Genomic DNA, 1,153,433 nt, shown 5'->3' with positions numbered 1-1,153,433 from the left:
AAATGTAATACCATATAAAAATCAAAAGACATTATGTGCTGTAAAATGAGAGTGTTTACAGTGTCTTTTAGTGTTTAAGATTTCTGTACAGGTATTCCTTTAACTTTCAGTATAATAAGGGGTTTATGCCAGGGCTTGCTTCCATGAAGGACTGATGCAAGAGGGCATGAGAGCAATTCAGTATCTCTCAGCTTTTGTCTCCATTTTTACTCTCTGTTCTTCAGCCAAACCTTGATCCTACAAGTTTTTGAGTCCTTGGCCCCATTCCAGCACAGCACTTGATACATATTTAACTTTAGGCACATTAGCAACCCCATTGATGTCCATGGGACCACTCATATGCTTAACGTTAAGCATGTTCTCAAGTGTCTATACTGGATCAGAGAATATGGGATTGAGGTCTCTGGCAAGTCTCCAGGAAGGCTTCTCCTAAAGAAGCCAGACAAGCTTCTCTTCTTATGCAGACCTGTCCCGGTGCAGCCCTTTTATCCCCACAGCCAGTTGCTAGAAAGGGTCTCTAGCTGATCATTCTTCACAGACTGAGCAGGCAATGCTGCTTTCCCAACCGAAAGGTGTCAGCCGTGGCCGTTGCAATGTAGAACTGCTCACCTGAGCACCTTGTAGAGCCGCAGCCTGGGATCCCTGCACTAACCCCTTTGGTAATGCTCACCCATTACCCAAAGTCTGAGCTTGTTCACTGCGGTTGATCCATGGAGCTGTCATCCCTTCATCTGCAACCTGTTGTCACATGGAGCACTTTTCTTTCAGTCTGAAAAAGATAAGTGACAACACACTTCCGTATTCCTAATATAGAAAGCTGCTTTCACATATATTGTCCTCCATAGTATATGTGAATATTTAGTATATTCAGAAAACTTGAATCAGAAGTTAAAAACCCAAAACTTTTATGGATCGCTATGCTGTCCTGTTGTTACAATTCACATCTGAGAAGCAGGACGAAGTTAGTGTTACTTAATTGAAAACAATTTCACTCTGAGTAGAGTGGCAGAGATGGAGACAGGGGACGTGTTAAAAAATGGCAGTATCTTGAAATGTTGACAGGTATGCCAGGTGTTGCTTTTCTTTAATGCCATAGCAATTAAAAACTGTTAAATATCACAGTCTGGCTTCCGCTGAGTAACAGTTCACTTTTAGTGGTGGAATATATTTTTAGCCTGGCCAAACATAACCTTTTGCTATTTTGTTGTTAGATTTATAGCCTACATAGTTGATGCAGAAACATCTTTAGCTTCAGATTAGCTTCTAGCTACAGTATTTTCTTCTTGTTGCTTTTTTAAAGCCAAGGATTAATAGGAGACAGACAGAAACATAGGACTGAGTCATCAAGTGCTGTCCTCCACTCCTGGAGGCAGCCACACTAATAATATCCTGCTTATATATGCATTAAAGTTACTTAGGAATTTTGCCCATTCTTCTCTCTCATGCCTTTGAAACTCACTCCTTTGAGAGAAACTCTGATTTAACTAGCCTAAACTTACACTTGGCAACTTCTGATCAAGTGTTCTTTTGCCAGCACTGCCCTAAATGATTCTTCTCTCTCTCTCCCCTAAGTATTTCTGTAGGGAAATCATATCTTTCCTCTGGACTGAACAAAGAAGGGATTTTGAAAGAATTCTCATTGCAAGAAAACTTCTTCATTGACTACATCTAGCTGCTCTTTTCTGCATCTATTCGAGCAGGAGTTCAGCATTGCTGAACAGAAATGTACCACTGTATTACAGATACGGTTCTCTGAAGGCCTGTACAACTACTCTGTTTCTCTGGAAATGCACTGTCTGATACCTCCTAGTGTCACATTTGCTTCTCTTACAGCTTTTTTTTTTTTTTTTTTCCCCCGTATTAGTTACTAATGGTCAGTCATAGTACAATCCATCAAATGGCTGACCATGATTACACCCATATCATTATCTTCCAGGGTCTTTTCCAATTGACAGACCTCAAACTTGGAGCAGAAATGTCTGCCAGTAGTGTCTGTGAAAAGAATTTTTTATAGTGCCTTTTCCATCTTTGGCAATCTTTATAAGATGTGCATGAGCTGGCCTCTGCGGAGAGGAAAGCTGGAGCAACTCGCATTTTTCCCTGTAGGAGTATTCATTTGGGCTATACCTAGCCTAAAGCGGTTAGTCTTCCTAAAGCCACTACTTTAGGCAATGAAAATGAACAGACATCACTGCAAACATATAGGTTGAGTCTACTCTAAATCACCATCTGGAGAAGCCAGATGGGATCCGGATGGAAGGCACCAGGTAAAGACACCTGAGGAGATTGCCTGCCACTATCTGAGGCTAGTCTCTTTAGGCATCTTTCAAGTCACATCTTTGGAAGATCTCATTATATCTGCATTCTTCCATAGCATGCACATCAAAACAGATGATGTTAGATCTCAAAAAACATCTTAACAGATTTCAAGCCCAAAGATCTAGATATTTGAAACACTAAAATCTGTGTTACTGATACTGGAGATAACCTTAATGAGTCTATTATGTGCCCTAGCCATTACCATACACCTGCTTAACTGATATTCTGCTGACAATCATTTCTGAGGCTTGCATAATAGTTTCCAGCTGTGGCACATTCCTGTAAATGTGGGTTTGTTGGGTTTTTTTTCAGAATAAAGGATGATCTTTTGTTTGAATTAGTGAGGTGTCTCAGAAGACAGGTATAACCTGGCAGTGCTTTGTTAGCAGTGATGGTGATGTTGCACAAAAGACTTTGTAAGAGATTCCAGTGACTTTATCTTTTCCCGTTTCTTGAATAAGCAGCATGTTACTGTTACATATACATGTAAAGCGTTGCAACTGATATTTGGCTGAAAGATTTTGGTGCAGTGTTTCAGGAAGCGTGGTTTATGGTGAGGTGCAACTACCCTGGGGGGGTCTGTTCAGCTTCTGCCACGTTGCATTTCCATGATGAAGCAGAAATTAATGAACTTTCAGCTTACATTACTGCAAATTGGAGACAGTCCACAGAGAGACCAACATATTCAGATTAAAGGCTGTGAAGTGGTATTCACATTTCTTAACTTTATGTGGCTAGTGAGGAAGATACTTTGTCTAGGCTAAGCTAGATTAAGCTAGACTCCTGCTGTCAGTCACCCTCTCGAGAAAGCCCTTCTTTCCCAGTTGACTCTCAGCAGATGCTGAGGATATTGGCCACTTCTGTGGAGCGAGGTGCCTTGGTCAGTCTAACTGTAGATGCCTCCATACTCTGCGAAGACTGTTGTCTAAACAGAAACAAATATGTTCAGGAAAACCACATCATCCTGAAATATATGGGGGAACATACATCACTGGAAAGCACGTAGGTCTTGTATTTATCATAGATATCAACTTGTCGTGGTTTCACCCCAGCCAGCAACTAAGCCCCACGCAGCTACTCACTCCCCCCCTGGTGGGATGGGAAAGAGAATTGGAAGGGTAAAAGAGAGAAAACTCATGAGTTGAGATAAAAACATTTTAAAAATTAAAAAGAAATAACAACAATAACTGTAATAGTAATAGTAATAATTTGTAAGGAAAAGAAGAAAAAATAATAAAAAGAGAGAAAAATAAAACCCAGGAAAGACAAGTGATGCAAATGAAAACAATTTCTCACCACCAACCGATGCCCAGCCAGTTCCCGAGCAGCAGCCCCCTCCATCAACCTTCCCCCTAGTTTTATTGCTGAGCATGATGTCATATGGTGTGGAATATCCCTTTGGTCAGTTGTGGTCAGCTGTGTCCCCTCCCAACTTTCTGTGCATCTCCAACGTACTTGCTGGCAGGACAGCGTGAGGAGCAGAAAAGGCCTTGACACTGTGTAAGCACTGCTGAGCAGTAACTAAAACATCAGTGTGTTACCAACAGTATTTTCAGCATATATTCAAAACAGCCTTATACATGCAACTGTGAAGAAATTTAACTCTATCCCAGCCAAAGCCAGGACACAACTTTACCCAAGAATTGGGGACTATTTTCCATACTTTTCTTTCATTTCAACAGAAAAGAGCAAAATCTGGATCCCACTGTAATAAAAGGCAACTTTCTCCTTTATGTTAACGGAGCCACGCTGTCACCTTCAGCAGTCTTTTTCTTCTAGAAATGTGATGGTATGTCTTCTGAAACATGAGCTCCTCTTTTGGCAGCATATCATTTTATCTAGAAAGTTTTCTAATAGTTTTGATAGTAAGAAAAAAAAGATTTAAATTTCCTTTTCTGTCATGGTTTTCCTAAGGGATGAAAACCCCTTATTTTAACCATGGTTATTCAGGATAATATCTAAGAACAATTCTGATGCTGGCCAAAATGTATTATTGCCAATCCGACTGACTGAAAAAATCTGAACTGATGTTTGTTTGGTGGTGGGGGTTTTTTTGGGGTTTTTTTTGTTTGTTTGTTTTGTTTTTTTCCCCCCAAGAGAAGAATGTAAGTGAAGGAGAAGAGAGAATAATTTTCAGAAAAAGTTGAATTTCCAAGGTGGACCACTGGAGGAATTTGAGGGGACATTTTTACTTATAAACTGAGAAAATTGTTCATAGTTTGTCTTTGAGAACTGCATTCAAATTACAGAGTGCTCTGTGACATTCCTTGAGGGGTAAAGACAGAAGGAAAATTAGCTAGTTTTCACCAGTAAGATTTCAGTGGTGAGACTGGAATGAAAAAGAACATCTGCCAATGGCTGAGTTAGTTTGCCCACATTACAGGAAAGACAAATTCAAATAAATCAATAAAAAAAGAAATAAAATATTTAATTACAATATTTAATTATGGCAGGAAAATCCAACACAAATGACATAACAAAGATCAGTGGAAACTTGCTGAAAAGAATGGTAGTTTTTTGTTGACTGAACTAGTCTGAATGCTGAACTAGGTCCTCAGTGTAGCGCTACTGCAGAGGTAGCTGGCACAGCATCTCACCGGTGGGAACTGGACTGCTTGGGAGAATGCTAGTGGCTTACAAATACTTTCCCCTTCTCTTGCACGTTGATTTAATTCTAGCTTAGCTTGCCAGTAACCATAAGTTGCATGAGAATGCTATATGGATGCCATAGCACAATTTACCATGCTTTTGTATTCTAGCTGAGATGAAAGACCCAGTTCCAATATGAGAGTAATGCAAATGCCATGGGGATTTTCCCTCTGGCAAATGTAGACACCTGCACTATGATTAGTCTCATTCTCACACAGAAGTCTAAAAGGGGTTGGTGGATATCTCTGAATTTTGTGGTTCCACTGATCATAAGGTATTTCCATGGAAGATCCATTGAATAGCTCAGATATGGAAGTCTGCGCTGTAGGCATCTGTAGTAAAGTTATGTGTGGAAAAATCTATCCCATATGTTTCCGTTGGGGATGACAGAGGGAGGACACAGTGGAGGAGTCTCTGGAAGAACCAACTGCCAAAACTAACCTGTCCTCATGGATAGAAAGCTGACCTGGGGTTCTTACTGAAGGGATGTCTCTTATATTGACAGTGTCCACCAAACTAAAAAGCAAGCATAGGCAAAAGACGGGTCATGACAGGAACAGGAAAAATCAGCTGTTGCTTGTACTACCCTGAGCATGTTTCAGAGGAACTCTTCAGAGGGGCATCATGAGGCCAAATTAGCTAAGGTGCTGAGATGGCATTTGAGTAACAGGATGATGCTTTAAAACCTAGTAATTTCTTGCCTGTTTATTTATCTTCCTCTCATCTTCATAAAACTCACTTTCTTGGCCAGCAGGTCATGCTATTTTGACTTCTTCCAAAGCATACTTTTAAAAATGGAGAAATCAATGTTTTCTTCAATTATTTTAAGAGAAATCTATTTCCTGTTTCCTAAATGACTCCAAATTCATTGGTGGTGTTTAAATACAGAAACATTCAAGATGGAAAGGACCTTGGGAGGTATATAGTCCAATCTCCTGCTCAGGGCAGGTTTGACACTGAATTCAGACCACATTATTCAAGGCTTTGTCCAGTCAGATATTGAAAACCTGCCAGGAAAGGGATTCCATGCCCTCCCTGGGTAACCTAATGAAATGCTTAATTATCTTGAGATTTTTTTTATTTTTGTCCTTGAGTCCAGCTGGAACCTTTCCTGTTCCAATTGACAATCATTATCCTTCCAGTGAAAAGCTTGGCTTGTTCTTCTAATCTCCCAGTAAGCACTGACAAGCTTCTGTTAGGTTCCCCTTAGAAGATCTCTTCGCCAGGCTGAACAAGGCCAAATCCTCCAGTGTTTCCTTACAGGCAGTTACTCCAGCTCCTGACCATCTTGGTGGCATATTGCTAAATACACTTGCTAAGGTCTATCTTCATCTTTCATGTATTTCATGTATGGGTACAAAACTGGATTCAGGTTTACATACACAGTCTAATAAGTGCCAAGTAAAAGAGAATAATCACTAGCAGGACTCTTATTAATTTAGTCCACGATGCTGCTGGCCCTTTTTGCTGTCAGGGCACACTGCTGGCTCATGTTTAGCATATTGTCAACCAAGATCCCAGTTCTTTTCAGCAGAACTGCTATTAAAGCTGGTCAGTCTCCAGCAGTGGAGACCACTCATCCCAGGTTCAGGACTTTGCATTTTTTCTTTTTGAATTTCATGACACTCCAGAAATATAATCACATTAAATTAGGCTTAGAACAAAACACATCTAGTTCCTCACCCTACTCAAACAACCAGAAGAAATAGTTAGAATGGAAAAGCAGAAATATTTAGAATAGGACAACCACAGATTAAGACTATGTGATTAAAACCAGGCAGGGACCTAAGGGCAAGCTCTCGGTTTCATTTAGCAGTTCACAATTAAAGATTTAAAGCTCAAGCCTGCAACTTTATATCCTTCAACATTCTGTTTTCCCAACCATGCCCTAAAGGAAGGAAAAGTTCTTGGGTATGAGAAGAACCAAACTGGTTTTCTGTTTTGTCCATGGCACAATCTGTAAGCAACTCTTAAAACTACCTTTGATATGCTCATATGTCTCTGATATTCATAGAAGCATCTGGAAAATGAGATTTGGAAATATATATCAGAATTTATCCCAGAGATGAATCTCAAAAGCATTTTTAACCTGCCAAAGAACAGAAAACCTGGAAAAAATCATCCCAGCAGGCATAATTGAAACTAGTAAATTAACTGTGCTGAGAGAAATGCCATTGCAAATGTATAAATGGAGGTATTAGATGGGAAAAAAAAATGGAATTTTATTTAGAATAAGTAATCTTAGACTATCCTAAGTACCCAGTCTACATGTTTATGCATCTGTATTAATCTTTCTTGGCATCTTTTCATCCATTCAACTATTCTTTGGTTCTGACTTTTGCTTTTTATCAAAATACTGTACCCGTCTTTGGTGAATGGTGTGTCCAAATTTTATTCACTTGTGCAATAGTGACAATGATGTAACTATCTCTGATTTCTTAATCATTACACACAGCAAGTAACGAAGATTTGCAAAACCACTGAGAAATAATATCAATGAAAAATAAATGGGAACATTTGGACAAAGCTTTGTGTGATGAAAAACAGTAGAAGAAATAGGAGGAGGTCTTGAAAGTAGAGAAGGAGAACAAAAATGTCAAATACCCCCAGCCAAATTTCAGATTGCATGGTGCTTCACTGCCAGGGTACCAGCGCTCTGCTAGTAAGCTGTGATTGTCACAGACACTCCTAAATAATGCAGAAAACAAAGTCGCAGTATTTAGATGTAGAGTCAAAATAACAGAAATTCTATTTTTTCCCAAAGTGCAGTAATTCATTCTAAAAATGATGGTCTAGGTTAACCTGACTCAGGTTATCCATGCCAGGTGTCTGGATCTATCAAAAATGCACGAAAAAGAAGTCTGGAATGCAAAAAGGTTCAAAGCTTTCTTTGTGCTCTCCTAGCTGCCACATTGTTTTATGCGCAATACTCCTAACTCACAGGTGTCTGTAGTACCCCAAGACCAAAACAAAGCACAAGGTTAGTGTTCCCCAATCTCTAGCCATGTCCTGTTTCTTTCAGTATGAGTTTCATTCTACACCAGTGAAGTCAACTGTGATGTGGAGGATGCCTTAAGTTGGTCGTTGATGAAATACATACAGTACTTGCATGTCTATTCTACATCACATGACCACTGTAGGTAGAACCCACTGCAGAACAAGCCGGTGGGTTGAGGAAAGCACAGGCGCTGCAGTCAATTGCACAAGAGGCAAAGATCAGGTTCTGTGTTTCCTTTGTCTCTGGGCAGGTCTAGGAGGGAGAGTATTTTATTTTATTCTCAGTCCTAAAGGATTGCTACATAACCTTGTACAAGATGAAAAAATTAAAAAATATCTTCTGTAGCTGTGAACATAGACACATGGATTTCTTCCGTGATGATTGCCACTGAAGAAAAGTATCTACCTCCTTTAATTATTGTTATTACTTAAAGATAACTTATATCAGTGAAGAAATGGTTGAGAAAGTTGCTTTCAAAATTAATTTATTCCTGCATCTTTTCTATGAACTTCTTAATAATGCTTGAACATCTTGATAATGCTTCATCTTTTCAACCCTAAAAGTGAAGATCTAAGGTAGGTTACTTATGACCAACTTCTATGAATAAAAAAGAAAAGAAAAAAAAGGTTATGTATATTTCTTGTAAAACCTTATTTTATTCACTTGCATAATTTATGTAGTGATATTTTATCAGATTTATCATTTGCTTCACATGTTTCTGGTGCCTAACATCTGGAAAATACTGCTTGATCTCTTTGTGACTTTGATATTTTGCTTTCCAAATTATTAATTAAATCTGTCAATTTTTATGTCACATTTATTTTAAATCAGTATTTTATAGTAATTCCTATTGATTTCCTTGGATATATTTTCTGTTGTGTTATATTGTCTTGAATAATCTCCTCCATGTTTGCCTGAGCTATGCTTTTTGTGACTCAGTGGCAATGCTTTTTGGTCATACTAATGATGAGTCTCAGGAGCTGCATTTCCCACTGCTTTTGAACTATCATTTAATAAATTATTTTGGAATTACCCATTTCTATGTTATGGTGTCACAGTATTTTTGGTATGTTTGTGCCTCTGGGAAATGCATTATAATACATTCATAATGTGTGTTATGATGATACTGTCTACCAGTCTAGTTATAAGTATTTTGTACTCATAGTGTTATGTCCATCAGAGCTTTCACTGAACAGTTCTAACACAGAAATGTAAAGTCCATGTGATTTTTTATAGCACATTTTATTATAGTTTAGTTTCAAGTTGGGCAAAGAGATGACTCCTGGAAAGTTGAAAAAAGTCAACAGTAATGTTTTCATTATTACTGTTTTTACTCTTATCATTATAACAGATGAATGGTAATAATAGTTTTTCATGTAAAATGTTTAATTACTTTAATTTTTTCCTCATCATGTGAAAATTTCATCCTGAATTATTGCTTTGTATTTTCATGGCAAATGGTTGTGATAAAAAACAATTACTTAAATATGACCCTAAAAAGATGAGCTTCTAGAAGACAATGCAGGTGAAGAACAGTATTAGAAGACAAAGAGAAATGCAATCTCTTGCATTAGTGAGGTGGAGATTAACTAGCAAAGTATTTTTAAGAAAATTCTGAAAAACAGTGTTACCTGGAATTTCCATGTGCAGTCAGTTGTGCCTCTCCCCAGCTAGAAGTACACTTCCTACCACAAAAAAATTAACCTGTTTGAAGCTTTTTATAACTAGCTTTGCTTCATTCTTCTTCGGTTCAGAGAACAGGATGTGCAAGAGAAGTTTTACAAACCACCACCTGTAACAACCAAACTACATTTACCACAACGGGACCTAAATCTTTTTTCAGAGATGAATAAATTATAGATATGTCTAAAACTGTCTAGACAGGACTTCCTTTTCAGAACTTTGGCAGTATTGTGATGTGAAAGTAACATTTTTATAGTTTTTTAAAAATTTCATATTACCAAAAAGGAAGGACCATTTTAATTATTAATAAAAGAGTTTTAAGTTTGAGTTGATTTGTTAAAGCCATCAGTTACTGGCAGTTCTCCCACATCCTTTCACAGGTGGAAAAGATCCGTGGTACTGTTGTTGGTTTAGGTCATTGCATGGAAGAATGAGCAAGTTTAAGGTACCTACATAAGGAGGTCTGTACCTGCTCCTGTGGGACAGATTTCAGCTTCTTGGAAACACCTTACATTAAGACAGGGTGGGAAAGAGATTTTGAAAATAGACAACGAGGAGTTCTGCTTATGTGAAGTCCATGATGGGGCTACAGAGATTATTCTTTTGAGTAACCAGGAGAGTCTTTATTCGTGGACTACCTCAGCTGTTTTAGAGGCTATAGATATGGAAAAGGAGTCTTCCTTCCTTTGTAACCACCTCATCAGCAAGCTTTGCAGCTGAACTGAATTATCTGTTTTTCAGGAGGTATTTAAATTAATGAACTAACACAGGTTAGGTAATACAAATCCATGCCTGCCTTGCAGATTTGGTTTATAGGGAGTACCACAGCAAGATTTCCTAGGCCTAAACCACTGCTGTTTCAGGTTTCTAATGAGATGCACGACTTTCAGACCCTTCTGACTCCACGAATGTGTTTTATAGATTGAAACCTAGGGAAGAAACTGATAAAGTAACCAAAAAAAAGTTAGCATTTTGTACATGGCCATCTGCAAGGCCTCCCGCTTACATTTTCTTTAAGTTCTTGGCTAAATCTCAGAAAACAACCTCCTCATCCAAATTCTTCATTGTCCTTGAGAGCCTTTCCACTGAATTTAGAAGGTACTACCTTTGGCCATGATGAAACCACACATCTATTAATACTCACTTGGGAGTGTCCCACCTTTGCTGGGAACGTTGGCATGATATGACCGTAGATCTTGTGCAGCTCTGGCCACAGTGACGCACATCAAATTAAACTAAACTATCCATTACAGGCATATTGCTCTCAAGATTTCCATCCTTTCAGTGGTAGCCTATGTGCCTGAAGTAATTCTCTCTATGAAATGCTCTTCTATGTAGGCAGTCTGCTATTTCTTGCCTTCTGAGACTTATACATACAGAAAATTTCAATCATCATGAAGTCTGGCTCTTGACGTGTAATGTGACCCAAGCAGCTGCCCTTTAAGTTAGAAGTTGTGATTGAAAAGGCATCTTCTTGAAACAAGTAATCGAAACTATCTGGCCTCATTCTTGGCATTTATGGTAGCATACTGGATTTCTATAGGAAACATGAAGGGATGACAGAAAACATTTTCAGATGTGGTTGTGGACCTCTGAATGTATTTAGAGAAAAACAGAGTTCATAGCGTTACTTCATATGGAAAACAAACATATTATTTTCTCATACTTCTGTATGCACAGAAAGTATAGTGCATTTTGCATCTTTTTCAAGCCACGTGGCAGTATTCAGGAAACATGCTACAGCATTCGATAAATGTGGAAAATTCTAGTTTACACTGGCTTGCTACCTGTAAGACTCATTCAGGCTCAAGATCTCTGTGTCCCAAGCTCAGAGACTCACCTTGAGAAGTGACAGAGACTCTGTGCCAGCCAGTAAGTCCATGTTAGTTTGGATGGAGTGTTATTTCACCCCACATGAAAGAAAGGATTGTTAGAGAAGTAGTGCAAAAGAGAAGAAAGACTGAAGGAGTGAGAGATGGAAAGGATAAAGAATGCAATAGACAGGACTTAGCTGGGTAATTGTTCTGACAATTCGTTATTAAAAGGATGAGTGCAAGTATTTAACTTGTGTATGCTGTATAACAATACTGGGCAGAAAGACACAAATCAAAGAAAGACTTGTTTTCTAATAGTTATTTGAGCTTCTGTGTACACCTTGTGTCTGGATAATCCTGTGGGCTAGTGCAGCTGGAATAGGATAGTTTGTGTGGGTCATAGCTCATAAGGGGTTGAAACAAGTGACATTAAGTACAGTCACTTCTGACCTTCCAACCTGAATAACCAGGTAGCCATTTCTACCTTTGTTGACTCTGGTCAAAGACTTTAACTCATGCTCTTAGTTCTTGCGGCAAGGATTTATAAACACTGCAAATCAGAAGAACAACATCTTGAGAGTGATAAGAAAGCAAAGAATCTGCCTCTCCCACCTTTCCTGGTTTACATGGGTATAATGTCTTCAGATGCTGCAGACCAGCAGAGCTTCCCAACTCAGCTCTGCTCAGGAGCTCTGTTATTGAGCAGAGATCTCAGGAAATGTGTTTGGCCAATATGCATCAGTAGTCAGCAAAACAAATAGGATGCTAGAATGCGGTAAATTATGGCTATGAAAAAACAGAGAAAGTGTTACGGACTCAAGTAACATCAATTCATGTGCTGACATGTAATAAATCTCTTCTCATGGCTTGAAGATTTTGCTAATTAAAACACATTTGGAAGGGAAAAAAAGGAGAGAAACTGTTACTTCAGATTTTAGTAATGCTAAACACAAGTCTGGAGACTGTTCTTGAGGGGATGGCAGGATAGTGCAAAATATGTGCAACACTTGATAAAAGTTGAAAAGAAAGAAGGGAAAACTGATGCCATTAATACATTTATTTAGATAGCTACTTAGTGGTTTAACTTACACATTTAGTAACTTTTGGTGTTTGGCAAAGACCGAGAGAACTGTATGTTTGAAACATCTTGTGCAAAGGAAGTTGTGTTTTAGCTGGAACTTTGAGAAGGTAGTGCAATGCAACTGATAGTCAGTAGCAAAAGAAAGATGTACAACTATGGTGGAATGACCATGGCCAACAGCCAGACACCCTCACAGCTCCTCAGTCCCCTTTCCCTCTCAACAGTACAGGGGGAGAAAACAGGATGAAAAAGCTCATTGGTTGAGATTAAGACAGGGAAATCACTTCCAATTACCGTCACAGGCAAAACAGTCTTGACTTGGGGAAAATTAATTTAATTTATTGCCAATTAAAATTGATTTAGATTGTGAAAAGCAAAACCAAAAATTAAAGCAACACCTTCCTCCCATTCTCCCATTTTTTCCCAGGCTCAACTTCACATCTCTGTTCCCAATGCTTATACCTCCACCTCACTCCAAGTGGTGCAGGGAAGATGGAGAATAGGAGGTTGCAGTCAGTTCATAACAGTTTCTCTCTGCTGCTCCTTCCTTCTCAGTTTTCCCTTCTCCATGGGCTGTGGTATCTTCAGGAAATATCCACCAACTCTGGAGTGGGCTGCAGCGTGGATATCTGCTCCAACATGGTCTTCTCCACAGGCCATAGGAAAATACCTTCTCTAGCACGTGGAGCTCCTCATCCATCTCCTCCTTTGACGTTGGTGTTCATTTGGCCATTTCTCACTGGTTTTGCTCACTCCTGTGTCTAGTGTCTTTGCCTTTTCTTAAACCTGTTTTCCCAGAAGAACCAGTAGCTTGACTGATGGGGTCAGCTGCCTCCTGCTGTGGATCCATTGGAGCTGTCTGGAACCAGCTGTGTCCCTGGCCTCTTCTCACAGGGGCCACACCTGCAGCCCCACGCTACCAAAACCTTGACACCAACATCAAATACAACCCAACAGATAAGCCTCTTTCTCTAAATAAGAGCATGTCTAAATGCACACAGATAATTGTAGCCACTGGACCTGTCTGGACACCATCAGAAAACAGATGTTTGATGTTACATTTAGAGCAGGTGTGTTTCACTTTTTGAGAGCAGATTTGGGTTATATAGGCTTGGGGAAGAGTGACTGGAAAGCTGCCTGACAGAAAAGGACTTGGGGGTGTTGGTCAACAGCCAGCTGAGTATGAGCCACAAGTGTGCCCAGGTGGCCAAGAAGGCCAAGAGCATCCTGGCTTGTATCAGGAATAGTGTGGCCAGCAGGACTAGGGAAGTGATCATCCCCCTGTACTCTGCACTGGTGAGCCTGCACCTTGAGTACTGTGTTCAATTTTGGGCCCCTCACTACAAGAAAGACATTGAGGTGCTGGAGCGTGTCCAGAGAAGGGCAAGGAAGCTGGTGAAGGGTCTAGAGCACAAGTCTTATGAGGAGCGGCTGAGGGAACTGGGATTGTTTAGTCTGGAGAAAAGGAGGCTGAGGGGAGACCTTATCGCTCTCTGCAACTGCCTGAAAGCAGGTTGTAGCCAGGTGGGTGTTGGTCTCTTCTCCCATGTAACAAGTGATAGGACAAGAGGAAATGGCCTCATGTTGCATCAGGGGAGGTTTAGATGGGATATTAGGAAAAATTTCTTCACCTAAAGGGTTGTCAAGCATTGGAACAGGCTGCCCCAGGAAGTGGTGGAGTCACTATCTCTGGAGGTAATTAAAAGACATGTAGATGTGGTGCTCAGGGACATGGTTAGTTGGTAGTGTTCGGTTAGTGGTTGGACTTGATCTTAAAGTTCTTTTCCAACCTAAATGATTCCATGACTGTATGTGCATGGTGCCTTCCATTGAAGGGTAAAATTACAGAGAAGCTCAACAAGGTCAACTTTCAGGTATTGCTGTGGAAGATGGAGACTTGCTATGAGTATTTTAATGTTTTTCAGAAAACTGAATAGACAGACAAGGGAAGAATCATGAAGGAGAACTCTGCAGGCTGTCATGGGACACCATGTGTGGTCCCTGTATACCCGCAGCTGACCAAGAAAGAGCTGATGTTTTCAGTTTCTGCTCCACTGTAATACTTATTTGAAATCTATCAGTTCTTCAAACATATTTTAAGACTTTCTGAATGTTTTTCTTAGACTCCATCTAGTATCATTTCTGCATTTCTTTAATCAATTTGTGTGCAACATCAAAAAAGACAAAGGAGAAAGAAGTTACTTGCTGGGACAACCAAGATGCCCAAGCTGCCCACCTCTGGGGTCATTTGATCCCTGCTTCTAGCAGGCGTCCAGCTCTCTAATCTGACCACTGTGTTGCCTTCTTGAACCCTTCCCTGCTTCATGCTGTTTCTCATATTTGTTTTCCAGTGAAAAAGAAAGAAATTAAATTTTAAAGTTCGAGGGATGAGTGAAATGAAAAACACTTTATTTATTTATTTTCAGCCTGCTCCACGAAAGAGAGAAAAATACATAAATGAAAACAAATGGTCCCAAGAGAATTTCACTGTTGTTAAAAAGCTATTTTTCATTAAAATGTAATTTCACTGAAAAAAATTTTAAGCATCTGTAATTGTGCTTTTGTTGATTCAGAGCCTGCTGAAGCCAACTGGGAGCATTCCCACTGATTTCACTGATTTTGGATGGGGTCTCTTATGAGCTAACGATGTGTTGTTGATTTGATGTTTGTTAAAAGAGGAGCCAGGACTTTCCAAAACTTTTCCTCAGACTTGTTATCCTCCACTCAATTTGTTTCTGCATTTCTTTGATGAATATATGTATGACATCAAAAGGGACAAAGGATAGATGAGTATGAATTTACATTTCCCTTTCCCAGAACTTGCATGGTAACTTCATTTGTTGTCTGTTTTAATGTATAGCAGGCTCGTGTTGCTTTCAAGATGGAAGCAGAGATTTTCATTATTCTATAGGAAGCATTTTCACGGCAAGATCCTTTGAACATTTTCCATTCCAGACTAATGGAGAATGCAAGAAAGCCATGGGATACCATTGCAAGGTCTGATTTCATAACATTTTAAAAAGAAGCCTGTCTTCTTTTTAATCAGTTTCCTAGGATCCTGCTGAGGACCCCTTCTGACATTTTGTCGTCTTGTCAAAAATAAATTTTCTTTTCCTTTTGCTCTGATGGAGGTGGGGCCGTTTTTACAGATGGCTTGGTAAAGTGAGTAGGAGCCCAGAAAAGGGGATAATTATTCATAAATGACATTTCCCAATTCTGTGGGTTTTCTTGAACAGGATAGATACTCTAATGCTTGGTTCAAATGACAGGGAAGGATTTATGGTGTCTCTGTCTTATCTCCTGGGAGTATAAATACTTTCCTTTAACTTTTCAAGATGTTTTTATTTTTTTTTTTTAATCCCAAATGCTTTTTACTTTATTTTGGCATTTATCTCCAATCAGTATACACAATCCTGACTATGTAAAGACAAAATATCAAATAACTGGATAGCTGCTTAGCTGTCTAACATATGCCTTTCATAACAACCTCCAGGAGTACATAATTTTAATGATATTATTTCTTAAGGTTAATTTGTACTGAGTGTGAAGCATTAGGTCACGCTGTATGTTTGTTTTCAAGCCCAGGAGCTGTGTGACGGGAAGTGTTCCCTTCTGGGGCTATGTAAAGCAGATACATGATCATTGCAAGACAGCCAGATGAGTCACAGGTGGGAAACCATCATGATACTGTAGAATTATAGCCACTTTCAGTGTCACCTCAGTTTGAGAAGACTTCCTCTGCCCACACTACTGTTCACTTCTGACTCACCTTCACTCAGACACATAAGTCTGGGAGTCACCATACGGAATCTGTTGAGCTGGAGCAAAGAATACATCACATTTCTAGGTACATGCAGCTCACAGGACTTAGTGCAGCTGTTTTCTCCTTCAAGATGTTTGGATTTAACAGCCAAATTAGACCAGAGGGAAGTGGACGAATTAAGTAAGGTTTAAACTTTTGTGCCTTGATTGTGTAGCACATTGATCTGAGGCATGTTGCAGTTGGGGAAGCCTGGAAGGTCCTTGCAGGCTGAGCATCTTCTCTGTAGGCTGTCAGTCAGGTCTCATCTTTTGCTCCAATGAAAAACCCAGCTTTCTTCTTATGGCATATTATCCACTAATGAGTTGAGAATTGTCTAAGACTCAATGGTGATGAATAAGGGATAGGAACTAGGGAACTGTATGAACTTGTTATTCAAAGTTGAATTTAATAGAATAGCAATATCTCCCCCTTTCTCTTTCCTTTAAAGGAAATGGTGTATTCAGCGTTAAATGACTCTATGACAGCTACACAGAGGGGACTTCCCTTACTTTCTTGTGCACAAGGAACTCAGAGATCTCGTGTGAAAATCCTGTCTTACCTAGCAGATCTAGCAGAGTCTTAAGAGTTTCCAGAAACTAGCTTGAAATTTGTAGACAGCATCGGTGAAGTCCACTGATGAACCGTGGGAAAATGGATGCAGTCCTGTGTGTCTTAAAACCCTTTCAAAGAAAACCACAAGGCATTATCACTGCTGATTTCAAAGGGGAACTCAGGCAGAAGAAGAGAAATACCCACTTCTCCATTCCAAGTCCATGACTCATTTGGCCAAACTTTCTTTTCTGTCTCCTCTTTATATCAGTTTTTTATATTTTTTTTTTTTAAGGTAATTCTTTCTTCCTCAAAGACAGCTCCATTCCACAGTTTGCTATGTCCACTACACTGTGATTTTATTTTGATCTAATTGCTGAACTCAGGGTGCCCAGAGTGGTCTGTTCTCATTTTAAATCTTTTTCCTACATAAAGTACCTATAGGGCTCAACTTCTGTAATATAATCCTCCTACTTGGTGAAAAAATGCCTACACGGTGCTCTGTCAAATATCCCATCTTATATTTAGCAAAAGAAAATCTTCTCAGAACTATTTTCAAGAAAAAGGATATGGCTGAAAAAAAAAAAAAAAGGCGCCAAAGAGACATGAGCTACATTATCTCTGTGAGAAAGGGGATTTTCATCACTCTTTCAAAGCCAGCTTCCTACAGCATGTGTGATCAGCACCTGCCAAGCACATGGAGAATGTATGAAGGGAGAGTTTTTTCAGTCTTTAGTGAATTAACTGCTCATGAAAGGAGATACAACAACATTGTACTTACTCAAGAAACAGGTGTAGTAAAGGCAACCACAGTGCAAATGCCCCTGCTCCTCCAGTGCACTTAACCTGTGATATATGCTCTTCACTGCTAAGGCAGAGGGACGAGCTCTGCTTCAATGCTCACTTCAGCTCTGGCCCCTCAGCTGCCCCTGCCAACCAAATAACTATCAAATTCCCTGGCTTAGGGAAATGCATCTGTGAGAGGCTGGATTGTGCCCGTAATCACATTTCACATAAATCACCATATTACCAACAAATACCATCCACTGTTGACACGAAACAACATACGTATCAGTAACCTAGGGTTGGCTGTCATTCTGCAGTGTTTCCTGAGCAGTTCATCTGAAACACCAATAGACATGTTATATTGCAGAAATGTACTATTTTTACAATGACCCTGAAATAAAATTGTTTTACATGCAGGCATTTAAAAATGCTTTCAAGATATATCAGCAAAGTACAATGACTGCCTTTTTGCTAGATTATCAGAGCAGGCTCTGACGTACAGGTTTGAATTAATATGAGTTTTTTAAAAAATGTATTTTTGTTGTAGGTGTATTCGCTCTGATTGTTCCTAAGATGATGCCTTTGCCCTAAGCGGCAGTGTGCTTGCTGTAATGTACCTATCCGTAACTACGTTAAGCTCATTAAGATGGACGCAGTAGACAGCAAAGCTAGACCATGGCTTTTGCTGCCAGCAATCCCTGAGACAGCTCCTACCTCTAGCAGCCGCCTTAGGGTGCCCCATCACTTGTCCAGCTAACATCCCAGTTTGTGCAGTTATGCTGTGCACAGTAAATGATGTAGCCAGCAGAGGGCAATGAAGGTCAGTTTTTGGAGAGGTTACGTAAAACAATCTCAAAGTGGTGGAAAAGGTCAAACAAGAGCATGTTGTGAACTGCTGCTATACATCCATTTCTGTTAATTACTATGAGACCTAAGTGAACCCTTGTAATCATGTGATCTATAAACCTCCTTTTTAATGGCCATATAAAACAATGTAGTTCCTTATTTATGACATTGTAATTAATAGTCTTTTCAACCAGGAGGGGAAACCTGATAAAAATGATATTCTCCTAAAATAGGACAAACAGCTTAAACCAATAGCCAATAAACCCATAGTTCCTCATATAAATCCTGTTTTATTGGTCTGTTCTGGAGAGCAGTTGTTTTGTTTAACTTGATAAACAGGTCATTTTTCCCAAGACAATTAGGTGCCTTGACGAAGAAGAGAGAGGGCCAGAAAAGTCAGCTGTTGCTTAGTTCAGAGGAAAAAAGCTGCTGCTTTCAGTCAGATGCAAAGCTCTTTATCACAGATACCAATCCAACATGCTGGAAATAATGTGAACTTATGACAGAGAACAACATTTTTTAACTTGGGTGACATCTGCTAGGGATGTAACTCATATATTGGCACTTGGGTGAGCAGTTGGTGCTAAGAGAGTGCAAGCTGCAAGTGTTATTATTTGCCTTTGACAATTTGGGCAACGTCTTTGTTCAGCCTAATTGTGGCTCTAGGTGCCAAATATTTTAAAATCGATCATTTGACTTTGCTATGTTAACCAACGAAGAGCTTAATAGCAGGAAATGCCTGGAGTGTTAGTGGGAAATTGTATTTATTTGTTCTGCGGAAGATCCTAAAGGAGCCCTTCAGGACTGGGACCCTGTTGCAGCTCTGCTACGCTGCACAGGAAAGCTCCTGCGGGCAGTAGACCTGGGTTTCACTACCATATGTGTCATGCCTGCTCAGCGATCTGTGGTATGTCACTTGTCTTTTCTGTAATAAGCTTCCCATCTCAAAACAGTATTAGTAATTCCTCCTATTTAAAGTGCTATGACTAAAATGACTACGTAAAAGCTAGGTTGTATTTTGATAAGGGGTAGGAGAGAGAAAGTAGTACCTGTTTTATGAATGTGGTAAGCCCAAGAGAAGGGTCCTGGGCTATTTGACTGAAATGAATAGATCTTTGCCTCCCAAAATTTCAGCAGAAAGCTGGAAGCTGTAACTGTCCTGGTGCAATTCCTGTCTGACCATTCAGAGTAACAGGTCCTGCAAGGATGCTACAAGACCCCATGCAAGAAAGAAAATACTCATTTTAAAAAGAACAAAAAAAAAAAAAAAAAAAAAAAAAAAGAAGAAAAGGCAAAACCTTGTGATGATGGTGTGGACTTCAAATACTGAGGAGAAGGAAGAGCAAAGTCCCAGAGGAAGAGGAGGGCTGAGTCACCTGCCTTGCGCTCCCAGCAAGGGAGCAATCAGCTGGTGGTAAGTGCCCTAACGATCCTGGCTATTAGCAGTAACATAATTATACCTAAAGCTCTCAGTGCCTGTGTGTACTTATTTCAGAAAGAATACAGGACATATTACATTGTGTCAGACCCAATAAGAAGATGTTAATAAGTACCTGTTTGCGTATGAAGTAACTGTTGCTTCTGCTTTTTTATGATGTGTCATCAGCTAACAGCCAGGAGTCTGGCTGGCGCCAGCTTGGACGTCAAGTGGGATCTACCTGGAGAGATGGCAAATATTTGACTTGGTGCTGATGAGCTAGCTTTCAGTCATGGCTCCCTGCTCCCCATCAAGTGAATTGTGGCAGAGGTAGTGGGTGTGTTTGAACCCTGATGACTCTTTCTCTTAATGGCTGCTGATTTTTGCCTTTTCACTGGTCAGACCATTATAATGCAACCAAAAAGTTAGATTCATATGAGCACAACTGAGGTGCAATCACAGGCTCTGCTCCCTCCAGAGCAAAGAGAAGCTGTTCCCAGTGCGACAACATCCCTGGGAGGGTAAGAATCGGTCCCCTGCTGCGGGGGGGGACGACTCGCTGGGGCTTCTTTTTGGCAAATGCAGGCTTCTGGGTGTGCAGTGGAGGGCAGCCTGCCTACATTTCCCTCTGCTGGGGCTGACTGCTCTCCTGAGTCATCAGGGCCAGCTGAGGATTTGATAAACGTAGGGTTGTCCCAGTTTAGCTGCTGCGCGGTGTTTTAATGGAGTCAGGGCACTGTAATGTAGCAGCACTTCTGCCAGGCTGACGTACTCCGCCAGCGTAGATTAAGTAAAATCAGTGAGCACAACAGTTGTAGGCAAGTCACAAATAAATTATATTCATAGGCTTTAAATATTTTATTGTTGTTTTTTTCTGAGGCTAAGGGGGGGCGGTAATTCAGTCTCCTATGTCTCTCGCACAACACAGACTTTCCTCCAGCTACTCCTACCCTTTTGAGGACAAATTTTAGACCTTAAAGAAAAATGTCAATGTTCATTGTTATCTACTTAGGTGTGTAAAATAAAAATCCCTATCTCCTCACCCATTAAATGAATCATCAGGGGATTTTCTTTCATGTTCCTGTCTTGAACTGTAGGAGGAAGAAGAAAATGCTGCAGTATCTTCTCTCTCTTTTTTTTTTCCCTTTTTTTTTTTTTTGAGGGTTTTTTTCACACATTAGAGCAAAATGAAAGCACTAATCAAGGAATGGCCAACCTTCCTCAGTGTTCCTCCCTTCACATCCGTTTCTTCCGCAGTCAGGCCACTATCAGCTGTTTGGGGAATGGCCGGGGCAGCAGCTCTGAGAGAGGCAGTTCATGGCCAGGGGAGCGTGGCGGTGGCCTCCCAGGGCCCCTCCAGCAGGACGTGGATGAGGTGGAGGAGACCTGAGCCCTGCGTGGACTCAGCGCATGGGCATTCAAGCACGGCAGTGCCCTAGCAGGGCTTTGCAGCTGGTTGCCTGGCATCACCTTTGCGTTGCATACAGACCGGATATCGTGGCTGGGCAGTCCCTGTGCCTAACATTTCGTAAGAGAATCTGTTACGGTAAAGTAATGAAGAAAATTTTGAAGTCCTACGGGTTTATGATAAAAGTGCAAGTATTGATAGCATTGGGAAGCATATTTGGAAGAAAGTGAAAGTCTGACACTTTCAAAAAAAGGAAGATTCAATGTTTTAAAGCTTGTGAGAAAATCACAAATTCTTGAGGTCTACTTCTTTCTCTACCGTTCTTACTTTGGCCTTGGTGAATCACAGCCGGTCCTGTTTCTAAACGCAGGGAGTAATTTCTAGCACCCTTTTATATCCAATCAAAAAAGTCTTATGCATACCACTTGCATTATCTCCGAAGTATCTAACGTTACGATTCTTTGCTGATAAGATCAAAGTTATGCATTTTAAAGAGAGGAACAGAAAATAACAGAATAAATAATAGAATATCGCAAATGAAATTAATTGTTGATTCTCTTCGTATTCAAAGACCCAAGAGTGAAAGCTTAATTTATTTTGTAAGCCATTTTCTGCCACTGCAGCCCCAGCAAATGACATTTAATTGAATAAAGTAGAATAATGAAAAACAAAACAAAAGAACAGTTGATCAGAGAGGTGAATGAAGTTTTTTCTGTTTTCTACATTAGGGAAACAGGAAGTTGACAGTGATGAAAAAAAAGTCTTAAGGGAACAGATTTGTTAACATTATAAGTATAGCTTCTAGAACATTTTACATCTTTAAAGAGCAAATGTTTGCTGCTGTACAAGAATCAGTTACAACATTTTTACAGCTTTCAACAAGGAAGTTGTACAGTTTATGAGTGGAGAAAGTAAGAGGCATAGGAGTAAACATGTTTTGTAACCACACCAAAATAGGGAGCTAAGAAGTGAATTAGCATTTTTTAACCTGGAAACATTCATAATCAAACATAACCAGTTTGTTTCTAGGTAATTGGAATTTTTTTGTATAAAGAAATCCCCATAATCTGATACAGAAACTAGCAGTGCATGCATTCTTTAAAATGAAACTGCATGCTCTTGGTTTAGGCTTATTATGTTTTACGATGTACCTTCACCTTGAGAATGTTTGATGTTTCTTAATAGTGAATTATAATATATCTTCTCAGCTGAGAGTGATTTCCCACTCTCTGGTCAAAAGGTCAAAAATAGACTGGAAATTTCCACGTTGATGAGAAAGTCTTAAAACAACAAATGGCATAGGTGTGGTAATGCAAAATGTATGTTGTTGTCACAGGCTCTTAGCCAGACCTGTTCTGAGCTGATCCTACCTTTTTTTCTTCCCTGCTCTCTCCTTTCCCATCTTTTTCTTCTTTCCCATTCTTCATTGCTCCAAACCTAAAGATGGCCAGATATGAAATGCTGCCAGTCAGGATTCCCAAGCTTCAAAGGGATCTCTCATCAGCAGAGACAGAGGCTCTTTTGTGTAGCTGTTGGAGAGTGGGTCTGGCTGCTTCCGCGCAGGCAGGGAACTCCGGAGCTTCTCTTCACTCCAGCCTCTCGCTGCACCGTCTGGATGTTGCAGGGATTTTGTTGTACGTTTTCCCCAAGGCTGCAGACGAAGTAAGGCTGTAGTCAGTGCCATGGTCTGCAGGGAGACGTCATTCTACATGAATGAATGCAAAGAAATGGGTCTCTGCGTTTCGGTGCAAGGAAGCCTCTCCCCAAAAGGTGCTCTCGGCCTTCTGTTTTGCCAGATCAGAGCAGCCTTAAAACTACAGGAAACAAACGCTAAACTCGTGCCAAGAATTCATCACCAAACGGCGTCCATGGGTACAATAATAGAAAAACCGTGAAAAAGAAATGAAATAGAAGTAATACTAAAATCTTTAGGTTTTTACCATTGTCCTGAGGTTCTGAGGGTCAGGAAATACTGCCGTGCTTTCTGAGAGGTGTCTGGGATTTTACAGGAACTGTCAGCTTGATTTCACAGGGCTTTGCTCTAATTTGCCATATCCTGCTCTGTGAAAATGTGAGTGCAAAGTTCTGCTTTACTGACAGATCAGGTTAATACCCACTTACCAAGGTGCAAACAATGTGCCAAGTGCAAGAGCCAAGGAGAGGTGACCCTTCTCTTTTGAGCAAGTGATATGAAATGGGTGAGAAGGCACCATAAGAACAGCCACAGCGAGTCAAACCTCTGATCTGTTTAACTCAGTATTTTATCACTTAAGGTGGCTAGCAGGGAATACTTAGCAAGAATGCAAAAAATAGTGTGAATACAGAAAGCGTCTTTCTGTAATACAATCCATGAGCTGGGAGAGAGGGAAGAGTCACTGAACGAGGCTGTGGAAGTCCTCTAGCATCTCTTGCAGTGCAGAATTTTAAAATGCCTGTGATTTACTCTGATACAGAAAGATAGTGTTTATCAATGGCTTTGCAAAAGGCAAAACTTGCATTTACTTTCTCTTTGCTTTCTGGGAGCTGAAGTTTAACATGATTGCTCTCTGGGGCCAGAGGCTCCTTGAGGCAGGCACTGCCTCTTTCTGCGTGTCAGCAGCAGAGTGCCAGTTCTCCCTGGGGCTTTCACACACTCACATTTGCCGCCGTTTCCTCCACTTCACAGATCCAGAAGATCTTACCTCTGGTCAGCGGTTCATGGTATCCATGCCTCTCCAGATCATGTGGCTGGGGTTTTTGTTTTTGCTGTGAGCTTGTGGGACTGGGACTGTAGGAGTGAAGTTGACGGGTGAGACAGAAACAGCCTTCTGTGCTGGCTTAGAAGATTTCTGATCGCTAATAAAGCTGGGCATTCATTTTTTCAGAAAGAAGCAACTATCTGGAGAAAGAAAACCCTCCTGGGGATCTCTTGTCCCCTTCCTTATGGATCTGAGGGACCTGTGAAACTGTAAACCTGGTGACCGCTTCACCTCCCCCGCTCAATGAGAAGGTATGCAGGCATGCAAAGTTTCTTGCAACAGTTTCTTGGCTATTAGTACATTTTTTTACAGGTGTTTCATGAAAGGATGCAATATGCAATGCACTTTCTAGGATTCTAACTGAAGGGGAACCTAAAAAGATGTACCATGAGTCACCTTCTAAAAATTCTTTTAGATGCTCTGAGAAAGTGCTCCTGGAACATTTGACCATTGAAAAAATATCATACTGAGCTTAAATCAGCACAGCCATTTTACAATTTGTGGCTAAAAGGTTTAAAGGGCACACAAAGGCACAACCAAAGGCAGAGCTGGGCAGTACAACAAGGAGAGGGTTTTGCTGACAGTGCTTTGTACAGTGGGTGGAGTTCTTTGCCCTTCATGGGGCAGCACTCTAGCATATCACCATCTTTTATTCAGCATTTAACAAGATCATCGCTCTGTCATGTCTGCATTTCTGGGTGATGCCAGTCTGACACTACCTCAGGGTAGAAATGCCTTAAGTATGACACAAATGTACCTTACAATAATGGAAAATCCTTTTGCAAGCTGGAGAGTAATGCACTCTGAACAGAAGAGCTGCTCTGGTGGCCCCAAGGTGACGACTCCCAGAGCAGCCAGAAAGGTGAATGCACAACAGCAGCAGTATTTTACAATAATTTATGTGAAAAGAAACAGAATGACAGAACTGGAGGCTACAGTGAAAACAGATGGGATTTTTTTTCCCTACCTCTAGTGATAGTGAAATATTCTCTGTAAGAATTTAATTGAAACTACATGCTTTGGGGAGAAAAATAATATTCTGGTTTGGTCCTTTCCTTCTCTTTTTTTTGTCCATTGTTATTTGAAGAACAGCTTCTCATCTTCTTTAAAAGGCTTTACACAAATGGTAACGTTGATTCATAAATAGAGGATACAGAAGGCATATTAATTTTCCTTTTAATATATCTCACTGTCCAAAGTAACCGAGAGCTTTTCCCCATTGCTTTCACTGTGACAGACTTGTAGTTGGATGGATGGCAAAACCAAATGCAGCATGCCACCTTTATAGTGTAAAAGGACTGAGGACCATTTTGAAAGGTGGTTAAGGTCACAACATGTAATGTGTTGTTCAGCAGCACCTTGGAGGCAAGGAGTCTCTTACCCTATGACTCAGCTCCTCCCAGGTACATACCTTGGCTGTCTCCCAGCTCTGCAGCAAGACCTGGGCATGCACCAGCCCCAGCAAGCAGTGCCTGCTTATCCATGGGGTGCAACTGTGGGGGCTGAGGCTGTGAGGGTGCCATGACATGTCACAAGCTGTCTGGACAACTGGGGAGCCCATGCAGAGGGTGAGGATGGGGTAAGAGAGATACTGCAGAATGCAAGTTAGATATAACCTCACATTGTCTACAGTCTAAGCATTAATGTTGAGATGTATCATACAAGTGACTCCAAGCAACTGGTGTCAGAGCTTCCTAAAGGTACTCCTCCCTCCACCTTCCTTTCTCTCAGAAAATATAAAATTATTATTAACTAACAGTGGACATTGCCAGGCAAGGGAATTTCAAATGCTCACAAGACCTCTGTTACCCAGACCAGTGTGGCCCAGCAGAGCTGGCCGGGGGCACCCCTTTATGGGTGCCATTGCAAGGAGGTGTGGAAGAGCTGTTGGGAGCCAGTAGTCAGTACCTTCCTCTGCATTTGCAAATAGCCTGGGGTAAAGCAACCAAAAACATTTACTGCTTTTGCCTCCACATTAAGGGGATGGATTGGGAGGCTGAAGACATGTAATATCTGATCTATGATGTGGTGCATGACGCAGAAGAGCGGCGTCACACGTCCCAGTGGCCTAGGGCAGCAGAGGGATATTCTGGGAACCAGCTACAATGGCTACTGTGGATGAGCTATTTGAATTTTAGAGTAATGAGGTTTCTGTGATGCCCAGTGTTTTAATCCAGACTTGCAGGTATTTCCTACAGTGACCTACCTCTCTATCCAAACTAATGCAATCCCTTCTGCTTTCAGTGCTAAAGAGTAGTTAAAAAATATCCTGCTGCAACGTTGCTCTTTATTACAGGAGTAATTGCCCTGACCTAGGAATTCTGATGCTTTTTGTATTTACCCAGGTTTTGCGCACTTGAATGGTAATGCCAACTCAAGCAAAGAGATCTAAACCACTGAGCCTCTTGTATTTTTTCCAAACATCACATGTCATCTTGCTGTCTGCTTTTGCTCTAATTTGTGAGACTCCTTGTGCTGTGAACATGGCCTTGGAGATTTTTGCCTCTGGTCTCTTGTGGTATTTTTGATTCTTCATTGTGTTCACAATGACACAGCCCCTTTCAAGACTTAGTCTGAAATGATGACTTTTTTTGCTTGTAATATTCCAGTTGCTTTGTAAAGGCTGACTTCAGGGGCTCGCCATGGTCTAGCTAGGAGAGTGCTTGTCCTCAGTTCCTGGGCATGATTAATGGGGTCCCTCCCATCTCAGCCACAAAAATGCATGATCAGATCCAAGCCTGACAGAAATATTTTGTTAGCTTATGTGATAAAAGCTCATCTTCACAGATGTAAAGGAGTTCAGGGGTATGATGGCAGGCGGGAGATCCCCATAACCCAGTCAGAGAAAGGGACACGGTCCCTCCCGGGGCTGTCCGAGCAATGCCATCAGCCCCCAGAAAGGGGGGTGACACCCAGCACCACCAGCAGCTGCTCTCTGGAGCATCTTTTGTACTGAGGGGGACACTGCCTGGGGGTACGGGACACATGGGATGCAGGCGATAGTGAAGAACATTTTGAGATTGCACAGGATTTAGAATGGGACGGTTAGAGAAGCAACCAAAGGCAGGGAAAAGGAGGTATCAAGGCAATTTGGGGAGGAAGAAATGTGGCAAAATAGAGGCAGGGCTGTTCAGATGTAAACAGGCTGCTAGTCAGTACACTTATCTGCCTGTGCCCTGTGCCTGACCAGCGCAGTCTGTCCTACCTTCTTATTAAACTCTAACTATTATTTCTAACTATTTTCCTGGGTGAGGGGACTGCTTTCTGTGCACACATGTGTTTGGAGGTCTGTGTGCCAGCAGCTACACGGAGTGAGAGTGCATATGCTAGTGTGTGATAGATACCAAATATCAAACTGGACTAGCCAGCAAGTAGGATAACTGATTTGGGAGCCACATTTCAAAGCAGCCATAAGATATGTGTGTAACTGTGTGTAAGACCACCAAAGGAGTTGGCTACTGTGGGGACCAGGAGGCCCAGGGAAACTGCCGGAGAGACTGTGGTGTCTGGGGCTGGCTGAGAGGCGTGTGTTGGTGTGTGCAAGCAGGCTCTGCACTGGGTCTGTGGCCTTGGGGAGTGGTGTCCCCCTGTGCCAGCAACTGGGGACACTGGGATCCACAGACAGCTACTGGGCAGACTGAGTGTCTGGGCTAGACAGCTGCTGCAGGGATCCACCTTGTACATATGTACACATGTATTCCTATTAATGGACCTTCATCCTGGTCAGCCAGAGAGGCGAACAGGATGAGGCTGCTGCTTACATTCGTGTGCGTGCTGAGCGTGTCTGTCTGTGTCGATCTGTGTGGCTGGCTATGTATATATACGTGTAGATGCGGTGTTTGTGTGCGTGCCTAGTGGCCTCACTGGACTTGAGGATGTGCCAGGGGCAGCCTTGTCTTTCTTTAGCTGCCAAATTCATCAGCTCCCTAACAGCCTCTTTTTTTTTCCCCGCCTTCTCTTAAAAGTTATTCTCAAGTGGAGTACAGTACTCAACTTGCTGCAATATGATTTCATAACTAACCTTCTCTTCTTAACCGAAATCTGTTAAAAACTTGGTTTGACAGACAGTGCTGTAATCAAAAAGCTACGTTCTAAGTTTTTCTGACTCTTCCACATTTTGCAGGCATCTACCGCTAGCAGATAAAATGTGAAGCCTTCCTTTGAGATTTAGTCCAATGTCCACATCATTTCAGTGTTTCACCTGGCTTCCCAGCATTTTCATAGCCCATTTGGTCCTAAAAAGAGGTGTTGATTGTAAGAGTGAGAGGAAGACCTGATGCACGCGCACCTATAAGCATTGTTTAACTTCTGCATGAGACAGAAAGCATTTCTAATTGGCTTACACTAAAACTTTTAAACAATGTAGCTCCTCAAAAACTATCTTTTTTTTGCCTACTAGCTTTTCTTGGTGGAGCAGGTGCAGGATAAAACACATAATTAAAACTTGTCATGCGTCAATCACTTCAGGGCAAATAATCCAGATAAGTATTTTGGTTTTACTAGAGGGTAAGTGGGTAAGTTTGGTATTTCCTGTGCCATAATTCAAATTTATGGCAGCAGACTAATTTGTATGCTAGATCTTCTACAGGGAGCAGTCAATTTGGTGCCACAGCTTTACTTGAAGATGATTCATATCAGATTTATAAACATAACACATTATCACATCAGATGATGTCGAATATCTGTTCCTGGAAATGAATAAGACTGATCAGATAAGGACTGTAACAGAACATCACAGATTTCAGGAAATTAGCTCTTTTTCACTAGAAGCCAAAAAGTAAGTCTAAAAGCTGAGTTTATTTATGTCTTCCGCCCCCCCCAACAATCTCTTAGGAAATTATTCTTATACTCTTTCACATTTAGTGTGATTTTTGGAAGAAATATCCCATGGTATTGACCTGTCATACCTGAATGGAAAAACTAAAAAGACTTAACTGCAGAAATCTTTTATCTAAGAAAGGTACGTGGTAGGTAGATGATACTATAAAACCAGTCAGGTGCAGTGTGGGAGTTAAAATACAGCCAGACCTGAAAACAGAGCTGTAGCATTGCTGAGTTAAAAACAAAACCAAACATAACCTTGATTTAACAGAATTGAGTCATCTCCAGGCAGACATGGGTTATGCAAACAATCCTGGTCGACATAATTTCTGAAACTGAACAGATTCTATACAAGTCATGATAAGGGAGCACTGAAGGAGGGAAGTTATTTTGATTTATTTTGACCCTGTGCTGAAGCACTGCTATTCACGCAGTTCATCCTAACCAGAGTGTGTTCTCACCTTGGTGCATGCACAGAACTTCTTTTAGAAGATCACTGTTAGCATTGCACTTTGCAGTTCAGTGCGTGACACTGCCTTTGTCACTCTACACTATGCAAACTTTTTATGGAAGACCAAATTAGTTATTGTGTCATAGGGTCTCTATGTAATTGTTTACAGGTGTTGGGGCTTTTTTCCGTAGGAAGGGGCCGATTCAGATTCAGTCGTCTTTCCATATTTCCAAGTGCTTGCCTTTGCTGTATTTATCATCTTTTGATGTGATTCTGCCTGTGTGAAAGTGCCAGGGAGCAGGAAGAACGGTGCTGCCCCAGGAGGGAGCTGGAGCTGGGAGCTGAGGGCAAGCACGGCCCCAACCCGTGTCTTATGGCATTGCTGGGGCAGAGACTGAAGGCCCTGGGCTGAAGTGAAAAGGGGCTCCTGGTCCATAGGCAGGGGTGGGTACAGGGCACTCAGGGCCCTGACAGCCATTTCCTTGTTTTTTGATTTAGCAAGAATTCTGCCACATAGTCTTCCATAGGATTGGAACATTTAAATCTGTGCAGGGATCTCTGAGAGAGGAGCTGCTGGAAGGAGTGGGTGATTGTCTCAGGGTGGAGGACGAGCTGCATGTTGCATGAAGCCTTTCCATGCTACAGCTCTGGCATCAGCCCTGGCCTCTGTCCTAGGGAACGCAGATTTTTCTCACTTTTCCTCCAACTTCCTAACTTTGTAACTTTCTCACTCTGATTCTCCCTTCTACTTCACTCTCCTTAGCTAGCTAGGCCCACGCCTCTTCCCAGGAACAGAAGCCCACACGAAAGCACCTGGCTCTTAACCCAGTATGTCTGAGGGTAACTTGCCCAACTGTTCTGTCCCAGCCTACCTTCGGCCACCTGCCTTCTCTCCCATCTAGCCCCTTGCTCTGAGTGCCCTTGCCCTGGCAGTTCCTTCTCCTCCACTCCTGGTTTCCTTTGGCCCTGGGCTCCTCTGTCTTTGCTCCTCATCCTCAGTGGGTTCCAGCAGGTATCCTTTCTCAGGCTGCATCCAAGACAATTCTAACTATGTTCAAATTAACTTTTATTATACAATACACAGCTGTGTCCAACTCAACCATAATACCAAAGTATCAGACTAAGGAATTGATTCTTATAATTCAGAGAAAACAATTATCAAGGTTGCTGCAACAGTAATCTATTGTGCTAATTATTTGTTAGATGTGCCACAGAAATAAACCCTTTCCACATCAAGAAGAGTCAAAAGTGGTTAAAAACTTCGTAGTGTTGACCTGCTGATTCATTTTCACAGAAAGGATGGTATCCTAGAGAATATCACATTGTTCATGGTATTTCATTCTGGCCTTCTGCAAATTAGAACCTGTCTTGTTAGAATAACATTTTTATTATTTACTGTTAGATAGGCCTCAGCCAAATCTTAATTTTTTTCTGTGCAACTGTGAGCCACACAACTAAAGTGGCAATCAAAGCAGAAGTCCAAACTACTCTCTAGTCTTTCTATGTTAGCTTGTTACTCTCAGAATTTATAGTACAAAATTAATCCTGCCCCTGGATATTGTCATCTTTTTTCAGATATTTTAAAAACATCATTGAATTTTCTGTTTAGAAAGTGGACATCATCCATGAACTACCAGGACAAACTCCAGTGCAGGATGCTAGCTCAGGCTCTAGTCCTCCTTCAGTGCTCTCACAAAGTATGCTGGCTTGGGTTTAAAGGGATAAATTGGAGTTTTGTCTGAATAAAGACTTCATCTGAGTAAAGACTTCAATTGAGGACTTTAGTCCTACAATTAGAAGCATCTGTTCCAATGTAAAGCTAACATGATTACTGAAGCAACCTTTGATGACCAAAATTCTGAAGCCTGAAATAAAATTAGTCTTAAACAAATTTGGTTTACTGCCCAGGGTATAGCTGAGCAATCAGATTTCAAATGATTGGTCTAAACCTTTATTCAGCTTGAAAAATTGGGGGGGATTTAAAGGCTAACAGCTTTAAAGTAAAACATTGTAAGTTTACACTATTGATCATTACAGATGAATTGGGTAGTTACAAAAGATTTTTGGTATCTGCGGTTGTGCTAAATGTTATCCAAGTCTTCTGAAACTCAGGGATATGGCTGTTTGAAGTTGCTATATTATATAGCTTATTACTGTAAAAATTAGGGGCAGTTGTTTCCAGAATGAGCAGGCATAATCAGGTTAGTTTGCTCGATACTACCCCTTGAACAATATGCACTGTATTTCTGTAACAAAATTATTTTCAGACTATGCTTTTAAACATTTTCATAACAATACCAATATTTGAGAGAAAGAAAAAAAATATTTTAATACTAAGATTTTTTATTATGGTGGTGTTAAAAAAATTCTTTATTAGATTGATCCTTACTACATCAGCTCTGGGATCATCTAGTAAGCAAGGTAGGAAAACAGTCCAAAATATGCAAAGGGACAAACGTATTAAGAACAAACACCCTCCCAAGGAGTGCATGTGTTAGTTTGTATTGCTCTGGTGAGATTTAAGATCTATGCCCTTTCTCCTCGCTCACCGTGAGGACTGGAAAGTGCAGCTTTTTTCACAGTGATCACAGTGTGCAGCATTGCATTGCCAGTAGTTATTGTGAAAGGAAGAAGAAAATGGATATAATATGCTCATTGTGAGATAACGCCATTAAAGTTGGGCAGTGTGTATGATAAAGTGCACTGACAGTGAGATTTTGGGTGAAACAGAATCCAGTCTATACTATGAGAGATGTCTGTGGTTCATATGATGAAAATAATTCTCTCTTTGGGAAAAAAATATTAGTATTAATGTCAGTGAAGACAGGGCAGGAATTTAGGATTGTACTTGAGTACTCGAGAGTACTGCCCATAGTGACTTCCTGGTGGAAGATTTCAAATGTGTGGATACAGCCAGTGATGCTTGTGGTTGGACTTGCACTGAAGCTATTTTCATCTTCCTAAAGTCCTTCTGTAGTCAGTGGTGAGAGAGGTGTCTCCAGGTACTTGTCAGAAGATCTTGAGCGGCTTTCTTGCTGGCTTATGTTCAAAAATTATGATTTAGGGTCTGGTTTTACTTGGGGTTTTTTAAACATACAGATCCTGAATGAAGTTCATTCTATGGTTTCTGAAGTAGTCACGCACTAAGTAGCCAGCCAGGGTACACGTGGTGGTGCCCACTATCATGTGTTTTACATCTTTGCAACATTTAAATATTGTTCCCTGAGTCTCTGCCCTGAAGATATTTCCCACTAAAATCACGACTGTCTCACTCAAACTGGGATGGGTGGTTACCCTAGGTTAATGACTATGTGAAATTTGATTCATTTCTTATTATACAGTATGCCAGATTAGATGAGTAAGTATATTATCCCCACAATTCTGTGAATTGTTTTAATAACAAAGAATAATATTGTTGGTAAAACTGTGAGAAAGGACCTGGGAAATAGAATTGTTTCTGTATAGTTCAGTGCACATTACCAGTCCCAGCCAACAGAGGATGTAAATCTGTTGCATACTCACTGCACAGCCCCGACATTTATCCTTGAAGAAGTCCAGTTCTATTTCATGTTGCATATACATACATATATAGTCCATTCTGAATCCAGACTGTAGTCCAGGTGAGTCTCTGGGCTCATCACCAGTGTTTCCACACTTGGCTGTAGCTGGGCAGATGTCTGAGCTGGTGGGCTTAGCTGGAACCAGTGCTAGTCGTTGCTGGTTTGCTCCTTCAACTGGAGCCTGACTGTATGAGCACTCTTCCCCTATTGCAGTACAGGGCCAAGCCGTGGCTTATGCTGCACCGCGGGAACAGACCTAGGGTACTCGTAGACCTCAGCTCTTAGCAAGAGGTGTTCACCATCAAGGTGCTTTCCAGACTGCAACAGGTGGACACGCTGGGTGGGTCCCTGTCCCGTCTGCACTTAGGAGAAGATCAGCCTCTGCATTGCACAGGAGTTTGCGCGCACAGAGGTGGGAGTAGGAGCCGTCGGTGTGGGAGATAAACGGTCTGAATGGTCCAGAGCTTAGGGCTCAGCTGACTAGCCTAGGCACAAACCTATCTTAACTGGTAAACAGAGTTACCTCCACTGTCATATTTATTTATATTCGGGCAAATTCTGCCAAGCATTCTAAACCAGCATTTTATACTTGCCTCTGGGAAGATGTTGAAAGCTTTCAGCTCCCATTAAACTCAGGCTTTGCATTGGTATGGGTGAACCTTTAGTGCACTTTTCACTTCCCCAGGCTCAGGACAACAGGGAATAAATTTTCTCTGGTCTGAAAAAGTATGGTGGTTTCTTGTGCTGTATCTAGGGTTTGGGACCTGGACATGCTCCGCAGCATGAAAGTTTGGGTAAGTGCACACAGCTTTCCTGCTCTGTGCCTTGGTTTCCTTGAGGAAGGAACCCAGACCCAGGCATCACACCTGAAGCAACAGGGATCGCAAAGAACATGACAGTGCATGCCTGCCCTACAGTCCTAGGCACCATTTGGCAGGGTACAACTGACTGGCACATTCATTGTGCTCTCCAGCTCCACCTTTGTCCCTGCCTGTGACCAACACGCCGTTCCTGAGTCCTGGAGCTACAGATGAGTTTGCTGTTTGCCTTCCTTTAATGCAGCTTTCTGCGACAGGCATTGGAAATCAAATCCACTCTTCACATCTAGTATCCCCAGTGATTCCCATGGTGATCACTGGGTTGGAGGGACAAGCCCAAGTTTGCAGAATTTGTGTAGCTGTGTTCTGCTATAGTCTAGCATAATTTTCTGTTTTCCCATCAATGGACAAGTTTGGACATGGAAGTATTAAATCTGTGAGAGAAAAACTTTGAGAAGGCTGTTTGTGTCTTTTGCATTAATCATCATTACCACCCCACTATTAAAAATATTCCAGAAAACTCTGTGTTAGATAACACTGCACATGATTAAGATAAAAATTTCTTAACTATTGATTAGAAGTGAAGAACAAGGTATGTATGAAAGTATTATACTTCTAGTAATGATTTAATAATCTATTTTATCACTGTTAAATATTAGTGAGACATTGAACAAAACAAAATAGCTTTTCTTTAACTGCAGTCTCTTGTTATTCTGGAAAGTAATTAAGCTTAGAATAGAGAACTTCATAATATTAAATGCTCTTGAAAGAGACTTTTTGTACATGTGAAAAGCAGGGCAGAGTATAACACCAGAGTGGCTTATTTTGATGAAAAGACTCACAAGCTGCCAACTCAGTGATAAATGTTGTGTGATATTGAACTGGTTACTTGTCTTTTTCCTTTTTTTCTTTTTTGTTTCTCTTCTTTTCACCTGGACTGTTATCCTGCTTAACTGGCATTTGGAATTAAACCAGGAAAGGAGAAAATCCAGAAAGGAGAGAAAAAAGTACTGTTCAATTTAAAATTTTCATCTACTTCTAAAATTCTAAAAAAAACCCCACCCACCAACTTAGGTATAAATCGTGTTAGAAACTATGTCAATCAGATCTGAAAATAGGCTGGTAGATATGAAGTTTCTATTGAATCAAAAATACGTCTCCATACAAAACAGAGGCAAAGCTTTTAATTAATTTGCCTAACCTGATAAATCCCAAGGAACTATGTGCTGCGCCTCTCTGAGGAACAACTCCCATTGGAAACCCTTGTTCCACATGCTGGGGACACTGTTGCAATTTCCTCTGGGAAGGAAGTATCCCCCACCAGGGAAGAAGAAAAGCTACCCCTTCAAATGGGAGTCGATAATTACAAATCCTACTACCTAGAGCTGAGAAGAGAGGTGTTTCCTCATTAAAGAGAAATTTTACGTGCTGAATTTCTATTTCCTCGGCTCAACAGCAGTGCTGTTTGATGGTACTCCTTGCTTCCTAAGTTTATTCTTTATTGTACGAGTATAAAATGGGAACCTAGCCAAAACTGATAGTCGTATTTGACTAGAAAGACTTTGGCACCCAATGGTTGCGGATTCTAAGCTTTTTCCTCTCTTATGAGGGACAAACTAATTGTGTGCTACAGATTTATACTCTGTTACCTTTCATGTCTATGGATGACATCAAGATAATATGTTTGAGTCATGTGAGACACAAGGAACCTAATCTCAGCTCAAAATCTTTTTCAGAGGTAAAGCTAGGGGATAATTATTTTTTTTTATTCTGATTTTTGTAAGACAGTTCCTCCTTTCTCCTGACATAGTACCCGCTTTTCTGCTTGTCCAGTTGATCTGAATGATGATCTGTTATAGATTTCTGTTGAAGTCACTATTAAAATAGGGAGTGTTCTTGCTTAGGCTTTATTTTATAGCTTCCTATTTGTGCCTTTTAATTTTTGACCTATTAAAATTTCCTGGAGTACGCTGCTTCCTGCAAGTAGATACACTATCTAGTCCAACCACACAGTGCTTTCATAAGAAATGCTTTAGAGCTGTTTATGCAACATCCTTGCATATTATCATTCAGTTATCTTGTCTTTTGATGTGCATAATAAGTTAGAAGATGCTGAGTAAATAATTTCAGCTCTTTGAGGTGCTCGACTTTTAGTTCCTTTCTGCAGCTGGAAATCACCAGAGCATAACAAACAAGCACTTCAATTACAACATAGCAATACTTTAAACATAAATTTGTGTGAGCAAGAACTGTGTTATCCTGCATGGTCTTGGTGCAGTTGAGGTCGTGGGGCACTCTCACAGTGCTAGCAGTGGTGCGCTGGTTAGACACACAGTGTGATGTGCAGAGAATACACCCACCCCCGCACTCCCACCTCCCCGTTCCTTTATTCTTTAGAATAATGGCATCTTGAGCAAGGAAAGCATAATTCAGCAGCACATTTCTAAGGTAAGTAAAGGCCTTTAGCTCAATAATAGCAACATTATTAATCCAGGAAGTAGGTTTTACATGTATATTCTAGTTGTAAGTTGTAATAGGTGAATTTTCCTTGCATCTACAGTGCTGTAAGACCATTGATTTAGAGGTCTCCGCATACTTATTATGGCTTAAGAAGAAGTTACCTGGAAGTAACCATGTGACATTAGCCTGATCTGGCTCCTTTTGTTGTCTGCGAAAAGAATTTCATTGCCTTCAGTGGGAGCTGGATCATACTCCTAATGCCACAGTCATTTGCTCTGAGACGCTCACTTAAGAGCTCTTCAGTTACCTTTCTGGAAGCTTTCAAACTGTTGAGGTTAAGAGTTTGCCAGATGTTTGAAACGGAACAAAATTCCTGCCATCATAAGCCTAGTAGCATTGTTAATCACTGGTGCAAAAAAAAAAAAAAAAAAAAAAAAAGAGACCAGGGACACAGTGCCAAATCCTTGTTTGACTCCATTAGATATTTATGTAATGGGTGTGCATAGTGCCTTAATCAAAGCACAGAACTCACCTTTCCTTCATCATACAGACATACAATGCTTCAAGCATTAAGAAAAAAATAACAGAATGAGTCCTCCTATGTGCCAAATAATTTGTGCTTTTTTTTTTTTTCCAAAGAAATTCTGAATCACACTACAGGCTGTTGCTGTTATATTCTGAACAGGTCTGCTTGGTCCACAAAAGCACTTCTGCATCTAGGATCTCTCCTTTGTGATAACTGCCGTGATATTACAGTTTGCTTCTGCAGAGGCAGGAAATGGTATTCAAATTTCGCCTTTCTGCTTAGCCTACGTAGATGTTTAGCCAGAGATAATAAGAAAATACTTTGCAATTATGCTAGCTGAGAGTCTATTATCGTTCAAGTCCATGGTCTGCACAGAAGGGAAAGCTGAAAGGACTATTTCAGTTATTTAGGGTATATGTTTCTCTGGCACACTCATAATCTGACCAAAACCATTATTTGGAAGTCAGTAGCACTCAATCATTTTGCCTGTTAATGAGGAGTTACTGAATCCTCCAAGCATTAATCCCATTTAGGAAAACACAAAGGCAATCTGTACCTTGTATCAAGCAATTATGATTGCATTGAGCTTGAGGAATTCAGTCATTTGCTGGAGGTTGTTTTTCCCACAACAGACCCTCTAAATAGAATTACCAAGCCTTTCAAATGTTAATTTGTTAAGAAAAATATAATGGCTAATAAAGACAATTAGGTTTGTATTGTAAATACTGGACTGCAGGACGAAAGCTGCCATTGCTTGTGAAGAAATTGTGGCAGAACTCTATGGAACTGCTAAGGCTGGAAACTATCTCCCGGTCAGAATGAAGAACATGCGGATGTTAACATCAGTCCCAAAAATATATTTCACCCAAGGTAAATGTAACACAGGGCCAAAGCAAGTGAGGCCTCATTTGAATATTTTTTTCAGAAAATGAGGGTTAAGCAAGGAATACTGAAGATCTGAGACTGCAAATGCAAAAGGCATCAGCGATATGGCTCTTTTGGATGAAAAGCGTTAAGTCATTCAGAGATAAGAGCACCATATATATAAAAAATTGGAGCTTGTAATTCTTTACATTGTGGTGTTTGTGCCTTGGCAAAACCAGTTTGTTCATTACTGGGTCCCAGACTTCATGAAATAAATAGACAGCTTAGATGTAGCCCAGAGAAGAGCAGTACAAATACATTTAGAAAACATTGTTTGAGGAATTGTCTAGAAAAGACTAAGACACAGGGGTGGGTAGTGTAGGACATAGTGTTTGATATGTAAAAGATGCTGTGAGAAAGAACAGTTATTCTTTTCCGCTACGATAGAACAAGAAAAAACAATCACATTTTTAGCTAAAAGTGTATTTGTGATTGATAGATTTTTTTTTTTTTTAATTCCTTGTTATAAAAGTAATGATGATTGAAACAGGTAACCAAAGAATATTGGGAAACCTTCTTCACTGGGTGTTTTTGTAAAGCAGTTGGACAGACATTTGTAAGGATGACCTTGGTATTTCTTACTTGTCTATGATCAGAAAGAAATTATATGGTCTCTTCAAGGATATTCTAAGTCCATTTGCAGGTAGTTTGGGCAAATTTCTTTTAAATTATTTTTCTCATCTCTGATTGCTGCAAGAAAACCCTAGGCTGAATTGTCATTCTTTTATTGAAGTGATTCCTTGTAGCTACTCTCTTTGTAACAATCAATTTATTCCCCAAGACAAATGCTCATAAAGAACCTGAACAAAACAGAGAAAGCCTTGACACGATTTAGGAACAAATTCAGCTATGTCTAGATGTATGTATGTCTAGATCTAATTTTAGGAACTCAGTGTCTCAGGTGGTATGGAAAACCACAAGTGATATTTTTTTTCCGTCAGCACCTGGATAGATGTTTATAACACATGAAAATGTCAGGGCAATTATTCATTCTTCAGTTGCTAACGAAATTATTGCAATGCGTTTTGTGTAGGGCTGTCCATACAGGTCATTCAGAAACTTCAGCTGGTGGAGCACAGTCTGCTGTGTTTAGTCACAGATATCAAATAGTGTTCTCTATCCTTCCTCCACCTTCCCCTCTCTGCCCACTCTATTCTGTTATTAATTACCATGCAACCTGATATCCTGGCTTTACTCTGTAAAGTATACGTGTTTAGGGCCTCAACTAGTTCAAATATTTTGTTTTTCCATGCACTTCTGGTGCAACTGTGGTGCTGAAATTCTCAGCCACCAGATTTAAGCAGGCAGATATGGTAGATGTTATGCTTATTTGCACCAAATTTTTTTATTTTTTTTATTTTTTTAAAAAAGAACACAGTTTTTAGGTCTGAGTTCAGAGATATCCAATTATGTTTTGGGAGGGAAATACTGACAGATTTTTCTTCCTCCCTTGAAAAAAAAAAAGTGATTGAAGTGATTGTAGATTTTGATTTATTCCCTTTTAGTATTCTTCATTCAGAAGGCAAACATGGTTTATATAATTGTGGGGTAGAGTTAAATGCAATACAGTGTTTATAAATCATGGAGTCCTTGATGTCTGCAAGTCTACACTCATATTTGTAACTTTTCTAGTCACAGCTATGTTGCTAGAGAAGCTGTTTACTTGTCCTTAGAGTGTGCAAAACCAGACAGAAGATTTCCAGTGCTCAGTGCTTCTGTTTCATCCAGAAATACTGTGAGAAAAGCTCTCTGCTGTTTCAACACTTCCTCTTTCAATTTCACTTAGAACTGAGGAGTATAGGGAAGTGAGCAAATGGAAAGTGAGCAAGAGAAGGGCTCTGTTACAGCTGGAGAGAGCAGGAGAAGGGGACAAGTACTTGAGAAGAAAATAGTGCAGCCTATGGCAAGGATCAGATAGGTACGAGGTGCCTTGGTCTCTTCCATGGTTGTAGAGAAACTTTGGCTCAATGCCTGTCCATCCGACAGATAAATGGAGTTAAGGTGAACCCCATCCCTTCTGGCCATCCTTACTCCCTGCAGCACCTCTGAGTGAGGCCCTTTCAGGATGCAGAGAACAGGAAAGAGTCATTGAAAACTGTAAAAGCATGAAGCCTGCCCTGTAATCTCATGTATCTTCACAATTGGTTTGTGTTAGCAGAAGAAACAAGCAGCACACCAGGCTCACTAGGCTCCTCAAGCAAAAACCGCAAGCATATGTTGTGAAAATTCAAGCCAACTGTGAAAGGTGCTCTAAAAATTAACCAGATCTAAATTACCCCTCCTTGTTTTTTTTATTTTTGGTTTGGTTTTTTTTTTGGTGCCCACAGAGATCTCAGATATTTTTGAGGCTCTTTAGCCTTTTCCATGGCCAGATTTGTATCTACGCAAAACAGAAATACTGCCAATGTAACATGTACGTATTTCAAACATGAGTGACAAATGATTAGCTCTCCCAGGCTGTGTCAGACTTCAAGTTGCCCTTCCTGAGCATGAGCACAGGAAGAGATGAAAAGGGCTATATGTGTGTCATGAGGCCATTTTAATGACAAATAAACAAATTGAGAAAAACAATTCTTGGATGCAGGTGTCCTCATCGTTAGTGGGAAGCTAAGCAGGGGGTGCTGAGTTGTGCCTGAGGCGTGAATCCTCGCTTACGTAGTGAGCTCTGACCCCCCATTGAGTTGGTTATTTCCAGTTACTGCCCCGCGTAGCTCACGTGCAACACTCGCTCAATTTTTTTCTAATTCGCTGCTCTAACAGATGTGATCTCTGCTTACACAGCTCACTGACTTCCAAGGACATGAGCAAGGTCCACCTTCTCCATCCTCCGTATTTTGGACGGTTACAGATGGGTACCAGCTCTAAGCATTACTGAGATCCCATCCCATTGCTGTGGCTCACACCGATCATCCTAGCAGGGGAAGGACCCTTCTTAGGGTAGTTTATGTCACCTCAGCTGTGCTTACGTGTATGGCTTCATGCTCATCTCTGTGGAAAGAACACCTGAGCTAAAAATGAAGGTAAGTCCAGCATGAGGAAGGAAATTACTTGGGTCTTTCTACTTTTCCAAAAGTAGATCTGACCTCACAGGCATTAATGAGGTTGCGTATGGGTAGCATATTTGAATTCTACAAAACTGGAACTCACCGCAATGAACCATCTACCAATAATAATTTTTACTCTACTTCCCTGCCTATATTCTAAGGCAAATCCCTGTGTTGCTTGCGTCCAGGTTTTACTCATTAAATAATATCTAGTGGCATTGCTGTCACTTGTTCGCAGTGGTAAAATATTTTGATTATAGATCATATGCAAATGTTGTGGAATGGGGATGTGAAATGCATGTATGTAAGTCTGCATATTTACAAGGGTGCTTTTACAGATGAAAGATTATCTGCTATCCCTGAAGCAGTATTTTTCCCAGTTCCTAACCCCGTTGTCTAAGGCAAATAGAATTAGCTTTGTAACAGTACTGTTCATTATCAATTAGCATAATACATAGTCTGGAAGAAGATATAACGGCCTACTTCTGTCCCACCAGAGCCAATGCATTCAGCAACCTGACTTGATTCAACCATGATTTTTGGCATTATTAAAAAAAAAAAATTCCAACTTTGGGAGTAGGCATTTGGCTTGGGATGATGCTATGCCTCTGCTACTATTCACTGAATATCACACAAGTAGGTACTAAGTAATGTTAGCTGGGTTCTAACCAGCTAAAAAAGTAATTCAAGAACTACTGCCTTCGGCAGAGAAGTTAAAGTAGAAATTTGTACTTCAGTGTTCAAGAAGATGTTCTCTTCTATTTGTCTTGTTTGTGCTTCTACTTCATTGCAAAAGACATTTTCAGCTGATAGGCTTTGTTAGCACTTTTATGATAAAATAATAGAATGCGATGAGTTACAGAGCTCTAATTTGGCTGTTGCTCATTGCAGGGCAATGGCCAATGCCACCCATTAGGCTCACTGACACAGGGGCTCTCCCAGATTCACTGAAGTCGATCAGGAGACTACTAAGGAGCTGTGTCTGTCACTGAAGAGACCTCTGGCTGTTCTCAGGCTCTGAAGCTGAGCAAAGCGGCCCAGCTTGTGCCTGTGTCTCAGTGCCTTCCCTGAGAACCAGGCAGGGCAACCACATCCAGACCACCAGCAGGAAACGTCCCAAAGCTGATGGGCTACATGGGCTGGGAGCTGTGCCCACACCTCGCTGCTGAGAGAGACCGTGGCCCAAAGTTGTGGCCAGGACTGTGCAAAGGTTTGTATGGTTTGGGAGATCCAAGACTAGACCTTGACTTTGTGCCCTGGACCTTTTTTATTTACTAGTAAAGACATAGCTGCTGAGAACTGTGTCAGACCCAAACTTTGGAGTATTTTCCCAGGAAAATGCAAAGTGTGTGATAAACATTTCTGTTCAAGTAAGTTCAACAGAGTTACATCTATCCAACGATACTAAAATGTCACTCCTATTTCTACTGGCCTCCAGAGACAAAATAGCATTGGGCTGGGAATTAACAACTGTTCTTTCACTAAAATAATGCAAGGACAAAATCTGAAAATACTGAGCTTGCACAACTGTTAAAAGAACATACTTTTGTTTGCAAGATCTTTAAAAACATGAATAAAAAACCTTTTATATAGATAACCAAAGTAACTAAAGATATACATTTTAAATTCAAGTTTACTCACTTGCAGGGCTGGTAGTTCAACTTCAATTTCAAAATCAGGTAAATCTGTATGGAACTAGTTCAGAAAGAATTAAAAAAACAAATATCAGACAAGGTGCATGCTATAAGAACAAGCTGGACAGCACAGTTCAGAGGAAAATGGTCATTTCAGAACAAACCAGCTGAGGCAGTGATTGGAAGGTCTGAATTTTAAGAAATTAGAGTAAATATAAAGTGAGATAAGGCCTTTCAAATTCTACATGACCCCAGATGTTAGTGCAGAAGCATTTTTGTCATGTCACTGGAGTTACAGGAGCTGCGGCCTCAGATGATGGAATTGATAATTATATTTGTGCCAGGAAGCTATACTTTTTAATGACTTTACAGTTCCTCTCATACTATTTTTTTTTTAACTATTCATTCTTATTATGGAAGTGATTGAGGACAACCAGGAGCAGGGCCAGGCTGTGAAAGTCACCCTGCCAACAGAGAGTTTGTAGACTGAAGGAAGTTACCTAAGAAAAATAATAACACCAAGAGCCATCCTCGTCCCTGCATGACAGTGAGAAACAGCAGGTGCCCATGCTCCCTAAAGATGTCACCTCATTATCATTGTGCTTAACAAGGCCCACACAACCAGCGCTGTGCCTCGGAGAGTCCATGAGCATGGCACGCAGAGGCCAACGAGAAACCCTGCGGACAGCACTGAAGTGAACCCTTTCTTCTTGCCTGCCTCCTCCTCACTCCTGGCTGGAGGGAGAAGGACTTTTCCAGTCGTTATCCATAATCTGAGCTTCTCTCTCAAACAGTACAGTGTGAGCCGACTATGCAGTACCATAATGGCTAAAGTACCTGATGAAACGTGGAAATCTTGGGATTCAGTAATTTTTTCAGTTGAGGAGTTTTATCCTGCACAGCCTATACATTCCAGAAAGTGGACTAAAACCTTACTGTAGGTGAGGGATACTGTCTGTCTCCACTGCTGTAACTGGGCTTTACGCTAAAAAGGGGCACTCATAGCAGTCCTTCTATAGCTGGAGGTGTTTATAAGAAAGTGGTGGCTCTTGTTGCTTTTTGTGAGGATCTCCACCAGCTGCATGGACAGTGCATGTTCTAAACCCAAGGCAATCCCATCCCACCGCTCTTTGTCTGCTTGGGTGAACATCTGGTTCCTGGGGCATGGTGCAAGAGGAGAGTCAAGTGACTGGTTCTCGTAAAACAAGGTGCTTCAGAGCATGACCGAAAGGAAATCTTTTTGGCAGATGGGAAAATTTAAAATAAAATTAAAAAAATCCAGCAAATGCTTAACTAAAATATATCAAATTGATGGGAACTGTTTAAACACAAGTGTTTTCCTGGATCAGGGCCTCCAAGAGTTTACAGGCAAGATCTCAATACTTCAGACAAACTTTCCCTTACAAGTCAGTAATCAGCAAGCACTATACACAATCTATTATTCTAATAAAGTCTTTATTTGCATTAATGTAATGTGAAAGAAACAAAATGTTGGTGTGCTGGGTTGACCCTGGCTGAGGGCCAGGTGCCCACCAGAGCCGCTCTATCACTCCCCTCTTTCATTAGACAGGGGAGAAAAGGTACAATGAAAAAAAAACTTACGGGTCGAGATAAGGACAGGGAGAGAGCATTCTCTAATTATTATCACGAGCAAAACAGACCGAACTTAGAGAGGGAATTCATCTTATTTATTACTAAGCAAAACAGAGTAGAGGAATGAGAAATAAAACCAAATCTTAAAAACACCTCCCCCCACCCCTCCCATCTTCCCGGGCTCAACTTCAATCCCGGCTTCAACCTTCGTCCCCCTCAGTGGCACAGGGGGACGGGGAGTGGGGGTTACGGTCAGTTCATCACACGATGTTTCTGCCGCTTCTTCATCCTCAGGGCGAGGACTCATCGTTCCCCCGCTCCAGCGTGGGGTCCCTCTCATGGGAGACAGTCCTTCACGACCTTCTCCAACGTGAGTCTTCTCCACGGGGTGCAGACCTTCAGGAGCAAACTGCTCCAGTGTGGGTCCCCCCACGGGGTCACAAGTCCTGTCAGCAAACCTGCTCTGGTGTGGGCTCCTCTCTCCATGGATCCACAGGTCCTGCCAGGAGCTTGCTCCAGCGTGGCCTTCCCATGGGGTCACAGCCTCCTTCAGGTGTCTCCATGGGCTGCAGGTGGAATCTCTACACCCCCTCATCCTCCCTCCATGGGCTGCAGGGGGACAGCCTGCTTCACCATGGTCTTCACCACGGGCTGCAGGGGAATCTCTGCTCCGGCGCCTGGAGCACCTCCTCCCCCTCCTTCTGCACTGACCTTGGTGTCTGCGGATGTTCTTACATCTTCTCACTCCTCTCTTTGGCTGCAAAAGCGCTCTCTAACTGTTTTTCTCTTTCTTAAATATGTTATCACAGAGGCGCTGCTTGGCTTGGCCTTGGCTAGCAGTGGGTCCGTCTTGGAGCCGGCTGGCATTGGCTCTATCAGACACAGGGGAAGCTTCTAGCAGCTTCTCACAGAAGCCACCCCGTAGCCCTCCCCACTACCAAAACCTTGCCACGCAAAACCAACACAGTTGGGCTGTGCACAACGTTATTTTTAAGAGGATGAAATGGGGAAATGATGGTGTATGGTACAAAACAAAATACAAATTCTGAGACAATTCCTGGAGTTTCTGGCTCATGAAGCATTTTCAAATACTGAAGTATGAACAACTATTGGAATGGATACTGTAAATCACTATTGGTGATTCTAACAAATAGAACAGCTGCTATAGAGGTCTTATTTCTGGTCTAAGATTAGGAAAATGTACCCTCAGTAAATCAGAATATGATGACAGTCCTTAAAGGGGAAGTGGTCACTTCTTGTAAATCGCCAGATTTTTAGCTTCCTTTTTACAATCAGCTCCTTCTAGCAATCTTACTAATGCAGAATAAAAGTGTGATTTCCTGTGATCTACTTTTTCTTTTTTTCTCTCCAGAATGAATTGACCACAAATGCTTAAAGTTCTAGTTTTACTTTCATTGTTGATGTTGGAGAGAAAAATAAAACTCACATACATTCGGCTTCTTCTATGGCACATATAATGGCACTGGGAATGTTTGTGGAGTAGAGTCATCACTTGGCTCCAAACACCAAAAGAATATTTATTCAGCCTTTGGGCAGAATATAATCTAAAGAGGGGCAAGTGAGATTTCAAAAGGTAAGACTTCTCCCTCTCCCAGATTTCTGCTTCTAATTAACCGAAACTCAATGTGAAAGTTCCTTTCATTTCCTTTCCTCTCCTTTTCCTGTCAGTCTGGGAGCATTAAATGCTGCACCAGCACTGAAGAAGAAGCTGTTTGTCATCAGCCTCTGCAAAATGCTGCCATTATGCCTAATAACATTGGCATATTTATCACACTTGGCAAATTGCGCCTGTCACCACTGGATGCTGTTCACCTTCATTTTAATGTGTTCTTTCCACTCAGCTCTAAATAAACAAACCAGCAATTTTGTGATGTCTGCTTTTCTTGTTAAGACACAAATTCCCCAATTACACATCAATATAAATGCCCGGGACACCTTTTCCAAACATACCTCTGTTTATCACAGGGATTACCACATTTCCAAGAAGGATTTTTTCCCAAATTTGTGGTAGAAAGTTTGGTCTAATTGGCTTTACTGATCTAAAACATTTACTGAAATAGTAAGTCTGAAGGTTCTTTATTGCGTGTCATTTAGGTCTGGGTTTGCTTGTGGTTTTCCAGTGTAATCATTAACTGAGAGAAGGTAAGATTTACAGAGAATCCCCGAAAGTAAAGGAAACAACAATTATTATGGGTGGGCTACATAGTTAGCACTCTCTGATGAGTTGCCTGAGTTCCCTCTACCTTCTTCCTATTGATATTTTGTTAGGTGGTGCTTCCAGCTGAGGCACACCAGTTCATTTCAGACCACGTAGGTTATATCCCGTGTGACACTGTTTAGTGAAGATACAGCTGATAAACACTTGAATGTGATTTTGTTCTTTTGGGAGAGAGAAGGAAAATGATCTCCCACAATTCAGGGAGGAAAAAACCAATGGGACGCAGGTATTCAGGGATTTCTGTGCAGCAGAGGTTTACATACTGGCTCCATTGGATGCTGCCTGAAGGGGCATAGGCTGTGGATCTCTGAGTCCTACCAACATGGCTAAGCTGGTGCACCTTGGATTTGGTCTTGCTTTTGGCTTCTTATTCTTGCTGTCCAGCTTCTAAACCCTGAATGCTCCCTTCAAGGTCTGATTCCTTGTAAGAACCATCCTATGGTGGTAGTAGATAGTCACATAACTTACACACAGAAATGACATAGGAAACAAGTATATTATGAAGAGCTGGGGGAAAAAAAAATCAAATATAACAATTATTTTAAGACTTCTGCTTAAAATGTAAACTAGATCTTCTCTGAAGCTCAAGAAAATTTGATTGAACTCTTCTCTTCCATACCTATCCTGTCACTCACTGGATATCCTTGTGTGCCCTTAACTTTCTGGTGTTGAGGAGAAGCAGAAGTACAATACTGATGTGTTAAAATAAATGTTACTCTGAAACTTTTTTTCCCTATCTTAATACGAATAAGGAAGTAGCAGAAATTTTATTTGAAAGACAACTGTTGCAAAATTTCTAACACAATTTTGCAGACCAAGGAGATTATAATACAGAAGTTACAGATGAAGAGCTGTTGTTTGGGTGCTTACTCCAGCACAGAGCTTGTGAAAATATCCAATTCTAGACAGTGTATTTTAAGACTTAATGTTCTGAAAGTTCAGTTTAACCTCCCAAAGATTTCCCAGAATGAGAATTGCTTGTTTCTGAAAGACAGTATCTCTCTCTCAAATAACTTTGAGTGGCTATCTGTCATCTTCATAATATATGAATATTTGGAATAATTGCTAGTCATGCTAGAGTGATAGCTGTGAAAACTGATTCAAATTGTGAATTTTATGTTGCACTCTCCATCACTATGCTGATACCTATGAAATAAAAGAAAATAAGTTTGCAATTGTAAATGATTTTAACATATTGCTGTTACGATTTCAGTTAACCATAGAAAAAGACATTTATACTCAAGTGTTAATGAGCAATAGATATACGTGCTCTCTCTATGGATCTTTGCAAAAAAAGCTGCTAACACAAATTGCTTTTATCATAACAAGTGTAAAATAACATAACATCCTGAGCATACTGTGTAGCAAAACTAGCAAAACTTTATTACTGCCCACATGGCAGATATTGCTGCCTTCAGTATATGAGAAATTTATGTAACGTGAAGTAAAATGTGATACCCAACACTGTGAAGATACTGTAACTAATTACTGCAGTGTTTGCAGTGGCATCTTGTTGATTGTTTCTTTACTCAGGTGAGTCATGTTGTCGCATATTTTATTCCCAAATACATACTTTTTTTGTGTGTGTATTTATATTTATAATATAAATTATAAATACATATATATATATATTATTTATAGCCTGTCTCTAGAACACCAGCGGCTAATCCCGCGTCAGACCTCGCAGGGCCCTAGAGCTGTAGCCTGAACACACCAAAGGACACCAGTGTGATTTCAGTGCTGGGGTAGGGCTGTGATGGATGGTAACATCCTCTAGGCATCAAGAGCTCTAGAGAGGTTAGTCTTCATATAGGCTGGTGCAAATGATTCTTGAATTAGGTCTTTCATGGCAAAGACCCAATTAGCTAAGAAAGGAAGGAATAATGACACAACCTAGAGCTCGATGTAACAAGTGTTTCCTGACAGATTCTGTCTTCATATGTCAAAAATGTTGTTGTCCCCGGTATCCTTTCCATGGCTACTGTATCTTATTAGCTTCTGGTCATAGCAAGAGTGTGCCAAACACTATACTGACATGAGGAAAACCACAGAGGCTTGTGAACAAGTCACACTGTATAAGAGGTAAAACAGAGAACAAACCCAAGACTCTTTCTAAAAAGGAGGGAATGCAGCAAGTCATTCCTAAGGCAAGGGGAAAGGAGGAAAAAAGGATGGAAAGGAAATCTTGACCTCGTTACAAGAGAAAGGAAGGGCAATCAAGGATAACATAAAATAAAAGACAGGGAGGCATCACAGTATATCCTGATAACTTTTTGATTGGGAAGATTGACTCTGGAAAGAAAAAAGATGTTCATTGTTCATGTATATCTGTGGGATTGGCTAGTATGAGTGGTGCTAGGTGACCCCCACATGCAGCCAGTGGAGTTACTGTCTAGTTGCATGACAGATTGCTTGCTGGCCTTCAGCTTCACCGGAAAATTTACTTTCTTCCAGTGCACACCATGTCTTTTTTTCATGAGTTGCTGTGGGTATTTGTGGTGGGTTGACCCTGGCTGGAGACCAGGTGCTCGCCAAAGCTGCTCTATCATCACTGCCCTCCACTGCCGGACAGGGGAGAGAAAATATATTCAGAGGCTCTTGGGTCGAGATAAGGACAGGGAGAGATCACTCACCAGTTAGTGTCATGGGCAAAGCAGACTTGACTTGGGGAAAAATTAATTTAATTTATTACCAATCAAATCAGAGTAGGATAATGAGAAATAAAACCAAATCTTAAAAACACCTTCCCCCCCACCCCTCCCTTCTTCCCAGGCTCAACTTCACTCCTGATTTCTCTCCCTGCTCCCCCACAGTGGCACAGGGGAACAAGGAACGGGGGTTGTGGTCAGTTCATCACACATTGTCTCTGTCGCTCCTTCATCCTCAGGGCGAGGACTCCTCACGCTCTCCCCCTGCTCGAGTGTGGGGTCCCTCCCATGGGAGACAGTCCTCCACGACCTTCTCCAACATGAGTCCTTCCCATGGGCTGCAGTCCTTCACGAACTGCTCTGGCATGGGTCCTTTCCACGGGGGTACAGACCTTCAGGAGCAAACTGCTCCAGCGTGGGTCCCCCATGGGGTCACAAGTCCTGCCAGCAAACCTGCTCTGGCTTGGGGTCCTCTTTCCATGGGGCCACAGGTCCTGCCAGGAGCCTGCTCCAGCATGGGCTTCCCACGGGGTCACAGCCTCCTTTGAGCGCATCCACCTGCTCTGGTGTGGGGTCTTCCACAGGCTGCAGGTGGATATCTGCTCCACCATTAACCTCCATGGGCTACAGGGGAATCTCTGCTCCGGTGCCTGGGACCACCTCCTCCCCCTCCTTCTTCACTGACCTTGGTGTCTGCAGGGTTGCTTCTCTCACATCTCACTCCACTCTTTGTTGCTGTTTTCCACAGCAGGGTTTTTTTCCCCTCTTCTTAACTCTGTTACCCCAGAGGCATTACCACCGTTGCTGATGGGCTCAGCCTTGGCCAGCGGTGGGTCCGTCATAGAGCCGGCTGGCATTGCCTCTTGTCAGACATAGGGGAAGCTTCTAGCAGCTTCTCACAGAAGCCACCACTGTAGCCCCCCACTACCAAAACCTTGCCATACAAACCCAATACAGTATTGTATACACAGACCCTGGCAGGACAGTGTTAGCCAGCCCTTTATCTCCCTGGGGGGTGGAAACATCTTCCGTACGAGGGCTGCTAGGCATCTGGCTTTGAGGAAAGTCAGAATGGTCTCAGGATGTTGAGTTACATCCTTCCTGGTGTAAAATGAAGGATGAGCTCTGAATCTCATGGAATTAACTAGTATTTTGTTTCTTCTGGAGAGAATTTAAAGGCAAAGTCATGTGTAACGCAGCACCTGGATGCTGGGTAAATAAACAATTTCAGTGATCACTGCAAGAAGAGCTGAACTAGTGGAGGACGTGAGCTGCTAAAAGTTTGTTTGGGTTGTTAGTACTATCCAATGACTGAAAAAAGCTTGTTTGGCTTTATGTAGGCTCCTTTGCCACCAATAACAAACCCCGGGAGCCTGGCTTGAAGGGTGTATGGTTGGTGGCACCCATACAGAGATGAGTACGCTCAGCATTTGTGGTCTGTTTCTGTTTCCTCACTAAGTCTTCTCATCAAACACCTGTGTAGGCAAGAAGAAGGAGAGAGATCCCATTTCATTAGCACTGGCCTTGGAGCTGGAGCTAGAGCTAAAATGATACATGTCACTGGTCAGAGAGAGCTGGGAGTGAGGTACAGTGTTTCTGTCTTTCACCTCATCTGGGATGTGAAATTATGAGGAACAGATTTGGACACAATCACCTCCTTATCCCATTCTTACCGAGTATAGTCGTGGATCTTTGCCTTTCAGCTACTCCATTAAAGGTGTGCTTTTGATGATAGCCAGCACTGCTCGGCAAATAAGAAGCAGCATGTTGATATTGGCACTAAACATAGATCATTATAGTTTCCATAGACAAGGGGCAAAGCAGATGTTTTCAGCTTGGTCACTGTACTTCCCTTAACGCTAAGGGAGAAATAAAACATTTGACTGTTAGAAAGTGTTTACTGAAAAGGTTTGAGCACCTTACAGATTTATTTAGGTAACTAATTTATTTCATAAAAATATATAATACACAGAGCCAGAATCTAGCTATGTAGTCACTGTCCATGAAATATAGGACATTTTGTATTCTAGATTTTAAAAATTAGAATATAAGAAAGTATTTTTATAAGCAAAAAAGTTGTTTGGTGTTTTTTTTTTTTGGGGGGGGGGGGAGTTCTTTAGCTTCATGAATTAAACAAAAAGTTATTGCACATTGTATTTTCAAGTCACTAAGTCATTTAGCTTTTCTGCATGTTTCAGATGCAAAATACGATTTTTATTTCTATCATTTCATTGATGTGGTAGTCAAGAAATGGGTGATGTCCTTCATTTTACTGATAATAAAATCTTATACGAGAGGTATTAATACTTGCTGAATTATCCAAGAAAGTTTACAGGACACTTTCTTGCTCCCATCCCAGTTTAGTAAACAAACCTGCTTTCATCTTGAGGTAGAGTGTGCGTGGGTGTGTGTGTAAACAGAGAAAAAGAAAAACTTCTGGAGTGTCATGTCTAAGTCCCTGTAGTGCACTTTGTAGCAGCAGAAAGCAATTGTTGCAAGCAACTCTTGCAAAAGCTTTTAATGGACCCTTGGCTGGGTAAGGAAGAAAACGAGGTTTAGAATGTCATCTATGGTGGTGATCAATAATCTGCACTTTTAGACTTTTTCTCATGTTTTGGATGAAGCATCAGGCACAATTTTTTTATGATGCTCTGGTACTTTGACAAGGTTACAGGAGTTAGCTCTGGAGTCCTGGGCAAATTCCAGTTGGCACAGCGCATACCGACACAGTCCTGTTCAACAGGCGTATTATTCCTTCTCCACACTCTGTTCTGCACTTCTTTTCTCTGCAATGCTGTTCCAGAGGTTTCATTGCTAAGTGATATTATCCTTCTGATATGCAGTTTATAAATCAATTTGTAAAATATGGTGAGTGCCTTGATCTTCTGTGGATTGGAGGTGATCTATAACCACCCTTGTTATTAATAATTTTTTATTTTCACAGCCAGCACTGTCACATTGGTAAATGAATTACTGTTATAGCCTGTTATTTCACAGTGCCAAGTCTGAGCATGTAAATCACCCAAATCTGCTGGATGAGCTTTTTCCACGGACAGCAAACGTGCATGGGGCACAGCAGTAACAGCAGCGTTAACACCGGCGAAACGCTGGGAGGGAGCTGCAGAGCCCTTCAGCAGGGGACTGGCCTGCATTTATTGAGGTGGATAACAACAGTTTTTCCACTGAATTTGCAGCTTTGATCTGAGCCTGTGGCTGCGGGAAAAAGTCCCCAGGGTTGATTTTTATTAGCCTTAGCTCACAGGGTACTGGTCTTTATTTATTTTCACAGAAGTAGCTGTGCTTGATCGTACCTCCCAATGTCATATTATATTTGATCTATGATTTTAACAGGAATACTATCGTGATGACTGAAAAATAATTATTTGAGGAAACTGGATACTTTTGGATATCTAACGAAACATCTTACAGGGGCAGGTCAAGTTTAGTTGTCCACAAACTGGAGATAACTTGTTCAGAAACTAATGAGGCAAAAAAGTTAGTTTCTAATGAGTCTGTGGCAACAACAACAAAATTATTCCTGTGTGTATATCCTTAACATGCGGCCATGTAAAACTGCAAGCTTTTTCATTCACCTCTTTCATTAGCTGTAGGTGAATGATCCCCTGCCATAAAATACACTGGTAAATCTAGGACTCAAAATGTTAGCAAAAAAAAAAAAAAAAAAAAAAAAAAAGAAAAAAGTTTTCATTTTGTCTTTGAATCCAAGTATATGATATAATAAAGTGCTGTAGTTAGCCATGCTATGAGATTATATTCTTTCTTTTTAGTAATTTTTCTTCTTTGATGGTTTTCCTTTTCAGCCATTACGACTAGAATATGCTTTCCAATATTCTGCAGAGAATTTATTCTTGTCTGTCAAGAGAGGTATTTTTTCTTTTTTATTTCTAATGTGCTGAAAGACAGCTCCTATGATTATACTGACCTAATTTTCAGTGTCTAACAACTTATTTCCTCATTTTAAGCATCTGTGTTGATGTGGAGCTGGCTGGACCACCTGTTCTGAAAACTAGACATTCACTTGGACTCACAAAATCACAAATTGTTTTTTTCAAATGTAGACCCTAACTGTATTTTATAGAGCATTCATACTGACTGTGATGCTTTTTGAACCTTAAGGGCCACCCCATTAGATGACACATTTTCAGTGAGATAAATAGTACTAGTCAAACACATAAATTGTCAGGAATGATCAGATGACATTCTAATCTCTCAGGTTGTGCAGACTTATTATATTACATGATCTCTGTCTCCAACAGATTAGCATTCACTTTCCTAGGAAATGTGTGTTAAGAAAGAATTGAGGGAAGAATGTTAATCTTAAGGAGAAAAGGACCAACAGAAAAGAAAACGTGATATGAGAAAAGCTTAGAGACAAAAGTGAAAGGAAGATTTGGAAAGATAGTGAGAGCAGTATACTTAAGCAACCTGCCTACAGGAATTAGAAAAATGTAAAAACATGAGCCATGGGTACAATTTCATTGTTCAGAATAGGGAATAGAAAATTAAACAAACAGTGATATCATCAGCGGGAACAAATCTCTGTCACTCAAGATCTGGGTCAGAATTACTGTGTGTAATTACAGATATAGACTGTTAAATATGACAAAAAAAATTCAATAGACAACGTGGCAGCATTTCCTTCTTGTGAAATTATATACACACACACGCACACGCACGCACATATATGCATATATGGAAGTCTGACTGGCCTGAAAAAATGTTACTATCTGGCCTTGAGTATCTGTTTTCTTTTTGAGTTTTCCTGAGACACAGCACTTTTTACTACAATATGAACTGGCTGCAAGCTATTACCCATAAAACATCATTTTAGTTACCAACTCTGTCTAATTTCTAGCTTCTTTTCTCAGTACTTTCTATACTACAATTTGTTGATAACAACTAATAAAGTTAGAAGACCACCTACATTGCTACCATGCCTTTCGGCAACAACAGCTTTCCAAGAAATGCATTCACTAATTTATGAATGCTAAATAACAGCCTATTGTATCTGCATGAACACTCCCATTTTTCCTCTAACAAAGCACCTATTTTCACCATATGGTTCTCAGTATGGTCATTTTCAACTTCAGCATTTTTGGAAGAGAAATCGTCCACAGAGAAGATAGATGGTCACAGAAAATTAAGCCCTTTCTCATGTAAGAAAAAAAAAAGCGCCAATTCTCTCAGAGTAATCTGTATAGCTGTATTAACTGTAAGGGAATTAGCTCACATTATAAAAGATGTGGCCAATTTTTAATTTATAAAAATATAATGCAATGATCTCTGGTTTATGCTTTTCTTCTCCAATAGATGATTGCTACTTGCCACTAGCCATAGTCCTAGAGATTTTATCAATGTTAGGCTTTGGAGCAGAGTACACAGGTCCCTAAGAGAAACAGACCAATCTAAATGGGCTATCTTCCATTAAATGGGGGAACGTTTCATCCTCTTTTTAGTGAGCCATTGTTTTTCTCTTAGCGTACTTCAAGACTGCAGTCTGTCAAGTCATTCAAGTCAAATCTGCAAATTCGGTCTCGATAAAACTCCTACTCTAATGTATCGTGAGGCGAGCTATTACAGCGGGTCTCACAGTTCTCGCCTCTGGCTTTGGACCTGAGGCTGCCAGTTCAGTAGAGCATGGTTATATTCCTGAAGCACGAGGCTGGGAGCAGCCAGCAATGGTGTGAAGTTGTTGCTAATTATTTTAGTCGTCAGTAAAAAGCATCATAAAGATGAATTTTGAAGCGGGACATTCATAATATCTGGGTTTATGTTGCTGAAATGTTTTCAACGACTCAATTAAAGAGGGCTTTTTTAGTGCTCTGAATGAAGTGAATTATTCCCCCAAACATTCAGAAGTTATGGAATCTGTGTTTATGTTAAATTATGTAACAAAACACGGACAATGCTGGGAAAGGGAGCTTCTGCGATCTTTCAGGCCTTCCATGCCACGTGATACAGCCCTGAGGCAACTCCGGGCAGCAGTAAATAAATGACAGTCCTTGTCAGAAAGAGTTTATAATCTGTGGGCCTTCTCCAGAGCTGAGCAAACGCAATCAGAACATCACCGGCAGCTCAAAAGGGTTGGTGAGAGAGCATCAGTCTCAATTTTTTCTGAATTAGAACTGAATGAATTATTCATTTTTTCCCCCCTTTTTGGTTCACTGGCAGTTAAAAGAAGAAAGAAAAGTAGTTTCATGCAGGTTTCTGCTACTCTCTGGCTGCATGGGCAGGAGAAATTGTGAACTATTTTTACAGTTGGTAAAATCCATCCTGTCAAGTGTTATCCAAAATAGAAGTCCTCAATTTTCTTAAGGGAACTAGGTTAAAAATAGCTCCCGGTCAAATAAGCATAACTGAGGGACATTTTAAAAAGGTATTTTGAATTAAAAAGAAGCATTTATCTCATACAAGTGTTGAAATGGAATATTTTTACTTTTGGGGAAACTTTTGTGGTCTATTTCCCCCACCTCCACCATGTGCAAGTCACGTAATTTATCAAAACCGGCACGATCTCAAAGCTTTCTAGCTTCCCTGCATCTGATCTTTGTAATGAAGGAATTTGACTTGTAACTGTCAATCAACTGTTTTCTTAAGAAATGGAATGTCCTCAAAGTTACTGATCTAAAGTGCATCTCCTTTTATTTCTTCCTTCTTTGTTTGGAATTGTTTTCTCACCATTTGGGTGTCTATCTCTTTCCTCCTATCTACATTTTGGTGTCAGAGAACCAGTCTGTGACTCACGCCCTGTTCCTTTTTCTGCGGCCAGCTTTTGCCTCATCTGATATAGCTGCTGCCTCTACTGTTTCCTGTGTTCTTGTTGTTTTGGTCTCAGCCTTCACACATTTGTCATCTTAGCCATCCTTGACCAACAATCATCATGTCTCACTTGCTCTCTTGATGAAGGTTTGCAGCTCTCAGTTTTCCTGCTTTTCTCGTGCCCTTCCTCCCCAGCATCTCTGTTGCTCCAGTCCTCAACATTTCAGCTGGGGGACCTGCAAGCAAGGTGACGCTTCCCTCCCAGGATCTGTCCTGCCTCTGGGCTTTTGAGCTTTGTTAAGAGAATTTACACATCACTGTTCGTGCTGCCAGTGTGAGAACAGAGGTGTGTCTCCAAAATTTATCAGGACTTTATTTTTAAGGGGTTTAGAGGAGAGATGAAAAGCAGCTGTCAATTTAAAGATGGTACTGATCTGACATCCTGATTCATCTTGCAGGAATTTAATTCCCAAATGCTCGGCATAATGTCTGACATCACTCCAGGGTCATTTCTGACACTGATTTGCTTGCTGAATTCTGCTGAATTTTGGTGGACAAGTCCATGTTTCCCATGTGTTCCATGAATACATGAATATATCATCATTTCAGCATTTCGCATGGAAAATCCCATTGAATTCCCTGTATAATCAGTATTAACTGTACTCTCTGGTTTATTTACTTACATTCAAATTATATCAAGCCTCGTAAGAGCAGATGACCTTAAACTTAAGTGCTGCAGTTGCTGTACTGCAAGAGGATTAAAGCACTTTAATGTCAGGCTATTGTCTATCTTCTGTGCTCTAACAAGTGTATTTTGTTACAGCTCTTAATATGGTTGGACTGGTGGGTTTATGAGATCATTCTAGGTACTTAATGACAGTGCATCATTAATCACATGCCCTCTTTTTGACTTCATAAATATCAATGTCTAATGGCAGCCTGGCAAGTATAAGCTTTTTAGCCTTGTCAAGTTTTGAGAGGCTAGGGGGAAAAATAAGCTGTCATGAATGTAAACAAATAGCATTTCAGTGCAATTGCTCATTCTTTAGCAAAGAATCCAATTGCACGTTAGATCTTGTTTCTGATTAAAAGGAAATTATTGGAATGATGCTTGGACATCATAGGATTTCTAGTAATTTAGGTCTCTTGGTTCACACAAGTAACAAAGTTGATGTGTATTGTCAAGAAAAATAAAAATGAAATAATCTATTTATTCACTTATCTATCTGCAAAGGGGTGTTTGATCTTCACCAGGCCAGCTTGTCTGTGCCTGGAAGAAGTAAAAAATCAATGTCTGCCCTCTCAGCTGTTTTTCTGAGGTTTCAATTCTGATGTTGCCAGCAACTGGGTACCAAACCTATGAGTGAAGAGTGAGATGGTGCAGATGATGGGCTGTTTGTGGCTGCATGGCTACCAACATGATTACCCAGAAAAACAACAGGAAAAGCAAGGAAGGCTTTCTAAGTTCAAGTACCATCTTCCTTCTCTGGTCACCCCTTGTCCAGCTAAACATCACTTATCACTTGACCAATCGTGCTTCTGTTATTATCATGAGGAACCTGATATTGCACCCTGAAGGCAAACAGGACTTTCCTGCATCAATTTCAAAGGGAATATGTTTGGACATTTTGATTCTTCTACATAGACGCAGGCACAAATGCTTACAGATGTGCTTACAGATATCTTTGGATTATGTGCCAGTGCTGATGCTGGCCCTGAGTCTGTATTATCACCTCATATAATTGATAACCTTCTCTTCTCATCAAAAAAGCCAGCTGTGGTTATCTTTAAAAGCATGGACTTTCCTACCTAACTATTGACCAAAGTGATCTGTTGCAATGCGTGACTGCTAGAGAAGACATTTAACAGAGCTAAACTTTTTGGTCCTACTCTCCATACAACCCTCACAATATTTTCTTTCCAACGTACATATAAAACCGCTAGAGTATTTTAACATTTTACCTCTAGCTTTAGCCAGTATTAGATGAAATATATCTTGGCCAGCACAGAGCCAACAGGAAAAAGGTCAGTTTACACTCAAAAAAAGAGTTGGAAAGTAACATTTTGGAAACTGGTCTTTGTAACATGAACACATCAAACACATTTCACAACATTAAAACTGCTATCACTGGAAAATGTTAGCTTAACAGATGTGTTTATTTAGGTGATTTTCAACTTTGTCTGTGAATATCGATTGCAAGTCCAAGACGAATGATACAGATAGTATTTTACTTTTGTTTAGCTTATCTTGATATTTCACATATCTAATTACTGGTGAATCAAATGAGATCAGACTAAAGTATACATGAAAAAAATAGAATCAAAGTAAAATCCTTGGCTATGCTTTTTTTCCTGTTTGTTTTGAATGCTTAAACAGCTCAAGGTAATGCTTAAGCACCTTAAGCCACAGCCCACATCTATGGAATACAGAAACCCCCTGAACGGTCCTAAACTACTCTAACATCAGATTACAGGCACTAATTTAGGTGACTCAGACCTGGGAGCCAGGTTACTTTGCTTCACCTTCCAGTGGGTAATATTAATATTAGAGGTCCTGTTTTTTTAGTACTGTACAGCTGCCAAAATTGCAGCTATCTGTAGCATATTTCCACTATCTTGGGGGAAAAAAACAAAAAAACCCACCCAAAACCCCAAACAAACAAAACCAAAGCAAAACTAAAAACAAAACAACAACCCATGCTTCTTAGAAATCAGGATACCTCCAGACCAAACAGGTTAAACAGTGCAGAATCCTTAGCAGCATCTCAGACTGACTTATACCACGCTGCTGAGAGTGCTAGTTGTACTGCATTTTAATGACTGCTAGAGTCTGTTGCTTAATCTATGAGTAAAATCATATGACAACAACTGGTGTGGATACACATATGCATGGAAAGTGCAGATTTGAAGAGGGTTCTCAGTTATTTGCATTGTAAGGTCAGAGTAAGATACAGGAAAACTATTGATTTTGTTTCCTTTTAGTATTTGTTAACAGGCAATATTGGACAATATATTTATATTTTATTTGAAATAAATGTGGGTGGATAAATTGGTGCTAAAAGGCTGGTGTGCTAAAAACTCTAAAATTTGGTTAAGGAAGACACTTTTGCATTAGCCCTATTACCTTGAAATCAGCAGAACATTTGCTTGTGACTTCAGCAGGCTTTGGGTCTGTCCCCATTTCTTGTTCTACTTATGACACAGGCTGGCTTAATGCTGGCATACAGCCTAGCACTCTCAAGGGACCTGCAATGTGTTTTTCTAGCATCCAGGATTTCTATATTTGTTCTTCAGTGTTCTTGCCTTTCTAGTGGTTAAAATTTGCCCAAACTTCTTTTTTTTTTTTTTTTTTTTTTAAATCTTAAGGAAATAATAAATTCTTGCCTGAGGTCCCTTTTTGCATAGTGGGTATCAGGACTCATGACAATACACTCTTTTGTCCAGGCCACTGGCTTAACTGCTAAGGGCATTTGTAAGCCTCTGTCCACTCGTCCCATCCACTCATAATCAAGAGTTGTGCCATGGCAAAAAGCTGTGAGAAGCAATGAGCATTACCCAGTTTGTACATCTGTAATATGGGAAGCCTCCATCCTAGTACAAACCACTATAGTAATTATTTCAGTTGTTTATATTCTCTGAATAAGGCATTTTTGCTAATTGGCATTTCTTGGCTACTGTGACTAGGAGCTGTAAACCATGGACTTTTAGTTAACAAGATGTGTGAGGGGGTTCTGAGGAGCCTTCATTAAGATTTTCCCAATAATGTTAGGAACTGTAGCCAGGGAAGCAGCTAATTTAATTTTCCTTGTTGAAATATGCTAAGACAGGGGATTATTCTTAAATGTAATTGTTCCCTGGGGAAATGAGAAGAAGAGAAAAAGACAGGGATGGGGTTACATGAACACCCTCCCCGGAAACTGTTTTTATGGTGTGTGTTACTGTTGTCTATTTTTTACATGGTATGTCTGCTGCTGAATTGTATGTAGTCTACCTTTATCATCGATTGTCATCACAGGCCCAGAGCAAGGCAACCACAGAGGAAGTGGAATAAGACCCAAACAAGGCAAAAAAAAAAAAAAAAAAAAAGAAGAATATAAACATATATGAGTTCCTCCAAGGTGCCTGGAAGCAAAGTAGTACATGTCCATCACACTCTGCCCTCATTATATCACCATCTTTTGAAGCCAAGCATTTTTTATATTAGAGGGTATAGTTAACGAGGATAATTACAACAGGTTTTAATTATTTGGAAGTCAAAGCTAAGTTAGTAACCCCAAAGTTTAAACAAAGAAACTATTTAAGCAGTGAAAGTCTTTGTGCAGCTCGGTTTGTCATACAGCTTTAGTTTAGTGTTTTTTTATAGCTGTACACATTGTCTCCATCCTGCTAAATGCTAGCCTGCTGTGGGTCTCACAAACTATGCTTTATAGGAGTTGTAATTTGATAATGAATATGCTGCATGCTAAAACTTAAAACTGAGTTGTATAGGCTCCAACCCAGTGTGTGTTGCTTCTTCCTATTCCCTTCCCCAAAAGCTATGGAAAAATTTCCAGGTATCAGTTTTCCAAGTCATCAAAAAATAAAAATTAAAAAATAAAAAACAAAGACACAAAGAATAAGCTCAACAAGCCCAAAATCTCCTTCTCAAGCAGAAAATCTCTCCCAGATAAAAATGCTTAGAAATTTTTAGTGTAAACCAACACTGGGCAGTGTGTATCATCTGAAGTAATCTGAAAAGTCATCTGAAAACTAGCTTTGATTTCAAATATGAGCTAATGTGCAAGTTGTAAGGCAAAGCCTTTCAGTACTGGCTTATTTCAAAGCAAGTGTTAAATCCTTTGCTGAAGCAGAGGCTCAAGAATGTATCGTAGCAGAATATCTTTCTGTATACTAGAGAAAAAGGTTAGGCAGAATTCCTGTGAGCTATAAAAAGTCCCCAAATAACTACAGAGACATCAAAATGTCATCAGGTTGTTATATTTGAAATTATAAACAGGTGATCCAATGATGTGATGCAAAAAAGAGTCCAAGTCCCTGAATTTCAGACCAGGAGTCTCTCCGTTATTTACTATTAATTATGTTGAACTGTGAACTACATTTAAATTAAGCTTTTCCTGAACTCTCTCTGCTCTGAAACTCCTAAGGTCATTCATTAGATACTCCAAAAGCACAATGTCATCAAAAAAGTAAAAGTTGCCTTTGGTCTTCCTTTTGATTTTTGATTTTTTTCCTGCCCATCTGCAGGAGTGTGGCTCTCTTCCAGCTCAGCTGCTGCTCTGACTAGAGCTAAAGGTGGAAGTACTTTCTCTGTTGACTACCACGCAGAGGAGCTGCCCAAACCCTGCAGTCCAGCCATTCTTCTCTTAGAAGATTCTGCAAAAGTCGAGCTGCTGTGGGGAGCAGTTTGGGTCATCTGGGGAACTGGATGTGTGAGCTCATGATGAAGAAAATAGCAGCCTTCATCACTTGCATTCAGCCACTCCATTTGTACCATCAGAATTCCCTTTTTGTGCACTGCCCACAAGAGCAGATGTAGCTAAACTATAGATCTTGAAACTTGAGTTGCACTTGAGCTGTTCCTGAGCAGTTCCTTGTGGAGGGTGCCTTGTGTTCCTGGAAGCAGGTCTGAGGGAAGAAGCAAGCCTAAGAGGCATCTGAACACAGTTCCCAAACTGTGCTGAGATGCAGATGCTTGCTCAGTGAGCTGTGGAGGACACTTGGAGAATGACTTTCACTTCTTGCCAATTAATTTCGCCCAGAGTTCCCCCATTTTGAGCTTTCTAAGGTATGTAGTATGCATCCAGGCACTTTCAGCCTTTCAGCCTTGTGAATATTTTTGGTATGAGTTGCAGCCCTGGGACAGCTGACCATACCGGTGTGAGTGAGCTGTGAATACAGAAACTTCCCAACATTGGCCAAAAGGGAGAAGATTTGCTGTGGTGTTTTACAGACTTTAGTTCTAGTCTCACTGCCCCTGAAATTATTTTGTGGAAGGACTGAAGAATTGGCTTGTTTTACCAAAGCTGTCAGATGTGCCACTGTTTGGTGGTGATTCTGAAGTGTTCAAAATTACAGGAGTCTCTAGAAAGTGTGGCCATGGATTTATGAACTCTAGATTTGTAGCTTAGATTGTTTCCCCAAGTCACAGAAAATTTTCAAGGAGAGATGAAATAAATTCTTTCACCTTCCTTCCTCCCCCCTGTATCTCGGTAACCTGACAGGTGAAATTTTCACATCATTAGAAGCTTGTCCTCTGCAGGAGGCAAAGTCAGATTGGTAAGACTTCTCTGGAGACTGCTGTTTTCATTTCCTACTTCCACATGTGCAGAGGCAGCACCTTGAGGCCAAAGATAAGGGGGTTTCATTCATGTGTTTCTTGGTGTATGGATCTGAAAAGTTTTCAGTGAGCCACCAGATAATGAAGTTGCAGTACAGCTATTCTAAGAATCAAGAAGACAATTTATAAAGAAGGTGGGGGGGGGGGGGGGGGGGGGGGGGGGGGGGGGGGGGGGGGGGGGGGGGGGGGGGGGGGGGGGGGGGGGGGATGCAGATACATGGGAAACAATAATATTTTGCAATAAAGCACCATGTAATATTTGGAGGGAGTATTGCAAAGAAGCTGTGACCAATACAGAAGTTTCTGTGCCCCAGAATATAGCGTAGGATAGTCTAAATGATGTTTTCACAGTTAGGTTGTGGAGTTGGGATGCCTGACTTCTCAGCTGGGCTGTGTCAGAGTCCTTCCCTCATGTTGCAAAACACACTTAGGTCCATATTTTCCTTCAGAATTTTAATTCCATCATCTTTTTGTGTGCCTGTTCTTGTAGTCACAAAGGCTGTTTCTTTCCTTGCTTGTTTGGAAGGGGACAACATATACAGCTCTGACACACTGCAATTTCTGGAGTGTCTTAAGAATCCATATCAGGAAGTTTATTACTGAAGGCTCAAACTGAGAAGTCCTTGTACGAAATAACAATTCTTGTCTTTCAAAATGAGATACTGCCTGTCTTATATAATCACCAAAAGGATTAATTCAGCCATCTCTTACCTGCTTTGGGAATCTCAGAAGGATTAATAATAATTCATCATTTTTGAAACTCTGGTATATATTTTAACATGATGTTTGACAGGTTTGTGTAATGTATGATTAATCAATTAGAAATTTTGTACATACGCACGACACTACATGAATATTCCTCTGATCTTTCTCCAACACACTTGTAGACACAGGGTTCTGTATGGTAGTTGGAAAAAAAGGAAATCTCCTTTTCATTCAGCTCCCACTTATGAGCAGTTTCAAAAAGAAATAGCTTTGCATTCACTAATAAAAGAAAAAAAACCAGGAAATCTATCCGTCTATCAGGAAATCTGATATGTGCTACACTTGCTAAATCCTCTTTTCAATGAAATGGATTAAGAGATGTTATAGAAAAACATAAGTGAAAAACTGGGATAATAAACTGCATGCTTTAAATAGAAGATAGGATTATACTTTCTGGAAAAAAGAGATGTTCTTTGTACTGTGGAAGAAAAAGCAGTTCCATACATGTTTCAGACCTTTATTCTGGACCTGAGCTTTCTCCTAGTTTGATGTTGATACTTAAACTTGTCATGAGATGTCAATGGACAGAGCTACTTACACTTCATTCTTTGGAATGTAGATGAAACTTTAGCTGACATCAGTGACATTCACAACTGTGTACCACTGGGCAGAAATTGGATATGAAAATCTCTTATTGTATGAATTATTAGTCATAATCTACAAGTAAGATCCTAGATGAGAAAAGATGCATGAACCGTTCAAAATGGTTCTGGATCTAAGATACAATCAAAGGGGTCTTGATCCAGTGAACTAAAATCTGTACACTAGACCTTAAAAACACAACAAAAACCAACCTCTTTCTATTGTGAGTCTTTACCCATTTCTATTTGGCATGGACGGATATGTAAAAGCAAACCACTCATCTGATACTAATTCTTGTATAATAGCTCAAGATGGCTGACCAAAGACCAGCTAATGGAGAAAGGAATTGAATTTGTTGACAAACACTTCAGTTAACATGTGCAAAGTGTATGCTTATGCATGCCAGTTTAGCGGCCTCAGTGGTCAATTTGAGGGAGAAAAGGAAATAGCGGTGAAATTAATCATACTGACGCCTGCTTGTCTGATATTTTTGGCATCTTGCAGAACATGAAGTACAGTGAAATTTGGCAAGGGAATCTGATTTTCAATGAAATCATCTATTTTGTAACATACTCTCCCCTATCTTATTATTCTTTGGCATGTAACACACTTGGAGATTAGAAGGTCATATTAAAATATTCATTAGTCACCTAAAAATGGTTACGGCATCTGACAAGGAAGAAATTCAGTCACAAAAATCCCTTCCAGGGCAGGCTGTGAAAGGCTGCACTTGGTGCCAAATGTGGGACTGGTCAGACCTATGTTTAGAAACCCATGATAAGTTCTAAACACAGTTTGATGAAAACCTGATGCAAGTCTCTCCTTTCCCTGTCATCCACTGACATTAAACTGTGAAGTTGCCTGTGATGTCAGTTCTGAATTATTCCCTCTTGATTGCTGACTCAAAGGCTGGATGTTAATGGAGAACCAAGATTTTTAAGGTTCATCAGAGAAGGCATTAAAAATCTGAAAAATATGCATAACTCTCTGGCCAGAGTATACTCACATGGCTTTTCTGTGCTCTGTTAACTATTCTTTAACAATAATTTTGCAAGAGGGTTTTTTTTTCCAAGGGCAGATTTCTCTTTGTTCTTGTCTTCTTGCTCTGTCCATGGAGAGGGACTATTGGCATGAACACATAAATTCTTTGCCTGAGTTTGAGTGTTTAAGGGAAATTTCATGTGTGAAAGACACATCTACGCTAATAAGAAAGCTTAAAAGGAATGTCAAAAACACTTTAGGGAACTTTGGAATATTTGAAATATAAGGAATAAGAGGAATAAGTCAACTGAAGCTTGAGATTTTGCTCTTGAATCGGCTCAGACAAAAATCACAAAAAACACTGCAAAATAACCCCCTGGACCTGCAGACACACATATGCTTAGCTTTAATTCAATGGGCTACTTGCTTGCTTAAAGTTTTTTAATCACCAGATCCAGGCTGGCGGTCCGGGTTTCACTTCTTCAGACAACCGAAGGGTGCCTTTGTCTCAGACTGGTTCCCAGGGCAATTCTCTTACTTGAGAACATGCTGCTTTTAAAACCACTACTCTCCCTTTCTACCCAGGGTTTCTCTTGTCCTGTTATTGTCTCTGAATGATCTTCCTCTCTCCAGAGAAAAGTGACTTATCTGTCCCTATTTTTTCCTGCCCTAGCTGATTTTTAGCACTAGTAAACAAACCCAATCTATCTGCACAGTAACTATTCCAATAAGCAGGTCAGCATTCAGCATGTGTAATTATTACAGGGCAGCTCCAAATCTGTTCATGTTCAACTCACACTTTTCAATTTTGGCATGCTTGCTTAATGCTGGAAGTATTTCACAGATATTAGCCGGTTATACTTTCCAAGAAATCTGGTGCAGTTCAAATAGCATAGTTTCCATTCAAAATAAACTTTTTTTCCTTCCCCCACCCCTCTGTTATTAGAAGAGGTGGCACTCTGTGGAAGTTCTAATATGATGTGGTGTAATTTTGAAGGAAAGGTATCTCTTTACAACTTCTGAGAGTCACTTGGAAACTATTGCACACACTGTGATAGGGCAGTGATAAAGGAGAAAAGATACTGGAATAAAACTCAAAATGAGGAATTGGCCTTTGGACGAATGTGCAGTGTTGAATGAGTGGGGGGAAGAGAAAAAACAGAGACACACAAAGAAAACTACCAACTAGGAAATCAAATGCTAAATGAACTATGAGAATGAAACCAAATCTAGGGAATTATAACACGATGAGAAAAGAGAACAGGAAAAATATTCAAATGCTTGAAAAAACCAATAATCCAATTATGTACAAAAAGTGTAGAGGAGAAACATGGAGATAGAACAGAAGTTGTCAAACAGACTTTAGAGAGCAACAGGAGCAGATGAATGGAGTGAAGCAGGAGGGAGTAAATTAAAACCAATGCACACAATCAGTTTAGAATTCAACTGTCTATCTGGTATTTACGGGAAAGCATCCACAAAGCTCATGGAATATATAGAATCCCATAGGGTTATTATCATATTTCTTGGTGCTTGCACTAGTATTGTACATCTGCCCAGCAGAGCACAATAGTTTCAAAGAGAAGGAAACTGTCTGAGTGAACCATTACTGATTTTCAGCATGATGAGAAAGAGAGGCCAAACGTGGAACCTTTCCATCCTCCCTTCTCCCCAGACTCTGCGTGCAAGCAAGATCCAAACCTCCCTGGCTAATGTTGGTAGAAGAAAACAAAACTTGACAAGCTTTTTTGTAAATGTTAAATTATCCTTGTTTTCCCATTATGTGGCTAACCCAAACTGAAACCTCATTTAACATCTCGAACGTTTCATAACCTAAATTTCCATTCCATCTCATGATGGAAGTAAAAATTAAACTACAATCTTTTGCGGTCATCTCTGATCAAGGACAAGGTACTTCTTCACATTAGTCTGGTGGAGAAAAGCCTACATTGTTGGTATCACCCACCCAGCACAAATTTCAGTCCTTTGCATGGCGCAATATTGCTTTTGGCAACAGTGCCCAAGCACGGGGCCGAGCTCCCTTGGCCAGGCTGCACAGGCCCCTTTATAGTGTCTGTGGAAGCAGGAGTCAAGTCAAGGGTCCCAAGTTTTCCCATGTCTGAGCTCTTCATCTCATGAGTCAGCCGCCCAACTCCAGGTCCATGCCAGTGTGTGAGTCAACACACTACATGAGTAGTGCTCATGACTGGAGAGCTTGAGCCTGAGCCCTGCTCTGATACACCAGAAGGTATCCAAAGATGTCCTCCATCCCTGGTGGTTTACATTCATTGAATGAAGCCATATGCACTTTTGACCCTGAGGTCAAATGAGGTAATACTGCGTGGAAGCTATTGTAGAAAGAGATGGTGAGACGAAGTTATTTGCTGGTGGAAATCCATTCAAACCAAACATTACATCAACTGGAAATTGAGCTCAGGCTTTCAGTGTATTTCAGTCAGCTGCTGCAGAGCTGAACCATGGGGAGAGACAGAGAGGGAAAAAAACCAAAACACAACACAACCAAGGTTTTCAACTTCTGGAAAAACAAGCTCTTTCTTAAACACTAAATGTAAAGCTTAATGAAGTCAAAAGAAATCTTTTTAGTTATCAATCACCTCTGGATCAGAAAATCACCCAAATGTTCACTTACAGACTAAAGAAAAATCCAAATTAATGATGTGCTGATGGGTAAACCTTGCCTCTTCCCCTTCCACTGCTGTCAGAGCAGGCTGCCTTTAGTAGCTACGTCATTTGCTGCTTCAAATTGCACCTATTGGGCCAGAATTTAATGGTTATATTTCCATCATAACTGCCATACACCACTTGTAAAGGCTCCAGTTTTAATAGCTACTCTCTTTTTTGTATTACAGTGTGGTGCTTTTCTATACACAAATAGAGGTTTTTTATTAAAAGACTGATACATCATACCAGCATTCTGTTTGAACCAGAAATATGCCTTCTCTCAGATTTTCAAGACTCTGTTGTTGGATCTTTGAAACTTGTTATATCCAAACTCTGTGTAAACACATTCATTCTACTAGAATTCACTCTGCATTTTAAGTGTTTTGAGAGAGGGAAATGGGATAATATGATAACACAATGATTTTCAGGTATATTTTTAGTTTACTTTTCTGACAGCAGTGTAATTTAGTGTAGTGGTGTGTGTGTGTCTGGATCTTTGTTATTCACATCTATAAATGAAGGATACTGTTTAAATAAGACATAATTTACACCCAATATCTGAAACCCATGCTAACTTCAACATCACTGAAGAGATAAGTCTGCCTTTTAAAATAGTAATTGTAATTCAGGAGAGTCTAAGTTGTATGCTTACATTCAGAATATTAGCAACTTTAGTCATCATTAGCAGCAGAGGAATGTTTTTGGTTTTGCTTTTGTGTTTCAATTTTATTGAATAGACATAAGTATGAAGAAGTTGCACTGAATGATAGAACCAAGGGTTAGATATTTTAATAATTGCAAATATTTTACAGTGTATTCACCCTGAATCATCCAGAATTCCAAAACTACAAGATATGATAATTTGTTCATAAACTGGGAGAGCAAATCCAAAGATGTACACTTCCACAGCAAGCCACAAGCGCTGCTGTTGTTCCAAAACAGCTTCAGAAAAATGATGCTGCTGGTGCACTTTACACCCACTGAGGGCTCAAATACAACGTTCTCATGCATCCAGGTCTAAAATGGTTCTTCTTAAAATGGAGCAGACTGAAGACCTGGAAAAATGTTTCCATACTCAAGTTTAGTTGCAGATTTTAATATCATAGGCTAAGATTTCTAACTTTCTTGCCAAGAATGTATTTAAAAGCTGCAAAACATGCACTGAAAATCAACGCCAGATTATGGGCAGCTGGACTATTCTCAACGAAGCACAATGTTTAAGCCATCATTTACATCATAAACAAACCATGGCGGAAAATGTGTGCAGTCTTTCAATTTAGTCAAAAGGGGAATCTAAAAATTTCCTTTGCACTCAGCTTGTTAGCTTACAGCCAGCTCATCTTGGGGGCTTCCGCACAGAAAAGGACCTTTGGCACACAGATCAACCACCATCCAAGCAAGAAGAGAGAAAGAAAGGAAGAAAGAAAGAAAGGAAGAAAGGAAGGAAGGAAGGAAGAAAGAAAGAGAAAGAGAGAGAGAAAGAGAGAAAGAAAGAAAAAAGAAAGAAGAAAGAAAGAAAGAAAGAAAGAAAGAAAGAAAGAAAGGAAAGAAAGAAAGAGAAAGAAAGAAAGAAAGACAATCTTTCACACAACTGTATCCCATTTCTAAGCCATTTCTCTGCCTGGTTTGTTCATTAAAGATCTAATTTAAGACATGTTGGATTCAGTGGATTTGTTGCTCACCTCCAAGGTTGCTGAATCACACCCCGGTCATCTTTTGTGCAGAGCACTGCTAATGACAGAAGAAGAAGGAAAAGCAAAGGTGCTAGCAATGCTGTGGCTGCTCATGTTACAGGAGAACAAAAAGAGGAATATGTGGTCTGTGCAGCTTTACTGAAAACTACCAAAGTCACTGTTTCAATTACAACCTGGGCCAGATTAATGATATTTTGAATCACGCTTTCTTACTGCTTGTTTCTTGCTGGCAGTTTAAAGTCCCACATTAGCTTACCTTAATGTTCTTGTGTTGATAAACTAAACTGTGTAGTTGGAAATGCTTTCTGTATGGCACATCTGGCAAAGGGTGACCACCTTGCTTCATCATAGCTACACTGAAGTCTTAAAAATCAGGGGAAGGGTAGGCAGCGGGCTTTCATTTCCTGTTGTTGTTGTGGCACTTTTTGGCAAGGCTGGCTTGTAATGCCTTGGCACAAATGGTACAGCAGAAATGTTTCCATTTTCAATGCACTTTAGCTAGTGTGTGTCGATACAAAGTACTGGTGGAGATTTTACTCATTAGAAGCAAGTACTTCCTTAACTTTGCTGATTAAAGTCAAAAGTACCAAGTACCTGGCTGGATCAGGGCCTGGAAGAGGAGTGCCTGAGAGTCCTCTACTGAATTAAACCTGTATCCCCTCCTGATCGCGGGTGACATAAGGGAGAAATCACAATTTCCCTGGGGAGACTCCAGCTGGCACAGGTATCTGGCATAAACAAGCTCATAAATAAAATGTGGTCTTTTCTTGCAGCCATGGTTAAGGCAGAGACAGCTGAGGGACGGTACGGTACAGTACAGCACCATGATGGTCATCTCTTAAGAGCTCAGTAATGTCTGACACGTGTTGGAACAGTCTCTTGAGATTTATTACACAGGAGATGGAGGCTAGAAGTCAGAATTTTCTTTAGCGTATTCGACCTTCTGCCTGTTTGGTGGGTTTTTGGTCAGATTTCTAAGCTTTTTGTCTTCTGTGAGGGAGGCAGTAATGAAGTTTGAGAGCATGGAGGTTGAACATCCAAGATTTTCTTCCAAGGTCAAGGCAAATAGTTATGGCTCATCAGGAATGACTGTATTGCTATATGGACAATATGGCTATTATTTAATTAACAGTAAGCAAAATGGCTGGAATATAGCAATGAAGGAAAACGATCTGTGTTGAGATCCCAGGAGGCCATGTTCAGAGACTAAGGCTCCTGAACTAGCTTATTATAAGCTTCACCCCAGCTTGCATTACTGAGCCTTTGATGTGACAGCAAACTAGGTCCCTCTGAAAACTTCAGTCACTTTCTCTGTATCTCACCATCATGTGCTAGGCGTAGGCAAAAATGACAGTGAAAGAGCAGACTGCACTAGTGCAGAGCCCCGTGGACTGTGGTATTGACAGGCGTTTATCAGCAACCCAATCTGGTAAAGAGTTCCTGAAAGTCCCTGCATTATGTGAAGGAATTAAGTTTTGCAGCAAAGAGATGCGTGCTCTGTCTAAGTCTAAAAAAAAGGAGGAGGAAAAAACAAATCTAAGCTGCTTCTCTGCATAGCATGTTTCCTCTCATGCCTTCAAATCAACAGCTAGCATAAAGAAAATACAAGCATACTGATAATATATTGTCACGTCAGCTCCAGAATGAAAGAACATTTATTTAGAGTTCTTTAAGGTATATTTAGCCCACAATCTTTTGCAGAATGAAAAACAAAAATTGGAAAAGTGTTATCTTTGTTAAACATTTTAACTGAAAAGAATCATGTCTTCACATATGAGTTCCTGCTAGAGCCAAGTTTACTGTAGCTGTATCATGACGGCCTCCCAGGGCTACTGAGGTGAGAAGGAAGGAGCTTCAGGAGCCTTTGACAGGAATTGTGAACAGTCTCTCCCTGGCCAAACGAAGGGAGAGAAAACTCTTGAGCAGAAGCACAGCGCCTGCCGTGCTGGCAGCAACCAGAATAGTGTATGTGAAAATCTCAGCAAGGGCTGCTTTTTCATTTATTTGCTCACCTATTACCACCACATCTCCCTGAACTCCCTGAAACACTGGGTCACTGTATTCTCTAGACCTCTCATCATCATTGTATTTGATACAGCTACACAATGGTGGGGACTCAGAGGAAAGGTTTTTGTGTGCAGACACAGTTTATTGAGCAATTCACAGGTAAATATGTTCCTTGAAATTTTACAGAACCTATGACATAAAGTAAGTAAACTGATAGAAGAGGTGATGTTTTGGGAGTGATTTTTGTTGCTCAGGGATAGCTGCTTGGGATCCAAAATTGGAAAAAGAGTTGATTCCAAACAGAGGAGGAGTATGTGTGGTGATAAAACAAACTGGAAAAAATCCCTCATTAAATATATATGTATATATATTGTTTGAGAGAGTGCGAGTCTTTTGACTTATTAGGCTATTTCCACTTTCCTGAACAATTTCCTTAATATGCCAGAATGATTCACAAACATTTCCAAAGTGTCTGCCATTCTGCTTGTGATTGGCATTTTAATGTAGCCTTTTGCTCACGCGCATATAAATTCACACATAAATGCATATAAATTCTTTTAGATGTCAATGTTAGAAATATGTATAATAGTATGATGTCTAGCTGGCAGTTTGTGTCACACAAAAAATGTAAAAAACATTTTTCTTAATGGAAAATATCAGTAAATGTACAGATATTGAATGTGACACTTAAAATAGATGGCAGAGGTTTTTTTGTTCTTCAAAATCAGTTTAAAAAACAAAACAAAACACAAAATGCTTTGTGAAAGTGCAGCAGCTCTTTGGAATTTGTAGCACTGTATTAAAACATTTGAATTTGAGTCTGGGTGGTATCACAAACATATGTTTCGCATTGATTTCAAGTTTTAAATGCAAAATCCTTTGAAAGAGCTTGCCATACCCAGTGCCTAAAAGAATGGTTTGAAAGATCCTGATGCCAAGCTAGAATAAAACCAAATCTGAGGAAGTAAATCAGTGAGAGTAGAAATAAAAAGCATTACCATTGCAAGGCAATTTAGGTATAGTTGTATTTATCTGTGCATTTACAATGCCAGAGTTTATCCTGTTTATGCTAATCCTACACCGGACTTGATCTCCCAGTGTCTGGACTATCAATAGAGTGGACAACAACCTATTGTTGTTACTAGAGTGTTCCCCACTGCCCACCACAGTGGAGCAATCAGCATTTCCCTTGATCCCGTCCACTCAATACACCAGATATTACTGCCCCGCTGATTATCACCTGGCAAATTTGTCATTCTCCAGCGCTCCGAGGAAGGTGTAGCACGGACCGTGCACATAACACCTGAAGCAAAGCACCGCATCACTTCCATTCTCCAATGCATCTGCCTCCCTGAGGATTTTCTTTTCTTCAAAGACAATTAGCTGCCAATTATTTCATAATTTGGACATATCTTGGGCCATGCCAAGGTAAAGGAAAGCTTGCCAGCAAAGTTAGTGATTCATCTCTCTCTGCATCAGCAGCACATGAACCTGCTTTTTGTTTGACTGGAAGCTGTCTGGATTAAGCAAATGTGGTTTAACAGTGCCTTGTACTAACAGCTCAGTGCCAGTAACTGACTCCATCTTCTAGCTTTGTCTCATCGTAAGAAAGAGATGATTATTATCATGCCACTGGTCTCTTGGGAACTGCGCTTCTTGTGTTCAGTTACCAAGGGTGTGTGAAAGCAGCTGAGGGGAAGAGAGAACAGCTAATAAAAGGATAAAAAGTACCTGGCACCTATAGCTGAAGGTGCTGCTATTCTAAACAGAAAAGCACAAAAGTCCTGCTGGCAGCAATACCCAATGGTGCTTACGAAATGTCTTTTCCTGCTGTTGTTGAATCAGCTGGTCATGTGAACAAACTTACTACAGGTTACCAGTTTGTATCTTACTATAGTAAAATGGTAAAGAGTAACTTTACATAACTGAGGAGTCCCTGTCCCCTAACCTCCTTTTGTACATTTGTATGTCAAACTCATGATATCACATTTCTACATCAAATTGCTTAAAATCTCATCTGGGCAGCAGCCTAGCACATGTTGAAAATGTTACCCGGTAACTAGCAACGGCTATATCAAGCGCTGAAACCTGTGATTGATTCAGAAAATTATTCAGCATTGGGTAATAACTCATGCAAATCCTCTTTTTGGCTTGGTAAAACGCAGCTATGGTTAATAACATGATAGGTAAAAATCCCGTGAGTGCAGAGCCAGCGCTGACTGCTCCCAGCCCCGCTAACACAGCGACGGCTCTGGGCAGGAGGAACCTACTTACCCAGTTCCTGCAGTTGGAGCCATTTTCCTGCTGGCAGGCTGCTGAATACCAAAATGCAGCTATCATATAGGCAGCTGCCCCTTTGTGCCAGTTGCATTTGACTCGTTAGACTACAGAATTGACAAGTAATTAGCTATTTGCTGCACCCCTGCCCTGCTGGACCTGCCGGGGACAGCCATCAGAGAAAAGAAGCCCTCGGAAGAGCAGGGCTGTGTAGGCTGGCACTTGCTTTGGCATGCCCCTGAAAATGAGGAGCAGACTTGATTCTTGCTGTGCAAACATGTCAGTGACAGCATAAAATCTGACTAAAATATTTATCTGCTAGGTTCAGTGTATGCTTGTCAGCATGAATTAAAAAAAAAAAAAAGAACTTGTAGAAACATATCTGAAAGGAGGAGACATTTTGCTTACTCCTCATTCACCTGGAATATGTTGTCCTTTCATATCTGTCACTAGTTTAAAAAATATTTCCTCTCATATTTGTCAGCAAACTTTGGGACAAATCACATTCCTGCTCTTTTGTCATTGCGAGGAGGTCATAAGTAATGATGCTTACCAGAATGAATGTATTGGAACATTTTATTTCTTTGAACAGTGCAGCAGACACAGCAAGTGCCCACGCTGGGCTGTTTGGCATTCCAGGTTTTAGCGGCTAACAAAACTTTCACTTTGAGAAGCCAGTCATGGTAGGTCCTAAGAAATACTTAGTTGCAAAGAAAGTACTCAGCACCTCATTTGAAGGACTTCATTAGGCAGAAGAGGACAACCCACACTCTGCTTAGTTTTCAGCTCGACTGAAGAGTGTGTTTGAAAGGTTTAACATCATCCAAATACGAATATAGATTCACAAAGCTTACAGGACAGGAGAAGACTGGGAGATTCCGAACCATCCGCAAGAGCACCGAGGCATCCATCTTCAGGACACAGCTGTCTCACAAGGCTTCGGAGTGCTGCAAGCCAATATATAGAGGGAGCAGGAAGGGAGATTTAGATGAGCAGGTGTAGTTTCTTATATTGGAAGAGTTTGTTTGGCCTAGTTTTGCTAGTATTGTCTTGAATCTGTTTTTATCTATTTATTCTACACTGCAGATAAAAAAGTTTTGTCTGTAATTTTTCTTAGGACGGAAGATCACTAAAAATATAGTTTTAGCATATGATTTTTCCTTCCAAGCAATTTAATGCATTGGAATGTTTTTGAGCCTTTAATAAAATGAAAAAAATAGCAAAACTCTAGTAATTATATTAGTTATTATCATTATCATCAGTGTAATAGGCCAACCAAAAAATGCTAAAGCACAATCCTTTTATTCAATGTGTATCTAAACTCTGTCTCAACTGATGTAGCATTTCACAGACGTAATTGCCTCTTGGTACTAACTTAAACTATTCTCCCCTGTCACTCTCCAGGCATCTGGCTGCGGTCCTCATGTTACCTGTTCACCTTTATTGGGGTGGCTCCCGCAGCGGAGCAGTCTGCAGTGCTGGAGGTGCTGTCGGCTGGCACCGAGCGCCGTGATAATGTGACGAGCGCAGTGCAAAGCGCTTAACCAGGCACCTTGTGAGGACGCCGCACACTGTCATTTCACACCCGTTTCTTCTAGTGCAAGCCCGCGGTGTGTGCAGCTCCCAGTGCAGGCACCCGCCTCGCACCAACCTGGACACTGAGCAACGCTCTGAGCAAATGCGGGCTCTGGGGAGGGTTGGTTTTTACCCTGGATCAGTTCACGTAGTACTTCTCTGGCAGGGAGGGTGATGCAGTAGCAGGCTGACAAGACTGAGGGCTGCCCAACCTGCTGCTGCTGCAGCTACTGAATTTTGCCTTTGATATTCACCCGCCACCATTTCAATTCACAGCGCTATGCAGGTGGCAATATGGGGAAAGATATGTTGTGTTAGAGAGATTTCAAAGATTACCACTGAGCTGATCCCCTACAAGCACCTAAAACTTCCATGTCATTCTTCAGGCTAAAAGACCAGGCTGAGCTAATTTGAGCACAGCAGGCTTTGGATAAAAATCTAAAAGTAAAAAAAAAATCAAAGCTTGGAAACTCTTGAAATGTCTTTCTGTTAGCACAATAGTCACTCTCCATTGTCTGAGAGCAGTTTTACAGGTGCTTCTGCACAGCCTTCTTTCCTACCTTAAAAAAGGAAGCGAGAAGCAAGGAAAAAAAGCTGAAGCAGCCGTAGTTAAGCAACTGTAGCTTCTTCAGGACTGTCTCTTTTCTCAGCAGCCGTCACATATGATTACATTTGGAAGTAAAATTAGGTCAGTATTTGCTATGGTGTTTTGGAGTAAGGTGTCTGGTATATGTCTATTAGAAATATGCAGTTAAAAAAACCCAGTGAAGGTACTACAGTTATAGCACGAGTCCGACAGCCAGGCCAAAGTACTTACAGACTGTAGCTTTTAAAAATGTATATCAATTTTGAGTGCTCCCTTAAAACAACGTAGAATAAATTAGCAGTGGTGCTCAGTAACCCAAACTCACTTTGTCAGTAACTTTGAAGATCAGGTTGTCTGTCAGTTTGGCTCCAAAATTCATGTCATATCTTTAGAATTCAGTTTCCTATTGTGCAACTTACAGAAATACTTATTCTCTTATAGAGGGTTGGGAAAATTAAGTCATGAACATTGTGATGTCTTGAAAGCCTCGTATCTATAGAAAAGGGAGAGGATGAAAATGTCAGCTCTGCTCAGTGGCTTTTTTGGTGGCTTGTAAGATCCAGGTAAACACAAACCAAAACCAATAATAAGCAGTAACAAATGTTATTTTTTCTCTCAAAGTAAAAAATCATAAGTTGGAAATTTCAATAGAATTGAGAAGAGAGTTTTTTCTGAAAACCAGGCAGTTCCGCAGTCATCAGCATAATATGTGGCAGAGAAATGAAACCCTTTCTCTTAGAACTCACTCAGGGTCCCAAGCTCTAATTTTGTTTTTTTCTAAAGAGAAGTCAGAGACAGGAAAGTATACAATGGAATAAAATTAAGTTATGGAAATTCAGAGCAAATGTCTTTCTTGAAATAACATCTCTGCAGTAAATGGGGTTTTGTTTGTATTGGAAACTTGGTAAACTTAAAAAAAAAAAAGACTCTACAGCTTCCTTATCTGTAAATTTCCCCTTTCCAACCAATAAACATGAAAAAAGGAAAAAAAAGAAAAAAAAAGAAAAAAGAAAATGAAGACATAGAATCAGGAAAAAATGTCTTAAGCTCATTTCTCCTGTTTGTCACTCTGCTCTGAGTCAGGGTAGCTCAATTTACCTGCCTGGAATTATGTTTACTTTAGAGGAAGTAAAAATGCATGGCCTCCTTGCTTTGGATAGGTTGTGCCATGACCATTTCACAGTTTAAGCTCCTTCTCTTAATGTATTCAATCTGGTATTTCTTTTCTGTCCGCTATGATGTCGTATATTAGGGAGTAATGAGAAAGACACAGACCTCACAGTCTGGCTTTCCCTTTTGGTTTGAGTTCATTCAACAAGATCTTATTTTCTCTCCATGGCTTTCCTGACTCCTTGGCTAGCTCTGCACCGCGTTCAAAGCACAGACCGCGCTTCATTTAGCGCAGACCTTGACCTGCAGCTGGCAGAGTGGGCACACCGTGCCTGCTGTCTCATGCTTCCCTATTTTGTTTTTACTGTTGTCATAATATTATGGCAGCAGAAATCTTCCTGCAAGTGTAGATGTCTACAGCCAAGCTTTAACTTTTCAGCAGGTAGCAAGTAATATGGAATACGATTCTGCCTTAGCCTAGCTTCATGGCCAAATGTCATGAGACCATTGGCTGATGATCAGAGAAGCTGCTCAGCTCCAGATAGCTGGTTAGTAGCCAGGGGGGAGCTGGTTATACTCAGTACTGCCAGTTCTTTTAGGCTAGTCTATAGTCACTGAAGCATAGCTGTAACCTGGGACTGGTACCTGGAAAATATAACATGACAGTGGCTATCAGGAGCATAAAGAACAGATGGAAGGAAGGAGGAAGATGGTGGGATCAATACACGTCTTTCAGGATCAAATGGATAGTTTTACTGTCTGATTTCTCAATAAAAAGGGCTGGATAGCCATTTCTTAACAAAAATGGATATTAGTCTCCTACCCAGACCAGGGCTGTAGCATAGCAGGGAGGGGACAGGCTTTCCCCTGCAGTTATATGCATACAAGTGCTATTGAAACTGATGCTCAGGCATATCAGCAGACAATGATGAGCTGAAACTGATGAGTTGAAATCTCCTCAGTTTTCCACACAAAGGGTCTGCAGCAACATTTCCCAAAGATTGGTGTTTCACAGGCTCACCCCTTGTGCCTTTTGTTATTCACAATAGCCACCAACTTGATAAGATGTTAGCAGGCCTGGTCTTAAGGTCACAACTTGCAGCCACACAGAGAGCTTGCCTTTCCCTTTATCAGTAAATGACATACAGGCTGCTGTGCTCAAAACCTGGCAATTCCTACTTGTCCCAATGAAAGCTCTACCACTGATGGAGGACATGATATCCTTTACAGGTTAACCTGTCTCCACTCTGCTGGCTTGTCTTCCAGGCTGAAGATGCTGACTTCAACCTCCATTGGGTTGATGTCTCCCATTTATCTCATTTTCAATTTCAGCTCTATTTCTTCTTCCAGAACTGATAAATGAAATGCCAGTCCTTGCGTCTAATCCAAACATTTCCTGGAAGCTGTCTATTCCAGCTAAGTCTCATGGTAGCTTTACAACTTCCAATCCCTGTCTGGTCTGCACAGGGATTGTTATAAAAAATTGAGGCCTTACTCTGCTCTGAAAGCTAACCACTCTACCTCTGAACGTCTTCTATGGTTGGAACAAATGTTGGGGAGGAGGAGAAGAGAAGGAAATAATGGTTTTCTTTTGTGCAGCAGACTTCTGAATTGCCTACCAAAAACTGACTGCAAAACCAACACTTCTTTTTACTTATATTTGCTATAGGCTGGGACTTCTGATTTATAAGCAGCACTTCCTTGAAGCTGTTATGGTGTACAACCTAATAGCTATCATGTATTTTTAGAAAAGGAAGAAATCCGGTCTAACAAGACAGGTGATGGTGAGGTTATTCACCAAGATCTGGACAAGATAGATTGGAAGAAAAGAACCTCAGTTACCATCTGAGGAGCAAAGCCTTGTCTCCGCAGTTTGAAGGGCTTCTAATGTCTCTTTGAAAGGCCTCAAAGGCTGGCTGGCAAGTGGCTGAAATTCACAGAATCATTTGCATGTTATGCTATCTGCTCCACAATTACTGGCATTTCTGAAGAACTGGCCTTTCTACTGGGGTTTTGTACAGTTTGTTGCGGTCTGTACCACATCATTTCTCTTATGAATGGAAAAAATTAATAAAAAGAGAAAAAGGAAAACATCTGTGCATTTACATTACATTTAGCAACCAGCAAGCAACATAAAGACCTATTTACATATACATAACAGAATCAAAGAGTCAAAACCCACGTTGGCTTACTTTCAAATTACCTGATTTTATTTTTTTTAAGATTATGCAAAATTGCATATGCTTCAAGGCAATTAAAAAATGGCTTCTGTCGTGTAGCCCACCATCACCGCTAGGAAATATTTTTTCCCCCAAATAGTTTCCTTCAGAGTCTATAAGATTAAGAGGACATAAAAGCATGGATGGAGAGGAAATACTAGAGTAAACCAAGAGCTCTTTGGGGGCAAAGTATTTTAAACCATCATTCCTGAACTCTTTATCATTTCTTACTCTTACGTTTGTTCAAAAAGTGTGAAAAAAGTCTGTTTATACAGTAAAATAAATGGGCTGCTCTGGTTCCAAACTGTAAACCACTGTCTAATTTTTGCAGTATTACAATAGATAGAGTCAATGGGTGAAACCTTCTGTGTAAAATCTCCTAAAAGCATAGCTATGACCCAGACAAATGACCTGGTGCTATCAAAAGAGGCTAGGTCTCCTCAAATACCCTATCTGTATCTTTCACTTGGAAGAAAAGACAGACCAAAACTGAGTAGAAATTGAATTGGCATGAGCTAGCTTTTTTTTATGAGACATGTAAGCTGCATTCAGAGGAAGCTGAGAACCTTGTTTTGCAGCGAGATGAATAGAGTACAGAGAGCTGTCTAACAGTTCTTGTTAAAACCCATAATTATTTTTCCTAGTTTATACTTCATACTGGAAGCCATTCAACACGTGCAGAATCTTGGGCAAATATAAGAAAACAATCAATAAGGAAGTGCTATCAGAATTTCAGTTCAAACGTGTTAACTTTTGTAACCTTAATGTGGTGTGTTATTATTATTAAGATTATTATTAATAATATTATTAATAATTAAGATTAAGAAGGTTTATAGAGAACCTTTTTTAATTTCTATGCCATAGCTCCTTATTTATGCTTAAATTCTTCTGGGTATGATTGCAAAGTCAAATTGCTTGGCTAGCCTAATACCAGAATATTGCATTAACATTCTAGCGACTGAAGGACAGAAAATACACATTTAATCACTGATTGAGATTGTTAGGGATGGTTTATGTACTGTCATGGTATTATATGTAAAATAACTGATCTCAAAATGCATGTAAGGAGCAGGACTTGGACGTGAAACCTCAGTCAGAGATTTTCAAAAGCCTAAAAATGTGGCAGCCTGAGTTCCACAATTATCTATTGGAAGCAATGGGAACTTGGAGGTCTAGAAGGAAATCTTGTGGAGGAATGTGCCGTAGACAGCAGTCTGCCAGCAAGGCAGAGCACAGGTGGCATGGAAAGCATCTTTCCATTTCGGTTTTCTTTTCATCTGAGAGAGAGTGTCACTAGAATAGAAGGAGGCATACAAACTTTGGGATACCATCCAGTCTTTTCAAAGATGTTGAAAAAATTAGTGGGAGGATGTTTATTCTGGAACAGAGGTGGAGAGAGTCCTTCCCGGTATTGCTGGCGAGTCAGGGCATTCAGCTCAGCGATGACAGCAGCAGATCAGGGAGGTGAACATGAGCCAATTGCTCCAGTCACTGTTCTCTCCCCAGTCTGTATGAATTACTATTAATAAAATATGAAATGCCTTCAAGAATAGTATAGCCAAGAGCCTAGTGTCAAGTTGAAGCTTGTTCATTCTCATAAAAAGCTGATTTAGAAGAAATGGCATTTTCCGGCAAGAACACGTTATAGAAGACCTCTCAGCCAGCTTTGTTTTAAACACAACACAATCTGTGAAAATGGAACAAGAAATGATCTTAACAGAAGAACCAAAATCAAAATGTCTCTTTCCAAGGCCAACCTCAGTGGGTCTAATTCCATCGATAACAGTGAATTTCAAATTAGATCTACAGAACCGAACAGTTGCATCCTGTAAAAGCACAGACAGAAGAAAAACCTTTGGGTTCCCTCAGCTCTTATATTGTTGTTTTCCTTTGAGCACATCACTTCAACTTTGTCCTTTGTTTTCTTTGTTTCTTGTTTTCCTCTCTACTTTCTGCCTATAATTTCTATCTACAGAATAATCTTCTTTTTTATGAGAACTTTGTTACTCCATTTATGCAGTGTTTAGTTCAGTATCCCAGATTTCATCACTAGCAACAAATAATAAATATATTTATATAGGTATGTCTTGGTAATGCTCTGTCTGGGCAGACACTGTAAGGATGGGACTTTTGTATACAAAAGATGTATACATTTGCTGCTTCTGGGCCTTAACTAGTAGTTGAACGTTAGTTGTAGTCTCTGCCAATGCTGTACCTTTATTTCCTTCTCTAAGTCTTCTTACCTACCATCATAGTAAACGCTGCTGACTTGTGATTAAAATCTGAGAGAGACATGCAAATAAATGTTGATTTTATCTCTGTCAGGAAAAGCAACAAGGAGCACCAAGTCACAATGAGAAATGAGGACCCATCGAGGATTGAACCCACACAGCTGGTCTGAGCTCAGTCATGCTCAGAGATCAAAAAGAGATGAAAAAGCTGCCTGTTGGCATAAGCACAGGCACAGATGCTTGGCTCATGGGAGAAGGGGCAGCGATGGGCTGAAGCAGTCTATGTGCAGACAGGTTATAGTAGGTGTTCAGAAACAGGCTAAGATTGCAGCCTCTGCTTGGTATGAATCAGGCAAAAATGCTTTCAGAACAGATCCAGAATCCTGTAACTTGCTTTGATTCTTGCTTTTTTGTCATGTGGATACTTCTCAGTTGTCAAGTATAATTTGATTTTCCCCTAGGAGGCAGATTCTATTTTATCAAAACCAGCCAACCTCTTCTGTGATTTTTACACAATGCAAAATATCATACAATTATGTCAGGTGAACTACTTTTGCAGAGTTGGGGAACCTATACAGAAGTAAAATCACCTGATTTCTTTATTATGAGATCTTCTTCTATTAGTTTTACTTCTGAAATTCAGCCCCAGGAGTGCCAAATCCTAACCTCAGCTATAACCATACAATTCACATGAAGTCATTATTAATAGCCTAACTTTAAAGCCCTGTTCATTTTGTCAGAAAAGTAGTTTCCAGGTTTATGATTTACACCATTTTCTCATTTCAATGCTTTCCTTATGGAGGCATTAGATCTGTGGCTTCCATTACACTTCAAAGAAGAGTGATATAAGAATGACTCTGTATCTTCCACTGTCTCCAAATATGTAAAAAGAGCGTGAAGACAGTATAAGACACTTCTTCACAGGCAATTATAAAACATGTGTTTAGCAAGTTTGGACTTGCATGCTCTGTGTTGTAAAACTTGGTAATGTGCTAAAAATGTGGGGGAGTGTGCCTTTTTTGTTAGCCTCTGTATATGTTTTGGGGGGTGCTAATGGTGGGACAGAGTCAGAAGTGGATCCAGGAATATGCAGCTGCTGAGACACCAAAACTATATGGAACAAGTGAGTTACTCATTACACATCTGGCAGGGAATACATTGGAAATTTTGGGCTTTTCTGTGGCCATACAGTTGGATGGGACACCCAGATACTAACTTGAGCAGTGCATGTCATTTATTCTTAGATGAGAAATTATGTATGTCGGAAGTATTCAAGACATGAATAAAAATGCTTTTTTTTCTACATGCTGTCAAATTGTGTCTGACCCTAATGGCACAAAAATACACAAGTAGTATCTCCATTCCCCTACATCCATATGGAGACATTAGTCACTCTACTGGTCTTAATGCTTACCTAGCACTGAAGGCTGGGAGGCTCGTGACACCAGCACTGCAAGTGCCTCAAGCTGATAGCCATCTCCTTCTGCTCTTCTCACAGGCCATCATGGCAACCTCTGAGCTCTAAATACACTCCCCAGGGGACTAAATAGAGCTTGTGCTTCCCCTTTCTGCTTTGCCAGTTGAAGAGACAAAACAGAACTAAGCTATCATTCCCAGCTCTTTGCAGAGCACTCAATCTATTGAGGATGGAAAAATCTGGTTTGTGAAAGACCATTGGATTTCAACATTTCTTTTTGGTTCCAGTTTGGAACAAATGCTCCAAAATTTGAAATTCCTCATGTGGTGGGGACAGGGGAAGCCAAACAAATACAAGATAGTTTTCATTACAACGTGCAATATGGATAATTACCTCTACCTCCTACTTAGGCAAAAAGCCGTTTAATGTCAAACATTTCATTCTGTAACTATAACTCATTCATTTTGATGTTTGTCAGGGCCCATTTCTGTTTTAGTGAAAGAAATTATGGTTGGAGTGATCATGATTACAGGAAGCAGTTGTCTTCAGATGCCAAATGGCTCCATCAAAGCTTTCTCAATGAGTGCTGGTTATATCACTTGGTAGGCTTGGTTTTGCCCTGGGCAGGAGGAAATAGACTGTGGCTCAGCCTAACACAACAACGAAAGGGTGCAAAAACCCGGTAAAGCTCCTTCAGAGTCCTTACAGCAGTAACAGAAAAGAGAGTATGCCCTCTGCTCTTCACCCAAACCAGCAAAAGTGCCTCCCTGTTCGGAGAAGAAAGAGACAGAGACCTGGTTCTGTTCTGCTGTCTTTGAAGTGCCAGAATTAGACCTGATCTGCTGCAAGAAGAGAAGTGTTCTGAATCTAGTTAAAAATCACATTAGCTTCCTTTTCTGCCAGGAAGGCATTTTATGACATAATGTTAAAAATCCTTCTTGGGTCTTCTCTGGGAGTAACACCAATCATTACTCAAAGGCTCTCTCCAGTCCAAATCAAGTCTTTTTACTATTTTTATCATTAATTTCTAGAGCTACAATAAAAACATGAAAAATGCTTATTTTCTAGGATGAACTGGAATGGCTCCTAGGGGATTTAATTGGTGATAACTTATGCTGCAAACGCATGCTTGAAACAGTGTTTATAAATATCCCACTTAATGGAAAAAAAAGTTATGAGTGGTGATAGAAATCTGTCTGGCAGAAAATAACATGCTCTCTGCCAGCAAGTACAGATTCCCAGTACAACTGCAATGTGGGTCCAGCTGTGTTAAAAAGCCATATATTAAGGATAATTAAAATATTATAAATCACCACTGAAAATGGTTTATTCCAGAGTTAGTCTTCTGAGTCAACTGCTACTGAAGCTTGGAAGGAAACTAGAAGGCCAAAATATAAGGTTGAAATCAGAGAAAAGAATCCAAATAATTATTTTTGAGAAGAATCAATTTCTTTAAACTTATTTCTTAAGAGCACTGACTCTCTCCACTAATAAAAGGACAATGCCAATGCCTAGGGGTGAAAAATGTCATCAAAAGAACACTTTCAGCTGATCCATAAGCAGTCTAACAAGACTTTAGTGGGAAAATCTTAGCTTTCCCAGACATTCATAACTTCTTCAGAAAGTCTGCCTACTATAATAAGGATACACAGTGCAGTGCTATTGATTTCCTCTGAGGATTATGCTTCCACAGTAATTTAATTTTATTCCAGTTTATTCACTTCCATTTTTCTCATATATATACATAAATATATGTATGTATATATACATATTTCCCAATGAAAGTGAAGCTAGCACTAACTGAAACATATCCTCAACGTCTGTCAGCAGCTGTAACAAGACTTAACTAAAACTGAATACCAAAAAGGGAGGAAAAACTCTCTCATGGCAAGCAGCACTTTTGCAGGACATTTGATACGCAATATTATGCACTATAAAGTGCAGTCAGAGACAATCAGCTTAATGACATATACCGCATCTGGGTCATAGGCAGCTTGGCAGTGTTTTTGCCTTGAGCCATAGCCATGACAGCTCTAATGTGACATTTAGCATATTTAACCATGAACATATGACACATCTTTAAAAATCCTTATTGTCTAAATACCCTATTTTTACATGCATAATTGCCAACAACAGTAAATAAAATTCAGCGTGAAGTGACATTTTGTAAGACCTTATCAGTTTTGTCCTGTGGCATTAGTCTAGCATATGCTGCAGAACATGAGATATATCCTGGATTGTTTTTATTTAAATCCTGCACATTGATACTGTCTTTAATATTCAATGCTAATTGCAACAAGAAATGTGAACTTTTCCTGGAATTGATCCGTCCTTTCTTTTCCTTTGTATTTTCAAGTCCTTTGAACAGCAAGTTGCTGTGTAAAATCTCTGTGAGTGTCTGCCATAATTTATGACAAAAAGTAGGGGGACTTGTCTTGGAAAGAATCAGTAACTGCGTACTACATCGTTGCAATGTGTGGTAGTAGCTGGATGACACATCTGGTGATGCTTAAATCTCTAACACTCTGGAGTCAACAGTTTGACATAAGGCACCTTTTAAGTTGATTAATTCATTGCATTTTGGGACTCAACTGCATTCTCTGAAGAGAATAAAACATGATTTTTTTTCAGTTCATAGTGATATTGGTTCTAAATTTAGAGCAAAATATGAATCTTCCAAGGTATCAAGCTTCAAACTGTGTTGATAAAAGATGTAATTGCTATGCATTTTATTTTAGCATTATGGTATTTCCATTTATTATCAGTCTTCCTTGTTTGTTTAAGATACACACCTACATAGAAAACCACATTTCCAATATAATTATCTTGCTAAATAATAGTACGAGAACATCAAATTCAGACTCTGGAATTTCTTGGGAAGTTTTAGATCTTGATTCTGATCAAAGTTAAAAGAAACCTGCTTTTAACTTGAGTGTTTATCTTGGTGATATTCTGATATCAATCTTTGGCCTTGAAACATTTAATGGATAAGAGTGATTCCTCCTCAGCACAGTTCTGTGGCTAAAACACCTATGACATTTTATAAAAATCAAATTTTGCCAATTCTATTTGTATAACAGCCCTCATAAGAAAACATTTCCCATTGTTGCATCTGTAATGTCATACAAAATAGAAATGAGGAATTGTTGTCCAGTTCACACGCACACACACAATTATATATAGAGAGAGATATATACACACACACATACGTAAAAGCAGAAACCATTAATTCTTTCCAACTGTATCACCCAAAACTCAGCTAAGTTAACATTCAAAATTAAGAAAGATCATGCAATTGAATGGGAGATACACTTTGGGTTTGGTTTGCAACTGAAATTTTGAGCACTTATTTGCGGCTCTCAGAACCTTCTAGATTGGGCCGCTTGACATAAGTCAGCTCTGTGACTGATATTATCTAGCTTAATTTTGCTTTTCAGGAAGACTGATCATTTTGGCAACAGTCACAAGGGCTGAAAGTGAAAACATATTTCAACAGAGTGTACTGGAAGTCAGGACCTGGTGAAGGAAGAATAATTTGCCCTCCTCAATTTCTTACTAAGCTGAGCCATTTCTTTATTGGAATGCCAAACAGTCATGCCAGCAAAGGATGTAGTGATAGAGATTCAGGGATCTACTTCTTAATTGAAAATATACTTGGTCATATAGGATAAACTTAGTTTAAATTAAGAAGATGTATGAGGGGGGAAATATATCCGTATACCTCTACACAGGGAAGATATTTAGTGGATATCTTTGACAGAGCTATTATTGCAATGTGCACCAGTCTCTTGCTCTAATGCATAGACAAATGGATACCAAGAAAAAATATGTCTTGACATCCTTATGCTTATGGTGTTGTCTGCACTAAAAATGGAGTGCCTCTACACTGTCTTTATTGTTATGAAGACTAAAACTCTTTCCTGTTCCTGTGTGATAGAATAGCAGGATAGTGCACTTTGCAATAACAGCAGCGGTTGATAAAAGTGTTAACACATTCACATTGTCAAGATTGTCTCTGTGTCACGCTTTGTGCAGCTTGGAGCTTCTTCATCTTGCTATAAATCCACTGCTTGGAATACCTTAAACACACGTGATTTCATACAGAATTATTCATTGGATTTCCTGTCAAAACTGTATTTGTTGTTACAGAATTTTTTTCATTTAGCCACAGGAAGCTTCATAACATTTTTTCCCCTCGTGTAAATTAAGAGACTTTAGCATCAATGACCAGCTGATGATCACTTTGTTCACAAACTTTAGTTTGCTCTTTGCTGTTCCTCCTCTCCAGTTTGGCTGTTCCGCCCAAGTCCAGCTTCACAAAGATGACAGTAGAAGTTATAATTACTGTTTATTCACATTTCTAGGCTAATCTCTGCATTCTGCTTTCTCCTCAATCTTGTTTATATAGATCTTTGGAAGAAAATCTATAACCTGCATCTTTCTGAAAAAAAAATTCTTGCCTGACCAGCAGTTCTGGACTTTTTGAAGGAGCAAAGCTAAACCGCCACAGCAGGGCTATGGAAAAGGCCAGGCTGGATGATCAGAATTGTACATTCTGATCTGGTGAAAAGATGTTTTTGGGGGTAGAATAAAAAGAAGAAAAGAATTCTATTAAGTAGCTATATTTCCTTTGCTACTCTTGAACTAGATGACCAGATAAGTGTTGTACACTTCAACATTACAATGAGGTCAGTACTGTATAAACACTATTGCTCAGAAAGTACCTGGTAGATTTTAGAGTACTGAAGTGATTGTGCTCTGAAGCTTGATTTACTTTTTTGGCTCATTAATGAAGTACACAGTTAAGTTTTGAATAATAGAAAACCAGAAGTTTCTCAGCCACAAGTTTGTGTTAAAATTGGTCTTAACTAAAAAGAACTGAGATTTCTTATACTGTTTGATGTCTGTAACATGTTTTTGTTAAGAGGAACAAGTATGGAAAATGAAATTTACCTGATATAATGGAACTAAAACAAAGCAGACTTTAATCTTTTTCAGAACAATTTACAAGTTTCCAAACTTTCATCTAAACCTGAAGTTTTACAAATTAATTTTTCAGTTCCATGATATATATTACCTAGAAATATGATATCTGGTACATGACTTAATAATTTTTATGTGCTGGGAACAATTATTTTCCATAATAACTAATAGCAGTAGTCTCATATATTAAATAGCAGTGTATATGCTGTAAATTATTTCTGTTTTCTTCATTGGGATTTCATGGATGTTGCTTTGTGAAAGATTTCTATTGACAGCTGGTAAGTTCTGGCTGACATGATACAATTATGAACTGTTTCAATGTGCTGAGAGGCAGCTGTAAGTTGATTATGACTTTACGAAGTATCTGCTAAAGAAAAAGAGAGCTCCAGTCGTGTTGGGACTTTAAATGTGAATGGTGAACAATATTGGCTGAAGCTGAGGCAAATGAATCCTTCAAAAAAAAAAAATAATTATTTTTATATATATATAAAAAAATATATAAAAGGAGAGTTGAAAAATCCATGACCAGATCAAAAGGTCATAACTGACAAAAAGTGAGACATTTTCAAAAAGGATAAAAAGTATTTAGGTCTTTCGCAAGAATAAAAAGTGATGGACTAAAAAGAGAATCAGAGAGATGTGCTTATATAGCGGAAGAGACATATTTAGTTGCTGGACCATCTGAGGTCAAAGGAAGTTTATGTGGAATGGAGAAAAAACAGGGAGATGTAAGCAGACAAACTAATGCACTCTCTGATTTGAAAGGGACATCCTAGGAGGACAGCGGATGCTTGGGAGCACAGTGAACCACAGGAGTGACTAACAACACGGAGCTGGGGAAGGGATGTTCCCAGATTAGTGTGCACCCCCTCCGTCAGCACTGGGGCTGCCTTTGGGCTGACGTGGAGTCACAGCCTAACGCAGCAGGAAAAGAGTTTCAAAGCTGCTATCTGAAGAAAGGAAAATTTGGCTCACTGGTCTTCCCAACCCCACTGTGCTGTGCTTCAGTTCCCCAGGTTTACAATGAGGATAATGATGTTTGCATAAGAGCATAAATAAAAGGACAGAAATGGTACTTGTTGAGTGTTGCTGTTACAGTATATAGCAGAATGCCCACAAGCTAGCATTTTGGTTTGTATTGTAGGTAAGATTTCAGTCTTAGCTTACAAGAACATTTGAGGATTTTATTATACACCCTTTCTCTCCTAATTCTTGACTAATAACAGAACTTAAGCTTATAAGTCATCTACACTTCAATTATTAATGTGTCAGGTATATTCCCTAATTTCCTTTGTCCTTCTAGGACATTTTTTAATTTACCACAAAACATTTGTTTTTTGCATCTGTAACTATATGTTCAAGAAAGAAGCAAAAAAGTAATTTGCTTTTTAGAGTTAACTTACTTTATTACATTGTCTCTACATGTTGTATGTCTCTTTCCATGATTATATTAATCCATTCTAAACTGTTGATCTTATCAAGCTAAAACAAATTAACATAAACAGTCGAACAACAGATTTCAAATGTGGGATTAATTTAATGTAAATTTCAGTTTTATTTGCAAGGTTTGGTATTTTGTCACCCTTGCTTGGCCTTAGGTTGTTGTATTTCAATTTAGACATCATTCTATACAAATGGCTTCTTAACATCTCTATCCTTTAGAAGAGGACTGCTGTATTGCTTGATTATTTGTTCCAGTTAGGTCAATAATTTTTTTCATCTCCATTGAATACTAAGAGCTACTGAAAAATAACTTTTTTTTTTTTTTTTTTTTTTTTTACCAGAAGCACTTTCTGACAAAAATATTGTTTCACATAAGACCTGATGGAAATATATTTTATGGGATAAAATTATTTTAATTGAAATATTCTCAAGGGAAAGCAGTACCCTGACCAGTTTTAAAAATAGAAGAGTTTTGTCAAAATAGAGACTTGGACCTGGAGGAAAGTAAGGTTTATAGTTTTTACTTTATTTAAGTTGTTGGAGAAATAAGTATGTGTAAAGTGTCTAACAGCATATTTTGTTACTTTCTTGCCATAGTAATTTTTTCCAGTCACAATCATGTTTTGTTGCAACATGCCCATAACTTCTCATTTTTATGGTTAAGCATTATGGGGAATGCTTCCATGAGGTCAATTTCTGGTTAAAAAGACAAATGAAATATCTTTCAATGTACTTATGACGTATTAGTCGTTGAACTACACAAAACTTTGTGTAAGCCCACACTCTGCCGGTAATAAAGAATGAGGAAATTAAAGGGATTTAAAAAAAAAATCCCAAACCTTAGTATAAGAAAACATCTATGTCTTAGTTTGATGCCTGTAATCTCCCCACATCTTCCTTCTTTGCTGAAAATCACACTGCAAGTTTTCTTATTATCCAACTGTGCTCTCACTGTATCACACTGCTTCTGAGGACCATCTCACTGACTTGCTGGCTCTTACCACATGAAGCTCCTTTCCCCACTTGTCTGGCTTTAGGAAGGATCTAATTGCCCTGCTTTCCTACTTTCCCATCTTTTTCTGTCATCTTCTACAGCAAACAAAATATTTTAACCCATCAAGGGTAAGACAGAGCAAACAAATTAATTAACAAGTTAGCTTTAGTAAATTGCCCCAGGCTGGTTGCAGACGGACACCGCAGCGTGCCCTAACGCCGCAGCGGGTGTGAGGGGCAGTGATGCCCACTCAGAGCCGGCTCCAAAGATGCCTCCGGCTCCATCCCCTGACACACGGCTCGGTGCTGCTGCCCAAACGTCCCAGACTGAGCCACCGGAGAGATGCTGCTGGTCCCTACAGTCAGGAGGCTCACAGGCACTGGAGTGCAGTAGCTATACTTCACTGCTGATACGTGGAAATATCCCACAAGAGGAAGCTATTTGAAAGAAAGGTTTTTAAAGTGATTTTAAATCAATATAAATTCAATACAAATGGAAATTCTTATTCGGACTGACGCAAACTCCCTGATTACATGAGAGTTTCCTCTGCCCATCTTGGGGTGTTATTTGGTCTGTGCAGTCCTCATAGCAAGCTGGTGTCTGTGGAAATAACAAAGAAATCAGACAATATTCAATGTTCAAAAAAATACATACATGTGTACAAATAGATACATGCATTTTTAATACCTAGAACTACACATTTGTGGGATATTTTATACATTTACTTTGTAGTCAGACTGGAGATATTTTCTCTGCTCACAGGTGTTTCTTACCTTTGCATGAGTTAAAAGTAAAATAATTGCAGTTCTCTGTATTTTAAATTCTTCCATCACCTATGTTTGCATCCATATGATGTAGCCATCCATAATTCTGGCTGATAATTCAGCCTATTTAACCTTTTGTTTCATTTAGTTTGATAACTTTACGTGACGGGGACAACATCAAGGAAATTAAGTAATTTTGTTATTTCATTTGTATAATTGAATTTGTCTGAACTATAGCTGAACCGGAATACAAACTTGAGTATGGAGGACTAATCTTGCAGATTTAGCGTGAGAAGGAATATTTTTTGGATCATAGGTTAATTTTATACCCAGACTACTGGGTAAAGATGATGATCATAAAAGAAAAGATCATGGAAACTTGGGGCTGCAGCTGCCCGGAGGATGACGGGTGCAGTAGCACAGGAGAGGAGTAGTGCAAGTCAGCGCTGAGAGGAAGCACCGGACACTCCGTGCTCAGAGGGATAAGGAACAGACCATCCTGAAAGGATAAACCCGCCTGCACATCCCCAGACTGTCTGCCTCAGGTAGGATCCAATGAGCAAGTGTAGGGCAGGACTGCAGCTTCTCTAGTGATGATCCTACAAAGGGATCATCAGGGCGTGTGAGCAGGGAGTGTGCATGGGGCATGGGGAAGGCTGACAAATTAGCTTTGATGCCAACACCAGCTGGAGCTCTGTGCTCAGGGCAAGCAGTCCGGTGTGGCCACTACTATTTGTTATCTTGATGGCAGACTTTGGCCAGTTCAAGAGCCTGGTTGACAGAGTCCCTTGTCCTGAAGGGCAAAGGAGTCCGGGAAGGCTGGACATTCTTCAAGAAGGAAATCTTAAAGGTGCAGGAGGAGGCTGTCCCCATGTGCTGAAAGACCAGCCTGCAGGGAAGACGGGCCTGGCTGAACAGAGAGCTTTGGCTGGAGCTCAGGATAAAAAAGACTGTTTATGACCTTTGGAAGAAGGAGCAGACAATTCAGGACTACAAGGATGTTGTGAGGTTATGCAGGGAGAAAATTAGAAGGACCAAAGGTCAGCTAGAACTTAATCTGGCTACTGCCATAAAAGACAATAAAAATGTTTCTATAAATACATTAACAACAAAAGGAGGGCTGAGGAGAATCTCCATCCTTCATTGGATGCAGGAGGAAACATAGTGACAAAGGACGAAGAAAAGGCTGAGGTGCTTAATGCCTTCTTCACCTCAGTCTTTAGTAGTAAGACCAGTTGTTCTCTGGGTACCCAGCCCCCTGAGCTGGAAGACAGGGAAGGGGAGCAGAATGAAGCCCCATAATCCAAGGGGAAATCGTTAGCGACCTGCTGCACCATTTAGACACGCACAAGTCTATGGGGCCAGATGAGATCCACCCCCGGGTACTGAGGGAGCTGGTAGAAGTGCTCACCAAGCCCCTTTTCATCATTTATCACCAGTCCTGGCTAACCAGGAAGGTCCCAGTTGACGGGAGGCTAGCAAATGTGATGCCCATCTACAAGAAGGGCTGGAAGGAGGATCTTGGGAACTACAGGCCTGTCAGTCTGACCTTAGTGCAGGGGAAGGTTATGGAGCAGATCATCTAGAGTGCCATCACGTGGCAGGTACAGGAAAACCAGGCAAACAGACCCAGTCAGCATGAGTTTATGAAAGGCAGGTCCTGCTTGACTAACCTGTATGAGGTTCAACAAGGCTCAGTGCCGGGTCCTGCACTTGGGTCACAACGACCTCATGCAATGCTACAGGCTTGGAGAAGAATGTCTGGAAAACTGCGCGGTGGAAAAGGACCTGAGGGTGTTGGTCAACAGTGTGCCCAGGTGGTCAAGAAGGCCAAAAGCATCCTGGCTTGTATCAGAAATAGTGTGGCCAGCAGGACTAGGGAAGTGATCATCCCCCTGTACTCTGCACCTCAAGTACTGTGTTCAGTTTTGGGCCCCTCACTACAAGAAAGACATTGAGGTGCTGGAGTGTGTCCAGAGAAGGGCAATGAAGCTGGTGAAGGGTCTAGAGCACAAGTCTTTTGAGGAGCGGCTGAGGGAACTGGGATTGTTTAGTCTGGAGAAGAGGAGGCTGAGAGGAGACCTTATCGTTCTCTACAACTGCCTGAAAGGAGGTTGTAGCCAGGTGGGTGTTTGTCTCCTCTCCCAAGTAACAAGTGATAGGATGAGAGGAAATGGCCTAAAGTTGTGCCAGGGGAAGCTTAGATTGGATATTAGGAAAAATTTCTTCACCGAAAGGGTTGTCAAGCATTGGAACAGGCCGCCCTGGGAAGTGGTTGTGTCACCATCCCTGGAGGTATTTAAAAGACGCGTAGATGTGGTGCTTAGGGACATGGTTTAGTGGTTGGACTTGGCAGTGCTAGGTTAACGGTTGGACTTGATGATCTTAAAGGTCCTTTCCAACCTTAATGATTCTATGATTCTATGATCTTTAAATTTTCACATGTTTTTTGAGAGTAAAGAATAATTGTTTCATGTTAGACATGTTATCACACATTCCTGGACTAATGGCCATTTGATTAAACATGGAGTAGCTTAGTTCAGTGATGGCAAACCTTTTCAGCATCTGGTGCCAAATTTGCTTTAGAAAGCACTGTAGCTCGCTGCCACTAACGTCCACACAAATCTGTCAGTGCAAAACTTGGCATTGGTACAAACACTTTATGATTGTTGGCTTAAACAATGGAAAAGCTCTTTGTAATTTGAGCTGCCTGTTGAATGTGTGCGCTATACAATACTGGTAGCCAGGCTGCCATTGTCCTCCTAACGGAATATTTTTCTTCCTACAATGTTACACTCACAGAAAGAATTTAGCTCAAAAGAAATATTTGATGTCTACTGCATTTTTTCTCCCATTTGTAGAGGATAAGAAAGTTCTTTAAACTGTCAAAACCAGATCACTATTCTCTACATGCAACTTTCATCCCAAGAGTGACACATTTCACTTGCCTCAGAAGAATGTGGATAAAGCTGTACAGGAGCTTCTATGGAATAATTTCCTATTCATGGAAGTTTCTTACTGACCCTTATTAGTCTGAGCTAATTTTATGCCTTTAAGCATGATAGTTGTCATTCATTCTAAAATTACTTTCTAGTTGACAGTCACCCTTAATGAGAATGAGGGCTGGCTTAGAAGATTTAATTCACAGACAGTATTGCAAAAGACACTTCAACGGGAAGGATGTTACATTGCGTTGCAATAGATCTTTGTATCTGAGTTCCAGTTATTTGTTTATGCATTCTGAGGTCTTGTTTGTTCATTTTGTTTTGTTTTGTTTTGTTTTGTTTTGTTTTGTTTTGTTTTGTCTTGTCTTGAATGTAGACATACACTAAGCTTGATTCTGCCATTGAGTGGTTTTTTTAGTGTTTTATGACTTATCTATTTATGCATCCTTGCTATTTTGGTTCCTTGTCCTCCAAATGTATGCAGTATATTTATATTAGTGTACTAGTTGCATTTTTGACTGCTGAACCATTCACCTAAAAGCAGGATGTGAATGTAGAGGATGAAGATGAAATGCTGTCCTTTTCCCTACAGTGAAAGAAGGGCAAGGTAAACGGATTGGACAATTCTGCTCACTGAATGTGTGCCATTCCAAGGTAGTGCAAGTCCAAGGAGACACATAGTGAGCTGTGCCTGCGTCATATTTAGAAACTAGTCTTTGAAATGTTTGGACCAATATTGAATAGCACATCAACAGGGGCAATAGAATGAGTCAAAACCAGAGCACAGCCCCTTCATTTCAAGAAAAGTGGGAAGTGTTGTCCCAGGTGTGAATCTCTCATCATGGTCATTCCACATGATCCGGATGAGACACTGCACCTTCTTTCCATCCTTGTGCTCACCTTCTTTCCTTTTAGCTTTCATATTAACTTTTGATATGCCATAGATCAGTTTCCCAGCAGCTTTCTTACTCATGTGTGTGGCACTGCCCCGTGCATTTACTCCACTTACAAATTTACTGTGAAAGACATGGTCAGACATGAGACATGGCAAAGCCTAACCACAGATAGCAATCAAGGAGCTCTTCAACGGCCATCACTGCTCTGAATTTTGGCTTAAGAGCAACATTACAAATGAGCTTGTGAAACCTTGTCAGAAATTGAGAACCCTGCTACCCACTGGTTTAGTGCCATCATAGCAAGAAATGCCCAAGAAAACTATCAAAGTATGAGAAATGGGGCTTCAAGGGTACTGATATGCTGATTAGCTTCCTGTGTATTCTTTTCTGAACTACAGTACAGATTTTTGATATTAGCTCAGTTGAGTGGTGGGATTGGATGTATATTCATTTCTCTATTGCAAATTCAAACAGCCAAATGAACAGAGCTTATTATTGTTTTTTCTGAAGCACAAAGACTAAACACTTGCCTTTTAAAAAAGAAGTTTGTGAACATCTACTGCCTTTCCCACACTTACCCTGCAAAGAACTAGGAAATCAAGTAGATTTGATTTGCTGGTCTTTGTTGTCATACTCAAAGCAAAATTTCTATTTATTTATTTATTTATTTAAAGGCAACAATTGCCCAAAGTGGTAGGAGAGCCAATATTTTAGAGATAGTTAATGTAATACAAACATTCCACACACAGTTGATTAAATGAAAAGCAACACTAAATAACACTCTATCTATAGTACATATTTCATTCATTGCACAGACCTGGCCTGAGGCTTGTTTAAAAAAGCACCAGATGTTTCTCTAAGAAATGTATTTGTCTTTGTGTGATGACAGATGCTCTTTGAAATCACAAAGTATGTAATAGCAGAGTTTGCCATTTGAAATCAGGAAATTCAATTTGTTTTCTTAGAGGCACGACTGAAGGGCAAAGCCCAGTAAGAATTGCTGTATAAACTAATGCTTTTTAACATTATGTACTCATCTTGCTACTTTGAACCTCATTTCCAACACTGTTCCCAGAGAGATACTAGAAAATCGGCTTCCAAATACAAGAGACCTCTGCCAGTGGGAATTTTTCCTCTGTACTTTCCTGGTATGTTGTTTGTTTTAAACACGTTTACCTTTCATATTAGTCACCTCACATGGTCTTCTAGACTGGGTTTTAAAGAAGCTGATCAAATGGCTCGTGGAGGGAAACTGTACTCAGTATGAACTAATTAAAATAAATTTATATATACTATGTAACATATCCTCTCAGTAATTCTCACATTGTGGCAAATTAAAATGATGCAATGCAGTAAAAGATGAGTGTGTGCCTAAATTTGTTAGCAGAATGGTTTTGTTTCAAAGATTTCAAAACAAACCGGCATTTAAAAAAATCACCATTACGACGATCCCAGTATGTGAGTTCATGGTTATGTATTAATAATCCCGAGAAAGTAATGAGCAAACAGAAACAGGAGTCTGACTGAAAATAAGTTTTCAACCAAACTTGCATCAAAAATTGTGGAGAGAAAGCAGGACCAAATTTGCCCTGCTTGAGCCTCTGTTACGAATTCAGAACTGACTCGTTCATGGCAAAGTTTGCGAAGGTTCAAAACCTGGAAGATTTTCATGCCACCTTAGTTCATTAGTAGTATGGGATACAAACAATGTAAGAAACCAGTGGCTGGGGCAAAAGTTAAAGCATGAATTTCAGGTCATGCATTCTTAAGAAGACAAAGCAGTGGTTTGAAAACTGTCTGATAATGTAGATGTCCTGTAACATGTCTGAATATGCAGGACATAATTCCTCTCACATTGAGAGCAGCGGAGTTGTTTCAGGCTATAGCAATTTTTTACTAGATTACTTTGAAGTGTGTAAGTTTAAGACAGTTTTTTTAGCTTTTCTTTTCTTTCTTTTTTTTTTAATCCTTCAGTGGTCTTAGTGTTAAACATATGTTTTGGAATAAGCTCTCAAAAAAATGTAATGCTTCTATGAAACCTTTTCAAACTCCTTTTGCTAAGAAATAATTTTCTTGTAAGATATTTGGCAACCTCTGGGTTGAGGTAGAAATAGTGAAAAACCCCCATTTCTTGACATATCCTAACTTTTATACTTCAAGTGTGACATAAGCTAATGTTTTTGCATGAAAAATATGATTTTTGTATCACGGTCCAGTTCCATTAATCTATAATGACATAAAATATTCATAATTCTCTAATAATAAAACTTATTATGGATTTTCCACAGCTTTGAGTGGACATAGACGTGGTGCACCTAATCCTTTCTTGTATGACTGGGTGGGTCAATGACAATAGCCAGGAGGAGAGGAAATTCAGGGCCAGGAGTCGTTCACACAGGAAAATCAGCACAAATAAGACTAGGACGTACAATACAATGCTCCTGCAAAAGGCAATCCTGCCCTCTTGCTCCTCTCCATTTCTCCCCGCCTTGTGCCAACATCAACATGTGTATGGCCACGAGCTAAAGTAGATCCAGGAACCAAGCTGAGCAGAAACTTAACTGGAAGGAGGAGGGAGGCTCATTTCTTTTTGGCTGGCGCAGTGAGTGTTAGTCTATGATGAGTGAGGAGGGAAAGGAGGGGCTCTGCCCTTAGACCCTACCCTTTGATAATATAGGGAGTCTTGGGAAAACAGCTTCTTTACTTTGGCATTTAGCTTCTTGTCTTCCCTTTCTTTTCTTCCAAGCTCCTGCCAACCTGTGCTGAAGGTGCAACACACCACTTAGCTTTCAGACTGTCACTGTGAGGATGAGGTCAGAAGAAACTACCGGGCTGTATATCAGCATTCTGGTTTACAGTACCTTAACTTCCCTACCTTGAAAACACCCTAGAGAGAAAAAAGCCTCATTGCAATCCTGCACTGTAAAAATCAGGTCTTTCAGTTAAGTTGACTGGGTTTATGTAAGTGCTAAATGAATACAAAAGAAGTCAGAATCTGATTCAGAGGTTCAGTTTGCAGAGCCAGTGTTGGGGAATTCCTGCGTATAGCACTTCTCCAGATTTTATAATGCAAATAATGGTGCATTTATGCCTACTTCCAGTAACAGCCTGCCCATTACTGAAAAAAAACCACATGCATTTGGTTAAATTATTTTAGGAAGTAATTATTATGTTCTTAACCCTGCAGTAACTGGTACACAGGAGACCTGAGATTTCTGAGCACTGTACACTTCATGCCTACATGACTTCCATTTGTTTATGAGCTTTTCCTTTGTTTTTAATTATTGGCAACACTTAAAAGGTCTTTTACTGTAAGATTTAAATCCTCAAAATTAGATAATGTGCTATTTTTAACCACTCTTTGATCATCACTTAGAAATACATCCTGGAAACTCACATGTTCTTATGTGTCATATCTGGCTTTGAAGGCAGTATTTCTCTTACCAGGCAATATACTCCTGGGAATGTCTCTTAGAATACAGAGACATATAAGCTTGTGAATAAGTCTTTGTGGCACTGCGGTCTTACAATTCACATTTTTTTACACTATGTTATGTTTTCTGCATTTGTTTTTTTTTTTCTTTTTCTTTTTTTCAATAGTATGCTCAAAAGCTAAGATCAAGTTTCTGTGTTTCAGACTTGAATTCAATGCTGCATTCATTGTTTTAACATGTAAGTCATTAACTTAGGATTTGAATTCCATGTCCAAGCTGACCCAGCCGATGTTCGCTGTGGTACCACCTTACCTCTCATCCTTGATCAGGTAATTTCTGCTTGTCCCTAGCAGCCTCTGCACTGCGGTTAGGCTCATCTCCTTAAACCATCAGAAAACTTCACTGTCAAAAAAGTGGTTTGTTTGCTCCTATTTTAGCTTGCTGAAATGGTGTGGCACAAGGTCTGGTGTGACCGCTCCTGTGGGGGCTGGCATAGGGTGGGTGTGCAGTGTCCAGCAGGCTGGTTGTCTCAGGCCATGGTGGAGCAATCAAAGGCACTGGATGAACTTGTGATCCCTGTAAAGCCAATGGAGAGATGTAGACTGTCCCACGGATGTTAATATTGATCAAGTAACTAAGAAATCTGTCCCTCTCTGTTGATTTTGGCATGAAAATTATATGCCTCATAGAGTGTGTGTGAAAACTACTTCCTTGTTTCTAACATCTAGCTCACCCAAGGAGCAGGGAGGCAGGCATGCAAATCCCACCACCTTGCAAGACTCCTCTGTGAAAATTGTCCTTGAAAAATCTTGCTGGCAAAGTCTGCTGGCTTAGGCATGGGTGCAGCTTATGAAAGTTTCTGAAGGTAATGGCTCAGAGCAGAAGTTTGAACCCTGGGGAATCTCTGAGAAATGTGATAAGTAACCTCAGTGAAGGTAGGATTTCTCTCTATAGCACTAACTTTGTGCTAAAAGATAGGCACAAACTTGCACCACTTACTGCACTGCAGCTTCAATAAAAGCATTTTTTTTTTCACTATTTTTTGCTTCAGGTTTCCCATAACCACTTTTAGACTTCAGTTCATCCTGTCCCATCAATGAGACTCTGAGAATGTGGTCCTGAAAGAGACATCATGGTTCATAAACTCCCTTCTACTACCACACCATAAAGTCCCTTTCATTAGTCTATCCTCATTTCATTAGCTTACCATTCAAGACATTTTCTATAAATTTAGTTTTATCCTTGAAGCTTCCAAAATATGTTGTGTTTATATTGTTTTATTCTTTTGATACTATATTTAAGCAAGATAATTCCATGCGCTCATAACAACCAGCACGTAGGGGCCATCAGCACAGAACAAATACATACAAAATTGTTACCAAATGTTCTTAGTATATACTTTTCAATAAAAGAGAAACAAAAAACATGCATAGTCTGACTTCTCAACATGGCCACTTAATTACTTACTTGACAAACATTGAATAATAAAATGCAAATGAATTCCTTCAAGATTTTGAATTCTTTTAGCTGCAAGGTACAGAAGATTTTCGGTGAGTGGGTGGTCTAAGAATTTGCCTTTTGTTCAACAATTTTTCTTGAGATATGAATAGGACTGTGTTTTCCTAAGTGAATTAGTGCAACAGTGATATATCAAGTCAAATTGGTAGGGAAGGGAAGAAAACATGAATGAACATCTTTTGCAAAAGATTGACTACTGAAAGTAGGAGCTACTGGTAATGAGCTCCAGACATATTGCTGTAAGAGCGATAAGAACAGGAAATGCTTTGGGCAACATTGTTCTACAAAAATAGCCCTTTTAAAATGCAACATGGCTGGCCTGTCTTTAGCAGCATAGCTGTTGAAAGGATTGCATTAAATGAATTGTACGATAGATGACTCTTGACATGCTGGGCTCCTCCTTGTTTCAGATTCTACTTCATGGATCTTGTTAAGCTCTGGGACTGGAACAGCGGACTCTTTCAACAGATAACATGAAGAAGTTCAGCTAATCTTCTCTGTAGCTCCCTGTTATCTAGCATTAATGGAAAGATTAAGAATATCAGCTTATTTTCATTTGATGGGAAAGGCTCTGGGTATTCTTTTTACAGCCATGAAAGGAGTGTCTGACACAATCTGGGAAAGCACTGGCATTCAAACAAGTATTCTTCTGAACCCAGACAGTTATATAAGTTTCACTGGGTGCCATTGCCAATTTACTGAAAGCAATTTTTTTGATATTACATATCATTTCAATGATGTTGTAAAGACACTGAAAACTGGAATATTTGCTACCTCCTGTTCTAAAGACTTTATTAGTTTGGGAACATCAGATTCCAAACAATGTAATTATTCATCATTAACTTTTTTTTCCACTCTTCCCTCTGGAGTAAACTACATTTCAGGCCAGGCTTGTTGGGAAACTTTAAATGAGGGAAAGAGCAACCAGACAGTAAACAAAGGCACAAGTTCGGTTGTCATGGATGTATTTTTTAAGTTATGTCCCAAAAGCTTTGCTCATTTGAAGGTGTGCAGGTGTCTAAGCATGACTGTAGATTATACAATACAGTAATTATCTAGGTCTAAGGACTTTGCTGTTGGCAGAAGAAAAAAATCAGCAGTTTCAGTTAGCAGTCCACAGTTTAGGCACAGAAAATTCATAGCAGATGTTCCTTGCAAAACCTTGGCTCTTTGGAGGGAGATAAGACTTATGGTTACATATTTCTACAAAATACCCACTAGGACCTTTTCAAGGCATTTGTTTGCTGCTTGAGTAAAAAAAAAAAAAAAAAGTGTTTTTTTCCTACATCAGATACTTTAGTTGAAAGAGAGAGATAATTAGATAATTACTTAATTTAATTATTGACTCCCTGCAAAAGAATATACTTAAGTAACTTCTTGTGCTTTTTAAAACAATCTTCGTTTCAGAGCCTAGCTCCCAACACTTGAAGTTTTTCTGAAGGGAATTCTCAAGCAGTGAGAAATGAGGCACATGTTTTCCACACTTCTTTGACCACAATTGTAGGCAGTTATTATTATTATGAACTGTCCTATATCAGTAGGCTCCAGATATACAGAGTAATTAAGGTGGTTAGCTTATTGAAAACATTTTATTTTTGTCTTAAAAATGGAAGTGAAATAGCTTGCTGATAAATTAAGTTAATCATGTAATAAGTACCCTTACAGAAACATGGAAAAAACATCTTTGGAAGCATCAAAGATTGAAAAGGCATGAAGAGTATATTCTTACCAGATGAAATAGCATGGCTGAGGGACAAGAAGGTGACATGGCTGAGGTATGACTATTCTCCATTTCTCACATGCCATTGGAAGCCTATGAGACGCAGAATATAATCTGAAGTGGTACAGATTTTACTGCAATTGAAATCAGAAAACCATTGGCTTGAAGGTGTCTGAACCCTTATAAACAATTTTAAATCAAACATAATAACAACTATATAATAGGAAATTGAGAGATTTATTGTTGAATACTTTGATTACTCCCAGGAAATTTGCACAAACATCTTGAACTTCTTGGGAAGACAGAATTTTCAGACACCTGCAGAAAATATACAGAAGTGACTAAACCGTAAGTAGCACAGTCCAGCAAACTATTTTTATTTTCTGACTTGGGGTTTCAGCTTCTGGTCCTAAGGAAAGTCTACATTCTCACTTTTGCTAAAATGCGAAACTATTTTCTCTTGCTGGTTTTCAGACAAGATTACTGTGCTTAATCATAAGTGTCTCATGCCATCATAGACTACCCAGCATATCCCATCTTTTCCTGAAGGCTGGAGGTCTCGCACGTTGTCCTTTGTCATATTGTTGATGTGTCAGACACTCAGGGATGTCTTAAATGATGCCATATGCCTATATTCGAGCACTTGAAACCTTCTTGATGTACCTAGTGATCTAGGAGTAGCAGGAGGTTGTGAATCAGCTTTGATGCCTGATCCTACCGGGTCTGTAGAAATTGAGGACAGTCTTTGCATCAGCGTTCAACATTTTAAAACTCCATTTTTAAAGTTACCCTATGGAAGGAATTTAAAGACACCAGGGAGAGTCTAACAATGCGGCTCTTCAACTGAAGTTTTGAGTAGAGCAGAACACAAACTACAATTGCAGTTAGAAATCCATCTGACTCTTTGTTAATGAAAAAGAAAAAAGGAAGTAATTTTCTCCCCTAAAATCAATAATCTATTACTCTGGTGAAAATCGTGCTTCAGCTACCAGCCAGTTCCATAAATTGCAGAATCTGCTATGTAGTTTGCTACTAATTAGTGAGTAATACTCCATAAAAGCAATTGCGTGTGAACTCTTTCCTTTAAAAACACAACCCTCAATGGGAGTTGACTTCCTTACTCTCCTTTGAAAATTCCATCCCTGGTATTTATTATTATATTAGTAAGAAGTTATTATTCAGAAATTGTTACTGGCTAATTACATTAATTGGAGAAGGCAGATAAGGAGGAAACCTCTTGACTGACTAATTACAGTAAATAGTATGTATGTCTTCTTAATGGTGGGGACACAGTGAGTTCTGCAAGAAACTCCGTTCAGGAGTTTTGCACTCTGCAAAGGGTACAGAAATAAGTAATTTCTTCTTCTAAAGACACGTACTCTGTTGAAGAGCTTTTCATTTTTCATACGGTTGCACTTGCATTTTGTCTGCAGCTGTTCACTCCCCAAATCTTACACTATTGAGAGAGCGTGGCTTCTGAGCCTATCATTGCTCTGAGGTTGTCAAGATGACCAAAAGTATCAAATTTATACTCGCAACCTTGGTAAGTACAGGAAGAAACAGTACTGCTTATATCACACAGACATTTATTGAAGTAAACGCTTTTCTTTCCCAAGACAAATATAACTGGTCAGAACTACAAGTTACTAAAGCATGGCAAATAGGCTCAGCTGAGTCAGGAGAACTTGAAATGACTTAAAAAAAGTTGCCGAGTCCCAGACGACACAACAAATGGGTGCGAGTGCGCATTACACACACTCTGAATATGCTTTAATGTTGTTGCTCCAAATGCCTGCTTGGATATTTTTCTGATTGTTTTTGGCAATTTCTCTTGGCGTGAGACTATGATCTATGTTGAAATGATAAAGGAGACATTGTTACAATGGAGTCAGTGGCTCTGAATCATAACTCCCTGCGTAATTGTTTCTCTCTTTTACTGGCAACCCACTAATACTGAGGATGCTTTCTGGTGTCTATTCCCTGTTGCTGAGGTATTTCCTGTGCCCTGCGGTAAGCATTCTCATGGAACAAAGAGTCTGAGAACATGGTTGCTTTAAAGGACTGATCTGTGGTGTCTGGGGATAATAGAGAAATAAATTAATTTGTATCTGCAAGTTGAAGTATGCCTATAAGCCAGATAAGTGCTGTTATTCTGTCTTTAAGAATAGTTCATGGCAGTACTGATGAATGTTGTTAGAACATAAGAACAACTGCAGTAGGTCAGATCCAAGGCTTCTGCATCTCAGCATGCTCTTTCCTGTTGTGATCAATAGAAAATGACATTACTCAGGAGTGTACAAAAGGGAAAAGCATCAGATTCAAAGATCTAGCGGGCACTGTACTGTATTGTAATAGGCAAACCTGAATAACATATTCTATATAAAAAGCTCTCTAATAGAGATCATATTGGAGCATGTGGTATCTTCAGCAAAGGCTGAAAAGGAAAGAAACTCAACATGGCATCCGAGATTTGCACACCAAAAATGTAGGTCTGACCTGGATGTGGGTCATAAGGTTAGGTCACATTTAAGGATTTTTTTCTCTTTAATTGTTTCTGAACCTGCCACAGGAATGTTAATGCCACAGAAGACTAAATTCAGGGCTCTAAACTTTCAGCCTGCTTTTCAAATACATGGATAATTTTGCTTCTCACTGCAGCATTATTAGTCTGGCCATTACATTAAAATAAGAAAAGGCAATGAAACACCAGGCTTGATATAAATTTATTGAAGGCACCCTTCCATGTCTTATCTTTTTGATATGTTTCTTTTAAAACATCTGGGTCATGCCACAGTCATTTAAAACTAAAACCAGAGAACACTGTCTTCCACAACTACCTTGTGCTCTTTGAAGGTATTCCCCAGTTGTTAAGAATAAAAAAACACAGTGTGAATTTGGATATGGATGGAAGCATAAACTGCATAAAGTTTATATTTGGTTTACACTGAGAAATAATAACCTAAGCTGTAAAAGATGTCAGCTTTGCTGAGTAAACAACTTAAAACTTGATTCCTCCAAGGAAAAACTAAATTTCTCCTACACATAAGGAAAGAATTCCTTGCAAAATGAACATTCATAAACACTATGGCCACAGAATACTGTAGAGGGATGTGAACACCAGAGGCTTGCTACTCTAGTGATCAAACCTTTTGCTCTAATACATAAAGTTCTTTAAGTGGATTGCTTCTCATTTAAGGATTGATGCATATAAATAAGTCTTTATACCACCCACAGGAGTGTCTCCCACACAGAAAGTATAATTTATCCTATTTTGGAGGTATAACCTACACAATGTAGCACCTACAAAATTGTTGCGCTCCCAGTGTTATCAAAGGTGAGAATACTGTTTACCTCAGAGTAAACTATATAAGAGATAATGAAAAGCACTTACCCTAAGCAGTTAGTACCAAGCTTGGTGAAGCTATATCAGGGTAAAATTCTCACTTCCTTTTCTGTAAATAGGTATTGACATTCTAGTGGTGTCATTTGAGATTGAAAGTGTCACCTGGAATCTGATAACAAAGGGCCAACATGTTGCTTGCTTAACTCCTACTGTCTAACAATATATCATACACTGTGCACATCTGGCGAAATTATTTGACTTCTGCTAACACTGATTAGAGCAGAAATTGACCCACTGTGTTTTAGAGACACTGTAATCCCTCTCCATTTGATTGAGAATTACTCAGCATTGATGAAAATATTTAATACAGCTAAAGTTAATTAATAGTGTTCGTGAGTGAGTGTTTGATTCATAGTACCTTCAATGTGCAGGTTGATCTCATTCAATGAAACAAACACAAAAACAAATTTTAGAAATCCAGCTCCCAAGGTTCCTCTTGGGCTGAGGCAGACCGATCAAATTCAGACCAAATCTTTTTTTCTCCCCGCATCTGCTCTCAGTTTACATGCAAGTACATGAATTCGAAATCAGTGGAATTACGTATGTGTAACTGAGAACAGAATTTGGCCCTTCAGCTGTCTCTGCACCTCTCCTTTCTCATAAAATTTTATTTTTCTTAGCAAATGATTGAAATGTGTTCAGTTATGTTGTGGTCCAACAGAGATATCTGCTCATTAGGCATCTGTGTTGTGGAGTAAGCTGTGGATCAGCAGTTAAACATGAGAGTTTAAGCAGATCCCTATAAACCCTGGCTTGTTTCAAGTCCAGCACAGATGTAGAGCTGTTCATCTTCATTTAATAGCTAGCATATCCCTGAGGTTTTGGTATTTAAATGGCATAATTTTCCCTTCTATGTCTCATAATCTTCATATTGCACCTCTTCATTAAATATTACTTCCAGGCCATGATACTCAGCTTACTGTTATTTAATTTTCCTTAAATTTTTTCCCACTACAGCTCTTTCTTCAGAGACAAAATTGGAGTGTTCTTACAGGCTGAAATCTTGGTGAAACTCCCACTGAAGCTGATGCAGCCAATATTTGGTGCTCTGTTTTCATTCAGACAAACCTCTTTTTGTGGCAGCTGGCACACATTTAGGAAAGCTCAAGGCACCCTTGGCCCCTATATTAGTCCCACCGGTTAAGACAAGGACAGGAACTCAGGGTTTGGCCCTCTATGAGTATTTTGCTACTACTCTTTTTGCTAAACCAATTGCTCTGTTGAAAATCTTTCTGCAAATGCTCTATCTGTTAGGACTCTATCCCCTCCCTATTGGTTCAAATCTGATGACCGGGTTACTTTTCAGAGCACCTTTAGAGCAATATAAACAGTGTTTACATTACATATTTGTAAAACAAGGATAATTTCCATGACATTTATGCAAACTTCTGGTCTAGCTTGTGTAATTTGTACATTCCCTATGCACAAAGAATGGACCTTATTACATTAGTGAAGATAGGCTGAGCAGTTCAAAGTATTACTTATTCCAACCCAATGTAAACATATAAAAAAATCAAAATTAAAGACGATAATGTTTGGATCTTGGGGATTAGGTGGAGGGAAAAAAAATAACATGAATGGGAAAAAAAAAAGAACAAGTTAACCTTAAATTCCCTGCTGGCATCGTTAACTTGCACATGTGTTTGGCAACCATGAAATACTTGAAATATGAGACCTGGCAGTGTCATGGTGCCAGACATAGTTAGCATTAAAAATATTCTTTCAAATTATTAAAAGGTGCTCTGAAACTGCTGCAAAAACAGAGTTCCTAATCTTAAAATATACTCCTTACATTGAGCATATATATGTATTACCATCCTTTAACATTAAAAGAAATGGAGGTACATTTACACACTCAGGACTGATTATCCTCTATCAAATGCAAATACAAAATGGCTCCAGGTTGCAAAATCATTGGCAATTTGATTTTACAAAGCTTTCATTTTCCCCCACGATGCCATCGTGTAAACTGCTACAGCCTGTAGTGGCCAACAAAAGCTCTTTGTCACTTGACAAGTCCTCTGTGCTTTCTCTTACCAGAATTCCTTTTTTTAAACATTGATCATAAGAAAGTGAGTGGGGTCAGTGTTCATTCAATTTCAGTAATCTTATCAGGTTCTAAATGGCACTGATAAATAAGGAATATGTCTCTTAAGCGATTACAGTACTGTAATTATATTAACTTTATTTCAAATTTAGTGGATGTCAGTTCCTCTAGAACAAGTGTGTCCATGCAGAATGTGGTGATTACATGGAAGGCTGAAGGTCACTTAGAGGTAAATTTTCCTAGCTTTGCACAGGATTAATGCACATATACATTCCCATTTGCCTTCTACAAGTATAGTATGGTTTAAGAGAAACTGCTGCTTAAATCAAGAAAAATCAAAAGGCTGGAAAATTGTACGGATTTGGACGAAAATTCAGTTTGCTTTACAAAAAACATAATTTGGGTAATCTGAAAGTGATAAAAATAGCCTTTTTTAGTAATATCAAAAAACCTTTCTATGACACCGTAATGGAATGATCCCTATTTCCCATTAAAATGGCTCTTGTAACTAAGAAAACTCAACATTTTTTAATATTGAAAGTGGAAACATTTAAAATGTTCAAAACTGGAACATGGTGCTTTATTTTTTGAAAGATTAATTACCTTATTGTTAAGTTTTGGGGTTTCTTCATGGGTCATTCCAGCGCTTTCAGTTTATGTTCTCCTTGAGAAAGCAACAAAAGAGAAGAGTTTGCCAATGAAATGGGCAAGCTGGTTCCCAGCTGGCTTTATTAAAGTGTAACTAGAGATAGGCAACCAACATTACCTTTTACCGGTAACGTTCTACATGCACTGAAGGAATTCCACAGCCAAAATAGGCTGTAGAGACATGTCCATCACAAACCTGTGCCACAAGACTCCCAGCATATTCTACAAGAAGTTAACAAGAATAGCATTGAACTAAAAAAAGCCTACACTAAGCTAGGCTGACAGTTTCCACAGTTATAAGATCTTCTGTATGAAGAAATATCATGAGTTCCTGATATAAAGACTGTTCTATGAGAAATGGAACTATGTTCCTTTGGTGCTTTCTGTAATTTTCAACCTGCCCTTCCTTTGGCTCACTTACTGGGCTTTGCCTGTGTTAGCAATCCCCTGGTGATTCTAATTCACAGCCCTGCTCAGCTTGGTCATCTGACAAATGACTGCAGCTGTTCATCTGTTGCTCCCTGCAAAGGAAGGTGAGGACTGTGCTAACTAAAGGCACTGCTATCTGTATGGCTACGCTATTATCATTATAGGGTAACGCTGTATTTTCATAAATCAAACTATGTCCCTTGGGGATATAACTCCTCCGGCTTCAGGGAATGCATAAGTAAATGTTCACCTACTGAGGCTGAAACACTAGAATTTCCAGGTTTTCTTTTGTAGTTAGGCTGCTACGCTGTTGGCAACAAAATTCTCAGGTCAGTGGACCACTGGCTGGATGATTCTTCTGGTTCCCAGAAGTATTTTTTATATCCTGAAGTTGTGATATTTTGCCGGTCTGTACAAGTTCCTTTAGCATTCCTATAGCGGCATGATCACCAGTACCCAATGCTTCATGCTGTGGCGACACGTCATGTTTTCAGTTTTGTTAAGTAAGATTCTGAATAGAATGGTGGTCATTTCCACTTGTTAGTAAGTAAGACTGCTCCTCACACTTGGTTTCTAGATGGAGTCAAATTTTGAGGCACCTCCCTTCTGCCTACTCCATCAGGTAGTCTGAACATGAAAAATGCTGGTGGTAAATGACTACCACTAACACTTATAGCATATAAATCTGGGCACTGAAGAACTAACCCGTGCTTTACCCATACTTTCCTATCTAGCAAGGGCTAAGTGAACACTACTGTGTGGTGTAATTCCTTTACCAAAAGCAAATTTCTGAAAATAACTGGTTTTGCTTGCAATGCCTGTAGGCCTTCAGCTGTCTTGAAATCTGCAAAGGTACTCCTAAGAGGCAGCCAGTGTCTGCATGTTTAAAAAAATTTTTTTACAATATTTTCAAAAGAAGATGGGGGCAATGAGCTATGGAAATGCACCATTTATCCTCTGTCCCTAAGAGAAGCTAAACATGCTCCAGTGAACAATAAAATTCTCTGTTACAGTAACAGCTCTGGCTGTAATTCAGCAAATTCTTCCCTGTTTATCTCTTTCCTCTTTCCCCTATGCCAGTAACAAATATGGTAGAAAGCACTTACCAGCTCAGAGTGTATTCTGTGCCCTGACTTTTCTTCAGAAAACTACTCAAGGTTCTGGCTGTCACATATCACTCAGTCTAGTGGTCCTGGTTAGCTGTCGGTTAGTAAGGGCCAACTACATCCTGGTTTTGATCACTCTTTTTCCCTACCTGCTTCATTTTTAGAAGATCAATTTGAGCAAGACAGGAGTTAACTCTGCACAAGCTGTCTAGGATGGTGCGCATGGAAAATAAAGATTAAATATTGAGTTTAGTGATATAAAGCTTTTGAAGCATAGACGAGTGAGAGAGGGAATAGCAGAGTCAGAAGTTTTAAGTACAGAGAAGTACTGGAAGAAGGGAAGGAGACGAAAGTCCTGTTAACGCTAATGCTACACCAACACTGCGGAGTTGTCAGCCCACAGGAATGCCTACACTTCTCAAATAAACTTATATCTGCTCTACCCACTTTTGTATACTTGTATAGCTGTGAGAACTGGTGACAGACAGATGTGGTCACTGAATGCCAGAATCAACAAAACTTTAAGTACAGCCCAATTCTCATGTATCCTCTCTGTTGAGAGACCAGCCTTCAAGTCTCCGTCTCTGGGATATGCTAGTGTCAGATTGGATGCAGGTTAAAGGAAGAGAGATGATATTCATGACCACTATATTTGTGCATCTGGGCTCAATAATCAGCAATTATTCTATACATAATTGATTATAAAGAAAGAGCAATTAACTCTATAAAAATATATACAAAACAGTATCTGAAATTCCCTGTACTGCATGTTTTGCATTTGTAAATCTCTCTAAGACTGTAAAGCAACTGTTATGTGGGTGTCTAAAATGTTGCTAATTTAACTGGCAAGAAGCCAGAACATAATCTGTGTAAAAGTAGCTGGTGGTCTCTTTAATTTAAAATTTCTTACACCCTCCTGCTGGTAGTTTTTTCTGTACACCTTTCTCTTCTAGTTCCTCTGAGTGTGATTTTCAGCAGACAGCATTTTAACTAACTCAGTCAGATTTAAAGTGGCTTGGGATAATGGGCATGCTGAGAGTTGGAGGGAGGTTTAAGACTCTCTTAGGCTTACCTAGAAGCTTGGCACTGAGTTTTCAGGGCAGGTCCTCAACAAACAAATCATGAAATACATCTACTGCTTCCTCTTAATTCAATGACAGACTCTCAGACTCTGTGGAAATTGTTAGCTTTTAAAGACCAGTCTGCCTTTAATTATGCCAATAAACTCTGTATGTCTATCAGTCTATTAGGGAAAACATTGCTGGCATTGTTTTTAATACAATGTTTTTAATTTACTTAAAGGATAGGAAAATAGAGTTAAAACCATTGTCCTTCAAGCAGGACTTAGACGAGAATGAAAAATAAGTGCTGGGTTTGCCAGTGGCTAAGAATGGATTTTCAGCAGCCTGACACAAAATTTTCCTTCTTTTCCTGCCAAAATAATGCAAGAAAAGTAGAAACATAAATGAAACACATGCTAAAAGTAACAGGTCATGGGCCACATCCTAGAATTCCTATTAGTACCCAATAACTTCATAAACCTGGGAGCTGTGTTCATGGAGCACTTGGATAGGAGCTCACTGCAACCTACAGGAAGTCACAGACAGGATTTGGGGCTCCAGGTTGGGGAAAAATGAGTGCAAGGGGCCCACCATCAATGAAACCATGATATGGGTCTCCACAGAAGCCAAAGAAAGAAGTTTGTGCCATGTCTGTCCTCACTGTGCACTAGCGAAGGAGCCCCTGTTGGCTGGACACACGGTCTGAGTTTTTGGGAGCCTTGTTCCCCTACCCGTTCTCTGAGAGAGAGATGGGGACCGTTTCCCCAGCTGCCCACCTCGCTTTCCTGCTGAGGGACTTTCAGGGCTGGGTGAGGGCAGATCCAGGCTGTACTTGGGCATGTGTGGTATGGGAGGGAGATCGAGAGAAGAGGAGGGGAGGGAGCATGCACTTCCCAGGAGTCCACTACGCTACTCATGGATAGACCTCACCTCTCACAGCATGGACCAAGCCTTCTGCTGCCCAACCTGCCCATACCCTGGGCTTCATCCTAGAGAAATGAGCATGTGTCTCACAGGTCACTGAAGTTCATAAGCAACTGTGACCAGATGACTTACACCTACTTACAGGGCAAGGGGCTGGGTGTCCTGAGCCACTCAGGACCCAGGCAGCTGAGGCACAGGCTAGGCTTACTGCTTTTTCTTGCTCTTCCCCAGCTATTTTCTTTGTCATTATAACTATTCCTTTTCTGTCTCATGTTTCTGATCTTTTTATTACATTGAAAATCTTTTACTTCATAGCAATTTCAGGATTTTTTTTTGTTGTTGTTGTTCAAAACTTGGTTTATCATTCAGTAATTAATTCTCAAGAGTTTATAGTTTTGTCTTAGCAGGGGCAGAGTATGCAAATGATGTGTAGTACTAACATTTCAGAAAAGATACAGTTACTAAAGGGAACGTCTTGAAAGCCGAGTTTCTTGGAAGCTTATTCTGTTTGACACTAGTGAAAGGCAAAAGTCCCAGTTAAAATAAAATAACTGTTATTTATATAAGGAGATCCTAGTTACTTTAATTATTGCTTTTGGCAGGATCCTCAAAGTTTAATCTTTCTTAAATCCCACAGTAATGTCTGCTGGCTAAAAGATTTAGTTACCATGAAAAAATATTCAGCCACTACCTAACCTAAATGCAGCTATACACTAGGGCAATGTTACCCAAGATAGCTTCACTTGAATGAAATGGGAAGATTGTTCTCATTTACTAATTCAATTAGAAGCCTGAGGAACATGAGATACATATAAATCTAATTTCTTCAGCACAGCAATTCGAAAAAACTGTAGGTCTTTGAAGTTAAAAGATCTTATTTATATTTCCTGATATAGGTCAGACATTGCAGCACAATTTGCTCAGTCACTTTTTTTTTTGGGAAGCCAGTTTTATAAGAACAAAAAGAATACATTCATAACATGGATACAACAGTGGAAATGGTCTGTCAGTTGGGAAAGAACTATCCCAGTATGCATCAAAGAAGATTTCCCTACAACTGCAGTTTCATCCCTTCAACTTGCTGTTGAACAGACTGCACAAAGTACCAGGAAGCTGCAACAGGCTGTGCTTGTCCGGGGCTGCTGAGCTGCCCGGTGGGTGCAGCTTCATGATGGAGAGGGTAAAATCATTCTTTGAGTAAAGTGCTATTCAAGCTGACTCCAGCAAAATTCCTGCTCCCTTCAGTGAGATTTGTTTAAAGGTCTGACCTATTACTTTGAAAATCTGTTGACTACAGAGTTACCTGAAATAGCTAATTTTAAGTTTTCTTGTACAAGGATGACTTAAAGCTATAATTTGACAGTACCTTTTCTTGCACCCCTTCAGCACCATCAGGCCTTAAAAACCTTTCCTATTTTCCTGGCCTTGGGATTCTATACAGCCCCGTTAATTTAAGAAAAACAGTGCCATGACTCTTTTGGGTTGGCTGGTGATAAAATTCCCTTTTGTTTTTATTGCAACGCACGTGGACTAAATCTCTACTTTGAGTTCTCATAACCCAGTTAAAATACTTCATTGAGACTTTTAAGAAATAAAGATTATTTGTACCTTTCACTCCTATGTTTTATTTCTTTTAGAATAATGTTTGGGTTTTGCAAAGATAATTGAAATGTAAAACGCAACTCAAGGCATAGTTTCACCTATTGTTAAAAGTTAAATGAAAGTTTACATTGTACTTAAAAATATTACATAAAAATAAAGTATGAGATAAAAAATCTAAATATTTCTGGAAAGATAAAAATCTTTCTGGTGAAAAATTTCACTAGTGGCAAGCCCTCATTTTTTTCAACGAAAGGTTTCAGTCAAAAAGAATCAATCAGATCTAGTGGCCACGCTATCAGAGTATCCAACCATGCAATCAGCGACTGCACGAGGCCAAGCCACATTCACGTGACAATTCTGTTAGCAATCAACGCAGCTGGTCTGCATCCAGCTACGTTATGCTGAGATCATGTATCACCACCAAATAAGCATTTTATTAGTTTAATATAAAGAAAGGTGACATCAGGAAAAAATAAATGACTGCAAAATGTTTGACAGTGACCCTCTGTGACCCTCCCCTCCCTCAGTGTTACAGTGCTTTACATTCTTGGAGGAGCCCTTTTTCAGATAAGGTATAAAACTAATGTACTCATCGCTTGTGATAACTGAAGATTCCTTGATAACATATCTTTATAAAAAAGGCAGAAAACTAGAGGAAAAAAATAACAGATTTCTTCTTAAAATAGGTTTCCATGTTAAAAAAAAGTTTCCTTGGAAAAGATTATTTTAAAATAAAACAGTGGCTACATATAGCTGTCTTCTAGAATGAGTAGGTGCAGTATAGAGAAAAAATATGTATTGTTATATATACAACATGCAGCACATTTTGCAAAAGCAGTGATTTCACCCACATCCAAGAAAAATTAATGCTTGGATCAAAACATTAAGTGACGTAAAGCTACTGATTTTTTTTTTTATTTTGTTAATATTTGTCTATCATCTAGCATTGAGTAAAGCAGTCCATAAAAATCTCTTTGTTCCAGTATGTACTACTTTAGAGGATGTTTTTGAATCATTTTAGTGACCTCTGGCATAAGACACTAAATATATATTAAAAAAAATGTTTTCCACACACAGTCCTATAAAAAGAGTCCATATGCTGTATCAGAAATTATGTTGGACACAGTGTTGACAGTCTTTTTAGTAATATGAGAGAAAAGAAGAATGTGTATGGAAGTTAAATGCAATTAATAAAATGGACTAAGCTATTTCATTCACATTAAAAATTAAATCTAACTCATCTCAAAATGCCTTTTGGGCTATTGGTTATAGATCTCCTGACAGCTGCAGATGTAGTCACAGCAGTATTAGAAAAATAGAGATTTTTTCTTCCAAAGTTCAAGACCTGAGCACTGCCTAAAAAAGGGAGACATGCCTTCGAGCATTGAACTTTTGATATTTTTCTGACTTTAATGCATACCAACACTTGGAGTTCAAAGCATGGATTTAGTAACCCAAGGAAAAAAGAAAACATTAATTTAAACCGTGATTACATAACAATGTACAATACAGCATAACTTTTACTTGGGAAACCTTGAAAATGCCTGGTTGTTGTTTTGTTTTTCTTTTCCTTCTAGGGTGAAAATGGAGCAGGGAAAGAAAAGAGTGTTATTTACAGTCGTCTGTAACATTTCAAACTTAGCAAACATTTCTGATATGTGTAAAAGTGAAGATCTGTAGCAGGTAGCAACATGAATGCCTTCAACAACAACGTTACGTGCTTCCACACTGAGGTAGATGGCTGTCCACCCAGCAATCCAGACAAACAGCCATCCATTTCTTTTGGGCCCCTGTAGTGGTGCTCTGTGCAAGGCTGAAGCCGGAGTTGTTTTCTGGCTGGGTGGCAGGTTGGACCTCAGACTATTTTAGGAAAGTTTCCAGGCTGGCCTGTGTTTCAGTCAACACTAACTCAGCTACAATTGCAGCTGTATGGCTACTCTCACCCAGCCCCAGTGCAGCTTGCTGGATTTGTTTTGTCTTTTCTATCACCAGATCACTTTTTGGGCAGACTGAATCCCTGATCTAGTTCCCAGAGCAGCCACCTGAAGACTAGAGCTGGCATGGAGGATATCATCTGTCCTCTTTTCAGTGGTGGTGCAGATTGTTGTTGAATTGACAAGGCTGTGCAACTGGAATCTAAAAGTAACTGTTCCTGCAAGCGAGGATTTGAGAAGATGCCAAGGGACCAGGGATAGACCCCTTCATTCAAGAAAAAAGTCAGATGAAGGGCTGATAGGTCTGATGGCAGCCAGCAGGTATTTCTATACAAAAGAAAAGAATGTGTACCAAAATTTTAATATTCTCTACCCAGTCTGACCACCAAAAAAAGTTAAGCATAGAGAATGATATTACAAGATAATGATGGCACCTTAATGACAAACACATGCTTAAAATCTCTTAAACTTATAAGCAGCATACAGCATTGAGACGACTGTCACATCATTAACGTTGTATCTATAAATCATCCTTAACTCAAAAAATTGTCCTTAGCTCAGACTACAAGAGATACATTCTTTTGTATTTTTAAGTGGAGCTTACAATAATTGATGCTTGGAAAGTGGAAAAAAACCCAAGGCATTCTTTCTAGCGGTAACTGAAGGAAAGTTTCACAACAGGGGTGTGCTATTCAACCTCGCTTCTGGGCATGAAAATATTGTTGAGAAGACTCAGAAGAGCGCAGTGGTTTCTCCCAGAAGTACTAGACCCAATATTATCCTTTTTTCTATGGGTGCAAATCCCTTCCTTGAAGAAATCAATGAGAAAAGTTTACAAGCAACCTGAGATCAAATGGAGTCTTTATCAAATGTAAGAAATGTTCTCAGGTCCTGGATTACAGTCAAATCTTGGTCTCACTGAAGTCAATGGAAGTTTTATTGTTGATTTCAAGTGAGCTAGTTAAAACTTAAAATTGCGTTAAGAAACAGTTACCATCTAAAATATGCTTAGCATGTGACACAGGGGAGCTTCAAGGGAATTTGAACATGAAGCAAACAGAGCTTGGCTTCCAGCTGGACCACTGACCCTGCTGGCCACGTTCACAGTTATAATTAGGTTCTTTTTTGCTTGTTTGGCAGTGTAATGGGTCTTTGAAGTCTATATTTCCTCCCTGTGTTTCTCTCCAAGTCGCTAAAGATGCAGGGCTCCGCTCCAACCTTGCCGCCAGGTCTCTCACATAAGGCCATTGCTGATGTGCCACACGCTCTCCTCTGGTTGTCAGCACCCACCTAGCAGAGCCCCTGAGGTCCCAGACGTGGCAGCCAAAAGCTGGCTGAGAGCCACTGGCTCTCCATTCTTAGCATAGGTTCTTTTATCTGCTCTGGGGCTGGACAAATAACCTCTCTTTGCCTCGTTTTCTTCCCAAGTTAAAGGAGTATGCAAGTGTGTGCAGTAGACCATGGAAAGACGAGTTGTGGGGAGAAAGATGTTCTGCATCAGCACCTTGGAAGAGGACTCTGGTTTCAGTCGTTGGCCCTTACCTAGCCAACTATGCATTGCAGTGAAAAAGCCAGTAAAAAAATATTTTCTGGGCCCAGAAAGAGGCTATATTGTGCCCTGAAGAATATAACCCAATCTTCTAACTCTTTCTCACACTGAAGAGTCTAACAACAAATGTTAAGCTTAGAAGAATTTTTTCTTGTTTATTATCTATCTATTCTTGCTTATTATCTTAATATCTGTATACCTATCATTATTTATTATTCTTGTTGATTACACTTTTTTTCTCAAATGGATTTAAACTCCAAAAAAGATAGGAGATTCATATTTTCTCAGATGAAAAACACTGAATGCAAAAATAGGCATTCAAACTTTTTGTTGAATACTCTTCCTAGCTATTTATGTGTATACATACATATAAACATAGGTATGATTACAAGCAAATTTTATTCACACAGTTATGGGAAGACAGAAATAAATATCCCTGATCTTCACATGGCCCTCATATTTGTATTTTCATATATTTAGCAGTCACAAATGTGTACAGCTTCTTATTAAAAAGCAATTAGCTTTTCTAAGTACCCGTAAGTTTACTTTTCATATTGCAAAAAGATATTGTACAATATGCTATTAAAAAGAAAGCATACACAGAATGGCATTATACTCCAACTTCTTGTACTACAGAATTATTCTTTCCATAGGTACAAAGCTTTGATAATAATTTAGGTAACTTTTAGTTTTTAATTCTTGAGGCATGAGACAAACTATAATCAGAAAGTTCAAAAAATATTTTCCAAATTAATTTCTAATTGTTTTTGGCAAATTAAACCAAAACACTATAACCTTAATGAATTCCTAGAACATTACTTTGGAAAGAGGTTATTTTGAACCATAGCAGGGTGTTTGCCTCAGAATGTGTTCTCATTAAGTTCCTATCTTATTACAGCCCTGATGTTAAAGGAACACTACATAATTTCCAGTAGCTGAAACAATGAGAGCTAAGTCTTTGCTTAGAGTTAAGAATGTAAGTGCTTTGCTGGACCAAAGCCACCATGTTTAACACTGAAGCTGGTTTGCCAAGACTTCTTTCTGCCAACACACAACTTCGTAAAAATCAAAAAGTTTTGCTTTCACAAAAAGAAATTTAAAAATGGTTGAGAGGAAGAAGAATTTCTAGTGAAAGTATGCCACAGAGCATAGATTAGCCTGGGGAGTAGATTTTACTCTGTGAGTAGAAGACACAAGTTTAAATTACTTTTCTGATTGACTTGAAGCAAAGATTTTGTCTCAGATCACTCTGAATTGAAAAAAGAACGGACTTTCAGAGTAGAATTTCTAAACTCCAAGTTTGGAATAAGTGCCCTTCCCAGCAGCGTGCAGAGACTTCTCCCCCTCCAGTGCTTTTCTTGAATTAATTCTGTGCTGATGCAAAAGAGTTTGCAAGACTACTTTTTTTGTGTGTGACAAGGAAATGCTCCAACTGCAGATCTATGCAGCAATTTGCAAAGCCTAGCCCTCAGTGAGAGCAGGATCTCCAGTAGGCAAACCACACAAGAAACCTTGCAATACTATGACAAAGTAAATACTACATGAAATGAACTTATTTTATTGTTTATTAAAAAACTGTTTTTCTTCAACCTTTCTTTTTCATCTACAGTGATAGACAGTGACCCATCTGAAGAAGACAAAGGAGATCACTGAGTGATTCCACAGGTCAGTCTGAAGTCTATGTGGGACTTTCTAAAGAATTTTGAAATCATTTCAGCTGAACTGATTTTAAAGTCAGAAAGTATAGGACCAGTCTGAAATATCTTTATCATACCAAGCCATAAAATCTTCAGCAAGGTGTTTTCTTTGGAGATCGGGGTTTTTTAACTTAAAAAAATTCAGTTAAAGTATGGTGGATGCCACTTCTGTTCCCTATCCTCAGAGCAGACCCATCTAGTGACAAGAGTGCCTGTCTCACTGGTAGTGAATAAGATAAGAGAAGTTTGCAGTTTATTGAAAATGTTGAAAAAGATTGATTCAATTTATTTTGGATGTAAACCACATTAAAAATACAAAACCAGAATACCCAGAACATTTTTTCACAAACCAGAAAACCACTTTCAAGTACCTCCAATCTTAGCATATTTTTTGTTGAAATGATTTCAGAAGTCAAGAAAGTATTTCAGTAAAAGCCCATCAATCCCCTTACACGCTTCAAGATTCAGGGTGTACTATTGTTCGAATCACTTAGCAAAAACAATTTAACAGTTTTGCAGAAGACAGATTGGAAGCTGGAGATCATATCATTAATTTCCGGTGTGATTTCTAGCTGGCCACTGATAGCTCTAAGCCATGGTACTTGATGATATTAAGAAAACCTATTTTACGCAGTTATTTTTTACAAGAGGTTGGCATTTAGCAGTCATAAACAGCAGCAAAGCAATATTGTGGCTTGACACTGTTTTGGTTGTAGCGATGATGTGGTAGGAAGTGGGTGTCAAGTTCCCTTGGTAACAAATAGAGGATAAATGACACAGTCTGAATCACCAATGAATCATTAACAGAGTTCTGCTTCTGATTTTTGGCTTTTATTTCCAGATTCTGAAATTACGATATTTCAAGATAATGGATGAAGGTGAACACTTCACAGCATTCACAAGTGTGTGGTAAGGGTTAGATTGTTATTAGACCTCCTAACACCATGAAAACAGGAAGCTTTAACAACCAGCATTTACTGTTTCTTTCAGCTAATACCATTTAGAGTTAAAGAGTGTCCGGGTTCTTTGTAGAAAAACAGAGAGGATGAGGATAGAAGTATGAACTCTCAGTGGCGAGCAGCAGAACCACCAAGTTCAGCACAGTTCAGACAGGTCTGGATTTCACTCACAGAGCTTACAAGAACTCATACCCTGTAAGCACATGCTGTACTACACGCGGTGCTGGAAAATGAACTAGAGTATCTTTTACTGTGAATAAAAATATTTTGATAACCAATCAAAATAAAATGATACCATATGCTAATTCAAGCAACTGGGAGCTCCCTCAAACTTAAGACTTGACGCCACAAGTGAAAGTAAGAAATAGCAAGCTGTTACAGGCAACAAGATTATCTACTTAGAGTATGTCTGTGTGTGTGTATACGTGTACATACATAGGTTCATTACGTGCGTGTATAGTCAGTATCATCAGTATTAGTGTTGAAATTGTTTTAAACAGAAGTTGTAAAAGCAATACCAGAGTTCAGACTGTCACTTTTGAGTGGGCTTAATTACATACAATATTTAATATAAAGATACACACAAAGTTTATCCTGCATTGACTCTTAATTCCTGTGGGAGTTCATTGAATAGGACCTAGACCAGCTGAAGGTCACCTTGACACACCAGTTGGAATTGGATAGCAACCAGATTCACCCTGTCAGAAGCTTTACCCTCCACTGGTTTTGCCCGTTCAGTACTGTATGACAAACTGCACTCACTGAGTAGGCAGGACCAGAAAGAGCCTGGAAAAGGTTTAATACAGCAAGTGAAGAAATTTATCTTGCAGGTTTTCCATCTGAACACTTCTAGATGTTAATATTTACATCAACATTAGGCACCTTAACAGGCTTGAGAGGTGGGCCCGTGTGAACCGCATGAAGTTCAACAAGGCCAAGTGCAAGGTCCTGCATGTGGGTCGGCGCAATCCCAAGCACAACTATAGGTTGGGCGAGGAATGGACTGAGAGCAGCCCTGAGGAGAAGGACTTGGGGATATTGATTGATGAGAAGCTCAACATGAGCCAGCAGTGTGCGTTTGCAGCCCAGAAAGCCAACCGTGTCCTGGGCTGCATCAAAAGAGGTGTGACCAGCAGGTCGAGGGAGGTGATCCTGCCCCTCAGCTCTTGTGAGACCCCACCTGGAGTACTGCATCCAGCTCTGGGGGCCCCAGTACAGGAGAGACATTGAGCTGTTGGAATGAGTCCAGAGGAGGGCCACGAAGCTGATTGGAGGGATGGAGCACCTCTCCTATGAGAGAGTTGGGATTGTTCAGCCTGGAGAAAAGAAGGCTCTGGGGAGATCTAATTGCAGCTTATCAGTACCTGAAGGGGGCCTACAGGAAAGATGGTGAGGGACTGTGTATCAGGGAGTGTAGTGACAGGACAAGGGGTAATGGGTTTAAGCAGAAGGAGGGTCGATTTAGATTAGATGTTAGATAGAAATTCTTCACTGTGAGGGTGGTGAGGCACTGGAACAGGTTGCCCAGAGAAGCTGTGGATGCCCCCTCCCTGGAAGCGTTGAAGGCCAGGTTGGATGGGGTTTTGGGCAACCTGGTCTAGTGGAGGGTGTCCCTGCCCATGGCAGGGGGGTTGGAACTAGATCATCTCTGAGGTCCCTTCCAACCCAAACCATTCTATGATTCTATGATCTATTGCCAAAAAACTGTATTGGCTGTAGTTTTGTTTTCTGTTATGAAGTGATTGCATTGAATTAGCAATAGTCTAGTCATATAATCTATCCAGGCCTCTGTGATAGTTATCATGTACATTAAAACACTCCTGAGCTTATAGAATAGTTGAGTTACAATAAGCAAATGATGCTGATAGAAAAATGCTCTAGGATCATCTAGGACTATGAGATAGCAACAGTGAAATGGCTATGAAGAAAACAAAGTGTGCTTTATAGACTCACAACATTATTTGACATTTTAATTAACTAATTAATTATTTTAATTAACTAATTAATAATTAACTGTATTAACGCTCGCATTTCTACCAAGAGAAATTTCCACAGAAGAGAAACACCATGCTGCATGTCAGAGTGATTTCTCTTTTTTATCATCTAAGCTCTAGTAACTCCTTTGTGAAATGTTTAACTCTGGTTAAAAGAAAATTAACAAATTCAAAACTGGTTCTGGTTGTCATCCCAGGGCACAATAAAGAGTAGGTTTAAATTAGTGCGTAGGCTATTATCTTGGGAACACCACCACCATCACTATTTTTCTTGACTTTTGACTTTTCTGGTGCATGTTTTAAATTATAGAAGCACATTCAACTGTGAAACATCTTGTTGGGTCATTCCATACTTTTTTCTTTCTAAGTTGAATTCAATCATAAAAGTTTGCTTCCAGCAAAAGCTTTCAAAGCAAGGACACAATGTTCTTAACTATTACTCTCTTTCTGTCTTATGAAATCGTACATACATTCTGCCAACTTGGAAACAAATGTTTTTTTAGAAAATGAGAGGTTATTGATGTCTTTACTGGAGCTAAGTAGCTGATTCGTCCATACCTATTACATTGAATGGTGGTGAATGAATCTCTCTGCAGATCCAGAGGTGAAATTGAAGCCCAAATCTTCCAAAAATTTCTCCCACCTGTAAACATGTACTTGAATGTTGAGGTTGTGCAGTCAAAAGCACAATGTAATCCACATCATGCCAGTTTGTGCTGTTGTCAGTAATGATTAGTGAATCTTAACGTGAGAACATGATAAACTAATGGCCCAATTAGACAAAGATTGACTCTGACCTGACTTGATACAACATTCTTGTCCACTCTGACTTTTGTAGTATCAGACTTCAGAATAAAGCCTCCATAACCATAAGGAAAACTGAAGCCCATAATTTTCAATTGGAAAAGCCCAAGACATCTCTGTTCTTGAAATTACTGGACATAACCGCAGTTGTGCTGATTCAAAGGTTGAGCAAGGAAGGCTGACTATGATCAATTGACTATATTTTCACTGATGCCTGATACATACTGCCAGCTACTCAGCACAGCTTTCTGTACATCGTGGACTTCAGCCACCCTGTAGATTATACCAATGCAGCTTCATCAGGTGCTTTTCATGGACTGCTGAGCTTACTTCTCCCAAATTCAGGTTAATTCCTCCATGTGCTACAGTTACCTACTAAATCTTGGCAGCCGGTCACAAGTGGTGTTCCCCAGGGCTCAGTACTGGGGCCAGTTCTGTTCAATGTCTTTATCAATGACCTGGATGAGGGCATTGAATGTACCCTCAGTAAGTCTTATGAGGAGCTGCTGAGGAAGCTGGGATTGTTTAGTCTGGAGAAGAGGAGGCTGAGGGGAGACCTTGTCGCTCTCTACAACTGCCTGAAAGGAGGTTGTAGCCAGGTGGGTGTTTGTCTCCTCTCCCAAGTAACAAGTGATAGGATGAGAGGAAATGGCCTAAAGTTGTGCCGGGGGAAGCTTAGATTGGATATTAGGAAAAATTTCTTCACCGAAAGGGTTGTCAAGCATTGGAACAGGCTGCCCAGGGAAGTGGTTGAGTCACCATCCCTGGAGGTATTTGAAACAAGAGTAGATGTGGTGCTTAGGGACATGGCTTAGTGGTTAGACCTGGCAGTGGTAAGTCAACAGTTGGACCTGGTGATACAGATCTTTTCCAACCAAAATGATTCTAGGATCTTCACAGCACAGAACCCTGATAAAAAAGTGAATGTCTGTTTATGCTGCAGTCTCCATCTATTTCTATCAGTAGCAGTAGCCCAGGTGATAATTTTGCCAAAGTATTTAAGGTTTAAGAACTGTTTCACATTGGCTGAGTCATATTAGAAGACAGATTTAGCCTTGTCAAAAGAAAACTAGGCCAGTTGGCCCATTGCCCTGGTTTCAGCTGAGATAGATAGAGTTAATTTTTCTTTGTAGTAGCTAGTATAGTGCTGTGTTTTGGATTTAGTATGAGAATAATATTGATAACACACTGATGTTTTTAGTCGTTGCTAGTTAGTTGTAGTGTCTACACTAAGTCAAGGACTTTTCAGCTTCTTACACCCTGCCAGGTGCACAAGAAGCTGAGAGAGCACAGCCAGGGCAGCTGACCCAGACTGGCCAAAGGGATATTCCCTGCCATAGAGCGTCATGCTCTGTATATAACTGGAGATGCTAGCTGGGAGGCAGATTCACTGCTCAGAAACAGATGGGGTGTTGGATTGTTTATTTTCTTTTCACCTGTGGTGATAAATTGTATTTGTGCATCACTTGTGTTATTATTGTTGCTGTTGTTATTACTATTATTATTATCCTCTTCCTTTGTTATCTTATTAAACTGTCTTTATCTCAACCCACGAGTTTGTTTTTTCCATTCTCCTCCCCATCCCCTTGTGGGGGGAGGAGTGAGCGAGCGGCTGTGTGGTGCTGAGCTGTTGGCTAGGGCAAAACCACGACACCCGTTAAGAGATTGATGTGTTTAACTTTTTTAGTTCCTTATGCCCTCAACAGAAGAACTATATATCTATCTAAAATTAACTGGAGAAGATTTCATTAATTGCCCGTGCACCCAAAGAGGTGGAAAGCATCTCTGGTAGATGGACTGGCTTTTCCTCTCCTGGTCTCCAAAGATGTCTCCCTGTGTCTATTGGTTGTATAGGGAACGTAGGGACCTGTAAGGGTGTACTCCCCTTTCCTGGGGTAAGGTAAATAAAATTATGGCAAAGCAGTGTTAAAATGACACCCTAAGTTAGGAGACTGATTCACCCTAAAGATTTTTGCTGAGGCTGCGCACAGTTAATGGGAGTGATTGGCACCGTCTATCTCACCATGCTGGTAGCCCATCTGAACAAAGTTAGGGAGCACATGGTTGCCCCAATCTGTACCAAAGTAAAGTTTCACTGACTCTAGATCAATGGTGAGAAAAATTCTGTAAGTTTTAATGAACAACCCCAAACATACTCATTCAGTATTTGCATGTTTTTAAATACATTAAGTGCTTATACTGACATTTAAATTTCACAAGTACAAAGTTTCTGCTTTTACAGACAATCTGATCCATCTCTAAAACAGACATAGCCTTTCCTTTGTGATATTGTGTAATATTTTTTCTCATTTTTTTGACTTCTACTTCCTTAGTTAAGGAGCAAAATAAAAAGTATACCTTGGGAGTTTAGGAAGTTATTAAGAAGAGAAACTTACTCAGAAAAGGAACTTCTCGTTTCTCATAGATGCCAGACTCAGAAGTCGTCTTCCCCCCCCCCCCCCCCCCCCCCCCAGCTACAATATACACTCTGGTTATTTGACTCATTATATTCCACCACAAAAATCAAAACTCAACATTGTCCTTTTGTTTACCTTCTTCAAAGTCCTATGTCTGAATATACAGCCTTTTCCAGACAGGTGTTTTTATTTTACAGTTGCAACGTCTACAGTTTCACCTGGCCAGCTTCACCTCAGTATTTTATCTGTGTCACAGGTGGAGATAATTTGCTATGACTTCAAGGTTATTATTCTTTCTCTTTGCAGATGAGAGATAACAGATAAGCTATCATTGTCCCTGAGGGGAAAGTATATTCTCTTGCACTAGCAATGAGTCAGCAACGTGTTATGATGTGTGTGATCATCTCACTGCATGAATTTTCAGGCAACTGTACACAGGGTGTTAGCTTGTTTGCTGTGCATTACCTATTTCTTAATGAATTACTGCATTCAGACAATCCCCCTGGGTTGAAATAACAACAAAAATAAAATAGTATGAGAAAACAAAAAGAACAGCTTTTATGCACAGCAGAAAATAGTGTAATTCATTTTATCCAGGCTCTGTCATATCTTTACCTTCTAAATTTGTTTGTAGATACAGGGCACATGTCTGCTGTGTGTTTGACTTCCATCACTTTTTTATATATTCTTGATACCTGGAACCACCTGTACTCAGAAGGGTGCCACAGAGGCAAGAACAGCACAACCCCTATGCCCAGCATCACCAGCAAGGAATACAGGGCAGAAGAGACTCCAGCTCTGGAGCCATTGAGATCTACAGGATGCCCTTCCTCTCTGTACTTGAAATTTTAAGGAAAATCACAGAGGAGTGTGTAGCAGTGTGCCTAACTTTCAGGTGTATCCATGAAAAACAAATCAGATGCTTTGCCATTCAGACAATGTTCCTGAATTTGACTACACTTTGTCCTGTGATGACAGGTTCTTTACCATCCCATTTTTTCCTCACCTTCATTTTACACTTTGCTTCTTCTCCTCTTTCCTTCAACATCCTTCCATACTCTTTCTTTTTTTTTCTATTTACTTCAGTCCTTTCTAGTCAGTAAGGAAACTAACATGAAAGTGCTGCCTTCACACAGCTCAAATACATAATTATTTTACCACTTCCTCTACCTTGGGTCTTCCCTTTCTATTTGCTTGAGAAGCTTTACAGGAAACCTATGTGTCTATTTGTGTAGATGCTAGACAGAACGATGCAGGGCTTTGTTCTTTATTGGCCTTCAGCATCACCAAATAGTATCATAATACATGTTCTTAAATTAAGACCTATGCTTTGATGACAGAGAAACTCACCCGCAGGAAGAGTTTTTCTTTCTGCTTTCTACTTTCCTCCCAGATCAACATGCAAACTTTTAAACTAAGTTTCTTCATCTGAAACCATGGGGTTACATGTTTCACAAGCTGATCCTTAAACCCTCCCTCGGAAGCTGTTTTACTTTGTCCAGTTAATGACCAGATGAGAGTCAGGCAGGCTCTCAGCATGTCAAAGCACTGGACAGCAGCAGAGGCAAAGCAAGTCTTTGCAGGAGAGCCTTTAGCCTGTGGCATGCATGAGGGAAAGCAACCTGGTGTAATTCTGTCAATGTTATACTGAACTTTCGAGTATTTGCTCTCATTTTTTAAATGCTTGATGATAGTAGATTCTGAGTTTTCTTGGGCGGGTGGGAAACCTGTTTTAGACCACTCATAATAAAACAGAGCAGCCGTCATTTGCGTTATCTTAATTTTTAACATTGTTCACTGAATAAAGAAGGCATATATGTTTAGCCAATGCTTTTTGAAGTGTGCTTATGTTTTGAAAAGTTGTGAATGTAATAAATCAACCCAGATGTCTGGGACTGCTGTATTTCTCATACCTGCCACAGGATTTATCAGGGAAATAGCTTATAAGGGTTAGTTTTGTATAGTAAATGTAGCCCTTGAACTACACTTATTGCAACACTCCACTGAGCCTTTAAAAAATTGTAGGGCACACTGACAACAGTGGGAGGTTAAGGTGTAAGAAGAGATACTGGGGAAGGAGATGGCTGGAAGAGCTGGGGAAAGGGATGGAGGTGATCTCTGAGAAGTCACCTGTTGATTATACTGTGCAGATGTTATTTTGCCTGGCACTCTAAAATTAAAAGAAATGACAGAGGAGGAAAAAAAAAAAGGCGGAGGAATGACATTTCCTTCAATCCTACAAACATAATAAGCACAGTTATTAAGGCCATCCTTTAATCTGAGTTATTCCAATGTAAATGGAATTACCTGCATTGACTGGGTGTCTCTGGAGTGAAAGAGTACAAAGGCAATAAAAAGTTGGGCAGCAGCTGGCCCCGACCGGTGCCTGCACTGAGCTGTCAGTGGGAGCATCCTGGGCTTCACCAGGAGCTCTACTGAAAGTCTCAGACTGGTTTGCATAGTCAAACAGTAACTTTTAGTTTCTTTTTTTTTTTTTTTCCTTTTTACCTACCTGTTGTGTAATATCTCAGGTTCTCTTCTGAGATGTGAAAGAAAACAGCAGAACTGGAAACATTTTTCTTAAGTCAGAGGAGTTTGGGGGTTTGTTGCAGGGGAGATTAAGTTAAAACAATGAAACCTCTTACTGAGAGGCTGTCATTTATGACAATTTAGAAATATGTGGAAATAATTTATTCTTTTTTTCCATTCTTCCCCCCCCCCCCCCCCCCCCCAGCACTGTGCACTTGTGTCCCTTGGATACATTTGTAAAGTTTGTTGTCTTTTGTTAGCAGTTCCCATTCTTTATATTTCCCCTTCAGGGGCAAAAAACCTTCTCTTCAAGTGAAGAGTCAGTCTTAAAACAACAGAAACAAAAAGAAGGTGGAGTACTTATTTTAGATAAAAGGATTCTTGAAAGTAATTTGGTTTGTCTGTTTCTGTTGCTCATGTCAGACCTATTTACTTCACCTGCAGGAGTAATCTGACTTTAGTTATTTCCACACTTTGGGCTGAAATTCTATCAAAAGACAAAAGCACAGATGTGTCTACTATAACTTGCACCTCAAACTTTGTAACAGGCTCAGTAAAGCAGTGTGTGGATGTGTTCAGCTTTCGAAAAGTAAATGTTTATCTCTTTGAGGACAAGTGTTTGAAATTTTCTTCCTAAATTAAGAAGAATATATTTACAAAATAGCTAATTAAAACAAAATATACTCATAAAGCTTCCTCTTAAGGTTGAGGATTGATTACTTCTATTCTGGAAGATTGTAAAGACATGATCATTATTTCTGGGTTCTTATTCCAAATAAGAAATAAAACATTTTGCTAGTGTTTTACCTTCAGTGTAAACATTCTCCTTTAATGTAAAATACAGGCTGTTACTTTCTCATTGCAATACCTTAAATATATGACCTGATCAATGCCTTGTTCCAAATAGTATTTGTGTCACTTAGAAATACATTTCTGTGATATTTTCTTTAGTCGTGTGCCCACAGAACTTCCTCTGTGCACAGAGTCCTCTGCTTCTCATCATTCTGGAGACTCTGCAGACAAATTACCTGCCTTTCATCTTTCTGCTGGGGTGAGGGGGAGATTAGTAGAGAAAAAAAAAGGTTTAGTAAGAGTGTTTGTGTAATAGAGTTGGAATGTGAGACAAAGATAACAATTTCAGGAAGAAAAACTTTTAAAAGAGCAGAATGGAAAAGGAATATGAGAAGATAAGTTATGCCTTCTTTTACATTTACCTTTAAACTTTCTCCTCTACTTTGTAAAATTATTTAGTTTTTATTTAATAAAATGTACCATTTTACTAGAGAAGAATGAAGGGAACATACTAATCTGTTTTACCTTTCTTTTGAAGCAATGTTAGGAAGTAATGTCCAAGTAAATTAGAGAAGTGTGAAAATATGGCATAGGATCTAGTTTCTCTTCCTTGACACAAACAGGACTAGCCTTCTTATCAGACATGATTATATAAGGAATTTCATAATTAAGTAGAGCAGAATCTGCCTGAGCGATGCCCTAAAGATCTGGGAACTTTAATTTTACTTCATTTCAGGGACTGTGAGACCTTGAATATGACATTCTTAAACTAAAAATTTCAGAACATTTGAGAATTTTCAGATCTTCCACACCCCCAATATATTCAACATTTGAGAACATTTGCTGTCAGTGGCTGTGCTGGAGAGACACCAGTCTCCTCTGTGGTGTTCTTGAGGGTGCAAAGCCGCTTCATCAAAGTCTTGCAGGCATATCTGAGAAGTTTGATACACACAAGTGCGCAGTTAAGTCTGATGGATGTTGACACTGCTGTAGGAAGTGGGTAGTACTGGATGCTTCAAACTGGACAGAATTGAACCTGGGTTCCAGTGTCCTAACCACAAGGCTGAGCGGTGGCCCTGAGTGAGATGCTGCTCTGGTGGTTGAAGCTGATTCATCTGTGCTGCCAAGAGCGGAGGTGTCATGGGTAAAAAGGAAAGGTGGTAAAAAAGAGCCTAGTCTAGCGGTTGGAGCATCCTGCTAAGGGTCACAAGTAAAATGCCATGGCCAGGATTATGTATGTGTTTATATTAGATCATCACTGAATAAAATAATAACCAGTCCTGTAAGTAGGGGCTACAACCCAAACCTTTTGCTGAACCTAGATCTGAAATAAGCATGTGAATTAGACAGAATTATTTCCATCACTGTTGTTTTCTTAACAACTGTGTTATTAGAAATCTTAAACAAATGCTATAAACATATGTAAATATACACATAAACGTGGATGTGTATGAAAGTAGTAATTTTCTAACCAGTATCACCTGCTAAACCATTAAGTCTTCATTGGATAAAACAGGAGACAATCGAATCACTCTGTGCTTTATATGGTTGTGACTACTCCATGTTTTCTTGATAAAACACTTGCCAGAAACCTGTGGTTTGCTTATATGTCAGAACTATATTGCCAGTTACTTGTATTATGTGGTGTTGTTTCATTCCGCATGTCAGATTCCACCATCCCTTACTTCTGTGATTCATTTTTACTAAAAGAAATCATCACACACGCCCCCAAATGTTGCTTAAAATCACTTGCCTGAATTATTAAGAAATGCAGTTCCACAATATCACACTTCCCAAATTCCCTTTCTTCAAATACCATGTCCTGAAGTTCCTTTAATGCTGTTCCCAGAAAGTGACTCATGATTCTTTATTAATTATGAAAGATGTTAACTTAATGACTGCACTAAAAATGTGTTTTTCTCTTCTCACCATAGCTTGAAGGAAATATCATTGCCAAGGCGCTATCTCTAACACTGATCTCGACTAGTAGTGTACATGTAACTTTTTCATGATTGATTCTTTAAAGTCTGGCCAAATGTTGAGTTTTTTTAACATGTTAATTCAGACCTGATTTCATTTTCAATAGACTATACCTTTAATTGTATGAATAATTGTAGGTATTTAAGGTTAAATATTAATTTCATTAAAAATGAGGACAAAACCTCTCTGACTATAGGATGGCCAGCATTTTATTGCTGATATGGCACGTTGGGCTTTTTATTATTATTCTTTTTTGCACTGTAATAATCTGAATAATATTACACTGGAAGTAACCTGCTTGTGTGAATTTGATAGATAGGTTATCCCAGTGTCAGGAAGTAAATGGGAATATTCCAGTGTTAGCTTCAGATACATTCTCCTGGTGTCACCAAGGGCATGTCTGGAGAAATATCTTGTGTTTGTATAGAGATGGTAAGTGGACCAGTTCATATTCTTAGTTATGTTGTGCCCTCTGGCAAGCCTACAGGAGATTGCTGTGCTTGTTTTGTGAAGAGAAACGTCCTCCACATTCCAGCTTGAGCGTATCTATTGTTTTCAGACATAAACAGATGTGTTCCTTACCTAAGGGAAGCTCTCAAAAATATGGAAGTAAAACAGAAGAAACTGATGTGAAACCACAACAGTATTTGACCTGTCTGCATGCATTAATAATCCCAGCTTTAGCTGAAGGCACAGGTCTGTTGCATTCAGTTTTATTTATTTGCTTAGCTTCTGCCCTGCAGTATGTAAGAACAATAAAGGATATAAGTATTAACTTCAAGTTTTTAATTTTAATTAGGATTTTGTTAAATACATACATGCTTATTATGTCATTCCTAAACATTAAATGTAGGATAATTCAGATTTACTTAACAAGAGCTGGGGAAAGGAAGGTAAATATATTCTTTGTTCTGCCAAACCATGCTGTACTCCATAGGCCAAAATCTCAAAACTTGTGATGAGACCAAATTATAGAGCCAGAACAGAGCTTTTCCTAACAATTCTGAGAGCGTGGATGAATTTTATTTGCATGCATCTCTGCTGATTGCTAACAAAAAATGTGCATTTGTCAACACTCAGATTTTTTTATTTAAATACATTTACTTTTTGCAGCATGGTGATCTGTCTTTCCTAACCTTAAACCAATGTCTGTAGGATGTTCAGGAACATGTTAGACTTTAGATGTCTGTGGGAGGTAAAATGATAACCCACAAGTGGGTCAGGGTTACAACTCCTTCATGAAGACAAGGCATGGCAGACTCGGTGTGCACATTCTCCCTTGAGTGTTACATCTTTCTCCTCTCCCTCATCACCCATCTACACCACAGTTACAACACATACTGTATGATGAAATAAAAAATGGCTAATATTGAGTAACTACTACTAGTACTGGGAAGAAGTACTGTGTGTTGGGGAAGGACAACAGCATGAGCGTATCAGCGAGGGGGAAGAAAGGGAAGTGGTGAACACAATGTAACTACAAAGAAAGGGGAGAAACGTTGGAGCAAGGTGCAGTACCCCCAGCATAGCACTGTCCTTGAGCCAGCTCTAGGCACGCTGGGAAAGCAACATGTCACAGCACAGCAGGGGCCGACGTCAGCTGCGCTGGTGCTGGTGCTGCCTTCACCATCTGGGTTGTATTGCAGAGCAGAGGCAGCTGGCCCGGGTTAGACACCTCCCTGCGAGGTTACATCCATTTGTAGAATTAGCAGCTTGGATGTAGCAAATCTTATTTAAAAACAAAGATGCCCAGAAACTCAGATTTTTTATTTTTTATTTTTATGTATAATATAGTGCTACAAGAAGAAAAGAATCTAGGAAACAGTACAGCAAAAAGTGATGGAAGGATTCAAGAAGTGGAAATTAACTTTATTTTTAAATCTTGTAAATTCCAAAGTATTCAATTTTAAAGTTTAAATACAAGTAGCATTTCAGTTCCATAAAAGTCAGTGAGACATAATTTAAAATATAAGACTAAACATAAACTGGAACTACCTGCAAAAAAGGATAATTAACGGTTGAAACCCCTTTTACTCAGAGGCAGAAGAATTTAATCAGTCTCATTCATAAGTAAACTGTAAAGTTTAATTTATTCATAGAGCAAAAAAAGATTTCCTGTAGAAATTCTGAAGAATTATAGTTATCATGATAGACTGCTATCTTTGTTCTTTATTTGTTATTTCTGAATATGCATCATATTAAAACCTCAGTTTCCATGCTACTGCAGTGTGATTCATATCTTGTGGTTAAAAAGACTGGGTTTTGTTTCCAAAATTTCTGTTGTGAGAAAACATCTGCTGAAATGTAGATAGTTTGTGGTGTGTGGATGAAATATGTATTCTTTATAACCTCCTCCAGTGAGAATAGACTCATCACAAGACATGTGACAACCCTATTCACACAGTTGCAGTCGAGTTGGAACCTCACCCACTAATTGCATTTTTTCTGTTTAGAAAGACAGGTTTCATGTGATATTCACATGTGTATGATTTGCATAATTTCCAGGTTGTAGATGTATACATTACTCTTGTTGCAGGACAGACTGTTTCTATCACTTAAAATTATATAGTCAAAATTATTATTCCATAAAGCATAAGTATTTCTATTACACAGAAAAAAGGCTCCTTACAATACCAATAAACACTTGTTCAACTGGAAATCCAGCTTCAGGTCCTAGGAGCAGAGCCTTTTTTCTTATTCAGTTGCAGTTTATTGGGCTGTAATGGGAACTGTCTAACATGTTACAACATGAGTATCCATTGACAGGAGCTACCTATTGCTGGTGTCATCTCCTAAGCTTCCAAATGGAGTTCATATGTCTAGACCAGAAATCCATGTTTTTGCATCCCTATGCTTCTCTACCCACTTTCTCAACTGACGACAACGCCCAGAAAAAGTAGAAGATGCCCAACCTTTCTGGTACATGCTCCATGATGTCTACCAAGGCCCCCCCTCAATACTTGATGGCTTGGGCAATTCTCTTATATAAGAAATGCAACTTCGTTCTCACCAAATCGGAGCCCCACCTTGTATTTCCAATCTCAAAGCAACCCAGGCCTGCACCAGCATCCTGAGTGAGAAGTGCACGACTACCCGCAGTTTGCCTAGAAGTGCACCCATGCCACCTGGAGAGAGACAGAAACAGCTGTTCCTCACTCTGTACATACATAGAAATGAATCGTTTCCTTTGCAACCGGTAGAATTAGTACCACAGTTCAGCATTATCTTCTTGGAGAAGCTGTGTTTGCACTACAGAGCAGTGGAGACTGATGGGCTTCCTGGAAACCCTCTGTGGCCGAGACAACGCTGTCATTGTGTATCGTAACACTGGAATCCCACAAAGTTTTGGTGTGAGAATTTTCACATTAAAAAAGCCCTAATGTTTTGTGATGGACAGGCAAACTTTTGAGGATTTTGAAATTCAGGCTACTTTAGTTGGATCCCCGTATATTTGTATATTTACAGGAACTTCAAAATGTTTGTATTTAATGCAAATATGGGTAATGAAATTATTAATACACTGTTGTCTACCATTTTTTATGAGGAAGAATTCTAAAAAGATGAAACTTGGGGCAATTTTTTTTTTTTTTTGTCACAGTATTTGATATCATCAGCTGCTCCAACAGCTGGGCTCATATATCCTGGCTGGTTCTTTAAAACATGTGAAAGTGTATTCCCACAGCTAAGTAGTTAATGTAACAGATGTCTTTTCTCCTTCTAGACTCATTTTTTTTTTCCTTTGGCTGCTTCCTACTACTGAAAAGCAGAAATATGTATTATGTTTGGTAAGCAGCGTGGTATTCAAAGACTGATGCATTCAGCTATGATCCCAAGAAAGATTATTTCGTCATTGGTTACAACTTTCCCCAGAGGTGTTGTGCCATGATTTTTTCTAACTATTTCTCTTTGGATTTCTTTCTTTTTTCCAGTTCGTAATGGAGATCACTTTTGCACAGTTTGCAGGATTATCATATATGTTTTCTTGATAACAGCCAGCACTAAAAGAACGCTTTTGGCTTGAGACACTTGAAGAAAGCAGTCATGGAGTGAAGTGGGTGTTCCCCTGTTTTCTGACATTTTAATAAGCAGAGCTACACTTTACAATCATATATGTCTGTTACCTCAATGGGACTGCTCTTGCATGGAAGTGATCAGATGCTCTTAAGAGGGAGCCTCCCTTGGACAGGGAACTGACATTCTGATCAGCAGAACATATGCTATCTCTATATGCAACTGTGACCTCATTCAAAGCCCTTTATGGAACTTATGGCATTGGTGACATTTTAAGAAGTCATGTTTCCTTGATTGTCTCTCATTTTTATACACATGACTGCTAACAGTCTGGTTATTCAATTTTAAAAGTAGTTTTTTTATTTGGTTTTTGGTTTTTTTTTTTTTTTTTTTTAGACATGGGGGAAGTGGTAGAGGAAAATGATTCATCTAGTTGCTTTGTGTGGGTGTGTGAGCCTATGGATTTAAAAAGCCACAGGAGTACAGAAAGATATAGTGGGAGGAGAAATTGCACTGAAGATTTTGTCAGGTCCAGAAGCAATGGGTGTAGTTTCAGTCCTATATTTCTCTATTTGGCTGTATCAGTGAGAACTTGGTATTAGAATGAAAACATAATTTTTCAGAGTAAGCTTTAAAGCATTACTAGGCTGCTTTGGTCTGAAATATATCCAGGCAAAAGCACACTGTGCAATGGCAGGGGTTGTATAAAAGGGAAAGGTGTGCGAGGGTGTCAGCCACCCTTTTGGAGACATTTTAGAGCCTACCAAGAATGCCCAACTGAAATGCCAACACCAAACCAAAAATGCTTTGCTGCAGTATAGCAGACCTCAGCGTCAACACAGCAGCACTGAATGCAAATCTGCCTTAAAAGACTAACGTGTTCTGCTCACTACACATCCACTGGAGTATAAAGTTTTAACTAACAATTAATAACCACCATGACCCACCCCCACCCTCCACCCCGAACACTGGCAGCACATGGTTTTTTAAACATAGCTTTAAAGAAGGAAATTTCAGAGACAAATGCTGCTCTTTCTTGCCAAGTCTGGCCGAATTGGGAGTAATGGGAGCTCTTCCCGATGCCTGGCTCTGTCAAGAGATGAGGGAAAAGTTCCCTCAATACTGAGGTAGGCTTCTGGCTTACAAAGTGACTGGAACTGAACTTCTCCCTCTCGAAGCCAATGAAGTCCCCAGCAGAGGGAGCTTGCCTGGCTGTTAGGGGAGATAAACCAGGTTTCTGGACTAAGAAACATCTCACAAACATCAACTAAGGGTAGTTTCTTCTATCTGTGAGGTTTAAACAGCCTCTTAACTTTCACCAGGGACCAGAGCGGCTTTTGTCACAAGCTAAATCAGATAACTTGGAAGTATTAAAAAGCTCTGCTCTCCGAATCCTTTGACCTGTCTCTTACACTGCAATGCCCCAAGACAAAATTCATTAATTCTCTGCCACTAGTAAATGTTTACATTTCAAAGGTAGCTTGGAGGCCATTCAAGCTGTACAGAAGCTGTGGATTTGGACAATGGCTGAAGAAGACTGTCTCCCTGCACTTGCCTTTTTTTTTTTATTTTTATGTTTCTTGTAAACATGAAGCCACCGACTTGTAGTCTGACAAAATAGAAATATCACCTTCTCTTTTTGTCGGATAGGTGGACTTCTGAGATGAACGTTAATGCCTACTCAGTACAAACATGCAGGAGAATGTTAATGTGCTAATATTCAGTGCCTGCTGATAAATGTAGTAGACCTTTCCATGAGAAGCTGACCAAACAAAGAAAACAAGAGTAATCATTTTGTTAAAAGGTTAAAGCCAAAATCAGAGGCTAAGCTGAAGAAAGAACTGGAAGGCAAGAGGGTAGAGAACTTGCTCTTGCTAAAGGCCAAAGGAGCCTTGCAGACTCATTTGGTAGGCCATAGTTACACATGCATCACCCTGTACAGTGTGGTGGGGGAAGAAAACCAAAACCAATGTGGCCACAGGATTTAAAAAAGGGAATGGTGGACCTAGCCTGGTGCCCCGGGTCGAAGGTTCTCTAACAGAAATTTAGAAGCTCACAATTAGTAGCAGGTCAGGCTCTGTAAATATTCAGGGTCTGCAATTAGGGAAAATATAAGGTCATGTTTTCAATTTACAAGTTGTTCCTTGCAGTTTGGCATTGCTGATGATACTTAAGTAATGGTTCTTAGGATAATTTACTCATCATGCTCAGATTTGGCTCAAAACTTCTTTTATATTTGTATACATTTAGAGTCGCCCATGTCTAGAGTTTGTTAATTACAGCTTTTGAATTTGTTCTCCTCAACATTGCAGAGATCCTTTTATTTAAAATAACAGTAGGAACATAAACAAAGAGAGGAAAATAATCAAACACAACTGTCTTTAAGCTGATCCACATCATGTTATATTGGATACCCCATCAAAATAAAAAACACTTAGAAAAGAGTGATTCTTTTACGGCAGTAAAACCCAAAAACGTTCAACTTCTTATTGGAAAGATTAATCAAATTGCATCGTGTTGCTGCCTTAATCCCATTAGGGCTTAAAGAACATTAGTTTATTCGCAGACTTCTTTCATCTTACACTAGACAAAGCCCTATGTTAAATCATTATTCAGAGTCCCTTTAATATTGTAGATCCCAATTCCATGTTTCTCACTTGCACTACACATGGATAATTTTAAGATCTGACAGGTTAATATTCATATTTCTAGTAAATTAAAAACAACTTTTTTTTTCTACTTGTCATATAATTAATAATGTATTAATAATCTCAGTTGTCTTTCCTAAGAGACTTGTGGTTTTAGCTTACCCGCACACTAAGGCTTTGGAAAATGATACTTAGTTCTGTTCAGTCATATTCCTAGCAATGCCTCTCTTGTGGTTGACCCTTTTCCCAGGAGACTTATATTTTAGCTTTTCCATATTGTTATCAACACAGAATTTTTTCTCAGTCCCCAGAAGGCTTGGTTTTAAGCCATTTGTTTCCAGTTTGTTTCAAATCTTTGCCCACAATATCATTCTGTGCCATAAAGAGCAGCTATTCACCAGATGTATAAAGTGCTTTTCAGTTGGCTCCTTTCCTCAAAATTACTGATTTCTATGCCAAACTAATTTCTAATTTTTGTACTTCATAGCTGCTGATTGTGCTGTTTCCTCAGGGCAGTTGTTACTGGAAACAGTCCCAGATGTCAGTGACTACTGTCACATAACTTTAGAAAAAGTCTCGATGTATTCTCTTTCTCATGTGTTTTTCCTGGAACTGCTCAGGATGAGCAACCAAGCCTCAGTAGCAGTAAGTAACTGTGGAACCCAGAACTTGCTGCAGAGCTGAAGTGTCACTTTCATAATCTGTGAGCGCTACATTTCAACAGCTGCTTTTACACCCTAAATAACATTCTTTTAGCATTTTTTCCCCAGATATTAATTAAACGTATATGACGATATAGGTATATTCCATGTGAATTAATTTTGCTTGCCTAGCCTATTAGGCCTCTTGGCATTTTTTCTTGGAAGATGAAAACATGCAGAAAAGTACAGCATAGTTGCAAAGTCACTCCTTAGCTAAGGTGTCTTACAGCTGGCAGTTTGAGGGCTATCCCAAGTTTTACGAGTTATAGATCTGAAATGTATGAAGGTAGGACTGCTTAGTGTAGACTGCTACACACAATTGAGCCTAGAAGACAAACTCCATGGTGCAGGAAAAGATATCAGGAGTGTTATGCTGCGTTTGCATATACCTATTACAATACTGTCTTCAATTACATGATCACGTGCTATTTTATTCCATAGCACTCTATGTTTATTCTGACCTCTCAAGAATTACATAAGAAGGAAGATTTAAGGTTCCTTATACTACTGTAAATCTTAGAACATTTACTTTCTTGCTCTAAAGTAAACTAAATTCTACTATATTTTTTGTATGCAATAAAGGCAGATATGACAGAGGTATCTTTGGTAGTTTACAAAACTACATTCGAGCAGCATGTTAATACTGCTTATCTATTTTCTAGGATTCATCTTCTCCCTCATTCTTCTTTAGGCCTATCAAAAGCCTCTTTTTCTAACTACCTCATACCCTACAGCAGATGTTTTGCTCATCCCTTTCTCAGAGAAAGAAGAGAACATAAAAGCAACTGCTCCCCAGGAGCACAATCTGATCCCTTTAAGGGCTTACTTTAAGCCTCCCATCCAAAGGATTTTGCGGGAAAGCACCTGAGTGGAATAAACACTACTGATTTGCAGGGAGCTGCTTTCTCTGGAGAAGTGATGATTACAGCAAGATGCTGGGGAGCCTGCCATCCCTCCCACTGTTCCAGTCACAGGAATAACACAGAAGCACATAATAAAGGCCAGAATATTGTATTTGACAATATTTACACAGTGAAAAGCACACACAGAAGCCCCATAGGTGATTCACATACACACCTGTGTTGGGTAAATCATTGAATAATCCCTAAAATAAGGATCAAGGTACAGGTTATCAAAACAACCATTGTTCATTTTCCTTTCTGCATTTCAATTCATTTTACAAGAGATACTCTTCCTGTATCAAATATATTTTAGAGTATCTCAGATATCATATTTTTTTATCTGTTATTACCTCTGTCTGGTGACTATACCATACATTAGCATAGGGTTGGATTCTTTAATCTATAATCAGCCTTTCCTGTTTCTGACTGCTATGATGAAATAAAGTTCCTTTAGTTTATATGTTGGCTATTCTGCTGTAGACCCTAGCTTACTAAATGCTAGTGGGATGGTTACAGCTGTCCAGTCTTCTCACTGCCAGCCCTGAGAGATTAACTACATCCAATTGTTTTGGACATAGACAAGGAGAAAGAGAATTCAGCTTCCTCTTTGTATTGTTTCTTAGCAAAAGACAGAGTGCTTTTGGGTGGTGGATGAAGAAATAATGTTGCCTGTTTTGAACATTCCCTGGCATGACAGACAAGTTAAAATGACACACTAATCAAGACATTGCATCTGCTGGAGAAACTCCTGAGAGTCTTCTGAAATCCATCCCTGTTCAGGAACGTATAGGCCCAAATGTGGGTGTTGGGGGTTTTCAATTATTTTTATATTTTCCCAAAAGTAAATGAACATATGATCAGGATTCCTGAGCAGAGGCGCTGTCCTCATTCAGAGCCTCAGAAGGGTCTTCTGCGAAGCAAAAAGGTTAATGTTTTAGATTCTCAAAACTATAATAAAGATCATTAAATACAGATAGGCCTTACCCATCAGTTTTTGTTTTGCATACCAGCTTCTTTGGAGCGAGTGTTTAGCTTAGGGTCAGTAGACATACAGGGATTTTCACATCTGGATTTGAATGTGCACAGGTCCTGAGAGTCTTTGAATAGCAGGTTTGGATCTCAGTTTTACATCTTTTCCCATCTTTCTAAAGAGTTTTTCATATTCCTGCACCAAACAAAAAAAGTCCTTCTTGAATCACTTAAGCTATAATTGAAATCTTTTCAAAGTCAGGAAAAGAATATGACTACAATTTAAAAGTGTATTGTTCACTTTTTATTTTGTACGTACCAGCTACAGATACTTGTTGAATTTCTTGTGAAACTAGTGGAATGCAACATCTTTGTTATTGTTGTTACCATTTTTACAATGTTAAAGGAAAAAAGGAAGTAAACCTGAACTGAGTGGACTTGTCAGCACTGCCAGTGTGTTTCTGTGTGGATTCTGAGTGAACAAAGACAAAGAAATTCTGAGAATAAAGAAGTCTGACAAAGTCTGTGAAACACTTTACCCCACTATTCTTCCTTTTTTTTTTTTTTTTTTTTTTTTAATCTTTGCTTGGTTTCCCTTGTTTTGGTAAAAATAAAGTGAGCAAATGTACCAAGTTAAATGAAGGAATGACTTTATAGTCACACTCTTTTCTTTTTTTTTTTATTTTATTTTTCCACTCTCCCTTGCTAAGTAGTTAAGAGAACCGAAGTCTTACAACAGTTAGCAGCATTTGACATCAATTTGACATTACAGTCTCTTTAGATGAAATACAGAAATATTATGATGAATACTGAAGTCGGACAGGCAAAATTTTCGCTTTGAAGAAGAGGTAATTCCCCAGCATGGTGGAAGCTTTTGCTTCTTTTGCTTTAATCCTCAAGACAGCTGACACCCTTATGCATGACATTACCCTTAGACCCTCACGTTGGCCTTAGGACTATATTCTGTTTCATGCCCTTATTCAGTACCTTCCCAACTGTCTAATGCAAAGAGGGATCCATCACTCTGTCTGGAACAACATTTGAGCTCAATATTTCCCCTGTGTGTTAGATCTAGTGTCCAGTTGATATAAAGGCAGTAAAAGGAGAGACAACCGTTGTCTAGTTTAGAGATGGGAAGTGGTTGAACTTGGTCACACCACATAGTCAACTCAAAATTCTGCATAGGTTTCTTCTCTTGTGAACTGTGAGACTCCAGAAGTTTTCTCCAAGACAGGAGGCAGTATGAGTCAAATGTGTTTTTCAAATGTCAGTTCAGCAGGTTGCATAACCATGAAAACCATACAAGTGAGTTTCACTTTTCTGCAGAATAATTCACACACACACAAAACTGTACAATAATATCATGACACAATATCCTGAAATGTTCAGTTCTGTTCACAACTCTGGTATTTTCTATTGTAAAAAACAAAGAAAGCAGTTATGGCTTTTTTTTTTTTTTTAAAAAAAAAAAGTAAATACTGCAGAAGGTGCACTGGAATACAAAATATACCTTTATGTCTAATAATCCAAAGTACTATGGCTACCTAGTATAGGCAGCAAATTTTGTTATTAATATTTGAAATAGTCCTACTGGAACCACCTTTTATAGCCGGAGAGGAGATGGGACTCTCAATTTAAGGAAATGTAAGAAAAACTTTGAAGAAATCCAGATTCAAAAGATATTGTGAATGTATCTTAATAATAGTAGCTATACTCCAAAATAATTTTTAAAAAGGCTAATTTAACCATACAGTATCAATGCAAATATTGATCCTTATGGTTAAACAATGTTTTAAAAATATGTTTATACATATAAGATATTTCTATCTTTAAATAAAAAGCTGGCTGATTTTTCACAGGAGATTTGTCAATATACTCAGTGGTCACCTTGGGTATATTTAAAAAAAAAAAAAAAAAAAAAAAGACTTACTGGTACTTTTTATATACTGCATACCAGCTACAGACATAGCCTTCAGCATTATGATCAAAAGTATCCTGGAGCTGTCTTCCCTCCCCGTCTGCCCCCTGGAAAGCATTATTACTGAGAAATTTTCACAGGTGGGAAGAGAGTAAGGAACTGTTTTAAGGGTTTTATTTTCAAGTCATTGATAACTTATTTTAATTAAAATCTTTCTGAAACTGCATCTGAGCATTTAGTGTGTGTAGAGTGCAGGACACACTATGCTGTGGAGTCTTGCAAAAGGGAAAAAAAAATCACCCATGCTGTGTAAATATATTTTTAGTGCTCGGAAAGTTCTCTTGCACAGATAGTTTTGTGTCATGCCCTGTGCTGACACCTTTGAAATTTTGCTTGAAGTAGTTTATAGCTTTGTCTAAACTGGAGTATTTGCACATGATTGTTTATACGATGACGAATTACTCTTCATATGTACAGGACTCTGTACAGTTGTTAGGTTTAGCACTGCTATATAAAGCATTAAGCTTATTACGCCCAAAAGAATTAAATTATGCTGAGGCAGTTTGATTACTTGTGTCCAAAGGAAGACACAATTGTAATGAGCTAAAAGCTTGAAGTGAATATTGCTAACATCATAATTAAAAAAAAAATATTTGCTTAACTATTTTCATTAGCTATATTTTCCCTTTTGTTTAGTCCATTTGCTGTTCTTGTAAAAATGTCATTTGACTTCCAGATGATTCAAGGCGTGAAAGCTTTTCAACCTTCTTTCAGTGTTTACACACACTACACACAATATTGTGTTCACAATCTGTATCAGCAGTTCTGGATTTGTTGGATTTCTTTCAAAAAGTTAAATTATAGGCATCTTAATATAAATTTTCTTGAAATATCCAGGTCTGTGTATGAATTGTGATATGCAAATTAAACAGCATCTACTCATTTCAGTTTGGCAAACTTAGACCAGTCATGAATGGAAGCTGGTTGATATTTCATTAACATTATTTTTTGTTGAGGCAAATGGAAAACCTAAGTGCCTCCTGGTGGTCTGCTGAACGCTGAAGAAGAGAGAAAACTGCTGAAGCAGTGAGGCAACACACTGGGCAAATCAAGAGATTCCTGCAGAAGCAGGTTACTCAAAATCAGCACCTTGCCTTCTGAAACACGTAGCGATGCAGTGATGGCAAGTGATGTCTCATGGGCAGCCTTCACAGCACAGTTATTTTATGTGAAATATAATTTGATAAGCATTTTCATCTCAGCACAATTTAGCATATTTATTCCTCCGTAAGTTTTAATTCCTCTTAAGAGGAATGATCCTATCAACATAAAGGGGTCATAAGGATTGCTGCATGATCAGATTAACCTCTCTTCTACTTCATTGCCTCCAAGCTTCAGATAAGTTCTGCTTGATTTTGGAAACAGTTTGTGTGCTGTTTCTAGGCTACTCTTTCCATTTTATTGTTGTGATATTATATTTATTTATTAGTATCTATTACTTTAATCATATTAATTATATTAATTATATTCCTACCATACAGCCTGATTCTATGAGGATTACATATCAGCACTATATTTTAGGATTTTTCTGTCTCTTCATTTTTGTAACTTTTTTTGTAACTAGCTAGTTCTACCATACCTATAACACAGATTTATGCTGATATTAATAACAATCTCTTTCTGTCTTCACAAACTGAGGTGAACAAGCACCTGCTAATAATAGGGCTGTTTGCAGTATTTATGCTGAAATCTCAGAGCCATCAGAACTTCACCTTAAGACTAAGGCTGTATGGATTTATGAGTTTTAGCTCACTCCTATAGAGGTTTTTAAATGCTTGCTACCATGGTTGATAGGATAGATGTGGATTTCATATTGTGATTACCCTGTGAAGTTCCTTACAACCACCCCTAATATCCCACGCTTTCTCACTGTCTCTGTTGAGCTTGAAACACCTGATTCCTGGAGTTCCTGTTGGGAGAACTGAGAGAGGAGGCTGACTTTTTTTCCCTCCAAATATGGAATGAAAGCGAACAGGCATGACTTAGTGTTTTGCCTAGTCAGGGTTTGTGCAGTATGTTTATGGTTCATAACTATTTATTAGTTATTCAAATTAATGTTGTTATTATTATCCATGCATTTGCTTGTGGCATAACCACTTAAGTGCAATGATTCCTTAAAAGCAACATTTCCCTGGGGACTCTTCTCCTGCTTGGCATTGTTTTCCACCCAGTAACAACAGCTTTTTTTTGGAGCAATTTGGCACCTGGGCATCAATATGTTGCTACTGAGTTTTGTTGTTGCGTTTGGTATTAACTGCATTGTGTGTTATGTTATTTGTATTTGTAATATGGCATGTTAAGGAATGTAAGGTATTCTGTATTTGTTAGATTTCAAGAAGGATGTTCAGTTTAATTCTGACTTTTTAAGACTCAGCTTCTCAGGATGATTCAAATCTATTTATTAATTACCATGCAGAATATAAACTGATACCTATTTATTTCAGCATGATACCTTCAAATGGAATAGGTAACACATGGAATTGCATCTGACATTACTTTAGACAGCTTAAACATTCATTCTTGAAGAATACAGTTTACTTTCAATAAGAAAGCAATAAAAGAGAATATTTCTGCTCCTGGATTTTTTGCTTGTTTTGCTCTTGCTGCTTGTTTTCCCCATGCCTTCAAAATAACCAAAGCTGTGTGTGGTGGTGCAGTACACAGCTGCAGAAGAAACAAAACACATTCTGATGAAGGGTGATGGGAGTACTTTCAATGACTAATGTGTTTAGCTTTGTCTTGTTGCCTGCTTGTTCAACAGCTAAGAGTTAGATAGAAGGCAGCAATAAAGGAAGAGTTAAAAAATTGAGAAGGAAAGGTAAAATATGAACCTCCCCATATCTCTTCAAATCTATAGAGAAAAATGGTTGTACATTGACTATATTGGGGTAAGAACACTTGGGAGGAATACAACAGAGATAAGTCAGTAATCCTCAGATCAGGGGAAACCAAAAAGCTCAAGAATCCTTCAAATAGGAGGAAGTTTGAGAAGAAAGGAGAAGCTATCAAAAATGTGTCACTGATATCTAGTCAAAACAATAAGCTGATTTTTTTGTTTGTTTTCTTTTCAATGGTGGGATTTGCTCACAAAGAGGATTTATTTATGTATTACTTTTCCTAAAGGCTTTTTACCTTGCAAAAAGTAATATAAATTACTCTGTTTCTAAAGCCCTCTGTCAGCGCAAACATGCGCAAACAAGTTCCCCCAAGGAAAGTCCTGTAGGGTCCAAATCCCAGTTGAAATTCCTGAGTGAGCCATGCTGAAATGTTTGAGACTGTTACCTGATTGCTGGTCTGAGTGACTGGATTGCAGAATCTTGACTTGAAAGGCACAAAAGCCTGAGGATCTGTACATCTGGCGGTACAGGTGGCTGCTCATCAAACCAAAGAGCACCACTGGGTTGTTTTTTTTTTCTGAATCCTCTCACTCCTTAGAAAAAGTATGATGAAATTGCAAAAGTACTCATCATTGTTAGCTTCTGCTAACTTTATATTCAGTAATATCTCTTCCTGGATTGCATTTACACTATGGAGCTGGGGTAGTCTGTAGCTGATCCTGCAGTTCAGCTACCCTGATGCATAGAGCACCCTGACTTCCCTTCCTATTGGTGTTTCTTCTTCCAGTGGAAGCTGGAGTATACGACATAAGGGAAGAGGAACAGACAAAAACGTATTCAATTGTGGCTCACCTCATCTCACTGTAGCATGCAGCCAGCACCTGTACCCAGGCTCAGGGACTAACAGCACCTGCAGTTTGGATGAACCATTAATTTCAACAGAAATTAAACAGTGTAGATGGAGAGTGACGCTTCTTCTCTTAAATTGGAGCGATTTCTGGGAATAAGATAGGTTGGATATTAGATAACTCACATGGAAGCCATAGTTTTCCAGAAATTAATGTTTTTTCTTCCTGTACAACCATTACAATAGTTTCAGTTACAAGAGAAGACAGGAATAGTGTCACCAACTTGCTGTCCTGATTATTTTCTTAAAAAACAAGTTTGAAAAGGAATGTTTTGTTTCCATCTGTGTGCCTCTATACATCTGTTAAACTGAAGAGATTGAAGGGATTGGGAAATACTACCAGATGAAACACTGTGACTTCTGTGATTTTATAGATGGAAATGACCTACCTGCTCAAAAATAATCTTTTATTTCATAAAGAAGACACAGGTGAGTTAGAATACGGAATACTGTTCAGAGCTTATTGTGTAAGTTATGTCAAGAATTTCTGAAAATAAGGAGTATCTGCTGTTTGGATACATGCAAATATATTACCAGTGTGAAAGAGGGTCAATTAAATGAGCACAGTATATCAAATATTACCAATATTGGCTGTTCTTACACCATGTGAACACAAAGAAACTCTGTTATATGCCTAGCGCTAATAATAGTAACTCAACAGCAAAAAGGATATCATACTCTTTCCTTTCCCTCCCCCGCGACACATTGTGACTTAAACCAGAATCATTTGTTCATCTGTAGAAAATTCTGCTGTAAGTCTGCATATAGCTTGGTGTTACAAGTTATTGTTTCTCTGCCTGTATGTTAGGCATATATAAATGTTTGTAGCATAATTAGATGCACATATATGTGTATCATCTCATGCAGTTTGCACTCCTTATGGATTGCAGTTTTAATAAACTTGGAGAGGATCACAGTAGGTTATTCTAGCTGCCACAAACCTAGGCTATCTACAACATCATCATCAAGTTTAATGTCACTAATCATGTCTGTGTGAAGTTACATTACTGTAGCAACTATTCAGCTGCTAACAGGTAGACTGTACGTAGATGCAGAAGGAACAAACTCAGCAAAGTCAAAGTATCAATAACCATAGCAGGAACAGAATGGCACAAACATAGCTGGAATTCTTGTACTTAATGTTATTTTCATCTAATAAAAGTAGTTCAGGTGATCTGCAGCCATGATTTTAAGGTAACCATATTTTCAGCCTTCAGGAACTGTGACATTTTAGGCCAAAAATTCTAAACAGGCAGTTTTCTTTATTCTGCTCTGTCTACAATAGAAAAAATTGAGATGAAGGGCAAAAGAACCCACAGACCTGTGTTTCTTCCATCTGTGTAGCTACAAAGGGAAGGAAAACAAGGGGAAAACACACACAAGGTAACTACCAGGTTCTGCCCTGATCAAGATAACTGCCTTATTGTGTCCATTATAAATGTTGTCATGACTTTAGTTCAAACTTTGGCCTTAAACAATGGAGACCATGAAATACGTATTTGCTACATATTGAGAATGTTATGGGAATGACATAAATATGTTATACAAGGGTAGCAATATATCTTGAACAAACATTACCTAGTCATAACATTCTGAAGCATGGGCTGCTGAAACAATTGTGGCTGGGGAGAGGTTTCTACAGGAAGACTAATATCCCAAAGTAAATTTGTTTTCAGGTCTCCATTTTTAGAAAGGCTTTCTTTTTTCAGTTTACTGTAGAAGGACTGTGTGGCAGGGGAAGTGGAGGTTTCCCTGTGTATGCCCTTCCTTGAGGGCTTCACTGAGGAAGAATTACTATAAATTCATAAGATGCTCTGTGAAGCCAAAAAGCCACCAGAAGACTTTATGGGAACAAACTGAAGATTATTCCCATATCTTTCCCTTTCTTTGTCCATTTTTTAGAATGGTTGATTCTCGAACACTGGTGTAAAAGGCAACATCTAGCTAGGAAATTAAGTAGACCCCAGATGTTGGCAAGGACCCAGACACTGCAGCTCAGACATATATATGCTGTTAAATTTTGAGAATTCTTACACGGCTCTTTGCCACTGTAACCGCAGCCATTAAGGTCCTAATGTAACAACATATAGATCACTAGATCCTACAGTGACTTCCCTAAATGAATTATTAGAAAATAATAGCTTCCATGGTTCTAAGAGCTAATAATGAAACTCTGATTTTTATTTCTTATTTTCAGATTTTTTTTTAATGTCTTCTTTTTGGTCATCTCAGGAAAAAGTTTCTCCTTAGCCATTGTCAGCTTTCTCTTCAATAACCACCTCTTTTAAATATTGTCTTATTTTTCTTTCTAGATTTCCTTGTCTGCTGTGCTTATTCTCTTTTCTTTTCTCCAGTTTTATCTTTCTGTTCAATTCTGTGCATTTCTAAGAATGTACTGTATGAATCCCACTTTCACAGAGTAAGACTTTAAAAGGTCTGTGACTCCAAATACTAATTGCAAGATATTTTTTGTTATTAAACATCTCAAGGTTGTATAGAGATGCTTAATTACTTTTAGCAGATAATGAGTGCATATATTGCACCAACAGCAACATTCTGTTCTCTTATTACCTAGCATGCGCAAGATTATTTGCCAGATTTTCTGATCTGATGAGATTAGGTAACTGGATGAATCATAGCCTCGATGCACTGCATATTGTTATTACTATTTATACTTTTAGTAGGGAGAGTAAGAATATTTATCAGAAAACAGAAAAAAGGAAATGTAACAGAGTTGTTGCATTTCATTCAATAAGATAACTTCAATAACTGAAGTAACCTTCAGGTGTAACTCCTGATTCTTTGAAGGTCAAGGTAGCAACAAGATCAGAAATTATTTCTTCCATCTTAAAATAAATCACACCAGTCTTGGGCCATTATGCAGACCACAGGCCACCTTAAGCCAAGCCTGAAGGTCAGCTGAAATGTTTAGATAGACCAACCTGCAGCTGTTTGTTTCTTTCTTAACATGGATGAGACCACCTCACTCAATTTCTGTGCTCATTGTTTGGTTTCTTTTCCAATCCCATTCTACTTCAAAATAGTGTTCCTTGAAAGGATTAACAAGTACTTTTGAAAGACTATCTATCATGCTGCCCATTACCCTTAATTTTGTACCTGGAAAGAGCCCAGATCCAGACTTAACAAGTGTAGAGTCAGGGAATCCTTATAAGAGAATCCTGGATGAAAAATTTGTGGTTGCTGGAGTCTTGCTGCCTCTCGGATATCTCTTTTAGTAAGCCTTCCTTACGAAAGAAGCTGCAAACTGGCTCCAGATATACGCCCCCAGAAATAAAACAGCAATATTTTATACCTCTGAAATGAGCAACTTTTAATCTCTAGCAGATAGACTAGATAGCAGCTCCATTGACTATTTAGGCAAAATGATAAACTTCTAAGGCTTTGTGGTATCTTGGTGATGCAATCTATTGTAGCTATAGGGACACAGTAAGAATATTTGTGTGAAATACTGAATAAACAGTTCAGAACACTATTGTGCTGAGGTCACTGGAATTGCTAATAGCACTGACAGCCATAAAAGCGGTCACTGTGCAGGTTTTGAAGCTGTTTTTCCTAATGTTTTCTAGAAGGTTAAATACTAATACACTAAAAATAATCACTTCTTTTTAAAAGATTATTATGAGGTTTTTATTACAAAGAACGCCTATGATAGCTTTGTTCCCACTTTAATGTTGTTTTTATTAGAGACATTACAAAGTTACATATACAATACAGAACACAAATTATAAATAAGACAACTTATTTTAGAAGACACAGAACGGAAAAACAGCTTTTCTTACCAAACACATAGTTTTCTAATTCAGCATCTTCAATGATATTAGTGTAAACAGAAAAATATTTAAAGAACATTGTGAACTGCAAAAGAACACTCTAGACATTGGTCTGGTTTTGTATGTCCAACTACACAAACATTTAAGAGACAGCTTCTGCATAGCTGGGAATGTTAAAAATCTCACTTTTCAGACAGCACCTGAGGGTCTATGTTGAAGCTGATGCTACGTAGCTAGTAACAAAAATTAACAGGTAAGTCACTATAATTTAGGAGCTAAGGATTTCTCTTGCATACAAGACGCACTGATTAGAAGGTATTCAGAAGACTCATTACTAGCAAGTGTTAACTACTACAAGTTACTCTATGTGCCAGACTGAATTCAGAGAACTGAAGACAATGGGACTATAAAGATGATATGTAGCAAGCAATAGTTGTGGCTTGCTTAGGGATACATGTAAAAACAGCCTAGTTAGGACATTTATCAGGATAAATGGGGGGGGGAAGAAAGGATAGAGCAAACAATGCATCAACCAGGCTGTGGGCAGTTTTCAGTACATGCATGTTCTTCTGTAATGCTGAGAAGAAAAAACATGCCATGACTACTAGTTGTAGAATAAAAGTGCTCAAATGTTTCCCATAGCAAAGATACCTGCTCCTCTTACCCTTTCTCCAATGTTATTGTTTGCTCTATGTAATGTGGTAGCTCTCTGAATTCGTACTGGTTTTAATTCCCCAGAGACAGTTGTTTCCCTACATTCCTGCCCTAACAGACTCACTGTCCTCTCTCCTCTCCTCATTTCCTCAGGTGTCTCAGTCACAGCTGAAATCAAAGAAAATATACCATTGGAACAATGGAAAGTTGTAGTCACTCTGGACGGAAAAAGATGTTACAGCTCTAAATTACAAAACCTACAAAAAATACAATTGCTCATTGAGAAACAGTGTCCAGGAGTAAGCCCTGGACAGGTTACCCGGGGACGCTGCAGTCTCCTTGTGGCAGAAGGCTGTAAATGATGGGTAGGGCAATTAGCTGTCAGGCGTGACACAGGTACAGCTCACTATGCTTTTGAGAACTATGGACTCAATGAATGACTGTATTTTGTATTCCATCAATGAAAATAGTTTGAATGGAACTAACTCATACCACATTTTTGTTCTCAGGAAGACTATTTCCTGAGAAGGTATTAAAATCACTGCTTTTAGGCTTTCTTGTTTGTTTGCTTGTTCTTGTTCTTGTTAATTATTAGTTATGCAGTACATTCATGGAAATCTCTCTGCATGATTATATGGATTTCCTATTGGTTTTAGCCTTGGCCTTTGGCATTCGGACATCTGTGTATCTATTTGCTATTTTTTCATATTCTTCTCTATGTATACCTACAAGATTTGATAGGAAGTCCCATTAAGAAGAGAGAGAATACAATTGCCATTAATACAATACCTGTAGCTTGTCTTTGTCACGGGAAGGTTTTATAAAGCTAGATTAAAATTCATGACAACCAGCTATATTTATTAAAATTAGCTCAGGTTAGTTTGTACAGAAATTAAGCTCTGGCATGGCAACTGCATTGTCACTTCTAATTTAGATAATTTTTTTTACTCATTAGTCTTACTTTGTGTATACCCTTTCCTCTTAATGAGAGCAGAAAGAGAATTTGCAGCCTACTGAGTTAGCCATCATAATTGTAAGCTTGTTTCAGGCCCTCTCAAACCACAGGTTTTGCTAATATTATAAGCCAATTTAGTGACAAACCCCTGTTAATAAGTATAGTTCAGTAGTGTTTTTAAAGCAGAAGTAAAATGATCAGCTCTTTATGTATCTATTCTGTGTATAACAGCACAGAAGGTCTTGGTGCAGCAGGTTCGTATGTTGGTGCAGCTGGATCATACGTTGCCCACATTTGCTGATTGACATAGTGATTCAGTGTTGTGACCAAAACTTTCCTGCTTCTGCATACCAGAAGGCTATTTGTTTCATTTACGGCCAAAAGCATTGGAAATATACTCCAAGGTTATATCTGTACTAGTAAATTTAATGAGTGCCATGGAACTTCCTGGACATTAAAACTGGTAATTTTAAATGGTTAGAATGGTTCTTCACACAGTTTTGGCATGTTCCCACACCATTCCCAGGGGCAGTTCAGGGGTTAGCACAGGCCAGTGGCGGTTTGCAGTTTGCATGTAGCCACCTTAGTTTGTAAACTAAGAAAATATGATATATGGATCTGATTTGTTGTGTGTCAGTGAGCCTCAGTGGCAGGGAAGGATTCTGGGAACTATAGATTTCATTGGATGAGTGCAATTCAATGAATTTAAAATAATTAAAATACCTTTATTAACAAAGACCTTTCAGCACTAACCACTATGTGTGGATCATAGTCTAGTTGCCCAAATATTATTTCATCCTTTATATGGATCTTCAACTTCTGGAAATGCTCCCCAAGTTAAATACTCAACAGAAAACTGGGTGTAATTTTAAACACTGGCAAATAAGAAGCTCCTGCAAGGGTAGTGGGAGTGGGGACAGAAGAAGAGAAAAAGAATGTGCTGTTCTGTCCTATATTGACAAAAATACAAATAGCAGGGGAAAAAAAAAGTTTCTTGTAAATCTAATTCTCATTAAAACTGTATACAGTTCAACCAGTACCTGCAAATGACGCGTCTGTAAGAAAAGTCATCATGAAGCAGTGTACTTTTAGTCCCATTACTGAGTTTCTTTTTTCTAGATATAATTATTTCTGTTTAAGTGTTAAAAAGTGGGGCAGAATTTCCCTACATATTCCTGGTTCCTCACAGTAAAATATTTGTGTGACCTTCCAGTCACTAAAGAATCATTATATAGGCTATTCACTGACTAATTTGACTTCCCTACATGATTAGTTCCCTGAAATGAGTACGAAGAGAGTCATCTGAGTGACAATAGATATTCTTTCTTAGCAGAACAAAGGCACATGGAAAATAATGCCTAAATCAGCAGTAGTTCTGTATATCTGCAAAATTTGAGCTGCGTAAATCACAATTTAAAATCACAATCCTCTTTCCTCATCTCCAGGGAGGCAGAAGAGAAATCACAGATAACCAAACCAGATTTTGTCTGTGTTATTTGCACTGGAAACAGCTAGAACAAGTCAGCACGCAGAATTAAGCTGAGGGAAGTAAAATTTTGGCCATAGACAGAAAGAGTAGGATAAAGGCTAGAAATGAGTCAGAGATTACTCTAAGATAACAAGCAGTGTTTATAATTCTTATAAATTCCTCCCAAATGACAAGATTTTTGTTGGTCTAGTGGTGATCCTGTGAAACTCCAGCCCACTCAGGAATTTCTGTCTGTTTAGTAAAAGGCCCCTCTTCCAAACAGCTCTCATCTTGGTAAATGAGTGAGGGGCCAGGAGAAAGAGCTGAGGAGGGAACTGTGCAGGGCAGGAGAAGCAGAAATCGGGCAGAATGGATCTGTGGAGCGAAAGAATATTTCTCATTTTGGACTCAGGGTAGCAGATGTGACTGCTGACGAGCGAGAGTTCTGGAAGCTTCAGAGGATGATAACCACAAATACTGGATACAGAAGAATGTGGTCATTAATATGGCACCTCACACATGCTGGTGATAGGGAAAGGCATGGTTCACTAGATGTACAAACACATTTTTCTTAAAAATGTCAGATGGCATCATGATTCATGTCTATAAAGGCAAAAATGCTGGATTTGAGCAATGAAGAGAAAAGTGATTGCTAATGGTTTGAGAGAATTTAGTAAGGGAAGATGTGATCTTTAGTTTATACCTAGTAAGTCACCTGGGTAGTAGCCTAGAGATAAAATGAGAAGAGACTAGCTAGAGCTGCACAATACACTTGCAAGTGATCTGCATAGGAATGAAAACCTTTTAATTGTCCGCATGACATCAGCCACAGTCATCTTTTGCAAGACTAAACATGTTGTTAAACCTAACAAAATGTTAGTTTAAAAAAGAACAATAATAAAAAGAAAAACCCAACAAAAAAATTGTGCTGTAAAGAAGGCTCTAAGATTGCTGGATCATGGCTGTATAGTTTTTGCTTGTTTTACAGTTGATATGAGGAAAGATGTCTACTGTACACAAATTATCAAATAGAAAATACTGAGACAATGGGTTAGGCAAAGAGACAGTAAGAACATCATGTGAGAACAGATTTGCAAAAGCTGCAGGTAATGTGATATAGAAATTTTTACGGAATTGTCTAAAAGGCCGCAGTGACACATAAAGAAGTTTCTCCATGCATTCTGTGATTCTCTGTTCGCTGAACATCTGTAATCTCATATTTATTGTTAAATAGGTGTCTGACCCACAGGAGTGGATTTCCAACAGTGGGCAGTGGCTTGCAGAAGACGTGGTTTCTGTCTAGCAGCGTGAGTTTTCCTTACCCTCTATTTCCAACTTACAGAGTTGAAGAGTAGCCACAGTACCTCACTGGCGCCATGCAAGTTCCCATCGCCCCAGAAGGGAACTGGGAGATGAAGTCCATCATGGGAGGCTGAAGCCTACCTCCTTCTTCATGTAGTCCCCAGATTTGGAGCTGGCAGATGAGAGACCATAAGTATGGGTGGCTCTGACAGTATCTAAGTAGCACAAAAGGTCATGAAATAGTTGAGATCTTGAGGTCCAGTGAAGAATAAGAAGTTGCTAGGGACTTTGTTCAATCTCAGTGAGGAAGTAAAAGACAGATTGGAAGCAATTAAATTAAAAATTAGAAGAAAAAGAGCCTTAAACAATGTCTGTAAGCTTTCAACACAAAGATGAAGAGAAGAATGAAAGCAGAGTAACGATTTACGTTGTGTACGGAGTGATCACAACACACCAGTGAACAGGGAGAGGCTAGGGGTGGAAAGAGTATCGAAAACGACTAGGAAGGTGAGGCTGGAAGACACTGAGTGCTTGGGTAGATGGATGGGTTTGGAGTGAAGAAAATGCATTCATTTCCAGTGTCAGCCCTAAGATCGAAAGAAGAAAGGGGCTGGACAAGAGAAGGAAGTAAGATGTGGTGTACAGTATTGCCCACCTTTTTTTCCAGGATGCGGGTAAGATTTTGTGAAGAGAGAAGAGAGTGAAGAGGAAAAGGACTGAAGAGAGACAGAAGCCAGCGAATAGTTGAAGTCTTCTGCAAAGGTGTTTGGGCAGGAATGTGGCAGGAATGTGACTGCAAGGCACTGACCTTGATCTTTTACTATATTTTTTCCAAAATTTTGTTTGTTGAAGACATATTTTTCAAAACATCATTTGATCAACTCACAAGCACACTAGCATCGTTAAGGTTTAGTCAAATTAATTTTATCTGCATATTGTGGCTTCAGCATACTTTGCATCTGGGATAGCTTCCCAGGCAATTAAACCCGAGCAATTAAGCTGGTAAACAAGCGCGCGTTATGCTGCCTAATCCCAGCTGCGAGCGCCCGAGGAGGAGGAGGCCCGGGCGGCGGGACGCCCCGTCCCGCGGGACGCCGCGGCTGCCGGCGCCGGAGCGCTGCCGCGGCCCCGGGGCAAGCCCCTCTGCTGCGGGGCGGGCACCGCTCCCAGCCCGCCGGTTGGCTGGGGCCGGGCTTTGCACAGTTCCGAGTTTTTACCGTACGGTAACACCTGGGCCACCTCTAAGCACCTCCGTCAGCAGAGCGGAGCAGAAACGCTTGCATAACCGGGGCTTCGAGTAACCAGCGAGGAAAGGTGCGAGATCCCAAGCCGCTGGCGCAATGCTGACAGCCCGGCCGGCCCCCGCGGACGGGCAGACAGACACCAGCACCACGGACACTGCCTCAGCCTCCCGGCAGCCGGGCACGGGCGGCTGCGGTGGGACCGGACCGCGGAGGCCGGGGCTGAGCCCGCAACTGCCGTCGCTGTCCGGCGGCTGGGCTCGGCTGTCCCCCAGGGACGCCGGTGCGTTTGAAGGGGAGAGAGGGGGGGCTCTTCCCGGCTCTCGTCTCAGCCGGGACCGTGTACAACTTGTGCTTACGCAGGGCGACTCCCAGGCTCCCAAGTTTAGCGTTGAGACAAAATTTATTGCGGTTATTCCGGGGAAGAGCTCTGCTGCTGCTGCTGCTAAAGGAAACGGGAAGAAAATGGGCGGGAGAAGCGGCGGCGGGTCAGAAAGGCACCGGGGCTCTTCGTGGATGGTTTTATTTGCCAGCACCTCTTTTGCGATGCTGCTCCTTTCCTTTAAAACAAGGCTTTAGCTTAAAATGTCAGTGTAATAACGCAGGGATTTATCCCCTAATGAGATACGAACCACGTCCTGGTCGATTAAGCCCCGTCGGTGCTTAGCGAGTGGCAACCGTGCCTTCCTTCTCGTCCCCAGGTGTCCTGCTGTCCTGGTCCTCGGTGGGGGTCTGGTGCCCTTCCACCTCTCCCCCGCGGGCACTGCTACCCAGGGCTCCCCCCACCCCTGGGCGGGCGGTCGCGTATTATTTCTGGTGTCGCTGCTAGGCGGTCTGCGGCCGTGACGCTTTCAGCCCAGGGGAGGCGGGAAGCGGGGGAGGTGGCAGGCCTGGGGGTGACAGACACAGGCACCACTGCGGCAGTGTCATTTTTCTTTCAAAACTGAACGCTGCGATTATTTTTTTTCCCCAGTTATTTTTTGTTATTAGGGCTACGCGGGCGCTTGGAGCTCACCTTCCTTCTCACTTGCCGCGGGAGCACCCCCCGCACCCCTCCCCGGCCACCACAGGCTTGGGGGTTTTCTCTCTCTCCGAACCTATCCCCCAGCCCCTCCGTCGCTGTCCCCCTGGGCCGCCGAGCGGGCACCCCCCGCGGCGCCCCCTCCGCTGCCGCGCCGGTCCTGCCTCTCCTCGCGTGACCTTCCCAACATGGCGGCGCGGCCGCTCCCTCCGCCCCACCGCCCCGAGGGGCCTCCTCGGCGAGGGGGCGGTGGCGGCTGTCAGCCGGGCGGGGCGGCACCCGGCCGGGGGAGCGCGGCGGCGGCGGGAGGAGCGGACGCGGGGCGGGGCTGGGCTGGGTCGGGCGGGGCGGGGCGGCGGGGCCCGGCCCGGCGCCGCACACACTGACAGGCGCTCGGCCAGCAGACGGCGGCCGCGCCGGGGTGCAGAGGCCGCCGCGCACCCTCCCGCCGCTGCAGAGCGAGCCGGCGTCGCCTCGGCGGAGAGACGCGGGGCGAGCGGCGCTGGAAAGGCGCGGCTGCCCCCACACCTGTGCCCTCCGGGGGCGGCGAGTGGGTGTAGCCGCCGCCGATCACCTGGGATCTCCGCCCCGTAGCGCCTCCGCCTCCCGTCCTCGCCCGGCCGGGGAAGGCGCCGCCGCTGCGAGCGAGTGAGCGCGCTCCGAGCGGCCGCGGGCAGCAGGGCCGGGGCCCGCGGGCGAAGCGAGGCGAGGGCTGCGGCGCCGGTGGGGCTCGCCCCTTCCCAGCAGCGGGGGCGAGGCGGGCAGGAGGGAGGCGGCCCCCGGCCGGCGGAGCCTGCGGCGCGGGGCGCTGGAGCCGCGGCAGGATGAATCCCAATGTCACCTACGCCAGTCGCAAGCGGCGGAAACCTGTGCAGAAAATGTAAGCGGCCCCCGCGGGGCGGGAGGGGAGAGAGGCGGGCGGGGAGAGACCGGCTTCCCGGCGGCTCGCCGTCCTGCCGCGCACCGCGCCGTGGAGGCCCGGCGGGGGTGGCCGGTGGTGCAGGGGTGTCCAGGAGAGGTGGTGCCTAGAGGTGCCGGCTGGATTTTTGTTAGGTTTAGCTTTTTTTTTTTTTAAAAAAAAAAAAAGGGAATGTCGGGGCGCAGAGGGTCGTGGCGGTGGAATGAGGGAGCGGTGCCGGCAGCGCGGCGCAGCCGGCTGACCTAGATTGGGAGGCGTCTGAGGTGACGGCTCCCGAGCGGTGGCTGCGCTCGCCCCACCGGAGCGGGTCCCCCCGGTGGGTGCCGTGCCGGTCCGGACGGGTCCCCCGCCCCGCGCTGCCGCGCTCCCCCCGCTCCGCGGCGCGCCCGGCCCCCTCCGCACCGCTGTGCTGCTGGGCGCTCAGGTGTCTCTGCGGGCAGCTTTTCCCGGCTCCAACAATTCCCACTGTTTAGGGCTATTTTTAGCCTATTTGGAAGGGCTGAACTAGCTTTAACCCTCCGATTATTACATTAGATGTTTCTGTTTGTCCAGGTTCAAACAAACCCAAGAGTTGCAGACCGGTCGAAAGCGGCAAAAAAAAAAAAAAAAAAAAAGTACGGCCGTATGGTGGCTTTTTGTTTATTGATTTGTCTTTTTGAAACTCTGGGAACAGCTTAGTACCTGCGTAATTTCATATCATGCACCTGCTGTAGATTTGAGTCCTAGGCTTTGCGTGCTCTGCTTCAAGACTGGTCTCTGAGAGTGATTTTTCAGGCTAGAGGAGATGCTTAACTTCAACTTTCAACTGAAAGTCAAGACTCATAAAAAGTAGCAAAGCTAAACTACTGAGCTGCAAGAAAAATAAGCTAACCGTGATGTAAAGCTCAAAAAATCCCCATCTATTTCTGTGGGGTACTTCTGTAGATGTAAAAAAAAAAACTTGCCAAGACTACAAAAGCATTAAAGGAGAGAATGACAAATAGTTAATTAAATTCTATTGTGAATGATACGTTTTTAGATTTATAGCAGACAATTGTCTTGGGAGGAGGGGCATTAGCTTGAGTGCTTGTTTCTTTACAGTTGGAGTTGTTAGAATGAATGCATGTACATAACTAGGGTTTCACCCTACAAATTACCACAGGAAGTCTAAACATGGCTTTTTTTTTTTAAATTCCCTTGCTAGAAGATGCATTTATTATGAATATAGCAGTGTTTGCTGCTTTGACTGTTAATTCTCAAACAAAAATGTACAGGTAGTGAATTAAATTCACGCTCTAGATCTGGATTTTAAGAATGAAATGAGTGGAGTTTCATTGGTGGTATTTTTAGACTATTAGTTGCTAAAGGCAAATAATTCTTAAGTTCTGATTGTGAAAGGACTGGGTGCTCTGCCTTGCTGGTAAGATTCGCTTCATCTCTGGCTTACTATTAAATTCTGGTTAGTCTGGATGTGAGAGGATGTGAAACTTTCTCTTTTACGTTATCATGTTAGCTACGTAAGTAAACCTTTTCCATGTATCTCTCCTTTATGTTAAGTTGGCCAAGCTTCTCTGATTAGTTGAACTTGAAGCCTTTTTCTTTACTAATGGAAATAATTTATCTATTGAGGGACTTTACCCTTTAGGACCAAAGGGAGAAGTGTTTCTTCTTACAATAAAAGTATTCCTATTAAAATAGTTTGCTCACCCATAAATTGAAGTGGAGGCTGCTTATTAACCCACCTTTCCTGGATTACCAGAAGTTATTTTTATGCAAGACAAATTTATCTCGCATGTAATGCTTACGTGTTTCTTTTCTCCTCAAAATGACTATGCTTTTTGGTTGCTGCTTCTGTCAGACCAGCCTTACAGAACATTGCTAGTGGGTCAGAGGGCTCCGATTTCTCACATAACTAATTACAGACCATACCTTTAGGCCAAAAAAAGTGAGGGGGCAATAATAGTTCGTAACTGATTGGGGGAGGGAGGGAAGATGTACTTGCTGCTGGTTAATAAAGATTTTAACTTTATGAACAGTTCCTATATTGTATATTCTTGTCCTATGGTTTGACACTACTGTGATTTTAATCTGGTTTGAGCTGATATTCCCCCCCCCCCCCCCCAGTAGAAGTCACAGCTCAAAAAAAACCCAAAAAACAAAACAACACATTATTGGGATTAGTATCTCTTATGGAAGAGACTGGAGACTGTTTCTGTAGATAGTTCTTCTAATGTTTTATTTGCCATATATGTAACTCTGAATAGAGGATGATAATTGGTAACCTGTGGCAATAGGCAGCTAGTTTGTGGTAATGGAAGAAAGTATTCATATAATGCCATAGTTGCCATGGGAAAAAAATGAAGTAGAAGAAACACTTCTTGCTTCAGGTGCAAATAACTCATTAAAGCTGTGATGGTAACTCAAGACCACATTAAGAGACTTCCCCCCTGCAACTCCCCGTTTTTATTATGTGCCATGAAGGCACTGAATTTGAGAGGGAATCTCGGGCTATTGCCTGACAGTGCCGAGTGTTGAAATGTGCTTGTTTGATACATGGGGAGTTAGCTGAAAAAGAAAAGTAATCATGGGGAACTTAATAGGCAGCTGTTCCTGCAGTTCATCTTGTTATCTTGTCATCTGGAGGGAAGAAAAAAAAAAAAAAAGCCTGCTAAGCCATGTGCGCTCTAATTGCATGTGATATGCTACAGAAAGGACTTTTTTACCACCTTGGAGCCTTTCGCGTTCCTCCCCCTGTAACGCGGGAGCACCGCGAGGCCCCCTGGCGGCAGCGCGTCTGGGGGGTGTCTCCCTGCCCGGTGGGACCCGGGGGGCGGGGGGGGGGGGGGGTTGGCCCCTGCCGCTGCTTTTCTTTTTTGTTTTTCTTTTAAAGTCTTGAATTCCTCTTCTCCAGTGATGAACTGCACTGCTGAATTTATATACCAATATTGTAGCAGGAAGGGTAACGTGCAAATTTTATGGAAGTGGGATTCGCTATAGCTAGATTCTAACATTAGGTGAAGAATATTATATAAATATAGCTCCACCTTGCAGTGTTTATATTTTTCTGCCTACTAGCTCTGATTTGCCTTTTTTTCCTTTTTTTTGGTGTTTGGATAGGAATTGTTTTGTGTAACTACATAAATGTTATAGGCAAGTAGCGGTGTGAGGAGGTCTAAATATTTCATACTATGTAGGTGCAAAAAGCCTAATGGCACATTTCTTTAGCAGGCTAAATAAGAAATTATGATATGATTTTGTTCTGTGTTAGCTTAAATGTATTTATGATATTAAATACTCCAGAGAAAAATGTTTGGTTGATCCTTAATTATGAGTAGACAGAGTAATTTCAGAAAGCAGTGCAGAGATATTTTAATTTAAAAAATGCAACTATTTATGTATTCTTTCAAGGCAAATAAGAAGTGCCAGAACAAGCTTTCAAAACACTTCATCAGAAAAGAAAAATAATCGTAAAAGATTCCTTTGTGTAAAGCAGTATCTGTTACAAACAGCACTTTGCACCTCTTATTTGAAATGGAGGCAATAAAGCTGTTACCATATGTAGAATAAATTTATTGTATATAAACGATAACCTTGCCAGTCTTGGGGCACCTGTATGTCACATGTAGGCCGCTACTTAAAATTTACTGTTTTTTTAAGGTCTGTGGGGGGTTTCTTGTTGGTTGGCTTTTGGTCAATGCTTCTTGCAAAAATATGCTTTTTAGAAGGAGAATCTGCAACAAATGGGGATAGGCAAATGTAGATAACATGATCGGTAGGTAGGAACATACCTCCCCGCCACTTCTTTCCAAATAGTCCTGGCTTGTCATCTTAAACAGTGATGAGATGTTCAGACCGAGTGTGAAACTTTGATTCCTGGTTGGTGTTTTGGCTGTCTCTATCACTCTGGTGGAGTCCTTCGTACACCAAAACAATCTGAGCAAGCTAAAACCTTGTTTACTACTGGAGGACAGGTGCTCAGCATCAGATGAGTAGCATGCTGCTGATTGAAGATTTTTTTAGTAAAAACGACTTGATCTCTTCAGTGGCCTAAATCTTTGCTGCTTTCATTGCCTCCTGAAGGAGCCACTGGAAAGGGTCTCTTGCCCCTTCAACATAGGTTGACAACAACTTTTGATCCAAGAGGTCGATAGTCTGTGTCATACCTTTTGCTTCCCAAGGAATCATCAGCTGAATTTTCAGTAATCATAAATTTGGTGTGGGAAATAAAAGTGTAAATGCTTACAAGTATTTTTCAGATGCTAAAGTAAATAGAGAATTTTGGAGGATGTCACCTATTGTAATAGTTGCTTAGTGGTAACTGATGCATTTAATATACCTGACCTACATTGAATTAAATAATATATGTAAGAATAACACATTATTATATGTGCTATTAAATAAGAGATGAAAAATATACATAGCTGAAAAGATTAAATCCATTAGTTGTGACGTGTTTTCTTCCTTATGTCCTTTTTCCTAAGCGATAAAACAGTTCTGATGAACTTCTAATTAGTTTTATTAACTGAATTAATTTTTTAACATGTTGCTATATCTTCAGTGCTGCTCTTGTATATTCTTTTATTTCCTGACTTCATTTCACACTTCAGTCTAGTTAATAAGGTATCATGCTTTTCAGTGCTTGGTTGTTGGGTTTTTTCCTTCTTTTCAAAATTTTTGTTGTCATATGATTAACAAAATAAATTTGTGCTTTCTTTTTGTTTTCTCAAAGAACTGCTTTCATTTCTCTTTAAAAAATACAAATTAGCATGTAAATATTAAAACTTATTTTGGCCTTTTGATAGTAATAAGACTCAGGTACTTGTGTACTTTCTTTTAATAATTTAGTGTTGTTAATGTCTGTGAAGGCACATATGGTAAGCATGTGTAATGAAAACTTCTGATTAAGTAGCCTGTAGCAGCCCTGGGAAAATAGTAGTCAGCTAATGTTATGATGGGAAATCCTTTAGAATTGTTAAAACAAGAATTAAGACTGCTTGCTTGTCTTGCAGCTGTTGGATGATAAGGATTGTAGCTCAGTTTGGAGGCACTGAGTGTACAGAGACCTCTGGCCTTTGATTAAGGAATTCAAATTTCCTGTGAAAGGTAAAAGATCAAGAACTGAAAGATCAGCTTAAAATCCATTGCCTCCTTTAGTCTTTTTTTTTTTTCTTCTTTTAAATAAAACACATACATGGATTTAATCTTGGCATAGCACATAATTTTCCTTGAAGATAACTTTCTGTAACACAGCTAGGGCTGTCTTTAGCATCAAGGGTTTACTTAAGTGGATGGAAAATGGTTTAGCTTGCTACTTATGCCCCTGGCATTTCCGCCCTTATTCCCTTCGTCACTGAAGGATCCATTTTTACGTAACGGATTTTAGCTGGAGGAGAATGAGTAAAATCAGGGAAAATCAAACATTGGATTTGGAGGAAGAGAACATGGTAAGATTTATGCTGCAAATAGTATTAACTTAATAATCAGAATTGTATACTGCACTTAGAACTAGTTCAAAGTGTAAAGATTTTTTAAGTAAGAAGGAAGTCATTAGAAAGTAAAGCAAAACCAATTAGATATAACTAACAACTTGCTGAGGTAACTGCACAGTTGCATACAATCTCAACTAACTCATCAGATTGCTTATATATGTTTTAAGCAAAATGGAGGACAGTTGTGAAAATAGAAAAGTCTGGTATTCAGTGCTGATTTATTTGGAAAAGATTGCGTGTTTTGAATGATTTCCATGGGGACCTCTGCTTTTTGGAAGCAGACCTGTTTGATTTGATAGTAGCGAGCTGTTAACTGTTGCACAACTGTTATTTGTTTAAAGTTTGGAATTTACTATTCTGTCTATACATTTATGGCAGTTTAATACATAAAAAAATATTTATGAAGTAACTTTTAATGTTACTAGTAATGTTCGGTGATTTTGAACTTTATTTTATTAGGGTTATATTTAAATTGTATTAATCATATGGCTTGTACAAGTGAATATTCTGCCAGAATAAGAGAATGTGAAGAAAGCTTTACTAAATTATTTTAAGTTTACTGTTCACTTGGGGATATGGTGAGCTGCAGGTCTCAAAGACAGGGCTTGTGATCGAAGCACACATCTAACCGAATAGTTGGTTTGTCATGCATTGCAGTTGATGATGGACCTATGGGGGTTTTTTTGCAAGAGAGAATTTTTGTATTGATTCATCTGTCTTTCCTGCTTTTCCAGTGCTTTTAAGATAAAGCTCTACTAGAACTGTGTCCTAGACAATCTTTATCCTGCAGCAAACTTAACTTTATCCATCTGGGGAGTAAGTAGTTCCTGCTGATGTATTATACTTCTGTGTGTTAACAACATTTTGTGTTACGGAATCTTCAAGTTTCCAGGCTCTGCATCAGGAGCATGCCTCCTTTAACGCACTACAGGTCAGCCGTAGTGCTAGAGAACAGGCAGCCCGATGTAAATGCAAGTTTTTGACAAGTGACCCTTGAGTAAACAATGCCTGTAAAAAGAAGGGCTTGGATTTAAACTAACAAGAAGTGTAATTGAAACATAAAGTAACAACAAGCTAAAAATAGGAATGTCCACTCTATCACTACTTAGAAATACAAGATTAAATTATTTTTCAGTATAATTTACTTTCAGCAGTGGCAAAAATAACTCTTGGAGCTTTTGCAATTTCTCATCATAAAATTGATATAAGGATGAAGCTTGGAAGCAGACTAAATGAAATACTGGAGAAATTAACTGCTGAAAAGCTTCATGCTCAGTATTTTTGAGTGATACATCTTGCAGAATCAACATTCCTATAAGAGCAGCACAAATTGATAACTGCTGCAGATCTCAAGTAGAACTGCAATACTGGAAAAGTGAGACTGAATCACTTTTTAATTAAAAAACTGTTTAATAAATATCATAAAACCTACTATGGCTTGTGCAGATAAATTATTTAGTTTCAGTATTGGCTTGTAATGACTAACTATAATTCAAATGAGTAGGGCTTAAACCTGTTCCTAGACTTCTGCGTACGTGGGAAGATATTACTCTCCAAGTATCTGGAACTGGAGCTCAGGATGAATGTGAATGGACAATAGCAAGTTTACAGAAAAAACTTTAAGTAATTCATAACAGAAAGCTTTTTAAATTGTACCTTGTAAGGTACAAAGGCATGCCTCCCTTACGCCATACTCAAATGAAATGCCTTCAGCTGAGAAGTGACTTAAAGGCTGAGCTCAATAGTGTTTGCTACAAAGATTTTACCTGCTGACTGAGCTGTATCTCTTGTTTTCTCATGCGGTTTTGGATGTCTCATTTTCTAGCAAGTTACTAAAACTTTTGTTGTATTCAGCCAACAATAGGCTGTTCCAAACATTGACAAAAATTAAGGACACCTGTGAAAAATTGTAATTGAAGTAAAAAAGTGTACTGTCAAATGCATTTGTATACAAATACTACTAAAAGTTATTGAATTACTTGTAATACGAACATTTGGAAGAATTCAAGTGACGTACGAGTGAAAGTGTATGAAACTTTTTAATAAAAACCACCGAATCTCCAAGGTTTCAAATGTTCATTATGTGTTCAAATACCCATTGTAGCTCTAACTGCATCATTTAACAATATATGTATTGAAGGGGGGAGGGGGGTTAAACCATCTTAGATTATTATTTTTTTTCCAATGGGAAGCAGAAGTCACTTGGGAAAAACATTTTGCTTGTTAAAGTTTAAAAGACAATTTGTAAAATTAGGCTTGGCAAATATTTACTTCCATTTTGGGGAAGGAACTTACATTTATATTATGTTTGGGTTTTTGGTTTTTTTTGCCACAGAGTAAAGCCATCCCCAGCTGAAGGAGTCAAGTCCAATCCATCCAAGAGACACAGGGACCGCTTGAATGCAGAGTTGGACCGCTTGGCTAGCCTTCTGCCTTTCCCTCAAGATGTTATCGCCAAATTGGATAAGCTGTCTGTGCTTAGGCTTAGCGTCAGTTACCTAAGAGCCAAAAGTTTTTTTGACGGTAAGGGTTGGAAATATATTTGGCTTTGGACTGCTTGTAAAATTCTGTTCATACTGTATGTTGATTTCATCTGCTTAAGTATTTAAAACTATTAATTTATCTGTATTTTAATGGAATATCCAATTGCGTGGGTGTATGCAATGTAACTGTATAAAGTAAGCTTTCCAGTTTCTTGAAAACCAAATGTAACTACTTGTATTTCACTGAAGTCACCAGTCTTTCAAAGCCTTGCATTTGGAAGTAATATTGTCCTTAACGAGTCTTCCAGTCCTTTTCCTTAGACTTTCAAAGATACTGAAGAGATTTTTTTCCCCCTCTGAGAATCGCCTTCATAAAACCATTACTGTTCAAAACATGTCATGTGAGTTCCCATCAGCTATATGTTTTGCTTAACAATGCATCAAAAATTACTTTATTTTGATATAAAATAATTGCTAGTGCCTCTTCCTATAGTTTATTGCAAAGGTGACTTTTAAAAAAATAGAGGCAAAGTCTTTCCTGTGTTCAAGCCATGATTAATGCGGGGCATGAGACATTAAGATGACAACTAAGGTTCTCCAGTTGTGTGGGCAGGTTTTCCCTGGCAAGGGTAATACAGCAGGGCTCGGAATAGTAATCAGGCCAGAAGCATGTGTTCTCTTACACCATCTCAGAGCTGGCTGAGGAGTCCTACTCCTTTCCTTCACTCCCTGAGTTGTTCTGTAGGGTGAGATGTGATGGCTGGCTTCATGCCAGTTTCTTCGAAGGCAGAAACAGTCTGGTCCCTTTCATTGCTGGAATAAAGCCAGGGAGCTTGTATTTAAATAATTGTCCTTTTTTTATCAGTCAGTGAAGTTTTATAGTAGTATACTGAAGATGGAATTATATCGATCAGCAGTAGCTAAGGATTCTTGCTTGCAATGAAATTGATATTAAATTGCAAGTTCGGGGTTTTTTTTCCTAAGTTTTCTGGACATAAAATAACCTCTATTATACTTAAGCCTCTTGATAGTGACTTCATACCATGGATGAAAGGACTGAAGAAACCTAATGGCCTAAGATAGTTCCACTTTTCCCTGCATGAATATAGAACATTTCATTTATTGTGTCTAGCAGCTTCAATTTAGTAATGCTCATAAATTTATATCCTGTGGTTTATTGCTTGAAGAATATATGCAAATGTCTTGATTTCTCTGCTTGTTCAGGACGATTCTTAGTATGGAAAGGCTAGAGTTGGTCAAATACTTCTTGCAGTGTTTTTTCAAATGATAATATTTCCTCCTGGGAAATGAAAGAGTTGTCTTGGCACATCAGTTTCATCAAAGTCTTTGTGAGACATTATCTCAGGTTGACTGCTGTAAAACAAATGATTTGTCTTGTCTGTGCTCTCTTGGTGAATTGAAGAGGAAGTTCTAGTCTCAATGAAACTTTGTTTTTGAAAAATTATGTATTCTGAAACAAATACAAGATTGCAAGTTTTTTGCCTTACTCGGAGTGATATTAGTAAATCTCAATTTCTCATGCAATGGAAGTGCTTGATTTTTTTTTCTCCTGTCCCCTGACAATTTGCACTTGAAGGCCCTGGAATAAAGGGGTTTAAGGCCATGATTTCCGTATAGGAAAAGAACTCATGGCTTTAGCTGTAGAGATACAGCCAGAGTCACTTCACACCAAAATTTACATCTGTTGCTTGTTTCTAATTTGAACACGGAGGTACCTTTCAGCTGTTTGGAGTGGCAATGAATTAGATGCGCATTAGTGGCAGAGAAGTTATATTTGCATTTCAGGTTGCAATTAAATTACTCTGGATCCAGAATTGAAGCAAACATAACCTGTCTTTTCAACTCAGTAGCATACTACTAGGATGGTATCCACATCAGACAAACATATGCAGCTAACACTACCAGCTGTAGAATATAAGGTATTTAATTGTGTTATAATAAATTAAATATCACAATTTTGATTTGCCTCATAAGAAGGGACTTTTCAAGCAACAAGTAAGTGCATATGCCAGGTGCATTACAGCAGAATATTTTTCCTGTAGTCTCCATAATATAAAAAGGCCTGGTAAATGTGAAAAGCTAAATAATTTGATCTTGCTTATTTTGTGCAAGACACTGAATAGTGTAAGATGAAGCAAGTTTAATTTATACCTTTGGATAGAATAGCTTCAGTAGAAGCTGTCCTAACACTTTTTTAGCAGAAAAAGACTTTTTGCTACTTCCTTTCAGGCCTTTGAACTGTAGGACTACAGATCAGGTTAGTAATCAGTATCTATCTGAAGGTGTTTAAAGGCTAACATCAATGACTAAAGTGAAGATAAACAAGAGTAACCAATCTATGACTATGACAGATCCAGTATTGAAAATGATACCTTTTATGCTATTTTAATGTACTTAAATAGTGTGGAATCTATTTCAGTTGAAACTTACCCTCCAAAGGAGAAATTAGTGCTTTGAAGTATAGAATTAACAAAAATGCCTTGAAAACCCCTAGGTTGGAGTTTCATGATCTGTCTATGCAGTGCTTCTCACAGAATTGCTTTTTTGAAGGAATGTTTTCTGTAGTTAAATGTATGCAGAAAGCCCTGTAGAATACATCTGCCAAATGCAAGAATGAGCATTCATTGTCACCTCGAGTGCCTAGACTAAGCCAACAGGTCCACTTTATTAACGCAGCATGCTGAAGTAAAGGGAAACGCTAAATGAATAACAGGATGCAAATGGGGGGTGTGTAAATTCCTGCGGAAAGTAAAATATAAACGCGTAATCATATGATCTTGCTTGAAAGGAAACCCAAGGTTTTGCTGTAACAATAGATATTTTTTTCAAAGAAAACACTTGCATTTTTCCAAGTTTAAATAATCCGAAGTGAATGTCTGTTTTCTGAAGGCGGAAGTGGGGGTGGGGGGGAAAGAACTGATTTGTGAAAGACATCTCAAGAAGTTACATAAATTTGAATAAATGTCCCTCACTTAGATGTCTACAAGGTTTTTTTGTTGGTATTTTAAAAGCTAAGTGTGTGTGTGTATATATATATAAAACAAAAAACCCCAAATCAACCCAAAGCCAACAAAAAAAGCATCTTCCCCTGCTCTCAGTCATTAAGATGGTACAGAATTGTCTCCGGAGCTAAAGGTAGATGAGTTTTTCCATAGTGTCAACTGAAATGTGGTAGACTTCTGCATGCTTACTGCATTTCAGATTGTAGGAATAGGTGTGCTTCTCTTTTTCCTCTTCCACAACCTCAAAACATCTTACTTTCTCCTGTTGGTGATTGTATTCTGTTAAGCAGTTGCTTTTGATTGTTGTAGTTTGTTAGTGAAGTTATTGCGCTGCTAAGTGATCCTTCTGTATCACTGCCCTGCAGATCCACTAATTCTGTGTGCTCAGGTTAGCGTCAAGTCCACATGGTATCAGAAGGCTTATTGTATGCCCATGTCAAGCACTCTGGCATGCTTTTATACGTACAAATTTGGCCTTGTAGTCAAGAAGGAAGTTTCAATAGTGGCTTAAAATAATGTCTTGAGTCTGTTTCTTTATAAAGTCAAAGTTCTTGCATGGTGAGTCAAAGCTAAGAAGTGATTTAAGGCGGGGTCGCTTCTCAGCTGTGTGGTGCTACCTACCTGTACTGAAGTGGATTAGCAGTCCTCAAAGTCAAGCAGGTTAGTGTAAATCACTGCTGGAGTATTTATTTTGTGCGTGTAAGATACTTTCTGAAAGTGGCTTAAGGCAAGCTTTTTATTTTTAAGAGACTAGGATAAATCAGGCAGGTGTCTGCTGACAGTCAGTAAAGAAAGACTTTATATGTTGTCCTGGTATTATTTCACTTCGTTTTCGTGCTAAGTGCCCATGCATGTGTGCATTCAGCAGTGAAAAATGTAAAGTGGAATATGGGACAACAGCTCTTTGTGTGGGTGCAGGTTAGTGTGAGTTCAGCATCTGGAGCACAACTGGACAATCATTTAGGCATAGCCTGTGTTCTACATGCATGCTAGAGGAAAAAGCCCTTCTCCCTCTAGCTTTGGTTCTTATATGATGAATTGATAATAATTTAAATACTTCACAGCAGTGAGGAAGAACATTTATAGTGAGTCTTCTCAGGGTTTTGGTGGAGCAGTTAGATTAAAGGGATAAAAGTAGAGATCATACGATTGAGCACTTTTTTAATGTTAGGGGAATGATTTTTCTTTTTAAAGGTATACTGAGAATCAAGAGGCTTGCAGAATCAAAAATGAGGTAGCTGTGCTATGTGTGTGTATCGATACATTAGAAACAAAATTTAACATGTTGCTTATTAATCATCCTTTCATCCATTTCACTAAGAATTCCTGTGGTTGAAAGTATGTGGTTTTTTCCCCTTTTGCTTATTGGACAGTATTCTGCAATTACAGAAGAAAGTTTCTGCTTAAAATTAGTTTAGAATTGGTTTCTTATGTTGTATGCAAGTGATTCTGGCAAGCACAGCAATAACAAAATAATTAAGAATTTTTTTCCAGTAAGTTTGCATTGCCTAATTTTACTTTGTAATATAATTAACACACATTCCTTGGCACAACATAGCTTACATTTGTAATGCACCCATTGTCATCACATAAAATATATTCGTTGATATAATGTATTTTTCCTGTGATGCCCACTGTTCTATCATGCTGTGTATTGGAGAGAACAGACTGCATGTGGCTCCTGCTCTGGAGAGTATAGCTTAAGATAAGATGTACAGATGGGAAAGACAGGCGGAGTGGGAGACAATATATTTATTCTGTCATGTTGTGAAGGGCTGCAACCTATCTATAGTCTAGCGAATACAGATAGCCTTTCTGCCCAGTGTTAGGTGGTGGTCTGAAGCGCAAACCTGAAGGTGCAAAAGAACTGATTAAAACTTAATACGTTAAGGCCACGATAACACGGCAGATCTGACCTGACCTGGTTTTATTTCAGACTGTTACTATATTTACGTGCCTTGTTTGTCTAATACAGTTTTTCTTGTGTTTTTTGAATGTGTGACTTCCTTTCATGTTACCCTCTTTCCCTGCTCCTCCTGCTGTCTACGTAGACTCTCCTGGCTCCCACGTCAGGAAAAGCTAAAGCCCTCCAGGGCAGAGCAGTGGAGTCAGCTGCACTTACTGCTTTCAAATGTTTGTTGATGCCATATAGGAATTTACTGTTGCCAGCAGCCTCTGATGGGCTCGACCAGTCTTATTTGATTCATGACTCTGTTTTGAGCCATTTTTCTACTCTCAAGGTAGAAAACACCCCACAGATTGAGAGAGGTTGGTTGTAGTTTTTGTAGAACACCATCCGATTTTGCTGTGAAGAAGTTTGAATGGAGAATCCACCACATCTCTTGGTGATTCTTTTGTCAGATGTATCATCCTGTTAAAATATTATTCAGACTTAAACTTGCTTGGTTTCCAGCTTTGAAAGTTATGTCATTTTCTGTCTAATTAGCTTTTCTGTATTTGGTATTTCTACCATGCGTATGAATTAATTTTCACATTTTAGAATGAGTTGCTTTGAAGCTTATCTGAGAGTTGGAGGAAGAAAAACATAATTGAAAAAATCCCCCAAACAAACCGTGTTTCCTTTTGTACTGTCTTCCTCCCTGGCTTCAATCCAAAATTATTACAAAATGTGAACCTTAGAATCGTATGGTTATTTCAGTATCAGACTGTCATACCATTGAAGTTATTTCCTAATCCATGCTTGTTCTTCCATGCTGCTGTACTTTTTTCTTTTCCCCTAAACATTTCCCTCCTGCCCCCAATCCCCTGAGATTCACACTGGGCATTTGTGGCTGTCTGCTACAGGAGGCTATTTTAGCCTGTATTTTACATAACAGAACATAAGTAGGGATTTAGGCTTTGAAGTCCTAAATTCTGATCCTCAAAAATGATGATTAGAGCCATGTAGCTGTGACATCATCTTAAATCTCAGAATGCGTATGTTTTTGTTGTTACATGCTCATTCTTAGCTTGCTCAGAAACATTTTATTTTTAGGAGTGCTGTGTCACTAGGAATGTCATGCAGTTAGGCTGCCCTATACCCCTATGGACTGATAAAACTGACATTTAATATACCCCAAACTGAACACCTAGAATTGAAAATTCTGTTTATATCACCAAGAGCTTAATATGTCAATATATTTGTAGGATAAAGAGGAGAAACTGGGTACAAATACTGATAGCTAATGTATTTTTTGGATTTTCTTTTCCTGTTGCAACATACTATTTCAGTAATTAATGTTAATCATTGTTAGAACTCCCTTTGCAAGGAAGAGAAATAAATATTTCTTCTTCTCTGCCCTGTATGTATTATTTAATCAAAGGCATATGGAAAGTCAGTGTAGGAGCCTCTTGTGTTCCACAAAGCTGTTGTAAAATTTCTTGAAAGCCCTGTCCCAGTATGCAGAGCATTTGTCTTTTCTCTATAGCCCTTGTTAATAGGGAGATTAGTTTTAAGCATACTGTTCTGGGCTTTGCTCTGGATACCTATTGCTGTGAATATTCTCTCGTTTGTAAGATCAGAGCCTAAAATGGAATTTATCCTATGCTAACCATATAAGTGTTCTGGAGATTGATGTTGTTAGGGTTAGTATGACATTCAAACCCAGGACGAGTAGCAAGATAAAAAGCTTGGCCTCAGGAAGTACTGCTGCTTCTCTGACACTGTGTATTCCAAATCTTGTAATCTTTGTTAACATTTTTATTACTATGCTGTAGCACCTAAAGATAATGAGATTTGGAGCTTTTTGGTTTTGTTACACAAACTACAGTATTTGCTGGTCCGTCCTCTAAAGGCGGTTTGAGTGGAGGTAGGACCAGGCTTTCAACATCTGTCTTCGATGGGCTTTGTGATTCATCCATTTGAATTTGTACAAGTATAGTTTGCTCGTCTACGACCTTAAAAATATGTCCTGGTAATTTAAGACTTCAGTATAAATGCACTTTAAAAATATGTTCAAATAATCTATTCATATTGGAATAGTTTTTAATGCTGTGTGTGCCCTTGACTCGGCAGTTTTCTCCTGTGTGTGCTTGTTGGTAGGAGAAATGCCCTAGCTTTTCCTGTTTGACTTTATCTGTATTCTGATAAGGAAATAAGACTTGCTTGTATGATTGAGCTCTGTAGATGTTTACAGTTCTAGCCAGTTATAACACTGTTTATTTTTCCTGAGTAAACAAAAACTTTAGCTCTGTTAAAACAGTTTGTGTTCCATACGTGCTTTGATAGAGCACTAACTAGTTAAAGAATGATTGCTTTGTGAATTGTTTTGGAAACCTAGCTAGATAGCTAGAAGTTAATTCTATTTACCAGAGCTCAGTTGTTGTAATGGGTTAATTTATAATTTCTTTTTAGAGAATCTGAAAAAAATAAATAATTTTAAAAGTGTTCTTCAGAGTTTCAGATGATGTATTGATAAATGTTTCCTGGGAAAAGCCTCCCAGGTGTTCCTGCACCTCAGTGCAGTGGTGAACTTCAACAAAGCATTATGTTAATAATGATACTTAATGTAGTTATTCTAGAAACTTAAATGAAAGAAACTGTAAGAACCGGAATAGAGTTATATGAAACTGCCTTAAGAGAATGCAGATTTGCTGTTTGCCAGCTGTGGACATTAAAGGGGACACACAAATAGGAATTAGTTGCCTTCAGTGATGCATGCTAAACTCTGTTTTTAATTGAACAAAGAGAAGCTCATTTTTTTCCACTGAATAATTACCTCTTGAAATTCAACCCATGTGCCTCTTGAATCACTCTGTACTGCACACTTTATGCGTGGCATCATATAACATCTAGTAAGCTGAAAGACGTACATGCTTGGCCTCTCAAGACACATTCTAACTGATTCCATAAAGTAGGAAGCTACTGGAGCAAGTCCACGGCCTGGCTGGTCAAATATTCTGACTCTTCCATCAGACTCCATTGTCACATCTTCAGTGATACAATTCCTGTGGGCCAGCACAAGACACTAGCTTTTCATGCTGAAGTATTCAGTTTTAGTAAATTCCTTTTTGCCTCTTGGTGTCTACATCATAGTTACAGATTGAAGGATGATGTCTTTACCACTTTTCAATGTGACACATAAACATTTCATAGGTTTGGAGGAATAAATAAGGGTAGCCCCCCAGTCTCCTTGCTTATACAGTTTGCTGTACTTCTATCGGACAGTGATAAGAGATGCATCTAGAACAATCCCAGTCTTTCTTTCTTGTCCTTCTCACAACTGCTCTTAATTTTGCTTTGATACTATCATGTTCTGTGTGGTGCTTTATGTAGTATCTTACCAGAGACCAGGCTGTTGATTTGATAACATTAAAAAAATGTTGAAATGCATCTGGTGTCATACAGCACACTGATACTGAAAGCTTTTGTTAATACTCTTTCTTGACCTGTTTAATGGGAAAGTTTGTAGACAGGTGGAGCCTAATAGATATAACTTTGTGTTTTGTAGCTGATACTTCAGAAGGATAACAATGCAAATATGAATTCCTGGTCAGTATGCTAATCAGGTGGCATAAATGCTAACGACTTCTACCTAGTGATGTGGAAGGAAAAGACAGTTGGCCCTCTCCATGGACCCTATCAGCATTTGAAGTTAGAACACAAGGCTTATGCTCTCCAGCAGGAAGGGTTTGAGCCCTGTGGCTGTAAGAACTTTTAGGAATGCGTCAGCCTATGTATTTCTGGGTGTCTCGCACTGTGTTAGCTGACTGTGGGCCCTCTGCTGGAACACTCGCAATTACTGGCCTCCAGTGTTAGGAGCACCAGCTACTCTGAATCCCTCAGTGTTTCTCGTAACATGGATGTAATACTCTGAAATGGCTACTGCCTTAGTTAAGTGAAGTAGTTCTTCCTCAGCTTTTACCCTGTGAGAATATTAGTCTTATTCATCTGTAGACTATGGGCAAATCATGGCTGACAAACCTGACTGCCTTTTATGAAGGATGCCTGGTTTTGTGGATGGTGGGGGAGCAGTGGGTATTGTTTCCCTTGACTTTAACAAGGTCTTCAGTGTTGACTCTCATTGCTTTCGTATCACCAAGCTAATGAGTTAAGGTCTCTCCAGAGCATCCCTCCAGTTCTGTCCCAAGTGATCCATTCCTCTTCCCCTCTGTGTAGTAGAATTGACATCTGTGTCTATCTCAACAACAACCTGTGAAGTGCAGGCAGTGACTAGTGGTTTTGGCAAGGGACGAGGAAGGACTCATCTTTCAGATTGAAGACATGCATGTGGCTTTAATGGGATACATCCATGGGCCTTGACAGTGAAATATGCTGGGAATAAGTCCCGTATCCCAAGTAGAGAAAAAGACAGTCTTGGGCTGGAGAGGAAGCAACTCTCCAAAAGCCCACTTGACTCCCTTGCCATGCTTCAGTCATTGCTTAAAGTCTTCTGTTAAATTGCTGAAAAGTTTTGAGTTTGCATAAAATGACAGCTTCATCTTTTTTGGTAGAATGTATGCTTTTCCTTAATTTAAATAAGAAATATTTCTGTTAGAAAGTACTTATTCATTAATACCCTTATATAGCAAGAGTTGGACTTGAATGGTCTTGTAAAGAAACCTTCCAAACCCACCACCATACCCTTTTAATGCAATAGTGGCAAAACTCAACATCACATTTTACTAGTAGAATAATTAAACTGTCCTGTTTCATACATGGAATGTAATTTACTGTTTCCTTTTTTTCAGTTAAAGTCATAAAGTCCCCAGGCAAAAATTCTGTGAAGTTGCTGTTGAGCCATCAGTTGGGTGAAGCCAAAGTTAAGGCATTTTTTCAGTAGGAAAAAAACCAAAACAACTGATTTGAGTTATTCATTGAGTACCAGGTCGAAGTTTGAGTGAGGTGAGTTCCTCACTGAAACTGATAGGTAAGAAAATAACTGTGAACTGTAAAGGGAATTTAAAAATAACTTTAGATTCCTAGGCTTTATAATAAAATTACTCTGGATGTATAAAACTGAGAGAACAGTTACTTTGATAAGACTTTTTTTTGGCAAAGAGTTTAACCGTTTGTTTCAGAATTAGTGATTTAATTAACTAAGTTTGTGGTATTAACTGTCACTTTTCTACTTGGTATCAACCTATCTTTTCTACAAATCAAAAGCATAACAATTGGATGATGATTTAAAAAAAAAATGTAATGTCTGATTAGCTTTATGCATATAAACTTTCTGCATTGTTCTAACATATGGAAAAATTAAGTTACAGGAAAAGAAAACTCTGTTTTAGCAACCAAAGGTTCAAAAAACCAAAAATATGATAGGCAGGTACCTCTGTGAACCTAGGCTCAATTTCCCAGAGTTCTCATTCTACAAGGAAGTAAATCACTTTCTTTTTTGACTTTTCATCACTTGCCTCAAGAAGTTTAGCAAGCTTTTTTTTTTTCTTCACTTTTTGTGGCTAAAGCAGTGTCATATTAATAGGTCTGATGGTAAGTTACAATTTACAAGCATGCACCTCTCACTGACTTTTTTCTGTAGAAGAAAGGAAGATGTACCCAGACAAGAAACTGAATGGGAAGTACCTCAGAAGAAATGTGGGTGTGCCAGGATATGGTTTTGGTGATTCAGCAGGTGACTGTCATCTCTGTGGTAGTTATGGAACAAGAGTTCATTGCCTCTGAGTCTTGAAACCACAAGCAGTATACGGTTTGGTATGTGGTTGTTAAGCTTCAAAGCCCAAGTGAGAGTTGACAAATGTGAACAACTGCATGTTTCCTGAGATTTACTTTTATGTTTTAAAGTAAATGATAAGAGCAAAAGTAAATTTATATTCCCTCTGTGTGTTTAAAAAAACAAAATAAAATCCTGAACTAAAATTCTGGCATCAGGTGACTAGCTGTAAAAGCACTGCACACTAATTTCTGTTCTGCTGCATTATAGCTGTGTCACATACAGTCATTCTTCAGAGTGTTTTTCTCAACTCCAGTCTCTGCTTTAAGTTGAGGAGAACTAGCACTGATGTATTAGAAGCTCAGAAATTCCCAGACAGCATATAGTTACCATTGACCCTCTGGGACAAAGACATAAGAGTTTATTCTGACCCACCTCACACCACTTCATGGTCCTGTAACCTGCCTACTTCTTGCTCTAGAAGAGGGGCTGCTTGCCTTTCAACTCCCATCTAAATCTTGTTCTGTCTCCCTTTTGTATTCTCCCAGTCTGGGAGCCTGACAGGGGTATTCTGAGCAAGAGGCACACACATGATTGTAGGCTTTAAGGTTCTGACAGCTTCTGACTTTTTTTTTTTCTTCTTTCTCCCCCTATCACCTTCCCCAGTTGAGGTGTAGTGGTTCCTAATGCCTACTACATACATAAAATAACTTTGAAGTGTCTTGCATAGCACAGTTTGGGAACATCTGGTTTAGGTAGTGCAAGTGCTTGTGTGAACAAAGACTTGAGTCTTCCAAATGCAGTGACTGAAGTCTCATTTTTGGAGGTAGGCACATGTTGACTTAGTGCGGAGTTTCTGGAGTGATTAATTAGCACACTGTGAACTAAGTTCAGCATCACTCAGTCACTTAGGGGAAAAAAATACACAACTTGGTTGTTGGTTTTTCCGTCTACTTAAGAAAACATAGCACTGTGTTAAGTACCACTTTGTGGCAACTGAAGATATGTTCTGCCATTTAAGGGAGACTACTGCGTAAACACTTAACATTCTACCCTTAATAATGCTGTTACTCTTTTTTTTTTTTTTTAAAAAAAAAAGAGCAACATTAAAAAGGATAAGAACATACAAAACCCCTAAGTTCAGCTATCCTGTGTAGCAGAGCTTGAGTTAGTTTTAATCTGTGTTGTGAGCAATCAGTGGTGTATAATGTTTTTTCAGATCTTTAGCAAAAGACTTATTTTAATGGTCTTCAAAGAAATATCAATCTGCTTCAACAAACAGTTCAGGGCTTGCTGAGCTGCATTTTGGGAATGGGTCAAAAGAAAGTATCCTATCAAAGTTGAGGAAAATGTCATACACAATCTGGTTAAACTTCAAGTGCTTGGGTTTTGTGAATGTTTTAAGACAGGTTTTTATACCTTTATGGTATATATGTTAGGCAAATCTATTAAAATCTAATGTCTTTCTGTAAAGTTTTTAAAACCAGTAAGTGTTTTTCTTCAATGTCACAACTTCAGCCATGTTTAAGAATGCTATAGCTCCTGTTAATGCTTTTAAAAGAAACACTGACTCTGTGGGTGTGATACTGCAGGGAAAAGAATTCAATTACTCTGCAACTTAGATTTTGTGAAGCATTTTGCTTTAAGCGCACAGCAGGGTTTTTTGTATAAGCTAGTAAGGTTGATTAACATCATCTGCCATGTAACTACCTTGATAAACTATCCCTCTTCTAATGTCTCACATGTAGGACTAGAATATAATGCAAGGTACTAAAAATGGAATTAATTCAACAGATGTGGGGGAAAAAACCCCACAACCCAACAACTAATTTTTCTGTAGTTGCTAATACAACTTTACTGTTTGGTAGCAATATGTTTTATAGATGGTAGGAGCTGTGATTTCAAGAGTGGGATTTAGCCAACAGTTTGTAGATTTCCCAGGGTGAGGTGAGAAAACAGACAGTAAGAGCTCAGGCATTAAACTGCTGATGCTCATGCTAGTTTTCCATTTTAGTGAGTCTAGCACTGGATTTTTTTTTTTCAGACTTGTGACATTTCTGGTACCTCAAAAGTCAAGACATCTCTGTCAAGGAATTTTTGAGGATAAACTACTGATGTTATGGGGTTTGTATATTTGGGTTGAATTAGGAAAAGTTTAGTAGAACATTCTCAACAGGCTTTCCAATTGCATTTAAGCTGATTTGTATATTTTGAAAATGTTTTAAAACCAGTACTTAAATATTTAACTCGCTTCAGAATTCAAGAGCAAAGTAGACATTTACTTTTCTCAAACCATATCAGAAGGTCACTAGGCAGTTTCAGTTCATGATAAGTTATGGTGTTTCTGTTGCTGTTTTAACATTTTTGCATTAGTGATACAGAAAGAAACACTGATTGAGAAAATATTTTAAAAACAAGTGGCTAATTGCCTGGACTTTTGAGCAGGATGTTGTGCAAGGTGGTTTCCTTCTCAGGCACAACTTCTGCTTGCTTAATTGAAAGTGCTTGCAGTAGTAGAAACAGGCTTTAAAAAAATCCCTGGTCTTGTTTTGCTGTACAGGCCAAGTAAAGGTTAACTTTTGTAAACAATCAAAGGCCTTGGCTGTAAAGAAAAAAAATATTTGTGAGAATGCGCCTGTGTGTGTGAGTAGATCACCCTTCACCAAATGGATCTGAGCTGCCCGCTCATAAAATGTGATTTAGGATTTGTTCAGAATAAAAAGTTGGGGCAGAATTTCAAGAAGTGATGAATGCATGAAATGGATCAGTTGTTGTATTTTTGACCTCTTCAGCAAATGCTTTTCCAGTAAAATATAGACTGGGGGGGGGGGGAGGAGTTGGAGCCAACACTGTGTAAAAGCGGAGGAAAGTTCTACAAAATCATTAGGATGCTCGGTCAGAGAATTACATAAGGCAGACACCTGGTAAAAGAGAGAAAAAGCTATAAAATCCATGTATACAATTGAGAAGTATAAAAGCATAGTTAGACTAACAAAGAACAACATTTTACATAAGCAATAAGGAAGCCTGGAAAAAGATGGAATAGTGGAATATTGTAATAACTATTATAATCTATATGGGAAAAACTAATTCAAGCAGAGTTGGATGGCTAATAAAGTAAAACATGATCCTTACACTGCCTCTTCAAATTTAAGAAGGTATTAGAGATGCTACTGACAGAAGAGCAAGTGCCTGAGCAGGCAGACTCTTAAGAATAAGATGACATCAGGCTCTATGTTTCATGTGTGCAAGAGCACTGGAAGAATATTACAAGCTTTTTTCTTGCAGGATTTGAATCCATCTGAATTAGCAAAACAGAAGACTGCGGTAAAAAACTTGTACAAAGTGGGGAAACATGGCTGTGTTTGAGAGGAGAGCATTAGCAAGAGTTTATTTCACACCTCCCAACTTCAAATTACTTTGCTGTAAATGAATGTCACCTACAGTATCCATTCCAGTCTATGTTTGCCTAATGCAAAGGAGATGTGGTTTTGGTGCTACCATTTACTTACGTTTCGTTCTTTGTCTCCGCAACAGTATGGATCAAATGAGTCGCTACATTTATATGCAAAGAAGTGTGTTTGAGAGGGCTATTACATTTTATAGACAGTTTTCATTCTGTCTTTTAATGGAGAGAGACAGTATGTGAAGTGCAAGAGTGGACACAGATCATCTGATGTCTTTTTGTGTCTTCCTGTAACTGAGGTCTCACCTGACTGTTAGTGACTAACCTGGTGATAAACAGCTAAGACTCTCCCTCTTTTTTTTTAAGACCTTCACCTTATTTTCCCAGTTTAAGATCCTAGGTGTCCTAGGAAAGAACATAGCTATGTTCATTTTTGCATCTTCTCTTCCAGGAAACCCATATGTAAATTACTTTATAATCTCTTGGAGGGGACTGGTCTGGTTAAAGAACATAAATGGAAAGGAACAGGGAGTTAAGGCGGTATCAGGTGGAAGGGGACAGAATCAAATGATACAGTTATAACCATCTAACAGTGTTCAGAAAACATTTCTGCTTTAAACCTCTCTTGGAGAAAATGGCCTTTGCAGAATCTTTGTGCTGTTCAAAGTCATGTGCTACTTGAAACTTTATGGGATCTTATCTGTGAAATCTTACGGGAAAAGATTTGTCTCCCTTCTGGTTTGGTAACGGCCCTGAAGCGTACAGTTGCTCTCTTTCGTAAAATGGGTCACATTCCTTTAAGGATGAAAATAAAACATGGGAATTTACACTGTATATAAATATTTTCATACTTGAGGTATCTTTCAAGTATCCTGAAGACTCCTTGACTGTGTTAGCCAACCCCATACCCACAGCCATATTAAAGTGAATGTCAAATTAGAGCCATATTAAATTAATGGAAGGTGCAAGAGACTTTTGGAGGAATTGCCTTAATTTATCTGTCTTTTTTTCTTTCCTTTAGCAAGGTACAGCTGTGAGAACACAGCTATATTTCAGACATTTTTGATTTGCTATCTCCGGGTTTCACAATGGCACTGTCTGCACAGCTATGTGATTCTTACAGGCATCCTTCTAGGACTCCATGATTTTTCCCTGGCAGAAATTCCTGTTTTTATGTAGGTGTTTACTAACTTTAGATGCCATGACCGGATTCTCTCCTTTCTGTTCACCTTCTCTGACGGAAGAACCCAGTAGGTGCTATTAGGTCCCTTCTTAGCATCAAGAATTTGAACCTCATGTTTGAGGGATTTAAAAAATGCAAATTGTAATATTAAATGCCTATAGGCATACTTAGAACCTATAGATATGTTGAAGGTTCTCTGGGAAGATACACAGTCAAGATTATCACTTTCAGTGTTACCACCACAATATGATACAGGAGGATTTCCTCTCCCTTAATTAGAAACTTAATGCTTAACAGAGGGTCTGGCTCATTGGGCAGCATCTGTGAGATGTCTAGGGAATCTTCTGTATTTTAACAGCTTTATATTTTTGTTTGTGATTTTACAATCAGTAGGAACCAAAGCACTAAAACATTTCACTAAATGCTACTTTTTGTCAAAAATCAACCTAGGAAATAAAAAATCCATGTTGCAGGACACTTGCTGTATTTAGATATATATATATAAGGGCCACAAACAGAACTCTTTTCCTCTCAAGCCATTGATAATAGCCTCAACCGATTTACATTTAAATTACACTTTAGTAATTTCTGGTAACTCAAAAGTTAATCTTAACCTGGTAAACTGTTAGCTGATGAAGTAAGTTAGAGTATAACATTGCTACAGTGTCATCTTTTCCATGTACTTCTCTGAGAAGAAATGTGTCTCCTTTCTGAATGTGATAATGGACTGCGTGTTTCTCAAATTGAATTTAAAGATGAATTGTCACCCCACTTAAAGGCTCTGTATAAGGAAGCTACTTGCATAAGATAAATGGAGCTAAGAGATGCAAATAATAAATAATTTTATAAAAGCTAATTACTTTTATATTATTATGCTATGCAACAATGGAAGTTGTAATCGACTGTGATACCCAAATTTTATTTTTAGTTTTATGAGCAGGATGAATTGTTTATAGTGGAAGCTTTTGCTGTTTTGCTTGTAGAACAAGTTACTTCCAGGGAGCAGGTTTGATGTCAAGTATTTTGTCACTTGAATTTATTCTGCACAGCTGGCAGCTATATATTTATGTATGTATAGTCAGTGTAATACTGCTAAATGTTTGGAATGAAATAGTAGGGGTTTTGGCACTAGGGTCTAAGGATGGAAATGCCATTTGGTACATCAAAGCAGAAAGTTGTAAATTATTACAGTACTAACTAGACTAAACAACCCTAGTTCCTTTCTTAAATATATTACTGAACTCCATCTAGGTTTTTTGTAATTCACCTTTAAATTATGCCAGTTATGAGGAGAGAGGCAAGTATTGGTAGTTTTCACAGCCTTCTATGAAGAGCAGGAAAACAAATCTGATACTGTAGACACTGCTTTTTTAATAACTACTTTAGTTGCTAAAGCTAGAAGTGGGCTAGGAAAGTTCATAGCAGTAAGATAACTTTTTGTCTGCCCTACAAAGCCAGGCTGTCCTGAAAGAGGAATGCCTGGCAATTCCATGTCTCTTTTTTGCGAAACTGAACAAGATCGGTTCCATCTCGGAGGTTCTTGATATGCTATATGCAAAACAGACCATGTCTATCTCACCTGCTATTTTAGCATTGTACAGATTGTTACCTTCCTCTGCTAACATATTAGTATAGTAAACACCAGTAATGTGCCTTTTTAATTCCTTTTTGCACTTGAACTTTTGTGTTTAAACATACCTAAGAGACCAGTCAGAAATCATGCTTTTAGCAGGGTGAATTATTTTTTTTTCTGAGTAGTTGATATACATATGTACCACAACACTGGAGACAGTACAAACTCATTTCACTTTTCCTAAATTGGTAAAATAACATAAATCACTAACTTTTCCAGCCACCTTGCACAGCCTAGTTGTTTTAATTGAATATGTTTGGGTCAGAGAGAGTTGAGAGCTGTTTATGGAATACTAACATTTGTAGGGAAAAGATAGTAGTGGTCATCATCTGCTCTCTTTGATGATAAATGTAATGTTGGATTTAGTGACATTTAATATTTGGCCGTCGCATTTGCAAATATCAATTAACGTATGCAAAAGGGGCTTACAAAATTGGGAGGTTGAAGCTGATGTTACTAAATATGTTCTGTTAAATTTTGTTCGGGCTTCTGGCTTGCATTAGCAGTTGAGGTCTGCAGCAATGGCTGAAGCTTGGTGGCTGTGAATGTTTAGTTGCAGTGGTCTACTACTCACCCTATTAAGGAAGCTCTATTGATTTTGTTCTACAGGAGCATCGTACACGGTGAACTATCATAGCTTAAAGGCAAATATATCCCCTGCTAAAGCTACCCAAGTTGTTGAGCTGGTAATGTTGCTTTCAGGTGGGAAAGCAAGCTGGGGGGTGGGTAGTGTTTGATGACTGTCCTACCTTCTCAAATCAAACCCTTCCATTCTTTGAACCATTGCATTTGTTTCCATCTTGTTACTTGTGTTTGGCTATAAGAACAAGGATCATTCAAGTTTGTGCTTATTTGGAATGCACATATCTGAAACTGAATTGCAGAATTAATAAACTGTATCCCAAATTTGTATGTAAATGCTATAAAACTCTTCTAAGAAGTTTTTTATAGAGCTGTGCCTGGAATCAATTGGTACTCATTTCTACAAAACACTTCACAGCAGCAGTAGTATATTTGGGGGGGGTGGGGGGGAGGAATTATCAGAATATGATATAGTATACAACCACTAATTGAAACAGTCTTGATGAGTTTGGAATCCTCCTGCAGAAAGGCCTGTGGTGCAGGAAGGAAGTGGGGTTCCTATCAGTAACAGTCACAGTCTGAATCTTGAGGAGAGCTCCATGTCATCTTGTAATCTGTCCTCTATGTGTTTCCCTCACTACCGTATTAAAGCTAATAATAGTTTCTCATTATGTTTTATGAAAACTAATCTTTAATTAGATGGATTAATTTTAGAACTAAAGCAAATGTCTTAAATTATAAATATGGGTGTAAAACATAGTTTCTATTAAAAGATTAAACAGAGATGGCGAATAGATGCAACTGCACTGGATTGTGTTATGTAAAAATATATCTTGTCATTAATGACGATTGTCGAAGAAAAATATTTATACATGTTAATTCAAAAAGCCTAGTAAAGCAGGTAGAGTCAATTTAGTGAAACTGTCAATATAGTATTTCGAAGTATTTTTGCACAATTTTCTCTCATTTTAAACTGTTAAACTAAATGTATATATTTCTGAAATTATGTGGGGTTTTTTTTCTGGTGAACATATTGAACAGAAATAGTTAATATAAATCTTTTAACCTAAGAATCAATTGTGTAATGATAACTTGACGCACATTTGGGGGGGGGAACCGCTCAACTACCAGAAGTGCTTTTGCTTTTCTTCCTGGCTGAATCCCAAATATTCTGAGCATATGGAACAATTTAGCAGAAAATACATAATTATCAAACAGATCTGTCTTTGCCACCTTGAACATTATTTTTTGTGGCAGAGTAAGTGAAACCTCATGTTTAGATTTTATTTCATTTAATCTTCAGCTGTATTGGCAGAAGATTACAAAAAAATATGACAGATGGCACCATTAAAATATGAGTTGATTTGTGCTTACTCTAATATGAATCTGAATATACTTGATAAAGGCATGGCACAAACTTCTAACTGAAATTTTGAAGCAAAGAAACCAAAGTACATTTATCTTGGTAAGAACCTGAACAATCTATGTAACTGTAAAAACAAGTTTAATACCATGCAGGTGTTCACAGGCAAATGTATGCATTTTATTACATTCATTATAAATAAAGCTGACATCAAATTTTGGCTCTAAGCTTGTTTCTGTTTTTCTTTTCTATGTGGAGGCCAAAATTGGTGAATGCTAGTTCTCCATGGCAGTGTGCTCTGTGGGCAGATACCCTTACTGATGTTGTAGCCTTATCTATAAAAAACACTTTTTATATCCTAAGAAATGTGCTGTCAAGATTAATTCAGTATGCTCCCCGTTATAAATGACTTCTGATTTATCTTAACTTACTTGATCTAAAGTCCTTTCAGAACTGAGTTTTCTGGACTAGGTTATGCATTTCCCGTGAAGCATTCATCCCAAAAAAGAGTGGAATGGTCCTTTCGGTGGGGACTGGACCAGAGACGAATCTTGTCTTTTGTGGTCAGTGCCCTAGCTGGGAACCTGCTTTCTGGTTTTAACTTTTGGGCTTGGGAAACTTGTTTATTCTTTTCTGTATGACAGAAATTTTTCAGCTGGAAGAGTAGGTATTACTTGTATCCCAGCTTTAAGACTTAATTCTACTGCAGTGGAAGAAAGGAGTGGGAACCATCTGTAGCAGAGGGGGGGGAGTGAAACCTGGGTTTAGCGTATACTGATACTGTAAAAAAGTGATTTTCTCCAGGCATATGAAAGAATCAGTGGCTACCAGCTGTCAGAACCACCTGGATTTATGCCATATGGGGGAAAGTCAGGAGAACACCTAGTTTCTGGACCATGCTTGGGCTCAGGCTGCAGTGCGTACCCAGCCGTTCTTTCCCATCCAGAGGGAGGTATGGCAGCTTCAGGAAACTTGAGTACATATGGTATTTAGATTGTGAGGTTTCTAAATAGCGTATAGAACCCCAGATTTCAAGTATCAGGTCCTTTATATGGATCTGGCCTTCTGGAGTTGAGTTGTACAGTGCTTTGGCCTATAGCCATATCAATCTATTACAATTGTCCATGTTAAAAAAGTATTTCCTATTATGTAGCTGTTTTCAGAAGTCTGGGAGCCAGACAATAACTGTTCAAACCACCTACTAAAATGTTAAGAATGTTTTTCACTTCAGTAGCTATAGTTAATAAAAGCCAATAAAAAGTATTTTTATAAACTTGTAGTTCTTGTTTCAGCTTTTCTGGTGGGACTTAAATACAGTAATGGGGAGAACTATTCATTAAGTTGGAGTAGTTGTCTTTTGTTTCTTCCTTCTGAAGATTTTGTTGGAGTCTCCTGAAGCAGTCTTGGGGATAGTATTGGACGGCCTATTCCCATAACGCGTGATTACTCAATTTATAAAAATTCACTTTAAAGCAACTGAGATTCTGTAGAAGATCTGAGAGAGATGTCATTCAGTTTGTAAAATCAAGTTTGAGTCTTACGAATATAGTTGGAACAGGTGCAGAGAAGGCCTAGAGAGTGTGGATTACAGGAGAGGACTCCAAGTTTGTCATGATTGGTGTGGCAAAATGAAGGCTAGGGGTTATGATTGCTGTCTATGAATATATGAGGTAAGGTAGCACTGAGAAGGGAGAAGAGCTGTTGAAGTTAACGGGCAGTGTTGTCACAGGAGGACATGGGAATAAACTAGACATAATAAAACGTGCCCTGGAGATTTGAAGGTTTTGATTAGCAAAATAAGCCTTACTAGAATTTCAGAAAAAAAGAAGAGGGACTAAGTATTCTTAAGATTTAGCTTGATATTTGCTGTGGTGATGTGGTCCCTCTCAAGTCTTAAATTCTTACAGCAGTTACTCACTGATAATGTTGCTTTGTCTCCTTTAAGACATTGTACCTTTCAGCTTAGCTTTCTAATGGCATTTCAGCTGCAGTGAAGGTTGGATATGTTTCAAAAAGCATTTCAAGAGGAAATGGTAATTACTTACGTACAGCCTTTCAAATGTCAGAGTTTCTTTAGAAATAAGAATATATGGAATTCCCAAACAAGAAAGGAATGTGCGTGAAACAAAGAGGCAGTGAAATGGCTCGTTCTTTCTGTGCATCTAGCAAAGCCTTATTTTCTGTATAACTGTGGAACAAAGTTATATGGAAATGGATGGATATACCTTTTAAATTGTGGTGTAGAATTGTCAGCTCCAGAGACAGATGATGCTGCAACAAGGTATCATGGGTACCTCATCAGCTCTGTGGCCAGGTAGTGTCACAACTCCAGAAAGGTCCCTTGTGCTGTCAGATTCTCGCAATCATTTGTATGTCTAAAGAGTTTGAAAACAAACAAACCTCACAATACAAACAGAAAGCAAAAAACCTCAAACCCTCAAAACCCCTCAACCTCCCCTCTCCTCAACCAAAAAAAATCTTTGCAAGTCCACACAGGTCACGTAGTACTTCTAAAGAGTGAAACTGCAACAAGAAACTGAAATCTTGTATTAGAAGTCTGAGATACTATCACTCATCTTTTGTTTTTGTGTGGTTGCCCTCCAGGCCAGTCTTTTCAAGGCAGGAGCTTTCTTATGCGTTTATATGTATCAGTGAGTCAATTAAGTCGTGATGCTTAATGAATACTCTTTGAGTATCTATCTTGATTTCTGAGACAGTTTATTAATGGTAGAATGGAAGTATTAAAAATATTGAGACAATTCTATGTAGTTTTTTGTTTACTGAAAAGCTTGTGCAATGAAAGGGATGTATCAGTTCTGTGTTTAGTATTTTGGGGAATAGACCCTTAACTGGACTGATTATTTAAATCATAAGTAAAACTCTAGATTAAATTTTGAATCTTAAAAATATAAAATATGTTAAAATATTTTTAAGGCAAGAAAAAAGGTTCTGTCTACGAGAACTGGTAGATGTGCCTGGTAACACACTAATCAATATAGCCTTTTGCTTTATCTTTACCGTGACTGTCTTCATACAGTTCCCAGTTACTTTTCTAAAAGACTAGTAAATGAATTGTCTGTTAATGCTCAGTGTAATATGTCTAAGGTATATTTTAAAGTCCTCTAGTGTTAGAATTAATGAAATAAGCTTTGCAAAACGTAGACTCATGGTTTGTCTGCGGTTTTATCAGACCACTTCTGTGTGAAAATGGAGGTATTCGCAGGTTCACTCATGGACGGACTGAAACAGGCCCTCTGTGAAATGCATCCCTGGGGGGGAGAGCAGATGACAAGAGGCAGAGGTTCCTGTTTCCCTCAAATCCTCTTCTCCCAGACTTTATCCTGTTTTCTCCAGTTCATCTCCTTCACAGCCTTCCTTGCCTTTCTCCTTCCCTCCTCCTTAGGGTTATAATGAATAAAATAGAGTTTTCCTTTGCATCACAATCTCGCCCTTAACGACACAAGTTATATAATGCTTGCTACTGATAATTCTGCTTTCTGATGCTTGATCAAAAATACAAGCCTCTGTTCTATGTGACCTTCTAAGCACAGTCTTCAGTGAAAGTGCCTGGGATGAAATCCAGTCTAACCTTTTTTTCCTTTTTTTCTGCTCTCTATGTAGAAAGACATTGAAACTTTTGCCTTGTTTGTTATATTTAGACTGTAACCATTCATAGGTCTTTATTCATAAACTTTACAGGTCAGTGTAAGGAACTAAAGTTGTCAGGAAAGATGATATTGGAACATTGTGTGCAACCATAAGCTTTAAACTATGTATTATCTAATGGTGTCAGAACCACAAAAGTATCCATCTTCTCAATTTTTTTGGCGTATTTTTTATAACTTCCTCCTTGTCTTCAGCCTCTTTCTTGCCCACCTGCCACACACCCTGCCCCATGTATGCACTGTAGGGTAGCTTATAATCCTATATTTACTTGAAAAGTATAACAGTGTCTGTTACCATGTGAAAAATATACCAAAGCCACAGATGCTGTACAGTTTATTACCTTTCTTGTTTTTAGAGTGCTGCTGTCTTAAAATGCTGCCATGACTGAAGCCGTGGGCAAAGACAGCTGTTGGTTTGTGGAGACTCTTGTGGTGTAATCCGTCATTCTTTTAGGATATTTAACTATGAAGGTTGTGATGTTTCTCCAAAATAACAGTGGAAATCCAATGTGTTGCCCGAATTCTGGCTTAGGAAGTTGCGATACGTTTAGCCCATCACAAATAAACTCATTAGGTAAGATCTAATTCCTGTCCTGCTTACCTGCTGTTACCTGTTCAGCTTTCTGTAGGAGAGAGAGGTTAAGGTTCATTTCTTTTAAGAGGCTTTTTGCTGGTATAAAAAGAATACCAGGGAGAGCTGGAGGTTTTAGTCGAGGCTTTCCCGTATTTCAGGTGCTAGAAAGAAAGGGGTTATGGTTTTCTTCCTCCTCCCACTTAGTATTTACCCATGTAGTTATGCACTTAGCTGAACAATGGATTGTTAGTACAACAAACTATTAAAATATATCTCCTAGTTTTATGATTGAAATTGCGGTTCAGTAAGCACATAACTTTACATGCAGTAAGATGGCAAATAAATTACTGACTTGTTGGTTCACCTTTGTGTAACTTTAAGACGCTTTTAAAAGTTGCCAATGTGCATTTATATGAAATTTTTTACAGATCTACCGTTTAATAAAATTATTTAAATGACAAAAATAATAAATTTAAATAAAAATCTTCTATAGAAGATACATATTCAAATACATAACTTGTTAAAGTATAACATATCAAAGCCAGACTGAAGAAAGGGACATTAAAATGTTATGTTACAATATTCCAGCATAAAGTGGTTTATCAACAAAAGGTGTACTGAAGGGTTTTGAAACCTTTTGAAAATATTTTTCTCTTTTTGTTGTTGGTATTGGTAAATTTTACCAAGCAGCAATAATAGATTTTATAAAAAATATATATTTTTTGCAGTAGAACCATAAACTCATTTCCTGTCTCATAAATAATCTTGCTATCCAGAAATGTAATTTCTGGGAAATTCGCGGCTCCCTTTGAGTCTTGGCCAGTGAAACTTGATTGAAGTTTAGATAGAAAAAAAAGGTGATACTCCTGCCAAGTTTTTGTCTGTCTTATGATTTATAACTCTGAACATTTGAAACGTATCCTTGCCATAGACCTGGAAACCAAGTAGCAATGGCCTGAGCTCACAGACATGTCAATTTTGAAAGGGCAAGCAACAGACTTCCTTATGCCAAAAATAGCTTTTGTGCTAAATTATTTAAGCATAGTATTTGATCACAGATAAATGGATAATTTTTTACACTTTGAACTTTTTTTGTATAGTGGGGGAAACCCAACGTCATTTTAAAATGAAATGGGTTTTGTTAGGTGAATCTGAAATATCACATATTCAAAACCCATGGCGCTTGGCATTGAGAAAAAGGATTTGTACTGTTTTTATTCCTCATGTATGTTGGTTATATATTGATTGCAATGAAGAGAGTATTTTAGACTCCTGCAGCAGTTCAAGTAATGTGTACCACTTCCGCGCTTTTCTGTTGTCGAGTGTAAAATATGCATGAAGACATGTCTGAAGTGTAAGTACAGCAGGCCCTTGGGAAGTTCTGGAGCTGTACCTTGAGTAATTTCAGGCCAATGCTGACAAAATATTTACTGGTTTATTTTTGGTTTGTAAGTCTGTTTTCATCCATGGTCTGTGAAAAGTTCTAGGACGGTTTTTAATAGAACCTTAACATTGGAAGTTCTCTATCTTGGTTATACCAAAAGTATAAATTGTTCTCTGTAGTCTAGCAAATAAATGCGGCTTTATTTTAGTAGTTGCTTTGGTGGCAGCCCCTAAAGGTTCCACATAGTTTCTATTAAAACCTTTTGTATTCAGGCACTTTTAACCCTCAGAATCATCCACTTTGAAAGATGAAAATTTCCTTTTTCTCTTTATTCTCTCTCTAGCCTAAGCATTTTGGGACAAATTCCTTCCTTCCTAAAAGAAAATTTCTTGTTGCCTCAGACATCCTTGTAGCTGGGTAGTCTTTGCGCTCTCTGCAGCGTCTGATTGTATTGCTGATGAGTTTGCATTTTACTTGGTTTGAATTTGGGTTACACTAGAAAGTAATGGATGGCTGGAAATTGAAGAGTGCACACGCGCAGAACTTGCATCGTGTTCAGTGCAGGTCTATGGAACCGAGGGGCTGTGGTTTGTGTCACTGGCGCAAAAGCTGCATCGCAAACAAGACGCGTACCTGGAAATTCTTCATTTCTAGATATTTGTACACATCAGGAGGTGATCTATATCTGTACAGCAGTTATTGACTCTCAAAAGCCTGGGAAATTCCCAGAACCTGACCACTTACTTTTCACCCTTGTTCTCTTCTCCTTTTTTAATTAGTGGAAATAATTTTTTTCAGGTTTTTTTCCATCTCTCTTGTTAAAAATTGTTCTGGTAAAAGTTATATTCCCCTTCAATCTCTTTTCTCATCCTTCACCAGTCATAGCCTACTGATGTTTCTTTGAAAGTATTTATGGTGGTATGGTTTGTCCTCTTGTGATAGCTGCTTCATGGCATTTCCTCTCTCTTGAACCATGAATAATTTCTTTGAGGCCAAATCAAGAAATACCTGTCTTCCGTGGCTCATAGGTTCTTTCAGTTGCTTTTCCTAAATATGTAACATGTTTATATGTTTCAACATTAGCTGAAAATATATTCATGAATCAAAGCACCATGTCTTCTGAGGTTGCAGGTTGTTTGTTACTAATTTTTTAATCTTTGGCTTTTTTATGGAAATAATCAAAATGTAGGCAGCTCCTGCGTATGTTTCATTGGTATTTTTCTGTTTTAAAAGTAAAATATATTTTTTAAAAGCAATTCCAGTATTGTCATAATTTGGCACATTCATTCATTCACATGCTTAAGAGGAAAAACATATCCTTTGTTACTAGTCACTCCCAAATGTGCAATTTCACCCTCGTTTTGCTTAAGTTTACAAAATCCAGTTAGTCAGCTTCCATGACTAGTTTTGTAAATTGTTTTCTACGTGTATTTCTCTGGACTGTATCAGAATAGTGATGTATATTTTACGTTTTTATGCGTGTGTTTGTGTTTTGGTGTTTTGATACTAATGGAAAGTACATGTTTTCATGCATCCATCCACAGTTTACTGTAATTTACAGGCTATATTGTAAATTGTAATACAGTTTACAAGGAAAACTGCCCTAAAATTGTTTCCTCTTCAGACATGTTAAAATGCTGATACATATCACAACTTTCAGATTTAATGGTTAATAGATGGCAGAATAATTGGATGCCAAGATATTGGAATTAGAAAATGAAAATACGGAACTCTTCAATATTAAAAACTTGTCAATATCAAAACCAAGGATGTGTCAAAAATCTGATCACATGGAAAGTGAGTGCATGAGAGCAAGAGCCTGCTGACCAAATAAATGACAAAATTTTGCTTAATTAATGGAATAATTATAAATTTAATTGACTGTTATCAGAATTTCTGTAAACAAAGATAAATTGTCTACCATACATTGCCTTTTCTTTTTTTAGTTGTTAGGATATAAACAAACGATAATGCTATCTTGGTAATTATTTAGAATACATAAATAAAGAGATGGGAAATGCAAAACTTAAGTATGCAAAATACAGTGAAAACTCTTTTTTTTTTCCCCATATGTAACATTTTACTTGTACATATAGCCTATGCAGAAGTCTGTCTTATCTCTTTGTGTAACATAATTAAAACTTTAGAGATAGTTATGATAATTCTGTTGTATTTATTTTTTCTTGCATCTCTAAGTACAGAGCAATCCTTAGCAAGTTTTATTAATGAAATGTGCAGTTTATGCTATCTAGTAGAAGTGTAGCTATTTACAAAATATCCAATCAATTAATGATTTATCTTTCTAAAAAAAAAAAAAATTGATTGCATTTTATTTCTTTGTGTTACTTAATAACTTTCATGAACATTTTTCCTTTTATAGTTTCAGAGATAGCAAGTGCAAAATGTTTCATACAATCTTAAGTAATTGAGATAGCTAAGGTTGCATATAGATACATGGTTATATATTATATTTTCTCCCACTTAAAATGGATCTTTTGCCAGCGTAAACAGCTTCATGTATGTGAATGATTTAGGCAAGAGTTTAATATTAAACTCTGTTGTCTCAATCGTGCTCTCCTTGTCCTGTTTCGGCTGATGAACTTTGTGTTGGGTTTTAGCATTTGCTGCTGAAGCGAGTAAGACCACCCCCTCATGAGAATGGCTGTTTTTTAAAGTAATCTAGAACAGACTAGTTGAATGTATAATTCTACTGGAAAGGTTATGAAACAACCTAAATTGGCTCTGACTGCAAACTTTGACCTGTTTGGCTGAATTGTGGGAACTGTGCCAAAATTTGATATGAAGCAGTTCTGGGAATCTCTTTAAGATTAAATACCAGGACTGCAGGACTGATGTGCTAACGATATACTTGTGATACTGGGCAAGTGTTACTTCAATACAGTTTTAGGCTTGAACAGAGTGTTCACCTAAAAGAAAAACATTATCTCCAGCCTGATTGAAGAAATTTGTTGCATCTCAATATGATTTTATAAAGCCCAGTTAAATTTTGGCATCTTGTTATTCCTTTCTCTGCACCTCTCTGCCGTGAGCTGCTCTGGCTCCTCAAAAACTTTTTGCTGTGCTTTTTCTTTGGGCAGGAAAAGGTGAGAAAGAGAAAAGGTTCTAACCGCGGAGTATCTTGGTATGGTTTCCATGAAGCTTTTCAGCTAGCAGTCGCTGAATCGGTTTGTATTCAGCACTCTTATAACACGTGGCTTGTTTAGGGAAATTTTGAGATGGAAAGTCTTTTTAATCATACATTTCTTCACTTAATAATATTGAGACGTTTGGTGTGGGAATGCTCAGGTTTCATTTGAGCATAATCTCTCCAGACTTCACAGATAACCACCAGCAAATGTGGTATATTTTCTTCCTTTATGTCAGAAAAAGTTGTTTATTCACTCAACACAGAAAGAATTACCCTTATTTATTTTTTTCTTGTTTATTTTGTTCTTTCTGAAAAAAAATGCACTTTTTTCAAATTAAGTAGTTTCTGGATTTGAAGAAAACATTGTAATAGAGCTTGGTTTGGCTGAGTTGAATATTGCCAATGTCCTGATGCACACTGCTGGGGATGCTCACCTCTTGTTCTGTGGCCAGACAACTGCATATGACAGTAGTCACGTGCAAGTTAAAGGCATTTTGATTAGATTTCATTTTTACTGATATTCCTTTTGCATATTTGTACGGATATTTTAGATGTGTCACTCCTTTCATGGAAAGGGAAACTAGAAGGGTTTTTGAATGCCTCTCTGTATTGCTTTGAAAAGTTTAACTGCCAATATTATTTTCTTAAAGTAATGGTAGACAAGTGTTTATGTGTTAAATTAGGCTCCTATATGGATGCCCATCAGAAAGTTGGCTAGATAGTTGCTGATGTAAACCTTATGCTGAATTCTCTGCATTTCCAGTTACTTTATTAACTTTGCAACAATTAGTATAGGTAGTGCCCTCTCAACTATGTTAGTAGAGTGTGTTTGCACTTGCTCTGTGACAATTTTGTGATGTTGTAACTTCTGGTAAGCAGAGCAAGGAATCACTGTTTACAGGATTCCAGCTGAAGGTACTCTAGTAGCTGCAGGTGGCTGCATGGTCATTGATTTTGCAAGCTGAACTGGATGAAATAGTGGAGATGGGATTTCAAAGCAGCTGGCTCTCAAGTGAGGAAATGATGGCAAAGCTTCTTGCTGAGAACAGGGGTGACAGCCCGGGTGGAAGAGGAGACCTGTTGTGAGTTGCAGCTGGGGATAGCATATCTACCAAACAGAAACCCCAGGGATCAAGTGTTTGAAGGTGAGAGGCCTTTTACACCCTGGTCTAGGGCCTCTCTTGGAGGACAGCATGGAGATTAAATGAGGTGGTGGATAGACTTTTTATTTTTTAAAAATAATTTTCCTCATATTCTTTGCTATGCTTCTGTTGTTAGGAGTTAAGATTTTTGCATTACCTAAAATCTGTTTATTTGTTGATCACTGCTCACAGCTAGTGAGGGAAGGACTTGGAGGTTTTGGTTCCAACTGAATCCACTGAGTCATCACAGTTGATGTTAAGTGTGTCTTAGTTCAGGGACCTGGTTTGGAGAGAGGAAGAATCTGAGAATTTTCTCCCATAAATGGTGAAAGCGATAGGTCTAATATTGAGGGAAATGCATTTTAAAAGACCGGTTAGGACCCAGATGTGTTGTTATTCCTACAAATCCAGCAGCTGCAAAGCATACTGATTTTCTGCATCATAACAATGAGTAATTTCTGAGTATCTCAACAAATAGTTCACGAACTTCATCCATCATGTACTATCAGTTGATTCAGCACGCTGCTTATAGCTCATGCAGTTTAGGATATATCCCAAAGCACTTTCTCATCCTGAATGTTATTCCCTGCAAAGAAGGAAGGCTGATTAATACCTGCTCTCCTTAGGTATTGAAAATAATTTTTCATTTAATATTTACATGGGTTTAAAATGAAAGATGGCTCTTGGCCGTGCTTGAATTCTGTTCCAGACCTGAAGAAGTAGTGGTATGTCTGAATTTTTTTTTTTCCCCAGATGTATTGACGGTCTAATAAAGTACACTTCATCACTGTACAAATATCGCGTCACCTGAATGTAACAGTTAACACCAGAGATGAGGAGCTGGTAAACACTGATGTTACCATTGTTAGGTAATTTGTCCTTGTAGATACAATGTAAAACTGATGATCTTTTACATTTGCTGGTTTGGGTCCCAAAGCATTTCACAACTGTAAAACAAACGTACCCGAAACTATAATGTTGTTCATGTGTAGAAAACCTACTAAGGTCACTGTCTAGTTTGGTTGTTTTTGAGAGTTAGCTTTTACTTCAGTTCGGGAAAGTCCAGGCAAAGGAAATGATGCTTGTTGCTAGACATAGGATTAAGTGACAATCATTAACCTACTTGGAAAGCGTGTGTTTACAATCTAGCCCTCTTGCTAAAATTGCGTAGCAGAAAAATCTTGGGTTTTTTCTTTTTTTAAAGGTGTAAACAACTATGCTTTTTTTTTTTTTTGGCTTTAACATTATTCATGGGAAATTCTGAGAAATAATGTGTCTTTCATGTCTTTGAGAGTATGTACAGAGATTTTTTTATATATTTACTCCATGGGAGTATTCATGTTTTAATTTCCTGTAGCTGAAAATTAAAAGTGGATAGACTGACATGTTGTACTTAATTCACAGATTCAAAGACTGTAAAGCAATGAACTATTTGGATTATTTCACCTGACTGCAAGTAATGTAGACTATGAGAAGTAGCAAAATACATGGCTGATTTTAAACTAGGTTATATAGACTGTAATAGTACCTTGGGATGCGTTACACTTTTTAGCTTTAGTTCTCCTTGTCATCATCTGTTACTATATCTCTAGCTGGTATTTCTGAGGCCACAGCATTGTGCGCTGTGACTAAATCTGTTCAGAATTACTGCTTCGCAAGATGGCCCTCCCACGCTGTAAGGCCGGCGTTTGTTGGGACCTGGTAGCCTTCAGTTTGACTGCATTGAACCATACGTTGCAAGTTTGCATCCAGGTAGCCGGGGTTGCTCAGTGTCAGGGAACTGTATTGTCCCTGTTACTCTCATTGTATTTGTGTCAACCTAAAATCTTACTAGCAATTTTTTTAAATGTTTGCTTGAAGAGTATTGATAAAGAAGTTTAATCACACGTGGCTGGTAACTACCATACTTTAATTATATTAGCATTGTAAACTGTATAAATTACATTTATGATTTCTTTAATAAAATTTTATACTTAGTTTGAATACTGATTTATACTACCTTCTTTTAAATATTTATTATTCAAAGTTCTGTATCATCCATTCTATTGTCTTGTTTCCCCAGTAGGAAATTCAACAAGCTGGTTTTAAAATCTTGACTAAAATTTGTCAGGTCTTGTTGATCTAAAATATCCATATTCAGTCACTTCCGTTTAGCTCTGTTGAACTAAAAGGACTTTCATCATGAAATGTGACTATCTCACTTGTTATTCTAAGCAGTATTAAACAGAAGTATTTGGTCATCTTTCCTGTTTTTTCTACATTATTATTTATGCTTTTATCACTTCCACCTCACAAGAAAACAGTTTTGGTGTTGCAATTATGTGCTTCTAGCTGATTTGACTTTTGATTTTTGTGAAATTGACTTTTTCTAGTACCAACTAAAAAAATAATTAGTTTTTATTTAATAAATGGAATTTAGTTTTTATGAAATCAGCTGTAGATCACCCCTACCTAAGCAACATCTGCACTTCAGTTTTGATGCCCCTTTATTAATTGCGAAGAGACATGATAAAAATTTTCCTTTCCATAGATGGAACAGTTAACCTTTTTCCAACTTAGTCTTGAAAAGTGTGTGGGTGTTTTAGAGCTGTCACTGCATCTCCGAAGTCTCAGAACGTAAAGTCCCCTGTAGTGCGATCTCTTCACCCTGTCTATGGATGTTGAGGGAGAAACTCCAGTGACAGAGCGGCTTGTAGCAGGTGCTAGCAGGCCTGTGATTTATCTGTCAGAATAAGTTAAATTTCGGGATGTTTTTTGATTTGGTTTGGGTTTTTTTTCAGGAGTTGTACACACCTAATGACGTATATAGCTATAATTTCCACTGTATCTTCCTTTTTTTTTTTTTTACCCCAGATTGTCAGCAGTTTTCCATCTGTCTTAGTTTACAACAACATGATTTCATCCACATTCTGATTTCTGCAAAAGATGTAGTTCCAATTCAGCAAGATATGTAATTTCACATTTTGAAAGTTAGGAGGAATATAGCTATACCAGTGCGTAGGCTGTTTGAGTTCTGTAGTTCTGTTAATTGATAGATGTAGAGCAGAACATCATTCACTAGTCAACCACCTGTGATTCCTACCCCTCATTTGCACATTATAAAAGAAAAATCCCACCTGTGTGTAATTGTATATGGTATTTTTCAGAATGGCAAGCATGATTAGATATCTTTACTTGCAACTTCCAAAGCTGAATGTGAGCTTTCTCAATAATCATACAATATAAATAAAAAGGATAATAAATTTTCTTCAACTGCCAGTGGACTTCAGGAAGGGTTGGTGAATGTTCCAGATATCCTTTTAAAAAATGCTTAGGAAAAAAATACTGCTACATCTTCCACTCACTTGAATTTAAAATGAATTTGTAATTGTAACTCTGCGTGGCCTATTACAGGACTTCTTGACTCTCTGGTAGGAAGAAGAGCATTAAGGTTTTAATTTCAAAGCAAACCCTCAGATAAATTCCTGACTGATTAATCAGTTAATGTCTTTTTAGAACGTGTTTCTCCTCTGCGGTGCCTTTGAGGGATATTTTAATGAAAACTGTCTGGCTTGAAAGTTGTTAGCTGCAGTGATAGCTTAAAAAAACCTGAAAGGCATAATTTATCTTTCAGTTAATATACTTTGTGTAAAATATCATTTAAGCTAGTCGAAAAGTGAGTGAACAGGAGTTCTTTAGGATTCTTGACTAAAGTTCTGAGCAGGTTTTCAGCAGGTTGAAAAATCATTTGGGTTTTAGGGTGAATATCTCATTGTTACGAGATAAAGTGTTTGTGTTGTACAGAAGTGCCATTGGTTGTATAAATTTCCCTTGCTTTAAGTTTAGAAATTTTGGGGGTTGGGAGGGGAAGGGGATGTTTAGCTTTATGGTAAAGGTTTAAGGTACAATTACTCCAGTAATTTTAAGCTGTTTAGACACTACAGACCCACTCAGAGTAATCTCAGATTTGGAGACTTTTTCTTTTTAGAACTATGTGGCAAGTAGATAAATTCTGAGTCATGTATCGGTCTGGCTGAGCTGTGTATTATCAACACCTTTCTAGTTACAATAGAAAGCACAGCACTAGGAGGGCTGCTGTGGGGAAAATTAACTCCATCTCAGCCAGACCCAATACAGGACAATCTTCGAGTATCTACTTTTACTTGACAGCATCCTGTTCATTAGAAGGCAGGGTGCAGAGATGGGAGGTGGTATGTCTTTCAGGTACTGTGTAGCAATTTGGTCTGATTCTTCATTCCTTATTCATGGAGGGTTTTTTTTTTTTTTTTTCTTCCAATGGGATATATTTGTGCCCTGAATAATGGTGATTCATGGTTGTAGTATTTTCACTGAAATTGGAAAGATTGCTTAATTGTTTAAATGATAAAATTTAACTATGACAGAAAAAAACCCCGTCTTTTTGTTTGAAATAGCTTTCTTTACTTTGTTTTCTTTAATGTGTAATATGCATTTAAGATTCCTGTAATATCCATTTAGGATTTCTCTCAAGGGAGCTTTGGGTCTAGAGCACGCTTATATGTAAGGTATCCTAGTTTGATGTTTGAAATTAGATAGGTAAGAATAACTGTAAGTGTTGTCCATACCTTAAAGCAGATTTCTTATTAGGTAATAGGAGGTTGTTGCATGAAAACAAAAATGTCCTTTATTAACAAGAGTGACAAACTAAAAGGGAGCCTAGAAGTGAGCATTACAGTAAAGAGAATGAGACAGGGAAAAAAAAGAATAAAATAATGAGAATTGGATTGATTTCAAAAATACTGATTCTGTTGTAAAGTAGTATAGTTTAGAAAGGAGGTGGATGACAAATTTGGGGATTATCTCTAAAGGTAAGGAAAAAGCCTGACTTTGAAAGAGAAATCTTTCATTAGATTGACTTTATAAGCATTTTTAAAATTTATTTTGTGAAAGAAAAAAATGTATTTCTAGTGAGCCTTTCAAAGATGACTGAACCTTTTTTCTTTCTTATTTCTAGTTGCATTAAAATCTTCTAACTCTACAAGACCAGAAAGAAATGGCATTCAGGAAAACTGTAGAACAGCAAAACTTGGAGAAGGGATGCAGATCTTGGAAGGAGAACTCTTACTGCAGGTATGTTTTGCAGTGGATGATACAAAGATTTAAATGATAAATAAATGATAAATAAATAAATAATTATATTGTATTTAACGTACCAGTTATTCACTTATTGTCACATTCTTTCCTCGTTTTCTTTAGGTTAGTATTATACAGCTTTTGCACTTTTCTCTGGTGATAGCAGTGACTTTGAAGAGTGGGTGTTAGACTACAGGATTGTCTTAACTCTTTCTGAGTCATTTCTTAGAGTTGTTTTTTCCCACCTCTTTGCATCTGTTGTTAATAAAGATATTAATATAAAGAAACAATCTTCATAAAGGTCAGCTATGTTAGTTATCTACTGTAAATTTGATGACGAATTGTCTAAAAAACCCAATTTCTCCTTAAAAGACCTTGGCCTTGCTGGAATGGCTTGCTTTCTCAGTGATTTGAAGGAACCCAGAGTTCATAGTATAGGTTCAGAACAAATTTTAAAATGCTTTCAATAACTTTTAGCAATGTGAACCACTTGAAAGCGTTAATGAAATATAGGGTTTTTTTAAAATTCTATAGTCTGTTTTATAGTCTGTTTTAATGTCCTAGAGTGTCAAAGCATATGAAATATAACACTAGGTCTGGATTAAACTCAAGAAATTACTAATATAAGTATTCCAATATTCTAATTAGTTTCACAAAATAGATTTTACTGAGACCTGCAGCTCCATTTGAAATATGCTGATAATCTATCAAGCACAGATTTCAGACGAATGTATCGGAAGTGGCAAATCACTGGGTCAGTCAGAGCCAGTGGTTTGCTTAGAATTAATTTAACTGTTCAAAGGGTAGACATGAAAACGGGTTCTAAAAATCCCACAAAACAATTACTGTAAGCTAATGCTAGTAGAAAATTTTTTCCTAACCAACTAAAAAACTAGGACAGACATGATTTTTCTAACCTTAATAAAGTATGACAAAGAACTGTTACGGAGTTACTGCAGGTGAACAGCTTTCTTTCAAAGGGAAATTATCTAAAAAGATAGAGTATATGGTTTATATAGGAGGCATGTGAAATTTAGTTATTTTTTTATGACTTCTGAATGGAAGTTATACGAGGGAACTGGTATAGCAAACTGCTTTCCAATGGATGATATATTTGTTACTGTAAATTCTGCCCCCCCTTGGGAAGTAAGTAAATAAACTGAATATCTTAAATGAATTTTTGTAAATATTTTTTGTATAAAAAAATTATGAGAAAAAATATGCAGATAGAGTTTCCTTAGGGAATGTAAGAAATTGAGTAATGAAAGTGGGAATTTTCTAGAAGACACTGAGTATCAGTAGATGTAAATATTGGTAAAATCCTTCCTTTCTGCCTAAGCTTGGAAGTCTTTTATGTCACACAATTTTCCATCAATTATAATTGATGATGAACATTTCCTTTTTATTCTCTATTTTTTGCAAAGGTGGTATGAATATATACAATGTTGTTTATATTTGTTTTTACTTGCTCATCAGATGTTTTTTCTTGTTTCCTAACAAACAGAAAATTGTGTCTTTAATTTCTGACATAGAAACTGTCTTACCAATTCAATATATTATTGTGGAAGTAGAGATCAAATACATAGATGTGCCCTCCTTAAAATTAGAAAAGCTATATTACCTTTAAAATTATTAAATTATTTCAAAGTCTTATTTTAGATATATGATCTAGTCTAAGCAAGTTTATGATATGAAGTGCAAGTCAAATGATGACATCTAAGAAATTTTTAAAACCTCTTAATTTTCACTAGCAATGAACAGTTCTGTAATTACCTTTGTATCACGAATATTGAGAGTATTTTTGTAGAAGCACAAATATTATCTCCAATGCTCCAGAATAATAAACTTACTGAGAAATTTCATTATGCCTTTAAAGATAATTATTTTAGGATTGCATTTTGCCAAAACCTCCATCGAACCAATCTCCCATTTACTTGTGTATCCTGGATACCTGCATGTTTTAAGGAACTTCCCATAATTTGTTGCATTAGATTTTAGGGCAAACAACTTGCATTTTACAGAATTTTTGGCTTAGAGAAGGCATCTGATTTCTGCAGTAACAATCATGTTTCGAGATGAACTGCATACCAAAGCCACTGTAAAATGTGATGGAATTCCAGGTACAGGAGCTGAACGTAGCTTTGTATGAAACAGAGCAGAAGAACCAATTTTAACATGTGGGCCAGAATTAGATATTGTGCAGCTTCCAGACTTTTTCTGTCAACCACTTGAGGTGAAATGCTCTGCAGAGTAGGTCAGCAGAGGACACAAGCACCTGCCATTGCAGCATTCTGCTCCCTTGGAATTACTCTGAGTTTAATCAAAATGAAGTATTCTATGTAACTACTCGAGTTTTCTTGGATTGGCTACACTATTTAATTTCAGATTTATTTTTTTTTTCTTAGCTCATACTGTATTCAGGTAAATTTCACTACTTATATAAAGAGTTTTTATAGAGCTCACAACTGTTTATGAGAATAGATTGAGAAACATATACACATTAAATAGGAGTTGTTCACAACATTTAAAGACCAGTCATTTAATCAGATATTTAACTTGACTTAATTAGACCATATTAGTAAAAGAACAAGAAATAGTAAAGCCACACCTCTGCAAAATATGGAAAAGCAACCATGGTGGTTAACATAGCGTAGGGCTGGGGGAGTTAATGTTTAAGGAAGAATGATGCTGGCTGATAATAAAAGTATGTTGTTACGGTAAGATATAGGATATCCTTCACTTACTTTACATTTTCTATGTTATAATAATTTTGCATAATAAAGATTTTTTTAAAAAATTTGTTTTGAGTATGCTGGCCAAATTTGACTTTGAATGCAGCTGAGGAAATTAAGTGGCAAAATATACTTAATCCAGTCCCTCGAGACAGCCTTTTGTTAAATCTTGACTGAAATCCATAGAAGTAAATCAGCACCTTTCAGATGAGCTGCCAAGTCACAAATGTACTGTTTGCTATCACAACAATTGCCATGAACCGTATTGATTGAGAGCTCAGATAAATACCCTTTGCGTGACTTTGAGTAAGGAGCCACTTAGTCTGCTGCTTCATGAAGGGGGAAATCTCTTCAAAAACATTGTTTACTTGCAACAGTCCGCTTGTGCAGAGGTTTTCTATTTTAAGTAAGCTATAAAATGTTTTTCTGGACTTTATAGGGGATCTTGATCGCTTGATTTCCTGTCCATTTAGGCCCGTCTGCGCTATGAATAGAACAAATTTTGGGAATGGGTTTGTGACGTGGTTCCCATTGGTGCTGTGGACAGCTGGGTGTAGGCAAGGCTTGAGCCACGCAAGCATTGTGAATTAGATAAACCTATAGTTGTTCATACTGCTGTCCCTCGTCTCCTCCAACCAAGAGTAAATAAAAGTCATCAACAGGCTTTGGCTTGTCCTCTGAATTTTCCAAAAGAACTTTTTTTTTTTGTTCATTAGATGCCGTTTTCTTCATTGTGCCACATATACTGTAGAGGGATGCAATGAAGAATCCTTCTGTTTATGCTATTAGATAATGATATGTTTTTGCATGCTTCACATTTAATGGGAGACTAGGGTATAGGTAGACTTACAGCCACAATAATTATCTGGAATTTTGTCTCTGAAGCTGACAGATTGGTGTGTTTCCTCCCCAGGCATTAAATGGTTTTGTATTAGTTGTTACAGCCGATGCTCTGGTTTTTTACGTCTCTTCCACTATCCAAGACTACTTGGGGTTCCAACAAGTAAGTATATTTTTTCATCTTATTTTTTTTTTGCAGAGGTTTTGCTTAATTTCAGAGGGCATCAGTGTTCATGTTTAGGGTCCAATAGTTATGAAATAAAAATCTCGGGTACTTTGTGTTGGATTACTCTGAAACCATATTACTTTTCTATCAGCTTACATAGCTGAACTGGGACCTGAGGCCAAACACAACAGGAATATAATTTCCAAAGTTGAGTTAGGCAAGATAGGAAATTTTCACACTTAATTAGTCTTTACTGGAACAACTGTCTGAAATTTATACTGTGGTGTTACCCAGTTTATGATGCTGAGTAAGACATAATTCAATGTGAAGGTAATTATTTTAATAGAAACCTTTCATATAAAATTAACTCCATATGCCTCAAGGTTTTAAGTATCAAATGAGTGATTTTAGTATTTTTAGAATTTTAGTGTTCTCTTGCTCATATTTACTTTCTTTCCTTATTTATTTCAAAACAAGCATTTGTTATCTACAGTATGGTGCAGATCACGTATGGCTAACTTCCTTGGGCTTGCAAGTCAGGTACCAAAGTAGTAAAGACCAAGACCCAGTGGGCAAATGTTGCCTTCCTTAGAGAGCTCCTGGGATTAGTTTATGTTAAGATGATAGAAGCTTATAGTTATCAGTTTATATCTTTGGGTACTGGATGATGATAGATTCAGTTGCTGTCTAAAAATAGGGAGAAACTCTGCTTGGTCTGCAATTTTAGCTAACTGATAAGAGATTGGGGAATGTTTGTGTAAAAGAAAATGTTCCAAACAAAACATTATTATTCCAGGGGTTTCAGATTCTTTCAGTGTGAGGAATGAAGAAAAAAGCTTGGAAGACAAATTGGGCGTAAAATTTGTGCATGATATAGAAGTGAAGTCTTAAAGTTACAAAAATTTGCATTTCTGGCAATTTATTCTGGAAAATACTGATTTTTTTATGAAATTCATCAAAGCAAAATTTGAGCTAGGCTTCTGCTTTTGCCAGCTTGTCTTAATTTTTTTAGATCTGTTCTATTTGAAATATTTTCTGTTTATATAGTGGTTGGGTTTTTGATCCATGCAGAAAACAGGCAATGTAACTCCTCTCAGTTGACTGAGGCTTTTCTTGAATATTTTGGGTGGTTTTTTCCCCTTAATTTCTTTCAACCACTGATCCTGGCTGTTGTAGCTTTGTCTTTTGGATCATATTCCTAACCATGCAATTGGAGATAAGAGCTTAATAATTACAGATTTTAATGCATCCTTAAGGAGTGATGAAGCTTTCGGGCTGTGTTCATAATCTACTTGGTTTAGTTTTGGAAGTTGTTAGGTTCAGGCTCTTTGGCTTCTTTTGTATTCCTGTAGCACCTAGAATGGGTCAAGTCCCAGTACCAACTGGCAAGTACTTTATTTACCAGTATATAAAATTAAATGATTTAAACAAAACCTAAGCATAACAGTTCCAGGCTTGCTTAGATAAAAGCAAGTAAAGAAATACTTGACATAATGTTATTTTTTTCTAAGGTAATATTTTTTTAATTATTATTATTTCTCATGTTTGCAGTCATGAAAGTGACTGAACTCTTCTCTGTGCTGCCAAAAATTGTTTCGTGACGCTTTCCCACATGTGTGCAAAAGTATATTTTTATCCCCAAGCAAAATGGATTTTGCTACGTCCATAGCAGTGCTGTCAACCAGAGAACTTATATCATATTGTCATATAAGTTTCTTATTCTCTTTTTCCCACCTTTTTGTACGTAGTCTGATATTATACACCAGAGTGTGTTTGAATTGATTCACACGGAAGACAGACCTGAGTTTCAACGACAGCTACATTGGGCATTAAATCCTGCCCAGTCTGCAGATTCTGGACCAAGCGTGCAAGGTGAGAATGCAGCCAATTTATGTGTTTGCCTGCCTGATTAGTTGGTGTTTTTCAATTTGTGTATGTAAAAAGGGTTAGATTCTTTTACATGAACAAAGAAAGAAATAAAATCTTTTCAACTTATTTGAATTTTATGGACATGTTTAGCCAACTTTTTTTTTGCGCTTTAAATAAGCACTGCTATTCATAGCACAGCACCATTAAAATACTAATTTTGCTTTAAATTTGGAGCATAGATGACTGAATGTGTCCTGTGTCTGATCAGTAGTCCTGCGGCAAATAGCAAAGCAGATAATCCTGCATGTTTGCATTGCAGACAGGGCAGTAAGAATTGGACAGTTTCTTTTGGTGACATAAGGAAGTTTGATTTTTTTTTTTTTTTTCCTGTGTTAGCCCTCAATTACATGGCTCGTCTTTAGTGACTGTTTGAATGAGAAAGTGATTTCTCTGAAGTAATGATCTCTCAATGCAATAGGATACAATTTGGTATAGCAAACAGCTGCTGGCACTCAGAAACCAGATTTTTATGTGGTGGTTTACTGTTTGCTTCAGAGTGAAATGGTGTTCTGTAGTGCTTAAGCAAGTGCACATGAATTTACAAAAGGTTGTGATTGAAAAGTACGATGCCAGGCTGACTTGGCATCAGGTTCGACTGAATGACAGAAGTGCTGAGCAGGATTATAAACAATCATTTATTTTGTACGTTGCATTCCTAGCTTACTAGAGGCTGCTAATTATTTTTGGGCCTCTAGTAGCGTAAAATGTTTGGATGTTGAGGCTTTTTAAACTGAATTTGGATTTAGAAGAATAACGCTATGATCATAAGGATCCCCTCCCCATTTTCGCTAATTTAATCTATTTCCTTTTTGATACAATCAGCTTGCATTATGTAGGTATTTATAGACATTATAATTCTGCTCAGGCTTAAGATTCTAGTCTGAGTTTGGAACTAATTCTGCTTCAGTCAGCCTGGGCTGGTTACTTCTCACTCAATACTCTGGTATGCCCTAGACCACTGGTGTCCTTAGTTGTTTACTGTGCATCCCAGACGCTCCTCCCAGCCCCGTCATGTTCCCAGAGAAGTTTGCAATATCTTGATTTTTCAATCCCAAATACCTGTTTTGCAGCACCACGTTTGGGTTATCTTTTAACATTTGCTTGCTACACAACCATGTATGGTCTTGAGCTTAAAGAGAAAGAAAAGGATTTAATGCATCACGAGTTCTGCACGTTGCTCCTTGGTGTCAGTAAGCTCCAATGTCAACTTCGCGAGGGCTATGGGTTCTACTCCCTGTAGTATTAGCCAGTAGTTTTGCTCCAGGGATTGCAGATGCGCTGTAAGACTCTGCCTTCTTACAGTGAGTCACATCTCCAAGATTCTGGTGCTAAAACCTCTCTGCCTCCTGTCTGCCTGGGAAAGTGCAGCAGTATTCCTGTCACAAATGTAGGAGGCTTGGGCTCGAAGCCCGTTCCGTCCTGTTTTGAGTTCTGTTCCCCTCTTCTTGTAAGCTACAGACTGTGTTCCTTCTTCCACCAAAGCTTTGTTCACTCTTGGGAGCTGCCCATTTTACTCAGGAAGTTGACAGAGGCTTGAGAGAACCCAGATGAGATACCTGCATTCAAATTTCAGCTCTTATACTGAGTTGCTCCTGTGGCAGAAATGCTGAAGGGCATCCCTACCGCTGCCAAGGCTGCCAGCAGAAAGCCCTGCACTGCTTATTGGATACTAGAGCTACACTTGGTAGGCACTCCTCAGCCAGAAGTTTTATCTAAGTTGGAGGACTTAATCAGAGCCCTTCGAGGAGCGTGCTACTGATGAGTCAAGTCTTTCCCTACATCCTCTCCAAGAAGTTGCCCATAGTCTCATTAATCTCCATGAAAGTATCAGCTGAACAAACATGCGTAGGGCCTTTAAAGTACCCTAAACTACTCAGTGCTCTCAGTTTGCTCCTGCCTGGCCAGCAACTCTTGCAGTCAGCTCTTCTTCTGACAGTAGCCATCTGTTGATACCAATTTTTTCAGCCTCACTAGCTGGCACTTTTCTCAGTAGTAGTTGGTCTTGCAGGAATAAAGTTATTGCAACAGAAAAGGAACACAAATATTGGGATTTCTTGGGGGAAAAAATGTTTTAGTGACTTCCTTGGTGCTGACACATGTGAAACACGAATGTTGATATATGCAGTGTATTAACTGTTTTGAGAGATGTTGAGTAATGTATATGCAGGGATTCTCAAGGATGTCAGAGTTGCCATTTCTGAAAGATGAGTTGGGATTTGCAAGCTGTTTCTTTGCCCTTTCTTCATAATCATTGCTTCTTCAGAGAGCATCTAACCCGTTTCAGCACCTCTTGGGAGAAGCGTTGCCTCAGAAGTGTTGAAAATTCTCACCAAGAATTAGGCAATTAAAAAAAATCTGCAGCAGTAGGAAGGAAGGAAGTTTGCTTTTTTTGAGAACCATCCATATGACAAGTGTGGGAATTTGTTATTTTCTAATATCAAAGTTAGGTGGTAACTATCTTGGACTACAAGTATTTGAGTTTTTGTACCTGTGGGATCAGCTCATAGCGGTAGTTTTAGCCAACACACAGTTCTGCAGATGGCTGCAGTTTCAGATTATCTCTTTCCATACACACTATCAGTTAGGGCATTTCTTTTCCTCCATACCTTGAAGTTTGTTCAGCAAAAAAAATGACCCTGCATAGTAGTTCTTTTAAGAAAAAAAAAAAGTATATCCTGATTTTATCTGAAAAGCTAGATAACCAGCATTCTTGGATTTATATGGCTTTAGGTTGCAAGGCCTCTTGGTGAGCCATCAGCAATCTCATGTGACTCCAGTTCCTTGAATTAATAGGACATTAAATTGAACTGGCTTTTGGTCATGATTTGTTTTCCTTTGGGGTTGATTCCCCATTGTACAAACCACCTAGCCTATCTGTAAGTTTTTCCAGCTGTTCAAGAGACAGAGTTGTGTTCCAGAGAACATAATGTGGTGTGTGATTGCGTGACATGCTCTCCCTGACTTCATCTCCAAGTCTAAAAGGTCAATATGAATTCTTTCTCAAAATCTGTATTCTTCTTTTGTCTATACATGGCAATCAGTTTTCTTGGAGTATCAGGACTATGTTTTAAATTGCAGAGTATTTAGCACTCTAAAATAGCATTTTACACTTTTTTCTGAATTTTCTGTGTCTATGAATTCCTAGGGAATTTTGTGAGGTTTTTTTAATATGTATTACAAACAAGATCACTTAGCTAAATTTGCTGTGTGTAGACATGCTCTGGTAACTCCATATATGTAGCCTCATGCAGAACATATGTGTTCTGTCAGAAGTTTATTGATTTACCTTCTGGTTTTACTTTATATTCCAAATGTTTTAAGTCTATTTTCTAAATGCTGCTTAGCAGCAAACGCTTGTCCTGAAATGGCAGAAGAGTATCACATTGTTATCCTAGTTGTCAATCATGTTTTTGAGCCTTGGTTGGTTTGGTTTGGGTTTGGGTTTTTTTCTGATAAGTGCTCCATCTTTCTCTGGAGAGGTAACTATGGTGTTTTCTTGATCAGCACAGTCCAGAGATATTTTCACTATTGAGTAGTTCTTTTTTGCATCCATTAGAGAAAGTGCTCGCACTGATTTATTGTGATGGTTCTCTAAAGATGCTTCTTTTTATTTATTGTTACTGACAGCTTTCACCAGGCTGTCTGGAAAGTAGCAGTTTCACAGTTTGATACCATCTACTGAGCTTTTGAATACTCAGTTCCTATATTTACTATGACCGGGTGCCTACTTTTGCAGATCCCGCCATTGCCAATATGTGGGGTGCTCTCTGCAACTGATTCAGAATTTAGGTTGTTGACAAACGTAATGAATGGATTGGGGGGAAAAAAAAAATTAAAAAATTAAAAAAAAAATAAAGAAAATTTGCATGCAGTTTTCAAATAGCATAGCCTGTAAGACAAAATCCTGTCCGAAGAACTGATACTTAACCTCATGTGGTAATCAGTATATGTTCTGAGGATGTTTCCAGTTTACATTGTTCTTGCTCAGGTCACGACCTAATGCTTTGTTTATGAGACGGAAGGTGATTTGTTATAGATAGCCTTCACTAGGTGTTCTTCTAAAAATAATCCTTATAAATAATATTTTCCTGTAGGAGATAATGGCTTTTCACAGCCAGCAACCTATTATAACCCAGACCAACTTCCTCCAGAGAATTCTTCCTTTATGGAAAGGAATTTCATCTGCAGGTTACGATGCCTCTTGGATAATTCATCTGGGTTCCTGGTGAGTATGGAGTTATGTAAAAACTTCCACACAAGCTTGCAAGTTGGAAATCTGCATTATCCCTACAAAATGTACAGCAACATACTTTATTTGTTAAGTCTCTGTAGATATCTGGGCTGCTTAAACCAGTATGTTTCAGTCAGTGACACTAAATGACAAGTAAAGATTGTATTGTTGGGTTACTCTTCAACATGTTGTTACAATCAGGTGCAAATTCCCTCATTTCTCATGGCACAGTTTCTTCTGTGAAATACAAATAAGCATCTGCTTTTGTAAAGTACTGTGTGATTTGTGGATAAAAAAGCATTACAAAGATTACTTTCTGTTGGGTACCTTGAAATGCAATAAGTTATAATAACTAGCAGAACTATGGTTTTCCCTTACTTGGGAAAGTCTGTGCTTACTCTTTTTTAATATACTTTTTGTTTGTCAATAGTGTAGATTTTAAAAGAAATAATATGGGTTTATCACCCTCGAAGTGACTTCTTACAAAAAGAATTGTTTATAAAAGATTTTGCAATTGTACACATTTACATACTTTATACTAATGACTGACAGAAATGCAAGAGAAATAATGTAATGTTACTTGTATGTATATATAATGCTGTGTTCATTGGAATACTGGGAGATCCAGTTGGCATTTGCTATTATACATTTGGGTTTTTTTGACAAAACAACCTTCCCATTATTACTAATAAACTCTAGTGAGTTTATTAGTAGATCTCTGAGTGACATGCTCAGGAGTACAACAACGGTATTCTGTACTTGTTAGCTAACTTTCATGTATGCCATGCTACAGAGCTTGAATCTGATGGGTCTGAAAAAAATTTTAAAAATTTTTTACATCATAACAGAAATGTCTGACTCTTAAATATCTCCAACATAAACCAGTTACTTTTTTCTTGATCCTAAGGCTATGAATTTTCAAGGACGATTAAAGTTTCTTCACGGACAAAACAAGAAAGGGAAGGATGGTGCCACTTTATCTCCTCAGCTTGCTCTGTTTGCAGTTGCAACTCCCCTGCAGCCACCATCTATCCTTGAGATACGAACCAAAAACTTCATCTTCAGAACTAAACACAAACTGGATTTCACACCTACTGGCTGTGATGCAAAGTAGGTGTCAATTCTTCTGCATAACACTCTACTCTCATGCTGATGAGATAGGTTTCAAGTATGTTTTTGAAATCCAAAGCTGGTTACTGTTTCAATCGATACTGATGATTGTTTCGGAACTGTTAGGATTTTTCTCTTCAGCCCTGCTAGTGAGTAAAGAGAAACAGGATTGTCATAGTGTACTTCCTTGAAAAGGCATATTGCTTTCTGACTCTCGATCATTAAAAAAAAAAAAGCCAAACCTAAAAAAAACCCAAACCCAAGACAAAACAAAAAGCCCAAAAGACAGAATACTAGTGAATTAGGGAAGAAGAAAAGTTTAGTGTTTAAATCTGTTTGAAGTTTGGTTTTAGAACTCATAGAACAAGTGTTTCATTTTGTTCTACATGCTTATTTTCTCCTTCAGTTCAAATAGATTTAAAACATAATGGAAACATTATTTGCTTCAAAATAAACAAATGAAGTCCTTTTTTTATAGTATGACTTTTACCCATTTCCAAGTCATCCTTTTTCCTATATAAAAACTGGAAACACTATTGTATTACTAGATCAACATAATGTGACTATGCATCAACATGGCAAGAAGCCCGTTAAGATGCTTCTTTATCAAAAGAAAATCCTCTGGCCTCCTTCCTTCCTTCTCCCTTCCCTCCTATTTTTGACTGATAATGCTTTCAGCTTTCAGCCTCATTTTCAGTAGAATCTCTCACATGGATTTCCATGCCTACTTAGAGAATAATGTAGAGTCGAATTAGTATTCTGTCTACTTATAAACCAAAATGTTTTTCTTGGGATCTATAAACTGATAGAAGTAAAAGTTAACAAAATTTTAACACAGGCTTTTTTTTTCTCTTTGATTTTATTCATTGTGCTTCACTTGAAACCTTCAATTTTTGTCACGTTTTATATCTTTGCATATATTGTTCCACATCCCTACTTTTTCTCTTTTTTTTTTTTTTTCCTTTTCTCTTTTTTTTCATTTTTCTTTTTCTGTCTTTGGATCTCCATTTCTTTGTTCCAAATCCTGTCTCGGGCTTTTTTTGATTATTTCATTCTATCATGTTTCTCCTAGTGCTCACACAAATGCTGTTAAGTTCTTCATCTACTTGACCTCTAGTAAAGTACTCTAGTTTTAGCTACCAGGGTCAAACGTGACTCTATTGCCAGTACTCCTCTGAGGAGCTTCTTAGAAAGCTTAAATGCAAACGCAGGGGTCACAGGCCACGCAATAGCAAAAGGGGTGTAGTTCTGAGATACACCCTGTTTCGAATTTTAAGCTACTAAAAATACTAATTTAGGCAAGAAGTTTTAGGTAACTCAGGTTAAGCCCCTAATTCATTCTACATGCAAGCACCTGTAGGTAAATGCTATGAAATAGGGCTAAGCAAATGGTGTCTTTCATTGTAACAAATGGGAGCTGCCTGCTAGAAGTGAATATGTTCAAAAGTGTGGAATTAAGAGTGCAGCTGAGCTGTAGACATACTCTTTATTTTTTTTTTTAATGATCTAATATTTTTGTGAACCCATTCCTAGTCACTGAAGGCAACCTGGGGGACTAGTAAAAGTTTTATGATTTGTTAACTGTATTTTTTATTAGAACTGTCATGCTTCTGCATACAATTGATACTGCAACAAAATGTAGTTTGCATTTACATCTGAAATGTTATAGCCAAAATTAACTTGCTTGGCATTCATTCTGTGAGTTGGTTCATCAGCAGTGTTGCAATTTTTTGTTTTTACCTTCCAGAGGAAAGATTGTCCTGGGATACACTGAAGCAGAGCTGTGTATGAGAGGAACAGGATACCAGTTCGTTCATGCAGCTGATATGCTTTATTGTGCGGAAAATCATGTCCGAAGTAAGCTTCATTCCCTAAAAAAGGCTGAAAAATCAAAGCATGGATTATATTCATACTGAAAAAATACTATGAAGTACTCTTTAAAAAAAAAAAGAAGTGGTCATTAATAAAAAGAGCACTATTCATTTAATGTGATCTTTCTATCCTTATAAAAACTTAAACTGTAGGAAGAAATATTTAATAGACCCTTTAGGTTATATATTCCAGTTTCTGTCACATCTTGCTCTTCTCACTTCCTTCTCTGCTCAACCCAACTTCTGCTATTTCAACAACTTCCTTTGGGCACAGGGACTATTTCAAAGACAGCTTTCCTGTTAGAAAGTTAAACAAAGCATTTTCTTTCGATATCAGTGTAAGGTTTTTTTTTACAGAAAATCATCTCTGATTTAGCATGCTAGTGTCCTATATGTTTCTGGTTTTGATTCTTGGCAGCTTAATGTGGTTTAAGTAACAATGAGAGAAGTATAATGTTTTAAGCTAAGGAAATAAGTATCAGCTATCTGAATTGTAACTATTTAGCAGACTTCTTTGTTTTATTATTAGCTGTAACGTATTTGTCTTTGGCAGTTACAGAAACGTCTTCAGGATATTTTGGTGCTGCTTCTGCAACTTCTCTTGAAAAACTGTTTTTTCTTTTGTCCCCTTACGTACAATTAAATAACCTCCCTCTGTAGATTAATTCTTAAACTATATTAAGAAGGTTTTCTGTTTCAGGTATAGCTCAGTCACTGTTGCCTATCAGTGATTTTATTTGTTACTCTTAAGGAATAAGAAAGAAAATATTTCCAGAATAGAATGGGATGAAATTTTGGGTTGAAACTTTATCTTAAAACTGGTTTTGCTCCATTTCTGATACTAAGATAAAAAAAAATTCTTTTCACAAAGATTATTTTTTGTTAGGATTCTTAAACTTTCCTAATATTTTTATTTAATTTTTTTCTGTCTAGAAATGCAGTGTTTTCAGCAACGTACAACAAAAATGTAGTATGTTTATCAAGCATTGCTAGTGAAGTGGTAGTAGGAATGAAAAATAATGGATTTTGAATTTCCTCTGCATTAACCAGTCAACATGTGGAAGAACTGGATTCAGAGCTAATGTGTTTTCTAATTTCTTAAGTAATAGTCACTTTTCTGACTTAGACTTTTGTCATTTACATGATCTAGTATTTATTAATTTCTGTTATTGCAGAAATAATGAATGAAGAAGCTCCGTATAGGATGGTGCCAGTCTGCAGTGGCTACCTTACAATTGCTTGCATTTTGGCTTTTATTTTACCAGTAAATTAAAGTAGACATCTTAAAGTGATCGATCATGCTGTTTCACTAGGAGTACATTAGTGCCACACAGCAATGAGTGATTGAGGACATGAGATTTGTAAAAGTGCTGTACAAATGGGTAACTTTCATGACATGCCAGGTTTTCCTATTTTTGTTCATTGGACAGTAAACAGTATGTTTACTCTTTAACTCTAGTGATGAAGACAGGTGAGAGTGGAATGACTGTGTTTAGACTTCTAACCAAAGAAAATCGATGGGCCTGGGTACAGGCAAATGCACGTCTTGTCTACAAAAATGGAAGACCAGATTACATCATTGCCACGCAAAGACCTCTTACGTAAGTCATCATTGTATAAAGCAGTATACTTCCAGAACTGAAAACTTTTGAACTTGTTTATATTCAGAAAGGAATTCTTTATTTTTAAATAAACCCCCTTTAAATCCGGAACTCCAAAAAGAAAACATATTTTAATTTGCTAACAAACATTGAAAAGAATTCTGATATTTCAGTACTTATGTGGCATAGTTCTTTATGTGTAAAACTTCAGACATTTTGTTTTCATATAAAGAGTAAGAGCAGTGGTACAAGCACCAGGGTATTCCATCCAGCCTATTTTTAATTCAGTATCCCATTAGCAAAAATTAAGAAATCCAACTGGAGTTGTGTAGAAGAAACAACAGATAACAAAGAAATTAAGTCCTTTATGGTGCTGAACTAAATTCTACATAATATAGAATTCAGCATTATTCTACAGCTTAAATAATTTTTGCTAAGGAGTCTATAAAATGGAGAAGGAGAGATAATTCAGTATCGAAGTATTCATTTACTGCTATGCCAAGAAAAACATAATGCATGGAATGAAGCCCACTTATTTTCATTTCAGTTCATAATGCACAGAAAATACTGTATGTTATCTAGATTTAATTACAAATGTAATATATAAAGGTGGTATTACAATCATAAGCTCCTTATTTCATAATCTGCGTCTTGGTTTAACTCAGCCAAGTTGAGCTGGAATAGCTAGGAATTTGAAAAATGCCTACAAATAGAATAGGTCTCTCTTTCTTTTTTATATTAATTCCAGGGGACAGAAAGATCACAGTAACTGTTTAGTACTGCAATATTATGCTATACATATATATATATGATTTATTTTCAGAGATGAAGAAGGGGCAGAACATCTACGGAAGCGTAACATGAAGTTGCCCTTCATGTTTGCCACTGGTGAGGCTGTGTTATATGAGGTATCTTTCCCTGTGTCGAGCCTTATGGATCCCTCTCAGGTGAAGAATAAAAGCACGACGGGAAAAGGAGCCAAAGCAACGCTACACAATGATTCTGTGGATCCAAACTCCCTCCTAGGTGCCATGTTAAGGCAAGATGAGTCTGTGTATCTCTGCCCTCCGGCATCACATAAACTTTCCTTTGAGCGGAACTTCTTTGCAGACAGCAGGGATGAACTGAGCGGTGTTGTTAGCAGTGACTGGACAGATAATCTCCTACCTGCTGGAAATCACAACGTTCTCAAACGGGAGCTAATGGAGTGTTCCCAGGACAGTACTGTTCCGCTTCCTGAAGATAGTGCAGCACTCTTTCAAGATAACAAAACCAGTGATTTGTACAGCATCATGAAAAGTCTGGGTATTGACTTTGAAGATCTAAAGTGTATTCAGCAGGATAAGGAGTTTTTTAAAACTGAATTATCTGGTATGGATGATATCGGGGACATCGACATAACTGATGAAATCCTGACGTATGTTCAGGATTCCTTAAATAAGTCTGACTTCTTATATTCAGGCTGTAACCAGCAGCAGCCCCTGGTCCAGAATGAAGGTTGCTTGGTACAGCAAGAGTTAGATCCACATCAACTTCATCAGCACCAGAAACAGCTTGTGGAGCAGCAGCAGCAGCAGCAACAGCAGCTCTGTCAGAAGATGAAACATATGCAAGTCAATGGGATGTTTGCAAATTGGAGCTCTGGCACCAGCATGCCTCTTGGCTGCTCGCAGCAGCCACCCCAGCAATATGTATTCCCTGGCATGCATGCCACTACGTCTGAGTTGTCTTACAAATCAGAAGTAAACACTTCCCCTTATGCGTGTACACAAGAGTTTATTCCTTACAAGCAACCCACAGCGATGATGCCACAGCTTTCTAATTTTGCTCAAATGGATTTCCCTGTAACAAGTTTTGACAGACCGACCTATTCTGCTTCTTCCAGCTTGGAGGATTTTCTCAGCTGTTTGCAGCAAGTCCCTGAAAATCATGAGTGTGGGATAAACTCTGAGTCGGTTATGCTAACTCCTCAAACATGCTATGCAGGCGCTGTTTCTATGTACCAGTGCACACAAGAAGCGCAGCCCAGCTGCATGGATCAAATGCAATATGATCCGATGATAGCAAGTCAACAAACGTTGTTGAACAAGGTAAGGTAAACAGCATTGTCATATTGCTTGCATTTTGAATCGTGTTTTTATTGTTTTAGACAGCTACCAGGATGCAGAGTTTGTCGTAATTGAATCACTGAGTTTGAAACTGATGAGTTAGCAGCATGTGAATGTCCTTGTTTTATTTATTCGTTAGATTGAAGAGAGTTGCATTTGGTCAATTTTTTTAATGCAAATGTATCCACATCCTGGTAGCTCTCTTTGACAGTATTAAAGCAAGAGTGAGTGAACTAGTCTGTTGTACCTACCAGCAAAGGAAAAGCAGATTGGTCAAAAGCTTGGAATTTGCTTATATACCTTTTTAGTGGAGTGGAATGATGTCAGTAATATTGTCTGGCACATTCATTTTCATGAAATGTGTTGTAAGGATCCAGAAAAGTATCTTTTTTTTTAAATGTTAAGTGTTCTCTAGCTACTCAGATTCTCCAATGATTTTAGGATTGCTTATTGTATCAGATTATAATATCACATATTATATATGAATGCTGTGAACTATTGCATTTCTACACATGATGATACTGCAAAATTATTTTTATATATTGCCATAAGTGAAAGTCAGCTTGTTCCTCAAGCTGCTAAATTGTCTGCTGAAAACAAAAGAGCAGGAAAAAATTATATTCACAGTAGGTGAGTTGGACCTTTTTCACATTGTGCTTAGGAGAAGACACAATAAATGCCGTACAAGAGGAGCCTGGCTGTAGCACAGACTACAGTTTTAAGCACAGTTCTTCATAGGAAAAATTAACTTAGAAATAAAAAAATTCAATTAATGAGGCAGTTCCTGAGTCTGAATAACCTTTGTTGAAGTACTTTAAATTGTACCGTTTATTTCTGTTAATGCTTCTCAAGAGCCACAATTCTTTTTTTTTTCTTTAACCTCGAGTTAATGTTCTAAAGTACTGATCCTACAAATGCTTATGCACATGCATAAGCATTTACAGAATTAAAGTATTAATTGGCATTTAACCTACACAAAACAGAGGTGAGGAATGCAAGTAGAACATACGCAGTTTTTCGGTATGCTTAATACAAGTACAAAACATATCCTTTTTAAAACTGCTTCACTACTGGAAAAAAATAGAATTGCAGAAAATTAGCTAAAATATAGGACAGTTCAGCAAGATAAATAGTTTCTGCCCGAGGGCTGAGATAGCATGAAGTGACTTTGGCAAACTGCAGTGCGCAAGCTTGGACAGTGCTTGGCTGTATGTTGCCTGGCTGTGGTCAGTGTTGTTAGTCCTTCATAGTGCTTGATAATAGACCTGCAGAGCAGTTCCAGGGTCATCCCAGTTCGTCCTTTATAATAGTATAGAATTGTTCTTTTTACAAAAGCTATACTGGTGTGGTGCATCAGTTTTGAACAGCCAGCACATAAGCAATTCAATTTCTTTCTTTGTAATGGTTGGTTTCAAATACGTTTGTTTTGTAAATTATTTTGTTGTTGTGCTGCCTGAATTGCTATTTGCTATTCCCCCTTTTTGTTATTTTCCTGCTTGCTTTTTCTTCTCATCTGTCTGTAAAAAGTTTAATGATTAAGACAACAGCATCTCTGATTGCAATAAATGAATACGTCTATTACTTCATATTTACTAGAATGCTGTACTACAATAATAATATTGTTGTCAAAAGTGAACAAAGGCCGCTTTGTAAAATGTTATCCTTAGGTTGTTCAGAAGTGAACTGAGCCCCTCTTGCTGTGGTATGCCTATGCTGTGTGGATCTGGGTAGCATTGCATCAGCAGAAACCTAGTGCAGAACTGGTGTTAACTTTGTGCACATTAGCTCCTGTTTACCTCGGAAGAGAACTGCTGAACGGTTGTCCAAATGAGCTTAAAAGAGAAGCACGCCTCTTGATGAGATAAAGAAGGTTTATTCCCCCAACCCCTTTTGTAAAAAAAGTGATCGCAGACAACTGATAGCTATCTCCAAGTCCTTCCAGGTCCAAAACTTATGCATGCCAACCGGGTGCAGTGGAGGGTGGGAAGAGACTGCTTGTTCCTAAACCAAATAGCATTGACTTTTGCAGCCCATGCTGCTGTATACTGTGCACGTGGAAAAAGCCAACATCTCTTGTCTCGGACTGTACTCAGTTTTGACCTCTAGTCACATTTGCCAATTAACATTTTTATAGATTGAGGGAAAAGTAAGGTTCTATGTAAACCAAAGTTGTTACGTTGAGAAATGTTTTAATGTAGAAACATGTTTTTTACCTAGAAATGTCATTGCTCCGGAGAAAGTTAACCCTATATACATATATTATATATTACAGAGATTGTGTTTAGTCTTTTATCAGAGGAGTTAAGAATTAAAATATGTGAACCCATTGGAACTAGTAAGTCAGAAGTATAGCTGCTGCATGCGAAGTAATCTTGTAAAATATCACCTGTGCCAAAGCCACGATGGCAGAGAATATACATTTCTTTATTGTAAATAGGGAGAATGTATCACTGCTTATGATAATAAACTTAAGGTTTGATTTTATTGCTAATTGGTAACTTTAGTAAGGATACGACTAAGCAGATAGGATACTACTGTCTGAGCCTACATTGACACAGCCAAACCAAAATAGGGCAGTCTTTGTGGCTGGATTTAGCACACTGACATCCCTGTCAGTGGTTGGAGTCTGGGGGGAGGACAGATGTTGCTATGCAAGCCATGATTGCTATCCTTTCCTCAGCCTTCTAACTCCCATCGATTTCTATGTCAAAAGACTAGGGGATTAGAAAGCCAGAAGGATCTATTGTGGTCATCTGCCTTGACCTTCTGCCTAGCTTGTAATTGCAGTAGGATCATAGCCGATGTAGTCTAAAAACACTTTCAGTGATGGAGAAGGGCAGAAAGGCCTTAGATAATTTGATTGCTTGTTTAAGGTTGGTATTCCTTTATTAAACAGGAGAAACCTTGCTAATTACTAGATTCTGTCTTGAGAATTTTCTTAGAAATTTTAATGAGCGTGCTTATCTTGTTAATGAAGAATATGGAAATAATCTGCTTCTGTCAGAAGTAATCCTAGCTTATGTTATTCTAGCTGTCTTTACAAGTATGGCGACTTTGATTAAAACATAATTCACATGGCTATAATCTTGTTGTTAAAAACTTAGTAGAACTGTGCACGGTTAGTGAAATTTCAGTCTTTGCGTAGAATGAAAAAGGTTTCCAAAAACCAGTGTATTTTGATGAATGTGGAATATATGTTTTTAAGGACAAACCTTGGGTGAATAAGTACTTACGATATAAGCTACTCCTGAAGAGATGATGGAAATGTTTAAAATGCTTTGTTGTATTTTCTTTGCATGACTGAATGGAGTATTTCGTAGATAAAGTGACTTTTCCATAGCATGACAGGAAGCATTACATCAGATGATTAAAATAATCCTATGAACGCTTATGTCAAGACTGATGAAAGCCATTCATTGCTCTTACTTGGCATTGCCAATATGAAGACTGTTTGTCAAAAAAGCCCACCCTATGACAGGATTGAGCGCAATCCGCTTCAGCTTACAAATAGGACTGCGTCTGCATTCCTGGAAGAGCTGTAAAGTCTGGATCCCATTGCCGACATGAAAAAATGTAAATAGGTTGCTTTTAAAAATGTAACAGCTGTATGTAGAAATTAGGAGTGCTCAGTCAGACTATACTTTCTATAAATGGAAACTGTATTACGCTTTAGATAATAGCGATGTTTCTTTACTTAGCTAGAAGTAGGACTCCCACCGACTTAAGCATGGGTAAGTTTGACTGATGATTCAGACCCTACTTTAATGCAAATTGACTTCTCATTATTCATAATTTAAAAAGAAAAAAAATTAAAGCTCTTCATTGTATTTTAAGATGATTTCATCCAATCTGTGTATTTAGGAGGATTTTTGAAAACTTACAAATGAATCAGTCTCCCACACTAACCATTTATATTGTCTTTTTTCCTGCCAGTTCCAAAACGGCTTCAGTGGAGGAAATGTAAATGAAGCATATCCCTCCCAGTTAGATGTGATCAGTAATGCACAGACTGCCACACATCTTCAGCCTCTTCATCATCCGACAGAACCCAGATCCTTCTCAGATTTGGCATCTAGTGGATTTATGTGATTCAGATCTAGAGCTCCATCTGTGATCTTGTCTGGGCGTCAGGTTGCTCTGAGGAAAAGCTTGATAAGTCTATCTTTGAGCGTCGGACTTTAACAGCTAAATTACGTTTTGAGAATATGAGGTTGGTTGCACTATATACTGGTGGATGTGTAATCCAAGACCTGGCTTTTTAGAGTGACAGGTGGAATTAAAACTTCTGACTAAAAGTATGCATGTGCTGTTTTCCATCAGGTTGACTGTGTCTTTGCAGTATGGATTACATATGTACTACAAACTATGTCACGCTATACAACATAAGATAAGGCAAATGGTTTTGTTGTTTAGAAAATAATTGGGCACTTTACAAATAGCATCAATGGCACAAGGAAGATGATTTAACACGTGGATTATTTCCAGACTTTATTTTTAAAAAACTATTAAAAAGCTCTGAATTCATGAGAATCAAAAGCACTTAATTTTAACGCGTACTAAGCTCTTTAATCACTTATTTTGTATTTAAATCCTTTTGTTTTAAGTCTCCATTTCTAGCACTTTAATAGAAGGCTTAATACAAGGATATGATATGCAATTTCAGGTTTTCTATGAGACAGACCCCTTGCATTCCTCCTTTTCTTGTCAACCTTAAGTGCCTCACAATTTAGCTACCTTGTTTCTGATGGGAGCTTATTTTAGCAAAACTCACTATAAATGTCATCCATATTATGTGAACATTTATCTAACATCTACAGTGCTACTGGCTGTATCTTTTTTTCCCCCCCTAAAGATAATTTGTTTAGAGTATGACTTAATTCTTTATCTGTGGATTTGTTACACTATTATCAGGAGTTATTAATGTTCTGAATTTAGTTCAGCTGAAGAGTATTGGTTTATACTGCTTTTCTGCTTTCTTCAGGTAATACAGGGTATATTAAAAAAGCAGATTTTGCTGAGGGGAAGGAGCAGATCCTCAGGATTAGTTTTAGATTATTAATGCTGAAAAACATGTGCCTTATCTTGTGTTAAAATGCTCATAATGTTCTTCAGAAATAATACAAGGCTGCTCTATGCAAATACTTTCATTAAAATGGATATTGAAAAGGATTGCATTTTAAATAAAGGGGAAAGGAGTCTCAATAGCGATTGGTATTGACGTTTACTTTGACTGCAGTTTTCAATGTTTGTAGTGGGGAAAGGGTCAGTTTTGGTTTAAACTTTATCCCTAGCAAATTGCACTGGAAAGTACAGAGAGGTTGTTCTTTTTATGTATGTTGATCCATTTGAAAAGCTTTGTGCAAAATATGAAATTGGGAAAAGAAAATGGTCATTAGAGAAATTCTCCTTGTAGTAGGTTTTATTTTCAGGAAAAAAACCCAACACATCCACAGAAACATTCTGGGTTTTTGTTTTGGTTTTATCTGAGAAGATTGTTAGAATTGCAGACACCAATGTTTGGTGCAAAATAATAATCTACGTGAAAAATACAGAAATGTGTATATGTTCAAAATATTTCATACTCTTGTGTGTTGTATAGTTCATATATAATAAAATGTCTTTGTAAAATATTTTAAACCAGTTAATTTTAAAGTGTTACATCATTATATGTTAAGAACAATTTTATTACATTTGTTATATATAATATAAAATGGCAATTTAGCCAGTTTGTTTAAAACAGGCAAAAGTAAATTGGCTCCCTCCAGACAGTTGTTGATATTGTTTAATACGAGGACAATCACTTAAAATTGGAATCCTTTCATAGCTGAAACATGCTTTCTTTGAAGAAGAGCATAGTTTCTTCAATTCTGTGTGATATGATATGCTAGGCCAAACTTCTAATTCAGTTACAACTGTTCAGATGAATAACTTCAGCAGTTCTTTTAAGTGAAATTACCATATATGAAAGGGACATTAAGGAAGCAATTACTATTCAGGAAAAGCCCATAAAGACATTGTGGGTTGTATTACAAGGTTGATTTTTTTTTTTTAACGTTTCAGATTTTGTTTTCCACACAAGACATCAGTAACAGATTTAATTAATATCATTTGAATTAATTTGTGATTCTGTCTTTTTTATTATTATTATTTTTATTGAAGGTCTTGTTTTAAGCCAATATCTGAAACGTCTTCCATATCTAGCTAGTGTATCATGTTTGCATTTGAACTTGAAAATTAGAAAAATGCTGTAAAACCGGACGGTTTAAAGGGATAATATATGTTTTACATCTTGCAGACCAGTATATATCCTGTTTATGAATTTAGTTAAACCAAATACATGTTGTCCTATCACTAAGTGCCAAGGATGCAGTACTACAACTGTGCTGCCCTACTTACTGTAAACAATTAGTTGTTTATATGCATATCAGCGTATTTTTGTGCATTATCTTATGCATACAACATTGACTGTATTAGTGCACTCTTGATCTGCACCAAACTGTACCTACAGTGCACAGGTGTTTCTAAATTGCATCTCTGTTAGCCTTTCAGGTCTGTTATAAGTAAGATTATAACCCAGCGTTAGTCAGTATTACTATCCATTTTTGTACAAGTTTTCTTAGCTTGTTTTTCTTTCCAGTTCTTATCTCTCCTTTGCTATGCCTGCACATACCATGCAATACACCTCTTGCGTTAAGGTATGGTTTTGTAGCGCTCTTGCTCATCTTCAGTAAAGTTTGTAAGACATAATATATGGTAATAAAATAATCACTTGAATGTAGCTGAAATGTATGTTCTTTTACTGCAAAAATGTTTGATTTCAGCAGTATACAAAAAGATAGATTATCTTACAGTTAGTAGTACCTTTTCAGAGCTTGTCATCTAATAGTTTACAGAACTATTGTTATTTACATCACTGTGGACTTTGCACTTCTCTGAATATTAGATGCAAATACAATGTATATAATTTAGAGTGGTGAACAAATGTGTATTTGTCCATGGAATTAGTATTTTATACTTGCATGAAAATGAGTTTATAAATAAACTTTGTAAATAGTAAGCCACAATTAGCACTTGGAAGGCTTCTATATTCATTGCTTAGTGAGAGTAAATTCACAGCTGAACCGTACTGAGGCAGGAATAAATTTCGGCATAGATGCTGCTAAAAATAAGAAGCATTTTCTGTTTTGAGATTTGTAGCTGGCCATTGGTAACCTATTTACTGTTTATTGCTATTTCATAGATAATGATTTTAAGTTAAGAAAACAATTCTTTTAATTTATTTCTAATTACTGATATTAGTTTCCTGTGTGCTATATTCATTTTGCATTATAATCTTTTAAAATCAGTTGTAATGCTAAGTCAAATGTTTCACTGTAATCCCCTATGCAGTTTACCAAATTTACAATAGGTTTTCGGTTTAGTGACATGACGAACAGGAATTTAATTGGTTTCAACTATGCTATTATATTGTAATGTATTAAGACACATGTCTTATCCAGAATTAGTACTAGGCTATGAACTCTGTATGTAGGTCCTCTTGTTTACTCTGCTTGCATAGCACAAAAATACAAGCTAAGATACAGGAGTAATTCAACAAGGCTGCAAATTTATTAAGTAACATCTGGAAGTAATCAGGCAATAGAATAAGCAACACAGACCATCCTTTTTGTAGTCTGTTGCATTTGTTCAAAAGATACCTTCAAGCTACATATTAACCTGTTCCCAGAAGTGCAAGACCTCACTGCCCAGTTTTGTTTGGAGGAGGGAGATAGTTCCTTCTGGACTAAGCAATTTTCTTGATGATTTATGGAATGCCACTTCTATTTCTAATTCAACATGAAAGTTAACCACCATGGTGGTACCTAACCTGCAGTAGTCTACTGTGTCATAAGCTCAGGCAGTTTGGTGATGGAAGTCATCATCTTACTCAAGGCTTTGTCAGAGGGAGGTTCTCCCAAGTAGCTCTTTTGGAGGTGCATTTTCCTACTGAGGAACCACATTTCCCACTCACACACTTAAACTGAGAGCTGTTTTAGTCTCAGGTGATTTTGTTCACCTGAGAACTGGCTTATTAAGTTATGTTAAAATTACTATCTAGAATAAGAGCCTGATTCCACTTTTAATATTTTTATTCTGTCCATTGATTAAGTTGACAAATTATCTTCCTGCCTTCTTCCTCTCTGCCTAGGCATCCTTCCCTGCAAGCTGACAGTTCTGGTGCTAAATAAGTAACACTAGACCAAAATAGCTTTACACATCCAAAAATCAAGTTGACATCTAAAATTAATAATGAAATTCCACCCATTGTATACTCTGCATAATCTGAACGTTTAATGATTTCCATCATGGACCACTGTTCACTTTCCCCCCTTTCATTTCTCTTACCTCCAGTGAGCAATGTGCCCTTTGATTGCTTACGAGGGATTCTGAGCCAGCTCTCCAGAAAAATACCTGTTCTTCCTCTCAAGTAAGTTCTGGTGCACTGATTTTTGTTGTGAACCTATATTTTATAAATCCTCTTAGCTCTTGAAGCTGGTCTTCCTGACAAATAAAGGAGGACAATAATAGTAAGGTATCAGCATCTAAGTGCAAAATTTTCAAAGGTTCAACCAAAGATGTGAAATTGAAGATGTGATCAGTCTATGGGGATAATAAGTTTTCTTTATAACCTAACCTTTCTAGTCAAGGTCTAGCAGACAATGTTATTAGCATTAAACAAAGCCATATACATACAATTTAGTTTCCATAGTAGCCAGTCTTTGAGAAAGGGAGAGGTTCCTCAACATTAAAATTACGGTGGTTTTTAGAATTTATGCTGAAGGCAACAAGCTCTTATCTTCTCTTGAATCCAGCCTGGTTGCAAATAAAAGTATAAGCAATATTCAGAAATTAATAATGTCAACACACTATTTTTTTTTTACACTGTTTTGAAAGTTGTGTGTGATCATAACTGTCTGGATGTCTAAAATCCATACAAATAAGTTTGAGAAGTTTCATTGTAAAGAAAAATTAAAAACAGGAGGAAGCCTGAGGGTTGTTAGGACTAATTGGAATCCTTCATATTGCATTATAATAATATTCAGTGTAACAATTCCTCCTGTACTTACAGAGTGACAAGGTAAAAGAGAAAAGTTTTTGATCAAATTTTCATTTTTACTGACTACAGACATGAAGACTTCCCTCAACATGGAATAGTGGGCATCTGTTTGTAGGTGGTATGAGCCAGAGGAACTTGGCTCCTTGCTAATAACAGTAAGAACTAAATTAGAAGAAACTATTGAATTTACTTTGTGACACTAGTCAGTGAAGTTTTGAGAGGGAAGTGCGAGAAGGGAAAGAATAGTCTCACCCTTAACGTACTTGAAAGATGTCTGAGAGTATTTGTATTCTTTTCTAGTTTCTGAATCATCATACTTTTTTAAAGAGCAAAATTTAAATCTTCAGAGTCTCTACTCAGCTGCCAACTACGTTGATTCTTCCATAACCACTCAGATCCTGGCAACACTAAGCTACTTGGCTACCAAACCCTTGAGAAGTTGCATACCAGGTGTTTCCTGCACCTCTGTTGGTCCCAAACCAGTAAGTGGTTTCAGAACATACTGAACAAATTTGTCCAACAGAAAGCAGCCAGAAAGTCCTCTGTCAAAATGAGTAATGGGCAAGCAAAACACACAAGTTAGCTCCATCCTCTACCTTGTTTGGAGTTAGGATGTGAATGAAATCAAGGTCTCTAAAGCGGTTCATAGGATATCCTGAAATGAAACAAACTTTCTTAAATTGTTCCCCTTGAAACAAATAGTTAATGAATAACTAAGAGAGAGCGAGGGATCTATCCTTCAGCCTAGGAGCTAAGGGCACTTGAGACAAGTGGATTCTTCAGTAGAAGGTGCTGGGTGCCCAGGGCAGTTTGTGGCCCAGGAATTAGAGTACTCATTCTACTTTTCACCAGCATCATTTTCATTCTTTAGAGAGAACTGTCATCAAGTCTGGATGGAGATTTAAATGTAAAAGCCCCAAAACAAAAAAAAATATGGCCTGAGCTTCATACTTGGTTTTATATCTGCAGTAGGTGATGGATCTCTGTAGTGAAATATGCTATAGATGGTCTCATCAAAGAGGTTATTCTCTTTGATTTTATCTGTCCATGCTGCCATATATGGTTTTTAAAACATGTTTTCCAAGTTCTCATGAACATTAAAATCATCATTGTCTCTGAAACCTGTTTCTACAGAAGCTGCAAATTGCTCTTCCAAGTTATAAATGGAATGAGCTGTAGAGAAGAGGAGAATGACTTTCTACCACTAAAGCTTCAAATACAATGCTAAAAGCTGGTCAGGGCTTCACAGTAGTGCCAATCATTATAAAAAATAGAACAATCCTTTGCTTGCAGAAGTCCCTAAAATTACTGGACAAAATGGTATAGCATTTGTGAGACCATGGTCGGTGGTGGTAGCATTGCTGTGTAACATGCACGTGCACACACACAGAGCAGCCTGTGATCATAAAGGCACATGATCATGTGCCAAAGAGTGTTTTAATTACTCTGGCATCTAATCAAACCTTGAAAGGCTAATAAGAGCCTGTGACACCTCATTCAATATAAAGAAGGATCTACATTAAACTTCAGACCTAGACTTATAATCAGCACATAAACTTTTATGGACTTAGCTCAAGTCTACTTTCAGTCCCTCAATAGTTCTTAACAAAATAAAGGAAATTCTCAGGCAAAGAAAAGTTTTGCTAACTTAATGCTTCAATTTTAATATTACTAGGTAAAACAACAATGGCAGGAACTTCAGACCAAGAATATTATTGTTAAGCAGCAGGAATGTGGAGAATAGGAGTTGAAAGAATGTAGATAAACCTCATTAATGTGCTTCTAAAATCTTTCTTTTCCCCTCAAATATAGCTCTGTGAAGTCACATTCATCAAGTTTCTTCCATTCCCTCCTTGTTTTGCAGACATCCAAAACCAGCATTTAAAATGTTCCTTCCTACAGATGAGAAAGATACAGATTTTCTGATTCAGCTGTCACTTCAAATCTTGTGGAAGTTCAACGTTCTTTGAAGTCAGCATGCCAGTTACTGTCTAATGATAAAATTTGGACAAAAGTGAAATGTGGCACCACTGGAAGATTTTTCATTGCTTTTATTTTTAGCAGGAGGGTATTTGTGTATTAATGGACATGCTTGCCTACCTACTCTCAGGAGTCATATAAACCTTGCATGGAACCTACTCCAATAGATGCTAGCAGCATGAGACCAATTTAAGCTTATCATTTAGATGCTATCAATGTTGGATTTAGCCTCTGCTGCTTCCTAGTGAAAACAACTGTGTACCTTCTGCAGAAAGGGCCATAGTAGGGAAGTCTGTTCAAATCACAAATGCAGGTAGCTCCCAGCTGGCAAAGGCAGACAAGGAGTTTAGACAGCTTATGGGAGTCTGTGTAGCAAGAATGTTTGCCTCATGGCTGGAGCAGTTGCCCATTTCCTCAGGGAACAAGGTAGCCAGACTCCTGCCACAATGCTGCACAGTAGCTGGAGTCACCAACAGGACATGCAAAGGGCAAACATGGCTCAGAACTGCTGCCAAGGCTCTTAACTCCTTTACAGGCGCTGCAGGGAGATCTGTATTGCTAAGTACTGCTCACACCATGGGGCCCAGAGCCGACCGTAAGCTCCTAGACCAGACTTGTCTGAGACAATTGTGGAGAAACCAGTGACTCCCTTTTATGCAACAGTGTCATGGTTCTAGTAGAACCTTTCTGCCAGGGCTTGGCTGGCAGCAGGAGGGACTGCATTCAAGTGTAGACCATCACAACAAACACACCTGTTGACCTCCCACCCAGGAACTTGCAATAACTGATCTGAATTATTTGATGCTCAAAATGACCTGACTTCCCTGCTTGCAAACACAGATCACTTAACTGTTCTTGTTTAGCGGGGGGAGGGGAGAAAGAAAATTCCAACAAGTTGGGTAAACAGGATGATTTATAACACCTAATGCCTAAAGCAAATACCAAACTATTTTAGAGTCTGTTTTCCACTGATGTGGCAACTGTTGGGTCAACTCTTGTTCACTTTGCAATATCACTTAAGTAGCAGCCCTCAATTGATAAAACCTGTTGGGTAACACGACCCAATCTGGACAGCTGCTAAGTTGCTTGTGTTACCTGCTTTTCTGTAGCTTTGCCACACTTTGCTACTGTTCCTTGCAACTTCTCACCACTCTCCCTTCCTTGCTCGGCCAGCCGCTCTCTTTGCCATGGCATGTTGGTGAGTGGTTCCTGCTATGGCAACTCAGAGCAGGTAACACTGAAAATAACACAGACATCTAACATGCATGTTGATGTTTGCTAGCTTAAACAGCTTTTCCTACTTTGCAGCATACAGGGAAATTTTGCATAATAGTCCTTTAATCACCTTTAGTGGAGAGATTGGGGTTTTTTTTAGGCCTTGGCCATCAGTCTCACAGCAGAGTTGGCAAGTAGAATACCTGTCTTGGGTCTGTCTCACGGTGTCATCGCCGTTCCTCCTCTGCCCCCTGCGTGCTGGGAACAGGGACCTCGCCCCAGCGCCAGACTCAAGGTGATACTTCAGCGCTCTCATTGCCAGTCGCTTCTGAGTCATGTCTTCCCTCAAAGCAGTCTTTCTCAACATTTTGGCCTGTCAGTCTTCATGCAGCCCTGAGTCAATTCTTCTGCCCGGGTGGAACCAAGCCGCTGCCAGCAGTGAGAGGTAGGTAGCAATTCCCTGGCTAAGATAAACATAGCCAGCCAGGTATTACAGCCCACTCATGTTCCCTCGTCACTCCCCGCGTTAGACGAATAGAACTTCTACATACTTCTTCCACCCATTACCTCTTTGAAGCCTTCCTAGTTGTAACCCAAAATTTGAGAAACACTACTTTAAAAATAGCATGCAACAAATGATGAAGGACCTCCTTCCATCCCTCAAGAGCCAGTACCTGACCTTTCATTTACCATACTATATTTTTAGTAGTATAATTTCAGATACAATTACCTACATTCAGCTTCTTAAATCATGAATGAAATGCTTTTTCAGAGCCACATTAACAACTAGCTGCTCAGCTTGCTGGAATTAGAAACCAGATATGTTGTTTTATTTACAATATAAAATCAGACTGTGGTTTTGGTGTAGATTGCTATAATAAAGAGGAAAGGTCCCTTTGGTGTTGTTTAATTTATGACACACTGTAAAGTGTCCAGGCATACTTTCCCTAGTAGCAGAATGAGGAAAAATAGTAACTCTTGGCTGGAGATGTCTCACCCACCATGGATGTATTTTGAGATCCTGCACATTTGGGAGCAAATCAGCTACTTATCTGCTTCTGGGATCATGCTCATTTGTAACCACAGTGCAGGCTCTGTGGCTTTTAAGATTTTTTTTTTGTTAGTCTGCCTAAATAAAATCACTCATATCAGATGAATGTCAGTACGTTGCCATTAAGATCACATTAAAGAGATTTTTAGGCTAACATTTTTCTGCCTTGCAGGATAAATTACATCCTGTTCAGATTTTTCTGATTCTTAATGTCTCAAAGCCTGCTTTTTAGGCACACTAGAAACTAAAAATAGTCAAGTGCTGTGAATTGCAGCTATATTGTGCTCATTATGCTGTTCATGTAAAGTCTTGTCATCATTCTGCTGGAGTGTTTCCTGGGGAGCTGCATAAACAAGCTATGACCTATGCCTTTCTACAGCTTGTGATCAGACTGTTTAATCTCTGCTTATCAGTCAGGAACATTCAAAATTGCTATTTCACAGCAAAGCCTTCAGTAGAAGTACAGCACCTGATTAACTTTAATCAACTGCATCAGTAAACAGAAATATTACTAGTGAATCACAGTGATGCAAAGACTTCTTACATCATCTCTCTCCTCTCACTGACAGAACAGGATTCCTTGTTGTTGTATAAAAGCTTCATCTGTCTGACTAGGGTAACTGTGGTAAATCCTATTCACTCAAGATCACAGTCAGCCTATACGAGCTCTCCCTGAGAGAAAGATTTCCCTTCATTCTTCCTATCTTTTCCTGCTCTTCATTTCTTCCTATTAATTTCTTTATGCAGGTATCTCAAGATACTGCCTCCCAGACAGCCACACAGCAAAATATTTCTTGACTATTACCCTTAGTCATTTTTAGCTGAACAGTATATATTCAGGAACTGGTATTTCCATACAACATGCAGTAAAATAGCTGGTAAGAAGAGACAAGTGAAAAGAAAGAGACCAATCCATCAGAAGTGCCAGGTGACCAGCTACTATTTTTTTCTTGAAAGGAAAGGAAGTTCTTCAGTGAAAACCTTGTAACACAAGCCTATTTTTATTATTATGTTTCCAAAAACCTTTCATTTTTGCAAGCCGGGTTTTTGGTGGGTTTTTGATTATTTTTTTTTTTTTTTCCTGAAACTGAATACAGTCCATTATGTCAGTGCTGGACAAAGAGACATTAGTTGAATCAATTGTTCATCATATTAGAGACATACATGTACAGGAAAATCGCTTGCCTCCTTCTTTATACGAGGAATTTCCTTAAGCATGCCAGATTTGTATTGGCTTGGTTTTGCTGAACATTATGTTGCAAACTCATCCAGTGTCTGTTTCTCCACCACTAAGAATTATTTGGTTTTTTTGTACTTTGAAAGAGGTGACAGTCTGCATTTCCCAAACAATAAAGATAAAAAGGAAAGGGAGAACCGTTCTGACAGAAAGGGATGCAGCAGGGAGCTGTTAGATAAAATTGTGAAAGAAAGATAGACCAAAATATTAAGGAAGGTTGGGGTAGTGCTAGGAGATCCAGTGATGGTCCCTTGGGGGTTCGTTAGAGGTGTGGGGCACTCAGACCTAGCCTGAGCTAGCGTGTACTCTGGGAACAATCTATATGACTTAATGGATTTCTCCCATCTTTAATTCATGACTGTTTAGTCCATGACTGGGGCCATTTTCATTCTATGGGAAAAACATGTGTGCACAGCCTAAGAGTAGATGCTTTCCTGTGTGTTTTTAAAGGGCTCCTAGTTGCCTGCCAAATTGCTTTATCTTTTTGGTTTCATGTATTTTTGCAAATCATACAAAACATTTGGAAGTGACTCACTCAAACATTTCAAAACCCATCCAGAAAAATTGGAAAGGGAAGGTGTTTACTCCCTAGCTGACAGCCTTTGTGTGTCACATCCCAGCCTGCAGTGGGTGTTCTCAGCTATCATCAAGATGCTCTCATAGCAGCTGAACATACATCTTCCTTTGCTTTATCTCATGGAACTTGACAAACTGCAGCATAAGTTATCTGAGTTTTTTTACAAAACTCGCATGTAAGTCCTGCATTTGCTGCTTCTAAATATTTCTGCAATGTTTTGAGGAATCCTGTTGGCCTATGGGAAAAACAAACAAACACAGAGTTAGATTTACCCACTGACTTTCCATCTTCCCCTCCATTCCTGCCTGTGTCTGTACCCTGACTTCTTCCTCACCTGGAGGCCCAGTCACAGTGGATTTAGTTCAGTCTGCAAAGTAAGAAAATTAGCTTGTTTAAACTTGACAGGTGAGTTTAGAAGTGGCCTACTATACTTAGAAAACACATGCCTCAGGAAAGAGATCACTTCTGCCTATCCATGTAGAAAAATACAGACTGTATTTGTAAAAATAACCATTCTCTCCACATGCACCTAAAATAGTTCTGGTAGTCTCTGGCTCTGAATTTCACTTCTCGATCTCCCAATGTTGTTCCCATCCCAGCAGTAATAGTTACTGCCTCTGAAGCTGGAGACGATTGTCATTCATATAAAACACAGAAAGCTATTATGCCCATTTTAAAGATGAATATGGATCAAGCTTGGAAAACACTGACTGCTGTGGGGTTTTTTAATCTTAGTTTTCTGATCTACGCTACAACCTTTTTGGCACCAAAGCAAAGAGGATAGAAAATATCACATTAGAACAAAAACAGGGCTCTTCCCATATTTCAGTCCTGCCACTATTTGGGCCATTAGACAGATATTTTTCATAAATGATGATATACTCTTTGGAGTGGTTGAGGCAACGGAAAGAATTTTGTAATTTATTTTCTAAACACCTTTTGGAAAATTATCTTTTCTACAGGTGGAGAAATCAGCTTTTGTGTTCTTCTTTCTTTCTATTTTTTTTCCTCAGCCACTCAGCGTCTCCTCAGCGTCTGTGTAGTTTCAAAGAATGTAATCCCTGCCCTTCACTGAGAAATTGAAACCTTTGCTGTATTAGCAATCTACTGACACAGTCCTAATGGTATGCATCTTTTCCTTCTTGCTCAGCGATAATGTCATCATCCATTTTACTCTTAACGCTGAGGAATGAAGAGTGGCTATCTGAAATACCTCACTGTTGCAAAGGGAAAGGATCTGTTACCAGATGTAATGCTAGATGTAGCTTTTTTCTGTATTTTATGGAATATCAAGAGCATGACAAAGGTGTAAGATCAAGATCAGCCATTTAATTACTCAGGATATACATAGCTAGTGGTTACACAAATAAATTTTGAAATTCTGAACTCGTAAATTCAATCTCCCTACCCACATCAATGAATGATACATTGGAAGATATTCAGTGACCTAAACACAGACATCTAGTGCCATTTTAGCTATCGGCTATCCAAGGCATGTACATAAGCAATCTCAGAAACTTTTAGAGCAGCAGCTGGTAGGCCAGAACAGATGGATACCTACACCAGGCATATGAATCACTGCCACGCTGGGGCATCCTCACATTGTTGAGGAACACTTAGGACGAAAAAAATTAATGAAGAATTACATCCCTTTTCCATTCTGACATAATCAACATACGCATTTGTTTAGCATGTTAATAGGCAAACACTTTGATTACCTACCATCTCACAGACCTGGAAATTAGGAGGGCAAAACTGAATTTAGTAACATCCTATCTTTCTAATTCATCACCAGGACATAGGGGTTTTGTGCTCATCAGTTGTACTAATAAAGCTTTTTAAAATTTAAAAAGTTAGCTGTAGCACCAAAGCATCTGGAATGCAGAAGCAACTTACATTTTTACATGCAAAAACCCGCCAATCTTATCTCACTAAAGAAAATGCAGTGCTTTTGTCCACATCAGTTTTGACCTCTGGTGCTCAGCCTTCAATAACCATTCTGATCAATTATCCCAAACATTCAGCTAGGTTGCATCCTGCTTGTAAGTGTTCTGTGAGCAAAAGACCTTGGGAATCATCCATTTGCTGCTGCTGGTGGCATCTTGCCTGTTCCCCCCTCTGTGACAAGGGATAAGAAAATCAACCAGAAAGCTTTTACAGTGAGGTGCAGGCTGTTTGCCAGCACCACTGGGTGTTACAGCGATGGGTCCGGGCTGCCTTAGGCAGACACGAAAGCCAGTTACAGTGAGCACAACACTGCAGCTCTGCTGGAACTGCTGGCACTCAGCTCTGTTTTCTATGCTAAGTCTTCCTCCAAATCCCTGGCCTGGTGAGGGAGGAAGAACATTTCTGAAGAGATATTTTTGAAGCAAAGACTTTTAAACCTGGTTGTGATCCCTCAAGCATATGCTTTGCATGTATCTGGGTAGCATCAGCTAGCTGGAACAGTGCTGGATGTTTTTCACAGATGATGCATCCACTTCTCCCATAGAAGCTCTGCCATAACTGCTCCCCTCTTATCTCCTATTTCTCATTCTGAAGAGTCTTTCTGTTTACAGATGAGGTAATGGGTCAAAGACAAGCTTGCTGACCAGGCCAAAAATTCTGTGGACAGTTCTGCACAGTTTTACAAACTGGATGATCTGTGACTCAAAAGCTGAGAGAACTGAGTGGAAAGGCTCATCTGGGATATATGCACAATATAAACCCTCATATTAGCTGTTGGAAGTGATTAAATCATTCAAACTATCTATCCAAGGGAAGATATTACTCTAAATAAAATTAAAATATGGGCAGGTTCCAGGCAGTGTATTGAGAATCTGCATCTCTCCCATGAAGTGAATGAAGCTGAGAACTCCTACCACTCACCAAGGTCTGGGCTTATAGGGGAATCAGGCAGTTTTCTTTCTCCAAATATATATAAACACACACACACACACACACACATATGTACACACTGGAACCAAGTTCCCACTGAAATCAGCTTGCTGGAATAGATGCAGTAAGAGTTTTTTTAAAAAAAAGTTTTGTATTTTATAGAATCCCGATCTTTAGAAAACCTTCTTCTCACTTCTTCCAATAAACCTGCTCCTTTTATACATTTCCTCCTGGCCAAATGTCTGTATTGTCAATAAAAGAGGTATTTTATTTTAAAAACACATGCAATTTACCTGATAGTTTAAATTGCCTTTGAAAAAACTTTTGCTTCAAAGAAGTGCATAATAATTATCCCACACCCATCAATAATAACTTCACTTTCTCTGAAAAAGCAGTGGTACAGCATTTTTCTTTGGCTTTATGCCAAAAGCAGAGGCATTCATCAAGGTTTTACTGCTTTTTTTTTTTAACACAGTCTGATTTACCTGAAATACCAACATGATCTTTGCCAGAAAGGTCATTTACTTAAGGGGGTTTTTTTGTACAGTACATTTTCCTTGAGGTCTTACACGCAGAATGACCGTTCTTTGAAGTCATGCAGCCACTGCCCATGTGTGCCAGACTCTCCAGATCACAGGTATATTCTGACATCTGGGTCCCAACAGATGCTAGGTAAGGTCAGGTCTTCAGAGTCTTTCTTTGTGTTTAGTGTAATGCTGGCATAATATTTCGCTTTCATCCCCTTGACTCACTTAGAAGACTTTCCCCATTGCTTTGATTAGTTTCGCAAAAGCCCCCTCTTCTATTTGAATCTATGTTTATCATGATTTATTCCATTTATTTGGATTCTGCTGTCTGCTGAAAGCCACTGACTTTTACATTGAGGAAGAAAAGAATACATACAATGTCACATCAGGCAAAATGCTAGCATAATTTCATTTAGTTTCATAGTCTTCTTTTAGGTACCGAAAAGGGAACTAGAAACATATGGTCACTTCCTCTGCCTACTGCAGTGGAAGTGTGTAATGTCCACAAAATGGAAAAATTAAGGTATATCTAGGGTATAACATGATCCTTATGGGTCCCTTCCAACTTGAGATATTCTATAATTCTATTGCCTCCTGCATCAACCTCATTTTCAGTCCCAGGCTAAAAATAAAATGTAAAGTAGTAAATGTAGACTAATTTTGGGTCCTATTACCTATATTTCATTTTTTACTAGACATTTCCTGCTTTTTCTGTCTTCCCAAATATGTCAAAATAGATTCAAAGAAATGTAGCGCACTTGATGTACTCACAGAAGTACTCTGGTCCTTTCTTACCTAGTAGAGCCAGACTCAGCCAGACAAGCTGCTGGGCAGCACCAACAGACAGTCATGGGCCAGCACACCTAATGCCAGGGCACATGGGAGAGCAGCAGGACTTCCAAAACCAGATAAGAAATTGAGTTGCCAAGTACCTGAGATGGTAGTTATGAAGACATCCACAGCAGGACCGGAGCAGGGGTACTGTGGTGCTTGAGCAAGAGGAGGTTTTCAGCAGAGGTGAGTGGTGAGAGAGGACTGGAAAAAGTAGAAAAAACCAACCCTATCTGTGCTCAGGTGTGCTGGTGCCATCCCCTTATTGCTGCCTATCCCCACCCTCGTTTTTCTCTTGCAAAGAAGTCAGCATAGACCAGCTCTGGCATATCATTGCTGAAGTTAGAGATGCTTAAGTTTATTTCTAAACTTTCTGTTTTTCAAGTCTGTATCATAGATATTGTCCATGCTGCCTCATCAAATCAAGCAGGAGAAGGAGCAGGTATTACCAACCTGAAATGGCACAGGCACTGAGCAACCCCACACAACTGCTAGAGATGGATGTTTCTGGTCCAAGCAGGGAGAATAAGTGGAATCCCATGGAAAAGGTTTTTTGTTTTTCTTTTACTGCCTTTGCAGGAGCAGATTTCATTCCAAAGTGAGCCGCTCACCTCCCCCACATAATTATGACTAAATCTTGATGGAAATGAGGAACCCGCAGTCCTGGTTGCTCTCTTGTGAAGCACTGAGTCACGTAATGGGGTTGACCCAACGTACTAGAGATTATCCCACCGATAAAATGTAGCTAACTACTCTCTAGTTCCCCACTTAAATATGAGGCCCTTCATTTTAATTAAGGTTGAGTCAAAAAAATTAGTTTCATATCCCTGTATGCAGACTTCAGTATCTGAGACCATTTTACTGAGTGTTTGAAACTTCTTTTGATTTACAGGTTCATGGATGAATCAGAATGATCCATGCCAGCTAGTCTGCATGGTCATAACTTAGTGCTGTCTTGACTCATACAACTGAAAAAGTGCAACAGAAACAACAGCAGAGTGAAAGGGTGGGGAGTCAGCAGCAGGTGAAGACGCCTAATTTTAGAAATCTACATGTAAGCTTGGTGTCAGTACTGCAATTGTTATTGTCATCAAAGATCTCGACCCACAGTCAGTGAAGTCTGGAGAGTGATTCAGAAATTGGAGTCTGGCCTAGTGTAAACAGCACCAGTTGAGGAGGACTTCTAGGCGACCAGAGATAGCCAGTGGTGAAGGAATCTGGTCATATCATCCACACACAAAGTTATCAAGCACCATTGAATTTTTCTGATGACTAGGACAAATTTTCTAACTACCAGCCTAATCATGGTTGGTCAATGATTAGTTATCCTCCAAAGTAGGAAAATCCAGATCATGCAGTGATAGAATGACAGGACTTACGAGCTTGCCCCTCACATTATGCAGTCACTTAGGTCTAGCTCAGTACTGTTTTGACAACTACAGAAGTTTCAGGCTCTGATCTGTCAGTTTTTTCTGCATGAGTTCCTGCTGTAATACTATTGCCTTGCACTGCATGGAGTGACCACACATTCCTCATCAGAGCAGTGGAAAACCGTGCTGTTGCTGTATTTACCTTCACCACTTTACCTCATCCTTTGAGCTTTCTTTGCACTGACCAGTGACCGTAATAACCATGTGTGTCACTCTATGCTGTAGATAATGTTTGCACAGTGACATAGCTTGTGTAATATTATGTCCATTATCACATCTATTCTGCCTTTTCTGAATGTTCCAGTTATAGTTAGATTTACTTCTGTGTTAAAACATGTTACCGATTTCTTTTGCAAAACACTTGAAAGCCTGTACTTTTGGGGTTTTATTTTGGTTTGGAAGTTCCAGAAAGCAACGTGACATCCACTTTTTCTAAACCTATCTATTTATTTGTAAAGCCTAGCAAATGTTTTCTGCCTTAATCTATTCTTGAAAATCTGAAGTTCTGCTAAATTTTTCCTTAATGTTGTAAGTAATAACTTTCTTGTTAAAAAAAAAAAAAAAGCACAGGGCATGTCCTGCAGCTTTCATGTTGCAGAAGATCAATATCTCTCAATATCTCTTCCCAGTATAATACAGTATCTCTAAAATAGGAACAAAGTGGAAGTTTTGAATCAATTTCTTCAGTGATAGTTGAAGATAGCCAACTGTCAAAATGGAGAATAAAATAAATGGAAGATGACCAAGACAGTTCTGAAACATGCTCTCAAAGTGCATTTTTACAGTTATTTTATTATTTCATTCTCTTTATGTTTTCATACCTTGAAATATTATACCAGTTGTTATATTCTTAAAGAAGTTATTTCAAGAATGGTTCACAGTCCGTTTATTGTTATTCTATACAGAGATGTGATGAAATCAATGTACTCTGCACTGCAGGCATAATATAAAGCAGATGGTTTTTCCTCAAGCAATGAGTACATTAAAATCCAAACTATAATACAATGTATATAGTGCTTCTAGATTAAAGCTCTTGCATGCCAGATTTGTAGCTTTGATTCTCTCTGATTTTAGTGCTTAGTAGGATTTATTCCAGTGATTCTGCCCTTGGGCCAAAATGAATCAGCTTTTATCTTGGATGATCATATATTGGCTAAGCCCTGTAGCTTTTCTTTTAATAAACATGTAACTTTAACCTACCATTACTCGTACATAAAACATTACAAATCAAGCTTGCACACAACACTATAGCCAAAACAGAATCCATTAGAGTTCAAAATGGGGTTCATTTGCAGAATGAACACTTCTAATGTGTGTCCTTTTAATTTCTCTGGTTGCCTTCTAGTCAGCTTTCTTATAATCAAATTCATTCTTGCCCAAACTTAAGCTTATTTGTGGGCACCATAGAAAAGCATGTTCAGGCTCCTGCCTGCAGAGTGAAAAGTCTTCATAGAGTTGTGATTTCTGACTAGAAAATGACATTGTCATGTCTGCAAAGTGACTGTGATTTTCTCACCTTCCTTGGTAGCATGAGCAGCAACTTTCAAAAAATGTTTATGTACCTGTTTGGCTTATTTTCTTAAAGCTCTTTGTTTTTCAAGACTTCCAGGGCTTTGCTCATACTCCAAAAGATTAAATTTCCTGAATCTGGAATTATTCTTTTCCCAACTCTCCAAAAATATATTTTGTACTTTGAAAATAGTCAAGCAGATGCTCTTGTCCAACATATTCTTTTAGCACTGTTCAAAAGCAAAAGCAATCATCTGTCTCTAAGGGTCCTGCTATCATGCTTGCAAGAGACGTATCAGTTACAGAGTTAGCTTGATAAGCTCTCCTCTTTTTGGTCCTCAGTGCGCATGATGCGACAGGAACATAAAAGCAAGAGGGCAAGTTGCCAGTCTGCTCTAGAACATGTTGGTTTTCTCAGCACATGGGAAATTCCCGCAGGGTCATATTCAGGCTGTAACTGGAGGGCGGAGGGTCATAAGCAATCCTTGCCACCAGTGATGTGTTCAGTGATTCTTTGAAAGCATCCTGAGATCTCTGGGAATATGGGCTGGTTTTGATTGGGAAGATGTTTACAGAATCTCAAGCTAGAAGAGAATAATTGAGTATCAAGCATGCAGTCCAATCTGCTGTCCAAAATTTAGGTGATTAGTTCCAGGACAATTAGAAAATAATTCCCTCTCACCCCAAATTGTTTTTACATATCTGCCGAGACTACTCAAAGAAGCAGGAGGAGTCTGTCCTGAGATATCTCTGTGGCATCAATTATGTGCTCCAGTTTCACAAACTTAGCTCATTAACTCAGCTATTGCCTGAGCAGTCCCACAGAGAAGCTCTCAGTAGGAGGAATAATATCTAGATAGGGCTGAGCGATTCAAGACAAGGTGGAAAAAATGTTTCAGGCAGCCAATCTATTGTGTTGAAGGCTATATTTCACTCAGGCAAGAGTCCTGCACCTATTTGCACAGGGATGTGCACTGTTCCTGCCCTCCCACCAGACATTCCTCTCTGTCACCAGTTTTGTAGATCTACTTAGATTCACTACACAGTGTCATTCCCACAACTAGAACATCAGCTCCTCAACAAGACTACCTCAAGCACCATGCAACATGGTGAAAGAGAAATACTATCATTCATACAAAAAAATTAGAGGGGGTTTCCCTCCCGCCTTTTTCTCCTACATGCAAAGCAGAGACCTACTTATCATTTCCCGTAAGTCTTACAGTTCTGAGGTTTGTATTGACTCAGAGCAAAGTCATTTACACTAATAAAGAAAGAAGGCAAAGTTTTATCTCTAAATTTAATGCAGAATTTTTTCTGACTGGTTCAAATTCAGAAACAAGCAGTATAAGGTTCTCACAGAGTGTTAATATAACTCGCTTATAAAAGGGCAGGAATAGCGCAGAAGGTGAAAATAAAGCAGTCTTCCTACACTCTCCGGTTTCATGGTAAGATCATCCAGCATGTGACTTACTGTACATTTCCTGCAGTCTCTAAAGACGTTCAGCAGGTCTGTAGCAGGTCTCAACAGGTCAAATAAAAAAGAATAATTATTTCAAATGATTTGTATATTTTACATGTTAATTTAGCATGGGTGACTTTCATGCTGTCTGTCCTTCAGATGTTCCCACAGCAAGCTTTCTAAAACCTGTCCTCCCAGGGAATGTTTCTAGAGGTGAGAAGTAAGTGCACAGTTCCGAACGCTAAACTCCTACTCGATATGCTGGGACAGCCTGCAAAGCCCCTGACGACAGTGAGAGATTTACTGGTCTGTGGAACTGAAACTGCTGTTTCATTTCACTTAGAAAACAGACTTTAGAAGATCTTTATCGAGGACAATAAAAACTTTTGGTTACTACTGACCTGGGCTGGTTCAAGCCAGCTATAGAGAGATGAAAGACATTGTCCTGCAGTACTTATCTACTGAAACCTTCCAGTCTTTCTTAGCTCTGTATTGAAATATGATCGTTTTTAATCACCATATTGTTAGAACTTGTTCACCCTGCCACAATTAATGCAACGAGAATGCATCTGCACAGCAAATTGTTTGATCATTATTTCATTTTAAATGGGGGATATAAAATTACTGCAGTGCAGAAACTCCCATTTTTTTCATGGAAGAACTCATTGTTCTCTGTGAGATTAACTATGACTCTCCCATATTCTTGCCAACATTTTCTTCTCCAGTCAGAACAGTGTTTTTTTGTGACCAGTAGGAATTCTATTAACCTACATTGAGCATTTGGCTTCAAAAGGGTAATAACGAATAGGATGAATAACTGACATCTGCCTGCACTAATAAAACCCACATCTAATGCTATTTTAGCTAGAACAGTATTATCTTCCTAATAGATGGAATTCACTCCTTCACAAAAAAAAGATTGCCTTTTTTTGTTTTTTAGAATGTCAGGTGGAATAAAATGTAGGATTATGTATTCCGATCTTGTTTGGGCTTTTTGTGCCATGTACAGTTTGTTTCCAAACAATTCAGAAATATGACTTTTGGACAAAGTTGTCAGTTTAGTATAAACCTATATTAGAAAATGATAGAAAATAAATGTTTTTTCTACTTTTGAAAATTTCAACAGCTGTTTAAATCAGTTCAATCCTCCTTCTCACAAAGGAATCATTTTTTAAGAAGAAGAAACAATCACAACAGAGAGAAATATGAAGTACAGCGTGGAAGACATGCTTGTCACAGAGGTTACATTTGAGAACACGATGGTATGATTGCCTGTTAGTGGTAGGGCATGGTCCTTCTCTCATTTGTACTGACATAAATCAAAGGTAACAACTGTGTAATCAAGGATATTATAGAGAAAAATAAAATTCCAGTGATATTAGCCAATGTTATATTATCCATAGGTATGTATATATACATATATAAATATATTTGTATAGTTTCCATTGTCATTTTGCTGAAAAATGGTCACAGAGGTAATTTTAATTTTATCTCACCACGCAGGCAATGTAATGATTCTGTGGGGCAGTAATGGTCCCATTTGGAAATATATTGTGGTTTAGTGCTGAGTTCATTAATTTTTTTTTTATTTGCTTTTCATTGTTTTACTATGTAGTTAAACATGTATTCGAATTACAGTACAGCTTAGTTATCGTGGCTTCTATATTCAGAGAAAACAAGGATAAATAAAACTCAAAATAAAATAAAACCATATGCCAAGTATAAATGCTTTGAACCTTTGCAACAACAGAGGAAGTGAAATGTGAATTCTTTCCTGTCAAAACATTTGGAGAAAGTATGAAATCTGGGAACTGGCTGGGCTCTGCACCCTGTTTGTTTACCAGAAAAAACACATAATTGCACCAGGTTGCGCAATACAGTGTCACACGCTACCTGCGGTCGCTTCAGAGAGAAGACTTTCAGGCAGGAAACACAATAAATAAATAAATAAATAAATCCAGAAAATCTGCAGTTCCCACTTAAAAATCATCCCTTTCCTCAGGAACGAGTGCTTGCTCCACAGCTCTGGGGAAGAGCGGCAGCTGTTGCCAGGAGTGGAAGATCATGGAGGGATCCTGACTGCAGCCTCGGAGAGAACCGGGAGGTGTTTGGGAATGACTGGGGGCAGGTAGGGCGCAGGTGCGGTGTGTGGCCAGCACCGGGGAAGGCCCTGGGCAGGGAGACGGGGAGGGAAGGCCAGGTTCGGCCAAGGTCCGCCCAGGGAGGACTGGGACCTGCCGCAGTGCACCAGGCCTGCGAGTCAGAAGAGGAGGGAAGGTTCAGGGGCCTGATAAAGGGATGGAGTCAACAAGAGGTGAAATAAAGGAATATAAGCAGACAGAGAGGCGAAGATCCATTTTAGAAAGAGAAGAGATGTTTCTGTGTGCCAGTTAATGCGCTCTAAGTGGGTCGGATGCAACCAGACCCTGGATTCAAGCGAGGGATCTCAAGCAGAATTTGGGTGGTGAACGCAAAATTAAGACACCGAATACCACCGCACAGCTGCCACGTAAGCCTGCAGGCACCTAAACCCCAGGGACATTTTTTTCTTTGGCTGCAGTGTTTCCTGGGTGCTGGGGTTCCCATCTCAACATACTCCCAGAACGGGCCAATTCTGACGGGGCTGAGCAGCTGGGGAACCAGGCATTCCTCTGCCTAAATCCCCGAAGGGCCGTGATCAGAGAGGCATTTGCAAAGCACGCTGAATGCACTCATGGCTGCCACTTTCCTTCAAACTCTGCCACGAGCAGAGGGGCCCCTTTGCAACACTCACCGGGTTAAAGCACTTGCCTGGGCTGCAGAGGAGCACCTTTGTTTCTACAGTGGCTATCTCCGGGATCTGGGAACCGAGCCTAGGCCTAAACTGATCTTTCCTAGTCGGGCCAGCAGACAGGCTGTAGTCCCTGGAAGAGGTGTTGGAAATAAGTTTGCATCCAGTTCGTAGGAGTATGTGGGCCCCACCTGGTATCTGGTACAGATCTGGGGGAACTGCATGGCTGCGGGCGGAGACAGGGAGGAGGACATTCTTGAGAAAGAGGGGGTGAACCAGCTCGGCAGCATGGCCTGCAAGCACTGCCAGTGTCTCTCTGGGCTGCTGGCCGTGCTGGCTCCCATCGCCAGGTGTCTGCTGGCCCCCATGCACTGCCAGGTAGCTACAGTGCAGATGCTGGGGTGCTAGTAGCTAGATTAACATAAAAAAGAGACCCTTAGTGTCAGAGCATAGCTGTATTGGCAGGGGCAGACCTTGGCAGCGAAGGCAAAGGTGCGGTTATGAGCCCTACCTGCTATTATGTCCCACACAAGCCAATTCCTATTGCTATTTATTTTTGCAGTAAAAACACCAAATAAACCTGACTGGTATTTTACACAGTGTTGATTTATAGCTTCACCCTCTAAGACTCATTTCCTTTTTTATCTCTTCTTTATTGATTTTACTCCCCTCAGTGGCATACCATAGATGAGAACACCCTAATATTTATTACATCCACATATCTTTATTAAACGTCAATGCATGGCTACAGTAACAGAAGGCAATAACAAAGGAATAGTGTTATAACAACCACTGTGTGTACAGTCACTGCAATAGCTGCTTGATTATGTTTATTAAGTGCATGCTTTACTTAACCACATATGTAATGCAGTCTGCATTCCCCATGTGTCGTAGTCATTAAAACCTCTATCCTCACTCAAAACGTTGATACCTCAAGCTCTGAATTTCTCCACCGCACTTGGACCAGGCTTTCTTTGTGGCCGCACTCCTCTCCATGTACTGTGTGCCTGCAGACATGACCCCAGGCATACCTGGAGTCCATAATCCAGGGTGCCTGCCCAGGCATGCTTGGAGGGTGAGCGCGCTGCCAGGCACAGCCAGACAAGCTGCCTGCGAGACACGGCTGCGGCGGGAGGAGGCTGGCACCTGGGCACCGCTCAGCCTTAGCTCACTCTCATGACTATCATGGAGATAGTATTTTTCCACTAAAAAAATATTTCTCTACTTCCTCTCGACTCGTGAGTTGGACTATGCAGAATGGGAGCCCATTCTCTTTGACAAGGTCTTTAATAAGTTAGTCATTTATTTTCTTGTACTTTCACCAGTCTTTCTGTCCTGAGATAAAAGTGAACAAAGAACTTTTTTATCCCTTTTAAAAGCTGTCAGTTTTTTCTTGCTCAAGCTACAGTTCCACTGATAGTGATAATCAAGTGGGAGGAAAAGAGGATGAAAAAGGCACTGAGATGGGTTTAAATGGCAGCTCACCATTTTATTTGTAAAGGCGAGGAAACACAGAAATCTGTGAAACATTCCTCAGACTAAATTTATGTATCACAAGTTAGGGATTTCCACTGGGACCATGCTTGGCAATGAAGAGGTCTGGCCCATGGAGACCTGACAGAGTTCACACCTCTGCTATAACCTTTGAACTGAAACATCTTATTTTTCCCCTAGTAATCCTTGGAATCTCACCACATTTGGATTCATTTTGAGCAAAATAGACAAGGAGTCTCCCCATCACCAGCCAGCACACTGAGTGCAAGATAAATGCTGATTTAAAGACATGAGAGGTAATAAGAACACAACCGTAAGAGCTGAAAGTACTGGTGAGAACAACATATATGATCCATCATCACCTCAGTGGTAACCCCAGGCCACCTTCCAGGTCTTCAGGCAAAGCAGGACTGTGGTACAACTCTGATGGCCCCAGTGTCCATATGTGTAAAGCTACTCAACCGCGTTCTCAACCCCAAGTGTTAAGCTCCAGCTCCATCCTGACACTATCCCTCATCATGCCTCTCTGTATATTCTGTGTCCTGAAAAAATAACCTAAGCCACGTGCTATGGACATCGCGGACCTTCCTCAGTATAAAACCTGTTTCTGTTGTTGCTGCTGCAATCCCATCAGAATCAGGCCCCACCACACACCCCTCATGTCATTTCCCCTTGAATTCCTTTGCTCTGTTTACTCCCTCCATTTACCCCTTCTGTATGTGTCTTGGCATCAGACACTACACAAAATAAAAAAAGATTAAGGAATTTCATTCTCTTTTATTTATTCAATAAATCTCAGAAAGGGATGGGAAACCTTCTTTAAGGAGAGGTAAAAGGACTATAGATTGAATTATTAAGGAATCAAAAACTGAAATAATAATGCATAAAGGACAACAGCTCCTGGGGCAGTATAGTATATTATTATTAATTTTATTATGGTATAATACATAACCCTCCTGATATCGTAGGAGTGACTCAAATTAAACCAGCTGCGAGTCCACCTACACTGTTTAAGGGGCTTTAAAAAGGTACATAAAAGTCTAACTATATGAGATGTCTGTAATCCATTGACAAAACAAAAGTACAGTGAAAGTGTATGCCTGTGAGAAACACTGTACACGCTCTGCAGACAGCTTCCAAACCACAATATCTTAGCAGCTTTCATTTTCCAAAACAAAAAGCAATAAACTATATAATGCACTGTTACACTGCCAAAATAGTTTTAACTATTATGGTTAGATAAGCACAAACACATCCAAATGAATATGGTTTGGGGCTTTTTTTTTTCGTATGTGTATATGCTTTAGAGCAACCATATTCATTTTTGTCTTATCCACAGGGTGGAAGAATTACTAACACTATAGTACACCACAAGTAGGGTTTGCAGCCAAGAACTTAGTCTGTTGTATTGCAACTCAACTAGTTCTGTTTTGGCTATTAGGTTTTGTTTTGTGGGGTTTTTTCATCTCAAGAAAAAATAATAGGGCTAGCCAGCTGCTCATTTGAGGCATGTCAATGATTTAGTACTTGTTTTTAAAGTAAATGGAAAGAGAGAGGTGTCAGTTCAATTTGAAACATAATCTGAAGTGAGAGTGTGTATGTTAACCATTTTGGGTTTTGCCAAGCGTGATCTAAAAATGTGTCTGAAACATTGGTGGTGCCTATTCGTTCTTTCAATCAGTAACACAGAACAGACCAGTTCATAACATGCTACTGCTAGCAATCTGAGTCAAGGGAAAATACACTGTGATGGTTGGCGCAGCAGCCTGGCCTGAGCTGACACATATAAAGTAACCAGAGTCAACTTGACTGTGGCATTTATTCCCAGTTCTACGTTTGCACCTTGGACATAACGACACTGATGTGTTTGAGGATTTCTGACCATCGCCTATGACTGAGTGGAGATGGGTGCTCAGCTTGCCCTCATCTGGTGAATGTTATATTAATAATTCCTCTGTGATCTGGACCAGAACTCCAAGTTAATGCTCTGTAATTATTAGTTACAGCTAAAAAAGTTCCCTTTTTATGTGAGACTGTGAGCTGAATAGTCCCATAAGTTTACATATGACATCCTATTAAACCTCACCAATAAAATTAATGCATTACACAGCTTGTCCACCTCAAAAATTGTTGTACTGTACAGCAGTGGGAAGACTCACCTCACAGTCCTGTCTCCCATCACCAAACTTATTCTCTCATCAAAGGCATTTTCCCCCTTTACTTTAAATCACCACATTTGACTGAAAAGCTGCCTGACCTTGAACTTGTGACTCTTCTCAGCTACACAGGGTTCAGGGGAGCAACTGAAAGAGCAACTTAGTACTTTTAATCTTGTTCATCCATGGGCACTGCTAGCAATCACCAAGTTCAACTACTGACACTTAATTGACCTTACAGCTCCATCTGACTCCTTCCCCGTGCCCTGGCCAGCACAGTTGGTGGTTTAGAGCTGTGAATGGTATCACAAACCAGCGTGCAGAACTCTGTTTGCAGACAGTAACATGCAAGGTAGAAACACTACAGCTTGATTTTCAAAAATTGTCTAAAATTAGCATTAAGAAACACCTTTTTTTTTTTATATATATCCAAAATACAGGATTGCACAGTGCCATGTTTTCAGCTGAAAGCAACACTTTCAGGGGAAGCTTGAGGATTCAGCAAGGGCATGTCAAATGAAAAAGGAAAATTGAAGGCCTTTCTATAATACTCTCCTTCATGTTTAAACTACTATTTTCCTTATTCCCATCTCTTCCCGAGGTTTTGTTGAGGCAGTTCTTGGTGGGTGGGAAGAACATCAGTAACATTTTCTAATAGCTGAGAACATTACACCATTACTGGGGTGGCAGAAGCTGACATGTGCACCTACTAACCATTACCCTGATTTTGCATCTTCTCAGCTGCCCCTGTTCTGCTCATATCCATGATCTATTAAGACAGCATATGCGAAACAAGGAGCTTTTCCCTGACGCAGGTTAATGCTTCATGCTGTCATGCCTGGCATTTTTGTTAATGGGTTGTGGCTGGAGATCCCAGAAAGACAGTGCTACATAGGGGTCATGCACTTCTCACTTTCCTGCCTACCATAGAGGTCTCTGCACAAAACTTAACTAATAGTTAGCATGACATTTCTGGAAGGAAATAACTCTGTAACAAAACATCTTTTAGTCATAATATAAATAAGCTTTAGGATCTTTAGGTGTCTACATTCCACTGCAAGCTGGATCTTTAATTCCCCTAAGTTCTTCAAAAATCCTAGGCTTTTTTCATGCGATAATCAACATCATCTCTGTCCTTCAAAATTTTGCAACTAAGCCCCTTAATTCGGCATTAGCTCTTACTAATGCAAATGAAGACACTAGGGAACCTGACCAAATTTGAATCTGGTCCATGTGATAAATTCGTGAATGATCTTAAACTGTTTATCAGAAGATTGCTGCCGGTGTAATTTCTTAGAAATTGAATCCAGCTATTAGCAGTAGGCATTAATTTCCCATGAAAATAATCTGAGTTTATAGGCCAAAATGTTGGGGTTTAATAACAAACTAAACATGGTTCCAATACATTTTATGTTCTTTTAAGTAAGTTGCTTGATCTCAGACTTGGTATTGTGAGTTCTAGAAACAACTACACATTTAAAGGTCTTTCTTCAATTATTGAAGCATGGGAAAATTCAAAGTACACTTAATAATTTTTATTTATTTAACTCGTCTTCTGATTTCTTAAAAACAAGAAATTGTATTTATGGGCCCAAAGAAATCAGTACACAATGGGTACCTATGTTAATGCGCTCTAAAGTAATATGTTATGAATTTCTAATATAGACAAGAAAGTGTAAATATTGACCTTTTCCAGCTGGGCAAGCTGAGACCTGGCTTTCCATTATCTTACAGCGGAACCCGCGAGCACACGTTCACAATGTGGAGCCCAACACAGGATTTCAGAAAGCACTTACTGACTTATTCTGGCAATCCAGTTCACTTCTTCCAGGAAAATCCATAAGTTCCCTGGGAAAATACCTGGCAAAATGTCCAAAACTAGTTACCTATTGCATTTAGAATGGAGTTCTGAATGCTGTGGAACAGAAATATTCATAGCCCTGTGCTCGGTCACACAGTTTTGATGTGCTGCAACCTCTTATCACACTGTCTACCTACTATGTGTCCAGTGCTTTATTGATGTGAAAAAGCTGGCTTTATATGGATGTGGCAGAGTTTCACATATCTTTGGCAGACTGGGCAGATTTTCTTATTCTGCAACTGCTGATGTGAGACAAATGATATGAACAGAAAGGATGGAGAATTACTGACATAAAAAGATGGGGAAATTAAGAAAAAATATATTGTTTCTACACACTTTATATGATGACATTTCAAAGATAAAGGAAAAACCTGTATAATATTGCCTTTTCTGTTCAGAAAGATAGTGAAGCTGATCTGCTGAAGGAGTTTGACTCCCTGAATGTGGAAGAGAATTCCAAATTTCTGAAGCACAGACAAAATGAATGATTTACCACAGATAGCTATGACTGCACAGAGACTCCACCTTCTTTTTTTGGTAGTGGACAATATACTATATACAAATAAAACCAAACAGACATAAAGATCTTGAAAACAATGCAAACAGATATAGACAGCATATTCTTTTTCCTAAGTTTATCCTAAGGCTGCAGGTGACAAAACCAGGGAAACATTTGTTTCAAGAGGATTAAAAATGAATTCTGCTCGAGCATCAACCTGCACCATGTTTCTATTGAAAGTAGAACAAAGTCAGAGAGAGGTCACAGTCACTGCTTATTTATTTATTTGTATATTTTTGGAGGTAAGGAGGAGGACGGGAAAGGGACTGTGAAAAAAAGTAGCAAAGAATGACACACACAAAAGAAGCAAAGGGGTGGCTAACTTGACGTTAAAAGGACTAGAGTTTGGGTTTAGAGAAAGACTGTAGACATCATGCACTAGAATACTTTTTTCTGTTCCTGAAGTTTGTGGGATTTCCTGTTTGAGCTCTGCATCTTCCTGTGGATTGCTTGAAGTCAGTTTTCTGCAATTAGCTGTGATTTGTTCCTCTTCACATCTGGTACAGTATCTCATTCCCAAGTCAAGAGTGTCAATGTTTTTAGCCTTTCTGATAGGTCAGGACTGCATTTCTGCTGCATCCCACCTAAATTAGTAGGACTTGAGAGAGCCAACAGGCTCTCATGGAGTGCAGCAGAGGTGAGGAGATAAACAGTTGTGCAGCAGACAACAAGGAGGAGTTTGCTAGACAGATCGAAGTATTCAGAAGTGGCATCGCTAAATCCAAATTATTATGGCCCTTTGGTACAAAAGAGGTAGGCTTTAACAAGTATTTAAGGCACCATTTTGCAACAAATTGAAGTGTGTATTTAACTTTTAATGCTGAAGTCTCACTTCAATCAATAGGATTTAAGTGTATGTCTTGGCATATGCACTGTGTGATGTGTTGCGAATATTTTGCAAATGTCGATGGTTCTGTGCCTATAGAAGGGCTAGCATAGGAAAAAAGTATACTCCAACTATAGAGAAAGTAGGTATCCTTGAACATTTCTCATTTGAGATTTGCTTTCATGGACAGAGACATCAAACATAATATAATCAAGCATAGATATAACAACACATGATAAAACTCTGTGCAAACGGAAATGAAACATGATTTGTAATAAATAGTGTGCTTTTGGAAAAGGTCTTTATACTGTGTGAGAAGTGCCACATGCCAGTTTTATATATTCCTACAAACCATCATTTCCTCAAAGCAGTCATTGCCTGAAGGTCTATAGAGAAGATTTTTTTCCATGCTTTCAGAGAGATGAAATATTTTCCTTGTGGAAACTTCTGGGCACCATAATGTCTTCAGAAAGGTCTCTTTAAAATTATTTTCCACTTGGTTGTAAATATATCATGAAAGCTCCGTGATCAGCTAAGAGTGATCCTGCTGTTGCTGAAGAAGAACAACTGGATGACACACAGATAATCTGACCCCAGTTTAAGGAAGCACATTGCAGACAGGCATTCCTGTGCAAAAGGAGCACAGGCCATCCATACCAGATGGGCTTGAGGTGATGGGGGCATGCCTTAAGCAAAATTCAAGAAGTCCCTACTTCACATTTAGAAAGTTTTTTTCTATGTTTTCTCATGACTGATGCATCTCCAAACTCCCCAACTTTTGCCCATTCCCCATCCCCACAAGGCCCTCTTCCTCAAACCCTTTCAGCCATACATCAGCTCTAACCTTACCGCTGTTTACACTCCATACTTATCTGTGTCCTACCACAATCTTCAAGCACCTCTTACGATGCCATAGTGCAAGAACAGGCTCAGAAGCTGTTTCCATGGGCAGGTTATGGCAGAGGAACTTGCTAGGAGGAGTACTGAATGGGACAGACTAAATAATCCTGGAGCACTCAAACACATGGGGCCTATGCAGCCATTTAAACTGCTTGAGCTTTAGGCCAGCTTTGTGTCAGCATTTCATTTTTCTCATAGAACAGATGCTTGTTTTATGTTGTATCTTCCATATTCTCTCAGTATCAAGCATTTCACAATTAACTCCATCCATGACAAATAGAACCTGACAGAATTCAGTGCATGGGAGACAGATGTAAATGAGCAGCATTGCTTTGACCAGCTGTATCTGGCTGAACCTCAGCAGCAAACTGTCTGTCAACCTCTGCCATTAAAAAAAACCCAAACAACAACCCTCACATCTTGTGACCTGGTGTGTATGTGTGTGTGTGTGTGTGCTGCAGAGGCCTGTGCTAGAATAACGGTCATGCTAAACGGAGAAGGAGGGAGCCTGTGATGGAGCAGCTGCTGCAACTCAGCGCAGCTTCATTTAGCTTTTCCCCCTCCCACAGCAAATGCTAAATCTACCCCACTAAAGAGGAGTTCAAACCATGAGGATATTCCCCCCAGAAGAGGATTATAAAGCCCTGTGATGAGCCTGGAATGAAATTAAAAATAGCCTGTGAAATGAATGTGCTTTTCTTAGTCTGCTTTGGGAGGTTTCATGAAGGAGGCTTTGCTTCTCGAAGCAGTACGGGTAATCTCTCATGGATAGATCCCAAGTTGTCCGCTGTGTAACAAATGTAGACGGCTGTTCAAAAGGAATGTGGTCGCCTTGTCTGGGTTTCTTTTTTTGTGGTGCCGGGGCAAGGGGAGCGTGTGTGTGCATGTGAGTATGTATGTAGAGAAGGAGGGCTCAGCCAGTCGATCAGATTTCATTAGGTTTCTAACTGCCAGCTTTAGGCTAGTGGTTTTGGAATATTACTTGGGATCATTTCAAGTATTTTCAGCTTTGAAAAGCAAGTTATTGTAGTTTCTAATTAAAAGAGAGGAAAAAAAGGCCCCTTTGTCAGTTAATAAATAATGATCATTGACACTTCAGTTCAAAAAAACAGGAAACTCTGGAGCTTTCCTTTCTCCCATTTCGGCTAAGGGCTCCTGGCAAGAGGCGGTGTCCCCAGCAGAGGACCACCTGCGGCTCTGGAGCAGCCAAGTTCTCAAGCTGAGATAGAGGAATTTTATACGACCATGATGTCCACTTCCACTCCAGGCCATCTTGAGACCAGATGCATCTCGACTTTCAAGATACAGAAGTGGAGGGTGCCAGATTTACAGTATAAAACACCTTCTTTTAGCATTACTCAGTCTGAGAGATCCCTGGCTGCTTATTTTATCCCTCATAATATTAGAAAGGAATATGGATCCTGCCAAGTTTAGTAGTTTCATGTAAAGCACTGACAAATAACCTTAGATGGTAAATTCCCTGGGAGCTCTCTTATGCCTGCAAAGTACCATGCACACTCCTGCTGCAGTATATATAACATAGTCTGAAGGATAGGGAGAAGATATGCTTAAAATTTCTTTCAGTTCTTGCCTCATTCATGTCACTTCTTCCATCATGTTGTGAATCATGCTATCCATCCATTGATACCAATAAGAAGGATGGATTTTCAAGTATACCTAAGCACAGACTCCCTTGCTTTGTGGCAACATAGTTGGTATGGGTACCATAAAGGTGACTATCACAATTTTATTCCCAAAAGTGTGGCAGCTATGTAGATACAAAGGCCGCTGAGGGCTGTTAAGTCAAGTGAGACAAACTGCCCCATAGATGTTCTTATCTCTTTCTAGTGCCTGCAGAAGCAGCCTAGGCAAACAGCTTATACACAGTGACTATTACTTACATGCCTGAAGTCATATGAGATGAATCCAGCCCCTCTCCCTAAGTTACTATGGAAAATTCTTACCCTTGCCTAATAGCATCAAAATTATTTCATGTAGCTATTTTAGTATCTTCAGAAAACCATAACACCTTCATATCTTCTCCAGATACATGGAGTTTGAGATCCTACATACTTGACACTGCTAAACTGAAACTACAGATACAATTCATCTTCGGTTTAATCAAGGGAATAGGAAGTTGATAGGACTTGTATCTGTTATGCTAGTGCTGTACACAGTCCTAGACTCACTATACGTAGATGTCTAGGCGTTTTATGTGTAGAGATCTTGCAGACACTATGGGTGAAATTAAAACCTAGCACTAAAATTAACCATGGCTAGAGAGAGCATCACACTCACCGTTTCTTTCTGTGGCTCATGCACATGTAAGCATGGCCAGGAACAGCTAAGCTGAGCCTGGTACCTCAATATGAGAAAGGTGGGTTAGTAAAAATTTCTCTGGTCTTTCAGACGTATTTATTCTCTATTCTATTTCTGTGATAATGATCCAAAAATTTTTGGAAGGGTCCCTTCATAGAAGTCTTACATGACATCAGCTTTTCCTGTGACCAGCTCAAAAAAACAACTGTAAGAGGTATATATGGAAACAATAAAGACCTACTGTTCTTTATGGAAGTATAATGCCATCCAAATAAAATCCACCATCTATGGAAACTTTCATTAAAAACATAACTCTGAAAGACTCAGTACTAGTAAATTCAACAAAAAGAACCCTTGTTTTCTAATGTGAGAGTCCTGTAATGTCAGGGTTATCACAGAAAAAGAGAGCTATTCACAAACACATCAGAAAAAAGCCTGAATGTGAAGATAATGAAGGACAGATGTTATCTCAGGGAAGACGCTGAGCTTAAGATTTTTTGCAATGGAGACTCAAGAATAAGTGTTTTATGCATCATATGCCATTGCAAAGACACATTTTTTTCCCCCCATTATATTCAGTAAAATGCCTGTACTTTACAGGGAACACAGAACTTCTTGGGCAAGAACAAGCTCTCCATCAGCTGCTGACAATGTGATAAACTGTTCCCACTCTTTTCCCTCTGTCTGAACATCTTTCAGCTCCCTCTACCCAATCCTCCGCCAGTCCCAGGGCACATTTGTAGGAGTTAGGAGAGAGGAGGGCAAGTTTTCTTGCCTGGTTGACAAGGGAAGGAAAGGAGGTTTCAGGGCGCTCTGTGGGCAAACCCTGAGGGGAACTCACTGCACACCACTGCCAGGGGTATCACAGACTCACCTACGCGGAGAAATTGAGTACTACTGACAGAATTTAGTCCTGGCTTTAAAGAGTTACAAATGTGAGTGGAAGAGGCTCTGACAACTCCTAGGAGAGCTGAAAAGTAATTTTACAAGAGCTCGAATGCTCATGCACAACTGGTGTCTGTCCACTGTGGTTAAACTACTCTTTTGTACCTTCCACACATGGAAAATTAAGCTCAATGTATCAGAATTATCTCAGTGTATGTACAAAAATATGATTGCTGAGTAAGTGGCTGATAGAAATCTTGGGATAGCCTATAAAGAATGAAATGCTCTTTGAGAAATATACTTATTATGGTAATGAGGTAATATCAATTCAACAAAGGGGCAACTTCATAAATGCTAAAGTTCTATTATGGATAAAGATTTGACTATAAAGCAAGAAGAAATAATCAGCTTTCAAAATGGGAAGTGATTATTAATGTCTATTTTTAACGATCTGAAAAAATCACTACAGTGTAAAAAATTACATGTCCCAATGTAATTTGGATTAGAATGAAACGTACTCCTGGAACTGTCAAACTGAGGATCAAAGATAGCTTGCATTCATTTTAGATGACTAACTTGTTTATTTTTTCTGATGTTTTCAATTATGTTATTGAAGCAAAAGTTTTCATTTTAGTTGCATTGAGTAATAGACTGCCCACTGAGCTTTTAAGTGAAGAATTAGTTTGGGTCTCATAAACTATTATCTCTGGTGCTTTTCAGTGCCGAGACCTGCTAAAACCACAGCTGCTACGTATTATCTGCTGACTTTTTTTTTTTTTTTTTTTTTTTTTTATACTGGTGCGGAACCCTGTGAAAGGGTCTTTAAAATATTTAGGAGGGTTTTAGATAACTAAGTTACAGAGTATGGCTATCATGTAAGCACTCACTGCTTACACGATAAGCACACTGGGCTTGATAGGTAATACCTTGTACCTACTGTAATTTCTTGTTCTTGCAGATTGCAGAGTAATCCAGAAAGAATTCTATAGTCACTCTACATTAACAGAAAACAGGAGAGGTTGCAATGTGTACATTCCTTCTTTGATAACGCAGGCATAACAAAAAAATTAAGTAGGTGTGCCACAGGCCTGTTTATTTCCCACAGTACAGGCTGGTTGATTCAAAGCAAAGACATCAGACATACTAGTGTGGAGAGCAGCTCTGGATTAGTACAGCAAGTTCAGACAGGTACAGATAACAGCATAACATACTTACTGCGTCTCAGGTGCACTAGCTGAAAGCTTAATGTTGACACTACCCAGTCCTTTTTAAGGTTATTATAGAATAGGCCTGAGATATATTTTGGACTGAAAAAGGTATTTCAATTTTGATATTTTCTAGGGGTTTATCCATTGGGGGTGTGCATGTGTGTGTGTGTTTAACATATGTTCTTGTATCAGTTCATTTGTTTAATTTGTGTGTGGTGCTTTATCAAACACTAATCTTTTTTGCATAAATAATTTCTCAGTTTTTCTGGTTATATAAGCAAAATTCTTAAATTTGGCTATGGAAGAGAAACATGATTTATTTAAGGAGAATGAATCATTGTTAGCTTTATTCACTGATGATGTACAGTTATCAACTTTAAAAGTTCCAGGTTGGATTCTCAGAAAGATTAGGTGTAGCCCACTATTGGTTCTTAATTTATTAATTACAAAATGTTAATTTCATGTGTCCCTTGACAATAGCCTTTCTGTGATATATTTACACATTGTAATACAAACATAGAATAGGAAGCAAAATAAAAAAGCCTGTACAATGTAACCACAGATTAAATGCAATAAGCAGCTCAGCTGAAAAAATAGTTCAGTTAATTGCATGCTTACAATTTACTCCATCCCAAAACATTTTTATGCTTTGAAGGATGAGTGACAATTGTATTCAAAGAAAGAGACTTCTTGACTCATATTTACGGTATGCATGCAAAACAAAACATTCACAGACACTTGCAATGGTTGTGCTTGCGGCTGTGCCATGAACATCATGCACACTACCTTTGCCAGCTCTTGTTTTGCCTGTGATCACCATAAAAGATGCCAGACGTGCTGCCGAGACTGATGGGTCAGCAAAGTATTTTGAGAATAGCTTAGCTGCACTGGTTCAACAAGGGTAGTGCTGGCTTTCTGCTGTACTGTGGTGAGCAGATTCACTGAGACAAACACATTTCTCTCTCTCTTCAAATAAAGGGAATGAGCAATATCAAATGGAGCAGGGAGGTAATATCCTGACAGAAGATGAAGTGTCTCCTTGGTACACAGTCTAGGAGACCACACTCTCTTATGGGAATGTGAACGGATGGGAACAGGAGAGAAAAATATGAATAATGATTTTGGCAAAACCAAACCATTTTCATTAGTATTTGTCAAGTGCAAGAAGTTCTGGAAGTCTAACTTCACTCCATTTCTTAAAATCAGACCTTCTAAAATGAAAATATTGCAAGTGTACCAATCTGATATTGGTTAGCCATAGTATTGCTAACAATCACCTCATACCTTAAATTTTGGCCAAGGGTTTCTATTTGCATAGAAAAAGGCTGGCAGTACCCGTAGCTTTTTGCTTCAGGCTAAGCCTCACAGGTTGTTCTCCATGTTTTTCATCTTTCTAAATGCAGTCTTTTTACAAGGTTCCCTGGTTTCATTTTTTCCATATGTTTTCTACTTGGCTTTTGCACAATCGCCTGATGTTGCAGGGCTGGGTTCTGCCCCAGGTGCTGTTAGAGCGAGGGGTGGGCTGTGCCCCAGCTGGTGCCACCCCCTCACCCTGGGGCTCCCTGCACTTTCCCCCTCCGGGCACTCTACCCCATGGAGGAGGCAGCATCACCTTTGCTGTCCCTGCAACCTCCAAAGAGCCACTAGAGCCATCACCCTGCCTCCTATCTGGCCTGAGCACGTTTGGGGAATTGAGTCCCAGTTGCACAAATGGGCAACCCTCAACAGCCAAATTAGTGCCAGGCAACTGATAGAGTGCATTTAAATATCTGAAGCCCAGGAGGCTCAGAAAAGACAGCCAGAGGCGTGTGAGACAACTTAAGCTGGCCTGTAGGGAATTCCCAGGCAAGAGCAGGATTTAGCTATTTTCTAAAGGGTGGTTTATCTGCAAATTTTTGAGTAGAGGGACAGACGATTCCTATAACATATACTTCACAGCCATGAATCGTTTTCAGAAGTAGGGTAGATGCAAAAGTGTTGTTAAAAAGACAAGGGAGGAGGGCTGTCATCATAGCTGAAATATTGAATCCTTACATTCAAGTCCTTCTTACATTTGATTTAGAGCAAGGCTTTAAAGTAAAATCGTTTTGCTCCCAAGAGAGCTCCCTTACACTTAGACCGTAGCATAAGCTGAACAAAGCTGTTTGTTGAAGGTGATCCACCTTACACTCATTAGTAGCTGTATGAGCAGAGATTGGGATCTTAATATAGTAATTTTCACACTCTGTCCAAGCTCGATGAATATTTAAGTATTTTTACACAGTAGGACAAGAGAGACTGAGAGGATATCAGAACTGAACATCACTAGCTTTGCAGTGTTAGAGAATCTGGGTTTCAATTCCACACACAGATCAGGCAGAGGAAAGACCTGCCTTTGGATATCCCCATCCTGCCTAAGCCCTCTCAACATTGACTTCTCAGCGATGAAGGACAGGGGAAGACATGGGCTTTAATCAGTGTGTTTTGCTGGAAAAGCATCACATAGGCTCCTAAAAGGAGTTGGGAGGGAAGGCATACTAACATATTTCTGCAATGTGCTAGGCCCTGAAGATTTTAAGCATCAAAGGTAAGTCAGGAAGGAGTGTGAGCTGAATGGACAAAAAAGTAAGTTTAATCAATCTCTCCAAAATTTCCTAGCTTGAATTTGTAAGAGAAGAAAGATGTCTTGATTTGCAGTTGCTTGCTCTAATGAGAAATCTACACTGAAACAAAAATCCGTTTATCTTCTGGCAAGAACTCTTGTGGTTTTCAAGGAAGAGAAAAATTCTCAGCAGGTTTATAGAAAGGTTGGATCTCTTTGCTTGAATTCTTTGGCTGCCATATGTTAAAACTATACACATGCAGCCTATCTTGAAAAAACACCATATAAAAGCCACATAATTCAGAAGCTAGGAAATAGTAGACTTAAGAGCTGTCTTTGTGACAATAACCCATCTGTTTTGTGCATATGCATTAAGGTAGGATCTCAGATCACCCTTGCCTTGTCCAATGCTCGGCATGGATGGAGTGTCCGTAATAAAAAGGTATTTAAAAATTTGTTTTCTCTGTGTGTTTAGTGTGTGGTCCCCAGCCATATTTACTGAAAGCTGTTTAAAAGCTAGTCAAGACAGAACTGATTTTTTTTTCCTTGTTTTTTTCCTGTGATTCTGCAGAATCGTAGTGCCAATGTGGGATAGTGTCTGTATATGTCCCAGCTCAGTGGAAGCTGGGAGAAGACAGTGGGCTCTGGCATTCTACCTCCAAGTCTCAACTGGCAGGATATTGGTGGACCTGGACTTCTTCAGCAGAGCTGTTTCATCACCATCCTCTACACTTAACAAGTCAGCAGGTCTTGGAAGCAATTAAATTAGTTGGTTAAAATCTCTGTTGCCATATATACAAGGGGGTGGTGGTGGTTTTTAAGATTACTCTTCTGCACGCTTCAGTTGGCAGCCTGAATAGCCTCATCACAGCTCAAAAATTTTCTAGCTTGCTTGTTTTTCAGGACAAAACTTTGAGATGTAGCTGGTCCAGGATGATGCCTTCTTTTAGTTATCTGAGGATCCCTTTGGGACAATTTTTGACTCCAAAGTCCTTCAAAGGGAGTGGTCTCCACATCTTCACATGGATAATAATGCTTTCACAGTTGGCTCTTCTGCGGTGCTGCCAACAGCAATGGGGACAGACTCTCTGTACATGATCATCTCATAGCTGCCGCTCGTAGCACCTTCCCTCAGCTTCAGCAAAGAAATTGTCATCATCATACAAAATGCTCATCAAGCACCAGTTTAAGATCACAGCACAGATGAATTTTCTTGTCTTTTCATGCTGCTTCGAATCAGCCACACCCATTCCAGCTATTTGATTCTTGTGAAATATTTTTTGTGATCCTTGAGCGCATGATAAAAGTAAACTCTATGGTTTCTTTTGTTTCTGGTAAATCTTTTCATGTTTGCCCAAAGTACCAGATACATCCCATAAATTTTCCTCAGTACTTTGTTTGACAAATGATGAGTGGACTTCAAAAGGCAAAAAGATTTCACATCTTTAAGCACCAAACCAAAGCAGAGATGCTCTAAAGAGCCCACAGTTTCTTTCTGAAAAATCTTTCTGCAGGCATTTGGGTTTACAAAGTTTAAAAAAATAGTTATATGGTGCATCTCATTTAAAAACAGAAGCTTCTTTAGTGTTCTCTCAATAAGGCATGAAGAGTTGTTTCCTCAGTGCAGCTGAGCTCAGAGTACAGCTGGGGTTCCCTCCTCTGCCTGTGGTTTCTGATATCTCCTCTGTTCCTGTTTTAAATACGTGGGCAAACAAGACAAAGGCATGGTGAATAATGCCTCATAATTTACCTCAGCCTGTGGAGTTATGGTCTGAAGAAGGGATGGCAGTGTGGCCTAACCAGACCTGGTTTCTCATGGTGTCTCTGGCTGTCTTCTGGCCTGAACTCAGGAACCACAGAGTCTTTTAGAATTATTAGCATGGGGTTGGAGAGTTTCAGCATTATTTTCTTCAGGTCAAGGGTTTCACCTATTAACTTCAACTTTTCCTGTGGAAAATCTTGTGCTGGTGATTCACAGAACAGAGAGTAAGCGAAGGGACAGATTGAAAGAAATATCATGTGAACTGTTTGTTATGTACCCGGGCTCTCCTCTGTCACTGCAGAATTAATGCTCATGTAATGAAAATGATGGTCAGACTCACATAGGAGAACATCAGTCCCCTGCTTTTATGCAAGGAGAAAGTCAGGTACACTTAGAGGTTATAAAAATTGTCTAATGCTTGACCCATATCTCAGCTCTGCAGCAGTAGATTTGTTAGTGCCCATGTTGGTTTCCATTTCTTATTAATTCCCTCCTCTGTGTCCTACAGCATATCAGATAGATCAGCCTAAAGGACTGACAATGGCAGCCAGTTGGTTCCCGCATCTGACTGAAGTGGCTCTGTGGGCCGAGTCCTTCCCTCCATCCCCTCGCCGAAGCCCTGAGCACTTGGAGGAGGTTTACCACCCTTACAGGGACTCTTTCCTGAGATCTGCCATGAAGGGAATGAACATCTACCAAGGGTCTGAGCCTTATTGGTTAAGAGGGGTGATTCTGTGTTCACCACAAATCACTCATAAGTGCTGCAAATTACTGGCAATTGCAGCTGGAGCCCTGTGTATTCTTACTTCTTGCTATTAAGATCTAATGAAAAATGAAGCCATGTTTCCTTGCAAATGGACAGGGAATACAAAACTGAGCCAGAGTTCAGGTCTTGAACAATCGTGTGTCTTACAACAATTTTGGGAAGCTGGGCTTAATCTGGAATTTTCCCCATAGTAATTCAAATTATTTCGCTAAGTGACTTGAGTGACTTTTTTTGTGGCAACACTCATGTTGCTATGGCAAGGTTTGTATTAATATTAAAAGGTGCTGTCAGACCACATGCCTCCACTGAGACATACAAACACTTGAAGGTGGGAAATCTGCCAAGACATTCTACACAGTTAGGAAAAGGAATGTATGGTTAATCATTGTTTTGCTCAGAAGGAAGCCACAAGAGATATATTTGTACTTTATGTATGCACCACTCTTCAAGCATCAGAGCAGAGCAAGGCCCAAAACTGCACAGTGTTTGCAAATTTTACAAAAACAAATGGTTTGACAGGAATTTTGCATAAGTACAGGTGTCTACGTTTACTCTCAAAAGAGGAACCGAGACAAAGCTCAGAAAGATGTATTTCCACTCTCATTTATACCCAAGAAACTTCACTGACTTCACTGGGTTTACAGAACATTTGGAAATGTGTCAAAGCCTATGAAAGCAGAAAACAGAAAAAAACCCCCTTTTTTATATTATTATATTTTTATATTATTATATTTTTATATAGAAGGTTCTTTGCAATGTTTGAGGGTCAAATATTGCTTTCTGAACCCTCTATGATCCCACACTTAGGAAGAAATATTTTTCAGCATTACCGCTCTTTAATCTGAAGGCACACTCTCTGTACCCTACTTTCTTCAGGTTTACATGAATGCCAGCCAGTACATGTGGTTGATCTATGCGTACATTTCATGTAAGTTCCATAAGCAATAAAGGGTTAAACAAATATCAGATTCAGTTAATTGTTTTTGAGAGCCACAAAACCCGATTTTGAGGTTGGCCTGGAGGCATAACTCTGGGTATTGCCCAGACCAGTGATGTGATGAATGGCAAACACTTCTGTATTTACAGTGGCACAGTGCCCAGCCTTTATACTGTCTGCTTCCTCCTCTTCACAGCCCATGAGGTCTTCAGTTATTTTTCAAAATTACCATCCTCAAATGATTCCAGAATACCAGACTATAGCTGAGACATACATGTCTCCAACATACCCTCGCATTTTATGAGAAATGTCAGTCTCTAGATAATGAGCCCCAATAAGCTCTAATTAGCAGAAAGTCTCGTTATATCCCTAATAACAGAATGGTCAATTGTAAATCAGTAGATGAGGTCATTATTTTCAATCAGACTCTTCCGTCAAACACCAAAACTTCATAGCTAAGAAAGCAGAGACTTCTTACAAACCACTAATTCTCATTCACTTCATAAGTAGCTTAGCAGAGTTCACATTGAACATATGAATCACTCTATTTATCTTCCTTCATCAATTTATTTTATAACTGTTCCAAAAAAAACCTCTTTTATAACAGTGATTTATAATGTAATAAACTTTCCAGTATGTATTCATGCTATTATTGTTGCAAAATGAAGATTTTTTTTTTCTTACTGTTTTTGAGGAAGTGAATATTTGGATTGTGAATAACTATTTCAGTCCCATTAGCAATAAAGTTCAGAATTGCTTTGGTTAATTCAATGAACACGTCAACAACTTTATGAACCTGTAGCTTCTACAGACATACTTTTGGGTGGTAACAGAGATGCAGGTAAAGAGAAAGAACCTGTTTCATGTTTAGGTAACAGAATTTAGTCACTTTTAACACTTCCTGAACAGTGGGGCTTTTTTCTTTATTTTTACACTATTGGGTGAGAATGGATTTCCTGAAGAATTCACATGCACTTAAAATGTGTACCAACTAGAGTACACTGAGGATTGAAACTCTTTTTAAATGCACAGAACAGATGCAACAGACCTACTGACTAGTGTGATTCAGCTGTGATTTGCGGAGAGCCAAATAAGTCTGTGATAATACTGCTGTTCCCATGCTTACCCTATCCTTGAGATTTCAAATATAAAGGCCTACTGACATCATGCACTCTATTGATTTCTGTTATGCCTTGCTAGGAATTGAGGAGAAATCATGAAAATAGAGATTTTAAAGTTAGTGGGAGACCACATCAATAAACAAGAATGGAAAGTGAAGTTTACTGGCAGTTTTATGCCTAGAGAGTGCATGTCTGCATGCAAAATAATCCTTGCTGTAACAGCAGTAGTATCAGAGTTCAAGCCACTAATGAAATATGTTGATAAACAATAACTTTGGGCCACCTTCAACCTGTGAGGAATCTTTTTTATTACTTACAAGGAGATTCAGTATGAGATAATCGCCTCTAGTATAGGGTCAGGGGCGGGGGTGGGGGGGGGGGGGGGGGCAGTACTGCATCAGGATTTTGCATCAATGGTTAATAACAATGCTATTCAATGAAACTTCATTAAAGTGACTTCTGCTGGGCAGAAGCCTCTGTTATACTGAACTGGAGTTCATTGTGCATTTCTACTGCTGTTATGGTGGAGGAAACAAACTTACAAATTATTTGTTTCCAATGAGAACAACAATAAAAGTAATATGCTGCAACTCTTTAAACTTTCACTTAAAAACTATTTTAAAATTATATACAAAACATCTGTTACAGATATTCAAATATGTGGGACTGTCTTCCAGATGTGAAATAATGTTTATCAAAGGATGGAACAAAAAGCAGTTATCACTGAAGTAGGTCAAGAGTGAGGTCTCTGAATTACACAGCTCTACCAGCGCTTCACAATAGGCAAGGAGTTATGGAACAAACGTGATCATGGTCAATATAACTTTATTTGCCTTATGAATAAGGTACTTAACAGGACACATCACTAACTGAGACAAGCTGGGATTCGGTGGAGTACACTGTAAATAACAAGCAGCCTTATCCATACCATTTGTGTTGCAAGTACATTTAACTTGAAGATTATCTGTCATGTTAACACAGAGATTAATTGTGGTGTTTAGGCACAGCTCCATCTTGAGTCACACCTTCCCTGAAGGAGTTGGGAGAGATTAAAATACTTCCCAGGACTTCTGAGCTTGTGATGTGAACTTGGCATATGCACCAGCCATAAGCCTGTGCTTTGTCCCTCTCGGTGGGCTGATCCCTTCTCAGTGGGACCATCAACACTTTCTGTGAGCAGAAACCAGTAGACCCCAAGACTGAACACAGTCCCCAGTTTATAGCCATGCTAACTATTGTCACCGTTTCTACAAAGGCTTTCTCTTAAAATTTGGGCTTCCAGCCACGTCTTTAAACTGCTTATGTATCCTCTCCTCTGGAATTAACCATTGCCTTTTGTTTTCTGATTAACTGACGCATCTGTTTCTTCTGTGCTGCTTTTATGGACTTTCAAGTCATCCAGAATATGCAGTTTTCTCATACTGTGTGTGCAGCATTCATTCTACTGCTATTATTACAGAGTTTATTTCTCTCAATAAATGGATGTCAGAATTTTAAGATGGCCACAGCATTAGAGGCATTTTAGGATTCTGAGACCATCCTGATTCAGTCTTTTCCTGTTCAGAAGATAGTGCCAACCAGGGCTGTCAACTGACCCACTGAAGCTCACAAACATTTCACAATGTATTGGTGATCCCAAAAGTCAAATGAAGCTGTAAACATTGCATGGTTTCAAAGTAACCTTTTCTGATCTTGAAATCAAATGTGAAAGCTAAATGAAAATATCAGTAGCGATGAGGTTAAGGGTCCCTTTGCCAAAGCTAGAGAAAGTGCTTGGTGGGATCATGAAAGGAAAACTTGTCACCATGCACTGTTTAGCAGTGCACTGCAATAACGAACAATGGTAGAACGTTGCATTTCGATCAAAACCACTTTGATCTTTGCTTACAAGCAGAGATATTCTGCGTCCAGATACATAAGAATGAGGTTGTACTAGAATTCCTATCACGCTTCTCCAGAACTTCTCAGTCTGCATTACAAGCATCTAAACGAAAGGGTCAGCCATCTGGAACTGCTCACCATTTGACAGCTTCACGTCAATTCAATATTTAAATGCCTCTTCTTTTCAGTAAGGTAAAATAATTTACGATGGAGAACCTAATTGACATCAATCAAATAGACGAGAGAAAATAGTTAGACAATGTCCTTCTGACAGATTAATAGATAATGTGTGCATTTTTCCAGTTTGAAGTTTCAAGCTTTGCTGTTTCCGCTTGTGTTGCCATCTGGTTCTTGATTTCATGGCTTCAGTTGTTTTTTTATATTCAGCCCACTTCCAAATCAACAAGGTATCTTTAGTCCTGTTTCCCAAGGTACTTCAGTAAATCCACTCCACGATTTGGCAGAACAAGATGATAAGGTATTGTTGGTATATTGAAGCAGCAAGTAGAGCTGGTTTTAATGTCTGAACAAATCTGCTTTGGCAGAAGGCCAGAAAAATGGGAAGGAAACAAGCGCATGACCTGCGGGCTATTGCTGGCAGCTCTTTGGGGAGGCTGCTCAGTCATGATACTGAAAAAGTCATCACTATAGGTTGCAATATTTTGTCTCTGAGCATAAACTGTATTTTCAATTTATTAAACTGTTTTACATGCAACAAGAATTCTGTTACACTTCCAAATAGAATTATAAACCAAATTTCAGTCTTGCTATATAAAGCAGATACCATCTGTATTCCAATGCTTGCCATGCAGTGATTCTGATATGTGAACACAGGGAGTACAGGGTATTGCTTCATGTAAAAATGTATGCCACTTTTCCTTATAGAACTGTTGAACTTGCAAAGATGACTGCGGAACTGTGAAAATACATTCTTGCAAAACAGAATCAGTATACCTTTGCATGTAATTAGATAAGCCAAACTCTTATTTACCCAAGGAGAAAGAAAAACAACTCCTCAAAATGCCCTCCCTCCCCAGTTCAAATGAGTCATATGATTTCTAGCAACATCCTGGTTTTATTCAATGTTCCATCTGTGTTGACTAAGGCACCAAGAGGTCAAGTGACTTCAAGGGTGGCTTTCCCATAAAGGCAGAGCCAGCAGCTGTCTAATGGAGAAAAACATAAAAGCAGAATAATATTGGTTGACAATGGAGCATTTAAATAACTTTGGGCTGGGAGGAGATGACTTTTTCCCATTTCCCCAGAATAGCTAAGTCTTTAGAGGAGTTGCTAGTGAGATGGCTACAAGCAGTGAGCTTTTCACTGAGGTGGCAGCAGTAGTTTTGCATTTTCTAGCACGGATTTCTGATCTCCAGGAAACGTAGTTTTGTCCATAAGCATTTACCTGGTCTGCACCTGTCCTGATGCCAAAAGAACTTTAAAATCAGTTGAAAGAGGAGGATAGACTTATCACTCCTCATAAAACGTTAAAACCACACATAAAATGTACAAAGTCCCAAGATGGAGCTAAAGCTTTTTATTTGGATTTATTTTCTCTTTGATTTTTAAGAGCAGTGTCAGACACAAAAAAGTTACTATTTGCCAACATCTACTCTGTGGCAGAGGCTGAGGTAAACAGTAATCCTTTCAGCCTGAACACAGACGTAATCTCTGTGGGCGGTAACACGCAGAAGGTGTTGGATCAGTCCGGTCCTTAACGTCTGGTCAGAGGGCGAGGGCTCCTGGCGAGTACAAAGGCAGACATGGGCAGCACTGTTCACAGAGACGCTGCTCTGCTCCCCTTCTCTATGGCCTCCTACTGAAACAACATCCAATGCTATGCAGTGCTGTTATCAACACAGATGAGCTAGCCGCAGCCTGAGTGAGAGCTAGGAGCAACACTCTTCCTTATGTATCTTGATCTGGCTATGCTTTTTTCTTATGTCCATCAGCTGTGGATTGCATCTTGTGCGGCAAAGATGTAGCCAGGAAGCCCAGCAGATCCTGATTGGGGACATGCTCTTGGTGCAAAGGTAGTCCAAGTAGCCCTTGCAATAAACCTGGCCTTGTCAGCCAAAAAAGGCTGATGCCATCCTGAGTTATACAACCATTTTCAACCAAGTAGGGAAGGAGGTTATCAACTGTTAATAAGTCTTGCAAAGTGGACTGAAACTGTCACGTGAGCTGTCCCCTTCCTCGTGTGGCAGATGGGCATCACATAGGAGTTCAGCACAGCTCGCTCTGTCCCCTGGCCAAACCAGCTGCACTTCTGTCAACTCTGCAAAAACAGAACTTCATGCACACAATTTCACTTTCAATAGATTTTTTAGAGGGATTTTTTTTTTTTATTTTGGCCTTCAGTGCACTCCATGCCCAGGCCTCTGTCCAGCAACAATATCCGAGGCTGCAGCATGAGGCGAGCAAGAATTCAGATACCAGTGAAAGAAATTTCCCCTTGTAAAACAGAGATAGTGATGGCAATTTATTCAATGGCAATAATACTCAGAAAGTTCCCATTAATTGGGGCAATTACTGACAATATTCACAGGCATCAGTCCAAGAATAAGACTTTTGATCTGTACAATTTCACTTTAAAGGGCCAGGATGGAAAAAAATATTAGGCAGGACGAAGTGTATCTTTGAAGCAGTGCGTGAGAAAGGAACTGCGTGATGTTCCCCGGCATTTCTAATGCTTGGTCCCTGGCTGCTCTGTTCTGAGACCATTTATAGAATTAAGACAAAGAGCAACTTTCTGACAAAACAAATCAATGCAGCTGGCTGGTCTACTGGAAGTGTGTCTTTATACAGTTTCCTTAAGACCAAAGATTTCTTGGGTCAGTGGACTCCCCTACCAATATGGGGTGAAAAAAGAGAGGGAAGATGGAGCCCAAAATCATCTTAGGAAGCTTGTACAGTTACAGAGGGATGTGTCTAAGAAGAAAAGGACTTAAATTTCTCAAGGAGGCATGGATAGAGTTTCAGGACCTATACCCAAGACAGCAATCTAGAACCTTCCTGGTAAACTTGCCTCTAAATCCACAAATCCTTTAGTCTCTAATTTTATCACTCTTTGGGCACTCAGAATCCAGCCTTTCTCTGTTTAAATAGTGTTTTGCCTATTTTATCTCAAAATTAATTATATAGAGAGATTTTTCCTGAGAAGAATAGTTTCCCAGACCTCCTTCTCTAGGAGGACCAGACTTCACAAAAAATAGTGGTGATGATGCCTACTATTAGTTTAGAGAGTTTCCTTAAAAAGTGGGAAGAAAGGTTAAAATTTTTCCTTAACTTGAGGAATGCCCAGTCTGTATCTTCTACACAACTTCAGAAGTTTTTAGGCCAGAACATTAAGGTAAAGTGAAGTCATGGCTGGTTTACACTCACGCTAGACTGAAAAGTGACATTCTTAGTGAATATATGATTAAATATTTGAGTGAAGGGTATTGGGAGGCAATATTCAGTTTTGAGTCCAGTGTTTAGGGTATTTACTTCAAATATTCCCATTCCTGAAACATAATCCTGGAAACAAAGACTGTTTATGCACATTGAACTTCTCACCTTATAAAATGTATATGCAGCTATATATAAGCGATCCAAAAGTAAGATTCAGCACTTCAATGTTTTTGCTGTTCTTCTCTCCCCATGAAATAGCAATCCTTTCCTGACATTATCAGAGCATAAAACGAGAGGACCGTAAAGTTCCCTCACCCAGAATATCCCATACTCTGTTTGCAAAGCTGCTCTCCTGATATGGGGGTTTGAAATCTTTCACCCAAATAGAAGATCTGATTTATTTCAGCTCTTGGTTACTCTTTGTAAGGTTAGCTACAGGGTCATTTAACAGGTAGATGTCAAAGGTACCCACTCATGGTTTCAAAGAATACTTTCACTGTCATACTTTTTGGTGTCTGCATCCTTTATTAGACAGAGCATAGAATTTTTAACATTAAAGTCTAAGGAACAGTTGTGAACTACTGCTGATGCAGCTTTCCTTCTGCCGTTCCCCTTACCCTCTCTAACGAAGCTTTCCTGCTCTGTCTATTAATTAGGAATTCTGCTTAAAATAGATCCACTCCATCAGACTGATGTTTACAACATGAGGTATTCTGAGCAAGAACTATGTGAAAGCTGTGATTTTCATTAAATTGTTCCTGTTTCATTCACTTAGTATTTGCTAAATTAATAAAAAGTCTGGTAAGCAGTATTGGAATCTTTAAATTAGCATATAAAACAGTCTAAGTTAGACACTGGAGTTAAACACTTAAAATGTTTATGAACACATTTTATGCTATCACACATATACAAACAGAGAGTTTCGGCACTGAGAATAAGAAGCTTTATTAATTCCCTCCCAAATTCTATTGCTTTTTATATCTGCTCTTGGACACTGCAAAGGAAGTTTCCCTTCATTTACAGTTTAATATATATGAGATTGACCTACAGTAACCATGTGCCATGTAAATGGGCAAATGTGGAGAGCTGGGGTGAGACTGTCTATTCCAACTTTGCTGGAAGCTTTTTTTCTGTTTCTATTCTCTTTAAAAAAAATAAAAATCACTGATTAAGAGGCATTCAGTGAGTAAAACCGCATAATTCCACTACCATTCTTCCTTATTCTAAATGTATCTGTTTCTCAGAAGGGTTGAAATGAAAAGTTCTTTAATTTTTAGAGATTTGGGAAACACTTTTCTTCTAAGTACTGGTAAGCTCAAACACTGGTGAACAGATGTAGTGTTAAAAGCTGTTGTTGTTACATGTAGTGCTGTCAGTCATCAGGAAAGGGTTAAATGACATTCAAAATCAAAGTTTTACTGGTTTCTGGTCTGGTTAAGTCACCGTAAATGCCTACATTTAACAGCACCATGAGACAATGAGATCTGAGTATCAGCTGGTGTCTGCGCTGCACCTTCCATATGATGCAAATACACCCCAGAAAACAATTTAGCATACTGCATACGGAGAACCAGAAGTGACATGGGGTTCCAATTACAGTAAAGAGAACCACATGTCTAATTAAATATATATGTTTTCTATTGATCTCCACACTAATTGCTGAAAACAGATGCACATGTTTCATCTAAACAGCAATTAGCTATGGGTAGCTATAATCTGCGATTCTCCCCCATACATCTTTTTCTCACCTGCTGCTCATCTTACCCGTTGTGAAAATACTTTTTTTTTTTTTTTTCCCCAAGCTATAGGTTCCTTTTAACTTGGAATATACATGAGTTCTCATGCTTGTTCATATGTCACATATAATTAGCTTTCCCTGGTAGAAAGAAATAAGCAAGTATTTTAAAAAGTAGTGATATTTCTACAGTTTTAGGGGAGACATCTTAAAGATTTCCTGAGGGTGGTGCTAAGCACATTACAAAAATCGCGCCTGCAATATCTGCCAAATTAGCAGTACACAGAAATGCTGCAGATGTTTGAATGGAATACATTTTCTTGGGCATGTCTTGATGAGGGAGATTTCTGTAAAATTATTTCCCTAAAACTGTACAGAAGTAGGAGCAACAAAAGCTTTTAATGCATTTCCAGTTTTAGCAACACATACATCAAATGATCATCTTAATAAACTGCTCTTTTTTTTTCAAGCAAAAATACAAACACAATACAGCAGCAATTCTTTTTATTATACTAACCTAAGCAAAGTTATATTTCACTGGTAGACATAAAGTCAATGAAAAAGGCTTTTCAGAAAGAAATTGCAGAAGAATATGAGTTACAAATTCTTACAGAGTCGAACAAATGAACTCTGAAATCATCCTGCCCAGCTGCATTCTTAAATACATTTGGTTTTGCAAATGGAATTTTAAGTGATGTAAATTACATTCTGTATAGTGTAGTATCTTTAGCTGCAGTACTCCAGCTTAAAGCAAAGGTAATTTGTCAGAGTTTTTCTTCCTTTAAACTTGACTGTACATTAATGATTTGTCATATAGAGTTTTTCCCATAATTTAAAAAATGATCTTTGTAGACACTGTGCTGTTGAACAACCTCATTCACTGAAAACATTTGGAAAAATACACAGCATAAATTAAGTCAATTCTTTAAAAAGTTTTCTGTTAAATTTTCAGTGAGGTTTTTTATAAGAAAAAGATAGTACTTGGAAACATTCCCTCAGTAAAGGATTTTTCTTTCAGTAGACCATGACATATATGTGTAACTTCTTAGTATCTCTCCTACCTCACATGGTCATTCCCCATTAATAATCAGAATTATTTTTGAATTTTTGAAGAAGGAACAAATTCTACCAACATCATTGTCTAGAGAAATAGGCACACACATTCTATGAGGTGTATTCATATAGCAAGACATTTCTAACATGAGTGAGGATGGTGAAACTTGTCACTACTCTGGTAAGATGGATTCTTTAATATTAACCTTTTTAATGGTAATAGACTATTTTATTTGGCAATGCAGATTCCTTTCAATAGCTGAATCTTTTATTATGGCCCTGAGACATGGAATTTGGAGAGGTTTAGTTACATTTTACATTTCAAGAAAAGATCTGAGTTCAATACTGCACTCACTATTTTTTTTTTTTTTAAAAAAATGGTTTCTTGCTTCCCATTTTGTAATGTTTTAAGGGATACATTTGCGAACCATTTTTATTCTTTTGCCTAACTTTCAGAGTGGAATTTCCAAAATGAAAATAGATCAGACTACTTTGTTATCGTACTCTGATGAAGACTTCCTTTTCTGAAACAATTAACTCCCTTTTGTTCTGTTTACATTCATGGGTCATATTGAGTAATGCCATCTGCTGACAGAAATACAGACGAGTGAGTCATACAATGCAAAAGCTAGGGCAGAAGATAAGAAATACTCATGTTAAAGAAAGACCAAAGGCCAAAGATCCTGCCTCTGTCAAAGGTCTGAAGCTGATATTTAGGGAAAGAATGCATGAAAACTGTAAGAATATGTGTCTCGTGTATCTGCAGCAGTCTGTCTTGGGGGCCCTTAATGTGCAAGATGCAGCATCCAGACCACGGTGCTTAATAGTCCTTGATGGATTTTTTCTCTCAAAGTTCTTCTGTAGGATGAATCTTTTTGATTCAGATAAATCTGGTAGCAATTTAGGATTCAGTACCAAGTGCATCTTGTGTTACCACGTACCATACTGTAATCATGTGTCTGAAAAATAATGCCTTCAGCTGTTATTACACCTATTATCTTTACTTTGAGTGCTCCCACCCCACCCTTTCTTATGATAAACTGTTAATTATTTATTGCTCAATCATTCCTGAATTTCCAGACCATATTGAAAACTTTTCACCATCTAGAAGCTATATCCATATTTAGGAAAAATCTCATAGGATCTTCTGTAAAATAATAGCTGTTAAGACTACAAATTCAATAATGATCAAACCTGACCTTTTGCCTTGTATTAAATGAAAATCCTACTTACTTCTCTGTTTATGGGTGGGAAGTGCAAAATGAGGCAGTAATGCTGTGAGAAGAATGAGGACAACAGCAAGTTCAGTAAAACTGGAAAGACTATTTTTCAGGTCTTTTCATACATTCGTCATCACATATACGAACGTTGTTTTCAGCAGTGGTTGCCTTATCTCTAACTAGAAGTGCAGTCTTGCCTAAGTAAACCAGCAGAGTTTTGGCTGATAACATCTGACCTTAAAAGAATGCTTGGGGGTTTTATTGATTTTTCTGCCTAGACTACATTTACAGTTGGGATGATTAATTAATGAATTTCTAGTTCCAGAAAGAGATTATTGCTACTTAAACTGATTAGCACAGAAGTATTTTATGGCTTTCCAGCAATTAATCTTTATAGCTAAACTGACATAGGGGTATCTTTCTCACTCTAGCATTTCTAGTTTGTACAGAAACAGTATTTGACTGTTACTGATGTCAACTAAACAATACAGTTATATCAGAAATGTAATGTATAGAATGTCACGGGACAATTGTATCATTTACTAATAGGAAAATATATCAATGGTACTGTGAATTACATATGGAGCTCTTTGTCACGTTCTGTATGGATACAGCTTTGTGGACATTGCTGTGTAGCTAGTATGGTGGCTTGCTGCCACAATCTACTCATTTAGACAGTGAAGAAATACTTAACTGAGCTGCAATACACAATCTATCTCCTCATCACTGAGAAAAATTCCATGGATTGTTGCTAGTAATACAGAACAAGAATATGTACAAGAAAAAAAGAAGCAGCTCTTTGGATGCTGAAAAATAAAAGGAAAAAGGAAATTGGAAGAGATGTTGAAATATCGCCAGGTTTAGTTTGAATAATCATGACTTGCTGTGGTGCTGTTATATACCGATTAAATGTGCATTATACAACATTGTTTGCAGGAACTGTGCTATATTGGACAATGTTTCTGCATTTAAGAAAGAACAGAAAATTCCAAAAGCCTCTGCCCTTGGGAAACTGCCTCGCACTGACCTAATTACTTCATTAAGCTTGGATTGAATGGTTGATCCTAAAGTAGATAAAGCTGGAAGCAGGAAAACAGAAAATTCTCCCTCTCTCCCTCTGTCTCTCTCTTGCTCTGGGAAGAAATGCCATTACGATGATGCTTTGTATCATAAAAAAAACAATCTTGCCATGTGTCTCTGTTCAGGAAATTGGCATAGGTAACAAATGCGTTGTTACACTGTGCAGAGCTGCAATAATTCATGAAAAAAGAAATAACCATAGTCTTCACTCTGAAGAAGGTGGCTGTAAACAGGAAGAAGGTTTGTGTTTTGTGGTTTTGTTTTTTTTTTTTTCCAAGCACAAAGGAAAACTTGGAGGAAAGGAGAGAGCTGAAGCAGGAGAAAAGGAAAGAGAAGATGGGAGGAAGTGCTTGGGCTGTCAAAAAATGCGAAGTGTGAGGGTAGGAAGGGGAAAACCATGAGCTTTCAAGAAAAAACTAAAATTTGAATCCCATCATAAATGACATAAGAAGGCACTGAACAAATCTAATGAGAAAAAATATATTGTGTTCCTTTAGGGACAAAAAATTGAAGAGCAAAGCAGGGGAAGGGCATGGTATTTCTGTTGTCATTAACTATAGTGCAAGCCAGTCCCCAGCGAAAACATATTCTTTCTGTGACCACTCCAGTATCCTCTGAGTAATCTGAAATCTCTCATCAATTTTGGGATTAGCAGGACAGCAAAGGCTCTCAGCTTTCTCTCAGCATGCTTGCAATGTACCCGGAGGGTGCAGAATCTCTTTCACAAAGGTTTCCAAATCTTTTGTAAAGATTACTGGGGACTGCACCAAAAGCAAAATTGTGCCAGTGAAAAAACTAGCCTTAGCTACAAAATCCTTCACCTTATCTCTGAATTGTCCAAGCTTCCCCTTGCAGCCATGTGACCTTGATAAACTTTTGTCAGCCGTATTGGAGATCCCCATACTGTAAAACCTGATTTTCACAGATATGTGTAACTAAACAAACTGTTAACCTTTGCGTTGAACTATGGATAGATTGCTATGATTATGGTCCTCACAAGAAGCACTTTTCTGAACTCTGCTTCATAGGATGTATAAAAGGTTATAGCACTGCAGTCCTAATCTCCCTAATGCCAGGGCAGCTTGGTATTCCTTTGCCTATGTGTCCATATTTGCTCTCTTGCCTAGAGTGTTGAAGTGGGAGCTGACATTCAGCTGTCTGTCTGTCTGTCTGTCATGATTCCTAAGAATAGCTGGTCAAAACTTGGAATTTTTATCCTGTGAGAAAATTTGAAGGTTTTATAATTTTTTTGAAGCTTCATGAGAAATAAGAATACCAAAAAATCAGTTTTTCCAGGGTTGCTTCAGAATAAATATTCATTTCAGAATCTCCAAACTTCACCTCAGGTGCTATTTTTGTTTCTGTATTGAAAGAAATATTTTAACTTCACCTCATACCATACTATATATCTTACACTCACTGCTTACCACTCCTAATACTGAGATGTTAAAAGATCACACTATATAGTAGTTGAAATAGTCTATTCTATCTTTAAAGCCATTAAAGACAGCTGCTATTCACTGCTGATTGAAACATCTTATCTCCTTTTATAGATCAAAGTGTATACTGTGACACTGACATTGCGTGGCATTTGGGTATTCTGAATAGATGGTCTTCAGATGATCCTTATAGATCTTGGATTTAAATTCCACTGGGAAGAAAATCATGTGATCCTGACTTCTGTTTTTCAAATAATTGTAATACTCCATACAGAGAATAGGATCTTCCAGAGAAGTGTGCAGTAAACTGCAAGGGCTTCTTAACACCTGAACTGACCTTTTACAGATAGTTGGAGAGCCCAGTGAAATAACAGCTTGTACATAGCCTTGCAGAAAGTTCTCAAATGTGGGGAAAATATGGACAGTAAAATAAAAAGAGGCTGGATTGGTGGCTGAAATTGTGTGTAGAGGCTTTGCAACCGTAGTCCTCAGACTGGACTGGAGCTGCCTTGACTGAATTTCCCCCACAAGGATGGTACTTTTGCATGATCCAGAAAAAGAGAATTTAACTTCTACAGGTGGAGAATAATCATCAATTTTGATTCCAAATAAAATTAACATTTTGAATCCAGGCCGTATTTAGAAGATGCATGGGGTTAAAAATGGAAGAAATATCAAAATACCTTCAAACCATTGCCGTGGTAGCCAACTTCCTGCTGTATTTAGTATACCTAACACGGACACAAACAACTCAAGGTTAAATAGACTTTAAATCACATCTCAGATGCAAGTAAAGTGGAATGATACTGTATTTTATTTTTTTTAATCAAGAATTTGCTTAGGGATCTGCGTAAGAATAACCAGTCACCAGACTTCAGCCTGGCTGGGTGTAATATTATTGCAAAGGGCTGATGGCTGAAAATGCTCCGGAAGAATGTGAGTAAACAACCATATTAATTCAACTTGTATAACTGTATATTCAGGATCCAGATGCTTGAGAGTGAACTATTAATGGCTGACTTGGCTTGTATATTTAATTGTATGCTGGATGTTTCATTTGCTGTACTCTGCTATCCATTTGGACTTGAGGCACAAACAAAAATGGGATAGTTATTTTAATGTAATAAATGTAGACAATGAATAACAAACATACTACAATCTCCTGCTTCCCCACTGTTTTCCAAGAAGAGAAGTCTCCTGAGAGTAGGACACTTTTCTCTAATTTTCTAATCAGCCACATTTGTGGTTAATTGAGCTGTTTCCATTTGCTACCATTTATTTTTATTATCCTTACTCCCTCATATAAGAGAGATATTCTGGGGGCAGAGAGGGTGGGAAGAGACAGACAGAAAATAGACAATATCATATTGCAGAAATCCTGGTTCCCTGATGTCACAGCTTTAGCTTCAAACTGGTACCATATCCTGGAATGGTATGATTTCTATTTTTTAGAAAAAAAATAGACCTACTATTTTTTACCATATCAGTGAGAAGAGTAAGGAATTTAGCTCAACTGAGAAATAAAAAGGTTGCTTGCTGTGACAAGCATTAATGTTTCATTGAAGTGTGCCCACTATGTCCAATGCCACTTCATAAGATAAAGGCAATGTCATTGACACAAGCTTTTGTGTTTTAAAAGTCAAAGAACCACCCTGAAATATGTTTTAAGAACTTGCCTTGTAAGATTTAGCCACAATAAGAACACTTAATTGCATTACTTCAGTACAAAAGGACATTAGCCAATGCACTTTCCAGTACTATGTGTAGACACGGACATTTGCAACTTCATAACATTCCAGCTCTTGTAGAAGTAAATAAGTTTTGTATGATCCTTGTATAATTATTTTATGATTCTGTAGGTAGCAAACATAAAAAATAAATAGTTGTGGAAATTTGTTTAAATACAGGCTGCAATTGAGTCAGTTGGACTTGAAGTAGCTTTTCATTCACTTCCTGTGAAACTTCATTTTATCTGCAAAGTTATTTATGGGATGAGAAGCTGTCATGATTATGTGCTCACAGAAGTGTTTATGCCAGAGGTATGCAGTGGTCATTAGAAACACTTCTGTGGGTTTGGAAGCCATTCAGTGGGGACCAATAGGTAACTCACAAAGAGAAAACAGAGATACATTTGCTGAGTCAATTGCTTGCTAATAATAGTTCTCCCTGCTCTAGCGGCTTATCCCTTGCTTTGCACGTATTGCTAGTTAGGCTTGGATTACACATAAACACAAATGTCATGACCCGTGTGTGTCAAAAAACTGAGAAGATGCTATCCTTGTAAATGTAGCTTTAAGCTCTATTTTCATAAATACAGGGAGGCAAAAATAGAATCACCACGGATAAACATGTGAAGATGTGAAATCCTCACTGAGCACGATGGGGCCCCAAGGCTGTAGCATCAGCCAGTCTTTTGAAGGGCTAGTTGGTACCTGGGCCCAAAATCTTGTGGCTGCCTGGGCATTTGAGTAGAAATTTTTCTGTAAGGAAGGGCCTGATTGTAACCTATTTCTGCATGATCTGGTTGCATAATCAGCTCTCAGGAGAAAGGACATGATAAATTTGTGCTTTGAATTTCAAGTCAAGGATCAGTGTCCAAATGAACTGGGCATGACAGACAAAAATATAGGTAGGTAGATAAGTAGATCATTAATGGTTTGACTGATCGACCACTGCTGCATCAGAGCACCCAGGAGAAAATCATGCAAACACCCACTGCATAGGTATACAAATACCACACGATCCTGATCATGAGTTCTCTGAGGCAGCAAACTTATTTTAGGTGGTAAAAAACAGGCTGCATAACCTAGAGGAGAGACAGGTGAATGGGAGTTTGGGAGGAAAACAGTAATGATGAAATTAATAAATTGTTGTCAAAGAATGTCAGACACCATTGATACAACTCAAATAATACAATCTCATCTACTAAGAAGTACAATCCTCACCTTTCTATAAAAATAGTGCAGTCCTGCCATGTTACAGGAGTATAGAGGCAGATCTAAAGAAAATTTAATACAACCCTTAAGGAGTATTGAACTAAGGCATACGTTGATGGGAAAGAGGACTGAAACATCTGAGAGACAAGTGTTGAACAGAAACCGTGTTCAGATGATTACTGTTATTGTATCTGCAGAGACATTACTGTTTTCCTTCCAGTTACTACTATGCAGACAATTGCATGGAGTTTATTAGTTTTCCAAGTTAGTCCCAATTTATTAGTGCAAATGCTTTGATTCACATTCTGTTAGCTTTCATATGAGTCAAAGCAAAACTCCATGATCTGCGAAAAAAGCAACAATTCTCAGAGTGTCTGAACTTTGAAAAATAACATCTTAAATGAGCAGTAGTACTCAATATTGTTTGTGGGTTTGTTTGGTTTTTGTTTTGTTATTTTTTTCCCCCAGAAGGTAGGGGTGGGCATGGTAGAAGCTCTACCCTTGAGTTGAAATTGAGAGAGATACTCTTTTATACCATCTTGCTTGCTTTAAAACCGTCAAAAGAGATGTGTCTGATAGTCCCACAGGCACTTCATGCATAGCATGCATAGCAATTTATCAGAATACTATTAGGAGTCTCGCTGGATCTTCAATAGGTCTATGCAATCCTGTGCACATCACTTCATCCCATTGATTTCTTTCTTCTGCTATGATTTTTTTCACCAATCTATTCACATTGAAGGTACTGATACAGGAATTGTTTAATCATGCACAAAGCACAACTTACTTAGCTGATAAAAAGGACCACTGGGAAGAAGGGCACATTAGATTTTAATATATTTAACTTTTGATAAATTATACTTGAAGAAATATATTACATGTAGTGTTTATGTTAGTTATCTTTCTGCCATTTTCTAGAGACAAGATAAGGAGGTTGGTATGTTTTGTAAGTATGACTTTCTCTTTACAGATCTTAACCCTGTAATTTCAGACAAGTGCTGAGATAGCATAATGTTTTGAGCGCTCCATACTTGGTGGAAAACTAGAAAATATTTTCATAGGTACTAAGATCCCAAGGAACCATTTGGAAGATCTAAAATCTCTGATAATACAGGTCCTCAGCTTGTATTCTATAGTTGTTGATTATTGATTATACCAACATTACGATATACTACAGATAGGAGTAGATCTGTTGAGTAATTGGTCCCCTCATCTAGTGCTAAGGATCTGATGCCCAAGTTACATGTTTTGAGACTATTTTTTTCAGGCTATCTCTAGCCTGGTTTGGTGAACTGAATGTCCAGTGATGGCTGGACCACATCAGCTCCACTGCTGGAGCATGTAATTATTTAGTTTTGTCCAAAATGAATCCAGTTTCAGAGTCCTAGAAACACTGCTTACCAAAGCACATCAAGAGAGGACAATCAGGAGACTGACTTCAACACTCTTAATCTGAACAAAAATTACTATGTAAACACCCTCATGATTTTTCCATTATATTTCAGGTACTGCAAAAACCCCTTAGTTTCTGAAAACTTGTGCCGCTAAGACAAATGCTTTGGGAGTTGCCATAAATCAACTGTCTATGGCAAAAAATCAAAATAACCTTTTCTAATACCACAGAAGGCAGACTGCTTTCTGTGTTACTTACTTTTTAGCTTTGAAGAAGAAATAAACAAAGCATTAAGCCAGACTACCAGCTTCCCCAAAAGGTCATACCTGCCAGTAACATATCTTGGGGGAGCAAATTTCTCAGTAGATCATGAACAAACCTGCGCTGTAAACATCAAGGTCCCTTCAGATGTTAAAACCGAAAATTGTTGGAGATTTTGTGGAATTATGAACTCCCAACAATAAAGTGGATTTCATGCCTGGCAGGTTAACAACACAGCGCACTAGTGAGTCCCAGTAATGCGATGTTAATTGTGCTCTCTCTGGTCTACCCCTAAAATTCCGAAGATTTTAAGCTAAGCCCACTCCACCCTCGTTCGCAGGCTGCTTACGTAGGCTGCTTGAGAATAGCCATACCACCTCTGCTTGTGATTCTCATGCATTAAGCAGCATCTGGCAGGGCCATAGCTTCACAAAAAATGTGAAAGCGAATGGGTGGTTTGTGCTGGAAGCCTTAGACAGGAGTTAGGAAATCTGGATTCATCCTCTTGCTCTGCCACAGGGTTTCATATCAATCCTGGATTCAAAACCTTAAAGATTTAAGATTTCTTTCATCCTCACATTAGAGCTTTCTCCCCTTTTTGAATAAAAATTTTCCAGACTTAGACCTTACCTAGATCATCCATCTCTGGTAGAAATAGGAAAGAAACCAAGAAGAAGTGTTAAGGGCTATTTAGTATCATTCCTCCCCAGGAGTACTTTTGCATCAGGATATTGTCCTTTTTTAGAGGAGATTTTAAGCTGACACTCTAATAACTCTTGACTTTAGGGATTTCATGCATTTTTCCACAGGGCAAGAGGTGTAATTGGTTCATTTGGCTTATCTACAGCTCTGCAATGTAGCACCTACTGGCAGCTAAGTCATCAGAACACACTCACAGCTCCTTGAAACCTTTGAGGAAATTCTTTTCACCACGGCCATAATGGCAACAAGGAGGGAGACTAGAAAAGATACACTGAGTTATCCAGAAATTTAGTGACATGCAGAACATAAACCCATGAAAGGAAGGGACATATCAGTTGTCAAGGCTCCACTATCTGGACTGTCCCTTCCTAAGCTATAGGTGATGGTTTCATCTCGACCAGCAGCCAAATAGTTACTTTATTCAAAGCCTGTCTTCTGGTTTGGCTCAGAAAACTAGAATTTCATGTATTTGTCCATCCAGAAATTCTCATAATAAAAAGTTAATGATGTGATTTATTTTCTTCAGCTGTACTGGGTTACTCAAAGACACTTAAGCAACTGCCACTTTTCTTAGTGTTTAAAGGATGCATGCAGTTTGCTACGCACATGGTGAAAGATGGTATGCAAAAATGTTATTATAAAGCTAGAGCAGTAGCCTTTCTAGCCAGAGTGGCTAACCAATAGGTGGTTTTGCTGGGATATTTCAATTAGGAGAAAAAATGGTGCTAGACTTGGCTGTCTTTGAAGGAGCTCTAGTTAGAGTAGAAACAATACTGCTAAATTCTAGCAATGGAAAACCCAGACACAGTAGAAATGTTGCACCTCTAATGTGGTTGGAACAGCAGAAAAAGTCCTTGACTCCTACTAAGTTCTGAGGCAGAGGCATATGGCAAAAATGTACAAAATCCTTCTCTCTTGGACATACAACGAAACAAACACTTTCTTAGCCTTCAGCCAACACCTCCACCCCGAAGCCCACTGTCTCCAGACAGGCTTTTGCAAGCTTTTCTGAAGCTCCCTTCTTTCCCTACCTCTCTGTTCTCCAGCTGAGAAGCTGCTTTTCTGCATATGCAGTTGAGTAAAACAATATTAAGCAGCAACTTTCCACACAGATCCTCTGAACTAGTATGATACTTGGGGTTTTATTTGTGGAAGCATAGCCTTATCTCTATCTTTCAGCTACCTAAAAAGCAGGCTGAATTAATTAGTTCTGGTGAAAGATAAATCTAGCTTAGCTTCATTTTTTTGTTCCAATAGGTCTAAAAGGGACACACCTAAATCACCTATTCAAACAAAATAAAGAGAAATAACTTAATAGATATCAATGATGGAAAATAAAGTACTGATATACATGCAGTCTTTTCTGGAAGTGTTTCACCTTATCATAATTCGATTCCTGTCCAAATTACTTTTTTGAGTGTGTTCCAAGCCCCATGGTAGTTTTCCTTTCAGTTACCAAGGAAGGGCCATGTTCAGTGTATCTCTAAGAAACTAGAGTTTCTGTAAAATTTGCTAGCTGGAATGTATTCTGTCCTTACTATTCACTATTTTATGACACTTTCTCTTTTTACTGGAAAATCTTGCAGCAATACTTCCAATTTTCAGTGGTGAAAAATGTAAAAAAAAAAAAAGATGCCCAGAAGCCCTATCTTACAAGCTGCTTAAATTTTGGATTTGTTTCTCTGGAGGTTTTCCAGAAGGAAAGTAAGACAGATATTTTTAGCATATGCCCGAATGTAAGTACTGGACTACATTTCAAGTATCACAGGCCTGTTTTCTATAAACTATGTAGAAAAAAAGGAGCACAATGCTTAACAGGCAGTTTAAACTCTGATTATGGTTAATGCTTCCATCATCCAAGCAGAGCCTTGCAAATCCACGATCCATACAATTTCACAGTTTTCAGATCTGTGTTTAAATTTATCTGATGTGAGAATCTCTGCAGCTTTCATTCACTAGTGCCAATGCCATTTCCACAGTCTTTTGGTGTCTGAATGGGTAAGTAGCAACCAATATTTGCGTGTAGCTACAGTTCGGCATGCCTTTTCTCAAAAATAGCCTAGCACTTTGACAGCTACATGGTCCAATAAATCTTCTTAAAATACCACCGCATATGGAGCCCTCCTCCCTTAAGACAGATCATCTTTGGCAATGCAAGCACTGCCCTTCCTGCACCAATAGCTCTAGCTGAACCTGTAGGCTTCACACACTATAGGTACATTTCCTTTGTTTGGACAAGGTCTTTTATCTAGTGATCTAAATGTTTTAGAGCCATCCTAGGGAAGAATATCATAGAATCACAGAATGGTTTGGGTTGGAAGGGATCTTAAAGATCATCTAGTTCCAACACCCCTGCTGCAGGCAGGGACACCCTCCACTAGACCAGGTTGCCCAAAGCCCCATCCAACCTGGCCTTGAACACTTCCAGGGATGGGGCATCCACAGCTTCTCTGGGCAACCTGTTCCAGTACCTCACCTCTCTAACAGTAAAGAATTTCTATCTAACATCTAATCTAAATTGACCCTCCTTCAGCTTAAGGCCATTACCCCTTGTCCTGTCACTACACTCCCTGATACACAGTCCCTCACCATCTTTCCTGTAGGCCCCCTTCAGGTACTAGAAGGCTGCTATAAGGTCTCCCCTCAGCCTTCTCCTCTCCAGGCTGAACAATCCCAACTCTCTCAGGCTGTCCTCATAGGAGAGGTGCTTCAGCCCTCTGATCAGCTCCGTGGCCTCCTCTGAACTCGCTCCAACAGCTCAATGTCTCTCTTGTACTGGGGCCCCCAGAGCTGGATGCAGTACTCCAGGCGAATATCCCTTTTAAACATCTCAGGTACAACTACCTGACAGTCTGTCTTACTGTTTGCTACTTTTGTCCCATTTCTTATAATCTTACTTTAACTCCTGTTTCCCCCAGAAACCCTGGGATCCTGATGGGATGCTGAATTTGAGAGAAGTTGCTTTAGCCAACAAATCTCTTAGTCTCATACTGTCTGATTAAATATATCACTCGCTTTAAAGAATCCATTTTGTGTCAAAGCACCATAGATATAACTCTGATTACTGAGATGAACAATCTGGTCTCATGTTAGGACCAGTTTCAGGTTTTAGCCAAATACGACTATCATAGCACGTCTTCACAGTGCTTATATTGAACACTGGATTTATCACTCTGTGAAAGCAACATGAAATACAAGTCATATCAGGTGTATCTAGGAGTAGCCCTGGAGCAGCCTTTGAATTTTCAAGGACATCTAAAGAAAACAGCTGCAAAGGCAAGGACATCTGTGAAGTAGATTAGCTGGCTTAGCATGGGGTGCCTAAACACAAACCTTTCTAACATCCGTACCAGCCATCTGTTACTCAGCCATTCTAGCCTGCTACTGATTGTCGCACACAAAGCTGGATGATAGCCAGCTCTATTTAATCCTGCGTTATATCATAAACCTTCTGATCCAATCTTTCCCCATCTCTGCTGGTACTTTATAACATACCACCACTGCACGTGTGGTATGAGCATATAACAGTCAGCTCTGCAGAGGAACTCCCGGACTTCATTTTATATGGATCCATCCAGCTCATCCTGGCTGTCTCAGGACATATCTATGGAATCTCAGTGTTAACAGGGATGGTCTTCATTAGTGGTAACTAACTTGTAAGTTTGTTCACTAGCAAATATAAACCTTTTGATTTTAACCTGCCACGTATGGCCCCTGGCAAGTAAGTCATGCCAAGGTTGCACTAGAGTCTACATTCCTATGTGGTCCTCTCTCAAGGCTACAACAAATTAACAGTCTGTCTTGCAAGACATATATTAACCTGAAAAAGGAAGACAAAGGTTGCTTGAAATCACGCCAAACCAGCTTCAACAACTCACGGAGAATACTAAATTGCATTTATACAGTTGTGGCAACTAGTTTCCATTTTCTGTATTAAAGACTGCTTTTGTTTCCAATGCATTGCTATAAGAGTTCAGTTTCTGAAGAATGGTCTGAACTATTTTTGCAAGCTGTGTGACTGATGTTAATCTTAGTTATTCCAGTGCCATGTACACTAATGAAGACTGGTAACAGGGAAGTACTAAGGCAGAGGAAATAGTTTATGGTAATACACTGGAGAAAAACTGAATTGCAGTAAATGTAACATACAACCCATTAGTTAGTCTGTTTACCTTGCACTGGACACAATCTTTACTTGTGGAACCTCTAAATGCATTTTAACTGATAGGGAACTAAAAAACAATTGTAATAGAATTGTGCATGCATGTGTACCATTTAATGAGAATTTAAGAGAACAATATAATGCAAAGCACTTAGCAATTAGCAAAGTATTAGCAAGATAGTACAAGACAAGCATATTTAGTTCTTATATGTTGGAAAACAGAAAAAAAAAAAAAGACATTCTGTCTCCTACATGCCCTTTTGGACGCTCAGGCTGGATTGCCACATACCTGTCTCTGTGATTTCAGGGTGAACCAGGGAACTGTGTAGGGCTGACATGCAGATGCAATATGCCTCCCAGTTTAATGGGTTGTGGTGCCAGATTTGATGTGAGCATACATACCATCTGCATTTAGGGGAAGAGGGAAATAAGATCCAGGAAGATTTTACCAACTTATAAATTTGTGGCGGGAAATGGGCCTCTGTATCTCCAAGGTAAGAGCCACAAGCAATCCTTACAATAATAAAGATTTGGAGATATCACTTCATTTTATAGTCAGTCAACCAAGTTAAGTCTGTAATCAAAATTAATGTGCAGTGCTGTATGAGCCTTCTCCAATTCTGGGATCTATAAAAACCATCTCAGTATTATCATCCATTATGATAATATTAAATCTTTTGGAAAATGGTCTAGGGAGCAGAAGGAGAGATGTTTCAGAAGAAGGAGAGATGTTTCAGAAGATTGCAGAGGGAGACAATGATCTTTTCCGTTAATCACATTTGAGGATTTGTTCAGCCCTGCTGCACGTTTCTTTTGCAAGCTGCATGACGGCATGCCAAATTGCCTTCCTCATGACAATTCCCTCCTCTCACACATTTCCCTTCCCTGACCCAGAGACACCAGTGATCCCAGACATAGAGGAGAGCTAGTCCTCTCTGCACTTTGGTGGGCAGGGAAAGGAGTGCCCTCCATCAGAGTGGCAATGGGGGTGTGAGGTCTGCCTCGCGGTGGTCAGTGATGTGTGGAGAGCCCCGTCATTGCTCTGCACCAGTGGCAGTGGGGGCTGAGGCATTGCAGGCTGTTGAGACTCAGGGTCAGAGCTCTTCTGAAACATTTGGGTAAGATGGAGGAGGCATCAGTGACTACCCAGGTGAAAAAAGTGACTACCCAGGTGAAACAAGAACTGGCACCTTAAATTTTTCCCTTTTCAATACTCCCAATGCTGACATACCACAAAACATAACTTATTCTTACTTCATTTAGCCCCTCTTCCATTCATTATAGACACAGGAACAAGACACGTGCTTATTTATTTTATTGCAAAGGACTGCAACACCAGCTGAACATTACAGGAGCCATTAGAGTCCACTTGAGTGTCCTCAGAAAAAGTCCTCTGATGGACTACACCAAGCTCCTCTTTAAGAAATGGCTTTATAAATCTACCCTAAGGACCCAGAGATACAATCAGACTTCTAATTAGACTTTGACAGACACTGAAAGAACTTTTACTGCATATGAAGATTAAATAAGATGTTCTTTGTCAAGTTTTTTTTCTATTTAAGTGCACTGGATGAAAGACAGGAAGTTTCACTAGTTTTGTATTTTTGTACAGTAGATTAGAGAAGAGTTAGTTCCGAATTTCCACTTAAAATGTCCCTTGGAATGCATAGCTAATTTCCTGCAGACATGATTCTTAGGCTTTTACGTAGTGTTGCAATAAATCTCTCAAAAATCTGTCCAAATAACTTTCAGGCATATGATTTTTTCCTTCCTTTTCTTTTTTGAGTTCTCTTTTTGTACACAAGCATCAAGGTAAAGTCACAATGAGGAACTTACTGTGGTTCTGCTAGATAATTACTTATAACTTTTTATACAGATTTTCTGAAGAATATTATACAAGATAAAATGCAAACAATAATATAGAAGACCAGTAGTACTGAATTTGTCAGAAAAGGTAAGGGGGGTTACGTACCAGACAGTTGTGTTAGATGTTTGGGATGACAGTGGTCCCAGACATCTCTATTTTGTCCTGGAAAACCATGATGTAATAGAGCTACAATATGGAAATCTCATGAGCCATCTACACAACTTCACTGTGTGAATACCATGAGAATGTTGTGATGGGATTCTCCAAACTGGATACCTGCAAAACATTATGGCCATTCCAAGTGGGGCTCAGCAATTATAACGAGTGGAGAATCAGGCACCTTAATGCATCCACTTTCTGTGGTATACCCTTTTCACTTCCCCCCAACATTCAGAATTGTTGCTTTAGTGTATATCTCTGTCTATTTTTCTTTTGATATCCACTTCCGTTTAGTAGTTTCTTACTCTGCCTCATCCTTTTTTTTTTTTTGTGAGATTTGGTGAAGAACAGTTCCACATTTTGTTTATCTACTCTCTTCACAATTGTGTAAACTTTGATTATATCCTGCCCCAGCCTTCTGCTCCGCAGGCTGGAATCCCAGCTGGCTTAGTCTCTCCGCAGAAGGCAGCTGCTTTGTTCCTAAAGTGTTTTAATTTAACTCTGCACCTTTGACTCCACTGTCCCACTGCCTTGAAGTCCAGAGCTGTGCACCGTAATTGAGACATGCATGTACATGATTTTGTATAATGGCAAAATTACTTCTCCAGTCTTCATCTCATTACTCCACTACACCTTCTTGGCTTTTTTGACTGCCATTGTAAATTGAGCAAAGATTTCTGAGGACTTAAAGTGATGACTCAAAACCCTCTTTCCTCAGTTGTGACTTCCATTTCCAAATTTGGCATTGTACACCTATCCTTAGGAGCATTACCTTGCATTTATCTGTGTCTACATTCTGTTCAGCTGCTCACTCCATTTTGCAAGGTCATTCTGGAGTTCATCACCATGAGTATGTCATCTGACTAGACAGAATTGCTTAGTATTTCCTCCAGGATATTGATGAAGACATTGAATAAATCTTGCCCTATAATAATCACAAGTAGAAGCCACTAGGAACTCTTCTGAGAAGTGATCGCTAAGACCCCCTTTGCTTTTTGTCTTTAAACGTTTTTCAGCCCATAAAAGAACATTTCTGTAACTTTTCCTCTTTTCCCATGCACAAGAAAATTCTGCAAAACTTGAAAGTACATGTCAATTATTTATTGGCTAACATACACAGTAAATAAATACTACTAGGTTAAGCAGTAATACACTGTACACCAAAGAGACACCCAGTGAGCTCTCCTGGCACCAGCCAGGTCTCCACTGCCCCTTGGAATGCACCAAACCTTAATCCTGCTGATTTTACTATCTTACAAATCTCTGTTGTTTTGTTTTGGTTTTGGTTGTTTGTCTGCTTGGAGGTTTTTTTTGGAGAGGGGGTGGGTGGTGGTTTTTGTTTGTTTGTTTGTTTTTTTGAATTTAAGAGAGAGATGCCTTTTCATGTCAATATTTTTCCTCTTGAATCCTTGAGCTCCTCATGATTACTATCTCGGCAACTACCTTCTCATCCATTCACTGTGTTTCTATTTTTCTTATCTTGAATGTCTTCAGTTCATGAGCCATCTCTGACTTCTAACAACAATCTTCTTGGCAAAACTGAGCTAAGGTTACACAGTTGTAAGGCATGAAACTTGTATCACAGGCAGCTGAACCCCTGGGCTGAGGGTTACATTTACACCAACCTCATGGCAGCTTAGTTTCTTCAGTAATATTTGGGGTGGAACCTCATCAAAGGCTCTTTGAATATCCAAGTTTTGGATGTCCAGTGACTGTTCCTTATCCATATAAGCACATTCAGAGAGTCTTTAATTATGTTTTACCTGGCCTGTTAACAGAGTATTAGTAAATCATATGAAAGCATATCCCTACTATAAGCAGGGGTCCAGCAGAAGACAAAGAGAGAGGAAGAGAAATGAAAAGAAGGAAAACATTTAGAATGGCAGCATATTTCTTGCAATACATGCTTTCTTTAAAGAGTTGATATAGATGTCATGGTGAAGTATCTAATGGCAACATATTTATTTCTGAGTTCACTGGTCATCATCTAGAAGCAAAGTGTGTCATAAAAAATAGAGTTAAAATATAATAGCTGATCTTGAAGGCACGTTGGATTTGGTTTCTTTTCATCGAAGCAAAGTTGTTGTTCTCAGTAAATCTCTATTGTTTCCTGCAGGCTAAAGACCTTTTTTTTTTCTTTTGCTAGTGACAGCTCTCAAAATAAATGGGACTGCAATATGCAAATAAGAGCAGAAGGTGGCTGCATATCTTGATAATTAAAAAAAAAGGGGGCAATTTATTAGAAACAGAAAAGTTATCTAATTGTTTTTAATGATAAAATAAACTTTCTTAAGCATTCCAATGATCCCAGTTATAGTAACACAGAATAAAGCCCTTTTTTGGTTGTTCTGTAAATGTATTAAATATTTTATACCACCTGACCATGTAAATTTTTCTTTCCACAAATGCATTCACTTTTTAACATTCTATTTCTTTTTTTTTTTGTTGTTAGTAGGCATAAGCAGACCCTTAAAAACTCCTGTAAATGAAACTTGTCACAGAAGCTGATTTCAAGTTACATATTCACCGCTCACACTCTCAGTGCTTGAACTTAGTAAATGTGATTAGTGATATACTCCATGAGCTTCTAAAGATGTGTCAGTGATATATGATTATAACCATTACTATTCAGAATTTGGAGTTTAATGGCCTTTTGATCTGATCCCCTAATTGCAAAGGTATAAATAATTAATGCAAATAATCTTTTGGCCATGTCCACACTGCTGAAATACAAGATGTACAACATATTTGTTGGTGTCCTGTGGTATGGATGTAGTAAGTATCCAACAAGTAACTAGCTGTTGGATCTTTCTTGTATGTTTCACTAGTGACTTGCTTCATTCATGGAAAGCCATATATAGGGTATAGTTGCACGCAGGCATTTGCTGAACTGGGCCTCACTGGGGTGTGAGCTATCTCAAAAATTGAAAAGAACTGAACTCTTATATCAATCAATCAGCTTTATTTGATGAGAGTGGATGGTCAAAAAACCATTTTCCATAGAGCAAATGAGGAATTGGCAGAGGTTTTAATGGTTGTTTTATGACTTTATTTATCATTTGTTATTTTTAAAATTCTCATACTGTCATTTACATGTAACGGTGGTGATACAAGAGTATCAGTGACAAAATTTATCCCAGCTGTACTTGATTTTAGAGGAATATTTGGAAATCTCCTATTTGCCATCTCAGCTCTCCAAGCGTCTAACTCATTGCTGCTCAGGTATCAAAGTCCTTCCTCACTTCAGCAGTCTCTAAGTACTACAAAAGTAACTTGGAGTCACAAGCAGCTGCTTACATCAGCCAGGAGGGAGCAATTCCATGCAGATGGGACCTGGACTGAAGTGCACAGACATGGAGAGTTTCCATCTCTGCCCAACCTCCACAATTATACCAGTTCCTTTCAAAGCCACGGCTTACTGCCTGGTCCTAAATTTTTGTAGTCTTCATTGGAACCACCTTACACTGTTCTGCCTTTCACCCGAGATACTTCCCAAAATGTGCTCCTGTTCTTGCACACCAGATACTGCTGCATGCTGCTGTGCAATGTTTTTTGAGCTCTGCCTTCTCTCTATGTCCAGACCGGATTCCTATTACAAATCAACAAATGTTAAAAATGAGGTAGTTACTTGAAAATTAAACTTGGTCTTCATGTGGCCACACATGAGTTCTGTAATGTTTCCTACTATAAGTTTATGCCTGAAATGTTAATTAATTCAACCTAGCCATAGAGACATATGATGCACAGATGGAACATACCAGTACTGAACAGAAAAAAAATTCAATTCAGTATCATGTCCTTTATGGCAATTGATAACAATCTACATGATGCACTGATAACATGGTCCCTCTACAAAGCATGTGGTGGACTTAACAGTCACTTATCTTGCCATGCTTTTTTAGATCCCTATCTTGGGATACAGAAACTTGAAATATCCTCCATTAAGTAAAAATAAGGGAAAAAAGCTCTTAAAAGCAGAGAGCCGGGAACTTTACCCTTTACTGGTGACCTTTAATGGCAGAACTAATAAGTGGTTCTGAAAGAGCAGCACTCAGGTAACCTCAGTGATCGTTTCTCTTAAATGTCACTTCATGAAAAAAAATCACAGTATATTTCCAGGTTCATAGAATAAAGGTATGACCGTAATAATACACTCAAGTTAATATGCTGCTACAGAAATACGACACCATATTACAATTATTAAATACATGTCTGATTCCAGAAACCCCCTATATTTTCTAACTTAGAGGCATTCTCTTCTGTATACACTCATTTTGGAGCAAATGTTTCTATCTTGGAGGGCTTAAATATTACTTAATTTCTTCCTTGAATAAAAACACTGATTTGATTCTCAGATGGTCAGTTTTAGCAACTGGGTTTAGAGTTGATATTAGATGTATATGATTTATATATTAACAGTCTAAATATTGACCAGGATCTCCCAGGTGAGTGAGAAAGAGACATTTGGATTTTTATGATATGCCAACTGCTTTGCTTATGACAGTGAATTGATTTCTCATATACATAACACCCAAGAAGTCAGTACTCCTTGTGTTTCTAAATCCTTCAGAAACAGACCTACATTTGTATTGACTTGTTTTTTCTGTTTATCACTTTCTCTGTACAAATGCATTTCAGCCAAAGAATTTCCAATAAGGTCTTTGATATTCATTATTTGCAGGTTGGATATGTGGTTATAGCTACAACTAATGCTTATACAGTTCAGTTTAGATTAGGAATGCACTTTTAAAAATACTCATACAATTTTCCGGCTTTGTGTGCTTTGGTTCACAGAGCGAATTGGGTTCAGAGTACATGATCTGGACTGCTTATTGATGAAGCTAAATTAGGTGATGATGCGGGTGCACAGGAGAGGCAGGCTGGCTGTGGCACAAGAACTGCATAGAGAGGCACATCTTATTTTCCCTCTTCAAATTCCCCAGGAAGTACAGAGCTGTGCCATATTCTGAGCGCTTTGGCCTCCTCTGGTGTCCCCCAGGTCATATGTAAAAGTCACCATGGGGAGATGCCAAATAGAGGCCAGGGATGGAGGTGCAGTGTAGTTGAAGGGACTTGTTTCTGCTGTTTGAGTAGCTGGGGAGGAAAACAGAACGGCATCTCTACCCAACTTAGGCTCTGCAAGTATCATGGCCACAAATCCTTTAGCCTTGGAGCTGTAACTACTAAAGAAATGTCAGGCACGTTGGTGAGGGGTAGAAAGATGTCTTTTGTTTGGCAGGGACCCCAGCAAGGTCCCAGCTTAAGCTAAAAAGAAAATCTTGCATTATTGGGAAAAAATTGTTGGCTTGGATCACTTTTGTTTTAAGGGAATAAGTAGCCCCTCGAGTAAAAGATGTGATAAGAGACTGAATTTGGATCTCCAGTTGCAGACAGCTGTTAAATAAGTCACAAGTGAAATGACTTTGGCATCGTTAATTCTTGAAAACAGATACAAGTTGAACATTCAACATGCCTGACTTCAGCACCTAATTTTTCACTCCATCTCTGTTTTCTGGGAGTCCTTAAACAGAGCAACTTCGATTTTAAATTTATAGTCTCCTGCCAAGAATTGATTGAAAAAATATGGTTTAGAGATAACACTCTCTAGGTATATTTTTAACAGTAGAAACTAACTTTAAAGAAGAATATTATACCATGTATTACAGTTTAATAAAATTCCTTTGAATAGTTTTGAAAATTAAAATCTTCATAATCTGCAGAAATTATTTTCTGCTAAATTACTTATTATCTCTATCGCTTGATAGATATATTTTGGTGCATTTCTGAGCAGCAAAGATTTTAGATTTAAGATTTTAGAGTCATACTACAAGACAAAACATAGGTGCTTGCAAAGAAAATTATATTTTTGTGTACATAGCTTTTTTAAACTCAGATTTCTTGAATTACTGCTGGAGTGTGGGCCAGGAGCTTACCACCACCACCACCACTATTGGCTAATGACCTCTTATTTGGATTTTCATCTTTCTTTTATCTTCGTCTTTTCTCTTACCGACCATGAATACTTCCACCATCTGTGAGGCTCAGTAGCTCCTTTCCTTTTCAAGTCTATGTTGACCAAATCCCTCTCATGTGCTTCTGACAGAAGGCAGTTCAGTGAAATTATTTAGGGCCTGGGAGATCTCTATTCTGCTCATTGCTCTACCCCGAGTGGCCACTGGACAAATTACTCGGTCCCAATATGCGAAATGAGGACAGCAATCCCTCCTGCACACCAGTGGACATGCAGACAGTAAAGACATTCAAAGACAGCTGCCTTCCCAAACTCAGCTTAGACTCCTTTACCTGACGTGGTGCTCATGATCAGCTGGTAGTCGCCAGTGGGAGCAGATAATCCACACTGCAGAAACGAAGATCCAGTAAATCAATGTCTTTGGAAGGTCAAAATATTTTCCAAACCATAAAAAACCATGAATTTTACTGTTGCACAAGAGGTGTTTTTTAGGACAGCAGCATAAATTCAACCAACGAACCAGCAGTGGTATCCTCTGAGGAAGCGCCTTTCAGAACAAGTATCCCTGTGACTAACACCTCTGACAGTGGTTTTACAAAAGGAGACAGATGTGGCCAGATGCTTTTTCCGAGCGAAACCCACTGAGGAGCGGGAAGCCTTATCTCCTTCAGTTGTGCCCACTTGACTCCTTCTTTCCCTTACCAAACCTATTTTGGCTTTCACGGGATCTGACCTTTCTGAATTATACACAGACCTCTTGTGTAACAGCCCTTATATCAGTGTGTTTACCATCTGTTCTCCCTTTTCAAATGCAGACATGTGTTACTGTTTATCCACTATGTGTCACCAGTTTACTACAACAAATTCAGTCAAGTGGAAATCAGGTCAAGGTGAAATTTATTTCAGGCACTTTTGTTCCACTTCATTTTACAGTTTGCCACATGCTAATCATATGAATTCTGAATGAGGAACAAAAAAAATAAATAAAATTGTACTCTGGCTTCTGACTGACATTTTCAATGGATTGTTTCATTCACCTTTTGGAAAACCTAATACTGTACTTGGCTTCACTGAAAAATGTAGCTGCTGGAAATTTTTAGCAGATTGTTGGACAATATGGAGGGCGAAAGCTGAACCCTTAATGCAAAGCCAAAAAAAAAAAAGAGGTAAATTCTTTGTATTTTAATGCTATACAGTGGGGAGATAAGTTGTATACTTCCCCTCCTTTCCCCATGTGTACTGAATGTGAGGGACGTAATGCAAAATCCTGCAAAAAATGTCCACACCCACTGTGCAAAACCTTGCCACCACCCTAAAGATAATGCAATTTTTCCTTTGATTCCCTGGAAATAAGCCCACATTTTGCCTTTGTGTTATTGAATGATAAAATATTATTAGCTAGAATTGGTATTAACTATAATTTTGTGAGAACGGCGCATAAAGATGGGTTGAGAAGTGATACAACTTCAGAGGACGTGTAAGAGAGGACGCCTATTACCTCAGGCCTCCGTGACCACCGCCGGTGGGAGGAGGTACGGTGGGTGTATTCAGCCCTTTAGCCCTCAGAGAATACCCCAGAACATTGACTTGGATTGTGCAAATTGGCCTTAGCTGTGGAAATTTCATGAACTGCTTTCCCCAGAAAAAGCAATTTTGCAGACCTCAAAGTACATACCAGAGCTATTACTGCTGTGCTTGTGCAAAGAATCCCTTCCGCCTTACATAAACATAAATTACTTGTTTCTGTAGACCCCTGAGAAAGTTTAAATCTAGACAAGCTTTAAGACATTGAAATTTAGTCAGTGAACACACTTTTTCCTTAAAACATGTAGTTCTTTCATATGATAATACTTCTCAGTATTAGCTTTTCAGCAGCAGTCCATTTTTATCAAGGAGAAAAAGAAAAAAAAAGGGACTCTCGCAAAATGTTTTATTTGCCCCCAAATGGGGGCATTTTCTGTTCACTTATTTTGTTACGATTTCAGATGTGTTTCATGGCAATCCTGTTCTAGTCTGCAGGTCAAAGAGGTTTAAGCAGATAACAGTAAATGGCATCAACCCCCAATAACATCAAACAGAGTTCTGAGCCACCAAGACAGCTGCACTTTCCTCTCGCCTCTTCTCCCTCCCTTCTCCACAAACAGATTGATCTATACTAAGACTGAGCAAGGACTCCTTTCTCTGAGTAACTGTATTGGCACAGGTTAAGTCAGGGTAGAAGACCAACTATGGTTATAAAACATGTTGACAAACTTAGGGGGACAAAATGTAAATTAATTGGAAATATGGATTAATAGTATTTATCCATATTGCACACTCACATTTTTTGCTGGTTTTCACCTTCAGAAGTGCTGAATGTTTTCACAGAGCTGTGTCCTGCTGCTTAGGATGTGACCCATGTTAAGGATCATACATTGCCATTTTTTGAGAAACTGATACAAATGCACGTGTAATTAAACATTATAACACACTAGAGTTATTTTACCTGTGACTAAATATTTACCTTTCAGTAATTTGAAAAAGAATCAGCTAGCATGGAGCTCCATTGAGCTAAGTAATGTAAAAAATACAAAGGAACCATTGGTCCTGTTGGTCCAGGACATATGAATATGTGGTCCATCTTTGTATGATGGGGCCATTGCAATCCCACCATGGGGAATGGACGGTACGTGCTGCATATGGGCCTTTCATCATACTTCCATTTCAAACAATATATGGAAGTCTTGAAGTGAGCTGCTTGTCCCACAGGACCACCTGTGCCATCAGTGGAGATAAGGTCTCCTACAGGATGATGGAGAACAAGAGCCTATACAACCTCTCTTGATTTCCTGGCAAGACCATCCAGATTTCCAGGTACACATGCACACATCTGCTGTGGGGTCACAGATCTACTGTCAAGGAGCCACAAAAAGAAATTTGGGTGTTGCTGGAGCCAACAGAGTTTTGCTACAAATTTCAAGGACAGGACTTCTTTGCAAACTTTTTCTGCTCCATCCTGCGTCTACAGATTCAAACCTGTGGGCTGGTCTTCAGAGAAATGCCTCCTGCCACAGTACTATTTTTAGTACTTGTAAGTTGAAAATGTAAATAATTATTTCCTTTCTCTAGGCCTGATACAACTCTTACCAGGTGAGTTTTCTCAGCTGGGTAGAAATGGGTAGGATCTTTTAAACATTTTAAAATCATTTTCAGATATTGAATTATGATTTAAGTTAAATATTTTTTGATGAAGACTTGTATATTTATAACCAGAAATTAACTGAGTGCATGGAAGTGTTCCTACAGAACACTGAAATTCTTGTAGATTTCACAATTTTTTTATTCAGAATAGAGAAATGGCTCTGAACCCACCACCAAGAAGTTCAGAGCAACTGTGATAACTGGAATTGATTTCTCCTCTGTTTCCCCAACACAGCGCACTGCGGTTTGGATGTTTAGGTCACAGTTCTATGTCAGGTTGTTGAGTTGAAAACACAGCAATCCTTGGGGCTCTAGTGTTATAGTAAAGAAACATAAACCAGATCCAGATATGTATTTTTAAAATAAAAAATATTTTATTATTCTGATGAATAGAAAGGTTAAAATTATCTATCCCATAGAAATGTATTACATCCATGGTAATGTGGTTAATGCTAAAAACTAATAAAGTTCAAGAAACAAATCTGTTATCATAAGTAACTGCCAGAATGACTTAACGTGTGCATTATTTTTTATTATGATATAGAATGACCTTATACAAACCTTATCATTTATAAAATGACTCACAATAGTTCAGTTGCTTTCAGTAAGAGTTTCAGCATTAGCTATTTCACTGCATACACTCCCATTTATTAAAATTTATACCATTACTGTTTTTTTCAGGTGATATTTGTATGTACTGTCAACCAAATTGGATTCTATGACACATGAGCAACAGACCTAATGGTGGAACTTAATTTTTTCCTGAAAAATAATCATATTTTGGAAAAATTTTCCATCACCTTCTAGTCTGTTTCCCACTTTTCACCTAACACTGCTCTAATTCTAAGTTGATCATTCCACACCTTTTTCTTGTTTTACCTCCAATGCCACCTTATATCACATTTCTGCATGACAGAAATAAAATTACTGCAATTTAAAAAAAAAAAAAAGTCTGTTGAACAAATTCATTCTACATATGAATTTAGCCTATTGATCATCACTAGAAAGAGACATTAATTTTAATAATTTTTTTTTTAAGGAAGCACAGGCATATCTGGAAGGACTTGGTAAAATATATTAGCACTGTGATTTGGACATTTCACATTTAATATGCTACATTACTCTTATCACCTATGTACATCAGCTACAGTTCTCTCACCTTCATTCACGGATTTCTCTGCCTGTGGCTAGATATTCCCATCATGTGAATCCTTTCCTCTTTTTCAAATTATCTCTGTTATCAATCTAAAGAATAGGTTTTCACTTTTCCCTCTACAAAGTGTGAAGGCATTTGTTGCAAACCCTGAGAATGTGACCCTGGAGCAACAGTAGAGCTCACCCAGTCGAGACCTCTCCATAAGCAGATTTTACTGAGTTGGGTCTCTACACCAAGGTGTTCCTTTCCATCTGCTTCAGTGACCTTCAGCTGGAGTGGTTTGCAGGTCAGAAGGAATGCGACAGAGACAGTGCTCCTCAACTAGGACATGGAGTTTACCAATGTGGAGCTGGTGTCCCTGTCCCAAATCAGAATCCCTGTCTGAGTCTGGGCCAGCTGCTTGGAGCACGTGATACACCTGCGGGACACCACACAACTCTCAGCAGAGACGTCACCTGGGACCCTGGAAGCGGTACAGCTGTGCTGGCGTGCAGCGCTGGAGCCGTTCCTGCAGCAGCATCAGAGCTATCCTGTTTGTAAGTCCCTTGGGTACCCCCGTGTGCCTGCACCATGCGCCGTCTGCTCTCACACAGGTGTCCTGATTGCCTCACCCGCACTTAGAGCCAGCAATTCCCAACTGCAGCAGAAGAGAAGTACATTAAGATTGATGAACTCTCATGCTGCGGTAGTGGAAGCCCAAAGGATAACTAAGGTAATGCATGCACAGTGATACAGTACTATTTTTGCAAAATAAGGAAATGAGAGAGCTAGATAAAACTCAATACTGAAAAAAAAAACAAACCCAAACCCCAAACCCCAAAACAAGTGAGTTTTAGTTGATCTGAATAGCAGCTCTGAACTTTTTTTTTATTTTTACCATAATATTGTGTTATATATTTTCAGAACATGTTCATCCTATTTGTAAGAGAAAAGAGAAGAGGAGAAATAAGGAAAACAGAAACCTTCCAACAGGCCATCAATCAATCCCAGAAACAATATAAAAATTAAGCAGCAAGTAGTACATCCAAATAGAAAAAAGGCTAACATAATGAAAATGTCTGTAACTATGGAGATAATATACTTTGAAGCAACCTGCTTATAACAAAGTTTCACTTACTGGATTACTTCAAGTATTTAATAACTTGTAGTACTGCCAAAGCTCAGACTAAACTATAGTTATTTTCCCTGTCAAAAACTATTCAGCTGTGCAATGTCAAGCCACCAGAAGTGTTCTTTATTGCATCCGTATGAGAAAACCTAACCGCGTTTCATTTTTGTAGAGTAACAGTTTTCTTTTTGTTAGCATGCTATGAATGTATTCAGAGATCAAAAAGCTGTTATTTAAAACAAAATTTTAGAATGGTTCAAATTAAAAATAAATTATATTCATTTGTTTGACTGGGAAGACGATGAACAATCTAGTTGTGTGACTAAATAACACAGACTAATGACATAGCAAATGAACTTATGAAATACAGGTGTATTTGCAAAGATTTATTTTAAATATATGCATTAATAATAATCTTCCAGCTTTCAGGGTGTCCCAAAGCCACTCAAACATGATGATAAATGGATCACAGAATAATATCATCTGCAAGTTTTGTTGCTTACATGTGAAAAGATCATCTGCTTATATGGTCAGGTCAGCTTGTGAAGAGAAATACCTCATCTCACTTTCAGAATGCACAAGAAAAGTTTGCATGTGCAGAACATGAAGTATGAAGTTCTCCTATTTGACATTATACCTGATTTTTAGTCTTCTATGTAGTAAGTTATTAAGATGCCTTTGAAAGTGTCTCTAGCCTCCTCTTGTACATGGTAATTCAGTTCAAAATTAAAATTGTATTAATGCAAACAATAAAATCAGAAAAAAAATGTAATTTCAGATTTTTATTGAGAGATCTTGATTGAAGGCAGATAAAACCTTCCAAAAATATGATCTGTTTTTTAACAAGCTGTTGAAGTTATACAACAGTCCTCTCACCTGCTACTTTGGTCCAATATTTCTCTGTTCACTTAAGAACAGAGTCTATATTTGCTCTGGTATATTAGAAAGCATTAGCTTGCTCTTGTCTATTCATGATGCCACACTGACAAAACTGTGGGCTGAATTGTGGAAAAAAAAATACCTTTAGTTCTGATCCTGACTACTTTTTTGTTCTTGTTGATTTTGTCCACAATTGATGGACAAATGTGTGCAGAGTCTTCTGAGCTTTATCTTGGTGTTGCGATGGAGAACTCTGGACCTTTAACTGCAAAATAAATATTAGGAGCGGATTGCCACTTTGTTTATGTATGTAAGTCTAAAATACTTTCTAAGAAAACCATGCTGCACAGACATCCAGACAAAGCATTTGTTTTAATGATGTCATTCATGTAACTATTAAAGACTTTTATGGTTTAATGTCAGCCATTGCTTAGCCTATCTGTCTTTTCTACAGAAATTCCACATGCAGTGGATTATATTTAGCCAACCATAATTAGCAGTTTTGTTGTACGTAATGTCTTGCACAGTAAAAACTCATGGACAGTGAGGTCTACAGACAAAAAAGAAACAAAAAACACCTTTAGAGACTGCAGGCAGGGGAGGAGAAAGACTGTAGAAATAAGGAAAGCTAGAGATAGTTGCTACCAAAAGGTAAAAAAAGAACAGGGAATAGTCTTTGTGCTGCCACATGGAAACCATAAGAAGAAGGCATCAAGAAAAAGTTCACAGAAGCATTTACAAGAAACATATGGCTTGTAGGGAAGGCAACAAACAGAAGGAATGCAAAAACTGGTGAAGAAGCTGTAACAGCTCATATCACAGAAGTAGACAGAAACTGCCGAAAGAGAAGATGGTACCACTATTTCTTGGGATAGACATGCAGCAAAAGACCTATCAATACCAAGATTTTGTGTAGAAAAACTAGCAAACCTCTTACTACATTGATGTGTAATGAAGTTGACAAATAGAATTATGTAGGCAGTCATTATTATAGCAGTAGCTATTCATTAGTTCTGTCACACTTGTGAAGAAACATACTCCACAAATATCTGGATTTGCCACAAACCTGCTTCTGGATTGATGCTAGACATTCCCTGCACAGTTCTCAAGAACTGCTTCTGAAAAGTCTACTCTAACTGAATTCAGTGGAGAAACTCACATCAGTTCTAATGGGGGGTGTGTCCATCCAAATATGATATAAAAAATGTCTCTTTCCAGTCCATCTTCTGGAATATATTTATTTTTAAAATGTGTTTTTGGATGACTATTTTAAACACATGGGCAGCCTATTAGCTTTTTTATCTTGCCGGGTTATTACCACAGAATTAGCAATAGCAGAACCATCTAGTATATATTCAGTATGCAGCACAGACTTCTGCTGAGCCCTAAGGGAATATAATCCAGCAAGGAAGGAAAAATATTCCTCTTTTCTTTTTCCACAGGGTCATTTTCATTTCCTCCTGCCTTCCACTGGAAGACATCAGACCTTCCCAAGAGAGGCCAGCTTCAGAGCCTGAAAGCCAAATGACCTAGAACAGAAAGACCTGTGCCATTATGCTTCTTTTTTATATCAATTCAACATCTCCTGCATGTAAAAGCTATATACAGGAATTAAGGAGAATTGTTTGTTAATTATTCCACCTAATCCCAGGCAGAAGTTACACTGTGAGATTGTGTTCATTTTACTGTACATGGAGACTTGTGCGAATAAACCCATATTAATGCAGGTAGACAGGAAACAAAGGCAACCAGCAGGTCAAAAGTGCAGTAGACTCGCCATGCCTGTCTGCATTGCTTGTCCTCAGCACAGAAGACAGGGAACTGTGCATTGCTGTCAGAAAAAGACAGGAAGCATCCAGCCCTCGAGTACGATTATAAAATAGCCCATCTAAATGTTATAACTAAACTTTCAAGTCTTTGAAGTAAATGTTTAGAATGGTTCTGTTTTTCTTCCTTGATATTTTTAAATTCTAGGGTGCTACACAACCTTATTTTACTTCTACATCCCTATCTCATGAAAGGTCACATTAGCAGTATAGGATTACTTGAATAGTAGAGTAAATGAAATTATCACAACATATTTTTATGTATGCTGTTATTATCATTTCAGAAAGCAGATGTTAAAATCCAGAAACGTTAACAAAGGCAAAGCCATGGTCAGGGGCAAAAATGCAAATGCTCCATGAGAACAGGGATTTAAGCTATGGTGCTCTGGGATCGCAACTCCCTTAACATTTGCTTCATAGAAAATAATTCTCGTGCAGCTTCTGCCTTCTATCTTGCCACGGAGGATGAGATTTATCCCATGTAACTGTCAGTATTTAAAAATTAGCTTTTAGCTAAAGTAACTGTCCTAATTCATGAAGAGCTCCTTACCCCCAAAGGCTTCATTTCATCTTAAGTTAGGAGCTGTAAGTCACTGGTTCCAGAAGCAGTGTCGTCTGCCTGTTTCCTCCAGTGAGTACCGAGGCAGGACACCTAGACCTGCAGCTCAGGCTGCCTAGTCAATTTCTGGCTACCCAAAGTGAGGTGAAACAAATCCCCTATATTTAAATATATAAATGCAGTTAAATGGCATAAAATATCTCTCTCTCTTGTTTTATATTAGGCCTCATTTCAGCAAACATTAAAGGATGTCACAGGGCATGTGACTTCATAGTGGCTACTCACCCTTACAGCAGATAATGGATTAGTAGTATTTTTAAGGGCTGGGACTTTGATAAAGTCTGGGAAAAGGAATATGGCTACAAGTTTGAAAAGCAGCTAAATGATCCTGAAATCTGGCCAGAACAAGGCATTTTGTTTCTAGTTTCTAGCAAACAAGCTTGCTTGCTGTTTCCCACAAAGAAACTATCACCATGAATGAAAAGGTTCAGAGCTTGTCTTTGTATAGCTACAGAGTCACACAGTTTAGAAACAGTCTGACACGTACAATCATCTGCCCTGTGGTTGTGCTTTTACAAACTGATAAGAGCAAAAATTATATAGCAAAAGGCTCAAGGTATTTCCTCTCCAAACAGGGCAAGATATATTTCAATTCTAGAAATCTTTGACCTTCCTTAAACTAAGTATGACTTCTGCTAATGATCATAAGTTTTTTCCTTTAAAGTGGTTTAAAGTTTATCAGTTTCTCAAGCCTTTCTTTTTTGGGGGGGAAAAAGATAGTTAGACTTTAAGAACAGGCATTTTTGAAAAGCCAAGGCAGCTGATTATAGTTACATTATTCCAAGACAGCATTTTCCATTTTATATTCAAAGCCATGAATAATTTACCCAGCACACTTCGATATTTTTTCAGACTATTAATTGTTAGATGACCAATCTAGATTTCTCTGTATGGGGGTGTGTGTGGGTGGGTGTGTGTGTGTTTAAAAGTATTTTCAAAATAACTTATTGCAAAATTTAGCCTCAGAACTTTTTGGGATTTCTTCTTTCTGGACTTGTTCTACAGAAGTGATTTCAGCAGGGAAGTAGCATTAATTTGAAAAACCAGTGTTGTCTGTATCATGACAAAAAAAAGGTCTGGATGGAAGACTTAATGGCACTGAAGGATAGCAATAACTCCTAGAGCAACAGAACTAGGAAATTATCAGTGCACCATAAAAACTTAGTGTATTGTTACAAACATTTACTAAACTTTCAGTCTTCATGTTGTTTTTAGTGAATAATTAACAGCCATTCAATTAGTCCTAAAGTGTAATTATAAGAGATCATAAAAATCCAAACAACCCCAATATAGCAATTGTTTTTATTTATGAAAATATTTCTGAATCGTCTAGGTTCTCTTGAACAGATAATCAGTCAACAAACCTGCTTTTTACAGAGATTTTTGGCAAAGAAATTAAATTTTAAAATTACTGCTGTTTTTAAGCATCTATCAAATGGATTGAAAGAGAAGAATGCTGCTGAGCAAAATATTAGTATTCATTTTGCCTCGAGAGTTATGCTAAACCATACCTTGTAGGCTATTAAACCAGTCTGTAGGTCTCTGCAATCAAGGGTTAGTTGGCCTGCGAACACAGGAAACTACATTGTGTAAGGCTTGGAAGTTATGAGGGTAAGAAACTGTTCCCTACAGCACACTACAAGGAACGAGAATGTTGGCAAGGTGACAAAATTAAATATACAGTTTGACTATTCCTGACATATTACACAGAAAGCACCCAAACTAGGTGTATTTTTTGCATTGTCTAAATTGTAACAGAATTAAATCTATCAGGAAATTCTCCAGTACTGGTTTCTCTCCCACTACTTTGTATGGCTGTGTAATTCACAATGAACTGGTTTGCAAAGACAGTAATGTGCATCTTTATGTCATCCTTCATATATATATGTATATGGACATATATCTATATCTTCTAGATATATATTACACATAAACCCATCCATAACAATTGAAAAAGTTCACTGATTCCTTTGTCACAAATATATGGATGTTTGCTTTTAACCCATTCTAGTAGCAGCTGCTTGTCCCTTGAAAGGTCTCGGAAACAGAACCCAGACTGGCCTGAAATCCTATTCCTGCTAGGAGGAGTGTGATCACCCCAGGCAAAGCTGAAATCCCAAAATGCAACAGGGAATCTCTGGAGAGTCAACTGTCCAAGAGTGGCTCATCTCTTCTGTGAAAAAGAAGGAAGATGAGTACTTCTCTGGAAGATGCCACAGCGGAGCCAAAGGAGGCTGCTGGTTTGAATACCCAGTGCAGGGCACTGGAGCCCACATCACGCTGTTATTGTGTGGGTGGGGGGAACAGATTTGTCTCTGGAAATGTTACTGCATCTGGCTGTTCATCCATCCTACCACTGGCCGCTGACCTGGCTGGCTTGGCTTGCCCATTGCCAGCCCTGGGCTGGAACAACACTGCCTTGGCACCCACATCGGCTAACGTACCAGAGGTCATTAAAGCACAGCGTACAGTCTAAAGAACAATACCCAATGCCTTCCAATCTAGATGCACGAAAGACCTAAGTAGATGAAAAAAGTGTCTCTCCTATTAGTGGTAAACATCACACAAAGCCTGTTGCGGTTTCCTGCATGTTCATCAGCTGCAGGTAACAAGGGATAACACGCTTCCCAAACAGTAGGCTTCATGTCTTCAAACACCTTTCTGGCTAACGTTCTAACTCCAAAGTGATGAACAACAGATTAGTATAAATTTGGGTTTTCAGCCTCAGATACTGTCTTCTCAAAGCACATTGTGTAGGCTGCTCGTTTCACTGAGTTTTGGACAGATTTCCAGAAAAGTCTTCTTTCTTGTCCTGAAAATTTTCTTTGCATGTCTTGCACCAACCTCTTCTTGGAAGCTTATGTGTCAGGCTGAGAGGAAACCAGAATTTTCACGTGTTCAGCAGGGGACCACCTGGCAGTGCATGCATGCAATTGCATCTTCTGTATGTGTTTCATAGTGAGGGGCGCTCTTAGTTCCCATGCCCCAATACACCTTAAAAATAATATCCCACTGATATTATTGTGATGAGCAGATATCATGTTATCCTGCCAATGATGGGATAAAAGTGCCAGACTTTTACTTTGGACTCCATGCAGGGAAGTGACTGAAGTGCAAACCATAAGTATAAGCCTTAGGCAAGCCATCCCAAACCACCCCCATGGTACAACAGAGTGGGCATCCCACAGTTTGCCAGGAGGGCAAGTAGAGAGTCTGAAATTTCTCTGACATGTCTCTATCACATTTATATTACTAAGCAATCCAGAAAAGTAAAAGTTAATGTCACTGACCATGGAACCACGACGTGGTAGAAACCAAGATCATTGCTTAGACCCCAAGATGAAAACAAAGTTTGATATACACTGCTCTGCTTGAAACTTGACACAAAGGTGTTTCTTCTAGACAGAAGGTCTCAGATTTTTCTAAATTTTGTTAATGGCATTCCTCCACAAAGATTTTTATATGAGCAAAGCAACAAAAGTTAAACTTAAATAGCTTTTAATGAGATGTTGGAGGACATCAGCAAAGGAACACACAGCTGGAAGCACAGAGAACAAGCACAAGAGTCTGTACATAAAGGAGGGTGGAGTGGCTCAGCTGGTCTAAATCAGACTAACTCTGACTTTATTAGAAGGATTTCAGTTTACATCAGCTGAGGACACAGCTCTAATATCAAGAAGAGAAAAAAAAAGGGAGAGGAAATGCCACCTTCAGAAATTAAGATAAGGAATCAGCAAATTCTACTCCTACAAGTAATGTTTATGCTCACATTTAGCTATTGGACTTTGATAGGATTACTCACTAATCTTTAAATGAGCAGATCAGGACTAGTACGCTTTAGATTAATAATTTCCATGATGTTTCCTAGGGTCAGTCTGCAGAACAGTACAGTTGAATTTGCCCAAAGCTACATAAATCAATGAACTCAGAAAACAAAAATCTGTTCTCTGGCTAATGTAAATAAGAGAGGTAAAACCACAGATTGCATATGGGGACAGAAGTGTAAGGAAACAATTAAAGATTTAAGAAACACTTTAAGTATGCAAAACTCTAATTCTTCCAGGGACTGTCTTCCAAGGACAACTCAAGGAAGCAAGGTCTATTTTCAAAATAAATGTTAGTTCCTTGGTCTGAAGCACAGAAGAACATTAAAGAAAGAGGCAGTCATTGGATTACCACAAATTTTGGGGATTACTGATTTTTTTCTGCCACATAAGTCACTGAAATTAATTATTAGTCATGACAAGGCTGTAATTTTTAAACAGCAATGCCTTAGTTTTTCACTTTTTTGACCTTTGATTGGTAATGCATTTTTCTATGTTTTCTGCAAGAAAAACAGTTTTAAAAAGTGCCTTAGCTTATAGCAGTTTATCAGGATTGTGAACAGCAATTAATTTACATGAGCAAGACCCAAGAAATCTTACTTTGAAATGTCATTTGGAAAAATTCCCTTTTTTCCTCTCATGAACCTGGGGCTTCATTAAGTTCCCAGTCACACTGATGAATATTCCAAGTTACTCTAAAAAATCCAACCCATGAAAGAGTGTGAAAGGAAAACAGGAAAAAGAGGAAGAAGCCACAGGAGAAATGTTATATGAATAGCCTGTGCTGATGGCACGTGGCTAAGTAAGTCACCAGGAGCTTTGCACCCATCTACTCACAGCTATTCAGGACACCCAGTTCAAAAGACCAAGTACAGTCAGCAAGACTTGATGACAGAGGTGGGATGGGATGGGATGGGATGGGATGGGATGGGATGGGATGGGATGAGGTGGGGTGGAGTGTGGTAGGGTGGGATGAGGAGGTTCAGAAAGGGTATAGCCTAAAGCAAGAGATGGCTGCCAGCCCAAAGGGAACCCAATAGGTGTAAGGAGGACTCAGCAGCTGACATTCTTTATCCCATGTCATCATAGAGTCCTAAACAGACCAGCTGGATACAACTGTCTTGGTGCCTGCATGTTGAACAGACTACCTGTATACACACATGTTGGTGTGGGAGTGACGGTGAGTATAAATGGGTAAAATCGTTAACTTCAGTTTTAATTTTAAAGGAAGTCATCTTGCCCTCCCATCAGGGCTTGCATTGAGCTTTGTTAAATTATTGCTACCGTATTTCAACAGTATTTCCTGTAGCTAGGCCTGGGGCATGCCTATTTCCAAAATTCAGAACCTCAAAACTCACTCAGCAGAGACTTGCCTGGGAGGCACCAAGAGTCCAGACGCATCTGTATTCCTGCTCATACAGCTCCCCAGACACGTGTGCTTTTTCTGGGCCTGTCCAGGTCTGTGTGACACCTGCGCTGCCATCAGGTTTGATCGCAGAGACGTGTTCTGAACAGAGGAGGAGGCCGTGCTCGGGAGGGGCAGCTTTAGCAAATCCTCTCTGTTTGCATAGTAGGTCTGAAGCCTTCCAGGAAGTGTTAGATATATTAATTAAATCCTGATTTACTAGGTGTGTAGTATAGCTGGCATTTCTGCCACAGATCTACACTACCAGTGCAGAGCATCCAGCACGCTCCTGAAGTACAGGACTCAGCCTACACTCCTGGTAGACACCTACACTGCTACTGCCAGTTCTCCTGAAGTCCTGGGCTGCCCAGCATTCAGACACACAAATAGCATGTATCTAAAGCTGGATTTGATAATAACAGTCTTTTATCCAACAGCCAAAGGGCTAAATCACTCACCCATGCCACTGCACTCCTGGCTTTACCAGAAATGCATACCTTCTGAGCAAGCACCTTAGCATCCTGAATAGAAGTCTTCCTTACATGGTTTTCTCATTCCCTGTTCTTGAACTTGTGCCATCTTGTAGAACCACATAAATGATTTTTGACGGAAAGAATGAAATCCACATTTCCACTTTCTCTCAGTTTTGTGACATTGAGCACCATTCTAGCAGTCACTTTCTTGAGAGAACAAATGTTTAATTAAAATAAAAGAGCCTCAGTGAGAGAGAGAGACATACTCCTTCCAGTCATTGTCTGTGCCTTCCTCTGCAGTTATACACACTGATAGAATTATCATCAAGCTTATTGCATTTGCTTGGAAGATGGCAAAGACTCAAGATTCAGCAAGCAGCAGAAGGAAATGAATTTTGTTATGTCACATTTGCCTAAGTGTCCAAATCACTGAATTATTGAATTAAAGATGGGCCGTGTAGTACCACCATGGCCACTGTATAGGAAACAGCTAAACATGAAAGGCTATCCAATAGCAATCCCCTAGTAAAGCAAGACATTTCCCTCTCCCCATATTAAGCATCTATCTTCGGGGGAGTTTCCCCCTGTATAGTATAGTCAGTTTTCCACTTCAGGTCCCACAGTTCCACTGCTTCAGGTGCTAAATCTACCCTAGAAAAGGTTTTCCAGATTTTGTTTTATATTTTCCTATATAGTGTAGATGTACATGGAGAATAGACCACACATCTCTTAGAAAACTTAGGTCCATGCTTTTACTAGACAGCAGATGGCCAAAAAGTTACACCTTCAAAGAAAGCAAAGACGGATCCACCACTGCCAGACAAACCAATCTTGAGATTAATTAGTTCAGGCATCACATCATATTTATTCAGCTATATTTCTACTGAACCCCAAGCTGGTTACTGTTGATAGAGCAATATATGATATGGTGCAACATAAACATACCAACTTGTTTAATGAGAGTTTCAGCTTTCTAACATGGCACAGAATTATTTCGATCTAGCCATAACCTTGCTGATGTAATCAAATATCAGAGGCTGTGGTATTTGAGACTCTTTTTATCAAATTAGTCATCTTTTGAGCAAGTCCCCAAAGCAAAAGTTTGATCCCATCCACTGCTAATACCACACTATCTGGCTGAAAAAATTGCATTTGGCTCCTGCATCATAAGAAGTCACCTTCAATCAGCGTATGCAACAGTCCATCCTTGTCCTGGTTTCAGCTGAGATGGTGTTAATTTTCTTTCTAGTAGTCAGTATAGTGTGTTGGATTTAGTATGAGAATAATATTGATAACACACTGATGTTTTTAGTTGTTGCTAGGTAGTTGTATTGTCTACACTAAGTCAGGGACGTTTCAGCTTCTCACACCCTGCCAGGTGCACGAGAAGCTGGGAGAGCACAGCCAGGGCAGCTGACCCAGACTGGCCAAAGGGATATTCCCTGCCATAGAGCGTCATGCTCTGGATATAGCTGGGAGGCAGATTCACTGCTCGGAAACAGACTGGGCATTGGATTGTTTTATTGTCCTCTCACATGTGGTGAGCAATTGCATTTGTCCATCATTTGTATTACTGTTATTATTGTTGTTATTATTTTTATTATTATTATTCTTTTCCTTTGTTACCATATTAAACTGTCTTTATCTCAACCCAGGAGTTCTTTTTTTCCATTCTCCTCTCCATCCCCTTAGGGGGAGGAGGCATAAGAGAGCAGCTGTGCGGTGCTTACTTACTGGCTGGGGTTAAACCACAACGTTTCTAGCACAAGATCCCTCTAAAAATCAAACATGAAATCACTCCTCAGGACTTAAATGTTTCAGAGAAATGCTAAAGATCTAAATTCCCCACTTACAGAAGCCAGAGGGTTCAGGTTTTAGATTTCTACAGTTCTACTTTTACTTAGAAATCAGCCTTAAAAACACAAAGGTAATGCATGGGTTTATACAATGACATGGACCAATTTTTCAGTTAAAGGAGACAATGCTGATTATCAAGGCCAATCTCCTGTGGGATTTTTGGGAAGAATTTGGTTTTTTATTAAAGGCATACTTTGAGCAATTTCAAGCAAATTCAACTTTTCGTTTCACACAGTGATATTAAGATCCAAGAATAAAGCTAAGAAAATTCATAGTTATAGTTTACATAATTGCAGCTTGTGGTTCACAGAAGACCAGAATGATGGCTCTCATGTAAGCATTTCACATTTTTCCTAATTAAAATGGGTCTAGCTTTCTTATAACTCTCTGCTGGTGGTCTGGTTATGTGACCACAAACTCATTTTATTCTCTTACCTCATTGCTGTGAGCGCCAAGTAAAACTTGTCTGTAGGTCTTCTGGAATGCATGCTACATTTACTGCTGGACTGAATAGTTTTTTAGTAATTAAATAGATCTCACAAAGCTCACTAAACCTGCCTTTGCAGCCAGAGGGAAAGTGAGTGGATGGCATGTAGCAGAAAATTAGAATGGCATGCGGCAGCCCAAGGAAAACTACATGTAGCAGGAATGGGGGTAGGGAAATGTTAGATACGGAGAGAATACCAGAACATCAGCGAGGAGGGGACTGATCCCAGAAGTCACAGAGCTGGCTGAAGATGATAGAAGAAACAAGTTCCCCTTGCTTTGAAGGATGTATAAGCAGGAGATCAGACAGCTCCAAAGCACCTCCTAGATCGTCTCAGTAGGTGTGTAAAAGGTGAAAGTTTCGAAGAAGTGGAGTAGTGAGAGATTTGTAGAAAGGACAGAGAAAAGTTTAAGTCTAAAAATGATTAGCTGTGACAGAAAGGAATAAGTCTGCTTTAGCTCACTGTATGCAAGCTCCCAAATGCAATATAATATATAGAAAATTAAAATTTGTTATTGCCAATGTAATAAAAGACAGTTCCTTTCCCAATTCTGCTTCTTTTCACCACCCTGTGTTTTTTTTTAAACCACGTTTGAAAACATGTAAAGTTGCAAAAAGGAAAGACAAAAGTAAAAAGTTAAAGACTATTAATATAATAATGATTATTAAGAAAATAAATCGCAATGCTAAATTAACATTGTGAGCATAAAATGCAAACATACTTTCAGTAAAATTTTTAGTTGCTTTCACATGGAAGCAATGTAAAATGTTGTTTCTCCACAGGTTCATCCTTGGGTTTTTTCCTTTCTTCTTTTTTTTTTCTTTTTTTTCTTTTTTTTCTTTTTTTCCTTTTATTCTTTTTTCCTTTTTTCTTTTTTCTTTTTTTTCTCTTTTTTTTTTTTTTTTTTGAGGGGCGTTCTATGAAGACTCAGAGGAGCAATTATAAAATATAAAATAGCTGCATGAAGGTGAAAATATTACATTTCTATGATTTAATATGTATTTGTAAACAGAACTGTTGAATTTTTTTGATTTTATAGCAACAGGTTCAGATATTGTAAAAAGAACTTTTAGGAGCTCATCAGCCAGAAATTTTTAAATTCAGCGGGTGAGATTCTGGTCAGCTTATTTCTGACATCCAAATCCAAGACACAGGGGAGCTGCTCTCCAAGGTTCTCTTTGCAACTGAAAAGCAGCTGTATTAAAAATATTAACGTGACAGACGTTCCTTCTCCTGCACTGCCACTAATGACAGAAGTTTTTGCAGCCAGGCTGTGTAATGCCATCCAGCTAAAGAAATCCATAACCTTTTCATTTTTTAAATGGCTTCTACTAAATGTCATTGCCAATTCCAAGTGATGTTGGAGTTCTCACTTAAAGCAAAGCACCCTGCTACAGAGGATAGTTTGATTCAGTAAGTTCAGGCCAGGGAAATAAAGTAAATAACATAGGACAAGACTTACATGTATGTCATGGTGGTGTAGACTATAGTTGTTGCAGAGTTTAGCAGAAAATCTATACTTGTTTGATAACAGAATTAAAAATGACTACAAAATGCTGTGATACTGAGAAGAGGTTGTAGGAAGGTATCAGATGACACTTCTGCCAGTAGGGTCTCAACAAAATACTCCCTGACACATATTTTAGTACTTCCAACCAATCTCAGGATCTCTATGCCTTAAAAATTGGTGCCTCTTTTTTACATTGGAAAGCAAAACATGGAGATTTAATTAATTGTGTTTGCAGAAATCTTCAATGGCAAAACCAGAATTAAAATACAGACACAGGTATTTTTAGGCTTCTGCTACTATTGGCACAAAACACAGCAGCACAGCCTGCTCTACTCTACGGGCCTGATCTCCTCAGGGGCTGCTGGCTGTCTCCTGTATCTGAGCTGTGGGTGCTCACCCTCTCCCAAAAACCAGACCTATTTTTATGCCTGGAATAGAGAGTCCTTGAAATCAAAACCTTATCTCAGCACTCTGTGTCCTGATCTCCTTCACTGCTTTGCATTGTCACACTCAAGAAACGGCTTCTTGCTTTTGTGCTTAAAACCATTTAAACTTAATTGGGCTTTCATGGAGTGCCTTGACTGTGTGCTGACACTTTGGGCTCGGTTACCTCGCAGACATATAAAAACCCAAAGAAAAACACAAATCTTAAACTCTTTAATTGCTAAACAAAACCACTCTCAGAGGAATTTTGAAGATGTTCACAGCCCTTGCAATTTGGGAAGGATGGAACACCCATCAGCTTCTCTGAACCCTGAATCTCTCTCTGGCTTGAACACATGGGGGCCAGCTGGCTGTCCCTGACACAGGAGTTAGCTTTGCATCCACTTCCTATAATACCGAGTTAGATGTTTGACTGAAGGACATCTTGGCATCTGCAAATAAATATCACATTCAGGAAAGCTTGTGTGTACACAGGCTCACTTGTTTATAGAAGAGCGGGATGCTTCTGAATAAAATGCTAAATTTAGATTGAATCTTCTCATTCACAAAAAAAAAATCTATTCAAATTAATCTTTCTCTTTTTTTTCCCCAATCCTTTTTAAATCTTCAGTTTTAAGATTACCAAACCTATGTGACTTTCTACTTGAGTATCATAGCACAAATTTTTCATCCAGAACCAAAGAGAAGGTAAGCAGCAAATAGATATTTATTCAATATTTTTTTTCCAGCCAAGATATGTCTTTTGTTAAGTACTTTCAACTTTTCTATTGAATACTAGGGTGTTCAGTGTTCTTTGAACTAACTTTGGCGTAACTTTGGGAACAATTAAACGCTTGCTCGCTAAACCGGTCATTTTAATGCCAGGCCATAAAAATTAAGAAATAAGTCGTTAAATGTACTAGTAGATATGCATAGTTAACAAAGCAAAAAAAGCTGCTTTCTTTGAAGTTTCTTCATTTCTCTGCTGCACTGAAAATTTGATTTTTTTCATAAAAACCTTTCCAGTTGATGTAGCACGATAACTGGACATTATTATGTTATGTGGTTATATTATTATAACTGGATATGTTAGAGAATGTAAGCATAAACGAGGACAGATTTGGTGAGGAGAAACAGATGTTGGAGCAACAGGGAGAGGATGGGACCAGGTAGGTGGAAAGAACCTGTATATTACTGATGAAGAGAGCACTCTTTGGAATCACACTGTTCCCTCAGGAACATTCATGTTGCAAAGACATTGATTTTAAAATCATGCAAAATGTAAATATATGACATGCCATTGAAAATTTTGAAGTCTTAGCCTCTATTATTAGGATGTAGCCCCACAGAAAGAAATTTGACATTTCTCTATGTCACTAATGAGTTCAAGCACATATGTGTATCTTGAAAAGCAGAAGAGCTGTGTAGTGCATAACATGGAAAACATCAGCCCTGAAGCTGTAATGGGGAAGAACTGTGTATAACCACTATGACCAGGTTGTGCTAGTGCTACTGTACAATCTTCTCCTCTTCATCTATTTGTCAGACAGACCACATGCTAATCCCCAACACAAAGTTTCTTCTTTGAGGTCCCTACACAAGCATGCAAAGCACAATAAAATAAAGGTATTTGTTAAACCTGGAAACAGAAGGTACCAGTGCTGAGAGCCTTCTGAGAGATTTTTTTTTTTCATTGTCTTGCAGGTATCACCAGAAATTTTAAATGCTTTATGTATTTATAGAGGTTCAGATTAACATAGTCCTTCTGAATCAATGCATAGTATGGTGAAATGCAATGCTTTCTCCGTCCACTAGCTCACGCAGATATAATCCATAAGTGAACGTCTTCTTTTCATTAATCACAGAAAAGTAAATGAATCAATAATGTATCGCTGTTTATGTATTTGAAGGCTGAGACCAGTGAAGTTATGTAACACTTCAGTCCAAAAAAGATCATTACAAAAATATAAACTCCCTACATATTTCTCATCACAAATAAGCCAAGCAGTACAAATCTGCTTTTTTTGATGTATCATAGAGCAAGAGTCTGTCAAGTCTGACTCCAAGAAAAGAAACCATAGTAGAAATTACAAATAATATTCCTCTGTTACTGCATGGCTTCTTTTTAAATATAATTTGTTCTAAATATATATAATAAGATCTCTCAGCAGCTGATGTGGCATTTCACTTCTGAACAGTCAAGCCATCTGTATATTAATGCCCCAGGCAGCAGCTGTAATTTTATTAGGCAAAAAATAATTTGGGTTTGCTGTCACTAATAACTGAGAATAATTCTAAAGTAAGTAAATGGATAAGCTGTCCTTTAATGAATGTATTTGTGTGGTGAAGAGGTTAGAATGAAGGTGACAGATGACATGGAAAATACACTGATTCTTTCTGGCTAGGGTAAAACCTCTGCTACTCTGTCTATCAGCCACCATAGTGGAGATCCGCTGTTGTATTCTCACAAAAATTTCCTCTTGCTCAAGACACCATTCACTTTCCCCATAACACCTCTAGAGTCTAGGTAACTTCTGATTAAAAAACCCCTCCATTTATTAAATCCATATAAAAATACAATGAAAAAAAGACTTGAACACAATTCTCTTAATGTTAGTATCATCTAATGTTGTTATTAATCATAATATAAAATTTCACAATGTTTTCTTCTTCTGGTATATAGGCATGATTCCAGTCCTTGAAGAAATGCTGCACTGTTTGTAGTTAGGGATGCCAGACTTTTAGGAAAGCGATTGCATGCAGGGAAGTTTGCTTTCTGCTTTCATGTTTGTAACAGGAATTTAACTGTTGAGGCAGAAAGGCTCGCTGTAAGGCAGGCATTGCAATGCAGGATGACATTCCTGAGAAAAAAAAGGATTTTCTAGGTCTAGTTTCACCACCTCTAAGTCCTAACCTGTATATGCATAAAATAGATTGGGCTGAAACACCTATGCTCTGTATCTCTTGCAGTGGGACAATGGACCTTCAGGCCCTTTATAATCTGATGCTACTCAGGAAAGAGGGCCTAGTATAAAGTTTAATTGCTAGTAAAGCCTATAGCAAATATTTGCAATCCTCTTCAACTCCCTTCCCACAGTCCTGTACCACAGACAAAACCATAGCAACCTCAAGTTTCAAACCAAGATGCAGAAGCGCTGTTGCTGAGATAAGTTAAATGTTATGTGTACCTAACATAGTGCCACCAGGCTGAAATTCCCTGATTCAGAGCGAGATGGCAAACCTGAAGCTTAGTTCTCTGCTGCCTGAATCACAATATGCTTTCCCAGTGACTTTGAAGGAAGAAGAATCCAGCTGTTATAACTTGATTCTGTATTATCTTGAGACCTGGCAACACTATTATCCTCAACATTTCATATAGATGCTTTAGATCTTGAAGAAACTGCTCAGCACCTCTTAGAGTCAAACCTGGCCATCTTTTTTGACAGCTACACTGAGAAGCAGCCATATGTTAGGAACATATGGCCTTGACGGGTACATATTCAGCCATTTTTACTTCCCAGAAACACAAGATTGGCTCTTAGCTGGTTGATCTCTTTCTCTTTTATTATGACAGACCAGGAGACACACATGCTCCTTACTGTCTGGTGATATTTGCAGTAACACCTGGAAGCCTCAGATAACACAGGAGCCTTATTCTAGTGCAAGCTATATGGATAGATGTTGAAAAGGGTAGTCACCCTTGCTTGCAATCCCACGTTCTTAGTCTGAAAACTTCTGTACGCACCTTGCCATACTGAACTTAATGAGATGGTTTACCTAAGCAATGTTGTGGACATGCATATGACTCATCCCTCTGACAGATATGTAGGTGGAAAAAAAAACGTCCTGAGTAAATAAGCCAAAAGGCTTAACAGTCAAAGGCTGTAGACCAGCCCATCCTCCAGGCCCTCTTTCTCTTTGAAAAACTGTCATCATTAATTACAGTGGAGCACAGGGAGCTCTGTTGGAACGGGCATGGTCACCAGCATGGAGGGAGAATGGCTGGTACCTGGTGGGGCAAAGCAGTTATGTCGTAACTGTGCCAGTCATCAGGAATGAATCAGTAAATAGAAAAGAGAAGAGGCAGCATGAAGGCTTTTTATGCCGTGTGTTTTGGACACGTACATGAGTCTTCCATGATATCAGTTAAAGGTACACTCAGATTGCAATATCACCTTTATGACCTCATATTCCTTTTAGGCTGAAACTTCATTGACTGCATTTCATTTAATAAACTCATCATTAAAACTCATTTCCTATTGTATTTTCGCAAATGCAATGAATTTGCTTGAAAATGCTCACTCAAAAAAAGTTTTAAATCACATTTGCACAAAAGAAGTCCAGAGAGAACTTCCTTTGTTCAGCAAATGTGCCTAACTTTAAAAAGAAAAAAACATGTTGTGTAAGATTTTTTTTTGCAGGGGAAGATGTTAAATGATTGTGAAATAGTCCATTTACGGAGCCTTAATTTTCCTTTAAGTAAAGAAACCCTATTTAAAGAGGCCCCTGTGTTGATTTGTATACACTGTACAGGAGCCAGAGATTCCTGTGGTGGTGTATGCTGAGAGGATTCTCATTTCGTGGGTGTTTTTGTAGACACAATGCAGAAAACAAAGCCGTGATGATTTATTAAATGTTTTCTGGGTATGTAGGTCTCCCCTCCCTCCCTTCCTCTCCTTCCTCTGGCCAGGCAAAGGTCAGGAGGAAAAGAGGCATGAAGTGGAAGAAGGAACTGTGGCAGTAGCTGGGTCCCCAAACAAAGGCAGAAACACTACAGTTTGCCTCAAAAGCCCAAAACAAAGTCAGTCCCCCCTCAGATACTCTTCCTCAGCACTCTCCATGCCAAAGAGGTGAGGAGGACTGCTGTCCAGCCATGGTTCGCTGGGCAGGAAGGGCAATCAGTGAACAAGAAGTTTATTTGCCTCCAAGAGGAAAGCTACTAAAAACAAAAGCACCATTTTGCTACGGAGACCAGGAGACTGCACCCTTCTCACACCCAGTTTGCCCAGGTACTTACTCATATACGTGCACACTCACCACTGTCCTGGAATAGCACTAAAAGAAGGATGAAAAAAATGGACAAACAAATCCTAGTTCAGCAAAGCAGCAAGTGTTTAACCTTCAGCTGATTAAGCCTCTGAAGTAAAATGGGTGCGATGAACAGCATTCCGCAAGGCAGAGGGAAAAGATTTTGGTGAAAACTATTAGTTGCAACCAAAACCCATATAATTCTCGGCATGAAACAAACAGCAGACAGTGATCCTACATTTGAGATATGGGGAATTAAAAAAAAAAAAAACACAACCACAAAACAAAACAAAAAAAAACCCACAAAACCAACCTGTAGGTAATCTTCCCTTTTGCCTTGTGGCAGTTCATGAGGGAGCGCAGCACGTTGCTTTCCCACACTCGTGAGCAGTGCCTCGCACATTTGCTGTGCTGGAAGGTCACAGAGCGCTGCTGGAGAGGGAGTAAGCTGTGCTGAGATGTGGCAGGCTTTCAGTGATGGACATTTTCCATACAGCCCTGTCAGTGACTATAGGGAGCTTAGGTTACTACGTTCTCATTTTGATAGGATACATGACACCATTCCTGCTTTAACTGATACGTTGCACATACCCACGCACTTGGAAGCTCTAGTAAGCTGTCAGTTTGAAGAAAAATGGAAAGTTCATCAATGGTCCAAAAATGCTTTTTGTGGGCCATTGTTGTTTATGTTGGGCTGTTCACTCCAGAGGTTATTTTGGAATGTGCTTGCATTGGGGTTTGAGGTTTTTCAGAAGAAAAACCCTGGGTTTTATTTACATTTAAAATACTCTTTTTTTAGAAGAAAGAGCAGAATACTTTGTTTTGTATATTTATCCAAGATGCACTTTATTGTTATATTTTAAGTTCTTTATCCTGCTGTATATCTCTTTCTTTAAGTCTTTGGTCTAAAACATACGGTATGGGCCACTAAGGGATTTTATTTGTCCTTTTTCCACCTCAGTCCCACATGCCCCCCCCCAAAAAAATAGAAGTTGTATTGTCTTGAGTAAAGGTCCTATCTCGAGGAAACTCAAACCATTCTGTGATTCTATGATTTTATGAAATGACAGGATACTATAATATAGCCCCAGCCACCTACAGAATTGTTTTGGGCAGACGACTTTAGAAAACAGTGAAATCAAGAATCAAAATAGTTTTCTTAGGAAAAAGAAATTCTTTTAAATACCATGAAAATGTTTGTAATGTTTAAAATTATAAAGCTATTTACCCAAAAGATTATACATCCCACTTCTTCACCAGTAAGGGAACTACGTAACCCATGGGCTGGAGTGGTAATTATAGTTCTCTTGGTAAGTAGTAAGGGAGTCAGTGGGCTGTGGTTCGACGCAGACTTGTGATCTTGTTTAGCAACAATAAATAAAAGACATCTTAGCCACTCTACAGCTCCTGATTCCCTGAGAAACAATTTTATGCATGAATAACTTTCATTTACCAATGGATACAAGCTTTTAAGTCTAATATTCATGAGCTAATATAGGCAACTACTGGAAGTAGAAACATAAATACGGATTTCAGGCAATCAGAATGATGCAAATAATCTTAAGAGTCATTGTTAAGTAATTACAGAAAACTTATGACTAAACAACGTCCCTACTTGAAACCGAATGTTTCAAATTTGTACTTAAGAGATTAGAACTTAGGAAATGTAAGGGCTAAATCTGCTATGCTACATCTTCTCTAGCGTTTCTGGCGCTGCAAAGGAACAGAACCCCAGACAAATAAGAAGGAGCAGAATATCTCTGTGTTGTCCTCTTTGCAGACCCGGTACAGAAGGCATGCAATGATCACACCTATGGTAGATACAAAGTGTGAGGGGTATTTCTCTGCTTCAATGTCTTCCGAAGAAGACGCAGCTAAGCAAAGTTTAGCAAAGCCCTGAATAAGGTTGTTCTTACCTATACTATGGGGAAAAAAAAGGGATACGAAGAAGTAGGCTAAAATATTCTTTCTACATTCTCCTCCACTTGTAGACAGAAAATGGCTTGGCCAGAGCAGAGGGTCAAGGTCACTGTATGCTTTTAGTTTGACACAAAACACCATGGCCCATTTAAGCTTAGGGGAAAGACATTGCATTCAGATGGATTTTTAGCACAGACCACAGAGAGGCTATTCTGTACTTTAAATTAACAAGGACATGCATTCCAAATAGTGCTCTGACGAGATCTGGCTTTGGTGGGGAGGGGAGGTTTGTTGCTCCCACAACAAGGACTTATGAAACATTTTAATAAACAATAAGACTTTGTCTGAAGAGAGAGCCTTGACAGCCAGCATGCAGAACTTGAATATATGCACAATACATTCAAACTGAACCGCTGTTGTATTCCGAGAAATCATTGCAGAGTAGTAGATAAAATCCTTATTTGTACAATTGCGCACTTATTGAAGTGGCCTTTCCCATAGTACTTTCACAGGGGGTTTAGCTCCATGCCAGTCATGTTTTCTCCTGCCTTCTATCCTGACGTGAGCATTTTTCACCCTTTAAGTAACAAAGGATCTTGTGTGGGAAAATGTTTTCTCATTATACCTTGCAAAGAAAGGATTTCTCACTCTGAAAGATCATGTTGTCATTAATTGCTCTAATCCCAGGTTCTATGTGCATGCTTATTTCAAGGAATACTCTCAAAATGTTATGAACTGTAGTTTGTCTTTATTCAGGTTGCTGAAAAATTTCTTAGGAAAACATTTACATTATGAAAAATGTAAAATTTGTTCCTAGCTCTTTTAATCCAAGACATACAATTTAGAGAGCCGTAAATTAGTTTTACCAGACCTCTGGACTGTTCTAGGCTTTGAATACCCACATCTCTGGCCATACATGAGGTACATCAGGCTCAAAAATGCTGGAATGCAGAATCAGAGCTCTGGGTACAACAGCATGGACATTGGCTTAATGTTTCACATATGGGGACACACTGTGTCGGAAGGCACTGCTCTCTATCTCGGCATTCTCCTAGAAAAGAAAGTACAAAAATTCTGCTTCGTACACTTACATGGAGACTGAAGGAGGTGGAGACTCCCTTGGAGTTTGATTCCAGATTTCATGACTCACTAATGGCGACTTTTGCATTTTGTTTTGCAAGCTATCTCATTGTTTACTTCCACTGAAGTCGCAGGCAAAATTTCCATTAACTTCAGAGGAAGTCGGATGGCGCCAGTGAGGTTCTTACAGTTTAAGAAAGCTATCCAAATTTGTCACTAGCTTCAGGAATTTGGTTTGAAAAGTCCTTTTATATGTGGGTTAATTACTGTGGTAATAAATACAACCACTTGTATGTACCAAGATATTTTAGCTTCTCTTCATACTATAATTATATGTATTATCTTACATCACTAATTAAGTTCAAATGCTCTCTTCTTAACTCTGTCATCAATAAACTGTAAAAAAACTGTCCAGAACAAAACTAAAGAAAAAAAATCCACTGTAAAGACCACTTGTAAGAGTGTAATCTGGTTTTTTTTACTGCTGGCTTTCAGATATTGCCTCAGGGACTTCATTTGGGTGGTCAAGTAATTCTGCCTGATGAGTAATAAACAAATAAATCTACACCCAATTCTGTTTTATTCCCACTGAGTGGTAGCTCCTGATGCAAGTAATTCCACTTCAGTATTTAGGCATGCAGTTAATCCTAACTATTTATATGGCTAGGTACCACTCCCTGAAACAAGGGATACAGTATTAGGCCATGTGTAAAAAAGTAGAAAATTGCCCAATAAACTGCAAAAAATCCTATGTTGAAAAGATAGACATTATATTCAGGACTCAGACACCAATCTAATTACAATTTTCAGTTATAAATAAAACTTCTCAACATTATGTCTTAATGCATTTCTTTTTTTCTAAATTTGAGAGGGCATTCATAAAATTCACATACCTGTTTTTTGAGTAACAGTGATTTTTTTAATAGATGGATTATCACTGCTGCCTGGATCTTTCACGTAATCAGGTACTAATGTTAACAAGAGTTTTTTCTGGTGCTAAGATTATTTCACTGAATGTTAAGTGTTGTTTTATATTAAGTTTGAATTGTAGCTGTTTAGTAATATTAACCAGTTCTGCTTTACTTTTTTTTCAGGCAAAAATCACTCATCAAGAACTGTTCACATTACTTCTGATACCAATATCAACCATAGGAGCCATAGGATACACAGATCTTTGGGACACGTTGGTGTTGCAGGAACTGAATATCTTAAAGAAAAGATTTTTATTTTCAAATTTATTTTATTTACAAAAAAAAAAAAAAAAAAAAACACCAAAAAAACCCCAAAACCGCACCCACTCCAAAACACTTTGGTGGAAAATCTAGAAAGAATTCCTTTATTAGAGGTATAACTAAAACCAGAGTTTGGCAGCTAATCTTTTAAACATATCAACTACTTTCCTCCTCCTTTGGAGCAAAATGTATGCCATACTTTGGAGAGCAAAATTCAGGATGTGAAAAACGTATGCATAGATTTTGATATACGCATACTCTGGCAAGGGTTTATCACTGCAGCTCAAGTTCAATAAAAAACTGAACAGTTCAGTCTAGGAGTTTTATCTGCTAGTCTTTAGGGGTGAGATTTTGACTCCTTTATTCAAGCTGATCCATCAGAATTAGCAGTGAGGTTTAGTCAGCATCAGCGAAAGCTGGAGCAGGCAACACGGGCCCCTGGGTCAAAGCACCATGGAAAACGTATTGCTTGTGTGTTTTGTTACCCTTGTTACCTGGCTGGGTTATAATTTTATTTAATATTAATATTTAAGCATCATAAAAAGTGCTACATCTGCAGATTGTTTCCAAACACTTCCCCATTTCATAGAGCGTGCAGGGATACGCTCGTACACAGCTACATGCCCGTATACACTGATACACAGGACAGTCTCAAAGGGTTCTGCTGCAAATTTCCTTTTATTGGGAACACCTTCATTATTACATTTTCAGATTTCAGTTCAGTCAAATCAAAGACAGTTTACTTAAGAAACAAAGATCCTCACTGCCACTTCTGGCAAGTTAGAGAACAGCATCTTAACCTCTGTTTTCACAATCAGCACAAGGAATTTTGGTTCAGGCAACTGCCTGTCTTGTTGAACTTCAGAGACTACATTCTCCTCTGCCTATTCTCAAGCACTTTAAAAATTAAATTTAGAAGAGCTTATGCAGCTGTGGCTGGCACAGTTTTGGCTCTGCATTGTGAAACTGAGTGCTACTGTCTTGTCTTGGTTGCTTCTAATCAAAAAATTCCCAGAATAAATCTCAAGGACCGTCAGCAAGTATGATTTAAAAGCAAAATATGACAAAATAAAAGAAAATGCAGTATGGTTTTTTATGCCTTAAGATAACTTTCCATCAGTATAATTTTTTTAATACTCATTGATGTTTCAGGGAAGCAGCAACTTTGAAAAATATATTATTCGTACTCTTAATAATTTGCAGTTACAATAATACGAAGATTAGGATTGAAGATGAGGAATGACAATTTTATGTCAAACAGGATAAGGATAATTCCCAGAAGTATATGTATTTGAGGACTACTGTAACTGACACCTCTGCATTAGCACTACTCGGCCACAGAAAATACACATTAAAGAGATAATGAATATCCTGTTTAATATTGCAATAAAAAATGAAGATAACGAATGACTCTCCACTGCTTCTGGGCAGGCACTATCTTGCCATAGCACGATTCTCCAGAGGGGCCTCTGTCATCTGACAAATCATCTCAGTAGAATGGGGGAGAGCAGAGCAACCAACCTAGTCCTTGTTTTGGGATCTACCCAACAGCCCATTAAGCTCTTGTCATGAAGCTTTGGTAGTTCAGCTTATCCAGTGTAATTCCTATCCAATATTTTAAAAGTTGAAAGACAGACTGTGAGTTATCTATGGGGGGACTTTTTGCTCCCAAGTATGAACTGGGAATGGGTGTGGGGAAAATGTTTCCTTCTCTAGTGCTCTGTTTTCTTGTTGAATTCACTGGGAACAGCAGAAGTTCAGAAACTCTGAAAACAAGCCTCTTTTATTTAAGTCATTTAAACTGTTGCAACTCTGAATCTTGTCAAAGTGCATTAATTCAAATTAGCGTAATAAATTGTACATTTGGGGGGTTGGCCCAAAAGAGCCTTTAAAATCTATTTTGCCTATGGATTCCTCAGATGCTAACTATTAAAATTTGTTTTCCTGTAAAGTAGTCTATGAATAGAACAGGAATGAGGAGGGTTTGACAAGAAACAGAAGTATATAATACAAAACACCGAAATGCTCACATTCTTCCTCACCTCCAGTAAAGGGATTCTTCTTCCTTTTTTTCCCTCCACCCAAGAAAGTAGAATTCTGGAGCCAGCACCCACAGCTCTTTATAAGCCCGTATATAAGGTAGCAGTTGCTTCATTTAGGACATAGAACAGAAAGACTCCTTTTTTTCCCCAGATAGAACCATAAATCTCAGTAGAAGGCATCAGTTCCAGCTTACTGTGCCACAAGGCTGACTTTTGCATTTCATTGGTTTCTTTGAAGTCATCTGAGCAGATGAGGGAAGTGATTTGGGACATAGCTGTGCCCTGGGATGAAACCCAGTTTTTTTAGAGCTCTGAAGGAATCCTTGCAGAGCGTGTGAATGAGTCACACCGCTCTTCTGTTCATTTTAGATGATGCTGCTTCTTTTAAAGATGCTACTGTCTTGAGTAATCTATTCTGACCATCTGGGTTTTTTTTTCCTAAAGAAAAAGGTGCAAGGCATGGAATGATTTGAATTTTTATGTCCACACCTATTATACAGTGCTGTTGTCAGCACCAGTGGGAGTAGAGCTGTTATAACCACACTGTCTATGAAAGAAAGGCAACTCTGCTTTAAGGTCTGTGTGCAGGAACACAAAGGCATGGCTGTACTAAAGAAATCATGGCATACAAACTAACCAAAGCAACATCGTTAAAGGACAGGTAATATGCAGAAGTTTTATCTCCTGGAGATTCACTTGAGTGCTGTGGAAACTAAAACATCACGAGATGTGGGTACTAATGGAACAGAACAAATGAAACTGGAAGAGATGTACAGACCCTGAACAACCAGGGGTAAAAATCCACAAATAAGCACCTAGCAAGCCAGTTGCTATGTTCTTATGTCCTTCTTTAATAAACAGCAAGAGGATAAGATGTAGCACATTACTAAGGAGTATCCTGTTATATGCTCTGTCCTGGGAAGTGCACAATGTTAAAAGATCCATTTAACTATGAACAGAGCTTTTTAACACAAGATATTATGCTCACATAGACATGTCCAGAAAGAAAGATGAAAGAAACACTTGTTCAGCCACTGAGATTATCTATATGCTTGATAAGGAAGAAAGCTCTGCCGTCCTTCACATAAATAAATAACCATCATGATCTGGTGCTTAAAATTCTGCCAAAATTATAAATATTTTATATAAAATTGTTTCAAGGCAGGTGGTGCTTCATCTAAAAATATAAAATAAATGTGATTTCATTTCAATGAGACACAAAAACATAATTGAAGACATTAAAATAAAATGTAGAAAATCATTTGGGAAGTTGGTTCAATGAAAACAACATCAAAAAGCCCATTACAGTATCTCGAGTTAAGTAAGCATGCTGTCACTCTAACAGACTGGTTTTAATTTGTTCAAAACACTCTGTTGGGATGATTTATATTCCAATATTTCTGGCAAACACATTTAGGGGAGTTAATTATCTTTCCTGAAAGGCACAACAGATTTTCATTGACTGAACTAAGGTGCAGATTATCTGCATATATGTTCAATAACTTTGACCAGGCTATTTAAATTGGATATTTTAATTAAGCACCTCCAACTCAAATCAGAATCTACCACTTTTGGTTTAAAAAAGGCCTTTTAACTTTCCTTTTTTGTGATTTTGCATGTTCCATTCTCTGCTTAGTTCTGGAGGAAATTTATGGGATGGACTGAGAGCCATAGTGACCCCACAGGAACAAATACTCCACAGTAGTTTGCTGCCCCTTCAGCCACACCAATGCAATACTTTGCGAGAAGGGGTTTTTTTGCTTTGTTGCTGTTTTGTTTGTTTTTTTTTTAAATGTAGATCGTTTCAGTAATTCAGCTCTCTGAGTAGCCCCACATGCTGCTGTTCTTGTGCAATGAGAATGAGGTTTCTCAACAGCTTAAACCAATCTAAACCGGCTTTGCCAGCATCCTCCCTCCCTTTTTCTTGTGATCTCCACCCCTCTTACGCTGATGGTTCCCAGTGACTCGGAGCTGGTTCAAAGGGCTTCACAGAAACCTACTAGGGCTTTTTGTAGGGTTTCCTGGCACTCTCAGTGCCAGGGGTAGTACAAGAGAGGCGGTGGGGGAGCCAGAGCAAAATATTAAGATGTGGCCATGGCTGTGCTGACTCAGATTGGTTTAATTTGTCACAGAAGTGCAACCTGAGGGTATGGTAAACACTAGCATGGGGGATACAAGGCGCCAGGACAGAGGGGGGGACTGGAAACTTCTGAAGCCAGCTTTTCCAGCAATGCCAACGTCTTGAGTAATTTCAGCCACGGGGCTAAGAGATCAGCATAGGTGGAGCCTGCAGCTGCTCACAGTATGTCTTGTCGCAGTCGGGCCCCCGGCGCGTCTCCGCGCTGCCTACTGCAGTAGGGGTGGGAGTGGTGGGAAGCAGAGGACCAGTGCGTTTGCCACAGCTAGGAGACTGTCCTCTGAAGGAAAACTCTACAGGCCGTGTTCAGGCAGTTTTTAGATTCTTTCCCTCTCATGTAACAAACTTATTAAAGACACCGGCGGTTATATCACTTTACAAATTGGGTTGCTGCTTGTCTTTCTTCCCTTCCATTCATTGCATCTGCAGTGTATTAACAAGTATTAATGGCTAACCCTATTACTTGGGTTGTTTCTTCGGGTGATTTCTCACTGGGATATTTTTAGTGCCTTTGCGAGCAGAACTGCAGATCAGAGTGAATATTCAGGACCCACGTTCACCCAGTAAAGGGTATTCATGTTCAAGCAGAGAAAATACAATCAAGCCTGCAAGGGTAATGTCATGTCTGATCAGTGGAGAAGGACCGCAGATTCCCTTTACAGACATAGCACTCTTAGAACTGATTCACAATGAGGTTTTTAAACCTTCTTTTAAGCACCACATTTAAAAACAGGGATTGCCCCATACTCTGAATTTATGCCTTCAGGGAATAGTGATTTGAGAAGCATTTCAGGATTGGAAGGGATTCTCAGAAATTCCCTAGACAACTAACTCATCAGGGACAAAATCAAAAGTATCATGGAGGAATTCAATTATGTTCCATACAAATTAATCTAATAACAGAGAAGGGGGAAAAAAAAAAAAGAGATGGCACTTATATAAGTTGCTTGTTTTGGCAAGCATCCTGCTCTGTGCAATTCCATAGGAGCTGCCAGAGAGTTTATGGAAGGTTCAACATTTTTATTTCAATCCTTTTGGCCTGTTTCAGAGGACAGTGACCTGTGGGAAGCACTATGCATGCTTACTCAGAAAAATATCTGAAATTCCACTGTACACTCTGGCTGTTCAGATGAGAAGGAAGAATGATTTAACTGCTGGCCATGACCAAACGTGGATGACAATAGTTAATGTGGGATTCTCCTCTGAGTAGAAATTTACTTCAGCATCTGCGACATTCACAATAGAAGGAAATAGCGGAAACCAATAGCAGGATTTCCTTTGACAATTCACTTTTATTCTTTCTTCCCTTAAATCCTTTTATTCTTGCCTAGTAAAAATTGTATACATCAGTAGCAGCTGGAGGGAAAGTAACTTCAGGCCTGAAAACACTTTAATCCATCAGCAAAGAGGTGCGGCAGCTGGTCAGTCTGGTGTCACGCAGGAAGGAAGCCGTAGCCTTCACTCTGAGTCACGAGAAGCAGCCAAGGAGGGACACATCCACACTTAGACGGTGGATACAGCAGAGTCAAGTTCTGGAGGAAAGTTGTGTGTAGAAGATACCATCATGCAAAGCTGCTCAGTCACCAGTTTCCAGCAGACACCAATGTGTATCTATGCTCACAACAAGAAACTGAGGTACTGTCTATATCTGCATTAGCAAGTGTTGGGTTGTAATAAAAGCGTAACTTTAGAGAGAAAAAGTTGTTCCTGTGGACCCAGTTTCTTCACTTTGCTCATTACAGAGGATTTTATTGCAGACTAGTTCTAGTATGGCCCAATGGGCCAGAAGTGGTGTGAACACATGAGGACCTTGGCTAGATCTCATCTTCTGATTTGAAAGCTCTCCAGTTTGGTCCACATTGTAACATGGTCTTGGAGTGAACAAACTGCAAAAAGTAGGCATAATAGGAGACTCATTTCAGAAGTTAACTCCTGATATAAACTAAAATGGTGATGGTGATGGTCCTATAGCAGCTGCGTTTCCTCTGGTTCACTAGTGCACAGATTGTGAGATCAACATTCTGATAACAGGCAGAAAGGAGATATGCTGACCTTGGAAAGGATTTACCAGTGCTGATCCTTGGAAGGATGGATGCTATCACTTTCCCTGGGGTCGTATCAGAGGGGTGCCTTCTGATTAGGAGTTGTAACATCACAGCAAATTTACTGCTGAGCCAAGCAGCTATTGAGTGACACAAGCTCTTCATTATAACCAAAAACACCTGTGTGAGAGGGTACGTAGTTTAACCACATAATACATCTCCAATGAAATTCTTTCCTATCCATCACCTTTACAAGCTTTTTGAAGTTTCTTAAAACGAAGGCTAAACAAATTTTCACCAGACAAGAATATCATGTTCAGAACTGGTGAAAATAAATACTCTCTTGCTATTCCTTTTCTTGTCCAGAGCTTATTGTGGTGCATCGCAGTAGTACAAGCACAGCCAACGGCACTTGGTTGCACAAGGAAGCCGAAGGATACCGGATCAGTCTTGGTGATTGCCTGGCTTCCTCTGAGTTAGCAGCAGGCTCCAAAGAAAACACTTTGAAGAGTTCAGAAAGATTACTGTGAAGATCATATGCAATAGTGTTTTCTACCCACTGTCAAACATTAATAAGCCTTTGGAAATGCAAGTCATTTATCTTCAGAAGACGACAGGAGAAGTGGTGCTTTTTGGAGGAAACATGAAAAAGCAACCTGGCAAAACTCATACTGTGCCATCCTGCTGACACATGCCATACAAGAAATAAAAAGGAAGAGAGACTGATCTTCTTACACTCTGACCTGTCTGTTTGATTATACGCTGTACGAAACATAGTGAAACACATAGATATGTTACGAAAATAACGTTAGTGTTCTGGTTTGTATATACACAGGCAGAGGAAATCAAGAATTATGGCTGAAACTCCAGCCTCAACACATACTGTGATATCAAAGACTTCTTTTAAAAGACTTGGGATGCGTATATATTTAGGAATATGTGGGCCTAGTTAGTTACAAGAAATCCATCCAAATCTGCATTTTCTGATTTAGCAAGCTTCTAAAGGTGTGTTAAATTTCCTTTTTGTGTTGTTTTTTTTCCACACAATCAGCTGACTAATCAACATCAGGGGGTTAGCTACTGTCATTATTTCATCACTGAATGTGTATGAAGACACAGATTTAATTTCTTCATGCATCATACATTGGGGTGAAAAAAAAAATCTTAACCAAAAAACCAAACCAGGATCAACTGAATTTAGTACAAAACCCCACCGATTTTACTGGAGCTAAGATTTTCCTATGGCCCAACAGCAGAACAGGGAATAAGACCAGGCCTTTCTTTTAGTCTTTTTATTTCTATCTTGCTGTGCCAATATCTTGATATTTGACTCTGTTGCTAGTGTCTAATATCTTTCAAACCAGCATGAGTTTCATTATCGTAAAAACTCTTATTTTAAGAGGAGCTATTTATTATTATTTTTTTTATTTCAGTAAAAAACCATTTTGCAATGTCTATGAAATTGCAGCATGGTTCCCTGGCCCTTAGTAGCTGAATGCTACTAAGCCCATCCTTGAATGACCATTCTTATGCATTCTAAACAAGAAATCTTTCTCTGTAATGCTACCGCTCTTGCTTTTGATCATTTCCATAACTGATAACTTCTGAAAATTTCCACAGTAGGATTACATAACAAAAATGGTGAGCTTACGCATTCAGTATCTATTGAAAGAGACAACATAGCTTTCCTGGTTTGGGAGGAAAAATGCAGGGAAAATTAGCACACTGAGACTGAAGTATGTGTACAAACATAAGCAGACACTTCACTGTTAAGTCATCCTCTGCGTTCTGAATTTGATAAATGAAAGCTGTTTTCTTCTATCAATGATCAAAGCTTTGATTAAAAGTAAATGGCTTATGTAAAATTGGATGAAATCGCAATCCATAGCCTCAAACAAAACCTCCAAAGGTACATGTGCGCGCACCACACACACTCACACACACTACGACCTTTCAAAATGTTTCTAGCTGGTTGATCTCAGAGCAGATCTGCGGATATCTCAAATCTGATATGACTGTATTGAAATTAGACATTTTATAAAAGGGCTTAGAATGAGCAAATGGGAACATGGGGCCCAACTGTTCTCTCACACTCATATCAGTGCAAATTAAGACTAATACTGGATTAATTTTTTTTACGAGTTGCTGAACTTGTATGGAAGAATTCAGTTTCTAGGAAATCCAAGGCTTTTGCAAATTAGTGTTTAGCCTGACAAAACATTTCAAACAGGAAAGCATTTTTGGCATTTTTCTTACAAAGCATTTTCATTTTGAAAACAACTTTTTAAACATAAAATAGTGTAAAATAAATCAAAAGTAAACCCAGAGTTTATGGATCACGTATTTGTCCTTTCTGCAGATGGGAAAATCTTACATCAAGTTGTCAGTTTGATTTCTGTGGTGAAAAAAAAATAAAGAAGCAGATAATTTAATATAGTGCCCAAGTCAGTTCAACACCATCCTGACTGCATGTAAGTAATAATGCATTCTCTTTCCATGGATCAATTTTGCTTACACTCTGAAATCAATTAATATTTTCAGATTGTTTTATTTCACAGATCAGAAATAGCCTCCAGCAAATATGATAAATTCCTTAAAGATTTCTTGCATTTAAACAAAGGAAATTACAAGGAGATTTTCCAAAAATTCCTACTCGTGAGTCCTGATTAAAGAGAAGATTCCACTTGCAGCGAGTGCACTTTTCATTGCTTGAACAGCACAAAGTAGTAATGTAAGGTATACTCACTTCATTACTATTTATCTTCACTTTAGTTTTCCATCTCCCTCCTAGGAAGGTTCAAAGGGGTCTTAACATAAAATGTGAATCAAAACCTAAGTTATATTGCCATTTATGCTTGCAACAGCTTTTCAATTATATGGTAATGAATGTTTTGTTGCAAATAGGGCTCAGTGCACTCAGCCAGACTCTATTGGACTGTAGTTCCAGCTCTGCCAGACTACCTAATGTTTCATGTCTGGCCAAAGGGGACTTAAAATGGCAATCCTTGAGCTAACTCTTTTTTAGTTGAAATGACAATTTTTTTTTCTACTCGAGAACAGAAGCAGGTGCCTCTACTGAAAACTGTGCTAGCTATGAGGGCAGGGTTTGCAATGGGCTCATCTCTGCGACTAACTTACTACTGCAGACTGAGTTTATTCACTCCATGTTGACAACTTTCAGACTTTTTCAGTCTAAGCCTCGTTTGAATTGATAACAAAAAATAAGTGAACTGTTGGGTATGCAATTTTTTTCCAACTGAGCTTTTTAGAATCTTCGTAAGACTATAAGTATTACTAAATTCTACTCTTAAGATTTTTCCTCTTTGGCTTAAACTCCAGTTCTGGTAAGATATAATTTTCATACAGTGGTGGTTTGTTTACAAGAGGCTCACTGTGATGGCCTGGCCCTCTTAGTAATAATAACAAAACTTTAAAAAGGAAAAATGTGTACACCCATCAGCTTACCAGGGAATCACACAGCATTCTTGATTATCAAGGAGTTGTTAACATACAGGATTGATATTACATGTATGCATACACACCCACTTTGCCTTGTTCACTTGAGCAATCTTCAACATTATTATTATGACTATTTATCAGTATCATTTGACAGCCAAGACTTCATGATGTGGCCAGAGAGCTGATCCAGCGTCCTCTAAAGGCAACATAAACCTTCCCACTCTTTGAAGGATTACTTCTTGATTTCTTTTTGTCTTTGTAAAGTATTTGGAACTTTATCTTCTATGCTTAGTCTTTAAGAGTTGAATAGCCCCATGAACTGCATGGACTGCTCTCTGTGATGTTTTAAAAGCTGGCAAAACAGCTCCTCCCATTGTGATTTCATTTTCTTATCTATATATCTAGGTTAGATGATAGATACCTATCCAGATTAGACAAGTAAATATCTAGGGCAGAGGGATGGAGAGAGTAAAAACATCAGTCCTAGATGGACAGAATAGATTGATGGCAGTATTATTGGCTAAGTATTTGTTTAGTTTGGATACAGGAAAACCACTTACAAATCCTTTCTGTCTTTGATGGAAAGGTTGAAGAATGGTCACAGCTTCAAGATGCTAGTTGGCTTTTACCAGACAAAATGCCTACTGAATATTGTCGTCACACAGATAAGTCACTGGGAAAAAGCAGGAGTGAAATCATAAGGATGAGTTATGTCTTGCCAACTCTCGTAAGAAGAGAAAGGATATTGCCGGGCCACTGCCGTTTACAAGTTCTCAGACCTTTCCTGCATGCTCTAGAGGACTAGGTCATTGTGTTGGAGCTGCAGAGCATTTCCTTCCCAAACCTGAGGCAGGAAACAGGAGCACAAGGGAACAAAAGAAGAAAGAGAAGTCCAGAGATAGTTCCATTTTAACCACATGTGACACTGCAAAATATTTCCCTTCTCTTCCTCCATAAAAACATCTAAATTAAACTAAGCTATGAACCTGGACAAGAAGTGGTCTTCAGTCCTCCTTGGAGCTGCCCTCTTTTACTCCATGTTCAAACTTTTGTCATATGATTGGTATTACTTATTCTTTCCTTTCCTGCCCAGCAAAAACCCTGAAGTGCCTGACGAGCCAGCCAGGAAAAAGACACAAAGAGATTGGTAAGTTACCAGAAAACCCTCCTGATTAACTCCCTCTAATTTTAAAGGGGATTCAATGGATTTATTGCTTAAAAATACAATTTTTTAAAAAAATTCCTTTTCTTTTCCTTCTTTTCCCTGAGCAAAACATTAGTGCTCATTTTTTCCTGGAAAGATATTACTGTGGTTTAACCCAGCAGGCATTTAAAACCACCTCACAGCTGTTTGCTCACTCCCCTTGCCACGGTGGGATGGGAGAGAGAATCGAAAAAAAATAAAACTCATGGATTGAGATACAAAGTTTAATAGGACAGAAAAGGAAGACGATGATGATGATTGATGATGATGATGATGATGGTGAGGAGGAGGAGGAGAAGGAGAAGGAGAAGGAGAAGGAGAAGGAGAAGGAGAAGGAGAAGGAGAAGGAGAAGGAGAAGAAGAAGAAGAAGAAGAAGAAGAAGAAGAAGAAGAAGAAGAAGAAGAAGAAGAAGAAGAAGAAGAAGAAGAAGCAGCAGCAGCAGCAGCAGCAAACCAGTGATGCACAGCACAATTGCTCATCACCTGCTGATCAATGCCCAGCTAGTTCCCAAGCCACAGTGCCCCCCAACCAACTCTGTCCAGCTTATATAAGGAGCATGATGTCATATGGTATGGAATAACCTTTTGACCCTGTGCCCTGCCTCCAGGATCTTGTGCACCTCCTGCAGAAGGCTTATGCCTCCTCGCTGGCAGGGTCTGGGAAGCTGAAAAGTCCTTGACTTACTTGTAAACACTGCTTAGGAGCAGCTAAAACATCAGTGTGTTGTCGACATTATTCTCATACTAAATCTAAAACAGAGCACCATATCAGCTACGAGGAAGAAAATTAACTCTATCCCAGCTGATACCAGGACAGATATCCACCCTAGTCTGGCAACTGAAGATTAATAAGTCACTGTTATTGCTAAACCAAAGGCACTGGAAGAATGCTTGCTCTCCAAGCCTCCATTGACTCCAGTAGGCTTCGTACTGGGACCTCTAGGGGAAACATAATATGAGATTAAACAGGTTTTCCAGTAGTTGCATTTATTCATTCTTCCTAGTGCAATAAGATACACCGAAGATCATTCATTATTAACCAAGAATATTTTTAGATTTCTGAATATATTTTTCCCCAGTTAAATGTATATATAAACAGCTGAACAATACAGTTTAATAGTTCCTTTCAGTATTAATCATCAAAAACCAAAAAAAAAAATAATTCACACTTACACTGAAATAGTTAAATGCTGAAATTTAAAAAGGATCTTTCCATAACAGGATTGGGAGTATTACCTCTGGGCTAATGCATACAGTAAAGGAAATTAAAAGAGGCTGCAAAGCAAAAGTAAAAGTAGAGCTGGCTCTTACTGAAGTCAATGGCAAAATTCCTTTAAGCTGCAGTAAGACAAGACCAAGCCCCAGCAGCCTAGATTTACTACAATGCCAAGGGAGATTTTAAAACATAAGTAATAAAAAAAAAGGAACAGCAAAATAATTATTAATACTACAAAGTTAGAAATCACACCTACTAATATTTAAAATACTTCTCCAAATGCACTTTTTAATTTGTTTTTAGGATTAGTATGCATGTTATTAATACAAAGCAAGGATCTATTTTCTTAGTCTAATTGTGGGGGTTTTTTCTTCACAGTATACATGCAATGTAAATGCATTCATATTTGTATATATCTTTACCATGTGTGCCTGCAGAGAGGGAAGGACCGTAGTTACACAGGCAGGAAACAGAAAATGTTCCATTTTCCAAGCTTATCCTTGCCTTCAAATCATTACAATGCCAGATTTTATCAGGAACTTTGCTTTAAAAAAATTAAAGAGAATTTCAGTTCCAGATGGAGTCTACAGTGATGTTACAAAGATAATATAAGGAACAGAAAGTGGAAACAGATGTGTCATTTTTGCAGAGATGGATTACATTAGTGTAAAACTCTCCAAATGTTACATGAGCTGTGACATCTGCAGCAATATTTTCAGACCTGGGTAGATCTCTTCCCCCCCTCCCCGTGATTTCCTGGTTTGGATGGTCATTTCTTTCTTTACAGCTTCATAGATTGTAAGGGACCATGTAGTCTGATCTTCTCACAGACTGCAGGACTTCCCAGAATTAATTCCCAAAACAGGCTTGCTTTGAATTACAGCAACAGACAACCCATGACTGTACTTGCTAGCCATACTAATGAATTTCTTGTTGCTATACTGAAAAATCAAAACCAAACTTCTCAGAAGAGCCATCCTCTGAGCCCACTTGCAGGACTGTCACCACTTTTGTACGGTCATTATCTCTTCTGCTGCATTGCCGTAACTTTTTATTCTTGGATGAATAACCTTCCCATATGAAAACAAATTATTCTCTCTCTATTTGCATCAGTACTCTGAGCCCTTGTTTTTGTATGTTTTCCTTCATGCCCAGTGTCAATGTCCTCTGAGAATTTTCATATTTTCTTTTGTGTCAGTGATGAAAATGTGACCAATGCAAAGGCCGATGTAATGTCCTCTTATTAATGACAGCTCCCTGAGATGCTTACAATTTGAGACCTCATGCTGAGGTTATAACCTCGGCCATATTACTGATTGTCCCTTTCATCTCTTGACCAGAATACCAAAACACTTTGGTGCCATTGTCTTTATTAACCAAACTTATCTCATTTTTTTAAAAAATAACATATCAAAAGCTGTTTTCTGTAAACCTATGTCAATTGATGCTGACACTAGGACCCTCCCTTCATTTTCCGTGTAAAAGTTCTTCAGCACCTTCCCACCATTCCTCAGCTATTGGGGTCACCCTCTCAATCTTTTAAAATATTGGTATGGGATTAATTTTTCCCAGCTCTAGATAAGAACAAATATTTAGATGGAGGTTTATCAAGCTAGATGATTTTAAAATATGCAGGTGTTACAGCAAGCGTTCAATGTCTGTCTTAAATACTGGATGACTGGTGTGAATATATCTCTTAGCTCTTTCTCTGTATTCAGAACATGACTACTTACTGAGCAGTTCTGCCCCTTTATATCATTACAGGCAATTCTACCACTCTTTTTTTAGAAATGAAGCAATACAATTGTAAGATTCCTTAGTATATTTTAAAACTTCTCTCTTACACTCTAGAAGTAAACTGGAGTTCTCTGTGTGTTTTTTTTTCTTTTTTTCCTTAACAAGTGTTGAACGATTTCTAAACCTTCTGACTTGTACTACTGTCAAATTTGCCTTTCTTCCACTTTTATAAATTTCCATTTCTCCTGGTTTGGGAGGTTTTTGGTTTGGGGTTTGGTTTTTTTGGTTTTTTGGGGTTTTTTTTTTAGTGTGTTTCATATCTGTTTCCACTTTCTCTTTGAGCCAGAGTTTTGTTTTGTTTTGTTTTGTTTGGATAGTATTTTTTTTTTTTAAACCAATATGGCCTTCTCTCTCAATTGTGGCTTTTGGAGCATTTGGTAAAATATTCCTAAGCAGCTCCCAATTATCATTCACATTTTTCTGTTTAAATGCTTTCTCCCAAATGATTTAGCTCTTAATTGTTTTCAGCTTTATGAAACTGCTCTTTCAAAGGACTAAGAGATGGGGGGTGTGAAAATTTTTTTACAGTTTTTGCTAGTTTGAACACTGTTTTTCTTTCATCTACCTAATGTAATATTGCTGAAGATGTACAGTTAAGCATTAACTATAGTATTAACTCTAGGTTTGAATTTCCCTTTTACCTATCAAGTTAAAGTGCATTAGAAAGGCTCCATATTCCAGAAACATTTTCAGAATTAAGAAACAGGTGAAAAGAAAATCCTGTAACTTTTATAATGTTGAAAATAGGCATTTTAAACACTAGTCATCACGGTCTGTCCTGTCACTTGGTGCTACAATATTCTTACAAGAAGAGCAAAATTAAAACAGTGTTTGATTTGTAATTTGTTACCAGACAAGTAGATAAATCTTCTTCCTGCAAGACTAGTCAGATCTTTTCAAGAGACGTGCTCACCACTGCACTTCAGATTTCCACTGTTCCTCTGAAACATTCCTCAAGTATCTTGACTTTGGCTGAATCTGTTCTCTTGACTTTTGTTGGATGCTTGGTGAAAAGGCAGGTAGATTTGGCTTTTCAGTAGAACAACCAATCTCCTTCAGGAATTGGGGAGAATGGGGTTTGAGAGAGTAACAGTACATCAATTTATATATTCAAAATCAATAAAGTTTTTATATTCAAAAGAAAAATACAATAAAAAGTTTGATTTTTCAAATGCACTAAGTGCTGGACTACATCTGATCAGCAGGTCAATAGTCAAGCTGTGTCATTCAGATGAGTTGACAGATGCTTCAATTTGCTCAAAAGAATTACAATTGTGTGACTATATATATATATATATATATTTAGAAGCTATTCAATTCCAAATTTTTAAATCAATTCAGTGGTAACATGGGGAAAAATAAGAAACACTGTCAAAGAACAACATTCTTCTTTGTGCTTGTAGTCAAACACATTTGAAACTGATATTCATCGCTGACCCACTGGAACAAGCACAGAAATTTCTCCCAAGTGTTACATAATTCAATTATGGGCTTTGTTTAATGATTCAGAGCACACTTTAGATCATTTTTCCAATGAGCTCCTTAACTAAATAATCACTATTCTCTTCTTAACAGGATTAAAAGATATGTAGTAACTCACATGAATTACAAGAGAATTAGTTGAAGTAGTCACTTGAAGAGATCCAGTGTGGAACAGGCAGAAGTAATTTAGATGCGAAGATCAATTTCCTCGTTATTGTAAGGGAGATGGTGCTCCTGAAACTAATGACACTGAACTGAAAGACTGTCAAAATTATACTGCCAAATACTTTTAATAAATTAGTCCGAAGGGGTGAGGGATGGTCACGTATGGGAGATGTGGCAAAGCAAGTAACCTTCAGTTTTAGTGACATATCAAAAGTGGTTCCAAACAACTTTTAGGTATGTGGTTTGGATTCCCCTTTTAACATAATCAGCTACCTCTGATGTGTTTTGTCCGTGCCTGGTCAGTAATAATGTTCATGAGGCAACCTGGGTGTTTGGGGGAGGGAGAGTGTTTGTTTTGCAGTGTAGGCATGGAGATATTTATTCTTCAGCAGCAAACACATCGACACATCAACCAGTGTGCTGAATGTTCTCAGTCGAGAACTATTTCAAGAATAAGGGAAGATTTAGTCTGTTCAGCCATTTCCATTTTGTGTACCAGAAGAAAGGCACAAAATTTTTCAAAGCAGTTAGACTTCATTTCAATTATCATGGCAAGAAGTGAATGATTTAAACAGCTAAGCAGAAAAATTCAACTAACTGCTTTTCTCAGTTTGACAACTGATTTGAAGGAAACAAAACAGTGCAGAGTGGTTAGAAATAACAATGCTGGTCTGGCTGAAAGAAAAAAAATGGTTTTAAAAAGAAGGTGTCACAGACTGAAAGGAAAGTTTGATTTAGAGAGAGTACTTCCTTCAAAGTATTTGTAGTAAGAGCTTCAGAAACAAAAACTAGATTTAAGGAGAATGATTAACTCTTTCCCTTAATAGCTCAACAAGTAAAATAATGCCCACACCTATAGGGACTTCGGTTCCATTTATTAAGGAGTTTTAAATCCACATCACCTAGTTCCTCAAAAAATATCTGAACAACCAAGCTGTAGACTGGTATTGGAGAGGGATCTCTCATCACTTTTAACTTCACGTTTAAACACAAGGTAATAATTGGACATAACCACAGATCAGAAATCTGCTTCCCCATCTCCCAAGGCAATGGATCTAATTATTAGTTTGGGAAGTCATTTTTTCTGGGCTTCAAAAAATATTTACATAACTTGCATAAAACAGAACACCACTGATGATAGAAGAGAACAGCCTGTATCAGGATAGTGTAAAGATCACTAGAGCACTCTTCCAAGTGCAGATTATCCATTTTATGTGTACAATGCTGTTAAAATCCTTTAGAGTTGAAAATGTTTAGTAGCTAAATCTCCCACTTTCTGAAAAAGTTCTCTGACTTCTGGCTATTATTCAAAAGACTGCTGACCCCCCTCCTCCCAAACACATGTTTTACGATGAATCCTACACGATTACTTTGTATTAGGAACCCTAGAAGTCACCCATGTAGAAAAAAACCTTTCAAAGAACTAAGCCAAGGGGAAGTCTAATTTCTTGACCCAAACATCATTAAACAGAAGGCAGGCTACTGACAGAAGATTCGTCAAACCAGACAAGTTTCTGGTGCACACCTAGTCATCATCTCAAGCGACAAAGAATGCCTTTTTGCCAGTCATCACTGGGAGCAGTTGCATCAGGTATGCTCCCAGCTCTCCATCCTTTACATGTGTATCAAAATTGCAACTTAACTACTATTGCAAATCTTGCCCACCATACATTTATCTAAAGTTTTGCAGTTATCAAAGTAAATTACTGGTTCTTCATGCTGATGTGTTGAGAAAGACCCAGTAAAACCATTCAATAGCCTCCCAGGCTTCTGCTGGATGCCAGCTGTCCACTGGAGCTCTACTTTATGCTGAGTCTCTCCACTACCGTGGCCAAGTGCAGTGGTTGACAGCCTTCTCTTCCTCCAACAGCCAGATTATTAACACCAGCTCAGGAGATGTACTATACACCGTCCATGTCCATTTTATAGGTATTACTGTCAGTCCCTAGCTGCCTGGTGAATTACCTTCCTTCCTTAGCAGCTGCATGCTGGATGGTGGTACTAAGAATCTCACTTTTTCAAAAAAGAGGAGTAAAAGGATGCTCTTAAGTATATTTTGAGGTTCCAGTCACCTCCTCACTAATAGAGCAGCAGTATGATTAAGGACAGGAGAGATGATAGGAGAGAGAAGGGAATGGAGACCTCCAACAGTGGAGATATATGACAAGCAAAATAAATAAATAAAAAAAGCATACATACAGATATACATAAGGATATAAAAATGGAAACCAATAAGATGACAAAATGAACTGAAAATAGAAGCAAGATTCAAACAAATGGTAGTGGAAAAGAAAAAAAAAAAAAAAAGAGCAACAAAGTATAAGAAGCCATTCAATCAATCACATTTTTAACAGTCAGGCTGAAATTAAAAGTGAAAAAAAAACCCAACTTTTTCAGTTAAAAAGTTCTGCTTAGAAAATGCTTTTCTTTGGAAAACTTACATTATGAAACTATTTATTTTTGTTGCCTTTAAAAACTATATGTTTTTTCTTCTTTTTTTTTTCTTTTGTAAATAAAAAGCACTATCAAAAGGTATTACAGTTTTTCTGTTGATGCAGGAAAAAAGTCTTAGTTCCACTGAAAAGAATGACAAAACTGTTTATGACCATTTCAGTGCAGGAATGTCATCTATGCTTTCACAAAGGGTACAAGCAGAACATTTCCAACCTGATCAGGCCACTAAAACTTTAAAAGTTGTAGAAAAAGGGGAAAAAAATTACAACAGATTTAAAAAAAGTTTAATTAGGAGATCCTGATGGATTATGTTAGCTTTCCTTCTATTCAAAATTTTATCTGATATAAATCTGAAGCTGTCATGGATAGAGTAATAATGAGTAGGAGAAAGTATAGAGCATTTTCATTTATGTATTGTTACATGAGTCAGCTGGCTCTCAAACAAATTAGTGGGAGACATTTAAGAGAAGTAGCAACTCATCTGAATGGCAGCAGTTTTCCAGAATGAAAAGAAATATTCATTTTATTTACAAAACCTCAGCTGCTTCAAAGTGGCAGAATATGTCTGCAAGAAAAAACATCTATGGCGAATATAGTTAAGAGACTGAAGCTTTGCAATTGAAAAAGCCTCCCCTCTAAATGAATAAGACATATAAGGAGATCTCTTTCCTCTGCTGGTAATGGGCACAGACAGCGACGCAGTGTCAGAGCTGCCCTTTCCCCATGCCAGTGACAGCAGTGATGCTGCTGATGAAAATGAGATTTCCCTGGGTGCACAGAGTTTCCAAAAACCAAATAGAAAGGGACAGTGTCAATGAGGTTTTTAATAATCATAGAAATGTTGGGGAGATTGTCAGGGAAATGAGGGTTGTTGGGCGACAGACTGCATTGAAGACTGAAGGTGATGTCTCGAAATTCCAGAGTCAGGGGCAAAACTTCTGCTGGCATTTGCAGGGCCATGTAAAACAGTGAATGCAAAACTTACAAAGGGAGTGAATCATTTCCACATCAGAAAGAATTCTGTCAAGGAATCACTTCCTCTGATAAACCTACCAAAACTATTTAAAAACAAATATTCTCATTGCCTACTAATGGTGATGTAAATGAAGCTTAAAATGGCCATGAGAAAGAAGCTTCTGAAATTAGGGAACACTTGATATGGCAACATGTTAACTTGTGACAGGAGTCACAAGGCTACTCCCTGAGCTGAATAATTTGAAATAAACTTCAGAGCAGAACAGAGGTGTGTTAATCCTGGTATGTCAAGGGAGTTACTGTGGAAAACCTCCCTACACACCCAGGGACCAATGTGGGTGAGGATCTTCCTAAGATCTAACACAATTGAATAACATATCTGTAGCCAGTCTTGGTCAGAATACATATATTAATCATCTTGTTTTACCTAATAACAAGAATAATGTTACCACTGAAATAAAATGTTAGGAACACCAACAACCCAGAAGAGAATTAGCCTGGATGAAAAGTTTACATCCTGGTTTCCAAAAGCTAAAATCTACCCCAGCTTCTTCCCTCTCCGCTCATTTTCCTCTGCTGAAAAGTGACAGTGATTGATGTCTTCTCCCACCCAAAGTATGCTGCGGTTATTGCTCCTTATGGTTAGAATTAAGCTAACAGCCCAGCTCAAACACCCACCCATTTAGATGAAGTATTTATTAGCCACGAATCCCTCTGTTCTTACACCACCTCAAAGTTCTTGTGTACGTCACCGAGGAACACAAAGGGAAGGACTCTGGCGTTCAGTCGTAGGCTCCAGCACCAAACCCTCTAATAAGGCGAGCAGGCATGGAACGGCTCCGAAGGCTCAGATCTTTAAACCATATGAAGCTGCAGAAGAAAATAAAGAGCAGCTGAATTACAAAGGAGGGAAGTATACAATGTTTATCTATGGTTAAACTACTGTAAACTTTGAAATCTGTATTATGGAATCCATTAGAAAACCCATAACTTTGATTTAAAAGTAATAGTCGTAAGATTCTTACTTCACCATTATTTATGGTATAATGAGAAGGTACGTTACTAGAATCCCACAAACTAAATAGATGGATTTCATTAAAACTGAAGAGTAAAATCGAAGGAAAAAGGAAATAATTTTTATTCGATGCCAATTTATTTTCATAGAGTGCTTTGCACAGCAGAAACCTAGGAAGATGAAAAGACAAGGAAAACTTTTCCCTTTCTTCCATAGCGGAATGGAGCTTTTTAATGGTATTTGAAGGGCGGAAATGACCTACTTCCAGTTGCTTCTATATTAAGAATCTGGCTACATATCCAAGACTTGCCTGAAGAATCAAAGCAATGTACAAATTCAGATCAGGATTGATTTGTCAACACATCGGTTAAATAGAAAATTTGTTGCTAAAGAATGCGCTGTAAAAATGAGTACTTGAAAATCTGCCCTGGTAGGGTCCTTCAGGGACATACCTCAGATGCTCGCCTTGCCTCCCTCCCTCCTGCTCTCTCTTCCTCTCTCCGCTCTGATGGCTGTGCTGGGGAAGCAGAAATCTCAGGAGAATTATGGCTTTGTGCCCCTCTTTCAGGTCTGCTTTTCACTCCAAAGGGCCCGCAAACCAAGTCGGTTCAAAGTGGAACCAGGACTGCCACGGGCACTGCACTTTTCACAGGGATCTCTCTCCTCACTGGACTCAAAGGAGCCCCATGACCTCACCCACTCACCCCTGTCCCAAAACTGCTCCGGCCAGAGTGGTCTCTTACAAGATAGAGCTCTTCTAGGAAGACTACCATGACCACAGCAAAGAGCTGTCCTCTCTTACAGATTTGATTTCAAAATTAGCCTCAAGTGAAGCCTGCTAGACTGGCAGAAGCCCAGAGTCCTTGTGTCCTTGCTGGTAAACCAGCACCACGCCAATGTCTGCACAAGGCATGCAGCAGAAAGGCTGCTCTCCTCTCCATCCTCCCTAAGAACATTACCTGGTGGTTTATGCTCATGGTATCAAGACAGATGATATGTCACGTAATGTTACTTGTGGGGCTGCACCCTCCCCATGCAGGGTGCAAGTGGGAGAGGAATGAATGATCCAGCGTTTGCATGTGATTATCTCATGGACACATAGGAAGGACACAGGCTCTCCTGAACAGTTAACTCCAGTCTTGTGTTATAATTAAGGACATAATATAGTCTATACTTAGTTGTACAGTAAATAGAGGGGGTTCTGTCCCCAAACTCCACCTCTCTACTGTCCAGCTCAAATGGCCAGTCCCCTACCTACTAATTCTGTGCTGCCACTTTCCTGCATCCAAAACATGTTTCTGGCATGCTACCATTGCCTTACCCAAGTGTGCTAGTGCTTCTCCACTTCCAGCCCACACTCACCACCACCCAAAGCAAAGGAACAGACCTTGGTGCAGCCTTCCAGGCTCAGGTGGCCTCAGGTCAGAGGTGCTAAAGCTCTTCTGGCTTCACTGGAAACAACTCTTCTGTTTTATTCCGGGCGGTGCTTACATTTTTCAATGACAGATTATATCAGCAGCCCATTAGTGGTTGCCATAACTCAAGCTTTCTTTTCTTCACTTGTTGCCTACCAGCGCACTTCTGGCTTACTGTTCCTAGGTGTGAGCCTTTGCATTTCATTTCAATACATATATCCCCTTCAGATGGCTGGAACCCTCATGCTCATCCACCTCTGCAGCACTATGTTCCAGTCCTTACCCACAGCAGATACATTTCCCAAATCTATGTCACCCACTCATTTCATAATGGCTTCCAGTGCATTGGGCTGAGACCCACAGCCCAGTGGAAGCTGAAGTCTGCAAACAAACCACATCTCACTGAATACCTGGAAAAATAAATGCTTTTGTTCGCAGCTTATCATTATGAAGTTGCATCCACTGGTGCACAGACGTGCTTCTCAGATGTACCCCTGTGTGCACACACAGAATATGAGCATTAAAAGAGTAGGCTTTAAAACTGCCCAGTCATTTTGGTAATTTCACACTCTCAGCTATTAAACTAATGACCTGAGCAGCTGAATTTTCTTTGGAATGATGTGTTCTCAGACAGACTGTAAGTTAAAATTGAGAAGAAACTTTGATGCTCCCATTTCTTGTTCCTATTCTAATGTTTAAAACTGTTGATGTTGATTTATTAGGAGTTGAATAATCATTGCAAGAAAACAGGAACTATTAAGTCCTTTTCACTCATTTATTTTTAAATCTTCAGACTTTTAGACCATCACTGCCTTACAGTGACACCTTCTGGAAAAAGCTAGGAGAGAGGAAAAGCTGCTCCATAGAGGAATGAAAGTGTGTGGGACAGGTATGAATCAGCATAGATCAGCTTTGGAGTACTCATTCCTGACAGACTTCTGATGTTAAAATACCTGTCCAGTATTGTTATAGCCATCCTACAGCTTCAGCTCTCTTTGAGAAAATGAATCTATTGCTAAGTAATTAATCTGGTCATACTAGTTTTCTTCCATAAAACAGTACTCAAGTGTAGGGTAGCAGTACTATCAATCAGACTCTGCTTAGCATTTCACAGAGGTTAAAAAAAAAGAAAACTAGAAGAATGTATTTTTGCTGGATGAATATTACTTCTGTTTCAAATCCTCTCTTAACATGTTGCTGTATTTTGAGAAGGACACTTGTGTTAATGCTAAAAGTCCTTAAGGGACAATAGTAGTTGAAGTACACAGACTTCTAGGTTGGCTAAGCAGGTGAAACAGGGGAAAAAACTCTCAAAATCCATGAAAGGAGAATAGCAGAAAATGTGAAAATACATTTTCCATTTCTAGACAGCAGTTCAGCTGCTGACAATCCACTGTCATGGCACAGTTCCCAGTTTCATCTGTTGCTCCCTCAGTGTTTAACTCAGAAGGGAGGTACGCCAGCATCAACGGTAGTTTCTTACGCCACTCGCTATACACTGTCGCAAGAGCAGCTCTGTTGTGTCTCACTAGACCTACAAAAAAGAAGGGCTTTGAGGTTGGTTGCCATTTAAGCAAACACAAGTTTTATAAGTAAGGTCTGGCATCTGGGGATGGCCATGTTCAGTTCGTTAGCAGCGCTACACTGAAGAATAGCTTGTGCAGGAATGGCGTAGGAGTAGAGACAGTTTATTATAAAAAGCTGAAATCTAAATGAAAGCAGAGCCCTAAGCCCCCACAAAGAGTATGGCAGAGTGATTTTCCAAATTCTCAGCTATGGACGTCATGAGTAGGAACTCCAAAATGTCTCAACATCCTTATGTTGTTGCTGATGACCCCAGTGCCATGAGTCTCCATCCATTTGTGTAACAGTGCTAGCTGTAAATTTCCAGCTCATTAGTTAATATACGTAAGCATGAAATCAGCACAGCCATGATGATTTAAAACAGACGAGGGTCTGACCTTTAGTTTGGACACGGGATCGTGTGGGAGAGGAAATTATATTATATGGGCAAGAGCCGTTACAACTATCAAAACTAAGCATTAGTCAGGTGAGCTCGGCTGTACTCGCAGGGGACTGAATCTTGTGCCCAAACCCACCAGGCTGGCTGGCACTGACTCAGCCCAGAGCACAACATGGTGAATGCTGTTACCACCAAGGCCTCACCCCTGAGAGATGGGGCAGGCTGACACTGCGGTGTGGCAAACCCTGGCCTGATCTGCCACCTGTGCAGGTAGGCTGTGCCCAGGTGTAGCTGCCGTGGGGACATCCCAGATTTCAGATCTCCAGAGCAGTTCAGGCTGTACAACTGGCTCGTCTGGTCCCAACATGGAACTGGCACATGGCCAAAACCTGCATTCAGTCTCAAGGAACTGAAAATCATCCTGGTGCTGCCAGCAAGAGGGGACTTCAGTCTTTGAGAGTCTGCTAAATTCACAACAGAAATCTTCTCAATGCTGATTAGCCCAATTATTCATTTATTTCCAAAGGTTTCCATTATTCTTTGTGTTTTGGTAGTTTCTTTTTCTGATTCCATCCAAAAGAGGACTCTGCTGGTCCCAAAAATAAATTGTACTTACATCACAAAAAGGAGTCAGGGAGACTTTGTTACACAGATGCACTGTCCAGAAGACAAGAGGAGAAAATTCCATGGAGCATTAAAAAAAGATCTCGTATAATCTGAGTTGATCACAGATTTGGTCTAAACCCCATGAAATTCCCAGACTTGTGATTTCCATCCCTTAGAATTGACTTAGTTAGGTCCTCTAGCCTCACCCAGAAGGCCATGTCCTCAGGTAACAAAGCCCCAGTAGCTGGGGGTTTCAGAAATATCAGGTACTGTTGGATTTGCAATAAAGCAATGAGTAGGCAACCCTGATTTTATTTCTGTATAAATCTAATCTCATTTTAATTTACTTGCATCTGTGTTGTTACTCCCAAGGCTGTGTCCTCTTGTACCAACCCACTGCAAAGGAGGTTGCAAGGTGGGGTATAATAGGTGTATTATGGAGAGTGTAAGATGGAAGAAGACATACATGTACTCACTGGAACTCACCGGAGCAAAAGAAAGAGGGAAAAGCAGCAGGAATGAACTGAGACTAGTGAGGAGAGACCAGTACAGTCATTTAAATGAAAAGGGCTTAGATCTGGAATGCAAGCAGATGGCTACCTTAGAATTAGATTTTTTTTGGTTTTGTTTTAAAATGGTAATCAGATTTGTCACAATAAGTTCAGGCCATTTTTTGAAGACTTGCAATAGCTGCCCTTGCCGGGACTCTAGAAACACCACTGCAGTAGAAGCGTTAGAGAAGCTGAAAGAAGAAAAGGCTTTTGCAAATAACAGCTTAAAACAGTGACTATGAGGTTTTAGTTTTCCCTCAAGATCTGCTGAACATTAAGCAAAAATTCTTCAGGATGCACATATTTTTCACTGATAACTATGAGAGTTACATGGCTATAACAACAAGTTTATTTCAGTCTAGATGTAAACCATTGGCCTTGAAACCACAAAATTAAAAAGAAAAAGAGAGAGGGAGACTGAGACACAGAGAGAAAGAGAGTGAGCCTGTGTATTTGCAAAAGGACACAATATGCTGGCTGGTATTGCTCAGCAAAGGACAGGGAGCCTTCTGTTCTGTATATATAGCTACTATAAACTGCCCCTCATTAAATATTTAAATGCAAGTTTCTTTTCAATTCAAGAAGCAGTCTTCAAAAGGGACCCTTTTACTGTAATAGTAATCCATATTCATTTACTACAACAATAACAGAAGTCAGTTTGCCAGTTGGTGTTTTGCTTTTACTATAAGGCTTGAAATGGAAACTGTGGCCTTGATGAAAACTGCAAAATTCCAGTAAATGGGATTAGTCATTCTTTTGTGTGCCCCAGTTCCACATATCAAATAACAAGCAGTGACACCCTCAGCTACCAAGTGGAAGCAAACATACTTCAAAAAGGGGAAAAAAACTCCACAAAAAACAAAACAAAACAAAAAACCCAAACAAAACAGAACACAGAGAGGATGAGTAACGTTTGACATTTTCATGTCCGGAATTTCTGTAAATGTCTCTCTCCCAGAGGAGAAATACCTTCCAAAATATTTAGTTCATTGTGGCATTTTTCTTTAATAGAGTACTGTGAAATCCAGAGGGAGAAACCCTTAATGAAAACATCTTAATATTTAATTAACTCTTTGCAACCTGGGACAGTTTAAGGCATTTCAGATCAAGATTAGTATAGCAGATGGCAAAGGGGAATGGTTTTCAATCTGAAAGATTCCTGGCACTTGTGGAGAACTTCACTGCCTGTTCTCTCACACTCCAATAGTGCCCTGAGGCTTTTAATTTCATCCTCAAGAGAAGAATTCCCTCGAACAAGAAGCTATTGATCACACAAATATTGTATGCCTAATCGCTTTGGGTTTGATGGAATATGAATTGAAACAGCCTTTAGAAAGGATTACTATTTCCATCCTAGAGCTCAGTGTCCCCAGCAGAAACCCTGTTCACATTCTGCACATGTTGGTCGCACAGTATATTGAGTCAAAGCCTGATGCATTCTGTTGGTTGTGCAATCCCAAGCAGGGCAACCAGATTGAAAAGGTTGAATATATAAGTTTCTGAGTTAATTATCTGTTGTTATTGAGTAAATCATCCAGCTTTCATAAGATTTTAGCATATTGAATGGATCTTAAACAGATTTCCAGTGCAAACGTGCTGCCAAAAGTGTTGTATAACAGGGTTTTATTATTCTGATCCATGGTCAAATTACAGGACAATAAAAATACATTTAAAAAATGTAGTTACAAGTTTCAGCAATTGACTCAAAATGAAATCAACTGTAGCAAACCCAAATCCTTGCAAGTACTTAGTGCTTTTGTTATTCTAACTTCATTCCATGGATCAGAGATAAAAATCCCAACATAATACCTCACTAACATCAGTTAAATCCTCACAAATACTAGTAACTCCACAGCAGTGGAAACACCCTAAGTCATTTCTCTCCATCTTGCAAGAAAGCCATGTTCCACAGCAATCCCACTCTTCACCCTGATGAAGAAGGGTCTTCCTCCAGAAAATCAGCCCTGGATGTCTCCCCTTGGTATAAAAGTCAGCATGGGAGAGCTCCGGCCTCCAGGATGCCCATGGCCTGTTTCTAAGTGGACAACTGACGGTCAGATAGTGGTATGTCTTCTGCAATGGCAGGATGTGGCCACCTCCCAGTCTTCCCACCCTGACCAACTGGCCCAACAGAGTGGTGTACAGGTGAAGAACGGACTGAAGCCGTCATAAAAAACACTTGTTCTGCTTCTCTTGGGTACCCCCAGCAACACTTTGTTTTAAATAACGGTCCCAGAAGGGAGACGATCCTGTGTTTATCGCTGATACTGATGTTAGTTACACCACTTTCCTATCAGCCCGGATGAAAATTGACCTTGTTTTTTGAGATGAAGGGGAGAATCCATACTAGATAACCAGGTAATTCTTTGCACATTGCATACAAGTATTTTGTGGGCTTCAGGTTGAAATCCACAGTATTTCACTGCTTGGTTTTTTACAAATTTATGTCATAGATTTGGTAGCCGCTCTTTCTGAAGGACAAATAAGTTGAATGAAGAGAATTAAGGTACCCTTCACTGCATTCACTCACACACCATACCAGGCAATGCCTGTGGGTGAAAGGACAGCTGACACAGGCTGGCCAAGGCAGTTTATACAACAGTAGGAAAAGGCTGTGTTCTCCAGGCTCACAGCAATTGCAGCAGAGAGGGCAGAAGGAGCACACACGTGCTGCACAAAGCCCAGCAAACCCGAGTGGGGCTACAGGCAGAGCTGGCAGCGATGCCAGCAGAAAATCCCAAACGCCCTCAAAGATCTTCTTTTAAGCTACAGCTGGCTGCCAACTGTTCAACAGCTGGAGAGAAGAGGAGGAGGAACAGGGAAACTTTATAATGTAACAGCTTATAACTTTGGTAAGAATAATTTCAGGGAGAAATGCAGAAAGGAAGAAAATACTTGAAACATATTGCCCTCCTCCCTATTTTAAAAGGAAAATGACTTGGTTGTTTACAAACCCCAGGTTTCTGTACCAGCTGAAAGACCAGCAATGACAGAACAGCACAGATTATAGTTTGCTATATGGGACAAAGACTGGAGTTTAACTGCCCTACAAATATCCAAAGGAGAGCCCTCAAAGTCTATAAAATACAAATACACAAAACCCAGAAATTCTGACATTTAAAGAAAGCAAAGGCACATGAACAGATGACTCAGGACACCTGAATCAGAGCACAATTACCAAACGAAACACAAGACCCATCAGTACACTGCTCTAGGCTCATAGCATCCGCTGATGAAAAGATGTATCACCCATTAAGCTAAATTAAGATGCACAAAGGAAGAGTGGCTTCTGGGAAAGAATTTCCAGTAAAGCCACACTGGCATGAGTAACACAGACCATGTAGTCTGACACAGAGCAGACCCACCACAGAATAAAAATTAGTATCAGAGCTTCATGGTTCCCCAGGCTGCCTGCTAAAGGAGGCCAATAGGTAAAGCACAGAAGAGAAAAGCCGGAGCAGTATGTTGCTGCTTTTCTAAACATACTGATATGGGAGATTTAAACTCATACGCTGATGATTTCCTCATTAGAACTGCACTTTTGCACTGTTTGCAGACTAAATTACTACTCAGCATGTGTGCTATGTCCCTAATCTGGCCCTTAATAGGAACATATTGATACACACTCCACCAGATGGAATGCATTAGACATTAAATATAAAAGTTGTTTTTTGTTTTTAGATGTAACTTCACACACACACAAAAATATCCCACAGCCTATATATTAATCATGTTTACTGATCTCTGGAGAGTATTAGTACACTTTGAAGTTAGCCTACTGTGCCAAGCCTCTGTCAGTTGAAGGCATAAATTTTCTTCTTTGCTCCTTCTGTAGCTTTTTCTTTCTCTTTCCACCTCCCCTCAAATGAAGCAAGGTTAGCTTGGAACTAGATGCATTTTTATATTAGCCTGCAAGAGCTTACTATATGTTTAAACAGGTGACTTCACTTTGAAGGTACCTGTTATAGTACCCAAGCCCTTTTCCACCCAGTAAACTTCTCAAAAAGACATCTTTTGAATTGTTCTGCAACAGAATGAAAACTTTTCAAAGTTACAGCTCTACCCATCAGCACATCATTAGATAGCCAATTTTCAAACTTAAGGCTGCCTTAAGTTGCCTTTGAAGTTACCTTTAAAAAACAGTGATTGTGAATTACCTGAGTTATGGTTTCCCTCACATTGTGAGGCGTAGTAATAATACTCCTCCTTTAACTGATTAGGTATTTTGAATTAGAATACAAAATATAGGTTCTACCTGAAAAAACAGCTGCTAGAACATAATGAAAAGATATGCTGATAAAACTGAGCACAAGTAGTCATGCAGCATTTCCTTCCTTAAGACACAATGCCATCTAGCAGTGGAAAAAGGAGTTAACGTTCAGCCATCAGCTGGTGTAGGTGTGCACGGACACGGCATCAGCACGGACACAGCATCAGCACGCGAGCTCATGGCCAGTGTTCCTGGCACCTCGCTGCTAATCCTGGTAGAGTGGGAATACCCCCTGAGTCTCAGCAAGAGTCACTGAGAACCATTATGAATGCCGTGTATGAAAGCACTTACTGCGTGCCAAAGCATAAGCATAGCTTGATAAGAGCAGCTCAGGAAAGTCAGTCTAAACTAGGCATGCTTCCACTGTTAACACCATCTTCAGCAGAGCAAGCGAGTAAATGTAACACTACAAAACCATAGTCCTGTTCCTTCACTCAGAAAAGAAACGCAGACTGCATATAAACAAGAAAGGCACACCAGAATTTCAACTGTAGCTAGCATACAAGTCAAAATTAAGGAAGCAAGATGAATTTTCCTTGCAGTCACATCAGCATAAGTGATAATTTGTAACTATGCATAGTCAATATCTATATCCATCTGCATTGCATTTGAAAATTCAGGCTTCTGATTTTGACCATCTGAACTATACTGAAGCAAGATGCCTACAGCAGCCTGGAATCAGTGATGAACGTACCTGACCCTCAGTATATTTTTCATACCAAAGAATGACTGCAGTCACTAGTTGCCATCTGACTTCAGTTGTTTAAGATCAAAGATAGCTATATCAGCTGGAAAGGACAAAAATGAAATAGCCTTGAAAGCTTATGAAAGTCTTTTTCCTCTCCCTGCCAAAAAGACAGCCTGCCCATGGCTAATCAAACAGAAATTGAAAGACAGTGCACAGAAAGCAAAAGTGCCTCTTAAGCTATCGATAGCACCAAAAATAGCAAAACACACTAGAGCATTTCAAACATATTAACAGCTAACTTTATTTATTTTGGTGTGAAGTGTTTTTTTGCAGAGCCAGTGTTAAAAGCCAACCTGCAATAAGTCCCGGTGAGTGAACCTGCTCCTTCAGGTTGGACCCAGACCACCGAGCAGGGGAAGAAACAAGAGCCACCGCTCTGCGTGGGGGGATCATGAAGGGGCTCGTACTCGCCAGATGAGATTTTCTCTATGCAGCCATGATGGGAAGCTCCTCAAAAACTACTTTTCTTGACTGTTGATAGGTTGGGAATGTATAAAAGACAAGAATGGGAGCATAGAAGGGACATTTAAGACAGGGATGTGACGAAAAAATTGCCTCCCCAGCCCCGAGAAACTGTTATTAACTCAACAACACCTGGTAAGTCATTGGTTCACCTCACCAACCAGCAAGTAAATGTCTTTTATCTGACCATACAGCCACACAAATATGGCCTTTCTGAGTGTCTGAACTGTGTGATCTCATGCCAAGGCTGGTGCTGGCTCTCAGAAATAATGGGTTTGAAAGGTATCTGGCTCCATCCCCTTGCAGCTGCCTGTTCTGTGCTGTGCCTGTAAACAGTGGATGCCAAAACCTTACCCCAGCCCGGGATCCGCACCATTTTCTACTTTGCCTTTTTCTGGCATTGTCTGGGACAAGAACCTCAGATTTTAGTAAAGCATTGTTAAAATATTAAAGAAAAAAGCTATATTCGTTTTGAAACTCTCAATAAATCTTAAGACTTTCTAGCCAACTGTCTTCCCGTTATACCCTGAGCAGACACACATTGAAGGCGAAAAATTATGAGGAGCACATCCATAATATGCATTAGTAGGTCAGACTAGTCAGACTTACATGATTGTGTCATGAAAGATTCTGCTATCAAAACAAATGCACATTTTTCACAAGGGAGTATTACTAAGGTAACAGCAAGCCACCTGAACTCTAGATTATCACTTTCTTTATTTATATCTGAAATTTAACCTCGTAGGAGTATGATTTAGTGCATTAAACAGAATGGCTTCTTTGAAAAAAATACTCTCCAGCATGTTTATTGCTGCACAGACACCAGATCTCTCTCCGTCTTCTTAGCATGCTCAGAGCGCTCATGCTCTTTCACCCACAACACAGTATGGGTAAAGATAAGAGATCAGAGTCCCTTTTGAAGGCTTTAGAATTTGTTTCTACCTTGAACGGGTTAGTTATCAGGGCTACAATACAATTCAGAGGTAGTTTTCTGATGAAGCTGAAATGGCCACTCTCCTGGGCTGGGAAAGGATGTTACTTAAAGGAGTCGGTTAGTCACCAAAGCGTTTTTCTCTTAAATGTGCAAGTTTTTGGCCTTGGAGGTCAGCAATAGACTGTGCATCTGTTGTTGGCTCATTTTCCTGAAGACTCGCATCTAAGCGCTCGGCCTGATGTTTCCCTAATTGCATTTCCTTTCTACAACAATTTGCCATGGCCCCATTCAAGAAGGGGTTCATCCAGCGTGGACGTGCTTTTTTGAGGCACTCGGGACAGAGTCTGCTCCACTCTTTCTGGCTGAGAAAGACCTGTCAAGCAGAGCAATCACAGACCTTCACGTCCCAGTAAAACTAACCAAAGAAATCCATTCAGAGCAGGGGAAGGAGAAAAAAAACTCCAAACTACTACAATAATAACATACAACTAAATCAGAGCCATCCCACAACAGAGTCCAGTCAGCATGTTCTGGGCCACAAGGGACCTTTTATTTGCACTCAACTACAGGCAGGGAGCTCCTGGGCTATGTATAATGGTATAAGAAGAGGAATGATAGCAATCACTACCAAAATCAATAAAAACTGCAAGGAAGAAATAAAGACTAGTTTTTTTCCTAAATAATTCAAACAAATGGAGTAAAACTACAAAGAAAAATTTCTTCTTTAAGAATATCTCTCCTTTCAAAAGATAAATACATCAAAGCAGGAAGCAAGCAGTGTGACGCATCAAGGTTTTTGATGGTATGTGTTCTTGTTTCCAGGAACTATTTTGATCTCAAATGTGTGTTTCAGATGGCTTAAAGACAAGAAAGAAAAAAACCCCCAAAATACAAAAAACCCACTTCAGCCAAATACAGAGAGGCAACCTCTTTTTCCTTCCACATTACTTGAATTACTCTTTGTGTGCATATTTTAAAGCAAATACCTTCAAAAGCTTGTTTGCATTAACCCAAGTTATGATATACATGAAAGGTAAAACACTGAGTATCTGTATATATCTTCTGCATGTGTGTAAGAACTAATGCTTCACAGCACACATCTCTGTGCAAAGTTATACTACCTGGTTACGATTGAGAGACTCATTTTCTGTTTACCCTACCAGCTGAGCATGTCATTTGTAGTCAAGGCAGTGCCTGAGGTCACTCAGGATTTCATCATGTTAAAAACAGTCCCTCGAGGAACAGAAAGCAATCCCCCAGAACACCTTGGAGATGCTGAATACAACATACGGATTAATATTTCAAATCAAAATGTGAGATTTCAAAGTTCCTTTTTCTAAAAAACAAACAAACAAACAAACAAACAACAAAAAAAAACAACCCACAAACCAAAAACCAAACACCAGAAAAAAATTCCAGCTGCACTTGATTTTCTGCTGTCATATCCTTAAACTCTGCCAGTGAAAATGTCACTCGGAACAGCATCAAATGCACATGCTACCCCTGTGTGCATGCTTGAGCATAAAATAAGTTTATACAGACAGAGAATGGGAAACTTTTCAAAGAGGTTGGAAAAAATAACTAGCACTGGCTTTATGAGAATTTACATATCTGAAAAGAGAAGTCTGTGATGTGATGTATATCACCTTATGGCAATACTTTGCCAAATAGACGAGCCTTTTCACAGTAGCATTAATATAGTCCATTATTTAGAGTCCAAGCATTTCAGGCTTGAAACCCAAGGAAAATCTACTTACTTCTTAAAGCTACTTTTTTTACTCTTTATGATATATTTGCAGAAGCTGTAAATTCATTTAGTAGAGGGTTATAGAAATTTGCTAATTCTTTTTTATTCACTAGGTGGCACTATTAGTCCGTCACTCCTATGCTAATGAACGTAAAGCTCATCCGCATTTTCTCCTATAGTTGTTGCAGATGTCTGTCTGAAAAGCAATGTTATATTTTTAAGCCTTCTTTAAGAGCTCCTCTGGGTTTTAACTTGGCATGTTTTGTCATCTTGAGCAGGAGAGCAATTTTTCAAAAAGGCCGTAGAAATTAAAGCCACAAAATGCAGCACATACATCACTTTGTATTTATAATGCTCTGAATGGTGATATAACCACATAAAAGAAAAGATCCAGCATGGGGGAGGAAGGAACAACTAACGTGTATCTGAAGCTTCACTGAACGTGTTTATACTTCACACAAGTTTCCTATGAAGAAAATATTGAAGGGGGGGAGGAATCTGAGGCAGCAGAAAATTTTATCCATTTCTAAAGGTTCAGTTGAGGAACCTGTGCTGCAATAATAATACATGATACTTATTTTGTTTGTAGTCATTTGGTTATTGATTACTGAAACTTAAAGCAATAGCAAATGTATGGTCTGCGGATCTTTATTGAGAAAACAATGTGAAAACGTGGGGAACTGAAGTTAGAGCTTGACTTTTCCTAACCTGAAGAGCAAATAATGTGGGACACAACACCCAGAGCTTTCCACCGAGGACCATACACTAACAGGGAGGGCAGATGTGCCAGCCCAAGGGTTTGTCACTAAAGTATGCAGCAAGACTGATGGCACAGTAAAACACTCTTAAATCCAGTCCGATCTCCAGTGCTCGTTTGGTCAGTAAGCCAACGATTCGCAAGGCTGATGATTAGAACGATAACGATGGAAAGACGAAGCTGACTCTGCTTTGCTGGCGAAGGAAAACAGCAGCCCCTGCTGCATGCCTGGGCTGTTTCTCCAGCATGCTTTGTGGACTACTTCTCCTGCACACCCCTGCAGCTTTTCCACGGACTGTGGACAGGGTAAGCACCAGCCCACGGAGAAGGAAAAGACAGAAGAAAGCCAAAATAAGAAATAACTGTGGCACTGCTCAGTCCAAGTGAAGACTCGATGGTCGTCCATTCAAAGATTAGTGCCCGCTCCCCGTTGGAGTCTTCTCCTTGATGTAAAAGTCACAAACAGGTTCTGCTATAAAGCTCCTTTCCACCTGCATAGCAGAAAATGTCTGTATGCACACGGAACAGTTTTTAAGAAGTTTTCTGTGGTCTAGCCACAAAATAGAGCAAATGCTGGAGGCTGCTGTATGTGAGACCCAAAGAGGAGAGGCCAGACTGCCAGGGCAGGTCTGACAGGTACCCAGCACCCAGGCAGGAGGTGCACGAGCTCTTGCAAGTGCTAATAAAGGCCAGATTCATGTCTAACTGGTGCATCACAGAAAAGAAAGGTCCATTCACATGTGCATCCCAGACTTCCCAGAGGACAAACTCCAGCCTCACTCAGAGAGTAAATCATGCACCAGGTTTCCAAATGACCAAGGGGCTTTTAGGATTATGTTTTCAAAGGCACTTACCAGTTTGGTTACTTCTGAAAATCTGGATCTAAGGTGATGAAATAGGAGATGGGATACAGTTGACTCTAAGAAGGTGTCAGAATCATAAATATTAGAGATTAAAATCCCAGTTAAATCATCCCTTCTGTATTGACCTTATTTCCATCATTTCCATGAGCATGGATTTTTTTAAATCATATATTAATATTCATGGGAAAGGGTGCTTCTAAGTAATTCCTGAGGTCCTTTAAAAGCATTTATTTGAATGTTTTCTTCTTCCAGTTTGTCACTTGCTCACATATCAGACATTTAGAAATAGGCACAGAGCACTACTGTGCTCACAACCAGTTCCCTGAATAGTCCCTCTGCAGCTGTAACTCTGCAGGAAAGCTAAGCTGCTTGGATGTGTTAATTAGTTGGCAGCTCTCCTCAAATTTTCAGCAGTAATACTTAGTGCTATAGGTCTGTCTCCAGGCATACGCTTTCATTTTGCTGTTTCACCAAGCAAATCCCGTAAAAGGAAGAACAAGCACTGAGTTTAATAGGAGTTAATGCATTACTTTACAAGCGCTCCATGGCTAGGAGTCTAAAGTCTTCCTTCCAGTGATGTAACTGAGACAGCTGCAAAACACTAGTAATGACCTCGCTAAATGAGTCCGTCGGTTCAGTCCAACTCCCAGCAGATAAATAATGGCAGATATACCTACCCTTCGGCTATTTGACCCAGCCTTTGGAAGGAAACTGAATATGAGCCTCGTCCTGCTGTAGCTGCACACAACCAGCTGTACCTGAGCGAGTAAGCGTGAGGTTAACCCTACAACTGCGACCTTGCAGCCACAGTGTGACTTGGATTGTCCCTGTCACGCAAAACCACCCGAGAGCATTAACAGCCTCCCACACAGCATCAGTCCATTAAACATGGAACCTGGGCAACTTTTTGTTCTGTTTCATGCTGTGTTAGTGGCTCATTGTGTCGCCTCAGCCAACTGCATGACCACCCAAAACTGTAAGATGGAAATATTTTTTGTTGTTGTTTTTTAAATTCAAAGTGATATCTGCAATGAACAGTTAGCTCAACTGGTTCTTTCTCAAAGCAAGATTTTAGAAGTGCTTACTTTGTACATTTACTAAGTTAGTTTAAACACATTTTAGAGTATCATGCTCGATCTCCCCAACACTGAGGTTACTTTTAGACAGCACACTACCCAGCACCTTGCACGTTAGCCTCCTGCAGTAGTGCATATATATCAGTTTTCGGAAACAACGTTAGTAAAAACCAGAGTCACCTCTGAGCATTGGAAGGGTCCAGTTTCCAAAAGCTTGGGAATTTTCTTTTTTCTCTGTTGCATCAATAAGCATCAAGTAATTGGTACTCTCAGGATTATTTTTATTTCTGTTTTCTGGACATCCTTAAGAAAGTATACACGGAAAAGGTTTCTTTCCTGAGTAGGTTTTTCTTCTGCAGCTTTTCCTTATTGCAGGGTAACATAAGAGGACTTCAGTCAGCTGTATATAGAAGATGATAAGAGTTCAGTTCACTTGAAGTAACATATTGTAACCAGCAGTCACATATAATTGTTTGTACTGGTGCAAAATAAATGCATGAGGTAAAAATAAAATACAACACACTAACATATTCAGAGGTCAGTTCAGGTAGATGGAGTTTGGCGAGTTTTGTTTGGTTGATACAACATTTAGCCACTTCTCACATATATTGGATAAGTGGGTTTATCCTTAGTTTGGAAGTATGGCTATATAACTTCCGTACAGTCTGTCTGCTCTCCCTTTACAGTTGTAAAAAGATCAGTGAAGCAACTTCAGTCTTCGTAAATAATTTTGCATTATGATGGTATAGAAAAAGTGCCATTTTAAGTGGCATTTGAACAGCAGAACACAGCTGACAGCAAGTGCACCTCTTCAAGACAACAGGTCAAGAAGACTAATTTACGTTTGTATGTAAACTGTGCAAAAAGTACAAAGAACCAAACATGTTGCTTACCTCTGTTATTAGCATCCCACGGGAGAGATCGGACACAGCAAGAACCAGCAGGCAAGAAACAGAATGAATGTAATGCGGCAACCAGGGAGAGGACTGGCCACTGCCACCCATGCACGTGGCCAAGGCAAGGGCACCCACGGAGGCAGAGGACCCGCAGCAGGGCTCTCCATCCACAGGGGTCCCAGCCAGGCAGCTTTGAAAAATACTTATTAAAAATTATTATGGATATAGTTAATTTTTTAAAAAATACTGCATCATAAGGTCTGTGGCCTCACTTTCTTCAGACTGACTTATGCCACGTGTTACATACATGTCTGTAAAAAGAATAACTGCAGTAGGAGAGTAAATGTAGCATTGCTTGCTCCACTGGAAAAAAACCCTAGGCTACCTGATTAGTAAAGCGCTTCACTTCTGAAAAGTTTCTGCTTTTTAAGGAAGTCACCTTTGGTTTGGAACTAAATGGGACTGCAACTGTTTACACGTACAGCTGTGCATTTAATATTGAGACATAATCACAGCGCTTAAAACAATCTTTGCTAAATTCATTTCCAGGCATTAAATGGGGGAATTAAAAAGAAATTCTGAAAACAAAGCATTACTTCTAAACATCCACGTTTCTCACCATTGGATTTACCAAGAGATAGTTGAAAGGAATCAAATATGAAAAATTTGTCCTTTCTTATCCCTATGGGAATATTTGAGGCACGACAATTCTCTTTCAGCTTTTAAGGCAGCAAATACAGCTCTAACTGGTTACACTTCACACCTCTATAATTACTTAGTATTTTAAAATTGGTTACGATGTATGCCTGCTGTATTCTAAGGGCTTTCAACAGGGAGAAGAGGTGGCTAAAGGCGATGAACACCCTCACCATGATTGCAACAGCTTCCCTGCGTGTCTGTCTTTGGGGTACCACACACTCATCACAGCGGAGGAACTCAGCCTTTGACCAGCCACGCAGTCAGCTAGCACATAGCCAGAAAAGCAGACATAAATAATTACTATCATCATAGATCTGTTAAAAAACCCATATCCCAAATTGCAACGCATCCCACTCAGCTCAGTTTCCAAGGCCTCTCCAGAAGATGGCGATCTTGTTTCATGTTTGTGCCATTTCCAGCCGGACTCCTGCAGCAGGCCTGACCTCTGTGCCTGCAGAATAAATGAAGTAAAAAACCAACTCGATTTTAAACTGTCAGCCACAGGCTTATAATAGGCACAAAATCAAAGAAAAAGGGAAGAAAAAAAAAACCCCACACAAAAAACAACCAAAAAAAAAATAATCCCCCAAAACACCAAAACCAACCCTCATCTCTAGAGATAAAGGTATTATAAAGTTGACCATTTTGACTGAAAACAATATCATTTTTAAAAGGTTGTTCTTGGTAGGTAGAACTATTTTTTCAACTGTCCTTTTATTTCTAATTACATTTTAGGACTGAGAAGCTGATCATAGACCTATTTTTATAGGAAGAACTTTCTAAGTGGAAGTACGTGCAATGAAAACCTTTTGTTTCTTTACTGGACGTGCAATTTGCCTACCTCATCACATGAGCACAGAGGAGATCTGTACGGGAACGATGCTGTAAATTTTGCTTCCTGGAAGAACCTGGAGTAATACAAAAGTAATAAGTATCTGAACACACAAAAAAGTTATGTGAATAGGTGTCTGAAGAAAAAAAAAAAAAAAAAAGAACATGCTAGAATGTAATTTAGCCCTGGTTTGCAGAGAAAACAAGAATAATGTCCCACAAATAAAGGGGAAGGAGTTATTTCTTGCACAGGGCCTAAGCCCACCTGCAACACCTTACTCAGTGACTGAAATGGGAGGTTTGCCACAGCAAAGTCTGTGATCCCTATTGAACTGGAGGAAACACGAGTCCGGGATGACTTTTCACTGCTCAAGTCTACTCTTCTCCCATGGTTTTTCTGTGCATTTTGGGACAGTTTGGCCATTCTGCCCTTCCAAGGTCCTGAATTCAGCCAGAGACGTGCCGAGACACGAAAGTGTGGCACAGAAAAGTTTTTCTGGGAACTTTTACAGGTGTCACAGCCCCAATCCTGGTTACAATTTTTGCCAGTGCGTGTGCTCTCTGGAGGGATTACTGTAACACATGCAATACTTCACATAATTTAGTATTTTGCACCCCAGAGATGTTCTCCAGACTGAGGACCTCTTGAAAAAGAACCCCCTCTTGCAAGGTGTGTGTAAAACCTAGACATCAGTCTCTACAGAGGTCTGACCAGGTAGTAATAAACTATTACTTCACTAAGGGCAAATCGTGCCTGACAAATTTGGTGGCCTTCTACAATGGGATTACGGTGTCCGTGGGTAAGGGAAGGGCAACTGACATCATCTACCTGGACTTGTGCAAAGCATTTGACACTGTCCCACACGACATCCTGGTGTCTAAATTGGAGAGACGTGGATTCGATGGATGGACCACTCAGTGGATAAGGAATTGGCTGGATAGTCGCACTCAAAGAGTTGTGGTCAACGACTCAATGTCCAAGTGGAGAACGGTGATGAGTGGCGTTCTTCAGGGGCTGGTACTCGGACGGGCACTGTTTAACATCTTTGTCGGCGACATGGACAGTGGGATCGAGTGCACACTCAGCAAGTTTGCTGACGACACCAAGCTGCGTGGTGTGGTCGACATGCTGGAGGGAAGGGATGCCATCCAGAGGGACCGTGACAGGCTGGAGAGGTGGGCCCGTGTGAACCTCATGAAGTTCAACAAGGCCAAGTGCAAGGTCCTGCATGTGGGTCAGTGCAATCCCAAGCACAACTATAGGCTGGGCAAGGAATGGATTGAAAGCAGCCCCGAGGAGAAGGACTTGGGGGTATTGGTTGATGAGAAGCTTAACATGAGCCAGCAGTGTGCGCTTGCAGCCCAGAAAGCCAACCACGTCCTGGGCTGCATCAAAAGAAGTGTGACCAGCAGGTCGAGGGAGGTGATCCTGTCCCTCTACTCTGCTCTTGTAAGACCCCACCTGGAGTACTGCGTCCAGCTCTGGGGGCCCCAGTACAGGAGAGACATGGAGCTGTTGGAATGAGTCCAGAGGAGGGCCATGAAGCTGATCAGAGGGCTGGAGCACCTCTCCTATGAGGACAGGCTGAGAGAGTTGGGATTGTTCAGCCTGGAGAAAAGGTGGCTCCGGGGAGATCTAATTGCGGCTTATCAGTTTCTGAAGGGATCCTACAGGAAAGATGGTGAGGGACGGTTTATCAGGGAGTGTAGTGACAGGACAAGGGGTCATGGCCTTAAGCTGAAGGAGGGTCAATTTAGATTAGATGTTAGAAAGAAATTCTTTACTGTTAGAGAGGTGAGGTACTGGAACATGTTGCCCAGAGAAGCTGTGGATGCCCCATCCCTGGAAGTGTTTAAGACCAGGTTGGATGGGGCTTTGGGCAATGTGGTCTAGTGGAGGGTGTTCCTGCCCGCAGCAGGGGTGTTGGAACTTGATGATCTCGAAGGTCCCTTCCAACCCAAACCATTCTGTGATTCTATGATTTCTGATGTTAAAGATTTCAAAACGTTTAATGTTAAAGGAAGAGCTGATCCACAAACAGCACCAAAAGCTGAGGTTTCTGAGGAGCACCCCATAATGTGCCTGGTGTCTGGATTTCCCATTGCTGTACCTTGGACATGTGCCGAGTCAGGCGTTTGGTGCATTAATATACTTCTGCACCTACAAAGCTGGCAGCTGGAATGGCTTGTTTTCTCCAAGACTCAGCTGTGCCTTGCAGCAGATGCTTTTTCATCATCATGTCAAGTTTTTCAAAGTCCCTCCCTGATACTTTAAGCAGTCATATTTTAAAGGAAATAAGAGGACACAAAAGTAAAATAAAAGTATTTCTGGTTCTTTGAGGCATCATCAATTCACGCCATGCTGTGGCTACTGTACCGCAGACGTTCTCATCCCCTGGCTCTGAAAACGTTGCATTAATTGTTGACATGGAGAGGACGCGGTTGTGCTAGTGTCTGTAACAGCGTCAATCTCTCCATCCTCTGTGAATGGCTCTTGCTCTGGGCATCAGTGCAGCACAGTAACTGTAAGGGACAGAAAGCAAGAATTAGGCCAATAAATTATATGTTCTAAAGCACAACAATCATTATGTTGTGTACAGACATTTACAGTTAGCTTAACGAAGTGAGAGTGAAGGGCCGAAAGACCAAAGGGTGTGGAAACCTTCAATCTCCTGCAGCCATGCAATAGCAGCAACCACGCAACTCAACATAAGGCCAAAATAAATCACTAAGATAAGAGGAGATTTCTCCAGGGAGTCTGAAAAACACTGGAACATCTGGACTGAAAAAAAAATTTAGTTGGATGTGTGTTTTGGATGCTTTGTAGGAAAAATATCTGCAAAAGACTGTCTTGTCTTTAAGCACTGAACACTGAGACCCAGGACGTTTCCTGGGGATTAATAACTACCTAGGAGAGTTAATGACCCAGAGAAAAGCTGAGGGTCATTAAAACCAGTCAGTCATCAGCTCATCGGGAAATGCCCTCTGCTGAAGTTTGTTATGGTTGCTGCTAGCACCCCTCCCTCTTGGTAAATACAAGAAAAGAAAAAAGTAGCTGCATATTCCTTTCTGCATAGCCAGAAAGCCCTGCAGCCATGCCTCTGTGAGGGGAAATGTTGGGGTGCATCATCATCGTGCTCAGCTTTCCAAAAAAAGATGATAAAAATTCTCCCCTTGAATTTAGATTACATCACACAGACACTTAAATAAAATAACACTTTTTAAAAGCATTCTGCTAACAAGGTACCTTGATGAGCTATCAAGAGGAGAATGTCACTGACAGTGCAGCACGTTAATGTGTGACAGAAACCTTCTGTCTCCTCCCTGTCAGAAGAGCATCATGGGCTACACGGAAGGGGTTGAGGAAATTTTCTGCCAGTTTTCCATGTGTGCCCAAAAGTGAACACAGCACAACTCAAATTATAGAGGATTTGGAAATCGACTACAGAAACATTTCTAGACTTGAGAACAGTTTATCCCTCCTTTACTCTTGCTCAGCAAGCCATTGCCCTGCACCAAGCTGTGCTGCCCGTCAGCCCGTGTGTGGGGGATCGAAGGGACCCGAAACCCAGGTCTCACCCTAGGATCACAGCACACATGTGAAACAGAGACCTGCCGGGGCACAGAGGGCACAGCACGGGCTGGGGCACTGCTGGCAACGCACCCAATCCCCAGCGGAGCCTTATAAAAAACAGTGAGAAGGAAGAGTAAAACCATGATCAAGAATATATGGTGACAGTGTACATTTCTTGCAAATTTTTGTGTAACCATCGCTTTCTTCTCAGTTCCCTTAACTCTGGAGTGTGGAGGTGCACAAGAGAAAAGGTGATGTTATGTTGTGAAAGAGATTGAATACACCAAGTTAGGCAGCCAGGCAAATCTTTGCAGAATCAAGTGTTTCATCTACAAAATGAGGTATACATGATTATTAAGGCATTTTACCAGCTTGCAGTTTGGGATACTTACAGTATTTGCACATTTCAAACATGAAAATAGTATTGTTATATCATATTTCAGTGCCCTTAGATTAGGTATAGTTGCATCTAGAAGGTCTCAGACATCTTTTGGTAAATGCTAGATATCCATTAGTTTAAGTATTACATATATAAGAGGTTCTTTACATAAAATATTAACTTTATTAATAAGTGCACTTACAGTTATTAATAGCACTTTTAGCTGAACAAGGACAGAATAGGTTTCTGTCTTAAGGCACCCAAATATTATCAGTTACTTGAACTCTGTGATTTGGCAATGAACATTGGGAGAAATGTGCTTATCGGAACATTTCCTTTGTCTCAGAGTTTGCCAGTAACAGGGGCAAGTACAAGACAGGCAACAACTACAGTCACGTATTTCCTACCTTGGTTATATGCCACGATATTGTTGCAGGAGCCAGCAGCCAAAAGCAAAGTCACAATTGCTCTGGAAAAGACGTTCTTTTGGAGAAATCTGTGTGTGTGTTTAAGTTAAGGTAGTCAGCCATAAAAACTTGAAGCAGCAAAGTTTCCTTCAACAAGTAGATTTGGTGGTGAAGCACGTCTAATCTAAAAATGCGTTTTTACAGAACCTGAACAGTAAGAGGCAGGGGGGCACGTTTAACAAAGATAGCTTGAACAAACAGCAGTTACCAGTTGTCAGGTATGGCCATCAAAAGACCTTAAACACCAATTTTCATTCTCAGCCATGCAGAAAATCCAAGTGGACATTGACTGTTGAGGCAGTGGAATAACAAGGGCACTACATGACTGGGGTCCTCCATGTTGTCCTTAAGGCAAGAACAACCAGGGACTGCCCAGGCTGTCTCCCTCAGCAGTAGAGGCTTCAGAATATTTTCAGGAAATCATGGAATCATTTATGTTGGGAAAGACCTTTAAGATCATCAAGTCCACCCGTTAACCAAGCACTGCCAAGTCCACCGCTAAACCATGTCCCTAAGCACCACATTTACGCGTCTTTTAAATACCCCCAGGGATGGTGACTCAACCACTTCCCTGGGCAGCCTGTTCCAATGATTGACAACCCTTTCAGTGAAGAAATTTTTCCTAATATCCAATTTAATCCTCCCCTGACCCAACTTGAGGCCATTTCCTCTTGTTCTATCACTTGTTACTTGGGAGAAGAGACCAACACCCACCTGGCTACAACCTGCTTTCAGGCAGTTGTAGAGAGCGATAAGGTCTCCCCTCAGCCTCCTTTCCTCCAGACTAAACAACCCCAGTTCCCTCAGCCGCTCCTCATCAGACTTGTGCTCCAGACCCCTCACCAATGTTGTTGCTCTTCTTTTGCTGCATGGTAAAACGTCTACTGTGTTCTTCACCCACAACGCTGGGGTGGGCAATGGAGCTGTGTATGAGCAATTTAAGAAACACAGGGCAGGAGTTGTTCATCTCAGACAGAAGAAATCATATAGACACTGAAGTATCTATACAGTAGGGACCTTCTGGAACAGAGAGGCAATTCTTTTAGAAGTCTCATTTTATTGATTTATTTGGCTAAATTATTCAGAGCTGATAAAATAAATTCTGTACAAAATCTTGCTGCACTTTCAGCTGGGAAACCTTCTTGGCTCCTCTCAAGAGAAGCGTTCCACCAAATTTATCTTCCTCCCCATCCCTCACAGGAAAAGGATGCACCACTTCTCCTTACAGACTTTGTTTGGATGTTACTCCTCATGACTTTTCAAGATGTGCTGGGGTTGAAATACTCAGGATAGCAACTTCTCTTTTACTGCAGGGAAGGGAGAAGACTTATTTTTAAGTGACCCTACTTTTGAGCCAAGCGCCTTAATCTTTGGGCTTTTAGTATAGAATTTCTCTGCACTTAGAAAAATAAAAGTTCATCAGGAGATGGAATGATCTTAGAAAGTTCAATCCAGCCCACTCTCACCAGTGTTGATTAGGCAAATGTATTTCCCCAGTGTTTACCTCCCTTCCAAGCTGCACTTTTTTTTTCCTCTATCTGTGTGACAATTTTAGGCAGCAGCATCCTTCATCAGAGAGAATAGAAGAGAAATTCAGCAGCATCCACAGATTAACCCACACATGATGGAGTTTTATCAGTCACTTCTGTCACCAACAATAGGCACACAAGTAAAATTATTTGCAGTAATACCCTGTGATACCTTTTGAAGGGGTAGGGTTCAATGTAAGGGTTGGAATAAACATGGAGAAGTGAGGCAAGGGAGAAGGAAGACTGCCAGCAAGTCAGAAATCTTTTCCAACATTTTATAAAAACCTTTCACTTTCTGACTTTAACTGGAAATCTGTCAAAATAGAGCCTTACCATCCACACATTTTTGACTCAAAATAGTGGCATGAAACATGAGTAAATACAGTCAAATAAACAAAAAAAAGTCACCTTAATAGTTCTATTATGGCAAACCTGCAAGACTAGGAGAGAAGAAAAAGAATATATGGAAATTCAAAACGTAGATGTAAAACATAGAGAAGCCTACCGTTTCACTGGCATAATATTGTCAAGTATCATGCACAAGGAAAGTGAATGTCAGAAAAATGAACCTTTATCACTCAGTAGATGGATCTCATGCATCACACTGGGGGGGATTAGGAAGGCGCTGCCGCGAGCAGGCTCAGGTCTCCTACCAGCTGCAGCAGCTGCAGCAGCAGCCACCGGAGCTCACCTGGGCACCAGACTTTGCTCCACATTTGCTTGAAGAAACATTTGCTGTACACAGAAAGTAGGTCTAAGAGGAGAATAATGTAGCAAAATTGGGACAATTTCTTGAAAAAAGTCTACTGCAAGTCAAAATTAGTATGTGGAGGATTTTTAAATATCATATGCCAAAAACTGGCAGAGAGGACTTTTCAGACTTTGTTACGGGATCTCTCTGCAGCTTAATTTTTCTTGTTACAGTTACTGCTTCTATAGTTTCTGGGGGACTAAAAAAACCATGTGCTCTGAAAACAGCTACAGCAGGAAAGCAGAAAAAGATAATGGCCTAAATTAAAAATATGATGTTTGTGACAGTACTCTGGAGAGGTGAGATTGCACTTGACAAAGTCAGGGGTAAAAACAAGCTACAGTAACCTGTGTGATGATAGCCTTGACGCGCGTTAAGTTTCAAGCTTCAAGCAGTAACCAGCTGTGACAAGAGTGACTTTTCTAAAAATTCCTCTTTAGTCATCATGTGCAAGCAGACACTTACTAAAAATCAAAACCTCAAGATTGAAAGATCGTTTCTTCTCAAATATCCTGCATCCATGAAACGTATGCAGATTGAGGGTAACATTTCAATAGGTGTCAGTTCTCTTGCCCACTGGGAGCTTTTACAGACACATGGAGGCAAGAAACCGGCAGAGAAGGGCAGCAGAGAACAGCCTGCTGGAACTACGTAGGATATTGGGCCATCTGTAATACAAACAAGGCAACTGTTTTCGGGTTGGGGAAAATATGAGTTTCTAGAGCTTCCTTACACCGTCTCTGCAAGCTGGCAGGGCTGACAGCTCAGCCACAGCTTCCATTCAGGTCTGTGCCCTTTCCACCTACAAGATCGTGTGTCTGATGCCTGCTCTGCCAACACCATCTGCAACCACAGACTGCGCTGACCAAAATTGCTTCTAAATTAAATGTTTTTCAAATTTTTCCCATGAAGCCACAAAAAGAAAAAAAAAAAAAAAGAGAGAGAGAGAAGACAATCTTCATGCAGCTCCTCAGTTTAGGACCCATTTTCAGAAATATGTTTTCCATCTAACTTATTATTCAAAGGCAACTGTTAACATATTCACTCTCTGGAACAACTTACGGAGAGGGAAAGGAGCAGTATAATTTAACATAGGGAACGTACTACTAAACAGGGCTTTTCCCAAATTAAAATGGCAAAACTTGGTAACAGCAGTCATATTCTTGCAACAATAATAGCAAACTAGTAATAGTGAGGATGAGTTTTGTAAGACAGTGAGGTTATAAGGATGGAAATATCCTGAGCTAACAGGTTTCAGTGGTAGTCAGAGCTGGTAACTTGGATTAGCTTTTGGTAGAGCAAATTAACAGTCTATTTAATAATATACACCACCACATACCAACACTGTAATTTTTAGAAATTCTCAGGGCTGACAGAAGACAAGAAACATTTGCTCAGGGAGAACGGGGCTGGGCAATTTTCTTCTTTCTTGACCTGGAACACTGAGATCCTCTACAAAGGGAAGCTCTGGAGATAACACTGGCTTCTGTATCTTACAAACTCATCATCTTTCAGTCTGTCTGTTAATTTTGCCAGACAGCCACGCATCTTATTTTTTAAGATAGCTGTTCTAGAGAGGAAGGATTAAGCTATCAGAGCCTGAGGTCCAAGAAAGTAAATTTGCTACTTCTCCGAACGTCACTTTGGGACTGCCTTAAACTTTTCTGGGGCACAGGGGTGGGATGTTGGATTTCTCCAGCCCTGCTGCTTTTTGTGCGCTTTCACATGGGAGGGAAGGAGAATGCAGCCCTTACACGTGACACACTCACAGTACAACTGCCAGGCAGCCTACCCTTCTGCAAATACCATTAGGAACTTTTCTGTTCCAAAAAACAAACTTAAATCAACATTAGCACTGTAATTATTGCAAAGCTGCTGAATGGGCCACTCTGTTACCTAAAGTCCATTTTAATCCCAAAACAACATAGTTAGGATGGGAAAGACTTTTTAAAGGTATTTGAAATATGCATACTCCATTTCAGGTCCAGGGAATCAAATTACCATCCTGTAAGTGAGATAAGGCAGCGAGAGAGCGCCGAGACCCGGGGCGGCCGCGGGACTTGGGTAATTTGCTCAGCTCAGTCCTTGGGTCGAATGAAACCCCCCGGTAACACCAGCTGGGATGTGTGCGCTGCAGCCCCGGACAGCTGGGAGGAGAAAAGGCCAGCCACAAATTAAATTAAGAGGTGTAATATGGTGTGAGAAGAAAAACAAATTGAGATTGTGAAAACAGGTGCCAACTGACATTTACTCAATACTCAGTCACACTTTCCTTTCTCTCTATGTGATTAGCAGCTAAGCTGAATTAGGATAGATTTCATGCTTGGGTGACCTTCCAGAACCCCCCTACGGAAAAAGAAAAACACCTGTAGCTAAAAGGTTTTTTCCAAGAGGGTAAAAGTGCCCAACTACTGTGGAGCTGGGTTGGCCAGACTGATACAGTAAGGCAAAAATATATGTATATGTTGGGTGACTGCAATTGGATTAATTTTATATTTTTTTTAAATTAGTCCAATAAATAGCACTAAATACAGGGCTTTAAAGTAGCACCAAGCTGGCAAACTATGGATTTAGTTGTCTAAAGTTATCTATCCACATTCAAGGATGTCTTAAGAGTTGTTCAGAGAATAAGCTGAAACCCGCGGGCACCATCCTGAAGTTCCTGGCAAGGACTGAAGTGAAATGTAACGGGCCCACTCGTTCCCGCAGAGCCTCATGCTGTCTCTGAAAGCGGGACTGTGATTTGATATCGGCTCCATTCAGGGCTCCCCGAAAGAAAGGAATTAGCTGGTAGAGCACAGGAGATCACCTCGATACCACTACACCTGACCATCATTCCTTCACCAGAGCTATAGGTGGTCACACCGCGTGGTGGGAAGCAAAACGTTTCTTCCACTGCCCGGGCAGCCTCTCCCACTCGAGTGTGGAGGCTCCCGCGGGGTCGGCACCGAGCTCGGCCCACTTGTGGCTGGAGGGAGGGCTCACCGATGGTTTCTCAGGGCTTCTCCTGCTCGGTGCAGGCTCCACACAACCGGGTCCTACTCGGAGCTTGTCTCCTTGCGGGGAAGCTACTGCAAATTTTCAGCAAATAGACCTGCAAACAAACCGGTCATTTCTCTTGATCTAATTCAGATGCCAAGGAGGTCCCCGACTCAAAATGTTCTGGTAGGATAACATTAAACGGAAGATGTGCCACATCTAACTGCTAAATCCAGGACAACCTTTTCATACACCCCCGGCCCCAGTAATTTCAGAAAAGTCTCCTTTGAAACAAAAGGATCGACAGGTCTGTAAGTAGGTTCTGTGGCCACAGAGCAACCTTCAAAGCAGACATTTTCCTCTTTCCCCAAAGCACCAGAATTATCAGAACAAACGATTTTGGTGGAGCTTACCACCAGCTGTGTAAGGATATACCCATCCTGATCACGCTTGGCTTGTGGCAAATATTCAGCCTCATCCTGTGGGGCTCAGAAACACACTCACTCCTGCCCCCCCAAACCTAATTGCAAAACATGAACCACCCCCAAACATGCTGCAATGCACAGATCCCAAGTGCTTTGGGGGAAAATACTTCAAGCTAGGTCTTCCACTCGTTTCTAAGCTCACTGACTTCTATACGATAACAGGAAGTTTCAGGACTCTGTTAAACACAGCAGCATTGAATTAACTTTTTTTCCTCAAAACTCTCCGCAGCTGAACAGATGATGGCAAGCGCGTACCATAAGACCACTTGATGAAAATGTCAGGGGCCTTAGAAATAGTTCACATTCTCTGGCCTTCAGTTTCATGATCATTATCGTAATAAACTGGTTTTGCTTATTCCTTGCACACCTGCTGTGTGTCAGTTTTCCCCCGTTGCAGCTCCCTTACGGCACCCACTGCTCATACTGTCATATACAATCACTTTCTTTATACCAAGCAAGATCTTAGGCACTATTGGCCCATCACACACTGATAAAAACCACAGCACGTAAAATGCTTTGTAAAGAGAGAGGAATGTAGACTGGGAACGTGGTTCAGGGTTAGATTAAATGAGAACAGAGGTCTGGAACTTGCTGTCCAAGTTTTGGATCAAAATTCATAAATATTTCTGAAGTATTTGTTTTCATCTCATATAACCAACTATTCTTGTGAAACATCAGCAGCAAATCAAGCCAAGAGACAGACTCCTTGAATTTTGAAGCCATAAACCATAACCAAAACACTCTGCAGGGAGCGGGAAGGACGGACGGAAGAACGGACAGAAGGGATGTAGATTCAAGAACTGTACCGCCTGACTTCTGTTTAACCTCTGCAATTCAATGGAGATTACATTTGGAGCTTCAGCTCCTTTATCCCGCTTCTTCCTAATTGCTCTCAGTAGCTTCATTGCCTGTCCATGAATACTTTATTCCATGCGTCATTCAATGTACACTTGCAGTATGCAATCTCCTCCAAAATAAATTTAGGGTTAGAAGCAGGCTATCTTGGTTGCGCTTATAACAAGCCAGTCTGAGGAATTAAAAAATGGTTAAATATTGACTATATAATTGAAACAGAGGACACTTAAAATAATGTTTTATCTGATTTCAATGTATTTGGAACTGTTTTAAATTTTTTTGTAAGTTTAGTTAGTTTAACAAAAACCAACCTCTCATACATATTCCTACACTGAGTAAACAATAGTTGCTACAGCAAAACCTACTAAGCACAAAAAAGACTAGAAATGTCTGTTTTGCTTCAAGTACTTTTTTTTTTTTAAATCAATAGCAGATTTTTTTTTTTTAACTTGACATGTTACATTAAGCAAACATTGAAAATCTCAGGTAATTATCCTTGCACAATTTTCTTCTTAGGTCTTGTGAATTGAAATGATCTAAAAGATGCAGCAGGCTATTAGTATTAAACAATGGAATTTATCTTGCATGTGAAATTGTTAAAAGTAAAGAGAAGAATCATTTAAATGAAATTATTCAAGGCCCATAAGACACAGGCCTAGAAATAAAAGTCCTAAATTCTATTTCTTTCTCAATTGACTTAAGGAACTGCCACCAAATAGAAGGCAAAAGCATACATGGACAAATCAGGCTGAGACACAGTAAAATCATTAATTTAGCATTTGCATTACTGTTTTGTTATCAGCTTCAGTTAGCCAAGATTTCACTCTGCGTCCCTCCCTGCATTTATACTGAAAAAGCTTTCTTTAACAACTCGGTTATTTACATGCTCTGAACATCCATAATTCCCAGAAAATGCAATTCTTTGCCCACATCTTCTCTACGGACACAACCCCTCGTACCTTTAAGCTAGTCCAGTGCTCTTGCTATGAATGCATCCGTGGCACCGCTCACCATAAAGGTGTTTATGTTGCCCATACTTCAAGAGCAACTTCATGGGAAACATTCCAAGTATAAGAAAACACTCAATGTCACTGAAAAAGTTATGCAAATGTATGCTAGTCTTTTTTCTTGCCACTTCTGTTATAAGGGCTTATTGTAACTATAAAAGTACTATGATTAAATTAAAAACTCAAGAAAACAATTAACCAAAATATGTCTTAAAAAAAAGACATTAATGTTGTCATATTTTTATTTTTAAATGAAAAAAATATAATCATAATCAATATATCAATATAATCATAATCATAATCAATTCTAAAACTGTAAAGTTTTTACCACACAAGGCATGGTAAAAAGAGAACTATGTGTTCACTGACACCACTTCATCTTGTGTTATGCAAGTTTGCAAGAAACACAACTGTTCTTCTGTCTCCCCTCCAACAGACCACCGTGCAGGGAGCAATAATCTAGCTCTGGATTAAAGGTAAACCTAATGTTACTATGATTTAGCCAGCTGAATTCATGTTTCTATTCTATTTTCTCTCCAGAAATACTCTAGTGAATTAGAAGTGCGTTCCCCTAGTATTACCCAGAACTAACAGAACTTACACTGTCAAATGAGCATGCATGCAATACAACTGATATTGACATCACTTCTGTTGAGAAGTGTCCAAGATCAATCCCAGTTGGATAAAAAAAATAAAACAAGGCCATCCCTCCTCCCTCACATTTTCAGTCTGCAGTAAAACCCCTACAATTTACACAGGCTCTATCTGCATTAAAACATCCCTCATTATCCGTAATCTTAATTCAATACACTACAGAGAATGGAGAGAAGATGACGTGGTCCATCCCAGAGATTTGACGCAAATCCCGGAGAGATAAAGAATCAAACTAGTCACATATAAGACCTCACTCTGCTAACTATAACTATTGATTCCCTCAAATTCTTCCCTTACCTTGATTAAATGAAACCTAATTATAAAGAAAACTGCTGAGAACAGTTTCATATACGAATTCTACAAATCGTAGTGAATTACATATTAGAGACTAAACAGTTGTCCCATAACCTTCTGCCTAGGTAGCAAATAAGGAACCATTTCAACTAGTGCTCAATCAACTGTGGCAGCAACAGCATAGAGAGAAAAAAAAAAAATCTTTAAGGAGTCAGATTCTTGACAGAATCTCTTTATGTGCTACTTCAATTAGTTTTCCTTTATTCAGGTTTGATGGGAGTTTTTTGGGTTTGGGGAGTTTTTTGTTTGGGGGTTTTTTTAATTTGTTTTTTCCATCTGTGAGCTGGATAAAAATGCAGCAATTTCTATCTTAGAAAAAAAAAAAATCATAGAACAGAATCACAGAACAGTTTGGGTTGGAAGGGACCTCAAAGATCATCTAGTTCCAACCCCCTGCCATGGGCAGGGACACCCTCCACTAGACCAGGTTGCCCAAAGCCCCATCCAACCTGGTCTTAAACACTTCCAGGGATGGGGCATCCACAGCTTCTCTGAGCAACCTATTCCAGTGTTTCACCACCCTCGTCATAAAGAATTTCTTCCTAATGTCTAATCTAAATCGACCCTCCTTCAGCTTAAGGCCATTACCCCTTGTCCTATCGCTACATGCCCTTGTAAACAGTCCCTCTCTAGCTATCTTGTAGGCCCCTTTAGGTACTGGAAGGCTGCTATAAGTCTCCCCAGAACCTTCTCTTCTCCAGGCTGAACAAGCTCAACTCTCTCAGACTGTCTTCATAGGAGAGGTGCTCCAGCCCTCTGATCTTCTTCGTGGCCCTTCTCTGGACTCATTCCAACAGCTCCATGTCCTTCTGATGTTGGGGGCCCCAGAGCTGAATGCAGTACTCAGTACTCCAAGTGGGGTCTCATGAGAGCAAAGAGGCAGAATCACCTCCCTCAACCTGCTGGTCATGCTTCTTTTGATGCAGGCCAGCATATGGTTGGCTTTCTGGGCTGCAAGCGTGCATTGCCGGGTCACGTTGAGCTTCTCATCCACCAACACCCCCAAGTCCTTCTCCTCAGGGCTGCTCTCAATCCACTCTCCACCCAGCCTGTAGTTATACTTGGGATTACGCTGACCCATGTGCAGGACCTTGCACTTGGCCTTGTTGAACTTGATGCGGTTCGCACGGGCCCACCTCTCCAGCCTGTCAAGGTCCCTCTGGATGGCATCCCTTCCCTCCAGCATGTCAACCACACCACACAGCTTGGTGTCGTCAGCAAACTTGCTGAGGGTGTGCTTGATCCTGCTGTCCATGTCGCGGACAAAGATGTTAAACAGTGCCCGTCCCAGTACCAGCCCTTGAAGAACGCCACTCGTCACTGATCTCCATTTGGACATTGAGCCGTTGACCACAACTCTTTGAGTGCGACCATCCAGCCAATTCCTTATCCGAGTGGTCCATCCATCAAATTCACATTTCTCACATTTAGAGACAAATGCCTTCCTGCCTGGTATCCACCTGCACTCTATACGAGCTACTAATAATCTGTTGTGATAACCTGCTGTGATTACTATGCGATTGATTCTAGTGTTTGAACTGTAGTATAGCCTTTGCCATAATAAAAATCTTGCTATATAAAGTACCATAATACCAAATATTTAACTGAAGAAATCAATTGACTGTTCAAGTAATTCTATATATTATTGCAATAGATTACTGGTTTATTTGGAAAGAATACTAATTAATATCCTCTATAGCATCATCCATGCACCCAATGCTGTCAAGCCAAAAGAGTCCACCTACACAAACAGCTGTCTGCTGAATATTACTACACTGCCTATGGCTCAGGAAGACACTCTCTAGAGACTATATTCTTGGTAGTATCAGTACTATTGAAAAAAAAAAAAAATAGGATGGATTTTATAGCAAGTGAAGTAGTTGACACAAATGTTTATATGTGGAACCACTTGGAATTGCTCATGTACTTCAGGAAGTTCTTTCACTGATGAGAGCCTGTGTCTTGGTTCTAAAGAACCCTGTCAACAAAACCCACACTTTTTCAGGCCGCATTTATCTTTTTAGCAGAAGTTAGGCTACAGCACATTTAAAGACATTTAGCACAACTGTTAACTGAAGCCTCAGCACCACTTAGAACCTACATATAAGAAAAATACCTTATATATGTGATGTACAGGAGAACCTTGGGCCCATGTTTCCTCTACATGGCACTGCACAAAGTCAGCAAAACTGGGGAATTCCCAACTGCATGACATTCCAGCTTCACTTTGCACTGATACGATTACCCAAGACAACCGAATGTTGAATGAAGCTCCGATCCCTTTTTTCCCCAAAATACCTCTTGTATTTTTACTTTAGGTATAAGCAGACCTAGTTCTTTTGCAAAAATGATGTAGGGATTACTAGCAAACCAACAACATAAAGTTGAGCAGGCAAGATGCAAACCAACCAATGCTTTGCACAAAGTCCTTGAAAACAAAAAGGAAAATGTTGTCTTTGACAATGAAATTCTAATGTCACCCTCAAAGTGAAAAGTAAGAAACCAGTAGCTTGCTAAGACGAGGTGATCTGTGCAAAGAAATTTTTGTACCTACCCTAGTACTGGCTGGCTATTTTAAGTTAAAGAACAAAAAAAGTGAAAGTTTCTTTCAAGTTCTGGCTATTCTGTGCATGGAATAACTAGGTAGCTTGCACAACCATCTTCCACACATTGTAAACAAAGAAGTGTGTTCCCAATTCTCAGAATTTTATCAGAATCTCTTACCTAGAACTCCAGTATGTTGGTATCAGAAAATTCCATAATTATCTCTCAACTTAATTCAGAATTAGCATGTTTCTAGACCTCAAGCTGAGAAAATTCAGAACACAGACTCCCAAGACTACACGGGCCTCACTTTTAAAACTGTTATGGTAAGAAACAGCAAGTCCATTTTTGAAAGCTACATTCCTTACTCCCAATAAATAGCTCTTGACTGCCAACAAATTCAAAATACTCTCATTCTCTACTTAAGCCCAACCTCAGAATTAATTTATGTACTATTCCAGTTCTAAAGTGTCAGATGAGAATTCCAGTTAGCCCTTTCTGAACCAGGTATCAAATAATTTAACTGACCTATGCAGATTATCCCAACCCCAACATGCCATAGTAATTCAGAGACATGGCATGGGAAACAGTTATTTGAGATAGTTGAATACGAAAGTATTCAAACATATTTATTTGTGCATCTGGGGGGAGAACTGCAGTGACATAGATGTTTCAAGTGTTTCATGAAAATGAAGCTTAATTTCTTTCAAAGTACTTAACGAAAGTGAACTAATTGTTTTCACTAGATAATTTCCTTTCTTCCAAGAGAAACTGTGAAATTTGTAGCTAACTAAACCGATGCAGAGTGATGCTGATTCCTGAACTTTACAAAAACTTCAGCAATCCTCACACATTCACTAAATATCAAAACCAATATAAACTAGATAATGTGATGGACTGGAGAGTTAAATAAACCACAGATGCATATTATCCTCACTTAGAAAATGGCAGATATTTTTAAGACTTTAAAAAAAAGTTTATAATGGGTTTCTTGCCATAACATTATCCTAGGATAACAGCTTCAACAAATAAGAACTTGCAATCAGCTAGTGAAATTCCTGATGTGTCTATATCCTGTAGCAAAAGTGTGTAAGTTAGTGAAAGCAGTAAACACTTTACCCTAGGGTCAAGGAACTAACATTTCTGTAGCTCAGGACATCTTTTTGATGAATGTGAAACAGCTGGAATAAATATATCAAGGGTAACAATTGTGCTCCCATGGTAGATCCAGCTGCTGCAAAAGTAAGCCCCGGGGGAAAAAGCTGAAGAGTAAAAAAATACCAACACCACAAAAGAACCTCCCACACTATACGTTTCCACAGTTTCCACATACGTCCTTTTAAAATACAGGACACTTTGCAAATACTGGTTGAAAATGAACATAGATTCTTTTGTTAAAAGCAAATACAGTTTATAAAATGCTTAAAAATCAATGAATGGCTGATTTTTAAAATAGCACTTAACAGCAATATTTTTTCTCTTTAGTGATTTTTTTCCAGAGTTGAGGCACATTTGTACCTGCTAGTAAGTTATTTTAAAAATAAACATTTAGAGACTCAGAATAATCCTGTTAATACTTTATTAGTGTATTTTTTTTAGCTTTCTATTGGACAGAACATAAATGCAAACTCCAAAAAAAAAAAAAAAAAAAATTCAGAGTCCTCTGCCATTCAGTAGAAGTGACCATGGCAGCCTGTTTCACGTTCATTCTTTGTTACGGAAACAAGAGGAGAGGGAAGGGAGGGGAAAAAGCATCAATAGAACAATTAGGCACACAGCTGACACTTACTGTACAATGATATGCACAAGTAATTTATAACAGCTATATTCATGAGATGTGCTCTTCAGATTTTTCCCTTGTAATGTATGAGCTTTGCTGAGACAAGCAAGGATCATTAAGAACAAGGGAATTAACAAAGGAGTAACAAATAAGACTTTTAAAACAAGTCCTTAAATAAGCTAACGCAACAACAGAATGCAAAATTGTTCAGCTGAGAAGACGTTTGTAACCTAGACTTCAAAACATTAAAAATTCATTTATTTTACAGTTATTCAAATACACATGCATTAAATGAAAATATTGCACAAAATTAAAATTTAGATTGTGGAATTCATATATTTTTATTTTGGTACACATTCTGGTAGCACTTAAAATTTACTGTTTAGTTCTAGCAAACACCAGCAGCACAAGCTTGAGGATGAACCAAATGAAAAATTCAATTGCTCATTTTCTCTTAAAAATAATTAAGGCTAAAACAAGTGCATTTGTTGACAATGGCACAATTTTCAGCGGCCAGTCACAGCACCCAAAGGCCAGAAGACACAGCCAGACACTTAAGTGCTGTATATTAACATTCAGTTTTGGGGACTTTCTAGGATAATAGGCTGCATGGGTTGACAGGGCAGGTATTTTAAATCGTCAACAGGAAAACCATTTAAATTAAGATACATACAAACTCTTTTTAACAAAAAGTATTGATTTCTGATGATTCTTGCCAGCCAACAGGCACCACTGAATTAGGAAGCCACATTCTGTAATCAAATACAGAAGACAAAACTTCAATACATATATACATATGCACACACAAGTATATAAATGTGTGTATAGGTATATATACGTAATAAATTCATTAAGTGAAACAATTAATAAACATGGCATATTATGTTCAATTCACATTCCTAGAGATATTCTTTTGTTTTTGTACAGAAATGTACCAGATAACTAAAAAAAAAATCCCAAATTTGCACATGATCACTATTCTCTTGAAATTTTTCATGGTACCTACAGATAGATAAAAGGTTCCACAGATTTGACAGAACAGTATTTGAACTTCCCACTTTCATACTGCATAACAAATTCAGTGATTTAAAAGACATAAATTAGATTTGGTAGGATCAATGATATATTTACTATATCACCAAGAACAACTGCTGAATGATCTTTCATCAGTCAGATGCAGGTATGCTTGAGCACCCCAACATCAGAGGAAGATACAGGCATGTAAACAATAGGAGCTGGCTATGTTGATTACTTCACACAGAACTCAAGAATTTTGTTAAACTCAACAGCACTTAAATCATCACACTTCTACAGAACCTGCAGAGAGGAGGGGGGAAGGGTTCTTACGTATTTACCAACTTGTCTTCCTAGGGATTATAAAAGAAAGGGATTTCATTTACAGTATTTAGTTCTGCAATAAAGAAAAAAGTGCACTTGAGCCCATGCATACTGTATGAGAATGTTAACAGTACAATATGATCATCATTAAGTAGTATGATAAAAGGCTACATTGCATTAAGAGTCCATGAGAAAAAATGCTCTATATAGAGGCTTCAGTCAATTTAACTAGGTCCTTTGAGAGCCTTCTATCTTCTCTCAGAACGCTTTCATAAAAGGTCTATGTTCCTCCCACACATAAAAGGATCATGTGTTCCCATGAAGACACAAATTACTATAAGGATCCTTGATCAATAGCTGTATCTTACCCTGTGTTTAGCGTTCAGAAAAAAATGGACTCTATAGGATTACTTTCTACTCACCAGGATAGTGGTGCTCAAACAGTTGGGGACTATGAAAAAGAAAACACAAACTGAGATATGCTGTGGCCAAACAGGATTATTCAGTTGTTACTTTATTTTTAATTGGACAGAAATTCTTCAATGAAACTAAACAGATGGATGTGGGGCCTTGATGTCAAATTTTTTTTAAAATTTTACACTATGCAAAAAATAAAAAAAATATTTAAAAAAATATTGTAGTTTTATCTCCTTTTTATTTTCATATATACACTGAGATGCGTTCAGGAATTTCCTAGTGTTTGCATATGACTAATGAAACCCTTTACCTGTGAGGAACCAACTAATTCTAGTATTTTTTCCCTATGATAAAAGGTAAGGAATCTTTCAATTAAGACAGACATAGTCTTTTACACCCAAAAAAAGTTTCAAATTTTAGTGGGGAGTTGTGTGTAAACTGTGTCTTAGTGCAATTTCCTCATGTTCTAACACGTTTATGCTCTTTGAAACATGTACCCCCTTCCTTCTACGACTATCAACTTGACATATGTTCAAATACGCCAACTGAACATAAATATGTTGCCCCTTCTCCACTGAAGTCACATGCAAAATGTATGCCAGGTGCTATAAGAGCAGAATATGGCCCTTAAAGCTACAGAATAATCAGAATAAAGGGTTTATTTCTACTGCACCTCTGCCTTTACTAAACCCCCCATTAGATCTAATGTTAGTTTATTTTTCAAAAGAGGAAAGGTGAAGTAAGTGTGGCATAAAAGCCACATTACTTCAACTGTATTTTTATGATGGGGCTATAACTATTTCTCCCCTCTCCTATGAACCTGCTATTCCAGAGACTGCTTTTCCTGTTAGCTCAGCCTTTACAGGAATGTTAGAAGAGCCCTACAGAGCCTCAACAGCGATAACTTAGAACAATTCCACCTGATTCTCACACATTGCACTATCTCCCAGTGCCAAAACATCCTCTTCTTCCATTGTATCACCATAGTTGTGCTTTACTTGAACAGTCTGGCACTTTTCATTGCTGGCAAAACATCAACTCAGGAACGGAAAGAATCAGCATTCTTATATATTGGGCCAGTATTCTTCTCAATGTTGCATGAAGACGCACCAAATCATTTAAGACACACAAACCCTTCTGGTAGTGGTTGAATTACAAGTGAAGATGAGAAGATCCACAGGTCTTACAGATGCATTAATAATCTAATATGTGACACTAGAAGACTGGTGCGGAAATAACAGCATGTGAGTTTGAAGCCCCAGAGAATCTGCCCAAGTAATTTGTCCTGGACAAACATACACCAGCTTAATAGGTTTGAAGTGTCACCTTTTCTGCAAGGAAGGCGCTTGAGTAGAATGTAGTCTCTGCTTATACCTCTGCATCTGCTTTGACCGTGAATGCAGTTTGTTGAAGAGCTCATGGAACTTATTTTGTGGAAATAAGGTTTCTAGGAATCTCTCCAGAAACACGTACACCATTCTCTTATTCAGTTGAGTGTGCTGGAACATTTCAAATACCCGAAGAATGCCTTTCCGTGTTGTCTCAGCGCCTATGATGTGCTTCAGTTCATCTGCAAAAAATGAAATTTAACAAACAAACTGAATATTAAGTCTTTCAAATTACATAGCTACAAATTACACAGTTACAAAGTAACAGTGCCTCTATTATACATAACATGACTAAGCTAAAAGTTCTCTCACAGCAGGAAGGATTTCTGAAAATTACTTCACTTTTACACTATATATGTGGAACCATGTTATTTTACATGAAATCATGCTGTACTGGAATATAGGTATTTCATGCACTGAACTTAAATCCTCCAGTGAAACTAAGTATCAGGTTGGTTCTCAGAGAATTACAGCTGCAAAGTCATAGTACATGTGATAATATTCAGTGTTTTAATAATTAAAAACCTTTTTATTTAAATACAGTTCATATGTCAAAGATTTCAACAATCAACAAGAATACTTGGTGTTGGGTTTGCGTGGCAAGGTTTTGGTAGTGGGGGAGCTACAGGGGTGGCTTCTGCGAGGAGTTGCTAGAAGCTTCCCCTGTGTCTGACAGAGCCAAGGCCAGCCGGCTCCAAGACGGACCCACCGCTGGCCAAGGCCAAGCCAATCAGCGCCTCTGTGATAACATATTTAAGAAGGAAAAAAACAAGTTAGAGCTTTTGCAGCCAGAGAGAGGGGTGAGATGTAAGAAACTCTGCAGACACCAAGGTCAGTGCAGAAGGAGGGGGAGGAGGTGCTCCAGGCACCAGAGCAGAGATCTCCCTGCAGCCCGTGGTGAAGACCATGGTGAAGCAGGCTGTCCCCCTGCAGCCCATGGAGGGAGGATGAGGGGGTGTAGAGATTCCACCTGTAGCCCGTGGAGGACCCCATGCTGGAGCAGGTGGAGGCACCTGAAGGAGGCTGTGACCCTGTGGGAAGCCCACGCTGGAGCAAGCTCCTGGCAGGACCTGTGGACCCCGTGGGGGACCCACACTGGAGCAGTCTGCTCCTGAAGGTCTGCACCGCGTAGGAGAGACCCACACTGGAGCAGTTCATGAAGGACTGTAGCCTGTGGGAAGGACTCACATAGGAGAAGTTCATGAAGGACTGTCTCCTGTGAGAGGGACTCCATGCTGGAGCAGGGGAATGATGAGAGGAGTCCTCCCCCTGAGGATGAAGAAGCGGCAGAAACACCGTGTGATGAACTGACCATAACCCCCACTCCCCGTCCCCCTGTGCCGCTGGGGGGGGCGGAGGTTGAAGCCGCGAGTGAAGTTGGGCCCGGGAAGATGGGAGGGGTGGGGGGAGGTGTTTTTAAGATTTGGTTTTATCTCTCATTCCTCTACTCTGTTTTGCTTGGTAATAAATTAGATGAATTCCCTCTCTAAGTTCAGTCTGTTTTGCTTGTGACAATAATTAGTGAGTGATCTCTCCCTGTCCTTATCTCGACCCACAAGCTTTTCGTTATACTTTTTCTCCCCTGTCTAGTTAAGGAGGGGGAGTGATAGAGCAGCTCTGGTGGACATCTGCCCTCCAGCCAGGGTCAACCCACCACAATACTGAAATTAATTCCAGTAACAATAGATGGTAAGAATTATTAGGCCTCAATCCCAGACTCACTTACCTGGCATTACCTCCAGTAATTTGGTCTTCCCTGCCACTCTTGTTCTCATTCTAATAGCTTTGTCCCTCCGTGGAACAGTCTCTGCTAAAATGCCATTGGGCCAAAAAGCATCTCTGTAACAAAAGCAAATCTGTCAAAATACATTAAAATTTTATCAAGTGAAAGGCTCTTTTTAATCCCTCAAAGCTATGTCATAAAATAAATACAAGAAAGTAATTTGCACACAACCTAACACACACTTCAAATATTAGGAAAAGGCAAAAAAGAAATCAAAAGCAAGAAATACAATACATTCAACCTCTTAGTAGCTACCATATACTTTTTTAGTACAAGAATCAGATGAAAGAAAATATTACACACTGAAAACATTCAAATACCACATAGTTGTTACATTAAATGTACTTAAGAGTTGCTTTTACTTATCAGTCTGTTGCCACTGAAACACTCAAGGCTATTAATTGCTTCAGTAGATCTCTGGCAGTAGTTAACCTGTCAACAAGCTAAAGCTGAGATGAAGTAGTTTCAGTGTAGTATAAAGCCCAATGCAAAAGACATGCCTCCATCTAAAAAGGTATTTTGCCTCAGTGGATGATATATTCTTTTTCTGAGTAAGAAGCACACATTCTTACTTGGTTTTATTAAAGAATAACAGAATATCTGTAAAGTATGACCCTTTGGCTAACAGGCTATCCTACTTTATTCCTTTCATCCCATTCAAAACAACCAACCAACCAAAAAAAAAAAAAAAGCAGAGGGGATGGCAAGAGGACAGTGGCTCTCATTCAACAACACTGCAGAGGCCATTAAGACTTTTAGGAAATGGAATGACAGAGCCTTTGATACAACAGAACTGAAGTCTGAGTTTGAAAGTATCTGCCCGCATGCAAAACATTGGCTTAGATTTAGGGCTTTTTTAGTAATAATTGTTTGCCTTTAAGGCAAGGCACACACATGCCTTCATCAAGGTAAAGAAGCCACTTCATCCAGTTATGAATTTCATCATATAAGTATACCCATACTCCAGCTCTTCTAGACTGGTTAACAAAGAACTTTTTAAGGAAGAGAAGAAAACTCAAAAATATTCTTCTTCATGTGACAATTACCTTCTCTCACTTAAACACACGTAAAAAGCAGTGTATGCTCCAACTGCAATTCTGTACAGTAATATTAATTTCCTCACATAAAAAGAATAGGAAGGATACATAGATATCAGACATGGATTGGCAAGTACTTCATATTTAACATCTGTGATAAAAGACATACCTGAAGCGCTTCACTGCATCTGCTACTTGCTCAGGAGATGTCATCCAATCAACGTGATCAACTATTTTTCTAAAATCAAAGCAACAAGTCTCTCAATTTTTAAACCAGAGAACAAATAAGTATAGCATTTTAAAGAGCACTCCAGGGCAAACAAAGTATAATTTCAGCTTTCTCCAACTCCCTAAGTAGGTTCTATAAAACTGCACACTAGGAAGGCAAGCATTGATTCTCAAGATAAAAATCTAAGCTCACTGATCACTCCTGAAGTTAAAGCCTTTTTCTTTTTGGGTAAATGTACAATGACTAAGCAGGCTGGAAAATTGATGTTGCATCCCCCATCAGCATTAGATAAGTGTTCTGCTTGAAGAGTGCTCCATGAAGAGGAGCACTCTACAAGTTCTGCTTCTGTAAGCAAAGAACCTACTTAAAATCTCAAATTACCACACTTACGTATGCAGCTACTTCACAATCTTTAACAGGAGATACAGACTGATCATAAGCTTTTACCTTCATTAATCAACACACACACACAGAGCACTCAATATCCAAGTCTGGTATGTTTACAGATACGATATACACATCTGTGTATCACCATAATCCCAGGATTATTTTCCTGAACATAGTTTGAATTTATTTTTCTAAGAAACAGGAAAACACAATTTTGCTGCAGAGTGCCATTAAACCCCGTGAATCTGCTAGGACAAGGTATGACTGCTGAACCAGAGGAAGCTGTGAGTATCTGGAATAGCTCCAAATGCAGATGCAAATAATTCTGCACAGATCTCTGCAATAAGAAAACAGCAGCCTGTGCACAAACTCAGCAAGTTACACTACAATCTGAAAACAGCAAAAAGCATTCAGAGTTGTTCAACAGAGCAGCATGCTTTTTGGAAGCACAGGTCTCAAGATAATTGTCACCTGGCTACAAGGAATTACTTGAAAAACACCCAGTGCTATTATTATAACATGGATGCATCACTACTGGTACCACAAGAACCGTCTATATGTTTTAACAGTGATGATGAAAACATCAAAAATATACTTGTGAAGGGTAAAAAGTAACGACACAGTGAGAACGTCCTGAAAAAGTAACAGGAAACTACTTCTCACCTACCAGAAATTAAGTTGATTCATGGCACTAATCCAAAATGAAAATTTAGTGCCAGTCCTAGTTCTAGAAATTTTTGATCTATATTTTTATTTATACTTCAGAAACAAATTATTAGAAGTGAAAGCCTGGAAACAGTAGATTTGTAAGCTGAGGGCAAAATACATTACTTATTTAGCACTACTAATTTGCTTTGCATTTGCATGAAAAAAGGTATATGTAAATTACAGAGAACATGGAGGGGGCAGAATGGACCCCCCTGTAACAGTCCTTTCCCTTTCCACCCTCCATCTTTTAAAGTGTGAGAGCAAAAACTTGACATAGCAACTTGGTACAGTTCACAGACTTTGATCATGCCAGTGTATCATTTGTGGCATCAGAGAGATGTAAACAGCAATAGTGCAGAAAGTAATAAATACTATCAACAACAAAAGACATAGACACCATCAGCGTGTAAGTTATGTTCACAGAAACATGAACTCTTGTTGATATGTGAAAGCTCTTTTGGAAGGTCTCTGGCATATAAGAGTTATCAGAATTTGTCTTTCAGCAATGTTTTGTGTTTATCTCCATTTTACACCACATTTGTACTTCGTTTATTGATCCTCTTCAAAAGGGGATGCAGGCAGATTGAAACCACAATAATTTAGTAATACCAAAAAGGATTTATAGACACAGTCTACATAGTCTCGCTCACATAATCACTCTACATAAGAAAAGCAGTACCTATTAATTGTGTCACCATATGTTGCTCTAATAAGTTGCTGAAGCAGATTTTTTATATTTCTTCTTAACCACTGATTTCTTTCCTTTAAATCAAAGACTTCATCCATAAGGAGGAGCATTACTCTCAGTGGAATATTGTCATCCACCTGATCAAATGAGAAGAAGTACAATCAGTCAACTTTTATTTCGGTTCAAGAAAGGTAAAGTTCTAGTAGCTACTTCACAGGTCAAATGCTTCAGTACAAGCAGAACAATGACAGAAACACTTTGCTCTATATTTTACTGTAATATGAAATCTTCCCTACATCCTCTATAACATCACTCATAGCAAAGAAAGATTGAAAATTAAAGGTAAACTGGGCTTAAATCCATTGAACTTTTAAAGTAAGACAAAAGAAACCAAGTTATTTCACCAAAGTTGAATAAAGTTAATACAAGTAAATATGTCCGAAAGAGGGAGCTCATCCCTGAGCTCTTCCTTTGGTAATTGAGCTTCCAACTGCCTAACATGAAAACTCTGACAGGAGCTTTTCTCTGACATCTTTTTCTTACGGATGCACTGCGCCAAATTCAGAACCTGCTAAGAACACTTCGCTATACTGCACTGCAATGAACTGCCTTTTATTTAGATATCATTCTAACCTGCATGGTTATTAAGTGCTTTTATGTTTGTAGATTAAGAAAAGCGTAAGCATCACCAATTTCATCATTTAATAGAAGATGTTACACAGACAGTGACTGTAAGTTGTGAACAATGCATCTTAAAAGAGCAGTTGACAGTTGAAAGGTTTTAAAACATTTGAAATAGGCCTTTCAGAAACACTTTGTATGTTAACTTAGAAGCTATCAAGAATTGTAGCCTCTACTCATTTTGCAGAAGATCAATGAAATATTTGCAGAGAAACTTTTCATATACTAGAATGATATTATTTTGTTTTGCCTGTGCAAAACAGAAGCCTCAGGAGTATCAAAGATACACATTTGTAATTACATATTTACAGATACAGTCTGATATAGTGAAAAATAATAGGAAAAAAGAAAACGCAGAAGAATTCGAATCTATGTTATTTGAGCAAATACACATCTACCAAGCCATCATAGCAGTTATGGTCAGAAAGACAAACTGGAATGCTTTGATGTGACCAAAAAAACCCGAAATGTGAAGGGCAGAACAGGTGCAGATTTATGACCGTAGCAAATTGCATATAATCACTGGTAATTTTATGGCCTTTCTGTCCTACTTAGAGATAAAAGTTTTTTTCCAATTGTTTTCACATATATGATCAATGTTTCAATTGAAACAATAGCAAAACACCATATCTTATGATAACATCAAGAGCTTAAACTTCAAGTTTCTAATATTACTGCTTTATACATTTTAGGTATCCACATACTATAAGTTTATTATTTAGGAACACGTTCTGAAGGTTTTTTCCACAACATCGCAAACACTACTTCTGATCCGTTAAACAAATGTGCCTTAAAAGGTCCATAAAATGCCAGCTGAAATGATGCTAACAGTGTGGTACTACGCTATCTTTGAACAGACAGAAATTGGAAGGAGAAAGGAAAAACAAACCCAAACAAACCCCCACCCACAAAACACAGAAGCAGTAGCATGTGCACTCTAAGTTACTTCACTCTTGTGCAAACCATTTTAGTACTAACAAAGACGTTAATTTTAGAAGGAAGCATCTTGACTTTTTAAGAAGTCAAGAACTGTTTGTAAGCACCTGGTATAACATCAGAAAACAATAAATATATAGTTTAATACATAATAAGTAACTCAGTTTGGTTTTAGAGAAGCCATCTTTGAAAGGACAACGTCAGACTCACATTGTCATCAATTGGTGCTGCAACACGGCAATGGTCAGGATCTGAATAGGTTTTCTGGATCAAAGGAGGCACCTACAACAAAAAAAGGTAATGTTTATGAAGGAAAGAATACTTCAGAATACCAATAAATCATATCAATTTTCATAATCAAATTGATTATGAAAATAAAACCAAACATTTGGTCAAAAGTCAGTTGCATACCACTGCAGATAAATATACAGTAGTCCTTTCATCCTCCAACAAATCAAGCCTGTAGGTATTCTCCTTATAGTTATCAATACCTTTAAGACAACCCACATATATTTTCTCAAGTGCCTTAAACTGAAAAACACCTAGAAATTCATATGGGGCTGATAATTCTTCTGGTATTTCCTCTTGATCTTAAGTCCTACCTAGTCACAAACTTCCCAGTGAGCATGCTGATATATTGTTAGTCACACACCAGGGAAGTTACCAGCAAGTCATTTTATCTCCCAGGTAATGAAAAAAACCAGACAAAAAAGTGCTGCCCACCCGCCTCCCCCTCCCCCCAATTTACTATTCCCTTTCATGGTTTAAGGGTTAACTCATCTCGGTTGCTGTTCCACATCTGCCACATAACTGTTTTGGTAACACCAAATGGAACAATCTCTGATCACAGACCTTACAGCTACACACAGGAAGAGGAGGGCAAGGGAAAAGAAGGTAAGATGGACATGTTAGGAAGATTACTACTTTCATAGGACTTACAGATAGCATGCCATGCTACCATTCTCCACCTCTAAGGTATCACATTTTAGGAATGTAAAAGATGAGGAAAGGTGGTAGGAAAGACAGAAAGAAAATTTAATTAAAAACAGAATTCAGCAAGGAATAAGCAGAAAAGAGGTTATCACCTTATTCTAAGGTTCAGGACTTTTTTTTTTCCCCTAATGAAAGCAGCAGATACAGCAATGAGAATGGTTGGTAAGAAATTAAGAAAATTAGTGACTCTTGTATTCTTCTCAAGTGGCTGCATTGAATTAATTGAAGAAGGATTGCTGTAACAGTCTGTAGATGCAAAGAGAACTCCATGTTTGTAGTACAATAACTGCTGAACCTTACTGAAAGGGTGTAGGCATAAAATAGATTGCTTTCCTGTCTAATGACTTGACTCTTCATTATAGTATACAACGTAAGTTTAAGTGAGTCAATAGCTAATCTCCTATTCATTTACTAATATATATTAACTACCAAGTATTTTCTTACCTTGAAAAACGATTGCTTTATGTCTTGTCCCAATCTCTCTGACATTTTACCCATGTTGTCTGACATTTTAGTCATTCCCTCTGCCAGGCTGTCAGGGAGAGACTTGACTGCATTTGATACATTTCTCATAGAGTTACGCAGTGGGTTTACAAATGTGTCCATCTGAAGAGGAAGATGTTTAACCAGAATTGTATAATCTATGAGGACACCAGTATATTAATACACTATGAGAAGTATCACACTGTTCCAGAGAACAATAATATAAAGAACAACTCAAATTGCTTAACTTCATTACAGAAGGCAGAATAAAGTCTTATCTTTACTTTCATTTATATTTCTCATTCCTTACAGCCATCTTTCAACAAATCTTTTTCCTGAGTCATTTCCATTTCCCCTCCCTCACTTTTCTTAGCTTGAATTTATTTTCCTTTTCTTCTCCATTCAATGCTATTTCTCCCTTCCTACTTCCAGATGTTTCACTCCTGCTTTCAACTTTCCATCTTTGAAACATGCCTCTTTTAAACAGCACTGGAATAATATGCTTTAATAACATGGCAAGTAAAATTAAAAACATAAAGTAGTTTCATATAAACTGTTACAATTTTTCTTTCAGTATATAAATTCAGTCCAAACAGAGGCACAGATACTACTGTGATGCCCTTAAAAAGTTAAGGTTATGAAGAACCTGATAAGCTGGAAATCAAATCTTACTCAGTCATTACATAAACCTTGATAAATATTTAAAGTGTTCCATCATTAAATATTTAAGGAATACAGGTAGAGCAACAACTTGAAGAGACAATACAGTTGCAGATGCTTTTTATATCAAAATCACCAAAAGTTTAGAAATAGCTGTATTTGCAAAGCAGATGCCCACACAAACTAGTCAACTGAACAAAGAATCACTTGTCTGAAGAGAGTTCTGGTGGCTTAACAAAAAGGATGTAGAGCTCAGAGCTTTGAATTTGACCAATGACTCTGAATGGTTACAACGGCTAAATACATAACAGCTGCTTTTGAAGGGAAATGCATTTCATCTTTTGGGTTGAAGAGTGGAGAGCATGGTAAGAGCAGCAAATACAGAGTAAAGAACTGAAAAAAGAAATTAGAAGGAATGAGACTACGAAAAAAAATAAATCACAGATGTCTGACAGAAAGTAACTTGCAACAAACACACTTTTAAAGTAGTCTTGGTGCACTTGGTACACTGTGTCTGATTTGAAAACTTTATTTTCTTGTCATACAAATAAATTGTTACAAAAATTTTTGGTCCCCTATGTCCTCAGATACTTTGTTGCTCGCAAAGTATTAATGCAACTTGTAAGTTGTTGTCAAAGTACTATATAACTGTTTAATATCAGTTCAACATTGCTGTTTAATGCAATCATCATACTAATGAATGCTCTAAAGTTCCTCTGACAGTACAAAATACTCTTACCTTCCGTGCAAAATCCCCCTTCCCTTTGCTGTAGGCTTTATTCTCCAGGAAGTCATACACATAATGGGCTAAAGCTGGAGAAGCTTTCATCATTTCAGGATTTAACAAGAGCTGAAGAAAATAATTTTTAAAAGGTGCTTTTTAATAAGTAATGGAAAAAGGTCATACCATTCAGTTTAGTAGAAGTTTACCGTGCACAAAGACACTACATCTTGCAATTTACTTCCTCATTCATTCTCTAAATTTTATTCCAATGTTACACTATTCTCAAGATGGAAATAACATGCTTCTTGGTAATTCCCACCATTTTAAGTAGTAAATTCATTACTGCATCTCACAGAAAATACACACCTTCATGACCACTCAAATTGCTTCTAAAACTCCAGGAAAAAAAAAATAAATAGCTGTGACTGAAAAAAATATTGCTATTAAAAATGGGGCACATATCTCACTCAAAGGAAACAATATTACCACTCTAAACAGAACAATCAGATTTCACAATGTTTTATTTATCTTCATTATTTACTGTTAACAAGTCCATTGAGTTGGTCAACATATTTTAGTGCTAAATGACCAGAAAGTCCCTATGAAGACAGACAACTGAATTCCTTTAGTTGGGCTGATAGAGGCCCTATCTGAAAGGAGAAGCTGTGTGGTTTGCTACACCATTGGAGTGTGCAACAGCACAAGAGAAAGTAACCACAAACATAAGTTTAATGGAACAAAGTTAATAGTGTAGAGCTCAAAACCAACATAGCTGGAACCTCACCAGCTCAGAGCAGTTGTGACAGAACTGGCTGAGAATAAACCAAAACAGCAAAGAAAAGGCAAACTTACTAGATAATAAGAAGTTCTTATTAGAATTGCATACCACCTGCAATACAGTTTTGGTTTTTTTTTTAAAAGCATGCTACCAAATTTTCTACCTCAAAAAAAGAATTCCAACCAAGAACACAACCAAGAAACATAACAGCTTACCTGCAAATATGCATTTAAATCTTTTTTCCTCTTTTCCAAAAATTCTCTGTCCATATTGTTAAATGTTTTTTTGCCAGGAAGTTTCAGTATATTTGCAAGGTTTTCAAACTAGAAAAAGAGAGAAGATTTTTTTGTTCTGTTTTCAAGAGAGTTTCAAATCAACCATATAAGCTCAGAAATTATAGGGGTCATTATATTTGCCTATTCTTATCTACCATATAACATTTCTGCATCAAGCACAGAACTCAGATTCCATGAAGAAGCCAAATGAAAGTTAGGCCGTCAAGAACAAATGCATGAAAAGTCTCAGGAGACTGTCAAGCGCAATATTTAATTTCTGAACATACACACGATAGTCACTTTTGAAATGAAGACTAGGATAGTGTGCAAAAGGTTTAGGCTCAAGATATATGATTATTATTTGAGCAGAAGTTAGTAGGGTTATGACACTACATCAAAAGAACTTGCAAGTCCTTCTAAAACATCCTCCCTTTCCTCTTCCAATCAAACCTACTAAGGAAATGATTAAGCTTTTATCCCTGGAGTGGATGGCAGCACCCAGTTTACACACAGGTTATCATACCATGCTTGATATGCCATCACCTATGCCTTTTCTCCAGGTATGACAGTGATTAGTGCTGGTTGACATGCCTGCCAACATTCCCATTTTACAGAAAGCACAGGTGTTCCCAGGGAAGTAGCAGGGAAAGAAGAGGCCCTAATACTTAAGAAGGTTGAACATATTTGCTACAATGCACAAAAATAAAAAAGTGACAAGAATAAAACTCAGTCAGGATTATCCATATATAGAATCTAGACTTCCTGTAAATAATAGATAATATTCTTAAGGCAGCCTATATCTAGGCTTTAAGAAACAACCCAGAAAAAGGTTGTATCCTTTTCTCTCTAGAGAAGATCACAAAATTACCGATTTCATGACAGATTGATTCCATTCAGTTCCTGCAAGGTGTCTTTTTGGAAAGACATCATTAAACTTTGGAAGGTTACAAAGTTCATATAATGTTTATGGCCTGTAGGAAGCACCAAAGAATAACTCTTTCCAACTTTACAAATCCCATTCCCTTGCAAATAGGTCATGTGGGAAAATAACTGAACAGAAGATGGTCTAGTCTTTATTTGGATACTTGTACCTAAACAGAAGCAATGTAAGCAAAGAACAGCCTCCATTTTAAATATAGATATCTACTTCAAATAATATTTATTATGTTATTGACTAAGGAAATTGGTGTGAATCTATTCAGTACTTTAAGGAAAAAAGCTCACAGAGGTACTATACACCGCTAACTTCAATTCCATTTTGGATCAAGTACTATTGTCTCAAAAACAAAAACAATAATATGTGCCCTTCCTATTAATTTTAAATAAAAGATTCTAACCTTTACCCTTAACATGTCAATAAAAATGTTTTAGACAAGCACACAAGCAGGGTGTTCAGTGTATTAGTGACATTCTTATGCCCATAAACTCAGTAGGAATGTCTATTGTCAAAACAAAGCAAAATTGCTGGGAGTTTCTGAGATGCTATGATGACGCACCAGAATTTCTTTACTTTTTGCAATCTTAGTGTTCTAGGATAACATTTCTATTATCTGTAAATTCAAAGAAATCAGATCTAGCAACAAGAAATTTCTGAGCTTTCATATTTTGAGAGTTTTTGCTTCTGCCATTTTTTTATAGTCATTTACTGGTAGATCAATTTTAAATGACTGCCCCATATCAGCAGAACATTATCTCACTGTAAGATCTGGGAACCAATAGCTGTTTCAACAGGTCAGGGATTCTTCAAACAGTGAATTAATTAAAAAAAAAAAAAAACAAAACAAAAAAGCCACACACAATTTGAAGGAGTACAAAAATTGATATCTCAAATTTAGTGGTGGCACACTAAGATAATCAGAAATTCAAAGAATGTCAGACTTTGTTTACAATTAATACAAATGTTCAATGTTTGCTTTCTTAATAAAGGCTTTTCCATTTTTACTACTGTTGTGACTTTACAATGCTAACCTACCTGCACAGAATTTGTTCTCTATGCCTCTCTATTAATAACAGAGTAAAGGGATGTAATCCAACACTTCTGACTAGTTCAAAGGTTATGCAGTCAAACCTGACTTCTCCAAAGGCTTGGTTTAAAAGCACTTCACCCTCCTCTTTTAAAAGCACTGTATTTTCAACACACTTTCATGTCAGTAGGTTCTACTTTGTACCAGCTGGTGAATTACAAGTATCATTTTTTTTTTCTTTCATTTTAGGAGGGTTAAGAGTCTGAGAATACAAATACAGCAATAAAAGGCAGATTGTCTAGCAGTACACTGAACTGCCAACAGCTGCTGCTCCTTTTGAGACCCCACCGATCCTTACCATTTCACTTAAAACCCAAATGCCTATTTCCCAAGCTCAGTTTTTATTGCTTAATCTCTCTGAAAAATATAACAACTCAAATACATCACTGTTCAAAACCAATAGCACTTTCATACAAACATTTGAAAGTAAAATTAACCAAAGGGAGGGTGGGGGGAAAAGCTTTCTAAGTTCTGTTTCCTTTTGTTAGAGCAATTATATAGCCATCAGCTACTAAACTATATAAATCTGCACACGTAAACTGCTTAGTACAAATAACGTATATAATATAAATGGTAAAAAAAGTACACTTTAATGGAAAATAACATAGTTCTGTAACTCCACATCTTAAGTCACTCTGAGAAAGCCAATACTCATCATGCCATACCATCACACAGAAAAAGCAACTGTCAAAGAAACCTTAAAAGTTTTTTATGAGATTAATTACCTGCTCAGTGATCCTCATATGAAAGTCATGGAAGTCACTGTAGCGTCGATACGTCTTCCACGTCTCTTCACTGTTTGGATTTCGCCGATGGACTGTGATAGCATACAGCGCATATGTCTTGCCGTGGTCATTACACACTCCTGCCACAGCATATGGGTCATAGTCAGCATAGACTAGTAGTTTAAAAACAAAATAAAGAAAGGAACAAACAGAAAGAAGGAAGACGAAAGGACACAAACGTGAAGTGAAGAAATGTCTGGAATGACAGACTTGACACAAAAATGGACATGCAAGCAGAAGAGTAAGCCATCCCTTTATCCAAAACACTGTATAAGTGATAACCTCTAGAAAATTATTATAGAAACTTAAATAGAAAGATTAAGCAACCTTAAAGTTAGGCAAGTTTCACTGTCATGCAAAACACAAAGAATAGCAAAGGTTTCAACTTTCAAGAATAGTGAATAGATGTTTTAAAAAATAATTTATCCTTAAGAACTGAAGACAAGGGTGAAAGACAACTGTGAAACCAGAAGAAATTCCAGTCTGCAACATACTCTAGTCACATTGCAAAAGTCTGTCCATCAAAGAGTCTGTAAAGATAAGACAGTGCTAGCAAGCTGTGAGCACTCAGCTTTGTTATTAACATCAGCAGTTTGTTATTAACAGTAAGATAAAAAAATAGCTCCCCAGAAGTCAACAGAAACTATATACTCACATATGTATTTATTCTGTATGTGTACATATATATAGTGTATTCTGTGTGTGTGTACACACACACGCATGCGCACACATTTTATGGATAAGTCAATTTATAAATGGAAAGAACACAGATAGCTATCTTAAATAGAAGCAAACATCTTCTTGCTCTCCATTGAATATTTAAGTTCTCTGGGACATTACTCCATCACAGAGTTCTCCCAGTATAGTTTGTTTCAAAAATTTTCATTTAATCTACAGAATAACCTAGAACCAATATTGCTTACACTGCATACTGGTTAAATTTGTAATATGTTGTATCTCTAAGTATCGAGCCAATACCCAGTAACCACAATTTTCCCGTGGCTAGATGAAAATACTTTTTAATCAAGTTCTGTGAATTTTTCAATGCACCCACACTCCATAAATTATGCTTTCATTGACAAATCATCAGCTCCAACCTCTGTTGTGCTTCCAGCCTTGACTTCTCTCAAGTATAACGCTGAGGTCTAGGCACCTAGGGAGCACCTCTAGGATAGGGGCAGCTGCTGACAATGTAAGAATTACTCACTAGCAAGGTGCACAGTGGGCACTGAGCATCTTTTCTTTGCCATCTACCCTCTAGAAGAAGAATGTTGAGTGCTGAACCCCAAGAGAAAAGAGCAGGCAGTTAGGATGCTGCCAAAAGACTGTCCAGAGAATGGAGCCAGGAAACCCCAGCCCCATGGATGCTGAGCAAGCCCTATTCCCTATACTCATGTTGATCACCCTGCTGTGCAGCCACTAGACCACATCTCAGGGGCACTGCTAAGCTGCACCATTAGGAGTAGCACTTCAGGAAAGGAGTGGCAGAAAAAGAAGGAAGTTGTCCCTGCCACTCCTTATGTCATAGCCTCTTAATCAGCATTTATTTCGCAACACAAGACAAGGTGAGTCCTCAAAAGTTATGAAGATCTTGTATATGCATCCATGAACACAGTAAAGGGTAGTAATGAGCACAGGAAAGGAGCCTGCACACAGATGCAAGATGCACCTACTGCCTGTACCATCTAAAAATCAGGGACTTGTATTTCTTGTTCAAACATGAGGTGAAGAGGAAGAAAACGTCCAGTTTAATCTGATCTTATAATATGAACCTGTACATATCCCCTGGTTCAACTGGAGTATTACGGATTCACAAAGTCAAGCTGATAGTTATCAATACCCACTGCCACCAAGATTATAAATTTAACATAATTTGCGTGGTTCTAAGTTTACCTTTCTTCTTCAATCGAAACAATGAAACTTCTAAGTTTAATTCAGAAAAAAGTATCACGTGTCATTTCAATAAAAAAGCAAAATTGTGATTCTTAACTTTCAAATTATTTTTCCCCTTCTCTGAGGACTGATTACATGAGACTTGGATTATACCATGTTCTCACACTGGGTTGGAGTAACAGAGCTTAATTAAAATTTCAAGTAGTTGAATTCTTGCTCACAGCTCATGTGTCTGCTATATAAATGCATAGATTTAAAAGTCTATTGCATAGTAAAATCTACCAAAAAAAAGTATCTGAAGATCAATTCACAATTTAATTACCCAGTGCAATCTCATCTAACTAGAATATTTGCAATTAATATCTGAGAAGCTTTTGTTATTTACTCACACAATAAAAAAATTTACTTACTAGGCAATTTTTTTCAAAAGATAACCAAAAATGCCACCACTGTAGAGACTGAAGTCATTACATTAAAGTCAGTAAAGAAGCACAAAAAATAGGGGACAGTATTACAGTAAGAGAAGTAAACAGTTAAGAATTAAGACTTGTGTTACTAGAAAAAAAAAAAAAAAGAGATGGGTTTCAGAATTTGTTCTTTAAATAATTGTTAAAATAAATGCTACTCAATATTAAGTTTAATGAATGATTCTCCAGAGATGGGAAAAATAATAATACCATAAACAACAAAAATTAAATCACATTTTAAGTATAGCTATATAGTCTACAACCTACAGCACCAATTCTGTAAGGACTTCCATTACAAGGACTTCACGGGAAATATGAATTCAGATGTTTTATGAGGTTAAAAAAAAAAGAAAAGATTAGGATTTCAAGGGCCTGTAATATTAAAAAACTCAAAATAAATGGTGGAAAACAAGTAAAGCAGCCATCATAACATATTCACTTACCAGTATCTGAGATGTATGCATGGAGTTGAACTGTGTCATCAGAAGGGACATTTGGAAGGTCATCTAAGGACTGCAGGGTGGGGGAGAGAGGGGAAAAGAAAGAAACAGGCAAGAGAGTAAGATCACAGATACATCTAATTTGAAAGACGCTTTTTGATTCACCTATTTCATTCTCAAATTTTCAGTTCATTACACTAATAGAATAGCTTAATGCACTGTAACAATACAATTTTTTGTATTACCTGGTTACTAAAGCCTTTCTTTTACACAGAGTGTACGGCCCTTCATTTCCCCTACTAGTTTCACATAGTTTCGTGATCACTCTAGCATATTTGCCACTTTCAGTTGATACCTCGACTGCAACAGAAGTACAGCTAGAAACAGCTTTTATTGAGCATTAAAATAACCAAAATCGAACAACTGTGGAGATACAGATGTTGTATAACAGATCTTTTATCTTTATACCATTCTGTTTTCTTTCAACTGAAAGCACTAGTCAAAAATTACAGTGCAGTAAAACTTGAATAATTTCTCTGCTGTATGTAACAAACACTTCTCAGAAATGTTTTCTCTTGTAAAAAATGAATAGGTATACATCCTCAGCTGGATAATGCCCTGTCTCCCTATTCAGTAATTATTGGGATCAAAGGAAGCCTAATGGGTCTTTTAGAGAAGTTTTGCTATTATTAAAAATAAACACATCTGACTACTAAGATTTAACATAATAAAGCTCCGCAAGATTGTTGGGTGAGAAACTTGGATACATAACTGAAAGAAATAGAGGGTGGGCCACCACATGTGTGATTCTAATCTGAAATTACCAGGTTAAAAAAAAAAAAAAAAAATTGAGCTTCTTAAGTAGAATTCATAGGCAGTGGGATCCCAGCTGTTTTCTACATTTTACCCCAAAATTCTAAAATTCTTCAGAGATAGCTGCATATTAATTCTGAATGTGTAACTATCTTTTATTATTTAACGAAGCCAGTTTAATAGTGAGTTGCCACAAAAGGTTACCTAGAATGGGACCTACTGGATAGCAGTGCCATACCTATACCAAATAATACACATCAATCAAGTTTCTAACCTTGTCTGTTTCCTTAAACATCAACCAATCTTATATGTGATTACAATCAAAGACAGGTTGGACTTGAAAATGTAAATTATTTATTAAGACTCTACTCTTGCCCTTTCTTCATCTGAATCTTTACCATCTCCACGATATCCCAAGATAATACTCCACTCCTTCCTTCTCAAGCTCTCTAGAGGGAATGACTGTTCTCCACCTCAACCACCTCAGTCAGTCCCTGCCTAAATATCCACTATGGAAGGTGAGGGAAATAACATTTCTGTTATAAAGTCTAGATACTTAATAAATGGCATCATTGAAAAGGTCGCAACACACTAACTATGCTGTTATTCCCAAATCTGTAAGTTACTCCGTGCTGGAGGGTATTGTGGTAAAAGTATCACCGTAAGTGGACTCTTCCTATAGTTTTCCTTAGACACTTGCTTTTGGTCATTGTTAGATATAGAGTTAGACTTTCTCTGACCTAGTCCATTATTAAGCAAGCCACCCTCGGACAGCAATTACCCTGTAAGGTGTGCTCTATACTGCAGTGTCCAAATTTAAGAGGAGAGTATCACATGAGATTGCTGAAGGGCAGGAATTTGTGGAAGCTGGGATAAATGCTTGATATTCTGAGACCTCTGGGATTTGATTATCAGTAAGATGGAAGGGATGTTGTTAAAGATGACAATTGACAGTCAACTGCTCTAATATTTTGTTTGCTATGAAATACTGACATTAAGGTACCGTGATATTTTTAAAAGGCATCCTTATTTCTTGTTTTCCTGCCTCCCTCCATTGCCACTCTAACAGTTCAATATTCTTCTTAATAACTGAATGGGGTTCAAGTTGACATATACTAATGACTGCCAGAAGTTCAACCCAGCCATTTCTGCTGCCATTCAAGGTCTTGGACATATAACACCTGTGTACCTCCTTTCATGTACTCAATGCAAAAGCATTATGTAAAGCTCACATTATAGACCATTTAGATGAAATCCGCAAGAGTCTATCAATTTTCTACAATGGTTTTATACCCCTAAAATATGCCCCACTGGTTTAATATAGTAGATTAATGTGTCAAATTAAAAGGTAGAAATTAAGAAGATATTTTTGTAAAATAACTTCTCCTCAAAATAGTTTTGAGCCTCTCTTCCAAATAATCTTAAAATTCTTACAGTGGAAGTATAAACTGCAGGAATGGAAATAATAGAAACTTTAGGAAATACTCAACGGCTGTGGCAATGCACTATACAGCAACAATTAATACAATTAAATGGTTGAAACTTGAACAGCTAACACAACACATAATTTGTATTTAATACGACCTAATATCTTTGACATTAGGTATATCCACAAGAACACTAGTTAATTAAAAAGCAACAATATCACACCACAACCCAATCTTATGTAATGCATTGTCATTAGCTAACAGCACAGAAATTCCCTGACCTTTGAGGTAACCTTTCCAAGGTCTATTTTTCTTCATGTAACTGACTAACACAAGGGAGCTAAACTATGTGTACAGAAATTTACTCTCGACATGGAATTCAGCCAGGAAAAACTAATCTACCAGTATTTAAACACCTGTAAAAGCAGTGAAAACCCTAACAGCTCTGAACAATATGGACTGCAGAAAGCAAAAGTTCTTCTGCATAAACAGACCTTAATTATGTGTTTCTGCTAGAACATTCTTCACTCTTTGGGAAATAATAAATGTCATATTCTGCAAATATACTTTTCAAAACAACAAAAATCAAGGCTTGGAAGCTTCCATGCAAATATCTATTTGTATTGCAACAGCACTTGATAAAAGCCTTAAGACTTTCTAGCTTAGATTGGAAAGGCCACAGGAAACTAAGCAGCAGATAAACAGTAGCCAGAAGAGCCACTGAAGTGACAAGTCCCTGTCTGTAAAACATGACTTTGATATGACACTTTGATATGGCTAAATGAAGTTTTCCTTCTGCATCTAACAGGAGTTCGTGTAAATTGTATCAGCTGACTACTTCCCCTTTTTTGTATTTCAAAATGTAAACCAGAGGAAAACAACAGGGCGAAAAAATGCCAGCTTAAAAAAAAAAAAAAAACAAACACAAAAAACCCCAATCAAAGCCAAAACAAACCCCACAAACAAACAACTCCCACATGGAAACACATTTATTTTTATGTTAAATGTATTCCTTTACAAAATAAACTCTATTCCTCTGTGCACAAGCACGATCTAACCAATGCACCGGAACTCCTAAGGAGCTACAGCATCTTCTGAGAATGAATGAGAAGGCCCTATGAATCACATAAGCCAGGAAATTGCATGCAGATTGTAAACCTTTCTAAAACTAAAAGATTTGGAAAAACACTCTCATATGCACAATTCAACCTTGTGTATCTTGTGGCTCAGCTACATATAGTCTGAAGAAACAAGTAAGAGGGAAGGGGGGAAATACATCAAAATGTTTATGATTTTTCCCTTTTAAATAACTGATTCGATTTTCAGCTTAAAATATTTTAAACCTAGTAAGATCTATGTGGGACGGATTGTTGGGAAAAAGTCTGGTGGAAGTATACAGTTCTCTTCATACGTATGCAACCACTCATACATGCAGAAGCATATTTGAAATATTAAGGTACATTCATGTAAAAGAAAAGATTCTGACAAACTGACCCAGTTAAGAATTGCTTAAAAAAAAGACCCAAACAAACCCCCCCCCCCCCAAAAACAACAACAACAACAACCACCACCAAACAACAAACCAGCCTAAAAACTGAACTTGGTCAGATTAGAAACATAAAAAGCATCTGGAGTTTATCTATTCAAAATATGAATCTTTGTTTTCTAAAGTCCTAACTCAAAAAAATAAAACAATCAACCTATAAAAATCTAATCAACCGCCTCATTTTACAGTTTATTTGAATTTAATCCTTCAAGATTTCAGTTTCAAAGGATTTGTTTTCACCTATTATTACCTAACTCCAAATTTATGTCTATTTAAAAAAACAAATACAGATAAGAAACTATGCTTTGCATAAATTAATTATAGATTATTACTGTTTCTGTGAGATACAATGCAAAATTTCATTAAACACAGGGGAAAGTACACAAGGGACAGTTATCTTACAGATTGATACCTTAGGTGTTTCAATTTGATTCAAGAACTTTTTAAGAAATTAAACTGAAATGAAGTAAAACCTCTAACATACATAATTAAACTATTTTATAACACTTCCCCTACTGTTGGGGGGTGGTGGTGTCGGAGAACAATAATAATTTAAAAAAAAAAAATAATCCAAGCACTTACCAGATTTATGCTGCCAGTAGGGGACCCATTAAAAGATTCTGGGAGCAGTGAGGAAGGGGAAAGGAAAAAACAGGTTAGAGTATTTTCTCCAATGTAGGGCCACACACAAGAAATAAAAACGCAAAGACAAAACATTACAGAAAATAATGGAAAACTGTCGTATTGGACAAAACATTACACCCAACATGTAAGTATCAAGTTTCCAATAAAGACACCTAAAGGAAAACGTAGGTAAGTTTGTACAGCCATAGATATAAAATAAATACTCCAAAGTACATTCCTTTTTAAGCTTATATCACCACATGAAATTGCTTCATTAAGGAGTCAGCTCAATAGTTAAACAATTCCCATTAGACTTGTACAAGAAAAATTATTTTAATTGCTCTAAAAAGCTGTATCTCCTATGTACTTTCAAATTTTACTTCTAGATGAAGAATATAGCTAGGTATTAAAACAATCCAACATACTGAAGAACCTCAAATATTTTTGAATAAAAATGAAAATGAAATAGTTGCATACTTATTTTAGCGACACACTTGTTACCAAGACTTGACAAAAAATTTACAGGAGATTAATAAAGGTACTACAGAAAAAAAAGAGAGACACAATACTATTTGACTCCCAAAACAAGTTACAAAAAAAGCTCAAGGAGGAAACTATTAATATAAAAATAAAAGATACTACAGGAACTTTTTTATTTCTCAAAAACTGTGTGGATAATTTTCTTATTTTCATTTTAAAGCAGAAAAGAATAGTCCCAGAAAATCTCCCTTACAGATATAGAGCTCACCTCCTTCACCATCATCTGATCCTCTGAAACTAGGATCCTTCAACATATCCAGCTCAGCTAACATACGCACATACAACACGTTCTGTTTGAACGAAGGGTAGAATCTTTCATCTCGCAGCATCAATTCATACACCTTAATTGAAATAAAAATACCAACCTTACAAATACTTAACCAGACACGCTTTCATAAATTCTACTTGACCAGCACATAACTGTGCATTCTAATCCGTGTCTCTGGGTTTCCTTTAAAACCCTAATGCGAGTTTGTGAAGTTTCAATTTGGGATTACTCTTAACTGAAAGGTAATGAAAACTAATTGTAGTAGACACAAGTATAATACAGTCTCAGAAAGTACCTTTCTAACTAGTGAGACATACATGTATAGGAAAGTAGCACGTTAATTGTAAATGTTTCCTTCCTCTCTTCTTAACCCTTCCAATTGCACTATTAACATATTTGGTCTTTACCCATTTCCAATAGGTTATCTCTCAGAGTTGTCCTTTGTTGATACACTATAAATGCAGATCTGCAAACACTTAGGTGGAGGGGTGAAGAGAGGGAAAGGAAGGGAGGGAAGACACCACATACTACTTTCCTGAAAATTTCCAGTTCAGCCAATACAGTATAATCCTATTTAATCACAACACCTCAAAAAGTTATCTGTATAGCCTATACAGGGACAGTATATATATACACATGTATCTATATATATTGGGAATTAATTCATAATGTTTGGATATTCATGTCCAACTCTAAAATATTTTAATAATTTTTTTTTCTCCACAGAATATATTGTACAAGTGCTATCACCTGGTAAGAATGGAAAAAAAAATCATGCAGGTCTGAGGAAATCTATTTCTTCTGTAATACATGAGAAATTTGTGCTTTTCAGCAGAAATCACACGCAAGGCCCTTTTAACCTACTTTTAGCAATACAGAGTTCACAAGGTGTCTTCATTAGTCTTAAATGTGGCCTCAATAGAATAGAGTGATTCTAAGTTCTACAGCTCATATCACTAATTTTTAGCATGAATGAGAACATTAAGTTAATGACCTAAAATAAAAACCTCTCAGACTGGGTGTATAATTTACTGGCAGAATATTAATCATTCACTATATATATTTTTTTATATATATATATATTAGACTTGAGCGATAAAGTCTACGTATGCAGACAGTAAAAAGACTTTTATCTTCAGTACTTGCTGCTTCTGAGTGCTACACTGTACAGGCTTGCACAAACAGAACAGTCAAATTAACTTCTGGAAAGTTATATAGAATTTAATATGGTAACATGCTTATATTCACCTTTGAAAAAGAGAGCTAAAACCTGACCAAAATTGTACTACTTAGTTATACCACACTAGCACACTTCCTTAAATTGGTGCATAACCACAAATAATAATCCCATTAATTCTAAATTGTGCTTCATAATTAATTTCACCTAGGACACCTACTCTTTCTCTATTGCTTTGAAAACCATGGGCTACGTATGGCTAAGCAGAAGTTGGCAATTTAGAATATCATTTTTATAGAATAGGAAAATGGTAAAACAGGTTTTAGGTTTCACGTATTTGAGTTCCTTCTGCTTTTTTCAATGGTTGTAGTGACATTTAATACTCCATAGCCTTAACAGTTCTTATGAAATAGAGGATGAAAAGAGTATACCTTCCTCTGAATGTCATCAAAGATTTCAGGTGTTGGATCCTCATGGTTCAGTGTTTCTGCCAGTTTTGCTACTAAGTTGTCATCAATATTGACTCTTGGAGATGCCTGTCAGAGAGATCTAAATCAACGCTTGCAGCATAAAAATAAGAAAGCTTCTATTTTCACAAATAAAATTCAATACAATTCTGAAATTCTCTAAGCAAACTACATTTCTTCTTAATGGATACTTCTAGCTCTAGAACTGCCTAGAGCGCACAACAGGAGTCAAACTCCCTCCTCCCCTGAAAATTTTCAGAGTTTTAATATGAACTCAGAAGTTTCAGGATTAAATACTAAGAATCACCTGAAAACCAATTTATGCACGTTATTTTGAAGCAATTATCTAAACCAGATTTACTCAGACTTAAAACTCAAGATTTATTTATAAACAGAAAGATCTAGATTCAGAAATGAAGAACAAGCTAGTAAGAAAGGAAGTGCATGAAGTCCTGGAGCATCTGAGGAAAGACTAACAGTCTGTCAACTCTGCTAGTTTCTGAAGAGATTAACAGCAGCTGTAATCATGGTAGCTTTTTATGCAGACTCTATTACAGCTACCAGCATACTAACTATATCAGCCATCAGATTCCCAGTCACCCCTTCGTATGAAATATTTCAAACCACTGCCCATTAAGCATTCTTTTATATGGGCCCAAGTTCACACACTTTCCCCTTTTTCTGTAACAGAGAGGGAGCCAGCACTAAACCAGATGCAACATAGCTCACTTGATCTACTAAGTACAGCTAAGAAGCTGAGTTTATCGGCTTTGGAATAGCTCTGGTGTTAGGTGGCTTCTGACTTCAAACTGGTGAGCATTCAGTCAGCTCAAAAATCCAGAGCAAGCTCTGCACAGTCTAAAGACCAACATGTCGATAGACTATTGAGGTGAAAAACCGAAGTGAAAGAAATGATGTGGAAAAAGAAGCATTACAAGAGATTTGAGGGATAATTTGTTAAGGGAAACTTTTGAGTGAGTTGAAAGGTGATTTTTATGCACATACAAATTCAGAAAAAGATGCTTTGTTAACAAGTTGACTGGTGGTTTCTTTCACAGAAGACTCCATTATTACAAGACTACCAGAAGCATTGAAGATTAGCCTATTGAAAGATACCCAACAGTGACATTTGAGCAACTTATACATAGAGAGGCACAGGAAGGTATTTCATTTGAAAACCCAATCTTAATCCAAGTTTGTACAGCTATTAGGTTGCATCTTTTTGAAAACATTTCTTGGGGGGTGGGGTGGCAGAGCAGGGCAGGATAAAAGGAAAGGACAAAATTTCTTGTTCTGTCTTCACATTTTCTGTAGTTTCTCTCTGTTATTCTAGAAAGCCAGCTTCCAAGGACCACATTAAGTGCATTTGACAGGACAGTAGTGCCAGTATGAACCTTTTTAAATTGAGAGGATGGAAAAAAAAAAAGAGAAGAAAAAGAAGTCATTTTTCTCACTGCTTGATATAAGGAGAGAAAAGATACACAAGTAATAGCTTAAATGTCAACTTGTAAACACTTGTGCTACATCACATCTATTTCATATTAATGTAGTCATAACTACCAAAGCAGCATCTGTACAAAGAATAAATTCCAAACAATGCAGAAATAAGTTCTTACCTTTTCTGATAAATACTGCTCATAAACTCCAAATGCAGCTGCTCTTAATAGACCCTTGGTTTGATTAGTCTGATGTTTTCCATCTTTCTGCCGGCTTTGAAGTACCTCCAGCTGTTGCTGTGCTGTAACCCTGTATCCTTCCACTGTCATCCAGAAGAACAGATGTGCTTGGCCACCAGTCTGCTGCATGTAATCTACAGAAAACAGCCACCACAAAACTATAGTTATTGTTGTGCATCTTAGAAGAAGCGATTTCAAGCGTACAGTCCTGTGAGTTAGCATATTCTTTATAAATAAGAGATATCAGATAAATTAACACTTACCCATAAAAAATTGTAGTGCAACATTGTCTACCAGAATATGGTCCAGAGGGACTGTGCAAAGTTTTCCAAAGTTTGCTGCCAGTTTCACAGTATCTATTTCCTGTAAGACACAGTTCAGTGTGTTTATAGGCTTTATTTTTTAAATTAGCTTTTAAAATTTCTGCTTACCACAAAGCAGAGGTAATAGAAAATAATTTACATTACAGATAATAAAGCAGCCTCTCAACGGTTATTTTCATAATCACTAATAAGTGAAGATCTAGATCATAAGGTCATGTTCGCCTAGCTATTTGCCTTCAACATAAATGATTTCTGCTGCATGTGAGGCTGGCTTTTAACACTGCCGATCATTTAATACTATACAGGTCAATAACCCCAAATCCCTCAACAACAGTGACCGTCACATGAAAATGAATTAACAAGATGAACTAATTTCAGCATTTGATGGGTGCAGGTCACCACAACTGAAATTCATCTCTGCACAACTTTCTTCTGTTAATATGACATTTCTTGGTATCACAGTAACGCTTCCAGATCCAGTAGCAGAACACTTAAACATTTTAACAGTCAATATGCACAAGATTATACTATCTTGGAGCCACATTTAGGTCTAATTAAGGGAGTCAAGAAACTAAGCAAAGTCAAACATATTGACTCTGTCAGCCTTAAAATATAAAACAAAATATAAAACAATATAAAACAAGCAAACAGAACTACGTGAGGTTCTCAAATTTAATATCTAGTTCACCTTAGGCTTTTCGTAACTAGAGGTAAACATGTCTGACAAAAGGCAACACATGCAGTCTACAAGGCATTGCAAAATAATCAGCAAGTGGTACCGAAGTGATCTTTGCCAAAGATGAAGCTCAAGGCACACAAGGTATGCACTGCAGCAGCAAAAAAGAACTGAATCTAGGTGTGTAAATACAAAGACACTTTGCATCTACGTAACATTTTGGTTTAACTCTTGTATTGAGAAAGTAAGAGTAGTTTCAAGATGTAATGACATATCTAAACTGCTAAAGCCAGAATCCAAGAAACAGTAAACATGTGAATCTTTAGAAATTCTTTCTGTATTTAAACTGCAAATACAATACTAACTTCAGTTGTATAATGTATTCCTATAACTGCATACTTCACATCGTGTTTCAAAATGCAAGAATTAAATAACTAGACTGAAATAGTAAGTCATTCGCAGTTCCACTTTCAGGACAAAAAAAATTTCTAAAACACTTACTTTTCCTGACTGCAACCTCTGAATTCTTGAATCACATACTTTAATAACATATAATAAACTGTTTATTTGATTTTTTATAGTGTTGATATCTGTAAGCAAAAAACAAAGAGGATTAAGCAATGCAGATGAGTAAATAAACTCTTCTTCTGAAATGCTCTAAGAATATCATACAAGAAGTGACATATGACTTACAAAACACACCTGCTTTGAAGAGAATGGGGGCTTTTTTCAGTTTAAATACCTTATAGAAGAATCACTATCACCTGATAGAAGTGAATAAGAAGAAATATTCTTCTCTTTCCTTTTTCAGATTAACTGTTAACTGACTATCCATTAATACGTGAAGTATTAGTGAAATTCAGACCAGTCAGGCAAGTTTCAATTCAGTGGAAGTTTACATACCTAACCAATTAGTCTATATTTAAAAAAACCCAACAAACCAAGCACACAAACACATGAAGATTCAAGTTTTAACACTTCACATATTTATTTATTTTTAAATAACAAAATATATTTTATACTGTGCTGCATCAGAGTTCTTATTTTCTAAAATTTTGCAATATTCTTCAGAGATCATGCTGGAAAATGCATTTCATATTTGGAAAACAATACAGCACTAACCATCTCCTGCTGTATCTAGAGATCGAAGATACTGCAGTTCTTCACTTGCTTTATCTTTCACTGCTTCCAACTCTCCTATATTATCACTTAATTTAATAATATTCATAAAGGCCTCATAGTTACAGTTGGAATCACGAATCTGAAACAGAAGTTTTAGTGTGAATAATGCAAAATGAGTAAAAGCATATGACTTTTTTCATGAAATTGATTTTTTTTTTGATACATAACTACAAAATGACATTTTGAAAACACTTTGATGCTTGTAAACCTTCCTCTTGACACTAAAATTTTACATGGACCAAGAAAGAGGAAGCATGCACCCAGTCAACACCTATTTCACACCATCATTTTCTGTTTTCAAGAAGTACAAGGACACATGGAAAGTGCGTCAACCGCCTCAATGAAGATCTTGTCCAAAACCCAATCAACCTTCTTTTGCTATTACTCATCTCCTTAGTTAAGTAGGCAGAAACTGGTGAGACCACTGAAGAGGTTTCAGCTTTGCCAAGGTCCCTTCCAAGTGTACAGGCTCCCCATGTAATGGCTTCTTAAGATACAGAATTACAAAAAGAATTAAAACATTCTAGAATGTAACCATAACCTACTGGGGGAGGAAGAGAAGTGACTGTATTAATATCCTCTCTGAAATCCTACTTCAGATACCCCAGTAAATACTATTAATCTATTTCAATACATACCATTTTCCCAGCATTAGCATAGGGGGAACCTGCTCTGGGGACTCAAAGGAATTTGTGGTAGTGAAGAAAGCCTGGTGTGCTGCTGACATCACTGGAAACTGTGCTGTGAATGCAGCACGGAGATGAGGGGAAGGCTGGCAGTTTACACCGTGTGCACGCGGGTGCAGAGGGTTGAGTTCTAATACTGTCTTTACCATCCGAAGCCAAAAAACCTCACTTCACCCATATCTTTCATAAATGCTCACTTTGATATGGAAATGTAATACTTTGTCAGAACTGCAAAAGTGCAGTGACATGAGTTGCATGGAGCAGAGAGAATGAAGACTGGATACCTTTGACCGAAGTTAATGGAAAATCTTCCTAGAAATCTGCTTTTAAAAGTAATAATACAAGCAATACTTGAACTTCAAACATTTTGTAAAAATGCGAATTTCACAGTGAAGAGACAGGCATTTGGCTTCTAATTTTATATTGAAACTTTATATTTTATTGCAAGAGAATTAGTATTAACTGTGGTGTGCCTAGAAACATGGAATTAGCTTCTCATTTTCAGAAATTGAGGGGTTTTTCATTCAAATCTGATTTTACATCAAAGGTTCCAAAAGAAGCCAGAATTTATTTCAGTCATCTCTACATCTGACCTTAATTTCTGCAACAATCGTCATTTCACAAGATTTGTATTAAAGTTTTGAAAGCGTTTATTCTTCCTTATCTTTCCCCCAGCACGTTTACCTCCTCATCTCAGAAAGCAATTATGAAAATTAATATTTAGGACGTCACCATCGTAACTGAAAGCTTTATAAAAACCTCAGAATTCTATCTTTGGATGCAGCCGGAGGCAGTGCTCAGTAAATAAAGAATGAGGCCAAGTTACAAATAAAGAACATGTGTAGGAGGAAAGGGGAAACAAAAATTGAAAAGCTTGGTCCATGTGAGCAGCAGTATTTTTTCTTATTAAAGACAGGTTCCTGTAGAAAAGCAGTGTGCAAACTTTTACATGAAATTGAGGTGGCTGGAGTGAAGGAAACATTGTACACGTACACTTGAATTCATTCCTGTCCTGGTTTCGGCTGGGATAGAGTTAATAAAAACTTTTAGTCTGAAATCCAACGATGTTTTCAGCATAGTACTTGAGTGCTTAGTACTCTAAGACTAAAATACATGAATAAAAGTAGAGAGAACTTGGGGAAAAAAAAACAAAACCAAACTTGATTCATGACCTACAAAGGATAATAATAAACTAGAAGAGTAAGTTTTAAGTTGCTTTGTAAAACAACAGTAGCATCAAAAAAACGTGAATATTCTATTTATGTTAATTTTATTATATATATACTACTTTTAAAAAGTTTGGGGTTTTTTTCTGGCAGTTGCATTAGAGATATATCAAACTAAAGACTTTGTTTCTTCCCATTCAGTTAAATTATGAAGGGTTACCACAAATATCCCTAGAACAATCACCCTGAGATTCCTTAGCAGAAGCAAAAATCACCCATCCTACTACTTGCCACTCTGAAGGCCTCTTAAGCTTTAAAGGACACATCATAAAAAGAGTCAAGGGGAAAAAAAAAAAAAACAACTTTCAAGGTTACTGCTATACTTCCTGAACAGCCAAGTAAAACAGCCAGAGGACTCAACTTTATACTTTGTCATACATCTGTCCTCAGTCAGGCAACTTTTTCCAAACCACTGTAACACAGAGTACAAATAATGCAGATAAAGTGTGAATATATGTATGTGTGTATATATATATATATAAAATTTAATATAGCAGCCAGAAGTTCACTATTTCTGCCAATATATCCATTGGTAACTTTTCTACCAGATATCGATCTGCCATGATTATAGGAAACACAAATAAAGCTTTATACGAACATATTCTGGAAGTATCATTCATTTTAAGCATTACATATCTTACCATCCATATGACATACTGATTAATATAATCAGGATCACTGAGCTGGTTTATTAGTGGAAGAAGAATTCCTCGGGAGAGGATTTCCTGAAAAACAAAATGCAATAAATATTTTTATACTTTTATTCATAAAGCTAATATAACTGCAATAATTTAAAAATCACTGTGTAATTACACAAAATATTCAACAGGCACTAGCACATTCCCTGCCAATTAACATTAGAATATGTTACTATCTCAAGAAAAACAAAGTCCATTTTATCATGCTTTTCTCATGTTGCTAGAGGTAAAAGAAACTTCAGAAACATTTCACACAAACTGTTCTCTGCTATTAAAATACTTAGGATTGTATTGCATTTAAAATAATCTAATACTAAATTAGATCAATTTTACAAAATAAGAGCAGCAGTTCAGATCTAAGTTTTTTTATGGCATTAAACCAAAGAATTGGGATAGCTTTTAGAGTCCGTACTTACCCTGACAAAGTATCGCATGATCTTGTTCTGGAAGTCTCCAGGAGGTAGCAATATATACAGTAAAACCTCACACAGATCCCTTAGGAATCCTAGGGAGAGAGAACCAAAAACCCTCAGCATAATTTTTGTATTATGTTATTTCACATCTTACCTGATATCATAGAAAACAACAGATAAATCCTTAAAATTTAATTCAAATATACAGTCATATATATTCCTATAGTCCAAGCATCACAGTAACACCTTTCAGACTTGAATATAAGCAGCACTGATGTAAACCTGACACACATCTACGTTTACCTGAGACACATCTTGGTCAAAACCAAGACAAAAGAAAGCCAAATTCCAAGAACCAAAAAAAACCCTAACTCCAATGTATTTTCCTTATTTAACATATATATTTTTTTTCCCCTCCTTCATACTTTGCCCAAAAAAGATAAACCGATTTTTTTTTTCATGAAGACTACAGAGTAGCGATGAGGAAGGCAGTTCTAACAAAAAATGAGTAAGAATCTGCAAAGCCATCCCCTGCTTCCCAGAAAACATATTTCTATCCTAAAATTCTTCCAATGAAAAGAGGAATAGCTACACATGTATATTCTACATTATAATTATAGCATTAATATGTAAAAATTAGAGGAAATATACATGTCTGGTAAATAATCATGCTTTGAAAGTCACATGCTAAGATTTCAGTATATTTCATATTGTGAACAAAACTGTTAGTATTTTGTCTGCTATACTAAAATAACTTCAGAAGATAATATTGAGAGACCTTCTTCATCTTTGGGAGAAGTGCAGACTAGATCACGACAGACTTCTTTTTCCATTTCAACTTCAACCTCAAAGAATGTATCTACAAGTTCCTCAGCTTGGTCTATATAAAAAAATTAAAAAGAAACAAACTTTTTTGTAAAGATTAGAAACTTGAGAGTAAACTTGAATTATAAAATAAAGCTAACTATATTTCACACATATAAGATACCTGTCTGCTCAGAATGAAGTACAAAAATATTTAAATCATTGCATTACCTTTCATCTGATCACCTTTTTCTGCTATTCTTTGCTGAGCTTTTCTGAAAACTCGAAGATGAGTGCCAAAGTCATCAACAAGTCGTGTAGTGAAATAAGGCTGCCAGTCTGTTTCCTTTGACCTAGCAGAAAAGAACATCCATGAAAATGAATTATTTTATCCTGAACACAAAGAATTACAATACATTTCTACTTCTCCTTCCTCCCTGCCAAGAACCGCACTGACAGTAAACATGGAAAGGCAAAGAAATAAATCAGTCTCCTAATTCCCAAACACTGAAAAGAAATCAAATATTGTAAAATACCACTCTTGCACCACATTAATATTCATGCTTCAATTACTTTAAGGTCAACATCAGTATCTGGAATAGTGTTCTGATTCATGACATTATCCAATATCTGTGAAAAATCCTGATAGCAACAGTCTACAGCCTAAAACTAAAATACTCCTCAGGTCTTTTTTCAGCCATACTTTCTATCATTTTGGAAGGCACCTAAACAAAACCATTTTTTTCCTGAATATACAGTATATGCATGAGTGAGAAAACACACATTTCATTTGAAGCTACGGGTGACCTAATATTATCAATGATTAATTCAACCACTTATAAGAGAGGTAATTATTGTAAATCTCTAACAATGCACATAGGTTAGCATCAGAAAATAGTCACTATTAGATTTGCATAAAACTATTTCCCTAGGGGTATGAAAAACATGCAGATATTCTTATGATGTCCATGCCTTACTAGCCAAACTGAAGAGGAAATTGTGCATTATAAGTGTAATGAAGCTAGATCTTAGTGATGGCTTTTACTCTGCACTAAGTATTCCACTACCTGAATTCTCTGATATACCTACTTTTTTACAAAAAAAAAAAAAACCAAAACAACAACAAAAAAAACCCAAACCACAAAAAAAGAAGTGTTGGGGAAGGATTCGCTCCCTCACCTGCTCTTTCTTCCCTCAAAGAGAAAGACAGGGATAAAGAACTCTGGAAGAGAGGGAAGCCTACTGGAAAATCTAAACATGGAAATAAGAAGCAGAGCTGTCCCAAAGGGCAGTCAATCAAAACCATCAATAATCCAGATCCACCATCTGCACGATGAACAAATCACACAACAACACTAGATGGCAGCCTTACATCAGTCTCCCAAATGTGCATCTCTTAAGGAAGAAAAAGAAAAAAAAAAATCCCACTGTATTCACTCACTCTAGAAACTCACAGGGTATATGAAATTAGAGATGGTGGTACTAACCTAAGACTGCTACATCTATATCCAACTACAGTCATTATAAATACACTAGATCATTTTCTCTTATAACAAGAACTGGTGCAGCCCTGTGAAACCAACTTGATTTGTACAGAACTGCACAGGAGTTGTAGCTATTTTTGAAGAGCTATAGTACTCTAGGAAAAAAATTAAATTGGGTATAACTTGACCTGCTTTGACACAAACCCAGCACTTGATACTGTTCAATGACTAACTTCAACAAATAGATAAAAACACTGAAGTTGGGTAGTCAGGTCCATTTCATGTAAGCACAGGATTGCTTGCTGTAATATACAGTTTATTTAGCCTATTTTTCACTATTTCCAACACTGTTTCCTCAGATTTCCATTATTTCACAATAAATAAGATTTTATTATCGTGAATTTTTCTTAGCATTAAACTCCATTAGCTCTCCATCTTTGGCCTTTCTTGCCAAAAAAGCACACTGACCTACATTTTCAAGTTAACAGAGGGAGGGGGTAACAACACCTAAAAACTGCTAAGAGGTTTATTAAATTTAGGTGACCCACAACCTCTTCTGAAGAGAAAACAAGTAACAATCAGCACAGTGGGATGAATACCCAAAATCATTACTTAAATTAGATGGATATAAAGTCATGCAGTACCCACGCTGAGAAATCAGCCATACTAAAACCAAACAATTTCCCAGACAAGTTCCCTCACTTCCTGCTACTTGATTAAGCAGAAGAAAAACATAGGACAACTAACAAACTATTTGTTCTGAACCAACACTATTTTTTAAAAAAGAAAGACTTACGTGACATATCATTGCGTTCCTCAGATTACCATTCCTTTAAAAATACTCATTGTTCTTACATACTGAAGAGCGACACCACTTGTAGAAAAGTTATCTGAGCTGACACAGATACTTGAATTAACAGCTTTCAGATTGACTGACTTTGGGAATAGGCCTGCTGTTTATATGAAACAGACGTGCATGCAGAAAGGTGATGATTCATGCAACTCAATGCTTAAGTTGCAGAAAAAAAAAAGTTATTTGGTAATTTTAGACATTAATCTAAATTTTGAAAAGGCCATGACTATAAACATCATCTCCATTCATTCCTTGAGGGATCAGCAAGAGACTGTAGTTCATAGATTACGATCTTAAAATTTTACATGTTCTTTCTGTAAAATGCACTGAACTATGCCAATAGATAAACTTAATCATTTATCTACTAGCCTACAACCCACAGAGGTATTTGCCCACTTGCTTAGACAGTGTATTGATGTAAATACAAATAATCTTACCTGGCAGAAAACTGAACAAGTGCATACTGAAGAGCCTGCCTGATTTCCAGAAGAAACGATTCATCATCACTCAGTGTGTAATACCAATACTGCACATAGTCTCTCAGGGAAAACTGGATTACCTGAAATTGGAAAGGGAAAAAAATAAAGATGAACTGATGAACAAAAGACAACAAAATACAGAATAGCTTTTTGTGCCTGATAATGCAACATTGGTAATCTTAAAAGGTTAGCATAGTGAACCATACTCCCCTATCATTACAAAATTTTGAGTGAAACACTACAACTCAAATACTGAAACCTGTTTTTCACAATAGTTTACATGCATTTATCACCACTATGCTAACTATAATGTACAGAAAATAGACTCAAATATTGCCAAATATCCTGGCCCATCCTCCATGTTTTTCACTTACCACTCTCAAATACGATAAAATTCTAAACTTCTAGTTGTCTCTCAACTACTTAGATATTATATACTCAATACTTGCAAAAATAAAAATAGGTTAAATAGACGTGGTTAGAACTTACCTGTTGCAAAGGCTCATCAATTATATTTGCACCTGTCAGTCTTCTGTCAATCTTAATAGGTCTGGCTTCACGTTTCATTTCTTCTATGCACTTGAAAAAGAGTAAATTTGCAGGTTTTTGCTATAATTAAAAATCAGCTCTACTCTTTATGATACATGTATACTTCCAGTAACAACTTTTCCCTATTGTAGAGTAGATAAGATATAAACATAGAATGGTTTGGGTTGGAAAGGGCCATTAAAGGTCATCTAGTCCAAGCCCCTGCAATGGGCAGGGACATCTTCAATTACATCAGGTTGCTCAGAGCCCCGTCCCACCTAACCTTGAATGTTTCCAGGGATGGAGCATCTACCACTTCTCTGGGCAACAATTACATCTGTATTTTTTACTTTAGAGTAAATAATGGTGAGGAATTAACCTGAAAACCTACTTCTTGCTTACTGTAAAGGAACAAGTCTGCTAAAATTCTAGATCAGAAGGAAATAAAACTCATAGTTACAAAGGGGGGGTATGGATGGACACGACAGCGGCACAAGTTAGTTTGTGGGTAAGTCCCGAGTTCCATACTTGATTATGAACTTTCTGTGCAACCTCAGGCACTTAATTGTTCAGTTGGTTGGGGTTTTTTTACTCTCAGTTTCTTTATTCATTCAATTTATTCTATATGCCAGAAGATAAATTACTCTTCTGTATCATCACTACTGGAGAAACAAGTCTTTAAAGGTAATTGATGAGGGGGCAAAAAATTATTTTATAGAAGGACTTGCAACTCAGAACAGTTAACTCCAAGAATGACTTCATCAGAGCTGGCTTTTGGCAAATGACTTACTGAAAAATAACACCCTCTATCAGTGCTTCTTCGAGTGGGCTAATACAGTGTCCTTCCACAAACTTAAGGTGAAATCTGTAATAAACCCCTTTATTTTCACAGAAATAACAACCTAATGACCTACAATACTGTTAAAAAAAAAATCAAGTTATTTTATTCTTGATCTAGAGAGAAAGTTAGGACTGTATTGTAAACATAGAAGAACTACCAAAAAATGTAAATGAAAAAAAATTATAAACAATACGTCCAGTGTTTCTATTCTATGCGACTCTCCCTAAGTATCTGTCATTCAAACCAGTTAACAGTGAATGGCAGTGAAATACATAAGGCCAGAAAACATTCCTCCTCCTATTTAACCAACTGATGAATAAATATTTTTACTAACTATAGTTCAAATTGCCAAATAAAATTGTCAGACGCGTTTTGAAGTTTGAGGACTGCGTGCATAAAACCACATTTGGAAAACACAGCAGAAAAAGCAGCAGCCAGAAGAGAGAAGGACGTATACACAGAAAATATGCAAGGTTACTCGGTAAAAATCTGAATGTTCATAGGGTCATAAGATTTCAGGTTTAGGTCTGGACTTCAGGAATTCATCTTGTCCAACCTCCTGCTCAATGGAGAGCCAACTATGAGGTTAGACCATTCTATCATATTCTTTTTTCTCCAGTGAAATGTTTATGTACACGGAGTATAATTTCACGCGCCTTTGATATGTCTGACGACAGCTGAAAGTTAGAATATCTGCTTTTATTTCATTGGAACTACAACAGCTGACCATAGTTCTCACTTGGAAAACATTGCTAGTTTTAAGCCTGGCCTTCCAGACACTGACTTAGAAGACAGACCTAAAGGAAGGCTCCAACTCACATGAAGAAAACTGTCCTATTTGACTATCACTACATCAAAATATTAGTCTGACATATTCTACTACCAGTATTAAATCATTAGTTAGAAAAAGTGAATATCACTTGTTATTGTTAAATCTGACACCTATTTACTTCATTTTAAGCAGGTAGGAAGTGCTTCTGAGTAATGTGGGACATGCACTCCAAAGTGAGATGTGGCACAGAGTAAAGAAATCATGCATGTAATTGCAGTGACTGAGTAGTCTTCAGAATTTTGCTTCGCTGCTAATAGATATTTTTAAAGTCCTTTTTTGAAACTATGCTAGGTAACCGTTAAATATGAAAAATGCCTCACTTGGACTGTGCCACCATTTCCCAAATCGCATACTTGCGGTCACAGGCCTTCACGAGTGGATAAGACACAGGGATTTGCACATTTGCATCAAATCCAGAACACGGGATACAGCATATAATCAACTGACTCAAAATAAAGAGATTCAGAGACTAGTCAGGCATCAAATATGCAACTAGCACTTAGAATAGTGAACCAATTTATCTTACAGTAATTTGGCAATATTGTACCCAGCCTACATTTTACTAACTATAGTTCAAATTGCCAAATAAAATTGTCAGACGCGTTTTGAAGTTTGAGGACTGCGTGCATAAAACCACATTCGGAAAACACAGCAGAAAAAGCAGCAGCCAGAAGAGAGAAGGACATATACACAGAAAATATGCAAGTAAAACTCCTTGCCTTTTGGATGAAGCATAAGAGACCTCAATTATGACAACAACTGGACAGTCCACACTTCTGCTAAAGTTGGACTGAATCTAAAATTTTTACTGGAAATGGCATTCCAGTTAAGAGTTCAGAAGGCTCTAAACTTGCCTTTCTTTCAACATTATTTTATACAAATCTGCAGACAACTGTGTATCTTACAGAGCCAGAATATTATGGCATCATCGAGTATATTCCTGACACATAAGTTATATAAAACAGACTTGCAAAAAGAAAAGCAAGTCTAACCCTAATTTTTAAACCTCCCTGCATGTATGCAGAAAAAAAAAATAGCAGAAAGGTAAATAATCTTCCATCAAACTTACATAACTATTCCTCCTTAACGTGAGACATTCAATATATATTTGCTAGTAAGTGTAATAAGCAGCAATCAAGGAAATCTATCTGCACCAAATTCTGAGCTGTAACTTAAAAGTCTGGTACATTCTACACATTATTTCCATCTACAGTTTTGGTGCTCTGAATTATAACCAATTTCATTAAAATCAAGCATTTGAACATTCATTTTAGCCTAAAAAAACAACCTAACAAAACCTAACAAAAACCCTCAAAACAATCAATAAAACTCTGCCTGCCTTTGGGAATAGTTTCTTATAAAGAACCTGTATCATCAGATTACTTCTTAAAATACGGTATCATGAAAGAATTTAACATTGAAGTGAATTCAGTTTGTACTTGGTTCATGGAAGAAGCATAACCTATACACTAGCCACTTGAAAGAACATTCATTGTTCAAGACCACTTAGGGCCACAATGGTTTTAAACATTTTTTTAAACATTAACAATTTCAAGTTAAAAATATTACTTTCCAATAAAGACAAGTCAGCAGAAATTTAACACAGAAATGGAAAATAGGAACCCCAAGCAAACCACACATTTGGTTTTGGTTAAGACTCATCTCTTCTTGCACCGCTACTGAAAAGCTCAGCTAAACTAGCTAATGCTATTTTAACACAGTGGCAAAAAAGAAATACAAAATACTATTGTAGAAAACAAACAGATTTTAGCTGGAGAACAATTTTAAACAGCATTTGTTAAGCCGGTTAAAAATAAATACCTTCGTGCTACAAAACTTAAATTCAGAGACTAGTCAAGACAGGTCATTTGAGAAAAGTGATGTGTCAATAATTCACACTCAAATCAGAAGTCAAACTAATAAATTCACCAGAATTATGGAAAAACCACCCTGCAACACTTTATTCTTTTCTAAAGCAAGCAAAACATACATATGTACAGAGCTCAAAGAAGTAACATTAAACTAAAAAAGTTTCAGGAATGTAGAACAAGTCTAAAAGAAAAATTTCTTGTAAATCTGCTCTCAAAACACAAGACATAAGCAACACTCCACAATCCATAATGTAAGCACTGAAGTCCATACAGCACCAAGAACCTTAGTCCCCTAAAATGAGGTTTTGTTAATGGAATAAAATAATTTGTTGATTGTTGACTTCTCTCTTTTCAGCCTTAAACTTTATATTTCTCACTTGGACTGGTGACATTACAGTTTAGAATATACCAAGTTCCAGATTTATCTCAACAGCTTCAACAACTTCAGCGAAAAGGCCACTTACCAACCGAGCTATGAACCAGTCACAAAGAAGTTTTGTGATTAGAAAACATACTGCTGAATCACAAAACGCATTTCTTTCTACGGGCACACACACACACATGCACCCCTCCCTCTTTCACAGACAACATTAAGCATCGTGACCTGACAGCTAAAAAAGGGCAGGATGTTTCAGTCAAAACAGTTGTGAGATGAAATATAACACAACTAGCTGTCTTTGGGTTGAAGTGTTTTCTCTATTCTGATGAGTGTAAATAGCTCAGACCAAAATAGATCTAAATTTCTGAGCTGCCACGATATATTGGTTCATACACTAGTATTCCTAGAAATTCTCTCTCTTGGCTATTTAGAACTTATTCTGTACTAAAGAGATGCAGGTTTATCCAAGTAGGAACCCTGAATTTAGGTCCATCGACCAAAATAATGTGTCAGTTAACAATTCAGAAAAAAAGAGAAGAGTTGAAAAGCAGATCCCACTGCTGCTCCACATCTGCCTATGCATTTCCAGAATTCTCCCTTGGTCTTAAAAAGAGTCAAAGATAACAACTTCTACACCCCTGAAGTGCTGTAAATGTAGACTTTATTTAGGTTTATTTATTTAACTCTTCTTAGTTAGAAAGCAACTTTCTGACTACAAACAATCAAAAGAATCCTAACTGGAGAGACTACAGATCTAGTGATGGAAGAATCCTAAACAGTCACGACAATCTTCCAAGAAAAAAAAGCAAGAAGGAACTACTACTCCCTCCAAAAAAAACCAACACACACAAGCAGTCTAGAAAAGAATGGTTTAGTAATTCCCTCACAGATAATATTAGCCAGTTACATCTTACCCATTTCTCATAATGAAGCCAGAAACAATACTTGAAACAAACTTTCCATAAATGCTTAAAAACCTTGTATTTCAAAAAAGAAAAAGCTTGCATTTCATTTGCACATTGCAGCTGACTCAAAACATCAGAACAGGCTCTTTTACCTTGGGAAACGGGTACAATTCTTAGATTAAAACTGATTATTAGTGTTACTCTAATTTTCAAAGTTACAAACTGATCTAGAAGTTAAGACCAGTAAACTGTCCTTACCTTAGGGATCCCAACTGATGTACAAGGAAGAAATGAATGTTCACACTGCTCAAGGTACTTTTCTGAGTTGCTTTTTCCAAATAAAAGAGTAACCACAAAACCCCTACAATGGAAAAAGAAAGACCAGCTAGAACCACAGTCACCTTTCCCCCCCCCTCTCTAGACAATATTCCACAGCAAGCTATAAAATGACAATATATGACAATTCTCACAGTTTACTCCCCTAGAACAGTGCTCTTCCACAGTGTAGCATGCTGCTCAAAATAACTGACACAATACAAAGTTTCCCAGTCTTGCATTATCAGTCTTGATATATTCTTATCACATAGCAGATCTATATAGCACAGTCTATACTACACAGCCTGCTGCATGAGAAGAACCTGTGGTGGCATGCTACCTATGCTCACAAATATTAGTACATGAAAAGAGGGGTAAATACATAAAGCTGCTCTGTTTGTATTTCTACAAAGATTCTCTTAGATACATTTAGGCCATGGCATTGTGGCATAAGCCACAAAACCACAAACCAGTTAGAAACTGATGTGGTAAGTATAGTAACTAACTACTGATTGCATATGTTTAAACAAGAAGAAAAATTTCAACTGGGAATTTATTTTAAGCTGCAAAGAAAAAAACCCAGCAGTCTTGCCAGGCTGCATAAGAACAGAGTCAAGGAAGAAGACTAGAGGATAACTGAAGTCAAACACAAGCTGTTGGGGTTTTTGGGGGTGGTGTTTTGTATTAATTCAGAATATAAAATCTAAATAAATGCACTCCTGGATCATTTAGAATGTTAGATCAGAAATTCATTATCTTCTTCCCTCACAATTCTACAATGATAATTCAAATTATGACTTATAGTTAAGCAGGACAGCAGCTAATTTTATTATTGTTTTCTTTATGATATAATGAAAGCATAAGAGAAAAAGCAACCATTATAAAAAGTTCAACCTTGCCACAACAGCTGTAATTTATTTACAGCTTATGACAATAGGGCACAAACCCACACAAACATAAAGCTTGTTTTACTAAGAAATAGATGAAAACCTAAAGGCTGTACCAATTGTACCCCATAACCAAAATACGTAGCCTTTGAAAAGTACAGCATAAAAAAAAAGAGAGAATATGAAGTTACTGCTGCTCAGACTAGTATTGGGATGGCTAAACATGCACAGCTTTTTACACAAATTTCCAAGCATTCAATCTAAAGGCCAGCTGACCAATATTTGTGACCACAGGAACTCACAAAGTTGTTCCAGGCTTGAAATGTGCTGAAATAATACATTCTATTAATATACATTGCTGTTGATATATGATACTCTAACTTACATGATTAGAATAAAAATTCCTAACCAAGGTAAACACACCACTTGAAGGTCTTAATTCCCAAACTGGGAACCATTGTTTTTAAGTACTCTAGAGGCTCAGTAATTCAGAGGCAGGGAGGTGGTCATTTATACTTGAAGAACTCCAGGACAAAACAAACAAACAAAAAACCCTACACAAAAATATTACTGGTAACTTGATAATGCGTAAGAAAATTTCACTCCATACTCTGATTCTTTTCAGCCATCTTTATCTGCCAAACGTGTACTTTCTATGTATGAGGATAAAAAAATAAAAGCAGGTCCAATTGTTCTTCTGCTCCAGATATTTCCAGACAGCTTTAAAATCATAACATCCTAGTAACATCGTAATTCAGTTCAAGGACAAACACCTGCTTAGAAAAATCTCAATAGTTTCACTATGCTTAAAAGTTAACAAACTGTTTGGTTTGGGGAGGTGTTTTGTTGCTTTTTTTTAATTATTAAGAAGTATGGGGTTTCTCATTATTATCTACTACTTTGCTATTAGAGACCTCAGTCTTCCTTTAAAGAAAACAGTGTACCCAAAATACTTTTTTTTTTTTCCCCCCAAAAATCAGTTTTAACTTCAAACATGTATCAGCAACTGGGGGGGGTGGGGGTAGGTAAGAAGAGAAGAGGTTCTTCTTTTCTTCAAAAGGATTGAAGCCTTGGAAATAACTAGCTATAGATTATACATCTGTTTTCCCTCAAATGTTATGACATTTCTAAAGTTAATGACTTATTTTTTTTATATATATATATATATGCTACCAAAATAATCCAAGTATATGCTCGTTTTCTGAGATGCTTCTAAGTATTTTCATTTTTAAGCTAGACATGCTAGGAGCTTCTGCCTCTATAGCAGAAATTAACACATTTTATTCTCGAATTTAAAATCTTGCGCACATTAGAGAGGTATACATTGCCTGACCATTCAGTGCAAATTCACATCTAATTTATCAAGAGGATATTCAACACAGTAAATGAGAAATCATTTTAGTCTTTTATCTAAATAAATAGAGCAGAAAAAGGAAAAGTTGTATTTTACTTATATTTTTGTGGCTAAGTATTTCCAAAGATAATTGGAAGATCAGCTTTTCACAAGGACGGATTAACAGAACAAAGGTGACAGATAGGAAAATGAAGTCTACAGATTTATCATCTTCCCCATCAAGTCTGAAAAGTAACAGCCTCAGCTGAATGCTTTGTGAAAGTCAAAAAACAGCTTCAGAATGGTTCCTGATTTGGTCAGCAGTTAGAATCATCAGTGTAGGCAGCCGGTCACATATATATGGATATGATTAAGTATCAATAATTTTGTTTTTTGATGACAGAGCAAATTATTTTAAATGGCAAAGCAATCGAGGGTCCAAGAAATTTCAACTCTCATAACATCGGAAGCCTAAAGCTCTTGGCAGAGCCGCAATCCACATTATTTTTATTTTACTTGCTTAGGATTGAAAGAGGGAAGGAGTGAAGTAAGAGACATACATGGTACAAAGAAAAGGCAGATGGTATGACAGGCCCAGCACAGGTTAAGGAGTTTGCACCAACACTTAGAGTAGAGGCAAAAAGTATTTCATAAAGATTAACAGCTTCTAATAGTCTTGGCTATGCAGGTTAGAGAAATTATATCTATCTTTTCCCTCCTGCTTTTGGTGGAAAGAGCTCAATTCCCTGAACAATGTGTTACCATATCCGTAATTGAAGAGGGATGTACTACAAAACAAAAAAGCTAACATTTTATAAATCAGTCTTGAAACAAAATTAAACAAAGACAACTTTTGATTAAAGCTTTTATTCATACATACAAATGGTTTCAGTATCCCTCCATGCACACAACAGTACACTTACTACCAGCTATCTGTAACAGGAAACCCACAGTTAAAAGTAAATCACTAAGAAATAATTGGATTGCACGTAACAGAAATGAAACTGTACAAACAGATTGATTATGTCAATACAGCTATGGCATCAACATTGTTTTCCTTCACAACTCATTGGCATATACTTCAAATGTTTAGGTCAATACTAAGGGTGCAATCAGCTACAATTCAACATTTTAATTTGTTAGAATTGCAAAATGGGACAGAAGTGGATTCCCAGCTAGTAGAAGTCAGAAACTATTGATAAAGGTCACTGGTTTTGAACAAGTATAAAAAATGAGAAAACTGCATGCCAAATTGGATACAACTGCAAGTTTTAACATAAAATTCTACCATAAAATCAATGTCCAAATTTGTTATTTTGCTCCAGATAATGTTACAGTAAGTATTAAGGAAACTAGTATAATCATGAACCAAAATTAGATTTTTATTTTCTTATTTTATGTAAATAATGTTATGATATATAATTGCTAATCATAAGTGAACAAGTTACTTCACAACATTCATTTCTGTTTGTTTCTAAGAGAAACAGGACCAAGTATTGCATAACTTCACAGGAATTAATTCAAAAAGAAAAAGCAGACAAGAATAATTTAGACATAAATCTATTTGACCTAGTTAACACGCACAGATCTGTATGCTGAATGTTAAAATTTAAAGTAGGTGTGTCAAGATTAACAGTATAAAAAAGGGCCAGATCACAACCTTAGCCAAGAAGATGAGTATGTTAATGAAGTAATGACATTCTACTGGAAGGGCTGTGACTTCATATTTGACTACATAAGTAAACACATAATAGGAAGATGGATACAAATTCCGCTTTAACAGATACACTACCACAAGACGAATTTATCCTTAAGATGATCAATGTTCACTGACTGGCTACAAAAATGAACTAAAGCAGAAAAGAATCTCAGCAAAGAGACATCAGAGCTGACTTGAGAATGACCGAGCTCAGACACTAGAGGCAATTTCATGGTGGCAAACTGTAGCTGACTTCAGACATACTCCATGAGAGACTGCTTTGACTGTTTGCTTTGAAAAGCCAAGCAACTGAAATTGAGCAAGGAAGGAAGGATAAGCTTCTAAAATTATTCTATCCCACATTACTTTTCATACTGCAAATACTAAGAAATTAGTAATACAAAACAGTAAATGGACAAACTCTTTGCCTTGGACAAATAGCCAGCAAAATATGCCAATTATACATGAATCAAGATTTAACAAGACAAAAGCATTTACTTAAAAGATAGTTTTACTTCAAGTACATCCTCACTCTGGTAGAATGACTATTCTGATTTCTCAGAGATGGAATTCCACAATTAATGCAGCTGAAATCCAAGCATAGTGGCTCTAATTCTAGCCACTAAACCCTACAACATTTTTTTATGAGACACACAGAAATATAGACACATTCTGTACACAGTTCTGTATCCGAAAAGGAGGTTAAAAGGATGTTTCAAAGGAAGGAAAAAAAAAATTAAAGATAGCCCGAATACCCCATTAGAAGTCAAGCAGGTCTTGGAGAGCCTAGAACTGTTACTGTCCTGCAGATTAGTTTTACAAGTGAGAGGAAGGAGGAATATCTCACTAGTACATTTAGACTTGGCATTAAAAATAAAAGTTTTAATGGTTACAAGACAGACATTACAATATACAATGTAACAATGGTGCTAAAATCTACAAAAATATCACTCATTTGCTCCCTTCCTGTCTATAAATTATGAAATGTCTACAGCTGCCAAACTGAGCTACTCGTTCAAGATGTAGCATCATATCCACACACCCAGAAACATCCACTTACTTTCCTCATGAATGAAGTATCTTAGGTAGGAAAATGAGATTGTGATAAGGAAAAGGGACATAATTACTGAGAAAGTACCTGGGAAAAGAACTGACACAGTAACAGAAAGTAAGAACTCAAGTTAACATTGGTTTTATGTGAGTATTTGTCCTCCAACACCTACATAAATAGCTACCTTTTTTTTTTTAAATCAGAAGTAATTTTTTTTTGCCTGGGCAAAAGTAGTATAAGCACTATTCAACAGCGGAAAAAAAATTACTTTTGATAAAATTGAGATTTCATAAAAAACATCTTGGTTCACAAAGAGCTGCTCAAATGTGGAAATATTACATAGAAGCCACTTCAGATTTTCAGAGCAAACTATTTGCTAATATACACATTAAAATATTACTTTCATAGTAAATTATACAAAACAGTAAGTAGTATACTTACCCACCCACAAAGCAGAGGATATAAAATGCAAAGTAAAATATAGCGAAGGGTCCAAAAGTTACTAGAAAAAGCACAACGCCAAGACTTCCCCATCCCCATATGGAAAGACTGGTCTGTAAATAAGAACACATGGAAAAGGAGTAATTAATGTGATATTCATACAATTTTAAGTCTCCAAAGCAATATCTGTAGTTTCTATAAAGCTTGATACATTTTAGCTAGATAGGACATAACTTTTGCTTGATGAAATAAAAATTATTTTAAAAGCATATTGCTATCAAGTTATTTTTGGGGCTAGTAGTCCTGTTTAGCCAACATTACAGCCTTTTTCTTTCAAATACTGTTACCCACCTCTCAATTCAGATGCAACTATCACCCTTTAAAGCATCATTCCTTTTTCTTCTCTATTCTCATTTTGTGCATTTTTGTTTCTTGAGATCCCTTCCCCCTCCCCATGAAATTCTCCACTACTTCCAAGAAAAACGCAGGCTTTGTAACAGAACAGGGAGAGATGAATACAACTTCATTTTACACAACTAAACATGTAATTTTCCACTGCCAAGCAGCACTATTTCTTCCCTAGATCAAAGCAATTGCAAGACCAAAAAAGTGTCCCTTTCTCCAGTCAAGTCACACACAAGTCAGCAGGTGCACCAAATATTTGGTGCAAGCTTACTTTTATTCTTCCCTTTATTTAAAAGGGAGGGAAAGTTAAGGAATTGATTACTACCTCTAACAATTTTGACCACAGAAATCATGAGCATTCAAACAATTCTTCAAAATATCTAAATACAATTCTGTTTTAAAATCAGGATATTTAATATATAAAAAGAGAGATCCCAATTAACACTTTCTCCATGCAGGCATGATCAGGCTTCTAGAAGAGATCTGGCTTAGCAGGCAGGACCGATGCCATGCTCCCATTGATTTACCTGCAAAATATTCTAGCTAGTTCATACCTAATAAATTATAGTACACATAACTGCATGCATACTAAATTACAGTGGGAGTTTTTTCTCTTAAACTGCTGATTTAAGATTGTGTGGCCTTAGTACACAGTTTATAACCAGTGAATCTTGTGGATTTACGTAAGCTCCCATGTGAATGGTCATGTTAAGTCATGTACCCAGTCGTAGCTCAGCACTGGTAGCCGTAACTGTGCAACAGGGACCATCAAAATGTGGGGGGAGACAAGGGTTGTTTCGAAAGCCCGTGGTGCAGCTACAGTCAGCCTCAAGAGCAGCTGTGGGGCTGCTGGGATTTTGGGGCTGATGGTTTGCACAACCCAGCAGGTAAAACTTCACCTGTGCTGGTGGATTCACCAGGAGTATGAAAAAAGCAGCAAGATTCAGGTTATTGTGCCAATATAGGTTACGGTGTATATATGCACACACACATAAATATAGACATACACACTTGATCTATCTATCTAGATAGATGTGTGTATGTACATATATATATACACACACACAATATATGCAGGGTAATCTAAAAAGTAAGGTAATAAAAACCTGACTGAACTGAGCTACAATAGTTTTTGACCTTCCCAATACTGCAATGCAGTAAACAAAGATTAAATTTAATTCAATCTAGTCTCTAGTTCAATATGGAAATCATGTTTCAGCCAAGTCCCAAGAGTGTGAAACTGATGATGACAAGTATTTATAGGCCACCAAAACTGTTCCAGCTCTAAGGTTCTCAACTCTTCTTTTTTTGTTGTCTAATTTACGCCTTTCCTACCAGTGATCAAATAACACCCTGATGGGAACTCAGACAACTGCTATGTCAACAAGTAACACTAAGAAAGTATTTAAATAAACTCGTCTTGCAGCTTGACATTTAGAAAACAAGCAGAGATTGAACACCATACTTGCAGAGAGCCCTTTTTTTAGCTTTTAGTACGGAGGACAGGAGAAGCTTGCCTACAGCTCTTATTTCTCTAAAGGGACTATTTAGATTTCATCTTTCCATTTTAGGCATGGGATTTAGAAAAATCAACTTCCTCACAAAAAGTTTTATAAAACCTATAAACAATGAAAAATAATATAAAATAAGGCTCCTATATAAAGCAGCTTTGGTTCTTTTCTGAGAGCAAGACATCAGACTGCCCAAAAGCAAAATCATAGCTCTAAGGAGAGACAGTTTCATAGATGTAAATTGTAATCATCAGAATAATTTAATTCTTTCTAATTTATTGTAAGTTTAATGGAACATTGAGATTAAACTCTATTTTCTTCCTAGTTAAAGTTTCTTAGCAAGAAATGAATAAGCTGTACTGGCTTTTTTCTTAGTGTTTGAGGCTGGAAACAATTATACTTGTCTACATACTTATGTGTTTAATTAAAAAGTGCTGCAATTCAAAAACTGGATCGCAAATGATTCAATTCTCTTTAAGCTGAAAAAGTGCTTTATTGGATGATATCAACCATACAATCCACACAGCTAAAATGCTGAAGAATGGTACTACAATAAATTAAAAAAATAATCTTGGCCACAGCTGAGTAGAAGATTTTGTTGACTCATAATAAGTAAATGCAGAAGGAAAATGCTTGGGGGTTGGGAGGAGAGCGACACCAAGCTAAAAAACCCTGGCAAACACAACAACTAACTAAAAAAGACATGAGCTCTCATTATACAGCTACATTTCAATACACAAAGAAGATTTCTCATATTCATGCCCTCAAAAACACATTTTAAAACTTCTGCAGAGTGCTATAAGCAACAGGAAGACAACGTACACAGAAGATAACATTTAATTGTGGTCTTTTTTTGTCAAAAAAATCAGTATGCTTAATGTCATTATTCAAAAAAGTTTAAATTCTAAATATGGGATAAGCACTCTGAATGACTTAACAAAACTTAATTAAACTAGATAGCAGGATGCACATTCAGAGTTGGATGAATGCATAATTAACAAAGAAAGTTCTATAACTAATAGATAAAACAGTGACCTTTTGTCCCACACTCTAGTTTTGCAATTTAGCATATGGCTACAAAGATTCAAATCTCATTTGGTATTTTAATAGGATTTCTTAAAACTCCACAACTTGGTACACTGCAGGAAGTACATACAACAGATACTGGCCCAATTCTTGTACACTTTAGATGAGTGGTTTATAGTCCTTGGGATCTGGAGACACTCAGATTATCAGCATGGTTCCATTTAGGCTGACTTTAAGTAAAACTTACTGCAACTTCACACTTATTAAAGGGACTTTAGCAGTACAACTCCCAGACAAAACCGAAAACTTAGTTTAAAGTTCCTTTACCATGTCAAAACCAACTAAAGCAAAAAATATTCCAAACGTTGCACAAATGTATGAGTATGCAGCTGGTCGGTACTGTGGAACTAGCTCAGGTATTTAAATTCAAACCTCACTACTCAACAACTTCTAAAAAATGGCCTTAGAAATAAAACTTATTTGTAAGAGTCACAGATTTACCGAAGCTCTGCCTAAAGTTAACTGCAGGGTGAATACTTGTCACTCTTGACAGAAAGAACAAGCCAGTCTTCTGATGAGATGGCATAATGCTGGCATTTAAGTCACAGCTATCCAGACCCTTTAAAAGAAACTGACATGCCCTATGCTGGGAGGGCAAACTCCCAAACTGCTCTGTCATAGTACTAGTTACTGAATTTCAGCAACAGCCACCTAAATGCTGAGAGAGAATATGTCTTAATAAGGGGGTAGAGATGCATGGATATATACTGTATGCATACTCATACATGAAAGATCTTTATTCCAGATCAACCACCATTCCACCTCATCAGTTTTAGCCACTTTTGCTTACCGTCACTACAGATGCCATATGTTAGCCACACCATCACCACTTGTCTTTCATGTCTAAAGTCTTACAAAGAAAGTCTTCCACAGTTTATTAGTAAGATCATATACACTAGGGGCTAATGTAGCATCATATTCACACACAGTAATTTTCTTCCCATTGTATGGAACTGCTTTAGCAAAGTAAACTGCAATTGAAGTAAAGGGCTGCCTGTAAGCCCAAATAGGACACTGAAGAGCCTCATCACATAGAAGAGACACACCAAGGTGAATATTCACTAGCTTGATTCAGCTCTTACAGATAACAAGACTATCACCTCTCAATGACATCTGCTTTTTTTTTTTTTACTAGGCTTTATCCATTTTTCCCACAGTATACAGCCAACTACTAGAAGCATTACATAAAGAGCTTGCTTTCTTCTATACATCTGTGTTTCCTTTCTTTGGCTTCAGCCTTCTAATTAATGCAACATTTTGATGGGCCCTGTTGCACAGTTACGGCTACCAGTGCTGAGCTACGACTGGGTACATGACTTAACATGACCATTCACATGGGAGCTTACGTAAATCCACAAGATTCACTGGTTATAAACTGTGTACTAAGGCCACACAATCTTAAATCAACAGTTTAAGAGAAAAAACTCCCACTGTAATTTAGTATGCATGCAGTTATGTGTACTATAATTTACTAGTTATGAACTAGCTAGAATATTTTGCAGGCAAATCAATGGGAGCATGGCAAGAATTTAATATACAAACCACAACAGCAATGAGTTACTCCAGTAACAAATACAACCATGTCTTACTATACTTTAAAGTAGCTTAAATTGGTTTCTTCACTTAATCCAGCTGACAAGCTTTCAGAGCTTTGCCTCTATCCCATCTTTAAGCAAACTCCTCAGCCTTGATACAGCTTTCACTAAAATGGTTCACTGAGATAAGCACAGGTTTGTTGTTTGGATTTAAACTGGTGCTGTCAATTTTAGCTTGCAATTGGCAGTAAGATACATAAGTGTTTCTAGTTAGTGCAAAAACATTGCTACTCCAGAAGTCTGGCCAACAGGTAGTCCTACCGTTCCCCTTGCCACCAAACAGCGGACACGCATGTTCCCTCTCAGAAGGCTCTGGATGATACCGTCCTCCTGCTCAAGACAGGAGCCCCTGTTCCAGGCACTTGGCTCTCTTCATGATTCCCACACACACTCAAGAGTAATTGTGGCTTTGAGTTTGGAGACAGGACAGGAGGGGAAACAAAGAACATCCGTACAGGAAGGCTGCGCTCTGGAATCATCTGCTTGTCAACCTTAAAGCTTCAGAGGCATATTAAAGCCTTAACAGTTGTAGCATCCAACATGCCCGCACTACTCCTGATGATTGCCACTTGTGACTGTTTTAGCATCAAAAGAACAGCATCATTTAAAAACAAAAATACACTTCATTGCCCACAATTCTTTTACTGTGTATATCCAATACGTTTGTTCATTAAAATTTAACAGTGGCAGTAGCTGACCTGTCCCTAACTTGACACTGATAAGCAAACTATTCTTTGTGATATGGGTAGTTTAATTTTTTTTAAATCTGACGTTTCGCTAAATGTATTTAATGCCACCTCTAGGCTCCCATTAAAAATAAAATTGTCAAGGATGGCATATATAGATGTCAAGTTTAATTTTGTTAATTCTACACATCTGCCTTTTAATTTGACTTCCATTTTGAGTGTAAATGGAACATGTTCATGTATAAACCTTTCCATAATTAAGGTGAGTGTCATTTTTGTCAAGTGATTAAAAACATTATTTCAGGATTCAAATTACTGTCTCTTCACTAGCATGACAAGTAAAATTGGAAAGCTGTATCAACTGGAGTGCAATTTCAGCTGTGGTGAAATTGTTATGTTACACTACTAGGAGAAATATTTAACAATTGCAAAATAAACATCTTTGTAGTTACATTCTCCTATCTGTCAAAATTACAGCAATCAAGTGAAAGACATGTCAAGTGGGGTTTTGAAAGAGAGTTCTACATATCCTGATTTCCTACAGGTCTCTAACCTCTTCCTTCTTATCCTTTTGACCTTTTCCATCCTTAGCCCAAAACGGCAAGGCAAAGGAAAACCTTAAGCTCCACTCCTACTTCAGACTACATGAACATAATTGTAGTGAACCTACACAGCAAATTACTGCAGTACTCACAAGAAAACTCTTGGGATTTCTTTATAAAGGAATTTTATATAGTCTATTTTGCTTTTATTGTTCTAAATTTATATTTATTTTTTTCCTGAAGCAAGCCTAAAATATTAAAGTATATAAATATACACTAATCATCTTTTAAATGAAAAAATATTACACAATTAATGTTAAGTTTCAAGAAGTCAGGCCAATGAAGTTTCTTCTGGATAAGTGCAGTATTCCTGCCGATCCCTCCTGGTTACAGAGGCTGGCGACTCTCCTCTCCTCTGCTACGCAAACAGTCCATCTATCCACTGTCTATCTCGCTGCCTCCTCTTCCGCTCAACACACCCTTTGTATGTCAATGGCTTAATTAGTTAACAGTTGGATTAATTCAAGTGCAATAGTGTCTAACTGTATTTAGTTTGGATTTTCCTGCTGCTTCTCACACTGCACGAGACAGAAAAGCTTTTGGGATCATTTTCCCCTACCCTCCCCCCAGAGTAACACAAGGTAGTTTACCAAAGCTCTTATGGACAGGTGCTAACTTTTCATTTATATTCCAAAAATCTCAACTACAGCACTGTTTTGACAATTCATGAAGTTCATTTTTAAAAGTGCAAATCTTTAAGAAAATGTTAGCATGTGTTTTCATTTAAAGTACATAACACAAAAGTACTGTATGCAACTAGTAAGTTTAGAAGCTATTATGCACACATTACTTCAACTTCAGTTTATCCAGAGAGCAAAAAATTCCATTACTAAAAAACCCCCGCCTGTTTGCTACAGTCAGCATATTACTATTAAAATAAAAATAGAAAATTATGTGCCATATTTTGATACAACTGGTTTGTACAGTAAAGCTGATGAAGAAAAATAAGTGTCTTCTGATTAACACTGATAACTGCACTAGCAGAAATCGTATTTTCAACACCAAACATTCTTTTCAAGTCAGAAAAAACGAGTAAAATTTAGCCTGGATTCAAGAGTCAAGATTTTTTTTTCCCCCCTCTCTCACACCTGCTCTACCAGCATTGCTGACCACAACATGAAATTAGGAAGTGGATTTTTTAATTCTAAATTGACCTTCATTTTACTAGCATTTATTTTCAGCACGAACAACTATTTTATTAAACAGCAGAAGTATCAGCAAGGGACAGAAAGCCTCATTTCATGTAACCTTATTATGAAAGTGGAATAAGTATTTATCTTACTATGAAAATCAAGAAGCCACCTTCACATACACACTCTTTCTGATCACATGCTTGCACTGAGACGTGGGCCCGTGTGAACTGCATGAGGTTCTATAAGGCCAAGTGCAAAGTCCAGCACACGGGTTGGGGCAATCCCAAACCCAACTACCGGCTGGGTGGAGAACAGATTGAGGGTAGCCCTGAAGAGAAGGGCTTGAGGGTGTTGATGGACAAGAAGCTGAACATGAGCTGGCAAGGAATTACATTAACAGGGAGGCACGCTATATGTACGCAAGTGTTATATATTTGAAAGCTCGAGGGGAGCTGTTTACAAGGGCATGTAGTGATAGGACAAGGAGGAATGTTTTTAAGCTGAAAGAGGGTAGATTTAGATTAGATATTAGGACGAAATTCTTCACTGTGAGGGTGGTGAGGCACTGGAACAGGCTGCCCAGAGAAGCTGTGGATGCCCCGCCCCTGGAAGTGTTCAAGGCCAGGTTGGATGGGGCTTTGGGCAACCTGGTCTAATGGAGGGTGTCCCTGCCATGGTAGGGGGGTTGGAACTAGATGATCTTTAAGGTCCCTTCCAACTCAAACCATTCTATGATTAAAACCCACTCTGAATCATATTCTAGTTTAAAAGGATATGGAGTTCTGGTCAAATTTAAAAGCACTTAAGCATCTTGGACAACAATTGGAAATAGGAGATGCAAGCCCACTTTCAGCTACTTTCTTAAACACAGAAATGACATTCTCAAACTTGTTTTTAATATAATTCCAAAGCAAGTGATCCTTTTCCTTTGTAAGTATCTATATTGACTTGTATCTAAGCTAGTTTAGCCATGTAGACAGAAAACAGACAAAAAGGATTAAAGCATTTTGGATCACCTAAGGTGATCCAAACAGGGCCAAGCTTACTGCTTGACAGGATCACTTAAGGTGATCCAAAATGAGAAAATAAAGTAATCCCTCTAACTCTAGCTTGAATTCAAGCCAACGAGATAATCTAGATGATGTTCAGCCTCTGGATAAACAGATTATATCTATTTCAAGTTTTGCTAATGCAAAACACTGGCAAGGGGAGAGAGTGCGAAGTCATATGTTCTTTAGTCAAGAAACTGTTACTGCATATTTCATTTATGATTAATGCTCAAGCAGCATTTTAAACTTTTCACTTTTTAGCCTAAAACTGCAGCAAGGAGTTATTTAAAAGTTCCTTTCAGCAACATTTTCTTTCCTTCACTGCTGAAGAAACCTGGTCCCACAAAACAAATTTAAAGAATCATCAGCTTTGCTTCTAGAACAATTTCTATCACTTAAGATCCCCAGTATCTATTTTGACAGAAATACATTAAATTAGTCTCTCTCCATAAGAGTGAGATTTAGTAGGCCATCTTTTTATGTTCCATGTAATTAAAAACTTGTAGGCAGAGCTCAGGGCTACTGCATGAACAGTTGCACAAGACACTTCATTTTAAAAAGGTTTCTTCATCCTTAACAGTTATGCTTTTTTGAAGGTAGAACAGAAATTTCTTTAGTTTTAAGCTCATGTTCCATGCTACCAGTAACTTCAACTAAGCATCCTTGCTGCCAAGCAATAAGCAGCTGCCTACTCCTTGAACACAAATCTCCACTATATTGTCCAACTTATACCATTACCTATTTCAGCTCATACCTACAAAGAAAATATATATAAAGATTATTTATATAAAAATGGTTTTGGACGCAGTCTTCTGTTCAAAGGCAACCCATTCTTGTCCATGATTTTTAGAGGGAGGAGAAAGTGGAAAAGGTGGGTTATAAGTGGTCTGATGAACAATTATTACTTCTCTTAAAATAAATCCATTATTTCTTCTATGGAGATACTACACAATTTCAAAGCCATTGCTGCGTTCAAAATAGTTTGTACAATCTTAAATTGATAGAATTAGCTAAAATGAAGAAAAAACCCAACCACACAATGATACAGTATCTACTTTAGGAAATCTCCGAAACTTCAAACAGTTACAATCTCACAAAAATAGAAAGTGAAACAAAGCGAAAGTGCTTAGTTTTTGCAAATATAGAATCATTAAAGACATGAAGGTATAAAAGAAGATAAATTCGATAAAATTATGAACATTTTAGAACTGCATGTTGCAGCAGCAGTTACTGTGCTTTTTTCTTTTGCCTAAACAACTCATCACAGGTGAAACAGCAGATAATACCTTCAAATTTTATACTGAAAAATAAAAATTTTGTTTCTACCACTTGATGGTTTGCTTAGAAGCATTTGTAAGCAAATAATTACTCAAGCAAACTCCTTAAAATCAGTAGTTTCTTCTAAAAATAGTGATAAACCAAACGTTTCAATGAGATATGTGCAGGATGCATGTGATTTTTAACTGAGAATTAAACTTATTATATGTGTTTGTATATAATAGGTATGTACATGTGAAATATACACACACAAAAAACCTATTACTTAAGCTTACTGCAGTAAGAGTTAGTCATTAACTTCTGCATAGTCTTTTAGTACCCTGGCTTCCTCAGGCTATAAAATTGGTCACGTGAGAGTTTTGTTTATTTCTTCAACCCACTGGTGATATTGTATCTGCTACTTGCAGCGCAATTTTCAGAGTCCTCTGAACTACGACATTATCCCACTAACTTTAAGATGAAACTGCTTTGGATGCAATATAGTATTTTGCTGTGATATTATTTTAAAAGTACATACGACAAACTAAAAGTTCCCAAATAAGCAATACTTCTCATCTAGATGGAAAAGTTATTTTAAAAATACTAAGTTAGCAACATAAGTTTAGAATATTTTTACCTGAGACTGGACTAAATACAAAGAGAGACTCTAATTGCCTTATTAGGTCAGGTTACAAATGTGAAGGAATGCAAGTAGAAGAAGTTAATTCACATTATCTATCATAATTGCCAGGAGGAGTCCTCCAGTAAGACATGCTCAACAAGACTAAAAACTAATTTCCACATTGTCCCTAGTGATCAAGGCTGTTCTCTCTAACTACAGTCAGTTATGTCACATAACTTTGTGGAGGTTTTTTGGTAAATGAAATAATGTGGTTAAAAGATCCCCATTGCTCTTCAGCCCTGAAAAAAAATATTTTTTTCTTCATTAAAAAGGAGGAGAAAAGCTGTAAACAATAATGTAGGGCTCAGAAAGCAGCCTGAGTTTCTCAGTTGTAATGTCAAGAGGCACCTTGACTACAGGCAGTACTGCAACCAGTATTATCGAATCCAGTAAGCCAAAGTTCAACAGAAAGCCACATAAATCATTTCTCAAATTATACTGGCAGCAGAAGAGGATCTGCAAGAAGGAAGGCCCGGGCTCCAGGAAGGAAGGAAAATACATGCCAGTCAGCCTCACCTCAGTCCCCAAGAAGGTTGTGAGCAACTTAAATGGATTTACCAAGTGCAAATCATGTGTGACCAACTCAATTGCCTTCTATGATGAGGTGACTGATGTTGAGGACAAGGAGGGGGGCTTAGATGTTGTGTACCTTGCCTTTAGCGAGGCCTTTGACACAATATCTCACAGTCTCCTTATCACAAAATTGGTGAGGTATGGGCTGGGCAAGAAGATAAGGTAAGCGAAAAATTGATTGGATTGCTGGATGCAGAGACACATGATCCATGGTGCAGAGTTCATCAGGCAGCCAGCAACTAGGTGGGAACCTTCAAGGATCAATATGGGGAATGATGTTGTTTAATGTCTTCATTAAGGACCTGGGTAACGGGACAGAGTGCCAGTAAGTCTGCACAGAATACCAAACTGGGGTGAGTGCTCAATATGCTGGAGGGTAGAGCTACAGTTCAGAGGGATATCAGCAGCCTAGAAAAACGGGTTGACAGGAACCTCATGAAGTTCAACAAAAACAAGTATAGGCTTACACGTAGGGTAGAATAACCCCAGGCCACAATACAGCCTGGGAGCCAACTCTGTGGGAAGCAGCTCTACAGAAAGGGACTCAGGGATCCTGGTGGGCAGTAAAATGAACGAGTCGGCAGCATGCCCTGCTAGCAAAGGCAGCCAACAGCATCCTATCCTGTATCAGTTAAAGTGTCACCAGCAGGTCCAGCAAAGTGGTCCTTCTTCTCTATTTGGACATCTAAGGCTACCCCTGGGGTACCGTGTTCAGTTTTGGTCTCCCCATTACAATACAAATCCATCTTGAAACCGATGTACAATATCCAATTACACCACAAGAGATTTTGTGCCAAAACAAAATACATCCATATACTGAAGCCACATCCTGGCTACATTGGCTAACGAGGGAACAGTAGATTTAAAAAGTTTACTGGTGCTCCTAAGTAATATTCTGACCCTCCCCCCCTTCTGCGACTGGGAAGTAACACAACTTCTAGAAGTACTTCCCCTCTCCTCCACGCCCTGGTACTCACCTTTATCTTCAAAAATAAGCAAGAGCAGTAGTTTCCTACACACCTACCACCAACATAATAAAGGGCATCTACTGCCTAAACACTGCAATCTGAAGAAACTGCCACCAACATTATATTCATTGATTTTAATACTTTGGGGGGGTTGTTTTGTTCTTTTAATTCCAAGACTCCAGTTTTCAGTGCCAACAATCAGTGCCAGCACCACAAACCTAGTTTCAGTTTGGACTCTTGCTTGCAATGATCACCCCTTCACTGTATCTAATTTCTCTTCTCAAAAATTTACTGATAGTTCCCCAACATTTTTAAGTGTAGTGCTTTTTAACCAACATCATAATTAACAAACTACAAAATGAAATTGATGTAAAAATAGAGGAACCTCAAAGATCAGAGTATGCACAAAGAAAAAAGAAAAGCAGTTTTCAGTAGCCAAATAACAAATAGATCCCAAGTTCCAAATACAGTGCATTTTCAAGAATAAACTTAAATCCACTGACAGAATACTAGCACCTTCCTCTGAAGATTGTGATGTTACTCCATTGCTTCCTTAAGTTTAAACTTGCTACAGTTCTTTAAGTGCTGTAAGTTTTCTCCAGTTACAAAATACAAAAACTCTGATACAACCACTATTTCACTACAAATTCCCAGTAGTCTCTGAGAGTACATCTGAACTCCTACAAGGCCAAATTTCCTATGAAGCATGTTTACTGGATGAAGACAAAGTAACTGTGAAAACAGACATTACACAAAATGACAAAAACCTTTACAAAGCTAGAGTAAGTCTCAAAACCTCCAGTTCCTTGCAACTGTTTTTGTGGACAGAGTATCATCAGTTGCATAAATTAAAGCAACAGAAAGAGATTAGTTCAGTGTCTCCAAATTATTCAGCAGTCCACAATATCAAAAGATGACTACAACTTCTTTAATGAGCAATTGATGCCTAACTCTTGGCAGAATGGACAGTGCCAACAAAAAAAAGCAGCACTTATCATAGAATCTTTAAGGTTGGAAAAGACCTCTAGGATCATCAAGTCCAACCGTCACATTTGAAAGGTATGGCAAAAAATGCCTTTACTTAAGAGGGGAAAAAAGTGTTTAAATATTATTGCCTTTTTCTAATGGGATAAATGTAATGGGAATATTAATAATAACATTCCCTATCTTTCCCCTTCATGTGTTTAATAACCCTTTTCCCAATCCCACAGAGTTACTGTGCCAACTACTCCCTGGATATCTCCCAGGTGCATATACTACCTCCTGCCCATTGCAGCACTGAAGAGGTAGAGCAAGCGTGAACATCTGCAAATAGAGTCTACAAAGAGGGACAGTTCTATGAACTCGAATACTTCACTCTCAAACATCAGGGCATGGAATATTTCCAACAAATTTAAATTAATTGGGTGGGAGAGGGAGGAGGGAAGGAAACCACAGAAATGATGCATCAACTCTTTCCACTAATACTTCAAGATTATAGACTGAAACTAATTATAGATGAAACTAATTAAGTCATTTGAGCATCTAGCGCTCAGGGCAAGTTTACAGAAGATAGCTAAAAACCTCAATCATTGCCACTTGCTCAAGAACATCAAGAGCAAAAAAGAAACCTAACCAAAGCAGAGCTAGCTAACCTTACTCACAACTTTCTTCTGGAGGCACAGATGCATTCAGAAGTCACAGAAGGAATGACGACATGCTCTGTTTTCAAAAGGATAGGAATTATTTTGGATATTGATTCACTTTAGATCTAAACAAAAAGGAAATGTAGCAAAGCACTATGCACTTCCCTTGCACTGGACCATGCAGCTGTTGATTTGGCGACTTCTCCCGTGCTCCCACCCTCATACCTCTCCAGAAGGCTAGTTCACCAAGACAAAACAATTCCTTGTGCAGTTGCTGTTTAGATGCTACACCTGACACAAGAAGCAGTGTCACACCAGCCTGTGTCTGGTGGAAAGGAGAACACCTCTTTAGTAGCAGCCCAAACTAGATCCAGTTAAGTCAAACACGAAATGGCACTTTTAGTGTCTTAAATTCCTTTATGCATGTAGGATATCTAAAGAAAAATATATGGCCAACCCAGTGACAGCAGCAGGAAAACAAACATAGATAAGGAAGAAAAATAAAGAGGAAGGAAACACACAAGAGCAACAAATAATAAACATAAGAAGAGCCATACAGACAGCAAGGTGGAAGTATTCATAGACTAACCTAGGTATATTATTCCACACACCAGCAAGGCAGTTACTTTGATCACTGGAAAACAGAAAAATGCTTTGCATAATGCATAAAGAAGAGAATAGTTATGGGCAAATCTCTAGAAATCCAGAAAGAAAAATTAAGAGTGCAAGCATAATGTTATATTGAGATTATTAAAACAGAAAAATAATTTTAAATAGAAAACAAAAGAAAATAATGTACTGGTAAAACAAATCACAATCAAAAGAAACAGTAATGGGCAAGAACAGACCATCATTAACTGGAGGATTCAATAAAGGAAAATATCCAATAAAGTAATGGAAGAACTGAGAAATATTCATAGAAACATGAAGTTCGCCTTTGGTCTCACTATTGCTAACTTATAATCTTCTCAAGAATTCTTTTAAGAAGCTGCAGTAGGGCAACCACGAACTGAAAGACACAAGACCAATACTATTTAAAGTCCAAACCTTCGAACCAGAATAAAGAAATAAATAAGACTTATTTCAAAGTTTTAGTCACACCTGCAAGTCAAATTAATGCAAGCATGAAGCACAAAAGAGAGAATGCAGTACACAGGGGTAAGACCATAAGGCCAGGTGCTAGTACTAAATGCTTGCACGCACACAGTGAGGATAAATAAACGTTTAAAACAACTACTGCAGAGTACTCAATTTAGAAAAGGAAAACTGTGGTAAGTGTGGGAATTTAAGAGCCTTATTGTCCTAGCTTAGCATTATAAAGAAATATCATGTTATCATACAATGAAAATTACATTCAGACAAAACAATGTTTTCCACAAGAATTTTAAAGTTGTATGTAAGCAATAAATGGACCATAGTAAGTAATTACCATTTCATTGTATGTAGAATCAGATTAAATCTGTAACTGAGACATTAAATGACAAGATTTAAGAGTTCCATAGTATATGATTTTACTTTACAAAGTTAATGAATTTCCATTTGTTAGCATTGTGATCAGAAATATTGAGTATATAAACCATAAAAAGGTTGTTTTTTTTTTTCCCCAAGTGTGTTAAAAGAGGTTAGCTACCTCAAGGAAATACAGATTTCATTAAAAATTAAGATATCTATCAGTAACAAATACGCCAAGCTATACTGAGGAGGAGAAGGGGGGGAACAACACTCGGCATAGCATTTTAGGAAAAAAATTAAACAAACACACACCAAAATACAGATGCAGTTTCAAGCACAAGCAGTTCCTTCAGTGGGTAAGGAATACATATCATTATCACTGATCCTATTATTTTCAAGATATCACAAAGATCATCACATACACTTCAGAAAAGTAAGAAGATACACTATTATAAAATACTACCAGATTTGGGAAAGCTGAAAATAAACAAAGTTTTGAGTTATTAAAGAGGACACGGAAGGCAAAGGTTTAAGTGAAGAGGTGTCAGGCCTCACACAGAAGAAAGGACCCGAGACTCACCAGAGACATCTCTCCTCAGTCTGCAGCAGCAGTTAGAAGAGCAGCATGGCAACGAGCGAGGCTTCATCATGTCTCCAAGTCAAACAGTTCCAAGATCATTTTCATGATCAGCAAAACTTTAAAGCAATCACTCTTTCTACAGTTACACATGCTGGATACTTATTTCCTAAAGCACGTACACCACCAGATTTTTAACTCATCTGCACAGTCTGGAATGCCAAATGCTGAATACAGGATGACTGGGAACATCAGGCACATTCTTTCCCGTTGCTTTCGGTACCAATTAAGAGCCATGACAGAAATTATCCCAAGTCTGAGGAACTGTTTCATAATCAGTTGGATAGCGGTGGCAAGAATTTCATGGTGAATTTCTAGAGTATTTTCTACTTGGCCTTGTCTAACAGCACCGACAGGAAGAGCGGAAATGCAGGGCATCCCACAGGATATGTAGCAATTCAAGTTTCCTGCTCAAGTTTGTTCCCTTACTCACAAGGGGTAGCCTAACCTATACTGCCTCAGAGGCACCAGCAGAAATTCTTAGAATTGCAATTCTCAGAATTCTTAGAATTGCAAAAATATACTGAAGAACAGGAATACATAATCTTAAAATAGTGATATTTATTAAACAGCATTCTGACACAAACAGATTTGATTAAAATAGAACCAGGATCACCTCGTTCTTCCCAGAAGCAAGGGGTTAAGGGAACAAAGGCAGAGGAATGGATATAAAAAATAAAAATAAAGTCACATGGTAACAAAAGTACAGCTGCATTTAAGCAGCTAATACTTTTCAAAGTAAGCCTCCAAATTCATGAACATTCTTCAAAAGAAAATGTGTAAAGCTTGTCTAAAGTTGTCTACCCACAATTCCAACCGCATTGGGATACTGAATTAAGAATTTCAGGTATCAATGTTATAGACAACAAGTACCTGTAAACTTTTAATTAGGCCATATTACCCTCACTTCAATAAACACAGCACTATTTTCACCTGTGAAATAAAAAAAAACAGTTCTCAATATTTAATATTCCTGATTATCACAAATTCTTCCAACCAAGTCAAGGCACAGAAAGTACATCATACAGGCCATTTGATGCAGGAAGGTACTTAAACTCATCTCTGCTTCGCTTACTTTCCATTATCTCCTTCTCCGGCTGGCAACTAGTGGACTAACTGGTGATGTTCAAATCAAATTGGTCTTGTGCTTACTGTCTGAGAAAATACACAAAGCAGCAGGGCTGCAGAAGTTTAAGGGCCACCGGTGCCCACTAGCTTCAAAAGAAGCTACTAAGGTCAAACTGTATTCTGTCCTGGGAAATCCCTAGACTTTCAGAGAATCCCACTTGAACAAAAGTAGTTAAAAATTTGCAGGGCTTTTTTAATGTTTGTAAAATGCCAATGTTAAAATACATGAATAAATTTGACTCACACTGTTTTAACTGCAATACTGAGATCGCATCCCCTTCCACATCAAAAACAGAAAGCCAACTGACACCGTAGCTTCTTCAGAAATCCACCTCCCTTCTCTTGAGGATTTCACAGCTACTAGTGATATCCACTAGGAATTGACCTCTTTTCCCAAATAAATGGCAGTTATAAAAGGAGTCCTCTAGCTGAACATACCTATCATCTATGCTTACTCACATTAAAAATAAATGCCTGTTTCACCTCATACCTATAATCACAATTACACATTCATCATTTTAAGGTGTAATACTATAGAAATTGTGTAAACAAGGTTAGAGTGCTCTTGTTAAAACATTTCAGTATGTTTCAATCATGAAATAATGCCTCATTTTTTCAATTCAGAAATCAGACATTACTTATTGGGGGAGGGAGAACATGCAATTAAGCCCAAGATCATGACGCCTTGTATTTCTTGAAGTTTCTCTCTCAAGTAACTGCAAGTGCCAATTACAATTGATTTTTCTATTATTCCATCCTGGGTACTCTCAGCCAAGCAATGATGAAAAGTGCTAATGGGACTTCAAAATATTAATTCTTTGATTGTTGCCAATAACTAACTTACAACACCAATAGTTTCTTCTTTCTAATAATAGCGACTCTCCTAATGTTAGTTCAAAGAAAAACATGCTTTGTCATCTTTGTAAGGGTGGGGAGAGAGGGACAAACGTATTTAAAACAGAGATAATTCCCTAGAGTGCAACCAGACAGAGGAAATCATCATTTGGAGCTCTTTCAGCTATCTAACCAGACCAGCTATTACTATTTTTATTGAACTAAGGAACTTTACACTTTTCTTCTTCCATGCTGATTTGGGGAACGGTCCAGACTGACATTTTAGAGTTGTTGAAGAACTCTGCATTCAGTCTCAGCAGCTCAGGCCTAACTGCACACTCTAAGAATGTTCCTGAGTGTTTAGATGCTATCTTTTGCTAACACCCAGAAAAATGTTTTAAAAACAGTTACTATGAACATACAACATCCATTCTTTGTAAAAGGTTAATTTTCCTAATTTTACCATTCCTCACATAATTTTGACACTCCACAGAATATGGAGTTATTAAAAGAGCCGTCATAGCAACAATTAGGGACACAAAGCAGACCCGGAATAGGGTAGACTTTATTTACAGAATATATTGAAGGAGAAAGAGAGGCTTTTTACCTCCTGAGGGCTTGCAACTGATGCTCCAGCTACATCTCATCCGGCAAAACACTGTCACAAAGGCAAAGCCCCAGCATACAAGTTTCACAAAAGGACAGAAAATTAATTTCTTTCCATGCCCTGCTCATTGTCTACACATTTGATGCTGTCTCTACCAGGAAAATACAGTGCAATCACAAGAAGCATCAGAGCAATCTTCCACAGCCACGTATCAAGGAACAGAAAAAATTAACAATGCTATAGTATATCAAGCAGTTAACTGTGTTCTGAATCTTTCAGAGCTGGACTAACATATGCATTACAATGTGCTACTGTTTCAGTAAAGCTAATTCATTATTATTATAAAGCAAATTAAAACAAGCTGCTGAGTCAACCTTTATTCTTAAAAATCAGGCTAATTTGCTTGGTTTTGCTCAAAAACAGTTCTTAATGGTTAGCATATATCAAAGTTTAACAAAAGTTTGTTAAACATCTCTTATAAATAAAAAGTAGATTGTTTAACAGAAAGGAAACACTACATGTAGTTATTGAATTATTGTGACCGGCTACAATAACAAGAAATACCAAAACATCAGAGCCCATTTCATATGGCTCATTTTTAGTTGTGGACAAGAAAAAAATAAATTTCCTACTTTGTCAAATTTCAAAAATCTTCTCAACCATCACTAGTACTGCAACAAAGTACTCTCACTAAGCTGAGAATTAAGTTGTCGAAAATTTATCTGATGATAAATCCAGAAGAAAGTCCTCACTAAGCATCTCCAAGGAGTTTAATGAGCAACTTGCGAGGAAGAAATTGGAAGAAGAAATCTACTCCTCACTTTCTAAAGTGCCTTCTTTAGAGGGAACATATGCTGCAAATGCAGACAGCATAGGCCATCAATTTGAAAGACATTCTAAAACTTCTTGTAAACTAAGTCCCATCAAAATCCTATTTAATGTTTGTTCCCATCAGAATTTAAGACACTATTGACCAGCAAGAGCCACAGTTGTAAAACACCAGCTGCCTCGCTGTTGTGGTAGCAACTGTACTGCTCTGACTAAAGAGGCAAGAATGGTGAAGACAGTTGTCTGAAAACACAAGAGACAGACCATTGCAACTTGTGTCCATCACGGCCTCATCAGACGACAAAGTGCTGAAACAGTAAGTCTCAGGGAAACAGGCTGCACTGGGTCTTGAAAAACAAAGGAGACATCTGATGAACAAGAAAAGGGGAACAAGTGAAAAGACACAGAAAGGCCAACCCAACAGACTAGGGAAATGATTACTGCAGCAGGACTCTGAAAGCACGCAGAATGTATTCAATGTGACTGCAGAAATAAGTTCCAATGGCCAAGATGATGAAAAAGTGGGGAATGGTGTTTGCTAAGTAGGTAAATAAGTATATGTGCTTGGCATCCAACAGCATGATTTCTGATGCAACTAAAGTAAGACCACGTGCAGTAAGGGCCAAATAAAAAACATACTTGGTATTTTTTTCCTGACAGGAAGTGCAATCTTCCCCTGAAATTACTGATTACAAGGTCCTAATCCTAACTTCATCCACACAAAACTGGACTGAATCTGCTGGGGTCTGCATATACTGATAAAGTCAAAGGATATAGGAAACTGATATTGAGAAGTTGTCAGTTATGTTTTAACTGCATGATAACAACACATGTAAAACAAGATTCTGCCTTTCCTTCATGCTTAAATATACTTAAGAATAATATTGTCTACATTGTTAAATTATAAAACTAACAGTTATAATGGGGGGAATGTTTCTAAATTTTTAACGTCTTAAAAAAAGTGACAGTGACCTTGGCCATTCTAGACAGTAGCAGACTGCACAAATCTGCAAATATCCAGCTTTTTTTTTTTTTAATCTCACTTCACTATATGTTCTTAAATAAAATAGTTACTTTGAGAGAGGAAGAAAACCCAACAGACTTACTGGCTGTCCAGTGTCCCCCCTCCTCAAAGTTACTAAAAGTTATTAAGATAAACTTAGGCAGCATACAGACATGTGCAGTTTTCATTATTGCTCTACTCTAATGTCAGTCCGCCGCACATTCCACTTCAACTTTCACACATAAAGAAAAGGGGGAAAAAAAAGAAAAAAAAAAGAGAGATAGGTTTTGGTGTTCATAGAATACTATACATAAACAGGCTTGAAGCAATCTGCATCTTCCCGCAAAGTGTGGAAAGGGTTCACGGGTGTGACTGCATGCAGTTTTCACTACCAAGTCACCACTGGAACACCCAAAAAAGCACGCTGGAAAGGACTCCTTCCAGTTCACATGTCAGATGGGTCCTCTCACAGCCAAGAGCTGCCTAGTTGTTTGAAGAACTTCCCACAACTGCTTTTCAGGCAGGCAAGCAAAGCCCGAAACTTTGCTAGACCCCTCCCCCCAAAATTCAAAGTCATCTCCTTGGCAGAGACCAAGCCTCATACTTCACCCTGAAGTATCTTGCCTACAAATATTTTATATGCAGGATCTAGAAGTAAAGGACATCAGAACCCAGTCTGCCAGACACCAAGGCTAAGTATCATAACTGGTCATCATGCATATGAGCCCTAGGTTTTACCTCAAAAAGCCAACGGAGCAAGTGTCATTCACACTGCTACTAGGAAAAATTTTCAATTCCAAGACAATAAAGTGTCTTGGATAGGCACACACAGCCATCATCAAACAGAACAGTCCAGTATGAGGCATCGACCCAGAACGTTCTCTGCCACCCTTAAAATAATCTAAATTACTATGGTTAATGCTTATGCATCACACTCACCAACACTATTTAATAAAGATTAACAACTCTGACCACCCGCCAAATACCCTTCATGCAAATACAGGTCATGTATTTTTACAGGTTTAACTCCCTTGGCAAATTTTACCATCCCAGGGAAATCTGAGAGTTCATGGCACTACAGAACCACTTTCCTAATGCTCTGAAACTTTGAACTGATGCAAACTGAAAGCTTCAGGATACTTTTGTACCTATCACTCATGAAAGGAAAGCTAAATTTTTCAGGTGTCAGAAAGCAAACCTTCACCCTTCAAGATTTAAGACAATTCAGGTTTCGACAAATAACCTTCACCACAGGATAAAATGACAAATTATAAAACACAGGTAACGCAATCATCTTGTTGGAGAAGTATCTGTATGCCAGACACCTGGCTGATACATTAAAAATAGAAAAATCAATCAGTTTTTGTAGAGAAAGCTGAGTACGGGCGAAAGTCTCATTTCTAGCAACTAGAAACCACCACCAGATCCCCCTCTTTGAGAGCACCTTTGGACACAGTAGCCATTTCTAGGTCCCGCTGATCCTCAAATACCTGCCTGCATCACAGCTTAGCTGCCCAGCTACTCTGGGACAGAAACCCCCTACGAGGGAGAGGCGAACCGAGACAGCTAACTTCTACCAATTACCTACGACCACAAACTCCTGCAACAGCAAAACTGTTCGGTTTAAGCCGTTTAAGAAGAAAGCAAACACGGAGCCTTGACAAAGCTACCGCAGAGGAGGAGGCCAGAGGGGCTGAAGTCGGAGACAGCGCTCGGGGCCCAGGCGGGGACATCTCTCCGGCGCGGCCTAGGGCCGAGGCAGGCCCCCTCCTCACCAGGTGCGCTCCTCCAGAAACGGGGCCTGCCGCGGAGGAGCGGCCCTGCGGCCCCTCGCCGGGCAGGAAAGCCCCACAGCCGGCGGACCGCGGAGGAGGACGGGCCGGCCCCGGCCGGCTGCCGCACGGAGCAGACACGTCGGGCCGGGCTCCGTCGCGGCGCTGGAGCGTTCCCCTCGCGTCCCGCCCTGCCGGTCCCTGACGGGGAAAGGGCACCCGGCCAGGGAGACGGGAAGAGTGATAAGAGGGGCCTGGCGCTGCCCCGGGCGAGCTGGCCGGCGCTTCTGCCCTCCCCGGCCAAGGGGGACGCTGCCTGCTACCTCGGCAGGTCGGAGGCCCCAGCGGAGGGCAGAGCCTCCGGTCCGCCGCGGGTGGCGGGGCGCAGCAGCCCGCTCGGGCGAACGGAGAGCCGCTCCCTCCCTTCCCGCACCCCGCCGGCCGCGGCAGGGCTCTTACCTCTGCTAACATTATTACCCCGCTGCGCTGCGGCGCCTCGGCGGCTCTAGCCCCGCAGCATGGTGAAGCCTCGCGGCCGCGCGGAAAGCTCCCCCCAACCCTGCGGGGAGGCGAGGCGAGGCGAGGCGAGAGCCGCCAGCCCCCTGCCGCCTCCCTCAGCGGCCGCCCGCCGCCTCCAGCCCCGCAACCGCCCTCGCAGCCCGGTCCAGAGAGGCCGCCATCTTGGGAAAGCTACGTGCGCCGCAGCTCCCCGCCCGGCGCGCCCGCCCATTGGGGCTGCGGGACGTGGGGCCGCCCCTACAGGGGCCGGCTCACGCCCCGCCACGGCGCGGCCCGTGTTGCTGCCTACCTGGGCCGGAGGGGCCATAGCCAGGACGGGCGGCCCGCTGCTAAGATCTGGCCCCAAGGCTGCGGTGTGGCGGCCGGAAAGGCGCCGAGGCCCCGCGGTCTGGAAAACCCGGGGGTCGGTTACGGCTCGGGGAGGTCAGTGCCGGAGCCCGAGCCCATCCCGCGGTACAGCGGCCCTGAACCACTGCGCAGCCTGAAGGGAGAAGTTGAGGGCAACAGAACTTGAAACGTTGTTGTCAAAGCAGCTCGGCTGTGGGTTTGGGTTTTTCGCCCTGTTTCCCTTGAGACGCTGGTGTGCCTTGTCTCTGAGCTCTTCGGTGCCTGGCAGCTGTTCTGAGGACGCTAATTGAAATACTTTCTTAAATTTCTGACCAAGCAGCCTGCCTCTCATCCACCAGTAATGTCTAGAGCACTGCATGTCTTTCCCTGCTCTAGATGTTGAGAAAGAGAAACCTATAAGCTTGTTACCTACAGTGTTGTTAAGCAGCGGCACAAATTGTGGAACCGAAACGCATCTCCTCAGAGCCGGAGCCCAGCCTGCACCGGACCAGTGGGCCCTGCTCACCAGGCGACGTCCTCCCACAGCTCAGTATTTGAATACACAAAAAGATTCTTGTCTTGTTGCTTTTCCTTTAAACGCTGTTCAGTGGGGTTTTGTTTGCTTGCTTTTTAACTAGACTTTAAAGTTACAAAGTTAACCTTAGGTGCAGGAGGAGAGTAGAATCAAGATGGGATTTTTTTTTGCATTGTCAATAACACAAAACGCACACCAAAGAAGTAGTAATGGTTAGCAGTGAAGATGGAGGGAAAGTAACGCTACTGTTATAATGTGAAGAAAACCAACCTTCTTCAATTACAGTGGGTTTTCTACCCGAGTAAAAGCAACCCCCTTTTTTTTTGCAGAGGTGCAAAGGGCGTTAGGCTGGTGGGGTTTTGTAGTTCTCTAATTTTCCCAGGGTCTGTTAAATACTTAGCACTTCAAGGTTGCTCACTTCTTAGTTTTATTTGTGAGTATTACTGAGTTTCAGTTTTACTCATACAGCTGTTTTTCCCCTGTCAGAGACCCAGCTTTTAGTCATGTAGACTCAAGATATTAATTCATAATTGTTTGCCTTTTCCAAATAATCCAAAATATTAACTTTTTCAAGTATCTAGTAAGCTTTGTACTTCTGAATCTGTATCTTTGACTGTTTCATGTTAGCATTACTCTCCTCCAAGCTGATCCCTCAGAGAAAATCCAAATCTCACAGCACTCACAACTCTATTTTAAACAATAGGTTTAACAATAACAGAACCATGCAGTGGTCTTACACATAGTATTTCACCATCTTGATAAAATAAAAATTGTTCAAAAGCATTGAGGAAGGGGAGTTTTGAAATATGAATTCCATTGTATTGCTTTGGTCCCCTAACGTTTATTTACAGCATTCTGTAGATGCTTATTTGGAATACAGTCATATATATGTACAGAGCTGTGGTTCTCTGTTCGTGGCTTTCATCACACTGCAATTCAGCCAAATAATGCCCTGTGCTCATCTGCAGTAGAGGAAACCCTGAAGGGACCCATAACATAGCAGAATGATCAGTAAATCATCAGTTGCGTAATTATGCAAAACCATCAACACATACTTAACTAGGTAGGAAATAGAACCAAAATACTTAAAACACCTACTGTTTGCCATGTCACTTAGTCATAAATACGTTCTCTGGGCAAGGCACAGTATCACAAACTGATAAGATAAATTACCCAGCTTATAAAATGTAAGGGGTAAACAGGAGGTAAAAATCTCATTATATTTATGAATATATATAAATGATAGCAGTTGAACCAAGATGATGGTCTAGCAAGAGAAACTGTCTCTTGGCACCATATTTCTTTACCTTGTATATTTAGACTTATCAGGTAAGATCTTTCAAAGTAATCACCTGTGATTTGACTCACTGCAAAACTGCATCTATCCTAAGTGTGCTAGATGTAAAAGAGCAAAGCTTATGAAAATCTCACAGCAAGATGAAGTCATAATTAGTAGTCTGTACTTGAATTTGAATTTGCCCATATTTCTGCTTGGGATTTGGCAGCCCAACAGCGTAGTAGTCTGGGAAGCACCTTCCACTCTTGTACTGCTGGAATAAGTCTACCAATACTTCCACTGAACACTATTGCCTGGTTTTACACCTGTCAGCATAGCCTTAGTGTTGTTGCAAAATGGTTACTAACGTTATAATCCATTGTTCTAATTTTTGGTTAATACAGTTTCCACTTCAAAAGGGAAAGGCAGTGTATTTGTAACAGCAGGAACGAGGCTGTGAGGAAGGACAGAACCACACAAAGGTAGACTCAAGGCAGAAGAGGAGGCAGCATCCTAAAGGAGAGGTGAGAAGAGGCAGCAGCTTGGAAAGAGAGTGATATGAGGGACTTCTTGAAAAACTAGTCTGCTGGGAGTAGCATGACAGAGGAAGAGAAAATAAAGCTGCCCATCACTGAGGAATTAAACAGTTACGTTGCCCATTCCCATTCTAGGAATAAACTGAAAAAATGTTGGTACAAATTTGTTTTTTTTTTCTTTTCTGGGAAGGAGGGTGATTCTAAATTAGTATGAGCAGGGCTGGAAACAAGGCTTCAACTGTGATTGAAAGGATTATCAACAGTAGGTCAGAAGCATTTGAACACTTACTTGTTTCCCTGAGCCCATCTTCAAGTGACAATAACGCTATTAGACTTGATGAGTCATCCATAAGAGAGTCATATTCCTTACATTTTATCTTTGTGCATTCGTTACACATACAGCTTGGGACTGGCGGTGCAATGAGCTAGTGTACTTAACGGAAGTGGTGCAGCCACATTAGTACTGCACTCATCCAGGCAGAGCAGCACACTCGTTATTTTTCTTGTCACTTCCATAAACCCGCAAGCACTCTGAGAAAAACTGTGTTAGGGCAAGTATATATATCTGTAGTCGAATGCAAACCTGGCAGAAAGTTTTTGCACCCACTCCTTAAAATACTTAAGAGAATTTTCTTTCCCATAGGCCTAGACAAATGCTTAATTCAACTAGAAGGAGCACCTTAACACTGATGGCTGCAAATACCTTCATATTTATAAGACCACTCCTACCTGTTGCCAAATGGCTTTCTATTTTTTGCATATATTATAGTTTTCACAGACTATAAGCAAAGAAATTTGTCTGATGGTCTATATCCACATTTTGAAATCCCACTGCAGACACTGGAAACTGCGGGGAGTATCTCCTGAAATTATGGGTGAATGTAGCATTAAAATCTGAAATAGAGCAGGAGGAGATAGGGATAGCACCAGCAGGCTCTCCCATCCAGAAGTTGAGAAAGATTTTTGTAAAGTGAAGCATAGTGAGTGCACTAAGTTGAGAGGCAGGCTCAGAGACAAAAATATAGTTGTGAGGGGGCGGACACAGCACACACACAAGAAGGGGCACAGGCAAGACTCAGCAATAAAAGAGCAACTGTGCCAACTTGCAGCGAAGCACAAAAGAGTGCAAATTATTTTCCGGCACTGAAAGGAGGGCAGCCCCACAACCTAAATAACAGTTAGCTCACCAGCTTATGAAAAATGAAATCGGTGACCTAATTGCCATCGAGATAACCTCTGAAAGAGCAGTAACCTGCATTTGGAGGGCAAAAGGATATATTGTGGCGTATACAAGAAGACAAATAGAAGACTAAGGAAAGGGGAAACAACAGGCAAGGTTGGGGGAGGGACAGACTGAATGAACAACAGACCAATTTTGCTTTACTAAGCAGTTTCATTAGAATGGCTATTAGACTGTTTGGAACTGCATCAGCATGTCTTTCTTTACAGTCTAGAAAAGATCTTTTACAAAATTATTTCTATATACTATAAATTAGCTCTGATTGTCCATAAACAACCAACATAAAACTCAGGCTGGCAGTATGGTTGGAGTTTGCTTAGGGTTGTTTGGTTTGGGATTGTTTTTCTTTGGGGGGAGAAGGTGAGGTGGAGAAGGTCTGAAGAATGTGTAGTCATTAAATATTTCAAGTGTTCAGTCTCACTATTTAAAAGTAATTCTCTGTCTTTATGGTTGAATTCCATTGCAGTTCAAGTAAGATCAGATGACCCCACAAGTCTGCACAGCAGCATGATAGAAAGGGGAACTCAGTGTCTTTTATGTGTCAAATTTGAATATTCTGTCATTTCAGGATGTTGTCTATTCTAAGCTCTTTGGTGTGAGATGCCTGATCAGAAGTTTTGCTTCTGATCAGGATCACAACTCTGTAATTTCCAATTAAAGAACTCGTTCACTTTCTGATTTCTCAGCATTCACCTGAGATGCAGCACAGGCAGAACAGGCAAGACTACATGTGAAAGAGCCACTCTAGACAATATGATGTGAATATTGGGCATTAGATAAATAATTACTGGAGACATCAGGTTTAATTCCTGATTCATCCTTTGCAATGAGAATGCAATATCTGCCCATCGTTCATGTTCTCAGAATTGTTTATTGGAGGCTGAAATTTCTTTTAAAGCTTTTGCCAGCTTACATTTTGCCAGTGTAGTGAACTTCCTGCTATTCAAACAGCTGTCTCCAGCTAGGACAGACACTGTTTGCCTTAGCAGCTTAATCCTAGTTGTCTAAGCAAGTGTTAGAATAAAGATAAACTATATTTCTTAATGCAAAGGAAACTGTCTCAAAATTGTAGTGGTGTCTCTTTCAATAGTCTATAATGACGTGACTAGAGTCATCTCAGAATTGTAACATAGATGGTAGTCATAAGCAGCTAAGCCATGGATTTTCTGTGAAAATAATGCACATAAACAGAAGGCTTCCTATGGTATTTGCACACTGCTGCTAAAGGGGGGAACAGGATAGGATAGAAAACTCTTTAGAAGAGTCACCTTAATTCTTAACATTCATTTGGAAGCAACCAATGCTATCCTTTCTCTGGATGATACACTAGTTTGAAGACAAAACTGTTAAATGGAATGCTTATTCTGCAGTATAGTAAACAATCCCATTCCCTCCTTCCAAGTGGGGCAGGAGTCATGAGAATATGTCTCTGTTGTTTGAAGATATTTCTGCTGCTCTTCAGAGTATTTGCTGTCACCCATGCTTGACCTGAAGACAGCAACTACCTGTTGCAAAAGGCTTTGGATGGTTTCTCTTCTGAGACTTGAAGCCCTGAATGTGTCTGGCAGGTAGATCAGCCTATGTGATGGGCCCACAGGTCTGAAAAGTACCTCCTTCTGGTATCTTCTCAGTCATACATATGGCCATTTGTAGAACATCTTGCAAACAATTTGTGTACATAAGTTTTAGTTTTGTTCAGTGCTGGAGACCCAGTGGACTCAGTTTACTTTTCTGGTAAGAAGAAATTGTTTGTGTCATTATATCATGGTTATCCTTCCAGGCGTTAGGTGTATGTCACAAGCAGATGAAGTATGGGCCTGAATTTTCAAGTTATATACTGCTTTAATAGTGATTACAGTGATACTGATATTGTGATAAAGTGCTACAGTGATACTGAACTTTGCCAGTGACTTAAGACCAAAATGAAGATATCCAATGGCATGGAGACCACAAAATGGGTAAAATCCAAAACATTTTGGTGGAAAATACCCACTTAATAAGACTGACAGCTAGCAAAAGAAACAAAGTAGGAAGCAAAGCTATTCACTATGCATTAAAAAATTTAGCTCCATTTACCATATTTGTATTCTGCAAAATTGGGATTGATGGTGTCCTCTTTACATAAACCCAGATGAAGATATGATCCTGAGAAGTCTGAGAAATCTGTCTAACCCTACTGCAGTTAACACATGATGTGAGAGGTTCTTTACTTAGGAAATACATTTAAAAACTAAAAGCTGAGCAGAGGATAAATACTCTTGTATTTTAATGCATTATCTTGGGGAGGATGAGGGGAATTAGAACTGATTCTAAAACTTTTTCCTGTTTTTCTTTTTTTCTTTACGTGATGCTTTCCCCTGAGTCCTAAATGCCTAATCCGTAATCAACACATTTTCTAAGACAGTTAATCTGCTTATGGGGGTGGATGGGTGGGACAGAAATGAGAAGAATGGAATAGCTAAGATTAAAGTAAATATTCTGTCTGCAGTATCAGCAACCCCAGGTGTTCAGAGCCATTAGCCAAGGTCTAAGAATCATGACATTGGAAATGAAAGTTGTTTACATTTTCCCCTATTCCCGAACCTCTAAGACACAGTCAAGTCGTATTTTCAAGTTTTGCTTTGCAATCATAAAGGCTACAAACTCTTTTTCACAGAATCATAGAATGATTTGTGTCGGAAGGGACCTTAAAGATCATCTAGTTCCAACACCCCTGCTGTGGGCAGGGACACCCTCCACTAGACCACATTGCCCAAAGCCCCATCCAACCTGGTCTTAAACACTTCCAGGGACGGGGCATCCACAGCTTCTCTGGGCAACATGTTCCAGTACCTCACCTCTCTAACAGTAAAGAATTTCTTTCTAACATCTAAATTAGATTAGCTTAAACCCATTAGCCCTTGTCCTGTCACTACACTCCCTGATAAACCGTCCCTCACCATCTTTCCTGTAGGCCCCTTCAGAAACAGGTAAGCCGCAATTAGATCTCCCCGGAGCCACCTTTTCTCCAGGCTGAACAATCCCAACTCTCTCAGCCTGTCCTCATAGGAGAGGTGCTCCAGCCCTCTGATCAGCTTCGTGGCCCTCCTCTGGACTCATTCCAACAGCTCCATGTCTCTCCTGTACTGGGGCCCCCAGAGCTGGACGCAGTACTCCAGGTGGGGTCTTACAAGAGCAGAGTAGAGGGGCAGGATCACCTCCCTCGACCTGCTGGTCACACCTCTTTTGATGCAGCCCAGGACACGGTTGGCTTTCTGGGCTGCAAGCGCACACTGCTGGCTCATGTTAAGCTTCTCATCAATTAATACCCCCAAGTCCTTCTCCTCGGGGCTGCTTTCAATCCATTCCGCGCCCAGCCTATAGTTGTGCTTGGGATTGCACCGACCCACGTGCAGGACCTTGCACTTGGCCTTGTTGAACTTGATGCAGTTCGCAGGGGCCCACCTCTCCAGCCTGTCACGGTCCCTCTGGATGGCATCCCTTCCCTCCAGCACGTCGACCACACCACGCAGCTTGGTGTTGTCGGCAGACTTGCTGAGGGTGCACTTGATCCCACTGTCCATGTCGCCGACAAAGATGTTAAACAGTGTTGGTCCCAGTACTGAGCCCTGAGGAACACCACTCGTCACCGTTCTCCACTTGGACATTGAGCCGTTGACCACAACTCTTTGAGTGCGACCATCCAGCCAATTCCTTATCCACCAAGTGATCCATCCATCGAATCCATGTCTCTCCAATTTAGACACAAGGATGTTGTGCAGGACAGTGTCAAATGCCTTGCACAAGTCCAGGTCGATGATGTCAGTTGCCCTTCCCTTATCCACCGACGCTGTAACCCTATCACAGAAGGCCACCAAATTTGTCAGGCATGATTTGCCCTTAGTGAAGCCATGTTGGCTGTCACCAGTCACCTCCTTATTTTCCATGTGCCTGAGCATAGTCTCCAGGAGGGTTTGCTCCATAATCTTGCCAGGCACGGGGGTGAGACTGACCAGCCTATAGTTCCCTGGGTCTTCCTTTTTTCCCTTCTTAAAAATGGGGGTTATGTTTCCCCTTTTCCAGTTGGTGGGAACTTCGCCGGACTGCCAGGACTTCTCAAAAATGATGGCAAGTGGCCTGGCCACTTCATCTGCCAGTTCCCTCAAGACCCACGGATGCATCTCATCAGGTCCCATGGACTTGTGCACCTTTTAAAAAGCCTTTTAAAGCTTGTTTCTTCTTGCATTTAGTGTCATGGCTCCACAAACTTTAAGAAAGAAGCTAAATATTGTAAATTATAATAAACTTGTAGGACTTGGCAAAAACTGTGAGGATACTGGAGGGCTTATTATACTTTTCTTCCATTGTGCATCACTGTTGTTTGTGTCTTCTCTCCAGGTGAAGGAGTTTATTAGTGTTGTATATGCTCTCAGAGCTGAAGCTGTCTTTGCTTAGATCTTTGAGGTCACTTTGCAAATTGGCTTCATTCTTCTGGTTGGTTGTTTTCCTGCCCACTTACAGCAGTCTCTTCATAACAAAGTCTGATTAAAAAAAACCAACCAAAAACCCTACAAAAGGTAGACATTTAATTTAATCATTTAAAAGAGTCACAGAATATCCAAACTCCTGAAATGAAATGCTGCTTATAATGCCTTAGGAAGAGGACAATACAGAGGAGTACAACAATCATTGCTTATTTGAATGATGAAATTTCCCTTGGTTTTGTTGACAACAGACCCAGAATACTCTCTTCTGTGTACTTTACAACACAAGTCAGCTGCTCTTCCCCTGAAGGAGGGTTAAAAACTTATCCTAGGTCAACTCTAAATTGTTTTTCATGTATTACAAGGACTACCAGGTCCCTCCTTCACCAGAAAAACCTGTTCCTCAGGCACTCCTCTTCCTCATAGTTAGGCACATAGTCAGAGAGGCCATTATGAAGAATCTTTAACCGGGTGGATTTTATATACAAAATATGTCCTTGACTAAGGATTTGATACCTCTGACTGTTTCTATGGCTTGATTTATCATTGATTTGTTTTTCTCCTCAAGTTTTTCACAAGATTTTTTTTTAATGTTACTTTTTCGGAAAAAAAAAAAAAAGTTTCTGATTGTAACAGTCCTTCTACAAGGTAGGAGACTTTCTGCAAGACCACTGCAAGCCGTTTAGGATTAAATTAAGGATCATTACACTCATAACTTCAACTCCTACTCATGTGTTGCCAGTACTTCCCTTTCTCTTAACGCACAAGAGTACCTCATCTACCGACCTGTGCCACCCAGACAGGGAGGTGTGAGGTGGAGCCCAGCTTTCCTGTGCGGGTTCTTCCTCCACTTTACCAAGACTAATTGCCACTTGTCCATTCTCATAATTTCCAACCGTTCCCAGAAAGACAGACAGGTTTCTCCACAGTTTATTGTGAAAGAATTGGAACAAAGTATGCCACTGCTGCTGACATGAGGACATCAACACCACGTCTAAGGTCATGAAGGATCAGTAAAGACATAATCTTAGATAGGCTTTTGCAGAATGACTCACAGGCTTGAGTAGTAATCCTTGCAGCAAAGGCATATCCTAAAGTAGGACGGTGAAATTCTCCATATTAAATCCCATAATTTCCTGATAGTTCCAGTTCTCTCTTGCAATAGTTCCTCTGAAATGCCAACTTGGAAAAGGATTTGTAAGCCTAAAATGAATGTTTCATCTTTCCCTTCGTCCTTGATGTCAGTGGGTTTAACAAAGGTATCATTTTTACAAGCAGTACAGATGCTGCAGTCAAATTATATCCTCACATTAAACCAACAATACAGTCCCATAGTGTCTGTTTGGAAACTCTGAATATAAACATGACTTGATCCAGACTACTCTGGAGTCAAAGTTGAGATTGCAAAGTTCCAGACTAAGCTAAATTCTCTTAAACAGCTATGCACAGGAGTCTGCAATGCAGTTTTCAGTTGAAATTCAGATTTGCTTAGTCATCATACTGATAAGAGATTTTGGATTTATGCAGATTTTTTAACAGCCTTTTATAAACCTGTTCTTGCTAGATTCCCACTAGGATCCTCATTTCACTTTTGAGATATGAAATAACTGCCAGAAAAAGCCCGATTTACTCCAAACTCACCAGTGCTTTGGAGGTGAAAAAGGAAAGGAGAAAATATGTGTTCTGTCCAACTCTGATACGTGACTATTTTAACCTTGTTATTTTGAATTTTTATTCATTTATTCAATTAAAAACTTGCCAGTTAAGAACAGTATTAGCTACATCAAATTCCTCAATACAAGATACAATTAAAAACTTACTTAATATCTTCAAATGTTTCCAAACATAGCTAGTTCTCTAATTTAAGCTCCAAATTATCTGACGACAGTGACAAAGAGCAAGGCTGGAACAGAGATTTTTCCGGTTACAAAACATAAATCAACTGCACTGGATCTTTTCTTGCACCTTTCTGGAGCAGTCCAATAAATGCACAGTCAGAAAATATATCAGGGGAAAGAAACAAACCCAAGTTAGAATAGTATACTTATTGTGCAATTTTAAGATACTCAAAACAACAAAAAAAAGGAGTCATAGTCCCATCTACATCCAGCTGTGGAAAATAAACATCTGCCCTGAAAATCTCCTAGTATTCACCTTCATCCATCTGTACTCTCTCTGCTCACCCAGTGCCATTTTTTTTTGTTGTTGTTCCTCAGCCTGCAACATCTGAACTTAATACTTCTTTACTTCTATCCCTCCTTTTTCATACTGAGACTAAGCTTCCTTCCTCCTTTCCACTCCTCGGCCCTTAGTGTGGCAACATCTCCACATTCCTTTCAGAAAGACCTCTTTTTCTCACTGCTGAGCATGAATATGGGCTGATGTCTTCTGCTTTGCACCTGGGGAGGGTACGGTCCCAGGGGAGCAAGCAAGCTGCCAGGCTTCATCCGTCTTCTGCCTCTCCCTCAAGCCAAAGAGCTGCTATCTCTGAGAGGAAAGGTGCTCTGGGATAAGGCTCATGGCAGCTACCAGAAGCACTTCTGGTTCTGATATATCAGTCATTCTCACTAATGGGGAAAGGAAATGTCTGCTGTGTAACTTTAAACTGCATAGCTTTTCAGTAAGTGTGAAATGGCTTTAAATAGACATACTGAATCTATGTTGCAGTTCATCATTATAGCAGATCCTGTGGTTGGGTTTCTTGTTTCACCTAAAGCCTCTATCTGTGTAGTCATGTGTTTGAGCCATGTGATGATGAAAGATTCTGCTCTAGGCAAGCAAGTTTTTGTCCTTCCTCTTGACAAAGATTGCTTATGTATGTGAATCCTAAAACCTTAGAAAACCAGGGAAGTACAGAAGCATTTCTGGTTTGTGATACAGACACCCCTTATTCAAAAACCTCTATCTTTGCTGCTCCTAAAACTTTAAGCCCTCAATAACTTTTGTATCTGCTAACTTTGTATGCTGATTTTGGCTGGGATAGAGTTAATTTTCTTCATAGTAGCTAGTATGGAACCATACTTTGGATTTGTGCTGGAAACAGTGCTGATAACACAGGGATGTTTCAGTTACTGCTGAGCAGTGCTTACACAGAGCCAAGGCCTTTTCTGCTTCTCACCCCACCCCACCAGCCAGTGGGCTGGGGGTACACAAGGAGTTGGGAGGGGACACAGCCGGGACAGCTGACCCCAACTGAACAAAGGGATATTCCATACTATATGACGTCATGCTATATAAAGCTGGGGGAAGAAGAAAGAAGTGGGGAGACGTTGGGAGTGATGGCATTTGTCTTCCCAAGTCACCATTAACGCGTGATGGAGCCCTGCTTTCCTGGAGATGGCTGAACACCTGCCTGCCCATGGGAAGTGGGGAATGAATTCCTTGTCTTGCTTTGCTTGCGTGCGTGGCTTTTGCTTTACCTATTAAACTGTCTTTATCTCAACTCATGAGTTTTCTCACTTGTGCTCTTCTGATTCTCTCCCCCATCCCACTGCAGGGGGGGGAGTGAGCGAGTGGCTGTGTGGTGCTTAGTTGCCAGCTGGGGTTAAACCATGACATTTTGATACTGGAATAACTTTTATAATCACTCTACACACAGAACTAAAGGAAATATGTTTAAGTATCTGTAGGATTGTGACCAAAACATATTTAGACATCTTCTTACACCTGCCTACTGATTGGGATTGAGTAACTTTATTCCACACAGTTCTCCACAAGCAGATTAATATTTCAAAGGACAAGTCATCAGTATTCTGCTCTGAAATCTGGAGATTTCCAGAACTCAGAAGACCTCTTTATCACTCCAGCATTCTGTACCCAAAAATAACTATAAAGAGACAGAGCTTTGTTCCCCAAGGACATTTATTTCTGGGATAATAAGGAAAAACACTTTTCTTCTGTTACCTTAGGTAAGAGCTGTGAGTAGAATTGTATTAATTCATTGGGATACACATAGCTAGGACTGGGCTAGTTATACAGAAGCTGTCATAGCTTTGTTAACTCCTCCTTAAATCTTTATATTATATCCAGAGAAAGTTCAGTTGTGAAATGAATTACAATTAATTGGAATGAATCTAGAACAAATTGGATTGCAGCACTGGAGCTAGAGAAAGCAAAATTACATCTATTTCCACAGAACATTTTCTTTTTTTTTTCTTTGTAGTTAACATTCTCATAATGTATGTAAAGTACACAGCTGCTGATTAAAAGATTGCAAAAGGGATGTGCAAAAAAATCTTTTTAAACATACAGAATGAAATAGTTTGAGTGGCACTTTGTGATTTGTTTTCCAATTAGGAATGACATTTAATTTTAAGAGTTGAGCTGTTTTTAAGATAGCATTCTGTTGGTTCAGGTGCATATGCCTACTACTGTGATTACCAACTGTAATTTTCAGGATTTTAGGCACAGAGTGGGCTACATGCTCCCTCATATATTTTCCAATAGTCTCAGTTTTAATGTGCAAAACTATACTTACTGTTGTGACACAAACCCCAAATAATTTCTGGTTCCAGTTTCTATGTATTTCTAGATTATTAAGGAAACTATAGGTTTTAGCTCTTCACTGCCTTCACAAGTATTTGGGGTAGGCCTTTCTCTCCAAGTAGAACAAGGGAAAACACAGCTTGTTATGCAAATCATAACTTGTCCTAAGGTCAGTTTTGAGGTATGTGGGCATTTCATTGACTTGACATTAAAATCCAATGCTCAAACTAATAAAAGGTACTTTCTTCATAATAAATATTTGTAAGTAAGTAAGTTGTTTAGTTAAAAATGACAACTGTTAGAAGAAAAATACACTTTTTTTAAGTACCCCAACTGTACAAAATGCTTCATAGAAATAAGTAAAACTACATCTCTACTGCAAACTTGCAAGTAAGAGGCCAGCAGCAATGGCTACATGCTCACACTAACCTGACACAAATTGACTCTCTCCTCCTGTGCACCCAGTTGTTCACTCCCATCATCTTCCTTATGCTGGTACAAGGACCGAGGCTTCTGAGCGGGTGCAGTCAGCCAAATTCAGGAGCACATACCACCCATTTGGCAGCAGCATTTAATCAACAGGATTTAATCACATTAAACTGCCTCTATAATCATGACCTGATTCCGCAAAACCGTAAGTTTGAGTTTTGCATCTTAAAAGACCGCACATTTTAATCATGGTATAACTTATATGATGTTAAACACAAAGCAGGAGACCTATGGAAAAGAAATCTCTTTCCACGTCAATATGATACAGCTGACAGTAGTACTGAAGAAAAACTGTTGGATATGTGCTTTTTATATGATATCAAAAATAGGTGTGCCACAAAGTAAAAAGAGGAAGGACTGGGAACTGGATTATTTCCTGTTTGCTTTCAGAAAATTGTTTACTTTGAAATGTTTGCACATCTTTAAAAAATGCTTTAAACAAACTGCCTGGATTAAATGAAAACAGTAATTATGATTCCATGAGTTATTCTGTGTCTTTTAGGACTGAGGCTTTGATCTCTGACATGCTATATCATATTAGTGTTTATTATAGACCACCGTGCTGTTACTTGACAAATAGGGAATCTTTCATTATGCCGGGACTTGCATATAGTTAAAGTATCTTTCTGGGACTATAAAAATAATCTTTTTTCCTATGTAAGCTTAATGCTGTATTTCAATTTTGTTTTTCATGAGTGATAGGGAAATTTTCTAAACCAAGTAAATAGTCAGCTGTTCTTTATGTATCTGCTATTGTATAGTATGCAGATTACTGCTGAAGGGTTTGGTTTAAATTGTATTTTCAGTTTGATTTTTATAAGATAACAAAGTTGCGTGCGTGGACGCATATGTATATGTGTGAGTGTGCATGCATGCACACATGCATGTTCATCTCTCTGTTTTCCATTAATACCTTTGAGCCCTTTGGCTAATTCCAACCAAATTAACTTAGGACCAGAGTTCTAAAAATAAGTATGTTCCTACAAAGCTTGGAAAATGGCCAAGTAAAATAAGGAAATCTTATATCAGTGTTCTGATTAAAGGAAAAGTTGTAGTGTAAGCGCATACATTATTAGACACTAGAGAATCTACCTTGAGGACACAATGTATAAGTATCTCAGATGTGGAAAAGAGGGACTTTCTTGGTCTGTGCCTAAACTGGATGGTGCATGTTATGATGCATTCAACATGCATAGCTGTCTGGTTTTATGCCTTCTTTATTTACCTCTTGGGAGTATTTCCAAGTCCTCCCTTCGTGCACAGCCTTTGATGTTACAGATGTAAATCCCTAGAATACCCTACTTCATGAAACCACTTGAAGAGTTTTAAAGGATACCCGTTGCCTCCATCGAGCCTCTGTAGACGTTTGCTGCCTGCAGACAGTAGCACCAAGCAGGCAGAGCCTGCTACAGGAACATACATCCAGCCCTGCTACCCTGTCTTCCACCCTCTGGGGTCCCCCTATGGTTTGTGGAAGTACTTTGCAATCAGACAGCTAACTGAAATGTCTAAAAATAGATTTGCAAAAGGTTCTCACCCTCTTTTCACCTGTGAAGTCATAGGCCAGTCTCCATGGACTAGCAGAGACTTAGTGCTGCTGCCAGCCACCTTCAAAGGTCTCTAGATCACATGGCTTAAAGAAATTGAATGTCTCACATGTGTCTCAGGTACTTTTGTCAAAGCTCTTGAACTTACTTATTCTTACATGGTCTTGATTTTCCTTAAAAAAGAAACCCACTAGAAAACATAAGTTTCTTAATTTTGTGGTTGAAGAGAAAACTTTAAGAAGTGATGTAATGATGAAAAAAGCAAATCAAAAGAAATTAAAAACCCCCACAACCCTGCACTTACAAAAATAATCTCTGATTGCTTGTAGACCGGTCTCATGATTTTGACTCATAATTTGGAATGTCCTTGTATTGTCCTTATATATTAATAGTGTATCTTCACTGGACAAAGAAGTCAAAGGGGACATGCAGAACACCCATAGCAACAGCAGTACTATAGTTACATACTACTTTTAGATTTTTTTGCTTGCTGCAGCCTAGAAAAGGCACTCTCCATTTGGCATAGGATATAACTCTACTATAAAAATGTGTTGTAAGTTGTAATTTGGTCTTTTATGGTTATTCTATATGCAAATATATTCAAAATGTTTGATAAAAAACTAAAGGTTTCTTCTCTGAAACTACATTTAGTATAGAAACTGGAGAAGAGACTCTTGTCTCTTCTCTTATTGTTACTCTTATTTTAAATTATGGGAATTGATTTGGCAATAGATTTTCCAGGTTCTAAAATGCTAAGAAAATATAAGGACAGCTATTTACTTCTTTTAAATTAATTATTAATTATTTTGGGAAATAATCATCATCCCCTCATGAAACTATTGCTTTAAAGGCAAACAGCAGTCAAAAATAAGTGGATCATGTAGCTTTTTCATGTAGTGGTGTACATATATAATAAGAATTTAGAAGCTTTTATGGAGTTTGTGATCTTTTATGGAGCTTTTTGGGAATGTTGGTACTTCTAAAATATTTTACTATAGAAACTCATATGGAAGACTACTGATCATATATAAAACAGAGTTTAATTAAAAACTTTTAAGTATCTGTGAATGCATTCCATAGTTCAATCATGAAAACATATTTATAGTCAATCTGGTTTATAACTAAATATATATTTACTTAACTCCACAGGCTAAAATGCACAGTGGAGAAAAGTTACCTTGTTAAAGATACAGCTTCTTGCTGTTTTAGTCAAGGTATGAGATTTCAAAATAAAATGGTTGAGGCTCCTATGTCTTTCCTCAAGACCTAGAATTACGAAACTTAACATTCTTAATAGTTTTAAGTTAAAAAAATACTTTCAAACCCTAGTTATGAATGATAAGGAGCAAAATAAGCTGCCTTAGAACCTGGAAATTATTAAAGTTTGGTTTTGTGTGGCTTTATGCCCTAGTCCTGCATATACTCGCAATCATCCTATGTTGCCCCAGGTCCATATAGCACACCCACTGCAGAACTCTCGTCTTCTCCAAGACCTTTGCTGACTTCTTCCCTAGCAACATCTCCAATGTCCACCATGATTTGCAAATATAACCCCCCATGCCAGCACCCAGCATATCCTAAATCTACTTTATTTTATCTGCTGGCGGTACAAGACAAAGCACGTGGTACGACTAGCTCAGTTACACATCTGTGGGCTGGCTGGCCAGTGTATGTAGATCAGCCAAGCACTTCTGTTAAATAGCATGTAAAATATCTGCATTCTTCATGTCTTTCTTTTAACGAACGTTAGTAGCAGCTCTCTTCTCTCCCTAGGTGTTATTTTTGTCATTGAACTTGAGGACGTATACCAACTGTGAAACCTCAGTACTTTTGTTGTTGCTGATGCTACTAGGTGCCAGGTTACCAGAAGGGGAAGTTGCAGAAGCAGAGCCATTTCATAACTTTCATTTTCTGAGGAAAGCACACAAAAAAGAGCCAAATTCAAGTTTTAAAAAGTCACATTACCTTCTGACTCTCTTGCACATTTTTTTCATAGTGGTTTTAATATAAATCCCATGAGCAATTTATTACGTACAAGTAATTCTGAGCATGTTCTTTCTGAAGCCCATGCATTTCAGCATAATGCATTGACTCCTAAAGTGACATTGAGTTAGTTACGTGATTCTACACATAACAGTTAGCTACTACAAAAGTGGAAGAACAATAAATGCTGAAGAAGAATGAGCCTCTGAATAAATATGTCTCATGAGAAATCAGATCATATTCCCTGGATATGTATTCAGGGATGACCCTTTAATGTATGGGTCCAAGTGCATAGTACTGTAGGTCTGCCATTGCCACAGTAGTTTTGCCATCCCTAGAGTTTGAGTACAGAGTGTCACTGATGAGCATTTCAGTTGTGAGGCTCGTTCTATACTGTCTCTGTCAATCCAATTATAATTATGTTTATTCATGAAAATCTGTAGTAGTTTCTGATGCTCTCCCAAGCTTCTAACATTAGTGCAGGAATACCTTTATTTTGCCAACTTTATAACAATCTGTCTGAATTTTCTCTTAATCACATTATCTTCTTTCTTTTCCCATATAAGCCTCAGGAGACCTAATTTAGTGCATGATATCTTCCGTAGTGATAACTGTACCTTTATGCTTAGCTGAAGAACTGACTAAAAATTAAAAATAAAAACCTCTACAATCAAATGAGGAAGCTACTAATAGGTGTATAAATTCACAAAATTTTTTTAAAAGTCAGAAAGTATATCTAATACAGTTGCTATCTGTCAAACAGACAATGCCAAAAAATACACTTATAAAATTTGTGATAAATTGTTTTCAAGAATTACTGTCTTTTATTCATCACCACAATTGTTTGGTACAAAGTCTCTCAAAGACTAAAAATTGCATTCTCTGCTGCAATGCAGATCATAACTAATGGGAGATAAGCAAGTATTTTCTCCACAGTCTTTGTCCCAGCTGGTGTTGCTAATGTTTATAAATGTATACCTATGTTCAATTATCTTTTTAGGATCATTCTCTTTCTGACAGGATGTAAGAGGCTGTCTGGTTGTTTAATTATATTGGTTGAGCCATTCAAGGCAATATTTTTGAGTTAATTTTTTTCAGCAGGATAACTGTAATTCGATAACCAGAGGAATTCTCCCAGTGATTGAAGAGAGATGGATCATGTCCGTGCCCCAGTGCAGGAAGAGGCTGACATAGCTGTGAGATGCCTCACCTGGGACCTTCAGCCACACAGCTGGCCCAGGACCTCTATTTAAGCTCTGGCCCAGGCAATCAATCTGTGTTTGAGCTCTGCTGTAAGTGTGCTTCTTTTTAGCCCTGCTCATTGAGGTGGTGTTTTGTTTAGATTTTGTGGGTTAAACTTGAGTTTGTTACTTGCCTTTGCCTGATGATGGCTGCATAGTTGGTGGAACCTGTTGCAATCACTGTCCCCGCTTTCCTTGTCCTGCCCTGGTGTGGTGGGACTATGCTCTGTTGGTGAGGTAATGCCTGTGCTGTGCTCATCCTCAAGTCCCCTTCCCTCACAGGGCAGCCCTGCTCTTCTTGCTCCATAACAACTTCTGACTCACTCTGCTCATTACCTTAACTTCCTAGTTTGTATTTTCTTTCATTCCTGCAAATACAAAGTCCATCTATAAAAGGAGAAGGTGGTAAGTCTTCAGCTTAGACTTCATTGTACCAATTAAAATTGGGAAGAGGGACACGCTCCTAATTTTGGAAGAGTATTAGGAGATCTCTGCTAATCTGCAAAGCTGCTGATGCGTACAGAAATCTTGGCAAACTCAGTCAATTACTTTTTTCCCTGGCTGTAACTATTAATCATTTATTTACTTAAGTGTCAGCTTGATATACTGAGTGTTGCTCTTTCAAGCCTACTACTGTACATTAAACAAACTGGAAAGTGTTTTGTAGTGGTGTGGTTGCATAATGTACTATTTCTATATGTCAGAAACAACAAATATTCAGTTTGGCCTGCTGAGTTTTATTAAGAGTATGACACTAAAGAAAAACTTGGTGTAACCTTGTCTTGTCTCTCATATGAAACTTAAGTCCCTTACCATTGATGGTGATGGATGCAGAGCTATGCCAAAACCATCAGCTTGCCCTGCATGCTACCAGCCTGTCTCTTTTGAAGCCCTCTTGCCTGATACCTCAGAACAGAGCGAAGTTCCCTGTCTAGAAGACTGCAACTAATTGCTTGCATGATCCAAGTTTCTACAGTAGCATGTGAGAAAATGGGGAAAGCAGTATGAGTAAAATACAAAAGAACACACTTTGCTAGGAGAATCAAAGGTACTGGATGTTTCCTTATATTTTAAAAGGTCTTGGGTGGTTTTTCATTCAGCTTACAGATGATATTGGTTTTATATTTGGGTTATGAATTGTCATGCTGATGTGTTTACCATGTGTAATTCTGCAAGCAGTGTTGAAAAACCTAGTGCAATGTTTTGGAATGTGCTAGACCATAAGACGAATTTTCTACTTCAGCAGAGCAAGTCAAATTGTGGAACCTAATTACCTATTCCGAGAGCAGGGCTTTGCTTCCTGCAGAAGTGCTTTCTAGGTGCCAATGGTATTTTGGGTTAGCAAAACTAATTCCTGTCAATGAGGGATCATTTCAGCATGAAACCTAAAGGTTACAAGACAAGCGTGGAAGGAATGCTGTCATGGGGAGCAGCTGAGAACTGCAGCTGCGTATCCAAGAAGTGTGAAGTATTTTACACATCACTTCTCCACTGACAAGTGTAAGTCTAGATGGATGGTTTGTGTTTATTTGCTTTGTGGCAGTTCTAGACAGCAACCCTGCACCTATGAAACACCAGACAAGGGCAGGGAAACACAGTTGCTCTGTTTAAGACATGTAGTTTAAATTATTGCCAAGCACCCTTCCAAAGCCATTTCCCCTCTTGGCACGCTCGCTGGTGTGATGGTCTCTGCTAGCACCCTGTGGTGATGCTCGGCAGGGCCAGCAGTGCCCGAGCGGGGCTGCAGGGTGCAAAATGGAGCTGCGACTCAGCCCGCTCCTTCCAGTCCTCTGTTCCCCCAATTTAGCTTAACTTGTGAAATTTAGACATAAGAGCTTCTTTCCTCAAGCAAGGACTTCATCCAAACTAATCCTGCATCTCCAACAGTATTTGGTCTATGCATTAAAAGTATCAGAATTTCTGAAGAAGGACTGTAAGGAAAACTTGGTATGTCTTTGGGTACTGTGTGTTCCTCATTGTAAACTTACCTTTTATCTCTTAGTCTATCTTATTGGGATAGGCTTCCGGATTTGTGGACATACATCATGATTTGGTCAATCTTGTTGATTTAGAAAACTAGCCTACGAGGGAAATGTAATAAGCCAGTCCTCCATGAAAGGGAAGACAGGTGTTAGTGTAAGGGAAGGTATTGAAGTGATTGAAGTTCTGTTTCCCTTTCTGCCATAGACTTGTATGCATCTGTAATACACTTCTTGTTGTTTCTTTAATAGGGAGATAATTTTTTAATGTAAAATCTGTGTAAACTGCTTTAGGAAGTCAGATTAGAAACCATCAGTGTCTGGAGAAGGTAGGTATTCACAGGACTCTGGGCAATGACTACCTGCAGGATTCACTGCTGTCCTCAGCTGTCACAACTGCCTTAATGCAGAGATTATTTTTCTGCAGGACAACACTCTCAGCATTTGAAAGTTACTTGTTGTATCGGGTCTGGCTGGGATGGAATGAACTTCCCCATAGCAGCCCCTGTACTACTGTGCTTTGGTAGCTAGAACAGTGTTGATAGCGCAGCAATGTTTTGGCTATTGCTAAGCAGTGCTTGCAAAGCATCAAGGCTGTCTCTTCAAGCCCACCCACATATGCAGTCCCAATGGACTGAAAATGACTGTCAAGAAAAAAAAATGCACCTTGCTTTCAATAATATTGCTCAGTCTATTGATCACCATTAATAGCGTGAGAATAACATACACTAGTAATGATCTCTAGTTCCTTAGTGATTTTTAAATAGATTGATATCTGTCAAGAAATTAAGCACATAATCAGATTCAATTTGTAATCTATGACAAATCTGTACTTTACCAGTATGCTCTCTAGTGATATTTGTGTCCTGAATGTTGTAATACTAAAGCTGTCTATCTTGAATATAAATATAAGCCATATTAACATCAAGGATTTAACTCTAGGTGGCAGTTTATTCCATCTTTTTTTGAAATGCAGGCTTAGCAGCAGCATATTGATCAGCAAGCTTTTGTAAAGGCAAAATTATAAATGCTGAGAGACAGCAAATCAAGCTGTAATAACTGTTCTGTTTTTTAAATATATTTCTTCCTATACCTGGGTCACTGAGCAAATGGGCAGTAGAAGGATATGACTCAAATTTAACTTTCCTGAAGAGTAGTCTTTTCTATAAATCAGACATGGTTGGGAAGGGCCTGATGCTGACTCCCAAAACCATCCTCAATTTTTTATCAAATTTAGGGTCTAACCAGTCAGTAGCTACTGAATAAATTGTCTCTATTCTTGCTATTGCTACTTCAAGTACTTGATGATGGTTGCTGCTCCTGAGCAGCCTGGACTTGTGTTTGCAGCCCCTTGCTGGGGTGTTTACTGTTGCAATGCGACCTTTTGTTCTGGCTTTCAGCAAGCTGTTTGTACCAACACTGGGGGTTCACAGCAAACTGTTTCATCTGGTTGCACTTGCTGAACTCTCTGTAAAACTGCTTCCTTTTTAAGACACAAGAATTATAAACAATTAATTGAGGGGGAATGAAGAATCACAAAGTGATGGTGTATTAACACTGCATTGGTCCCAGATCCAGGCAGTGCAGTTCTGGAGGGACTCTGATCAGGTCACTGATGTTTTGAGGCAAAAATAAAAGATTGGAGCAGCTAAGAGTGGTCCAATATATAGGCACTCTGAAGTTACTGGAAAATTTCTCTATGGCTAGAATTGCTAAAGATAATGAGCTTTCAGCACCATTTTGGCTCTTTCAGTTTTGCTCGTTGTCTTTTGCAGTGGTGAACACTTGTTGTGTAACAGGCAAAGTCCTCGCAGCCCATATACACCCACCTTAAGGATGGTATCATTAGATAAGCAATACTACTATGCAGACATAGATGAAAGCTATACTCCAGTTTCTTCTAGAGGTCAGGTTTACTGCAGATACAACTAAATGCAGTTACATATTTGGGGAGGCAATCTGTCTAGGCTACATAACTGAAATAAGGTTTGTCCTTAGCAAAGCATATTCCCTATGGAGTTCCACAACCCTTCACGCAGATTGCTACCCTCAGCTCGTTGTCGGAGGTTTGCCACCAAAGTGGTTCAGATGGGCCTGATAAGATGAAAACAAATATAAGCACCAGTGGATTTATGGTTGTGAAAAGGGCTTTTTCATGTGAAGAAGAAAATCATAGGATTGTAACATCTTTCAGGCTGTAAGGGAAGAGGCCTGCTGGGTTCTAGTCCTACCTCCTGCTCAGAGCAGGGTCAGCTGGGAATCAGGCCAGGTTACTCCATTCTCTGCGAGAGGTTCATTGTGCAGACTGATGACTTTGTTGGGTTACACATCCAAAGCCAAGGAAGAATGGACATACTTCAAATTAACAGGAAGTAATTTCTGAGACTGATAGTGTAACTCATAATTGAGAGAGTCAGTGGATATTATTAGGTGCTACTTACAAGGAAAACTTCCCCTCCTAACAGATTTTCCCTTTCCTCCTACATACACCTGAACTGTATGAAGATTTTTAGTAACAGTCTCAAATGATGTACCATGATCCTTCAGGTATATGTTTGCAGTGCAGCAATGAACAAGAATTGTGATTTGCAGTTGGAAAATTAAAATTTAAAACCAAATGAGCTGGGAATGTCACTGCAGAATTTCTTTACAAAGCCATCTACATTGGGGAAACACCAATAAAAATTTAAAGATAGGCAGATACAGAGGAAGGGAATAACCTGTTGTAAACAAAACTCCAGCAGTTATTGCTGATGGATCAAACTCTGGTCTATCTGCTAAGCTAGATATTTAATATAGGAACTAAAATGCAATTTAGGCAAGAGACTACCTGGTCACAGAAAGCATGTTTTGTGACACACAGTTAAAATCAGACTAGATGATCTAATGTTCCCTTCTGGGTAGAAAAAATAAATTGATGAGTGCTTCAGATTTCATCTGCTCACTGTGTCAGGGAAGTAAACACACAGTATGAGAGATTCTCAAGCACTAAGCATTTGGTAACTGGAAAAGATATAGATCAGCCTGGTTGCTTCTTTTTTGTGTATGAAGCTGTAGATGATTAAATACTAATTTCACAGAAATTGCTATATGAATAGTCAAAATCTTGGTATGATATGGATCATCAAAGGAAAGAATCCAAATAGATGATACCTGAGGAAGAGTAAGAAATGCATAGTATAGAGCTTAGAAAGAAGAATGACTAGGAAGGCAAGTAGTAGAATGAAAAGAAAATGTTTGAAGTTGAGGAGTATTAACTTGGTATACTGTGAAAGTAAAGGTGGAGAAGGAATAAAAAATGTCAAGAAGGAAACAGTGCGTAAACTTTTTAAATTTTGCTTTTAACTGATTCAATAACAAACAAACTGATCCTGCTGTAATTGGTGCCAGTGACAAACTTTAGTGACATCAGCTGTGGCCAGATTAGTCTCACTAACTCCAGCACCTTTAATCACCGTTGGAATAAATGTGTGTGTTCTCTACCTAATCCATACGCAGGGTGTACCGTATGCCAGCTGTTTGGGTTAGAGTTGATTGGGAAAAGTCCCCAGCTTAGGCTGAAATGTTATTTGCTTGCTTGTCATAAACTCCTTGTATGACAGTAATTCAGGCCTAATATACTTTGGTGTTCAGTACTGCTAAAATTAGTGAAATATTCAAAAGCTAAATATTGCTTTCAAAACCAGCTAAACATTTAGGGGTTAGTGGAGAGTCTAAGGAACAGCATCCCTGTCTGCATTGCAGCTGATCCAATCCTGTTACGTAACATGGGCTTTGCTGATAAGACTGACAGTTCCTAATTTTTAACTTAAATAGCTTTATAAAGATAATTTAAGTTTTGGGGAAACTATATAATTTCCAAATGCAGTGTAGATATGCACTCCAAAGCCCTTGTCTAATTGAGATGAGTGTGATGAATAAGGAATATAATAGATATCTGCGAGAGAATATGGGGAAGTAGTCCCAGCAATTTTTGTGGTTTTAATTTTGAGTCAGAAACTCTCTGTGGATGACCATTGAAATCCTTGCAACTCAGGCGCACAATCTAAGTGCTTTAAATAAAGAAATTTTATATTAAATAAGTTCGTACAGAAATAGTGTTTTCATTTTAATTATTACTCTATTTGAGAAAGGCATATTAGACTGTACACAATCTAGATGGACTAGAGAGACATGGGCACCAAACTGGCATGCCAAGTACCTAAAAATCTCACCTAATTTCTAGTGTTTCTGTAACTCTTGGTTAGATACATGCAGTCACCAAAGTCTAGACAGTGGGGGCTTGATAACTAAATTCTGATGGATCTGTAAAACATACTTTATTCTCCCAAACAGAGCCTAAGAAATCCAGTTCAGAAGTTTACAGACTATTCCCATTTATTAGCTTTTCTCTGAAGGTATCACCCTCACAACAGATAGGAACATACTTGACTACCCTACGTGACGCTGCTGTCGGTGATGGTTTGAGCTACATCGATGGGTTTTGTACAGAAACAACTGAGACCCAGATGCGTATGCTGCACCACGGGGATGGAGTGGCAGGGCACAAGGCTGTAACAGACACCTCAAGGAGCAGCGATGTCTCTGTTTCACAGCCATTTGCTAAGCAAAAATGTGTCACCATTTTAAATTATAGCTGTGAATGCTTAAAAATTTTCTCTATTCTTTGTAAGCACATATTGGTTCTTAAGAATAAATGTAACTGGACTTTGTCTCAAACAAGACAGTTAAGTAAAAAGACAAGAGGTGAGGGTCTTCCACCAGTTCTGCCTAAAACAAGCTCTAACAAGCCTAAAACAAGCTTTATTATCTTTTCCCTCACGTAAGACAATTTAAGTCAAGGCAAGATATTGTCGTGGTTTTACCCCAGCCAGCAGCTGAGCACCACGCAGCTGCTCGCTCACTCCCCCCCATCGGGACATAAGAAGTTAATGATAAATCATTATTTATCTCTCTTCGAAATCTCCATTCTTCTTCATTACAACCAACTAAAATATCAGATGTTGAGAACTGTAGGTATGGCCACGGAGGCCTGCTGTCATGCCTGCTGAGCAGTGTGAGCACCACTGGCTCTTGTGATAGTATCATTAAAAAGGCTGGTGGTTTGGTTCCAATGCTTTTAAAAGCTTTCCATATGGTATAGTGCTCTCCTGAGGCTCAGTGACTGCTCCTTTTTTGTTCTCTAATTTTGTTGTGAAAATACCAAAATCCTGAACTCACAGGCTTCCGTCCTAAAAGGACTTTGTTATCAGGGTTTCTTCCATCTTTTTTTCCAGGTTTGGTAATTCAGTTAATTCCCCTAGATGTATACCCATTCAAAAAGACATTCATGCTGTCACCTAATTTTTTCCTCAAAGATATGGTCTGAAAAAGACACTGGGCCAGTTTTGGCTGTTGAGTGGAAGCTCTAGATGGTACTTTTTCAGTTTTGGCGGGTGTGTGCCTACATGGTAAAGTGCTAGAAACTTCATCCCAGTAGAAGAAAGCTTGATAGTAAAGTATGATTTACCATGGACTGAATTTTCCAGCAATTATCTTCATAGAGATGTTAGAGGGCCCAGAGCTGGTTTAGTTTAATGCACTCTAATTTTAAAGTACTTAGTTACAGGTCACAACCACTCTAAGCATTAATATTAATTTCAATTATTTTATTGTTTTGTCACTACTATGATTTGTCAAAACAATGTGAAATTTTCCTGATTCAACTGCTGAAATTGCAGTATTTCCATTACTACATGAAGAACAGCGTGAATTTTTTTAAAAAACAGGCTAGCTATGAAAGGCACAAATCTCCATGGAAAAGCTAATTGTTTTTAAAGTAACTTGGTAGTTATTTTTATACTCTTCCACATTTTAAACTGCCTTGGTTTTTCCCCTACATCTCATATCGTGTTAACACGGGAACTCCCTGACTTCATACTACTATGTCTCAACTTGTCATTGAGACCTAGAAATAAATAGTCAGAAAGGTAAATTCAGCTCAGATCAACAAGTCCCCCTCTTTCTCCCTCTGTGCTTAACATATTTTGTATAGCTACCACTGTACCTTTTCCCATGCTGCAGAATTCCTCCAGAGGTGCACATCCTCAAATAGATGTCTAGATGTGCTAATAAGGAGCCTCATTCTTTGAGCAGACTCATTTTCCATGGTTCTGAATGAAATTTAGAAAAAAAATTAGTCTGTATTCTGAAAGAACTACTGAGGTGTATAGCCTGAGACAGCTTTCTCTTCTCTTGTTTAGACTTCAGGATAGAAACACTATGCTACGAAACAGTTATCTTCTGTCCCAATCACTGCTCTTAGCATTAGGCTATCCATTACATGTAATCCTGTGTTCTCTATGATGAAAATAAGAAACTGTAATACATCTGATCTGCCACTTAGATGAAAATATTCTATGTCAAAATAAAACCTGTCATAGTTTTCTAGATTGATTCTCCATTTTTTGCTACTGATTGTAATTTCAATTAATAAGTTGTATTTAGTAAGGAAAATAGTCCCATTCCATAACATTTACAAGTTTAAGTTCTTACTGGTCTCAGGGATATTCTGAAGATACAAAAGTTTCTGATACATAAAAATTCAAAGGATTTTTTTAAAAATAAGTTGAATTCCAAAATATTAGGTTTTAAACAATAAAACTTGTTCTAAAAATAAGGCATCAGCTGTTTTATTAAGATGGCCTTGGGCATTTCCAAACTCTTGTTATGGATACAGAAGATAAAGAGAAGGAAATGTCTCTCTGAAGCAGTGGGAGTTATCAGAGAAACACAGGCTAAGAAAAATTTGATCAAAATGTAGTTATCCTTACAGAAAAGCAAAAGTGGATTTCCAAAGGAAAAGTTGTGGTCTGTGAATTGGGCTACAGAAATATATCACTAACAGAATTAATTAAGAAAAAAATACCTGAGCTAATTCAAGTATTAGTTATCAAAACATTCTGACTCACTTTTAAATGACTCGTGTTTTCTGGAATTACGTGCCCACTAGGTTCTCAAGCATCCCAGGAACTGCTCAGTAATCATTGGCAGCCAAACCCTTTTGAATTCTGTAGTGGTTGGGTATTTAGGACTTTCTGAAAACTTCAGCCTTAAATCAAAATCTCAAAGACTTAAAGGGAAGTTATTTTGCTGAAATAAAGCAAATGTTCTAACAGTGCACCTGACAGTGTTATAAAGAGGAGTAGAGGCAACCTTGGGAGGTGATTTAATCAATCTGTCTGAGCAGAGCAGGCATATTGTGCCAGCTCTCCTGCAGTCTCTCTTGCTGTTAATTGAGTCCAGTGTGATGTTTGGCTTTTTCATAGCAGCATGAAATTGCTAACTCATGCTCACCTTCTAATAGGATATATCTCTTAGCTTTTGTAACTGTAGATAAACATTGCGTATTTTTGTACTCTTCTTGCCCAAGCATAGTATTTTCACTTTTGTAGTTATATTTAATCTTTTTTTTCCAGGTTTCTCTGCTAATTTCTCAATATAATTTTAAGTTCTGATCTCCTCCTCCAGCCCAGCATACTTATAGTTCCATCTAGATGTGTCTTTTCCACAGACAAGGGTACTCTCTGTTCCACCATCCAAGCTGGGAGAGACACAGACTAGAGCATGAGACAGGCCACCTCTACATCCGCGATGTACCTTCGTCTTGTCAGTGAACTAGTGAAAACACATTTTTTAGGTATTTTACCCAAACACTTTGCATGCTTTTGGCGGTTTCATTAGGGGACCATGTTTCCCCTGGTTCCATATAAGAGTATGCTGGACAGTGTGATTACCTTATTGTACCAAGATTTAGGAAACTGGTTTCCTATAGGAGCAAGGCCTGTTGTAAAGGAAAATAGACTGGATCAAAAATGTAATTTGCTTGAAAAAAATTTCAGTTGTCTGCAATTTGTTTTCTATATACAGTTCTAAGTCTTAAAGACCTGCTTCTTTGCTTTATTTCATAATCATTCTGAACAGTGAAGTTAAAAGCTCCAGGGTTTATCAGCCTTTCTTTCATTATTTTTAAACAGAGTCATTATGCATATTTTTTTCCCAGTCCTCTAGAAAGTACTCTATCCTCCATGAGTTTCTAAATATACTAACAGTTTTGCAATTGTGTTGATTAGGTCTTTATGTGAGGAAGTTCATCGGATTGAGCTAATCTGAAAATTTTGAAGTTACTCAAGTAGTTTCTCACCTGTTCTTTCCATACTCTAAAGCAGAAAACTTGCTTCTCTGTTACTGGTATTAATTTTCTAGGCCGTTACTATCAGTTGGTCGTCATAATAAAGACATTTAATTAAAAAAGACTTAAAGCACATTGACCTTCTTTGTTCAGTAGCAAACCAATGCTTGCTCACACCTTATTGCTTATAAAATTATTTCTTGTTACTTTTGGTTTCTCTTTTTATTTGCATGTATTTTGTATTCCTAATTTTTGCACTGCAGATCTGTGCATTTTTATTCTGATGAAAACTAGATTAATCTGTAATTATTTTCTCTCTTTCTTATATTTGTATTTAATATTATTTATCTGAGAAAACACCTGTTCTGCTTAAGTTTGGTAGTTGGGATTTTTTGGATTGATCTTAGATTGGTCTCTTTTTCCTTAGATTGATCTTTTTTCTTAGATTTCCTTAGGCCACTGATTTTTATCAATCAAATCCGAGTCTACTGAAGTGTACCCTCTTATGGCTGTTGGTTTCCATCCTTCACTTTCTAAAGACTGTGAACTCTAATTTCACCATTTTCACTCGACTTGACACAGAAACCTTAATATTCTTATTAGTTATTCTTTACTGCTCTTAATTAGTTGTCTTCATCTTCTGTAAAAGACACACATTCCATTAACTTACTAGGAAATCTGTGGTTTACTACTCTAAAATAACATCTAAAATGCATAGTTCTTCCTTGTGAATATGCGTAACAGCTTACCTGTATCACAGCAATAGTTATATTTCCGTAAAGCTACTTGCATATTCGATTCCTTCATGATGTGTTGTAACCATAAAAAAAAGTCTGCAAACTTTTCTCTCCAGTGATTTGAGTTTCATTCCAGTGTGCAATTTGACTTCTGGGCAAAAGACTTGCAATGATATTTTAAAAAATACAGTGGTGTTATATCTGTGTGGAAAAAACATCCCTCACCCAGCTCATTTTATTTCTTATTTACAAAGCCTTAGCCATGAGAACTGAACTGCTACCTTACTTCTCGCTGCATCACTTATTCATGTGTGTGAAATACAATCTTTAGACAGATCTAATGGCTTGTGGAAAATGAGCATTGAATTACTGGGCAGCATTGCTACATTAGGGTAGTGTTCATTTCGGAACATGTTTTACTTTAGGTAAACTTGCATATCCTGAGCTATTTTGTTCATGGAGCTGAACATTACAGAAGAAACCTTATGAGAAAACGACAATGAACAGCACCATTTAGGCAAACAGTTAATTTTATCTTTGTTTTGCCAAGTCACAATTCATTGTCCTTCTTGATGGTGCAAAACTAATTGGCTCTTATCACAGTTACATTACCTCCAAAGGCAGATAAAATTACTGCAAAGTAAACATCACCATGATCAGCGACTGACTGATTAAAAGGGAAATAGACTTGCATGAAGTTGATGCTGAAACCCACAACAGGCTCTCTCAGAATTATAAATCAAGTTCTCCAGGTTATCAGCTGCTGCTTCAGTTCATTATTTTGTATCCTTTGCTTTAACCTTGGGTCACCCTTAATACATCTGCTCTGCAGTGATTAATATGACTGATGATAATAAACTATGGAAGAGCAATGCTGTATTGCATGACTAATTATCAGGTTACTTGTTTACAGCTTTTAAAAAATGTTTTTGTTAACAGGCTTTGATTTATTTATATTAAGCTCTGTGCTGTATGTGAAACACTAACATATCTCACTGTGGAACTTCTAAGAGGAGTCCTTCACTTTCAAGAAATTATACTTTGAACTGCAAAATCTCCAGCTTTTCATTTTCTTCCATTTGCTCAGAGTGAATAATAATGCCTGCCATGTCTGCAGGAAGGTCCTGTTTGAGTGGAGAGTTACATTATTTCTTTCCTCAGAGTTCACACTTGAACAAATCTACATACTGAATTCCTAAGAAATCTCAAATAACTTTGGCAACAGGCAATTGCTATTAAGTCTGAATGGATCAAGGAGTATAGGGCATGAGCACTGAGGGGTCAGGATCATCATTTGCCTTTTCAAGTTTAAAAATGAAAATGCAAGTGACTTTAATCCCAGTCTTCAAAAGAGAGTACAGAAACATTCTTGGAAAAACAGATATTTCAGCCCAAAGAAAATGTCATATTTGATCAAAAGTTGCAGTTAGTTTTATGTAAAGCAAGTAAAATTCCAGGAAAGATGAAGGAAGGTTTATATTTACATGGGATTTGTATTTGAAGACTTGACAGTTACTCTGTACAGGATAATTGATTTTAGGGAATAGATTCTTAATGAAACTGAATGGCTTAGAGTCTTATGGCGAAAATGCCTAAGAGTTGTTGAAACCCACACAGAAGTAGGAAAAGTTCAGAAATCATTGTGGTCTACAAGCTCATGCACTGACACTTATCAACTGGACAAATGCGTAGAAGACTACTGGAAAGAGGAAAAAAATAATTATTCCCCATGTGCACTGGTGATTTCTACAAAAAGTCTGGAGCTTAAACTGTGAGAGAGGGTGCTCACGTGAATGTGTACACACCTGGAGGACAGGGCAAAGAGGAGCTTCTCCTCAGGCTTTGTCTTGTCCAGGAATAATTTATCTCTTTCTCATAACCTTCATCACAGAGGATCCAAACAAGATATGTTTGTTCTCCAGCAAAGAATACACTGGAGATGACTGGCTTCATTAGATGTATCTATAATTAATATTTTATTATATTTAATATGTGGAATATTAAATACCTCAAAGAGAATGTATTAGGGTGTTGATGTGGGAGTCTGAATGAATCCAAAACATCAGGCAAAGTGGGACTTGGGAGCCTCCGTTCTGTCTGTGAATATATGGAGCAACAGAGAAAGACAGAATATAGAGGATGAAGTAGTTAATTGAACGTAATGAAATATCCATATGCAGCTTTCCAAAGGGACAGTCTGTAATGATTGTAGTTGACATTCTGTTTATTTTACATGCAATTTTTCATTTCCAGTCCTTCAAACCACAATATGAGTCTCAATTTCTTGAAAAAAATGTAACTTTTTAACAGCAGCATTGTCTATCTTCAAGTAGTGTGGTGGGTGGGTTATGTTGCTACCAATAAACTAATTGTGCTCTGTCTCAAAGACAGAGAATTAGTATATCAATGGGGTGCAGGCAATCTGGAAGCAACTAAGGCTGTAGGGGTTATGCTTTACAAGCTGAGGGTCTGCACAGCATTCACTGATAGTTCCCAGAAGCTCACCATGCAGGCTATGTTGTCAGGTAGTGGCTTTGAGGTTTGTTTTCGCTAGACCTAGGGAAGTGTCCCTCTTGTAGGTGATCGTGAGTCACCGAACTGCCTCAGCCCTTCTGCAAAGCAGCAGAGAAAGTTTAAATTAGACAAGTCCACTCTTGGGGTAAGGATTATTAAGTACTAGAATAGATGTCATGGGAGGTTGTGTAATCATCGTCTTTAGAGGTTTGAGAGCAACAGTAAAGCAAAATCTCTCTCAAGTATGACAAGGCACAGCTGATCTATTTTTCTATAATGCATATTTTACATTCTAAAATCTAGCACCCATAGCATTTTACAGAAAAGAAATTGCATTACACTTAATATTGTTGACACGTGGTGTCAAAATATTCGCTTCCAGTTTATTGCATTTCACATAAAAACCTGAGCATTTGAAAAAGATGAACTGAACTCTTGTATCCATTAAACTATTTTTCAATGAAATAGTTTCACCTTAGAGAGAACAGTTGCAGAACAGAATTCAAAAAGAATTTGTTGCCAATGTATTTGTATAGTCATCTTTTTATAGTCACAGAATATACCATCATCACTGTACTTAAGAACAGTAAACAACCACAGCTGCATTCCCTGCAGTTGAATGGCTAAACAGAAGGTGAAACTTTTTTTGAACAGCAGCTAAGTAATCCTGTAATGAGGGAATTAATGTGGGGCAAACACATATGAGAAACATAGACATTTCAGATAAACTTGTTTAAATGCAATTTCTTACTTGTTAATCCATTACTGGCCCATTCTGAATCTGAAGATCTTACTGATGTCCTTTTTATGTATTTCTCAATTCTTTTGCTCCTCTGCAGCACGTTTGTGAGGATTAGAGAGCAAGTTGGTCTTTCCCTTTCCATCAAGATCAGCTTTTTATCTCACACGGAGAAGCTTTCTTGCAAGGACATTTAGCTGAGGCCTCTGACAAGCACCAAAGCAGACCTTCCCGTAGACCTCTCAACAGATCGCTAATGCCAGGCCCTCTGCACTGCTCTGATGGCCATTAGCATGCTGGCACCATTTCACTTAAAGTTAGCATCTTTGTATCATAGCAACACAAGAGGATGCTAAGCATGGATAATACAGCGGTGTTCTGTTACAAAGAAGAATTGGAGAATTCCTAAATAATTGACTTATTTTTTGAATGGTCTTTACGTGCATATTCATGAAGCGGGTTTCCCACATCAGATGATACATAAATAACAGTATTATAGCATTAAGCCAGTTTCTAGATAAGCAAAATGACCTGTTTCTGTCTTAAAATGTATGACTGTATCCCCTGCTCTTCAGTCATAGAAGGAGAAACAAGTTCCACAATGTTATTGTGACGAGGGCAGGTCAGTTGGTTATTTTTAGCTTGAGCTAGCACATTTAGCCAACTCCCACAAGAGGAAACATTCTTCACCTGCAGCTGATTAGCATTCAGAGCTGCACAACTCCATTTAAGCATCAAAACAGCTATTTTAGTCTTATTTTTACAACCAAATGCTTGCTGTTCAGTATGAGGAAAAAGGTGCACTCAGAAGAAATGGCATAATACATTTTTGATCTCAAAAGCTAAGCACATAGAGGGTAGCTGTGCTAATGTTTGTCATTAATGGCTGTAGCCATTAAAACTCTCCTGGAGTAGGGAATGGAATTTTCACTGTGTTTTTTTAAGTTTTCTTTCTAAATTTTTCATATCTACAAAATTAAAATTTTAATGGAAGTTCCCATTCAAGTTCAAATCCCTTTATTTAGCTTGAATTAGCATGATATTTTAGGATAGGTAGGATGTCTTCTAACTGTGCTCCCTGACCTGGCTGCACAGGTTCACACATCAGAGTTCATCTTTCTGCCTGCTTAGCTAACCAGACACAGGTGCCCCAGGGGGAATGACAATTTAGCATCTGGAAAGGCTTGGAAGTATGATCTACAGTTTATTAATTGCATACCTTAAGAGTCATGTGGGGGAATACTCTCGAAGGAAACCTTGCAAAAACTCCTTCTGCTTGCTGTCATCTCCTGGATTTATTCCCGCCACAGGGTGCGATTCTGTCTGAATTAGTAGATATGTACAAGGAATCAGACAAATGAAAAGATGGAAGGGGAAAAAACTATGCTTTGTGTAATTACTATACTGCGCAGGTATTACAGTTGATTAGAAAGGCAAACTTCAGTCAAATTTTTAAATTATTCATTATTTACTAGGAAAGAGCAGAACTTTCTTTCCTTCCCTTCAAAAGAAAGGTGACCTACTTAGAATTTGTAAAATATCTTTCTCATTATAGATACTCCTTGATAATACTTATGACCATAAATTCTGAGTTTTTGAAACCTGACATCAAAGAGGTTCTGTTACTCACTTTACAGTTGCTGAAGGAACTGAGCATTGCATTTATCAGAGACTTGTTGAGGTCCCAGCATGCCATTTTCTCTTCCCATCCATTTTAAAGATTTCCAGAAATCTCCTGCCGCCTCCTGTCCACTTCCCTGTCAAAAATTCCCTGCCCTTTTTCCTAGAATCCCAGCCTGGTATCTTTTTTTTTTTTTTTTTTTTTCCCTTTGCCAAGGTTTCTGCATGCGTGCTAGGTGGCTCTTTCTTACCCTCACTTCCACAGAAAGTATTTCCATTCCCTCCTCTTGTGCTAGCATTTCTCTTTTCCAACTTCCCTCTACCATATTTTTTTTTCAGGTCATTCAGGATGCTAATGTTTAAAAATTGCATAGTGCAGATCAATAGAGAGATGATGAAACTTGTTTCTCTGGAAGGTGTTACTAGCTGGCAAAACCTGAGACATCCATCTGTCTTCAGTTACAAAAGCACTTGAAGCTGCTGGATATCTGACCACAATGTCAGCATCTACATTTGTCCTATATTTCTAATATTTTTATTTTGTTCTCCAGCTTTCATTGACCCCAGTAGCTGCTTAGGAGTAAAACTCAAAAATTCTATTGCATTATATACAACAGAGGAATAAGACCATGTAGGTAGGAGAGCGGCTTTGCTAAGCAAGCAACATCACTGCAACAAGAGAATGTTGGAAACTTCTTAACTGATATGGGATAGATAATCTGAGACAAAGGCAAAGCTTCCCCCCACCCCAACCTTCTCATTACTAGTTGCTCCAACTGAGTCTGATTTATGGGCAGGTATTAACTTTAAACAAATCTAAATGGATCAATAGTAGTACTTTTGTATGCCCAGATAACTAATTCAGGTCTATGATCCATTTATTTACTTGCTTCCTGAAATAAGTTTTCTATTGTTTAAGAATGCTCCTAACAAAATACACTGGTTGGCAGTATCTCTGTGAAAACATGTAAAAGCTGATAGATACATGATTTGGTTCTGTTCCTTTAAGCATCTTAGTTCTTATCCAATGCCATGCAAATTCATGAATGTTGGATTGTCCTTTTCAGTTATATTTAAGGAAATGTATTTGACTAATAGCAGTTATTAGTTTGTGAGACTCTTTCTTCCTGTTTCTAAACTGGCTGTTTGGTGGGCGTCAGATTATTACTTTATGACGTACTGTTTGAGCTGAAACTGAGCTTTGGACTGACTACACAGTGTGACCATCCTATCTGACATCCAGGTTTGTAGCATGGCATCACTGTGGACACCCGTTATGGACAACTGTGTGAGAAGGAATCAATAACTATTATGATTTGAGCGTAAAACAGCCTTAACTGGCAGTTAAATAAAGAATATAGTGTATTGGAGTCTTGCAATTAGGGCTGAACAGGTGGAGAAAGTTACTTAATGCAAACTTGTACAGCAAATCTTTTTCTTTTGCCTTCCCAGTCCATTTCCAAGTCAAACTCCAGTCAGAAGGAAATGTTTAGTGTATTTACTGACCCCAATCTTTTTCTTTTGCCTTCCCAGTCCATTTCCAAGTCAAACTCCAGTCAGAAGGAAATGTTTAGTGTATTTACTGACCCCTCTAGTCAGCAGAGGAAGAGTTTACCATGTTCTTCCTCAAAGTCCCCTGGCAGCACAGTACAGACATGCCAGGTGGCAAACACTCCTCGCCAATAGTGCACCAGGCAAGGGCAGGCCAGGCAAGCATGAGATCTAGGATCTACAGACATCTGTTCTTTGCACGCAGTCCTGCTTCTGTGTCCCTGCTGCATCCGTCATGTATGAAAAAGTACCAGTTCTAGTACCAATGCTCTCATAAGCACAGATTGTTGTTTAACTTTGTGAACATTCCTGTGAATAAAATTTGATTGCTGGATGGTTTTTGGTAAATAAACAGCACAACCATGAACGCTGCCAGAGTGAATTGAAGCAATACTGATGGGGAGTGTTTGCTCTAGTAGCGGTGACTTTTAGTGCTCAGTTCTTCAAGAAAGCAATTAAGACATAAACTCTTAGGTCTGGTAAGAGTTTGTGTACTTCTGAACCAGCAGAGGAGTTAATTAGTTATGCATTAGTTGCAGTCCCAACTATATAGACTCTTAATACCCAAGAGAGAGGTCTCATTTCCCTCATCCAAAACATCCTTTCTGCTCTCACACCACCAGCTCCCATCATGGGATGGGAACATACCCCCAGCAGCTCCCATCTCCAGCTTGCAGCAACAGTTATGGTCGCATCAGGATGACTATATGCACCGGACTAAAACTACATAACATTTATTCAGAGTAACAAAATGGCAAATATTGGGATACTCTTCCCCCTTTTTCACCTTGGTTCCTGCTCTGATGTTCAGCAGAGTGCCCATCAAAACCAGCTCAACATTCAGAAATTTTCAGTGGTGTCAGTATCTTGGTAGACATCTGTCATGGTTTAACCTGACAGGCAGCTAAAATAACCACACAGTTGTTTGCTCCCTCGCCCCTCAGTGGGAAGGGGGAGAGAATAAAAAAAGGTAAAACTCACAGGTTGAGATAAAAACAGTTTAATAGGACAGCAAAGGAAGAGAATAATAATAATGATAAAAGGATACAAAACAATTAATGCACAGCACAATTGCTCACCACCTTCTGACTGATGCCCAGATAGTTCCTGAGCTGCGGCCCTCCACAGCCAACTCCCCCCCAGCTTATATATGGTGCATGATGTCATATGGTATAGAATATCCCTTTGGCCAGTTTGGGTCAGCTGTCCTGGCTGTGTCCCCTCCCAGCTTCTTGGGTGCCCCCCGCCTTCTCGTTGGCAGGGCAGGATGAGAAGCTGAAAGTCCTTGACTACTTGGCAACAACTAAAACATCAGTGTGTTATCAACATTATTCTCATCCTAAATCCAAAACACAGCACTATACCAGCTGCTAGTAAAAAAATTAACTCTATCCCAGCCAAAACCAGGACAACGTCCTTACAGTATTTTTGTTAAATTCCTGTTGGTTTCCTCAAGCTAACCATTCTTCTTTTAATCTGAAAAGTTCCAACTTCTGTCACTGGAAAAATACTGAAAAGAAAAAAGGAACAAAAAAAATCCTTAAATCTGACTTGCAACCCCTAATGAGAAAAGAAAAAAATAAAAACCTGTCATCTCATTCAGAAGAAAGAAAAAATGCTAGTTTTTTTAAAGTGAAATAAATGCTTTCCCTAAACATGATCACAGTTGACAAAATGCTGCATGTTTAGGTGGCAATTATAGCTCTTTCAGAGACTGTCAAATCTTGTCACAACACATGTTATAAATGAGGACAGATTTAGACATCCTTTCTGACAGTTATGTGTAGGATGTGGATGGTTGGCAGTTAAATTTCAAATGCAGGGAAATTTTCCTTCCAATAGATCTTTGCTTGTTTATTAAGAGGGAGTTACCGTGCGTTGAATCTTGTATCTACCATGTGCAGCTTTTCATCCTTACAGCTTTTGACATTTTACTTTAACTTTCTTTGTGACAGCCATCTGAACATTGTTTTAGGTAAAAAGTAACCTACGGTGCTCTGGAGACGCATGAAATCTTTAAAGCTTTTGGTGTTTTCATACTGAGATTAGAGTAGGAAATGTGTCATATTATATATGGATGGATAGATAGCAAGAAAGCAAGTAACAGAGACTGCAACAATGCTGATTGAAGGGAGCAGCTTCATGATGCACACAGAAAATGGGATAATGTGCTAGCCCATGTTCATCATGTGAGACATGCAAAATGTATTAGTAATAATAATGGGCATCACAAAGCACAATTCATGTGATGATAAGCTACTTGGGTGTCATTCAATGCCAAACCTGACATGGATTTCAAACTGTTTCTGATGTTAAGAGGTCAAATGGCACGGGGAGAAGAGAGAGAAGAGGAATCGTAATACCATGGGCAAGAGTCCTGGCTAGGTCAGAACTTTTTTGGAAGCTCTGAGGGTGAGCGTGCTGGACCAGCCTCAGTATCACATAAGCAGCATAAGTCTTTTTGACTGCAACAGCCTCGATCTGCTAATCAGCACAGATAGTGACAAGTTTTGCATCCACTCTTTCTGCAAAGGTCAATAAAGAGATGGGAAAGGGAGAGTCAGCATCTCCCATTTAGGTGATGTCCAACATACATTGTGTTATAGACATACAGCTAGTGGCAAGAGGGGAGCTATAGCTCCTTTAGCCTCTGCTGCAAATTCTAGTAATCCCTTCAAACTCCTGGAAGCGTCTCCTCCTGGAAAAAACTGGTAAGAGAAAGAAAAATCTGTTTACCCATTTTGTAGTCCTCTCATGCTTGAATATGGTACATTATAGATTGACTTTTATGAATGGTGGTGTATAAAACCCAGTGAATTAGGTAAGTGTAATGCTAACGTTTCATAGAGATAGTGAAAAAGAGATGTTATCTATGCTATCAGGACCTTGTGACTCTTCTGTTTAGCTATAGTAGCAGTTTAGCATAACAGAATTATTGACGTGCATACTGTTAAGCAGATATTTGAGTAGTTTGCTGGACTGGCACCAAAGTGCTCATTGCGTTGGAGGACTGAGCCCATAAACTGGAACACTGTGGGCAGCTATACCTTTTGCAGAGCTGAAGTACTTTCTATTTTTGTAAAAGTGACAGTGTTATGTAACTAGCAGATAGATGAACTTGTGTTCATTCCTAAAGATCATAAAATATTCAGAAATATTTGTGAAATTCTATCTTGAGTAATACAGCTTAAGCCCTTGAATTCTGAATGGGTAGCTCTCCTGTTTCTGTCTGGTTACAGACCATTCACTTAGCCCTAATGACATGCATCCAAATAAATGCTTGCTATTTCACAAATGTGAAAATAAATGTACTGTTTCTATGCTCCAAGACATCAACATTTATTGCCTCATTCGGGAAAACAACAGACTTACTTGGTTCATTTATACTCTATTCAAATACTGTTTGAGAACAGGGACCAGCATCTTGCATCTTGGAGCTTTCATGAATAAGGCTATATATTCCCAGGCATCTTCCCTTCTATTCACTTGTATGAAAAAAATCTTAAGGGGTAAAAGATTACAGGATGTCTCAGGAATACGTAATTAATTTGCCCATAAATTACTAAAGTGTAACATATTGACTTTTTTTTTTTTTTTATTTGTTCAGTTCCTTACTGAGCTGAGTTTTTATGTCTCTTCTTCACTTTAGAGGTTGAATTTACCATGTGTGAATAAATTCTACCTGACTGGGTTTCTCCTTCTCAATCACTTAACCAATGAAACCTTTTTGGTAATAAAATATTACAAAATGTTTGTCCATTTGAGAAGTATTTTTGAGTATTTTTAACTTTAAGGAAATGTCATGCGTGTATGACATTCAGAATAAAAAAAAAAGAATTAGCTGCTTCAGAAATAACTTCATGTTATTGGTTTGTTATGGGAGTACACCACCTAATTTTACAGCATTAGGCAATAATTCTGATTGTGATGGACCCTATCAGAAAATTAGAAACACCAACAATTTCAGCTCTTTTTAATGTTAGAAAACTAATCTTTAGGATTATAATTGTTTGAGGTTTTGTCAGACTTGTTCTCCTACTTGTATTCACGTATTTCTAATTACACGGAGAAAAGGAAAGATATTCCCCATAAGAATAAAACAAGCAACATATTCTCAGATAATATTTGTAAGGGAGCCATTGACCGAACTTGAGAAAAATTAATATGCAATAGCAAAACATCCATGTTTAGATGGAAGCACTTTAAGGCTCCTTTCAATAAATGGCTTTCATCCAGGGCAAATCTTCCAATGCTCAGGGATATAGGTATTTCTAAACTATACCCATTCAAAATCCTGACCTCCAAGTTCTTACATGAAAGAGACCTACATGTCCTAGATAATGGCAGTGCCTTTGATGCTGGGGAGGGGAAAGGCTGTCGTGCCATTCTGTCACTATTTGTGCTCTTAGTGTCGCGGTGGTGACCGAGGCCATCTGGATAAAACGGTACTCTGCACTGAGAACGAGAAATTTAACCCATGTGGGCACAAGTTCCTTGAAGTTAGCGCTGAAGTAAGTGAAGACACAGATCGGTATCTGGATCGGTATCTGTGTTATATTTTCAGGGTGCTGGGGGCACTACCAAGCCTTACTGGCCCTGCCTGCCCTGCCCTGGGGCGCACCCCAGCCTGACCAGAACCCCATGTCAGCCCTCCCCAGGGCCATCAGTCCTTGCCCCAGCCAGGTGGTAGGATGCAATGCTGCCACAGCCCTGCCCTGCCACCCCCTCCGGGGAGTCCCTGCAGTCCCAGCCCCAGGGAGACCCTGGCCCATATATCTGGAAGGCATCCTCCATTAAGTAAATAAATCTGAAAGGTGAAGAACCAGCAGCATGAGGAATCACATCCTCGGTGATCACATCTGCTCTCTGGCAAGCTCTATGTGAATTGCCTTGTGAGACCAGAACAAAAATGATCTGATTTAAAGTTGCTGTACTTCATTGAAGTCAGGCAGAAAAACATGTAACTGTAGATTTTGGTGCTTAATTCTATGTACCTGTATTTGAAAGGATTTGGTGTAAACCACAAGACTAGCACTCCATATTGAAGAAATGACCGCGTAACTCTGCTCTCCAACTGCCCGCAGCTGGGATTTGGAGGTTGCATTGTATTTTAGCTTCTCAGCCTACCATTAAAAACTACATGCAATTGCTGATAATCTGCTTCTGCCTCACTGCCCAAAGCACTGGCCCAAAAATCCACAGGATAGTTGTATGATATTCATGTCCAGTATGCAATCAAATCCTGACGAGTTGTTAGTTTTCTTCAGGTTCTGGGTGAAAATATAACGTCATTCCCTATCTGAGCAGTGTCCTGCGACAGGTTGACAACTTAAACTTAACATGATGCTAGGTGATCTCAGTGAGAAGGTAAAGAGCAGTAGAGAAAATATATATTGGGGAAGTTTGGTTTTAGACAGAGAAACAGGAAAAAAACAAATTCATTGGACCTAATGATTGCCAAAGATACCCATGTTTGAACTGTACCGTTTAGTCATTGTCTGAGGAGTCACAAGCAGACCTGACGTATTCTAGATAGTTTCACAGGGACTATTATTGATCACTTTTTCATTAATAATCAGAAGTAACCACCAGTCAATATTACGAAGAAGCACTGAGATGCTAAACTTGATACCAGTCCTCCATTTTTGCTAAAAATGTACCTTTCTGCTTTCAGAATCCCAGTGCACTGACCAAAATAATCCTCATTCTGACAATTGTATTGGCATGGGGTTCTGATAGGGTTCTAAAGGAAATGATTTTTCCATGGACTGATAATAAGGATTTCCCATTCTTTATCATCCACCGAGGAACAATGCTTCATCATTCTGTTTCAGCAGTGCTGACAATATTTAGTTTTGTACTAGAGCCTGCCAGGCATCAGCCACGGATACATGCACAGACACAGAAGTATAAAAACGTGACAGTTTTTATAGTATACAATACTGAAAAAACTTTCAGTTCAAGATTACCAAATGTTTGGTCATCACTGACCAGTACAGCAATCCATACCACCACCTTTGAAGACAAAATGGGTTTGAGTCATCATCATTAAGTAGTTTCTTCATAGATTCTTTTACTATGCCAAGAACTGTCTGTACTCTAAATTTTTAATGGTATCATACTATCAGAACATAAAAATAAAGCAACTATAAAACAAATGTGCAAATACCTTTGTGAGGCTTTGGCAATTGGCCAAAATGTGGTTTGCTAGAGAATGGACAATTGTCCTTCCTTGTATCCAGTCAGGAAACTGTACAAATCCAGACTTAGTTGGGAAGGTGTGGAGGGAAAAACTGAGGGCTAGAGTACTTTGGTTTTCTCTTATATAGATGCCACTGACAAATAAGTAAAATAATACTTGTCATATTTAGCTATAACTTTGACAGTTTATGGACATATATAGTCTGAACACTCACATAGAAAAAATTAGGTATTGGGTTTTTACAAATAGCAGTAAATAAATAGAAACTTTCCAATCAATAAATCCTTGCTTAATATGAAATTTTACAGATGAGTTTAAGATTTTCTGGACTTTTAGTTAGAGTGATTACTTAAGTTGCATGGTTGTATTCCTCAAGAAAAAAAAAAAGTAACCCTTGTTTCATTTGAACAGGCTTGCACAAATAAATGTGTGTGTTCAATGAATTCTGTAACAAATAATGCTATTGCTATTTTATGAATTGTAATTTTTAAAAGACCTGAATATTCTCTAGTAGCTATATCATAGGCAGAAAAGATTCAGGGCAGAGATCATAGTTTCTCTGTCTTACATACAAAGACAGAAATACAGAAAGAACAGGCTTTGTCTATTTTTCTTCTTATGTAACTGTAGTACCATGACTTGGTGGAATAGGAGTTTCAAAGGTTGTGTACAGGTGAATTTTCTTATACTCCTGAATTCCTTTTTTCCAGGAAAAAGACTGTACGAAGTTGACATAAAACTTCTCACTTTGTGCAGGGGGGGACAGAGAGAGACTTTCTCTCCAGTTCTCATCTATAACCTGGAATATATCTGTATGTGCATGCTTAAATATTATAAGTACTTTTTTGTATACTTATGTATAAATATGATATATATACACATGTATGATACACCTACGTGATATAGATCATATAGGTATTATAAATCTTATATATGTAAGTTTTTTGCTGTACTGCATAATGCTTTAATAATGATTAGCACAAAAAATACATAAGCCTCCAAAACCTAGAATATTTTACTCCTACAGAATAGGCGGTATTCAGTCAGCAAGTACATTTTCTCTTCAGGGTGCAACACATTGCATGAAAGCTTTCAGAAACTGGGCATTCCTGCAGTACAGTGAGTATGTGTGACCTCTGCGAAGTTATTCGGTTATGTGCAAAAGAAATGGTAGGCTGATAAAAGTTTAACGTGGGCCTCTTGTCAGCAACATTTTCTGAACTTCTTTAGCTGAGAGATAATAATTGTGGCCAACAACCAAAAAGAAAAAAATGAAACGCAGTAGAGGACACAGTGGAATATTTAAAATCGGCTAATTACTAATGGGATTTTTTTTAATATATAAAAGACACCTCTTATTAATTCTCATTTCTGACTTTCCCCTGAAATAATTTTGGCCACTCTCAGACTTGTCAGGAGCCTGTCAATGTCTCTAAATTGAATGCATTAGTATTGTCAGCGTCCCCTTCATGCTGTAGTGTTAAAATTGCAAAACACTGCAATTTCAGAAAGAGTTTCCATTTGATAATCTTGAACACAATACATCGCCTTGATGGCATATGCATTTGTAAATTAATACTAACTTTACAAATCCAGGATTCATGTAAGAGTAGACACATCTCTCCTTGGTGATCAGTAAATGAGATGGGCTTTTTTCTGTCAACTTGACTGATAAAAATTTCCCTGTAAAACTTTATGTAACAAAAAGAAATCCTGTAAAGAATGAATAAAAGATAGCAGACACCTTGGGTGGGATCCATCCCACCTAATTTTCAGTACCTACATTTGAATGAAGAGTTGTTCTCTGGAGGTATTTCTCTCTATTGCCTGAACAGGGAGCCGAGGGTAACGCAATCACCTAAGTTAGGGCAAATGAGTTTCCCTTCTCGTGTGAAAGCAGGATGCCAATACAGATTGCTCTTTGTAGGATGCGTCTGTTGGAGCATGTGGATACAGTATGACAGAGAAAGAAATGGTTTTTTGCATTCATTGGAGAAGGCAAGGCTTGATGCTGCAGGCACCGAGGCTCTGTGATTCCCGTTGGCTTGGACAAATACTGATGGTGCTTTGTACCTCACGTGATTACAAGTGAACATGTCGCCTTCCTCCTGCATGCTGAGCACCTGCTGTGAGGTGCTGAGCAACCTCAAACCTCATTAAAGTCGTTGGATAGAGCCCTGAGCTATATCATGAGATGAAGTTGCACTATTTATACTCTGAGAACATATGCATACTGTACTATTAGTGCTAATATTTTTGTCAGAACACTTTTTTAAAGCAAAATGTGAGAACATTTGTGGGCAGTAATCACAAAACAGGGTTGACAGCTCCTTCCTTCTCTTACTCAGTCACAAACGTTTTTCCTTTCAACAGATTATGAAATGTAAATGGAACTGGTCATTTTCAGAAACGAGTGTTGTTTCATTGATAATACATGAATACCAAAAGGGAGCTGACAAAGTTATCGCCAGGTAGGAACTGATAATAAGTGCAGCCCTACCTTATATTGGAAGAGGAGCTACGCAGCCTGACAGTAATACCTGTGAGCAGGGAGCACATACTGCATTTGCAAAAGTTCATAAAAGACAAGGCAGACTAAGCCCTTCTCTTCCATCGCCACCTGCCTAGGAGTTACAGGTCAATTTTTATTTCATCAATAGCCTTCCATAGTAATGGAAGTCAATCAGTAATAAGAAATACATATTTTAACTTTAATATCAAATGTTATTACAAAACTACCCTATGTCTGTGCAATTATCTGTTTAACAGTGGAGTGGCCATGACAATGGAATCTATCTTTAAGTCAACCAAGGCAAAAGAAACATCTACAGCACAGCTCATCTACCCCAGTTGGAAAAGCCAAGACCAGGTCAATGATAACCTTTCCTCGTGGCTGAGAACTGTGCAGGAAATTCCTCTCTTTCCATGGACATCATGGTTCATACTGTCCTGGCACTAAGCTATGGGATCTCAGGCAAGAAAAACTAGCAAATATTGACATTTCAGAGCAAGAAGTAAAAAATCACAGGAAGGAATAATAATGTCACCAAATTGTTTTGTCCCCCCTCACCCAGAAAATGACTTGCTCACATTTGCACGTGGAGCTGTTGGTTGCACTTGATCATCAATGAATCACCATCAGGCCCAAGCTGCCTGCATCAAGCTTATTGACAGAGGCTCCCAGCACTAACTTCTGCCTGTTCTCCATCACAACTCTGTCATCACTACAGAGCGTGGGATAATTAAAAAAAAAAAAAAAAAGAAAAAAGATGAAGCAGAAAGCTGAAACAAATCCTAACTGATGAATCATTACAATGAGAAAGATTTGTGTAATTTCAGGCTCACTCCTTCATTCAGAATCATGTATTATCTGCTAATGCATTTAATTGTAATAAGCACATGACAAAACCAGATGCAATTGTCCACTTGAACAAGCATCATCTGGTCAGGTTTAATGACACAGTATTCCTCAGAGAGTTCCTCCTCTCAACTTAAACATAGCTTGTTTTTAAAAGAATAGTTTGGTTAGAAACTAAAGAAATTCACTATAACATTCTTTAGCTTCTAACAGTGATTATGAGCAACAAATAAGACAGACCAAGCGCAAAGGCCAGGCCTTTTATTTCTGTAATTATTAAGAACTTTTACAAAGACTAATGCATCTGGAATTTTGTAAGCTAGATATATTTATGATCTGTGGGCAGTTCTTGATATAGTTGTGATCTATCCTTGTTTGGCTAAAATCCATTTTCTATTCAGGGTAAGCGAAGGAATACTTTAATGCCTGCTAACTTAGTAATGGCAAAGAATAGAAACTACCTTCCCAAGTGTGGATCAGCATGACAAGGCTGAAAAAGGTGCTCAGTCCTGTAAGCTGAGATCTGAACAATGAGATGTGAATACAAATGCACTCCTCTGATGGAACTGTACGTTGTATGCCAGGAAGAAACAAGGACATCAGAAAATAAAGGAGACAGCAAGAAAACACCAGGAATGTGTAAAGAGGGCACAGAGTGACAGAACTTTCTGCTTGGCCAGAACAAGGCTCCGGATAAGGCAATCGCTGGAGTCTGTCATCAGATGACTTCAGGAAAGACACCTGGTTCAGATCGAGCAAAGGACAAGGGCAGAGATCAGAGCAGGGTTAGGACACCTGCGGGGTCACGTGCACCAGTATAATGGGACATGCCAATGACTTCAACTCAAGTTTAGAAAATCTGGCACCTCAGCAGCAGAAAAAATGGGAAAAAAGGATCTGGACAAAAAGCTGGCAAGACTGCAAGAGGCAGAGGTGTTTAGGATCAAGACAGAAGAGGATTCAGGATCAAGTGTGAAGGGCAGTATAGGAACGCAAGGACAGGGCTCAGCTGCAGCTCCAGTTAGTCCAAAGCTAATGGGAAATCTTTCAACAGACATCCGAGCCTTGTACTTAGATCCCCTTTTTATATGAATGACTGCAAGTTCCGCACGGTTCACCGCAGCGTTAGGGGGCACTTAAAAACCTCTGCTTAGTGCGAGTGAAAGAACCACTTTGGGGGCACAGTGCTGCTGCAGGATGGCTGTGTGCAGGCTTGGCATGAGAGCAAGCAGCGCAGTCCGCTCACTCATTTCACAACTTACTGTGTTCAAGGAAACAAGATTTGTTTATATTCTCTGCATGCAAATAGGTCAGGATCAAAAAAACACTTGATTCTATCATGTTTTTGAGAAATAGCCCACAATTTCCAAATATTGGCTAACCACTGGCACTAAAAATAGGGGTAGTAACATGTTTAATTTTAACCACCTGAATAGTCCGATCGAATGTAGGTATGTGTACACACTCCCGAAAGCTCAGGCACTGAAAGACCTAATCACACATTAAATTATCTCCAGTGTGCAGGAAATATATTTTCATAAGACATAAAGGCATATATAAACTTTTTTTTTTTTAATGTTAGTACAAAAATTCTTATTATCTTTAAAATGTTGGCTTCTGTGTTGATTTATTTAAATTGCCTACTTCTGTAGCAGTTAAGTGGTTATTTACAAATTGCGTAAAAATGTCTGATCATCTAAACCACTGATCTTTTTTCAGGAAAAAAGCAAACACTTTCTGTAAAGAAAATCGACAATTGTACCCAATCTGAAACATGTAAAATTTTAATGTTTATGAGCCACTGAACAAGATACTAAAAGACTAGCAGTCTTACCCAAAGGAAGACCTTTTAACTAATTCTCAAACTAACAGATATCACAAATAAGTTGTAACCCTTCCCCCCACCAAATTTTGGTGTTTTTCTTAGAGAAGACAAATCTTAAAATTTTAGCAGACTTAATGCAAACATTCGTAGTAAAATACAGATAATTGCAACAGCAGATACTCTTGTAAACACTAATACATATATAAAGCATACGTAGACAATTGCACAACACTGGTTAGAAGGGCCACATTTTTTAGGTACATGGATGATCTGTGCAACATGCTAGGTATCGTCTATTAATTTCATTTTAAAAAAAGTGATACGAAACATCAGAAGGATATAGCCCTATAAGGTGACAGATGAGAGGCAGCTACCCCTCCTCCCTGGCCAGCCCCCCTCCTTATATACTGAATATGATGTCATATGATACGGAATATCGCTTTGGGTAGTTTGTAGTCAGCTGTCCTGGCTGTGTCCCCTCCCGGCTTCTTGTGAAAATTAAGTCTATCCCAGCTGAAAACCAGGACAGTCAGCACGTAGGTGGCTGCCTCCTTGAACTTCAAGCTGAATTTAAGAATCCCCTCTGTAAAGTACATCTTGTCAGTCTGCTCTGGATGTGTGTAGAAGCATAGGTGTGTTGCAAGATCACACTCGAAGAATAACTGAAGCCTCTTGACTGCGAGAGATAATGAAAAGGATCTGCTGTCTGGCAGTCACGGAACAGAAATACATCCAAAAGGACTGATCGTTTCAGCAAAAGAGCCGGCTTGTAACATCAACTAATGGGGCAGACTGAGCTTTTGTTCATTCCTCAGTGGTTTTCACCGTTCCATCTTATTCAGATCCACAACTTAACAAGAACATGTATGCTGGAAGTACAGTCTGGTCTTGATAAACGTTAAGAATTTTCTGCTGTTCACCTCGATGGGTTTCACTTTTTGTGAAACCATGAACTGGATTGGAAAGGGACATAGCTGAGTACTGTCTTAATTTTAATGGTCACACAGTACAGAACATCCTACACGTTTCGTTTCAGTATCATTGTGAGGGAATTGCTCACTGCTTGATGAGTCTTAAGTACTGCTTGATGAGCTGTTATACCTCAGTGCCTTTTTAATACCTAAGGTAGTTTCCAGTGAAGGTATGGGACTTCTGAAAGCTGTTTTTCCATAGTATTAAAGATTCTAAAATATGTGTATATGTGAGAAACGGTTTACTGAATGCTACAGAGTTTTGTATGTATTAATTTTTTCATTGTTTTCAATATTTTCATTGTTTCTATTTGATGGGGAAAAAAAAGAAAAAATGTTTATGTTTTTTCTCCTAGTGCCTTCACTAGGCACTACCTTAAGTAAGGAACTGCAGGGAAGAATTTTTCTGTTCCAGTGTGGTTTCCAAAACCCCAGTGTGATAAATATGCAAGCTTTTTCCATTCAAAAATCCAGTTATTGTAAATTAGAGAGTATGTGAAGGGCATCATAGCCCTTATGGTCAGCAGATACCAGTTCACAATGTGGCAGTGATGAAGCTGCAAGGATGATGCAAGTCTCTTTTTAGGGATGAAAATGTTATAAGGATTTCGGCATCTCATCTCAGGTTTTATAAATTAAACTTATAAATTATAATGCAGCCATACCACATTCGTTTCTCACCCCCATGACTTTCAGTAAATGTTTGTAATAACTCAGAAAGACAGTGATAAAATGGGGAATGCTACATTTGAAAGAAGAGCAACACACATATTCACTCCAGCAAATCAGTGAAGCCTATAAATCATTTTTTGGTCAGTAGGTTTAGAAGTAGATAATGTAGTAATGGAATAGCAATACTAGATCCAGCAAAAGCAAGATAAAGGCTGCCTGAATATTACCACCATGCATTGCTTCATGTTCCAAACATAGCATTAGAACAGTGACTAGTCTTTTAGAATGTCATTATAATGCCGATGCTTCCTTTGAGTAAACAGAGGACAAAAGTACATCATGAAACAAAAGTATGTATCCGTTTGAAGTGTATGGATCTGTCAGAGATACAGTGCTGCGTGATTTCATTAGCCAGTTTGGAATTAGATCTGTCACATGGCGCTCTACGACCTAACATCTAGCAATACCACTGAAAACGATTCCCAAACTAAAACACAAACCAAAACAAACTAAGGAGATTCCTCTCCAAACTGAAACATACACAGACACGGTTTTATTTCTAATTTTGAGAACTCAGATTTATTTTGAGGGTCACAAAAAACACTGCTTACCACTGTTGAGTTTTCATCTGTAGTATTCCTTGAGCAATCAATGACATTCAGGCCCAAATTCCAAACCTCTTTCTTTAGCCACCAGCTTTACCTTTTAGTCTTAACTAGTTCTTCACCAGTCTTGGAAACAACAATTTTAAATGTTGCAGAAAAGCTAACATCTGAAAACAATACAGTGGAAAGAGTAAGTACAATCAATCTTAAATTAAAAAATGAGTAAAACACAGCGTCAAACTTCTACGGTAATAACTAGAATATATATACAAATGCAAATTCCAAAGCCTTTAGGTGGAGATAGCTAACGCCTTTTTTTTTTGATTGCTTAGATTTCCAGGAACTAAACTGCTTTGAGGCTAACCTTTACCTGGAAGGGGAGAAATAAAAGGAGACACTCCCTTCTCTCCCAAGTAATGAGGAAATATATCCATAAATTTAGATCAGAAATAAAAGCCGTTAAGACAGATTCCACAGACTGAAGTGCTTCATATGCTGTGTAAAACAGTATTAGGAAATGGGAATTCTGGAAACTTAATCATTACTAAAGAGACCTAATGTGGTTTCAGAAAAATGGGCATCCTCTAGTTGAAGATACTAAGAAATATTAAGACTGATAGACGACGAGGGGGAAGCAGTGCTGGAGAAACGTACAATCACCTCAGGCTGGGCCAGCCCAAGGGAACAGAAACACCTACCACGCCAGGACCGTACAGCACCTTGTATACTGCCTCGCAGTGGCGAATGCCAGAGACTGGGTGGAAGCGCAGCGGGTGCCGTCCCAGACGCGTCTCCTCACTCCACCCCGCCGGGCCCCCCTGGCCTCTCCTCAGGGGGCCGCACCGCGGGGCCCAGCGCACCCCTCCCTTGGCTGACAGGGGAGCTGGGTGAGAGGCAGGTGCGCCCACTCCCCCGAGAGCTGAGCAAGGTTACCCGTGGAAAGGGTGGCAAGGGGCGCGACAGAATCGAGCGGCTCCTCCACAACCGGCCGCCAACCAGTCCCCGCGGGGAGGCGGTGAAAGCCCCGCGGGGCCTAGGCCCAGCCCGGCCCGGCGGGGGGCGGCATGGGGGCCCTGCCTTCCCAGGCCCGCGGCGAAGCCCTTCCAACCACCAGCGGCCGTCGCGCAAGGCCGCGCTCCCGCGCCTCCCGGCACCCCCAGATCCCCGAGGCAGAGGAGGGAGGCAGGGCTCGGGCACGGGTCCGGGCACCGCCGCCCCCCTCAGAGGGCCGCGCCCGCTAGCCGCAGCGCTGCCTGACCCCGCTCGTGCCGGACAGCCGGGCCCGGGCAGCGGTAGTGTGTCGGGTTTCGTACTCGAAACGCCTTCCGCGGAACGTCCTTGCCCCTCCGCCCGGGCGAGGCGCCCCTCGGCTCCGTCCCCACCGCGGCGCGGCCCGGCCCGCTCGGCCCCCAGCGGCCGCGGCGGGGAGCGCGGCGCAGCCCGGCGGCCTCCCCCCGCCGAGCCGAGCGGCTATTTTTAGTAAATCCTCCTCGCGTCGCCACGGGCTGCGATCGCAGCGCGCAGCCCGTCGCCAGCTGCCGCCGCCCCGCCCCACCGCCCTCCCGCCGCACACGGCACAGTCTCGCCCCGCTGCCGGCTCTGCCGCCCGCCGGCGCTATGGCCACTTAATCCCCGCGGCAGTCGCTGCCGCAACTTTTCCTCTCCGCTCGGTTCCTTCCCCCGCCGTTCCCGTGGAAGATGGCAGTTGGGGGAAGGACTGGAAGTAGTTGCAGCCCGCGAGCGAAGAGATAAGGCGGAGGCGCGGGAAGGTGAGTGGCACCGGCCGGCTGCCGCCCCGCTTCACTCCGCACGGCGCGGCCGGCAGCGAGCGCGGGGCCGTGGGGGCCGGCCGGTTCCGCCGCCCGGCCGTTGTCCTTGCCTTGCCGGGGTGGATTTTTTGGGACCTTTGGGAAGATTTCGGGAAGTTGGGCCGTGTCAGGGCGGGTAAGGTGGCGCTGGGTGGTGGGCGGCCGCCCCCCGGCAAGTTTTGTTTCGCGGAAGCGCGAGTGGAAGAGGAGCTTTCCGTGCGTCTGCCCTGCCCGGCGTATGTGTGCTTCACTTGGTCCCTGAGGGGGGTCCTCCTGTGGGGCCGGGGCTGTGTCCACCCGTGGGAGCTCGGGGGCTGGCTGGAGCCTCAGCGGGCGGAGAGGACGGTGCGGGCTCCCCGCGGTCGGCTGGGTAGCGGGGGTGCCGGGAGAGGGCATGGGAGGGGAGCTGCCCCGTTGGGGGCCGAACAGGTGGGAGCGGGCGGCGGGGAGCTCCCCTCAGGCACCGCCGCCGGGCCGGTGTCGGAGCTGCCTGGAGCAGGCGGTGGCCGAGGGCAGGTCACGGATGCATCCCGTCCCGGTTTCGTAGCCAGAGTTTTGTGTAATTGTATTTTCAGTGGCAAAGCGGTGTGTGTATCTCGGCGAGGTAACTTACTGGTTAGCAACGCTGGACATCGGACGGGTCGTTTCTGATAAGGGTACAGTTGTTTTGACTCACCGGAAATGTCTAAATTTGGATCTAAAATGGAATATAATAGCAATCAGTAATCATTTTTCCTTGTTGCTGTTCTGAAAAAAAACCAGGTATTACTTTTAATGCACAAAATGCGTATTCATCTTTGAAAGATTTACACTGAGCTCACAGCAGTTTGTGTTTTTAAGTGCTCTGAAGAGGTCTAAAACCACTGTTGAACTACGTGAGAATTTAAGAGAGGATAAATGTTTAAAACCAGCTGAACATTGAGAAAGAAGTAGTGAAGCAAATTGTGGAGACCCTTTGACATACGAAAATGCATGAATGTTCTTTTCTGATGCAAAAGCTGTTGAGAATCTCTGTCACAAACAGCACAGAACAAGCACCGACACAGAAACTGAGGAATTTTAAACATATTTCTCTTTCAAATTGTCATCTTTAGTTCCTTGACATTTTGTTTTCTGTGACAGAAGAATAGTTTTGTGACAGTTATTCTGGATTTAATTTGCAAGCTCACAAAGGCCTGTAGGCTCTGCTGAGAACTCATGAACAAAAATGGAAGGTATTTCATGTTAAGGTATTTCACGTTAAGGTTTTTCAAATGCCCTCTCCTATCTCCCCTTTCTCATCTCCTTCCATCCCGTCTTGTTCCCCAATAACTTCCTCAGATCTATTGAAGATATTTAAAATTATCTTTTTCTTGAATGTTTCTAAATTTTCTCTCATGTCCAATGCATTCCTGTATCAGTGGCCCTAGCCCACGTATGTTTTGTACCCAGAACGCCTACTTTGTTCAGAGAGAAATGCAGGCTTGTTCTCTGTCATAATAATGGAGCAGTCTTGGAAGGCAATTCCATCCCTTCATACAATTAAGTTGCATCATTATTTGTATAAAATAGATAGATCTTAACTATATATAACTTTCCACCATCGATGATGCAAATAATACACTATTTTAACACCTCTTTTATGGCAGAGATGTGATCCAGAACATTGGGAAGAACCATATCATGGCCCCAGAGAAAAGCCGCCATCAGTTATATTTACCTACCACTGGTGCCAGCTTCTTCATGTAAATATTGAAATAGCTCTGTTTTGTATGAAAATGTCATTGTCAGTTTAGAATTCCGAAAAAGAGAAAAACATGCCACTATACTTCGTGGTGACCAAGTTGATGCAAATGCAGCACCATAGTTAAGCCTATCCAAAACACTGTTCTCGGTCTCAGATTCCTTTGTATTTTGGTATCAAGGTCTATGTGAATGTATAATACGCCCAAATATTTTCAACCTGACATTAAAATGCCAGTTTTGAAAATAGTAGTGTGTGGTTTTCCATTAATCTGCAAATGAACAGCAGTCTACAGAATGAAATGGGAATAACAGTTTGTAGGCTGTTGTGTATCTTCTGTTTACCACTGTGTTCCTGTGCCCAGAACAGCTTAAAAACAAAAGCCAAGTAGTGTCTTCTCTACTGAAAGTCCCAATACATGCTTAATCTGGTGCAGTTGTTCCTTTTAGAATTTTTCTGGGAAGAAAAGATAATGTTGTGATTGAGTGCCATATATATTTTCTAATTTCTACATAGAAGATAACATTAATGAAGTGGGTTGACCCTGACTGGAGGCCAGGTGCCCACCCACCAAAGCCACTGTATCACTACCCTCCTCAGGTGGACAGGGGAGGGAGAATATATCGAGAGGCTTGTGGGTCGAGATAAGGACAGAGAGAGATCACTCACCAGTTACTGTCACGTGTGAAACACACTTGACGTGGAGAAATTAGTTTATTACTGATCAAATCAGAGTGAAATAATGAGAAATAAAACCAAATCTTAAAAACACCTTCCCCCCACCCCTCCCTTCTTTCTGGGCTCAACTTCACTCCCGATTTTCTATCTAATCCCCCCCAGCGACACAGGGGGATGGGGAATGGGGGTCAAGGTCAGTCAGTTCATCACATGTTGTTTCTGCCACTCCTTCCTCCTCACGGGGAGGACTCCTCACACTCTTCCCCTGCTCCAGTATGGGGTCCCTCCTGTGGGAGACAGTCCTCCACGAATTTCTCCAATGTGAGTCCTTCCCACGGGCTGCAGTTCTTCACAAACTGCTCCAGCATGGGTCCCTTCCACGGGGTGCAGACCTTCAGGAACAGACTACTCCAGCGTGGGTCCCCCATGGGGTTACAAGTCCTGCCAGCAAACCTGCTCTGGCGTGGGCTCCTCTCTCCACAGGGCCACAGGTCCTGCCAGGAGCCTGCTCCAGCATGGGCTCTCCATGGGGTCACAGCCTCCTTTGAGTGCATCCGCCTGCTCTGGCGTGGGGTCCTCCACAGGCTGCAGGTAGATATCTGCTCCACCATTAACCTCCGTGGGCTGCAGGGGGACAGCCTGCCTCACCATGGTCTTCACGAGCTGCAGAGGAATCTCTGCTCTGGTGCCTGGAGCACCTCCTCCTTCTTCACTGACCTTACTGTCTGCAGAGTTGTTCCTCTCATCACTCCTCCCTCCAGCTGCAGTTGCTGTTGCACAGCACTTTTTCCCCCCTGCTGAACTCTGTTACCCCAGAGGCATTACCGCTGTTGCTGATGGGCTCGGCCTTGGCCAGCGGCTGGTCCGTCATGGAGCCGGCTGGCATTGGCTCTGTTGGACATGGGGGAAGCTTCTAGCAGCTTCTCACAGAAGCCACCTCTGTAGCCCCCCACTACCAAAACCTTGCCATGCAAACCCAATGCAATTAAAAAGAGATTCAGTTATAAAACCTATGTATTTTCTAAAAAGCATTTAAAGTGGAAAATAATTTTCAGTTATTCATCTCACTATCTGAGATAGAAGTTGCTGTTAAAAATGTAATTTGCATACTGAAAATATTGATCAAAGCCATGTTTACCTATCATGAAAATTACATGAATCACAGTATGAATTACCATGAATACTGAGGGTGACTAAATGTAGTTGGAACAGTTAGTTTCTTAGTATTCACCTAATAGTAGGAGAAATGTAGTTTTGAAAATAATGAAATCCAGTTGTATATGAACAGCTATAACCAATGAAAAATGACAAAAAAGTTGGAATATGGCATAGTCACCTCCAAAATGGTCAATTAAGCGCATGTTTACCAGACTACACGCGCTATTGTCATTTTATATGTGTCAGTATTCAGAGTAGCTAATTTAAAGCTACCTTGGGTATGTGTATACAAATTGCAATAGAAAGTACTTCTGGTTTACAGTGCAGTCATAGCTGAATCATGTAGCTGAGAGAGCTTAGTATGTCTCAGCAGTGAGGGTTTTTTTCCCTTTTACAGAAGAGGTTTGGGCCAGATTTGCTGAGGATTACATGCTATGTCCTATACGTGTGATGTTTACATGAAATTAACTTCCCATAGAAATTCAAGTTAAAAGAATGAGTATTTATCAGAGTTTTCCAGACTGTATACGAAAATGTTCTTTCTCTTGTTGCATTTAAGTAGGAAGGTACATAATACATTTGATGAGTTAAACAAACAAACCAACTCTCATGTAAAGACAGAATATTGGACTATTCCGTGACAAAAATATTTGTCATGCTTCAAGGTTTCAGTAATGATTTCCAAAGAAGTAAGCATTTTTTTCAGAGAAAGTTGTACTGCTGAATCTCTTAAGGTTAGATTGTTTATTGAAACTGATATGTGAGTAAGGCATTTTAGACCTAACATATTACTTGATGAAATCAATTTCATTCGCTCCTTTTGGTTTTGAGTTTTTAGATTAGAATGATCATAAATGACCAAAGAATTTATCTCTTATTCAATGTAACTTACATGGAATGAATACATTATATGATGAACGTCAGCACATGCTGGGAAAGACTACTCTGGTGTTGATTTTATTGTGACAACTTTTATAGTATTATGAAATTTATTTGTACATGCTAATCCATAGCTTCATCTTCAAGGAGCTTAAAAATTGCAGTGAAACAGTGCTTAACTACTGTACAAATACAATGTTTCAATACGTTGAGATCATCTTAAAATCCTTTCAGCTACAAGGTATGATCTAACTTTCCTGTGAGGACATATCCAAACCTCTCCATGCTTCTCCATTTTTATGCAATATATAGTTCTGTAACTTTTTGACGAAGACATGCAAAAAGTTAGCACAAGTTCAAAAATGATTTAGACAGATTCATAGATGCAAAACATATCAGAGGCTAGAAATCAAAGAGAGGACTGTTCTGGATCAGAGTATCCCCAGCCTGCAAACATTCTAGACACTTCAGAGTATTCCAAGGAGGCATCATTCCATGGTTGCATTCTGCTTCCTCACTTTTCATTACTCATCTGTTGTTGGGCATCTGGGGACAAGATACTGGGCTAAACAGATCTTTGCTTTGATTAGGTTTTACTCTTCATACATTCTTTCACAGTCAAGATTGACAAGGTGAAATTATGCAATTCAGAAATTCCTTTTTGGGGAAAAGTGATTGAAAACTTTTGTTATGCAACCTTCAAGATCAGATGTTTATTTGTCTTTAGCATTAATTCAATGAATTATGTAGATTATGAGCTGGGAAGTTAGTAGAAAGCAAATATTTGTTCTTAATTTCCAGTAATTTCTTGTTAATCTTGTTTTTCAATAGTTAACTTCTCACAAGTCATGATACATTGTCGAAGTTTTTTTATAATAACTAATAACTATCAGGATAGTTTGATTTTAAAGCTGTTGCATAAATGTAAACTGTTTGTGTTTGAGGAAATGAAATAGTTTTCAGCAAAGGTAGCTCAGAAGTGCCTGTAAGAAGATGACTACTTACGGTATGTCTTTTATTTGTCCCTAGTTCTTCAGTGTTGGAGTAGAAGATGCTGGATTCTGTATCTCTTCATTCGATTTCTGCTCTGAGACTCTCAGTCTTTGTTTTAAGTTCATTTCTGTTCAAGATATGGAGTGGTCTTTAAAATGGATGACTGTCACTCTTGGGGCTTTGTTCAGCCTTGAGTCTGTATCTGGCTCAAGCTGAGCACGTGTGAGTCCCTGCCATCATGTTGACTGAGTCCAGCTTCTCTTGCCATGGTGTTTTAACCTGGAAGAGAGAAGAAGGCTTTGTCTAATGAGTGTCTGGAAAAGGTAGTGCCCAGTCTGCTAGAGAAATTGGCAGCCCTGAAGGATAAGGCAGCGTTTCCCTTGCTGTCCTCATGCTGTTGGTTTCATACTCTTGTTCTCATGGCCTTGCACCTGCACACCCTGATACTGCTGTTATATCAGTTTTCCTGTGGGAAGTGATTGCCACTGGGCTAAGAGTCCCTCTTTTTCACCATCCTTTTCTTGGACTTTTGCAGCTTTTAGTTTGCATTAGGAGAAAGACAAGTGTTACTCAATAATTAACAGCTAGTTAGCTTGCAACACCAGCCTCTGATCAAAGACTATTCCAGTCAGTGCTAATAGCATCATAATTGGGTACAGGCAATAGGGAATTTGAACAGGACTTGAGGAAATCTATATAGGTTCTATGGGAAAAGTAGTACGGTGGACCACCTGATGTACTGGAGAGGACATCTGTAGAGGATACTTATTGGGGAGACCCTGTCAGTTCTCTTCTTGACTAGCCACTGGAGGGAGTTTTGCCTTTCCCCTTTCCAGTTTCTCCTTTTGCTTTTCCAGTTCCCTTTCCCTTTTTCTGTGTTTTTCTCTGTCTACCTCCCCCCCCCCCCCCGGCCTTTTTTTTCCCCAAAAAAAAGGAAATTGAAATTGATGCATGTCATCAGCTATTATCTCTGCAAGTAATTCAAGAAGGGATGTAAAGAAGCTTACAGACTTGTCATGAGAAGTCGTTACGTGTGCTAATAGATTGGTACATGGTTAATTTATATGTGTTTGAATACACATTATCTGTTAACTTTCCTGTTTTCAGTTTTTTGTTAAACAGAAATCATACATCATCTGAGCCTTCATTTAGTCAGCTTGAGTTTACCCTTCTGGTTCATTTTCATGTAAGAATATCTCTATTCCTCTAGGTATCTTTGTGCCCTTCTCTGTATCCTTTTCAATCTGAGTTTATATTTCTTCAGCAAATGTGACCAGAATGGTAGTCTGTGCCCACAGAAATCTCAGTAGTGCCTTGTCCAAGGGTGGTAATGCTTTTATCTCTTTTTTAAAAACCTTGACTGATGTGTCATAGGATGTATTCAGGTCAAACTGGAAGTTGCATTTCCTGTTACTTTTTGTAACTGTCACGATTACAATAAATCACAGAAGCATTCAAGATGGAAGGGACCTTAGGAGGTCTGTAGTCCAACCTCTTGGTCAAAGCAGGGTGTCCTGGTTCTGGCAAGGGTAGGGTTAATTTCACAAGGAGCCAGGACAGGTGAGCCAAGCTGGATGGTGCTGTCTACTATCAAGCAGTGTTTGATAGATTGTGGCCAGGGCCCAGCACAGCGCAGTAAGTTGTGTCTCCTTAGAATCCCCACAGCATTTTCCTTTCAAATATTCTACCATTTTATCAGGTCAGGTTTATCATTTGTCAGGTAGACAGCACCATCCAAGACTCTTAATCTCAGGGTCGTGGGTTCGAGCCCCACGTTGGGTGCCAAAAAGGACTGACGTGATTTAGCCCCAGCCGGTAACTAAGTGCCACGCGCCGCTCGCTCACCCCTCCCCCGGCGGGATGTGGAGGAGAACGGAAAAACAACGGCAAAGCCTCGAGGGTTGGGATAAGGGCAGGTTACTGGGACAGCAAGGGAGAGGGAAACAATCAACAACAGTGCTGATAACAGATAGTAACAATGGGTGATAACAGAGAACGATTTACCAATCCGACCACCAACCAACCGGACGCTCAGCCGGTCCCGGAACCACGCCAAGCGCGTCCCTGCCCGACTAGCCCCCTTTTATGGTGAGCATGACGTCACATGGCATGGAATAGTCCCCGGCCAGCCCGGCTCACCTGTCCTGGATCCTTGTGAAATTAACTCTGTCCTTGCCAGAACCAGGACACAGGGTCAACATAGAATTCAGACCATGTTGCTTAGGAATTTGTCTAATTCTATCTGGAAAACCTCCAAGGAAGGAGATTTCACAACCCCTCTGGACAATCAGACCTAATAATTATCCTTACAGCAATTTTTCTTCTTTATGTTGACTCATAACCTCCCAGTTTCAGTTCATTGCTATTGTCTCTTGTTCTTGTGCCATGCACGTCTGTGAAGAGCGGGGATCCATCTTGTTGGTAACCTCCTCATAGGCACTGCAGGCTGATGTTAGGTCCCCACTAAAGCCACCTCATCTCCAGGCTGAACAAGTTCATCTCTCTCTGCTTCTCGTAGGGCAAGTGCTCCAGCCCCTGACTGTCTTGATGAACTCAGCGGGAGGCATCTTTCAGTTTTTGGGAGCACCAAAACTGGATGCAGTATTTCAGATGAGGTGTAGTGCTTGAGTTAGGGGAACCCTAAAACTTCATATTGGTAAATTTACCGAATAGTACATAGCACAAGATTCTGAAAATCCATGAATAAGGCATTGAGCAGAACTGTACTGTCTTGAGACCATAAAATTAATACAAGCTATTATGTGCTTTTAAGAATTTGTTATTGCAGCTTACACAGAACACAGTTTATTCGATAGTTCTTATCAGAAAAGTTCTTGAATCATGTTATTTTGGAGTAGGGAAGTAATGTGATGTTGGAATTTCATTTTAAAACACTTTACATGCATTAAAATATCTCCTTTAGAGAAGCATATGAAGAAAATGACATGACACAGACATTTGGTATGTCTAGGCTTTTAATTATACAAAACTCTAACTATTCAATTTTTTTGACAGTTATCATTAAGTCTCCAGGGTGCCTAACTATTGAACTGAAACCTTGCTTTGACAAGAGGTGGGTGAACTGCAGGCGTGAATGTAAGACTTCCAAGGAAAAAAACTGAAACACTAAATTCCAAATGTAAAATAAGCAGCATGTGCGTAACTGTGGTTAGTGTGTAAAATGTATAAATTATTGGCATTTTACCTGATTCATACATAGATAGCTGGTCAGTTGTTCATATATAGCTTAAAATTAGAGGAATATCCTGACAAGATCCAATAGATACAGTTACCATCTTTTATGTTGCCTCTTTTAGTAGACAATATAATCAACATTCATTAATAAGCCATACTATAATTAAGTGGAATTTTGATATTTCATATTGGAGTTGAAGTTGTTTTATTTGGAATATAAATAGTTACTCTATATATGCTCTGAAAACATATTATAAATTGAAAGATCACTGAGTTGAAATGTAAAATAATAGAGAAAACAGATCATAAAGAGTCTTCTAATGTGGGTTAGATCTACCCTGCTGACCTCTACCATCTACGCCAGGGATCTAGCTGGAGGTTGCCGTAGGATCCTTTACGACCTCTGCGTACCCAGTTTTACTTCCACAAAAATCAGAGTAAGTAGGGAGCAGCAGGGAACTGAAGTTCAGTCTCATCAACAGCAACAGAGTGAAGACATGGTCAAGACCTGTGGCAATCAGGGCCGCAGAGCTGACAAGAGTGAATAGTTTGGAGGGGAATCCAAACCAAGACACAAGTCAGAGAAAAGTATTTTCATTTATAAATTATATATCTAGGTTTATTTTATGGATACTGTCTGTAGTAGCAGTCTAGCAATCCATTCCTCTTGCATGCGTACATTCCTTGCTTGAAGGTGGATGGTTTGCACTGAACGCAGAGCACTGTTGAACATAATGTAACAAAGAAATGCTGAGTAAAACCTTTTAGAGGTGCTAGTTCTCATATTTCGAACACATTAGTCTCTTATGAAGATCTGTGAATGAAGTAAGCATCAAAGAGAATATTCAACTGCTCTTAATAAATCCAGGATTTTTACACAAAGTCTCTTGGAAGAATGTGAAGTATCTATATTTATTGTATACCGTCACATGCACCTTGTATCCCACTTCATCTGTCTACACTTTTTTTTTCTCTCCAAAATAAAGAAGTTAGAGTCCTGATATGAAAATGTTAATTGAATATTGTTGTATTTTAGTTATATTTTAATTATTTGGAACAAAAGAATTCAAAGCTTCCCTTTGATTGGAAAAGTTAGTAAGTACTTTTTTTTGGTCAAGAAGCTTTAATGAGAAACTAGTGAAAAACATACAGGATTCATGTGATTAATGCGTGTGTAACCCTAGGTTTTTACTGCATTTCAGTGAGATACATATGACTGGAACAATACCAGCCTATTAATGTGATGAGACTTCTTTTAGGACTTCTAAGAGCTGATCAACCATTCTTTTTCTTTGTGCTAATGCATGATACTGATTCAGATTATGAAGAAAATGCAGATTTCAAAAGAAGGTGATAGGAATGGGCATCTTCTAAACAATTTTCGGAGGAGGACACCGATATTAACAGTGTTAGGACCTTGATTGAAAAAGTTCAAGGATTTTACTTATCTATGAGGAGTTTTGCTATTGACTATAATGAGGTCAGCATGTCACCTTTGCCCATGAAATTTTCACCTCTTGATGGGCTATTTGTATTGGGAGAATCAGGTAAGATTACAAGGAGAGCTTGGGAAAGCCCTGTCCAAGTTCAGATCTACTGAAGACATGCACTTTGGAAGACTGTAGTATAGTCATCTCATTCCCAGCCAGGAGCAGGAACGGCAGGAAGCATGGGAGTTGGGATTGCAGCTAGCAGCAGGTAAGTGCTCATTTAGCCAGTAAGGCAACCCAGAGAGGCTGATATAATTTAGACAAACTGTCAAACAGTGGAGGAGCTACAAAAGTGTATCAACAATAATTCTTGATGATTCATCTTTGCCATCTTTTGTCAATTACCTTTAAATAATTTTAACAGATTTTGGCATGCACTCTAGGTACATTTTCCCTACATCAAAATATCTGCGTGCTTCTGTCCTCTCCATCACTAGTTTTCCTTAGTGATGCCTAAATATATAGTTTGTAGCTTCTTCGGTGTATTCTTATTACATGCAAACAGAGCATGCTGGTATGCGTAGGAGATTTTTTTTGAGTGTCTAGCAAATGGAATCCTTTTTCTTTAGGCCACAAAGTAGCAAGAGAGCTGCTTCCACAATTTCAATGCAATTTTTATGGAGACTCTGTATAAATTGCATGTGAGAAATGTGGAAGTGCTGATTAACTTTGTAGTGACAAATCAAGTGTCATTTTTGACCCTGATTCCTATTTACTTATCCTCAGAATGGTCATCCATACTTTTGGAGAGAGCTGCTGGGATGTTTGTTGCCTGTGAAATCTGTATGCATCATTTCTCCTCCTTTCATTTCTGTGGAGTGTTTTTATTGCTGTCTTTGTAAGAAGAGACTGGGCTGGGAGAGAGTACAGGAGACACAACTGACAGTCTGTCTTTTTCAGGTGACATTTGGACCATAACTTAGGTTTTATGCATAGAAATGTCAGCAAGATCAAAATACAATTCTGCATAGATAATGAAGCAACATAATAAATCTATTACAATTTTAAGAAAAAAAGATGTGTATTCTTTGCAGTGATTTCAGTCCACGTACTTCAGGAGAGAGAATGAAAAGGCATATTTTTCATATTTTAAGGCCACAGAAATGTAACAAAAGCAAATAAAAAGTAAGCTAGATTAAAAAAAATTCTGTTTGCTTACTCTGATGGAGAGCGATTTTCTTGCATGAAATTGATTATGTGATATGTAAGCTAAAGTATTTGTCTTAAAGCATCGTATGATTGCTTCTTTTTCAGGTCCCTATTGCTGTGGTATGTATATGGTGATTTTATATTACTCTCCTTTGCAAAGAAGAGCACTATATAGCTTCCTGCTCCAGATATGTTAAAATCAAGACCAAAGACCAAAACCTGTCATTTACAGTATATAGTTATATTCTAAAGCGAATGGGAGCTGCACAGATTGCTGAGGCCAGAACTGGGGTCTAATCTATTTATCTGGTTTTGTTAATATTTGGTTTTATTTTTTAAGTCCTACATTGCAAGGGAATGTGGAGTATATGCTAAGGACACACAAATCACAGCAAAGGCAATGACTCTTCATCCTTAAAGCAGTTACTGAACGTGAGTGCAATGATCTGTCAGATTTTCACATGCAGGCTATTATTCTCTTACCTACAGACTTCTTCCACTAATGTTGCTGCTTCAGTTAGGCAAAGGAATAATTTACTGGTATTAATGGAGTCAATATTACTGACACATATTAAGGTAATTAAAATGAGAATCTGACTTGCATCAGGTTGAAAATATGTTAGCAATTCAGTCTAATTGTACTGAATTAAATCTAATTTCATATTGTCATCCAGTCCCCAGAATTTTAACAGTAATTGGATTCTCATACTTTGGTGATTTTTAAAAATCTGAAGCATAATGTAAGTTCTGTGGAACTTTTTCTGTAAAACTTAAGTTTCTGGAAAAACTAAGCACTGTTTAAAGAAAATTACCCATTTTGGTCAGGAAGCTTTTGTCAGAAACTACTAATAATGACAGAGAATTAATGTGAATAATCAGTGTATAACTCTAGGTTTTTCATCTGTTTTATTTTATTATGTATTGCAATACTTCGTTATGTAATACAGTGTTACAGAAGTTTCATATTTTGTTATGAAAAGAGAGTACTAGTAATAATATTTCTGTTTTGAAAGATGACTGCTACATCTGAATTCTCTAGGTTTACCCTGGTGTAGAATAATACTGGCTGTGGCATCACTAGAACTACAAATGTAGATATAATTTTTGTGTAGAAGATAGCTGAAGAAATAATTGTCTCTGAATCAGGAATTCATATGGTTCTAACCATTTTCCAGCTGGTTAATTGTTTAAAGTCAAAGTAATGCTGTGCATATGGGCAGTAAGCATTGATGCTACAGAGCAAATGGTACTTGAAACCAGTTATGTTTCATTCTGCATCCGTCTTTAAAAAATATATTGATTAGACACTGAGAACACTGCTGCCAGAAGAAATAAAGGGAAGTTTAAGGGAGTGAAAAATACTTTTTTTTATCTGCAATAAATGAGGAAGCTCTTTGGTTTAGTAACTGCAAGGTTACTCAGTGCTGTGGTTCCTGTTTCCTAATAGTAACAAATTGGAATTCTGTTGTTTCACTTTACATTGATATTTCTTTTGCAATACATCTGAAAATTAATAGAAGCTTTGCCTATTCTATTGCATTTTTATAATAAAGGAGAAAAAATAACTTTCATGCTAAGAATTGCATGTGAGAATAAAGCCAGTAAAATCTTAATTATTTAAATAGAAGTGAATATTTCTGGGAAACAAATGGAGACTTTGCACTGGGATATAAGGGCTAACACGGGAAACTGGATTAGTCAAGATCATATTGGCTGATGACAGCTAGAAAATACTCGGAGCCAACCAACGTCGCTGACAGAGAAGTATCACCTGGGAGCAATAGGAAGTGAATATGTAATCAAAGAACTCTTCCATCTCCATCCTGCCTCTACCCTCACCCTGGAAGCTTCAAGAAGAGGTCACTACAGAACTGTTCTCCATGGCATGGTATCTTGGATCTATTCCAGCGAGTCTCATTTTTTTCCTCTCTCACGCTTGATCAAAAGTCGTAGCAAGGATCATACCAACACCTTATATACCATGAAAGGAAAACATCCCTTTCACATAGCTGTAAGATACATCATGAATCAGATAAATATTGAAAGAGCTAATGAAGACAGTCTCAAAGTAAAAAAACCAAAACAACCCACATTTTTGTTATTTGAATACCCATATTCCCATTGTGCTGGAAATGTATAGCATGTACAGAGTTGAATAATTTATAGGTAGGCAATAGCATCAAATAGTAGCAAAGCCTAATTGTTTCTCCATTTTTTGAAGGCCCACTCTATTTTGGTGCTGAGTTCCTGATTAGAAGGAAACAGTTTCATGCCCTAATGGAAATAAAGTAGATTTAATAATATAATAAAATTTATTCACTATTCAGTGCATAATTCCTGGAATGAAAAAGAATCAACAGAACATCCCTCCATTCTGTGTAAGGTTGTAAAATCTGCCATTTTGCTATAGAATGGGGTGTATTTTCCCTTTTATTACTGACACACAGAAGGAAATTACAGCTTTGTGTATAAGCACTGGAGACAATTTGGAGTCAATTGAATAACTGAAGTAAAGAAGCTGAAGGAAAGAAGGCACTTACAACTCCTTATTTTTTAGAATAATGAGCTATGAAGAAACTGTGACCTCACCTATAAGAGAAAGAGCTAAGCTCTACAGTCCTCTCCACAATAAGGTTAAATGCAGTCAATTTCAATCTGCTGTTTCAGTAGCAAAGGAGGAGGACATTTTCTGCATGATTCATGCAGAAAGAATGGTTGTTTCTTTATAATCTTACTCAAATTTCAGTAACCCTCTAATTACTGTGTCCAGTGGGCATAAATACTATTTAGGTAAAGCAGAATGCTGTGACTATGTCTAAGCACATAGAGTTTTATCCATGATTGCCCATGAAAGCCAGGATTCGTCTTCCTGCACAGAGAAACGTTAGATGCCACTCTAAAACTGTGAATCTGAATTTGGTTGTGGCAAAATTGCTCTTGATTATAGGACTAATTTCCCTACAGGTACAACTTCATATCCTCTAGATGCTCAGGCCTACATCCCAAGCTATCGCATCTCTCTATAGGCTCATCTAGTTGTCTAAGCATTCTTAAGTGTGCAAGGTGCTGGCAATGTTGTCCAGCAATCCAATCCATTTTCTACTTTTTTTTTCTTCCATCTTCTAGACCACTGCACTGCACCATATCCTACAGAGAAGGGTCTGGAGTCCAGCAATATTGTAGGGTGCCTATGTGTGTTGTCTTTTCTCAAACCCGTTTTAGACTAGCTGGTTAAAACAATGATGAAAGGAAGCATGTTACCCAGGGAGGATGGTATATTACATGATATATAACAGCTGGATGGTATATTGGCCTAGTGGCTACATAGTCATGGATAATCACAGTGGTATTACCTGTACACGCTAAAGGGCACACACTGAGCCAACATTGATAATTCTGTGCTGGTACAAAACCACCTTAAACATGATGGTGCCTTCTCTTGTGAGTAAGGATGTTTTCTTTCCCTGTATTTTTCCCCACAACTTCTTCCCAGTCTCCATTGCAGCCTCAGTCCCAGTCTGTCTCACATCTCTAAACAGAAAGCTCTCTACCAGCTGTAGGCAACCAGCATGGACAAGCCTTATCCTAAATTTTCCCCTCTTCCAGGCCTGAACAATGCAGAATTTTGGATTACAAGCCTCTTAGTGACTCAGAATCAAGAGGGACAACTCGCCGTGGGAGGAGAAGGAAAAAGAAGAGCTCATCTTTTCCTGAGACAAGTCCTGCCATGCTCAGCATCCAAATCAGAGAAACTCTCTGGATAATGAATGGATTCTCCCAAGTCACAGGACATGCAACAGCCACCATTCAGCTCTGCCTGTAACTTCTAATGCTTCTTGTCCAGCTTTCATGAAACTCCAGCTATAGGCCAGGAGAATGTCTGCACATAGCCAACCTTTGATGGCAGGAAGGAGATAACAACCAAAGCAACACAGGCTTGACAGACTGAAAACAGCAGAGCTTGCGCAGCATCCCACCATTCTGGATAAGCTGAGTACAAAACTTGGAGACAATAGAGAGGCGTGAGTGCCTTCTCAAGGATCTTCAGCACTCGGTGCTCCAAGCTTAACTAGAGATGTCAGTGGCATATGCTTAAGCAGCATGAGTGTGTCCTCCTAGCATGGACAGTCAGCAGTTTTGGCCAGGTCCCACCCATGTTACACATTCAAAACCAGCTTAGGTTTACTATTTATTCCTCAAGTCTCTGGTTCTCCAGGTCGGTAACTTCCCACATGATTCTGATCCTTTGCCTGCTCATGACCAGGATAATAGATCTAAATAACTGGTGTGTTAGGATACAGGGGAGTGAGCAGGTGTCTAGAGACAGTAGCTGTGGTCTTCGGCTTTGCAGACTGTGAAATACATCCTGGAAAGGGGACCTAAAGACAAAAGTGGTTTAAAGCAACTTTATTTTGTGTGTTTCTAGACTGAGTTGAATAAGTGGATCAAGACACTCTTGAATCAAGTCCCCCTCCTTCAGACTGGAGTGGACACTTGAAACTAGCAGTTGTGTGCTCCCTCTATTTATGACAACGCTGCTTCACTTGATGATCTGTCCCAGTCATATCCAGGAGAGAGCTGACATAGCAGTGCTAGAAGTGGGACAGCTGTGTTTGGTCTGAAATGAAGCCTGGACGTCCTGCTGTGTAACAAGTTTTCCTGTTTTGTATTTCTTAAGTAGTTACGTGTCTACTGAGCTGCAGGCAGTTCCAGTAGCGAACAAGAATGCTGGGAGAACTGGAGTCTCTAGAGCAGTACTCAAGAGGTCACGGAGGTGCTTCAGTGCAGGGCTTCATTGCCTGCCTTGCCTGGTGGAGTTACAAGTCTGTGTTTAACTTTTGTTCTGCAGCTGGGGGTTGGTTGTATGTAAAAGCTCACATTTCCTCCTCCTGTCAGATACAGGTGGTATGATAGATCTGAATTCCCCCAGTTCTGGGGGCTGGCAGTTGGGTAGGATATATAGCCTCTCACATCTGGCTTTCTCTTCTGCTGAATCAGATTAAGTTACCTGTACATGTATCTAGCCTAGAACTTTGGCTTCTTTGGGGTGATTTTCATGTAAGAGGAGGTTTTGGAGTAATGAGGGGGAAGGAACAATTCTGACTTCTTCAGGTGTCAGCTTCCATGTTTTTACTGCTTGGGCAGGTTGTCTGGCACATATCGAAAAGAGCATGTGTCCTCAGGCAGAACCTATATATCTTTATCCTTGAACTTCCTTTCTGTCCAACTGGCAAAATCAGTGGCTGTAGACACAAATTTTACCTCGTTCTTCCTCAGTACCTTAGGGGAGGTCAGTGAGATCCAGGAAACTTGTCTGAGGGATCTGAGGACTTGTTTCTAGGCTGTGCCTCTGGCATGGGTCTGGGAGAAGGTCCTGAGGCAGAAGAGGTTGTCTGGAGATTACTCTGGTGCTTCACTGAAGGTGCCCCTAGGATACACTGCCAGGGTTGGTGGCAGCCTCTGAATGTTTTATATAGCTGCATGGAAGGGGCAGATATCACGTGAAGCCCAGGATAAAGCTCACAGTTTCTGGATACAGAACTTTTTTTAAACTTCAACTTGGAATATTTCCTCCTCCTGGAGTACCTTGACATTATTCATGGTCCTGATGTATGATCATGAAATTTTACTGGTGGCGCAGTTATACATCCACATGTGGCCTTCCAAGTGTGGTCATATACGGCTCGGAGATCTCCCCATTGCTATATATGTGCCACCCTGACTTGTGCCAAGGGATTTCCTGTAGAAATGAAATGGCTGTTTCTCTAATTTTCACACACAAGCTTTGGTAGAGGCTTGCTAAAGGGAGGGTGAGCTATGATGGCTTGGCAACATGGCAACAAACCTTTTTTAGCTTGTTCCTTGAATGTTTTTCCTAGAAAGTTGCCTTTTAAATGATACCAACATACTTCTTCCCAAATTGAATGTTTGAGGAAGTGGGTGAACACAGAGTATTCAGCAAGTGCTACAGAAGGTCTCACATCCATAAGGACATCAGTGAAGAACTTGTTAATAGCACTGCTGCTTCTCTGCAGCTCTAAGGGGAAGTACGCGGCTACTGCTTGAAGAGGTCACTTCTTTTCTCTGTTCAGAGTGATCATAATAAGTCATCCTTCCTCCTGTGGCATTTATGGATCCCTTCTGTCAGATCTCATTTAGATTAGATACACCATCAAATGTAGATATGCAGACAGGTTATAATGTGGAAAAGGACCTCGGTTCAGCTCTTAAAATTGGCATAAAGCTTTCTGGGCTTAAGTCAGGCTTATGCATCTAAATCATTTAACACTCTTAAACAGTAATTATGGTTTTTCTTAACTGTTTCACACATTGATAAGGGAAAATTCACTTACAGTTGCTATGAAATTAACAGTAAGCATACAACCAGATTAAAAAAAAAGTGGTTCTTTACCTCTTTCCTCCAAGTAAGCTTTTAATTTTCTGGATGAATGCTTTTTTCAAAAATACAACTTTTTCTTTCAAACTCCTCTTTCAGACTACCTGCTTTAGAAATTCTTCTCTTTCTCCCAACTCATTTCTCCTTCCCGCTGCGTAGTTTCTGAATGGATTGTAAAAGCACTCATGCTGTGGCAACTCTTCCCTAGAGTAGTTTCCACAGCATTCTGTCTTTAGATCACAGTTGTACCTCTGATGAGTCCTTGTCACACGGAGTGGGATTACTTTTTCAGTTTTTGTGGCTTAAATTCTTATAGAGATTTCACTTTTCTCTCCAGGTGTTTCTATGAGCCATGAAGATTTTTTTATCTTAGAATTCTTAAACACAGTATTTTCTGTAGAAATGTTTAGATACCTGCAATTTTAAATATTGCACCTTTTTCACTTGGTTTATTTCACAGGGCTTTAAATTGAAATTCTTTCTTTCTAAAATACATGTCATACCCTTTTAAAATCAAATTAATGTAATCGAAAGTAATGAACTCAGTAGTAAAGTATACTTAAAACAGTGTTCAACAGAGCCACTTTTGCTAAATAAAAATTTTAAGCTGCTATTTATTAAAGCATGTGGTATGACAATTTTGTGAAAAGACTGAAATTCACTGTTGCAATACCTACATGCAATAGTATTGAATAGAATTTATTTGCACATACGTACAGTATGTACAGAACTTGATTTCTTGTTTGTACAATTTATTTTTCATTTATTTTCACATTTATTTTAAATGCTGACTAACATAGAGGAAAGGTGTGACATACCTAGCACCAGCAAATGGAATACAGTAAGCAAGTTATAGTCAGTAACTAAATTTTGCATATAAATCCATACTGTGGGTTGATGTTATCAGAAATACGTGTGTCTGTTAAATCTAGTCTTACAGTCAAATTTCGATTTCATAATTTAGAACTTGGTCCTGCAAAACATACACTGAAGTACTCCAAGTGAAACCAAAGGCTGATACTTTCCAAAGTATCCATGACACATACTAGACTTTGGTGCTCCACAGTTGTACTGTACCTGCCTAAATTTAAATGTACTTACCCTGTTGGTTTTGATCTTTTCCTGTCAGTTTGATTATAGCACTGTTCTTTGAATGCGGTGATTTTTTTAATGTAGAGAGGTTAAATACATTTTCTCTAATAATCTTGGTAGAAAGCTAGGGGTTTAGCTCAAAGCAAAGATTGCACAGATTGAGAATCTTATCTGTGTTTTCAATCCACAAAGACCTTTTGAAGAAAACAATGATGACACACTACCGAGATAGTAAAGCTCTTAGATTTATTTTGAGAGTTTCAATTTTCTTTTATGCCTTTTCTTTGACTTTTAGTGATGAATATGACTCATATGAGATGAAGGAACGCTTTGACGTTGTTTTTCAGCAACAGTGGAAGTGCTATAGTGAAAGAAAAAAACCCCATAGATGGAGGAAGGCAAATCATAGAATTTGGTGACATCAGTGGGCAGTGTTGAAAAGAAAGGATTTTTTAATATCAGACTTACTGGATTGATGGCTGGGGAGCACATCTAAACAGGACCATCTTTTTATATTACTAGCAAATAAAAATAAGTGCATAGATAACTGAATAGAAATCACAGGAATGTACAGAATCATTCCTATGCCATGAAATGACATAGGTTGTCATAGATAACCAAGCAAAATACTACCTTGATGCAAGCTGATTAGAGAAGCCCAGGTTGAAGGTGGTGCTGGGTGAACACCTGGGACACTCAGCCAGTTGGATGCATATCATCTGGGAGTGGGAATGTGCCAGTAAAGAAAGGAATTATAGAAAGTTGTTAAAGCTTGATCTGAGCAATTTAATATTAAAAAATATCAATATTAATTGATTGTAGGTAACACTAAGTTGTGTAATCAAAGATGTGCATTGACAAGGTAGTTGCTGAGGCTCCATAATGAGATCAGAGAAAATGGTTAAGATAGGAGGAAATCTGTAAATTTAGAGGGAAAGCTGACTCACAAGATTGGTGGTAATACTGGCACCTGGGGACAAAGGCATGATGAGTAAGCAGATGGGCAAATTAAGGTGATGAGAGGGAGCATCTGAGTAGTAGGATGATGACTTTTATAAGAGAAGGGCTGAGTTAATAGTAGCTAGTTTAGGGGCTGTTTTGAGATGATGGGTCTCAAATAAGTGTGGAGATGGAAGATTTGAGAGGTATGTTTTGCTTAATTATGTTTGATGAATGTTTTAATAGATATTGTTGTGGGAGTGTCAAACTGTGATGTGCTGGAAGAATTTGTTTAAGTGTTAAGACTTAATACAGGTGCTTACCAGGAGAGTTACTTTAGTGTAGGACAGAGTGTACAGAGAACTGTTGAACTTTGAGATGTTACTAGTTTAAGCTAGTTCTTATCTGAAAAGACTGCATTTTAGCCTTGAGTATGTTTGGAATACACTTTACAACACAGAACCTGATCTTGAGTGTTTTGGTATGTTGACAGCTCTTAGTTTTGTTTTTTTCCCTTCTTGTTTTTAATTGTAGTGTTGACTTAGAAGTTTCTGAGTTTGATACAACCCTGATATACTGATTAGGCCTTTAATGATATGGATAGTAACAGGCTTAGGCTTACTCTGTTCTGAATATATCTTTCAATTAGTCACTCTTAACCTAATCAGATTATTTGTAATGGTCAGTTTACAAACTGTTTTTAAGTGCCAGCAAGATGTAATTGAATTTAAGCATGGCTTTAGGTTGTTTAGGTTTTTTGTTTTTGAAAACAAATTAATTCTTTTTTTGGTGTCTTTAGCTAGTGCATTTCAGGTATTAAACTTGTCCTTCCTTTTCTTATGTAACAGCAATTACTTTTTTGTTTCCTTTTTAGATGCACTTAGGGGTAAAATAGGGGTCAAATATTGCACTGTAATTGAAAAAGAGCCTGGCTTTTTTCTTTTCTGTGATTATGCTGTGGCTTTTTTGGTGAAGAGTAAGGTATGTGCCTAGCTTCATGTTCATGATTAGTTTCATTGATTGGGGTTCTTTTGGATGACTTGGAACAAAATTTGCCCTTTTTAGATCAGGTTTTTAAATCTTGCAAAGAGCATGCATTGTAAATGTGTTCTGAGTTGCATAAATGCAGCTAATGAGTCCCGAGAGACAGATAAAGACCACAGCATTGTGAATAGAATAACCTGTAATAAGCACGCTGACCCTTTTCAAAAATTAGTTGTTTGAATTAATACCAGGCAAACCCCTTTGAAGGGCTAAAGTAAGTCAACGCAACAGGCAGTATGTATAGTATGGAAGAAGAATGTATGTATAGTATGGAAGAAGCTGTGGGAGACACAGGCAAATGGAATGTAAAAATAAAGAGATTTAATTTACTGTGCTGCAAATGATTGGAGCTTCTAAGAGTAATGTAACTAACAAAAATAGATTTAGTGTGTCTGAACAGGAGGACCAGAGTAAATTCTTTCATCTCAAGCTGCTGCACTGTTCATGCTTTTTGGCACAATTTTAGTCTGATTATCTACTGTTCTAACATAATCAAAGTGACCTGTATGACCGACTCGGTGTTCACTTGAGTGATGTGGCAATTGCAAGCAGAGTGGGTTTGATTGCTGGAAGAAGTGGTATTGAAAAAAGCTTTGGAACTGTTGATAGTAGTCACTGAGTCACTAGCTATAGTAGTCACTAGCTATATCTTGGAGCATTAGTTATAGCTCTGACTTCTGGAGTACCTGCTGTGGCCAGTGAAAGGACCTCAGAGATCTCTGTAAGCTGTTCTTTAGTTGTATTTGTGCAGATACTCCACAATATTCCTAATAGACTTTTCAGAAGAATTGGAAGTTGGAAGAGGGCTGTAGCTGCAGCAGGTTATCATGGAAATGACAAGAGACTAGGAGATATGGGATAAATGAAGAAAAGCTGCTGTGATTTTACAGTGGGTGAACTGCAGAGGAGACAATATTATAGAAGAGCTGGTTAAGAAAAGCTTCCTAAAAGTGGGCCTAAACATGGCCAGTATTCTTTTGTGTCTTAATCTCAAGAGAGCTTTTACATAGGAAACTTGAAATGGCATTAGGACTATTTTTGGTTTCAAAATTAATGGATTGCTACTGAATACCCAAAAGTAATACAAAAGCAATGTGTTGCTGAAGACTAAAGATTGCTATTCCCTGTAACCTTTTCTTTAAGATCCTGTGTACAACACTCACTTTCCCTGAAGACTTGAGTTCCTCTTCCCCTACCCAGGTTAATTAGGTATTGATTTGATGTAATGATAGACTAAGAAATTCAGGATTTCAGATAGTTGACCCAAACCACAAGACACTTTCCAGAATACTGACAGTAAAATGTAACTTGTTTGGCATATAGAAGAACAGTTTTCGTGGTAGAAGTATCTAAACAAGAGATAGCTTTACTGATGTAAAAGCTACTTGCTCAGTGCTGCCTGTGTGTTTAAAGGGATGGAGGAAGGGAGTAGGCTGTAGCACAGCTGGAGGAATGGAGCCACACAGTGTCTAGATTAAACTGGAAAGCAAAAATCTAAATACTGTTTTTTTCTGGACCAAGTTCCCCAAGAATGGGTGCAAACCAGGAGGAGAGTAATTTTTCTCTTTGGTAGCTCTTAACATGTCATTCTAGATGGAAGATAGAAGTCTATTAGAGATACATGCTGAAGGTTGATTTTCTCTGTGTCCTGTTCTTGCATTCTTCTACTTCTCAGCTTAACTATCCAGACCTGTTTTTCTCTCCTCACCTCACCAAAATTAGGTGACTAACCTTCCTCAGGTTATGGGCTGTGCACCAAAATATTCATGTGTCTAACAAGCACAAGATCTTTAGGCCATGGGTACTCGGAGTGGTTTGCAGGTAGGAGACAATGCTGGTTCTGTTGTGTCCCACCTACCACTTTACTACGGGATGTGGCTGACTTGGAGAGGGCATGCAGCTAGATTGCAAGCTCTCTGTCAGCAAACTGATTTTCTTCTATACCTGGAGGATTCTGCTTGTGGGCACAAGGACTTCTAGAAAATAAAAGAGTTTCTTTCTTTCTTCCCCACCCCCAACTCTTTCACAGTGGGAACCTAAGCTCTTCAGTAGTGTCAGGGAAACCTTGGCTTCATGTGAGTAAGGTATGGTGTTAACTCAAGTTTCTCAACTATATTTTTTGTCTTGGTATTTCAGAGATTAATTTCACATAAGCTGTGTTTGCAGGTTGTGTTTTATATCTTTTATCAGCAGGAATCCTTAATTCCATTATCTTTTTAAATGTTACTGTAGTATTTCTTCCTTGTGCCATCAATAAGAGATTGCAGATCAGTTCTGACTTGGTGTGTGGATTAGATTTCCAATGTGGGGGGAACCCTCTATCCCCAACAACATGGTCTTTGGAATTGCATATTCTTAGTGTGTGACCTTAAAACCAATTCTTACTTTTCTATTTTGCTGAATGCATCTAAAAGTTTTTGTGTAGAATATGCCTTTTGGTTTTATTGGTAATACCCAATTATCACTAAGAAAACAGTGGAGGGAGGGGGGAATAAAATATAAAGCAAGCATGTGAAAGAAGTACACCAGTGCAAACACTCATTAGACAATGCTTAACTGTCCACCATAGTTGCTGTCACAGTTGCTTCTACATTTGTACAGGCACCAAAAGTGGTCTTGTGTCCAGGTAAGCAGTAGAAGGAAAGGTAGCTTTTGTTTCCTCACCTTTCTTTTACCAGGAGGTGAAGAGACAGTATAGAGTTTTGTTATTTGTCATAATCAAAGTTACTAATAGTAAAAGTCTTCTGTGGTGACCAGTTTATGAAATGTGCATTGATAGGGTTCAAGTCTTGCACTTTGGAAATTAGATGTAAGATGCAGACAGATGTGTCCACTAACATATTAAACACAGCTGTTGGGGTGAGATTGAGAAGTGCATAGTTGCTGCAGCCAACATGCATCTCTGAAGCTTAATATCCTCATTTGTATGAAGAGAAGGGATTTACATGCATCTAAAAATAGCTTTTTTGACTTTTTAGTGTTGTCATTCAGTAATGAAGGTTATAACCAAAAGAAAATCTTTTAAGGTCTGTGTAGTGCAAGAGGCTTCTGGCTTGGGAAATCCATAAACAGTAAATTACTGGAAGAGTAAACTTTGGAGATGTTGGTGTGCACTCTTTCGTACACTTCATGTAAGCATTGGATGTTGTGGGAGGTGCAGTTCTGGCTGAGACAGACCCACAGCATTTTTCCTTGTATACAAAATGACTTAATGAAGAACTTGATGAGAATCTATGAAGTTGTAGATCTACCTGAAATAAAATTGTGGCGTTGCTTCTGTTTTTCTGTCCTGAGTACACAGAGTGGCTGTATGTATTCAAGACCTATGGTTTGATTCAAGGTAAGGTGCAAATGCCCCTGAACAATTTGGTTTTTAGAGTGAGGTGATGCAGAGATAACAAAGACAACCGATGTCTTTCAATAGTATATATTGTAATAGAATCAGAAAGAGGTTATTTCTTATTCTAATATCTTAAACATTAACAGTGGAAATAACGTTTTCACCAGTGAAATAAGCTCTAGAATTCTATATTGTATTTATTATGGCACTGACTGATCTCACTTTGAGAAAGCAGAGCTGTAGCTTTAAATGCCTCTCTCTGAGGTTTTTGCTGTGGCAGGGAAACAGTAATAGTACATATTTTTTCATCAAAGCAGCTGCTGTAGTCTGTATTGCATTTTCTTTGGCAGATGCTCCCATTTAATTGTAACTTCTGTGCCTAAACAGAAGTAATGAAAGCCTCTGCATCCCAAGGAAACGATATCTTTCTCACTGACGGTATTAGCAGATAGTCCTGACTTGAAAGAGGTATTGTAGTATTTGAGAAAAGCCTATTGTATTTCTTTCTGACCCTTTTGCCTAATTCTCTTGCTATATCAAGTACATCATGAGAAAACACCACACTTCTGGTGATTTATCAGTATCTGTTACTTCACTCTTTTTTTTTTCTAGTCTTATGACTAACTGTGGTAGGGAAAAAGAGAACTGCTTCCTGGGTCTTGACACATTGACTTTTTTGTCTGCATGTGAAGATCTTTTATTTTTAAGGTAAGTATAAAAAAGCATGAAACTTTGAAGGAGATGGTAGATACTACTTTTTCTTTATTGTCCAGAACTTGAACCATGTCAATAAATATTTAAGTGTTATGAAACTGAAATAGTAGAACGTCAGAACATTGCCATAGATCTTGGTAGGATCAAATTTTTATTGTTGCATTAATATATATGTTTTCTACTTTCCCCTGAAAATGCTTTTTCCTGCTGAAATTGATGTTTGTTTGGCTTGCTCTACTTAAGTATCAAAAAGGCATATGAAACTGTGGGTTCTTTGATTTGCCTACTGCATGAGTTGCCTTGCACCTCTTAAATTTTTTTCCCTGTGGTTCCCCCTGCCTCAGCCAATGCTGTCATAATTCCATTTTATTTCTGAATGGAAACTCTGCATTTCTGAACACCATTATAACTTTCTACTTTTTTCCCTTGTCTCTTTATCATAATAATTGACTATTTTAGCTGAAGGCATATCTTGGGATAAATCTCAATATCTTAGATCATCTTCTGGCAGCCTAGCAAATTCTCTTAACCTTTTCCATGTCCTCTTCTGTCTCCTGTACTGTTTCTCAGGTTTGGGGTTATTTTTTCTTGACTGGCTGCAACTGGGTCTCTTTATGTGCCTCTAAGAAAATGGGTTTCTTCCTAGTTAGACTAAAACAAAAAAGAGGGGTTGAAAATGTAGCAATGCCAGCTTTATAAGGCTTTGTCAGTGATAATGAGAGGTGCATCTCTTTGGTCTTCCTAGGTGTTAAAGAAAAGCTTTGTAAGGTGATTGAATAGAACAATGTTAATAGACTAATGCAATACATGTGTAGCTGCAGCATCTGCAGAGCTATTTTTTAGCCCTGAAAAGTCAAAAGGCTATGTGATGTTAACTTCTGTCAGCAAAGGTTTAATTGAGTGCTTACTGTAGTATTTATAGAGTTTTTTGTAGTTGCGTTAGCAATACCGTAAATTACTGATAAGGCTTTTCTTTGGTTTACACTGGTAGCTGTTTCATCAGTATTAAACCTCACACCAACATCTAAAACAACTTTAAATTTTTAATAAAGGATCAATTAATCTTTCTTTCAGCATACTCAGAAAAATATGTAAATGTGAACTTAAAATCATCCAGTGGTTTGGGTTGGAAGGGACCTCAAAGATCATCTCATTCCCACCCCCCTGCCATGGGCAGGGACACCTTCCACTAGACCAGGTTGCCCAAAGCCCCATCCAACCTGGCCTTGAACACTTCTAGGGATGGGGCATCCACAGCTTCTCTGGGCAGCCTGTTCCAGTGCCTCACCACCCTCATAGAGAAGAATTTCTTGCTAATATGTAATCTAAATCTGCCGTCTTCCAGTTTTAAACCATTGCCCTTTGTCCTGTTGCTATAGGTCTTGGTAAAAAGCCTCTGATCTTATTGCAGCCCTTTGATATATGTATATATATATAAGGGAGGCTTACAAGAAAGGTCTTTCTTAACTTACTCAGACAAGATAATGTCAATTCTATGAAACCAGTTCATTTTACTGGGAAGTCAGATTGTGTACTCATGTTAAAATAGCTGACTACTCAATAACTGTGGGCAAGTAAGTTACTTTTATTATTTTGTTTTCAATCAGTTACCTGTGCCACTTATTAAATTTCATGATTGGCATATTAATCAAATCTTTAATCACAAATTCTGGATATTACTTCTTAGTCTTACTCAATCTTTAGCTAGACTAGAGATCCCTGAAAAGAAGGTTTATGCTACATTTGCCTGGTTGTTTTTAGCCTGAGATGACTTGAGATTTGGCTCACTCAGAATTTGAGTGGGTTTTGAAAGGAGATGACATCACTACATTCATTTCTTGGGAGACCTCATCCGCTTTTACACAGGCTATTTTAGCCACAGGTTTATGGTTAGGGATGTTTATGTTCATGAGGAAAGTAGCTTCTTCCAGCTGTGGGACAATGTAGTTTTTCTGTAATTACTGGTTTTAAGCTTGAATTTTTATATCGTCAATAAAGCATAGTTGAAGTCAAAGAACTTTCTCATTGTGAATGTCTGTGCCTTTATTTAAGGTATCTGTGTCTTTATTTACTAATAATAAATTGCTGAATAATTAATTAGATAAGGCATTTTCCATGAGGCATGGCATATTTTTTGCTGTTCTACTTGCTTTCAAATTTTGTGTTAGGTTTTACTTTGCTGTAACTCTGCTTAGACAAATCTAACCATGAAGTTGCCCATGTGTCCTTAAGTCAAGAGGAATTTGATTACTGTGCTATTAAAGTTTAAAAATAGAATAAAAAATAAACTAGTATCTTTAGATGAAGTCAGAAAACCTGGATATACTGGAAAATACTTCAGTGTGATGTTTGTTTACCAGTCTGGTGTGGTATGCATAATATTTTTGAACATCACTTCTGTTTGAAACTTGTTTCTAGTTGAATATGCAATATGGTTGATGTTGCAACAAAACAAAAGGAGTTGGGTATCTGCCCTGAGAAGTCTGCACTAGGAAATCTGCAGCTGTAGGAGTTGTCATGGACTGTTGACAGGTTGTTGGGACTCTGCCAGTAAAAATAACACAAAATGTAATCCTGTGCATCTGGATTTACTTGCTACAACAGTTTGGAAGTAAATCTAAATATAATGCTATAATTTTAATTACTTTCTCTTATGCTTCTTGTGGAAAAAAATCTAGGACTGCTTTCATTAACTTCCCCTCTTCTACAGAAATACATTTACCAGACTGACTTGAATGGCAGATGACAATTCATTCATATGTAGTTTTCATACAGGGGGAGGGGGTGGGGGTGGTGGTGGTGGGGTGGAAGGAAGGTGAGAATTATATTTCTATCAGTTTAGAACCTGAGTTTTCCTAAAAGTGACCTGTTAAATTCTGTATTGAATAGCTTGTAAACTCCTAAACCCCCTTCCTTTCTGGTGTACTCACAAACCCTGCATCTGTGCTTTTATCTCCAGTTTGTTCAGAATGTGTTAGAATTACGATTTGTAACACTCTGGTTTTCATTTTCTTATTACTGCTGGAAGATCCATCTTGCTGAAAGTGACATAGAAAAGTTGCTTGTCACATTGCTTCCCCAGAAGTGTGCTGGAAACCAGGTTCTGTTCCACGTCCCCCACTTTTATTGTATCCCTTCCTGCCTCTGTGCCTTTGCTAATCCATCTATGCGCTTTTCTTTGAGTCCTGAAGGCTTAAGAAATGTCCTATTTTGTTTGGCATTAGTTTTGTTTACATTAGTTTGACAGGTGATGGTTTGATTTAGAATTGCTTCTGCAACCTGAAAATCTTTTTTAATGATGATGTATTTCCCCTTCAGTTTCAAAATCTGCTGGCTTCTTAAAGTTATGCAGCAGTAATTAAAATCATTGCATTATCTAATGTTTGTGATTAACATATGATAGATTTGGATAAATCAAACTAAGTGTTATGTTACCTACCAGCTAAGACAGGGATGAATACTCTTTTTGTGTGTGTAAGAAAATAGCTTTTGCTATGCCTCTACCTATTTTTAGAGGCAACAGCAAGAGGAATACAATCTCATTGAAGCATAAAATGAATTCTGTGATTCTCTTTGACTGGTTGACATCTGCATACCTGTTCACTCTTACAGAATAATAAAAAAAAATCAACCCAAAACCTTCTTTCATATCTGAGCATTCTAAGCTCATATCCTTAAACTGAGGGGCACCAACTGAATTTAACATACCTGTTCACAGATGTACTTTCTTCCATGGATATTCAGGTTGCTGATTATGAAAGAATAGAAAAAAATCAAGCTTTTAATGCATTTTAAACAACATATTTATGTTTGTTTATAATGGCAGGTGCAATGTTCTGCAGTGCTCCTTCTGAAGTGTTTGCCAAAACCAAGTTTGAATTAAAACTGTTTTCATCCCGTCAGGGTTTGCTTAAGTGAAAACAAGTGTTGAGTCATCTTTAGCTCTGGTTTTGCTTGTTGTGCTTTTGTTTTCACCTGAATCAAGTTGGATTTTTCTTGCATGTGCATTGGCATGGCTTTGGGGGTGTTTTGTTATGCTTGTGTATTTTCTTTTTTTTCCACTCCTGAAGTCTTCATGAAACTTGGTGGTTTTAGCTTTGATTTCTCTTGGTCTTGTGTATATTAAATCTGCAATTCAAAACTGAATTTTAGTGTTGAAAGAACAAGGCCACACAGTTGAAACTAAAATGACTGTGAAATCTTTCAAATTAGAGTACTTGCCATGCTTGTTATCTTAACAAGCAGGTAAACTGAGTCACTTGGTAAGAAGTCCATTAGTTTTTGTATGTATGTAACTAGATGCAGAAGTCCATGGATACAGAATTAATTTTATTAGGTGAGGAGATTTATCTGCAGCTTGTTGCTAGATAAAATTCTTGAACTTTTTTTGGAACTGATATCTGACCTGATATTTATATCTGAGATTCAGGAATGTGTAAGTTTCCTTGTAATTAAGTTGATGTACAAAAATATTTGCATTAAAAATAGTTGCAAGTATATGTATTTCTATAGCATCTGATGGGACAAAAACAACTAGTTGACTTGATGTGTGTTGGGTCTTTATTTTATTATTTTTGCTCAACCCTTAGACACTGAGTGAGAATAGACAAGAACTTGGTCAGAATATGGGTTGGGTTGTGGTTTAGTTTTCTTTTTTAATTCCCACCCTCCCTTCCTGCAGAAGACTTGCTTTGCATGACCTTTATGAATGTCACTAGCTTTTCCCATTATTTTGCCTTAGTGCTATTGCTAAATGACAACATGCACTTGCAGCAGAGGTCAGAATTTTTTCTTAAGTTCTGCTTTGAGTTCAATTCATCACCCAAGTGCATTAATAAGTCTCTTGTATTGTGGCTGGCAAGTTTTTATATGAAGAATGTGTTATAATACTAACTTACATATTTTCAAAGATTATGTTTTGTTTCCCCAGTGACATTAGTGAAACCACAGAAAAATAATCATGCATGAAAACAATTTTCAGACTCTACCTGTGATCTGGTTTAATGGCCTGGTGCAGAAAGTCTGTTTTCTTGGTTGGTGTTCTGGTGCTGAAAATGCCAGAGTAATAATCAAACTTTGGTGTATCGTTTAGTCCCTGCTGAACCTTATTCTTGACAAATGTCAGTTTTAATCCTAAAAGTGTCTTGTGAAGGCAAGTAAAGCTCTACTGTTAGGAAATCCACCATTAAAGGACATTCAATGTAAATGTTTTTCAAAGCATCAGCTTCAGTGAAAGGTTTTTTTTTTAAACAAGCTCTACAAAATTTCTTACTTGTTTAAGCAGTTATTTGCATTGTTTGACAATTAAAGACTCTGGTACAGCTTTTTGTATGTGCCTGTGTCACTGAGGGAATGCATCCAAGACTGGATATGATTTCTTTAGAGGGGAAGGCAGTACACATGTGACATCAGGAGGTTATGTTTGAGACCTGTGTTCCACAAGCTACATGAGTGTGCTAATTCAAGACCGTTGAGGCATGAGTTCTGTTCCATCTCTTGGCATTTCAGAAAGGTTTTGATAACTTATAAGCATCTATTTAATAACTGAGTACTGAATGTCTTACTAAGTGGTTTGAATCCTGGATGGGACACCTAGGTCCTAATTTTATGGAAGTAGCAACAGTGGTTCTGGAGAAACCATGGATGACTTTGTAGCTTCTGTGGAAGGGCTGGAGAGTAGCAGAATACTGTGATGATTCACCTGGAGGATTGTCTAGATTCATCCAAACCAAGTGTCAAAGCAAAGCTTACAGAGACATATTGTGGTCTAAAAATAAGAACTGTTTGCAAATCAGGTTCTGTCAAATATGGTTATCTGTGCTAGTATCTATACATAAACATATCAGACATGAGTTTGGATTTTTCAAGGGTATTTACTGGTAACTTCACTCTAGCCTTTTTGAAGGCAGCGGTGATAACTGCAAGTGTTTGATTGCATCGAAGTGTTTAATTGTTGCATATTGAGGAAGATTTTGGTGAGGGGAAACAGAAAACTTTATTGCAGAATGTCTAAGTGAAATGAATCCAAACAATTATACTGAAAGTAAATTTTTGGTGGTTCCAAATAAAATTTTTTACAGTGTGTGAGGAAGCTTATACATGAAGTTGCTCTCTCAAAATTCTATTTTGTGTGTTTTTCCTTTTAACTTAACCAGCTTCCTTTAAGAGCTGAGAAGGAAAGCAAGACTGACTTCTTCAGAGCATGATTCAGAACCCAGGTCAGCTGTCTCTGATTCCCTTTGGAGGCTTTCTCTTCTAGATAAGCAGTCTCTTTGTGTAGAGTCTAAGATGTACAGACTCCTATAGGGAGGCTAATAATTCTTGTTGTTTCATGAGATGCATGAATATGACAGGTTCATTCCCAGGACTATGGGAATGCAGGAGAGAACTCTTCCTCTCTGGAAGTGCCTGTGTATGTTGATTAGTGATACAGTATTGGCTGTAATTATGTTTTACAGTGCTTCGAGTGGCAGAAGTGATAGAAGTCAAATTTGTGCTTCAGTCACCTCCTAATTTTGTATGACTTGGTTTTCCCTAGCAGCAGTTCTTTTTGTTTCCAAAACATTTTTAAGTGATACTGATTAAAGTCTGGCATAACTAAAAAAATTAAAAATCAAAATGTGGACGTAAAGAGGCTAAGTTGTCTCATTTTCTTTCTGCTGTGAAAGTGTCATGCAGGTCAGTCCCTCACCTGGTGAGGTCCCTGCTACTGTCCGGTAGTACTTGATGCAGGATGAATCTTGCACCTCACTTCTACTTTGTGGGGGCACAGCTTGATGTGCACTCTTCTTGGCCCAGCCCAGTAGCTTGTGTGGAGAGGGGAGATAGGACAACCTAAGCTGCAATTGAAATATTTCTGCAGCTGTGTGCTGAACAACTTCAAAAAGAGGTTGTGGGGGCCCCCTCCCTGGAAGGGTTCAAGGCCAGGTTCGATGAGGCTTTGGGCAACCTGGTCTAGTGGAGGGTGTCCCTGCCCATGGCAGGGGGGTTGGAACGAGATGAGCTTTGAGGTCCCTTCCAACCCAAACCATTCTATGAAAAGAAACCTGATGAGGCTGATGACAGTGGTTGTTTTTTAGCTAGAACATATTTCTAACTGGCTTCACTGGGAAATGGAGCAGAAGCTTGTGTCGGTTTGTTGTAATTGGCATAGCAGAAGTCTAGCCAGCTGCTTAGCAGCACATTATTTGATACTGATTAAGACTCATTTTTTAATGGAAGGTATCTTCTCATCTTGCTGTTCAGAAAATTTATTTGCTTCATCTCTGTAGTAGGTAGTGAATATAGAAAGGATTGATCAAATGGCTCTTTTGCTTGCTTAAGAGATCTTCAGAAAGGAGGATTTGCCTAACTAGACAGAAGTCTGAACCTTCACACTTACAGTTGAGTGAAGTAATATGCTCACAGAATGTGTGAAGTATAAAACTGCTTAATACTGCATATGAGTAATTGAAAAAGTACAGGTACAGTGATGTAACTTACTCTTCAAAAGAAGTAATGTGATTTTCTTGACTTTAATTTCTGCATCCAGCAAAGGCAGCCCAGTTCAGATTGGTGGCTTTGCAGTTATGCAGCTGATACTGAGACAGTGTGTTCCTGGTGAGAAGTAAAGGCAATCAGGATAATATAGTCCCTTTCTGCATAACATTGGGTGTCTCCTGCCACCCAGTATACTTCTGTGCTTGTGACTTAAAACTAGGCATATGTTAGTAGTACGGCTAAGGATTCCTTACAGACATGCTTTTCTGTTACACACTATGTGTCAGAACCGACTTTGGGGAAGTACAAAGAGCACGATAGTCCAGAACTCACTGCTAGAGTAGTTCTTTAATCCTGAACCTGCAAGGATGTGTACTGCAAAATTGTTACAGACTTCAAAAAGTTGTCAAGTAGCTACCTAATTAAGAATAAGATACATGAACTCTTTACTGTAAAAATATTTAATCCTGCACTGAGCTCTGGATACTGAAGGCATTTGCTCTTCTGTGGAACCCTGAAATTCTACCTGAAAGCAGTTATATACCCCAGTATCTCTTGGACTAGACTTTGATAATGCTGCTAGTAAATCTGCACTGTACTTGCATGTAAAGGTCACTGGCTAACAGTGTTAATCTGTGTAATGTCCTGGGTTTGGTCTACCTTATTTTATGTCTGTAAACCAAATATACTCTTCATTGCATTTCTACTATATAGCCATTTGCTCTTTGAGCTGATGTCTTTAAGTCTTCATGTTTAGAATTCACACCATTTCTTAACACATGACCTTGTCCCTTCTTCTTATGCCAGCCTGCTTCCTAATCAAATTTTGAAGGTTCATATACAGTTAGAAGGGTTGGATTTGGTTTATGTGGGTGAAATTCCTTCTAGTGAAAGTTCACTGTAACTTGTCTTCCAGTCTTTATATTGCCATGTTTTTTAAAAGATCTTCAGCTTGATCTCTTCCCCCCCTCTGATTTTCATTATATACAGTAGAAGACTTATTCAAGGTTTTTGTGTAAAATATCAGTAATTTGTAAGAGGTTTTTTAACCATAAAGTTTTTCATGCCCTGTAGAGAAAAACTGTTGTTGATGGGGTTTTTAATTTTTTATTGTTTTAACCTTTCAGACTTATTTTAATTTTGCTTTTTATTAAACTGCTTGTTGGACAACAGAATTTGTACTAATTCTGACAGCTGTTTTAGATGCTTAGTTTTAACACATAAGCTGTTGTGAGGGGAAGGAATTACTCTTCCTTTTTTGTGACACTTAAGGTGAATGGCCTGCAGGATTTTGATCTCAAGTACAAGACAACTTTGACAATAACTAACTGAAATCTATTTTAAAACAATATATCCAGCAGAGAATCAACTAGATGTGTTATTAGGGGTACCAACCTGTCATGTTCAGAATTTAATGAAGTGTAGCATTCACTTTTATCCATGAAATCTTTGCATAATGATTTTGTAATGCTTTTTACAAATATCTCTATTTTGGAATTGGGTAAAAAATCCTCTTGGAAGAGAATGATCTGGAAATGTCCAGGATGTAGTTTTGAAAAACATGTGCTTATGGATTCATAGCAAAAGTGCTCATGAAAAATTCATCTTGGAGAATGGGGAAATAAGAGTAGAAATATCTATTTCATCTGAATTCTGTTAATTTGTATTCACTGCATCCTATTTCAGAAACTCAATTCTCAAAATAATTTTGAAGTATAGGCAGAAGATAGAAAAAAGGTAGTCAGTGAATATAGTCTTGGGATAGTTCAGTGAGACATGAGTTTAAAGGAATGGTATTAACTGGAAATGCCTATTTCTGCTTGAAAATGCTGTACCTATTTATAGTCATGAGAAATGTAAGCTTTATGGTGGTCACTGGGCATGAGGACCTACGTTCCATCTTGTGCTGTTCTTCTGTAGCAGTTTCAAAGCTGCATCAGTCCTTGGAGCACATGAACTACTGAATTCCCTTTGAAGAAAAAAGAGCAGGTTCATTGTTCCTGGATGAGCAAATGCAAGCCACTGATGAGCTGTATCACTGCCAGTAATATAGCTGAAGCTAGATGTTAATTTGCTGTGTATTGTGCTATAGCCTAATATGCCAAGTTGATAACTTGGTTAACAATTATCATCCGGTTGAAGCGGATTGTTTTACAAAATGCAGACAGTCTATACTGAGTCCTGGAGCCACCTGCTGTACTTTAGTATTGTCAATATTTGACTGATCAGGAACTGTGTGCTGTTTTTTGTGGGTAGAGGTGGAGTATAAATGCATCTCCCAAGGACCATAGTACCCTGCATAAAATTATAATGTACTGTGGCCAGCACTGTCACTTTTTTCCTTTAGTTCAGTGCTAACGTTGAAAAATATGTGGCACTGCAGTTCATACTGTCCAATTTACACTATGATGTTCCTTCAGTGAAGGGAAAGAAATGAAGCATGCCAACTTATCAGTAAAGTCTATTTGAATGTGCATTGTGGATTTAATTCTGTATATGATGATATGGAATTTTTCATGGTTCCAAATGTGAGCTTTGACAATGAGCCTTGTATCATATTTGCAAGGAATTGTTAAAACCAAACCTGAACAACAACATTCAGCTACTAAAAGCTTTGCATTTACAAGAAATGTATGGAAATAGAGTATTAGGCAGGATGCCAACCCACCACTTCATGTGATATAAGACTACTAGTGCAGCTGAAATTACAAATTCCTCAACAGAAATACTTCTATGGAGTTCCCAGCAGAATGCTTTTGTGTATGGGAGTCATTCTCAGTATGTTTAACAGCAATGAATGATGCTGTCTGTGGTGATCTTGGAAGGGTAAAATTCTTAATTTCCACATCATGGAATCACAGAGTAGTGGAGGTTGGAAGGGACCTCTGGAGGTGCCTAGTCTACCCCTTCCTCAAGGCTGGATCAACTGCAGCAGGCTGCCCAATGATAGAGATTCAACAATGTTGCTGGGCAGCCTGTTCCTGAGATGTTTGACCCCACTAATAGTGAAAAACTGCCTTCTAAAGTTGGAAGAATGAATGGAATTTCCTATATTTCTGTTGTGCACATTACCCCTTATTCTGTCACTAGGCATCACTGAGAAGAGTCTGGCTTCTTCACTGCTCTTGACATAGCTGCTCTGCAATAGAGCACCTTCTTTTCCTCTGACCTTGATTTTCTTTCTGTTTCTCACTTCCCCTCTTTTCTCTGGTGTCTTCTGCCCTTAAGCATGTTTTCACTGAGTCTTCGCAAACTTTGGTGATGGGCTAAGCTTTGGCCTGTGGTGGGGCTGTTGTAGGGCCAGCTGGACTAGCTGTGACTAGCACATGGCAGCCCTTTACCTTCTCCCAGAGTGTCCATGCCTTGAGCCCCCCCCAGCCCCTCTCAAACCTTGCCACATACTTTCAGCAGGCCCAGTTTCTCTAACCTGTTGAAGACCCTCTGAATGGCAGCACAATCAGCTGCTCTGTCAACTGCTCCTTCCAATTTTGAATCATCTGTAGACTTGCTGAGGGTATGCTCTGTACCATCAGCCAGGTCCTTAATGAAAAGCAGTACTGGCTGCTCCATTAAAGTGACTGGCCTCTAGCTGGACTTTGGGTTGCAAATCACAACCCTTTGAGTGTGGCAGCTCAGCCAGCTTTCAGTCACCTCACTGTCTACTTATCTATTTGTATTTCACAATTTATCTGTGGGGATGTTATGGAAGACAGTACAGAAGGCCTTGCTAAAGTCAAAATAAACAATATCCACTGCTCTCCCCTTATCTGTGTTGCCTGTCACTTTGTTGTAGAAGGCCATCAGGTTGGCCAAGCACAATTCTCCTTCATAAATATATGCTGACTATTTCCTGTTGCCTTCCTGTCCTTCACATATTTGGAAATTGTTTCTGGGATTATTCACTCCATCGCTTTCCTAGAAATTGAGATGAGGCTGGCTGGCCTGCAGTTCTCTGTGTTCTCCTTTCTGTCCTTCCTGAAGACAGGAGTCGCGTTTGCTTTCTTACAGTCTTTGCACTTCCCTTGATGGTCATGAACTTTCAAAGGTAATCTGGTAGTGGCCTTGCAGTAATATTGTCCAGCTCCCTTGGCATTTAGAGGAGTATCCATCCCATGAGTCACATGGACTTATGTATGTCTAGCTTGTTTGAGTCTTTCCTAACTTGATTATCCTCCAAGTGTAAGTGTTCCTTGCTCTAGAAAAGCATGGAAGAGCTATAAAGCAGCTTCTTTCTACAATTTTATCAAAGCTGGTATCCATAATCCAGATGGAGTATGGAATGTCAGGATTTACACTGACAGGGGCATGCCAAGCCTATCTGCTGATCCTCTTGCTATCTTGCACAACTATCCCAAATCACTTGCAATTATTTTTATTGGGGGGAAAAAAGTGTAAGTTTGTGAAGTGAAAGCTTAGCCATTTGAGCATGCAGTCTGAATTGACAGTGTATTCTTCTAGTCATGCTAGCTTCAAACACGCACTTAAATGGGAGGGTCTCTGAAGTGAAATTAGACAAAATAGTATGTTTAGTTATGGTGATTATAAAAGTGATTTCCTTAGAATATTGTCAAATCCTAATGTCCAGACTCTGTTTAGTTTAAATCTCTACTGAAAATTCACTCTAAAGTCCATAGTTAAGCATTAATGTCCATTACTTTGAGATACCATGTGGTCATAGCTGAGGCTGGATGCCAAATGAGTGGATGTTGGATTCGCTGGAAAATGTTTTTCATTGTGTAGCTGGTAAGATAATGAGCTCTCTGAAATTAAATAATAATCTTAGAACTTGGCTAGTCTGTGTCGTGCGCTTGTACTTATATTGACAAATCTTGGAGCTATTAGGGGAAATAACTTGCCTGCCTCAATCAAGGTAAAGATGTGCCCAAAGAGCAGTTTTGGATTAGATTAACAGTAGAGGCTGTTCAGTTTAATAGCGGTTCCATCTGATATTTGATGAAATTCAATGCATGAGGTAAGCAAAGGAAAGAAATCGGGATTTTCATGAAGTATCGTGAATTTTGGTTTTACAGATGCTATCTGCTGGAGTATTGGATGTATCCAAATAACATGCCTGTTTGAGCAAGCTACTTTAGTGGGCATAAGAGCAGAAGTTACTTATCTAAATGTGTGGTTTCATTTTCTTGAACGATAATGATGCTAAACTTAAATGATTATACTTGGTTAAAAAGTAATTTACTATCTGAAATTTGGCTGAGCTCAGCTTGAAACTAAATGTGCAGTTGGTTGTTTAAAAAAGTGACAAAAGCTGCTGAAATACTCACTAAGAATATCTTTGATTACTTCAATGCTTCAGGAGCAATGGCTGAATAGGATTGTCACAGTTGTTGATGCACTACAACCTTCTCTCCCATTATGCTGTTTATATCATGCTTGAATGAAAATATATTTTAGTTCCCTGAAAACCTCTTCTCTGCAGCTTTAAACTTTCAGCAGATGGGAACATTAGAGGAACACTTTTGTCTCTGCTTCTGCATTGAACTGAGAACACAATGAGAGTGTGAAAGGATTCAGCCAAATTGCAGCACCTGCCTTGCCCTGCTCTTGAGTAGCCCATGCTATCAGCAACTGTCTTAGTGGTGTCAGAGATGTCATTAGCTACTAGTGGGAGATCCAGTCAACTATGCTAATTATTTCAACAAATTCTATTCTGAATGATGTAAACATTGGAGATTATAGTAGTAGATATTCCAGAAAGGCGCTTGAATGCAGATCTGTTTCTGCACATTCAGTTCTAATGCTGGCTGCAAATGTCTACAGTAAGAGTAAAACTATGAACTGGCTGTTTATGGCATAGCCATAAGGATATAATCCAGGTATTTCTTCCTCAAGTCTTTCAAAGTCTAGTTCATGTAATTCCCTGATGTCAGTGGAAAGATAAAAGACCAGTTAATCCTTTACTTTCTAATATTATGTGACTATAGATGGGCTGTAATGCAAACTTGTATCTGAATCTGGACTGCCCTGAAGCTTGAGGGTTTTTTAGCTTTAGTAGTGTTTTCAGTGGTCATCAACTCTTAAATTTACGGCAAAAATGTACAGGAAAGAAAGAACCTTTAGTTTGAGAAATACTTCAAATGTTCTTCTGTTTAAGTGTGGTTGACATACTAATTTTTAAGAGATGATATTTATGTTATTAATGTATAGGTCAAAGGTGTGTTTTTCTTTTATTTAGATTCTCCTTACTTCGAGAAGAACTTCAAAATCTGAACAACTTCTGCTGCAGTTTGGCTTTACACTGTTAGCAAATTACCATTCCATTCAAGAGCAATGAGCTCCACAACACCAGGTCAGTTTATTTTTATACCTCACTCCTGCAGAACACTCTTCTCTATCAGGATGTACAGAATTCTTTGTGTTGATGCAATGGATTCAGCAAATAACTGATATGCCAGCTGCACTTCAGAAGATGTGACTGTCTTATAAAACAGGATAAAGGCTATACAGGCAAAAAAGGGCTATTTTGGGAATACCTTATGTCAGCTGAATTATAAAGCTGGTATAATCCTACAGTGATTGTAAAAACTTTTGTAGAGTTTATTAAAAAACTGAATAATCATGATTGGACGTGAATAGGCATCTTGAAACACTTAATGACTAAATACAAATATTACAAATTAATTATCTGCCTTTGCACAATTGCCTTGTTTAAAGAAAGTACAAATAGTCTTCTGTTATTTTTCTTTTTAGCTCTTTTTTACCCACATTGAACCTTCTCTGTAAGGCTCCTTCCTTTAAGGATATGTAACTAACAATGCTCTCTGAACCTGCTCTATCTAATACCTGCAAAGTGAGTTACTGCAGGTTCACCTGATAGAAAGTGAACTATTAGTAGCAGCACCAGTGTTCAAACTTCCAAAGAAATAGAATGCTGCATATGGAACATGCCTTGACTTCAGTTCTTTTGAGGAGTGAGAGTCCCCAATTCAAATCTGTGCAATGTCCCATATGGTTCGTGCTTTGTTCACCCACACTTGAAGTATCTATTTCTAGTACTGTTGGTAAAATAACCCTTCACAGGTGGCTTATTTTATGACTGCTTTGGTTTTGTGCAAACAGCCTATAAAAGCATCAAGGGAAAACACTGCAATAGTTAGTGAGCTGTATTTATCTGCTAGATGCCCTATCTCATAGAAATGTCATTCAGTGAGGATTTTTTGGAGAATTGTTGATTGTAGCATTGAAAACTGGCAATAACTGCTTTTACATTAAATGGAGTCAAACATAGCTGGGTTTCATAGTCAGCCTCTTTTTCTTACAGTGCAATGTAGTGCATGCAGTGAATTATCCATACAAAGCATGACAGGGCATTCAACAGAAAGATGTCTTTTTTTGTCTCTATCCCAGTGGTGACTAATAGGAATTAATCTTGTACTTTCTTAAACATGCACTTCAAATTCCAAGATACTCCAGTTGATTGGGTATCTTTCTAATGTTTCTTATCTTGCATAAGATATAGTCTGTGGAAATAGCCAAAAATGAAATTGGCTGTCACAAAAAGAAAGTAGATTTTCCTATACTCTTATTGCCATGAAGAAACATATTGTAAATATGCATTTATATTTGCTATCTTTCCAAATCCAGTAAAGGAGAAATGTTCAGTATAATCAGATTACCTGTAAAAGTATTTAGACACTTTAGAAACACTGCTTTCAGTAGGAGTTAGGTGCCAAAATATCTTTAAATCTAGTCCTTAGTGTCCCCTGTTGTTGTGGTTTAACTCAGCAGGCAGCTAAACACCACACAGCTGTTTGCTCGCTCCCCCCAGTGGGATGGGGGAGAGAATTCGGGGGGGGGGGGGGGGGGGGGGGGGGGAGGGGGAAGGTAAAACTCATGGGTTGAGATAAAAGCAGTTTAATAGGACAGAGAAGGAACGGAAAATAACAATGATAAAATATACAAAACAAGTGATGCACGATGCAGTTGCTCACCCATCCACTGACTGATGCCCAGCCAGTCCCTGAGCAGTGGTCCCTGCCCACCCTGGCCAACTTCCCCCAGTGTTTTTTGGTCTGGTTTTTTGTTCACCATGATGTCATATGGCATGGAATATCCCTTTGGCTAGTTTGGGTCAGCTGTCCTGGCTGTGTCCCCTCCCAGCCTCCTTGCTGGCAGGGCAGTATGAGAAGCTGAAAAGTCCTTGACTTAGTGTAAGCATTGCTCAGCAATAACTAAAACATCAGTGTGTTATCAACATTATTCTCATCCTAAATCCAAAACACAGCACTACACTAGCTGCTAGGAAGAAATATCTCTATCCAATCCAAAACCAGGACACCCGTCACTAGTATTTGTCTGTGAAAACTCCCAAGCTGCTTCACCAAAACACCTCTGTGGTATGAGCGGAGTTGCAATATTAAAGGGCGATGTCACCCATGGGATCCTCATTTTTCTTGCTTTCGTTGAAAGGGAAATGAGGCAGGATTTATTTGTACTTCAGTCTCGCATCCTGCTTGAAGTAGTAAATGCTGTGGACTAAAGGAGGATGAGTGTCTCCTTGTGGCATCTCTTCTGCCCTCCAATTGAGGGAGTCTGAGATGTTTTGTGTGGTGTTCTGTCACCTTTTGGCAGTCACTTCACTTTCAGTGTCGTCACTGTAATAGACTTGTCGGGAACAGAGTGGTAGGAAAGGCCTCCCACTTATGTAAGCAGTTAACACTCAATTATTAGAATTTTTTAGAAGATAAACATTGCTGAATATTCTTATTGTGTCCATAATAACTGAGTTCCCCCTTTCCAGTCCTTTTCAAACATACAGATTTATTCATGTGGCCCATATATCTTTGTCCCATTGCAATTTTTATGGCTGCTTTTTTCTTTCTCCTGGAGTTTGTTTTTATGATGGTGTACTTCATGAGATGAAGACATAGAAGGGCAGTTCCATGCAGCTTCTAACTTGAGGTTAGAAATATATACTAGATATTCTTGTTTCACTTAATAGACACTGCAGTAGTTGAGGAAGCATCTCTAGTATACCAAAAGAAAAATAAATGAGATTGGCACTGACATGAGCAGCCTATTCCTGTGATGGTTAGCTTGTGGAAGGCAGTTCTTGCATTTATGGTACGTAGTTTACATGAAAAAAGTCTGCTGGGGATGTGTCTAATAGTATTGGAATAAGAAGTTTTGTGCCCTTGCTTTTTTACTCCTGAGTATCTTGTGCTTCTTCAGGGAATAGGTGGCTATATTCACTTACAGCCAGTGGGTAGAGCAGTTTAAAATAATATCTAAACAAGAAACTTCAAATATTTCCATTTAATATAGACAGTATTTAAAACCAGTCTTTTTCTATTGTGTAATACCAGGATGCTACCTCATTTGAATACAAATCTGTGTGTCTTAAGACCTGTGAAATTTTCTGTAATATACTGTAAATATCAATATTTTAGGTCATGGCTGTAGGTTGCAACAGAAAGGTAGTTGTATTCTTTCATTTTACAAGTTATCTAGCCCACATATATATAGCTTGTGTATGTACATTCATACACACTGTTTACACAGAAGATAAGTAAACTTAAAAAAGAAAAAAGCAAGAGGCAAACAAGTAAAGCAGTGCCACTCTGTAGATAAATGATAGAGGCCACCTCACTTCATGGATGGCGCTTTCTGTCAATGAAAAATTTCTGAAATGCTGTAGAAAACTTCAAATATTGTGTGCTATGCTAAATCTGTTTATATTTTTACAATGCAATATCCTAAGTGGAGGAAACACTTATTTCTTTAGAATTGCTTTCCCTTCATATCTAAACTGTCAAAGTCCATTGAAAGACCCAATGTGGAAGAAGCAAGAATTATGCATGTTTAATGCAAATATTATCTGAGGAACCCCTTTGGATAGGGTTTGTTTGCAGCACCAGTGCACATAAGTACTTCCTTACATCGTATGATGCAAAGAACAGGTCTCCAGTGTAGCAACATCTATTTGCAAGAACAGCATAACCTGTTAAATTGATCTCAACTCTTTGAACCTTAAGGGACCTGGCTCTTGCTAATCTGTAGAGCTATAAAGTGAATCCTGAATCCCAACAGATGAAGGTGCTGATGTTTGGTTGTTTGCTTTGCTTGTTATAAACTGTAAGATCATTAAGGAAACGTTTACATCCTGCTGCAATTGCATGTGCTCAATTGATCTGTGTGCATAAAAACATTGGACAGAAAAATAAAATATTTCTTTGCTCATATGGAATAGTTAACCTGTTATTTTGAGACACTTTTCTTTTTTTAAAAAAATACTAAATAATACCCAGTAGTGAATTAATGCTTACAGATGTATTTTGGAGTTATTTGACTCTATCTAATGCTTTGAAATATATCTTCAGTTAATATGGTGGTATGGTTGGGGATTGCTTCTGTTGTGTGCCTACTAGCTCAGTTCCCAAGAATTCCAACCCTTGCAAAGGCTGTTACTCTTCTGAACAGGAGATCACTTCATTTAAAGCATGTGTTGAATTAATACAGTATTTCTTACCCGGATTTTTTCAAAGAAAAACAGCACCTATGGGGAAGGGTGGACTATAAGTATTTCTGTAAAAATAGAGATCATGGAGGTGTGACCACCCTAGGATTTTATTTTGTACCCAGAGAAGGGGAGCAAGACCAGAGACATCTCATCTCATCCTGTCACACAGATCTTTCAGATATTGTGCTTTGTTTTTCACCTTGAAATTAGAAGTAAAATTGGAATAGTTAAATTAAGTAAAGTCTAGTAAAAAAAAAAATCCAACAAAAAAAACCCCTCTAAAGTTCTTCATGGAATCACTTGGGGTAGAATAATTTCTGTTAGGGAAGAGGGGCAAGTAATATTAATGGATGATGAAAAAAGGAAGATCCCTGGAACTCTAAACTGTCCAGCCAGTTTCTAGATGCTACAAACTTGATTGCTAAACAGGCATTGTTTATGTCCCTCAGTGTTAAAACACAGATCCAGTTTCTTCCTCTTACTGTTGCAAACAGGTGAAATGCTGCTGTGGAAAGCTGGCCACTGATTAGAGTGAGAGAGTGTGTCAGTGTCCTGGGGATCATGCCAGTTTTCAAAAGCATGGTGACATGTGTCTGCTGCTGAGAAAAAGTTTAAAGTGTGTACAGTTTTGTTTACTTGCACCTAGGTGAAATCAGCTCTTTCATGTATCTGTAACTACTGAATTAAAATCTGTCTGATATATAATATTTTAGAAATCCCTGTTCAAACTTCTTTCTGCTCTTCAAAAACATTGCTTATTTTTCAAGGCCTTAAATGTCTTGTAAGAGCTGCCTGATGCTGTAGTCAATCAGAAAGTGATTTTTCTTTTCTTAATAAACTGAGTAGGAAGAAAGGAGCTGTATACTGAATTCTGTTGGTTTCCACTTTTGGATCACTTTTCTGCCATTTTTGGTTCTGAATTTCTTTAATAGGGGTGTGTGTTTTTTCCTCTTGAGGAATAGCTGCTGCTTCCTCTCTGCAAAGCTGACTCCCCTTGTTTACTGCTTCTGCTTTGCTCTGCTTTTTCATAAATCATTTTCTTCATATTAGTAAAGACTAAGTATAGAAAATAGTAATTTCACTACTATTTTAAAATTAAAATGCAGTGAAAGGTTATGTTGCAGTCCAGTAATCATCTCTGCACCAGCAGTAGATGCCATGAACAGATGAATATTTTGATGAATGATCATGTATGTAGTTACTCTAAAATATATTTTTCAGTCTTTTTGTAGAAAGATTTAAGAGACCTTTGAGTCCAAAACAAAGTAGTAAATGAAATACCAGAAGGCTAAAACTTTTTCTTCACACAGAAATAGGTGTGTTTCAGCAGGTAGTTAAGTTCCATTGAAGCTGAGTGCATGGATGTTTTTCAGATCTCTGACTGTAGACTGAATAAATCAAATGCAATTGTTCTTTGTGATGACTGTCATGAGTGTTCCTTTGACTTAAAAATAAAAATTAAAAAAAAAACTTACAGCAAGGCTGGATTAGATATGTTTGGCGAATTCACTGAATATGGCCTAAAAAATTTCAGGATTAATAGATATTTTATCTATATTTGTCTGTCTGTGTGTGACAGAGTACTGCAGCTCTTTAAGATACCAAAAAGGAAAAAAGTAAAATCTGTGAGCTCAACCTTTATGTGTAAAAGAAGGATTCTTCCCCCATTGCACCCCCTGCTTTTTTTAACTTTCAGTGCAAAGCATGACTCAGATCTGTAGCTCAGATTTGACCTCTTGAATCTCCTTACAGAAGTCCAAAATAGCCTTAGTCTGGTGTAAATCTTACTTTTGCCCTTATGAAATGTAAATGAAGTTACTGTTTATAGATTTTCTTTCTGTCTCTCTGTATTTTTCTCATAATAGTTTAAGCCTGACATCCTTATCTAGGTAAAGTCCCAATAATTCACAAGCATGAATGAAAAATTTGGATCCCAAATGTGTTCTGCCAGTGGGGATTTAATAACAAGACAACCAAATAATAAATACAATGCTCTGTGCATGCATTAGATAAGAAAGCATCATCTTGTTTGTTTGCTAGTAATTAAAGTTTGTAAATATATTGAGCTACTTCCTATGTTTTTTTCCCCTCTTGAAAGTAATTTACACCATTTACCATTAAAATTGATAATCAAAGCATAAGTGTCATGGTCCTGCTCATTTGTGTATTTACACTTCCACATGTTCGTGGAGGTCTGTCATTTAGTGTGTTAACTCTTCAAGTTTTAAGTAAATAATGACAACACAAGTAACTGAGCCAGTGTGTTGTGGGATTAGTTACTACTCTTGTAAATTCATGTTAACTGAAGAAAACAATTCTGGAAGATGTTTTTGATTATAACTTTTTAGTGCTTTAACATGATAATATGTGTACAAACTTTAACCTATGCATACATTCTGGGTAAGCACCTGGTTGTGCATGAGTCGAGGTCAAACTGTACAAAAGGATAGTTCCAGGTTCAAAGTATCATCCTCAAGGAAATAGCATTTATTCCCGGTGATATATTTTCAGCGGAATTACCCTGCGGTGGTGTTTAATGTGCATAAAGGTGTTAACAGTGTGGAAGGGGCAGCAAATACTACTTTTAGCTATGAGGAAGTTAAGGTTTTGATTTTGCATATCAGAGCGACAAAAAATTAAGTTGTATTCTACTGGTGCTCAGATATTAAACATCAGGTGTTATTAATACCTTACTAAATATTCACTATAATGCTAAACATACAGAAATGGATAACTTCATAAAAGAATATTAATATAATTGGCTAAACAAACTTTAAATGTTCTAGACCACATTTCATATTGCTAGAAGATAAAGCTAATATCATATTTTATGTTTTAAGTAGGTATATGTATGCTTTAAATAGGTAAACATATTTATATTTTTAGTGACCTTAGGAGAAGAAAGTTGGAAGATTGCATTCTGTGGTAAGTGAAAATATGGTGTTATAACTCATGTCAGCTAATACAGTTCTAAGAAAAGGGTTTCAAACAAATAGTTAATGGCTTTGATAGAAAGCTTGCTCAATAAAGTTAATTGTTGAAGAATATAATTAGACTTCTGTGGTATGTGACAATCTGTTAAAAATCACACTATCCAAAATTATTGTAGCATTAAATGAAATAAAAACTGGCAAACATATCTCAAAGCATTGTGCATAGGGAAAACTATCCCCTGAAGGTTCTCCTAGTACTTTTCTGTAGGAATTTATTATTAGTTTAACATTATTCAGTATTTTTATCAATTATCTAGAGGAAAAGAAATATTAATTCTGGTAAACCTAAGATCAGTTATACTGGAATAAATTTGGTTATATAAGGTTATATAATCCCATTTGACGCAGTAAATACTTTTGAAAAATATGCGTTTTCATGCAATAAAGGTAACAAAGAATGTAGCATTTAAGAGAATCAGAGTATTGGTTAGAAGAGACTTCTAGAGGTCCTATAGGGCTGTTGCTGAGCCCAGATCAGGTTAGGCATGGTGCTCTCTAGGTGAGTCTTGAAAACCTTGAGGGCTGGAGACTTCTAGTTTCCCTGGGCATCTTGCTCAAGTACTGCACTGTCTTCTGGTGGGAAACCTGAGCCTCCAAGTTAGAATTCGTGGCCTTTGCTATCATCACACAGGCACTTTTTTCCCCTCAATGCTGTTAGAACTTTGTAGCTCCCCTCCAAGTAGCTGCAGGCTGCTCTTAAACCAGCACCTTAGTCATCTCCTCACCAAACTTGGCTTCCTCAGCTTCCCCTCGTAGGTTGTGTGCTCTAGGTCCCTGATGTGATAGTCCTCTCTTGATAGCTCTCCACTGTCAGTTTTTCACTGTCTCTCTCTGCACAGGAATGCTTGATTATGACTTGTTAGTCATGATAAACACCCCAAATCATGAAAAGAGAAGCTAGTACCCTGTGGTAATAATAATAAAGCACACGGGCTTTGTTATGACATGGGAGCTGGATGCTGAAAGCAATGCTTCTGCTTTGGTGGCCAGATCCAGTGTTGGGGATGAGATAGAGAGAAGCTTTGGATTAATCAGGAGTGAGTATGTCTTAGTTTCCTTTTCAACACAGAAAAGAGACCTGGCTAGGGTCAAGCAAAACTTTTCCTTCAGCCTCCATTTAGACTAAGCGAAGAAAGCTGTTCTTGGAGTACTGGTTCTAGTTCTTGTAGTGACACCTCAGAAAGGGCTTTGAAGAAGAGTTTACAGAAATATTACAGGGTCTGGAAAATATGCCTTATTGAAAGAAGCTTTAGGAATTCACTCAGTCTGTTTTCGTTTGCTGAAGGTTAAGAGACAATGTAATTGACTCTTTTTTGTATGTATGAGTGCAAAAGATTTCTACTACATAAGATGCTTACTCCTAACAGTAAGATTGTATAGTATCTTCTGGCTGGAAGCTGAAGCTAGATAAATTCAGACTAGAAACAGGGCTCCTTTTTTCAACAGTATTGGTAACTAACCATTGGAATATGCTGGATAACAATGGGAGGCAAATTTCTCATGTGGTTTATCCTTAGAAGTATAAATCCCAACAGCCACCTAGAAGTTGCTTTGATTGTCACTAAATAATGACAAAATATTCCTGTGTTTTTATGGAGTAGAAGTCTGCCATCCCTCTGAGTAAGTTTAGAAAGCCTCCGAACTTAGAAGCTTGGATTCCAGTCTCCCAGGAAATAGTTAACCAACTCCACTTCTACTACTTTATTGCCTGTAATCCTGAAGTCATTGTGTTTGGCAGCTTATGCAACGGGGCATCATGCATTGCCTTAGAAAAGCTTGGCTTGGCTGGATGCAGGCACTTGAATGTAAACTGTAAAGCCTTCCCTAGCTACATGAATTTGCTCTGGGAGCAAAAATATTGTGTAATTCCAAATCAAGTCAGGATCTGAAGTAGCTCAACTGAAGAAATGTTCCTGTCCCATCTAATTTCAGTAGGTGCCATGTGTCATCCTGTGCTCCAATTCCACATGGCCCAGGGCCTAGATTTTTTTTTTTTGGGGGGATCACTACCACCTTTGAACTCCCTACCTGTATAGCTAGACTGTTGCATAATCCAAGGAATACTTTGTATGTGCCAAGTTTGAAAAATCCTAATGCCTCAGTGGGTGGACCAATCCTGACTAAGTACAATATGTGCATCTTCTTTGTGTTCCTCTTACCTCTTTTAATTTTTTCCTTTTCTTTTTTTGTTCTCCCCTCACATCTGAATTTCATTCATAGTCTTGGCATACCTGATAATCTTTTTGATCTTCTACAAACATTGTTTGCTTCAGTGTACTGTCTAGCCTGCTGTTTGGGGGGCAGTTTGGGGGGTGTTGCTTTTTTCAAAGACCCAGTTAATATTTTTCAGAGGCTGTAAAGTAAGGTTTGGGCTCTCCAGGTGCTTCTCTGCCATATTCTATTTGGCAGGTGAGTTGCTTTCCTAATTTCTGTCAATCCTCACATTTCAATTTGGAGAATTGCTTTTGCAGTATCCAGATAATGATATTGGAAAATTTTTTTATTATTATTAGCGGCATTCTTTATAGCTGGAAACACAAGTAGTGTGGATGATGCTCATGGTTCCCTGCGTCACTGCAAACTCTTTACCTGCTGAGTGATTTTACTCCTCAGATTGCTGTTTCAGTGCAATCACTTACTAAAGGATTTGGTGTCAAGACTCACTGCTGCATGTCTGTCTTAATGGGGGAAGAAGGCAGGACGGAATCACCTCTAGGGTTGGAGAGCAGGTGGGAGCCTGTGAGCAGGGGAACTGCGTGATTCAAAAAGCCACCAAGGGGAGGTTACATTTTGAGAAATGACTTCTTCAATGGCAGTGCCAGAGTAAGTGGCTCTAGTGACTGCCTGCCTGTTGTTCTCCCTCTTATTGACTACTTAGTCATGCCAGGTATATTTATTTGTGTGGCCACAGGATGAAATAGATTTGGGAACTGATCCAGGCTCAGTTCCCAAGGAAAAAAGGGTTTATTTTAGCCTGGATTGGTTCCTCATTGTGGTTTACTACATAGCCACACAATTGATGGTATTGGCAAGGTGAGGAAGGAAGAGAAAAGAGTGTTTTAACTCATGTACTACCTTTGAAAGAAACAATCATGAGTGATCCTTGAGCAGGAGAGGCATGGTCAGCCTCCAGAACTGTGGGATTAGCTAGCTCTAGCTAATCTTCTTCTTCACTTATCTTCGCTTTACTGGGAGTTCCCAGTTCTGTCCCTGCAGAATTTGGAGGCTCAGTGAACACTTCTGGTTTTCAGCTCTATAGCTGAAAGAGATGACCAACAAGGTCACATCATCTGTCATACAGCATACCACTTTTAAAGTGGTATTTCAGCACCTGACTGCCAGGCATTCTTTCATATTCATTAAGATATATGCAACACAAAGCAGTTAAAGTGCATGAAACAATCTTTGTTGAAAGATCATGCAATTACTATTTTCCTATGTGAATTTATAATATCTGCATTTATTGTGACAATCTGTTTCTAAAATGTTACATTTTATGGAAAATTAAATAAGATACCATGAATAAAAACTTTCTCTTAGTTTTTTTTCATTCATTAGATTAGCTGTGTGAATGTTGATTATATTGAATACTCTAAAAGTTGGCAAACACACTTTTAAAAAATTTTTCCCCACCCACACACTGCTTCCTAATTTTGTCTCTAGCAGCCCAGATGTGTTTCTGCAGAATAAGTGTTTCTGCAGTGATAATTATAACACTTATAACAGGTAATTTGCAGATTAGGTAGCTCACAAAAAGCAGGACTACCTTGTAGCACCTTAATTTTGAAGCTGGTGACAATTTCAAAACTTTATGAAATCTGAAACGTTATAGTGTGTGGAATATGTTAATCTAGAAATTAAGTGCTGCTTTGTAGCATTTAGCAAATGAAGGTCTAAAGGGACCTCAAGGTATGATGGAATTTGGGGTAGGGGCAGACTTTACTTCAGGCAATGCTATGCTCCTTGTGGAGCTGATCCGTGTGCTGCTGAACTGGTGAAACTCATGGTTCGAACTTGCCTCAGGGCATGTTTTAAAAAAAATTTGGTCATCTCTAAGAAGACTAGACAAATGCTTGTCTTAAAAGCTAACAGTCCACTGAGTTCCACAGTCCCACTTGATGACCTGTTCCCATTTGTGATTATACTTAGAAACATAAGGTTCCTATTCTGTCTATTTATATTTCTTCTAGTTGATATCTATTTCTGTTTGGCATTGCAGTTTAGATATGCAAGGTTTGTAAACTCTTGAGAACTTTGTTCGGAGTTTTAATGTGATCTGAAACAGATGAACACAAAAGCTGTTATTTTGGACTGTTGCTCACTGCGGGGGAGGATTTTGAAATCGTATAATCCCTAGATAACGCTGCTTTTCTTTATTTCTTTTTTCTTAAATTTTCTTAGTCACACCAAAGCTGAGCAGCTGTCGGGGTCCTAAGGTAATGCCTAATTTTGGTGAGGACTGTAGTTCTTGAGGCTGTGCAGTGTTGATGTTGTCATCCTCAATGTCTGTTCCAGAGTTGAGTCTCCTACAGGTGCTGGTCTCTGGCTGGGAATTCTGGCAGAAAGGAAGGCGATCTGAGGCAGTTTGACAAAACTCCAATTTGTTAAACATGGGATATTTTAAGTTTAAAGTTTTTGGTTTAACACTTTGGCAGTTTCTGCCAAAACAAAGCACTGGGCTATTTTAGTATTTCTGAATTGCAACCCGAAGCGCCCTTTGTTACAAATGGTGGTTAATGGCTGCTTGATCTGAAGACACGGGAACTAGTGACTGCTGCCACACTATTTCCCCCTCACTTGTTCCGTGTTCTTCTCAAAGGATAGTATTTGCTAGTGTTTCTTTCTGGTCTTCTCTTCACTAGATTGTAAAAATCCATTTCTTTAACCTTTTCTCATAGATCACACTCTTAAATCTCTTCATATTTTCAGGTTTCTCTTAGATTCTTAAGGTTTCACCTGGAAGTGACAGGAAAATTCCTGCTGTATAACAGTAAAATTGTGCAAGTGATTATTGTTTATTACTCATTAGTTAATAACCCTCAGTTTGCAGACATAGTCACTCTCATGTGTCTGGGTTATGGATTAACCAGGTTCTGTGCCCCTCAATACTTGACTGTAAGATGCCACCATGGCACGAGTGATGTACTCACAGATGGTTTCTTCTGTGTACTGCTGTTTAAATCTGCATCTGTGCTTTGCAGAAATGAGTTTACAGGGTTTTCAAAGTTGAATGTCTGTATCATCCATTTATAGAAGTTTCATGTTGTCTGTATTCTGGATTCTTCCTACACTGGGTAATGGAGAATGATCTGGCATGAGTGGGAAATTAATGAAGGATCACTGATCTGGCATGGCAGAGGAAAAAGGTGTTAAGTATGGAGACCTGTGAGTTATTGTGTATGCTCTGTGTTGTGTGACTCACATCACTTGCTAATCAGAGGTGAGGGAAAAAGATACATTAACCGTTTTGGGAAATGAGCAGTTCTGACTCAGGAACAGCATTGGCAGTCCTGTGTCTAGAACATGCAGCCCATGTGCTGTCTGCGTTTAGCCAGATCTCCTTGTTAAGGACAGAGGGAGTTGAGAAATACAGTGATGCCAGCACTGTATTTCTAGAGAAGTTAATTAATAGGAAGAAGCATAGCAGAACCTCAGCTTTAAGAAAAAAAAAAGAGGAGGCATAAACCAGTATGAGAAATACAGCTACTCTGTATTTTGAGACAGTACCCTGCAATAAAGGCCAGTGCACAATACACACACTTTAAGCTGTAGGAAGAAAGCCGACATCGGATTATCTTTCACAGCTTCCCCTAAGGTGCTTGTAGCTGTTCCTCTAGCCTTGAAGTGTATCTTTAGTGACTTAAAGTGAATACAGCTCATTTAGATATCCCCAACTCAGCTTTCAGTAGTTGCTCTGGGTGCAGAGAGCACTCTTACATTGCTCAGAAGTTGCCTCAGATCCTGATGAGTATCATTTTTCTGTATTAAAACATTCAGCAGTTGCTACAGACTTTTTTTTTGTGGACAAATTCACAAGTGTAAGCTAAGACAGAAAAATCCTGAAATAGCCACTGAGTGCTTTGTGTTTTCTGTTCAGCTCTTGTAAAGAGAAGAGAGGAGCTCAAATCATAGTGCTGCTATATGAAATACTACATCACCTTGCCCCTATGTTATTTCTGTGACTTCATCAATGTTTTTTCCAAACTGGTGTATTAGAACACGCCTTTCATGCCATGTCCTTGGATGCACTTGAGAGGTCTACTTGCCCTCCCTCACCAAACATGCAAGTGCTCCTATGAGTACCCCTTAATCCATTAGCATTCAAGGAATCTGTGATAAATGACAAATGTTTTGATTTTGATTAGCTGATTAGGAGTACCTATAGACTTGCGGAGGCACCATTCATTTCTCTGGCAGGGACACACTAACAAATGAGTGTGGTAGCTGACTTTGAGGTGCAGATCTGTCTATACGTGGGAATTTAATAGTACAGTTCTTTCAGTAATAGCAACAAACTCCCCAACCAATCAACTGAATAATGAAACAAAACCAGCATTTGTATGTAGAGGAGGATTAGGAAGACAGACACTGACACAGTGTCTTGAAAGCAACATACAGAAGGGACAATGAGATAGAGTGGAGACCTTAAAAGCTGTGGAAGTGGGGAGAGGTAAACTTGACTTAAAAGAATAGGGAACAAGGATGTAAGAAAATGGGTATGGGAGAGAAGACCTATGCAGAAATGTAAGAATATATGAAAGTAAGTGCATCTAAAGTGCGAGTAAGGAAAAGAAATTTTTTAAAAGAACTTCCTGAGGAAGTAGCCTCCCTTCCGCTTGGCACTGGTCCTCAATGTCACAAGGGAATGGGGATGAATTTCTCTGGTGCTCTGCACGCCTAGCTGCTGAAATGGAGATTGGTTTCAAAGTTGGCTAATGCTTTACAGCTAGTCAGTACTTTATGGTGCTGAAAACATTACTGCTGATGGGATTCTAAGGTATTTACCTGCCACTAGTCTCAAAGTCTGTTATACCACTGAGGTAGCTCAGTGGATGTGGACTGGAAGAACAAATTAATTGCTTATTAAAGGGATACCTGGATTACTTTTATGTTTTGTATTTTCTTACCTCTGGGAAGTATTTCTGGAAGCAGTAAAAACCTTTTACTTTCAGGATTAATAGTTCTTTCTGTATAACTTTATCCAGAACCAAACTCTGGGAGCGTACCCTCTCCAGGAGCGCTAGCAGCTCCCTTCACCAACCTAGGCTGGCCAGTGCTGCTGCTGGCTTTTGGTTTGGCAGAGCAAGGGATCAGGCGTGGAGGAGGCTGCATGTACTGTGCACAGTACTCTATGCAATAGAATAGGGTGCAAAGTCCATGCAAAATGGAATTAGTATTATAAAATTGTAGCATGGATTAGCTTTAGCTTAACTATGTTTAACTTCATTGTAGCTGGTTACTGGTGACCCCGTTCCCCCCCCAAAAAAAACCAAACCACCACAAAACTCCAAACAAACAAACCAAAAAACCAAATGCAAAACAAAACAATGTTGCAGTTTAGTTTTACCATGGAATGAATAAATACAGACTTTAAAACCAAACAAAAAATCCTGATCTCCCCTGCCCCTCAAGCTGCCCCCCAAAACATGTCCTACCTTGAATCCTTCTGCTGCATGTATTTAATATCCTTGTGAAAGGGATGTTTTGGTGCTACAGGAATGCAATGGTATTTTACAATCAAAAATCATGTGAAAGCACTGTATGTGTGTGTCTGTCTATAAGAAAAAAAACAAATCTAAACCTGCAAATAGATTTGCTGATGCTTCCTGGACTTGCAACATCTACTGTTCTGACAGTTTCAGGGCTTTAGTAGCAGCTTTCAGTCACTCTAAATTGTACAGTGTTTTCCTGTTCGGCATTCGTGGTTTTTGATGGCAAGGACAGTATTTTCACTACCTTATACATGTGGCTGCATAACATACAGAGATAAGCTGTCTGGGCCATCTATAGATTCCATACGAAAAAAAAGACTTTTTTGGGGAGGATTTGGGCCAGCAGATTTTGTAGTCTTTTCCTAGGACATGCCACCCAGTGTTTCTTCTGGAGTAAATCATCCTGTTGTCTAGCACCTTCTTCCTGCTGTTCAAGCTCTCCAGAGATGCTTTCTGCCATCCTGTAATGAGCTAGAAGGTAAGCAAGGTCTCTTTAATTAGTACATACGATGTTTTATTTAACCATCTATCTATGTTGCACAGTTGACTGTGCCACAAGAATTGCACAAAGCTTTTCTTAACTGTAGGTGGTTGTTCATTTATTAATGTAAACACCATGTGCCTTGGAAGTGTGAGCCCTAAAAATAAACTTGCAGAGTTAAAAATAGATCTCTGGGAGTACTGAGATGCTGCTTAATCAGAACCAGCTGCAAGCTGTCTAGAAAATGTAAGTTATATGGAGCCAGATGGCTTTTGCCCTCTTTGCTTTAGACAGCATGTAATTTGGGTAACTACAGCTAGAGTAATGTATTTTCCCAGTCAAACTGTTTGATAAACATATTTGTTTCGAACAGACACTTCCAATTAGAGAACTAGTAAAATGTTAATTTATTTTAATATTTCTCCACATGGGTAAGCCGAGGGAAGGTTACATAATATGAAACTCAAAAGGCGCACACAATAACTGCTCACAGCTGGATTTGGCAGGAACTGGGTTATGACTATGCATCTTTGTACAGCAGGGCTCTTACTCTGGGAACAATCCTACTGAAAGCAAGAGAAGAGTGATTTAAATGAAATTAATGGCATAATGATTAGTGGGACTTGCGTGGATTAAGTGTGTGGGGTAAAGCATTACACAAAATATAGGAAGCGTGTTGGAATGATACCTGGCAAGCGTACATCAAAACAACAGCCAGTGTGATTTCAGGAGGGGTTCCTTGCAGCACTTGATGGTATTGAAACCTAAACCTATTCTGAGGCTTGATGGTTTTCACAATTCACCAGCCTGCTGTTGGCAACCTGTGTTCAGACTGTGTTTAGGAGTCTCAGTGACTAGTCTAGGAAGTGGGGAACTGAAGCTGAAGTCTGCTTTATTTGATTTGGAACCACCTGGGACAGGGAATTCTGCTTTGATTGAGAGGCTTGAAAGTGTGTATCTTAATGTGCAGCATCAACCTAACTCTGTTTGAGGTCTACTGATCCACTCCTGGAGAAGCATAGTGTGAAATTGCACAGCCTCCAGACGTTCTAGCTGTGTGAGTATAAGTTGCTATTCAGTCTAGTACTTATCGAACTAGACTCATGTTTATGATTATATGAAAACCTGGAGGAAGGAGGTGGAAGGTATTTGAGAAAATAGCCTCCTTTTAGGACTTGTCATAACAAAAGCCAAGCTGTACAAACCCAAAAAGTAATGTTTTTAAGCAATGACATCAGATGAAGACTGTTGTGCAGCAGATCCAGAAATGAGTCTTGGTTTAAGTAAATGCTTTTGAAGACCAGGGTTGACTGAGGTGCCTACTTTACAGGCAGATGATACAAGATACATACAGCTGGCATGAAGCAGTCATATTGAATGATTAAATGTCTCCAGATCCTTCTTCCATCAATGGGAGAAGTTATCACTTTCTATAATTGAATTTAGTTAGGATCTTGATGTTCTATTGATGTTTTAGCTTTTTTTAGCCTTAGAAATATTTGCTTTAATTAAATGAATAATTATGTTTTCTGAATGAAATGCATTCTCTCCATAAAATTTTCTTTATGTTCAGTAAGGATTTTTCTCTCTGCTTCATCCAATCTCTAAGAATTCCTCAACTTCAATGTCTACCATGCAAATTGTCATCATCTTACAAATTTAAGCCTCCTGGGAGAAACTGCACAAAAATTCCAGCCTGCCTCTGAAGGTAGCACTAGCTATCTGAACCAGCTCAGTGATGGGTGGGTAAGATAATATTTTTTTTTCTAAATGCTTATATTTCAATGTATCTACAATGCAAAGCTGTCTGAAATTGGTAGTGTGGCATTCTCTCCTCGACTTTTAATTCTTTTGCACCTGTCATGCTCATGAGTCATGAGATTTTTTTGAACTGCAGGAAGTAGATTAATCAGTTGTCTTGTGGCCTGTAACTTTTTTATACTAATTGATGCTAAGCAGAGTTTTAGGTTACAAGCTTTTTTGGAAGCATTTCAGTATGAAAATAACTTTCAAAAGTGCTTTGGAAATGTGTTAATTTACATTTGTTCTTAAATTGCACTTGTTTGGTCTGTTTGATCATTGGCTGAAACAACTAATGATTTAAGAACTTGCAAATCTGTCCTTGCCTGAACATGATTGCAGGTTCAATTTACAAGTGGATCTTAAAATAGTAACGCTTGTAGTCAGGTTCTAAGATGTTTTAGGTTGAAATCAAATTATAGGAATTTACTAGTTTTTGACAGCAGAAGTGATAAAGCTATGCAGATGAATTTTTAAGCAGCTGTATACATGACATGCAGTCTTAAACTGATGAGTGTCTGGATTTAGATCATCCCAGCTGTAGGAAAAGCTCTGTGATGATTTGATTGCTCCAGGCTTTCTTACTTAAATATTTAGTCAGTGACCTAAAAATGGTTCCCAGTCTATTTACCATAGGATAATTGTGACCCACTCCTAAACAGGAGAGCAAGAAAGGAAGGGGAAATGAGATCCCTGGAGCTCTCTGGTTGAGATTTCAGCATTTCCTTTATTAAGAATCAGGTAGAAGACAGAAATAATGCATTGCCTGTATACTCCCTATCTTCCTTTTCCCCCTTTTCTGATGAGATTAAGACCAGACATAGAATTAGCTTTATGTTGTGCTATTCAGCAGATCTGAATGGGTACAAGCAAACAAGTATGCTTACCAGTAAAGATACCTGCAGTAAATTATTTGTGCTGGTTACTTTTAAGGGAAAGAAGAGCGAGAAGGGATGATTCTGACCAGATTTAGAGTAAATAATTGACTTCTGAATTTATTGATTATACTCTAACTTTTAAAAATTCAAGTAACTTTATTCTCAAACACCACACGAAGTATCTAAATATTTCACTTGAAAGGCATCACAGGAAAGAAGTTCTCATTCCAATGTTTTCGCATGCATTTTTTCTTGAACAACTTGATTTCATTAAAGTTCAGAAATAATTTTTGGTTGAACTGGTTCTCAGTTATTTGAAACCTACTTAGTTTTTGCTTAAATCCAGGTCTAACACTGATCATGTTAAGATGTAGACTGAGGTGTATTCAGCAGGAAGCTGTGTTAAAAGAGGTTTCTCTCTCTTACCAGTCTTCAACTCAATGCTAATTTATCTCTGCCAGAGATCTATGAGCCTAGAGGTACCTAAAGCACTTTCTCTGGATGCACACTGGTCCATTACAGTAATCAGATTACTATCGGTAGTTTAAATACTTGGTGCATTTTGCCTGAAATACCCTTGGAAGCATTTGTAGGAGCAGCTCAATGGGCAGCCTTTGAGGGGGTGGAAGTTGTGAGAAGCCGAGGTGGTGCACAGGCGAAAACAGGCTAGGAGGAGCCACTGTTGCCCTAGCTTGCAGGATTTCTTAACTGAATTAAATTAACTCATTACTAAATTTAAGAAACTATGGATTTGCTTGCTGAGAAATACTCAGTATCTCACAAGTAATTAGTTACTCATTCAAGATTCTTCCTTGTTCCATTGTAGCAGAGCCCAACCTTTCTTAGTGTTTTTAAATGAGTGTTTTTCAGAGATGGCTTCAACAAAGTAAAGGCACCTGAAGCTGAGAGCTGGGCATTAGTTGTCCAGCTGTTAGGTTGTGTCCCTAGACCTCTGTGTTTAGATCAGGCTTCTGTTCCTCCTTTCATTCTTGCTCTGCGTGGCCTGAGAATTATTGTAAGCAAGGTAGTCTTGGTGTTTCCTGTAAGTGACAGATAATTTTAGAATATTTTACTACTTGCTTGAGTTTTGTACATGAAAGTAAATTTGTGTATTTCTTTGTAATGGTTAAGGTTGGTTTATGAGTGTGCATATACATAGGTAAGGGTTAAACATTTCAAACAGCCAAATGACCACAGTTTTCATGTAGTACACTACTGCTTTTTAGATTTTTAAGAATAAAAACCTGTGGTGTTCTAGAAAACACTACATTTCTTTCCTATATAAAAACAAATATTCACATATGTGGAAATGCCTGTTATGACAGTTTCTAGACTTAGCTGGAAATCTCCCTCTGATTTATAGCTAGTGTAAGTCTAAAAACACATCATTGTCCCCATTTTAACACCACCACCAGAAAAGAGAAACTGCTTTATTAAAGAAAAAAAAATAAATTCAGATTTAATAATTTAAATGCAAATGCCCCCTTTTAAAACAAAATCAAGCAGGAAAAAAAGAGAAAGCTGTAATAATGGCTAATACTTTTTATAGAGGGTCTTAATACATTATAGTGTGTGCTCTTAAAACTATCTAGGTTTTTCTGCATGATAGCATTTCCAAGATCTTTTGGGCTTGTTTACACACGGACACTCATAAAATTAATTTGCACTAACTAGAGTTGAAGTGGATTAGTTAAATTGCATTAAATCCTTGTTCAGGATGCTTTCAAAATTAGTTTCCCTGATTTAATTTATATTAATTTATTTTGGAAGTGAACTAAGCTGCATGGAATTAATTTAATCCTGAATGAGTATTCATAATAGAGTTGAGCTAGTTTAACCACTCTTCTTTCAAAGTAAGTCTGGATTGCTTTCATACATTTTGATTTTTCTCTAAATTTCTTCATTTAAGATGAAATTTGTAAAAAGGTTGTTATATGTGGGTTCTTTGAGGTTGGGTTGTTTGGGGTTTTTTGGTTGTTTTAAACTCACTATGTAACCATAAGCAAAACCATTTGCTCACCCAAGTCTGACTCTTGTCGTGTCTCAGGAAATCCATGCTAACTGAAACCAATAAAATTGCTGTCGTAGCACCACTACAAAATCATGGTAAGCCACTTGAACTGATTATTTGTAATTCATAATCTGAATAAATTGTAGAACAGTCTGTAAGTACAATTAAGATCTGCCAAGTCTTTCCATCTTTTGGCAATAGGAAATTAAGCTGAAGTGCTCCAAAAAAATACCATATATTTTTCACTGTCTTAATAGACATGGCAGAGCACTGGACATATCTAAACTTGCCTGAGATGCTTGTTTCATTGGGACTATGTGAGACCTGGCTGCTTCTTTTCAGTTTCCCATAAAGGGCCTCATTTGACTTGCACAGTCTTCCCCATGTGCTTTCATTGAACGTGATTTTTCCAGTTCCTTCAAAATGATTTGGATTTTCCTCGGAGATGTGTCTTTGCAAGGTAGATAGCAACCATGATGTTTGTGAAACACTGAGGAGCTGAATCCTCTTGGTTTTTCCCCTACCCTTGTAGCTGAACATAGGAGCAGTTTCATAAACTCTTAAAGTTGATTGTTCAATTTGAAAATCGTTATCAGACCTTGTACACCACCCTCTTCCCAAATGTCAGCTATGCTTTGTTTTCTTGAGTAGCTTGTGCCACTCATGCTTTGAAAGGTGTAGGCATTGTAGCTCTTCCACATTACTGTTCCTTTTGGTAGCAGATGTGGTAGAAGGTCCAAAGGAAGAGGATGTGGCAGAAGAGGATCTTCCCTTGTTGGGCATTGTCCCCTCTTAGATATAACACTTCTGTCAAACAGTTTCCAAAATCCTGATCATTTCAGTGACTATGAGGAGGCAGGATGAGCCAGAACAGCTGAGGGAGTGAAGTGTCTAATGGTGGTTGTGGGAATAACAGGTATTTGGGAATGGTGGGGAGAAATGTATCTCTCTCAGCAGGTCTACCATTGATGGAATAGTAAATTTGAACTTTAGTCTTTTCCTAAAAAATGAATCAGGTATGGGTTTACGTTCCATACGGACTTGCTTACTGTCATCAAATTTGGGCTGGTTTGTTGTACAAGCAGACAAATACCATGATACAATTTTAACATGTTCCCTTATGTTTCCTTAATGATGACTGCCACATTAAGCTTTTCGAGAGTACTGTCATGTCACACCCAATTATACTGCATTTTAGAGTAAACATGACACAAATTAAAGCCATCTTGGCTTTAGAAGAAGGTAGAAATCAGATATGGTGTTCTCTTCTGTATGCTTTTCTGATTTAAAGTATGTCGGCATTTGTAAGGGAGAAGACCATTATATCTGTTCATGGTTAGTAACCAGAAGCCAGATGAAATGAGTTGGTCTCGGGCTAGTTCTGAGAAAGAGATGAAATTTTCTACTATTTGATAATATATTCCCTCCTGTGCAGTGTATCTTTTGAAGTGTACTGTTATCTGGTTGGTTTTTTCTAGCCTTCCCCAGAACCTTTAAAGTCACATTCATCCCTCTTTATATTTGAAAGGATGCTGATCTTAGGGAAGCATTTGCTGAGGGATTTCCATATTGTTTGCTATGATCAATTAAAATTAAGGAAAAGAAGGAAAAGGTCTGAGAGGTTGAGTAGGTGAAACCATTTTAATATTAATTAGGGTGATTGTATAGCTATTAATTATTATCCAAAGTAACCAGTATTGGAATAATTTTTTAATGTAATTATAGTTTTCTTCAAATACACACCTCTTACAAATATAGAAATAATTTTCTCCGTACTTCTTTAATAGTGTTAAATATTTTAAATAACAAGGTGCCAAAAGGAGTAAGTGCAGACCATTTCTTAGTTACTTCTGAGAATCACGGGATTATGATGACCGCAGAAATGGAAGAGGAAACTCTTATCTCTTTCCTGTTTTTTTATACATGCCGAAAAATTAATTTTTCAGCAGTTTATTTTGGGTGGATATCTAGGTAATTTCAGTAACCATAATGGTCTCTGTGATTATATTCATTGTGTGTGTATTCCACAATAGTTTTTAGTGCTTTTCCACCATCCATATATGTATATGAAGGTTAATGTTTGAATGAATAAGTATTTGTTGTCACTCTTCCTTCCAGACAGAAGTAAAATGTTTGAATCTGATAGATCTCTATTTACATAAAACATCTTTAGGAGGAAGGAGAAAGAAGCAAAAGGGGGGAGTGAGAGAGAGATCAGACAGTACTACCCAACATAAGGCCTTCTCAGCCTCAAGTAACAATCTGAGATACTAGCTGCTCTCATCTTCCTTACATTGACAATATTTTTTTTAAACTAACCTATGTTATTGCATATTGGGCTTTTTGATGAAAGTTGTATCGTTTTGCTGGATTTTCTGATATTAGTTTGAAAACTGTTGTTGCTACCGTGGATTGAAAGGCAGTGTGAGCCATCTTAGTGTTTATCCAATGGCTGTATCCTTAGAAGGTCTCTTTTCCAAGCTGCCACACTAATACTTCTCACCATTCCCCCCATGTTATAATAATTATGATGAAGTCTTATTGCAATCTTCTGTGCTCAGTATGTGTTCAGAAGATTTATTTGCATTTCTATCCTGAATAAATTAAAATAATTTTGTTGAAAATGGCTTCACAGGGAATGAGTTTCCATGTCTTTCAATTCCTTCATACTTATATTCAAATCTACTGGAAAAACGAACAATTTATAGGTAAAAGAAATGCAAATACTTTTTATAGATGCAATCAACATGTCTCCTGCATGCTAGAAGAGAAAACTACTTAGTAACTTCTTTAAATTCAATAATATTCCTAATCAAAGCTCAAAATTCTAGATTTTGGGTCACTATGATACTTTATTGATAGAAGATTTCTTTACCAAAAAATGCAAGACTTGCAGGACTTCAGAATATTGATCAGGGTTCTAATAGTAGACTGAGTATGAATTTACAAATAGTTAGTTTTCTTGTAGCTGGAAAACTAAATCTAGTGATGTAGAAATATGCGCTTAAAGGTATTCATGTTTTACCAATAAATGTGTCATTCAAACTTCTAATACATCTTCGCATTTCAAACTTTCTGGTATCTACTGAGTAGTTTGTGATTGACAAATTCTGAGAGAAAGATGCTTTCCTTAATAAGCAATATTAATTTTCTGGAACACTTCTTTTAAATTATATGTTCTTTCAAAATATATGCCAGTAATGTATGCTGGGTTTGGTTGTTGGGGTGTTTGTTTGTTTTTGGTTTGGTCTTTTTTTACAGTGTAAGAGATGGATTCACAACAATATGTGACATGGGAATTGAACAGCACATTTTTTAGACCAGTAACTTTATAAGATTTTCATCCGAAGAATGGTTCCTTTTCATAGTGGGTCTCAGTTTACTTAAACTCAATGAGCCCAAAGTGGTATTTTATAAGAATCTGGAAGTTTTTCTGAATTTTAAAGATCCAGCAGAGCTGCCCAACAAATTCAGTGGGAATCTAGGAAACCAGGAGAGCAGAGTCCTAGACATTTAAGTTGAATAATGATATTCTAGTAGGGTTTGTTTGGGTTGTTTTGATAATTGAAATGTATGGTATTAGTTAGCTCTGGAGATATTTCGCAGTATGGTGTTGGCCAAACGAAAGTTTCAGGTGGTAGACGTGAAGTTTTTGGCTGGTACATGGAAGCGTAGCCGTGTTGTTTGCCAACAGGGCGGTGCAGCTTCAGCTCAGTGAAGAAACAGACCCCATGGAAACCAGTAGAAAAAAAATGTTCTCTCTACTAGACAAGGCGGCAGAGCTTGTAATGAAGAGCAGAATAGAACACCTAGCTAAAAGAGATGTTCTCAGGAAAAATAGCATGACCTTAATAAAGGCTTAAGCCCTTTTGAAGGGTTCAACAGTTGTATGGAGGAGAGTAGTTTGGTTATCATGGTCTGTTTGGATTTTCAAGACGCCTTTGTGGAAGACAATAGTGAAGGTTTTTAAGAAAACTAGGCCTGAAGTGGTATCGGAGGAAAAATTCTTTGAGTGAGATGGTAGGGAATGAAAGTGGCTAAAGGTAGGAAATAGGCAGAAATAAAAGGTCAGCTGTAGGAGATGTTGGAGGTCAGAAGGGGAGTTCTGCAGGGAGCTCTGCTAGGACCTGTGCTGCTCAGCATTTTATCATTAACCCTGGAAGGGGATGAGCTGTAAGGTAGGAAAGTTGCTGGTAATACTAAGCTGTTTAGGTTGGTAAGGGTGAGAGCTGTAAAGAATTTGACAAAAATGTTTTTTTAATCTGGGTCAAAGGGGAGTCTAGACAAATACATGGGAAGAAATGCATGAAGGTTTCTTAGTATATAGTGATCATATCTGCCTCAAAGTTTCTTGAGTGGAAAGGGTTTGGAGTCTGGAAGAGTATTCAGGGGAGTATCATATATGTCCTCTTCTTACTTTTTCCTTGACAGCTGTGAATACTGATGAAGAAAAGATACTTGTCTTATACTTCCTCTGACAATCAGTTGAAGTTGTTGCATGTTATCTGTGTTGACTTCCAAATTCTTAAGAGATTTTGTAGTTCATTCCTGTTTAAACAGAAAAAAAATATGTAATCTGAGCTCAGCTCATAATCACTTAATGGGGAGAAACTGACAAATTAGTATCGAAGTTTGAAGGCTCTCTTAGATGTACAGCTGTATTACTTTTGAATAATGAATAGTTTCAATAACTGAATGTTAGCTCTTTCAAAGTGTGGACCAGGACACTTTTTAAACAACATGCAGTCTAAAGTTTCAGTCTAGAAATTTTGAATATTTTTAATCAAATGCATTAAATTCAAACTGAGCTTTGATTCAAGCATGTCTGATGTAGACAGAGATCAGATTGCTTAATTGTTTTCCCTATTACTTTTTCTATTATTTATTAATTTATAGTTGGACCCATTTCAGGCTATGAGACCATTCACGTTCATGTAGACTAACATCGTGCTCTTGTCTTGCTGCTAATTGTATTTTTGTTGGAGTTCCCTTTTGGTTGGTAAAGTATTTCTTTGTCAGAATATGCCCAGCAAAGACACTACAGTGTTAAAGAAACTACCCATTAATGTCTAACATAGAAAAGAGTGATTCTGGTAGCCAACAGTACTATAGCAGCAAAAACATCTTGTGTGGACTTGACTTTAGTTTGCAATTTGTGATTATATTATGCTTTGGTGAAACAGTTCCCATTGTGAGATAGTGGTACAGAGGGGCACAGAATACTCCAGATTAGCCATGTCCATGTGGCTGCAGGTGGGTTAAAGATAACAATTAAGTGATAGTGGCCCTGCTGTGCTGTGAGGCAGTTACCTGACTTCCAAGCAGATAAACTATGGGGATGACTTGATAAGAGAGGGTGGATTTCTGATGGCTAAACCAGCATGGCAATTACAGTTTTTGCTTTTGTTCTGCTACTTTCAAATAATCTGAGTAATTTACTTACCATGGAATGCAGTAGAATATGGAAAAGTGAAAAGGTCAGGACATTACTGATGTCCCCTCCCTGCCTCTTGGTGAACAGCCTCAACTTCCTCCTTAGAGCTTTTTGCATCCTGCTGGGTTGTGTAATGTGGAATGGTCCTCAGCAGGAGTTGTGTAACAAATATGCAAGAGCAGCTTACATGATAGTTAATGTTGATAGGGCAATGCTAATAGAAATATATTTATAAAAGAATAGTTACATTTCTGTTAGCTGAATGTGGGGCTAACACCCTGAGCTGGCCAAACCTTTTCTCTTGGTTCTGCCTGGAGCAGCTAAAGATGTATTCCCCTTCTTGGTTCTTTCAGTGTTCTCCAGCTGGAGATTGCTTCCCTCACAACTCATTTCTGTTCTGGCGGTTTTACTTATGATCACAAACAGCTTAGGATATTTTTTCCTATGATAATAATTGTCAGCTTTGAGGACTGTAGGGAAAATAGATTAAACCCCACTGAAATTAAAAAGTAATAAGATGCACATAAAAGAAGGTAAATGCAGAAAACTTTGTAGACTACTTAATCATGTTGGATGACCAGAAACTACCCAATGAACTAGGGCAATCACTGTGTGATGAAGCAACTTCGTTTGCAAACAATTTTCAGAATTCTTGTGTCCAAAACATTTTTTGCTGTAGCTTCAAGCAGTTCTTGAAAGCAGTGTGTTTCCTCTCAGAACATCCCCAAACAAATGGAAACTTTCTGGTTATTTAAATGCTAGTTCTTCAAAACACATTGAAGATCTATCAGGACAGAGATTTAATTGCTTCCTCAGGGAGGAGCTACAGAGGAAGGTCAGTGGCCCAAAGTCACTAAATTTAGCAAGGATTTTTTAGGCTTAACATTATAAAATCAGGATTCAATAAACTACTTAGGGCAAAAATAGTTTAAGTTATAGAGTATCTTTTTTGTTTTTCATTTAGAAACTATTTATATGCCCATATAATAAGTTTCTAGTTCTAAAGATTTTAGTGGTATTGGGTAGAATATGTATGAATGATGTGATTGAACAAATGAGGTTTTTTTGTATGAAGATGTATTACTTTATATGATTAAACCTCACATAATGGGGTCTAAAATAGTTATGTAAGAAAAAGTATAGAGTTGGTAAGAAATGTGTGCATACTTAGAAGACAAACATGTTTTAGCTAGTAGTATTGTCATGCTAAATAAATTCCTATTTTTTCCATATCTGTACAAATTTGAATTTATTGTGGTGGAGGGGAGACTGTCAATTTGTTTTTCAAATTCTGTAGGAAACAAGCTGCTACTTCCTTCTGAAGAATACTGAAATACTTTATATGAAGTGGGTTAGTCTATATTTTAAAATATACATAGCAGAAAGCACATATCTCTGACTGCAAAATAAATTACTTCTAGAGATAAAATAAGACTTTTTGTGGCTGAAATATGTCTTACACAGTCATATTTGTGACTGGGGGAGGGCAGGGAATGGCATTGGTGTGCTAATGATGACAACTGATGCAAAACTGGCCTGGAAGAGATAGTAGGTAGTATGACTATTAAATTCAAAGATTGCGTAACATCTGAATAGCAATTAGTGGGGCGATGGTAATTTATCTAAAAAGTTTGAAATTGTAAGTTTCTGTAGCTGAATGTATCAAATCAAAGACTTAGAAAGATGATTATCAGACTTGTGAACAGCTTTGTTAAATCTTGTGGATGTTTAACATTCTCTTTCATCCACCCTTTAATGAGATAATTTTACAATTTGGACTGTTACTATTTTCCATTCAGAAACACTTAAAATAGCAGAAAAAGTAATCAGAGTTACTAACAGATAGGATATGACACCGTTCCTGTCTGAAGGACTTCTACCAGAGGGGAAATGTGCAAGAACTTGTCCTTTTTCCTCCCCTCCATCCCCACCAGTTGACTGTGGACTGATAAACAACTGGTTTCACTGCCCTCACTTAAAGCAAACTTAAGTTTGGTGGAGGGGGTACAGGAGCATGCTTGATTAGGTAGTCATTTTTCTGTCATTAAAGTAACATGGAAACTAGCCAAAAAGCTGCTAAGTTTATCTGAAGTAACACTTGCAGCTTTGTGGAAGTATGCGGCTGAGTAATAGTACAAAAATAGCAAGTTATTTTGAGGAAGAGCATATGTTCTGTAACAATGAGAAATTGGTATACAGATAAAAGAAATTACAGATCTAAATATAAATTTCAGATGAGAAAGATCCGTGGCCTAGTGCCACAAAGTCTTCTGTAGACACAGCCATTAAAAGTTGTTTAATGCTCATTCTCCTAACATAGTTATTTAAAGAAGCACCATCATTGATAAATTGCTGTACTGTCTTAAAGGTGCACATTTTGCAGTCTGTAAGAGTGCAGATAATAGGCACTTTTTATATTGGTATGCACACTGATTCGCAGGGTACCATACAGTGATAATTGCAGGCTCTTTTTTTTTTCTTACCAGAAAGGTACATTGCAGAGCCCTACTATTTGCTTACTATTTAAAGACACTGACAACCAAATGCAGTAATCTTCTGTTAGAATTCAAAATGAAGACAACATTGGAACAGATTCTCAGGTTACTTGAGAAAGCAGTTAGGTATATGTGCTTAGACACTGGAAAACAATTCCAGTACAATCACTTGTGAAATATTGTTCAAAATTCTCCATGCTTCAGCAGATAATAGCAAAGCTTATTTGCTATGAAATACTGCTTTGACGATTAAAACTTTCCTCCATAGAAGTCGTTCTGTTTCATGGAAGAGATTAGTTTCTCCACAAAAAAAAGCAAAGAGTGCAAGTTAGGACCAAGTCCTTCAAAATCTCTACCTTTAAATGTTTCTCCTTCTGCTTCTTTTTCTTAAGCTTCTCCTTAAACAATTAGAGGTTGGCATATGTAAAAGTTATACTGATGAGCAGAACAAGAGATTAGAAGATTAAGTTGCAGTTAGATTTGGAATAGCTAGAACCTAAGGCATTACCAAATAAAATCCATGTAGAGCTGTCCTGTTCATCAAGCTCCTCATAGTCAGTGTAAAGCTGACTGAGCTTTGAAAGCTTGAAGAGTAATTAAGTAAAATAAAATCTTTATTGTTAAAATTTGACTTTTCAGGAGGTTGCCATTTGAAAATATTAGACCTTAGGACAGTCTTGGCAAAACAAAAAACAGTTCTAATTTGATTTGAGAGTAAATCTTTTTCTTCTTTTCTTGAACCACTTGCACTTCAAAAATCTATATGCTACTTGCTGTGCTTTGTCTATAAGAAAGATGTGATCATGCAGGACTTCTCTTTCTGAAGAGGAAGAAATGTTGGCAAAGGAGAGACATACAGAATTTAGGAGAAAAAGCCAAGGGAAGGTTAAAGAATTCAGCTGGCACTAGGCATATAATCACTGAATATATGTGGTTTTTTCACTCTTTTTCTTTCTTTCTCTCTCTCCTTCTCTTAATCATTGAGTAATCAACCTGATCTGGGTAGTGTCTGTATAACCTACCTGTGTTGCTATTGCTGGGGAAAAACAAGAATTGAAGGAAGGTTCCAAAAGTGAGATAGAAAATTATTGAGAAAATAGGAGAAGAGAAAAAGAATGCTTATGGAGTTTTCCTCCCCTGTTTTTTTCAGATATTTTCTCTGTAATACTGAAAGTATGAGACAAAATAAATATAGTAACTTTAGCTCTTGCATTTACAATTCTTTGAAAAAGTGAGGTCACTTTCCTCTGAGCCAGCAGTCATCTCTGTACCTAAAGTAGTGCCAAAAAAGGGACATATAGAAGGTAATACAGTCTTTCTCCTGTTAAAACGTCAATGCACAAAAATCCTAGTAAATTTAAGGATCTTTCTATATAACTAGGATCTGTTCCATGGGTACTTACTCATATGTGCTGCATTTCCTGGCTGGGCTACATACCCAGTTTTATTTTCTGTGAAAATAAGTATGCAGACGAATAGCTGATACATGTCCAGATCTCATCCTAATACAGATTTCAGATGCAACCTGGAAACTTAAATGATAGGTAAATTATGTGCAAAAAGGTAGAAGAATGCAAAAATATCACTAGCTACTATAGCTGTGAAATCTGGGCAGTTTGGGAGTAATCCTGTTGAGGTCTTCTGGCCAAAATCAACAGTTGGATATGCTCTCTGGCCGTTTTCATACTGGGTTTGGAGGCAAAGTGGAAAATACTTTTCTTTGATAACGGGGAGCAAAGTGTTTTATGTGGTGTTCCTTCTGTAGAGACACTCCTAGTACTCTATTTTACTTGTTTATTCTTGTGATTTTAAAAAAAGCTCCATCCAAAATGCTCCTCGTTTGGAGCTTTGTGCATCCATGCCATATGTTAAAAACATGATGAAGAGTAGTTGTAGAATCTATGCAGCAACACTTGTCCTTTATCTCCCTCCCCACCCACACTGAAATAACAGACTTGGAGTCTGTTATTCTCTGCACCATTTTTCCCTCTTGCAAATGTAAATTTTCCAGTTATGTCAGGTCAATGCTCTTCAAACTGACCAGGGATTTTATTTTTTTTCCTGATTCACAGTTCAAGGGTCTATTTTTAGGTTCTTTAAAAAACAGGACTGCTATATCTGGAATACATAAGTTAAGAATTGAAACCTTAAAAGCAACTGAAGGTGAATGCAAAAAAATCACTATGAGTTTTTTTGAAGTACTGCTGCAAGTACTTTATGTACCAAATCTGTAACACGTTTTTGCCATTTTTCATGTTTTCTGTATGTCATCTAGAAGTTAAAGGAGATTTTAAAAGGGTCTTGGAATCCAACTTTAATATTTTTGACCTCGTTTGAAATGTATAGTCTTCAATGTAAAATTATGTCCAATTTGACTTGTACATGCTAGTATTTTGGCTTATTTCCATAGTTGCTGTGCACTCTGAAATGTGCGGAGTGAGAGGGCAAAAGATCTCATCCTGTCTGATCTAATCTTGTTTAAAGTTTTTTCACTCTCAGCATCCTGTGATAGTCATTTTTAGCAGTGGGATCATAAACAGCTTTTAATGCTTGATTTGTCTTCTTTCACACTGAGAGTAAAGGAAGTGTCTAGAATGTATTACGAAATACAACGCGTGTGTAAGCGTGGAGAATGCAGAGCTGTTACAAGAAATGTTACAAAAGGTGGTATTACCATTTCACACACAAATACCTGTGGACAGATGTGAAACTCATGATTTTCACTGCATAAGCATTTTGCAAATTACATACTGCTGCATGTTAGATAACAAAAGCACAGTGATTTTCTATCAGTTGTTTGGTCTTGTGCAGAAAGTGCTGATCTCTTTTGATGGGTGTATGTAAGAAAACTTATGGAAATGTATGTTTTAAAATTAATAGTAAAACTCATTTCAAGAGTTTTACTTCAAATGTGCAATCCTTTGTGACAGCTTGACATATGATGCCTTGGTCAACTGTTTGGGGTTTTTTTAAAATTTTTTTTTAGTCCAACTGTGAACAGTGGCCCAGATCAGATAATCAAAGGTAATGGGATATTGGAGCATGAGAGAACACATTATCTAGGAAAATGAACTAAAATAGGTTTGGAAGTTCCAGCATGCTCAGGGTCTCTTCACATGGTGACATCCCATGATATAAGAACAAGTATCTACAAAATATGGTTTCTTTTCTGGCTGTGGAACATGAGTAACATAAGAACAGAGAGAGACGCTAGTTTGTGACAATTATTCGTGGAGGAGGCAGTGCTGAACCTTCTTGGAGTGACTCCATCCAAGAACAGCTTGAGGGACCTGTACCAACAGTGATGCAGACGCAAGTTACATTTGTCTTCTAGGCTCTGAAAATACTCTAAAATTTTAAAGTAAATTTGCTCTTGCGTAACCTGAAACAGGATAAAGAGAATTCTCATTTAATTTAGTGCTTATTTAGTCTCAGAGTCTTTGCGTATTAGAGGAGCTTCAAGATGGTCCTAAAAAGGACAGCTGGTGTTGGTTCTGCTCCAAGGTGCGTAATTCTCAGGCTTTCCTCTGGAGGAGCTCTCTGACTCAGAAGGGCTACTGCAGGCAGTGCTGCCTGGACTCTGGCAACAGGAAGACTGGAAGTGTTTTGTCATTCAAAAAAAAACACCAACAACCTACCAGAAACCCAAAGTCCTCTGACTAGCTGAGGGCTATGCTACATGTATTAGGATGTGCAGCTTTGTGTAAAATTAATGAGGAGGTTTTTCAGTCCATTGAATGGACCAAAACTTTTAGTAATAAAAGGTCAATTTTAAAAAGATGCCATTTCTGTTTTGTCCATATAAACACAATTATTTTTTTTTAGATTCTGCTGGGTTTTTTCCCCCACCCTTAAGGCAAAGATATTATAAAGAAACAGCTTAGGGAAATGAAACAAGCTGTCCAAATTTGTAAAAGTTGCACTTCCTCAAGGAATTTGAGTAATGTGTAACAACTGGTCTAAATGGAGATTGAAACAGTTTAGATATTTTTATTTGGTTTTATTTTAAATAAGAACAACTGTAATGATATCTCAAGAGATCAAGGATGATTTTTATAAATTGGCTTGATACTTGCATAGTTAGGTCACGCTGGAAGAAAAATAGATATTTAATATATACAAAAAAATTTTCCTACTTTATCATGTTTTATCTTTCAAAATCAAACATGTAGCCTTTTTTTCCTGCTGTGGTGGTGTTAACCTAGTAGAAATACCTGAGCAAACACGGTAGCACTTCTACATGTAGAAGTATAATGAGTAGAGTAGTAGACACTATAGTTAACTATACGAAAATGTGTGGGGTGCCTTGATGTCTGGCATGTTTGTCATGTGGCATACATATTAGTTATGTATATCGTGACTAATGAAAGCTTTGTCTCCAGTATAGAAACTTACATCTGCTATCGATTTTTAAAGTTTACTATTTTTTCATAAGCCACTTCACAAATGAATGCTGAGATTTCAGTAGATATTGAAAGGATTTTTTAATTGTTTCTTCTGGAGAAGAAGATAGTATCCTCTTTATATGATGCAATTCCTAGCATTGGTAATTTAGCTCTGTTCTTGTTGTTTAAATAACGGTTCTATCTCATGCTGTCTCATAATCTGTAGAAAGGCACAAGCAAATACAGAGGAGAGTCACACGCAGGGCATACTAATAGGATCTTCAACTTTCTTTTGTTTCTCTGAGTTCTGGAGACCTCAGATTTGTGGATCTTCAGGAAAAATGTTGAAAGCTTTTCATGGAGGTTTGAATAATATTTTGTTTATTTAGTAACTAGAGATAACCTGAAAGCTACTTTTTGGAGGGCAGTTCTAATGCAGTTTTTTTCTTTTGGGATATAGTTAGTATGCATAAAGCACTGCTCCTGTTTTGTGATTATGGGAATATTTCAGTTGACTCTGATTTGTTTGGAAAAAAATGTATCTTGAAAGTGTGCGGGTAGTGATGTTGATGTAGGTAAGCACTTAGGTGGACTTCTGTGATGATTCCTTAGTTTTTTCCACCTAACACCTATTTTGACTTAAAATGGATGGGTTAATGTCTGGTTCTAAAAGCTGCAGAATATTATACTGACTAGTAAGCAGGTGAAAGTACTGTAAGAGTTCATTTTCCCTGTCCCTCATCGATGAGGCTGAATCAGCATGGTTCAACTGAAGTCAGTAGAGGAGCACATATCTGCTCCAGCTAGGGATCTTTGGTTAAAATGAATTCTGTTCCAGGTTTTACTGTAGAAAACTTTGTGACATGTTACAGCTGAAACTTCTGGATTATCCACAGCTGGAAATCTAGGGAAGACTGTAAAGATGCCTAGGTAATCTTCTGAAGTAGAAAACGTCTAATTTCCTTGACTACTTTTTTTTTCCTTCCCCATGTATAATGTTTGTAGTAATACTGCACAATGATTTAGCCAGTGGTAGAAAATCCCAAGTGTAGAATTTTTGGGGCTGTGCTATCACATCAAGCACTTGGGTACCTTCACATTTTCTTAGCTCTATTTTAAACACCTGCTTGTCCAGCTGTTGCCTTGCACAATGATTTTCTTGCTTTTGAAGCCTTTAAGGTAAATGAAGCACCATTGTTGGAATACTTGATTTGAAGACAAGTGTCTGCACAGTAAGCATTGACAAACACTTGGAATATAACATGGCAGTGCATCCTGGATAGAGGAGGTATGAAAGGGAAATGATACAATTCTCTATTGGAATAACATAATATGCCATTCATTTCACAAGTAATAAGCAGAATATGATGTTGCTCATAGGAAGGAATTTAAATTGAGTATACTTTTAAATGATGATGAAAGTCTCCTACATGAGGAATTTCTTGCATTCAGTGGCTCTAGTAATTCTAATATATACATATATATTTTAAAGAACTTGGGTTGACATAAATTCTGTAAAGCGTGGAGAAATAGAGGAAAAGTCTCCTCTTCAGTGGACACACAAAAACTATAAATACCTCAGGGCATAAAGGAGAAAATTACTTGTGTGGATAATGATCATTTCACAGAGACACCTACCTGTTCACCCCTAGTTTTCCTGGATATGTGCAGTGGAAAGCCCTCAACTACTCCAAACCTATCAGGCTCAGATCTCTTTGTGCCAGTGCAGCTGTTGCAATGAGGGAAAACCTGTCCTGAAGCCAAAGGATAGCTTTAGTGGTAAGAAGCAATGGTTACAGACCAGCTATGAGTACCTATATGTTGGAAATTACATAAATGCTTTAACCATCAAGGAAGTGAAACTACGGGGCAGTATTTTAATAGGGAGATGGGGGAACGCACAGCTGTTAGTGTGATGTGTTTTAGGAACATGAAATATTTGCTTACTATACCAGGAAATTGCTTCATAAACCAGGGAGCATCACCTAGTCCACGCTTTTGCTCCTGCTGAGCAAAGTCCTTTTTCATAACTGCCACAAGTTAAGTTTCCACCAGGTTCTGGAGGGTCTTTTTCTCTCTAGATCCCATCATCTTTTCCTCCCAGGAGAGGGGAAATGGTTCCACAGAGGCTGTTTAGTAAGTAAATATTTAAGAAATTAATAGCGCTATTGTAAAGTCTTTTGCACTGTTAAGCTAAAGCAAATAAGGCTTGGCAATATCCAGCTGAATGCTAAGTTACTGGGAAGATGCAACAAGAATGCTATTAGAATTGTCCTGCCACGAAAGAGGATGGTGGTAGATGCCTGATAGACTTTTGTTGGGTACACTGAAAATTCTTACATAATGTAGCTTTCCAATTGTGTTAGATGGGCAATCCCTATGGATGGAAGAAAGAAAGAAACAAATGTGAAAGTGAAGTATGACAGTGTTTGTGCTGGGGGGCACACGTTATTTCACGAAAGCAAGAGAGGTTCTGCAGGCTGCTGGCTTGGGGAGTGCGTGTGCTGCAGGGAGGGACACAGAGTGCCGTTCCTTGTTGCATCATTGAGGGTTGGGTTTTTTTGTAGGGAGAGAGGTTGAGCATTGATCTAGTTTATGATTTATCTCAGGTATTCAAAACACCTAGACCCCTGGATTGTTTAGCCACTAAATCTTTTATGTACAAATGCCAAAGGAAAGCATTGAGTAAACTGTGAGACCACAAATGTAAAGTTATTCTTGGGCTATTTCTGTGGCTTAGCTTTAGCCAGCTTGTCTTAGTGTGTTTTATATTATTTTAATGCATAAAACCAAAGGGACATGTCTTGGGGTTTTTTCCTAATACTGTTGCTAAAAGTGGAAATTTTTTGTGTTTAAAGGAGCTCAGGACACTGAGACTGTGTTAATTCTTTCAGAGTTCCTTTTACATGCAGTGTTAAATGTTGTTAGGAAAAATCATGGCTCAGCAGTGAAATTAATTTGAAATAAATTTCAGAGAACCAGATTGTTACCTGAAATGAAGAAGCCTACAGTGCGTGTATGAAAATACATTTATAAATGTGACTTTAAGGCAAAAATTAAACATATTACTTAAAGAAGAATTATATCAGTTCTTTTCTCTCTCTCATTACCCTTGGTCACTTTCACCTCTATGAAGTGATTATAAAATATTAATATTTTGTTACTTAGCATCCCCTCTTCACATACAGATGCATAAATGCCTGCATAAAAATTCCTGTCTGACTCCAAAGTCAGCTAGACCTAGTGTGTTAGGTAACTTCACCAATGATATATACAGCTAATTTATTCTTCCATCCCCACTAATGCAAAATAGATTGCGTTTTATTAGTTTCAGTTCAAAGCAGCAATGAGAAACTACTTTTAGTACATTTTTGGTTCTTTCTGATTTTTTTTCCCTCTAAGTAAGCAGAGATTATTACTACTTTGTATCTAGCATCTTATTATGGCTCTAGGTATTGAACATCTGGTTCGAAACACTGTAATAATCCTGCAAAACTGGTGTAGTGCTTCTTTTTTTAAAAAACAAAACAAAAAAAAACCCAAAAGGAAGAACCGGGATGGCAAGCTGAATTACGATCCCACAGAGTTAGGTACTGCTGTAAGAAGTGGGAGGGAATAACTGAACCAGCTAGTTGACTAACCACTTCCCTTCATTGTTGCTTTTAATATCAGAACAGCCTTGCTAGCCTTCTAAACCACCATGAGTTACATAAACAAGACCATGTACGCTCTAACTGGTAAGTTCCTTTCATTTAAGATCTAAACTGAAAATTGAATTGGAAGTGATTCTCAGTGATTAAAATTTGAATAAGATGTATTGCTTTGTGTTATTTTTTCATAATCATAAAATATATGATCCTGTGAGTTGTTCACAGTACAAAATCTAGACAGTTACATTCCTGCCTTCACAACAAACTTTGTGCAGGGTCAGAAAGGTATATTCTGTATATTCCCTTGACAAATTACAAGCTAGGTACCAAAATAATAATAACAGTTGAAAAACCAAGGCAAGCCCATAAGGTCTTGAAGGTGGTTTAATTGATGGTTTTTGAATGAGTTGAAAAACAAACTTCCATGTCCCTCCCAAGTACTGTATCTCACACTGCACTGTCCTTCACAAGCTGAAGCCATCTATGTCGGTTGCTATTGCTGCTGGGTGGTTGGGAAATTCTTATTTCATGGTTTCTGTTGCAGGTCCTGTTAGTAATAATTATTGTAGTTAAAAATCCTAAATAATAGGCTAAATAAGCAAATATTTTTCAGTACTTCTAAATACACTAGATAACCTGGAATGAAGTAGTCTCACACTGGAGGTGTATAGTTAAGGCTAAAATAAGCTGGTTTTACACTTGCTGTACTCAAAACAACCCTGTCAATCTGCCATAAAGTCTGTATGAAGTTCAAGCCTGGTGCCTCAGCAGCAGTACAATTGAAGGTTCTAGCCTGTTTTTTACTGGTCTGAATGGGAGTTGGACTGGATTCTTAGTATGTAGCCAAAAGTTGTAATGGGGGTTTCAGCTGTTATAGCTATTTCTTTGTCTTATCGATAAAGTATCTGTGATGTGGCTAAATATACCCCAAAACTAGGGAAGGGCACATCAGTTCAGAATCTGTTTTATAGCATTGTTCATGTAGTGGGATGCATTAACTTCTGTTGTTAGTATATTTCTTTACTTGAAATGTATTAGCAGCTTTTTAATGATAATTTTCCTGGCAAAGCCAACCTCGAACAGAAGACAAACAAAAAAAACCCCAGTGATGGGTGTTTTTTCTAGGGAAGACATCACAAAAAAGTTGACAATGCATTTTAGGTTCTTCAATACATGATGTTCAATGCCTTAATTCATTTTATTTTATTGCAAGCTGTCTATTCACATTGATACTTCATAGTTTCTACAATGTGTATTTGCAAAGTGACTTCTATGTTTTCTGCTTGTATTTGGATATTTACTTTTGAAAGACAAAAAATGTTAAGCCAAATGTTTAGGGAGTTTCAGGAGGTTGATAAAAATAAGGTTTTGAAATTAATATAGTTTTATTTATATTATCATACTGAAAAACAGTAGAAGTAATTCCATTTGAATCTTGCACAAGAAAATGTGTAGGACTGTGGAAAGTTCCTCTAGGAGAGACCTTGTGCTTGCCGCCACTCTTGCCCTAAAATATGGATGCATTGTAATGAAAAGGCTTTCACATAATTTATCTTTAATAACAATGGTTTTGGAGAGCCATCAAGTAAAAACAACAACAAAGTCCTGTAAGGAAAAAAAATCTAATAGTAGTGAATAAGTTAAGAGTAGTAATAGCTGCAGAATGTGTTGCATTTTGAGGTCATCCATATCCCTCATCTGAGCAACATGAAGGTAATAAGCAAATAATTTGTTCTTACCAAAGTGACAAACAAAATAAGGTTGTTTTGCAGAGATCTTAACCGTTATTATTCCCCTCTGCTTCTTTACACCAAAATTTTATTGCTATTTTTTTACCATATTCCCCAGCTACAGGATATCCTCCTGGAATTCATAAAATTTTTCCCTCATTCACATCAACCAACAAATTTCACCACTTCATTCTTCACTGTATTGCAGCGTCTGATGCCGGGTCCTCGGCAAATCTACACCGTTCTTAAAAGTTTTGGTGGACCTATGACAAGATGCACGTGCATGAGGGATTTGGTCAATGGTGCTTTCATTTGCAATTGTAGTAGAATTATGCAAATATATGATCATTCCAGCTTTCATTAAAGCAAACAAGCCAACCAAACAAAACCAGCCTTGTCGTTTCCCCCCTCCACCTAGACCTCTGAGCAACAGAACCACAGGAGCCTGCTCTCCAGATCTCCAGGAGAAGCTCCCAGGTGTCTCCCCAATGCCTAGAGAAGGCAACCCCACAGTGGGAGCACTAGTTAGATTCTCTTTCCTCTCCCAGTTGCCATTTCTGGGAATCTAACATGTTTTATACTCTGTCAGACCTGGCAGAAATCATTCTATGAATTCAAAAGTTATTGTGATGAGGGCCTAACGGGTAAGTTTCATTTCCTTAGGAAACCAGGCTAAAAATAAGTTTTCAGCTCTTCTGTGTGCAGAGGAAATATTTTTTAAATGTTATACCAAATTTGTTGCAAAATGGGAGGCAAAAAGTGATTGTTTTAAAAATACGACATTCTAGCCAAATAGTGTGTGGGACCTGTTTAATTTTTAAAGTATTGAATTGTCAATAATTTTTCCTCTTCTCTCTAGCACTCAGATATGCTTAGTTCTGTTTCTGAGGCCATCTCTTTTTGACTTTAGAAATAGCTCTTGTGGCTTAGAAGTCTTGAAATTTAATTATTAGTGTTATCACAGCCTAACCTCTGGGACCCCACAGCTGTCCAGTGTTTCACACCAGTGTCCCCAATCCAGTATTTCATCTCAAAGGAATTGTTACATTATCCATTCCAAAATCTGTGGTGCTAATAGTCATAACAAGTGTATTGTTATATTGTCATATTAACTGTTCAATTGACTGTCACTGAAATTAATGAACTTCATTGGATTCTGAATATTGGGGGGGGGGGGGAATTCTTTCAAGCCAAGAAACCTACTTTTTTGAGATCTGTCTCCAAGTACAGCTTACTGTTAGCAGGTTTCCTCCTCTAGTTGTTCTTTTTTTGTTTTTCTCTTGCAGTTAGCTGTAAGTGAAAGGGTGTGTAGACAAATGTAGAATAATTCTAGGGTGACTTTTTCTGTGCTGTTTCTTTGCTATGCGGCGTAAATGTTATGGAAGAGGTTGTAGCACACCCCTACCACCTCCCAAATATTTTTTTCTAGTTTAAAACAGTACTGTTTCTGAATCTGTAACATAGACAAAATAAATAATGTTACAAAAAGGCAGGTCGTGTCTTAAAATTGAACTTCTGACTAGCAGATATGTAGCATTCAAAGTAGTCTTTGGTTACTGTGGGTTTTTATACGTTAGAAGTAATGCAAGTCAGCATATTGTATATGATCACTGCTCTGAGTGGGAGGGTACATAGAATATTTTAAATAATGTTTCTAAAATCTGATCCTGTAATACTTCTATAGGTGGGAGCAGGTCAGAAGGAGGAATGGGGAGGGAGGGTCTTTAATATTTCACTGTCTATGTAGTTGTTTCTGAAGGCATGTGGAAGAAATGAAGCTATCTAGGATTTCACAGTTTATAGCAGAAGATACTTAGGAGCTCCATCGGAATGACTCTGTGGCAACTGCACATTTCCTTTGCTTCATCTGTCTGTAATCTCCCTCACCATCATAGGTGTTTGGAAGGTCCAGCCTGCATTTGTCATCTTCTGTAGTTACTGTGGAGAGCAAATGATATGTGGGCCATGATTAGAATTTTATCATTTCCATGGTGCACTCCTACATTCAGTGCCTGAGTGCATAAGGAAATGCAACTTCAGTCATGTTTAGAATAAAGGTGGGGTTTGATATTTCCCAGCACCTTTTTTTAATCCAAAAGGTTATGGTTTGGTTATGAAGCCCGAATTAGTCAGATTTGTAGGGTTTGTAGCTTGTAGGAAGTAGTAAAATTTTAAAGCTTCTCTGAACCTTCTAAGTTGCTTCCTCTCTATCTCAGATAATGTCAGCACAACACTCTGGCAGTTTCAAGAGTTAATAGAGAATTTTGACTAATACAATTCACTGAGTAGTATGATTGATTTTAGTTGATCCAGTTTTCCACCCAGCGTTGGTGGAAGATGGAATGGAACAGAATTATTTTGAATAGCATACAGGAATTCTGTAGAAACAGAATTTCAGGTGTGAAATAATGACTTGAGAATATTTTAGAGGCTGGAAAACATTTGTCCTATTTGAGTTTCTGTCTAGAATGGCACCTCTTGTGTCATAAATATTGGTAAGTCATTTTATTCTTGATCATAATGTTTTCATCAAATAGTCTTATATGAGGCATGATCATTACACATCTGTATTTGAAAGCAGAGGAAGCAGGAAAGCGTACTTGTTGAGAAAGATTAAAAAGCCTTGTATTTACAGCTGGATTTGATGTACTATTGCAATGAAACAGCAGATGCTGACAATTATTGCCACTATGACTGCTCTTCAGTGCTGTTAGATTTTTCAAATTCTGCTCAGCTTGCTAATTTGATACTCTTAACCAAGGCTATTACTAGACCTCTCTTATTTCATTATTTATAATTACTTCTGGCTTTGTAAATGAAAACAATGCTGCTGATGATTCTGTAATTTATAATCCTGGTAATTGTAGATTTTCATTAACTTATTTGTCAAATCTTCGTTGAGCAAAAGATTGTTACTGCTGCTGTTTATTTAAGAAATTGTTGTATGACTTGGGAAATGTCTGTCTTTCATATGGGATCTATTTGCAAATTTTATGGATTTTGTACAAATGAGACATAAAGATTGCAGGACTTAATTCATTGTTTTCATACAGCAGAAAATATTCACTGAATAAATCATTTGGAACTAAATAGTACAATTTGTTGAATATATATATGAACAGCATTATTCATGTTTGGTATTATGATTCCAGTTCCTTTCATATCTGTCTTCATAGGGAGAGAAGAAAAAAGATCCATAAGCAAACTATTTTAGGCAGATGAACACAGTATTTAAGAATAGCAAATCTCTGAATTTTAAGGTGTGAGGTCATAAGTATGTTTTGGAGACGGCAACCTTTTTTTTACTCTTACGGATTTCTGTTTGCAGATATTCTAGCAGGATTGCTAGCTTAGTCTAACATGATGATTTGAAAGGATGAACTTTTATATCAAAACGTATAGCAAAGTGGGAGTAAAGTTTTGAAATTATGCCAGGAGAATCTTTGACTGACAGATGAAGATTTTTCTTATGAATTTTTTCCTCTGTTGTTGTTGTAGTGTTTTCCCAGAGTGTGAAGAAGATTTTTAGACTGTGTGAACAAGACTTATCCTTTTATGTACTCACTCTAAATTGCTGGATTTAGAAATGTTACATACAGTTAAATGCTGTTAATAAATTGGCAAAAACTCTAATGAATATAATCTTTTCTCAGATATGTATTTATCTGAAAAGGCCATGCAATATTTCCTTAATGAATATTTATGGTTTACAACTGAAACCTTCTCTCTAATCTTGTGCATTGTCTGCTAAGAATACTTAGTGTGGAGATTGAATTAGGAGAGCTACTTTATGTTCCGTGAAGGTGTGGCAAAACTTGGAGTAAGTCTGCTCAAGACTAGTCTTCTGTAAGTTAGTTATTTGCTAATTAACTTAGCTTATTTTTCATGCTTGAACGCATATTTGTAGACCAGAACAAATGTGTGGAAGCCTACATAATATTTTACAAAACCATGTCCCTTGAGTTAACTTAGAGTAAGTTAACTTGAGGGGAGAAATGTGGAATAATTCCAGAATTTGACTTGGGCTTAAAAATGAAATTTTATGTTATTAATATGTGACTCTGAGATGCATAGCCAATAGTCATGTATAGCCTACAGGTTGTGGATGTAAAGAAAATAAACAAACCAAACCTTCACTTGGACCGTAATGTTGTGTTGTGTATGTAGGTAGGATCCTTTCATTTTTTTGAAACTAGATGATCTTTAAGGTCCCTTCCATCCCAAACCATTCTATCATTCTGATTTTTGAAGAACTCTCTTCCTTAAAGTACATGTCACTGAGATAATCTGTTCCCTCTGCAAGATAGCATCCTGGACTCTGACATAGGTTTTATGTGATTATATGAGGATTTTGGTTATCTACTGTCTTATTTACAAGGAATTACATTAAAAAGGCGGCAGGCTATATGCATTGCAAGTATTACAGTATATATTTGAAAGCTGGAGAGGGACTGTTTACGAGGGCATGTAGTGACAGGACAAGGGATAATGGCCCCAAGCTGAAGGAGGGTACATTTAGATTAGATGTTAGGAAGAAATTCTTCACTGTGAGGGTGGTGAGGCACTGGAACAGGTTGCCCAGAGAAGCTGTGGATGCCCCATCCCTGGAAGTGTTCAAGGCCAGGCTGGATGGGGCTTTGGGCAACCTGGTCTAGTGGATGATGTCCCTGCCCATGGCAGGGGGTTGGAACTAGATGGTCTCCAAGGTCCCTTTCAACCCAAACTATTCTATGATTCTATTTTATTACATTTTCTATAAGACACAGTAGCTTATTTGACAAGCTATTTTCTTGTTGAGAATTTTTCTTTATTCCCATATAAACCAAAAAGACCCCTCCAAAATTATAGACCAAACCATCCAAATTATAGACCAAAACAACCCCTCCAAACCCATGAACAATTAAAAAAATACCTTTCATTTATGTGAAGCTCTTGCTGAAGTACAGTTTGCAGCAGTTTGGATATAGTGGGCTACTAAGCTGCTTTTTTGGGTGGTAAAGGTGCAACTTCCCTTTGGGCCTTTCTAAATCTCACCTGGTTCAGGAAGCTACTTTGGCTCTATTATCAGGACCAAAGTACAGTAGTGTACTCCCTAGCAAGTTACCAACTTCTTTCCATCCCATTTTAATGAAAATAAGTCATATTTCACATATTTTGTTTTCAGATTTGATTCAGCTGCTTCCAGTAGTCATTCCCTGATCAGTTAATACTTCATCAAAATTCATAATCTTAATTCTGCACTTACAGCTGCAACATCAGTAAGTCAGTATGTCCTTTTTAGGCAGATGAGAGTTTATTGTTTCCATGCTGCAAACAGCTGGAGGATGATTCTGTCTGCATCCTGAAACTACAGAAAGCTGTGTTGGTACCATGCCCGAGCTAATAGAGCCTATTTCTTAGCAGCAAGGGTTCAGTGCTGTCCTAATTGCAGTTAAACAGCTTTTGGTTTGCTCAGGAGGCAGGCAGAGTTTTATTGCATATGCCTTCAGAGAGGTTAATGGCATTTCCATTGCAATCCATGGCAACTCCTCCCTTCTGTACCCATCCACGAACAGATACTTTGTTTCCTAATTTTGAAAGAAGGCATGAACATAATAATAGATAATCATCAATCAGGCTTTAGAATAATGGTTGGGAAACATAGTCTACTGAGGAGATTTTTAGTTTGTGGATTTGCAATGTTACGTGCAGTACAGGACAGTACGTACTGACCAGTGCTGTTTGCCTGGAACCTGAAGTCAGAACTGTCTCTTCTGAAGTCTGGCAGCAGAGCTACTTCACCTTCAGTTTAGTACCTTCACCTTCTGTCCCCATGATGCCTCATTCTCAGTCACAGGTATTCAAAGATGTGATATGCCTATTGTAAATAAAAGCAGGAAAAAATCCACCCAACCCTATCTTGTTTATTCATTTTCTCCTAAACAAATAACATATTCCTAAAGTCTAAATATGCCTGACCATTTGGAACTGGGGACGTTTTGATGTCAGAAAAAATTAAATGTTAAACAAGTTAATCTTTGAAGTTAAACAACTATATATGCAAATAAAGTAATTAATCTAATTAAAATTCAGTTGATTATTAAAACCTGAATTAAAATGACAGTGAAAGAACAAGCCTCAGGTGTATGACTCTGCATTTTAAAGTGCTACATTTAATGTTTATGCAGAAGGTTTTTATATTTTAGAAAGTGATTAGCACCTTGGCTGTACTGCTTTCAGGAGATTTTTTTTTTAACAGTGTATAAGATTTCAAGATTTTGTTTCAACAATTGACCTACTTAGAAAAAAGTTCTGATTAGTGCATGTAATATAGTCCCTCAGTTTTGGAAGTGCCTTTGGTTAATGTATTGTAGAGAAAAGTAATCTCATCTAGGAACGTAAATGGAGCCTGTCACATTTTAAGATATAGATTTTTTCCCTTCTATTCCCTATGCCTAATGTAGTCCTCAGATACAGCCCTGTTTAATGAATCCACATTCAACCGGTGTGCTTTACTGTTAGCTTAATTATGTTTGCATACAAATTCTTTTCTTCCTTGGCTGATTAAAAAGAATCCCTCCCTTTGAAGTCAGGTGGCACAAATGGAGCCTAACAAGTTGTTTGTTACAAAATTAAGCTTTTGATTATTACTCATTTTCTGAGTTAGGTAAAGCACTTTGTATTTAGCAGGGCATAAATAACTGTGTCCCCAAAAGACAAAGGTGACTGATTACTATGGGTGATGCTTGTAGGTAGGGAAAAACCTCTGGACAAGCAGAACACAAATTGGAGGGTTGCCTTCCATCTAGACTGCAGTGAGAGCACTATAGTTTGAAAGGAACTCCATGGTTCCCATTTCTTTCTTTACCTGCCTTCCCGTGAAGTGGAGCATTTGTTAATGGGATGGACAGAATGGGTTAATATGCATTTATCTGGGAATTGTTGAGGGAGTTCGTAAATACATCTTATTCCAAGTAGTCAATAGCTGCAGGAAAGGCAGTGCTTCCCTGAAGATAAATTTCAGCAGTAAGAGCTGGCAGTTCTTCCATCTCTTGCCTTGAATTTCAAGGCTGATGAGGAATAATTCATGTATTAAAAAAATACATATCTAAAAAAATAAATCTTCTGCACTGCTCCAACTGGGACTTACAGACTGGCATTGGTGGGTGACACCTGTCTATTACTACCATCATTTGCCTGAGAATGAGAATGGATAAATCCCAGTTGGTGGTAGATCATGTAAAGAGTCATAAAGATTTATGTAATAAATTCTTGAAGGTGCCTTTTGTAATTAAAAGTAACCTTCATGGCTTTGTGGCTTTAGAGGCTTATGAAGCTACAAAAGTGCAAACTAATTTTTAATGGTTTGGGATTCTGCCGAACCTATTTCTGAATTCAGGTGGCGGATTTGCTTATAGGAATGTGATGTAAAGAATGCGATGTAAAGTGTAGTAAATGGTGAACATGTTTAATACCAACGCTAGACTGAATGCTTAGAAAAATGGAATAAGGCAAAGTTAATGGAGTAAAGTGAAATGCTGTCCTCTTAGAACAATACTATCACTTGAGTCTTTGGTCTGAATTTTCCCTGAATCATGAGTAACAATTCTGAATGAATAAAGCATTGCAGGCAGCCCTGTGCCTTGTCCTCTGTGTTTAACTGGCGTGTAACTTTGCCATTTCCCCTGGGCACCCACAGGTCTTGGGTTTGTATCCTTCTGACTGATTTCTGTTTCTTTGCAGCATCAGCTTAAATATATTTTCTTACATATTCAGTGCAGTGCCTACAGACTTTTTCCATAAATATTTCAATGATAAGAAATACCTTTTTAATGACACATTAATTCTAATTTGTAACACTTGAAAAGTATTTTCCAGTGTTGCATACAATAGATTTTTTTTCTTACTGAGTCAGAAAATTCAAAGTTGATTTATTTGTACTTTCCGTATAGCTGTATATTTGTGTGTGATGAAGAAATACTTTTAAAGGTTTCTAGATCATGCTGCCAATATCATGTTTCTGAGTGCCATCTTTCAGTTTTTTTAAGATGGTCGATAGCAATCGTACATAGATATATTTTTTCCTCAAAGTTACTTCTTGTGCTACTGTGAACAGAGTCAGATGGCAAATGTTTATCAGCTCTTAAGAGAGCTGTCTTAATCACACTAAATGACTAGAAGCCTGCAGAGAAGGGGTTTTATTTTTTGTTTGCCCTCTTTCTCCTTCATTCCTCTTCATGTATTAATGTAGATAAGGAATGCAATTCTGGATTACAGTTATTCATACATCTTAATATGCGATGTCTGTGTTTGACTGATACTTGTCTGCACTGCATTTTATCTCCTCTGAAATCCCAGAACAGTCTTCTGAATTTGGTCATTCCCACCATAGACCCATTCCCTCCTTGGTAATGACAAAGAATGGAACGATCTTTCCTAAATAGGGCCATTCTGTCATTCCACTTTGACTTAATCATTTTTACCACACTTAAAAATACTACTTCGGACATAACTTCCTATGTTTTCTTCCCCAATCTAATTGCCTTTAATGGGAATTGATATTTTAAATAACTGTCATTTGTTCATAAACTTGACAGTGAGCAACAAAAAAAATCTTACCTGATTTGGAGAAGTAAATGAGTGCAGTGTTGAAGCACTTAAACTAATATTACTTGCATCATATTTATATTACGAAAAATATTCAGAACAATGCAACTATTTCCTGGATTTTCAAAGATGGTTACTTTGGCAAAATAATTTGTCATTTAGTAAAACTGTGCATTTACCTTAATAGATTAACTCAGTCCAAGCCACCAGCAGTGAAGTACATGAATTGGTGTCCAGGCGTCGAAGTACATCTGAAGGACTAGCTAACTAAATCTTGACTCTTGTAAAATCATCTTCAGTAATAAATATCTAAGTGTCAGGCTTTATCAGAGAAATTTTTTTTCATACTGTAGGTAGGGGATTTTAATAAATGTGGATCCATGCAGCTATTGCAGTGATTTGTTTAAAAAATAATAAAATCAGTGCACAGGTTCCATAATTATTTATTATAATGCCATTTCAACATTCAGAATTGCAATTTCATAAAGCAATTTGCACAACTGAAGAGTGAAATATTGTAAGAACCGTCTCAATGCTCCTAAACCCACTGATTTTTGATTTATTGGGGTTATATAGTACAAGATAAAGATTATGGTAAAAGCAGGTAAAGGAATTGAAATTTACATAAAGATTTTCTTTACATTGACTGGGTTCAGTGTGTGTGTGTGAACAGTCATTTTTATTCCCTACAGTATTTCGTAATATAGCTATTCTTTTTTACATATTTTTTCTGTCTATAACTTCTTCTGAGTTCAGATCTGTAAATTAAATGTTAAATTGATACTAAATTATTTCAATGAATATACTAACATTCTAAAAAAAAGATTACTGCAATTGTTTTGTAAACTAATTTATTATGCAGGTATTTATTTGTCAGAAATGGAGACCTGAACTTTGTACGGAGGGCTTTTCAATAATTTAAAATTTATTAAAAGTTAAATAAACCAACTAGGAAAGTCTAAATGATCACCTATGACAACTCGTGTTGAAATCTATGTACTCTGCTGTCTTAAAAATGCATGTGGAATGTTTACAGAATTATTTGTTACACAACCTTTTTTTTGTCAGCATTGTCAGGAGTAGAGAAAGGAAAAGGCTGAAAAGATGCCTTTCTAAAAGAAAGGGCATTGTTTGCAGAACTGTGTATGTTTTATGTACCTGTTTGTGTAATGACTACAGCGTTCTTCTAATTAGTTATTTTCCTCATGTAGTCATATATCTATCAAGTTGTTATTCCTGTTTGAACACAGATGCCAAAATGGTGACTGCCTGTGAGGTTTTTTTATAAAGGCAATGATCTGCTTATGTCCCTTCAATGCAAAATGAGATTTGAAGTATTTGATTTTAAGTGTATGGTTAAAGTACTTTGTATGCATATGTTGTCATATTCATTTTCCATATCATCATAATAGTGCAGTAGTATAAGTGCGTAATGCAGAGAGAGATATTACTTTAGAAGCAGGAATGCAATTCAGTCATTATATATGCAAATTTTGATCAAATTAATTCCTTGGTCTGGCTTACTGACTGCACCTGTAGCATATGCTGGCAATAACAGTTTCTGTATCAAGTGGCTGTATTTTGTTTTCCACATTGACCTTTCAGGTGCCTACAAAGTACTGATAAATAAAAATCATAAATTATGACTGCTGATGGCTTTTCAAGTCATGGACTCACACAGTGAAAAGAAACAAATACAGTATTGGAGTGTCCCATAGTAGAAGTATGTTGCACAGGCTTCCACAACAATCAGATCTCTTGAACAAAGCAATCAGTTGCTTTGGTCTGGATGGTGGGTCCTTGCAACAGTGTCTTCAGCTGGATTGTGTGAGACTCCCCAAAACATGGTTCCATTGAATTCTTATAACTCAGATGACTTGTGGCCCTACATGACCTCTAGCACGTGCATGATCCATTGCTATAGAATATTTTCAATTACGTACAAATCATCACTAAATAATCTTAACTACAAAGATTGTATGTGACCATTTCTGCATCCTGAGGAACAATTTACTATTTGCAAGTGTCTAATGTATTTACAATTTGGTTAAACCTGCTGCAGAAACTGCCTGAGTATCTCTCTGGAATGGCCAGACACTCCATTCAAAATGTTAATCAGCACATTGAAGCAGATGAGTTTGTCAAGGCACAGCAGGACCTGCCTGGGGGAATCATTAGAACCATCTGAAATTCCCACGTGGCAAGCTCCTTTAGGAATTAAGTCAAATACTTAAGTATTTGTGACTAGAGTTGCAAATAAGTCCTTTTATCTCACCTCTGTAGAGATCTACCTGGGGAGTTCCTGGTATACCCAGGGAATTAATGGCTTGTGTGCACACCAGCACAGCCCTGATACTAAGCTATACCACAATTAAAATAGATATGGTACTGGAGAGAAGAAGGGTCAAGAAAAGTTGGTTGATTTTTTTTTTTCTAAGGATCTCCTCTTCCAACCTCAGCAACAATCCATCCTGCTGTCTAGACAGTTAAGCAAAAGTGCTGGGAGGCCTACATGCATTGAGAAGGAGCTTCTAACAAAATTGGGGTAAAAAGGAAGCATATGTAAGGTCGAGGCAGGGACAGATGACTTTGAAGGAATAGGGAGATACCAGGTTAGGAAAACCAAAGCTCACTTGGAGTTGAATCTGGCAGGGCATGTTAAGAACAAGAGCAATGAGAAGGGCTTCTGCAGGTGTATCAGCCTCAATAGGAAGACTAGGGAAAATGTGAGCCCATTACTGAATGGCACAGGGAATCTGGTGACAGGGAACATGGAAAAGGTTGAGGTACTCAATACCTTCTTCACCTCCATCTTTATTGGTGTCCCAGGCCCATAGGACCAGCAGGAAGGTCTCAACCACTGCAGACTGACCCTTAGTAGAGGAGGATTGGGGAACTTGAACAAACTGGGCACATACAAGTCCATGAGAGCTGAAGGGATGCACCCATGAGTGTTAAGGAGTCTGACTAATGCCATTATGAAGGCCACTCTTGGTTATCCTTGAAAGGTTGTGGTATTGGGGAGAGGTTCCTGAGGACTGGAGAAAGCAAACATCATTCCTGGCTTCACAAAGGACAATAAGAAGAAGAATATAGAGAACTACAGGCTGGTTGTCTTCAACTTGATCCCTGGGAGGGTGATGGAGCAACTCATCCTGGAAATCATTTCTAAATGTGTGAAGGGAAAGAAGGTGATTGGGATTAGTCAGCATGGGTTTATGAAGGAGAGTCATGCTTGACCAATCCCCTTGACCAGTCTTCTGTAATGAAATTGCTAGCAAAATCGATGAGCAGGGAGCAGCAGATGTTGTTTATCTGCTTCAGTAAGGCTTTCAGCACTGTCTCCTGTAACATTCTCATGGATGAAGAGATGAAGTATGGATAGATTAAGTGAACAGGGAGGTGAGCTGGAAACTGGCTGAGCTGCCAGGCTCAAAGGGCTGTGGTCTGCAGCCCAAGGTCCAGCTGGAGGCCAGTAACTGGTGGAGTGCCCTAGGAGTTGGTAACTGTTGTCAGTACTGCTTAAAAGATGCATTAAGAACCTTGACAGGTAGGAGAAATGGACCAACAGGAATCTCATGCAGGACTTTGTATTTCTAATTGTTGAAATTCAGCCTGGGGAGGAATAACCACATGAACCAATACTGGTTGCAGGCCAACTGGCTGGAAAGCAGCTCTGTAGAAAAGGACCAGGGGCTTCTAGTGGACAAGCTGAACAGGAGCCGGCAATATGCCCTTGCCTCAAGGAAGGTCAACAGCATCTTAGGCTTCGTTAGGCAGTTCGCTGGTCAGATGTATGACTCTGTTTAGAGAAGAGTTCAATACATTGTATTTTGAAAAACATTTAAATATCTATATACGCAGATCTTTTTGAAGATACAGCTGAGAGACAAACATGCTGGCCTGTATGTTGTTTTAGTCCCCTTAGCTGCTTTATTTAAATTTTATTTTATTTAAATGAAATACATAGCTATAAGCAGCTTTCGCAAGAGCTTAATAATCTGACTGCTTTCAGGAAAATTAAGCTTTTTTGATTTAGTTATATTTTCCTTTTCTCTTTCTCCCTCAAATATGATTCTCAAAAAATGTGTATGAATAGATTTAACAGAAAACTAGTATTTGCTGGAAGTTGCAAAAACAGATTAGCTTTATTAAGTGTGTCTTTCAAGATCTGCTGTACTAGACAAGTTACAGTTCAGCAGCAAAACCCATGTCATTTCTTGTACTATTATAGTGATATATTGGGATAAGGCTCATCTAAAATACCACTTCCATAACTTGAAGGTCAAATCCTGCTTCCATGAACTTAATGGTGTGTACTACAGATTCTGTCTTTCTACAGTTACTGGAAATGAAAACACTGGTGGGTATGTACTGATTTCACTCTGGGGTTCTCAGAGTACCTATGTCATATGAATAACTCAAGCCTTGTTTTGCCTGTCTTAACAACCTCCCCTCCCTTCCCAAATTAAAAAATAAAATACAACATACCCTGGTACAGAGATTTTTATGGAACAGTGCATGTGGAGTCACACACCATTAGTTGTGCTTCTGAAGAAGGGTAGTATGTAAGTTGTATCATCCCAGGAGCTTTTTTTTTTTTTTTTGTAGTGTCATTAGAGAATTTCTTCTCACTAGTGTTTCTTGAAGCCAAACCTGAGATTCCAGCCTTTTTTGCTGGCAGGTACTTCTTTACCCTTCAGGTGCTTTCATGGGAGCTTGCTAGAGAATCTGAGTATGTAACTATAGCAGGAAAATATAGGCAAAGTTAAAAAAACCTTTGCTTTTAGAAATAAGAAAAAGAATCTGTGGGAAATCTCATATTGTATGAAATGTCTGGGAGCCCTCTGCATGGAGATTCAGGGAATGACATTTGCATCAGCCCTGCCCCTCTTGACACACGGTAGAAGCTTTAGCAAAGCCCAAACTTAAAGTAATGGCTGAGGATTTCTTTGTCTTTTACAGCACAAAAAAGCAGTTCTTGAAGGACTTTTTCAAGCTCTGGTTTAGTTCTAAGGTGCTCTCAGATGAGGTGTACAGATGGAAAAGTGTTTCAAGAGCATCTGATACAGGATTTTTATACAATTTGAAGATAGGTGAAACAAACTGGGGAGGTTTCTATAGCTTGGAAAGGCTCTTGAGACTCCTTTAAATTGCATGGAGTAACTCCCAACTCTGCAGTTTTGTGTGGAAGTGGAAAAGTTCCTGTGGGACCCCAGGGTCCACACAGTGCCCGCCTTAGGTGGGGGCCAGGTCAAACCAAGAGTTCATAAGGCGATGTCATGGTGATGAGACACGTCGTAGTTTTAGGGCTTTTGCTTTTCTTTTTTGTAATGGATAGTATTTCCCAGCTCAGAAATTACTTATTTGGAGAAGCAATAGTCTAGGCTGAGTAAAATTTTAGTTGAAAGACCAGCAGGTAAAGACATGGTCTGTTAGTTTGGCTAATAGAGCATCCCCTGGGAATTGAAGCAGGACCAGACAGATTACTGGGGATGTTAGGTTTGGGAGCTGGACTGGTAGAGGTGCTGGGTAGGCATGGATATTGGCACAGGGGAGCAGGGTGGTGAAACTGGGGCTAGGTGAACTTACCTGCAAAGGCCAGACTGGGAGAAGACTGGTCTGCAAAGGAAGCTGGTGACTCCATTCAGCATCTGTAGTGTAGAGGATTCTCTCATACTGGAGGGATGGTGGAAAGGTAAAATGTGTTTCAAAGTGATTTTCTGTCGAAGTAGTGAATAATTTTGTTTTCAAAGGAGGCTGTAGATAATGTTCCATAAACTGAGTTTAGAACCTTAATCACTGAATGGGGGGGGAAATCATAAAAGTTTTTTGTTAAATGAGTAACATTCATCCCTGATATAAGGATCCTAAGTAGCATATGAACGCTTAATTAAAATTTTTGCTGTAATGCGTATAAGAACAGCAGCCAAATTAAAATGTCAAAGACAATCCTAATCCAAAGGTTTGTAATTTCAGAGTGCTTAACTTTAGCCTTAATATTTTTAGAGAGTTTTATGTTTGTAAAATGTGCATATCAAAAGCATCAAAGTAGAGTCATGAAATAGTGTATTTCTGATTTTTTGCTTTGTCCTGGTGGACAGCTGTTGAAAATCTTAATGGATAAGTGGTTTTGTTTTATTTTGGGGGGTTTTTGTTTTTGTTGGGTGTTTTTGGTGGTTTTGTTGTTGCTGTTTCTGTTTTTTATTGTTTGTATTTTTTTCCTAAGGAGATGTAAATGAAGAGAGGAAGCCTGCCTAGCGGTACATATAGTTTCCCTGGAGCATCTATTGTAATTTTCATTATCTGAGATATAGATGCTAAACTGTAGCTTTAGGCAAAAAATGGAAACTCAGTTTTCACTGTCTATATATTTTGCTACTTGCATTAGTCTTTTGTTTAAATGCTTTTATCACAAATACAGCAAAATCCTTCAAACCTTTCTGAAAACATTTTGTGTCTTTGACAGCTTATTCTAAGTAGCTCAAAGAGTTGGGCTTGATTTTAAGATCATTTTTGCAATTAAATATTTTGACAAATTACTACCAGTTTTATTCTGCTGGCAATATTTGGACAGATGGGAGAAAATGTTTCAATCTCAGAAAAGTATTTTATGGTAATAAAAAATTGGAAAGACATAGAGGTAATATCTTTGAAAATACCACATTCAGACTTCTCTAATACTGGAATGAACTGGAACTAGGACTTGATGTGCTCATTGAATTGTAGGCATATTTCATTTATTCAGGATAATTTAAAAACAGAGAAAGAAAAAATAAACAGATCTATGTGAACAATTGAGAAGAATCTGAAAGGATGATCTGGAGACTACTCGGACGAACAAAGCTTCTGATTTATTTTTTTTGTGACTGATACTTAGAAATGTGTAAAATATAACCTTTGTGACAAGTTTACGGAAAAACGTGCTGTGGGGTGCATAAACTTTTATTTGCTCTAGCATTGCTTGAAGCAAAGCACACCGTGTGGCATTTTGCTAGTGGCTGTGAGCATTAGATGTCTTTTCTCAGGTGGCAGCTGTATTAAACCACATAGTGAAAACAAGGTCAAAAGAGTCAAGAAGCCTATGCCTTTTTGTGGAACTCCTATTGCTGACAGAGCAGGCTTCCTGCTTGTGAAAGGTAGATGGTATAAGACTCTCCTAAATAAATACCTCTATCTGAGGGCCACTTTGTTGTCTCATTATCACTTCATAGCTTGCTTTGCAAGGCACTCTGATAAACTCTTTAAAATGGCCAGTTCCACCTGGGAGCTGGTGAAGAGAAGAAATCTCTCCTAAACAGTGTTGGTACAGAAGTTAATGAAATGCAGTCTCATTTTTTAAACAGTAAATCTTTCTTGATTTATTTTTAATTTTATTCCGAATCAGTGTATTTCCAAAGTGTATTATGATTACCAGGAGGCTCTTCACTGGTTCTGATGAACACTGTAGGAGCTGAAGTGGGCTAACCAGCCTTCCAGAGGGCATCCTTTCCCTGGGTTAGGAGTGCAAAGCTAAGTGCAATACTCCTAAGGTATTATTGTAAAAGACTCCTGATACGTTCAGGTTCTTACATTACCACTTCCTCAAACATCAACCTACTGAGTAATCTTCAGCAATGAAGATCTCTTTGTAACATCTAGTTTGTAGACTGTGTTCTTCTTTCCTGAACTCAGACTGTCCTACACAAAAAAAAAAAAAAAAATTGCTTTTCTCTTAAAACAACTTTTTTTTTTTACCTCCCTGTTTGATCATGTTCTGTGTCTTTAGACAGAATTAGGTATTTTCTCAGTTTAACAAATGGTTGAGGCCTGCTCTGAAAGTTATAAGGAACCAGCCAGACCTGAAATAGGTCTGCCACTGGCTCCTTAATCCATAACACTGTTCTCCAGCAACTCTTCTTCCAAAGCTTTTTTGTAGCATTTTGATTTGGAGCCGTAAGCCGTCTGCAGTAGGGTTGTTCAGGCCTGCTCTGACTTAGGTGGCAGTTTTTATCCATTCTGTGTCCAACTTCATAATGGGCAGACTCTGGTTTCTTCTAAAACAGAGTGGCGTTCCTATGATATTTTGAAAATGAAGACAGTGTTTGTGCCTTTGTAACATGGTTTCCTTTGAAGTTCTGCCTTTACTGAATGGCTGTTTGCTTTCCGCAGGGTGAACAGCAGCTCTCTGGGCACTGTTCCACATAGCAGCGACCATGGCCATGCCACATAGCAGTGACCCGTACTCAATACAATATTCATAAATGTTGTGTTAAATCCGTGGACTGGGTGAAGAGAAGGGTTAGCTAAATCCCAGGAAGAGGGGCCTGATTGGGACAGTCCACAGCAAGACAAAATTTTGAAAGGCAGATTTGAAAGCTGGGGAAGATGGGGCTGGGGCCCTTGGCCTTCCTGGGGGTCAGGCTCAGTGAGGGGCTGGGAGATCTGACACAGCTCCAGGATGGCTGGGCAGGGCTGTGGGGATGGGTCCGTGTCAAGGTTGTGTGAATATCCTTTCAGAGAGAGAAGGCTCTGAAAATACTGTCTGCAGCAGCCCTTGTGTTATCAGGTGAGCCTGCAAAGCTTGCCAGCAGGCAGACCTCAGCTGCCTCCTCCAGTTGCCTGCTGGAGACTTCACATCCTTTGGTTTTGTCTCACCTTGGGCCATCCGGGCAAAGGCTGGGCCATGACATGGCCCCTGGGTGAAGCCCATGGCTGGGCAGGGCTGTGGGGAGCTGGAGACCATCCCTGCTACAGCATTGCTGGGGTGGGGACATGGGGTCCTGGGCACACTGAGGTGCTCGTTAGGAACAGAAGATGCTGCAGAGTAGAGCTGCTCACAGGGTAGGGGCACACCCAAATTCTTCTGAGCTTCATGTTCCCAAGCTACAACATAAGTAGTCTGAATCTATCTCAGGTTTGTGTGCAAATTGTATTCGTACTTTGTCATTAGAATGAATACTCTGATAAAGTGCGTTCCTACTGCTGAGCCCCAAGTATAAATATGCAAACTTAAAATGTTAATGCCACTTAAATTTCATTTGGCACGGTGACACCTCAGACAGCATGTACAGAATCAGATTAAAGAGGGAAATAAATCGTTCATGTACTTATGACTAGAATAGATGGCCTAACTGCTTTTTATATGATTAGCTGCTGGTACTTTTAATTATAAACACAAAGACAACATGACCTACTATAATTTACTTTCCTGGATATTTTGAAGAATGAGCAAATCAGATTTTTTTTTTTCCTGTTCATTTGGGGTTTTTTTGTTCTCACCAAGTAGTGTCTTGCTCTAGTGCAGTTCTTTGGCTGCAGTGAAGTTACTTGCTACCAGGACGTGAGGAAGGGTGTTGGATCCTTGCCTTGTTCTCACAAGTCTCCTGTATTTGATCTGACAGTAATTCTCATCAACTGGCTGTCCTTCTGCTCTGAGGTGTGCTGTACTGACACCCTTCTCAGAACCATAGAATAGCTTCGGTTGGAAGGAACCTTAAAGGTATCTAGTTCTAACCCCCCTGCCATGGGCAGGGACACCCTCCACTAGACCAGGTTGCCCAAGGCCCCATCCAACCTGGGCTTGAACTCTTCCAGGGATGGGGCCTCCACAACTTCTCTGGGCAGCCTGTTCCAGTGCCTTACCACCCTCAAAGTGAAGAATTTCTTTCTAATATTTAATCTAAATCTACCCTCCTTCAGCTTAAGGCCATTATCCCTTGTCCTATCACTCCATGCCCTTGTAAACAGTCCCTCTCGCTTTTTTGTAGACCCCTTAGAACTGTTTGCTAAAAAAATTAGGCTGGAAGTGACATTTAGTTTTGAGAACATGCTGAGCAAATACTAATAATAATAATTGAATAAGAGAAATTTTGAGGAAACTGGCTCAAAATACTTGAACTGTTTTATTCCCAAGAGTTTATTGTACAGCTGTTTCTGAATCCTGCATTAGATTATCCAATGCAATTGGATTTGTATTCATTATATACATTTTTCTTTTTTTTTCCCCTCTCCCCGCCATGTGGAGCTATCAGTATTTCATCATAATAGGAAGCGTCAGAAACTTCACCTGACTTTAGTTGCATGGATCCAAGGGAAGGTAGAAGTTTGCAGTGAAAAGCTCTCTCTCAAGGAGAGTTAGTGTTGTCCAGTGACTGCCCAGCCAAGGGGCCATGTTGCAGATGCTGGTGCAAATGGTGATTATTCTGCTCTGGAGATGTATAAACCTAGTTGTGAAGTGCGAGTATCCTCTCTTGGTCCGTTAGATTTGCACAGCTGAGTCTGTTACCTGAAGCACACAAATGTGTGCTTGTAGGACCAACCTATTTTGCTACTCCTAGAGTAAGTCCTGATTGGCAATGGTCCTGTATTATGTGTGTGGCTGGGGAGAACATGTTTTAAGTGATGAATGAAAGTGTTCTGAGGACCAGTGGTTTAGACAGATACATTTGTGGAAATTGTGGGATTTTAGTTAGTTAAGCTTCTATGACTTTGATACTGTGAACAAAAGAAAAGGAATCTGCCTGCAAAACCCCTTGATGTAAGATTTTTTTGTTAGTATAAAGAAAAAATACTGAATGCATTTTTACAGTTTCAAATATCCTTTTATGTAAGATTCATCAAAAAGTAGGGTATATACGTAAACACTTCCCTTTCCAAATGGTATTAGTCTAGTTTTTACAGAGGAATTCAACATTTCCAGGTGGTAAGATTAGCGTGTGTATGTCTTCACACCTTCTCAGAGGCTACAATTTCTCTCCAAGTTTTTGTTTGAAAACAGCATTTAACTTTTGGCTTTGTGCAGTGTCTTCAAGAATTGCAAGGCACCTACTTGGTTTTAATTACCAAAAGGATCAACTTTTATTAAATAAAAAGATGCTTTCCTGGCGGCAACAAGATTTAAAAAACCAAACCCAACAGACTAAGCATCTTAAGAGCTGGCACAGTAGTAATTCTCCAGCCACTTTTCTACCTAATTCTAGCTTAGTATAATTAAACAAGTATGCAGGTGTGGAGGTTATCTGTATTTCAGGTTCACCTAAAGGTTTCAGTCACAAGCCAGGATGTTATTATGCATGGTGTTAGGTGAATGTAGAGAGGAATGCTTTCCAAGCAGTGAGCTTTATAAGCACCTCTGGGCTACGCAAGTCTGTAAGGGATGGCTGGAATTGCCATGTTGTCAATGTTTCGATTTACTAATGTTTGCTATAGCGTAGAATAAGTAATCTGAAAGTGGTGTAAATGTACTGCTGCTCTTTGATAAAAGTATTTGATGTATTTCTTGCAGGTATATGCTATATAAAGAGTTGGTATATCTACTGCTTTCCCATTCATGCTACATAGGCAGTCAAATACTGAAGTGAAAACAATTTGTACTTTCCATCATGTTTATATATTTCTCATTTATGTTGCAAAAAATAGCTAGAAGGAACTTAAGTTTTCTGTTATCACTCTGCAGTATGTCCTGTTGAGAAGGAGTAATTTTTAGGGCTCAAACTGGAACTATGCTAGGAGCAACAGGGATCAGCAGTGCTGGTGTTTTCCTTCAACAGAGAATGTATGAAGGAAGAGTCCTGCTCTGTATGGGATGCTTGCTCTGGACAGCTCTGAGAAATCCCAAAACCAAACAGCAATCCCAGTGCTTTGCATTGCTGTGTATTACTACCTTCAAGCAAGAGCAAGGCTACTATGTTTGTTACTGTGTAATGAAAATCTTGGGGCTACAGCACTCAATTTTCCATGGCCTAGATGACCTGGGAATAGCAGCACAGATGTTCATGTGTGAGGTACGTTAGCTCATGAGAATATCCCTCAGGAAGTGACTAATTCAGTAGATATTAGATGGCGTTCAAAGACAAATCTGTACTCTTTTGGCCTTTCATTTGAAAGGAGAATCTCTAGTGATGATGATACTATAACAAAGATATAACAAAACAATTTGCACTTGAACTTGCAGGACACAGTAAAAGCCTATTACTTGGGATGTCAACAGTGGATACACTGCAATATGTCTGTCTGTATACCTAACTTCAGTGCTACTCAAAAATTTTTTTTTCTGGAAGTACCATATATGTGTCAGCTACTTACAATGAGACTTTTTTTTTTTTTATACTGGTATACCCAGCGCTACTTTTGCAGAGGAAGAACCATTTTGTTATTACATGAAGAAAGTCCTCTGCATATCAGCTTGTAAAATACCTGGAGTTATAAGGATGATACGAATTTTTACCCTTCCAGGTCCCAGCCTTATATTGACTTGCTCTGTGTTACAGAGACAGACTAACCTAGGAATATTTGGGACTAGTGACTGTTTCTCCTTATAATTTCTCTGAATGTGTTGGCTGTTTTACTGTCAAGCTTCACATTCCAAATGTTTGCAAAATAATAATGACAAGGAGGCTATTATAAAATTTCAGCTTTTTTTTTTGTGTGTTGTTCTGATTCTGGAAGGAAAGTTGAAACAAAAAGATGTCCCTTTGAAAAAGTTTAGGTTGTAGATCTTAGAGATAATATTGCAAGTTGTTGTGGACACGTGTATAGACCAGATACAAAAAGCCATGCCTTTGCTGCTCTTCACACAGGTTTCACTATAGAAATTGTATTAAATTTCTGCATGTATTTGGTAAACCGCTTCTATTATTAGAGCTGGCTTTTTATGCAGCATGTGAATTTTAACACCATTCTGTAAGCCATCAGATCATGTAACAAAAGACAGATTGGAATATTGTCTTTGAGTAAATTCCTTTTGCCCTGAAGGGAGACTTTTGCCAACTTCTGACCCTGAATTCAAGAGTCCTTTGACTCTCAGTTCTAATAGCTACAGTATTCTTGAGCTTGCTCTGTTCTTGAGATTCAGCTACTATGTTAAGACACAAGATAATCGTTGAAAAAATCTGTTTTCTGTGTTGTATCTAACTAGATCGTTTCTGTCAGCTTTTGCTGAAAATTGTGAAGTGCCTTAAGACTTGTAATGTGACAGACTCCATTTGTGTTGTACTATATTAAAGAAGTGTTGTTTAAAAAAAAAAAAGAAATTACATTTTTTGTTCCTGATCTGTTTGAATGCTTTTTTAGCAGAAAGCAGACTAGAATTTTCTTAAATTTATTTACTGGATTTAGAAGTCATAATTCATAAGCATCCAGTGCTGTGAAAAGATGTCCATGTTCTAGGACGATGAATATTACTGAATGTGTCTCTACCTCTAATGGGTGCTGTAGAAATATGTTGTAGTCATGGGAGCCTACATGATAATAGAGAAAAAAGGTGGATTACAAGTTTTGGGGGAGAGATAGGAGATGACAGTGAGATCTGTTGACTGAGAGAGTAGCATATTATAATAGAAAACTAAACTCAGTTTAGGAAATAGAGACTGGGAAATCATTTCGGTGTACTTTTTTTCTATCGTGTTTGTCATTTAGTTTTGGACTGGATTATATTTAATCTCTAATTGCCTTCAGCAGTATTTTCAGTGTTTTATCAAATGGTACAGTTTAACACAAATGTACTGTATATGTCACTATATGTGTGAGGAAGCTACGTCAAGTTTCTGTATTCATTTCTGCATTATGCAGAAACAATTTTCCATAGCTTAGAATCATTCACTAACCTCAGAAAACTGAAAAAAGCCCCAACAAAAAACAGACTGACAGCTGTCAGCTTTTACTTTCAACTTTCTCAAAGAGATTATTCAGTTTTTTCAGAAAACCAGGACTGCTGTAAATTTCATCCAGTTTAAAATAACTCAGCAAAATTAATCATTTTCAGGCTCTTAAAGCTTTGGACTAGAAACTCATATTACATCTTTGTATTACCATTCTATCAAAGCATAGCGCTTGTAGGACAGAGTTTCTATGCATTCACATGAAATCCAAACCAAAAAGACAGTTTCTGTAATTTGCTAATTTGTTAATGGTAGGATAATTTTACCTAACTTGAATTTTTAATTTGAAATTCTTTTTGAAATGAGGGTTAAGGGCTAGGCAAAAAACCATAATAAACATCATTAAAAATAATTAAAATATTATGCTTAATTTGGAGCTTTAAGAAAAACAACCACCGCTGTGGTACACTTTAAAATACAGAAAAAAAATTTTCATTGGTAAAAGGAAACATTTTCAAGCTTTGTTTTAAAGGTAATTCTAATACTACTAATAAAAATAATAGTGAATTTTATAACTTAACCTGAGCATTTGAAATAAGGAGATAAAATTAAACTATAACATATGTTATATAGTATTAGTAACACTCAGATTATATGCTCTGTCTTGATGCATTTCAAAATTAGAGTAAGAGTGTACCAGATTGCTTCCAAAAATCCTCCCAGAACTAAAACTCTCTTCTAGAGGCCATGCTGGGATACTGGACCTAAATATTAGCATAGCCATAACATCTAACTAATTTCTTATATTTGCTTGGACCCTTGCTGCTAATATCAGTGTAATGCTTACATAAAAGCAAACACTGGAGAGTCACAATTGCTTGATTTTGTCACTTTATCTGGCCGGTGGAGAAGCTCTGTTGAGCAGAATGAACACAAGCGTGGTTTGTGCAGCTACGTTAAGCCTTGGTTGCTGAGAATGGCAAAAGCATTTTTCATTAGCTGAGATAAACCAGTAGTAGGAGCAGGAGTAGAAGCAAATGCATACAAGGTTATTTCTTTTATTAAAATTGTGCCCGAATGCACTGCTGTACTTAGGGAGGTTATGCCTTGCTTGCCTTTTAGTTTTAAATGGTTTTCAGATCAATTGTTAAAACTTCAACTGAGTTCGCTCTTGCAAAGGAGTCTGTATCACCACTCAAACCTTTTAGACTTTGCCAGTTTAAGTCTGTTATCAGAAATTTTGTTTTATGCATGGAATTTTTACAGGAGTGGAAAAAGGCATTCATGTGTCTGTGCAAAGACCTCAGTCCTGCATTTTTTAAAAGACTCAGGGGAACTTTTCTGTCCTAATTAATGCAGTACTAGTGGCTAAGCAGTATATTCAGAAATCTGTAAATCTGCAACCTAGCTTACCCTGCTGTGGCATGCATGTATGTCTGACTGCCTAGAAACTGGCAGTTCCTTTGTGCCATTAAATACTTGAGAATTTTCCCCTGGGTATCTGATTTTAATCTTTCTGGTCTGAGGCTTTCCCCTTTCTGTTAGCTTTCCAGCAAATATATGGCTGAAATCAGTATGAGCTTTTCACTTGCCTCCTTGGCCTAAGCACAGTTGCAGAAATATCGATAGGTAAGTAGGTCTGTTGACATGTAAACATTTATTCTGAGGATGTTTTGCAGTGCATTTGAGCTAGGAATATTTTGCTCCAATATCAAAGTATTATACATTTTATCCATGAATGCTTGCCTTTTTTTTTTTTTTTTTTTGGTGGATGGCTGGTTTTTTTATGGCTTCATTTGGGGGCTTATTTAAACTGTATGTGAGAAAGTGATTGCACAAAATTTAGTCTTCAGTTGTCTGGATATCTGTTGTAATATTAGATTAAGTTGTTTTGTATGAAGCTACTATACAGTCTTGTTCTCATTGCACAGGGAGATACCTCTTAAGAGCCAGATAGTACTATAAAATACTGTGTTCTTTGGCTTTTTTTGTTTGTTTCCAACAAACTTTTTATTTGGTATGAAGAATCAAAATTCTTTGAACAAAATGAATAGTTGTCTTCCTTTCCTCAAGAGAGAACCTCCATTGATGTGGAAATCCTACTAAGAGGTTCCCCTGTATAAAGAAAAGGAAGACCGAATCATTCGTGAGGAAAAAAATTGTCAATAAAAAAGGAATACACCAAATCCTGGAAACAAACATTACAAATCTGTGCATGCACTAGGAAATGCAAAGGAAGAGAGTTGCACAATACTAATTTAAAAGTTTCGCTTCAACCACGAACAGCCAGAAAATGTATTTAGCTTTTTCTTAATATATTGTGCTGCCCAATTACATCAAGTTACCGGCTCCTCAAAGAATCAGATATATTTCATTAACTGCTCTCAGTGGGATGGGGTGGTGAATCTCATTCTTTGCAGCACTTCCTTTCTTATGTTTGAATACGCTAAACTTTTGCTGTTAAATAACTTTGGACTATGTTTTTTGTACCTCTAACATAAGGTTACGTTTAAAACATCTTTACAAAGGTGTTGCTAGTGAGAGGGCTGTTTGCAAAGGATGTGGGAATTGTATTTAAAATCTCAGAGTTGGCAAACTTATTTGCCAAATTTGAAATAATATGCTGTCTGGAAAAGTCAGAGTTATTAACTCAGGCTTGACATCACACCAACGTAGTTCAGAAGCAGGGCAAGAAGGAGGCGTATCCGTATTATGCCATATGAATGTAGCATAGGATTGTAATGGAAACAGTTGTATCTTCATAGTATTTTAAATACACATTCTGAATGTACAGATTGCAATCATATCTGAATTATTTATATCATATTTCTTTCAGCTTTCCCACTTTTTCCCAGTATGTGCCACAAAATTATTAATTAAAGCACACTTAATTTCTGTTTTGCCTTAGATACAGAGCTAGATCAAAGCCTATGAAAACCATCAGGAAAATTTAATTTTGCACCCTCAATGTTGAGGGAGTAACCATTTTATTTAGTCTTTGTCAGTGACAGAAGATGTCAGGGCCCTGAGCTCATTGCTCCCTCCTGGGGGCTGGCTGCCTGGACTCAGTGCCAGTATTGGTAATGCAGCTGTCTGGTCTTGAGAAGTGCTAGTGAATCTGGAAGCCTCGCTAAGATGTGGGAGGAAGGTGAGGTTGGTTGGTTGGTTCTCAAGGAGTCTTTCTGGGCATCTTTCCTCTTCATTAATGCCCACCCCTTTCAGTGGCAGCACTGGCCTGGAATCAGCATGGACCAACTTCTCAGAGTGCAGAAGACCTTTGGGGACTGATCAAGAATTAAGGGCCCCAAATCACTTAAACCAGATCAACAAAAGGGTTTTGGCATTTGAATCAGTGGGAGTTAGTTGCCCTGTGTATTGAGTCTCAGTTTCCCAGGTACTGAAGAAACACTTTTAAAGATTGTGAGGTACGAAGGCAGTTCTGAAAGGGGCAGCATGTAATAACAGATAAACAATCAATAGGTCCTTGCTCAGGTAGAGTGTTGGGCAATGAGGTCAGAAAGTATTGTTGTGACACTGTTAATGAGATTATAAAATCTCAAATATTAACAGGTGCCTTGTACTAGCAGCTCTGAAAACTAGCAAGTTTTTTGAATGGACAAAACCCTATAAAACAGCTCAATTATTTAAAAAAAATCTTGGTGATGTCTTTTCCCAGTATGTTCAGTCTGACACAGAAAGCTACCTGTTCTAAACACAATATTAATTATCAGGTTTTATTATTTTTTTATTATTTCAGTTTTTAATTCTTAAGTATCCCAAACCCAAAGGCAGAATTATACATGCATTATCACCCTAAAAATAAACAAAGCAACAGATTCTTAACTTCTAAGAAATGCTCTAAAAATCTCTATCTTCTGTTTGTGTTTTGCACTCTTATAGGTTACTATAGTGTGTTGGTTTTGTGTGGCAAGGTTTTGGTAGCGGGGGGGCTACAGGGGTGGCTTCTGTGAGAAGCTGCTAGAAGCTTCCCTTGTGTCTGATAGAGCCAATGCCAGCCGGCTCCAAGACGGACCCGCCGCTGGCCAAGGCCAAGCCAATCAGCGCCTCTGTGATAACATATTTAAGAAAGAGAAAAACAGTTAGAGAGTGCTTTTGCAGCCAGAGAGAGGAGTGAGAAGATGTAAGAACATCTGCAGACACCAAGGTCAGTGAAGAAGGAGGGGGAGGAGGTGCTCCAGGCGCCGGAGCAAGATTCCCCTGCAGCCCGTGGTGAAGACCATGGTGAAGCAGGCTGTCCCCCTGCAGCCCATGGAGGGAGGATGAGGGGGTGTAGCGATTCCACCTGCAGCCCGTGGAGGACCCCACGCCGGAGCAGGTGGAGACACCTGAAGGAGGCTGTGACCCCGTGGGAAGGCCGCGCTGGAGCAAGCTCCTGGCAGGACCTGTGGATCCGTGGAGAGAGGAGCCCACGCCAGAGCAGGTTTGCTGACAGGACTTGTGACCCCGTGGGGGACCCACGCTGGAGCAGTTTGCTCCTGAAGGTCTGCACCCCGTGGAGGAGACTCACGTTGGAGAAGGTCGTGAAGGACTGTCTCCCGTGAGAGGGACCCCACGCTGGAGCGGGGGAACGATGAGAGGAGTCCTCCCCCTGAGGATGAAGAAGCGGCAGAAACACCGCGTGAGGAACTGACTGTAACCCCCACTCCCCGTCCCCCTGTGCCGCTGGGGGGGGCGGAGGTTGGAGCCGGGAGTGAAGTTGAGCCCGGGAAGATGGGAGGGGTGGGGGGAGGTGTTTTTAAGATTTGGTTTTATTTCTCATTCCTCTACTCTGTTTTGCTTAGTAATAAATAAGATGAATTCCCTCTCTAAGTTCGGTCTGTTTTGCTTGTGACAATAATTAGTGAGTGATCTCTCCCTGTCCTTATCTCGACCCGTAAGTTTTTTTTTCATTGTACTTTTTCTCCCCTGTCTAATGAAAGAGGGGGGTGATAGAGCGGCTCTGGTGGGCACCTGGCCCTCAGCCAGGGTCAACCCACCACATATAGCCAAACTGATTTTCCTCCTGACGTTCTGTGAACTGAATTACCTCCGAGGCACTGCTTTGTGATATATGCCATATTTTAGCTCAGAGTAGACTTTTATATGCAAACTATAACTCTCAGAAGCACGCTCCGTTGACACCACTTTAAGTACAGTTGCACTGGCAGTAATATATCTGCATGGGAAGAATCCACTAAACAATAAAATTATGTAAATTAGACTATAGGAAGATTATTCACAAGCAAATGCCTAGATATAAGCTTAGCATCTCCTATGTGGCTCATGGATTTTGTTAAAGTATGACAAACAATCCTGGCAGAAATCACAAGAGAAATTAAGATCAAAGCCTAAACATGAACTAAAAGAAATGAAGTATTTTCTGCTGATCAATTAACAATGTGCTTTGCTGCCAGCCTGCAGTCATAAACCAAATAGGAAATCACATTAGGCTGCTTTTATAATCAGGAATCGAAATGGCACTTGTGGCTAAAAAGAGAAAAGTCATTGCATTTATCTCTGTATTGTTTTTAATTGTTTTTTCATCATTGTTGTTTTTCATCATTCATATTCAGATTAGTTACCTAATTTTAGATGGGCAACCAAGTGTGTAATAAATGCATGAATTCCATTTAGTTTAAATATCCCTGTCTAATTATACTGTGCTTTTGTTATCAATCTCAGATGTTAACAGCCTAATGGCAAAAAGAGTTTTTAGTAATTAAATTGTTAGTAGAATTATCGCAGAGCACATTGACACACCACACACACTTAATTATAACTATAAATAGCCTGTAAAGTCTCTTAGTAGGAATGAGATTAAAAAGTAAAGGAGTAACAACCTAATACTGTATTTCCTGTCCCCTCTCTGTAGTTGGGACTATCTTATTCTTGTCTCCAGCATCGTTTGCCATTTTGTAGGGTACTGAGCTTTTCCTTGTCTAAATTTCGCCAGCTTCTCTTAGCTGCTGAGGAACAGTACAGCACTGGTGGAAATCACATAGCAGAGCACAGGAGACACTTCCCTGTTTGCTCCCGTAAACCCATGCTGCAATAGTGGTAAATGCAAGTAGTAAATGATACTTGTGTTCATACTGCTTTTTCCTTTCTCAGAAGAGAGTTCATTGAAAGAAAGATGTGGGAAGCTATGCTATGGAAAGGACAGCCACGGTCGGTAAGGTCGGTATGGGTTTTTGAACGAGATGTGTAGAGTTGCACCCAATAACAAACTGTTGTGTTAATTGCCATAGCAGCAGGGAAGGATGAATAGTGAGTTGCGCTGCATCTTAGTTTTTCAAGTAGGAGGTGTAAGGAAGGAAAAAATAATTAATTGAGTGTCCTGAGGCCAATGTAATTGGAAAGATACTTTTTTTTTCCCTTGCCTCTCTTACTAGGTTGGAGGCTGGTTTTTCTGCCCTCCCCGCAGTTAAAAAAAAAAGGAGAGGAAGGGAGAAGGGTAAACTATTAAGTGTTCGTGGTTCAAAGAGTGATATAAAGCCACTTCCCCATCTGTTGCCACTTCTTCGCCATGTAAAAGTTGCATAGGTGACACTGTATGTCATCTTGAAGTGCAGCCTCGCTGCTGGCATTTCCTTCTCCATGCATCCCTCATCCTGCCACTGCCTCCCCTGTGCCTCTTCCTTGCGCACCTTTTTCTCCGAGGGCTATTGCCTCCTTGCGTCCCTTGCCCCTGACCACCCTTCCATGCCCTGACCTCAGCCATTGCACCACCAGTGGCACTGCTGGGTGGCCTGAGACAGAAAGCCCAGCTTAGCTGGCACACTGCATGACATCAGAACTGGTTAGGAGAGCTTAAAACCTAGGTGCTGTGCTGTGCTCTGTTTCACTAGATGGGAACTGATGGTGTAAATCACGTGAGGTCCAGAAACATGGCGGTGGTTTGAGGCCCAGTGAAACAGATACACTGAGCTGCTTTGCTGAAGCCGGGGGGGCGAGGAAATGCCAGGATCTGAAGAGGCTTGGCCGGGCAGCACGTCGTGCATGCACGTTCAGGTTAGACTAATGGGTTGATTTTTAGGATAGGAAGGAATTTTCCTCTGAGTCATATTGGCAGGAACGAATGTGGTTCTTTTTCCTTCCTTTATAGCATAAAGCGTTGTTCATTTGCAAGGATCGCCGGCCATGTTTCACCTAATAAAATTTCTGCAGGGCTACTGCAACATCATTGATTTTTCTTTCTCCCCATATCTCTTTCTCATTCTCCCTTTCCCCCATCTCTTTCTCCCACCTTCTTCTTTTCAGTCTACTGATGCTTTGAAGGCTTGTGGTCTGTCGTGTGAAAAGTCTGACAGTTGTTCTAAATATTTTGAGGAATATTCTGAAAAAAATTAGAAGAAATGAAATTTTTTTTGGCTTTTGACATTCTGAAGGGCTGGTATCATTTTTGATGTACTTGGAATTAAACTTTTGTTAAGTTGATCTTTTTAATTGTGAAAAACTGAGCCAAGTGACCCAGGCAGCGTCTGTCTAGCTTGGATTCCTGTTAGCTACTTTTAGGCTGTTTCTTGCTCCCTGCACCAGTTTTGTGGTTTGTCCTCTGAGGTGACTAATTTTTCCATGACCTGGAATGCTCTATAATGGGAGCAGAGGTACTTAACATTGTATTTTGCATTTGAGTCTGTTTACAGCACAAAATTTAACTGTTAAAAAAAAAATAAAAAAATCTGGTATGTATTGTAGGAGTTGCTTGTGGGTATGTAGGAAATGTACTATAACATACACCAAGTCATAAATCTCATAAATCCTAAAATCACAACAGCTGTTGTAGTTGGCTGTAATGTTCACTCTGTGTTTATTAAAACTTTGAGTTTTTTATTTCCTAATTGTTCATCAGGAATGAGGTTCCCACATCTCATAGGGGTCACTTCCATGCCTGTATCAGGACATATTCAAATGGAGTTTGATCATGCTTGTCAGTGGGCTTTGAAATCTAATTAGGCAATTATAGCTTAAATTCCACAGCTCAAAATAAACGGAGCTCCATCTTTTCTGTGAGCTATTTTCTAACAATGAAACCTGCTGAGTGCAGACTAACTACAACCGGCAACATGCAGATTTTGTTCATCAAGAATAAAAGTGATGCTGAAGTATGCTATTACACTCTAAATGTTACGGGCTATGTTGTGAAAAAATGGCATTTAGCAGTAAAATGTACTGTGTATGCACAGTGTATATGGAAGCCACCTATTTTGTGCAGACTGCCATTTGTATTTGCAAAACAATTCTTGTTTGTCATGAAGAATGCATCTACAAGTTTAAAAGGGTGTTCTGCTCTCTCCAAGCAGGTCTTCAGAGAGGTTCACTTAAGAAATTAACTGCTTTAAATGAAACAATCTGTCTTTCAGAAATGTGAAATAGTTGATTTTCATGCCTTGACCTATAATACCCACAAACTTCAGAATTTTATTTATTTTTTTTAACAAGACACTGGTATCTTGGCAAATGAAAAGTATTTTAGGGTATATTAGCACTTGTGTGTGTAGGATTGCTTCTATAAAAGTACTGTTGGACCTTTGCTGGTTGGTGACTGTATGGTCATAGGCAAGCCTCACTTACAACAAGCCTAAAAATTCTTGCTTGTGTTTTGTACACATGCAGAGACCTGCAGATGAAAAGACGTGTGCTAAACACTGTGTTACAGGAGTGGATCTGTCTGTGTAGCTGTCGACTCGGAAATGACTGCTCAGTAGTGAGGACATACTGGTATAGGGTTGCAGACTATCCAAGCTACCCTTGGGTGCCGGCTGCAGTTCCATGTGGCAAGACAAAGCTCGGCATGTTCTGTTGAGAAGCAATAGCCTTTGGTAATTCCAAGCTGTTAATCAGAGTAGCCAGAGCAATTAAGTGGTTTTTCAAATAGAAATTTCCTCTCGCCCTTTTGAATCTAACATAATTTCAAGGTGTGCAGCATTAACATTAAAATGGGACTTGGAGAATAAATCATTTAAGTCTAGACTACAGTTGTGTTGGCCCTGGAAAAAAAATAAATACATCCTCAGACTTTTTTCCAGATGACATGCAAATTTTGAAGAGGAACAGTTAACACAGCCAGCTTTCAAGTGTCCTCTTTTTCATATTTCTGTAATGTATTTATAAAATTGTTCTTCACTTGTTCCTTTGCTGGTGGGTGCCACTGAAAATTACCAAAACCAACTTGGTGCAATTTTTTGCTGCTTCTAACCATGCTAGTCTCTCTCTTCTCATGACAATTCCTTTTAGATTCAGCTGAATGCATTACAAAAGCATATTTATTTCTTAAAAAAAAAAAAAAAAAAAGTACATAGAGGAACAGATACAATCTAATTCAGTGTTTCAGTATACTGTAAAGCTATGCCAGTCTGAATAGCTGCATTATCTGAAAGTTGTGGTTTGTTACATTGCTTCTTACTTCAGGTGTTCTATCAGTGTTAGTTAAATAAAAGTGGCTTAGCCTTTCTCATTCTGCCTAAGTGCTCTGGTCACATGAGCCGACTATTCCTTTTGCGTGTAATAGCTTTTAAGGAGAACCTCTTCACGTTTCTATGCTCACCTGTATCTTTTCACCACCTCTCTTTCCCATCTTTTTCTTTGATTTTTGTTTTCTATGATATGTCAAGCTCTCACTGAACTACCTGGGATGCCAAAGAAGCTTTGCCTCTTGATTCCTTTTCAGAGTATGTTGGTCTAGTCTGAGAAATTAGCATTTTTATCCCAAATCTCTGACTGTTGACTGTGTTAAAGTATTACATCATGTTGGACATAGTCGTGTAGATGATTAAGTGGAAATTAATGCTTCTTCAGCCTTCAGCAAAATCACCAAATAACAGAGAGAAACCTACAGGTGGTGCTTTAAATTAGTATTGATATGATATTGAAAAAAAAAAGTCCAGAGCACAGATTATTTCTGAGGCTCATTATTATCACCTAAAATCTGCAAAATTGCAAAAAGATATTTTCCTTTTTTTTTCTTCGTCATAACATCTACACAGAAGATCTAAGGTGAAACTTAGCAAATATCCATCCCGGTAGGATGCTTTGATTTTAAATGTTTAAAAACAGTTTTTGGATTAGTCCTCCTTACAGCATGAGTTTAACATGTGTGTGTTACTTCAGTTATTTTGATAGGCTAAGTCAAGTATTTTAGTGATGGCATTTCTTAATCTTCTTAAGAATGAGTGAAATGATGTTTACTAACTAGGATCTCTCCTGCTTAGCTTTAAGCCTACAGTGCACTGTAATCAAAGATACAGTTTCTTTTTCTTATATTGTAAACTAAACTACTGTCTTATTTTTCCCCCTCCTGAGAAAATTCACAAACACTTTTAAGTAGCTTTTCATATCCTATTGAAATTTTGATTCCCTCTGCAATGACTACTGCGGAGATTAATTCTTAGCATGTCTCATTTTTCTTTGTTTAAAAGAGCTTTATGTATGGAAAAGGAGAAAGTCCTGAGGTTTTCTGAAGACTCTTTCAATAGCTTTTAAATCCCTTTTCAAAATAAAGTTTTAATATTGTAGTCATAAATTAAGAAAATGCCTGTTCTTTATGAGACTGTATGTTTCAGCATATTTACATTTGAAAAATGTTTGCTGCATTAATGTTGAAAATAAAATCAGTTCTCCAGCTTTAAGATCAGCTCACTGAAACCTCTGTTGCTGCCAGTACCAAGGTATTTGTTTGCTTGTTTATTTAGCAGTTTCATCTCTCTGGCTTTTAGGACAGAGGGTTACTTGTCAGGCCTTATGCTTTCTGGTTATTACATTACACATGTAAGACATCTGCTCTGCTGGGCCCACCCCAGAGAACCTCTGATTTTGCTTAGGGCTCTGACTCTCTGGGCCAGTGGTAAGATAAGGGGTAGCAGCACAGTGCCGCGGTGGTAAGCACTATTTTGAGAAGAAAAGCAAAGATATGATGGGCACAGAGCTTTTGATGTCTTCCTGTTCATTTTGGAAAATATATGCTAGAGAAGAACTTGCCAGGCTTGCAGCTGACTGTTTATTCCCTGTTTTTATTTCACTTGTTTCTATTTTCTGCCAAGATCTTAATATCCTAAAAGACAGATCGTCTTCTCTTTTCATTCCCCTTTTGTTTTTCTTTCCACATATCTTTTATTTCCAGCCACTTTGGAAGATCTTTCCTAAACTCATTTCCAGCTGCTTCCCTGCTGGTCTAAGCATCTCCTGACGACTTCTTTATAGTCCAACCTAAACTGCCTCCCTCATCTTAGCTTGTTTTCTCTCTTTTCCTATGTTTAGGCATTTTTCAGTGTATGTGTAAGTATTACTCAAGATTTCTGCATATTAAACAAAGCAAAACAAAACACTGCCCCCCCAAAAGACTTCTCTGTTATCCCAATGGTCAAGTCGCATCTTGTTTTTCATCTTCATTTGGTTGTAATTTGTTTCGATAGATCTGTGGCAAATACCATAATGTGGGCTTTTTTCCTCAGAATGTCCAAAATCTCTTCTAATACAGACTCCATCCATAACATAGCTTCTTCCAAGGAAGGTCTCTTAATAGCACCAGAAGTCTTTCACTTGCTTACTCTTCCACCTGCTTTTTGATGCTGTCATTATGCTTTTGGAATTCATTTTAATATATTTGTATGTAATATTTTTTCTCCCTCCTTTTTTAAAGAGGTCATTGAATATTCACTGAATATTTACATTTAATAATTATACCTGGTTTTCCTCCAAAAGAAAACGTGTTAGATGCAGCCACAAGTCTGAGAAAATGGTATAAGTAATATTGCGCAGAAATGTTTTACTGGTGAGAACCCTCTTCAGGTAGTGAGTGTATTTTCAATACAGACCAGTCCCCTCTGCCACCTCCCTGAAGCGGCAGGAGCTGTAGCTGTGGTGATGGCATTGCCAGAGGAATAGTTTGCAGTACTCCAGAGAAGAGATAACAGGAGGAGTCCCAGTACTGTTTAGCCAGTCTGAAGTGATGTACAACAGACTTCAGAGGGACCGATCAATATAGAAGAAAAGGAGGAGGGATAAGAGGGAGGGACTGTACTGTTCTTTAAAATAAAAATAAGAAAAGTCCTTGCTTGTGCACTAAATGGCAGGAAGGCAACTGGTAAAAAGGCAGCCACACTTCCTATCTAGGAGTCATAGATTGCCATAGGAACTGTAAGCGTATCATCTGTTAATTTTAATTGCCATTCATAGTGTTGAATTAACATTGAGTATCAGAAACCACAAACGTAACTGTAAACCTTCAGTGTAACTGTAAATATTGTGACCTTGGAAAATGCTGCTTTTTTTTTTGCCCCCCCCCCCCCCCCCCCCCCGTTTATATTTTTGTTAACCTTAGGCCCAGAAGAGCATATACACAAAATAAATGAACCACTGCACTCGCTCTGCCTGCTGCTGCCATCTCCCGGCTGGAGCCGACCCCTCATACGGACAGGTTGTTTTTCCTTTGTGGGGAGGGAAAGCTCAGACAGTGCAGACCCATGTGTTTGAGGAACTAAAGGCTGTACAGTATTTCCATACCATATGTATGTGGGCAGTTGATGATCGTGGTATAAGTACAGCCGCGGATAGTTAAATTACATTGTTTTACGTACAGACGGCACAATTCTGTATTTTATTAAATATCCAAATGAAAAAAAAGCCAGATCTTTCCAATTTGCATTGCTGTAGTCCTGTCTTTGAACATAAGCCCTGATCTAACAAAATGCTGTCTGCACCCTTTTTCATTTCCACAGTTCACGTTCCCACCAACAAACTTTTCCAAATCATTCTGTAGAGAAGGTCATCTTTATCAAATATATGTTTTCAGAATAAATATATATAACCTTCTGTATATTTATAACTGGTATGTAGGAGTGTGTTTTTGAACAAAATCCTGTTGAGGCAGATGTCTGGAACTTTCTTTAGTTTTATGTCAAAGACACATGGCTCATACCTCGTTTAAATTTGCTCTATCCAATTTACATCGAGCAAGGATCTGGTCAGAAGTGGTTAGTTGCTAGAACTCACAGTAGCATTACTCTGAGAAATTTCTGATGTGTATTAGTCACGGGATCACTATGGTGATTTAAGGCAGCCAGATAGATGTTACAGAAAAACCTACAAATTAATTTCCAAACTGTCAGTGTTGCTTTAAAAAGAAATTAACGTATATATATTATTTAAGGATTGTACCAGGGAGTATTTAATATTAACCCCAGTAATGTTTGTGACAGTAAAAATGGTAAGAGCAAATTACAAGTCAGTTACAACAGGTAAAAATCACGAAGTAGCCTGTACATCATTGCTGCCTTTTGTCATTTATCTAGTGTGTCCCAAAAATGCAAAATAACTTTGAACTCACTGTCAACTACCCTAGTATTTGGAGACTATTTGAAGCACTTTTTGCATAGCTGTTTGAGTAAATTCCAGGGTCCAGTTAAATTCCAGCACAGAATGCTGTTTACAGCTGGTATTTGATAAACCAAAACTTCTAAGAATTGATATTTTCCTAAGATTAAAAGCGTTTTCTTTTAAATACCGTGAAGTCATCATTGTCTCAAAAGAGGAGCAGCATGTTCTGGGCTGTGCTTGCAAGCAGGCAGCTAAAAAGTTCTTTCTGCCTTCTGTAGGACTCTTTTCCTTAAACAACTCGTGGTGATTTCATAGTTTTACCAGCTAGCTTGTTATAAGCATAATATTTGGTTCTCATTCAGCATAAATATCTATGACCATAATTTCACTTTGATAATAATTATTAAACAATTTTTCTATTACTTCTCAACAGTGTTCTAAGTCAAGAGTGCTATGAATTGAATACCATGCCAAAAAAGGAGGACATTAATTATGGGTATTCTTATGTGAAGTGCTGATTTTTTTTTTTCCCCTAGCTGTAGTTATGTGAATAACATTGAAATATCAAGAAAGCACCGTATTTGAGTGTCTCAGAATTCAAGTGTTTTATTTTGGTGGCAAGATGGTTTCTATACTTTCCCGATAATTCTGCCAAACAGGATTTCCAGATATTAAGGTACACTGTTTTTCAGGGCTGTGAAGTTGCAGTTATGATTGATAATGAACTGCAAGGCATGTTAATAACATTTAGTAGGGCAAGCTGAGAACTGAAGCAAAAAAGTTACCTAACGCCTTGCACTGAATTTGTCGCAGTGAGGTGACAGGTCTAATGGTATAGCTAGAACTGCAGATTATTGCCCTTTGTTATCGTGAAGTAAGGGAGTATTGAGGTAGGTCTTCCTCATCCTCTTACCAGGATGTCTTAATAGCTTGATCTGATTAGTTATTGCTTTGGCTTGACAGGCTCGGTAGGTCTTTCTGCTGTGTTTTTGCCTTCTCATTTCCTATGATGCTACTGTGACTGCATCAGGAGAAGGCTGCTGCTTTGTAAGATTGATGTGACCCAGCTGCTCTCCTGCATTGACCCTTGGTTGAGGAACTCCGGGGCTGATCAATGGAGGTAACACTGGTTAAATTTTGTCATCCTTTCAAAAGCAGTTTGAAAAGAGCCAGTTCAGAGTAGGTGACAGGCTGCCTGACCTCTCATCTCTTACAAGCCAACCTGTGTGGGGACAGGCGCTTCATCCTGCCACCAAAACTGCCATGGGACAGTGAGCTCACCCTCCAGCCTTCCTTGCTCACCCTGTTTCCTAAGCTGGCTGGTTAGGAGGGAATGGCAGCAGCAAGGGAAAAGAAGGTGTGGGGGGGAAGCAACCCTTTTTAGAAAATACAGGGCAAGATCTCTGTACGGGGCAGTGCACTTAGACATGCACACAGCCTGTGGGAAGCCCTTGGGAAGGGGGCACGCGGTGCAAAACTCTCCGCAACCATACCAAAACTAGCCTCTGAATACAAATTTCTTGCGATTGCCTAAGTTGCATGACAGTTTTGGCCTTACGGGTCCCTCTGCTGGCCTTATGACTTGATTGAGTATTTTCAAATAAAGTTCCAGTTTGTCCTTCTGTGTATTATCATCATCATCATTAGTGCTGCAGGTGTGATGAGAACAAACCCCAGCTTGCGGCTTCCCAGTCTCTTCTCCAGAGTCTGGTCCCCAAGCAGTGCTGCAGAGCCTTTTGGAACTGGGCTGGAAACAGAAGTCTGAACTGGTCAGAGTGGTTAAGTGATGGAGGTAGCTAACTGAAACACATGAGGCTTTATTTAAGTACTTCTGTGTGTTAAAACAGGAAGAAGATACAGTTTTCTTAAAGCAGTCCAAATGAATTTTTCTACTATTTAGAAAAAAATGTAAAATACATTGGAGTTATTGTTTATTATAGTTTAAGCTTATCATGTTTGCCAAATGCATTGTCTGTGCATTCACATAGATATGTATGTGGCAGAGAGAGATGGGAATATTCTTTTTGGCCTAATTAAATTCTGAAGATGAAAAAATGTGGTACGCAATCTGTAGTGTTTCTGGTAGGGTTTGGGTGGGGTTTTTGGATTTTTTTCTTCCTTCTGTTCTCTCTTTATATTGATAATTATTTATTGGCTTTGCATCTCAGTTCAGAAGTTGTAATGCTTCTTAAATTTTATTGTTATTTTTTACAAGTTTATATCCAAAACAGGTGTCATAAATTCTGTAAGCTTCAGTTTATGGAGTTTTGTTTACTCTTTTTCACCATCAACCTGGATTGCATTCTTCTTTTCTACAGCTGAACAAGCAGAAGGCCATACCCATAAAAAACATAGTCTTGAACCAAATGAGCTCATATATCCCTAAACAGTACTGAATTAAAATTGATTTGTACTTATGAGACGAGAAGTCATCTGAGATTTTCTGCTCATCTTCTAGGTTAGTTTATTACTTACCTAAATTTAGCTTATAGGAGAATGGACTTAGCAAACAAGAAACTCCTGCCAGAAATAGTGGGTTTGGATTTGGGGGGGTTTTTTTTGTTTGTTTGTAGTTTGGGTTTTTTCATTTTTTCTTTTTTCTTCTTTTAAATCTTTCTATAAAAACAGGGTGAGGGAATTCTGTCAGATTTATCTTCAAATAAGAGCATTGGGAAAAATCCGGTCCCACTCTTTTTTACCTCAGAGAACCTTTTGTGTGTCTATTGCTCTTTTTTGATTTTTATCAGTAAAACCACCATCTGAGCTGATTCATATAGACTGCTGCAAATACATTACAGTTGCCAAATTCTGATTAAAACCCACTCATGCCTGAAGCTAGCTTGAGATTTTCAGGTTATCAGATATCCTTGTGCTTTTCATTGTGCTAAACCAGATTTTTGCATCAAGTCTTTGCTTTCAATCTAATTTAAAGGAAATTATGTAGAGGGAAAGAAGAAAGGTAGAAAGAAAAAAGCCTCTGACATTAAGTTGATTTTGAGCAAAGTAGGTTTTAGTGATGTAATGAAAGGTCGTATTTTACATATACTGTTTATTTATCTAATAAAAAGAAAAAACACAGCCTTGTCTTAAAATCCAAAAGTTGGATTTGCATTACAAGACTGCTGCAGTCTGGTAGGGTCTCGGACAAGTCATTTTACATCTTCGTACCAAATCTCTCAGGATTCTGCACAACACTCAGGTTTGTGCTCCCCTCTTTTGTTCTGCTTGCAGAGAGGATCTGGGCCCTTCCTTTAAGCCATACACTGTCTGCTGCTGCTCTAAACCACGGTATTGTGCAAGGGAGCTTTGATAGTCCTGGAATACAGTGTGGATTATTAAACTTCAAAGTGGAATTAAATCCCATGCACAAAAGAAACCTGGATATGTTTTCTTCCAGTCTTGTTTCACAGCTGTATTTTCATAAGAAGGCTGAATTCATGTTGGTTAGTATGGACATGTCAGATGCATTGGGTTTGAAATTAATTATGGTAATGTTACACTCACCTTGGGGGTACTTTGTGCAGTTTATGCACTTTCATTTATGTAATTATATAGCAAATTCAATATCTATTTTTTACAGCATCAGTAAGTAGAAATAGTAAATGATATTTCTTAATAGAGATTTTTGTCAGTTTGAAAAGACGCTAGAATTAAACTTTTAAAGCAGCCTTTTAGTTTTATTTCTAATTATTAAAGAATTTTATTCTGTTACTTAATATAACATGTAAGATATTTTCTGTTATTTATATTATATAGCCATAAATATTCTGGCTATGTGAGAAACACACTTTCATCAAAATATATTATGTGTTTATTACACATCAGTAGAATTCATTATTACAATTAATGGGTTTTTTCTGTTCCTTCCTGGCTAGATTGTCAGAATCTCTTATTGACTGAGGTTGTTTAAAATCTCTTTGATGTCACAAAATGATTCTACAGTTAGCTAGGGCACTACACCATGGCACTACAGTACACTACAATACAAATAATAGAAAAAGAACAGAATAATTATTTTGTGTGCATACACCCAATTGTTGTGTGGTTTCTTGAAAAAGAAACTCCCCCCTCCCTACACCAGCCCCTCCTCTCACCCCTCCCAACCCAACAAGCTATTTTTTTACATGAGTGGTTGACAAGATCCTGACTTACAGGATCTATTGTAAAATTAGAGTTCAAAGAAAACAGAATATTTCAGTATTTCTTAACTTCTTAACAATAACCTCTATGGAGAGAAGCTATTTAAGAAACTATTGCCATTTTTAAGGTCTGGTAAATAATAGTTCTAGTAACAGTTCTATCTGGTTAATATTGTTCCATATATTAAAAATATGATTATTATGCAAACATGTCTATATATTTGGTATTTGAAAGTTTCTGGTAAAGAATAAATAACTTTTTATAGTGTTTTGCATATAGACTGAAGCTGTAATTTGGATCTGAGCCTGAATTTAAATGAAATGTTAAGTAGGCTATAGAAGCTGTGGCAGGCAAAAATTCATTAATCTCTGTCCTTGTATTATGAAATAAGATCAAAAGTTCATATGTTTCCTGCATTGGACTTATGGTTTGGACTTTTTCTTTTTTGATATTACACCATAAATGTCTTCTGAGGCTTTTTTTAACTGTAGTTCTTGCTGTATAGTTCATATATATGGTCTACTGTATTTTTAAAAATTTACTTATTTCACACTTCTTAAAATCCTTTCCACTTCTTAAGGATTAAAAAAAAAAATATCTCTATGGGTATAGCCACTTTGAATTTAATTTCTACTTAAACCAGTAGAGAGCCACCCTGCCAGCGGCAGTTAGCTGAACGTAGTCTATTGCCATAAAGATAAACTGCATAGGTTTCCCAGCAATGGAGGTCAAAGGACACATGCACAGCTATTTATTTGCTTTTAAAACAGAAGGAATATGATTTATGCAGTATATTAGCTAATGTCATAGTGTTGAGCTTTGCAGGTGCGGCCATGGGAGCCTGACCCCCCGCTAATCCCCCTAAGTGTGGCGGGCATGCATGCAATAGCTTTGTTGTTGCCGTGCTGCTTCTTGACTTGCTTTGTGCCACAGTTTGAGAGGTGAGGCTGCGTTTCCCTGGATAGGCTTCCAAACTTTTGATTAGATTCCAATGAAGCAAGTTACAAGCATTTGGGCAATACATTTGGATGGAATTACCGACACTCTGAGGTTGTCTTTTTTTTTTTTTTTTTTTTTTTTTTAATTCTCATTGCATGTGTTAGCTTGCTTGGGTTTGATGCTGGGTTTGCTTAGTTCTGTTTTAATCTTGTGCTGGAAGTACCTCCTAGCCTCCCATCTGTCTGCTGGTGCAAAGCACGCTGAGCTCCCAGAACTGATCGGCTCTGCAAGGGATTCATACAAACAGCCCAGGCTTCATCCATGCACACTCTTCAGGGAAATGACGTTTCTGAGACCTGGCTGTAATTGTTAAAAAGGGCCTGATAACACATCTTCAGAGTTTCGTTAAATGATGCGTCGTGGCCCTTTATTACCTGCATTCCGTAAGAGGCAAAATACAGATGACCTGCTTGATCTGCAGCCTAGTAAGACAAGGGAAAGAGGCACACTGATTTTTAGGCCTTGTTACCTTGTTTAGTTACTGTTTGGCTTAAAGTAGTGAGCTTGTTTCTTGCGTACTACCAGTGTGTAAACTCCAGCTGAGATGTAACTAGATAACAGTCTTTAGAGTAGGATTTACAACAAAGTCATTCATTACTTTGCTTGATGTTGTTTGACAGGTTCCAAACACAAATATAAGCTGTAATTTTAAATAAAAATGATGGTGTTTAAACACTATTCAGCATAATAGTAAGAAAAAAACCAACAAAACCCAGAAGTGATGACGAGCATAAATATGAAAGATGATTGTACTTGAGAAACTAGTTAGGTTCACATCAGAGTTAGGCTGTGAGATTATTAACTCTAAAGATGTGGACATAATTGCTTTGGTTTGAAATATTTTCTTACAAACAGGAGGGGATAGTGGCGATTTAAGAACAAATGCAGTGGAATTTTTGCTCTCAGGGTAAAGAACAGGAGGGCTTATTATACCTGTTATTTTTTCCACACGGGAGGAAAAAAAGCATCTTTTCCCTAAAATTGTAAAATGTATTATTGGCATGTCTAGTTATATCGGAATCATATAGTTCTTCTCCCTTACTAGGATATGAGAGAGATGTTGTTATAGGGTGTGTTAAAAAAATACGTTTTGCGAAGGGGCAGGTAGAAACCCCTAGAGGGAGCTAGAAGTCTTCCTTACAACTGCAATGGCAAACTGCTACATGGAGTTGAAACTGTTTCCTAGAGTAAATTAATTTTTCCTGCTGAGACGGTATTTATTCCTACTTTTTTAGTTTGAGGTTCAAACATACTGTCGTCTGTATTACTCAAAAATGTATTTCACAATTTACACGTTGAACTTCATAGCTATTGACCATGATGTTTCAAGGAGGGGAGCATGCAGCAGTGATAGGCACTGGGTGATAGAGGGGGCTGTGAGTGTGTCCCACTATGCTGGCGTAGCACTTTGGGGTGGTGGGGTGCGCTGCTTTTGACTATGCTTACGGGAGATTGAGGAGATGTTCCCTCTTTCTACCACAAATCACATCTGTTTCAGTTTTGAAATACAGCATTAACAATTTCCTCGATGCCTTACTTCTCGAAAACTAAGGATACTACAGTTTGTGAAGGTTTAAGTTTTCTGTTTAGTCCAACAAATGAGGAAAAATCCTACTTTTCACCTTTTTTCCTCTCTATAAGTAGAAGCAGAGGGTGAAAAAGCAGTTTCATCCTTCTATTCCTCTCCACCCTTCCTCTTTTAGTCTTAGCACACCAATCCCTGCAACCTGTTCATACACCCTTCACTTCATAAACGCCAACCTTTTATCCCACGAGCAAATTTGTTGACAATTCACTATAAAATATGTCTACTTCTGGGTATGTCATGCTACGCACTCAGCAAAATGTCTCCCAATACCTTAGCGAATCAGCAAAATATTTTGAGAAATGCTTTATTTCTATGAACCAAATACCCTGATGGTTATTTGATTTGTCACAGCATATAGGGTTTCTCCTGTAGCCATACTGACCTTCTGTTGTGGTTTAACCCCAGCCGGCAACTAAGCACCACGCAGCCACTTGCTCACTCCCCTCACAGTGGGATGGGGGAGAGAATCAGAAGAGCACAAGTGAGAAAACTCGTGGGTTGAGATAAAGACAGTTTAATAGGTAAAGCAAAAGCCGTGCACACAAGCAAAGCAAAAAAACCCAAGGAATTCATTCGCCACTTCCCATGGGCAGGCAGGTGTTCAGCCATCTCCAGGAAAGCAGGGCTCCATCACGCCTAACGGTGACTTAGGAAGACAAACGCCATCACTGCCAACATCCCCCTTCCTCCTTCTTCCCCCATCTTTATATGCTGAGCATGACGTCATATAGTATGGAATATCCCTTTGTTCAGTTGGGGTCAGCTGTCCCGGCTGTGTCCCCTCCCAACTCCTTGTGCACCCCCAGCCCACTCACTGGTGGGGTGGTGTGAGAAGCAGAAAAGGCCTTGGCTCTGTGCAAGCACTGCTCAGAAGTAACTGAAACATCCCTGTGTTATCAGCACAAATCCAAAGCATAGCCCCATACCAGCTACTATGGAGAAAATTAACTCTATCCCAGCCAAAACCAGCACACCTTCATATCAAATTGTGTTGCAAACCAACTCTTTGTGTAATCAAATCAGGAAAAGAATGCTTAATTAACAGTAAATGATCCCATTTAAAAAAAACCCAAACAAGTAACTAATTTTGTGCACCATCATTAAAGGTTATTTTTTTTTTATTTTGGTTGTTTAGCATTTTGACCTATGGTTTGAAAATGCAGCAGAACATAGAACTATTTTTAATCGAAAGGCTGTGAAACCGCTTTCAGCAGGACACCACATTTATGAGTGGACTTGGATCTTGTAACTCCTGAGTGCCATAGGAATAAGTAGGTTATGAAAGGCTTTTCTCCCGAGAAAAATATATGTGCTATTTAGCCATAAATCATGATATACTCTCATTATACCACAAAGAATTAAAGAATGCTAAGTAAATGACTTTTTCCCTCCTCCCGTGAGCTTCTGAGTCATGTTGTAAATGCTGGATTCAGTTGTTGAGTGATGCAAAAGCTACTGTCGCAACCTTTTATTCCCTGGGTGCAAATTAATCCTTTGTAATGTAATTGAAGGAAATCAATGACATTATTTGCTGTATCTTGGGTATCAAGCATGCAAGCAGGAGGGAGTGCAGAACCAATCACTGCTCTCAACTACCATTGTGTGAAGGCTTCAGTCAGCAAAGATTTAAGTAATTATTTAGTTTGTGAACTTCCTTGCACTTTTTTAGTATTCTTCTAATTATGCTCATGTGTTTTTCTTAACATTAGACAGCGCACTTCTGTTCTACACAAAGTAAAATATCCATGACGTAAAAGAAAAGTTATCCTAGCAGTTAACTGCTCTTGCTATGATACAGTTAACACGTAGAAGTGAGCCAGAGCAGTACGAATTCAATTGTATTCCATTGAAATAAATGTAAACTTTGTTATGGCTTTCAGTATGAGAGAACTGTTTGTAATGATCTGTGTAACTGAGGTTCTCTCTCTTGCATAAATTTCTTCAAATGTTTGATACCAGCTCTGAATAAATACTGCCTTGTTTTAGTGGCTGGGTTCTGCTCTTCAGCAAACAAACTTATAACATTTGATGTGGATGTTAGAGGGGAAATAGTCAAATGTGGAGTATAGAAATATGTTAGTCTGCATTCCAAGTACATAAATTATACTTTTAGCTTGAAAGTACTGTATAAATGTACATCTTATGAAGGCAGATTAAAAACCACCAGATAGTAAGGAAAAAAAAAAACCCACCCACCAAAAAAAACCAAATGAGAACAAAATATTGTGATTTATAAAGTATGTTTCTTATAGCAGCATCTCTGAGTTTTGTGTGCTAAACACCTACTCTTGACCTTGAATTGACCTTGAAGTTTATGAGCTAAAGGTAACAATTATGCAACAGCAAAAATATGCAGACAGACCTTTACTGCCTAAAAAGAACTGCTGTCCCATGTTTTGTTTGAATTAACGCACTTTGCTATTTATGAAAGTTAACTTTGTCCTATTGGAAAGCGGGGGGGAAAGGAGTGCCGGTAGCTAATGTGCCGAAATCTCAGAACAAAGTAGGGGGTGAATGTAGGAGGGTGGCAGATGCATCGTGTTAGGTCAGTTCTGAAGGAGAAGTCACCGGCTCTTTCTTTGTGCTGTGTCTGAACAAAACAAGTTTCCCCAGTGAATGTCTCCAGCCCGCGATTTAATACTGAAAAAGCTCAGTTGGAAATATAAACTTTCAAGGAAGATGAAATGAACCTTTGTCATCTGAAGCACTCGCTCAGAATAAAGTTGCATTATCATAGACTTAGTTTTATTAATTTTTATCGTGTTACAGCTTCTACAAGGTGTCGGCAAACTTTAACCTTCTAGTTGTGGTGCATTCATGAGGCAGTAAGGTGACTGTATTGCATTTGCTGCACATCACAGCTCTTTTTCTGAAGACAGAAATTGAATGTGAGAAATAATGTGTTTAGACTGTAATTTGGACAGTGATCACAGGTACCCCTTATTTAAATTAATATTTCCCTTTCTTATCATATCTAAACAAAAGACTTATCTGTTTAAAAGAAGAAAACAAAGGAAAAACCCTAAAATCTATTGCATTGTTCTTCTATTCTACTGAATGATGCAATAGACAGTAAATTCCAGTGCATAATGACATTTTGAAAGTAGAGGCACCCAGACATACATACATAGTTTTACAAAAATACTTTGTTGTTGTTCATACTTTCTGGCAACATGGAATTTCAAAGCAATACAGGTGGTTTGTGACATAAATATAGGTCAGTAATTTTGGCAATAAATGAAGCATCCCTTGGATCCTATTTTACTCTTTGCATTGGCCACAACCATCTGCTTTTTCATGAGAGGATTGCCAAAGGTGTAGTTTCAATTTTCCTACTGTTTTTCATACTCTAAGACCTTGGAACAAGTCACACAGTGTCTGCATCAGGTGCACAGTAATATTGGTATCTACTTCTCTCATGGATGTGTTTAGGGAAGATGCTGATATTTGGAGAGTATTTTTAAGATAAAAAGGGCTGCAACCTGAAGATCTGTTCCTCTCAGGCCAAATGAACTGCCCTGTCTGTTGTGCTGTCCTGTCTCTGCAATAAGGACTGAGAAAACTAAGGAAATTCCAGGGCATTGCTTTGAACAGCAGGTGTTAGGTTGCTGTATCTTTCGCAAACATGTTTTAGCCGCAGAAGAAACAGACCAAATGTGCTATACCCCAACTCTGGAAACATTTAAATCTAAATGTTTAAATGCATGGACATATTTACTTTATATTAAAACTGCAACATTATCATCATGAAAATAATAGCTAATGATGAAATTGTTCTCTGGATGCTTTTTTGCAACATAGAGATAATGAATATGAATATCACGTGCAAATAGGGCACATATTCCCTTGAGAATTATTCGTTATAGATGCTATGAACTCTCTTGGGCATAATACACATCTTGGGTGACAAAATTCCCTAAAAGCATCAGAAAACATTTTCTTTAATATTTCTGCTTTAATGGAGAAGTTTCGAACGGCTGCAAAACCCACTAAGTAATAATGCAACCCTGTCATTTTATAGTTTCTGCAAAATTAGGTGTGAATGCTATTCTTTTGGAAATTATAATAAAATGAGTCCCTCTGCCCAGCTGGCTTTCCTGGGAACTACAGGGTTCTTTTTTAGGCAGAATAAAATTGATCTCTTCAGTACTGCCAGTGTGAAATATGGTTTGTCCTTCTTGCTACCTTAAAAATTTGTTACACTGCTGTTCTAGCCTTCATGGACCTTAAGGTAAATTATGACATCTCAGATATGATTCTTTTTCACAATTTCTATAAAAATAGCTATTTATCTATGCGTGAAAGAATTTCCAGTGGGAAAGAAGAGAAGCTTTTTCCCTCAGGCTCATGTTGCAGTGTACTCTAATGAGCTGAGAGACCATCCCTGACCTTTTCAGGTTAAAGAGACTCTTCACAGTACAGGGGGCATGCTTTAAATCAAGCCCTCTGTGTCAATTTTGCTGTAGTCGAAGTACCTAGGAAATAATTTTCTTATTACGTAATATATATCTAAATGCTGTGATGATTCCCTGTGTGGTTTTCATGACTTTCTGCCTACTCTCTCATTTGGAAGATCCAATAGGAGACTTTGTTCCAGAGTTTCAGAAGGTGCTCTCTGTGAATCCAATAAAGAAACTTTTTATTGAAAAAAAACCAAAAAACCAAACCTAACCCCAAACAGAACTCAACTGGAAAGGTTTATGTAGCCTGGAGGAGAACTGACAACTCCTGGAGTGTTCAGGACCCCATCTTTCCCTGACTCAGCTTTGGTCCTGGTTAGAGCTGGGGCTGACACCGGAGTGTCCAGCTGTGCAGCTGCTCCACAGTTTCAAGCTGAGTGTCTGTCTTGTTTTCCTTTTAAATGCATCCATTTCATCTCTGGAAAAAAGCAGGAAATTTTTTGAAGTCTAATTAATTGGCAGTATGGCAAAAAAATCTTTTTCCCCAGGAGAAGGTCTGCAAGGCTCTTGTTTGGACTGTCTTTCAGAGAGGACCCCAGAGCCCTGTGCTCAGCAGCATCTAGTAGGCTTCAGTAAGGTTCAGAAGCCATTCTGTTGAAACTTGGTCCTGTAGTGTGTCACTCCTGCTCTTTAAGGCAGTCTCAGAAATGAATAGTATACTGCATGCATATGATGTTTCTTGTCCCTGCATCTTTAGGTCACTTACTGTACCGGCCCTCCAGAACACATTGCATTTTTTCAAAGTCAAGAGTGGGAAACTTAGACATGATGTCAATATGTTGTACTCAGTTTTATTAATATTGAAAAATTAATTTATGACCTGGACTAATATTATAAATTAGCACTGTCTACAGTAAAATACAGAGATCAGGAATTAGAGTTGTTGCATATATACTTCCCATGTGAATGCTGCAGCCTTATCTTCACAAGGTCAGAAAATCTTTGCTGGCCCTGGGAGTAACTCTGCCAGTTTGCTGAGCGTAATGATAATGAAACACAACCTGCTATTCCTTATTCAGAGTACTGCCTCTTAGAGGAAGCTGCTAGGAAGTGGGATTTAAGGTTATGAATGGCATATGGAAAAGGTAACGTGGGCTGAATGAGGCATTGTCTTCCAGTGTGTCACCTACTCCAAGGTAAATTGCAGTGGTGTACAATTTTCCTGCATGGGAAAGGCAAGGAAGTGCATGGCAAGACACCACTGGGTAAGAATGCGCACATAGGTGCATAACATACAGTAGCTGTTGGGTTTTGCTCTCATGCCTTGTGGTTTTCACAGTAATGCTTTCATCTGCTGAGAAGCAGTAGTCACAGTGTGCTTAAAATGGCATTTATGATGATGAATGTAGTTGAGTTTTATTTTGGGTTTTTTTTCCCTGTGTATGTCAACTTGTTTTCTCAGCTTCACATATGATATGGCCTCAGTTTCTGCTGCATATTAATATCACCATATGTGAGAAATAAAACCCAGAGAAAGGATAAGTGCCTTTTCCAAGACCACACAACAAGTCAGTAGCAGAACTGGAATGAAACCACAAGAATTCCTGGCTCTTTATTAGATTTTTTTTTTTTAAGGCATTTTGAAGGGCCTTATCCAGACATGTAGAGAATAGTTTCTGTAAAAAAAGTAAATTTTCAGCTTGTCCGAAGGGTGATTTACACTAAGCTGTGTTCTATAGTACGGTATAAACAGGTGTTTGATGGCTCTGTCTACCTGCTGGCATTCTTCTGATTGTTTTTTCCAGCCATTTGGTGGTACTGTGCTTCTGGTAATAAAGAAAAGTTAAGGTAAAGAGGTCAGCGGTAGCTACAGCAGATGGTTAAACCACATGTCTTGTCCTTCGTAGCTTTCTCACAATTTGGTCCTTTAAGGGAGCAACTGTGAAAGATAGGACAAAACCCCAACTATATGCAGTCCAGTGTATTGAATAGATGGTACAGATAAAAAGTTCTTTTGTAACTAAATTCAGCAAGTAATGGGCAGTACCTCTCAGGCAGAACTGAGTATAGATGTTGCTGAGGGTACAATTGCTTGTTGAGACAAAAGATGATAAACCGAAACAATTTGTTGAAAAGTTTGTATCGATTTCTATCTTCTTGAATGGGAATAATAGATCTGGGGGGTGGGGAGGAGTGGAAGTAAATGGTCAGTGTCATATACTTTCAGAAAGATGTTTATGGTGTCTTTAAAAGTCTGTTTATCTTTAACCTGAAACATTTTTATTCATTTACGTCAGTACAAGATCGTATAAAAGTGGATGGCTACCTTTTACATTCACTTTCAAATGGTGTAAATGACAAACTAAGGAATTAGCTCTATTATTGTGTTTTTTTCAATAAGTTCCTATAGCAATGTATATGATAGACTCTCCTAATTAAAAGCAAATAAATACACAGAGAACTGAAATGATGGCATCATTTAGAGTACCCCTGTGATTTAGACAGCAGATAGTTTGTAACCTAATGGAAAGTTTAACAAGCCGGCCTCTTCCTCGCTCCGCTGCACAAGCAGCCTGGGAACTGGCGGGCTATCACGACAGAACCTGGCACTGTTGAATGCTTGGCCAGATTCATTGAATATTGAATTTATGCCTTACAGCTACCTTTTTTTTTTTTTTGTAACAGCAGCAAATTTAAACTGCGTCTTTAAGTTCAAGACACTCAAGCATGAGATTCTTCCTGCTGCACCTTTTGCAGACTCTTAACTCAGATTCCTTTGAACTGGGAAAAGGAAATCGCATGTTGTTTCTGGCCTGGCCTACCTGGCAGCAATCAAAACGAGGTCAGAGAACTCCACATTTATAATAATAGATGGATTTTAAGTATTTGATACCTACTTTTTGCTTTTTAGGTGAATTTTGTTTGTTAATAGAACAAAAGAGTTTACTCAAGCTACTAAAAGCAATACTGCCCCCAGGATTTTTAGTTAGCTGTATTACACACGGGCATTTTAATGTGCCATTTCCTTTACTATGCAGAGCGAGAGCTTTTTTGTCATCCGTGCCAGTCCTTTACTGGGAGAACTCCTAGCCAACTTTTCTTTATTCTTGAAAGACTGATTCTCTTCCCCAGCTGCTTTGGTCTGAGTGCAAATGCTAACTCAGCGCTGGCAGGCTCCCCTTAGTGGGAACGCATTCCTTCCTTTGCACGATTCGATACTGGGGGAGAGCAACTGGCGCTCTGGGCAAGTCCCGGAGGATCGATAGCTCTTTCAGTGGGATGCTCTTTGATGGTGAGAACGTAGCCTGCTTTTTTAAGCTGTTCATCAGGTCATAGTCTGGACTGCAGAGCCTGCTGTTCGCCAGGCCAAATACCTGTTTCTCAAGACCCTGACCAACAAAGTGGAAGGATTTTTCCTATCAGAAAAAAAATTTGAGTGAGTTACGGAAAAGTTCTATGAGAAGTAATTTGGTATTGGTATGCATAAAGCTGAGCTTTATCAATCTTTCTTCGGGAGTTGCTTTTTTTCTTTGATGAGAAGTGCTGATCTTTCACAATTTTGAGATTTCGTGGTTTTTTCCTTTTTAAAAGACCAACAGGAAACACTGTGAACTTAATGCTGGAGATAAGGAACTATGTAGTCATTGAAAAGACAAAGAGTGTGCTTTCATGAGTGTGGGAAGTTTTTATCTAATCTAGAAATGAAAGGAAACTATAGGAAATATAAGGAACTGCCATAGCTAAAATGTCGGTTGTTCCAATTACTTCATCTTAGAAAAAGAAAATTCTGCACATCCTTGACTTAATACCAAAGTATGGTTCTGAAATGTTTTTTCTGTCAGTTCTTTTTTTAATTGGAATGTCAAGAGTCCCGCATGACTGGAACAAACTGTTTCAGTATAATCACATTGCAAGCTATATTTATCAGCTTCTTTGACTGTTGAGGTTTTATAGCAACCAAAGTTTCCCTGCCCAGAATCCTAACACATGCTCGGAAGATGTATGATACAACTGAAGGGTTTAAATTTGTGTTGTAATTTATTTTTTTAAAAAAAGAAAACCAAAAACACGTAGCAGGGTTGTGACTCTGGTTTTGAACTTCCTATGAAACAGTAAAAATAAAAATAATCTTGAGGGTAGGCCTAGATCTTCCCTCACTACTCAGCCAGAGCAAGGTATGTTATGTGCTTGCTTTTTCCCTTGTGCCACCCTGACTGCCCAACTGTCTGAATCCAGGTACCTTCTTGGAAAGCAGAATTTGCACTGGGGACCTCCTCCAGCTGAGGAGCGAACTGGATCTGGGTCTCCTACTTCCTGCTAAACTGGGCTTTCAGGGGAAAGTTGGCTGGATACTACTTTTCTGGGACAGTTCTGCTTTAGAAAGCAAGCTGCTATGATTGCATTTTGAGAGAAACCTAATTTTGTTAGTACGTGTTAGTTATGTACGGAGCATGGTTACCAGTAGGGTGATTAGGGTGCTAGTCTCTAGGCCAGTCAGGGGTCAGGCTCAACTGAAGCACTGCATAGCCTGGACCAGAGAAGTTGTGGTTTACAGATACTGACATTTGGGCATCTACAGCATCCTCAGACTCACAGGAAAGCGCTTGGTGAGTTTTGGAGCTGCTTAGGCTGTATGGGAGTTCAGGAAAACTTTCTCTGGAGATTGGGAGTTTGAAAAACTTCAGTTATTTATATTCTGTTTTGGATCTGGTCTGTGATATGACTGAGCATTGGATTCCCTGTGTTGTGCAGGAGAATTATTCATGGCAGTATTTCCTGAAGTACTATGTACTCCCTTAACTCTTTAAGTAGCTGGTATATCAGCCTGGGCGTGAGTGGCTGCCATTGCTGTCTCTTCATGAACTAATGTCCTTTACAATATCATCGACAGGAACTGTGACTATTGAGTTTGGAAGTTGTGCTGTGCCACTGGAATGGCTTTTTGAAGCAGACTTGAAAATGTGTTATATGATTACTGCAACTTCGATTAATGCTAATATTTGGGATATTTTTGTTCCGCTTCTCATTTTCTATGGATTCATGGAGTTTAAAACTAGAAGGGGCAAACTGATCATCACATTCAACTGCAGGAATATGAGAGTCAATAAATGTTGCTCTAAAGCATTTTCTCCAGCATTCCTATCATTTTCGGCACATATTGTGCACATATTACCTTTCATCGTGAGCTAATGCTGGGTTTGCTGTAAGGAAATTATATGACTGTGAAATAGAGGCAATCATTAGGTTGAGGACAGGTGTTCTGTTTCATAGGATGATCTCTGTCAGTATATTATTCACCTTTTTAGGAGGAGAACAAGGAAGATCAGGGAGTAATTTCATCTTATTCTACACAGAGCAGTCCTGCAGCAATCTGTGCTCAGCAGACCTTGGACTAGGGTATTCTTGACTTTAGAAAAATACTTCAGTTTTTCTGCGTGCCCTTCACTGGATTCCTAGTGAGAATTGCAGAGCACTCGTGCACAATTCAGTTCTTTTCCTTGATCCTGGTATTCCAGCAGATGCAGTTTTGCCAAATACATATATAATTTTCCTCCTGTAATCTCTGAGTAAGTCAGCGTGCATCGTGCCAGTTAGGACATGATAAGTCACTACTGAAAGAAAAAACTTCGTCAGGTTTTAATTCTTGGCACACCCCTGCATCATGGTCTTTAATGTTGCAGTAAACATGAATTGAGAAGGTAGGCTTGACTGTAGTGGGCTTTCTTACATGCAGAGTTGCTTTGATCTTTCTTTCTATAGCGAAGCACACACAGACTTGCACTCTCAGTTTTTGCATCTAAGATAGGCTGGATAGAGCTCTTTTTTAAAGCAAGCAGAAGACGTTGTTTTGCAATCTGTTGGTATGTGAGAGACGTGGGTCAAGTGGCTGGCTGCGCTGGATGGGAGTGTGTTGCTTGACTTTTATTTTGCCCTTGCGGGTGATATGCCTAAATGTTACTTGGCACATTTTGCATAAAGATTGTATTTGGCCCATAACAGTTTGCCTAATGAACCATTTGTCCTCTGGTAGGTGACGCTGTAAAACTTTTAATGAAATGCCAGGGGAATGGCAGTGGTTGGCACTGATGGATGGGGATACTGAAGCACTGCCAGTGTGGGGGTACTAAGGTAAAGGTCTTGTTCAGAGCTTCCTATCGTTTAAGCACCAAAGCTGTAATTACATAAACAGAACCGCTTCAGCCAGCCCAACGTGTTGTTATGGATTTTCCAGCTAATCTGTCCATTCATCTTAATGGTGCAGAACTTGTGCTTCATGTCACACTCTGCCTTTGTTCCACTCCTTCATCTCTTGAAACGTCTGTCATGAAGAAAGTGTTTATCTTGAATTATGTGTTGGAGAAGGTTAGAGTGCACACTTCTGAAGCTTGGCATGAAATTTCCTAAACAAACCTTGCCGGTTGCTTCATGAAAATAACTAAGGTATGGATTTCAGATTAACATTGTGCATTAATGTTTTTGGAAGCACTTTAAAATAACGGCTGTGGTGTTGGTGAATAAAGGAATCCCGTTGAAGTGCATGTGACATCTGCATTATTAACAAATCAGCTTATTCATTGTAATGCGTATTATTATGATAAATATTATCTTAATGCACGATGATTAACAGTTATTACAGAGACTTTTTATTAACCGAAACATTTACTTGTATTACATTTTAACTTAATACAGCACAAGATTTAAACACTTTTCTACTTGGATGTTTTTGTATTGGGCTAATGCTGGTATTGTGTTGCTGTACAAACACTGGTGGGACATACGTACGTGGGGAAGTGGAGATTGCAGTGTGAAGGCTCAGGGACCCGCCGGAGCTTGAGGCACAAAAAGGATTACTAGGAGCTGCAGAGAGTCTCTGAGGCACAAGCAGCTCACTGCTGTGGAATGAAATGATTTCACTTCAGCCTTTCTGCTTCTCTTTTTCCAATGGCTATCTTTAATTTAAGCTGTAATCTTTTCCTTACCCTTCAGTATGAGATGGTCTCTGCTGGGTTACTTGAAGTTATACGTAATATTCCGATTCTATTCCTGTAGCTAGTTGTGCCTATTCTTATGTCATGCTTGTTTTTCTGAATTTGATACGTTACTTTTCTAAGAAAATCAGTAATAATATAGTTCTGTGTCTTTATTTATATACTTTGTAGTAAGATGCCTGGAAAATTTCTTGTGGAGAATGAACAAACAAGCTAAGTATATTTTTAAGAAACCAAATATTTTCAGGAGGCTGTTAGGGCTCTCAAGGTTTGTTTACCTTAAATTCACCTGTAGAAACAAATAGAACAGGTTTATTAAACGCATCTGACTGCTTGCTTAGAAGTGAGGATGCTGCTTCTCCACTTCACATAAGATCTTTGCTGTTCAATTTTCAGCAATTTATGGAGGTATATACTAAATCTTTAAAATATTAATATTTCTATATAAATCAATAGGATTACTTGTGCTCAAAACTGAAACTATGTTTATGCACCATTCCTACTGAGGCCTAAAATGTGTTCTGTGGTCCAATTAGCAATCCTCTAATTTCCCCCCACACACACTTCTTTTTTTGTATTTCAGAAGTATTTTCTTTGTTATTTTCTTTGTGGGTTAAGGATTTCTGAATGGTTGATATCAATACTAAGGTGAATTTGGAAATGCAGGTAGTACTCAGTAATGGAGCTAGACATGGTGAAATTAATTTCTGTAATTAAAACAATACTTCCAGTCTACATTCAGTTAACATCCAGTTGGTGATTCCCGCTTTCAAATAAAATTCTTGTAATCCCTAAGCTCAGTGGAATTGTCAGCTTGTATTTGAACTCAGGATTGATTTTCTTTAGGGTCCAATATTAAATTGAGCAGAGAGCGTGTGGGTACTGCATCTACTCTGAAAGTAACGTCAAGGTCTTACAAATCCTTATGAAAAGTAAGTGTAAACCAAAGGAATTGAATAAAAGATCTGTAGGGTTTGAAATGTCTGCATTCTTTTATAAATTTGAAATGTATTCTATTTATTATAGCTTATATTTATTCAAAGTGTGGAGTAGAACCAACTGTTTTAAATCAACTTCTTCTTTGTATATAACCAAACTACATAAACAACAGTGGAAGACACAAATAATTACAGTCCTTTTTGTCAAAGGAACAGGATTAAGGAAGACAACCGGAACGGTTGGCAGTAATAGAGATTAGTTAATATAATACCTAAGAGCAGCACTGTCAGTATCTAGATCTGCTTAGGAAGAATAATGGTCTGCCAATTTGGGAGTTTCAGGTTTATACAAATGCTAATACGTGACTTCTACTTTAGGAACATAGAAGGGCAGGAACAGATGATTTATATGATGCTGAGGTGCCAATACTTGTCGAGAGACTTTGTAACAAGATTGAATTTCTCACCAAAATGTGTAGATATTTATCTTGTGCTATGTGATTATTTTTGTTTGTTTGTTACTTCTTTGAGGAAATTAGTGCATTGTATAATTGCTTAGGAAATAGACAGCTGCTATAGTATTTGGAATGTCAATTTTGTGTTGCTCTAAACCTCTCATAAGTGAAAAGAGAGAACTGGGGTGCCATAAATGACATTTCAATAATCTAGGTCACTGGCACAAAAGTAGCTCTGAAAGGGATGTATTTGTTACCGCTCCCACACTTTGAACTGTTCAAGTAAATCTCTTTTACTGATCATTAACATTCCTCAGCTGTTCCTTGAAATTCCAGTTATCTCTGGGCGAGAATGTTAGGAAATACATTATTTCTATTTTAGGACCATGGAACTTGCAAATAAACTTATAAAATTGTTAACAGATTTATTCCTACTGTTACTGTTTTCTGCTGAGATCCACTGGGCTACATTTTGGAATGGAATTTATTTTTCATTTTTTAAACTATGAAAAATTTCCTGCAATTTGACACTTATAGGCTCCTCTCTTAATATGAAAATCATGCTAAATAGTTACAAATCTGATATAACCCAAAACCTTAGAATTAAAAAAATGAAAGGTTTTGGCAGACATAACGCTGCAGAATTCTTCTCTGTTCTGTCTGCGTGTTGCAGCTCTTATCGCTGAAATCCTTCTCTGGGCTGCCGTTGCATACTGAATTAGTTCCTCAACATAGCACGGAATTCAGTGTTTATTAGACTAGATTTTCCCTTAGGCAATTAAGCATTTAAGCTGAAAGTCTGACTTTGTTAAAATAAAGGCCTGTATTTTGAGTACATTTTAGTTATTAGGTTTTTTGCTTTCTATTTTAGTCCATTTATTTGTGATATAATCGTAGTAAATATACTGGTGACAAGTGCCAAGTCTCTGTCATGAGGAGCATATGATGGAAGTGCTAAGACCACGATGATTGCTTATTAAAATAGCTCTGGTGCATGAAAACAGTTCTGTTGAAAGCTAGATTATTAATAAAATCAACCTTGTTTATAACAGATCTCTGGCGCTGGCTTTGCTACGCCCTTGCCCAGTGCTAGTGACTTCGCTGACTGTCTTGGATGGGGAGTTCCTGTGTGTTAGGAAGTGTATTTACATTCAATAGATACCTACCTTTACTATTCGTAATCCTGCCAATTTAAAAGCTGTCCCATTGTCAACCTAGACTAATCATGCTTACATAGTTACTTATTGTCATAACATTTTCTAAAATATATTTTACCAAAATGTGAATGTTCAATGTAGTTTGTTTTATCACAGGACAACAGATCATACCATCTGAAATGAATTTCAAGTTTTTTTAATGATTTTGCTAATGAGACGAAATCGCTTTTGAAAAGGCTCCTTAGGCAGGTACCTGGTAGGTGAGGTGGGCAGGGACTGAGCAGAGGGACCAGGAACATGCAGCAGAGTCGGAGGACCGGCAGTACCGCTGTAAGGTAGTAGCAGCAGTGACCCAAGGCTGCCAGCACCTGTGCCCGATGCTGTGAACGTCACTGGGGTGAAAGCTGCCAAAGGAAAGCTCTTCCCAGGATACTGTGAGATCTTAACAAGGTTATTGCCTGAAGGGTCATAGGACTTTATGTGGGTTCCTGTAGCCAGAGTATTTTGGGATTGTATAAAAATTACTATGGGGTAATTTTAATGGGATTGTGGGAATGTGCAAGATTTGGTATGGGATATTTGGAGAAAGGATCAAAGGTTGATGGAGGTGGGTCAGGAAGGAGAAAGCATGGGAAGATGCAGGGAAAAGGGTATGGAAGCAGCTTGTCACTTGTAAGCAGGTTGCTGGTCATTACATTCGTCTGACTGAGCACTATGCCTGATAGACTGCAGTCTATCTGCTTATAACCTCCTCTTTCCAACCGTCCTCTACGTACTCCCTCTGCCCTGAGCCTGCCTGTATGAACCCTAAGAAACTTGGAAGTGGACTCGCGGGCCTGAGTGCCAGCCACCAGCAGGCAAGGCTGCAGACCTGGGGGCTCCTGGGTGCCGGGGATGGTGGAGCCGGGCTCCGAGGGGCAGCTGCTGGGCCCACTGAGCGTCTGGGCTGGGATGGCTGTTGCTCTTTGCAGGAATTAGCATGTTTTTGCTGTGGCTGGTTCATATTTAGTGCTTGGAAGTCAGGGATTACAAATAAAACTGTATAGTTAAAGACGGTTTATTTTCTGCATGCATGAAAGTAACTAGCAGGTGACTAGTAAGGAAGAATTTCGTTCTGTCCCTCACGTTGAGTTGATTTACTATTATGAAAGCAAACACAGATTTCCTCTCTTGTAGACTGGGTGCTTGAGACTGCACGTGGGGTTTTGTACAGCATTCCTGAGATGCCAGAATAAGCGTGTGGACTCTCTTATAAAAATAACAGTGCACATATGGTAATGTGTGTGTATATAAGAATATTATTTTTTTCGGTTTAATTCTACATGGATTTTGTGAAAGACAAATACAACATAATGCAAACAGCAGGTGGAGAACTTTGCTTTTTGGTGAAAGATTTTAAAAGCAAGAAAGATAAAAGGGTGTCTAATCAGAATAGGAAAAATTTGTTGACGGTTTCTCCCCACTATAGAGTTTGCTAAAAGATAAAGTAAATTGCCTCTATCTACAGATACATGATCACATAACTATTTGTAGATATGTATAATATTTTCCTTATATTGATAACAACTAATGAATTGATGAAGGTTCTCAACAGTAATTAGAACTGTTTGTTTGAAGCACCGCATTTACCAATTTAGGACCATAAGTCAAAAGTGCAGTAGGTTGTTGTCAGGTGTCTTTTGTGCCTGGAAAAGGTGAACTGTAGCATCTCTCAGTGATTCACTTATGTCAATGAGGAAAAGATTGTTTCTTAACTGCATGTAAAATTGGAGATTTTCAAATGGTATGGTTTTAGCCACATAGTGTCAGTGAAAAATGTCATGTGAGTTGAATGAGAAATGTAAGTTGAACTTACAGAAAGTTTCTAATACGCAGCTCCATGAATATGCTCCAATATGTTGCTATTCAGAGAAAAGGAAAAAAAAAAAGTAGTAAAAATGAAATCTATTCAGCTGTTCATTCTCCCTGAGATCACAGCATTGAACACTGTGCTTGTGCTGTGAGGTGCCTGTGAAGGCAGTGATGCCTTGCACATACATGGGAACCCAGGAGTTGGTTCCTCTAGGGTTATAATTATGCGTCAGTCTATTTTGTATAGAAATGGCACGTGGCAGTAAATGTGAATCCAGAATCTACACACAGTATATACGAGAGTCGTTTTGGAGCACAGGTTTCAGGTATAGGTATGCTTTTTACAAGAGGAAAAGCAACAAACAAATTATACTTTTTTTTTTTCCTTCTAGAGAGCTATTAAAAGCTTTAAATCACTCCATTTCGCAATTGAGTATTTTATGTACTCACCAAGTATTAGGGAAACCAATAAATATTTTAGAGGGCTTTAAATGGTATTAGAGGTATTATTTTTTTGTGCTTATATAAGGTATAAGTACCTTATTTCAAAGGTAGGGCTTAGAGAGTGTCATAAACATAATCATAAATGAACTAAAATAGATTTCTGACTTATAAGAATATCACAACTTTTAGGATCAACGTAATGGATCTTTTTAAGTATTCAAAATATGTATTTACATGTTTCACTGGGAATTTTGGGAATCTCACATTTTCAGATGTGAAATTCATGTTCTAGGCCTGCTGCTGTTACACTATACTATTAATATATCCTTTAGAGTCAGGGGATGTAACCATATGTGGGTGGATAAGGGAAACAGTTGGTGGAAAGCAGAGGAAAACATTTTGATTAAACATTTGAGTGTTTTGTGGGGATTTTTTGTTTTTTTTTTTTTTTTTTTTTAAAGAAGGGAAGCAAATACCTATTTGAAGCTGCTCAGAATGTTGAAAACTTTCAGAACTGAAAATCAGTGCACAAATCACAAATGAAATGCTTTTAAAATAAGAGATGCCCCATTGGTATGCTGTCTATGTACTGTATAACAAGCGTAAGCCAACTCGGACGCTTGGAGATGTCTATGCGATGGATCTCACAGCCTCATGATAGATGAGTTTGTTCTGTGTGTGATTACAAACAATGTGTGTGTTGTGTGTCCAAAAAATCCATTGTACGTTGCCCTTGAGATTTAGTGTTAGTTAAATGGTTTTCACAAAGGTATGAATAAAATTGGGAAGAGCAGACTTCTCATAGATCTAAGAGGTTGCCGTGAAGGTAGAGCTAGACTTTTTATGGAGATGCCTAGCAAGATAACAAGAACTAGTTGTCATAAATTTGAAATAAAAGGAAAACGAAAAAAATCTCTATGAGGATAATTGAGCAAACAGATTATTTGGGAAGGTTGTGGACCTTCCCCCTTTGGAGGTTTTCAGTGCCCAATGGGATAAAGCCCTAATCAATGTGATCCAAATTCAGTGTTGATCCAGCAGAGCAGGAGGTTGGACTGGAGATGTCCCAAGAGTCCTTTGAACCCAAATTCTTCTGCGAGTCTGCGATGCTTGCAGTGAACTTGGTCAAATTCTGCCTCTAAATGTAAGCCATTTCCTGCTGCAGAGGTTGATGACTGTCCTTCCAGCACAGCTGTAGTAAAATTTTCCTCTTATTTTATAAAACAAAATAGAAACCCTTTATCTTGTAGGTTTAAACATGACATTACAGTTAAGTACAGTATTTTTTCAATGACTTGTAAGGTGGACTCTGTTGAGGCACTGTCTGTGAGGTGTTGAGGCATTATCTGTGATATAAGGTTCCTTGTCATCACAAAACTCAGAGCATGAGCCTCTGCGCTTGTATTAAAATTTTCCTGCTATCACTGGAAAACTCATCTTTTAGTTCAGAGTGCCTTTGAATTCTGAACAACTTTGCTTTTTGCTTCTCTTGATGCTCTTTGAATTGGCTGGTAGGGGGAGCTGTTGGTTGGAGTTCAGTCCATCGGGTTAATATTGTTTTCCATTTTTATTATTATTCACTAGAGGACTGACTTTAAATGCTTGAGCGAAAAGACTGTTTTTTCCAGTTACTATGTTCAGAAAATATTCGTTTGGGTACAGAAAAGAAGAAACCAGGAAGCATGAACCTGAATCTCTGAAGTTCAGTTCCAAACTGCAACAACTTGATCCTTGGGAAAAAGTAATTAGTAGCATGTATTTACCTAGAACCACAGCTCTTTAAAGGCTTTAGTGCTGTATTTGTAAATGGGATGTAGCCTTGAAGTGATACCTTGATAAACTTCACTGTGCAGATCGTAAAACTAGCAGGGTTCATTTGTATTTAGGATTCTGCTCTGTTCCAGCATTTGGAAAGTGTTTGATTTGGCTGCAGTATCCCTCCTAGCTCCCACCCTAGTTCAGATTGTGCTTTTTCTCTTTTCTGTGCTGGATGGTGCAGCTGAAGCAGTCCTTCGCTTTCCGTGCTGGGCTGAGAGCAGAACGACAGAGTTGTTTCTCCCCTGGGGGCTGGTGTGGGAAGGAGTCAGAAATGTCTTTCAAAGAGTCTTTCAAAGTCAGGAGTAATTGATGCTTTTTGAATTCTCCAGACTGTGGTCTGTAGCTTACCAGTAGACATGTTATGTGGTTTTGTCCCCATCTGCTTGTTCCTGGCAATTTCTAGGAGTTCATAGGATCTTCACTGCCAAGAAGAATCCGATGTCTTTTATGAAGACCTGGAAACCAGGAGAAGGCAGCCAAGTAATGTCAATATTCAGAACTCTTAATATAAAGCTCTCGTTCACCTCCTGTTCTGGTGCAGTTTGTAGTGTCTGTTATGATTTAAAGGCAAGTCTGGAAGAAGCCCGAGAGCAATACCTGAGGAGGACGTCTAAACGTGTGAGATGTGCCTCACTAGGCTCATGCTGCGGAGTGCAAGGGGGGGAACAACTGATTTTCAGGGACGTTGTTGCAGGTAGCTTAGCTTATTTGGTCACAAACTGCTCATGTCATAGTCAAACCACCGACCTTTGCTTCAGAGTGCAGATACTTCTTAATGTACTGTGTCCTCTTCATGATGAGGACCCAAACTATATCCACAGTTAGACACTCAAAGTGTAGACACATGAGTTCAGATACTATACCTAGGTGAAAAAAACCCGAACAAACCCACACCAAAAAACCCCCAAAAACCTCATTTCTTCTAAGTTTTTTTAGAAGTGATTTGCCCACTTGTATCTTGGTTTCCCACCCAGACACAGAAATTATGTGCAATTACAGGCTCCGGGAGTGACATGTGCTGGCCAGGATTGCAGCCTGACCCCTGCAGAGGGAGCTGGCACAGAGGAGTTCCTGCACTCTCTACCCTGCTACCTTGGGCTGCTGGAAAGATTTGGTCTGCGTTCAGATGAGCCTTTTCTGTTCCTATTTCCTCCGTTTGAAATGTTGACTTTTTGCTCGCAGATAATCTTTTGATCCTTCTTTGTCTGGCCCACAAACTTGTAAATCATGTCATTCATGTCCTCATGGTTGCCAACTGTATTAATGTTTAAAAATAAAGCAAGCCAGTATATTTTCTTATGGCAGACATCCTGGAGCCCTCTGTTTTGGATGTTATAGGCATCATGCTACACAAGGGCCAACAGAAAATTCCTGAGCAGAAAGTGATGGAAACAAATTTATATTATCCACTTTAAAAAAAAAAGAAAGAAGAAAAAAAAGAAGGGTTTTGCAAATTAGGAAACATTTTGGGGCAGCAGATTTTCAAATAAATGGCCCTGATTCAACCAAAACTGCAATGACTCATAATTATATCAGTGTAACATTTCTCCCTCCCACTTAGGCTGTTTTGGCTTTTCCAACTGACTAATAAGAGTGTCTGACAGTCATCTTTATTTCTGATATACTGGAAATGTACTCAAGGATTTCCAAAAACATTTTTAATACAGGCATAGTATTATCAAAGAGCTCCTGGGATCCAGGTGCTATTTGCTAAATGATCTGTTTTTCCCCACTTTTTAAAAAACTCAACAAAGTATTTGAAATTAATTTCAGTCACTTGAAAGGATTTGGCAGGCACTCTGCTGGTGAGACTCAGCTAATTAGTGATGGTTTATTTTCCAGGGACTGTTTCAATTTGGGAACATGAAGATTTCAAAAAAAATAATAATCATGATAACACATTTCTCTGTGCATACCTGAATAGACACACATGACTTTAGATGTGTAATTCTGGAGTGAACTGGTTGCAACCTGTGTTGTTGGGTTGCCATACTCTTCCTGTTGTATACGATTCCACAATTACGTTTTGCTTTGAGAAACTCATATACTTCCCTTAGTTGTAACATGTTTTAAGCTGTGCCAGAGACAAATTCTTGTTTTTCTTTAGCATTATTGGAACTATCAAGTATTAAAAATTACCACTTGCTTTATGCCAGCTCTAAGGTTGGGGAAAACTATGGGTGCTTGATTAGATGATAATGGCACGTGAGAATTCCAGAAGCTGAAGCCCAAACTGCTCAAGCAGTAGCAGAAAGAGCTGTAGGAAGGCAATGTTGGAAACGTCTGGGAGCTTAGAGCAGCAGAAATGCTTGAGGAAACGGAAAGACAGCAGGACAGCCCACTTCTCTGACTAACCTCAATACCTGAGCATATCGGAGGTCTACCTCTTCTTAACAGAGGGCCAACTGGGGCATGAACTCTTCTGATTTCTGGGATGTGAACAGAAAGCGGTAATAGGCTTCCTGCTGATCGTCCCTTCAAATTCAGCATGTCACAACTGTGGTGCGCCTGCTCGGACCTGGCAAGGAACAGTTTTCGGTTGCAGGCCAGTTTTCTGTTCAGCAGCAGTGCTGCTGCTTGGTAGTGCAGTGAAGGGCTGAGTAATGGTTCTTTGTTCAGCTGTGGTGGTATTCGATGGCTGCATAAAACAGAATTTATTTTTCCTTTCATCTCTTTAAACGCATTCTTACACACTTCAGTTTGCTGCTTTAAAATAATGTTGTTTGCATTGTGAACTCGTGCATGCAAATTCAGGAGATGCAAGTTTTCACTGTCTTGCAGAACCTTATATATGTTTATATATTAGATGGATCTTTAAATGCATAAATATGGACTAAGATTTCCAAAAGAATTTGCTCTGTTCAGAGCACAGAGGCATGTAAATAGCTGTTCTGCATCTTTGCGTGTCCTGGTAATTTCACTTGCATAAATATCCAGCAATGGGCTCATAATTAACAAGCTAAACTTTCCAGAGTGTGCGGGCTGTTCCTGCACAAGTAAATAATTGCAGAGCAAACTTACTATAAATGTGCGTTTAATTTAACTACAATATGGTATGTGCACAATTGAGAATTACAGGAGAGAGGAATATCCCTGTGAAAGTTTGTTTTCAGCAAGCTGGGATGTGAAGGATAACTAGTTGAATCAGTCATGAGTTCATCAGATCAAAACCATACTTGTAGGATTTTTTGGTTCAAAGAGCACATAGTCATGTGCAACAGAGGCTGGGGAAAAAAATCCAAAACACTAATGTACTGCAATTCTGGTTTTCATAGTAGCTTGCATTTTGGACTTCATGTACCCAGAACAATCAGAAAACTTTACCACTGGGGAAGTTTTTACACAACTGTTAAAAGGTGCTTTTTCTGAAGCAGCATCTTCCTGTCTGTGACACTGTGGTATGATGTTTGGTTAAAGAGGATTGAAAAGTGAAGGTTATTGAGTGCAAAATTCTAATTAAAACAGGAGCAGTCTAGTCCACTTCTGTTTCCAGGTTCTTTCCCTGGCATCAGTTGAAAACTTGGCCTGGCCCTTGGTGTAATTGTCCCTCTGCCCACTGTAGATGCTTAGTACTACTTTAGACAAGTCAAATCATCTCAGTGTTTCAGTTCTTTATTTATATTACGGAGCTAATATGCTGCTTCTTCCCTTCATTGACTTTCACATCTGTTTTATCTCCACTCAACAAAGCCCTGGAGTTGGTCTTTTTCCTCTGCTCTGTTTTAAAAAGAGCCTTGCTTGGTGGTGTTCCCATCTCAGGTGGGGTCCCTAACCATTGCCATAATAAATTGATGTAGCAATAAATAATTCCCTTATATTTCTTGAGAATTTTACACTGTCTGTGCACCCTATAGCGAAAAAAGATCCTGCCTGCAATATTTCAACTGACTCATAGACATTTAATCAAAATTTATGGCAATAACCATAACCCTGATGTAGTCTGAGACCCTTCTGCTGTGAATTCATTCAGTTCAGTAGTATTTCAGTGTATGTTTTGCAGAAGTTTTATATTCTTTATAAATGGAGGGTTTAAATTAAATATGAAAATAGAATATATTTAGTTTATTTTTTGTTTTGTTTTTTTACTGCCTGTGCAGTTTCTGTTTCCAATATGTCAGTCTTTTCTGTGACTGTGCCTAAGTACTTCATATGCATTGCTGGGAGGCTAGGTGCTTTGATGTTGTTGACAAAGCCTTGAGCGAATAGCGACTAGCGTTTGGTCGGGTACGGTGGCAGAGGCCTGAGCGTGTCCAACGAAACGACGCAAGGAGGGCAGGTTTATCACCGCTGGCCACTTGCGGAGCAGATACCATGTCTGCCTCAGTGACCCCGAAGGCACACGCTGCAGCGTTGCAGCAACAGCAGCTGCCCGGGGCAGCTCACGTGCTCAAGAATATGCCGGGGAATTTCCAGCAAGCTTTGAATAGGTGGGGCAAGTCAGAAAGTTAAAAATATTTAGGCTTTTGGTTGAACTCTGCATGGACTGATGTGTCAAGTAAAGAATCCTGCTCACCAGCAGGGCTTTCTCCAGAGGAGATTGACAGACTGCATGAGTGAGGGCAGGAGCTGAAGTATAGCAGATTGATGAGCTTTGTCCTCCCATGGAGAAGGCAGGCACATCCTTCCTGTAAGCTGGTGTCATCCATGTGACTCCTCGTCAATCCCAGGAGTCTGCTGGGCTAAACTAGGGACCTTGTGTAGATTGAGGATTCTTTGCTGGTCCAAAAGAGCCAAGTCATAAGGACTCTGAAGGTGTCCTAGAGACTCCTTCTCCTGCCATCAAAAGCAGTTTGGTTCCTCCTGAGGTTGAAATGGGGAATAGCGTTAGCCCTGCTCCCTGCAGCAGTACTTAGAGTTGTGGCATGATGGGGTGGACAGTTCTACTGAAGCAATTCCATGCATGCTGATTTTTTAAAACTTTGCTTCTCTGGTATTAGTTGCTGGGTGCTTATTCATTTCATAGCACCCTGACAACGACAGGTTGTATTTTTACCCGTTCAAACCATATTTAATAGTACAGCTGTCCGAAAGGTGTGTGGTGAAAAATAGTATGACGACATCATCAGTACTTGTTTGTTATTATCACTAAATAAATGAACAGGAAAATAACTTTTTTCTTTAATTTATGATCTTTTTTCCTGAGGGCTAATTAACCGATCAAATCTGCCTTTTCATTTGTTGTTTAACCCCAAACAATGACATGCAGATGCAATCTGTAGGGTAGATGAATTCTGGTTTCCACTGGCATAAGTGAAGCTTCTACTAATTTAGTGAAGATACCATATGGTCCGTAGCTCTCTGCTTTCCTTCTTAGATAGAATAATGTCATTTCACAAGAACAATTGGGATTGCAAATGGATGGAAGACAGCTTAGAGAACTGAAGGAGTGAAGCCTTTAATGAATTGTAATATAAAACTGAAGCAAAACAGTAAGTTGAGCATGATTGTATATGAAACTTCTTTAAAAAATAGCTGTTTTCCTAAATGGTAGCAAAAATGTATTATGACTTTAAAAAACTGTAATCCTTTCTTGATTATTAAATTTAAGATTTGTAGGGCAACCAAAGTACAGTTTTAAATTCAGGACTTTTGGCCTTCATTCCTGAGGCAACGAGGCTAGAATGATTAACACCCTATGCCTTTCCTCCTCAAGCTTTAAAGCACACAGGGAAATTTCAGCCTGATTTAGCAGAAGAGCAGAAGTCTGGAACTCATGACAGAAAGTCTGCAGCGCAGGCAGTGTGTGATAGCTTGGCTTCCTAATTGCTTACTGAAAGCATTAGCATTTGTAAAGCTATTGAGTGTTAATTTCGCTATATGATTTAAATTTGTGGTCATTTTTCAAACAGAAATTAATTTTCCCCAGGCTTTTTTAAAGTATATAGGTACACAAGCCAGAGTAGTATGTACTGTTTGGTACAATTAAAACAGAAACTAACCTGGAAAAAAACCTAATTTTATATATATTTTTTTTGAGGGATATAGATATATAATCGCAAGTGTGGACTTGTGTTCCTGTTTGCTCACAGTATTGGGAATATGTATATTTTAAAAGCTAAAAAATAAAATACTGTGACGAGTCATATGTATGAGGAAAGTCTTAATTCTGTCAGTTTTTCTTGATTCTCTCTTGAAGGAGAGAATCATTCTTCCCTCTGTTCACTCTGAAGTACACTACAAACTCAGAAATTCATACCAGTTAACAACCTGAATTAATCTTGCTTGCCTATGTAAGCTCCCTCCTGCTATTTTCTGCTGCTGAGAGCAGTGTGCAGATGTTCTTTCATGCTAATCATTAAAGAGAAAAAAAAAATGCTTCATTTCTTCTGACCTAGGTGTTAGTCAATTTGAATAGCAAATCACGATTGTACGCCTAGTTCCTAACTTAAAATTAAGTGCTCCTCATTCTCATCCATATTACATTTTTTCTTGAAGAGAATTCTTTAGGTATTTTTTTTCTGATGTAGTGCAGTACCTCAGTCTGCAAGGAGTTAATTTTAATGTCATTATAAATGAATACTTTGAAACAAAGATTTTGAAGTATTTTTCTCAGATTTTAAGAGTTTGCTTTTTTTATTTAAAAGAAATATTTTTTTTTACACATTAGGCATTCCACACAACGTTTGTGTCATAAATAGATCCCAGTACCTCTAAACAGACAGTCCCAGTCACTGATTTGCATAGTTGTAGCCAAAACATTTCCAAATTTGGTACTGATATTAGTAAGCAGTATCACTCTCTCTTATAAAAATATTTTGTTGCTGTCAACTGACATACTCCTTATGCTGCACAGTTTCCTTGTGGAAGCGTCTGTCTTTACTAGTCTTAATTGCATGATGGTTTTTCTAAACCGCTGCTGATAAACTGGACAGTATTGAAAGATTTAATAACTGATACATAGTACGATACAATATTACTTGTATACTTAATATACTTTAAACTAGATTGTAGATGTAAATTTTTAATACCACTGATGAACCACAGGATAACTAGACTGATGCAAAACAATATACAGTATGAGGAAGTGCTTACTCTTTATTTTTACTTCTTACACGTGTTTCTCTAAAGCTCAAATTATCCCTTGACTAGTGGAAGACAATCTGATAATTGAAACCTAGGCTACTTTTTTTCTTTCTCAAGGCTCAATTTAGACTAGATTTCAAAACCTAAATAAACAACAGTCTGCCTGCGCATTAAAAAGGAATGTGTCAGGTTTCTGTGTATTTAAGTCTTTCAAATAATCTTCACTTAACCATTCACAAGGGGCCATGTAATCTTTAAGGACTTACATTGCCGGCACATTTTCACCCAGAATGATGGGGATGTGCTTGGGTGTTGCTGGGTGGGAAGGATTTGCTTACTGAAATACAGCTGCAGGTAAAGCATCAGCGTGGACTGTGCGCCACTGGTGCTATGTGCAATATGTACATTTAAAAATGGGGAGGGAAAGGTTTTGTCTACGCTGACACTTTACTTAATACAAACCCCGTAACATATGCACTGACTAGTTAAATACAGGTTGTAAGTGGAATAAGCTGTCCCTCTACAGTTTGTCCGTATTATGAAGTTTACTTTAGTAAAGGTGTTGCAAACGTTGGTGTGCAGAAGATGTGCGTGACCCCTGTGCATTACAGCTTTGCACTGCTCTGTCCCCTGAACCCTAGGGACAGGCAGGACTCTCCTGCCGTTGTGCTCCTGCTGCCACTCCAGGTTGTCTGGATCAAAACTGACATTAGAGGTTTACAGGTAAAAAAACCTGTACAGGGTGGGTTTCTGAGCAAACTGAGACTTCCTGGAAAAAGAGCCCAGAGCAGGGAAGGTTAACAGACCTCACAGTGCACAAGGAGAAACCCAAAGAGTTAGAAGGAGCAAGACATCTGAAGGAGGGGTCCTGCATGGTGGAGGTGTCACAGTGATCTCCTGGGTAGGGACACTGGAAGCTGTAGGATTGCAGCTTGGGACTGGCAGACGAGGAGACTGGGACAGGAGAGAAATGCACTGCAACGCTTCACTGCACGTGAAGCAGAGAGTAGTTGTGCTTGGATCACTGTAAGTGCCGTGCAGTGCTAACCACTGCTTAAGGACGAAGGTAATGTCACGGGTGATGTCCCAGACAGGCAACCGAGAGGAGTGGCTCCTCTTTACTTTCAGTCTTCCAATGCTGCGCTTCTGCTTTGATAGATCAGTAACCTGCTGCACACCTTATCAGGCTTTGTAAAACTCAAAATTGAGCATGTGGCTGTGGTGTGAATCAGAGAAAAACCTGTAAGGAAATGTCAGGAGCCTGGAAAGAAAGGTCTTCATATCTGCATTGCTATTCCATGCAAAGAATAAGGTGTGAGTGAAGACTGCATAATGATCAAAGAGGAGAGAGTAAAGGATGTAACAGAGCAACAACTGCTGTGAGCAAATGTCTCATAAGTTCTGTAGAAAAGACAGCATGTAGAGGTGTGGTTAAAGATTCAGTTACAGCAGCCATGCACAAGGGTGTTAAAATGGAAGTTGCACCGTTGAGATTAATCTGGTATTTCCTGCCTTTTTAATCAGACCTTTTAAAGTTTGAGTTGCTGTGTATGTGTGGTCACATACTGGTGCGCAGGCGTGTATCATTGTATCACTGTATCTGTACTGAACCACTATAAATCATTAGCGTTTTATGTGCTAAAACCAAAGAACGTTCACAGACTCAAAATCTCCAGAGAAAATCACAGAATTTTTACATGAAATTTTTACTCTTGCAATGGTTTAGATATATTGGAAGACACGTCTGGCTCAAGATGTTGTTGAGCTGAAAATAGGCGGAGGCTGGGGAAACAGCATGTTTATTCTGTTCTTACTCTTTCCTAGGTACCTGTCCATGAGTCACTGCGTCAGGCTGGGTACAGAGCTAAATGAACCTGTACTCTGACCCAGGACATCTATTCCTATGTCACCATAACTTCATAGTGCAAAGTAAATAAAGGCAACTTCATCAAAATGTTTTTTAAGTTTTAATGCTATCACTATCAATACCTTAAAAAAAAAAAAAAGCCCCGATAAAATAATTATTTATGCTTGTTCAAAGCTAAGTAGAGCATCTTGCATTTCTTTTCGTGACTCAAATGAAAAAAATATGTTTTAATTTAATTGTAGTTTTGAAAAATATATACCTAAAAGGAGGTAGGGGTGAGACAGCATTCAAATTTCCATGAAAGGCTCTGGAAAGAGCAGTCTTTGAAGGCAGTACTTCAGTGCTTAGGCTGCCCTATTGGTATTGCTGGCTCTGCTTTGCCATGGGGGAAGATTCAGGCAGATGGTCACTGAAGAGATTATTTTTTTGCTTTCGGGGTCAGTACTTGAGATACAGACTCAAATCTTTGCAGATGTGGAGTTTCTTTGAACGTTTGGCACTTCACTAATTTAAAAATAGCTAAACCGAGGTGGGGTTTTTTTCTTAAATTTTCATTGAAAAAAATGCTGCTGAACTGAGTCTTTACATGCTGTATTTCAGCCCCAAGCAGATTTTTACGGCTGAGTAATAAACCCCTGGAAATGGGATTTTATAATGGAAAACGCAACTTAACCTTAAGTAGAACAGCACCTTACAATAACACATATTTGGAACCTACAAAATCCCTTGCTCCCAAGGGTGGTGTTATAGTGAAAAGGAGTGTAATAACAGTTTAATTTATCATAAATACATAACATATTTTATGATGATTTGATTGTGTTGAAAAATTTCACCTTATAGATTTTAATGAAGCAACCTACTGGTAAACTTATTGCAGTTGGCTTTGTTTTCCTTTGACTAGGGGTCTCGGCAGAGTGAAGCATAAATGACTTAGTTTTAGAAGCTGGTTAATAAAAAATAGATTTCCTTTCCCTTTGACTTGTTTATGAAGCTGAAAAATGACTAGGCAGGTCACTGGTGTGTGGCAGAGCTAATTTGTATGGTTCTTCAACTGGCAATGAGTAAAACATTATTGTTAAGCTGAATAATCCATTTTCCTTTGTGAACGTGAAATACAATAAATGATCTAAGGTACATATATCAAAACCAGGAAGATTCCCATCTTCTGCAGAATGGGAGAAACAGATAAATTTGGAACTCGGGAGGAAAAGGAGAGTTATGGCCTTTGGAAGAAGGGGCAGGCAATTGAGGAGGACTACAAGGATGTTGTGAGGTTATGCAGGGAGAAAATTAGAAGGACCAAAGCTCAGCTAGAACTTAATCTGGCTACTGCCATAAAAGACAATAAAAAAAATGTTTCTATAAATACATTAATAACAAAAGGGAGGGCTAAGGAGAATTTCCATCCTTTATTGGATGCAGGAGGAAACATAGTGACAAAGGATGAAGAAAAGGCTGAGGTGCTTAATGCCTTCTTCGCCTTAGTCTTTAGTAGTAAGACCAGTTGTTCTCAAGGAACCCAGCCCCCTGAGGGGGAAGACAGGGAAGGGGAGCAGGATGAAGCCCCCATAATCAAGGGGAAATTGTTAGCGACCTGCTACACCACTTACACACACACACACACACACATATATCTATGGTGCTGGATGGGATCCACCCCAGGGAGCTGGTGGAAGTGCTCCATCATTTATCAGCAGTCCTGGCTAACCAGGGAGATCCCAGTTGAGTGGAGGTTAGACAATGAGACGGCCATCTACAAGAAGGGCCAGAATGAGGACCTTAGGAACTACAGGCTTGTCAATCTGACCTGGATGAGGAGATTGAGTGCACCCTCATTAAATTTGCAGACACCATTTTGGGTGGGAGTGTTGATCTGCTTGAGGGTAGGAAGGTTCTACAGAGGGATCTGGACAGGCTGGATCGATGGGTCAAGGCCAATTGTGTGAGGTTCAACAAAGCTCAGTGCTGGGTCCCAGGCAACGCATGACTGGAAAGCTGCCCACTGGAAAAGGACCTGGGGGTGTTGGTCGACAGCCAGCTGAATATGAGCCAGCAGTGTGCCCAGGTGGCCAAGAAGGCCAACAGCATCCTGGCTTGTATCAGGAATAGTGTGGCCAGCAGGACTAGGGAAGTGATCGTCCCCCTGTGCTCGACACTGATGAGGCTGCACCTTGAACACTGTTCAGTTTTGGGCCCCTCATTACAAGAAGGACATTGAGGTGCTGGAGCGTGTCCAAAGAGGGGCAACGAAGCTGGGGAAGGGTCTAGAGCACAAGTCTTATGAGGAGTGGCTGAGGGAACTGGGGTTGTTTAGTCTGGAGGAAAAGAGGCTGAGGGGGGAGACCTTATTGCGCTTACAACTGCCTGAAAGGAGGTTGTAGCCAGGTGGGTGTTGGGCTCTTCTCCCAAGTAACAAGTGATAGGACGAGAGAAGAGGCCTCAAGTTGTGCCAGGGGAGGTTTACATTGGGTATTAGGAAAAATTTCTTCACCAAAAGGGTTGTCAATCACTGGAACAGGCTGCCCAGGGAAGTGGTTGAGTCACCATCCCTAGGGATTTTTAAAAGACGCGTAGACGTGGCACTTAAGGACATGGTTTAGCGGTGGACTTGGCAGTGCTAGGTTAATGGTTTGGACTTGATGATCTTAAAGGTCTTTTCCAACCAAACCAATTCTGTGATTCTAAATGTGGACTGTGCTATCTTTTGGGCAAATTGGTCACCAGGAGTGACAAATCAGTCTTGCTTTCTTAGTTTGCAGTGGTATGGTGAGAGCTGTGTTTCTGGGGCAAAACTGAAGTGGCATCAAGGACTGCAACAAATCAAAGCAGGATTCATGGAGACAGTTTCCTTGCATGGCAACAAACCTCACATTCATGATACCTTCCTAATGAAATAAGAATATTGAATTCTCAGTTTTTTTTAATTTTCCCATCCTGTATGATTTATAAATGAGAAATCGAGAAGTGGAAGTTAGGTTTTTACTACATGTTCTTGTGTTTCACTATTATGTTGGTGTTTCACTATTGTGTTGGTTTTATCGAAGCTATAATATTTTAGAGAAAAATGTGTTATTTGACTTAATTTTTTGTTTGGGAATCATTAGGATTGTTTCAATTAAACTTGGGAGGACTTTTGAATCAAGCATACGTTGTACACTGACTGTGTACTAATAGCTGATAATAATAATAAATGCTGTGTATGTAAAGTTATGGTGCTTAGAGATGAAACTTAATTCTGTATGTCAAGCTCTTAAAACTTGGAAAAAGTTACCTAAAATGACTAGAATAAACAGAAGAGTTCTGAATTAAAACTCCTATTGAACATCTAGAGAACCAGAAATACACAGTATTGCTTGTTCCTTTTCAGCCATTCTTCTGAGAGCCCTTTCCTGAGAAGCCGGGAATCTCTCCAAGAGATTCTTAAGATGGCATTCATACAAAATGTGATTGCAAAGTGATTTTTATTTTTTTTATTGGAATGTGAATTGAATTGATGACTAATAGTGGAATATGTGCTTGATGTTATAGTATAGATCTAGAACCAAGTGAATGATAAATTAGATATTACCAGAATGTCATATCTTTGCATTTCTGTTGTAAAATATTGGTTTAGTCTGCACTTGTAAATGATTTTGATCCCCTTTCCTCTATAATAATGAAATGAAAATTACAGTAGATAAAAATAACATGAACTCAGAATGTTTCCAATTAGGGTTTATAGCCTATGTCTGAAAATGTTTGGCCTATGGGCTTTCATAGTGGTTTTTTGGTTTGTTTAGGTTGGGTGGGTTTTTTTTCAGTATGGTAATCACTTCCTTTCTCCTTTGACTCCTACAAATACTGATTTTGTTGTAATTCTCACAAACAGAATCACAAAGAATTTACTAAGAAAACTGAGTGACTAGGCAGAATAGGCAGAAGCTAGGTTTGTTTTGGATTTTTTTTAATATGTTGGAAGAAGCTTTGAGTGTGTCATAAAGCCTATAGCTATTTCTTCAGTCAGTTTGTGATCTGATAAGGGAGCACAAATGAGTTGCTGGGCAACATTTCAGTTAATATTTCTTTTCAGTGGTAATAGATGGTGGTCTCCTGAAGAGTGATCTTTTAGAAGACAGTGCACGGTAAACCTGCAGACCTAAATTGTAACTTCGCCTGACAAAAATTGCAGCAGTTTGAAAAATGCTAATAACGATTCTTTGAAATTGCTTGATTCATCATTGCCTAATGCTTATCGAGTATTAAAGCTTTTCATTACAGATAGCAAAGGCAGAAAGAGGAAAAAGGGAAGAAAAAACCAAGTTGAGATTCCTGTACAGTAGAATTAGTTTAAAGCTAAGACTCTAAGAAAACTGCTTACCCTTGTACTGATAGTGGACTTCATGGTACAAAACGTTGCTGCTCTTTTACCATTTAAAAATTTGGTATTTTTTGATCAATAATGTTTATATAAAATAAAAACTATTGTCTCTGAATTCAATGCACCTTCTCTTCATCAAGTGGACTGGAGCTTTAGAAATGACCTGAACCTGCATTCAGGGTGTTTCCAGGTTTTGTCTAGGGCTTTTAATTAGCTCCTGTAAATTGTTTATACTCATTTTGCATAATATCAAGCATTTTTTGACACCCTGGGTTTAAATAATTTTTGACCCAAAGGCAAGGTCTAACTGCAGTAGTCAAACTGCGCTGTGCCTTGAAGGTCCCCTGTGAATGCAGCCGTGTGCTCAGTGATAACACTGTCATGCCAGGGATTAGGTTATTCTGCAGTACCTGCATCCCTGTGGCAGAAAGATGTCATATAAACCCAAACTCTTTTCCATCTATCATTTAGTTTAATCCCATCGCTTGTAGGCCCTCTTTTTGTTTTCAAGTCCTTCCACTTAGGCCCTAAGCAATTTATGACTTCTTTTCTTGCTCTTAGCTTCTTTTTCTTATTTGCTCTCATCATCTTCAGACTGAACATCTCTCCAAATACTTTGTTTGCTTTAATTCCGTGAAGTTCCAAGCTTGCAGTTCTAGCCATGTCCCACTAACTTTGACTTTCTCCTTCTGTTTTCTGCTGCTTTTTCATGGCATCTGCTGTCCAGTAGCAAAGATGTATTCTCACTTTACTTTCTTTACCAACTTGTTAGGCTTTCAAATGAACATCTTTATGCTTTCTCATTATGTTTCTCATATTTGGGATATCCTGTATTCACCTACAAAAACAGCACTGGTTAGTTTGAAGGATATGAGTTGGTACCTGTTCCAGTTGGTGATTGATATTGTCTATGACTTCCTTCCTGCCACTATACATTAGACTCTTGCTTTATAATTAAATCTCATCTCTTAGAGGTGGATATGTTTTTATTGTTATTATTTTGTTCAAGCACTAATGGGAGTATTGCTCAGTGCTTAGGATCTGTGATTATTAATGGTAATGCCACAAAAATTTATAATTTAGCATGTACCTCCCAGTCCAGATATACGTAAATGTAACTATTTTACACTTTGATTTGTGTATTCCTGAAAATGTTTTGAAAGCTAATACATTCTTACCTAGTTTTTAAAGAATTACTGCAAACCGAGATAATGTTATTTGACCTAATTATTTCTTTGATGCAGTATCATGAAATAAATTGAAAACTATTTTACTGTACTTCATACCTTGATTAACCTATATTGAATAGCTGAACTCCTCTCTTAATTTCCATGTCCTCTTTGAAAGAAAATATTAGAATGAAAGCCCTTTTTTGCTTCTTTATTTTTTCTCCCCTTCCCTTAACAAATAAGTACTTTTTATCCAAAGTTGGCTTTGGCAGGTTTACTGTCATGTATAAAAATTGATGAATTTTATTCATACATAATACATTTTTATTTTTCTCCTACTACTCAACTTTTTATAGATCAGATCAAAACTCTGGCTAGCAATTTTGTGGAAATATTTTCTGTGTTTTGTGAAAAGCTCTTGGAAGCAATCAAAATATTGTACAAGGCTGGAACTTTACCTAGTTGTTAATTGGCAGGTTAAACTTTTATGAGTTTCTGGTACCCTGGCGATACATGACTATTAAAAATTGCAGGTGGTTCAGGGGAAAGGGGGAGTGAGTTCCTGTGCTAGTAATATATCATAAAATGATATATTTCATGTGCCTGTTGTGAAAGTGGAGACTTTAATACTTTTTCACAATATAAGCTGATTAAAGCATCTTTATGGATCTCATTAACTAAAGTTTTTCTCTGTGAACATTGAAAAATGTAATGCTTATGGATAAGAACAGCAAAAATAATTAGCCTCTGTGGTGCCTCCTTTGGCTTAACAAAAGCAGTGTGGTATCAAATGTGCTTATTTGTTCTGAGCTTAAGATTGTCCTTTTGCACAAAGTTCTGTCTAATAATTTTCCATTTTCCTTAATTCTGGCATGTTTGAGCATAGGAACTGAAAGGGTAGGATTGTTGTGTGCTCCAACTACAATAAAACACTACAATGTGTTTCACAGAGTCACAAAATCATGGAATTGTTGAGTTTGGAAAGGACTTCTGGAGATCACATACTCTCACCTCCCTGCTCAAAGTAAGGTCAGCTACCGCAGGTTGGTCTGGGCCAAGTCCAATCAGGTTTTGAATATGTCCGAAGATGGGAACTCCACAACCTCTGTGGGCGCCATGTTCCAGTGTTTGGCCACCCTCACAGTGAAAAAAAGTCTTTTCTTATGTTTAAATAGAACTTCTGTACTTCAATTTGTGCCCATTGCCGCTTGTCCTTTTGCTAGATACTGTTGAGAAGAGTCTGTCTCCACCTTTACAACACTATTGCCAGTCAGACATTTGTGCACATTGATAAGATTCCCCTGAGCCATCTCATTTCCAGGCTGAAGTCTCAGTTCCAGATGTGTCTCACCAGTGTGGAGCAGAGTGGAAAGATCACCTTCCTCAACATTTTCCAGCTCCCTCAGCACTCCTGGGTGGATCCTATCAGGTCTTATGGTTATGTTTAACATTTCCCTAAACAGATCCTCCTCTATGGGTTGCCAGTCTTCAGTGCTCCAGACTTTCCCAGTGGTCTCAGTGACCTGGGATTCTTGCAGGCAAATCTTACCAGGGAATACAGAGGTGAAGAAGGCATTGAGTACCTTCACCTTTTCCATGTCCTTTGATATCAGGTCCCCGTGCCCCATTCAACCATTGACCCACACCTTCCCAAATCTTCCTTTTGTGGCTGATATCTCGCTAGGCAGTCCTATTGTTGCCTTTCATGTGCTGTGTCAGATTCACCTCCAGGTGGGCTTTGACTTTCTTAACTCAATCTGTGCGTGCTTGGATAGTGTCTCTGTATTCCTCCAGAATCTTCTGTGTGTGCTTCCACCTCTGTTATGCTTCCTTTTTATGTTTGAGTTTTGCCAGGAGCTCCCTGTTCATCCATGCAGGCCTCCTCCTACCTTTGCTTGGCCTCCTGCTCCTCAGCTGGACTGTTCCTGAGTATGAAGGAGTTGATCCTTGAAAATCAAGCAGATCTCTTGGACCCTTTTTCTCTTCAGGACCATGTCCCATAGGATTCTTCCAGGCAACCCCATGAACAGGCCAAAGTCTCTTCTCCTGAAGTCCAAGGTTGTGATTCTGCTTATTTGCCTTTTTCCCTCCTCTCAGGATCCTGAACTTCACAATGCCATGGTCACATCAGCCAAGGCTGCCCATGATCTTCACCTTCCTGACCACTTCTTTCTTGTTTGTAAGTATGAGGTCCAGCAGAGCACCTTCCTTTGTCCATTCCTCAGTTGCCTGTTAGGAAGTGACCATCAATGCCCTCCAGAAACTTACTGGATTTCTTGTGCTCTGCTGTGTTGTCCTTCCAGTAGATAACAGGTGGTTGAAGTCCTCCCCCTTGAGGATCAGGGTGTGTGAATTTGAGGTTTCTTCAGTTGTCCAAATAAGGCCTTATCTACTTTTTCAACTGATGATTTTAGAACCTATTTTGTTCTGCTTGAAACAGAGCCTTCATGCTTCATTCAGCTTTGTCTGTCATTCAGATTTTACATCACCTGCAGCGTTAAATGAAGAATAAAAAATACTGAATAGTATTTGGAATGACCTTACTGGACCCTCTTGCAAACTAAATGTTGGTTCTTAATACTGTTTAATAACAATGGTTTCCCATTAAGAGACAGTTTTGTGTCTGTTGCATGGTGTTTTTATTAATATGTACTTTATTAGTAACAAAATAATGATATTCAGTCAGTTGTATTGATTTTAATTAAGACAGAAGAAAGATAAGCAGTCATGTACTTAAAAAATGCAAGGATTTTTCCACTCGCGATTCCACCTTATCTAGTATGTAAGTGGTTGTCCTGGTTTCAGCTGAGAGGGTTAATTTTCTTCATAGTAGCCAGTGTGGGGCTATGTTGGGTTTGTGCTGGAAACAGTGTTGATAGTATAGAGATGTTTTTGTTATATGGCCCTGTTGTTGTTGAGCAGTGCTTATGCAGAGTCAAGGCCTTTTCTGTTTCTCCCACTGCCCTGCCAGCAGGATGGCTGGGGGTGCACAAGAAGTTGGGAGGGGACACAGGACAGCTGACCCAAACTGACCAAAGGGACATTCCATACCATAAGATGTCATGCTCACCTTATAAGGAGCTTGGGGAAGATGAAGAGGGGGACAGCGGTGTTCGGAGTGATGGTCTTTGTCTTTCCAAGTAACCGTTACGCGTGATGGAGCCCTGCTTTCCTGGAGTTGGCTGAACACCTGCCTGCCCATGGGAAGCGGTGAATGAATTCCTTGTCTGTCTTTGCTTGTGTGCATGGCTTTTGCTTTACCTATTAAACTGTCTTTATCTCAACCCACGAGTTTTCTCACTTTAACTTTTCCAATTCTTTCCCCCATCCCGATGGGGAGGAGTGAGCGAGTGGCTGCGTGGTGCTCAGCTGCCAGCTGGGGTAAAACCACAAAAGTGGTAGATTTCATTCTTATCTAAGGTAAATATCCTTGGAGATATTTCCTCTATTATGTATTGTAGATATTCAGTGAGAAATATTCCACACATGTCGAGAGACTTGCTTTTATTATTTTCTAGTAATCATTTTGTTCTTGGTATCAAAACCAGCAGAAGGACATGTGGAGGCTTGTTTGGAATGGCCCACAAAGGCCAGAATTGTCTTTCTAATATTAGCCAGACTTCGGAGGAAGGGTAGGTGATTACTGGCAAAGACTGAAGAGGTTTGTGGTTGGATTTTTAGCACGTTCTTGTTCTGTTGTGTTAGTCCTGGGGCTGTGCAACCTCTTTTTTGAACACAGGATGTTTCTGTTTGTGAAGAAGGTGCTCCAGAAAGTGAAACACAGCACTGAGCTTTGAAACTTGAAGCAACCTAGTCTGGTTGAGCCCTACTCATCTAACTTTATCAATTTCTGAAACCCAGGGCAGGACGTCCATAAAGTTTTTCACTGAGATGCTTTGGCCTTCTTGGTGTCCCTTCAGGGCTTTTTGGGTGTAGAAGTACCTCAGGTTGTCTGCACTGGCTGAAAGAAAAGCAGTCTAGAGAACTGTAAGTGTTTGGCTTTGTCTCCTTGTGTAGGGAAGATGTCTTCAAAGTCAGGAAAAGTGTTTCATATGTATGTGTATAGATATGCATACATATTAATCAGGACAGCCTTTTTTTTTAAAAAATAATTGTGAGATTTGTACATGTATTTCTTTCCTCCCTCCCTAATGACATTGAAATAAGCACCCAGAATCCTAACATGAAAACTTGAAATGCTGGTGGTTGTTTGTACACATCACTCTGCCTGTCATAATTTCTATGAATTAATTCACTTTTCTGATCACTCTAGAGACAGTGTCATTGGAAGTTTCTTAATGGGAAGACTTTTCACATCACTGGGCAGCTATGAATTTCAATCTGTTCCTTCATGGCTGTACTGAAATTCTAATGGTGAATATTGGAAGCAACTAGGCAGGAACCTGGAATGTGAAGCATGGCAATTCAAGAATGAAAAAAAAATATTTTGATAGAAATATCAAGATATTTTGGTTATTGGAAAGATCTTGATTTTCCTCTCCTTTTCAAAGATTTTATTATTACAAATACAGCAAGGACTTAAACTGTATGTTTCCAAATACCCTTTGAAAACAAAAAAAATCATCATTTACATTTAACAAATAGCTTTATAAAGCATAGCTATATCTCTCATACAACTCAAACGCAAGATTAATATCTTGCAGTCATCATTTTAATGTTGCTTCTTTTTAATGTTGCTTAGTAATTTAAAATTCAATGACTACAAACCAAAAACCGAAAGATTGCTTGAAACATATCTGTGAGCTGTCACTGTGCTGGAAGAAAAGATGAGTTCTCATGCGTTAACACAAAGAATTTATACAAAACATATCTACGTATTATTTCTTGCTCTGTGATCTTCATAGAACTTCAGAAAAGCAAATGCAAGGAATACAATTTAAAAAATACAAAGTTTTAAGGTAGAAACCCAACATCTCAATACCGAATAATATGTTTATGAAGATACAAAACTATACAGCATTATCATCTTGAAACAAAAATATCAGTTGCAAGGATGGCTCCCAAAGGTAGTCTTTCTTCATACAAATAGAAATTTGGGCATATTATTTTTCCTTCAGTAAGAAATTTTATACTTTTCATGACATGGAAATAAGAGCAACTCCCAAGATTACATAAATGGGTTCCAGAAATTTCAAAGCATGCCACCAACAAAGCACTGGATTTCAGACACAGAGAGAATAAAATGGCTATTGAAAAACTGCATGCTCTTCAGCTATATTTAATCCTAGAAAATAGAGTAGCGCTTTTACATATATTCCGTAGGGCCTCATTCCAGAAAACACTTCCATGAATAGAACTCAAAGGCACTGGTTATATGCATAAAAGTGCTTATGGGTGAGAGTGGTTCCAAGAAGAATTGTGTTTCCTATCTCTGTATTTAAAAAGTTGCAAGTTTAATGTATTCAGTTTTAAATTGCTATTATAAAAGCCATGCAAATGCACCTAAAGCCTGTTTAGCTTAATTCAATAATTATCTATGCAATCTTAATTGTTATAAAAGAAATTTAAAATGAGCATTAAATTAATATTTTATTTAACCAATTTAAATCATTATTAAACAAGTATTACATGAGAATGTGTTATCTTCATTTACATGAGTTTCACCAGTTTTATTTTAAGACTTGGGTTTTTCTCCTTTATAACTAGTTATTTCTTATAAAATCCAGGATCTACTAAATGAAACATGTATTCCATGTATGCTCACTTTCACTTAACATATGTTGAAATTATAAGGCCTGTAAAAGAGATGCTGAGAATTTCAGATATGGCTGTAGTTGAAGTGGGAGTTCAAGATCTAGGATCCTTATAAATGCTATTATTTGAGCAGTAAAATTTGTTCCTTGAATGATAAATGGCTGCGTAGAATATGAAGAATGACCGCATTTGGATCATGTTCTTTCAGTAATAGCTTTCAGCTTGTTGTCCTTCAGGTTCCCTGCAGCAGCAACATTATAATTTTAATAGTATGTAAAATCAGTCCTTCATTACAAGAAAGCTCTTAGGCAAGTGCAATGACATCTGCACATTACCAGCAATGAACACCAAGCAAATTTGTAATGAAGGAGAACTTCACATGCTACCGCACATCAGTGATCCTGGCTTATTTCCCTGGTTTGTTTTGCTGTTTAAATTTTCAGCGTCGAGTCCTTAATGCTCTTTTTTCCTCATAACCATACAGAAACGACTGTTGTTGTTTTGCATCTCAATGCTGTGAATTTAAATGGGCTATGAACTAAGTTCTTAGCTCCTTTGTCAGGTTATTCCGACCTGTTCGTAACAAACAATGCCATTTCTACATGGTGGACTGCAGTACTAGGGGACCACAGGGAAGAATAATGATGGTCTTCAGGGTTTTCTGTCTCTTCTGTCCGGCAATACATGAGAGTTGTGTACACAACAGGCTGTGCCTCTCATTTGTGCATCTGCTGATCCATCCAAGGAATAGGCACAATTTTTCTGAGACCTTACTACTTCTGTCCTGCCTACTATTCCACCCTCTGCTCAAGTGTTGTTAAGTGCCTGCTGCTTATATTTTGGAAATGGAGAAAAGCTAGAATAAGTAGACATGTAAGACACAGCTGTCATTGAGCTCATGTCACTGGGGTAGGCTCAGTCTGAGTGAATTGAACATGCATTCGTGACCTGTAACATCTTCAACAATGTTCACTTTTGGTTTTAATATGATTAGCAAGCAGAATGTGCCTGGCCAGCAATAACTTTGTCTCCTGAGTCAGAAGAATGAGTTAAACTCCGTAGCATTAAGATGCACAGAGCACAATTTATCTCATATCACTTTATCCATCCAAAAATTAGGCATCTGCTCCAGGATAGTCTGCTATATTTTCCTTCACTACTCAATTGAAATTGGTGGTGTGGATCACACTCGGAGGGTGCTTGCCTTTCTGCTAACTCTGGTGAAGGCATGCAGTCAACTTTATTGTAACCCTTTTAGAATATAAAGTGTATATGTAATTCTCAGGTAGTATCACTGTAATTTTCCTATGATACGCTTTCATCCCCTTAATTTTCTGACAGCACATGGTTCTTTGTTACAAGCACGAGAGATACTCAGATACTGACTCTAGACATCAGTGTTTGAATTCTATGCACTTCATTAAAAACACTAGCACTTCTATGAAGAGAGTAAAGAAATTCCACACATTCCCTGTAGCAGTGCTAGGTCTTTAACAAGATTTTTCAAGCAGATTGAACTGTGATGTGCTGAGAAAAGGCAAAGGATCTCTGTATCATAGGTATGTTTGTTAAGGAGTACTTTGAACAGAAGAATGCTTTGCAGGGACATGGCTGTGACAGAGATCTCCGTCCTGAGTCTTGGGAGTCTCAGGATTTTCACAATAAACTCATGCTTGTCATTGCTATTTATATCTTTAGAAAACTACTCTTCAATTGCTGCCTGTATTTTGGTACCTCTAGGCAGTCATGCGTTATGTTAAATGTTAGAACAAATGTTGGATAAAGCCATTGACGTTCTGACAATCTTGGAAGAGGAGAGCTCTTGTGAAATTTAATATCCTCACCACAGAGCAGGAAAAATAATCTTACAGGTTTCAGTAGATGGATGGATGTATACACTATTTTATTTTTCTACATCGAGCTCAACAGTCCTAACTGTCATTAATCATTTCAGAATCTCTCCATTGCTATTTTTAGGAGCATAAAGAATTTCAGTATTATAACATGATCTGTGCTAGAAAGAGGTCAAATAAATGGTCCGCGGTGGAGATTTGCTGCTAGAAATACATTGGTATAAAGTCAAAAGTAACTTTATAGTTCAGGACTACTGGGTGGATGTACAGTAATTTACTAAATTACAGGAGATTTAAGCTGCTGGAACATTTTTATTAATACTCCTATTTGTTTTTACAATCCAGTTTCCTCAGAACACAGCAGTTTATTCAAAACAGGTATCTTGGATTTCATTTCTAAAAATATTTTGGTATTTTTTTATGAACGTTTAAAACCCAGAAGCTCTGTATACTAAAAACAAAACATAGACATTTTATGGCTTTCTCACTTTTTGTCACCTATTGTAAGACTCTGCGTATTGTGCCAGATCACCAAACGGAGGCAGCTCTGATTAGGAGCTGAGGGACCAAGGGCTTCTCCATCTGAGGGAACTGGTCTTTGCAGGACCATGTACAAGATGTGAGGAGCTCAACTGATGCCCCTCATTTGCATGCAGATGTGTACATTTCTTAAGAAATGTACAAATTTAGAGCTTTTGCTTGTATGAACTTACTGAAGAGTGTCATGTATGTAAAACACATTATATATAATATGGTGAAACTAAGCATGTTCTGGTGGTGTCTTAAGGCCAAGGTTAGTTATAAATGTCACTGGAGCTTAAGTTTGAGGATAAATGCATCTTTGCAACACAGATTTTTACTGAAAAAAACCTGTTTTTAACCAAAACCTTAGAAGTTTACTACATCTCTAGGCACTTTTTGTGCAGTTTAATAGTCAGCCAATACAAAAAAATCTCATAGAAATAGAAAACATGCAGTCTAAATTTCTGGCTTGCTTACAGGTATCTTTTGGGTTGTGGATCAGCCCAACTGCCTTGCTTTCTGTCTCTTCTTTTAATTGATTTTTTTTTTCTTCAATACCAGTCCTGCTACTTTTATCACATTGCCATAAGAGGCAGTAGAATCTCCTGGACTTCAGCGGAGCTGAGTTCAGACATGGCTTTGTGAGTTGAATACACAACAAGATAAGGAAAAATTGCATATTGTTATTATTTTTATCATCTTTACTATAGGGATGGTAGTTAAGCATGCAGATGCACCTATTTTCCGTTAAGTAAATCAAAGGCATTTTCTCCTTGAACACAGTCCTTGGAGAATCTGTGCCTTTTTGCCAACGTAATGTAAAACAGAACAATACTGGTAAGGTGGCAGGTACCACCTGCACACAGATATAGACAGAACTTTAACATATCTTGTGTGTTCAAAGAGCATTTTCTTGACCAGTGTATATTCATAATGATTGTGTAAAATATAAGTGAAGTAAAACACAGCTATGCACACTTGGGCTGTGATGCTGTTAAATGTTCTAAGTGAATACGGCTTGGGATTGTGCACAAATTCAGGGACTGATTTAAGAATTGTTTTTCTGGAAGATGATATTTTTCTCTTTTGGGTCCTCACTAAAGCAGTGTTTGGTCACAGCATTATGGCTGCAGTTCTTCTGAACACGCTTTTAGCTGTGCTGTAAAACGGAAACAAGGTGATAAATGTTTGGGGCAATTAAATGATCTCAGGAGTTGAAATCCTGACATCATAAAGTCAATAGCAGAACTCCCATTAACTGTAATGGGGCCAGGGGTCTGAATCATCATCTTGGGACTTTGATCAAGAGCCATGACATTTAACCCTGTTTTCATGGCAGGCAGAGCTACCAAGAAAGAAGGTGATTCCTTGTCATTAGTTGTTCAGAGCACTGTTCCGATGCTTATAGCTTGGAAAAGTAACATACATGGATGTTTCAAGGATCACATTGAAGTCTATGTATGTCATATTTTGAAATCTTCTGCTGAAATGCCTCACAGAGGAAGAGACAGAGAGTTGTTCATTGTTCCCTATATTGTTGGCAGCCTATAACTGCTATGATTCTGTATTCATTAACATACAGAAATAATATTTTAGACTTAAATAGATGTATTGTGTGGTTTATTTTCCTACTGGAATCTCATGTATTACTGCTTTCAAGCTCAGATATTTTCAATGGAAAATAAAAGTGCGTCACCAAACCCTACCAAAATGACAAATCACGTGCTGCTAGAAGGTTTAAGATGCTGGGAATTTTAGTTCTAAAAACAATAGAAAAAGTCTTGCTATTCCCTTTGTTTACCACCCTTGTCTTTATTTTAAGCATATGCTTTATGAATCTACAAATTATTGCCTTTATTGAAAAGTTTGTGTGTTATTCAAGATGACTTGTAAACTCTACTCAATCTTCCCTAGCAAGGGAAACAGGAAATACCAGAGAACACTAGACTCAGTAAACCTATAAAATTTGAGAATGCAGCCCATTATTTCTAGAGACTTTTCACATAACACTTTGGGAAGCAATCACTAATTAGTTTTTGGCTTTAACAATAATAGTTTGAGGGTTTTTTGTTTTGTTTTTATAGCTTTCATATTAGGTAGAGAAGGGAAAGTGACTCTGAATGATGAAATATTGGCAGTGTATACACTTGGTTCTCAGTAGGAGTTCAGCTCTTTGATCCCTAGTACAATTACATTCATTGCCCAATTTTTATTGCCATGCCAGAGAGTTAACAAGCAGCCGCTACACTCATGACAGCATCCTAATAGATTTTTGTTCAATAGGTAACTGAATATTTTGAGTTAATGTCTTAGATTCTCTGGATTCTTGGTAATAATTAAATGTTCACAGCATTTTTTCTTGACTATTTCACAGCAGTAAATAGAATATTTACATTTTTCTGATCTATCAAACACTCCAACAGTGCTTCTGAGCATTAACTGTAGGTAGAGCAACATTTTAGTTATTGTTCCTTTTTCCTGCCTGAATACTTTGTTGAGTGTTATTCTCTGAATTCATAAAATGGCAAAGCTCAACTGGCAGAAAGCCCCACAGCTTTTTTTTTGCCATATTGAAATGCATATTTCAATATGTACTCAGTTGGGGTTCTTATCATGAGAGTGGACTTTTTATCAAGTACTAATGAAATTTGAAAGTTGCAAATATGATGGAGGCATATGTTAAAATAGCGTTGCTTATTTTCTGTTTTGTTATTTGCTTCTGTTATGAGCTTATGCCTTAATGATCTTTCAAGATGCTAGCTGATATTTCAGTAATTATGTGTAAGATATATTCTATGGGTAACTTTCTGAAAGGGAGCTGGGGAAGATGCTATTATCCAGTGATTAGAACAGGAAACTGGAAATCAGAATGACCTGATTTCATTTGCATTTCTTCCTCTTTTGCGAAGTGACCTTGAAAAAGTGACTCTACCTTTTTGCACTATAAGTCTTTTTCTTTAACCTTCTGTATTTTCCTTTTAGATTTAGGGTCTGACCTTTTACGTGCGAAAGGTATAGTACCTATCACTAGAAGTAGTAGTACAGACTACAGCAGTCAAACTACAGTCAATATGCAGATTTTTTTTTTAATGTAGCTGATTTTTAAAAGTTTTAATGATTTTGATTGCTATTACCAGCTCATAATGGAGTGGTGTATGACATGGCATGAGCTAAAATATAATTACCTATGACCTGAAGGGTTCCTATTGGCCAAGTGCAACATCTTGTAATGTCTTGCAGAATAAAATGCTAGAATTTATGTCAGACTATAACTTGTGCTGTAAGTAGAAATGCAAACAAATACCTTCATGACAGTAAGTGTTTGTATCATCCTAAACCCACAGCCCTCTCTTGTTTCCATGTTCAGTAGGCCTCACTGGAATAGTCTTCTCTGTAGATGATTTTCATTTTCAGGGTTAACTGGTAGTCTGTGGTTCTCTGTGTTCTCCACATCATCCCAGCATGATTATCACAGCTCTTTTCTTCACAGAGAAAAAAAATAATAAAATATATATGTCTGTATAAAAAAGATACACTTTATTTTAAAAAGTTAAACCAAGAATGAGTAATATTCCATATGGTCTTTTAGAACAAGATTTGTTTGATCAATTGACAATGACTTGACAAATTCAAGGAAGGCATATTAGCATCAAGACAAATTCCTTTCTCCCAGATTAAAGAAAGAGATTGCATACTGGCAGGTTTCTTTCTATTTTGATTATACAGAAAACGGTTGCTTAATTATGACAATGGAAGTATGAAAGAAGATGTAGAAAGGCCTCTTGGAGATTTTTTCTGCCTATCCTAACAGTGGGATGCACCAGCACCCCTAGACATACCAGTGACATTCATTTTGGCAAGTGAGGAAGATCACACCATGCTATTGGATGTAATAGAGGTCTCAAAAGGCACAAGAAGATATGGACTCAGGCTGATTAGCTCAGTGGCTAACAAACCATTTAAACCTAGATAGGTTTAAAACTAGTTTCTGATGAATACCTAAATCAGTGACTTCAGTGCTGTTTTATACAGTGGTTACAGCAGAGGCTACCAGGTATGGATGCCCTAAATCAGTGGCGCTTTACCTCTGGTCGCCTGCAGAACAGCAGTGCACAACTAATGGGCTCAAGCTATCATATTTTCCTCTTCCTTTTGGCTTTGATTTTAAGATTTTCTGTAGCTGCAAATAGATTTAAGCAATTTGTCAGTCAAGATGTGGGATGACGGAGTTGTGTAAAAGTCCCTCAAAGTAGCACTGGGACAGGCCATATCAAAATAAATGTGTTCAGGCTTGGTGATCAATATCTACCTTACATTTATTCTGTTCCTGTTTTTTACCCATTTAAAAATACACACTTGGAGTGCAGCACAAGTAGGTTTTTGTCCTGATTACTAATATGAGTACAAATTCCAAGTGGTTTTTTTAATATTTTGTGAAGTTTGGTAGTCACCTGGCATAGAAACATAGAAATAACAACTTTTGGTGATGAAACATTTTCTGATTTTAGGATATTGTCAAAACAAAGTTCTCTGGGTAACAGTAGGGATAACTAAAGCAGTAATAAAACTTAATAATCATAGAATCATAGAGTGGTTTGGGTTGGAAGGGACCTTAAGGATCATCTAGTTCCAACCCTCCTGCCGTGGGCAGGGACACCCTCCATTAGACCAGGTTACTCAAAGCCCCATCCAACCTGGCCTTGAACACTTCTAGGGACGGGGCATCCATGATGTCTCTGGGCAACCTGCCTTACCACCCTCAAAGTGAAGAATTTCTTTCTAATATCTAATCTAAATTTACCCTCCTTCAGCTTAAAGCTGTTACCCCTTGTCCTATCGCTCCATGCCCTTGTAACCAGTCCCTCTCCAGCTTTCCTGTAGGCCCCTTCAGGTACTGGAAGGCTGCAATAAGGTCTCCCCGGAGCCTTCTCTTCTCCAGGCTGCACAACCCCAACTCTCCCTGCCTGTCTTCATAGGAGAGGTGCTCCAGCTCTGTGATCAACTTTGTGGCCCTCCTCTGGACTCATTCCAACAGCTCCATGTCCTTCTGGTGTTGGGGGCCCCCAAGCTGGACACAGTACTCCAGTCTCACAAGAGCAGAGGGGCCTCCCTCGACCTCCTGGTCACTCTTCTTTTGATGCAGCCCAGGACACAGTTGGCTTTCTGGGCTGCAAGCACGCATTGCCATGTCATGTTGAGCTTCTCGTCCACCAACACCTCCATAGGACTGCTCTCAGTCCAGCCTGTAGTAGTACTTGGGATTGCCCTGACCCACGTGCAGGACCTTGCACTTGGCCTTATTGAACTTTGTGAGGTTCACACAGGCCCATGTCTCAAGCCTGTCAAGGTCCCTCTGGACGGCATCCCTTCCCTCCAGCGTGTCGACCACACCACACAGCTTGGTGTCATTGACAAACTTGCCGAGGGTGCACTCGATCCCACTGTCCATGTTGCTGACAAAGGTGTTAAAATGCCTGTTGTTAATGCCAAAGATGTTAATAATGCCTGTTTAGAACATTGAGGGAGAAAAATGATTAAAAAGCATTAGTTCTTTAGAGGATTCCTCTGTCTGGGTTTATCTTTGTAATTTGACTATACAATTACAGGAGCAAGACTACAAGATACTTGAGAAGTAAGTATTTTTTTAACTTCTTTATGTTTGCGAGGGTGAGATATCCCCAGTCTTGAGAGTATGTCTGCCTTGTAAATGAAAACCTAAGTGGTTGAGAGTTTGGTCTATGGATGTTTTCTGCAAAACCCTTCCTGATTGCTGTATGAGCTTGTTGAAATGCAGTATGTTATTGTGAAACCTGCTATACATCTAGAGCAGTTTACTTGGGAAACTAGCAGGGTTCCTTTGCAGTATTTGTTTTTCTGGAAGTGAGAGGTAAAGCTGATATGTTGGAAATGACTGGCTCCCTCGTCCTGAAACCTTAGAGCAGTTTGCGCTAATTCACTGATGTATGTGCCTAAACACATTAATAAGGCTAAAATAGACAGGGGCACATAATGACGCATGCTGGGGTGGGGATAATGGACTAGCAGAGGGGTTTACTGAGGATCTGTTCCACTGGGAACAGAGCCTTTATATCCTAATTAAAGCCCCGTAAACCTCCATTTAGTAGTGGAAATCCAGTGTCAGGTTTACTGAGCTGATTTTAATTAAAGCTGAGGTTAGTCTCAACTTCATATAGGTTTCTGACCAAAATAATCTTTTCTAAGCAACGCGTTTGTGCGTATGTATGTATGTACCTATACATGTATCTGTTGGAGTACACTTGTGCATGTGTTTGTATTCTGTTGTATTTAAATCTTCTGTAATTAAGAACAAATCATCCCTGTGTTTAAACTAGTAATTGTCTATCTTTGAAGGGAATACTGACAAGTTATTTTTACTTCTATGTTATCACCTGTCATGTTAAATCTAGTACCAGGTGAGGGCTCTATGACCCTTATACTGGGGGAGGTGGGAGGGACATTTGTGCTTCCCTGGTCTATAAATAACCATCTTTGTGTAACCATTGCAGAACCAGATGGCATGTTGTAGAGGAATAAAGCAATACTCCTACATATAAATAGGACTGTAATATCCCAAAGGAAATAGGGATTTTTTATTTTTTTTTTTTTTAGTTTGATTTTAGAAACCTGGTGTACCAACACAGATTTAAAAAAAGTGCACTGTAAAATCTGAGGAAAGCCAGCTGCCTTCTATTTTCTGGTCAGGTGGAAAGGGATATTCTTAATCAGAAAACATTAAATGTATTTCTGTATTTAAAGTAATAGAGTGTGTGTGTGATATGCATGTGAAATTAAGAGAAAAGGGAGAGAGAGAGATGTAAAATACTGGAAAATAGAAGAGTTAGCCATTAGATTGTCCAAATACTCTTAATTTTCCCTCTTTCCTCTTATGCATAGCCATTTCACTTTCAGTATCGTGATTTATTTTTTTTTCCCCCTACAGAATCTGGCTTGTTTAGTAATACTTGATAGATGATGTAGCTGTATAGGTTGCTTTGTAAAGATGTCTTATTCTTTCTCTTTACAGTATAGCTCTAACTTTATTTGCCACCTGCCCTCCAATCCTGCACTGGATACAGGATTTTTTGTGTCCTGTAGGATTTTTGATAGTGGTCATTGACTATTTTAAGTGTTTCACAGATTGATTTTTTTCTCATAATGTCCTTAAAAGATGAGATTGTGATATTTTCATTTTATAACTAGACAACTCAAACTCCAGGGCACTGCTGTGCTGAGTTACTTCAGCTGGTTCTGGTTGAGCTAGGTAGTCTACCACAACCTGCATAATAAGATGATCTGCATTGTGCTTACCAAATTAGCCTGAGTGAAGCACTGTGGTTGTGCTATATTAAGACAGGATATCTCTCACTTGCAGAGCATTCTGCTGTTTAGACATATCCTCAGAGGTTATCTAAAATAGCAATATAGCTACCCAACTTTAAAAATTCTGTTTCTGAAAGTACTCAGTAATATTATAGCTGTGTATTGGGTAAGATCTATTCAACTTCAGTTACAATTATAACTCTTTCAGCAGAAAATCAACACTGAACCCCAGGCCAATCAGACCAAATAATTCAGTTAGAAAACAGTGAAAACACACGTACCACTTGGGATAAATTTGGCTTAAACGCCTTATCCCAGGAAGGTCCTGTGCAGCTAAAACCGATTACTGCAGTGTCTCACTCGTGGGGTCCTGCAGCAGCATCCTGGGCACACAGACCCTGCTGTCCTGGGGAGAGGCTGGAGTCTCAGGATGGGTTCCTGGAAAGTGGGGAGCTCTGTGATGAACTGCTCCCAGCTGCCCAGTAAGAAACACTGAGGACAGAAGTACGTGTGAAATCCTGTTCCCTTCAACTGCATTAGCACCTTGTTCAAGGATTCAAGAGCCTGCCTCCATCCCCTGGGCGTCCGTAGCGCTGAGGTAGATGTCCGGGCTCCATCCTTCACACATCTGAGGAGAAACTGTTGTTCTTTCAAAGCACAGCATTGGGAAAAGGGTGATGTTTTACATAATGGAGTGGCAGCTCCCTCCCTGCAAGCAGCGTAGATAATAAACCCAGTGCAAACCACGACAATTAACAGCTCAAAGGCAGTGCTGCTAGTTACTCCCTTCTTGCTGTGTTTTAATGATTGTGCAAACAACTAGCTTAAACCACTTATAATTTCTTCTAAGAGTAGGCATCCTTGCCATATTGCGGTGGAGGTGAGGTGCTGGTGGTGCCACCACCTGAGAGACAGCTGGCAACAGGGAGAGCTGCACTGTTGATTATCACCTCTTAGCTGAAGACTATTGCACATCGCATTAGATTTTTCACTCCACCAATGTGGTTTTCCCTCTAGACAGGGAAATTCTCACAGCCTGCTCCAGTTGGCCAGATGGCTGCAGGTAAACAGCAGGGGGGAGGCTCAGCAAGCCCTGGGCATAGGCTTGGGCCAAATAAGCAGTGTGAACGTGCCTTTAGTCTTTCATGCAAAAGGAAAATGTCTCACATGAAGGCTGCAGGGTGCTGACCCATAGCTGTCATCTTCCTGGGGACTTCAGGAATCACTGATCAATCACTTCAGCTGTCTGTGGGCACACAGGAACCGTATGCCAGGGCAGGGAGAGAATTCAGGTGTTGAGAAGTGTTCAGCTTCTGTCATCAAGAGGAAGACTTTACTTGCAATTTCTTTTCTCATGCACACAAACCTTCCTAATCCTGTAAAAACCCAAAGAAGTAGTCCTGCGGGTGACAGCCTCCAAGCTGAGCATGTTGAATTTGGAAAAGAAAAATACTGTCTGGCACAATGCACTGGTTTTAGACTGCCTAGACCCTGCCAGGGTCAAACCCCTTAACTACATTAATTTACCCATGCTCAACTCCACCAGTTGACAGCCAGGAGCCAGTAGACATTCTCATGATCTGGTTCACATTTCTGGCCGAAATTTCTGGCATTGCCGAATAGTAAGCTCAAGGTGTGTCTCAGTCAGCTGTGGGATAGATTGGCTTTTTTTTTCAGATAACAGAAACAGTGAAAAATAGAGGTTGGAAGGGACCTCTAGGAGTCTTCTGGCCAATACCCTTCTTAAAGTAGGTCTACCTTAGTGTATGATCAACGAAGAATTTTCTTATCAATCCTCAGAAAACATTTTTTCTTGTACACTATTTAAATGGTGTTCCTCAGATCCCTAATTCAACAGAAGATATATTAGGTTGGAACAGTAAAAGGCACTTCTCTGGTCAAGTGATATCTTCTCTGGCAAATTTTGATACCTCTTTCTAGTGGATTTTAAGATACTGGACGTGTTAGTGATAGGAATTTTGCATGGGGAAGATAATTTTTCCCTCTGCCCAGATTTCCTCTCCAAAAGAGCTGTCTTAGCTGGCTCAGTTGTTTTACCTGCAACTTTGCTCCCCACACCTTGAAAATGATGGGAGGCAAACAGCCAGGTTCAGGAAATGATTAAGTTATTTTGCAACTATAAGGAGCCAAGTACAGGATAATATAATGAAACCATTGGGCAACCTGACCTGTTGCTCTGTCCCTATTCTGAAATGCGGAAAATCATAGTTCAATAGGAGATGTAGTCAGTCTCTGGTAAAGTCATTGGGAATTGAAGGAGCTGAAGCCTCTCTTTGTTGATATGGGATCATTTCTGAAATGTTTCAGGAAAAAATAAAATCTGGCGCCCTGTTTCTCAGACAAGACCAATGGCATTAGGAAGCTTCTTCCACATTGTCATGGGAGTAGTAGTCCCGGCTGTGGATGAAGAATCGCCTCTTCTCATCTTGGCTTTCCCCGTATGACTTTGCTCTGGGAGGTCTGGCGTGCTGAGGTTGAGGAGGTCAAGTTTTCCATGCAGAAGTTTTGTCCATTTTTGCCTTTTCTAGTCCTGCCGGTGACAATTCAACAGTGAGCCTGGCTGGGCACCAGCAGTGACACACTGGCACGTTTGGTAAAGGAGAGGTCTGCTTTGGTTTACTGCAATCTGCATTGTGCCGGTAAAAACAATCCTGAAATGTATGGCTCAAAATGCATTTTCACATTACACCAGTGTGTACAGACTCTTTTACAGGAGTCTGCAAGGCATATGGGTAGTGTGCAACTGTCATACTCTGAAACTTGGGTTTGCCACTTGTTCTAAAACTATTAACAGTCGGGATTCCATTACAAATGGATACATGTCAGGTAACTTTATGAACTACATTGAAGAAACTGGCTGTATATTGTGAGAAAAACTAGATTTTGGACCCGATAACTTTTACTTCAATGCTCATTTATTTGAAAGGCCTGGAAGAATATTATGTATTTGATACGGGATGCTGACCTAACTGCTATATCCAAGATCAAAGCTTTCTTGCTGTGCTAGATCAACCTGGTAAGAGTACAGTATTCATTGCAATTATCTGATTATACATGTAGTTTATACTACATAATAGTTATGTTTTCCTTGTGGTAGATTTCAAATGTTACAGCATGATATGTCAGGGTTTATATTGTAGGGCTCCAGCAGATGGCAGAGGAGACAGGCTTTGAATAGGTGAAGTTTTCAGGTACTCCATTAAATTAGTACAAGAAAATAAGTTTTATTTGAGCTTCAGCAAACTTACCGGTTTCACTTCACTCAGTTTCACTGAAGTGGAACTGGTGTGTAGGGTTTATGGGGGCTCACATGCCCTTCATGGTTGTTGGGCCTTAGGTTGTGAAAATAAACCATGCTCTAATAGAGGTTGCCCATTTGGGATCTGAAAAGATTACAAAGGTCTTTTTCTCCTGTAAATTCAGTCACTGAATTTAGAATCAGCGCCTGAGGGGAAAGCAACCTATGGGGCCAGTCCTGTTCTCTAACTTAAAAATACTTCATAAAAGAGGCATAAACGTAAAGGGTTCTGATGTTTGTAGGTAGGAGCCAAAGCCTGCCTCTGTTCTCATTTACATCACAGTATCACAGTAAACCCAAATAATAAACCTGTCATAGTCCAAACATGTTATTAAGAGAGTCGGTTTGGATCAAGATCACCTGTATGATCCCATAGAACACTCAATAAAGCAGCTGTAGAAATCTCTAGGTGAGTAAGAAAATGCCACATAAACTAATAAGCCATACGCAGCTCTAGGTAAAGCATAGCAAAGCATGCCGAAACAGCTGTATTTTTCCTCTTCCTAAATGGTTTTGCAATATGCTCTGTGCTCACCTGAATAAGAACTACAAACCTCTCAGCTGTAGGAAGAACAGCATAGGCATAAGTGTGAACACACAGGTTTTGAACTGTGGTCTAAATTCACTGAAACTTAACATGAGGAGACGTGAAAAAGAGGAACGCATAGAGGGAAAAGGAACAATATTGCAACAATTACTTTCCTCATAATTTTGGGGAGAGACGTGAATGTTTGTTGGTGAGGTAAGAGGACCTGTATTAAGACATACTGATATGGGAATGTACAGCCTCAGTGTATCCCCTGATTTAGCTCCCCTTTCTGATTGAGCTTTCTTCAAACTAAATATAAACGGTTCTGGATCTCCTGTGATCCCTTTTGCAAAGCAGTATCTATGGCTGCAGCAATGTTTCTCTGCTGAGCAGCCCCTGCCCAGGGAAATTTCTTTATGCATCATCTTTACAGCAGTTAGTAAGTTTGTCCTTGTGAAATTCTGTGCTACTTTGAGATACCAGAGCAACTCTGTCCATTGAATTCTTTTAAGGACCATGAACAGCCATAGTTAACTTCCCATAGTTATGGGAAGCTCTGTTGAAGAGAATGGAATTGCACTCACTTATGTCAAGAGCTGAAATGAATTTTTTTTATTTTATGCTGCTGCTAGGGTCTCTGTAAATAAGTTGTTAACTTTAAATGAACAGAGGACTACGTTTTTCTGGTGCATGCTGCACAAACAAGGCAGAGATTGCTAATACTAACCCTACCTTAATGGTAGAGAATTCCCAAGGAAGCAATTGATGTGCTGCTGGTCACCATATGGTGAAAAAGCATGTGCGTAAGTGAGGAATTTAGTCAAAAGAACAACAGCTACCATCTCCTTCAAGAATGTAACATCTCAGTTTTTAAAAAATTTGAAGTATTTCTTTTCTCTGTTAACTCTGACCAAACAAACAAGGACAAATGCTAAGTTACTAGATTTTTGCTGAATTTATGAAGTGTGTATGAAAGTAAATAATATTTTGATCTACCCTTTGTGATATAGCAGCATACAGAAAAGATTTTTCACTTTTTAATTATGATGAGTTTTCATTTATTATTTCTCAAATGGGCAAAATCTGCCCCTCTCCTCTTGAAATAATAGTACCCATCACTAACATTTATCTGTTCCAGAATGGCACTACTTGACAAATCGCGGTATTCAAATAGACATTTCAGGTCATGCTGCAGTTCTTTTTACCAGATACTTTATAGTTCATATTCAGTTAGTGAGACTGTGAGGCACTTTGTTGCATGTTCTCGATGGGGAGTTGCTGTCGCGCCACTGTGGGATGCCAGGCATTTGTCAAGATTCATTGGACAGTAGACATCGTGTCAACTGCACCTGCACTGCTCTAAATATCCGACTGCCTTCCTTATCTTTCTACTATGTGCAGTCTTTATTCATGTTTCAATCTGAGCAATCAAATAATCTGTCATGAGTAAATGAAATTAAATGGGAATTGTTGGCTAGATAATTTAGCCATTACCATATTTACCTATGTCTTTCACAATGTCTTAGTGTCAGTGGAAGCCAATGAAAGTTTTAACTTCCATGTATTGTTTGCTTTTGTGTGGCAGTACTGACTGGGACTGAGAGAAACATGAGTTCACTTTGTAGTTAACGTCTCTCATCTCTGAGAACACAGATCCTAAACCCATGGTTTCTCAGTCCCTCACGGAATTCAGTCCATACTGAACAATGACAGAAGTTCCTGAATTCTACACAAGAGTTTTCCACGTTATAGGAGAGCTTAATAATATATGAGTATTGGAATACTTACAGTGTTGATGAGCATACCTGTTAAAGAGAAATTTGTAGCTGCAGCAAAACTTACAAGGCATTTTTTGTAAGACAATAATCATGTCAGAGCCAGCAGATAACATACTTAATTCTAATCAGCTTTCACTAATCACGGAAGGCAAAATTAGTTATTGGTGTTGAGTCACAACTTTCTTTAAGTAGCAGTCTAAATCCAATTACCGTAAGTTACTTTACTTTCCGCTTAATACTTTATTGTTGTCCACAAAGGTTTTGGTGAACCAGAGGCTATTTATACCTGAGTTGATGATGTGCTGCCTTTTTCTTTAGTTTATTTATCCAGTTGATGTGGAGTGATCAAATACTAATTGAGATACTGACTTTGCTGCTGAAAAGTTCATGACTCTCATTAGAGCAAAGTCTGGTATCTTGATTAAGCATATGATGCATTTTGAAGCTAGTTTCAAATTTGTGTAAACTAGCATGACTTCATGAACTTCCAAATGTAGTAAAACTCATATCTGCATTTGTAGGAAAAAAGGGTTAAGAGAAAAGGGAGGAAAAATAATTTATTCTCAAAGTAGGTTTTATTAAAGTATAAACCAATTTAATTTTAGCAATGTAGTTAAAAAATGAAGGTGCCACAGCATAAGAGAGTATGTCAGCTTCTACCAGGGTCCCGTTGGCTTAAATAATAGTATGACCGTAGAGTCTTTAGTAGAACTGAAATCAGTGTGAACAGAATTAGACTAATGCTGAAGGCTTCCAAAAATTCTGTCCTAAAAATACACGTGCTGGCTTATGAGTTCATTCATGTGGTGAGGTCATACATTTGAACTTGAACTCATTGCTTGATGCCTTTAATTCTGAGAGCATCTGAGGCCCCAGCAAGTGGCTCGTTGCTGATCAGCAGCTGCTGATCTCCACCACACAGCCTGCAGGATGGGTGGCTTGCTCTGCCCTGGAGAAGCCACCATAGCTGCAGCATGGAGTTTGTGGAGCAGCGTGAAAGGGCTTGGGCTTGTGTTATGCTATCCCTGCCAGTTATCTGGCGGTCAGCTGTAGTTATGAAGGCAGCTTTGCTATCTTGGGTGCCACAGTGTGTATGTTGGACTCCAAGTGGCATCCAAAGCCCATAATCCCAGGGAGTGGAATCCAAATAGATGAGTCTGCTGCCAGGTCTATGTTGAGGATGGAGAGTAGCTCCGGGCCTTTCAGCCATGGTGGCTCTGGAGCAAAGTCAAGATCCCTGATGTGTAACAGAGCCAGGGCCTTGCATAACTCTGCTCCTGAAATGTTCGGATATGGTAAATGGGTCCAATTCTGACACTGAGGGGGAAAGGTGGGGCCAAGGGGCATGACCTCAATAGAGTGAGATTTTCAGTCTTCTCCTAACTTTCATCTCATCTATATCCCTTTAAAATAACTTTGTATGGATTTGTAGTCCTGGCAGCAAGTGCATAATTTATCTCTAGATGTTGCAGTACTGTAAAGTAAATAAATGAAAGCAATTTTCCAGATCTTGGGATGACTATAGTAAATATTTGCTATGCAAAATTTAGAATGAAATCTGAATTCTTAAAAAATAAATTTTCCCTCCCCCAAATGGAACTATGTATAGACATTCCAAATCAATTTTTAAAAAATTCCAAAGTATTTGATTGAAATTTGTAAGGTTTTGGGTTGTGGTTTTATTTTTTTTCCAAAAAACAATTTCTACTCTGTATTTGAAAACTGTTGGTTCCAGCACTTCTGTAAATGAGGGTTAATATTGCTTGTGAGTTGTGAGAGAAGATTCCCTGCATCAGTTCAGAAAAACACCAAGCTTTTTCCTCTGTTTTTTATGCAGTTGTACATTGGTCAGGTAAGATAGCAAGCTCTGATCCCCATGCGTAGTTTATAAAATCTTGCTTCCACCCTACTCAAGGAAAGTGCTTATCCATGTGAGAATTTTTGCACTGAAGTGCTAAGGCTCTGTTTTTAAGTCAGTAGAGGTAAGCCTGTCTTTAAACCTGAGCTTAGCCTGAATTTAAACCTCTGAGAGATTGTTCAGTTTGAGTTGAGATTGTTTCGGTTCAGCTGATGGCCGTGTCTGCTCTAGGAATTGTTGTGCTGGTTGAAGGCCTTGTTGTCTTGTGCCAGTGGCTTGTTACTTTCCATCTAGGGCTTATTATTTTCAAAACTTTGCTAGAATAAGGGCTTGTGCAACTTGTCCGCTGAAGGCAAAAGCATCTAAGACATTGCGGTAGGTCCTCTGACTCCTCGAGTGAAAATATCTTCTGCTAGCAGAGTTCTGCAGGTAGTGGACTCCAGCTGCTGGATTGCAGTGGGAACACTAATATGTTAAACCAGCAGGGCTAGATCTGGAGCAGGTAGTCTGTTCATGGCTTGAATTTATTGGCTGTGTATTTAGATTAACTAAAATAGGCTGCTTAAATAAACCTGTCTATGCTTGACCCGCCTTTGTAAATTACTTACAAAATAAATAAATAAAGTATAAAAGCCATGAACTTGTAAGTGTAGATCTAAGGCATAAGTCTTGCACTGAAAGGTGTTCAGGTGGTCTCCTAGCTCATGTGGGGCACCACAAAAGACGAAGGATCTCTCAGCGAGAGCAAAGGGCCGTTCATGCATGGCATGTTGCTGGGCTTGGTCTCAGTAAGTTCTGACTTCTCCAGAGAAGTTTTATTTTTTCTGTTTTTGGGGGGGAAAAAAAAAAATTGTCAGCTACAGCAGATTGCCCAGGAGTGTGTCCAGTCAGGTTTTGAATATCTCCACAGATGGAGGCTCCGCAAGCTCTCTTGCCAAACTGTCCCAGTGTTTGATAACCCTCACAGTAAACGAGGGTGTTTTTTTCTTATTTCTAGACAAAATTGCCTGTATTTCACTTTGTGCTCATTGCCTCTTGTATTTTCACTGGGCACCACTGAGAAAACTCTGTCTCCTTCTTTACTATCATGTGTTTATACGCATTCATAAGATCCCTTTAAGCCTTCTTTTTCTGCAGGTTGAACTTTCCCAGCTCTCTCAGCCTCTCCTCGTGTGACAGATGCTCCACTATGTGACCCGAACTCAGCTTGCAGGTAGCCAGCAGTCCCTTTTAATCAGCTACTAGCTAATTAAGCAGGCCAATATGGTTTTACCTAAAGTCTGCTTAGAGTGCAAGGACGTGCTATTTAAAAGTATTCAATTTAGTCAAAATAATTCTCATTCTTTGAAAAGCAGAAGACAGAATCTCTGTGCTATTATTTCTGTCAAGGTTTTTTTGGTGTTGTTTTGGTTTTTAAAGTTTATTATTTCATCTAGCTTTACCTGTTGGTAAAAATCTGCACTATATGGCAGGAAATTGTGCCTGTTTTGCTAACCCTCACCCTTCATTCCTGGAAAAGCATGAGAGTATCTTACGTTGCTCAGCTCTGACTTCATAGTCCAGTTAAGGAAATGCATGAGAGACAGGGAGGCTATACTGCCAACCCAGAATAAAAGCTGTGAGTCAGTCCTCAAAAACCAGTAAGCTCAGAAGCTATTTACTGAATAATTATATATTGTTTAAGTATCTTTAGGAGAGTCCTATGTTTGCCTTCTGTTTGGTTCTTTTTTAGTCTGAAGATTTATGTCACGTTCTCAAGCTTTCATTTGAACCTTGTGGGATAAAAATACTTTTATACGTATATAAAAACCCCAAGTTTTATAAGCATTTTTTATTTATATATACATAGGTATGTGCATATGAAAAAGTAAATTTTTAACTAAAGTTCTGACTGTTGAATTCAGATATTTAGAGAAAAATAGAGGTAGTATACAAAGGGTCAGTGATAAACTTATATGACATATTAAGTACTGCGTGATGGGTACAATACCATCAGCCAAAAGACAATAGCCAGATGTAATTATTTTGCTTGGAGATTATTTGTGATGGGACTTTCTGTGGAAATTATCTTTGGCTCCACGGTGGATTCAGTAGTACACCAAGTACAATTTTGTGGACTTCAGTCTGAGAATGGTTTTGTTTACTTCCATGTTTCTTATATTTGATTATTTACAGGTGTATATGAGGCATAATTCATCCCTCCAAACTTACTAATACAACTCTGAGCAGAATAAAAAAATGGTTTCTCTATCAGAATCTGCACTCATATCTCCTTATCTCACCTCAGAATATTAGAAAGCACGCTAACACTTTACAACAAAGAACAGCAGTGTAAGAGGGAATTCTTTACTACCACCCTGTAGAAATCCAACAAGTTCCTAAATTACATTTAAAGGATTACAAAGGGGTTTTTTGTTTGTTTTATTTTTCTCTCATCTTCGACATTTTCCCTGTAATTATTTTGCAGCAGGTGTGAGCATCCTTGCTACCAGGCAACTACTTTCCTACTAAAATGTAAATATATGATTCATTGTCCCTGTGGAGCCCTAAGCATAGGCCTTTAATGGCATCACAGTTAATTATTACTATAATGTATGGGGACATATTTTTCCTTTAGCTGGCTGGGGATGCTATTAAATGAATGGGGATGGCTTGCTTAGCAAAACTTGTTAACTATTAGCTTACTGTGTCTTAAGACATAGCTTGTCTGAAAGATGACATTGCAGGCACTTCATTCAGATTACATTAGATTTATTATATTCATGAAGTTTTGAATCTCTTGAAGATTTACAAATATTTACAGATAGATTGAACAATGTAAAATATAGTTGAATTTCAGAAAAAGCATATACCTTTCTTTTTTTCTTGGTATACAATATATTTAAGAATTTGCATTTGTTATCACACTGTAAATATTAGGTTATCAGTCCAGATGCTTTTGCAGTGTCTTCTTTCCTGCCCTATAGGCTGAGTGGGAGTGCCTGCACAGTCTTGTTCTGTGCGTTAGGCTGGCACTTCCATGAAGTGGTTTTTGCAGTGGACATTTCATCTATAATGCTTATATGCTGTAAGTTTGTTTTCTTGGCTCTACCAGATTTTGCTGCATGTAGACCCGTCCAGAGCCCACTGCCAACCTGGGAACAAGGAAATACAGCAGGTGGGAGTGGGCAGTCTCTGATGGAATGTTACCTATTGAGAGGAGCTGCAAAGAGCCCCTGGGATGGAGAGAGGCTGAGCATGTCTGACTTGGGACATGTTGTGTCTGTGGTTTTGCTTTCTTCGGTCGTTCTGAGGCACTGAAACAGACACCCAAAAATAAGACTTGTGAGGAAGATAAGATTTCTGTTTATTTTTGTCTAAATACAAAACCAGTAAACATCTGTTTCAACAAAATTCTTTTAACAGATGTAAGGTGCCCCGTCTGAAGGTCTTTAAATGCCTAATTTGCTCACCTGAGTGCTGGCACGCATCTAACAGACAATACTTTCCAGAATGGCGTTGGAAAGTGTCCTGCTACGGTGCCATACACAGCTTCCTTATTGTGCCATGGTGGTACACCACCATGAAGAACTAGGTGTCCTGTCTCCAGGACTGGCTGTAAATAGATGTCGGAGATGAACATGTATGATATTTCTCTTCAGTAATCTCACAACTTCCAGCTGTTTTCACCTCAGGGGACTTGTTCTGGCATCCAGGACATCCTTTTTCAGGGAGTTCCATGGGTCTATTTTCTAGCTTGTGAAAAACAGTGTTGTTTTGTTTCACGTGACATTTACCTCTGGTACTCAAAGACACTGAACAATTGGTCCCCATCCACCATGTCTATATTACTCATGTATTTGCAGACCTTTATCATATCCTTCCTAGGATATGATATCCTTTTTATTCAGACTGAAGAGTTCTAACTTAGTAGTTCCTCATCGAGAAGTCATTTTATATCCTTGCTGCTCTTCTCTGAACTTTTCCCAATTGTACTATATTCTTTCTGAAATGAGGGGATCCAAACTGTACCAGGTACCAAAGTAAGCTGGGGATTTATTCAGCATCAGTGATGATGCTTTCAATTTTGTTCCTTCTTCCTTTCCTAATATCACTTTCAATTGTTTGATATCCTTTTCCTGACTTCTGCTGAACACTCAGCAGATGTTTTCTTGTGGAACTATTTAGTAATCTAAGATTTCACTCCTGAGTGGTTGTGGTTGTAAAATGTCATTTTATATGTGAAGCTAGCTTTGTTGTACTAATGCACATTGCTTTCCCCTTACCTTCCTTAAATTCATTTGCCATTTTATTGTCCATTCAGTTTCAGAAATCTCTTTTGCAGTCCTGCATGGTTAGCTCTTGTCTTTACTATCGCAGGTTTTACCATTTCACCTCTTACCCCTGTTTCTGAGTGAGCCAGTGTTCACTATGCATGCACAGTATTTATTTAGCCGCACTGCAATGGGCTTGCCTTCTCTGGATGCTGTTATCACATCCTGAACGTTAACCGGGACTACAGAGTCGCTCTGACAGTCCTTTTGCACCTTATGTGTTTCAAGGCAGAATTATTAGACAATTTGCCAGCTGATCCTTATACTTCTTAGAGTTAATGTGTTCCTGTATTTAATTTTCTCCTCTCTATGATTTTAATTGGGGTACAACTTCAGCTTTTTGAAGGACATCATCTTGTTCTCAAGCTCTCCTTACAAGGTGACATTCATTAGTACGGTTTTCAGTCGGGTGTTTTTCCACACAATATTTCTGCAGCCTTTGAGGATTTAGCACTTTTTAGTGTCCTGTTTCTGTTTCAGCTGTTTTCATCCTTTAACTTAAATACAACTTTGAAAGTAAACAAAGAGCGAGGGGAAAAAAAAAAAAAAAAAGAACTCTACCTTGTTACCTTTGGCAGTAGTCTCGCTGGATCAGGGCCAGCCAGGATCTGGCCATTTGAGCCAGACAATTACTGTTTGTAGTTACATCCACTTTTGTGAAGTTATGATGTATCAGACTTTATGCTTCTGTGTTTGCAAAAGCCACAGATTTTTATATTTATGAGTTCATAATATCCTTACATGGTGTTCTTCAACAAGGGATTTCCCTGCAATGAGGCAGTTCATGTATGTAAGCTCCAGTGGGACGTTTTTACGAGAGGTAAACTCTTAGATTACGCGAATGAAAGATGGGGCTTTTTTGGTAACACCAGTTAAAATGGTGCAACGCCAGCTCCTACCTGATATTTGCAGCTATGCTGCTTATTACGCAGGAATGAGAAAATAGACAATGCTTACAAGAAATGCTAGAAAGAGAATATTTGATTTGTATTATCATTAAGGATAGGAGAAGGCATGAAATTCAACAGATTGCAGCTACTAAAACCTTGATTTATTTTAACTCAGTAAACATTTAAGTTGCTTGGAAAAGGTAAAAGCAGAAAATAATCAGATCAAGAGACTAAAATATCTTTATTGCCTCTGTCAATTGTAAACATGCCATAGCGAAATGGGTGGGTCAAATGGTGAGCAATGTGTGCATCCGCTGCTTGGCTTTAGAGAGGTCCTTTTCTGATACGTGGTTGGGAAATACTGAAAGCCTTTTGTGAAATTAGGGACTGCGTTGTAAAAATCTAATGAAGATCTAGTTCTGCAGTTTGGCAGGTGCTGTAGGTTCTTTGTCTCCTTTACCCAGCTTCAGGGATCCAGCTGGTACTGAGCTTGCGATACTGAGGTTTGGTCACTGGCTGTAGGTGATTTCCTTAGCATCTGCCACACATCGCACCTACATGTCTCTCTCCAACTATGTAGCCAGCTTTGAATTCAAGGCTGCAGGGCTTTTTACCTGAGCAGGTGTCACAGCTGCCAGCAGTGTGACACTGGGTCCATGGTCACTTTGGCCACTTGATAACGGAGCTCTGTGCGCTCCCTACGAGGGCCAACCTGGCAGTCCTTTTCCTGCATGGTAGCACCGTTACACAGATGGACTGCAAGTGCTCAAGGGACATGACGCCTTTGTGGGTTTTCTCCTTTAAAACAAAATCAGACTGTTGTTGCATTGCTATTAGCACTAAGAAAAAATACAAGATGAAATAACGGCTTATAGAGCAGTATAGTTGCAATTACAAAAACAATGCAAAGACATGTTATACCAAATAGAAAAGGAAATAAAAATCTGTTAGGTCAGAAGACTAGAATATACTCATTAGGTTAATTTTAGATTGCATAATAACTGATTATAGCTGGGATATAAAGATGGAAATCATAAGTTCAGTACTGATTCTCTGCCAAATAATAAAATCTATTTTCTGAGACACTGATGTAGATGTTGATGTTTCTCTATAGCTTGAGGCAATACTGCAGAAAATTATGAATATAATTTTAAGAAAATAATATATATTTGGGAATATATTTGTTTCACATAACAAAGGAGCATTGTGCCTCATGTATATGTTACAATTTCTTATAGTAAGAAGGCACTTATACCTGACACAAACAACTGTCCCTACCCAGATGCATACTTTCCCTGTGGAGTCCTTTGTGGGATCTTGACATGTCATTGCATGAGGAAACCAGGCTCGTATATGCTTTCCAGTTAATTGTGATTATAATTTGCCAATCCGCAACACTTAATTTAGTACATTGAAAGTGGGTTTTAGTGGTTTTGATAAGCTTCTGAAACAGTAGTAGACAATGTGCCTTTTTTTATTTATAACTGAACTGTTTATGGTGGCAGTTTTTTATTGAAACAGTAATTCTGCTAACAATTGCACTGTCAACTCTTATCTCCAGGTGGGAAAACAAAAACATTTGTATTGAACGCATATTTCATTGCTAAGTGATATGGGAATTTTAATTTGTAACCTTTCAAAGGAAGTAAATAACTTTTCTCCCTTTCTGTTTAATGATTTTTCCCACCTCCTGATCAATCCATTTTTCCCTTTGAGATCAATTTTACTCTATTTTTGGAGCTTATCAGTTGTAGGTGACAGCAGGCAATTTCCTATTGATTGGACAAACACAAAGTAAAGTCTTTATGCTTCGAGTCAGATTGCAGGGGAGGGGACGGACATACTCTGAAGAATTTGCACCTCCGCCTTGGGAAAGCTCCAATACTTGATGTTTGATTCTTCACTCGCTCTTGTCTATGCCCCTTCTAAGCTGGAACAGAAACCTCTCCACCAAAGCTTCTCTCCTGCAGGTTCTTCTTCCATAGCAGTGAACACCATGAGTTCAGATATCTTCCTGACCATAATATCAGAAGCTTAATAGTTTAAATGAAAGCTCAGATCTTGCCATAGCTGGGGAGCTAGATTCTTTGGAGAATATATTTCATATAACATAGTTATATGAAATATGTATTTGGCTAAGTAAGTTTGTTGATTTTTCACGTTTTCATACTTCGTCTATATGGTCATTGCACCGACTTTCAGGCACTTCTCTCTATTCACTATGACAATGGTTATCCTAAATGGCTCACTAAAGTAAAATAAATAGGGAAAGGTCTGCTGATCTTTTCACTGAACCTTATGCTGTGAGACAGACATATGTATTTCTCTTGGCTGTATTTTCTATGTGCTCTTTTGGATGAGGTACAGGGGTGGACGCCAGAGCTGCTTGGGCCAGTGGCAGAAAATCCCATTGGCTCCGCCAGGAAAAACAACTCAGCCCATGTGTTTTACTTTTTTGAGAAGTGTGATATACATTTGCAGGTTTCACAGTCCCTCTTGGAAGTTGGACGTTCTGAGCTTTGGACACCTAATGTTCAGCATCTTGTCAGAAAGTCTATAACAATTAAATTTTAAAGGTTTTAATGCAATGTAATGTGCAGAAAAGAAGCTTTTAAAAAAGAAATGGTAAAACATATATTGTGAATCTTATGTGGTATAAATATTGTCTGTCATAATTGCTCCATTGATCTGATATGTTTTCAAAAGAAATTTCATACTTCATCCAACCACATATCTTTGCCATGTTTCCTAACTTAAAGGGAAATAAAATTGTGTTCCAAATAGCTGTAGATAAGCTAACTTGCATAAAAATGGATATTATTAATGATTCAAATTTAGAATGACATACCAGTCTTCCTTGATTCATGACATTGTTCTTATAAATGGTTATAATAATTTTTAATCTGGTATATTGACCGTACCAAGTAATTTACAAATGGGGTTAGTTACTGAGCTGTGTGGAAAGACAACAGAAAAGAATGGGAAGTGTAATTCAATAAATTGCAAAGTAGCAGGAATTAGGAAGTGTCTTGTTAGGTTCATAGTTTTGGCTTTCTTATTTTTTCATATTCTTATTTCTTCCCCCTTCCCCCCCCTCCCCCTTTGTGCTCTGGAGTAATTTAGAAATAGCTAGTGATCTCACTGAGCCTGGCAGGTGCTATACTGAAGTAAATAGGGTCATTTAAGGCTTATCTTTAATATATAATGTCATTATTTTTTCTGTGGGTCAAATGGCCCACAGACCTGCAGGGCTTAATATAATTTGAAGCAGGTTTAGTCCTGTCAGCCACTAGCTTAGATTTTGAATTGAACCTTAAAAATTAAAGAGCACGTCAGTCTTTAGAAAAACATTTCCCAAGTATGATATATAAACGGATAGCACTAATCCTGCCACTTTCTACTCTGTTTTCCCGCAGTACCTATTCCAAATCTATCTCTATTTGTCTTTTCCCCCCCATTTTACTGTTGTCTTTTTGATTTGCTATTCTGCAATCAAAATCTGTATGTTGCTGAGAATCCTTGATTGCTTTTCCTGTACCTCTTGGAAGGCGCTCAGCATTTCCCAAGGTTAGGCTCAGTGTTAAAATCATCACAGTTGAGATTTGTTTCTAATTTTAGATGTGACACCATCTTTTGTGACATGATGTGACTATGTTTGTGAGGAAGGGGTTAGGACAACAGTCATATCTTTAGCCATGTATTTAATATAAAAGCAACAAAGATGATGAAATCTCGAGGAGTTGCTTTTGCTGGACTACTGTCTTCTCACTCTTGTATAAGAAAGAAAATATCAAGCAATCCAAGAACTTTTTCAACTACCCTGTCAGGATTTTCTTAAAATAAGGATGGAGTGGAAAATTGACGTAGTATTTACTAATATTTATCAAATAGGGAAAACAAGGAAACACCTGGCTTGAAGCAATGTTTACTGCTGATGCTCTTCTCCACGGCTCTACCAGTGTATTTGTAGAGCTCATAAAAGAGATCTCAGAGCTGTTGGAGGTGTGACCTAACCTAGTTCATTGCATGCCTCTAACATTAGCTCACAATGGTTATTTTAAGCTCTTCTTTTAATATAACCTAGTAATTTCTTTGCTATTTTTTGCTTAGCTGGTATGAGGCACCTGTAAACACCAGGGTTGAATGTCTTGGTGGAATGATAGACCTCACTCCCTTTTGTTATTATTACTTCTAGAAAGTTTGTTTTATCATGAAAACAGACTGAGTCACTCAGATGAGTGTTTTTTTTTTAAAATTTGCTTGCTGCCGTCCTATGTTCCTTTTGAGTACCTTAGCTTTCTACTGTTTGGCATCAGGCTTGATGATGTTTATCAATATTCAACTAATAAAAGCAGACTTGGTGTCAGGCTTGCAGAGGCTTAGATGATGAATTTTGTGAGCTCTGTTCAGTCCTGTATCAGTGTAAGTGCAAGGCTGTAAGGTGCTTCAAAATAAAGTCTCCTATTGTTTCTGTAGCACCATCCGTGTGCAATATTTTTAAAGTAAAAAAATATGAAGCACCCCCACCCGTGAGAACACACTTTTCAAAAGAAAATGTAAGGATTTAGTAGATCCGTATCAGATTTAGCACGTAAGACTGTCAAAGCAGGATGCACTTGACTGAAATGTATCTGGTCTGCACAACATGATGCAGACTGAGGGGAAAGAGTGGAATAGTGAAAGGGTGGTAGTGAATTTGTGGACACTATTCTGGTGCTAGTCAGAAGATATGCTGAATTGGCTAAATGAACAGTGTTACAGTATGGCAGGTTTATTTGCTTGTCTTGAGCATGTTTTAAGCCAGGTATAGGAAAGTATCTATGGAGAGCTGAAGAAATACTAGAAAATTGGACATCTCAATTTTTATTTTTTTAATACATCCTAGACATATTCACAAAGCTTTGCTGTATGCTTTTCAAGCTTGTCCTGTTTGGTGACATTGAACATATGCTTTTAAGTCATTGTATCTTGGTCAGTCTCAGACTGATAAACAGTGTGGTTTTCCCCAACCTGCCATTTTTCCGTGTTTGTTTTTCTAGCAGGCTTCCAAGTTGCAGAGTAACTATCCCTCTTCTGCAACCACCTCCCCACTCCTCCTCCATTTCTATTCAGGATGCAACTCCCTTTCTGTGTACTGTGGGAAAACAGTGTTTTCTCTCATGGAATAAAAAGCCTACCTTTGTTTCGTGTTGGCCAAAAATAGGGCTTTATATGTCTCTGTTATCCATATAACAAAGGATAAAATTGTCTCTGGAGAGATGATTACAAATTATGAATATTAAGTATACAAGCCTCATAATATGTTGTCTGTATCCTTACATCAGTTTTGACATGATGAGTCTTTCTAATCAAAGGAAGATTATGCTTTTTGGATGCTTCCCCTTTCAGTTGTCTATCTATTGGTAATGCACCAATTTATAACGTAAAAATGTTGAAGTCAAGAGTTGCCTCTGTTGTTTGAATATGTGGCAAAGCAGGAGAGATCTCTCCTCTGTCATTGGCTTTTAAAGAACTAGATATTTCCAGGAGGAAAGAGACACAATGTTAGCAGCAACAAAACTTAAAACATGATGTGGGATGATTTCTGAATGCTATAACCACCACTGACCTCTCCAAAAAATGAAACGAGACGTGACAAAATTGGCTGTGTTTGAAGTTTTCTTTGAATTTAAGGACTGAAAGGAAGAATTTTAGTAGTTGAGAAAACAATTTCTGCAACATCTCTATAGACTGCAGAAAATTGAAAGTATGCAAATACAATAAGAAAACAAGTGGTAAGGAATACATTCTGAATTGTATTTGGTGAAGAATGTTCAGGCTGTGAATAAGAATAAAGAAATTGCAGGGTACGATGTATATTAAAGGATCAAAGAGTAAGAGACTAAGATGTGAAATATAGTATAAATATAGACAGAAGAAGATTAAAATGGAGAATTAGTGATCAGAAGCTTCTGGGAGGAGAGATTGTAGAGCATTCTTTGTAGAAATTGTAGAAAGCAAATGCAAGAGAGAAAACAGTAAAAGGAAGAGGCATTTATTATGCACGAAAAGAATGGGAGACCTGATAAATGTTTGACGTGAGCTATTCTTTGAGGAGCGCTTTGCATCTGCTTTTTGGGTTCAACATTCAGCAGAGATTATGGTGGTTAAAATCCTGTGAAATGAAGTCTGAATTAATGGGTTTGGAATGAATATGACTTCTAATGATTGCAGGGTGTTTCCTTAGCTGGTAGCAGGTCAATGGAAGAGCTTTTCTTGCAGAAGCAGGCAGGTAGCAAGTCTGTGGATGGTCTCCAAGCCCCTGGAAGAACAGGAAAGTAGCAAAGGCAATGGTAGGACAATTATAGTACAAAGCCGCAACCTCTTCTTTTAGCTGATGGACACGTTATGTTCATCAACACAACAAAGCCTCTTCCAAATACTTTTTTCAGCCTGGATGGAAATCATGACTGTATGTATAATCTCCATACCTATTCAGATATGGAAGAAAAGAACAATTTTGCCCGGTAATGTCAGTGGTTTTCTGAGAAAAGGAGCTCAATTCCTTCTATTGACCTAAGGAGGAGAGGTTTAAGCCAGCTGGTGGGAAGAACAGCCAGGTATTTGGAGAATTCCTCACAAACAAGAGGCTACCATGGGAGAAATATCAGAAGTGTGTTTTGTCTGCAGTTTTAGTAAGTGAAGCATGGAAGGAGTCAACATTTCACTAGTGAATGAAAGAGGGAGTTAAAGGAGGAGAGCGGGACGGACACTTGTGTCTGCAATAACTGAAGAGAGACTAACAGCAAGAAAGGAAAGACGTAAAAAAAATGGTCATCAGTTAATAATTTTCTCTTGGAAAATGCCATCCTTTTTGGTGGGAACAGTAAATGCAGAAGGAAAGGATGACATTTATAAACACAGGCCCCACAACAATACAAAGACTTCTTCTCGTCAGTCTGAAAAGGGAAATCCTACAGAAACATACATCTCTATTTGCAAGTGAGGTTTCCAGACTCATGGGAAGGGTATAAAGAGGACTGGCTAGTTTAATGTTGACTACAGCAGAGGTAGTTTATCGTGGTCAATCATTGTTCAAATATCCATATGCCAAAAATAGACCAAAAACTAAGTGACCATGCCAGGTCTGTGCTGAAGATGAAATAAAGGGAGCAGGTGTCTATGACCACAGCTTCAGCTGAATGGAGAAAAAAGTCCTTCAGTTGATCTCATTAATTCATCAATGTACAACAGATTCGAAGACAAAAATTTTTGCCCAAAGGTGTGCATTTGGTTTTTAGGATTTTTTTTCCAATGCCTTATCTTGAACTAAAGAAAAAATCTTTAACATCAAGCACTTGCTGTCTACACAAGTGAGATTCACTGCTTGCCACAACTGTTGCTAAGCTGCCTTGTTTCTCCTTGTGAATGGAAATACCTCTAAGTTGTAAGCCTGAGCACCTCGAGAGAGACATAAGAAACATTTTTTTAGCCATGTTTGGTTTTTTTGCAAGTGGCAATGTTCTGTTTACAGAACTACGTAAAATGTTCTGAAGAGAGGGACAAGTTAAGGGAACACAAGTGAAAACAAAAAGCTTTTGCAATATGAAAGAAAGCACAGGCTTTTAGTGTGGTTGTCTAACTTTTGAGGAAAAACCAGCTAGTGCTGTGGTTTGGGGAAATCACATGCAATTTTATTTCAGTAATAATCAGCTATCTGAAATAATACAGGCTTTAAAAAGCACTGACAGTCATGGACAGTAATCGGAGCCTTGCCAGTTCCCTGTGGAAGAATGCAGATTGCCACTTCCTAACTGACTGTGCTGTAGAAGTAGTTTGGCAAAAATATTGTGGCTGAAAGAAGGGGTATGTTCTGCACCTTCATGATGTTTGAGCACCTCTAAATAGTGAATAGTGCTGTTTATTCCTGTTAGACAGATAGGGACCTGGAACACAGAGTGTTATGGGGCCTCTGATCACTGGAAATATGGGATCGGTGACTTCAGCTCAAGAGTGCTAAATCCTGAGTGCCCTAACGACTGACTAGACCTTTTTTTTTTTTTTTTTTAAACATTCATTAACCATCCCTCATGGGCACTTTTAAGAAATACCTAATGAATACATAGATTTAAAAAAAATTCACAAGATCTTTTTCAGTGTTACCACAGGAAAAGTAGAAAACTATAAGCAAAAAAAAAAATCAAACAAAAAAAAAATCCACTGGGATTTTGTATGTATCTAGCAGGTATTTTCTTTCTGTATGTGAATAAAATGCAAATTTCCTTGGTATTGCCAGACTAACACTGCTGCAGGTCTCACTTTCTGCCAGTGAAGAATTACATTGCTTCAGGTAGAGAGACGAATGTTACCTTGTCAAATATGGGAACAGGCCATCCGTGCAAGTCAGAAATAGGTTACTGGCTCCACGTGACAGTGAATGGCACGGGACATGCTCGGGCTGGTTTGCTCTGTTGTATCTGAAATCATGTAATGCCGCTGTACTTTGCAAGAGGACAAGGATTCAGTCCTCTTTCAGATCGGATAGGGTATTATTATATTTTGTCTCCAAAATGAAGATTTGAAAACTGTATTATTAATTGTAACAATGGGCAACATTAGTTCTCAAGTTTGTGTAAGGCTTACTGTGTATTATTTTTCTGCTGTGCAGATGATAAAAATAAATGTAAAGCTTATCAAAAGGGGCGGCCAAATGATATGGATTGTTTATCAGCCTCTCCTGTGACGCCAGCAGCATCAGGAACATCTCTTTGCCCTCTCAGTGCACAAATGGCACGCTCCGATTGCTGCCTCCTCTAGGATAGGAAAACTACGTGCTAGCGGGGGAGTTTTGCCCATCAACATTGAAAGATGTGGAGGAAGCAGAGTCTGCTAGCTAGTCTGAGTCTTAAGGTAGCCTAAATTTAGTCTGAAGTTTTATGAAAAGTAAAGGCATCAGCCAAATTCTTGAAGTTACTTAACCCAATATTCCATTTTCCGCATCATCAGAGAATGCAGAGTTTGTACTCTGTACTTTGTATAGAAACTAATTGAAGAATACCATTCTCCTTTTCAAAGGAGACCTTAATTCTTTATTTAAATAATGCATTTAAAGCTATATCATCATGAGTACAAATTGTTAGAAACTTGAGGTTTTAAAAAAACCTTTGTTTATGGAGTTCTAAGACTTTTTTTTTCTTTCCCGTTACTATTCAAAATACATCTGCTGTTGACTTTGTGCATATCTTTAAATGATGTTGGCTAGTTTGGGTAGTCACTTATGTTGATTATCTATATTGGCTTGGCCATATAGATTTTTCTGTGATTTATCAGTCTCTTCAAGATGCAAGTCCTCTTGAATCTCTGTCATGCTACTGGAGAATAGATTTCTGGGGTAGTTCAGCACTTTCAGGAATACTTTGAACTCCTGTCACTGTGCTCGTGGCTCAATGAGGCAGAGGACCTGGTGGCAATAAAAAGGTCGTGCTCTTCCTTGTGCTTTTGGGGTCTTGCTTTTGTTGCTTGTGCTTTTTGAGCTGCATTGGAAAACTGATCTGGTTTCTTTTAGAATAAATGAATGAATACATGTAAAAACTTGCCATGCAGGACAAGGACAGGAGAGGAGCGGGAGCACATAGGGAACTCTTTAACATGGTGTTGCCAGCGAAGCCCCTGCGTCCCATCCAGGCAAAACATCATTCTACTGATCAGCCGTGCAGCGGTGCCGAGACTGCTGCAGTAGCTTGTTTGATTTAGATGTTCCATAAATGTATTGTTTAGTACAGATGGTCTTATTTAGGACACGGTATTTCACAATGCCTCTTGAGAAGAAGTGGCTGAAGGAGTTACCATGATCATTCAGTCCAGCCCTCCACAGCTGCAGGTCACTCTGTAGAGGATAGCTAGCCACTGAGGGTCTACTGACCATCTCTATACCTTTTTTTCCTCTCTTCCCACTGTAACAGTACACACAAACCCCTGCAACATCCCATGACAAGCTTATGGTATTTTGATCAGAAGACGAAGTATCACAAAACAGCTGAGTGCCAGAAAAAGAGTGTGAGAAAAAAGCAGTTACCAAACTTGTTGGTTGCTGGTGTCTGCAGTGCTAAATAACTTGGCAAAAAAATGAGATGGGAGCCACAGTACTAGAAAAGACTGACTGATGAAATATTTCTGTTGGCAACCATCCTAGTGTATTTCTAGCCTGAAATTCTTGTTGGTAGGTATGCCTTGGAGATTTCCCCTTGCAAATATAGTTAGTTGCTCGACTTCTCAACTCATTCATTTTCTCATGAGTCCCAGAATAGCCATACTGCATCTCTGAATTGCTGGAGGCTTTCTGCTGCATCTGAGAGGACACTAAATGAACAAAAGTGAATGTAATGATTTAGGCCCCAAATCAATAACTCGATCATCACATGTTTTAAGCTAGATACTTGCTTATGTACCTTTCAGCTTTAATTTTTTGTTTGCGTCAATGTATGTGCACTTTAGTATTTCAACTGTGGTGTGTGACACCAATAGCTGAAAGTGCGTTGTTTTTCTGTTCATATTTTTACGCACACACACGAGACATATGTATAAGGTCTCTAAGAGAAATACACTTGGTATGCCTGTAAATACTGATCAAAAGAGAATGCTGTGATTAGATAGCTTACAGTTGCATTTGCTTTGAAGCTGCCTAAATAAAACCAGCTCTGCTGTGTTACTTCAGGTAAATTGCTCCTTAAATGTAAGGTTGTCATATTTGTGTATAGTCCAAAACCGGAGAAGAAAGTTTGTTGAGAATGGTAACCAGGTTAATATTGTAAAACATGAGGATGCTATTTTTAGAAGCATTCTTACTGGCGATTAAAAAGAAAAAAAAAAACTTGACCAAACTTAAGCCTGTTTCATCACACTGGTAATATACTTATGTGGGGTTTTTTCAGCCTTATTATTATGGTACATATATTTTTGGCTGTGTTTAATTTTTCTGCACCCCTTTATCAGATAACACAAAACCAGACTCCTAGCTTTAGTTATCTTCCTTTTTCTTCCGAGACATAGAAAGCTTAGCAAATAAACCACTTGTGAACCGTATGTGCACTTTTTAGTTGTCCAAGTTTACTGTCTCCACTTTTTTGCTGGAATTGTGGCAGAGGTAAGGAGAGGAGATGGAAAATACAACTAGGTTGTGATTTATTTATTCATTCCTGTGGACATAGTCCACGAGTGATACCTGTTACCTTGAACAGTCAAGCTTTTGTTGCTGGATACTTTTAGCCAAAACTGCCACTTAGCCTGTGTACAGCATTATTTTGTGGGCTGCTGAAAACACACTCAATTTTTCATAGACTGCTGATAACTCTTTAATTGCATTAATTTCAGATTTAAAATGAAAAAAAATATATATTCCAAATCTCAGGGAAATGTTCTTAGTTTATTTCCCTGGCAACTGCTTTAACAAGCAGGGGACGTGGCTGGAAATGAAGTGCAATCGTAACATACACAGGCCCGTCCATCCGTGGGTGATGACTGATGAGGGACCTGACTTGTGGTGGTTTAGAATCTCTGATTTGTTGACTGAAAGGTTTTGGTTTTCCTCCCATTATCACCTGTCCTGCTGTCCTGTTCTGTCATCTACCAATTGACAGAGTATGAAGTGCATAGATGATTGCTATAGAGCTATGCTATTTTTAGAACAGGCCCTGAGCTCTAGTTTGATCCTACATTTTGACCGCTCAGAAGCTTAAGCTCATCTAAAATAGTCTGTCATCTCTGCTTGTGGCATAGGGATTCCAGCATTTGTGAGTTATTTTTCATTTATTAATTCATTTTTGGAGTGCCCTTTCCCAGCAGCCCGTCGGATTGAAGTGAATATAAAAGCTTTCCTCTCCCAGACTCTTTGCAAGATATAAATAGACCTGATTAGAGTTGATTAGAATGGTAGTGTAGTCTGAACGTGGATTCAATGTATGTTCTTCCTGGTTCCTCATGGTTTCAATGCAGATTATCAGTTCTGTCCTGTGCATTTTTTTAGCCATTGCATAGCAGTTTGATGCTCAGATCAATTTAGCAGTTCTTGTGTGAACACTTCTCCTTCCACAAAACTGTGGGGCTTGGGACCAGCCTTGTTCCTTTGTCCTAGAGAGCTTGAGCACTTGCCTCTTGCTACCAAGAAGAGCCAGAGATGGGGTGGCTGAGGGATGTGTGGAAGCAGCATCTGCAGCTGCCCACATCTGCCTGCTGAGATGTGGCTTTGCTGGGCGCTTGCTGTACCCTCCCTCTCCATTTGTTTCATCCCTTCGAGCAAATTGAAGATTGTATGATTTGGTTAAATGAGATTGAACTATGGATAAAAGCCTCGTTGGGGCTGATTCTGGCCTTAGGAATACCAACTGGATACCTGTATTTACAAAAGTCACGTTTGTGAAACATTTTGGCAGTATCACAGTATGTTATAAAGATGTTTTCAGTTACAGTAAGTAGCCGCATTAAGATGTTCAAGGTGGTTTACTTAGCTGCAGGGAGAGGTTATATTTAGTTGAATGTGTTGTAATTTTCCTTTCAGAATTATGAAACCTTGCTTTCAATTGTATTTTGATTTATTTTCTCTTTTGCAGCCTATAAATTTGTTGCTTCCACAAGGAAAATTAAGGTCATACTGCTCCTAGGGAGAAATCCCGATTTATTTAAGTCAGGCAAAACAATTACAGTTCACCCACTAAAGTCACAGTTTCATCCTTTTAACATTGCCTCAAAATCACCAGCACAGTAAAAACAGCTCCCAAGCTGATATATTGATAACATTTTGTTCCTTATCAAGGTGAGGAAGAAAGTTAGATGAAAACTGTAACATTTGGAAAAAAACAGGAGAGGACCAGGACTGAACTTTGCTGCTGTCCTGGTCCAACTAACCAGGAGGGTTTCGTGTGGTTTCGTAACAACATTATTGACCGGCGTAAGATGTGACCTTTTAACGGCACAGTAGCGGTCAACTTGTTCCTGCTCTCAGAGGCACGTTTGTGCATGTAACGCTGTTTCTCCATGAGCTTGTATACTCCCCAGGGAGGGATGGGGGAGCTGGGAGAGGAAGGAGATCCCACAGCCCAGTGTGTGGCCTGGCATCTCAGGTCCGTTCCTGGGCCCGCACGTTAAAGAGGACTCTTTTTTGTGCTTCATGTGAAACATTTTTGCTTGGCTAAACTTCCAATGGCTTGTAAGGGCAGTTCTCTAACTATACTAATTGTTTAATATTTAAGAAAAACTCTCCTCCCTTAAAAATTTAATAGAGAAATTGTTGTCCTAATCCATATAGGTGACTTTATAGTGTGGTTGTAGCATGTTATGTAAAAGCCACCTAGTCCATGACTCCGTGCCTAGATTTAGAAAGACTACTTTTGAGATCTAATTTGAGTTAAAAGGGCAGCTTTGAATAGCAAAACAAAACAAAACCATGAGTTTTGTTTTGTTTTTCACAAAGACTTTTTTTTTTTTAAGATGTTTATAGTGAACTCCATTGTGCCACTCTTGTAAAAATTGCCATGTCTCACAGGAAAATAAACATATTTTAGATTTTTTTATTTTTTTTTTAAAAAAAAAGGAACATACACATCTGCTTTTCAGGAGAGGGTGACTTAAAATAAGAAAACTATTCCTGATGTAGGAAGAATTATTCTGTTCAGTTCTTATTATTCCTATCAGTTAAGCAGTAATTCTTACTAGTTCTTAGTAGCTTCAGAGGTACACCTATGATCACCAAGTCTGACCTGTATAACTTCGGGTCCTACAATAAAACCTTCGTTACATTTGGTCTATAGATGTGTTAGAGCTTTCTTTCCAGAGATGTGGCTGCTTTTGATGTAAAGCTCATTTATATGTTGCTGCAGTGGTTAAAATGTGTTTAAAATGTGTGCCCACTTCTTGCTTGAGTTTTTCTAATCGATGGATTTTTCTTAAAGCCTTGTTTTTTAAAATATAGAGCATTTTACTACACCACTGAATATCTTGCCCTGTGTATATACAGATAGTGCCATGCCACCTCTGAACTTCTTCAGTAAACTTAGTATCTCAGGTCTTCGAGTTTCCAATTTCCAAACCTGTTTTTTTTTTTTTCTTATGGCATGTCTATCCATCCTCAGTTTTTCAGCATTCTTTTTCAGGTATCTATACTGGAACAAGTTACAGTATCCCAAGAATATTCTCTTTGATATATGGATATCACCTCACTACTGTTACTCAATATAACCTTGTTTATATATCCAAGGATTTTATGAGCCTTTTTGGTCCTGGTGTAATCCTAGGAGCTCATATTTAGTTGGCTGTCTTCTGCTGTGGTCCTAAATCCTTTGCATAGCCATTGGTTTTCACAGTACGGCTCTCCAGACAGCAAGCATGGCCTACATTTCTTGGCTTAAATGCAAAAAACCACTTAAACCTAGGCATATACTACAAGCTAGAGATGGTGTTCCTCTTGGTTCTCCAGCCATAGGGACTTGTTAGTCTGTCATCCAGGAACTCTCAATGTCCAGGTCGGTTGATCTGATCTACCAGACTACCCGGCATCAGGAAATCCTGTGCAAAATGCTGTGCAGAGGTACAGATTATCTGCTCAGTATATGTGCAACAAGCTTGAAATGCCTGAAGTACACTGAACGTATTGCAATCTCCCATGGGTTGTGTGCTCTAGGGTTGCTTTATGTCTGTCCATCCCAGTGTGTCTGGTGCAGCTAGACGTGGCAGACGCAGGGCACGTATGGACTAGAGTCTCTCTAAGCAAGCTGGGCATCAACATGGAAGGGCCAGTAAATCTCGTAGTGCTCATATCTCTACTTGCCTCATTAGTGGCATAAAAGGGGCAAAGTGCTTTGCTGGTCACAGGCATTTATTGGTCAGTAGCTGATGTTGCTTTTGGCTATGTGGCTTGTGTTGTTTGTATGCAATTTACCTCAGCCTTGCCACAAAATATGGAGATTTTAGTTCCAACCTGATAAATAACTGTGTCAGCAGAATAATTGAATTTCGTATGTATTTCCTAAGCTAAATATTATTTATTTATTTGATAGCTTTCTGTGTGTTTGTTTTGGTTATTTAAAATATTATTTGAGCTTTGTGATTCGGGAAAGTACCCTTGAATTTATGAAGCCCTGAAGCATATGCTTAACTTTAGCCTTGTGCTTATAATCAAGAATGTGTTGTTGAGGTGTTGTGCTGAATCTAGGACTTAATTTTGAGTAGACTTATTTATGCGAATGGAAGGGTATATTTTAAGAGCAGAAAGAAGTGATAAGTCATGAACTAGTGCCAAAAACCCCGAGCTAATTTGCATGAGAAAGATGCAAGACTCTCTGTCTTGTTATATGCGAGATGGTAGAGACCCATACATTTATCTAGCATAGCGCTCCTTATCCTCAAAACTTTGTATTATTCTCCCATTGTTTGTCACAAAATCCCTTAAAGCTACAGATATACCTTTCTTTGTCCCAGAAAATTCCTTTGAAGCTTGCATTAAGCTTAAACATGTTTAGAATCACAGTTTTCGCCTCACTTGAAAAATGCCCGTCATGTAGTTTCATGGCACTGAAAAGAAGCAGTAACATGTATTCCCGCACAGGCGAAGCCAGAGGCTTGCTACGCGGAAAACTAATCAGAGACATTCCTGCACTACATCTTTCCAACCAGACCATGTGGATTCAGTGATCCATTTTTACTCCCCTGGGGGTCTGGAATACAGTTCCTTAGTTCCAGGAGGGAGCAGTACCAAACTGCTTGAGCATCTCCCCTGATTTCTTTCTGCTCCCAAACCATCTGCTACTCTGTGGTAATAATCTTCTGCTGTTCGTTAACGTAGTTAATCCTCTAGCATAAGCTGTAGTAATTTATGCTGGACGTGTGGGTTTCACATGGCACTAATGATATCTAATGAACTGTGGCTACAGAAACATCTGTTCTGTACAATAGTTAATTTTTTTTCTTATTTTAATCCTGGTGATTAGATATACAAAAATAGGAGCTCTTTAGGCTGCAGAGATTAGAACTCAAAACTTGAGTACTGAAATAGGCCAGATTTAATATTACCCGTATAACCTTAATTTAGCTCCCACTTGTTTATGCATTGTTGGATATTGATGCATGTTATTACCTGATGCTTTTTCATAGAATACTTGCCAAATGAAAAAGGGGCTGAAGGAAGGTTGAATAGGAGACCTGTAAGACTGTGGTATCCTCATTTAAGCATACAACTAGAAGCTAGAGAATATGTCTTTATTTAATTTTGTATGTAATATTTATATGATACAATTGAGCAATATGGCAGAAGAATCTATGCAAGAATTCATTTACAAGTAAGAAAACTGCAAAAGCTGAAGCTAAGCTATTAATATTAATGAAGGCTATGCTCCAGAATAACATGAGTGAAAAATGGGATATGCTAAAAACAAACAGTAATATACTGTTTGTACTTAACAAGGAAAGTAAGAAAAGTGCTACTTAATTATAATGTTGCAGAGTTAATAATGCAGTAGAAATCTTAGCTCTTTCTAATTTGAGTGCTTAATTTCTCAGTCTTAATCTTGCACTGATGCGGTTTCCAGATTTAATTTCCTTATATTTATTTGTTTTTAGCAACTCAGAAGGCAAATAAGAGGAACACATTGTGAAACCCCTGTAATGAGATCTTAGTGCTACTAACACGCCTTACATTTTCTATAAAGTTGCTGATTGCATTCAGAGTCACCTCAGCAGCGCTAAATCGTTTCAACAGTTTACTCTTACCTCCAGTATCATTAAAGTTCTCCAAGTTTAGGAAATGCATTTCAAAAAGCAGAACAAAACCCCTCATGTTCCTGTATGAAAATGTCACCTTATAACATACATAGCTTCAAAAATAAAAACCAGATTTTCTTCAGGCATGAACCCTTTATCCTTTCCCTGCGGGACTGTAAAGGAGCTATTTAAACCCATGTGATCGTGCAGTTAAAGGCTGGGCTGACTCAGCAAAGTGTTTAACTATGTGCTTAAATTCTATTGTGATCAATAGAATTTGAGCATGTGCTTAAATATTATGTTGAAAAGGGATAGATTTACGCATGTGTTTTAAAGCTAAGCGTGTATCAAAGTAGGCCCATAATACATCGAAGCAAGTCGGAAGAATTCAGGTTGTAAAAGCCCTACCTTTGGGGTGACTGACTTAATAAGTAAAATATTTTAATATATTTTTATATATATAATCTAAAATATAATGCACAATGCTGTAGTTATTATGGTCTGTGAATTAGCTAACATAGGATAGTTTGTGTCTGTCAGTTTAAAATACATACGCCAAAATTAAGAACACTTGTAGCTAAATATCTGAATGTACATTTGTACTCTTGAAAATAGTTTGCTTTTATTTAGTTACTGAAGTATTTGAAGTCAGTCAGAGCTGTGAATGCTATCTTTAAAATGCAGCTGTATATGTAAGAAGTTATAAACACATATGGGTACCTAATACTGGGATCCCACACTCCAGCTTTTCCGTGTTCTGACCTGTTTTTAACTTATTCTTCCAGTGTTTCCGTGTAATATGAGACTTGATTATTTTGAAGCACTGAATCACTAAACAGGGTCGTGTTCTGGTTGGCTCAAGGGCATACACAATTCTACTTTTTTATTTACTTCTGTCTATAAAAAGCTTTTTCTGTGTTAGCGAAGATTTCTGTTTCTACTGGTGATCCCCCCTCCACTCATGTTAAACATCTGCCCTGCACCATCAAAGTGCCGCGTATTTCCCACAAAACATTTGGGTTAAATATTCATGGTACCAAATTGTCAGCTGTCAATAGTACAATGGTGTGTGTGGTGTTTGTCCCGTCCTGCACTATAACACCCTGCCTGTCACTGTGCTGCCGCTCCCGGGTCCCTGCCCCTTTGCAGAGCTGGTGTTTGCTGTCTGCAGAGCTTCACCGCTTCCCCGGGGGGAGTGCTCCTGGCAAAAACTGGGAGAAGGCAAGACGAGGGGGGCTGTTGAGCAGTAATAGGTGCTAACTTGAGGATCCTATAGGGAAAACATGACACCAGACCTGCTAGCGACAGATGTGGTACACCTGTCTCAAAGGGGGAAAAGGATTTTTCCATCAGAGTTAGCAGGGCTCATTGAAAGAACTTTAAACTAGATTTGAAGGGGGAAGGGGATAAACCCAAGCTCATAGAGACAAGCCTGGGGATGGCACGCGAATGCTTGAGGGATGGTGTGCTAGTGAGGTCCTTTGGTCTGCCGTCTCACTTGGAGGTAGGGGATGGAGAGCCATGCAACAGCAAAGGCGCAAGAGTTCTTGATGGGTTAGAAACCGTGGAAGTGCCTGAGGACAGTCACATAGGAATTAGGGCTTCTCCCCCCAAAATGGCGGTGGGGTTGATAGCCCAAACGAAGTGCACCTACACCAATGCACAAAATATGGGCAACAAACAGGAGGAGCTGGAAGCCATTGTGCAGCAGGAAAACTATGACACAGTTGCCATCACAGTAACATGGTAGGATGACTCGCACAACTGGAGTGCTGCAATGACTGTCTGTAAACTCTTCAGAAAGGATAGGCAAGGAAAGAGAGGTGGTGGGGTAGCCCTGTATGTTAGGGCTGTCTAGAACTTGATGATGGTGACAATAGGGTTGAGTGTTTATGGGTAAGAATCAGGGGGAAGGCTGACAGGGCAGATATCATGGTGGGAGTCTGTTATAGACCGCCCAGCCAGGATGAAGAGGCAGATGAAGTATTCTATAAGCAGCTGGGAGAAGTCTCACAACCGCTAGCCCTTGTTCTCATGGCGGACTTGAACTTACTTTCTGCTGGAAATACAATACAGTGGAGAGGAAACAGTCTTGGAGGTTCCTGGAGTGTGTGGAAGATAACTTGCTGACACAGCTGGTGAGGGTGCCAACTAGGGAAGGCAACCCGCTGGACCTGTTGTTTGCCAATAGAGAAGAACTTGTGGATGATGAGACGGTTGGAGGCTGTCTTCGGCGTAGCGATCACAAAATGATGGAGTTTTCAATTCTTGGAGAAGTAAGGAGGGGAGGTCAGCAGAACTGCCACCTTGGACTTCTGGAGGGCAGACTTTGGCCTGTTTAGGAGCCTGGTTGACAGAGTCCCTTGGGAGGCAGTCCTGAAGGGCAAAGGAGTCCAGGAAGGCTGGACATTCTTCAAAAAGGAAATCTTAAAGGTGCAGGAGCACGCCATCCCCGTGTGCCAGAAGACCAGCCTGAGGGAAGACCACCAGCCTGGCTGAACAGAGAGCTTTGGCTGGAGCTCAGGAAAAAAAAAAAGACAGTTTATGACCTTTGGAAGAAGGAGCAGGCAACTTAGGAGGACTACAAGGATGTTGTGAGGTTATGCAGGGAGAAAATTAGAAGGACCAAAGCTCAGCTAGAACTTAATCTGGCTACTGCCATAAAAGACAATAAAAAAAATGTTTCTCTAAATACATTAACAACAAAAGGAGGGCTAAGGAGAATTTCCATCCTTTATTGGATGCAGGAGGAAACATAGTGACAAAGGATGAAGAAAAGGCTGAGGTGCTTAAAGCCTTCTTTGCCTCAGTCTTTAGTAGTAAGACCAGTTGTTCTCAAGGAACCCAGCCCCCTGAGGGGGAAGACAGGGAAGGGGAGCAGGATGAAGCCCCCATAATCAAGGGGAAATTGTTAGCGACCTGCTACACCACTTACACACACACACATCTATGGTGCTGGATGGGATCCACCCCCAGGTACTGCGGGAGCTGGTGGAGGTGCTCACCAAGCCACTTTCCATCATTTATTAGGAGGTCCCAGTTGAGTGGAGGTTAGCAAATGTGATGCACATCTACAAGAAGGGCTGGAAGGAGGATCTTGGGAACTACGGGCCTGTCAGTCTGACCTTGGTGCCTGGGAAGGTGATGGAGCAGATCGTCTTGAGTGCCATCACGTGGCAGGTACAGGACAACCAGGTGATCAGGCCTGATGAGGATGGGTTTATGAAAGGCAGGTCCTGCGTGACTAACTTGACCTCCTTCTATAACAAGGTGACCTGCTTGGTGGATGAGGGAAAGCCTATGGATGTTGTCTACCTAGCCTTTAGTAAAGCCTTTGACACCATTTCCCATAGCATTCTCCTGGAGAAACTGGCTGCTCATGGCTTGGACGGGTATGCTCTTCACTGGATAAAAACTGACTGGATGGCCGGACCCAAAGAGTTGTGGTGAATGGAGTTAAATCTAGTTAGTGGCCAGTCACAAGCGGTGTTCCCCAGGGCTCAGTACTGGGGCCAGTTCTGTTTAATGTCTTTATCAGTGATTTGGACAAGGGAATTGAGTGCACCCTCAGTAAGTTTGCAGACGACACCATTTTGGGTGGGAGCGTTGATCTGCTTGACGGTAGGAAGGCTCTGCAGAGGGATCTGGACAGCCTGGGTTGGTGGGCCGAGGCCAATTGTGTGAGGTTCAACAAAGCTCAGTGCTGGGTCCTACACTTGGGTCACAACAACCCCCTGCAACGCTACAGGCTTGGGGAAGAGTGGCTGGAAAGCTGCCTGGCAGAAAAGGACCTGGGGGTGTTGGTCGACAGCCAGCTGAATATGAGCCAGCGGTGTGCCCAGGTGGCCAAGAAGGCCAAGAGCATCCTGGCTTGTATCAGGAATAGTGTGGCCAGCAGGACTAGGGAAGTGATCATCCCCCTGTGCTCGACACTGATGAGGCTGCACCTTGAACACTGTTCAGTTTTGGGCCCCTCATTACAAGAAGGACATTGAGGTGCGGGAGCGTGTCCAAAGAGGGGCAACGAAGCTGGTGAAGGGTCTAGAGCACAAGTCTTATGAGGAGCGGCTGAGGGAACTGGGGTTGTTTAGCCTGGAGGAAAAGAGGCTGAGGGGAGACCTTATCGCGCTTACAACTGCCTGAAAGGAGGTTGTAGCCAGGTGGGTGTTGGTCTCTTCTCCCAAGTAACAAGTGATAGGACGAGAGAAGAGGCCTCAAGTTGTGCCAGGGGAGGTTTACATTGGGTATTAGGAAAAATTTCTTCACCAAAAGGGTTGTCAATCACTGGAACAGGCTGCCCAGGGAAGTGGTTGAGTCACCATCCCTAGGGATTTTTAAAAGATGCATAGACGTGGCACTTAGGGACATGGTTTAGCGGTGGACTTGGCAGTGCTAGGTTAACGGTGGGACTCGATGATCTTGAAGGTCTTTTCCAGCCTAAATGATTTTATTCTTCTATGAAAATTCTGGTGTCAGCTGCTGCAGTCTCTGTCTGTCCAGGGGACGGGTCCTTACTCTTAAGCAGGACTAGGTCATCTGGCACATGGAGGAAGCAAAGATTTGGGATAATGGAGGAGACCTAAGCCACAGACCTCTCAGGTGCCATCAAGTATCCAAATATCACAGTACTTTGTTATTGTGAATCTTTTCTTCAGTGATACAATTATGAGAAGTTTAAAAAAAAAAATTGTAGCTCTTGGCTACAGTGTGTCATGTTAGTTGAAGATCAGACAGCTGATTGTCAGCCAAAATGCAGAACCAAGCCTCAAGTATCAGGAGATTCTTGCATCCTTAGGAGCAAAAAGTGATGGAGATAGTTGAGAATTTGGTGGATTTCTAGAAATCTCTGAAATCACCTCTGCACTGGCTTGTTGATTCTGGTGAGGAATCACGTCCCACTGCCACTGTTTCACCCCTAAAGCAGGAACGTGGAAGGGGACTCATAATTTTTGTAGGTGAGTGGTCAGTGTGCTGTATCATGTATGTAGGTAGTTGACAGACTTTGGTCAGCTGTGTAACAAGTGCTGTAAGGCAGAGCAGGTCCCTGAGAAGTAAAGTACCATCTGTAACAGAGAAAGGAAACTTACCTACATATAGGTATATTAATCAGCAAACAAGATATGCAACTTTTGAAATACCGTTATGAAAAATAAACCTCATATAGCATGTGTGAAACCTGCAAGACACAGAGGAGCGTGGTGCTGTTGTCTGATATGCTGTTGAACGCTGCTCTTCTGAAAGCACATCATCTTGTAAAACTGAGAAAGATGCAGCACAAATTGCCTAATGCTTCTAAAAATAAGTGTGAGCTGCTCAGCCCCTCTCCAAATTTTAGCAAGTCAACCGAATAATGCATAGTCGGTGAGCGTGTCTAACGTGCTGTGCCACAACTGGTGACTTACTAGAAGAATTATATCAAGCGTGCTAAATACGGAAAGGCTGCTTATAACCGAACGCACAAAACTCGGTCCCTTGTTAACATCTGCCCCCAGCTTTTGCTCTCTCCCCAGCCCTGTTAGCTTCAGAAATCGCCTCTCCCGAGGCGGCTGCAGGTCCTGCAGGGAGCAGGCAGCAGCCCGGCTCCCCCGCCAAAGCCAACTGCGGCGTAGCCAGAGAAACGGGCAGCAAAAATAGAACAGCAGGATGGCTGCGCGTGGGCGAGGCAGAAACCACATCGCCAGCAAAACCTCCCAGCGTTATTTTAGGACCGATTCAGCGGCCGTGGCGTTTTGCTCGCTTTTCACAAAATACTCCCCGGGGGAGGGCAAGGAGGGAGAGGGGCGCAAGTCCCGGGCCAGGAGTGTTTCTGTCCCACTCCCTGCCTTCCCTTCCTAGCTCCCTGGCTTCTCCCCACCGAAACGGGCCGGGCAGGAGGAAGGGGTTAATCGCGCTCGAGGCCGAGCGACGAGGAAGGACGGCCGGCGGTTTGAAAGACAGAGACTGGACAGCTGTGTTTGCTGTGGTATTTTTAAACACATTAATGCAGGCTCCAATCACCCGGCCATACTTGACCTATTTTTGGCTCAGGCCGGCCATTGTTCTATTTCTGCCGCTGCTGGGCCACGCGGGTGTCAATTCAAATGCAAATGAGTTATCGCTGCTGCTGCTCCCGCCAACTTCGCCCGGCCGCCCGGCCGAGGGAGAGCCGGCCCGGGAGAGGAGAGGGGCGCGGGGACAGCAACACTGGTCCGGGCTGGGGTAATTCAGACAAAACCCTCGGGGGCTCCCGGTCCCTGGAAATGGGGCTTATTTTGTTTGATGGTTTTTAAGAGGCTGTGTTTCCCCCACCCCCCTGCCGCACCAGAAATCCCAAAGCGCAGAGATATTTCTTCATTTCTTCTTCCACCTGCCGTTGGCTGCCCGAACGCAACTGCTCAAACTCGGCAGCGCACAGCCCCCCGCACGCTCACGGCTCCCTTCCAGCAGGCGGGGGCTGCTGAGAGTGGATTTGAGGTTTGGGGTTTTTTTTTCCCCTCTCCCGATAGATACTTGTGCAAATGCCTAGACGTTGCTAATTGCCGAAGCGTATTATTTTACAACCCTCACTGGAGGAGGTAGGACTGCAGAGGGTCATGCCCGACGCCCCTGTGCAAGTGCAGTGATGAATCTCTCATGTAGCTGAAGTGCAGACCAGTTGGAATATGCTGCAGACAATTTACGAGAGTGAATCGTGTTTTTCCTCAGATGGGGTTTCTGGACGTGAACAGCTCTTGGCTCAGCAAAGAATGCACAGTATGATCAGCTCAGGTAAGAGACAGCTCCGTATCTCAGACTTCAGTGGCTGACCGGGAAAATACAGCCTAGCATGACAAGAAAACACCCTTCCTTTAAAGAAGTGACTTTGTTTTTGTGGGCTTTATGTAAGTTGTTGTTAAATATTTATGGTAATATGTTAGATAGCAGCTTCTGCTTTTCTGGGGAGTTTGTCTCCTTCAGTCTGCTGCTTTCCAGCCAGAGCAAAACGCTCACAACCGAAATCTAGTTTGGGATTCCTTGTTTGTTTTGTTGTGTGGTTGCAAAATGGGGCTCGTGGTACAGGCTTCTTCACAGAGAGAGGCTTCCTCAGACAGCCCTTGTCAGAGGCTGCAGTTAGAACCCCTCATAGGCAATTCTGGTCATAGGTCTATTGTAAACAGGATTTGGTCCTTCTGTGAGTTTCCTTTTCTCTAGTTTGCAAACAAAGGGAGTTTAATACTAGTCCCTTTCTGTTTTCATGACAGTGTTACTTTAAAATGTTTTTAATATGCATGGGTTATTTTGTTACTTTAAAAATATTTGGGAACCTGGCAATGGTAGTCATATGTAATGACTTGCTGAGACATAAATTGGATGTGTTTTTTAATGAAGGCATTTCAAAGCTGTCCTGAGAGAACACTGGACGTTTCCTCATGTATTTGAAGCTATCTTTGTATTTTATAGTTTCTTTGCTAGCTATGTTTGAGACCTGCTAATGATGTACTCAGGATGGATTAAGTTGGAAGAATTGTTGCCATTCAGATAAAATGTCAATTTAGACAGCTAAAAAAGTCAAAATTTCAGGTAACTCTTGTCCATTCTCTCTTAAACTCTGTGAATTCCAGTTTTGTTTTTACTAGGCTGAAACTCTGTCCTTTGAGGCAAAAGGTTATCTGCTTTATATCTTTTCAATCCTAGGTTTCTGACTTTGTTTTTCATAAAGGTAGCTTTATAGAGGACCTATATGTAGAATGCAGGGTGAATTGTTTACATGAACTTTAGTCTTAGTTTACCTCTTTTTTTCTTTTTCTCTCTTTTTCTTTTTCTTTTTCGAAACTTGGCAGGGCTTCTCAGTTTTAAAGATTATGCGTGTAGACCACCACTCTCTTCACATATTGCCTGTTTTGGTACACCTGTTGAGCCCATGTTTGTTTGTTTGAAAAAACCTGTTTCTTTATCTGCTTTATAGAAAAAAACCTTAAAGTTTTACTTGTGTTTCTTTCTTACATACAATTTTAGAGTAGACTTCTAGTTTCAGATATGAAAATAAATTGTGAGATATTGTGTCAAATGTTACTGTCTTTCCTGTTAGAAAAGACTTAGGTATGTCTTAACCTCATGATTAGTGTTTTTCAATGTAGAAAGCCAAGGCTACCTCATAATGATTATAGACTGAGGGAAGCTTTATGATTATAGGAGGGAAAAGCTTTATGTGCAGTTTAAAATAATGAGAATATCTAAGAGGAATAGAGACTTCCAACTGGTAACATTTAAGATTGGTAATTTTTCTATTCCTTTATAAAGCTGCTGGGTTGCTTTGTTTCTTATTGGATCTCTCAAAGAATTTACTGTTTCTTTAGCCATCTAGAAGAGATGTTGATCACCAATTACAGTTCCTTTGTCAAGGACAGAAATCAGGTGAAAGACTTGTTTACAAATACGAACAACGAAGCTCCTGCAAAAACAGGGGGTAAAAGCAGAAGTTTCTCTGAAAGTGTTATAGTTCTGCAAAGCCATCTAGAGTGTTCAAGAATTATTGCTTTTGTTTGGTTTTCCTGAACAGCTCAGCAGGTGTCCAGTGCTTTTGTATTGGTCACAGAGATAAGACTGTTTCCTCTCCCTCCCCTTGGGTTTTTTTTAATACTATGTCAAGTTGAAGTTAGCTGTACACAAGTGAAAATCTGGTTTTCTAGCTCACTGTGCTACCTTGTAACTGCCAACTAACGTTGCTTGAGTAATAGCAATTTTCTCATTTGAAACACAAGAAAGGGAGGTAATTTTCTGTAAGTTTATAGCTTTGCTTTTCTTCACTGGAGACAAGAATATCATGTAACAGTTGATTTTTATCTGATATTACATTAGGCCCATATAACATAAACAATTTCCCCTGTAGTACCATGTAGAATAGTGGGGGGGGAGGGAGGGGGAGGGGTTTAGACTTTAAAAAAAAACAAACAACTTAGTCAAGAACATTATCCAGGTAAAAGATGTTTAAATATATATTCTATAGAACACAAAATATTCCTTGTTGTTTCTGTTGGCCTTTAAAATACACAACTAGACTGCAAGTAGTTGACATTGTACGTAGTCTGCAGTTTAATTCCTGTCACATGAAACCACAAAGCCTGGTGCTGCTGTCGATTACCTTCAGTTCCCTTGAATTTCAGGGTCTTGCAGGATCAGGCCTGATAACTTTGCAGGTATTGTCTCCCTCTATGCTGCATATAGGGGAGAAAGAAATAGCCAGGGTATGACAATGTGCTCTAGTGTTTGGAGTAGCTTGAATCAGTCATTTGAATTTTGCTTATCGCAGTGCCCTTACTTTCAAGTTATCTTCACTGGCATGTATGTGACTTTTGCTCAGGTTAAAAAGTTGCAGATATTTAAGAAAAGAGCAGATCCCTGAACATTCACAGCCTGCACCCTTGATATTGTTGAAGCAAGCACAACTTAAACACTCAATGGATTTCTAGGTTTGCTAGTTTACAGATGCAATGGGCATGTATTATGCAACTCTGATTTTAAACTGGGCTGGAGCCACCCTCAGGGAGGATAGATTCAATGGCCAATGCATACGTATTTGCAAAGCAAACTGTCTAAGAAATTTCTGACAATAGCAGGCATGGGAAATACTTCTGTCATGAGAAGCAGTTCTTCTGGTATTCCCTCAATTACTGCTTTGCCTGTCTGTCTCCATCCCCACTTGTAAATCATACTATGAATGAGATGATCTGGATAGGTACCAATCAAAAATCTAATTATGAATGGAGCAACCTAGATCACTACTGACTCAAGAAGCTGTGTAATTTGCAGACACCTACACCTTACAGCAGAGAGCAGTTTCAGCTATCTTGAGAAGACTGAACTAGATTCTTCCATATGGTACTGTTGCTCTAAAATGCAGCAGTAAGTGCTGTGCGTCTTTAAGAAAATGATGCTGATGTATTCTTATTTGATACCGTAATTGTTCTAGTTTCATGATTTAAAAAAATAGATCTGGAGTCTAAAGCCTCTTATTTAGGTGGAATTACTATTTAATTATGCTGTTGCTTTAATTTTACCCAAAAAGTCTCAACTTCCACGTGTGTGCACTGCCACAGTGGACCCTAGCATTCAGCTGGCCTCTTAATCTTACCACAATACAAGTAAACTGTAAGTCCTTGAAAAAAAGCATTTGGTGCAGCACAGTCCATGACAAGAATGCTCATTAAAATGTAGTCAACAAATAACTAATGCATGGCTACATTACTCAAATAGATGTCAGTTGTGTGAAGGAGAAGAAGGAGCCTACCCAGCTTTGGTATCTGTACATGGGGGACTTTAAGAAGTAATGCCGAGTTCATTAACTCGTTCATTAATTTACTATATTGTGCTGTTTTTCCAAAGGGTAAGGTTGCTACATTTGCTTCACTGCCCATAGTTTGACGTACTTGCACTGGCCTGCCTAAATTCCACCTTGGCTTTTATTGGATAAGGCATTCTCTGCTTCCTGCCTAAAGCTGATGTGTTGAAAAATCAAGAGTTCAAGGAGATCTTGAGCTTAAAGCCTTGGCTCATCACCAAATTGACAGGTGACCTGAGCAAGTTACGCAATTCTGCTTGCGTCAGCTAACACTTCTGTGGAGTACGGAAAATGATACCTGTCAGACTCAGGAATCTATAGAGCAAAACTATTCTAAGGGGAATATAATGATTCAGAATGATTAATTTGATTGACTTCATCTACCTACAGGCTTGCAAAACACCTGCAATTTCAGAAATGTAGTAAGTGAATGTACTCACAGTATTTTATTCTCTGCACCAGTCAGGAAATTCAAGCTGTGTCACTTGACTATAAATGACAGAATCAATGCTACATGCATCATTCTGTACGTGGGCTGACAGGTCCTCACGAGCTATCTTCCCTCAGTAAACCCCGATGTATGAGATTTATCTCATATGTTGTATCTATTGCGTGGCCACGTTTGTACACATGCATTTATATTGCTTTCTGGGAAAAAAGCAGAATTTTCTCTCCTGTTTTTTTTTCTGGCCAAACGAAGCTTTCACATGCGCAACTGTTCCTGTGGAGAGGCTGCAGAGAGCAAATTCAGCTAAAGGTTTGCTCTGATATTCACGACATATTTGCGTATCTGAATCAGGTAAGGTAAACTTACAGATAGAAAATATTGCATATGTGACATCTCAGGCAATGACTCTTCAGAGAGAACGAGAATAGATATGCTGAGCTTTTACTTTGTGATTCTCTTCAGAGTAATGAAAAAAATTGAGTGTGAAAATTCAATTCAGGGAAGTTCTGGATAACAGCCGGAGAAGCTTTTTCAATGCCTGTCGTAAAGGCTAGGTAGAAAAAAATCTAGTGCTTCATAGTAGTAGCTGAAGTATTTGAATTAATTGTTACGGAAGAGTAAGGCCTTAGCCTTAACAATTAATACAATGAGAAGAGACAAGCAACACAGACCTGTCGGTCTTATGTAGTTAAAATCTCACTGGTTTTGAGTGGAGGCTCTGCCCAGGAAGGTATGCTGGACAAGACATTGGTTATGAACTCAGTTGAACAAAAATGGGGTAAAATGAAATGAAGCTGCTTTTTTTGTTTTAGGTTATTGAGAAGACATTGAGTACAGACCAATGTTGCCAGCTTCATGTGTCCTCTAGTATTGCTTTTTCTTTTTTCTTTTTTTTTTTTTTTTATTTAATTCCCAGCTCCCAGGGGGAGCCGCGTGATTACCTGACAATCTTACTTTGTATTAGAAGATGTATTTATAAGTTGTGTGAAAAGCCTGGAATAAGAATTTCAAAGTACAAGATTGACGAGAATGGCAAGCTACAAAAGCTGGAAAATAAATGAAAAAGAATACAGAACATAATTTCAAAACCTCTTTGAGCCTCTTTCCTGATACCATTAAACACTGCATTTAATACAGAGGTTCATGAGTACTGGCACTAGGACAGTAGCTCCCCTCTCTTTGGTGTGTTGAGCTAAATCACATTATTGGCAAAGAGCTTTTTACTTCAGCTGTTTATTATTTTAGCTGTTCAGCTTTCTAACACCTATTGGTTTGCACTGCACTCAAACACACACGGTTTCAGCCAGAGCCTTCCCTCCTGTAAAATTATGTATAGAATCCATTTAGTTCGTTAAGGTTTGTGTTGGGTATGAGGAACACTTGTAACTCTTCCTTCTACCAGAGCTTTAATCAGACCTCTGTTTCTGTACCGACTGCCCGGCCCCTTTCTTCTGCACAGCTCTTGCAGAGAAAGCAGAATAGAAAGATAGTCTGCAAATGTATGTGTATATACACATTAATTTCAGGGTTTGGTATAGATGATGGGGAAGGTTTCAGGGGTCGTTGCATTTTAACCTTTCCCAACTACCGTTGTGGGTGGGGTTTTTATATGGTGGGTGCAATCCAAAATATTGTAGAGAAAGTAATTGGCAGATATAATTGTTAAACACCTGAAAATCTAAAATGCCCTGTTCTATGGATCTCTTTAACAGGCTGACTCCTCTGGGTCAGTTATTCTTAGCCTAGTTATTTTCATCTTATGGCATTACAGGTCTAAGATTAGCCTGTTAGGCGTTATCATGCCATCTGAGTTACCTCCTAATATAACTGTACACCGGAATGATTATTTATAGACAGAGCATTCTGTCATTTTTGCTTTATTTCTGGTAGTTTAAATAAAGAAGAGCAACATTCAAGAAAAACCACAGATTCCTTCCTGCTGCCAAAACAACATGATAACTGCCTGCTGAGGGGCAGGGATATTGTTTAAAATGTGTGTTTGCAGCAGATGCAAACATCCTCTTTATCTCCCCCACTTCTACTACAACGAGGTACCTCAGGGTACCACTGCTTCTGTCTCTTCTGGAGGAGGGAGAGGGGTACCCGACTGATGCACTGAACGACGGAGAAGATGGGGTTGTGGTTGCTGATGAGAACAAGGATATCCAGGTACTATTTTTAGGGGCTGGCACCGTCAAGCTCCATGTTCAGTGTGAACATGTCACATATGCATAAAGCTTCTCCAAAATGGACCCCTCTAGTTTTGTTACATAAAAGTGATGTCTGTTATTCAACGAGCCTTCTAGGTGCTTCTCACAGACATAACGGGGAAACTTCAGCAAATTGACACACTTTTAGCAAACCAGTCTTTATGGCTGCTTCACCAACATTTCTGCTCACTAGAAAAACTTGAATCCTAGAGCAGAGTTGTCATTCAAAAACACAGTGAGGCATATTCCCTCCTAACGAAGTTCACTGGGATCTTTGTGCTTGCATGTGTTTAACTAGGGGCAAGATTTTAGTGACAGTTTGGTAAAGAGCAGCAGAAATAGTAAAGTGGCAGATCTTCGGTTGGGTGTCGGTGCAGCCTCTGACTGTAGGTGTTGCTCAGGAAGCTGACAATTTATAAAATAGTGAAATATTAATGGATTATAATTTTCTAATGAACTCCATCTTTTCTTTTTTATCTTTCTTCTCTAAATAAATGGTGTGTTCCTGTCTTTGTGCACATTCTGGGTATAATCAGGGGGCACCTGATTTGTTCTACTTTAAAATGTTACTGGTGTAAAAAGGCTTGCAAAATCAGTGGAAGCCTTTGCATGGCTGAATGATACGGTGCTGATTTCACTCTTCCATTATATAATAAGCAGCTTGTTTCTTCTTGTCAGGCTGGCAGTTCTGTGTATGACTGTAAAGGTACTTTGGCATTTAGTATAATCTGAGCATAGCCAACACATCTGTTTTATTTGTTTTGTGTCTCCTGGTTGTAAACTCCTTCCGGCTTGTGGATATACAAACATGACAAGAGCTCCAAGAATTCAAGTCCTTTGTGGATGAATGTGCTTGAAATGCAGGATGCTTTATTCTAATGATAACATGTTCCTTCTAGTAATGACACTGAATATCATCAAAGGCAGACAAGAGAAGGAACGGAATGAATTCTTTGAAAATGCTAAATATATAAATCATGTTTTTACAATCAAAGACTGTTGTTCTCTTTCATGATCCCTGTGGTTGAAGGTATGCATGCCACAGGGAGGAACCGCAGCTATTCAATTTCAGTGAAGTCTGGAATGGAATAATGAGGAAGCTTAATGTTAATTTAATAATTTCCCCCAATTGTTCTGTTCTTAATCCAAGTTTCCTTTTTCTTTCTTGGTGCCCAAGGGCACCACCTTGTTGGTGTTGCGCAGTAACAGTGCGAGAGGGAGTAGGGAAAACAGACCGTTAGTGCTTAATCTTACACAGAGACTCTTCTTCTTGTTTGCTACTCCTGTGTAAGTTTACTAAATTGTTAGTGATGGCCTTTTATTTACCTGTTCGCAACTCCTTTTCTTGCAGAGTCAGTAAGTTCTTAGTTCTCTTCATCTACTTGTTTGAGCTCTAGATCAACATCCCTATTGAAAATTCTTTTAAGAATTGGCAATAGTTATCATAGAAGGAATTCCATAGGAAGTAGTAAGTCTTACCTGTGTTTCTTCAAGGAGTATAAGGGAAGGACTGGCAGGAGGGAAAGAGGTTTGAAGAAAATATGAGAGAATTTTATAAAGGCAGTAGCAGTGCAGAGATGAGCTATACAAGCACTTCCTATGTTAAAAATGCTGTTTTGAGGGAGAGTGGGGAAGGCACTGAAGATGTAAGAGAACTATGTGGGAGGTGGATATCAGGGGAGATTGAAGTACAGTTCTACCTGTGCCTGAACAGAGAAAATTTCTAGGTAAAAACAGTTATGAAAACAATCAACTGACACGAGACAAGTTTCTGTCAAAAAAAAATTCCAAAGCCATAATGAAGGGAATGGGAATATTTTAGAATCAAAAAAGTTGTTAAAAACAGCTCAGGGCTGTGTTACTTTTGTAGTCATGCAGTAAGCTAGTTACCTCACCATTGTACAGACTTTTTTTCTATTTATTTTGTCTGAGAATGAGTAATTTGTTTGGGAGAGGGAGAGGAGTAGGACACTCAGTCTGTTTATGGACACGCTACAAATTCTGCTGCCTCTTGCCATCTCTAACTGCACCCTCTCCCCAAATGTAGCTCAGTTTTCCTACAGAAACTTGAGAGCAATCTCACCAGAGATTTGCAATAAATCCCCTTCTTGCCTTTTCTGCTTGGCCTAGTAGTCAGTTTTCTGATCTCTGTGCTTATTTTCTGGGTCTTTTTTCCCTCTCGTGCCAGTGCAGGGTAATAATGGGGCAGCTGGAGAACTTACAGCAGAAAGAAAGGGAAATGCCAAATGACAACATCAAAAGGCTATAGGCAAAGGAATAAGAAGGAATGCTAATGCAGCTGAATTAGGTAATGGAGATGCTATGGATGATTAAGGATACTAACACTGACACAGCTATTTCGTTCAGAAAATAAATGGATAGAAATTGGAATATTTAGAAAAAATTACCCTTGGGCTAAAATTTTCAAATTTCGTCTGAGAGCGAATGCCTTTTTCTGGTCACTGGTCATGCATATATACTTGTCACTGATATGCATATACAATTACATGTATATACATGTATGTATATCTAAGATGTATATACATAGACTTATCACCAGTCTTACTCCATCCCCCCTCACTGGGGACATTTTGGTATGGCTATATTAAAATTTGACAAAAATTTTAAGAATACTGGGTTTCACACGTCAGTTCAGGTGGGCTTGGATAAATGCCTAAGGCAAAGTAATTTTCTTCCTCCTGTAAGCCCAGCAGCCCACAGGAGGTGGATGTGCATCCCATAAACCTCCCTGTCTGCTGTTCTTCATCTGCAGATATCCAGAGGTCTGCAGCAGCACATGTTTATTCCTGAACACCTCAAGAATTCATTCGAAAGGATCTGGTTTTGTCATTCCCTCTAGGGAATGCTATTGCTAGGTCTATTCTGGTAGTGACTAGGAGCTCCAGGTGCAGGGCAGGTTATAAAACATTTAGCAGCCAAATAGGCTTTAGTGTTCTCCTGTAGATTCAGAAAGAAGGGAGTGTATGTAGAAATCTGGACTATTACTGTCTTCATTTTCCTCTTTTTTTTTTTTTTTTTTTTTAATTTTTTGTTATCTGTGAATACTGTGTATTTGGTTACATAGATGTAAGGTCTCAGTACATAGCTGTAGAGATGGCAGCTGGCCTTGCTGGGAAATGAGAGCAGCGGTCCCATCCTCTCCCTGGTCCTGGGCTCTCATTCCTCCACTGAGCAGTCACATCTCTTGTACCAACACAGGTATTCATGTGTCCACTGGGACTGATGGAGTGAACAACTGACCCCCATAAAACATGCCCCCTGGTTCCCTGTGCTGCTGCAGCGTGGTGAAGGAGAGGGTCATCCTCAGAGTCAGAGGGGCCATGAGCGGGAAGGGGGAGGCACAATAGTTTCTCTCTGCTTAGCTGTGGCATATGGTGGCCCCGAATACATGTCAGTCTGCTGCCTGGGAAATTTTCCGTGTCTGGAGAATACACCCCTCGCTCCTCTCGACATTTAAAGGACAGAGCCTAAAATTTTACACCCAATTAGCACCTTGTTAAACTCCAGTTAACTACATAGCACTTTACCATTAAGTAGAATTTATGCTAATACTGTCCCTGTGAAGCTGTCAATAATTACCTCTCATCATCCATAGGGCACATTTCATCTGTTAGTACAAAAGTAAAATGCCCTACCGGTGTACATTGTTTCATATGAAGTAGAAAACAGTATCTGTGTCAGCTTCAGCAGCCTGCACCAAAATGGAACAGACTGGAAGCAGAAGCCATCTGCACCCCCAGACCGTATCAGCTCTGGTGCAGTGCCACGTGAAGAGTCAGCTCCAGGAAATCCAGGAAAGCCTTCATGGCCCTTGTGTGCAATTACTGCTTTGTTCTTCTTTTAATCCTCTCTTTGTGGAGAAAATGTTTTGCCGGACATGCTCCCACTGTAATCCCTCCTATCCTCCATTATTTTTGTAACCTAAGAAGCTCTGGTATGTCCTTATCCTTTCTAGACAACCTGGAAATAAGTAGAATTCATGTTATGGGAGGAAAATTTTCCTTTGTGTGATCCTGTTCTCTGGTTGCTACTTAGGGAAGCATTTGATACTAGTACCTATGTAAACCAAAACCATAAAATAACAGATGCCGACATGCTAGCAAATGCAGGTGAAAAGGACCGTATAGTTGTCGCGGTTGTTGCAGTTCATTTCTTACGGAGTGCAATTTCAAGTTGTAGGCACGGTTTGACTCTCATGGCTGACACCGGGCTGTGCTGAGCCTGGCAACACGAAGTGCAGACATTTTCTGGATCAGAACCCTTCCAAACGACCGTGGTCTCCACAGAAACTCCCCAAGTAGAAGACGCAAGATCTGAAAGAAGAGAGATTTTCATTGCTGTGAAAGTCTGTATGTCTGAACTGGGGACAGCCACAGGCTCTGTCCCCTGTGGGACAGAATGGAAAACCAGAAACATCAGGTAGTAACAGTTATGTAGGAAATAATGTGTTGTGTCCAGCTGTCAGGACTTGGTATTAGAACTGCTTGTCCAAACCCTCAGTAGAGAGAAGAAAACTCAGCTTTCTCTTTAGATAACATGTTCGGATGTTTGAACTTCACGATTATGAATGCAATTATAAAGTCTGCCTGGAAGACTGTAGTTGCTTTCTGCAAAAGTAAAAGGCTGTATAGCTTAATCTTACATTTCTGCACTAAATCTACTTTGTTGTTATATAACCCTTACTTGCACTCCCCAGAAGGCCCGTAGTTATGCAAATAATTCTCCTTTATAGTATGGCTTTCCTCTTCCAGTATGGATGGATGGATGCTTAGGTGGATATAAATAGTATGGGTTCTGTGCAAAAAAAGCATAGTAGTGCAAATGAAAAGCAGGCTCCTTCTACTTACGGAAGTCTTTCCAAGCTCTTAATCATCTTAAACCCAATTAGCCTTTTCCTGTTTCTGACATGGCTCCCTTTGAGATAGGATAACTGAACTGGAATATTCCTGATGACAAAGGCTCATTGGTGAATATGAAAACTTATTTTTATCCTGCTTTCTGTACTTCCCGTTTTCATTTTTGAATCTTGCAGTAGATTGACCATGTGTTGTCACTGAGCTGTCTGCAACAACAGCCATCTGTTTTTAGGGTTATATTAAGGTTAATGAAGCACGGTAAGGTATGTTCCACTCATTCCTCCCCATAGAAATTACTGTGCACATACAAAAAATGAGTGAACTCTTCTATTTTGTTTCCCAGTCACAAAGCTTTATGAGGACCTCTGGCATTCCTCAGACCCTTCCATGAAATATCCTGAAGAGATTTGTTTCATCTGTAGTTTTAGCCCAATCAATCTTTTTTCCATTATTCTTCTTTCCAGACCTCTATTAAAATAGCAATTACTGTTGCCTCACCGCACTATCAACCTTTTCTTAAATTCAAAAAGAGTATTTATTTCCATTCTGCTTTTCATCTTTAAAACTGTTTCTGATCAGCGATAGAGTTCTTGTAACTCCACATAAAGGCCAAGGCAGGACACAAACTCCTGTTAGACACCTTGTGAAGCACATTTAGCAAGTCCAGGTAAGTCTGTGGACCAGATCCTTAACTGGTACCAAGTATCACAGCCCCACTGAAATCTGGACCCTTCTTTAGTCACCATTTTCTTAACCCTTTGAAAGAATTTATTATGCTTTTATGTCTCAAAATATGTATGCAATTATAATCCAAAGCTCATAACTGCAGCCTACAAAGTCAGTTTTCATCAAACTTGATTTGTTCTCTATATGTCTGGTTTAAACAAAAATTGGCTCATTTGTGGCTGTTAATGGAGGATATAGTTTCTTGGAGAACATATGGAGAAAAAAATATCTTTTTTTCTTTTCTTCTTTTAAAATTACATGGCTCTCATTTGGCTAAAATAATTTTTGCTAGATCTTCTGTAAGATTAATCTGTAAGCTCAGACAAAACATTAGAAATTTTAAATTCAAAACATCTTGTTTTAAAAATATCGGGAGATTAAAGCAATTACAGTAGTTTATGCATTTCAACCTTGACTAGTGTTTTCACAATTATAGCAGTACAAACAGATCATATTTAAAATGAACAAAATATTTTTGCTTCACCACTCATTTGCAATGCTGTCTGTAGTTGTGGTCCAAAAAGTTGAAAATGAAAAGAAAATATAAAGATTACAAATCTGATATAAATACTAGAGGATAAAACATATGAAGAGGGATTAAGGGAGCTATATTTATAGTCTATAACAGAGAGAGCTCGAGGGACATGGGCACAGGCTATAAATAACTTCAAGGTAACAATATAAATGAAGGAAGGGAATTATTTGTTCTCAAAAGATAGTGAAGCATGGAATAATAGCCTGAAGCAAAGAAAAGAAAAGTTTAGGTTAGATGTTAGAACTTTTGTCTAGCAGTAAGAGCTGTGGAGAGCAGAGACATTAAATAACTAAGGTAGGAGGCTGAAGCAGTACCCAAAACACCAACTACAGCTATTTGGCTACACATTAAAATTACTCATCAATGGAGTCATGTTACAAAATTCACAGAGCTAGGCTTAGTGACACAAACATTTTTTTATTTTCTTATCTGTTATATTTTATAATGCCCACACTTCATGGTATGCATTAATTTCCCATGAAGACTACATAGATACAACATTCCTTCCAAGATTATTGTGCAGCTTTAACAAGATTAAGGGTAACATATAACATTATTAGTCAATTTATAACCTCAGTTAGTAGTGGGATTATAAACTCATATTATTTTAATCAAAATGGTGGAGTCTCCAGCTATTACCTGTTCTGGTGAGAAGGAAGAAGTCCTCTATTCTCATCAGTCCTCAGATTGAGATGGTGGCTTTTGAAGACCATAACTTTAGGTTGCTGATAAGCTCATGTGAATCATACGTGGTGATGTCAGAACACTGGCCGTTTGCTGAGTGCTGCTGACTTCACTAGAATGAAATGACTTATGTAGGCTGGGGGCTGGCCTGCTTCAAAGTGAACCCTGATGCAGCCATGACAGAAAGAAAGGGGAGGGAGAAAGGCCATGAACCTCAGAACGAATTGGAGTGTTGTAACCATCCCATTGCCCCCAGCTGTAGACCTCTCAAAACAATATGGTTCTAGTCTAGGTCATTGCTTCTACATGCTTTGCTTTCTTCCTCCTTTAGTTTCGTGAGTCTGGGGGACTTCCTAAGGCTGGAACCTTTATTTTGCAATTTAGAATTTTTAGACAAGTTGCTTTTGCTGTAACCCAACTAAGAAAGGTCATGTCATACCATACCATCGAGAAAACAGAGAAGGTTTGAAAGACCAGAGTTCTTTCAAAGTGGTGTCAAATATATTTGAGAGTGTGTGTGTGTTAGAGAGAGGGAGAAATCAAATGACTAAAGGTGAAAAACTGCAGGTATTTTTGAGCCTTTACAAATGGCATACCACTTGATCATTCAGCAGATGTATGGATTTTCCAGTACTCATGGGCTTTTTGTATGTCATGAAAGCAATACGACAAAATATTGCAATATGACAGTGCAAATTAATATGACAACTTTTTTTGTCTTTGCTTGTTTAATGTGTAATCTGTTAGGCAATAATAGTTTTGAGGGACTTGGGGCTTTGGTTGTTACATGCAATATCCATAGTAAATACTGTTTGACTTAACATTGATCAAATCACGTAGAAGTGTTTGGCTTGTGTAGCTTCAAGAAGTATGTGTATTTGTACAAAGAAAGGAATATAATTTCTGCTCACTTCTGCCCAATATTTTGTGCTCGGTAGCTTTATACGCTTGAGCTGTTAGCCCCATCAGACATCTCCACTTCTGTTAAATCAGGCAAGGTCTGCTCTTGAATTCGAGGCTTTTGGGCACACCTGAACCTGAGATTTTTAACCAGTAGTTCCACTGTATAATGACTCAGAACATGGACCTTTAACCAGCCATTTAACATCTCTTAGCTGTTAATTTTCTCAGCTTTCAAAAATCTCTGTCTTAATAAGATAGTTGATAATATTATTTCATGGTGGAGGGCAGCGGTGGTAAGAATTTGATTTTTTACTTGCCACCTCTTTTTGTCATCCCTTCTTGGCCACACTCAAACCCACGTTTCTCCTTCGGCCAGATGGCAACGCTGGAGGAATATGTTCTCACTCAATAGCCAGCCTTTGAATGTGGAGTGCCTTGTGTGCCAGGTGGCTCTGCTGGTACGGTGCTGTTAGGCGGACTGGATACCTCTGGTCCTCCTGGATTTGAGAAAAGTTTTTAAAAAAAAAGTTTTTTCTTTGGCCTGAAGGATGTCTTACATTTGTAAGTTTTGTTTATTTTAGTTATGAGCCCCCTATGCATTAAAAGAAAAAAGAACCTTAGGGCATGCTGAAAAGTAGAATCAGCTAAGTTTAATTAAGAAAAGTAACTGTTAATTTCCTAAGATTATTAAGATGGCACTTGCGTGTTTACTGTGACTTTTTAGATCAAAGAATAAAACAATGAATCTATAGCCCATCGGATCCCCAATGAGTGAAAATGGCACTAAGATGAAAAGTCTAGTTATTTGGCATGCATAGTGGCACATTTCAGTATTTAATGTTTGTTATATTTTGAATGAGCTGTCCATAAATATTTTCATATATTTTTCTGCCAAGAGGCATCTGTCTTGTACTGTAAAAGTCCTTATCACTTTATTTATTTCACCTTCTTGACGGACAATGTCCTTGTTTCATGTTGACCTTTCACAAAGTTAAAGAAGAGAGAGTCAACTTTTTTCTTAATTTTTATTTTTGTTGGTGTTTTCCCCTTATTCTTTCTCAATTGATGCAAGGATATGGATTTAATCATATCACCTTTGGAATATTTGGACTCTAGCTTGGTGTGGTGAAACCTGTCCTTGTGAGGCCAAAAAAATCACTAAATAAGAAAATCCAAAGACTTTAGAAAATATTATATAATTTGGGAGAAAAAAAAATTATTTGCATTTTGTCTTTGCAGATTTTAGAATTCATTCGAATTACTTGGATAATTTGTTATCAAATAGGAATAGCAATTAGTTATACTGGTAACAGTCACTTTCAGCTTTCTAGCAGACTCTCCTAAGGCATATTTGCTAACTTAATAGAATATATACTGTCCAGTAGGTGGGTGCCAGTTCGTGTCCACTTCATCTGGTGGCTTTGTCTCCTAAATAATGCAAAATGTTGATCAGTTATTCACAGCAATATGAATAGACACCCAACTTGTCCAAAATTCAAAAAATTACTGCTATTCCAGAATTAACGATCTTAAGGTATGTCTGATGCCAGCTGGTAAAGTCTGGGATTAAATCGCTATTGTCTTTCAATCACCTGTCTTTATATATGGAAGAATATTCAGAAAATGTTACCCTCTGATGTGAAATTTCCTTTGCTTGTACTTAAGCCAAAAGCAAATGTGCATGTGTGAAGGCTTACATACTTCTACAAACTTTAAAAGAAAAGCATACATTAAGTATTATTCTTACTTATTATAGAAAGAACAAAATCATGTGCCAATGTTCTTCAGTCTTTCAGAAAATATTTTATCTCTAGAACGGAGGCCCCAGGGCTGCCATGCACAGCTGAGCCTGAAGCCTCTGCAAAACTAAATATTCTTACACATTTCTTCTGGCACCTGTGCCTACACTGCCGTTGTTGCTTGAAAAGTGAGAATACTACATAGGAGGTTAGGCTATGCTCAGCTTTGTACTGCTGAAGCTACTTTACTGTAAGTAAGCAGAGAAATAAATGAAAGCTGTTGTTCCTGGTTTATTACTGCATTGGTAAGAGCCTCAGAACATGTACAGAGGTCATTGTGGAGAAAGGGCCATAGTTTATTCAGTTTTCTAAGTCTGGAAATAAATTATCAATAAATAAAGTTACAAATAAAATAATGTGTTATGCCTATTTAGCACTGTATGGACTTTCTCCTGCAAGCTGTTGAATATTCTGGTTCTGACCCGAGAAGTACCCTATATTTAAAGCTCTGTTCTTTCAAGACCCATAAATTATTCATCAGTATGAAATGGTATGTATTATACTTGGACCTCACTCCATAAATCCATTATACAGAAAACCTTTTGTTGCCAGCTTCTGAGAATCTCAGGTCAAGAAAAAGTTCTTATGTTTAAAGTGGTGAAATTAAAAGACTCTATAATCATTTTTTAATGATTACTTTCTAAGAATGATTACAATTCCTGTGGTAAAGTGATGAAGTCCTACAGTTTCTACTGTCATAATAAATGCCACCAGATCTTTGACTCAGCAGATTGAAAAGTTTTGTGTGGTCTTAAGTATTCAAGACTTCAAATTAATAACTTTTTCCAGTGGCATTGCTAACTTGGTTGGATGTTTGTCATCATCTTAAACTTGACTGCAGCTTTTGAAAGTGCTTTTTAAAAATTATGTTCCTTCAAGCAGAAGCAAATATTTTGAGGAAGTACCTTGGGTAGGAGGGGAAATTAATTTCTGGTTTCATGCTTACAAAAAACTTGGTGAAATTATTTAGTCTTTAGGAAACAACAGGACTCGCAAGTTTATATGAGGCCTTACATTAGATAAACTAATTGTCACTTACCTGGAATTGTATTACCCAAAATTTTCAACAAGTAAGGAAAATGCATTTTAGGATAGCAAAGTGGAATAATTATCGAGTCCAATAAGTTATATGTTACCCTTTTTTCTAACCATCTGTTAACAGGAAAGGACTAGTAAGTCTTTTCTTTCATTGTCAATAGCTGTTTCGTTCTTTCCGTTCAGCTTGTCAGTGTATTGTTTTTTCTTCTCTGTTAAAGCCACAGTTTTGTACCAGATTAGAACAGAATCATCATTGTAGCAGTGGTCAAAAATGATGAGGCTTACTTGTAAACAAGTTTATCTTTGAGATTTTCAGACTAGTGTGATGTGCTACTAACATTTATGGTTTAGAAGGAAATGACACTAAATATTTGTGAGGCTCGTGAGGGTGCTATTCAGCTATCTACTAAAATGTGGCTGCTTTCCTCCCTCCCCCATTATTTTTGGCCAAAACATTTTAACCATTTTTGAGAAACAGCTAGGCAAAAATAAACTATTCTGGCCTTGAAAAGTTCCATCAGTCTGCCTTATTCTAGAGCACAAACCTCTGGTGCTTTCTGGTCAGGAACTTGGCATGTGGTATTTGTGGCTGAAAGGCAACTTTTCACTTTCTCTGTGCAAATCTATTTTTGCTGGCTGAATTGAAATTGCAGATCAAGTTTTTACTATTGGGCTGCTGATAAAATGTCAAGGTCTTCTGTCTTCAATTAGCACGTTGCAATTTTCTTCTTTTTAGCAGTTTTGTTATTTGAGGCAGGGCAGATGAAAGCAGCCCTGGTCTAATGACAGGTGCCTGAATTGAAGGCAGGAGCCTGTTGTATCCCCAGCTGACTTGCAGACCTGTCCACCTCCATCCCCAAGAACGGTAGGGAGATGGAAAGGCCAGATGGAAACTGGAAGCATAAGGGAGAGAAGAGGAAAAAAGAAAACTGAATGGGAAGGGAACCAACTGATCGGCCAGGGAGGCTGGGTCTGGCTGAGGACTACTGCGAAGCCTGGGCATGGTGGGAAGGATGGGACTGGGTGAATGACATGAGCAGCTAGGATGGAAGTGACAAAGAATGAATGGAGAACCTGAGAAGGGACAAAAGTGCAAGAAGCTGGTAGGAATAGGAACTGTGTAGTCACATCACATTTTTGTCCTATAGGACTTCTGCCTTGTCTATGTCTAGAGTGGATGAAAGATGGAAATGTTTCTGTAACTTAGTTGTTCCATGCTTGACTGCAGGCATTATTAACTTCACCCCGTTTGTACCCTACTCAGTATGCAAAATTTACTAATTTCTTCAGAAGCTCCCCTTTTGCAACTTTCCTAAATATTAATATATTCACAAAACATCTTTTGTGAAGTGTGGGAGGTTGTTGTTGCTGTGTTATGGATGGGAACTAAAGCACAAAGCATTTAAAATACCAACATACCACATATCTATGAATTCATGGTGCCTTCATTAAACAGATAAGGGCTTGAGGTTTCAACATGCTTACTTTATATAGTACTATTATTTAAGGCGGAGTTTAATTCATCTATTCATCTTTAAAGCCAAACATTTTTGTGAGGCAAAAGATGATTTATCTTTATCCAGGGTGAAGAGAGCTCCACTACAGGCAAGGAATAATTAACTGAGCCTTCTGCCCTGCTTCGTGGAAATATTATATATGATTTCTCAGAGTCATAACATTTTCTTCCAACACATTATTGGTTTGGATTTTGCTAAAGCCTGCTTGGGTAAGAATTGCTGGGAGTGAGTGACTGATACAAAATAAACACATAATATAATATTTCTAAGAAATGCTGTCAGTTCTTGTGAGCTATCTTTAGTGGTTCTTCTTTGTTTCCAGTGACTTTTCTACAACATGCAAGCTGTTATTTTGCTGACTCACTGTTACAATTTCAGAAAAATCCTGGAAACAACTAGTATCCCTCTGTATGCATTAGCATGTTTTCTATTGTTTTAGATTAACTTTGGATATATTATCAAAATGTCTGTGGATATTTTACCTTTGAATCCATAATTAGCTGGCAATAGCAATAAAACCACCTAAACCGTGTTCTTCAAACTTGCGAAGACCACAAAACTGGGAACTCAGGGTATGTCAGAATTAAGCTACTTGTGCAGGTGATTATAAATCATACACTTGTTCTAAGGAACACCTAGAGCTTGTATGAAGGAGAGAAAGCATTTACTATGACATGGAGTTTGGGGAACTCCTTGCACTTTCATTACAATGACCTCAGGCTTATTCTAAACCTGCTACTTCAGGATAAAACAAGCTGTCCTTTCCAGTGTTTTTGGGGTGGCAGCCATATCTCTGAATCCTTGGACAAGAACCTGGGAATTACAGAATTCCGTTCTCTCAGTGACACTCCTTGGTGGCTTCTTAAGTTAGGACAAGAAGGAAAAGCAGCAGCTTAGGTATAATATCTTGCCAGCTGACTCCAATAGCCGCTTGGACAGAGCTGTAATGAACAGAGTAATGCTGAGGTGGGATGGATGAGGAAGGGAGGAGGAGGAAGCTGTAATGTTCCTCCTGGGAGTCTTTGGCAAAAACTTCCAAACAGTCATGGGGAAATGATTTACTGTCAGCCTCTCTCCAATTAATCAGCTTGATTTTCAATGTAAGCCTGATTTGTGTTCGTAACTGTACAGGATTCATGTCGCTCATAGTCAGGAAAACGGAGAAACAGCAGTTCGCTATATGTGCAATTCTGACAGGTAGGAGAATTTTTTTTCTTTAGTGAATTAATTGGCAGTTGTCCGCATTATAAAGATGTAGATACTGTTTGGGCATCTTAGTTAGAATCCCTAATTAATGGAAGTTGGACCCTCTTGAGATCTTCCTCTGATGCTCTGCAGTTGCTTTTACAGCGAGGCAGAGTGGAGGAACTCGGAGTGCTTCAGTGCTGCTCCCAAATGTGCCAAGCTGACCCCTTGCCCTGCATCTCTCCCTGGGTGCTGTGGTGAGATCAGGCTTTCTTGCAGCCAGTACACTGGGTACATTTAGTCTTGCACATATAAGTGTTAATGTTGTAAGGAGTGTAAGGATAGGGAGAGGTGCATCCTGATTTTGCTTAGCTTTTAGTTTCTTTTTAAATACTTCTGCCCTGTCTCCTTAGTTTCTGTCTAGGAAGCGGAACTGACCAATTTCTCATTGCCTTCAGCGGTTATCTTCTCATGCAGAACATCGAAGCTTTGGTCTTATACGTGGCTTACGTAGAGCCAGGAATATACCCATTTGAATGGGCTTGAGTCAGTGGAAACTCAGTGAATTGTTTCTTATTGGTAATGCTCAGGTCAGGGATGACAAATCCATTTGCTTTATAGTCACACTTTCTCTGCTGTGGCCATTGAGCCTCAGAACTAAAATGAGCCATGCAGTGAAGTTACCAGATTAAATTCACCCCTCTAAATTCTGTGCCCACCTACTAAATGCATTAACCAAATATAGTGAAAATAAGGCCTCTGATTAACCAAGTATATCATTTGCTGATATGTGAGCGAGCCTTGGCTTGCTCTTTGTGCTTGCTCATCCTTAAAATGTTTGCATTGACACAGGGATTCCAGTAATGGGAGTGACATAAGAATGGCTATTTCAGATAACAAGCCTGGAATCAATATAATATGTAAGTCTACGTCTAATTTAAATGCACAAATAAGCAATTTTGCAGTCCATATCTTCCTGACACTTAGACTGTCTTTTGAAGGATATCTCATAGCCTGACATAGGTCAGCTTCATTTATGGAGCGTGCTACTCTTTTAAAATAAAGCTATCATACTGTTGTGGATCCTTTTTGTAAGCTGGAGTTGGAATTGCTCATAACTTGGGGAATACATTCATACCTTTATGCCTCGTCTCATTAGATTTAATATTTTTCATTTTTGTAGGTCCCTGATTTTTGTAGTTTTAAAGGAAGTATTTCAAATGTCAGCACAAATTTGAATTCATGATGTGAACTGCAGTCATGATCCCTTATGATACCTACAGCTTCTGAGCTGCAAAGGAAGGGCAAGTGATACAGCGAGAAGGAAGCTCCATTTTGTTCTTTCCCTCCCTTTCACTTTCAGGTAACTCCCACTAGGGACATAATCTGGTTATTAGTTTATAAAGCTTTAGGAATATGCAAGTATTTACTAATGGTAATAATAACGATATTAATAACCACAATAGTAATAAAAGTAATAATAAATTTGGACTGTGTTGTTTCTCTCAGGGGTAATAAGCTGCAGATGTGAAAGCTAGATGGAAAGACAGGAGAAAAGCATGGGTGGATTCTCACTGGGAAGTCTTGTTTCAGAGCAGTATTTTATTCTCAGAGCAGTAAGCAGTTCTTTTGTTAGCGTCAGTTCCTTTTTGTGTACTTCTTGGTACTCAGTACAGAATGCAAAGGGAGCGTGAAAGACATTAAAGGAAAAAAGGTAAAACAAGAGTTAGAAAATAGGTTTCATTAGTGGGGAAAAATGAGAAAGGGGGAGTGAAGAGAAAGGAACGGTGCAGAAAGTAATGTGGTCCAGGTGGGGGTAACTGGTTAATACTGTGAGCAACCTCCAACTCTTTTGAGGAGGATGAGAAGGCATTAAAGAAAAGCAAGAATGATATTCTGTTGAGTTACAAACAGCAAACTGGCAAAAAAGAGTTAATTAAGTTATATTCTGGCAATAGAAAATCAAATGTGAGATGACATTTTAGCTGTGAGGCCCACTTTAGGCTGTTGAAAAGTAGTGGAGTACTAACCATGTTCTATTTTTTCCACAGCCTCAAGAAAACCTCATGGCTGCAGTGTCGCTGCTAATTTGCTTTTACATTTCATCACACGTTAGTTTTCTAAACTTCATTGTATGTCTTCTCAAAGCTTTTGTTAGACTTTTTTTGCATTTTAAAGGTAGATAGTTGTGAAGGATGATTTCTTTATACTATTAATATAACAGCTTATATCATGATTAAGCATCTTAGTAGAATTAAGAGTAAATAGCCTTCCTAGAATGAATTCTATAACTTACTAGAATTTTAGTGAAACAAATGCCACTCACAAAACTGAGGAGCTAAATGGAAACACATGCTCCAAGCTTGCTGTTAGGTAGTTTGAGGGCATATCTCTGCTGTTACGTTATCTCTTTTCTTTCATTTGGGTACAGGATTGTTCTCCTTACTCATTTAAAAATGAATGAGAGAGAGAAGGAAGTGGCCACGCTGAGCCTATGTTGTTTCTACAATGGTAGCTTATAAACAGATTATCAAAACAAACATTTGTGCCACTCTTCATTCCACGAATAGAGAGCTATCTGATAGTAGTCAGCATGGTGCATCTCGTAGAGAACTTGAATTTAATACCAGTGTTAGGCTTTATGTAAGAAGATAGCCTATAAAACTGGAGCCCTGCTTTGCTGTGTCGACATGTCTGGAGCTCAGAATAAAATCGAGTTTCCTGCTTTAGCTGTAGCTTGGTCTTAAAATAACCTGAAGAAATTATAGTTCTGATTACAGAGAAAGTGAAGGACTTAGAACGTTCTCCTAATAAAGCCACGGGATGACACAAGGCTTAGTCATCTGTAGTCTGTCTGTAACGGGCATTTCAGAGAGGGAAACAAGCCTTTGAAATTGGATAATTTCATTTGCAATCAAGCCTAATTATTTTAAGAACACAGAAAACCTTTGTTTTTGGCAAAAATAATCATCTGGAATCCAATTAGAAGAGAAAAAGCCATTTTAAATGTAATGGATGCCACACAGCATCCATAGGAGAACTGATGTCTCGGGGGAAGAGAGCTATGTTTGAAATGGACTCCACCTCTCGTTTTTCTTATTGCCATTTCTGAAATAAACAATTGTGCTCAAAGGACACATCACCCTAAAGGATAAATAAAATGCTTGTGACTGAAAGTACATTCAAAACCAATCCGTGATAGACAGTAATTTAAAAGTCCTAGGGAAGTCTTTATACCGTCTTCGGAGTATTATGTAACTTTGCAGCAGCAGAAAACACTTCAGAAAAGTAAATAACACTAGAAGAAAACATGGCCAAATCATAAATTTGCAGATTCGAGAGCACCACTAGTGAACTGAAAAACAATGTGTAATTTGGAATTTAGCCGATTTAGGTTAGCTAATATCATTGAAGGTCCTTCAACTCTTTTCTGGGGTTTCTTTTTGCATGCTATAATTTTGGTAAATCTTTATAAATTACTAGTGGTATTTAAAGACTTTGTCATTTAGCATATTGAGCTTATAAATGAGTGTGTGTGATATGAAGAAGCAAGCCCATGAACTGGTCAATTGATACTATTCTTCTTACAGATTCACCATGGGAGAAAGGCAGTGCTATTTTGTGCCTATATAAGAATTGCAGTATCTAGTGTATCCTCAATGAGTATCCAGTGCGAGCCTAAATGTTTGTTGCCTATATAGTTTTGCTGGAGGGGGACCAAAAACATACTGTATTATTTACACAGTGATAAGCTTTCCTCATTTGCTCCACTAAATGTGGATAATTATCACTCATTTTAGGTTTTTCTGTATAAATGACACAGATGTCCAGACAACATATTTATAATTTCACCCCATCTGTGCTAATTTTTCTATAAATGTCCTTTTAGTGCAGTAATCATCCTGGTTTATCAACATTATCCACAGTGTTGAACAACATGCAAAGATGTGACTAATATTCAGCCCTCATTAAAATAAAACATACCCACCCCCACCCCATCCCAGTGTCACGGCACAGTTGGAAATTTTCTGGAGTGTGTTGGTTGGCTTTGCTTTGGTGGGTTTCTGGGGCCGGCTTCCCTGAGCCCAAGACATCCAAGGTTGACGCCATGGTGCCGGAGGGCAACAGACAAAAAATTCCCCCAGCTTGTGTTCAAGGCGTTGTACAGCTATGTGTGTCTGGTTATCCATAAAGAAAGAACTCACAGAAGTATATGTATATTTCTTCTGAAATTAAGGGATTTGCTTTTGAGCCCTTAATTAGAGCCCCCTCCTCTGCACATTGCTGGGTGGAGTGAGATAGCTAATGAGAGACTTTTTTTTTTTTTAAGTCCTTGATCTGGGACTCAACTTTGTATGGTACTAACAGGAAAAGAGGGTAGTGTATGGTGACTGCTCTGCTGTGGGTGGTTGGTTTTCCCCTCTTCTCAAAAATTTCCACAACTCACCACTGTGGAGGCAAGCTTGCATTGGAAAAGACCCTGTAGTGTTTAGCATAAAACCTTTTCGAGATCTGTTTCAGTAAATCATCTCAAATTCATCAACCGTGCTCAGATTCACCCATACAGATGTTGGGTCGACATAATTATTAGGAAGTTTCTGTGGGAAGTAATTAATGGTCATTCAGATAAAGTGTATTTCTAAATGAAATGATTTGGTCATTTATAATTTGTCCCGTTGTGTCCCCCAATTCCTGAAAGCCACCACTGCAATTTATAGTTTAATGACCTGGGAAAAAAATATTTCACAAAGCACGGCCATAATAAATGATAGGAGCAAAAGAAAATAATCTAGAATCATAAACCAGTTAGGTATTTCCAGTCCCAACCTCAAAACCTTTTCTGTTAAATTAGCAAAAGCACTTGAGAAAATGAGGTCAAGACCTCCAAACTCAGTCTTATTTAAGAGCAAAACATTACAGCTATGGAAATTCTAAATAGGGTAGAGTTTAAAATGGAAACAGTGTTATCAGAGTCACAGGCTTCTGAATGCCCTCCTACTTAAAGATGTATTGAAGTACTAAAAAGTAGTATTAAAGTACCCTTTTCAAGAAAAGTAGTATCAAGCTACATAAGGTAAATTTCTTCTGCTTCTGCAGGTTTTTAAGTTATTTGAGCGATTATGTATACTAGCAGGTTCACCAGCACTAACTCCTGCTTCCTCTGGAAAAAATAAACTATATATGATAGTGTAGTTCAATCTGGTAAATAATGACTGCACAAAAATGAAGCAGCGGCAAAGAAACCGCTGACATTTTTCCAGTTTCGGAACTAGGGTTGTGCTTGCATGTTTCCAGTGTAATCTCAGCACTCGCAGAAGAACTATAGCTATACCACCCTTTAACAATCCCTATGGAAATGGAAGGTTATAGGAATTCCTCTCTTGATCCATAGACAAGTATTACTGAGGTAAAATAGCACTTAAGCTCTGCAGTTTCTCCAGTACTTAAGACCCATATTTCAAAATTATTTAGTCATGAAGGAACTTGTGCGAGAAGGAACTTGGTGCTCAGAAACACTTGGAAGGCCAATGGCTGCTGAGATCTGACACTGGGCATCAAAGGTCATTCTTATAGGACTAAGTGTTTTTAAAACCTTCCCCAAATTCTGTTAGATTTGCTCTGTTGCAAGTGAGTTAAAAGTTTCGCTTTGGAGAATGAAACTTTTCCTACTAGTTTTTTGTATCTTGATAGGATTCCTGTACGCTGGTGTTTGTATACCAGTAAGATATGCAGCTTCTGCTTGATGTGAGTGCTAGAAGCATATTGCTGGAACAGTAAAACTGCTTCTTCCTATTGTATAAAAAAAAAATCCTTTCTATCAAAAAGTTTTGGTCTGTAATGGGGTCAGAGGAAATTAAAGTAGCCTTTCATTCTGTGTTACAGGATCTTCCTCTGAAGTTTCAGACTACCAGACTAGCAGGCTAAATTCAGCAGCAGGGATGCCTTCAATTAACTGTATCTGTTCTATTTGTAGTACAAAGGATATGAATGGCCTACATAGCTTAAAAGAAAGGAGGCTAAATAGAACTTAAAGAGGTACCCTGCATATAGCACTCTCAAAGGAAAGCAATGGGATCTCTGCCAGTCAGCAGTTTAAGATCATAGCTAATGTAAAGACTTGGATGGAATTTATACAGGTGTGCTGTCTAGTCAATAAGACATCCAGGAAGAATTTCTGTAGAAGAGGTTTCTCATAATGTAAAGTACTCTGGTGAAAACAGTGGAAAAATGAGCAATGCAAATGAGTTTAGGCAGAATTAGCAAGTTCGTTTTAGAGGAATGCATGGTTAGCTCAGGGGATTGGTAATAATCTTGAGATCTTCATCTCTAGAGCACCACTTTGAATTTAACCTGGTTGTTGATGCCAGTCAAAACAGATTGTCCTTGTTATTGATCTCTATGAAATGACTTTCCAGTGTTCTTGAAAGTAAATCCAGAACCTGCAGTTGGCACATAAAAAAATTGAGATAAAAGAATTTGACATAAAAATAATTGACATAACAGAATTTAATAAGCACAGTGATTAACTTACTACTTACCTTCTGCAGACTGACTCAGCTGGACTTCTTCACGGGGAGACTGGCAGAGAGCATGGGGAATATCATGTTCCTTGCCTCTCTCAACAAGCATAGGTCTTACAGCTGTAATGTGACAGTAGAGTGAAGTGACTATTGAGCTCTCAATAAAAGAAAAAGAAGAATGAATGAAAGGAGTAGCTGGTATATTTTGTCATTGTTAGAATATCTAGAATCATCAAGAAGTGTGAAACTTCACTACGTTTCTCTATACGCAGGATTTGATCGTCTCAGGATGCGCTATCTTACAAGGCCAAATTCCTTGTAAGAATGAAATGGCTGGGATATGCCTCCATGAGACTGAAAGGACAGCATCGTCATCCTAGCCACATTATTTACACAATTTCCGTTTTAGCAGTCAGCCTGCCTATCCCATCTGCATGCACAGTTATTTACTCCCCATGAGCAGTGAATGTGAGGAGACTTAGCAAAGTATCCTATTCAGAAAGCATACATGATACGCACAGAGAACCAGTGGAACCACCTTTCCCACTGTGGCTGGATCTGACTTGCAGTGACTTCTCGAAATCCTCTTGTGAAAGCATCTCCAAATTTGAGACTCTGGGGGACTCTGTCTCTTTTCATATCAAGAATCATAGTAAATCAAGATTCCTTGGCTTCGAGTGGCATTAATACTTAGTGTACTAAGTATATTGGTGTTGGACTGTCATCTGGCTTTCTTAAGAATGTGGCAGAAGTAATTTTCCATTATTTAATGGCATTTGCTGGTGATAAATGTAGAAGATGAGAAAAGAGTTTTATTTTCCTTGGTCACTATATCCCAGAAAGTCCAAAGAACAAGGAGAACCCTTGATTCAGAAAGCAGAGGAAAGGTTGGCATATAGTAAAAAAGAGGACTGTAGCACTCAAGCTTCAAATTTGTTTCATATTGTTAGGAAATCACACACCAGCACTAGTGGTTTCACAATCCATTTAATAGTGCCAGAAAGCGGAGGGATTGTGCATTCCAGTTTGTTTCGTTTTATCTAGCAAAATGTTAAAGGTGGCACAGATTAGCGAAGTTTCCATTCCAGTCAGTGGACCTACCCTGTCATCTGGCTCTAGGCAACTAGATAATCACTGATGCCATTACTTCAGACACATGATAAATATGCAGTAAATTTTCTGTGTATTCAGTAACTGAGTAAAGGTAGGGTTTCACCTCAGGGAAGAATGAGCCAAGATCAAATTAACTCTCTAGGAAAGGTAAAAACACTTAAAATGTCTATTAAAACAACTTAACATGACTACATTTAAAATAATTTTGCTTAGGACAAATTTGGGGGGTGTATTCCAAGCATAGTATCATGAAGAAAAGCTAACATTGTATGTCTCCTTGGTAGGGAAAGTGCTGCATAGATTTTGTCCATTTGAATACTTACGTATTCCAACTAAAACAATAATCTTCAGTGGATTTTACTGGATTGAACTGTAGAAGACTTCTCCCAAAATTCTGTTTTTCACTAGATCTCTGTTTTTGAAAAGTGCAGGACTTTCTCTTTCAGTAGGAGGAGGAAGGGATTACCCATATCTGCTGAAAATGCAACCTCTTACTGTCAACATCTTGCAATGAAAAGCACTGAAGCTGCGAACTTTCAAGTTTCATCTGATAGAGGCTAATTCCAAAGATATGTGCCAGCTAAATTCTCACTAGAAAAAGTGAGAACTTAGGCATAATACATTGCCAAGCATTTCATTCTTAGAAACAAGATTGCATGTGTGACGATTTTGTAACGTAATGCCATGTATCAACTGTTATATCCACAGAGATCCTATGTTTCTTAAGAAGAGCATTGCTTCAATTGCGTTACCAATAGAATTCATCTCCTCTGTATTTTTTTTAGGGTTAATATTTGCTTTAGGAAAAAAATGATAGTTTTTTAAGCTGAAGATCTTTGAAGGATTTAATTACATGCTAAATTAGTTCCAAAATAAATAATAGTCTTAAGGGAGAATATACATTTAGATTCTAAACATTGCATTTCTCTGTATCACACAGGAATATTATTTTCTTTTAACCAATGTCAAATATTTGCCCAAAGAAATAAATTAATGTATATTTCAAGACATTTTCATGTATCATGGAAATGAGATTTTCATCTAGATTAAGCACATCTTCCTCCATATAACAATTACCAAATTCTGAAAAAAAACCCCTGAAATACACTTCTTGAGTGTTCTCATCTCACCCTACTACACAATTCATTTCCCTCAGTTGAGGAATTTCACCGAATTTGATGAAGTGTGAGTTTTGTAAACTGCATCCTTGCCAAACTGAAATCTCTGTGACATCTGACTTATATTCTCTGCTCAGTTATTCTGAGCCTTCCAAGTTCTTCTACTCTATTCCTTCATTTCAGATCATCTGCTTAGTCAAAGTCTCATTTACAGTAGGTCGCTCCCACCATGCAGGAATAGTACAAACCAAAGATGAGCATGGAGCTAAATAAATTCTGATAAGCAGCTACTAGAGGCTGCTGTTAGTACATTGGCAGGGGAAGAATAAACAAACCTATAAAGGTTTTCCAGGGCTTTAACATTTCACCTTCTTCTTTTAGTTCAGGAAACTAAAAAAATAAAAAAAATAATATTTTTTTTTAAAAATTCTTGTTTAAAAAAGGGGAAGAGTAAAAAAGATAAATTTGCATTCTGCCCCAATATGTGTAAGTGCACTGGAAATTTTAAGACTTGTAATTGTATGAAGTAATTACTTGTAGTTCACGGAGCTCTGTCTCAGTAGGAAATCACCTTCCATCCTGAATTTTGAAATTATTCCTTCATTTGACTGTTAAAGAGAAGTTAAGGAAAGTTTTGTTATTGACTTCAATCGGAAGAGGGGGCCATGGATAATGAGATAGATCTGAAAAATCATTTAAGTTCTTAAAATTGTGTGTAAAATTTATCCTTGTTGAAGTACATGTGAGATTTTATATTCATTTCAGTGTAGTCAGAATTTCCCCCCAAATTTCTAAATTCAGTGTTCATGGACGCATGACCTGTGCTTCTTTGCCTATAGTACCCAAGACTCGTAGTGGGAGATCTTACCAGATTTTTCCTTTCCAGCTGAAGTTTTTGAGGGTGAGTAGCTTTTCAAAGATGATGACTTTTGTTTGCATTTCTGATAAATTTCAGACATATGTAACAAAACAAAAAAGCAACATAGAAAGTCTAATGTCAAGCCTACTTGGTCATTGGCAGGAGACTGAGGTTTTTTCATGTATTCTCATGGGTGTTGAGTTCCTGAGGCTGAATGGCTGTTTTACACCTACTCAACTACAGGTATGTTGAGCTTGCAACAAGGCATGCCCAGCCAGTCTTGTGCCTGTCACAAGGCACCTTACCTGCTTCGCTGCTGCGGCTTATGTACAGTGCTCACGTTAAAATTTCTGCTGATCTTTAAGAGCACATGGCATGTACGCATTCAGGTGCAAAAGTTTTGGAATTGGTCATGGTAGCGAAAAGTACTGTCATACTAGCAAAACGCATGTTATTTACCTATTTTCGTATATGTCCGGTCAATATAATGCCCTCGGTAAAAAACATAGTTTCTGTGTGATAAAAGTTGTAGGACTGTGTAGATAACCTGAAGATTTCATCTACAGTGAATGTGCTCTATTTCAGAGCTCAGCTGTTTTAGTTCTTGGCTGCCGTAGACTAAATCTGAACCTGTATCCAAGTACCGATAGGACATCTGTCGTTCCTGTGCTCAGTTACTCTTCCTGCTTTCCCTGGGTAGGAAAGAGAAAAACCCGACAGGATAAACTGGAACACTGAGCTTGTGCTGACAGCTAGGAACTGAGAATTAGAAGCTGAGTGTAGGGAATGTGGTGGGGAGCTGGAGAACGGATGAGGGGAAAAAGCCCTATGGAAAGAATCAAACATCTGTGGTTCAGTATTTGATGTAGACTAACAGCCATAAAACTACTTTTTCCTATTCTTGAGTGTCTACTTGAAGTTAGTGCCATTTTAAAATCTAATATAATAACCGTATTTAAATAAATATACATCTTTGCAGTTGATTAACATGTTCTCTTAAGTTCTGTAGACCATTTCAGTTCTTATGAAATAAAACATTAAGACAATTAGCAGAGTTGAGTACTTAATAGCAATCACCAAAAAAGCTAATATAGTCCATTAAATGGAATTATTATAGATGTCTAAGAATTCTGTTGAAGAAGAGGCTTTCAATGCACATCAGTTGGATTATGCATGAATGAACAAACATTTTTGAAGGAATACATTGTCTCTGCAACAGTTTTCAATTGATCTCTGGTATTATGGTTTCTGCATTCCCCTGCATGGCTTCCTGCTGAAGAATGTGGCTGTGGCATCCTGGCCAGTGACTGAAAACCCCGTGGAGAATCTTTCTAGTCCTTAAAGAGGTGTGTCTAATGGGGACCTTTCTATGAATCCGTATGAATCTTTAGGTACAGCAATCAATCTTGAACTGTTCATTAACAATTTGGGCTGTAAATTAGAAGTCTGTGTGAGATTTGGTTTTCCACACACCACTAATTTCTTGATGTTGCATATTCTCTCTGTTTTCTTCTTGAAAAAAAACAGAGTGGAATTAAGTTATGTTATACTTTGAGTCCTAACTGGAGCTTCAGTTTCTTGTCTGTAAATCTGTTTATGGATGCTTACACTGGATGTATTACAATGGTGGCAAATGCTGTTTGGACAGGTTTGCCAGTCTCCTCCCTTTCTGCCTTACGGACAGGACAGAGAGCAAAAGCAGAAGGAATGAGGAGTAAGTTGCTAGCTGCAAAGGAAAAGCTGCTATTTTGAAACTGTGTGACTGAGAGAAGCAAACTTTTGATATATGTCATATTTTCTGTGATAATAAATATATTGAACTTTATAAGATGGTAAGAGTTTATCAAGATATTGTCACCTGTAAGAAGTGTGGCAAGTATGTAACTGCTTTCTTGTTGCTTTGGGGCCATGCTCTTCTTTATTATGTTTCCTTTAAAGAGAACAAGCAAGACAAGGACAGAAGAACGATGTGTCCAAATGGTGCATCTTGGGAGGAGGCAGACAGCCCAGGATGGTTCTTATTTTGTTCCTTTTAGGAAAGCAGTTAGGATTCTTTGGTGGATGGTGAGGTGGCCATCATCTATCTGGTGCCCATCCCACTCCAGATAGATGATGAAAAGCTGTGCGGCTAGGGTTCTCAAGAGCAACCAACTATACTGTGCTCGTTGCCATTCATAAACAAGGTTTCCCTGGTAGAGGCATTGTATACCTGAATTGTCCTAGCTATGACTATGTTTCCTAGGAATGGCAAGTCTCTCTTTTCTGTGTAATTCTCTGTAGTCTCTTACCCAGTACCAGCAACGCTCAGCAATATGCAATCTTATTTTATTATAGGTACACATCACAGGACTATGCACGCAACCCACGTTAAAAATTATTCTGTTTTCTGACTTTTTACTCCTTTGAAATATAGAAATATCTTACAGAAGGCAATAGAGCTGTGTCAGAGATTCATGCTGTGCTCTGCAATGACATGAGTTCGTTCAGCGCTGGTGGCAGCTCATTTATACTGATGGAGACTTCCCACATGTTGAACACAGACATAATCTGTACTTGTGCCAGAAATCATTGTTTCCCACCTGTACAGCATAATCTGTTCCTAATGCCTATGACCTATTTTAAAATCTTTGTCTTTATAGCTGCTTATGTGCAATATTTATAGAAACGCCACCGAAATGGTCAGTAACAGAAGTGCAGATAACAGACGTGTAGCTCTCCCCATTTTGTGGTATATTCTTAAAAGAAACTGTGGCACAGCTGTTTGTTGTGCATAGTTACTACTCAGGGGAAGAAAGCATATCTTTTATCATATATCCACAAAGAGCTGTTGTGCTCCAAATTGTACATAGCTTCCACTGCCTTTTGCATACCTGTCTGAGCAAATGGTATCTGCTCTTTACTTTCACAGTAGAGCTGACTGCTCTGTTATCTGTAGTTTGCCATCAAAACTGCAAACAAAAATGTGGTGGAAAAATACTGTCTACAGATGAAAGTGCTTATAAATTAAACATGCCATACAAAAGGACGTTCACATTACAGACCATTTTTTAAGCTTTAAAAGGGTTTCATAATGGACACGATATTAAGTTGCACACAAACTAACTGAAGTTAGTAAGACCCAGCTGTTTGCTAACAGCATAACAAATAACAAACCATAGCAGTTTAATCCAATGCGAGATTAATTAATATGATCTGAAAAGCAAATCATATGGTGGTTTTCGGAATGGAAACTGGCATGAGAGAAGACTTGCATATATATAACACTGCACTGTAGCATTTCTGACTAAAGAATTATGCAATAGTCAGAAAAACTGCTGTGGTATCACATTAATAGATTAAACTGGTAATTGAAAAGTACAGTTTAAAACCCGGACAGACATTTCATAAGATTGTTTCCAGACACCACAAATTCTTATCAATCCAAATATTAAGATGTACTAGCAGGAAAATTTCCAGTGTTTTCAATCAGTTTTTAGTTTGTATATGCACAAATACATATGCCCATATAAGACAGAGGTTGCAAAGTGTCCATATGAGAAAGGTTGCACGCTTGGTGTGAATAAATACGGCATCTGCCAGTAGATTTGTCGCTGCCATTGCTCTGTCCCTGCAGCCAGAGGGCGAGCAGAAAAGAGGCTCCAGCTTGGCCGTGTGGTATCACCAGCCTTCCTTTTCTGAGCGTGCAGAGTTGAGTTATTTTCAGGGGACTGCAATAGCCTGGAAAGTAGTGTCAGACTGCCTCTAAGCAGGACTCTTTGCTGAGTGCGTGGGTCAAAAGGAGCAGGAGAAAGGTTAGAATGAACATAAAAGGCACAGATTTTCTTTCAAATGCCTTTTATCTCTGTAAATACTATAAAAAATTGCAGATCTTTGTACATCTGTTTGACTGAAGCTCAGGCCCGTTTTTGCATGAGATGGGGTTAAACGCATGACTTCCTTCAATGCCTTTTCACCCATTTCAGTTCTTCTCTCTGAAGAAATGATCAGCTTTATGAAAATATGCTTCTCACAGTAGAATCATAGATCAGGAAAATAGTGTGAAATGGCTACTGGACTAAGAGAAGTGGTGCATTGCCGAGTACTCTGGTTAACAGCCAGCTGAAGTTGGCCAAAAGATGCAAGCAAAATCTATAGGAATTCCAAATGAAAGCAACAGGTATTTACTCGTGATCCTTATTTACATCTTTAGGCTGAAGAGAGACTCAATACTTATTGTCCTTTAAGATGTGTAACTCACATCAGAAGGATACTGGCAACTGGCACATCAGTACAGATGAATGGTTGGCAGACATGGATTATTTCAGTCCAGTGTACCCAAACTTCAAAGTCTACCATAGTGCACTGGTTCATTAGAGCCATTGGTCTTATGCCAGCAATTTTTAGTCCTTTTCCATTACTCTGTCTTAATAAATTCTGGGAAGTTCTCATGCACTGTCTCTTCTTCTCCAGCTCACTTATGGGAACCACTTCTACAATGTGCCCCTTATGGATCATGGAGGAAGAAATTATTTCAGTTGTTCCCTTGTCTTACCATGTGTGGTGGTGCCATAAAGCTAGCTGTAAGCAGGAAAGTACTGGGAGAGGACACCAAACAGAATTTTAGGAAGACCAGGGTTATGACTACCACTGCTCTGTCTCTACCTGACTGTTCCTGCTCCACACTGTGCCAAGTCATCCAACAGGGAATAGCAGGAAAGAGGGTACAACAGCGAAATTGGTGTGTTAGTGGGGGAGCAGAGGTTTGTCTAGCAGTGAGGTAAAAACATCTGCGCAGACCCCCTCCTCACCCGTTGCCCCTAGTACGCAACCCCAGTGGCAGCCAGCCTCTGCAAAGCAGTTTAACAGCCCTGTGGCCGGCTGGCTGAGATTTCTTGCCAGATGGTTTTCTTTACTTAGACTGAAACTAGCTAAAGACTATTAGCTTCATATTGGTGGCTCTGTCTTTCACAGGCTGCAAGAGCGGTCGCTGAAATGGCTGGGAGGTTGCTACTGGGAGTTGTCAACATCAGTTATCATGGGCTATTTTCTGATCTCGAGTGGTGCTCCTGTGCTGTGAGAGTTCTGCCTAATCTAAGAGTGGTTTTATCATTGCTGAATGAAGGCTGGTCCCAAGGCAGGAGGCTACCCAACTCGACAAGTTTTAAAATAGTGTTCATATGGTGTTAGTTGCCTTAATTGTATTAAATACAGGATTATGTTTTACTAGCTAAGTGTGGGATGTAGGATTCATTTTCATCCCTGAAGAAATAATGCTTTTTGCTTGCTGCTTACACAGCTCCTACTTGTTACACAGCACTCATAGTCGCTTCTTATGGGCTCTGATAATACATATTGGTTTATTAAGGCAATCGGGGCTATCGCTGGGCGTATCTCATGTGACTGTCATTAAGACTCATGCCGCACATACTCAGAGTGATTTCAGCCAGTGTCTCACCTTTCATAAAACAAGAGCAGGGAGCTCCTCCTTTACTCCAGGGAGAGGCTTATGACAGCAGATCCGTTATGGTCTGCACCCTGCTTGGGAGGGCTGGGGAGAACTGCTGGGAGAGGAGATGTGCAGCTTACACACAGCGTGAAGCAGTTTAGCTCTCTGAGGTGTAATTTTAAGCTCTTCTCAGGTTTAGGAATAATGATTATACTTGAGCCATTTTTCTTTAGCTTTCCATGCTGACTGTTAAGTGGAACATTATATAAGAAGAGATACTCTGCTCTAGTATGATCAAATGGTTCTTTGTTTTACAGCTCCCGGTATGGCCTTACAGTGTCTGTTTCTTAATCTAGCTCTCTTTTTTTATATATGTATATATGTATGTATAAAGCTCAAATGTAAACTTCAAATAAAGTTGATGTTACTTTTTTCTTAGTTGCTCTTCCTTTTTAGCTTGATTGTTTTATGATAGCAGATCCCAGTGCTTCTGCAGCTTTTGACTGAATCGTGTGTGTTTGTGGCAGGTTTTAATAGTAAAATAAAAAGCATTAAAATTAACACAAACATAAAATTATATGTATATTTATAAAATATAAACATAACTAACAAAATTTCAAGAATTTCACTTTTAAGGATACTTTTCAAATGATATTACTTTCAAGTAGATTACTCGTTTTAATGGCATACAGAGATGTGGTGGAGTTTATGTTATGGCAAAAAAAGTGTTTTGAGAAGAAACTTTCATGGTTTTGTGTTTTTATTTTATTCTTTTATGGCGGTGCAAGTTACAGATTCCAAAAAGCCTAAGAAAATGGTTAAGAACGTACTTTGCTAGCAAATATAGGTATTTCAATACATTAATCATTTTACTCATCAACGCCGGTAGCGTGTTGATACTTCTGTACTCAGGAGACTGTGGTCAGTCCCCAGTGCCCAAGGTCGGGCTGAGGACTGGAACCGCAGTCATTTAGCAGGAAGTTTATACTGGTTCAGACTGTGCCTTGGAATATTGGGTAGCCTACTGTGGAAAAGGAAACCACAGGGAAGGGATGAAAACACTTCTGTGTGCCCATGCCAACATACACCGCTGGTTCAATGAACCAATAAGTAAAGGCTCACGGTGGGAGGAGGTACCAGCAAATATTACATCGTCAAGAGTAGTACCTGGAGGTGATGGTAAAGAGCTTAGAAGGAGCATGGGAGGGATGCAAAATACACAGTATCTGTTTGAAACACACAAAAAATCCACTGCATTTCACTGCATAATCTCCTTAAATATGATTGTGTTTGCTTTTCTTTTGCTGCAGTTCCTTTGCTCTTTTTGCTGTCTGTGCTGTGGTCCTCTGTATTCTTTCAGAAGGTTTATATTTATTTGAACTTACTTTCTGCTGTAAATATTGCAGTATGAAATAGGACATAGGTGGCTTAGTTTGAGCAGGAAAAAACTTTAATAATAAGACAAGAGTAATAACTATACATGGAGTGGATTTGTGGGAAATGGATTCCCTTTACTCTGCCTTTTTTTTTTTGGAAAGTACGATATATCATCTTGAAATTATTGTAAGATGAAGACCACTGTATTACAGGAAGGAAGAAATGGTTGTAATCCAATGTGACAATAATAGGTGAAGGGACAATCATTTATCACGAAATAGCTGTAGATCTGTTTCTCGGAAGAAGGTCAGTTTTGACATTTATTTATTAATGTTAAATTGGAAATTGTTTATAGTTTAATACAGTTATCTCCAGTTATTAATTTTATCTTAAACACCTTTTTACTTTCTTCTCTTCTATTTGGCAAATTCATGGTAGGATCGGTAGGTCTTGAAAGTCTAACTGCATTGATGTCCATCTTTGAAGGGTTTAGTGTAGGGTTTTTTCCTCCGGAGACAAAACTGTATGTACCTTACAGAAATCAGTCTTGCTTTCCTGCGACATGTTTGTGTCTTTTTACCCTTTGTTAATATGATTCTCATTTAGAAACAGGAACTGTGAAATGTGCAGGGGAATAAATAGATCTCTTCTAAATAGACATTGTCAAGGAAGAGCAAAGGAAGTGAATTGTGTGAATTCTTAGAACTGAGTAACGTTTATTTCAGAAGAAGATATACTTCTTAGGTCGGAATGTCTTTTGCTTTGCAAGTAAGTTACTTTTTCGCTGCCTTTGTAATAATAATAATAATGAGGAAAATTGCGATGGTGGTTTCTGCAGATGTGAAGTTGCAGAGGGCAGTTTGGTAGCTATTTGAATGTGCCTACCAGCTTGATATCAAAATTGGGAAAGCCAGCAGAGCCTGGGTGGGCACTGCATTGTGTTATGGGAACCTGCCTGACCTTAGCAGGATAATCTCATTGCTGTAGCAGTGTTTTGAACTCTGAAACATGTGGAACTGAACACATGCGTGGGGAAAACATGCCCCATAAGGTCTCAGTAGAGAACTTTAAATAAAGGGCTGGAAGGTTTAATGGGTAATTTTCCATCTACTCTCCCTCTTTTGTTTGAGGGAAAGATGATCAGCAGGTCCACACCAGAAAGGCAGAAGATAGTTCTGAAGAAGGTCGGTGTGGCTCTGAGAGCTCAGAAATAAGTGAAGTGAGCACTAGTTTCTCTACCTGCCGTGCTCTGGAGTAGTTCCATGTGGGCAACCATTTTTCAGGAACCAAATGAATTCTGAAGATCTTTGGTGCAGTTCGCACATAGGTGCTTTCTTAGAATGTTTGGACTGTAGCAGATAATTGTATATTGAGCTCCAAGATTTTCACTTGGTTCTGGAAGTTTGGGGCCTTTTTCCAGATTTCTGAGTGACTGGCAAGATTTTCTGTGTGTCTTCAGATGGTTGTGAAAGGCCATCATCAGATGAAAGTCATAAGCTGCTGTTTCAATGGGTTTTATTGAGGGTTTGAATGGCAGAAGGGACAAAGTTTATTGATTTTTTTATTTTGTATTTCATTTATTGTGGTATTAAACTGTGTATCTGGATATGTATGTTGTATCCTTTGGCTGGCATACAGGAATCAAAAGCTGAATATCCTGTTGTTGGACATAATTTCCAGTCAAAAATTACACTTTTCAATAAGTTAAATTTCACGTGGGTAGCAGCAAAAATTATGTCAGATGGCTCAAAAAAAAGGGATTTCAAATGATCCCTGATGATTTTCTTGTTAACTTTTCACTGTAATAGTTTGCCCCTGTGTTCAGAAAGGGTGATCCCACCCAGTAGCATTGGTGAAATCTTCACCTTCTGCCACAATAATATGCTGTCAGTATAAATGTATTTGCATGAAATGATATATGGTATATGGCCATATATATATGTCATTGTTGACTAACAAAGAATCCTTGTTTCAAGGAGTGCAGGACCTACAGTTGTTCAACCTTGTGACCCTACATCATGCAGCTTTATGGCATTTGATTTCCATACCTTTTAGAGATGGGTGATAAATATAGCATGGCACTGTCTGAAGTAAGCCTCCTTGTAAGTAGTAGTGAGATCTCAGCAACTTCATGCCAGTCTGCAACTAGTCTCTGTTTTATCAGAATGTCCTCTAAGATGAGGTGAAGCAAGCTCTATAAAAGGTGGCGCAAGTTCTGGAAACGGGTGATTTAAGAGGAGCGTGACATTTAGTTGTTTCCCATTTTTTAAGAAAGATCGTATGCTAGGTTTTTTTTTCATCTCGGGCGTGGAAGGTGAGCCATTCATTTTACTTGTATTCAAAAGGCATTTAAGGTAAATCCTTGAGAAGCCCTTTTGCATGTGTGTTGACTATCAATTTCATTTTTCTTTTTTTCTCTGGCAGATTTGGGTGTAATTGGAAATGAAATGGAATTTTATGGGTGCATAAGAGAGGTCTTTCTAAACCAAAAGCTAGTCACTGTGTCACTTTGGGACTGAGTTGCGGAGAAAGCGAAAGGTAGTAGTACTGGGTATCAGCTTTGCTTTGTGGTGTTTCATCGGGTGCATAGCTCTCAATTGACAGAATAGTACTCATACTTGGAATGAGTGAAATCAGTGACATCTCCATTGTCTGTATTTCCAGACCTCCTTTCCTTCAGGTAGACTTACTCTTGGTCATTGTTTCCATATTTACGCTATGTCCAGATCCGGTTATTCCTGTACTTTTTGCAGAGTGCTTCTGTCCACAACGATGAGTAGCTAGTGGTTGTGTAGATTCTGTGGTAGTTCTAGGAAATGGTGTTTTATGTTGGTGAGTAGGAGGAAGTCAGCTTCATGTGGTATATTCTTAACCTTCAGTTCCTAAGACATTGCATGAAATGTGCTTTATGGATATACTACCATGGTCTCAGCGTTCATTTAATTAATTAAACTTTACAGTCAGCAGAGAGAGTGCTGGACCAAGTTTGACTATAGGGAAATCCCTACCAGTGTAGAAATGGTTCAGGAATTCACTATCAGATCCTAATTAAGGGAAGAAAACCAAACACAAGCCTATCTAAAAATTACTGTAAATAACCTCATTAGCCATACTAAATTCCTGTTTCTTAGCAGCATAACTCTAAGAAGTATAAATGTGCACGGCATAAATATAAAAAGCCATAGAAAGTGAAGCTGTACTTTCTGGATGCATCAGAAATTATTTGCATTTTGTTCTTAATTTTTTTTAAATATGCTTCATTGTACTATTTTCAGTAAACCAAAACTGTTGAAAATCACTTCCTGGTCACTTTTGAAATACTTTGAGTAAGAAAGAGGAAAACTGAAAAGTAGTCAAATTACTGCAGTCAGGAAGAATTTTTAAATTTCTGAGAAAGAAAACAAATTATACTGAACAGAAGAACCTAGTAAGGGATGCTGCTGCTGCAGCTGCAGCTAAGATACTCTGTTGAAAATCTCGGGATCCAGCCTTCTGCAGTGCATTGATGAGGAAGGAGGTTTCAGGCTAGAATCCAGTTTGTCTCTTGCTGAAGTGAATGTGTTAATGACTTCTGAATGGTACCAAGCTCTCAGTGCTTTACCTTAAAATCAGTATTACAGTCTTTCCAAGGCAAAAGTTAAATTAATTGTGCTGCCTTCTTCTCCCAATCCTCGATATGTAATGCCTGATGCAATAATTCCATAAAATATTGTTAATGCTATATCTCATTGATCACAAAAAGTGCTGCTTAAAGCGCAGAAACCGAGCACTTTCATATTGCCTCTTGTATTGCAGAATTTTAGTTTGTAGTGATCTTTCCAGCCAGGTTCAAAAGCTCAGTCAACAGGACTAAATGTGCTTCTTACTGCAATATGCTAAGATTTGCTCATCTTAATTCTGATGAGAGAGAACTTCTACTCTGAATGATTAATGTGTTAAGTGGGGAGTGGGGGTTTCAGTATGACTAGGGTTTATTTAAATGATTAGACTGAGATTCTCAAAGGACCCAAAGAGTTTCCTGAAGAGTAATTTTGAGTGCTTGACTCCATTCAAGCAGTCAGTCTAGTGTGCATGTTCCAGGTCTGATCTGCAAATTTCTAAAACTTGACTTTGAAATTTGAGAAGAGTTCCCACTGATTTTTGTAGACTTCTTAATAGGAAATTTAATTTCTGGAAAAGCTTGCTTCAGAAGGAATCTGTCACTTGAGACTGAAGAAATGTCCACTGCCTTGACTGACTTTCTGCGTCTCAGATGAGTTGAGATGAAGAGAGAAACAACCAACCCACTAGTAAGAAATGGACCTACTGAAATGCAGAAAAACAAAAATGGGTAATAACTTTTGGATTTCCAGTTTTCTGAACTGCGCCTGCTAAGTGGCATCAGAATTTTTCTATAGGTGTTGTTTCTTTTGACATAACATGGATTTCTTAGAAGTGTTTAATTGCATTAGTTTCTGGAATATTACAGAATGCAGAAGCATTTTTCAGTATTTATTTAGAATAATAATCATGAAAATATCTCCAGCTAATGTACTGAGAAAGTTCCCATCATCTTAATAAGTCCTATAGTTTGCTTTTACAATGCTCAAATATTATGAAGACGAGTGTTTGGCAGAGTGAGTAGAAATGTCAGTTTCTTTCCTATACTTACCATAAGTCTACTTGCTGATTAAGGTGACTAAATCATAAATGAACTGAAGAAAACCTACTGTATTTACAGTTTTGAGCTAAGCCAGCATATGTCTGCAACAGACTTATGAGTATGGTAGTGACTTGAACTCAAATAAAGAAAGGCTAGTATGTTGGATAGAAATATGAATGTCGTTCTCATTATGTTAATTGTTGGTTTTTTTGATTCGTTAAAATCTTATTAATTTGAAGTCATACAGGAAAAGTATACTAGTAGGAATTTTGTTAATGAACACTTAAAGCAAAAAAGGTGATTTTCTTAATGAACAAAATCCCAGTTAAGCCTTGTTTTCCTTATTTTTGTCTCCATATATTTCTGCATATCAACTACGTTATTTGCTAGTGATTTCTTTCCTTCTCAGTGCTTTTTCTGTTCATTCTAATTTGTTATTTGACCTGAAAAAACCAGATTGACTCCCTCTGGTGGCTGAAATCATGTCTCTGCATTCCGGAGGGTGCTTTTCAGAAATCTCTTTAGTCTGGAGAACACAAATCATGAATAATATTTTCTAAGTTTAGTGTTACATCGCTATGAAGAAAAAAAAAAAAAGCAATAGCTTTTCTTTTGGTCATACAGATTGCAATGTTAGTGGTGAGTTGCTTTTGCTATCTGAAATCTTTTGAATTTAGGGCAGCTATTTACAGCACGTGTTTTCAAGGAATCAAAGTAGATAGTCAAAATAATGTAAACACAGATATGGACACAGTAGGATTGAAATCATTTACTGTGGTGAAAAGAGAAAAAATAGGAAAGGAGGAATTTAGATAAGTAGTGTGATAGTGATGATGCTAAGTATGTCACAGAATTACACGAACAAGATGTTATATACCTAGCTTGGGATTTTTTGAAGGTCAAGAATATTATTTGATTTTAGAAGTAAAAATCTAAAAGTTTTGTCTTTGCCAAACTTGCCCTTTTGTTATAAAATGGAAGAGTTCTGCAATATTTAGAGTGCAGCTGTGAACCTGAGATGTCTGTCTCCTTTTTTCAAGTAATTCCCCCAGATCCCAAATGGCAAAATATGAGAGAGAGAGACTTTCTGTGATTCCTTACTGCAAATGATTATGGTTTGGATCTATATGCTATAAAACCACAACTGTCTTCACATTAATGAGACAAAAATATTAGAAAGTGTCCTGGAAGATTGACATTTCCTTGCTTGTGAGTTCATAATGCTTTTTGTATATTTTATGTAATCTCTTTTACTGGAGTGCCTGCCTTATGTAATGTCTTGGTGATGGAAATGAGGCCATCTGCATGGTAGTCAAGGTTGTTCCCTGAAACACATACTCTGTCTGCAGCAGAAAACAGATTAAATCAAGACCTTTAAAACCTTCACAACCCTTTCATCAAGGTGAGAAGGATCTTCCTCAGAAACTCCTCCTTACTTATTTTAGAGCAGCCCATCTTCTCTACCTATTGACGTCGTTATCCATCCAACTTTGGGGCTCGACTGCCGCATAATATTCCCATTGTTTCTTCTTTTTCATATTCTGCCACTCCTAATTCAATTTTGCAGTCTAATAAACTCTACCCTCTTTGCTTTGCATCATCATTGGGACCATATCTTTTCCTTTCATTTTCCCTGTCTTACCCATGGTGTTTTCTCTATGCATTTTGTAATCTCTTCTGCGGCTAGGTGTCAGTAATCCAGCAGATGGACTTCTGAAAAATGGCAAGCCAGTGATCTAGTATTATTTATTCATTTTATTTCAGTCATTATGCAAATATACTTGGTGTTTCATGTGAGCAGAGGAAGACTTGACTCCCCTGATTATGCTGCAGTTCAAGGCAACGTGGTACAAACAGGAAAAATAGGAAAAAATATAAAATGCAAACAAATACATTTTTGCTAATAAACATCTGCAATTGTTAATTTTGCACAGGATACATAAGAGTTTTACTTCTGAACTAACACAGTAAGTAGTATTGTGTTGCCAGTCTCTGACTGGCATCTCATTTACTTTCTCGTTAGAAAGATTCTTTAAAAGGTATTATTATCTTCCTGTTGGATTTTTCCCTTCTCTGTGAGAGATTTCAGTTCAGTCCTCCCTTTTTCTATGCTTGGGATCAAAACCATTTTTAGCCCGCTGCTTGTGAAAGATCAGGACGTTGCATACATATTTATTAAAAATGTTGGAATAATAGAAGGTCTGTCTTGATTTCCTGGGTATAATAGAGGTTGCGAGCTTAGTAAGTTACTTGTACACGTACAAGGAAACCCTAAATATTGTAGAATCTTGGGGAGCACATACAATTACAAAACCCCCCCAAACCCAAACAAACCTAGGAACTGGAAAATACTCTTTTCAATGCATTTTGGGGGGAAGTCATTGTTTTCCCTGAAATACAAAGTTGCCAAAAGTTCCTTGAAAGATTTGCACCGTATCTTGCCTTCCGTAGGTTTCATTGGAGCACTGGCTGTCACACCCCTGAAACAGCAAAGTTATTTGGGGATACTTGTTCTGCAAACCTCCACTCACCATCTCATTTGCCTGGAGCATGCTGTCCGATGATACTTCAGGATATACCTGCTGGCCTGCCCAAATGGTAGCTTTGATAGCCTCACTTCAAGGAAGAGCTTTTCCCCCTCTCCTCTTTCTCTGTGTCATCCACTTGGGATTAGAATAGTGGTATCTGTGCTGTTGGTCATTATTTAACAGGTATAAACTCGGCATTGCCACCAATGTGCCTGCAGCATTCACAGGTGGAGAAGAGATGAAAGAAAAGTGAAAATCATATGTTCTGGATTTATTTGGTACCACTGCCTGCAGCTTCGTATTGTCGTCTGGATGAGGGAAAGATTGTAGCAGGACTTCAGAACCCCTCATGGTGCCCTTTCGGTCATCTTTAGCAACCTGGGGGACTTTATACACTGTCTTTTAATGTATAATAATACTGACACAATTAAAAGCATATTGCCTTTCTCGTGTGTATGTAGCATCTATCATTATACCTGTTTTAAAAATGAAAGTGAGAGGAATCCATTGTATCATATCTACTCTTTGCTTTTTCTTAGCATTTCAGGATACGATGCAAGAATTATGTATGTATGCAAGTGCACGCCCACAGATTTATTACACACGCTTTCCTTTTAATTAATGAATTTTAAGACTTTAATGAAGTCACCAGCAGGTAGTGATAAGCTGGAGATCCGGAGACACTGTAGTCTTATCTCTGCAACCGCTAAGTGGTGCTGCCACCAAATCAAACCTTATTGGGCATCTTCAGTAGGATCTGGCTGACAGTGGTACTGATTGATGCACAGAAGACACCCAGCCAAAAGAATGCTGTTTTACATTCTTCCCTGTCATTTCTTGTGCACGCTTGCCATGGGGTGGGCACATTTGGTGAGATGTATCAACAGCATAATTAACACTGATATATTGTCAATATTTAATAGTACCACTAGTGGAACTGAAAATAAAGTTACATAGAAATTCTACATTTTTAACTTACATGTGCATTTATCTTTGTCCTGGTTTTGTCTTGCCTGCAGCAGCAGTATCTAGAATTCAGGATATTCAGTTCCTTATATCAAAAGGGCGTTTTCTGGGAAGTGAAAATATACCTGTGTGCTGATGGATGTAGAGAATGTGTATGTAAGAGTTCTCCTAGCTGAAATATAAAGTAACTCAGAAACCCATATATAGCTCAGCTTGGATTTCTTGATAACAGATCATCCTAGGTCTGAGTTTAAAAGCGTTTCACAGTCTGATGTGATTTACTGGGCACATTTGCCTTTATTCCTGTGACAGAAGTGGCTGGCCTGATATTTGCATGAACGCTGGCAAGCTCAGAAGTGGAACTTTTGCTCGTGTTTTCAGTAGAGAAGAAACTGTGAACACTATAACATTTAAAAACTTCTTGTCTATAACAAATTAGATGACATTTATGTTTGTGTTTGTTATGACTGACTCAAAAGCCTATTTGCAGAGAAGGAATCTGATTTTAGTAAATCAATGTAATAAAGCCTTTGATTTTTTACAAAAGCCAGCTAGCTGTAACTTCAGTGTTGGTATTTCAAGGCCTCTCACTGATACTTTAGAAGTTTCTGGTTGTTTGAGCTTCCTTTCCAGGCCCTGGGGAAATAAGAGAATGGTAAATCAAAGCCCAGATCGCTGTTTGCATTTATTTTACTTCTCATTATGACATGTATGCAAACACTTAAAAGAAATAGGGAAAAGGTATAATCATGATAAGATCCCTTTTATAGAACAAAGAGGAATACATTTCTAGTCTAATTTATTACATTTATTCTTAATACTATAAACTCAATTGAGTGCCTCATCAGGTTTGACAGTTCACTTATACTTCTAATTCAGTGGTAGCACTCTTTTAAAATAATTACTGACTCTTGAAGGATAATCCAAGAAAATAACTGGAAAATATTTTTTCTGATCTGAAATGTGTCTTAATTTCTTCTGCTTTTCCTTTCCAAGTGAGGAAGTTTTAAAAGTACAAATTGCAGTCAAGTACTTAACTGCCATAAAAAAATCATCGCGTTGCCTTTGAAAAAAATCTTCCATTTGCATTTGCTGTCTTCTTTCTGCTTTCCTTGCCTGTGACAACCAAAATCCAGAGTATGATTATGGATATATAATTAATCAAAAATATTTAATAACATTCGGTAAAATTTAAGTGACACTTTTTTCAGCTTGGATGCATCCTTTAGCGTAATTGTGAGATGGAGAAAAAATGCTGCTGATTTTAAGTATTGGAAAAAAGTTTTATAAGGGTCATCCTAAATCTGGATGCTTTTGTCCCCATATTAAAATGAGATACTCTCAAGGCTGTCTTCTTTCACCCCTATACTCGTGAGAGAGATTCTGCATCAAGCTTCTCAGGTGGCATAAAGCTTTGCCTATGTTGAAGTTAACAGAGGAATGACAGAACATGCCAGCTGAGAACTGAGGTACAAGTATTTAGCCACCAGAGCTGAGATGATAAAAGCATCCCATGAGAGGTAACCTAACCTTTCGCAGTTTATTGATCATCTGACTTGTACTTTTGATGTCACTAGTTATTCTTAAAATTTCATCTCCTAGCTCCTGCAGCCTGCTGCACAGGTCTTGCCGTGGCACAGCTTCCCCCAGAAAGCCTCTCCTCTGGGGAACAGGCTCCAGATTAGAACATTTTCCTGCAAGTTTGAACATTGAACAATTGTTGTAGTAGTTTTCATGCCAAACTCCGTCCTCTTTAGTCATGGCTGTTCAAAACCACACTGCTCGCTTAATTTCCCAGCATCCTTATAACGGACACTTTGCTCCTCTATTAGCTCGTTAGCTCACTGGCGCTGAGGCCGAACACTGCCGCCTTATCAGTGTGCCAGGGCTGCTCTTAGGTTACCCAGTGAGCAATGCTCCTGTAATGCTGCTTCTCAATGCAGAAAGCTCAGAAATTTTAACTCCTTTCCCCTTCGTCTGCTCGTGTCTTAATTGCCTGGCTAGTCCTTATCTGCCGCATCTCCTGCCAGTTACTTTGTCTCTCACCTGCCTGCCAAAGTTTCCCTCCTACTCTCTGTTCCTTATTCCTGCAACTTTCAGCCTACTGCCATATTTCATTTTTTTCAGTCCTTTCCTCCTCAGTATGTTCAAAGACATCATTATGGCTTTTCAAGTATTGGTGCTTTTCAAGTCCTGAATGCGGTGGCACATAAATCTGGAGAATTCTAGGTTTAAACTGGAGAGTAAATTTAAAGCATTATCTTCATTTGGGGCGAACTTCCACTCTTTCCACCGTTTAGTGCTTTTTTTCTGTAAATTCTTTAGTGCTCTGATTAAGTCATGATTGACTGGTGGCTAATCCTGCAAAAAGGAAGGTTTTTCACTCTCTCTGAAGGAAGAGGCCAAATGGAGGCAGTTTCTTTGACACTAAAATGTGCAAAACTGTTCTGGTTTGTTTTCATTTTATGAAAAACATATGAAAACTATGAGAAGTACTGTAAAACTTAATAATAACTTTAGGTGGGCTCTGTTTTTTAAGGCAGAGTTCAAAAGAGTACCACTAGTATAAACAGCTTTCCTATTCTCTCTTTTCTTTGTAATACTTCACCAAGTTGATATCTGGAGTAAGGTGTGGCCGTTTCTTGGCAGAATGAGGCTTCTAGATTTTACTTGTGTTGCTGTGTTTTCAGGAGTATGCTTTTATTGCCTAATACTGAAATTGCTAGTTGGAGGAGCTTGTTGTCTGTCTCTTGTCACATGTAATTTTAGTTTAGCATTCCAGCTTTTGTAGTCCTCTTTGCTCACTTCGTAAACCTTAACTGCTTCTCCAGTAAAAGGTTTCCCTGGATGACCAAGCAGGAGAAGGAGCCTCACCGGCTTCATGCCCTGTTCCTCTCTCCAGTCTTCCTTACTGTCCCAGCCCAACAGCGTAACCGAGAAGTTCCTTTGGGAAAGGGTTAGCTTGAATCCCCGCAGTCCCAGCAAATTCACACAGTTCCTCTAATGTAAGAATTATAAATGTACTAGACGACCTGTTCTGGTAAGCAAGTTACCAAAATTCTTCATCATTGCATCTCAAATAAAGAGTGGCGACTGCTCATCTGATTACAGCAACCCTTGCTTAAGTTCTGTGTTTTTAAAGATAGCGTGTCTGCCAAGAAGGGTAGCTGCCAACGAAAGAGAAGGTTGCCCCCCTTATGGGAGATGATGGTAAGAAAGTGGGCTGTTTTAGATATTTTCCTCTAGCACTTGTGATTCGGAAGATATGTGTATTCTAATACACCAGAAATTGAAAGTAGTCACTAGAAACCAAGCTTGAAATTCCATCTCTTAGTGAAAGACTTGCAGTCTTTCAGCAATTCCCATTTTAAGGAATGGTTTCAAAAAGCAAAGCACCAGGGTTAGAACAAGCTCTTTTACCTCTTTTTACATATGCTGCGAGCATCTAAGTCTACTCAACAAGCGTGCCATTTTGCAAGTATCTTATTTTCTTTCCGCAGAATGTCAAAAGCACCACGGGAAGTGCCGACTATGGAATATAATTGATATGGATGTTCTGTGAGACTATTTTTGTTACTATGTTTCAAGATAAAGGCAATCAAGTATTTATAGGAAAAATAAATACATATGCCTTTTGCACTGTGTTGTAGCTGAAAATTAAATATTTTTCTACTCAAATTTTGGCGTATTTCCTGGAATCACCGAGCTTTCAGTAACGTTTTTAGTTAATATTCTGCAGCCTACTGTTGCGTTCACCACAGCTAGCATGAGCTCAGAGGGTTTGTCTTTATTTAACCTTAGAGAGGAATCCCAAGCTTGCTCTGTAGTCGGCAGAGCTGTTGAGAAGGATCTGCTCCAGACCACAGTGGAGAGCACGTGGGCAGGGTCCCGCTCTGAATCGTGCCCACTCATACCTTGCTCCATTGGTGATACTGGAAGTCCTGGAAAAAACGCTCCTCAAAGTGAAGTTAGCCTTTATCAGACTCTGATTAATATTTTCTTTCATTATCCATCCTTTTCCTTCTTTGGCTAATAGCTTGATGAACCCTATTGTTAAAGTCCTGCTTCTCGTGATGTTTGACAGTTGAGGGCACTGATTAGGACGTTCCTTTTCTACCTCTCCTTGTGTGGAGGGGGTCAAAATATGTAAAAAATCCTGATGAGAATAAACATCCTGCATCACCTTTGCTCTTTTGAGACTTAAAATTGCGTTGGGGTAGAGGGGGAAGATACTTCAGCTAAAAGTCAAAGCTTTTAGAGACACTAGTTCTGATTCTCTGCTCCATTACACGTTTTTCACACTGATGTAGCTCCGTGGAGCTGCTCTGTCTCTGTCTTGTCAGCTGGTAACAAGTAAGGAGAACGTGAATTGCCTAAGACCACCTAACAGACAGTAGCAAGCCATTCAGTTTGATTGGTGATGTTATAGGTACTTGTTTGGAAGAATTTCAGTAATGAGGTTAACTATTATCCAGCTAACTATTAGCTGTTACAGTTTTAAGATAACGAATACTACCTTTTGGGGGTAATTACTATGTCAGCTGTTAGTAGTATTGGCGGTAACCTTACAGTTAGCAGTATTTATGCCAGGAAATAAATGCTTATCTTTATTTGTCAGTAAACATTGTCATTTAAATTACATGAAAGATTATGTATTGATTTCTATGGATTCAAGTCTCTAGAACTACCTTAATGTTTATTTTCCCCCACATTAACAAATGAGGTAAAGTTGAACTTGACAAAGTAGATATTCCAGTGCTAGATTTATCAAGCACGTGAAAATTCTTGAAAACGCCTATCTTCTCAAACCGAGCCTGATTTTAGCTGTCTATTTTACTAATAGTGGAAGGAAATTTCTATTGTTAGAAAAATCTGGACGTTTCCCCTCGTGGTTACAGAGAAGCGTTCTGAAAATGAGGAAGCGGGATGCTCGTTGGAGGTAGGAAGTGTAATCAGTCTGAATCGCCGTGCAGACCTGTAGGGGTTGATTTGTAGCCAGCATCTGCAAAATAAACTGCAGGGTTCGGTTTGCAAACACAATTGCGAACCAAACCCTGCAGGGTTCGCCGAGCTCCGGTTGCTATTATTGCTGCTAGTAAGGCTTATTATCCTGTCACAGAAGACGTAAGAAAATCCATCTCTCCACTTTAAACATGATAAGCCTTTGTCACCTACAATGCAATTAATGTTAAAAATAGAAAAGCGCCGATGATAAGATTGTGACTTGCAGGCAATGAGCCATTGTCCAAAGTAGCGGAGACTTATCTGGAGGGCCAGTCAGCCTACACGGTTTGCTGTCAGTTTGCTGATTGCCATTTCTCTCCGAGTTTGATGAAATATTCATGTCTTTGCTCTGCTCTCTGCAAGCACTATTGATTTCTTGTATAAACGCGGCTATATTTAGTCTAGACAAATGGAATGTGGATTGCTGCTGAATAAATGGGATGAAAGGCTGGGGCTTTGCCTGTCCGTTTCTCTTGGTCTGCGGCAATTATTTATAATCAAGAGTAGTTTTTGTAAGTTAAAGGTGATTTTTTATAATTTAGTGATTAGTCTCAGAACAAAAGTAGGCACTTGAACACAATCGTTCTGTGGGGATAGCGGGTTAAGAAGGCAAATTATGCTCTGAGGCTTACAATCTCAGTTACAAAGATTTATTTTTTTTTAAAAAAAGGCCTAGAAAATTGTATGTTTATAGAATTTTGAGAAGAAAATAATACGATCAGTAGAAGAGATTTTGGATTTTATAAAACTTTTTACTAATAGATTTGATCAGACAGTTAGAATTCAGTTCTCTCCATCTGCTGCAGTTTCAACTTTTGCTGCTTCGATTCTACTGCTGCTTGCTAGAATCCTCCAGCTTCATTTTGCTTTTCTCCTTGAAAACAAATACAGCTGTAGCAGAGCAAAAGGAGAAAATACGCTTAAAATCTTGTTCGCTAGTCATTTCTGACAGCTTGTTTGTTTTTCAGTTAATAATCTTCTTTTCCTATGAAGATAGTGGAGCAGGAGGAACAGGAGTGAATGTGTTTGTGTTCCACTGTCCCCGTGTGGATGGAATCAGAACTGCTGAGCTTTAGCAGAGACCCTCAGCTGCTATTTATTTTCCTCTTGTAGAAATGTTACTTGCTAGTTTTTTCTTCTTCTGAAACAGATATAGTTACACTCTGTCTCTTCCCTTAATGTGAAAACCTGAGTTTACAAGTACTGTAGTGAAAATCATCGAATCTCTCTCTTCTGCTGCTTTTTAGTCTCTTCGATTTAAATGAGATAGAAAAACACAAAATTCTTCATTAAGTATTTAATGCTGGATATATATACCATTGCTGCAACAAATTGGAAAAATTCAAGATGTTTTCATTTCCTTACAATCCATATATAGTGTATCATGTCTAATCCACTCCAAGCATGGCCATCACTTTTCAAAAAGCTGTATTAAAACTTCTTGTTTTGTGTGTCAAATTATTTTCCTATAATTTTATATGTGTTATTCCTGTGTGTTTGCCAGGTATATTTACATGCAGTAGCTATGTAGCATTGGGTAGCTGTTCATGTGTAACACTATCCTCAGAAAATCTGCACGCTAGCTTTGGAAAATCTCTTGCAATGCAGTGAGAACTGAAGTGCCCTGAGTATTTATTGTGAAGCATTAATAGTGCCTAGGAGATTCTCCCTAAATATTGCTACATTAGGCTGTGATGTGGTTTTAGAACTGGTTTGTTTGTTAGTCTATTTGGCAGAATGTTAATCTGGGAGTATTTTTGCAGAGAATGGAAAGAAAGTGATAAAATAATTTGTAAAATCTCCAGTTGCTAGTAGGAATGTCTGAAGTTCGCACACAGCACAGATTGCATTAGAGTTTTGCTAGGTCTGTACATTGAAGCAGTCTTTGAGCGAAATTGGTCTTTTCCCCAGTAGGAATGATCTCTGTTCTCCTTCTCCAATTATGTTTAATATAAATACACTTTGTTGTTTTCCTCTTGTAGTGGATGTAAAGTCGGAGGTTCCCGTGGGATTAGAGCCTATCTCACCATTAGACTTGCGAACTGATCTCAGGATGATGGTTCCCATGGTGGACCCAATTATGCGTGAAAAGCAGCTACAGCAGGAACTACTTCTGATCCAGCAGCAGCAGCAAATTCAGAAACAACTGCTGATTGCAGAGTTTCAGAAGCAGCATGAAAACCTGACCCGCCAGCATCAGGCCCAGCTCCAGGAGCACATAAAGGTAGCAACATTTTTCATTTATCCTTCACTTTATCTGCAAACTGAATATGCTTAGGCAGACGTAAAAAGCGAACGTGCCTGAAAGGTTCGCTGTGACTGAAAGACGGCGTTTGAGTGCTTGTTTCTGTGTATTTGGGTGATAAAAGCCTTTTCAAGCAAAAATGCTAGCACCTACCAGTGAGATGCTCACAGCAGGCCAAGGCAGTGCTATGAGAATCGTCAAGCTCATGAAGCGACCATATCCACAGAAAATCAAACTACCTGTTTTACAAAGGTGGATTTTCAGTCAGACTTCAATATAGCTGTCTTTTCTGTATGTGCACTTTTGAATATATTAAAAGACTGCTTTTTTGGGCTGCTGTTTGAGTTCGTGCCCACAAATCAAATCGATAGGCAAGTGCATAATATTTGCATTTGTAAAACAGAGGCAGACCTTGAAAGTGTTGTGTTTTCTCTCTTCTCTGAGCTGCCTCATATAATGTAAAAAGAAAATTATTTATGGGATTACATGCACTGTGGTAGGATTGCTGTAATGGATTTTGACTGGGAATTTATGATCTTGCCTTTCTTTTCATATTTTCCTTCTGATCTACTTGCCATTATGCTACTGTGCTTCCACTTGATGAAGCTGACAAATGCAGTGGAGCACGGCAGCCAGCACTGGGTGATGCACTGGTGCAGTTTCCAGGCATTTTTGCCGAAAGAGAAAGAAGTGAAACCAAAGCAGCAGGCTGCTACCTGACATTAGAGTTCATTTTAATGACAGCCAGTAATGCACTATCCCGCTTAAAAGGCTAGGGAAAGTTGGTTAAGAGGTGAAAAGAAGCAAGCTCTGATACTCAGTTATTCAAAGGGTGTTGTTTTAGCTAGGACTGACCTAGAAAACAGTGCAAACTGCACTTTCTCATGTCTTTTTGTTCTGTGCAAGTTACAACAGGAACTCCTAGCCATTAAACAACAGCAAGAACTCCTTGAAAAAGAGCAGAAACTGGAGCAGCAGAGACAAGAGCAGGAACTGGAGAGGCATCGCAGGGAACAACAGCTTCCTCCCCTCCGAGGCAAAGAAAGAGGCCGAGAAAGTAAGAACCAATGTACTATGAATCCTACTAAGAAATTAATCTATTCCCCTTTGCCTTCTCCCAGCCGAAATGGATGATGAACAGGCACCTGCAGCAAGCCCGTTACTGGGTGCAGTACGCAACTAGAGAAGTGGAGGCAGTGCTTGCAGAAAGGCAGGGCCACGTTGCTGGTTTGTGTGCAGACTTGGAGGACTGTAGGAAAGCACATTTTGTCAGACCTGTGTCTAGCTCTTTTTCTTAAGAACGGAAGAATTTGAAAACCTAAAGCTTCACTTGAGAGCTTCATTCAGAAGAGCTTATTTTCCAATACAGAAAGCACTACAAAACAGCAAAAAATCAAATTACTGGCTGATTAACTAATTTGAGCGTTGTTTCAAGATTGAAAATGTAACAAAATATTTAAGGCTATCTTTGGCTGAGACTTCTGAACACTTTTGCTAGTACTCTTTCAAACTGCCTTGTGTTTGTTCTTGATGCCATTTCATGAGGCCCAACCAAGAGTTATTTCTAGCTCATACAGCTAGGCAAATGACAGATATAAAGGATTCTGTTGGAATTTGGTGCTCACTAGAGGGAGACAGATACAAATAATTCTCCTTAGTGAGGTCAGTTTAAAAATCAGGTTGAAGTACATCATGAAGGTATTCAAAATGAAACTGCCACAAGCAGATATTATTACTTGCCCTGCTAAATGACCGCAAGAATTAGCTGACAAAGACGGAAACAGAAAAGAGATGTACGTTATGCTCGTGCCTTTTTTCCTTGGGTGGAAAAATGTATTGGTTTAACAGTTGTAGGTGTACCATATTGTAGGCTTTAGAAATTAAGATGTCCATGGTGCTTCCAGTACTTGGGTGAATGATAAATCCATGAAAACATCACCAGCCTATTGACCCACAGTGGGAGGGTGGCAGAAACCACAGGAACAAAAGGTTCCTGTAAGTGACATGAAAAATCAGCCTCCATGTAAACAGTTGGGCTTTATTAGTGCTCCCACCAAAGGAAGAGCAGCGATGTGAACTCAATGGTTCCCTTCTCAGTATGTAGCAGCCAGCCAAGCAGCACTTGTGACCTCCCTGGTCCCAGCCCCAGCATTTGCTGCTGCTGCTGCTGATCTACTTAATGAGTAGAGGAGGGAACGAAGGTGCGGGGAGGGGAGTTAGGGTCTGAGGCTGAGAGGTAGTAGAGATATTTTATGGGAACTGAGTCACAGGGGTACGTGCTCACCAGCTAGCTGTGCTGTCAGGGTTGGGTAACCAAATACTTAAGAGTATCAGTATGCCTTAGTGCTGCTACTTTCAAAGAAATGTGGGTTTCCCCCTATTTAGTCACTGTTTATGGAAAACTGAAAGAAGATTTTTCTTTTTCATGCTTTTTTTATGAAGAGTATTATGGCTGTGAGTAAAGAGGCATGTCCCATGCTGCAGGTAGGAGTTGGCAGTTTAACCTACTTCTTGTTCTGTATTGAGCTAGCCACCAAGAGAGGTCAAAATGCGCTGTGTCTTCCTAGTGTTTTGGTCTTTCTGTTCTTTTTGTGTTGTAAGAGTACAATAATCAACTAAGACTCATGTTTCAGACTGTCTGCCAGACCTCACAGGTACAGGATCCTAAGTGGCTCGAATAAAAAGTCTCACTGCTGGCTCATTCTGCTCATAACCAAGAGAGTGTTCAGAGGGCAGTTTTGCTGTGCTATTACTATTTCTTTACTAGAAGAAAAACTATTTTTTACTGCAAACTCAAAGTGACCTTTCATCACTATCTTTTTAGTTCTATCCTTGGTTTTGTATTTGGGGAATATTAGGAAATAATTTAAATTCTTTAGATACATCTGGCCCTGGATAAATGGCCTCATCTACTCTTGAAACATTCCTTACAACTTCACTGGCTTTCTGGGTTATGGCCAACTTCAGTCTTCTACAGACAAACATTTAATCTGAATGTTATCTCGTTTGGACTGATCTCCACCAATATTTTTCATAGTTTACAACACTTCTAGCAGCAAGACAGAGGCTCTTTTTCGTGTTTTTGTTTTCTTTAAAAATGTAATTTTTTAAGTAAAGATATGTTTACTTCTGTGTGTCTTAGGGGCAGTGGCCAGTACAGAAGTGAAGCAGAAACTTCAAGAGTTCCTGTTGAGTAAATCAGCCACAAAAGACTCTCCAGCAAATGGGAAGAATCATTCCATGAGCCGCCACCCCAAGCTCTGGTACACGTATGTTCAGTATTAAGCTGTTTCCTTGCCTCGTCAAGGTATCTGTTAAAACTTGCCAGAATGCTTCTCCAGCAGGGGTATTGAGAGTCTGCCTCCAGAATAAGACAGAAGTTCAACCAAGAAGTTAGCAAAAAGCCAGAAGTGTAGTGTTTCTGGTTGAACTGAAGAGTATTTGATGTTCAGTGATGAGATGAGAGCTGTACAGAACAAGATGCTGTCAGAAATTTGTATAATTTTTTTTTTTTATTTCAACTGCTTCATCTCTTGATGCTGTCACAAATTTTACAACTATACCTGTCATTTTTCCAAGTGTCTTCAATTTTTGCAGTTAGAACAACTTTGTGTTTGATTTACTTGGATTTTGTATCAATCACAAAACTTGTTTATTCTCGAAGAGATACTGCTTTCGAGTGAAGTTACTTGAATGATGTAAGTAACTCACAAGGATTTTGAGAAGGATAGTCATCATTGAACTTTTCTTACTCTGATGGATTTTAGTATCCAAAACTGCATATTCTTATGATGCCTTGGTCTTGATAAGAATCTTACATCATTGAAACAAGTGGGTTTTTTGAGTCCTGTAATGGGCCTATTAACGTTGTAAGAGTTTGAAGTTTTAACAATTTTTATCCCACTCCTTTTGTTTTTTTTTTTTCTTTTTTATACTAATCAATTCCTTTTTAACTTCCTTATTACAACAGACACATAAGTCAATCCAACAAAATGAACTCTGGCTGCATTTCTGAAAGACTTCAATGTTATGCCTGAATTGACCTTCAATAGGACAAACAGAAATGCATATGGTACATTAGATTTCCATCTGGTACTTGTTCTTTTTGAACAGAGTTACCGAAGGTGTGCCCTTGGAATTTCCATTCTGAGCTAATCAGAGCATTGTGGTAACGTGATTTAATATTTAGTTACATTGTTTCTGGTGGAGATACAGTACTTAATTATTATTTTTATTCCAAATAACGTGTAAAATTCTCTTGAGTATGTAAGATTTCTGGACTAATAATACAATTTTAGTTCTGAGTCGTCGGATAAGTGAGAATTGAGGAGCTCTGCAGAGCAAGTTGTCTGCTACGCTGGGGAAAGTAATACTTCCTCTCATGGTAGTGCCCCTTTTGACAGAGATGTATTATTGATTAACCACGCTACATTGGAAAGATATGGAGAGACTCCGTAAAAGGCCAAGTAAAATTATGTTTAGATAAACACAAAGTTTGAAACTTTCCCTCCTTTCCCTCTCTACCCCTCTAAATAGAAAAATCAACCAACCAAACCCAAACAAACAACTGTCTCTGGGCCAAATGATGCAATTTCTTTGCAATTTGCATTTTCTGTGTTCAGAAAGACCTGCCCACACTATTTCTTCCATCCAGCAGTTGTCAAAAAGCACTCTCCAGCTTGGAGCTTCTCTGCTGACGCGAGTGCTACGTGCTGCAGAGTGCTGTGCTCACAAAGCTTGCAAAATGAACTTAAATACAAGGTTTTATCTACCTTGTCCGCTAAATAGTTTACTCTTTTTTTTTTTTTTTTAAACAGATAATAACAACTCAATATTTCTAGTTAGTTTTATACAAGCCCCCTGCCCTGTAAATCACCCACATTTTGATAGAAGAGGCTGGATCAATATACATCTATTTGTATGTAATAAACAAGACTTAAATGGCTTTTGCTGTGCTTCAGCTGGTTCGTATTAAAATGCAACAATCTAAAATGGTCAGTTCCCCAAACTGGTGACAGATCCTGTCTGTAGGTCAACATGACTCTTATCCTATGTGACTTTTATAATGAGTGCAAAAAGCACGTTCTTGGGAATCCTGAGGAGTTCCATAACTTACTGTAAAAGTGAAATTGGTTACATGAGCCTGTGGTTTGTGCACACTTAGAGGAACAAGAACATAAACACAGCTGAGACATGTGTACAACATGTGTAGATAGTTACTGCTGGTCACCCCAGTGACTGCTAATTTGTGACCTCTCTGTGTCTGCTGCAGGGCTGCCCACCATACCTCACTGGATCAAAGCTCTCCACCCCTGAGTGGGGCCTCGCCACCGTACAAATACACTTTACCAGGAGCACAGGATGCCAAGGATGATTTTCCACTTCGTAAAACGGGTGAGTTAGCGTAGTTTGTTCGAGCCCCTTACCCAGCAGTTCTCCCACCCTTTATTTTAACCAGGCTGTCCATCAGCAATTTCATGAATCAGGAATTCATGAAAGAGAAGGAATTGGATTAATATTCTATTTCATGTCATTGGTTGTCAAAGTGTATATGTATATTTGCATACACATGCACACATCTGTGCTTGCTTTTTACACATAGGAATGTGTAATATTTTACAAGAGAATGTTCATTTGAATGTTTCAGAATGTTTCAGAGGATTTAGCACCTGAACCTTTTATCTTGACAGCAGGTGAACTGTAGACTTGACTTTTTCTGCTCCATAAAGAAAGCTAGAAGGATGGTGGTGGAGTCCATGTGGCTGTTGCCTCAGGTCCTTGGTGCAGTGACCGGTATCCAGGAATGCAGGGAGACACTACGAAGAGAGGGGGGAAAAAAAGAAAAGAAAACATTAGATTGCTTATTGCCTGAGTCTGCTGTTGAGTGATATAGTTACATTCAGAGAGAAAGTCTGGCCCCCTACTGTGCTAACAGCCTTTGAATGTGATTTAGCCACTGGGAGATTGAAAACTAACTGCAAAACTGGTACTGACTTGAAAAGAAGTGGCATTTGGAACCAGCATACATTCAGAAAGAAAATCCAGTCGGTATCTAATACTTTGGGGCAGACTCTCTAAGCTCATGTTATATCCCCAAATATTTTCAGAGGAATGAAAGCATGAAAAGCAAAATGCTAATTTATTCTAGCTGAATTACTCTTTGTACAATATAACAAGATTCTATAAAATCTTGTTCAGGCTATTCAGTCACAATAAGCCCTTATGTGTTTCTCTGCCTAATACCACTGTACAACGTATATTTTCGGTGCCAATAGAATATACATTTTCATATTTAAACAAAAGGACACACTCTACATCTTCTAAATGCTGTAAATTCATCTACATGTTTTTGAAATGCAAGTTTTAATTTTTCTTCCATGTTTATATATCTTAAATGTTATGATTGATATTTATGATGTGTCAGACTGTTGATCTGTAAAGCAAAACATTTTCAAACATTGTAACAGTAAAGTTCTCGTGCAGCTGCTAATACTTTTATATCTCTGTGGGGGTTTCAAAATATTCCTTAATTCAATTCCCATTGTCTGCATAAGAGGACTATAATATAATTAAATCCAGATGTTTTCTATATGTTATTCCAAATATTTGGGCATGCAATGCATCAGGTCCAAAATTGAACGAAGCACATGATGACTCTCTGAAAAGATATCTACAGAATAAATAGACAAATATTAATATAATCATTAGCATAACCGTTTCTATGACATTTACATAGTGATTCTGATAAGCAAATATATATGAAGGGTACAGCATGTTGTATGTTAGCAAGGGAGTATATTTGATAGCTCTTCACATCCGCGAAAACAGCAACTGTTAAATACCGTGTTTACACGTCCAATCTCTTGGTATACTAGAGTTGTTTAATTCCAGCCCTCAGCAACATCCCCACAAAGCTTCCGATGATTGTTCATCAGGTTGAGAGTAAAAGCAACAGGAACCACATCGACACAAGTCAAATGACCCTAAACTGATCTGGGTGGTTATAGGGCCATCCTCCAGGCAGAGGGGACATTGTGGAGCCTGTGTCGTCCTCATGGGACCTTGCTAGACAAAGATGTCCCACGAGCACTCACGTATATGGACAGGCTATAAGCCTGCAGAAATCTGACCTTTGCCATGAGGGGTGAACCTCTTTTCCTTTCCTTTAGGCTGTGAACGCTTATTGCCACTGGCTCCTGGTAAACCCTCTGTGGTGCTGAGCCTGCATGAAGTCAGCAATTCATATGAAAGCGAACCTCGCATTCCTTTCAGCCTTAAGAAAGGAATACCTGGTGTGGGTTTTAATCGCAGCTTTGTTTTGCTTCTCAATTTTATTTTCCATATTCATGATAGAAATACAGAGGTAGCTTTCTCTACTCCGACCTTAATATAATGCCCTTGGAAGATAATTCAGATTGAATCGATTACTCTAAGGTCAGATTTAACAGGCAGCAAAGCTGAATGATTCTCTCCTGACATCCTAATGTGTTTTTCAGTGCTAAGGGAACAGCGAGTGTCACACAGGCATTGTAAATGATGAGTCTTGCTCGCTCGCTTTCTTGTTCAGTAACCTATTTAACCTTTGCTTAATTAGTCCTGAAGTGGCATGTCCTTGTTAATCTTTTAAAAATTAATTTAGAGAGACTATGGCAAAGAAGAAAATATTCTGCGCGACTTTTACTCTCCTACCATCTAGAATGATGGGATACCAAGATAACTAGGGGAACACTTAACAGTCTTGCCGCTCGTATGTTTACAGTTAGGTACCAGAGTTAACATCCTAGTGCAGTGACTATGGTTACTCACTAACTCCCTGAGCCATGTGGATTATTCCTTTCCGTACAAGATGCAGCAGAACTTGTCAGCAGTAGGCTTCTCACAGCTTAGCTGCATGGAGGTTTGGGACTGTCCTAGGGGCTAGAGGCCAGGATATGCAGCTCTTTGCACAGCTGCATTCAGATGCTCTGTGTTGACAGACTTTCAAAAGAGCGGAGCAAGGGGAGCTGTTCCTTCATTGGACAGATAAATATACCATAAGGTGAAGCTGCATATCTGTAGCTGAGAGTAGAATTTAGCCTAAACAGCATAAGATCAAATTTTAAAAATGCCCACGACTTTCACCGTGGATACCAGTCATAACGCGTGTTTTCGGCAAAGCACCCAAAAGCCCGAGCAGCACATGGCTCATTAACTTTCAATAAGACTAATGCATCTAAATTACCCGGAGAGGTTTAAAAATTCCTCCCCATTACTGAACACTTTTGAAATTCATACTGACTGTTGTAAGAGCTCTGATGGGAGCTGGGCACTTTGGAAAACCTGATCATTTAATATGGGGAACTTCTGATTGCTGATCTCCGTAATTCCATGTCTATCTATCTGGGAAAATATTATCTGCTTGATGAGGTTACTGTAAAACTAGAAAAAAATGTAGCAAACCACATGGGTTTGATACGATAAAAGTTCTTTTCAAAGAAAGGTTTTTTTGGGTTTTTTTACTGTGTCGAAATAAATGCAGAAATTCTGGCAAATTACCATAATATTTGCATTTTCTTCAATCTGTAACATTTCATTTTCTGTGTACAAGTGTTGATGCAAAGCAGCAAAAGCCAGTAAATTCCAATAAAGGTTAGCTCTCTAACCAAAGCTGCATGCTTTTTAGAAATATTGCTATGGATGGAATTTCTGCATTTTGCCTCATGTTTTGGCTTTTGTTGGAAGAAATTCCTGGAGATATAAGAATATCAAGTATAAACTGTTTTTTCTTTCCTGAGTTTAGCACAATCATGGCAGAATGGGCATGTCTATCAGTATTTCTGTTTATTTTGGTTTTATGCCAGTTGTATCTCCTTGCTGATGGAGTTGTAAGCTTACAACTTGCATTTTGCTAACGGATGTAAAGATCACTCACAATAGTATTGTTTGAGAAGATGTTTGTAGCTTGCTTTCCACAAAATGGAAGCATGCTCAATGGAAATATAGCATGTTTTGGTGGGGTTTTTTTAGTAGCAAATGGTACAAGGTTCTTGGTTGGAGGGGGAAAATTATGTAATTTCATACAGGAAAAAAAGAGGAGATGAAGGATTGTTTAATATTGTGATGAAAGAGAGGGAGAAGGCTGTGCTGCGCAGTCATGAGGATCACTTTGTAAAAACCATATTAAGTTAACCTGATTAGGCAGTAGAATAACAGCATAGCTCTTGTGTAATGAGAGTGAAAGATTCCTGAAGGAGAACTCAGCAGATGTAATTTTTTTTAAAAAAGAAATTAATTAGAATATTTCGTTACCATTATTCTTTCTGCACTTAGTGACTCAGTAATTTACGGGAGCAGTTGAAGCTGAAAAGAAAAACATTTTGTGGGTGAAAGCTTTTCTGCCTTTCCATTTTGTGCCACCAAATGCCATTTCTGTTTGCATTTTCTAGGAAAACACTTTCCTGTGAAGTATAGTATATGAAAAAGCTGGATTTCTTTTGGTCTTCAGTAAAAAAAAAAGGCTTAGAGGATCACAAACCCTCAATTACCATGTCTGCCGAAACGAAGAACTCAAGCTCAGTAGAGAGAAGCATTGTTTTTCTCTGAGTTTATGAGCAAACACAATAAATGTGAGAGGCACTTTTTTTATTGAAGCAGGGAAACAAGGCAAACATGATTCTCCTCATTTTATCCCATTTTTCAGGGACGCTAAGCATTCCTGCCTCCCGGAGTCCTTGTATTCCTACGTTAATGAAAAGTCTTGACGAATTTGACAAATTTAGGTGATGCACACAAAGGAAACTGGGGGGAGAGGGAAGAGGTATTGTGATTCCCATCCCTTCTTTTTCTTGACTTCTCTTCCCATTAATCACCAAACTTTTTTAGCCTTCCTGAATTCGCTATCAGTGAGTTGAGAGGGCATAATCAGTAGTAAGAAGTTTTAGAAAGAGAAGAAACTTTCACTTGCAATTGAAGAGTGAATCTGAAGCAAAGTGTTGTTAACAGCTTCTTCCGGATTCATGTAACGAACGGGCCAAATCAGAGTTGAGCCCCTGGGAGCCAGCAGCTCTCAGGAAATGTAATACCATTGTAGTTACTGGGCTGGGCTGCAAGTCGTCTCAGGTCCATCAGGGTTCTGCAGCCCCCTAAGCTGGGGGTGAGGAGGGATGCGCTGTCACTCTAACTCTAGTTAGAGGGGAATTTTTTTGAGATAGCTTAAAACTAAATACAAGTGAATGCTAGGGTAGACTTAATGACACTGTCAGAGAGAAAAAAACACTTGTGTAGGTATGCTTTGGTATCGTGAAAGCTGCCAAGGCCTGCGCTAGGGTTCTGCAGAAGTCATCACTGGGGTCATTCCTGTAAAGACCATTGTAGCCTTCCCATCAGTGCAAGATTGTTCCTCTAATATATTTTATTTAACACTTAATTTTAATTGCAGGAAGCAAAGGTGTTATGCGTGAGTGGTTCTTACTCAGTTTCAGGATGACATGGATAAAGGTTTTTCACTGTATTTCTGTTTTAGCAAAAATCCCACTATTTGTACATACATCACCTTCTGTCTTGCCAGTAATTACTCTGTTGTGCCAGATACTGAACCTTCTTGACGGCTAGCCTAATTATACAGTCTTGGTCTAAATACTATCTTAGTTCTCCTTTTACTGCCCAATGCATAGCCAAAATTGAATTACAAAGTTCTGCTTCATGTGGTTACATAAAGGTTTTCTTACACAAACTGTGTATGTTTGCAGAAACGTTTCATAAATTAGCATTAACAAGTAGCTTATGTAAGTTTTTGATAAGCAGGTAATCAGATACTAGACACCTTTTTGACTTTTGAACCTAAAGGAAACAGCTTCAATAAGGAGCAGGGGAGCGGTCCTAAAATCTAAAGCATTTTAAGACTGTAATGTCCATTGAAAATTAAGTGGAATGGTTTTAATGGAAATTTCGAAATCTATTCCCTCTGGATAAATAAGTAACAAAATATTGCATATAAAATCTGAGACTCTTTGAAGTCAGTAGAAGCTGTCCAGTTTGATTTCAGTGGGACTAGGATTTTTCTTCTGCTGTGTCTAGGGCAGGGACAGTTGAAAACTTTTAGAAAAGTAAATAAGAACATCTAAAAGATGGCAAAAAGAAAGAAACAGACAGAGAAGTGAAAAGTGGAAATCACGTGGTATCAGATCATCCAAAATAGAAGACGTCGGTTAGTGAAGATTGCACTTCTCCAAAGTCCTGCAAAACATAGTTTCACTGAAAAGTCTGTTCAAACCCACAATTCTAATTAAGGGTTTTAGCTGCCAAATAACATGTTCTGGCTAAAGCCAAGTCAGTATTACAGAGCCATTCATGAACAACGGCACAAGCTTTGTACTTTGCTTTTGATTTTCTCATGGGAAAGTAATATAAATGAGAGTGATACCTCCCTGTTGGCTTTAACTGTTAGAAATGCAAAGCATGCTGAAATTGTACATAATTCTCTTCCAAAGGAAAGGAAATAGCATTTCAATGGTTTTCCTCAGTGTCTCGTTGAGTTATGGTGGTGCACAATTATTCCTGTTAAATTACTCTACCAGATGGAAGGCTACATTGTATATTTAGCTAATTAAGTTGTAGGGGACTGGAATTATATCCCAGAGCATAAAGAACCTATCTAAAAGTAAACTTGTTTTAATTGAGTTTCATTGTGAAGGTGCAGTATCAACGTCTAATTAAGAATTTAAACAGGTTGGGTTTTTCTCTTCACTTCGCTTAACATGGAAAAATCCTTTCACAAAGTCAACCTTGCCTACCGAAGTTAGACAAACATGTTTTGAAAGTCCAGACAACTTGTGGGCCAATTTTATCTTCATTTGTCTTCAGTGGAGCTGAAGTGCCTTCCTACTCTTGAGCTGAATTTTCCCATAGTTCTCATCTGCTAGGAACGTAAGATATACTGCGTTTTGGTTGCTTTGGTTTTCTTGGCATCCTGTACTCTGTGTTGCCTTTGGACAACTCTTTAGAGTACACTTCAGCAATCTAGACCCGCCAAGCTCTCATCTACTGATGACATTGACGCCTCGTTAAAATGGGGGAGAGAGTGGTGGGTTTTCATCATGAATTTCTGAAGGTTGATGAAATATTAGATTATACTTTTTGCCTGCCATCAATGAGTTACCACTGCTGGATATTTTCCTAGGTTAAAATCTGTGGGGTTTAATCACCCTATTAACTAATTCCTTCTTGTATGGGGCTTAGGGAAAACATAATCATGAACATGACTCAAAAAAAAAAAAAAAATTCATGTATCTAGGGGTCAAATTATGACCCTGCAAAAGCCTTGACTTTTGGGGCTAGAGGATTCTCTCTGGCACTTCTTCACTGAAGAAAGTATTTTTTCTTGTGCTAAATTAGTGATTCAGTGGATGTTGGAGGAGAATTTAGGCTGAAGAGTGGGATTTGCTGTATTTGTGGAAAGTATGGTATTATATTCCCATTACTTCTTCCCAGCTAGAACTGGCTGGTGTACATAGTCAGAAGTGGGGGCGAGAATAACCAGTGGAGACCTAACCTGAAGGACTGCCAGTCATGCGTATCTAAATTTGGTTATTACCATTCAAATGAGGGATGCCCTCTATTAAATGACCCGTTTCACCTTCTCTACACCGCCTGAGAATTCAGATGTGGTTTGGCTCCCATAAATGCTATAAAAGTGCAAAAAAATTACAGAATCTGAAGATGTACAGGGAAGATGAGAATTAATTTTAAAATATCCTTGTTCTTTTATTCTGTGTTTCAAGACAGTATAGTAGTATTTGTTTTTTAATACCCTATTTAGTATTGCAAAAAGAATATTAGTTGACATGGAAGAAGATTAAAATGGAGCTGACGTAGCAATAATATGCCGTGGTTTCAGCAGACCTGGCATGCAATGAGGACTCAAGAGGCCCAGTGAAACCATGGCCTCATTGAAACCGCTATATAGCCTGGTTGGTGCAAATGCAAGGAGATGATGTTTCTGTGCTAAGGTATAGAAATTAAGAATTCTATTAAGAGACCTATTCTTTTGCCTCACAGGTTACATGCAGAACAGGTATCAACAGGAAATATATCACATTGATCAGCCTTTCATGAAAAATACAAAGGTCTCTAATTCTGGCTAAATGCAAGCAATACACTAAGTAATTCCTACATCTAACTCAATAAGTCATTCCTGGAAAGATAATGCTCGTTTGCATGGATAATAAAATACAAATTTTATGTTTCATACAGACTGCAGTGAATAACAAGGAATACTTAGATATTTAAAATAGTTTCGGGGAATATTTCGTTTTTTAACCTTCTTAGGAAATCAATGAAAAATTGCTAATCTTGTTAAACTGGCTTCCTTAGCCTGAAGAGAGCTGAAGGGCTGAGAGTTCCCCTCTAATCTAATTAGCTCTTTTACCATGTGTTTCACTAAAGCTGTTTTTTTATTTAGGGAATGAATATTTACCTTAGTCTGAATAAATAAAGCATTCTACCTTTTACAAAAGTAAAATAAAGCAAAGGACTAAAGGGTTTCGGATATGACCAGCACTCCCCTTAAAGCGAATGGTTGTACAGGAAACAGTTTCGGTATATGCTGAAAACGCATTAGGTGATGCAAGCCAGAAAAACAAAGTGTCTCCATCCTGTACCGCTGTATCTGGTGCTCCCGCCTCGTTGGGACCACCCAGCGGTCAGGTCCATGTAGTTCTTGGAAGAGGTTTAGAGGGCATGTGTAAATAGCCTTCAGTCTCATGAATCTAATTTGAAACTCCTTCAGAAACAGCATTTTAAATTATCAGAATTTAGAAGTCATTGAACTTACAGAATTGTACTACATGCTGGTATCTCCCAGTCTGTCAGCCAGTGGGGAGGATGTCCCACATGTTCATTGTCCAGGATTGTCTTATATTGGGACGTGGTCTTCTGTGACAAAAAGTCACTGCTCATCTTGCCTATGCCTAATATATTCGGCTATGTGGAGGTGGCTGAAACAGTCTGTGGCTGCCTACAGGAAGCCAGAACAGAAGTCAGAAACTCCATGCAGAGCAAAGACTATTTACATGTCTGAAAGAACCACACATGGCAGAGGAAAGACTATGAGACCATCAGGTCTCTCAGAAGGACAAACTCATTCGCAGCTTTCCACAAAGCAGCTGAGGAAGTTGGAAGCAGTTTTGGTTCTTGACCTATGTTCTCTACCTCTCTAGCTTTCTGCCTGGCTTTGGTTGCATTCATAGTTTTGGTGAGGAAGCCCGGATTATCTTCTCATTTATCTGTTCTGACGGTGCATAGGAGTATCTTGTGCCTTTCATTCTGCCTACATCAGTGAGGGGGAAACTGGGAGATTTCTCCCTAGTCCACTGCCTTCAGACTAGATTCTCAGGAACCTTAGATATGCCTCTTTTGGCTGTTTTCATTGGTGCAGTAGTAAGGTGGGATTTGACTTTTTCCGTGATCTCCAGGTCCTGGCATGGCACAGACAGGCAGGCTGCTTTGTTAATTATGTATGTTAGCACAGTGACTGGGAGCCCAAAGTATGGACGAGGAACCTGTCGTGCTATACAGTAGACCCAACGAAATGAGTATCTCTTCACAGTATGTTTTCTCCCATTCTGCTCCTCCTGCTTCAAGTGAAATCATGACAGAGATCTCAAAATTATCTCATTATCCACATTCAGTATCTTCTTGAAAATTGTCAAGGGCCACAGTGCTAGAAAGAAACTCGACAAAGGATAAGCCACTGGTATGCCGGCAATACTACCATCATGCCAACCAGTATGATCTCATTATTTTCTCTTGTACCTCTGATGGTCTATACCCATACATCATCCTTTTGTCCTTAGACTTTAAGCTATCTCAGGCACGGACTGTCATGGTTGTGTGTTGTAAAGCACATAATATTTGTCTTTGCATGGGTCCCTGGTACAATAGTATAAAAAATAACAACCTGTGTGGTGTGAAAAAAGAAAGATTCCTTGACTATGTGTTCCTTTATTGATACTTATTAGATATAAGGCAGGAAAAAAATAACTTAGTTAACAATTAATAACTCCCGCATGGAGTACAGCATAGAATATATTCAAATTGGTATAATATGTGACTCTTCACAGCTTAAAAAAATGACAGCTAGAGAAATAGAGAATACCAGTGAAGATTTACTTCAAGATGATGAAGTCTTTGTTTCTTGGTTGTTTCTGTTGACTTAAATATGTTAGAGAAGTCCAAGTTATTGTTTCAAAATGATCTTAGGGATAAGAGCTGGTGCCTGGGCAATAGGGAACAATTTATCATTCTCCAGTAAGATGTGAATTTTGCTGTTGTTGCTTGTGCTGTTGTTGGAATCTTTGTTGCCAAACTTAGCATCATTTACCTCAACTGCCCCACAGCATTTCTAAGCGAGCCTGCCAGTGAGGAAAAGGAAATGCTTTCACTTCAGAGCCTTTCGAAGTCTGGACAAAAGCTCACTTTCTGTTCTTCAGGTTTCCTATATATGGCTTTAGCCTCGAGATGAGGACCTGCTCGCTATGCACCCTCTCCCATCCCCCATTTCCTGCCTGGGTTCATTAAATGCTGATTTGAAGTTGGCACACGCTCTTCTGATACAAAAGTAGTACTGTGTTCCAGGAACCATCAGAAAGTAGTGCATTATTATCTTTTACATTCCCTTCATATATGTGTCCTCTCCCCATGCGTAGAAAGGATTTTTATCCCTTCTTCTTAAATATCTCTGTGTGTGTAATGAAAAGAAACAGTGAAGCAAAGCCCTGTTAAAAAAGCCTCAGCTCATTTGGGAGCAATCTGGCCCCAGGCTGTATTCTTTAATGCTAGTATCTGCAAATTGCTAATATTAAGCAAAGTGGAGTATAGGACATAATGACTTCACCAAATCATATTCCTATCTCTCATGCTTGTGTTTAAGTATCATGTTACACAGGAGAGAGTAGTTTTCTTTCACCTGAGCAATGATGGTTGTTGTGATGAAATTATTGTCTACCTATATAGAGGCCTGTACATTTTCTATTTTTAGCAGTACAGTTACTTACTTCTTTCCTGCTATATGAAGCTGCCATAAAAGATGAGAAAAATCATTGAGATGCTGTCTGTCATCTTCACCTAGGACCAAAGTTCTTAGTTCTGTAGAGGTAATTACAAGTCATGCCAAGGATTTAGGTGACCGATCCCTGGGTTGCTTGTGATATCTTCCGTTGCTGTTTAAACTATTACTTTCTGTGTCTTTCAATCCTGTTTCCTACTTAACAGTCATTTAAAAAGTAATACCGGTTCATTATTACCAGCACTAAAAAGAGAATAAGCCAGTTAATAGCAATGAGACTGAACAAGCCATATTACTGCAACATCTCATTATTCCAAATTATGCTGCAGTTACATAAACAAAGTCATTTTCAGGCTAGTCTTTCCTGAAATCCGCTCAAGTGAATCGCTCAAGTGGGTATTAACTGATTCCCATTGAGATCAATGACATGGGCTTTGATGGTCTTCAGAGAAAATAGCTGTGTCTTTTTGTTTTCTTTGCAACAAAACACTCTGAAATAGTTTCCCTTTCTCCAAGTGGGAACTGATTATTACTTCTTCCAAAGTGCTAAATGTAGTAGATGTGCAAAGATTTGCGAAGCAAAGAGGCTAGGCTAATAGTGACCAGTTAGACCAATATCAGATATATATACTGGTTCTTAGCAGGATTTTAGATGAATAGCCCAACCTACCAGCCCGCTGCCATGAAAATGTGCAGTCCTGTTTTCCTCATCAGCCACGCTCTTGGCCACGTCGTCTTGTTTTTCTCCTGTCTCTGGCATTCTGGCTCTTGGTCAGATGATTCAGCCCACTATAGTTGCAGGCATCTAACCCAGTAAACCCCTCCTCATTCAGCACCTCCAGTGCTTTAGAGAGGCCCTGTTTCCTCAGGAAGGTGAGATATGGGATGTATACTGTGTGAGGTAGAATTAATCTAGTTTTGAGTCCTGGACCCCAGTGGGATGCTTGGTGTACAGAAAGTTACCCATGTGCATTAATTGTCTTGCTGAGTCAGACTCTTGGTTTATGGTTGAATCACCGCATAAAGAAATAGACTGTATGAAGGTCTTTTCAATGATTTTGTGGTATTAATGGAGCAAAAAAGGTTAATTCTTAGGGGCTTGCATCTGTGTGAGGAAGCTACTGTGCTGCAAGCTGGTGAGTAAAGCTTTAGCTTCAGAAGATATTTAGCACTGGCTCCCCATGTGACACTCTTGTTCCACACTGAGACTACCTTTGGGTGATGAACATAGTCAATCTTGGCGGTGGATTAATTAAGCTGAACAAAGGTGCTAATAATGAGCAGCAGAAATACTTACAGGGGTGGCTAATGCAAAACAGTTAAATTGAGCATTATCCCTCTATAGACCACTTCTGAGAACCACTAGTTAAAGGATTGAACCAAATGTTCATTTGAAACATAAGGTTGATTAATTATAATAATTCTTCATCATTTGCCACTAAGGCTTTCCAAGTGCCTTGCAAATACTAGGGGAACAATTTAATTGAAGAAGAAAATGTTTGAAAAATTTATTTTCACTTTTTGTTCACGTGTTTGCATTTCAGAGTTAAAGGATTAAAATAATTTCTAAATAATCTCACGTATGTGCTTTGGGGCAGTCTGTGTGTGTATATATATGTATATACATTTATAATTTTAATCCACAGCTCTATCCTTGAAGCTTAAAATACTTAATTTTGTCTTTTAAACTATCAGAAAAGAGCTGACAATTACAAATGTGTTTCTACTGCCTTCATGTAGGAGTGCACTGACGCACATAGGGTTGCTGTTGTGATCCATACCTGTTGCAGTCAACAATAATTCTGCTTCAGCTTTGGTGGGGCAGGATAGTGCAGTGACCTCTACAGTCACACACCAAGTCAATGCCTCAGCGACAGACGAGAAACCACTTCCCTGTTCTGCATTTTGTCCATTGGAGCAGACATCCTCAAACTGGTTAAATTTATATATTTAGTGCACTGAAACCTGAATTCTTATTGCCAGCCATCGAGTCCTAGTTGGTACCATGTTAGAAGTTGGAAGTGTCTCATGGGAGACGTTCAAGAAAGCCAGCATTTGAAGCAAATGCTCTTTAAACCTAGGCGCTTTTTTTTTTAATTGGGAAGTTTATTTTATAATTTTAAAAAAACACTCTTCTCCATGCCTTTTAATTTTTAAATTTATTATTTCCGTTTAAAAATTACCTTTGTCTTTCATGCAAGGGCTGTCTTCTCAGATGGCTCATAAATTCAGGAATTGACATCAGTCTGCTTTCTCTGCTTATATGATTGATTCAGATGCAGAATATGATGGGAATGTGGTAAAAATAGACAGGCAATTGCTGTGACTGAGCATGAAACATTCATATAGAAGTGGAACATTTCTCCAGTGAGTGTTGCAGAGGATTTGTATCACATTAGTCTGTCATGGATATGGAAACGTTCTCCTAAATTTTATGAGTAGGGAATAGTATAAATCAAAATAACCATAAGTGGAAAAGGAGTGAGCACCTTTTCTTCCATACGTTATTGTAGCTGGGTGAAATCTGTGGTGAAAGCATGTAGAGTAATCTTAGCTCATTGTTATATTTTCAGTTTCATAGCAAGTGGTATCTTAGACAGCAAACAAGTCACCTGTACTCCATTGCTAGAACCATTGGTCTTAACAATGGTAGTAAGAGATAAAAAATAAATGTCCTGTTAATATTTTTATTATTAAAGATTTCTAGTGTTGTGCTAGCCCGTGTGTCTTGGTCTGAAATGCGCTCAAGGCACAGGCCACTTAGAAGGGAGTGCTTGCCGAGAGCGATGCGGTCTGTGACAAAGGCGGCCTGCGACTGCAGGTACCACAGGCCACAGCAGCACTCCGGCTGACGTGCAGCCCCTTTGCACTCACGTGAGCATTTCTAATGTCCCCATCCCTGAGTGAACAAGGGGGAAAGCAGGAAAGGAAACCAATCTGCCATATTACATGCTGGGCAGGGACTGGAGTTAGAAGCATAGAATTGAGTTCCTGCCCCAAAGTGGCAAGTGGCATAATGCTGAATTGAATGAAGATTTCATTTATTTTGTTTTTCTGCTAACTCTTACTCCTTCTTTTGGGCTGGGCTTATGTCTGTGCATAGGAGAGAGAACTGATCCCAGTTTCCAGCTCTCTCTATTTTGAGATATTGCTTAGCCAAGCCTCAGTTCCAGAAAGAGAAATATAAACAAATTCTATTCCACAATTATCTTTCACTAGCTCTTAACAGTCTGTTTGATAGAGGGTTTACTTAGAAGAACAGATAAATGAGTACATGAAACATTTTATCATGCTAAAAATATCACAAAATAAAAAGCACAGCAGGGCTTCATCTCTAGCCTTCATGTGAAAAGACTGTGTCCATTTAGGAAACAAAGGTGGAACTTGCCCAAGGTGCATTAAACATAATCCTAGGTTTTCTGGGAATCAATTCTACTTCTTCATTTTCAGAGCATATATTTTTCTGTGTAAATGTTCTTAAGACACTGTCATAAATCTAGTTGTTTGGTGTGTTACCCAGAAAACATTGAAGTTCTGGGCCTAAAATTGCTGACCAAGAAATGTTCTGCCAGCAAGGCTTGTCATAATTTATATTTCTAAGAGAAATCAAAAGGCACCAGTCGAGGCTTCTCTCTATTTCTGTCATCAGACCATAATCCAATTATAAGGTTCCAAGTTCCAAGCTGTATTTTCATCCAAGTTTTCACCTACAAGAGAGATAAAAATGATGTAGAATAAAAGTCGCATTCATCTCTAATACTTATGATATTAACAGTAATTAATGGGTAACTTCAGAGTTGAAATGGGATGAAAAAAAAAAATACCATAATCTGAAGCTTTTCAGCTCTCTTCTTTCCTAGCTTTCCATCTAAAATGGAGTTGTATGAAGAGCAGCGGGATGGCTGGGGAGGACGGGCAGTAAAATCTCTGCCTCGAGCCCTCCTTGGATCAGATGAGGTTCTACAGGGAATGTCAGTGGTGTCTGACACCAAGCAGTAATTTGATTTGTAATCATTTATTTTCTTCTCTTCATCTCCAGCTTCAGAGCCCAATTTGAAGGTACGTTCAAGGTTAAAACAAAAGGTGACAGAAAGGAGAAGCAGTCCTTTACTCAGGAGGAAGGATGGAAATGTTGTCAGTTCATTCAAGAAGCGACTCTTCGAGGTGACAGGTAATTAAGAATGGAGAAATCCTGTATTAGCTGCAACTGCTTACAGAATAGTGATGGTATTTTGGAATTGAAACTGCTAAACAAATGATTGTATCTTTTTTTTTTTCTGCTGCTGAAAAGAAAACCATATTAAATAAATAGTTGTGTGTAAATAGCTTTTAATCTACAGCTTTCTACCACTTACCAAAAAGTCATTGTCAATTTGAGAGCCATACTTTCAAACCAGCTTGGAAACCAGCACTTTACAACACCAACTACAAGAGCAAATAGGTAGTAGACTATTGGTGGCAAGGGACATCAAGGAGAAAACAAGAATAGTCTCTTGCCTTAATTTGTGTCTTTTGTACATGGACAACATTTTAGGTCTTGCATCTCCCACTTCCCATCTCTGATGGAAAATGCAGGTGCTAATAGCAGGCACAAAACCACCTATCTGGTATTACTTAGATTAATCAAGGACATTTTGGAGTCTTGTGTTTGGCTCTATCCCTCTGGTTTCTCTTGTTGGAAAATGTCAAGTTTAGTTGATTTTGATGTGAGGGCTCACCGAGCTGTCTTTTGAGAAGAAAGAGTTGAAACATTTAAATATTCAGTGGCATATTATTGGTCATAGCAGATAGTAAGTGTTCTTAGTAATTGAAAGGGAACTTTTAGCATGTAAAAATACAGAATTATGGATATGGTGGGATTAAAAGGGGGAAAAAAGCAAAGTAAAAATTTGTCATCAAGTAGTGTTTGTTTTCAATATTCTTCCTGCCCTTGAACTTCAAAAGTGACAGGGTGGATTAACCATGGATGCTAAGGCTTTCTTTCACATGTTTGGAATTGCAGAGTGGTAAATTTTGTCATGGATGTTATTTTGCAGGGTTGCACCCGAGTTCCCAAACAGCCTAAAGTCTTCTTATTTTTAGTCCTTAGGATTAGTATGCTGCCCAGGCCTTATCTGTTGATTTGAAAGAGCATTTACAGTATTTGGCCTCATTCTGACGTTTCTTGCTTTGACTTTGCATTGATATTTGGTAGCTTCATGGCTTGTTCAACTGATGTTACGATCAGGCCATATGTTTATGCAACCGTTACTAGTCTGTCAGACATGTATCTGAATTCACTTGGTATGTCAGAATTATGTCACACCAAGATGGAAATATAACACAACATGAAAAAATTCATGTCCGTGTCCCCATACATGCAATTCTCATGACAACTTTTCACAGTATGTCATGTGTAAAACTGGGACATGGATGTGAATGTAAGTGTGAAAGTAACTAAATGAGATAATTTCCCTATAAATTATTTCCAGATTAGAATTTTTTACAGATGATTTATTATTTCCATTTGCTGAAGCTCTTACAAGATTCTTGATCTCCACTTCCTTAGTTCTAGCTGTTTTCTTCATATTTTGTATGCTCACAGGCAAGATGTACAATGAAATACTTATCCCAGGAGTTCTTTCTGCAGCTGTTGAAAGAGCGGAAACCTTCTCTTCCTAGTTCTGACAATAATTCGGAGCCTTACAGATTGCCATTATAATTATTAATATCGGTTATATGACATTTTGCACCTTTCATAATCAAAACTTCCCTGATCAAACATTTCTGGCTGAAGTCTTTTTCTCCTTTTTTTTTTCAATTGCTTTAACTGAAAATAACCCTTTATTTAAATGTCTATTTATACAAAAAGTGCTACTGTAATATTTAAAAAAACTGAGAATATTAAGTTTGTGTTTCTGCTCTTCTATGAAAACTAGTGAGAATACAATGCAAGAACTTTACCTGACCAGTTAGTATAGCTGGGTATGGATTCACTTCAGTAAATCAAAGTCAGCTCTAGTAGGAAAGAGCAACAGGTCCAAGAAACAGCTAGGAAATCTCGAAGTAATTTCAGTCAAAGTGAGGATATATTTCTGTGTGTGAACTAAGGCAGAAAGAGTGAAGAAGCAAAGAACTGGCTAGAGAATAATTGCTGCCACATTTAGATATGAATTATTCTAACTTCTTGAGTACTTTAATTTGAAAGCTGTCCCATGAAATAGGCTTATCTCTACTAATGCTGTGCTCTTCCATCTTTAACCTTGTTAAATGTTTCCATTACATAAACCTAATTCATGTCAGTGTAGGATTAGAACAACTCAATACAGCAACACACAACAAAATCATCCTCTTCCCCTTTATCTTAGACAGAACTTGGGAAATTTTAAATCAAGATAATATACAGCCTTTCAAATGCTATTTTAAGATTTTTGTATGCTGTAAATATTCCTTCATACTTGTGCCAAAGATGTAGTGAAGGTGGTGTATATTTTCCCATTATTACTTGTGTATATAATGATTAGTCACAACGGGCTCATCCCCTTTCTAAACAGAAAGGGGTTGGCAGTAGGCTGCATGAATTGATGACGTTATCATGATCTTTGCAAGCCTGCTATCTCTGTTGTTTTGATCTCTTAGAGGCAGGACTCTGCAATTACAAAGAAAAGACTTTATTTTCTTTTTACTCATTATGAGTTTTATGTCTGTATCTCTGCCTGATACTGAGTATCATACCATCTTTGTGGGAAAAATAAATAGTAAATTCTTCCCTTGTGAAGCAGATAGATCAGAAGGGGAAGGACCAAGAGTATCTTTCCTCATTAGTACTGTAAAACAAAAACCAAAAGAAATGGAGGATGAAGTAAAAATACTTATTGTAAGTAAATAGCTCGTTCATAACCAATGGATACTTTTCAACAGCAAAAAACCCAAACCTGTGCCTTAAAGAGTATACAATTAATCAAGATGATGTGTTCCTTTCCAGTGTGAAATTCATGTATGCTTAATCTGTTTTTCAGAATCCTCAGTCAGTAGCAGCTCCCCTGGATCCGGTCCCAGTTCCCCAAGCAATGGTCCGACCAGCAGTGTAACAGAAAACGAAACCTCAGTTTTACCATCTAACATTCAAGCTGAGGTAAGACTCTTTCTCTTTATTGGGTGGATAATTGATCAGATTTCCAGTCTGGAGAGATTTGAAACTTCAATTTGAGGATATTCACAATACCAGGACACTGCAGGCTGACATCACAGTATGTTGTAGATGAGATACATATTCATGTGAGAGATGCATGTTCAGAAGACTCTTTGGTAACAAAAGTCCAAACCAAAGCAGCAGTGATGCTACTGGAAGAGTGGGAGGGAGCTATGGAAGGAATTTGGAAGCATCTGCGTCGCCAAACATTACCGCCTGGGAAAACCTGAAGAGGTGCACAGTGCTGAATGCTGATGAAGAACTTTCATGTGCAAAAAAGTGATTTAGGCATTGGTGACCCTAACACTCACAAGTTAAGGTGGTCCCAGGTTCATATGGCTGCAGAAGTAGATTTTTTTAATTACAGTATTGAAGTTAGGTGACTAAATCCTTTTTCACATCTGCCATTTATTTTACTGTACCTTGGTTTCCTTATCAGGGCAGTAGTTAGAAACATAACTGACTTGCCAGGAATCTTGGATACTTGTTTTGTAAAGTGAGATTGTACACAGAAGGAAACTTAACTACTCCTTATTCTGTTTCACATGTACGTGCCTATTACAACAGGAATGCAGATGGTAAATCAGTTGTGATGAACCTCATTTAGCATAGGTGACATGCCTAAGTCATGCTTTCTGTGGCAATATTGTAAAGGGACGATAAATTAATGCAACTAAGAGAGAACCAAATTCCACAATATTCTGTATCCAGTGCCTATACTTACAGCAATTCCTACTTTGGTGGCAAGGTTTTCTATTAGTTGTTGGTTTATACTGTTTATGTTAGAAAAATTGCATAAGAAAATGTGATTTAACAGAGTTTTAGCTAATGGAGCTATTTCTCCAGGTCAGTGGCAGGACATTCACCTCAAAAAAACCTGGAATGGGCAGTTCAACCTCCAGCAGTGACTTTTCCCCATAATGAATTAATTGTGTGTGTGAACTATGATCCAGGGGGCAGGTGGGTGACCTCTGCACACTGATTAGTAGCCTCTCTCTGGCCCGTAACCAAAAAGAAAAAAAAATTGCATTGATGGCTAACATGTGGTCTTCCCTCATAGCCCCCCTGTATGTTATTGCAAAGCAAGGTAAATGATGCAGAGTAAGATCCATCATTTGGACTAGATCAGATCCTAGTTCAGTGGAATTAAATGGTGTATTTTAATCTTGGGAATGTTTTAGATAGAAGTTTGTAATATGTGGGGTTTAGTGCTGTATTAAACTGGAAATCTTGTCCAATTAGATCTTTTATTGGCTTGAGGATACTACAAAATGCAAAGGGAATAATGTCTTAGACTGATATATGGTGCTTGTTACTTTGCAGATTACAGTTTCTGGACATTTGCCCACAGTGCTGAACCACCATCAGACATATGTACCATCTGGTCAGGCTTGCAGTATCTGTTTGGGGAGATTTGGAAAGGTTGTAGCAACAACCAGCAGAGTTATATTCTGTTTCTTAGTAGAACACCACATTGCATATCATTTGCCATCGCTGTGTCAGACATCAGAAGTTATAGCCCCAGCATATAGTCTCAGATGTTCGAATGAGCTTAAAAAGTTCCTTTACAAGTTGGATTCTGCGTGCTGGAGTCGGTCACTTAGCTCGCTGGAAGTGTGCTAAGAAGCTGAAAGTACTGACTTCAATTTCTGGATCCAATTGGGGATTTCTTTACCTCTCTGGTTACTTGACTGTTAATACTGGGTCCTGTGGGCATTATGATTTCACTGGGATTTTCTTTGGTAGTTTAACAGCAGCCAAACTGCTCCGTATCTCTTTTCTAGTTTAGCATTAGCTTCCAGCTCTCAAAGGCTATATATCTAATCAATTTTTCATCAGATACACGAAGTACAGAAGTTTCTAATAATAGGATAAGTGTTCCAAAATCACCCAAAATATCACTTGTTTTGCTGTAATCCCGCATGACTCACATTGCTGTTGTTTCATAATCGTTGTTGTGACATTTGCAGTAAGTGTTGTGCTCATATTTGAGTGGGTGGATAGCCGCGGTTTTCATGGCAGCAAATAAAACACTTTTTGCTGGGGGAAAACAGGTTGCTATGACAGAGAGCCATTTACCAGTAAAACATGAGTCAATACCGTAAATGATTATACTCTAGTGCATAGACAGAATTAGAGCATTATCAGTAATGAAACAGATTTTTAGAGTATTTTTGCCTTACCCATTTGAATAGCGAGACTTTTAAGTGATTTACTCTCCGGAGCAGACAGTCTGGTGGGTAGATATTTACATTTTTTTGAATGAATAAAGGTGCACTGCAAATGCTACATTTTTGCAGATAATCTTTTACTATCACAGTTCCCTTAATGGTACTTTCAGTACCATTTCTTAAAACACTGGTCTCATTATATGAAACTTGAAAGTTAAACTCAGGATTTTAATTGCACCTTATAAATAAAATACTGTTTTTATTAGGCCCAGTTGTCTCCAGTATCATCAAGGTTCACCGCAGTAGCTATTTGTCTCTTGTAGCATGCTGTACACTTTCAGGTCACCTGCTGTGCTGGGGCTAAATCTTACTTGCATGAGAAATGCAAGCAGGATTGAGCCGCTGCACAGCACGTCCCTTGAGTTCAGAGGGACAACTGCCTTAGTCATGTGCAATGATGAATATTAGGCATTCACGGCCTGGGCAAAAGCCATTGAACACAATGGAAAGTTTCCAAATGCTGTAAGCGGGCTTCAGATCATTTTCTTTCATTTGTGCTTTGCAGAGCAGCATGTCCTAGAATATCACCCAATTATACAGGTGCCATAAATGACATGCACAGCAGAGAAATGCATACTTGCTTTGTGTAACCCCACAGCACTACGTCTCTAACACTCAGTTTCTTGAGTGTTTCTTCTTTGCAAGTGGCTAGTGGGAAAATGTGTAGGTTTCTGACCAGCCAGTGAAGTTTGCTTCAACTGTCTGTGAAAAGAGTCTAATTAATTAGCAAAAAAAACCCCACCCCAAATGCCTTAAGAAATAAGAATGAAATTGTGAGTATTCAAAGCTTGGACTACCTAACTGTAGTTAGGTAGTCCAAGCTTCCACAATTTAGAAGCATTAAAGCCAAACCACGTCCTCTTCCCCTCGTAGCGTGTAAACGTGCATATAAACATGCACACGTGAAACAGGTATTCCTGCTTCGCAGCGGGTCCTGGTACCAAAACAGAAGTGCTATAACTAGTCATGGTTACTTGGTGATCGTCATGTACTGTTACGTTTAGTTATTGTACTCTAGTTTAAGAAAGAGGGTAACTCTGTTGACAGGATATTTTAAGCGCCAGGAAGCGGGATCCATGGACCCAGTGAGTAAGTACATAGAGGAGCAAGTAGGACAGTTGCTCTTTGGGGTAGTCTAGGTGTCAATCCAAACTATCAGCTCTGCATGTAGAAGGAGGACCATGGCTTAGCCATTGTGCTGCCAAATGACACAGCTGGCAACTCCAGTTTGTGCCACCATTTCAAGGCATTGACAACCGTGTAAAAAGAGAAGCTGCGGCTGGGGTCACGCAGTGGTGCCTCAGCATATGCAGGACCCCAATCTATGCACGTGGGCTACTAAACTTAGTCGGGGAAATGAGGTTTACTGACTCTTTGGCTAATATTACCTGAAAATATTTTTAAAAATCAGTTACCTCCCCAAATGAAAATTACTGATTATTAGCAGTATTCAAAATTGGATGGAAATGCTCTTACTAACAAATTCCTGTTTTCAACATTAAACTCCCACAGTACATAACGGGATTGATTCTGCCTCATGAAACAAGCATGCCTGACGTTAATGCGGGGATGTCCTTTACACACACTTTCTGTGTCTATACACCTTGTCACTGTTATGTTTGTTAATTCAAATCTTAGAAGGTAATAGTGGCATACTGAAACCCAAAAAGAAAAGGTGCATTTCTGAAGTGGTTCTGTATAGATGCTGCAGTTGCTACAAATTTGATTATATTGTAGGAAGCACATTAGAGCTCCTGCAGTGTCCTTTTTCAGTTAAATCTTTGTAGTCTCCCTCAATATTATCTCCATAGTCTTGACGTACTTGATTTTATTCATGGTCAAAGGTGGATGTTATCAAGGCAAGACACTGTTAGCCAGGAATTAGTGTAATATACAAGTGAAGCTTCTTTGTTTTGTATGCTATCTGTTGACATTCCCTGGGTACCAAAAGAAAATGACAGAGATAGACTTCTACTGTTATTGTCTCAGTGATAGGTCGTATCTCCAAACAAACTGTATGAGGAAGGTTATGTTTTGGAATAACATCCTGTGTTTTTGTGCTTAACCACTTTTCATTGATGGTCTGAAGTTGCATTGTATTAGCACAAAGTATTTTGCAGAGTTAATTGATATTCCAGGTTTGTCCAGGGGAAAATCTACAGCTCCCCACAACATGCTTGACAAGTTATTATATTTACTTTAGTCAAAGCCCGAGTGTGCAGTATCCCTCTTGGAGGTGGTCTATTATTGGAGTCCCATATGCTTTTTGTTTGGGAAGAAAGCAGTCACTGTGTCATACTGTTACACAGGGTATTCTTTTTCAAGGATGTTGTTCCCTTGGGGACCATATCATGCCAGAGTTCCTAAGTCTAATAAGACCTTTGTAGCTCTTATTGTGTTAAAGTTCTGGGAGGGAAGCAAGAGTTAAACAGAAAATGTAATTCAAGCAACTATACTAGACCACATGTTGAAAAACATCACTGTTAAAGCAGAAAGGCAAAGGCTTCAGAAAGATTCCTGTTGTGGTAATGCAACTTTTAATGTTTCTTCCCAATAAATCTAGAATGGAAAGGCAGAGGGTGATCTTTGTAGAATGTCTGGTTTTACTTGACAGTAATTAAAAATATATCAGCAATTCCATGTCCTTGAAAATTATGTCACAAGGCTTCAAAAGAAGTGTTATAGATTGTAACTTGAAGGGAATTAGGAAGGCTGTGAGGGGTATCCCACCATCAGCGAATGACAGGATGCTGGTTTTCTATATATGCATATGGAGAGAGAGACAGTACATTTATTTAAATGGCAGATATGGCAATTTGCCTCACTTTCTGCCGAAAATTCCCATGTCAATGGAGGTAAATAATGTGCCTGAAACATCCCCATATCACAATCTGGGTAAGAAAATACATGGTAGAAACCACATTTCATACCTTACAAGAAAAAATATAACACCATGGTAAAGTAAATGTCTAGTACATCCACTTTTATGACACCTTTGATATACTCCTTAATTCACTGGCTGCAATTCCCACTGAGTTTCTAGTAGTGAAAGTGCAATTGATGGTAAGAAATGATGTTGAGCTGATGAGAAATTGATGAGAAGAGACGGTCTAGGAATCCTCAAGATTTTGGTTTTGCATGGAAATTTGATTTACTAACCAAGGAATAATCCCAGACATATATCAGTTGTTTTCTTACGAAATATCAACAGCTTTTTCACAGGGACAGTACCTTTTCTTATCTGGAACCCCACTGGGATGCAAACCAATGCATGATACATAACTGGCTTTCAGTGTAGCAGGATAATGAGGATAAAATAACCAAGATAAAAAGCTCAGAGATTAAACTTGTGTTATTTCTCTCTATTCCAGCATCTGGTTTCACAGCAACGCCTTTTGATACAGGATGAATCAGTGAACTTGTTGAGTCTGTACACATCCCCTTCTCTACCCAACATTACCTTGGGACTTCCAGCAGTACAACCTCAAATCAGTGTAAGTGACCAGTCTCAAATCTTCCTGTCTACTTTTGCCTCCAGAAAACCTACTTTCTGACCGTTCTCTTTTTTTAGCATTTTGGAATGTAAGCAATTCAGAGTAGGAACCAGACCTTTCTTTGCATTGGGCAACATCTGAACATTTAAGGGCACAACTTGAAAGCAATAATCATTCTTAATTGCAAATAAACAATTGCCAGTGTGGAGCTTAGCTATGTATGGGCCACATGCATTGCATTTATGTCTGCAAATCAGATAACAGATTTCAGACATGGTGGGAAGTATATGAGGAGATCATTTAGTATAAAAATTCAAATTATATGATCACCGCTACCTGGTAAAGTACAGCACCTGTAACTTTTTATGAGATTCCAGTAGCAACCTAATCTGAGCTGGAACATAGTAGGGGAAGAATCTAGTATTCCTGCAGCTAGGTTTGTTATTTGAGGGGCGTACTATCAATCAGAGGTATAAAATCAGTGATACGTGAACAACGCTTAATATTTTAATGACAAGTTATATTCATATGCCCTTTGTTCAGTCTGCAGCTATCACCTTTACTTAGAACTAAATGTTGAATTAGTATGTGAAATCTTCGAAAACACAGACATGGTATGTATGGAAATCCATCCTGATGGAAAAGGATCTTTAGATCTAGACCAAGTTACAGTAACCTAGAGGTGAAATCTGAGGCTTAGTAAAATACCTGAAAATTTTGCCACTGGTCAGAACTTACCTTTTTGGATTTTCAGCAAAAAATGTAAAATCACCCTATAAGTTATAGGGTGATTCTATATGACAATGTATAAATTCTGAAGAAATTTTAGCAGTTTAAATTTCTTAGAACGTGAATTGGTAACTTCTATAAAAATACTAGGGGTGTAAGTACAGCTTTCCATGGTGTAAAAAAAAACCCACAAAACCACTATATACAATCCACTATGGTTTGCAATAAGTGCTACTTAATTCCAGTGCTAAATGTAGTTTCAAGTAAAAGTTTCATGTTATTTTATAGCTTTTTCAGTGCATTTACTGTTCACACCAATAATATATTGCTGCTATCCAGCATTTTAACATCAGATATAGAACATTGCAAAGAAAAATGTGTAAGCTTTAAATCAGTTCTCTAGGAGCCTTTCATGAGATATTTATAAGCAAATTATTGTTTTTAAGGGATGGAAAAATTTAACTGATCATGAAAAGTAGTGCTTACTTTTCCAGCTGATATGATCAAAAATTTCTTAGCTATTTCACAAAAAAATATAACTAGCTTCCAAGTAATTTTATAACACTAAAATGGAAATGAAAATATGTTTAATTTTCTCACTCAAATCGTAGGAGCTTTTGATGTGGCCAGCTGGCACTGGATATTACTTTTGGCGTTAGAAAAAACAGAGAGGTGAATTTATGCAAGTAATGTTTATTTCTGTTACCAGAATAAGCAGTTGCAAATTGAATGTAAAGTTTACTTTGGTGTTTGTTTTTCAGGGAGGGGTGATAGCAGAGTGTGAAGTAAACATACACCCAAAAAATTATTAATGAAAACCTTGGTTTGCCTCATTAGAATTTATGGAATTTAGATTATCAGAGATACTGTTTTCACCATGAGATACTATAAGTGATTATCTGCAAGCCTCAACATGCTTCATTTTGTTAGGTTATTATTCTTGCTGTAAAAATTGTTATTCTGCTGTAACTGCTCTTTAAAGAAATAATATTTTTAAAACTAGACAAAGAACAAAGAAATATAAAGTACATTTGCAATGCTGAAGGACCAAAACTTCCAAAAGCTTTAAATCAATAACTGTGCAATTTATAGGGGCACTTTAAAATGCCACACACGTTCAACAGCTCTTGATGATTCTGTAGATAAGAGTTTAACTATACAAATTTACTTTGCAAAGGGTAAAACTTACATTTGTGCTGTCCTTCAGGGAGTCAGGGAGTGCTCCAGGAAAAGTAATAGCTTCCCACTACTACAGGTAATTATTTTGTTTTGCTGATTGGCTTGCTGTCTGATGGAAAGTTATGTGAAAAACCAACCTTGCCTATTCCAAACTCAATGGAAACTATTTCCTCTGATCCCCTGTTTTCCTGTGCAGGAGGCTGTGGGAAGGTCTTTAGGAATTTAAAGGATAGGTTTTGTCTTTTCATTAATAATGGTCTAACTAGTAGTTCCTTATGCTTTGGCTTTTATTACTGATTTTTTTCAAGTGGTTTCATTACTCAGCTTCTCGCAGTGTTACATTTAACTGGCATGTTCTTCCTCCCTTTACATCTCACAAAGTGTAAGACAGGGATGTTAACCTTTTTTTCTGTATGTGTTCATAAAGTATGACATAAGACCATTTAATCAAGCAGAGATATAAATGGCCAGGTCTATGAAAAGCAGTTACCAGTGCCGTTGTTCTTTGACAGGCTTCATCGTCATTCAAAGAAAAGCAGAAGGGGGAGACCCAGTCGCTCAGACAAGGAGTGGCCTTGGCTGGACAATATGGGGGGAGCATTCCTCCGTCCTCAACTCATCCTCACGTTGCTTTGGAGGGAAAGCCAAATAGCAGCCACCAGGCTCTCCTGCAGCATCTGTTACTGAAAGAACAAATGAGACAGCAAAAACTTCTTGTGACTGGTAATGATCAAGGCTTCAACACAATAATAATTTAAGATGTTTTTCATGACATTTATATTCACATTAAATGTGGTAATACAGATACTATACGTCCTAACTATTGGGAAGAGTGGAAGGGTGGGAGAAAAAAGGATAGCACCTTTGTTTTTCCCCTTTAGTGATTCTGCTCCAGTCTGTTAGCCTGAAAGAATTCAGTGATTACAGAAAAGAGAAAATGATTACTTCATCACATTCTTTTGCAGCTGCTGAACTTCCCAGCATGGCAAGGCACGTGGTACACGTCCCACTGCATCAGCACTAATGCAAAGTTCTGCAATATACACCCCTCTTCTTGCTGAAAGCTTTCTCTCCTCTTAGAAATGTTAGTTTGTTGTTCTTTACACGGGAGTGAAATGTCCCTGTTTTGCAGGAGCGGTTCCTCTTCATCCACAGTCTCCTTTAGCAGCAAAGGAGAGAGTCTCACCTGGCATAAGAGCTGCCCACAAACTGCCTCGTCACAGGCCACTGAATCGAACCCAGTCAGCTCCTCTTCCTCAGAGTACTTTGGCCCAGCTGGTCATCCAGCAGCAACATCAACAATTTTTGGAGAAGCAGAAACAGTACCAGCAGCAGATCCACATGAATAAGGTGAGTTCCCAAAGTAAGGAATTTCCAATAAACGTAACGGTTGAAAACTAATAAGGAAGTTTGGGTATTGGTGCCATGTGAGCATGGACAGTAGACAGGTTCTTGCACAAGTATCTTGTTTATGTATAGTTGGTGTATACATTTCTATAGATCTTCATTTTCAGCTTTCTGAAATATACTGCAAAGGTAATTTGTGATTCTTGACATCAGTAAGAGTACAGTTCAACAAAATAGCATTGAAAACATCTTACAGGTTTAAATTACAGGTGGTTTCCTCTTGAACAGTAAATGATGCCTTAACGATGACTAGATTTCTGTCCAACTTTTTGATGTGCACTTTTGAGCTTCAGCAGTCATTCTATTCAGCTGCCTTTGAATTGTATTTTAAGCTTTTTCATTGTGGACTAGTATGTGGAGTAAATATAAACTCAATCAGCTGATTTAATTTATCTTTTTTGTGTAAGAAACTTACTAAACATCTGGATAATTTTTGTATTGGCTTTTATCAAACCGACTTTTTCTTTGTAAGTCAATTAGTAACATGAAAGTTCATTATCTATATGGCGATATAAAATTACCGTATAAGGAGAAAGAGAAGAATGTGCTATTGCTAACATCACATACAGAGTTGAATTGTGCCCCTCTTTCCCTGTATTCCTACCTTATTCTGAGGGAGGAGAAAGAAGAAAAGGGACCGGACCATCCATTAGTAAACAAAGAGCAGCAGAATCTAAGTAGATTTATCAGGAGCTAATGCTTCTACAATAAATGTGATGCTGTTCCCTGCTCTAAAGTGAAGATATGCAAGTAATTAAATGCTTTTATCTGGAGAATGTTTTTCTGCGCTTACTATGCAGCTTTCCAAAGATATTAATCATGCATCTTTAGTTGTCTTCTTTTGTTTGAGGGTTACTTAATAACTATATATAAGAGGCAATGGCAAAGATGAAAAGCGGGGATTCAGCCCTTATACCTAAGAGAAAAGAAAAAAGAAAAAAAAAATCAACCCACCTTACTGGCTGAACTTCTCAGGGGGTACTGATTCTTCGGAATCTACTAAGAATTCCCAACAAAATTAGAAACAAACCTAGAGTTTAAGTACATAGTTTGTACAGTGGTTTGGTTATTAAATCTTGTCTTAATTAGGAAAAATGAAGACCAGAAAACTTCAAAGTTCAGAGCTGATCCTTGCATGTTAACCCCTCTCAGCTTGGGTGTTTTGATTACTCAACTAGGACTCCAGTTGGCTTTTCTTTGAGTATGCATTCCATATGTTTAATAAAGATGGCATATGTATATCTCGTAGCCTCAGGTTTTGAAAATATTTCACCTGCCCTCAATTGTCTGAGGAGAAAAGGATTTTTACCGGTGAAGTACTGAGTCTTTGTGCTGTTTGTGGGTATTCACTACAAACCGATCAGTTCATGCATTCCTCACAAAGCATAGAACCCCACTGACATGTTTTTGTTAGATCACATGCTTAACAGAAATTCTACCATAGCATTTAGGGATATGTGCTGTAGCATATAGGTACGTTTGTCCTGAATGTGAAAATTAAACTTGAATCACATAAACGTATTCCTAGTCACATAGGACTAGGAATGCATTGCACCTCACAAGAACTAGGCTGGATAAGGAAGTAAAAAGACTGCAGCTGGTTTGGCATAATGCTTGTTTCAGTAACTTTTTTTTTTTTCTCAGTTAAACTGCAATGAAAATATATGTTAAATAGAATAAGTCCCTCTCATACTTGAAATATGCTTTCATTCTCACATAGTTATTTGTGATAAAGAGACAAAACAATTCCTTCTTTTAAAATCTAGTGAACCTAGCTTTTATTATCTACTGTATAGGCTATACACATAAGCAGACAGTAGAAATTTAAGTTTATCCTAGAGCCTTTCACTGCCTTGAACCTCCATAACCTGTTTCCTATGCCCAAATAGCTTCTCAGTCTCCTTTGTACCTACTCCCAGAGCGGCTAGCCTTCGTCAGGAGCACAGTGATTCATTAGAGCAGCAAACAGTTAAGGAGGAATAGGGCTGTGCTGCAGGCACAGCAGCAGTGTGTTATCTGAGGATGCGAGTGGTTTACCAGACTTTGCAGCATCTAGGTTCTTCTAAAGCACCATTCAGAGAACCGTTCTGATGAACAGTACTGAAAAATGTCAGTGCTCTAATCGTGTATCAATCCTCTGCAAATATACAGAAAGCCAGGGGCTTTCTTACATACTTAAGAAACCTGATTTTTAAAAACTGGAGTTTAAGGGCAGCTCATAGGCAAGAGAATGAGAAAAGATCAAATCAGGGAGTGGCCTTTAAATACTGAATTTAAAACTGCATTCTTTAACCCTTTACCTTAAAGGTTTAGATTGAACACCTGTGCCTACATAAGGTTTTTGAACTCTGCTAGCATGGTGGAATGTACTTTGTTTATTCTTAAAACTTGCCTCTATTTGCAGTTGAAGTTATTTGTTCATTATATAATTTGCATGGCTTTACAATCAAACTGAAACTGCAAAGCAGAGTCATTTGAACCTTAAACCAGTAGATATTCTAGACCATGTAGCAAAGCAACCCAATATATTCTTATTTCTTAGGACAAGTTTGGGCATGTATCAAGTGAATACATTTGTTATTTTCCATTCTTCTGTCCCTTACTCTTCTGTTCATAGGCCGTATAATTAAATCTGCAGAGGTGTAATTCCCTCCTTTTCAGTCATGTAAAATGTAGGATGTGTTTTTTTAATAACGAATACTTAAACATTCTCTTAAAAGTTTTGGTGAGAAAAAACAGAACCATTTTAAGCTGATAAGACTATGAAATGCTAGTTGATCAAGACCTTAGAACAAGTTAATACCTTCTTTTTCTTTTCCATTGCTCATTCTTTTTTTTTTTCCTTATGTTTAGGATTTGAAGTACTTAAAGCTTTAATATATTTCAACTGAACCCAGTATTTGAATGTTTCACCTACACTAAGATGCTATGGCATGTGTCAGCACTCCCTGAAAAATGTTTTTGGTCAGATCTTTTTGGTGAACATACAGGTGAATCTTGTAGCAAAAAAAAGAGGAAGAGAGCAAGTTCCTCCCCACCCCATTGATCTTGTATTTATCTTGTATTAAAAAGCCATTTCTTTTCTTTGAGAAAAGAATATACTTCAGCTGCAAGCCAGTGCTGCTGTGAGGGTGATAACAAGCAAAATCTAACATAGGTCAGAGGTAAAGAATTCCCCTGGATCATTTCCATTCTGAAAAGAAACAAATCATTGCCAAGAGGTGTGCCTCTGTCCTTAATAACAAAGAGAAGATCCCCTATGGATTATTTCTGGTCAGCTGTCAGATGCCAGTCTTTTGATGTGGGAAACGGTATACATCTCCACTGAAGTCTGACATTTATACCTGCGGGATCTAGTATGCTGACCTTCTGAAAACATTCTGCAAATGTTGACTTCCCATTCAAAAGTAGTTAGAAACCCTCATCCCAGCTTTCTGGGGAAAAAATAATAATGAATGTGCAGTAACCCGAACTCCGCTTGTCTTAGGGAAGATCGGCTTTGCTGTTGTCAGCTTTAATATACTTCTGTCCGAATGACAGTTTATTTCCTCACAAGGCCCTTTGATCACCATTGCAGATCTTCATTCTGCTCAATAAAGGGAGTCCAGAGTCTGAAACCCCCAGTTAAAATTATTTCAATCACCTACCAAAAGACGACTCCTACAAAAAAAAGCTCACCTTAAAATCTTGATGTTATTTGTGTATTACTGTATCTAGAAAGCTTTGACCCTGCCGCTTGCAGAAAAAGGGGTGATTTTGATGTAACTCATGTAAGCGCAAAGCCTCTAGCAGTAGTCTGCATTAAAGAAAATCTCAGAAATCATAATGTGAAGAGTACATGAACAAAGCCCTCTGTCTTTAAAGGTTATTTTTGTCACGGATGATGAATAAAGGCCTGCCTCTGCTGAAGCTAAACTAGCACTGTCTTCACTGGGACCAAGGTTTCATTTGATCAGTATGAGAACCCTACATGTGTTCTTAAAATAATCTGTTCATAGCATTTTGACAATTTGTTTTCAATGGTAAAATCCTCCTCTGTATTAGAGTAGTAAAGGTTAAAATAATGGGGCAGTTGGTGGTGTGCACTAAAGTATAGGAACAGTATGGATAATATTAAAGCTTAGGTAAGGAGTACATGAATTTCTGTTTTCATTCCAGGATGTTAGTCTGTTTAAAGCATCTTTGGATAGGGAACCAGTGACTGAGCAAGACTGAGAGGTAAAAAATCCATGACAAAAATATATCAGAAGTGAAAATTCATTAGTGCTTTGGCTGGTGATCATAACTGACCAATATCTGCTAATAAAAAATGAAAAATCATATGGAAGTTTCTGTTGATTTATTGATGGAAATAATAGGAAGATTATTTGTTGTCAATAGGAATATTGAAAAGATACAGTTAACCCCAGTTTAATCATTTACATCTGAGTGATATTTAATGAAATACAGAAGACTGGATCAGATTCAGCTGGAGTAAATGAATCTAGTTTCATTAAACATATTACAACTGAGGTTTTGGCTTTCCAGCTTACACATCTGACTAGCATCTTTTGAAGGTGAGAGGTAGCACATTTCTTCTTTCAAATATTGCTTATAGCAGGGGATCGTTTGACCAAAACTACAGCAACAGTTGCCTGTGTGTGGAACTGAAAAATGCCCAGAGCATTTTCTCCTCTACTGAGAACTAATGTTTAAGCCACAATGCAGAAGAATGATTTTGAAAGATAAATACATCCCTTAGAAACATTGTACTACATGAGTAATAGAGGCAACAGTAAGCAGGTACCAAGTTGTTTCAGTACACCTAACAACATACATGGCTGGTGAAAGTAATCTTAACAGCCATAGGAGAGAAGGAGAAAAAGTGTGTTCCGTAAGTAAATACATGAGTTCTTAGAAACAACCACCATGTATGAACAATTAACGAGCAATTAAGGGAAGAAATGTGTGGGGTGGCTGTTGCAGGATTTTGTGCTTTCTCTTTTTGTAAAGACATTTTATTTTAAATATTGTATTTTAAAAGAGCTTATCATTGCAAAGGAGAAACAAAGGTAGGAGCTGTGACTGAAGGACTTATCGAATGGTTTGTTGCAATGTCCAGCTTATTTATACTTAGCCTTCCATTTTTCTGTAGAAGCAAGCAGGTTAGATTGTGTTTGATGTCTTTTTCAGTTGGACTCTTGCAGTTATACAATGGAGTTGATGTCTGTAAATGCTTCCTCTCCTGCTGCCACTATTTACTTTGGCTCATGCATATCCCTTACAGTTTAATTTCCTGAAAATAAAAGGGAAAAAAATATAGGTTACATTAGCATGAAACCATTTTTTTGAGTGACTCCTTTAGTTGAAATACCAATAACAGTAATGTGTATTTCTTAAAGATGACCAATCTGTACAACTCTAATTTATTAGTGAAATAAACCATGGTTTTATTATTATTTTAAAATGTAGTCTTATCAAAACTCATATTGAACAATCACTTTTTCAAAATCAAAAATATGCATTAAAATGAGGAGAATGTCCTGCTTGTACTTACAGATAAATTCAGAAAAAATGGTAAGTGGGGATTTAAAGTAAAAGATTTAAACATTAAGTGTAAGCAGAAGTACCCAGCTGCACAGTGAAAGGACTTGAGCAGTGTTTCATTCAGGACTCATTTTCTGCTATGTAATCCAGCTTTAGATAGAGAGATAAGACAGAAATATTGACTCTAAACTGATATCTTTGCATGTCTCCAGATATGTAATTTTCCACGGTAGTACCAGGAGGTATAGTACAAAATAAGATGTTTCTGACTTAGGAGAACTGAATAGTCTCCTGGTAATGCTACTAATGTAATTACTGGAATAAGATGGGGCCAAGCTGCCTTTAAAAACCACTTTAACAAATATGAAAGCATGGTGGTGATACGGAGAAATGAGTCAGCTGTGGCTTAGCAGACTGAGCGGCAGGAGTGGGTTTTGGCTTTTGCCTCCCCCCCGCAAGCCATCCACCCGTTTTTATCATGCTCTATCATACGAGAGAACATGACTATAGTGCCTCATAGCCCCTTGCCCGAGGCTTAAACTCACAACGTAAAGGATTGTTTTAAAAAAGATTTTGCAGTAACGATGATAATATGAATGCACTTTGTAAAATCTACTGTGTGAATATAGAAAGACTTTCATTTCACAGAGTTTTAGAAAATTTAATTTGTTTAGCTCCTCCTGTTGCCAAAGTCTAGAGCAAATCGCCTGCTGACTTCCATGGTGTGGGAGCGGGCCCCAGAAGAGGAACACTGGAGACTGAAATGCTGCACACAAATACCACTCTAGTCTCTGCAGCCCCCTTACGTGTGCTTGTGTCACTCCACTGATTGATTACATGCAAAAAGCGTTTGAAGGTGTTCCACGTATAGATTATATACTGCAGGCCATCATGTGTTGCCTCAAAAAGCTCAGCAGCAGATCTGTGCCATACAGCAGCGTGAAGAAGAAAGAGCCTGACATAAAAGTGAAAAAGCATAAAAGAAAGGAGAGCAGTAATGAGCTAAATATGTGTCTTAACTTTGCTGCGGACATGCACTCATTTTCTCTTGGCTTTCCCTCCAGAATAACCCACCTGATGTCAAGTAACTGGCACATGGAATGGTTTACAGATGGATCAGCATCATGACTCTCATAGCTGTATATGATTATCTGTCACACAGATGTTTCAGCTTGCATTTGTTTGCTAGCCGCCAGCCAAGCAGCCAGACCTGCCTTTCTTTCCCTGCTTGAGGAGCGGAGAGGGCTCGCCCACAGATGTTTAACTGAGCGACAGAGAGGAGTGTACCCGAGCTGAACACACGTACTTAGCTTCAGTGCTTTCCTGGTCAGCGTCATCCCCTGAGAAACAACTGGAAAAGATTTATGGGTTTGATCTGAGAGATTTTCCAGATGCTACTTAATAAATGGAGACACTCTGCATTAGTTGCAGTAGTAAGGATTCCCCAGCTTAGAGCATGCCACCTGCAGCATACAGGATACATGTGTTGTGATTTGCCAGTTACTACAGTAATGAAATGGGATTTTTTTGTTTGTTTGTTTCTTTTTTAGTAAGCCATTAAACTCCCATTACACCCCGAAAATTAAGGTTTGCTGTGACCGAAGCCTGTAGACTTCCACTGTGGAATTTATTTCTCCACTGCTGTGGCGCTTACACATCAGAGCATCAACTGGAACTCCACTAACAGATCTTTCAACTCCTCTTGTTGACTTTTTGGGAGTTCCTGAATCCAGCTGTAGCTTCTTGATTACATGACAAACGTGCCCTTCACTAGGGTGGCATTTTTCTATATGCATTAGCAAGCAGAATGAAACTAGACCATCCATGGTTTGTGACAGGATGGGTATACTGAAGCCATCCAGTAGCTCAGCATATAGCACTAGCTACAACTCGATTTGAAGAGCTGAGAGTTGGGGGGAGAGAGGAGGGCAGATGGGAAGAGGGACGTATGTAAAAGTAATGGTAAAGTTGGGGGGTTTTCCCCTCTCAGTATATTTGACCTGGGTGATACAAATGAATATTTGCTTGAGATCAGGTGGGCCTGTTGAGTAAATGATAATTACTCACTTGACCGTGCAGATGCTTACTCATGTGTATGATTTGTGTCTCAACAAAGCAGCGATTTTTTTTTTTCAGTTTGGGCTTTTTGGATTATATTTGGGCTATTTTGGAATATATTTACTGCATCTTAAAACATAAACTATACTTGATTGCAACACGCAGGCATCTGGTACTTCAGCAGATCTTTACAATAGCAGTTAATGGTGTGAAACCAGTATTGTCTGGGTATCTGTGTTATATCATCACGGCTGAAACAGGGATACCTGTACCATGCATGACAAAAGCTAAAGTCTTTCCAGTCATGGACAGACATACTTGTAGTCTCTTTGTGCCCCAGGAGAGGTGACAGCAGCTCTTGGTCGCTGCTCCTTTCTCAACTTTTAGGGCCTTCATACTTTAATTGATAGAGAAGCTTGTGTGAATATTCCCTAATTTGCTTGTAGCAAAATATTAACCGGATTAATAATTTTCTTATTTCTTAGAGTTCTTTTATTTTTTTGTGTTGTGGAAAATGAATTGTAATATAGTTAAATTAATTTCTGCAGTTATGTTTGAAGAGTATGAAGGGAGACTAATTCCTCTTGATTACCAGCTGTAACAGCGTAGCAGATGTGTAATGCTTTCATTATTCTGCCTTATTTTTAGTTTAGTATTACTATGTAGCACTCTCGACAAACATGGCATTTTCTACTGCAGAATAACAACTGGCTTTTTGCTTAGGAACTTTAGTTCTTTTTTCCCCTGTACGTTAATATTTTAGCAATGCATAGCTACCTGGTTTTGCTGCAGAAGCTTTAATTTTGTCGGCGCAAATCTACTACTTCTCAGTGTTTGGCATCAGTGAAAGGAGTCAATAGCTGTTCCCCCCCTCCCTTCTCTTTCCAGATGCTCTCTAAGTCCATTGAGCAGCTCAAGCAGCCTGGCAGTCACCTGGAGGAAGCTGAAGAAGAGCTTCACGGCGATCACTCGATGCAGGAAGAGCAAGCTCCCGCCGGCGGTGCCAGCATTAGGGCTGAGAGCAGCAGTGCTGGTGTGGATGACAGAATAGGACAGCAGGTGGGGGCTGTGAAAGTCAAAGAGGAGCCGCCGGACAGTGATGAGGATGTTCAAACCCAGCAAATGGAATCTGGGGAGCAAGCTGCTTTTATGCAACAGGTAATAGGCAAAGATTTAGCTCCAGGATTTGTAATTAAGGTTATTATCTGAACATCACGTGCATTTTCTAGGCTTTGATAAGCAACTGTGTTTCTATTCACTGATCTAGCAAATCCTGATTTACTGTGCAAATAACCTAACAAAGGCAGAAGTGTTGTATGCACACTTGAAAACATAGTGAAGCTCATCCTTATGGCCACTAATTGAGAAAATACCTGTTGCAGTCAATTATTCCACATAAATCTTTGCATCATAGCTGATAGACTTTGTATTAGCCAGGATTACGTTACATCGCTTAGTTCTAGTGAAAAAGAACTCGTATCACCTAGCTCGTTGAGATCAGCAATTGCTGGAATTAGTTTCCAGACCTGATTGATGAAACATTCTTCTCTGACTTTGAATCCTCTGACTTTTGCTTTCGGCTATCTGTATATACTGTATCATACTGTAGTCTTGAACACTGTTAATGTTAGGGTATTTTTTTCCCCAGTAGACAGGTACTGACTGCTATATCAGTGGTCCCAGGCTGGTGTATAAAGTAAAATTTTGAGAGGAATACAAGGTGGATGTAAAGAGGCAAGGCACTGTTTGAAAATTGCATTGTTTTCTTTTTTTGCACTCCTTAGTTAATATTTCATTCTGTCTTATTTCGTGATACTGTCCGAGAAACATCCTTAAATGAAGCAGATGCAAGTACTGGTGAGAAGCAAAATGCAGCATTACGTTCCAGTCAGTTCTTAGGATATTGCAGGAAAAGCTCAGAACTGTTTGTTATCATTATCATCTGATAGCCTGTCACTTGTTTTTTGTTTTGGTTTTTTTTAAAATAAAGACTAATCATACAATATCACATAACCTTTACCGCTAGGTCTCATGGACAAATACTAAAATAACGACTGTGCATAAAATGCCAGCTTGGCAAACAGAAACTTCAGATCGTTGGCGAGCATTTCACCAAAGCCGAAAAGCGCGGTGCGTGCGTACGGCCAGCGAGCTGGCGTCCCTTTCCCTTGCTGTAAAATCAGGCAGAGCCAGGCTGGATGCAGTGGAAGGCCCTGTTTATTTAAGTCGATACTTTGTCAGGTCCCCGCTGTTCTCCTGCAGAAAAGTGATTTTGGGAGGGGGGACAGGAAATGCCTTATGGAAACAGGAAGCCCAAGTGATTCATGTGCTGAGGAATGCGGGGCGGCGGCGGGGGGGGGGGGACGGGACTGGGCAGTGCTCCCTCTGTTTTTAAAGGCACTCTATGAATTGATTTATTGTCAAAGAAAATAACAAAGCGAGTAGGGAAATTGTTAAGGAAGCTTTCCAGTGAAACATTTCCTTCATATTCCCTTTTGATATGTTTACCTTGTTTTATAGGTTTACTTTTGTTAAGCTAGTTAAAGATTCATTGTATTAAGATCCCCTTTAATATGGATAATCCCAAACTGACCCGGAATCCTTGTCAGGTTTTTTTTCTATTAAAAATATTTATATTTCTAAAGCTGAGGTATTTTAAGGTGCAGTATCCTGTTTCAAAAGAGATAGCTGTTTTGCCAAATGTAGAAATTGTTCCAAAATATGTTATTAGGATGTGTTGTTTACATTATGCTCTACTACTATTCAATCTCTTATAAAATGTTGCAACTTCTAAAGATACATTATCTTTTTTCCTAGAAGGTCTCCAAACAAATGACTAAATAGTTGCTATAAAATGAAAGGCCTCCTGAAACATAAAGATCATCTTAGATAGGAAAGATGTATTAATTGAGAACATACAGGTGATTTATATGTGTGCTTCATATTTGAACAGAAATCTTTCTCCACTTTGGATGAAAAAATCACATTCACATTAAAAAAGTGAAGCATATAAAAATGAAATTATATGGTTTTCCCATTATGTATAATTTTAATTTTCTTTGAAACCTAACTTCAGCCTCATCAAAAAGGGATAGTGCGTCTTTTAAAATACATTTTATTTGGGGAGAAACTTGCAAATGAGAAGACTTTTGTACAATAGCACTTCAAAGGCATGTATTCACAAAGGACAAAAGATATTTTTATAACATCATTCAGGTGAGAAACCCCAATACATTAGTGAACTTTAATTTCAGAATCTTTCAAATTTGGATAAAATTAAAATAAACTACCTGGAACCAGTGAAAAGGAAAACTGGGTTTAAAACACCACATTTCTAATTGATAAATGTCTCTTACATTTTAAATCTACTGTATTTATTATAATTTACACCCTTAGAGGTGATCTCTTGTTTTGTGTTGTAAATATATTCTGTTTGTATGTTCCCTTTTTTTGCCTTCTGATATAAGTCTCTTCCTTTCTCAAATAAAGTTTTTTTTTAAAAGATCCCCTTTCAGATATCTGACTTTGTGTAAAGTTGATAACTTAGTTGTGCTTTTGCTTTGTATAACCAAATATGTTTGCTACACATTGTTGAAACAATTCAAGCTTTCAGGAGCAAGGTTTTTATTACACGATTCTTACAATGATTACACAAAGTCTTTTTTGGGTCTCTTGTTTTATCCTACATCAGCCATTGTAAGTTTTAGTGAATGTGGAAATAGTATTGATGCATGCTCATTTTCCCATCATGGCATCTGTCTTCAACACATGATCATATATATATTGTACCATATAGGAAAGGTAAAGGCGAATCCCTTGGAGCTTCTTGGCTCCTAATTATCCAAAATTTGGATAATGAACCAACATCATTTCCGTAACACTTCTAAAACCTGCCTAGAACCCAAAAGGTGCTGAGCTGAAACTGAACTTATACTGACCTCTTTGATATTCCTCAAGACCTTTCCAAAACTAGAGTCCACCTGTAGATATGTTGGGGAGGAAGGAACCCTCAAACTTTACAGACTTTAAAGCAATTGCGTGAGGCAGTGAAGTCCTACTTTAGAGAAACACCAAAGTGCTTCCTTGGAGATGTTAAACACTTTAGTGCTTTGTGACATTTCCTGAACTTTGCTTCAGATCTATAGAGAGAAATGGTTTGTACTGCAAACCCATCTCTGTTGCTAAAGTACATGAATTATTACCACCAAGAGAGTTCAGAAAATTGATGCATTCTAGCTCTTCTAACTGTTCATTTAAATTGCAAAGGTTCTTAACACCTTAGATTCTGGTATAATTTTAACTAAAATAAAATTCTTTCAGCAATGTAAGTATGTAAAAATAAATATTTCCGTAAATCAAATTTAATTATTTTCAGTGACGTAACAGCCAAGTAATGTCATACACAAAACTTGACTTTTTTTTTTTTTTTTTTTTAGGTTAGGAAACTTAACTAGCATTAGCAGTATAACATAATAATCAACAGGGCAAACAGTATAATGTATATAGAATTTTGTGCTTGTAAGTAAATCATGCTTTCAACAGTGATTTTATTGAGATGCCTTTTGTTTATATACTCATGTCAGAATTAGAAGAGCAGCCATAAATGTTTTTAATTTACAACATTCCTGTTTTGGAGGCTACACCAAGATTTTTTATTTTTTTTTCTAAATGAGTTGTTTACCATGCATCAAAGCACCCATAATGAAGAAAACAATCATAACTTAATACAATTCACAAACTTTATCTTTTCCAGGAAAGCTGTGCATCTTTTTTTTTTTTTTTCTTTTGGAATGATAGATGCTTATTCTGTCTTGTTGTCCAAAAAATAAAGCCAGTACAGCTGCCAATTTAGAAGTAATTACTACTGAATGAGGAAAATAAATGAGGGAAAATGCTTCATAATATTTATATACTCAAGACAGACACAGATTACTGGAATGTAGATACCGTAATGTTAACCTTGTTTTCATGTCCTGGTATTAACAAAATAGGATTAAAAGCTGAATGCCTCAGCAAAGCAGGAGCACTCCTGACACTGCCACCACTCATCCTTCCTATTCAGCAATTCATTCATGCACTACCTTCATTCCATCTTCATTATCATCAGGATCACTAAGACTTACTCCGTGTTACTTACTTAAGCCAACTATACCCTGTTTTTATCTTCACTGGCATTCTGAGGTAAAAAAAAAATAAAAATCTATAAACATTAGTCCCAAGCACCAATCTAAAAGTGTTTACTTATTTCTCCCCCTTATGAACACTTCACAATTTACAGCCAAAATTAGCTAAGCCAAGTTAATTTCCTTATTGTATTCTGTCCCACTAGCAGCATGTCCTACTTATCCACTTAAGAGATGTTTGTTTGCTTTTCATTTATTTGTTTAGTTTCTGATTTCCTTATGCAGTTCCCATCATCTGGGTGGTAGCAGGACTCCTGTACCTTGTTTCTGAGTGGAGGAATATAGTTTAGAACATCATATGCTGAATTACTGTTCAGGCAAACAGAAGACGACAATCCTGGATAAAATTATCTTCTCTCTGCTAAAGCAATAATCCCAGTGATTTTTGTGGCATTTTACCACTCTGTTTGTTACACACTGTGCTTTGCATTTGGGTTTTTGGGTTTTTTTTCTTTTAGCTCAGCCTAATTTGGAATTAGATTTAAATTAAAAAAAAAAAAAAAATTAGTTCAAAGTTCACAGCCATCGGAAAGGCTGGGTTTCCGGGCCGTGCTCACTCACGCACACAAACAGGACTGGGCCGGGGTATTCTTTAGGCATGTCCTGGTTTCTGGTCCCCATTTGCTAAGCTCAAGTGTCACACTCCTGCTTACTTTGATTCTGGCCCCATAACTCATCTAGCCCATACAGGATAACTTCCCCGCTACCCGTGGGCACGCAGAGCTGTTGGAGACCCCCAAGGGCTGCTTCAGCAGCAGCTGAGAGTTAAAAGGGTACTAGCTTAGTAGCCTGAAATCACCCAGCAATGTCTAAATCTCTGTGATGACGACATGGGGGCCTTAGTCACTAGAGTTGTTTTGACAGACCAGATACTTACTTGTAATTCATTCAGTGCCTTAATTAGCTGATTAAATGAGATGTTTTGAATCTGGCTGTGGACCCCTTGGTGCATTTGGTTGCTTTCCATAGTTGTCTTGAAGTAACTGTAATAACTCAACAGTACGTAGCCCTGCAATATAAGGGAGGTTGATTGGAGGAATACGCTGCTAAAAGTACCTGTCTGCACACTTCCAAGGTGGTAGCACGTTACATGTCTGGCCTTGAGAAGTGCTGTGAAGGGCCAGATAAATGGAAGTATAAGTAAGTTTTGAACAATGTCAGACTTAGAAATAAGCCTTCTACTACCTCCTCAATGAGGTTGCAACCACAGTTTTATATATATATACTAGCTCAATTCACTTTTTCTTTTTTTTTTTTTTTTTTTGCAGGCTGCCTTAGTTGTCTCCTTGAACCATGCAGCCAGTAAGAGAGGCACTAACCTTGTACCTTTCTGCCCTTCCCCAGGTGTGTGCGCTCACAGTCCCAGTACAACCCCTACATAACCCAAGCTGGCACTATGACTTCTTGGATCGAACTTGAGCCATAGACTGTCTGGATGGAGGCAGCAGGCAAAGAGCTGTGTAGTTCGATTTGTTTTGGGAAAAATTTTCATTCATCTACATGAGGGGAAGTCTCGTCTGAATATTTAGGCAGCTTTCTGTCATCTTTGCTCTTAAGGGCCTGTCCATCTCTATCGAGGTTCTAACTAACTGTGGTCTTTAAAAATTATGCCACAGGAAGAATTTTTTTTTTTTAAAGCTAATTCTATGTGAAAGTGCATAATAGTCAGCATAATTGCACATAGTTATTCTTTCTCAGTTGGATTTGAAAATGATCCATTTTTTTCAGAAAGTATCAAATCTACTTAATGATCACTAGGGAGATTATTATTTTTGTTTGTGTCTCCTATTGTAATCTTTCAGTTACTGATGTCAGTAAGACTTACTTTATCACATAATTGAATCAAGAACTGAATTGTCTGACTGACTGTGTGGCATTACAATATAACAAAGAGATGTCATTTCACTGATACCTACACAGGATATTGTTGATACTACTATTATTTTTTTTTGATCCAAGATTTTTTTTTTAATGCTGCTTTTCCTCCTTCAGATACTTATGATATAGCACCTCAATACTTTTGTTACTGTTCCCTTTTGTCAGAGAAAGCGGTGTGTGAGGAGACCACTGGGGCAACACTAGGCAAAAATTACTTAATCAGGGGTACGTAACTAGCATGAATTGAAGGTCTGTAAGTCCAAATCCCAGTAATTATCACTTCACATTTTGACAGTCAGATGATACTACTTTCATACCATTGGGCAATTTATCATTTCCTCTATCAGACAGCACGGGGTTTTATTCTTGTTGTCATTGAAGAGGATTATGTGTTCTTGGAAAGCTGCTTCTTTAAAAGCTTCATTTTTGGAAAAATTCTGTTATGACCTCTGAAATTCTCTCTCTCTCTGAGACACGTGTGCACGCAGACACAAGTTTTCATTTTCATCCTTCTCTTAAAATACCGGAGTGACTAAATATGCACACCTCGGTGTATACTGCTGGCTAAATCTTCATAAAGCTCCATTGTTTAAAGTCCTGGAAGAGCAGCTCAGCCTGAATGCCTTTGAGACATGGGTGCTCTAATGCAGAAAGCGTTAATCTGTCTCCTCTCACGTTCTGGCCTGTGACCTGTGGATCCCCAGGAGACCAAGGCGGTCTTTTCTGTTCGTACTGCCTGTATTTCCTCAGCAACGAGTCCTTTGAAAATTACAGCTATGAGATTGCAGCACCGCAGCGATGGCAAGGACTTCTTAAGGCAGCTGTGCTCAGGTTCTCTGTAAAGCAGCTAGTGAAGCATGGAGAATTCAGTCTCCAACCCTTTCCTTAGTTTTTTTCTTTTGCTCCCATCAAGGGCACTGTGATAGCCTGCAGACTTTTAAAGCAGGACTCTATTATTGCACAGACCCAGAAGGAGCACAGGGCAGAAGCGCAGTTGGGAAATGCACTCGCTTTCTGTGCATGGAGGAACAGCTACCAAGACCAGCTGCTTCTAAGGCTTGTTCTCCTAGATCTTACTCTACTGAATATACACATTGAAGAGTTACTACACATCAGAGAGCATGGCTCCATCATTCAGCTACCTGACTGCACACAGGGACAGGTGGCGATCAGGTTTCCCTCATTTCTCACCCATTTTGATACTTTGCCTTAGGTGTCCCATGCACATCCCTTGGCATCTTCCTTTCTTTCTAGAACTTTTTGATTCTCACCATTTACCTACATTTGTACAGGTCTTTTGTCATAGTTCCACATTAGTTTCTGCATAGTTTAGTTTTATTTTTAGTTTTCTGAAGCTACTGACTTTATATAGAGAGCTGCAAAGCTTCTCAGCTAGTGTTTCCGACAGAAAAACAAAAATGGCAGTGCTGAGTACAGGCACCATCACCCCAGGCTCAGCCCAGGGACACCTGACTTCAATAGCTGTGATTTGGCCATTTCTGCAGGTAATTAGGTCTCACTAAGGATGCCAATGATTTCAGTTAAAATACATGCAGCGTAACACTTTATGCTATGTGAGCAAGTTTTTTCATAAGGATCTCCATCCCTTCTGAGGCAGGGCCTGAGAACACAAGCACAGGCACTGCAGGACCAGCAAGAGAAAAGAGACAGGAGCAAGATTCGTTCCTGCAGCAACAGATTGCAAATGAGCATGGGAGCCGCTACTTATCCATGTTGATGGATAAGGCACTCACCAAGCAGGCTGCTCTTTTTCCCAAGTCCTCTCCGAGAAGCTGGATTTCAATTGACTACTTTCAAGTTAATGTCACTATTATAGTAGCTTGGACACTCCTGTAAAAGAAGTAATCCTTCTCTGGCCCTTTGCCTCCAGCTTTTAATGAAAGAAAAAGGCTCAAAGCACATTATTTATATCTTTATATCATCTTACTAGGATCAGCTCTACTGTATCTCCCTCTCTTCTGCATGATTACTTCAGCTAGTAATTAAGGAAATCACAAGACAGGGCACTTAATGTTTGATGCATAGCAAGTTATTATTCATGTAGTGCTGGTGTTTCCTATTTTTTCTTTCGTCTGCTTTAATATGGATGCTAAGTATTGAAAAGGAAAAAAAAAGACTTTTCAGGTGAAGGATTTAGAAATAGAGGAGGATTTGGCAAGTTGGAGTGACACAATCCCACCAAGGTTAGTTGCATTCAACCTGCAGAATCCTGTAAATGCCACAATAATATACATCAAGAATGACCAATATATACATATTTTGCTCTTCTGTGTTACAAAGTTCATCCATTGAACCAAGAGGTTGGGCCTACCAAAACCAGGAGATTCAAGCCTTGCAGCTGACACTCTATGCAAAATAAGAAGCGGGAAAAGACTGAAAAGACCTCCTACCAAAAAAAAAAACCCCACTCCTCACCCATTGCCTTCTCCACAGATCACTGTTGTAGTGCCATTGCATCAGCAATGAACAACCACTGGTCGCTGCTGCTGTACTCAGTCCCCGTGCTGCATAGCTTCTGAGAAGCGCTGTGCTGGAGGAGATGCTCAGGGCTTAGAGCAAGGTCTTTGGAACAAGGAATAGGAACCAGGACAGGAAAAACAAAACTGTTCAAGTCCTTTGGTCTGAGTAATTCACCAAGGGCAAAACTGAATTACTTTCTTTAACGTTGGCAGAAGGCACTGTACCCAATTTCACATGTTTTCATAGGTCTAAGTACACAACAGCGTTATAAGAGCAAAGAAATGCTACCGAGTTCTCTCTATAGGCTAAACTGCCTCTGTGCCACTGAAGCAGTTGTGGTGGTTCACAAAATGGAGGCTTGTGTCCCTAAAATGGATGATGCTGGAGAAGCACCAAAAGGTGAAAGGCAGAGCTGCTTTCCAAGAACATATTTTGCAAAATCAGAACAATTTTGCCCAAAGCTACCACAGTGTTTTTCCCTTTCTGGTGAGTCAGTCCTCACCAGAAGCTTCCCCAGCTCCTTCTCCCACCTGTGGCCATCCTGCAGTTGCCCCATGGTGCATCAGCCCTTCTGCCACGCTCTCCAGATTTGCCCCATTTCTGACAGCCAGAAGGCATCAGAGATCCTCTCGGGAAGGGCCACGAACCTTTAGTTACTGCTGCTTCATACATGTGCTTGGCCAGCCCGTGGCAGGGTTGACTCCTGGCAGGGAAGGGGCAGCAGCTGGAGGCCAAGGTCAGCCAGGGAGCAGGTGGAGCAGATGGCGAGGTCTCCTCCTCACTCTGGCACTGCTGTGGGATGTAACGGTGAGGGGAGGCAGAGGAGGTGAAGCAGCAGCCATAAAACATCATACAGGACACCTTGTAGTTAGGCCTGGGAGCTGTCCTTGGCTTGGAGAGTAGCTCCATCCCCTCCTGAGGATGACAACATTACTTCAGCCAGAGGCTCCAGATTTCTACCTGCTGCAATGACCTTTACTGTCTTTGTTCTCAGAAGACAACATGGTAACAAGGGCTTAACTGCTTTGCCTTTTAACTGATCAGTTTAACACATTTTATAGAAAGTTCAGGCTAAACAATTTAAGTTGAAATACACTGATCCTTTCAGAGAAAAGAAGAGTTCAGACAGTTAAAGAAATTGTGTTTAAAAAAAAAGCTCTGCCAGCAACTACCAACATGAGTTGTTGGTTTTCACCTTCCTGTCATTGTGTCCTTTAATTATTTTAGATTCACTGTTAAACACAAGTTTTCCTGATCAAATAATGGAGATTAGCTGGTAAAGAAAACATTCAAAGGAATAGAAGAAAAAAGTCCCAATTCCTAATTCTCCATACTGACATCTTGAATCTCACTTCAATAGCTTGAGAAATACTGTAACTGCTGAAGATTGAGCCAAGAGTATCAAAGTTCTATCATCTTTGTTACACTACTTTTTAAACATAAATTGACATTTATTTTTCCAGCTAGAAGCCAGTACTTTGATTTCATTGAATTATTATCAGTTACTAAACTTAATACCGTAGCTCAGTGTGAGACCTGAAATTGGAATCACTGAAGTTTCTGTTGTTTCTTATCTGAGCAGTCTGGGTCAAGGAGATAGATAAAGTGAAGACAGAATATCTAAAATGCTTATGAAATTATCCAGTATATATTTCACCAGAAAACAGTGAGATAAAATTTTAATTTGTTTTCATGGACAGGTTTTCATGTGCTGAGATGGTTTTCCCCAAATTCTTAATTCTCTTCGTGCTAAAGAGCATTTTGCAGTCTTCAGCATTTATCATTTATAGGAAATGTTCCTGTATGTCATCTCCTAAAAATCTCAAGGACTGGACATCTAAACCAGTGATCTCACTGATTAATAGCTCCTTCCAAACTGATTTGCAGCCTTTTCCCCATTGTGCAGAAACATAACAAAACAGAAATACCAGTGATTTGATTTGGCATTATCAACCACTAAAAGATGAGTCAGGAATAGATTAGCAAGTGTTCTAGTTGATCTTAGTAGTGCAGGGAGAAGTAAATTCAAGGATGACAGATGATCCCACTGACTAGCAATTCTTCTAACTGTATTATAGCATGGATAAACCTGCTGTCTTTTCTAAGAACTGGCCACGAAAACGGAGTAATTTGAGTTCATATTGCTGTGGAAAACAGAACTGAAACAAAATTTCCTCTTTAATACAAGTTTGGAGGGCTTAATTATTGCAAAAGACTGACATAAATATGTGATGATCTCAGTTTGTAAGATACCCAAGATGTTTCTCTTAACTTTACTGGGAGGATTTTATCTTTTTCCTCTGAATCAGAGCATCAGCACTACCCTCCAGTATAAACCCAGTAATTCTTCCTGAACGTTCACATGCTCAGGGCATTTTGAGCTGCACCTTTAAAAATAAATAAATAAGGAATGAACTTGTTTGGCATTTCAGGCCAATGACCAAAGCCAGGGAGCCTGGTGAGTACGCTACTATATTCCCTTTAACTTTATTTTTGTGGGCATTATGCATTTTTAAAATGGTTATACATTTCCCTGAACCAATGTAATATAAAAGATTTACTGTTACAGTTTGTGTGTGGCCAGGCAATGGCATATGGAAAACATGTTTCCTGCTATTTAATTTAATTACTCTAATCACGTGCCAGCCCCGGGCATGTCATTCTGGACCTCTGAGGCTCTTTGTCTGTCAAAGAGATGGACAATATCTTGGCTTTGTTTAGTTGCTCCGCAGGCTGCAGATAAAACCACTGAAATACTGACTGTTTGTTTAACCAAAACTTTGCATTTTAACCATTTGGCTTTGATTTTTTGTTTTACAAGAAAAGATGACATTTTGGCCTTGGTGAGCTGAAAAGGAAATATTAGGGATATGAAGAAGAACTGTCACTTTCAGGGCTTAATAGATGAAAAAGAATACTCTAGCCTTCTGGTCAGAAATCAGCTTTGTTAGCAGAAACTTAAGACATGCATCACTGTTATTTTAGAGTTGCCTGTTAGCAAGGGCAGCTGGAAAAGTCCTGTTTATAACTGCTCCTTTCTAATAGGGTTAGCCCTTCATTCAGCAGTTTCAATAGATTTTAGTTTCTTGCATTTTAATAGATGAAACTGTAATGGGTGAAACTGATTACGATTCCATAGCAAATAATCATACCAATGATGTTGCATCCATGTACGAGTTAGCTTTTATGTTAACACTCTGCAGTTATTTTTATATAAGAAATACCTGCAAATTACAGCTTTAAGTCTTTTGACAAAAATTTAAGAGCAGATAGGCAGATTACAGTACTTCATTCATATTAGAAACCCCAAATCTACAGAGAAATTAATCACACACTTAGCTTTAAGTATGTGCTTAACAACACCACTTCCTTCACTTGCAAGCAAGTGCTCAAGTCCATGTTTTCCTGAATCGAGAAGTGATACTAAAGAGTACTTTAGACTATGTGAGGATGTCATTTCTAACGATCATGTTGTCCAAAGAGGAAAGAATAAATAGCAGCTACACATATAAAGACTCATCTATTCTTACATTTTTTGGAAACCGAATGAATTTCAATTACTACGAGTTTCAACTGTAAATTAATCTACCTCTTTATATGGTAGTGTGCCAGTGTCCTGCCACAGTAGTTTTCAAGCTGCCTGGTGTGGAAGAGGGTGGGCAGAAGGTCTGTGAATATTCTCTCTGCACCATCAGAGGGAAACATTGGATGGGATGCAAAAAAGGAAGGTGTTCATCTGAGCACAGTTCACATATTTCTGATATTTCAGTTTATGGTTCTGCAACTGGCTTTACTTTCCCCCCCTGTTATCTAGCTGAATCAATGGGAGACAATAAATAAAAATTCTTCCCTCTCAGTTGCACAGTACAGCAATGCAAGAATTAAAAACATTGGTAGTATATACTGAATTACAGCTCCTGTCCCCTTTAGCTTTGAGCTAGCCACTAGATGACACTACTTCCCACTTACTTAACAGGTGTGGGCACATGCTCCCATCTTCCCACATACCGGCTCATATATTTACATGCTTTTCAACCAAAGAACTTCAAAAAGAACATTATACAGGAATTGCCTTCACCTCTATACTTTTTGATGAATTTTCTGTTTTGTGTATATACACACAGGTATTTAGGTGCCTGCATGAAGATATGTAAACAAGCATTACAAGGAGTGCTCGCGCGTCTTTGCATGATTTATAGAAAACATGTATTATAACTCACTGTGTGAGTCTTTAGGGTGTTGTAGCTTAGCGAGTGTTGATGACAGCTCTACTTAAAAGAAACCAGAGGAACTCCAAGAAAAATGTAATAGGCTGGAGTTTGTGGAGAACATTCCCGTTGCCCCCTCCCTCCCCCACTCCCCCCAAAAAAGGGATACTACATTGACTTCTGTAGTGTGATTCTGGAAGGACTGGGCATAGGGGGAAAAAAATCATGCTGAGGAGTGAGGAAAGAGCAGGAAAGTCCAAAAATTACAAACTGGAAGGAGGAGGAGAAAGACACAGAAGGGCTGTCATGCATAGCCATAAGGCTGCTGCTGCTGCTGTGGTTTTTAAATTAGGAACAATGAACTTTCCAGAAGGATGTGTGGAAAGAATCCCACGTTTCTAAAAGCATGGTTTTCAGAAATCCAGAAGCTCCAGACTACTTGAAAAACAGCTCATCCAAAGTTACATTTATGCTACTAAATTGCATGCGCAAGGGTATAAGGATATGGAAGTGGAGAAACAGCACCACTTCAGATACACTTTGGGTTTTTGCCATTGTCAACAAGCTTCTTGCTTTGTTAAGATTCATCTCAATGATTTATAACACATTTATTCTACATGTGCTATAACTGTAATACATGCATAGTATGATATACTTCATTTAAAGAATATTTCAAATGGCCTTACTAAAATACAGCTTTAAAATCTGCCTGTCATCTACTAGTGTGACAATACCCATAGTCAAAGCAAAATTAAGAATTACTTTTTGGTTTAGTAATCTAAATTTGAACTATTAAAAATTTTCTTCATTTTACATCTGTTTTGCTCCTGATCCCCCACAACTGCAGCAATATGGGTTGGGTACAGCCTTATCTTCTATCACATTAGCCAAGTACTTCCGTACTCCTGTCGAAGGGAACCTGCAAGCAGGGAGGGTGAATCTCCTTGACAGGATGCTCTGCTCTGTTTACATTTCACATTCTATCACAATCCATTATTTTAGCATTATTTCTTCTGTTTTAATGCCAAGAGCTGCTACTAAAGTGTGGTACTGCTCTGCAGTCATGAGGAAGTCATAATATGAAGTCAATATAGTGTCTACCTAGAACTGGATAAGTGAGCAAGGTATTTCTGCTGACAAGCTATTGTTGTTAGATCAAGTTTGTCATAGGAGATACAAGTTCAGTTGCTGATTTGTAGCACTTCAAGAAATTATATTGCCCTAATAGCGTCAGTTTTGCTGTATCTATGTCACAGTTCAGTGAATGTAATGTTTCCTGTAGTTCTGCTGAATGTTTGGGAATTGTATTTACAGATAAAGCCTGTCCCATTCACAACCAAATTCTTCCAGGTTACAATAGCGTATGTCCATAGTCCCTATAAAAGAGTGGTGATACACCATAGACACAGCACCATATTTGCAAAGTTATGTTTCGAAGTCATTTTTCAACAACAAAAAGATAAGTTTATCTGTTTGTAACCAACAACTTAACTAGATCCATGTAAGAACTGAGATTCTTCTCAGCAGTTTAAGGGTGCCCAAGTCCCCAGGAACAACAATGTCTGGAATCAAGGCTACCTAAATTGCAACCATAAGCAATGTAATCAAAATCAAAGGTATAGTTTTATCCTGTGCATGTGTTATTTGGACAGGTTAATTTATTGGGATTATGGAACTGAGGAGAAAAAACATCTAATTTTAAGCATAAAATAAGAGAAAGGCTGAGAAATATCATGTCAGCCAGAGGTTTTGCTTGTTTATTAAAATACTGTCATGTATTTAATCTAAACAAGTGTAATTACTTTTTCAGACTTTGATTTTCTCTGCAAATCTTGTACTCTTACATTTAATTTAGACAGGACATTTATGCGAATCACCTTTTTTTCACCAATTTCCTACAGTTTCTTAAATTTGTCAGTAAAGTTGCTTCAGCCTCCCTCCAAAGACTGCTTGGGAAGAGAAAAAGCTCTCCACTCTGTTTGTGGCTAAGCGTGAGCTCCAGGAGGGTTTGCTAGAGTACACAAAAGCAAGCAAGACAAGAAAGCAGCTTATCTTCAGACCTGAATCTGGGACTTGCTGCAGTAAGAATACCTTGTTGATGTTTATGCTACCTGTGTAGGGACAAGGTCCCCGCTCAGTCTGATTGTAAAAGCACATAGTGTGAGCTTTTGCATTGCTTTTGAAGGGAGAGAGATTAAAAAAAAAAAAAAAAAAAAATTAGATGTTTTAAGTCACTTCTCTCCTGACAAGAGGACTTCAATCTAAGTTATAGCAGCCCAAGAAATGCAGTCCTTTGGGGCTAGCCTCTTCCCTTTCTCAGGGCTGGGAGCCTTAGGAGGAAAGCAGCGTGGTTATACCTGCTACACTTGTGGAAAAGAAATTAGGCCTTAATGAAGTTTCACTCTTGCCCTGTAGCAAAGGATTTCTTGTTAGCTGGATCTCAGATGGCAGCAGGGAGGAAAAAAAAAAAAAAATCTTTCCCCAAGTAACTTGAAAGGCAGCAAAACTACCTCAAAGTAGAAAGCATGTGAGCAATCAAATGGATGCAAACCAAATTGAGAAAGTGGAAAGTAACATATGCAGCTTTGCACAGCCCTGGAGATGGAGATAAAGTATTTATAAGCAAATACTTCAAAGCCCTCCCTCCTCTCTCACTCCCACATATTACCAAGGCAGCAGTAGCAAGCGTTTTGGAGCACTGCAAATGGTGATGAAGGTCACAAACAGCCGAATATGGCCTTTGGTGTGAAGCTGCCTGGGACACGCCGGTGCCTTTTGAGAACTGCCATTAAAGCTCTGTGCATGTAATCCAAAATCACCCCATTTGGATTATCATTTTAAGTGCCTTGCTGAAAATTTTGCTTCTGTACTAAACCAGGATTTGGATTAGAATAATCTACCATGTTGTAGACTATATCGAATTCTCAATTCCAATGCATAGTATGGAGCAATGCAGTTCAAAATGTGTTTTAAACTGAGCATATACCAGTAGAGTAGAAGAAAGGTTTGTTTTCAATAAGGAGGGGAAAAAAACCAAAAGCTAAAAAAAAAAGCACCCTTCCATGCATAGCTCTTCAAGCAGCTTACAGTGAGAAGTTGTTAGGAGGAATTATTGCTTCCCCACACCTTTAATAGCATCAACAATTCCTTTTAAGCGGATCTGAAGACAAAAAACCATTCAGTGTTAAACAAAGTCCTATGACAATTCAATGACATTTTGATCTTGACAGATATGAATTTTGCCTGGCATTTTCATATCTAAATTTTACCTAAGGCAGCAATGGTGAGGTTCTCCCTTACACCGAATCATGTGTGGTGACAGTTCCTGCAAATGGTAAGCTATGTTTCTGAGCTCACAAGGAATGCAAGGGACCACACAGGCAAAGAAAGCAAAAAACCAAACAACGAAACAAAAAAGAAAACAGGCAAGAGAGACAAAAGCCAGAAAAAAAGCATTAGCAGATACAAAATAAAAAAGAAATGGCTTCAAGCTTGCTAGATTGAAACTCTTGAATTTTGAAAAACAAAGATGGAACTATATGAAACTATCTCTTTGAAATGTGTTGCACCTACAGCACAATCCCTTTCTAGCAGTTGATCGTTTTACTAAGATTGTCGTAATAGCTAGTTTTACGCGCTTGAGGTAGTGAGTAGTGTCCAAGGCAAAAGATTTATAGTTTGCTCTGGGTATAATGGTATGAGAGGAACTGGCTGCCAAATGGGACTGTGATTTGAAGAGGGCGCCTTTGGTTTGGTAGGTGGTGTATTTGTTCTGTGGCTGGAGTTCACTAGAAGAAATTGTTTGATGCACTGGCCAACGATAACTATCTTGGGAGAGGGAGAAACCCAAATCCTCCAAGTTTCAAGGAAAGAGCAGAATGAAATACTTGGGTATGTGGAAAAAAAGAAGATGACAAACTCCATGGCAACGTGAAGTAGATCAAATCATGGGGCACTTTGTGGTTTATCACTTAAAAAAAGAAAGATTTATTGACCCTCAAATCATGGTAATTTTTAGTATTAAATGGACCTCTTTTGAAGACTAAGCTGCTTGAGAAGAGGAGACAGTAGTTTTGGAACAGAGCCCTCAGCCTTAGAAATAACACTGCTGGTTTGGCTCTGCTTCCAATATTGTTGCCTAGTTTTAAAGCTTTTCAGCAGGACTTCACTCCAGTCTGGTGACCAGTGTGAATCACTGTGCAGTAGATTAGCACAGTGTTTTCCCAAGTGTCTAATCTCATTTTAGGATCAGAATACAAACAGCAGCAAAGCATCCTTAAGTCCCAAGGAGTCCTAGGAGCAAGCCTGCAATTCAGCCCTGGTCGGTATTCACGTTATCAGGCTCCACGGAATCACTTGGAATATCCAGAATTCTTCAAAAGTTCTGACATTTCTGCTCTGACCTAAAACTTTACCTTTGCACGCTGAGTGCAGCTCTTGGCTGGCCTGTGAGAATGGTTTTATATGTATAACATCTTATCCTCTAAATCCCGCCTGCTGAGTGGATTCTTCCTTTCAAGCTCGCTTTTTATTGCTAGAGGGAGAGTTTTTGGAGGAGCTGTGTCTGTATTCCTTCTCTTTTGCTTGATGTTTTTTCTGCTATTTTAACACTCCCGAAATCAGGGAAGAACTTTGCACTTTTGAACTGGCTTCAGTCTTTCCAAGAGGCAATGGCTGAGAGACACTGATTGAAAGTTTGCTAAGCTGTTTGCATACCTCTACAAGAAGAAGACCAGGCTAGTCACATGCAGATTAAGGTCTTTTCAAGTTTTTAAGCAGAAAATTCCTTTATTGTTGCTGAATTTGGCAATTTTACATCAAGAGATTGATCAACATAATTAAAAAAACCCAAGCATTAGGAAACGTAGCAGTAGGTGATTCCAAGTCATTGATGCCAAAGGGAATCTGCACAAGAAGGGGCAACGGTAAAAGATGTGGCAGGGAACAATAGAGTATGCTTAAAAAAGAAGAACAAGTTAGGCATTAGGCATGCTTTAACCCAGTTCAGGTCTTTGGCCACTACAACGTATACAAACCTTAGTCATTTAAAGTATAAGCACAGAAGTGCTTAGGCACCTATTTTGAAGATCCCTACTTGCCTGTAAGTACATGGGTGACTTCCTCAAAGGTCCGTGCAAGTGTGTTCTCTGCTATCTAATGAAAACATTTGTGTATTTACTTCTGTATGCAAAAACAACAACAGCAAAACAAAAAAGAGCTTGCGTGTGAGAGGAGCCTATATAACTAACGGTGGAGACAGCAGACCCATAAACAGCCCCCTCAGGAGGTATGAGATAGGTCACAATCTCAAAGTCACTTTATATACAGTCAGGATTATTGTATACTTCTCTGTGGATTAAAGGATGATAGGTTTGTTTAAACAAAAAGCAACAACAACAAGAACATTTGTATGTAAAATTCCTAGCTTTCTGTAATTAAAGACTGAAGAGAGAGTTCCTTAAAAACAAGTCATATGAAAAATTACAACAATACTTTGAATATATTATGAATTAAAATGAGCATACATTTTTGCATGTCACTCCACTGCCTTTTCTCATGTTACAGTTAGGTCAGAACTAAAAAAATACAGGGACTGTAGTAAGTACCATAATATAAAATTATATGTTGATTTTTCCATGGGCTATTAATATCTTGTTACTGTGAGACTGTACTGGTTGGTGGTTTCTGGCTTAGTGGTGTTTGGCTTATAGGTAAAGGAAAAAAGAAAAAAAAATAGAACAAGACCACCTCTGACATGAATACTAACCTCCAACTGCTATTTTATGTAACTTATTTTTGGTTATTTCCACATTTTTATCTTAACAGAAATTAAAGAGCATTATTTCTTCTTAGCCTGTATACATTTTTGTGCATGCTCAGAAGATACGTGCGGAAATACTTTTATCTTGCTTACAAGTTTCACTAGTATCAAGATCAAGACTCTTTAACTTTTGGATCTTGGGTGGAATTCCAAGGGACATTCCAGTGGGTAATAGAGTAGAAGATGTAAAATTGCCAGTAAGGGGCAGAGAAGAATTTTCTCTCGCAATCAGTCACAGGAGAGGGTGGGAAAATCAGTGTAGGAGTGGTGCCTGATGCATTCTCCTGATTCTCTCCTGATGCCCTTTAGACACTCCTAGGCACACCGAGTCATAATCCAGCCTGCTTTCCTTCTCCTCCTCTATCAAAAATAATTGTATGCCTAAATATCTAACAACAAAATGTTGAAGTTCCATTTTTATCTCTAAGACAAACTCAAATTTCCCTTTGCTTCTGAAATGACTCAGAATTAGGAGACTGAAAACGTTACCATGTAGCTTGTAAAGGTTAGTGGTATTTAGTTATTGATATAAAAACCTCGGTGAGGGACTGCATGTGTAGGGGGTTGCTAATGGAACACAGAACCTTTCGCCTTTGGGTCACTGGATCAAATCTGTCTCATGTGGATAGTGACCAAAGTTTGCTACAATTTAAGTTTTCAGTGCCCTGTATAAATTAAGTATGTAGAAACTAGAGATGGAAAAGACCTGTTACAGCTTGCAGTCCATCCCCTACCAGTACAGGATTGTTCTCTCTAGTGTATTTCCCAGTTACAGATTTTCCAGTCCCTAGTAGGTTCTGTCCACCCTGCAGAGCATAGCAGCTGGTACTAATTGGTATCTGAGTTTAACTGGGTCCTCGTGAACTCCCCGCGCTGGCACCACCGGAGCTGCAGGAGGGATTTGGCAGACACCTCTCTGCTGCCTGCTTCCGCGGGGGGCACTAAGCGGGCAGCAGCCCTGGGAGCGACCACATCCCCCCACCGCTGCCTGCGATGGGGGAGCAAGCAAAAGTCCCAGCTCCTTCCCACCCTGTGCAAAATACCTTATAATACAGAGGGATTACTGAATCTCATTTTCACTGCCTCACTTATCCCCCTTTAAAGTCCTACCAATGTCCCTTCCATAACCAAACAGCTGCAGGTCATAGTTCTAAATTGTAGGTCTGATGGATTAGTTCGGGTAGCTAAAGGGAAGGCCAGATATTAGTTCAGACATTGATATGGACTAAAATTTTCCCAAAGTTTGGAAGAGATTTGGAAGCTTGCTTGGGGCTTCTTTTTGATTTAAATGAAAAGGTTTGAACCCTATTATCTTTTACAACTTCCATTTGCAAGTAATTAACTATGTTGCAGAATGCCCATTATTAAGTGCTAGGAACTGCGTACTGACAATATTAAAGTTAGACTTGTAAGGTATTTAATAACTACTACTGGCTACAGTGCTGTTGATACACATGGGCTTTGTAGGCTTGAAAAAACCCCAAAACAAACAAACAAACAAACCAACCAACCACACCACCAAAAAACAAACCAGTGATGGTGGCCCATTTCAAAGTAATATAAACATGTAATAATTAAACAAGTTCTCATCTCTAGAAAAAAGTCCAAGTGGGGTTACTTTAACTTACCCACCTTTGAGTGCCTCAAGGTGCAAGTTACAACACTGAGACAGTGTTGAGTATAAGTGGGATTTCCTCAGCACTTCTAATTTTGGACATATGTGCCTGTCCCACAGACTTTACAATCCAACTCTTCCTTCTAAAGGTGCTAGAAATACAAAGCCAGCCTTCAGATTACCAGAGTATTTTTGAGAAAGAAAACTGAACTTTGCTGCTGTGCACCAAAACCTGAGCTGCCGGTGAGGGTGGTGTGTCGGAGCCGCCCCACGCACCCCGACTCACCGCTGGCAGGTGCTGCTGCAGGAGCAGGGCTTGCTGCTGCGCGGCCACAGCCCAGGACTCCCAAGCACCCCGTAAAATGCAAGTCTCTCCATTCACAGTACAGCTAACGACTGCTGTGTTACCGGAGTTATTTCTGACATTCTCAGTGCCAAAGTTTCAGCTGTTGAAAAATTCAAGCGATCATAAAGGAAGATCCTTTGGGCTTCAGAAATATTACAGTCAGGTGGTTTAAAAAAAAAGAAGGAAAGAATTTAAAACAAAAGAACACCAAACAGGAACACAAGTAGTAAAAAAAGAATTGCAGTGAATCTGCAAAGGGGACACTCCACAATTTTTTTCCAAGGTAAAAAACCCACAACCCTGTGTTGTGAAATGTCTTTTTAAACACAGATTTAGAGAATGAAATTGAGGGTTATAAACTAGTAGCCAACAAAAGCAAGAAAGGGTGGAATGTTGGTAACCAATTGCAAGCACAGGATCCAAGCAAAACATCTTGAATTGCTAGTACTGTAATAAATTACAGTTTTCACTTTTGTATTCTGCAAGTGAAAACAGCACTAAGTCAAGCTTGAGAGAGGGAGAGTAAAGGATGACCTTTTTAATTCACCCGCACCCATTAGAAGTAGAGGAACTGCAACATGGAGCAGTGAAAAATGAAAATACAACGCCCATCATTGTGTGAAGGGACAGATCCTGCTGCCATAAAATGGGGTTCCTGTGTCACTGAAGAGTTAATTGTCAGGTAGCAATAGATGAAAGCCAAACCAGACTCTGGGATGGCCTGCTATGGTGGCTGTTATCTCATTTTCTTCCATGGATTAATTTTCCCCTCTTTAACTTTAATTAGATAAAAGTCTAGGGGCGGGAGGTGGCCCTGGAGTGCTCAAAGGGCAAGAAGTGGTCAAGAGCTGGTTTCTCTCAAACTTTGATTAGCCTATTTGATAAGTGATACTAAGCACCCCAATTGGTTAATGAATGAGGGGGTCCCGTGAGGTAAGTGGCTGGGAAATTTAGCCTCCCCCACAAGGACAGTGAATATGTAAACTTCTGTCCTTCAGTTAGGTGTCTACTGTGGTTAGGAGTAAGGGTGATTTATATCCTATCTGGGTCCTGGAGTGTATCTACATTGATTGACTCCCTTGATCTTGACATCAGTCACTTGGGCTTTCAGAGAAAGGGGGAACATAGGAGATAATGAAAGCTACATTAAAGAAGACCTTAACATTTATGTAAACGTTATTCTATCTTCAAAGGCAGACTATCTTTCAACAGAAAGGAGATTTATTTCCTACTTGAAAATATTAGAAAGAAAAAAGTTGCAATATATTTAATATCAAACCTCTAGCTTTGGAGCTGGTGTCAGCCTTTGGGTTTTCTCTCTTACTCCTTGACTAAAATGCATCATAGTTAAAAGTTTTACCACATACTGCTTGCAAACACTAATGCAGACACACTAATGTCTTGCGCAAAGAGACATCGTCCTCTCCCCGTGGGAAGAGGGGAGAAAGACAGAATGAAGATTTTGGAGAGTAGAAGCAGAAGCGTAGAGAAAATATTTGGAATGCTCACACATTACTATCTATTAAACGTGGGGCTTTTATACATGTAAATCCATGGCAGTAGAAACCAGAACACTTAAATAAAACTAAAATGCACCTCTCAAATGCTCCCCTAGTGAATATCACCTACATAATAAGATTTCCCCGGCTGGCTGCCAGGCCCTCCTTGGCCCAGAGAACAGGGGGCAGATTTGGGGCATGCTGGGGCTGGGAGGGAGCCTGGCAGGAGCCGGCAGTATCCTCGCTCTGCTCTGCGGGTGACCCGCCAGGCCAGCTGCAGCATGAGCATCAATTAAAGCAGCGCTCTCAACAATGCTGAGAGGAAAGGTAATTTATATAACTGAGAAGCAGGGCCAAGTTATCACCCGTGGAAGGCTGAAAAAGCGCACAGACTCTCCTGGTTAAACATCTCTAATTCTGCTACAGAACACCTTCCCTCAGAGAGACATTTACAAAATCATGAGGGCAGCAGGCAAAGTGGATGAAGAACTGTTATTCACCGAATCTTGCAATATTAGATTTGGGAGTTTTTGCTGAAATTACAAGATCAGTTTAAATTAGGCAACACTTTTTTTTTTTCATTGCACCATGAGTAGTGAAATTCTGGAATTTGTTGCCACAGGAGATTGTAGAACTAGCAGTTCAAAACAAGATTAGATAAATTCATGGACAATGGGGTCATAAGCAGATATGAAAGAGGCAAAGATGTACTTCTAACATCTGTAATGCAAAAAACTCTGGATGCTGGGAGAGTATGAAGGAAATGAATCGCAGAGAGTAGTCATGCTAATGTGCTCTTACTAAGTAGCATCTCCTATTCTCTCAGACAGTATTGGGCGTGACAGACTGGCCTGATGCAGCAAGGCATTTCTTATGTTCTTATCTTAAATCTGATTTGGCTTTATCTAGTCCTTCAGTCATACCCAAACCTAGATTCTTCTATTAAATTTATGTATTTTTTTGCTGTCTAGCTTAGGGTAAAGCACATTTCTGCTTTCTTTTTCTTAAGCCACATATTATTCCTCTCAAGACAAGTAGTCAACAACACAAGCCTTTTTCCTTATGGGTCCCAAAAAGCTTCAAGTCTGTCTTCACAACATGCAAAATGCAGTAGTTGTATTCCTGAGTAAAAGGCTAACTGTTGTTAAAGACTGCCTAAAAGTGCAATAAAGTGGTAACTTACAAATTACGAGGTAGAGAATTTATAGTCCAGAATCATCTTAATAAATATGCCAAAACTTAGGACAAGTATGTAAGGCTGAGTAATTAAGGTTAAAAAAAAAAAAAAATCTGTGGGAAGTCTTTGTATTAACTGGTATGTTTTTAGGCAGAGGACATGCAAATAAAGTCTTAGTTGCTAAGTCCTATATGGCATGTTTGGTAACTAGCAGACATAACATTTGCACTTCTAAATGGAATATGATCCTCTGTCTGGGAGAACTGGTCATTAATATGTAACCTGCAGAGCTGGGATATTCCTGTGGTAATGAGTAATTTCTTTGCAGTGAAAACATTAGCACAAAAATATATAGCAAGGAGAGAAGGGAGAGGAAGTTTTCTTCCTCTTCATCTCATGCTAAAAATCTTTCCTACTCAGAACGTAGAAATGTAGAATTTCACAATTTGAGTGAAAAACTTTATTTTATCAGCAATATGAAGTCACTGAACTCTAACTATGCTAATCAAGAGCATCAAAGTATGGTCTTCACAATCTTATATACCGTGTCTTCTATTGAGATAAAAGGATATGAAAGGGCTGACATCTTGCCTAGGTCCAAAACGAAGTGACATTAAGACACCTGGTCAGAGCAAGGTAGCAGGAAGTACAAATTGTTTCTTGGACAGTGTCTCTAGACAGATGACATCTACAGAGAGATATCTGTAACATTATGCTAGTTCTGCTATATTCCTTGACCCTTTTTTCTGCAGTACTTAAACAAACCTGTAAGTGCTTACCTCCCACCTAAAAACACCTTTAAAAAAATATCTAAGAATCAAAGCACAGTCAAGATGGCATGAAAAAACCTCTCTGCAAGGAGCTTTTGTTGAGGTGTCTCCCCTGTGTTAAGGGGCCTGAGCTGTACTTGACTTTGAGGTTTCAGCTCTACCACTTCCTCACTCTTAAATAAACAGTAATTTCTGGCAAATCAAAGAAAACCACACCTGACCTTACATTTATACCTGTGATTTCCTCAGGTCCACAGTGTTATTCTGAGAGAATAGAGAACCCATGAGCAGAATTCCCCAGTGGATTTATTGGCTTCTTACACAAATAAACAAGCATGACTCCTGTACTGGTGCTGCTGAGCTGTGAGATAATATCTGTGCAGCTATTATCAGCGTCTAGATCAGATTCTGAACTCTTCATTTAGTGACCAAAACTCCAGACCCATAGAGCTATTCCTAAATTACAGTCCAAGGACTCTTAATTGCTCAATACAGGGCAGGCAAATCCCTGTCACCAGCCATCAGAACATCCACTGGGCAAACAGCCCAGCTAAGCAAATAGTTTGGCCCAACATATGCACAAGCCCACACCATTAGATGAGAATCACACATGTGCATAAAATCTGCTCTAGATGAAAATATTGTCTACAGAAAACTGCATACATGCTTTGTCAGGGTGTAGCATATACTCAATGTGATAAATCATCTCTGTTTCTCCACCCTCCCTCCCCCAGCTGCACAGTGACTAAATACCTTTATCAACCAAGTCTTTTAAGTCAAATCAACCTTTTAAAAATTCCTCTTTCTTAATGCTCTAACATGCATGGATTCACAAAAATAAATTACAATATTTTTATCTGTTTGGGATCAGTACTGTTTCCTCCTCCTTGTGTTTACTTTCCTTCAGTAGCTGACATCAAAATGTTTTCTGGAATGCTGGGACTAAATAAGTTATGCTTAACTCAATATCTAATACAAATAGCCCTGGGGAAGCTCCAGCAACACAATCATAAAAGCTACAGTTTCTTTTAATAGCTTGCCACACTTTGCTGATATAGTATTTCTCTAATCACCAATCTTTACGTGCCTTCCTGACCTTGGAGCTCTCTGTCCAAATGACTTTGTGGTATCAAAGGCTTGTGTCATTGGAAGAGTGAATGGCTTTCATTTTTCTCCCTGAAACTTCCGGTTCCTGGCATCTGCAAAGAATTATTCCAAGCAGTGTTTTGCTGCCTTGCGGCCACTGCCCTGTAGTGGCCTGACTGATGGAAGTGACTTTTCCCAAAAAGGTTATTGTGGTCAGCGGTGGGCGGGTGCTGCCGTTGGTGCACAACCAGCCCTGCTTTCTCAGCTGATTTCGTCTGACCATTGGGCTACCACAACCATAGGCTACAGCAATTAATTACTGTGGGGTTTTGGAAGGCATCAAATAAATAGACTATATGTTTCATAGTAGAATAAAGCATTAAATGAAAACCCTCCAAAGTAACCACAGATTCGGAAGCCTTCATATTACAACAAAGGTGAAGTCCTGAGTTTAAAAGCTTTTAAAGAAGTAATCTTTGCAGGGGGACCTGGGGGATCAGGGTTCACTCAACAGAACTTCATACTGTATGAATGTCCAAAAATCACAGCTGTGATGCTCTGACCATTTCCAGGTGATGAGAAAGTCAGTGCCTGGATCCAAGTCTCAGCTACTTATGATTTATCTCTATTAAAGCTGGATTCTTGTTCTTTCCACCCCACTTCCATCTAATTTCTCTTCTATCACTTCTTGTCCTTTTGCTCTAGTTCCTTATATTTGCCTCTATTTTATTTTTTTTTAAATATAAAATGTAATTTGACCTATATGGGTAGTTACTATGATGAAACAAACTAAATGAAATTCATAGCCTTTTCCTTTTTTTTTTTTTTGGAGGAGGAGGAGGGCAGAGGTGTAAGGAAGAGGATTTTCAAGATAGTTTTTCATTATTTTAAGTGTATTACTGCCTTAGCTCCACAACTGTAGTCAAGCAGCCTTAGTGTTGAACACTGAACTGTCATGTTGCAAAGGACAAACTGCTTAAAATCTCCATAGTTAGGATAGATAAAGCCAGGGTGAGATAAGGTGACACAAAGGCTCAGAGAGGTTAGAAGACTGGTGTAAGCTCACACAGCTGATCAGTAACAGATAAAATTTGAAAATCCTGCTTTTTCTTCTAAGAGACAAGATTAATACAGCATTCCTCAGAGACGGATTATGTTTTTCAATTACTTAAATTAAATTTTAATTCAAAGAATGAAAACAAAACATCTTCAGAGATCCAAATCCTCCCAAAGCAACCTAACTTGACCCAAACCTGTCTCGGGGCTTTCAGGCCCTGGTGCAGCTCTTTTGGCAGCATGGCCTTGTAACCCTTTCTTAAATGAAAAGGAGAGGCTCTTCCACCCACTGGGGGAAGACAGACACCAGGGACACAAACATTTCACAGCCGGAGGGAGCCAGCCATGACCCCCTGCTCAGGGCTTCTCACTCCCTCCTTTCTCAGTAAAACACAAAGATTAGGCGAGACAACTCACACCTCTGGTTTAGGCACCAAGTATGCGCAACGGTCACCCCAAAGTTCCTCCTTGGGAACTCATTGCCTACAGCAGCACCCACAGCCTGTATTCCCTCTCTTGGCCAGGGTTATGTAGGCACAAATAGATGCCTGTGGTGTGAATGCCTAATAATAGCAGAGACTAATTTACCAACTAGCTTTTCTCTCAGACATTCCCCAGGTCTTTTTGGTTAAGATTCAATGGGCCTAAAAATCTCAATGCCTTTAGATGGCAGCTACTCATAAATTATCGCAGTCTTTTTCCTCCTGCCGTGTGAAGTTAGAGTATGCTATTTCCACTGTAACAAGATGAATTTTGCTCTTAGTAATTGTTGCACGGGTAGAAAAAAACCTTTATTTTCAAAAGAGTTTGGCCTTATTAACCTGGATAACTTCATGTAATGCCTTTTGTACTGAAATAATATGTTGAATCTCCAGGTATTGCAGATATTACCTCAGAAATATGGCCAGCTCTGAAAGTGAGCTCAGTTACTGTTTACTGCCACACACACAGATATACTACAGATCAGATGAGGTAGAAGATGCTTCTATCTGAAGTCATACTGAACCCAAATTTTCAAAGCATTATCTGGGGTTTTGTATTAGGACCAATTCCTGGATGTACTTAAAATCAGAAAAATTCTCCAGCTAATTAACAAGTTTTATATAAAGTTCATTAGAAGACTTATAGAATCATTTAGATTGGAAAAGACCTTCAAGATCATCAAGTCCAACCATTAACCTAACACTGCCAAGTCCACCACTAAGCCATATCCCCAAGTGCCCCATCTACATGTCCTTTAAATACCTCCAGGGATGGTGTCTCAACCACTTCCCTGGGCAGCCTGTTCCAATGCTTGACAACACTTTCGGTGAAGAAATGTTTCCTAATACCCAATGTAAACCTCCCCTGGCGCAACTTGAGGCCATTGCCTCTCGTCCTATCACTTGTTACTTGGGAGAAGAGCCCAACACCCACCTGGCTACAACCTCCTTTCAGGTAGTTGTAGAGAGCGATAAGGTCTCCCCTCAGCCTCCTTTTCTCCAGGCTAAACAACCCCAGTTCCCTCAGCCGCTCCTCATAAGACTTGTGCTCTAGACCCTTCACCAGCTTCCTTTTCCTTCTCTGGACACGCTCCAGCACCTCACTGTCCTTGTAGTGAGGGGCCCAAAACCGAACACAGTACTCGAGGTGCAGCCTCACCAGTGCTGAGCACAAGATCACTTCCCTAGTCCTGCTGGCCACACTATTTCTGATATAAAACCTGACTTACAACTTCATGATCCCTCCCAAAAAGAAGAAAACTCTGGAACTTCTTTAGGATGCAATGTATAGGACGTACTGTATTACAGCATTGAAGAATATTGCTGTATGACAGCAGCAATCATCAGGGCTTAAATCCAGGTTAAAAAAAATGAGGGCGGGGGGGGGAAGAGGTTGATCATAGCTTCGGTTGATGCCTTACAACACACATGAGGAAAATCGAGAAACACCCTTGTCTCTTATTTCCAACCATATAATAAAAAGTTTCTAAATTCTCTATAGACTGACTAAAAATAAGCAAAAAAGGCCAGGTAGCAGCAGTCAGGTTCTCCTGAATTAAGTTATATCCATGTGTATAGCACATTTCAATGTCCAAAGAGCCACTTGGATGTGTGAATCTGAACTTGTATAATGAAAACCAGGGATATTTCTAAAATTGTCAGTAACAGTGAGAAGCTCACCCACAATCTCACATTTTTTTCCATTTTTGAATGTCACTATTAAGTGTTTAATTGCTTTAATTAGGTTTGTCCATGAAGAGTAGCAAACAGAAACCCCAATACTCATAGTCAGGGGAGGATTTTGAAAGGGATAGAGGGAAGGAGCCTGAGGTTGGGTCTCTGGATAGTGTTGGCTCTCTAATTGGGCTAAATCTGCCATGTTTTAGCATATCTGTTGATGTTGCAATCAGATCAGGTTTAACCCCCTGTGGTTCCTGGAAAAAAACCTTCAAATGTGGCCTGTCTCAAAGTACTGACAGGAATGCACTCTGCTGGGCTGGCAGGACCCCATGCTTTGAACCCAGCCCCAAAGCTTTCAGCCCACCTCTGCAGCTCTGCCATGGGGCTGAGATACATTTGACAATGTCCGTTCTTTTTCAAAAGGTCCCCTTTGGTCAGCAGGGTTTGCAGGCCACCCCCAGTGGTGGTGGCATGGGTGTGAGGTGCCAGCTATCAGGAGCGCTTCAGCACTGCCTAGCTTGGGGCGCTGCCAACACGACTCTTGGGACTTGCGGTGGCCCTGAAGGTTGGCTGTAGCACCACATGTACACTACATACCATGTTATGGAACCATCTTTCCTCATCCTTTCTCTGAACAGGTTTAATGTTTCCAGAGGGTGGAAAGAAAACAGACTGGATATTCCCAACTAGACTGAGGATAACAACGACCCCAAAGATACAACAGCTGAGAAATTTCTGGAGACCCTTTGCCACAAAGGCTTTGTGAGGGTCTCAGGGACGATCATCCTTCCTTTACTCACTCAGTCTGTCCAGAGCCCTTTTGCATTCAACTTAAAGCTATGGAGTGGGGTGCTTTAATTTGTCTGTGCAGTGCCAAGAAGCTGTGGTATTTCATAGTGCCCATTGCTCTGAATTCTTTCTCCTACCCTTTTCCAAATCCAGCAAAACCAAAATAAAACAGCTTCTGACTGTACCTCTACTAATATCCGTTGTATCAAGAAACACTGAAAGCCACAGTGCTGCACTGTTTCCAAGTTAAAAGCAGTGGAGAACACTAACAATGCAATGTAATTATTACTGATGTAATGGTTAAAGGAAGGACTTAGAAATCATGATTTCTAATCCCTTTTCACTTGGATTCATAATTCAAAGTCTTTCTACATCTCATTTTTTCCACATAGAGACTACTTTAATGTAGCAGATGAATTACAGATTATTTTCATAATAGTCTTCAATATGATGGCATCATGCAAGGTATATATATACATAATATGTATAAAAGTTATTACAGAGGAAGAAAGAAGACATACCTAGCAAGAAAAAAGGCAAGAAGTGTAATGGTATATGTAAATGCACATATATTAAAAAACCCCAAACCATCCCATGTGATATTAGATTATGTATCTAAAGACAAAAAAGGAAATCTCAGAAATTATGCCTGTGAAGTGATTTAAAAACTAATAATGCGTTGTCAGACAATACACAAACACAGCCGTGCTTTCAGCATGTTAATAGTTACAGTTCTGCAACATAGGAAAAAAAAAATTCCAAGCACTAAAAGATTTCATTTGTCACAGGCCCCAAATCTAGAGCATTTGGGGACAGCTATAAACTTATCTTGAGTGAACACAGGGCCAACATAATTAGGAGTAAGGAGGTAAGAAGCAAGGGGAATTGTCTGCATAACTTCACTTTGTAAAATCCTCCCATAGAAGGTGGCAGTTAGGAAATCTGCATAATAACAAACTTGTCACAAGACAAGGCCAACTAAACGCAACAATTAGAATTAACATTTTGCTTTGACTGGTTCTCAGGATTCCCCCTCTCCCTCCTCCCAGGTTTCACTACATGTAGTTAAAGTTGTGGCTATTGATTTCGTGCAGTATTTTCCAGTACGTGTTTTTTCCAAGTGTTGTGTGGCTGCAAGAAGACTCTCTTCTCTCTTCTTTGTGGGCATTGGTTTAAGAAGCAGCTATTGAAGTGCCAAACCCTCCTTTCAGATATCCCAGAATAAATTAGTTCCCCTCTAGTCTATCTAGACTCAGATCTCTGTAAATAATCCAGTCTGGCCCCAAAACAGAGCTACGATGTGCTATAAATTATAACTTATTATTGGAGGAGATCTTCTCCACTGACTGTCAGGTTCTTTCTATTGGGAATTACTGGAAGCCCTCTGCTCTTTGCCTGCAACCGCACAGCTCTTGGGACACTGGATTTGTGCTTCCCAGCTGGCTCATCTGCCACTTTCCAATTGCTTGTGGTCTTCCTGCTCAGCCACTGACTCCAAGACAATCTCCAGCACGTGGATGCCCTCCCAGGGTGTCACTGGGCTATGCTCAGGGAGGTGCTTTAAGGGACCACACCGGCAACAGAGCTGATCTCCAGGGCTGCCTTCCTCAATACACAAATTGAGACACCGCTATCTTAAGCCAGCCTTTAAAACAAAGACAGAGCAATTCTGAGTACTAAGCAGCCTCCTCTGAAAAATTAGCCATTTTCTAATGTGGCTAGTGATTTTTGTTCCATATTTAGGTATTTTTGAAAATTTTAATCACTATACCTATGATGGTTGTGGTTTCTCTTGTTTCAGGAAGGAAATGGTTCATAGGAAAGAGTAACAGAGCCCAGACGAATATAGACTAGGGTTTGGTCTCTAATTTTGTGTCCTTTGGTCTATTAAGCATTCAGACTTCTTTTTATGCAAGTTACTCCTGTATACTTTGGATAGAGATCTCATCTATCTAGAGAAAAATATCATGTCAGCTAATGTAGTGATAAGATCCTTATGTAGTATGATCAAATCAATGAACCATCTTCCCGAAGCTCTACACTGGGACAAGCATTCTTATTGCCCCCACTTCTCCTCCCCAGTTCGTGTTCTTTGTGCTTTTTCTTACTGTTTCTATTTCTTGTATTTGTTGTAACATCTTATGATATTTGAGGTTTCTGAAGATATGAATACATGGAAGACTGAGCTTTTGTTGGAAAAAGAGTAAAGGCAAGAAAGGACTGGAAGATAGTTGAACATACGAGCAAAACAGCTTTCAAATTTTAAAACCAGAAAGAAAATGCAGAGTATTATCATAAAGAAGAGACGGTGAGAAGGGAAGAGGTTGCAGCTTGATATTCAGTTGTTCAGATTTCATAATATTGCTCCCTCTCTCTTCTACCTTTTAGTCTCATCCAGTCTTCCCCTCCTTATGACAGCGGCCTATCCTATAAAATACTTTTTTAGAGGGGACATTTGAAGTACATTGTGATGAAGTGAATTCAAGTTCAAATAAATACACTCACCCTTCCCATGAAATGTAACATGCATTATGGTCTTTTCTGAACTGAACTTTGCATTTTAAGGGCCAAGATTTGCTCAAGGAATGAGATATTGGGAGAATTTATTTTGCAGTCTGCATTATGCAATTAGTGCTATGCTACCACATACTATTTTCCATGGTTCTTTTTAACCCTCTAGTTATTCCTAGATCAGCAAGCATAAGGGTTTTCCACCTCATTTTCAGTTTGCCCATTCTGGCAGTTCTCTCACTTGTAAAAAGCAGCAAACCCTATGCTGAGGAGCATATAGCAGGAAAGTCCCTGGTTTCCAGAAATCTTTAAAAGTAAACTTTATGTGTTCAGTTCAAATTACAAATAATTTGATCTTATTCCAAATAATAATAATTTTTTAAAAGTACAAATTCCACTTGTTTGTTGCAGAAATATATTTATTCTATAAATATATAGAGCATTCTGCAAATATATAGAATACTTTATAGGTGTATATAGAACAGATCTGAAAAGATTTATTTTGTGATAGTTTATCTTTTATTCCCCATCCAAAGCATCCTTCCTATATTCAAATCCTGTATTTTTTTAGCATCTCAAATTATATCGCCTTTTCACTATCACTACTCCGTGTGCCAAAATCAAAGAAGTGAAGAGCTGAGCACTGGAGAGATAAAAATATTTTTAAATACTTTGTCATATTTGCAAGCGGGTGCGTGTACATATGTATTTTTTCAAGAAACTGTATAATTTACTACATATATGATGGAGAAAGGAAGTCCGTTGACATTTTAACCACACTGAAGTAAGATGTGAGATTTGGTAGTATATCTGAAATCTTCAGAAGGGCAGAAGTCCTCCAGCAAAGGACTGGAATGTGGTATCCATCAGGTTACAATGCTGCTGTCACAGAGGCAGCAGCAGAAATGGGTGGTTTGTACAGAAGAGCTCTGGTGTGGGCAATGGCAATACACGCACCTGTTGGAGTTTGTGCATTAGATACAGTGATCTATGGAGAGAGAACAGAGTTGGTAAAACACCTTACATTTGCCCTTACACTTGCTGACCATAAGGTCCATGGATGGTCCCTGTTCTGACCTGACGTACCTCCATACAAGAGAGAAGGCATCCGCAGAGGGCTTCTGTGCTTAGACACCAATGCGTTAGTGTGTGTGGACTCCATAATGGAGATCAAGGTTTTCCAAATATTTTCTTTATGTGTCAGGCTAAAGAAATTTCCATTGACTCTGCAATAAATCCCAAGGTCAGCAGAGTTGCCTATAAAACCAAAGCAGAATCTGTTGAAGTATGCAGAAAACACAGATCTTCAGCAGGGCTGCTCTGAATTTAGCCTGGAGGCTATTATTTCTCTGCACGAAGGCCAAACTAATGATTCTTCACTTAAAAGAAATCATACAAGTCTGTTAAGAAAAATGGAAGTGGTTGAAAAGGTCTGCATAAAGTAACACCGAACTGATTCACCAATACACTTGAAAAGAGTTGGGTGATATTTCCTGGCACAATGAAACAGGTGATTTTTTTATTGATTAGTTTTGGCCAACTAACATTTTAACTGAATGACTGCCGGAAAGCTGCTAGGATTAGGTGTTTGTAACCATTAAATGCTATGATAAAGCTTATTTATTCTTCACATCAAAGTAAAAGAAACAAATACTTGTTAATACTGAAAGTTAGGGCAAGACATGTGAACAACTGTATTTTCCCATTGGTTTCATTTCTGCACTTCTCTATTCTTTTTTTGGAAAGCACCAAATGACTTCAGGAAAGTCTTGTGGTATTTCTAGTAAAAGTAATAAAGTAACAAGAATCCTCTAAAGACTTTTTAAAAGCAAAACAACACACAAGATGTTCAGATGGTCCCTTTTTCCCCCCTTCACTGTACCTCCAATTATTTATACATATATAAAATCTCTGGGAGAGTCAGAAAGTGAGGAAAAGGTTCAGCTGGGAGTGCAAGTTTCTGAGAAGGTGCTGCATTTTCTTTGGATGCGTGCTGCACACACCGCAGAGTCAGCACTTCAGCAGAAGTGACAGAAGTCGAGTACCTGCCAATGTCAGGAGCAGAGAAGGCAGGTCTCGCAGGAGCGGGAACCGGGAGTGAAACCAGCAGCTCAGCTGGACTCCTGGAATTTCCCTCCAGTAGAAAGTGCTCTGTCTTTAGGGTCCTCCTCACTGTGACTCCCAGACACCATTTCCCGTTCTCCTTTCTTCTTAATCACCCCAGGCTTCAACTTAGTGACTGCTTGGCTCATATTTCTTCACAAAGGTAGCTGAAAACTCAATCCATGTGTCCATATTGATTCCTCACCAACATCAGACCAGGATAGCTCACGTTTAGATGCTTCACATTTTTGGAAACTCCCCATCAAAGGGAGGTAGCTTTTACCATCTATCCCTTTGAAACCCACCTACCTCCCAGTGCAACAGTAAGGATAAAAGGTAGGGTCCTGGCCCTGCTGTTACATCCTACAACCAGAGAAAATGGCCGTCACCCCAGCCCTGACCCCCATGTTTGGTCACGTAACCCAAGGCAGGGAATGCATCTTCTCCTACATGACTTGACGAAGGAGCACACTCTTGTCACCCCATTAGTAGTCTTCGCTCTTCCTCTATTCCTTGGCCCACTTGACAAAACCGTTGTCATTTTAATATCATGTTTTGCCATCCCAAAGGTGCTCCTGCCCCAGAAGGGAGGGGTGGCAGGAGAGAGGAAGAGACCTCTGCAGTAGCAGCTTTGCTGCTCCAGGAAAAGAGTGAGAAAACAAAGCTTGTTCAGGGTGGTGACCATGCCGTGGGCAGTCACTGCAGTAGGGCCACCCCAAATACTAAACCCTATCTTGGCAGTAGCTGGATTAAGCCTGACCACAGTCCTTCAGACTGCAAAGGGAGGGCACGGGGTTGTTTTGCTGTATGCAGCAACCAGCTGCTCGAGGCAGGTCTTCTCTGCCTAGGACTCTAGGCAGTTTTGGGGTACAGCTTTCATCCCACTATTCTGTATCTCCACCTGACACTCAGCTAATAAGACTTCATTTCTGTTTACCCATTTTCTAGTCAACACTGTGTTCCTTGGATTACAGTAAGAAAAAACCAAATTCTATAAACATTCTGATAATACGTGGCCAAATATACCCAGGTGCCTCAAGGTTAGTTGTCCTGGTTTTTTTTCCTGCCTGTGCTTTTGCTTGATCTAAACCCATTTGTACCTATTCACTCTATGTGTCTGTATCCATACTTGCTATTTATTTACTTTTCATAAAAATGCTGATTCTGAATTTGTGGCTGACTATACTTCAGATGGTGATACTGATTTTTTTCCAGTGTGTTGAAAGCAACGACCATGGAAGTTTGTGGCTTTACATGTGGTTTTGTAAAAAATAGCACTGGTAGGGTTTCTTGGTCATGTGTTTTCTCGAAGTGACAGTGCAGTTTAGAAGAAGACCTCTCAACATATTCATTTTCAGGGATACCTCAGACTAATTTCTATTTTAGGTTGGATAGATTGACAGAGATAAGTCATTCCTGCACTTTTACATTTGTGCACACAGATATTTTCAGAAGATCTCATAACCTATTTTTGCTCATTTCCTAAGGGCAACTAGTTATGGGTTTTTTTCGGAGGAAAGCAGGCAAAGCAGTAGTTCACAAAACTCCTAGGTCAAAAGTTCTATGACTTCTGCTTACCTACAGCTCTTTTTGTCTCAAGACTCCTTGTTTAAGAATTCATTGCGGTCTGTTGTCTTTTTTTTTTTTTTCCCCCTGTCACTGGGGAAAACCTTTTCTAGGGATAACCAAGGTCAATCCCATTAATATTTTCATGAGGTCCATGATTTCTGAAGCACTGTTAACTAGTGTGTATGAGAAGTTTCTGGGTGCCCAAGATTTCTGAGTGAATCAGATTTGGGATGATGCAGTTTTGGTTTGGGCAAAGGCTGCCATCATGGACACTTTAAAGAAGGACCAAGCTTTGTTTGCTGCAAGTAGAGGCTGTTTTGCTGGATGCAGCCACTGGCTGGCCCGGACACCCCTTGGATGCATTCAGCTACAACGGCACTGGGAGGGGAGAAAGTCAGGGAAGGTGGTGGGGAAGACAAGTGACAGGACCTGAAATTACTCCATTCCTATGTTGCTAATAGGGGTCTGGAAGAGGCCAAGGAGTAGGGCCTCCAACAGGAGCCACAGGATGAGACAAGGCAGCAGAGCAGCTGTCAGAAATGCTTTTCAGGGGAAGGAGCTGGAGGAAGTACTTGGAAGACAGCAGATCTTCCTGCTGGGCAGGTTTTGTTTTCATCCTCACTTAGGGCAAAACTTCCTGCAGCACATATGCATTTTTCCTCTTCAGTAATAATTGGTCCTTTGGGTAATTTTCAGAAAACAATGTGGAAATTATAGGAAAAAATTAACTAGCAAACAGACTGCTAAAAAAATGCTTTGAGAGGAAAAACCTTGTAAAGTTAGGAGTACTGAAGGTCTTTGGGGGAGGATGGGCGATACATGAATGATTTTTGAACACTTAATAGACATTAGCACACATTTCATACTTCAGCAGACTACAGTAGAGGCACAGCAACAGAGCAGGGCTATAAACCTAGCCACAAATATATGAGAGACTATATGCAGTAATCTCACTATTAGGAACAGCAAGTTTTGAATTTCTTAAGAGAAAAAATGTTTTCTACCACAACGAAATAAAGCCAAAGCATAAACACTGAAGAGAGATGTGCATATGCCTATACACGCTCAGGATTATAGTACAGACATACAAATCTTAGGATTTATTTAGCTGTGATTAAACTAAATATAAACATATCCATCCAACTAAATTAAAAAGCATACCATTCAGAGGCAAGAAAAGTTTTTATGAGCGAATCCCACATATTTTTCCTCTGCATAAAACATAACAGCTTGAGGGTGCATTAATTCATTAGACAATTCACCTATGTTTTATCATCCAACATAGACCATCTAACAATCCAACTGAATACACTTGTGGGTCACCAGTTCTCACAGCCAGCAAAAGTAAGGAAGTATTTCTCATTAAAATCATCAGAATATACAAAACATCAAGCACCAAAATGTACAAATCACACATCTACATGAAAGTAGCATTCACACCAACCCAAATTAACTCCAGCTCCTCCCAAACAACAAACTTTACAGTAATACTAGGAGAATAACAAATATTTACCTCCCATGCCTCTAAAAGGGTCATCTTCTCTTTAGATACTGATTCTAAAAATCCTCCTCAAAATAATTACTGAGGGCCTAAGCTGGTTTCTGGGGAAGACAATGAATAGCCCTCTACTTGCTCAGCAGAGGCCCTAATTGCTTGCCTCTACTAATGAACTAATCTCAGGCACCTGGAACTTGCAGGCTTCATGCCGGGCAGGCAGGGCTCAGGTTACCTAAGAAATGCTCCAAATATATTCACACAAATCACTAACCCTGCAGATGTGCAAATACTGCTTTTGTCATATTGCTGGAGAGATGGACATGTGTTCGCAGCACTGTAACACATAAAACCTGAAGATGAATTCATTGTGTTGCTTTAATCCCTTCCAGAGGCCAGGTGGGCATTTGGGGAGCCAGATAAGTGTGTTGATTATCCACGTTACTCATTGCATTAATCCACTTGTCTGTGCAACACAGAGTATCTCAGATGCTCACAGCATAAATATGTAGGTGGCTGGAAAAAAATGTATGTATTTCATGAGTGCCTGCTGCCTGTAAAATGAAACCTAATCAGGAAGTTAGCCTAAAACTTTGGCTAAACCCTAAACAAGTCCAAAATCTGCTGATGCCTACAGTTTTTAAAATTACAGTTAAAGGATCTGGAAGTCACCAGAGGATGTAAGCATGCCTCAGTATAAGCATTGTGAGACAAACTACTGCACTTTTAACAAATTTTAAAGGGTTTTCACAGGCAAACAATTTTCCGTGACCTCAGAAATTAAAGCAGGTGTCATGCAGCTTTCCATCCAACCATCCAGAAATTTCTTCTCCTTCCCTGGACTCATTATGCTGATAAACATGTGGCAAATTCTAGGTATGTGTCTGGTTTCATTTGGGGAGGGAAGAATGATATAAACAAAACACACTTTAGCAGGAAAATACAGGAGAGCAAGAACAGGCTCTCTTCTTGGTCTTTGACAAATTGCTGAAATGTATGGCTGTCTGGCTCTTAGCTGATGTTCAGACAGGTTGATTAGCATTAAAAAAATTACCTTGATTTGTTCATATGCCTGAAAAATAGCGTTATTTATATTGCTCACATAGACACAAACACCTAATCTTTTTATAAGCAAAGGTAGGAACGTCTGCCTGAGTTATCTACATTTTGTAGTGTTCCAGGCTTTGTTGTTTTTTTTCTTCGAGACATCATAAAAAACCCCCAAACAACCCAAAACCCAATCAAATAGACTTTTTCAGGTCAGAGACCTGGATAGATTAGATTTTAGATATTGGTTGAATGGCAAACTTACAGGTTCACTGAAAAAGTTTGTGCAGGCATTGCACAAGTGAAGTTCAGTTCTGAAAGTGAGAGAAAGGCAGACGAGGCAGCTCTAAAGGCTCAGAGCTTAGTGTTTACTGGCGCTGAGGAAAGTCCAAACAGAGACATTTGTGCACAGTATGAATTACCCCTCACTGATAGCTGAATTTCCAAGATTTCTTTCAGAAGTATATTTAAATAATACTGTTTAATGTAGACTGCCAGAATACACTGCTACATTCTTACTAGCTTGAAGAGCATTCCAACAGAGAACAAATCCTTTTGTCTTCTGTACTCTCCTAATTATCAGAAAAGTGAACTCAATTAATGAATTATTATTAATGTGAATGCTGAAAGATAATATCAAAAATCCCTTTGATCAAAGAACTACACAGATACCAGCTATTAATTAATGCAAAGAATGCAACCTATGAGGTTGAGGAGAGTAGCAGAAATAACAACTATTATGCTGATTTCATGTATGACAGTAAACCTCTGTGTGAAGAAGGGCTTCTGCAGGTAGATATCTGGCTTCTTCCAAACTGCTCAGCTTCTTCTCATGCTTTGGAAGAGTAGGTAGATGATGGTGAATACAGTAGCATCAGAGAGACAGTGCTGCTGTCATCACTTGACTCTAGGATGCAGGGAGCAATCATGCCACAGACAGCAAAATACCTCCTATGCCTTCTCTTATGAGCACTATGCCAGGATTGAGGAAAGCGAATGTGAAATCCTCGCCAAGGAACTGATCTACTTCTGTTCTCCACAGGGAAAATATTCAACACTTCTTCGTTTCTCCTCTCCAATCACACGCACCCCCAACAAAGGTTAGACAAGACGTGTGTGTCTAGGAGCATAAAAAATATCCCGCCTGAAAATTTCTCACAATTAAAATCATTAGTGAAATCAATTAAACACAAAACATTTAGGCATTTCAGGAAAGAATTACTGAAAAGTTATGTTATGATCATAAAGAAAGGGGATGCGTAGACCTGTTCAGATACCTCCAGATATTTCCTGGAATGTATAACACCATCCTGTCACCATACATTAAAAAAGCAATAGGAAAAGTTGGGGACTATATTTAAAGAAAGGGAAATGATTCAATGACCCCAAACCAAGACATTTCTTGTAAAACCTCTTTTTGCTTACTCATATTTTCTTTCTTTATTTAGTCACTTATGACAAGCTCCCAGGTGATTTACCCTTCCCATGACCTTATGTCTTTTCACTGAAGTGGTGACCCCAGATATTAATGTGGGTTTTGAGGCTGCCTTTTAAAGCATTGTTATTGATGAGCACTCATTTTCTTAAAGGCCTCTTTTTTTTACACGCAGGGTAGACATTCTCACTTCCCACGAGCTGTGGATTCATTCTGCAGTGTGTGAGGGGCTGGGGTACTCCTGGGTACCCCCACCTGCCCTCCTCCACAGCCTGAACTCTGCTTCACCTCTCTGAGCTCCCACCAATACCTCTTTGGCCAGGCCAGGCCTCTGAGCTCCTGTCCCAAACAACAGCACCACTAATTGCTATTGGGTTGAAAAAAAACCCTCTCATATATACCATATATATATATTTATATGCACCCACTTGTATATATATATATATACTGAGCCTAGATGAGGAAAAACAAGACTCTGTAGTTCTGACATGGAAATATGAACGTCAACCAAATTTGTACTGCAAGTTGTTTGGAAATCTCTCTCTTGCATTCTCTTTCTGTTGAGATTCAAGTTCTATATGCACAAAAAAAGAAAAAAAAGAAAGAAAAAGCCTTGGGAAGCAATCCTACTCCAAGGAGTGAGTGAATATCAAGGTTTCTACTGATTCCAGCAGGATTTCACCCTTTTTCATGTCAGCAAAAGTCACCATCTGTTGACAAACAAAACAGAGGATGAAATCTGCCTTTCTGCTCTGTCTCAATTTTTTCACACCTGCCTGCCTTTCACTGAAGTGTTTGGCACTGACTACAGCTGGCAGCAGTTATGACAAAAAAAGATGGTCCCTAAGTGGGATCTCATGTAACAATTCCTGAATTTCTAAATTATTTCTGAAAACCTATGTGCAAATTGTTCCTGTTTTCCAGAGAGGTCTGGGAACTGAGTCCTCTGTAGAAACTTGACTCACAGTTGCTCAGTGAATTTGGTACTGAGCAGTAAGGACACTGCTTTTCACTTTCAGTGCTGTAGGAAGATTTTATTTTTATTTCTGTAAGGTCATAAAGTGCATATTCTAACCTCATATTACATATTCAATATATTAGAAAAATCTTTGTCTTTTATAAGCCACTGCATGTGAAGCCATCTTTTCCTCTGTCAGGGAGAGCTGACAGGTTGCCTGCCATCACCTACTCTCCAGCAAAGTCGGCAGCCCACACTGACAGTGTGAAAACATCTGTTGAATGGATTTATTGACTAGGTCTTAGGTGCAAGTTGTTGGGGGTTTTTCTCCACACTGTTTATTACAGCCCTGACCTAATGAACTTAATTTGTTGACATGTTTCCCTCAGTGTCTTACTTGATCCTGTCTCACATTTCTTTCTACTGTGCTGTTTTCTTGGAAACAGGAGTTCCCGGCGCATCGGCGTGTCCACCAGTTGCAAATCTACCAGGCTCAGATGGCTACAGTTGGCATGGCGGGATTAGATAAACATCGGCCGGTGTCCAGGACCCCGTCTTCCCCCGCTGATTCCGCATTACCTCACCCAGCCATGGACCAACCCAGCCAGCATGTCTACACGACTGGTAGGATTCCCTAAAGACTGGTTTTAATAGGCAGGGAAAATGCGTTTGTTCATGTAGGATCAACAGATTTAAATGCCTCGAATACCTCCTGCAGCAATGTATTCAGTTTTAGCCTTACTGTTCCTTGGTTTTATGATGCTGTACTGGCATCAAGTCAACCAGTGCAGCTGATAAATCACAGGGTTAATATTCACACAGCCATAAATTATTATCATTGACTGGCTCTGGCAATATAGCAACAGGTGCATTTTTGGTGCCTTTAAGTCATTTATAGCTTTTTCTTTCATTTCCCTATCCTCTGGTTCTTTTTTCCATGTTCTTGTTGCCTGTTTTGTAAAGAGACCACCAAAAAGTTGAAGAAAGACCACCAGTAAGTAGGAAAGCTGCTATATAGTTCTCAATGTCATCATTTGACAAGTCAGTCTATGCTATGAGGTTGCTTTCCCTACAGAAAGAGCAAAGCTGTAGCCACAACTAGAAGGTGATGCTGGCTACAACTTTGGTGTCTGTCAGCAGAATTCTCTACAGAGGATGGTTTTATGGTCAAGCCCTGGGAAGTCCAGTCACTCAGGGAGCATCTCCTGGGCTGTCTAAAGCAGAGTGATTTGAACCTCCAAAATCTTCAGTGAAAGGAAGAAAAATGACCACAGAAACCCCATTTCTTATTTTGGGTAATTTAACCTTGCAAGAGGTTCCATCTTTTTAAGACCCTGAATCTCAGTGTAACATTACAGCATGGTTAGAAGTGAAGATTCACTTAATCTGTGCACAAGGAAGGGGAAATGAATACTTGGAGATACTGTTTATTCAGATTTCTGCCAGTAGTATTAATTCCTTCACATCAGTTGGCAGAACGTGCCATACCCTGAACGCTTACAGCTCTTTCGGCTATGGCTATGGATTAATGTAGGATGGAGTCCTTAATGGGCACTATATCTGATGTGCATTCTTTCCTGTCTCTCCAATTAGAATGTGAACTTGGAAAGCAAAATGTTATTATTTTAAAGAAAAAAAGTGCAGAAGAAAAAGAGATGTCCTTAAAGCACTGCCATTAAGTAGGTAAATGGATGTAAGATGACATTCAAAGATGAAAGACATAATTTCTTCTTCTGTAAATACATTGTCAATTCAGGAATTTCACTTGTTGTGTAACAAACGTTTGGATTGTACAGAAAGAAACATGGTAATTCACTTTCCATGAATTTCTGCAAAAAGACCAGCTGTGTATAGACAGAATTATTAAACCAGGCCACTGTTTTTCTAGTTGTGGTTCACAGAGTCCCCAAAACATTGTAAACTCATTCTAAAAGACTCACAGAGCACACCAAAAATGAGTTCACTGGCTGTAGCTTCGATGTCCTGTTCAAAAGTCTGCAGTTCCACTACAAAGGTTGAATTGAGTTGCAAATATAAAGGCTGCTGTTTTGGTGTGATTGCTAAGGTTTACTGACACCTCCCTTTACAAGTCCCCAGAAGGGGGATTAGGGTCAAGGGTGTGTGTATAGATAAATATATATACACATACATATATATATATTTATATGGGGATTTGTGGCATCAGTAGAACTGATTAAGAAATAAAATGTGAAGTTGAGATGGAAGAATAAGAGAAGGAACGAAATGATGTAGTACAAACACTGAACGGAGACGGTATCAGGAAATGGGACATACCAGGCATGACAGGCTCAAGATCTGACACAAAGAAGCCTGATGGGTTCTGCAATGGAAATGCAGACAGTGCATATGCAGAGTCAGGGTGTATTAAGATCAGACAGACAGTTAACCTTACCCCTTTAGTACATGAACTACAGCAGTGGAAACAGAGAAAGAAAGAGAGAAGAAAATGCATCTTATTCCAACTGAGACTCTCAATTATTCACTGAACTCCTTTCTCCAAATCTGAACATATTTTTCTTGAATTCTTGTTTCTTCTTTTGTTGAGTCAGAGCATGCACGTCTGCAGTCACACTGAAGCCTTTCCTTTCTGCTTGAAGAAATTCATTTCCCTGATATAGAATCATAGAATGGTTTGGGTTGGAAGGGACCTCAAAGATCATCTAGTTCCAACCCCCCTGCCATGGACAGGGACACCCTCTACTAGACCAGGTTGCCCAAAGCCCCATCCAACCTGGCCATGAACACTTCCAGGGATGGGGCATCCACAGCTTCTCTGGACAACCTGTTCCTGTGCCTCACCACCCGCACAGTAAAGAATTTCTTCCTTATATCTAATCTAAATCTACCTTCTTTCATCTTAAAGCCATTCCCCTTTGTTCTATCACTACATGTCCTTGTAACCAGTCCCTCTCCAGCTTTCCTGCAGGCCCCCTTTAGGTACTAGAAGGCTGCTATAAGGTCTCCCCAGAACCTTCTCTTCTCCAGGCTGAACAAGCTCAACTCTCTCAGCCTGTCTTCACAGAAGAGGTGCTCCAGCCCTCTGATCATCTTTGTGGCCCTTCTCTGGACTTGCTCCAACAGGTCCATGTCCTTCTTCTGCTGGGGGCCACATTGCTGGGTGCAGCGCTCCAGGTGGAGTCTCATGAGAGTAGAGTAGAGGGGCAGAATCACCTCCCTCAACCTGCAGCTCATGCCTCTTATGATGTCTCCAGGCTTACAGACTTACATGGATAACTTTGTCACTGTAGTTTCTGAATACATTGAAAATAGAGCTATTTTCCGTATTATGAGATTGACACCTTTGGAGTGACACTGAACAGAGACTTTGCAACGTCAACAGTTCTAATACAGTTTCTGTGAATAGCTAGATAGATATGTGTGTTATTAACTCATAGTATGTCATAGAATGGCTTTATTGTGCATAGTATTTCCTGGGTCTGGGTGGTGCCCTAGCATTTATTCATTGGTCAGTGCAAAAAAAGCAAGCTAGACCCAACTTTTATCTATTCTTATACAGCCTTTCCAAAATCCTTTGGGATGAAAGCCCTCAGCAACCTGGTCTGATCACAGTGCTGACCTGCTCTGTGCAGAGGGTTGGACTAGAGACCTCTGGAGCTCCCTTTGGACCTGAGCTATCCTGTGGTTGTATGATTTGCTCCCTTAAGAGAGCATGAGATGCAACCAGCCGTTGTCCACAGCAGGTGCAATAGTACCATTTTTAAATGCATGGAAGGAAGGAATGGGTGGGTGAAAAAGGAGAAAATTCTAGTACAGCTTGAAGTGAGGTCAAATTCAGGCCTTACAAATTAATGTAAAAACAGCTCCCTGCCTTGAATTATGTCTTACTGTTTGGTTTTTGTTTGGGGTTTGGGGGGGCTTTTTTTCCTATTAAAGACAATATATTCTTGGAAGATAAAAAAAGGTAGAAGGAAAACTGTTGTGGCAGAACATTACACACGAATCAAAATGATCCTGTATTTTTATGAGTCATGAAAGAAAATGCTTTTAGCCAAATATCTGAAGGGAATCAGAATGGTGATGGTTATGAGAGCGCTATGCAATATATACGCAGTATATGCCCAAGATAATGACTTGAAGATGGAAAAAATATAAAATCTACCTGATGTTCATTTAGATGCCTTACAGAATATTTGATGGTTTTTAGTTCAGATTTTTTCTTCTGAATAATTTATTAGATATTCTTCCCTTGGGTTTTCTTACTGGTACTGTTGTTCTTCAGGACTTTCACCTTCCTCAAAGCAAGCTGTTAGTCAACAATTTTTAGGTCTCTTGCTCTCCCCTCTGTTTAAAATATTTTTAAAAGAAGTTGACCCAAATAAAGTATTTTTGAAAAGAATGAGTGTTAGGGAGTTCCCACCAGGAAGAGCTTGTTTTTTCTGACTTAATGCAAATTCAGTTTCTTTTGTCCTGTGTCCTCTGTCATTATACGGTTCAGTGGTGCCACCATTCCAGTCTGTCATCAGGGCCACATTCTGACCTCACTAATATTGGTGTAAATCCAGAATAAATCCACCAGTCTCAGTGGAACTGGTCAGATTTACACAAGGAATCTGAGAGCAGAATCTGGCTGTAGGCATTTGTTCTGCAGAGACAGAATAACCATATTTTATTAATATTTCACAGCAGTCTGCAATTGAAAACAGTTGTCTCTCTCTCTTTTTTGTGGGGGTGGGGAGATTATTGGCTGAATCCTGTTAGGGAAATCCTACAGGCTATTTTTAGCAGTAAGCTCTACTGCTGCATTGTGGTATTGTACCAAGCACATGTGCTGTATGACCAGCAGCCATACATCTGAATTACTTGCACATCCTAAATCAATTTAGGTGTTTGCAATAAATTAAAATGTATATTTCAGTCTTTTCTTAAGTCAATTAATTCTGCTAGGAATAAATTTTACACTAATTGGTGTGAATATCTTACTATTTAAAACTTTGGAGTAGATGTTTCTGCATGCAGTACTGACCTGACCCGATTAAACTGATTTGTGATTCCGACAATATCATTCACGTACAATGAAATTACATTTTTAGTTATATTCTATTTTGGGAAAAATACTAGTGCACTAAGAAAAGGATGTTTATGTCAACTAGAGGAGGCATCCTGAATACACAGTTTCAGCATTTCACTTCAAAACCATTGTTTAGTTGCAACCCTGATATAGGTCATCAGAAAGTGTCATTATGACGTAACATCTTGATTCTGTATAATAATAACATAGTAAAAGATATATCTATTATTTCTACTAACTGCAGTTTGGACTGTGCAAACCTAACCCTGCAGGGAGCATTGATAAAATATAACAGTCATTGGAAGAATGGCAGGCAGGAGACACTTTCAACTTTCAGCTACTTTTGTTAACATTTAACAAGTGTTTCCATTCAAATCCATTGGATATAGCTGCCTACTCCACCTAAAAGTTTCTGAAAGTCCTGATGCATGTACTTTTAGCATCTAAACACCATCTCTGTTGGGCAGGGGGACGGGAGGGAAAGTTTTGTTATCTAATGGTGTAACGAACACTGGCAAACTGTACAGTCTGGGTATGCAACAGACTGTAGAAGTTAAAACTTTGGGTGCCAAGAAAAGGAAAGCAAAGTATGTGAGCATGCACTTATTTCCGTGCAAACTTGGTATTTCAAATAACTTATAAGACCTGATGATAGAGCAGCAAAGCTTATAAACAGTGCAGTGCAAATAACTGCAGAGAAAGGAAATTATTAACTGCTTTGACAACGCCAGCAAAGATTTTAAGCTACATTAGTTTATTAGCTCCAGATTTTCACTGTTTCTTTTTTCTTCTTTAAAAGAAAACAAACCAATAAAGTAAATACAAGAATTTATTGCTAATGAACTATTTTGTTTGTTAGCTAATAATTTAGTATAAACTTAGTCATGCTGCACATAAGTATTATTGTTGCATTCTCCTTATGCTAAACATGATTGTTCTATTATCATTTCGGCTTAAATAGCAAGATCCCAAAGGATCAGTTCTAAAGTGCATGAGCTAAGAAATATGGCAGCATAAATATTTCTAGAGCAGCATAATTTCTGGCTGACTTCTAACTGAATTATCTCAGAACCTTAACTTTGCATTGCCCACAATGTATAGAGACTCTTATTCACTAGAGTTTTTAAACACTTTAATAAAGTTCAATATCCATTCAAGAATTTTGCTGAATAAGGGCAGTATTGAGCATGTTGTTGAATCTGGACTTTAATTTTGTCTTTTCTTCACTGGCTGACTTTTCAGTAGCAGGCTAACACAATTTTCCCAGAACTGTGTTGGCATCCCCAGTAGTGGAGGCACATAAGAAAGAGGTTTTGAATGTCAAGTTTTGCAGCTTGAGAAATTGTTAATTTGAGTCCCTTTCAACTGTAAGGGGAAGAAAAATCCAAATGTTTCACAAATGAAAATGATTCACGGGGTAAGGAAAATATTTTTTGTTCCAGAAATTTCTGAAGGGCAATGCAAACAACAAGTAAATAAATAATATCTTTTTTCAGTGTTTCAGACTTGGCTTGAAAGCTTTAAAAACTGAGTTTAGCTCAAGCCTACTTGCTAAAATTTCTCTTTTGCTCCCAATGCACAGCTACAAAGCAATGTGATATTGATAGCTGTTCTGTATAAAGTTGTTCTGTCCTTGGATAAATGAGTGTAGAAAATTCAAAAGGAACCTTGCATTGCAGTCTAACAACAGGATTTGGTCCTAATTGAGTAGTGGGTGGAACTTTTCATTTTAATGAAAAAGGACTCTGGCTGCCACTGCTACAATCTCTGAAATTTTCATCTGATATTCTTTGAGATCTGGAATTAATATAGTATTAGTTAAGCAGTACAAATACAGAGTGGCATTGTCATTTCAAAATTTATTTTAAAAGGTTTTTCTGAATTATTTTCCTTACACTGCTATCAATATATAGCCTTTTCTTGTCATATATAGCTTGATTAATAGCCTTAGCTGACCTTACCCACTAGAGAAAGAGAAAATAAGTGATTCAATAATAGGACTGATTTTTTTCTAGCCATAAAAGCTTTGACAAGACACCACTTTATCTCCTTTCTTCTTTACAGTTAATTGTGCTTATTAGTATAATTTCTTTAGAATTCATTTTTACTTTGTCAGTAGCACAAGATGTACCTTTTAACTCAAAATTCAAATTCTCCCAGAGTAAAGGGGAATTAAGATCCAGAATTTTCATCTTGCTCTTACTGACAAATAAGACCCAGTTGTGCTATAGTGTGCATGGCATGCAAGAATATAACTTGCAAATTTTTCACTTACTGTTTCTTATTGTGCTGTCTTTGTGCTGAAGGTGTTGTGTATGACAGTCTGATGCTGAAGCACCAGTGCATGTGTGGCAACTATGCTAATCACCCTGAACATGCTGGAAGGATCCAAAGCATCTGGTCAAGGCTGCAAGAAACTGGGTTGCTAAACAAGTGCGAGGTAATAAAAAATAAAGACCAGATACGTGACTTCTTAAAGTAAATGGCAAATTTATTAAATCCTAAATCTGTCTTACTTTTGTAATAAGAGACTAATTTGTCTTAGGAATTATTTGGACTTAACTGACAATGTTAAAATAATGCATTTTAGGAAAGCACATTTCCCAATAGGAAAACAAAGAATTTACACAATGAAAGTAATTTATCCACATTCATCAGAACACAAAATCTGGGCAGGACTGTGTTCCTTACCTTGATATAGGAAGGTAGACAAGCAGCAGTCAAATGGCAAGTGCAGTCCTTTCAACAGCAGTTCTTAACTTTTTCAAGCAGCCAAGGACTTTACTTTTGTAGTAGCACAGGACACTGCTTTTTTTTTTTTTTTTTTTTTAAATGTAGTTTATATCAGTCCATAAGCACATTGTATCGTGTCTTATTTCAGACTCTGAAGTCTGTGTTTATAGCATTTTCATTTGCCAGGTATACAATGTGTACCAAGTCAAAACTCGAGACATTCAAGAGCAATCTTCTAGACAGTATCAGAGCAAACGTGGAAATTCCTTCTGCTTTGCTTTCCCTCACAAAATTGCATATTAAAACACCATGCTTAAATCAAATATGGGCTCTGAGGTTCATATATGGCTTGGGTTACCAAAAAACAGCCTTTACCTACCATTCACTGCTTCCTATGAGTCATGCAGCACTGTCAACTTCTGCAGAAGCCTGTGGCAATTGAGAGTGCTTACTGCATCGCAGCACAAGTTAACAAAGTTCAACACAAATTTACTTATGTTTTGCAGGATCCCAAAACTGCCAGGGCTCTTATGCTCTGTTTTCCTTAATTATTTTTCTTTATATACTTATGCTTTTACAAACCCAAAGGACCTGGTACAGTAGGTCCCTTTGATTAGCTATTCATGAGTGTTCACGAAGATTTTCTGCAGGTAGCCTAGCGTACTGGGCAGTGAGATATTGCAAGCACTAGAAATGGATTTGTAGTATACACTCATCTAACTAGATGGCAGCACTCTAACAGGCTAATTCTTGTTTTTAGCTTTCATCTTCAAGACTTTCTTTCAGCAAGGCCCTTAAGGCCACATATCACATGAGTGGTTTCACTGGTGGGATCACCTACTCAAGGAGTAAGTTAAACATGTAGCCAACTGCTTTACTAACATAAGGCCTAGTTACCTTCCTGACTGAGGACCTGCATTATATAGAAAAGAGAAAAAAGAGAGAAAGTAAAACGGAATGCGCTACTATTTATTGCTTTCTTCAGTAATAAACAGATATTGCTGAACAGTAAATTGTGTAGGTCTGCAAAAGGTGTAAATAGGAAAAGTGGTTAGTCTGAGGTACATGCAGCCCAATAGTTTCCTGGAAGACTTAAATTTTCCCCTTACAATTCTGCAATTTCAAAAACTGAAATATAACCTATTAGGTCTTGCAATATCCAGTGAGTGGGCAGAGAGGAAATAAGTCACTTCAAGTCAAATGGCTGGAATGTGAAATCAGCTGTCAAAATGTAAACTCTGATGATAAGACTTTGAGGAACCTCATTGGGAAACTGGTGCATAGATCTGGTATTTATCTTGATCTTCTTATGTAGCTAAAGACAGGATTATATTTGATGATGCAATCTGTCCTTTTCTTCACTGAATTCTGTAGCATTTGCTTGACATCAAACACGTCCTTAAATCTGCTCACTTTTCAAAATAAGGAAGGCTGCGGTGATTCACTTAATTGGTGCTCTGATTCCTTAGAAAAGTCATTCAGCTGAATATATGACTCGTGTCCCTAAAGGAGTGGTTATTGCATTATTCAAGAAATAATAGGCCACCATTAAGCTGCATTCTGGAATATACTACACTGAGGATGTGGAGTCAAAGCACCACAGGCAACTGCACTGGCTCTTTTACTGACTTCTGAATGCCCCCTCATGGACATCAGTATTTCTTAATATAATTTCTCAATATAATTTCCCACGGTTTCTGTCAGAAGGAGTGGGCAGATCGCTGGTCAGCTTTTGCCACATGCACTGCCTCATGCACCAAGCCTGAAGGGCAGCTTAGGAACAGCAACCTGCCACAGCCACTTAGGAAATCCTCCGCAGTAGCCGTGAACCTTCTTTTTTTCTCTTTTACTAAAACAATAGTCCCACAAGAGGGCTGCAGTCCCACTCTTTGTCTGATGAGGAGTTTCAGGATCAAAGTTAGTTGTCAGAGGTAGCTCAAATCTTGTTACCTTGCAATGTGTGTATCCTTAGCCACAGGCTTGTGCCAGGGGACCCTCCCTATTTTCTTAATCTAACAAGAAACCCCTATGAAAATGAACAGTCTATATCTATATGATCTTTGTTATCTATAGCAGGGAGCAAAATGTGGTTCCTAAATCACATGGTGTGGATTAACCCCTCTCATGCAGCTCAGGTCTATGGCCCTGGAGAGACGACTGGCCAAATGCTCAGAGAGCCATCATCTTTAGCTGGGCATGGGATGATGTCAGTCATATACACCGAGCCAACACCATGCTCGCTGCAGTTAATAGATTGATATATAGACTTAATCTATTACCTATATATATTGCTCATATGGCCCCTATATATAGCATTTTTAAAATATAACTTGTTAAAACCATAACAAGGTTTAACTGGGGTACTCAAAGCTGTGTCTGCACTACAAAATAAAATGTGCCTGGGACTGTTCTCCACCACCGCGGCCAACTAGCATGGAAAGATCCATGTTCATACTACCAGGAATGCTCCTTGGCCCATGCCAGTGACCAAACCATGTCTGGGGCTTGTTTGGGAGAGTGCTAGTTGCTGCTCAGCCAAAACGGTGTGAAGGACCACTTTAACATTTTAAAAGTACAGATGATTGCATTCCTCTGCCTGGGAATGTTTCCTGGCACTGCTTAATTTACTGCTGCAGACACAGCCAAAAGGCCTTGCTTCTCCAGACTGTATTTTGTCTCTCTAGCCATAGCTATTTGAGCTCTAGAGTTATTCAAACAACAGTTTAGAGGATTTCTGCTAAATTAAGAAACTAGTTCTAGCTCTCGGATTTTTTTTTAATCACATCACTCTTCCAAATAGATAGATTACTTCCCCCATTCGCTTCCCCAAGGCAAAGGAGAAACACGTTCAGACCATAGGCAGCCCTGGAGAGCGGGATTTGAGAGACCAGTCCCTGAGTGAGTCTGGGGGAAGAGAGTGGAGTAATTTCCCCCCATAGTGGACATTTTTATAGTCCTGGTATATGTATATATTGCAAAAATAAAATTCAGGTACAATATTTTTGCATTAGTTTAAAAGTTTTGTGTATGTTTACTGAAATACCTATGCTGTGTTTGTTAGAAGCTGACAGATATAGAACAGATAATTATGAAATGCAGCACCACCACAGGGCAGCTAAAAGATGCAAAGATTGGTATAAAAACATCCATTGCCTTTTTTTTTTTTTGCAATTTTCTCTTGGTAAAGAGCAATGCATAGCTGCTCTATCTTTGGGACAAAAAAAGGACTGAATTATGTTTTGGTAGTGGTGTCTGCTTTCTACTTGTTCTAGGGAGAGGAAGTATTTACGTAACTCCTTTGGGGCCATAATTTATGCACACATGACTGACATTAGGCTACACTGATCAGCATAGTTTCAGAAAAGAAAAGAAGAATGTAGACACGGTCCCACTTTGTCCCCCCACCTCTACTTCCTGTAGAGACTGTGGTCCAGCAACATTTTTCTTTTCAGCCTGGAATTTGATCTGAATTTTGGTAATTTTCTGGATTAGGGAGATATCTTACATCTCCTGCTGTCCACATCTCATGGACCGAAGGGGAGAGAAGGAAAGAATTTAAAGACTGAGAAACTTTTAGTCTGCCAGATCACACAGACTGAGATATGGGAAAAAAATTCCATAACACAGGAAAATTAGTCCATGAAGACACTTTAAGAGCAACAATTGAACATATTCAGGTTAAGCAGTGGAAGACCAAAATACATGAAGAGAATAAATGCATCTCTGTGCGGGTGCATGCGTGTCAGAGATATGCTTGCAATTCCCACATAATGGGGACAGAGCAAGCGATGTGAGTGTACTGACTGGCAAAAGATCCATGTTATCTGTGTGCATTTTTAAAAACAAAAGCAAATTTAACAACTTTAAGAAATCCAAGAGAAGTAGGGAAAAAATCTGAAGACCTTGTTTACAAACGAGATAGCCTAAGTGAATTTCAGAGACACCGTCTCTATACAAATAGCTGCAGTGAAGGCAATGGACACCTTACACTGAGAGACCGAAGTGAGAAATATTCCTTAAGCTATGTCAACAATTCCTGTTAGTTTAGCAGAGAGAAACAGGTGGTGTCATCTTTGTCTTCCTGAATCTCTGACTGTGCAAGAGCTTAGTCTGCTGAAATTCTAACCAAAATCTCCAGGTTGATAGAGGTTATCTGGGTGAAACTTTAATTGTCTATTTTGAACAGAAGACCAGACTAGATTAGACAGCCCTCTTTGACCTGAAATTCTGTGAAAGGTGAAAGCATTTTCTCGTTGTGGGAAGAATAACTTTCTAGTTCTAGATTGATTTTTCAAAGCACTCAGGTGCAGTATTCAGCTTTCCCGAGATGTATAATTGTCTCTGTTGATGAGGGAACTGCATATGTCAGAGAAGAAAGCCAACACAAGAATTGTCATGCACATTAGAAAAGGATAACTTGCTTTCTACTAAGGATGTAGTGGATGGATGGATGTAGTATTCAAATCCCCCTGAATGAAACAAACAGTATTCATAAGTTCTCCTACGCTATTTCTCCTTTTTCATTGGTTTTATGCCAGTTTTCTGCTTCCTACGACATTTTAGGCTTCTGATACTACCATGGCCAATGAAAATTAAGACAGACACTTTAAAATAAAAAAGATGTGGATAAAAGTATATGTGTAAAGTTATACAAATTCATATATTATGTAGTCTGATAACTCATGCCAGTGAGAGCCAGAAACTATTGCTTTGCATAACTGAAGTTACGTGATTCCAGATTCTGGCAACAGAGTTATGTGCTTTTGTAGATCTGCTAAATCCTGACATCATTGCGTAAGCGGAATTGTTCTTAGCAATTATTACAGGTAATTTTTAATATAAATTATTTTTTTCCTCTGTGTAGAGCCTTAGATAGTTGGAATTTTAATGTTATTGAAAATGGCTTGACAGGCAGAGGTGCTGCAAGGGTGGGATGAAAGGAACAGTAAATGAGGAGGTGGGAATGCAGAAAGAGCACAGACGTGCGCCCTGTTTACCCTTCCCTTTCCTCCTGCCATTTACTGTGTAAATGTGCTTGCCAAGGCTCAAGGTGAGAGCTGGAGAAGCTGTGGAGAAAGAGCAGCTCTGGGCTGTGCCTGCCCTGGCTGCTCAGCAGTTGCTGCACTCTGAGGACCTCACTGCCGGGAGCAGCCTTGAGTTGGGGGTACTGCTCGGTGCTGTTTGGTTTCTGCACCAAAACTGTCTCTGCCCTGGTAATATTGGGTAGCAGGTAGCTCCTTGGCAAAATATTTTGGGGAGGCCACCTGCAGACCCTACACTGTTAGTGCAAATCCCTATATTCCATAGGATATCTCAGAGCTCCCTGTTGTAAGAAAAACAGCTAGCTGTGGGTCTTTTTATAGTTAAAGTGATATGGCATTTAATAGCACTTTAAAAAGAGTCAGGCAATTAACTCTCTAAACATCTCTGAAAGAGTTTTTGTATAACTTGTAGAAAATATATGACCAGAGAGTGAGTATTTTACTCAAGGTTCTTTGATGTGACCTTCATAAAATACCTCTTTACTTTTCTCATACGTTTGTTTCAGCTGTCCTAAAAGCCAGCCTCCCTTCCCACTTTGCTGTAGAGCATTGAGTATATAGATTTTAAAGTAGCTTATTAGAAACATAGGCCTTAATGAGAATGGATGAATGAGTAAATGTTACCAGTCAACTCACTTGCGAAGAAAAACATTTTATCTGACCCAGAAGAACCATTACAGAGTTTACTGACTCCGTGAAGTAACATAATGTGCTGATTTTGATTGTGCAACTGTGTCTTAAAAGGATGTGAGAGCACCGCTACAAATTCTCATGTGAGACTGGGAGAGGCTTGAACAAATTAGAGATGAAAAAGGATTTATTAAGTCATTTAGTTCTTGGATCATTCCCTAAAATGTTTTTTCCGCTGTTGTGTCCAGTCAAGTTTTAAACACTGCAAGAAATAGGGCTTCCACCATTTCTCTGAGGGAAATGACTTCCCCTGAGGGATGACTTCCACAGTCATCTACATCTAACACTCAGGAAATTTTTCCTGATTAGTCAGAAAAAAATTGCCACTGCTTAACTCCATATAAATTGTGCATGGTTCTTCTGACACCCCCCCCCCCCCCCAGCAGCTCCTTTCTTCTGCAGTGCACATTCTCTTTAATATTTATAATACTGCTTTCTTCTCCTAGTGAAGAGGTTGGTGTCTTCTGATGTGCATGAGTAGGTGATGGATATAATGAGAATTATAACTTAACCTCCAAGAAAACTAGAATTGAGTAGTATTTCTGTAACAGGTTAATCAGTCTACTAAAAATAGGATGGTCTATTTAGATAACTTCTGTACCTGTTTCTCTATAAACCTTGACAGTCAGACAGATCCACAATCTAAGTTGTGGGTTTTGCCCCAGGTGTTCATAAGGACCGGCTCTGCAAAGAGAGTCCAAGACCTTAAAAATAAGCTGTTTTCTCTCTACGATAACCCATATCAACAGGAAAGATGATCTTGGGACCAGAACTTTGTTGACAGTGCTGTTTATTATGCTCAAACCTGAACAAAATCTGCTTCATGTTGCTGTGTATGCAAAGGCTGTGCAGCATTAGCAGAAGCAGAGAAGTAAATATTTTTATGATGAGCTGTAACTCCAAATACATACAAGGAACAGATCTGCTGAATAAGAAAGTGTCCGTTTTAATCTTTTATTCCTTCTTTCCTATATTCCTTCCTTCCTAAACTGATTAAATTTCAATGGATTTATAGAAAGACATGCCAGATTTTTTAACACTGATTTAAATGGGGAGAGTACAGGCTGAAGAAACAGTTAAAGAGACAAACTCAGCTTGCAAAAATGTAAGGAAGCAAGTGAGTCAGCATGTGTAACAGCAAAAATGATCCTGGAATATTGAACATACATTAAAAAAATAAAAAAAAATTTAGAAATATTTTATTAAAGCATTTAAACTTTAATTTTCTTCTTCTCCCTGGCTCTCCTCACTGTGATCATGTTCCTCCTAGCAGCATAAATCACAAGTACTAGTAGTAATGCAAAAAACATTATTCCTCACTCAGAACACATCTGCAGCTTACAGGTGTGAATAAGTTTTTGCTCTTTAAACTAGAATTTTTCCAGCCAGCTTTCTTACTTGAGAAATATTTCAACTTCTGGTTTGTATCTCTTAATATAATGTAGAAAAGAGACAGAATCTTTTATTTTTCTTGTATGTGAAACCCTGTATTAACTTAACTTTGCTAAGACTTAAGTGAAGCATTTGTGATAAACCACACATGCATTTCTTTTTCATATAGCATTACTTTAATAAACAAATCAGTGTCACATTCCTGCATGACGCAATTTCAACCCATTATTAATCATACTAAATGTTATTTCGGACCTTTACTTTTTTTTTTTTTTTTCTCCCTAAATATTGTCAGTGGAATATTGTAGGCCTCTGCTGTTTTCTTTCAGCGAATTCGAGGTCGAAAAGCCAGTCTGGAGGAAATACAGCTGGTTCACTCTGAACATCATTCACTGCTGTATGGCACCAGCCCCCTGAACAGACAGAAGCTGGACCCCAGGAAACTCCTAGGTCTGTACAGGCCTCTATTCTACTGAGAACAGCACATTCCAGCACTGTCATTAGTCATAGCTGGTGTCAGTTTAAAATACTTGGCAAGCAGTGTGACAAAAATTCACTTTTTCCAAATGCATTGCTATGTGGAAGGAGAATGTTACAATGGAAGCCAAATATAGATTAGCAAACTGCACAGGCTGGAAAACAGCAATAGAAGTTTCTCCTCATTTGCTTCAAAAATCACCAAAGTAATTTTACTGTAATTTGTTCTCCATCAGAGGTCAATGGCAATTTTGAACACAGTTGGTCTTCTATCTCCTTGTGTTCTTGGATTTGAAAATGGTAGTTTAAGATACATTTGCTTGTCAGAATTGCTTGTTTGCTGTTCTCGTTTGCTTTATTTAAATTATTTCAGCCACACTGAGTGCAGATACCACGCCTAAGTTTTGCTAATAAGTGAACTTTATTTTAATGCCTTCCCACTATGCAGGATATGATATCTTTCTGAATAACAGGAGGGGAAACCACGTTAAAATATTAAATAGACTCATGGATGTACAGAATAGCAGAAAACTGACAGGATTTTCACATCAAATATCCAACAGCCAATGCTCAGTGTATGCTTTTTAGAACAGAAAAGTAGGGTTAAATCGAGCTCTGCCACAAGTGTAGCATGAAGCAGATCTACTTGTCAGACCTGCTATAGAGAATGTGAAAGGAACACACAAAAAAGTAGTGCCTTTTGGAAATAATCTATGAGTGAAATCCTGCCCTTTATGTCCCAGCACACTGGATGCAACAGCCTAATTCTCAGCTATTTTTTTAACACTTACTCTAAGATGTGGAGCTTTTCCTAAATGTAATGAAACCCAACCTAAACAAAAACAATACTAGCCATCAAAAGAAATTGTTGCCACAGTTCTAGTAATACATAGCAATTATTTTGCTTTGGAATCTAATGCTGAGATTCTTCTGTAAGGCAGACTGTTCCTTCAGTGAGTCATTAAGAGTAGAAAAGAAAAATGTCTTGCTTACAATGTTATCCAAGTTTATATATCTTCTTAGCCAAGGCAACATCAAAACAAAAATACTTACAGTGTGATAGATTCTCAGGAGCTTGAATTTCCAGGGTAGGACATCCCCCTAAAAAAAAAAAAAATAAAAAATTTTAAAAAGTGTTTCCAAGAAAAAGTTCTAAATTCCTGCAAAATGAAAATTTGGAAACATTTTGATTTGAGTTCATCAACATTGTCAAAATGTTCCATTTTGATAGAGTCAAGCATTTCATTTAAATTTTGTTGGTTTTGGTTAATTTCATTTTGATTTTCACATTATTTAATATAACATACATCGATACAAAATATTGCTCCCATTTTGGATCTCAGAGGTTGGCCACCATATGGGATGCAGTGTGCAGTTGCAGCTACGAGGTGAAAAAATGAGTGGACCCAGGTATCCTCACTGAGTTTCTGCGTGTGCATAGAGAATGCAGAAAGCTTTGTTTACCCAGTCTCAGAAAACCATTTCTTTGCCTACAGTTCTTTACTTGACATTCTTTGCCTTTTTTATTTGACACTTAGTCCAAAACATTTACTGAGTTTATGTCAAGATCACACTCCTAGAATATATTCTGAGTGTCTCCTTGGCTTAATGCCCTTTTCTGTCTCTGCTTCTAGGATGTTTTCTTGCTGCATCTCACATGGCATTTTACCCAGACAATAGTCAATGGAACACCCTTCCCACATGCTTTTGCATGTGCTTGTTTTTTGGCTGGAAGGTCTAATCATTTATGCTTCCAGACTCTTGTATAAAGGAACATAATTGTCTCTTACATTTTTCTAAAATGCAGTGTACACTGTTCCGTCTTTCTTCGTCCTCAGTTCAGTGAGGTTGAACCTAACGAGTTCTGACATTAAAATTAACATCTTGGTATAGTATAGAAATTCAAGATGATGTGTAGCAAAGGAGAAAAATCTAAAGGAAATGTTTCTCATAAAAAATGTCATCAGTAACAACATTGTCTCATAAAACATTTCTATTTCAATGAAAGTGCATTTTTTTCCTATAGAAATTGTTTCATCAAATTATGGCTTTGCATCCTAATGAAAAGGACCCTAATGAAAAGGAGAACCTAACCATTTCTTTCCTTATACCTGTACTCACTCAAAAAAGAGAGGCATCGTTTGTTCTTGGCTTGTGCTCCAGAAAAGTTTCTTCCCTGACCTCATTCAGAAGAGTACATCTGCTTTGTCTGAAACTCCTTTTTTTTTTTTTTTTTTTTTTTTTTAACAAACAGCTTCTGTATCTTTCAAAGAGAAAAGAAACATGTGAAGGAATGAAATTTAAGTATGACCAGGGCTAGAAATGTGCTACGTGTCAATAAATGCTTATTTCAGTGTTCCTGTTCAGGAAAAAACCTCTCTGTTCTGGAAGATTGCAAAGCAAAATGACTGTAAACTACAGAAATCAGTGAGAATTATGCACACAGTTATCATTCACATATTCTTAATACTTTTGGAGTATAAACTGACTTGAACTCTTGAACTTTATTTTCCCTGCATCAGGGCCTACAAATGTAGCCGTTGCAAATGATCACTTCAACTTCTACACTATTGCGTAGTTTAAGCTCTTGACTGTATTTCAGTGTGGTGTGTTAAGCGATATGCTATGTCGCATTACATTGTCTTGACATGAAGGAAACTAACATGCAGACTATGTGTCACATCACATTATGGTTTCATGTGACAGAATACAACCTTTCAAACATCTTTGTATAAGCTCAAGTGCAGAACAGTTATCAAACAGGTCTTACAAATTTGTTTGCCTTTTCCCCTCTCCAACCATTACTAACAAAGTGTTTCTAAAAAGCAAGTTTCCAATGATTACAAGTTTGTAAAAGTGAGAAATATACTGTTGACACATCTCTGACAGTGGGGCAGTATTTAGACTACAACTAAAAGATGCATTCACAGAGCATCTGTGCAATTACAGTTTCAAGTTAGTGAAAAAATGACCACTTAGCAGAAATGGCTTCTTTCTTGAAGGATGATACTGAAAACAATGACGGATGATACCCAAACCATGCCTTTTCACAAGTGAGCTCACTTTTTAGTTTGTTTATTTTTTTGAAAGAGATTTTTTGTCCATCACTTTTCCTGCTCATCAAACTCTCAGTCCCCAGTCGTCGATCTCCTAAGCAGCTTCCTCAACTTCTGTAGGGACCCTGACCTCAGTCAATGGTGGGTGCCTAGCACCTAATTTGACTAATCAGCTTATACTACCTTTGTGTGTTGAAATTTTAGAATACAAATCTTGGATAATTATTCTAGCTCTATCAGTAAATCGTTGTGCTGAATCTTCTCTAAAAGATCTTTTTTCTCAAGTAATTTGCTGGTTACTGCAAACTCTGTCCTGATGCAAAGCCAAAAAAAGTATGATTATTTAAAATTTGTCTTCTATCTTACTTGAAGTATCCCAATATCTTTTTTATTATTATTCTATAGGAATCCTTGGGTGTGGAAGGGTGTTAGTGTAAAGTGACTGCTATTTACCAAGTTCTGCTGGGGCATCAACTCCAAACATCATGAGAATTTCTCACCTTGATTCCTTTTCAGGGTTTGCTTTTTGCTACTGATTTTCATTTATGGCAAAGAGTGTTGTGAGCTCTTTTCCTTTGTGAGGCTAGCTAAGTGATGGTCCCATTCTCCCTTAGTAGAACCTTTCCCCACTCTTCTTTTCATGAAGTCTCAACGTTTTCTTGTTCTGCAAAGCCCGTTATCTGCTATTTTTGACTACTGTGCAAATAGAAGTGAGTATCCTGGCAAGTTTCTTGATACGCTGAAAAGGCTTCGTGCTTGTTTCCCCCATTTCAGTACTATCTGTTGATTGATTTTAGTGTCTTTCCTGCCATCTGCTTTTCTATTTTTGCTTTGTGTTTGTTGTTTTTAATAGTGTTTACCACGCACAATGTGCCCAGCTGCAGGGAGATAAATGAGAATTCATCTGTTCTCTCTTATGTCCCCACTCTGCAATGGAATTTAAGAAAAAAGGTCTAGTCATTCAATATTCTAAAAAAGCCTTCTTTTATCTCAGATTACAGCTTATGTTTCCATTAATGTCTCCTGGCACTTTAACGGCACTAATTTTTTAGTTATATCTGCACAAAACTTTTTGATCTTCCTCACAGTAAAAAGTGAAAAATTTCTGTTTGCATTGGCCCTTGGATCTGCTTAGCAAGAGATTTGCAAACTCCTCCTGTACCCTTACTCTGACAATCTCCTGCAGCCAACATTTCCTTGCATGTCTGGGGCCATTAGGACTCACAGTATGAGAATACTCTGCAGAGCTGCTGCACCTGCATTTCCCCTGGTAGCTCCACAGGAGGTTTTGTTTGGCTTCTCTCGCACACTGTGCAAACTGATCAAAGGCCTCTAGTTGGTTAAAAATGCATCTTGGATTTTACTCGAAGTGTAAAGCACTTTCTTCTTCTCAGACCTTGCAGTCTGGTCTCTTGACTTCAAAGATGATGGCTTATAATTTTCTTTATGCATTTCATTGGCACCTGCTAAACATGAGTAACAGCAGCGTTCGCCCCTTCCATAACAATGGGTGGCTCCTCTAGGTAACTTGAGTGATTCACTATCTAATGTTTCCTCCAGATGGCAAAGTTACAAAGCCAGTTCTGTGATACGGCAGAGGAAAAGCCTATGTTCTCTTCCACAGCTGCCTTAGGATCAGATTACATACTGGGATAGGAACCGCATCAAGTCCTGAGATCCTTACCCTTCATATTGTCCTTATCAAGACAAACAGTGAGCATAGTGGTACAAAAAAAGAAAACATGAATGAATAAAAAGTGAGTATAAATATTAAGATAAACCCTATCGCATTGTCTAATGTATAGAGCAGAGTAAGCTGGAAATTAGATTCTAAAGCCTATTAAGTTTTTGTTTACTTTAGTAGAATTTATTTACAGAGTAACAGTGAAAAATAAAATAGTATTTCATTTTATGTTTTAAAAATATTAACATATTAATTAATGGTATGTAAATGAAGAAAACAGATTTTTGCATAGATAGGAAGAATAAGACTGTGATTTTCACAAGAGAAACTTTTTTGGAGTGTAAAGTTAAAAAATTAGTCATCAGTTTCATGTAAGCTTAATGAGGTTCCCTCTGTTGTCAGTGAAAAGAAACAGACACTTCTCAAGTATAATTCATCCCATCAGTCACCTAGGCTGGTAGAGGTGCCTACCTCACTCCACTGGCTGTGGAAGAAGCTGAGATGACTACCTTAGACAAGCTGCTTATCAGCTACGGATATTGGCATGACTAGTCACCCTAGTTCAGAGTGACTTTCTGTGACGATTCGATCATTATATTCCTTTGAAACTGCTGCTTACCAATCTTATGGTTTGTCACTGTTGCAAAAGAATACCTTAAACGTCCCATGGCTGATTTGTTTTCTAAGTACTATTCATGTTTTTTAATCTACTATATGGCATTTTCATTGTGTGCTACCGAAATGTTAATTACCGTAAAGAGTGATTATCGTTCCGGTATTTAAATGTCTTTTTTTATAAATGATGCTTATTGTTTCTTTTTTTTTCTTTAATATATAGGAAACGTGTCTCAAAAACTCTTTTCCTTGTTGCCTTGTGGGGGACTTGGGGTAAGTAGATGTTTGTTTTTTCGCAAGAGGGACAGCACGCAACATATGTATTCATTCATGAGTTCTTTAGCACTATTGCATTATCAGTTCGAAGTCTTCAAAAGCTGATTAAAAATGTAGAGGAAACCTGAGCCATTATCATACTGGGTTTTCACAGACACAGAAATCAGTACATTACAATAAGCATATGGAACAGTTCGAAACATACTTTGTGGCAATGTGTACATTTCTTCATTGTCCCACTTTGGGTTTTTCACATGAGGTCTGATTTGAGGAAAGTAACATGGGTGCAATTTTTACAGCAGAATGAGCTGTGCGGAAGCTGCTTTGTGTACTGTTGAAAAGTAAATATAGCTTCACACTTCTCAGAAAGGACAAAAAATTACCAAACCTACCATTTAGCATGAGAAGTGCTCATTAGCTGCTAGCTAATAACTTGGGTGGTGTTAAACTAATAAATTTTAGTATTTTTATGTCCTGTTTTGAAACGGATTCATTCTGAAAAAAAGTTTGCGAGTATTAGGACACAGACAAAAATCCGCAGACAAAAATCTGTTGCAACACTAGGTAAAAGAATTGATCTAAATTATTGAAAAATGTAGAATGGAGAATTTCTGCTCATGTTGGTATCATGCTCCTATTAAATTCTAGTGAAGATAATAACAGGGAGAAATAATTTTTCACATCCAGGGGCTTTTCACACAAAACTATTCTACACTTTTTGGTCCAGCTGGGTCCATTATTTACTGATGTCAGCAATATCAAAGTGGAACGATGATATTACTAGATATTGATGGCCTGCCTGGATGATGTATGTGTATGTTAGTTCATTTCACTGTTTCTGAGTATGCAAGAATAAAGCCACAATCTCTGGAGGTCAACTTCCAATGCAACCTTCTAAAGTTTTATTTACTTTTACCCTTCACAAAGGATAAATTCCATACCATACTAGTCTTGTTTATAGTGGGAATTTTATTATGAGATACCTGACAGAAAAAATACTTATTTTGTAAGGTTTTAACATAGGAAAAAGAAAAATTCCATGTTAGCTTTCAGTATTTAGTAATTTTTTGAGGATTTCTGAACTATGAGTTAAGGAACAAAGAATCAGGAAGTGGTAAGCATTCCAGTTCCTACACTGTGGACTTAGCTTGCTGAGGATTCTGCCTCAAATTTGGAACTTGCTGACTAGAAACTTGCTAATTTTGAAAGTTAGGGGTCATTTACGTATGTGGATCAGTTAACATTACACACTGACACATAGACATGCATGTCCACATGCACCTTTATGCACTACAGTGTGCACATATACACACATGCATATATGCACACATTTCTGTTTAAAAAAAGGTAATTTTTCACACTGTTGTTGCAGAGTTTAGAGAAAATTGAACATGATATGAATAAAGTTGAGAAAGAATGTTGTTAAGGCTTCTGAGTAAAGAGAAGCCGGTGTAAAATTTCTTGACAAATCTTTTTGAAGGCTTTGGAAAACAAATAGGACTGTGGTATACTTTGAAAATTAAAGTATAAAATTTTTCTATGAAACAAGTTATTATGGTATTAAAAATAGTGAATAGAGATGTGCTTTGAAATCCTGCTGATGAAAGTATGTTGTCCATTCTAAAACTAACGGAAATCAGAAATGCTCAGTACAACTTCATTTTTTAAGCACTTAAATTTATCTACATTTTTTGGTGTCCATTTGCTTTATTTCTTATTTAAAATCATGGCAATTGGATTAAAGAACATGTTGTAGAAATGGATCTTTTATTTATTTTTTTTCTAGTTGGTTTGCCTTTCTACATATTATTGTCAGGCTTGCTATGGGTCTCTTTTAAAGGAATGGGTTATGACCTTTTTCAAGGTAAATAATCAGATTAGGAGCTCTCTTTCAGTGATATTTAGCTGTCTATTGGTTAAGATGAGCTCTGGGAAAGGGAGTTGCTTCAAACTGTGTGGAAAGCAATTCTTAAGTTTACTCTCAAATATGATGGCATAGAGAAAGAAGCAGCATTGCCACTTAGTAACTTTCAACTTAACTGAGGGTTATAAAGCAGTAATCAATGTAAAGCAGCAAGAGTAGTTCATGCAAAGTTTTTAAGGAGGGATGGAAGAACTAATTTTTAAAATTTTTGTTCTCATTTATTTTCTTGCTTGCTTACTTGATTACTTGTTTGCTAAAGAAAACGGTGAGAAAGTATTAAGAAAAAAAAGTCTTCCATTCTTGCAGGAGACTTTACGGCTGCCTCTGGAACGATGGTTTTCAGAGCTCTTTGATCCTGTTGTCTTCTAACCATATGGGGACCTTGCTGGCTGTTATTATGCAGCTCTTCTATTATTAAATAGATTAGTGGTTAGACTACTTGCACAGGGAATGGGAAACCTAGGCTCATTTCTCTCCACCGCTAGGCTGGATTTAATATCAGAGCCCCAATCTCTTAGCGGATGTTATTACCACTGAGGAGATCACAGATTGTTTCTGAACGGGGACCCTCACACCATGCACTGAAGCTGTGCTGCTGTTGGAAAGAGCACTGGGCCAGTAAGACAGAGCATTGATTGGATAAAGCCCATGTATCTAAGGCTATGATCTACCTACTATACATTTATAAATAATGTGAAGTCCAAACAGCTTATATATTTTACATGAAAGAATTGCTGGACAAAGTGGAAACTGCTCTTGGAGCAAGGACTGGCACCTAGGACTTCACAGGCATTGAAGACATGAGCAACTGATGGGCTATAAAGACTATACCAGCATGAGTTTGGGATGACTTGCATTGTTCACAAAGGTCCAACTAAGCTCTGTAACCATGAATTCTACTATATTATTGATTTAGTTGTTATCTCTGTTCTAACAGCATCAATAAACTGCAGTCAAGATCAGGGATCCTCTTCTTTGGACAATACTTACAGTAAAAGAAAGTTTTTTTCAAGAATTTTGAAAAGCAAACAAGAGGCAGTGTCCATAACTAATATTTTCTCATTGTGTTCCATCATAGCTCTAAATCTTTTGTACCAGTGAAAAATGCATGTAAAGCTACTGTTTACTGATTTTGTAAACATTTTCGTCCATATGAATTTTCCTTCCAATAGTAATAGGGAATGTTTATGTCAGCGTCATTGGTGAATTTGGCTCAGTGTATATTAGGCTTTCAGAAGAAATCAAACAATAAACTTTATAGTTTTATAAGAAACTATATAAGTAATAATCAACTCTCTTATCTAAGAGCTCAAAGCTGTTTCACACTGCCAGCCAATCCGAACAGGTCTCATAGAGAGAGAAAATTAAGGTGTCTAAATCTATCCTCCTAAATTTTCCCATAATAGGTTTTCTTTCAATGATGGTTAATTTTTTATCAGAGGACTACCCAGGTTCAGCAGTATGACATCCGCTGAAGTATGGGACTTCCCTTTTGCAATAATGCATTTTATTCTCTTTTCAAGCTTAACGCTGTTCCAGAACTAACTGTTGTTAAAGAATTCTAATACCGGAGGGGATGAAATTCCTTATGTTGGAGAGAGACTAGCAGCTCTATGGCTAGCAGTTTTAATAACAAGAGATGGTTTCTTGCAGCTGGTCAGAGGTTTGGAATGTGAAAAGTTTTCCAGGAGAGGTGGGTAGATTGCAGGTGAAGTGGCCAAATGGGAGAATAATCGCAAATTACTTTTTGGTTCTGTGGATTATCAGACCGTTCCACAATTTTTCATTTGTGAACAGCTACTAGAGCTATAACTGATCATTTGATCAATGCATCCATCTATTACAAATCTTACCCTTCTGTTGTGCTGTGAAAATGACAATAAGAGAAGCAGAAATCTACTTTTAATGGGAGTAAGTTTCATCTCCTTGCCTCAGTCTGTCACTAAAAATAGCGATTGTTTTCCTGCCTGTTTGACCTGCTGCTGTGTGAAGAAATCTTGAAGTCATTTCTCAGCCATATTTTTTTGTCTAGTTGATAGGCAAAAAAACCCACAAAAGCAAAGAAGAGCAGGCTTTTATGATAATGTCATCATCGGCTCCCAGCTTCAAACACTTCTGCGGCTTTTGAATTGTCATTTATAACTTGGAACTGAACCGACCCATAATTCCCTTGATGCATTTAGAGAAATTGATAACAGACTGCTTCTTTTATGGCTCAGAGGAGGCAACTCCAATCACATCACTATTGGCAGTCAATATTATTTTCTGACATGGTTGTAAAAGTATAAAGGGGCTTATGGCATTTGTTTAGATGAGGAATGGGCTCTCAAGCTGTGCTGGGGTTTATGGGTCCAGATTACTTAGAAGCAAAGGGAATATGATGTTTGCAAACAGGATATGATTTTATTTAAGTTTGGGTTTCATACGTTGTTCCCTGGGGATTGTCCTGCAGACAGAAGAGAATTTCACTTTTATCATATGAAATTGGGCAGTTATCCAATCCCCCCCCCTGCTCTCCCCCCACCCTCAAAAGACACTGCTCCAAACTTGTAATGTGCAAAGTCAGATCTTTAAATTGCAAGAGGAGGAGCTGGGGGAGAACACCACCCTGCAAGAAATCAGACTTTTGCAGAATAAATACTTAGTGAGCTGAACAGAGTGCAAAGCTATAAAATCTCTCTACATATTTACAAAACTTACAAAATATTGAGATTTTCTGAATTTTTAATTTCTTCCTGGCATTCTTTACTGTGGTACCTGGACAGTACTACTTTTCTGACCACACAGGAAAAAAACCAATAAGAAAGACAAAATTTCACTAGTGTACAACTTTAGTAAGGAAACGAATTGTTTTCTGCTGCTTCTCAGATCTTCTGCTTCTTCCCTTGATCTTCTCAGTCTGGGCCCAGGAAGAATTTTCAGCCTTTACATATTATGACTCTTCGTTCCTGTTATTTGTATGAGAGCTAATGGTACCTACCTGGTTCCATTACCATGGTACAACAGTGTAAAAATTCAGTGCTGCTTGGTGACAGCATTGTCTCCTTGTAGCAGATTTTAGGCTCCAGGCTGCTTCGGGGTCTCTCCTTATATCTGCATGCAAAATGTAAAGAAATCAGACTGCTTATGGTTCGGGCACTGAAATTAAACATCACTTCTGCACAGGTGTTACAATTAACTTGTGTCCTTCCCCTGTATCCCAGGCTGTGCCAAAATAGATATAGTCCTTGCATACTACCAGCAAAAAGTATGTCTGTTTCCTGGTTTGGGGAAAGCACTCTGTTTTTTTTTCTAGAAGCTCAGCTACTCAATACGATGTCTTCCATCATGAAATCATTAATATACCATGCTGCCAATATATTTGCCTATTAATTTAAACTACTTGACTGAGTAGACTTATTAACCTACTGAAATTTGCCATTTATAACATTTTGGAGCAGATTGCGGGAGACTTCTGGGAATAAAAGACTTGTTTACCTCCTAAGCCTCTCTGGCAGCTACACCATCCCTAAAGAAATTCCAAGATTTAATCAAAACAACCTCACAGGCACATTATACTTTAATTGATATGTTTTGCACAACTATTTAGGACTCAGAGTTACACGGTGTTGACTGTGTGATATTTTCTGTAGAAATCATCAAAATATATGGTCAAAAAGTCCATCCTGGTACCACCCCAAGGCACAACTTAAGGCCAGTGGGGATGGGACCGGAGTAAGGGCTGGAGGTTTGTCATGCCGGAGTATTCAAAGGTCTGCATGCTCAGTCACTTAGTGCAGTTCCAGATAAACTTATTTAGGCTATTCACAGGATGAGGGAATGAGGGTGTAATGTACTCCCAGCTGCTCTGGTGAATGCACTTTTTAGGTGGTATACCCCGCTAGCTCTGGCAGTTCATGAGAGGCAGCTGTTTCAGTGGACTATGTTTTGCAGGAACGGACCGACTGACATCATTACGCTTTAGTCAAGATCTCACGCACAGAGAATTGTAGGCTTTCTAGCTGACAAGCTCACAGCTTCCTTGAGTGGGCAAACTAAAGAAAAAATAGGGAAATGAGAGAAAACCCATACATTTACCTACTTTCAGTTTAGAACAACAGTTCTCTGAAGACTCACTTGTCCAGCTTCATGTACCTAATTTTAGACAAATTACTGAAACAGCCAAAGCAGGACCCTGACCACCCTTGCTTGCTATATATATATATATATAACTGTTAGAGAACCATGTGCATCACCAGAGCAGGAGTCAGTCCACCTAAGATCAGAAGAACTGACTGGAGGTGCTTGATTTCCTTCACTGACAGGGACTTGAAGCAACTGAGTTCCTAATTTTAGGCATATTCATTTTAGAAAAAAAATTTAACAAGTGCGATAACATGAATCTGGATGATCAGAGGAGGAAATATATATTCTTCTTGTACTGAGGTACACAGACTTCATCTCTGGATCTGGAAAGTCTCATTTCTGGGCAAGGATGGGATGGTGCATTTAGCATATCAATACCATGGCCACAAAAAAAAGGAAAAAATCTCTTCACACTAAAGGGCAGATATTCTGTCCCATTCTTGTCCTTTCATGGCACTGAGGTGGCCCTGTGTCATCCACCACAGATGTTTAGACCAGTGAGAGGCAAAACTGTTCAACTGAGATGCATAGTTCCTTGGTATCGCTGCAGGCAGAACAGAACATTTTAGAATAGTCCCAGACTGCTTTAACTTACAGCAGGCAAGGATAGAAAGCTCAGGTGTGGTAATCTGCCAACTCATCAAATACATAGTTTGGTACCTCAGATAATTTTTTTTGCCCTTTTTAACACAAGGACCTTTTTTCCTTGGTACTAGACCAGATTCAATTTGTAAACAAAGATACAGTGCATGGAACACAGAAAATTATTGTGAAGTTAATGAACTACCATAAAGCCAAACCTTTAAAGGTCTTATCTAACTCTGTGCTTTTCCTAAAACCTATTCTGTTGCTAAAGGCCAGCATTATGCAAAGAAGCCTTCTTATTTGCCAGAATATGAAACATTTTTTTTATATATATATATACATATGTTAAATGTAAATAGTGGAATAGTATCATATACAATTTACTAATACTATTCACTCTCCCCAGACTTAATCACACACACACATATGGATTTGATGGGAATTCTGTAACTAAAGTAGAATTCACATTTGCACTTTAAAAACACTTCATGTGTTTATTGATAGAATTTAGCCCCCAAGATGGACAGAAAAGCTTTCGGAAGAGGAAATGTTCATGTGTTGCTTGTCTGAATAAACACCAGGTTCTAGCATAGTTTCATGGTGGCCTCTAACATAAAGATCATATACATCCAAGAAGAAAGCTGAAATGCTATGTATTACTAAAATGTGTTCAGCAGCAAATGATCAAACTTTAAAAAAAAAAAAGACTTGAATTCTGCACATAAAAGTTGTATTTTCTGTAACTGTATGCGTTACAGCCAACTACACGTTGTTCTATCTATTTGCCCATGAACTCCTGGAAACTGCGTGATCAAACATAAGAAGGCAGTTCCACAAGCATTTTCACACACTAATCCATTAAATACTAAAACAAATGTCAAGTTAAATTAATAGAGTACTCAGGGCTAGGTCTGAGTGCAGTAACATTTTTACAAGCATCTGGTGATATACGCCACATATCTGAGACTTGAATCTGGGCCTAAGTGTTTTATTTATGAGTTTTTTCTAAAAACAAGTTCTAATCCACATCTAATCCATGCTATCCTCCCTCCATTCCCCCTACCAATGATCCACACATCACTGTTTCACCAAGGTTTTGAGGTCCTTTAGGGTGTCTAATGTATGCTTTATGAGACTCAGAGATTCTGAATGCCTATCATAAAAGTTAGTTTAAGAGAGTAACCAAATCAAACTATTTCTTCTGAAGATATTCTATTCAGCCTTTAGCTTGACTTAGCCTGATTCTTTTCTGATTCTCATTTGGAATACAAAAGCTATTTATTTTTTAATACAGACCTCACATATATGCTTGTATTTTTACAAATCTTAAGGTGAATTCCCTTTGTACAGAAGTAGGGGTGCTGCATTTTTATCAGTGGCTGACTACTACTATCAGTAACTCTGCTAAGCGTTCAATTATGGATTTTTACTTAGAATTTTTTTTGCTGAGTATTTTCTGAAAATTGGCTTTTATTTGTAATAGTGGGTATATGTACTGTCCACAGTACAGTCCTGAAAGAGGCTTTTGGGGTCAGAATTAAAAGCCTCCAAAATTCTTTTTAGAAGTCCACTTCCATGAATATTATTGCTGATAAATTCTCCTACTGAATTTATTCAAACACAACAGAGAAGTCAATGCAAGCCCAAGTGAATTCCATGGTTTTTGTTTAAGCAATGATTTGTGAAGATCCTTTGAACTATTCATCCCAGCCTAAAGATCATATCCTCTTTACAATTTATTTGTAAACCACACTGGTAGGCAAGAAAATATGAAAAGCTGATATTCTGGGTACTCTTTATGGCAGGCATTTTAGATTAAAGCAGCTGGAAATGACTTTGACAGAACAAATCTCTGATACAGCTGTAAAATGGCAGTAAAAATAAAGGAAGCTCACTGTACACATTTTTCCTAAAGTAGCCTGCTTTTACACACTTCCTGTATGTGGGATTTATGGAAGAGACGTCAGCCATGCAAACGTCTTCTCCTTTGTTCCTTAATGAGAGACATGGCTGACAGGCCATTCATTAGAGGTTGTTCCTTGGAGATGATGTGCACACCTTCACTTCTTTAGTCATGGTGAGATGAAACAGCAGCTGAGAAGCACATCGAGGACCTTTTGCTTCTTAGGGGAAATCACGGAGGTGATGAATGACCACCAGGACATCTGTAGGAGTAGGAGGTGAGAGCTACGAGCGTGGCACCTGGGAAGCTGCGCTGCTCATGGTCAGGAGCAAAGTATTCTGAACTTATGTGCTAATATTTGCTGGCACCAGCTGTCTCCAAGAATGGCAGGCTCCTTGCTGGAAGTGATAGCAAAATGCCACACACAATTTTGAGAGGTTGCAACACTTCAGGAAAATATTTAATTTCTATTTTCATGCCAGAGAACTAAAAAACCACAGTGATGGAAACACATTTGCTCTAAGTGGAAGAGTGTGAGACGCTGAACGCTTTTAAAGCTAAAGCACAGGAATTCGCTCTGCAATACATAAATTTTATTAAATTGCAGTAACACTGAGGAAGCCTGTACTCTCCTATATTATTTCTCAGAGATTTCTTAATCAGTTTATTTACTGCATATAACTACACTGTTGTTAGCTGACTACATTTTATTTACTTCTCAGTTTTATAACCTGTTATATCAAAGGACAGTATTCTTTTTATGTAGTAGTTTTTCCAGATTTGTGTTGAAATGTACCATCCGAAATGCATACTGCCTTAACTTCCATCTAAGAACAGTTGAGTCCAACCTCTGTTCTTTAAAGAAAGGGCAAAGAATCCTTTTAAACTACTGTAAAGAACTGCTACTTTTTAGCTTGTCGTTCAGGATATTGGACATACAGAATATATCACTGCTATCAAAGGATCATCACAGGTCAAAATTTCCATGAACAGGTAGATGACAGATTGCATTTTTGAACTATTCTCAGAGAATAAGTAGAGCATCTGTAGAAGGGACATCTGGTAACTCTAGGAGGACTGGTTTTGATTTTTATGATGGCAACAGTTGTGCAGAGAATCCAGAGTAGGATGAGAAATTCAGTATATTTTCAATTCCTTTCAGGAGGGAAATCAGAATTCCACTGCAGAAGTTGGATTTATGTTAAATCACAAATTGTGTGTGTGTGTGTGTGTGTGTGTGTGAGAGAGAGAGAGAGAGAGAGAGACAGAGACAGAGAGAGAGAGAGAGCAAGCTCTAGGATGCTTTGTCAGAATTCATCCCAAAGCAGTAGCTTGGGCTCTCTTTTATATTGCCATATAGTTATCAGTGGATGTGTATTTAAGGCAACATCAGAGTTTACAATAATAATTTAAGAAAGAAAAATAACTCACACAGATGAATACACCATGCAGGATGTGAAAAATGTAATGGTATGTCAGACTCTGAGCAGCATCTCTGGTCAGCAGAAGATGAGTGAAGACGTTCTCTAGCAGGGGAAGAGACAGGTAAAACAGAAGGCAGTTATAAATGTCTTAAAAATTCTTTAGAATTATTATTCATGCCACTTTCTTGCCTCCCTGAGGTAGGTTCCAGAAAAATGTAAATAGCAGGACAAGTAACATTTCCCGTTTCAGCAACTGCGGTGATTTCAGAAGGGCTTTTAAGTAAACAATCTCTCTCTCAGAGGTGTTTCCATATCCTTCCTCTCCACCTTCACATACACGTGTCACAACTTGAGCACAGTATAAGGAGTTGGTAACTTTCAAACTTTATAGTCAGTCTTCCTTAATATGAAATATTCCAGCCATGAGGGGTTATGGTATAAACTTTCTATCATCTGCTGAAATATCTCTGCTGCAAGGCTTCTTCTTTCTTAGCTTGTTTTCAGTACGCTTAAAATTTTCATTGTGAAAGTCAAGTTATCACATAGATAATTCTTGCAGGAAGCATTCATATCAAGTTCTTTTTGTAGCGCAAAGCAGGGAATTTCTGCACACAGAGCTTGAAACATTAGTTGCATTCAGTCGGGAAAAGTTACCTACATTTCACTTAAGTCATTCCGTTCCTCTTTAATGCCTCCACATCCACTTCAGGGACAGGTAGCTTAATTTCTATCATCTGTAGCTTTACAGAGTATTAGCTTTGCTACACACATGCCAATGATTGAGCTATACTAGATGTGCTTGAAAAAGCCTACAACCAACAGTGCTCATTCAGGAAACTCGGAGTGAAGTAAATCCATATGTGTGTTAGAAAGTCAGCGTTCAGATAGGGTTCATATTTTCTGGCTTTTGGCGCAATTGTGCACAATCCTTCTTTGAAGAGCTGCAGCAATGATAGCATTTTTGATAATGAGATGTGTAGTATGCTCATAGTTTAAAACTGACATTTTGGTGCTTTGAAAAAATGTTCTTTTTCATTTTGTTAGACATTCACAATGTTTTCCTACTCTGACAATTTTTTAAAGGACTTTTAGAAAATAATATATATAATTAAGCAGGAAAAAAAGGGCTAAAATTCTGTGTTAGAATTAAGCTACAAATCCTGTATTTTCTGTAAATTTTGTTTAACATTGGAAAAAAAAATCCTACTCAAGATAGGGTTTTTGCTGAATTCTTTGGCTGTTTCAAAGCACTTGCAGAACAAAAATAACCTCTTATAAAATTCCATCTGACTTTTTCATAGTCTGTGATTCAGAAAGCATCGCATTTGTCACAAATTCATGTATGCTTAGCATCTAGATAGACTGTCAGCTACATGTGATATACACATGAACTAGAACCAGAAACCAGTGTCTAATCCTATTCCCTTTACTTGTGTAAAATCCAACCATTTCATCTCACACGAATAAAGAAAATCATGCCTAGTAGGATTTTACATAGCTGCATTTCATATACAGCATGACAACTGGGCTAGCTAGTAACTGTAATTTTAGTGCGTTTGCCATTTATATCACTATATTTCAACAGCAATTTAGAAAGTAAACATTGACTAACACTAAAAGAAAATCTCTGTTTAAACCCCTGAAACAGTTAAGGCAATACATAGTGCTAATAGAGATATAAAATGGAGTGGGATGGCATTTTCCATTTGTTACAGCTAAAGTGTTGGCTGTAGGATGAAAATTTTTCTAGGTTGTTCTTCATGAGATGCTCCTCAGAAATTCAGTTGGATTTTGCATGAATATGAAATAGATTTTGACATTGAAGTTTATAATACTGTGCCTTTTCAGGGTAATTATTCATATGTTTGTGTCAGATTTCTTGTATTATCATAACTGTGCACTAAAATATGCAGCTTCTGTTGGCTACCTCTGGCTTTGAGAATTTACCATTTATTACATCTACCAGGCCCAAGAGATCAGCTAAAATATCCTGAATTTCCAGTGTATGTTTAGGTGGTCATTTTTGAAAATTCCTCAGGAAACACTGTTTTGTTTCCTGATTGCCCATTTTTACTTCCAGTCCTGGTAAAATTAGGTAGCAGTCATTCAAGTGGTCTGAAGGAAATTTTTCAGTGGAAGATATTCGGTCTTATTGTCCCAGTTCAGTCTCCTCACACTCAGCTGAAAGCAGAAAATGATAAATGCCGTATCCTGGCCAATACTCAGCATTCGGTGGTTGGAGAGACTGCCGTCTCATGTGTCAGAGCAGACAACTGCCTTGAAGAGTGGGTACTCTCAAGCTGTGGTTACAATTTTAACTTAATCGGCCTTCCTGGAAATGAATCATAGTCCCTCTGAGGATGCAGGCTCCTGCTCGTGCCCTGGTGTACTGAGCAGCTGCCATTGAATCATTTTCATCAGCCACTCCTTCATGTTAACCTTAATTTGCTAGCCATAAAAATGGTAAGAAAGTACTCCCTCCCAGTCCTCTTGTTGATACTTCTTTATTTAAAGTACTGCACAGTATTTTTCAAACTTTATTATGGTTTGATTAAATTGATTTAACCGATGACCTCTACTTATTTATCTCCTTATTTGTTTTAAAAATTAAAATTGATTCACAGTTGCTTTAAAGCAATAGAGACACAACCTGAAGGTCTGCCTAATGTTAAATATGTCTTTTTTTTTTTTACTGCTTTTTTTTATTTATTTCTTGTTGTAATTTTCTTAGTTACCTATTGATTTGTGTGCATCGTCGGGAAAGCTACTTAATTTCTCTAAATCTCAAGCTACCAATCTGCAAAAAAAAAATATAATAAATCATCCCGTATCAAGCTGATGATGCTTGTGTTTGTACAACAGTTTGAGTTTCTCAGATGAAAACACATTGTGCTGTTATTACTGTTATTCTAAACTTTGCAAGCAAAATCCAGTCTCTTACTCAGGTCTATTGTGAATACGGACTATTTTCAATAGTTCTGCTGCATGCGCACAAAACTGATCAAAACGATAGAAAACTCAGGTCCAGTACACAGAAAAATAAGATCAATTTAGTAGCTTGAAATATAATATTATTGTAACAGTAATGGCAAAGAGATTTGACAGGTGTAGAGAAGATCAAACTTCTTTCTGTTTCAAATGACTAATCAGAGAAATTCCTCAGAACCTCCAGAGTTGAGTAGCAGTTGCATCCATTTTCAATTACTTGATTTCTTTCTTTCTTTCCTTCTTTTTTACTTTCCTTTTTTTAAAAAAAAAAAAAAAAAAAAGAAATTAGGAACAGAAGCTTCTGGTTCAAACTGAAAACATGTCTCAGTGTGCTTGGAAGTTATCCAGATAGCATCTGCCACAGTATTTTGTCTATCCATAAACGTTTTTCTTTTCATGATAAATTTGTATGGTATGATACAATTAAATGCACTTCCCATGGAGCATCGAGGAAGTCTGGCTGTCTCTTTGGATGACTTTTTCAGACTATTTCACACCATCATGTCTGCTTGGCACAATATCATACAAGGGATATACAACATTTCACCTATATTTTTGGTATGTTTCTGTAAATAGTTACTAAAAATAGATTTCAAAAGTAAAATTTTAGTATACCGATAGAGTGCTGCTTAGCTATCTTTATAATATTTCCTTTATAATATTTTATCCTTCTATTTTATATAATATGCATGTAACGTTTTATGTGTCACCCTTGCTCATTTAGAAGGCACAAAAGATAATTTTCTCTCCTTTAAATAACCACATTCATCTGTTACAAAGCTGGACCTAAAGCCTTTCAGCCAAAACTTATCAGTTTGTCAAAATGGAGATAGAGGAAGGGCTGCACTTTATTTTATTTTATTTTATTTTCTCTCTACGGCAATGGTGACTACTGACATTAATCTAAACAATTAATCATTCTGATTTCAGTCACTTAAGAATGACTCCTGCCTGGGTAGGAAAGATGAGTGCTTACTGCTCTTTTTTCTTTTTTAAAAAAAAGGGGTAATGACCTGAGCTGCTGGTGAGTTTTGGTGGCACGGGTTGCCCACGATGGCTGCTGGAGCCAGCGGCGGCCGTCGCCACGCTGGCAGGTCTCCGTCCCCCCTGCCGGCACGAGGACCCGGCGCGCGGCATCTGGCATCCGGCGAGCAGGCCCGTCCCGGCCGATGTAACGCTGTTTGTAATGAGAAATCTAAACAGGGAATGGCAGCGAGGCATGACAGGAATGTGTTTCCATTGGAGAAGCCCGTGCAGAGAAAAAGCATAAGCAAAGCCATGTCCAGAAGGCCTTTCAGCTGGCCAGGACGGAAGACTGATGTTATTGTACATGGGCTGTCACGCTGCCAGCCCTCCCTCATGGGTTTGTTTTCTCTCATGCTCTCCCTCTCCCTCTCCCTCTCCCTCTCTCCCCTGCCTTCCTCCTGGGGCTGGCTGTTTGCTCAGGTGGACAGTGACACCGTTTGGAACGAGCTGCACTCGGCCGGGGCGGCACGCATGGCGGTGGGCTGTGTCATCGAGCTGGCGGCCCGCGTGGCCTCCCGGGAGCTGAAGGTGAGGTCCGGCCGCGCCGTGGGTGGGAGAGCCAGGGTGGTGGAGGCGGGGGGGGGGGGCGCTGAAGGGAGGCGTTGTTCAACTGCTCTGCTTCGGGGAGGGTGGTGGGAGGAGGGCCGGGAGGGCGGCCACGAAGGTGTGGCAGCCCGGGCGGCTCTTCCAGGCCTTGTCAGGGATGGTCTTGCTGAAGCAGTGGAGGGGACTTACAGCTCAGGGTTGCTACAGCCCAAGGTGAAGTCACTCATAGCGTGCACATCTCTGGCAAGTGGCTGTGGCACTGCCTTTTGAAGTGAATTTTTTAAATATTTTTTTTTTTAATATGGTTGTTTAGTCACGTGCGTAACCTCAGGATACCACCCAGAGAGAGGGTGTGCAGGCTAGGGGGAAGAGGGAGGCGGCTGGTGAGGAGAGTGGCGACCCAGGAGGTGCCTTTCCACCAGGCTGGCCGCCTTGCGTTCTTCTCCCTCGCCCCCTTTCCTTTCCTAGCTCCGTTCTGCGCGATCTGCAAGGCATGATGTACAAAACCCAAATTATCCCCAGTCTAAACAATTTATAAAAGCTCCAGCCCTGACGGACTTTGACATTTTATTTGGTATTTTAACAGCCCTATTTAAAGGTACACCATGTGCAGCCGGAGTGCAGGCTTGCCCCAATAAACATTGTTGGAGCTAACATGTCTCCTTAATGAAACTGTTTATTCACTTCCCCATCCAAATACTAATGGATTCAGTCCTGTTTCCAAAATCAAGATAGAAATAAATATTTTAGAATTAGCATTGTACGATGATTTTTAAAATTCCAAAATGTTTTTGAACTTGAGAATTCTCTTCCTGCATATCTGTCTTATTTCAGTCAAAATACATTAGCTACATATTTGGCAAGAGGTACATATGTTTATTTGTATATATACATAGGCAGAGAATATACAGGTACATAAATGACAGAGTGCTCAGGTGAAATGCAGTACTATAGCTCTGACCCAATCAAATGCAGTTACTAAACTTTCGTATTCAGACACCGAAATCATTAGCCAGGTACTACACAAAATGTACAGATTTTGAAAGCTCAGATCAAGGACAAGGCTCATCATATGGGATCCTCTTGTGCATCCTTTCTGATGGGTACTTCATCCTCATTCGGCTTTTTGGGGGCAGTAGGATTCAATACACAACTCACTGTGCATTATTCCCACCCAATGGGACTAATGAAAGTGAAGAATGAGTTTTTAGCTAGTTTTTACCTTTGGTGACTGTAGGACATACATATAAGGCAATATAAAAGCAAGTTTTGATGAGAATAATGAGATATATCCTGTGTGCAGTTGACATGAGCAGGGTCTACTGCAGAATCCTTACCACTTACCTCTGTACATTTGTGGCATCTTTCCAGAATGTGAATGCTCTTGGTTGTTTATGTGTGTGTGATGGACAACTGAAAAGAATCAAACATCAGCCACTATAAGACCTTGGTTGCTACTGGTGTTGCAACAGTCTGTAAACAAATATTTTAAATTTAGTACTAGTTTGTAGTTTAGAGGAAAATTATTGTTGATCCTAAATAGAATCTTTGTCTACAGTGCAGATAATTGAAGCAGTCTCATGCAACCTCCAGTTGAGACATAGGAAAGGTAATTGTTTAATAGATGTGCCAAGTAGTTGGTTTATACCAAACCGTCAAGTAAACAGGAATGAAAAGGATTTGCTGTGAAATAGAATGGTGAATACTCATGCCATTCCTGAAAGGTGTTTATCTAACCTGCTCCTATACTTCCAGCATGAAGCCCAGTGACTTACATGCCACCATGCCAACTGTATGAACTAACAATCTGCATGTGGTATTTATAATTTAAGGTTATGGAAAGGTTATTAAGGCATGACTGACAGCAGAAAAGCATGCTAGCAGAAGTTCTGGAAATGCACCAATACTGACATTAGCTATTTTGGCAGAGTCCTCCTGTGTTTGCTTTCTTACTGCATCCATACAAACCCAGGTTTTGCTGGCAAGTTGCTCCCAATACCTTCATATGGTAAACAACATCAGGGGGAATTTTGCAGTGTATTCTAGGGCTTTCTACAAGGTTTTCAGGATGAGATTGTAGGTAGCTGTAAGATTTTAGCCCCACAGATCTGTATGTTCCAATCTACCTTTGATTTTACATGTTGCTTTTCCATCTTGCTGCCATTTTCCCTCTAGAAACGTGTGTTGTATTGATCAGCTGTTTCTAGTACAGGGAAAATGCCAATTCTGTAGTATATTTGTGAAGGTCTGAGAGGATACTTCCATGATCTCTACTGATATCTCTTGCTATTACATGGAGTGATAGTAATAGATTGGAACTATAGGTACATGCTGTTAAGAAAAGAGTTGAGACTATAAAATAAATTATGAAAGTCTGCAGAACAATTGAGAGATTCACTACAAAGCTGAGCCAAACTTGTATGCAAGGAAAAAGGTTCTTTTCTTTATTCTGAATTTCCTGAGACTATCAGTCCCATTTCACACAGGTCTCGTCTGAGAACAGCAACATTTTGTTCATCTGATTTGGACAGTGTTCAAAAACTGACCAAGAGTTAAGAGTTCTCCTCACTGTAGTTCAAACCCCTTGTGAGACATCAGATTTCTTTGATCTCCTTCACTAAAGGGGAAAGCATCGATATGACAGTGCTAAGCATGTAAAACAATAGTGTTTACTGAAATTCTACTGCTGCCGTAATAGTAAATAACTCTGGTGGTAGTTTTTTTTTTTTAAATCAGGACAAGTTGTCCCTTCTCTGGGGAGTCTTAATCTGGATTTTGTTTTATTTGACAAACAATCAAAATGAAGGATTTGGGGAGTTTGTTTAGTAATATAATGAGCACTCATTGAGATCCATTTGATACACTTGTGAGATAATATTTAGTAGAGAATAAAGAATCACACCACTGGAATATATAGTATTAAATGTGATGTTATACTGAGTAGAATGCTATGCTTTTCCTTTTTTCATGGATTTATTTATATGTATGATCAGTATCATCTTGGCAATATTACAATAGGAGATGAGCCTAAATATTGCATGAAGGTCACCTTTTTTTTGAGCTTTTTAAAATTTAGGAAACCTGCCGATGCATGATGAGGTATTTATGTTATATGGAATGGGTGCCACAGCTCTCCTACCTAGCTGTTTTTCTGTATCTACCTTTGCTGCTTTCTCATTTCCCCAATTATGTAGATGGCTTTTAATAATCTGCTGGCTGACCACAGATCTTTACAAGAGTGGAGTATGCATAACTGGGTGAATATAAGTCCACTGGAGTCATTAGCTATATCTAATAAATAATTTTAACAGATCAGAGAAGTCTTATGATATATTCCTTGGGGCTTGGGGAAGAAATACAGGTACTGCCCTGCATATTTCTTGCATGCAGTATAGCTCGTAAACTTGGAAATCATGGTCTCTGGTCCCTACCTAAGGATTGCACCTTCAGAAAGAGGTCCCTAAAAGATTTGTATCTGCAGAGAGAGCATTTCTTTCCTAGAAGTGTCTCCTAAGGATCTCTTTCCAGAGGAAAATAGAGATGTGCTAGAAGTATGTTGCAAAAGGAACACTCGCAGTGTCCCAGTCACTCCTCAGCAATAACAAGGCAGATTTTAGGAGCACGTGATCAAATGACTTGGTGGCACTGGGAGGTGCTGTCCTGCCCTGCCTTCTCAAATATTTATTTCCCAGCCCAGCCCAGCCCCGCTGCTTCCCTGACGTTGACTCTGATGCTCAGCTCAGTTCACCTCACTCCCTGTCGGCATGCTAACTCAGCATGCTGGGCACAAAGGGACTCTCCCCTTGCCTGCACCCGGCTATCCTGCCCAGCAGGCGCTTCCCTCCTACTGCTGAACTGGACGAGTACAGAGGTCATCCAAACCCCACATTAAACAAGACTTAGAAGAAAATAAAGGAGGGTTTCTGCATTTGTGGTCTCTCTTGAGTTTCAGATTTCATTTGTAACTCTTAGAGCCTGCAGAGAAGCTCACCTTTAGGACTTAGCTTGTCAAATTATTGTTTTTTTTTTCTGAAAGAGTTTAGGTTGTTGATATTTCCATTTTGTTAACCAAATTATTCATGCTGATGTTGCCACCTTTTTTGTTGACGTATATTAGGTATTCCTACTTCTCAGAAGTTGGAATTAAGATAGTTGGTTATGTTAGTATGATAATTTTGCAATAATTATACATTGTTGAATAATGTCCTTCAAAAAATTATTTATTCTTTTAATGGTTGTTTTATTGTGTGCTGTTTTGTGAACATTAAATGTGTCTTAATTTCTTTTCTGATAATAAATTGTACATTTCTCTGACTGACCCTTAATATCTTACAATTGACTGGGAGGAAAAAAATGGTACCAGTGAAAAATAGAATTTAAAAAGAGTACACCTAACAAGAACCTCTTTTTCAAATGGGAGGTGACTTTCCATCACCATGAGCAACTCAGTGCCAGAGCAGAGACCTTGGAACTACTGAAAATCCAAAGGAACATTTCTGAAATGTTTTTCTTCAGCCTCAGATGACCCCATTCAGTAATATTATAAGCTGGAATTAATTATTTTAAGTATAGTACCCATAATAAGGATTACTGTCTTGTTTACATTGCATATCTTTTAAATATGTCAACCTTGGCGATGGCAGCACTCTTTTCTATGATAGAAGCACATTGGCACCATATATTTTTAATTTTAAACAGAAGAGACCTACACAATAAAGTATATTATATATAAAAGTAGGATTTGTACAGTTATTCCCTATTTTTAAAAGTGTGTGAACAAATTAAGAAGCACTTTTGCAAAAGAACACTTAAGAAAAAAGGCACATAAGTTAAAATCATGGTCTGAGACTGTCTTGAACATCCAGTTCAGCTGAATCAAGTGAAGCACAAGCCCTTTCTCTGCCTTATCATAGGTAGGTGTGTGTGCATGTGCACACACACCCATGTGTAGAGTTCCCTGTTGGTAGTTAGGGGTCATTTAACAGAATGAAAGTAATTGAAATGAGTTTCCTCTGAACCAGAATCTGATACGTTCCTGGGATGGTTCTTTCTGATATGTCAGGTTGAATCAATACCAAAATAAACCTCCTGCATTTGGTCATTGCTACTCTGGTGTCTTTGTATAGTCTGTGGATAACTTATACTGAACTTGAAACTCTCATTCCCAATGAGCTAGGTTATTACTGGTCTCAAGGCCTTTGTCACACAGGGCTATGGAGGAATCATCATACAGTAAATTGTACTAATCTAGTGAATAAGCAGAATTAGTTTAATCAACCCCCTCCCCCACAAGCTCTTAATTTTCTAGTCATAGAATCATAGAATCATAGAATGGTTTTTGGGTTGGAAGGGACCTCAAAGATCATCTAGTTCCAACCCCCCTGCTATGGGCAGGGACACCCTCCACTAGAGGGTCTTAAAAATATTCTGTATAAAAATCACTCAGTCATCTTTCACAGCTCCACTGCTATGTTTTCTTAGAACAAAACCAAGAATGATGTATCTTTCTATAGACATAATAAACAAAAAGAGCTGAAAAAATGTCTCCCTGGTCCCACAGTGTCCTCCCTCCAGTAAAGCTTCAAGCCAGCAAATTTCCATGCCTGTCTGAACAAAACCAAACCCCACACAGCTCTTCTGGTTACCTACGAAAATCTCCTTTCCTGGGAAGTGCTCTGTGCTCAGGTGCCTCCTGGGCAGTAGTCCTCCTGCAGGCTCTGCCCTACCCTTCTTTCTACCACCCTGTCTCACCGTCTGCCTTACAACAGTCTCCCTCTGCCTTAAAAAAAAAGTCTGAGTGATGTGTGGCACCCCCAAAAAGAGACCAGGCACAGCATTTTTATCAATGTATAGCGTGTAAGAAACAGTAACAAATGAATGCTTATTTTATTAGTGTTAAAGATATGATCGATAAAAACTATCAAGTCACCAAGTCTTTTAGGTAGTAGTTTGTATTCTTTGCTTTTACAAAGTTACAAAATTATAAAATTTTATATGGAACCATCTCTTAGATACTTTATCCCAGCAATTATGGTTATATTTATAGCTGAATGACTGTTATTATTTCATATAGCAGTACAACTTTAATTATATGTGTGGTACATAGCTTATCTCCATGACCACTCAGTTCTTAAAACTCTTTGGCTGTTTTCTTTCCCAATATAGTTAACACTAGCTGTGGCTAAACAGGCCATCACAGTTGTATATAAGTTAGCCTGCAAGCACCAACTTTTCGTGTATATTTTCTGGTGCTAAGACCTTCAGGAAAGCACACAGGGAACTCTTTGTTTCCATCACAGAGTTAAATGTTTAATCTCCATTTCTGTGTTCTTGGCCTCTACTAGCTTCCTCTGCAAGACAAAATGGTATTCCCTCATGTCCATTACTGTTTTCTTGGCAAATCTATGTGCTACTAATACTGCTCTGTTAAATCATGGGTTCTTGTTCACTGCATTCATAGACCCCCAGGGCCAGATACTGGCTCCTGCTCTGGCAATATGAATAGCTTGTAAAATTGTCCTAAACAGGTACCTGAGGATTGCCTCGGCCTTACACCACTCACTCTTATACTTACCCTCCCTGCTGGATGGCATAGCTTGGGATCATGTTACAGCATAAGTGACACTGGTAGAATATGGTTATCTTCTTCAGGCTACCGGTTGCAAGGGGATTGTTGTAGGCAGCCAAGACTTAAAGCAGCCTTGATGTTTGTTATTGTAGGAGTTAACTAAGCCAGAGGTAGCAGGGTTAAAGATGGCACTAAGACCACTTCAGGGGTTACACCCTGTCAGATATACTGTGTGGAGGACCTTTTAAACGTAAAGAAGTAGGGTTCTGTATAACTTTATAAGGATACAAGGTTGTATATATATAAAACATAAGGAAAATCAATTCTGACAAGAGGAATGGATACATTTCTGTGTAATAACTAAAGAAGTTTCTACAAAAAACAAGAAGTCTTAGCTTCAGTGATTTGTTTCTCATTCTGAAGGCTGTGCACATTGAAGCAAAAATAAAACTTTTCCATTAAAAACAAGTGAATGTCCAAGAATGCCATGTTTAAGCACTGCTAATTTTAAGAGCTAAGTGCTAGATAGGTTAAGGGATTTGGACATGTAGAAAATAGAAACTTTAACACCAGACTTTAGGATGATGTTGAGCTTCAAGTGTGGAATCCAGACCATGAGTTAGGTACCTGGTCTCCATATGAAATACACAGAGGTTCCTGAGAAAGCTCTCCTTAACAATGTGTGCAGCTGCAATTAGCTAGTGCGCAGGGAAAAGTTCTGCTGAGAAATTTGCTCATCACTAGCGATTACACCCATTTTCCTGAAAGCTTTTTTCAAAGGTTATGAACTTCTGAACAGAATCACAGAATCAAAAGAGCAGTTGAGGTTGGAAGCGACCTCAGGAGGTCATCTGGTCCACCCCCCCTAGTTAAGCAGGGTGAGATAGAGCTAGTTACCCAGGACTATGTCCAGATGGCTTTTGTATGTCTCCAGGGATGGAGACTCCACATCCTCTCTGGGCAACCTGTTCTATTGCTTGGTCATCATCATGGTAAAAGAGCGGTTTTTTATGTTCAGGTGGAGTCTCCACTGTTTCAATTTATGCCTATTGCCTATTGAAGAGTTGGGATAGATGGCATCTTTCATACAGGGGGTTGCAGCTTAAAATACAAGAGCTTCAATTCCTTGTCTTTTCAGCTGGAAGGAACCAGTTTTTAAACTCCATATAAAACTGTCTTATCTTAAATTTGAGTTTCAATGGTGGTGTTTTGTTCTCTATTGAAGGACTGCTACTCTGCAGGAAATAATTAAAGATTCATAAGTTTGAATAAGAACTGAGGAAGAGCATGACTCTAGACCTATTGTTAGAAAATTCAATTAGACTGAAAAGATGTGTCTCAAGATCTACTTTATGGACCACGAAATCTAAATACATAAACAGATATGGGAAGAATATTTACAAATTCATCCCCATGTTGAAGAAGGTGTTGAACCTGAGTCTTCTACTGCTTCAGTAAGTGCTCTTGGAGTTCTTGCTGGGGTTCATTGCTATTTCTTGCATGACACTGGCTTTTCTTGGAGTCAACAAAAAGCTGGATGATTTTACCAGAGTATGCACTGCTTCTCAGCCAGGCTTCTTGGCATGCCTGGCGTGCCAGACTGTCTGGGTTGCTTTTGGTCCACTTGGAATCTAGGCAGAGCAAGCCCCTCACTGTTAACTGAAAGGAAGAATGATTCACACCTCGCCACAGTCACCATATATTGCCCTAGGGAACAATTGCCTGTGCCTAGTTTTACCTCCTTGTATAATAGAAACACCAGTGGAAATCTACTGTAGATGGTCAGTCCCAAGCCCTGGAGTAACCGCCTGCGTCATGGTATTGTCTTGAGTGCTTGTCTTGGAAAGATTCAGGGAGAGGTATAGTAGATGCCCAAGCACGATGTAGCCCAACACTCTAACTTACAGAAGGGAATCAACTTCACCACCAAAGACAAGAAGGCCACAGTAGGACATACACCTCTGTTCTTTGAAAATCAAGCATCCAGCTACCTATTTGGCATCATGAAAGAAGAGAATGCTTAGCTTAATGTGGAAAAAGACTAACATTTTTTTCTTAGTTTTCATTAAAGATCCAACTGGCTGGGTCTATCTGCAATGGATCTTCTTTGTAAACTGAGTTTGGGTGGACTTCTCTTTGTTGCTCAAATATGCACAGATTTTAGAATATCTGTATTCAGGCTTTACTCTTTATCCTTTAACTAAAGGTAATCATATAATGGCAGAGACATGAATCCTTTTTCTAATGTTCATGTCTGTCAGTCAGTTTAATGTTCTGTCTACCCATAAAGGTGTCTGTATCCTAGTATAAATAAGGCTCTGTACAAAAATGCTTCGAATTTATGTGTGTTGGCTTCATTTTCAACATATTGCTCTGTGTTAGTCTTTCTATCTTTAAAGCAGATTTTTGCCTTTCTGTCTACTGTACTGAGCTCACTGTCTGGTATTTAAATATTGCCTAAATAGATGAATTCACGTTCTGTTGTACTAATGTACAATATGTTCATACAAAGTTTGAAAGTAGGAGAGATGAAATGTTTTCTCATCTGCACAAAAGTTGCTGTTAATACTGTATGGTAACTAGTTTTCAGTGTTTGGAAAACTTTGATTCTATTATATGTTTTATCATCAATATAACATATGCACTGTATTTAAAAAAAAAAAAAGAAAATTTTCCCTGTAAATACTGAATTTCTTGTACTGTAAAAACACATTAAAAATGGTCACAACACTGATGTGAATGTCTTGCATGCTTATGGAGAATTGTAGTAGTTAACTTGAGCTCTGATAGCAGAAATTAGCTAGCTATAACAAAACAGGGCTTTCAAGCAGTTTTGTCAAAGTAAGGGAACAGAAAAGAGAAGCCTGTGCTGTATTTGTCATATTGTCAGAAAAAGCAGTTGTTGATTTTTTCTGTCTCTATATTGCCCCATGAAATCCTCCCTGAGATAATCATCTTAATTATATTGATCTTTTGGGAATGCTGATAAAGTTAGATGATAATGAGCTGTGAGCTGAGCAGGGGCAGCTGTAAGCCTTACATGGACTTTTTCCAAATTTTTACAAATATCGAGAGAACAAAATACAGGTAGCCTGATGCTCTCTCCCTTGTAATACCCTCTTCTCTGAGTCTATTTTCACTTCGTTATCTGCACATTCCTCAGCATACACATACTTTGTTTTTTCATAAATGTTACAAGAGAATTCTTCACAGAATTCTTCTCTAAGTCATATTTTGTGTGAAAAGGAAATGTTAAAAAGTCCTCAGAAGGATAAGAAATAGTGTTTTAGCTAAGAGTGTAAAGCTGGTTTGGTTCTGAAGATTAGTGAAGTCCACAAGGCCTTTTTTTTTTTTTTATGGCGTGTTTGATGTATAGGCAATTTATATTCCACCCTCAGGAATGCCTGCCTAAATATGAGTGTATGTATTTGTTCTGTCTTTAGGTTTTTGGGGGTTATTTTGTTGTGGTTTTTTTTTTTAAATGTGGACATTTAATACAAAAATTATGTCAAATCCTCCAGATTCTTTAAATGGTGGCCAGAAGAATCACTCTTACAGATGTACTCCACTTGCATTAGAAGTTAAGTTTACTGTAATCTGATAGAATTTTGGCCACGCGCCACAAAACTTTGCAATTGGCTGCTTGGATTATGTTTAGCAGCAAATTATATGAGAGATCCTGGTCGTATTTGTTTATAAATTAATGCCAGTGAAACAACATAGGTAGACAATTGCATAGGTACACACAAGCACACATTCATAGGATTTAGGATTGCAAATAAACAGATTTCACAGGCACCCGTCTAACTCTATTAACTGCCATGTTGTTCCTCCTTATTTACACTCGTGTGAGTGAAAGTTTAGTGATTATCATGTTTTTCAGATGAGTAAAGGCTGAAACATTGACATTTAACTAGCTTAAGTATATCAACCTTTAATACTATATAGAAATATTCCATCCTTTTTCTTCCTGTATCCTCCTCTCTGAAAACTCAATGCTTGGTTGGTCTTGCAGCCATACATATACACCTGGTATTTGTGTGAGGATGCTTGAAAATAAAAGTTTGGCTGATATACTCATGCACAGATTATAATTTCTTATTTTTATGTATGTGTTCATTGACATTAATTTGATGCCAAATATGTAGCTGAAGAGACTAACTGTCTTGAGTAGTTGAAATAAAGAGTAAATTTGATGAAGTAATGGTGTTACTCCTGAGTCTGACTGTTGTAAGAGAAATTTGATACGATACACAGCCTTATGAGACACTGCTTCTTGAATACATAATCTGACTTTCTGAACAGAGCTACCTTGCCAGTACTTCTACATTTTCCCTTTACCTTACCCACACTGGAAGGACAGAAACTTCATTTTCCCTTTATCTTCAGTGACTCTAAAGGCAAAAAATTCCTTGAGCATCACTGATCCTAGTGCTGTACTTCATGAAATTCATATACAGTTTCAGAAAGTGTGTTAGAAATTGACTTTAGGGAATCTGTTTAACTGGGGAACATGGCATGTTCCCAAGTTTAATTTATCATTTGCAAAAATATGGGATATTCATTGTTGTCCTTTTTCTGCTGTTAGGAATTACACTTGTGTGTGTGTGTGTCTGAATTTATCATTTAGTCCATAGGATCAACTAATCATGTAAAATATATACCTTAAGCTACTGTCATTCTGAAGCATCTCAAACTGGATTGATGTAAGATTACATGAACTTAGACCAAGAATGGATCAGTAGTCTCTGCTTCCTTTTAAATGTAAATTCTAAACAGCAGAATTGATAATAACTGCTTTCTGGTCCTGTCTTTTCCCTCCTCTTTAGATCATGGCGGGGGGGGGGGGGGTATGTGCATGTGTGTATTTGTACAAGTTTATACGCCACTGTTCTCAAATATATTATTTCTGTCAGTACTATGAAAGGGTGATTGGACAGAAAAAGTGCTCAAGAGCCTCTAATAGATTTCAATCCAGTCTGCCTGCTGCTCTGTTTTGCACTGAGTCAAGTATTTTTTTAAGCTGATAATTGAAAACCTATCTTGTTCTTACAGAATGGCTTTGCTGTTGTAAGGCCCCCAGGCCATCATGCTGAAGAATCAACAGCCATGTAAGTACCAGGGAATATTGCCCATCTTGGAGCACTAAGGTTACTGGCAATCACCTGCGTTGTGCATGTCTCTGAAGAACTGTAATTGTTAGCAGATGACTGCAAAGGCTTTCTAGGTACTCCCAGAAGCAGATTTATGGCCTCAGAGATCATATAGCATTTTTAAAAATGCTCTGATCATTATTTATAGCTGTTTTCCTGACTGATTTGCTTTCTTATTTCTGTTCTTCTCTATTCCACAGGGGGTTCTGCTTTTTTAATTCGATTGCAATTACTGCCAAATACTTGAGAGACAAGCTAAATATAGGCAAGATATTGATTGTAGATCTGGTATGTATTCTTGGCAAGCATCACACTTTCAGTGCATCTAGACAAAAGATAATGAATTTGTATTTATATATCAGACTTTCCTGCTTTTAATACCTACAAGTAATAAAGGTGTGCATTTCCTCTGATTTTGGGAACTCATTAAAGCCAGGATGGCAGTACTGAAGCCATAAACATCTATGTTTCACTTTAATGGTGTTAACTGCAATTTAATGAGAAGAAGGCACAGATCAGGGCAACTTTTATGATCCTTAAATGAATTGATACTTCCACCGTTAAAATAACCCTACAGAACCCAAGTTTACTTTTCCCTACAGAATACAAACTTTAAATAGTCAGATGTGCTTTAAAGAATGTTGTTGCTTTGGTAACCAAATTGGCCACTTCCCCCAGCTAGCAATGATTCGACTTGTTGTGTAACTTCGATATTATTAAACAAATCAACAGGTCATTCCCTCTGAGAAGTTTTCAAGTCATGTGTGCCAGCTTTTGATGGTTCCCTGAAGGAAAACTACGTGATTAAAAATCCACTTCATTGGATTAGTCTTGTATTTTAATAGAAGGCATTCTTACACAATACTTAATATGTTTAACAAATGGGTTATTTAAATGCAAATGACATTTGGCATGTTGTCTATATTATTTTCATGAATAATGAATTGGAGCTCTGCCTTGCACTTAAAGGATCAGCCCAATGCACAGCTCAAGGAAAGTTGAATGCTGATTTATGAGCACCATTTTTGTTTTCCTACAGTTCATGAGGAGGTGTAATAGGGTGTCTGACAAAGCATAGACAGGAAATGAACCCTGGCATCAAAACCTAACCTGTTACATCTGCACTTAATTAATTTTTGCAGGTGATAAAAGATTTAAAGACAAAATATGTTAAAGGGTTTTTGAAGTGCAGGGCTTAATAGTCTAAATCTTGTTCATATCTGCACTCATAATTAAATCTTATTGTGAAGTCATGGCCTTACCATCTAGTACTTTTGTTCAGTTAAACATGCGTACTGGCTGTTGAAGAGAAGCAGAGAAAGGGGGAGTGTGGGAGAAGGAATGGCAAGTGAAAAATCAGTGGTAGAATGAGTATATGGGTAGGTTAGATATTGTTAGAATGTTTTTCAAATGTTTCTCAGAGTGTTCTATTATCACTTAGGAACATAATTCAACACTGCAAGAGACCACTATTTTTTAAAAATTCACTTCCACTGTATGTTGTATCTGTTTGCTGACTGGAATCTTAGAGTTCATTGGGTTTTACTGCTATAAATGCTGGTCAAAGGTGAACTCTATTTTTTTCTTGTTTTTTAATAAGAAAAACCTATTCAAAGTTTGCATTTTGTGAATGTTTTTCAGTCTTTCTGACTGTAAGTGTTACATTCACCTTGTCGGGAAAAGAAATCAATTCCATTTGACCTACTCAGCCAATAAGCACTTAGGAATTCAGCTTCGATTTTGCAAGGCAAGGTTAAATGTGCAAATCATTACCTGTGCAAATGATTACCTGTGAAGCTGCCTATCCTTACCCAGGAAAGTAGACAGGGAATGCTCAGCCTCTCTCTGACTCTGTCCCATTAGCCAGAATATCTCAGCTGGTGAAAAGGGAGAAATATATGGCTGACAGATTACTTCATTCCTGGAGCAGTTACAGTCCAGTCTCTAGTCTGCTCCATGGTCAGTGCAATGATGTACAAAAATTCACATGGAAAATTTCTGATGTATGAAAATTATGGATAATTCACCACCCAAATTGAATGAGTGAACAAGTTAATTGTGATGTCTTTATGTCCACCAACAGAGAGTTTTGGGCATCTGAAGGAAAGAATGCAATTACAGATGTTAGACTTGAAATTAACCTTTAAGGCTATATTTTGATAGTGACTAGCACAGAAGGACCCCATGCTGGTTGGCAGCTATACATGTTCCTACAGTGTAAATGTTAAAAAGTAATATTCAATCCCACACATTAAACCATACTCTAGTTACTAATTAAGTGTAGTTCTCATAGATGCTACCTGTGTTCATATAAATTCTAAACTTTTAAACTATTTTTTTGCTACACTAAAATAAAACACTGCTCTGTCAGCTTTTCTTTCCTCATTCGACCATTTAATAAATCTCCATTTCGAACTGACTTGCGTACCCTGAATACATTTGATCTACTAAGGGCAGAATATGAACATATTTCCCACATGGTAACATCCGCAGTTTTAAACAACACGTTCCTTTGTCTAACCAGAGAAGTTACTGCTCTTCAAAACAGAGTAGCCCTTGGTGGAATTAAACTTTAGACAAGAAATCTAGCTTTGAGATTTGAATAATAATAATTAAAAAAAAAAAAAGAGCTCTGTATGCCCATTTAATATTTTTTCTGCTCATTTGAAAACTGTTACAGCAAGAATATATCTAAAGCCCAAAATATGCATGGAAAAGAAAGACTAATTAAAATCACAAAATGAACTTCTATTATGGTTTTAGTCATAGCATCTGCAGATATGTCTATATGGCCAACATAGCTTCTCAGGTTGTTGTTGCAATCCTTGTTCCAAGATCATCCATACTTGCATGTATGTTAGGATGATCTGGGTATGTTTTGGAGTAAACCAATTAATTCTGTCACAGCTGAAGACCGGATGGGATTCTGGGGTTAGTCTGTATGCCAGATTTTACTTCCTTTGCCAGTCAGAGCCCTCTAACACTATGCTGATTGCCTTCAAATCTCCCAACACCCTCACACCAGCGTGTGCTCTCTTGCACCTCCAACATGTGTTAAATTTAACCTTGGCATTAAGTCACAGTTGGGCTGTAACTTCATCCTTATGTTGTTTCAAGTACTTGCAACTGAGAAAAGAAAAGTAACCATTATAATATTACCCCACAGAGGTCCCAGAGGTCCAAGTCAAGCACAGTGCAGTACAAGTAAGACTCAATCAATGTAGAGAGTCCTGAACAATGTGGTTGAAAGTCATGGGCTACATCAGCTGGCAAAGAGCTCAAACAATGGCCAGTGCGTGTTGTGCCGTTGGCAATGTACACCTAACTTGAACCTTCCTGGACTTTAGGCATCCTGAGAAAAATGTGACCATTGTTTCTCTGAGGCTAAGTTTGGTTTAGACCTCATAACATTTGCAAAATAAATACAGTCTGGGTGGTAGTGTTGCCATTGAGAGTACTTTGTCTGTCCTCCTGAATTCTGTCTTTAAATCAGAAATTTCAAAAGGATGGATTAAAGGACTAAAATCAATAATATCTATAATTTTTCAGTTTCTTACAAATGCCAGTGGAGAAGCTTATAAAAAAGACTCAGTTTTCTTTTACTGAAAGGCAAATGGATTTTCCATTTTCACTTGTAAAATTTCTTGTGTGTCTAACCACACAGAACAATAGTAGAACTGTGAAAACAAAACTAAAAAAGAGGGAAAGTCCACATCATCAGCCTTTGTTATATAGATACACTGTCAGCATTTCTTTTTCAGTATTTTATTTAATGGCAGAATTTCTTTTCACTGGCATTATATAATGTTTGAAACATGGAGACTGGCCAAGGTCACTCCTTGATTGTGGAAGGCACCATCCTATCTGCCAGATGATTTAATAGCTAATGAGATCATATTCCTATGTCTTCAACTGTTGCCGTCATGATTTTGCAAAAATGAAGTATGAAGTCCTTTCCGCATCTGGCATCTCTTTTGATGTGGATCTAACTGCTGAGGGACTGCTAACTGAACTGAATGTTTCAAGAAAGCCAATTTACTCAGCTGGTCGCAGAGCCTTTGACCTCAATAGTGGAACTTGGCAAATCAATGAATACACTTATGTTTAGTGTTCTGTCAAGAATTGTGAAAAAGCTCTGTAAACCATAGATCCTTCTGCAAAATACTAGTTTGTAGTTTAAACATTAGTCTTTCTTCAGAGGCCAATGAGGCTAGTTAATTAAGCCTGAGGGGTTATGAACTGTTGGCAGTTAATAAGTCATAAAATTCCTCCATAAAACAGGATGCTAGATTCCATCACTGAGGCAAGGAGTACAAAGAGCCGGTGTATAAATATCTAATTGTACAAAAGGACTGGGATTTCTCAATGACTGCTCATCTGGAGTCTCCAGGGCATGCTCGCTATGGTTTCCTGATTTTTAGAAGCCAGTTTAAAAAATGAGTGCATTAAAGAGTAATTTGCCTGAAAGTTCAGGAAGTATGGGGTGGTGAAGGGAGGGGGAAAGGGAAAGACAAAAGGAGGGCAAGGGAGAGGGAGAGAAACAGAGAGAGAGAGGGGGTAAAAGAAAGCAGAACTGAGCTCTCTACCCTGAGTTGGACATTATTACATTTGTCATCTGTTTTCTTTCTCCTTTAGGATGTTCACCATGGCAACGGTACACAGCAGGCTTTTTATGCTGACCCCAGCATCCTGTATGTTTCCCTCCATCGCTATGATGAAGGCAACTTCTTCCCCGGCAGTGGAGCCCCAAATGAGGTTAGGTTTATTTCTTTAGAGCCTCATTTTTATTTGTATCTTTCAGGTAATTGCGTTGCATGATTACCCCTAATTTTCTTGTCCTTCTCTGGTTCTTTAAATTACACCAGATTACCAAATTGTCCACTGGGAGCAGGGGACCAGTGGAGAACAAGTGCATAACCCAGAGCAGTCCTTGTCAAACAAGGCTGGGCTGATCTGACATGTTTGATGTTTGTTTCTAAAGCACACTTGAGAATTTTTTCTTTTTTTTTCTTTTTTTTCTTTCTCCTCTCCCTCTCTCTTTTCTTCCTTCCTTTTCCTGCTCTTCAATCCTTTTGGCATTCTATTCCTATTTTTCAGGTTGGAAGTGGCCCTGGTGAAGGGTATAACATAAATATTGCTTGGACAGGTGGCTTGGATCCTCCTATGGGCGATGTTGAGTATCTCACAGCATTCAGGTTGGTACCTTTTTGTTTTAAAGTTATGAAAACTGGTTGTAGAATATAAGCACATGAATAAGGGCTACTATGATCTTGAAAGAAAGGAGAGTGACCCGTGGTGAAATTAACTTAATCCTGGTATCCCAGTATTTGAAAGCTTAGTAAATAATAAAAATGGATAATTTAGTTGTTGTGATCATCTACTCAGAATCGACACAAAAGAAAGTTTAGTGATTTTATCGGTTGCTCATTTTATCATTATTATATCATGCCATTAAAATGACTTGGAGCTTGATCACTTATCTATCTACAAAATTTAAATGTAAGCATTTATACCAGGCAGAAGAAAATTACTATTCACGTTCATGTTGATTGCAGTTACATGCAGGTAGACCAGACACAGAGAAATATGAAGTATAGTGCGAATCCAGCCTTCCTCATTCACTTAAAAGTCTCATCATGATGCTCACAGATTTGACCAACTGACTTTTTTGATGAATTGCAGTAAAATGTTGTTTACTTTAAATAATTGTGAAATGTTGTAGTAAGAATGATAGGAAATGTTGCATGCTGTATTTCTCTTTGCTTTCATTCGCTCATTCTAAATGAAATTTTATTCTTTCTTAGGTGATGCGTCATAATCTTTAGTCTCATTTTCATGGGACCAGAGGAGACAAAGCCAGTTTAAAACACACTCTTTTAGGCTTTCAGTAGTCCTGTCTTACATACGCCATTTCCTTTCCTTGAAAAGCAGTCCAGTGGAAGGGTTTAGTGGGCAATCACCTCTCAAGATTGGGCAAATGCTGCGTGTTTGAAAAGAGGTTTCGTTTAGTGGAAACTGATATGCAAGAAAGGCAATAAGACAGCTAATGCGTATCTCCAATCACTTTCAAGACCTTTAGTTTGAAGAAGTGCCTTATATAACTTTTGACTATATTCTATTGAAAATACATCACAAAAAGTATAAAACGTTTCTTTTACTGAAGCACTCCTGTGCAGTCCATGAAATAATATACAGAGGATCTAATAAACAACACACCTGAGTCTAAGCCCTAGACACAGAAATAGCCTTACACATTCACAATATCACACTGTTATTGTGCAAAAGTTTTTAATATTATTCACAACATTTGCCTGTACTTAAAAAGAGTCTAAACAAATAGTGGCAGGCTCCAAATTTTCTACACCTCAATATTACCTCAAGCTCTTTCCAAGATCTCTCTTATTCTTTGATGAGATTTTACAGATGTTAGGGGACTGGAGGTTTCAAATCACTGGTATTAGTGTCTGATATTAATATATCTGGTATGATCATCTCCAAATTCTTGGTTTGGAACCAACTTGTCCCAATAATGTTATAGGTAATGTGGCCATCTAACACTGCAGAGAATGGCAGCCCCAGCTTATTGAGCAGAAGACTCACATAACTGAGACTGCAACCATAATTGGTACCCCTGCTATCCTGACAACAAATACCTGCACTTATTAATACCCTTTCAAATATGTACTTTACAGTTCTAGTTTAAGGCACACTAGTAAATAGTTTGGTGTAGCTAATATTGCTGCTGTACCTATTACTCTGCTTCAGAGTTAGAAGGAATTTCAATCTCTGTGCCTAAGCAAAGCAGCACTATCCAGGAACATAAAATTCCTGTAAGCTACTGCCACTGACTAATCATTTGCAGACACACCACTAAAATAAATGCTTAATTATATACATTTTTTTAATGCAGATAAAAAAAATGAAGTTTGGGATCTCCCTTAAAAGAATTGCTGATGGTACAAAATTTAATGCTTCTATTTTAAATGCATCCATTTAACCTTGTAATGAATGTTGTAATTAATGTGAAGTTTATACATTGTGTTAAATAGTTAATTTCTTTTTTTTTTTTTTTAAAGAAATATAATGCTGTTGACTGATTACAATAGATACTTCTGTTTTCCTTTTCTCCAAAAGAGTAGAAACAACAGGAAGTGTTTCCCTCTGCCTTAAGCCCATTTTTGCCTGGGCACAGTCTTTGTGCCCTCTGTAGGGCTTATTGATATGGATTGGGTATGACAGTTTTGAGTGGGAATCAATGAAGCAAACAGCATGGAACTTCAAAGGGAGAATACAAAAATCTGTAAATTACGTAGGATAAACCAGGTAGCTATCTTCTATGGGTCTAGTCTGAATGGTAGGTAAATTCACAACTCCTAGTAAAGACACATTTAATTTGTGGACCAGAATCTATCCCTGCTATTATCCAAAATGTCACTCATGATGTAGCCTGCGTTCTCAGTTTGGCCAGGACAGAATTTTGAGACAGGAATCAGGAAAGAGACATCCATAGATAGAAAGGAAGATATAGAAGAATTGCTAAAAGAACCCCAGCAAGTCTGTTATTCTGGAGTTTTGACCTGCAACAGGTCAGGTTTTAAGAAAATAAACAGTGAGTTTTGTAGATAGGAAAATGGGCTTGATTTTTTTTTTTTTTTTCAAATAAATTGATTTTAGAGACAGAGTTACAGAGGAGATCCTAACTAAGGGGTGGGCAAAATGTTGGAGATCCTCAATTTTAAGAGAAAAATAAGGGACAAAATGGAGAGATTTTCTCTTCCTACCTACTCACCAATAGACTGAGAGGTTATGCAATATGAAATCTCTAGTGAAGGCAGGAGAGGGTGTAGGAGAAGGTCCTCTCCAAAATAACCAAAGTGTGAGTAAGTTTGCAGATGGATGGAGCCTGTTTGGAGAGAAGCCGAGGCTTCCTGCTTTCTGGCTGCCTCGAGAGCCTAATCCTTTGAGTTCTTAGGAACTAAGAAATTTGCATTAAAATCATCTAAGGCTCCCTGGGGGGTACACATAACCTTCACTTTCTCACCAGCAGAGCCCCAGTTTCTTCCTAGAATTGCACCAAGCATGTATTTGAAGTGTCAGCAGCCCTGACACTAGGTAACTTGTTACTGTTAGATTGACTGTCAAATTTCACAGCAGAGATCCTTCTGAATGATAATGTCCACAGAAATAGAGACCAAGGCTTTTTTCTGCCTCTAGAGTTTTTCCCATAATCAGGTATTATATATGATGATCTATTTCATATCAGGTATATTATTCTGAGGCCAGAATCTAAAAAGTATAAGCATTTACACGCACATATATATACATGCAGGTAGCTGAATAGTAGTTATTTTCCACTGCATAAATCACTAGAAAAACCCATTTTAAGTAAATCTTGTTGGGACTCACTCTTCCTCAAAATTCTCTAAGAAAATATTTCTATTTCTTCAGGAAAAATCAACTTTCGTCTGTAAAAATGCAGAAAATTTGAAGAGTTAGAGGCATAACACAGAACAATCACTTCAAAGGCATGCTGAGTGAGTGGCTCCAGTGGGACTCTAGTGGGAAACAGGAAAAATTATGGTGCTGGTTTGTGTCTGCCATTTTGGTTTCAGTGCTACATTATTGTATTTTGAAACTAACTCTATCTAGTGCAAAACCAAATTGAAATGGCTTTAGCCAGTTTGAAGATGAAAGCTGCTCTTTCATGTATAAAACAAAATGTTTTCCTCTCCATTTCTTTTCCATTTCTACTAAGAAAATATGTTTACTCATGTTAACTGCAAGGAGGTAGTAGAAAATGCAGGAAAGAGAAGTTTCTGTAGAATGGAAAAGTGCAGTAATCAAATCACTATACCTTTTAATTTTGCCAGAAAAGTTTTGTTTGATGTTTACTATATTTAAGCCATTGGTCTAGCTACAAAAACCCTTGAAAGAATGTCCTTTTTCTAAAGAGTTCTTCTTCACCCCATGAAAACAAGAAAGCACAGCTCTTTTCCATTATTTTCAAGGCCTGATGTATCTTTCCCTCTAGAGATTTTTGTTTCATCATTTACTTTCACCTATTCAGGTTAAATTCACTTTAATGTCTTTGAAAGCAATAGAAGATGATGGCTGTTTTCTAAGAGGATGATTCTACACCCAAGTTTATGGGGATGTAATCCACTCTTTTCTGCCAACAGTTATAGAAAAAATAAGAGCAATGGTCAACTACTAATGTTCAAATAATTATTTTCATAAGCTCCACATTATACCAGATGTGCTCAGTAAAGGAGGCAGCAGACAGAGGCTCAGGTCTGTGTTGTGCATGCACACGTGTGTATGTATGTGATTGGAGTTTACATAGATGTGATGTGTTTCTGTAGAGCAGAATATAGAGGATGCAGGAAGCAGTGGAAACAAATGTGAGTGTTCGGTAGATGGAGAGACAATCAAGAGACAGAAGGAAACTGGGGTGTGCCTTCCAACCGCTTTGCGCTGCTTTTATTCAACAAAGGAGCTGTAAATTTGGCTTAACCAGCCAGTATGCTCTGGCTGCTTTGCTCTACTCCAGAGTAGCGTAAAACAGCCACAGCGTATCAATGAACCTGGCCATAAAAGCTTACATAAAACGAAATGTGTGTGTGTGTGTTTCTTGGAATTATTGGAAATAGCTCATGATAATATTATCTTTAAGTTCAATTTTTAGCAGTCACATGTATGATTTTAATTTAAGGAGGTGAGCAAATTCAAAAAACAGAGATGACATTGAGGCAGAGTTAAGGATGAACTATATGCATGATTTAATTTAAAATACAGCACAAAATTTATAATTACGCCAAAATAATAATTTTAAACAAAGAGACTTCAAAATTAAAATCATACTTAAAACCACATATGTTGAAGTGTAAAAATGAAGGAAAACGAAGGTGTGCAGAAAATCTTCACTCTGTCTTACAGTGCCCAGTGCTTATTTTGGGAGACAATAAATATGTTAAAAACTCTCTGTAATCTAATCTCTGATCACAAATACTAAGAATTATTCATTGTAACCTTGTGCTCTTACAGGGCATAGTTAAGATTATTTGAGAGAATGCATTGATGTATACTGACCCTTTTTTTTGGTCTTATTTTTGTATTTCCTGATCTGATGACATTTAATTCTGACATTTCACATAAAAACTTTGTAAATATATCTTTGCTGTTTTTCAAATATATTCTCCTTGTTAACTCTGTTTCAGCATAGGTACTGACAATGAAATTTTTTTACTTTTAAAGTTACAATTTCCTACATAAACCCTTAAAAGAACACTCATAGAAAATATTGCTATGTTTTCCTTATACTTTTTCATATAAGTATACATAGATAATAGATATTTGTATATATTAATTTAATTTTCCTGTAAATTTTACTTTTATAACTTTTTGTTCACTAAGAAATTAGAGATTTAAAACCTTAACAAGTTTTTTAAAACTTTAACAAGTTTTATGTATCCTGTTGGTATTGAGTTTCATGGTTTTAAGTATGTGTGTTGGAAAAACAAAAATTCTTTGTTTTAGCTCAAATCACTAGTCTTCCACTTTCGTTAAACGTCCATTTGTTCATGTACTACATGTGTAGATAAAGTGCACATTCTTGCCTATCCATATTTATTATTTTAAATACATTTGCATTATCTGTGTCATGTCCTTCCTATTTTTCTTCTCTCAAAATACAATATTTCTGGTCTTTCCAAGCTCTTTTCATTTAGAAATCTGTCCAGTTGCCCAACATTTTAATTGCTCATCTCTGAAGCTCTGCTATTTTCTAGAAATGAGCTAAATACACCACATGAGGGCGAACCATCGATTTATATTATTTTGAATATTACTATGGCTTTCTTTGACATCACTGTATGCAATGTTGTATAACTCTCAGACTGAGTAGAAACCTTGGTTTCTGATACACATAGCAAAAGAATGTAGGAGACAAAAATCAACATTTTTCCTAGCTGTACCTAACTTTTTACAGTGAGTCATAGAACAATGGTATTATTGTGATAATGTTTAATGAATTCCACCAAGAATAGCTTTTGAGAAAAAAGTTCTTTTAAGCTAATAATTGTAAATACCCATAACTTAATGCTATTATTTTTTATGGCTGTAATGTCCAGATGATGCTGCTGAGGCTATTTTATACTAGATTGGGCCTAAAAAATATGATAAGACTCGGGTTCTGATTCAAATGTGAAGAGATAAAAAGACAAAAGTGTGGGAGAGGAAGTAAAAAAAAACAAGTTAGCTGCTCAGCCTCATGAGTCAACAAAACAACTAGAAGTAGACACAACTAACATCTTTAGAAATTTAATCTATTGTGTTATCAGCGAACTCCATTGGCAACAGCCTCAGACTAGCAAAATGCCATGTTTATATTCACTAACAGAAATAAATTATTTATTTCTCCATAATTTGCTTTACCATAACTAGTAAAGATTATCCCAGCTATTGTTATCTCTCTTGTCTATTTGCTGACAGCAATATTTTCAGCATTTCACTGTGTAAAGAGGAAGGCAGAATCTCTGAGTCATATGTGTGAGAGGCAGATAATGATTTCCCCAAATGTAGATGGACATTATTGAGACTGCTTATTATCCACAATGAATTGTCTTGGGCAGAGTACTACTTTTATGAAGAAAAATACAGCTGAACGGAACAGAGTCACGGAAGTCTAGGAAATCTATACAACGATTTCTGTATGGGTGTATTATATAGTTTGCTTTCAGTCACCCACAGCATTCTGTGGAGACATAAGTTACCGTTTCAATCAGTTTTTCATTTCTAATTTTGTCCACTTCTAAGAGTCTTTAAAACATGAACATTTCAACCAGAGATGTCTTTCTTTTCCCTTCTGCCATAGAAAATGTCTTAGGAGAATTCAAAGAAAGGTACACCAAACAGCTATAAAAAGATGACTTAACAGTGCCTGAGCAGTTCCTTTTGAAGAGGTCTGAAGAAGGTAGAAGTTTGCTTGGAATAATATTTTTAAAATCTGCTTATAGTATAAGTTTCATATGTAAATATTCAATAGTCCTGAGGATTTGTGGCTTTTGAATTATTTTTTTTAATGTGGTGGTGGGGGTTTTGTAATAATGGCAAATTTTCATGCTTTTTTGTTGTTTCTTAACAAATGTTCTGAACATTCAGATGTTTAGCATCGTGGGGATAGGGACAGAGTCCTTAGGAAATGGAGAAGCAGAGTTAAAAGCATTTGAAGCACTGGTATAAACAGCTTTTCAACATTTTGTTATACTTCAAAGTTCACCATAAAACTAGAACTGGCAACACTGTTTATAACCTGCGACCTCTTGTTCTTCCTACTTGTTTATTTTTATTTGGAAAATCTAACTTTTTCTCACCAAACTACCCTAAATTTTCACCTTTACTGTACCAGGATTTTTAAAACTGTATATGACACTCCTTTCATTCACAGGAACTACAGAAATGAAACCTTTCATTACAGAAATTAATTAGTGTCGGCTTACTTTTCTACAGATGCACAGTTTCTTTTATTGACATGGTGGAGTAGGGGGTGGAGGAGAAAGGATAATAAAATATGGCATGTGTCAGGTTTATATGGTTCAGGTTAAAAACTATTTGATTAAAACCCCAAGCCGTACATGGTCTGTAGTTACAAAGTACAGAAGAGTACCTGAGCCCTTTTCCAATATAACCGTTTTCCAATTTTTGTCAAGCCAGAAAGATGAAAGAATAGAGGTGTATGGATAAAGAATTGCCATATTGTCAAATACTTTGATGGAAAGGTGAGAAATATCACCAGAAACATCCTGGAAGAAATTAAACAGCAGCAAGAGTATGGAAGATATTTTTATTCTAAAAGTCAAAATATCGGTGGCATTTAGATGGAGATAAATTTCAGGTCTGAATTAGAAGTCCTACACCAACACTGAGCAATTGTATAGATGTCCAGCCCCAATTTAAATTTTGTTGCTTTATAATAACTTTTGAGAACTACACTGTAGCCTGTAAAAAATATCCACATGTTCTCTGCTGGAACAGCTCCAGACTGTAACAGAACCACTAGATTGCACCCTGGTGCTTTATGTATTGTTTAATTGTTTTCCTTTGGTGGATATTTTTATTAAAAGCCCATTATCCAGAATCAGACAGAAGTGTTGTTTCAAGAACAGCAGAAACAGAGGCCTTTCAGCTACACAGTTCTTATTCATGCTTTCTTAACCAGCTTAGCTAATGAGACCTCCACTATTCTTCTTTTAATGCTTAAAGAAGAAAAAGAAATGGGAGTTTTTATTTTGCTCCTTTCAAACCTAAGCAGGATTGCAAAGAGGTATTGTGAGGTTCTGTGTGTGCTCACGCACCTGTGTCTCAGTGTAAGTTTGTGTGGGTACCTCCAGGGCATTCCTAGATGTTCTCGTGCTTTTGCACCAATGACTCCTTGGAGATATTTTTTAGTAGTAATGATTTTGTGTACCTGTGCTACAGTCTGCCTATAAAGTAATTGAATGAAAGGAGCAAGTCTTTTTCGTAGAAAATATATTCTAGCAAATAAAGCTCCAGTAAATCTGAAGAAAAATAGAAAAATCTGGCAAGAGTCAGATTTTGAAATCCTGAATTATGCTGAATAGCACTGTGTTCAGTGCTGCAAGATCTTGTGAGGTTTCTTGTTACTGGATGTTGTTGGAGCCCCAACTCTGAGTATTTTATTACTTTTTAAAGTCAGCTTTTAGTCTTGTGGAAAGATGTTTGAAACTATGAAAACATAAATGTCTCAAAAATAGATATCTAATGAAAAGGTTCAGGGAGGTCTATGACTCATGATTATGTGGTATTAGCAGTACTGCTTAGGCCACCAGTAATCCCATTAAATCACTGCAGCTTCTTGAAGAATAAGTTGTTACCCAGTGTGAGGGAATCCATCAGACTTCAATTTCCTAGACATTAATTGTTTCTTACAGGCAGTATAAGAAAAATGCTCAGTTGTAGAGTGACTACCATGTTTGGCATATTTGTATATTTTTTCATGAAAAGAAGGAACTTTGTCCTGTGATCACATTTACTAGGGTCAGGATTGAGAAGTAAATCAATCATTTGTGTCATTAGCTAATGCAGGACTCAGTTCTGCACACCAGTATAATTCATGGCTATGATGCCATGTTGTTACTTACACGAAATAGCAACTTCTTGCAAAAGTCATTGTTAAAAGAGTTTGTGAAAGCAGAAGCTCTTCACTAAGTAAATGTGGAAGGATCTGATCTTAGATGCTATGACTACATTTAACCTAATTAAGCAATCAAATCTTTAAGATTGTATATAAGCACTTTCATGAGTTGTTATGCCTGGAAAAAAATAAGCTCTTGAAGTATTTCATTAACTGATACATGTTTACCTACCACAACCATTCTAGTCATATTTATATCAGGTTTAAAATAAAGTTATCAAAATTATTAATTTATTTTAAAAAATAATGAAAAATGAAACCAAACAAATTACAGCACAGTATAAACCAGATTGAAAATAGCTATGTCTGGGATGCATTTCTCCTATGTCATGCATAGGAGTGTACATGCATACCAGATGATATCAGGTGGAGGGTTGAGGGGAAGATGCAGCTTATTTGATTCTTTTCTCCCTGACAGTAAATTGACTGGTCTCTGCTGCTTTCTCCCTCCTGTGCAGGGTGTGCATTACTAAGTAGAGATGACTAAAGACAGCAGTTCCAGTAAGTAGCAACTGTCCGTGGTTTTGACATGTGATTTTCTTCTACGCTGGAACAAAACCAAAACTATTTGAAAGTTTCCAAGAAAACAACTGAGTGTGTGTTTCAAACCCTTTCATGACAATGTTCATCTCTAGGCTCATGGTGAGGACATCAGTCTAGGAAGCAAAAAAACCTGAAATGCAAAATCCCATCCGTGAACGATTGAAAACAATTTCTTTTCCCCCATTCTTACAAATCAGGGACTTGAACCTGACCTCGTCATATCTGAAGTTAATGCCTTTGCTGTCTGAGTATTTGGAATGGTGGTTGTTTTTTCCTCTCAGTCTTAAAAGAAGTTTCCCTCTGAAAAAAATCAAAATGATGCACATCTAAAAAAAGATTTTTTTGGTAAAATAGTACATTTCTCAGAAAAAAGTTACAGTTCTAATCTTGCATTATTAGGCTGACAGGAGAGTGGGGGCTAATTACCTCCCTATCCAATCCAACCCTCCTACATCTCCAATCAAGATGTTTACAGATTAAGAAAATATTGTTGTTAAACCTCTGCAAGAGCTTCAATTTCTGTGTCACAACAATTTCTCACTCCTCATGCTTTATTAACATCTGCTTCACTGCCTGTGTGATGAACTCTCTATGGAAACTGATTCCCCTTGGAACTGAAAATGACAATTTATTATCTGCTCATTTACCTCATTGTGTTCTACAAAGAAAAAATATTTCAAAAGATTGCCTATCTTTTTCAATATAATTCTTGTTAGAAACTGCAAGCAAAGTCAGCAAAAGAAATGCAGAGTATGTACAAGCTTAAGAACCTGTGATTTCCAACTGATCAAGCAGGCAGTGATTTCATTCTCACTCTGTACCATCAGATGGGCCACTGCTAAGAAGTATTAGCTGTCCCTGAAAGTGAAAACCTGCAGTGGATGAGCATTCTTGAGTTAGTTTTGACTTGCTTTGTGTCAAGTTCAGTCATTGGCCCTTATGTAAAAAATTACTGAACAAACCTGGAAATTTTTATCTTTTGTAGTATTGCAAAGCAAATTTAAGAACGTCAAAGTATTGGAAATACTTTTCCAATAGTACCAAACAGTAGAAATATTTTTCCAATATTGAAACTACTGCCCCTCCTCCTTTTCCTTTCACATTTTTCTCTTGGAGTCATAATTTGACCACTCACCAAATTCTTCACAGCCCCTAACTCCCCTTTTCCTCCCACAGTTCTGTCCTATGCCTGTGATCACAAAGTTGCTCTTCATCTTCTTCTCAAACTCACACTTTGCTTGGCACCAGGGCCTCATTCTTTTTCATCTTCTGATCTATCTGGGACAGAAGCTTTTATCTTCCCTGATTCATTTATTTAACTTCTCATCCCCCTCACAAGAGGCTCTTGTCCCTTGTAATACAATCATGTTTCACTGAAAAGAAAAAGTGCTGTTAAGCTCTGTCCCTATCATTCTATCCCCTTTCTCCCTCTCTATCCCCAAGACCATTAAGTGTACAGATCACTGTCTGTCCTCTGGTTCAGTTCTAGACTTTCTCCAAAATAGCATCTCAGCCTTCCTTTCCTCTGAAACCCTTCTTGGCATAAAACCCTCAGACCAAAGCTCAGCATCCATATTTCACCTTCATTTTCCTTAGTCTGTGTGTCATCCACTTTCATCGACCCTGATGATCTTTGTCTTGAAAATTCATCCTTCGCTAGTTTCCATGCTTGGTAGTCCCTGGCCTCCACCCAACATTTCAAGTAGCTCCTTTAACTTGTTTTTTGGAAGAATCAACATTTTCCTCCTTGAGCTTTCTTCAGTGAATCCATGGCATTTTGCTTTTGATCTTGGTCCGTTCCCTTACTTCTTTCTGTCTGTCTAGAGGACAGTTAATCCGCAATGCCAATTCAATTATTTGTCAGTCAATTACTTCTCTAAGTATGTCTCCTCTGTGCATCATGAACATTTATAGTAACTTTATGCTACACTAATTGCGGAAATCTGCCTTTAGTTCAAGCTCAACCTTACCAAACTTTTACCCCCAAGCCATTCCTACTGCCGCTCTCTGTAAACCATCTTTCTGTCCATCACTCAGACAAGTTCTTGTGTTACCTTTGACCTTCTCTGTTGGAAGTCATAACCCAGCAATGTCTAAATTTTGCAAATTCTTTCTGTAACATGTCTGTGAAATACAGCATATACTACCATTCCAACCAGCTAAAGTGATTTCTAAGCTTCTGCCATTTTGTTTATTATTGCAATGTCATTCTCAGAATACTCCTATGAATTTCATTTTACAGATCATGATACCAGGTACAGGTTTTCTGCTTTTCTGGTGATAATGTTTATACTTGTAGGGTATTCTCATAAACAGTTACAAAACTACTTCGCTAGCCTCCTTGAAATCTTTTATTACATTTCTATTTTTCTATATTGCCTACCACAAAACTAGACAGTAGTTACATTCCTATACTGCTAAGATTGCTTCTAATTTTCTAGCTTGTACAGCTTCTGCCTGAAGTTCCCCAAATCCCCATGAGTATATAGACAGGAGCAATCTTTTTATTCCTTCTTTGCAGTGTCTTATGCAATGGGGTTTTGTTTAATGACAGTACCTCCAATGCATTGTGCTAATAAAAATTTGTTAGTTGTTATTAAGGCTAATAGTAAGGTGTAAGGAGTTAAAAGGTTAATTTGTGAGATGTTGCAAGTTGTTCCTTTCCCCACCGTGTTGCATGAAAGGTACACACTCCCAATATTGGTGACAGTGGCTGCATGTGAGACATGGGTTCACACAAGCTGGTGCACTGGCTGGGACTAAGGCTAGAGCCAGGCTAGAATCAGGTCCTCTGATCTGATGCAAAGGGGCTGTCTTCCTTGAAAGAAGGAGATGGAGGGATTTAGTCCTCTAGCCCAGATGAAAGACATGGATTTCTTTGTCTTTCATGCAAATTTGAATGACCAGAATTTATTTGGGGTGTGGTGACATGGACCTGTGTTCTGGAACTGCTCTTTGTCAACTGAGACATATGGGTATGTTACCGGTTGGATTGACTCCTTCCCCAGACAGGCTGTGGAAGTGTGATCCACCCTCTGTCCACCCATCTCAGGAGCACAGATATCGCTCAGTATCACTTCCGCAATGTCTATGATCTCATTAAGCCCATGAGCATATGTTATCTTGCTGACATCTGAGGAAACATGATGATTATCAACAAAATGTAGGCCCTGTTGTACACTGTATCACTTCAAGCACAATGAGGTTATTAAGGCTTAATTACATAAGAAACAGTATACAAGTTTTGCAAGCTTGTAGAATGTCACTTGCAGAAGTTAAGCAAGATATAAGAGTTTCCTAAGGTTCTATTATAGTTTTATTTCCAGCAGTATTCTTTGACAAACTAAATAAATTACTGCATGTATTGGACCTCTGAGGCTTGGGGCAAAGAATGGAAAAATTATTTACAAAAGCTTGAAAATATTTAATCACTAGAGGCAGGGGGCAACTGTGTTTTAATTAGCAGTTCCTCAGGCCATTGGCTGGCTGGAGGCTTTCTCAAACAACCACACAAATGCACTGAATAGCTGTTTGCCAGCCTTAGGGTCAGGCCTGAGATGAAACAGATAAGATAATTGGCTCTAATGAAATCCAGAAGGCCTTGGCTTTCTTGTTTGAGCTTGGATTTGAAAAGTGCGTGTGGAAGTGAGGCTTAATTCAAACCAGTCCTGAACTAGGCCCGTTTTTCAGTGACTTTGATATTGTTTGAAGTTCTGAAAGTGTTCGCCACACCACTAGCCTGCTGGGCTGGGCCTCCCCGGTCACCTTAATTACTGAGCTTTATTGCTGACTTTACTACACAGGAAAGGAGCCATTATATGTTCCATCAACATCAGCTCTCCTCAGATTGGAGGAAAGGGCAGGGTGAAAGGCCACTGTAGGAAGGCAAAAACTTCACTTTGAGGTAGTCAGATCATTTACCCGTGTTAAATTTCACTGTGCTATGTGTGTACATTCCTCACAACACAGAAGCCCAATTTCCATTTTTTTTTTTTTTTTTTTAGCGAGTGATTACTTTTCAAAACATTTTGTTTGTGTCTGATTAGCAGAAGGGGACATTTATTCTTAGAGGTGGAAAGAAGGCAAATTGTAACAAACGCCTAATTAATCATCACAGGGGAAAGAAATCTAGTTAAAATCTGTAATAAAGAGAAATTGTTCTTAATGCTTCTTTGAAGTGGGAATAAGTGAGGAAACCCCTATGGTGTGTTTGCAGACCTGACACCCTACAGAACTGACTCCTTACAGCCAGCCTGATATCTTGAGGGTAGCTTGTAACGTGCTCTCCAACAACAGAAAGACTCCTGTGAAGTACTGTAAGGGAAGCAACAATTGAGGTATTTTAGCAATGTTAGTTGTGAGTTATTCTCTTCAGGATAGTTACTTTCAGAGTTTGGTCCTAGTCTCTTTAGCTGCTCCAGCTGGTGGTGCTGCTGGAAAAAAAAGGAGCTGAACTTGTGTGTGTGAATGGGTTTTCAGATCTAGATGCTCTACAGCAGGAGAGATGTCTCTCAGGCTTCAGGATCCAGTGTCTGGGGCCACCAAGGTCCCTGGGAAGACTGCTGTCGGGAAACCTGGGACAGATCCTGCAAATGCTTAGACATGTGGCTGAATATATTTACATGTTAACTTATTATTAAGTCAATCAGGCTACTAGCCTGAATAAAGTTACACATGTGCATTTATGTTTGCAGGATTGGGCCTCCCGAGACTAATGAAAGCATATAATATTGGCCAATTTGGGCCAGATCCCATATTACCAACACTAGCACGTAATAAAAGAAATATTGATGAATATTACTTTCTAGTGGGACCGAAACTGTGAAGTGCAGATCAAGATACACAAACATTTTTCCCATGAGCTCGGGAGGAAAATTAGAAAGGACTGAAAAATCAGTTCTGTTGTTGTCTACTCTGTGAGCATTTTATTTGTTTTTTTTATTTCCTTTGTGTATTTGTTTTGGAGTGGTTTGTTTTTTGGTTTTTTGTTTGGGGTGTGTTTTTTTTCTTCCATGGAGCTAATATTTCTGTTTTTCATAAAAGCTTGAAAATGTCTAAGATTCCTTCATAAAAATTAGAAATGTCATGAAGATACATGCTGCAGAGTATTCAGCCCTTAATGCAACACTGTTTCGCAAAGAAGGCTTCTGTAATTCAAGATAGTTCCACCTTATGTTATTTTATAAATAATACATATGCTATAATGCAAATTTTATGTATGTATAGCTAAAGATTTTTTAACACAAAGGACTCCTATTTAAGAAGCCTGAAGGCTTTTTGCTTTATTCCCTTTCATATGGCCTGTCATTTTAACATGTTTTATGTTAGTAGAATGGCAAATTGGTTATACGCTTTAAAGAGAAGCAGCAGGTTTTGATACTTTTATCAACATTTTGTGAAATTTTAACCTGTTAAACTCATAGCCAGCATCACGGGGAGCTGGTTATATCTTGGTGCGTATTTTATTATCACTAATGAATCTCTCTCTGAGCTGAGAAAATATCTTTTGAAACCATCATAATTCATTACAATTATCAGAAAACAATTATTTCCTTTCTAATAGAAAAGGTTATTTTGTGAGAAAATAGCAGTGTAGGTATCATAGCATGAGAGTGTAAGAGTTCCTATAAGCAGTATTTCCAGATGGACAAATGATCTGCTTTTTATTAAACAGAAGATTTTGTTTGCTCTCATTTTTTCTAACTAAATAACAAGACACAAACTTCCTTTTTGATATCATGCTTCCTAAGAGGTAGTTTGGGCTATCAATGTTGTAAATCATTATCCTTGTCTGACTGTACTTTCAGCTACATTCACATTTTGTAGAGGTTACTGTGATTTAGAGGAGCATATATGATGATATAATAATATTATAGTGTATTGAAAAAGATTTATTGACTAGGAGAAGTGAGATTATATAATCTATTAGTGATTTAATTCATACCTTGCACATATGCCTAATGATCTCTTCAATAGAAGGGATAGGATTATAAAATCTACTGGTGGTTTAATTTGACCTTTGCACATCTGTCTACAAACTTTATAAAGTTAAGGTTAGGTGGGTGGTGTAAGTCAAGCAGGGGATAGTGACTGAGGAAGCATTTTATTGCAGGAAAAAATTCCCTGGATGTTTAAACCACTTATAACCAAGGTTTCCACCAATGTTTTTAAGGTAGTACAATGCTTATTACTAAAAAGGGTCTTTTTTTTATGTGAGGAGCTGAGGGCTACACAGTTTCATAATTTCCACCTTACTTACAAATGTTTCTAAAGCTCCAATTTAATAAAAGGAAGTCTAACAAAAATATTCATAAAGTAACCATTATCCGATGTAATGGTGGTGTGTATTTTCAAAACACTACAGAGACCACACAGCAAATCACTGGCTGAGCGAGAAATAAATGTTGGGCTTTATTACTTTCACTAATGCTGTGAAGTTCCTGCATCTTTAAAATGACAGATCTAAAAAAAAAGGATCATTAGATGTCATCTTTCTATGTATCTGTCTGCTGTCCTGTTAAAATTTTCAGTAGAAAATCCATCTGCTTACCTGTTAAAATTTGAAGGTAGATTTTAATTCTGCTTTTTCATTATTCTTCCTTTGTATCATTTTATAACGGGTAAAGAAGAGGTAAATTGAACCACTTGGGTTCAGTAAGTCACTTTTAGATGCAGTGACCACGACATATGTTTTGGCAGCACTGCGTTCTGTTGTTCATTACCTGTTTTTTTACGCTTTTTGGTAACAAGAGGGTAACTGGAAGATAAATGCCATAAAGAACATTAATTGATGCTGGATGCTTTACCTGTTTATGTAATTATAGATTGCTTTCAAGCATCCTTTACCCTGGTAAGGAATAGTGAAAGAGTTAATAAGGACATTGCCTACCTAAGGTATATACATGTGGCTTTTTGGCTGTGACTTTTCATTGCTGTACTCAGTAACAACAGTGAGAATAATTCACTGCAGAGAAGTTTCACAGAAGATACCATAGGTATGTAATTCTTTTGACTGAGGAATTCAACTGGGATACATTTCTCGTATCATGGCATATGCTATATTCTTATAGATTACTTTTGTGTGTTGTGGGAGATCAAAGGATTGTACTTTTGTTTCCGTGACTACAATAAACTTGAAAGAATAAAAGGGAATAATGGCGAATATCACATAAAACAAATGGGAGCTAATACGATTTGGAGAAAAGAACAATTAGACAAAAAATGAGGATAGCATGCTTCTTTATTGTTCTTGTTTGAAGTGTGAAGTCTTGCACCTGCTTGTTAACAAGGTCAGATTTAGGATTAAGAAAAACAGGGAGTGCTTTTAGTTACATACTTTCTCCTAATAGCTCTGTTTCCTTAATTTAATTCATATGTACAGTATTCCAAAATAACTACAGTGATTGATAGTGTTGTAATAAAACACGGGATAATACACACAAATTCTGTGCTCCTTTAAAACTTTAGAAGACTTCCCATTGTATTCTATTTATTATTGTGCTTAAAACATTTTTAGCACATGTATTGAAATTCAATTCTAACTGTAACATGAAGCATTACTTTGAATTTGCAGTCAATCCTATCTTATATGTCTTAAAAATGGACTAATAATTCCCAGATTTTAAGTTAAAAAACAAGTAATTTTTTATTTAATGGAAGCTATTGTGTAACTCCAGTTCCATACTATTTGTGGCATATTAGATTGTGTAAGGATTGTGGAATTAACAAAGTGCTAAATCCTGTATTGCCCATGCTGCTTATGAATACTCTTATTCTTAGTAAAATCTGGATAATTATTGTTATAAGTTATTGTAACAGTATTAACTGCCCAGATCAGGCTATGATTTTTACACTGAAAAAGCAGCAATGTACAAGCCATTTAGAGTAAACAGAAGGTTCAGCCTGCTGTGTAGAAACAGTTTGTATTAGTACCCTAAAGGAAAATAGGGAAAGCAGCCATACGTTTTCAGATCTTAGTTGAAAAATTTGATTAGAGAGATGTGTTTCACTTCCTTATGTCCTTTCTGCTTTGAACATGAAGAGAGATGACTTTGTATTTGGAAAAAGAAGCTTGAGTTCCTCTGCTGTCTACCCACAAGACTTTCTCTGCCCCAGTACCTTAAGAATGGATGGAGAATAGTGTTAATGGAAGGCATCCTAGAACAGTCTGTCTGCTGGAGCTTTTAGGTTGATTTACTCAATAATATTGAAGAAGTGACTTTTGGCTTCTTATTTCACACTAGGTTATGGTTAAAAACTAGTATATAAACAGAGATGAATTCAGGGTCAAATTCAGAGATCCAGCCATGTCCCTGCAATGTAGGTGTCTGCATGTGAGCAAGGTGTCTACTTTCCTGTTGTGGAGCTCTGGGTCATGCAACCAGATGAATCGAGAGAGTTGTGTGACTCGCCCTTAAGCAGGGATGTACATTGGCTGTTTGACTAACTTTCTAGACTTCACCACCTGTACCAACTAGGACCTTGATTCGGTTCTCAAGAACATACAAGTCCAGGGCCACATGAGATGCACTGGAGGAGCTGAGGTTTACTGCTGTGGCTGACAGCTGTAGCACAGGATCTCTGGGAGATTGTGCCCTTTTAGAGGGTCAGCAGGTGGCCAGGACTGGTCCCCCTGCATTCCAAAACTGTTGGATATCTTCACGTAGGTAACTGAACTGAATCTTCTGTCTCCATGAAATATAGTGAGAGTTTAGACCCTCAGCTCACATATACACTCCAACAGTATACAGTTAGGTGTCTGCATCTGGATTTGGATGCCATTCCTGGTTAAACTCATCTCTATTCTAGGTAATGGTTATTTACAACTGGGAAAATTCAGTTAAACATGATTTCATCCATATACAGTTAGAGATATTGTTGTAAGCCAGTGTCTCAGCTTATGCCTATACTTCTGTACCTGCAAAGAAAGTGTAGATATGTTCAATCCAGCTTTAAGCTACCTGTGAAATTCCTGAAGAAGTAATTCTCATAAAGCACCCATGCTAATTGGTTTTGTCTTTACTGCATAGTGTCAAAATGTAAACACACAGACTAGTAGTTTATGTCTGTCTCCAAGCTAATCTTGCAGGCTGGAAGAAGCTTTAAAGGGGTAATATACTGTGCTGAGATAAATTGTCTTTTCTTAGCAATATGAAATAGCCTGTACAAAACCAAGTACCTCTGGCAGACATTTTCCAGTATCCACTCTGACTCATTTCAGAGCTAGCACAGACATCTTTGCATCTTGCTGCAGTGTGCAGTGTAGTCATATCCCTAGGCAAGGTATACACTTCAGTTTATTGATGAAATAAGTGGGAGGTTTGCCGCTTCGGTTGTAGACTTTTGTTATATCCTTGTACTGCACCTCCCATAGCCAATATGGTTGGCTGCACTTAGACCAAACTACATGAGAACAATAACCTGGGATGAGGTTGTACTTTAGTCAGGTTGTACTGTATACTCCTGAAGGGACTACTTCTCAACAGTGACCCCTTCCAGAAATTTAGAGCTGGTAATATTTATGAGAGTTCAGAACAGTTGAAACATTGGCTAGAGATCTTTTAAATGGCTAAATCTCAACACATTCCCAAAGGAGCTGAGATGGAGATCATTTAAGACCTGACAGAGGAAGATCATGCCTTAATTGTACTTCATTGTACTATAAAAAATGAGACCTCTCCACTAGATTTAAGAGCCTGTGGTGTTGTGATCTGTGTGAAATCTTAGGGGAACTCATCTGGGATCTTACAGTGTGTATGAAATAAGCTTGTGTCACTAACAAAGGTAGAAATAGTCACATAAATGTGATGGTTTCTGTAATTGATCTTTTCTAAAAGTATCTCCAGCTTGACAGGGAGCATCTTTTCAGTGTGATTTATTCTGTAATACAGTACACTCCAGTGGCTGCCTTCCAAAAATGCTGTCTTGAATATCTGCTTATAAATAGAGCAGCTCCAAATCACTCAGGTTCATGACTCCAGCATTTTATTGAAAGATAAATACTGCTTTGGCTGTGGCACAGATGCCAGCTTTCAGAATGGAGCCTCTCTGAAAGCATGAAGGTCTGATTACCTCTTTCAGTAGCAACCATTACTCTGAAAGGGCTTCGCTTTAGCACCTCAGCTTTAAAAAATTTTGTAGTCTTTTCGAAAGAGTATGATATATCCCAGAGTGTGGAATGACATGGAATAACACTGCAACTTTTATCTGATAAAATCCGAATCAGCCAACTTCTGTCACTTGCCTTTTTGCCATTTAGTGGAGAACAGTGCTGTCAACAGAAGAACGATCCTTTCTCCAGTCTGTTTCAAACCTTTCACAGTTTTCACAATCATAGAAAAGAGATAGAGGCTGTAACTAAGGCAACATACAAGCTACCTCTCTAAACCTCATTTGTAACCTCTAGAAAGTTGTAGAAGTCTCTGGAGTTCCCAGAAGATTCCTTCACACCAGGGCACTAATTTGTATTGATTTTCCTCCTCCACTGACACTGGGAAGAGCAAGGATCTTACTATTTGTCCCTCCAGTGCTTGAAAATATCCCCTTGGACAGCATGAGGAGAAGGGCAGAATTTGAGGAATGAAAGCTTTGACTGATACAGAGCTCTGCTGGCACAATGGCAGGGTGGTAAGTCTCAGAAGATAAACAGGGCTTTCCTACTTCAGGAGTGTTTACTTGGAGGAGGTGTAAATAGGAGCTGTCCTAAAGAAACAGGACACAGCACAGCTGGACTTCACTGAAGCTGGTAGTTCAGTTAAGTGTCCAGCCAGCATTCCCAAGCCTGAGACATAGAAATGCATAGGTAATTCTGTGAATTATGCACCAATGCACCCTTTAAATGATGGACTTGATGCTGAGGTGATGACATTGTCTAAGTCTCTTTGGCGTTGCATCTCTGGACTACTGTCACAGGGGACTGTGATGGAGAGATCACAAGGTAAAGTGCATAAACATGAGAAACCAGTGAAGGCCCTGGGAGTGAGACCACATTCTGGAAAGTCTAGTACTTTACTGTACAGTTTTGAACATTTGTGAAGAGTTGTTCTTTATTAAGAAAGAAAAAAATAGTTTCAAACTAGAAGTTTCTGACTGAATTCAATTTAAGGATTAATGATTAACCCTAATCATCAATGGCTAGGTTACACCTTTAGAACAGGGAGTTGTGACATCCATGGTGTCATGAAGGTAGCTGTAGAACATTAAGCCGGCCATGTTAAGCCATTTTCAGTGACAGAATAATGTATATATTTGGATCCTGATCCTTAAAGGTTTTAAATGCATGTCTATCTTTTTTCTTTCTTTTTCTTTTTCTTTTTCTTTTTCTTTTTCTTTTTCTTTTTCTTTTTCTTTTTCTTTTTCTTTTTCTTTTTCTTTTTCTTTTTCTTTTTCTTTTTCTTTTTCTTTTTCTTTTTATTTTTATTTTTATTTTTCGTTTTTGTTTTTTTTTTTCTTTTTCTTTTTCTTTTTCTTTTTCTTTTCCTTTTTCTTTTTCTTTTTCTTTTTCTTTTTCTTTTTCTTTTTCTTTTTCTTTTTCTTTTTCTTTTTCTTTTTCTTTTTCTTTTTCTTTTTCTTTTTCTTTTTCTTTTTCTTTTTCTTTTTCTTTTCCTTTTTCTTTTCCTTTTTCTTTTTCTTTTCCTTTTCCTTTTTCTTTTTCTTTTCCTTTTTCTTTTTCTTTTTCTTTTCCTTTTTCTTTTTCTTTTCCTTTCTCCTTTTCCTTTTCCTTTCTCCTTTTCCTTTTCCTTTTTTTTTTTTTTTTAATCTGAGAAACTCAATGCTTCCAGGTATAAGAACACAATGTACCTTACACAACATTCAGAAAAGTAACATGCTTAGGTCAGTGAAAACATGCAAGTAAATAAAAAAAATAAAAAAAAATAAAGATTGCAGGTTAAAAAAACAAATTAAAGTGGTCAGCATCTCTCAGAATGGAGCTCTCGGGTCTCACGCATTCTCCACGTCTGTGAGATAATTGGGAAGTAAAGGGGAAAACAGAGGGCTGGACTAACAGTAACGAGCAAGCAGATGAGAGAAAACAGAGTAGAAAGAGAATGTAGATGAGACAGAGAAGAAGAAAAGATGAGAGAAAACAGATGGAAGCCAAAAAGCCAATGAAGTGAGAGAGACAAGACTATAATGATTTACACAAGACATGGTGGAAATAGTCTGGATAAAATGAGAAAAGAAACTTATACCCTCGGTCCAACTTCAGAGTAAAACAAATCCTTAACAGGATTTTAAAAAGGTTAAGGCAAAACTTTGTGAATCTTTTCATCCTGGAATTAGAAACAGAGATTCTATAACAGGATACTCTGATAGTATTGGTGACCTTGCATAGATAAGATTGAAATAAACATCAAAACATTTACAAGTTTATATGAACCAAACTTCAAACCCCTTGAGGTCTATTCTTTGCTAATATATACTTCCTTTTAAAGCTGTACAGAACCTAAAATTGAATGCATGGATAACAAGATAAACAAACCTCATGGTTTTTTACATATGTCCTAGAACATAATTTTTTCTCTCATTAGTGTGGTCTAATAATCTTTGTTTCCTTAGTAATAAGCCATTATTTACATTTATATGAGATTGTGAATTAAAAAAAAATTAATTTAATTTTTTAACTTATGAAGGAGAAAGTAGAATGCTCTCTCAACTGTTAAAGAGAGTACTAGTCTGAAGGAACTGTGTATGAGGATTTGGCTTCACTTGCAATTAGAAATAGAGCCAAATTGGAAGATGCATGTGCACCCTGTAGCTGTTGAAACAACATATGCCTTTTTCAATTTTAAATGCTTTTTATCTGTACAGTATCTGCATGAATTATAGAAATACTTAGTATTCTAGAACCACAGCAGCTTCTTTAAGCCATTCTTGAGCTGTATTCACCAATAGTTAGCAACCCTGCTAAAAGGAGTTCTTCTTAGATTACAAGCTAGAGTACTTCTCATTTGTTGGTTTAGTCACTGATTTTATTTTTTTTTTACTTTTTTTTTTTTTCCATGATAAGGTCAGAGTTCTCCTTTGGTGATTCAGTGGAATTTAAAAAGAATGGAGTAGAGCCAGAGGGAAGATGAAAATATGAGTCTTGGCAGGATCAGCTTATTTTTAAGTACTCTCTGCTCTTTGATACTACTCATCTCTATCGTTGCTTTTTGGTGAAGAAAGCAGTGCAACAAGGTGGTGGGAAAGCTGGCTTGCTTTGTGTTGTAGCAAGCAAGACTACCAGTTCTTGTTCCAGAGTCAAGTCTCTTCAAAGATAACTATTTCCTTCCTGACTGTGGGTTTCCACTTGGACTGACAGGTTGCCAGGATTCCCAGTGTTAGGGCACCAATTGCTGTTTGAGATTGGAATTAAATTTCAAGGTTTACAATTTAAAAGCTCAGATTTTTACTAGAATTCAACGTATGAAATAAAATAATTTGCTAACTATTTAAAGGCTATGGCATCAAATTAAAAATTATATTTGTGCTAATGCCATGTCTTTTTAAAGCTATACCAGCTAAATGATATGAAAATACAAATCATGTATTTGGCCCTACATAAGATAATTCATTGCAAACTGCTTGGTTAGTAATGTCTGTCAAGTTTCTAGAGCTGGATAAAAAAATATGTGATTTGCCCAATTAATAAGGAAAAAATAAAATTTTAAATATTATTTTATTAATTTGTTATGAATTTACAAAAGTCAGAAAGTGTTGAAATTAGGACTACAAAATCAAAATCAACTTAGATGACTCTATAGACAGCCCTTCTGTAGTCATCCTTAACATTATACTAATTTAGGGTTCTGTTATTTCTTCCAAAGACAGATTTTCATAAGTAATTTTTTCCTTAGCTCTTCATGCTGAAGGGCTGAAAAATTCTTTTTGCTTAGGTGCCAAGAGTCTTCTAACCTTTCTTGAAGGGGCCACGACTTAAAAATCTATTGGATCACCTCCCATGTATTAGCAATGATAAAAACTTCCTCCTATTCACTGTAATTGCACAACTCCTTATGACAGGTTTGGCAATTTTATGTTGGAAGAGTAATTTTAACGAAGAGTAGATGGGAAGAGTGTGCCAAATTTCTCAGCTGGTGTAAAATTCCTTGTTTTTATAGGTTGGCAACTGCAATTGAAGAACTCACAGCAAAAAGATCTTTGCAGAGTTTTGGGGACTGTTGGTAATCCAAAGATAACAACATGAAAAGTGCTGCTTTTGAACTAGTCCTTTGCACAGTTTACAAGCTCTGTTGGCAATTTTATGGAAGGAATTTAAAATGACAAAAGGATTTCATAAGTAAATGGTAACTTACTTGCAGTAAGCACACTAAAGCTGATTAAAGTAAAATCCTTAGGAAAGAAATTATTCTGAACTCCTGAAGGGGCCTGTGAAATACTTGGAAAATGAATGTTTTATCAAATATATTTTGGCTTCATCAAAAGTTCAAATTTTTGGCCAGAGTGAAGAATATGACTTACATGATACCTAGATATTGTGTCATCCAGATATCAAATTTGGAAGAACAATCTTTTTTTTTTTTTTTTTTACTGAAGTCAATTTGAATGTACATTTGACTTTTACATTTATTACAATGTTTTCTGAAACTTTGCAGTTATTTTACTGGTGTATCCAATCTAAGTTATTATATTATTTTGACTGTCACTCTGAGAGATAAGTGCAACAAAAATAAAGCTGGAAGTGGAAATCATGCTTAGGGATGTTTTTGTTGCTAGTTTCAACATTGTAAATTGAGACAGACATTGAAAAAGCAACTATGTGATTCAGTTCATTCTTACATTTTTTTTTTAAATTGTAATCAATCTCAGTTTCCAAGGCAACTGACTACATGAGGATGGACCAGCCAATAATGGGAAACAGCTTTCTCTTTTATTACTGTAACATATGGTAGAAAAAGTCTTTTTTGTTTCATGCTGTTGAGGAGACTATCCAATTTATCACTCCGGATAGGATCCAAAAAAGATTAAAAGAGGTGTGAGCAGTTCAGTTTTGTAACAGAAGTGCAGAGACATAAGTTCATAGTGGAAAGACGAATTCAGAAATATCAAAATGAAATTTCTAGATGCTCTTCAGTTAAATCCAAAATTTCACCTTGATTTTTCCTCTGACCTTCTTCAGGGGTCCTGGCAACATGAAGAGTTGTTGCAAGTGATTGTATTGGCAAATGGATTAGCATTGTATCAGTATGACTCTCTTGGGGTGAGTGGAATTGCCTTTCTGCTGGAAGAGGCTGACACAAACAAAGGCTTCTTCCATGTGCACCACTGAAAGAGTTATGATTGATCTAGGACCACAAGACTTTCTACATTTCTTTTGCAGACATCAAATAAAATCTATTAGGAGAAATGTTGGCTCCATGAAGTCAATGGAAGCTTAAGTAAAATATTAAATCACATGGCAGTATATCTGTATTTTCATGTTTTGTTTCTCAGGCTGAGATTTGAAGTGCTTTGCTGTTCACTATTCCTTCGTTGTTAAAAAGAAAAGCTGTGAAACATTTATGCAGCAGTCATGTTATTCCTGAGTTCTTCGGTGTTGTCTTCAATCCCTATTTTTCAGAGCTCTTTGCTTTTCCTTTTTTTCTTCTCCTTCCAGATGTGCTTAAGAAAAAGTTTTTGTTTCCTTCATTGTGTCTGTGAATGGGAATATATATCCCTTTTTTTTATTATTTAAGTTTCTCTGAAGCTGACACAACATCTCCATCTTGGGTTTTGCTTCAGATATTGTGTTAATGCAGATTCCTTTGCTACTTTCATGTTTTATTAAAATTCCTATTTATGTTCTGATTCCTTAGTATTTAAAGTTCTTTCCCATGTGAAAATGCTTACCTTTGAATTTCAGGTATAAAGAACTATATTTTTCATACTACTGAAATCAGAAACAAAATTCCCATTGTCCTAAACATACCATATTTGGCTTCATATTTCCCTAAGCCTTAGTCCCGTCCTGTCCCCCCCCTCCTTTCTTTGATTTTCCTCTTTAAGTTGCAGGTGTAACTCTCTTGCAGGAGAGTGCTTCATATTTTAAAACATTAGCCTACCTGATGTTACTCCCTGAACAAGAAGTGGTACTTTTCTTTGTGCATTGAGTCTTTCTATTCACATTCCCATTTAATTTGTAAGCATTGGCATTAATTTTTCTCTGTCTTTGGAGTCTATCATATTTCCTCTGTTTTGTTGAGCAAAATGAGTGTAGGGGAAGAGAGGGGACAGGATAATACAAGAGACAGGATTCCTCTAAACTACTCAGAGCCAACAGCAGATCACATTTCTAACCAAACAGTAGTTGAAACTGCACCAGAAACAGTTGTAGTTTCTAACACTATGTGGTACCTAATAATTAGTCCTTTATTGTGAGCGTTCCTCCTGCACCCACAAATATCTTCTCTCTTTCTCTCTGAGATTTTTTTTTTTTTTTTCTTTTTTTTTGGGGGAGGGGGAACGACAGGGATTGAAAAGTGCTTTTCTGGATTACTTTACCTTACCTGTAAATATTTCCTCTAAACCTCCACTAAAATTATATGAATATGGAGCCCATTAAGTGGCATTCAATTTACCTAAAATGCGAAGACTTGATGTTTCTGTACTGTATAAAACCTTGTTATATGAGGGATACTGTATTTTCAGCTATCAGAATGAAACCCAGCTGGTCCGTTTAAATACACTCTGGAGTAATGGGATGGTCTGAAGTGGTCCCAATTCCAGTGACAAAGTTCTGCCAAGCATGAGACAAATAGGCCCATGTGTACTAGTACAGAAGTGTTGGATACTGTTGCTGCATCAATATCTTCCTGCTTTAGATCAGAGGCACTTCCTGTTGGTTAATTTGGTTTGGGTGTGAGAAAATGTCCATATGTTTCTACTAGTGTATGTTGTTCCTCAGCAAAAAAAAACCCAAGAGGAAGTGACATATGCCTGTATCTTTCCTCTGAAAGAATACCTCATAAGAGCTGAAAAATAAGATTAGCTCTATGAGCAATTTTCTGAATAGCATTACTTCAAAGGAATAGTGACTACACAATATATAATAAAATAATAGTGGCCATCCAGAAACTTGTGAAATTTCTATTTAATGCTAAGACAGAAGACCACACACACAGACAATACCTTTAAAAGTAGTTATGAATATATGGAAGGAAATACAAGACAAAGCCAGAAAGCATTTGCAAGAGAGAATAGGTAGAGACCTCTGAGAAAAAAAATTAAGACAACTTCATGTACATTGTAGTCAGAACCATGTTGATGAATACAGCATGTGAAAAATTATGCTTTTGCAGATGGTCATGACCTTGATGAATAATTTTATTTCTAGAAAATGTTTGTTTTCTTTTCATTTAAAGGGAAAGAAAAAAAATCCCCTTCTGGGCAAAATGCACTTTTCAGAAATTTAGCAAATTTTGTGGTAAAAGTATTTTTTCCAAGGAATTTCTCTATCTTTTATCCACTCAATCTATTACTCCCATGAAAAATGCAACCCCTCCAATTCATGTCCCCTGGCATTTTTAAATAAGACCTACCCTCCCTTCTTCTCCACATCTCACTTTTGCAAGAATTGAAAGCTACTTTAAACTTCTCTAGTAATGACTTCAGTGGTGACATAAGCAGATTGTTAACATTGCAAATTGAGCTGTTGTACAATCAATAGCAGCAAATTTTAGGTAGCATGTTTTCCTCATTCCTGCTGTTCATCAAACTGTATGCTATACACCCAAACTGGAAAGCTTTTCTAATTTTTTTTCATAAAGGAGGAGGGTAGATTTTGGACCTAGAGACAAACTTAATACTCCAAATCCCTTTTCTCTTTTTAATTTATTCAGAACACCACCATTTACTTCTTTTCCCTAATTCCACCATTCCTGTGGAGTGTAAGTAAAAGAGGTACTACGTTCTCCTTTCTCTTGTACTTTCGTTAGATTGCCAAATAATTTTAAAAGTGTCAAGTAGTCTAAAAAGACAATGAAAGATAGATTATGCTCAAAATAATATGCTTTTCCATAGACATACCAAATTCCTCAGAGAGGATACCATGCCATCATTCATTTTGTGAACTCTATAAGTGCAACACATTGTGGCAACTTTTTGCCTCTGTATTTAACTATTTCTGATATTGTAACACTTACTTTTGTCTTCTTAGGAGCAATCGTATTACTGCGTAACAAGATTTACTGGGAGCAGTGAACTGTTTTAGTATTATTATTACTTTATATTTTATTATGTTAACATTTTAGTGCAAGTCCTCTGACTTTTATGATAAAATACTGTTGAAAGAAATTATTAGTAGAAAAGCAAAAGTGATAGTTGTTTTGTTATAGAAAATACTGTAGAGTATTCAGGCTTGATAGAAATGTAACATTTTTTTAAGCAGCCATACAAATTTTAAAACAGAAAACTTAAAATACCCCCAAATGTGATTATTATATTTTATGGCAGAAAAGCTTCTAAAGATTTACTTCCCCCCCCCATAAAATAAAGTAATAACAAGAAATGGGCACCGAATTGATTTTTCTGATAAGAACATGTTACACCATGAAAACTAAATGCTGTCTTAAATAATATTTGAGGGTAACATTTGGCAGTGTGTATGCATGTGTAAGTACCATTTCCCATATATGTTAGAATGACTTTCATAGAAAAATAATTGACTTTAAATGGTGGGATTCCATATTTATTGCATTTTACTTTCTCAGTGTTGGTGATACTATTTTAAGTCATGCTGTGTTTTATTTTAAGCCCCATCTTTGTAAATTAAACCTCTATTTCCTTTTTCTCATATATCATTTTCAGTTGTTTATCTCTTGGAAGCCACATCAGTCCTTCAGCTACCAGCTGGAACTTAGTAAATAAGTTATTTATGTTGTTATGGCATGGTACCAACCAGCTTTATTTGAGATCTGAGAAATAAATAAAAGGTAAAAAGATTTTTCTTATTTGCTTCCACAAATAAGACTCTAAAAAGACAGAGGTACATTTAATAGGAAATGCAGACTTTTTACTCAGCCACTTTTCAGGGTAACAGTGTTCTGTAAGGAGATACCCTGCTATTGCATGTGCTATCTTGGCCTATATTTCCATAGAAGGCTTTATATTTGCGTATTGGACAGCTGGAAGTCTTTGATCCTTCCAAGGTAACCTCTTCTTTCAACGTATAATCAAGAGATACTTAGACCCATAGCTTTTGAGCAAACTTACTTACCATAATTTTTATCCAATCCCTTCAACTAATACCACTGAACTTCGAATTTTACTCAGTTTTGAATATGGATGTGAATGTGCAAGTATATATGCATTTGTCCATGTTTCTACAAGTTCGATAATTTTATTTGACAATGCTAATAATTTTTAAGTGAATTCTAAAAACCACAAAGTAATATTTTTCTCATACTTTTCCTGTCTGTTAACTTTTTCTGTAGATCAAATGTAGCCGAGTCCTTATAATTACATTGAAACCACCTTTCTAAATAATAATAAAAATGGAAGGATCAGCAGATACTGAAGTCAATATTTATTATGCTTTTTGAGTGCTTAAGATATTGCAATTGCAGCTGTAATAGAATTTAGGAAGCTTGCAAGCAGGATGCCAGAATAATTTTTCATTTAAAAAGGAACCCACAAATAATAGTCTTAGGCTCTGAAAATGTCTTCAAAAGCCAAAAAAAAAAGCTGTTGGTGCTTCTAAAACTTTTAATTCAATGGAACTTAGATACTCCTACAATTATAACATTTGAAATTACTAACTTGGGTGCATTCCTGGAAGACCTTGACCCTTTAAACACTTTGGCATGTGCTTAAATTTAATACCATGTGTAAATCCTAGTGAAATGAGCATGATTTACAGTAGTGAGGATTTTGTATTGATGTAGTACCCTGTGCCCCTTTAAGAGTAAAAGAAAAATATATTTTGTACCCTCAAAAAGCAAATAAGGTAACTATAAAATAAAAGTAAGGACAAGAATATTGACTGTGCTTATAAAAATAGAGAAGAAATAAAATTATTAAAAAGATATAAAAGGAAAACCTGTAAGGATAAAAGAAACTATATGAAAAGAAAGACTATAGAGATAAAACTTACATAAAAAATATAACTTAGAAACTCATACAGATAAAATCTGCAGGATTTAGGCATGCCTTGGAGGATAAACCCTGGACAAAGCTGATGGTCAAATCAGCAAGGAGTTTTGGGGGAAAGTTCTCGGGTTTGGCCTTGGTGAACTTTGGCTGGCAGTAGAACTTGTATAAAGAAATGTCATGAAGGTAAACCAAAATTGTAGTGAGAGACACTAGTATAAACTCAATTAATACGGAGGAAAAAAAATTATCCAATAGTTGTACAGATATGCTATGTAGCTTTCTATGAGGATAGACATTACTTGATATTGTGTTACATTAAAACATATGTGCAAACAACACATAAAAATAATAGATACCATAAGTTCCACATACCTATTGAGGCAATCTTTTAAATACTTTCTGATCTATTTAAATCGGGGTTCATTCAACAACATACTTAAACTTGTGTAATTTTAAGGTAGGACAATAGAGTGATTGTTTGGAACAATAGTTTATTTGCAGGATGTGAAAGTGAGAAACTGTAGGTAGACCTACTTTTTTCCAAGAAGAGACTGGGTCTCCATTTGGTTGCAAAACCCCCACTCTAATAGCACTGATGCATTGTATATGTATTTCTTGCAAAATACAGGTTTGGTAAAACTGAATAAATAACAATGCTTTTAGAGTGTTTTCTACTAGTTGAACTAGCAGACTTAGTGTCTTCTGCATTTTCTTTCAAGGTTTTTCCAGGGACAGCTAAGTAATTTATTCAAGTCTTTTACCAGCTTTTAGTTTTAGCTGATTCATCTGTGAAGTGGGTATAAGAAATGCTTGCTTTAGAGGGCTACGCATTCAGAAACAGCTATACTGATTTATACCAGCTGAAGTTATGAGCCTTTCCATTTATTAATGTTCTCAAAGTACTTTGAGATCACTGGATGAAAACACTGGAGGATTTTAGGGAAAGAGCAAATAATTTATGTTACTAAGCCATTCCAATCTGCAGTTTTAGAACAGTGTGGATTTTTTTTCTTGGTTACATAAATTACTGTCTTGGGCTGGTATTCCTGCTCGTTTCCTTTTTAAATTACCAGCAGAGCAAAAGAATTGTAGCTATTTACATCAGCTTAACTTTCTTTGGAGATTTGCAGCTCTGTGTGATGGTACTTGCAGAGTCATTTCTGGGTTGGGTACTTCTCTGCAATCTCTTCTGGGAGAACAAATGTTTGGGACCATCCTAACCACGTGCTTTAAATGTACAAAAATAGAATGGAAGAATAAAAGGAACAGAGTCCCTTGGTAGACTCTCTTTAATGTCTTGCATCTGATCTTCAGATTGGTGGGGAGGGGAGGATCACATGCCTGATGTTTTCTCTAGGACTACACCCAACTGGAAGCCATCCCTTGGCTTCTCTGCAGACAGCAACATACCCAAATGAAACATATTAATTCTTTGGGGAAATCTCCTTAGTGGGACAAAAAGGAATCTTTTCAGCTTCCCAGACACAAGCTCTGTTCCCAGTACCATCAGGCTTAAAGGAAGATCTGCACTACCTTGGGCTGGAGGACACAGTTTCATTGTAGCTGCAAGATTTAGCATAGATAAACAACTCCTGTGATCCAGCTGCTCAAGCTTTCAGGCTTTGACATGTTTATTAATGAAAATGTGAGAGGAAAGAAAGAAACAGTCAGGCAGGCAAGATATCCCTGTAACTCTGCTGTCATCATTAGGTGAATATGGTATACCAAATATTTATGCTTCTATATGATTCAGGATCACAGAAAATAAATATCTCTTTTATGTGTTTTATTTTCTTTGGAGAAGGAAGTAAAGGAGAGTGTGAGTCATAGTGGAAGAATAAAATTCACTTCTCTTCTGACAAAACTACTCATTTTGTTGGAAAAGGATCCTAGCATTAACTTCTGTTTGCTGATAACCCCTGCAGCCCAACTGGCTTCAAGCAGTTGGAAGGTGACAAGCCTGCCAGTCCCCAGTCCATACCTGCCTGGTGACCTATGGCCAGAAGCCAAATCATATTTCTTACTCCTGCTGTGGGTGAGATAATAACTGTCCCTACCTAAGTCTGAAGCAGGCTTCAGACTTCCCCTGCCTATGCACCCTTGCAAAGGATTTCCGATGAGCGGAGTTTTGACCCTTTGCACCATAACAAATCCTGCCAGCTGCAGTCTGACTTCAGAGCATAGGGCTGGCCTGAGGAATTTGGGAAGATTAACATGAATATCTATCTATTAGTGTATGACCAATGCTAGTCGTATGCTTAAAAAACCCCGTATTTTCTGTTATGATTTGATTCAGAGGATTCTGTTCCTAGGCAACTGAGACTGGAAGTGCTATGGTTATGCAGGTCCTAAGGAGGCAGTCAGTGGATTATTTCACTTTCTTACACCTTGCTGTGCCCTCCAGAGTGTAGATGAGATGGGAAAGGAGCAAGATATAGACTCTGATGATTCCCTACTCCCAAGAGACAGTGAAGGGTCAGGAGCTGTCCCTGCTGTCTAACTGTCCTCACTCTTCTGAGGTAGGAGAAGATAGTTTACAAGGAAAAAGTGAGCTTCACATTCCTTTTGGGTAAAAAAAAAAGGGATGGAATCTAGTGCTTTGTGTAGGCTTTCTTTACAGCTGCCAACCTCTAAAGACAGATTTTTCTAAAGACATTTATTCAGGGATAATGAAAGTGCTGAAGCCTGAGAGGTGGCAAATGCCAAAAGGTTTTATTTATGTCCTGATGAAATTTAGTCCATATTTTAAAATGTATGTATATGATTCCTTATAGCACTTCATAGGATAGGAAAGCATCTGTTGCTTTTGTGAAAGAATTTACCTGTGTGTTTTGTGCCACAAAGGAGTTCCTGCCAAGGCAACACAAAGGTTAGAGATGTCCTGCCTACACAAAGTCCAGAACAAAATGCTATAACGTTTTCCAGACATTAAGATGCTCTTCTCTGAGTAGAGATCTCATAGTAGTTATTCAAAAGAGGAGCAACCTTAAATGCCTGTTGGTTAATGCAGAGGAAGACTGGATTAGAGATTTAGGAACTAGATGTCTATATGGTCCCCTCTGCAATTGAGAGATTTACAGCTGTCATCTTTGTGACAGACCAAATAGTAGTCTTGGCTGCTATAACAAGGACCACAGACACCCTGAGATGTTTTAGAGAAGAATCAAGCTTTCTATCCTAGTAAACAGATTACATCTTCCACAATGTCTTTTTTAAAGAAAGTTCTTAGAGTTTCTGTCTGCTATTAAATCAAGAACAGTGTAAAATGGATGAGCTCTGACATTCCAAGTCCCTCAATATTATGGAGGATGAAAAAGAAATGAACAATGACACAGGTCTTGTGGGCAGATAGCTTAGCTCTTCTGGTATGTGGTATGCAGAGCAGGAGCAGCAAACATAATTTGTGAGACAGTATTATAGCAAAAGTAGTGTGCTATTATTCTGGTGAAATTTAACAGACACTGTGTACCTTTTTTAAAAAAAATCTTTCTTTCAGGAAAACCCTCTTAGGTCTTATTTTAGTCACATGAATCTAGGTAATACCAAAAGCAGTAACAGAGCAGTGAATTCTAAATGACAATTCCAGTTATTATCCTTATAGCCTTCTCCTTCCTTTAGCTGAGAGTCCTATATATCATTTCTGTATAGATTTATGAATATGCTACTATTTCCTGTTCAGTACTGTTAAAGATGGTGTTACTAGCTATCCCTAGTGCTTTGTGTTGAAAGACCTTGCTTTCAATATTTAATATTTTTGCTGATGTGACCCAGTGTGGCTGGTAGTTTTCATGGCAGACTTATTTATTTGACAAAAATTTTGCAGAAACTGTGGCTAAACAGTTTTTGCTGCTTCTAAGAATAAGATTAAGGGTCAAATGCATTGTTTTGCCCGAGTTATGAAAAAACGTGCTGACATCTTTATGCTTTTGAACAAGGTCTTGAAATGTGGTGGAAGTGTGGTAGATTTTCCCAATGTTCCAGATTATAAGACTCTCAAATATCTCATTCTGTGTTAGCCTGGTTAGGTTTGTTAGTGCCCCACAACTTGAGTTTCCACAGCTTCTGTCTGCACTGAACACAGTCCATCCTCTGACTTCAGAGCATTGTCTATGCTGTACTCAGTGGTGCTGCCACTTTCTTTGACATGTAGAAATACAAAACAGAGCCTGACTTGAATTTGAGGAAGTGTGAATGGAGAGGAGGAGGGCAAAAGCTCAAGTGGCTGCACATAGGGAGGGTTCTTCACAGGATCCCTCCTTCTTTCAGTGCAGAAGATATATGGTGTTATGGGGATGGATCAAGATTGCATATCAGTCACAGTCCTCATCACTAATCAGGATCTGTGCCACATGTGTTGCAGACATGGGGAAGTTTGGGAAGTAACGTGTTGCTCCAGACAATGAACGTATAAGTAGAGTATCAGAAGGTACGTACATAAGAAAGATAAGATGTGGTTGTATAGGAGATCTTTATTCCTGATATTGTTCCCTAGCTTTGGGGAGATTAACCTGCAAAAATGTTCAGTCACTGTACTGTCTAATTAGTCATATGAGTACTTTGTGTGTTATATAGTTGTACATCACGGAACTACAGGAAAAAGACCTAGAAAAGAAGTAATCTGACCTCCTGCCTCAAGGCCGTGTCAGCTTGAACCTGTAGCCAGCTTGATGGTTATTTGTTTTACCTATTATAAAAAAACTCAAAGAGATGGAGACTCTTTTTTCTTAAACATTTTATTTAAATTATTGTCTATCTTTACTGTTAAAATGCTTTTTCCGGAGTCTGAACTACAGCTTTTCTGCTGCAACTGCTTCATGTCCTATCTACAGTGGAAATGCAGAACAAGTTATTTCTTTCCTCTTGCAACAAGCGCTTACATATTCATGGACTTTTATCATATTTACTCTCATGTTATGTGAATCAAATAATTATAATTCTATCATTTTATCCACTTAGGTCACATTTTTTAGAATTCTTTCCTGCTGTTCTGTCAAGTTGGTCTAGGTCCTTCCTGAAGTGCAATGCTCAATACTGGAATCCATACTTCAGCAGAGGCCTACTAACGACACGTAAAAAAAAGGAATATTTCACAAATTATATCACTTTGCCTGCAAACATTCTTGGTGCAATTCCAGTGAAATCACCAGAAAAATGAAGTTCCCTCTGTCCTTTTTTTTCTAATGTAAAATGATATTCATTGAAGTGCTGTATGTCCTGGCAAAGACTTTTTACTTGGTCTGAATTGTCTTTTTCTCTGAATAACAAGTAAAACAAACACTTTCTTAATATTAAAATTACCTTTGAGGAAACCAGAACAAAATAAAGTTTATAAAACACAGATCAAAAACTAAAGAAAAACCTAAAGAGTTGTTAAAATATTATTAATATGCTTTTTTTTTCCCCCCAGAAAACCTTAATCTTTCAACAAAAACATGATCTCTTTGGCCTAAGTTGATTAAATAATAAATAAATAAATATTGAACTAAGACAAGTAGTATTACACAGGCACAAAAATCATCCTCAGATTTTGATCAGTGTAGACAGATTGGGATTTCCTTGAGTTAATATATTTGGAATAGAACACTCATTTGTGTATTTACCTTTTAATGTTAGTGATGTCCCCCTGAATTAGTGCAGTCATTATAGGCTCAGCATTTGTCACTCTGGTGCAAAAGCCATCCTGACGCCTTCCCTTTGGAAAGTCAGCCTGAAAGAAGGCATCTGCAAATGCAAAATGTAGGGTCTTATCTTCTCCTTTAACACATCTTTAATGCTTTGAGTTTGGAGAAGAGCAAAAACAAAGCAACAAAATAACCCCATGGAAGTTTGTCAAGGAAGGGGTTAAAAAAGTGGAATTTTTGTGACTGTGAAGGGCTGAATTATCTTCCTGACACCAGCAGGGGTTGCTGTCACTAGTTTGTGGTTGTCACATTCCTGTTATGCTTGACCTTGGAAAGGCTTGACAACATAGTCTGGATTTGATTAAGGGAATTTCATGTTTTTCCTTTGCTAGAGTCACCCCCCACCTCGACAAACATTTAAAAATGTTAAGAAGAAAAAAAGAAGTTTGGAAAGCAAACATTTTCCCAAAAGAAATTTATAGTTCAAATTTACACCAAGTTCGCACTAACTGGAGCAGTCCGGGTTTCCACTCAGGCTTTGAGTGCTCTCTGTAAACCATTAGTCACTTCCCTGGAAGAGGCAGCTTTTTATAGGCAGCAGGATAAAACAGGCACAGATGTGTGTGTAATATTAGAGGCTTTCACATGTACCTGCATTTTTTTTTTTCCTCAATCGTAGAAAAGAAAAAAAGAGTGACTATAGAAAGAAATTAATTGAAGCCTTGGACTTTGGTTTTGGACAGCTACCATGAAAATTGGCTTAATTAAAAGAAAATGTGTTGTGTTTTTTTGAGATTGTGGCAATTTATATCATGAAGATAGAAGTTCTTTTAATTTTTAACAGGTTGGATTTTTTTCACTCTACAGGACTGTGATTATGCCAGCTGCCAATGAGTTTGATCCAGAGATTGTCCTGGTGTCAGCAGGATTCGATGCCGTGGAAGGCCATGACCCTCCGCTGGGCGGGTACAAAGTCACAGCTAAATGTAGGTATCATCATAAGGCGCATGTTTCTGAGCTGGTATTTTTTCTAGTTAGGAACCTTAAGTCCAGCTTACATCTGGGGATGACAACCCCGTGTCACTGAGGACAGGGACCGTCCATCAGTTAATACCCAGAGATGCCTGCGGAGCTGCGGGTCTTGCCCAGCTCGCGGACAGGGTGGAAATGAACATGTTAGCATTTCTGGCTCACTCCTTTCTGTTCCTCTTGGCGTTTTTGTCTTGGCTTTTTGAAGTATTACTTTTCTGGCATTCAAATAACATTTTAGAGGTTTCATGCCTTTCAATAGGCCCCATTTTCCAAATGCTGGAGTAAGTTATTTCTCTTTAAATACATATTGGAGATTTTAGACTTTGGAGGCCTAATTCCAATCTCATATCGCTCTTTTGTTATTGTAATCTTTTCAGCTTGATGGCATTAATTCTGAATTACATCAGTGTTCATGAAGGCCAAAGTTTTCTAAAAGACTACTCTGTTGGCTCTCAATGTTTGGATGTCCATTTCAGTCCTCCAAAATGTATGCTCGTGGCAGAGATTTAATACTTTCTGAAAGACAGGTCTGTCTGAGGTGTCTCATATGTAGTACTCCAAAGTCACTAGCTCTTACAGGATATTGTGGCCAAACTGATTCTGAACCTGGGATGCTAAGCAAGGCTGGGTAATGTAGTCATGCTCTGTACAGTGATGTGCACAGTAATATTGCTATATATAAATTGCCTTCCGTGAGACAAGACAACATGTTTTCTTAATGCAATTCTGTGAATAATTTTCTTCAGTATATGTCAAGAAATACCATAATAACTCTTAAATAGTTATTAAGTAGGGATCTCTGCTGCTAATGACAAATGCCTTCGGAAAAGTCTGGAGAAGTCAAGGAGACCTAATGGCATTTAACACACGCACAAATGAACTCCAGCTCATGATTTTGTCCTTCTGACCTCTGCCTTTTGTAACAGGTCAGTAGAAAGAAGTTGGTGTTTACCTCAGGAGGAGCAGGGGAGAGACACATATTTTCTATTTTCACTAACTGCATGTGGCACAAGGTCCCTGAATACCAAAGGATGAAAGGATAGATGGAGAGCTAGACTGGCTGTTCATAGTGGTGCGCTATGGAAAGCGAGAAAGCAGAAAGCACTGCAAGGGTTTACTCAAAGACACACAGGTGTCAATGCACAAGTGGATTGGAAAGGGAACATGCCTGTGGCTGCAAGTAAGGCATACTGAGTTTTAGCATAGCTTTTCAGGTTGATGCAGTGGTTGCACTAGAGAGGAAAGAAACATAGCAGCCTGTATGCATGTTTGAGTATCGCTTATCTGTGTATTATGATTTTTAGTAAAACATTGTGTATGAAAAAGCACTTTGTAAGATGTTTACTAACTATTTTTTTTCTGTAAGTATGGTTCCTGGTCAGAGACATCATTCCATGAGCTTATGTGGTCAGGAGATGAGCTTCCAACCGGTACAAAATAGATATTTTGTTGAGAAGCATTGCATAATTATCTGTATGTAGGAGCTGAGAAGGCACGCTACATGTCCCTTAAGCATGCATGACACTTCGGCATACATGATGTTCTGGCATAGCAGCTTCAACAATTTAACTAGAAATTGCAATAAGATTCATATTTTCCTCTCATGTTAGACTGAATTTCACCCTAACAGCAAAGAAAAACTGTTTGATATTGGAATCAGTGGTAATTTTAATTCATGAGTTAATTAATTAATTAACTCTGCATAACTTTTTTTTAGAAACTGAAATCTTAGTACGTTTTTTAATATAAGATGCTGCACATCTACAAGTTGTGTATGTGTCTGTAAACAAACAAACAAAAAAAAGTGATTTACAGTAGGTGACTCTTGTTTAAATTAAGGGAAAAGCCAAGATAGACCCAGATAATGATCATGCACCTGAGGTATGAATAAAGCCTCTTGTACAGAGCCAAAGGAATTTATTATTTCCCCAAAACAAAATTCTCCACATTCCACCATACCATTTTAGAACACAGAATACTATATGTGGTATGTAGATAAATAAACAGTCTATTAAAAAAGAAATAAAGTCCAAAGAGACATGTTCATATTAAAGACTAAAAGTTGATATTCATGCAAATTTTAATATAATTGGTTTGTAATAATTAGAAATTATGCCCCAAACAAGTAAATGCAAAGTAAAGTGTAAGTATTCTTTCTTTATAAATCTTTAGCACTTTGTGTACACTTAATACCTTGATTTTTCTGATTTCTATCACCCAATACAAACTTTACACATATAAATTTGGAAGAGATTGATATTGAAGGAGAGAAGACGGGTCCTTAGCTACTAACCTTGCTGTTAAAGAGTTAGGGAAACACTAGATTCTTGGTAAGGAATTATTTATGTCTTTCCTACAGAGTTTAGTCAAAGAGAAAAAAATTAAAATATATTAACCAATCAGCATTCACAAGTCATAAAGTAAAAACCATTGGACGAAGACAACAGATTGGACTAATTACAACCTTGGAGTAACCATATAACAGACAATTACGTACAGAAGAAAATGGTCTACTAAATCTACAGAGTTTGAGACCTATAAATTATAACCTACTTTAACCCAGAATTTTAATTTTTTGCTATATCAACATACAGTCTGATTTACTGAGGAATTGCCATTTCTGACTAATAAACAAACACATCAGCAACAAAATAGTCGTACATATTTTTGAAGCTGATTTTAAATGAGTGGGTTTAATGTGCATGTCAAGATTTCTCATAGTGAGGTGACCCTCAACTCTTCTAGAAGGAAGGCCAGTGATGACAGCAGAGCTAGGAGGTATCTCACTTGCCTAATTTATCTCCAGTGCCATTAAGTAATGAAATCACTAATCTTTCTCCATTGAAAAAAAAGAGATAGTGTTTAAAAAGGATTTGGTTCAGTGCAATGTAGAATTGAGAATGATCATTAATTAAAACATTTGTTTCAACCCAAACTTTGAGGATTTCACAGGCACATTTTTCTATGTGTTAGCTCTTTTTATCATTTGTTCCAATTCTCTTTCTCAATGAAATGCTACCATTTCAAAAGGTGTTTGTATATGCCTAGGTACACATATACGTATTGAAATGTATGCTCAACCCATGTGCATAAACTTTGATGGATTTTATATTCTGTTAAGAAAAAAAATGGACTTAAAAGACTTGATATGACTGGTGGCATACAGCAGAACTTTCTGCTGTCGGGAAGCTCTTAAGCCTTTGGTATCAGCTATATTCCTAATTTCCTAGTAAAAAAAGGCAAGCTTTATCGACAACACTCTTTATAAGACCACCTAACATAATTAGAAACAGTAGCTATACTTTTGAATGCACAACCACTTTGTCTTGAAGATATTCCCCCAAAAAAGAGGTTGTGTCTGAAAAGGAGTTTCTTTTTCCAAACATATCTTTTTTTTCTGATAAAGATATTATCTCCACTCACAAACTCTGCCTTGACCTTGTCATACTATGATAGCTGCACCAATTGTAAGGCAAGGCAAGGAAAGGAAAAAGCAAGGCACACAGCATGTTCAACCTTTCTGGTAGTCCTCTTGGTTCTAGGTCTTGCATCAGTTGTAGATGCCAACTCCTACTCAGAAGCTTCTCTAACTTCTGCTAGGGTCTTCTTCAGATTGTCAGGAATATTCAAGCAACCTATTAGATTTCACTTTCTACAGCCCCTCTCTTAGGACTCAAGCTTAACTTCATTAGCCGAAATAGCGGAATATCTTTTGTATTGTCAAGCCTATCTTTAGTATTGACATAGCTCTGTCCATGTTGCTTGGCTCCCCAAGCTATGTGGTGAAGGTGGATGCAGCAATGGGAGCTCTCTCATGCACAGCACTGTTATGCAGAGTAACTATTGATGTCATAGGGATCCCTTTGTTTAGATCGGGGACTATAAATGTGCTTTAATTTTACTGTAAACTATAATCAGATAAGAGGAAAACATGTCTCAGTTCTTTACTAGCCTAATATTTCCTTTTTATTACTAGAAATGTATTTTTTTCAATAAAGTAACATAAAATATCAGCGTAATATATTACATATTATAAAAACATAGTGTATCAAATCCACTTTTTGTACTGGAGTAGTAAAAATTGTATTGACAATAAAGTATGAGAAAAATAATGAGGGAATAAAGGGGATAAAGTAGTTTTATATTTAGAATAGTAAAGAGATGCCTAAAGAGAATGAATCTACTCTTCCATCTTATCCTGATGATGCTTATATGGCACTACTGAAGACAGAGCTGATATATTCTGTGCTTTATTTTACAGTTAATTTTTACAACCTCTGCTAAAATCTATTGTATTATCACACCATTTGAATTCCGTACAGTGAATAGGTCTCAAAAAGAGCTGCCAGATCTGATCATAAATTTGCAAGTTGTTAGTTCTTGTAAGAGCCCTGTTTTTATTTTTAGCTCTGCTGACTGAAGTTCTCCCTGTAACATTATCCTGAGGTGAAGTACTTTCTCTTTGTTTTATAGAGCAGCCCTTAGAATAATGCTTGCATTAAAGTCACTGAGATCACTTTACTTTTCAAGTAAATATTGTACGTAATTGCTCATTAAATGGTGACCATTCCATAAAAAGAATGAAGTACATAGAGAAGTGTCAAGCAAGAATGAAGATATATTTTTCGGGGTACTTATCTTCGTGAAGCACTGGGTGTGTTAAGGGCTATGATGATTTACTGGAGTTTTCCTGTTGTTTTACTCTCTTATTCCAAAGATGCTATTTGACACCAGAGTGCAAAATAAGATCAGCAATTAGCAGTAGGAAAAGATACCACTGCAGGCATTTAAAGAGTAAATTATATTTTGTCATTCTGGACACCTGTCTACTGTTATGTCAAATTTGTGATGCAAGGTTGATCCAGCGTCTAGAATATAACTGACTCAGAGTAAGCTGATTTGCAACTTGTAAAGTTTTTATTTGAGAAAATTGTAATAACTCCCTGAACTTATCAAAAGCTGTGTTCTACTGTGATACACCCTGTTCAAGTGGGACCAATGAAAAAAGTGCTAAAGCTATGAACAGTTTCAGACATTAGAGGCTTCATGCAAAAATCACTTAATGAAATTTCTTTTCAATGACCAATGTTTTCTTGAGTCTTCACAATTGTCCTACTGTATCTTGGAATTCTTTTCGGTTTCCCACTACGTCGTGTATGGTATATATGTTAGAAACAGACCAAAGGAAAATTCTAGAACTGCATATCACTGAATTCAAATGTAGAACTGATCTGGGTCTAAGCCTGGTACTTCAGATATGTTTCAGAGAAAAGGTTTCCTACGTGCCAGCCTCACTATTTCTAAAATAGTCTACGTGACTCTTTTGAGCATTTCAAGTGCTGCAAATGATATATATATATATGTTTGCTGGTTTGGGGTTTTGGTTTGGTTTTGGTTTGGGGGTTTTTTTCCTGGAAGCACTTAATTTCTAAAGGGGTTAGTCCCCAAATAACTGTTTACTGGACAGTACCTTGGACTGACTGTAAGTTGTTTACGGTAGAGTGATTGTAATGTCTTTGGGAAGGGACTACGCTTTCTTGTGATTGAAAGACTTCCTTGACACTTGACTCTGAAAAAGAGTTCTGGCTGGGACTACTGCAGCTAATGTAATAAGTAAATGTTAAAGGAAGGCAGGCAAAAAGAGTCCATGCAAACTGACAGATGACTAAACAGAATAGTAGTTTTCACTAGGCAGCTGTTTAAACAGAATCAAGTCTCTCAAAATCGCATTGCAGGCTTTTATGATGCCACATCTAATTTCTTCTCTACACAAGCAAGAAAGTCTTTTTTACTTAACTATCAGCACAAGAAGCTGTAATGTTGGAAAGTCTGGCACTAACTGCTTCAGAGTGTAGTTCCAGTAGAAGGTATGAGCTGCTCCAACAGCTCATTGCCATAGAAAAGGGGATTGCATGCCCCTTCCCCTTCTGAATTGTCCGTTACTTACCTTGCACTGGCTCTGGTTCTTATCAGATCTCTCTGGAAATACATGCAGTATTAACTCCTCAACCCATCAGAAAACTTAATCAACCCAAAATTGGAGAGATTTCTGTTGGGCTATGGAGCTGAGTCAGATTGCAGAGAGACCAATGTGTGCCACAGCTCATGGAAGGGGGGCAGAGGCAGTAGAGAAAGGGTGAGATGGAGTAGGATACCTTTTGGTAGCAGAAAGCTGTTAAATTAACTCAGTTGCTACAGCTGCCTTCTTGTCTGAATTCTTCTGAGATGAGAGCTTTGAGTTTTGTTAACATAATTTGGTTATCTTTGTGGTACTGGAGGTGATAAGATGGTTATCCAGCAGGATAGATCTTGAGCTTTTGACTCAGATCTAAACCCACTGGAGGTGGGTTGGAGCAATGATCATTCATATAGTTTTTCATGGGGGGTGCCTCCTGACTCCTATCAGAAATTTTCCTTTTCCTCCTTTTATCGCTTGAAAACTATAGGGTATCCAGTGACTGGCAGCAAGAAAACGTAGCATAATGACTTTGCTTCCAGTTGTTCACTTTGGAAAGCAAAGTTTGGGTTTTCTCTAGGCTGATTTCTTGAATACTAATTCAATGGTTGCTTGGTACAATACAAAAGGCATCAAAACAGATAACAAGTTCATTGGTGACCTACCCTTAGGCATGAGTATTTTCATAGCATTTACTGGGAGAAGGAAAGCATTTTAATCTCTTTTTCCTCCTAGCCCACAGCAGTGGTTCCTGTAGCATTACCTATTGCTTGGGCATGGCCATGGGATTGCCCAGACTCCCAAGTCAGATTATACTGCATTTACCCCTGCATTTGTACTCCTTAAATTCGCTCTTGCATTGCAAATATCAGTGAATTATTTGCCAGTGACTCCAGGATCCAGTACATGATTGACAGTTACACTACTTTTACATTTATTAATATGAAATATAGAAAATTTCAGAAATCCTGTTGTGTGAGGAAGAGTAGTCTATTGGCTCCTATGGAAATTGAGCAGAGATTGGAATTCACTGTATAAAATTAGTATTTTCTCTAAGACATAGCATAGTAAAAGGCAAAAGTGAAGATTCAAGAGAGTAAGTCAGTCCTCACTTTTTTTTTTCTTTTTTTTTTTTTTTTTTTAAATTTCATTTAGAGAAGGGATTAATGCTTGGAGAAATATAGAAAAAATATGAATGGACAATTCTAATGTTGGGTTGAGGAATCTGCCTTCACATGCTGCCTAAACATGTGTCAATGGTTTGGACTATGGATTTGAACCAAGAGAAACAGAATTAGATCAGTGAATAATTCATCTCATTTGCTGAGGCCAGAGAAATCCTTGTCTTCAGACTTTGGGGCAGTTGTGTCTAACTGAGTATGAATTTAAAACACATCTGTAGGATTCAGAAATCTTAACGCTGATTTTGTTATTGCCCAGTGTTTTCAATGACTGCCTGATTAACTGGTGTGCCTTCCAGAAAGGGCCTGCCTAAGCAGGAAGTGAGAGCACCTAGAAATATTAATAAATAAGCACTGATTTGACCTGCTCATTCACTTAGCCTTTCTTTCTGCAAATAAGCCAGGAGAGACTTCCATTTTCCACTCCTGATCCTGCCCCACAAACAGAAGAAGTGTCTGCTGGCTAGTTAACTAACTCATGCAAGTGAAAAACCACCTGTATACTATGTTCCAGATATACACTGCCAATCCATCTGCAGAATGCATCAGGTGCCAGTTCCTTGATTTAGGGTAGTTGCTGGGGACAGGGCAGAGGATAGATTACAATGGAAGAAAAAAAGAAGATCTACACAATCATTAAGAATTATTTTACCCTTTTGGTCATCTTCCCTTATCTCTTCGCCTACCTCTTGTTATTTTTTTCTTTCATGCTACAGTAGCGACATTGGCTAATGACAATAACTGGTGTGAGGGGTGCAAAAAGGTAAAATTGATGGCATCTTCTCTCAGTTTTGAAAAACTTATGAAATCTTTTTCCATATTGAAACCAAAAGACTGTCATTTAGAAGAAGAAAGAAAAGGAAAAGGAATTTTTTTGCTTGGGCAGTATTAAACTTGTCAGATTACAATTTAAATACAGCAAATTAAATATAAGGTTTAGGGCCATTTTGAAACTAATGGAGTTTGACACAGTGTTCAGCAACTTGCATGTGCCTTTCACAGGATTGGGTCCTGAGAGAAAATTGTTGAAAGACATCTCCAAATGTGGATTTCTCCATAACAAAGTGTCTGATCTTTTATAGCATCGTTGCATTGGGAATTAGGCTTGTCTTTGGGAATTTGTAAAGCCTTTAGTAGAAGAGCATGATTTATGTCTTAGAATTTAACTATTCTCTGTAATAAATAGAAATGTGCCACAAGTATTTACTTGGTTGCGCCATGGGAAAATTTTTAACATATTGTTCACAGCTTCAGAACGCTATAAAAGAAGACATGTAATTTGCAGACCGGACTATCCTTTGTGATTTCTAACCAATATATTTGATTAATATCTTTCAAAAGAGACACCAGCCAAAATATTTACATCTCATTAGGCAGAAAAGAAGGGAGCACACACAATTTTGATTATGAGCTTGGATGGTTCATTTCTTTGGGCTTCACATCCCTACTACTTAAGGCAGACTGTAACTTTAAGATGTTATCTCTTGCCTGCGCAAATAAACAGCCAGTTATGCTTTTTATGGTGGGTAGTTCTCAAACCAACAGGGGATTAGAAGATATTAGCTGGAGTTTGTGGTTCCCTGCTGAACTATCATGGGGTCCATGGATTCCTGTCCTGAATATTTCACAGAGCAAACACCTCTTATCTGTGGTGATATTCTCACACTGGCCTCTTGGCCATGGACTTCAAAAGCTGATCACAGGGAGGGCTAGAGAGGCAATAACCCTTAATATAACAGTCTCTCCTGATAGGGACAGACAGGGTAAAGGTAAGGCGTCTCTGAAGTTTGCTCTTGTGTGTTTAGCCCCATGGGGTGATAAGGGGCCATCTGTTTTTTTGGTCTGCAAACTCATCTTTTTCACACTATCCCAGTATCAAGTACACTTCAGGTCTGACTGGTATCAGCACCAGCAATTCTTCGCTGATCTGAAGAAATTTTCTTGGTATTTTTAGCTTTCATCCCAGACAATTGTCTTGGTTGCTGTTGTGTTGGGTTTTTTTATTACCCAAGCAAACATATAAAATAAAATTTAAAAAATCAAGTTCAAGGTACTATTTGCTCAAAGACAAAGAATTATTAAAACAGGACTTATATGTTAATTATTTGTGGGTAAAGGGAAATGAGTGCTTACCTATGTAATTAAATTCAAAAGGTTGATTCATGGCAATAGTTTCAAAAAGACATATTATGCAGCACCACACAGGATGCTTGCATCTTAATTAATTGTTCGAATAGAATATCAGTGCTACCGATTGTAGAAGTCAAAATTCACTGATTCAGACATCAAAAATATTGTAAGAGTTATTGAAATACTACACAAATTCCTTTTTGTTGTGGAGCTCCCAGGACATATATCCTTCATATTTTCAGCTTTTCCCTGCAGCCATTTGTTTATCAACTGAACAGTGAGATTCCAGTGCAATCTCCTGATTATAATAGCTTTAATGCAAATACTTAATACCATGAAATCTGCAAAAAAATGGTGCAAGTTGCCAACACTGGCACGTTTTTTAAAAAAATCCCTCCTTTTTTCCCAGCATTTTAATTGCCTTTTTTGTTGTTTTGGGGAGTGGTGGTGGCACTGATTTTTTTGTTTTTAAGGAAATTGTTCTTGCATATACCAACTAATTGCCACAAAACTGCTGAAAATGCAAGAATGTAGGTCCTAATCCCACAAGCTTTTACTCACGTTGAGCAGTCCTGCTGATTGAGACCACTCCACCAACCTGATTAAGATTTACTAAAATAAATTTACAGGGACAGACCTTGCATTGTAAGTATTAATACGGTACAAAAACACATGTTAAAAACTCTTCAAATGCATATTCACATGAGAAAGCTGTTATTTAAATATTTCCTGAAGTTTTATAGAATTAACTTGGAAAGAAAAAGGAATAGTTCTGCTGTAAAATAAATCCATTTGAAATGCATTTAGTAGTCATTTATTTACTTCAGATTTCTTCTTTTCTCCCGATCATTGATTATGACTCATATACACTAAAATAGATCAAGGAACATATCTTGGAATATCTTCTTCTTTGGAAGAAGAAACTAAAAATAAGTATGTATCCAGAACAACAAAATATTGCTAGTTAATAAAAATTCAGTTACTTCCTGGTTTCTGTTTATGATAGTAAATGTTAGCATGAATTAGATATTTGTTTCCTTTGATCCATAGTCTTCTCCCTTTTCCTTAGATTCCTCTCTGTGAAAAAGACTAGTTCTCTAGCTATATGGCAAGAACCTTTTGGTATCTGACATTGCATCCATTTAGGTGCAGTTTGGTTGAGGGCTGGTTTCTAAACTTCTTTTTTATTTATTTAAAATGGATTAGCAATCTCTAAAAGCAAAACAAAATAAAGCTGTTTCATTTAATAGTGGAATGTATCCTTCAATAAAATGTTTGGGTTTTAAATTTGGTAGCTTCAAAATTATTTTCCTAATGTGATTACTTAATGTCGGATATGAATTCAGTGATTATGTTATATGGAAAGATGATCACTGACATATATTGCCACATAATTTATGCTTTCATTTATAATTGCAGATTAGGCATATTGTGTATGTTGTTCTGCAAGTTTTTCTTATTATTAAGCGATGTTCAAGGTTTGCAAAGAATAACTTACATTTTTTTTGCATAGTATTTTTATGCTGTCAAAACAATTTATCAAGTTTTATTTTTTGTAGAAAAAAGGTATTGACTAGTAACAAATCAAATTCATTTGTTATTATTTATATCTATTTTATTTCTATTTTAAAAAACAGTATCTGTAGTCTCAGATATGACTATTGCAAAGAAATCCTTTATTTTCAGCTGAAAGTTATAGTTCCTTCCAAGTACAGGAAGCATCTTTTACAGTTCCTACATTGGAGGAACAGCTTTGCAGTAAAATCATGTTTGAATATGACTGCTCTGTGTACTAACAAATTTATCGGTAATTTAAAGAAATTTTGTGTAATCAGCTTTAAAATACTTGCATATTTATGTCCAATGCTTCAAAGCCCACAAGTGAAAGTTGTAAAGTGGAATCTAGTATTGTTGAAACTTCAGAAGCCAGCATAAACAGGTTAAAAGTAAGTTTTCTTTCACCTAAACGTTCGACTAAGCAACCTTCTTAAACCTTCGTTAAGCCCTGGGAAAAAAAGTAAAGAATATCTATTGATCAAGTGATAAGATGTTATTTCAAAACTTGTAATTTAATTAACAAATATACTACATCAAAGGAGTTATCAAAAAAATTGTGATGTTTATGTGACCTTATGAACAAAACTTTATTTTTCTAGTGGTGTCAACTGCATCAACTATAGCTTTGTAGAATATAGATGATGACAGTGCATATATTCTGAACCACGTAATTTTTTCTTTTGACCCTTTTTGGGTGTATACGTTCCCACACACAGCGCACACCTCTGGGAATTTCCCAGCATGCCTTTTGAGGAAAAACATTGAGGTCACAAAAGTTGAACAGAATTACTAAGCCAAGATCTTTAACGGATATGGAAAAAAAAGTAGTAGATCTGAAATGTTTGCATCTGCCAGGAGTTTCGGTCTTCCACTTCATTGAGAATCACTGTGGTTTTTTTCCAAATCACATTACAAATTTGAAAATTATCTAAACTAGCACTGGTTTTTATAATGGTTTAGGTTACTGATAGGGAATAAAGAAGATTACTTTAAAAAACACTTAAGAGGGTCTGTGCAGTTTTAATAGCTTCAGTGAAACAAAACACCAAACAGGATGTCTTTGTCCCCTTTGAACTTGAGGCATCACATGGACATGAAGCTACTGAATTCTCTGGTTAGTTATGTGGTGCTGGACTCCCAGTGGCACTTAATGAAGATACGTTTTACGTAGTGCTTTCAAAAAAGAATGGGAAATTGAATCTGCCTGATCAAATTTAGTACTTTATCACAGACATAGTAAAGTTGGGAAAAGAAGAGAAAAGAACAGAAAGGAAGAAAAGTGAAGAGAAGAAAAAAGAGATTTTCATTTGCTTCAATTTATCTCTCTAAAGTAAGCGATCATTCCCCTCTTTCAAAGGTCTCCTTTTTGAAGCAATATAGATATTTATGGTGGCACTGTTTAGAGTTACGCTAATCTGAAAGCAAGGGCTTGAAAACAGCAAATTAATTCATTTACCTGTGCTTCAGCCTGGGAAATCTCAGGTGTGAGGATGGCAAGCCTGGACGTCAGACATCCGAGCTGGAGCTCTTCTTTTGAATGGGTGGCTTCTAAAACACCTGGAAAAATGGCCAAATTCCTTTTTTTCTGGGATATCTAAAAGCCACCTTGCAAAATGCATTCCACTTACCAAGTTGTTATCATGCTATTAGCAGAGAAGTGCCAGTATATTCAAGGGAAAAGGAGCGTGGAATAAAAATGCATGAGGGGAGATTGAGCTAAGTACTGAGTGGAGCTTAAAAGAGCTGATGATGTATGTCTTAGCCAAAGAAAGCAAGGTGCAAAGTGGGTTGATAGGATAACAAATATTTTGAGTCAGAAAAAGTGTAGTCCGAGAAATTATTACTGGGAGTAATGATCAATTTGGCATAGAAATCCTCTGTCTGCATATAATTATTTTCAAAGTTTATGAATCTGGAAATATTCTACAAGGCCTTCATAGATAAATAGGCTTTAAAGCTGAAAAGCTGATTAGTACAACATGCTAATATGACTTCTTCCATGTTACAAGTAGAACAACCAATCATAATTTCCATGATTTCTGTATAACAATACCCCTGCTAGCTTGAGATTTGAATGATTATTATAAATATATTAGCTAGTAGTATTATATAGAAAATATATTTATGAGTAATTTCCTAGTAAGTATTTAATACAATAATATTGTATGATTATATTAGTATTATAACTTGCTTTAATAAAAAAAAAAATGAAAGCAGGGCTCTGTAACCTACAAAATCTCTAGCAAGAGTAATTTTTATTGATGTATTAACAGAGGCATAGTCTACTTAATCTAAATGCATTCATGTCCAATTTCATAATTAGGTGAGAAGCTTCTCACCAAGCATAGTGTGTTCACTATGCCAAAGCATGACCTTGATAGATGAAAGCAAATTTTACTTGTCTTGATGTAAATAGTCTTTCAGAGTCATAGATGGGCTTCCCCTCTCTGAGTTTGGCTTTCTGAACATTATGCATCTTAATAACTCCAGATTTGTCCATGACAGTCAATATAGAGAGGTGTTTAATTCTAAAAAGACCTTCACCCTTTCTGAAAATTGGTACATCAGATCTTACTGGGGTGATTCCTCTCTCCCCACTGAGTAGTAACTGGCCTGGAGGAGTAGCAGAGGCAAGACAGCTAGTTTTTCCTTGGTTAAAGGTAGGGGAGAAGAATCCTGATTAATGTTAAAATCAAAGGGCTCTTTTCCCCGTCCAGCAGTATTTGCTCCAAGATGTAGAAAGGTCATGGATTAAATATGAGATTAATTGAAATCATAAGCAAGTTTTCAGTTAATTAAGACATACCAGATTGCTAAAATTGATAGTTAAATTCCATAAAATTAAATAAACTGCAGAACCTTCTATGTTCAGTCAAAATTTTACACAGGTTCTTCATACAGATTTTAAGAAAGGTATTTTGGAACTCAGAGGTGTCTTTGCAATAACCTTACCACTACACTTCACTGGGAAATCTATTGTGACATAAATCCAGGTGTCAGTGTTGGTGATAGGAGATTCTACTGGTTCTGTTATTTTGCACTAACCCATGAATGAGCTGGAATACAAAAATAACTTTCTCCTCAGATGCAGCTGTCATTATTTCACTGTTAAGAGTAAGCAGTATTTTAGAAGGGGTGTGGAGATGAATCATATGGATATGAGATGGTGAAGGTAAGGGAAGAGATACAGTGAGTGAGGAGGTCCCTGGTAAACTCCCGATACGCAGCTGTTAACCTTCCTGCAATGCCTCAGACAAAGTCCAGCTCCCTTGTCAGCCCCTGCTTCTCCAACTCCCTCAGCTATCATAAATGCCCTGCACATATCATTCTATACATACACACTGGTACTGTACACACATATATATATTTGGGCTGACACTGAAAAATTATGGGGTTTTTTAATGTTCTGCTTCAAACATCTGGGCAGTTTTCAGGACTTGGTCTGTCTAAAAATTTCTTTCAATATGTTTTGAAAGTAGACTACAATTAAAACCGGTCTTAGCAGCACATGGTGTTGGTACCTTTAGATGATACTAGTACGCACTAAAATTTTCCAGGGAATGGAAGACCCTAAGGAGAAGGAAAATTATAAAGCCAGTTGTGATGTTTTTGTTGTTGTTTCAACAATTTAGTCCTTGAGCTGAAAGGGAGAGAGAATAACAGGAAAAAGCTGGCCACAGAACAAATAAATATGGCACTGGCTCGTATTCATTACAACACATTGGACAAAAATGAACAACGGCAACTATCAGCTTTCATGCACTTCCTTGGAAAATGCCAGTGTTGTGTAACTTGACCAGAAGGACCACGTATACCACTGCACATGCGCAACCCAGAAGGGGAGTCTAGCAAGCGCTAGCAGAAAAAAGCCGTTTCATGTGGAGGTCCTGTTTACTTGGAATATTTATTGCTCTCATCCAAAAATATCAGTTTAGCATATCACTGTGCATTTTCTACTCTTTCAATTTTCAGAAGAATTCCAATAAACTCATTTTGCTACCGAATGGGAATGATATTAGAAAGCACTGTTCAGAGACTTGGGGGGATAGGACAGAGAAAAGAAAGGTCAATGCAGAAGAAAAGGCTTAGTATGTCAGAGCAAAGCTTCCTATGAAAGATTATTGAGAATAAAGCTTTTTTTTATACAAACATAAAAAACAATATATAAATCAAGAGCACAAAAGCCCTGTTTTATGATTTTTTGGTGCTGTTTAATTTCTTTATATCTTTTTTTTGCCATTGTTAAAAAACAGCCAAAACTTCAAAGGCAAGCTGCATGTGTTCTAAATCAGGACTTCAGTGCTGATGTATGACAGCACAAAAATTAAAACTAAATAAATGTGCTGTCTAAACTCCCATATTTCTCAAAAAATTGCTTTAAAGGCTTTAAAAAAATTAGAATTATTCCTTGATCTTACTTTACCAACCATAATGTTTTCACCAGAGTAAATGACAAAATATTATATTAAAGAAAGAGAAAGAAAAAAGAGCGTTGTCTGAATACATCTGAACACCTGTATTTGGCTGTCTTGTAGTTTTGTCAGACAGGCAAGGGGGAAAATGAAACTTTGCAGTGATTTGTCTGATAGTGGATATGGACTGCATAAATTCTCAGCTTATCCACTGTTTTCTGGAAGGCTCCTTGACAGTCAGGGTAAATCAATGAAAACAAGGCACTATGTCTGTGAAGGAAAGAATAACATTCCTGGTTTATCACATAAAAATGTTTGAAGAATGGACAGATTCTCATGAAAAATTGTTTGTGCAAGTTTTCTACTATTTTCTTTTCAAAATATGAACTTTGTAACAGGTCAAGTTATTATTCCATTTTACTTTACTGTGTTTGGACAGTATCTTGCTGTTTTCTCTCCTTAAGTGAAATGGCATGCCTGACACTAAAGGTGTCTGGCCACAGTACACCAGTCAAATCTTCTTGCAAAAAAAAAAAAATGCAAGACTGGGGCCTTTGTGGCGTCCCTTTTCCTCTGGCTTTTACGTTTATAATGGTCCTTTGCTGTTCTTCTACTAAGTCATCTTGATTTCTGTTGACTCATTTGTTTCATCAGGTTGCAAAAGGGACAAGTGGCCCAGGCAAATAAGAATGCAAATGCTGTTCTTTTTAGTAAACATCTCTTTGACTTTTAAAACTCATTCATCTTATCCCTGCTCATGTTCTTTTTGCATTTCCTATTAAGAAATAGTCACAGGCTCTAATTTATGTTCTCATTTAATTCTGAGGAGTGGTATTTCTTTGCAAAGATTCCTGGATATTTGTGTGATCAAGACAACTGGTTATTTACTAGTTATTACTTCATCTTAATTAATCACTATTCTGTTGTATATGAATTTTCAATTACACATTAAGAGAGCAGACACTATAGGATGTCATTTTATGAGCACTAATAAGAAATGGATAATTAAGGTTAGGAAGTCAAAGTAAGCATTGTACAACGGCCCTAAGCTGAACATAACATTTGGCAAATGCTAACATATGTTTACAAACAGTATTATGAACCTAAATTGGGGATACATTACCTGAATTATGTATTTGTAATTCATTCTTCAATCCATTCTAATAATGTATAAAAGATTGACCATCCTAACACATAACACAACACGACATAACATAACATAACATAACATAACATAACATAACATAACATAACATAACATAACATGACAGGGATAAACTCCTAGTGAGTTTGAGATATTCTGGGTGGCCCCAACTTTAACCACCCAACCTTGGAGTCTAAATTGAAAGCACAGATCCCTTAGACGGCCAGCGGTGCCTCCAGAGGCTGACTCGAGTACCAGAGCTCCCTAGAAGTGGCTGACCAAAAATGTCTGTCAGCCTAAGAGAGATACGAAGAATCTCTCAGGGTTAATTGCAGATTTTTGGATATTTACTAAGTGCTAAAGTTGCCTCTCCCACATATGGATTTCAGAGTTTGCCAAGATTCATCTTGGAGCCAGTTACTTTGAGATTTTTAATGCACACTATTGATATAGATAACACATTATCATTTTTGGTAAATTTTCTAATAAAGACTTTACAATGTTTAATCAAGGAAAGGGTTTGTCACTGTTTCCATATAGATGACACCTAGAACACACGTATGGAAGTGATATGTCTGCTTTGCATATTGAACTTATTAAAATGTGACCTGAGACTTTGTTTATAGAAAAAAGAAATATTAAGTCTTGAAGATGCTGGATGGTTAGAGTGGGAGCAAGTAGAAGTTACGTTTATGTTGCCTATGTTTTCTCTTCTGCCTTTTTTCTTGGAGAAGTCCTTAGAATTTTTTATTTGTAGCAGTCCTTTGATGACTGACAAGGGAATACACTTGGGCTGGAAAAGTGTCATTACCTTTTCCTATTATATTCTCTGCTGTCCAATGAACTGCCAAAACTTGTCATTTCTCTTCTCCTCATTTCATTCCTAATTAAGATATCAGCAGCATGTGAAAATAAATACATTAAAAATTTGAATCTGGATCCGCTGAAAGTACCATCAATACAGACACTCTCCAGAACAATTTTTCCAGTTTGGCACAAACTTTCATCCAGCTGTAGGATGAATGAGTTGCTCAATTTAGGTTCAGCTGAAATTGTTTACACACTCTTTCTTTGAAACAGTAAATCTAGAAATTGCATATAAAAACTGTGCACAAAGGAACATTATTTGGGTTGTAAGGTCAATTGCTCTGAAGTTAGGCCAAGTGAGATTTATGATTGCTTGTACAATGGACTCCTTTTGCATATGCTTTAAGATAGAGTTGTTAATTAAACGAACATCTACTATTCTGGACCTTTGCTTTTCCCAGTATAGAGAGGGCCAGGTTCAGATTGCAACTATAAACCAGCAATAAATGCTAACTTCAAAGTTTCTGCCTAAATCTAAAAAACAGAGGAAATAAATGTTCCTCTACCTCTCTTCTGTATATAATTTTTTTCCTCTTATCCTCTTCTCTGTAATGAAAAGCAAGATTAAACACCACGAGTTCTGTTAAAAATGGTTGATACAAAAATGGCACTGTGGACCCCTAGACTTCTTGTTTCTTGAATCTTAATTTCGGATTAAATAAAAATGTTTTTTATTTTTCTAATTGTCTAATCTATAACATCAACTAGCAGATCACTTATGTATTGCAACTGGCCATGAAAAGCCACAGCCAGAAATTCAGACAGAGCTCTGATCCAAACATTAAATTGCACACACTATATACTAGTCCCATAGAACAGATAATAGTCGTGTTGAGACAAATTTCTCTTGAGTATTTCTAGACACAGTGAGGAGGCAGGAAGACCCCGCACAGCATGCACAAGATGTCAAAACATCCTAGTCTGAAGGGGTCACAAGGACTATTCCTGCCTGTTTCTTGGGCAAATGAAACAGCAACTTCTTTACTTTGAGGGTGACAGAGCAGCCTGGAAGCAACGCTGTGCAACCTGCTCCAGGTACTTTAGCGGGACGGTTGGACTAGATGATTTCCAGAGGTCCCTTCCAACCCCTACCATTCTGTGATTCTGTGATAGGACAAGTAAAATACCTGGTTTTTTACACCCCCACTGCCTGCAACCACACACCTGCTCGCTCACATCTGTATCAGCCCTGCCAGCTGCACATGTTGGATTTCACACCTCTTGAACAGGCAACATCCAGGTCTTACTCTGATTTGTATAGATTTTAGCACTAAAGAAATGTGTTTTATTAATAGCTACCACCACCCAAAACCATCTTCAGTTTGGAAATGAGTTTTTTCTTTACCTGCCTGAAAGCACTTGTCCTCACACAGGTTCTGTACTCAGATCTGAGCACTAAGTCCTTGCACGTGTTATAATAAATATGTAGATTTACTGTTTGAGTTCACATGGGTATGAGGAAAAGAAAATGAAAGCTTTTTCTTTGTGATCTTTGTTAAAAGAACTTGCAGGCAATCTTTGAGCTGTTCCAGGTTGGGCTAGGTGTATGCCAGGGCTTATCAGCTTGAGATGGAGTTGCACATCACCTGGAATGGAGACAGAAACTGCCTTTTCCACTGCCACTAAGGATTCGTGTATGTGAAAAAGCAGTTTGAGTTTATTTGTGAGGACTCACTAGAACAAGGCATGGTCTGGTAAGATATATAAGTCGCTGAAAAGTTAGTAGGAGCAACTGCTATTGACTCTTGGAGTCCAGATGAGTTCAGGAAACTGTTGTGCATTTACTGTAAAATCTCTGTTCTGGCTGATAAAATGAGGATCTCCAAATATGTGTTTGAACTTTAATGTGGATTTCATTCACAATTTCTGAATTTATTTTACTGTGGTTAATGAACAGAAATGTTTGCAGTTACTTGGTGAAATTTTGCTCACAGTTCCAGAGGTATAAATCCATTGCAGCCACGGGAATACTTCAGATTTTGTCTCTGTGACAGTATGGTAGTATGTCTGAATAAATGGCAGGTGATATGATTGCTCCCAGGGAGACCAGTTTATTGTCAAGCACCTGCTTATTTAAATACTTTATTTGCTTAGAGTGTTATTACTAGCATTTTTACCTACACATACAAACCTGTCACCTGAAACAAACTGTATTTTCAACTCAGTGCCAGCTACCTATGTTTAGACCTTGTTTGAGTTAGTGACCAGTCACTGAGGAGCCCAGAGTTCACTGCAGACAAAATCTGAATCATTTTCATGTCAATACAACTGTGGGACTGCCTTGCCTTTCTCTGTATATAAAGGATACAAAAGTATATCCCTGGAGAAGAATTTAGAAATGCTCTGCATCCCTTTGCAGAAATAAGGTCATAAGTCTCTGCTGTCTTTACTTTCTGACCATTCCTGATGGTTATAAGAAAATCTAATTCCTTGACAATGTCTAGTTTCATACTCACATTCATTTTTGTTCATGCTTGTCCACTCGGTTATCCAGTAAGTTTGCTTACATGCCTTTATTGTCTTTTAGTCACAAATGTATTTATTTGTCATCTTAATTAATAAGTCTCATTTATTAACCCAACACACGCTTTTATACTCTTCCCGATTCTCTCATGTCTCTTTTTTTTTTTTTCATCTTTTTCTCTGATGTGTAATATTAATTAATTCCCTCTAACTAGTGTCCAGCTGTAAAATTTAGGTAAAAACAGTGGGAAGATGCTAGAATTTTGGTCCGTGACCATTACTTTTATGAAATGAAATCATCCTTTGGGCCAAAACTGAAAATGACTAAAAAGTGCATCCTTCTCTGCTGGAGTGACCACAATATCCTCTGATTCATGGAGCTGTTCTGATTTTGATATTTTTCCTTGTTGAGCTTTATTTATAAGTATTGAGACAGCCAAACACCTTTGTTGTCAAGGGTTTCTCAGTGGCTTTGCTATGAAGTTTGGATAATTTTTGCCCAAGCTTCCAGCTGCTGTGGCTCTTCATCTTTGTCAGAAGGAAGAATAAATGCAATCCTGATGTTGAAGTTTGGTATACGTTGTTTGCTAAGTTTCTGGAGCCACTAGGACCTTTGAGCCCTGACAGCAGGTTATTTTACTTTTAGTTGTTAAAACTGTGGAGGGAGAAACAGTAGCTATATAAGTAGTAGATTTTCAGTGTCTCTATTTAGAAAAGCCAGTGTACTGTCTTTCTTGAAGAAGAAATTACTGATGTTGCTCAAGAAACAGTATCTTAACACTGAATGAATGATTTTTGCCCTGTTATGAACTTCCCACTTTTAAGGAGAATGACTAAGATGACTGTGGTAATGCAGCTGCAACAACATCTGGAGTCCTCAAATTACCTTGACACTAGTTAGCTGGATTTAGATCTGAGTGTAGCACAGAAATGTCATTGTTTGTCTTGATGTTTCTATTGTTCAATGAAGACCAATTATTTTAGGCCTCCCAGCTTCCCTTAATACTGCTGTTGTGCTATGGTAACAGGAGAGATAGTGGTCATTTTCTTACCTGTGGATCTTGCAGAATCAGGTCATTCCTGAGTGACTCTGCTCCTCACTCAGAAAATCCAGAAAGCACTACTCCATGACTGCTCAGTCACCTGAAGGTGTTTTTCATTCAATGCCTTGTTATGATGCACCTGCGTGCTTATTTCATTGTTTTAAGTTTCTCTAAGAAAAGGTAGGAAACCACTGGGTGAAGAATTCCAGGAGAGTTTCTGGAGCACTAGTTCTCAAGCGGTAATTGGTGGGTTGCCGCTTGGCTGCAGAAGCTCACAGAAGGGGTCTTTCTGAGAACTGTGTGTCAGAAGACTGGAAAGATAGGGATGAGATATTTGATATTCTAAGAAAAGATTTTATTCTCATATGTGTTTCCTGGGGGAAGAATATCTGGGGAAACAAAGACACCACTTCTATTCCAATTAACTTGTTCCAGATCACAATTTGTGTTGTACATGAAGCCCTCTCATTCACCCAGCAGCTGAATCTGGCCCTAATGTCTACCAAATGGAAAAAAAAAAAAAAAAAAAAAAAAAAAGGAATATGTTTACTCTCATTCTTTAAAAATTTTACATATCTGTGATGAGGATGAGTCATATATCTCATTCTAAGGAACAGCCAATAAAAATATCTTCTACATATTACCACCTCCTGTGCATCAGAACAAAGTGGCATCCATCCTGCCTTCACCTGAGGCCCATGCAATTCCCTACCACCTTTTCTTGTGCTCCCAGCAAGTTGAGGCTCTTGCAAATTCTGCTGTGTAATAACATGAGTGACAAGGTTCTGACATGACTTCTCCATTCAGGAAGAAAGCTGGATAGAGCCACCTATGTCATTCAAATGGTAGCTACAGTTTCTTTTACTCTGTGGGGTTTTACCCGCCATTTCAAGGCATCTGTGTGTCCTTTTAATAGTATGAAAAGGGACAAAGGGGCTGTTGTATGGGTTGAAATCACATCCTTAATTCTTACACGTTTTTGTAATAGAACAGCATAATAGAAAGTTGCTCAATGTATTTTACTTGGAAATTGCAATTAATCAGAGGACTGTAAGGAGTCAGACCCCAAACCTAGTTTCAATACCATTTCCTTTAGTGAGTTTTACACATTACCTTTTCAATAAGTGGTGACAGGCAGTGCATTTCTGGGTGATTATAGCATATATCAGGTGGGGTTAACGGGCACAAGGCCAGAGGGAAAGTGAGTAACTACTTGAGATGTACAGTAATCCCTTAGAAATGCACTGCCTTATTCCCTCCTGATATTATAAAGTGATGTTTATTAAAAAACGTGATCCAAATCCTGAGGGGCATTAGACCTCTGATACTAATACTGAGTTCACCAGGAGACTTGATGCCAAATTGGTCAGGAAATAGAGTATTTACCTCAAGTCTGTCCACCTAAAAGAACCCATCCCTGATATGCTTATTGTATCTATGTCCCTAGCCTTGGAATGATGAATGATCCACATCTGGAGGCCAGGTCTTTAGATAATGGTATATGCTGATTAACACTGACTAAGGAGCTAGCCCTTAATTTAATGCAATATGTTGATGTGGCAGGGTCAGTAAATGACTGCAAATAAAGTGAGAGCCTTAATTTGTAGACTCTGAGAAACTGTATATGTTGGAAAGAACGTTTAGTCCATGCTGCTTTTCTTGGCAGAATTTTGTAGACCATCTTCAGAAAATGGCAGTCAGTTCTCAGCTTCTGAGTGATGGGCTTTAAATCAGATCCTTTGTGTTAGTCCCTTGGGTCAATTCAAAATTAACTGACTTGGCTTTTCATCAGTTAAAAAAAGAAATAAGGCTAGATCTTCCCATCAGATTGTTTTCAGTCATAACTCAGTGCCCACATTTCAGCTATTCTCATTTACAACAGCAGAGCCTTTGCCCCACATATTTTAAAAATGTGTCAAGTTCATTTTATAGGCAGTAGCATTATAATAAACTTCTCCAAACTTAATCAAGCTTACTGATTTATTTAGATAGTCAATAGTAGTATCTGATTTTCATTCCAGCATGGATTAGAAACAAATTCTTCATACTTTGAATTATTTTTTTTTATCAGATGTCTTGTTTTCTAGCCAACCCCTTACTGGGTCTGGACTCAGATTTGGAGATATAATCATCTGTAATTTTTAACATCAGATGCATATATTGTATATCAGTTTAAATCAAGCAACTTGATCAGATTTGGAAGAAGTTATCATGATAGCAGTACTACCACTTGCTCTGTCAGCTTGGGAGATTTCACAATATGTGGGACAGATTTTCAGTAGATAATTATCAGTCTGATTAGACTATTCCCATAGAATCCCCTTAGAGGGATCTTTAATCTCCAGGGGAAAAAAAATAGAGAAAAGAAAATAAGAAAAGAAAGTCCCCAATCCCCATGGAGAATCCCCTTACCACCCAGATGAAGCAACAGCCTTTTTCGGAGGGATCTGAATCCGAGTTTCTGAAATGCCACCTTGCTGTTTGCTGTTCTACATTTCCCCTCTTGGCTTCTGCTTTCTGATGCAGAACAGCTACAAGTTCCTGAAAAAAACATTGAAGAAATCTGTGGGACAGATAATACTGCTTTCTGGCCAGTTATACTTAGTAGAGGATTTGCTAAATAGGAAGCAAAATAAAAAATAAAAAATAAAAAGAAATAAAATAAAATATAAAAAAAAAAAAAAGAAAAGGAGAGGATGGCAGGACAGTGGAGAAATTATTACTTAGGCCAGGTGTGAGATGGGGTAGAGATGAAGAGAATGTAAGGAAACCGAGAAGGAAGGAAGGCACGGAGCAAATAGTAGTAAGAACAGGGCTAAAAACATCCAGCCAGTTTTGGGAAGATCCAAAGGTTCCTGCTTTGACTCTGGCAGCTGAAACCTATGGTTGAATATTTTCCCTTTGAATCCATATGACAGCATTATAACAGCTCTGAAAACATCATCATTATTTTCTACATCGCTGTGACCTTTCCTGGAGGATACAGAATCCTTACTGCTTGATAATACAGGATACAAAAGAAACCCCATGCTTTTTTTTTTTTTTTTTTTTTTTTTTTGTATGAATCAGTTCAGTTCAGAGTTTGGGGGAGTCTTCTTCCTCCATGTGTTTTCTCTGAGGAACATTTTGTCATATCTCAAGAAAGCTGAAGATGCCCAGATGTTGAGCATTGTCAAGGTGGCTTTTTCCTGTAGTGAGACAGGTTTGCATTATTTGGCTTTCGAAGAGGTATCCTAGGTATCCTTGAGTATGTACTTAATAGAGATTTAGTAAGTTATGTTCAGTGTAGCAGCTAAAGAGCAGCTAATTATGAAAAACATATTACTGTAGAACTAACAGGCATGCAATAAAAACATCTATTACATAAATTGTTAATCCACGAAAAATGTGTTTCTGAGACCATTGGTATTTATTTAACGTACAATTACTGTCTAATTTAATCTAAATTAAATGCCTGCTTGAGACATGTAATTTGAAGTGTTACTGAGCTTCCTTCTCCAGTATTAAAAGCAAGAAATCAGCAGCTAATGCCTGGAGGCCAGATCTTTACCATTTAAATTCAGGTACCTCAACACTAACATTTGTAATTTCAGCCATTTGGAAAAAGTTTTTCAAAAGAATGTATTTGGCATTAAAATCTCCCTTTCCCCCTCACTCAGGGCCACATCCTGCCAACTCAGTCAAACCTCTGACTTAATCCAAATGAAGTTTTGATTGAACAAAAGGTCCTGAATTAAGACCTGAGAAGAAAATGTGTTTTCTTGTCATAGAACACAAGCTTTGCAAAATGTTCTAGCTCCTGCCAGTGCTGGAAGGGTAAATTATCATTTGACTCCTGTATGGACATATTTATTTAGGACACGTAGCCTGATGACTCAGGAAGTTATGTAAAAACTGACCCAGTTAATTTTAGATGCTATTGTTGGAAGAATATCAATGAAAATTAATCAAATAGTCATGAAGGAACCACAGGGAAGGAGTGCAGAACACTGGTGGGTAGACTTTTGGCAGCGATCATTGCAACAATTTTAATGAGAGGAAAACACATTCTCAAGTAAATTAGAGAGTAATGACATGATTAAATGGTAAATAATAGTTAAATACATGCTTGGAGGTCCAGGACAGAGACTGTGGAGTTTTTGTGTTTTGCATGTGTTCCTCTCCAGGCTGCTCTGAGTAGCCAGACGAGCTCACCAGAACTCTGCCTGTAATTTTGGGTCGGATGGTAGCTTTTAAGATGCTGAAGCCAAAAGAGCTGTTGGGGCCCTGCTGCTGAGGCTAAGAAAGCTGAGGCTTTCTCCATAAGTCCAAAGCTTCTCCAACCTTATGGTTGTCAATATATCCTTGGGAGATTTCACAATATGGTTCTTCCACCAGCCATCTCCCCTGAGCAAGGGCCAGCGCCACAGCTCTGCTCTCCTCAGCCTGCTGTCACCCAAAAAGTGACTGTGCAGGAGACATCTGCTCTCCTTATGCACAGTGGGGGAAGAGGAAAGGGGTCTGTCTTCTACTGAGGCAGGTTTAGTCCCCACTAACTGGACGTTTGCACATTTGCTGGCAAGTAAATTAAAGTTGCAGATATGATTGTTTATGCAAACAAGGAGTGCTGTGGTGCTGGCTGGGAGTGTACCCCATCCATATGGTTCCTTTCCCTGTCTGCTGAAGAAAGGATGTGAAAAGAATAACATTCATAAATTGTCTTCATTCTCAAATGTTTTCTTCTCAAAATGGGAGGCTGTACATACAAACTCTGACTTGATAGTTTTACTTCGTCTATCTGTAATGCACAACACAGTTGTGTGATGAGTCCCTTGGGGGGGGACTGGCCTGATTCAGAACTCTTTTGCCTGCTCTCTGTTTACCACTTTCTGCTTCAGTTTGTCACACTAGGTATACCTCAAAAGCAAACAAAAAAAAAAAAAAAAAAAAACTGGAATAGCTCCTGGTTGTCTTTCTATAGGGTTTTACATTTTCTCGGTTTTCAGTAAGTCCAGCTAGAGTATAGTTGCTCCAGCAACCTTGGGCAAATGAGGCAGAAGCTTCACCTATGTCATTCCTTGCTGTTTGGCAGAACTAAAAGGAGCACATGGGGAGCCTGTCTGTTACAAAAGAAAAAAAAAAAAAACCAAAACAGGGCTCTTGGTGTTATGCTGGGACATCAGTCCACTAAAAGCTGAATTACTTGCTTAGATGGTAATTCAAGTGATCAGCACACTGTGTCCTTCAATAAGCCTGGCAGCTGGCTCGTAAGTATAATACAATATTAGTTTACTCTCTTTCTGCCTTCCCACAATAGATTATTTTCTTACATAAGGCTGAATATTTTATCTCCTCCGCTAATAGCACTGCAGGAGGGGAAAGGGTATAATTAAAAAGTATGTGTTATGGTTTTTTTTAAAAGTTTAGATTTTTATTTCAAAGGTTGGCAACTAACAGCTCATGTACTGCGTATTTCTCCAGTGCAGAACATGGTTTATAATGGTTTCAGTTTTAATCTGGTCATTTTTGCTTAAATATACAATTGTGCACCCAGAGGTTTTTTTCCTTAGGAAAATGTAAACCAATTGGTGACTAGAATTTTCAGAACTATTTAGTAGTGTTTTAATGTTGTGTCAATCAAAGTTTTATCATTGTCTTTAATAGGATCATAGCAAATGAATATTAAGTGCTTTTGCAAATTATACCCTGGATGTTTAAATATTGGCTCTGTGAAGGAAACAGGTACTTTTATCATTTAAATTACAGAAATTATGAAAATAATAGTTGGCACAAAACCATGCTCACAATTTCCTGGCACATTCTATGAGCCTAATTTTTAAAAATGCTGCAACTTCTCTGAAGTACAAATTCACTATGCACATTTACAAGAAGATTTGAGAAATACCCCTGTATGTATAATTTTTTCTCACTTACTGACTGAAATGATTGAACTTTTAAGTACTATTCCTTTTTTTTTCTTATTATTATTAATATGTGACATTTTGACTCATGTCTATGGACACAAATAATTGTGGATACTGCCAGGGCCATTTCAAGCCCTGATTAATAGATGCCTGTCACTGAGTCAGGCACTCAGACTTTAAATGGCCTGAAGGCACCTGCAGCCTCAAAGCAGCAATGTCCATTTAAGGCTGGACTGAAAATCAAACACTGGTGTTTTAACATGACTTTCCATTTTATAAATGAACTTTTTCTGTTTCTATAAAATGCCACTAGTCTATAACTGTTATGCATACAGTTTTAGAATACGGCAAATCCAAACTGAAAACATCTTTTAAAGCCAGCATGACAGCTGGCACCTTTTTCAGCAAGCACAGTAGAAGGGCCAAGAACTGCTGCTGATTTCTAGAAATTCATGTGATTTAGAAGATCCAGGATTCAAAATGCTTGTCTGACTCCTTTCTCACCTTAGAGGTGGTCAGTGGGGTGTCAAATAATGTGTTTGATCTCCTTATGTCAGGGGGGATGACTGATTCTTTTTGTGGTGCTTGTTACTATTTTCTTCTTGTTTTTCTTAATTATTTGGCGTGATCTACAGCCCATCTTAAAACCATTACTTGACTGGGATTCCTTTCTTTCTATTTTGTTACTTATGCACTACAGGGGATTTCCTTGAGGAAGCTAATATCTTTCCTAGGTTGCCACAGTGACACAGGATCCAAGTTTCTTTGTTAAGAATTTCCATAACTCATTTGGTCACCAGCAATGTTGGTACTGTAGGCTAAAGTTGTTTCCTCCTTTTCTGGCAAGCCACCTTTACTTTCTCAGTGTAATTATGCTGAAGAAAAGCCCCCATCATGTTGACTCAGTTTGGCAACGCTTTATCTTTTTACCGTGATCTCTGTTGGGAAAGATGCTTTCTGTATGGTTCATTGCATCCTGACTCAGCCGAGGATGATTATTATAACATTGATACTAGGAAAATCATTAGGAAACTAAGCAGACAAACTAAAATTGTAACAATGTCTACGAGTTATATTATGTATGGTTGCCTAAAAGAAGAAAAAGGCGTTGCAAGAGTCTTTACATTTATTGCCGCACATACCTCAGAAAATTAGAGTGTGGTAGTAGCAATATTTGCGGTCATAGAAAATTTTCAAAACATGCAGGGAAAACACAGTAGAGCTTTCCCTTCTTCACAGAATGAAGGAGAATGTTGTCTTAAAAGTGCTGTTGGATTTCCCACAGACCCAAAGGGTGAGTTGTAGATGTGGGGAGTCTGCGCCTGTTCATTCTTCTTCATTTCCTTTAAATACTGTATGTACGACCCACTTTACGCTGTTGGCACTTTCTTCTTACGAATCCGAAGACTGCATGTGTAACATGCAGACAGAAATAAATCCTGTAGGTAAAAGAAAGTAGAAATTGGCTAAAGATCAAAGGTTATCCTCATTCCACTCCTTCCTTCACTTTTATTATCCTGTCTAAATTTGGTCTTTTGTAGAGAGAATTGGGTGGGTTTATTTTTTTCATGAGGAAAGGTTGAGCTTAAGTGAGAGTTTAAGGTTTTATTTGTTTTTTCAACCCTGTATGTAATTTGAACCACAGTGTAGTTACCTTGCTAGAATCAAAACTGCGGTTCTTAGAGGGTACAGAAGATTGTGGAGCGGCTTAAGGAAACAATATTTCACCTCAAGTGTTCTGTGATCATCTATAGATTAAGTGACAAGTAGAGGATTTTTTTATTTATTTATTTTTTTGTCTGCACAGCTAAAGCAAATCTGGTATCATTAAAGTCCCTATTCTGAAAACAGTTGAGCATGTGCTTAACAAAATCCTAAAATGTAAATGGAATTAATTGTGTGATTGCTTGTTTGCCAGATCAGGCCTTAAGTCTGTGTATTGGAAAATTTATGCAGAAAATATGCTTGTAATTATTGTAGGTTTTAATTTTTTATTACCTTCCTCACTGGAACATTATAAAAAAGATGTTGATTTTCCTGTCTGTATAGAGCCCCAGGCTTTAGCAGGTACCTTCTAAATGCTTTATTTAAGGCTATGAAATGCACTGGAATGAGTAGTGATGACCATCAGTAGAGCAACTAGAACAGATCAAGTGGAAAATGTAAGAACAAGATGTGATGGGTATTTAACTTCAATAGTTTCAAAGCTTTACTTATCATTACTCACTTAAGGGAGATTAATCAAAAACAATAGCTGTCCTAGGAAACTACCACAAAACTTCTCTCCAAAATTTTCTCTCCAAATTAACATTTTTTCATGCAATTTTTCTTGTCGTTAAAAATGAAATAAATTAATTTTGCTTGAATCACAGATGAAAACTTTGTGGTAGTGTTTATGTAGTTATAGATCACCACATAAAATAAAGTACTATCATTTTTGGCTGTGGTCCAGAATTGCTTAGAACATTGTTGGACAGGAGTGAGCAATACTGGTAGAGTTATCTATGAAGTTCTGGACAGTTTCAACTTATACCAAAAACTTGAATCAAAATAAGTGATCTAGTTGTTAATGCTGCTTCCAGAAACACTTCAAAATGGAGCTAAGAGGTAACGTATGTTTCCACTATTTTTCAGCCCATGGTTGTATATTATACTCAAACCCCAAATACAAAGGAAGAAGCAATTTGTAAATAAAAATTTCATCACCTCATTTAAAAATAACAATTATTTTTAATTATAGTATCATAGTTTAACTACAAATATTATTTGTCATATTGATGCCGTAAGTGACCAGGGTTATGTCTGGTCTCTCTACATAACATGGGTATATGTTACATTGATGTGCAAATAGGAAGACAATCCAGGGTGATAACGGTTAATGAGGCTAAGAAGAGAGACAACTTCATGTTTCAACTACTCTCCAGCTATTAGGGATCAGCACGAGGGACTATCTCACATCTGCCTCATACAAAATTCCATATACATAACCTCAAAGCATCTGGTGTGGGCCATAGTCAGAAACAGGATACTGGACTAAATATATCCCTTGCTCCCTGTGCAATATCCGTGAGCTTTCTACATTCTCATGCAGCAGATGTGAAATATGTCAGTAATATCTGTTCTGCTTTAATTATTTGCACTACTGTATTTGAATACCAGGTTTTGGTCACCTAACCAAGCAATTGCTGAAGCTAGCGGATGGCCGTGTTGTGCTGGCACTGGAGGGAGGACATGACCTTACTGCCATCTGTGATGCATCTGAAGCCTGTATAAACGCCCTTTTAGGAAATGAGGTAAAACATAAATCATAGTAGGTGGAGAGAATGATCCAAGTACTCTGAAACTCCTATCTTTGATTTTCTTTTAGTAACAATGGCATCAGTCCTTATTTCATTTGGTATAAAAACCACGCAATTTGAGCACGTCTGAGAAATGAGCAGACCTCAGATGAGATGGTTTGAATAAATACCTCTAAATTAGATGATTATATAAATCCTTTAGTGTTTGTCTGAATTATTCCCAGTTCTGAATAAGATTTAATACCTAAAAATTTCTTTTGGTGATACTGTGCTGAATACCAGACTTGACATCATTGGTAGTCATTGGTGTGCGTATCATCTATCAGGATCAGACCTTCCAGCCAACTGTCATGGAAAAAAAAATGGCTTTTGCAATGTATCTGGTAATCTTAGGAACTGGATATTGCAAAGGCACTTTTTTTTGCAGTATTTTGACACTTCAACTGGCATGTGAAAGAATGTATTTCAGAGGCTTTTGAAATTGAATATTAATAAAAATGTGTCCAAGACTCCAAAAAAGTTATTTTTTAAGTTATAAAGATTCAGGTTGATCTGTATGTAATTTAAATGGAGTGTCCAGATTTATAAAACACTGTATATATTACTTAAAAACTTTTGAGAGTGGACTATCACACTAAGTAAATTGAGTATGTGATATCTCTGTATACAAACACAAGATAAGCATTCATATTAGAGAAAATTGTTCTATTGTCCACTAGAAAATATCTTTTCTCCTCGAAAATGGTGAGAAGGAAAATAAGTTTGCTGAAGATGCAGCCAAAACAATTTAAGAAGGACAAAAGCCTTTACCATAAATTGTGAATTTTGCAAGATCTTGTTATAAAGTGCACTGTGTTACTTCTTTTTCCCTGGGAGAAGTGGTAATACCTATATAATCTCTCCAATCAAATGTATTAGTGCCAAATTGCAAGGTAGTCTGCCAGTTCCCTTCCACTTCAAGACTTCGTACCTATGTGAATAATATGAAGTAATATGTCTTCTGATGGATATTGGATAGAAGGATTTTCTAAAATGTTCTTTTAAACCTTTGCTTTTCATCTTTATGACCCATCAAGAAAAATATTTTTATGCTTATTATATTTTGCGTTACACATGCATTGAATAAAGTGATAGCTTTTTCAAAAATATTCTCAGAAATGTTAAGTAGACATGTCCACACAAAAAAAAAAAAAAAAAAAAAAAAAAAGCTTTCATTTGGTTTTATCTACTACCACCTTTGACAAATCCCGTAAGGAGACTTTTCCACTGTGATGACATGCACTATTGAAAAAGATGCTCAGCTCAATGTTGGTCCTTTTATTTAGGTGACGAACTATGGATTACAAAACCCAGCTTGAGGTATTTGACAATCTTGGTGAATACAGTGTTGCCTTCCTGATCAGCTGCCATGAGGGCACTCTTACTGATAGTCTCTGTTGTCGTCTTCCCTGTGGTAGTATCTTATGGCATCAATGGCCTTCTAAACCCATTCTCTGAAATTTGCACCCGTGTGGGACTAATGCAAATGGTACAATGCTGATGATGTGATGTGTCTTCCTCTGCGTAGGTGCCTGGGTCCCTCTATCCAGTTATGACCATTTGGTGGTGCTACCCATTTATGAAAACTGTCTTGTTTTGTTTTAACGCTATATCACACCCTATTACTGTTTCTGCTGTCACTGACTACCCATTATCTGAGAAAAAATACGATTGTGAGAAAAAGGAATGCAATAAGTGTACTGGAATAGACACTTTCTTCCATTTTATTTTAGAGTAACTAGAGACTGGGAAATTAGATAAATCGTGAGTCTATCTGTTTGCAAAATGTAGCAAAGCAAATTTCAGGAGAGACAAAAATTCAATAACTGGGTTATTAAATAAATGAGGACAAACATAATCATGCAGCCATTTTTAATTCACTTGTAAAAGAACATAATCATTAATAACTTGAAATATCTCATGCAATACGCGTTATTCTCATGTGCTCTTACATGCATTAAATTGTCTGATGCAGCAGAATCTCAAAGAGAATATATGCTGTGGCTGCTAAGAAGAGAAAAATACTTCAGAGAGGATGTTGTTACCAACACTACCATAAGAAATTATGTTTGCTTAAAAGAATAAAGGTGTTCCCGAGGAGCAAACACTAATGAAGAAGTCTGATACCCAGTTAGCAGTTAGAAATCAACATGTCTTTTGACATTTATAGATTTATGGCAATCTACACCACATGGCCCATAGCATATACATTGCTTGATTTCAGCATAATATTCATGAACTTGCACAGCAAACTTCAAGTGTGTTCCTGCCAAGGACAGAAAAAAATGTTTTTCTTCAAACAATCAATTATTGCAATTTGAGGATGCATTCTTCCTTGAATGCAATTCTTTACAGGTGATTAATAGGATAATTATAACTTATTATCTGCCCTTCATTTTTACAAATAATGGCATGTAGTGCAAAAAACATTGGCACGATGAACTTCAGTTTCTAAACACTACACATGTAATTGAACTCAAATTATAAGGGTTGGGAAAGGCCTTTGTAAGGTACTCTGCAGTTTGTCAGATGTATTTATTCATGTGCTGAGGATTAGAATTCATAAACATTTTGCAGGGTTTTTTGAAAACTTTTTCTTTTCTTTTGTTGTTTTTGGCCAGAACTTGTCAATACAGAAATTCATTGCTTTGTATGTCCTATTACCAGCAGAATAACATTTAAAAAAAAAAAAGAGTAATTGTAAAACTAGCCACAACTTCCAACTTTCATGGAGAGCTGGTCTGATATGTATTGGAAACATCAAACTTACAAGTGAAAAATGCTTTCTTTTCTTCATTTGTCTCTGAACAGTAAGAAAAATGGGTTGACATCCAAAATAGATATATTTTGCTCTTAGTTATATATGGCCTGTAGCACAGTGATCTGTTTAGCAAGATAACTTTCTACTCTTCTCTTAACAAATGCAAGTGGAGCCACTAGGAAAAGAACACACTATCAAGTTAATCTTCTTTAAATAATTTGAGCATGGCACAGGAAATTCCTGCATACAGTTGTTGATTTTGAAGAATAACCAAAAAAACTATTAAAAAGATCTCTTTTTCTTGGAAGAGATCAGAATTTAGGTGAGCTATCAGCCCCATCTATGTGTGGTCAATACTCCTGGACTTCTCTGCAGAAGTACATTTGAACAATTTCAAATTTTTACAGAAACACAAATGGAATTATAATTGTTGGTTTTCTCTGATTGGAGGTATTTATATTGTTAATTGTTTCCTTCTAAGACCCTAAACAGAGGTGCCTAGTGCCTTTTTAGAAACCATAGGGTATGCAGGACATCAGCGCAGGATCTAACACAGAACTTAGAGGAGATCCACACCCTTTCTGAGTGGCAGCTGGAAATCAGGCAAGACACACTCTAATATCTGAAATGGCTTGATCTGGTTTGGCTGTGTGAATCCCTCCTTAAATGATGAGAAAACTAAAAAGGAAATTATAGACGTAAAGATAAGGATACATTTTCTAAAGATAAAATTATTAATTAGGAAGTTCACATATAAAATTATTTTTTGAAAAGATTTCAAGATCTCAGGTTTTTTTGTGCATGCTTATGTGCAGAAGTGGAAAATTTCCAGTCACTTTGAAAAAAATCCATTTGACCATTTGCAGAGCTAATTAGGAACGCTGTAGGTTATCTTCTTGGAAGGAAATCTTCCTAAGAGGTGAGAAGAGATTAAGCAGCTGGGTTCCCTTGAAATCCAAAATGAAAACATGGAAATCTTCTGTAAGGTAAAGAGGCAGGATGAGCATCACTTGTTTTAAAATATCCCTGAATTTTCTCAACATGATTTGAGAACTTGTCCATTAAAAGAGCATCTGTCAAAACAAAGGGAATTATGGACTCAGGTAATAAGAAAAGATACATTGCTTTTAAAATGAAGCATTTCTGAGATGATTATATACTCTTGTCCTTAAAATTCAATTCTCTAAATTATTGTGATTCTACAGTTTTTCACAGATTTGTTGTATAGTTTCAAATACTTCTTTTTAATGCATATATATATTACTTCAATTAAGAAAACCATCAAATGTTAGGATTTGTGTTTTATTCCAAGAAGTGTGTGAAAATTGAGTTGAATATTGAGTATTTCCCCCAAAATCTTTGTCATGAAGAATGGAAATTCGACACTATTTTGTCCATCCTAGCTTTAGTGCTCTAAAGACCTCTGCTATGCCTTTTGGTGCCAGGTGTTGGTGGTGAGTAATGCTGCTCCATACATGTGAGGATAGGTTGAGTTTCTTTCCTCCACTTTACTTTTGAAGAGGCGCTACTTGGTTTAAAAAGCCCTCAGGGATAAGCTTTCCTTGAGTTCAGTATCCTAAATCCTGCAGGTTATTTCCAACGTAACTGTATTCAGTTGGGAGTTCTTCTGCAGCCAGAGAGAATGAGGAAGGATTCCTTCAAGCACAAAACTCTTTGAGTTAAACACTAAGGATTTAGTTCTTCCTTCATCCCGTCCCTTTTCAAGCAGCCAGGTGGGATATTTCCATGGGACGTAGAAGTCAGTCTAACATCACGGTCCCTCTGATCTGTCTACAGGGTTTGGCCGGTATCTCTTAGCTCTATGTGGTACAGCAGTTTGCCGTGGTCTATAACAAGTGATAATTAGTCACAGATGGGGTCATGCTCTTCTTTGCACAGAGGAAACAGAGAAGTGCAGTCCATAGTGTGCTCTGCCCAGCAGGACCCTGCAACAAAGGCACACAGAGGATGCATGTCTGCTCTCACTGACTGTGGCCGCCAAGGCTGAATTTGGCCCTAAGTGCAAAAACATTTTAAAGTGACTAAATTTAACATCTTCTAGTAAATATTCTTCTGGCTTGAATTTCAGTCTGAAGCAGAATTTGACAAAACATTGTGATTGGTTGGCTCCCAAACATGCTTGAAAACTTATACTGGACAATTTTCTTGCAGAGTGTGAAGTATGTGCTTCTTTCTTGCAATCTGTTGAGCTGGCATTTAGGAGAGGATGGTAATTTAAGTGGAAAGCTCGTACTCTGCAGCTTTCCTGCTGATGATGAAGAGTTGGCATTTTCTCCTTTGTGGAATTCAGTGTGAATCTAGGGCTGCTTGCCAGCTAGGCAGTGAGCTCTGCCAAGAGGGCCTGGACTGTGTTAAAAGGGGTTATTTGCCAGAACAGGTAAGCATTTCTCTCTCCAAAATGGAAATATTCATGGAAGTGAATATGGCCTGAGATCAATTTTAAATTGCATGGTAAACTTGATCACAATCTCACATCCTCATTGTTAATCTGAGTCTAATACTAGAAAATAATTAATACTGAGTCTAAGCCACCTGTCAACTTCTGCTTGCATAAACCCCGAATCCAGAAATTGGCCAAGAAATAGAGAATTAGATGGAGTAGGAAACTGTGCCAGAGGTCAGCATGGTGACATCAAAGTTCCCAAGGTGGGCAGTGTGAGTCAGGAAGTGGTTTGGCCAAGGAAACAGAGAATATTCTGATTCCGAAGTTACATATTTCCAAGGCATCCCTTTTTTTTCAGGGACTGGTAGGTGTTAATGACCCCTTGTGCCTTTGAACCTATTCCCTAATGAAAACTGACTCATTTACATAGTGCATTGTAACAGCAGATCACAAAAATACTTGCCTAAAGTGCTTATATACAAACATAAAGTGCAGAAACTTTGAGAAGATTGTTAATATAAGAGCACAGAGGACCTGTGAGATCTTTGATCTTAGTCCTCTGTAATCATAGGCAACCCTAAGAGCAACAAAGCCTAGTCTTTGTCCCAGTATGCTTCTTGCACCCTGTATCCAGGAAAGGGAGGTTGTAGTGCTTCCTCCTGCACCCTGGGCAGCCCTGAGGAGCCTGCCTGACTTCTCCCATTCCTCTGCTTTTGCCAGGACTGTCCGTGCTTCTTACCTTATGCTTCCAATCGCTTCACTTTTCCGTTATCTCTAACTGCACTCTGCAACAATCTTCTCTGAAGCTAATCTTGCTGCTTTAAGACATGACAGTGCTAAGGACAATGCAGATATTTCTAGAATTTCTAGATATTCCCACTCAGTACAGGCTTCCATAGTTTCAGATTCTGTTCACGTTCCCAGGGATCATTTCAGATCACCTTCTGGTCACATGAAATTTCCATCGTTAATTCCTTCTTCAAACATTTGTTGATATGCCTCTAGCAGACTTTGGCAGCCCAAGTGATTTTTGCCCATTTACATTGGTTTTCTTACTTTGAAAATGATTGGTGGACACAGTTTCTACTTTCATCTGCTACTTTGGGCACAAAAGCCCAATTCAGCCATATAAAATCTTTGAAAATTTGACCCTTTGTGTCTGGTCCAAACTGTCTCTCCAGTGGTTTGGTTATTTCTGCACTGACTTGAACTGTTCTTCTCTGAAAGATTTCTTTCCTGACAGTGTATTTCCAGTGCTGTTTTCAGCTTCCTTTCTGTTAGTCTTCAGATTTAATGATCTTCATGATTGGAATGCCAATACATATAGGAGGGAAGGTGATGGTGCCATATATGCCAGGTGTAGAGTAATTTCTTTTGTTCACTGTTGGGTCTAACTGCTGATATTTTCCAGGGACACCCCTATGTCTATATAGTTGTATCCAGTTAGTGGATGGCTGCCAACAGAAATCATTCTTTCAAATGCAGACAGTCTCATTTCAAAGTGTATAGAAATAGCTGCCATAAGCCACCAGCTTTACTTCTACGGTGTTTTTGTAACGGTACTGCATTTGGACTGAACAGGGTATATGATGTCATGAACTTACTTCTGGAGCCTGAGAAGGTTTCCCTGATATGGAAGAGGATCAAAGTTCTGACTGGCTATCCCTAAGGGTGAGGAGGCAGAATAGCTCCTAAGCAGAAGCTGAGCCTGGGATACAACATGAAAGTTTTGTGAATAAAATTAAGGAAATGATCAAACATGACTATTGTATTCACATCACCTACAGATCTGTTAGCAGAGCTAACAGATGGAGTAATGATTGGGATAATTGTTGGATGTTTGACACTTTTTTCTTCTTTTCTTTAATAATTCATCATCTTCCCCTGATTTCTAAAACCACATCTGACATTTCTAAATATTCATCTGTCTAATATTCAAATGTAGCCTACTCATTAAGCAATTTATTTCTGTACTGATAAATAAAAAGGTACCGCTGATATATTAGGAAAAATCAAGACAATTTCTTGGCTTCTGCAAAAGTCCAACTCTGAAGAAGACAACAAATATTCACTTTTTAATAGGAAATTCCCTCTAGCTACCCCTACATCAGTTGCTCCCAGCTTAACAATTAGTACAAGAAGTCTGTAGAAAGAATCTCAAGGTACTCAAAGAGCAAAACAAGACACAGCTCTCAGATCTTGCAGTCTGGCAATTCCATACCTTGTATTCCAGTTATTCCTACTGTTATAGCCTGGAGCTATTTTCTCCTACTTCAGGGGAGTGAATTGGTCATTAAAGCCTTAGGAATTAGGAAATTGTCAAAACAGAACCTTAAGCTACTGTTTGCTTCCCCTTCTGTGTTCTTGCACCCAGTATGACCATACAGAACTTAAGGATTTTGTCCACTTCCTGGCCAAATGACAGGTTGCTTTAAACAGAAAATAACAAGTGATAAAAGTGTGTACTATTTATGAACATAACCCAAGGTATGGATTTTTAAGATTATTATATGGATTTTTTTGTTCTAAAATCTGTGAAGCTTGATCTGTTGGTGGGCATTTTCATAAATACACAGTTTTCACCCAGGTACCTGCATGAGTTACCAAATAGAGTAACCTATGAAAATTGTGAAGTGAATGTGGTTTAAGAATTGCAAATGTATCTGTAAATATTATTTTTATTGTAATTGCTCTCTTTGTTCCAATCCATGATACACATTCGACAGCAATGATCTTCCTTTCCAGTTTGGCTCCTCAGTAACCAAGCAGAGTTGGGACCCACTCAGGTCCTACCCGCACTTCTCTGCACACTTGCTCACTGCCCAGAATGGAGTGATTTATGCTACTTGAAAACAAAACATAGTGCTATTGTTTGTAGCCACAAGGAAATCTTCCAGCTGCAATCTCATATGGGATTCCAAGGAAATAATGACACGAACAGCCCTATTCATTTTAGTTACCAGGACTCCAAAAGACTGGTGATATTTGCAATGTCTTTATCACTAACAGGCATTCACTGCTGTTCATAATGGTAAAATCCCAGAAGTTCTGGGATTTGTAGCTACGCTTGCTTAAAATAGCACCACTAAGGGAGTATCTATGCTTCAGTTACTTCCTACTTTGTGTACTTGGATCAAAGCTGATTTTATCTAGTTGGTGGATAGCAGTGCAGCAGTAGCAACCCGGAGGACAATATATGATGGCTACTGAACTATTAACTTCACAGAGGAAGCTCCTTGGGTGGGCTTCACTTGACCTAGTTTAAAGGAGATCCAGGCATGTTTAAGAAAGGAGTTTTGTCTGCAGTACAGATGTCTCCTGTCAGCGATGGTCGAACTTCCTTAGCTTTAGAGAAGAGAGATTGGTATTGATATCACTCTTCCTTGTCTACCTTGACATGGTTGCTACTCCCAGCTCCGCAGGAAGCAGCCTTAGCAGCCTACGCAGGAAAGCAGAAAAACTGGCTGGACTCTAAGCATAGCTCAAGGAGAATATCATTATTACAGTACAAGAAGAGGCATTTAGCCCAAACAATCTTTTACACTTTTTCTAGGAGAAAATATGTGGAAGGTGGACAAAAAAGCACATGTGGATGGATTTTAAAATACAGTTTGCTTGGTATATCTGTCCATTGCAGGGCAAAAATAACTGTGCATTAACTGAACACTTCCTTCTGCTAATTGACTATGATGCAGCCCTACTCAAAGTACATACAATTAAAACTGCCTACTTAAAATGCAGCTGACTCTATAAAAAACTTACTTAGAGAACTCTTACTGCTCATCCGCATAACCATTTTTTATCTGCCACTTTATTTGAAATTAATGCAAAGCTAGTAAAAGCAGCTGTGTTTTTTGGTTTTCCCCTATAAATCTTAAAATGTGTAAGATGGTTAGATGTAATAACATCAGAAAAATAAAGATAATAGAGTGCACACTTCGGTTCCAGTGTGGCTTCAGCAAGGTTTTGTTTGGAGTGCCCAGCTGCGTATACAGACACAGTGGAATTCGGTTTGTGAGGAACCTACAAAAATTACACAAATAACTAGCATTTTTTTAATGAATAATACACAGACATGCACCTGCTTCAGAGACTCCATAGATTAGTCTTGCAGCCAATAGAAAAGCCCCTTGGAATTCAATTACATGGCTCGAAAACAGAAAACAAAATCATGGCTATACTTTTAGAACTGATACCAGCAAAATATTAACCAGTTCTTGGGCTGAGCTTTTCCTGAGGATTAGATTGTTTCAGTTTGTTTTACTTCCCTGTGGCTTATTGAAAATTTATATTATTCTATTCTATTCTTGCAGCTGGAGCCTCTCCCGGAAGATATTGTGCACCAAATCCCCAATATGAATGCAATAGCTTCTTTAAAAAAGACCACTGAAATTCAAAGTATGTTTCTCAGTTTGGGTTGGTTGGTTGGTGGGTTTGGGGTATTTTTTTATTATTAATTAATGGCATAGCATTAAACTATTGTTTCAGAGGAAAAAGTGGGCAAATGTTTTATGTATAAACCAACATGCTGTGTCTAATATGTGTATTTTTATATACTAGTACATATATATATATGCTTTTATTTTTGTTTCTTTGACATTGCTTCATTTCTGCTATGTATTTAGCCCTGAAAAACTATCCCATTGAAATTATTTAGAGATTTCTGATTCCCGAATTTTCCCAAATCTTTCCATTCCAGAGCAGCTTGGATGAAATAGGTGTTTGTCAGTGAGGGACAGACAGGTAAATTAGAGGTCTAACACATAGTTTCTTTAGATTCTGTTTATGCAGCCCTTCACAAGTTACTCACTTTGAGATGTACAGGAGCTTGAAATAAAGTTAAAAAGCTCAAAATAGGCACTGATCCCTGGAACAATGCTAACAAATACATGATTTTATTCTGTTTCTGGTGCAGAGGATACTTCACCTGTGTGCCCTGACCCCAGGCCTTTACTACCCAGATGCTTTAGGGCATTTGCTGTGGTCTTGCTGAAAAATTTTCTCTTTGCTATCAGTTGCCTTAATCCAACTGAGCAGACTTCCCTTAAATTCTCTAATCTTCTGCTTTCTGCCATTTAACCGAGGCAGTGGGAGCTTCCTGGCTTCTACTGTTTGCTGGCTCCTTAACAATAACAAATGGATAACGAATGTTTTGCTTCATATTAGATGAATCACAAATAATTGGGATTCATCTGTATAAAATAAATGCAGTTTTTAAAAGGGACACCATGCATTATCCATTGATCATGCAGTCATTATCAGTCAGATTTTAGTTGTAAAGTGACAATTAAAATTCATTGTTGGTACATAATTCATCCTTCATATCCAGTAGTCACACAGATATGCAAATGCTCTAAGTAAATCAGCTGTATATGTTAAATTTCAGTAAGTCATTTTTGCTGGGTGGTATGTCCTAGCATAGCTCATGAGTTAGTATCTTCCCTAAAATTCCCTGTTAATGATCTCGAAGGAATCAGCAAGTTAAGGAAATTCATCTACTATGCAAGACAGAGCAGATTTGCAAATGATAATAAAGACAGAAAGCTGCACACAGGCCACAGACATGAAGAAAGAACATGCAATTCTGTTTGAAATAAGACATATATTTAATGAAAATGGATCTGAAAAAAAAAAAGGTGAATTGAGAGAAAAAATATAATTAATACTGGCTCCAGAAAGGCATAGTGTCTTACTAGAAATACACACAAATGATGGCAGTTCAGAAAGAAGGAATGGATTTAGGAACAAATATATAGTGTGTGTCTAAAAACATAGTTCAGAGTTCTCTAGAGTGGTTTAACTTTGCCTTTTCAGAACAAGCTTAGGCTTGAGCTGTGCTGGTTCAGTCACAGCAGTCCAGTGGGCTGTTCTTCTGAACCCTTAAGTCAGGCTCCTCAGGGTTTGGAATTATTTGTACACAATATTCTGTCTTTTCTTGCAGCTATTACCTGAAAGGTTATGCATACATCATTTTGTCTGGAGAGAGACCAAGTATTAGACAGGAATATGCTTGGATGATGGAAAGGAGCATTGAGGAAGTTTAGTGCAGCTTTATGGAGGATGCATACTTAGATGGAATTAAGAGAAGCAAGTACATGGTGAATATTATTGGGAGTTATGCAGGCTGAAAAACATTAGGCTGTGGGGTAGCACCTCAAGAGATACTGAAAAAGCCTGATTTGTTTGGGCGATTGCTTGCACGTATATTGACTCTGTATTTCTGTGATCCAACTTTGGCCATGAATATTAGCAATATTTTAGACAAAAAAGATCCCTCCTCTGCGTTTGCTGCAAAAAAATGAAGATACAATACTTAGTTAGACAGCGAGAGGAAACAACTTTTTTCTAACTAGAATGGAATTTGTATAAATGTTTTGTTTGTGACAGTGATCCAAAGCTCCTTTGGAAATGTAATACATTTGGAAGTAGTAGTTCCCACACTCCTGTAATATGCTATTTCTAAACAATCCTGTTCACTAGCTTGAATACCACCCCCAAACTGTTTTTCTTCAAGCAAGCCATGGTACGGCATGTTCAAATCTGTCTGTGAAAGGCAGTTAGAAATGCCTGTAACAGTGACAGAAACATTCACTTTTATTATTTCCTGGTAATAACCAGTGGTCCCACAAATCTTTGAAGGAGACTTAAGCACATTTTCATGCTGAAAGCCAAAGCATACCTAGAAGACTGATTTGGTTTCATTGTTCTTGCAAGCCGTGATTGCTCTTCAAGTTTTGTATGAATGAAACCAGCAGTATGCTTCATTCTTTCCCCTGAGCTCCACCAAGTTCTTCTCAATGAATGTAATAGGACTGGTAGAATTTCACATTCCAGTATAGCCCAGTAGAAATGGCATTTGCAGAGATGTTAACAGTTTGATGCTTTTTGAGCTCATTTAATTGTCAATCCACAGCATACCTAAGGTTTCTAAGAAAGCTCCTTTGCAGCCGCATGCTGTGATTGCCTCTCTGTTCCACAAGACTTTGCCTGCAAATATTTTGGTTGAACACACATGCAAGCCCTGTATGTTTTGTGCACCAGATATAAATGTTGTTCTTTATAAAAAGAATCTTACAAAGCTGTTCTGCTTGCCACAGGTGTTTGTGCGGTACAACTTTCTGATTTCAAAGAAAAATACTACCGCTGCTTTTTCACAAGCATCAGAAAGCCCTCTTTGCAGGAGGTACTCACTGCTACCTGGATGCTATTTCTAATTAAGAGTGCTTTAAAATTTCCTCCCACAAACACCCTGCCATGTACTCCCCTTCTCCAAGACCCTCCGCTGCAGCATAGGTGCTGCCACCTGCTTCCTGGCCTGACTCCGCTCTCCCTCTTTATCGCTGAAGCCCCTCTTATAATACAATTCTCAATGCAAGCAAACAAGGAAAATCACCGATCGCTTGGGAGTGGAGGGCAGTTAAATGGGCACAGTGAGCCCACTAATATGCTTGAATTGGCCCTGAGTTTTAGTGTTACAAGAAAGTCAGGATTCAGGGGGCAGCTGGTGTGTGAATGAACGAATGCGATGTAGCAATCCTCACTGATGCTGTTTTATTGTTGCTGCAGGAGAGCAACACAGTGGTAGCTGGGTACTAATATTTTATTTTATGAATAAGAGCCCTTGAAAACTCCAGCAGTGAACATGGGTTCATTTCTTTTATAGGCAAGAGGGGGTATTATTCCCATGCCAACAGATTTGATTTTCTTGCACATCTGTTTCTGCAACAAAAACCCCACCCACTCTGCGAACATTTAGCTCATAAATTATAGGGTTTGAATTGGGTGTATATTGCAAAGACTGACTTTTGCACATATGATCTGTGAGAACATTGTGGAATGCTCATATAACTTTTTTGTTTGTTTTTAGTGTATTTTTTAATGAATAGAGAATATGGTCTCTGAGCACAGTAATAATAGAGAATATTTTTGTCTTGTTTTTATAAAATTTGCCAGGCTCCAATCATTGAGCCTACTGTTATGTACATAACTTTTTAGCTATGTCTTTCATGCTTTTGGAGCAAAGCCAACCTCCTAACACTTAATCTCAACTTTGTAGGATACTTAATACACTTTACATTTTATCCCCAGAAGGTCCCCGTTATTTAAAGATTCTGCTAACTACTCAAACGTGCACACTATTAGAGTTCAAAGAAACACGCTGGCCATGCTCACCGGTTGTTCTCACAGATTGACTTGGGCTTTCATCTTGCAATGATAGTTTTGAATAAAGACATTTTCAGGCTTTATTGACAGCTGCTTTCTCACGGGAGGAAAAAGTTTGTCTTTCGAAAGGACCGAAACTGTGTTGAGATCTGTGTCACCAGCGAGGGAGTTTTCAGCAGCCTTTGTGCAGCACAGGCAGCACCACCACTGGCCTGGCCTCCCAGCTGTCAAAGCCTCCAGCTACCCTCTGGATAAGCACCTCGACTCAGCCCGCTGCCCAGCTGCCAAAATCCTCCTTTTAGCCCTCGGAAAAGTCCCCTTCTTGATCCCCTCTCTTTCACAGCTGTTGAAACCCTCCGTCTAATTCCCAGATAAGTACCCTGACCCAACCTCTGCAGCAGCTGCTGGAAGCTTCTTGCTAAACACCGAATAAGCTCTGGTCCAGAGCTCCCAGCCTTCCCAAAGCTCCTAATTTCCAGGTGTCATCCACCTGGCAATTAGCAAGTGCTCGGTGGATTACTGGACTGTAAGAAATACATATGTAAATTCTTACTTGTTCACCTGGTTACCACTAATCAATCTCTGATTCTTAATAGCACTGCAGTAGCAGACCATTTCATATGCTGATGATGAGTCACCTGCCACTATTGTTTGTGTTGCTCGAGAAGCTTCTTACCGTCTCTTCTGTGGCAGGCAGAAATACTCATGCTTTTAATCCACTGCTGTGTTTTTACACAGCAAACCAGAAAGCTCTATTCCTTATGATATCTGGCAGCTTTCCAGCAACAGCCAGTTCATATATGAAAGTTTTAAATAAATTATTGTTCTAGTATACGCCCTGAGGTTGGAGGAGAAAGAACATCCAGGACTAACAAACCTGATTGTTCTGGCAACATCACTTCAGTCTGAGCTGGCATTTCTGACTTTTTTCCTTTTCAGGACAGTGCTGTGTGAGCACTTTGTACAACAATGTTCATTTTTCTAGTCCTATTTGCTGTATATGCATCAAGTGTCTGCCATATCAGAGCTTCTAGGTATTAACCCTGCCCTGAACTCCCTTCACCTTTATAGATAAAGCCAACAGCTTGTCTGACAGTATGAGTTCATTAGCCTGTGTGTTACTCCTCCAGTTTATTACCTTCTGGGGAAGGGTGTGACACAGACCTTGGAATGAAAGCACTTTCCAACTTGGCATTCTTAGGTTCAGAAATATACCTCTTCACTGAGGTCTGAAATTTCAACTGTACTGCTTACACCACAGTGATTTTAAATTATAATCACCCAGTGTTGAACTAAGTGATTACTATGCTTGTACCACCATGCTAGCTAAAATTCCCATAAATTGTTATGTGTGTTTTCCTTAGGCAAGTACTGGAAGTCGGTGGAGCCATACTCTGTGCCAGTGGATTGTGCTCTGGCCGAGTCTCAGAAACGAGAGAGGGAGGAGACAGAAACGGTATCTGCTATGGCCTCTCTGTCAGTGGATGTCGAGCAGTGTATCCCTCAGGAAGGCAGCAGGTAAGCGTATGCAATTATTGCAGAGAACAAGGCTTTCACTCCAGTCAAGTGAGATGAAGCCTACTACACTGAGCGTTGTTTCAAAATTATCTGCCGATTGAGGTACCTGGAATTTTTCATCTATGGATTTGCATTCTCTCACTTGGCTACTGGAAGCAGAGGTATTCTATGCTAGCAGGTTGGGGTTTTTTGGTGTGTGTAATTCCTTGCTAAAGTTCGTGATTAGTACAAGAACCTTCTTTTCTCCCCACGTCTAATGCTTTGTACTACATAAAAAACTGCAATATCCATATGAGGAAAAATAGACATGATCAAGTGTAATCAACTATATTCTGCTCATTGGAAGCTATTCAAACCTGGTTTAGTTTTAATTTTCTAGGAAGGCATTTAACACACGGTCAGATAAATTTAATAAGGATGGACTTAAATCATTATTAAATGATATTAGACAGGCATTAAAAGTTACTTCCCTGGAAGCAATGGAATGGTGCCAGTATAAAACTTAAAGCAATCCTGACCAGGATCAGGGCCAACATTTTCTGTGTACCAAGCTGAAGGTACACCAGCAAAGAATGAGAATGCTGTTTTTCCCAGCTTGCCAACTGCTTTTTATGTTAATGAAGATTGCTTTCAATTTCACAAATTGAGAAAATGATACAGTAACTGCTGTCGGTTGTTTTGCCAATTAGAGATGAAGAAAATGGATAGCCACTGAATACTGTGTCATCTACAAAACAGTACTTCTTCAAAGAGTCCTTAGGAGTCAGAAAAGCCACTGCAGAAACTCTTGGAGTTTCCCCACTTAGCTGGTTTAAGTACAAAGTTTCCTGGCCTTCTCCAACAGAGGAAGACCCAAAATGCAGTGGAACCATTCGGTTTCCATCACACAGAGAAAACAGAGGAAGGAGGAGGAAAGGAGAAAAAAGCCTTATAAGGAGACTCATCAGCTCCCTGCGGGCTGTGGAGCAGAGCTGGGAAATACAGGAGAGAAAGGAGGGAGCTGTGGGTAGGCAGAGCGGCGGTGGGAGCGGAGCCAGAAGGATCCATGGCTCCTACATCGTGACAGCTACTTGTTTGATTCGGTTCTTGCCTCCCGCGTTGGCTCTTTTAATCAGAACTGAACCGATAGGCATCTGGGGGAAAAGCGCAGTGCTAAAAGCTGTGGATGGGTTTGGGAGTGAACGTCTCTCACGGCAGTGGGAGCTCATCTGTCAATGAGTTAACAAGCATGGCTCAAAGGGACACGCAGGGAGCAGAGCTAGCTAGTAAAGTTTGCAGTATTTACATAATTACCTGTCTCATTGCAATTACTTTTTAATATGCTATGGCTATTGGTGTGCTAATATTATTGCAAACAAATCCATAAAAGCTTAGGGAACACTCCAGTGATGAACGAGAGACATATTTTAGATTTATGAGCATGCTAATCAGTGCTCAGCTAAGGAATAATATAAGGTTTGACATATAAATTTGTGACAGTTCTGAGACACTTCTTTTAGCCTGGGACAGAAAGGTGTTTGCTTGTGTGTGCGTAGCTCTGAAATATAAAGAAGTTTAGTCAAATGTTGGAACTAAGGCAGTTAAACAAAGAAAATTTTTAAATTGTCTGAAAAAGAAAAAGCATGTGGTTAATTTTGCGTATTTTTATATTGCTCAGAATAAACAAGAATTGTATTTGTTATACGCCTCCACTCACTTAAAACTACAGCCATTGAGAGCAACTTCTGATCCTACACGACTTAAACAAAATAACACTTTGACTAACACTGCCCTTAATTATTGTATTTATTACCTACCTGCTGATAACCTGTGACAGTTTCCACCCATTCTGAAAACAGAATTTCAGAGCAGAGCTGAGAGAACTGGAAAAAATGGATGTGCTGAAATGTACACAAGTGGAATTCATGTGGCTGCCAGATTCATTACACTTCATCAGTTCTGGACTCTTATAGGGATGAATCCGTCATGATGAATTGTTCTGTGGAAAAATGGCTTCGTCTGAAAGATCTTCTGTGGTGCTGTAGAGATTCTTCAGCAGCACAGAAAAAAACCCTATGCACGCACGCATTCCTAATTCTGTTTCCACATTCGTAACCCACAAAGAAGTCACCCGAAGCCAATTGCCATCAGAGAGCGACAAGACAACCTAAGTGCTGTCACACTGGGCCAAAATTGATAGTTAGGTTTTCTGTAGGCTTCGGGACATCATTCTCTTTGTTTTCCTCCTGCTGAATGAAAAGAGGAATATGGAATCAAAAATTATGACCCCAAATGTCTGATTTTGAGGGCACAGACCTCTGAGCTCCGGGGACACCTGAGAGGACCTGGCTGTACTTTGCACATGAATGAAAGTCCAGCACAGGATTATAAATCCAGGGACAAATTAGACATTGCATGCTCTGGTTTCATGCCAGTACGATTTCATTCATTTCACAAAAATGGGCCGTTCATTTCATAGACACATACCAACACAAACTGCAGTAGTGTAATGATGAGTCCAACTTTGCTGTTTCATGTTTCTTACATTTGTTGTAATTAAGGACCAAGTATGCAATGCTCCTTCTCCAGCCCCTTTCTACAGCAAACAACAGGGCTGCAGGGACATGAGGAGACATCTGGGCTCACAAGTTCTCAAGAGAAGCCATTGTAGGTGCACGCCTCCTCCCCACGTTGTAGGTTAGGGCTGCCCTCTGAAGACCTGTTGCAAGCCTTTGCATTGAGTGGGTTTTTTTGGGAAAGTTGGTTGTGACAGGTAGGGTGAGATCAGAGCAGAAAGCGCTGTGGCTGACAGGGCAGCCTGAAAGGTTTGTTCATTACGCCAAGAGCCAATTTACCTTCTCTTAATTCCCACCATGGTCACCCAGGCTGATAATTCTGGCCTGCATCTCTAACCTTGTTTCACTGAATTGATGGTAGAGATCCTGTTGACTTCAGCTTTGAATGGTCAGGCCTCCAGATGAAGAGAGCGGCAGCAAGAATCTCTTTGTGGGAAACTCTTGCCAGTTATGTTGGACGATATATTGGTGCTTGGAGTGAGATGACTCACTTTAAACTCAGATTTTGGGTAAAGCGGCTCTTTTCCTGGCCAACTCATATCTGACTCATTTACCACTGATGAATAAAGGATAAAATGCTCCTGGCTAAAGCCCATCTTAAGTATTTCTCTTTCTTTCTTCTCTCTTTCTTTTCTTCAAGTGACAGTGCCGATTATTTTTTTATTTGATTTTCTCTGGCAGGCTAAATGAAGAAAACCGTGAAAGGCTGCTACGCTTTTGGTGTTTTATTTTACTGAAGCACAACTCTGCATTTTAAGATCCAATTGAAACTTGATTATAGACTTCGGAGGAGAACAGATATAGTAAAAAGAGTTTGTGGATAGGAAAGAAAACATGCATGATGCTAACACAGATTTAAATACAGATGTAATTAAAGGAACAGGCATGCCCTATAAAACATTTCTAACTACCATAACTTTTGTGTTGATAACTGCTTATTCCCTATGTGAGATACAGACTTAGCTGATTAGAATTTTGCTTTGGCCAGACACCCGTTTCAGAAATCTTGCTGTGAAAATATTCAGTACAATGCTGTCCCTGATACATTGGAGCTTCTGTATGTTTCTTCTTAAAATGGAAAAATAAAAGGGTGTGGAGGGAGATCTCTTGCACTTACTATTTTTACAGCAAACAGTAAATCTTGAGAATGACGTTTATCAGAATTTGACTTTATGGCCTTCATTCAGCTGAGCATAGATTTTACTCAAACGGAAATGAAAATTAAAACAAAGTCTAATTTTTAAATATTGCTCTTAGTGTTACAGAGCTACCAGTTGCAGTTTCAATCACATTGCATTATGTTATATGCATTATATTTTATACTAGAGCAATTGGTTGGATCATGGGGTACAGCTAGCCACCACCTAGGGTCACTTGCTGTGTTTGTGTATCAACTCATGAAGCTTCACATAGCATTTCACTATTTGGGTATCCACCTCAGCTGTGCTGAGCAACATGCACCTAGCTGGCTGTACCCCACAGGATCTGCAACCGCAGCCAGGCTCAGGAGCTGAAGAGCAGCTTCCTCAGGTCAAGCTGCAGCCTGATGCAGCCCACCTTCCTCTTGTGCCCCAGTGGTGAGTGCGTAAGGAGGAGAACCAGGAGCAGAAGAGTTTGAGAGCCACCCTTGCCCTGGTGACTCAGTAGATCTCTGTATCTGACCCATCCTGTGTAAAAGCCTCCAGGATACCTACCCAGGCATAAACTTTTCAAAGCTCTTTTTGAACCAGCTTACACCTTTGGCACTCAGGTAGTGAATCCCACAGCCTCATCAGGCATTGCACTTCTTTTTCTTTGCTTTAAACTCATTAACTAACTGATAAATTCACTGGGGAACCCCTAGTTCTTGCATTGTGAGAAATAAAAGCAGTTCTTTTCTTACTCATAGTCTTTGCCCTATTTCTGGTTTTAAAGACTTCAGCTGTCTCAAGACTCTGTATTCCTCTAGGTATGAAGATAATGTCTTACCTCTGATGATCCTTGCCCCTCTCTGTGCCTTTTGTAGTTTTCTTTGAGATGGTGTAAGAACTGCAGGCAGGACTACAGGTGTTGGGCACACTGTGGATTTACACAGAAGCGTAACGTTGGGGATTTTTTACTTGTTTCTGTTGTTCTCTGCTCTTCTACCATTAACTCCAAGCTCTCAGTCATAGCCATCACTGCGTATAAACAGTTAAAGCTGTGCTCCTCCCTATTTTGTGTATTGTGTGTTAGTTTGTGGGTTTTTTTACCGTCTTTTCCACTCAGAAATGGTGTTATGGGCTTTAGAACTGACTAGTATCAGTAACTTGGCATCAGCAAGCATTATCACCTAAAGCTACTAGTAGTCTGCCAAGTCTTTTTGAGATGATCTGGAGAATCTCTCCATAGTGAAAATTCACCAATAATATTATTTATTTCCTACTTTTGATGGATTGATAATCTATGAGAGGACCTTCTCTCATAATCTAAATTCCTCAAAGCATTTGGATAAAATTGTTGGAAGACTTTCTTTGCACAGGGATATCACTTGATCCCTTGTCCTTCATTTCCTTCAGAAACTTCTAACAAATTTGTAAGACTTGATTCCTTTGTAAGTGTTAAGACATAACTCTTACCCAAATTATTATTACCTAAACACTTAGTAATTCTATCATTGGTTATGGTTGCTATCAATTTCCCCATACAGCCTTACTGTGTCTCCTGTAGTTTCCAAAATGGGAATTGCTTTCTTACCTTCTCTACCTCTGGTGTGGATGCTGAGTTAAGCAGTAGAATATGCTGAATAATTATTTCTTTAGCAACATCATAATTGCATTGCCCTAGAACTCAGTGGACAAATGTCATCTACTCTTAGCAATTTGGCAATGTTTAATACATCAGTTTGTTCTAGTGCTGATTCAGTTTAAGATAGTTCATCTGCAAGTAATAAAATCTCCCTGACACTTCTCTAGTGAACATAGATATAAATAGTTCATTTTGCTTTTGTGGTCTACCTTCCTTGATGCTCCTTTTATGCTTTGATCATTTCTTCTGATGTATTTGAAAGATCTTTTTATTATTAGTTTTTATGCCTTTAACATGTTGCTCTTCAGACTCTCCTTTAGCCTGCCTCATTGAGGGTTTGCGTTTAACTTGCCAGAGTTTATACTCTATTTAATTTGCCCTCTTTGGACATTACTTCCTCTTTTGAGACTATATGTGTAGTTACCTTATTCTCCTCTCAAACTATAATGGCTTTTACTTTTACTTCCTTTTTCTTTGATCCATACAAAGTCCATTTTTACTAGGATATACACTTACTCGTGATCTCTTATATGATGTCTTTAGACACTCTCCAAATCATCTCTATGGTATAGAAATCTACCTCTTTTCCCCCAGGTTTCTGCTACCAGAGGATCACTTTTCAGTTACAATGATCTTCCCTAAGACTGCTGAGTTAAATTAGGAACAGATTATGGCATAAAACAGCCATACCATGCCAGAAAATCTATCTTTTGTTCAGCAGTTTCTGTGACTTGGAAATATACCTTGAATTTTTATTTTTATTTTTATGTATGTGATGATGTAGCTATGATGAATCTCTAATTCTAATTTTAAAAAATAAGGTAAGAGAAACATTTACTTTTTTGGATTATGTATAGGATTTATCTATATTCTTTTGACCTTTTTAAAGTGTAGATATGAACAATTTTAAATAATATTCTCATTAAATAATATGGTGGCCATTTATTCTCAACTGCCACAGAACAATACTTAAGATGTCACACGTTTTGCCAGATTTTGTCCATATGGTGGGATTTTGTCTCATCTATTTCTTTCATTTTAAGGTTTAAACAGAATCATTTTGTTTAGCGCTAACTGCAAAGAGACTACTTCATTCTGCCACAGTGTGAACTGCATATAGAGAGAGCTATAGGTGAGCACTCTTTCCTGCACACCAACATAGACACAGCAAATGCAAGAGAGCTCTGCTCCTAGGAACTTGCAGTTTAAATGAGCCACAGTGAAGTCTTAATGCAAAATCATAGTCCTGGTTCTACAGTCATTACAGTCCCAATCGGTGTCTTTCTGGATCTGCTGACCGCATGGAATCAGTCTGGATCAGACCCAACCTCGCCGCTGCACCTCTGAGGAACGAGTCAGAGCATACAATACGGGATGGGTCTTTACGCTTGTTTTATGTTTTTATGCCAACTTCTTGTCAGCTACAGGAAGACTGACTGAACTGATGTAACTAACATTGACACAATTGAGGTAACATAAATTTGGTCTGTCAGACTCTGTCCCCTTGTTTTTGGGGGCTGGGTTTTTTTTGAGAACTTTTGATTTTAGCAGAATGGATATATATTAATTCACTGCTTAGTGTTATGTGACTACAGTGTTTTTCTCTCTGTACTAAGGACCCTAAAACTTTACTGGCTCTCACAAAAAACTCTGACCTAAGCTGTTATCCCATAAAAATGTATGTTTTTAATGATAAGCCATTGGATAGATCCAGTGACTTCTCTGATACTAATAAAATGAAGTTAAAGCATGCACATAAGTCTTCAAAAGGAGACTGGAGAAGGCTGTGAGAGCAACCACACTGAGAGACGACAGCTGGATTTGCCAGGGCACCCTAACCTCTGCTCCATTTCCAAAAACAGGTCTTGCACTTACATGTAAAAATTTCTATTAGGGCTTAGGGTCCAGCTGATGCAGAATATTGGCATATTGTTGGAACATATTGGAATACATTAGAATACAGCACTCAAGGTCAGTCCTGGCACTCAGAAACACCCGCATCAGTGAAAAATTGCCCAGGACTAAAACCCTGAATAAGATCGTCTTTCAGTTGTACTATGATCATGAGAATGTCATTCCCAGAAACCAAATATATGTGAACAGACTGTTGCACGTACTGCTTCCCTAGTTCCTTATAAATAACCCAAACTCCTGCTTTCACTTCCAGATTTCCGGAGCTCCACTCCTTCCCGCTCTGCCAATCTCCAGTTTAAATCTATTGACAGCTATTTCTTCTCATTCATTCACTTACCCGCAGCAGAACCTAAAAACTGAACTGTTACCTGCTTCCAAATTATTCTCTTCCCAGAGACCTCCATAAGGTCCTGGGTGTTTAACAAGGGCTTATTGCACTTTTGCGTTATCCTAGAGGACATGCAGGTCTTCCAAAAGTGGCTGGAGAAAGTGGAAGCATGTGATCAGCATAACAGCAACATACAGCATCAGTATGAATTCTCCACGTGGTGCATGATCCTTTATCACACCTGAGGACCTCAGCAACGGGCTGGGCTCCATCCCACCCTGGCTGCCACTGTGTGGTCTCTGCTGCAAGCCAGAACAATGCAAGGGGGGGAAAAAAGAGAAGACAGCAATGATCTCGGTCATTTGCTAAACATTTTTATGCATATCTTGATAAGCTCTTCAGGCTTTTATTGCCTGTCAAAGGGGAGTGATGTCCTGTTGCATCTGCGCGTGGGCCGGGAAGCACTCCCACCTCGGCACTGCCCCATCTGAAGTGGCCCCTGCTGCAGCCTTCCCTGAAATTCTGCTTCACCTCACCTCTCAGAAAAGAGAGAGCTGCAGTGGTTACTGTACATAGGAAACACTCTCCACCGTGTGGTGAGGAACAAAAGATTTGAGATTTATAGATTAATAATTTTTAGGGTCAACAACCTTTTGGAAAGTGATTACTCTGAAAAATATCTTCTTTTTCATATATCATTCATCTGACATATTTTTCAAATACTAGCTGTGATCATTCCAAATCAAAAAGGAATAACCTGTATAAAATCATTTAAAAACACACTGCTGAATTTTTCATTGGGAAAGACTTTAATAAATTCCAGATTCATTTAAAATTCTCTGGCTTCCTTGCTGAATAAACTACCAAAGCCCATGCAAGCCCCCATTAATTATTTTTTTTCCATGAGATCTCATGAGTTTGTCTTTTCTGAGGGATGTTTTAGTGAAGCCAGTTATTATACTGGCTTACAAGATTTAACTGCTAAACGTCTCATTTATTAATTTGCATTTACTTTTTGCTCTCTCCTCATTTCAAAATTGCTCGAAGTGACTATTTTTAAGGGGGTCTTAAGCTCATTTGTCATATGGTATTCTGCCAAACTGAGGTGAAAAATGTTTTATGTCCAAATTCTTACACCCTTCAATAGTGACTTCTCACCGTGATCTCAGAAGCTTCCTATTTTATAATTGCCAGCATAATCCTCAGGTGCGATACAAGGAATTCTGAGACTTTACACCAGCTAAGCATATGTCTCCACTGTTTTCTTACTGGATGTTTTAAAGAGTTCATCTCACCTAAGCTGAATATTTCCCAGAGACTTTCAAATAAAAGATAAACTTATAATCTGATTTGATATTATTAATAGATACTTTCTCAATGACAGTGATCTGCTGATCGAGTTCAGAATTTGGTCTCAAGAGTTGCAGGCAGGCAGGCAGGCAGGCAGGCAACGCATTCATGAAAGCACATAATTAAAAATCAGAGGACTGAAGAAGAACCCCAGAAGAAACACTGCTAACTACTTGGCTACTAGGGAACTATTTTGCTTTAATGGTATGGGCCCGCTTGAAAAAATAAATGCATGTATTTTTAGTTGCAAAAGTCTGTAAAATAAAAGTATCGCAGCTATTTTTTTCACAAAATTATTTGACTCTGTTGACACAAAGCATGTACATTTCTAGACAAAAAGTTATAAAATATTCTGACATATTTTAATATAAACAGGAACATTTTCAGTGATTGCTTGGATCTAAAATGTTTTTCCACTTGACATTTGTTTATACTTCCTAGGAAAGAAACTCTATTTATGGATAACTGAATAACACAAATAAACATCAGAGAGCGCTGAAAAATCAGCTTTGATTATGCATGAAAATCTACAATGTCATTGTGTACTCTTGTGCCGTATTCTGATTGCCTGTTTATTTTTACAGAGCTGCTGGCGAGCCCATGGAAGAAGAGCCAGCCTTGTGAAGTGCCAAGTCCTCCCTGATATTTCCTGTGGGTGACATCATTGTGTATCCCCCCAAAGCACCCTCAGACATGTCTTGTCTGCTGCTTGGGTGGCACAGATCAGATGGAACATAAACACTGGGCACAAAACTCTGAATAGCAGCTTCACTTGTTCTTTGGATGGACTTGAAAGGGCCCTAAAGATTCCTTAAATGTAACCGCTACAATTCTAGAGTTACAGTAAAACAATCTTGGGAGAAAGAGCCTAAAGCATGCTTTTTATATGCTGTTTGACCCGCTCACCAACATAAATTGTGAAATAGAGTATTGCAAAATTCTACATGATAGATTATAGATACGAGAATTGCAACAGCCAGCAAAATACTCGGTAAACTCCATGAATCACTTTCTGACACTTTTTACTGGGTAATTTTTTTCATACTGTGTTAAATTGTTAATAGAATTTGTTTTCTTTGCTCTGTGTAATGAAAAAGAAAAAAAAATCTGTATTTTACGTGCCATTTTTTAACCTCGTGTAATGAGTTCTTTGCTGAGTAAGTGAAAGGTATGTAAATTACGATGAGGGATTTTAGCTAAAGGGAAAGCACTTCTTATTGTACTATAAATCCCCCGAAAGACTGTGCTTGGTGGTGCTTTATTTACTTTTCCCTTTTCCTGGTCATCCCTCCCCATTTTATGTAATCTTTTCTATCATAAAAGCACATTCACGATTCTCTAAAACGAGCAACCTTCTGCCTTTAAAAAAAAAAGTGCTGTACCCTCCGTAGTTGACAGTAGCTCCCACCAGATGTGCAGCAGAGATCAAGTAGTCTCTGAAAAACGGATGGCTTTTTCAAATGTGTTTTTAGTTTGTTCTGAAATGTTTCTGCGTCCTGACTGTAAGAGCAGCGATCTTCAGTAACTGCGTGCAGCTCATTTGAAGCTCAGGTGTTTCTGCGGAGGTTGTGCTGGGGGTGTTTTTTACAGGTCGTCGTGTGAATACGAACTGATTCTTTTATGTAGTCCTGCACCGAGAGAACTGATGTTGCTTAAGAAGCTTCAAAGGGTTCAGGCTTTATTTTAGATCCCCAGAGTGCAGCAAGATCTCCCTGCAATGTGACTTTAGCTGTTTAATTCCATGTTTGAGAACGTAACATAGAGTTGTGCCTTTAGCTGATAACGAACGCTTAAACTGTTACACGTGTTGCCTTACTGTCAGAGAAAGAGATAGGGCATGTGTGTAAGACTACTTCAAATGAACAAAACTCTGCTACAGCAACTTTTATTTTGCTTACAACTTTCTCACCTAATGAACCCTGGGAGATACCTTGAAGTATTTGACTTGCAGTATTTGATAGCCCGCTCAGCTTTTAAAAGCAAGTGATGTTCATTTTTAGATATTTTTCCAAACTCAGAAGATATATTAAAGCCATAAGTGAAGACTGTCATGCTTTTTATTCTGAAATCTGAAAGAAACCTTAATTAAAACAAGATTTTGGGGAAGGCCATGATATGAAAGATATGGAACAATATGGTTTCAGTTATAAGCAGACTCAAACCTGTAAATCAAAGATGAAAGATTTCACTCAAATAGAATTATATAATTCTCTTTTGTTATGCAGTCAGACTATATCTTTCATGCATTTGGGTTTGTTTACGATTAGCATTTTAATTTTAAAGACTTTTATTACTTATACAAAATTTCTCTGCTACAAGTTAGAAATCTGAGGCATGCTTTGAAAAGGGAAATCTAAAAAAGGAATGTCATTTCCTATAATGTGAAGTAAACTTTTATTCTGAAAGGCTTACTCTAAAATGGATGTCTGCCCCTCAGAAAGTGAAATAAAATTCTACCCCCCATTTACAAGCCAAAATCATGCTCATTTTAGTAATGCAAAGAGTCCCAGCAGGCTAAATTAACTCCTGGTGTAAGCCACCTTGCCTGACTTCGGGCTGTTCTGAAGGGGTTGTTCACATGACTAAAGCAATCAGGAGTTCATCCTGTATTTTCAGCAGACTTGTGATGTCAATCTTACTTGCCATTTATTGTAATTTTCTTGTGGTCATCAAAGAAGTTTCCTTTCAAGGAAACCAAGGACCATAGCTGATGAGTTGGGTAATTTGTAGAGCTTTTCACATTTGGAAATACTGGCTGCAAAGTTTTAATTGAGTGCATAGTAAGATGATTTTGAAATTAACACCACAAATGCAAAATCTGCTTGTGTCCTTAACTTGCATGAAATTGGATATGAATTGCAGCCTGAAATGTGAGTTACAAACTTTACCAATTAAAGCCTATATTCTGGGGTGGAAATCAGCTAAAGCTGTCCTTTGTAGCTGGAAATGCTTTTAAAATGCCAGAATAATTTGAATTAAACCACATGATAAACTCACACTTATGCATTTGTAAAGACATACTCCCAGACAGACATCTAGACATGCTATTGGTTAAAGTTAGGATCATTTGGATAAGCAAATGTGCAAATAAACTACACACAGATTGTGTCCAGAACTTTGTTCTCACCGAAGTCAACAGCAAAATCCTCTTTGATTTCAATGGGAGATGGATCAGCTCCCCCCCCCCCCGCCTTTTTTTTTTTTTTCTTTAAGTCCAGAACACCATTACTTTTTGATTATGTCATTACAAGGCACCGTACAGCCCTCTGGGAAATGATCGAGGCTTATGGTGAATATCAACACTTCCTTCAAAGCAGACCTGGGCTTTCTGAGAGGGCAGTTTCACTTGCTGCTGTTTTCTTCTCACAGTATTTTTTATTACCATCAATAGCTCCCCATGGATTACAGCTAAAATATCTCCCAGTAATTTTAGACATACTTCCAGGGAAACATTTACATAGACACTCTTAAAAATGCCCAGTTTTAGCTGGATTCCACAAAAAATTCCAAGAATTTCGGAAAGATGCATGAATTGCATGTTTCTCCATTTCTACTGTTCAAATTCAGAGGCTTAGGAGCTGGTTTTGAAAAGAAGTCGCAGTCTCATGTCTCACATGGACCTAAGCTCAGGCTGGGGATATTGACACCTCTGAAAATTAAGTCCCAGATATTTCAAGCTGGCTGTCAAAATATCTCCCTCTGAGCTTAGATTACTTCTAAAAATGAGCTGAAATGGATAAACGAGGGGGGGTAAATGGCAGTTACTGTGAGTGATTCCACGGAGAAGGTGAAGCTGAGGAGGTGACAGAGAGCCACTGAAGCCAGGGTGACTCTCTGCCTGGTGCTGGTGGCACAGGGGCTGCAGGCGAGCGGGAGGACATCCCACAGCACCACCGCCCCAGGCCGCCATTGCCATTAGCAGCAAATCCTTGCCTCGCAAGGGAAGCGCGCAGGAATTTGCCTCTGGAACAAGGTGTCCCTAATGCACCAACCTCCAGAATCAGAGACATTTCAGCAGCAAGTCCTGCTAACATGCTTGCTCCAGTTTATATTTTTCCCTAATGGTAGAGACTGAATATTGAGCGCAATGGGGCTTTTCTTGTATTCTTGGTTTTTTCTTGACTTCTTAGGTCATTAAATACTTTTCTTGTATTCTTAGATCCTTAAATTAGTGGTAGAAAATGAAAACTAAAAAGTAATATGACTCAGAATATCAAGAAAAGAATGATTTTTATCTGGCTTAATGCTTTTACCTGGGCTGGAGTGAGAACAATGATGAACGCTAAACCTCAGAACTGCTAAAACACAAGAGAGTCTTGCACTTCAGTTTTGGACTCTGTGTGCAGGAGTTCTGTATGTGCTCATTTGGCTTTAATATAATCTGCAGCAGTGAAGTGCTTGATTATATGATCCTTTTTCAGGCAAAATTCCTAGCAAGTAATCAAGGTTCATGGGAATTTTGCCAGTATAAAGATGACAGAATTGGTCCCTTTTTAATTAGGTACCTTCCTAATTTTACTTTCAGTGAAAATGAAGTAACTAATTCTAGGCAAGTGAATTTGAGGAAAATAAAATCATTAAGCTATCTTAAATAAACATAATAAAATAAAATAAAATATAAACAGCTGCAATGCAAAGAAAGACGACTGGTTTTTTACTTTGCAAAAAAGTCAACAACATGCTGCCAGCTGAACGAGAGTGGCAAAACGAATCCCTCTCTAGAGCAAATGGTATTTGAGTTGGTGTCTTATCTAAGGGCAGTCTCCCTAAAAAGCTGAGAGTTATAACCAGAGATGAAATATTAGAAAGGTTTTGCTGCAGCCAACACCAGAGGTCCTGTAGAGAACAAGAATGTAGAGACTGACTAATTTGTGTAGACAGACAGCAGGACACTTTCGGGGCAATGTGTCTGGGACGAAGAATTAGAGGGAACTTTTCCAAAGGCACTGATGGCTGTGAGGCAACTAACTTCTGTTAGCTTGCAGGGGCAAGGAGGTGCCTGGGGAACACTGATGCTTTGGGAAGTGCCCCCTCTGTCCCACGAGCATGCCCACACACATGCAGACATGAACCTCGCTGCACAGCGTTTTGGCCTAAACAGCAGCAGCCAGGTGTGCTGCCCTGATGTGGACGCTGGGCATTTGCCCGAGAAGCTATCAGCAAACACTTCATAACATAACCGATAGGGGAGATTTTTGTAATTTTTATTTTTTTTTTTGTCGAATAGTGGCCTTTCCAGAAGTGTAGCTGTGCACGGTTGTTTTATTTTAAAAGGTCACAATAGAGCTTTGTGAACCATTGTACTTTTTTTTTTTTTTTTTTTTTTACAGACTCCATATGGAAGTAAACCAGAATCGGTACATGGGAGGGGAACCTGTTGGGAAAGAATTTAACTTAAATCGAGCTTCTGCTTCCTGCTTTTCATCCTGAATTTGGAGGAGTTTGGGTTCTTAATTATCATTTAAGCTTTTACTTTGTCATGTTGCTCACTTTGGTTTTTTACCTATAATTGAATTCACCCTTGTAACACATAGAAAATCACCAAAAAAAGGTCTGTTTTTCTGACAGATGCCTCTGCCCTCGGTATGGGAATAAGACTAGCTTATCTTTGTCACTTCTAGCAGCAATTAAATGCTTCATTTTTGTGATAGATCCAAACTGGAGTGGTATTTTATGAGTTCGATTTAGCTGGCTGTCTGCTGATGGTTAAAAAAAGAAATTGTGAAACTCACATTCCTCTCTAACCTCAAAAGGGACCCATTTTGATTTTAACAATGTAATATTTTCACTTGATCCAAAAGGTTTTTGTCCCATGACATCTTGTTACTAGCTCAGTTTTAGTCTCTAGCAAATAGCACACCACAGAGAGCAAAGACCAAAAAGGACATTCCAGCAACTATTAATTATATCTCTTGTGCACAATCCTTCGTCCTGCTCTAGTGCCATGCCTTGTGTTTCAGCATGTTAGAAGAGTTTATAGCAAAATATAAATTGTTCTGTGCCATCAAAGATACTACTATTCAGATGTTAATTAGGACACTGTGAGTCGGGCGGTAATTTATAAGGAAGGCATGCTCCTGTGTGGATGGTCTAAAGGCAAGTGACGCGTGAAACCAGTGGCACTGATACTGTGCAGTGAGAGTGATTCTGTGCTAAGATCTCCACACATTATCCCCATTATCCCTCCCCACGGTACGCCTGCATGGCCAGAGGCACATTTGCAATAGCAGAGCCATAGGACGCCGATTCAAAGACCACTGAAATCCCTTCTCTGACAGGATTCGGGTAAGATCTGGGAAGCAGCTAGAGAAGAAAGCTTAACCTTGCGCTCAGCCACACACAAACTGTAAAAAAAGTGCAGGTACAGATCTGAACTTGGCCACACATCCCTGTTTCTGATATGAAGTGCCAGTTCTGCTTCTAGAAAAGTCTGTCTGAAAGAGCATTGACAGTAGTGGATATGTTCTATTGACTTCAGCGGGCTTCAGGAGAGTGTATATGTCGTGTTATGGGAACAGGTTCATATTCATGTCTCTTGCAGCTTACTGCTATTTTAAATTTCTTGATTGCTTTAATATTCCAAGTTAGGATGCAGTAGGAAAGCATAAACCTGTACCTGGTGAAGTCATAACTAAAGCTTTCAAAGCAAACTTATTGCCCTGGGTTTTTACAACACTGACTTTTGGGTCTAGGGATGCACAGCTAAAATTTTCCTGGGAAATTGATGTTGCTATCTGTTTCTATGACAAAAAACAGTCCTTTTGCTCAGAGCACTAAAAGTTTATCTGTAATTTGTTTTTCCACGCAGATCAGATGCTAAGGGATAAAGCATCAGTGGGACCGACCCAAAGGGCAAAATTTTTAAAGGTCAATAGTAATATTTGCATAAGAGTGAAAGGAACCTGCGGATTATTGTTATTATTCCTGATACATTTTTGTATCTGAAAGCATCCAATGAGTAATGTTAAGTAATAATGTGCTCCAAAACTTTGTTGATTATAGATATATGAGCATTGAATTGGCGTGAAATAATCTTCAACCGAGTTGTTAAAATCCCTTTTGTTTTGTGTTTTGTATAATTCTTTGGCGATAGTCTTGTCCTAGTGTGAATAAAAGCTATTTGAAGTAAGCTTGTTTGATACTCTGAGCTTTGTTTTTTGCCTGTTTTTTTTTTTTTTTTTTTTTTTAATCAGCACTAAAAAGAAGTGGAGCTTTGAACATGCCACCCTGGTTGGATCATAGGAATCTGGCTGTTAAAATATAAAGGGCGGAGCATGGTGAAGCTGGAGTGCATAAAAAAGGAACCACAAATGTTAATGTAAAAGTAATGTTACCCACACAAAGCAGAGCATTGCAGAGCTCCAGCTTTAACACCAAGCTCATATTCTATAGTTCCTTTGGCTCATTGTCCTGAGGCGTTGCAGAACACATAATTCTCCTCCCAGTGAAACAATTTAAATAGTACAACGCACTGGTTTTGAAAGCTGTAAGGCCCCTACTTTGTGGGAGGTGGGGAATATCCAGCACGCTGCAGCAATACTCTGGACCACGATATCGCGCCAGCCCCGCTGCTGTAAAACTTGGAGTTGTTACGTTGGTACAACAGACCTGTTTGGAGAAAGGCGCCCTGCAAAAGCAGGGGAGTGAGGAAGGACCATGTTTGCCGTGAGCACGCTTTGATCGCTTGCACATCGCCAAAAGTAGCTCACAGATTTGGGCCTCTCAGATTGCTCCTGTGCGTGGAGCTTCGTGCACCTAAACTTGAAAGCTGAGCGGGCAGAAGGGTAGCTGGGAAGCACAGGGACTTGATTTGCACGTGCAAATCCCTACCTCCTGGCACGTATCCAGAAGTGGATTAAAACCAAAATGATGCAAAACACCCTATAATTTTAGCTTTATTTCATTCTTCAGAATAACTCATCTTTTTCCTTTCTGGGGAAAAACACCCCAGCCCCAGAAACCCATAGCTCCACTCCAATCAATAAAATATTGTTTGAAAATTTGGACATGTAACATGTAATTTCCTCGGCATATTTCAAAGAAGTTCCATGCCCAGAGGAGCTTAATCTATCCAGTCTATCTATCTGCTTCTCTGCTTTGCTTGTTTCCTGTGATTCCATTGTGATAAATTGCAGAGCCCTGTGATAAATTGCATTCATCATGTCTTTCTGGCTGCCTCACCTGCATTTTGTACATTAAACCCCCTCTCCTGGGACTACTTCTAACATTCCAGCCTTCTGAGAGGTTCCAGCTAGACACGGTTGCTGCTTTAAAATCAACCTGCCACAGAAATGACCCTGCCTTTGAGAAGTGGAGTGGGTTTTTGGAAACCTTCAGGCTAACAATGCTTCTAGGAATCTCCTGTAGGTGGGTGGGAGTGAATTCTTCCAGATTCCTTCTCTCATGCTTTTTCACTGCTTCCCCTGGAGATCCTCCTCCCCAGCAAAAATCTTTCTTTCCACTGGCAGCTTTGAAAGGAGTAGCAGGAGTTGGATGGCTCCTTGTCAGAAAGGGTAAATAGTGTCATAAAAGCAGGATGGGTATGTGTTGAGCCATTGCTCTTCCTTATTTCTGCTTCTTTTCCCTGCCAAATGAGAGGAAGATGATGTTAAAACTATGGTTTCGGCATGCTACTCAGATACTTTTTTTTTTTTTTCTCAACAGAGAAGGGTTTTATTCTTCCCTTTGCTATCACAGTGGTCAGCGTACAATACTTCATTCATACAGGCCTAGTGGAGACTTGGAAAATAGAGTTTCAGGATTCTTGCTACATCCTTCTCTGGACTTGCCTATAAAAGGGAGCAGGCTCAGTGAAAACCCAGGATGAACTTCTGTACTTTACTAGAAGCTGAGTAAGGGCATGGGTCCTGGATTTTGTGCGAACTTTAGCTAATTTACTACCCTTAGCTTGTATGCTGCTTCAGGCTGGGCTTCTCTGTTCACATATCACTGAAAAATACCCAGCCTGTTATGACTGCCACATTAATGTCTTCATAGATTATTAATAACTAAATAAAGCGTGCATTGCCTCTTTTGTGGTCTATTGTACTTACAAGCAACATCACTTTGCATCATTCCGATCATTATAGCATTTGAATGTATTGTTCTTTAACTGGCTAATCTTATTAAACATTAGTCTGTGCTGAAGTTATTAAGTGTTGCCAAACCAAAATATTAATCAATCAATGAAGGTACAAGCATGCATTTATTTTCTCCCAACTCCGTACAGGCTCACTTTCCATATTCATAGTACCTATCCTAGCTGTGACAGAGTCCCAGCCTAACTACATGCAATTCTACCAGACACTAGACAGTAACAAAGGGTATGAAATTGATGGGGGTAATTTATAGTAATTTATTCTCAAGTTCTCTTACCTTTCATTGTCTAAATTCTGCTCTCCAACTTTGGCTATGTTGGAAAACACAACCAGTAAAAGTCTAACATTTTTCTCAGTATTTTAGATAATGTAGTCTTGAGAATCTTATTGGAACATCTATAGTTAATTTAATATAGAGTCTATAATTAATCTGGTCTTCTTATAAATAATTTGGTCTATGAGCAGGGATAAATTAGATGATTCCCTGTTCTAGCTACCAAATATAGCAGGAAAAATAACAACTGATTCTTAGCAAACAGAACCAAAATTCATTCTGAAATGGATTTCTCTCATTCTCGGCCACCTCTCCTCCTCCCTTCAAAATCATCTTATATTAATATGCATGATGTTAACCAAAATGCAAATGTAATCTAATACGCAGTAGCAGTTCTGTCTCTGCCACCTTAGCCAGAAGGATCCAGTCCCAGCTCCTTCTGAGCTACTGCTTGCAGTGGGAGTTTGGGTTTTTACTGAAGGTCGAGTATGTACTTTAAGAACAGCTGCAACAACAACATCTGTAAAAAGTGAAAAAGAACATAAAAACTTTAAAATGAATATGTAAACTCCAGTTATCCTTTAAGATGTCCAGCAAATTATTTCATGAAAAGTATCATCATGGTGTAGTATTGCCTTGCAATGAAATCTTTTGAATTTTTAGGAATATTGGATGCTTAAAAACCTCTGCATCTTCATTGATCTACAATAGCTCATGTTGCCTCCTTTAAAGCCTGTATCTGCAGTGGGGGTGAAAATCTAGAGCAGTATCAGATCGCTCCTCCTGGATCCTCTTTGTAATGTCAAAATTTGTGTGTACTCATGATTGCCATCCTTTCCTTCTCTGTAGGTATAAGCAATTCTTTCTTTGATTACTGGTGGATGGCCCAGTATGGAAGGAGTGGTCCTGGTCACAAGTCATGATTCCCCAGAGTCTTCTGTAGATCTTGCTGCTTCTTGGAATTGCTAACATGTCTCCCGTGGGAATGCAAGTGGTTTATTGATTGAGCTGATAAGGTCTGCTGAGAATTAATGGTGGCTAGCAAGTATTTGACTGCATAGAACTTTTTTTTTTTTTTAGGTTAGAAGAAAACTATGCCAGAAAACCTATTATTTGTATTAGTACTGAAGTGCTGATGAACAGTCAGTACAAGTACACACCGTGCCTCTCTTTCTCTTCCATTTCAGTAGGAAGTAGACTTACTCCGAATAGCAAAATGGCCCAAATTGAATTACTTTGTTAGCACTTTTTAAAACTGAGTACATTGAAGAAATAATTTTATGTCAGTGGCACTCAACACGAAAATCCAAGATCCTTGTAAACACTCAGGGTCTCATCTTCACATCACCCACAAAAGCAGGCCAGTTGTTGCCTCTTTTCACAGATAGGATTAAAAGAGTTGTTCAAGGATCCACAAAAAGCTTGTAGCTGATGGAAGAATCTACTGAGCTACAATCCTAATGACAGCGCCCAGACACTCCATGTGACTATATTTCTTCCAGATGCCTTCACGCTATAAAGTATCTGTGTGTGTATTTGTGACTTTAGATGCTGAAACTGCCTCTTCTAATTTTAGCTCATTGTTTTGAGCTTGCTTGTTCTCTGGCATGTGTATTACTTACTGGAACATTGCTAAAGAACAAAAACTTTTATTTATTTTTTCAAAGACGACTGTATGAGCATATAGAGGAGACATGGGATTTTTATGAATCATATCCTGTAGCTTCCTTGTGTTTTTTCTTTCTTACTCGCTCCCTGTTTTTCAATGGCCTTCACAAAACAGAGAAGTGTTTGGGTTGTGCAAAAATCCATGCACAGGAATTAGACCTTTCCTTTACCCTGCTAGATGTGTTGGTTGTTGTGATTTGAATATAGATTTCAAAGAACACAAAAATAGGAATAAATACTGCACTTGTGTAAGGGATAACAACTGAACAATTTCAGATGAGGCTTCAAGGGATTTAGAAGGAAGTTATCTCAAGACTCCCACTGCTTATAAGCATAAGGTTGTGGTTCTTATTATCAAAGAAACATCAGCCCAGTCCTTATGTCCCATATTAACCTTAGGGTTTCAATGAAAGGACAGGCCAGAACAGGCATAGACTGCATTCATCAAGCTCTCACAAACGAATGTAAAGCAAAGCCCTACCTCACATTGCAAGTTGAGTCAGGAATTTTGGAAAAACCTGCTGCTTTCTGAACAGGTGATTTCTCAACTCCACGTCTATTTTCTGCCTGCTTAGACTTCCTTTGAGCAGCATTCATTACTTTTCAAGACACATTTTGTTTGATCCTATATACAGTTGTCTAAGCATCTTCTTGAATTGATGAAGGAAGCAGGGTGGTACACATTATGAGATAACTTGTTCAGCTATAACTTTGGAGCGCATCTTCCTGTAAGGCTCTCTTAGGAAGTCTGAGGTGTATGCTCAAAATACATGCTCTTGACTATAAGCAACTAAGAAACTGGAGATAAGTATGTGCATATTTCAAGCACAAAGAATGAGACCTGCATGGGTACTGTGCACCATGTACCCACAGCATCCATGGTGATGGGACTTTCACAATGTAGAGCACTAGGACATGATTGAAAAGGTCTGAGACACCCTTCATCTCCTTGCAGAATCAGAATAAGCTGCTGGAGAGAACCCAGTGAGAGCCTCACAGAAGGTCTAAACCCAGCCTCACACACTGTGAATCTCAGAGGTGAGTGGGAAAGGATGATAAAAGTCCATAGTTGGACCTTACAGTTAATCATTAACTGTAATATGGACACCAACTTGTATCTGAGCAGCTTGGAGGAAAGTTTAAAATGAGATCACATCAAAAAGTGTCTGCTGAGCTCTAATCTCCTTTACCTATCTTTGATTCAAAAAGAATGAAGAAGCAAGGCATGATATAGGAGGAATAATCCCAACTATGTGACATCTATCACCTCCTCAGGTTATGCACGTGTCTTTATGAAAGGAATTTTAAGGACAGTATGAACTATGTCTAGAAAGTTAAAGGAAAATATACTCCAGGGAGACACTACACTGCATGCTGTGTAATTCCATGATTGAATTCACAAGTGGCACAACCTTTGCTAAAGAGGGTGTGCTAGGTCACACAAGCATGTCAGAGGGGAACAGACACATTGATCACATTGGATCTCCCATTTCTTTTCCATACAATAATAACTGTATAAATTCTCCATCATGGTATGCTAGTGCTGAGCTTCCTGGCAGCAGCCTGTGAGAGTTTTTGTATGTGGAGTCAAGCAATCCTGACACAGCTGGGACCCTGGCAGGAGTGCTGGCAGCAGCACAACTGTTTGCTTTGCAGGCTTTTAGACCAAATTTAATGTGTACATGAGGGATACTAGACTGGCTGCTCAAGAAATACGAGCTTTGAGACACATGCAGTATGTTTTCTGCTGCTGTGATATATTTCATCGAGATTCTGCTTTTAGTAGTGTCCATGCTATAGTATCTGTATCTAGTATCTATATCCCTGCTTATAGCAGTGTGAGGTTTTATAAGATTATATAAGATGCCTTATATAATCACACATATACAAAATACCTTTTTTACAATAGATATAATGGTATTAGGCTGATCGAAATCGCAATCCTAAAAATGTAACTAATGATTATTGAGGAATGCTACCTGTAGAAACAGAGTCAGCCTACTGTTAAAATAAGGGCTCAGTATGTCCTGTTGCTGTCAGTGAGCTGCATAAATTTTATGATGAACATTTCTCTGCTCCTTAGTTCACCAGTGTCCTGATTTTCAGCTGGGATAGAGTTAATTTTCACAAGAAGCTCAGAGAGGACACAACCGGGACAGTTGACGCAAACTAGCCAAAGGGATATTTCATATTATGCTCAGTATATAAGGAGGGGGGGCTTGGCCGGGGAGGAGGGGTCGCTGCTCAGGGACAGGCTGGGCAATCAGGTTTCGGAGCGGTGAGCAAATTGCATTGAGTATCACGTGCTTTTTATATTCTTTTATAAGTATTGTTGTTGTTATTTTCCTCTTCCTTTGCTGTCTGATTAAACTGTCCTTACCCCAAACCACAAGTTTTACCGTTTTCTTCCAATTCTCCTCCCCATCCCACCAGGGGGTGGGGGAAAAGCGAGCAAGCGGCCGCATGGTGCTTAGTTGTCAGCTGGGACTAAACCACAACTGGTCACAAAATATAGTAATAATTACCCTGTATCTAGATACGCTGTGAAGCAGAGAAGGACTCTGTGAAGTGCACTGAGGACACCAGATGAAAGACACTGAGTTCTGTTCAAAAATATAGATCTTTATAACCACAACACTACTTTCTTTAAAATCCCAAATGAACTACACTATAGGCATTTACAACATTTTCTTTAAGATTATGCTTTTAGATGATATTTTAGTTGGTCACAAAATATCAGTGTTAGACTTTCAAAGGCCTGGTTTCTTCAATCCAGTTAGCAGAGTCTGCTGGCATTCCCAGAGCTGCTGCTGGCTGCTTCGTAGTGCTGTGAGCGTCGGCATGGGCCTGAGCCATGGCTGCCAGCTCCTGGGCTCCTCTCCTGCCCGAGCTCTATTATGATCCTCAGGGTAGATATTTTCAGAGGATGTCACCTTGCTCATGCCCCACCAAGGGGGGGGCTTTTGTGATGAGCCACATTCTGTCCCCTCTGCACCCATGGTTTGAGGATTCCACTGTTTTCCCACCATAGGAAGGCATGCCACTGGCAATTTTAGACATGTTCATCCCCAGTCTGCCTGATTTGGTAGATGTGTCCATTCTTCCCCTGCCCAGTCACTTCCATTCCTCCAGAGAGCCCTAGTCTCTGGGACATTGAACTGAGCTGGGCAGAATTCAGGAGACGGGAGAAGTCAGCTTTTCAAATGTTGCTTTCATTCTTCTTCAGAACAAATCTCTTTATCTTTTCTTTTTCAGTCCCATGAGATGAAAACCTTGGGGAAGGAGGACAAAGGGAAATATTTGGGCTTTTTTTTTTGTTGTTATTGTTGTTTCACTGGGTTTTGGAACCATGGCCATGTGGTTATTCCCAGGATGAAATATATTCCCCAGTACCCTGTCAGTTGCTAACTGCGTCCGATAGTCCTGTCAGCTTCACAGCTGCTGTTAATAGCCATACCCTGCTTGCTGTGGGACTGCACCCCAACCTCCCCGGGCAGTGACTAACCACCAAGCGATACAGTCATGCCTGCTCTCTCTCTCACTCTTTCAGTGGATATTTACTAGCAACGGCATTTAACTAACACATGAGTTGAAGCTGCCTTCAGTCCCCTCGCGGCTGCTTTGAGTTGTCATCCTCCTCCAGGCAAGGGCCGAAGCTGTGTCTTTCTCAAAGCCTTGCTGATCTAAACATAGGAGAAAAAAGGCAGAAGCACATCGTTCCACCTGGTTTTGTGCATGGCCTAATCCTGGAGGTGTGCTTGGAGAAAATCTGGCAGAATGGGCCCTGTGGATGGTGTAGATTCGGGTCAGTTGCCTGGGGCTGTGCGTCCTAAAACAGAGTGTCACCCCAGACTGGAATGGCAAAAGTCTAAGGCAGTTTTGAGGAAATGGACTCAAGTTTTCCTCCTAAATTTAGCAGCAAGGTCTATCTCTAAAATGAGCCAAGCAAGAATATTTATGTAAACTAGATTTGGCCTGATTGAATTCAGATCCAAATTCAGAGCTACATTTAGACTGTAAGGTATCTCTAACATTGGTATATGCAAGGGCAGTGAACTGCTCCCAAGGACAAAATATTTACCACCATTCCAGTGTTCTCTTTTCTTTTCTTTTCTTTTCTTTTCTTTTCTTTTCTTTTCTTTTCTTTTTCTTTTCTTTTCTTTTTCTTTTCTTTTCTTTTTCTTTCTTTTCCTTTTCTTTTCTTTCTTTTCTTTTCTTTTCTTTTCTTTTCTTTTCTTTTCTTTTCTTTTTCTTTCTTTTCTTTTCTTTTCTTTTCTTTTCTTTTTTTCTTTCTTTCTTCTCTTCTCTTCTCTTCTCTTCTCTTCTCTTCTCTTCTCTTCTCTTCTCTTCTCTTTCTCTTCTCTTCTCTTCTCTTCTCTCTCTTCCTTCCTTCCTTCCTTTGCTTCTTTTCCTTTCCTTTCCTTTCCTTTCCTTTCCTTTCCTTTCCTTTCCTTTCCTTTCCTTTCCTTTCCTTTCCTTTCCTTTCCTTTCCTTTCCTTTCCTTTCCTTTCCTTTCCTTTCCTTTCCTTTCCTTTCCTTTCCTTTCCCTTCCGTTCCTTTCCTTTCCTTTCCTCTCCTTCCCTTCCCTTCCCTTCCCTTCCCGTCCCTTCCCTTCCCTTCCCTTCCCTTCCCTTCCCTTCCTCCTCCTTCCTTTCCTTTCCTTTCCTTTCCTTTTTTCCAATACATCTTCAAACATATTTTACAAAGCAGCCAGAGAGGAGCAGGAGAGTTATTTGTGAAGATGTGCATTAGCACTTTCTGGACAGGCTGCAACTCACAAAGCATGAGCAACAGCAACCTGGACAGAAGAGCCATGGCTTCTGAGGTAAAGGCAACTACAGTTGGTATCTTCCACGAACTGGACACCCAGGAGGGCCAAGGACAAACATATGCTGTGGTGTGGATTAAAATAGCAACAGGTGGGATTCCTGATGGTGTTTTGGTTAGTTCTTAAAAGACTAAAAGCAATCTTCTCTTTCCCTGGGACAAATAATAAAATGTGAGGAAAAGTCTTCACTGCCTGTTGTAGAGTTGTTGGTTTTTTTTGTCTGCAGAATTATTCTCTTTCTTACCCCCTGCTACAACATCTGCTTCCCCCTTATCTCACACATTTTCTGTGTATGTTATAGCCCACTCAAATAAAAATACAAAAAATGAAGTTCCGTCAGCTGCATATGCCCTGAGAGGGCAAATATGCAAAGAGAAGTTCATATAGCCCACAGAAGATATAATTTAACAGTCATGTTCCTCTTAACAATTAATCGAGGTTAAGAATGAGAATAAAATACACTGATTGAAACTTGTCTTTCTAGCTATAGCTTTTATTCCCATTTGATTTCATTTATTTTTCTACCATAACCTTTGCCTCATTTGAATTATTGTTCCCACAATCAAATATGTTAGCGTAATGGTAAAGATTTCCAGAAGGACTTTTCTCCCTCTGCTACTTTGGGAAAGGCTCTGCATGTAAACTGTTATATGACTGCATGCAAAGTACACACACTAAACATGATACGTTTATTTTATCATTTGTAGCTAAAGAGATGTAATTATTTAAGTGGGTGTAATTTAATGTTATGGCATCCCTCAAATTGCAGTACTGAAATTACTTTAATCTATACTTTGGCTGGGGAAACATATAAGAAATTTAAAAGCTCACAAAAAAACCCCCGAAACTCAGAAAGGAGCTTTTTCTATGGGTTCTGTAGAAGTCCTCGTGACATATTTTCAGGAAGCACTACCACTTTTTTGAGAGCTTTGCTATCTATTGAACTTTTTATGAACTCTTTATCATGTCATCATGCCACTAGGCTGCTTACGTGTCAAACTAGGAATGGGCACTCTAGGCAAGCTACGTCACATACTGTGCCTTCTCCTGCCTGTGCAAAGAGAGAGGGACTAGGCTGTCCATCCTTTCAGGGACACTGGATGCTGAACTTTTGCTGCTTTTAATCTTAAAGAAAGTCTCTTAATTAGAAGTTGTGAATCTTTTCCCATCATTTATATGCATCTTTCAAAGCCAGCAGCAACAACAAAGCAGCAACAGATTTGTGTGAAAATAGCAACTACGGCATTCAGGTTCTTAAATATCATACATTTTGCAACAAAAACCCCTCCAGATTCATGTCTGTGCTTTCTAGCAACCAGTACTCTCTGCGAAAATCAGTCCGAGTTCCTTCAAGAGTGGCTTCATTAAGAATCTGTGCTTTATAAACTGGGTGTGGTGTCCTGTTTTCTTTAATGACTTAAGCACATTTTGAGCTAAGTAGACTAGTTGTCTAATACTTTTGCTAGTATGGAAATACCAAAGTCAGCTCTTATTATTACCGGAATCTCTTCTATGAGAAGCCATCACAAACAGAAGTTTGTCATATCTGGATTTAAATAAATTTAGCTTCTTAGCAATTCTGTAATGACCGTGAGCTACCTCCTGTTCCCATTGAAGTCAGTGGGAATGTTGCCATTGACTCCAATGAGCTTGGGATTTGGTTTCCTTTCATCAAAGATTGTTCTAAATGTAAAACCCTGCAGCTTCAGTTAGGTATATGCCTCCATCCCAGTTTAGTGTGAAGTTAAAAGGACTTCTTGCAATAAACTAAAGCATTTGACTTCCTTTTAGAGCCACCTCCTGCTACCACCCATTGAGACTAGGACAGCTGCCCTGTTTTTTTGGGTTATGAGTATGTTTCTTTTTCCACTGTGGATGACTATGTTAGCTGCTCCAAAGTTATTCCTCCAAAAAACCCAGAACCTCTGTGGAACAGAGGTGGAGTGGTTTGCTCCTAGTCTGTCATTCTGCCTCTATAAGAATCATGAGTTGCACTTTGTCTCTAGATGCCTGGCACCAATAATAGCTAATGCAAATTGGGGATTTAAAGCAATAAACAGACCCTGTGAATATAAGTTGAAGAGCTCATCTGTGCACATTTTACCTACAAGAACAACCTGCTCATAGAAAAATCTTTTGCCGACTTAAACAGTCCTGGAACAGAAGTTATTTTTTCTTACTTTTATTCTGTTCTGATACACACCAGAAAAGAAGAGACAATCAAACATTTCCTTAGACAGTGAAATAGCAGTTAAAAGAACCTGAGTCCAAAATCTCTGCTTCTATAAGGGCAGCTTTGTCCATTGCTACCATTTTGGTAGCTACAGAAGGTACCAATTAGTCTATCTCCCAACTCATTGTTTGTTCGAAGTTTGGATAGGGGGATAGATCCTTGAAGCACTCTGTCAATTCATTTAATGCCAAGGAGGAAAGAGAGTTGACTCAAAGCTGGTGAAAAATAGTTTGAGCAGTAGTAGGGAACAGGAAGAAAGCACCTGTGCAAACTGTTCTTCAAAATGCTGTGTAGCAACACACAGACAATGTAAGGCAATTAAGCAGAGCAGAATAAAAACATCTGAAAAAGGAGCTTAATCAAACTGCTGTCTTCCGCAGTACTGGTAGAGCACAGCATCGCGTCCTCTCTGCATTCATGCAATTCTTGAGTGCTTTGACTATGATCAACAGAAACCCCTTAGCTCTTATATGAGGTTTGGGAGGTTCCTATCCAAACATCTCCATTACATTCCATGGGGTAACTTACCTGAAAATCGGTTTTAAAGGAGCAAAGTTTTAGTTAGAATTAACATTCATGAGTTTTAGTTAGAATTTTTGTTCATAAATGCAGTATGTCAGAAGTCTGACCAAAACCTACTGAAATAGAACTAATTGTCCAGTTATTACAGTCAGCTGTGAATAAAACCTCCAGAGGACTCAGACTTTAAATGTCCAAACTCTGAGGATGCCTGTCTCTCCCACAGGGATTTATTATTGAAACAAAAATGCACTACTGAAGACAGGATCACTAACGCATTAATATGCTTGACTTATTTCCAAAGGTGTTTAATTTGCTGTTCGTATGTGTGTCTGTAATAAGTGAATGTTTTTAATGTGTGTAGGAGAGGAGTGAGTAGTGGCTCTTAGCATGTGAAACACAAGTCTCCACGGGAATGTAACAAACCTGGCTGAACAACAGTGCTGCTTGCATTTCTATACATGTATCTGTCTCTGGCTCCATGTCTGTCATCCTATCACTTGGATTATACATTCAGTTGCAGTATTAGCATCATTATTGGCCCACTTTTCTGTCTGCTTTCTTCATCTGATCTAATTAGAGTGTACCCTCCATGATAAAATATTCCCATATAAGCTAGATTTGTGCTTTTGTTTGTTTATATCTCTGTGCATCATTTTGCCCAAAAATGTATTTAGGATGGCTTTAGCATTTTATTGCAGTAAATGTGAAGAGAAGACTTCAGTCACTTTATCTTTGGCCAAATGTTATTTCTCAATTGAAGTTGCTTTGAAAATGTAAAGACAGGGATGTAAAGCATACTGTGAGGTCAGGGGAGCGTTTGAGGATAATAGAATGGTAACTCACAGAGATATTCTGGAAAATGTTCTGTGCTTTAAAAGAAGATAGATTATTGTCTTTGTCCTTTCTGATTATTGAACCAATTTATACTGTTCTGCAGGCATGGGGTGATTGCTTACTAGGTTTGAAGCGTAGTCTTACTCAGAAGTTATTTACCACTGTCACTTGTGGCAAACACACCTATGAGTTATGGAGCAGCATTCTCCACTCCTTTAAGCATCGTTTAAAACGTTGTTCGTGGTGCTCAGAGTAAAGCAGAATGCAGCCCTATAGGTGTTTTAGCCAAAGGATAGATTGTGAACACTTCATTCCTGCCGGGGAGTAGTTTCTCAAATGAAAAATGTCATTGAAGAGAGCAAGAGTGTGAGTAATTTACTTGTGTGAGTAATTTATTACAACATTTTTTGTTCTGAATTGGCTATTCTCCTACATATGATCCACGTGCAAGAAATAACAGCTTTAGTTTGCATATAAAAAAGCTGGACCTGCAGGGCTAATGAAGTGTGTGGAGGGGTTTCCAATCACTTGTGAATTAACCTGGAAATTACTGAGCTGCAGAGATCTCCCCAGAATGCTACTTCTGCAAAACCATTTCTTCCTCAGAGTGCAGGATTGTCAAAAGCATGATTGGCAAAAATGAACTTCAGTTGTTAAAGTAAGCAGCTAAGCCACCAAGCACTCACAGAAGATGAGCTTATTGAGTCAGAAGATGCTACTTTAATGAAGTCATTTTAAAAAAACAGAACTGTATTTTAAGATAAATTAGCTTAGATGAATATCTGCCAAACTACCATGGCTGTATTTAGGTTAGTTACCCATCCGAATGCCAAACTATATGAGCATAGAGTACTATAATGCACCATATATGTCTATCTCTAGCTCTGTACATACCACAACTATGAATATATGTACCATCATGGAACTGAAACAATAGGGGAGCTGATTCTTAGCTGTATATAGTATTTTAGCTCCATTTAATGTAAAGTCTGATGATGATTTTGCTCCAGGGAAAATCCTGGCCTCCCTGAAGTTAAACTTCAGTAATTGCATGCACCAGCCCCAGGAGGGTCCAGCCACACTCTTGGGGTGTGGAGCTGGATGCAACCAAGCTACAACTGAGGAGTGACCATGATGTGTCTATACCATGAAGAGATCTCTTTGTTCAAGTGCTCCTGGTGGTTTAGTATGTCACTAAGTACATGTGAGGCTGTTCAGAGGCAGGCAGGTGTGAAGAATGGCAGTCTCATGGTCCCTATGGAGTTTTCAGCAAATAGGCATCAGCACAGAGGCCGTGACTTCACACTTCAGCATTTCATTTTTTAATCCAGCCTCTAATCCATTTATTATATGAAGTGAAACATTCCAAAATTACAAAGGGATTTATGTTCTTTGAACATGTGTGAGCTGGCTGGAAAGACTTGTGAATTCTTCATACCTTTTCCTATACCTAACTTTTGGTCCATCTTCACGGCAGAGTTGACTAACTTGCATTTCACACATCTCTTTAAAAGTTTCCGTTTCAGGCTACTTTCTGATATAAGTGATACCAAATGAAAATGGATTTTTTTTAGAAGAAAATTACAACAGAAATGTCAAAACATGAGGATAACTACAGAGGGAAAACACTCTTAAATGTGTGCCAAACAATAACTCACGAAAGCTGACCAAGTTCTCATAAATTACTGTTGACCCTGGCAACAGGGTGGTGATTTTTCTCACTGCTAGCATTAATGAAAAGTCCATAAAGTAGCAATAATAATTAAATAAATACAGAAGCAATGGTGCTAACTAGGTTAGGTAGTGGTAGTCATTGTGACAAGCTTATTGTGTTACAATGGTTTAGCCAAGAAAAACCTTATCTGATGAAAACAATAGTTCCCAGAATGCACTTCTTCTAGAGAAATTAATTCTCCTCAACACAGGTTTCCAAAATAAATATAACATAATATTTTAAATTTACTTATGCAAATCCATCAAGACATGCTAGCCAAGCCATAAACCAAATCAAGATAACCTTAGTTAGTATGTTACCCCTTAGCTATGAAGCTGCTGTTAGTTCCACTTCTGCTATGGCTTCATCTACATATGTTAGTACAATGTGGCTCAGCTCTCTCTCTTTGAGTTTTCTTCTTTTTTTTTTTTCTTTCAATAGAGCTGGAAAGAATGTTTTTCACCAAATGGAGTTCATTCTATGAGTGACAGTTTTCTGTTGGAGTTATGAATTTGAAAAGGATCACTACCTCCCATTGAACAGGCCCCAGAATTTATGTACTTTCTTTGGCCAACATTTGAATCTGGCTTTGAAGCCAGATATGAGAAACAAAGCGTGCTGGAAGATTTTCTTTCTTTTCTTGGTTTCTTAGCCTATGCACATACTGCATAGAGGAAAATACATGCAATTTGTTCATTTGACACCTTCCATCCCTTTAGATGCCTTTCCTGACCTCTCTTCATTATCTGTACTCCCTTCACATGCCTTCCAAGCAGCTTGGGATGTGTGCCACATGGTAAAAGGAAGCAATAGATTTTACATTATACAGAGAAATGGTCCAGGTTCTTTTTCATCTGAACCACATGAAAACCTAAGAGCCAAAACCACTACTTTCCCCATCTGCCTCCAGTCTCTCCCAGCCCCTCTGAAAATACTAAAATATTGTGAGGTTAAACATTGACACAGACAACTCAAACTTTTGGACTCCCTTTGGTACAGGAAAAAATGTTGATTAATTCTTTAATTTTTTTCTCCAATTAAAATTTATTTCCAAATGCAAGTTAAAGAGCTTTAGGGAAACTCTGTCCTATATCTCAGAAAGATCCTTACTTATTGCAGAAGCTGGAACAATCTTTCCTCCTGGTACTTTCACTTTACTGTAGCAGAAGTTGCTTTAATTTAGTCATTCTGATGCTCACTGAAGGTCCCTCAACTCGTTCAAAAGAAAGAAGGAACAAACTGAATGTAGCCTTTAATCTTTAAAAATATTAAAGCTAAATTTAAAAAATTAAATTAAAGTTTCAAAGAAGTCAGCCACAATGTCTTGAGTCCATTTCATGAGTTATATTCGTTATATAAGACACCTAGAAACACAATGAATAGCTGATGAAGTTTGTAGTTTCCATACTATATCTACCCCACTTACACAAATCTGGTTTATGTCTTTCTTCTGTATTTTCTTGTGTGAAAAGTACTTTTTTTTTTTTTTTTTTTTTTTTTTTTCTAGGACACTGTAGCTGACAATGGGTCAAAATTGGCATGAATACTTGTAGCAGTCATTAAGGTATATCTGTGTGATGGTCTCAGCACCCTACAAAATCAAGCCAGTGGAAGAGCTTCAAAACTGGTATTTAAAGTTTTTCCAGATTAGAAATACTCCAGGGTGTAATAGTATGATCTGCTCTTCCTCAGGGATACTTCATCTCTTGAAGCTGCTCCATGGATTAGTGAGCAAGGGTACAAATGCAGCTTTGGGGCCTAAAAAGGTGATTGTGTTAAAAGTCAAAGTGCAGAAGGAAGTAAATATACTAGGTTATTAGAGCTAGAGCTGGGATGGTTCTGGTTCACATCAGAGAAAACCCCCTGGGACGCAGCTATGCCCAGCAAACCTTCAGGCTGGTCCAAGAAAACTTCATTTCTACAAAGAGTTCAATGCATTCAAATTCTTTCCCATGCAAGCAGTGGATCAAAGCCTTCACTGCTCTGCTGCACAACAGAGTTGCCAGGCTTGTGACACAGGCCAAATGAAAGCAATTTTGGGTTGGATCTCATGGAAGGTCACACCCCTTGGCTAGTTAGAAAAGCATTGACTTCTTCAGCAGGGCTGTAGAAAGAAATCCTGTGAGAAGTTTGCAACCCTCTTAAATACATGTATGCCTAGCTCACATCCTGGTGGCTGCTTTGTCACACTGTTCCCTATGACTGAACACAGCTTGGCAGTTTGTGCCATCTTTTTGTGCTTCAGGCTATACTCCCTCGCATCAGTTACGTGATGCAGAGATGGTTTGGGATCTGCAGCAGTAATGATGCTCCTATCCAGCTTCACCATCACGACTCATCTTGGCTTTCCCTGTATTCCCAGCCCAGTGCCTGGACTCCTCACATGCTGGAGTGAGAGATGTTCAGTTGCTCAGAAGCTCACTTGTCCTTCATTACTGGATACCCTACTGGATACATTCACAGGGTGAGACCATGATCTTTCCTTAGCTGCTCTGCTTTCAAGCCACTAAGTTTCTTTTGGTAAATAGCTGGAGTATGACTTTAAAGTCAAAGGAAATTGCAACCTTCTACTCTGGGTATGTATTTACAGTAGTGAGAGGAGATTAAAGCACTGGCAGCAGCTCTGAGCAGACCAAGGAGATGGGCACTTGAGAAGGGTCAGAAACAGAGTGAAGAGATGAGAACTCTAAAGAAAGGAACAGAGTTTTAATCAGGGTTTCCACTGCCTAAAAATAAACAGAATATGTTTCCTCACAGCTTCCTCATTTGATAGGGAAACATTAAGATTTACTAACTAATAATCCTACAAGACAGTGATCAATAAAATAATATGACAAAAATAATACAAAATGTTACTGTTCTTCAGTTAGATACAGCTTTTCCAGTCAGATCTATGGGGATATAAGATGTCAAGTAAAATGATTCATGTTCAACACCTGTTTCATTTGAGGGATTCCTTTGCTTAAAGTGAGTCTCCAGAATGTTTCTAGCATCTCTAATATCAAGAGGGAAAGGAAGGTTATTGCAACCTCCAAATTTAGCTGGATGCACAAGCGAGGTTGCTGCAGCAACCTCCAATAAAAGTGGACCCCAGAGTCAGAGATGTACTTTTGTTAGCTGGCAAAGAGCTGGGGAAAATGTATATCTGCCTCGTTGTATAAGCTTGCATTTCTTTCTCTTTCTGCTTATTGCATTCATAATGTTTTCTGTCACCACTTGAGCTGAAAATAATATTGAAAAGGCTTTTCTCAGTTTCATCTGCAGTAGATTTATGTATAATATCACAGCTGACCACCAATGATACCCTAGATTTTGAAGATAAATATTTCAAGTGAACTCTTCAGTGCATGCTTGGATTTTCCTCTCCAAGAAATTTTCCATACCACAAAGAAAACAATGCAGAACATTGACTAGGGATATTACAGCAGTGCTGCAGAGTTAGGAAATTATTTCTGTTTCTCCTAGAATTTTAACATCCATCTCTGATTACTGTAAAATTTAGTGTGGACCCAAAGACAGAGTTGTGAGATGGGGCCTGCAGACGTTTAAGGAAAGGAATTAGTAACAGGAAGTTCTTACACCAAATCACCTCTCAATTGCTGCTCAGGCTAAGGTGAATTAGAGAAAAGAGTCACACTGACTACCCTGAAAACACCTGAGGTCACCTGTTGAATGTCATTTAGTGCCTTGGTCCTGCAGCTTCTTTGGGGAAAGAAATAGAAAGCAGTGTTTGAGAAAAACTGGGTTTTGCTATGGAGTGAGTTGGGAGGCTTACCTTGTGCCTGTATAAACTGAGTAGGCAACAAGCTCTTGTCTGTTTGCATCCATGAGTCCTACACATCTCAGAGGGATAGTTAATACACAGTGCTTACAGTTGCTACCTGTTCAGGGTCTCTTTGAACATTAGTGTATTGGGAGAAATCTGAACAAAAGAAGGCTGTAGTTACTATAGTAAAATAATCTAAACCCAGCAAAAACTCAGAGGATGAAAGCAAAATAAATAATGCATGTGACTCATCTTCAGCAAGGTAAAAGTTGAAAGGAGGACTTGCAGCACAGAGTGAGCAGGATAAACAGTACATGAAGAGGACTTGTGGCAACCCAGGACACGGCAGGGAGGATTAAAGCTGAAGGGCGTGTGAGAGAAAACTTGGAGGATACCAGAGTTCAATAGTTAACGAAGAGGGGATTTATGAGGGCTGATAGCTGTCAGCCCTACATTCTTCCCTTTCTAAGCGCACTGCCTTGCTCAGGGGAGGTTTTAATCTCTTTGATTCTCTGCTCCGTCTGGTTATGCAAAGTGTGAAAGGTCCATGCTCCACTTCTTCCTGAGGCACACATCCATATTCCTCTCCTCTGTGTGGGGAAGGGAAGGGAAGGGAAGGGAAGGGAAGGGAAGGGAAGGGAAGGGAAGGGAAGGGAAGGGAAGGGAAGGGAAGGGAAGGGAAGGGAAGGGAAGGGAAGGGAAGGGAAGGGAAGGGAAGGGAAGGGAAGGGAAGGGAAGGGAAGGGAAGGGAAGGGAAGGGAAGGGAAGGGAAGGGAAGGGAAGACCTCTTGTTCCAGTGGCTATTTAGGATGCTCTAGGTACTCTATCTGATATGAGCTCTGGGGCTCTGCTCAGCAACGTGCTGTTTGTTTCTGCCATCCCACGTAGTCTCTTAGACCTGAAGAGTGTTTTAGTCATTCTTTCTGTGCCTCCATCTGCCTCTGAAACTAGGACTGAGATTGCAGACAGAAAGGGACTGCAGGGAGAAACTATTCATGATCCTTAACCACTCACCGGAGCTAGGTTATAACATATTCCTTCTATGTGAGGAATTGAGGGAAAGCATCCTCAATGTATGGTAGACGCTCTAAAGTATTGGTGCTAGTGCCAAGGAATTCAAACACCTACTAGGATGAATAGTCTCTTTCATGTCTGTGTAAGCAGTCTTTTTTATTGAAGGGGTGATGCTCTAAATTAAGCATATTTGGGCAGGTTTCTTTCTTTGATATCCAAAATGCTTACAGAGGTTCAGAATAGGGTTAATGATCAAAATGTGGCAGCATATAAGCCACAGTAATGCAAATACAACTCTTCAGGAAAACATTTCCAAAACCAAGTGAAATCAAACTAAGCAAGAGCAAGGAAAGTCAAGAAATCTCATTCATTTCTTGAAGTTTCTTTTGTATATATCCAGGCAACTAAATTCTGGCTCTGCAGAGAATCCAAGGCTTTACCCTAGCTAGTGCTACCTTTTGGGGAAACATCACTGAAGCTGTGATTCTTCAGAAAGTTAAGTTCTAAGAAAGACAGAAGTCTAATACTTGACATCTGGGATGTTGAACCCTTTTGAAGGCAGACTGGACAAAGAGAGGTAGCAGATCTTTCTAGTGCTTTCAGCAGCTCATTTTACCACCTTAAAATTCACCCAGTCCTCTGCCCTGGCCCTAGCATACCCAGAATTTTTTACCCTTCTATAGGCAGTGAAAAGCCACTGCTGGTGTCACAGATTGCCACTGATACAAAGGATGCCTGTTGCGTACCTAAAGAGCATCTGCATGCAAGGGATTTGGATTGTATCCAAACCACCTTTTGCAAAGGGAGGTCAAAGTCGCACCATCTTGTCTCCTAATAAGGGGTGTCTCAAGCACTGCATTGAGCTGTGTTTGACTTCTTTCTCTGCTACAGTTTTTCTACTGACTTTAGACAGATATCTTATGGTTAAATCTTTAAAGCCAGGTCACTGCTCTTACCTGCAGATGACAGACTCTGAATATACTAGACAGGTACTCAGTTCAGGTGTTTTATAAATCTTCCTAGGTATCTCTTTTGATGCCTAATCAGCTTTTCTGATTCAATTCCCTCATAAGGAAAAGCAGGCAGCAAAACCACAAAGGATTTGGGATGCTCACCAATAACAGGAGCAGGATAGATAAACTATACATAACTGATCTACTTTAGGTGGCATTCAGTTCAGACAAAATAAATAAACTTTTTCATCACAACAGAAAGATAAGGATAGAGTTCAAGTTTAAAAAATTAACAGTTAAAAAGAAAATTATATTGCTCTTGGAAAGAAGGAACAAAGTGTTTAAAAATTGGTAAAAACTTCTAAGCACAATCAAGGAAATGTGGATAAAATGTCAAATGTATCTGATCTCAAAATCAAATGTAAATGTGAAAGATGAGAGCCAAGCACACATCAGGGGTGGCAACATATAAAATTTCAAAAAAATAAGATAACAGAACAATCAAGATTTTTTTTCTCTTTCTGCACCACCTAATAGGAAGCACAATTATGTTCCCTTTTCCTTAATATTGATTCACTTGCACACTTTTGATCCATTAATTCTTTTAACCCCAGTCATTTTTTGCCTCCTCCAAGCACAGTGAGAGAGTAAAGAAGCAAAGGAGAATAGCATAAGGACTGAGGGAAGTGGACAAAGGTGAACAGTAAGAAGTAGTCTGTGACTGAGCTCAGCTGCAACCAGAACTGCGTATCTGACTGCAGCCTGAATACAGTCCCCTTTATTCCTTGCCTGCCAAAAAATGCCCATATCAAACATAATAAAGTAAAGCCAAGAAGAACCCCAAGCTGAGCTAGAGATTTAAACTACTGGAAAACTGGAAAATCTGTCCACACCATGCTTCTCATTCCTAAATGGTAAAGGGATGTATAGTCATCCTAAAAAATGATTATATATGGGTTCTGCAAAAGCAGAGCCATTGCTATCCCCGCAGCTAGAGCTAATTATGCATTGCTAGGAGGGAGTCCTGGAACCACTTTTAAGAAGTTGTCCTCTTTATGCCCAGACTCAGTGTGGCCAATCTCATTTAGGGATGGAAAACAAGAACCAGGCTAGCAGGGAAGGTTCACTCCACCTCAATTTCTCCTTCTCTCAACAAGAAGGGGAAGTGGCAAATGAAGTTTGTGGTGTTTTCACGCAATGATTACTTGTGCCTCTAGGCATATTCCACTGTAAGGAGTTTTAAACACAAGTAGTACATCAACAAGCAAAGAACTAGTGAGGAGAGCAATGGTGGATACATGCCTCTCAGGTAACTCACTAAATCATAGCAACTGGCTGTTCCAGCAGATTCGAGGGTATGATGTACCTCAGCCCAGACTTCTTAGATGGGCAGTTTCCCTTACAAACTTTATTTCACTGCCCAGTAGAACAAAGAATACTTTATGAAAAATATCCCTCATTTGTGTTCATTTTCAGGTAGCATTCAGGGTGGTAGAAGCTGCCTTCCTATTCCCTGAAGGATGGAGCTCAAAGTACATGTTCCCAAACTGGCACAAACAATATGCAAGACTAAGGAAAAGATGGAAGATCAGAGTCCAGCAATACTTCCTTGCACTAGAATACTCATAAATGCTTCATGCTGTCCAAACTCTACCAGCTGTGGGAGTTGATGAGAGTCCTACTAGTGACTCTCATTAGTTGAGGATTTCATCCACAGCCTTCACAACTGAAGATGTCAAGTAAATGTAGGGAAAACAGAACCACATAGTCACAAAGGATTTACTTTGAGCATTAGGCACAACTGTTATTTCCAAGTGCACTTTAACAAAAACAGCATTAGGTGGCTAATTTCCAGCAATCAAACTTGAAAAAGGCAAGTTGGAGATTGGGTTTGGAAGAAAGAAGAGAATTACCTTCCAGGAGAGCTCAGAGAAAGCACTAGAAGTGACTTCATGGGGGAGTGTACAAAGCTATTTGTGAATGAGTGGCACTAACAGTGGTCAAGGATGTAACTGCAGGCTGTTCCTGTGTCTATATGAATTCAGGATGAATATTCTCTCTGAGAAACATTTATTTTCCAATGTGCACATTTTTTTTTCTACCAAGGGATATTTTCAGACAGCATCAGTTCTCTCCTCCTTGTCATACTGCTGTTCCACATGTAATTTAAATAGGGGCAGAGACAGTGCTCTGCCAGTGCCATGTGTTCCTTCAGAGGTTCCACCTCAACATCTGTTGCCCTGCTTAAATGTATCAGCTAAATTATTGGCTGAGGTTCAACAGTCTATAAGTTTCCCCAATTAACCCATCAGTTAGCAATTCCCAATTGGTGACCTTAATGTGCCTTGTGGATAAAAAGCTCCAAAACTTTTTCTGATCTGAGAAAAATGGATATGGGGGTAAGGGGGGGTGGGGGGGTACCCACATGAAACAATGTTAATCTTTCAGCTGTGAATAACCATACATTTGCAGAGCACTGTGAACATGAGCCTTTTACAATTATATACAGTTATTACACATAACTAGTGCAAGTTTCTATATGCTAATGTATCAGCCAATTAGTTGACATCCACAATTAATCCTCCTTTCTCTCTCACCTAGTTAGCATTGAATGAGGTCGGTGCGTACTTGAATTCTCATGTGATTCTTGATTGCATTGTAGAATATGATCAAAAGGCTCTGTTTGAATGTGAATGATTGTGTTGTTCACTGTACTTGATGGCAATTTACTTAAATATGATACTCTGCAGGAGAACTTGTTCAAAGTAAAGTCACAACAAGCAGTTTATCGTTTCCATGCGCAGTATTTAGGATTATTGGCTCTTGAAAGCTTTTAAAAAACCCAGCAGAAGATAATGCCAAAATGAAGAGTTAAAGCACTGGTATGACCGTACTCTCCATTATCAGTGCGTGGCAAAACATGTAAGCCTCAAATTAATGATGTGAATACCTTTGCCCTAATAATGAGCAGCCTCCTAGTCTGATAGAGCACAGAGGTAATGTCATTGATAGCAAAAGGTACTGCTAATTCTTCCAGCCTGGCTACATTCAATGCACCAATCTCATCTGATCTCAGCAACTAAATCCTCTCAGTCCTAGCAACTTCTATGAAGACTTGCAGTCAGCAGGCACAAGCCTAGGAATTATTGTCAAACATCTGGCAAATTTACACTATTATGCTGAAAAAGTTTCACGTAACTTGGTTGTTACAGATAAACTGCTGAAGCATAACCACAAATATACTATAGAAGAGAAAAGTTGTAAAATACTGGAAAGTTGGTTAGTAATTGTCAGATCTCTACTAATTCTCCCACACTTCTCAATTCATTAGTAAAATCATCCTTCATTGCAAATTAGACCATAGTAGAATATTAGAGTTATAATATTCCACTGGTCTAGAATGTGTTCACAGCGTAACTTTTGCCCTGACTTAACTGATTATAGGCCTAAATAAATACATATGTCATTTAACAGCTTTTGTTGATACTAAAAAAGAAATCAATGAGTCTCAATTGGTTTCACAGTGACATTTCCTTTCCTATAACCATACGTCTCAGGAGAAGCTTTCTATCTAGTTGAGACTTTAGTCAGTTAGCAACACAGAAAGAGAAAGGTAGCTACGGTTCAGTACCTGTTCAGGACTACCAAAACCATCTCATCATCTTTAGATGAGCCTACCCAATTCATCTGAACCATCCAGTGAATTGGTGGGTTTAATCTTGAAAAAAGGAATATGAGCAGCACTATCTTATTATCAGGTCCAAACAAGCTGTTTTTCCTGAAATAGGTATCATCTCCAGTACTCCATGGTGGTTCCCAAATTGGTTCAGTTTTCCTCTGACTGACTGGCAAAGAGAGGAAGCAAAGCTCCACTTTCTTGATGCCTCTCCCCTCTCCTTATCTGCTTGCTGGTAGAGAGGAAAAGCTGGTGTATGTAGCAGGACAGGACTGTGCTGTACCTAGATCTAAATACAAAAGAGATTGACCAGGGTAGTGTTTCTTCAGCAGAATGAGAGAAGCACATGCCATTTGCTATTTTCCTTGTGGCATAGCTCCTGAGGCAGAGCAACGCTATGACAGCTCTTACTCAATAGTTTTGCCTGAGGTTTGATTTATCAAAAAGAAAAATACTTTCACAAGTGAATTTAGAAGAATAAATAAGAGTTAAGGATGAAACTGTCATTTGTTACCATTTTGGACAGTTAAATAAGAACGTGAGAAAAGCCCTGTTGGGTCAGAGCAGTGGTCCATGCAGCTCACTTTTGATGTCAGAGACAACAGAACTGTGAGTCTGGCACGCATCTGCCTTCTACATCTTCAGCATCCACAGCTGTTATCAGACATCTTAGAGGTACACCACTCACTAGGTTTCTGTTTACCAACATATTGTGCATTAATTTTTCTATTCCTTTTGAACCTACTGATACTGTCTGCTTCCACAGCCTCTGTGCCAGCAAACTCCGGAAGGCAGGTTAGGCTGTAGTAACAAAATACCCTTTGTGAAGCTGAAAATTTCTCAAGTGAGAAAGGACTTGAGCTTTTCCCCTCCTTTTTAACAATGATATCTGTCCTGTTAGAAAGTTAAGGATGTTCCCAAAATTACCACCTGGTCAGGTACCTCCTGTTAACTGATAGTGGTGTTCAGCTGGTGAGAAAAGACAAGGGCAATAACCATGAGCACCCAGACAACCAAGGTTTGTCTCTCACTGCCCTGCATTAACTTCCATGGTTTCATCATGTGTCACTCACCAGTTCCCTAGACCCTAATTTTATGATTTACAGCTCTATGCTTTGATTATTGCTATTAATCCTGCATATAACAGGTGTTCAAGGTGTTTTCAACATCCTTTTCTTTCAATCTTTTGTGGCTGATCCAGAAGATTCTGTTCATTTATTGACAGGACAGTGTTTAAGGCAGGTAAAGGCTTGTGGAGCACACAAAGCACAGTGGAACCAGTATAGGAGAGAAGGGTAAGAGCAAACCGAACCGAATGATTGCTGAGATCTTCTTGCAAGCAATGAAGCAAACCTTAGGAGTATCTCATCACTTGTCCAGCAGAACATGTTTAAAGTTAGGAGAATGCCCTGACCAAAAGCTGTTTTGGGCAGGCTAAAGGAGGAAATTTAGCTAACAAGCTATAGAGATAAAGTTAGCAGTGGCTGTGGAGAGGTTCCATGTGGCCATTCATCCTGCTAAATTAACCTGAGTATAAAAAGGGGTCACCCTTAGAAAATTCACCCTTAACACATTTGTATTTCACTTAGACTGTTGCATCTAGGTGCTACAGAAAATGCTTAGTAGTCCACCCACCAACATTCACTCCCTCACTGGAGACACCAGCTGTACCTATGAGGTAAATTAAGGCTGGAGTATCAGATCAGAGTTTCAGCTTTAACTCTCAATTTCCTGGCTTTTTGTGGGTTTTAGGCAGGCCCTTAATGTTACTTTAATGTAGGGGGTTTCTTGTGGTTTAATATTTCTAAAGGCAGTAAATTATTTCCAGCATATGTAAAAAAGACAAATTTCTCCTGTGGTTAGTGACCACAAAGCAAAACAAGAAACAGAAATACTCAAGAGTAGGGTTCTTGAGAAAAGGTTATAGAGCTTTAAACCTCCCTTTTGATGTTACATGCAAAAAAAAGAAAGTTCAGTATGAGGCTGATGATTAATACCTTTACAAAGCATAGTAGCAAATAAACACAACCTGCGTCCATCATCCCTGCATATCAGTACAAAAAGCTTTTCGTCTGCTGTATGAGCAAACACTTTGAAACAATGCCCTCACACCCTTATATATCCCGTAAAAATTAATTGCTGAGTAGTAAATGTATCCCAACTTGTGAAGAGAGGTCCCAAACTGGCAAGCAATGAAGAAAATGCTGCATCAAAAAATGGTTTGTGTCCACTAGTGAATGATATTTTTACTTAGCCTTTCCCATGGAGGGGAAAGACAGGTGAGCTCATGCCTGAAATTTCAGTACAATTGTTACTACAGCCGAGTGAAGTTGTGAAGAGCTGACTGATATTGTCAGATAAAATCCATAAAGCTTAGGAAGTCACAATCTGTGTGGCTGGACAATAGCTGGCTTCATTATCCCAGACCAGTCTCCTCCAGTAACTCTTTTGACTGCAAGGCTTGAAAGCACCAATTACAGCCCTTGTGGGACAGATGACCACACAGGCATTAGGACTACAGGACCTGTGGTCTCTCCTACAGCAGCGGTATGCCCGCTGATGCCTACTGTGCGCCCCACACAAAGCCAGCTGGTCATTTCTCTGCAAGTCCCCAAGGCTTAGCTAGCTGACTTGGGGCAGGTGGCCTTGGCAAACCTCCTGCCTATGTCTAAGCCAGGCTTCTGCAATTAAAAGAAACTACCATTGGTTCATCATAGCCCCAGGGAAGAGCTTATGTTGCTGGGAATAGCAAAGTCTCTGTTTCCTTACTTGTGAACATTTGTGTAAAAAGAGTAAGTGTTGAGAAAACAAGACTTTTTTTTTTTTTTTTCAGGAAGCAAGATCTTTTGGCACTACTGACAGTCAGATATATTGAGGATTGTTCATACTAGCTTTGTTCTCGGCACCATTTAAAAACTGTGGTTACATCACTTAGACCAGATTTCCAGAAGCAATTGTTTGCTTCTAGCTTGGGAAAGAGAGGCTTTCTGCTGGCATGATTTACCTTGTCTGATGCCCAGAGGGACCAAATGCACCAACATTAAACTGCAGGACTGCAAATGAATTTGCTTGGTTTTCTCATAACGTTTTCAAGGTAGCTCCTGGGATAGTACAGGAGAGAATGCTGCCAGTTCAATGATACCCTCAGGAGCAAGTCTATAGGCTCCTCACTCCAGAAATGTTACCATAAATTAAAGGAGAGGTAAGAATGGAGAAAGAGATTGTTTGCACTGTTCTCCCATGCATGTTGGAGCTGAATGAAATAAAGATGTGCCGTGTATAAGTAGTTAAGAAAATTGCACATTGCCTTGAGATTGTGATCCTTCTCTTCACAATACAGCTATTCTTGGCCCTAACAGTGGTGATGGGGAGAAGAGGTTTAAAACAGAAAAAAGGTGGATGGAGTCTCAAACAAACACCAGCCCATATCTCTCAGCTACAGCTTTTGAGAGGCATGTTAATACAGCTGTGAGATCTATGGTCTCCATTGGAAAAAGCAAACTCACAATATTTGATGAAACTGCAAAATGTCCAGTCTGGAAAGTTATATAAATGTTACTTCATTGAATTATTGAAGATTTCCCAAGAGAAATTATTAAATTAATTAAAAATTAGCAGTTAATTTTAAATTCATTTCATGGGCAATTAGCTCCAATGTTGTTAATCAACTAGCTGTATTCTTCTTTGGAAAGAAGTTAAAAAGCTCAGAGCATCCCTTGGTACATCACAGTCTGCAAAAATTATTCACTTCATGCTATAACTGGAAGACATGCTATTACTGGCAGAATGTGGTACAAAATTCCCTCAATGAATCACATTCAATTTTGTGAATCCTTTTCCTCAGTGACATTGGATTTCCACTCTTCCTTGTCAAAAGCCTACCATTGCTTGCAGATATTATTTTTTTAAAAAAACCCAAGAATTACTACAGGCGGTTCTGGGATCCCAGCTCACAGTGTGCAACTCCTTACTTCATTAATGGCTCCATTGGCTTTGGTGGGACTATTTATAGAGTGAAATGCTACTCAATGTGAGTAAAAGGGTCAGTGCTTGACCCAGTAAGTGTAGCATGCAGCTTGACCGTTTCCATAAAAAAATCTATGCATAGTAGTCCATAGTTTCTTGGGAGTATTAGGTTATATTTAGTTTACGAGCAATACAGGTAAAGGTAACCTAAACAGAGTTGACTTGGTTCAGACTGAACTAGCTTTCATTTTGTTTTAAGAGAAAAGAAAGAATTAAATATTGCAGATTTTAAGGGGGTAACACGTTTACTATTCCTAAGGGAATATTAATATAGAGGTACCTAGTATCTATAATGATGGGGAATTAATAGCAAATATTCAGAATCACAGTCACACTCTTCTCCATGACCTGCTATGAACATCTATTAAGACTGCCTGGTTTGAATCATCTTCATATATCACACTAGTGGGAATATAACCAATAGTGTAGGTATATATGTATTCTATAGAGATGCAATTAGATGTAGTTAAACTATGGTATATATAATGCTATACATTGAAATAAAGAATTACATACATTGTATTTAGGTAACATCTTCCATTTGATATACTCAGAATATTTAGAGGTTAATGAAGTAAGCCTCCCACAATCCTGTGAAGTGGGCGAATATTATCAATCTGTAAGAACTTGCTTGTACTCTGCAGGAAGTATAGGACACAACTTTGAAAAAGCTTGGACTGCCTCATTTCCCTGGCTGATGTTAACTGTTTTCTCTGCTATTATAGGACATAAAACATATATAACCTTATGGTATAGTGATGGTACTGGTATTCGTCTGGGATCCCTGCATTACTCAGCAATGGTGAAGCTGTGTATGAATAAGGTGAAAGGTCACAAATTAATATCAATAAATCCTTTAAACTACATTCTACCAGCAAGCAAATTTGGGGTGGAGAAAAGGAAAGGATTAACAGTGCATGGGGGCGGGGGGGGGGTGGAGTTTAGTAGCCAATGTCCTTCCCAGACAGACACCACGATTCAAACACCTGCTATTCAGGACCTGTGAATACTAGAAGCAGGTTGTTGTTTTGGACATAAAATGGAAAACTATACTTCTCACCTTCATCTGACCTAAATCTAGCTCTGCTCAAGAATTATTTTTTTAGAACTTTTCTTCACGTGCTGTTCTGTATTGAGATGGAAGAAAAAGGGAAGACAGAAGAAGAGGGTTTTTTTACATATAAAGGCAGGAATAAGTCACCCTGGAGAAAACAGATTGGTGATCAAAGAGTTGGTGAGACCAACAAAGGAAACGAACAAAGCCTGAGTGCTTGAATGTACGAATGAGTTCGGGTTAGACAGACAAATAGGATGTAACTTAAATATATATTGGTTTAGGTACCTTATATAGCTACAGGCACCTTACACAGATATTCCTCTTAATTAAAATAATGAAAGTGATGGCATGGATGTGTGGTTTTATTTCGGCAGATTTTGGTATGTATCACCTGAAACAGTGGTTCTCATGTTTAAAACTGTCACTGCCTAGATCTGGATTGATGGTACGTCTTGCTAAAGGAGTCACATGTGACAATAACAGAAAGGCCTTCTCAGGCTGTTCCATGTCAGTCTCCAACCTCTGTCAGATTGAATTTCCATTTATCTAACATCTAGTTTGGGACATGTTAAAATAACTCAGCGGTAACCAGCTCCGTTGCCTCAAGAAATTAACTGAAGGACTCCCACAGAGTTGATCCCATTAGATCAGGCCCTACAAGGAGCATTCCTCTGCCTGGCATTGCTAATGATTGATATATTGAAGCTATTTTTAACTTTAGAATTGAGGATTTCCCTTCTGTTTCTTCAGGAAAATGTTTGGGATTGTTTTGCTCTCTTCCCATACCCACATATACAAAGGGAGATAACTCATTTCAGACAGCAAGATTCTTATCAATACAAATATTCTTTTTCCTATTGACCATACAAAGAAATGATAAACATATGTTTTTCACTGCATTTAGATGTTCAGCACCACTCTATCATTCAATGAGGTGCAGGTAATTACTCCCTTGATCACCGACCTGTTTATATGCTAGTTTTAGAAACTCTGTCAGGATTAATTGCAGTTTCAGGGGCTTGTGTTGTCTTTTGGTGGGGACACTGTCTTGATCAGCAAATATGGAAGTGTACTGTTGAGTTTCTTCTCAATACCAATACACAGTATCCCATTTTTGGTCTTGTAAGTGCTCCCATATGCTACAGAAATAATTAAATTTTTATTGACTTTTTGGCCTGGCTCCTAAAGATGAATATCCTTCAGATGCTAAACATTTGATAGGTTTGAAGTTTGGGGAAGTTTCTTTTCATTCCATGGAAAATATGCATGCAGCAGGACAAAAGCAATCTTAAGTTTTTCAATTGGTTGGTCAACAGAGGATAAGAGAGAGGAGCAAGGATGCCTTTTGTTAAACGAGCAGATTGTCAAACTGCTAGTCTTAGATATAGTAACTTTTCTGTTGAGGTTCTGATTAGGGTTCAAAGCAACAGGATCAGTTCTGCACAAAACAATAAAAAATGGGTTTGACCCATTTACCATCCACAGGAAGCAGATACACTTGTAAACTGAAATAATATGAATGCAAGCAGAGGGGTCTATTTTCCCCTTCCCGTTAACCTTACACACAGGCAACAAGTAGTATCCAGGAATTTTCAGATAAATGCTGACAATCATGCACCAGACACTGCCAATTCTGTATTCAGGAAAATCTCTTAAAAGTTTGTTTTCTCCTTCCTTCCTTCCTTCCTTCCTTCCTTCCTTCCTTCCTTCCTTCCTTCCTTCCTTCCTTCCTTCCTTCCTTCTCTCTTTCTTTCTCTCTTTCTCTCTCTCCCCGTCCCTCTCCCTTTCTTCCTTTTTTTATATCTTTCTTTCTTTTTCTTTCTTTCTTTCTTTCTTTCTTTCTTTCTTTCTTTCTTTCTTTCTTTCTTTTTCTTTCTTTCTTTCTTTCTCTCTTTCTCTCTTTCTCTCTTTCTCTCTTTCTCTCTTTCTCTCTTTCTTCTTCTTTCTCTCTCCTCTTCTGTTGTTTTTATTCAATATGGCATAATTTGATCACAGCAATGAAGGATCTTAGAAAATCAGCCTTACTGGCTCATATTGACATTCCATAGAGGAAGCAATCAGATGACAGATAGCTGCTGTTGCAATGCTAACTCTAACGTGGTGATAGTCCTTTCCTCACCTAGTACTGGCCAAACTCAATGTTAATTGTTTTTGCTGATGTATTCTGTTTGGGAGGAGGTGCTATTTCAATATTTCAGATGGAAAACTCTGTCTCTTAGTGAGATCAAACATCTGAGTCCACCTGCCAAGAAATGCAAGGAAGAAGTCACCACATAGTGAATTTGATCTATTTTTATTTTTTTTTCCTGCTGTTCATGAGAACCAGGAATGCAGATCAGGCTCCACCGTCCATCGAGAGACATGTGTTAGCAAGGCTTCCGCTACTTCTTGGAGAACACCCATCCCCTTGCAGTTTTTGGCCAAACCTTTTGTTCTCTGTGAGCCATTGGTAATTTATCTGTGACTCATCTCTGGCAAGGGAATCCCAAGCCTGTTGGAGAAGCCTGGGAGAGTTCATGGTGATTGATGTGCTCTGAAGATGAATGCCCCCTGTTTTCCTATCTCAAATTCTCATTCCATAGTTGCCCTCTGTCCAGAGAAATCTCTGAAAAGCCTTGTATTAAAAGGATCTCCAGAGACTCCTGATGACTCAGCTGGCTAAATGACAAACAAGGCAGAGGAAGGTTGACAAGCTGACTGAAGTGTATCTTAAGAAGTCAATCTGAAGGAAGGATTTGGAGGAAGAGTGTCCTACATTCCTCCGGATGGATAGGACAGGTTCAATATTGCATGTCAGTGAATAGCCTGGATGCTGGAAGGAAGTAGAAACCATTGTAGAAACCATTTGAACCATTGGTAAATCTCATAAAAAGGTTCCTTACTGGGCTTGCATCCCATCTTATTACCCCAGAGCTGCTGTTTTAAAGAGCAGGCATAAACTCACCCTGGCTATTGCAAGCACGTTTTCTGCAAGGTGAAAGGTTTGGCATCTGGAAGTGTCAGAAAGGAGTCTTTTGCCATAAATCACACCAAAAAGCACTCAAATTTGACAAGCGCCTTGAGACCACTTGTAGCTTCACCCCTAAATTCCAATATCAAAGAGCAGCTCCTCAAGCTGTAAACTCCTATAATACACCAAGTCTGACATAAGAAGATGCATTACTGGGGAGCTGAATGGCAGGACTGTCCCTGACACCCCAGGACTCACAGATAGGGATCCGCACACACAGAGCTGCATGAACTCCCTGGCTCCAATGCCCTGTTCTAGAAACAAAAGGTCTTTGCCTTCACTCAGCTACAAAACCCTTCTCCTTTTTGCCCTCCATCTCTCCCTTTCACTGCCCAGGTCCTAGCAGTGGAGCCAGGAGAGGGCAGAGCCAGGAGCTCCTGGGCATGAGTCCCCGGCTCTGCGTTCAGGTCTGTCCTGGGACTAAGAGAATCAGACATCTCAAGTTTCATTCATAAGGATAAGGGAAATATTTTTTGTCACTCTTTCCTCAACAGCCAACATTTTTTTCTCTGATCAGGAAAGAAAATGCTGTGGCACCTCTGCCCTTGGGATAATCACCAGTGGTCATGAACTCCCTCCATGTATTTTTTTCCTGCTGAAATGCCTCCATAAATAGAACAAGCCTCCATAAAACAGCTGGAAAAATCCACTCCCAGCGAGACTCCTTGGAGGCAGTGGGAGTGAATGACAGTGTCCGAAAGGTGGGGATAGGCAGCTACCCCCTGCTTGCTCACACCGACAGCTGTCTCTGACCAGTTCACTTCTCCTGGTGATTTATGAAACCCTTTGATCAGAAGCGAGTTTTAATTGCCTGAACTACAAAATCTGACGCGCACTTCATCAAGTCAAAAGCTGAGCTTCTTCTCCACACACTGTTCTTCTCTTTCTTGGATTCAAGCTCTGTAAGATTTTAGGAATCCACCCAATCCATAACCCCATCTTTCGGTCTAACTGATCGTCAGCTCATCAGTTGACAGAGGAAGGAAAAAAGAAAGAAAAAAAACCCCTCAAACGCTTCTCTGCCTGAAGTACCTTGGGGTTCCCCAGCCCATGCACCCCTAGGTCTCAAGAAGAGGCCCCGGGCAGAGGCAGGGAGGGGGAACCTTCTTGGTGGGGCGCCTGGGGGAGCTCTCCCGGCAGGGATGGACCCCGGGGGAGCCCTCCCGGCAGGGCAGACCCGGGGGAGCTCTCCCGGCGGGGATGGACCCCGGGGGAGCCCTCCCGGCAGGGCAGACCCGGGGGAGCTCTCCCGCCGGCGGAGCGCCCCGTCCGCCGGAGCCGGGTCCCCCGCGGGGAGCGAGCTGCGCCCACCGGGCCTGGCCAGCACTGGGGGGAGCGGGTATCACGTTACTGCTGGGCAAGCAGAAGAAAGGCGAGTGTCAGGCACTGTCAGGTATTAATAGGACTATTTCTCCCCATTAAATCCATGCCTTTGAGCAACGGGGTTTCTTTCATGTTCTCCCCCACCAATGCTCTGACAGAACTCCTAAAACCCAGGAATTTTCCAAATCAAAGACATAATCGTTGTCCTTCTGTCCGTTTCCCCCCTCTGTGCCACACACACTATACCCCAAACTGCTTTAACTGTCATTATCCCCAGCACAGATGCCTGTTTAAATTCTTGATTCAAGCTGGAGGACATTTAATAGCTGACTGGATTAAATATTGCAGACTCCAGCCCAGAATCTCTTTGAAAATACAGGTCGAGGACTATGCCTAAATTCGCTGGATGAAAACTGATCTATGATATATGTTTTAAGTTCAGATCTGAGGACCGAAGGGTAGGGGGAAGGGAGTCTGTTCTGGATCTGGTTTATATTGGTGTAAAAACCTTGAAGTTGAAAGGTGTTCCAGGATGCTTGGAGAGGAAGAAAAAGAGAGAGAAAATAAGAGGGAGGAAAAGAAAGAAAGAAAGAAAGAAAGAAAGAAAGAAAGAAAGAAAGAAAGAAAGAAAGAAAGAAAGAAAGAAAGAAAGAAAGAGAAAGAAAGAAAGAAAGAAAGAAAGAAAGAAAGAAAGAAAGAAAGAAAGAAAGAAAGAAAGAAAGAAAGAAAGAAAGAAAGAAAGAAAGAAAGAAAGAAAGAAAGAAAGAAAGAAAGAAAGAAAAAAGAAAAAGAAAGAGACCTAATTAATTAGCTAATCTCGCTACGTGGGAAATGGATATATTTTCCATCTCAAGTAATTAAATATGAAGCACAGCAAAGCATTTTGAAAGTGCTGAGGTTCCGTGGAGGAATTAGCCGCCTGTTTGAAATTAACACTAATTTGGCTCCTACATCAACAACCCCTCCGTAGACAGCATCTCACTCTGTCACTAAACATGTTTGATAGCTCCAGGGTTCAGAAGCGAGTGCGTGCGTGTGCGTGTGTGTGTTTGTGCCTGTGTGTCCGGAACATGTACACTTTCACACGCGAAGAAAAGCTTTATTCCTTTTCAGATTCTGAGACAAATGTAAAAACCATTCTCCCGTTGTTTTCTAAATTGCATTAAAGAATCTAAGACAAAACGGCTTTTGCTGAAAATTGGGACATCAGCTGAATATCCCGTCATTTGTAGCATCGATGGATAAGAAAGGAAAAAAAGAACTCCACAGTTAATCTTTTATTTAAAAAAAAAAAAAAAAAAAAAAAACGCCAAAAAAAACCCCACCACCTTCCATTTGCATTCACTTCAAACGTTTTTAAAAGATCATGTGATTGGGACTCAAAGGCAATATATCTAGATTAAGAATCCCCAGGGATTTTTAGGCTGATGTTATAGATTATGGGTAGCACCTCAGTCTGTTTATCTGCGTTATATACGCCTGCATTGTCATTCTCAAAACTGATGTGCTTAATGTCAGCCTTTTTACCTTTGAAAACATTTGCATAAAAAGAAAAATAAAGACTGAATTCATTTCTGCCTGGCGAAGTTCAGTGAGAACTCTTCTATTATTTAATATAGGTACCTATTATAAAAGCCTCCACCGCAGTTCAAAATTAATGTATCAGAAGGTAGCTGGACACCCACTTGCCTAAGCAGATTTGCAGAAATAAGCAAGGCATATTTACAGCTCATCGAAATTGTTTGTGAATGAAACGTCCAGAACATAGGCAGGTGTTTGCACAAGTCCGAGATCCCCCCCAGCCTTCCCCCGGCTCCAGCGAGGGTCTTTGCCCTGGCAATGCCTGCGTCTCACTGACCTGCTTTGTGCCTCCAGGCTGGTGGGCTTGCAGAGGGACTACCTTCCACCCCCCCTACCTGCCAGCGTGCGGCGACAGGGATAACCACGGGCATCGTGGATGTAACACGAGCCAGAGTTTAAAAACTATCGGAGTACTTTCTGGAAAATAGTAATAATCGCGCAAAAAAGACTAAAACCCACCCAGGAACGCAGGGCTTGCAGCTAGAGAAAGACTGACTGCGCCCTTCTGAAAACGTCAAGCCGAGGACAGCTTTTAATTTCCTGGAGAGTCGCGGCGCTGCCGCTCTCCCCGCCGCCGGGGCAGGGCAGGGCAGGGCAGGGGGTCCCTCCGCCCGCGGCCCCCGCTCCCCGGCGGCGGGCGCGGGGCCGGGAGCGCCGGGAGCGCCGGGCAGAGCCGGGCAGAGCCGGGCGGCGCCGCCCGCCTTGGCCGCGCCCGGAGGGCTCGGGGCTGCCAGCCCTGGCTCTCCTTTGCTCCTCTTAGCAGTCTCTACCCACCTTCAAACAGAAGGCAATTGATTAGTCTCAGTTTCTCCTCCCAGCAGAGATCCGATACTTTCCTTAGGATCAAACGGACCCGAGACTAAAGAGGGGGTCGACGGAGAGGAAAGAAAGAAAGAAAGAAAGAAAGAAAGAAAGAAAGAAAGAAAGAAAGAAAGAAGAAAGAAGAGGGAAAAAAAAAGGCAGAGTGAAAGAAGAAAAAGAAAGAAAGGCTGAGTGAAAGAGAAAGAGCAAGAGAAAGCGAGAGAGAAGAAAGAGAAAGCAAGCAATCAAGAACAAGAGATGGAGGAGAGGGAGAGAGAGAGGAATAGATAAAAAGAAAGTAAGAAAGAAAAAATAAAAGAAAAAGAAAAGAAAGAAAGAAAAGAAAAAAAGAAGGAAGAAAGAAAAGGACGGAAGGAAGAAAAGGAAGAAAGTCAGTTTTTCTCGGCACAGTGGAAGAAGCTAGCAAGTTTGAACCAAACAGCTGCGTTTTCTTTTCCGCAAACAAACAAATAAAAAGCAATGTTTAAATAGAACCTACATACTGTATATCTATGTATAAATACACACATATAGAAAATGGCAAGCATGATTTACGCTTGATTTTCTGTGAGCCTTTCTCTTCCCAGTATTTACAAGGCGGGGCTCCATTTGCAAGTTGTACATCTGTTCGCTTCACGTGACATTTTCATAAAAGCTCTAACATCTGGTCAAAATAAACCCCCTTCAGGTACCTGCTTAACTTTTCACATGTCAAAATCCCTTCCCCTCTGAAGCTCCCCTTTCCCCCACGGCTGCAGCCGTTGTGTATTGCTCCTTTCTGGACTGTTTGTTTAATGACTCTGCCTCGTCCCAAACAGAACAAAGCAACCCTAAACATGAGGGGGCCACCTCGACCCTTCCCAAGAGCACCCTTTCCCCCCTTCCCCGCCCCCTCCCACGTCCAGGGTTCCCCGCATTAGGGGGGGCAGAGCGGGTCCCCATCCCGCCGCAATATTGCGCGGCGGGATTTCGGCGTCGCAGCAAACAGGATTTGCTGCATCCCTCCAAGCAAACCCGCGGTCCTGCTCGGGCTGATATTTTGCCCGAACACTAGTAAAGCTCCCAAAGCCAGATGATGAGCGCTTAATCGTCCCAAACTGATTCCATTATTACTTCTGCTATTATTAATTGCTACTGTTATCATTGTAGCTGTGTTGATTTCAGTGTGATTCGTCAGGATTATTTTGGAGTGAAACGCGTCCTCTTTTGCCCGTGTCCATGTAGGGAACAGGAGAAATTGCGTGAAGTTCCTGCAAATTTAATGCCACCCCTTATTGAAAAGAGCCGGGAAGTGTCGGCTACCCAAGATAAGAAAATTGCCTGAGTAAGAGGGGTGCAAGCGCTCCTGAGCGGGCAGAGGAGACAGGGAATTACTGGGAGAACGGACAGATTTTCCCCCGATCTGAATATTTGGGGTTGTTTTGCGTTTTGTTTCGTATTTTCAGGCGGGTGTTATCATCATCATTATGTTTCCGGAGCTTTATTGTTCCTGCTCTGTAAAACCGCTCTAAGCCTCCCGCAATCTCGATCACTTGGTCCTTATAAATGGCCGGCTGTTTGCTTTCAAAAAAGAAAAGGGGGACTTTGTACAAGTGATTTTAACCTGCTCCACCTTCAAGTGACCTGCCAAATGCTCCTTCTTACTTTATAGACATCTGGGAATTCCATACATGCCTTAAACTCCAATTACACACCTTCTTCAAAGGACACGTGCTTTGATTTGCCAAGAACATTAAGTGGACTGAAGTCGAAAGAAGCTGGTGCAGAAGTTAATGTAAAATACATCCTGTGCCATGTTTACTGAGGGCAGGTTATGTTGTGCAGCAAATAAAACATGTGCGCCTCTTTTTTTCGCCTTAGCCTCCCGGATCCCTCTACGGGGTGGACTGGACTTTCCGTCACCACCACCACCCTTTTCCCAAAGATGCTAATTTATGGCGGAGCGCTCCAGCTCTCGCCGGCGGGCCCGCTGCCTGCCAGAGCAGAGCAGGTGAAGGGAGAGCTGTGTGAACCGGGCGGGCGCAGCCACGGAGGGCGGCTAGGAGCAGCGCCGGGCCGGGCTGGGACCAGCGCCGGGAGCTGAGCCCCTTCCCCGAAAGTCTCTCCCGGAGATGCCGAGCCCCGCGGTGGCTCGCCCCGGGCGGCAGGTGCCCGCGCTGCCGGCATCGCAGGTGAGCCCGTTTTCCCCTGCGTTTTCCCCGGCGTTTCCGTGACTCTTGTGTGTTCCCCCCGCCCCGTTCTCCCCCCCCCCCCCCCCCCCCCCCCCATCCTCCCACCGCGCGTTTGTTTGTTTTGCTTAAAATTACAGATGCAGGGAAAACCGCCTGACATCATGGGAGCGGGAGAAGCGCGCACTTTGAAGGGCTCCTGGGCAGGACTTCAAGTGAAATCATACGCCTGGGAGGAATCCGATACCGGCCTGGAGAAAGCAGCGGGGCGGCCCCTGCCAAACCGAGGAATGTGCGAGGGCCCGCGGCCGGCGCCCCCCGCCCGCCGCCCCGCAGGAGGCGCAGCGCCGAGCACCCGCGGCCGGGCAGCGCCGGCACCCGCCGCCTCCGCGCTCCGCCAGCTCCGCGCTCCGCGGAGACCGACGGCGCGGCCGGGGCCGTGATGATGAGGCGGGGGAGCTGCTTGGACGCGGACCTCTTTCTTCTCCGCTCGGGTTTGCTTGTCTGCGAATGAACGGGACATGTTGATGTCTCGGAGAAAGAATCAAAATCAATCAGGACTTCCAAAGGCAGAGATCATTTTCTCATTGCAAGAGTGTTTAAAATTCCCAGAAGTCAAATTAATATACATATTATTTTTTTTTTTCCTTCAGTAAGCCTGATTCTGACTTAATCGCTTTTGGCTCTAGCCCTAGGAATACCAGGCCTCTGCAGTCCCCAATTCCAACCCAGGAAAGGACACGTTTGTATTTTTAAATCAGGATCATCTCCTCTTTATGATTTTTTTTTTATTAGTAGTAGTAGTATTATTATTATTTTAATGAAGGAAACTTAGCCGTTCGCAGCCGGGAAAGCGCACCGGCTGAGTGCCCGGGTGCTCGGGGAGGGCTGCGGCACCGGCAGGGACTCGGCTGGAGGGACCTAGGGGTGACGTGGGAAGAAGCGACGATGGCATGAACCCCCCGGACGGGAATTGGGGATTTTTCTCACCCGAGTATTTCGGCTTGATGGAAAGGGCTAGCACAGGCTCGGCCAGAGGCCGCTCGTTGGTTGCGACGGAGTCAGTCAGGTTTGAGTCCATCAAGTGGAGTTGCTCCGGATTTCTGGGCCCATTTCTAAGGGTGAGGAGGGGTTTTAAAACGCACTTGATTCCTCGTTTATATTTCGCAAGTATCCCTGTCCAGGAAACGCGCCTTCCCCTCAGCATTGAGCAGTTCATCTCGGTTTTTTCCGGACCTGTTTTCTTCCTGAACGTGGGGCGTATTTCCCCCTTATCCCCAGTGTGATTTCTCCCCCAAAAAGAACAACCGAAACCACCCAAACCCTCAAATCCCCCTAGCCCCACGGCTAAAGCCCCGCGTCGGATCCCCTTGCCCCACGCTTTTGCTATAGCCGAAGTAACGTGGACAGACATTACCTCCTCCTCGGTAGCCGGATCGCATCGGAGCCGGGTTTTTCGAGAGGTGCGAATCGTTGAGGGGGGAGCTGCCGGTGCCGGGGCGCCGGGGGGGAGGCAGCGACCCCCCGGAAGCTCGCAGCGGCACCCCCTCCTCTCCATCACGGAGGGCCGCGACCACCACAGCCCCCATCCAATTTCCAAGTCCTCGCTAATCCGGCAGTGCAAACAAGCGCTGCGGGCTCTCTACTGTAAACATTGCGCACTGGCCTAAAATATGCGCGATATTAAATTCATAATACTGTTATGTCAGCAATAGACGGTAATATGTGGATATGGAAACAAAAACATTCAGGCAATAAAGTCAACTCAACCTGGGCTATGCAAACAGGCTCTGTTTTGAAAAAACACCCCATCCTATTTACCCCAGACACTGGCTGAATCCCGGCGGCGGGGTCCCTGTCTCCGCGGGGGACACTGCTCGGCTCCCAGGGCCGGGGCGGGCGCTCCGCACCCGCGCACCCTTCGCAGCCGCGGAAGGGCAGGAGGTGCCGCTCCCCGGGCACACGCCGGCTGCGAAGCGCTAGGAGGAAGAGCAAGTGACAGCAGAGGCGGAATCAGCTGTCCGGTTATAAGGGTTGGGGTTTGGCTTTGTTTTGGGTTGGAGGTTGGTTTTTTCGTGTTCGAACAACTTCCCTTTTCACCTTCCTTCCGAGCCCTCAGATCTGGAGATTTCTTCTCTCTTACAACTGGGGTCTCGCCGCATACTGGGACCCCGCAGAGGGTATCGTGAGGAGAGACAGAGGTAACATGCGCCCTACGTGTAGAAAAGAAGAGGGCGGGTTAGCGTATCCCTCCGTGCTCTGTACAACGAAAATGTGATCGCTAGCCTATATATTATATAAAACCCTAGAGAGCAGAGCAGTCAAACATCACTTCCACCGGAAAACCCACTCGCTAGACACTTCCCTATTTCAATCTCACTTTCTCTCGCTTTGCCTGTGGATGGATGAATCCCTGTTTAAACCTGTGGCCTCTTCCTCAGGGATATCAGCAAATATGCCTGCTCCGCGGGCTGGGGAATGGGCCTTCCTCCTGCCTTACATCTGGGGGGGCAAAGCACAGCGGCAGCGCCGGACCTCCGCGGCGCTCGGCGTTAACATTAAAGAGGGAAAGGGAGAGAAAGAGAGAAGAGAGTATCTTCCACCCCAGATGCAGTGAGCTTCAGCGCAGAATAATAAAGCTGTCTCAATAAATAACGTGCCTGTGTCTGTCAGTAGCTAGTTTATTTGCGTTTTTCGCCTGGTTTGTTTATACTAGTGCCCCCTCTCTCTTGGGTGTCTTTACAGCTAAACAAGCAGGTATTTATCTCCAGCTCCAACCCTGAGTTCTCAGAGAGACCAAACTTTAAGGTTAGTAAAATTTCAATCATATTTATTTATTGCAGAAAAATAATATACAATGATATTTACAAAACAATCATAAAAATAGGAATGCATTTAGACACCGGATCTATTTGCATTTTAACATGGGTCATCAATAAATAAATAAAATGTTTATTTTTTTTTCTCAGAGGAAAAATAATAATAATAAAAAAGTTAGGAACCGGGTATATAACAGCTTGACCCCAGCTTATACCCCCCTAAAAAAAAAAAAAAAAAAAAAAAAAAAAGTTTTCATCTCTACAGGGATATTTTTGGTTGGTTGTTTGATTTCATTCAAGAATGAAGAAAGTCCACAATAATCTATTTCCTTTCATCAGTGGCTCATAGACACGACCTCTTGGGAATGCATGCAAAAAAAAAAAAAAAAAAGGCAAATAAAAAAAAAAAGATTCCAACATTCTTCGTCAAAATAAAAAAAAAAAAAAATCGAACGATTCAAACTTCTATCAGAATGCAGAGATGTGTGGATTGTACCGACGCCCAAAGGGTAGTCACTGTCCAAAGCCCTTGTCTCTTTCTCTTTCCTTAAGTGCTCCCCACGCCCTGCTTTGAATTTGGATATTGCTCTTCTAATTTCCAAGAAATCCTTGGTATATATTTTTTTTTTAGACAAGACCAAAAAAATCGTATCCAACTTCAGAGTCTCTAGATTGTCCATTTTCTCCTTCTGTGGGAACAATGTCATCTGCAAAAACCCAGAGAGGGCGGAAAACTCGTTACTGAAATGAAAGATACACATACATCTACCTACACCTCTCTGTCCCTGGAAATACACATATGGGGCATGAATAGAGGAGGGAGAAACGCCTGCCTCTGCCGTGCAGACGGTGCGGTGACCGGGTGACACCCCGGTCCGGCAGCCAGCGGTGTCAGAGCCGAGGGAAGGGGGCTGCTGGGGCGGTAGGAAACGCTCATCGGGAAGCACACAGCCGGACATGGATTCACTTCAAAATACTAGCAGCAGCAGCAGGAACCATCCCAGCAGCCCCGCTGGCTCCGCAGCGTTTGGTGAAAAAGTGATCTCAGGCCGGCCCCATCTGGCTGGGGCACACCCGCACCGCCGCCGCCGCCTCCCCGCCCGCAGCCCACCCCCGCCGGCAGCCGGCAGCGCCCCGCCACGCGTGGGCCCCGCGGGGCCGTGGGCGCACCTCGGGCCGCGCAGGGGGAGGGACGCGCCGGGGGGGGACGGGGGGCACCTCCAGCCGCCCTGCTCTCCGGCCGGCCCTGGAAGCCAGGCCCCGCCGGACGGGGAGGGCCCCTCTCTCCCCACGGCCACGCGTGCCCGGCCCAGGGCGCAGTCTGCGACCCCTCAGCTGCCCACCCCTCTCCCCCTTCTCCCCGCCGGTTTCGGTGTCCCTGCCTTACCTAGGGCTCCTGCCGGGGGGATGCGGGTGGGGGACGCCGCCTGCTAGTGAGATGCGGACATGGACCAGGCGCCCTCCATTCTCCACACCGAGAAGGCGTAGCTGAGCCGCTCGTGGGCCACATAGCTGCAGCTTGCCATCTTGGAGTCCAGCTCGTCGCTCTGTAAGACCTGGTAGAGGAAGTCGATGTACCTGGCCGCCAGCTTGAGGGTCTGGATCTTGCTCAGCTTGTCCGAGGGCAGCGTGGGGATGATCTTCCGCAGGGCGGCGAAGGCTTCGTTCAGCGACTGCGTGCGCTGCCGCTCCCGCACGTTGGCCATGACCCGCTGGGTCTGCAGCTCCTCGTACGACTGGGGGCTGCCGCCGCCGCTGCTGCTGCCGCCGCCCCCGCCGCCCCCGCCCGACCCGCACTTCTTGCCCCGCTTGCCTTGGGCCGGGCTGCAGGGCTCGTCCGCGGCCCCGACGGCGCCGCCGGCGCTACGGCGGCTGGAGCGCCGCTTGCGCCCCCCTCTCTTGTTGTTGGGCAGCTGCTGCCGGTCCGGCTCCTCTTCGCTGTTGCTCAAGCTGTCGTCGGCGGGGGAGACTGGCGAGTTTGACTCGTCCTGCTGCATCATCTCTGGGGGGAGACGCGAGAAGCGGGCCGGGAGGGGGGGGAGGGCAGGGAGAAGAGGGGGGCACCTAACCCGCCAGCTCCCCCTTGATCGGCTGCTTCGCTGGCCTGCGAGGAGAAGGAGGAGGAGGAGGGAGGGAGGGAGGGAGGACCTCACTTTGGGGGGAGGGGGGATGGCATCAGGATCCAAGAGGAAAAAAAAAACGCCAACCAAAAAAAAATCCCTCCCGATCCCTCCTTGGAGCCCCTTCGAGGTGTCTGGGATTGGGAGAAAGTTGAAGACTTGGAGGTTCTTATAGCTCCTGCTGGCGGAAAGTTTGGGGGCAGCAGTGTCATTGGCCTGACGTGGAGAGGAGGGACTTTTGCTGAGTTTTATAGGAAAGTTTCCGCTTCCCCCCCTCCACGCCCTCCCCCAATTATTTTTTTCAAGCCATTCACAAGTGATCTGACCTCCCCCCCCACACACACACGCACATACATCCTTACCCCAACCCCTTTCCTCGCTTCCCTCTCCGTGGTTTCTCCCTCAGGCTCCTTCGGTTCGCACTCGGCTTTGGGGTCGTGCTGTGGGGCTGGGGCGGGAAGTTATGGGGGGTGCCCGTGCACTCACTGCGCTGCTGCGGAGGGGCCAGCGGGCCGCTTAGTGCCTGCGCTGGGGGGGGCTGGTGGGGGGCTGCCCGCATCTCTCGGGCTTTCCCCGCCGCAACGGGCACGGCTTGCAGCGAAAAGGGGGAAAGGGAAATTGCCCGCGGGGCAGCATCCAGGCACATCCTAATTTTGTCCCGCTCTTGCACACACTGCGCTCCCATCACCGAGCGCCCCCGGGGTCTGGCTTTCCGAGGGAGCCACACGTTTCTGGGTTGGGGAGGGGGGGCGGCACAGCCTTGTCCTGTCAGGCTGGAGGACTGCGCTCGGAGAAAGCCATCTTCAGAGGTGGAAACTAAGCACAGGCTCCGTACATACGCACCAGTCGTTGAGCTCGTCTTAAGAGAAACCCGGGAGGATCCGCGTCCCCAACCTGGCATACCGGGAGACGGGAGGGTGTGCAGACCTCTCTGCCCACACTTTGTGCCTACTGACCGCTCACTTCAAGTCGCCCTCCCTGAAGGCGCCCGAGTCCGGCACTTCCTGGGAACCGAGCTTATTTATTTTTAATTCTCTTTTATGTTTGCAGCCAAAGCTATTTCTCCCCATCCCCCGCCTTTGTGCCTCCTTCCCCGCTCGCTGGCAGCACAGAGCAGGTGGTGTGTCTTTTTAACAACAGCTCAGATTCAAACGGGGAACGCCTGGGAGGGAAAGTTAGAAATTGCCATCCATCAATAAATGGGGCGATGCACTTTTGCTGCTCCCTGCGAGGGCACCGCCCGCCTCCGCTGCCGGCCCGGGCACCTCGGGGCGTGGGGCAGAGCAGGCAGCGCTGGGGCTCCCCGGCTGGGTTTGAGGTGAGAGGGCGGACGAAATAGAGGAGTGATAAATCCGAGGGACGAAAAAGAAAAAGACGAGGCTTCTGGAAGAGCGCTGTCATCTGCTCCCGGGAAAAGAGCCGTCTCTCCCGTCTGCCTGGGGGCTCCCTATCCTCCGGGCAGAGGCCACCCATCCCGGGCTCTCCGAGGGGCCAGGACGCCGGCGCAGCCGCCGCCAAGGCGCAGCGGGCCCAGCCCGGCGCGGCTGATGGCCCCGCTCTCCGCCGCAGCCCCTGGCGGGCACCCGCCGCGGGAGGAGCTGCCCCGCTGCTCCTCTGCTGTCCCCCGGCTGAGCTTCCCTCCTTGGGTCTTCCATCCCGCTTTGCGAGCAAACAGCGGTCTGCCCTAAACCTTTTGGGAAACAGGCGGAAACAGAACCAGGGGAGGAAACAGGGACTGCCTCACCAGGCAGGGGAAGGCACGCCGGCACACAGATCCACAAAGAGTGAGTGAGTACAGCTTCCCTGGCTTTCGGCTTGTCCCTGCTGTGTGCTGCAAGCTGTAGGCCTCTCCACTCACCTCGACACCACGGCTTGTCTGGGGAGCTTCAGGGGTTCCCTTGTGTTGGCAAGCAGCTGCTGACCCCAAGGTAAGAGGTCCTTCCACATCCCTCTCACCAATAATTTTGGCTGTGCCCAGACCCTCAGTGCTCCTCTGGCATGTTGAGCAGTGTCATTACAGTGGAAAGGTTGGAAAGAGTGGTGGTGGGCATCTGTAGGGAGCTCTGGTGGCTTGCCTGCCTTCCTTCCTTCCTTCCTTCCTTCCTTCCTTCCTTCCTTCCTTCCTTCTTTCCTTCTTCCCCTCTCTCCTCTCTCTCCCATTCCTCTTACTGAAAAAAAACCCATACCTAGGTAACCATTACCTTGCTGGGAACAGGATGCTGGGGCCATGCCTGGACAGTGGAACCCCACATCAGAAAAATCAATGGAAGCGATCCACTGCCTGAAAGAAGGGAGGCGCAGCATCTCCTGAGATGCTTCAGCAGGAGGCACGGCTTCTCTGTGTCAGCTGAACTTTGAGTGGGACACAGGACATCACCTGCTTGCCATGGGACAGGACGAGGGTGTGCAGAGGAGGGTGTATGGGAGAGGCAAGGACAGGTAGAGAGGGAGTGTTACATGGCTTGGAAAACCAGAAAACATAAGGAAATGTAGGAAGGGGGTGACCTTGAGGAGAGAGGAGAGGGATTGACCATGATAGATAGTGGGGTTTAGGGTCAGTTACTCTTCATGGAAACGGCAGCAAAAGCAACCAGCAGTAGTTAGCAGAACACATGGTGCTACCTGAGACCTGCACACTGCTGTATGAGCCGTGACTACACAGAAAACCCCATCATTTTCATTTTGGTTTTTACTTTATCCTCGACTCACAAATCATGTGCTCAGGAGCAAATGAAACTAAGCCCATGCTATTACTGCCAAGACCCACCACAGGAGTGCAGGGACCAGGCGAGCTGTGGCGTGAGTGGTCTGGCTTGGGGGACCTGCCACTGGGCTGGTGGTGGGAGCCTGCCTGGATCCCCCAGGTCTGCTGCTGGGCAGCAACCCTGCCTTGTGCTGGGGTGTATGGGGCTGTGTCTGTAGGAGGGTAGATGTGTCAGAGTCATGTCTGGGAGCCTGTGTGGGAGAGAAAGACATACTGGTGTGCTTACGTGTGAGGTGTGTTTGTGTGTGCACGCATGCATGCATGTATAGTTGATCTTTTGCAGTGTGCATACATATGTGTGTTGGGAGGGAAGGGGACCAAGGACTGTGCAGAGTTTAAAGAAAATCAGTCCAACTCTGGTTTATTTTGAAATACACAGTTCTTGTGGGGATGGAGGTGCAAGCTTTGTATTCCACACTAAACTAGTAATCATCGTGTAGTTCATACAGTGTTAAACCGTCTCTTTTGAACCGCCAAAAGCCATTAAGATAGACCCACAGATCACTCTGGAGCATGGGATGAAAGATGCCACATCCTGTTCTCTGTTATGCATAGGCATGGCTTGAGTGAGGATTCCCCTGGCTCCTTGGGCAGGCTCTCAAGCCTGCTTCACGCTTTGGAGGTGGCAAGCAAAACTGCAAGCAGCTCCAGGGCCTTTCCAGGGATATTTCCAGGTCTATTCCTGCGGGCTTCCCTGGGCCTCAGCTCAGGAAAATGTGTGTTGTGGGATCAGCCCTTACATGGGGCACTGTCAGGACACAGAGAACTCCAGCATTTTGTCATCTGTGCAGTAATGTATAGCACTGTGCAGTAATAATGTATAACATCTGTGCAGTAATATATAACACTGGTAAAGTAACCACTTAGATTACAGGTGTGGGTGTGAACATGGAGCTAAATAAATGACAAGCTCCTAGGAAGATGAAATGAGGAATAAGCTTAGGAGAATGATAGAACAGGTTGGGCTGTGATGATCATTGTGGTCATGAAAACAGCTGGAAAGTATCCCCCAACTGCATGCTGGGCCTTGTGTGAGCACCCCATAGCTGCTGAGACACTCAGGCTGGGACAAGCAGGGTCTGCCTTAGCCAGGCAGAAACATCACAGCATTTGAGGGGAGTAGGCCCACAGTTTGCTGCTTTCTTTGATTTTTGTTTAAAAATGAATGAAAGGTCTGATTTTGTCTGCCTGTTTATAAATCAGTGCAGAAGTTTAAGAACTGATGTGCACAAGATCTGGTGGTTACAGCTACAATGTTGCCCACTAACGTGTTATGCGCATACACACAAATTACAGCTGGGTTGCAATAGGCTGTTCGGTATTCCTCATATGGCATACGTATACACACGTTGTAATTTAGCTCTCAAAGGCTGTTCACTGTGGTAAAACACCAAACTCTCTCACTGGTGGAGATTTCTTGAGATACTCAGCAATGTAACTATTACATATGTGCACACTTAGAGACAGGCTGCCTGAGTATTTCCAATGTGGAAGCCACAGAAGCTGTATCTTTAAGACCTATTTCAAAGGCCACTGAAATCAATTGAAGTTTCCCCACTAATTTCCACGGCCAGGTATTTTAGTTCCTACAGATGCTAGGGGAAAGCCTGGTCGAGACCCAATCCCTACAAAAGGGACAAGAGAGCACCCAAAAACTTTCCACACTGACATTTGTGCTGCCATTTGCTCCGTGTTCAAAGCACACCAGGAAACGACCTGCGAATTCTCACTGTGCCCTCGTACAAACAGAACAACAGTAAACGGGCAGCAAGAATATATAAAGGGTCCGACAGCGGAACCCATTTTTCGGTTTCTTTCTCCTTTTTCTGTCTTCCTATTCACCGCGGGAGCTCATACAACAAGGACGCGGAAGAGCTGCCAAGCACCTCGGTTAATAAAACCTCCCTGCTCGGGCACGACCGGGGTGGGCGCGGTGCTGCTCGGCTCCGCCGGCGGGGCTCGGGCAGCGGGGGCCGCCCGTCGGAGCCGAGCCGCGGGGGAGCGCAGCCGCCGGGCTGTGCGGCCGGCGGCCACCGGAGGGCACGATTCCCCGCCGGTCCCCGCTCCGGCCGGCGGCGGCGGGCACGGCTCGCAGGTGAGTCGCTCCCCGCTCGGGCAGAGCTAGGCGGGCATCCGCTGATCCGCGGGATCCAAGTCCCTTCAGGCTGGGGGGAATTCACGGGACTGAGATGCTGCCCGCTCGCTCCCGGGACTGTTTGCACAGAGTTCCTTCAGAGCCGCCGTGTTTCAGCGAGCCCCGAGTGTTTTTTCTCTCTCGGGCGGACACAAGCGCCGAAAGCACCGCTGCCCGCCCTGCGCGGCGCCACCCCGGCACGGCCCCCCAACACCCCCCTTCCCCCCCCCGGAGCAGCGAGGCCGGGCTGGGGGGCGCACAGGGACCCTCCACTGACACAGAGACACTTCTCACTGGTGTGCTTCTAGCCCACGGCGCTTGCCGCTTCTGGAAAACAGAAGGATAACACGGGAATCCTTCAAGGAATCAGCTTCATTGTCAAAATGACAACGATTTTTATTTTACTTTTTAAGCTTGTTGTCATATGGTCGTTCATCTAAAAGTCCTAACGGCTTGCTGGCACAGAAGGATGTGACAGTGGCATTTTTCAAGTTTCCTGAAGCGAAGCCTCCTTGCTTCCAGTTCTCCCAGCCTCCTCGGTGCGCGGCCAGCCCCGCGGCCCAGCCCTCCGCGCTTCTCCCCGCCCGGCCGAGGGGCTGCGCCGGAGGGAGGGAGGGAGGGAGGGAGCGCTGCGCCGCCCTGCGCGCAGGGCTTTGCGCTGCTCTGCGCAGTCCGTCCTTCCCAATTTGCACCTCAGTGCAAGACCAACAAATAGCTATTATCGAACTAGCGATCCTACATAGGAGACAGGTGTCCCAATAAATTAAGATCTGAAATGATTTGCAATACACGTTTTAATATAAAACCGTTTGGTTTTATATGTTTTATTCAGCTCTGAGAATAATTTGTGGCAGTGGATGGACCTTTGTAAGCAGAGCATGAATACCTTGGTGGAAGCCTGAGTGGTATCCTCTTCTCCATCCCAGAGAAGACCAGTCCTTCCCATCACAAGGGATCAACACATCTAATGCTGTGGTGAAGCTCTGCCCCTAATTGTGGCTCTGGGTCTTGTTTATGTGGTTTCATGTCTAAATCTGAAAAGACTGCTTAGTAAAACAAGCTTATCTACACTCCAGGGGATAATAGTTATTTATATTAATAATGGAGCTTATTTGCTATTTCAGCTCCTTTGATTTTTTTTTTTTTTTTTGCTTTTCCATCTCTTCCATCTTTCCTGAACTATGTAAATACATCTTTTTTGTATTCTTCCTGCTCCCACACATTACTTAAATCTATATATTTAATCTTTCAGTACTCTTGGCCCATGGAAACTCCATAAAACTTCAGGCCTTCTTAGCCACAAACTCTGCTTTTTCTTCCAAGGTGGGGGAGAGTGCACCTTGGCCACAGATGATGGATAAAGCGTTCCACAAATCCTTCTTCCTAGGGGTGGAAGCTCATGCAAGCTCATGCAATTCGAGTCAAAGTCCTAGAGTCTGAATTTCATTATGGAAATGGATTTTTCCTCCGTGTCTACACCCCGGGGAAGAACCCCCTATGCTTCCTACTCAGTGCGGGCTCCTTTAGACTTAGAGCTGCTCTTGGGATCTCAGAGAAGATGAAAAAAAGGGTCATGAAAGAAACAACTATGACTCGGAAGAGCTGCACAGGAGTTCATTAGACAGGGAAATAGGTTCTCCTTTACCTCTGAGGCAGGCAGCAAAGTCTGGTGTGAGGGAAAAGGCCTGGAAGGTCATCCTAACATAGACATATGCACTCCTAGGCAAATAGGGTTTTGATTGGTAGCCTGGTTGAATGCCAGGTCTGCAAGTTGGAACCCATCCACCTCCTCCTCCTCCTGCTGCAAGACCACACAGGGGCTGACTGTAGCCATGCAGAGGAGGGGAGCCTGGAGGGGGAAGGTTCACAGAGGTGAACACTCATCTCGTTCTTTCCACACTTACCTTACCTCTAAGGACACCTACCTAGAACTAGAAGACTTTTTGAGGGAGCAGGGCTTTATCTCCATTTCTGACAGGTTGCATTTCCTTTCAGAAAAGGCAGTCAGGGTGGAATCAAAGTCTATGTATTTCTAAGTGGGGCGGTTATAATTATTTTGTGCTGCGGACTATCTGCTACGATACTTAAAAATCTACTGTACACCATTACCACTCATTTTACAGCCCCAATCTCATTCGCCCACCTCTGGAAAACAGGATGATGATTAGTCAGGGCACCTTGTTCACTAGACATTGATCTGCCTATAGGTCCATCTCTAATTTTAATTTCTGACCAGAGGTTACATAGAAAGTCACACAATGAAGCTGATCTAGAGCACAAATCTTCATTACCAGACCCCTAGGGCAGTTTTCTGGAAGAGGTAGTAGTTTATAAATATGTTAAAGTAAATTAACACACAAACACTGTTCATGTATGTATGCATGTATGTATGCACATGTCTATCTATGTACTCTGACCTCCAGACAAGCATCTGTATTTGTATCTATGCTGCATTGTGAAATACCACACTGCTTCTGCTTCTGCCTTGAAAAGTATCTATCATCTCAAACATATTCTCATGCCAAAATCTACTATCTGACCTTGCAGTACTAAAAATAGTTCATGTCAGAAGCAGAGAAATATTCGTTTCTCCTTTTAGAACATTTGTGCTTGTATTCATTAAGAACTTTGTCCTAAATCCTTTGATGTCAAGGGGAGTGTTTCACTGGGCTTTGGATCAAGCTCTAAAATGGGTCAATTAAACTTTAAATAAAATAAAAATTAAAAGAGGTCCAGCCTGAGAGGGTTGTTGAATAAAAAGAAATATTTAAGAGCTGCCTTTGGGGTAAGGGGTCAGTCATTGTTCCTTAACATTTAGTTGAATTTGTGGAATTTTCCATGATTTAAAAAAAAATCCTTTGCATGAAGGTTGTGATTTGTTTTCAGTCTTCAAAACATCCATATTTTGCTTCACGGTAGAAATGTTGTTTTTAAAGTATGTTGACTTAGTAAGAGCTAAGATGATTTGAGCTCAGTGGTACAGCTGTGGGCTGGACCCTAGGCTGTGAGATATGGCCCAAATTTTCCAAGTCAGAGCAGAGGCTTCATTCCAAAATACTCTCCTGACTAGAATATGTTCAGGTTTATGTCTCAATTTATATTCAATAAGTTTATAAAATTTTCTAATGTCTGATCTAATGTTCTTCTTTGCTGTTACACACTTTGTAAATGGGCTAATGCAGCTTTTGGTGACAGCAGGTTTAATTAATTTAAAGGCAGAGGATGTGCAGTAGAATGTAGCAAGGACTTTGACAAAACAGTGAAGTTTACACCTTCAGTTGCTAATCCTTTTCTCTACAACAATACACAGTATTTAACAGCATACCTTTTAATAAAAAAGCAGGCAATTTAAAAACAAACTACAGCCTTACACTGTTTACTACACTGCTTCCTTCTAGTCATTGTGTCAGAGGTTTGGGTAATTTGAATGATGTATGGCTGCAGGAATTTTTGCTGAATGGGGATTATTTGACAGTAAAATGGTCATCATTCCTTTCAAAGAGATAGAAGTTTGATCAATTATATTGCAATGGCTTACAGCCATATGCTATCTACAGTGACATTTATGATCTATTTTGGTTATCCCCAAATGGCCTTCAACCTAGTTATTATCAGCCAACATGTTAAATTTTTGGTCAGTGGACATCCTTTAGTGTCTTGGAAAGACTCATGATGTTGTCCTCTGGCCAGATTCCATTATGGGTAACTACAACTTTATCTATATTCAACGTACATAATTGAGTGGCTGTGGTATGGCACACTGTCATTTGGCTTAATTTCAATCAACTAAGATAATTTTCTGTATTTTCTTTCCTATAACACTGTGTCATGTTGCTTTACAAAGTGAAACAGCTGCCACATCCTTCTTCTCAAAGATGCATCCCAGAACGGACTGTCTCTTTCGATAGGACAACGTAGCTTCCAATTTGGCAGGTAGAATTTTGCAACACCAAATCCTTCCATCTGTGGTTTCATGTTGTCAGTTCATTGCAGGAACTAATAGTCTGGTCTGGATGTCAAACTATCTGATTTGTTAGTGTAGCTAGTAGGTTAACTGTCTAAGTCTTACCATTTCCACATGGAATTCACTGTGGGTAGTAAATTTCATCCAAAAAAAAGAAGAAAAATAACCATGCTTAAAGATTAGAGGCACTGTTGGGAAATTAAGTTCTTAATGCTAAATCAGATGTATAATAGGAACTACTTCATAATTGCTCATGTCAAGGGTAAGGGGCCAACCCAAAGGTGTATAAGCAGGAGGGAAAAAGATGATACAGTCACTGAGCTATCACTACAAGAAGCAGCCTTTCATATTCTCACAGACCTAGTGTAGGTCAGTAGCAAGCTATACTGCTATAAAGAGATACAAGATGCTTTTTCATGCCTTGTGGTTATGGGAGCATACCCTCCCAAACTGTTAATTGAGGCAAAAAATGATTTTGACTGCTCCTTAAGTCATAGAGGTTAGCAAAATATTACATGACAAAAAGTTGCCGTTAAACTTTGCTCAAGAACATTTGAAAATGGTATCTGAAATCCATACTGGAATAGGTGCAACTTCAAGGGCACCAAAACTGAAGGGAATGGATTAGTGACTCCCCAATAACAGCTGTGGCACCGCAAATGATGCAGATAGCATCACCCCATTTGTAAGACAGATGCAGGAGAGCAGCGTCAGTAGTAGCATTATGCACAGAGTGGAAAGAAACCACAGCAAATGTAGCCCATGCTTTTCCTAGATTTTCACTGACTAGGAAACCTCCGCAGTGCCACCAGCATTTCCGCCATGCCACTGCAAGGCAAACATTACCAATCTCCATGTAGACTTCCTTTCATTTGAAAACGTGCCATTGGATGTTTTCAGCAAAAGACAAGACTTCAGGCACAAAGCCTCCTCTCTTCATCTCTGAAGTCACACTACATCTTTGGGGTGATATGGGGTATTTCTGTGGTATGGAAGTGATTCAGAAAGCCTCCCAATAAATAATGCTAATGACCCATAGCTTCATGAGAACTGTGTTTTGGGAGGGGAAGCAGAGTTGAAGGAGGTGTCATTAGAACTTTTCACTTTGCATGCAGATCTCAGCTATCTAGTATATCTTTCCAGCCTGGAGGCAAAAACCACTGACCTTATGCTCCAAAATCCTCCCCAGTCAAAGACTTGGCTTATGCACTGGATTCATCAAAGGATTTGGCTAATAGGACACTGAAGATTCATGCTTTTACCTCTCTCAAAGAGAATATAGGAAATCTTTGTTTTTTTCAGGAAACATGCTTGTATATTTTAAATATGACAAGTACCATATGTTCTCAACATAGCTTTGGTAGAACTCATTTCTCTCCAAGGGCAAACCCCATGCTATTAACATCACAGAACTTCCTCAGTATAATGTGGTTCAGTCTATAGGTATGGCAGTTGTGATCTGAGGGGGGGATACTGTAATCATTCAGTTCCTGGATGCATGGAACATATAACTGTGAGAATTGACTTATGCTGTCGTGAACCCACGTATGGTTGACAGGCTAAAGTAATGGACATGTGCATGTCTCCACATTTAATACCTTGGGACTGGTAAAGGTGTTTTCAGCAGTAGGACTTGAACTCCATCTTACGAAGTTCTGGTTTAGTAGCTCAAGCACAGTTATCAGTACTTTGGTGAAAGCTCCATTTGCTCATGATTAAAATTCGGGTTTTGTATGTCAAGGAGGTGGCACCTGATGAGGACCTAAACGATCAGCTTAATCATGTTTGGCAACATGCAAAATATCGGGCTCAGATGTAGTATGAAATGAATTCCACGCGTCTTCAAGTAAGGCAGGGAAAGATCTGAGATAGCCCTTCATTTCACAGTCTCTCAATCATCTTTTTCTTTGGGTTTTTTTTTTTTTTTTTTTCTTCCATGACTATTATTCATCATCCTACAGCTTCTCTTGCATCTGGTAGTTTGCAAAGTTATGAGAGTCAAGGATGCTGCAGAATTACTGCAGTATTCTGGCATATCATTAAAATATGATTAAAAATAGATTAAAATGTCTTTCTGCATATTCACAGAATTCTCTTTACATTTTGTTTCCTATATGATATTAACAACAAAAATGTGAACTGCTTAAAAGTGTAAGCACTCCCAAATGTCCCAGATGATATTGCCGAGTCCTAAATCTCTGATTCAGCTCAAAGTTATTTTAGAATAATTTTAAAATTATTCCTGTACTCTGAAAATTTCCTGCCAACTCAATGGCTTAGTTATGTACATTATTCTAAAAGACTTCATAGGAGCTTAGATGGCCAAGATCAGGTCCAAGAGCACCTTGAAACATCTGAAACACTTCAGCATTTGGATAATTACATACTTTTGGGGCCAACCCACATTTCTCTTTGGAAAATGTTTCCCCTGCATGGCTGCAGACAACAGATGGATCATATGATCTCTGCATTTGGAAAGATGGCATAATTCTGGCAGACTGTCAGTTAAGTGAAGGGGGCTGATTTCAGATCCTCATTAAGAAAATATACAACCACACAGAGTGGACTGAATGGCAGAATGTGATCACTGGCGCCAGCTTTAATAGAAAATGTAGCACACTGTTGCGACATGAAATCTGATGTGCTGTGGCTGGATCTAGCTCTACCGGGTTTTGCGCTCATTTTTCAAACAAATGTTTTTAAAGGAGACATTCTTTGTATTGCAAGGGCCCTCTGTTCACCAGGAGAGAGGAGGAGAGCAATGGAGGGCTAAGAGGTGAATTCAAAGGACCACCAGTTCTGGGGTTGGAGTGGGGTGTCAGGGCATTGTCAGGTCTTCCCTTACACTTGAAGAAGTTTCTGTGTATTTTCTGTGTATTGAAACTTTTCTTTATATTTCTAATCTCTCATTGTATTCATTGGGGTGTGTGCTTTTTGCAACTAGCTAGCATTTTACCCAGAAACACCCTGCGGAGAGAGCGTGGCTTTCTGCCGGAGCTGCAGGGCTCTGGGAGCAAGGCCCAGTGCCTCCTCCTCACTCTGCCCAGCGCCACCTTTGCACCTGGATTTCCACAGAGAAGCAGCCCTGCCGAGCACCCCAGAGCTTCAGTAGGAATCCCAGGGCACCGTAAAATGTTTTCCAGCAATACTGGATATGAGCAGTAAGTGCACTGTAACCACTACTCACAGCTGAAGAGAAAAAGGCTGCACACCTTCATTTCGCCATCAAAAAGACCAAAATAATGACTGTGGCTTCAGGTCACAATTTTTAACACCCTAACTTTCAGCAGTGACCTCCAAAAAATCAGAACCTTTATATGATGTCTCATCTTGGTCATAGAAAAAGCAAATGATCTTATATCACTGGCTGTTTTGAAAACCTTTGTTAAACTACCTTTTATCCAGACCAGAGACATCATGTATCCCATAGGAACTTGAAATGTTCAAGCAGTGATGGTATTTGGTGTGGTATATTTATTCCTGTATCCTTTGTGCTATATTCACCACTCTTTTCTCTGATAACAGTGTACATTTCAAAGGTCAGAATTCATTAACAAAGTTAAAGACTGTATAGTAAGTAAACAATGCTAGGAAAAAAAAAAAAGAAGTATCAACATCTGAATTAACTTCTCCTCCTTTTCTCAGTTAATTTATTTATGGCGAGGACCTTCCATGCACAGATTTCCTCTTTGCTGTGTAGAAAATCATAAAATGCACTATCTTCCCTTGACTCCCTGTAAGGCTTGGAGCAAGGCAACATGGAACTGGAAGTAACAAGGACAATTACTATCTTTCTTCTGCTTTCAGAGCTAAAGAGAGAGAGTTAAACCAACAGCAGGCTCTTTCTCTTTGAAATTATGACAGAGGTAAGACAAAAGCATGAGCAGGCCTAGCAGCTCAGGGTGCACAATTACTTTGGTTTGAAATAAACCTCCGTGTGACAATAGTGAAGCCTGACCTTCTGCACTACAATAACTCTATGTGGGAACCATTCAAAATCCCTCGGTGTAGGAGGAGATGGTCTGAGTCACAGTTAGGGCACTGAAGCCTTTGAGAGCTGTATAAGCCACGCTAAGATAATGTCATGCACACAACAATTTGAATATGTTACAGTCCTTACAAGTATATATTAATGTGAAAATTGACAATACAAAAGTAAAGATTACAGGATTGCTCCCCTATTTTAACTTCTTTGAAGGAAAAGGAATTTCAGGTATGTAAGGACCACTGAACTGGACCCTGGCTGGTGATCAGTAGAGTGATGTCTGGGGAAAATTTCAGGGATTTAAAATTTAGTGCCAACCAGACCAAAGGTTACCCCTGAAACTAGGATAGAGAAGGGAAAAAAGTCAAATATGGATGAAAAAAAAGGAAATTTTTCAACAGTATCTGAGATGCAATTCTTAAACAGCTACATTTTTGAGGAAATTGCAGTTGAATATTTTTATTTGGTCAATTTTTTTATTCTGGGTATACGGCTGTGATGAATATTCACTTCAATATCTGAAACAAGCATGCTTTTTTGGAGCAAAGTTTAAGAGAAACTAATCTGAACTGATTATATTTAGCAACTTTTTAGGAGAGATAACAAATTTTACTGTACTACAAAAAGATTATAATCAGCATTCCTATCCGTCCTTATAACTGTTCTGGCTTATAAATAATAGGAAAAGCTTGGCTGTCATTGTTGCAGATTGGTAGTATTCAAACCTAGTAAAAACAACAAATTCTTATGAAAACGGGGACTCAGCATGCACAGCAGTCACATTTTAAGCCCCAGTATTTTGGCTATTTTTAATTAAAAAATCTCTAAAGGTCCAAGTTCATTGAAAGGACCAAAGGGACTACATAGAAAATCTCTTTGAGAAGCACCACTGATCTGAAGGAGAACAAAAATAAATCAAACCCTCTTTTCCATCACTTTTGCTTAGTACCCCCATGACTTCAAAAACTAATTTATTTTAAAGTTTGTAAAGGGAAAAAAAAAAAAGTGTTGTGGACTAAGACTTATCAAGTTTCATCCTGGAGGGAATTTTTATAGCTGAGTTATAAACCCTCCATACTAGAGTGTTTATAATGGAAACGCTGACAAATGCGATAATAAACACCAATCATGGGGCCATAGTAGCTGGTCAGAATGTGGATGCCAGAGTTTGCAGTCCCATCATAATATTTTGTTCTGTTTCCAGCGCTAATTTGCTTAAACCTGCTTTCAGGTTGAGCAGCTGTACAACAAGATCAGCCTGACTATAGATTGCAAAATCATTTGATTATACTTCTCTTAGAAAGCTTGGAAATGTCTCTCAAATATGATTTCATTTAGACTTATTTTTTTGGTTTACATGTCTGAATACTAATTGTAATGTGATAGCTTCAAGGGAACTCAACTTTCTACCAAAAGGCAGCCTTCAGTGGGCAAAGAGAATATAAACAAACCCGCCTCAGACCAGGATCTAAAAATGGGCTATGATCAAACAGCTCTAAGGCTTTAAAAAACCCCTTATTATCTTTTCCCTGAAGTAATTGACACTGTCAGTTTTTGTTCTTAATGCGGTGATAATGGCATGGTGCTTTGGGGAGACCAAGGACCGCTTGGCCTCAGCCTTGATGGCAGTGGGGTTTCTGAGCAGTACTGGCTTCCCAGGCCTGACGTGCTGTTTTATTGCACCGTGACTCCACAGAGTAGGATGCAGCTATCTTGGATTGAGACCAGAGAGAGGGGAGAAGGGACCCCCCAGACTTGTTATTTCAGGAAGATGGGATCGCACTTCAGCAAGTAGCTTGTCTGCAATGTTTCTATAATTTGTTTATATTCTTAGCAGACTCAGCTTCCATGATTTCAACACATCCACATGGGCCAAGTGATGGGTCAGTATGGTATCTCGCTTTTTCACTGCGCTCTTCACAGGCATAAGGGCGTGCTTTAGTTTTAACACAGGTGTCTAAGAAAAAGTTGCATCTAGATTACTGTTCTGGTAAATCCTTGCCAGTTTTGGAAAAGCATGAAACATAAAAAATTAAAGCCTCTTTCATCAGGTCCTCAGCTCCTATAAATCAATGTGTGGCAACAGGCTTCTCCAAAGTCTTTGACGCAACATGAAATGCATCTCGACGCTTTATCTGTGCTGTTTGCGTATTGCATTCATCGGCTTACACCACAACCACATTTTTGAGTTCTGGTGTTATTTATAGAATTGGTGGCTCATATGAGAACGTTACTACTGTTCTGCTTTGCTGCTGCAAAATTTCCAGTGATCCACTGAAAATGAGGATTCATAATGCAGGATCCAGATTTTGATTTGTATTTAAAAATAAAATGTAACATTTTCTTTCTGCTGTTCTCTGGTCTTTAACACAAGTTCAGAAAAACCTTGGATCTTGAACATATTCCAATGTTTTGTTATTGAACTAAGAAGAGAAAACCAATAATTTTTGAAATATCTGTTACAGATATGTTTACATTATGAATCTCTTAACTTAAGACTCTGTATGCTATAGAGTTCTAATTTTATCCAGTGACATGAGCAAGAAAAAATATGAAAAGATACATAATCATGTTGTGGAAAGCACAACTATACAGACATCATTGACAAATAGTGCTAAGAAATGAATATTTAATCGCACATTTCATTATCCTAAAAGAATTTGTCTTCATCGTTTTGCTTGACACAGTGGTAACAGTAAAATGCATCTGGTTCACGTGACACAGTTGTTGATTTTGGAACATTGCTCATTCTTAGTTACTTTTCTCATTTTATTTTTAGGGAAAAAAAAAAAAAGAAGAAAAAACCCCAAAATAACCCCCAAATCAAAACAACCAAACCAAACTATCTGAAGAGGTGAAACACCCCAGTTTCTAGAGAGGATCCAGCTGCATTAACTATCCAACCGCCTCTTGGAAAAAAAGCATTCTCACAACTGGAGAGCAGATGCAACGTGTGGAGTCAGGGAGGTCAACAAAAACAAGTGGAAAAAGAAACCAAGGAAACAAGTGAAAAGAGAAAGAACGTTAGAGTATTAATGCAGGATATTAGATCACTCATGATAATATTAAAGTGAATGGAATGAGAAAAAGAAGAATCAACACAGGAGCTGACAGAAAACACGAGAGAAAAAAATCAAAGAGATATTAGGGTGGGATTTAGATCTTAGCCATAGTAGCCTGAATCCAGGGTAAATCTTGATTTCACTAACATCACGACAATTTTATATAGCGGAGATAAAAGCCGTCCTGCGAAGTCATGCAGAACCGCTGTCCTGGAGGGGACATTTGCTCCTACGTTGACGGCGGGTTGGACTGGGCCCCCACCGGGCTGCTTGCTGCCCGCTGCTGCAAACACCGGCAGACGTCCGGGTCTTTCCCCGGCAGCGGCGAGGGAAGGTGCCGGCAGCGGGGAGAGCCGGGGAGGTGCGGGCGGGCAGAGACACAGCAGGAAGGGCCGGAGGAGCTTCTAGGGGAGACCCCCGGGCCCCTTGCCCTACTCCCAGCCCGGCCACGACCAGCCCCTCCGCTGCCCCTCTCCCTGGCTCTCGCCCCTGCTAACAAGCGGCTGCGAAGCATTAGTAGATAAGCTAAAAAAAACCAAAAACCAAAACCAAAACAACCCGATCCCCGCGGTGGACCCTGTCGCCATCTCCAGGGTAGCGCCGCCCCGGGCTTCCCCCTTCCCTCCCGCTCCGGCTTTTCACAAATAATAAATTTATTTTCTCTCCTTGCAGCTGTGAAACATGGGGAGTGGAGTGGGGTGGGGGAATCCAATGAGAGAGAAAAGGTCTCCGCTTGACCTCCCCAAAATCAAAGCCCACAAGAGTTTTCTCTGTCAGGCCGGCCCCGCCGGTGCCGGGGAGGCCTCGCCTCGGCCCGCCGTGCCGCCCCGCCCCCGCGCCGGGCAGCGCCGGGCCTTCCTCCGCCACCTCCTGCTCCGTGCTAGCGACGGCGCTGGCCGCCCGCACGCCAGGACAGAACTGGTCCCTGGAAGAAGACCGGGATAACAAACGGCTGTGTCCAGATGTTCCGCTTTACCGGCCCTGTGACACACGGCATGGACTTGGCAGGCTGGATTTCAAAGAAAAGGGAGTTGTTTATTTTTTTATTAAAAAAAAGCAGAAAGCGCTAGATTAAAATGCACACGCCGAGATTTTCCTAGTCGCTGGGTAGGCAACTGAATCCCCTGGAAACCCACTCCGCAAACTGGACCGGCTCTGCTGCCCCGGCCGAGCCTTTCTCCAAGATAACGAATTGCAAAATTTTAAAGCAAGTAGGCGACGCAACAACAACCAAAAGGCCCCAGACCTTCCTTCCCCCCCCTTCCCTTTACAACAATTTTTTATATATATATATATTAGCAAATCTACACATACTGAACCTCTCCACCCCTCCCCCGCCCCCAACGCACGCTTCCCCAAACACTCCTCGTTTGGCATCCTACACCTACATGGTCCTGGCCGCGCTGTGAGAAGCCAAGGCAGAAGCCACGGCTCTGCCTCCCGAGGAGGGAGGCGCCCGGGGCCACCTGCTCGGTGCCGTGGGTGGTGCCGGGCCCCGAGCCCCGGCCCGCCGGGCCCCGGCGCTCCCTAGCTCGCCTCCTGCCTGCTGCAGCCATCCAGGAGCTCAGTCATGAAGGAGATGTACACTATGGCCAGGCGCAATGTCTCTATCCGGGAGAGCCTCTTCTCGTAGGCGAAGGTGGGCACCTTTTTCCTCAGCTGATCAAACGCCTCGTTGAGGTTGAACATCCTCTTCCTCTCCCGTATATTTGCAGCCTGGCGCTGGGCGTAGGTGATAACCCGCTTTCTCCTGGGTCTGTCCAAGAGGGAAGCGTTGCGCATCCTCTCCTCTTCCTCCTCCTCTTCCTCGTCTTCGGGATCTCCATCTCCGAAGGCAGCCAGGGGCAGCCCCCGGGCCATCCCCTCCCGGAGCGACAGGGCTCTGTCCCCGAAGGGAGGCCCGGAGGTGACCTCGCAGAGCCCCAGGCTCGGCCCGGCCCGGGGGGGACCCTGGGGGGCACCCAGGGAGAGGTCGGCCACGAAATCCAGCACCGAGGCGCCCAGCAATCCCTCTGGGCAGGGCACTTGCGGGGCTCTGCCGTGCAGCTCATCCAGCAGCCCCGGGCGCTGGTGGGCTGGGAAGAAGCTGGCTGACATCTTACTTCAGAGAGGGCTTAATCTGGTCCCTCATCTCCAGCTCCAGCGGCGTTAATATTTATAACCCCCCGGATAACAGGATTAGCAGGACTAAAAAGAGCGGCTGTAAAATTTCTCGCCGTGATGCTGATGAGAGGAGACAGGCAGCCCCCTCGGGGACGCGTGGATGCTCCCGAGAGAGGAGTCCCCAGCGAGTCAATCCTGTCACAGCGATCAAGGACAGTTCCTTCTTGGCAAAACCCTCCGCTCTTACCTGCTGAGCACTTTTGTCTCTTCTTACACACCCGAAACCAAACGATTTTCAGCCTCTTTAAAGCCCGCAGCCTCAGAGCCGGGTCTCCACTGGGCTTGTTTCCCTGCTTTCTGTCGGGATCTCTGAACCCTGCGAGCCAGTCTGACAATTGATGTCAGGCAAGTGCATGTATGCTTTTAATGATGTCCTGAAGAGGGGACCTGCACGCAGAGGGTCACCGGGGAATGTTTACCCTGTATCCCAGCGCAATGGGAGCTGAATGACAGGACCTCCATTAGCCTAAGTAAGCATTGTAGGGGACCCGATATTGCATTCCCGGTAGTAACTGTTGGAATCGTCTCTCCATTCCTCCTAAATCCCCTTCAACTAGAGTTCAAACATCGTTCCAGTAAAAGGCTGCTTCGTAAAGCTCATTTTGGTTCAGACAATCTCAAAGCACTTGCTTTGAAACTCCTTCCTCCTGCCTATGAGACGACAGTAAGCTTGTCCTATTCAGAGCAGTGGTTGCACTTACACCTTTGGTAGAGCCGTCCCGGTCACCGGCAGTGCACAGAGGAATAAACCTGACTGCAGGCACTGATAACGCAGGATACGTAGCGCAAAATACCGTGAAATGCATATAAACACACCCGTACACCCGACACCGCTGAATACCTTTCTTTGATCAAGGTTTCCTCGGGGACGGACGTTGGGGATTGTTTTGCTTGTGTCTTGGGAAGCTGGAAGAGGTTAGGGGTTGTGTCTTCACCCTCCCAGACCATGGACTGTCTCTAAACAAACAGCCTGGCCCTGGCAATCCCTGGCAGTGTTAGACACACCCAGGTTGAATCGGATCGATTTTCTTTGGCACACGATTTGTGCAGACAGCTCGTTTAGGAGTGGCTGGCTATTACTCTTGCATTGCCTTCTTAAACCCTAATCTTCGCCTTTGTCATGCATTGTTGCCACTCTCGCTTTGGGGCTAATTAGTCTCTAATTTCTAAGGGGCTTTCAAAGCCCATCAGATCAAAGGAAGCTGGAGGGGGGAGGCGGTCGAAGGATCCCGCTCGGCGAAAATCCTTCCTGTTTGCCTACGGGACCGCAAACATTTCCGACCGCGGACCGGGATCTGCCGTCATTTACAACACAGTGAGCGAACCGCGCATCCCTTTTTCCTGGGAAAGATGCCGCGGAAAAGACACTTCGCGTCCCAGTTCCGCCCCCCCCCCCCCCCCGCCCTCGCCCCCGCGGGCTGTCAGAGGCGCGGGGCGGGCATGGCGCTGGCTGCGCGGCGCGGAGCGGCGCGGAGGGTTGCGGAAGGTGAGCGGGAGCGGAGCTACATTGGACAGCTCCGGAGCGGCGGCGGCGGCGGCGCGGCAGGTACTCGGCGGCCCTGAGGGAGGAAGGCGGGACACACCCCCACCCCCACCCACACCCCCACACCCCCCCCCCTTCCCTCCCCACCCTTCCTCCGGCCCGACAACCAACCTCTCCCCATCCTGTCGCATTACCACCATCGCCACTGCCGCGGCGGTTATTGGCGGCGTTGCGGCTGCTTTAATGATTTAATGGCACGCCTAAGGCTAAATAAAGAGCAAATAGCGGGGAGACTGCTTTTATTCTTACTAGCGCTGAGGGGTTTCTTAGCGAACAGGGAGAAGTGCTTATTTATGATGAATATCGTTCATTAAAACACCTGGTGAATAAACTAATAAGGCAAAGAGGAGCTGTAAAACATCTGTTAAGAGAAGTGCTGACTAGAGAGCATCCAAAAGCAAGTTGAAGAGCTCTAACTGTTGAGTGTTATATAAAAATGCTCGGTTGACGAAGAATCAGATAAATATTTGTGACTGATCCGCAAAGGATTGTAACTTACTTGAGCACCTTTTAGGTGAGGTGGCAAGTATTTCGTTTAAAGACACGGAGGTATAAATTAAGGACAAATGTCAGAAAAGATGTGTCACCACAGGGTGCAAAATTGTCGGGGAAATACAAATACTTCGGATAATGAAACAAATGAATGGAGAAATGTGAAATCGTCGGCTCTGTGGCAATCTTCACACGGATTTCCAGTCGTTTGGGAAACCGGCGGTTAGAAGAGGATGGAGCAGCCCTTCACCACGATCTCTTCAGAAAAAAAATCTCTTGCTCACATCTCTAGTTTCAGATTTTTGCAGGACACAAGCTAGAAAGACAACCGGAAGAAGAAGCGGTTTTTATTGCAAGAACGTAAAGGGAGAAGGTTGTTGAGTCAGTGTTGCACCACAAAGAGATATAATATAAAACATTAAAGATTAGTGCAGGCTGTGCCTGTCACTGAATCCTTAAAGGAAGCACTAAAGCCAGGACTAAGCCAGGACTGGGAGGTCCTAGCAGGAAATGAAGACTTGTAGCCAAGGTGAATCCTCCTGTCAGACTGATTTTTTATTTTTTTTTAATTGCTGCCTTTTCCCCTGGGTTTTTTTCTCTCTTATTTTTGCTAAAATATTGGTTTTTCTCTTATATTAAATTATATTTTAAATTATGTATAATAAGCTCAATGTGATCTGAGGTATGTTTTTGAACATTTTTTCATATTTGGTGATTTTTATCACGTTGGGGAAAGTATGGAGCTGAGGAAATGCATAATGAAGAATGCATAATCCAGGCTGCAGGGGGACAGGTTTTCAGTGCATAGACAATACCACAATGTAGGGGAAACAGCACAAACTCTCATGAGAGGCTGCTTTATACTCTGAAATCTTCTCAGACAAGATTAGGTGCTCAAACGTGTGCTCTAGATTTCTTTTAACTAAGAAGACAATTTACTCTATGATTGTTTACCTTCCTTCACCCACCTCCTATCCTACCTTTTCATTTCACTTGTTTATCACAAAAAATTTTGCTCACAAAATGTTTACAGATGCTGAACAGTGATGGCTACATCTTTAAGCCAGTCTGCAACTATTTGCATAATTATTTTTCTTCAGAAATATCCATGATATGAGTCTTGATAATTTTGAAAATCAACCTCTCTTAACAAGTCTCCTTACATAACAAATCCAATATCCTTTGTACTAACAGGTATGAGGAGAACGTGCATTTTAATTCACTGTACTTCTATGGAAATAGTTTTACTCCTTTCATAATCCTGCATGCTGAGTCCCTGTGCAGATAATTTTTCACACTGTCACACAGGAAAAGTCAGCCACTCCGATGACTTAGCATTACTGATTGAGGTGTTATAGATTTTAACAGTGACTTGTACTTTACTGGAAAATTCATTTTTTTGGGGGGGATGCTGAAATACGGGGACACCGCCCATCAGACATGACTCTGCAGGTAAGGAGCTGAAAGTTGCTGGCTACTCTAGAAACCACAAAAAATTAGATATGCAACCAAAAAAAAGTCTACACACTTTGCCTGTAAAATGGGAGAAATCTTATTTCCTTTAATTGATCCATTAATAGCAGAGAGTTGCTATCATTCTCAAACCCTGGCATGAATAACAGAAACAGAGGTACTGTGTAGCGGGCTAACGCTATCTCTCTCATCTTACTGGCATTGCAACTATCTGGTCTTGTTGTTAAACCTTAAAATTACAGTAATGTCCATGGATCAAGACATCATTACCTCAACAGACAGAGCAGTTCCTGTCCTGTTGAGCTCACAGTTTGTATTTCTGACAGATCAGACCTGGTCAGTGCAGTATACATGTGTGGAGATAGGGAGAACTTGCAAGAGTATGGATAGAGTTTGGAAAGTATCTTAGCTTGACACTTGCTCAATCAATGGTGGAAAGGAAGGGACTATGGGCACCACTGATGAGTTAATACAAAAAGGAAGTTTTTAAGCAAAGCTAGCTGAAGACTTGTTATTTTGACGCTAGAAGAATGTAGTAGTATTCAGATGAAAGCAGAGCAAAATGTGATTGCATGTGGAAGGGTAAAGGAAACCTCTCATGTCTCAATGCACTATAAGATTATATATGCAGGGAACACTGGGTTGTGATAGACTTTATGTTCAAAGAGTTTATGTCGCAGTTATTTGCAAGGCTGAAGGAGACCAAACAAGAAGTATTAAATGAATTGGTAAATACTGTTTCAAGTGGCTTGCAATGAAATGAGAAAGGAGAAGACTGCTGAAGTCAAAGTCAAAGCTAATGCAGACCAGAGGAAGCAGCATTGTGATGGTTGGAACAGCTGGAAAAGCCTTTCATACGTTGGAAATAGATGAAGTATATGGAGACAAGGACAAGTTTACCTCACTTTGACTTCTGCAGGTCTCATATGCTGAAAGAATTGATTGGCTCCTTCAGTTAAGAAAAATAAAATGGATACTAGAAATAGGCTCATATTATCTAATGCTGGCTCTTATCCAAGTACCAAGTTATCATGGAGACACTCTGAGTCCTGCAGAGATGTGAGCACTTGTAGTGGGCTCCGCAGACCACTTGAAGTCTGTCTCCCCTGACAGACTGTTTAAGGAGTTTGGGCATACTGGCTTCTAACTCAGCTAACTTCAGTCCTGTGGGATGAACCTTGGCCCTAGAAATAGCAGTTTATGAATAAACACTAGAAAAAAGACCTGGTAAGATATATGTCCAGAGTGTGTGGGCAAAGACAACTGGATATTTTTGGGTGCAGTGACTAGAATCTGAGTCTGTAAGAATTCTCTGTAACCCTTTTTTCCCCCAAATACCTTACCTGCATAGACAGTATAAGAATTAACTTTATTGCTTATGTTGATGATACATATGAGTACCTTCTGCTCACAAAGCAGGTGAATTATTACCAGTCCAGTGTAGTGACTATTTCTGTTCTTAAAATCAGAATATATCCAGTGAAGCCAGAGAATCACAGTCTGATCCCAGCAGTAATTTTAGGCACTGATCCTACATGCATCTGACTGTATGAATGCATCCCTGTGTCACAGCCTGTCTTTAACAGGGCTCCAATTTGAATACAAGGACCTACTTACAAAAATCAGGTTTCACAACTTGGCTGTCCCTGAAAAAAATGTGACATTCAGTAACATCATTGGACCCTGACACAGGAAATCATAGGCAAAATTCAATATTTTGAGCAAAACCTAATAAAACTAGGTAGGTTCTGCCAATAAAGTGCAATTCATTTTTATTTACAGTTGTATTACACGCCATGTGAAGAGTTTAAAGAAGTAACTGTTAAAATTTCCCCATATGGGACCAAATGACGAAGGAAAATTTTGGAAGTGCAATTTTGGGTAAATCATAGACAAATGAAATGAATAGCTGTGGTTAGGGTGTGATGTGATTCATCATGCCTGCAAAGTTTTACGAATGATACTTTTTTCCTTAATCATAACCTTAGGGGTGGGAAGGATTTGGAACAGGACATGTATTAAGGTTGGAATGTCAACCTTAACTTTGAATTTCCTGGCTTTTTATCAGTGTGCATGAAAAAATGTAATGCTATTTAAATATAGCTTCTTTCATCTTGATTTTGCTATATAAATATTGTTTGTGGAAAATGGAATGCTCTAAAAATGTATATTGTTTACCTAGGAGTCTAGATTTTTTTTTCTAAATCTTTATTACAATTCATCAATTTTATTATTATGTAATTATGTACTAGAGACATTACTGAATGCTTTTTTCTCTTCCACTTCTCACAATTTGTATAAGGCAGGGAAAAGTCAGGCTGAAAGCTATAGCTACTAAAGATTTTGCCTATATTTCAACTGAATAAATCTTTCCTTACTAGTCCTGAACATTCTCGTAACAGTTTTTGGCTTTGTGCATATTTATGACAATAGTCTCCAATTACAGTACTGCATAGTATCATTCCCACTGAATTCCCATTTCATTCCTATTCAATGCATTGGAAGCTACTAATATAATGAAGAGTGTTTTCTTTCCTTCTTGTTGCTCAGTGTTTTACCTTTTTTTTTTTTTTTTCCTGTGCTGTATAAACCATGATTTAAAGATAGGATGAATAATATTTCTCACGCTGTATCAGCTGCCATATCAATGTGCTTGATAGATACGGACTGAATAAGTATTGTTTCCGTTTGTAGATGGGAAGCAGAAATAGAACAAGATGGCAAATAGAAACAGAACAATTATGGCAAATAGAACAATATGGTAATTTGGAATTGAGGGTTCCTATTTGAGTTATCTGTAATTTTATTTTTGTGAGCATACGTGTTATACAGCCGTTTTACCTTAATAAGACCCTATTAAGCTACTCAAGTGTGAGCACTAGGCCCTTCTGTAGGCGGTATACAATTTTATATGAATTATATGTAATATATGTTAATAAAGTGATTTATTAACATATATCTGCAACATGTTTTTATTAACAACATGGAGATAAATTTGCTTACTAACTTAAAGGATTTGATTTTGGAAATGCATTTTTTAAAAAAACCCCACACGTTAATTTTATTGTTATTTGCTAGATTTTTTAAAGTAAACTGCAAAATGAAAGCTGCCGTCCTATGATCCACTACGTTATCCCCACCTGTGTCTGTGGCAGGGCTGAAATCTTTAGATCCATCATGCTACTTGCTGCCTTTAAACCTCTGAAGCCAAAAGCTATCCTCCCCACCTACCAGCAGGACCTGAGGGAAGATGGCATACTTTGCCAGAAGATTTCACAGATGTTTCATGGCAGCAAAAGAGTATTGAGAGGACGATTAGCTCCTGTCTTCAAAGGGAATGTGTCTTATTGGCACTTCTCATTTCTGACAAATTAGATCCAATCTGATCTATGTCCTCCAGTATGCCCTTATCAATGTCCTGTCTCTTTTTGTGTCATGATTCACCGTCATGTCCCATCTCTTCTCTCTTACGCTGTCCTTTCTCCTGTCCCCCTTTCTTTGGCTTGCTACCTTAGTTTCCATGTGGAACCTGGTTTAGTCTTACCTTCCTGGGCTTCAGTCTTCTACTCACCTCCTTATGTTCAGCTGTGTTTTCCCCAAACTCCCACTTCTCACAGTTTGTTTATTTTTTGTCTCTCTTTAAGCGTATAGCCCATTTTCATTTGCACTTAGTGCTGTCCTTCCCCAGGCCTTGCCCTGGCACAACAGCTCAGAGCTGCGCTAATTTTACCTGCCAGTGAGCTCAAGCATGGGTAGAATCCTTAAGGAATCTGTGGATTCTAATGCAAATGTATAAACAATCGAGAATATTTAAAGACTTATAATTTGTAGTTTGCTCTTGCAGGACAGGTCTTCAATGAGATCTCTGAAAGTGTACACCTCTCAAAAACATTTGATTTTCAGAATTTGAAGGATGATGAAAACAATGCATTTCCCAGTAGCTTTGCTTTACACACAATCATTTTGACTGGATTACAGAATAAAAAGATATCATTAATGTTAGTGTAATTTATTTTAACAATTCATGACATTATCAGTAATAATCATATTAGCATCAATATTAAAGTTACTTAAACTGGTATTAGTTATATAGATCCTTTTTATAGGTGCAACAGCTAGAAGGTAAAGAAGCCCAAACACGAGAATTTACATATAGGGTTTTAACTATTATTTGAGCTCCCTTTGTTATTCCCCTTAGAATTCAAGAAAATATCTCATTTTCATCTCATTTTCATGTCGTTCATTCAACAAAGAAATTTACATGCAATTGTGTCATAGACACTGATTTGTACAACATAGCTAATATGACACTGTAATTTTATTTGGCTTGGGTAAAAATAAAATAGTATATTAATCATTTGGAGTTATTGCACACAAACAATGAGTCAGGATGCTGGATTTTTTTTTTTTTTTTTTTGGATAGCCACACTAAAGCAGTCTCCCCTCCTCACTGTAAGCAGGTCATTGCATCACTTGTTATTCTTCCTTCTATTTTCTATGTATTTTAGGTTGTGACAAAACTGAAATCTTGCTATACTGCAGAATTTGGTGCTTATCAGTAATTATAATGTAGGAATTATCATGAATGAGTAGAAGGGTTTTAGAACTAAATAAGGAGCAGTTGGGTATGTTCATATTTGGGAAAGTGCTGGCCTGGCCCTAGCTATCAAGGAAGAAGACCAGACATTACTTTTCTGGAGGTGAAATGTTTCTCCCATTGCCTCCCCAACATGAAGAAAATTGGGAGACTTTCCTCAGTTATCCCCTCTGATTATCACAAATGTGTTGCTTCCCATCACATATTGGATTAGAAGATCTTCCAGACAGGGTTCAAATCTTCCTTTATATTTCTGCTGTGACTAGCAAGAGGGGAAGCCCAGACATTACTGGGCTCTTTAAACATTACTGGATGATGAGACAAAGATTAGCTTTTATGCAGTTCATGACAAAAAAGGTATATTTTAAAGGTAGGAAGAGTTAAACAGTCATAGCCTAGCCAGAGAAGTGGAAGAAGGAGGTGTGAGTATGCACTACCTTGATGGTGGTGGTGTGGAGGGAAGGTGAAGCCTTTCCTACTGTACCAGTAGGGCTGGAGATTTAGAAGGGAGCTAGAGCTAGTTCTGGGAGGGTTATCAGACACAGATGAGGCCCAGAGCTCTTTGAATTGAAAATGGTTTTAATTTTTTAAATTCAAAATTCTGTCCAGTGAAGGGAAAATATAACATAGGCGGGCTGAATCTAAAAGTTGTAGCAACTATTGTAGTGCTACTCATGGACACCGTGGTTTGAGGGCACAATAGTAAATAAAACTATACATAAGTAGTAGATTTTAAAAGTAAATAGTGAATATAAAATTCATTCAAGTGAATGTTCAAGGCTATAGAGTGAGGAATGAGGACTCATACTACACCTATGCTGTAAACTCACTGATCTCAACACAATTTCTTCATGTCCTCTTCTTTCTTCCAGGTCATCTTTGCTCCAGATTTGCCCAACTTAAGAGAATTCCTGAATAATGCAGTCTCATCCCCCTTTAGGGATTTTCCCCAGGCTAGTGATGAGGAACAGCAGTGTCAATTCATTTACACAAAGGACATGGTGAATCACAGACAACTTCATCCTTGCCTTTAAAATAGCCCCAGAACACAAGTGCAATTATGTAAGCACTTAAAAAAGGACCTGCAATTATTTACTACTGCCCACATCAATACAGCGTCCTGGCTATGGCATGTTGTAGAGTGCAACATGAGTTAAAAAATTGTAGAGATTAATATTATTTTGTTACTCTGTCTTTTCATGTTGGTTTCCATTCGAACATCATGTAGAGTGGTCTAAACTGCAAGTACAGGCATGTACATAACACACCTGCAAAACATGCAACTGTATCACCTTATGAAGGAGCAAACTGAAGAGAAGTAGGTTCAATTATTTGCATTGGATTACTAAAATACATTAGTTGCAAAGCTAAGAATAAAACCGCTATCTCTGGTCTACTACCTTAATTCTTTAATTGCTTGGTAATCCTGGCTCACAAACTCAGGGAAAGTCAAATCACTCACTTTTGCTTTCAAAGCTAAACTTCTCTGGGATTATCTCATTTGTGAGACCAGATCCAGAGAAAATAAGTTAGGAATGGAACAATCTCTTTTAACTTTATCTCCAGAGAGACTGAATAATTAGGCAAATCTATTTTCTACTTTTCAGAAATAAAAAAGGACACATATAAATCTTATTTTACTTAGCTCAGGTGGAAAATCAACATAGTGAATTAAAACTTTGATATACAGTAGTACACAGTACACATTCAGAAGGAGTGTCCGAGGATGTTAAAGATTAGCCATGGTGGTTTTGGTTTAGTCTTTATTGCTATGAGAGATTTTTTCCAGGATTTCTTGACTCATTCCTCTAAGCCTGTGTTGAAAGGGAGTTTCTTAATGCATTCTGAAGCAATCACATCATTTTTAATCTTTTTTTCACTTACTGTTTAGTACTGGAGTTAGTTTCTTCAGAATATTTTAAACCACTTTTGTTTTAATTGCATTGTGTATTTGCAAAAGTATTGATATTATTTGATTTATTATTCAAAGACAAACATAGCAAGAATGCTTTCAAGAAGTTAGGAGAACAGGGAGTTCTAGTTAATGGCCTTTTACAATTCAAACCCATTATCTTACCAATAATTAAACTAAAATTAATCATTGGATAAAAACAACTGTAGATCTAGGGAGTTGCATAAAGTTTCTAAGAGGTATATTTACCGCAGTGCTCTTTTCAGTGACAATTGATTCAGGAAAATTTTCCACTGGCCGTATGTGATGCATATTAGGCCTTTTACAAAATAGTTCTGCTCAGAGGGATGAAAAAGAATAAAAAAACTTGCAATACCATTCCACAGCTAAAACCATAAGTGCTATGTTTTCAGTCAATGATAGAACTTATTGTTATATAGTCAGTCTTAAGCTTGACAGCAAAATGTAGGAAAAATAAAGGAACTTAAGAAGGCAAGAAGTAAAAAGTTTAAAAATAAACAGGTTGGGTTTCCCACCCCCTCCCTCCCCCCCCCAGCAAAGAGAGGTTCTCTAACACTGACTTAGAGAAGAAAACAAAAAGATCCAGTGGGTCCCTTTCAGAACTCAGACTTTTCAGATTTTATCTGCTACTATTTCCCATTTTATTTTTCATGTTTCCTAAGCAGAAGGCTTACAGAAAAGCACCACGATGCCACAGGAACCCCTTTGGTCCATCAGCCTATGGAAATCCTTCCTTATTTCAACTTCACAAGTCAGCAAGTGATGACTGGAACATCAAGGACCAGTGTAGCCTTATGCATCCACTTGACTAGTCTAAGACTTCTCACTAGCTCTCCTTTTGGCTAAACAGGAACCTTCCTGATGAATGAAAATGCAAAGGGAACATGCAAGAAGTGGAAAGAAAACAGATGAGAAAGCACATTTATAGTACTTTTCTTTGGTATTTGGGGACAAGAATGTGAAGACCAATACCTAGTCAGAGCAAAAAAGTAGTCAAGGACATAAAAGGTGGTGAGAGAAAACTTTGCAGATATCTTAGTTGCAAAATAAAGTTCAGGAAAAGCATGAGTTTGTTGTGGTAGGCAACCTAATGAGAGATGATACACAAAAGGCTGAAACGTACTTCATCTTTTTTTGCCTCAGTTTTCACAGGCACAGCCTGATCTCACACCTCTCTGTGAACCAGTCCATCTCCAAACACATGAAAGCAATCAGGAATAACTAGCTCGGACTTTGCAATGACAAAGCATCCTTGACCAGCTTGATTGCCTGCTATCATGAGATGACATGTTGAATGGCTAGGAGGAAAGCAATAGATACCTGGTCTTCAGGATGGCTTTTGGCTCTGTACCCGAAAGGATTATTAGCAACCTAGCAACCTTCAAGTACTAGAAGGGCAGATGCAAAACCTCTTAATTTTGGCAGACAGGTAGTACAACACTGGAACAGGCTTCCCAGAGAGGATGGTGAATCTTCATCCTTGAAAGTTTTCTAGACAGGACAGCAGTAAGATATGTCTGATCTGATCTAGTGCTACCAAAAGTAAACTTTGTGTGGGAGAGACCTCCAAATGTCCCCTACAAACAGCATTTCTGTGATCCTGAAATTCTTGGAATCCAGAGTTCTGAGCCCTGATGCCTTTTTCCTTTGAAAGAGCACACTTCCTCCCAACAGGACAGAATGGCATGTCCCTTGCCTTCAGCTTCTGAAAAAGTTTCCACAGAGAGTTTGTTTAGGATAGATGGCCAATAAAAACTTTTGATTGTGTTTGTGGTCATAGCATTTAAGAAAATATACATGAAATACAGCAGAATATTTTGATACTATAGGTCTGAGGTTTTCATCCAATGATTAGGTCCCAAAAAGGCAAAACACTTACTCGCGTTCATAGATATCCATGCAGAAGTAGTGCCATTCACTTCAAGTGCGATGAGAATTTGAAGTTACCGAGTGCTTAAGTGATTTGCTAGCTTATGGCTGCTGTTCTTTGAAATGAAGTAATGAATTTAAAAGGCAGGGGGCCGTGTAGAATGCTCATGAGTCACAAGCAAGCAACCAAAAAAAAAAAAAAAAAAAAAAGGGAGTAATCAATCAGTCAAACTATTAACTATCTAAAAAACTAACCTGGAAGACAGTATCTCTTTTAATGGCTTATTTACAAAACTATTCAACCAACCAGAACATAATTTCAATGTTCAGATTCTCTCCTTAGAATTTGTTCCTATTCAGTCACTTGTAGAGAACAGAGAACAAACATCTGGAATGTTACATTAAAAGAAAACATGAGCATAGAATTGTCTTAATGATTAGACGATATGTTACCTAAACATAGAGTGGAAACTCTAGTTTGTACTGTACAGGCGAAGATATTGCGTGTCATATATTTTCCTTTCTGCTTCTATAGTACAGAATTCCAGACTGAGCTGCAGTTTTTACAACATACAGAGTACTCCACATGCATGCAGTTTGGATTTCACAGGACTGTAAATAATTTTAAGTGTTTGCATTGGTTGTTGGTTTTAATCTTTTAGATGCATGAGCTCTTGAATTTTTACCAGGTTTTCACAAAACTTTGAATCAGGATTATGCATCTTAAAAACTTGCATGCCTTTACTGTAAGTCTGAGAAGAATTTATATCCCTAAGGCTTTCCTCTAGGATATCTTTTGACATCAAAAAGGTAAAATTATAAATAGATTCTATTTCTTTCAGATGTCTATTTATTTTTTTTCTTCCAAACACTGTAATTTAATTGTACAGTTCACTTTGAAAATAAAAAAATAAATGAATGTGTTTTCAGAGATAATGCTTTCTCTTTGCTCAAAAAAAAAGCAGACATCTGGTTTCTAAATTGTTATCTCCTAATTGTCTACCTAATCACTAGTTTTGTGGAATTTCAAAATGGCATTTATTTACCAATCAGAAAAAATATGTTGCTGACAGAAATCTCTCTTTTTGCACAGGTATATGCATACAACTTGTTCTCTTTTATGTTTCATATGTATCATTTGCATCCACTTACAAGCAATGCTATACATTCAAAGTGTTGTAAATACAACAAACATTCTTGTTGTATAGTGCTTGCTATTTTATTTAATAGCAAAACCAGTTTATTCCATCAATGGACCTATGTTCAAGTGAATACTACCAGTATTATGTTCATAGATGTGAATATATATAAAATATTCATTTGAACTCTACTGTTTCTGATCCTTGCTATCATTCACAGTCTATTGATATAAAACAAGTTCTATCTATCCTTCCACCCAGATGGTTGACGTTACATGTGATTGCATGAAAGCTCTGATATGAAATGCCTATGGCTTACTGGATTACCCTCTCCCCACATGTTTCAAATTAATAATAAAAAAAGAAAGAAAAAAAGAACCAGTGCAATCTTGCTACAAAAGAACAAGAGTTTATTGTATAACAGGATTGCAGATGTGGAAAGGTGCTCATAATAAGGCTACACTATTTTTGTTTCATTGTGCATCTGGAATGCCAAAGGATCTTTAAGGCACTAGGAGCTCATACTAGACAGTCTTGGCTTTTTGATTAACTTAATATTCGGAGAAATGATTCATTTTTGTAAACTCTGTGCCATTCATCATCATATTGCCATTTATGTAATCACAAAATGATTTACAAAGTCAAGATTTTTTTTCTAATTTCTGAAACAATTTTAAGACATCAAAGGCTTTCAGATATAAACATCAAAGAGCAGCCCAAATCAGAGATTTCTGGCTAAGACAGTTTAGTTCATTTAATATCCTCTGGTTTTCTAAGGATTAAATTACAGCATATAAAATTCTTGGAATCTGTCTAAGGAAGCTGTACTGTATATTTATTATTTATTACACGATTGGTTTTTTTGTGGGGCAAAGACTTTGTGGTAGAGAAGATGCCATCTTTTCAATTCATCAAACCAGCAGCAAATTCTTGTGAAATATTAGAGGTATAATGATCTAATCCTACCGGGAATGGAGAGATGTGTTAACTGAGGAAATATTTGCACATGAGCTCAGGATGAAATGCAGTTCATCCCCTTGTTACAGAGGGATGCTTATATGAATTTAGTAAGAATATTCTGGGGAAAATTAAGACAAGCCAAGAATTAAATGACTTCTTCACAGGAGGAATAATTTCGGTTGCTATAGTTTATGGAATCTGGTAGGCTAGGTTTCTAGTATTGGCAAGGATGTGATTCAGAAATACTTTCCATTATTTCCATGATTTAGAGCAGGGTGACACCACGGAAGCTGGTCATATGGATGCCGGGCATTGCATGCCACTGGCACACGTGCCAAGTCCTAGCTAGACAATTCATAAAGCACAAGCAATGTAAATTGTTCTAGTCAAGAAATGAATCAGTAGAGACACATGAGGTTGTTTCTGTGCACAAGTGAAAATATAAACAAATATAATTTCATCCACTAACCACCTAAGAAAGGCAGGATATTAGAGATTGTCTTCAAGTAAGCAAGGTAGGTAGAAAGGCTTACCACATACCAAGGAGAATCCCGCCAGGGAGAACAGCTACATGAAGTGCAAGCTCTATACAGAGCCTGTTCCCATAGACTAAACAACTAAACTTCCAAATACTTATCCTGGAAAGTCATGCTGCCATCCTTTCAAAAACAGCCTACTGACTAGAGGAACTGAGTTTCTGTGAATTGGATCTCATACTACAATACAACAAGGTTTTTCCCAGATGGATTTCTGTTCTAATGTTCACAACAGGCTGGGTTAGCTGCAAGACAATTCAGAAGCACAAGTAACAAAATGCATGGTTTCTAAGTCAAAAACCGTAGTTCCTTTATATTTACATTCCTACTCTCTCCATTAGTAAGATAATGAGATTACCTGTAGAACAGTCAAATCAGACCTTGAAGGTAAAATTATTGTTCAAAATAAATCTCCAGGCAAAAAAATTTTCTATAAACGGGAACAAACACTTGACTTTTTACCAAGATTTTAATCTTTCAGATATTTCAGTGCAAAATTTTAGATTGCATGGCTATGTGTAACCGCTGGAACTCAATTATATCATTCTCTTTGCTTGTATCCACTGAACTTTATATAAATATTTTGCAAAAAAATTCTGCTCATCTTGTGGGAGGAATCATAGAATCATAGCACGGTCTGGGTTGGAAGGGACCTCAAAGATCATCTAGTTCCAACCCCCCCTGCTGTGGGCAGGGACACCCTTCACTAGACCATGTTGCCCAGAGCCTCAGGATGTGAGAGGAAGACAAGGGAGGACATGTACCATGCTGATGTAGCCCTGCTACCAGCATGAAGGACAGCCTTCACATCAGTGGTTATTTCAATCCAAAATTTTACAGTTGCATACACCATTGATGAAGCTTTATGCCTAACCACTTGGAGAACAGAGAAGACAAACTGCTATGCAAGAGAGAGACAGCTACGTCCTACTCTGTATGGTTAATCCCACTGAGATAAATGTAGTTAACAGTTTTAGACTGGGAATTGCTCTGCCTTTGGCCCCTTAACATATTTGCAAAGTACCCATCATGATGCACTACACAGAGTAGGTAACTTATAGTCAGGTATACAAGCAATTTTGTCAATGGCTTGCATTTGGTGTAGTTCAGCTTGTGTTTGCATTAGAAGAGGCTCCTGAGAAAAGAGGGGAGGAAGGGGACAAAGGCTCCTCTCAGCTTCCGTCAGGATTGGATTAAACCCAAGAAAGACAACCAGGGCTGAATACAAGGAGCAGCCAAAGAGGAAGCCTAGGAACAAAAGCTTAATTTTAGCGGGCTTTTGAAGATGAATTTTAACTTAAGTAGGGGCTGGGATTTTCCTTTCATTGCTACCATATAACTGTTAGAAAGAAGCTAGAAACTTTGATATCTAATTTAGTTAAGAAAATTGTAGAGGTAGGGTTACAATCTCCTCGCATTTGAACAAATTCTTGTCCCAGTGTTAATACAAGGAGATTTACTGAGGGATTTATTCCGTTCCAGTATGCATCTCTGTTTGCATGTATTTGGATGAATTGCGCATCTGCTGAAAGGGTTGTGGCTCTGTGAGGATTCTTTGAAAAATGGGTTATAATTTTGGTGGACTGGAATTTTGTAAATGTTTGGCTGGATTCAGAAAGGACATACAGACTTTTAAATAAACAACATTTTGATCACATTGCTATTTGTCGTTCCTCAGAATATTATCCGAGGAGAACACGAAGCTTTAACAGGCTTTATATTTCCTGAGACAAAGTCCAATTTTTATGTGTTTTGTTCAGCCCCTCTATGCAGTCAGGCTCAAGTTCCACCTTCAGGCATTGTTAAAATAAAAATGTTACATTAAAAATCATGTCATATTTGCCCCACTCCAGTGAATAAAAGAAGTATTATTTTAGGAATAACAGCCAAATATTTCCACCACCCAGTAGCATCCCCAGAAGAGCCATAGCACTTAGGCACCTGCAGCACTCTCTTTCTCACACACACTCACACACATGCTCACTCTTTCTATTCTTACCTTGCAGGCACCCCTCCTCTTTCCAGGTTCCCTACAGCTGACACTTGCTCCTGGGTATTCCCTATATGCCCTAGGTAGCAGCATAGTTGGCACCTCTATCCTTTCCCTTAGCTCTAGCTCTGTACATCAGTGTATTTGAACACCAGTCCTTGTCCTGGGGATGCTTTTCCTTACAATATAAGTGATTTCATTCACTCCTCATGGGCATATGGACACTGATTTTTGTATGCTTTTGTCCAAGTGACCATTTATGAACAATTGCCAATGCATTCTGCAAAAGTTCTTTTTATTTTACATTCTAATTTATTGTCAAAATCAGATGCAGTAGCGTTCCTTATCAGTCTGACAAACAGGCACTGGCAAGCAGTTGTCTTTGCCTAATAATATTGATGTAACTAATAAAATGTATTTGGAGAATATAGAATTTTAAAACTCTGATTTGACATTACTTGCCTTAAAAGTGGGTAAAGTATGTTAATAATTATAGTATTTATAATTTGAAATATTAGCGGCTCCAATTGTTTCACACCAAGAATTCAGAAACAGCCAATGTTCTCATCTGCTTTGTATCCCTTCCTATTAATTGCACAGGTGGTGAGTCTTCCAAGAGCATGGTATCAGTGTTCCTGTTTCACTGAGTCAGCAGAGCAGCAATGACTTCCTTAGTGCTAAAAGTTGAATCCAATCTGACATTTTTATTTAAAGAGGTTTGGATTCCACAAGAATTTGGGGTTGAGTAGAACTTGGCCATATGATTTAGTTCTGGGTTCTTTTTTTTTTCCAACCCCAAATTAAATATTTTAATTTGTCTGATCAGTCAGAAAATATTGCAAAATATCAGTTTAGAGTTAACAAATTCTCTCTACCAATTTTTTGTGGGGTCCCTAGTCAGCAAACTAAAGAAGAAAAACTGTTATTCATAAAAGACTACACAAAAAATTATGTCATCTCAGAAAAAGCAGTTTATAATAGTTCACTAACAAACAGCAGTATACATAATCCATGAATGGTACTTTCACGAGATTTATTCCAAAAGAGAATAAATCTTGTGAGAAGAGTTTTGACATGAGTTGCTGGCATGGTTGTTTGGACCTTTCATGATACCTTTGTGGAGGAGGAGATACAAAAATCTCTAGAAGTGGCTCCTGTGGCAAGACATGATCTCTCATGTTTCTACTCAAAGGCTGACCCCAAGAGGAGACACATAGACTGAGCAGAGATGTGCAACATGACATCCCTCTGATAGAATGGCAGGTCTAAAACCCAAGGGCTGAAGGGGTAAGACTGTTCTATGTTAAAGTTTCCCCCCCGTGTGTTGCTTTTTCTCATGCAGTTATTTAGCCCAATTTAAAAATGTGGACTTTGGCCATTTATTGAGAAGACTATGTGGGCCTGTGTGGGATTTGTTTAATTGGGGCTTAACTCATCTGTAAGATGATCCTTTACAAGATAAGGTGATTTCTACCCTATTGATTAACTGACCTTATTGAATAAATGGTTTATGCAGATGTTCAAACCGCACTGTTACGTATACGGACAGTATCAATGGGCTGGTGAGTTATTGAGCGGTAGTGAGGTCCTGCATGGTATGTGTGTTCCCTGTTCCTAGGGACTTCAGTGAACATTAACTGTCGCTTGAGAGATGAATAGCAACTCATGGACCTAAACCTATATGTACTGGAAAAACTTTTCAGCTGGTAAAAATTTGCAACTTCCATCTGTTGGTCTGATATATTGAGTCCTCATGGCTCAGAACTATGTAAGTCTTGCAATAATAAAATCAGTGTTTCTTAAGGGCATAAACAGACTCCACATGTTCTGTTAAATTAGTCACTTAATGATTGAATTATATTTTAAAGGAGTCCATTCCAGTTCATCTTTGTTGGTATGAACTCTTGAAAATATGGTCCTTTTAAAGATGCCTCAGCTACTCTAGTACATGCCAGATGCTCACCATGGCTCTCCCATTTGAGATAGGTTAACAAACAAAAGTGAGGGATATGCATGATGATAATGTTAGGTTTTGTATTTCAGTAGTCAGGCTGTTCACTCTTCATGTCTTGAAAGTCCTGGGAATTTAAACCTGACCCCCAAAAGATGTATGCTCTTAACTTTTGGACTTCCTTTTAGATCATGTATCATGTAAGTACAAAATTCATTATATCATTGCTTATAAAGTCTGTGCCAAATTGCAAAACTTTTAACTTACAGAAAGGATTAACCAATCCTTTCGGCTTCTATTATTTTCTTGTCTCAATGGCTCTGCAGGGATTGCTGTGGTCTCATTATTTGTGAGACATGATACAGTACGGGACACGATAAAAAAAAAGGTAAGGAGGCCCTTGATAATTGCCCTAGGCAATGCTATCTACGTCTCAGACAGTTCATATGGTAATTGTGTTTATGTGAGCTCGCCCTGGAACTATAAATCTCATCTCCTGTAATGGAGGGGGTTTTGAGGTGTTTTGGGCTAGCTTTTTCTGCTGCTTCAGTTATGACATTATATCCATATAAATAAAACCGGTTTGCTAGCAAAAGTGATGCCTGCAAATAGACGAAGAAAGACCACAACTAAGATGTAGCCCTCTAGCTAGCTGTATCACAAAATATATGTTTATAATTCTAAGTCAAATAAGTAATTTTTAATAGTGCACCACATAAAATAAATTTATAGTTGTACTTCAGCTGTATCAGGATTTCACAAGATGACCACAATATTTCTTGTCAAGTGACACCTATATGCTTTTTTTCAGGCTGATAAACATAAACATGGAAATAAAAATATGTTCTTGACATAGAAACTGTATTGGTTTAGAAGCCTATCCATCTTTCTTAATATAAAATATCTGGGGAAATTAGCATGGGACTTGAAAGGTTTGGAAACCTGACTAGGTTTTGAATAAGTGCTTCCCTCTGCTCTGTAAATAGTGGAAAAGATATTTCTCAGCACATCAGCTGCACTCTAATTACAGACTATGATACTAAGAAATAAGATAATGATGTAGACTGTCAGCCATAACACTTTCTGGTGAGCCACTGCTGTCATTTTTTCCCCAAAATATGACTGACATCCTTCCTTTAACCCTCCCACCCCTTAACCTTTATGTATGTTGGCACAGTGGCCCTGCAACTATGTGGAGGACCATAGTTTTGTTGCTAAGCACTAGGAGAGAGTGAGCCATGGGAATCTTTAGCTATAATTTGTACTGAATTCTTTGAGGCTTTCCTTCAGCATGAACAAGCAGTGGAACTTTTAACTCATCCATTGGCATTATTGATGAAGCTGTGTTTGGCTTTTAGCATATTTGAAGGCGTGTGTCTGCTGAGTGATGGCTAAATAACAGAATCACTAGACTGTCATTTATAAAGGTTAAAACCTGGTGAATCATATTCACCATTATTAGGATCAGACACACTGCTGGTGTCTTCAGGAATGGCATGTACTTTATTTCAAGTTAATTTGGTCCTGAATCTTCAAAATGCCCTTGTAAATTAAAACTATTCTAATTAGAGTCGATTGACAAATTAGCGTGGAGCTTACATTAATGAATAGTGTGATTTGACCAGAAATCCATGGGAATGCTGGAGGCGCCAAGTTCTTCTAGACAACAGTGCTAATTGACGATAGGAATTCTACCATCCCACACAAATTTCTGATGCCTTAAATTTTGCTTTAATGTGAAAATGAAAGCGTCTATTTTATGATCTGTTCTTCCCTACACATATTCTTCCTGCCTCACAATCTTTTCTTTCTCTCAGGTTAGCACTTACTCAACATTTTATTTTTGTTACTAAAATGAAAACACTGAAATAATTAATAAAAACATTAACAAATTGGAAGTGGAATTCAAGAACTGATGATCCCTCTTCTCATATTGCCATTTCTGTTAGGTCTGTCTCCAGGTAGATGCCAATTCACCATCTATGATCAGTTCTTACATGGAAGCTTTTATTTGCAATGCTGAAGCACAGACACTCTTTCTTTGCTTCCCTTCTTTTTTCACTCCATTCTTTACCAGAAGGAAAAAAAACCTCCATCAGTAGTATAATTTCAGGCAGACTACGTACTAGAACAGATATTTGGGGTAATAATGGACTGATTGATAATGGCACATCTTTACATGCAGAATTCTACATATTTGACTAGCTGGTTGGGTTAATAGCAGCTGCTACCCTCTGAATAGATGACTGAAATATTTTAAGCAGTACACTTTCAGAAATGAAAGAATAAATTATCTATATAGGGACACCTTTCTATCATTCATGCAAATACTTTTGTAAAAATTAGAGGCATAGGAACAATCTCCCAAATATTCAACCACTGTTTGACTATAATACCTAATGGAAAAATGTCAATCCATTCACTTTTAATCATTATTATTAATGGATTATCATTGTTACTTTCATATTTACACTGAAAGCTTTCATTGAACTCTTTAGAAGATTCTAAGTGTGAACTTTCTGGTTAGAAGTCTGAGGACAGGAAAGTATTAAGGAGGAAATCATTGCTTTGCCTGTTTCACAGCTTAAGTGTTTTCTTCTTCCTCATAAATTTGAGAGGTAAAGTGCCCAAGACTGGGTTGTTCTAAGGGATAGATAATAATGTCCATAGGTTAGATGGAAAGGGGCATATCAAAACCCCAAATACTTGCCTGAATAAGCACAGCTTCATGTCAGCAAAGTTATAAAATCTTTTCTCTAAAACATAAGCAGAAGTAGTTTGAAACTTATTTTTCCTAAGATAAATTATAGGTTGTCAGTAAAATCCACAACCTTTTCATTCTGTTTTGCTTCAGTACAGTTTTGTTTACTTTTCTGGAGATGACAAGCTTGTTACTGGTTTCCAAATCAGCCCCTCACAATTTTGAGACTTGAAACATTAAAATGCATTTTGGGTTTTCCTTTATTTGCCTCTATATACTGGACTCTTCACAACTTATTTGTGTCTGATATTCAATATCTTTTTCCTACAACCACAAATGAGCAGAGTAAAATTCTCACTTTCTCATATATTGCCAGACACAGGGTCTTTAAGAAAACTAGTACACGTTTTGAGACTCAGGAGACAATCCCAGTGGTTCGCCAATTTAACCAGGAAATCCAGATAATGTCTTCTTAGTGAAGACAGTCTTAAAGAATTTGTATGCTGAATACATTGGCAGAAAGTGTCAGTAGTGAATGTGCCCCTTGGTGATTAGCACTGTAGAGGATGCAAAATAAATAGATGTCCACTGACATATGTACTAGATCATCTCTTTTTGACTGAAATGCACAGTGCTGAAGAGCACAATATGGAAATCAGATACTCTCTGCTCTGTGGAAAGTAGCTATTCTTTTGACATCTCTGTGGCAGCTGTGGGCTGTCTGATTGCTGTGTCTGCCTGTAAGCTGTCATGTACTTGCACTTCACAGACAGCAAAAAGCATAGGTGGAGATCACATTTGCTCTGAAAGGTGAAGGATACATACCATGTTCGTGCTCATTAAGCAATGGGATTGCCATCACTTCCAGAACTGATGTCTACAAACTACTGCTTTTTCACTATTTCAGGACTGGCCTTTTGTAATACGAATTTTTGGCCTGCAACCAAGTCAGTAGTGTCTTTCATTACACTAATGTTGTCCTCCTCTTCCTGGCTCTTCTCCTTCAGTGTGTTTATGTCAGGGCTTGCCCCCATAAGGTCTCTTATGAAAGCTAGCTTAAATACGTATTTCATTCAAGTGAATTGTTTCATTTTAATTAAACACCTAGTAAACCTAGTGTAGCTTATGGCATTTTGCAGTCACATGAACTTTCCTGAGTGGCTCTATTTCGTTCTCTCTTTTTAAATGGTTTGTAAAGACCTGCCACACCTGTATCATTCTTCAGCTCTCCTATGTACCTACGCATTCCATATGCTCTACAATTTAGTTGTTTGGGTTTTTTTGTTTGTATGTTTGGTCGGTTTTTTTTCTCCTTCTTTACCTTTCTTCCTTTTATTACTTTTTCTAGTAGTTTTGGCAGTCTTTGACAACATACCTTTCAGGAACGGGTACATTCTCCCTCTTCCTGGCAATTCACATGAAGAGCTCTTGTTCTGGACTTTCCCCAGGACTCTGCGTGATTGAATGCCTGAGGAAAGATCTTCCAATTGACATGTACTTAATCAACTTTCTGCTACCCAATGTTTCCTGCTCGTTGCATCAGCTGGAATTTTACTGCCTTCTCTGTAAATGCTTTTTCTTAGATGTTCTGCTATATACAAGTATAGTGTTTTTCTCCATATCAGGTTCTATCTGGTTGACTTTAATAGGACCATATTCTCCACTGAAATAAAGTAATTGGTTACACTTAAATTCTATGTATCAAGAAAGATTTTAACCCTTTTCCACTTCTCTTGAGAAAGGATGCTTTAGTGTGTTAAATGAGCCTTGCTGCTTTATGTGTTATCTTAAGCTATGTTCAGCACTTTTTTAGCTATTTTTGAGGAATGAGGCTAAAACCTTTGGCCTGCAGGTCATGAATGTTAAATAACTGCAAGCTTATCCTTTAACTCAATAGTCAGAGACAATAAAGCGGGCACTGGATCACAAAGTAACTCAGTAACTAAAAAAAATACATAGGATCTCTATAATGATCTTTCATTCACTTGTCTCATGGGTTTGCGATGCTCCTACAAACCTCAGTAAGGCCAAAGGAGCTATATGCTTTCTGCTTCCCTATAAAACATGAGACTTTATAAGTCTGTATAAAGTCTCATGCTTGAATGTTGGCAGCCAGCTGCTGATTGTACTCACATTAAAGGAGTTTTCCTTGCCCTGAATCAAAGCATTTCAGATTACAACCCCCCATCTTCTCAAAGCTGGTGAACACACTAGGTTATGGACATATTACCCACACTGCTAACAGTAGAAATGCCATAGATTTTTAGAAATCTCCGCAAAAAAATCCACAAGAGGAACTAACATTGGTGTGCCCTCATCTTGCTTACTGGCTGTTACTTGGTGCTGTTCCTTGGTCTCAAGAGACCAGGTACCACATAAGGACCAAGAAGAATCTCCATTTTGGTGGTTTTAGCGGTCTGACTATTGAGAATAAGCCTAGATTTGGTGTTTACTTATTGTGTCAGCTTATGGAAGCAACTTGCCTGAAATTGTACCAAAGGAGTGTTGGCAGAGGTGAAGCTACAGGGTCTAAGCTTCACCTGCAGGAGATCTGCCAGCCAGTCTCAGGAAAAGGACCAACCAGCACGGTTTTCTACAGACTATTGTAATTCACCTCAGTGCTTTTATAATCATGTAGTTTTTTACTCTGTTATGTGTTTGACGTATATTTTTAAATTGGTAGCCAGACAAAGGCATGCAACTTGCACTTTTAAAGGATGGCTTGTTTGGTGTCATGTTAGATAAATTCAGTATGGCACTCACTGAGATCAGTTGCAGTTTGGGCATCCTGTCCAGTAGGATTTGCATTTATTCCTTCCTGATTATGCATCTATTTACATATGTACTGAATAATTCTTGAAGAGGAGAAAAGAAAAAAAGGGACTGCAAGTTAAACAGGAAACTCATATTTCTATTAGAGATGGATCTGGGGAAAATTACCACCTTTCTGTTTCCTCTTCCTTGCTTAACTTCTCTCTTTTCCTTTCTCCTCTAATATTTTATTTTATTTTATTTTATTTTATTTTATTTTATTTTATTTTATTTTATTGAAAAGAAAGCACAAAGGAGGAAGTTTGGCCCCAAATGATACAAATATGAAATATTTAGAATGGAATCTAAGCCAGAATAGGTCAAGAAATTCAGAGATAAGATTTCTTCATTCTTAGGCCCCTTCCTGGATCTCCTCTCAACAGTATTCTTGCATCTTTCTTCCCATACCACCCTTATCTTGGGTCCCTTGTGAAAATGAATTAAGATAGAACTTTCTGATAGGGAAATTCCTGGATGTCAATTTACCTGTGCAATCTGATAACTTACTGAAATCAGTGTAGGAAACGTGTCTGTGCTGCTGGCCTAATTAACTCATATCTGTAAGATAAATATTGGCCATTGCCCAGTGCTAAATGGTCATGTAATCAAAGCCTCTATCATAATTCTGAGACACAAGGGACAAAGATAAGGGTCCAATGTAAAGTCGACCATAGAGAGAAACAGGGTCAGTCTTTTTGCATCACAGAATTATTCCAGCAGCACGTTTTCATGAGCTAAGCATCTCAGTAAAAAGAAGAGTTTGCACAAGGAAGGAGTTGTTTATCCATTGAATAGTCAGCAAAAACAAAAACATGTAAGAACCTGTTTGGGGACTGAAGACATAATCTAGGAGCTTGACTAAAGGTAGTTAGTGCTGAGCTTTCCAAACAGCAAGACAGGAGTTAAGAAACAGGTGATGCTTTTATTTTGTGTCTGGTGATGAGAAGAATCCACAGACCAGTGCAAGTCTCAAGCAACATGTTGGCTTTACCCAACTCCATATTATTCCAGAGTTTGTCTCTTCCATTTGCTCTGAATTATGTGGATATTTTTTTCAATCATCTGCCTTATGTTTTAGTCAAAGTAGTTAGACAAAAGCACCACAGAGAGGTGTGATGGGGATGAATAATTGTATGGAATTTTGAAGATCAAGATTAGCTAGTGAATAATAATATGTGGCAAAGCTTCATTCAGCTGCCATCTATTTATAGACATGTCCACCAAGTATGAATTAGGTTCTGTTTGAGTTGAAATCAGAATGGTTTTGTTTTGTTTTTGCTTTCAGCTCCAATGGAAATAAGATCATATGCTTTATGTCCAAAATAAGAATGTTCCACTCCAGGCCTGTGTGAAAATAAGACACTTTATTTCATATAGTGTGATTTCTTTACCACCTCCCCCAGGCTAAAATATGGTACATTACAAAAGAAATGCTTTAATAGTTTTGGCAAGCAAGCTATGGAGTGACTTGAGTTACAATGTAGCTGGCAGTACTGTAGGCATCATAGGTAATTAAGTTCAACATGAGATGTTTATTACAGCATGAAAACAGTGGTCTGATCTAGCTGACTTAAAAGTTAAAAGCGCTTGCTTCACCACTTTATTTGTTGGTGTGTGTATGTAAATATTCAATGCTTTGAACAGTAGGGACAGTAAATTCTCTTCCACCTTGTTGATTCTACATTTTTAATATTCTCTTTATGCAATGAGACATTTCTTACCATTAAATTATTAATTTAAAAAGACCTCCCCCTTGACCATATTCTGATTTGTTTTGCAAACCTAAAGCTACTCTACTGATGTTATATGTGAGGTCCTGGTTTGGTACTTTAAGTATATGAGCCTTGGTTCTTCCTTCCTCTCCTACCTGCTCCAGCCATCTGAATAAAGATATAACACGCTAAGCAGATTGATGTTCTAAAGCAACTCCTTTGCATTCTTTCTATCAATGAAATGTTGATGTCTAGTCAACTGTCCTGTGAAATCACTTCCCATGTTAGCTTTCATGGTGGATAAAAATGAAGACGACTGATACTATGGTCCCATTGACATTCATGGCTCAGGGATCCATATTTATTGAAAAGAGCTTTTCTAATATTCATAAATCATAGAATAGTTTGGGTTGGAAGGGACCTTTAAAGATCATCTAGCCCAACCCCACCTGCAATGAGCAGGGACATCTTCAACTAGATCAGGTTGCTCAGACCCCCGTTCAACTTGACCTTGAATGTTTCCAGGGTGCAGAGTTTTCATAACAAGCCATTATGCATTTCTCCACTACTCCACCATTACCGTCACTAAAATAAAGAGGAATTTGCATTGTTGGAGTTGCATTTGATTAAGACAAACCAAAGGCAAAGCCAAAGACAGACTCTGTCCAGAAAAAAAAAAAAGACTCTAACAAGCATGAGGTAGTAGATTAAATATAGGATTTCTTGCTGCCTGCAGCTGTCTTTCTTGCTCCTTTGACAGATGTTACTGTTTTCGAGACAAGAATGTGAATCAGCTCTTAGACCCCTGCAATTTCCAGCCCAGCTTGACTTCAATTTTAGTTTATCTTTATACACTGGGTTGGAAATTTAGAATGGTTCAAAAGCAGAATTACAAGAAGAGCAGATGTTCTTTGTTCATTGACAGCAATATCCATCCAACAGGTAAGGAGAACAGCAGGAGAAATTTAGCTGCATGACTTTATTCTGTTGAATTGCACACTGCAGGGATTGACCCTGCTATGGCTAAAATAAGTTATACGGTTCTAAATGCAGATCTCATTTGCAGCATTTGTACAATCTGATATTGACCCTTTCTAGCTTTGAGGGCTGTAGGCTCTACGCTTAGGAGAGAAGCACAAGACCAGTTCTAACTAGGGTGAAGTAATGTCACAGATAGATAACATTATTTTCTCCAATTTTTCTTCAAGCAACCCTTATCAGAATAATCTATTATAACAGTTACAGATCATCTAATATAGTAATATATGTCATTGCCCCATATTAAACTCTGAGACTAGGTAAATAATGATCAGTGTTTTACGTTCCTAGGAAACTCATTTTCCATGGTACTATGCTCTGATATCAGCACTCACTATGTGTCCAAGTCCTGTCTTCATAATCGAGTAATAACTTTGTCAGGCTTAAGTTATAGCAATGTTGCCAAAAGACAAATAGCAGTTAGTAACACTTCTGCATTCAAATGCAAAGTATAAAAATAATGTCTATCCCAGAAACCCAGAATATGACATTGTGGTTACTGTGATTTTCATGTATAGTAACAGAAGCAACAAAAAGATGTCATTGTGCACTATTGAAAGATATCAGTATTTATAGTTCCTTCCAGTCATACGGCACCGGAATGGGAAAGATCACAGAAGCCATTTCAAAGCCAAGTCCTATCAACTCTGGGACTACAAGGTTTTTCATCTTTTTCTACCTCATTTCTTGGCGTGGCTCAAAAGATATAATTCTTGGCTCAGAGAGTGCAGCTTTCACTCTGCTTAAGAATTTTTTAAATAAAAGGGGCCAAGATTTTCTAAAAGAACTCAAGATTTTCAGTGCCTTAGCGTCTGGGGGCTCAACTTGACTAGTTGAAATTCAAACCTCCTGCAGGTTTTATGTTGAACTTTCAAATAAAGAAAACCCTATATTCACTGGCCACTTAGAAAAACCAGACAGTTCTTCTCCAGACTAACTATGAAAAATGAATTTTAGCTGTTGTTGATCTGATAAACCCAGATGAACATATATTCTGAGGACACAGTAAGATACACCAGCTGACTTATTGCCTGTTGGAGTATCAAAGTACCTAAAAGTCACCTACATTCCACCAAGTAACATAGCTTTAAGTTATTAATTAGTCATTTATAAAGGCATTTATCTGTCTCTTGGTGGTAGTTGCTACTTCAGCTTCCCTTATTTTCCTAACAGAAAAGGAAACACAATGCTGCATTCCAGGCGTTTCTATGGTGAGGCAAGAAACTGCAGCTGTAGACCTGAAGCAAAAGGGTGAGGTAATTTTAGGCCCCAGAGACTTGGTAAATATTAACTGTAAAAAAGAAAGTTAAAATAAAGTAACCAAAAATGTACTCCATTATATTGATGAGTCAGTTTTACAATGGCCAAAAAATGTTATCTTGAGATTAGCTTTGTCTTGTAAATATTTTTATGGGGTTTCATGTAGTTATATGACAGCAGTAATTTCAACCCCCTGCCTCCCCATCCCTGCATCCCCTCAGGATTTAAATAATTGGTTTCAAGTTCAAATTGGCTTAGTCCTGACCTCTCTACATTGAAGTTTCTGTCCAGAGCCAAAGAGTTAAAGCTAGGGCAAGCAGTGAAGGCGCAGCCTGCACAAGGGAGAATCGAACTAACTCAGCCTTGGGAGTCCCAGCACCCCAAGAGCCCCTGAACATGCTGGGGAGGAGAGGAGCTGGTGCCCCTTTGGTGGGGGCAAGCTCCCCCTACCAGTTCACCCAATCTCTGAATGAAGTTGGTCAAAAAGTGAGAGAGGAGGTTGCCTTGCCCCTTCTCTGCATCCAACCTTGTACTGCTGAGGGACAAGTGGACTCAGTCCCTGTGGATACGGCACTATGTGCTGTCTCCACAACAGTGTGAGATCCAGCCCACCCTCCATGTCAAAACACCTAAACATTCATGGAATTAATTATTTACCATCAGCCTGAGATGATTTCAGTGGGGTAGCTAATGTCTAACCCAGGGTAAGATCCAGTTGAAAGCCTTTGGCATTACATGGTAGAGGCTGCTGCTCATAACTGTAGGCAATTTCCATAGTGGAATCAAGAAGCCAGAGCTAAGCATTACACTTCTCATGCATTGCCTGGGAAAAGACAGTTGTCTCTGGGTAGAAATAGGAGAAATGCAATTGGTTTTCACATGAAGCGATCATTGCACAAAATACATAATGTTGAGAGAAAGGGCCAGAGCATGGAGGTTTTCCTGGAGGGGTGCAAGAGAGTCCACCATAGTCATACACACCCTTGAGGTGGCTGGCTTTCTGGTTCTCATCTTGGAAGGCAGCTAAGGAACATTTGTCGCTGCTCTGTTTGGCCTGGCTTATTCCCCAGTTGGATGCAATGGCATGAGCACTGCCACTCTGGACACCACCCTCCAGGTCCTTCAGTTTAAAGCCTGCTTCACCAAGTTGGCCAACCTACTGTCAAAGATTCTCTTGCCTCTTCTAGACAGGTGGATCCCATCCCTCTCTAAAAGGTTATAGTCATCAAAGAACGTCCCGTTGTCGTAAAAGCCAAAACCCTCGCGATGGCACCAGCTACATAGCCAGGAGCTGATACGCATTATATGTCTATTTTTGGCTGCCACTTTTCCTCCAACTGGTAGAATGGAGGAAAAGATCACTTGGGCATCAATGTTTTTCACTTGCACCCCCAGGAATTTCTTTCAGGAATGTGTAGAGAAATATGACAAAAGGTGTTTATAAGAAACCAAAAACTAATATATGTGCATTAGCCATACCTGCTTTTATCCCACTGCTGAAGTGTGACATAAAGAAAAAGTAGATTAATCTTACTTCATTTCATCCCTTAAGAAACTACAAAAGAAGCTACAAGCAAGTTTTGTAAAATTTTTAAGGTAAGAAATTGACTTCCAACAAGTATAAATGTCTTACAAGAATACACATATTGAAACAGAGCTAATCAAATTTAGAATTCATATAGGAATACACAATTTTACAGTAGGAAATAAGGACTTTGTGCAAAGCACTATTCAGGATATATTTTGGAATGTTCTTGCTTGCCTCTTTAGGCAAATATATTGCTCTAGTCAAACACAGCTAAAGGGGCATTAGGTGGATAATATAAATCACTTGAAAAACAGGAAATGGGTAAACTCAACTCTGAATTATGTCATCTCTTATACACTAAGGTTTAGTTTCATGTCCTCTAATTTTAGCTGTCTAGAAGTTAACTGTCTGGTTGAAAGTAGTCATCAAATCCTCCTCAGTCATTAGCAGAGAAAGATAGCTATTTCCAGAGGAAGGTTTTCCTCTCTGATATTAAATACCTATTTTATGCCCATGGATTTTCTTGTCTTTCTTCATGTACTGCTGTGGGAGACTAGATAATTAATTTTGGTTTGACTGAAAAACCAAAACGAAGTGTGGTGAGATGAGATTGACAGCAATTAAGAGAGTAGAAATTACAGAAATATACTCCACGTCGCTCAAACAATGGAGGTTTCTTGACTTAACTTTTTCATAGTTAGGTTCTTAGTTGTCTAAATATCATTTTGAAGATGGGATATGGGTTCCTAAAACATAGCAGTACTTTAGGGAATATGGTGTCATGAGTCAAATAGTGTAAATGAGATACCATCGTTTACACTTTCATTGTATCTTCTGATTCAGAAACACAGTAAAATTACTACAGTTAAATTAGTCTCTTATCCCTTATAGCTCAAATTAATTAATTAATTAGTAACATAGACATTATCACTGAGGAACAGGATTAACCTATGCCCAGTAAAGCCAACATCAAGAGTCCTTTCACTGATTTCACTGGGAGCTGAATCAGACTCCAGATGCATGGCTGTAATAGTTTGTAGCCTGGACTCTTGCAGTAAACTCCAATTCTTCCCCTCTCCCTAGCAAAATCATAATGAAAAGCAAACTTTCATTTTAAGATGAATTCTTAGTTATCCTTTCCTGGCTCATCTACTTGCCTAGGACTTTTAGTTTTAGATATTACGGTATTTCTTCCTCCCCTAGTGCTATAGTGGCCAAGATGCCAAGTTGATAAAATGCACAGATCCCCCATTTCCTGTGCTCAGCTCTGAGAAAAAAATGATGAAAACCCTTCTACTCCTCTGTCTTTGAAGTGAGGAAAGCAAAGTGGTGGCAAAGAAATGCTACGAATGAATGTATCAATATCACTGGTAGAGGCTGGGGTGAGAAGAATTAACATGCCATTTACTGATTCATTGTGCATTTGGATGTTTTATATGTCTTGTGGCTTGAAAACTGAATCTTGACAGAAAGTTAAAAAATATCATCAGTTAAGGAAGACTATCTAGGATACCAAAGAAGCTTTTCAGTATCAATTGCTTAAAATGTTCTCAACAAACAGCTCACCAATAGAAGGCTCAGTCCAACACTTTCAGCATGAGACAATATTTATTACTGACTTCACTGGTATCATTATTTCATTCATTGTTTTCAAATCAACAAGACACTTCAAATTCATAAGCTCAAGTTCTTTTGTAGATTACACCCTTTTTAAAAAAAAGATAAAATTATTATTTTGTAAAAATGATAGGGTCTGTGAAATAATGATCTCAGTAGCTGAAAAGAATTACCTGTCCCTCTAAGTTGGGTTAGAAAGACCTCATCTTGAATAGAGAAAAGTTTGACACCCCTATCTAGAATTAATTCCGCAATTTTTGATGATCACAGTATTACTTCTCTTAGCACATAAAAATTGTTTGCTTTATTTGTAAAGGCAGCCAGCAGGTCTATTCATATTTCAAATATTCTTCTCTTGACAGAAGAGTCTCTATTTCACTGTCTTAGGGTAAGCAGTCAGATGGAATGGAGTTTTTATAACAGAGAGCTTTACAAGTAAGTAGTCTTTTGACTTTGATGAGAGAAGACAGGTATTTTAGTTATCTTCCAGCTACTGTGGTGGACCCTGAAAGAAGAGCCTTCAGGCTTCCGCACTCTGCTAATTCAAAAACACCACATCTCTGTATTGGTGCAAATTGAACTATTGTTTTTTGCAGCCACTCAGCCTCTTCACTGTCCTTGCCACCAGCAAATGTAAAAGAAGAGCTTTATCCTTTCCTCAGGAAGGTAACAAAACAGAAACATACCTATGAGGAGATAGGATCACTTTCACTAACAGAGCACTATAGGTATGGAACTTGAAATATGTCATACATCCAGGCAATATTTCTGCAGGGCTTTAACTAATGAATGGCCTGAAACTCTTCTGTGTAACAAAGATTTCAACACATAGAGATATCTCAATGAAACATTAAACATGGTCTTGGTGGAAAGTAGAGCGTTATGGGGTACATGGGTGAATGAGATAAAATCTAAAGAAGACATATCTGCTAAAATAGTACAGTCATCGGTATATAAAAATGTGCACACTGAATATCATATTTATGCTGGACAAAAAGCTTATCATAAATCTACTAACAAAAGCCAGACTGCAGATTTGCAAACATGAACTCAAGAGCAACCCTGATCCGACAGAAAACTGCATTACCATTCAAATCTGTCAAAGAAAAAGTTCTATGAATAATGAAGCACACGTATACCTGGGAATCTTCTGGGACTTTATGAAACACTAAATCAGTTTGCTGCCAAATTTCCTTTCCAGCAACGCCAGAGCTGCATTTGAACTATGTGGTTTGCTGCTCAGGGTAATTATTTGCCTTTGAGGTTGTGGGTAATATTGGAAAGCAGATGAATGCCAAGAAATCTGACTATGCAGGGTTTTTAATTGTCAATATACGTACTACTCACTTGTAAAATAAAAAGATAAAACTAAGCAAGCAGGTACTGAAAAACATGGTTAACAGTCTCTTCCACTTCCTTCTAAGCTCCACTGTCACTTTTCCATCTAAATTATTTGAATGCAATAAAATCCTTATTAATTAAAAAAATTAACAAGTTACTTCCAGGACTCAGACAATCGCTGGTGAACAGATGCAGCTGCTGAACTTCTTAGGAAATTGATAAAGAAGTGGTAAAAATGGGTTGTGATGAGCAATCAGAAATCTATGGACCTTTTAAATTATGCTGCAGAGGAAACATTGTAGGGAACAGTATGGAACTTGCCTTGGTTGTAGTCCCATAACCTGATGCTCCTGAGCCAATTTTGTCAACATGGAAGTAAAATGAACTAGAGAGGAAAAATGACTCACTGATTCAGTGTGAGGAATGGATGTCTGCGTAGTCAAATCTGCTGTGGCTGATGCCGGTAAGAATGTGCATACTAAAATGAGTACATCAGGATGTAACCCTTTATATTCTTTATCTTCTACTATAGCCCTTGCTTTGAAATAGTTATACTCTCCAATGCAATGGCTCTTTTATGCTGTTAAATAATCCCAAGGAGGTGCTTGCAATTTTTAAAAAAAATAAATCAATCTTTTAATAAAATAGAACCATTATTACAGAATTTGTCAACTTTTCCACAGATGTTGAGTAGCCCTTGCTAATAAGCTTTTTATATGGTATATTTCCCGTGTGTTAACCTCTTTCCCCCCATTTTCTGTGTATGTAATGAGTGAGTGTGTGTGCATGTGCACACAAATGTGGCACACTGAATGCAGTTACATTTTCCATTTAGATTCTTCTTGCCCTTTTAGTAGTGAGGTTGGGAAATATTATATTACACAGAAAATTTTACTCGTAATAAAAGTAACTCCTTCTGTGACTGCCTCCTGTGCACATTTTGGACCACCATGTGTTTTAATGAATTTCCACTCTTTCTTGTAATGGAACACCGTGAGGCAGCATTTAATGGTACCAAGGCTGAGCAAGCCCTTGTTCCTCCCCAGGACTACACAGGACTGCATTATGTTATGTCATGCTTCTGATAATGTCCTAGTCAGAAGAATACCACATGTTACAGAAATGCTTTGGAAATTTCTGCTCTGCCATCTGCTTCGACCAGACATATTCACTAAACCTCAGTTACACCACTTTACAACCACCTCACTATTTCCTTTTCTTATTTATATTCCTTCCCATCTGTCCCTTAAAATATTCACACACTTTCTCCTGATTAATAGGTGGCGTTCATAGTGTATATTTTCTCACTGTCTTCATTGTAACTTTCAATGGGATGTGTCTTATTCTGCATCTTTTCCTCCAATTTCCTCCAAGTTTGATCCAACAAACTTCCAAACTTGCCCATTCAATTCTTCTCACCTTGAGTGACCTTCAAGTGGTACAGTGAAATAAAAATAATATGAAAGGGAAGACATAATGGGCAGGAGCGGAGTAGCTAGGTGGGTTCCAATTCTGAGAAGACTCTCATTTATGTGCCTTTGGATCCAGGACCTGTCCTCATTTTTTCACTTCATACCAGTCCATCGACACTAGCCCTGACAGCTTAGTAAAGGAGCATTTGAAAAACTCTTCAGTAAGTAGCTTGATCCAGTTTGAGGGTTTTGGATCCTACAAAAGGAAGATGACAGTCCTGAAGAAAAGTGTTGGAAAGTCTGCTAGGAGTCTTCAAATGACTAGATTAATGTTATATGGAAATAAGAAGGAAAAAAAAAGAATATATTTTATAACCTGCAAAGTGTGAACATTGTTCTTGTATGCTGAAACAAATACCTGAAAAGTCAAACTTGAGCCGCATCTTTTCATAAGCTCCAATGAAACGCTCAGTTTCATTCACTTAAAAAATTGCTAAGCTGTCGGCCATAATCTGGGATCCAAACTTTGAGACTCCTGTCTTGATGTTTTTCCCTCTCCGCTATAGGACATCAGTCTGAGGGCAAGTTTGCCTTTTATTAATGCTGTCTTGCAAGGTCCCTTTCTGAGTTTGATCTGAAGTCCTACTCTGCAGGTGAGCTCTGCAAATTACTAATACAATACCTCAGAAATCAGTCCTCAACAAATTTCCTCCCTGCTCAGGACTATTACCTGATGCCATCTAACATTGTCTTGACTTTTAAAGATATTTTTGAAATCCTGATGTTCTTCAGATATTTTATGAGAGTTAATGTGTAAAATATGTATTTAAGGCTGAGTACAAAGCATCCAATTATTACTTTTTAACCAAGCTAAGTACAAACAGTTATCCTATTACAACATTCCCCCTGCAGCTTGACAAGAAAAGTTTTAAATCTTGTGATTTAGCTCTGCTAGCATTGTCTCTTGCAGGTAAGCCAGTTTAAGAGGTTTCCTCCCTGATCCTTTCTCATACCCTCCTCCCACCCCCTTGGTTTACTGCCCATTTGACTCTCTGCTAATTCATAGCCTGTGGGGCTGCACTGTAAGGTGGATCAGGGAAATGACCTAGGTTTAAAAAAACAGGAATATAAACTGATCCAGTTTACCATGTACTTCTAAAACATTTTCACAGGTGTGCAGGAGTAGTAAACTGTCAAAAGTAGGTGGAGTAAATGGCCAAGAGAAGGTGAAAAATAGAAAGTCTTGACATAGAGAAGAGCTATGTCTGTATATAGTATATAACCCCTTATAAGATTTCAGTGAGCATGGAAAGCTGTGTTAGATCATTCAGAGCACGCAGAAGCAAGAGTGCCATCAAAACTGTTGATAAAGGGCCAGCTCTATGATAACGACAATAACAAACAAACGGCCGCTCAAGTGAAATGATAATGGGATTGTATGTTCTTAAAACTCAACAGACAGTAACTGACTCTTCACAAAGCTCTCCTGAGATAAGGACAAAGTAGTAACTGTAGTTTCCAGCTTTGGTAACTGAAGCCAGAAGCTCAGGTGTCATGGCTGAAGTCATATAGTGAATGAGACCTTTGTATGACTGTATTCTTGTGTGTTTAACAATAAACTACCAAATGGCTTCAGCAAAGATATGGTAGGGGTATGTCTAACTCAGGAGATGCTGCATGAAAACAATAATATTTTCTACTTTAGAAGCATCTGTAATGTCTTAAAATGTCTTGAGTTTTAAATTAGATTATTTTAAGAGCAAATACTTTATTTTTTTCTATTAGAAGGGCCCAGGTATTCCCAGATAGCATGATCTGAATGACACATTTCAATGCACCAGTCATAGACTTACTCATCAGTTCATGATAGATGTAGTCTACTGAGTTATTTTTTAAATAATGGATTTTGCAATGGAGTATGCATTAAGATAATAAGTAAATTTCTGCTTATGTGGAGGTGAAGATCGATTCCAGGACCTTGACATATCCCAGATCACTGCTTCTGATGGAGTGACTAGTTGAAAGACCCAGAGTAAAGAAACTCCTGGTGGCCAGTATTCAATGTTGCCTGATTTGAATAGTCATGTCCAAAACTATATGATACTTAAAATTGTGGTGTTCCTCAACAATAACATTCTTAGCAGCACTGCTTATATCAGTTTAATAGTAGCCTGAGACTCCTCAGGAAAGAGGCCAAAAAGTAAGTTTATTTTACTAGCAGAAACTTCAAATGTCAAATGGATAACCCTCTCTTTGGTAAAGACTGCCTGCAAGGCCATCTTTAATTAGAGTAGAGTAGCTTGTTAACAATAAAAGCTGGAATTTGTTTTGGAAAAGGACAGAAGGTCAAGTGATGGCTTGGCAAGTTGATATAACCACATCACTAGCTGTGAGCTACAATCAGATCTAAACAGAGCTGGCAGCTTTAGTTCCTGCTGGAAAAAATGATCCCCCCATTATGAAAAATGCCATTACAATTGCTAAATTGTTCCTGGTTCCACCCAGGAGGTGCTTAAATTTGGAATTTCGCACTCCCTGGACTGTCGTCCAAAATTTTGATGACTGCTAAGGCTACTTAATTAAAAAAATAATAAGAATACACCAAGAATTTTATTCCAGGAAATAAGTTTGGAGGCCCACTGTACGATAAGGAAATGACTTAAAGTGTTACCATCCAGAAGTTCATGAGTGGAAGCTGTAAGATTACAACAGGAACAACTAAAAATAAAACAGATACATTTCTGATCACTATAAAAAAGCCAATACTTATTAATGGCTACCACACTGACTTTTAAATTACCTAGCCTGTATTCATGTGTATTATCTTCAAGCATTGGTTTTCTAGACTGTCTTAAATATTTAATGCCCTGGCACTGTGGTTTTTGATATTAAAAGCTAACCTTTTTTAAAAAAGAAATTAAATGCACACACATTCAGATATAAGAAAGGGAGTACAGAGACATATACATTTTTATATAAAGTATGCATATCTCCCAGGCACAGCTTTTTTGTACATAGATGTGCATACACATGATGAAAAGAGCAAGAGATTACCAATGAGAAAATAGTATAACAAATACGTATCCTAATACATGGAAGATAAATATTATTAATCTAAGAGACAGAGTTTGGAATGGCTGGGTGAGTCTGGAATGGCTTCATGGGTAATAAAATCAGGACTGACTCATCCTTAGCAAGTACTAACAAGATTTTTAAACCATAACATATTGTCAGATACTTTCTACATGCCATAGAACCATAGAATCATAGAATGGCTTGGGCTGGAGGGGACCTTAAAGATCATCTAGTTCCAATTCCCCTGCCATGGGCAGGGACACCCTCCACTAGACCGGGTTGCCCAAAGCCCCATCCAACCTGGCCTTGAACACTTCCAGGGATGGGGCATCCACAGCTTCCCTGGGCAACCTGTTCCAGTGCCTCATCACCCTCACAGTAAAGAATTTCTTTCCTAATATCTAATCTAAATCTATCCTCCTTCATCTTAAACCCATTACCCCTTGTCCTATCACTACATGCCCTTGTAAAAAGTTCCTCTCCAGCTTTCTTGTAGGTCCCCTTCGGGTACTGGAAGGCTGCTATAAGGTGTCCCTGGAGCCTTCTCTTCTCCAGGCTGAACTACCCCAACTGTCTCAGCCTGTCCTCATAGGAGAGGTGCTCCAGCCCTCTGATCAACTTCATGGCCCTCCTCTGGACTGACTCCAATAGCTCCATGTCTTTCTTGTACTGAGGATCTCAGAGCTGGATGCAGCACTCCAGATCAAGTCTCACCAGAACAGAGTAGAGGGTCAGGATCACCTCCCTCGACCTGCTGGTCACACTTCTTTTGATGCAGCCCAGGACACGGTTGGCTTTCTGGGCTGCAAGTGCACAATGCTGGCTCATGTTGAGCTTCTCATCAATTAATACCCCCAAGTCCTTCTCCTCAGAGCTTCTCTCAATCCTTTCTCCCCCAGCCTGTAGTTGTGCTTGGGATTGCCCTGACCCATGCGCAGGACCTTGCACTTGGCCTTGTTGAACTTCATGCGGTTCTCACAGGCCCACCTCTCCAGCCTGTCAAGGTCCCTCTGGATGGCATCCCTTCCCTCCAGCATGTCGACCACACCACACAGCTTGGTGTCGTCGGCAAACTTGCCGAGGGTACACTCAATCCCACTGTCCATATCCCTTGCACTAGAGAAAAAATACTTGCAAATATGTAAGCATCTCTAAAAATGTACTTGGGGCTATTTTTCTACTGAAATGAGTCTTAATTAGTCTAAGTCATTATAAAGAATTCATACGATGTCATACAAATTTATAAAGGTCTTCATAAGGTTTTAAAATACATTTTTTCATTCTAGAACTGAACTATCTACTGCATTTTATGGTTAATGAGAATTTTCCCCTCAAATCAATTTAAAGGTCTTATTTCTATTCCTACAAGGCAACAAAACATTACATTTCAAAAGGGTATCTTTCTATATATATTGAGCCTAATTATGCATAGTCTATTTCTAGGGTAAATAGTGAATTGAGTACTCTGAATAATTCTGAGTGACAGCATTAGTGTATTAATGTCTTTCATAGATTTGTCTACATTCACAAAATGACTGAGACTGGAAATCTTATGTCCACTAGAAGTCAGCCACTAACATTGCTGCTAGTGTACAGCAAAATCAGTTTTAAATCAATTTCTAGTAATTCTGGTAGATGACAATGGACCACTCTTATTTTTGAGATAAGGTAGTTGCTGAATGTGTTTAGAAAACATGTCAGTTGTGAAATGCCTGAGATCAGCTGATATAAAGAAATTCTGGAGCAGGTTGTAGCAATGTTGGAAATATTGTCAAAACAAGTCTGAAACCATAATTATGTGTTTGCTCTGTAATGATGGACTGCTCATCTTAAGGAATGTCATTGCAAGTGGGAACATTATAGAGATGGCCAGGTTCAACAGCCATGATCGTGTAAGCATGAACCCATGTTTTATTTATGAGCTGAAAATTCATCCTAAGGTTTTCCATTGTCAAGTGGCTACCACAAATGTTACAACATGTTTGCCAACATGGTCTTGAAGATATACCTATTGTTGCCAGAAGGATGCCGCAAAATCTTCAGCTCTTCTTAAATAAGGATTCCAGCACTTCTGGCTTACGTTCATAAACAACAATGACTCAAGCTGAGCTCAGCTCTGATTGCAGCCTGCTATTACAAAACTGTGTGTTAGCAGTCATATTCTTGGATATTCCCGCAATCATCTGTCAATCAAAAGCCTATTACGGAAGAACTTATGATGCAAACACAAAAAATATTCACTTAGAAAAAGCCAACTTCTGGCTAGCCTAGGAATCAAAGGCTACAATTGGTTTCCTTTGGTTTCTAAAAAGCTTCTGAATTTGGGCTTCCTTGTCTTGCACTTGTTTTCCAGTTTAATGCATGGAGGTGTGCAAAATGGCCAAGATTAAGTTCTGAGTAAGGATCATGTTTTCATTGGCAATGTCCAATGGCTAAGGCTGGATCTGGAACATGAAGACAGACTGGTTTTCTGCTTGATGACCTTAGGACCATCTGTCTTGGTTTAGATGTGATACTGGCCAAGGTTACTTTGCTGAGGATAAGGCTAAGGTTAGGGTTAAGTTTCAGGCAAATGGGAAGAGGTTGCAGTGATACAGTATGAGCATTAGATTTAGGATTTAACAAAGCATCAGCTTAGCTTCACTATCTTCAATAAGAACAAAGTTAGTTCATTACTGAACACTTTTGTAAATCCCACCTTTAACATATTCTGACAAGAGACTTCACATACAGTCAGCAATTTTCCTGTGTCATTATAGATCCTGTCATTTCTTAGATTAGATTATCAAGACTGAATAGCATGATAATTACACCACGATTTGGAGATTTCAGTAGGAAGGGAGCAGTATAAGAACCTTGTATCTTTCTATTCAATTTTAACTTTCTACTTTGTCACTGAATCCTTCATTCTTATCTCTCTCTCAGTAAAAACATCCAGCTGTCTCAAATTTGTTTATGCTTTCCAACATTTTCCATAAGTTTATTGTTCTTTGAATGAAATATTTCTGCTCCAAGCCTTCCTTGACCCCTAACTTATATTAAGCTTCTGCCCCTAGTTTTTCAACTATTCTTTAAAATAGGTAGTATTCTGCTTCTCCATGCCAGTTTCTGTCAATTATTTTCTGTGTATATGCATGGTGATCTTGTGATCCATATTAAAATATTTTTATTGTTTCTTCAATATGCACTGAAATACCAATTTTAACAGCTCTGGAACATATCTGTACAAAATGGTTGCTTTTACTTTGTTCTCACATACACAAATCCCATTGAACTGCAAGTGAAAATCAAAGTTAACTCTTAAATTTTCTTGTATATAAATTTTGAGATCTTTAAGCATTTCTGGTATACTTTAGAGCGATGGAAGTAACAAAGTTTCTTGTACATATTGTACATAGCGTTAAGCATGTCTTACATGTTATGCTTAATGATGCAGCCTTCCAGAAAGAATAAAACAATTAATGAGTGGGAAAAGCACATTAAAATTCCATGGAAGAAAAGGTGCTGTAGGCTTAAAAGATATTACCATGATTGTTTTTGTATTATAAAGAACAGCCATCTATAAAGTTATATGAGAAATTCTCTGTCTCTCCATTCTGATCTGAACACAAAAGCTCATTCTTTGGACCACACGGTCTTTAACTGATGAAAAAGTGTTGAGATTCTCCTTTTTCCAAAGATATTAATCAGGACATGAATAAACCTTTTCAAGTTCCTGTGTACATTCCCTACCTCTGCCTACCTTCAATCCAAAACTTGTCCATATAATCATTATCAGCATTACAGTGTTTACCTTACCTTGACTCTTACCTAAGTTTGCTATAATTGAGCTTACTAAAAACATGCATAGTAGGGAGGAATTGCATTAAGTGAAACGGAAGACAGCAGGGTTGGTTCTAAAGCTATAAGTACTTTGGGGAGAGGGCTTTTATTAAATCTTATTGGTGTTTCTGAATTATGTATAAAACAACACTGCTATGTCTCACTGAAAGTGTTCACTGAAAATGTACACTGAAATTACTTATGCCATATGGTATGCTGCCTTTTCATACAATGTATAACAAGTTTTAGAGAAATGAAGGTATGTATAAATCTTTACAGAAATGTCTAGTGTCCCCCTCCCCTACACTGAATTCAATGAGAGTTTTGTCTTTATGGACAGATCTGAGAGCTTTAGGGAAATACCTCACTCAAACTCTAAGAATGATTTAGCTTAGTTTTGACTAGAAATATATTCAGAATTAGTTTGCTCCATTGCACTTAAAGTTTAAGGACTTTTTTTTTTTTTTTTTTTTTTTTCCCCCAGAATAGGATGAGTTCTGACAAATTATCATTTCCTTTCAGGGAGCAAACAATCAAACCACTGTAGAGTTGAGCTGGGAACACAGAGTCCAGCACAGACAAAATGCTATTGTTGCTGATATTTGCTTTGAAGTTTTTATTACTAATTTTGGCAGGAGCGTTTGTAGGTCCTTTATATCAAGAACTAGGAAACCAGAATCTAATAGCTTCATTAGAGCTCACTCCTTTTTTAAAATTAAGGCAAAGGAGCCATAAACGTGCACTACCTGTGGTCTGTAAGAAAGCACTGTGAACCATGTAAAATGAGTCCTTTGACAGACAAATTCCAGTTGTGGAGAGGATGCCTGTTTCTAAGGATGATTCCTGGGATACCCAATTTCTTGTGTTTCCTCCTCCTGCACTCCAGAACAATCTTTGCAAAGTGCTCTTTACCCGATTCTCTGCTTAAAATATCCTTTGGATATCAATACTATAAATAAATGTGAGGCAGAATTAATACATCAAAATAGTTTGGGTTTTGGGTAAAACCGTTTGGGGAACTGGGAATACAGAGGCAGCTGGCATTCCTTTTCACTTTACAAGGCAATGTGTTTTGTTTAATGACACTGCTTAGTTAGTTCCTTGAGAATCATGTGGTGGGACACAAGGGTGACATTTGTGACATTTGGTGTTGTGGAATTCAACTGAAAATATTTCTAAATTTTAGTTTGATCCTGTCAGTAGTTGTCCCTAAACATCTTTTTCTGGGACCGTAGCTGGAGTACTGCCATGAAGTCAAGAGCACAGAGTGCAAGATTGTACTATATAGCTAAAAATGAGCCTCCAAACTGAGAACTGAAACTCTGGTTCTTGTGAATACTTGGTTCTCATAACATTTGGCCATAAAATCTTATTTCTCAGCAAGAAAAAAACAAAACAAAACACTCTACAGTTTGGAACTTTCCTGGCTTTTTATGAAACTGCAATAGGCTTATTTGCTTCTCATTATATATTTGATATGTTTTTACTAATAACATGCATTTTGCACCAATAGTTAAGAAAAATAATTTAGTGGCTTAGTGGGAATAAAATGGTAATAAAGGAAAAGAAAATGGAGAAACTGCTTGCTGGTGGAGCACCCCACTATTATTAATTGTGAACCATGTGATCTGGCAACCTTTTGATTTACCAGCACCGTCCACTCCCTTGTAAATTCTAGTTGGCTTTCCCATACATTATTATGTGGATTCCTTGCAACCACTTCCCTTTCTGATTTTCCAGAGACAGAGTATAAAGTTTCCCCAAATGCCAATAAAACATGAAATCCTATCCCACTCTTTAAGTTTGCTTTGTGTAGTCATCTTCTAAAATAAGAACCAGCAAAAGTTTTAAACGTTGCTTTCTTCTATTTTTACCTTCATTCAATAGTTACTATTCTTCATAAACATCACAGTTTTTGTTTCAACATCTGTATGTTTTGGGGTTTTTAAACTGTTGGTTTTAATACTGAGAAAAATTGTAAGTATTTCCTTGCTGCTTCTTCTAAAAAAAAAAAAAAAAAATACTTACATGAATGAGTATGTTCCACTTCCTCATCTTGATTTTGCTTACGGTTATACTGTGCCATATAACACAGATGTCTATAGGTGAATGAAGCTTGAGTAAAACCCGTTAAGTAAACCACATTTAGCATGTCATTTTATAGGTAAAAATAACCCTAAAGCAATATACAAATATTTGGCCTTAGAAGTTCTCTGTTTTTCTGCTTGCAATGTCCTCTTCTTTTTCAAATGCATAGTAATAATGCTGACACTGTTGTTGACTGAAGCAATGAAAACATGGGCTATTTTCTGATCCATTTTGTGACAAGTAGGTGTGGGGAGGAGAGAAAGGCTGAGTGTGGGTGGGTGGTTTGGAGCAGACTTCATCATCTATAATTTATTCTTTGGGAGGAAAGGCTTTTGCAGGACACTGGCATGTAAGAGCCTGAACGCACTTACACAGCATTACATCATTCCCGTTAAATTATTTCATTTTCTTGGAAGGCTACTCAGGTTAGCACTTGGACTCATGGAGCTGGAAGAATAAAAACATTCATCAATCTGTAGAAGCTGCGGCAGCAGCAAAAGGTCATGTCTCATGAGGGCTGGCAGAGGGAAACCAGTGAGACTGCAACAGAGATAAGTTTAGCTCTAATTAACAGGTGTTAAGGAAAGAAATGAAAAACACCTCATCATCCTTTATGGGCCAGTGGTTCCATACCTGCCTACAGCAAGATTCCTCCTGCCTCCCTGGGAGGCGACCGGGACCGGTTACTTGAGCTCGGGATTGTGCCGAGCAATCTGTTCTAAAAGGGGGTATGCCTATGTCCTCAGAGGTGGTGCATCCAAGCTATCATAGTCTCTTAGGACAAGTAGATAGGTGGGTAATCAGTAAACTACATTTAAAAAGAGAAGGATATGCTCCAGATATTTATGTATCTTTATACATTGAAATAGATGTAAACATATACGTATTTTGCAAAACATGAAATGATTTCTTAAAGATATCCTTACCTGAAAAATGTCAGAGGCTACATTTCAGCCACATTTGGAGATTTATACAACACAGAAGTAGTCTGCTAATGCTCCCAATACTTCCTGAACCTCTAAACTCAGTCAAGTAGTAACTCTTGCAATTGCTACCATCCTCATGGTAAGCAATGCAAATTCCCACTTCTTCCATTACTCTTGTTGCCTGTTACTCTTGTTTCAGACACTTAGCCATTGTGCATTATTTCTCTTTCTGTAAAACTGCAACAGCAACCAATTGGCAGCTTTTGGGGCCAGAAGTTGTCAGCTGGTCGGTCTGTTTGGTTAGGTGACAGAGCGCACACAGAGTTTCAGCTGCTTTGCTGTTTGCTCTTCAACCCTTGATCAGAGTTGTATTCTTATCTTCTAATCTTGTCCCTTAAAATTTTGGCAGCTAGTCTAAATTAGTCATCTAAGCTTGTCTGATAGTTGGTAGAGAGTAATAAGCACCTCTTGAGAACAATTTGTCCCATTTTAAGAAAGGGGTTTGAAGACAGGTGGGATAAATCCCCATTCTTATGTGCCTACTTACTCTCGTGGATTATAGGGGGGAGCTGAGAGAACATCTGATTTGACAACTAACTTTTATGTGGCTAAAAAGAGGTGTGATCAGTTCCAAGCTGGTCCAACAACAAGGGCATGACAGGAGGTAAAAAATAAAGCATTGGCACATGCCATGTGGGAAGAGTTTTTGGGAATGTGCCAGCGGGACAGAATTTAACATAACCCAGTATACAGGAAGCAGCAGTCAAACTGAGGGGAGTTAGCTGGTGTGCAGCCAGCTCTGCTCCTGCGTTACACAGGGGAGATCATAAATATCCAGGTCTCTGGAAACTCTAGAAAATTAGGATTAAGATAGTCAGAGAAGTTAACCTGATGATTTCAGAAGGGTTTGGACAGCTTGGAAAGCTATTTTTCAGCTAACGCAGCCACTTCAAATTTGGCTGGCCTGCAAAGCATTTATGTTCACTGCTTTCCAGATGGGATCACCAGGAAAGAGGGACTTACTGCTGGCTGGGCTGGCATTTTCAGTGTGATCTGGGCATGGGGAAATCTGGAAGGCAGGCTTTCTTTGTTGGCTGGCCGGTTGGTAGCTTCACACTTTGCTCTGGACCTGGAAATAGAGAAGTCAGTGACAAGTTCAGTGTGGCCCTTGAGATCAGTACAAAACCTCCGTTCAGTGGGAGTTGCAGTCAAGAAGTGCCCAGTGAGTCATGGCTGCACTGTGTTAATGGGCAGAACCCAACTCCAGGCAAGTGCCTTCTGCTTTTTTATTCCTTTCAGTTCGGTTTCTTCTGCCCTTTTCCATCACTATGTATGCAGAGCTGGGTAAGTGCCTGCCTGTCTGTGCAAAGGTTTTATTTGGTTCTGATACGGGTCTTGGAGTTTTAGTAGTCTCAAAATTGGAAGAGAAAGCTCAGAGCAGGCTTTCACCATAGCGGGTGCAACAAGCAGAACTCTTCACGCTGTAATTTGACATAACTTGGCCAAGCCTTACACTAATGATGACTCTTTTTTGAACAGTGGTCCACAAAATAATGGAATCAGAAATGAGCAATTTTGGACATAACTGATATTACGTTCGCTGCATACATTTGCATGGAACTAAAATTTCAGTGTAGCTGTTCACAAATTCAATTTTGGCTATGGCTTGCTATGCTAAAACTTAATCTTATTTAAGACTGGATAAAAACCCCTTTCTTTTTATTATAATCACAGATGGCTTTATTTTAATATAAGTGTCTTTAATTGCCAACATGAATATTTATAGTTAGAAATGAGATAGACTTTAGTAAAACTATAAATACTAAGTGAATATTAGAGGCCGAGCAATCTTCTGATACCAAGACCGACCCTTACATGCATGCAAGGAGTTGTAAGACACTCAGATGACATGACAGTCAAACCTACCTTTATTGTGGTTGGTCATAAGCAAATAATCCCTCTACAGACTGAACAACAGTTTGGATGATTTGAGTCAAAAAAATTGCCTCTCTTCCTAAAAAGGAATCCATGCTACGTGAAGATGAAATGAAGAATGTTTAATGACTGTGTTAAAAGTTCAATCAGGATTTCCTAAACAAGTGACAATAAAAAGAAATCACACGTAACTTCCTCACTATTTATCTCATTTTGTTAACTCTTAATCAAATTATTTAAACTGCCTTCTTTTTTTCATGCTCTTGTAAGATGCACAATGGGTTCCTGTTAGAAACAGGATACCAGGCTAGATATACCTTGGGGATAAGCTAAGACAGAAGTCCTATACCCTAACAGGAAGAGAATAAAATGCATCTGAGGTTTTCAACCAGAGTGACATAGTGCATCAGCCCATCTTCTGCCAATGAAGAATTGTTTTGTGGAATTTATTTCCTATGCAGTTTTAAATTCCCAACTGTTCCTTGAGCTGATTATTCTTTGAAAACATCTCATCGGCAGGAATTTGTTCCTGATACTTAGCATAAATTCATATCTTAGTCCTACCTAATTAGTTCTTATTGTGTCTATGTGCGTGGTAAATGGGGCATTTTCCTTTCTCGTTCTTTTAATTTTCAGTTATTTTTAAGCTGCTCTTGTAAGTGCAGCTCTCTTAAACTACATGCATTTATTTGTTAATATTTTCGTAGATTAAGTCCACATATTGAACATTTGTGTCACTATTCTCTGATCAGTTCAGGTTTTTTGCACTAAAACCTAGTGAAATTTGCAGGAATGATATAACAGTTGTGTTGAGCGTGCTTTTTTTTTTTTTTTTTTTCTCAATTTTACCAGCTACAGAGAAATAATGTAAAAAATGCAGACATTTTACTTTCAAAGGCAAGGAACCAGTTTCAGACAGAGAGGATATGAAGGCAAATGAAGCTAAACAAAGCAATAGTCTGAATCCTGTTACTTTCTCTTCCCTTCATTGCTTCAGAATTGCAATTTATCCAGAGTTCCCATCTTTTCTCCTAATAAAAGCATGACATATACAATCTAAAATTCTTTCTAAACACAGGTAAATACACAGAGGAACTGAGGCATTAAAAGACCTTCATTTCATTTATTTTTTCTTAGACATTTTCAGCACTGATTTAAATTAAGCTCTTCCTGAGTACCCAAAAGTCTTCCCTGCACTGGATGTGAAGAGAGTTAATGATGACTACCAAAAAAAAAAAAACAACCACCCAGGGAAAGTTCAATCTAACAAAGCATCTTCTGCAAAATGAGGTTGCTTATCTAAATATTAGTAAACTGTTAAAAAAGAACAAAGAACCTTGTGAAGCAAGCTTTAAATCAGGGCCACACAACTTTGTATAGTAAGCTCACTGCTAATTGAAAATTAGGCAGCGTTGTGGTTAGTTTAATGACAAGGCTAGAAACATTGGGCCTATGGCAAAGAGACCCAAATCCAAAGACAGACAAGCTTTCCTTGATTATAGTGATTACATCATGGTCATTAGAATTTAAACTAACTAACCCAAACACAGACATCATATCTTCATTTGATAGCTGCAGTCTAGTAAATAGTGGGAAAGGATGTTATGTATGGATTAGCCCAGCTGAAATGAAAACAGACATTCTTTTTGAACCTGTCTGGCATTGAAAATGAAAACTTCAAAATCAAGCTGTAAAGTGGACTTACAAAGCCAGAGGCCTTTGATTTTTAAGGATCTGCATAGTGTTTTAACCAGTCTTTGTTTTACAGGAAAACCACCTCAGCACCCGGGTATGAGGCATCCTTGTATGCAGTCTGTCAGTGTGCAAGATGTTGAGTTTATCTGTGGGAACACATGAAGATTAGCAATGTCCTCCTTTGTGCTCCACTGCTAGAATTCCCTCCGAGTTTGTGAGTCATTGTCAGCTGCTTGCTAAAAATAATCCCTTAGCACTGCTTGGACTCGTAGTCATGATGGTGACGTGACGACTAAAGACAGCATAAACACTGCATATTTGAAGTGCATTTAATGTAAATTAATGTAATTTCACAGTGTATGCGTGTGGGGACATTCCATTGTCTAACATGAGACATCCTCGTCACCCCTCTAAATGAGCTGTGTTCTTGGTCTCCCCATGTAGACAAAGTGCTGTGAGTCATGCATGGTCTTTCAAAGAGGGAACCTTGACAATGAAAGGTCCCCTCCCTTTTTGATTTTTGAAGTTAAAAGTTATCATATTCATAGAAATCAACATTTGAAATCCTTCTTGCATTTCTGTCTAATAAATCTGTATATAATAAATTGCAAGGATCAAGGCCATTCCATCCACACTTAAAATATTTTAGGTCAGAGACTGTGCATATAAATCAAAATAGCTGCATTGATTTTCTGGGCACTAAGGCGAAGAAGTACAGACTAAAAGGCAGGAAGGTCTTCAGAGCATTGTCTTTGCCTACTCTCAGAGTAGAGACATTTATTGTATTTATCATTAATACTTTGAGAAACTCACGCTCAGAGTTACACGCATCCAGGTTGTTACAAAATGGTTGTGTTGCAAAGAATTGTGTTATGAAATGCCTCACACCAGATACAAAGGACAGAATCAAATTTAACACATTTACATTTAACATTTAACAGGAGACTGCATTTCCTGGGCACTCCTAAAGATGCTTCACAGACAGACTCATCTCATAGTCCTAAACCAAAATCCCTGTGTCAGCTATCGTGGGCCTTATTCATTTCACCAGAGTGTTATTTCAACTTTGCCTGACTTCTGCCATCTGGCAACTGGAGATGGCTGTTTGACATATAAAAGTATGGAAAAGAGAGCTCTGAAATGGGCATCAGAACTAGAGATAAAATGGCCATTTTTCTAGTTTCACTTGATCATCTGTTTCAGATCTAAAGCATTTGCTACTAGAGAAGGACTCGAAAAGCAGATGTTTTTCATGCTAAGCATGAGAAGCTTTAGAGGCATAAACCACTAAACTTTTGTAAATATTAAAAAGATATGAAATAATTTAGTTAATTTTCCTTCCTTCCTTCCTTCCTTCCTTCCTTCCTTCCTTCCTTCCTTCCTTCCTTCCTTCCTTCCTTCCTTCCTTCCTTCCTTCCCTCCCTCCCTCCCTCCCTCCCTCCCTCCCTCAGATCCTGGTTCTGATTAATCTAGTGTCCCCAAATTACTGCCAATGCATTTATTAAAGACAAAATCTGAGAGAATAACTGTCTGATTTGCATGTTGCTTCATGTTTTCATGTCATGAAGCACTGCAGCCCAAATAATTTATGCATGGCTTTTTGATATAACTGGACCTGCATCTTGTATGTCACTCTTACTTGGGTAGTTCAAACTAAAATAAAATAAGATGAAACCTTCATTTTTTAAGGAAAAAAAATTTAAAAGAAAAATTTAAAAGATGGAAAATATAGACGAAAAAATACTGCTATTTGTTGAGAGCACAGCTGGTTACCAGCAAGCCAGCCAAGATGAGACAGGGGATCAGTCCACAAATTATGAATCAGTCACTGCTTCCCTTTGGGACCTTCATGGACAAAGTAAATTGAATCATTTCTTCTGAGGCATCATCTCTTCTGAGATGAGTTTTGCTCATCTATCTTGGAAGGCATTTAGAAAATCAGGCTGCTGACAGCCACACTAACAGAATCAGAGAAGGATAATAAAGAATATTTAAAAACTCAAGTAGTCATTCCATTTAAGTAATCACATGGCTATTATGAAGAGTGAAATCCTGACTCCACTGATTTTGTACTTTCCTAATCTTCTAACCTCTACAGTGACACAGGACCCTTAAAGGCTGTCTATGGGCATCACAATATATGTTAAGTTTAAAACCTAGCTATAACCTAAGACATCTGTGTGAGATAGATCACCCACTAGATGTGCCTATCCGTCTCCACTGGTTATAGATGGAGCCTAGGCAATTACCTTAGAGAAGACATCTTGCTACTGGGGGACAAAATGACTTGAATCAGATCCAAAGTCCTTGATATGAATCTGAAGAAATTTTGTATGTAACTGCATAAAAAATGTATGGCTTTTGCACAGCTAACATAATAGTTTATTTAAGGGTATCACAAGCATATTTATAATTCTGCATATTTGGCAAGTTCAGTTCACAGAGAATGAGACACGAAGAGACGGAGACTGAAATATCTATTTATACAGAGAAAGCAGCACATACAGGTATGAGTCACAATACAGTGGCAAAATTCAGTAATAGGAGCAATTCCATCCTTTCCCACAAATGTTAAACCTATGCTGTCATGTGAAAAGAAAAGAAAGAAAAAACAAAGAAAGAATAAAATGTGCTACTCTGGCAAAAATGGCAAACTACTTTCATCTATAGAAAAAACTCCATTTATGAAGCTTTCTATGTTACTTGTTATCTTGTTTTGTGTATGATATGTCAATTGTAACCCTATTGATTGTTCAGTGTTATCTCATGTGCAATCAAAATTTCAAATCACAAACCAATTAGCTAATATGGGGGCATCGGAATCAAAAAACCCAGTGAGGCAACTATGGACGGGATTGTCTTGCATGCCCTTGCAGGAGAATAAGTGAATGGAGAGTAGTAAAAATTATAAACTGTCTAATATCTCTATAACCTGTATCCAGTGCAGTATTGCCTAACATGTAGTGCAGCAGAATGTGCAGAAATACCTGCATTGTTTAGCAGTACTGGCACTGTTCAGATTCGTGTTATACTTGTGTATCCAGCTAATACAGCATAAAAATTTGTTCAAACAAGTTCATTTCCATATCGTGCCATTTTTAGTGGCTAAATATGTTCACCAGTCTGCTTGATGAGTTGCTCTCTGTTTTGTTTGATGGTACATTAAGCAGATTTCCCCAGTTTTTGGCATTTCAGCTTTCTGTCTGTCTTTTAAGATCAACAAGATAGATATATTTCTTATTGCTAAGGCCTTGTAATAACTTTGTAGCTTTCATCTTTCCTAATACGAAAATAAATGTTCTTCAGAGCTGGACTCTTCTCCAGGGAATCCTAAATTACAAAAATTTCAAGCCTGGGTATTTTAGAAGGTGCCAATGAAAGCTAATGACATTGAAGGGCAATTTATATGGTAACAGCAGGTTAAAAAAATCATGTACAGAATGCCCATTCTAGTTCAGTAGCTGAAGTGTGCATTGTTAAATGTGTAAACAGAGAAAGAAAAAGCAATAATGTGAAAAAGCCTTAATCGCTTCACAATGCCGTGCTGCAAAGAGCAGTATAGTAAACATTTCAGCAGCTTACTGCATACATTAACAACACAGCCCAGAAATTGCTAGGTGTTTCAAAACTTAGTACCCAGCTACTCTTCATGTATATGCTTATGTACTCAAGAGACATTCCCTTTTCTCAGGTGCTATTATACACAGCATCAGTCCATTAATAGGAAAGGCAGGCAATGGGGACCATAACTGTCTTTGGGGCTATCAGTTCCGCCTGTTGTTTTTCATCTGTGAAAAGCTTTTCCTGCACATTTCTGGTTACATGGTAGAATCTCCTGGCAGTGGAAATTATATTTAGAAACACATTTTAATGCTTAAAAATAAGTTGAGATTTCTGGGGTTCAATGGTAAAGAAAGCTTCAACACAAGGATTTTTTTCAATAAGTGTGACACTGAGACACCTATTAGAGGAAAGGTATAAGCTGTAGATTTGTGGGACAAAACACCAACTACAAAATCTTTTACACCGACATAGCAAAGTGTGTTTTTTCCCTGCATTTATCACAGCCTTCAAATACGAGTACAAGCCCTGTGTGAAACTCAACATTCTTGTGTCACACAGGGTTCATTTTGCTGTGTGCAGGTTTGCACCTTCTCACTTCCCTGCTCAGGTTTCAGACCTGAAAGGTCTCAAGCTCTCCAGTCGCAGCATGGAATGGGTCATGCTTCCTGCTCCCCCATCAGAAGAATTGCCCTCTTCAATGAGGCAAAAAGAACAAAGAATGAATAACAGTGCATTTCTGGTACATGCTCGGAAATCTGGAGTGATTGGCGGGCATTTTCATGAATACCAGCATGAAATATCTGGTGATAAGCAGGATCGTGAATCCATGAATAATGCCAAGCTGAATTTGAGTCATTTATTTGCGCATGTGTTTGCAAGTCTGTTTTTGTCTTATTTGATGAGATGTAACAAATAAACATTTCTTTATTTGTTAATGGAAACATGCTATATAACTTAATCTATTAATGAAACTTAGATGGCAATGAAACATAATGCATTACTATTTTTTCATGTGCTTTCATCAGAAGTCTCACAGCTACATTTCTCCCCGACATGGGGACAGTTGATGGCTTTTCTGTAATACTGACTAGAACTCCTGGAAAGGCCACCTTCCTCTCTGGTGTACATCTTCAGCCCAGTGGCAGTGTGGTGAGGAACCAAGGGAAAGAGAGAGATGGGAAAGAGGAGTGATTATGCACAGTCCCCAGAAGCAGCATCAGAGCAGTTCCCAATGATTATCGAGGCCTTAGGTTTTAATATTCTTCATTGCTGCTCCTATATATTTATGGCAGAAATCTGGACCAGCCCTCTTCCAAGAGGATCTTTCCCCTTCCTATTAAACACTTTGTATACAAGGCAAAGGAAACATAGCCATTCTCTCATAGAGTATGAACATAATAATTATGTCCTTACAGTTATGTCTCTGCTTTTCTCCATTGGTAATGAGAGGATTTGCTTTTGAATTTTGCAGAGAAGGAGTGTCAGAGCAATTGCCAATAATTGCATCAATGAAAGAATAGCTGAGATCATACTTTACCACCTCTCTCATCTGATTCCAACTTTCATACACCCTTAAAAATGCATAATAAATCTGACCAATACTTTAAATGAGTGCTGGTATGCACATCTTGGATAATTCCTGAATGGTTGTATACGTTCTTGCCAAACCTGCTGGTCTAGGTGACCACCAGCTGACGTAGCCCAAGAACAAGGGTTTGGAGTAGGCAGTACTTAAAAATGATCTTCCTTGTCTATGCAACTGCTCTTTGTTTGGCTGATTTGGCAGGGATTTCTATTAAAAACTTGCTTTTATCTTTTATCCCTTAAATGTCAGTTGGAACAGTGAGTAGAGGGAAAAACAATTTTGCTTCTAATATCTATACACTGTCTCCCCATCTGCACTTTCCAAAAGCAGAAGGTTACAGCCAGAGTTGAAGGCTGACATTTTTCTTTTAAACTCAAACTATTAGAGTCAAAAAGACCCCAGAGTCTATTTGTTAGAGTAACATGGCTATACTCTGGCATGAATAACTCAGAATAAATGACTTGAAGCAACCCTGCCAAGAAAAAAGGAAAATCATGTTGAAAGCAAAAGGATAACTTCATTGTCACTGTGCCTCAGAAGAGAAAGTTTGTGGCAATAGCTTCTGTAAGTGACAGTTCAGGAAATTTGTACTGGTAAAGACTGAAGTCTTTAATTTTTGCATTCTTTAACGTGTCCTTGAGTGCAGAAATAAGAAACATCATACAAGCAAAGGAAAATATTTCAAGGAAGAGAACTTAGGGAGGAAAGTTATTTTAAATTTAACTGTTACATGGCTTTTATGGCACCTACAGCTGAGAAAAATGCTTTCAGCAAACCTATATTTCATTGTGTCTATATCAGTTAATACATGACACATAAATTATAGAGGCTACTCTTAAAAAATGGTACTGTTTTATGAAAGGTGCTAAGTAAACATTTTTGTGTTAAATTCTAACTTTGTGCTTCCAGTTTCACTGACTTGTTTTGTTTGAGACTCACTGTGTCATTTGGATAGCTGCTGGAAAAAAAAAAAAACAAAAAAAAAAACCAAAAAATCCCCAAACCGTAAGCTTTTGAAAAGAGGACCTTTTCCACCTTTTGAAAAATATCTCATGGCCGTTTTGAGCAGTGGTGATCTGGAAAGAAAACAGATTAGAACGTTTGATAATAGAGGAAGGAAATATTATTATCACAGCTTGAAATCTGTTAACAGGGCCTTCCAAATGGGGCAAACATTAAAGTCAAATAGAAACTCAATTACAGGAAGATTTTCAACTTGTCAAAAATAATTGCATTAATGTCAGCAATGCTGAAGGTCTAAAACAAGGAAACTATTGTACAGTGTCTCTAGAAAGAAAGATTAAAGGAATGCATAGCTTAGTTTTAGCGAAAGGTCCAAAAATGCTCACATTTATTTTGGTTTTAGTTCTGAGGCCAAAGACCACAGTACTGCATAAAACTGAAACATCAATCTATAACTTTCTGACAGATGTTACATCACACAAAGACGGTGGAATACTCAATAAGAGGAACCATTTATCTGCTTTGCTCTGAACCAAAACTCATAGTAAATACCATGTAGAGGACAGAGATTCCAGCAGTTTGGAGGAGCTGGAGCTCTGAGATATGAACTGGTCTGTGCTTGAATGTTTGGCTCTTATTACGGGGGTGGTGTTCTGCATTTGCAACTAAAGCTCCAGCAGGCTAAACTTTATTTGAGAAAAATCTATTGAACTATTATAGAAAACATATATCCCTTACTGATTTAGATGTGAAATTTTACCTACCTCCTACCACTTTTTTGATTATATTCAGTAAGGCTTACAACTCGCAAAGGCAAAAACTCTGCTTTTGCTTAAGTCAGAATTAACTCCTGCTGCCCATAGGAGGGGAGCTTGCTTCAGTAGAACTGAGGAGACTGTGTATCCCCCATCTTTCTTTTTCAAATAGAGCTCATTGTCTAACAACGTGTGTAACTTCTCCCTGGTACGAAACAGAGATCGTCTTCTTTCAGACCTTGATGTAGAGGTATGGTCCAAGGCCACATTTTAACAGGCGTTGAGGCTCTATTGCAGTTGTAGAGCACAATTCACCTCCCTTACTGTTAGGCAGAGGTTGACACATCTAAGTTATTTGCCTTAGGCATGCCTAACACTCAAGGGTGAGAAAGCCCTCCTGTGATCTAGTTGTAGGTGTCTGCCTATGCTTGTTGGCTGTGAAGAAAACATAAAGAGAGTGGGCACTGAAGTCAAGCATCTCAGGTAAGTTAGGTATCATGAATCCAGGCCTGGGTCAGACTTTGAAAAATAGCTGACTTTAGCTGAGCTAATTTGAAAATCCTTTCAGGTACCTAATTGCATAGAAAGTGCTTTAATATAGTTAGAAAGCTTGATGTAATTTTTTTTTTTTTTTTTTTGTGTGTGTGTGGTGAAGAGAGACCCACCAGAAAAATTGGGAAGAAAAGCATTCTTCAATTTCAGCTGTGCACGAGGTCATACTAGAGCAACATCCTGTTTGCTTTTACTCCTCTACAAGCATCTAGAATAGCTCCATGAGTGCTTGGAGGCTATACTAGCATAGAAAAATCTTTAAAAACCCAATACTTGATTTTATTATTTTAAAAGCCTAGGTATCACTAATGTCAATGCTGTCTTCAGTATTCTTCTGGAAGACTTACCCAAAATGAATAGTTTTATAATACAAGAAATACTTTTATTCTCTGTATCCTGATTTCCCAGCCAAGATACTGTTTATAGTCCTGCTGTCTTCATAAGCAGTTCCTGTGTTCATTCTGAGCTGCAAGGACACATCAGGGTAAACTAGGAAAACAAAGTATCAGCATCAGAATTTTTCTTTTCTTTAGCTCTGTGTTGTATTGTAAAAATTCATACATAACCCTCTGCAATTATTCTTCTCCATTTCTTTTTCTTTTCTCCATTTTCTTTTTCTTCTTCTTTCTCCAGGTGTAATTCCCAGTTGTGACAGGGACCTCTAACACACCAGTGCCTAAATTTTGCTGGAATTAATGGGAATTAGATCTACAAAAAACAAGCACCTAGTGAACCTTTCAGAAGTTCTTAGGCAGATTAGCCATTTTTAAAAATCTCACTGTAGGCCTATTTGAAACTTTAAGCCTCCTGATATCTTTTCCTAAATGTGTAAGTTATTTTCACAGAGCATTAGATGTTCTGAAATGAATTGCTTTGAGAGATTGATATTTTCTTCACTTAATCTATTGAAATCTCTCGCCTCCTTTTTGGATGTACAAAACCAGGAGCTGATTTTGCCATGTGACTGGAATGGCTTCTCATGAAAGCCTAGCCCATGGAAGTGACACAAATGTTAATTTTCCTTTAATCTTCACAAGCTATTGAAGTTATACAGCATTAACACTTAATAGCTCATGCCAATATTTTAATAGCCGAAGTCACATCCACACTGTAAGAGCCAGTATTCTGCTAATGCCCAGGGTCAGTAACACTTTTACATGGCCAGACCAAATACTTTCCCAATCAGTACATTGCCCAAAACTATTTCATAGACCAGTGATGAGAAAGAAATGTTTGACCTCTGGTATTGTTTGTTTAAGAGTTATAACAGGTTGTCTCCTAGCATCCCTTCACCTTCGGAAATCTGTTCTCATTTCCTTGCACCAGATCTGCTTCCAAACACTGTGCTTTGTTACAAGAGCACAGGATTTTTTAATAAACAAAATAAATGTACACACCAGAAACACTCTGAGTTTGTGCTAGCTATTTATTTTATTCACATCACAAAGAGATTTGCAGATCACCTTTTCAAAGCTGCATGCAGCTGGATTTCTACACCAGGGATGTAGAAACCAGGCTGACTGCTGAGCTAAGATTCAAGAAATTGTGGGTTAGCTTGTACCATAATTCCCTTGAGCTCTCCTGTTTCAAGACAGGGTGTGGTGGTAATTCTGCATCACAAGCAACACATGATCCTGATAAGGCAATCAACTTTGCATTTAAAGTGCATGGATTGCTTTTAAATGGCAGAGTTGGAGGGCACCATTCATTTAGATGGGAGATCAGGGCAGAGTGTGTCATAGCTTCCCTCCACCTCATGTGCATGGATTTTTTTTTTTTTTCTTTAGAAACTAGGGCATGGCAGGAAGGGGAATGGATTGTGCTTCATTTTTCTCTGGTATGAAAACACAGTGTAGTGAGAAGATGCACCAAGATGCAGGAGGTAAAGAGCAGTCACAGCTCTAGGAACTCAGTGCCTCTGGGACAAATAAACTGATTGTACTTCCCACTCAAGAACTGTTTTAATGACGTGGATCCACTGAGTGTTGGGCTTTGAAGTCTTGCAATTCTGTATAGCCAGTCGGGAGTAAGGGGTGTCCCTCAGGAGAGACCCATTCCACAGCATTTGATGATAAGGTTAGGGGGAGATAAATCCCATTCCCTTCTTCCCACTCTGACTACTTATGCTGTTGCAGATGCTTGCAGTTTAGGGGAACAGTGTGGACATTTGTAGGCACAGATTTATCCCATCGTACAGAAGAAATTTACCTGAGGCAGCTTCAGCATGGAAATTCTTTGCCTGAGAGGTGCTTCCAGGTAGAAGTCAAGCAAACTAAGACCTGAATTATTCTCTGAGAATACCCGTTTCTCATCAATAACTGCAGGGTATGAGTAGAGCAACCCAGGTAAGTGTCTAACATTGAGTGGGAGGAGACCATCCCACATTGTCTTCTTCTGCTGGGAAGTCTCACAGAGTTCCCCCATGCTCTGGTCTCAGTGAGAACAAAAACTTACTTGTCTGTAGTGTTTGCATACATCAGTTGAACGCCTGCATGTGCAAATGATCATGTGTGGAGAGTGCAGGATTTTGTCTCTTGGTGGGTAATGATGTACTTGAAGATTTGGCCTCACATGTCAGATGGGACTGTTCTGGCCCAAAGCAGCCTACCTGAGAGATGGGCATTATACACTTTTGTTCTATGAATGTTTACTTTTTCATTTTATGTCATCAAACTGTCAGAAATCTCAGAAGCTGAAGGGAAGCACAAGCAAGCATGAAGTCCACAGAGAAGTTCAGACTGAATTTGAAATCTCAAACTTTTTTTTTAGGGAAGACTCTGGCCACTTATTTTCTGTTTCAGTCTGTTACAGCTGCTTAGCTCTTCTCACTGGGGTTTGTGTTGCTGACTATTCGTTGTTATTATTATTTGGACAGATCATATACAATATAATCAGTGAGGTTTTAATCTGTCATTAGTACGTGACTGCAGCCTATTAACAGGGTTGTAAGATACAATTTTGTCCTATTTTAAAATGTTCAAGTGAGTGAATTACATAGAAAACTAGGTGGAAGATAGACTTTCTTCTCTTAGCATAAGAGAGACATTCCAGCACATTACCAGACTGCAATTTAGCAAGGACTCATTCAGAATGTTGATAATGGCTTAAATAGTTTTGAGCAGAAAATCATAAAGAATCTCCTCCTACTGAATAAAATTTATAGCTGTGGCTTACATAGTAGCTTAGCAGTTCACATATGGCTTATGTCAATGGCAGAAACCATGTTATTTTCTAAATCACATTGATTTGTTATGTGGTACTGAAAGATCTTAAACAGAATCATTGGCTATAAATTACAGAATCTAGTCTTCTACATTCTTATCTGTGTTTCAGATCCGTCAAAATGAGCCCAAGAGTCAAGTCTTCTATGTACACAATGCTACTAGTCAAAGAATAAGAACTAAGACCATTCAATTTCCTCCTTTTTTGGAGTCCAGCCAGGCTGACATTTTCCTTTCTGTTAGTTTTGGCAAAGAGGAAAGAGAGGGAAAACTTTACTGCTCTGTTACTGATGGTTTTTTTATTTTGTTTTTATTAAAAATGTTGAAACATGGGCCCTCTGTCAAAATTATTTTATTATTGAAAGCTGGGTGGGGTGAATGAACTGGCAACAGTTCAGAAAGCCATTAATGGTACTGATAACGGAGAATCTTATTCAGCCTCCACAGCACTGCAATACTTAATTGCAATAAATTTTACTGAAATCTGGTGACTGATGTGCACAGTTAATGAATCGGTAAAGACTCAAAGGTTAATCTGCTGGGAGGTAACAAGCTCTGCCCATCTGATATTGTAACCAAAATATGATATTTGTTAGTTACATGATGATATTTTTTGGGCATACAACAGAAAAAATGAGTTTTTATTGGCTGCAGATTTGTTAGGTCTCCAAGACCAAAACACAGAAAAAGCAGCAACTCTAATGGTGATTCTTGAACCACAGACAAAACTTAAATATATTAGAGGTGAAATGTGACTCCTTGAATAAAATATATTGTCAAACATCAAAGGAATTGCCAGAGAAGCAGAGTGTTCCCTGAAGCAGAGTTGCATGCGTGCCCAGGAGCAACCCCGCCTCAGCCCTTTTCCAGCCAGTGCACCCCATCTCCCGAAAGACCTGAGAGACAAAACGGCCGTGCAGAATTTGGGAGGGGTGGGGAAAAGTGTGCAGTGAAGCATCTTGAAAACTTCCCTAACAATAAAGTAGCTTTCTAGAAACAAATGAGCAAGGTCCAAGCAGACTCAAAACTTAAGTGAAAACAGGAACGGAAAGGAAGCAAAAGATAATTCGACAAACAAGAGGGGTGGGTGAGGTTAAGAAAGCTGATGATTAATGCCCTTGCTTCACTCTCAGGAGACTTACATTCAGATCTTGTTCTGCCACACCTATTTTGTGGCTTTGGACATGTTGTTTACACTGTCTGGCCTAGAGCCTCCTTCTCCCCCACCCTTTATAGGAGGATAGCGGTATCAACCACGCAGTGAGGATAAAAATATCGAAGCCTGTGAAAGGTGCGGATCTTGCAGGTATTCGTGATAGAAACTGTGCCATGAAAGATGACTCTCAATGTCTTTGACAACCCATGGCTTGAAAGATAATGCTGCATACCAGACTCTCCATTTCCAGTTCACAGCAGAGGGATATAGTCTAAGTAAGGCTGCCAGGGACTGAAATGTGATGATTCCTGCAGCATATTCATTTCTCTGTACAGTTGCCCATGGGCCAGCAAAGCCTGGAAACCAATTGCTGCCAGGAACCTGTGGAGCACCAGCCCTGCGCACTTGGTCCTTCATCTCTTCACAGCTCTCGGCACGTGGTGACAGCCCGTCAAGCGAGATCTTGCTATATATCCACATCAACTCAGTTTTAGGACTTCTGCCTTTTCCTCCTGCCTTTCTGTGCATGAACCATAGGTTCATGTGTTATATTAAAGATGCATTATTATTTTATTCCCTGCTTTGATAGATCTCTCTAGCACTGGGGAGATAATAAAACAGCATAACTATAAATTTAATGTAGTGTGATTTATTAACAATGAAACAAGGTTGATGAATAACATATTCCTTTTCTGTAGCACTTTTACAAATAAATCTTAAGCACCCCACTTTCTAAGTGGGGTGCTGTAGACATCATTACAACACTTAATTGAAAGACAAGAAACTGATGGACATAGTAGCAAAGTGACTTGCCCCTGGTCACTCAGCAGATTACAGGCAAGGCTGATCTCTGTTTCTCCAAGGTGTCCCCAAGGCCAGAAGACCTCCTCTTAAAACTTAATGCTATTCTTTTCTATTGATTTGTCAACAGATTACAAGAGAACCAAGCTGTATGCATTCTGGCTCAACCTAGCAGGATAAAGCAGCGTGCCAGGTTGAAGTCTTCCACTTCAAGACATACCAACACTTGCTTTCTCTTGCAGGATTTGCCAGGAAAACAGAACTACCATTTCAGTCCAACTCAGATGCATGTTACTCGAGATCCAACTTTAACATCTCCTAGGCTCCAGTCTGGAAGTTAATATGGGCCAGGGACCATTCCCAATAGATAGTGCTAACAAGCTCCAGGCACTTTGTACTGAAGAACAAGTAGTTATCAAAAGATGAGCAAGGGACAATTGATGCATTTGGAATTTACCTCCAGTTTATTTTGACTTCTAAATTTCCTGTTTCTGGAAATGTCCCTCCCTCTGTGATCATCTTGGTGACAAAGAGCTGGCAGCTACAGTGCTGGTGGAGGGTTGAAAGAGGAAGGAAGGAATCTACTACTGTGTCAGAAACCTGACTGTGGGCTTGTGGTCTTTCTTTTCTAGGCTTCAAAGTGATTTCTTATAATGTAATTATTCTTTATAATGTGATATTATTTAGTAATACCCTATCTACAGGTAAATCCGCAGGCAAAATATACCCATAGCAGGAAAATTCTGGTTTCATTACAGCTTAATACTAATGCAATCAACTGCCTGTTTCAGAGTCTACGGAAGTCAATGAAAGACCTCCAGGGTCTGGACCAGCATTTAACTACAAATTCAGGTTGTAGGTCACAGCTACGCTTTCACTAAAGGGCATGGTGAAATCTCATGGAAGCCAGTTGATTACCAATCTAGAAGGTGAAATTTGCTTCGGATAACGTACCAATAGCATTTACAGTAACTAAAATTTGTTTCCATTCCCAATGACTTTGTGAATAAGGTGGCAGTCAGAGTCCATAAGACAAATGCACATCAATACATTAAGTAAATTTGATACTTTTTTTTTTTTTTTTAAACTTCCAACTACTAAAAATATCACTGCAGCACTTTTGTAGTACTCTTTGGGCAGTTTTTTCATTACCACTTTTGATGACATTATCCAGTTTGACTGTTCAACACTGAACTAGTGGTTTTCAAATAAAAGTCTCAGAAGAATAAATCTGAGAGTAGGAAATCCAGTCATTGGCACAGAATAATATGAAGACTATGATAATGTCCCACTAAAGCATTTTCCTTATTTGCAGATAGCTGCTTGCCTTGATATTTCAGGACAGGCTTTTTTAATTAGTAATGATAAAGATTTGATTACATATACATTTTCAGATCTTTGCAGGATGATATGAGGAGACACTAGTGGCATTGATAATATTAAGGATGTCATATGTTATCTTGTAAATTCAAGACACACAGAAAATATTAGAACTATACTAAGTGGTGGGATGATATGGCACCATTAGCCAGGAAATAAAGCTGGATGGAATAGTGGTAAGACACTGAAGTATCATTTTCACTGAAAGACAAGCTGGAAGGTGGGCAGCTGAATTTTAAAGGTACTTTGTTTCTTTTTTTCTTCTTCCTTAATATACACTGAATACATAGGGCCAGGAGGTAGTCAGCAGGAGCTCAGCATAAGGGCTTGGAATAGCAAAAATATGTCTTTATACTTAACCTACTTTTTTAGTGCTGAAGGAGGATTTATAATCTGAGAAGGAGAATTTGAAACTTTAGCATGGTAATTCAGGACATTTTTGGGAGAGGCAGGGTAGGTTTTGGTTTATATTTTATTACAGATTCTATGTTTATATTGAGATTAAATTAGGATAAAATTAAGGAATACCAACATAATAATGAAAATGCCATAACTATGTTTTAGAAGAAAATATTAATTTATTGGAAATAAAATAGGTTTATATATTTATATATATACAGGTTGGTTATGAAAGGTAAGAGAGGGTCACTGCAGAAGGCTAGGTTGAGGGTTATAGTAATATTAAAATTGCAAAATCGTAAGTGCCATGGTGACCAGAGCAAGCTCCAAAGCATATTAGGTTAGCATGAGAAGAAGTTAGTGTACTGCAGGGTAAGAAGTCAGAAGCCAGAACTGGAATTCAGCACAACAATCTCTGAATAAAAAGAAATATCCCTGAAATACATCAAAATAAATTTTTGTTATAACTGCATAGTGATCAAGTTTAGGATACTACCATCTGCTGACTGACTCCATGAAATAACCTCTTATGGACTGTCCCTGAGCTATCTTTGAGTAATTTAATGTCTGTGGTCTAACCAGGGAATATCATGTTCAACAGCAAGAACACATGATGGATGATGCATGGTCAGAGTCCATATCCTGAACATGGTCACACACAGATCAGCTATGTTCATCTACAGCGATGTGTCTGAGAAATGTATTAAGCTGATCCCAAGCAGACTTTGGCTTGTATGATCTTTGAGGGGGTGTGAGGAAAAGTAAGTCACTGTATCTTGAAGAAAAACACAAAGTTAGCAGGGTGATGAAAGGAGCAAAGGTGCACTGTGACTCAGGAACTGTCAAGATTGTGATGGAATGACAAAAGGACGATCACGGGATATCCTTGTCAAGAAGAGAACAAGGAGAGAAAAGTGTTCAAAGAAATTCTTGATGGAATTCTTCTCTGCTCCATCCAAAAGCTGCACACAAAATTTAAAAACCTGTTCAGAAAATACACAGAATTTTGCAATCAGATGGTTTATATTGTGAATAAACATGTCACTAATACATCATACTGATGCGAAACTCAAGTGTGCATTTTACCACTAGTGAGATATTCTCTGAACACCATTTTCCTAGTTCAATCCATTTGATTCTGATTGTCAGAATTAATTGGTGCTTCTGGGTATCCAATATGAGGGGCTAGATTTTCAGAAAATCATCACTTTCTAATGTGTTTCAAAAAAAAAAAATTAAATTCACTGGTTGCTTTTTAACAGTTTGACAGCTTTGTTTTTAAACAAATTATCCTGCACAGTTCTATGGTACCAATGACACAATCAGGCTGTGACATCCCAATGTAGTGCAATCCTTCCCTGTGACACTTTGTGGTACCATATGCAGAACATTCAAACATCAGGAGTGGAAAGAAGAGAACAGGTAGTAAAAACAACCTATCTTTAAAATAAAAAGTATAGAAGCTATTGTGTAGTTTTAGATGTTATGTGGAAGTCTGTCACTGAGCTACCTTTTGCTAGAAGACTTCTGTTCTTCTAGTTTTTTTCTCAATTGGCAGGGATGTTTCTTAAAGAAAATATTATACTGTCTATCCCCTTTAATACTTATCTACCATCGAGACACAAAACAAAACCAAAATTGAGGCTGCTTCTTTGGCACATGAAACAGGTGGAACATTTCTTCTTTTTCTTTGTTCAACATGAAAGATTGTTGCATCTCTGAACTTTAAGGCATGTGTCCTTTGGAGTAATGCCCCTTCCGCCGGTTCTCCTCAAATATTGGCAGTCGGTCAACTTCTTTCCCTGACTTTGCCAATGACAATATTCTGTGCTTCAGTGTTTCCTTTGTGTATCTGTGTCTGACATGATTTTCCTTGTATACAGAGAGAAGTATACAGTATTTTAGTTTGAATAGTATAAGCAAAACAAGTTGCCTGCAGACTTTACATAAACGAATTTTGCAATGTGTAATAGCGAGAAGTTCACAAATGAGTTTAAATATAAAATTTGCTCTGAAACAGGCTGATAAAAATATGGGCCATACCTTATCCCGGTAGCTGGACTTTTGGTTCTGGGGGAAGAAGGGAGGAAGAAGGCTGAGATGCTCCCATTCTGTTTAGACATTTAAGTAGAAACCACATGTGCATCACTAACCACAATGCAAATTCTTTCAAATGCTGATGCTGTCCTGTTTGCCCTACTTTATCTGTCCATGTCTGCCCTCCCCACCCAGTCACCAAGCACCAGTTCCTCCCCAAACAAGGCAATGTATATGCACATTGAAACTGGATGGATATTTTCCATTCCTTTTGTGGTGTCTCATGAACAGGTTGCTTATGACTAGTAGTAAAATCTCTCTGGAAAGAAAAAACAAATGTACCTTTAGGTCTTTAAAAGGCAAAAAGTCCGCAGTGGTGTATTTTTAGCACGAGCAATCCACTGTTAGTAAAGATTTGCAACAAGTTATGTTGTTTTGGGTCCTCTGATATTTTGTCACTCCACTCCAGCTTTCATCCTGCTTGGATCACATATTAGGTAATATTTAAAATAACAGGATAGTTTCAAAGACTATTTCATGTTTGCAGAACTATTTTCTTTTTCCTTTTTGTTAAACTTAGTGTTAAAATATACTTCAGCCTTCCATTTCTTTGTTTTAATATGTAATACTGATCTACCTTGGAACAGATGGAAAAAGACAACATTTATAGTGCACTCAGGCACATCCTTTCATTTTCAGCTGCAGAAGGATTGGTGACATTGAGTAGCGTGGTATGTAATCGTAGATTTGTTTTTCATTACATTTAAAATGTTTATAGTGTGGCTCCAAGATTAGAGAAAGTCTGCATGGGAAATCAAAGTGTTAAATACACACGTCTCGATTTGACATCAAATGTAGATGATTGAAAGTTTTCTGATCTCAGTTTACCACAAATTCGGATGATGATATCAAAACAGGACAAGAGAGGGGAAATAAAGAAAAAAAGTTTACTGTTATCAAATTGCAGCTCTGGACCAGGATTCGCCTGTCCAGCACAATAAAGTTCTTACTGTCTATGGGACTTCAGAGAAATCAGTCTTCTTACTTGGCCTTTGAAGTCACCAAGACACCATTGCTTGTGATAAAAGAGTTTATTTATAACTTGGTCAGCTTATGTCTTTTCCCACTGAACCAGCAGGCTTTCCAAGGTTTGGGGATATAATTTCAAGGGCTGTTAAACCTCTGTCAAAGTTTTTCTGGCCCCCTAAGGAGCCTGACTATCCAGCGTTCTGTTTGCTATGACAGGGCTTCATGTGAAAGCATTCAGAAAACTGACAGCTTCAACCGCTGCAGTTTTTGTAACAGAAAGTGGCATTTAATCTGAAAAATAACATTAGCAAATCAGCATATAATTGGGTTTTTATTTCCTGCCTTTCTCCCCTTTTCTTTTTGCTATCCTAAGAGATAAGACAAAGCACAATGCTGCAAGTTCCTGATCTCTATGGAAAGATGCTATTTATATATAACCTGACAAACTGCAAGAGGCAGGAATCAGGGATTTTACTATGATGAAAGATGTTAGAGCAAACCCTTAAAAGAGATTATAGCATAGAATGTAGCACTGGTTTAGGATAATATTGTAATCCTTCTGCCAGTTGTTGTCAACAGCAAACTTAAAGACTGGCTTAAAATATCTAAAGTGCTAGTCCTCAAAGTGCCTGGTTTGCATGTCATGCCGAGCACATCTATTGTTAAGAATTTCATTGAAAACTCTGCCTAAAGTGTTGGGGAGAGTTAACAGTGGATCACTTACTGTGGTCCCACAAGCCTCTACAGGAACCCTTGATCCAGAGGTCCTCCCAAAATGAGCAAATACCAACTGGTTCGATGAAAATTTGCCACCTGGAGCTCCAGACAGTGTTTTGGTCTTACTGTATTTAAAATCAGTCCAATAAATGAGATTGCCAAAATCATAGGATTGACTTAAAAAAACAAAGAAGAATTTGAAAAATACTAAGAAATTTGGGCTATTCTTGTGACTTGACTTCCCTGTTTGAACCCTGGGGACCCCTACTTCCAAACTTTCCTTCACAGTCTCGTTTTCTTTTCTTCTTCTTTTAAATTCATGCCAAAACTCTCACATAATCTCACTCAAGATACTGAGGTTAGTGTAAGCACCACATTTTATGAGACTGAAGACAAAGTCATGGAAGTTGTCCACACTTCTCTGAAAATAATTGTACATATGTTTACCTTCAGATAGTAAATAGTACATAGATAGTCACAGTGAATTAAGAACACTGCCAGCTTAGTAGCAGAGCAATTCTTAAAAATAGCCATTTGGGGGCAGAGCAAAGGTCCATCCCAACCAGTATCCTGCTTCTGACAGTGGCCAAGGGCAGAAACATGGGGAAGGATGTAAGGGTGGGACAGCTGTGTCATGCTTCTTCCCTGGCATAGTCCTCCAGCCGTCAGCTTTTGTGGACTTCCTAGGCCTGAGCTAGTTAATTCAATGGATATTTCAGAAAAGTAAAAGTAAAAATAAAACAAGGACAAGGAAAGAGAAAGGCTGACAATCAGACAATAGGGACTGTTGCATTTATTAGACCAAGTAAGGAATGCTGATGACATAGGACAAATGCTTGCTTTAACCGAAACATCATAAGCTTGGCAGAATTGGGGCACAGACTGTTACTGCAGCCACAAAAATGTTTTGTCAGTAGGTGTATTCAAGTACATTTGCCTGGACAATCACAGCCTTCACGCATTCTTCTTGATGAGTTCAGTTAACACTAAACAAGGTCTTTGTGAATGTCAGTGCAGGAAAGTTGTCGTCTTTGTCTTCTGTTGATATTTTATACCTATTCAGCAGGTAGCATCACACTTTTGCAGGAGGAGATAGTGTTGTAGGGCTGCTCTTGCATGTTTGGTTTTTCTTCCTTTAAAATGGAGAAGATCCTAAGCCATTGGACAAAAGCATTGTCCTTCAATATGTGTAAGACATTCAATGTTTGTCCATATTGTGTGTGTCAAGTGCCTTGTGTTCATTCAGCAAAAGATATTATAAAATGGAAAAGTGTTATTATTATTATTAAGTAAAAATTTCTACATGTTGCTCCAAATGATTAAGCCAGTGTAAAGAAATTTGCACTGTGTCAAGGCAACTCAACCAAAAATGCATTAACACTTTCTGGCTTTGACGTCAAAGATCTTGAAAAATATTATGATGGAAAATAAATACTTTGTTCCTATAGCTGTATCTGTTTCCATTGTGAATCTATTAAAATAAGGAGTTTCTCTTGCAGATTAGTGGCAACCAGAGCTGATTTAGGCAATGACAACTTTGGAAGTCAATTTATATTTGAATCAGGAAATGACTCAGTATTTTCTGAAGTCTTACTTCAAAGCTCACTCTTTTACAGTTAGGTAAAAATGATATCACATCTTCAGAATGTTAAATCAAACAATTGCACTGAGGCCAGGATTTATTTCTGATGGTGCTTTAGGCTGGGTTTTCATACTGTATATACATCTCCCAGGATGATTTTTGTCATATCTGGACAATTAGTGGATAGCGTGATCTACACATTCCCCAGTTCTACAACACCTTTTGTAATACTGCATGTCACACTGTTTTATGTTGCCATACATATAACTTGCCTGCGGTGTGTTAGAATTAGTGGTCTTACGGTTTATGAATCTCCTGACACTATATCCTATTATTATGTTAGCTGGAATGGGACCTTCAAGTGAAGGTGATAATAAAAGGAGATGTTAGCCAATAAAAAGCATTTCTACAAATGGTCAAATGACAACGGAAGAGGAAATATTTTAACAAAGCAACATTAATACAGCCCAGAACCAATGCAAATAAAATCCCTGAGGAAGACTATCTGAAGAAACATGCCATACTTTTGGCATAGCTTACTTTACTGCATGCCTGACACATTTTCCACAAAGCTCTTGTATATTTTCTGTATGAAAATCTAAAGCATAAAGTCTTACATTTAGCAGTTGAAAAAATACAGGAGATTTAAAACAGCAACAGTTCTGCTATATGCCTACAGATTTTTTTTGGCAATTGGATCTGAAGGAAATGATCTATCTCAAAAAAAGAGAAAAAAAAAAAGCTGATGAATGTGGTCATATAATATGATTGAGGTCTTTCTTTCTTTAAGAAGTAGAAGGTTTGTGCAGACTACAGAAACACACATAAATAACTATTATTGTTATGATTGCTAAGCTTTTTTCAATATGATCAGCTTCAGTCTTGGAGCCAATTGAATTAAGGAAGCGCTGGGCTGTGTGACCGCACCCTGCTTGCTCATGCCAATGTCCCCTTCCCTGAGGGACACTGAGATGCTCTACAAGCTGGTGCTGCAGTCCACTCTCTCAGCAAGGCTGCTCTTCTTGGCAGCATAGATATGCTAAGATGTTAAATGCACCATGCACTTAACTCAGACAAAACGTATTGTTGGTTTTCTCTGTGGTAGCAGACATTTTACCACCATATTTATCCACCTCAACCCTATTTTATCCTACTTTGCTTTACCATGTGAAGTTCCATAGTGATTTTACATACGCATTGTTGACTATTTTTAAACCTTTGGCGTTGCAGCCAACGTAACTTTACAGGAATTCAAAGGTAGCCACAGGTCGGTCACATTCATGATCTTGTCATGCTGCAGATGGATGCATCCACAAGGATATAAAGGAAGCCCATTCCACTAAATGGAAATTTCCCTCTTATTGTTTCTTCCCTCCAGACGAACAGAGATGAAGAATCACAAATGTATCAGTTTCAAAGAGTTTCAGAGGTGTTTCAACGGCCTACAGACAGTTTGTTACTACACTTGGCATATTTTGGAACTGTAATTATGGAAGACTTCCAGACAATCTCTGAAGAGTCAGAGGTAAAATGTGCATGGTAACAGCAGAGAGCCCTTTGCTTAGTTTAAGCTTCAGGCAGAATAGTGCAATGGCAGAACAAATGAAGTTTCATTCAGAAATGTAATTTGTTTGAAAGCAATCAAATAGAGATGGCCACAAGCTGGAAGAATGAAAGAGCTCAATATTTTAGGCAGGAAAACACTTTATAAAATGTTGTGAAATCTAAACAAATGAAGTGTTTGTGTAACCAAAATCAAACTGTAATATTTAGTAATATTTGTCTTACAACATTTATCAGCATCATGATGAAGCATGGAAGGTGGGTTGGAAGTATGTCTAACTTAAAAACACACACTAGGCTGATGGTTTTTTTGAACAAATATGAATGACTTTGAATAGAATGTAATAGAAAAAAAAGTTTGATAAAAGGACATATATATAAGTGCACTGTATGCAATCAAAGTGCCAGTGGTGGAAAGCAGAAATACACTGAACCAAGGCTGATAAAAGTTAAACTGACATTTTTATAACTCTTTAATATGTTCTGATCTTGTAGGACTACATTCATTGGCCTCCATAACTTCCAAGACTCTGTATTGCAGTGGGGAAACTATATTTTTTCTTGTTTTAATTGTCAGCAAAATGCTACAAAAGATCTCTTCATTATAGTACAGGTTGTGCAAAAATTATTATTAAAATCACCTGTAAATCCTGAACTCCATTCATCTCAGTTAACTATCTGAAATAAATAGGCAGAGGATTACCAAGATTCAGGGAGATCCAGGTTCAAAGTTGACATGAGCATGGTCTTTATTTCTTGGAAGAAATAATATAAGCTATGTACCTTTTAATATCTTGATCATCTAACACCAGTGTGAGAGAGATTCAGTTTTCCTAGGTGACAACATCACTAAGCAATTATTAATTGCAATTATTCTTGAAAATATGAATCCACTGCACTTTGTTACAAACCCCTCAGATGATGGACAGATTACGTCAGCCAAGAAGATGAGATCGTTGCCTTCTCTTCAGCCTATTTCAACCTATTAAAATAAAGGCTGTTTCAGTTTGGTCCACACTCCCACCACCACAGAAAACAAGACAGGAGGTTGCTTTTCAAGGAGCACTCCTACAAACCTTTGTAGAGGCAGTATGGTCTTGCCACGCAAAGCATCATAGTGCCTCAGAAACATTACTGTAATGGAGGTGGGCTGGTAGGCAAGGTTAGCTTGGAGTCTTCAGCACCGTCAGCAGCCCAGTGGGGAGACCACGAAAGGTGGCTGTTGGAGCCAAGATGCAGAGTCTCACCTCAAATATTAGTTTGATCAACCACTGTTATTAAGGAGCTAAATGTAGTTTATTGAGATAAATTTGATCCACTATAATTAAAATGAAAAACCAAACTGGACAAATCTCAGAAAGTTTGGAAGATGAATACCTGGAAATGTTGAAGACAAATATCCACATAGCTGACCTAAGTGTGGGCTTAGAAAGCTAAATGTCATAGCAGAATGCCAGTAGCCAGCTTAGTTATTCCTTCCCACAGTAAATCCCTGTTCAGGTACCACTGTTATGATTACTTTTTAGTTATGTTGTTATGGGATCAGATTCTTTCACGAGAATCTCAACAATGGCCCGTATCTACAGATGTCATATATCAGATAATGTTCCAGTTTTACGGGTCCCAGATATGGAAAATGAAGCACTGGTTCCAGTTTTTCTAACATTCTTTTTTCAAATCACAATTATTCCTGAGTTTTGGTACAGACTTAGATTTATTATTTTACCAAATATGATTCACAAACCATGTTCATCTGCTATTTCAGTGGATCTATGGCTACTGACTAGTGTAAGGATGAGCACTGAATTCTAGACAGTTGCTGTAAAATAGGAGAATAGAGTACATCACCTACAAAGGTGCCTTTAAACTGCATTTTCTACAGTTGTCTTCACTTGATTTTACCCTAGCAGAATTCCTAAGGTACACATCGTGTCAACATTTGAATTCAAAATGTATTTTACTGCTGTATCTACAAGCAATAAGGAGCTCGGACTAACTCCACCAAGGAAAAAACAATTAGTTAAAAGCCTTGCTCTTCCTCTTTAATACAGTGCATGGTTATTTCATCCCATCATCTGAGAACTTTTGTTCTGCTATTTTACAAGTCTGGCATACTGATAATGACTTTTAGATTTCTCTTGCTGTCCCGTAGCACAGTGCAGATATTGAACCTTCTGATTGTTTTTGTAACAAATTTCTGATATTTCTTAGATAGTGCTGGGGATGCAAGGGGTGGGGGATTAGGCAGGCAGAGGTGCAGAAATACACAGAATAAAAGATAAAAGTTTGTCCTGAACTAAATGTCTCCTACATGTTTTGCTGAAAATGCAAGAACATGCAATTCTTCTCTCATTCAAGAACTTGTACTTTGCAGAAGCAAAATACATGAAGAGTCGCACTTTCACTTGTAAAATCTTCAAGCTACATGTAGATAAATGGCAGTAAATGGAATTGCCCATAACATTTTGTTTCCTGTGATCCTTGGGCCATAGATACAGTTCTGACTCTTTGAAAAAAACCCAAAACTGTAGTGCACCTAATCTTGTATCTTACCAGAGAGGATTTGGGAGATGTTTAAACAGGTGTGTGAGAGGGAGCACATCCAAAATCAATGAGCACAACTGGATCGTTGAGCCTCAACTGATGGAAGAGTTAACTGGGCACTGCAGCAAGAGTGCTGCAACTCAACCATTCTGAATGTTGCTGAATGAATCAAAACACTGCATTTGAAAAAAAAAAAAAAAAAAACCAAACAAAAAACCTTGCTGTAGGTTATAAAGAACATACAATTATCCTATCTTTTCTGGAGTGAGTATTGGAAACAAAGACTTGCACTGCTCCTTGTGTCTGCTCAGTATAATTTTGGCTCAGAGATACCTACGCTTACTTGGGCAAGATTAGCCAGATTTTTGACTGTACTCAAACAGCTTTGCATACATGCCCTAAAATCCATCTCATTCCAGCAAGATGGAGCCTCTCACCCTTCCCCCCCAAAAACCCCAAACCTCCACCCCAAAAGCAGATGAGAATTTGGGCAAAGAAGTGTTAAATGTTAGGAACCCATGCACATATCTGCAGCTGGAGCCATCCTTACTCTCAGGTGAACTCTAACGGTGAGAGCAAGCCACTGCAGCTCCAGCCAGGGCAGCCCGGAGCAAGACTGGGATGGACACGGTCTGCGCTGCATGACTGCACTGATGCTGAGCTCCAGGAGGACCCCACTGCCCTAACAGCCGTTTTGCAAGTCTCCTATTTGATGTGAAATGAGTGCTCCTGCTTAGATGCTCTGGATTTGAGTCTTCACACTTAATTTTAGGCAATTGATCAGCGTGTGTTTTTTAAAAATGAATGACTGTACTAAAAAATTAAACACAAGGGAATTGTCTCTTGGCACTCATGCTACCAGCAGTTCCAGGAAAGATTACTCTATCCACTGCTGCATCAGAAAGCAGTATTCCAAATGAGGAGTCCAGATGTTAAATTTATACATTATCTTCTTGATTTCTTCCCCTATGCTTAGTTCAACTTTTCAAATATTTTATCTCTTATCCAGATATTCAAAACCTTCTGCTTCATGGAGAAGATCATGAGATCACCATGTCTGCAGTTTAAAGAACTGAAGGGTCTAGTTGCTGTTTCAGTCAGTTTTTAAGTCTTTAACTCATGACATAGGAATATAAGCTATTATCCCTAAACCATTTTGAGGAAAGTACTTCATAAATAGTCTGGCTGACATAAAGATTGTACCATTTAAACAGCATAGTAAATGCATAAGAAATATTATCTTATGTTGTAAGCTTTGCCTACGGACGTGGAGTACTTTTAAAAGCTGCCAATAAATCGTAACAGATAGCTTAACACTTTGAAACACAGTGGAAAAGCCAATTAAAAATATCTTGGAGCAGCAATTGGAAATACTGTGAGCTAGTTGGTCAAAGGTTGCTTTCAGAAATAATTCTGAGCTTACTAATTTTACTGCTAACAGTCAATCAGAAATACAGCAACCAACTGGAGTATCCTCATTTTGCTTTGGAGTAACACTGGTGTCATAACCAAGGATACTCAAACTAATGGCGCTCCTTTGACACAAGTGTCAGCCCAGAACTTCTGTTGTCAGAGACCAAGTGGGAGCTAATCATGAAATGTTTTTGCAAATGTATTTCTATTCCTTTTCTTCCTAACATTTCTTTTAAATTATGTATTACAAGCTTGCTAGACCCTGGGACAGGGGATCTCCCTTGTCAGTGAGCACATGTGGAGCAGTGAGATCCCAACTGATGACTGGAATTATGCAGTGCTAAAATGATTTAAGTGATAATTCATAACATCTGTGTTGTCCTTCAGGAAGTATTTGTTATATTCCAAAATACAAACTTAGGATATTTAGAGTTCTCAAGCGAGACATTTTGGCTGTCTTGTGCTGTTGGTGGGTGAGTGGTAACTTTCACTACCATTTTTGGATTCCGCTAAGTCAATACACCATCTTTGAACACATTGTTGTTGGAAGCCAAACCTTTAGGAAGGACTCCATGTTCCCTGCCATCATTTCTCACAGTCCAGAAAACCAGCTTTGTTGAAGGTGCTTTCTCCAGAGCTGCAGGTGGCAAAATGAGTAAGTATCAAGCAGGTGGCAGTGCTGGCAGCAGGGATTCGTCCTAAGCCTGCACAAGTGCCGTCTTTCTGACCAGTCAGATCTATGAAAAGGCAGGCAGTCACAGCCACCCTACATGAAACTGGGAGATCTCACCTCATCTGTTCACAATATTAAATCAATGGAGCTTCTTTGACTTCTTTGAAATCTGTCTTCACATGCCCCACTGAGGGGGAATGAAGCCTCTAACATTTCACCTGTTGTTTTTCTCTGCTTTTTTTCCCATAGAGGTACGGCTGTGATAAACTAGTAGAGAGACATCTGCAATAGAACTTTCTCTGTCCTTCACCTCAGTAGGCAGCACTGTGCTCCCAAAATGGGTCCTGGTTAATCTCAGCAGAAGCATTAAATAAGCCTATCAACATCCATTTCTCAGAGGCAGAATTTGACATGCATTTTGACATGCATTACACAGTCTATAACCTTTAACAGTTAAACTGAAACATTCTGAATTTCTTTTTTAATGTCTTTGAAAAATATTTATAGAATAATATGGACAAACAACATGGGGACGTACAGGAAAGTTACACAGGCTACTCATGCCTCTGACTTGGAAAAAACTATCTTAGGTAAGACTTGTGTAAATACACTTATACTGTATATTGTGTTCACTTATACTGTCAGCACATTTTCTGAACAAGTTACCAGTTCAAAGCATCATTTTACATTCTCATCTTTTATTAGCATTCAGACTCATCTAAAAAATGCTTGGGGACCTCGTATAGCTTAGTCATGGTGAAACATCAAAGTAGACAGGAGATTAACAGTGTAGACAAGCACAAGGATCTCAGGGAGAACTTCAAACAATTTGAGTGATTTGGTCCAGCTAAAGTTCCCCAAGGAAAACACCACTTCTTATATGAAACTTGACCCTTGAAAAATGTTAAAATATTTTTAACATGATCACCTCACTATCTGTTGTTTTATAGCACTTCTAGAGGTCTAACTCATCATTTCTATAAACAAAGTAACTTCCTGTCTTCAGTCAATTGCTTAAGAAGAATGAAGCATGCCAGCTGATATGTTTGATTGTAGCAGAGTAGCAAAGGAAGAGCATTAAGAAACAGGAGAAAATGCCCATTTGGGAATGTGCTACAAAACAGTGATGATTTTTTTGTTGTTCATTTGTAAAAAATACTTTCAGGATTTAGAAAGAAAAATCTATTTTAAATTTATTTTAAATTCCTTTTCATTAGGAGTTATAGTGCTATAGATTGCTTCAGGCTGGGGAAAAAAAAGAAAAACAACAAACAAAAAAAACCAAACCAAACAAACCCCACCCCAAACTCTATCTTTGACAACATCTGGATAAATGCTGCCAAAGCCTATATTTTCCTGTTTTCATTTGAGATAAAACAGCAAACCTTTCCTTTGATAGTATCTACAAACTGTTTCAGTTAGGTTTGCTATTAATATTCATATGAGTGGTTTTTCCTCCACAAAGAAGCTCCCAAATGAGAAGAACTGATCAATGCACAAGATTATTATGGCTACACAACAAAATTTTTCCACCTAAGCTCTCAGAGTCCATACTTGGAACCAATGTATGTATTTTTTTTTTTCTCGAGAAAGGCTCTGATTCCTCAACCTAGAGCAGTTTCCACTGGGCATGAACTACGCAGCGCAAATTGCAAGCTAAGTATTCTGTACCAAGACTATGAAATATGTAACTAATGTATTTCCCATGTTGTGAGGATATTCAGTGGCTACAAGTACAACCATTGCATCTCTATTGATCATAGTTTAAAAGAGAGCTACAGCTATATATTGGATGAAATCCTAGCTCCAGTGAAGTCAATGTGACTTTTGCATTAGCTTGTGAGGGACCAAAATTTTACCCCTTGTTTTTTCTGACAGAGAAAACAGATTTATATTCTGGAAGCTCATTGGCCTGAGTATGAAGTGCAAGTTCAGATCCACCAGCTGTAAATTATTTTGTATTATAAATAGTCTTTCTGAACCTTTAGTGAAACAGAGGAAGGTAAGTGGGGAAAGAATATAATCCACTTTCATTTGGCCTTTGTTTTTTCAGATTAGCAATAAGTACTGATTTCCATCAGTAAGTAACATGTCATTGTCAGGCAGCATTTGGTAACACTTTTCAGAGATGAATAGAAGTCATGGTAGTATAAGCATCATTATAGGCCTGAAACTGAAATTTCAGCTGACAATTTTATGCTGGCCCTATATTCTAATGTTATCATGAGGTTACGCCTCCTCACGTGTTTTCGTTTTGTTAGTACAGCAGAAAGCTAAGACTTCAGTAAAACATTACACATAGCATGAAAAGATTATGCTGGAAATTTGCAATATGTCATTAATTTCTTGCCTCCTGTGCCCTGGCACATTTTGAAGGGAATTAGCAGTATGATATTTACTGGTTCTTTTGGAGAGTTTCAGCTGTAATTGCCCAGATTCCATCTGCTGAAGTGCTCACAGGTCAGAACCCAGAGTCAGGAAGGTATTTCAATAAAGCAAAATTCCTTGTCTGATCAGGATCTGAGGGCAGTTGACACCTCGTGATTTGCTCTCTATGCTACACAAATTTCCATTGTTTTTTCTCCTGGAAAGCTTATTTTCTGTGTGACCAAAAAGAAAAATAGTGAAAAAACTATAAATATTTAAGTATTTCTATCATTACATTTGGCTGTGGTTCATGACCATATCATGACCATTCAACAGGAAAACAAACAAATAAACAAAAGGCCATGCCTTAGCTGGTGATGTCTCAGGCTTCCTCAGTCCTGCCTGTTTGGACTGACCCTATAGCTCATGGACACTCTATGGGGAGGTCCTGCTGGCCCCAGGCAAACAGCAACACTGGGCAGGGCTGTCTGCATGGCAGAAGGCTGGCTGATGGTGGAGAAAAGCAGTGCAGTAAAGAAACCTTGCTGTTATAGTGAGAAATAGTGTCCCTTTCTTCCTTTTGAATGTCAGTCACTCATGCTGTAGCATGTCAAGCCCAAGCAAACAGAGTTTACTCTTCGCAGAGTGACAGGCTCACAGCAGGACAGAGGCTGGCTGGCACCTCTGGACATGGCCTCGTCCAACCCTCTGTGCACAGCAAGACCAGCTACAGCAGCTTGCTTAGGGCTGTGTCCAGTTGTGTTTCGAATATTTCCAAGTGTGGAACTCCACAGCCTCTCTGAGCAGCCTGTTGTTAATTTGTACATTGTACCTGCAAAACCCAAGACTCCCTTCGCTGTGTAAAAGCTCCAAAAGGCACCTTTCAGAGCCTTCTGTGGAATGCTGCCTTTCACCTCCTGTGTAACTGTAGATGGTCCTAGAGGACACCGATCTCTGCAGGACTAACCCAAGGCACAGCCACTAGCCTTTAGTCAGAAATAGGGTGCAGTGCAAAAATGACCACAGCATTGCTGTCTAATTTGCTCAAGCAAGAGCTCAGGCAGTTGGTCCAAGTGCTGCTGGTAGCCCAGGCAGGGTCAGCCCCCCCTTGTTTCCCACCTCCCCTCTTGCCTCTGTCTTTTCTCAGTGCCATAGCAGAAAATGGTCCACCTCAAGGAAAACAAACTGGCTTTTGAGAAGCTTTAGGCTTTGGGTCTATTGCTTTAAAACCCAGAGAGAGAAAAACAACCTCTGACTGACCAAAATGCCCATTCAATGCATAATGTGTATTTATGAATCACTGCATAATTAGCCTAACTGGTTTCACCCCAAGGAACAATATCACGTTAAGCCCAGTCATTTTACTCAGCACAAATTATATTTCTAGAGATAGAAATGAGAAAGAGCAAACCAAAACAACCCTCAAACACCTGCGTTGTTGACTCACTACTGATTTTTTGTCTTCTAGGACTTGATCCTGCAAGTTTCCTGCACTTGTGATCCTTTCTGGCAACATCAGCTTAGAAGGTCTCTACTTGTCTAGCAACGTGCTTCAGTTACAAGGTAAAGCAAGTAGAGATTCAACAATATTTTAGCTCTGATTTCCTCTGACATAAAGCATAAAAATATACAGCATAAAAGGCAGCCAATTCCAATTACTGAGTTATCAGATCACTGAGGAGGTCTAGAGATGTTGAAAGTCATGGGAGAAAAGCTGTAGCAGCAGAACTCATGCAGGGGATTTTGGGCCCATCACCCAACATTTGCTAGTGGTTTTTTTTTTTTGTATTCTCACCCAACAAATGAACCAGTATATGATGCTTGACCCCCTCCCCACTTCTAGCCGTTTCTTTCTCTCTTCTTCTTCAGACTTCTTTTGGAGAAGGCTAGATGGAAATACCTTCACTCCTCCAAAAGCTGTGAGAATAGCTGGTCCCCTAACACTTCCAGAGCAGCTTTACTTCAAATGCTGCCACGGCAGCAAACAGGTCTGATGAGGATTAACACCTCCCTGTAATTGGTGGATTTTGATCATTTACAGGAGTGACGTTACTCCCATTGCTCTCATTGATTTTGTTTCATAAATCCCAAGTGTGATATTATCCCCCTGTAGTTTAACTGCTTTTTAGGTGGTGGGAAGAATGGTGGAGGGGAAGAAAACGGGGGGCAGGTTGCACAGTTCACACTATATTTAATACTCCAATCCATATGTTTTATTTCAACTTTCTCTGGTTTAGGCTGCCTAATTTTCATCTTCAGCTTTGTTTGTTTCACTTCTCATTACTTTAGTTTCTTTCAGTTGGTGATGTGTTATCCTGCTTTCTACTGTCTAAATTTGCTATGTATTTAGAGGTGCTTAGATTCAGCCATAAAGGTCACACAGAGTTCAGAAATGTTTAGAAAGGGAAAAAAAAAAAAAAAAGTCTGAGAAAGATCCCCTATTTTTCTTTTCTTCATGAAGGGTGCTGATGGTTTTGTGATTTGCATGGTAAGTGTTATTGGGACTAGCGCGGGTATGCCTTGTTCACGTGTGCTCAGGACAGCCAGGGTGGCGATGCTGTGTCCTCGCATGAGACTGTATCTGCGAATGAGCAGCGGGAGATATACTGGGGGAGGCTGGGGGGAGGAAGGGAAGTGAAAGACCATATCAGTCCAATTCAAAATAATTAATCTAATCTTCTTGTTAGTAATCTGACCAATTCATATCATCCTTTCCCTCAAAACAAACTCTGGATGTCACATTCCCTTTTTTATAGACTTCCTGTAGCCATTAGCCCTACGTCAGCTTATGTGATGTATCACGTATCCTTTAAAACTCTACATTCATTTGAATGAGTTCCTGAGTTATTAGTTCCTCCATCCACCCACTGATCCCTCCCCTTCCCTCCCCCTGCCCCAGGTAATCAGCAATTCAGCAGGACGCTCAAAGCACCTACTTACAAAATTATCTAGCCAGGAGGATGTTAGAGGTTTTATGTATATACAGAAGAGGACCAAAAACAATTGGCTGGGTAAAACATTTACACAGAACTTCTGGCTTTCTCTCAGGCAGAGCTTTTGCAAGGGATTTATAGGTCAGATCGGCTCAGCAGTTTCAGCCTGTTGCCCACCCTACCTTAACAAAGCTTGCGTGTGTTTGTACAGCTGTGCTCGTAGCTGTGGGAGTCCCAGGGATCCCACAAGCTTTCAGTTCCTCTACCTCCCCTTCATCATTTACCAGCACACAAATGTGCACAGAATGAAACTGTAGAAAACTGTCTGACTAGCAGGTTAAAGGCCCAGGATTCAAACCCTGTTTATTTTCTTTGCTTGATTTCCTGCTGCTACAGTGAGTAAATGGTATTTTTCTCCTTGCCTTTTTACCTGTTTGTCTGTCACTATCTGGCCAAGAATGAAAGAAACCATCCCTTTCAGGCTCCTTTAGAGGACTTCAAGGGACATACAGTGTTTATGTGCTGCTCTGGGTCTTCAGCGTTTTGTTCAGTTTTGGGGGGTGTTGCTATTAAATGGAGGTGGGCACACAGAAGTAAAACCATCTGCATCACCTTCACGCTGAGGAAGGGACTTATTTTAATTAATATTAAGCCAATTCATGATTAAGTCCAGTAAATGCTTGATGCTGAGCAGTTTAGAGGCAGTTAATAAACCTTTTTGAACTGGTGCCATGAATTACAAAGTCTGCCATCTGGGGAGGTATTACATTTGAAATTAAATAATAAAAAAAAGTCAAGATGTTTCTGAAAATTAGCTAGCAAATTCCAGCCAATCTTACATTCATTAGGGTTTTTTTTTTAAAAAGCAAAAGAAAACAAGAAGGGAAAAAAAGGTTCTTAAATTATATCAATTAACCTAATAAAGTCCAGAAACTCAGAATTTCAATAAAATATTAGCTTAGCTAGTGATTTCAAAAGAAACTCTATTTGTATTTCAAGTATCACTGTCATTCCTAAAGTCTGATGCCAATTTGATAAAAGCTCTAATTCAGAAAAGTATAAACTGTACTAACAAAAGAAATTAAAAACTGTCACATTTTCAAAGGATCCTATTACTCAGTTCTTGCAGACATTTCTAATTAGAGAACTGTATTCATTAACACTTGATATGTTAGCAATCTGCCAAGATTTTTCCTTTTCTCTCTCAGGCATTTGGGCCTCCATTCTGCAATGACCTAAAAGTGAAGACTCACGTGCACATCCAGCCTGACTCGGAGGGTAGAAATTCAAAGAGAAGCAGTGGGGGCAGGAGGTGGAGATGCTCTGACACAGACAGCTTGGAGGGGCAAAGCAAAGTAACATTTAAGTTCCTGCCTGTCCTGATCCCCACTCCTTTTTTTCATTTTGTAATTACATAGACATAAAAAGAGGAGAACCTCAAGTGTTGTTTCCATTGAGTCCTGTTTACAAAAGAGAACTCATTGATTGTTGTAAAAAGGATTCAGGCACTGGTTGAGGACTAAAGATCATATTCCTCTTTGAAAAATCATGTTGATATTTCTGATTTAAAAAAAATATGTCAGGCTGCAGGTTCTGTTGCAGCACTCAGAATCGTATGGGAAAATTTGGCACATTTGAAGACGTGAAATAAAAGATCCCAGTTAGTATATTTTTTCTGGGGTGCTCTAATCTTCTTCTGTTTTAGTTTGTTTTTCTCAGATTAACCCATGCTTTACACATCAGGTAAGATGCTCACCAGTTGAAGTGAAAAGAGAAAGAGGAAGCGTATGGATATGCAAGTAACAGTCACTTACAAAACGACCCTGTTAAAGCTTTGCATGGCCAATCTCAGTGAGATGCCCCAGGGAAGTATTATAAAGAAACACTGCGCTAAGAAATGTAATTAAGGGTAAGAAATCTCCAAACACAGTATTCTTCTAGACAATTACCCATACTACTGCTATACCAAAGCTTTCAAAAATCTTGAGATTGGCTTAAAAGCCTGAAGTTAGAAAAGGAGTGGGTTACCTTTTGGCTTTTGACATGTTTTCAAGTTCATATTTTCATGATTCTGTCCAATTTTGATGGTTGAAACAACTTTTTTTTTAATTAAGAGCTGAAATGATTTTGTCATCACACAATATCCTCACTTTAGGACATGGGGGGACTGCAAGGAAGAGCTTCATGCCATACTGAATCAAATGTCCTACTTAGCAGGTGACTACACACTTTGTTTCTTTCCACTGACATATGCACAAGAGACCTTCAAGAGACCTCTGTTTTCCACAGTCCTGCCTCTTGACTCAGTAGAGAGTTACCTCCGTGTCCTGGAAATAACTGCAAAGGCATTGCAGAGATAAGACAATAGGACTTCCATTGTCAAAGCTCAGCATAAAGTGAGAGGGGAATAATATTCAAATAACAGTATAGATTGTCAAATTCTGTAAATTTTCATTGAGGAAGTAAGATAAACTGTATTCACTGCTGAAAGTATGAATAGCTGAAGAAGCAGCTAATCTTCTTTTCCAGTTAATAAAGAAAGTTAGATTATAAGCAGACAGTACAGGAAGGGGGTGAGGGACTGGAAAACTCAAGCCCTTCCCCTGAGATACATTTGGAAAAGATCTGTGGGAGAGCTGAAGGAGTTTTTGTTTGACTTTCCGTTTGTTTGGTTTGTTATACTGCAAAACAGAAAAAGGACGTGGGTATAATACAAATCTCTCCAGTGTTACAGAAGATCCACCTCCCATATTAATCAAAACATGTGAAGATAGGCATTTAACTGCAGGAATTTCTACAGTATGGCAAGAGGGAGAGATTATTGCAAAAATCTGGAATGGAACTACTCAGTGAACAGGGATAAAACACAAATGTATCTGGGAGTAGCTGAACATGTTTGAAGCCTCCTTTTGCCATTCATGCAAAATTCATGATGTGCTGTGCATCCACGTAAGAAAAGGTATCCTCTACACTATTAACCTAAAAGCTACACATATTTCTGAAGAACTCTAAAAGCTTAGTCCATAACTTACTCAGGCCAGGGGACTTTCTTTTGCTTTTATTCATTTTCCTGGTACCAATGAATTTTAGAGCTGCCTCACTTACCTAAATCACAAAGATAAAAACATTATAAACAAAAGAATTAGAACAAAGTAGATATGCTGCCTGCCACTTGCTCACCTCTTTTGTCCTCACTGAGCCTAAAATGAGAAGAAAATCCAAGTATGCCTTTTTTTTTTTCACCACCTCATGCAAAATGCTTGTTTGTACTGCTTATGATAGTTTTGTCAAGAAGCTTTGGTCTGCTTGCAACACATAATAAATACACCTACACACAACATCTTAATAGCTTTCAGAGCACAATGGAAAGTCTTAATTACATTCTGCATGTTTTCCTCACACTTCTAAGGTGCTATACATACAATCCTGGCCGCATAGGTCATCTCCAATTATAGGCTTCTAGTATGATTAGAGATACACAACTTCCAAAGAGAAAATTTGATGTGACTGAATGATAATCCTTTTGTCATGCTGCTATCTTTGGGATAAAATTTCTGACCAGTGGATAATACATTAAGGTAGCTTTTGCTTTTAGGTGATCCAAGTACAGGAATTTATCATTTAGTAGATCTGTACAATGTAACCAGATGGTATCGGCCCACATTTTTGTAAGTAGAGGGGCACATTACAAAGAACACAATGTGGTTGTTATCAATCCTAGCAGAGAAGCCAAGGACAAACAAACTTTAAGGCTTATACCTGGCATTTGTGAGGTCTGGAGATTTGTAGAGCACTGGAGAAATTTTATAATTAGTAAATGACACCATTCTCATGCTGGTAGCATGTAGGTAAAAATTGTGTTTAATCTTTCTTTTCTCTTTTCCAAAAGGATAGTGCTTCACTTAAGGCTCATTCACGCCATATCCTTCTGTGGCTTTCACTGACATTGTGGCATTTAAGCCTATTCGTGCAAATCCAATGCCGTTTAAACCTTGACCTGGAAATGCTGCAGAAAATATAGCATACTGGGGAGTATGATTGGGTGGTTGTCAGGAAGGATTTAGGAATATTGGGAAAGCTAATCAAAGAGAAGCAAGAGAAACACAGAAAGAAGAAGCCAGTATTGAAAAACACAGAGGCAAATTCTTACAGGAGACTGTGCAGTGTAATGGAGATTCCCTCTGGGAGACCAGAGGTCTCTCCCTGTAGGTACCAAAACCACAGTTTCCAGAAACAGCTATTGGTGTTCAGATGAACAGATGACAGAAAGAAAGAGGGGAGGAGGAGAAGACGGGAAGAATTCAGTAGAAAACTGGAGAGAGGAAAAGGACAGGAAAGAAATTAAATGCACCACCAAGAGTTCTGGTTGTGATTTTAATGGCTCAAGGGCTCACCAAATCTTACTTTGCTCTGTACAGCTACCTTCACTGGAGCCGGCAACTCCGTAGCTCCCAGCAAGGAGGTCTGTTGAAGAGGAAGCTTGTCTACTGCACATGGGAGATAAACTGGATATTGTTCCCCATGTTTGGGTCTGATGAATGACAGTCTGTCATCTCTGCTCTGTGCCTGTGAATATACTTGTAAAACCCTACAAACTTAAAACTGACAAAGGTGAGTGTCAGTTTGAGTATAATAATAAAATAAAATTTAAAATAAGGCATAGGTGCTTATGCACAACAATGCAGCATTCAAAATCCCTTGATGCAAGATTGGTTTGTGAGTTTTTTGACGATTTGCTGTAGCATAGAAATCTGCTTCTCATACTGGGCAATATTCTGCAGTAACTTTCATTTCTACTGCTGAAGAATTAGTCATAAGAGGCAATTTTTGTCCCTGCCAGACTCCTGTAAACTTCAATCAGGTATGGGTTTCATACTCAGCTTTCATTTTGAAAACTGCAAAGTTAGAATTTGTCAGTATATAATAAACAATGACATAAAACAATGAGAAAGTTCTATAGAATTGAACTGGATAGAGCATAGCTATTTTCTGTGAAGGCTTATCTAAGCTATTTTCACTTGTGAACATGAAACAGAATACAAGACACTAAATTATAACTGAACATTTTATATTCTATATTTATATTTATGATGTATATATATGTATATGTGTTTATGTAAGATAATGTAGAACAATACATTCAAATAGCCTTAAAAAGCAGCATGAGTTAGCTTTTCTTTCATTTTCATTAGGATTGCAATGTATGAAATGGTTCAAGGAGCATTTTTCATTCAGCTGGTTTTATAGGTGCACGGTTGGCTCCCTTCCTCCTCATCCTCCTCATCCTTGAAAGCAGCACCACTGTTAGCCTAAGTAGTCTCTTGCCAGTCTAGCTTTCTTTAATCATGATGAAAAGCCTAAAAGCCAGTAGAAGGTCCAATGTAATGACATTTTTTAAACAGAGAAACACTCAGCAAGTATTTATTGTGATTGGCCTAATTACAGCACTAGCAGAGATATGCCAATATGCCCATTATGGTTTTCTTACTCATTGCAACATCTCATTGCAGAAACCGAACTTTCAGCTCAATAATGGTAGCAAACCTGATGGCTTTTTTACAGCATATAATATCCAAGGCCTCTGTTTCCTTATTTGGGTCTATTCCAGATTGGTTCTAAGGACTGAAATGACTCCTGGTTGTTTTTTACTTTGGGGGTAAGGAAGAGCTTAGAACGTTATGAATGATCTGATGCAATGAACCTCTTCCCACCACACTCTTTGCTATTACAATTCACACTAAAAAGCATCAGATATTTTGCTTGGGGTCATGCAATAAGATGTTAGAAATGATGATTTCTGTGTCTCTTTCTTCTATATGGAGAGATTAAATCCTGACATAATTGTTAAAAGAACTGTTCAGGTAGTGTGACGTATTGGCTTTGGTCTGAGTTGTATCAAAAGTGAGAGCTGACCCAATGCATTCTTAGGCAAATTTCACAGTAAGTAAGGGTGCACTGGAGGGGAAAAGTGATGTAGCCTTGCTTACTAGAAGGAATTAGGAGGAGCATAGCAATTAAAAGCTTGAACTGAGAACTCATGGTCTTGTTGGCTCTCCACATAAAGATTCTTCCTTTCTCCTACACGATTGCTTTTTAGGGTAGTAACTCTGTTTATCTCATTGTATTTCATGCAAGCTACTGCAGAACAAAAAGCAGGGCTCACCAAAACTGAGGAATGGTTTTGCATCCTCCAAGAGGGCTGAGAGGCCTGGTGTAATGAGAAAGCTTGCATGATAAGCAGAATATGATGTCATTCTCCAGGTCTAGCAAGATAGCTGTCTTCCTGAAAGTCAGTTAAAGCCAAGAATTTTTAAACTAGGAGCTCGAAGTTAGGACCAAGCATCTGGACAGACAATGTGAATGTCCATCAATCAACACCAGGCAACATCTTTAAATTGGCGATTTAGTGGTCTTAGCTGGAGTTTCCTCTTTTCACATTTCTGTACTAAGGAAATAAGCTTGCCATGATCATGGCCACAATGAACATTTTTAATTTCATTTTCTTGCAGAAGTTTGTAGCAAATTTCAGCTGCTCACCTGGATGTATTTATATACCACAGAGGCAGAAATTCAGACTGGAGATTTAAAGATCTGTAACCACTCTCTAAGTCTTAGATACAAAGGTAACATCATACTTTTATCTACAGACAGCATGAGAAATGCAATGCTATCTGGCTCCTTTATCTTTCAGAACCAGGAATAAACAGCAAGACTGAATCCCTTTATGGCTTCAAACTAAGTTCCTTTCATTTCCTTATATCTAATTCATATTCTGTTTAGTCAATTTGTAACAAAAGTGTCTTTATTATCCTCACTTGTTAGTACATTTAAGTAATGCAATAGGGAACAGTAGCTTAGCAGTGAGAGCCTGCTCCATGTTTCCTGTTTTCCAGGAGCAAAAGGGAGATTTCGCATAAGATCAAACATTATATCCTTGCTATGCCTTCTGGACATAGGAGTCATTTTCATCATCCCAGAAAAACCTTTACAATTATGTAAAATGATCTTTTGAGCACTGGAAACTTCCAGGGTACTCTCATATGCCTTTTAAAAAGGCAGAATTCATTGCTATCACCTTATTTTTAAAATAACTGCTCCTGTGACAGACATTTCTGTTCCATATAAACAACATTTTCTAACTGAGTTTCCCAAAGTTTTAGTTTACTGTACTGTATGATTTAAAACACAAGAAACTAATTGATGTGTTTTCTGTATCTTTCTTAATTTTTTATTATTATTTTATAAATGCATATATGAAGTTAATGCAATTATTGTTTGAGTTTCTAAGTTACCACTTGAAATCACAGAACTTAATTGATCCAGAATATGAGCAGTTTGGTCCACATTATGTGATTTTTCAGTCACTTCATAATTTTTATAGGAAATAACCGTGAGGATATAAGCAGTCACCACAATCTTTTCTCACCAGGAATATACATGTATTAATTCATATGCACAATAAGCAGCAGGAAAAGATTAACTCCAAAGGGAGAATCCTATATCACTCAAGTACGTAATTGCATATTCACTATATGTGAACAATTACATGCCCAGCTGAGCTGTATAATCACCGTGATTGTAGGTGAAAATTATGTAGTTGTACATGCTGGTAATTGCCTGTGAAGTCACCTCATTTGCATGTGTGACAGTGGCCTTTGCATTTTCAAATTAAGGAATTCATTGTGGAGCAAAACATTTAAGAAAATAGAGCCCTAAAGAGTAAGTCTCATTTCCATACAAATGTCTCTAACCCTGAAACAAGTTGGGAGAGGTATATGGAAATGAAACAAAATTATGTCTCCCAAGAATGTTATTGGACGATTTTCACATGGTGTCACAACATTTTTAAACAGCAATTGCCAAATGGTGCTGCTGCAGGAATCAGTTTGAAAGGGCCCTTGTGGGAAAGTCTGTTAAAAAACCATGGATATTAAAGAGAAGTCATGTAAACGTCAGTTCCATTTTGCAACTATTAATCTAATGCTTCAATCTGACAAACATTTCCAGCCATTGTATTTCTTCACTTGCATCACCTGGCTTTGGCCTTCTCCAAGGGTAGGCCAACTGCTCCACAGAAGGAATTGAGAATGGGCCTGTTTAATTGACTGACTCTGTACTTTCACCACTCTGGCACAAGTTCTTTTTTCTTCCTACACTCCCACAAAATAATCTTGAACTCTTATGCTAAGAGGAAAGGTCACTTGTTTCCTTTATAATTAGCAACCTACTGCTGGAATTTTAGAGAGAACAAATCCTACATAAAACACCCAGTTTCATGGTCTGGATGGGCAGATGTCCAAAGTTATGATCTAATTCACAGCTTGTTGCTTGAAAATGATGCACAATGCTAAACTAGCCTTAGCAGAAGATTATTAAGAGCATGTCTACACCATCCAGTGCAGCATGAGAGAGCTTCTTAAGGTAGTGCCATACAAGTGTCCAAACCTGTAGACGCACTGCAGTATAGACCCAAGCAAGGAACACAGCACTGCTGCTCCCAAGTTAATCAAGAGATTAATCCTGCAGAGATGTTTTTCTAACACACGACTCCTCTGCAGGGTGCATTTCCCAAATCAGAGTACAGCACTTGTGTTGTGGGGCTGTTGCTGGCTCCAAGGACTTCACAGACATCTCAGCCTTATTAGTAGACTTTAAGCAACCACAATGAATGAGGGATGTGTATTAATGCTACAGTTGATAGTTTCTACTATCTAGCACATTCGATCTGAAGGCTCATTTTGCAACCACTAATGATGGATTACAGTACCTTACTATAATTAGCATACAGGTAGGGTAATTGGGGCACTTAGTGGATTTCTTCATGATCCCAAGGTAAGAACCATGCTGCTCTTAAATGTAGCCATTTTGTCTAATGCTCTTCCTTAGACTTATCAAGTGATTTGTTGATCACTTGTGCTTAGATCCTTAGCTTCTGATATCCTATTTAGTAAGCACTTTGATGATAAGCACTACTTTAACAGTTTAGTGAATTAGTTCTTGTGACGATGCAGCATTAATCTTGTAAATTTCCATAGGCATCCTAAAACCACTGCCAGTCACGTCCGCTTGTCAGCTTGCAAGGTGGGTCTTCTCTGTGCATAAAACCTGGCCAGGAAGACAGTACAATCCTATCTGTGTTATCTTCTTTTCTGTTTAAAGTCTGTGGTGGGAAGGATGACAGCTATGTCTGCATCCACCAGCAATGCGGATGGCCGTTGTTTGTCCATCACTTTCCAAACCAAGCTATTTTCTCTCCTCAGGGTCTACCTCATATATCTGCTTTTGGGGAATCCAAAGGCCGCAGAAAATGATAAAAAAAATTTGGCACTTGTATCCTTAAAGCACTTCCAGCCGTCTCCATTTGTTAACTTCCAAGTCAATCTCATGTACAAAATCAGAGCTATAGGTCATGTCACCCACTCCGAGAGCTGAAACCAATGGCTCAGAGAAGGAAATGTATGGAAATTCTTTCACAAAAGACAAATCCTGCTAGAGGCAGGGTACAAAAGCCCATCTGCTCTGGTGAGCAGATATGTGGGCATGATCCCCTCTTTGTTATTTATGTGGGGCTTAGCTTCGTAACGTGGAATGAGAACAATACCCCCGTTCAACACCAGCTGTATAATTTTAGATAGCACTCAATAGCCAATTGAGCAAGACCGATTCCAATCTGTCAGCGTAGTGTGGTCTGCCCTGTCGCAGGAAGTGTTGTTTTTGGAACAATGTTGAGCAGCCATTGCCATTTTACTGTCTACTGACAGAAATTAATAGTGAAGGCCTCGTAGAGCAATTTATCAACAGCCGTTTGAATTCACACTTTTTTCAGCCCTCCTATCTCCAGACCAGTGAAGGGCTGCCTGCCTATTTATGTCAAAATGTCAGTGGAAGGTAGAAATTGAGCAGCATCGGCTCCTGGGAGTAACCGATCTCAGTGACGCAGGGTTTGGTTAAACTCCACCAGGACTGGTTTTGAAAGGGGCTGAAATGCCCCGGCTTAGGCCTCTGACCGGCTGTAGGAGAGATGTAAACACAGATGCAGCAAGGCCACCGAGACCCCAGCCCTGCAAACCCAGCGCCCCAGATAGCGCAATTAGCGCTGTGCGAGACGAAGCGCCGGGAGAAAACCTCTGAAAGAAACAATCATTTTTTCTTCAATTCAACCGTGTAACATAAAGTAAAAAATACAGACATGTTAACTGACATGCAGTCTTTTTATCCTTTTTTTTTTTGATTAAAAAAAAAGCACATTCTCACTCAAAGAGAAAATATGAACTATGGCCATTTGAAAATCTTTTCTCAATTCGGTTTTGTCTGCTGAAAATACCAGGCTGAGATTAGTGTTCCTTCATGTCCACAGACTGTGTTTGCAGCACAAATTGTGTTACTATCCGCCTTAAATGACAGTGTAATTCTGCTAGAATACAACAGTACTCCCACATGTACCTTATTAGTAGTGACAGGGTGTATACAAGGAGCGCTAGGGTGGCGGTGCAATTTCAGTATTCATAAAGAAATAAATTAACATTAGAATGAAATTCAAAGATACTGTACCATACAAAAGACAAAAAAGGAAAGTTCCTGAGGTATTGGTATTCCTGTGGAACAAATATTCTTTTTTTTTAAGGTAATAAACAAAATTAGGACTATTCACTAATAAGAAAATTATTTGAAGTAATATTTGTGTGTATATATGTATAAACATAAATTGCAATTAAACCTTAATTAAGAAAATACCACTCTCAGCTACATAGTGATTCTAAAAGGATTACCTTTTTAAGCATGAATGACATTTACGTAAAAATACCTTTGTATGCAACAGCTTTGAAAAAGATTAATCTCTAGACAGGTTTGTCCATACCATTTTTCTCACAATCTAGCATCACTGGGGAAAAATAGACTTTACAGTCTTGCAGAAACTTTGAAAGCACATTTTCCAGTAACAGGCTTTATTTTCAGCAATTTATCTTTTGCTGCTTCCTTTCTTTGAATGCTACTTTTGATGCTGTTTTGTGTGAAGGATAACAGCAAACTGGCTGGAAGAACCTCAAAGGGGGTGGGGGGGAGAAGGAAGAAGAAAAAAGGCTGCCCTGCTTGACAAATTAAAATAGACTTTCTCAATCTCTTATGCAAAAAGCTGATTTTTCCAGTATAAAAAAAAAAAAAAAAAAAAAGGGGGTTCTTAAATTTCTGGCAGCACCTAGCATAACCTTCATTATGTGATATCCTAACCACAGCATCAAAACCCCAAAAATTCAATGAGGAAAAATTCTTTTTTTTTCTTCAAAGGATTTCATTGTATACTCCACTGTCAATGCAGAGAGGAGGGTTTTTTTTTTCCCCTCTGAAAAGTGTGATTTTTATGGCAAATTAGAAAGACTGTGGAAGTCTAGGCTATGATTCACACCAAAAGCCTGGCACACAAGGAGCCTTCATGACATACTGCAAGGTCAGGAGCTCTAAAAATTAATGCAACCCTGTTAATAAGCAGTTTTGCAGAATCTGATCAGCCCAGGAATGATTGGAATATACTTTTTTCTTAATACAGTATTTGTTTGTGGTTTATAACTCCTTGGGAATACTGACTTGGTTAGGTACATATTCCTTATTCAGACAGGAGATGAAGTGTAAAGGTAGCTGCACGAGAGAAACATGGATAGGAACCATCAGAGTGGGGTGAAGGGTGAAGAAACATTGTTCTCACTGAAGGACAAATAGGACTTTGAAATAGCTTTATACACCAACCCATCTTAGTAGAAATCAATTGCACTGTGAAAAGTAATTAGCTCCTATCTTCATTTCACCAGACTAAATGCCTGTCCTGAGTGTTGTAGGAGACAAATGTGAACATTGCATCACTGTTCTGCAAGGGATGCAGGAGAATCCTCTAGCAGGACCCCTTTAGCACAGGTGGTGAGTTCCAGGTGTGCATATGTACAGCCATATAACCTGTTGGATATTTTGAGACAATATGTTGTCTATCCATGGCATTTATTTAGCAGAGTCTGGGTCATACTGCTTACACACAGGAATTTTTTTTACTCCTTTTCTCAAGCTATAGATGCTTTTATAAAGTCCACAGGTGGCGCCTACTAAATTCAGAGAAGAAATATCAGTAAAAAATGGATATAAAGGTATGTATCTAGTTAGAAATATGAAGCTGAAAATGCAACTGTGAATTGACTGTGGCTGTGCTGACCATGTTATGGATCTGAAGATGGCAAGAATGTAATCAACAGGTGCCAGAAGAAAATACCTGGGACTTTCAGAAACTCTGTGAGATCTCAGTTAAATCTGGGTGCTCAGTCTGTCTTGAAAACAGTCAGATTATCCCAGTGTACTTCGTAATTATCTGTTTATTAACTTTGTTTCACCTTGGTATACTTTGTAGAAGTGCTTTTTTAAGAGACATTCTCTTTCAGTAGTTCTTGACTATTATTGCATAGGATTTTTTTCATACTGAACCCAAGATACTGAACCCAAGACAGAGCAATCACTTCTCCCAGCTTCATAAAATTTACCAGTCCCATCTGCTGAATGCTACTATTCCATTCAAGGGGTTACCTCTCTCATCCATCTACCTACCTTGCCCTTCTACCAGAGGTTGCACTGCTGTGGTGGTATGGGACAGCTCCTGGGTGGACACAGCTGGATCTCTGTTGCTCCAGTTCAGTCTAGTGCCTTAGAATAACTCCACTTTCATTGATGGTTAAGATTAAGGAGTCAGGAGCAGCTGAGGCACGGTTATATGTGTGTGCTTTTAGATATGTTGATTGCTACTGGGTTGGACAGTGGGAAAAGTGGCATCTTAAACTGGCATAATTAAACTAGAATTTGTTTAAACTGGGATAATTAAACTAGACCTCTAAATCAGAGAAAGCTCTAATGTAATTCTCCTTTTTCTAAAAATATTTTTTTTCCACTGATAGGACAATGTAGACATATATTTACTTCATATAAGAGAAAGAGTTCATGTAAGCGTGGACGTGTTTGTGGACAACTTCATTGGGAAAAAAATGGAACAAACGAGGCTACCAATATATTACTCAACCTCAGGATGACAACAAAATGAGATTGCAAAACTAAGTAATGAAAAATTTAGGTAAGCAAAATGTGTTTATGGGGAAAATTAGAGCTCTTTTCCTGACCTGAGTGTGTAATGAGGATGCTCAGTCAGTATTGCTAGTAAAGGAAAGCCAGATCAGAGATGGTCATAAAATAAACAAGGTTGCAGGAAAACAGACAAACAAGAAAACAGATAGAAAATATGGTTGTTTACATCTTGCTGGACTGACTTTTTTTTTCCACAAAGTTTTCTTAATCCATGAAGAATCATCATAATTTCACACTGAGTACATTAATGGTTTTTGATGGTTTAACTTTTCTACCTGGCATTGAACAAGCCTTCTGTGATTTTGAGACCTGATGAGGTCATTGTAAAAGAGCTTGTACTTACACCTGTTCAACTTTTAAGAAAGTGCACTCAACAGACATGGAAATAAGAGGGTCAAATATATCTTGATCAGATCTTTGCCCTCAACATATCACAGCGATTTAGCCATAAGGCGGTGAGAGATAATGTTTCAAAGGTGAGTAAGACTGTGTGCAAACTGCTTTTGTCTTGCCAATAGACTAATCTGATTAACAGACCATTCTTTCATGTTTTGGGTGTAACACCTTAGAAACGAGACTTTCAGTCTCCTTTTCACTGAATTTCTACCAGTAGGAAGAGATGAACGAGTTGATTTGTACGCTTTCCACTGAGATATATAAGCACAAGTAGAGCTGGTTTGTAGGTTATTTCAGCTGGTATAGCCTCTCTATGCTTTCTGTATCAAAAATAGGTGTTTATTACTTGGAAACCCAGTAGAGAGCTGTCCTTTAATCATTTAACTGTGGGATCTGACATGTTATAAAATGCACCTGTTAGAGACTGTGCTGGAATTCAGTTAGCTCTCATGTGATTTTTGCAGCTGAACTAATGGGATGAAAGGTTACACTGGGTAAATACAAGATCCCAAATTGATTCACAGAGAAGAAGTCTGGAGAAATGTCATGATTTCACTTTGTAAATTTTGGCCATACCACAATAATCACATTGTTATTTTGCTTTAAATAGACCATGACTAGAGTGATACCACTGACGTATTTGGAATTTTCAAAACAGAAGTCTTTTAGTTAATACTTCTCATGTTAAATGTCAGACACTTCTGAGTAAGAAACAAAAATTGCTGTACTACAATAGTTACAGTTTTATAAATGATGACCATTTCTTTCCACTCATTGTTTATGTTATTTGTTATGTTTGACTAGTATAACTAGACATAGAGAAAATGCATTAAGAAGCTTCCTATGACTTGTTATAACAAAACAATGGTTTTAATTTACATGTTTAATATTAATCTGTAATTGCATTATAACAATTTAATAATAAGATACCAATTTATTTTATGGCATATCAATCAACTATAGAAAAGATGTTTTGGTGTGTGTGTCCACCAAGGATTTTGCAGATTTCTTTCCCTTTTTGTTTTTGTTTGACATTCTATAGCATGGTCTGATGTTGGCTACGTGATCTATTTCCTACACTTTTATTGAACAAACAGAATTTTTACTGGTTTACTAATATGAATAATCATAAAAACTACATCTTGGATCAGTTTAATGTAATCTTTTAGAATCTTTTACATTCTGTTAATTTTAGATTTTATGTCTTGTAAACGTCAAATCCTTGAGCTTGTAAAATGTGCTTACATAGATATACACAGTAAAGGTATAAAACCAGAATGTGAACAAGATAATACAAAAAGTGTTAGAAATCTATGTTAATACGTACACAATTTTTGTTATCTTGTCAGATTTTGTCCAGTTCTCCATCTGTTGAGACTGAAGCTAACAAACTTTGATCTCTTGCTCCAAGCCTTCTGCCTCCACAGCTCCTACAACTGCAAATTTTTCATGAGCTCTTGCTTTCCTAATCCAGAAGCCTGAGATACATTTTGCTTTTTATAAAGCCTATGAACAGACCTTGCTCTAGAATGACCATTAGAGTTGACCTTATTACCAGGTGGGATTCCAAGTGTATTTTGTTATAAATAAATATACAGATGTATAGATGTGTACTTTATGATGTGTTAACCGGATGGCAACTTTGATTTTCCCCTTTTGCAAGGACCAGTGGAGCACTGCACCATCCTGGGGAAGTTAGAGTACTGTTGAGCTGTGGTCAAAGCCCTTCCACCAGTTCCTGCTCACCATTCATCAGCCTCTGTGAGCACGGAGAGGAGAGAGTTGGATCATTACCCTGCCTCCCAAGTTATATTTTCAATAAGCTTCTTCAAACAAACCACCAGCCCATTTCAGCTGAAACTTTCAAAATAAATTCAACCTGAGGCAGAGTCCTGGCACAGAGAATTTCAGCCTAATGGGCTGAAGTCTGGCAAAGTTGTAAGTGGCTTCTGAGAGAAACATTAGGTGTGCTTCTAAATGGGACAGAAAAAGCCTTAAGTCCAGAGGAATACAAGAAAATCATCAAGTAGGCTGTTTTGTTACTGTGAACATCCAACATGGGATGAGTTGATAGGTCGTCTTGTCCTCCCTGTGCTCTCCTGCATTTAGATTTGGATTTATTTTGATTTTTTTTTTTTTTTTTTTTTTTTTTAGCAGCACAGTATAAAGCTAAGCTGAAGGAGTAACCTTAGTAATATTTAGAATGGGTATTGCTCACTATTTCTTTCTCATTGATTTTTTTTGTTATGTTTTATTTATTTATTCAAGTGCAAGATGCAACAAATTTTGACAGGTAAATGACTGTAAACTGTGGTTTAGTAGAATGAATGCATCCTTTATGAAGTTTTCTAGTTCTTGAGCAAGAGAAACCTAACATCGCTGCTGTGTACTTAAGCTGCCTCTAGTCAGTGCTTGGAGAGCTGCCACTCCCTGCTGGTTGCTGCTGTGGTTAGGAGCCTAAGTGAGACTGAAGTTATCAGGCACCTGGGTATGACATTAATTAATATATCTTGAATATATTTTAGCACACAGACTTGGAAGAACTGAGTTTATTTTTCTATTTGCAGGTTTCATAGCAAGATGTCCATCTATAAGTTTAAGAACTTTTTTTTCTTATATTAAATTCCTTTACTTTTAAAATTAATCGATAATCTTTTTCTAATAGATAATTTATTTTGTTATGTAATCCATGGTGCAATCTGGAATTTCCTGTCTGGAGCACCAGCGGTTTATGATACAGATTTCTTGTCTGTCTCGAGGCTGGTACTGCACCATCTCAGGCCATGCAGTCCTCTTAAACAATTCAGAGTACAAACAGTAAGACTGTCTGACCCCATAATAACTAATCAGAGCGCTTTAGCTCAACTTAATCAAATATCTTCCTAAGCTCTACGTTAATTCTTACTTAAATATAGAACTTAGAAAACACAGAATTAAAAAAGATCAGATGAGCAGCTGTGGAGTCACTTTGATCACTTTTACTACAATGGAAAAAATTGTAGTGCAAGAATTTATAACAGAAGAAAGTTCAGGATGTTCATGTTCACAATAAAATAAACATCATTTTATCACTGTGAGCCAGACACGCCATCTTGGAAATATGAAACAGAATAAATCCTCTTTTTATAAAAGAAGTTATTGAAGAATGACTGATAGATTGCAAAATTAAAATAGACATCTTTTAGCACCTAGGAAGTATATTGATTAAAAATGAAAAATGCAGGGTTTGTATTTCTGTTGTGAAAATGTTCTCAAATCAGTTTCAACATTCAAATTATCTCCCCTCCATGGTCAGTGAAGATCTGGGAGGTTTCCTTCTCCTCACCTATTCTTTTTCTTTCTTGATGGTTGTGTTTAATTTGCACTAAGTTACTGGGGGGGGGGGGGGGGGCGGGGGGGGAAAGCAAAAGCAGCCTCTTCTAGTTTATTCCAGTTTTAGTCAAAAGCAACGAGAAATGCCTCCGGAAGCACCGGGCTCAAAGGCAAGGCTGACCAGCTCAGGCACACTGCAGCCCTACGCCTGGCTGTAAACTGCACCTGATGGGGGGATATGTGCACGTCTGCAAGGTGCAGAAAGGCAGACACAGGCAAGGGAAGCGTCAGTGAGCCCCTGCCACTCCGTATCCAATGAATTTCATTGGAATGAAGTCAAGAGAAATAACTTCCTTTGGGCACTGCATTTGTTGTCAAGAGGGCAAGAAAGCTGGTTGCTCCTATTAGTTTCTGTGGAATGCAGAGAAATAGAGCATCGCCCATTTTCCGTGGCAGAAGAGAAATGCACCAAATAAATATTTGGCTCACGTCGTCAGTTTGTTCTCTGAACAAACACAGCCCGGCAAGACTTTGAAAGGTCTCTGGTCACCTGAGCCAAAAAGGCAGCAGCTCCTCCCCTGGTTGCAGGAGGGCTGGAAAGCTGGGACAATGGCACCGCGCCTTGTACCACACGCTACAAAACATCATGTGCCCAGTGTGAGCCAGACTGATGGCGTGGCAGCAGGAGGGGGTTCCTTGTCTCTTGGAAGAGCAGCTCCCCAGCCGGGTGTTGCTGCAGCATGCGCTGATCCTTCCTACCCGCTCCCAGGCGCTGCGTTGTCCTCCCCTCCAGCCCTCCCTGTGTGCTCATGGGGCTTTACTGCCTTTGGGCTCACAGATTCACTAAGCCGCTTTCAGCCGGCAGCGTAGGAAGGCAGTTACCTCACCGTCAGCCGGCAAGGGGAGAGCTCTCGCAGCAGCCAAGGTTTTCTGGGATATGCTCTTGGGCCGTGTCTTCACAGGCTCTAGGGCAGGCTCTCATCTGGTGTAAATTGTCAGCCTTGCCGCAGTCCAGTCAGCAGAGATCTGTCAAATTTGCACTGCCTGAGAAGCTGTTTCTGCAGTGACAACCCCGCATGGTTGGGCCTGCTTTGTGTTAGGAGGTGACTGACTCAACCTCTGGAGAGACCTCTGAGCACAGCTCTCATTTTAGTTTCAGGAAAGTTTCTTTGAGGTTCATATTAATGCTGCCACCATGAGAAACTGTGTCTGACTTCAGGGTAGGAACACATGTTCACCTTTTAAGTCCTCGTCAGGGTTTCCAAGACAGCAGAAAAGTGGCAGGATCTTTTAATATCCAGCGGAGAGGATGGCTTAGCAGCTGCCAAGTAGGAGCAGTTGACATTGCTTGGGAACAGGAGCAAGCGTTGCTTTTGCTCACTCCTCCTACCTCCCTCTGCAGACCGAACATAATAAATATAGTGGTAAGAAACAAATGGTCTCCCCCGCTGCTTTACTAGAAACTGGAGTGTCAAGTCTTCCTCTGCCGGATAAAAAATGGAGTGGGCAGGATGTGACAGGATTTCTAAAATAAGCTTTGCAGAAGGTAGAGTGCCTCTCAACCAGGATATGAGCAAGAGGGTGGATATGATCTGAGAGGGGCACGATGGCGTGATGGAAAGCCCTGAGGAGGAGCGGGAAGAGAAAAACCATGAGCACTTGGTACGGTGCAGAGCGTTTGCAGTGCCACTTCGAGGGGCGTTTGTGGTTTATGAGATCTACTGAGGCAGCTGCTGGATGGGTATTAGTATGTGTATTATCACAGCAACGGATTATGTTTTAATTCCCTGTAATGTGCCCGGTCCCAAGTAATGCAAAGAAGGAAATTTGGCTCCTGCACCAAACAGCAAGTTGTGTCACTGTTTTAAGACATGCTCAGAAGGGTGGCATGACTCCTCACCACACACTATGGCGGACATGAGTCCTGCACGGAGCTCTGTGGGGAGGTCCCAGGTCTTTCCGCAAGACAAACGACACCTCCTAGAGAGGAGGAATGCTCCCTCCCCTGTCCCTGGCAAATCTCCTTATCAACAGGAAAAAAAAGGGATTCCCTAGTTTCACCCTTTAGTGTAGAACCAGACAGGAAAATGGGCTGCAGCAGCCTCACAAGCTAAGGTAGATCCTCAGCTGGTGCAACTAGTCAAACTCCCACTGATTCCAGCTAAGCTGTAGTAATTTATCCAATTGAGGTAAAAAAAGAGTGGTAGCACCTATCCCCATGAGAAGAATCTCAGTCTTTTTTTCCATACCTACACCTCAAGGATAGCTACCATTTTTGGCAGAAATTATCGTAGAGGAGAGCTACTCTACCCTCAGTTTTGGCATGCAGCAAACAGAGGAGTGATGGCAGAGGTGATGCTGGTCACCACAGAGCATGCTTAAAGAGAAGAGAGCAGGGAAAAAGTGCATTCGCTTTTGTGACCAACAGCACTGTGCCAGTGCTTGGGTTGAGATCGCGATGAGCAAGCTCAGGGTGGATAGCCTGTTCCTAACAATGCAGCCCTGCTTGAAACTTCATTAGCTATACATGCATTAAAAGACAATCATCTCAGAGAAAAAAGAGAGACTGAAAAAGAATGCTTAATCAGTGATGTAGGATACACTCCTAACACGTGCTTTCAGCAAACTCCAAGCTACCAAATGATAGTACAGTTTTGACTGAGTAGCTGGACTTCAGTGGGTTACCAATGACACCGATATCAATAGGCAGAGAGTTCCTATGATTAAAGTGTAACTGCAATATCCAAGGGATTTAGGAAAGTACTGTCACATCCCATAGAGGAAACAGGCAGCTGGGGACCTGATGCCAGCATTTGAATGCATTCAAATACCTAATACCAATTTAGATAAGCAGCGATAAACAGCAATCCTAATTCAAGCATGGTTTTAGAAAAAAAAAAAAAAAAAGTTTTTTCCCTCTGGGTGTGGTCCTAGAAACGGCAGAGCGATCCCTGGAGCTGTCAGACATACCCCACGCATGAGTCAGAAAACAGTTATACAAGCAGCTTCTGCGCTCTGCATTATTCAGCCAAGGAGAGGAGATATTTAGGTCAGGTAGCAAAAGGCACCTGCCTCGCTGAGTGAAGAAGTTACATTCTCTCTTCAGCATAGCGAAGTACCTGAGTAGCTACTCTGTGGTGGAAATATTCCCCCAAAACTGCTGTACTGGTGTCCAACAGGGATTTATAGTTATCAAAAAGGAACACTCTTAACATGTATTTTCAAGGTTTTCTGTACAGCATCGGTAAAAAGGGAAAGTGTCAGATGATATAATAGCATACAGCTAAAATCTTTTCTTTTAACAGCCTCATTGGCTGTAGCTGGGGTGAGTGACAGGTAAGATGATCCTCTGGACACGTATTTTGCAAACTTTTTGGTCAACTACCATGCAGCCAGTAGATTTAGGGCCAGTGATTAAATTACTGAGGGCTTTTGTTTTGAAGTATGTGCTCCTCTATATATCTTTCAGGGCTAGCCATGTGCCGAGGGGTTTGTAACCAAACTGTGATTCTCTTTCTTGCTTTCAGAGGTCTCATTACAGGCTGCTGGCACCGGCAGCCAGCTCCCTGCCTATTTCGGATGACCACATCACTCAGCAGAGGCTGAACAGAGCAGACAAGTCAGTCAATGAGTGGGTCACAAGGAGTCAAAACGTACTTTTCTTCTTTGAAGGTAGAGGGTTTTAGTTGTTAACAAAATGGTGGAGTGTAGCTGTTATTTTGAGCCTGGAGAGTTATTGGAGCTCAGGCAATTCTTTGCATAGACACTTTTTCACAGGAGCCAAAGTCAGGTTTTAGAAAGCAGCAGAACACTGCAGAGTTTCTGTAGGTTTTTCTGAGATGAAGGCTGCAGAAAGAATCAACACTTCAGAGTCTTGGTCAGGGTAATTTGTGTAGCTCTCTTGGCTTTCTTACTGTTTAGCCAGTAGATTTTAGGGCTAGTGATTTAATTGTGGAGGACTTTTGTTTTGTGTCCGTATTGTGGTTTATTCCTATAATTTGGTTGCCATCCTGTTAGGACTATGCTAAGAAAATCATTGTGGGTTTGGGGTTTTTTTTCTTCTAAACTGCTTCAATAATTTTTCCTCCTGAAAACGTTAATATGTACTTACTAAATATGATGTTCAGCTCCTCAAGTCAAAGGACAAGCTGAGGTCAAGGGAGTTTGCACCAGCTGAGGATCTGGCCCCTGACTTAAAAACAGACAAAAGGAAATACCGTCCAAAGCTGACTTCTCTATTACAGTGTTTCAGCCTATGTGAAATGCTTTGAGGACATGATATTGGGATTTTTTTTTTTTTTTTTTTTTTTAAATAGGATCAAATGCAAGAAATAAATAGGCATGCAAAGTCTGCTTCCCAGGTTATTCGGGTTTCGGAGCTCTGTTGTGTCCTGCTGCAGAGCCTTTCCTTTTGCTTTGGTAAAACATCAGAGTGTAGAGGGTGACCCTGTGCACTTGTTTCACATGAGTGTAAACAGAAGATGATATTACTTGTCTGAATGAAGTGGACTATCCCATGGAGGAGAATAATAGCTGTCTCCCAGAGCTGTTTTTCTCAAAAAGACTAGTGAGGACTTAAAAGTCAAAATACCCAAGAAGAAGGTGAAAGTTGATTACTTTAAGGATTAAACTGTTACCCTGGTGAAGTCAGCAAATACTGTTTCTAAGCAATGATTTCAGTGTCTCTTGAGCACTGTGAATCTGAACCGTGCAATTGGGAATGTATTTCTTAAAGATATAAATATAATTTTATTAGTTTTTTAAAATGTTATTTGGTGTTTTGACTTCAATAAAATACATTCTGGAGTGGTGTATAAAAATCAACTTATGCAGAGAATTTCATCTGCACGTGTGTTTTTAAAATATGTAAAAAGCTAGAAGCATGTCATTAAAAAAATCGTACAGCTCTTAAATTTGCATCAAATTGCAAAAAATTGTGTTCTGTTAAAAATGTACTTGCACTTGGTGGAGATTTTTCCCCACTTATCCTTCCCTGGAAGAGGGAGAGGAAAGCACTGTTGCTCTGGTAACGTCCAGTTAGGTAGGGAGAGATTTTTCACAAAGTCTTGATTATTATTTCATCAAGAAAGTAGGTAGATATTAAAGGTTACCCAGATGGTTTATATATTTCTATAATAATCTTGTTCATAGAAACTCTCACAAAGAAAATAATTAATGATAAACATACTGTGATCCCCCTAAAGCAGTGACTGTTTTAAGTTGAAATCCCATAATGGCTATGACCTCTAACCCTGATGTAACTGTTTCTATCCTAGCTACTAAAGTGGCTGCTCATGAAAGGCCATCAAATACAGAAGTAAATGCAAAGGTTAACAAAGTTAGTGGACCAAACAAACTTGATACTGAGAATGAACTTTCACATGTAGCAAGAAAATAAACACCACTCTCCCAGACTGATCTACACAGGAGGTTTAAGATGCCAAAATATTAAACGTTATTAAGCGCATAATCTCTATTTTACAGATAAGTGTTTACTCTGGGGGTTACCATCCTTTCATATTGATAAAATATCTTCACTCAAATTAAAGAAAAAGAAAAAAAGTTCATGCACTAGTGTGTTTTCAGCGAGATGGTTTTTGCTCTAGACTCCACGAGAGCATTGGTAATCGGCTTGGGGAAGAGAAGGGATTGCTTGGAGATGTGTAAATCTTAAGCAGTTTTTGTGTGTGGCCCAGTTATTAAGATGTCATTTCATTTTTAAACCCCTCTCCAAGGTGTAATCTTTGCATGATATTGCACTTCAGGAGTCTAATTTTTTAAGGGATGGTTATTCTTTTCAAATTTTTAGTGTTCCATTTCCCTTCATAGATGGGGAAAATATAATTTACCTCTCTAATGCATTGTCTATTGTGGGAGGGTTTTTTTGCTTCAGAAAAACAGATTACTACGTGAAGCTTTGCTGGTTAAGTTCAGCAGGACAGGACTTTGTAGTCTGCAAGCACCAAGCAAGCTTGCAAAGGAATAGAGGACGGGCAGGTTTGTATGTGGGATGTACCGTGTATGCACTGCTAGCTAGAAGAGGCATCCTTCATATATACAGTGATTTCAGCCGTCTTTGAGGAACAGTGTGGGATTCAGCAGTCTGAAATTTATAGCGGTCCCCCATGCTGGCAGAGAGACACCCACCAGCACCAGGGTGTCAGTGGCTGGTGCCCTGACCTCCAGCCGCCCACGGCGTCCTTCGGTGGGATCCAGCTGTCTCCGCTGACCTCAGCACAGCTGCACCTCCTGCCTGGAAAAGCAAAATTCTCCCTCCTGACTCAGAAGTGGTCCTTAGCATTAGGAAGAAAGTTTCCTTTTTACCATCATGATCCTGTGAACATGCATAAGACTGCCAGGAAGCTAGTCCCAAATGGGAGAACAAAAAAGGCAAGCTCTTTTACGAGTTTTGAAAAGAAAAACAAAAGCTTTCCCATTAATTTAATCAACTTGGTATCCTAAGCCCCAGTCAGAGAAGGACATTTTTTGGGTCGCTGTTGAATAAATAATTCAATGATGAAAAGAGAAAGAAATGTTGATTATATATAAAACTTGACAGTTGAGGAAACTATTTCCCTGGCCTACAAAGTTGTTTTTCAGGTAGATCAAAAAGAGTTATTTAGTTCTACACAATTTCCAGTTTTAACAACATTAAATACCTTTTCTCCAGTTAGATATCAGTCTTTGAAGATTTTGAAATTGTTATTCCTGTGGGGAGGAGGATATTGAATAATTCCTACCAGTTATGAAACTCAATATTCTCCAGATGGTTATTGAGACAAGCTTTTATACACCATTGTAAAATGGGTTTAAAATATCCTGTGCTGTGATTGACTAAACAAGTCACATGGCTACTGCATACAAGTTTGAACTTCTTTTTCAACTAAATGACCTTATTAAAACCATAAACAAAAATGGTACTTAAAGGCTGGCTTTAAAGCAGCAGCTATAAATCCTAAATTTATTGTAGTACTGTTCTGTTATTTGTGCTAAAAAGACAAAAAACTAGGAAGGATATTCTGGGTATGAAATTATGCCCTTAGTAATCAATTTGTTTAAAAAGGTATAGTTGCATGTGTTTTCACAGTCCTCTCACTTTTTCTTCAAACGACTTAACAAAATTACGTGCATTCACAACCTAAGTAATGTCAGGTCATGTCAGAACTTGAGCCAGCAAATGTGAAAGAGCAAAACCCTACAGCAAGAATGAATATTCCTCGAGCAATGTTTTGTCTTCTCTTTCAGGAGAAAATTTGTGCCTGAAGTGGTTCTAGGCATGGTTCACCATAAAACTCTCACGCTCACCTGTGGTTTAGGGCCCATTTGTGCCGAAGTGGTAAACAGCTCTAGCAAAGACTTGGCAACCCGCGTAACGTGAACAAATAATCCCAGGAAGGGGGATCTTGCCATCTAACTGGTCTGGCTGTTGTGGGTGGCAGCAGTTGTTTGGCAGGGCTGGCCCAGTGCGAGGTGGGAAATCAGGATTTCTCATCCATCTGGCTGCTAATGCTCTCCCCCTGCTTCTGCTGCTCACCGTGGGGTGGCTGCGCCTCGCTCAGCCGGGTGGAATCCCCCTGACCTGTCACCACTTCTCCTCCTCCTGCACAGACAGAGACTGCAGCACAAGCCAGAGCAAACAGAACAGAAACAAGGGAATTCCATGGGAGAAGAAAAATTATACTTAAGATGTCGGCTCCCTGACCAGTGCTTGCACTGCAGAGATTGCTGCACCTCAGGGGAATAACAGCAGGCACCTTTCACTCTCTGTCTCCTGTACCATAAAAACAAGCCTACCAAAATGCATTCTTTCTGTATTCATTAGGATGCTGCTCCTGTAAGTTTCCTACCAGAAATGGCTGCATTTCAAAACAACTAAACTATCCCCTTAGGGGTTATGTGTGGTTTAAGAGTCCCAGTTTACAAAATTAATTGTCCCTATTCAAATAAGCACATGATTCAGTTTAGGAATTCTTTGTTTCTGTTTATGGATGTCTTTTTTTTTTAGGGTGAGAAGCTACAAAGGTAAATTATAAGAGGAAAGGCTGTGTAAATGCAGAGTGTTTTTAACATTGAGAATAACTCTGTGGAATACTCCTAAAGCAAATGAAACCCTGGCATTTCCCTTGATGGGAACCAGCACTTTTCCCTGTCACTTTTGCATTGCATGTGGCTTATGACAATGAAAATCTCAGAGATTAGCATTAACAAAAAGAGTTTCAATAAAAAACATAGCAATGGGAAACATATACAGGGATTTATATTTCTTTAAAAATGTATTTACATGAAAGGGAAACAGGAAGACCCATAAAGTGGTTGAATCTGGTACTACACTTAAAATCAGGCTGCTGAGATTTTTTTGAGTGATTTTATTTTTTCCTCTTCAGCAAATATTCCAGTTGTAGCATAACTCAGCTCACTTATCAACACTTATTTTTTTTTAGCTTATTTAGTGTGCCTGGGTTTCAGAGTTTCAGTTTAATATTGCTAACAGTCTTAGTAAAAACCCCAGGATTAGCAGTGTATTTGAACACCTGCAAAGTTCATTTAACGACTGGAATAGCAAAAGTTGCAAAATTCAAAATATATTTAACATATTTGTAGTTTGAATGTTAACCACAGCTGCTTAATGCTGTTCAAGAGGCTTGGAATGTACATATTTTATACATCCCAAGGAACAGCTATGATTGCTGTCCTTTCATGTCAACTGTTTGATTTGCTGAAAGATGGAACCAAAAATACAGCGGAAGGGGGCAAGTCTGGGAAGAGCTGCAAGGCCAGCAAACTTGTTTATTAAAAGAAAAAAACCTATCCAAGTTTGTCATGCTTCTGAATCTTAATTGAATTCAATAGGAAACTGGGGGATGAATAAGGAAAAATAAAAAAAAAAGAAGAAAAGAAAGAAGATAAAAAGAAAAAAATAATAAAGGCTGACAAAAAAGAGAGAAAATGGTTTATTGTTTTACTGATTACATTCATACTGATGAGCTGTCCTTTCATTCAGCTATATGGAAGTCTTAACAGATGCCTCATACACAGCTATGAATATTTGACGTACAGGTATTTTACTATCCTTCCACAACCAGAATTTTTAGTGGATCATTCACAAATGTTTCAGAGAAACACACTTTTCTATGATCATTGGCACTGACAGTATCATTTTCCATACCAGACTCAATGATTAAGCCAGATACACTACACTCACTTTTCTTCTTCATTTTCAGCTCGTTCCAGTTCTAACCAAAACCATCACTATGCAAAAATTCTTTAACATTTAATTTTCTAGGAACTTTTGGTGTTCATCTCCTCACAGAAGCTGGAGTACCAGGCAGACATGGAAAGCCTGCAAAGTAAAAACACACTGTACCCTCTTCTCTCTAGTTTTACAGGAACTACTTCCTGATTTCTTTGCTAATTAACAAATGTCATAGACATTCAGCTGAATGTACCAGCAAGCAGGGTATATATCTTGCATTCTTAGATTTCAAACATCCATCTAGAGTAAAAAAAGTACTGTAGAGCTTTAAAAAAAAAAAAAAAAATCTACAATAGCGATTCACACACATCTTTGAGGCCGTATGTATCTTGGGCAAACTGTTGAACAAGCAAAAGCTGAAGAGACAGTAGCGTTCACATACCTTAGTCTAGACTTCTGTCGTGCCCAGTTTGAAACATCAACTTGTCGCTTAGAAGCAGCATGCAGGAACAAGAATGAATGGGGACAGCAGAAAGGTTGAACTCCTTTGTGGTCTGATCTTCATCACCTAACATATCTCTGCTGTGGGGGACATTTTAAGAGGAACTGTTAACTTTGCTGTCTCTTCAGCCTAAGTAACATTTGGGATAAAAACCCTTCATCTCTTTCTATGATGAATCAGAATATTGTGTCCCATTTTTATGAACATGGGCCTGATCTGGGCATCTTCATTTATTTGTAAGTTTATTTCTTTATTTGTAATATTTGTAAATATTTGTAATATTTATTTCTTTAACTACAGCTGCTCAATATATTGAGAAAGTCAGTCACACTGAAAAAGCTCTAGACATTTCAAAACTCAGCATGCCAAAAGCTTAGTAACACAGGTGGCTTAGCCCCACACTCCATTCACTGCTTTCCCTGCAGAATACAATGTCCAGATCAATGTTACTATTCTGATACTCAAAGCACAGTATGAATTTGGCTACAGTTAGATGACGAATCAACACTTCCCTTGAGAACAGGACTTCCCACCAACAGCTATATTTTTCTGGAAGAATTAAATTGTGCACATTCCAGAGAGGTGTTTGAATGCAAATGCTAGGGGAAAAAAAAGGAGAATTCAGAACAAAATTCAAAAAATAACTGTGTGATGTAGTTTAGCTCAGTAAAATCTGGATCGCACGGCGTTGAATAATTTGGCTTGAAGTACTGAAAAATATAGCCAAAACTCTTTAAAAGTAAGTCTACAGCTTTACTTCTAACATGCCACTCAAGTATGCATTTAATTACTTTTTCCAGGATCGTTTTTTGCCAGCATCTTGAATAATCAAGCTTTATATTCTTATTTTATATACCTAAATATACAGATGCCAAACACACCCATCTAACGCATAGAACAGTCAAGCCTTTTGGGGAGGACAAAAGAGTGATATACAGAATAATGTTTTATATTTTTAATTTCTATTTTAGATATATTTTATTTACTTTTTTCTTTATAAAGTTTATAGAGGTCATCTTCTGTGTAATAAGGTAATTCAATAACATGTTGTCAATACTCTTCTAATTTTTCACAACAGGAATATACTGAAAATTGATACTTGCCATATGCTGATGCAAGATTATGTACATGTACAAATACGAGAATTTCAGCTATATTAATTAATAAAGTATATTCTTAGTAAAAAAATAGTAATAAAACATAAGTGGTGCATTAATAATGATTGAAAACAAACCCTCTGTTTAAATTCCTGTCTAAACCAACATATTTTCACTATTTCTGCTTCCTCTGTCTGAGCTACAGCATGCTGCCGAAGTAGAGCTTTTGTTGCCTTTACTCATATCAATGACACTTATGGAATCTGTCTTTTTTGGCCCTAAATATGATACACGTGTCTAAAAGACCAAGGGAATCATTTATAGCTGCAAGTTACTCTTTGCAATTTAGCTCAAAATCAGGTAGATGACTATTAAATTATATGTTAACTGTAATCAGGTTATTCCCTCACTTTTGAGGGCTTGAGTGCATTAGTGAACATTTTTGCATGTAATTGTCTTATTTTATTTTGAAGCTCAGTCTTTGAAGCTCTTTTGGACTGAAACACCCCACCGGCCCTCTTCCAGATAAAAACGTGCAAGTTCCACAATCTGGAACTAATTGTCCAGACACCATCTGGAGGTCCTGTTCCTTGGTAGAAGCTGCTGTAATCCTGTGGCTTTCAGAGCAGAAGTGGCATTTTACCGTATCCTTAAGCTCTCAAAATATTTCAAAAATGTTTCAAAATATTTCCAAATATATCTGCCAGCTGGGGGCACTGGGAAGGTCACCATGTCTATACACACTTACATGCGGGTATGCAATACAGCCTGTTTCAGGTAAATACTGTCCCAAATGAGAAGCTGGTCAGGGCATTGGACAGACGTACTGAGATGGGAGCAGTGTAGGTGAAATCTCCTGAGTCTGGCTACATAGTTGTTCCAGGGAGTTGCTTCTTTTATTTTTAGCACTTCTTTTTCTCAGGCAATATGCAGAGGTTCTGTGGGTGGCTGATCCTCCCACAAGAACGTAGCCCTAATTATGTCCTGCCTTCTGGTATGTGAGGAACCCCCACAAAATGGTGCTCTTCTCTAAATCCTGGACTTCCCTTTCATTCAACAGGCCATTAATTTTTCTGCAAGAAAACCCTTTATGGGAATGGGTTTGGCCATTAACAAATACCTTACATGACAGGTTTCCAACTTCAACGTTTCAGCTACTTAAGGATTATGATGAGAAAGCAGCTAAGGACAATCAGTGGAAAACTCATGCAGAAAAATGAGGACCTCAGGATTTCTTGCATTATGTTCTTGGGTTCAGGAATTCATTGCTTTGGAGAGAAAAGTATTTGAGCCAGGAAAGGATGGTCTTTTGTGCCCAGCCCCTCAGTTGCTTATAGCAATTTGGAGTTTTTCTAAGGATTACCTTGTTCCTTGTTAAACTTTCAGGCTGCTTATTATTTCTGAGTGGAACATTTAAACCTCAAGCCAGTGCCCACCAAAACCAGCTAAAGGCTTTGCATTTTCTCTAATGGGTTTCTGACTAGCCACTTAATGGTCAGAGGAAAAGTCTTTTCCTCTGTACCATCTACTCAAATTTCAGTTTTTGAATGATTAAAACTTGCTCAACCCAAAGTCTGCTTTATCCAGAACAAGGCTAGACGGTGCCTCTCAGTGAGAAGTAATTCCAGTTCAAAACACAATCTACAGCCATTCAGTGGTTGGTCAGTCTGGAGGGGGACAAATTGCACAAGTGCTTTTCTAATACAGAATTCTCACATACAAAAATGTCCAAATCATTTGCATCCAAACTTTCAGAAAGTCAGAGTGGAACACTGCAGTCCAAAAAGTGAATTTCTAGCAAATTTTATCCATGGGAAAATTGGAAATAATTTTGTAACTAACAATAGCAGCAGCTGTTGCTTATGTTGCTCCCCTAACAATAAAATCCTTTAGGAGTAATTAACCATGTTCAAACATGAAAATGTTTCAGCCAAAAAAAAAAAAAAAAAATTTAAAAAAATATGTTTGCTTTACTGAGATTCCTTTTACCCCCAACTGGTCTTGTATAATTAAATCTATCCACAAGGAAATGTCTTAGAAGTGTTTTTGGTTGTTTATTTAAACTTTTTACTTTTTCATTTGTTCCCCCTGCATGCTATCAGGCCAAATGCTGCTCCCAGTCACGAAGGTTTGAATGGAGGATTACCGTATTAATATCAGCCACATGAAAGCCAGCTCCAATGACTAGAGAAATCTCTCCAAGAGGGCTAGGTGAAAGCTGTTTTGACATTTAACACTGATTTTCAGCAAGAGTTGTCTTTCTTGTTGTTGCTTAGCCGTTTATGAACAGATTTACTACCATTATCACACTGACAATAGTTACTGTTCCTTTAACTGTATTGCAGTGTTTTCATACTGATAAAATTTCTCCTCTTTACCCAAAGCCCCTCTATGTTTTGGTGGCAGTCATCTTTTTTTATCCTATTTTCTTACAGCAATTCATCTCATTCAACAGAAGCCACAGCCCCACTGGTAGGTTCATCTAGACTGAAGATATATCTAAAAATCTGCATTAAAAAAAAAAAGTGAATTTGAATCATCCAAGGGTGCTTAAATGGTTCTTGAGATAAATGAAATTCAAATGAAACACTGAAAGTTTAACTAACTAAATAAATTTTCCTAAAAGAAGTTTTGAAGAAATTAGTAACTGGTACCAAACTGGCATCACTTAATCCATGTCAATATTGCTCAGTAGGTCTCTTAGCTCTTCTGCACTGTCAGCTTCTCTGACCAGTTAGTATCATAATGCTATCATCATGAAGGGAATATTAATATTTTTATCAGCAATATGATTAACTGATTTGGAAAACTCATTCTTGTTCTGTGAATTGAATTACTACGGTAATTTTGTGATCCTAGTGAATGCAATACATGAAAAAGAAAAGGAAGTCTGTCATTCATCAGACTTTCCAGATATAAAAGTAAGTAGCCAGCTGTCATGTATAGCTTGTTAGGTGGAAACAATCTTAATTAACATAGAACTAGCTGGAGAAATACAAGCATTTTCTCTTTCTTTTTCTTTTTCTTTTTCTTTTTCTTTTTCTTTTTCTTTTTCTTTTTCTTTTTCTTTTTCTTTTTCTTTTTCTTTTTCTTTTTCTTTTTCTTTTTCTTTTTCTTTTTCTTTTTCTTTTCTTTCTTTCTTTCTCTCTTTCTCTCTTTCTCTCTTTCTTCCCTCCCTTCCTCCCTCCCTTCCTTCCTCCCTTCTTTCTTTCCCCTTCCCCTTCCCCTTCCCCTTCCCCTTCCCCTTCCCCTTCCCCTTCCCTTTTTTCTTTCCAAAGCAGAAAAATGACTGGGATTTTTTTCCAGTGGTATATTGAAGGCAAAAGGCAGGTTAAGAGTTTACCACTTCTGCTGTGAGCAATAAAAAATTTACTCACTTATATGGCCTGAAGGCCTGGAACAGTTTGTATTTACTCATTATTTCATTTCTACCAGCAACTCCACTTTTTCATTAACCATTTTCAGCTTGCTTTTTCATCTTTACTGTCTCATGACTCCTATGCTCTCCTTTCCTTGGGAATGCTAAAGGATTTGTCTAATGGCTAACAACTGTGAGATTTCTCATTTTTCTGCTGTGGGTTTGGATGTATTGAAACATTCAGAAATAAAGACATTATCTCTGCTCATTTGGATTTAAATTAAATATTTGCTTAAGAAAAAAATCCTTATTTCCATCATGTTCTTGGGATGCACTAATCCCACTGGTTTCCCAGTCCTACAGAGATACCAGCAAAAAAATGGGACTTCAAAAGCAATTATTCCTATATAAAAATCAGATAGGATTCTGACACCTTTAAGGGGATCGTTTCATAGCAGTAGTAGTGTTTCAGCGGGACCATGAATTTAACTGGACAGTGTTTGGCAAAGCCTTCACTGCTTCCTTTTATTCAAACTTTTTTCAAAGTGAGCTGGACCGTAAGACTAATAGAGCAAGGACTTACTAAAAATGCACATTCTCTTTTATGATTTTCACCTTAACTGTTCCTCCTAAGCGCACAGTATGTTCTTTCACCTTACTGAGCATGGTACAAAGCCACATGGACCACACAGGGAATACTCTCTGGGAGTTCACTGCTGTGTGCTCCACTCCCAGAGCTCAGCTATGTTGTCTGTGAGTACTCTGTAGCACAGGCAATAGTTTTATGAGCTAACATTCATGCTCTGTGCCCTTTATTGAGGCTCTGTATGGCAATCTGATGTAGTGGACACCGAGTTTGCATTACCAGCACATTTTTTCAGAGACCAGATATGGTTCAGACCAAGGTAGGGCAGAGGCTCAATAGCCTCTAGCAAGATTCACTTCTGAGAAGAGTTAGGCAAGCTAAGCCTGGTAAACAAGACAACATTAACACTGTTTCAAGTACAGCTTCCGGAAACATTCATCAAAAGTTGCTGAAATGCCGAAGAAGTAAGTCAAATTGAAAATTGCCTGTTCTGTTGTGCTTCATTACGGACAAAACCTCCAATGAGCTTTGTTCATTATGGCACAAAGGTTCATTATTTTTGCAGTGCAGTAGGCATGCATTTTCTTACCCAAGAACGTATTTTTTAGTCTCAGCATTTCCATTTTGACATTAGAAAAATATACAACCAAAATCTATAAGACTTTGATTAAATGTTGATACAGCTGATTCCAACACAGCCAAAGCCAGTGACCATACATGGAATCTAAACAACAGCTAGTAATTACAGTGTCAAAGGCATGTATACACTGTGTGTTATGTTTCATTGTCTGGCATGCAAATATAGACTTGGTTTCCTTTGCACTATTTCCAAAGTATAAAGAAAGCTAACCAGAGAGTTCTGTTTCGTTTACACAAAAGAACAAGGTTCAATCATGTTTGATAAGTTGCAAATTACTGGTAATACCACAAGTGTTGTTACAGCTGCTAAGAGTGGTCAGGAGGATGTACAAAATACAGCAACGGCATGAATCAAAAGAAAAAGTCTAAACAATTTTGAATGATAGTGTATAATACTTCTAACTTTAACTTGGTGCGAGAGCTTGTCAGCAGCATCTCAGGCAGTGGTGAGATACATGTAATAAGTTGCCACGTATGTATTCAGTATTCTGTGTTTCAGCAGGCTCCCCACTGACTTTGCTCCTAAGAGGAGCAGTGGTTGAAAAGGAAAGGAAAGAAAGAAGGAAAGAAAGAAAGAGAGAGAGAAAGAGAGAGAGAGAAAGGAAGAAAGAAAGAAAGGAAGAAAGAAAGGAAGAAAGAAAGAAATAAGAAATAAAACTCCAGTGACATACGAGACCTTTGCACTTCTTCAATAAATGCATTTTTAAAGTTTTCAGCTTAGCAATTCACCTGTGGAGATTTTCACAGCTGAGTACATCCTTTTCATTGCATCTCTGAATATGGAACATTTGTCAAGTCCTTCAGGTAGAACCTGTCTGTTTTCTGCAGAACGTGGATGTCAAAAGTTTCACCTGGGGTGGAAGAGGTCTCAGAAAAGGGGCATGATTTGGGAGGCTGTGTAAAAAGTTCATGCGATATGAGTCCAAGATTTGCCTTAGCTAAATCTTCACTTTCTTGACATAGCAGATGAAGTTCCCTTGCATAGAGAAACCTGAACTAGTACCTTGCTGTATTCTATAACTGACTTTCCAGGAAAAGTGCTCTAGGAATAAAAGTCACTGGAATCTGGGAATGCTTCTGATCATGAGACAGAGGAGCTTCTGCTCTGTGGGTCCGTGCTCATTGACTTTCAGAGTGAATTAGCCTCCTCGTTTGTGATTACACAGGCTCATCTTTTGAAATATTGGAAGGCTTTTGAAAGGAAGTACTCACCAGGGCCATACTTAACTGTAAAAAAGAAACCAGGACCAGGATCCTACACATAGATATCCATAGATATCCATACTGTAGCAATGGTGGTTTTGTCTTTTCTCTTTGTATTTCCATAATTTCTTAGTAGGTTTAGGTGGTATTTCATATTTGCTAAAAATTTAAAAGAATGTGAAATTATCAACAAAGAAAAAGACAGACCTATCTGTATCCAGCTGATACAACAGAAAAAAAAGTATTCCAGGAAAACTAAGTATCAGTAAAAACAATGCAAATACTGTAATGTGCTTCAAATACTGTGAAAATATTTCAAAACTGCTGCATAGTGTTCAGCTTTCAATGATAATCAAGAGGAACAGTACTGACCTGTGTTTTGTTCATAGCTGGAAGCATATATGAGGAAGGAAGGAAGGAAGGAAGGAAGGAAGGAAGGAAGGAAGGAAGGAAGGAAGGGAGGAAGGGAGGGAAGGAAGGAAGGAATTCTGAAACGTAGCACTAAGAAAAGTCTGTGTTTGCGTCAAAATGAGCATAGAGTTTCTTTGGGCCCTGTTAATTCGAATAAGGAGAATACAAGGAAATAATTGTTTTTTATGAGGAAAAGTGACCAACTTTCCTTATTACAGAAATAAAATTAGAAGACTGAAAAGCATAACAAGTAAAGAATGAATAGCTGAAAAGCAAGCTAACACCACATTTATCTTTAATATCTCAGGATTTTAAAATTTATCTCAATATTGGGGGGCAGGGAGGGGACGATGCTTGTTTCCAAATATGAGAGGTTGGAAACCCTGTGAATGCATCCCAGGAGTGCTGGGCATTATTCATACATCAGATGACTGTGATACTCCTAAACCTTCATGTAATTACAATGCATAGGATTTGTGCATTTTTAGGCAAACTGTTTCTTCTGTAGTCCTGCCTCTTCTGTCAGGATGTCCTCCACAACTGGAACAGCTTGCGCTGGGTTAGCCCCCTGGGAAAGTTCTAATTTACAAAACCCTGTTTAGAAAAATCAAATCTATTTAAAGGCATTACATTATAAACATAAACTCTCTAATGAGCTGTAGTGAAATGGCTCTAGGCTATAACTTGCAAAGTTCAAATGATTTAGCCGTTTTCTGCCATGTATTATTTTCATTTAATCTGCATCACAAGGACTGTAAAGAGTCCAGCTGTTCAAAGTGAGTCTTAAAGATTCCTGCCAAATACACACGCTTGTCCAATTGTTCCCTTCTTTACCGTGTTTGGCTAAAGACTTATCAATTGATAGATCAAATGTTTCCTAAGTTAAAAAAAAAAAAAAAAAAAAGTGTCAACATTTCTAATAGAAATGCAGATGCTAAGAAAGATGACATTTATAAAATAGACAATCAGAGGTCACAGAATCACTAGGAAGGAAGGAAGGAAGGAAGGAAGGAAGGAAGGAAGGAAGGAAGGAAAAAGAAATGCACCAAATATTGACATGCCTGTGCCCTGGTGTAGTAGAACAATCTGTGCTTTCACGTTCAGATCTTCACCCCTTTGGGATCATGGGTGTACCTCGAGGATGCAATTAGCCTCTCTCTTACCTACTTTACCATCTGCCAGCTGCAGTGCAGTTTCTTCTCTCCTATACCTCCACAAGAGGCAGTACAGTCTCTTTGTATGACAATTAACTTCTACTATGTTGAACTCTTTCTAGGAGACGTTTGAGAAATCCCATCTATCATCTTTGTTTAGAAGCAGGGCTAGAGGAAGTGATGGAGGACACACAGGTACTCCTAGAAGAAATGCAGTGTTAGTTGGAGAATGGACTGATGACTAATAGGTATTTCCTACCATTCTTTCAGAGACCATTCTTCTGTTAAATGCAGGCCTTGGTTTGCCTCAGGTTAGCTTTAAGTAATGGAAATATCCACTTTTGAGAGATTTATTACCTAATTCTGTAATAAAAAGGTAGACTATAACATCAGCACTATGTACCATTGATTACCTGCTCTTTTCAACACTTACTTTCAGCATCCAGAAAATGCAAATCTGTACCTGTTACAGGATTTGGGATTTTGGTCTGGTCAAAATCACTTGACATGTTTAAACATTAAAAAGTAATATTCTGAAATGTGTAAATGTTAAAACCACAACTTCCACATAGTAATGGAGAATAAATATAACAAACCTAGTCTGTTTAATAAATGAAACGGCATAATGTTAACTGGAAAGGTGGATTACATTCATTTAACTGCTTCCTATTTTAAGTATTTATTACAAAAACATTGTATGCTGGTGGGTTTTAGAATGCCCTTATCAAAAACAAGTATAAGGACACAATTTTGACTTTTTATTTTAACTTCCTATTAAAGAAATACTTGGTTTGTGCAAGTATTCCTTCTACTCATGATGGGGCATTGTACTGGAACTGGTAACACAGCTTCAGATGGTAAACTTTGGGAGAAGATGGATCAATTAAAAAAAGTGATATGGTAAAAATTGTGGTTCCATTTTTCAGCTCAGTTGAAAACCTTGTAACAGGATCCCATGATGAAGTTAAATACAACTGTACTGGCATTTAAACTGCATAAGGATTGTTTTATGTTGCTAGAATGGTGTAAGAGGATGAGACACGAATGAGAATCCAATCCAAGATATACCGTGATATGTATTCTTTACAAAAGAAATGAACTCATTTTCCTGATCTTCACCTATTTTCTTTGGTTGTTTGCCTACAATTTCATCACGCAGCAGGCATATGTAAAAGCTATTCAGTTTTTGTGACACAAAACCCAGTCTTGAGTAAACTACAAATATAAATGAGTTTGGTGGCCCCATCACAACCCTGGAAGGGAAAAAAAAACCAGGGGATTCACTACAAAACCACTATACAGCTCAACAAAATGTGCAGTTCTGCTTTTGAGACTGTCAGGCATATTACATATTGGTACTGATTTGAGGGCCAGATTGTTGGCTATAGCTCAGGAGCGCTCAGTGCCATTCCAGCTGCAGGGCACAAAGGCAGCTTTAAGCCAAGTTTGCACTCCCCCTCCACTAATACTTAGGAGACCCCTCTCCAAATTTCCCTCTTAGCATAATTTAAAATACTCTGAGGGGTCGACAGCTCTAGGAAGACGAGCCAGAACCCAAAGATGAGCTGTGCATGAGAAAACCCAAGGCACGCTCTATCCTTCAGTTGCAAGGGTAGCTTTAAAACCACTCTATTACATCACGAATACAGTAGCACTGTAGCATTTGGAACAACTTCTTCCGTAATGATTTAAAAATTGAGGATCCCTCTTCCCACTCCTCCAGTGACTTGCCAAGCATGAATTAGTATAGCTCTGCAAGGACAGAGAAGCACAAAGGTACCTCAGTGTGCTTGATTCAGACTGTGGGTCTAGACTTTAGGGAGGCTGGGTATTGCATGGTTCTCCTGCCTGTGTGATTAACTTCTTGCTTTCAAGAGGACTGTATTCACACTTACCAAGACAAAATTGGACTGTATACTTCACTACAGTGGTGGACCAAAATACACAAGTTCAATTTTAATGACCTTGCTTCGGTACACAAACAGAACTTGGTGTCCCTTGATATCAGACCTGGCTTTTCTTGCATAAAACTAGCCCATGCAGCGTTCCACTGCTACTAGTATTTGAGCCAGCTCTGGTGTAATGTAATATAGACCTTAGATTATACATGCTTCCGCAACCTGCTTCCAGCTGATGTAAATCAATATAGTTCCACTGAGGTAAATTAATAATTGAAACCCTTAGCTCATGAGTTGAGCTACAGTGCTTTGACCAGGCAATCAGTCTTTACTTCTATTTATTTGGTTAGAATCAGGCAGTGCTAATGAGATTATAGCCTGGGGATTAGGAAATGCCTTTTCAGAAAGGTATGCTGAATTGAAGAGAGAGGACTGACACGCTAACCATACACAATGCCAGTGGAACACGCTGACTAATTTAATCAGATTAATGAACTGCGGACCACTCGGCATGTGCTCCAGATAACATTGTGCAATAGCAGTGGCCATAGAGAAAACAGTACATCTAAAACAACAAATTAAGGAGTTGATCTTTAATTTGTTGTGTTGTGCAGTTACAGACATGTTCATACTTTACTCAAATGCACACACATAAACAAATATTAATCACAGGGGGGGTTTTGTTATATCTTTGTGTAAATACACTGTTGTTTCTTTTTCCTGCAACTGGACAAATTTAACTTCATTCTCCCAGAAAAAAAGATGTCTGCTGTGCTGTTTTTAATTTATCATCTGATCTGTTTTTTGGAATACAAATGCCTGGACTTCAGAAGAGTGTTGCTTACTCTACTGTTAACACTGGACACAAGTTGCAGTTATAGAATCCATCCTCTGGGTGTTTATCAAGTTACACAGATTAGAAGTGACTAATAGTTATGAGATAAGAAAACTGAAAATTT

General features: G+C 38.9%; 5 protein-coding genes and 2 long non-coding RNA genes across 15 annotated transcripts; 3 read left to right on the top strand and 4 right to left on the bottom strand.

Moving 5' to 3' along the window:
- Positions 1–136,649: 136,649 nt before the first annotated feature.
- LOC142600568 (uncharacterized) lies at positions 136,650–149,640 on the bottom strand. Its single transcript, XR_012834126.1, has 3 exons — positions 147,377–149,640; positions 143,522–143,666; positions 136,650–142,496 (listed from the first exon to the last, which is right to left on the bottom strand). It is a non-coding gene; the product is annotated as an uncharacterized LOC142600568 (long non-coding RNA).
- Positions 149,641–154,315: 4,675 nt separating this feature from the next.
- Positions 154,316–220,051, top strand: AHR (aryl hydrocarbon receptor). The gene is made up of 11 exons (XM_075746065.1): positions 154,316–154,888; positions 162,731–162,918; positions 196,567–196,682; positions 200,331–200,420; positions 202,172–202,295; positions 206,447–206,577; positions 207,491–207,693; positions 209,441–209,550; positions 211,024–211,165; positions 211,989–213,255; positions 217,207–220,051. Exons 1-11 carry the CDS (start codon positions 154,833–154,835, stop codon positions 217,360–217,362), a joined length of 2,583 nt encoding a protein of 860 aa, XP_075602180.1. The 5' UTR covers positions 154,316–154,832; the 3' UTR covers positions 217,363–220,051.
- Positions 220,052–371,417: 151,366 nt separating this feature from the next.
- SNX13 (sorting nexin 13) lies at positions 371,418–441,326 on the bottom strand. Of its 4 annotated transcripts, none has more exons than XM_075746060.1 (26): positions 441,083–441,326; positions 419,191–419,303; positions 413,723–413,825; positions 408,598–408,687; positions 408,067–408,188; positions 405,524–405,645; positions 405,267–405,368; positions 404,492–404,580; positions 404,019–404,102; positions 401,406–401,544; positions 400,785–400,873; positions 399,548–399,647; positions 399,225–399,418; positions 397,573–397,677; positions 395,905–396,037; positions 395,115–395,152; positions 390,750–390,819; positions 387,887–388,059; positions 385,078–385,185; positions 384,100–384,210; positions 382,662–382,823; positions 381,435–381,506; positions 379,599–379,744; positions 377,765–377,833; positions 376,502–376,614; positions 371,418–374,957 (listed from the first exon to the last, which is right to left on the bottom strand). In XM_075746060.1, the coding sequence occupies exons 1-26, from the start codon at positions 441,092–441,094 to the stop codon at positions 374,710–374,712; spliced, it is 2,907 nt and encodes a 968-aa protein (XP_075602175.1). In that variant the 5' UTR covers positions 441,095–441,326; the 3' UTR covers positions 371,418–374,709. The 4 variants fall into 4 exon arrangements, with proteins under 4 accessions (XP_075602175.1, XP_075602176.1, XP_075602177.1 ...); XM_075746061.1 differs by having other exon boundaries at positions 387,887–388,026; XM_075746062.1 differs by lacking the exon at positions 382,662–382,823.
- Positions 441,297–459,937, top strand: LOC142600567 (uncharacterized). The gene is made up of 3 exons (XR_012834125.1): positions 441,297–441,565; positions 451,084–451,219; positions 459,125–459,937. It is a non-coding gene; the product is annotated as an uncharacterized LOC142600567 (long non-coding RNA).
- Positions 459,938–491,713: 31,776 nt separating this feature from the next.
- Positions 491,714–976,502, top strand: HDAC9 (histone deacetylase 9). 5 transcript variants are annotated; one of them, XM_075746055.1, is made up of 28 exons: positions 491,760–491,976; positions 530,479–530,592; positions 694,534–694,596; positions 745,604–745,845; positions 746,773–746,923; positions 749,009–749,135; positions 751,139–751,260; positions 765,948–766,079; positions 768,907–769,022; positions 774,682–774,804; positions 776,741–776,788; positions 777,225–777,435; positions 777,845–778,062; positions 786,592–786,861; positions 827,339–827,516; positions 834,249–834,382; positions 842,129–842,249; positions 847,855–847,904; positions 862,303–862,410; positions 874,052–874,107; positions 874,350–874,437; positions 878,785–878,904; positions 879,247–879,344; positions 915,463–915,581; positions 945,443–945,576; positions 955,100–955,184; positions 960,314–960,467; positions 969,965–976,502. In XM_075746055.1, exons 2-28 carry the CDS (start codon positions 530,574–530,576, stop codon positions 970,002–970,004), a joined length of 3,327 nt encoding a protein of 1,108 aa, XP_075602170.1. In that variant the 5' UTR covers positions 491,760–491,976; positions 530,479–530,573; the 3' UTR covers positions 970,005–976,502. The 5 variants fall into 5 exon arrangements, with proteins under 5 accessions (XP_075602173.1, XP_075602170.1, XP_075602174.1 ...); XM_075746058.1 differs by lacking the exon at positions 530,479–530,592 and having other exon boundaries at positions 491,714–491,976; XM_075746057.1 differs by lacking the exons at positions 491,760–491,976; positions 530,479–530,592 and adding an exon at positions 694,027–694,047.
- A 38,796-nt stretch (positions 976,503–1,015,298) lies between these two features.
- On the bottom strand, positions 1,015,299–1,019,068 carry TWIST1 (twist family bHLH transcription factor 1). Of its 2 annotated transcripts, none has more exons than XM_075746054.1 (2): positions 1,018,133–1,019,068; positions 1,015,299–1,016,139 (listed from the first exon to the last, which is right to left on the bottom strand). In XM_075746054.1, exon 1 carries the CDS (start codon positions 1,018,743–1,018,745, stop codon positions 1,018,176–1,018,178), a length of 570 nt encoding a protein of 189 aa, XP_075602169.1. In that variant the 5' UTR covers positions 1,018,746–1,019,068; the 3' UTR covers positions 1,015,299–1,016,139; positions 1,018,133–1,018,175. The 2 variants fall into 2 exon arrangements, with proteins under 2 accessions (XP_075602169.1, XP_075602167.1); XM_075746052.1 differs by lacking the exon at positions 1,015,299–1,016,139 and adding an exon at positions 1,016,740–1,017,452 and having other exon boundaries at positions 1,018,133–1,019,063.
- Positions 1,019,069–1,036,301: 17,233 nt separating this feature from the next.
- FERD3L (Fer3 like bHLH transcription factor) lies at positions 1,036,302–1,036,871 on the bottom strand. Its single transcript, XM_075747144.1, has one exon. The coding sequence runs from the start codon at positions 1,036,869–1,036,871 to the stop codon at positions 1,036,302–1,036,304; it is 570 nt and encodes a 189-aa protein (XP_075603259.1).
- Positions 1,036,872–1,153,433: the final 116,562 nt, after the last annotated feature.

Source organism: Balearica regulorum, chromosome 2, assembly GCF_011004875.1.
Source record: "Balearica regulorum gibbericeps isolate bBalReg1 chromosome 2, bBalReg1.pri, whole genome shotgun sequence".
NCBI lineage: Eukaryota > Metazoa > Chordata > Aves > Gruiformes > Gruidae > Balearica > Balearica regulorum.
This window is presented reverse-complemented; position numbering and strand designations above follow the sequence as displayed.

What these genes read in the sequence shown, in the direction of transcription:
- AHR (XM_075746065.1), top strand. Translation starts at nt 154,833, where the DNA reads ATGAATCCCAATGTCACCTACGCCAGTCGCAAGCGGCGGAAACCTGTG. An exon ending in TTCTGGACCAAGCGTGCAAG is followed by an intron (nt 202,296 to 206,446) that starts GTGAGAATGCAG and finishes ATTTTCCTGTAG; the next exon opens with GAGATAATGGCTTTTCACAG. An exon ending in TGCGGAAAATCATGTCCGAA is followed by an intron (nt 209,551 to 211,023) that starts GTAAGCTTCATT and finishes CTTTAACTCTAG; the next exon opens with TGATGAAGACAGGTGAGAGT.
- SNX13 (XM_075746060.1), bottom strand. An exon ending in ATCAGTATGTCATATGGATG is followed by an intron (nt 401,545 to 404,018) that starts GTAAGATATGTA and finishes CTTCTGTTTCAG; the next exon opens with ATTCGTGATTCCAACTGTAA. An exon ending in TATGGTGACACAATTAATAG is followed by an intron (nt 377,834 to 379,598) that starts GTACTGCTTTTC and finishes CTTTGATTTTAG; the next exon opens with AAAAATAGTTGATCACGTTG.
- HDAC9 (XM_075746055.1), top strand. An exon ending in CATCTAACATTCAAGCTGAG is followed by an intron (nt 769,023 to 774,681) that starts GTAAGACTCTTT and finishes TCTCTATTCCAG; the next exon opens with CATCTGGTTTCACAGCAACG. An exon ending in ACGCCCTTTTAGGAAATGAG is followed by an intron (nt 945,577 to 955,099) that starts GTAAAACATAAA and finishes CTATTCTTGCAG; the next exon opens with CTGGAGCCTCTCCCGGAAGA.
- TWIST1 (XM_075746054.1), bottom strand. Translation starts at nt 1,018,745, where the DNA reads ATGATGCAGCAGGACGAGTCAAACTCGCCAGTCTCCCCCGCCGACGAC.
- FERD3L (XM_075747144.1), bottom strand. Translation starts at nt 1,036,871, where the DNA reads ATGTCAGCCAGCTTCTTCCCAGCCCACCAGCGCCCGGGGCTGCTGGAT.